Below are 1,029,332 nucleotides of genomic sequence, written 5' to 3'. Positions count from 1 at the left end.
CTTCAGGCCGAACGGCATTCGGAGGAACTCGAACAGACTGAACGGGGTGATGAGTGCTATTTTGGGGATGTCTTCAGGGTGCACCGGGATTTGATGGTATCCCCGGACGAGGTCTATTTTGGAAAAGGTTCTTGCCCCATGCAGGCTTGCTGCAAAGTCCTATATGTGTGGCACGAGGTAGCGGTCTGGAGCGGTAGCCTTGTTCAGTCTGCGGTAGTCGCCGCATGGTCTCCAACCCCTGGCTGCTTTGGGCACCATGTGCAGGGGGGAGGCCCATGGGCTGTTGGACCGCCGTACGATCCCCAATTCCTCCATCCTCTTGAACTCTTCCTTCGCCAGACGGAGCATTTCCGGGGGGAGCCTTCATGCGCGGGCATGGAGGGGTGGTCCCTGGGTCGGGATGTGGTGCTGTACCCCGTGTCTGGGCATGGCTGCTGTGAACTGCGGTGCCAGAATCGATGGAAAGTCCGCCACGATTCTGCTGAATTCGTTGTCCGACAGCATGATCGAGACCAGGTGTGGGGCCGGCAACTTGGCTTCACCCAGGGAGAATGTCTGGAAAGTCTCGGCATGTATCAGTCTTTTCCCTTGCAAGTCGACCAGCAGGCTGTGAGCTCGCAAGAGGTCCGCCCCCAGGAGTGGTTGGGCCACCGCGGCCAGTGTGAAGCCCCACGTGAACTGGCTGGTGCCGAACTGCAGCTGCACTGTGTGGGTGCCATAGGTCTGTATCATGCTGCCATTTGCGGCCTTCAGGGTGGGTCTTGGCTTCCTGTTGCAGGTGTTGTACCCCATTGGGGGCAAGACGCCGATCTCCGGTGTCGACCAAGAAGCGGCGTCCCGACTGTTTGTCCCAGACGTACAAGAGGCTGTCCTGGTGGCTAGCTGCCATAGTCATTAGCGGCAGCTGGCCCTGGCCCTTGCAGGGTGGGTGACAACGGCGGACTTCTGTGCCCACACACTTACCACACTCTGAGTAAAAAACTTACCCCTGACATCTCCTCTGTACCTATTTCCCAGCACCTTAAAACTATGCCCTCTCGTTCTAGCCATTTCAGCCCTGAGAAAAAGCCCCTGACTATCCACACAATCAATACCTCTATCAGGTCACCTCTCATCCTCTGTCACACCAAAAGGCCAAGTTCACTCAACCTATTCTCATAAGGCATGCTCCCCAATCCAGGCAGGATCCTTGTAAATCTCTTCTACACCCTTCCTTCCTGTCCACGTCCTTCCTGTAGTGAGGAGACCAGAATTAAGCACAGTACTCCAAGTGGGGTCTGACCAGGGTCCTATATAGCTGAATCATTACCTCTCAGCTCAAACTCAATCCCGCAATTGATGAAGGCCAATGCACCGTATGCCTTCGTAACCACAGAGTCAACCCGCACTGCAGCTTTGAGTGTCCTATTTACTTGGATCCCAAGATCCCTCTGATCCTCCTCACAGCCAAGAGTCTTACCAATAATGCTATATTCTGCCATCATATTTGACCTGATTACGTTGGGCAGACAAAAATTAATGGACTGCACAGGGAAGAGTAAAGCCTAAAAACCAGTTGCAGTTTCAAAAAGAGCACTACTCTGCAAGCTGCTGATGAAAGATCTGAAAATAATGAGAGTGACACAGGACTAGCTAGCCTTAAGATTTACAATGTGAAAACTAACAGGAGACAAGCAACATGGCTTACACCAGAAGTGAAGGAAAAATAAATTAAAATGGAACTGGACACTAGCTCAGTTGTTTCAGTCATTCCACAAGTAGAGTTCAAACAGCATTTCAAAGATACAAAACTGAATCCTGAAAATATCCAACTAAGAACTTATACTAGAGGAAAATAGATCCTGTAGGAATAGCATCTGTAAAAGTGAAATACAACAACCAACAAGGCACATTGGGCTTGTATGTGTTAAAAACAGTAAGGCCAGCATTGTGGGGACATGATTGGCTGAGACAACTACAACTTGATTGAAGATCCATCCACAGTTGCCTAACAGAGGACAAAGAGATGTTGGTGCCAACCTCTGCGCCTCTGGTTTGAAAGCATATTGACCCAAGGAAGGACCATTCTACTCAGAGGAATCATGAAAGTGACAAAGTGGTCTGACTACAACAGTTTTAATAGGCAATATATCTGAGAATGTCTTTGATATGTTAAGGGGCTTCAGGAAAGTTGCAAGCATTCAGCTTTTGGAAATATAAAGAACGCTCTGTGTACATTAAGGTTATTGCAGTAACTTCAAGTGGAAGACATAAAGCTGCTTGTAAAGGTTGATGCAAAGACCAAAGCCCAGCTGTTTGAAAGGAAGGCCAAAAAGAAAGGAATCAATGGAGATAGGAAAACAGAGGATTTGTCAGGTGATGTGGATGAGGAAACTAAGAAGAGGGATCAGATTGTAAAGGGAGCAATAAAAGAATGAATAAGAGAATACTCCAGTGAACTAAAAGCGCATTGCAAAGATCGAGATACATAAACTAGAAGAAAAAAATGGAAGAAGAAAAGTGTCCAGAGGAGGCCCCAGAACCTGAGATTGTTTTCACAGACAAGTATCACCTGCCAAGCAGAATGACCCGCCCCCCGCCCCCCCCAGTCAGGAAGGATGTAAGAAAGCCTCCACAGTGATGAAATCTTTGGTCCTGAAATAGGACAATATAAAGTTTACTATGCTGTGGATGTCTGTATAATAGTTGTATTGCAGAGTACACTGTGTAAATAGTTGAAATGCATTCTCTATTGAGTTGGAGTTTATAGTGAAGCAGAGAAGAGTGTTGTGAATTTAATACCTCAGTAATATTTGAGTCATCTTATATACTATATATTGCTTGATTAAGCATTCTTGTTCAATTAAATAATTAATTACGGGTTATATATATAAATGTATGAATTGCATATGTTATCAAGCTGACATGTGATACGAATGCGCCTCGTTTAAAGTAAACACAAAGTTAAACTCACATTTCAGACCCCCGTGTCCTCCTTTGAATTTGTTTAACGTTTCAAAGTTACAACACATAACAGTATTCATTGGCCTCCAGCCTCTAGTGGACCCAGATTCAGATGTGGACACAGACATTGGCCTTCAACTACCTCAGTGGATTTGCAGATCTGGGGCTCCAGATTACCAATTCAACCCTTGGGCCTTGATTCTCGGGTTCACAGTTTCACTGGTGAGTTCAGACACTATGGTGCTTTCACCAAATAATAGCTTCTTTGAACAATATGGCAGATAATGGAAGGCTCTATAGCTTGAATTTGCTGTGGGAGATGGATGATCTCAGTTGACCTCTGAAGATCTATGATCTTGGGGGATAGGACAGCCTGGGCAGAACTTTTCTTCCCCTCTTCCTATCTCTTTTGCTAACAGACCAGGTCGTCAGGCCTTCCTTCTCATTATCATACTGGAGGCCCATTTAATTTCAAATGGTGAAATCCTTGCACTACAATATCAGGCATAATATTAGCACAGTTCTCTCAAAAGGTTCTGTCAATGAAACAATAATCAATGAGAATCCCTTTCAAAAAACTCTTGACAGGATGAATCTCTGTCAGGTTTCCAATCTGTGGTTTACACAATGCATCAGTGGCTCAGTTTGATAGGCTGTGTGTCAATGTCAAATGTGTTACGTGAGCTATAACATCACCAAGTACTCAACCTACACACTTATAGAGGATTTACCAGTAAAGTTTCTTCCAGCTCAGAACAATGATGCCAACTGGTGAATGCACATCTCCAGGAGGTATATAGGTAAATGAGTGGGTGCTCTGCTATACTGGAGATGCAGAGGGTTCCATATAGCCCTCTGGGCAATTTGCCTTTTAAATGTCCACTCTCTTACAAATAAGATGGTTGAGTTAGTGATATGGATCAGGACTAACAAGGATTATAACTGCATTTCTGCCTTTTGCTTTGTTAAAGTGTGGCTTAACTCGGATATACCAGACAACCTTCTTCAAAGGGCAGGATACCAGCTACTTAGATTGGATTGTAATGGCGTGGAATGTGGCAAGTCACGTGGTGATGGCTTGTGCATGTTTATAAATAACAGATGGTGCAGGGACATGTCCATCATTCTATCTTTTTCCTCTGCTGACTGAGAGGCTCTTCTCATTCATTGTAACCCATTCCACCCACCCAGGGAATTTCACGATGTTATCCTAGCCAGACTTCCAAGAGGATCATAACCTTGTTGTGGTTTGGAGGCTTGCATGGATCAATGACTCAAAGACCTATGTTGGCTGGAGTCAGGGCCTTGTGGTTAGGCTCTTGGTAGGATCACCCATGCCTATGGGTAGAGACCAGGCTAAAAGTTGTCTGCTAATTCTCCAGGTTTGGGGGTTCAGCTGAGATCAAGAAATATATATGGAAACAGCAAGGAAGAATCCTTCTGTGTCTGTGTGCGGCTGAGAACCCTGAACCACTCCTGAAGCACAATAAAGAAGATGGCCAAAGACATCATTACTGCCCTAAATGCCAATGGTGTAATGGGCAGTACCTAACCCTGGCTGGTATTTACATTCCCCTCACGCGGACGTGCAATCTGCACAATGGCTATTGACTGATAACATTTATGACTTAGAAAATAAATTTCCCAATTCTGTCATTTTTATTATGGGCATTTTAACCATTAAAACATGAAAAATAACCTGCCCCAATACCACCAGATGATTATTTATTCATTTTTATTGAGATATAGTATGGCCCTTTGAGAACACCGCCCAGCAGTCTTAGCCTAAACATGAGACAATTTACCAATTAACCTACCAACCAGTACACCTTTGGACTGTGAGAGGAATGCGGAGCACCAGGAGGAAACACATACGATCACAAACGTACAAACTCTTTATAGGCAGCAGCAGGAATTGAACCCATGTCACCTGTACTCTAAAACATTGTGCTAACCACTACACTACCGTGCTGCCCCAATTAATTGCCCCATATGTGAGGACAGAACTTTGGATCACTTCTATACCAACATTAAAGAGACAGTCCACCATTTTCCCCGAGGACATCTTGGCAACTCTGACCGTGCCATGATCATGCTTGTTCCGAGCTATAAACAAAAATTGGAACAGACTAAACCAACCAGGACCAATGGATCTCTAAGGCTGCAGGAAGGCTGAGACTGCTTTGTCTCCACAGATTGGAAAGCCATGGAAGGTTGGTGTAGCAGTATAGATGAATATGCCGACACTAACATCTTACATATCCTTCTGTGAAGATGTGTGTCTTTCTAAAAAGATCATTGTGAGATATAACAACAGCAAGCCGTGGTTTACCAAGGTGTTGAGGACTCTATGAAGAGGACTCTACAAAGGATTATACCTTCAGGTCTGGAAACAGCCATTTAATAAAGCTCTGAAAGTGGCAAAAGCCGCTTACAAGGATTGGCTAGAGAGAGACTTGACCAAAAATAGCCAAGCGGACTGGAATTCCCTGCAAAGTCTTACCAACTTCAAACAGAAGTGCTCCCAAGTCTCCCCTTTCCTTACCCTGGCCAATCAGCTCAATCAGCTTTAATGCTGGTTTGAAAAGTATAATCAGTATCTATCTCTTCTCACTTCCTCTGATATGCTGAGCCCCTGTCCCTTTCATAAACACTCCAATGTCACCAACCCCTTCACTCCAGCCCCATATACCTTCTTGCCACCACCCTCCATCCCACCCTATACTTTCTGTGAACCAAGAAGATGTTTGTAAACTATTTGTAAGACAAAACATTAGGAAAACTGCAGGCCATGATGATGTCTCACCTGGTACACTAAGGCACTGTGCAGATCAGCCTTACTGAGATATTTAACACCTCCCTGCAATTATTGGGGGTCCAGACTACTTTAAAGTTGCTACAATTGTTCCATTTCTCAAGAAAGACAAGATCACTGGACTTAATGATTATAGGCCAATCGCTCTTAGATCAACAGTTACAAAAACCTTTGAACATCTGATATTGACGTAACTTAAGTCCATTACTGATCTTCTTCTTGACCTGGTACAGTCTGTTTATAGAGCAAATTTCTCAGCTGAAAAAGGAGTTAACCGATTTTACCGAAATTTTTATATTTATTTCAAGCCTTACCAACTTTTATTCCTAAATCTTTCTTCGATAACATTGATTCAAAAATGTCCTCATTTGTGTGGCAAAATAAAAATCCCAGGTTAAGTAAAAGACAGTTACAGAAATCTAAAAAAGATGGTGGTTTAGCTTTACCTAACTTTAGATTTTATTATTGGGCGAATAATATTCGAAACTTAATATATTGGAAACTAGAGTTGGATTCACCATTGTGCCTACAGTGGGTAAATTTAGAATGTAATGTTGCACAAGGATATTCTTTATTCTCCATTCTTGGTTCTTCTCTTCCGGTTGATTTAGTTAAACTCAATAAACAGATATCCAATCCTATTGTCAAACACACAATACGAATTTGGTTTCAGTTTCGTAAGTTTTTTACTCTGAAAAACTTTGTTCTTGATAGCCCTATCTTACTTAACTTCTTTTTTAAACCTTCTTTAACAGATCAAGCTTTTAGCATATGGAAAAGGAAAGGTATAATATGTTTTCGTGATCTCTTTTTTGAAGGTAGTTTGATGTCTTTTGACCAACTTTCCAACAAATTTAATTTACCTAAATCTAATTTTTTTTAGATATTTACAAATTAGAAATTTTTTATATAAAGTTTTACCATCCTTTCCCAATTCAACTTTGATAGATTTTTCAGACATGATTTTTACCCTGAATCCTTGTCAGAAAGGATTAGTGGCTTTTATTTATAATAGGATTATGAAGATACAACCAGAAATATCAGGTAGAATTAAACAAGGGTGGGAAAAAGAACTTCAATATAATATATCAACAGAAAAATGGGAAAAAATTTTACAAATGGTTAATTCTTCTTCTATATGTGCTAAACATGCTTTAATACAATTTAAGGTTGTACATAGAGCTCATATGTCTAAAGATAAGCTTGCTCGATTCTATTCTCATATTAACCCTCAATGTGACAGATGTCATTCAGATGTGGCCTCATTGACCCATATGTTTTGGTCATGTCCCACTTTACATAACTATTGGAAGGACATATTTGCTACCATTTCCTCAATTTGGAATATTGATTTACAACCTCATTTTATTACTGCAATTTCTGGTATACCAAATGAGGATGGTAGTCGACTTTCCCCTTCAATTAGACGAATGATCGCCTTTGTAACATTAATAGCCAGAAGGTCTATATTACAAAAATGGAAAGAAGTAAACCCTCCTACCACATTTCAGTGGTTTTCTCAAACTATCTCTTGTCTGAGTTTAGAAAAAATTAGTACTATTTTCAATTCATCAATTAAATTTGAAGAAACTTGGGGACCGTTCATTCGACACTTTCATATGAATTAATTTGGCCTCTTCCAGACCTTTTCTCTTTTTATTCTTGTTCTGGTATGGAGTTCCGGAGTTTTTGACACTATCATACTCATATAAACTGGTATTATTGCCCATGTTAGTTTAGGTTTATTTTTTTAAAATTTACATTTCTTCGTGCATTTTTACTTTTTTTTCTTTTGATGATTATTTTATTCTTTTTCATGTTCAATCAAAATAGGTTTGATTGTTTATTATAAGTTTTTTCTTTGGTTGATAATTAATAAGATATTATTATCCTATTATAAATTTAACTTTAAATCTAATGCATTTATAACCTATTTATATTATGTTATGTTTCTCTTTATATGTATGAAATTCAATAAAAAGATTGAAAAAGAAAGAAAGGAGTTAACTTATGGCTTCATTACATTCCTCAACACTTGGACACCCTCATCACCCATGTGAGGAACACACACAAAATGCTGGAGGAACTCAGCAGGCCAGGCAGCATCTATGGAAAAGAGTACAGTTAAAATTTTGGGCTATGACCCTTCTGCAAGCCCAAAATGTCAACTGTACTCTTTTCCATAGATCCTACCTGGGCTGCTGAGTTCCTCCAGCATTTCATGCGTGTTCCTTGGATTTCCAGCGTCTGCAGATTTTCTCTTGTTTGTGACCAATGTGAGGGTCTTGTTTGTGGACTCCAGCTCTGCATTCAACGCTATTGTTCCAGAGTTGCTCCACAAAAAATTAACCCAGCTAGTTGTACCCTACAGTATCTGTCAGTGGATTACCAACTTCCCAACAGGAAGGAAGCAGTATGCAAGACTGGGCTCCTACTTGTCCGATTCAATGCCTATAAGCACAGGCTCTCCCCAGGGCTGTGTTCATTCACCCCTCCTGTTCTCCTTTTATACAAATGATGGCACCTCCACAGACATATCCATGAAAATCCTGAAATTCACAAATGACATGACTGTATTTGATCTCATCTCTAATAACGATGTGACCTGCTATCAAAGAGAGGTAGGCCATCATGCAGCATGGCATGTTCATAAGAACTCAGAGCTTAATGCCGTTAAGACAGTGTCTTGATTTCCACTGACAACCCTCTACCTGCCCCTCCCTTGGAAATTAATGGTCAGGCTGTGTCTGTGGTTGAGTCATTCCAATTCCTGGAGACTAACATTACCAAAACATTGAAGTGGGACAAGCATGTTACACTTATCACTAGAAAAGCCCAGATTGTTCTTCCTACGCCAGCTTAGGAAACATACCATCTCAGGGTCTATGCTGATTAATTTTCACTCAGTCATCATTGAGAGTGTTGTGGCTACCTGTATTGTTGTTTGATTTCCCACTGTCTCCTCACTCTCCAAGTCCAGGTTGTAGTGAGTGGCCTGAGCAGTGAAAAGAGCTGAAAAAATTACTACTGACTCCACCCACCCTAGCGGTCACCTATTCAACAAATTGAGATGCCACAAGTCCAATACCACCAGGACTACGTGCCATCTCTGAAGTTTCTTTCCTGTAGCTATCCAGCTTCTCAACAAAGCTCACTCAGGCGTAAATATACCCTACTGTCCCAGAACAACATTTGTTAAATCATCTTTCTTGCTCTCCTTGTTCTGTTATTAATTATTTATTCTGTTCATGCATTCACATTTATGTTTGACTATTGATGTTTGCGCATGTGAACACTCTGCTAATCCTTGATGGCTCATGGCTGGTTGCACAATTGTCTTATAAATTGCTGGTTGCTGTTGTATTGGCTGTTATGGTATTGTGGTTTCTGTTTGGCACTGAACCACAATCAATTCTAGTAACACACAAAATACTGGAGGAACTCAGCAGGTCAGGCAGAATCTATGGAAAAAAGTAAACCTGAAACATTGACTGTTTACTGTTTTCCACAGATGTTGCCTGACCTGCAGCATTTTATATGTGTTGCTTGGATTTCCAGTCTGCAAATTTTCTTACCTTTGTGACACAACAATTCTAGTATGTTTCATATACTGGTAATAAAGTGATTCCGATTCTGATTCTGATTATTGCATGTTTGCTCCGTGTGGCTATGCAGTAGTCGGTTTGCCAGCTTGGGCAAGTAACTGCATAAGAGTCTGCAGAGGAAAGTAGAATTGCTAATTAAAAGAAGTTTTTAATTCATTCAAGGAATGTAAGCTTCATAGGCTGAAACAGTATTTGCTGCCCATCAATAGATGCCCTTGAGAAAGTGGTAGTGAACTGTCTTCTTGAACTGCTGCAGGTTTCATGATCAGAACGCTGTTAGACAGTTAGTTCCAGGAACTTACCCAGTGATGGTGAAGCAGTAGAGTTATACCTCTAAGTCAACATGGTGTGTGCCTTTGAGGGCAACTTCCAGGGCTTCTGTGTTCCCATGTTTTTGCTGCCTTGGTCTTTAAGCTGCTGCGGGTCTAAGGAGTCTTTATGAGTTGCTGTAGTGCATTCTGTAAATGATGCAAACTGCTGCTGCTGTACACTGATGGTGAAAGTGAAAGAATAGTTGCAAATGTTAAGTGGGCTATTGAGTCCGATGTGGCAAATTTCATGAGTGTTTTTAAGGCTGCACTCATCCAAGCAGGTGAATGAGTCCACTCAGTAGAATTACAAAAACAAATTGAAAAGCAGAATATTTGTTTTAGAAAACTAAAAATCATTATTTGTAATTAATGTTAATCAGAAGAATTTGGAAATTTTTGTGCAATCATAGAAAGAGAGTATGTAGTTACTCAAGCTATTAGGAAGGGGATTGTATGCTATCATCAATTATAAGCCTGAGTCTTTGAGAAATGGTAGGATACTGGAGCACCCACAGGAAACCCAGATGGTCAGAGGAAGAAAGTATTAATTCCACAGAAACAGCAGCAACAGATCCTCATGTGATGCAGTCAGGCCAGGTAAAGGACCTGATCAGACACTGCCTTCAAATGGCTGGAGAAACATCTAAGTATTCAAAAACAATTTTTAAGTTAAAAAATATCTTAAAACATTAAAAGGACATCAATAATAAAATATATTGCAGTTACTACAGTGAATGTTGGACAATTCAGGAACTGTTGGTAAAACCCAGCAAAATCTGGAATATTTTCAGAGTTCATGGAATTTTGCTGCCCTCTTGTGTAAGAAATGCAATGCATGTGACTCCAGGTGCCTTATTATAGAACAGCCATCTGCAGAGTGGGAAACTGCCTACATTTGCCATAGCCCAAATCAAGGAGGTAACTTGGTTTCGAAGCTGGTTGAGATGAGCACATTCATGTGATACACAGGGCCTCCACACTGAAACTGTGAGCCCTTGCCCAAAGAAAATGCCATGCCATTTGTTTAAGCTATGCCTCCAAGCTGTCAAAACTACTAAAAATTTAATTATCTGTGAAAATCTCCCATGTTGATAAAAATATGAAATCTTAAAAAATTAGTCCAGCTGTTAATATTTATTTCTTAAAGCATTAAGATTAAAATATGTTATACTGTACACCAAAATACAATTAAATCTATTTTAATTAATTCCAAAAGCAAACTAAATTTGCCTACCTCCTTTGGGGTCATTCACTTTACAGGAATGTGAGAGAGAGTGGGAAGGATTTAAAAGAGTAATTCTCATTGATTAGCTAACTGGACAATAAAAAGGTCCGCTCAGGTCGAGTGGCCACAGTATGAGTGTAAGAGTTGGACCTTGAGGCTTTGGCATAAAGAGTAGGAGTAAGTGAGCAGAGGTTAAGGTGATGTTCTAGTAAGATCTCCTTCTTTGTTGTTGCACAGTTAGAGAAGTGGGAATGGCAGTGAAGGCATTGGTGTCCTCCTCTTGCAGGATGTGGGAAATCCAGTCTCCCTGATAACTACATCTGCAAGAAGTGCATCCAGCTACTGCTCCTTACAGTCTTCATTAGGGTACTGGAAACTGGATGAACTCAAGATCATTCGGAAGGCTGAGCAATCTTTAGGAAGGCATTCACACCTGTGCAGTTTTCAAGGTGCAGGTAGCCAGGTAACCACCTGAAGAAGGAATAAACACTCAGTGTAAGGTACCCTTGTATCTATTCTCCTCAATAACAAGTATATTGCTGGGAGGATGACCTCTGGTCCCTAGCACTGAGTCTGGTTCTGTGGCTCAGGAGGGAAGGCAGGATTTGACAATGTTCTTCATGGTAGGCTCCTCTAGAAAGTCATGAAGCATGAGATCCTTACAGGCTCAGCTGCATGGATTCTGAATTGCCTTGCCCACAGAAGGCAGAATGTGGTAGTAGATACTTTCCATCTATTCTCCACCGATATCAGTATCTTGTTCTGTCCTTTGACTGTTGTGAAGGGCTGCAAGGACAAGCCAAGAAACCACAGGCCAGTGAGATTAGCATTACTGGGAAAGTTGTTGGAAAGAATTCTGAGAGGATTTATTTGCATTTGGAAAGAAGAGGACTGATTTGGGTTAGTCAGCATAGTTTTTAGTGTTGCACATCACGCCTCATGAATTTTACCAAGAGAATTAAGGACAGGTCAGTAGACTCTTTGACAATGTCCCCAATTGCTGGGTTGTTTTCTTGGGTGAATTAGTCAATTGGATACCAAATTGACTTGGTATTAAGAAGTAAGGGATTACTGGAGAGTTGCTTTCAGAATGGAGGCCTATGATTAGTATTGCATCAAAAAGGTGATACTGAGTTCCCCGTTACTTGTCATCAATAAATGATTTGGATAAGAATGGAGGTAGTGTAGCGATGTACTACATACAGAGCTAAAGAAGGTGTAGCTGCGTTCCCAACAGGCTGGCCACAGCCGACCACAGGCTGGAGGTGAACTGGGCGCCTCTCTCGGAGGTAATGTGGGCCGGTACCCCGAAACGTGCTACCCAGGTTGCAATCAGTGTTTGGGCACAGGAATCGGCAGATGTGTCGGTGAGCGGGACCGCCTCTGGCCACGTCGTGAACCTGTCTACCATAGTTAGGAGGTACCGCGCTCTCGGGGCACTGGTAGGGGGCCCACGATATCCACATGAACGTGTTCGAACCTCCAGTGGGTGGGTTAGAACTGCTGCGGCGGGGCTTTAGTGTGCCGCTGCACCTTGGCTGTTTGTTGTGGGTGTCATACCCCCTCGGGGGAAAGATGCTGATTTCCGCTCCGGTGTCGACCAAGAAGCAGCATTCCGACTGTTTGTCCCAGACGTACAAGAGGCTGTCCAGGTGGCCAGCCGCCATAGTCATTAGTGGCTGCTGGACCTGGCCCTTGCAGGGCGGGCGACAACGGCGGGCTTCTGTGCTCCACCGCTGGTGGTAGAAACACCACTGTTCACTGTCCTCCTCACTCCTGCCTCTGTGTTGTGTGCACCCCCCTGCTGGGCCTGGTCTGGTCTGCTGTTGGGCGCATGGCCTGGTAATCTGACCGACGGACGCTACGCTCTCCCTCTTGGCTCTCCACTGCATGTCTGCCCGGGCCGCCACCTTCCGGGGGGTCGCTGAAATCTGCGTCAGCCAGCAGCAGAAGTATGTCCTCGGGCAGCTGCTCTAGGAACGCTTGCTCAAACATGAGGCAGGGGTTGTGTCCATCAGCCAGGGCCAGCATCTCGTTCATCAATGCTGACGGCAGCCTGTCTCCCAAACCGTCCAGGTGAAGCAGGCAGGCACCCCGCTCTCGCCGCGAGAGTCCAAAGGTCCCAATGAGCAGCACTTTGAATGCTTCATATTTGCCTTCTTCCGGGGGCGACTGTATGAAATCAGCAACCTGGGCGGCCGTCACCTGGTCAAGGGCGCTCACCACGTGGTAGTAACGCGTGGAATCAGAGGATATCTGCCAAATCTGGAACTGTGCTTCTGCTTGGCTAAACCACACACGCGGTCGCAGCATCCAGAAAGTCAGCAGTTTTAGCGAAACTGCATGAACAGATGAAGAGTCAGTCATCTTTGGTCCAAATCCCGTTTGGACCGTCGGGGTCACCAATGTAGCGATGTGCTACACATAGCGCTGAAGTAACGACACACAGTCAGTAAGTCGTTTCGAGACTAGTTTATTCAAACCGCGGCGCTGGCATTTACTCCCTAGCGCCCGCCCTCTCCGGGTGGAAATGACATCAGAGGTGCATTACCAAAGTCTCTCCCCGCATGCTAGCTATCTGTGTGCCAGTTTGCCTGCGCAGTAAGTGGGTCACCACAGTAGTACTGTTAATAAGCTTGCAGTTGTCACAAAATTGGTGCATAATGGATAGAATGAATTATGCTCCAAGTAATAAAGGGGGCAGAATCAACCCCATACATTTTTACAGCACTGTAAACACAGAACAATTTACATAGAACATAGAGTCTAAAGCGCATTACAGGCCCTTTAGCCCACAATGTTGTGCCAACCATGTAACCTACTCTAGAAACTGTCTAGAATTACCCTACGGCATATCTGTCTATTTTTCTAAGCTCCATGTACCTATCTAAGAGTCTCTTAGAAGACCCAATTGTATCCACATCCATCACCGTCACCGGCAGTGCATTCCACACATTCACTACTCTCTGTGTGAAAATCTTACCCCTGACATCCAACCTGCTTCCAAGCACCTTAAAAGTATGCCCCTTTGTGTTAGCCACTTCAGTCTGGGAAAAAGCCTCTGGCTATTTACATGATCAATGCCTCTCATCATCTTATACACCTCTATCAGGTTACCTCTCATCCTCCGCCACTCCAAGGAGAAAAGGCCGAGTTCACTCAACCTATTCTCTAATCCAGGTAACATCCTTGTAAATTTCCTCTGCACTCTCTCCATAGCAAGGATGGCCAACTTATGGCACATGCGCCAGAAGTGGCACATTGCACCCCAGTGATAATAATAAAAAAGTAAGCCTACTCATGCAAAAAGTATTAACCAAAAACTGATCTGTAGCAAAAAAATCTATAACAGGAATTCAAGTAGCTTAGAACTCGAAATGGGTTTTACGGAGAATAAATCTAAAACTTAGCAATTATTTTTTGCGATTTTATTATTTCGTGCATATCTTTCTTCTTTCACATTAATCTATTTTCAATTAAAGAAAACAGTCAATGAGTCAAACTAGGAAAGAAGAACTTTTGTTCTGCAGTCATTCCATAACTGTTCAATACAAGTTTGATACTTGTTTGATCCTGAGGTGCCAGTGGTGCGTCACAGGTTTTTGCCAGTCAGTTTACAATTGACACTCCTGCGCTACGGAGTTGTGCTTTGTTCGTCTTTTGTGAACATTTGTAGTTTGCAAAACAAAAGCAGAAAGTGATAGTAAGCGTGAATTCAAGGAAGTGAGTTCTTATTTATAGCAGGACCATCAGGAAAACCATTGTGATTGTTTGTGAAAACACTTTCTCACATAATAGAAGGCATGATCTTAATAGACACTATAAAACACAATATCAGTCTGAAATAGAAGGAAAACTGAAGCTAGTGCTTGGGCCTGAGTTACGGAAGGAATATTTGATTAAGAAAATGGAAAAAATCAAAAGAAAACAAAATATATTTGTTAAAAGTCAAAAATGGTAAGTAATATTTATTTTGTATTATATTAAATCAATATATCATGTAAAATGCCAAATATGTCTATATTAACATATTTTTACAAGAATTGAATGGGGGTACAAGAGTTGTATGGCACATCTGAACTTGTGCGAGAAAAAATTAATGCATGGAATATGAAAGGTTGGCCACCCCGCTCTATAGTATCCACATCCTTCCTGTACTGAGATGACCAGAACTGAACACAGTACTCAAGTGGGGTCTTACTAAGGTCTTGTATAGCTGTAACAATTATCTCATGGCTCTTGAACTGAATCCCATGGTTGATGAAGGCCAACACACCATAAGACTTAACAATACTGCCAACTTGCGCAACAACTTTGAGTGTCCTATGGACATGGACCTGAAGATCTCACTGATCCTCCACACTACCAAGAGTCTTACCATTAATATTATATTCTGTCTTCATATTTGACCTAACAAAATGAACCACTTCACACTTATCTGTGTTGAAGTCCATCTGACTCTTCTCACCCGAGTTCTGCATTCTATTGATGTCCTGCTGTAACTTCTGACAACTCTCTAGACTATCCCCAACATCTCCAACTTCTGTGTCATCAGCAAACTACTAACCCACCTTCCACTTCCTCACCCAGGTCATTGATAAAAATCACAAAGAGGAGGCGTCCCAGAACAGATCCCTACAGAACACCATTGGTCACCATCCTCCATGCAGAATACAAACCATCTACAACCACCCTTTGCCTCTGTGAGCAAGCCAATTCTGGGTCCACAAAGCAAGGTCTTCTTGAATCCCATGCCTCATTACTTTCTGAATGAGCCTCGCATGGAGAACCTTACCAAATGCCTTACTGAAATCCATATAACTACATCCACTGCTCTACCTTCAACAATGTGTTTTGTTACATCCTCACAAAATTCAATCAGGTTCATAAAGTATGACCTGCCCTTGACAAAGGCATGCTGACTATCCCTAATCAGATTATCTTGTGTAAAACAGCACAATGGTGACCTTTGACCACAATCAAAATTTACCTCATAACTTGCAATGAGTTGGTGCACTTTTTGTACACCATCTGGCAGAATTACTCGCACCTTAGAAAATAGATTATAACACAGTACAGCCCCTTTGCATAATGACACACAGAAATTTTAACCTACTGCAAGATCAACCTAACCCGTCCCTCCTAAATAGCCCTCCACTCTTCTATAATCCATGTGCCTATCAAAGAATGTGAAAATATATCTGTAACCCTGAAGTCTTTATGATTTTGTAACTTTTGTAAAGTGTAATGTGACAAATGGAAACCAAGGTGCTATGCTAGTTAGAATGGAGGCATACAAGTCTGTGTGTGTTTTATGATTGGAAGCCGTGGGTTATTTTTTAATCACGGATTTGTTTTATGACTGGGGGATGTTTTGGTAACAGAGCTAAAAAGGACAGTGCTTCTAAAGAACAAATGTCAGCAGCAGATAAGGATGAAGATAACAGAGGAGTGATATGGAATGGAACAACCTAATTGTTGTTCTCTGTAAAAAACAAAGTGCTTTGCTTGAGACATAAGATTAAAGCTATTTTTCCAGACAATCTCTTGCAAGTAAAATTTTAAAAATACACTATAATTTGATCCACACTGAATTTGTTGTAGTTTGTTACTTTCTATTAGAAGGCCTAGCTGAATGGTACATTACAGAATTTGGAGGTTCCACCAAGATTTGCTGTCTAAGTGTGACAACATCTATTGGAGTATTGGAGTATAAAAATATTATGGAGTATAAAACTTGTATCGTTTGCTGTGTAACTAGTCAGTATGCTATGCATGTACCCAATTTAGTAGAATGAAGTCTTAGGAATGTAGAAGACAATAGTATGTTAATGAGAGGTAGCTAAGAGATGTAGTCAGCTTTGAAGTTTGCTATTTGCTATGCATGTATCCAATTGAATGTAGAAGACAATGGTGTGGTAATGAGAGGTGGCAAAGAGATGTTTTGCTTTGAACTCGTTTGCTGTGTAACCAAAACTATGTAGTCAGCCTTGATGTAGATTATGTAGTTTGAACTTGCTGTTTGCTATGCATGTACCCAATTTAGTAGGAGAATGAAATCTTAAGAATGTAGAAGATGGTGTGTTGGTGAGAGACAGCTGGGAGATGTAGATTAGAACATCATTAAGTCAATGGGACGTACCTGTGAAACCGGACCAGGAGATTGCTATAAAAAATGCCGTGTCCGAGGATCGGTGGGCAATCAGCGACTAGCTCAATGACTGTCTCAACTTTGATTTGCAAATTAAAGTTTAACCCTTCTTGAAGAATCTTCTGCGTCTCCTGGTCATTTGTGAGGCACAAAAAACCATGACACATCACAGTAAATTCCAAGGACAGAATTGCTGAGGGGAAACTTCTCGGAAGTAGCAGTTGCTGAATGAAAATAAGTTGTTTTCACTTCTGTGGATTTTTTTTCTCTTAGCAGTTAGTTTTGTCTTGCTTTCACCCTATACTTTGTAATCAGTCTTGAGTGGATCTGCTTCCTCATCTTAATTCTGACACATTCAGCATGATAACATAAATTTTCAGTAAGAGGTGAACACATACAGGTTGACCCAGCATTTGGGATGTGTGAAAGAGATATGCAGAAATGTATTGGATGGTTTTAGCACAATAGCGTCAGGAATGCATAAAATTTTTCTGAGGTAATGAGAAAGGAAATGAGTGGACTATCCAATAATGAAAGGGTGTCAGGGACACCAGGTGCTGGAACTAAATATTGAAATGTATTAAAACCCACAGGATGCTATAGTGAAAACAAATAAGTTGATATTAATATTGTAAACATAAATGGAAAACAATAAGGATAAAATAAAAGAATGGGTAGGGTGAGTCTTTCCTTGATCCAGAAAGAGAAATCAGCACCTAAAAAGTAACACATGGAAATCATTGAAAGTCCTGAAAGCTGCAGAGTCAGCTTGCTGCACAGAGAGGAATAATGCATGTTTTTGCACCTGAAACAAGTGAAGAGCACAGGCATGGATATGTGGATTGGAACGATATAGCAGATAGTGACCAGATATGATGGTGTTGAGGAGCTTTCTCCCAAGGATCCCCTCTGCAGATGTACAACCAAAAGGTGCTGGTGCTACGGGCTGCACAATTGGGCCCCCTAGTTACTATCAAACAGGGAGGAGCTGGGGCAAGAAATCTAAACCAAAATATAATCATGTTTGGGGTACACCAGCTGAGGAATATTGCCTACAATAATGGGATGTATCCTTACCTGGGGATGATTCTCAAGAGTAGTTAGTTACCAGAGAGTAATACACATTCTAGGTGATAGAGAAGGAAAGGAGAACGAATACAATGTGCTTGCATCTGAACACACACTCCACTTTGCCAGGAGCACAGCAACACGCTTAGGAATAAATGAGGAATTAAAGAATGTGATAGTGACTGTTATGGCAATACAACGGGGACTCAGTAGATGAGTTACATAAATGTTACCAGAGGAAAGGAGAATACCCCACTGCATTTGTGTCCTGTTTGTGGATGGTGTTCCAAGGGGTGTATGGATCAACATTAGATCAAGATCATTTAGAGCCAGAACCCCCAAATAGATGGTTAAGAACTTAAGTGTTTCATAGCACCGAATAATCTAGAAAGACTGAAACTTTTTTATCCCAATACCCTACTCATACTGAGGCATGGTACTTAAGAAAATGATTAGAGCAGAGGAGAATGAAGTGCAGGAGTTTGATTCTAACTTTAGAAACACCAGAGGCAGCTCAAGTGTTCTCCCTCCGAGAAAATACACAGGATATTGTGTGGAGCAATGGAGGTCAGAGATTTTAGAAGGGACACTAGACAGCACTGGAGTGTGTCTTCACCCAATCAGGGAAGCTGTTGTCAGGAACAGTACAGTGTCAAATATGCTATTTCAGCTGTGGTAATGTGGGTCATTATGCCTGGAACTGTACAGCAAACTCTTCATACAATATAAATTGTAACAAAAATCGCAGAATGGAGTTCCGAAGGGTCAGAATATGTTGAGATTTAATGTGAGAATTTCATGCTTTAAGCGTTGAATGTTGCTTACTTGTGCACAATGAATAACTTCAACATTTCTTCGTTTTAAAAGTCTTAAGAGTAACACATTTCCTCAAAATTGTTCATTGTAACTGAATATAGTGACAATGGTTTAACCATTAGGAACAAAAGATTTTCTGAAATGGTTTAAAGTATGAATGGTTTAAATGTTTCAATTATATGAAGTGCATTGAATCACACTGAGTTCATTTGAGGGAGTGTTTGAGAGAGGGAGGAAGTGTGCAAAGGCTCTTTTTAAGAGGTCATGCCCTTAAGATGTTGCATTATTGTGGGAGGAATTCTAAAAGTTGCTTTACAAATAAGACTACTTTCTTTTACAGAATGTAAAAGATGTTATCCAAGACCTTTGACATATTGATTTTGATATTGAAATTCCTTGGAAAATAATTTTGATGTAATCAGTATTTTGTGATGCAATTGCAAGCAGAAGGAAGGTCAGAAGTTTCCCCAGGAAGGGGGAGGGGGCTCTTCTCTAATATAGTACATGGACGACCTCCTGTTGACCTTCCCAAACAAGGGAACTTGTGAGCAAGGCTCCCTCTACCTTTTACAGAAACTAAGAAACGTCATAAAGTATCAAAGCAGAAGCTACAGTTTGTACATCCAGAAGTTTATTATTCTGGGACATACACTATTGCAGAATGCAAGGTCATTGATTAAGACCCAGATTAAAACAATTGTTAAAGCTATGCAGCCAATGATTCATGGGGATGACTGTGTATTGTATACAGTGTATTTAGATTATGTCGCTATTGTTAGGCTTCTCCAGATATCACTTCCCAGTGGACCAGACCCATTATACCCTAGAAACTAAGGAAGCGATTGAACATGCAAAAGACAGGCTGTGATTATTAAATGTGCAGAGGTCTCGCAGGGCAATAAAGTGGCAGATTGTAGTGCAAAAGAGGCAGCAATTGGCCTGCCCTTGTTGTTCCAGAAACAAGCACCCTGATGACACCCTCACTGTGGAGGCCATACGAGCATACCAGTCTGCTGCTCCATGGGACAAAAGGGCAAAGTGGGAAAAGCTGGACTGCAAGCAGCACAACATTATGTGGCTTCACCCCGATGCACTCATTGTGGCCCCAGGGAAATGGGTACTGTAGATTCCCCGATGTGTTCACAAGTTCACACTTGCAGGCAAAAGGAGAATGATTGATCTGTTACGAACCCCGTAACTGGGTGTCTTACCAGCAAAGATAGGAGTATCCATTGAAGTCTGGTGATACTATTTTTAACAGTATTTATTAGTAAAAATACACAAAAATAGTATCAATGCAAATATACCAATAATATACGACATCAATACTAAACCTAAAAGTGTGGGTATAATAATAATAATAATAATAATAATCAATAAGAAATCAGCCCTATCGTTGTCTAGGGGATAGTGAATTGTCCGATGGAAATATAAAGTTCAGTTCATACAGGCTGCGGTAGTTGGGGGGGGGGGGGGCGGAGGAGAGAGAGGAGAGAGGGAGAAACAGAAATGAACTTGCCGACTTTCCTTTTACGATCTTGATCTGTCGATGCGTTAATGTTGTGGCTATTCACGTATGACCCCTCCGTCCTTTAGCTAGACCGTTCCGTGTTCCGTCACCCAGGCAAGGGTGGACACACACACACGCCCCCACTTTTGCCCCACTCACAGGGTCTCAGGTGTCAATCAGGTTGGGATGATGCAACACATCAACCAGACCACTCTGGTTGCCCCGAGGGGTTTCAATGAATGGAACAGTACTCAATACACAATTCCTTCTCCAGGAGACAATAGCAGTAATCAGTGGTTCCGTTCTGCTTTTGTTAGGAGACATTCCACCTTTGTGTATCCCTGCGTTGTCTCTCTCTCATTACTGGGATGAGCTGTTTATCTCTCTCATTTCCTGGGTATCAGATCCGAAATAATAGCGATTTTGCGATTCTCAAAGGGTGGGTGGACACGACTTTGCACCCTTCTGCCCATCAGAGTTGCTCCTCATTCGTAACACATCAAATAAATCAAACGTGGCATGCCCCTGACATATCTCAAGTTGCAGAACAAATCTGCAGACAACGTATATGTGCCTTACAGAACCCGGGAAAATTGGTATAAGCAACAAGGGTTTATACCCCACCATCAGATGGCTCTTTTGTGCACTTACAGCTGGACCTCCATGTGAAGGGTATGTATTAGTCATTATTGATGTGTTCTCACATAAATGTGAACCATTTCCTTGTAGAAAAAATGATGCAGTTAGAGTAGAGGATTGTTTGTTAAATAATCCCACAATTTGGGATCCCCTGGAAGCTATCTGGTGACAAGGGTACCCACTTCTCAGGTTCTGAAAAGAAAATGTAGGGAGCTCGTGAGTACACTGAGAAGCAAGACCTCAAGGGTATTAATTTCTGGATTGCTGTCTGTGCCACGTGCCAACGATGGTAGAAAAAGGGCAATTTGGCAGATTATTGCCTGGCTGAGAAGCTGGTGCAGGGGGCAGGGCTTCAGGTTTTTGGATAATTGGGATCTCTTCTGGGGGAGGTATGACCTGTACAAAAGGGACAGGTTGCACCTGAACCAATATTCTCCTAGACAAGTCCGTTAGGAAGGTTTTAAACTAATTTGGCCGAAGGGTGGGAACCAGAGTGAAGGGACTCAGGATAGGGCAAATGGTAAAAAAGCAAAGCTAGCATGCAGTCAGATTGTCAAGAAGGGCAGGCAGATGATAGGACAGAATTGCAGCCAGCAAAGTGAGCACCAGCACATTAGGAATGCAGAATCAAAAAGGGTACCAAATACAGTACTCAATGCACAGAGTAGAAGAAATAAGGCAGATGATCTCGTTGCAGTATTACAAATTGTCAGGTCTGATGTTGTGACCATCATTGCTGAAGGATGGTTATAGTTGGGAGCTGAATGTCCAAGGTTACACATTGTTTTGGAGGGATAGGAAGGTAGGCAAAGCGAGTGCCATGACTCTGCTGGTAAAGAGTGACATCAAATCAGTAGAAAGAAGTGACATAGGACCAGAAGATGTTGAATCCTTGTGGGTTGAGTTACAAAACTGGAAGGGTAAAAGGACCCTGATGGCAGTTATATACAGGCCTCTCAACAGTAGTTGGGATGTGGACCACAGATTGCAATGGGAAACAGAAAAGGCATGTCAAAGGGGCAATATTGTGATAATTATGGGAGATTTCAACATGCAGGTCAATTGGGAAAATCAGGTTGGTAATGGATCTCAAGAGTAAGATAGTTGAATGCCTACAAGATAACTTTTTAAAGCAGTTTGTCTTTGAGCCTACTAGGGGATCAGCTACATTGTATTTGGGTGTTATGTAATGAATCAGAGATTAGGGAGTTTAAGGTAAAGAACCCTTGGTGGCACTGATCACAATGAGTTCAACTTGAAATCTGATAGGGAGAAAATAAAGTCTGATGTAGCAGTGTTTCAGTAGTGTAAAGGAAATTACAGTGATATGAGAGAGGAGTTGCCCGATGTAAATTGGAAGTCAGCTGCTGGCAGAGATGACAGCAGAGCAGCAATGGTATTAGTTTCTGGGGAAAATGAGGAAGGTGCAGGATAGGATAGGAAAGCAAAAATTAGCAGGAAGATAGAGGATTGGGAAGCTTTTAAAAACCTATAGAGAGCAACTAAAAGAATCATTAGGAGAGAAAAGATGGAATATGGAAGCAAGCTAACAAACAATATTAGTGGATAGTAAAAACTTTTTCAAGTATGTAAAAAAAAGGTAAGACTGGATATAGGACTTCTAGAAAATGAGGCCAGAGAAATATTAATGGGGACAAGGAGATGGCAGATAAACCAAATGAGTATTTTGCATCAGTCTTCACTGTGGAAGACATTAGCAGTGTGCCAGATGCTGAAGGGTGTGAAGGAAGAGAAGTGAGTGCCATTACTATAAGGAAGAAGGTGCTCAAAAATCTGGAAGTCTTAAGGGTACGTAAGTCACCTGGACCAGATAAACTGCATCCTAGGGTTCTGAAATTCTGGAGGCATTAGTAATAATCTTTCAAAAATCATTGGACTCTGGCATCATGCCAGAGGTCTGGAAAATTGCAAAGGCCACCCCACTCTTTAAGAAAGGAGGAAGGCAGGAAATTATAGGCCAGTTAGCTTGACTCAGTGGTTGGGAAGATGTGGAGTGAACTGTTCAGATGAGGTTATGGAGTACTTAGTGACACAGGGCAAGATAGGAAAAAGTCAGTATGGTTTCCTTCAGGGAAAATCTTGCCTGACAAACCTGTTGGAATTCATTAAGATTACAAGTAGGATTGATAAAGGGGGTGCAGCTGATGTTGTATATTTGTACTTTCAGAAGGCCTTTGACAAGGTGCCACACATGAGGCTGCTAACTAAGTTAACAGCCCATGGTATTACAGGAAAGTTACTAGCATGGTACTATTGGCTGATTAGTAGGAGACAGTGAATGGAAGTAAAAGGATCCTTTTCTGATTGACTGCCAGTGATTAGTGGTATTCCACAGGAGTTGGTGTTGGGACTGCTTTTTTTTTTTAAAATGCTGTATACAACATCAAGCCTTAAGATTACATTATGGTACAGATATTTGAAAGAAAGAATTGTTTGAAACCTTCACTTGAAGGGCCATTTCAGGTATTTCTGATTACTAAGACAGCCATTAAGGTAAGAAAACAATTATCTGTCATGGATTCAAGCTTCTCACTATTAGGTGACTAACAATGTGAGGAAAAAAATAGCAGCATGGAGAGTCCCAATGACAGCGGATCAATTAGCCCTCGTCTTTTCTCTGACATTAAACTGCCATGAACACTTTCTTACAAATGTGTAAACAGGACCAATATCCAAAGCCGCTGTGTTGGTATGGATGTCCAGGCACATGTGGAAATGGGTCTGCCTCTTTTACCCATGTCCTTTAATTGTACGGGGATGAACTGTTATTCTAATTGGTCCAAGCTCTCTACCCTGGACATGTTGGTACAATGGACTCAGAAACATAGACCCCTTCCTCCCCTTATCAGTAGTCAGAAAGTCACTGGGGGAAGATGGGGATATAAATTTGGAAATAAGTGTCTTAGAGGATGGTATAAATCTCCATAAGGCAATGCTAACCCCAGAGTAAAAGGACTCAGTGTTTTCCCTGGGGAAGGTAACACTTGCCTATGGAACTGGTACAGCAGCACAGGAAATGATTAACATAGCATCAGCACATGAAACTGCATATACTTTTGCTCAAACCCAATAAAGCAAAATCTAAGTTGTCGGTAGAATTTGTGGTGGTCTCCACAGTACCATTGCAAAACCAAATGGCTTTGGACTTTGATTTTACCAAGAAAGCATGATTGTGTGCTCTGATTGGACAAGAATGTTATATTTACATACTAGATGAATCCAAAAGCATAACTCATTTTCTGAATCATATCCAAGAGGTCAACAAAAAGATTAAGTGGGAGATCAGCTTCACAATTATTACACTCCAGGAAGATGGTTGGCAACGAACCTACATAATGGCATACACAAAGTACACTGCAGATGCTGTGGTCAAATCAACATGTACAAACAAGCTGGAGGAACTCAGCAGGTCGGGCAGCATCTGTTGAAACGAGCAGTCAACATTTCAGACTGACACCCTTCGTCAGGACTGGAGAGGAGGGGGCAGGGGCCCTATAAAGAAGGTGGGGCGGGGGGGGGAAGGTGCCAGGTGAAAAAAACAATCAGATGAAAGATCAAGGAGTGGGGGAGGGGAAGCAAGGAGGGGATAGGTAGGAAAGGTGAAGAAGGAATGTAAGGGGAAAGCACTAGGGGTAGTAATAGAAGGCAGAATCATGAGAGAGGTGATAGGCAGCTGGAAGAGGAGGCAGAGTGAAAGTGAGATGGGGGAAGAGTGAGGGAGAGAATTACCAGAAGTTGGAGAATTCTATGTTCATACCAAGGGGCTGGAGACTACCCAGACGGTATATAAGGTGTTGCTCCTCCAGCCTGAGTTTGGCCTCATCATGGCAGTAGGAGGCAGCCATGTATGGACATATCCAAATGGAAATGTGAAACAGAGTTGAAGTGGGTGGCAACCAGGAGATCTTGTCTGTTGTGGTGGACAACAGACTCCGGTTGGAGGCACAACACCCCATATATCGTCTGGGTAGTCTCCAGCCCCTTGGTATGAACATCAAATTCTCCAACTTCTGTTAGTTCCCTCCCTCTCCCTTCCCACTTTCACTCTGCCTCCTCTTCCAGCTGCCTATTACCTATCTCATGATTCTACCTTCTACTACCCCTAGTGCTTTCCCCTTACATTCCTTCTTCACCTTTCCTGCCTATCCCCTCCCTTCTACCCCTCCCCCACCCCTACATAATGGAATATTCACTGTTAGTACTGCAACAGTTATGCTTTTGTGATTTTCATGTATTATCATAGGACTAAGATACTGAAAATGGGTACTTGTTGATCTGGACTAGGAAGGGGAATTTTGTTTAATGTTCTGAGACTAACATTTGAACATTCTAAATCACTGATTACTGTACTTTTACTTTAACAATGTTTTAATGATTATCATTTTGTCATGAAAGGCAAACAGAGGAAGGGATGTTACCCCGAAGTCTTATGAATTCGTAACTTTTGTAAAATATGACAAAATCACTTGCAAGTAAAATAATAAATGCACTAATTTATTATTTGATCCACTCTAAACTTGTTACTTTACATTAAAAGAACTAGCTGAACAGCGCACAATATTGCTCATGACACAATGTAGCATTGTATCTAAAGTAGTATTAGAAATTTCTGCTCAATGCCCTGGATTAAAATTTACAGAATTACCATGCAGACAAAGCACAAAATAAATTGCATCAGAATTAAATTTACTATCTTAAGCACTATTTTACACTTCATTTTCTTTGAAATCAAACAGGCTGAGAGATTTCATTGAAATTTAAAGCAAATAGGGCAAGTAGGAAGGACATACCTCCGCAGCCTGAAGGTGGAGGGGTGTGGTGTGGGGGGGGGGGGGGGCGGAAATAGCTATTTAGTATCCAAATTCTCTCCATGAAAATCCTTTTGCTCACTTTGCCAAATTTACTTTTTATTCCAATGCACACAGGGGAAGACTTCCTTTCAATTCACTAACAATGATCACCTTCAGGTGGAAAATTTCTGATTCTTTTCCAAACAACTGATTTTAAACACACAGATCCATTTACAAAGTACCTAACAAAATTGAATGAAATGTTCAGCAAAACGTGATTTCAAAAAGGAATTAACACCAAAGATTGTCAAGATCTACTTAAAAAAGGCCAAACTTCCTAAAAATGCAGAACCACACACAACGCAAATCTGAAGTTATAACTTAAAACATTTTATTTATTTTCCTAAAAAAAACAAGTTTTACATGCTTTTGGTCATGATTCACCTCTTCTGAGACAACATACTCTTCACTCAATATACAAAATATTAGCGAACTTTTGGCAATTCTGGTGAAATTATATTGTAGAAAGTTAGAAAAAACAAAACCAGAGTTGAAAGTTGGAGGGTTTCGTTCATACTTCAGGGCCTTCACCACCAGGTATAAGCTGCAAAGGTTAAAGACGATTTATAAATACAAATAGTAAACAGTTAACAGCTGGCAAACTACAGGATTACATTATCTTATAAATTTAAGATACAAGAACCACAAAGATGTCATCTTTCATCCAGTTACATATCTATTTTACAGATTAGAAAAATATTTAAGTGGCTCAAATACAGAATAATATAGCACAGGAACACACCCTTCATCCCACAGCCAAGCCAGCTAAGTAAATCAAAAACCCCAAAATAACACAATCCCTTCTACCTACACAATGTCAAAATCCCTCAATCTTCCTCATATTCATGTGGCTATCTAAATGTCTCTTAAAAGCCTCTAATGTATTTGCCTCTACCACCATACAGAGCAGTGCATGGTGCATCCACCACCGAGTAAAAAAAAAATTACCCAACACATCCCCTCTCACCTTCAATGCACACCTTCTGGTATTAGACATTTCTACCCTGGGAAAAAGATACTCCCTGTCTACTCTATCTATGTCTCTCAATCTTATAAACCTCCACCACTCCCAACCCAAGTTTGTCCAGTCTCTCACAATAGGAGATGGTAGTTCTCACAAGAACATCCTGATTAGGGACATTTACTTTTAATCAGCATATGTCTGATGACAGAAATAACAGCTGTATGTCTGGAGAATAAAAATATATTAGACTAATTGGCCAACATGGATGAATAAAGGCAAAGGATTCAAGAAAAAAAATAGTGGATAATAGTAGTACATGCAATAGAGTCTAAATGATAAAACATGGTATAATAATATAATTGCTGAGAATGAGCTACCACTAGAGATGGAGGAGGCAGAAAAACAAAACATTTAAGAGGCATCTTGAATGACTAGGCCGGGGGTCGGCAACCTGCGGCTCCCGAGCCATTTGTGGCTCTTTCACCTCTGTGCTGCGGCTCCCTGTGGCTTTGGGAAATAATTGGTCAGTATTTAATTAAAATGTATTTTATGTTAGTTTGTTAGCTTTTGAAATGTAATTCTAAATTTGAAGATTATGGTGATCTTGTACAATCTAAGTGTGGCAACACATTTCCTGGCACATCCGAAACGGCTCACAATTAGCCAGCATTCCGGCTAAGGGAGATAGCCTACGGGGGTTTGTGAGTACGCGTCTTTTGCAGCATCTGCGTCCATGGGGGCTGGGTTGAGGGAGGCTTAAAAGCAAGGCTGTTTAGTTCGAATAAAGTTATTCGACTGCAGTTTACTGACTGCGTGAGCACACCGCTACAACGTGTTTTTATCGCTATTAATATACGTCACCACTGCCAATACCTGACACCCGCCAGTGCGCGATTTCTTTAATTTTTCGATCCAAGGTAAGCCAACTATGGAGAATTCTAAAAAAAGAAAAGTGACTGAAGAAAACAGAACGTTTAATGATACGTGGACAGATTCATTTGCTTTCACTGTTGACGAGACTGGTTTACCGGTATGCTTAACATGCAATGAGAAACTAGCAAACAACAAAAAGTCAAATGTCGCAAGGCATTTCCAGAGTAAACACGCAGCCTTTGCTCAAAAATATCCGGATGGAGATGAGAGAAAAAAAGCCGTTTCGGAACTGATGCGGAAGGTTGATCTGAGCAAAAATCATTTCCAGAAATGGATGAAGTCTGGAAAATCAACGACATACGCCAGTTATATTGCCGCTCAGGAAATAGTCAGGCACGGGAAGCAGTTTACAGATGGTGAATATATAAAAGAATCTTTCATTAAGATTTCAGAACATCTATTCACGGACTTGAAAAACAAGAGTGAAATTGTGCAGAAAATCAGGGATATGCCCCTCTCTGCAAAGACAGAACCATAAAAATGGCAGAAGACATCACAAGACAGAAAATTAAAGACATCAATTCAGCTGTGGCCTACTCGATTGCCTGTGACGAGTCTAAAGACAAAGGTGATATTGAACAAATAGCGTTGTTCTGCCGGTATGTAAACTCTGCCGGGCCACAGGAAGAACTGATTGAGTTGATACCTCTAAAAGACCAAACACGGGGGGAGGACATCTGTGAGGCTGTCTTGAATTGTTTAAGAGCCAAAGGAATAAAGACCACACATCTGGTGTCAGTAGCTACTGATGGAGCTCCGAATATGACGGGAACGCACAAGGGATTTGTGGCTTTACTGCAGAAGTCGCTGGACAGAAAGCTGCTGACTTTTCACTGCATCTTGCACCAAGAGGCACTGTGCGCTCAAACATTTCCTCCGGAATGCACAGAAGTAATGGATGTTGTCATTCAGATTGTCAATAAAATAATGGCAAAAAGTTTAAATCACCGTCAATTCCGTTTGTTACTGGACGAGATGGAAAGCGCATATTCTGATCTCCTGCTGCACAACAAAGTCCGGTGGCTGTCCAAAGGGGAGGTGCTGAAACGCTTTGTCGCGTGTCTGGAAGAAGTGAAAACTTTCCTGGGCAGCAAAGGGCTCACCTTTCCTGAGCTGGAACAGCCAGAGTGGCTGGAAAAGCTACACTTCATGGTAGACATGACAGCGCACCTGAACACGCTGAACACAGCTCTTCAGGGGAAAGGACGCACAGCCCTGCACATGTTGGAGGATGTTTTGGCATTCGAGCGCAAGTTGACAGTGCTTGCCAGAGATTTACAGAAAGGCACTTTGTCTCACTTCCCCAATTTGAGAGAGTTCAAACAAGGTCACGACATGATAATTTCGGAGTATTTACATTCTGCAATCATCGCAATGCAAACATCGTTTGGGAAACGCTTCTGTGAGTTCAGAGAGGAAAAAAAACACATTATCCTTCCCGGTCACTCCCTTAAGCATCGATCCTTCCCTACTGAATACGACTGCATTGGCAGGTGTGAGTCAACCTGATCTTGAGATGGAACTGGCTGACATAGCCGACAAAGACATATGGGTGTCCAAGTTTAGACGCTTGACAGCAGACCTTGAAGATGTTGCCCGTCAGAAGGCCGTTCTTGCTCAGAATCACAAATGGAGTGATATTGAAAACCTTCCAAAACCGGACAAACTTGTGTTCGAAACATGGAATGCTATGCCCGACATTTATGTAAACATGAAAAAGTATGCGCTTGGAGTCCTGTCGATCTTTGGATCCACATATGTATGTGAGCAGGTGTTCTCCAACATGAACTTTATTAAAAACAAACATCGCGCACGCCTCACAGATGACAGCTTGCGATCCTGTGTAAAGATGAAGGTGACGTCATACAGCCCTGATGTGCAGACGCTGTGCGCTGAGGTCCAGGAGCAGAAATCCCATTAACCAAGTATGATAAATATTTTAATTGCCTATTATTTTATGTATATTCATATTTTTTCATTGTTCAGTGAAATAGTCCATTTATTTTTCAGGCTGACAGCTGGCTGATGTTATTTTTGGTTTGCTGCTGGCGGCAAATTTAAGTTTGGCGTTTTTCATAAATACAAGGACTCAAATAGACGTTGAGTATTTTACTTAAAAGTAACCTTCAACCCAACGTCTTTTTTTCGGAGTTCAAAATGTTTTTGTTGCATGCAGAAATGTAATTTCGTTTTCTCTGCAGAAGTTCATCAATTTCATAAATGCAACACATTATAGTTTGTTTATACATAGCATAAAGGCAAAAAAAACGTTGTATGCAGTGTTATTTCATTTTAAATGTCAAACGGGTTTTGCAGCTCCCAGTGTTTTCTTTTCTGTGGGAAACGGGTCCAAGTGGCTCTTTCAGTGGTAAAGGTTGCTGACCCCTGGACTAGGCCATACAGAAATATCAAATCAACACAGGCAAATGGGATTATAGTAGATAGGCATAATGGTGAGCCAGAGCTGCTGTACAACTACGCTGTACAACTCTGAAGCAAGAACTGCTGTCAGCAGCAAGCTTCATCCAAATAAACCAAGGATTTGCTTCGCTGGCTTCAGGAATGTTGACTGCTGCACAAGGATCCCCAGTGCAAAACAGACAGACATGATACAGCTGAAACAATGGCATTCCATTGAGCCATCTTTCCATTGTTAAGCACATCTGAATGTATGTGCTTCTAAGTGTCCTTGATGTAGTATATGACATTGAAATTTGAGAATTTTGTACCCCTTTACAAATTTTAACGAAGGCACTGCATGAGGTAATATCTTGGCAAGAAAACCAAGGTGATCTGATAGTAAAATGGCAGAATAAAGAGACTCTGAGGAGTGTCGATGGACACAGAATTAAACAAGACTCAAGTGGAGTATAGATGCAGCCTTAAGCTTTAAAGGCTATATATAACTGTTTTAAATGAGGAACAATAATACTATTTTTTGATTTCTGTTTGGTCAAAGAACAAATGATCCCTGAAAAGTTAAATTACACATTTAATTATTATTTTTTTTAATATATATGAAAACTTAAGGAGGTTGCCCACCTGATGACCCCGATGACGTAGCTACCCTCCTCGTCACCACTCCAAGCCACTGCCAACATCAAGAGTGCCCACTATCATTGGTCAAGTCTTAGGAGCTCTACCAGAAAACTGCCCGGAGTTCTACTTTCTACACTCTACTTTCTATGTGCCTTTGACTAAAAATACCAGAAAGCTTTAGAAATACAAATTTTGAATTTTTTGTTACCATTACATACCATAGTTATGTTATTTCCATTCAATAAGATCTGATCCAGTTTTGTGATTCTTCTTCCTTCTGGTGTGATCTCACTATAGAAAATAAAAGAGTAAAAATTATAACATAGCACCAGACTTGACTACAGATCCAAAAGTGAATTGGGGTGCAAGGCTTCAATTAGAGCCGAAGATGTTGATGGTTTCTGTCAGGACTGATATTTAATTCTATTACACAGAATGAGCGATATTCTACAGGAAGTAAGATTGCACAACAGTTTGAATTCCAAAATTCATTTATAATGGGAACACAAGTCATTAAGACATTAAGTCACAAGACAAAACCTGGATGTAGTGGTTGTCCTTGAGAATGATTCAACAAATTACTCCAGTAAAAGAACTGAAATCAAAACTGGTTCAGTTACAGGTCTCTTGAAGAAGTGATTCCCTGAAGGCCTGACTACAAGTCATCCAGCAAAGAACATGCTCACAAGATTAAAAGCAAATTGATTTTTCAGTTATTCTACAGTCAATGGATAATTATATACAAACATTAGCCTTTTATGACTTCACAATAAAGAACGTGCTAAAAAGACAGGAACATATTTCCTCAGATTATCTGGACAGAATAGCAAATAAAGAAATTTAGCTGTACATTTTAATATTGCAAGTAGTCTTACATAGCAAAATAAAAAGGAATTAAAATACTTACAATTCTGTGACATCTTCAAGTACCATATCCAGAGATCAGAGTTAAGAAATCCACTTACAACAGAAATAAACTTAGTTTATTACAAAATGATACCAATAGTTTTCATTTCTGTAGTGCAGCTTCTGTAGAATGTATAGGCAAGGACAATGGGCAAAAAACTGGGAAAACCATGAATTGGGGTGGGGAAAGAAGAAAGAGTGCTGTTTGGGTTTAAGAACAAACTTTTCTAAACAGAAAATGTCGGGAAAAACTCAGCAGGTCAGGCAGCATCTGGAAAACAGAAACAATTCACAGTTTAGGTCTGGTTCTGGCCATCAGTTTGGATAGTAGTCCAAAACTTGAAGCTTTATCTGTTCCTTTGTCCACAGGTGCTGCCTAACCGGCTGAGCAATTCCAACATTTAAAAAAAAATTAATAAACTTTACTCAACTATGGGACAGGTCTGGATTAGACAAAAAAATGGCATGTGAGAAGATTTTGAGGAAAAATCTTAAGTATGGAAAAGCAAATTTAAATGGAGAGACCACAAATTGTTATGGTTTAAGTACATTCAACAAAAGGTTAGCATGCAGGTAGAGCAAGTATTTAGGAAGACTAATGAAATGTTGGCTTTAGTTGTAAGAGGTATGAAAGCAGGGAACTCCTGGTGCAAATTTAAAGGATGCTGCCAAAATTTGATGTGATTAGTGAGTGCAGTTATTGTCTCTATATTGAGGTATATTTTCAATCCAGGTAGCATGGAAAAGGTTCATTAAATTGATTCCTGCAATCAAGTAATTGACATGTGAAAAACTAGGTTGATACAATACTTACAGTTATTTGGAAAACTTAAAGGCTATCTTGTTGAAATCTGAATGCTCATCAAAATCTTGCAATGGGTTGATTCTGAGGACATTTCCTTAAAGGGGGTATCTAGAACTGGGGGATAGGAGGCACTATTTCAGAATGATCAGTTGCCCATTCACAGTGATGAGTAGTTTTGGCTCAGATGACCATGGATTTTTGCAATTGTTTTAATTGAATATCTGTGGAATCAGAATGATTGAACAGGTTCAATGCAGAGTTGACAGACATTTGAACTACAACAAAGCCAAAGGAAAGGTGGAGTCACACAAATGATAGTGAATTTAAAATAAGATCAGCCATGATCTCAATTAGCTTGCTTGAGAGCCTTTTGGTCTAATTCTACTTATGAATCTCAGAGAAGATGTTAAAAGCAGATGGTGGACAGATGGAAACTTATAATAGGAAAGGAATACTTCTAAAAGAATGTAGTCAATGTGTTATACAGTGGTAGGGGTGGTAGACCAGGAGAAAATATGGACAGTGTCATGCAGCCTCAGTACAGCAGAGGCCAGTTCACCAAACTAGAGCACCACACTTCTTAGAAAGACAAAATTGACTGTGCCTGCTCTCAGTGAGCAGTGTTACATTCCGAAATGTGGCTTAGATTAAGACATGGCACTGGAAAATTGGAAAAGGTCAAAGTCATGCAGGCAGTTATGTATAAACAGATCTTGAGTGTGGCTAACCAAGTAGATTAGGAATTCTGAAAACAGGAAGAACATACCAAATTTGGGGAGGAGCTCTTTGGTCAAGGTGAAAAACAAAGGTTCATGCCACCAAGATTCAATGTTATGTTGAGCTTCATATTGAGATGAGATGTTAGGAAATAAAAGTCAAGACCTATAGCTATAACTAATTGCTCAGAATTTGAGGAGATAAGATCAGAAAGAATAGTTAATACAAGGCAATAGATAAACTAGAGAGAAGAGATGGATTGAATCAAAGATCAGAGGAGTATTATAATTAAAGATTCATTTAACTTTGTGACCAACAACCAGATGCATTTGTGCGGAGGGATCCTAGTGGGATATAAAGTAGAACAAAGTTAACATTCATTTACAGCAAATAATTAAAAATGCAGGATGCTGGTCTTTTATTGCAAGAGGAATGGAGTATAAGCATGTTGATATCATTATACAAGGATTACACACACGTGCAAATTTGATCTCCTAATTTCCTTGCACTCAGAAGGTTCACTTGGACAGTTTCTGTGATGAAGATCCTGATGAAAGAACCTTGAACTGGTGACAAAGTTTCAGAAAAAGGGGTAGTACAGCACACAAATTTCTTCAAGGAGGGTCAATAAGGTCTCTGAAATTCTCTACTCTGAAAGTTGTGGAGGCAGAGTCAGGCATTGAGACTGATAGGATTTTTGTACCGTTGAGTAATGAAGAATGCAAAATAGGCAGAAAGATGGGAGTTTAAGGCCAGATGGACAATAACCTAATTATTAGCAGAGCAATCTTCTCAGGGATTCGAGCTGATTCTTTCTCCAGTTTATGAATGAAACCCATTCCTCATTTTCAGGTTGCAGCCTCCGCTCTGATTGGCTGATTAGCAACACTCCGCATGTATAAAACAAAGAGATTCTAATCAGACTGCGGACAGACTCAATCTCTGCATGCAGATTTTAAGGCTTTTTCCCCCATGCAAGTTGATGGTGCATGGGTGTTATCAGTATCACCAGTGTTTGCATGGTGGAATGATAACACCCATGACATATCTTTGCTCAGTGCGACCAAAATTCAGCGTTGAAAGTTTGCAAAGGAACATCTAAACAAGCCTGATGCATTTTGGAAACAAGTCCTGTGGAATGATGAAGTTAAAATAGAACTTTTTGGCCGCAAATGAGCAAAGGTATGTTTGGAGAAAAAAGGGTGCAGAATTTCATGAAAAGAACATCTCTCCAACTCTCCAAGCACGGGGGTGGATCGATTATGCTTTGGGTTTGTGTTGCAGCCATTTGCACAAGAAACATTTTACTGGTAGAGGGAAGAATGAATTCAATTAAATACCAGAAAATTCTGGAAGCAAACATCACACTGTCCGTAAAAAAGCCGAAGATGAAAAGGGGATGGCTTCTACAACAGGATAATGATGCTAAGCACACCTCAAAATCCACGATGGACTACCTCAAGAGGCACAAGCTGAAGGTTTTGCCATGGCCCTCAGTCCCCCGACCTAAACATCATTGAAAATCTGTGGATAGACCTCAAGAGCAGTGCATGCAAGACAGCCCAAGAATCTCATAGAACTAGAAGCCTTTTGCAAGGACGATTGGGCGAAAATCCCCCAAACAAGAATTGAAAGACTCTTAGCTGGCTACAGATAGCATTTACAAGCTGTAATTCTTGCCAAAGGGGGTGTTACTAAGTACTGCTGAACAGGGTGCCCAAACTTTTGCTTCAGGCCCTTTTCCTTTTTTGTTATCTTGTAACTGTAGAAGATGGAAATAAGAAAGTTTTCATGCTTAAAATATTAAAGAAATGTGTCATCTTTAACTTTATGCATTTTGGAAATCATTTCATCTTTTACTTGCTTAGCTATTCACAGTAATAGAAATTTCAACCAGGGTGCCCAAACTTTTGCATGCCAATGTATATTAATGACATAGACAAAGGTAAGTAAATGTGCTGTAGCTGCATTTACAAATAATTCAAGACCGACATGACATTGAGAATCTTTGGAAATCTGTCTGACATGGATGCAGAGTCCTTGTGTATATTGTGTGCTGGAGAGAGATTTGTTAGATTTCTAATTGTTGAGGGAATGAAAGATTATGGGGGGGGCGGGGGGGGGGGGGGAGCCAGGAAAGTGGACTTCAGCAATTGCAGTTTGGCCATGATTGTACTGAATGGTGCAGCAGACTTGAGGGGCTGAATGACCGGTTCCTGTCTCTGCATTGTGTGGACTTCGAATCATTGGTTCAGTGGCAAATGAAAGGAGGAGAAAGTTCAAGAGGACATCAGAAACTAGGTACATTATTTGTTGCAGATACAATCCCAGATTGGTATTTCACATCTTTTGGATGCTTCACATCATGGTTACCAAAACATGGCTGCAGAACATTCTGGAAGGTCATGGATCATTAGAAAATCAGTGGTGGTGGGGTGTTGCATTGCGAGGAGGTCCTGCAGCCATTTTGTTTAATGCGTTTGGAAACACACAGATATACACGATCTGGTGTAATTCCACTGTACAAACTCGTCAGTGCTGCCCTCCAGTGGACGTGGAATTAAAATGTGTGGCCACTGGGAGATCCTGCTTTCTCTGGCTGACTGAGCGTAGGTGTTCAGCGAAATGGTCTCCCGGTCTTCATCGGTTCTCACCAATATATAAGAGGCCACACCGGGAGCACCAGATGCAGTATACTACACCAATCGACTCACAGGTGAAGTGTCACTTCACCTGGAAGGACTGTCTGGGGCCCTGAATGGTGGTGAGGGAGAAAGTGTAAGGGCAGGTGTAGCACTTGTTCCGCTTACAAGGATATGTGCCAGGAGGGAGATCGGTGGGAAGGGAACAAGTGGACAAGGAGGTCGCGTAGGGAGCGATCCCTGCGGAAAGCGGGGGAGGGGGGGAAGGGAAGATGTGCTTGGTAGTGGGATCCCGTTGGAGGTAGCGGAAGTTACAGAGAATTATACATTGGACCTGGAGGCTGGTGGGGTGGTAGGTGAGGACAAGGGGAACGAGGGTAAGCCCCTTTGTTTAAAAAAGGAAGACATCTCCTTCGTCCTGGAATGAAAAGCCTCATCCTGAGAGCAGATGTGGCGGAGACAGAGGAATTGCGAAAAGGGGATAGCATTTTTGCAAGAGACAGCTTGGGAAGAGGAATAGTCCAGGTAGCTGTGAGAGTCTGTAGGCTTACAGTAGATATCAGTAGATAAGTCATCTCCAGAGATGGAGACAGAAAGATCAAGAAACGGGAGGGAGGTGTCAGAAATAGACCAGGTAAATTTGAGGGCAGGGTGAAAGTTGGAGGCAAAGTTAATGAAGTCAACGAGCTCAGCATGCGTGCAGGAGCCAGCGCCTATGCAGTCGTCGATGTAGCAAAGGAAAAGAGGGTGACTTGGACTGTTCCACAAAGCCAACAAAAAGGCAGGCATAACTGAGACCCATGCGGGTGCCCATGGCTACACCCTTGGTTTGGAGGAAGTGCAAGGAGCCAAAGGAGGGAGAAATTATTGAGAGTAAGAACTAAGAGAGTAAGGGACTGGGTACTGACAGTGAATGATCAGCCATGATCTCAGAATGGTGGTGCAGACTCGAGGGGCCGAATGGTCTACTTCTGCACCTATTGTCTATTGTCTAATTCCGCTAGACGGAGGAGAGTGGTGGTAGAGGGGAATTGGTTAGGTCTGGAATCCAAAAAGAAGCAAAGAGCTTTGAGGCCATCCTGGTGCTACTTCTTGCCTATTTGCCAATCCTCCGTCCACATCAAGCTGTTACTTTCATCAGCAAGGAACAACTTTTTGTGAAGCATCTTGAATACCTTTCAAATACAAGACCTTTTACTCACTGATCAACATCTCCACAAAAAACATTTAAATTTGGTGTATATAATTTTCCATTTCATGAAACCATGACTCTGCTTGATTAGATTTGAGATGTCCTGGAACAGAAAGCCTCATCCCGGGAGCAAATGCGGCGGAGATGGAGGAACTGGGAATAGGGACTTGCTGCTTCCTGCACCCATGCTGAGCTCATCAATTCCATCGACTTTGCCTCTTAACTTTCACCCAGCCCTCAAATTCAATGTCCATCTCGGACACTTCTCTCCTCTTTCTCGATCTCTCAGTCTCCATCTCTGGAGACAGACTATCCACTGACATCTTCTATAAACCCACTGACTCCCGTAACTACCTTGATTACACCTCTTCCCACCCTGCCAAATGTAAAAATGCTATTCCCTATTCCCAGTTCCTCAGTCTCTGCCGCATCTGCTCCCAGGATGAGGCTTTCCGTTCCAGGACATCTCAAATGTCCTCTTTCTTTAAGAATTGTGGTTTCCCTTATGCCATCATCAATGATGCCCTCACCCTCATCTCCTCCAAATCCCACACTTCGGCCCTCACCCCATCCTCCCGTCACCACAACAGGGACCATGTTCCTCTTGTCCTCACCTACCACCCCACCAGCCTCTGGATCCAGCATGCTATCCTTCGCAACTTCCGCCACCTTCAACAGGACCCCACCACTAAGCACATCTTTCTCTCTCTCTACCCTTCCCTGCTTTTCGCAGGGATCGTTCCCTCCATGACTGCCTGGTCCACTCATCCCTCCACACAGTTCTCCCACCTGGTACTTATCCCTGCAAGCGTAAGTGCTACACCTGTCCCTACACTTCCTCTCTTACCACCATTCAAGGCCCCAAACAGTCCTTCCAGGTGAGGCAACATTTCACTTGTGAGTCTGTTGGAGTCATTTATTGCATCCGGTGCTCCAGGTGCATCCTCCTCTACATCAGTGAGACCCGATGCAGATTGGGGGACCGCTTTGTTGAGCACCTCCGCTCTGTCCGCCACAACAGACAGGATCTACTGGTTGCCACCCACTTCAACTCTGCTTCACATTCCCATTCGGATATGTCCATACATGGCTGCCTCTACTGCCATGATGAGGCCAAACTCAGGTTGGAGGAGCAACACCTCATATACCATCTGGGTAGTCTCCAGCCCCTTGGTATGAACATTGAATTCTCCAACTTTCGGTAGTTCCCTCCCTCTCCCTTCCCCCATCCACTTTCACTCTGCCAGCTGCCTATCACCTCTCTCATGATTCTGCCTTCTTCTACTACCCATAGTGCTTTCCCCTTACATTCCTTCTTCTCCTCTCCTGCCTATCCCCTCCCTGCTTCCCCCCCCCCCCACCCCTTGATCTTTCCTCTGATTGGTTTTTCACCTGGCACCTTCCACCCTCCCCCTCCCCCACCTTCTTTATAGGGCCCCTGCCCCCTCCTCCTTCAGTCCTGACAAAGGGTCTCAGCCCGAAACGTTGACTGCTCATTTCAACAGATGCTGTCCGACCTGCTGAGTTCATCCAGCTTGTTTGTACATGTTCTTTAACAGTTAATGCATCTGCTTTCATAACTTTCCCAAGCAGCATGTTCCAGGCATCTGCCATTCTGTGCAGAAAAAAACACCCCCTCACCTTAAAGCAAGGGCTCCGAACCCAGGGTCCACAGACCCTTTGCTTAATGGTATTGGACTATAGCATAAAAAAAAGGTTGGGAACCCCTGCCTTAAAATTACACCTTTTAGTATTTTGCATTTTCACATGAGATAGCACTGATGATGTACCTTATCTATGCCTTTCAATTTAAATACTTCTATAAGGTCACTCACTAGCCTCCAATGCTACGGAGAATACAACCCAAGTTTGTCCAAATTCTCCTCAGAGTTAATACTCTAAACCGAATTTCTGAACCCTCTCCAAAGTTGTCACATCTGTCCTTTAATGCAGCCACCAGTATCAACCCCTCCCCCTACAAAAGGACTTCAGATTTCTTTGTATTGTAACATTAATCAACTGACTACATAGATAATGACCATTGTAGGGTTGAGTTGGTCTCCGATCTGGGCAATTTACTTACATTTCGTCATCATACGATGATATATCATCAGTGCACTGTCGATATCTCAAAGTGATGAAAACTTTGTAAGTAAATTACCAAGTTTACAGAACAACTCAACCCAACCATCAACCACTTGAGATAAATATTTTCTAAATTATTTCCAATAGTTACTATTTCTGCTCTTTCTTCCAGTGTGGATAACCTCATCTACCTAAATGATATTTCATCTGTCAATTGGAACCCACTCATTTTACCTATCTATAATCCTTTGCAGACTCTACCCTCCTTAAATCTTGCTTTTGTGTTTAGTTTTGTAATAGCAGCAAATGGAGCTACAATATTAATAAAGAGATTAATCTGAAAACCCATAGATCCTACACATTTTTTTTTAAAAAAACCATTCCATCTACCATCACTACCAGTATTACTCCAACCCTCAATTTTATCAAGTGTATTAACTTGTTATGTAGTATCTCACCGAATACCATCTGGAGTCCAATACACGATTAGCTCTCCATTATCCACGTTGCTTCTTCTATCCTGACAGAACCAACAAATTTTTCAAACAATTTCCCTTATATAAAACCATCTTCGCTCTGCTTAACTGTCTTAAGAAATTCTAAATCTCGCACTATTTTTGCCTTAGTTATGAATTCCAGTATTTTGCTCCCAATGACAATTGCTAAGCAAACTCCTATAAGGGTGCTTTTTTTTTGTCTTTAACCTTTTTTGAACATTATAATCTGGAGTTGTCCTATCCATTGGGACATCACCATGAAATTTTGGTAATTACATCTGACACCATCTACTATCTCTTCCTTAAAGACTCAAGGACAAAATCCAGGAGTCTTGCTGGCCTAACCCAAGTTATTTGTCTAGCACTTTTTAAATTTAGTCAAGGATCTTCGAAAATTCCTCCCTCCCCATAGCTCCATGACTTTATTATCAGAATGCTTTTAGTTTCTTACTGTAAAACCTTTTTTTTTATTCATTTATTTATTTCTTAAATTTTCAAAAATTACGAAGAATAAATGTGATGATAAATAGTCAGAAAAATAATATTAACCCTCCCCCTCCCCTTAACCCTCCCCCCGTTAACCCTTATCTAAAGAAAAAAAAGAGAAAGATTGCCTGGATATCGGAGGATCCCCACATGTTCTATGGAGTTCAAAATAATTTTAATATTTATTTTTACTTTCCCCAATTACTTTATAATTTTATCTTCAAAGGACTTATGTAATTATTCCTATCTTTTGTAGGTATGGGAGCCAAATTTTCAAAAATATATCATTCCTTTCAGTTCCTTAATAAATGTTAAAACTCTTTTTCTTTTCACAGGTCCATTAATTCCATTAACATTAAAACTTAAAAAATTAAGTAAATTAATCATTCATAATACCTTGGGAACTCTTTAAAATTCTCCATGTTGCTATGAGTTTCTCCCCAACCATCCAGGCAAAAAAGAAAAATAGAAGATAGATAACTAATAACTAATATATAAGAAAAAAAAACAAAGCCCCCCCCACTAACGTTGTGAATAAAAAGAACACATTACCCCCCCCTCCATTTTACGGGTCATGGCAATCGCCATGATTGTACACGTGAAACGCACAGCCATCGATCAGTTCTTCCAGCTCACCCGCAAAAAAAATATTAGTGAAGGAAAAAAAATAATTAATGTCTCTACTCCCAATTAATACTCCTCAACTTTTTTTTTCATATAAATGTCCATCAAGTCCAACCTTGTTTCAGACTTCATCATTAGTCCATTTCATTTCTATAATTCTTTACTTCTTCGTGGACATCAGGTAATTCTTGTACAAATTCCTCCGCTTTCCGGTAGTCAACGAAAAATCTTCTTTCTTCGTTATACAGGAAAATTATCAATTTTGCTGGATAGCTCAATAAAAATTTATAGCCCTTTCCCCCATAAACATTTTTTCACTGGATTAAATTCCTTCCGCCTCTTCAGAAGATCGTAACTTATGTCTGGATAAAAAACTCTTTTCCCTCCTATTATCAATGGCCCATTTCTCTTTTTGGCACCTTGAATAGCTGCCTTCAAGATAATTTCTTTATCTTGGTACCTTAAACATTTTATTAAAATTGATCTTGGATTTTGATCTTGTTGAGGTCTTGGTCTTAAAGCTCTGTGTGCTCTTCCAATTTCAATTACTTGGCTTCCTTTTTTCATTTCTAACATTTTCGGAATCCATTCTTGAAATAATTTTATTGGATTTTCTCCCTCTGTACCTTCCATAAGACCAACAATTTTGATATTATTTCGTCTACTAGAGTTTTCAAGTGCATCTATTTTTTCCAACATCCGTTTTATTTCTATTGTCCAGGCAAGATTATTGTCTTCTATCTTATCTATTCTTCCAGTGTTTTCTTCCACTTTTACTTCCATCCCTTTAACTTTATTATCCATCTTCTTTTGTTTTTCCACCACATTATTGAGTTTATTCTGCATCTTTCTTATAGCTTTTAATTCATTCATCATATATCTCAGGATATCTTTTATGTCTCCTTTAATCTCTTCCTTCTTTTCCTCTTCTTCTTCCCCTGAATTTACCAAAGAGTCTGATTCCACTTCCGATTCACTTCCAACCGTAGTTGGGATTTGTAGTTTTGTTAATATCTGTTCATGCATACTTTCGCGCATGCGTTGTTCTTGCCGTTTCTTCTTGGAGACCGCCAACATTGCTGCAACTTCCTGTCCCGCATCATCAGAAGTGCACTTCGCCGGGAGGAGATCCAACTTGAGTCCGAGGCTTCACCGAGACGGTTAGGCCTTTTTCTCCGCCGATTTGCGCAGTCTTCGAAGTAGTAGCTTTCTTCTATCTCAGTTTGGGAGCCGTATCAAAAGATAATCCTGAGTTACTTATAAATAGTTTCTAGTAGATATTTGTTAACTCTTCTTCATTTAAACCATATTTCATTACTTTTTACGAGGGAGCTGGATTCCCAACGTCTCGACTCTACGTCATCACATGATGCCCCCCTTACTGTAAAACCTGATACAAAAATAATTTATTTCTCTATATTCCATTAACTCCCTTTCTTATTCGCTCAAAAAAATGGACATTTTTGGTAATCTAGGGTATGTGACTGATGGGAAGAAGAAATTTAATTTGAACAATATGGGTAAAGAAAAAGGAAGGGAAAAAAAACACAATGAATGAGGGTGGGTGAATGCTTTTGATGCCTAAAAGGGAGGTAACAGTAGAAACCCTAAATTTCCAAGTGCTTGGGAGAGTATAAGAGATGCAACCAAGTACTACAGACCAAGAGCTGGGAATTGGCTTAATCACAAGTCCACTTTTGACTAATATGGATACCAAATGGCCTGTGCCAAAAACATCTATGACTGCATGAGTACTAGCCTAGATTTAGCACTTAATGTCTGCTTCGTGCCATTTTAACCAAGAATCTCTGGATAGAATCACTGGCTACAATCTGCCGATTTGCGTAGATATGAAATACTCCTGCTGCTCCTGCAGACAACCTCCTGTTAATTCTCATATCTGTCAGTCACCATGGAAACTTCATCAATACTTTCAACACATCAGGTGCAAGCACTACATTCCTAGACTAATTTCCCAGCATTTGATGTTAAAGATGCAAGTAGCTTATCTCCAATTCTTCAAGAAAGGAGAAATACTAGCTACAATATCCATTTAAACAAGTACATACAGTATTGTGCAAAAGTCTTAGGCACATATATAGCTAGAATGCACAAGATTTTTGTAAGGTAATTTTATTTATTGCACTGTACTGCTACCACAAAAAACAAATTTCATGACATGAATGGGAAGGAGGTAAGGAGAGAAGAATCATTGTTGAGAAAAGGGAAAGGGAGAGAGAAGGGACCAGGAACCACCAGAGAGACGTCCTGTAATGATCAATAAACTAATTGCTTGGAATCAAATTACAGGTTTCCCCTGCTATCCGAAGGTAGAGTGTTCCTATGAAACCATTTGTAAGCCGAAATGTCGCAAAGTGAAGAAGAATGGGAAAAATTTTTGAGCGTTCCCAGACCGAAAAAATAACCTATCAAATCATACCAAATAACACATAAAACCTAAAATAACATGAACATACAGTAAAAGCAGGAATATGATAAACATACAGCCTAAATAAAGTAGAAATATTGTATGTACAGTGTAGTTTCACTTATCAGAACAGGGAAGACAGCGAGCCAAAATTGATTTGGAGAGAGAGAAAAAAAAAATCGGCATGTACACGCATGCGCACACAACTGCCCGCACAAGGCCTCACAGTCATGGTAATCTTTCTCGGGGTAAACACACATATAAAGCAGGCGTCTTTTTTTCGTAAAAGCGAAAATCCTCTTTAGTTAGCAAAAACAGGTACTAACCTAGGTCTTTCGTAACAGCAAGCTGTCGTAAAGCGAACGTTTGAAAAAAATGGAGGCCACCTGTACCTTGCAAAGTGTCTCAGGGTTGGGTGTCTGCCCTACCCTTTGTCCGAGCAGTCCTTTTCTGCCATCTGTCCCACAGCCCTCCACTCTCACCACTCCCAACATCTTTTGCTCCTGCCATATATACAAACTTGCTCTCCACTCCACATCGATTAATTCAGTAATTCAGTACTGTGCAAGTCTTAAGCACCCTAGCTGTATTCATGTGCTTTTGTTGTAAATGCATGAGCAAGGGACACAAAATTCTCATATGGTTACACCAACACTGCTTGCTATCTGGGTTAGTCAGTTTAAAGAAGATCAGATTCGGAATCTTAAATCACACTATATCGATAGCAGGTAAAATATAAAAGGATACTGACAAAATCATCAAAACCTAGTAGCGTTCCTACAATTTCTTTATCATTTTTCATGACAATGTGAATGCGTGAACCAATACATTTGTCCACCAGTTCTGAAATAGAAGAGAAATATGAATACACAGAAATAAAACATCTAAATTTAACTCTGACTAGTTAACCTATCTATGTGAAGGAACTCAACAGGTCAGGGTGCATCTATAGAAAGGAGTAAACAGTCAATGTTTCAGGCCAAAACCCTTCATTAGGTCTCAGCCCAAAACATCAACAGTGCTCTTTTCCACAGATGTAGTCTAGCCTGCCAAGTACCTCCAGCATCTGAAAATGTTCTCTTGTTTGCAACTTATCTATGGCTACATGAAACTATGAAATCACATTTATGCAACAGAATCACAGCATACTGCCATTAAAAGTATCATTTATGATCTATATAGCACCAACAGCTCCTCCTGTCTCTCTCCCACCCAATGATACTGTAAGCAGAACAAATTCACTAGTACTAAAGAATAAAAATAACATACGTGTGAAACTTATTGAGAATCAGAGTTAATAATTTATGCTCTGCCTTATTAGAGTATCTTTCCCCCCCCCCCCAGCATTTTCTGATTTAAAAATCAGATTTTGATTCCTTTGCTATAGCGTCCAGGTGAACCAGGAACCCCTATGACATCTCCCCCCTCCCCGGGCTCGCCCACAACCACAGCCCCATGCTCCCCAACTAACCCGACTCCACACCGGTCCCTTTAGTTCCCCCCATAAGCCGACCACACCTACCCACCAGGCCTCTTCACTAAATAAATCCACAGTTCCACCTCCTCAATTAAACCCCCATCCCCAGGCTCCCCGCTCCGCCCCGTTGCTAACCTAGCGGTAACAGCTGCGAAGGATTAGTCGAGTTCAGCGCCATCTTCCCATAAGGCAAAGCGAAGCCTCCCGTCCACCAACCAAATCAAAACGGAACAACCTGCAACGCGCATGCGAAGAACAAGTCTCTCCGCGGCCCAATTAGAACCTCCTTAGTTAAGCGCGCGGAGTATTGCCAATCAGCCAATCAGAGCTGAGGCCGAGAAGAGGGCTGGGTCATACTGGACTGGGGTGAGCGTTCAGTTCCTAAAGTGGGGTTATCGCCGTCACTGTCGCTAAATGTTTCAATGCAAACCCCCCCCCCCCCCGCTCCTGCAACTCGGAAATCACCCGAGCCGTCTTCAGATTCGGCTGGGGATCCAAGGTGGAGCGGGTCGGATGGGCCACCATGCACAAATCCCTGAACAATGGGGTCAAAAACGTTCCCAATTTCGCCCTCACCCTGATGGCCAGCTTCGTGTGTGGCTGCATCAGGTTGTGTGTGGATCCCAGGTATGTGGGTACCAAGTACCACTATGTGCGCAGGTTCTACCTGTCGCTCTGGCAACGAAGGATGGGTCTGGCCCCACTCCTGCGCAATGCCCCTGTAGCTGGTGTTTGCCACCATACCTGTCCTCCATAGAAAAGTTCTTCCAGGCCAACGCCTTTGACCACAGGGCCATCGGAGTGGTCCGCACATAATGTCCTGCAAGCACTGCAGGAGAAGGACATGATGGACAGAGTGGGGTGGTTCCCTGAGCAGACCGTCCAGTTCATCTGGCAAAATGACTCATCGCCAGACCTCAACAACAGGCACCAAGACCTCGCCTGGCTGGTGGTGAGAGGGGCCCTCCCAGTCAGATCCCTCCTCTATGCCCAGGACATTGTGTCCACACCCCGCTGCCCACGGGATGACTGCAGTGAGGCAGAGTCAGTGACCCACCTCTTCGCACACTGTGAGTTCGCGGAGAAGGTACGGAGGAGGATGGAAGGGACAGTGTCAAGATTCATCCCCAGCAGCTGTGTAACCGAGGACTCTCTGATCTACAGGCTGTTCCTGGGGATGCACACAGAAAGCAGCAGCCGGTGCTGCTGGCAGATCATCAACTTGGTGAAAGACGCTCTTTGGTCTTCCTGAAACTTGATGGTCTGCCGGCGCATGGAGATGTCTGTGGGAGAATGCTGCCAACTGGCACATTCTCGGCTGCAGGAGTACGGGCTGAAGGATGTACTGAAACTTGGTGCAGCCACCACAAGGGCCCGGTGGGGAAGGACCACAGTTTAGAGTTCTCCTGCAGGAGTGGGAGGGGTAAGGTGGCGGGGAGTTTACCCCTCAACAATGGTATGTAAAGGTGAACCAACATAGTACCATCTGAGCGGCTGAATGTGTGGAAATGTACAGAATGTAGAGAAAACATCTGTAATGGATTGAATGGTTCATTGTAAATAATTTTATTTTTGAATAAATGTTTCAATGACTTACTTAAAGTTCACCAAGACTTACACTGGATGCGATGTTGAGCAGACCCTTTTATGAATGTAGTTGGTGAAAATTGTAATGTAGATTACAGTCAATGCATGCATGTGTACAAAATCTGTTGGAATTACAATTACCAAAATTTGTTGCTTTGGGCTGCAGTACAGTACATTACAATAAAATACTGAGTTACTGTAAGAAATTAAAAACCAGTAGATGCTGGAAATCCAAGCCGCACACACAAAACGCTGGAGGAACCCAAGTCGTCAACTGTTTACTCTTTTCCGTGAGTTCCTCCAGCGTTTTGTGTGTTTTGGTTAAAAAATTGATAGTACGAAAAGAGAGCACAATGCAGTCCTACTGAAGGGTCTCAGCCCAAAATGTTGACTGTACTCTTTTGTTCATAGATGCTGCCTGGCCTCCAGCATTTTGTGTGTGTTACAAAATACATAGAGAGGTAGTTTTCATGGGTTCATGGATTGTCCAGAAATCTGGTGGCAGAGGGGAAGAATCTGTTCATAAAATGTTCATTGTGGATCCCCATTTGTAATAATGAGAAAAGGGCATGTCAACGGGTCATAAAGAAACCTTGTGATCTGTGTTTATTAAAGAACAAATAAAAACGATTGGGTTTGGTTCAGACAGGGTTAATTTAAATGCACTAGGAGATTTTAGGAAGTTCCCTGGAAACTTCCACTGGGAGAACTTCTGACTGCTGAGCTATTACCTTTGTCGGAAGTATCTGTAACAAATACAATTATTCACACCGAGATTTGTTGTCCAGCAGATCTTACCCAGGTTGGAAAAGTAAAGATCTGTAGATATCAGGCCTTTGAGTCCAACCCATACAAGCCAACTGTAATCCTGTAAGGAAATATAATTCACAACCACCAACATTGAGTTGGGGTTTTACTTTAAGAGGCTGGTCTGATGTGATGATGTAATTATGTAAGGATTTATAGTGCGCTTTGTGTTTAGGTTTTGGAATTCAATTAAATGTGTTACGGGCTTTATTAAACATAAAATGCCTAACTTCATTTTATTTGTGAAACCTACATTGGTGACCCCAATGCTCTAGGATGATTCCAGAGTTATTGAACATGTCAGCCAATGCGGTTGCTTTGAAACTGCTGGAGTTTTGGGAGCAAAATGACATTGCTTGATTTGTACAAGCTGAGATAGGGTATCAGGGAACGGCTAGCATCTCTGCTGTGAAGATCTGTTGTATCTTCTGAGGTAGGTACTCCACCTTTGGTCCTCACCCAGCACTCAGCTCTTACCTGTGGTTCCAAGAAAGCTGTTTGCATGTGACAGTGGCCACACCCCAGGCAGTGGATTTGACAGCCTGGTCAAACCTGATGAGAGTAGCTGTTGGGGTTCTGTTGAACCCTCAGTGACTGGGCTTGTCTATCCCAAACATGTGAAGACTGGATTCGGTGTACTGTGCAGAAGAAACCACTGGCTGGTTTAATGGAAAGAAAGGTGTTTTCTAGCACGTGTTGTGGAGCATGTCGATAACCCTGGTCATCCACTGAATCCTGACCTATCTCCAATCCTCTTGACTTTCATCTTGCCACTGGATCCAGATAAACTATGACAAGAGAGTGAGGTTGACAACCTGTGCAACTCTCCCTCACTTTAGTCAAGCTCATGCACATGCTTCAAGATTGCCACCATCGTGCCAGTGCCAAAGCATTCCACTACCATGGGCCAGAATGACTTCCGCTCAGTTGCACTCACCCCCATCATTGCAAAGTGCTTTGAGAGACTGGTTCTATCACATCTGAAATCCTGTCTGCCCACTGCCCTGGACCCCTATCAATTTTCCTAACACACCAACAGGTCAACAGAGGACACCATCTCCATGGCACTTCACTCTGTCCTGACCCACCTGGACAGCCCCAACTCTTATGTCAGAATGCTGTTCATTGACTTTAGTTCGGCATTCAGTACTGTGATCCCCTCCAAGCTGTTCGCCAAACTTCGTCAGCTTGGTATCAGCTCATCTCTCGGCAATTGGACCTAGGGCTCTTTGACTAACAGACCCCAATCTGTTATTAGACAACCTCTCCTCCTCCACTCTCACCCTGAACACCAGCGTGCCTCAAGGCTGTGTGCTGAGCCCTCTTCTGTACTTTCTTTTCACCTATGACTACATTCCTGTACATGTTCCTAGCTCCATAATCAAGTTCGCAAACGACACCACGGTGGTTGGCCTGATCAGATGGGATGACGAGATGGCCAACAGGGATGAGGTCCAGCACCTGGCCACGTGGTGTGCCAACAACAATTTGGCCCTTAACACCCAGAAGACCAAGGAGATCATTGTGGACTTAAGGCATGCTAGGAGCCACACTCATGTCCCCATCTACATCAATGGAGCTGTAGTGGAGTGTGTATCAAGCTTCAAATTCCTTGGTGTCCACATTTCTGAGGATCTCACTGGTCTCTGAACTCCTCCATCCTGATCAAAAAGGCGCCTTTATTTCCTGAGGAGCATCAAGAAAGCTCACCTCTGTCCCAGGATATTGACGGACTTTTACCACTGTGCCATTGAGAGCATACTCACCAGCTGCATCTCAGTGTGGTATGGCAATTGTCCCATATCGGACCGCAAAGCACTCCAGCGTGTGGTGAAGACTGCCCAGCAGATTATCAGCACCCAATTGCCCACCATTGAGAACATTTACCATTATCGCTGTCTGAGCAAGGCGAAAAGCATTATCAAGGATGCATCTCACCCTAACCATAAACTTTTTACTCTCCTCCCATCCAGTAGGCGCAATAGGAGCCTCCACACCTGCACCAGCAAGCACAGGAAGAGCTTCTTCCCTGAGGCTGTGACCCTGCTGAACCTCACAACACAGTGCTAAGCAGTATTGCACCCATATTGTAGTGTCTGAGTACTTTTATATTTGTGTGCTGAAGCACTTACTTTTTATTCACAGTTATTTTGTAAATAACTCTGTTCTTTGCACTTCTGGTTAGATGCTAACTGCATTTCATTTGGCTTTGTATCTGTACTCGGCACAATGACAATGAAGTTGAATCTAATCTAATCTAATGTCACAACATCCAAAGCCAAGTCCTGTGGCAATGGGCGAGCGATGAAGCAGCAGGTGAGGATACACTGGATGCTGTAGCCGCGGACCTGCACACCGGTGGCCCATTTCTCGTTGGCCAATGTAGCATCAGAGCTCAGCAGCCGTGTGAGTGACCGAGCAGCCCTCTTCAGAACCACACCACTGACCTCCGTAGTAGGAGGAAGGGTGAGAAAGGGTGCCCTAAACATTATGTACTTCACTCGACCCCGATAAGCAAACCGCAGTTGGCAAGGATCCCACTTAAGAAATCGAACAAAAGTGACTCCGCTCAGAATCAGCACATGGAATGTGTGAACCTTAATAGACAACACCAAGCCTGACAGGCCTTGTGCAGCTGGATCCTGGACTTCCTGTCAGATCGCCAGCAGGTGGTCAGAGTGGGCTCCCTCACCCCTGCCCCTCTGACCCTCAACACAGGTGCCCTTCAAAGCTGTGTCCTAAGCCCCCTCCTTTACTCTCTGTACCTCTATGACTGTGTCGCCACCCACAGCTCCAATCTGCTAATTAAATTTGCAGATGATTGGCCTTAACTCAAATAATAACAAGGCTGCTTACAGAGAAGAAGCCATCACCCTGACACAATGGTGTCAAGAAAACAACCTCTCCCTTAATGTCACAATAACAAAGGAGATGGTTGTGGACTACAGGAAGACTGGAGACAGGCTCACCCCTATTGACGTCAATGGATCTACGGTTGAGAGGGTGACCAGCTTCAAGTTCCTCGGATACATATTACCGAGGACCTCACTTGGTCTGTACATACCTGCTGTGTGGTGAAAAAAAGCACAGCAGCATCTCTTTCACCTCAGATGGTTGAAGAAAACAGCCCAGCGAATTGTCAGGATGGAGCTCCCAGGACTGGACACCATCTATTCCAGCAGATTCAGGAGGAAAGCAATCAGCATACACCCCAGCCATTCCCTGTTTGACCCGCTTCCATCCAGCAAAAGGTTCAGGACACTAAAAACCAGAACAAATAATCTGAGGAAGAGCTTCAACCCCAGAACTGTGGCCTCCAACACACCATTCCCACAGAACAATGACTGAAACTGTGAGCACACACAAGGACTCAAATACTTGCATTAATGGCACTTCGTGCATTACTGTGACATTCTGGTGCTGCTGTAACTTATTTTCTGCTACTTATCTATTTAATACTGTTTTTCTATTACTGTCTTGTTTTTATCTACCACTTTGTTTGCTTGCCTATGTATAATGACAATAAAGATCATTTAATTTAATTCAAATCCTAAGGACTTTCTACAGGGGCATAATTGAGAGCATCCTGATTGGCTGTATCATTGCCTGGTATGGGAACTATACCAGGATCGCAGGATTCTGCAGAAAGTGGTGTGGACAGCCCAGCATGTTTGTGAATATGAACTACCCACTATTCAGGACATTTACAGTGGCAGGTGTGTAAAAGGGATCTGTAGAATCATTAGGGACCCAAGTCACCCTTCCCTCAATCTGTTCCAGCTGCTACCATCCAGGAAACAGTACTGCAGCATTAAAGCCAGGACCAACAAGCTCTGGGATAGCTTCTTCTACCAGGCCACTAGACTGATTAATTCACACTGACACAATTACATTTCTAAGCTATATTGACAGTTCTGATGCACATTTTACTGTACATATTATTTATTACAAATTGCTATAGTTTGCACATTGAACATTCGGATGGAGATACACATAAAGATTTTTACATCACAGCTCTCTCCAAGACTTGCTTGGCCAACGAAGACCAACTAACACAAGTGACTACACATTCTTCTGGAATGGATACAGCTGCACTGAACATCACGAAGCAGGAGTCGGATTTGCTGTCAAGAATTTTTTTTTGCTTTCATAGATCATGTTCACTCTGGCTCCTTTGAGGTCCTCAGCCATACAAGGAAGAACCGAGACTGGTTAGATGAGAATGATGAGGATATAAAAGCTCTCCTACTGGAAAAGCACAGGCTACACAGGGCCTATCAGAAGGACCAGTCCTGCATCACCAAGAAGACTGCAGTTGCCACTACACATAGAATAGTTAAAGCCAAACTCAGAAAGATGCAAGACTCTTGGCTTTGCAAAAAGGTTGCCAAGATTCAGCGCTTCCCCAATAGACATGTCTCAAAGAGATTCATTGATGCTATCAAAACACAGTACAGGCCTCGGTCTTCTGGGACCTTGCCTCTCCTCAGCACAGATGGCACCACACTCTTCACTGAGCAGCCCAAGATTCTGGACAGATGGGCAGAGCATTTTGAATCTGTGCTGAACAGAAGATCCACCATAAATGAGGAAGGAATTGATCGTCTTGATCAAGTAGCCATCAACCATGAGACTGACTCTCTTACCCAAGAAGAGGAAGTCAAGAAAGTAATAGGCCAGTGGCAAACAGCAAGGCTCCTGGAGCATCTGCAGAGGTCTACAGAGCAAATGGTCCAATAAACTGATGGAACTCCCAGTCCTTCTGGGAAAAGGATCAGATTCCACAAGAAATGAAAGATGCATCCATCGTATACTTGTACAAGAGGAAGGGAAACCGCCAAGCATGTGACAACCACAGAGACATCTCTTTGCCCTCAGTAGCTGGAAAATTCTTAGAGTCCTGCTAGACAGGCCAAGTGCTCTTCTGGAACAAGGTCATCTCCCGGAAGTTCAGTGCAGCTTCAGGAAAGGAAGAGGAACCATTGACATGATATTTGCTGGGAGGCAACTCCAGGAAAAATGCCAGGAGCAGAACAGACAGCTGTACACCACCTTTTAACACACACAAGATGCTGGAGGAACCCAGCAGCCCAGTTAGCGTCAATGGAAGAGAGCACAGTTGATGTTCTGGGCCGAGACCATTCAGCAGGACCACCTCTGTTGATCTTTCCAAGGCCTTTGATTCCATGACCCGAGAGGGATTATGGAAGATCATGGTGAAGCTTGGCTGCCCTGGCAGATTCATCACCGTGGTCAGACAGTTTCGTGATGGGATATCAGCTCATGTACTCAATGCTGGTGACTGTTCTGTTGCTTTCTCAGTCACACATGTGGTCAAGCAGGGATGTGTGCTGGCATCCACCCTCTTCAGCATAAAGTTCAGTGCAACGTTGACTGATGCATTCCAGGACAGCGATCCAGGAATCCACATCAAATACAGGATGGATGGCAAGCTGTTTAACCTGTGCAGGCTTCAAGCATCACTAAGGTCAAAGAGATGGTGCTGAGAGACTTCCTATTCGCTCACAGATTTTCCATAAGAACCAAATGTCAAGTCAGAATTCCTGTCAAGGAAGTGCTGTCTGCAGCAGACATGCCCACCATCCACACATTGCTGACGAAACATCGAGTCAGATGGATAGGCTCTGTCATCAGGATGTCAGACGAGTGCATCTCCAAGCAATTGTTCTTCAAGGAACTGCCCATAGGGAAGTGCTCCCGTGATGGTCAGCAAAAACGATTCAAGGAGACCCTCAGACTTCACTCAATTTTGAGATGGATCACACTGCTTAGGAACATGCAGCCTTGAATCACTCATCCTGGCACAGCCTTCTCAATAAAGGTGCCAGCAAAGCTAAAAAGAATTGCAACATTGAAACAAAAAGGTAAAAAGAATTATAGAAAGAATGAGCAGCAGGCACCACAACTACAGAACCTTCATACATTTGCCCTAATCCCACTCATGCAAGGCTTTTCGGCACGTTTACCTAAAAAGTTAATTTTGCCCAAAGTCGATCTAGTTAGGGGCCTATCAGGTGCCTGTGTGTTTGGAGGACATTTCCAAAACAGCTGTGATAACCCCATTTGGCCTTTTTGAGTTTCTGTGTGTGCTATTTTGACTGAAAAATACAGAAAAGACTTTCCAATGGCTGTATTAAACTCTATATTAAAATATTTAGATTTTCTTTTGATTTACCTGGATGACATACTTGTCAAAAGTGTGTCCAAATCTGAAAGCATATCTCATCACTTTTCGAGCACCTAAGCCAACCTGGTTTAATTATTAACCCTGCTAAATGCTAAATGGCTTTCTTGGCCATCGCATCTCTGCAGAAGGTGCAAAACCCTTCCCATCTAAAGTAGTTGCTATTATGGATTTCCCACCATCCAGCACTACCTAAAATAACTACAGGAGATTTTAGATATGGTGAATTTCTATCACCACTTGATTCTGCGAGCTGCTGATCTTATGGCCCCCATGTATGGTGCGCTTAAAGTCAATATCTCTAATCAAGTGCTTGACTGGTCAGCAGATTTGATGATATCAAATGAGCTCTATCTAATGCAACCCTTCTGACACACTGTTCCCTAATACACCCATAGCCATTATTACTGATGCTTCAGATGACACAGTCAGTGCTGTGTGTGAACAGTTGGTTGGAGGCTTGTGGCAGCCACTCGCCTTCTTCACCCTCTATCTCCCTCCCCCCCCCCCCCCCCAAGGAAGTATAGCACATTTGACTCTGAATTTCTCTGTCTCTATCTGGCTGTCTGCCATTTTTTGTTTTCTTCTAGAGGATCATATTCGTTAACACCAATCCCTTCATGCAGCGATAGCCAAAATATCAGACCCTTGGTCTGCATGGCAGCAACACCATCTGGCCTACATATCAGAGTCACAATTGATATACAACATATCAAGGGAAAAAATAATGCTGTGGCCAATTGCCTGTCATGCTGACTCTAAGGTCCATGCTTACCAAACAGCAGTAATGAGCCTGTTGTTGGCTGACATTAAGTTCAAGGAAGCTGGGGTTTCTCTCCTGTGTGATGTCTCAATCGGTTGCCCTCACCCAGAAACTGGAGATGGACTCCATATATGACCTCTGGCGTCCAGGCTGGAAGTTCTCACAGAAACTGCCTGCGCTATAGTTTGTTTGACATGGCCTCAGAAACAATATGTGTGACTGGATTGCAGCCTGTGTGGAGTGCTAGTGGGCAAAAATTAACTCTCGTGTTCAGGTATCATTGGCATCTTTTGAGGCCTCTGAGTGATTTGGCCATGTCAATATGGACCTTGGAGGTCGTCTTCCTGCGCCCCCCCCCCCCCCCACACAGTTTCACACATCTCTTTACTATGACGGACCGTACCACCAGGTGGCCAGAGGTCATACCACTAGCAATGATGAAGGCTGCAGACGTGGCTCAAGGGTTCATCAACACCTGGGTTGCTCGGTTTGGCACCCCATCTGATATTTCCCCTGACAACGGTCCCCAGTTCATTTCAGACCTCTGGGCTGCGATGGCCCCTGAACCTCAGCATAAGGCTACTCTTGGGTTCCTGTTGACCTATATTCCGCCTCATTTGTTTTCGTCCACTATGATGCATACCAGCATCCCCTTAGGCCCCCTCACAATGGCCATTCCACATTTTGGGGAAAAAAGACTTTTATCATTGATAAAAGGGGCAAACCCAAAGGTATTTTGATATATCGCCTTAACTTGGATCGTCAAGATTTGGAGTATTCTACTGCCATGCCCCTGGTGTCACAACATTCAACTGAATTGAATTGAATTTATTTCTAACATCCTTCACATACATGAGGAGTAAGAATCTTTAAGTCACATCTCCATCTAAATGTGCAATGTGCAATCATGGTAATATATAATAAATAGAACAGTCAATGTGACATAGAAATACACTCTAATCAGTGTGAGTTAATCAGTCTGATGGTCTGGTGGAAGAAGCTGTCCTGGAGCCTGTTGGTCCTGGCTTTTATGCTGTGGTACTGTTTCCCAGATGGTAGCAGCTGGAACAGTTTGTGGTTGTGGTGACTCGGGTCCCCAATGATCCTCCAGGCCTTTTTTTCACAACTGTCTTTGTAAATGTCCTGAATCATGGGAAGTTCACAACTACAGATGCACTGGGCTATCCGCACCATTCTCTGTGGAGTCCTGTGATCAAGGGAAGTACAGTTCCCATACCAGGCGGTGATGCAGCCAGTCAGATGCTCTCAATTGTGCTCCTATAGAAAGTTCTTAGGATGTGGGGGCCCGTACCAAACTTTCTCAACCGTCTGTGGTAAAAGAGGACCGTGAGAGTCCTTCTGGATGAGCCAAAGGCACCTGCACTTCTGGACATGCCAAAGGCACCTGCTGTTTCTCCACCCTTGGAGCACAGGACCAGAGCTGAATGGCTTGTCAAGCTCCAGACAGCCTCACAATTCCAGTTTTAGTGAATTCTGGGGGGTGGGGGCCCTGTGCAGGGTGATGAAATTGAGTTAAATGTACTCAACCACTGACATTGAGTTGGGGGGTTTCACTTTAAGAGACTGGTCTGAAGTGATGACGTTGTTAGGTAAAGAGTTTTAACATGTTTTTGTGTTTAGGTTTTGGAGTTCAATAAAATATGTTACGGGTTTCAGTAACACATTTTTTAAGGGGAGATTTGGTGTGGTGGTAATTACCACTGGATCTGTAATCCAGAGACCCAGTTATGTTCTGGGGCTATGAGTTCAAATCCCACCATGGCAGATGGTAAATTTGAATTAAAAAAAAATCTGATCACTATGAAACCATGTCGATTGTCGTAAAACCCCACCTGGTTCACTAAAGTCCTATAGGGGAGGAATCTGCTGTCCTTACTTGGCTGATATGTGACTCCAGACCCACAGCAATGTGGATGACTCTTAAATTCCCTCTGAAAAGGCCTCGCAAGCCTTTCTGTTGTATCCAACCGCTAAAAAGAAAATAATGAGGAATAAACCCGGGCGGAGAAGCCAGCATCGACAGGCACTGGAAACAACAACGGCAAAACCAGCCCTGTCAACCCTGCAAAGTCCTCCTTACTAACATCTGGGGATCTGTGCCAAAGTTGGGAGAGCTGTCTCACAGATTAGTCAAACAACAGCCTGACAAAGTTGTACTGACAGAATCATACCTTACAGTTAACATTCTGGACTCCACCATCACCATTCCTGGGTATATACTGTTACGAATTCCCATAACTGGATCACTTACCAGCAAAGATAGAGAGGTCTGTTGAAGTCTGATGGTACTATTTTTAAAAGTATTTATTGATAAAGGGCACAAAAATAAGATTAATGCAAACATACAGATAATATACGTCATCAATACTAAATCTAAGCGCGGGTATAATAATAACCAATAAGAAATAGCTGTATCGTTGTCTAGGGGTTAATGTATTGTTACATATCCCGTAACTGGATAACTTACCAGCAAAGATAGAGAGGTCCGTTGAAGTCTGATGTCACTATTTTCAAACGTTTTTATTTGAAAAGGGGCACAAAAGTAAGGTTAATACAAACATTCAGATAATGCACGTCGTCAATACTCAATCTAAAGCGCGGGTATAGTAATAAGCATCCTTAAGAAATAATCTCAACTGTTGTCTAGGGGATAATATATTGTCCGTTGGAGATATAAAAGTCACTCAGAAGTCTGCAGGCTTCAGCCTTTTGGGGAATTGCTGGGTTTCACATGTTTTAGAGAGATTGGTGAGAAAAGGAAAAAACTTGCCCGGGTCTTTATGAAGCAACTCCGTTGAATCAGGAGAGCGTTGGTTCCTCGTTGTTAGTTTGAAGTCCTTTTCGGTGTTATCAGCCACCCGCTCCCCAGGCAAAGGAGAGATGGAACGCACGTGGCTTTGTATGGCTTCCCGCTAGCATGGGAGCGCTGAGCGATGGTGTCCTTCTGGTGCGTCGCTGGGGTACCGCCTCCTGCAGTCCCCTTTTATTTTGACTTGCAGAGTTGTAGATGTCCATCAAAGTAGGGTGATGCAATCCCCACCCCCACATTGCCCGAGGGTGTCCATATCCATGGTAGCTGTCACGTAGCAGGGACAGGCAATTCACACAGGTGTCTCTAAGGACAATGGTCAAAACCGTTGCATTGTCTCTCATTTCCTGGGTCCGAGACCCGAATTAATAGTGATCTTGCGATTCTCCGGAAGGAGGGGGCTGCTCCCGCCCCTTCGGACCCTCAGAGCTGTGGTACATTCATAACAGTATTGTCCAATGGAAAGATAACAGTCACTATCAGTTCGTTCAAGCTGCAGCGTTGTTGGATTTAAAAGTGATGCTGTTTAAGCTTGCCCCAGGTCTCTTATGATGCCAATCCATTGAGTCAGGGGAGCGGGCTTCCCCGTTGTTAGCTAAAAGCTGTTTTCCGTGGTTCCAGCCACAGAATCGAACGCACGTGGCTTCCTTCAGATGACTTCCTGCTGTTACGTGGTCGCTTAACGTTTCCTCTGGTGCATCTGAAGGGGTTGTTCCCTCCTTTATACTTCCTCACGGGGTCTCCAATGTCAATCAGGTTGGGATGATGCAATCCCTCAACCGGCCCACTCTGGTCATCCCCTGAGGGGCTTCAATGAATAGTACAGTACTCAATACACAACTTGCTTCCGGAGACAATGGCCATGTCCCGTAGCTTTACATCGCCGGGGAAACGAGGCATTTTGCACATCCAACTCTCATTTCCTGGCCCCTTGACCCAACCCAACGGTGATCTTGCGATTCTCACAAAGGAAGGGGCTACGGACATAACACCCCCTTTCTTCAGGGTGTTTTTTAACCATCAGAAAAAAACGAATACAGAGTCTCACAGGGTGTTAGAATCTAACACAACACCAAAGCTTTTTTTTTCTACAGAGTAATACACTTCAGTATCTAAACAGTTAATGATTACAGCGTCACTTTCTTCAATATCTTAACATCGTGTACCATACTAAAGTCTTGTAGCATCAGACTTCAATTTAATAACCACCTATTTTTTTTATTTCTTTCCTTCAGCAACAACTCTAAGGAGGTGTGATCTCACCTTCCGTGCATCTACAAAATTTTATGGAACTACAAATCTTTCTGTTGTTTTCAAGCTGAACAGGCAGGATTCAAGGGGGTTGGCTTTATTATTCACAGGCTGTGTTGAAATCCCGTACAACAGGCTTTGCTATTTAAAAATGGTGTTCCCATTAACCCTCGCCTCATTTCCGGGTACTTCCCACGTGGGGAGCTTGGGTAATGTGGCGAGATATAGGAATTATTTTATCAACACCGTGTCCCAAACTTAGACCATCTTCTGAATTTCCACCCAACTCTTTAATTGTACACAGGTGGCTAACCGTCTCGTCAGGACCCTTCAGGCTACTCATTTTCAGTTTGGCAGCTTTGCTCAAGCAGCATTTCAAATTCTGCCTCTTCACAGCACATTCTGGAATAACAATAGCGTGGGGGGCCCTGTCACCTTCCGACTGAATCGATAAGCGATCGGCAAGGTTTAAAATTTCTTCATTCGATTTGGGAACTACAGATTTCCCGTTTCCTTCAATGATAATATTTATCTCCCCATTTGTGAACTCCACATTAACTTTCAGCACACCTTCGAGCACAAACACCTGGGAACTCTCACTTCCCACTATTACCAAGGTTAACCCTTTTTTCACTGAACCAAGTCTATCTGACCCACAAGGACGGCCGTCTCGTTCCACTGAATCAAATACCTCAGACTTTTTCTGAACTCCGTTACTAGGTTCAGTACCACGTGCATCCCCATCTTGGACACACTCAAACAGGCCTCTTCCAGGCTTTCAATACCCGTACCCTTTTCAAATTCTACATTTCCCCGATCCTCCCAGGTACTCTCTGGGCAACTCCCTTCCGGAGTAAACTCAACCCCGCAGGCTGAAACAACCTCATCTGCCAACCCAGCAGACTTCTTCAAGGCAAGGGCACCCTTTTCATCTAGGGCTGCCCTCATTTCATTATCGGGAACACCTTTAGAATTTTCAACTTCTTCAAACAGTTCTGCCAAACCAGACAGATCATCCCTGTCCAACTCTGGACCTCTTAACTGCTCTATCGGTTCTTCATTTTATTTTCTGCCTCTAGGACCTTTCTCCCTGCTAAAGGCAGATCTACCTCCGCTCCCTTACCCTCTTTCACTTTACTACTCTTCGTTTTACCCCCCCCCCAAACCCTCGTGGTACAGGGTTGGTAGAAACGTCTCGGCCAAATCAAAACTGGCCAGATTTAAACTGCTCTCGTTCCGCGCATTCAGGATAGGTCTGGGAATCTAGGGGTGGGGCCTCAACCCTCACAGGCTTGGTTGTCAGCTTCACAGCTGCACCCATCTTTCCACCCGCTAAGTCGTTACCCAGAAGGACGTCCACGCCTTCCCCCGGCAACTCCGGCAGTACCCCCAATTCCACTGGTCCAGACACCAGCTCACAATTCAGAATGACCCTATGCAAGGGCACCACTTCGGTCCATTTGCCTATGCCTCTCAGGGCTACCTCTCCCGTCTGGGGACCAAAATCTAGCACCTTACTGCTGATCAACGACAGCTCAGCCCCCGTGTCTCTCCAGATCCATACAGGAACTGGTGTGTCACCCTCCCTCACAGACACTGTTCCGTGTGACAGACAAGTCTCAGACCCTTCTCGTACTCTGTCTACCCAGGGCTCTTTTGTTGATTTTCTGATTACCACGGCACATCTGATAGGGACTGCTGCTTCCCCTTTTCCTGTCTCTTCCCTCGGAGCAAAACAGCAAGATGCAATATATCCCCCCTTTATGTCCCCCCTTTCCACAATTAAAACAAGTCAAGCCCGGAAATCTCTGGCCGTCTAGCCTTTCCCCCTCAACCTTACCACTAGCTTCCGGCGGGACCTCTACCTCAGCTGGCGGACTTTCTCGATCGTTCCCTCGGTCTCTCTGGGAACTTTTATTCAAGGAAAACTTTGTCTTGTGGGTTAGGGCATATTCATCTGTAAACCTAGCAAATTCCGAGATGGACTTATGCGGCTTCTCATTCAAATACATCCAGATATCCTCCGAAACACAACCTTTAAATTCCTCAATCAGAATTAACTCCCTGAGACGTCCATAATCCTCTCCCACTCTCTCTGCGGTGCACCACCGGTCCAAGAGCACACCCTTCTCATAGGCAAACTCAGTATACATCTGATTCCACACTTTCCTTAAATTCCTAAACTTTTGTTTATAGGCCTCAGGTACTAGCTCATAACTCCGGAGAATGGCCGCCTTTACTTTGTCATAACTCTCCTCCTCTCCCTCCTCCATGACCAACACCGTATATGCCCGCTGTGCCTTCCCCTTTCACACACTTTGTAACAGCACCACCCACTGACCTCTGGGCCACTTCTGATTCACCTTTTCAAAAAGCAAGAAATAACTATCCACATCAGTCTCCTCGAACAGAGGTACAAGCCTCAACTCTCGACTAACATTGAACCGCTCCTCTCAGTCTGACCCTGGAACTCGTGGCTCCTGCCGTAACTTCTCCATCTCCAAGTCATGTTTCCTCTGTTTCTCTTTTTCATCTGCTTCCAGCTGTTTTAACCTCATTTCATGCTCTCTCTCTCGGTTCTCTCTCTCTCTTTCTCTCTTTCAGCTGCCTCCAGCTGCTTTAACTTAATTGCATGTTCCAACTTTAATTCCTCCAACTCTAACTGAGCCGTCCCACTAGCGGGTGCCTCCTCAGGGATATTTTCCAATGCGTCATCTGTAAACACCTTCTTCCCAATATAATATTGAGTTATTGCCCTTCGCACCTCCCGCTTTTTCATTGACAACCTCACCCCTGCGAGGTTTAACTCCTTCGCCAATTTTATCAAGTCCGATTTGGAGGTCACCTCCAGCGTCGGGTTTTCTATAAGTTCACCCACGTCCATCTTTGCTGGTTTCCTGTCTGGCTACCCGCATAACCAGATCCAAGTTTTGGACTTACAATCCTGATTCACTGGCCTCCCAATTTGGTGTCAAATCCCGAGACGAGAACCCCAACTTTGTTATGAAATTCCCATAACTGGATCACTTACCAGCAAAGATAGAGAGGTCCGTTGAAGTCTGATGGTACTATTTTTAAAAGTATTTATTGATAAAGGGCATAAAAAGAAGATTAATGCAAACATACAGATAATATATGTCGTCAATACTAAATCTAAGCGCGGGTATAATAATAACCCGGGTATAATAATAATAATAACCCTATAATAGAAATAACTCTATCGTTGTCTAGGGGTTACTGTATTGTCCGATGGAAAGATAAGTCACTTTCAGTTCATTCAAGCTGCAGCGTTGTTGGGTTTAAAAATGATGCGGTTTAAACTTGCCCAAGTCTTTTATGATGTCAATCCGTTGAGTCAGGGGAGCGGGTTTCCCCGTTGTTAGCTAAAAAGCCGTTTTCCGTGGTTTCAGCCACCAATTCCAGCCACGGAATTGAACGCATGTGGCTTGGTTTCCGATGACCGTCTGCTGTTACGTGGTCGCTTAACGTTCCTTCTGGTGTGTCTGAGGGGTTGTTCCTACAGCCCCTCTTTTATTCTGACTCGCAGGGTCATAGATGTCAATCAGGTTGGGGGTGATGCAATCTCTCCCTCAACCAGCCCACTTTGCCCAGGGGCATTCACGTAGCAGAGCATCTCAATCCACAAATCTGTCTCCAAGAGACAATGGCCATGTCCCGTAGCTTTACATCGCTATGGGGGGGGGGGGGGGGGGGAAGAAACGTGACATCCTGCACATCTCCCCCTCATGTCTTGGGCCCCCCCCTTTTGACTCAACCCAACAGTGATCTGCGATTCTCACAAAGGAGAGGACTACGGACGTAACAGTAGTACCACCCCAGACTGAGCTGCTCGGGTCCTACTGGACACAGCTACTAGACTGGGACTGCAGCAGGTGGTGAGGGAACCAACAAAAGGGAAAAACACACTTGACCTCATTCTCACCAACCTGCCTGCCATGGAAGCATCTGTCCATGACAGCATTGGTAGAAGTGACACCACACAGTATTTGTGGAGACTAAATCCCGTCTCCATATTGAAGAAATCCTCCACCGCTAGCAGCGTGCTAAAGGAGATAGACTTTGAACAGATCTAGCAGCTCAAGACTGGACATCTATGAGGCGCTGTGGGCCATCAGCAGCAGCATAATTGTATTCAACTACAATCAGTAACCTCATGGCCCTGCATATCCACCACTCTAACATTACCACCAGGCCAGGAGGATCAACCCTGGTTCAATGAAGAGTACAGGAGGGCATGCCGAGAACAACACCAGGCATATCTCAATATGAGCAGTCACCCTGCTGAAGCCACAATATGGGATTACTTGCGTGCCAAGCACCATAAGCAGCAAGTAACAGACAGAGCTAAGTGGTCCCACAACCAATGGGTCAGATCTACATTCTGTAGTCCTGTCACAACCAGCCATGAATGGTGGTGGACAGTCAAACAACTCACTGGAGGAGGAGGCTCCACAAATATCCCATTCTCAATGATAGAGGAGCCCGGCACACCTGTGCAGAAGAAAAGGCTGAGGCATTTGCAGCAATCTTCAGTCAGAGGTGCTGAGTAGATGATCCAGCTCGGCCTCCTCCAGAGGTCCCCAGCATCCCAGATGTCAGTATGCAGCCAGTCCGATTCACTCCATGTGGTTTCAAGAAAAGGCTGAAAGCACTGAATATTGCACTGAATATGGGCCCTGACAAAATCCCAGCAATAATCCTGAAGACATGTGCTCCAGAACTTGCTATACCACTAGCCAAGCTGTTCCACTACAGCTACAACACCGGCATCTACTGGGCCCAGGTATGTCCTGTACACAAGAAGCAAGACAAGTCCAACCCAGCAACTTACTGCCCTATCAGCCTACTCTAAATCATTAGCAAAGTAACGGAAGGGGTCATCATCAGTGCCATCATGCAGCACCTACTTGGCAATAACCTGCTTATGGATATCCAGTTTGGGTTCCGTCAAGGCCACTCAGCTCCTGTCCTCATCACTTCCTTGGTCCAAACATGGACCAAAGTGCTAAATACCAGAGGTGAGGTGAGAGTGAAAGCCCTCAACATCAAGGCAGCATTTGACGGAGTATGGCATCAAAGTGCCCTTGCTAAAATGGAGTCAATGGGAATTAGAGGGAAAACCTTCACTTGGTTGCATTCATACCTGACACAAAAGAAAATGGTTGTGGTGGTTAGAGGTCAATCATCTCATCCTCAGGACATCATTGCAGGAGTTCCTCAGGGAAGTGTCCTAGGACCAACCATTTTCAGCAGCTTCTCCAATTTCCAGTAATTTTCCCCTTCCCCTTTCCTCTTCGATTTCCCACCTTAGTCCCTCTCTTATCTCTTCTCTTCTCTTCACCTGCCTATCTTCTCCCTCTGATGCTCCTTCTCCTTCCCTTTCTCACATGGTCCACTCTCCTTTCCTATTACATTCCTTCTTCTCCAGTCCTTTACCTTTACCACCTATTCCTCACAGCTTCTTACTTCAACCCCTCTCCCACCCACCAGGCTTCACCAATCATCTTCTAGCCTGTACTCCTTCCCCTCCCTTACACCTTCTTATTCTGGCTTTGTCCCCCTTCCTTTAAAGTCCTGATGAAGGGTCTCAGCCTGAAACGTCTGACTGACTTGAGTTCCTCCAGCAGTGGGTTGCTCTGGATTTCCAGCATCTGAAGAATCTCTTGTATTTACCTCTCATTTATCTAGATTAAATTTAATTTGCTAGAAAGTCTGCAATCTGACAATAGACAATAGACAGTAGGTGCAGGAGTAGGCCATTCAGCCCTTCTAGCCAGCACCGCCATTTACTGTGATCATGGCTGATCATACACAATCAGTACCCCGTTCCTGCCCTCTCCCCATGTCCCTTGACCCCGCTATCTATAAGAACTCTATCTAACTCTCTCTTGAATGCATCCAGAGACTTGGCCTCCACTGCCTTCTGGGGCAGAGCATTCCACATATCCACCACTCTCTGGGTGAAAAAGTTTTTCCGCATCTCTGTTCTAAATAGCCTACCCCTTATTCTTGAACTGTGGCCTCTAGTTCTGGACTCACTCATCAGTGGGAACATGCTTCCTGCCTCCAGTGTGTCCAATCTCTTAATAATCTTATATGTTTCAATCAGATCCCCTCTCATCCTTCTAAATTCCAGTGTATACAAGCCCAGTCGCTCCAATCTTTCAACATATGACAGTCCCACCATTCTGGGAATTAACCTTGTGAACCTATGCTGCACTCCCTCAATAGCAAGAATGTCCTTCCTCAAATTTGGAGACCAAAACTGCACACAATACTCCAAGTGGGGACTCACCAGGGCCCTGTACAGCTGCAGAACGACCTCTTTACTCCTATACTCAATTCCTCTTGTTATAAAAGCCAGCGTGCCATTAGCTTTCTTCACTGCCTGCTGTACCTGCATGCTTGCTTTTATTGACTGATGTACAAGAACACCTAGATCTCGTTGTACTTCCCCTTTTCCTAACTTGACTTCATTTAGATAGTAATCTGCCTTCCTGTTCTTGTCACCAAAGTGGATAACCTCACATTTATCCACATTAAACTGCATCTACCATACATTTGCCCACTCACCCAACCTGTCCAAGTCACCCTGCATTCTCATAACATCCTCCTGACATTTCACACTGCCACCCAGCTTTGTGTTATCAGCAAATTTGCTAATGTTACTTTTAAGCCCTTCATCTAAATCATTAATGTATATTGTAAACAGCTGCAGTCCCAGCACCGAACCTTGCGGTACCCCACTGGTCACAGCCTGCCATTCCGAAAGGGACCTGTTAATTGCTACTCTTTGTTTCCTGTCAGCCAGTCAATTTTCAAACCATGTCAGTACTCTGCCCCCAATACCATGTGCCCTAATTTTGCCCACTAATCTCCTATGTGGGACTTCATCAAAAGCTTTCTGGAAGTCCAGGTACACTATATACACTGGCCCTCCCTTATCCATTTTCATAGTTACATCCTCAAAAAACTCCAGAAGTTTAGTCAAGCATGATTTTCCCTTCATAAATCCATGCTGACTCGGACTGATCCTTCTACTGCTATCCAAATGTGTCGTAATTTCTTCTTTTATAATTGACTCCAGCATCTTTCCCATCACTGACATCAGGCTAACCGGTCTATAATTCCCTGTTTTCTCTCTCCCTCCTTTCTTGAAAAGTTGGACAACATTAGCCACCCTCCAATCAGCAGAAACTGTTCCTGAATCTATAGAACATTGGAAAATGATCTGGATCAGGAACAGTTGTGGAAAGAAAAACGGTTAATATTTCAGGTTGATGGCCTTTCATCAGGACAGGATGTAATTTGGTGTTCTCTATAATTTAGTCAATTAACTGAAGTTTTTCATGCATGGTAATTCTTTTCTGTATCCTCACTGGAGTCTTTCAAAATACAGTATGTAGCACTGGGCACAATATTCCAGTTGGCCAAGCCAGAGATTTATAAAAGTACAAGATTACATCTTGTGTACTTTCTTCAGACTGAATTCTGGAGTTGAGCCTGTGCTTTGAGTGCTCTATCTAAACAGGTCAATGCCAATCTCAAATTTCCAGCAACATCTCATCACTTCCAGGCAGTGGGTGGCAAAGAGTACCTGCTCTATCAGATTGCAATCTGTAATTGGATGATTCCTGATACTCTGGTCAAAATGTTTTACAATTCCCTCCTCCTTGAACATAGATAATCAATTGGACCAGTCATGTGACTTTGAGGCTTTCAGGCTTCATCAAGTTCCACAACTGCATTGCATTTCCACAACACGCACCAAGTGCTGGAGGAACTCAGCAGATCAGGCAGTATCTATAGAAATGAATATAGTTGACACTTTGGGCCAAGACCCTTCTTTGGGGCTGAGAAGGAAGGGGCTGGAAGGTGATAGGTGAAGCCAGGTGGGTTGAAGGGTCAAGGGCTGGAAAAGAAGGAATCTGGTTGGAGAGCAGAGGGCACCATTGGAGAAAGGGAAAGAGGAGGGGGATCCATAGGGGAAGTAATAGGATGGTGAGAAGATATAAGAGGTCAGCGAGGGGGAACTGAGGAAGGGAGGGAGAATTTGTTTACAAGGATGAGAAATTGATGTCCATGTCATCAGGTAGGAGGCTCCCCAGACAGAATATAAGGTGTTGCTCTTCCACCCTGAGGGTGGCCTCATCTTGGCACAAAGGCCATGAACCAACACATCAGAATGGGAACGTGAATCCGAATTAAAGTGTTTGGCCACTGGGAAGTCCCACTTGTGGCGGAGGTGCTCGACGAAGCACCCCAATTTCTGACAGATCTCACCAATGAAGAGGAGCCACATCGGGAGTACCAGACACAATAGGTGATCGAAACAGATTTGCAGGTAAAATGCCTCACCAATGTAGAGGACTCGTGGTATTGTGGTTTCACAAATGACATGGATTTCTGTATGAATCCTGATGCTTTCACTTCTTGTGTACCTAACATTTCTATAATCACAAGAATAAATGTATTATGAATGTTTAGAGCATAGAGTGTTACAGCGCATTACAGGCCCTTCAGCCCACAATGTTGTGTTGACATTCTGACCTATCCTAAGAGCAACCTAACCCTTCCCTCCAACATTTCCCTCCAGTTTTCTATCATTCATGTGCAGGAATCTTAGCAGGAAACTGCTGTGCCACATGGAGGACTAGCTCTAGGAACATCATTTTAATCATGAAACCATGATGAAATGGCGGAGCAGATTCAATTGGCTGAATGGCCTAATTTTGCTCCTATGTCTTATGGTCATATCCCCTTCTCCGAACTCCGAGTGGTGCAACTGAATAATGGTTACAAGACCAGTGTAGGCCAAGCTGAGTGTGCCAAACATTTCTGAATATAGGATCAATGTTTGTGTCGTTCTGGAGGCACCCTGCTGAACACTACAATGACGGCAGGTTACTCTGATATCTGTTACGTGCTACAAAACCTAGACATACAATGATGTTGTCAGGAGATGAGTACCCGAGTTATTGAGAAAGGTTGAATAGGTTAAGACATTTTTCTTGGAGCATCAGAGTGTGAAGGGAGATTTGATAGAAGAAAATAAAATTAAGAGTGGTATAGACGGTGTAAATTTGAGCAGCTTTTTCCACTGAGTTTGAGTAAAACTGGAACTAAAGGTCAGAGGTTAAAGGTGAAAGGTAAAATACTTAAGGGAAACATGACAGGGTGAAGTGATGTGGAATGAATTGCCAGTGAAAGTGGTGGATGTGGATTCAATTGCAACATTTAAGAGGAGCTTGGATAAGTACATGGATGGGAGCGGTATGGAGGGCTATGATCTGGGTGCAGGGCAATGGGACGAGGCAGTAACGTTTGGCATGGACTGAAGGGCCTGTTTCATCCTAAGATGATCAATGACTCTGTAGTGATAATAGGCTTTGACTGAAGCCTTCCAGCACCAGGAAGTAGAGCATGTTAGCAAAGATAGGGAAGCTATCTCAGTGGACATCATAGTCCTTAGATTTTTTATGAGAGGGTCCTAGAGGGTCCAAGTTAATGAACAAGTACAGCTTTGGGATTTTATGACCATAGTAAAAGGTCAAAGTGGACAGTCTCATTTAAGTAACCAGCTTAAATACAGTTGTACTTTGCCTCCCCTGTGCTTCTCAAAACTTAAACAATATCAGCATTGAATACTGAAATAGCACACAAACTGTTGGAGTTAAGCAATGGGTCAGGCAGCATTTCTAGAGGGAAATGGAAAGTTGACTCTTGGGTTGACATTTCAACAGCAAATGCCTAACTACAAAAGGTAAAATATCTAGAGCGTGATTGCAGTCAGAAATGACATCAGATCATGGGATAAATGTTGGGTCTGATAAACAAACCTGATATTCATTTTTCAGGATGTGAGCAATGTAGGCGAGAAGCAATTTATTCCCAACTACCTTTGAAAAGTTGATGATGACTCACCTTCTGATGAATGTGCTCCAGGGTGAAGTTGGGTAGGGAGATCCCGGATTTAGACCAATAATGATGAAGGAACAATGACTCATTATTACACATTTTTAGAATGGGACCTGTAGGGGGACTTGCAGGTGGATGCAAGTATCTCTGTCTTTCTTCTGCCTGATGGTGGTCTTCGTAGCTGTAGTAAGTGTGTCTGAGTAACTGCTGTGCTTTGCATCAAATGATAAACCCCAAACCCACACTGCACCAATGGTGAAGAAAATTAATGTTAGGGTAGCGTTAACCTTCTTGAATGTCATTGGAGATTCATTCATTCGGGCAACTGACTTGCACCTTGTAGATTGTGTAAAAGTTTTGGCTGTAAGAAGGTGAGTCTTATGCCACAGGACTCTAAGTTTCTGAGTAGCTCTTGTGAACATTGTAATTTAGTATCTCATCCATTTAAGATTCTGTTCACTGATGACCCTTAAATAATGATGATACTCAATGGTCAATGAATACTTAGATTGTGGCGACCCACTTTCTGCGCAGGCGAACCGGCTCACAAATAGCCAGCGCACGGGGGAGACTTTGGTAATGCACCTCTGATGTCATTTCTGCCGGAGAGGGCGGGCGCTAGGGATTAAATGCCAGCACCGAGAAGTTTGAATAACCTAGTCTCGAAACGACTTACTGACTGCGTGCCATTATTTCAGCGCTGTGTGTAGCACGTCGCTACATTGGTGACCCCAACGGGATTTGGACCAAAAATGACCGACTCTTCATCTGTTCATGCAGTTTCGCTAAAACTGCCGACTTTCTGGACACTGTGACTACGCATGTGGTTTAGCCAAGCAGAAGCCCAGTTCCAGATTCGGCAGATATCTTCTGATTCCATGCGTTACTACCACGTGGTGAGCGCCCTTGACCAGGAGACGGCCACCCAGGTTGCTGATTTCATACAGTCACCCCCAGAAGAAGGCAAATATGAAGCATTCAAAGCGCTGCTCATTGGGACCTTTGGCCTCTCACGGCGTGAGTGAGGTGCCCGCCTGCATCACCTGGACGGTTTGGGAGGCAGACTGCTGTCAGCATTGATGAACGAGATGCTGTCCCTGGCTGACGGACACAAGCCCTGCCTCATGTTCAAGCAAGCATTCCTAGAGCGACTGCTTGAGGACATACATCTGCTGCTGGCCGACACAGATTTCAGCGACCCCCGGAAGGTGGTGGCCTGGGCAGACGTGCTGTGTAAAGCCAAGAGGGAGAGCGTGGTGTCCGTCGGTCAGATTACCAGGCCACGTGCCCAACAGCAGACCAGACCAGGCCCGGCAACGGAGCGCACATTACACAAAGGCAGGAGTGAGGAGGACAGTGAACAGTGGTGTTTCTACCACCAGCGGTGGGGCACAAAAGCCTGCCATTGTTGCACGCCCTGCAAGGTCCAGGGCCAGGGCCTGCTGCCGCTAATGACTATGGTGGCTGGCCACCAGGATAGCCTCTTGTATGTCTGGGATAAACAGTCGGGACGCTACTTCTTGGTTGACACCAGAGCGGAAATCAGCATCTTGCCCCCGACAGGGTATGACACCCGCAACAGGAAGCCAGGACCCACCCTGAGGGCCGCAAACAGGAGCACGATACAGACCTACAGCACCCGCACAGTGCAGCTGCAGTTCGGCGCCAGATGGATCACCTGGGACTTCACACTGGCCGCGGTGGCGCAACCACTCCTGGGGGCGGACTTCTTGTGAGCTCACAGCCTGCTGGTCGACTTGCAAGGGAAAAGACTGGTACATGCCGAGACTTTCCAGACATTCTCCTTGAGTGAAGCCAAGTTGCCGGCCCCACACCTGGACTCCATCATGCTGTCGGACAACGAATTCACCAGAATCGTGGCGGACTTTCCATCGATTCTGGCACCGCAGTTCACGGCAGCCATGCCCAGACACGGGGTACAGCACCACATGTACAGCACCCAGGGACCACCCCTCCACGCCCGCGTGTGAAGGCTCTCCCCGGAAAAGCTCCGCCTCACGAAGGAGGAGTTCAAGAGGATGGAGGAATTGGGGATCGTACGGAGGTCCGACAGCCCATGGGCCTCCCCCCTGCAATGCTGCCCAAAGCAGCTGGGGGTTGGAGACCATGCGGCGACTACCGCAGACTGAACGAGGCTACAACTCCAGACCGCTACCCCGTGCTGCACATACAGGACTTTGCAGCAAACCTGCACGGGGCAGGAATATTTTCCAAAGTAGACCTCTTCCGGGGATACCATCAAATCCTGGTGCACCCTAAAGACATCCCCAAAACAGCACTCATCACCCCGTTCGGCCTGTTCGAGTTCCTCCGAATGCCATTCGGCCTGAAGAAGGCCGCACAGACATTCCAGCCGTTTAATGGGTGCGGTGGGATGCGACCTGGACTTTGCGTTCATCTATTTGGAGGACATCCTTATAGCCAGCAGTATTCGCCAGGAGCATCTGTCCCACCTCCGTCAGCTTTACTCCCGCCTGAGTGATTTCGGCCTCATGATCAACCCGGCCAAATGCCAGTTCGATCTCGATACCATCGACTTCCTGGGCCACTGGATTACCAAACACGGTAATTGGACGTCTTTGGACGATTACCAAAGATTACCAACACCTCTGCCCGCCAAGGTAGATGCGATCCGCCACTTTGCCCGACCCAACATGGTCAAAGGCCTGCAGGAGTTTGTTGGTATGGTGAACTTCTACCACCATTTCCTCCCCTCAGCAGCCCGTATCTTGCACCCTTTGTACACCCTGATGTCGGGTAAAGGCAAGGACATTACTTGGGACGAGGAGGCAGCAGCTGCTTTCGTTAAAGCCAAGGAAGCCTTGGCAGATGCCGTGATGCTGGTGCACCCCAGAATGGACGTTCCAACCGCACTCACGGTGGACGCATCCGACACAGCAGTCGGTGGGGTGCTGGAGCAGCTCATCGAGGGGCACTGGCAACCCCTGGCATTCTTCAGCAAGCACCTACGACCACCCGAACTCAAGTACAGTGCTTTTGACCGTGAGCTGTTGGCACTGTATCTGGCAATCCGGCATTTCAGGTACTTCTTAGAAGGCAGGCCGTTCACCGCGTTCACGGACCACAAACCGTTAGCCTTCACGTTCACGAAGGTGTCCGATCCCTGGTCAGCTCACAAGCAGTGACATCTGTTCTACATCTCCGAGTACACAATGGACATCCAGCATGTCTCGGGAAAGGACAACGTCATGGCGGACACACTCTCCAGGCCAGCTGTCCAGGCCCTGTCCCCGGGGGTGGACTATGCAGCACTGGTGGAGGCACAGCAGGCAGACGACGAGATGCCCAGCTACAGGACTGCAGTCTCGGGTTTGCAGCCGCAGGACTTTCTCGTAGGTACAGGTGAGAGGACCCTCTTGTGCGACATGGCTACCGGTCAACTTCTCCCCATTGTCCCTGCAGCCTGGAGGAGGTGAGTTTTTGACTCCATATGTGGTTTGGCGCACCCATCTATCAGGACAACTGTCCGGCTGGTCTCCAGCAAGTTCGCGTGGCATGGACTTCGGAAGCAGGTCAGTGAATGGGCCAGAACGTGCGCACAGTGCCAAACGGCCAAGGTGCAGCGGCACACTAAAGCCCCGCCACAGCAGTTTAAACCCACCCACAGGAGGTTCGACCACATTCGTGTGGACATCGTGGGCCCCCTACCAGTGTCCCGAGGAGCGCGGTACCTCCTAACTATGGTAGACTGGTTCACAAGGTGGCCAGAGGCGGTCCCGCTCACCGACACATCTGCCAATTCCTGCGCCCAAGCACTGATTGCAACCTGGGTAGCACGCTTCTGGGTACTGGCCCACATTACCTCCAATAGAGGCACCCAGTTCACCTCCAACCTGTGGTCGGCTGTGGCCAGCCTTTTGGGAATGCAGCTACACCACACAACTGCCTACCACCCACAGTCGAACGGAGTAGTGGAATGCTTCCACCGTCACTTGAAGTTGGCTCTCATGGCCCGCCTGAGAGGATCTAACTGGGTGGACGAGCTTCCCTGGGTCCTGCTTGGAATTCGCACAGCACCCAAAGAGGATCTGCACACCTCGTTGGCCGAGTTGGTGTACGGTACGCCCCTGGCTTTCCCGAGAGAGTTCATACCAGCCCCAAGAGGGCAAGAAGAAGAACCCGCAGCAGTCCTGGACAGGCTACGCGAAAGGCTCAGCGACCTGGCCTTCGTACCAACTTCACAGCACGGACGGACCCCGACCCATGTACCCAAAGACCTGCAGAACTGTAAATTTGTGTTTGTATGAAGGGGCGGACACTGGGCACCGCTACAGCGGCCATACGAGGGGCCGTTCAAGGTGATCAACAACAATGGGTCCATGTACATTCTGGACATTGGGGGGAGAGAAGAGGTTTTCATGGTGGACCGACTCAAACCAACCCATGTGGACTTGGCGCAGCCGGTCGAGGTTCAGGCACCGCGGCGCAGAGGCAGACCTCCCAATGGAGGCTGATCCAGACTGTGGACATTGGGGGTGTATCGTCGGTTCTGTGGGGGGGGGGGTTTATGTGGTGACCCACTTTCTGCGCAGGTGAACCAGCTCACAAATAGCCAGCGCACGGGGGGAGATTTTGGTAAGGCACCTCTGACGTCATTTCCGCCCAGAGAGGACGGGCGATAGGGATTAAATGCCAGCGCCGCAAAGTTTGAATAAATTATTCTCGAAACGACTTACCGACTGCGTGTCGTTATTTCAGCGCTTTGCGTAGCACATCACTACAAGCTCGTTTAATCTACAGTATGGGACTACTAAAATAGTTAACATCTTTCAAGATCGAAATCAAGATTGTTTATTGTTAATCTTCAGTATACAAGTGTAAAGGAGAGTGAGTTGATTGTTACTGTGGATTTGCAACATTAAAAAAACACAATAAGCATAAAAACACCTTAAAAATGCTTGTTAAATTCATTTCACAATAAAATCTGCAGATGCTTGAATCCCAAAGCAACATGCACAAAACGCTGAAAGGAAGAGGGAGGAACACCAGAAGGAGTTGATGGGCAGATAAGGAGATAAGGTGAGAGAGGAAACAGGAATGGGGAAATATATTCCATCTGGGTGGCCTGCAACCTGATGACATGAACATTGATTTCTCAAACTTCCAGTAATTGTCCATCCCCCCCCCCCACCCCACTTTCCTTCACCATTCCCTATTCTTGTTTCCCTCTCTCACCTGTCCCATCATCTCCCTTTGGCTCCTTCCTCTTCCCTTTATTCCATGGTCTTATATCTTCTACTAGCAGCCATTTTACTTCCCCCTCCCTCCCAGTTTCACCTATCATCTTTCATCTTGTAATTCTTTGTCCCCTCCCCCCATCTTTTTACTCTGATTTCTCCCCTTTCCAGTCCTCAAGAAGGGTCTTGGCCTGAAATATTGACTGTTGACTCTTTTCTATAGATGCTGCCTGGCCTGTTGAATTCTTCCAGCATTTTGAGTGTGTTACATTAAATCCATTTATTTCATTTAGCATTTTGCTCTGACTGGTCCTATTCCTGGCATGATCTTCTATACTCTTCATGGAACCATTTTTAATTGTCTTGTTCGGTTTGATTGGTTTGGAGCTGAGAGTGAGAGTGCGAACTTGTAAAAAGACAAATCTTGATTCTTGTTAGTTTCATTTTTCCTGGAGTTGAGAACTTGTACAAAGCCATATCTCATTGATTGGCTAAGTGGAGGAAATTTAATCAATAAAAGACAGGTGAAGTTCGGTGGGATGGCCATTTTGGAGTGGTTAGGAGAGTAAGCCACTCTAAGTGCAGAGATGAGGCTTTGGCAGAAAAGGCTTTGGCAAGGAGGCATGGGTGAGAAGCAATTAAGGTTTTTTAACTTTCTTATTTATCAATAATGCTTGACTCAGCACACGCAGGATGTCAGTCAGGGAAGTAGAATACTCCTTTAGAAGATGGGTTAGTAAGTACATCTGTGGGAAGTGCACCCAGCTGCAGCTCCTGACAGATCAGATCAAGAATTTGGAGCAAGAATTAGATGTAATCAAGATCACCCAGGATGGTGAGAGGAACTTGTACTGAGGTGAAGGAACTAGCTTCAGATAGTTTGTTGACAAACAGGAAAAGTAAGGGAAGTAGCCATTCCCCTGTGGCCATTCACCACATTAACATCTTTGGGGATGGATGATCAGGGGCTAGAGTAGTGGTCAGGTCTCTGGCACTGCGACCTGCTCAGAGGCTGTGATTGGAAAGGATATATTCATATAGAGTAAGAGTGATGGGTGACTCAATACTGAACGTGACAGACAGGAGATCCTGTTGCCACAGAAGAGGTGCCAGGATGGCGCGTTGCTTCTCAGGTACCAGATTCAATGATGGCTCTGAGTGGCTGCTGAAAATTCTGGAGCAGTAGAGGGCAACTTAAGAATATAAGGACATTCCTTTAGAACAGAGATGAGGAAGAATTCTTTACCCAGAGAATGGTGAATCTGAATGGTGAAGTCATTGGGTATATTTAAAGCAGAGGTTGACAGGTTCTTGATTAGTAAGGGTGTCAAAGGTTACAGGGAGACGGCAGGAGAATGGGGTTGAGATGGATAATAAGTCAGCCATGATGGAATGGCGGAGCGGACTCAACGGGCCAAATGGCAACTCTGCTCCTATGTCTTGTGTTCTGGCTATGACAGAAACATGATTGAGAGAAGAGCAAAATTGGCAGCTCAGTGTTCCAGAATACACACTCTACGGGTATGACAGAAGCATACCTAAGCACAAAAACACAGCTGTGCTTAGAGATGACATCCTTGGACGATCATACAGTGAGGTCTTATGGTTATAATTTAGGAACAAGAAGGTGAATGCCATTCTTGTGGGGTTAGAGCCCCCAATATTCAGCAGGAATGAAGAGCGGTTGTTGAAAAATTGCTCATAGTTGTAAGACTAACATTGTTTTTAATTTCCCTGATTTTAACTGGGCCACCCAGAGTGGAGAGGACCTGGACATGGTGCAATGTATTCAGGAAAGTTCCCTGAGTCAATAGAATTAGAATAATTTTTCTAGTGATTGCAAGAACCCCTGATGGACATCGGTAATACAAAACACAGCAAGTTGGGTTCATTGGATCATTGGCAAGACCTGTGGCAAGGCAGCAGTGTGGTCTTGGTTGTACACAGATCAGACCCCAATGCCATGGCATCACCTGTAACCACTACCCAGGTGAGAAGGCACTGGAGGCAGTATGAGATTGTATGAGACTGGCTCTCCCATTGTTCTCCAGTGTTCATTTACTGAAAGAAAAGCTGGATTGCATTTGTCTGCAGCTGCAGGAGATGAGGAATTGCTGGGTGCGCTTGTTTTTGCAGAAATATCACTCCAGGAAAACATCCTATGCACTCTGAATCTTCCTGCCTTGCCTCTCAGGGACTTAATGCTAATATTCTTAAGACTTTATGTGCTGTTGTAACTTATGTTTTGTAACTTCAAAACATTAAACTAACTCAAAGAAGACACAGGAGTCAAAATGTGAGTTTACATTGTGTTTACTTTAAGCAAGGCGCACACTTATCAGTTGGTAGTGTGATGACGTATGCAGTTTGCGTATTTATACGTATAACCCAGAACGAATTATTTAAGTGAACAAGAATGCTTAATCAACCAATATATTGTGTATGCAAGATTTCTCAAATATCACTATTTCAAATATATTAATATCTCAAATATATTAAATACAGAACACTCCTCCCTGCTTAGCTATAAACAACTCAATAGAGAATGCATCTCAACTGTATACACAGTATATTATATAATACAACTACTATATACAGACATCCATAGCAAAGTAAATTTTTAGATTGTCCAGTTAGTGCCTAAAATTGTTGTGGAGGCTTTCTTGCTCTTCTAGGATAACATCGTTCCTGACAAGGAGGATCACTCTGCTTAGTAGGTGAGACTTGTAGCTGTGAAAACAATCTCAAGCTCTGGTAGATTCCTCCATGGTGGTTGTAGGAGTTGACTCTGGGACTTCAGGAAGTGGTTCTGACAGTGGTAGCCAACTTTCTTCTGCTTACTTTTTCTTCTTCTAGTTTGTGCATCTTGACCTTGGGAAGGTGCATTTAGTTTACTGGAGTATTCTCTTATTAATCCTGCTATTTCTCTGTTTATAATTTGATCTCTCCTCTTGGTTTCCACATCCTCAATGTCATCTGATGAATCATCTGTTATTGTATCTCAAATGACTCATTTTTGGCCTTCCATTCATCTAGTTGGACTTTAGTCTTTGCATCTACTTTTACAAGTAGCTTTTTGTCTGCCACTTGATGTTCATGCAATAACCTTAATGCATGCAGAGTAGATTCTGGTTCTTTATACTCATAAAAGCCAAATGGTTTCAACTGTTTTAAAGCTCCTTGAACTCTCTTCCAACTTAAAACCAAGTCATACTTAGACCAAAAGATATGGGAGCAGAATTAGGCCATTTGGCTCATTGAGTCTGCTCTGCCATTTCATCTTGGCTGATCCATTTTTTCTTTCAGCCACAATCTCCTGTTTTACCCCCTAACCCTTCATGCTGTAACCAATCAATAATCTATCAACCTCTGCCTTAAATATACTTAAAGACTTGGTCTCCACAGCTGCCTGTGGATTCACCATCTCTGCGTAAAGAAATTACTCCTCATCTCCATTTTAACAGTTAAGAAGGAAAACAGAGTTTATGAGATGGATCTGGCAAATAAGGTTAATGAAATCCCAAGGTCCTCTAGCTATATTAAGAATAAAAGGGTGGCTAGAGAGAGAGAATGTCCCTTAGAGATCAGCAGAACCACCTATGTCTTGAGCTGCAGGAGACGTGTGGGATTCCACGAGGCCTTCGTCAGTCAGGTTGACCATAGTGCTTTCTAGCTGACCAAATATGCAAGCCTTGGTGATACAATATAGAGAACAAGCCATAAGACCATAAGACATAGGAGCAGAATTAGGCCATTCAGCCCATCGAGTCCACTCTGCCAGTTCATCACGGCTGAACCTGGATCTCATTCAGCTCCATACACCTGCCCTCTCACCAGTTCCCCTGATGCTCCAACCAATCAGGAATCTATCAACTTCTGCTTTAAATATACCCATGGACTTGGCCTCAACCACAGTCTGTGGCAGAACATTCCACTGATTTTCCACTCTTCGGTTAAAAAAAAGATCCTCCTTACCTCTGTTCTAAAAGATCACTCCTGAATTTGAGGCTGTGCCCTCTAGTTCTGGATATCCCCACCAGAGGAAACATCCTCTCCACATCCATCTTATCTAGACCTTTCAACAATTGGTAGGTTTCAATGAGATGGCCATGCATTCTTCTAAATTCCAGTGAGTACAAACCCAAAGCAGTCAAATGCTCCTCATATGTTAACCACTTCTTTCCCAGAATCATCCTTGTGTACCTTCTCTGGATTCTCTCCAATGACACCACATCCTTCCTGAGATAAGGGGCCCAAAATTGTTGACAGTACTCCAAGTGCGGCCTGACTTATGTTGTATAAAGCTTCAGTACTACCTCCTTGTTTTTTTTATATTCTATACCCCATGAAATAAATGCCAACATTTCCTTCTTCACCACCTACTCAGCCTGTGAACTAACCTTCTGAGAGTCTTGCCCATGTCATGAGCTCCCCCTCTCCACACATCTGATGAACCCAAAGGGATGGCAAAGACCAATACAGTCTGGCACAGGTAGCTTCACAGGAGTTGCCAGTCAGTGTTGAATTCAATGCTCCAGATTTTTTTCTTCAGAGTTTACTCCCGAATCTTTCCCCATGAGTGGGTATAGCCACAAGGCAGGGGAGTTTTGTGATCAGAGTTTTCCTTCTCCTAGATGAGCTGCCAACCATGGTTGACAGGCTCCATCTGCCAGAAACAACTGGTTTTAAGGCATCAGTAACTCACCTTTGCCCCTTCTCCTGTCAGTAGAAATGGTTCCACCGGGCTTAGTAGCTAAGCCACACATGAAGGCCGGCAGCTGGACTTATCAGAGGCTATCTGAGACGCTCGCCATTGGGAGTGTTTGAGAAGTAATGCAAGTGTATCCCCACTAGTACCCCGGCTATAACAATAGGTGGTGCCTTAAGGTTGTTATAGCTGGGTGTGATTATTTCTCCTCTGTTTACTGAAGTAAAAAAAAAGTTTTCTCAAGAGATAAAGGAAACAAATAGAGATGTTTTAGAGGAAGTTCATATTACTAGGAAGGAGGCATTTGCAGATAGGGCCTAACCTAGTGGATCCTCGAACTTTGTGGGAGGTTAGAAAGGAAATGTGGAGGCCCTTCCTGAGATATTTTCTTCATTGTTAGTCACTGAATTCCCCAAAGACTAGAATGTAGCTAATGTTATTCCATTATTTAAAAGGTGTGGCAAGGACAAGCAATGGAACTAACTACAGGTTGGTGAGTCTGACATCAGTGGTTGGGAAGATACTACCAGGAATTCTGAGGGATAGGATCTACCAACATTTGGATAGACAGAGTCTGATTAGAAGGAGTTCACATGACTTTATGAGTAGGAAGTCCTGTTTGACAAATATTTTAGAGTTATCCAAAAAGTAGAAGAGGGTAGGGTAGTGAATGTAGTCTATTCGGACTTCAGCAAGACATCCAACCAGGTCTGTATTCATGTTCAATTGCTCCAAGACAGGTTGTAGTCTTTAGCTTTTCAAAGTACAGCTAGGGCAATGATAGACAAGTGATATCTAACACTCAGACTGTTTTATTTAATTTGACAAGTTATTAATCAAATTAATAAGATTTAATGTTTGGATTTGAATTTTTCCTTCTATTTTATACTTCCACTTGCAGACATTTACGAGTGAAAGTATTAATGTAATGAACATTTGGAACATTGTTTTCCCAAAATGTGGGAAAGAGTAGGTTCACAGATATTGAACAAGCAAAACGCTGATTGCAAATAGGATCGGGGATCTTTATACTGGGTTAGGATGGGCATTCATCATTGATTAGTCTTCCATTAAAACAGGAGTTCTCAAACTTTTTTATGCCATGGATCAATATCATTGAGAATCTCGCTTTAAATCATTTGCAGCCGGATCTGCGAAATCTTTCTCAGCTAGTTTGTGACGTGCTACTTTGTGACGTTTGTTTACTAATGAACTAAAAGTAATGATAGACAGCGGAGTTCACGTCGACGGCCTTTCAATCTAAAGGCGTGTGATGGTCTTAAACATTTTAGTGAAGTGAAGTTACTGGTGTAGGATAGACCTAGGTGAAAATTCCCTCGCCTGGGTCAAGACAGCTTCTTGATCTTTCTTTGACCAAGTACAGCCTCGGCTGAAAACTCGGTAAGGTGCTCGTCCAAGTTAAAGGACAGGACTGCGGAATTGCTTGCGAAGTGCACTTCAATCAATACGACACAAAATTCCTTCCACCCCCTTTCCCACAGAATTGCTTCGCAAACCGGTTTTGGCCAACGGCATTAATTTGAATCCCCAAAACTTTGTATCTCGGATTTGTTGGGTATTTCTAAGAATAAAGTCCCGACAAATTATAGTCTTCGGTCGCTCAATGGCCCACAGACTTTTGTTGACATTGCTCTGAAACCAGTTTATGACAATGGAACAAGGAAACCTATCACCAGGCAAATTAACTACTGGTATGTGTAAATGAGAACGTTATATTTTGACCTTATATATTCATAGTTTTTTTTTACTGGGCATCCGTTACTGGGTATATCCGTTTGGACATGATCATAATTAGTTGTACTACAAGTTAGCCGAAGAATTTGATGAAACCATACTTAATACACAACGCCGAATTAAAGCTAACAGACAGGCCTATGTTTGTGTTTCTATCTCTGAAGCGGGCAATTGCTTCTCGGTATTTGAAACACCATGTGCTTAGGTTCTGGTCTGACAAAAGCGTCATCAGCTTCAGCTGATTGTTATAATTGAAGGCTGGCGTCTTACAAATGTGATAGTAATATGAATAATGCACTGGAAATTTTGCAAACGGGACGGCAGTGTAGTGCTTAGTACAAATGGGTTCAATTCCCGCCGCTGCCACTGACCGTGTACTCTTGCAGTCCAAAGACGAACCAGTTGGCAGGTTAATTGTTCATTGTAAATTATCACGTGATCAGGCAATCGGGACACTGAGAGGCGGTGTGGCTCGAAGGGCATATTCCACGCTGGATCTCAATGAAAATAAAATTTAAAAATATATACTAGCCATGTTATGTAGATAGTATTAATTACACAATTCACCTTGAAATTTGTTTTTCAGAGCCTCCGACCATAACAGCGGCCAACTTCGTAAGTGTGATTAATACGTGATATAAATACCAGTGATGCTTGGTGTGCAGCTGTATGTGGCGAATGCGAGTGTGTACGAGTATTGTGGTCTGAATTAGCAGAGTAACCGTAGTTGTTATACCCATTTTTCAAGTGGAAGATGGGTGCCTCGTCAGGTGCACGTTGGTCATTCATACTCTAATTTTTCAGTTTCAAATCTCACGCGTCGTTCACACCAATTGCTCCCCGTGTTTTTGAGCTCATAACTTTTGTAGCACTGGTGCCTGCGTACCTGCGATTTTGTCTCATACAGGAATGACGGGAGGTATATAGCTTATTGAGACTTGGGAAGAAACTTTAACAAAACGAAATAAAATATTATTTGTCTGCATTTGCCATTTTCTGAAACATTTTATGCAATGTCTGAGAGACCGGACTGCTAACAATCCGGCAGAGGTTATTTTGGGTAGTCAATTAAATGAAGATAGAAGCTGGTCTTAATATTTTTTTTCTTTTTAAAAATATCCCTTTCCTCCGAATTATTCAAGCTTCTCATCCTGCTGAGGTAATTTACTTTATGAAGTAATTGGCCACACTTTTATCCTGATGTTAGTAGAAATGACCTCTGGGAAGGAATTCTGTGTGTAGTTGGAGGTCTGGCTTAGCCCATACAGTCACAAACTTTACTGTCCTTTGTATTTAACTTTTGGAGCAGGTGGCCCTATCTTCTCTGGCCTGTCCTCCTGATCAAAGATTGTCTGGTTTTCCTTGGAAGGTCAGCTCCCAGCCAGGAGGGGCAGCATTGAGAGGTGAGGCTGTCTTGAGATTGTAGTGTGTGCTGCAGGGTTTGAGCTTGCACTTATGCAGTTTTAAGGCCCTTTGTGGATAGGCTGTCAGCAGACAGTCTTCCAATGAAAATAAGGATGACTTTTATGGGTTAGCACAGGCCGCCACTTCAGCTGCATTAATTTCTATGAACCAGAGATGATTCTGGTAACTTGGAGATAATTAACTACCATGTGGTTGGTTCCTAAGGCAGATGGATAAGCATTTCTCAGTTGTTCAGTAGTCTAAAGCAACTGATAACATGGTTTGTTAGTGCTGCTAACCTAGTCCTGAAGAAGGGTCTCAACCCGAGATGTTGACTGTTTACTCTTTTCCATAGATGCTGCCTGCTCTGCTGAGTTCCTCCAGTGTTTTGTTTGTGTTGCTTTGGATTTCCAGCTTCTGCAGACTTTCTGGTGTGGATGGTATCTGTCAGTTTCTACTTGAAGTTTGATCTTATCTTGGTGCTGAAGTTGCTGCTTATATTGACATGCTTAAAAGGGATTAAAATATTTGGCGTTGGATCATGGATGAGTGGCTGGTCACAGAACTGGGCATGGTGCAGCTCTCTGGCTTTCACAATGTTCGGATAGAAGGCTGATGAGGCAATCTTGGCAGTGCTTGGCAAAACCTTTATTTTCCTAGGTAGCTTCCTGGTAGTTTCTTTTATCAATGTCCTGAATTCTGGACATCCATGACCAAGTTGTTAGCACATATGAAGAACTATGGATTTGTGGGAAGATAGTCACTGGTATTTGATGAACAGAGCAATTGCCACAATTAATCACTGTGAATAGAAACATAGAAAACCTACAGCACAATACAGGCCCGTCGGCCCACAAAGCTGTGCCAAATATGTCCTTACCTTAGAACTACCTAGGCTTACCCCTAAGCCCTCTATTTTTCTAAGCTCCATGTAGCCATTCAGGAGCCTCTTAAAGGACTCTATCATTTCCATTTCCACCACCGTCGCCAGCAGCCCATTCCATATACTTGCCAATATCTGCATTAAAAAACTTACCCCTGATATTTCCTCTGTATCTACTTCCAAGCACCTTAAAACTATGCCCTCTCATGCTAGCCATTTCAGCCTTTGGGGGTGGGGATGGGGGGAGAGCCTCTGACGATCCGCACGATCAATGCCTCTCATTACCTTGTACACCTCTATCAGGCCACCTCTCATCCTTTGCCGCTCCAAGGAGAAAAGGCCGAGATCACAAAATGAACATAGGACTTGAGGCTTCCAACGGTCAGAGTCGATCATGGCTATCGCATCCTAGCTGTCTAGATAGGCAAACCTAGGCAGTACAAAATTGAGAGCAAGCTGCTCCTCACCACACATCTGATGAACTCAAAGGAGTGGCAGAGACCGATACAGTTTGGCACCAGCAGTGTTGCAGGAGTTGCCAGTCAGTATTGAACTCACTGTAGGACTGCCTTTGGAATTCTGGCTCTGGGGTTTTGCCCCTGGGTTTACTCCAGAAGCAATCCCTATGAGTGGGTTTATCTGCAAGGCATCAGGGATTTGAGATCAGTTTTCCTTCTGGATGAGCTGACAGCTATGGCTGCTGAGCCGGAAGTGACTAGTTTTAAGGCACCACTAACCCATCTTTGCCCTTTTCCCTGTCAGAAGAAACAGTTACGCTGGGCTTAGTAGCTACATGAAGGCCAGGAGCTGGACTATAGGCACTGACTATAGAATGAATTAATTGTAGGTTTCCACTTTGCATCTGTTAATGGAGAATCTAAGCAACAGACTTCTGCATCACATTTTAGCTTTTGGTTAGCTGAAAAACAATCTGAATAAATAGCTTTCCGGGAAAAAAAAAATCAGGGCAAAGGTTAAAATGCCTAGAATCACACAGCATTCAATAATGGTAAATCGCCAATAACAGAAGTGAGCCAGCATGTTGAAAGTGAAAAAAATAAGGTTAGACAGGAGAGAAATGGACAGTCAATGTTGTCCTTCATCTGGATTATAAGAGTAGAGGGGAGAGAACCAGCATAAATAAGTGAGGGGAAAGGGTGGTGCAAGAGATTTCAAGTCATAGGTGGATCTGAGTGGGGGGGGGGATTGTTTGGCAAATAGTGTCAGATGGGAAGCAGGAGATGACGACAGAATAGAGGTGATGTGGAGACAACAAAGGGCTGAAATAAAGGAATGTAAGGAGACAGATAGGAATATTGTGGGGAGTAGATATGGGACCCATATGGAGGAATGCGTCGGTGATGGGCAAATGGAATAGGTGCAGGATGGGGAAAGGAACAGGGTGATGGGACTGATTAAGGCATTTGGATAGAAGGATATGTGTGGGAGGATTTGGGTGAATTGGAAGGAGAGAGAAAAAGAAGTTGGGGAGCAGGTGACCTGAACTTGGAGAATTCAATGCTGTTGACTACACAGGAGGAATATGAGGTGCTCATCATTCAGTCTGTGTTAGACCTCACTTTGTCAGTGGCGGGAGCTGAGGGCAGACAGGTTGGTGTGGGTATGGGAATTAAAAATGATTGGCAACTTGGAGCTCCATTTGGCCACTGTGGCAGTACCTGGGAGCTCAATGACAAGGTTGCCTAGTCTGCAGTCACATAGAGGAGGCTGCACAGAGAGTACTGAATGCAATGAGTTTGAAGGAGGTGCATGGGCCTTGTCTCACCTGGAATGGGCTGTTTAGGTCCCTAGATAGGGTTGAGGTTGGAGGTGAAGAAACAGGTGTTATACCTCTTACAGTCGCAGGATTAAGTGCCTAAGAAAGGAGAGGGATGAGTAAACCAGGAAGGCAGATGACTGTACAGAAAGCAGAGAGGGTTTTTGGGGGCAGTAGGGGGATGACATGACTGGCAATGGGATATCAATTTGATTCTTGCATCGGCTGGTGGGTGAACAATGACCAAGGGAGCTCTATTCCGGGATGGGGTACAGCATAAGTGAAGGAAATGCAAGGCATTGTGGGGAGAACCAGCATTGATTCATGAAAGGAGAATTAGATTTGATTGATGTGGAGTCCCTGGAGGATGTGATAAATAGAATAGATAATGGAATTGTGGTGTGTGGATTTTTGGAAGGTTATCAATAAAGTTGCATACCAGGAGGATTGTATAGAAACTTAGACACACATGTTAGGAGTCATGAGAAAACACAGAGCAGGATGGCAGAGCACTTTCTTGAGTTGACAGGTTGTAACAAATAGAGACCAGTGCTTCAGGGACCAGCTATTCATAATCTATATCAGCAATTTAGTTGCGTGGGTGACAGTTTGATGACCACATGTTATAGTTTCATGTTCACTGGTGATACAAACTTGTTGGGATTGTGTGCCAAACGGAGGGTGTAAAGAGACGTCTAAAGAACATACAATACTGTAAACTGAATATGTGGGTGAAAATATGGCAGATAGCAATATAATGTGAAAAATATGGGGTCATCTCATTTCTGATTAGCTCATCTGTTTGGTGTATAAAGCAGATAATTAATTTTTTTTTTAAATAGTGAATGGTTGAGCAACTTTGATGTTCCTGGGGACCAGTGTCTTTGTACACAAGCCTCTCAATGCTAACATGCAGGTACAGCAAGCAATTCAGTAGAAAGCTGTGACTTACATTACAAACAGTTTTGAATGCATGAGTAATGATGTCTTGCTGCATTTGTATGGGTCTTTGATGAGATTGCACTTAGAGTATTGTGTGTACAAGTCTGATTTCCTCACCTTAGAGGAAATGTAGTGAAGGCTTACTGGAACAACAAATAATCTGCTGAAGGAACTCAACTGACCAAATGGCATTTGTTGGGGGTGGGGGGAAGGAATTGTCAATGTTGCGACCCTGGCTATGATTTACTGGACAGATTACAATGATAGCAGGTTTGATGATTGAAGAGAAGTTAAATAGTTCAGGCTTGTGTTTTATAGAGTTTAGAAGAAAATAATTTTGTTGAAATTTACAGAAGTCTTAGAGTTGAACAGGCTGGAATTGTTTCATTTGGCTGAGTGATAGAACATTTTAAGAAGTAGGCTGTTTAGAAAAAAGTTGAGAAATTTCTTCAAGTGGCTGTCCCTTTAAATAACAAAATTGCAGGACAAGTCACAATTAAAGCCTAATTGGTTCATTAGTGGCTAATAACACTTGAGCTACAATGACAGCAAATCTCAAACAAAGGCTCCAGTTTGGATTGCACAGCAATTAGCATCAATGGCTGGGCATTTCATGCCAAAATTAGACCATTCATATGAGCAAGTTTCTCCATGAAGTGTGTCATCAAACTTCTGGAATAATGGGAAACAGCACAATAATTACATTAAACTCTTGGTGAGGGGAAGTAGTTTTCATTTGCAAGAACTGTGTGTGTGTGTGTTGCTCAGTCACCTTCCTCTGGTGTCCCTCCTTCACTTTTTTCCATGGTCCACTGTCTATTCTATCAGATTCCTCCTACTTCAGCTCTTTACCTCAACCACCTTTCACCCTTAGCTCCCTATACTTCAGTACCCCTCCCCCCCCCAAATTCATCCACCTTCCTCCTCACCTGGTTTCTCCTATCACCTGCTGGGTTGTACTCCTTCCCCTCCAGCCATCCAATTCGGGCTTCTTCCCCTTTCCTTTCCATGCCCGATGGAGGGTGTCGGCTCAAATGTCAAATGTGTATTTCCCTTCATAGATGTTGCCTGACCTGCTGAGTTCCCTCAGCACTTTCTCTCATAGACTGACAATTGTTACCAGTATTAGTATTTTTTCAAGTATACCTGATTTATTTTGTAGCTTAATTTTAAATCCCCCCCCCCACATTCCAGGGTGGGATTCAAAGATGAATTATATAGAAGTTTTTTTGTTAATCAAGTAATTTGACAATGACACTCCTGTGCCTCATCAAAACTTTACAATATTTCAGTTTCCTCTTAATCTCACTTAAGAATTCTTCAACCTGACTGACTGCTCAGCTTGATTGATAACTTCATCATGAGTCCTCTATTGAAAAAATAAGTATTAATGGTGGAAAATAAATATTTGCATCATAGAATTTACTATTTTTTCTTTTCTGTAATACACTTCTTTTACTAATTTTTATTATTATTCTAGGAAAACTACTTGGTGGCAGATGATTTACTGGTAGATTATTTCAATGTATTTCTCAGTCTGCTGGTAAGTGCTTAGTATCTTGCTTTTGGGTTAAGCCTCCTCTACATGTCCTGACACAAAGTTCAAAGTAAGTTTATGAAAGCACATGAATGTCACCATATTCAACCCTGAGATTTGTTTTCTTGCAGACATACTCAGTAAAACCAAGAGCCATAATCGAATCAATGAAAGACCACACTCAACAGGACAGACAAACAACCACTGTGTAAAAGACACCAAATCATACAAATATGAAAGAAAAAAAAAGATTGTCCTGAGAGTGAATGCATAGGTTGTGGGAACATTTCAGTGTTTGAGCAAGTGGAGTTGTTCCCTTGGTTCAAGAGCCTAATGGTTGAGGGATAGTAACTGTTCCAGAACCTAGTAGTATGGGTCTTGAGACTCCTGCACCTTCTTCCTGATGGCAATTGTAAGAAGAGAACGTGGCCTGAGTGGTGGGGATCCTTGATGATGATGCTGTTTTCCTGCAACAACACATTGTGTAGATGTGCTCAGTGGTGGGGAGTGCTTTACCTGTAACAGACTGGACTGTATCCACTACTCTTTATAAGATTTTCTGTTTGAGTATTGTTGTTTCCATACCAGGCTTGATGCAGCCAGTCGATATACTCTCCACCACACTTCTATAGAAGTTTGGGAAAATTTTAGATGTCAAATCTTCGCAAACTTCTAAATATGGAAGGTGCAGCAGAAAAGTGAAGATGATTTAGCAGTGATCGATAACTTTAATAGTAAACTGCAAAATAATAAGAAATGAGGGGTTCACAAAACAAATGAGACTAGGTACTAAACATCATAGTCAACAAGGTAACAAGGTAAGGAGCAATTGGTAGAGGCTGGCTGATTCAACCAGTTCATAACAAGGATTGTGAGAGCTGGGTTTAAATGGACTGCAGATGATGAATTGGAAATGAGTAACAGGTGACCCCTGTTAGCTGCAGAAAGTGCACTGCAGATGCTGTGGTCATAGCAACACATACAAACAAGCTGGAGGAACTCAGCAGGTCAGGCAGCATCCGTGGAAACGTTGACTGCTTGTTTCCACGGATGCTGCCCGACCTGCTGAGTTCCTCCAGCTTGTTTGTATGTGTTGCTCTGACCCCTGTTAGCTGGTTGGAGACTGGGAAGAGTCTGCCTTTGCAGGCCTGACATTTTGTTCTGATTGTCAGAAATATATTTTGATTTACATATAAAAGGATTACTTAAATTTAACACTTCAACGCTAAATATATTGTAGTTCCACAGTATGTTTTTCTTGGTTTCAATATATGTCAAGGCAGCTTATGGATTCTACAAAATGACACTTTTTGTGAACAATCTTATTATACAAGTTTGCAGTTACTTCTGCATTGAAGCTTACGTTTATATTGTTAGGACTCACACTGATTTTTACATTTTATTCAGATTATTTTGGAAGGATGTGGATACTTATAGAGAGTGCAGAGGAGATTTACAAGGATGTTGCCTGGATTGGAGGGCATACCTTTTCAGAATAGGTTGGGTGTACTTGGCCTTTTCTCCTTGGAATGACAGGATAAGAGATGACCTGATAAGATGATGAGGGGCATTCATCATGTGGATAGCCAGAGGCTATTCTCCAGCGTTGAAGTAGCTAACAGGAGGGGGCATAGTTTTAAGGTGCCTGGAAATGGGTACCAAGGGGATGTCAGGTGTAGGTTTTTTTTAACACAGTGGTGGGTGCGTGGAATGCACTGCTGGCAATGTGGTGGAAGAGGATACAACAGGGTCTTTTAAGAACCTATTGGATAGGTGCACGGAGCTTAAAAAAAAGAGGGCCATGCACTGTTGAATTTCTACGCAATCTCTAGAGTAGGTTACATGGTCGGCACAACATTGTGGGCTGAAGGGCCTGTAACATGCTGTAAATTTCTATGTATTTACCTTTATGTAGCATTGGTTGCATACACATGGAGTGGATCTGGTACTCTGATATATTTGGAGAATTGAATCTGTCAGATTGCTGTGTTGCTGATTCTGCAATCCAATGGGGTTTTCAAACCTGCAAATGAGGAAAAGGCGGAAGTAAGTTTTAAAATAATTTTCTTTGCTTTAATGTAAGGTTTTTAATTATCTGTTGGGCATTCAACTTCACTTCAAATTTAATTATTTTTAAATGTTACTGAATGTCAGGGATATTTTAAAAACTTAACACCTGTGACAGTGTTGACAGATGACGATCCCACCATTCTGTTTTGGTTGTGGATCCTCTTTACAACCCAGTGTTGCTGAGTAGTCTTCAGTCCCCATCTATGGGCTTAAACGTGGTAAGTAAAGCCCAGACTATCTAAACCAAGTTAATGTGGGAATGAGAGAGGATCTGGCCAAGGTTGATTGGTAGGGGATACTGGTAGGGGATACTAGTAGGGATGACAGCAGATCAGGAATAGCTGGAATTTCTGGGAGCAATTTGGAAAATGCAGAAGAATTCTAATGGCAGGATGATGTAATTGTGGCTGACAAGAGAGGTCAAAGCCAACATAAAAACCAAAGAGAGGGCATATAATAGAGAAAAATTAGTGGGGAAATTAGAGGATTGTGAATCTGTTTTAAAAAAAAAAAAGGCAAGTAAAAAAGGTCATAAAGAGGAAAAAGATGGAATACAAAGGTAAGCTAGTCAATAATATTAAATAGGATACCAGTGGTCTCTTCAGATAAAGAGTAAAAGAGAGGTGAGAGTAGATATCGTATCACTGGAAAATGATGCAGAAGAGGTAGTAAAGGGGGGTGGGGGAAAGGACAAACTGAATAAGTATTTTGCATCAGTCTTAGTTTGAGAGTGCCGGGGGGGGGCAGAACTGAGTGAAGTTGCCAGTACTAAGGAGAAGATGCTTGGGAAACTGGAAGGTCTGAAGGTAGATAATTCAATTGGATCAGGTGGTCTATACCCCAGGTTTCTGAAGATGTTGGAGTTGATTGTTAAGGATGTGATTTTTTTTTTGGAAGGGAAAATCTTGCCTGACAAATCTGTTGGAATTCTTTGAAGATATAACAAGCAGGATAGATAAAGGATAATCGGTGGATGGTGCGTACTTCAGTTTTCAAAAAGCCTTTGACAAGATGTTGCACGTGAAATTGCTTTGCAAGTTTAAAAACACATGGTATACAGGAAGGATACCAGTATGGACAGAGCATTAGCTGATTGGCAGGAAGTAAAAAGTGGGAATAAAGGGAGCCTTTTCTGGTTGGCTACCGGACTAGTAGTGTTCCATAGGGGTCTGTATTGGGACTGCTTCTTTTTATGTTGTATGTATGTCAATGATTTGAATGATGGAATTAATGGCTTTGTGTCTAAATTTGTGGATGATACAAAGATAGGCAGAAGGTCAGGTAGTTTTGAGGAAGCAGGGGGGCTGCAGAAGGACTTGGAGATTAGGAAACTGGGCAAAAAAGAGGCAGATGGGGCTGAAAGGGACATGGATCCCCCATGATTAAATATTGGAGTAGACTCAATGGGCCAAATGGCCTAATTCTGCTGTTATATCTTATGGTCTTATGTCATGGAAGGATGATTCTTGGTAACATACCTACTCTAATATGACCTGGTCCATTGCACCATGCTGGGGTGGCATGCTTGTGTAGCAGTTAACACAGTCGCTTTATAGTGCCAACGATCACTGATTAAAGTTTGATTCCAGCCTCTGTTTGTATGGAGCTTGTACGTTTTCCCCATGACTGTATGGGTTTCCTCCAGGTGCTCTGGTTTCCTTCCACATTCCAAAGACATTCTGTTAGGGTTGGAGTTATTAGAGATGGAAGTGTGGCTGCTCTTACAGGTTGCCCCCAGCATAAATTGTGCTGATTTGATGAAATGTCATGTTTTACTGTACATGTGACAAATAAGCTCATTTTTCATAGCAGAGAAATGTGCTATCCATCACCTATGATGATGCTGATGTATACGTATTATTTCATGTTTGAAATAAACACTTAGAAAAGCTGGAGGTGGTACTATATCCAGTATTTTCAGCAACAATTGGGATCAGGGGTCACCAACCTTTTGCACTGCAGACCGGTTTAATATTGACAATATTCTTGTGGACTGGCCAACGGTGGGGAGGCTGTTAAACATGACCGGAATACAGCGACACTCGAGGGAGGTTCCTTATGTCCAGTTTATTCCACAATTTAGTTTACGTGGCTATCAGCACTTCTGTCCTGCTTGCTCATGTTTTTTCCGCTCAAAAAACTCAACAGATTTGTCTTTAAGTGCAGGGTGCTTGGACTCAAGGTACCAAAGCACTTTTGAGGGCTTCATTGCCTCATTAGACAGCCTCTGGGCCCAAACTCCAGCCTCCCACCCGCCTCCTTGGCCAGGTGCGGCTGGTTGTTGGTGGGGTGAGATGACAGAGTAAGGGCCGGAGGTTCCTATACCAGGGCCACAGCGGTCATAGTCCGGAGAGAACGACCAAGCGAGGAGGGCGACAGGGCACATGCCCGCCCCCCCCTCCCCCCCCCGCGTAGGTAGGTAGGATCTGTCAACCATCAAAAGTTTGTTTCGAGAGATAACTTTCAGTAGATCACAGCGAGGCAGCTGCTCTGCTACTTATGAAACCCTGAGCTCAAATTAGGTCGTCTGTGAATATTTTAGCACCGAGTTCCCCACGAACATTCAGTGTGCTAAACAGGTTTAGAGGTGACGCCCATCTGCCCACCCTCCAGGCCAGTAGCAACGGCACTTCCTGCTGGCCGCACAAGGCCACTGGTTACCCAAGGCCAACCAGTGATCCCTGCCGTGAGGGTATCACTGCGTTTAGGCGACTGATGACCTCGTGTGCGTTCAAGTTCAGCAGTGGACGTGACAAGGAATGAGGAAAGGTGCAGCTGACTCATATCATTTCATATCGACAAATCATATAGTTTCCTTTCGGCTCAGTAGCACATGCTTTGCGGCTTGGTACCGGACCACAGTCCAGTGGTTGGGGACCACTGTGGTAGATTATTGACCAAACTGACTGCAGGAAATAGCTGCTAGGCTGGGTATGTCGTGTACTACCGTGAGAAAACTAACATGAAGTGGAAAGCCTCTATGACAGCATCTTCACCAATGACCGATTAGGATGTAAGTATCTAGGCCAGTGTGGGAAGATTCTGTGCCATTCTTATGGAGGAATTCCTGAGTTCAGTGAGGAAACTGTCACCTATTTTGTAGAACAATCGCTGTGATAAGCAGGATGGATTTAGACCTGAAGCAGCATTCTATTAACAGAGATAACTAGTTCATAACCAACACCGCACGTCAAACTTCTGTAGTCCTAGCACATCTCATGGTGATTTTTGGTGGAACGTTAAATAACAGGAGCATTGGACTTCCTCATCATTCTATAGCGATTGAACACAAATCCTAGCATTGATTGTAAAAAAAAAACTAAACTTTGATTAATAAAAATCAGGAAAAATTAAAATTCTTCAATAGATGAAGTTAATATCAATTCTAAAGCAATATGTTTTTAAGTTCCTCACCTTAGGATCATAAAACATATATGAGTAGATTTAGGCCATTGGACCCTTTGAGTCTGCTCCCCATTCCATCATAGTTGATTTATTATCCCTTTCAACCCTGTTCTCTTGCCTTCTCCCTGTAAACTTTGACACCCTTACTAATCCAGAACCTATCAACTTCTACTTTAAATATATGTGTGTGCATGCACCCTTAACTCCTGGTGGAGTCGTCGGTGTGCTGTCGTGACAAGCTTTTGCACCGATCTTTTTGGTGATCGCTCATCATTTGGCATGTCTTGGGCATCTGAAACCTGGTGGAGCCATCCCTCTCCAGGTTATTTTTAATGAGGTCGAGTTGCAGGCACGGATGGAGAACATGCAAGGAAGCCAACCAGATTTGAACTCGGGACCTCTCACCCCGAAGTCCAGTGCTGATGCCACTACGCCACCAGCTGGTTTAAATATACCCAAAGACTGGACTTCTACAGATGTCTGTAGCAATGAAGTCCACAGATTCATCACCCTCTGGCTGAAACTTTTCCTCCTCATCTCTGACAGACGGTAGTGGTGGAAGGGTGCTATTTGGATCTGAGGAATATTTCCAGCAATGTTTCTTAAGGATCAGTGCTGGGATCTCAGCTGATTTGTCAAAATATGGGTGGGCCAATTAGTAACTGTAGAATAAAGTGAATGTAATAGGTGAAAGCATGTAACCATTAAGTTCTCAGTTAAACTGCTTTGCTTTTGTAATATATTGCTAATGTAAAGTCAGGGTGATGTACCAGAGTTTTCGAATAGGAACGGCTGGCCCTGATTTAAGCAGAAAGCAAAAGTCAGTTGTCAGATTTGGAGAATTCATTACAGTCTTGCAGGCTGCAACAATTTCAGACAAGAAAAGAGATGTTACTCTTGCACTCCCATATTGGACCTCATTGTAACAATGAAAGATGGGAGTGTGTGAGATGTTAAATTGAAAAGTCATGGTCACTCTGGCAAAATGATTACAGGAGCTTCAGAAAGCAATCACCCAGTCCATTGTAGAGGGGGCCACACTCTAAGAAGAATGTGTTTGTGCTGGACGGAGTACAGAGGATATTCATCATGACATAGCCTGACTTGGAGGATTTTAGTTATGGGGAGAGACTGAATGCACTGGGCTTGTTTTCCTTAGTGATCAAATATATTTTTCTATGGTAGGATTATCAAAAACAAGAAAGCACAATTTTGAACAGAGTGACAGGAGTTTTAAAAGGTATCTGAGGGCTAGGATTTTATGCCGTAAGGTGGTGGAATCAGTTACAGGTGTCCCCCATTTTTCGAATGTTCGCTTTACGACACCCCACTGTTTCAAAAGACCTAAATTAGTTACCTGTTTTGGTAGGTTATTTTTTTGGGTCTGCGAACGCTCACAAATTTTTCCCATATAAATAAATGGTAATTACTTTACGACATTCCGGCTTACGAACTATTTCATAGGAATGCTCTACCTTCGATAGCAGGGGAAAACTGAAATTCAGATATCTTCTTTGATGAACCTACCTCTGCTGCTAAGACTAACTTGCTCTCTTTCTCGGTTTTGATGAATGGTCGTCAACCTGAACATTTAACAGTTTCTCTTTCCACAGATGCTGCCCAACTCTTCCAGCATTTTCTGTTTTTATTTCAGACATCCAGCATCAAAATAGTTTTTGCTGTATTACTTTTATTCAACTGAGTTGATATGGAAAATTCTTTTCAAGTTCTCAAGTGCCACATCTGAAACATAAGAAGTCAAACCCCTTCCCTTGACTTCTAATGGCAAGGCATATAAAACTACAGGATGAATGTTGGAAAAAAGATTGGTATAGATGGTTAGTTGGTGATACGGATGTCAAATTAGACCAAGGGGCGTTTTCTATGACAAAACCCTGCCTCTGTCCTGAGAGTCATTGTTTATCCATATTCCAGGTCAGCTCAATCTGATGCCAGGATCTCAAGACCCAAAGCAGTTGTTGGCCACCTTTAAAGCCCTTCAGCAGCTTCCACTGTTAAAAATCACCTTGAAAGATATGGCAATGCACAGTCAGTAAGAAAATGCACAAAGCTTTATTTTGTTAAAAGATTAGCAGCAAGATTGTTTAAAAATATAGCAGGTCTCCTCCTGACAATCTAGGCTTTGAAAGTGCTATCCTGTAACATTCTATTTGCTACATTGTCTCTCATTCTAGATTCACTGTACCTGTTTTCCTACTACTTTTCCTGTTGTAAAAATTTCATAGTCCTGGAAATCAAGAATAGATCGTTCTTGCTACAATTCTCTTGTTTGCAGATAACTGGTACCTTGGAACCACAATTAAAATATATATAAATTGATGAGAATAATAATTGCTGCATTTTCTCTACTGTTTTGATTCTCCATTGTGTGAATATCAGTTACTCGGATATTCTTGGATCAGTCAATTCAGACTTACTCATTTTGTGCAAGGAATATAAGCAAATGCATAGTAGGTATGTTAAAGTGTGAAAACTTCTCGGTGACCAAACATTTTCATTCTGATTCCTGTTCCAATGTTTTGATCTATGGCCTCCTCTTGGGCCAAGATGAGGCCGCCCTCAGGGTGGAGGAGCAACATCTTGTATTGCATCTGGGTACCCTCCAACCCAATAGCATGAATTTCGATTTCTCCTCCCAATAAACAAATTCCTCCCCCGTCTCTTCTTTTCCCCACACTGACCTTGCACTTCTCAGCTGCTTATTACTGCCCCCGGGTCCCTCTTCCTTTTCTTTCTTCTATGGTCCACTTTCCTCTCCTATCAGATTCTTTCTTCTCCAGCTCTGACCTTTCTCACCCACCTGGCTTGACCTATCACCTTCCAGCTGGCTTCTTTCCCCTCCCCACACCTTTTATTCTGGCGTCTTCCCCCTTCCTTCTCAGCCCTGAAGAAGGGTCTCAGCCCAAAACATCGACTGTTTATTCATTTCCATAGATGCTGTCTGACTTGCTGAATTCCTCCAGCATTTTGTGTGTTGCTTTGGCTATCCAGTATCTTCAGATTTTCTTGTGTTTGTGAACACCAGATCATTTGCATCTTCACAGCCACCCCTTCCCCCATCCTCATCATTGCCTCTGACCTTGGACAACCATTCACCATGGTCTTACTAATCTTGCACTTGCTCCATATTCTCCTCCTGTTCTTCATTTCTTTAAACAAAAAATCATCATTCTGTGTCTTGTAAATGCAAAACCCAGTGGATGGTTTCCAAACATTTATCATCAACTCAGTTCTAAATGGTGACCCCTCCTGAGATTTCTATTCAAATTTTTTGCCATCTGATCATTACTGATGAAGGCAGCGAATATGGTGTATCCCGTTTGCCCTTGAGAAGGTAATAGTGAACTGGCACCTTGAAATGCTGCTTGACACACTTCCCAATTCTCATGACACTGTTGAAAGAATGAGTTCCAGAATTTAGGCCCAGCAGTGATGAAAGAATGGAGATGTATTCACAAGGCACCATGGTAGTGTAGCAGTTAATGTGATGTTATTACAGCTCGAAGCTTCGGAGCTCAAAGTTTAATTCCGGTATCTTCTGTAAGGGGTTTGTTCATCCTCACTGTAAATAAGTGTCCCATTTTCCACCCACAGGCTAAAGATGTACAAGTTGGTAGGTTAATTGGTCATTTTAAATTGTCCTGTGATTACATTGCAGGGTGGTGCAGCTCATTGGGCCAGAAGAGCCAATCTCACACTTTATCTCTGCATACATAACTAACTAGGGGTAGTGTTTGATCTAGAGCAGGGGTCGGCAACCCGCGGCTCTTTCATCTCTGTGCTGCGGCTCCCTGTGGCTTTGGAAAATAAATGATGAGTATTTAATTAAAATGTATTTAATGTTAGTTTGTTAGTTTTTGAAATGTAATTCTAAATTTGAAGATTATGGTGATCTTGTACAATCTAAATAAAATGTGTTTTTTGTCGCTATTAATATACGTCACCACTGCCAATGCCTGACTCCCGCCAGTGCACGATTTCTTTAATTTTTCGATCCAAGGTAGGCTAACTATGGAGAATTCTAAAAAAAGAAAAGTGACTAAAGAAAACATAACGTTTAATGATACGTGGGCAGATTCATTTGCTTTCACTGCTGACGAGACTGGTTTACCGGTACGCTTAATATGCAATGAGAAACTAGCAAACAACAAAAAGTCAAATGTCGCAAGGCATTTCCAGAATAAACACGCAGCCTTTGCTCAAAAATATCCGGTTGGAGATGAGAGAAAAAAAGCCGTTTCGGAACTGATGCGGAAGGTTGATCTGAGCAAAAATCATTTCAAGAAGTGGATGAAGTCTGGAAAATCAGCTACGTATGCTAGTTTTGTTGCTGCTCAGGAAATAGTCAGGCACGGGAAGCAGTTTACAGAATGTGAATATATAAAAGAATCTTTCATTAAGATTTCAGAACATCTATTCACGGACTTTAGAAACAAGAGTGAAATTGTGCAGAAAATCAGGGATATGCCCCTCTCTGCAAAGACTGTCAAAGACAGAACCATAAAAATGGCAGAAGACATCACAAGACAGCAAATTAAAGACATCAATTCAGCTGTGGCCTACTCGATTGCCTGTGACGAGTCGAAAGACAAAGGTGATATTGAACAAATAGCGCTGTTCTGCCGGGCCACAGGAAGAAATGATTGAGTTGATACTTCTAAAAGGCCAAACACGGGGGGAGTACATCTGTGAGGCTGTCTTGAATTGTTTAAGAGCCAAAGGAATAAAGACCATCCACCTGGTGTCAGTAGCTACTGATGGGGCACCAAGTATGACAGGAGCGCACAAGGGATTTGTGGCTTTACTGCAGAAGTCGCTGGACAGAAAGCTGCTGACTTTTCACTGCATCTTGCACCAAGAGGCACTGTGTGCTCAAACATTTCCTCCGGAATGCACAGAAGTAATGGATGTTGTCATTCAGATTGTCAATAAAATAATGGCAAAAAGTTTAAATCACCGTCAATTCCGTTTGTTACTGGACGAACTGGAAAGCGCATATTCTGATTTCCTGCTGCACAGCAAAGTCCCGTGGCTGTCCAGAGGGGAGGTGCTGAAACACTTTGTCGCGTGTCTGGAAGAAGTGAAAACTTACCTGGGCAGCTAAGGGCTCACCTTTCCTGAGCTGGAACAGCCAGAGTGGCTGGAAAAGCTACACTTCATGGTAGACATGACAGCGCACCTGAACATGCTGAACACAGCTCTTCAGGGGAAAGGACGCACAGCCATTAACCAAGTATGATAAATATTTTAATTGCCTATTATTTTACGTATATTCATATTTTTTTCATTGTTCAGTGAAATAGTCCTTTTATTTTTCAGGTTGACAGCTGGCTGACGTTATTTTTGGTTTGCTGCTGGTGGACAATTTATGTTCGGCGTTTTTCATAGATACAAGAAGGACTAAAATAGACATAGAGTATTTTACTTAAAAGTAACCTTCAATCCAACGTCTTATTTTCGGAGTTCAACAGGTTTCTGTTGCATGCAGAAATGTAATTTCATTTTCTCTGCAGGAGTTCATCAATTTCATAAATGCAACACATTATAGTTTGTTTATACATAGCATAAAGGCAAAAAAAAACTTTGTATGCAGTGTTATTTCATTTTTCATTTTAAATGTCAAATGGGGTTTGTGGCTCCCAGTGTTTTCTTTTCTGTGAGAAATGGGTCCAAATGGCTCTTACAGTGGTAAAGGTTGCTGACCCCTGATCTAGAGAAATCTGCAGGTGGTGATGACTCCATGCACACATGGTCCCTTCTTTTCTTAGGTTTTGGACACACTGTTAGTCTGTGATTAACTGTAGTACGTTTTATGGATAGTTAGAGACACCACCTCCTATGCTACAATGAATAAATAATGACCATTCAATATTTTTGTTTTCTAGATGATTTTATAAGTTTTTTAGCAGGAATTTCATTATTCTCCCTCCCAAAAGTACAAGCTTAACAGGATATGTTTTAATTAACTTTTAAAATCCTTTTGCCAGTATTTTGATTATTGGTTTCTTTGGTCAACACACTGAAGACCTGTTATCTGTTTCCTGGATTCTCTAAAATGTTCGGAAGCAATAACCTTTATGCATGCAGAGTAGATTCTGGTTCTTTATATTCACAAAAGATGAATGCTTGCAACTTTCCTGAAGCTCCTGGAAGACCTTTCCTGCTTAAATTCAATACAAATTTTTCAAGTGAAAGCCTGATTAACCTATCAGAAGCTTTTTCAAATATGTTGCATATAAAAATTGTTGTAGTCTGATTACTGCTTTCATCACTTTCACGATTCCTCTGAGCAGCATTGTCCATCCTTGGTCCAATATGCTTTCCTACCAGAGGCACTGAGCTTGACACAAATTCCTGTTTGCTGCCTTTTGTGCAACAGTTTATGGTGTTCAGCATCGAGACAGTTATGGCATCATCAGTACCTATTTAAATTCATTTTCAGTTGACTCTATTTGCAGGGAATGTGGCATGGAAATAGTGCATGGACTTCCAATCAAGTTGTAGTTGTCTCAGCCAATCATGCCCCCACAGTGCTGGCCCTCTTGTTTTTGCCACATACAAGCCCATTGTGGCATGTTTGTTGTATTTTATTGTAATGGATGCCATTCCCATAAGAGTTATCTTTTCTCTGGTATGAGTTCTTAGTTGGATATCTGCAGACTTCATTTCAGTATCTTTGAAATACAGTTCAAACTCATTTGTGGAATGACTGAATCAGCCAAGCAAATGTCCAATTCTATTTTAATTAATTTGTTCATTTCTGGTGTAAGCCTTATTGCTTATCTATTGATAGTTTTCTCATTGTAAATTTCAAAGCTACCAGTCCTGTGTCACTGTCATCATGATCAGATTTTTCAGCAACAGTATGCAGATTAGTGCTGGATTTGAAACTACAACTTGACTTTTTAGCTTTTTCTCTTCCCTGTGCAATCCATTAATTTCTGTCTGCCCTACATGCTCTTTATATGTATCCTACATTGGTGCATTTTCTGCATGCCTTGCTCTTAAACCTGCATTGGTCTGGTGTATGTGAGCCCCTGCCATAATGGTAACACAATTTGATCAGCTGGTTGGCCTCAATCTAGATGCTGTAATTTTGTTCATGCTCACTTTCATTCCTGATTGTAACTCAGTCGCATCTCTGTCTGCACTTGCCATTGATACAGCTTTTTCAACTGCTCTTTTAAATCTAAGTTGTACTTCAGTTAGAAGCCATTTTTTAATGCTTTCTTATAAGATTCCATACAAACTAAATGATTTCTCAGTGCATCATTAAGCCAATCATTTAACTGACAATGCCCAATCTCTTCAATTCAGCCAATTTCATCAATTTCAACATGATGAAATGAACTCCCCTTTTTGCTTTTGCTTACTAAACCTAAAGTTTTCTGGTTCTAAATTTTCCTGCATTACTTTCACGATATCAGCAAAGTTAATTTTGGCTGGTTTGATTGGAGCAGTTAATCTTTAAGCCTTTAACTCCTGGGGGGAGGATCATTGCTCGCTGACGTGCAGGAGGGGTGAGCTGCAGGGTACTTTGTCTCAAGTTTAACTCGTTCGTTCTGTGGGGCACTTCTCTGTTTTCGTGGATGTTTTGCGAAGAAAAAGCATTTCAGGATGTATATTGTATACATTTCTCTGACATTAAACTTGACCTTTGGACCTTTGAACCAATGCACTCAGCAAAATCGATACTTGTTTGTCATTGGCTTTCTCATATGTTTTAAAATACTGCTTAAATGGTTCAGTATACAAAATCCAGTTATCTTTTATGTAATCAAGCATGACAATTTTTTTGATGTAGCCACTGATTTCTGCTCTTTTTTTCAATGATTCTTTTCACCCAGTACTCATTGTTTATGAACCCATTAATTCTTAGGTTTTTGCCTTTAATTTTTAACTTGATTGTCTCTGCACATGCTGCATTGCATTTTCATTTAAACTCAACTGTTTCTTGTTTTTTTTTAAACTTGAACATCTTGCTGCATGGGTTCATTTAAAACTTTCTCATCACCACTGTTATGATTTGTAATTTGACAACGCAAAAGCTAATTGCAATACAAAAAGGGGAAATGATGAGCGTCTTGGTTTTGTGTTTAGTTTGAGTGAGGTGTGTACATACCACATGGTAACGTCATGACATGCAATTCATGTATTTTATATATAACATGTAATTAATTATGAACAAGAATGTTTTGTCAAACAATATATTTACAATATTACTCAAATACTACTGAAATATTAAATACACAGCATAAATATCTTCCAATATAAATTCAAACTGATCTGTAACCTGGTAATTATGCAGTCAATATAATTATATGTTTCAAGCATTTTTGCCAGTGCTGTCTCTGATCATGATATCAAGCTAGTGCTGTAATTATTTGCATTTCCTTTCTTTAGAGGCCAGCAGGTAGCCTGACTGCTGGCAGTTTTTGCTGCCTATCATGCCACCAGCCTCTTAGACTGCTTGCCTGTTCCACACCCTCTATCTTACCCTTGCTGGGCTGTTGGGAGAGTTGCCCAGCTTTTGTGTTGGTGGGGACCTCTGCTGACAATGATCTCAGCTATGCTTAAAAAAATTATAGTCTTTCCGGCTCATTCTAGAACACAATAACTGCATTTACTTTTTAGATACAGCACCAGCAATCAGAGTTCAACCCTGATTTCTAAAATGGTTTCCTCCCACATGCCAATTAATGTAGATTTGAGGATTGATTAGCCATCCCTACTGTGCATGTGATTGTCAGAATCTAGAGGGATTTGATGTGAATGTGGGAGAACAAAATGACGTTAGTGTAAAATAGCAAATAGGTATTTGTTGGTGACACGGACTCACTGGGCAAGAGTTCGTTTCTTTGTTTGACTCCAGTTCAGCAGAATGTAACATCTTTCAATTTGGGAAATGAAACACCAAGGTGTAACAAGAGCTATGGATGGTGGTGAACCCAAGGCATAGTAAGGTCTAGAATAGACTCAAATAAACAAGATGGCACAAACAAAATACAAGGGTGAAATCATTGGAAATGGAACTCTTACAATTGAGCACAGAGTACTCAGCATGAGACCTTTATGTACAGACTATCCATGAAGTTAATGTAGCAGGAAACAATTGGCAGTGGGAGTCTTAAAGGGAGAATGGCAACTAATTAAACCCTGGGGAGTTGGAGCGTTGGAACAAGGATACCAGCTGCTGTTCAGTTGGGACCGTGACACAAGAGACAAGTTCATTCAATGTTCCTAATCCAAACCCACCATCACTCAGGATATACCCCTGTTCTCATTGTTACTATCAGGAAGCAGGTAGAGGAGCCTGAAGGCGCACACTCAACATTTCAGGAACAACTTCTTCCCCTCTGCAATCCAATTTCTGAATGGATATTGAACCCATGAACACCATCACATCACTTATTTTTATTTTAGCACTACTTAATTTAACTATTTAATATATACTTTTAATTTAGTTATTTTTCTCTATTATAAATGTATTGCATCATACTGCTGCCATGAAGTCAACACATTTCACAACATACAGTATACCAGAACTATTGAACCTTGGTCTGATTTTGATTCTGACATAACTTTCCTGAATCTTTGCACTGCAGTTTATTTTCTACCATTGACTGACAATAATTGCTGCATTATGGCATTCTCATTCTTCCTTGTAATCTGCTATTCTCATCCATGTGTATTACACTTCATCTCGCTATGCAAAGCCAGTAATTGACAGGAGCATCAGAATGAGAATTGGCAATATGGCCCTTGGATAAGTGCAGTGTATAACTGGCCATTTGGTTAGCTTAATAACATTGAGCTTATCTGAACTAGTTGCCACCACTTCTAAATGTAAGTTGTTCACTTCCAGGACTGACATCACAATGATTATGAAATTACCAGTGTCTCACAACACGTGAAGATGAGACCTTTACACTCACACTTGCTAGCCTAGTGATCCCTCTGCCACCATTTTCACATTCCCCTGAATTGACTGGCAAGCAAGGTTATGATGAGGGTCAGCCTCACTATTTTAACTCTTTGACATACAAGGTTTGTGACATAGGCTCACCATCTCTGTTAAGAGGAGGGCTCTGTTTGGCTGCCTCAGTGACCAGAGAGTCTTTATCTTCAACCACTCAGAGGAAATACTTCCTCTTCCCTCAGATCAAGTATGCAATTTTCCTGGTATGCATTTCTTCAGATTCATTCAACAATAGGGAAAGGGCGGAGTTTAGACAAGGAGAACATGCAGCAATGTTGCCTTAGGAAATAATTTGCAGCCATAAAGAGGGATGGCATGTTTCAAAGTTTCATGTTTCAGGTCTAATTTATTGCAAAAAGAAAACAACTATCATTTTGTTAGGGGTGTAATATTTCCTCCAAACTGTTAGGAGTTAAAAGATGAAAAATGTAGCCAATTTTATGAGGAAACAAATTGGGGAAAAAAACAAGTAATAGTAGAGGATGCCAACTTCCTTCGAATTAACTATTACCATAGCATAGTAATGAATACAAAAGGTGCTGACTTGTCAGGATGCATTCCAAAGAATCTTTGCAATCTGTATATAACAAGGCAGATTGCTTGAAGACTTGTATTCATGGATTTTAGGCGTATTGAAAGAAAGGCGACAAGAGATCATTTTGGATGCAACAATCTGTGGGGCTGGAGTCTCTTCCATCTTCCACACTTACAGTGGCTCAGTTACTTGAGAAGTCCTCATTTGGAGTTCTTTAAATAAATGACACTAGAGTCACTTTTTCTGCACTGATTTGAGGTTGAGAAATGATAGCAATCTTATTGTCTATTCTAACTCACTATCAATCCTTGCTACAGGCAAAATATTATATTCAAAACTATTCTGGTGCTTAGACTGCCACTGATTCCATGAGGAATGGCTTTGTATAAATTACACATTCACTTTACTGACTGCAGTCCCCATGTTGGTGACCAACCCACATTCACTTTACTGACTGGAGTCTGTGACCAACCTGGCAATTTCTTTAAGTTTGCTTTGTGAGAATGTGGGGTTGATAGACAGGAACTACAGGGAGGCAGTCACTCCTAAATTGCAGAAGACAGGTAGGTGAGAGACTGTCAGGAGAGGGAAAGGGAATAGGCTGACACTGCAGAGTACCCTGTGGCTGTTCCCTTCAATAACAAGAACAGTTTGGATACTGTTGGGTGGAATGAGCTACCATGGGAAAGCTCAGGTCTCTGGCAATGAGTCTAGCTCAGTGACTTGGAAAGGAAGTGGAGTGGAGATCTAGCTGTTAAGGGATCAGCCAGGAGATTCTGTAGATGTGAAAGACTCCTGGATGTTATGTTGATTCCCAGGTGTCAGAATTAGGGACATTTCAGAGTTGTTCCACAGAGTTCTTAAGGGGAGCATGAACAGCCAGAAGTCGTGATATGTATTGGTACCAATGGCACAGGTAGGAAAAGGGATGAGGTCCTGAACAGTGAATACGGGTGCTAAAAAGTGTTACAAGGATAGAAACCTCTCGATTGTTGCCTGTGTACACAGTTTTGAGGATAAGATTAGGATGATGTGGCAGATAACTTTGTGGCTGAGGAATTGGTGCAAGGGGCAAGATTTCCAGATTTGTGGATCATTAGGATCTCTTGTGGGGAAGATGTGACTTGTACAAAAGGGACTGGTTGTATCTGAACTTGACAAGGAACCAATAACTTAGTGGGCAGGTTTGTTAGAGTTTGAGAAGGATTTGAATAAGATTGGCAAGGGGATGGGAACTGGAGAGATTCCGTCATCTAACATGTATAATGCAGGTTACTATGGGAAGTGAGGGCTACACCATTGGCGATGATCTTTGTGTCGTCACTAGCCATAGGACTAGTACCAGAAGATTGAAAGATTGCAAATGTTATTCCTTTGTATTTGGGATAATCATGAGAATTATAAACCAGTGAGTGGACAAACTATAGGACAGGTTTCTCAGAGAGGATTTGGAGAAACATAGTATGATTGGAATAGTCAGCATGGCTTTGTGAGGGACAGATCATGTACCATGAGCCCAACAGTCTTTTTCAGGGGAATGACAAAACAAATTAATGAAGGTAGAGCAGTAGATGTGGTGTTTGTGGACTTTAGTAAGGTGTTCGACATTCCTCATGGTAGGTTCACTCAAAGTCTGGAGGAATGGAACCCAGGGAAACCTGGCTGTGTGGATTCAGATTTGACTTGCCCACAGAAAGCAGAGGATGGTGGTAGATGGAGTGCATTCTGCCTGGAGGTGACTGACCAGTACTGTTCTGGAATCTTTGCTCTTTGTAAGTTTTATAATTGACCTGGATGAGAAATTAGAAGGGTGGGTAAGTAAGTTTGCAGATCACACAAAGGTAGATGATATTGTGAGTATGTTCCATTTTTCATTCATTTATCTGCTCATTTAGTCTTCAGACCCATTAATTTATCATCATATCCATTCTGTCACTGTGCATTGTATCGTCAGTTAACTTGATCCCCTCATCCTTACCGTTGGTGGGGTTTGAAAACAGCTGAAGCCTCAGGTCCCTTCTGTGTTCAGTAGATTCGATGCAGCAAGGTGCAGAGGTCTACTGAGAATCAGTGAATATGTATGACTTTAGGAAGAGTTGAGCTACAACTTGTGCATTTGTTTTTTTTTCTTTCTTTACTTTAACCTTTTAGTTAAGTTAACATTTATAAATATAATTTGTTTAATTGTATGCAGTGTGCTGTCTGTTGTTTCTTGGCATTGAGTTGTAACATGGTAGCAAATTACACAGAATTCACACAAACTGAGGTTTGGGATGGGAGAACCATCCCAATCTTATGGATTTGGTAGAATGGGAATGTATATTGCCTAGACTTTCATAACCCAATGGAAACCGGAAGGGGAGTGTTTCATAAAGAGTAGAGGTTCAGGGCACTCTTTGTCTGCACCGTTCATTTGCCTGGTTGTCTATTGGAATGGCCAGACTTATCGGATCATCCAGGCTGTCGTGTTCATCATGTACTGTGATCTCATGCCAAATTCCTGCACTCAGCTCATACTGGAAAGCAGTGTTGAAGGATCTCTCATTCCACCCTGTCTCAACCACGAGAGTGTGGAAGTTAACTGTGTACTACCTCACAGTCCAGGAGTCTCCTGATCCCAAATTGGAAGATTGAACTCAACCACATATTGCTGGAAAGACTGGTCTGCAGCGGAACATTGTTCTCTTAGAACGTAGAACAGGCCAAGTGGGTATCTATCTAAGAGATTGACCATATAGGCTAGTTTATGTACACCATCACTGAACTAACCTGGCTGAGCTTAGCAAGTCAGCTCACACTGGGTAATGAGGTTCTTGCAGTTGCTGAAGTCACTGAAGTATCTGATTAGAATCTTTTAAGACTCTATTGTATCCTGGAGATCATAAGAGGAACACTCAGTTCAGGTCTGAAAACTGCCAGAGGAACTGGGGCAAAGTGACTGAGGCTAATGAGACTGCTACTGAGGAGGATGTGGGAGATGCTGATGCCAGGAGTGGGACTGTCTTAGCAGAAAGCTGCTGATTAGCAGCAGCAACAAGAGCAGTAATGGCTGCCACCTGATTTCTGGCTGTCTCTGGTGATTTGCTGACTCTACTGCCAACCCAATCTCTACTGACTTCAACTTCACCTCCATCTTACCAATGAATTTTAGTCTGGACTGGGCTTGCCACTCTGAGAGTAGCATGAGCCACTTGTGCCCACCCAGTGACTTTGACTTCTCTCCTACTTGACAAGTGAATGTCAGGGCCATGGTTACTTGTTCTCTCTCCACTGCATCCATTTTGATGGTTGAATCTTGCTGCCTCAGTGCAGAGGGAGAGGCACTGAAGCAGATTGAACAGTTCACTGATTTTTTTTTGGTAGAACTGTGCAGAACAAAAGGAAAATAATAGATGTTAGGCCAACAGGGTGGTTAACCGAAACTCTCAAACTAAAGCTAGTGTCAGCATTGCAGCTCAGAAGCAGGAACTATACCCTAAATTAAATCCGCCCCTTTACAGTGTCAATCTCACGCTCAACTTGCACTTTCCCAGAATGAGGACTAAGGTAAGCAGGGAGCATTGCTGTTATTGCGCTTCAGTCAAGACTTGAAAAGACTGAAAGAAATGGAGGGAAGTTAATCACAATGAAACCCTAATTGGCTGGAACATGCATACTTACAAGTGTGATGGCCAAGCCCTTTCAGTTATTTGCCTGCGAGGCGCCCAGACTCCGCAGCAAAGTCCGTGCTTGTGACAACTGCATCTTCCACACGTAGTCATAACCTGATTTCACATCACTCAATTTCTCAGTCAGTGGATTTCTTAAATCCACATTCAAAAAAAGCACACACTGCTAAAAACGAACATATTTCCTAGTGCCCTAGAACTTCTTTAAGTGCTGCAGGACACTTGAATAATTGAATCCAAAAGCATAATATTACAGATGCTAGAAATACTCAGTAGGCAAACAGCAATGTTGGATGGAGAAATTGAAGTAATGCTTCAGGCTGATTCATAGAACTATGTTGGAAATTATGCTGCTTTAAATACTTTTTTTTGTCTATTATTTATGGTTAAGATTTCTGGATGTATTCCAAAATCAATTGAAGACAAATTATTCATTCAAACAGTTATGATTGTTATTTCTTTATGTAATTATTTTTAATGTATGAGATTATCTTGCTGAAGGATCCCTCCTACTTTTGCCACTTAAGTAATACTGAATTAACCCAAGGCTGACATGATTAGTGTAACTTATCTCTTGGCACATTATTTTTTGACATAAAATATGTTGTTTGTTCTTGCACATTTGATCAGCATTCAATTTGAACTAAGTCTATTGCTCCATGATACGAAGAAGCTAGACAGTTAATACTTTATTGATCTATAGATGTTATGTGTTGGACTCCATAATATGGCAGCACAAAGAGTCAGAAAGAAGGATGCATTATTGCATCATTCTAAGTATTTCTTCATCTTTATCTGGATACATTTCTCATGGGTTCATCACATGGCACTTTAATCTTATAGCACAGTCAAAAGATATTTTCCCCTTCTCCAATATTTTTCCAAATTAAAAATTGTTTTCAAAAAGATGAAACAATGCATACTTATTTCTTATGCTTAGATATTTTCCTTGCAAAGTGCCCAGTGCTAGCGAAATATTCTTTAACTTGTGGAGATTCCTAATCAATATAACTGTGTTGGCAAAGTGTATGGCTGAGATTAGAGTTCTGTATTTGCATATTTTAAATATACATTCTGTTTTTATTTCAGAGCTTTCCAAAGCAAATTTGGTATAACAAAGAAAGACAGTTATTTGAAATTATTGATAATGCCAAGAAAAATCTTTTGAAACAGTTGAAAGGTTTGGTGCAGGCTTACATGCCTATTGACCCAATCTACAACGTGACGGTCAAATCAAAAGAACAACGTCCTAAATTTGAACGAAATATCACTGCTCAGCACTGGAAATTTGATGACAAGTTCACTGTAGAGGTTAGTAGATGATTTGTGATAAAATTACAGGATAATATTAGCTTTAATTGATATGTGCATCAAAACATACAATGAAATGTGTCATTTGCATCAATGACGAGCAAAGTCCAAGGATTGTGCAGAGGGCAGCTCGAAAGTGTCAACACACTTCTGGTGCCACATGGCATGCCCACGTCTCATTAACCTTAACCCTAACCATATGACTTTGGAATATGGGAGGAAACCAGAACTCTCGGAGGAAACCCATGCAGTCACGGGGAGAATGTACAAACTCCTTGCAGACTGCAGTGGGAATCGAACCCTAATTAGTGATTACTGGCACTATAAAGCGATTGTGCTAATCACTACACTACCAAGCCACCCTTTTGAATACGTCCATCAGAGAATAAAAATAAGAAAAATGGTTCCTGCAGAAATTTTAATCAGAACAAAATCACTGCAGATGTCCTACATTCAAAAGAAAACACTTGAATATTTCATGTTTTTCATGTAAATAAATTTTCAGAAACAGGGATCTGAGTATATATGTGTATAAACTTCAACTTGTTTAGTTTTATATAATGTGTATTGTCATATTTTCTGATTAGTCTGTAGAAAAGAAATTACAGGATTACATTTTCATATAACTTTGAATAGACCATAAATAAGAGTATTGTGATTGCTTGTGAGTATTGCTGAGGATGAGGCTGAACCTAAACAGGAAGAGCAGCTGCAAGAAGTTCAAGAATGTATTACTCATTCATTACAGGATGGAGCTATATTTGGCTTTGCCGCCACAAAAAATTTAATTGCATGAAAATTCATCTGATTATGCTAGTTACCCTTGCTTTCATTTCTTTAATATTATCTCCTTCAGGGATATCATATTGCAGAATTATGTATCCCATCATTCAGTGATCAATCACCAGATCACAGAAAAACAACTGAACATGGGATTTATCCATATTTGCCTTCAAAAATCTGATTTATCACATTGGGATGGAAAAGAGTGGTTGCAGTTTTTACAGGAGGGTTTTAGGATTCTAACAACACAGTGTACATCATATGACATCAACCACCCATCAGATCCTCATGTCATGAACACTTGTGTGATAGATTTTGGGTTTTGCGATGCAAGAATAACAGATGATATAGCCATTCATCAGTGAGATTAATTGGATAGAGTTATCTAGCAGTATCTATAAAGGGCACAGAACTGTAGACCTAGGGCAATGGGAGTAATATGCACATTTGTTACAATATTAAAGCACATTATCTCAAGAGGTTGTCCTGCAAAGTTCCGACCTACACGTACATCCATCAATCAGGTGGTTGATCCACCAACCACCTCTCCCAACAATCAACCAGCTAAGAAATTTGGCTTTAGATGTGGAAAATAAAACATCACAGGTTTCTCATTTCTTGTCTTTTCTCCTGTTGTTGCCAAATAACAGCAAATGGCCACCTAATTGAAAGACATTCTCAGCAATGATCACCATCTTTTTATCAAATAAATGGACATCTAGGTTGAGCAAGGACTTCTCAGAAACTGAAAACTTCTGGGATATGGAATGTTGTTTTAATTATTTTTAGGATCTAAGTATCACTGGGAAAGCCAGCATTAGTTACTCATCCCTGTCTGCCTTTGAGAAGGTGGTAGTGAACCACTGCTGTCTTTCAAACTCCCAGATGCCTTTGGATGGGGAGTTCAAGATTTAGTCCCAATAACAAAGAAGAACCTGTGATACATGTCAAAGTTAGAGTGGTATGCAACTTGGAGGAAAACCTGCAGTGGTGAACTTCCCATTTAACAACTTCCTCTTGTCCTTCCTTGTTGGATCATGGATTTGGGTGCAGTGAACTTTGTAGATAGTACATATGATAGCTACTGTGCATTAATGGTGGAATGTTAATGATGGTTGATTAGGTGCTAATATGGCCTACTTTGTCCTGACTATCATTGAGCTTCTGGGGTGTTGCTAGAACTGTACTTATCAAGGCAAATAGAGAGTATTCCATCATGGCTTGAAGATGCTGCTTTGTGCCATGTGAATAGTGATAAAGCATTGGGGTGTCAGGAAGTGAGGCACTCATCACAGGATAAGTAGCGTTTGACTTGTTGGGTGGAGGCACAGATAGTGTTGAGGAAATGGGGAGTCTGCAAAAGGACTTGAACAGATTAGGAGTATGGGGAAATAGAGGGAATCAATGACCAAAAGGAAGCTGATGTACATAATGAGAGGCTGCATTATGGCCTGGTGTGGGAACACCAATGCCTTTGAGTGGAAAATCCTTTTCTTTCTTTTCTTTCTAAATCTTTTTATTAATATTAATAATATGGCCAGAATACAGATGATATATTGATAAAGAAATTACCAACATACACATTCCATTACATATGAAAAAAAACATACATAATAGTTACAATATAAATGAGTTTACCAAGACATAAGCCATAAGATATATGTATGGACATAGTAAATCTAAATATTTCATAATGTATAATATAAAAAAAACAGAAAAAAGAAAGAAAAAAAAACAAAAAAAAATTTATATAATGCAAAACTAACTAATCTAATCTAATAACTATAGCTAATAAGTAATATAAAAGAAAAAAAAACAAACAAAAGAGAAGGAAAAAAAAGTGGGCTGTTTATAATATCTCACAAAAATAAGTATTCATCAATGCCGTCACTTCCGGTCCTCTCAAAATACATAAGCTAAAAGCTGGGAAATCAAATGTACTTGGCACAGGGTCATATTACATCATATGAAAATGTTGAATAAATGGTCTCCATAACTTTTCAAATTTAATAGAAGTCTCAAAAGTACCACTTCTAATTTTTTCTAAATTTAAACATAACATAGTTTGAGAGAACCAATTAAATACAGTGGGAGGATCAATTTCTTTCCAATTCAACAATATAGATCTTCTAGCCATCAGAGTTAGAAATGCAATCATTCGACGGGCTGAAGAAGATAAATGCTGTGAATCTAACATTGGTAAACCAAAAATTGCGGTAATAGGATGAGGTTGTAAATCAATATTCAAAACCGCAGATATAATATCAAAAATATCTTTCCAATATTTCTCCAAAAATGAACACGACCAAAACATGTGAGTTAAAGACGCAATTTCAGAATGACATCTATCACAAATAGGACTTATATGAGAGTAAAAATGAGCTAATTTATCCTTGGACATATGGGCCCTATGTACAACCTTAAATTGTATTAGTGAATGTTTGGCACATAACGATGATGTATTAACTAATTGAAGAATTCTATCCCAATTCTCACTAGAAATACTAAAACTAAGCTCTCTTTCCCAATCCTGTTTAGTCTTATAAAGGGGCTCTGAACGTATCTTCATAATTATATTATAAAGTTTTGAAATAAGCCCTTTTTGAAAAGGGTGGAAAATCCTACAAAAGGTAGTGGATTTGGCCCCATAAGGGTAAAACCACTGAGTACATCTACATGAAATGTTGCCATAGAAAAGCAGCATCCATATCAAAGATTCTCACTACCCAGGCCATGCTCCTTTCTCTCTGCTGCCATCAGGTAGAAGGTACAAGTTCCTCAGGACTCGCGCCACCAGGTTCAAGAACAGTTACTACCCCTCAACTATCAGGCTCTTGTACAAAAGAGGATAGCTACACTCATTTAAGGACTCTTTTATCTTGTTATTTTATGCCTCTTATTTATTGCTATTTATTATCTGCATTTACAGTTTGTTTACAGTTCCTGATGTTTACAGATACTGTTTACAGTTACTCTTCTATAGATTTGCTAAGTATGCCAGCAGAAAAAGAATCTCAGGGTTGTAAATGTTGACATGTATGTAACTCTGATGATAAATTTTACTTTGACCTTTGTAGTATAAATAAGCTACCAAAGGGCATTTGATAAAATGCCACCTAGTAAGCATACTATATGTTCTTCACAAACGCATTTCATAAGTGGTACATAATAGACGGCATCCAACATGAAGGCACTGCTGAACTTGCAGTGTTGGCCGATTCAATGGTGGTGTTCAAAATGAGGCTAGATAAGTATCTGAAAAAGAATTTGCAGGCTATTGGCTGAGGACAGCGATGTACAGTAAACTAGATGAATTATCGCATTGTTTAGTATGGAATTTAGTCTAAATGGGCTCTTTGCATGGTGTATCATTCTGTGATACTATTTTTTTTAATCAATTCAGTTGTTCTGATGTGACCTTCCCTTAACAAATCCGCAGTTACTGGTCCTACTTGCGGAATTTTAACGTGTGCAGGAATGTTTCCAATGTTATCAAAGTTAGCTTGATTGCTTTTGGTTATGCTTATTTATTCCTTTCTCCCTTTCAGAAAATCTTTCTAATTTTCTTCCCCCTGCCTTCATCTGGGCAGAAATTTACAACAGCTATCTTAGTCAGGCCACAGCATAGCTAAATCTGGGTTCAGTCTCCCCATGACCATGTGGTTTTCCTCCTGGTGCTCCTGTTTTCCTTCCCATTCCAAAGACGTGCAGGTTCATAAGTTAATTTGTCCAATGGGTTTAATTGTGTAGAGTGGGCTCATTAGGCTGGAAGGGCTGTGGCCATGCTGTATTTTTAAACAAGGAAATAAATATAAAAGACTTGGGCATCATCAGGTCCCAAAGTGAAACGTTAATGAGAATCTTAATGGCTTTGTCTGAGTTGTCCTGCTTATTTATGCAATAACTGAATAATTTGTTAAAACTGGAAATTAGACAATGCTGGCAAATTCCTGGAAGATAAATAACCCTGGAGATTTACCTGGCAACCTTTCAGGAAAAGTTCAATTTAAATTGTGTAGTGTAAATTCCAGGATAGCAGGGAGTCTGTGTGTAACTCTGAGTTCCTGCTACATTTTTCAGGGTTAGCAGATAAATCCCAACATAGAAAATCATGCTGCTTGTGATATTCAGAAGAATGAACAATATTTTAGATTTTTCACAAAAAGCATGGGTAAAGGGTTAAATTCAAAAGTGGGAACTCCTTTGGAGGATCATGTTTTAATTTAGTTATTTTTAAAATTATTGTAGTTGTAATCAAATGGTGTACACTTACGGTTTGTCATTAGAAGTTACTGAAAGTGATACTTTCACTAGCCAGAGATTGTGGAATTATTTAAAGCCTATCACATCTATTGAACTTTGGGAAGGTGGCAGTGCAGCCTCTTCGGGTCCAACCAATGGTGTAGTTGTTCATCCTTTATGCCTTTGTACAATTGCAAGACACTGCTGGATATTAAGAACATTAAGTACCTCAGGACTACCCCACTGGTGAGTTGCTGGATAGCGATGGAGCTGGAGTTGTTGTGTACCATATTGTTGCCTGGACTTGTTGCATACCATTGTTGCACAGAAGCAGAGCACAGTCCAACAAATGGTGCAAATTCAAAAAAAAAAAAAAAAATTATTTAGAGATACAGCAGAAGTAGGCCCTTCCATTCTATGGGGAGGAAGTACAGAGATTCCTTACAGACGACGCCAAAATTGAACTCCGAACTCCAGTGACCCAAATCTAATAGCTTGGTGCTAACTGCTATGCAATCATGGCGCCTGAATGATTGTCTTGGATGGTTTTCTTGTGATTGCAAGATGCTGTTGAATATTGGTAATATAGAATGCTGCAGGTCCAGTTCATTGGTGAGACAAACAGTGAGGAAGCTGCATGGCTTTAGTTGTTGAGTGGACTAGGTTCATGCCATGGCATCGCCTGTTGTATCCACCTTTGAAAGAAGAAGCTGGAGGGGGTGAAGGAGAGAGCAGAGGTGTACTAGGTTGGTTGCTACCCTCTACCCTGCTACCCTCCAGTGTTTGCCCAGTGGAAGACCAGCTGGTTTGTTTTCGCTTTACGAGTTTGTGATGAGGAACTGCTGTTTGCTTGTTCTTGCAGAAAAGTGGCTCCCTAACAGCATCCCATGCACCATCAATCTATAGGCCATGCCAGGACTTAGGCTATACTATTTTTTGTGAGTGTATGTTTTTCTCCTATCATAACTATATGTGCTGTGTGTGACTGTTGGTATTAAATTTTGCATCTTGGCTCCAGAGGAATGCTGTTTCGTTTAATTGTTTTTATGTGTATGGTTGAATGACAATTAAACTTGAACTTGAAAAAATTCTATCAATGAAGATCTGTATAGAGTTTTGTCATGCCTTCCTCGGGTGTTAATTAAATCTATTCTTCCATTTATATTTAAATCTTTAATTAGAGGAACTATAACATGGTAAAGGAAACTAATTTGAAGTCACATTATTTCTGTCAATTTTAGTGCCTGGATCGGGAACAGGGTATTACATGGATTATAAATGAAAGACTTCCAGCATTTCTGAAGAGTGACTGTTATTTTGAGTACAGGTGAATGCTCAATGAACTTTTCTATGTTGTGCTAATGTTTAATGTTGCTTTCATGTTGGTAGCCATAACGTATGTAAACCCAGAGCAACAAACTCAAAATGCTGGAGGAACTCAGCAGGTCAGACAGCATCTATGGAGAGAAAAAGTTCTCTCTATAAACATGAAAAATTCTGCAGATGCTGGAAATCCAAAACATCACACACAGGAAAGGAAATGAACAAACAGTTGATGTTTTGGGCTGAAACCCTGCTTCAGGACACCACAGAGCTATTACAGCATAGAGGGAAGCCATTCAATTCATCCAGTCGGTGCTAGCACTATTAGTGCATCTTCATCTGTCTCATTCCTGCTCTCTTTCCTTAGAGCCCAGCAAATAACTGTTTCAAGTGTCTATCCATTTTACTTTCAGTGGCTTCAATAGAGAAAAGGATAAGACTTTTTGGGAAAAGGATAAGACTTGGTTGGCCAAATGACCTTCTATGTTGTAAGTTTTTTTTTAATTAAACTATGAAATCCACCTCATTGTTCTTTGTTATATTTTAATTTTTTGCAATTTTTTTATCCATTTGAGTTACAGTTCCAATTGCTTTACTCTGTTACTACCGTCCCGTTGACTATTTCCCCCACTTTTAAACATAGCAATAATATATGCTATCTTCCAGGGCCCTGACATTAATCTCTAATCGAATGTACTTTTATTTAGATATAGTTGTGTCTCTGCTGTTTCTTGAGAAAATGAAATCCATCAGAAGTACAATGTTTCTTTGAGAGTTTGACCCCATCTAGAGAGGTTGATGAAAGTAATTTTTCAGGCTTAAGCAGTAGCTTTGTCAGTTTTATTCCTGTCATGAATCCTACCTTCGATCCATTGACATAAAATACCAACAATTTAAATATATTTCTGTTTTCCTTCAAGTTGCACTCCTGAAGAGAGTCAGGCAGATATCCTTCTGACCCAGTAGAGAGAAGGTGGTCAGGAAGGGACTGATGATGCTAACTCCTGTAGATCTTTTCACACGTTACCCACATGCACCCACTTGAAATAGTTTTCAATATGCTATTTCTAGACTTCCCCTTCACAGGGACAAATGGGGCAACTGTGGCAAAGGCTCCAAAACCTGAGTGATCACTTGCAAGCATCTTAGAGAACTGTTTGTTAGTGGTGACCATCGTCTGGTACTGTGTGGTACAAGCATTAGTTAAACAGAACATGTTTGCATATTCACACAAAATGCTGGTGGAAAGCAGGCCAGGCAGCATTTTGTGTGTGTTGCTTGAATTTCCAGCATCCACAGATTTCCTCATGTTTATGTTTGCATATTGATTTTGTTGTGTTCAATTATCTGAATCTAAATAGTTCCAAATAGAAAACTATTCAATCACCAGTGAATCTGCTCAAAATGTGGAAGAATTACAATCTAAGTAACTTTGACTGGATTGGTTGTTGATGCCAGATGGGGTGGTTTGAGTATCTCAGAAACGGCAGATCTCCTGGAATTTTCATGAACAAGAATCACTAGAGTTTACAGAGAATGGTGCAAAAAAAAACAAAAATAAAAAAATCCAGTGAACAGTAGTTCTATGTTAATGAGAGAGGTCAGGTGAAAATGGCCAGACTACTTCAAGCTGACAGGAAGGTGACAGTAACTCAAATAGCCAAGTATTAGAACAGTGGCGTGAAGAAGAGCACCTCTGAATGCACATGTTGAACCTTGCAATTGATAGGCCACAACAGCAGAAGACCACAAGCTTACACTTCGTGGCCACTTTATTGGGTAAAGGATGTACCTAATAAAGTGACCACTGATTGTACATTTTCCCAGGTTTGAAAGCTCATAGTCTTGAAATATTACTGCTGCTTCTCTCTCAACAGACACTTCCAACTATCCCCAAGATTTTCTGCTTTTGCCTCTATTGTTTGATCATTATGTGCCTGTTGTATGGCATGGGTGATCATGATCTCTGCAGGATCATGATCTTGGCAATTTTTTTCTACAGCAGTGGTTTGCCATTGCCGCCTTCTGGGCAGTCTCTTTACAAAACGGGTAACCACAATCATTATATTCTTCAGGGATTATCTGCCTATTGTCATTGGTCACATAATCAGGACTTGTGATATGCACCAGTTGCTCATACGACCATTTACCATCTGCTCCTACAGCTTCACGTGTCCCCTAATCAGGGGGATAATCATGTGCTACACCTTGCCTAAAGGTGACCTGCAGGTGAACCGAGGGAACAGAGCTCATCCTTTGGTAGAGGCGTATCGCCACCACACCACGCAATAATGTAAAACTTTAAATTGCTTAATCACAAAGCTACCTTTCTTGGAAAATTTGGTGGAGATCGACAGGTAGAAGTTATGGATTTAAAATTAACAAGAAAAGATTCAGACAATGGATAAGTATTGTTTTTATTCATAAGGTTGTGATTATCTTAAATGCTGTACCTAAATTGGAGAGGAAAATCTGGGGGAAAAGCTAGAGGTTAGGAAGATTCTTTATGTTGCAGGATTTGCAGAATTCTGGACAGAAAACTTAGTCAAGCTCATCATAATTAAGTTTATCAAAGAGCCAGTACATGAATGACAGGTTGAAAGACAACTGTTTGCGTTCCAATTCAAAGTCCAAGAATATATTGAAAAGCAAGCATTCTTTTACAATATCATGCTCTTCTCCAATTTTTAAATATTCTTCTTAGTTCTTTCAGAATATGTTTATGTTGTTCTTAGAGATTTATCACAAATCTCAACGTTATTAAGATTGCCACCTATTATAGTATGATGTATATCATTGGATTAAACTTCATAGATTACAGTATTCATAGTATTGATGTAAAGAATGAATTTACAATGTGGTATTTTAATTGTTTTTTTAAAACAAAAAGAAAAGCAATGTGTTTAGTTATCTAAGCACCACCCACTGATCAAAGATTGTTCCTTTTATTAAATGCAGACTTGCAAAGCTGCTGTCTCAGTTGGAATGCAAAAATGGCCCTGTGATGGTCCCACAGCACCATGAAGTAAAAAAAACAGCTGCACTTAAAACTGTAGACAAGGCTGAAGATATCATGAAAAAGTTACATATTTGCTTTGGTGAGGTAAAGGCCAAACTGTTGTGACATCAGTGTGCAGAGAGGCATTTGTGTCTTCCTCTAGTGTTAAGTTTTATTAATATAACTGGAATGTGTTACCATTGATAAAGGAATAACTATAAGCAAAGCTAAGCTAGTGACTAAAAGCCAGCAAATCAACCAGACCTGAATGGCCTACTGTTTGGTTCCAAATGAAGTGACTGGAAAAAAATAGCAAATATTTGTCAAAGAAATGGGCAACAATTTAGCCTGACGTCAAGTGTGAAAATACTGATGTTTAGAAAGTGTAATGGAACTTAAAAAATCATGTTCAAATGGATTGGAGCATGGTTTTATGAGAAGGAAACCATGGTGGATGGACTTTAGAGTTTACTGAGGGTGTGACTGGTAAGATAGGTTTTAGGAAAGTATTTAATAAAATACCACATTAAGGGTTCAAATACAAAATCAAGGAATAAGGGGTTGTATACCATTATAGATAGAAGATTGGTTAATGAAAGGTATCCATGAGTGTAACATTCAGCATGAATGTCCGTATCTTGTGAAGCTGAAAGAGATGTGGGATGCATCTTGAACCTTGTGCAAGGCTTGTGCAGAAATTGCAGGGGCTTTTGCTGTGGTGTATAAAAGGTTCTCAGCCACAGTTGAGGTGCTAGAAAAATGAAGGATAGCTAATGTCATTCCACTGTTTAAGAAAGGTTTTAGAAATAAACAGGGAAATTATAGGGCAGTGAGCCTGTTGTCATTAGTGGGTAAATTATTGAAAGGTATTTTAGAGGACTGGATACATAAATATTTGGATTGTAGATGTTTTTGTTGCTGTTCGTTCATCACCCCTAATGCCAGCTGCAACTCATCAGAGTTCTCTTCCTGGTCCAGGCTTTCTACTTGTCTCCAGGTATAGCCTGTCTTTGAAGATCCATCCTCTCCCAGGGAAGACTCATTGGAGCTTTTGTTGCTATTTCTGTCATACTGGATTTTTATGGGATGGGATTGCTAGCCTCCCTCCACCTTTTGCAACTGGGCCTGGGACCATTCATTGTGGAGTTGTGTATTTGGATAGATGGGGCCTAATTATGGATAGGCAACATGGCTTTGTGCATGATAGGTGTGTTTAACCAATCTTGTAGAGTTTTTCAAGGGGGTTGTCAGGAAAGTTGCTGAAGGAAAGGTAGTGGATATTGTCTACATAAACTGCCGCAAGGCTTTGACAAGAGCCAGCGTGGGAGGTTGGTCAAGAACTTTTAAGCTTGTTGGCATAAATGATGAAGTAGTAAATTGCGCTGATGAAAAGGTTGCGACCCAAAGCATTCACTGTTTATTTCCTCCATAGATGCTGCCTGACCTATTGAGTTTCTCCAGCATTTCGTTAATCTGGATTTCCAGCATCTGCACAATCGCTTATATTTAAAATTGGGTTTGGCACTGGCTTCACGGGAGATCGATGCTGCAGGAATGGGTGCTAGATCCATTGTTGTTTGTCATCTATGTTAATGATTTGGATGATAATGTGGTTAACTGGGCCCCCAAATTTGCAGATGATACCATGATTGGGGGCGTAGTGTACAGTGAGGAAGGCTATCATGACTTGCTGTGGGATCTGGACCAGCTGGAAAAAATGGATTGAAAAATGGCAGATGGAATCTAATGTAGGAACGTGATATGTTGCACTTTGAGGAACAAACCACGGTAGAACTTGCACAGTAAATGGCAGGGTGCTAAGGAGTGCGGTAGAACAAAGGGATCTGGGAATACAGGTCCATAATTCATTGAAAGTGCACCACAGGTAGATAAGGTTGTAAAAAGACCTTTCAGCACATTGGCCTTCATAAATCAAGAATTGAGTACAGGAGATGGAATGTTATGTTGAAGTTGTATGTGCCATTGGTGAGGCTTAATTTGGAGAATTGTGTGCAGTTCTGGTCATTTACCTATAGAGGTCATAGGTTAAGGGTGAAAGGTGAAATAATTCAGGGGAAAATGATGGAGAACTTCTTCACACGGGGTGGTGAGAGTGTGGAATGTGCTGTCAGCAGATGTGTGGATGGGGTTCAATTTCAACATTAACCAGAAATTTAGTTATCTAAATGGATGGAGGAATGTGGAAGACTATCTTCTAGGTGCAGACAATGGGACAAGGCAGAATAATAGCCTGGCACAGACTAGATGGGCTGAAGGGCATTTTTCTCTGCTGTTGTGTACTATGACTCCAAAGTTTAATACTTGAACAACAACTCTTTATGTCATTGAAAATAACTGGAACTCATCCAGGTTTGATGATAAAACAAGGGGAAGTGAGCTGTAAGTGGTTGATGCTGCTGGTGGGTCTAACATACTTGCATACATAAATGGATATGAGCATGTTAAATAATGGATAAAAAACAGAATATATTTTGGGAAAATATGAGGTTATCCAGTAGAGAATGAAGAAACAAAACGTTCTTTAATGTGAGCGTCTTTGCACATGAATCACAGAAGTAAGCCTACGTGTACAGAAAAGCTCAGACTACAAAGTAAGATATTCCGATTGCTCTTTCTGCAGTAGTGTAGGGGCTTTGTTGAGATGATGTTTAAAGTACTGTGCGTAGTTTCCTTCTCATTGAGCAAGTATTACTTGCCATAAGAGCTGTGCAACACGATTGATTCCTGGAATGTGTGTGCTGTCTGTCTATGAAGAAAGACTGAGTAAAGTGAGCCTACTGTAAGTTCTCTGTATTGAAATATAAGATTAAATGGGTTTAATAAACTCATGGGTGGGAACAACTGGTCTGACTAATAATATTTCATTAATTATAGATGTTAATGACATATTCTGCAATGCAGAAGTGAAATCTAGATTGTGTGAGGCCACAAAATGTCCAAAATTGTTTGCCCACGTAGTCTGCCAGCTATCTCTTGATACTGCTGGTGAGGTTAATATGCTTGCATCCTAAACCGTTTAAAAGCAAGGCAGCCACCACATTTCCTGGTAGAAATAAACATGTGGTTGTGCTGGAACAGGTCTTTTACTATCCAAAAACTGATATTACCAGAGATCACTCCCTACACGACTCCTTTGTCCATTTGTCCTTCCCCAGTGATCTCCCTGGCACCTAACCTTGCAAGCAGAGCAAGTGCTACACCTGACCCTACACCACCTCCTTCACTATCATTCAGGACCCCAAACAGTCCTTTCAGGTGAGGTGACACTTCACCTATGAGCCTGTTGGGGTCATCCACAGTATCTGGTGCTCCTGGTGTGACCTCCTGTACTGCAGTGAGACCCGGCGTAGATTGAGAGACCACTTCACTGAACACCTATGCTGCGTTCGCTAGCAAAAGCAGGATTTCCCCATAGCCAGCTATTTTGATTCCACTTCCCATTCTCATTCTGACATGTCAATCCATGGCCTCCTCCACTGTTGCAATGAGGCCACACTCAGGTTAGGGAAACAACACCTTATCTTCCATCTGGGTAGCCTCCAACCTGATGGCATGAACATGGATTTTTTATTTCCGAATTTCCGGTAATGGCCAACCCCACCCCCTTCCTTCCACATTCCCCATCCCCGTTTCTCTCTCTCTTGTCTCCTTGCCTGCACTCACTGGTGCTCCTCCCCATTTTTTTCTTCCATGGCTGCCTATTAGAGTCCCACTTTCCAAGCTCTTTACTTCACCCCTCCCGGTTTCCCCTATCAGCTTGTGTTTCTTCCTCCCCTCTCCCCACCTTTCTTACTCTGACTCGTAATCTTTTCTCTGCAGTCCTGAGGAAGGGTGTTGGCCTGAAATGTTCACTGTATTTTTTTCCATAGATGCTGCCTTGTCTGCTGAGTTCCTTCACCATTTTGTGTGTGTGGTGGTTGGATTTCCAGCATCTGCAGATTTTTCTTTTTTTTTTTAACTGATATTATAATTAGAGGGTCTTTCAACCAGGATTGAGGCATCTTGCTGGGAGCATAGGAGAAAGATTGCATCTACATGCCACCTATCTTAACTTAGAGTTATCAAAAGAACTTCCTTAAAACAGTGCAATATTTCACATGGTTGCAATTAAAGAAAAGTGATTTGTTTTTCTAATCTTTTTTTTTTGCATAGCAACTCCTACTAGTGAGATAAATAACTCAAATTCTTTTGTAATGGTGTTGTTGAGAAATGAATGATGTCCAGCACATTCTTAGTTTTCATCAATGAGACTTGTGAAATGATGCAGCACAGAAGACCATTTGTCAACTCATGGGATACAGGCACTGCTGGGAAAACCAGCATTTATCCATGCCCACATGCCAACTGAACTGAAGGACTGCCTAAGTAATTACAGCAAGCACTCAACGTGAGTTATAATCCCCAATGACACTAAATGCCTGAGATAGCCTCAGGAAAAAAATAGTCACTGGTATCAGCTGCACCCAACATCTTTAGGTTGGGCTCCCTCAGCTCTCAGAGTTTGCTGCAAGTTGATCACATTAGGTTGAAAACTTGCATTGCTGAAGGACATACATGAAACAAATAGCATTTTGCAGCTTTCCAGCGGTCAGTATTGTTAGCCATTAATTTTGAATTCAAGATTTTTACAATTTCTTTAGATGGTCCAATTGGAAAAGTAATTTTCAATAGTATAGGCCTCCTTGTTCCAGAATTTATTATTAAGCTAGTGTGCCTGCAGTTCCACTTCCTTTCACCATTCCCATGTCACTACATTTGCTTACTGTATAAGAATTTGCACAGAGAAACTGAAAACTGTAGAATCAAGTAGAATGTTAACATGTAAAGGAAATGCTGTGATAACTCTGAACATTTTGGTGACGTGTGACTTTCAGGAAGTAAGTATTTAAATTTTTGGTATTTGGTGTTTGTTAATTTTTTTTTAGAGCAGGGTTACAGAGTACTATAACTGAATGTTAATAGAAACATAGAAAACTGACAGCGCAATACAGGCCCTTCGGCCCACAAAACTGTACCAAGCATGTCCTCAGAAATTACCTAGGGTGACCCATAGCATTCTATTTTTCTAAGCTCTATGTACCTATCCAGGTGTCTCTTAAAAGGCCCGATCATATCCGCCTCCACCACCGTTGCCAGCAGCCCTTTCCATGGACTCATCACTCTTGTGCTTTTTTTTGTATATAAAAAAATAACAACTTATCACTGACATCTCCTTTGTACCTACTTCCAGGCACCTTAAAACTGTGCCCTCTCCTGATAGCCATTTCTGCCCTGGGACTATCCAGGTCTATCTGGACCTCTGACTATCTACACGATCAATGCCTCTCATCATCTTGTACACCTCTATCAGGACTCACCTCATCCTGGACACTTCCTAGCCCAGTTTTGCATCCTATCAATATCCTGCTGTAACCTCTGACAGCCCTCCACACTATCCCCAACACCCTCAACCTTTGTGTCATCAACAAATTTACTAAGCTATCCCTTCACTTCCTCATCCAGGTCCTTTATAAAAATCATGAAGAGTAAGGGTCCCAGAACAGATCCCTGAGGCACACCACAAGTCACTGACCTCCTTGCAGAATTTGACCTGTCCACAACCACTCTGCATTCTGTGGGCAAGCCAGTTCTGGATTCACAAAGCAATGTCCCCTCAGATCCCATGCCTCCTTACTTTCTCAATAAACTTTTCACAGGGTACCTTATCAAATGCGTTGCTGAAATCCATATACACTACATCTACTGCTCTTCCTTCATCAATGTGTTTAGTCACATCCTTAAAAAATTCAATCAGACTCGTAAGGGACGACCTGCCTTTCACAAAACCATGCTGACTATTCCTAATCATATTATGCCTCTCCAAATATTCATAAATCCTGCCTCTCAGGATCTTCTCCATCAACTTACCAACCACTGAAGTAAGATTCACTGGTCTATAATTTCCTGGGCTATCTATACTCCCTTTCTTGAATAAAGGAACAACATCCACAACCCTCTAGCCCTCCAGAACCTCTTCCATTCCCATTGATGATGCAAAGATCATTGCCAGAGGCTTAACAATCTCATTCACCTCCCACAGTAGCCTGGGGTACATCTCATCTGGTCCCATTGACTTATCCAACTTTATGCTTTCCAAAAGCTCCAGCACATCCTCTTTCTTAATAACTACATGCTCAATCTTTTCAGTCTGCTGTAAGCCATCCCGACAATTGCTAAGATCCTTTTAGACAATAGACAGTAGCTGCAGGAATAGGCCAATAGGCCCTTGTAGCCAGCACCGCCTTTCACTGTGATCATGGCTGATCATACACAATCAATTCCCCATTCCTGCCTTCTCCCCATACCCCGCTATCTATAAGAGCTCTATCTAACTTTCTCTTGAAAGCATCCAGAGACTTGGCCTCCATTGCCTTCTGGGGCAGAGCATTCCACATATTCACCACTCTCTGGGTGAAAAAGTTTTTCCACATCTCTGTTCTAAATGGCCTACCCCTTATTCTCAAACTGTGGCCTCTAGTTCTGGACTCACCCATCAGTGGGAACATGCTTCCTGCCTCCAGCATGTCCAATTCCTTAATAATCTTATATGTTTCAATCAGATCCCCTCTCATCCTTCTAAATTCCAGTGTATACAAGTCCAGTTGCTCCAATCTGTCAACATATGACAGTCCTGCCATTCCGGGAATTAACCTTGTGAACCTACGTTGCACTCCCTCAATAGCAAGAATGTCCTTCCTCAAATTTGGAGACCAAAACTGTACACAATACTCCAGGTAGGGGTCTCACCAGGACCCTGTACAGCTGCAGAAGGACCTCTTTACTCCTATGGTCAATTCCTCTTGTTATAAAGGCCAGCATGCCATTAGCTTTCTTCACTGCCTGCTGTACCTGCCTGCTTGTTTTCATTGACTGATGTACAAGAACACCTTGATCTTGTTGTACTTCCCCTTTCCCTAACTTGACTTCATTTAGGTAGTAATCTGCCTTCTTGTTCTTGCCACCAAAGTGGATAACCTCACATTTATCCACATTAAACTGGAGCTGCCATACATTCGCCCACTCACCTAGCCTGTCCAAGTCACCCTGCGTTCTCATAACATCCTCCTGACATTTCACACTGCCACCCAGCTTTTGTGTCATCAGCAAATTTGCTAATGTTACTTTTAATCCCTTCACCTAAATCATTATATTGAAAACGGCTGCAGTCCCAGCACCGAACCTTGTGGTACCCCGCTGGTCACAGCCTGCCATTCCGAAAGGGACCTGTTAATCGCTACTCTTTGTTTCCTATCAGCCAACCAATTTTCAATCCATGTCAGTACTCTGCCCCCAATACCATGTGCCCTAATTTTGCCCACTAATCTCCTATGTGGGACTTTATCAAAAGCTTTCTGGAAGTCCAGGTACACTACATCCATTGGCTCTCCCTTGTCCTTTTCATAGTTACATCCTCAAAAAAACTTCAGAAGATTAGTCAAGCATGATTTTCCCTTCATAAATCCATGCTGACTCGGATTGATCCTTCTACTGCTATCCAAATGTGTTGTAATTTCCTCTTTTATAATTGACTCCAGCATCTTTCCCACTACTGACATCAGGCTAACCGGTCTATAATTCCCTGTTTTCGCTCTCCCTCCTTTCTTGAAAAGTGGGACAACATTAGCCACCCTGCAATCCGCAGGAACTGATCCTGAATCTATAGAACATTGGAAAATGATTACCAATGCGTCCACGATTTCTAGAGCCACCTCCTTAAGTACCTTGGGATGCAGACCATCAGGTCCTGGGGACTTATCAGCCTTCAGACCCAACAGTCTATCCAACACCGTTTCTTGCCTAATATAAGTTTCATTCAGTTCATCCATTACCCTAGTTCCTTTGGCCACTATTACATCTGGGAGATTGTTTGTGTCTTGGCTAGTGAAGACAGATCCAAAGTACCTGTTCAACTCATCTGCCATTTCCTTGTTTCCCATAATAAATTCACCCGTTTCTGTCTTCCGTAGAGAATACTGAAGCAAAGTATTCATTAAGTACCTCTACTATCTCTACCGGTTCCACACACACCTTTCCACCGTTACACTTGATTGGTCCTATTCTCTCATGTCTTACCCTCTTGCTCTTCGCATACTTGTAGAATTTCTCAGGGTTTTCCTTAATCCTGTCTGCCAAGGCCTTTTCATGGCCCCTTCTGGCTGTCCTAATTTCATTCTTAAGCTCCTTCCTACTAGCCTTATAATCTTCTAGATCTCTATCATTGCCTAGTTTTTTGAATCTTTCTTAATCCTTTTCTTTTCTTCTTGACTAGATTTACAACAGCCTTTGTTCACCATGGTCCCAGTACCCTACCATCCTTTCCCTGTCCTACTGGAAGATACCTATGCAGAACTCCACGCAAATATTCCCTGAACATTTGCCACATTACTTCTGTACATTTCCCTGAGAACATCTGTTTCAAATTTATGCTTCCAATTTCCTGCCTAATAGCTTCATTTCCCCTTACTCCAATTATACACTTTCCTAACTTGCCTGTTCCTATCCCTCTCCAGTGCTATGGTAAAGGAGATAGAATTGTGATCACTATCTCCAAAATGCTCTCCCACTGAGAGATCTGCCACATGCCCAGGTTGACTTCCCAATACCAGATCAAGTACAGCCTCTCTTCTTGTAGGCTTATCTACATATTGTGTCAAGAAGCCTTCCTGAACACACCTAATAAACTCCACCCCATCTAAATCCCTTGCTCCAGGGAGATGCCAGTCGATATTTAGGGAATTAAAATCTCCCACCTATTATTATTACACCTTTCCAGAATCTGTATCTCTATCTACTCCTCAATGTCCCTGTTACTATTTAAAAAAAAATTTGGTTTATATTTAAAAAAAAACAGTGCATTTAATTGACCCATTCCTGTTCTTAACTTCCACCCACAGAGACTCAATTGACAATGCCTCCATGTATTATGAACAGAGTGTGGATCAATACTTGGAGCTATGATGTTGTGGCCATTACAGACGTGGATGGCTCGGGCAGGAATGGTTACTTCGAGTGCTAGGCTTTAGCTGTTTCAGAAAAGATAGAGGGAGGCAAAATAGGTGGGGACATGGCACTGTTGATCAGAGGTAGTATCATGGCTGCAGAAAAGGACTCTGCCAAAGGTGCAGGTAGGCCATCCAGCAACTCCCCCCCCCCCCCCCCCCCAACAGTACTGAAGTAGGAGTACTTAGTGTTAAGGGGGACAGTCACAGAGGTACACTCTAATGTCTGACTCCTGCCCTTCTCTCTCATGACTGTTACCCACTTGTTTGTCTCCTGAGGCCCCAGTGTGACTACCTGCCTATAGCACCTTACCATCACCTCCTCACTCTCCCTGGAGCTGCATCTCCAGTTCCAAGACACTAAGGAGCTGCAGCTCAATGCACCTGGTGCAGATGTGGCTGTCCTGGGGTCTGGGAGACTCTAGGAATTCCCACACCTGACACCAAGCACAGAACACCTGCCTGTCACACATACTTTATGTCTGTATTCGACACAGGCAACCCACCTTGAACTGCTATTGCTTAAGCCATGTTGAACCAAAGCCCTCCTACTCTGTCTACCTATACTTCTTTGCCTGCTCTATAAAGCTTCCTCCTTTAAACTCTTCTCCTGTTCTAACTGGTTGACCTCCATCAGCTTGTGCAGTCGTGCCTTGATCAAAGTTAGATAAGCAAATTTATGACAGACAAAATATCAAGTGACTATAAATCCCAGTTACATGGATTGATCTCACAATGAAATGTCCAACATCTGTGCTCTTGAATCTTAAAACATGTAAGGAAATGATAGGAATGTGGAGTAAATATGTCATTTACTCTGGGGTGTCTTTGCTGTGACTTGGGAGGATGGCTGCATCAGAATTCCACATTTACTGAGGGATGGAAAGGTCCATGGCAGGGTGGATCAGAAGAAGGAAATTAGCACATAATGTTTGAATTGTGGTTGAGGTTTTAGCAGATCGAGTTGGGGTGAGAGGAGCCAAGATTGGACAAAGAGCAGGTGGGAAATCAGTAGAAGGGAGCCTGGTAGATTTGGCCAGAGATGATGGACAGAAATTGGTACCAGTTGGTGAGATTCAGAGGGAAGTCAAGGCTTGAAGTTGACAATCATGGGGATCATAAAGAGGCAAAGAAGTTCGTGTTGATATCAGAGTGAGGATCACTTGTTGTGGTGTGAGGGATGATGACAGGTGTGGGAATAACACTTTGTGTAAAGTGTAGAAAAGGGACAAATTTCAAATATGTTCTGCAATACTTTGATCAAAGTTTGCTTGCCCCAGTGAGGAACTTGGCCTGCTGGATTTTTGGGCAATGATATCGATCAGGTTAAGAAAATGTCATTAGGTTACACTGAACAACAAAGATTTTGCTTCCTGAATACTTTTGGGTGTACCTTATGGGTTTTAGGCTGCTGATCATGAAATTCACCATGGAATTTCCTTGTCATGCACCATTGTTTTGAAATTGCCTATATATGCTACTTCAATTCATCATCCAAGTCATTTAAAACGTTGCCCACAATGTAAGCTGAAAAGTTTTCTATTTTGTCCAGGCATGTTTAGCCATGGTGGATGCTGCAAGGCAGGACAGGTTTTAGTAAAACGGGGCCTGGAGTCCAGAGGTGGCAGACAAAGGTGCCATGATGCACAAGCCAGGAATAGAAAACGATGCTGATATTGATTCATATTTTGAAACCTTTATGTCTAGTTAGTCTCATCTGATAACTCTAATAGTTAAGTGATCTGGTCAGAGACTTGGGCTTGTCAAAGGCAAAAGCAGAACTACTGGGTTCAAAACTGAAAGGATGGGATCTGCTGTCACCAGGCACAAAAAAATTCCATGAAAGATTTTGATATTTGAGACAGATGTTTCCCAGAATAGCTGATACCAAGATTAAAGAAGGCAGATCAAACAGGTCATCAATGACAGGCAATTCAAAGAACTTCTCGTGGGACCGGAGAAAATTGCATGGAAGGAATTCAAGGATGTTGTTGAAAATGTTCGTGGCAACTACAGACCACCAAACTGTGTGCAGCTGGTTAACAATGTGCTTCAAGCATACAAAACCATGAAGTGCAACATGTCATTAAGATTCATTTTCTGCAGCCCCATTTAGACGACTTCACTGTCAGTGACGAGCATGGTGAAGGTTTCACCAGGACATTGTGGTCATGGAGAAATGGTATCTGGGCAATTGGAATCCATCAGTGCTCGCTGATTATTTCTGGACATTTAAGCCAGAAGCCTCAGAAACTGATTACAAATGAAAATCATCAACAAAACATTTTTAGTTTAGTTGAACTACTGCAAAGTGTCAGCACCGTTATGAAATTAAACACAATACAATATGTCACATACCCCATGACCAGGTTACCAAACCAGCAGAAATGGAATGATACGTTGGAGTCTGGTGGTACTGTAACTAAAGGTGTTTAATAGTAAACTAAGTAATATAGTACTATAAAATGCAAATATACATATAAAACAGGTTAGCAATGATATATACAGAAATGTGGAAATAGGAATCAAAACCAAGCTCTTTCAAAGTCTAGGGGTAAATGAATAGTTTTAAGATGATGCAGAGTTCAGTTCAGTGCAAGTCGAGGTAGTTGCTGTGATACTGTTGGCGGAGGGAAGAGAGAGAGCGAGAGGTGAGCAGTAGCAGCAGGCAAACCTTCCGTTGTCATCTTGTGCTGTTGTGGTCACCGACTGTGACCCCTCTGTTCCTGGTCAGACCGTTCTTCAGTGGTGAGCTTGTCACCCAGGCAACGGTGGACACAAACACAAGGCCCCCACCGGTCTGTCTTCACACACTGTGAGCCTCTGACCGATTCCCTCAAATCAATCCTCCAAACCCCCACCTTCCTGTGGGTGCACAACACTCGTTCAGTGTCTCATGGGGTGCCTGCCTGTGTCTCAGCAGACTCGCTTTTTATCTCCCCTGCCGGGGTATGAGCCATCCATCACATGTCCATCACCTGGCATTGCTTTGCTGTCTCAGCAGGAATGCTCACAAAGGAAGCAAGAAAGCAAGCAAAGGCCTTGGAAGTAAAGTAAACGATCATCCATGGAGCCATAACTTTAAATCTTTGTCTCTCTCTCTCTCACATCTGCACTGGGTGCCCCCCCCCCCATTCTTCTCTCTCTCTCTCTCTCTCTCTCTCTCTCTCTCTCTCTCTCTCTCTCTCATTAGCAGCGCAAACTGTGTCCAAAAGCCAGACTCATTCTCCTGACATTTTAAAGTGGTTGTCCACAGAAAATATGAACCCTAGGGGTACATAACAAATAAAAGTTAATTTGTTTCTCCAAATTCCTACATGATGCAAATAGTCTAAAATAATACTTGTGTTCTGCTTCAAGCAGTCTGTCATGAACAAAAAAAAAAATCCTGAGGAAGCAACACTTCTGAAGAAATCAATTGTCCAGTGTTAAGGGAAATGGAAATAGTTGAAATATTTGACTACAGGAGGGCCAGACTTGGGAGCTCAGAGTGGACATATTGTGAAAACGCTGAAATCAAAGATTGACAGCAAAAATGTAATTGAATAGTGGATAACCTTTAAAATGCATCTCTTCAGACTTGTCTGAGTTAAATTCCATTTTGCACTCCGTTATGAGAACAGGGTGAAGAAATTGGGTTTGTTCTTTGTGCAGAAAAGAATTGAGAGGAATTGTGACAAATAAGTTCCAAAGTGATGAAGAGAATCTGTTTCTGAAAATGCAAATGTTCAGGAATAGAAGACACAAGTTTAAAGTGATTAGTAAAATGAGCAAAGATGGGATGAGGAATAACTTGCTATGCACCAAGTTAGCACCTGTTAGGTGGGGGGTAAGCAGCATGGATCTGCTCTTCGAAGAAAACAGAGGTGGTAGATTTTCAGGACTGGTGAACTTTGGCTCTTTACTCACAGATATTCACTACAGATTAAAAGGGCAACTGTAATTGCTGTTCCATGTAGTTTTATTTTGAAAGTCATTATTAGATCTGCTTCCATTTCCCTTTTAGGCAGTTCATTCCAGATCATAATAACTCAGTGCCTAAAAGCAGTTTTCTCACTGTTTTGAATGACACTACCTTTCGAGGCAGTGAATACAGAGTCGTAGAATCATCCAACATAGTAACAAGCCATTCGGTCCACCATGTCAATCCCACCTTCTTGTAAACTCCAGTCAAAAGTCAACAGCAGAATGGAGCTAGGTTTCAGCTGACACATAAAATCAACATTGTTAGCAATTGAGGTTGGAGTGGCCTTCATTCTGGCAATGAATGTTAAACAGACTGTCTTTTATTGCCAGTCACCTGAAGTCTATGTAAGGATGCTGTTGAGAGGGGCAGTGAGATCCCAAAAACTGCAGCTGCATTTCAGAAGGTCTCTAGGACAGATCGTCAATGGGTTTGAATGGAAGAGCAGAGGGAAAGAAGCCAAACACACTTATGTATATGGGAATGATTGTTTTTATAAAGATTGGATGTGTATAGCATATGCAGGTACCTTGCAGTGTTGAATGTGCTCACGCTGTGTGCTGGGATAGGATGCTGGGCAATAGTATGTTTTAAGATTCTAATGTTCTTGGTGAGGGTCAAGTTAGTAGTTAGTAGCTCTAACTAAGGTTGCCTGCAGAGTGGTTTTGCCTGGCTGACTTAGTTTTTATACCTGGCCCTGAGGTCATTGATCCTTCTGTAGGAATGCAAATGGAAATCAAACACTTTATTTCAAGTATAGTCTCACAGAGATCCATACAATTGCAACAGAAGTTCCTTATTCTCGTTTTCCAATCATCCTGCAATAGAAATTGAGCTAATATTTGCCTTCATAATTACTTGCTGTGTCTGCATGTTAACTTTGTATTTGGTGTACCAAAACTCTCAGATCCTTCTGCATTTCAATTTCTGTGTTAGGTTATCCCATTTGTAAAATATGAATGCTATCTGGCACTGCTTTCTGAATTTCTGGCAACTGTACCTAGAAAACACTTCTACTTGGGGTCAGTTATTGTAACCTCAGTGTAACAGCTGACACTTCTCTTCCTCCCTCCCTCTTTGCACTACGAGTAAAGTCTGAATCTATCCATAACCCATAACTCAATAGCTACAAGCAATTGCTTCATTTTAATTGGATTCTCCCTTTCAGTGGAGTTTCACATTCACAATCGTAGCAAATAATTAAAAATGTCTCCTTAGGCTGCTGTTACCCAAACTAAGTTTCTGTACTCTGAGGCAAATGAAGAAACCAAAATGGCGATAGTTCGTTCTGACCATCAATCTACAAGTAATGAACAAAAATCTTCACATCTTTCTTCAGAATCTTCGAAATTAGTTGAACATAACCTGCCTGGTAAGTTACATAGATTATATGAGCAGACTTGATGGGCCAAATGGCCTAATTCTGCTCCTATGTCTTGTGATCCATATTGTAACTTGTTTACCATTTTAAGTTCCATGTAAAATGTTATGTGAATTCATTTTAGCAATGGCGTGATAGAAAAATACTTTAAATCATGTTGAGTATCCAAATAAGTTTCTGAAGATGAAGCTTCCAAAATATTGTGTAATTCAAAGCGTTGATGCTAACTTCGGTCAACTAACTCTGGCCAATAACTTTGATTCATGAATGCTGTTGTCCTTTTGTACCAGTACTCGCCCAAACCACTGCTCCAACTTAACCCGAGGAAAGGGGTTGCCAAATTGTGATTTTGTTTCTTGTTTCTATCGTTCTTGTCCATTTTACCTCTGGAATTCATTTTCTTGTGGGCATATTCAACAAATTGATTGAATAGTAACCACAATAGAATCTATGTAAGACCACTCAATGAGGGCATTCAACCAGAGTGCAGAAGACAACAAACTGCAAATGCAAAAATAAATTTAAAAAGTAATAAATATTGAGGACATGAGATGATGAGTCCTTGATATTTATTGATGCAAGCAAGTGTCTAAGTTGTTTGAGTTGCCTTCAAAATAAAATGCTTAGGAAAATACATTAAATAATTATTAGATTCAGAAGTAGTGCAGTAACAATGTGTGAAATAATTCAAATCCAAGGAAGTACATTAACATTCAGACCTGACTACCAAACCTCATTCCACATTGAATGAGTTGGCAAAATATTGTTATCTAGATCTTGTTTAATAACATCACAGTTTGATAATAGCTTCATTATGGCTAAGAACTGCATCTCATTCTGCAGTAAGATGAGAGGTGGGGGGTGGGAGGGCAGTAGGTATATATTCAGTAAGTCTTCGACAATATCCTTAATTAGTGTACTAAAGCAAATGAGCAACTCTACAACAGGTTTGGGTAATACTTGCCCAACCAAAACCAAGTCTCCTGAAACAACTGACAGCAACGTTAGTGCTATTCAGATTGAAATTTAATGAACCCTTATAATAGCATGTGCATGAAGTGATAATGTGAGAATATCATTCAGCAAGACAAATTTTCAGAATGCCCCATTACCGATGGGCAAAAATGATAGAGAAAAGTTATCATAAGAAACAAAATCACAATCTGCTAACCTTGTCTAATTCAATCCATCTGTAGGCCCAACATTCTCCTTTGATCACAGGAATCCAAATTTTTCTCCCTTCTGGCTCCCTGCTGCTTTCCATGGCGGGTGCATTATGAAGTAAAATCCATATTGATCCATTTCCCAATGTTATATTGTTTAATTGAAATCTGATCAAGAACTCCACGGTTCTCTAATTGCACCATATTAACCCCTATTACAGAAGATAACTATGAGATATAAGCAGCATCTTGGGTGGTTTCATTATTAACCTTGATGATGATTCAATTTGTCACATCTCCCGTGTTATAAAACATAGAGCATTACCAAAACTAATTTTGCCTGTTGCTTGCTTAAGGTATTGATCCCCCTCATGCCTTCATAATCTCAGTTCAGTTTCCTCTTTTGCTGTAGGTAACTCAGCTGGTTTACTCCTGTAATATCTAGCATATTTACCATGGAAATTGCAGTAGCATATCCCCATCATGTCCAATAAGCCCCCTTCTTCATCTCTACTGTGTTCTAATTAATTTGTTCCAGTTAGCTAATCAGCCAGCATTGATGGATTCCAGTTGCCCTGATGACATTTCTTCATGATTTCAATGTCCTGATGAAGCTTTTCACCATGCTCGTCACTGACAGCACCATTACTTGCAGGGAAGAAATCTAAAAGGGAATACAGTAAATGAATGCTTAGTGACATTCTTTACTTCATGGTTTTGTGTGCTTAAAGCTTGTTGTCAATCAACTGCACGTGGTTTGGCACTCTGTAGTTACCTCGAAAATTTTCAACAACATCCTTTAATATCTTCCATGTGATTTTCTCCAGACCCACTATAATTTCTTTGAATTGTCTGTCATTGATGATCTGTTAGATTTGTGGACCAAAAAAATACCTACCTTGATTTTGACATCAGTTATTCTGGGAAACATCTGTCTCAAACATTGTAATCCTTCCTGGAAATGTATGGCCTTTCTAAAACCTGTCCTGTGATGCAACATCCATCCTTTCCAGACATGCCCAGACAAGGTAGAAACTTTAAATCTTACATTGTGGCCAACATTTTCATTGACTTAAATTATAAATTGAAATAACACATTAGTCAAGTTTTTTTTTAAAAAAGGTGCATTACAATGAAATTAAATGGTGATTTTCATGATCAGCAGTCCAAAATCCATAAGATACAGCCAAAGGTATTCAATAATTCAGTGGTTCAATTTAATGTCAGAGAATGTATACAAACTGAATCCTTACCCTTTGCAGATATCAACAAAATGGAGGGGGGAAAAGAAATGAATGACAGAAAAGCAGAACCCCAAAGCCATCCTCCCCCTCCCCCCCATGCACAAGCAGCAGCAAAAGCATACCTTTCCCTCCTCACCCTCCCCTCACCATCTAGCAGAAATCATCAGCCCCCAACACCCCACCTAGCAATAGCAGACCCCCAGTAAGCAAAATCCTCGTCCATTGTTTTTTAATTCCTTCATGGCCAAAACAAGATTTTGGCAATCAAGGCCTCTTTAGAGTTTGGAAATCAGCTATAATGAGCCTTTGTTCAATGTGTGATTAATGAGTTGCCCCAGCAGAGAGCTTTAGTGGACATAATGGCTAAATGGCCTTTCTCTGCGCAATAATGAATTGTCTATTTCTAACAAAATCACCATAAGTCGATTTATTTCCAAACCCTCTGCTGAAGTCCTGAGACTAAAAAATGATAATTTATCTTCCCATTATGGAACTGCCAAAATTTGCAAACATGTAGGAAGGAAGTTGGATAGTGGTGCAAATGGTGCAAAGGAGTATGACTCAGTACTATCCTGTTGGGTGGCTAGCTCCTGCATGGCCCAGTCACAGAAAATCAAAAGGTGCATTACAGTGAAATTGTGATTTTCATGATCAGCGGTCCAAAATCCATAAGATACAGCCAAAGGTATTCAATAATTCAATGGTTCAATTTAATGTCAGAGAATGTATACAAACTGAAATCCTTACAATGGACGAGGATTTTGCTTCCTGGGGGTCTGCCATTGCTAGGTGGGGTGTTGGGGGCTGATGCATTCTGTTAGATGGTGAGGAGGGAAGGGTAGGACGGGCATAAGCTCGGATACTGTCATTTCACATTCTGCTGATGGTAATTTAGACATCTGCAGATTGAGGGTCATTGACCGTAAACGAATATATTTCTGTCTTTTCTCTTGACCAATTAATATGTTGAGTAACTAAATAAAAGTTGAGAGATACGCTGCTAAAGTGTTAATTTCCATGCCAGATGACATGAATTGCAGGATTGATTGATGTCCAACTAGCTTTAAGAAATTCTGTTTTATTGGACAGAATGTATTAACAAAAACATTGTGTGAAACATAAATGAATTGGGGAGGGGAGGAATTTAGAGAACACCATAAAGCGAGCCAGATATATAAAAAATAACAGGAGTGTACATAGATAATTTAAAAAGTGTTAATGAAGTGAGTATTTATTCAATAAACATTGGGTCTAGGGAATTAATAAAGGAAATGAGATTAACATATTAGGAGTGTTTGGCAGCTTTGGGCCTGTATTCACTGGAATTTAGAAGAATGTGGGGGGGGGGGATTGAAACCTACGGAATGTTGTAAGGACTAGATAGGGTAGATGTGGAGAGGATGTTTTCTATGGTTGGGGTATCCAGAACTAGAGGGCACAGCCTCAAAATTGAGGGGTGACCTTTTAGAACGGGTAAGGAGGAACTATTTTAGCCAGAGAGGGGTGAATTTGTGGAATGCTCTGACACAGATTGTGGTGGAGGCCAAGTCTGTGGGTATGCTTAAGGCGGAAGTTGATAGTTTACTGATCAGTCGGGGCATCAAAGGATATGGCGAGAAGACAGGTGTATGGGGTTAAATGGCATCTGGGATCAACCATGATGGAATGACAGAGCTGACTTGATCGGCTGAATGGCCTAATTCTGCTTCTATGTCTTATGATCTAAACCAAAGAAGTGGTAGAATAATAAAGCAAGAATTTTGCATCAGCCATTATTTTACAAGTACCATCCCAAAAGTAGCTGTAAACCAAGAACTGGAAGGGAGGTGGAATTTGGTGGGGGGGAGGGGTGGAATTGCTGTCTTCAGTGATGAATTATTGGTGCCATGGGCTGACAAGTTAGAAGATCCTGGACTGTTTTCATTCTAGAGTCTTAAAAGGGGTTGCTAGTGAGATGATTGATGTATCAGTTCAAAATTTTTCAAATTCAGTAAGGTTCAATTTGATCAGAAAATAGCAAAATATATTTTTGTACTCAAAAAGAGAGGGTGACAGATGCTTGAATATATACACCAGACAGCTTAGACCTGATACTTATTGGAGGAATCTTTCTTATAGGACCCATACTCTGGCTATTACAAAAGGCAGGATCTCCCGGTGGCTACCCATTTGAATTCAATTTCCCATTCCCATATTGAAGGGTCTTTCCATAGTGAGGCTAAACTCGGGTTGGAGGAGCAGCCCCTCATTTTATCTGGGTAGCCTCCAACCTGATGGCATGAACATCAATTTCTCTGTCTTCTGGTAATTACTTGTCCTTCCCAACTTCTTTCTTTCTCCATTCCCCATTCGAGTTACCCTCACAACCCTTCTCTTCCCATGGTCATCACCTCATTCTGGTTCTCTTCCCTCCCTTCCCTTAATTCTATAGTTCACTGCCCTCTCCTGTTAGATTCCTCCTTCAGCCCTTTAAATCTACCACTTTTCACCTGCCTGGGTTTTACTTCAGCTTTGTCTTGCACCCATTCAACTTGCCCCTCGACTGGTCTTACATCTTACCTTCCAGCTTGTATGCTATCCTTCCTGTCACCTTCTTGTTCTCCCTTCTATCTCCTTCCTTTCCAGTCCTGATGAAGCATCTCATCTCAAGATGTTGAATGTTTATTCCTCTCCATAGATACTGTCTGAATCACTGACTTGCTCCAGCATTTCTTGAATGTTGTTCAAGATTTCCAGTCCTTGTAGAATTTGTTGTGTTTATTATCTAGCTTAATAATCTATGATTGGGAAAAGGTTAAAAATTATTATCAAGGACATTCCAGTAGGTCCTTGGAAAAATTCAGTAATGCTGTTTAGTGTGAATGGTGAACCATGTTTGAACAATTTATTGAGTTCTGTAAGAAGTAACATGCACAGTAGATAAGGGGGAATGATGAGTGCCCAGGTTAATAATACACAAAAGGCCAGTATTAGATGCAGCAGGTAATTCAGGAGACTAATAGAATGTTATTGTTGACCGCTTGAGGAATTTGTCACAAAACTAGGAAGATTTTGTTTCAGCTATATAGGATATTGGTAAGGCCATATCTGTAGTACTACATGCAATACTGTTCTTCATATGTGAGAGGTGATGTTAATGTGTCGAAACAGCTTAGAGAGTGCAATATTAGAAATGGACAGGTAGCTATTTTGAGCAAATAATAGTCAGGCTAATTTTGTATTTGCTGAAGTTCCGAAGGAGTGTTGACTGAAACATTTATGATCCTAGGGGCTTGATAGGCTGGATCTAGAGATTGTTTTGTTTTATAGGAGAATCTAGTACAAAGCTCAATTTAATAATAATTTTTAAAAAATCATTCACTTAAGACAAGAAGTTAGTGATTTCTACTACAACCCCCCCCCCCCCCCCCCCCCGAGGTATGAGAAGTCTTTGGAACTCTTTTCTTTTCAGGTCTTGTTATTTTGGATAATAATAATAATAAAAAGAGTACATCAAAGTAAATAACACTTAAAATGTCTCAAAAGGGGGGAAAAACAATATTAAGGATTGTGAACTCTTCTTCAAAGACAATGGAAGCTGTGTTCTTGAATATTTTCAAACTACAGTGTGTGAAGGGTTAATGTGAGTCAATAAAACTGCAGATTTGGGACTATAATCATATCAGCCATCTTATTAAATGACTCGAGGGGCCAACTGAGCCTATTTCTGCTCCTTTTTATGTTTGTTCCTGTTATCCTTACTAGTTGAAAGAAAGGAAAGCAGTTCACTATCATAACTGCTGTAATTTGTATTCTTAAAAGTGATTTTATTTTGTATTTGAATTCCTCTAGGAATTTCTCTATTGGAGGAAGTTCTGGTCAGTTTTGAAGTTGAAAAGCCAAAAGTTAGATCTCTAGGAAGCAGACGTTACTCAAAAGCAATAAGGTTAATGAATGACCATGACAAATGCATCATAGGTCTTTCCAAACCAAAAGTTGTGGATAATGAAATATTTGCATTCGTGCCTGAATACCCTTTGCATATGTCTGGAACAACTTTTCTTGAAGTGAAGTCAGAGAATGGAACTGAGCACAAGGTAGAAGGAGATAAACAAGTCATTACAGAAAATGAAGCAAAGACACATGAATACAAGGTGGGAGCAGATGATTCCACAATCCTGCAGAATTCATGGGGTGACCAACCCTCCAGTACTGATGCAAAGAGTGTCACAGAGACTGAGCCTGTGGTTGCAAATTCTCCTGATGTAAATTTAGAGAGCCTGTTCACAGTGAAGGATAATGGAAAGGATCAACATTTTGCAAGCGACTTCATTGAGGAAATTACAGAATCTGATTCTTCAAGTGAAGGTGATAGAGACTTCTGCTACACAACACCAAGTCATCACTATAATTTCAAGAACAGAAGGGGTATTGAAAAATTCAGGAAGTTCATTCTGGGAACAGCTGGTGAGAAATACTGGTGGTTGTGGATAGATATTGAACGACTAAAGGTTATAGAAGATGGCAAAAAGAGACAGAGGTGAGACAGAATTTTATTTTAGAAACTTGGACTAAAGGAACCAAAATGAATGAGGGAGGAGATCAATAAAAGATTAACTTTTTTTTTAAAAAGGCCTGTGAATCCTGTCAGTTGATTCATTCATGAAGAATCAAGCTGAATATGGAAAGTGGAGAGGGGGAAAATGAAGAGGAGAATATTACAGCCAAAGGGATAAGGGAAGAGAATATCAGTTAAAATATATAGGGTGCTACAAGTCTTTTATGGAGGAAAGTAGTGGAGCTTATAACAAAAGGTGTAATATGTAAGGATGCTGAAGGGGATTTTGCTATCTGCTCTTAGGAAGCAGAATAATGGAATATTGGTGTGGGACAGTTGAGGAGCTGGAATTGTTGATGGAGGCTGTCAATGTTATACCTAAATTAATGGAAGAGATTGCTGAAAGACTGGTCATATTCTCCTAATCCTCCCCAGATACAGAGAATGCTAGAGGACTGGAGAATAGGAAATGTGGCACCCTTGTACAAACACACTATAAGACAACTCCGAGCTAGTCAGTTTAAGTTATGTGCTGGGAATCTTTTAGAAATATTTCAGAGGAAAATAAATTGGCGTCTTGAATAAATGGAGAGAGCCATTTCATTTATCAAAGACAAATCACGTTTGAGTAGCCTGTTTGCATTTCTTGATGAGGTAACTGAAAAGATTGATGGGACAAGTGTATAAGAAGGTTTGTGACAAATAACTATTAAATTCTGCTAGGCAGGATTGAAGCCTGTGTTCTAAGCGCATCACTAAAAGCTTGGATAAATAAAAATGGCTCAAGGGCCAAATAAAAATCACCAGAAGTTTTCCACAATGCATGTTGTACCCCAGGTACCAGTGTTGGGCTATTCCCTTTTCTAATATATATTAAAAGCTTGGTTATGGTACGCAAGGTGAAATTTGATTCCACATTAGAGATGTGGTAAACAGAGAGCATGACAATAATAAATTGTTGGAGTGCATTGGCAGGTGGAATACAGTGTTGTGAAATGTATGATAATTTTACTAGAGGCTTTTGGCGAGATGTCACAGATTTGGGGACAAGGAAGTGGGAGCATAGAAGTGTTCACATTTTAAAAACCTATATCAGGACCAATATCTTTGGAAGAAACTAAAATGCCTTGGGGGAACATTTAAACTTGATTGGCAAAGGGATGGAAAGCTGTGCAGTGATTCAGAAGGGAGGAAGACAGCACCATGAGTGGAAGACAGTGAGAAATGTCGAAAACAAGACAGAACTGAAGTCTCTTTGGGCTTATTTGTAAACAACTAAATACAAGGAGTACATCGAATGAGGTAAATCAGTTGAGAGTACAAGTTGAGACAGTAAAGTATTGTATAGGAGTTATTGATGCCAGAAGTCTGTCCTAAAATCAAAAATGCCTGAGACACTTCATAGTCTAGATAGCATAATATGGAGAGTGGAACATTTAATGTCCAGGTTAGATCTTTTGTTAAATGGGAGTATACGTATAAGTATTGTGTACATATAGATTAAGGATGGGCAGGACTGGGAGCTTAACATTCCTACAGAATCTACTGATGAAATTAAAAAAGTTGTATGAGTGTTATCAGTATTGGATAAAGAAACAGTCTGAGGGCTGATCTGTTCCAAGGATCAGCAAATGTATGGATTAAACTAAAGACCAAAAGGAGAGAAGATCACATGCCATGAAGTTACTGTAGATCTCTCAAGTTTGAGAAAGATGAAGTCGTAGAGTAATGGTGAAGGGAATTAGGCCCTTCAGCCCAACAAGTCCATGCCAAGCACCTTGCCCACCAAGCTAGTGCCAATTTCCTGCCCATATCTCTCTAAGCCTTGCCCCTCCTTGTACCTATCCAAGTACTTCTTAAATTGAATTATTTAATAGGAAAGCAAATTTATAAAAAAAAATGTTCTGAAATTGTTCGTCCTCTTTCTTAACTATGGCTTCCAGCACAGGGCTCTGAACTGTGCTAGTTTTACTTTCTGTATTTCTGCTTTTCAAGACACATGGAGACCTCACCATGGACACCTGATTTCCTCGAAGCACAATGTATACCAAACCAACACACACAAAGTGCCAGAGGAACTCAGCAGGTCAGGCAGCATACGTGGAAATGAATAAATAGTTGGCCAAGACCCTTCTTCAAGACTGAGAAGGGAGGGAGAAGATGACAGAATAAAAGGTGGGACAAGGGGAAGGAGGCCAGCTGGAAGGTGATAGGTGATGGTCAAGGGATAGAAAGGAAGAATTCTGATAGGAGAGGAGTGTGGTTCATAGGAAAAAGGGAAGGAGGAGGGGACCCAGAAGGAATTGAGAGGCAGGTGAGGAGGTGTTATACCATTGTGTTTTTACAGCAATCTGATAGTTTCAGAGTCACAAACAGTGCAGGTAATTTATTCTTAGAATTCTATGATATTTACTGCACTATGGAGCTGCCATGATGGGATTTTAATTTTTTACATTTGACTCATAAGGTTGCTAATGTACTTTTGTTCCCTGTCAGTTTTAGATTGATTTTTTCCAGTCTCCATTCTACTTGCAATAAAACTAAACCCACTGAAATATGCACAGATTTGCTTAATTACAATTCTATTTATCTGAATACATACTATTACACTGACTTTTATCCAACTTTAGTCTTTACTATTTGTTCAAATACTTTTACATGTTAAGGCTTTCTGTTTTTTCTGTATGAATAATTAATGTTTATTTGTTCCTCATTTTGAAGATATCTGAACCTAATACAGAATCGGTATTTGTTTAGCAATGGTGAATACTACATAAGTGCAGAGGCACGAGCAAGGCTGGGATTGTCATTCACATCACAATGGACAATGGAAAAATTGTGTCAGATTCAGAAAGAGATAGCAGAACCTCTACTTTTATACTGGTGAGCTCAGGAAGAACACTAGTAGTAAATTTATATTAGTGTTCAAAGCAAAATTTAAAAATTCTGTACGTTAGCTATGAGATAGAATGGTTTACCCATGGTTATTATTGAGGAAGAATGCCATAAGTCTGAGGTGAAACTCTAATTATTTTTATTTTTATCAGCACTGAAAATTATTACACACACACACACACACACACACACACACACACACACACACACACACACACACACACACACACACACACACACACGTTCAAATCCACCACTCTCTGTAAGAAGTTTGTACGTTCTTTCTGTAACTGCGAGGGTTTCCTCCGGAAGCTCCAGTTTCCTCCCACATTCCAAAGGCATACCGGTTTGTAGATTAATTGGTCACATGGGTGTAATTGAGTGGCATGGGCTCATTGGGCTGGAAGGAACTGTACCTATGTTGTATCTCTAAAATAAAATAAGAAAGAATTTCAGTGTCCGTAAAAAGCAGTCAAATATTGCAAAGTAGGTTTTTTCTTTTGCAATAGTGATTTAACAAATGTCTATTTGTGATGTTCAAAGGACTTTTCTGCACGTTAGTCTTTCGAGTTGACAAGAATCCCAATAAGACAGAAGTTTGAGTTCTTACTTTTTATTTTTATTTTAGGGGTCCAAGGTATTGCATGAACCAAGAATATCCCATAAGAGAAGCTGGTGTTGTGCTGAAAGATTGGGAAGATCGCCAGTTGAGATTGAAACATAATGTAGGCCCATTTCCTAAGAATGCTGACATACGCCTATTTGATACCAATCTGGACCGCAGTCAAAAATCAGTAAGTATCATATTAAATTCTTGCAGTTAGCGATTTCTGAAGGAAAATGTATGTGGAGGGCCATGTCGGGCTAGGATTGAGATAAGAATGGAACTTGTTAATATTGATTGTAAATTCCTGCTGAATTGTCTGCTGTCAAAATTTATCTCACATTGTGGAAATGTGCAAATAATTGTATAATGTAGACAAAAGCTGCTATCTTGTAAAATCATTTGAGTTTTGCACATCATTACAATACAAAGTACAGGAGTTCCAGCCACCATTTGAAAGCTGACAGTCTATCCAGACTTGTCTTAGCTGTTATAGCTACAGAGCCATCTCTGAAAGATCTTTTACTTCAGGGAAGTGTCTACAGTACCAATACCTCTGGTGCAAGTCTGGAAATATACATGTACTGTTCTATATAAAATGGAGGACATGGGGACTCATAAATGGAAAGGAGAGCCAGCCATAGATTTGAAACCTTACCAGGCTCAATGGAAGGAGCTCCCAGTCCAAGTGTGATGTTTACTATGTGGGTACTGTGCTGTCATTCCAACAGTATTACGAAAGCAAGTGTTTGATGTGGATCACAGAGGCACAGTGTGCATGAAAGTAATTGCATGTGATCACTTCTGGTGGCCAGGATGAGATGTAACTATTGAAGAGAAGGCCAAAGCATGCCCACATTGTCAGTGAGTGAGAAATGTTCCTCAACTTGCTCCTTTACATCCATGGAATGGCCTGAAGAACCATGGCAGGGGATTTGCATAGGTTTTGCAGGACCTGAGATTGCCATCACAAAGAGCACCACATCTGGAAAAAGCATTGAGGAGCTAAGTTGCATTTTCAGCTGCTTTGGGTTTTCTTAACAGATTGTAAGTGACAATGGCTCACAAGTTTGAAGTGTTCAGGGCATTCATAGATGAACAAAGTGTTCAGCACATCAAGTCAACACCATTATTATCAGCCACTAAAGGCCTTGCTGAATGATTTGTAGGAACATTGAAACAAGTCCTCAGTGGGAAGTGGATCCTTCAACTAGCGTCTTAGCATTTTCTTGTCGACATCCACAACACACCTCAACGCCTCTAGCAAAATGGCTCCAGTTGTTAACTTCTGTTAAGGTCAAATAACCCAGACACTGTTCCTCCATTACTGACAATGCAGTACCCAAGTCAAGATCTATACATATACCACCGAGAGATAAAATGTCTTTGGCATCATCCTCCAGGATGTCAGTTACCTCATAGGAACAGGCAACCTCCAGACAGATTGAATCTCTAGTTTAGTGACTAACCCTCAGCATGTGGGAAGAATAATCCCCAGGGTTATATCTGGGCATAGGGACAGTCTGCTGCTTAGAAAAAAAGATGTCTTTTCAAGTCAAGTCAAGTCAACTTTTATTGTCATTTTGACCATAACTGCTGGTACAGTGCATAGTAAAAATGAGACAACGTTTTTCAGGACCATGGTGTTACATGGCACAACACAAAAAATAGACTGAACTACGTAATAAAAAAAACATAACACAGAGAAAGCTACAGTAGACTACAGACCTACGCTGGACCGCATGTTGTAGAATTTGATGATTACTCCATTTAAAGTCAGCAGCTGGTCTGTGTATGGGAAGGGGGAGAAGCCTTTAAAAATAAGGGGGGGGAGGGATGTGTTATGTATTCATGTATATTCTGAACCTTACAGGTTGCTGTCAAGCTTCTGTGTGTTCAGTGAGAGGACATTCTGGGTAGATGATTTACATGTAAAATAAACAGACATACGTTTGTTCCTTACCTCCATCTCTCATATGTGTTATTCAGTGCCACTGGGCTTCCCAGTTATAACCAACATAACAAAACTCAAAGGAACCATTTAATGATAGAGAGAAAAAGTGTGATCTGGTCAAAACATTTTGCAAAGCATAAGTCATGCACGTTATTACTATATAATATTGGCTGCTTTGAAGGAAAATAAAAATTATTTCCATTTAATTATGTTTATGCAATATTTTCAACCATTTGTTGACTTTCAGGAGAAAGACTCAGTGAAGGAAAAGAAACCAAAAGAAGCTGGTTTTCTGACCCTACCCAAAGTTATGCAGCGTGGGAAATTATTGAACAGTTATGCCCAGAAAGAGAGTTTGGAGTGAGTTGCAATTCCCTTACAGTTTTGATAATTAGTTGCTAGCTTTAATATTGAGATGCTGATTGGAACTAAAATCAATCTTTTCCTGTTCTGGATTTTTTATTACAAAAAATTCAATTTAAGAGATTATTACTCAAGGTAACTCAAAACACCCTTCAGTTGAATTACCACAGTTTCGAGCAAACAGGACAGCTCAAGGGCATTGCAAAAGGTTTTTTTTTAATTGTTAATTGACCGTTCTGCCACAAGTATCACAGACAAAGAGAACAACACAGCTGGGAAAGTCACTGCCTCACTGCGCCAGAGATGTGGGTTCAATCTGGGTGCTCTCTGTCAAAAATGAGGATCTAAGGTAAAGATTGCAGTATCTGAGGGAAATGAGGAATTGCTGCGTTCTGTGTTTCAGAGACATGGCTCACTCTGTACACGCCAGATACTTGATGCACAGGATGGACTGGACTACTGACTCTGAGAAGGCAAATGATGGGCATCTGTGTTTCTTGAGAAACTCTTTGTGATGCTCTAATGTGGTGATTTTGTCATACACTTGATCCCACAACCTGGAACATCTAATACCTAAGTGCTGACTGTTCTACTTAGTACGAGATGTCTCATCTGCTAAATTTACCAGTTTCATCTGCCAACAATTATACCAGTGCCAAATAAGAGTAATGTGGGCTGCCTTAGTGACTATCACCCAGTAGCACTCCCATCAACAGTGATAAAATGCTGTGACAGTGACAGCATGAACACCTATGTCAGGATGCTGTTCATTGACTATAGCTTAGCATTTAATATGATCATTCCCACAATCCTGATTGAGAAGTTGCAGAACCTGGGCCTCTGTACCTCCCTCTGTAATTGGATCCTCAACTTACTAACGGGAAGACCACAGTCTATGTGGATTGGTGATGACATCTCCTCCTCGCTGACGATCAACACTGGTGCACCTTAGGGGTGTGTCCTTAGCCCACTCTGTATACATGTGACTGTGTGGCTAGGGATAGCTCAAATACCATCTACAGATTTGCTGATGATACAACTGTTGTTGGTGAAATCTTAGGTGGTGATGAGAGGGCGTACAGGAGTGAACTATATGATAACTAGTGGAATGGTGCCACAGCAATAACCTGGCACTCAATGTCAGTAAGACGGAAGAGCTGATTGTGGACTTCAGGAAGGGTAAGACAAAGGAACACAGACCAATCCTCATAGAGGGATCAGAAATGGAAAGGGTGAGCAGCTTCAATTTCCTGGGTGTCAAGATCTTTGAGGATCTAACCTGGTCCCAACACATTGATGTAGTCATAAAGAAGGAAAGATAGCGGTTATACTTTATTAGGAATTTGAAGCGATTTGGCATGTCAACAAATACAAAAACTTCTATAGTTGTACTATGGAGAGCATTCTGACAGGCTGCATCACTGTCTGGTCTGCACAAAATACTCTGCAGATGCTGGGGTCAAAGCAACACGCTGGAGGAACGGCATCTGGTCGGGCAGCTTCCGTGGAAACGAGCAGTCAATGTTTTGGGCCAAGGCCCTTCATCAGGACTGAAGAGGGAGGGGGCAGAGGCCCTATAAAGAAGGGGGGGGAGGGTGGGAAGGAGAAGGCTGGTCGGTGCCAGGTGAAAAACCAGTAAGAGGAAAGATCAAGGGGTGGGGGATGGGAAGCAGGGAGGGGAGAGGCAGGAAAGGTGAAGAAGGAATGTAAGGAATGTTATGCACTGTGGCTAGTAGAAGGAGGCGGAACCATGAGGGAGGTGATAGGAGGAGACAGAGTGAAACTGGGATGGGGGAAGTGAGGGAGAGAATTGCTGGAAGTTGGAGAATTCAATGTTCATGCTAAGGGGCTGGAGACTACGCGGACAGTATATGAGGTGTTGCTCCTCCAACCTGAGTTTGGCCTCATCAAAGTAGTAGAGGAGGCCATGTATGGACATATCCGAATGGGAATGTGAAGCAGAGTTGAAGTGGGTGGCAACGAGTAGATCCTGTCTGTTGTGGCGGACAGAGCAGAGGTGCTTGACGAAGTGGCCTCCAATCTGCGTCGGGTCTCACTGATGTAGAGGAGGCTGTACGGGGAGCACCGGATGCAATAGATGACCCCAACAGACTCACAAGTGAAGTGTTGCCTCATGTGAAAGGAATGTTTGGGGCTCTGAATGGTGGTAAGAAAGGAGGTGTAGGGACAGATGCAGCACTTACACTTGCAGGGATAAGTGCCAGGTGGGAGATCTGTGGGGAGGGACGTTTGGACCAGGAAGTCGTGGAGGGAACAATCCCTGCGGAAAGCGGAGAGGGGTAGAGAGGGAAGGATGTGCTTAGTGGTGGGGTCCTGTTGAAGGTGGCAGAAGTTGCGGAGGATAATGTGCTGGATCCGGAGGCTGGTGGGGTGGTAGGTGAGGACAAGGGGAGTTCTGTTCTTGTTGTGGTGACGGGAGGATGTGGTAAGGGCATCATTGATGACAGCAGAAGGGAAACCACGATCATTAAAGAAAGAGGGACATTTGAGATGTGGCAGGGTGGGAAGAGGTATAGTCAAGGTCGTTATGGGAGTCGGTGGATTTATAGAAGATGTCAGTGGTCAGACAGTCTGTCTCCAGACCTGTTGAGGTCTATCGTCCAGAAAGTAGCGGAGGGCTTTGAGGTCTTCTTGATGGGGAATTGAAGTATATAAGAATTGGACATCCATAGTGAAAATGAAGCGGTCGGGACCGGGGAGCTGGAAGTTAGTGAAGAGGTGGAGGCCATGTGATGTATCCCGGACGCAGGTGGGGAGGGACTGAATATTGGGTAAACAAAATGGAGTCTAGATAGGCAGATATAAGTTTGGTGGGGCAGTAGCAGGCTGAAACTATGAGTCTAATGGGATAGTCAGGCTTGTGGATCTTGGGGAGGAGGTAAAACCGAGCAGTGTGGTGTATGGGAATTGAGTTTTTTGGCTGAGGATGGAAGGTTTCTGGAGTTGATAAGGGCAGTGATGGTACAGGAGACAGTAGTTTGATGTTTTTTGGTGGGGTCTTGTTCCAGGAGTAGGTAAGAGGAGGTGTCAGAGAACTGTTGTTTGGTCAACACACACAAAATGCTGGTCGAACACAGCAGGCCAGGCAGCATCTATAGGGAGAAGCACTGTCGACATTTCTTACTCTTACTATCTTTCCTTTCAGTTAGCCCTGATGAAGGGTCTCGGCCCAAAACGTTGACAGTGCTTCTCCTTATAGATGCTGCCTGGCCTGCTGTGTTCCACCGGCATTTTGTGTGTTGTTTGAATTCCCAGCATCTGCAGATTTCCTTGTAGCTGCTGTTTGGTGTCAGTGAGGTAGAGGTGGCACCACTTTTGTCTGCAGGTTTGATGGTGAGGTTAGGTTAGTGCAGAGGGAGTGGAGGGCAGTGCGTTTAGAGGGAATGAGGTTGGAACAGGAGAGAGGAGTGGTGAAGTTGAGATGGTTGATGTCTCAGCGACAGTTGGTGATGAAAGATCGAGTGCAGGTAGAATGCCCGGGAGGGTGGGTGTTGTCCTGGAGGAGGAGGAGGGGTCATCAATAGGGGGAGGGGAATCCTTGTTAAAGTAGTAGGCTCGGAGATGTAGGTGACGGAAGAAGAGTTCAGCGTTATGGCGGGCACGCAGCTCACTGAGGTGTGGATGGAGGGGGTCAGAAGTGAGGCCCTGTCTGGTATGGACAGACTGCTACACAAGACCAAAAGAAGCTGCAGAAGGTTGTAAATCTAGTCAGCTCCATCTTAGGCACTAGCCTACAAAGTACCCAGGACATTTTTAGGGAGCGGAGTCTCAGAAAGGCAGCATCCATTATTAAGGACCTCCAGCACCCAGGGCATGCCCTTTTCTCACTGTTACCATCAGGTAGGAGATGCAAAAGCCTGAAGTCACACACTCAGTGATTCAAGAACAGCTTCTTCCTCCCTGCCATCCAATTCCTAAATGGACTTTGAAGCTTTGTACACTACCTCACTTTTTTAATATACAGTGTTTCTGATTTTGCACATTTTTAAATAATCTATTCAATATATGTAATTTACTTGTTTATTTATTATTATGTTTTATTTTACTATTTTTTTCTGTCTCTGCTAGATTATGTATTGCATTGAACTGCTGCTGCTAAGTTAACAAATTTCACGTCACATGCTGGTGATATTAAACCTGATTCTGATTCTGATCAAACAAGAAACAACCCAACCTGATGCATTTTAAATCATAGTTGGGGTCTTCAGTCAGGCTTGTATGAATAAATCACTACACAATTTTCATCAGCATATAACCTGTAGCACTGAAGGCCCAACACACATGACTAGTACTATACTATGATAAAGAATGCCTACCATTCTACACTAGACTGCATTTCAGAAAATTTGAACACTTGTCCGTCCTTCTCCTACCTGCATACAAGCAGAGGCTAAAGGGATCAGTAGCATTCTGGTCTGGCTGCCAAGTAAGATACAAGACATCAGGATCAGTTTTCTTATCACCAGCATGTGATGTGAAATTTGTTAACTTAGCAGCAGCAGTTCAATGTAATATATAATAGAGAAGAGTGGAAAATAAATAAATAGATAAATTACAATATACATATATGGAATAGATTAAAAATTTGTGAGAAACTGTATATTTAAATAAAATGAGGTAGTGTCCAAGGGTTCAATGTCCATTTAGAAATTGGATGGCAGAGGGGAAGAAGCTGTTACTGAATTACTGAGTGTATGCCTTCAGGCTTCTGTACCTCCTACCGATGGTAACAGAGAGAGATATGGGCATGCCCTGGCTGCTGGAGGTCCTTAATAATGGATGCTGCCTTTCTGAGACAACACTCCCTGAAGATGTCTTGGGTACTTTGTAGGCTAGTACCCAGGATGGAGCTGACTAGCTTTACAACCTTCTGCAACTCCTAATAAAGTATAGCCACTGTCCTACCTTCTTTATAACTACATCAATACGTTGGGACCAGGTTAGATCCTCAGAGATCTTGACATCCAGGAACTTGAAACTGCTCACTCTCTCCACTTCTGATCCCTCTCTGAGGATTGGTCTGTGTTCCTTCGTCTTACCCTTACCCTTGTTCTTTCAGCTTACTGACCTTCCCCACCCTATTGATGCAGTCATCTATTCTGGGAATAGGGTAAGCATCTGTTTTGGTTATTGCGTTGACCTTTCTATAATCTGTGCGAAATCTCATTATCCCATCGGGCTTGGGAACTATCACGCATGGGAAAGCCCACGCAGAGGTGGATGGCCTGATAATACCATTGGCCAACATATATTCGATTTTCTGTTCCACTACTTTACTACGTTCTGAATTCATCCTGTAGAGGTGCTGTTTTACTGGATCAGCCTGCCCCACAATGACATCATGTGTAGCTGCCTCGGTGTATTTGGGAATAGATCGGAATGGTTGCCAATTAGCTCCTTTATCTGTTGTTGTTGCTTCAGTTCCAGGGGGTTAATTTTACTGTCTATGTTCTTCAAAACACTATCATTCTTGAGCTGAGCTGAAACTAGACACTGCTCATTGTACTCCCCTGTTATTTCTGGGCTAGTCTTTGCAACTGGGTCTTGTTTGGTTGTGACCCAACTGATACGGATTTAGAGTCAAAATAAGGTTTGGTTAGGTTCACATGCACTAATTGAGTGGCCTTCCTTCTACCAGGTGTCCTGATGACATAATTCAGCTCATCAATTTTCCTCATTATTTCATAAGGTCCACTAAAATTGAGCCTGGAGAGGGTTATTCTTTAAGGGAAACAAAACCAAAACCTTATCTCCAACCTCATATCTTCGCTCCCTCTCCTGTCTGTCATACCAGCACTTCATATCAGCCTGGGAGTCGTGGAGATTTTGTTTCACAAGGTCATAAGCCTTGCTCAGCCTGTCTTGAAACTCTAAGACAAAATCTAATACCCCAATTCGCACTTCCATTGCTCTCTCAGTAAGGTCAAGGGTCCTCGAGGCCTATGACCAAACGTGAGCTCAAATGGTCTGAACCCCAACGATTCCTGGATCGAATCTCTTCTCGCAAATAGGAGTAAAGGTATACACTCATCCCATTGTTTGTCGTTTTCCATACAGCGCATTTTAATCATGGTTTTGAGGGTAGAGTGAAACCTCTCTATCACTCCCTGGGATTGGGGATGGTATGCCGTGGGCAAAATTTGTTTCACTCCCAGTTCCGTAACTATCTGTTGAAATACATCCAATGTAAAATTACTGCCCTGATCCGATTGTATCTCCTTGGGCGGACCCACTAACGCGAAGAACTTAATAAGTGCCTTCACCACTGTTTTAGCCTTTAGGTTCCTGAGGGGTATTGCTTCTGGGAACCAAGAGGCAGCGCACATAATGGTTAACAAGTATTGGTGGTCATCTGCAGTCTTTGGCAGTGGGCCAACACAATCCACAATGACCCTGGAGACAGCTTTGCCAAAAGCTGGTATGGGGCAAAATGGCGCCTTTGGGATAGTCTGATACGGTCTCCTTACCACTTGACATGTGTGACAGGTTTTACAAAAAAAACCGCCACATCCTTTCTTTTGCCCGGCCAATGAAATTCTTTCATAGTCTTGTGCCCTGTCTTTCTAACTCTAAGATGTCCCTCTAAAGGCATTGTATGAGCCATCTTTAAAATTTCTGTACGGTAACCCTTTGGAACCACCACTTGGTGTACCTCATCGGCAGGTACTATTGATGGTCTCCACTTCCTAATTAATACCCCGTCCTTCAGATAGTAACCCATTGACTCCCTCTGACTTTCATCCTCAGAAAGAGCTGTCTCTTTTAAAACTGCAATCTCAGGATCCCTATCCTGTTCTTCCATAAGCTTCCGCCTGGACAATGACAAACCCCTCTTATCTGCCTCACTACCTGAGTCCTGGTCAAACACGGACGGTAGAAAAGTTTCAGATAAGTCAGTAGGATCCGTACCCCTGTCTTTGCTATCACGGGCACCTGACCCCTCCCGTCCAAATCGCTTCACTTCTGCAGCCTTCATTGTTATGCTTCTTGTGACTGCACATGCAGGATAAAGTTCACTGTCTGCGCTTGTCGCACTAACAGTAGGCCAGCTTGTTAGCTGTAACCTTGGGTACACATCTTTTCCTGCCAGGTCATTTCCTAACAAGACGTCCACATTAGCTATCAGTAATTTAGGTCGTATCCCTATCTCAACTGGTCCAGACACTAAGTCACATTTCAAAATTATTCTGTGCAAAGGCACGACCTCTGTTCCCTTGCCAATATCTTCCAGAATATTCACTTAGACTGTTTTTGTCTCGTCACCGAATTTTAAGACATCACTTAATATCAGTGACTGAAAGGCTCCAGTATCACGCCAGATTCTCACTGGAACTAGGGGTGACCCCTCCTTCACAGACACAAAACCCTTGATAATAAACCACTCAATCCCTTCCTGAACTCAGCCAGACCCCACCTTCCTTCGTGTGGTCTCAGCTGCCGGCGCACACGTGTCGGGGGTTTTCCCCTTCTTTCCCATTTCTTTCTTCCAAATAAGATAGACACCACATGGCCAGGCTACTTGCAGTAGTACCAGGTAAAACTGGAAAACTTATCTTTGGTCGGTTTTCCCTCCTGCTTACCTCTATCACTAGCTCCTGCCTTGTTTCCTGTGTTACTCGGCGGATTATCCCTGTAATTCTTCTGATAACCCTTGCTTGGGAAAAACTTAATCTCATGAGTCAGGGCAAACTCATCCGCTAACCTAGCAGCCGCGGAAAGAGCCTCAACCTCTTTCTCTTCTAAGTATGTCTGTATCTCACTAGGGACACACTCTTTAAATTCCTCGATCAACATCAGATGTCTCACTTTGTGGTAGTCCTCATCTACCTCTTTCGAGGCACACCACCAATCAAAGTACCTCTCCTTTTCACGGGCCAACTCTTTCCTCAAACCCCGAAACTTCTGTCAGTACGCTTCTGGCACCATTTCATAGACCTTAAGCACAGCCTCCTTAACAGCATCTGAATTAGTCGACTCAGTCACAGACAAGGCAGAATATGCTTGCTGTGCCTTCCCTTTTAACACACTTTGCAATAATACTGCCCAGTTGTCCTTCAGCCACTTCCTGTTCTGAGCCACTTTCTCAAAATGTAGGAAGTACCTGTCAACGTCTCCTTTAGCAAACGGAGGTACCAACTTAAATTCCTAACTAATATTAATTGATACACCCCTCTCACCGCCACAGCCTGACACTTGACCATCTTGTCACTGCATCTCCCTCTCAAACTGTTTCTCTGCCTCTGCATCCTCGAACTTAAGTCTCTCCATTCTTAATTGTTCTAGTCATAACAGGGTCTCCTCATCACCTATCGGAAACTCCTGTAGTGACTCCTTCTCAAATAACTCTTTCCCAACACAATATTCAGCTATTTTCCTCCGAATTCCTGCCTTTGTCATACTCCTCTGTATTCCGGAATGTTTCCTTTTTTTTTTAGCAATGTCACATAGAACCTCCTTTCTGGCTCTCCTCAAAAACAGAGGAGTAGGGTTCTCTATAAATTCAGTAGCTTCCATTTCTGCTGTTTTCCACACACAGATTAATTACAAGGGATTTCCCCAATTAAGACAAGCCCCTACAATTTTGAAAATTGGCTGCAACCAGATTTGTTCAGATTCCGGACGAGCCCCCAATTTTTGTTACGAATCCCGTGACAAGTTGAAAAGGACCAGCAGAAATGGAATACACCTGGAGTCCGGTTTACTACAAATTAAGACTATATTTATTGTTACTATGAATTAATATCATTAAAACCGGATAATACAATACAGGTTATAAACTATTTTAAATATATATATAATCTCCGTAGATGTGTGTGTGTGAATACAAAGATAATAGTCCTGGAGGTAGATATCAGTCTTGCGGTGTCAGGTAAGTTTAAGCAGTTCAGTTCACTTTGTGTTGCGTCGAGTTGAATTGATGGAGAGAGAGAGAGAGAGAGTTAATTGAGTTGATGTTTACGTTGGCAGCTTTAGTTGTTCTTGCTTCCGAAGTCTTTAGAGTCACTTCGTGTGAACCCCACACAGACACAGATGGACAGAGCCCCTTCTAGGAAACGGTCTACTAACCCACGGCATGGGTTCACCACCAGCAGGCCCCCACAGGCAAGCTCTTACCTGCACTGGTAATCACACATCGAAATTAATCGGTCTGTGGCCTCCACCCTTGTGGTGGTCTTAAACTCCACCAGTGGTTTCTCAGGTAGCTTCCACACTTCTCCCGTGTTGTGTCTCCTCTGCCGTTATCAGACCAAAAGACTCAACTTTTATAATCCATTCGAAATTCCAGCCGTCCATTAGCTCAACTGCTCTGAGCTGTTACCATGGTGACTTCCCAGCTTGTGTCTCAGCTGGTGCCGTACTCTCTCTCTGTCAAAGTGACAATTAAAATTGTTATCAAAACCAAGTCAGAGTCCCCTCTCTCTTTTAATTGCATCCTTGTTCATTAGACTGCTGAATTTTCTAGCTGTTTCTCACCTGCGTGACACTAGCCACACAGTCATGTGTATATAGAGAGTAGAGAAATGGGCTAAGCATACGCCCAAGGTTGATCATCAACGAGGAGGATATGTTATCACCAATCCACATAGATTGTGGTCTTCCAATTAGGAAGTCGAGGATCCAGTTGCAGAGGGATGTACAGAGGAGCAGGTTCTGCAACTTCTCAATCAGGATTGTGGGAATGATGGTATTAAATGCTGAGCTATAGTCAATGAACAGCATCCTGACATAGGTGTTCATGTTGTCTACATGGTCTAAGGCCATGTGAAGAGCCATGGAGATTGTGTCTGCTGTTGACCTATTGTGGCAAAAGGCAAATTGCAATGGGTGCAGGTCCTTGCTGGGGCATACGATCTCCCGAAAGCCCTCTCACCTACAAAGTGGCAATTCCAGATCAAACTTGATTCACTGAGGGATGCTCAACAACTGTGTCAGGGCTTGAGTGCTTTCACCTCCACAAGATGAAACCAAATGACCTACATAGGTGACAAAATGGTTTCATTCTTAGATGAAGTCAATAACTTTTATGCTCACTTTGACCATCAATGACTATTGTCCAGTAGCACTTGTGTCAACTGTGATGAGGTGCTTTGAGAGGATGCCTGAGGAGCGACTTGGATCTGCTCCAATTTGCCTACCGTTATAACAGGTCAACAATCGATGTCAATTCATTGGCTCTTCACTCGACCCTAGAACATCTGGACAGTGAAGATTCATGCAGCAAGATGTTCTTCATTGACTACAGCTCAGCATTCCATATTATCATCTTCTCAAAAGTAATCAAAAAGCTCCAAATCCTAGGCCTCAATACCTCCTTATGTAAGTGAATCCTCGATTTCCTCATTTGCAGACCACAATGAGTTCAGATTGGCAATAACATCTCCATAATCACCATCAACATCGGTGCACCACAAGGCTGTGTGCCTAGCCCTCTGCTCTCATTGCTTTATACTTATGAGTGTGAGGCTAAGTACAGCTCCAATGCCATATTTAAGTTTGTTGATAACACCACTACTGTTGGTTGAATCAAAGGCAGTGATGTATCAGCATGTCGAAGGGAGACTGAAAACCTGGCTGAATGGTCCCTTAACAACAACCTCTAACTCAATGTTAGCAAGACCAAAGACCAGATGATTGACTTCAGAAAAAGGAAACTGGCAGTCCATGAACCAGTCCTCATTGGGGGATCAGAGTTGGAGAGGGTCAGCAACTTCAAACTCAGTGTTTTCATTTCAAAGGATTTGCCCTAGATCCAGTACACAAGTGCTATTACAAAGAAAGGAGGTTGGTGCCTCTACTTTCCTAGAAGTTTGTAAAGATTCAGCATGACATCTCAAACTTTGACAAACTATATAAATGTGTGGTGGAGACTATATTGACTAGTTGCATCATTGCTTAGTATGGAAATGCCAATGCCCTTGAATGGGAAAGCCTCCAAAAAGTATTGGATACAGCCCAGTTCATTGTGGGTAAAGCCCTCCCCACCATTGTTGAGCGCATCTACATGGAGCGCTGTTTCAGGAAAGCAGCATCCATCATCAAGGACCCCCACCATCCAGGCCATGCTCTTCTCTCACTCCTGCCATCAAGAAAGAGGTGCAAGAGCCTCAGGATCCACACCACCGGATTTAAGAATGGTTATTACCCCTGAAACATCAGACTCTTGAACAGATGGTATAAATTCATGCAACTTCACTCACGCCAACACTGAACTGTTCCCATAATCTATGGACCCACTTTCAAGGACTCTTCACCTCATGTTCTCGATATTTATTGTTTTGAAGAGTAATAGTTTGAGTATTATTGTGAGCCTGAGTATTATTGTGAGCCACACAAGTGGATGTCTGATCAAATTCTATGGAGCATATTAAAGAAGGATAGAGGATCATTTTTCATAGAGGATTCCTATCCTTTGGGCCTCAGTGGATGAAGATGCTGCCTCTAGTGGTGAAACAATTTAAAACAATCATGTATCAAGAGACACTAACTGGAGAAGCAGGGAAAACTCGGGTGTTCGCTGGACTAAAATGGTTATATGAAAGTGGAAAGGTGAGGTCACAACAGGATTTGGAAAGGAATATAAGACTATTTTACTGGAAATGTATGTCAACAAGCAGAGGAGACAAATAAACAACACGGTGCAAATTGGGATATAGATGACTACTCATCTGATGGGCATAACTTTTACAATGTATGGAAAATGGGGAAACAAATGTTCCACTACTTTCAGAATTTCCAACTGGTTTATATGTCTCTGGGAAAGAGTCCCATGCTACCTTTGAATATTAAATTTACTTATTTGTACGTGGCTGTCATATTTTTGGTCATCTTTAATTTCATCTGAAAAGGTGATAGTGATCCAGTGTGGTATGCAACTTGAATGAGAACCTATAGGTGGCAGTGCTCCCATCTACCTGCTATTCGTTTCCTTGGTGGTAGAAGTTGTTTACTGTTCAGTGTGCTGTGAGATACCAATGAGTGAGTAACTGTGGCACTTTCTGTAACAGATTCACACTGCAGCTATGTGCACCAGTGGCTAGCGTGCCAATCAAGTCAGCTGTTTTGTCCTGGAGTTGAGCTTCTTGAAAATTGTTGGATCTATACTCAAGAAAGTGAAGAGCAAGAATCAGAATCAGGTTTAATATCACTAGCATATGTTACAAAAGTTGTTGTTTCATGGCAGCAGTACATTGCAATACATAAAAACTACAAATTACAATTTTTATATAAGTAGTGCAAACAGAGGAAAAATAGAGGTAGTGCTCATGAAACAATTCAAAAATCTGATGGTGGAAAGGAAGAATCTGTTCCTGAAATGTTGAGTGTGTATCTTCAGGCTTCTGTACCTGCTCTTTGATGGTGGCAATGAGAAGAGGGCATATCCTGGGTAAGGAGGATCCTTAATGAAGGATGTCCCTTTTTTTGAGGCATTGCCATTTGATGTGTCCTTGATGCTATGGTGGCTAGACCCCTTGATGGAGCTGGCTATGTCTACAATTTTCTTCAGCTTTTTCCAGTCCTCTGCAATGGCCCCTCCATACCAAATGGTGATGCAGCCAGTTAGAATGCTCTCCACAGTACATGTGTAGAAATTTGCAAGTGTCCTTGGTGATATACCAAGTCTCCTAAAACTCCTAATAAAATATGGTCACTGTCGTACCTTCTTTGTAGTTGCATTAGTCTGTTGGGCCCAGGATAGATCTTCAGAGATGAGGACTCCCAGGAATTTGACACTGCTCACTGCATTGTTGATCCCTCAATGAGGACTGGTATGTGTTTCCTCAATGTCCCCTTCCTGAAGTGCACAGTCAAGTCCTTTTGTTCTACTGACATTGAGTGCAAGGTTGTTGTTGTGACACCACTCTACCAGTTGATCTATCTTGCTGAAAGCTTCCTCGTCACCAACTGAAATTCTGCCAACAATAGTTGAAATTCTGTATTCCATCATTCTACTGACTGTGGCTTGTAGATGGTGGAAAGGGTTTGGGGTGCTGTGAGGTGAGTCACCAGGATACCCATCTTCTGTCCAGATCATTTAACCATGGTAATTAATCCATAGACCTTCAGGAGGTCAGTGATGGGGATTTGGCATTGGTGAAGCCAATGAATAACCAGAGTAGGATGGAAGAATGAAGTTAGAAGTTGTTCAGGCAAGTAAAGAAGTGACTTTGGTCTTTTATGAAATGTAATTCGGCTGGGTAAGTTAGTCATTTATCATCTGAACTTGATAGATTTATATTATTTTGAAGTGAAACCTATCAAATATTGAAAGGCCTATCTAGAGTGGAGAGAATTTTTCCTATAATGGGGGAGTCAAGGACCAAAGAGCACAGGCTCAGAATAGAAGGACATTGCTTTGAAACAGAGATGAGGAGGAATTCCTTTGTCTAGCAGGTGTGTGGATTTCATTGCCAAAAAAGAGTGGGGATATATTTAAAGCAGAGATTGATAGGTTCTTGATTTGTAAGGCAAAGGTTACAGGGAAATAGCAGGAGAATGGGGTTGAGAGGGAGAATGATCAGCTATGATAGAATGGTGGAGTGGACTTGATGGGACAAATGGCCTAATTATGTTCCTATATCTTGTGAACTATATAAACTATTCTTGGGCCAAGGCAGTGAAGAGGAGTTAGGCCACAGAATAGGCACAATTACTCATTTAGCTAAATAGCCTTCAGTCCTTGTGTTCTAAAACGTTTAAGAACTCCTCATATAATCTCAATTGCCTGCAGGTCCTTCAAGTGTTAATGGTACCTGGATAGTTATCCTTTTGTAGCATATTATTTCATATCTCAACTATTGCTACTAAATAGTCATTAATATTTTCCCCACAGCAAGCTTCTCATCTCAATAAACAGTTTTAGGTCTGAAGTCTCAAACACTTTTGAGGATCCAGAACTACATAGAACAAAGACAGTTTGCAATTTGGAGAAGTTAGTAAGTACAAATCTCAATGTCCAAAATAGCTAAAAATGTACTAAGAAAATCCTAACAAGGCAATAACTACTTTACAGGTAATTGTTTAACAGAAGCATTAAAAACTTGTTTCGAACATTATGCATTAAAGTAATTTTTGACGTGATGATTAAGTTAGTCAAAAGTCCTGATGAAGTCAAGTGTGAGGTGCAAACTGTAATGGGGTGGTTAAAAGACTGGGTTTGAACCAGGGTTGTTCAGGTGAAGTTCCATATCTTCAACTACCAGGAGAGGCTTAGACCAGGTGGACCCAAGTGCAGAGGAGATCAGAGACAAGAATGGAGTTGAACAATCTTTACTTGTATTGGTTTGTAGAGAACCCTGGATAGGACTTGAGGTTCACTGCACACAGGATAGATAGGTAAACTTGAGACTGAGCAAAGACAAATAAAACAGATGTAATTTAAATGGAGAAATGAAACAAGGCACAGTTGCACTGATAACTAAAATGAGAGACAGGTGAATATAATCAAAGGAGGAGCATCGGAGCCTGGAGGACTCTAGTGCCCCCGGTGATCAGATCGAAGCATGACAGAACTCCTTCATCCCCTGTACAGCCAGCATCTGGTGGTCCGGGGTAATCTGGATGGCAACCTGATCAGGTCCAGGTCCAAAACACCACAGGAGGGAACCCACAACATTTCCTCTGGATTGTAATGCCCCCAATACACCAAGTACTGGAGACAGCCACAAACCAGATGAGAGTCCAGAAATCAATGGGTGGCGTATGGCATCTGACCATTAATGATACAGGAAGCTGGGGGCAGTTTTGGGACTGGTGCCAGCAAGTTGCATAGACAGAGCTTATAGGCAGGAGGCATGGAAGGTGGAGTTGATGCGCATTAGCGAATGGCAACTGGAGATGGTAAGTGGCTGGGTTGATCTGACGGAGAATCTTGAATTGACTGATAGCATGGCACCGGTTTCCCAGGCTCAACCTGCAGAAGAAAGCCTTTGGTGGAGAGGCAAACCCTTTGACTAGTTTAGAATGAAGGCCTCAGCTGCCTTTGACAGTTTGCATGCCACTGTTGTTACCCAGAGGCCTTCAGCAGGGCTGCCCAAGATTTCTTCCACCTCTGCCTACAGCAATTTACTACAGTTGAGCAGGCAAACTTCCCCCTCGGACTCCTGCTCGAGAAACGGGGAGGGGAATATCCAAACAGACACTCAAAGGCAGATATACCTGTAGAAAAGTGCAACAGAGTGTTATGAGCAAACTGCCCTGAACAGATGACCACTCCAGGTGGATGGGTTGCCCAACAGAAGGCATCTCATGGTCTCTTCCATCTGCCCATTGGACTGGGGGTGAAATCCTGATGCAGGGTTGACTACAGCTCCAATGAGCCAGCAGAAGGCCTTCCAGAACTAGAGGGCCTCAGTCAGAAACTCTAACCACCTGTTGCAGAATAAGGTTGACCAATTCCTGAGCTGAGGGAAGCTTGGGTAGGAGCACAAAGTGGCAGGCCTTGGAAAACCATTCCACCACCACCACAATCATGATGCTACTTCACAATGGGGGCAGATGAATAATGAAGGCCAAGAAGATATGGGACCAGGGACAAGAAGGAATGGGCAGTGAGAGTAGTTGCCCCTGTGGATGTGATCTGGGTTCCTTGTTCTAGCACAGATGTGACAGACAGGCACATATAATTAAACATCCCCCATCCATGCACAGCCACCAGAACCAACTCTTGATAGGCTCCACCATTCCTGGACGTTCAATGATACGTGATACATGCCCCAATGTAACATATCTGATGGGACAGAGTTAGGGATGAGAAGGTGACCCAGTGGACCATTCCTGGGTCATCCTCTTGCTGTTGAGCTTGCCTAATGATGGTCTGAACCTCCCATCAAACAGGTGCTACCAGCCTGGACCTTGGGAGGATGGGTTTGGAGAACATTGAAAAGGACCTAGAAGAACACTGAGATGTTGACTAAACCAAAGAGCATATCACAAAATATTTATAGTGGCCCATAGAGGTGTTAAAAGCGGTCTTCCATTCATCACCCTCCTGAATGCGGACCAGGTTTTATGCATTTTGGTGGTCTATTTTAGTAAAGATGGTTGCTTCTTGCAGTAACTTGAAAACCATAGTCATTCATGACAAGGAGTACCAGTTCATCACTGTAATCTTGTTGCGGGCTTGATAATGTGTATATGGTCTGTTCACTATCCTTTTTCACTGCAAAGAAGTTGCCTGCACCAGCAAGAGATGTGAGGGGAAAATGAAACAGGATGCGAGGGCTTTATGAATGTACTCATCAATGACCATCCTTTCTGGGGTTGATGGGGAGTAGAGTCCAAGTTCCAAGCAGCAGTTCAATTACGCATTCATGGGTTCATTGAGGTGGGGGTGTTGTGGCAGATCTGCATAGTCGGATGACAGAGTAGAGTGGGGTAGATGAACATCCCAGCAGTGAGAAGACCATATGTAGAGTGCACTGTTGGACCAGTCAGTTTATGGGATGTGGAGAACCAACCAGAGGTGTCTTAAGATAAATGAGAATTCAGGAAAATGAATAAAATGAAACGGAATAGTCCCGGTGTGCTGTTCTACATGTAGACAGATGGAAGCAGTGCGGTAGCAGATCCTTCCAGTGCTCAGAGGTGTTCCATCTAGAGCTGTGACCATGTTTGGTTGGTCAAGATGGACCAGGGGAGCTCGGGGATGTTGGGACTACTTGGGAGTTCTTCTTCCAGAGCACCCTAGCCCATGCAAGAGCTTTACCAGAGAGGACAGAGATGATATAGGCAACTTTGCAGTGGTCAGAGGGGAGCTTAGTGGGTTACAGCTCAAAAATCGGAAAACACTGAGTAAAGAACCCTCTACATGTCCCTGAGTTGCCATCAAATCACTTTGCTGCCAGCAGGTTGTTAGGTCAGTAGTTGGGTTACCAACAGGAGCTTGCTGGTTCATCCAGATTATCTTGCTGAGTGTCTGCAGAGTGGTCCAGCTCGTGTCCACTCACTGCGACTTCTTGGTTGGCCAGCAATGATTGGTAATGTTCATCCTCTGGCTCCATGTTGTGGCTCAGTCTTTCTGTAACAGGTGGTTACCAGGCTGGGTTTGATCTGGGATTGTCATTGTGAAGTTCCCTACCTTCAACCAGTGGACCCAAGTGCAGAGGAGACCAGAGATGAGAATGGAGTTGAACAAAGAATCTTTACTTGTGGATTGATTTGTGGGAGACCACAGGTTAAGATCCAAGGATCACAACACACAGGATAGGCAAACTCAAGACTGAGCAAAGACAAAAAAAACAAGGCATGGATGCACTGAAACCTAGAACAAAACACAGGTAAAGATAATCATCTAATATTCATGGTTGGAGAAAGGGTTTCTATGGTTATATTAATAGCAAAAGGATAGTGAGGGATAAAATTGGTCCCTTAGAGAATCAAAGTGGACAGCTATGTGTGGAGCTGAAAGAGATGGTGGAGATTTTGAACAATTTCTTTTCTTCGGTATTCACTAAGGAGAAGGATATTGAATTGTGTAAGGTAAGGGAAACAAGTAGGGAAGTTATGGAAACTATGACGATTAAAGAGGAGGAAGTTCTGGTGCTTTTAAGGAATATAGAAGTGGATAAATCTCTGGGTCCTGACAGGATATTTCCTAGGACCTTGAGGGAGGTTAGTGTAGAAATAGCAGGGGTTCTGACAGAAATATTTCAAATGTCATTAGAAATGGGGATAGTGCCGGAGGATTGGCATATTGCTCATGTTATTCCATTGTTTAAAAAGGGTTCTAAGAGTAAACCTGGCAATTACAGGCTTGTAAGTTTGACGTCAGTGGTGGGTAAATTAATGGAAAGTATTCTCTGAGATGGTATATATAATTATCTGGATAGACAGGGTCTGATTAGGAACAGTCAACATGGATTTGTGCATGGAAGGTCATGTTTGACAAATCTTATTGAATTTCTTGCAATGGTGGCTGAATGAGAGATGCCAGAGAGTAGTGGTGGATAACTGTCAGGTTGGAGGCCAGTGATTAATGGTGTGCCTCAGGGATCTGTACTGGGTCCAGTGTTGTTTGTCATATACATTAATGATCTGGATGATGGGGTGGTAAATTGGATTAGTAAGTATGCAGATGATACTAAGGTTGGTGGTGTTGTGGATAATAAAGTAGGTTTTCAAAGTTTGCAGAGAGATTTAGGCCAGTTAAAAGAGTGGGCTGAATGATGGCAGATGGAGTTTAATGCTGATAAGTGTGAGGTGCTACATATTGGTAGGAATAATCCAAATAGGACATACATGGTAAATGGTAGGGCATTGAGGAATGCAGTAGAGCAGAGTGATCTAGGAATAATGGTGCATATTTCCCTAAAGGTGGAATCTCATGTTGATAGGGTGGTGAAGAAAGCTTTTGGTATGTTGGCCTTTATAAATCAGAGCATTGAGTATAGGAGTTGGGATGTAATGTTAAAATTGTACAAGGCATTGGTAAGGCTGAATTTGGAGTATTGTGTACAGTTCTGGTCACTGAATTATAGGAAAGATGTCAACAAAATAGAGAGAGTACAGAGAAGATTTACTGGAATGTTACCTGGGTTTCAGCACCTAAGTTACAGGGATAGATTGAACAAGTTAGATCTTTATTCTTTGGAGTGTAGAAGGTTGAGGGGGGACTTGGTAGAGGTATTTAAAATTATGAGGGGGATAGATAGAGTTGACGTGGATAGGCTTTTTCCATTGAGAGTAGGGGAGATTCAAACAAGAGGACCTGTGTTGAAAGTTAGAGGGCAAAAGTTTAAGGGTAACAGGAGGGGGAATTTCTTTGAGAGTGGTAGCTGTGTGGAATGAGCTTCCAGTAGAAGTGGTAGAGGCAGATTCAGTATTGTCATTTAAAGTAAAATTGGATAGGTATATGGACAGGAAAGGAAAGGAGGGTTATGGGTTGAGTACGGTCAGTGGGACTAGGTGAGAGTAAGCATTCCGCACGGACTATAAGGGCCGAGATGGCCTATTTCCATGCTGTAATTGTTATATGGTGATATGGACCTAAGGCTCCTGTACCTCCTTCCTGATAGCAGCAGCAAGAAGAGAGCATAGCCTGGATGGTGGAGGTCTTTGATAATGGATGCTGCTTTCCCGCAACAGAACTTAGTGGTGAGGAGAGCTTTACTCAAGAAGGTCAGGGTTGTATCCACTACTTTTTCGGGGCTGTTCTGTTCAAGGGTATTGGTATTTCCATACAAGGTCATGATGCAACCAGTGTATTGCCCACCATGCATTTATAGATGCTTGTCAGAGTTTTTGATGCAATATGAAATCTTTGCAAACTTATAAGTAAGTAGATGCTCTGCCATGCTTTCTCTGCAATGGATCTTAATGGACCCAGGACTTATCGCCTGAAATGATAATGCCGAAGAATTAACCTTTGATACATGTCCACCTCTGATCCCCGATAAGTACTGGCTTATGGGCCTCCGTTTTCTTCAGTAGTCAGTATTCATTAATTTGGTTTTGTTGACATTGAGTGAAAGGTTGTTCTGCCACCATTAAGCCAGATTTTCAATCTCCCTCCTGTATTCTGATTTTACAGATTCACCACCCTCTGGCTGAAGAGATTCCTCCTCATCTCTGTTCCAAAAGGACGTCCTTATATTTTGAGGCTGTACCCCCGGGTCCTAAACTCCCCCATTATAGGAAACATCCTTTCCTTGTCCACTCTTTTTAGACCTTGCAATATTTGATAGATCTCAATACAATCTCCCCTTCATTTCTATAAACTCCAGTGAGTATAGGCCCAGAGCCAGCAAACAGTTCTCATACATTAAAAACGTTTCATTCACATGATCATTTTTGTGAACTTCCCCCAGACCCTTTCCAATGCCAGCACATTTCTTCTTACATAAAGGGCCAAAAACTGCTCACAATACTTCCAAGTGCAATATAACCAAATCCTTGCTGTTATATTCTTATCTTGAAATAAATGCTAAAATTATATTTGCCTTCCTTACCATTGACTGAATCTGTGAGTTAATCTTCAGAGAATCCGGCATGAAGACTCTCAAGTCCCTTTGTACTTCTGACTTCTGAATTTGCTTCTCATTTAGAAAATAGTCTACAGCTTCATTCCTTCTACTAAAGTGCATGATCATACACTTCCCTACATTGTATTCCATTCCATCTGCCATCTCTTTGCCGATTCTCCTAATCTGTCTAAGTCCTTCTGTAGATTCTCTACTTCTTCAACTCTCCCTGCCCTTCCAACTATCTTTGTATCATCTGCATTGGTGAGGCCACACGTGGAGTATTGTGCATAGTTACAGTATAGACACTGTCAAGTTGGAGAGAGTGTGGAAGAGATTTCCAAGGATACTGCCTGTAATAAAGGACCGAGTAGTAGGGAGTGATTAGTCCTATAGGATCTTTATTCCCTGAAGCACAGCAAAATTGGGGATTGAGGGTGGTCCTCATAGAATTTTATAAAATCATGAAGGTATGGATAAGGAGGATGGTCATATTATTTTCCTGAGGGTTTGGGAATCCAAAACTAGAGAGCACAGATAGAAAATGGGAGACATTTAAAAGAGACTTGTAAGGTACCTTCTTTACATAGAGGCTGTTGAGTACCAGAGGTGACCTATCTCTGAGTTGTAACTGATCTGGCTTTTAGAAGCTCAGATCCATCACGATAAGTTTCATCCCAATAATGGCACTCACCAGTGACAGCCCCTCCCTTACTGCTTTTAATCAATTATCTAGTCTTGCATTCTCCTCCAAAGTCCTCCCATTTCTATAATCAATGTCACATGATCCAAGAATTGTCAGGATATGATAGTTTTGGCATTCTTTCTGGTTCCATTTCTGGGCGATTGGCAATACTGAACTAAAATATCCTTATTTTGTATGTGTTTCAATAGATGCAGATCACAAAGTTCCAAGAGGCTCTGGGCAGTTATAAAATGGATGACTTACTGCAGGCCCTCCAATATGAAAGTAGAACTGGATACATCTTCACACATTTTTGTGAACAAACAGGAAATCCGGTAAGCAAGTTGTGGATTAACGAACTGATTGCATGATTAGTTTGAGATCAGTACTGGAATCACACTTCCATTTGGAAATTAAAACAGCCACCATGTTCATGCTAGTACTTTGTGAAAGTTTAATGTTTGTAAGGGACTTTCATATAAATTGTGAGCTCTTTGGTACTGTTTATTGTATACTTCCAATGTAATGTTTACCACTTTAGTCTTACCCGTTGACTTCACTACGTGGATACTCGTCCTGCAGTGTGCTCTTCAGACAGTATTATCTGAAACATTTGGTGTGGAATACTCCAACAGTGCAATGAAGAAACTCACCAATTTCCGAAGAGTCGGTTCAGTTCTGGTTACTGCACTTTGTCTGCAAGTGGAAGTCTGGAAAACCAAGTCTGAAAACCCATCCTGCTTCACTGAAGAAATTGTTCATCACGAAAAACAACCAGCTAGTACAACTCCCAGATTTGTTCTAGTGGCCAGCTAAAAGAATGAGGCAGTGGGTAGTAATAAAGTCACAAACAAAGAAAATGTGCAGATGCTGGAAATCCAAGCAACACTCGGGAAATGCTGGTGGAGCAACTTAGCAGGCCAGTCAGCATCTATGGAAAAAAGTACAGTCGGCGTTTCGGGTCGAGACCCTTTGGCAGGACTAGAGAAAAAAAGCTGAGAAGTAGAGATCAGCGGGTAGTCCTTCTTCTGTAAAGGTTTGCCTTTGGAGATACATCACATGTGAACAGGACCTGTTGCAAGCCATTGCTTGTGCTGAGTAAGTGCCAGATTTAAAACACTATCAGGACTTTCTGCTGAAATTGAGATTATTAGGGTTTTTAGGCACTTGGAAAGTGCCAATCAAAAGAAATTATTGTGTGAGTGGGCCAGTGTTAGAGTGGAGAGTTGAAGCTTTGGCTCAGAGGTTTTGATGAGAAGAAACTGAACTTCTGGTAAGTTTCTTTCTTATAGCACAATTAAATCAGTGGGATTGGTAGTCAGGACAATGAAGTGTTCCTCTTATAGGATGTGGGAAGAAAGGGAGACCTCTAGTGTCCCTGCTGACTACACCTGCTTCCAGCTGTAGCTTCTTACACACCATGTTAGAGAACTGGAACTGGTATTGGGGGTCCAGGTGTGATCATCCAGAATGTGCTCTTCCAAAAGCATGGTGCTTCTAACTGTCTCTATGGTGAAGCCAATTATGTGCAGTGAGTAGTAGTCAGCCTGCACCTTCCCGAAGTCCAAAATCGTCTTTCACAATTATGATTAATCAATCAATTCCATTCGTTTTTAACCAAGCAGAGTCCACTGCCAAGAAGGCTCACCAGTACTTCCTGAGAAAGCTGAGGAAATTTGGCCTGTCCCCTAAAATCCTCACTACTTTTTATAGATGCACTATAGAAAGCATTCTTCTAGGGTGCATCACAACCTAGTATGGAAGTTGTCTTGTCCAAGACAGGAAGAATCTGCAGAAGATTGTGAACATACCCCAGAACATCACACAAACCAATCTTCCATCCATGAACTCACTTTACACCGCACGCTGTCGGAGCAGTGCTGCCAGGATAATCAAGGACACGACCTACCCAACCAACACATTTTTTGTCCCTCTTCCCTCTGGGAGAAAGTTCAGGAACTTGAAGATTCATACGGCCAGATTTGGGAACAGCTTCTTTCCAACTGTGATAAGACTGCTGAATGGATCCTGACCCGGATCTGGGCCGTATCTTCCAAATATCCAGACCTGACTTGCACTACCTTCCTTTCCCTTTTCAATTTTCTAATTATGATTTATAATTTAAATTTTTTATTATATTTATTTTGATTTGTAATTCAGGGAGCGCGAAGCGCAGAATCAAATATCGCAGTGATGATTGTACGCTCTAGTATCAATTGTTTGGTGACAATAAAGTAAAGTATAATTATGCAGAAGGATAGGACTGGGATTGGTCCTGAGGTTAAGATTCTAAACCTTAACGGCTGTAGAAAAGGTGGACACCATGGAGGGAGTCCCTACAGAGTCTCTGTGGGTGGAGGTTAGGAACAGGAAGGGGTCAATAACTTTGGTGGGTGTTTTTTTATAGGCTGCCCAATAGTAATAGGCATATCAATGAGCAGATAGGGAAACAGATCCTTGAAAGGTGTAATAATAACAGAGTTCTCGTGATGGGAGATTTTAATTTCCCAATTATCAATTGGCATCTCCCTAGAGCAAGGTGTTTAGATGGGGTGGAGTTTGTTAGGTGTATTCAAGAAGGTTTCTTGACCAGCCTACAAGAGGAGAGGCTGTACTTGGTATTGAGAAATGAATGTGGTCAGATCTCTCGGTGGGAGAGCATTTTGGAGATAGTGATTATAATTCTATCTCCTTTACAATAGCACTGGAGACAGATAGGAACAGACAAATTAGAAAAGTGTTTATTTGGAGTAAGGGGAATTATGAGGTTATCAGGCAGGAAATTGGAGGCTTTAATTGGAAGCAGATGTTCTCAGAGAAAATACGGAACAAATGTGGCAAATATTCAGGGGATATTTGTGTAGAGTTCTGTATAAGTACGTTCCAGTGAGACAGGGAAGTTATGGTAGGGTACAGGAACCGTGGTGTACAAAGGCTGTAACAAATCTAGCCAAGAAGAAAAGAAAAGCTTACAAAAGGTTCAGAGAGCTAGGTAATGTTAGAGATCTAGAAGATTATAAGGCTACTAGGAAGGAGCGTAAGAAGGAAATTAGGAGAGCCAGAAGGGGTCATGAAAGGCCTTGGCGGACAGAATTAAGGAAAACCCCAAGGCATTCTACAAATATGTGAAGAACAAGAGGATAAGATGTGAAAGAATAGGACCTATCAAGTATGACAGTGGGAAAGTGTGTATGGAACTGGAGGAAATAGCAGAGGTACTTAATGCATACTTTACTTAAGTATTCACTATGGAAAAGGATCTTAGTGATTGTAGTGATGACTTGTAGCAGACTGAAGTGTTTGAGCATGTAGATATTAAGAAAGAAGATGTGCTATGGCTTTTCAAAAGCATCAAGTTAGATAAGTCGCTGGGACCAGATGAAATGTACCACAGGCGACTGTGGAGGCAAGGGAGGAGATTGCTGAGCCTCTTCTGGCGATGATCTTTGCATCATCAGTGGGGACGGGAGAGGTTCTGGAGGATTGGAGAGTTGCGGATATTGTTCCTTTACTCAAGATAGGGAGTAGAGATAGCCCAGGAAATTATAGACCAGTGAGTCTTACTTCAGTGGTTGGTAAGTTAATGGAGAAGATCCTGAGAGGCAGGATTTATGAACATTTGGAGAGGTATAATATGATTAGGAGTAGTCAGCATGGCTTTGTCAAAGGCAGGTCGTGCCTTATGAGCCTGATTAAATTTTTTGAGGACGTGACTAAACACATTGATGAAGGAAGAGTAGTAGATGTAGTGTATATGGATTTCATCAAGGAATTTGATAAGGTACCCCATGCAAGGCTTATTGAGAAAGTTGGGAGGTATGGGATCCAAGGGAACATTGTTTTTTGGATCCAGAACTGGCTTGCCCACAAAAGGCAAAGAGTGGTTGTAGATGGGTCATATTCTGCATGGAGGTCGGTCAGCAGTGGAGTGCCTCAGGGATCTGTTCTGGGACCCTTACTGTTTGTGATTTTTATAATGACCTGGATGGGGATGAGGAAGTGGAGTGTAAGTGGTTAGTAGTTTGCTGATGACAGTGGTTGGAGGTGTAGGATCCAAGGGGACATTGCTTTGTGGATCCAGAACTGGCTTTTCCACAGAAGGCAAAGAGTGGTTGTAGAAGGGTCATATTCTGCATGGAGGCCGATGACCAGTGGTGTGCCTCAGGGATCTGTTCTGGGACCCCTACTCTTTGTGATTTTTATAAATGACTTTGATGAGGAAGTGGAGAGGTGAGTTAATAAATTTGCTGATGACACAAAGGTTGGGTGTGTTGTGGATAGTGTGGAGGGCTGTCAGAGGTTACAGCGGGACATTGATAGGATGCAAAACTGGGCTGAGAAGTGGCAGATGGAGTTCAACCCAGAAAAGTGTGAAGTGGTATATTTTGGTGCGTCAAATATGGCAGAATATAGTATTAATGGCAAGACTCTTGGCAGTGTGGAGGATGAGAGGGATCTTGGGGTCTGAGTCCATAGGATGCTCAAAGCAGCTGCGCAGGTTGGCTCTGTGGTTAAGAAGGCGTACGGTGTATTGGCCTTCATCAATCGTGGAATTGAATTTAGGAGCCGAGAGGGAATGTTGCAGCTATATAGGACCCTGGGCAGACCCCAATTGGAGTACTGTGCTCAGTTCTGGTCGCCTCAATACAGGAAGGATGTGGAAGCCATAAAAAGGGTGCAGAGGAGATTTATGAGGATGTTGCCTGGATTGGGGAGCATGCCTTATGAGAATAGGTTAAGTGAACTCAGCCTTTTCTCCTTGGAGCGAAGGAGGATGAGAGGTGATCTGATAGAGGTGTATAAGATGATGAGAGGCATTGATCATGTGGATAGTCAGGCTTTTTCCCAGGACTGAAATGGTTGCCACAAGGGGACACATGTTTAAGGTGCTGGGGAGTAGGTACAGAGGAGTGGCGAGTGTGTGGAATGGGCTGCCAGCAATGGTGGTGGAGGTGGATACGATAGGGTCTTACAAGAGACTTTTAGATAGGTACATGGAGCTTAGTAAAATAGAGGGCTATGGGTAAGCCTAGTAATTTCTAAGGTAGGGACATGCTCAGCACAACTTTGTGGGCCGAAGGGCTTGTATTGTGCTGTAGGTTTTCTATGTTTCTATGTTAAATTAGAGAAGGCCAATTTTGATGGTATTACAAAGGATCTGGCTTGTGTGGATGGGGATATGTTGTTTACTGGGAAAAAGATGGATGCTAGGTGGAAGGCCTTCAGAAGCGAAATTTTAAGACTATAGAGTTTATAGGTTCCTGTTAGAATAATAGGCAAGGCTAACAGGTTTAGGGAATCTTAATTTTTGTAGGATATTGAAGCCCTGGTTAACAAGAAGGAGATGCACTGGTAGTATAGGCAGCAAGGTACAAATTAAGTGTTTGAGGAGTATAATAAACATAAGGAAGCACTTAGGAAGGAAATCAGAATGGTGAAAAGAAGGCATGATGTTGTCCTGGCTAACAAGCTGAAGGAGAATCCCAAGAGCATTTACAGATACAAAAGGATAGCAAGGGACAAAATTGCTCTGCTTGATGATCAGTGTGGTCATCTATGCATGGAGCTGAAAGAGCTGAGTAGATCTTAAATAGATTTTTTTGCATCCATATTTACTTGGGAGACCAACACCATGTGTCTGACAGAACAAAACAGTAGAGGTCATGGATTACAGAAGAGGAGGTACCTATTGTCTTGAGACAAATTGCCCACAATTTGGGTGGGAAGTCCCCCAGGAACTGACAAGGGGTCCCTCAGAAGATGTGAGAGACTTGTGCAGAAACTGCAGGGGCTCTGGTAGTGATATTTAAAACGTCCATGGCCAAAGGTGAGGTGCCAGAAGATTGGAGGATAGCTAACGTTCCATCATTCAAAGTAGGTTTCAAGTGTAAACCAGGAAATTATGGGCTAGTGAGCCTGACATTAGTAGTGGGTAAATTATTGGAAGATATTCTGAGGGAGCAGATATATAAGTATTTGGATAGACAGAGTCTGATTAGGAGTTGTTAACATTGCTTTGTGCATGGTAAGTTGTGACTAATCAATCTTACGGAGTTTTTCATTTAAGTTACAGGAAAGTTGATGGAGGAAAGGTAGTGGATGTTGGCTGTGTGGACTTTACACGGCCTTTGGCAAAGTCCCACATTGGAGGTTTGTCTATGAGGTTCAGTCATTCGGCATTCAGTATGAGATAGCTGGATTCATGGGAGAACCCAGAGAATGGTGGCTGATAGTTGGCTTTCTGAAAGGAAGCCTGTGACCAGTGGTATACTGCAGGAATACATGCTAGGTCCATTGTGTTTGTCATCAATATTTAAGTATTGTAGTAATCCAGGTAAATGACCTACCATGATGCAGACTGCCTATAGACTCCAATTAATATGATTTCCAGCGGGACAGGAAATGTGTAGGGGTAGCAATCATCGTGTGCCAGATCAGAGATAGGTTGGGGCCTTGGATTATGAGGTGGCAAATTTCGGTTAGGTTTGATTTCAAACTTTGAGATCAAAGGCTTGTTTAAAGGTAAGGGTAAACATGGTAATTACAGACCTACAATATTGGTAATAGATCAAAGTTCAAAAATTCAAAGTAAATTTATTCATCAAAGTACATATATGTCACCATATACTACCCTGAGATTTATATTCTTGTGGGCCTTCACAGTTTGTATAAAGACAGTTTAGAGACAGAATTGAATCAATGAACTAATATGCAAAGATTATAGTGCAAAACTCAAGAGACAAAGAGTGATGGTAGAAGATTGTTCTTGTGATTGAATGCCGATGATTAGTGGTGATCCTCAGATATTGCTGCTGGGATCTTAGCTGCTTGCAAATGACATGAAGGATTTGGATGTGGATCTAAGTGACATGAAGTTGAAATAAAAGTTGATGAAGATTGTTGATGAAGCATGAACCAAATGCAAGCCAGTGGGGTTATGTCACTTAGCACATCAAGCATTGTGATATGTAGCACACACAGCTGTTGATGTTTCGGGCTGAGACCCTTCGTCAGGATATCGACCGTGGTTCTTCCTATAGATGCTGCCTGGCATGCTGCGTTCCACCAGCATTTTTTGTGTGTGTTGCTTGAATTTCCAGCACCTGCAGATTTCTGCGCGTTTGTGACATGTAGAGATATTTGTGTACTCCAGAGATTCGTCCTTACAGCACTAATTGTGGATGCTTGAGATCTCTGTCACCAGAAGCTTTTAAGATCATATGTGTGAGTTACTTTGTCCCAGCAAATATATCTGGAAAACATTACATGCAGATGATGTCATCTAGTAGGGAATAGTATAAGTGCCACCACAGATTGGGAATTGCTAGGAGTTACAAGGAAAATGACAGAAAGATAGGAGGTGCAGAAAGAAGAACTGGAATACTTCAGTTTCTGTGACAGATGACTCGTATGTCTGCAATGTGTTGGTATGTTATTCTACTTCATAAGAATTGAGTCCATGTTTGGAAATCATTTGCAGTTTGTAAATTTTTTGTGATTCAGAAATTTTTTTATAAATTAGAAATCCTCTGAGAGTTAAACATGTTAATTATTTGTTCGATATAGTAATTTTTGTTGGACTGCAGATCATGGGCTCTTGGGGCCTTTGCTGTTGCTAGCTTGGTGGGTGGTGGATGCTGATGCTTCCTGCTGGAGTAAGTGGGGGAAGTTCGAGGGGGTGCTTTGGGGGTTCATTCATCGGGGTTTTCTTCTGTTTCATGGATGTCTGCGAAGAGTAATAAATTTATATCTATAACCATATAACAATTACAGCATGGAAACGGGCCATCCCGGCCCTTCTAGTCTGTGCCGAACGCTTACTCTCACCTAGTCCCACCTACCTGAACTCAGCCCATAACCCTCCATTCCTTTCCTGTCCATGTACCTATCCAATTTTTTTTTAATGACAAAATCGAACCTGCCTCCTTCATTTCTACTGGAAGCTCGTTTCACACAGCTGCCATCCTCTGAGTAAAGAAGTTCCCCCTCGTGTTACCCCTAAACTTTTGCCCCTTAACTCAACTCAAATTGTATACTTGTATACCTTTTCGGAATCAGAATCAGGTTTATTATCACCGGCAGGTGTCGTGAAATTTGTTGACTTGTCAGCAGCAATTCAATGCAATACATGATAATGTAGAAAGAAAAAATAAATGAGTAAATCAACTACAGTAAGTATATATGTATATTAAGCAGTTAGATTAAAAATACTGCAATACAGAAATAATATTTCTAAAAAAGTGAGGTTGCATTCATGGGTTCAATGTCCATTTAGGAATTGGATGGCAGAGGGGAAGAAGCTGTTCATGATTTGCTGAGTGTGTGCCTTCAGGCTTCTGTACCTCCTACCTGATGGTAACAATGGGAAGAGGGCATGCCCTGGGTGATGGGGGTCCTTTCTGAGGCACTGCTCCTTGAAGATGTCTTCAATACTACAGAGGCTAGTACCCAAGATGGATCTGAGTAATTTTACAACTTTCTGTAGTTTCTTTCAGTCTTGTGCAGTAGCCCCCCCCCCACCCCACATTCCAGATGTTGATGCAGCCTGTCAGAATGCTCTTCACAGTGCTTGTATAGAAACTTTCAAGTGTTTTAGGTGACAAATCAAATCTCTTCAAACAATGGAACCATTGAACCATTGAAAATGGATCTCAAAGAACTACAAAATTAGAGCTATAGAATTGTCTAGGGTAGAAATAGGTACTGTGCTGCAGTTGTACAAGGTAACAATAAGGCTGCAGTTTTGGTTACTCTGTTATCAGAAGGACTTGAGGGCCAGAGTTATACAGAGAGATCGAATAGGTTAGGACTTCAATCACTAGAGTGCAGGAGAATAAGGGGAGATCTTATAGAGGTGCAATATATTAAATTGCAGGGTACAGATTGGGTGAACGCTGTAGGCTTTTTACCCCTCAGGTTGGGTGAGACTAGGATGAAAAGTGAAATATTTAATGGGAATCTGACCAAGAAGTTCAATCAGAAGCTAGTGCTCATGTGGAATGAGGTGCCAGCTGAAGTGGTATATGTGAGTTAAATTTTTAACTCTTTTTAAATCTTTGAAAGGAATTTGGATAGGTACAGGGATGGGAGTAGTATAGAGGACGATGGTCCAGCTGCAGGTTACTAGGACTGGGCAGAGAACCAGGCTGGTATAGACTAGATGGGTTAAAGGACCTGTTTCCATGCTGTTGTACTCTATAGTCTGAAGGTCTGAAGATCCGTGAAGGTGACAGCACAGGTTAGTAATGTGGTTAAGGGGGCAAATAGGATGCTGGCCTTTATTAAATAATCTATGGATCAGACTCAGCTGGAATACTGCAAGCAGTTCTGGTCACCACACCGTAGAAAATATATGAGGGTGCAGAGGACATTCACCAAGATGAAGCCTGGAATGAAGAGAGATTGAAGAAGCTGGGTCTATTTCCTCTGGATCAGAGTAAGTAAAGAGGGTCATGATTAAGATATAAAATTATGAAGGACATAGACATATTTGTTAACTTAGCAGAAGCAGTACATTATAATATCTTTTTTAAAAAAATAAATCGATTATAGTATGATTATTGAATAGATTAAAAATAGTGCAAAAACAGAAATAATGTATACTTTTTTTAAAATGTGAGGTGGTGGTCATGGGTTCAATGTCCATTTAGGAATTATATGGCAGAGGACAAAGCTGTTCCTGAATCTTCAGTCTTCTGTACCTTCTTCCTGATGGTAACAATGAGAAAAGGCAAGCCCTGGTTGATGGGGGTCCTTAATAATGGACACCACCTTTCTGAGGCACTGCTCCTTGAAAATCTCTTGGATACTATGGAGGCTAGTACCCAAGATGGAGCTGTCTAATTTTACAACTCCCTGTAGCCTCTTACGGTCCTGTGAAGTAGCACCCCCATACCAGACAGTAATGCAGCTTGTGAGTATGCTTTCCATGGTACATCTATAGAAATGCTTGCATATTTTAGATGACAAACCAAATCTCTTTAAACTTTTAAAGAAATATAGCTACTGTCTTGCCTTCTTTATAACTGCATTGATAAGCTGGGACCAGGTTAGATCCTTAGAGATCTTGACACCCAGGAACTTGAAATTGCTCACTTTCCAGTTCTGATCCCTCTACCAGCAATGGTTGTAGCATCAGCAAATTTATAGATGGTATTTGAGCTGTGCCTAGCCACACCGTTATAATGTACTGTGTGAGTATTCGTAGGACAGACTGCATATGACGTCGGAACGGGGGTTAAAGAAAATGGAGGTCTGTTGAATAAACGTGGTTGTTCAATCTACAGCAGTGTCTGAGTCACATCAATACTACATGGTGTCAGAAGTAATTACAAGAAAAAAAAAGGAGTAAAAGATGTCACAGTTACAGCCACCATTGAGTTTAAGCCTACGAGGTAATCTTGCTGAGAACTGTAAAGTATGGATCCAGCAGTTTGAGCTGTTTTGCACCACTAGTGGCATAGCTGAAAAGACGGAGAAAGTGCAATGTGCTACATTTCCGCATGTGGCGGGGGCAGAGGCAATAAAGGTTTGCAACACATTTGTCTTCCAAGATGATGAGCAAGATAAAATTGAAGTGTTGAAGAAAAAGTTTCATGATTACTGCAAACTGAGAAAAAACCTACCGTACGTCCAACACTTATTTTTCACGAGGGCTCAAGGACTGACAGAGACCATAGACGCCTACATAACAGATTTAAAGAACAAGGCAAAAAACTGAGTTTGGACAACTGCATGATTCTTTAATACGCATCAGGATTGTTTGCAGCATACGTGGTGATCAAGTGAGAGGGGCGGAGCTTACATTAGAAAAGGCGATTGATGTTTGCCATACCACGTCAAGTCAGGTTGAAGTGTTTAATGAAGAGATTGAAGTGCACAAAATAAAAACTGTGAAAACTGATAAGAATAGGACAAAGCCAGCTCCACAGATGATCAAAAGGAAGTTAACTGCAACAGATGTGATTGTAAACATGGATACAGAAAATTTCCAGCCTTTGGTAAGACATGCAAATTATGCAGGAGCAAAAGATTTGAGATTCGCAGGAGCAAGCAAGGAAAATGAATGCTGTGGAACAGGGTGAGGGCAACAGTGACATGTTCATTGGCACAATTGAAGTGGAACAGGAGATATGCATCAAGAATATTGATAATGCAGAGATGGAGGATGAAGATGATTGGACTCAAGATCTGATGATAAACAGGAGGAATGTGACATTTATGCTTGACACTGGGGCAAAGTGCAATGTAATGTCAACAGAAACATTCAGCTCACTGGACATCAGAGGAAGACTGAGAAAATCCACCTGCAAGCTTGTTGCATATTTCGGCCACAAGACAGCACCATTGGGGAAAAAAAGCACTCACCTGTGTGTACAAAGAACAAAAACACAAGATAGGGTTTGAGATAGTACAGCAACATGTTCCAGCAATACTGGGCTACTGGGCAAAGCAACATGCACAAAGCTAGGCCTGGTGAAGGGAATCTATGGTGTTGAGAAAGAAAATGACATTCTCAAAGACTTTGCTGACTTGTTTTCTGGATTAGGGTGCTTACCAGGGAAACACCATATCCAGATTGATCCAACTATTGCACCAGTCATGCATGCTCCCAGAAAGATTCCAGTAGCTCTCAGGGATCGAGTAGTGGAGGAGCTACACAGAATAGAATAGATGGGAGTCATAACAAGACAAATAAAACCGACTGAATGGGTGAATAGTATGGTGACAGTGGTCACAGAAAAAAAAGATGAGGATTTGCATGGATCCACAAGATCTCAACCAAGCCATCAAAAGAGAGCACTATCCGCTGCTCACGGTTGAAGAGATTGTCTCCCGCATGCCTGATGCAAAACAGTTTTCAGTATTAGACGCAAATCAAGGTTTCTGGCAGATCAAGCTGGATGAGGAAAGTTCCAAATTATGCACTTTCAACACACCCATAGGGAGATATAGTTTCTTGCGTCTACCCTTTAGGATTTCTTCTGCATCAAAGGTATTCCAGAGGTCAGTGGCACAAAAGATTGAAGGCCTGGACGGAGTGGTCAATATCATTGATGATTTGCTGATATGGGGTGACACAATTGAGGAACCTGATCAGAGACTGAGGAAGCTCCTGGAGAGAGCATGTGAATACAACCTAAAACTGAACAAAAGTAAATGTAGGATCAGAACTACAGAGCTCAAATACATAGGTCACGTACTCAGCGCTGATGGGCTAAAACCAGATAATGAAAAGGTCAGGGCTCTGGTACAGCTACCACCACCTTGAAGATAAGCAAGAAATATTGAGGTTCATGGGCATGATACAGTATCTTGCCAAATTCATTCCCAACTTATCAGAGGTCAGCGCTCCACTTTGAAAGCTACTAGAGAGCACACTGAATGGCATTGGGAAGATGAACAAAAGGAAAGTTTTGACATGTTGAAGCAGTTGGTTACCAATGCACCAGCACTCAAGTCCTATGATGTCAATAAACCAGTGATGATGTCTGTGGATGCCAGTTCAGAAGGAATAGGAGCTGTTATACTGCAGGATGGGAGGCCTGTGGCATATAGATCATGAGCACTTACAGACTGTCAATGCCGATATGCTCAAATCGAGAAGGAATTACTTGCCATAGTTTATGGGTGTGAGAAGTTCCACCAGTATGTATATGGCATAGAAATCCAGGTTGAGAGTGATCTCAAACCACTTGAGAGTATCTTCAAAAAGCCACTTCATCAAGCTCCTATGAGGCTGCAAAGGATGCATCTCAGGCTACAGAGGTACACTCTCACAGTCACCTATAAGCCAGGAAAAGAACTGCACATCACTGATGCTTTGAGCCGTGCTTACCTCAAAGAGCAAAAGGAAGAGTTGCTAGGAATAGAGCTGGAGGTCAACTGGGTTACACCCCAGCTACCCATCTCTGAGGAGAAGTTGAACATGTTCAGGAAAGAGACTGCAGATGATCCTGAAATGCAAATGCTAAGAGACATTACAATGAATGGATGGCCAACAGAAAGAAAAGATGTTCCAGAAGAAATACAGAAATACTGGACATTTAAAGAGGAAATCAGCTATGCATCAGGACTAATGTTCAAAGTGGCAAAACTCATCGTACCAAAACAAATGAGTCAGGAAATGCTCAACAGAATTCATGAGTCACTCCTGGTGATAGTGAAATGTAAAGAAAGCCAAGGGACATTCTCTATTGGCCAGGTATGTCAACTCAGTTAGAGGCCATTGTGTCTCAGTGTGCCGTCTGTAATGAAAACAAAAACAGCAATCCAAGAGAGCCTTTGCTTCCCCATCCACTACCAGGAAGACCATGGGAGAAGATTGGCACCGATCTCTTTTACTACAATGGTGCAGAATATTTGCTTTGTGTGGACTACTATTCAAAATATCCGGAGATCACCAAGTTAAGTGACACGTCCAGTCAAGGTGTAATTGCTGCAATGAAGTCGACATTCGCAGTACATGGTATTCCAGATATTGTCGTCAGTGACAATGGTCCACAATATGCCAGTGGTGAGTTCAGAGGGTTCTCAGAAAGCTGGGAATTTCAACATGTTACTTCCAGTCCAGGTCATGCTCAGTCTAATGGACAAGCAGAGAGAACTGTACAAACTGTCAACATGCTCAAGAAGGCACAAAGCAGTAATGGTGACCCTTACATTGCTCTGTTTGAATACCACAACATACCGATTGAGGGTGTGGGGTTCTCTCCTGCACAGCTGTTGATGGGACGTCATCTGAAGTCCAAACTGCCAACATCCAAACTCTACTGACTCCTGAAGGTAATCTTCAAGTACATGACAAGCAAAAGTACAAGCAAATAAAGCAAAAGAGCTACTATGATAGACATACAAGACAGTTGCCAGATCTGCATACAGGTGAAAATGTCAGAATACAGAGAGGAGACACTTGGCAACCAGCTGTGGTTGTGAACAGGCATCAGCAGCCAAGATCCTTCATAGTTCACATGCCAGATGGAAGAGTCTACAGGAGGAACAGGAAGCATCTGCTGAAGACGGGCGAGAGGGAGTTTCCACGTACAGACACACAGGACATTTCCACGGATACAGACATGGAAACAAATGACACCAAGAGTGAGGGGCTCGACAAAACCCCAAGGCGCAATGAAGTTGGAGATTTGGCGCGGGCCGGCCGAGATGGGAATGCAGACCGCAAAGACACAGAGGTCACTCAAGAGACTGACACTGATGAAGGACAAGCACAGTCACAATTGTATCACACGCGGTCTGGGAGACAAGTCAAACTTCCAGCTAGATACAGAGACTAGATCTACCTACAGTCTCACATAGTTTGAGGCAAAGACACTCATGTTATAAGTTCCAAGGTGTGAAATAAAAGGTTTATTAATCTATGTTAGTAACAGAAAATATACTGCTGTTAGTATTGTAAGATACAATGTAGAATACAGTATAAGAAGTTAAGATTTTTTTTAGTTTGTCATGGCTGTTGCAATGTAAGAAAGGCATTGTTTTGGTAATTCACAGTGTTGTTAAAAAAATCTTGAGAAGGGGGATGTAATGTACTGTGTGAGCATTCATAGGACAGAGTGCGTATGACGTCAGAATGGGGATTAAAGAAAATGGAGGTCTGTTGAATAAACGTCGTTGTTCAATTTACAGCGATGTCTGAGTCACATAAATAGTACAACAGTCAGGGGTATAGAGGAAGTAGAACAGTGGGCTAAGTACATATCCCTGGGATGTGCCAGTGTTAATCATCAGCAAGGAGGAGATATTATCACTAATCCACATAGATTGTGGTCTTCCAGTTATGAAGTCAAGGATGCAATTGCAGAAGGAGGTACAGAGGTCCAGATTCTGTAGCTTATCAATCAGGACTGTGGGAATGGTTATGTTAAATGCTGAGCTTTGATCAACAAACAACATCCTGACATAGGTGTTTGTATTGTCCAGGTGATCCAAGGCTGTGTGAAGAGTCATTGAGATTGTGTGTATGTGTATGTCATAGACCTGTTGTGGTGATAGTGAAATTGCAATGGGTCCAGGTCGTTGCTGAGGCAGGAGTTCATTCTGGCCATGAACAAGCTCTCAAAGCATTTAATCACTGTGGATGTGAGTGATACCAGGCGATAGACATTAAGGGAGCTCACACCACTCTTCTTAGGCTCTGGTAAAATTGTTTCCTTGTTGAAGCTGGTGGGAGCTTCTGACTGTAGCAGTGAGAGATTGAAAATGTCCTTGAATATTCCCACCAGTTGGCTGGCACAAACTCTCAGTCCTACCAGGTACTCCATCAGGACCTTCTGCCTTGCAACAGTTCACCCTCTTTAAAGACAGCATGAGACAGAGATTACAGGGTCACCAGGGATCTTCACAGCTGTAGTTGTATTCTTCCTTTCAAAGCAGGCATAGAAGGTGTTGAGTTATCTGGTAGTGAAGCATCGCTGCCATTCATGCTACTGGGTTTCGCTTTGTAGGAAGTAACTGTCCTGCAAACCCTGCCAGAGTTGCTATGCACCCGATTTCACCTCCAACCTTGCTCAGAATTGTCTCTTTGCTCTTGAAATAGCCCTCTGCAAAAACCTGTTTTTTTTCGTACAGTCATGGATCACTAGACTTAAATGCCACAGATCTAGTCCTCAGCAGACAACATACCTCCTGGTTCTTCCACGGCTTTTGTTTTCGGAATGTACAGCAAGTTTTAGAAGTCACACTTTCATTCCCACACAGATTTTAATGAAGTCGATGACAAATGTGTCATACTCATCCAGATTGAAAGATGAATCCCTGCTTACCGATTCAAAGCAGTCCTGTAAGCTCTCCTGTGCTTCCCTTGTCCAACCTCTTACTCAATGGCACCAAGACCGATGAGCTGATTATTAACTTCAGGAAGAGGAAACTATGAGCCAGTCGACATCGGGGGTGGGGGGGCATCAGAGGGGAAGTGGGACAGCAACTTTAAATTCCTAGGTGTTACCATTTCAGCTGACCTGTCCTGGACCCAGGATGTAAGGGCAATTATGAAGAAAGCATATCAGCACCTCTGTTTCCTTATGTGTTTACAAATATTTGGCATGATATCTAAAATTCTGACAAACTTATATAGATCTGTGGCAGAGAGTATATTGACTGGCTGCATCACATCCTGATGTGGAAACACCAATGCCCTTGAAACAAAAAATACAAATACAAATACTTTATTGTCACCAAACAATTGATACTAGAGCATACAATCATCACAGTGATATTTGTTTCTGCACTTCATGCTTCCTGAAGTACAAATCGAAGTAAAAATAATAAAAATTTAAATTATAAATCATAATTAGAAAATAGAAAAGGGAAAGTATGGTAGTGCAAGTCAGGTCCAGATATTTGGAAGGTATGGCCCAGATCTGGATCAGGATCTGTCCAGCAGTCTTATCACAGTTGGAAAGAAGCTGTTCCCAAATCTGGCCGTACATATCTTCATGCTCCTGAACCTTCTCCAGGAGGGAATTGGGACAAAAAGTGTGTTGGCTGGGTGGGATTTATCCTTGATTATCCTAGCAGCACTGCTCTGTCAGCGTGCGGTGTAAAGTGAATCCAAGGATGGAAGATTGGTTTGTGTGATGTGCTGGGCTAGGTTCACGATCTTCTGCAGCTTTTTCCTACAAAAAGTAGAGGATATAGCCCATTTCACTACAGGTATAGCCCATCTCCACCATTGAGCACATCAACATAAAGTGTTGTCAAAGAAAAGCAGGATCCATCATCGGGCCCCCCCCCCCCCCCCGCCCCACCACCACCATGCAGGTTATGCTCCCTCCTCACTGCTGCAGATACAGAAACATCAGGGCTCACACCACCAAGTTCAGGAACAGTTATTACACCTCAAGCATCAGGCTCTCGAACCAAAGGGGATAACTTCACTTGCCCCATCATTGAAATGTCCCCACAACCAACGGACTCACTTTCAAGGACTCTTCATCTCATGTTCTTGATGTTCATTGCTTATTTATTTATTATTAATATTTATTTATTTTTGTATTTGCACAGCTTGTTTGTTTATTGCACACTTAGTGAACAGTCAACTGGTGTGCTCTTTCATTGATTCCATTATAATTAATATTCTATTATGGATTGATTGAGTATGCTTACAAAAATAAATCTCAGGGTTGTATATGGTAATATACATGTACTTTGATAATAAACTTAGTTTGAAGTTGAACTTTAGTTAGACCACAAAACTTTGCACTCACATCATTAAGACCATGGAATTGATTATGCAGTTCAGGAAGGGGAAGTCTGCAGAACACATGCCAGTCCTCATTGAGAGTTGTGGTGGAAAGAGTGAGTAGCTTTAAGCTCCTGGACTTTAATATCTCAGAGTATCTATCTTGAGCCAGACCAACACATTGATGCAATGGCAAAAATGGCACACCAGAAGCTCTACTTTGTTAGGAATTGGAGGAGATGTGGTATGTTACAAAAGACATACAGATTTCTACAGATGTACAGTAGAGAGGATTCTGACTGGTTGCATCATTATCTGGTGTGGTATCTCCAGCACAAGATTACAAGAGGTCCCAGGGGTTGTAGACTCGACATCTGTCATAGATGTCTCTCCAGCATAAAGAACATCTTTAAGAGGCCTAAAGAACCTAAAGAAGGTGCCGTCAATCATTAAGGATTCTCACCATCTGGGACTTGCCCTTTTCACATTACTGCCATTGGAGAACAGGAGCCTGAAGACTCACACTCAACATTTTATGAACAGCTTCTTCCCCTCCACTATCAGATTTCTGATAGTCCATAAACCCATGTACACTGCCTCATTGTGTCTTCTGCACTGCTTATTTGTGTAACTTATTGCAAATTCTACGGTAAATCTTGCGCTCTACTGCTACCACAAAACAACAAATTTCACAGCTGTTTGTGATAAACTTGATTCTAATCTTGTTTCCATGGCATATGACACTGTCTCTAAGGGGTGCATCATGGGTATTAGTATGAGGTAAACACAAGAGATCACTCAGATGCTGGTAATCTTGACCACCATGTGCAAAATGCTGAAGGAACTCATAGTTCGGCAGCATTAATGGAGGGGAATAAACAGTTGATGTATTGGGCCGAGACCCAAGTTCTTCAAGCTTTTTACGTGTGTTGCTCATAGTGTGAGATAATTGCTGAGGATAGCATCAGTTAGGTCAGCACTGAGCAGGGCTGTTTTCTGGATGAATTTCACTAAGTGTTAATGAATTCCCACAACATTAGTGAAAAGATCAGTGCAAACATGGATAATAAATTGACTTTTTGACAGAATAAAAATGTGACTCAGATCCCAAGATCCCTCTGATCCTCCGCACTGCCAAGAGTCTTACCATTAGTGCTATATTCTGTCATCATATTTGACCTGGGTTGTACTCCATCTGCCACTTCTCAGACCAGTTTTGCATCCTATCAATGCCCAGTTGCAAACTCTGACAACCCTCCACTCTATCCAAAACACCCCCAACCTTTGTGCCATCAGCAAATTTACTAACCCATCCCTCCACTTCTTCATCCAGGTCATTTATAAAAATCACGAAGAGCAGGGATCCCAGAACCCTGAGGCACACCACTGGTGACCGACGTCCATTCAGAATATGACTTGTCTACAACCACTCTTTGTCTTCTATGGGCAAGCCAGTACTGGACCCACAAAGCAATGTCCCCTTGGATCCCATGCCTGCTTACTTTCTCAATGAGTCTTGCATTGGGTACCTTATTAAATACCTTGCTGAAATCCATTTACACTACATCTACTGCTCTTCCTTCATCAATGTGTTTAGTCACATTCTCAAAAAATTCAATCAGGCTTGTAAGTCCTAATTATATTATGCTTCTCCAAATGTTCATAAATCCTGCCTTTCAGGATCTTTGCCATCAGTTTACCAACCATTGAAGTAATACTCACTGGTCTATAATTTCCTGGGCTATCTCTACTCCCTTTCTTGAATAAGCGAACAACATCTGCAACCCTCCAATCCTCCAGAACCTCACCTGTCCTCACTGATGATGCAAAGCTCATTGCCAGAGGCTCAGCAATCTCCTCCATCGCCTCCCACAGTAGCCTGAGGTAAATCTTGTCTGGTCCTGGTGACTTATCCAAATTGATGCTTTCCAAAAGCTCCAGCACATCCTCTTTCTTAATATCTACATGCTCAAGCTTTTCAGTCCACTTTCTGAAGCAAAGTACTCATTAAGTACCTCTGTCATCTCCTCCAGTTCCATTTACACTTTCCCACTGTCACATTTGATTGGTCCTATTCTCTCACGTCTTATCCTCTTGCTCTTCACATACTTGTGGAATGCCTTGGGGTTTTCCTTAATCCTGTTCGCCAAGGCCTCATGTCCCCTTCTGGCTCTCCTAATTTCATTCTTAACCTTATTATTACACCTTTTTAGAATCTGTTTCCCTACCTGTTCCTCGATATCCCTGTTACTATTCGGTGGTCTATAAAAAACACCCAGTAGAGTTATTGACCCCTTCCTGTTCCTAACTTCCACCCACAGAGACTCTGTAGACAATCCTGCCATGTCTTCCTCCTTTTCTGCAGACATGACACTACTCTGTTCAAAAGTGCCGCACCCCCACCTCTTTTGCCTCTCTCCCTGTCCTTTCTGAAACATCTAAAGCCTGTCACTCGAAGTAACCATTCCTGTCCCAGAGTCATTCAAGTCTCTGTAATAGTCACAGCATCATAGACCGTGGATCAGTAGTTGGAGCTAAGCTCATCCGCTTTGTTCATAATACTCCTCGCATTAAAATAGACACATCTCAAACCATGGGTCTGAGCACGTTCCTTCTTGATCACCTGCCTATCCTCCCTCTCGCACTGTCTCCAGGCTTTCTCTATTTGTGACCCAACCACCTCTTCCTCCGTCTCTTCAGTTTGGTTCCCACCCCTCAGTAATTCTAGTTTTAACTCTCCCCAATAGCCTTAGCAAACCTCCCCGCCAGGATATTGGTTCTTCTGGGATTCAAGTGCAACCCATCCTTTTTGCACAGCTCACTCCTGCCCCAAAAGAGGTCCCAATGATTTAGAAAACTGAATCCCTGCCCCCTGCTCCAATCCCTCAGCTACACCTTTATCCTCTAGCTCACTCAATTCCTATACGTACTGACATGTGGCACAGGCAGTAATCCCGAGATGACTACCTTTATGGTCCTGTTTCTCAACTTCCTTTTTAACTCCCTGTAGTCTTTTTCAGGACCTCCTCCCTTTTCTTGCCTATGTTGTTGGTACCAATATGTACCACAGCCTCCTTCCCACTTCAGGATATCGTGGATACGATCAGAAACATTCCGGACCCTGGCACCTGGGAGGCAAACTACAATCTGTATTTCTTTCCTGTGTCCACAGAATCGCCTGTCTGACCCCCTAACCATAGAGTCCCCTATCACTGCTGCCATCCTCTTCCTTTCCCTGCCCACCAGACTCTGTGCCAGAGGCATGGCCATTGGTGCTTCCCCCAGGTAGGCTGCCCCCCAAACAGGAGTACTTATTGTCAAGGGATACAGCCGCAGGGGTGCTCTCTAGCCTCTGACTCCTGCCCTTCCCTTTCCTGACTGTTACCCACTTATCTGTCTCCCCAGGACCCAGAGTGACTACCTGCCTATAGCTCCTCTCTATCACCTCCTCACTCTCGCTGACCAGACGAGCTGCATCTCCAGTTCCTAACACAGTCCCTAAGGAGCTACAGCTGTGGTGTAGATGTGGCCATCTGGGAAGCTGGGAATCTCCCAGACCTCCCACATCTGACACCGAGCACAGAACACAGGCCTCACTCACATTCTTCCGGTCTGTATTCTACACAGGTAACCTACCTGACCTTGACCTGTTATCGCCGAAACCCCATTAAGCCAAAGCCTTCCTATTCTGCCTCCCTCTACTCCATTTGCCCGCTCTATAAGGTGTCTCCTTTTAAACTCTTCTCACTGTTCTCATTGGCTGACGTCCACACACTTGCGCAGTCATGCCCCAATCAAACCACTGAAGAAATAACCTTTATTCCCTTTGCTTTTACCACACCCTCCCACTCGTGTCTCATTACCATAATAATTGTGCAACACGAATACAATACAGATAGAGAACAGATGCATGGCTCTTGTATCAACCTTTCGATATAGTTAATACTCTCTAATCTAAGATACTGCATATTAGTATTAGCTATAAGGAGAGGTTGGACAAACTTGGAGCATCAGGCTGAGGGATGACCTGATCGAAGTTTATAAAATCATCGAAGGGTAGACAGCCACCTTTTTTCCCCCCAGACTAGAAATGTTGAATACTAGAAGTCATAGCTTTAAGGTGAGAGAGGGCAAAATTAAAGAGGATGTGCTGAGCAAGTTTTTTTTATACAGAGAAGATTTTAGTGCAAAAAGTGTTACTGAAAGCATACAAGATTCAGAAGTGGTCACCCTGAAATGGGCTTCCAGGGGTGGTAGTGGAAGTAGAGATGAGATGTGGCATTCATGCGACTTTCAGATAGGTACATGAATATGGCATGATATAGATCATGTGCAGATTAATTTAATTTAACAAGACTGCACATATATTGTGGTCCGAAGGGCCTGTTCCGTGATCTATGTTCTGTTAAGCTTTGGTGGAAGGTGGAGATGACCAAGGACAGAAAAGTCGGAGTAGGAAGAGGATGGTAGGGGTAGGGGGAATTTGGTGAGTTAATGTTACAGATTCTCAAATGTGGACTGAACCAAGGTGACAAAAGTGGTTACCCGGTTTGCATTTAGATTCCCAGAATAGTGTTAACTACATTGATATTCTGCTCATGGTGAAGAGTGCACCACATAAAGGGAGGTATGTGTAGTTTCTCAGTGCCTCAAGCAGAACAGATGATGAGCGGTGGGTGGGATGGAAAAGGGCAGCTCGTTTTAAATATCCACTACCCTTTGTATGAAAAAGAATACCCTTCAGATCTTTTTCAAATCTTGCCCTTCTCACCTTAAATCTATGTACCTGATTTTTAAAATCCCCTACCCTGGGGGGAAAAGATATGGCCATTCACTTTATCTGTGTTCCCTATGTTTTTGTATACCTCCATAAGGCCATACCTCAGTCTTTTGTGCTGCCAGCCTACCCAGTCTCTCTTTATAACTTATACCCTCTAATCCTCAAAGCATTTACATGAATATCTTCATCAGCCTTTCCAGCTTAATGAAACCATTCCTTTAGTTGGGCAACCAAACTGAGCATAACAGTTAAAATACAACAATCAGGAAGAGGCCATTTGTATCCAGCAGATAAGTTGATCAGAAGAGAGTTTTGCTTGTAAGTATGAATTCAATTGCCTGGGTATCATCAGAGTAACTGCAATAGCAACCTGCTTGCAGCTCCTTTTCTCAGCAGTTGTTAGAAGTTGTCTTTCTAATATAAATGGACACAGAGCTCTGGACCTCTATAGCCAGTGGGCACGTGCCTCTGCTAACATGCACGTCACCCACATTGTATCTGAAAACAAATGATAGGTGATGGTCGATGTTTTTTGTTTCTTTTGCTACTTCAGTGCTGTTAGATCATGTTGTGATTCACAGCTTTGCCTGTTGGCTAATTTCGGAGTGTGGGTTTGTTAGTTTGTTTTTGTAAATGAAACTTAAGCTATCTTGGCAGGAAAGATTCCTCCCAGCATTTCCTGGAAAAAACATTTCCAAACTAGATTTTAATTTATTTCAGAGATCAGTGACAAACTGACAGTCCTCTCCACATACAAAATGCTGGTGGAACTCAGCAGGCCAGGCAGCATCTATGAAAAGATTTAAGTAGTCAACATTTCGGGCAGACCTGCCATCAGGATTGGGGAAAAAGGATGAGATGACGGAGTAAAGGTGCAGGGAGGGGAGATTTCCAGGATTGCAGATTTTCTCATGTTTGTGAGTCGTCTACACATGACTACAAAATTCAGACCATTTGGCTAGTCATGGGACACCAGCAGAATATCCTGGAATCTTGTGCAAAGAAAACAAGATGCTGAGGAGCTCAACAGTTCAACGAGCACCTGAGGAAGTTTCAGGTCAAGATCCTTTATCGAGACCATGTCCATTTGGACTAATTGGATTTAAGGTTGACTAACTGACCAATGAATCAGGCCAAAGGGAATGAGATATAAACTAAAATTTTAATTAAGTTCACAAAGTTCAACAATCTCATCAATTATTGTTTATATTACACCATCTTGTAATTGTTATATGCCCCATTCCCATCTATTTTCTTGTTATTTTAATCTCACTTGCCATTCAATTATCATTGGATTCTCTATTTTCTCACTTGTAGACCCGAGTCAATTCAGATTGACAACATCTCCTCCAGAATCTCCATTAGCACAGGTGCACCACAAGGGTTGGTGCTTAGCCCCCTGCTCTACTGGCTTTACACTTATGACTATGTAACAAAGCACAGCTCCAATGCCATATTTAAGTTTGCTGACGAAACCACTGTTGCTGGCTGAATCAAAGATGGTGTTGAATCGGTATATAGGAGGGAGATTGAAGTTTTGGCTGAATGGTGACTCAACAACAGTTTCTCTGACTCAATGTTATCAAAACCAAGGAACTGATTATTGACTTCAGTAGAAGGAAACCAGATGTCTATGAGCAGGTCCTCATTGGGGGAATCAGAGGTGGAGAGGGTCAGTAACTTAAAATTCCTCAGTGTTACTATTTTCCGGAGGACCTGTCCTGGGCCCAGTACGTAAGTGCAATTACAAAGAAAGCACTGCAGTGCCTCTTCTTCCTTAGAAGTTTGCAAACATTTGGCATGAAATCTAAAACTTTGTGTGTTGTAGAGTATATTGTTGGCTGCATCACATGAAAACACCAATGCCCTTGAATGGAAAATCCCACAAAAAGAAGTGGATAAGATGAGGCCCAATCCATCATGGGTAAAGCCCTCCTTACCATGGAGCACATCCACACGGTACATTGTAACAGGAAATCAGCATCCATCACCACCCAAGTCATGCTGTCTTCTTGCTGTTGCCATCAGGAAGAAGGTACAGGAGACTCAGGACTCACACCACCAGATTCAGGAACTGATCTTCCCCTCGATCATCAGACTCTTGAACCAGAGGGGATAACTTCATTCAACTTTACCTGCCTCATCATTAAAATGTTCCCACACCTATGGCCTCATTTGATTCTATTATGGTTATCAGATTTACTGAAAATGCCTGCAAGAAAATGAATCTCAAGGTTATATATGATGACATATATGCACATTGATAATAAATTTACTTTGAACGTTAATCTTTGATTATTGAATTTTGGTTTTTCACTTGAATTTTTCATTCCTTCTTTTGCTGTATCTTATTGCTTGTAATATCTCAAATGCTTATTAACTCTGATGAAGTTAACACTGAAGTAAAATCTTACTTCTAGTTACTTAAGCACCAGATACTGCTTAACTTTCTGAGTGCTTTTGTAAAGAGCAACTTTTCTGAATGAAAATGCAAATAGCAATTCAGAATCAGAATCAGGTTTCTTATCGCTGTCGCACATTGTGAAATTTGTTGTTGTGTGGCAGCAGTACAGTGCAATACAGCAAAAATACCGTAAGTTACATCAGGAAATATATAAAACAAATAGTGCAAAAAGTGAACGAAATCTTGAGGTTCACGGATGGTTCACGGATCGTTCAGAAATCTGGGAACAGGCTGTTCTCAAAATGTTGAGTGTGAGTCTTTGTTTCCTGTTCCTCCTCCTCTGATTATAATAATGAAAAGAGGGTAAGAGTCATTATTAATGGATGCTGCCTTCTAAAGGCACCGCCTATTGAAGATGTCTTTGATAGTGGGCAGGCCATTGCCCATGATGGAGCTCGCTGAGTCTACAAGCTATAGCTTTTTATGATTCTGTGCATCGGAGCCTTCATACATGCTGATGCAAACGGTCAAAATATCCTCCATGGTACATCTGTAGGAATATGCTAGAAGCTTTGGTGACTTGCCAAATCTCCTTAAACTCCTAATAAAGTAGAGTCATTGTGTGCTTTTTTCATGATTGCATCAATATATTGGATCCAGGATAGATTGTCTGAGATGCTGATGCCAAGGAACTTGAAAATGCTCACCCTCAAATGCTAATCCCTCAAAGAGGACTGGTATGTGTTCTGCTGACTTCCACTTCCTGAGGTCCACAATTAATTCCTTTGTCTTTCTGACATTGTGTGCAAGGTTGTTGCTGTGACACCACTTCACCTGCTGATCTAACTCACCCCTCATCACCATCTGAGATTCTGCCAACAACAGGGTGTCGTCGGCAAATTTATAGATGGCATTTGACTGAGTCTAATCATATCATGAGTGTAAGGAAGTTAGAACAATGAGCTAAGTGCACAACCTTGATGGATGCCTGTGTTGATTGACAGTGAGGAAGAGATTTCTGGTCTCCTGATCAGGAAGCCAAGGATTCATTTGTGGAAGGAGGTACAGAGGCTCGGTATTTGAAGCTTGTTGATTGTAAAGTATTAACTTTTTTCCTCACTATTTTGCAGTTATGGAGAAATGCTATAAACCTGTGGAATGACCTGAGGGAATATCAGCAACTTTTCTGTGCAGAAATTTTCCAACCTTTCAAGCTCAAGAGACAAGCTCAGGCAAGCTATAAAACTAATAATGGGGGAAGTTTTATTGTCAAAGTTTATGAGGTTTGGAAATATTTTGCAGAAGGACAAGCAGCTTGCACAACCAACAAAGAGAATGCTTTATTGGGGCTATAAAAGGAGTGAGCAGATAACTAGCCTCCGGGAGGATTTTTTTTCTAAGCATGAGATTCAGCTGATGCTGGAAATCCAGAGTAACACACATGAAGTGTGCAGGAACTTAGCAAGTCAGGCAGATCCTATGGAAAAGAATAAACAGCTGATGTTTTAGGCCAAAACCACCCATTAGTACTAGGATATTCATCAAGACATTTTTTCTAAAGTTCCAATTTAACCTGCTTTATAGGTTCTACTGTGGCCAGGAAACTGCAGTGAAGTAGTGCATACTATGTCCTTGAAATTGTAACTATCATACATTTCTCTGAGAACCAACAGGCGCAGAGTACTTCCATCCAAACATTTGGCTCCTCCCCCTGCACCTCCATTGTCAATAACTTAAAGTCTGTCAAACATTTACAAGTAAAGATTGCATTAATCTGAAAGCTCTTTTCCACGGTTAGAGATTAAGCCCATCACAGCCCCTGCACCCGCCCTCTCCTTCCCCTAGCCTTGAAGTTGGGAATCTAAACAAACTGGTCTTGTGGCTTCATTGAGACTTTCCCATTTAACTTTAAGCCAATCAAGCTGACTTCTCAGTGTCAGGCCCAAAAGATTCATGGTGTTAAAATTCCACACCACATGAAGAAACTCTGATCCATGACTTCTACGTCCAAATGCTGCCTTACCACCCTCAACACCACATCCCAGCCTCCAACCTAATCAGCTCCAATGAATAGCTAAGTTAGTTAGCAAACTATTGTATTAAAAAACACATTGATTCTTCTTCATATCTGATTGCTGACATCAGGACTATAAAAGTATGTCTGAGTTGGAGTGGAGGGACAGAAAAGTTCAGACCTTTTTAGTGATTTTATTTAGCTGGGATTTCTTTAAAGATATTCTCATTAATTAGCTAGCTTTTCAAAGTAAGGTACAGTATAAATGTCTGTAACATGACTATTCTCACTACAGTTTTGTAAGAGTTATGAGTTACAAACTGGAATATTTTCATATTTAAATAATTCCACAACTCAATGGAAGATTTATGGGAGGGTGGTAAAATAGTTGGGGAAATTATTGTTATTAGTTTTGTGTCAGGTTGATTCCGCTAATACTTTAAGAATTAAATAAAACAGCCCTACTGACTGGACGTGCTTGGAAATTTTAGGTAATTGAATCACTCATGTTTGCCTGATTTTGTAATCCAGTTTATTTTAGGCCAAAATAATATTTTATATTCTTAGGGAACTTTATGTTCTATGTTTTAAACCTTACTGACTTCTGACTGAGCTTTTTATATTATTTCCATATGCTTTAGTACATTTTTGCAACATATATTTCCGATGGGTCTTCATCAAATGTTGAATTAAACGCAGAGAGTAGGAAAAGCATCTATAAACAATTGGAGCCACCTTTTGAAGATTTGTTTGATCAAATAGAGGAACACTCTCTTATCTTGCTTCTGGTATCATGGATTCACATGATTGAAATAGCCATGTCAAGATTCAGAAAGGTATAGTCTACAGTGTTTATCCAACTGGATTAGAAAATGGTCATTTTGTATTCCTTTATTTCTCTCTTTTTTCTATATTGTTTATTCTTTCATTAATAAAATTAGCAGATAATTTGATCTCCAGTCAGTTAATAAAGACTATGTGTGAAATAGTTACCTCTATAGGGAGGACTGGTCTTCTAGATCTTCTTGATACGACAACTGAGCTTTAATAGCTGAATATGAGGATCTCAGTGATTGCTGACAGATCATTTATTGCTGAAAAAGAGAAAAATATCATTGAGCACAACTATCCTCACACTCTCCTAACTCCCTTAATCAAATGAAATGAAAAATAAACTTTTGCTATTATTTTGATAAATCTTTGTGTCAATGGGTTTTAAATTGGAGAAATGCAATGTAAGTGACTCAGTATTGCAATGATTAAGCAACACTTTACAAAAATAGCAATACTATTGGTGTTTGTTTCGCACTGCTGTTTGTAAGGAATTTTTGTGTTCTCTGGATGCACCGGTTTCCTCCCACATTCCAAATATGTAAAGTTAGGGTTGTTAAGTTGTGGGCATGCTATGTTGGCACTAGAAGCATCGCACCACTTACAGGCTGCCCAGTGTAATACTTGCTGATTAGATTTGATGCAAATAACATATTTTGCAATGTTTTGCTTTACATAGGATAAAAAATAAGCCAATCTATAGAAAACTTATTGTGCTTATGTAAATGTATCTATTGTATGTTTACTGTCCCATTTATATTATTTATTCATAATTATAAAAAAGACAAATTACTGAGTGACAAATTATATATTTAAATAGATAAAGAACAAATTAGAAGACTACCAATACTACCACAGAACTATGAAATTGTGTATTAGTTCCTAATAGTTACTGGTATTGACATAGAGGAATTCATTCAGCATACCTGAATAAATTCAGGTATTCAATTCAGCATTCACAGAATCAAAAGCATGTTCTTTTGATTGATTGTAGGCAAATAAAATCAGTGCAGATACTTTTTGCAGATAATTGATTGCCATCAAACAATGCTTTTGATGATAGCATCCTCCAAATGTTAATTTTCATTGCAACATTCAAGATGATTGTTATTACTTTCAAATTCTTCATAGTTCCTCACTTGCTGAAGTAGCGAAATAACTTCCTTTTCAATCCCAGCCATTTCTGGCATCTCTAAGCTTGAATGTTTAAAATTGCAGTGGTAAAAACAGTTCTAAATTGTCTTATTACTTATTTCTCACCAACACTCAGTGACAAAAGTCACGGCATTTTGAATATATACAACTGGCGCTGTTTAAAAACTGTTTGCTCTGAGCACAATGTCATGTCTAACAGACACACAAGCAAACATGATGAACACTAGTTAGAAACTGTTTGGCATCAGTCTCCTTTACTAGTTTAGCACCAGATAAAGGAAGACTAATCCAGGCTATTTTCCAAGTAAGTTTTTGTTCTTTAAGAGTTACTCAAATAAGCGGCTGCCCAGATTAACTGGACTCACTGTGTATGTATAAAGTAGCTGATCTGACAATTTATACTCATTCTAGAGTGAACCTTGCACACAGTTTTTATTTTGTCTCCCTCTGTGAAAATACCTTCTGAAATAAATGGAAATTATACTGAAAGTTGACTGAAATTATCATCATCATCCAGTACATACTGTTGGAATGATATGTGGGCAGTTCCAGCTGTAAGATCCGGATTCAATTCCTTTTGCTGTCCGTAAGGAGCTTGTACTTTCTTCCCATGAATGCATGGGTTTCTTTCTGGCATTCTACTTTCCACCCACATTCCAATGATGTACTGGGTAGGATTAGTGAGTTGTGGGCATGCAATGGTGGTGCCAGAAGCATGGCGTTATTGCAGGCTGCCCCAGCACATCTGTGCTGGCCATTGATGTTTCATTGTTTTGGTGTACAGTACATGGGTCAAATAAAACTAATCTACAATCTCTTTAATCCTTGTGTTAGTATTGTTCAGTGACATTCTGGTCATCTTTCATTTCCAGGTGAACCTTGTAAGAGAGACTCGACATTTGGATACAGCATACTACAAGAAACTTCAAAAACTGCAAAATAAGATTTGGCCAAATAAAGTAATTATCTCTGTGTATTTTAAAAGAAAAAGAATATTAGGTACATTTACAGAAACACCAAGCAAAAGAAGTAAGAATCTCTGGTCTCAGTTGCCACACTGATTATTTTTGTTAATATAGTTTTTTTTGAGGTGGCATGGTAATGTCTACAATGCCTATAGATGTAGCAATCCTGAATATGTACCTAATCTTAAACCATTTATAACTTTTGCCGTAAGTTTTATTTAGAGGTGTAGCCCTGTTGATTAAGCACTTAATGAACATAAGTAAGCATTCCATTAGTAATGATGCTAATGACACTGCAGCTCAGGCAGCATCTATGGAGGGAAATAAACAGTTGATGTTCCAGGCCAAAACCCCTCACCTGGATTGGAAAGAAAGCAAACAGAAACCAGAATAAGGTGGTGGAGGGAGGGGGAAGAGTGCAAGCTGGCCGTTGATAGGTGAGATCAGGTGAGGGGGAAGGTGGTAGGGTGGGGGAGAGGGTTATGTGATACACTGAAGATTAAAATAATCTGATAGGAGAGAATGGTGGACCATAGGATAAAGGAAGAAGTTGTGGAACCAGAGGAAAGGTAAGAGCAGATCATGACAGTGGGAAAGGGGAACAGAAAGCACAAGAGAGCCACCAGAATTAGGGAAACAAAGGGAGTAGGGGTAACAGACGGAAGTGGTTACCAGAAATTGCCATCAGGTTAGAGACTATCCCAAAGGAATATGAGATGTATTTAGCCTCCAAAATGCATTTAGCGTCACCGTGGCAGTAGAGCGGTCAGGGGCAGACATGTCGGTATGGGAATAGGAAGTGGAAGGTCACTGAGAGATCCTGGCTGTTGTAGTGGACAGTGTGAGGGTGTTCAATGAAGCAGTACTCCAATCTCTGTCGGATCTCACTAATGAAGAGGATTTTGCATGGGAGCACCGGATACCCTGACAGACCTGCAGGTGTAGTACCAGCTCACCTAATCCACAGGGGTTTCCCTACCAAAGTGGAAAACCTCACTTTTTTCCACACTGTACTCCATCTGCTTTGATGTTGTCTACTTATTGTGCTTGACTACATCCTCTTGAATCTCTGGACATCCTCAAAGTTACTTATATCCCTTTATTGTTTGGTGTTATCAGCAAATTTAGAAATGTTACATTTGATACTCACAGCCAGTTTGAAGAGGCATTTGAACTCAAGAAAGCCAGTACTGAGCTGGTGGTGTCAGAGACGTGACTGGAAGGCACAATGTCAGCCTATAGAGGTGGGGTTGCTCACTCTACAGGACCTGCTCTCCTTGATATTATGGGGACTGCAAAGAAAACATTCATCAGGACTAACACGGAGGCTGCAGAGCAAGCATCCAGACAGCTCTGGATCAAGACGTGTGACCTGTGGACCATTGCTGCTGGGATACAAGCCGGGGCCTAATCAACCCTGGCTGCATCACCTGGGCAAGAGTGCCTGATGTTGAAAGACCCAAAACATCCAATTACTTCACTGATGATGTGTCCCAGAGCATCCTAGGATGTATCTGTCTATAGATTGTAGACAGAAGAAGCAAAGTACTGACTCCTCCAATGCATAACCAATCACCATCTGTCAACTTGAGAAGAATTAATTTATTCCCACTTTGTTTTCTATTTGCTAAATCTCAATGCATGCAAATATAGCCTCTCCCCCCCCCCCCCACTTCCTCCACAATTTCAACACTGTACCTTGTTTGCCAATCTCCTTGAAACTTTTAGAAAGCCTTCTGAAAATCCTCTGGTTCCTTTGTCTGTTCTATTACATACAAACTCACAGCACTAGAATAGATTATTCAAAGATGGTTACCCTGCAAAAAATACATGTTGACACTGTCTAGCCACGTTATTTTCTAAGCATATTGATATCATCTTTAGTTACAGATCCCAGCATTTTCCCAACTATTAGTTTGATTAGTTCCCTGTTTTCTGTCTCCCTCCTTTCTTAAATAGTAAGCTCACATTTGCTGTGCTTCAATCTACGGGAACTATTGAATTCCAGAACCTATAAAATTTGTAAGATAATTAACTGAGCTTAAACATTCTCTAGAGTCACCCTTTCAAAGCTCAGGGATTAGATCATCAGGACCTTGGAATTTATCCATTTATAAATACATTAAATTATTGAGGTATATTGTTTTACTATTTTATTTTCTTGTCCTTATTTTCTATGGACTTTGTTTCACTGGTATTTTGGGAAATTATTTTTGATTATTCCTCTACAAAATATTAGTTTAATTGCTCTGCCATTTCTGTAGTAGCAGTTAGATATTCTCCCATCTCAATATACTACCCTCACTAGAGCTTTCATTTTACAAACCTTTTTATGTTCCTCTAATTTTAGATTTTCATTTTATCAATTTCCCTTGGTTATCCCTCAATAGATTCTAAAATGCTCCCAGTCTTTAGGCTTACTGCTTTTTATGGCAACTAATAATTTTCCTAAATATAATTCAGACAGGCCCATTTACACAAGGGTTTTGTTCCTAAGAATTGGTTTCTCCATGTCAGAAATGTCCATTTTCGATAGTAACTGCATTCTGTAAATCTTTGCTACACTTTTTTCCATTTTATTGAATAATCAGCCAACCACTACCCAACACCTAATGAAATATATACTTTATCCAGTAAACCATTTACTTCACCATAAACCACTTTTATTATTATTAGCTTGAAAATGTTTTTAAAAATGTATGGGGGTTTAGCATGAAATTGTATTTTCATAAGTCGGGTCATCCATAAGCAATATAAACTATTTTTAATTTCTCCCATTGGGTAAATTTTCCTTTTGACCTAAAGGACCTATGACGTCACTTTCAGGTACCTTCCTCCTTCCTCATCAGTCCTGAAAAAGGGTCTTGGCCTGAAATGTCAACCAAACGTTTGCACTAATGCTGCCTGACCTGCTGTGTTCCTCCAGCATTTTGTGTGCGTTGCTTTGGATTTCCAGAATCTGCAGATTTTCCCATGTGTATATTTATCACTAATTAATCAATGTTTTATCAGATGCAGTTAATCATCTGCCCATTTTAACAGAACTTGCCTTCCTACCACAGCCAAGTTGTCTCCCATACTTTCACAGTTGCCTTTGTACAGACTGAAAATCCAAATTTCAGATTCAGCTACATTAGTTTAAAACTAACTATAGAACTCTATCATACGGTATTATGGGCATTCTTTCCTGAGGCTGCCTTCACTACAAGATTAGTAACGTTGAAATTGGAATTGGTTTATTGTCATATGTAATGAGATACAGTGAAAAGCTTGTCTTGCATACTGTTCATACTGATCAGATCATTACACAGTGCACAGAGATTGTTCAATGTAAGACAATAAAAATGCAGAGAAAGTGCAGGTAGGCAATAAGGTACAAAATCATAACGAGGTAGATTGAGAGGTCAAGAACCATGTTTTATATCCCCTCTTGGTGCACAGTACTAAGTTGAAAATAATTTCTTCCCTGACTCAATTTAAAACATGATCTATACCTGAAACCTGAGGGCTAGAGCAGAGAATGGATTCCAGAAACACACTGTTAGCAGATTTGAATCGATCTATCGACCATAGATTGAAGCCTCCCATGATTACCATATTACTACTTGAAGCTCTGTAGATAGCTCCCCCTGGTGGCTTTACTTTTACTTGGCTATAATTCAACCAATTGTGATTCAATACCATTGAACCAAAATAGTTTCATGCTGCTGTACTAATGTCACCATACCACAACTTTCTCCTTTTTATTTAACCTTCCTAAATGTTAAATACCCTGGAATATGGAGTTCAGTTTCAGCCGCCTTGCAGCCACATTTCTGTATTAGTAACTGGTTCGTACTGATTTTATGACTATTGCTGTCTCAGCACCATCTTGTTGCAGATACTAAACAACAAATCTCTTTGTGGCATCTTGGAATGGTCTGTAATTCGTTAAATTCAAAAAAAAAATTTTAAAAGGAAAATGATCAAAAATCACTGCTTTTTGAATTGGCATCCCTTGACCCAAATGGGTAACATACACAAGCACAGACAACAGATGCTATTTAAAAACTGTTCACTCTAAGCATGGTGTAGTGTCTAACAGACACACATGTGCACATGACTGACTCTAGTTTGAAACTGTTCGGCAATGGTCTCCTGTCCCAATTAAGTGACATTGTGTCTCAAATAAATGAAGGGAATCCCAGTTGTTTTCTCAATTAGTTTTGTTCTTTAAGAGTTGGCTCAAATATGTAGCCACTCCAATAAATCAATGACCCAATTAACCGGAATTCACTGTATAAGTAATTCTTTTAAATTAATATACTGTAGTAATGGTAACAAATTTGAAGGTGGTCACTTGTTTCGTATGGAGACTCTGATTGACCCAAGAAATATCTCTGTAAAGAAATCTCTTATTGTCCACCCTGACTGTGCCCCTTTCCCATCACTGGAAGATGAAGTTGCTGATGTTGGGCAGGGGCATCCTCCCAGAGCTTTCAGTCTCCTCTTTCATTTTTTTTTCTTACAGGTCTTTGCATATGAATCTAGGTCCTCAGGTTCTGGTTCTCCTGGCTGTGGTTTTCCTTCGGTATTAGCTGTGAAATTCTTTTTGCCAGTCATAAAGTATGATTGCTATGATGTTTCCATGTTGTTTGGACATATCTTGCAATATCCCCCTTGAGTCAATGAGGCAACAGAACATGGTCTTCAGAAAACTGGTGGTATTCTGGACCATAAGCATGTGCTTGCCAGGCTGTCATGGATCTCCAGGTGGCTCATGGTTGAGCAGTCATCAGGTGTTGGAAGCTGCAACAGGAGATGATTAGCTGGTCACCAAAAATGTTGGATTGTGCAGATATCTTGTTAGAAGAAAAAAAAACTGAGCTACATTACAAAATGCTATAGCTAAAAGAGACTGCTAAAAAATACCTAACAGGTCAGGTACCATCTGTGAAGAGTGGCGATCTTAGTTAACATTGCAATTTGACAACCTTTCATGGGGGCTGCGTTTCTGAAATTGCATAATTCAAGTTTGAGTGCTAAAACATAACTTGAGTACTGTATATAGTATAAAGTATGTTGGAAGGGGAAGGACTAACATAGCAAAGTTCAGCATTCATTCTTTCTGTCATGTTTTCATCCATCTTTTATGTCCATCACAGACTGATCAGCTGCAATAATCCTTCACCATCCTCTGTTCATTGACTCCACTCGTGTCACCACAGCCTCTCATGGCCTACCCTTATCACAATTACTTCTATTTTCTTCTGCACTCTACCCCTTATCTACAGTTTAGTATATCCTTGTTTTCTAATTGTGCCTAGTGGTGACCCTAAACAAGAGATCCTCTTTCTCTCTCCATGGATGTGGCCTAACTTGCTGAGTGTTTCTAACATTTTCTGTGTTTATTTCAGATTTCTATGATCTGCAGGGGTTTACTTTTAGGCTTTTGATTGCTTTAATCATTATGGATTAGGTTTTCCTACAGATGAATAGTTGATCCTGCCTGGAACTTGAACGATCTGACAACTCTACATACTTGCAAGAAACAAGAACATCACAGTTCCTGAACACTGAAACACTAATCCCTCCTATTTACACCATGTCTATATCCTTCCTTACATCCATGTGCCAATCTAATCATCTCCTCAATACCTCTTACATATTTGCCTCTACCATACAAGGCAACACATTCCAGGCATCCATGACTCTCTTAGTAAAAATCTTACCCCTCACTTCCCCCATGAATCTACCCCCTCTCACCTTCAATGCATGTCCTCTGGTATTAGACATCTCAACCCTGGGAAACAGATGCTCTCTGTCCACTCTGTCTATGCTTTTCATAATCTTATAAGTCTCTATCAAATCTCTCCTCAGCCTCCGGCACTCCGGAGGAAACAACCCAAGTTTATCCAGCCTCTCGTGACGTCTCATGCCCTCTAAACCTCTTCGCCACCCTCTCCATAGCCTCAACATCCTTCCTATAGTGGGGCAATCAGAACTGTATGAAACTGAAACACCAAGCAGCCATATTTTGTGTCCAACATATTTTCATTTTGGGGCCATGAACATACAGTCACAAAGGGGATTTGGAAGGAATCTCAAAATGTGATGGAAATGGCAGTCGTGCTACCACAGTGGAGATGCAGCTTCTGATGCATAAATGAAAAGCTGATTGAATTGAATTAAATTGATGTGGATTTAATTGTGATTTTAAAATTTTAGGAAATTATACTTCCTGATAATTCACCCAGTTCTGTACAAATCCAAGATGAACCTAGAAGTAAAAACTACTGGCAGAAGGTTCCTGAAAAATTCCGCAATTACACATTGGATTCAATCATTGACAATCCGTTAGAAATTGAGAATTTCCAGGACTTCCTTGGAAAACATTTTGCAGGGTAAGTCCCAATAAGTATTTCTTTTAAATAAGTACAGTGAAATAGAGGCTGTACATGAAAAGGTGTACAATAGTAAAGATTCACATCCACACTTTCTAAACTTGGGTAGAAAATGGGGCCATTGTTTGCACAGAGAGTGTCTCCACAATTTACCCTTCTGCTAATTTTTAAGCATCTGTACCACTTCTGCAATCACCAGTTCTCTCTCCCGACAAATAGTGCAGTAAGTAAAAAGAAAAATTCTCATTTTTAAAGGGTTTTGTGAGAGGCGCTTGAGAGTTAGGAGTGAGCTGCAAATATGAAATATTCATAAATGTTAAAATACTCTCAAATAATGACCAGACCTGTTCTCAGACTATTCTTTAAAGATAAAACAAACTACAGATGCTGGAATCTGGAATAACAAACACAGTTAAGGAAGAACTCGATAGGTCAAACAGTATCTGTGGGGGCAAAAGGCATGAGTTGACATTTCAGGTCAAGACTCTGCATCAGGTATGCATGGCAACAAGAAAGATAACAGGCATATAGCAGTACGAAGGGAGGTGAGAGAGAGGTTGATGGTCGATAGTTGGAACTAAATAGGGAGGAGATGATGAGAAGATTGAACCAGATAGTGGAAAGAGGAAGGTGGTGGAGGCTGGTAATTATAGACTGAACTGTGTGGGGAGGAGCTGATGGGAAGGTGGAACCTGTTGGGGTGAGGGAATAAACAAAGGAAGAAAAAAAAACTAGGTGGAAAACGGAGTGTGTGTGTGTGTGTGTGTGTGGAAAGCATTGGGGGCGTAGATTATCTGATATGGAAAATTGGCCTATAGGTTACCCAAGTGGAAAGTGAGATGTTGTTCTTCCAGTTTGCACATTGCCTCTCCTTAGCAATGGAGACAGCTGAGGACTGATAGGCTGATGATAGAGTTAAAATGACTTGCAACATAAAGTTTGAGATAGCCATTGCAGACAGAGGGGCAGGTGCTCTCACTCAGAGTGCAGCTGCAGGTAGAGGCTGTCACTCCGTCTACACTATTTCATCAGTGAAGGGGTATTTCACATATCATTCACACTGAATGCAGTAGATCAGGTTGTAGGAATGCACATGGACTAGAAGGACTTTCTAGGGCCCTGAATGGAGGTAAGGTAATCTCCTTTTAGACGCCTGGCAGCCCCTCTGCTGTAGATGCTGTAACCCTCATGCACTTTCCGCTGTCCTCTGGCACCTTCCCCTGCAACAGAGGGAGATATAACACCTGTCTCTTCATTTCAGCCCTCACCACCAACCAGCAACCTAAACAGCCCTTCTGAGTGAAGAAGAGGTTCACCTGAACCTTTTTCAACCTAGTCTATTGAATTCAAAGCTCACAATGTGGCCTCCTGTATGCTGGTGAAGTCAAGGTTAGACTAGGTGAGATCTATCACGGCCATCTGGAACTTCTGATTGCATGTCACCTTAACTCTCTTTCACATTTCCACACTCAACCTTCTCCAGTGTTAGGGGACCTTATGCACGTTGGAAGGACAACATTTATATTCCATAGCTAGGTTACAGAGCAGTGGTATGAATATTGAATTTTCCACCAGCAGGGCTCCCTTCTCACACACATTCACTGATCCACCTAGTCTTCTTCTCCCTTTGCTCATCCCTCCCAACCTCTCTAACTATCTGTTTCCATATTCCCATCTGGTTCTGCCTACACCCTGCACCCTCATTTGTACTGCTATTTAGCTGGCAACCTTCCCTGTTGTCACTCAGTCCTGATGCAAGTTCTTGACTCAACTTGCATCTTTTGCCTCCTCAGATGTTGTTTGTCCCACTGAGTTTTTACAATTTTTTAAAATTCTAAATCTTACTGTCAGACCATTAGGTTTTATTGAAGTTCAGAATTGCTTCCCTAGCTAAGGTTTTATTTTTTATATGCAACAAAATGCCAGAATGCAGTTTTCAATTTTTGTCAGTTACTTAAAAGATTTGGTCATTCCCATATATTTATGTAAATTTATCCTTGTATATTTTGTTCTCCAAATAAGAAAAAAAATCCTTAATGTAGTTCCGATTCTGATTCAGATGAATGTTTGTGGAAACATACAATGAAATAGATCATCTGTGTTAACAACCATCACACCTAAGAATGCATTGGGAGCAGCTTGTGAGTCTTGCTACACATTCTGGCACCGGCATCCCACAATGTTTGATAGAACAAAGTCAAAATAAGGAAAACTTTCAAAGTAAATTTTATTATCAAAGTACATATATATCACCATATACAACCCTGAGATTCATTTTCCTATGGACATACTCAACAAACTTATAGAACAGTAAGTATAACAGGATGGATGAAAGATCAACCAGAGTGCAGAAGACAACAAACTGTGCAAATGCAAATATAAATAAATAGTAATAAATATCGAGAATATGAGAACATGAAATATCAAGAACAAGAGTCCTTGAAAGTGAATTCATTGGTTGGGGGAACATTTCAGATATGGAGCAAGTGAAGTTGAGTGTAGTTATCCCCTTTTGTTAAACGGATGAGGGTTGAGGGGTGGTAACTACTCTTGAACCTGGTGGTGCGAGTCCTGAGGCTCTTGTACCTTCTATCTGATGGCAGCAATGAGAAGAGAGCATAGCCTGGGTGGTGGGGATTTCTGAAGATGGTTGCTGCTTTCCTACAATACAGAACACAATAAAGTAGAACACACCAAGTAACCAAACAATATCAGCAAAACAAGACCTTTTCCTCCCTCTCACCTTTCCACCTACCCACAGGGAAAGTACTCCAACTCCAGGACATGTTCATATCAGGTTCATTCAGACCTCTCTCATGCAAATCCTTAAGCCTGACTTGTCATTTTGCTGCATCTGATGTTAGCAAAAGCTCTTGGATCTCTTCTTAGCAATTCAAACACCATAATCAACTATTTAAAAGTTATAAAAAGGATAATTCTCTATTGTGGCACTACTTAAGAGCCCAAAGCATTAATTTGTCACTTTTAGAAGAATACCCATTTGAAATCAAACAACATCAACAAAAGAGTTTTCACAGAAAAGGATCATTGACTGAGTTTTATCCATCTGGCAGCATTTCAACTTATAAAGCTTGGGTGTCACAACAATAAATACAGTTTTTTTTTTGACATTTTGCCTCAGACAAAGTTTATCTTAAGGCTACAACACCAAATAGAAAATCAGAACCTAATATTATGAATCTAAAGAAAGAAGATATCATTGAAGAAGGCAATCCCAAAATGTCAATTCATAATTTAAAATTGGAAATTTATATTCTTCATTATTCATAAGACTGAGATACCCATCTGCTTCAAGGAAGCTTCAATCAAGAGGAAAACTTCTTTAATGACAATCATCCAGTACCATGTATATCCACTGTGACAAAGTCCTTTGAGAGGTTGATCATGAAGCATATCAGCATCTGCCTGAGGAGTGACCTAGGTTCACTCCAATTTGCCTACCTTCACAACAGGTCAACAGCAGAAGCCCATTTTGTGGGCCCTTCATTATGCTTCATTGGTTGGTAAGTTGATGGAGAAGATTTTGAGACACAGGATTTATGAACATTTGGAGAGGCATAATATGATTAGGAATAGTCAGCATGGCTTTGTCAAAGGCAGGTCATGCCTTACGTGCCTGATTTAATTTTTTGAGGATGTGACTAAACACGTTGATGAAGGTAGAGCTGTAGATGTAGTGTGTATGGATTTTAGCAAGGCGTTTCATAAGGTACCCCATGCAAGGCTTATTGAGAAAGTAAGGAGGCATAGGATCCAAGGGGACATTGCTTTGTGGATCCAGAACTGGCTTGCCCACAGAAGGCAAAGAGTGGTTGTAGAAGGGTCATATTCTGCATGGAGGCTGATGACCAGTGGTGTGCCTCAGGGATCTGTTCTGGGACCCCTACTCTTTGTGATTTTTATAAATGACTTGGATGAGGAAGTGGAGAGGTGAGTTAGTAAATTTGCTGATGACACAAAGGTTGGGTGTGTTGTGGATAGTGTGGAGGGCTGTCAAAGGTTGCAACAGGACATTGATAGGATGCAAATCTGGGCTAAGAGGTGGCAGATGGAGTTCAACCCAGATAAGTGTGAGGTGGTTCGTTTTGGTAGGTCAAATATGATGGCAGAATATAGCAGTAATGGTAAGATTCTTGGCAGTATGGAAGATCAGAAGGATCTTGGGATCCGAGTCCACAGGGCACTCAAAGCTGCTACGCAGGTTGACTCTGTGGTTAAGCAGGCATACAGTGTATTGGCCTTCATCAATCATGGGACTGAGTTTAAGAACCACGAGGTAATGTTGTAGCTATATAGGACCCTGGTCAGACCCCACTTGGAGTACTGTGCTCAATTCTGGTCGCCTCACAGGAAGGACATGGAAACCATAGAAAGGGTGCAGAGGAGATTTACAAGGATGTTGCCTGGAGTGGGGAGCATGCCTCATGAGAATAGGTTGAGTGAACTCAGCCATTTCTCCTTGGAGCGATGGAAGATGAGAGGTGACCTGATAGAGATGTACAAGATAATGAGAGGCATTGATCATGTGGATAGTCAGAGGCTTTTTCCCAGGGTTGAAATGGCTAGCATGAGAGAGCATAGTTTTAAGGTGCTTGGAGATGTCGGGTAAGTTTTTACACAGAGAGTGGTGAGTGCATGGAATGGGCTGCCAGCGGCGGTGGTGGAAGTGGATACAATAGGGTCTTTTAAGAGACTCCTGGTACATGGGGCTTAGAAAAATAGAGGGTTATGGGTAAAGCCTACGTAGTTCTAAGGTAGGGACATGTTCGGCACAGCTTTCTAGGCCAAAGGGCCTGCATTGTGCTGTATGTTTTCTACGTTTCTATGCTCTGAATCAATGAAGATGCATACATCACAATGTGCTTCACTGACCACAGTTCTGTATTCAGCACTATCATCTCCTTGAAGCTAATCACTAAGTTTCAGCTCCTAGTTCTCGATACCCCTCTGCACAACTGGATCATTGATTTCTTCACTTGCCAACTCCAGTCGGTTCAGATTGGTAACAGTCTCCATATCTATAATCACCATCAGCATAGGTGCACGTGAAGACGGTGTGTTAAACCCCCTGTTCTGTCTGCTTTATGCCTATGATTTCAAGGCTCAGTACAGCTCTAAAGCCATATTTAAGTTTGTTGAGAATGTTAGCTGAGTGAAAGGTGGGTGACAAATCGGCATATAGGAGAGAGACTGAAAATCTGGTTGAATCGTGCCACAGCAACAATCTCAGCAAAACCAAAGAGCTGATTATTGAGGAAGAAGCCGGAGGGTCACGTGCCAGTCATCATTATGTCACTTTAAAATCCTTGGTGTTGTAATATCAGAGAATGTGTCCCAGCATGTAAGTATGGCCAAAAAAAAAATACAGCAATGCCTCTACTTTCTTAGTTTGTGCAGATTCAGTATGTAAGTTACAGAGGAAGGTTGAACAAGTTAGGTCTTTATTCTTTGGCGCATAGAAGGTTGAGGGGGGACTTGATAGAGGTATTTAAAATTATGAGGGGGACAGATAGTGTTGACGTGGATAGGTTTTTTCCATCAAGAGTAGGAGAGATTCAAACAAGAGGACATGAGTTGAGAGTTAGGGGGCAAAAGTTTAGGGGTAACTTCTTTACTTAGAGAGTGGTAGCTGTGTGGAATGAGCTTCCAGTGGAAGTGGTAGAGGCAGGTTTGATATTGTCATTTAAAAAAAAATTGGATAGGTATATGGACAGGAAAGGAATGGAGGGTTATGGGCTGAGTGCAGGTCGATGGGACTAGGTGAGAGTAATCGTTCGGCACGGACTAGAAGGGCTGAAATGGCCTGTTTCTGTGCTGTAATTGTTAAATGGTTATATATATGGTCATCTAAAACTTTGACACACTTTTATAAATGCATAGTGGAGAGTATCCTGACTGGCTGCATTACAGCCTGGTATGGAAACACCAAAGCCCAAGAATGGAACGTCATGCAAAACTGGTGGATATAGCCCAGTCCATCACAGAAAAAGCCTTTGCCACCGTTGAGCACATCTATAAGGAATGCTGGAACAAGAAAACAGCATTCAACGTCAAGACCCCCTACCATGTAGGGAATGCTCTCTTCACGCCTCTACCATCAGCAGGAGTTACAATAGCCTTAAGACCCACATCAGCAGGTTCAAGAACAGTTAGTGTATTACCCTACAAACATCAGGGTTCTGAACTAGTGTGGATAACTTCACTCACCTCAGCTTTACACATTCCACAACCAACAGACTCACTTTCGAGGAATCTGCAAATCAAGTTCTCAGTATTTTTTTTATTTGCACATTGGTTGTTTGTCGGTGTTTATTTTATGTATAGTTTTTCATAAATTCTATTGTATTTTTGTATTTTCCTGTGAATGCCAGCAAGGAAATGAATCTCGGGGTTGTATATGGTGACATATTAGGTGGTTTGATAATAAATTTACTTTAAGGCGCAGAGCAAATGTTTATGAACAAACCCAGAAAGTCACATCGTTTTGCTGACCTCTCGTCAGAGCTTCTCAAAGTTTCTTCAGGTAATTTAAAAATTATGTAACTGAAGAAAGATTAGAAGTGGTTGAACTCATGGATTCTTCAGAAAAAATTTTAACATTTTGTCCTTAAAATATGAGAGGAGCTGTTCAACTTGCATCTACAGAAAGGAAAGGGACAAAATAAGATTTCTCACAAAATGAATCTATAAGCCTTCATTGCCATCAACTTACTAAGTTTTAGAGAGGTATCTGATCTTGAGTTAAGGATGAAATCAGCTACATTCTTACTCTCTCTAGTTTGGATCATTTTAGTTGTTTTACCAGTGCCTGTTGTTGATAAGTATACTTCCCTGTATAAATAGCAATAGTAACCACAAGGTTAACATACAGATCCCAGTCTGATTAATTAGTCTTGAGCTTTAGCCAAATATTGCGATACAACATTGTTTTAATAGCAGTTTATAACAATGAAATATTGCTCATTTGTGGGCGTTTATCTTTTGTAGTGTGGATCTTCATTGCTGGTTGGATATTGAGCATTTTAGAAAAATACCACACAATGCAGAAGAAGAGAGAAATACCAAGTCCAGAGAGATAAAGAACAAATATTTGAATCGAAAGTATTTCTTCGGGCCCAGCAGCCCTGCTACAAAAGCACAACAGAATGAAGTAATGCCTGAATATTTGTTTTAAATTAATTCTTCATACAGTAATAGTTTTATTAATGTACAAGATGTGAACATCACCAGCAAGGCCAGCATGTAAGGGTTACAATTAATTGCCCCGAGAAGCCAATGGTGGGTTGTTGCCCTGAACTCCTGTCATTATCGTGATCCTTGTGTAGGTAGCTCTAGGATTAGTCCCTATGCTGATGGTCATTCATGGCAGTAGAGTGTCTCATAAACATCAAAAAACGTTGGAGTGGCTTTGGCTGTACATTTTATTGACACTATCCACTGCAGTCGTTGGTGCACCTGTGATGGAGGGAATTAATGTTTATGATGACAAGTAAATTGACAAGTAGTTTCTTTTGCCTTTTGAATTGTGTTCAAGCTGTACTCATCTAAGCAAATGGAGAGTATTTTTTCACATTCCTGACATGTCCATTATAAAGTCCTACTTAGGGTGGATGACAGAGGTAAGTTTTTTTACACATGGAACACCCTGCTGGGGGTACTGGTAGAGGCAGATACATTAGGGACATTTACTAAACTCTTGAATAGGCATAAGGATGATAGATAGGAGGGTTTATAGGAGCTAGATTGGTCTTAGAGTAGGTTATAAGGTTGGCATAGCATTGTGGGCCAAAAGGCCTGTTCTATGTAAACATCCATTTTAGATTTTGGAAGTCTTTGTACTGTCAAGAAGTGAGTCTTTCTGCAGGTTCACCAGCTTCTGAGTTGGTGACCCCGGGGATGTTGACAGTGGAAGAATTATCGATGATAATACCAGTTAGTGTCAAGGGTAGATTGTTGGACACCTTCTTTGACATTTGCCTGGCATTTTGTGGCATGCATATTACTTGCCACTCATCATTCCTCTCCCCCCCTCTTGCACCATGGCTGCCTAGCACTCACTGGTGCAAGCACTGAATGTACCATAGTCTGAAGAACTGTGAATGGAATTGAACTTTGTACAATCATCACAACAAAGTTCTTCCCCTCCACTACCTTGTAGGCCACCCTTGAGCAAGGTGTAGCACCTGCTTAGCCCCCTGAAGCCATGGGGGCAGGTGGTGGATGGTCGTCTGAGCAACTGGTGCATATCACAAATCCTGGTTATGTGACCACTGACACCAGACAGACAATCTCTGGAGTATTGATAATGGCTGGGGTCACCTGTCTTGTAAAGACACTGTCCAGATGAAAACAATGGAAAATCGATTCTGTAGAAAACTTTGCCAAGAATAATCATGGTCATGGAAAGACCATTATCACCTACATCATATGACACATTACAAATGAACAATCATCAAAAAATATATCTGCATTTGGTTTATGGTTGAGTCATGTGATTGATGGACTAACTGAAGATAGTTGAGTCAAGGTCATTACCCTGAAGAGCTCCTACAGTGACTTTCTGGAACTGGGATAATTCAATTCCATCAACTATGAGCACCTCCCATTGTGCAAGATATAACTACAGCCATAACAGTGTTTCACTTTGAAGTCAGTTTCACCAATGCTCCTTGATGTCACTCTGGTTGAATAATGCCTTGATGTCAAATCCACTACTCTCACCTTGTCTTTGGAATTCAACTCTGGTCCTTGATAGGACAAAATTTGTGTTGAGATCTGGAGCTTATTAGTCATGGAAAATCTCACATTTGGTGGCAATGTATAAATTCAGGAAGGGTAAGATGAGGAAATACAAACCAATACTCAAAAAGGGATCAGAAGTGGAGAGAGCAATTTCCAGTTTCCGGGTGTCAAGATCTCTGAGGATCTAACCTGGTCCCAACATGTTATGCAGCTATAAAGAAGGCAAGATAGCGGCTATACTTCATTAGGAGTTTGAAGAGATTTGGGTTGTCACCTAAAACTTGAATAGATGTACCATGAACAGCATTTTGAAGGGCTACATCACTATCTGGTATAAGGGGAGTGCAGGGGCTACTGTACAGAACCGAAAGAAGCTACAAAAAAATTGTAAAATTGTCACTCCATCTTGGGTACTAGCCTCCATAGTATCCAAGACAACTTCAAGGAGTGGTGCCTCAGAAAGGTGTCATCCATTATTAAGGACCCCCTTCACCCAGGACATGCCTTTTTTCTCATTGTTACCATCAGGAAGAAAGTACAGAAGCCTGAAGGCACACACTCAGCGATTTAGGAACAGCTTCTTCCCCTCTGCCATTCGATTCGGTGGGAAGGGATAGGGGGGACGAATGGACAAGGGAGTCACGTAGGGAGAGATCCCTGCAGAAAGCAGGGGGAGGGAAAAATGTGCTTGGTAGTGGAGGTGGCGGAAGTTCCGATCTCCCTCCTGGCACTTATCCTTGTAAGCGGAACAAGTGCTACAGATGCCCTTGCACTTCCTCCCTCACCACCATTCAGAGCACCAGTCAGTCCTTCCAGGTGAGGCGACACTTCACCTGTGAGTTGGTTGGTGTGATATACTACACCCAGTGCTCCCGTTATGGCCTTTTATATATTGGTGAGACCCGACGCAGACTGGGAGACTGTTTTACTGAACACCACCAGAGAAAGCAGGATCTCTCAGTGGCCACACATTTTAATTCCACATCCCATTCCCATTCTGATATGTCTATCCATGGTCTCCTCTACTCTCAAGATGAAGCCACACTCAGGTTGGAGGAACAACACCTTGTATACCGGCTGGGTAGCCTCCAATCTGATGACTTGAACACTGACTTCTCTAACTTCCGTTAATGCCCCTCCTCCCCTTCTTACCCCATCCCTGATATATTTAGCTTTTTTCCCCTCATCCTTTTTTTCCCTCTCTTTCTGCCTGTTCTCCATCTCCTTCTGGTGCTCCCTTCCCCCTTTCTTCCTAGGCCTCCTGTCCCATGATACTTTCCCTTCTCCGGCTCTGTATCCCCTTTGCCAATCACCTTTCCGGCTCTCAGCTTCACCTCACCCCCTCTATCTTCTATCATTTCGCATTTCCCCCTCCCCCTCCTACTTGCAAATCTCTTACTATCTTTCCTTTCAGTTAGTCCTGACGAAGGGTCTCGGCCCAAAACATCGATAATGCTTCTTCCTGTAGATGCTGCCTGGCTTGCTGTGTTCCACCAGCATTTTGTGTGTGTTGCTTGAATTTCCAGCATCTGCAGATTTCCCCGTGTTTGCTCTATAATCCCTAGATTTGGTCTCCCCGATCGTGGGGAATAGCCTGTTATGGCCACCTTATCTATGCCTCTCATTATTTTAAACATTTCTATAAGATCACCCTCAATGTCCTATGTTCCAGGGAGCAAAGGGCCAGCCTCTCTCTGCAACTCAGGCCCTCTGGTCCCGGCAATATCCTCATAAACCAATTAACCACATCTTTCCTATAATAGGGTTATAGCCCTTATTATAGACTCAAAGAGTCTAAAACATTACATGCAGTGCAAGTGCAGCCTCACCAATGACTTACACAACTGGAACATGATGTCCAGCTCCTCTACTCAGTGCCCTCAGTGATGAAGGCCTGAATGCTAAATACCTTTTCCACCACTCTGTCTACTTGTGAGACTGTATTCAATGAACTGGGAACTTGTACTTCCAAGTGCCCCTGTTCCATTACACTCCCTAGTACCCTACCATTCATAATACGACTCTGATGTAAATTTGACTTTACATAGTGCATCATATCACATTTATCTGTATTCAATTCTGTTTGCCCCTCCTCAGCCCACTTCCCCAACTGATCAAGGTCCCTTTGCAGTCTATGATAACCTTCAACAATATCTCCTAATTTTGGGTTATCTGCAAATTTATTGATCAAGCCATGTGTATTCACATCCAAATCATTTACATAAATAATTAATATAAATAGCAGTATAATTGAAATACACAAATGGAAGATGTAATAGTTCGATCTAACACTATCGTCTTCAACTAAAGTATATTACAGTAAAAAGCGAGGACAGTAAGGGTGGAGAGAAACAGCTTTGGAAAACTAAGGAAATAAAAGAAGGCATCAAACTAAAAGCAACACACACAAAACGCTGGAAAAAAAAAATCAGCAGACCAGGCAGCATCTATGGAAAGTGGATAAACAGTTGATGTTTCAGGCTGAGGCCCTTCTTCAGGGCCATCAAACTAAAAACTCATGCATACTAAGTCGGCAAGAGCTGTGGGAAACTGGAAGATTGGGAACACTTTAAAAAAACAGCAATAAATCACTAAGCAAGTAATAATGAAAGTACAGTCGATTATAAAATGTAAGAACAGATAATAAAAGATTGTATAATGCTTAAATTGAATGTTGAACCTTCAGAAGATGACAAGGGGGAATTAATATTGGCTAATGTGGAAATGGGCAAGACTTTGAGCATTTATTGTGTGTTGGTTTTCACTGTGGAGAACAGATCTAACATGCCAAAGGAATGCGGTGGGAGTTGAGGATCTTGATACAATTGCTGTCACTAAAGAGGTATTGATGAGAAAACTGCTGGGCAAGACTAGAAGACCAGTAAACAAGTTCCCTAGGCCTGCTGAGATGAAAGAAATAGCAGAAGTCATAGCTGTCAACTACAAGTAATTCCCCAATAATCACAATTAGTTTAAACAGCATAAAAATTCTCTTTGTAGTTGCAAACAAGATTCATTGAATCTTCAATTTCACAACTCTTTGTCACACATTTCTTTAATTTACTTTCTCAACCTTCAAAACTTACTACTTGTATTTAGACATTATCCACACTTGGTCAGCCTTCTTCTTTTGCCTGTTACATCATTACCGTTTAGGGCAGCAATGAAGGGCAGCTTTCATGGCTTCCTTCGTCATGTTGGTAGCTTCCTCTTGGTTTACTGTCTGTCATACAAGTCCCGGGGAGAGACCCAGGAACACTGCTGAACACAGATATAGAAGTATTCTTCATTGTTATTTCCATAACAGTTTTGTTTGACCAGTCAGTGTTGTTAGCCTTGAGCTGAACCCCTGAACCTGGAGGAAGAGTGGACCGCTCTTAGTCTGGCCTCTACCCTTTGACCTATTCTGCATAGATGACCCCTACAAAAGCCAAAGCATAAAGCCCTGACTCCAGCCAGCATAGCTTTCAGGTCATTGAGGCACGCAAGCCTCCAAACCTTGACATAGTTGTGGTCCTCTTGGAGGTTGTTCAACCTGGCTGGGGTTCAATCTTGACGAGTTCCCTGAATCCCTGACTCAGTCATGTCCTTCAGTGGTTTGTCTCTAGGGTCATAAGGCAACTTTTTGTACATTTCTTGGCATACTTTCCAAAGATTGCCTTTTCAATCCTAACCATATGAGTATGTGTAACACTATCTTGGCCAAGTTCTCAGGTTGATTCAGTCCAGCTATCAATCATGTGGCCTTCCTTCAGTTTGTATCTTTGTTCTTGATGGCCAGCATCTCTTTCTAGCCAGCAGTATCCTCCCAGAACTTAATGAGATACTTGACATTACTCTGGCTGCTACCTGCCCTACAGCACAACAGGAGTACCAGAAGAAGTTCACTGGTTGAAAAAGATGGCTCGACAGTACCTTCTGGTTGCATGCCTTGCCAAAGATGTCCAGGATCTGAAAATGAGTTTCTATAAGTGGTTCATTACTAGCTCTAAAATAATGTAAGTTGGGAATTTTGGGCTTGATGTGCTAATGTTATTCATTGAGCTAACAAGGTATTTCTGTAACTAACGAGGCTATGCACAGTACAGATAATAAACTTACAGAGTATGCATCCATGAAAACTCTAGAAGAGAATTAATAGAACATTTTAGAAATATGTCTCCATTATTTTGGAAATACAAGAAAGACTGCAGGTGCTGGAAATCTGGAGCAATACACGAAATGCTGAATGAACTCAGCAGGTCAGGCAGCATCTGTGGTGTGAAATGGATAATCAATGTTGATTGACCATTTCTCTCCGCAGATGTTGCCTGAACTGTAAAGTTCCTCCAGTGCTTTGTGTATCAGCTCCCATTATTTTTGTCCATTTTAAGAACAAATTCATGGATGAAGGGTTACAATTACAAATCCCTTCATGAGTTCCTAACATGGAATCTTTGCATGTAGGTCACACGTAGATGATGTAAGATATGTGCAGTTAAAGAATTAGAGACTCTTGTTGTATCCATCAAATAAAGTACAGAGGTGATTTAGTTATTTTCTTTCTTTAATTTCCATGGATACTGAATTTGTTACCTGAGCTATTGCCAACTCTTTCCTGGCTGATTTCCACCACTACCAAAATTTAAAATCAGCTCTTAAATCTTTTGGTTTCTCTTTGCATTAATTTCCCTGATGTATGATTGCACTGGGAATTTGAACATTTAATAGAAAACTTGAAATGTTAGATATTTAGACATAAACTGCAATTCTATGAACCTAGCTGAAAGACTGCCATGTGCACATATAGGGAATTTGATCCCTCCAATTAACCTTAATATATACATTTAGGAGATACATTTCTTGCACCAGCATTGCATAATTATAATGCTATTTTTAAGAAATCAGTGGGCCAAATTACATTGACAGTTTGCCAGTAGATTTGTGAAGATCTCACTGCTGGCTGAATTGTTGGCTTCATGGCCATGTTTGCAAATGATACAAAGACAAGTGGAGGGGCAGGTAGTGTTGAGGAAGCAGGGAGTTGCCGGAAGGACATTGATAAGGAGAATGGGCAAAGAAGGCAACTGTAACATTAGCATTTATTTCAGGTGGACCTGAGTATAAAAGCAGGTTATAATGCTGAGGCTTTATAAGGAATTCAGCAGACTGCATGGAGTATTGTGAACAGTTTGGACAATAGACAATAGGTGCAGAAGTAGACCATTCGGCCCCTTGAGTCTGCACCGCCATTCTGAGATCATGGCTGATCATTCACTATCAATACCCAGTCCCTGCCTTGTCCCCATATCCCTTGATTCCCCTATCCATCAGATATCTATCTAGCTCCTTCTTGAAAGAGTTTGGGGTCCCTTAGTGAGAAAGTTTGTGCTGGTATTGGTGAGGGTCCAGAGGAGGTTCATGAAAATGATTCTAGGAATGAATGAGTTATTTTATGAGGAGTGTTTGATGGCTCTGAGCCTGTACTTACTGGAGTTTAGAAGAATTAGGGGGGATTTCATTGAAAGGCCTAGATAGAGTGGATGTAGAGAGGATGTTTTGTATAGTGTTGGAGTCTAGGACCAGAAGGCACAGTGTCAGAATACAAGGATGTACCTTTAGAATGGAGATGTAGAGGAATTGTTTTAGCCAGAGTGTGGTGAATCTGTGAAATTCATTGCCACAGATGGCTTGTGAAGCCCAAGCCATTATTTAAAGTGGAGGTTGATATGTTCTTGGTAAGGGCATCAAAGGTGATGGAGAGAGATCAGGAGAATGGGCTTGAGGGGCATAATAAATCAGCTATGATGACTCAGTGATCCGAATGTCTTAATTTTGCCTACATGTTGTATGGTCTTATTAATATATTTTTATTTTTGTATTTTGCTCAGGTGTTTCTAGATGTCTCTGATGATCAAACACAGGAAATAATGCAAAGTTATCTTAGTTTGCATTACTCAAAGACTAGTCACTATTTATCACTATTTGCTTTCAAAATATTGTGTGGTTCTTCATGATAACGAAGCTTCGTTAGGCCCAACTTACCATACGACTGGGAGGCTTCAAGGTTATTAGTAACTGGGCCACTATTAAAGGCTAGAGTGGGTGGGGAAGTGGTTGCTGAGGTGATATTGATTACAAGGAGCATGCTCAAACTGGTGCATTCCAGCCAAGTAATTCCAAAATGTTGAAACCATTAAAAATTATTTTTCTAGATAATGACGTTAGCTGGAGGATGGGGCAAATTGCTCCATGAACAATTGTCTTCAGAGGTTCTAGTTGAAATACAAAGATGTATACGAAGACGTTTGGAAAATAAATGGTTGCCAATGTTCCTGGCCACACCAGAGTTTGCTGGGAGACACCGCATGCAGGTACTGCAATTCTGCAATTCACCAAATTACTTATCAAGCCTTAATGGTAATGTATTGTTTCCTGTAAACCTCACAATGAAATTTCCTGCATAACATTCACCTCTTATATCCAGACAACCGCAACATGTATATCACACTGTTGTTCATTGACTGCAGTCATCATTCAACACCAACCCTCTCTCAAAGTTTATTGTCAAGCTCCAAGAGCTGGGCATCTGTACCTACATCTGTAAATGGATCTGCAACTTCCTCACAGGAAGATCACAATTAGTACAGATCAGAAACCCCATCTGCTCCTCATGGACATCAACACAGGCATATCTCAAACTCTGTACTTGGACCCCTTCCCTACTCTCTCTGTGCATATGAATGCATGGCTAAGCATATTTCCAATGCCAACTTTATATACACCAATGTTGTGGGTAGAAACTCAGATGTCCAACAAGGAGGCTGTTTGAGTGGTGCTACACAATAACATTTCACTCAGTGTTAGCAAGACCAATGAGTTGATTGTGAACTTTAGGAAGGGGAAGACAGGTGACCATGCACCTGTGATGGAAAGTGGGAACAACTGCAAGTTCCTTGGTGTCAACATCCGGGGGTCAAAATGCAGATACAGCCATGAAGAATGTACACCAGCATCTCTACTTTGTTAAAAGCTTAAGGAGATTCATTATGTCATTGAGGACTGACAAGGTTCGACAGATGTACAGTCGAAAGCATTCTGACTGGTTGCATCACTGGCTGACATGGAGGTTCCAATGCACAGTGACTGCAAAAGGTTGTAGACTCAGCCAGCTCCGTCATGGGCAAAACCCTCCCCACTTTTGAGGACACCTTCAAGAGGCGGTAGCTCAAGAAGTTGGTATCCATAATTATAGACTCGCACTATCCAGAAGCAGCCCTCTTCTCATTACTACAACAGGGAAGAAGGTACAAGAGACAGAAAACACTCAACATTTTAAACCAGTTCCTTCCTCTCTACCTGTCATTTCTGAACAGTCCATAAACTTATGGACACTATTACTCATCTTTAGATCACAGAAACCAGCCTCCCCTTCATTGACTCTGCCTAGACTTCTCACTTCCAGGGTTAAACAGCCAACATAATTAAAGACCCCGCCCACCCCAGAAATATTATCTTCTCCCTCCTTCATTAGGTAGAGATAAAAAAAATCCCAAAGGATAAAACCACCAGGGTCAAGGACAGGATCTATTCCACTATTATAGGCCTATTGAATAGTTCCCCAGTAAAATAAGATGGACTCTTGACCTCACAGTTTACGTTATTGTGACCTTGCACCATACTTTCTCTGTAACTATAGCACTTATTTTGACATTTTGCTATTGTTTTACTCAAAACGCTTTTAATGAATTGAGTAGTGTGAACAGTTTGCAAGACAAGTTTTCACTGTACCTCAGTACATGTGACAACAATAAAACAAATTAATGTTGTTAGTGGGACTTGGTTGTAGGAGGGGCGGGATTGGCAACTCAGTATTCTGTAGTCCTGTTGTTTTAGACATGACAGAGTGGGAGGGATGAAAAGGAGGAGGGGAGGCAATACTAGTCTGGGAAAATGTTACAGCAGTGCTCTGTCAGGACAGATTGGAGAACTCGACTAGTGAGGTGTTAGGGGTTAGTGACTAGTTAGGGGTGGCAATAAAAAATAAGCAAGGTATGATCACTTTAATAGGACTATATTACAGTCCATTCAACAGTCCAAGGGACTTAGAGGAATAAATTTGTAAAGAGATCACAGACTGCTGCTAGAAATATAAGGTTGTTATAGTAGGTGATTTTAGCTTTCCACATATTGACTGGGATTCCCATATTATAAAAGGACTAGATGGGATAAAGTTTGTCAAATGTGGTCAGGAAAGTTTCCTTCATCAGTATGCAGGTCCCAACAAGAGAGCATGCAATATTGGATCTGCTATTAGGGAATGAGACAGGGCAGGTGACAGAAGTTTGTGTAGGGGAATATTTTGCATCCAGTGACCACAAAGCCATTAGTTTCATAGTAAATACATCTGGTCCATGGGTTAAGATTAAATTTTGATGGTAACAGAAATAATTTGGCAAGTGCAGATTGGGACAGGCTGTTTTCTGTCAAAGGTGTGCTTGGAAAGTGTGAGGCCTTCAAATATGAAATTTTGAGAGCACAGAGCTTGTATGTGCCTGTCAAAATAAAAGGTAAATTTAACAAGTGTGGGGAACTTTGGTTTTCAAGAGATATTGAGGCCCTGGTTAAGAGAGAAAAAAAAATCAGGAAGGCAAAAAGGCAGCATGAAGTTGCTCTAGCAGACAAGATGATGGAGAACCCTAAGGGTTTCTACAGGTACATGTAGCCTGGGGAAAAATACACACGCAGGACAACTTCTTTGTTGTCTTAAATTCCTTCATCTTTTTAGATGTTTTATTGCAGAAAGTGGGCATCAAAACAAAAACAACAAAATAAATAAGAAAAACAGTTCCCGCTATTACAATCTCAGTTTAACTTCAGACCACACCCTTGTTACGTATCCATTAGGAAAATAACTAAAACAAAATTTACAAAACCAATACAGTAGTGGCAATTCTAAAAAGCAATACAAACAATATTAGAATCCCACCAAACCTGTACATTATACACATCAAAAATATGAATAAATACATCTCATCTCACTAAGAGAGAGACTCACATAGAACATAGAACAGTACAGCACAGTACAGGCCCTTCAGCCTATGATGTGCTGACTTTAAAACCTACTCTAAGATAAATCCAATTCTTTCCTCCTGGATAGCCCTTCATTTTTCTATTGTAGGATAATGTAATAGGTGACAGATGACACAAATTGTTCATAATTGAAACTGTACTACATAATTCATAGACACAAAATGCTGGTGGAACGCATTCCGGGCCGAGACCCTTCATCAGGTTCATTAGTCCTGACGAAGAGTCTTGGCCTGAAACGCCAACAGTGCTTCTCCCTGCAGTTGCTGCCTGGCCTGCTGTGTTCCGCCAGCATTTTGTGTGTGTTGCTTGAATTTCCTTGTGTTTGCTGCATAATTCATAAATGCTTTCATTGAGTTGTGTTCACTTTAAGAGACGGTGTCTGCTGTAATGACATCAATGTAAGGTGACTGCTTTTGGTTGGTTTGTAATGGAAGTAAAGAGCTGTGGCTTTTGTTCAGCTCATAAGATGACTCAGGCAATCCCAGAGTTACTAAACAACATATTGTAACTTTGAAGCTGCGGAGTTTTGGAAGCAGCATGCTACCACATGGTTGGCACGGGCAGAACCCCATTTCATGCTGCAAAAAATCACCATGAACAATCCCAAATTTTATTATGCCGTAGCATCACTAAATAGTTCCACTGTAGCCAGAGGGCTGAGTCTACTCAAACCACCTGCACATGATAAATATGTCAATCATATTTGACACACATGCTTAACTTCCAAACACATATAGGTTGGACCTTGAAATGAGTTCTCCTTGCTCACCCTAGTAGGCCAATTAAGGAACTTTGCAATCATTCTATCCAGCATTGATCAATTTACTCGCAAAAATCTTTCCTCACCAAACCTGGGGAAAGCATTCGAACGTCGTCCTTTCAAAGCACGTGGTAGCACGCTGCTCCCAAAATTCTACTCCACCCATGCAAAATGACATCACCATTTTCTCTTAAAGGCACAGGCATCTGGTGTAGCATTAGTGCACTTTAACAATAAAAAATGATTACATACATTGAGCAAGAGGATTGCTAGTGATAAAATTGGTCCTCTGGAAGACCAGAATGGTAATCCATGTGTGGAGCCAAAACATATGGGAGAGATATTATGCATTCTTTGTATCCGTATTTACTTGGGAAACAGACACAGAGTCTTTAGAAGTGAGGTTTCATGGACCCTGTACAGCTTTATAGTGGAGGAGGTGTATATTACCCTGAGTCAAAAAAATGTGGATAAATCCCCAGGGCCTGACAAGGTGTTCCCTCAGACCCTATGGGAGGGAAGTGCAGAAATTGCTGGGGCCCTAACAGAGATATTTAAAACATCCTTAGTGACAGGAGAGGTACCAAAGGATTGGAAGATAGCCAATGTTGTTTTGCTGTTTGAAAAAGGCTCTAAATATAAACTAGGAAATTATAGGCTGGCAAGTCTGGTATCAGTTGTGGGAAAGTTATTGGAAGATATTCTAAGGGACCAGATGTATAAGTATTTGGATAGACGTGGACTGTTTAAGGTTAGTCAGCATAGCTTCCAGGTTATGTCTAACCAATCTTATAGAGTTTTTTGAGGAAGTTACCAGGAAAGTGGATGAAGGCAAGGTAGTGGATGTTGTCTACATGAAATTTTGTAAGGCATGACAAGGTCCCACATATGAGGCTGGTCAGGAAGGTCACTCAGTGTTCAGGATGAGGTAGGACCAACCAGGGTTGGTCTTACACAGAGACTGTAGGGCACTGAGGAATGTGGTAGAACAAAGGGATCTAAGAGCTCAGGTACATAAAGTGGTGTCACAGGTGGATAGGGTTGTAAAGAAAGTTTTTGGCACATTGGCCTTCATAAATCTATGTATTGAGTACAGGAGATGGCGTGTTATGTTGAAGTTGTATAAGATGTTGGTAGGACCTGATTTGGAGTATTGTGTGCCGTTTTGGTCACCTACTAACAGGAAAGATGTAAACAAGATTGAAAGAGTGCAGAGAATATTTACAAGGATGTTGCTGGGACTGGAGGACTTGAGTTAGAAGGAAAGATCGAATAGGTTAGAACTGTATTCTTTGGAAGGTAAAAAGTTTGAGAGAAGATTTAATAGAGGTATACAAAATTATTAGGGCTATAGCTAGGGTAAATGCAAGCTGGTTTTTTCCACTGAGGTTGGGTGGGATTACAATCTGAGGTCATGGCTTAAGGGTGAAAGGTGAGAAGTTTAAGGGGGACATGAGGGGAAACGTCTTCACTCTGATGGTCATGAGAAGTGGTCCATGCAAGCTTGATTTCAATTTTAAGAGAAGTTTGGATAGGTTCATGGTTAGTAGAAATACGGAGGGCTATGGTCTAGGTGCAGGTTGATGGGAGTAAACAGTTGAAATGGTTTCAACGTGGACTACATGGGCCAAAGGACCTATTTCTGTGCTGTACTTCTCTAAGACTCTATGTAATGATGAGGCACTGGTAGGGCCTCACTTGGAGTATTATGAGCAGTTTTGGACCTCTTATTTAAGAAAGGATGTGCTGACTTTGGAATGTGTTCAGAGGAAGTTCAAGAGAATGATTCTGGGAATGAATTGCTTATCGTAAGAGGACCAATTGATGGTTCTGGGTGATTACTCACTATAATTTAGAAGAATGATGGAGGATCTATTGAAACCTATCAAATCTTGAAAGGCCTAGATAGCATGGATATGGAGAGGATATTTCCTCTGGTGGGGGAGTGTAGGACCAGAGGACACAGCCTCAAAAAAGAGGGACATCCATTTAGAACAGAGATGAGGAGGAATTTCTTTAGCCAGAGGGTGGTGACTGTGGAATTCATTGCCACAGGCAGCTGTGAAGTCCAAGTCATTGGATATACTTAAGGCGGAGGTTGATAGGTTCTTGATTAGTCAGGGCATGAAAGGTAATGGGGAGAAGGTAGCAGAATGAGTTTGAGAAGGAAATGGATCAGCCATGATAAAATGGTGGAGCAGACTCAATGGATCAGATAGCCTAATTCTGCTCCTATGTCTTATGGAATGAAGCCGTAGCTTACCCTGCCACTCCTTTGGTCTTGGATTCAAGCAACAATGTCATTACATCTTTTACAGCTTGAAAATGTCTTTTCTATAACACAGAAAGAAAATCTACACAGAAGACTTCAGTTGTGGCTTCATCAATATCTTGTGCTTCCACGACATAATATCCCGACTCTTACAGTCAATGTGAAACACTTTCACCACCCTGTTTACCTGTGATGCCTCTTTCATCGAAGAATATTCTTGTATTCCTTGATCCCTCTGTTGTACAGCATTTTTCAGGGCCCTACTGTTCACTATGAAGAACTTCACAAAATGAAGCACCTCATACTTAACTGGTTGCCGTTTCTCAGCCCAGTTACCCAGCAGATTAAGATCCCTTTTTAATTTTTGATAACCACTGTCTACAACAGCACCTCTGCGTTATCTGCAAACTTACCAACTGTAACTTGCTCAAAGTTCAAAGTATTTATTATCAAAGTATACATACATTGTACAACCTTGAGATTCATCTCCTTACAGGCTCAACAAAATCATTTATATAAATTTCAGGGTCTAGATCTGAACCCTGTTGTACCCACTAGTCACAGGTGCCCACTCCAAGAAACGCCCTATTCCCAATACCCTCTGCTTCGTACCATCAAACCAATATTGTATCCACTTCACTACTGCTGATCTTCCTGGATGCCATGTGACCTAACCTTTCAGGCTAGCCTTCCATGTGGGACCTTATCAAAAGCCTTACTAAAGTCATAGCTTGCCCAACCATTCCCTTGTTATCATTATTAGGTCTTCAGGGAACACTATTAGATTTGTGAGACATGATTTCTCACGCTCTGAGCAGTGCTGACTATCCTAATCACTCCTTGTCTATCCAAATACTGATAGCCGCTGTCCCTCAGTATCTCTACCAATAACTTGCCCTCTATTCATATCAGGCTCACTGGCCTATAGTTCTCTGGCTTGCCTTTGTTGCCAACTTTAAATAACAGCACAATATTAGCCACCCTCTAATCTTCAGGAACTTCACCCATGATTAAAGATGATACAACTATCTCTGCAAGGATCTCAACAATTTTATCCTCAGCTTCCCACACAATCCAAGGATGCACTTAGTCAGGCTCAGGGAATTTATCAACTTTCACGTGCTTTAGGATCGCCAGTACCTCCTCTTTGGTAATTCAGAAATGATTCGAGACATTGTAGCTATTTGCTTCAGTGTCTTAACTTTCATGGTCTTCTCCACAGTAAAAAAAAAAGCTGATAAAAATGTTCTTTAAAAATGTCACCCGTCTACAATGGTTCCATTCATAGATGGGTCATTTTGATCTTTTAAGGGGACCTATTCTCTCTGTAATTCCCTTTTTATTCTTAATAACTCTCTTGAAATTTTCCTTAAACTTGGATGCCAGATCCTCTTATGTTCTGTTTCTGCCATCCTAATTTCCTGCTTAAGTGTTTTCCTACACTTCTTGTATTCATTGAGGGATTTGCTTGATCCTAATTGCCTAAACCTCAAGTACTGCACACCTTTTTCCTGACCATCTCATCCATCAGGACTTCCTAAACATGCAAGGCTTTCCTTCCACCCTGACAAGAACTGCTGTTGAACTCCTGATAGCACTATTTTAGAGCCTCCCACTTTCAATCATCCCTTTACCCTCAAAGAGTCTCACCCAATTGTCATCTACAAGTTCTTGCACAGCGCCTAAGAAATTGACCTTGCACCTACTTACAACCCTTATTTGTGGATCAATTCTACCTTTCTCCAAAATAAACTAATAGAATTATGGTCATTGGCACTAAGTGCCCTCTCACTAATACACCAGTCACTTGCTCTACCTTAATTTCTAAGAGGAGATTCAGTGTTACACCTTCTCTACTAGGGCCCTCCATATTTTAATTAAGGAAACTTTCTTAGACATATTTAATGAGTTCCACACTGTACAAGACCTTTGCTGTATTGGTGATCCAGTTAACATTAAGGAAGTTAAAATATTTATCACTTCTTGGTGTAAGATAAAGCTACTGAGATAATTCTGAAAGCCTAACCTCTGAAAACCACTCCTTTCCTCAGCTATATAATGTATCTGGTTTTGAAAGAAGCCGGTCTGGAAATTAGCAGTTTACCATTGATGGTTTATAGCAGTAGCATAGCAGTTAGCATAACACCTGTTATAGCCCCAGTGACCTGGGTTCAATTCCCACTGCTGAAATTTGTATGTTCTCTCTGTACCTATATTTCCCAAATATTGATTTGCATCTCCCTAGAGTGAGGGTTTAGATGGTGCGGAGTTTGTTAGGTGTGTTCATGAAGGTTTCTTGACACAATATGTAGATAAACCTACAAGAGGAGAGGCTGTACTTGATCTGGTATTGAGAAATTAACCTGGTCAGGTGTCAGGTCTCTCAGTGGGTGAACATTGTGGAGATAGTGATCACAATTCTGTCTCCATCGGAGAAGGAAAGGAAAGACAAGTTAGGGAAATGTTTAATTGGAGTCAAGGGAAATATGAGTCTATCAGGCAGGAACTTGGAAGCATAAATTGGAAACAGATGTTCTCAGGGAAACGTACTGAAGAAATGTGGCAAATGTTCAGGGGATGTTTGTGTAGGGTTCGGCATAGGTATGTTCCAATGAGATGGAAAAGATGGTAGAGTACAGGAACCGTGGTGTACAAAGGCTGTTGTAAATCTAGTCAAGAAAAGAACAGCTTACATAAAACTAGGTAATGATAGAGATCTAAAAGATTATAAGGCTAGCAGGAAGGAGCTTAAAAATGAAATTAGGAGAGTCAGAAAGGGCCATGAGAAGGCTTTGGCAGACAGGATTAAGGAAAACTGCAAGGCATTCTACAAGTATGTGAAGAGCAAGAGGATAAGGTGTGAGAAAATGGGACCAATCAGGTGTGACAGTGGAAAAGTGTGCATGGAACCAAAGGAAATAGCAGAGGTAATTAAAGAATACTTTGCTTCAGTATTCACTGTGGAAAAGGATCTTGGCCATTGTAGGGATGACTTGCAGCATATGGAAAAGCTTGAGCATGTAGATATTAAGGAAGAGGATGTGCTGGAGCTTTTGGAAAGCATCCAGTTGGATAAGTCGCTAGGACCAGATAGGATGTACCCCAAGTTACTGTGAGAAGTGAGGGAGGAGATTGCCAAGCCTCTGGCAATGACCCTTGCATCATCAATGAGGACGGGAGAAGTTCCAGAGGATTGGAGGGTTGTGGATATTGTTCCCTTATTCAAGAAAGTTAGTAGGGATAGCTCAGGACATTATGGGCCAGTGAGTCTTCCTTCAGTGGTTGGTAAGTTTATGGAGAAGATCTGAGAGGCAGCATTTATGAAAATTTGGAGAGGCATAATATGATTATGAATAGTCATCATGGCTTTGTCAAAGGCAGGTCATGCCTTACAAGCCTGATTGAATTTTTTGAGGATGTTATTAAACACATTGTTGAAGGTAGAGCCGTAGATTTAGTGTATATGGATTTTAGCATGGCATTTGATAAGGTACCCCATGAAAGGCTTATTGAGAAAGTAAGGAGGCATGGGATCCAAGGGGACATTACTTTGTGGATCCAGAACTGGGTTGCCCACAGAAGGCAAAGAGTGGTTGTAGACGGGTCATATTCTGCATGGAGGTCGGTCACCAGTGGTGTACCTCAGGGATCTGTTCTGGGACCCCTACTCTTTGTGACTTTTAGAACTGACCTGGACGAGGAAATGGAGGGATGAGTTAGTAAATTTGCTGATGACACAAAGGTTGGGGGTGTTGTGGATAGTGTGGAGGGCTGTCAGAGGTTACAACAGGACATCGTTAGGATGCAAAACTGGGCTGAGAAATGGCAGATGGAGTTCAACCCAGATAAGTGTGAGGTGGTTCATTTTGGTAGGTCAAATATGATGGCAGAATATAGCATTAATGGTAAGACTTTTGGCAGTTTGGAGAATCAGAGGGATTACGGGGTCCAAGTCCATAGGACACTCAAAGCTGCTATGCAGGTTAATTCTGTGGTTAAGAAGGCAGACCTGGCCTTCATCAATCATGGGACTGAGTTTAAGAGCTGAGAGGTAATGTTGCAGCTATATAGGACCCTGGTCAAACCCCACCTGGAGTACTGTGCTCAATTCTGGACGCCTCACTTTAGGAAGGACATGGAAACCATAGAAAGGGTGCAGAGGAGATTTACAAGGATGTTACCTGGATTGGGGAGCATGCCTTATGAGAATAGGTTGAGTGAACTTGGCCTTTTCTCTTTGGATTGATGGAGGATGAGAGGTGACCTGATAAAAGTGTACAAGATAATGAGAGGCATTGATTGTGTGTGTAGTCAGAGGCTTTTTTGCAGGGCTGAAATGGCTAGCATGAGAGGGCACGGTTTTAAGGTGCTTGGAAGTAAACATAGAGGAGATGTCGGGGTAAGTTTTTTACGCAGAGAGTGGTGAATGTGTGGAATGGGCTGCCGGCAGCAGTGGTGGAGGTGGAAACGATAAGGTCTTTTAAGAGACTCTTGGATGTGTACATGGAGATTAGTAAAATAGAGAGCCTAGGTAGTTCTAAGGTAAGATCATGTTTGGCACAGCTTTATGGGCCGAAGGGCCTGTATTGTGCTGTAGGTTTTCTATATTTCTGTGACCCTGTGGGTTTCCTCCCACATTCTAAAGATGTGCAGGTTATTAGGTTAATTGGTCACATGATGTAATTGGGTGGTGTGGGCTCATTGTTACCATGCTGCATCTTGAAATAAAACAAGTAACTCAGAACAAATATTTATAATAATTACTCTCCATAAAATGTAGAAAAATGCAATTCAGTGAAAACTGTAAAAGAATTACCAATTCAGCAATTGGTCATTACTATCCACCAGGTTCAAGAATAGTTACCACCCCTACCACCACAGTTATCAGGCTCTTGAATAGAAGGGGATAACTACACTCACTTGCCCATCATTGAAATGTTCCTACAACCAATGACCTCACTTTAAGGACTCTTTATCTTATTATCTATTGTTCTCATTATTTCTTGCTATTTATATTTGTATTTGCACAGTTTGTTGTCTTCTGCACTCTGATTGATCTTTCATTGATCCTGTTATAGTTACAATTCCATAGATTTGCTGAGTATATCCCACAAGAAAATGAATATGGGTTGTATATGGTGACATATATGTACTTCGATAATAACATTTACTTTGAACTTTAAACTTTTGAACTTTGAAACAATTGACATTCAAATGTGTGAAAATCATCCAGTCTTATAAGAGAATACTTCACATCCTTAGGTTCTTTATAGAATCATCAAGTTTAGGAAGGAGTACTTCACATCCCCACGTTCTCTATAGGATCTGATCCTAAAATCTAACCTATTTCTTTGTTCTCCAGGTACAAATGCAGGATGTGTTGGAGGACCATATGTTGCAACAGAGTAAGAAGAAGCAAAGTGCATTGAAGGTGAGGATTTGTAGGATCCAGCTGCAGAGGACTGCTGGAAAATAAGTGGAGAAATACAGCCAGCTTTTCTTGGATTGTTTACAGAAGTAATGTTAGTATGAATTTTTAGTCAATTATTGCAAAGGAAGTATTTTAGTTCTCAATGCAGTTTGTTTCTACTGTGCAACCGAGAACTCTTCACAAATTGTACAGAAACACCATCAGAACTCCTTTTGATATTAAGTAACAGAATTAGAATGTAAAAGATTATGTACATCATGACATCGTATACAGTATTACAAAACAACATAGGAGCTTGAAAAGAAGGTCTTCTGGTCTCTCACAACTTATTGAAAAACATGTTTGGTCAGCCAGATGTTAACCAAATATCTTACTGAATGTGTTGCCTACAATACCAACTGCTGTAGGTAATGTCAGGTAATGTCCAAGTTTCTGCCCAATCAGGATGAATTCAGTCTGTGATTGTTTACTGTACACAACATATTTGAATTACCTCGGCAACCAAAAGTGAGGCCTCAGGAAAACAGTCACTGTCCACTGGCAATATGACTAGTGATTTCACATCTGGAACACAGTTAACTGGCTGCATCTGGAGAGGAGTTTGTCAGAATTTGAATCATGTAGAAATATGATTGAGTAGTGGAGAGTGTCTACACAGTGTAATTTCTTGTTAAGTGTGGCAGCGCTTGTAAAAGCTGGATATAAGAATGGACTGATGAGGTAAAAATATCTATTATAAAGGAAAAACACACACAAGATGCTGGTGGAACGCAGCAGGCCAGGCAGCATCTATAGGGAGAAGCGCTGTCGATGTTTTGGGCCGAGACTCTTCGTCAGGACTAACTAAAAGGAAAGATAGTAAGAGATTTGAAAGTAGTGGGGCGAGGGGGAAAAGCAAAATGATAGAAGACCGGAGGGGGTGGGATGAAGCTGAGAGCTGGAAAGGTGATTGGCAAAAGTGATACAGAGCTGGAGAAGGGAAAGGATCATGGGACGGGAGGCCTCAGGAGAAAGAAAGTGGGGGGGGGGAACACCAGAGAGAGATGGAGAACAGGCAAACAACTAAATATGTCAGGGAAGGGGTAAGAAGGGGAGGAGGGGCATTAATGGAAGTTAGAGAAGTCGATGTTCATGCCATCAGGTTGGAGGCTACCCAGCTGGTATATAAGGTGTTGTTCCTCCAACCTGAGTATGGATTCATTTTGACAGTAGAGGAGGCCATGGATAAAATTCTCCATGGATAAAATTAAAATTCCACGTCCCATTCCCATTCTGATATGTCTATCCATGGCCTCCTCTACTGTCAAAATGAATCCAAACTCAGGTTGGAGGAACAACACCTTATATACCAGCTGGATATCCTCCAACCTGATGGCACGAACATTGACTTTACGGGTTGCCCCCAGCCACATGGTCAGGTGCTTTGGCTATGAATACAAATGGTGCATTTCACTATGTGTTTCAAAGTATTCGTGATAAACAGTCAAGTCAAGTCAGGTCACTTTTTATTGTCATTTCAACCATAACTGCTGGTACAGTACACAGTAAAAATGAGACAATGTTTTTCAGGACCATGGTGCTACATGATACAACACAAAACTACACTGAACTACATAAAACAACACAAAAAGCTACACTGGACTACAGACCTACCCAGGACTGCATAAAGTGCACAAAACAGTGCAGGCATTACAATAAATAATAAGCAAGACAATAGGCACAGGAGAGGGCAGTAAATTGGTTTCAGTCCAAACTCTGGGTATTGAGGAGTCTGATGGCTTGGGGGAAGAAACTTGCATAGTCTGGTCGTGACATGAATCTTATTTTTCCAGGTAACAGCATAACCAGTGAAGTACTGCAGCATTAAAGCTCTTCATAACAATGGATCAGTCATTTTGAAGATAAAGTTAAATGTAACATCTCCAAATTTGCAGATGAGATAAAACTAAGGGTAATCTAAGAATGAGGAGGATGCAAAGAAAGTGTGATTAGATAGTTTACATGAGTGACATGACAGATGTAAATGAGTATGAATATATACTTGCTCTTATAAACAAGAGGACAGATTATTGTCTGAATGATGACAGATTAAGAAAGGGAAAAGTTTAGGATTGATTGCTGGAGTGAAGGTGTGATGAGATCCATCTGGATTTTGTATGTAGTTTTGGTCTTCATATCTGAGGAAGTATTAAATCACAAAGACAAGAAAATCTGCAGATGCCAGAAATCCAAAGCAACACAAAATGCTGGAGGAGCTCAGCAGTTCAGACAGCATCTATGGAAAAGAGTGAACAGTTGATGTTTCGGGCCAAGACCCTTCATCAGGACTGAGAGAGAAGTGGGGGCGGGGGGGAGATGCCTGAATTAAATGGTGGGGGAAGGGAAGGAGGCTGGCAGGAAAGTGGTGAAGCCAGTTGGGCGGGAAAAGTCAAGGACTGGAGAAGAAAGTATTTGATAGGACAAACTAGGAGATAGGACACTAGGAGAAAGGGAAAGAGGATGGAACCCAATGGGATGTAATAAGCAGGTGAGAAGAAGTGAAAGGTCAGAGTGGGGAATGGAGGGCACAGGAGAAATTTTGCTCACCAGAAGAAGAAATCAATATTCAAACCATCAGGTTGGAGAGTACCTAGATAGAATATAAGGTATTGTTTCTCCATCCTGAGAGTGGCCTCATCTTGGCAGAACTAGTCATATAACCATATAACAATTACAGCATGGAAACAGGCCATCTCGGCCCTTCTAGTCCATGCCGAATGCTTACTCTCACCTAGTCCCACCTACCTGCACTCAGCCCATAACCCTCCATTTCTTTCCTGTCCATATACCTATCCAATTTTACTTTAAATGACAATATCGAACCTGCCTCTACCACTTCTACTGGAAATTGGTTCCACACAGCTACCACTCTCTGAGTAAAGAAGTTCCCCCTCTTGTTACCCCTAAACTTTTGCCCCCTAACTCTCAACTCATGTCCTCCTGTTTGAATCTCCCCTACTCTCAATGGAAAAAGCCTATCTGTGTCAACTCTATCTATCCCCTTCATAATTTTAAATACCTCTATCAAGTCCCCCCTCAACCTTCTATGCTCCAAAGAATAAAGACCTAACTTGTTCAACCATTCTCTGTAACTCAGGTGCTGAATCCCAGGTAACATGCTAGTAAATCTTCTCTGTACTCTCCCTATTTTGTTGACATCTTTCCTATAATTCGGTGACCAGAATTGTACACAATAGTCCAAATTTGGCCTTGTATAATGCCTAGTACAATTTTAACATTACATCCCAACTCTTATACTCAATGCTCTGACTTATAAAGGCCAGCATACCAAAAGCTTTCTTCACCACCTTATCCACATGAGATTCTGCCTTCAGGGAACTATGTACCATTATTCCTAGATCACTCTGTTCTACTGCATTCTTCAGTGTCCTACCATTTACCATGTATATCCTATTTTGATTATTCCTATCAAAATGTAGCACCTCACACTCATCAGCATTAAACTCCATCTGCCATCTTTCAGCCCACTCTTCTAACTGGCCTAAATCTCTCTGCAAGCTTTGAAAACCTACTTCATTATCCACAACGCCAACTATCTTTGTATCATCTGCATACTTACTAATCCAATTTACCACCCCATCATCCAGTTCATTAATGTATATGACAAACAACATTGGACCCAGTACAGATCCCTGGGGCACACCACTAGTCACCACCCTCTGTCACTTCTGGCATGTCCCATCCAGCCACTGTTGAATCCATTTTACTACTTCAATATTAATACCTAACGATTGAACCTTCCAAACTAACCTTCCATGCAGAACCTTGGCAAAGACCTTTCTGAAGTCCATGTAGACAACATTCACTGCTTTACTCTCATCAACTTTCCTAGTAACCTCTTCAAAAATTCAGTAAGATTTGTCAAACATGACAAATGTTACCTGGGTTTCAGCACTTAAGTTACAGAGAAAGGCTGAACAAGTTAGGTCTCTATTCATTGGAGCGTAGAAGTTTGAGGGGGGATTTGATCGAGGTATTTAAAATTTTGAGAGGGATAGATAGAGTTGACGTGAATAGGCTGTTTCCATTGAGAGTAGGGGAGATTCAAATGAGAGGACATGATTTGAGATTTAGGGGGCAGAAGTTTAAGGGAAACACGAGGGGGTATTTCTTTACTCAGAGAGTGATAGCTGTGTGGAATGAGCTTCCTGTAGAAGTAGTAGAGGCCAGTTCAGTTGTGTCACTTAAGGTAAAATTGGATAGGTATATGGACAGGAAAGGAGTGGAGGGTTATGGGCTGAGTGCGGGTAGGTGGGACTAGGTGAGATTAAGAGTTCGGCACGGACTAGGAGGGCCAAGATGGCCTGTTTCCGTGCTGTGATTGTTATATGGTTATATGACCATCCACGCACAAATCCATGTTGACTGTTCCTAATCAGACCCTGTCTATCCAGATAATTATATATACCATCTCTGAGAATATTTTCCATTAATTTACCCACCACTGACGTCAAACTTACAAGCCTGTAATTGCCAGGTTTACTCTTAGAACCCTTTTTAAACAATGGAATAACATGAGCAATATACCAATCCTCCAGGACTATCCCCATTTCTAATGACATTTGAAATATTTCTGTCAGAACCCCTGCTATTTCTACACTAACCTCCCTCAAGGTCCTAGGAAATATCCTGTCAGGACCCAGAGGTTTATCCACTTCTATATTCCTTAAAAGCACCAGTACTTCCTCCTCTTTAATTGTCATAGTTTCCATAACTTCCCTACTCGTTTCCCTTACCTTACACAATTCAATCAATTCAATATCCTTCTCCTTAGTGAATACCAAAGAAAAGAAATTGTTCAAAATCTCCCCGATCTCTTTTGGCTCCACACATAGCTGTCCACTCTGATTCTCTAAGGGACCAATTTTATCCCTCTCTATCCTTTTGCTATTAATATAACTATAGAAGCCCTTCTGATTTATTTTCACCTTACTTGCCAAAGCAACCTTGTAACTTCTTTTAGCTTTTCTGATTTCTTTCTTAAGATTCTTCTTACATTCTTTATATTCTTCAAGCACCTCATTTATTCCATGCTGCTTATATTTATTGTAGTTATCTCTCTCTTTCTGAACCAAGTTTCCCATATCCCTTGAAAACCATGGCTCTCTCAAACTTTTAACCTTTCCTTTCAAACTAACAGGAACAGGTAAGATTCTGTACCCTCAAAATTTTACCTTCAAATGACCTCCATTTCTCTATTACATTCTTCCCATAAAACAAATTGTCCCAATCCACTCCTTCTAAATCCTTTTGCATCTCCTCAAAGTTAGCCTTTCTCCAATCAAAAGTCTCAACCCTGGGTCCAGTCCTATCCTTCTCCATAGTTATATTGAAACTAATGGCATTGTGATCACTGGACCCGAAGTGGTCACCAAGTCCTCACCCAAAATAATTTTTTCTTCAGCTCCTCCCGCGTTCTCCAAACCCGAGGGGTAGCCATGGGCACTTGCATGGGCCCAACCTGTACCTGCCTTTTTTACGGCTATGTAGAACAGCCTATATCCAAAACTGTACCCAGTTATACGCCGTAACTCTTCCTGCGCTACATTGACGACTGTATTGACACTGCATCATGCACCCATGTTGAGTTTGCCTCTATTTCTAACATGCCCTTAAACTTACTTTGACCATCTTTGATGCCTCCCTCCCTTTTCTTGATCTCTCTGGAGATAAGCTACAATCAACATTTTTAATAGGCCTACTGATTCCCATAGTTACCTTGAATATACCCCTTCCCACCCTATCTCCTGTAAAAATGCTATTCCCTTTTCTTTGCCTCTGCCACATCTGTTCCCAGGACACAGATTTCCAGTCCAAGACATCAGAGATGTCCTCCTTCTTTAAAGAACAGGGTTTCCCACCCTCTACTATTGATGCTGCCCTCACCCATATCTCCTCCATTTCCCATTCATCTGAGCTCACCCTATCTTCCTGTCATAATACTGATCGAGTCCCTGTTTTCCTTACCACCACCCCTTGGGTCTCCACATTCAACACATTACCCTCCACAACTTCTGCCATCTCCAAAGGGGCCCTACCACCAAACATATCTTTACCTCCCCGCCCCTGCCGGCTTTCTGCAGGGATTTCTCCCTCTGGCATTCCCTTGTCCATTTGTCCCTCCACACTAATCCCCTCCAGGCACATATCCCTGCAAGCCATCTAGTGCCAAACCTATCAATACATCTCGTCCTTCACCTCTATTTAGGGCCCTGAACAGTCTTTCCAGTTGAGGCAACAATTCACCTGAAAATCTGCTGGGGGCATCTATTGTGTCTAGTGCTCCCAATGCAGTGTCCTCTACAATGGTGAGATCCGTCTTAAATTGGGTGACTGCTTATTCATGCACCAAAAGTTGAACCTCTCAGTGGCCAAACATTTTAATTCTGATTCCATTTCCCACTCCCATTCTGATGTGTCAATCCATGGCCTCCTCTGGTGCCAAAATGAGGCTACGCTCAGGGTGGAGGAGCAACACATACCTGTCTGCATACCTTCCAACCAGAGTATCAATTTCCCCTTCTGGTGAACAAAACTTCACCTTTCTTGCTCTATTCCCCACTTTGAACTTTTACTTCTTCTTATCTGCCTATTTCATCCCCCTGGGTCCCTTCCTCCTTCCCCTTCTCCTGTGGTCCACTCTCCCATCCTATCAGATCCTTTCTTCTCCAGCCCCTGAACTTCCCCACCCACCTGGCTTCACCTATCACATTCCAGCCAGCCTCTTTCCCCTCCCCCCCCCCCCCACAGGTGTCTCCCTCTTCCCACTCATTCCTGAAGAAGGGTCTCAGCCTGAAACATTGACTGTTTACTCTTTTCCATAGATGCTGCCTGCCCTGTTGAGTTCCTCCCGCATTTTATGTGTGTTTCTGAGGAAGTATGTTCTTGTCACAGGAGAAGTTCAAGGAGTTTACTATACTGATTCTTGAAGCAGCAGAATAGCTGTATAGGCAATGATAAGGCCAATTAGCCCTAAACCTACTGGATTTTAGAAGAATGAGATGAGATCTCATAGACACCTATATAACTCTAACAGTTCTTGACCAACTATATACAGGAAATATGTTCCCAATAGCCAGAGACACTAGGACCAGGGGTTACAGCTTTGGGATGTAGAATCTAGTATTTACAGTCATGAATTATAGAGAAACTGTCAAGATGCTGGAGCAGGGATCCAATCGCACACCCAGTACTGTGCACACAATGATATTAATTGAGTAACAAATCCCGAGGTGCAAACAAAGTCGGTGTCAAAGTTCAAGCAGGGATCAAAACATTCAGAGAGATCCAAAAACCAGAATTGGGAAACAGGCAGAATCAATATTCAGACGGACAGAGTACAAACACAAATGCTGGAAAGGCTCAGGAAAATTCTCTGGCAAAAAACAGCTGAAAACACGGGACTGAAATACACTGAGCAATAACCAGAGAAGCAGGTGATAGGTGGAGCACAATGAGACACAGGTGGCAGCAATACAGGGAATAATGGGAAACAGATAAGAGATGGAGTACTCAGTAATACAGGGGCCGGAGTAGAGCAGGAGCGGGGACAGGAGCACATGGCAATACAAAATCAGGGGAAACACACAAAAAGACAGAGTTCAGCTGGAGGTACCAACAGAAACAATGCACAAATACAGGTCTTTCAACCATGCTGACCGTCAACTCTCCAATTATGTAATCCTATTGTACTCTCTTCACTGTCTCAATAACTCCTCCTGGATTTTACCACTTACCTATACTCCAGGAGGAATTTAAATTGACAAATGAACCTACCACTGTGCACATCCTTGAGTTATAGCAGGAATCTGGAGCACCATAGGGTCACAGGGAGAATATGCCAACTTCACATGGACAGCACCCTGGCAACAATTAAAATTAAGCCAGGGCAACAAACACACGATGCTGAAAGAACTCAGCAGGTCAGGCACCATCTAAAGAAATGAATAAACAGTCGACGCTTCAGGCCGAAACTCTTCTTTTAGACTGAACAGGAAGTGGGAAGACGCCAGAATAAAGTCTATGGTGCTCTGAGCACCATAGACTTTAGAACACTTAGAACACTTTAGAACTCTATCCAACACTTTAGAAACAAGATGAGATATTTCTTTGCTGAAAGGGTGACGGACCTGTGAAGTTCTTTACAACAAAATGGAATGGAGGCTAAGTCATTTAAGTATATTCAATAAAAGGAGAATATTTCTTCATGCTAAAGGATTGAAGAGAACTGGGACAGATGAAGGGTCTCTACCCAAAACATTGACTGTCCACTTCCCTCTACAGATGCTGCCAAACCCAATGATTTACTCCAGTAATTTGTGTTCCAGCACCCTCAGTTTCTTATGTTTCCTGCGTAATATTGGTGTATATCAATAGATGGTGCAAGTGGCAAACCCAAGTCAGCAGTTCCAGACTTGCCGAAGTAACCAGCAGATAAACAGCATGACTGAGATGTACACTAAATGTGTTTATATCAATAATTATGTCCACTTTCCAGGACAACAAATTTCACAACTCCATCCCAGTACACCAAGCCCATCTTTCTTTACTGTGAAACATTAGAGTTAACATTGGTTTAAAAAAAATCATCCCCCCCCCCATTATGTCCCCCTTCACAGTCCTCGGCAGCCCTGTGTCCACCGTGGAGAACTTCAGGTTCCTGGGAACCACCATCTCTCAGGATCTGAAGTGGGAGCAGAACATCAGCTCCATCCTGAAGAAGGCCCAGCAGCGGATGTACTTCCTGCGGCGCTTGAGGAAATATGGTCTGCCTCAGGAATTGCTGCTGCAGTTCTATACTGCAGTCATTGAGTCTGTCCTGTGCACCTCCATCACTGTGTGGTTTGGAGCCGCCACCAAGCAGGATAGAACCAGACTACAGCGCACAGTGAGGACTGCCGAGCGCATCATTGGAGCTTCCCTGCCCTCTATTGTGGACCTGTACTCTTCCAGGTTGAAGAAGAGGGCGGGGAACATCATAAAGGACTCCTCCTATCCTGCGCACGGACTGTTTGAACTGCTTCCGTCTGGTAGGCGTTTCAGATCCCTCCAGACTAATAGGCACTGGAGAAGTTTTTTCCCTACTGCGGTCACTTTGCTGAACAGTTAACTGCCGGCTAACTATTACTTGGATTGCACTACTTGTATGTATAATCTATATTTTCATTTATATTTATTATCTGTTATGAGCAGAGAGACAACATCTGCCGGAAGTAAATTCCTTGTATGTGCACAGGTACTTGGTGATTAAAGTCTGATTCTGATTCTGATTGTAGTTTGAAGGAGTTTATGGGTATGAATTGCCATTAGCTTGTTTCCCTCCCTAAAACCCATTGGGTAGCTAAGGTAGCTAAGAATACGGTAGCTAAGGATTGGCAATGACAAAGCAACTGCAGAAACTTATAAACACAGGCAATTCAAAATTTTAGTACAATGTTCTATGTTCATTTCTCTTCCAATATGTTTGAAAATTAGCTGATGTAAGTGATGCTGGTAAGTTATGTTCCCAACAGCTCATGAATAACAGATGGACTTCCACATCGAAAGAAATCGTAACGTTCCGCAAAGCTTTGCTAAATCCAGTAACAGCCCTCCAATTTCAACAGTTCGCATCATTCAAAGGAGAATTAATGGAGAATAATGTTCTTTTCTGGCTTGAGGTTCAAAAATATAAGGTAAATAGGTAAATACAGTACAGTGATACAAAATCTAAACCAGTACTTTTTTTTGTAAATTATTTGTTTAACTTTATGTATGATTCCAGTTCATTGGGACACATCAGTTAATTGGCGCAGCCACATATTTGGGACAACTCTTAAAGCATAAAATCTAATTGAGAACATGGCCAGGATTCCACTTGTTTATTTGGGACATTATGTTGTTTAATTAGAAAAGGAGACTGTTGCCAAACAGTTCCTATCTAGTGTCAGTCACATGGAGTTGTGCAGCCATTAGACACCATGCCATGCTTATGGTGAACAATTTTTAAATAGTGCCAGTTGTGTGTGTTTGAGTTTTAAAAAAAAGCTGTGATTTTTGTCACTGATTGTTGGCGAGAACTAAGCAGTAAGACAATTCAGAACTGTTTTGCTCACTACAGTTTCAAGCAATCAGGCTTGGGGATGCCAGAATGGATGTGAGTGAAAATGAATTGATTTTGCTACTTTAACAAGTTAGGAACTATGAAGAATTTGAGGATGCAATCTTGAACGTTAAAATGAAAATGAAGATTTGGAGGATGCAATCGTCTATGGCATTGTATGAAGGCAATCAATTATCTACACTGGTGTCAGCACTAATTTTGTTCATTTACACTCAGAAGAACACAGCAGGTACACAGGATGAATTCCTCATTGATAACTATTGGGAACCAATATACAGTTTTATAGTATTTTGGTAATATTGGTAGTTTTCTACTTTGCTCTGTATTTCATTTAAATATATAAATTGTTACTAGGTTAAATGGTAGTTTATCTTTTTTATACCTTTTTAGCAATTTTCATGAATCTTTCACTAATTGGACCAGTTACTTAATTGGGCCAAAATGTTTTGATTCCAATGTATCCCAATTAATTGGAATCCACTGTACAGCAGAATTGCATGTATGCTTAAATACATAAGCATTGTGTGCATGTGTGTGAGAAAACTACTTTCTGTAGCTTCAGTGACACAGAGAAAGTGACGAATTTTCATCTTTCTTTTTCCTTCAGGACATGTGCCATACTAAAGCAAGTGATGAAAGCATTCAGAATAAGATTAAGTCCATCATTAATTGTTTCATCAATTCCAACGTCATACCACCTTTGCAGATTGATATTCCACAAGAGTGTGCAGATAAGATTGTAAATGACATGGAAAATCAGGGAATATATATCTTCAGAGAAGCACAGGTATATGAAAAGAAATGTAAAATACTTAATAAGATTTCCAAGTAGCAACATTCCAGTGAGAAGCCTCATGAAAATGGTTGGAATGGGTTTAGAAATTGTTGGGGGTTGAGGAGGAGTATACCGAAACAGAAACAAAGGAATAGGGTGAATGAGATTGTATTGTAAAGTATTAGATGGCAATACATTGAAAGGGACTAAGAAAATGAGCTTAGTCTACATATGTGTAAACACAGTTGCGCTAAAAGTTATTGTTGACATGTAAGTTGCAAACCAACCTCATTGGACTGGGATGTAACAATGACTCAATGTAACATGACTCAAGCTAGACACTCAATGTGCCAGGCCACAAAGAGACACAGCAAAAGGAGGTGAGATGCTAGTACTGATATGGAATATATTACCGAGCTGGTAGGGAAGTAGGTCATTGAGAGGTCAAAGACAGATCTATATGAGGCTTTCATTGGGCAGGGTCCACTATTTATGTTGTGTCCTAGCTGTCTAGATACACAAGCCTGAGCAGTACAATGTGGAGAGCAAGCTGTTGCCCAAGCAGCAAGCTTCCCCTCTGCATCTGGCAAACACAAAGGAAAGGCAGAGCCGATAGAGTTTGGCACCACAGCAGTTGCCCATCAGCTTTGAACTCAATGTAGGACTACCTTAGGGACTCCAGCTCTGGATTTTTCCCTCAGGGTTTATTCCTGAAGCCTTCCCCATGAATAGGTATAGCCGCAAGACAGCAGAGGTTTGGGTTTAGAATTTTCATTCTCCTGGATGAGCTGCCAAGTGACTGGTTTTAAGGTGCCAATCATCTGTCTTTGCCCCTTCTCCTGACAGTAGAAATTATTCTGCCGGGCTTGGTCGATAAGTCACGTATGAAGGCCAGAAGCTTGGCTTTGTTGTCAGAGTCTATTTGAGGTGTATGCCATTGGGAACATTTAATAGGTAGTGGGAGCTTGTTCCCCCCCCCCCCATCAACCGCAGCTATAATAGCGTAAATAGCAAAGATTGTGTGGACTTTCTGAAATGTGTTCAGGAGAATTTCTTCAATCAGTATGTCCTCAGGCCAACAAAGACGATACATGTTCATCAGAACATCTGCCATTTTAAAGCCAGTGATCAAACCATTCAGAAGAAGATCGCAGTTGCCATTCATTCTTTCTTCAGTTCCAAATTACCACTATCTTCGCCATTTTGACATTTCCTCAGAAAATAAGGGGAATTGCATTGAAGGGCTGGATAGAGTAGATGTGGAGAGGTTGTTTCTTATGGTGAGGGAGTTTAAAATTAGATGACACAGCCTCAGAATAGAGGGATGTCCATTTAGAATGCAGATGAGGAGGAATTTCTTTAGCCAGAGAGGGGTAAATCTGTGGAATTTGCTGTGGATGCCATGCTTAAGACAGAGGTTAATAGTTTCTTGATTAATCAAGGCATGAAGTCAGGAGATTGGGGCTGAGAGGGAGATGGATCAGCCGTGATGAAATGGCAGAGAAGACTCAATGGGCCAAGCGACCTAATTCTGTTCCTATATATTATGATTTTATGAAGTGGAATTCACTACCTGAAAGGAAGCAAAATCAATCAAGTCCGTCAAAGGTATATTGGGTAAGAACTTGAGAAAGATATGTTGAGCTATGGAGAAAGAACCCATTTGGTCCAGTAGACTTGGAGGTTCTTCTGTACCTTATTAACATTCTGAGTTACTTTGCAAGAACTGTGGATATTAGTCATAAAAGCTTTTCTAAGCAGAGAAGAGATCTGAATGAGGAAGTTTCTTATAGTGGGGAGTCTAGGACCATAGGATACAGCATCAGAATAGAAGGGTGCCCCATTAGATCAGAGATGAAGAGGAATTTCGGTTATCAAAGATTATTAGTGGAGAAGTCATTCTAGTTATTATATTTGTTGTATATATTTTCTACAAACTCTCTTCATGAGCACCCTGAGGGCAGATGAGAACAATTATGAAACAAATGTTGGATATTAAAAGCAGCATTTCTCAACAGGAAATATTTCAAGATCAAGTTGTAGTGAGAATGCTGATTACAGCATTCAAGATGTTTTATTAATATTCAATTTAATTTATATATTTTTTAATTAGGAGCAAAAGACTTAAAATACATTAAAATTCTGAAAATAAATTAAGTAATGAATGTATAATGAGTAAATTGTAATGCAAACCATTCCAAATTATTTCAAAATACGTGTAAGCACTTCTTCAAAATATCATAATGAGCAAAAAGAATGGAACAAGTCATCGTATCACAAGTCTTCTTATCAGTGTGTTCATATTAACAAGCTCTCACTTAAAGTTTCACATAGCTCTTCCCATTTTCACAAGCCTTTGGGAAAACCCATTCTGCATCACCTCTAACGTGGCGAAGCATCCTCTTGCTGGTCCAACGCAGAAGTGTAGGCCAACAATCCCTTCCCAAATTCTGGGTCTTATGCTAAACTCCATGATATGTTGCATTTATCCCGCCTGCAGTTGTCATCAGATACACCAGCACTCTGATAATCTAGCATGCTTGGGACTTTGTTAATGCCAGGCTGGTATATCTACCAGACTATTAGACATTACCTTAACACCTTCACACTTTTTTATTCACTTTTTTTTAGATGTTACTCAGTATGATAAATGCAAGAAAGTCTTCAAATGCTGGAAACCACATGCAAAATGCTGGAGGAACTTAGCAGGTTGCTGTTCCTCTGCAAAGTCTCTTCAAAAGATGCCTGCCCTGAAGAAGTTTAGATCTTCCCTTTTGTGGGAGCTAGTGAAACCCTCTCTCACTTCTCCCCCACTATGGTATCTTTCCTACACACCTGGCTTCACCTATCACCTTCTAGCTAGCCTCCTGCCCCTTCCCCCCACAGTTTTATTCTGTCATCTTTCCCCTTTCTTTTCAGGCCTGTTTATTAGTTTCCAAAGATGCTGCCTGACCTACCGAGTTCCTCCAGCATTTTGTGTGCGTTTTTTTACATAGTGATAAATTTTCAATGAACCAGGCAAGTTTACAGTGAACGTAGGAATAGGAAGTCCATAAAATAAAAGGAGGTTCATAAACTAGGGCTTGACTGAGTGGATAGGGAATGCAAACCCAAAGCCCTGGTGTGTTCAAAGGTGAAAGGATCCAGAGCCCTATGTGCTTGAGAGAATGCAGAAACTGAATCACTTGGGAGCGGACTATTAAAAACAGAGCCCCAATACAAGCAAGTTGAATGGTCAGTTCAGATAGGCAGCAACATCTCTTCTACAATTGCTATCATAACAGGTGTATGACAAGCCTCTGTTCTTAGCCCCCTGCTCTACTCTCTTGAGGCCAAATACTGCTCCAATGCCTTTGTTAAGTTTGCAGGCGACAGTGCAGTTGTTGGCCAAATCCAAGGTGGTGATGAATCAGGACGTAGGAAGGAGATTGAAAATCTGGCTGAACGGGGCCACAACACCACCAAAACCAAAGAGCTGATTATTGACTACAGGAGGAGGAAACTGGAGGTTCAGTACTCATCAGGGAATCAGAGGTGGAGAGGGTCAGTAACTTTAAATTTCTCAGTATTATCCCATTTTAAGGATCTGTCCCGGGTCCAGCATTAGAAATGAAGCATAGCAGTGCCTAGACTTTCTTAGAAGTTTGCGAAGTTTTGGTATGTCATCTAAAACTTTCACAAACTTCTAAAGATGCATGGTGGAGAGTATACTGATAGGTTGCATCATGGCCAGGTATGCCCTTGAACAGAGAAGTCTACAAGAAGTAATGGATAGAACCCAGTCCATCATAGGTAAAGCCCTTGCCACTACTGAGCACTTCTACAAGGAGCACTGTCAAAGGAAAACAACATCCAACATCAAGAACCCCCACCACCCAGGACATTTTTTCAGCTCACTGCTGTCATCAGGAAGGAGCTACAGGATCCTTAGGTCCCACACCGCCAGGCTCAGGAACAGTTATTACCCTTCAACCAACAAGGTAGTGAACCAGAGGGGATAACTTCACTCACCCTAACACTGAACTGATTTCACAACCTATGGATTCACTTTCAAGGACTCTACAACTCATGTTCTCAATATTATTTATTTATTACTAGTGTTTTGTTTTTCTGTTTGTATTTGCACAATTTGTTGCCTTTTACACATTAGATGATGGCTCATCTTTGTGTTTAGTTTTTCATTGATTCTGTTGTGTTTCTTTGTATCTACTGTGAATGCCCGCAAGAAAACAAATCTCAAGCTTATATATGGTGATATATATGTATTTTGATAATAAATTTGAACTCTGCACTTATATAATCATTTGCTTTTCTCCAGAATTTAAAAGAAGCATATGAAAGTATTGAAATGTGTATTATTTTTCTCCAGAAATTGACTAAGTCCCTTGACTGGAGAATCCATACCAGGAATTAAAGTCATTTTGGAATAAAATGATGAGGCATTTTTCCTACTAAGCCTTTCTAGTGATCTGTGGGTATTTAATAGATGTACCTGTACAAAATAAGTTAATTTTGACTGTAGTGCAGTGGTTGTAAGATGTCATACTGAATGGGCTCAGTGGCTTAATTATGAAATTCCCTCTGATACTTCCATTGGCTGATTGCAAGTAATAGCTGAACATATTTTTAAAGGTTGATTTGCTAATCTGGAATTTTGTAATATTTGTGCTTCAGTAATCTGAAGGCAGCACAGTGTCAGAGCGTTTAGTGAAATCCTATTGCAGCAGCAGTGATTACTGATCGGAGTTCAATTTCTGCCACCATCTGTCAGGAGTTTGACTGTTCTCTCCGTGACTATGTGGGTTTCCACCGGGTGCTCTGGTTTCCTCCCACATTCCGAAGATGTATGGGTTAGGGTTAGTGAGTTGTGAGCACGGTATGTTGCTGCTGGAAGGGTGACAACTCTTGCAGACTGCCCAGCATAATCCTCACTGATTTGATTTTACACAAATTTCACTATATGTTTCAATGTAAATGTGATAAATAAAAGTAATCTAGTTTGTCTTTTAATCCAGAAATATCTAATTTACAAAAGCATTGATATTTCCTCTACAGATGGCAGTTTTTGATGTACTCTTCAAACTCTGGCCAGACTTTACAAACTTCCAACAGAGTATTGTTGATGAAGGCAGCCTACAAAACATAGAAACAAACAAGTGAAGGAAAAGAAATTGGAATGAGCTCACCTGAGGTAAGACATCTGATTTGTGCAATTTAAGATCTTAACAAATCAGCGCAGAATTTGACACCTAGCCCACTGAGTCTTTACTGAAAATTCTGAAGAGCAATCTTAAATATTCCAGTTCTACTTCTTTCCTCATAATGCACACCAGTGATATCAATAGTATAGTGTTGGTTTCCACCATTGCAGCTCAGTTTTCAACCACATTGTTCTGAAAAACATGATTATCAACTAGCTTTTGCTAACTCTATTTTCCCTTGGTAATTCATTAACTGAAGTACTACTCAAGTTCCAGTTGCAATATTTACCAGCCTGTGTCACAACCTGTGAAGGCTGACATAAGCTGCTCACACTTAGCCGAGTCATCCTTCCAACTTCCATCAAGATTACTGCACTGAATTGTTTCTTTTAATGGGTTTTTACAGAATCTGCTACAAATGCTAATCTTTATAATTGCTGTACACTCAAGCAGACAAGATGTTATTTACCTTTCCTGCAGCCAAAGAATCAGGCAGAATAGCGATGGGTACCCTTGCAGACTTGCACAAAATATGGATACTCAGAAAGTACACTTGTGTGGCCTTTCAAGTGCCCCTTCGAGATACTGAACTATTTGTTAATCATATGTATCCTGATTCCTCAGGAGCATTTTGTGGCCAACCAACACAGGATGTTCCTCATTGTGTAACCACAGTCAATGTCTTAAATTTTGTAGTTATCTGTTCTTTAAAATCTTTTGATTTAGCTATCAGGCCTTTTCTTGAGGATAGGCAATAAGGGGTAAGCCATCAGGGAAGGCAGGGGGAGCTATAGCCCAATCCCCTGGATGAGGACAATCACAAAGGCCAGATGCACTTTTATTACATCTGATGGTTCCATTTAATAGGACAGTAAAGATTATCATTGTGTTTCTTAATACAGTGATAAGGGACTCTGTTTTGGGATTGGATTCATAAAAGTGCAGCTCCACAGCAGTATACAATTTTTCCTAAAACTAGTTCTCTTTAAACGATACGTGACAAGGATAAAAGACACATAATGATTCCATTGAAGGACAGTTCTTTCAATCTCCCCCACATCATCCGCCACAAGGGGGACCTCCCAGTGGCCAAATATTTTTATTCCCATTCCGACGTGTTGATCTATGGTCTCCTCTTGTGCCAAGATGAGGCCACCCTCAGGATGGAGGAGCTACACTTTATATTCCATCTGAGTAGCCTCCCACCTGATGGCATGAATATCTCCTTCTGGTGACCAAATTCTCCACCCTCACTCCTCTATTCCCCACTCTGACCTTTTACTTCCTCTGACCTAATACCTCCCCTGGATCCACTCCTCCTTCCCTTTCTCCTATTGTCCACTCTCTTCTCCTATCAGAATTTTTTTTCTCCTTGACCTATCCCTATCACCTGGCTTTACCAATCACTTTCCAGCTCACCTCCTTCCCCTCGCCCCATCTTTTTATTCAGGCATCTTCCTCCTCAGTCCTGAAAAAGGGGCTTGGCCTGAATCGTCAACTGTTTACTCTTTCCATAAATGATGCCTGTTGAAGTTCCTGTGTTGCTTTGGATTTCCAGCACCTGTGGTCTTTCTTATGTTTTGTCTCAAAAATAATATAAAAACGGTGCAAATCTGGCAATAGATGATACCCAGTGAACAAGGATTGCTTTCTCATGCATTATTTCAGCGCCTGTTATACATGTGGACTACTGGCATTACATTTACATGAATTTTGCTAATGAGTACTTAACACAAAGTTTGCCTGAGTTAAATTCCATCTGCCATTCTAGCCCACTTTCCCAGTTGATTGATATCCTTTTATAATCTTCACAGTTCAAAATAAATTTTGATGGCATCTGCATATAGTGTCCTTCAGTTGACATTTTCTGGATAGATCATGAAACCATATATTTCACTTCTTTTATGTCTGCTATATTTGTCGTCTTGAATGTGATTCTGGAACTGTTGGAGCCTATGATTTTCAGTTTGGAGATCATTTGGGTGTTTCAGCACTCTGCAATCTATATTTTGTGTTTTCATCCCAATCTTTCTTGATTTTTTTGTGTGAGGGAGGGGGATTTGGGAGTTGATGTGCCTGTTCCATTTTTGTGGAGGGAAGAGGGAACCATGATAACCATGCTGCCATTCTTGGTTTCATGGCTATCTGGACAAGAAGAATTTCTGAAGTATGCACGCTTTGATAATATACGGACCTTTAAACCTTTTTGAAGTGTGTTATCAAAGTACATATGTGTTACCATATACTACCATGAGATTCATTTTCTTGCAGGGATTTCCACAGAAAGAAATACAATAGAATTTACAAAAAAGAACAGGCAAAGATTGACAGAAAAACAATGTGCTAAAGAAGATGAATTGTACAAATAAAAAAAGTGATATTGAGAACATGAATTGTGAAGAGTCCTTGACAGTGAACCTGGGTGTCAGACAACATCATTAATATTCAGAAAATTACTCAGATATTACTGAAATACTGCATTAAATACACAACAGGACAGCTGAAAAAGAGCTTGGTTAAAGATCAAACACAGTGCCAATGCAGTAGAGCTGCTGCCTCTCAGTTCCTGCATGTCAGGTTCAATCTGCATGTTCTCCCAGTGACCACTGTGGTTTTCCACTAGCTGCTCCAGCATCCTCCTGCGTTGCAGTGACATACAGGTTGATATAGATTGTCTCTGTTGCATAGGTGAAAAGTAGAATTTGGGGGAATTAGATAGGAATGTAGGGAGAATAGAATGGAATTAGTAAAAATGTGCAATTGACTAATATATCTCTATCTGACTCCCGGGATCACGAGGCTGTGTGCTTAGTCCCCTGCTCTATTTGCTTTATATTTATGACTCTGAGGCTAAGCACAGCTCCAATGCCATATTCAAGTTTGCTGATGACACCACTGCTGTTGGGCAAATGTGGTTGATTGGTGCCCTCAACCTCTCACTCTCAATGTCTGCAAATCCATAGAGCTGATTATTAACTACAGGAGGAGGAACCTGGAGGTCCACGAGCTATTCCTCTTCAGGGATCCGAGGTGGAGAGGGTCTGTAACTTTAAATTCCGTGGTTTTATTATTTCAGAGGATCTGTCCTAGGACCAGCACATAAGTCCCACTACAAAAGAAGGCATTGGCAGTGCCTCTACTTTCTTAGCAGTTGGCACAATTTTGGCATGTCATCTAAAACTCTGGCAAACTTATAGGAGTGCAATGGAGAGCACCCTGGTATGGAAACACCAATGCCCTTGAACAGGAATGCCGGCAAAAAGTAGTGGATACAACTCAGTCTGTCATAGGTAAAGCCCACCCCTCTATTGACCACATGTACATGTTACGGGAAAGCAGCATCCATCATCAATGACCTGCATCATGCAGGCCGTGCTGTCTTCTCACTGGGAAGGAGACACAGGAGCTTTAGGATCCATATCCAAAATGCAGAAAACCTGGGTAATATCCTCTGGGCATAGTGACAGGCCTTTCCCTCTCCGGTAGCGTAGCAGAGTAATCCTTAGCAATCAAAAGGCAGTCAGCCAGTGCTCACCTTCCACATTTGCCTCAACGTTTCAATCTCCCTCGTTGCTTTAATGGGCAAAATTGAATCCCCAATTTCAACGTTTAAGAGAAGTTTGGTTGATACAGGAATGGGCGAGATGGACAGCTATGGTTTTTGGGACAAGGGAGTTTAAATGGTTCGGCATGGGCTGTAGGGCCTGTTTCTGTGCTGTAGCTTTCTATGACAAATATCAGCTTGTGCTCCATCCCGCAGCCTGCCTGCCTGCCACAAGTTTAGCGCATGCTGCCTCTGTCTCCTGGAGTCCTTTCAGAGACTGCAGAGTGAAGGAACACCCTAACAATCTCCAAACTTACGCATTCGCCTTGATGTTTCAAAGTTCAAAGTAAATTTATTATCAAAGTACCTATATGTCACTATATACAATTCTGAGAATCATTTTCCTGTGGGCATATTCAGCAGATCCATTGAATAGTAACTATAACAGGCATTGTTGATGGGATCCCTCTGCTGCCAGTGAAGGTGTTAGTGAGTGGCCTATCGTTGTGTGGCGGCTCATTGTGGTAGGTGGGTAGGCAAGTAGGACGCTGCGTTTGGGTGGTGTCTGCCTCTTATGGTGATGTCAGAGGATGTTACCGTGATTCTGCATTTATGCTTTGGACTATTGCATCTATGAACTGTGGACTTTTTCAGACTTATGGTTTCTATGTTCTGTGTTTTTGCCCATTCCTTTCCATTTTACTGTGTGAAGGGTATTGGGGGTTGATGTTCTTGTTGTGTTCTGTTACATTTTTGTGCTGGAGAGGGGGGTTTGAGGGGTGACAATGTTCTTGTTGCGTTTTGTGCGGGGGAGGGGGGATTTGGGGCCAATGTATTTGTCATGTTTTGTTTGATTATTTTGTGCAGGGGGAGGAGGGTTTGGGGAGTTGATGATTGGGTTGTTCTTTTCTGTGCAGAGGGGTTGGTTTGATGTTTCTCTCTGATCAACTTTAATGATTTTTCTTTGTTTCATGGCCCTCTGGAGACAACAATTCTTAGAGCTGTATGTGGATGCATACTTTAATAATAAATGGACCTTTGGATCTTTGGACCTTTCTGAATCAATGAAAGATCAACCAGAGTGCAGAAAACAACAAACTGTGCAAATGCAAATATAAATGAATAGCAACAAATAAGGAGAACATGAGATAACAAGATAAAGAGTCCATGAAGTGAGATCATTTGTAGGAAGCTCCATGTGTATACCTTCAGCTATATGGTGCAGTGTTGCCCCTAATTTACAAAGGGTCTGCAGACACAGCAGGGGAAGCGGGGCTGTTTTAGATATAATGAAGGTGTCTGTTAAAAGCTTATCCTCCATTCTGTTTTTCTCTATTCCTGCCTCTTTTTTCTGCCTTTTCAGGTGTTTTTTTTAATCATCTCTAGTACTGCTAACATTTCCTTCAGCTCCCTCAGCCTCAGTTCCTCTTTCCTGAGACCCTTCTCTCATTACAGTGTTATCTGCTCCCCTGGGGGTTTCAGATGCCTGAACTTCTAGCATGGGGAGGGGGGGTTGTAAGGAGTGGGTGTGGGTCGTCCCAAGGCAGTCATCATTATTAAATCATCTATTTCACTATTGGGTGCCAATGGGGCACTGGCGAGTATGGGGAGTTGTGGATAAAGTCCCATGGCAGGTTTTGTTTCACCCCAGCCTTCTCTGTTTCAAGCTGCTTAATCTCTGTTTTCTTTCGAGGTTAGCCGCCACCTTACATCGTTTAAAACATCTTTACATGTAATCAGCCTCCCAATTTGGGTCGCCATCCCCATTTCGGGCGGCATCCTTCCAGTACTGGATTAGTCTCAAATTAAAACTTCCCCATATGGCCAGTCCTCATGTGACCACTCATACAAATCACTGCTGAATGTTACCGCATAAGGATCATCTCCGGTCTCTCTGATTACCATATCCGCCGGGGATCCAGGTGGGACTCAGGGGTCTCCTATTTGCTGGCAGTACTGTTTTATCTTTCTAATCAACTTTTTGTGGTCTTTTTCCTATCTGCAGTTGAGTGTTCAAAGCCTTCATCTTACCTCCGTAACTCTTCGGTTTATTAGCAGGATCAGCACTAGTCAATCAACTGCTCGCATTTCCCATTTTTCCTGTTTAGGATTTCAATTTCAGTTAAGACAGCACAAAGTTTCTTTATTCACACTATGTACACAATGAGCACAAAGTTTCTTTATTCACACTATGTACCCAATGAGTACACTGATGTACTTCCTCTGTCTTTGAGTCTCTGAGATCGGTCACGGAATAAATCGGTAACTACTTTGGTACTCCCATGAGCACCCCCTGTAGTCTCCCTTTCAGCTAAGACGCAGGGCACCTGTCTCCCCCTTTCAGCTCAGAGACTGATTCTCCTTCCCAACTTGGAAAGCCCTTTTCTGTCTTGCTTCTCCTTTTCCGCCTAGGGTTCTTTTTGGATCCTGCTCTTTTAGCCTCCCCCTTTCAGCTAGGTGACTAGATTGAAGATCCCATCCTTGTCGCTACACTGTTGTGAGAAAAAAAATCTCAGGAGCAACAGACAGAATAGATCAGGCTGACTCAGAGAATTGTTTCAGACTAAAGGGTTTTATTACATGATATCACGGAGAGCCCAGACACCGAAAATGGAGTTCTGAGACTCTGCTCAACAATGGATTACACTCTTATTTATACCGCAGGCGTACGTGACAGGAAGCCTGAAAAAGGAGAAAACTTAAACTACAACTCGTTAGAATAGTGAAGTTACACTATATGTCCTCGAGTGGTTATACATTTTCCTAAGTGTTAGTTCTCAGGACAGTATATCAGGCTTTCCCAAGTGCAGACATGTGGAAATTCTTAGAACAAGGAAGCAAAGACATAGTTATTTTCCCATCCCATCTACAAAGCACTTTTCAGTCACACTGTACATTAGTCGCAGATATTATATGATTGTTATATGTTATATGGTTATAAGTGATTACAGACTTTGAATTCATATACTGGAGGAACGTCATTAACCCCTTAACGTTTGTCACTATGTCTTACTATTTTTCTTCCACAATAGAAAATAATTAAAAATATTAAACTAAAGTGAAAAGAAGTCTAAAAATATTTTTTGTTGCTTCTCCTGCCACAGAGACTGCCTGACTTGCAAAGTACTTATGACATTTACTGTGATTTTGTTACTTCACTAAAATAATGTGGAACATTTTTGCACAACTTATTTAATTTAACTATTCAGATCCACCCACCTGAAATGGAAGGATATGGCAGAAGAAGTTAGTTTAGTTGCCCATTTGACTGGTTTGGCACAACACATAGGGCTGAATGGCCTGTTCCTGTGCTGTACTGTTCTTTGATCCCTTGATAATAATAATTTTTACCATAATCTGACCAGCAACACTTGGTAATGCTTTGTTGAGTACCTCCGCTCCATCCACCAAAAGTGGAACCTCCCAGTGGCCAAACATTTTAATTCCCATTTCCATTCCATCATGTCAGCCCATGACCTCCTCTTGTGCCAAGATGAGGTCTCTTCAAGGTGGAGGAGCAGCACCTTGTACTCCACTTGGGTAACCTCTGATCTGATGGCAGGAATATTCTCCTTCCAGTAAGGAATTCCCCTCCCCCCGCTTCCTCTATTTCCCACACGGCCTTTCACCATCTCTCACCTGCCTATCGCCCCCCTGGGTCCCCTCCTCCTCCATTTCTTCAGGGCCCACTCTTTATCCCATGAGGTTCCTTCTTCTCCAGCCATCCACCTGGCTTCACCTATCATCTTCCAGCCAGCCTCCTTCCTCACCACCCAACTATTTATTCTGGCACCTTCCCTCCAACTTCCCATTCTTGGCCCAAAACATAGACTGTTTATTCTTTTCTGTCTGTCCTGCTTTCCTCCAGCATTTGGTGTGTGTTGCTTTTGATTTCCAGTGTCTGCAGAACTTCTCGTGTGTAATATCCTGGAAGTCACCACTGGCTAGGAATTTCAGAAGACTGGCCTTAAAAAATAATGCATCATAAGAACAGATCAAGGCTCAATAATCTTGGTAGACTTTTCCACAATTAATAAGACACAAGCTAGTAAAAGGCTCAAGGTGAAGAAACTTCAAGATGGGGTATAAGCCGATGTTTGACTCCATTTTGCCAATTAAAGTGTCGAGAAAGATTGAAACATGGAGGCAAATGCTGAAGGCGAGTGAGTGTTCAGTGCTGACTGCCTGCCTTTTGACCACTGCTAGAGAAGGAACCTATGAGCTGCTCACAGGTGGGTGGCTCGCTCTGGCAGGCGGGTAGCCCCTCCGCGTTCGTAAGGTGTCCATCTCTTTCGATGATAAAAGGGGATATTACTGTGGCTCTACTTTATGGATTGGACTATTGCAATTATAGACTATAGACATTTTTAGACTTGGGGTTTTTATATTCTGTATTTTATGCCTATTCCTTTCTGTTTTTTTTATGTGGGGCAGGTTGTTTGGGGTTTGATGTTCCTGCTGCACTTTGCTGGTTTTTGTGTGTGGGGAGGGGCATTTGGGAGTCAAAGTACTTGTTACATTTTGTGCAGGGGAGGGGCATTTGAGGGTTGATGTTCTTCAATTGGTGTGCGGGGGTGGGTGTTGATGATTGGGATGCCATTCTCTTTTGTGTGGGGCTGGAGGTGGGGTTGATGTTTCTCTCTGAATGGCTTTCATATTCTTTCTTTGTTTTGTGACTATTTGGAGAAGATGGATCTCAGAGATGTATATAGATATATACTTTAATAATACATGAACCTTTGAACCTTGAGCTCCAACAGCATGCATAGAAAGCAGCCAACTTGATCATCATTTCATCCATCAGCTTATAGTTTCACTGGATTCGTCACTTAGCACATGTAGGCTGCAGTGACTGCTATTTAGAAAATACACCACACCTACTCACCACGAGCTCTTTGTTAAGTGGCTGAACAGGGATAGTTCATTGCATTCTGCACTACTGCACAAAAAATATGGGATTTGTGACTTTTTGAATTGTCAATCCCCAAACAAGAAAAATAACACTACTTGTATTTATGTTTACGTTATATTTGTTCCTTGTCAATGTAGACTTCCCATTCCTAAGAATGTAAACTTAATATATATTTTTTTGTCCTCAGAGAACATTCAATCAACTGCAACATTACATCAGACAGGTTGGATAGGACATCTGGTGATTCATCGGAATTTATGGTCACTGTTTGATCTCAAACTATATAAATTGCTGAAATGGAGCAAAGTGTCGGCCATTTATTTTCAATATACATCTATAAGATTTAGATTAGAACAGACTATTGGTAAGCAAAACTTCCCTTGGAATAGTACTGCAGTTATGGTACAGAAGACCATTTTAGAATCAGAATAAGCTTTAATGTCACTGGTATATGCAATGAAATTTGTTGTTTTGTGTCACCAGTACATTGTAATTCATAGTGATAAAAATACAATTAATTCTAATAAAGAATAAATATATATATTTGTTTATTTAATAAGTAGTGCAAAATGAGGGGGGGGGAAGTGCTCTAGTGTACATGGGTTCTTTGCCCATTCAGAAATCTGTTTTGCCCATTCAGAATAAGCTGTTCCTAAAACATTGATTATGTGTCTTCAAAAGGCTCCTGTACCTCCTCAGAGGCCCAGGTTTTGGAGCTTGTTGTTACTGAGGGTCTGATGGTGTTGAATGCTGAGCTGTAATCAATAAACAGCAGCCTGATGTAGGTATTGCTATTGTCTAGGTGATCCAAGGCCAAGTGGACAGCCAGTGAGATTGCATCCACTATAGACCAACTGTGGAGATAGGCAAATTCCAGTGGGTCCAGGTCCAGGTATTACTTAGGCAGGAGTCGATTCTGGCTAGATTAACTGTGTGATAGCCATTGAGGCAACATACCCTGCCCTTCTTGGGCACTGGTATGACAGTCTCCCTTTTGAAGCTGGTGGAACCTCTGACTGCAGCAGTGAGAGATTGAAGATGTCCTTGAGCACTCCCGCTAGTAGATTGGCACAGGTGTTTAGTGCTCTCCCAGTTACACCATCAGGGCAAGTTGTCCCTCTTGAAAGGTGAATCTCATTGGATTCTATGCAGAAGTATTCCAGTCAGTCCCACTCCCAGCTCTTCTCATGTTTTCATTCTTTTTCTTTCTCAAGAATCTATTTAATTCCATTTCAGAAATTTCCAGATGTCCTTGAAGAAGGTTTATTGGATATAACACTGTTTATTAGGCCAAACATTTTCAATTGAAATATGTGGTTATTTACCATTCTACCAGTTGAAATACTTTGCCTAGACCCTTCATCAGCTAGATTAAATCTTCTCAACCTTCTCGTGTATAAGCAGAGCAATCCAAATTCTCCAGTTTGTTCTTGTAATTAAACTCCTGCATCAAGGAGAACATTTAAAATAGATATGTTCTGCACCCATAACTAAAGCCTCAACATACTAGCAATATGGAACACAGTACCATGTGCTTATTCATATTATATCTCCCTCTGACATAGCGGAAGGACATTTAAGCCCTTCAAGACTATGCTGACTGAACAACTCCATTCCCCCATTCATTTTCCGTTATTTAGTCTTCTCATATTCCGAACAATGTCCCTCAGGTTCTGCAACTCACTTACAAACTAGGGGACATTTGCAGTTGTCAAATAAGCTGCCAATTCACAATCTACTATCATCCTCCTCTCCCCCATCTGGCTCCACACCCCACTCGCTGTATCCTGACTTCCACTTCCTGTCCACTACCTGGCACTGTGATGTGTGCCCCTACCTGGTTTTCTAATACCATGCATCATCTGCCAGGAACTTTCTCACCCCTCCCTCTCAATACATTATACTGGCTATCTCCTCTCTGTTCTTAGTTCTGATTCAGGATCTCTACATAAAGAATCGGCCATCCATTCGCCTCCACAGATGCTGCCTGACCTGCTGAGTTTCTCCAGCAATTATTTGCTCCAGATTCCAGCATCTGTAGTTATTTGTGTCACCAACTCATGTGTCTCTGAGATTCAGGAGGAAGCAGGAGCACCAGTAGGATCACAGCCACAGAAGGCATGTAAACTCCATTATGGAGAACAAGACTGAACCTGTAGTTGTGTGGCAGCAACAGGGAAACATAGCAAACCTACAGCACAGTACCGGCCCTTCGGCCCACAAAGCTGTGCCCAACATGTCCCTACCTTAGAACTACCTAGGCTTACCCATATCCCTCTATTTTTCCATGTAGCCATCCAGGAGTCTCTTAAAAGACCCTATCGTTTCCACGTCCACCACTGTTGCTGGCAGCCCATTCCACGCACTCAACACTCTCTGCGTAAAAAAACTTACCCCTGACACCTCCTCTGTACCTACTTCCAAGCACCTTAAAACTATGCCCTCTTCTGCTAGCCATTTCAGCCCTGGGGAAAAGCCTTTGACTATCCACATGATCAATGCCTCTCATCATCTTGTACACCTCTATCAGGTAACCTCTCATCCTCTGTCGCCCCAAGGAGAAAAGGCGGAGTTCACTCTACCTATAAGGCGTGCTCCCCAATCCAGGCAACATACTTGTAAATCTCCTCTGCACCCTTTCTATGGTTTCCACATCCTTCCTGTAGTGAGGTGACCAGAAATGAGCACAGTACTCCAAGTGGGGTCTGACCAGGGTCCTATATAGCTTCAACATTACCTCTCAGCTCTTAAACTTAATCCCTTGATTGAAGAAGGCCAATGCACCATATGCCTTCTTAACCACACAGTCAACCTGCACAACAGCTTTGAGTGTCCCATGGACTGTATCTATGGAAAATATGCAACCTCCATTATGGAGAACAAGACTGAACCTGTAGCTGTGTGGCAGCAACTCTAGCAGATGCTCCTGATTAAACAGTCATAATATAAGACCATAAGACAAAGGAGCAGAAGATGGCCATTCGGCCCAATGAGTCTGCTCCGCCATTTCATCATGAGCTGATCCAATCTCCCCTTTAGTCCCATTCTCCCGCCCTCTCACCATAACCTTTGATGTCCTGACTACTCGGATACCTATCAATCTCTGCCTTAAATACACCCAATGACTTGGCCTCCACTACCGCCCATGGCAATAATTCCACAGATTCACTACCCTCTGGCTAAAACAATATTTTCACATCTCTGTTCTGAATGGGTGCCCTGCAATCCTCAAGTCATGTCCTCTCAAACTAGCCTCCCCCACCATGGGAAACAACTTTGCCACATCCACTCTGTCCATGCCTTTCGACATTCAAAATGTTTCTATGAGGTCCCCCCTCATTCTTCTAAACTCCAAGGAGTACAGTCCAAGAGCGGACAAATGTTCCTCATATGTTAACCCTCTCATTCCCAGAATCATTCTAGTGTTACGTATTCAGGCAACAATAAATATATGAGTTCGGCAAGGGTTTTTTATAACAAACAACACGTTTATTAAACACAGAAAACAAACCCCCCAAAAGTAAACAAACACTAACGTAACCGGAAACAGCTGTGGTGCGGCAGCTCAAACAGTTCTTAAAGCGATATTGCAAAAACAGTTCTTTAAAGTGGTATTGCCAAAAGTTCGATATGCTCACAGTCCATTTAAAAGGAGAGACTTTATAAGACGATTTAAATTCTCTTTCACGTCGCTTGGTTTCGATCCCCGACGTCGAACTTCCCACGAAAAATTTACGAAACGAAACGGCTTAAAGGCACTGACCTTTCCTTCCTCACTATCTTCAATCCTTTCTGGTTAAACCCAGGGACTAACATGAAGATAGTCAATGAAATCCTTCCAAATAAGGATCAAACAAAGGTTGAAACCCGTTTCACAGTAGAAAGCGATTCTCCTCGATCTTTCACACCCGAACTTCGATCTTCACTCTCCACTGTCTCGAACTAGCAGAATCGTAAAGAACCTGCTGGCAATGACCTTTTAAACTTTAGGCATTAGATAAAAACTTCATCCTTCAACTAAACTGCGTCATCACTTAAAACACGCAGTGGCATGAAGTCAACTTGGCAAATCCAGCCACGAACTGCCCTTCCTCACAAGGTGGGGTCTACCTTTTATAACCTGTAAAAAAAAACCTGTCACATGATCTCTACTGGCGGGAAAATGACGTCATTCCACCATCACAAGACCATCACCTCAAGTCCAGTATAGCTTCAACCCCAGTCACGTGACAAGGGCACCACTGTCATGTGTCATGAGTACGTAACATTAGTGAATCTTCTCTGAACCCTCTCTGATGTCAGTATATCCTTTCTTAAATAAGGAGCCCAAAACTGCACACAGTATTCCAACTGAGGTCTTATAGAGCCTCAACATTACATCCCTGCTCCTATATTCTATTCCTCTAGAAATGAATGCCAACATTGCATTCACCTTCTTCACAACCGACTTAACCTGGAGGTTAACTTTAAGGGTATCCTGCACGAGAACTCCCAAGTCCCAGTGCATCTCAGAACTTTGAATTCTCTTCCCATATAAATAAGAGTCTGCCCATTTATTTCTTCTACCAAAGTGCATGATCGTACACTTTCCGACATTGTAATTCATTTGCCACTTCTTTGCCCATTCCCTCAATCTATCCAGTCTCTCTGCAGACTCCTCTTCCTCAGGCCCCTCCACCTATCTTTGTTTCATCAGCAAACCTAGCCACAAAGCCATCTATTCCATAATCCAAATCGTTTATATACAATGTAAAAAGAAGCGGCCCCAACACGGACCCCTGCAGAACAGCACTGGTAACTGGCAGCCAACCAGAATAGGATCCCTTTATCCTCCGAATCCTGCCAATCAACCAACGCTTTATCCATGTATGTAACTTTCCTGTAATTCCATGGGCTCTTATCTTGTTTAGCAGCCTCATGTGTGGCACCTTGTCAAAGGCCTTCTGAAAATCCAAATACACAACATCCACTGCATCTCCCTTGTCTAGCCTACTTGTAATTTCCTCAAAAAATTGCACCTGGTTTATCAGGCAGGATTTTCCTTTAAGGAAACCATGCTGAGTTCTGCCTATCTTGTCATATGCCTCAAGGTACTCCGTTACCTCATCCTTGACAATCGACTCCAACAACTTCCCAACCACTGATGTCAAGCGAACAGGTCTATAATTTCCATCTCTTAGCTTCACCCCACCCCCTCCGGTCTTCTCCTATCATTTCGCATTTCCCCCTCCCCCCACTACTTTCAAATCTCTTAGTATCTTTCCTTTCAGTTAGTCCTGATGAAGGGTCTCGGCCCAAAACATCAACAGCGCTTCTCCCTATAGATTAGCTTCTCCCTGGCCTGCTGTGTTCCACCAGCATTTTGTGTGTGTTGTTCAAATTTCCAACGTCTGCAGATTTCCTCATGTTTGGTCTATAATTTCCTTTTTGCTTCCTTGCCCCCTTCTTAAATAGCGGAGTGACATTTGCAAACTTCCAGTCCTTCGGAACCAGGCCAGAATCTATTGAGTTTTGAAAGATCATTGCTAATGCCTGCGCAATCTCCACTGCTACTTCCTTCAGAACACGAGGGTGCATTCCATCTGGTCCAGGAGATTTATCTACCCTTAGACTATTCAGCTTCCTGAGTACTTTCTCTTCATAATTGTGGCTGTGCACACTTCTCTTCCCTGACACCCTTGAATGTCCAGTATATTGCTGATGTCTTCCTCAGTGAAGACTGATGCAAAATACTTGTTCAGTTCCTCCACCATCTCCTTATCTCCCATTACAATTTCTCCAGCATCATTTTCTATCGGTCCTATATCTACTCTCACCTGTCTTTTACTCTTTATATTTGAAAAAGCTTTTAGTATCCTCTTGGATATTATTTGCTAGCTTCCTTTCATAGTTCATCTTTTCCCTCTTAATTACTCTTTTCTCTTCATCTTTTCCCTCTTTTCCCTCTCAGTTTCCTTTTGTAAGCTTTTAAAAATTTCCCAATCCTCAGTCTACTCACTAATTTTTGCTTCCTTGTATGCCCTCTGCTTTGCATTTACTTTGGCTTTGACTTCTCTTGTCAGCCACAGTTGCATCCTTTTTCTTCTTCTTTGGAATATATCTGTCTTGCATCTTCCTCACTTCTTGCATAAACTCCAGCCACTGCTGCTCTGCTTCCTTCCCGCTAGTGTCCCTTTCCAGTCAACCTTGGCCAGTTCCTCTCTCATGCCACTGTAATTTCCTTTACTCCACTGAAATACTGACACATTGGATTTCAGCTTCTCTTTCTCAAATTTCACAGTGAACTCAATCATGTTGTGATCACTGCCTCCTAAGGGTTCCTTCACTTCCATCTCTTTAATCACCTCTGGTTCATTACACAATACCCAATCCAGTACAGCCGATCCCCTAGTGGGCTCAACAACAAGCTGTTCTAAAAAGCCATCTCGAAGATTCTACAAATTCTCTCTCTTGAGATCCAGTGCCGACCTGATTTTCCCGATCCACTTGCATGTTAAAATCCCCTTCTGGCAAGCCTTTTCTATTTCCTGTTGTAATTTGTAGTCCACTTCACTGCAGCTGTTTGGAGGCCTGTAGATAACTGCCATCAGGGTCCTTTTACCCCTGTGATTTCTTAGCTCAACCCTTAAAGATTCTGTACCTTCCGATCCTATGACATCTCTTTCTAATGATTTAATATCATTTCTTACCATTAAAGCCACGCCACACCCTCTACCTACCTGCCTATCCTTCCGATACACTTGGACGTTCAGCTCTCAGACACGTGCATCCTTTAGCCACATCTCAGTGATGACCATAATATCATACCTGCCAATCTGTAACTGTACAACAAGATCATCCACCTTATTCCTTATGTTGTGTGCATTTAAGTATAACGCCTTAAGTCCAGTATATGGTACTTTTTGCATTGATTGCACTGCAACTTTATTGCACTACAACTCATCCTAATGGCTGCAAATTTGCTCCATTACCTGTCTGTCCTACCTGACATCCTTACTGCTCACTACCTTAGATCTATTCCTGTTTTCCCTCTCCTCCACTCCATCATTCCAGTTCCCATCCATATCTTTGATTTTATGCTGTTTTTAGAAACCTCTTATGCTTTTGTGTTTTCAAAAATGTCTTCTCAGTCAGTCTTGCCACTAAATACCCAGGTTTCCCTATTCATGCACCCTATTAGAATCATACTTCTTTACCTGTCATTGTTCTTCAAGATTCAAGATTATTTAATGTCATTTCCAGCACACAAAGGTAAGGAAAACAAAGTTATTGTTACTCCGGATCTGATGCAGCACAAAAAAAGACACAGAAGATAAAGAACACAATAATAATAATAACACACAATAAATAAAAATACATAAAATAGCTTGCGTGCATAGATTGATTGTATGTCAATAAAGTGATGCTAAACTGTATACAAGATGACTGACAGGAAACAATAAGATAGTGGTGGAGTTAGTGAGTTGGTCAGACTTGCTGCTTGGGGAAAGTAACTGTTTTTAGTTTGGTGATCCTGATGTGGATACTCCGTAGCCTCCTCCCTGATGGGAGTGGGACAAACAGTCCATGGGCAGGGTGTGGGGGATCCTTTGTGATATTACTGACCCTTTTCTGGCACCCTCCTGTATGTACGTCCTTGATGGTGGGCAGTTGGTGCCAGTAATGTGTTAGGCAGTTTTGACTACCCATTGTCAAGCCTCTCTCTCTGCTGCAATGCAGTTTCCGTCCCAAGCAGTGAGGCAGCTTGTTAGGATGCTCTCTACTGCTCATCTGATGTGAGTATGGATGTGCAAAGTCCAACTCTTTTCCACCTCCTCAGAAAGTAGTGGTGTTGGTGAGGTTTTTTGGATGTGCTCTGGGACCATGAGAGGTTGTGAACTGCCAGGAGTTTGAAACTGCTCACAGTTCCCTATGCTGCCGATACAAGAGGGGTGTGAGTGCTACGAGTTCCCCTAAAGTCGATAACCATCTCCTTTGTCTTGTTGACATTAAGGAAAAGGTTATCTGGCTGGCTCCAGGCCTCGAGCTCTCTGTAGGCCATCTCATCCTTGTTGGTGATGAGGCTCATCACTATTGTATCATCAGTGAATATGACAATGTGATTACTGGAGTGTTTGGTTGTGCAGTCATGTGTGAGTAGAGTGTGTAGTGTTGGTGTAGGCCTCTGTTAGTCTTGATAGACCATGGATTTGCACCTTGGAAAGTTTCCAGGGCGTAAGCCTGGGCAAGGTTTTTTTTAATGGAAGACCAGCATTTGCCCAAGCTGCAAGTCTCCCCTCTCCACACCACCAATGTTGTCCAAGGACGCATACAGCTTGGTACCAGTGTCATCGCAGAGCAATGTGTGGTTAAATACCTTGCTCAAGGACACACGCACAAGCCTCAGCCAAAGCTCGAACTAGCAACCTTCAGATAACTAGACAAATGCCTTAACCACTTGGCCACACGTCAACACGGAATAAAGTGTACGGTAGTGGGCTCAGCATACAGCTCGGGGGAGGGGGCACCTGTGTTGAGGATGATGGGGAGGGAGGAATGGTTGTGCTTCCTGAAGGTCTATTGAGGTCTATTTGTTAGGAAGTCCAACACCCAGTTGCATGGTGGTGTATTTAGACTGAAGAGTAGGAGTTTGTTCACTAAGGTCTGTGGGACAATTGTGTTGAATGCCAAATTGAAATCCAGAAGCAGCATTCTGACATAAGTGTCCTTATTTTCTAGCTATATCAGGGCCAGGTCCATGACAGATGCTAAGGCATTGGTTGTAGAGTGGATCTGTCTTTAAGTTTATTGGTGAGTGTCCAGTGTGGCAGGAATTGAGTTTTTGATATGTGCCAATGCCAGCCATTCAAAGCACTTCATGATGATTGGCATCAGTTCCTCTGGATGGGAGTTGTTTACTTCTGAAGGTATAGAGTTCTTTGGTATAGGGATGATGGTGGCTGATTTGAAGTTTGGATGAAGAGGTCCATGAAGCTGCCAGTGAGATGGTGTGCGCACTCCTGAGTATTCAGCCTCGGAAGTTGTCTGGCCTGGCAGCCTTAAGGGGGTTGAGTTCTCACGTCTGCTGCTGTTACAGACAATGGCTGCTCACCTGGGACCTGGGAGAGGGGTAATTTTTGTGGTTGGTGTTGTATTGCATGCCTCAAAGTGTGTATAAAAGTTGCTTAGAGCATCAGCGCTGGAGCCATCATTGATAAAGTCCACACTGTTTTTCCTTGCATACTTGGTAATGCCCAGACACGTATGCCAGGGATCATTATTGGACAGGTGTTCCTGAATTTTTGTGCGTAGGTAGACTTTTCCCTTTTGATACTAAAGATTCAGTTTCTCCCAGCTGGTCTGAGGGCTTTTCTGTCTCCAGATGTGAAGGCAGCACCCCAGGCTTTTAGTAGGGAGTGAGCCTCTGTGTTTAGCCAGAGCTTCTGGTTGGACTGTGAGATCACTGTTCTTGAGGTACCAATGTCATCTATACACTCGCAGATCTAGCTGTTGACAGATGAGGAGTATTCTTGGAGATCTGTGTCTACTCTGTTTGTGGTGAGATCACAGGTGAGATGTGCTTCTTCCTACAATGGATGTAAGATTGAATGACAATTGCCTGTGTACATACCAGAAATGCTGAATTTCCAATAATACACAGGAATTTACCTCCCCAACCCTACGTCCTGCCAGTGTTATGATTGGAATCCCCATTCATCTAGAAAGGGATTTCTGATCTGGAGTTGTTGAGGGATATATTCAATTGTTATTTTTACAACATTTTACTCATTGTTTTATATATTTTGTGGTTTAATGCATTTTAACCTTTTTTTAAAATTTTAAAAATTCATTTGTAACAAATGTCTGAGTAACATATGAATTTAAAATTGTTACAAAGCCATGACAGCTTTGACCGGAAGCACGATTCCATGCCCAATCTTAGCAACCTCTCAAACATGAAACCTTAGTTGGCCAAGCTGTTTTTGTTCTGTGCTGTGGTACCATTCAGGTGTGTGTTCAGCTCAGTCAGCCACCTGCATCCAGATGCCTTCCATTCATAAATTTTGATGCATAAGACACTCCCATAAAATGCCATGCCTCCTGGCTTATCAAGCTGTCAAAATTGTTGAGCCCTACTAATGTTTCTACATTTGATGATGATCAATCAAAATATATAAAATGTTTCAGCACATGGATGCTGAATCACTTAAACACAGTCAAAATACTGAGACTTAGATTATCAATGGAAAAGTGTCCCAGCAGAAGTCTTTAAATGTATTTCCTCAGTGCAAGTGCTTAGAATTGACGCAGTTTTGTGACTTCCAGATGTAATCAATAGTTGGGAAATCATGGCCAGCAACTGTTGGTGAGCTTATGACTTTTATGTTTGTTCACACATGCAAGATTGCCAAAATTGACTGATAATTCTGTGAGAAGATCTTTTGTTCCAATACCTTTGTCTTTTTTCTTGCTATTAACTTAAAATGGCAGAATGGAGATACGTCTCTACCAAAAGGAGATGTAAGGCATTCCATCCTTCTGCCAGCCTGCAGATCACCCTTGGGCAAGGTGTAGCCAGGGGATTTACAAGGATGTTGCCTTGATTGGGGAGCATGCCTTATGAGAATAGGTTGAGTAAACTCAGCCTTTTCTCCTTGAAGTGACAAAGGATGAGAGGTGACCTGATAGAGATGTACAAAATGATGAGAGGCATTGTTCGTGTGGATAGTCAGAGGCTTTTTCCTAGGGCTGAGATGACTAGCACAAAAGGGCACAGTTTTAAGGTGCTTGGAATTAAATACAGAGGAGATGTCGGGGTAAGTTTTTTTTGCAGAGAGTGATGAGTGCATGGAATGGGCTGCCGGTGACGGTGGTGGAGGCTGATGCAATAGGGTCTTTTAAGAGACTTTTGGATAGGTACATGGAGCTTAATAAAGTAGAGGGCTGTGGGTAATCCTAGGCAATTTCTAAGGTAGGGACATGTTTGGCACAGCTTTGTGGGCCGAAGGGCCTGTATTGTGCTGTAGGTTTTCTATGTTTCCAAAGGGATCCTATTCTGGCTGGCTGCCGGTTACCAGTGAAGTTCCACAGGGGTTGGTGTTGGGACCACTGTTTTTTACGGTGTATGTCAATGATTTGGACTATGGGATTAATGGATTTGTGGCTAAATTTATTGATTACAAAGATAGGTGGAGGAGCAGGTAGTGTTGAGGAAACAGAGAGCCTGCAGGGAGACTTAGATAGTTTAGGGGAATGGGCAAGGAAGTAGCAAATGAAATACAATGTTGGAATGTGTATGGTCATGCACTTTGGTGGAAGAAATAAATGGGCAGACTATTATTTAGATGGGGAGAGAATTCAAAATGCAGAGTTGCAAAGGGACTTGGGAGTCCTTGTACAGGATACTCTAAAGGTTAACCCCAGGTTGAGTCGGTGATGAAGAAGGTGAATGCAATGTTGGAATTCTTTTCTAGAGGTATAGAGTATAAGCGCAGGGATATGATGTTGAGGCTCTATGAAGGCAGTCGTGAGACCACACTTGGTATTGTGTGCAGTTTTGGGCTCCTCATTTTAGAAAGAATACCTGACACTGGAGAGGGTCCAGAGAAGATTCTTGAGAATGATTCCAGGAATGAAAGGGTTTCTATATGAGGAACGACTGGCAGCTCTTGGGCTGTATTCTCTGGAGATCAGGAGAATGAGGGGGGAATCTCATAGAAACATTCTGAATGCTAAAAGGCCTGATCAGATTAGATATGGCAAAGTTATTTCCCATGGTAAGGAATCCTAGGACAAGAGGGCAAAACTTCAGGATTGAAGCACATCCTTTTAGAACTGAGATGCAGATAAATTACTTTAGTCAGAGGGTGGTAAATCTGTTGAACTTGTTGCCACAAGCAGCTCTGGATGCCAAGTCATAGGGTGTATTTAAGGCAGAGATAGATAGGTTCTTGATCAGCCAGTGCACCGAAGGATATGGGGTGAAAGCAGGGGAGTGGGGATGACTGGAAGAATTGGATCAGCCCATGACCGAAAGCCGAAGCAGACTCAATGGGCCAAAATCTTCTATATCTTATCTATATCTGACACCAGGCAGACAATCTCTGAAGAGTATTGATAATGGCTGGGGTCACCTATCTTGTAAAGACACTCTCCAGAAGAAGGCAGTGTCAACCACTTCTGTCAAAAGATCTGCCAAGAAGAATCATGAACATCCATGATTGCCTATACCAGGAGTCGGCAACCCGCGGCTCTTTCATCTCCGTTGTATGCAGTGTTATTTCAGTGGTAATGGTTGCCGACCCCTGGCCTATACCATACAAGACAGCACAGAATGCTGATGGTAATTATCTTAAAACATGCTATGCATTTTAATAAAGGTGAGTAAAGGTGCATTTTACATTGAAGTAAATTCTGAGGAATGTTACATCAGATCAAGTTCCTAACATTAGTTTATTGACAATCTGAACAGCGTATTATTTTTACGAGAAATGAAGAAACTAATGAAGTTGTTTCATTTTTAGATTTACTTAGTCAAAGCAGGAATTGACAGTGAAGAAATTCTTGCCATCTAATATTGACTCTTCCATCACACTTAATCCAATATATCTGTTTCCAGCCGAATAATAAAAGATGGATTTTATTATAACTGATATTCAGCATTCCCTTTTAAGAAATGTATGGAATTGACTTCAAATCAAAGAACAGTAGGCTTTTCATTATTGAAGGAACACAACATTTTATGACAGAATGTTAAGAAACCATGAAGAAATAGGCAGTTGATGGCAAAATATCTATTCATTACTTTGTACACAAGCGACTTGAACAAAGCAACTTCAAATTTTTAGATCACATTTTCACTTAGTTAACCTATTGACTCTGCTTGAAAAAGAAGTTATTTATGAAGCTTAATTTCCATTTATCATTAATCTATCAATCAAGCAGTATACTGTATTTGCCTATAGAGGGTCCTTCCATTTATTGGTGGTCCTTCAGGTCACTTACTGATATGAATGCTGTCCCCTGGCACAGCTGAGACAGCGGCTCCCTCTCAGCAGTAATGCATTTGTGCATTTTCTCTGATCATGTGGATTTCCTCTGGGTACTCATTTCCTTCCTCATCCAACTATAAAGTGTGGTGGGTTGCTCAATTGCCACAAATCGCCCCAGTGAGCAGGCGAGGGCTAGAATCTAGGGCCATGATGAGATCATGGAGAGAATAGGAGTAGTGTAAGTGGGTGCAGGAAGGATGGCGTGGGGCTGGTAGGCCAAAGGTTTGCCTGCTGCATTACTTTATGACAAGTGATGAAAGAAGCTTTTTACAATTAAGAATTGGTGAGTTCATTTTTGAAATAACGTTTTTCCCAAACATGAGGAAGTCTGCAGATGCTGGAAATCCAAAGCAACACACAGAAAATGCTGGAGGAACTCAGTAGGCCAGGCGGCATCTATAGAAATGAATAAGCAGTGGACATTTCCGGTTGAGGCCCTTCTTCAGGACTGGAAAAGAAAGGGGAAGATGCCAGAGCGCACAGGTGGTGGAGGGGAAGGAGGCTCACTAGAACGTAATAGTTGAAGCCCAGTGGGCGGGAAAGACAAGGGGTAGAGATGAAGGAACCTGATAGGAAAGGAGAGTAAACAATAGGAGAAAGGGAAGGAGGAGGGGGACCCAGGAGGAACTTACACGTAGGTGAGAAGAGGTAAAAGGCCAGAGTGGGGAATAGAGGAAGAGGACAGGGGGAGGGGAAAAATTACCAAAGGAGAAATCGATATTCATGCTATTAGATTGGTGGCTACCCAGATGGAATATAAGGTGTTGCTGCTCCAGGGTGGCCTCATCTTGGCACAAGAGGAAGCAGTGGACCAATGTGTTGGAACAGGAATGAGAATCAGAATTAAAATTCATTGGGAAGTCCCACTTGTGACAAATGGAGCGGAAGTGCTTGATAAAGCAGTCCCCCAATTTATGACAGGCTTTATCAATGTAGAGGAGGTCACATCAGGATCACCAGCTGCAATTGGATGGCCCCAGAGGATTTTCAGGTGAAGTGTTGCCTCACCTGGAAGGACTGCTTGGGGTCCTGAATGGAGGTGAAGGAGGAGGTGTAAGGGCAGGTGTAGCAGTCAGGCTGCTTGCAGGGATAAGTGCTGGGAGGAAGAATTGTGGGGAGGGGCGAATGGACAAGGGAATTGCAGAGAGAGCAATCCCTGCAGAGAAGGGAGGGTGGGGGAGGTAAAACATTTTTTCTACAAGCCATGTAAAAGAAGGTTCTGTCTTTGATTTACAGTCATTAAAACTTAATTTCAGGTGGCTCCAACAAAACAATTCCTTACAGTAACATCAAGCTTTTCATCAAGAAGCTTTATCCTTTCATAGAATTAAGTAGTTTCAAGGTTGGGAGAGTCTGCGCAGTTCTACAAGGTATTCAGAAATGCTTTCATTATTTGACTGGTTCCTTTTGTGAAATCTACACCTTTCAGCTAATACTAGCAGTTTAGGGTTCAAGAGATTTTGTAAAATTGTAACAATTTCATTGAACATCTTTTCAGGAGTTACTAAGCTGAGTAAAAGCATGTACATTTTGGTACCCATTAAGCTAAGAGGCATGGAGACTTACTTTTCCTCATCCACGTTGTTAACATTACAATACAGTTCAATCTTCTCGATATACAATTCCCAGTCTTCAATAGCAGTATCGAAATTGTCAACTTCCCCAACTAAGGCCATCATCACTTTAACCATATAACCATATAACAATCACAGCACTGAAACAGGCCATCTCGGCCCTCCTAGTCCGTGCCAAACTCTTAATCTCACCTAGTCCCACCTACCCGCACTCAGCCCATAACCCTCCACTCCTTTCCTGTCCATATACCTATCCAATTTTACCTTAAATGACACAACTGAACTGGCCTCTACTACTTCTACAGGAAGCTCATTCCACACAGCTATCACTCTCTGAGTAAAGAAATACCCCCTCGTGTTTCCCTTAAACTCCTGCCCCCTAACTCTCAAATCATGTCCTCTCGTTTGAATCTCCCCTACTCTCAATGGAAACAGCCTATTCACGTCAACTCTATCTATCCCTCTCAAAATTTTAAATACCTCGATCAAATCCTCCCTCAACCTTCTACGCTCCAATGAATGGAGACCTAACTTGTTCAGCCTTTCTCTGTAACTTAAGTGCTGAAACCCAGGTAACATCCTAGTAAATCGTTTCTGCACTCTCTCTAATTTATTGATACCTTTCCTATAATTCGGTGACCAGAACTGTACACAATATTCAAAATTTGGCCTTACCAATGCCTTGTACAATTTTAACATTACTAACTTTGCTAACTTTACTAACTAACATTTAACTTTGCTAACTGTGCTTCTCTCACTGTGCACCATGCACTGTTACTCAGGCATCCTTTTGTTAGTATCCGTGATGGCCTTCTCCATCCTGATTCACTCCTTCCTCTCACTGTCTCTCTCCCTTCTTCCAAATTCTGGTGTCCCGTAACTATTGGTGCCGTTGGTGATATTCGCTGACATTCAGGTTTGTACTTGTTGCCAGTTTGTTGTGTCTGTACAACTGCATATCAATTAAATAAAGGCATGCACATGGAGTTGAGGTTAACTGGTATATTCTCTTTGTAGTGAGAGAACAACAGATCAATACACATGGGTAAGTTATCAGTCAATAGTGCTAGGGGAGTCATGCACTAAAACAAATAGACCCATACATGACACTTAAAATAATAACAGCCAAGAGTTTTGATGGAGAACTACTCTGACCATAAATTAAATAACATAAAGCATTTTTTAACAAAATACTGCATTTTATGTTAAACTAATAACTTGCAGTGTTTCATACATGATTTTGCTTGATTTGAACAAAGCAAAATTTAATGCTGGAAGGATTTCTCTGGACAGGTAATTTTTATGACAAAGCTGAAGGTAGTTTATAGGTAGCTGAGACATTGAATGTATGGAGGAAATTATTAACAAGAGTAAGAATTTTAAAAAATAATTGCATTCTAAATGAGTGAGCACAGGGGTCATAGCATGGTGGGTACACAGCACGGGGCGAATATGGGCGCTGTATTTTAGATGAATTCACGTCTGGTGAAAGTAGAAGGTCTTCAGCCGAGATGGAATGCAAAATGCAACAAAAACTATCAGAAATTAATGAAAAGCAGAGATGGAATTCGTAGCAATATTTAAAATTGGTGAAAGATGCAAGTTCATCAATACTGGTACAATTAGCTTATCATTAGTTTGTTCCTGTGCTGTACTGTAAAAGAAAATGGCATTAATACAGGATTAGTGTAAATGGATTTGAAGGTTGAATCATCCATTTGGCCAAATGACCTGTTTCTGAACTACATGACTGTCAGAGAAACATTTGAGTTAACTTATTTAACAAGATTTTCTAAACATTTGAACACATCAAATCATCTTTTAAACTATTGTCAAATGGCTGCGGCATGACGTCAAGTCAATACAGTTCACTTTGTGAAATTAAGTCATTGAACTTACTTTGGATATAAATTAGGAATTGTGGGTCTAGATTCATATTTTGTATGGCTCAACCGCTATTGCCAGGGATTAAATATAACATAAAAACTAGAGTTCTCTCCTCAGAAAGGTTTATCTGACTCAACTAGGTTTTATGGATTTAGGTATACAGTGAAAGTTAAGAAAATAGATTTAGGCTGAGAAAGGAATGCTTATAGGAGACTTACAAGGTAAATTTTTACCTTGTGAATGCTGGAGGCCTGGAATATGCTGCTGGGGAAGTGGTGGAGGCAGATGCAATAGCAACAGCTGAGGGGCATTCAGACATTCAAACAATACAGTACAATGCAATGTAGCAGCAAAGCAATGAGTTTTCTGGGGAAGAGAGTACAATATATTCTCCAGTGGTTCTGGACAGCTCATCATTGATTGCACAATAGTACTGTTACGTACCCCGTAACTGGGTGTCTAACCAGCAGAGAAAGAAGAATCCGTTGGAGTCTGGTGGTACTATATTCAAAAGTGTTTATTAGTAAAATAAGCAAATCAATACCAATAATGCAAATATATAAATAACACAAGTTAGCAATAATAAACCTAAAAGTGTAGGAATAATAATAATAATCAATAATAAACAAGCTCTATTGATGTCTAGGGGTAAATGAATTGTCATAGAAAAGTATAAAGTTCAGTTCAGTTCATGCGTGCTGAGGTAGGTATGGTTGTGTTGTAATCATTGGAGAGAGAGAGAGAGAGAGAGAGAGCGAGCGAGATGTAACAGCTACAGTCAGGCAAACCTTCCTTTGTGTTCTTGATCCATCGTGTCATTGTGGCCGTTCAGTTATGACCCCTCTGTCTTTCAGCTAGACCGTTCTTCTGTGGTGGACTCATCACTCTGGCATGAGTGGACGCACACACAAGTCCCCATCAGTCCAGCTATAACACTGTGAGTTTAACTGAACGATCTCCGTGTTCGGTCTCCGATGCCCCACCGTTCCTGAGGGTTCCAACACTCAATCAGTGCTCAATGGTGTGTTCCCTGGTGCATCTGAAGGGTGTCTCTCCAGACCTGACTTTTATCCCTACTCATGGGGTCTCAGTTATCAATCAATTTTGAATGACTGTTTCCATCAAACCAGCCCACTCCAGCTGTCCACTGAGGAATGTTAATGAACAGAATGGTATAAGATAACTAACCCTCACAGAAGTCATAATACGGTGAATCAACAAGTCTCTCTCCCCTCTCTTAACCTGTAGCAGATGTTCTTGCATGTTTTCTTTTCCATCTCTCTCTCTCTCATGAGCGGCATAGCAACAGTAACGGTTTGTGATTCTCCCGGGGGGGGGGAATATGGGCAACTCTGCACCCCATTGTCCATCAGAACTGTTCATCCTTCATAACAGTACTACAAGTTAAGACTCTCTAATCTGACCTTCTATGGTCTGGCAATGCTTGTAATCTGTCATATTTTTGAATCTGTAGTAGACATCCACACAAAATCAGAATCAGGTTTACTATCATCATTGTGAAATTTAGCTCTGTGGTAGCAGTACAATGCAATATATGATAATAGAGAGAAAAAAACTGAATTACAGTAAACATATGTTGTGTTCATGGGTTAAATGTCTATTCTGAAATCAGATGGCACGTAAGATGAAACTGTTCTTCAATCACTGAGTGTGTGCCTTCAGGCTCCTGTACCTCTTTCCTGATGGTAACAATGAGAAGAGGACATGACCTGGGTGGTGGGGGTCCTTAATGTGGACGCTGCCTTTCTGAGATACCACTCCTTGAAGATGTCTTGGATACTACGGAAGCTTGTACCCATAATGGAGCTGACTAATTTTATAATTTTCCGCAGCTGACCTCAATCCTGTGCAGTAGCCTTTCCTCCCCCGATACCAGAAGATGATGCAGCCAGTTAGAATGCTCTCCATGAGCAGAAATCTACATATGTTTTTGTTGACATACCAAATTTCTTCAAACTCCTAATAAAACAAAGCTGCTGTCTTGCCTTCTTTGTAGCTGCATTGTTCAGGTGAGGTTCTCAGAGATATTGACACCCAGGAACTTGAAATTGCTCACTCTCTCCACTTCTGATCCCTCTACAAGGATTGATGTGTTTTCTCATCGAACCCTTTCTGAAATCCACAATTAGTTCTTTCATCTTACTGATGTTGAACGCAAGGTTGTTGCTGTGACACCACTCAACTAACAGGTATATCTCACTCCTGTACGCTCTCTTGTCACCATCTAAGATTCTGCCAACAATGGTTGTATCATCAGCAAACAGAGATGAATTTGAGCTGTGCCTGGCCACATAGTCATGGGCATAGAGCAGAGCAGTTAGTGCACATCCTTGAATCATGCCAGTGTCGTCACGAGGTGGAGATGTTATTTCCAATCCACACCATTTGTGGTCTTCCAGTTAGGAAATCGAGGATCCATTTGCAGAGGGAGGTACAGAGGCCAAGGTTCTGAAGCTTTTTGATCAGAACTTTAAGGATTAACGGTGTTAAACGCTGAGCTGTAGTTATTAAACAGCAGCCTGACATAGATATTTGTATTGTCCAGGAGATCAAAGGCCACATGGAGAACCAGTGGGATTGTGGTGATGGGCAAATTGCAATGGGTCAAGGTCCTTGCTGAGGCAGGAGTTGATTCTAGCCATGGCTAACCTCTTAGAGCATTTCATCACCATAAATGTGAGAGCTACTAGATGATAGTCGTTAAGGCAGATCACCCTGCACTTCTTGGGCACTGATATAATTGGTGTCCTTTAACAGCAGGTGGAAATTCCTGACTGTAGCAATAAGAGATCAAAAATGAATGATTGAAATTCAAGGAGCTAACTGAAATCTCATTCTCATTTAGTTTCATTTCATTTGTCATCAGGCATAATTTCTCTTTGTCCTTAATTGATCCTAACCTCTTCTTGGCAGCTCTCTTGTTTTTGATGCATGTATAGATTTTTTGAGAGTTTTGCTAATCTTTGTTCTGTATGGAGATTATATAGGATTAGTGTAGGAACAGTGAAAAAACTTGATGGGTCAATGCCCCACTTCCATGCTGAACAAATGTCATTGCTAGGGCTCGTTGGTGAGCACTAGTCAGAATAATGGCGTAGGTATGATGACACATTTTAAAGATAAAGGCAGAGGTAACAAGACAGCAGCTTCCAAACCACAGATCCAAATAACTGACGTTACAGTTGCCAATGGTAGAAAAATTAAAATCCAGAATGACTGAGGCCAGAACTGAGAATTTACAAATCACTTGGAGACTGCAAAGAAACATATCATGAAAGAGTTTAAAATCAGGGTCTTACACATCTGGCACTTGGAGACTGCAAAGAAACATATCATGAAAGAGTTTAAAATCAGGGTCTTACACATCTGGCACTTGTGCAGGTTAGTGAGGCAGAATTAGAATTGTATTTTGTAAATCCATCTCACAACATGGGGGAGTAAAAATCTTTAAGTTGCATCTCCGTTGCTATATACAAGCAATAATGAGGGGAAATGTGGGAGGATATTGCCTAAACACTGAGATTGTATACAGAATTGTTTTGTGTATATGTGTGTACAGTCAGATATGCAATCAGATTAATGTGTATGTATAAAACTAATGGCCTGGTGAAAGAAGTTGTCCCAGAGCCTGTTGGTCCTGGCCTTAATGCTGTCATACTGTTGCCAGGCGGAAGCAGCTGAAAGAGTTTGGGGTTGGAGTCCCTGATGATCACCAGGCCCTTTTATTGCACCTGCTGCTGTAAATGTCCTGAATAGATGACAGTTCACAATTACAGATGCACTGGGCTGATCGCACCACTCTCAGAAGTACCCTGAGATTGAGGATAGTACAGTTCCTATACCAGGTGATGACTCAGCCAGTCAGGATGCTCTGGATGGTGCCCCCGTAGAAAGTCCTGAGGATTTGGTGGGGGGTCATGCCAAACTTCTTCAGCATCTGAGGTGAAAGAGATGCTGTGGTACTTTTTTCACTACACAGTCCAGGTGAAATCCTCGGTGATGTGTATACCAAAGAACTTTAAATTTCTCACGCTATTAGCTACAGTCCGGATTGATGTCAATAGGGGCCTCTGTTCCTCCTGCAAGCCACAATCAAATCCTTCATCTTTTTGACATTTTTCTTAGCACCATTGTGTCAGGGAGTTGACTTCTCCTCTGTACACTATTTCATCTTTGTTGGAAATATCATGTCTGCAAATTTGATCCGCTGATTGGCGCTGCACGTGGCAACATGGTTGTGGGGGTATAGGGAGAAAAGGAGGGGGCTCAGGACACAGCCCTGGGGCGGGGGGGGGGGAAGGCTCCTGTGTTGAGGGGCAGAGATGAGGGAGCCCATCCTTACTACCTGCTGGCGATCCAACAGAAGTCCAGGATCCAGCTGCACAAGCCAGGATGCAGGCTAAGGTCTCTGAGCTTCTAGTCAATCCTGAGGGGGAACTGTAGTCCAGGATCAGCATTCATATGCATCCTTCTTCTCCAGGTGAGTGAGGACGGTGTGTAGAGCTGTGGCTACGGCATTATCTGTTGATCAGTTGCATCGGTAGGCAAACCGCAGGGGGTCCAGTGTGGGGTGGTAGCATGCTGCAGATGTAGTCATTAACCAGCCTCTCAAAGTATTTGCTTACGATTGAGGTGAGTGCGACAGGATGCCAATCATTCAGACATGCTACCTTAATTTTCTTTGGTACAGGGACAATGGTAGATGTTTTGAAGCAGACAGGCTCTACGTATTGGAAGAGGGTAAGATTAAAAAAGTCTGTGAGCACACCAGCCAGCTGTGCCGCACACTTTAGAGTACTCACCCTGGGATGCTGTCTGGCCCACCTCCTTGGGGCTGTTAACATGTTGGAATGACCTGAAGTACATCAGCCTTGGAGATAACAAAAAGGTGCAGGTCATGTCAGAGGCTCTCCTTGGGGTTCCCTGTGGAAATGCAAAAACATTTTCCAACATATCAAAAACATATGGATTAGGGTGAGGGTTATGGGCATGCTTTGTTTTGCATCAGACACATGACTTATAATTGTAGACTTCCCCAGCACAACCTCAGACTGTGCAGGTCATTGACACAAATTACATGGTTCATTTTATGTCTCAGTGTTTCGATGTACGTGACATTTTTTTAAAAGCATCTATTTCCATTCTACTGACTTTTCCACAAATACATTTGCATTTTTCAAGTTTTGACTGCTTCCTCTTGGGAAAGTATTGTAGGTATTTTTATGAGTAATTTTTAAGGAGGTACTCTTCTTGCCCTCAAAATTCTTTAAATAATAGTTCAAAGTAAATTTATTACCAAATTACATATACAGTATGTCATCATATACAACCGAGATTCATTTTCTTTAAGTACAAAGAAATAACAGAATCAATGAAAGACCAAACACAAGATGCACAAACAACCAATGTACAAAAAGACAGAAAAGAAGAAGAAAAAGACAAGAAGAAAAATAATAATAAATAAGCAATAAATGTCCAGAACATGAGAGAAGTGTCCTTGAAAGTAAGTCCATAGGTTGTGGGAATCTACTTCCTGATGGCGGTAGCAAGAGAGTATGGCCTGGATGGTGGGGGTCCCCGATGACAGATGCTTTCCTGCGACAATGCTCTCTCTGTGTATGTGGTGAGGAGGGTTTTACTGTGATGGACTGGGCCATATCCACAACTTTTAGTAGGCTTTTCTGAAGAGGCATGGAACTTCCTCTAGCCAACATCTTTTTAGCAAATGTAGTCATTAGAAAATAAAACTGAGGACTTGGGGCATGATTGCTGTGTTCTGTGTTTCATCGAGACATAGCTCATTCCAGACATGCCAAATACATCAGTAAGACTTGAGGGCTTCTTGATATACCAGATGGACCAGACTGCTGATATGGAGAAGGAGAAGGAAAAGGAAAAAGGTGGTGGTGGGGGGTTCTGAGTTTCATGATAAACTCTTTGTGGTACTTGGACTCTGCAGTCTTGTAACACCCCTTGTTCTCTCAGCTTGGAATATCTGATGATTAAGCCCCAATGGCACTACCCCTGATTTAAAGGGGAGATTGCAGGAGGTTGCTAAGACTGCCTTACAATACCTGAGACAAAATCCTTGATATGTACGAGATCTAAGTGGTCCAAGGTTGGCATACTATCCTCAGGGATAATATGGATACACAATTAATGTGACACCAAAGCAAGCCTCATACGGAGATGGAGTTGGTAGGAGTAGAAAGCAAAGGTGTCAGATAAACAATTTGCGAAGTCAAAGGGTTAAAAGAGGATACTGATAGAATAAACCTGGATGCCAGATTGTATCTAGGATATTTTGGAATAGATGTTGTGCTTTAAGCTTTTATAGGTAAAGAAAAAAAAGGGAGAAACTAAGAATGCGGGGTCATGAGCATTAATGGCATAGAAACAGAAAAATAACTCATTGCAGATGATTCTCTAGTTAATACTGGATTAAAAAATATGGAACAAGTACAACCTCATACACATGGAAGGTACTGTTGGAGCACTGCAACATTGTTGAAGGCTGAGAAAAGCTTAGTGATGGGAAGAGTTGGTCTTAGAAGTCTACATGGGGAGAATGCAGACTTCTAGAAAACAAGCTGTGAACACATCAAGGATTAAAGAGGAAAATGGAGTTGAGAGGAAACTGCTTAGAAACATACAGAACCCTTCAGCCCACAAAGCTGTGCCGAACATGTCCTTACCTTAGAAATTACCTAGGGTTACTTCTATTTTCTAAGCACCATGTACCTATCCAGGAATCTCTTAAAAGACCCTATTGCATCTGCCTCTGCCACTGTCGCTGGCAGCCCATTCCACGCACTCACCCGACATCTCCTACTTCCATGCACCTTAAGACTGTGCCGTCTTATGCTAGCCTTTTCAGCCCTGGGAAGAGCCTCTGACTATCCACACAAACAATGCCTCTCATTATCTCGTATACCTCTAACAGGTCACCTCTCCTCCTCCTTTGCTCCAAGGAGAAAAGGCTGCATTCAGTCAACTTATTCTCATAAGGCATGCTCCCCAATCCAGGCAACATCCTTGTAAATCTCCTCTGCACCCTTTCTACGGTTTCTGCATCCTTCCTGTAGTGAGGCGACCAGAACTGAGCACAGTACTCCACGTGGCATCTGACCAGGGTCTTATACAGCTGCAACATTATCTCTCAGCTCCCACAATCCCATGATTGATGAAGGCCAATGCACTGTATATCTTCTCAACCAGAGTCAACCTGCACACAGCTTTGAGTGTCCTATGGACTTGGACCCAAAGATCCCTCTGATCCTCCACACTGCCAGAAGTCTTACCATTAATGCTATATTCTGCCATGACGTTTGACCTACCAAAATGAACCACTTCACACTTAACTGGGCTGAACTCCATCTGCAACTACTCAGCCCGGTTTTGCATCCTATCAATGTCCCACTGGAACCTCTGACAGCCCTCCACACTATCCACAACACCCCCAATCTTTGTGTCATCAGCAAATTTACTAACCCATCCCTCCACTTCCTCATCCTGGTCATTTATAAAAAATCACAGAGTAGGGTTAGCTTATTTATTTGTTAGCTTTTTGCCAGATGCACGATTGATTTAAAGGAATGAGGAACCGCATCCAAGGGAAAAAACCAGCCAATGTCACATGGGAACTAGAAAGTAAACTGGGGTATTAGGGTACAGGCCACATTTGTGGTAAGAGAAATGGAGCTTACATTTCAGGTAGAAATCACATCATCACAATTGGAGCTGCTAGTCTTCCAGCATCTGCAGTCTCATTTTTAAAAATTTTTATGATCTATGTCAGGTAAAGAGTCGAGAATTTGGGGAGTGTTCTTACAGCAGAGAGATTAAGGGTAGAAATAATACGTATTCAAAATGAGTAATTGTTTTAATATCAGAACATCAATAATTAAAGGACAGATTTAAAATAAAAGTCAAAAGAACTAGAAAAGATTCTTTTATTTCATTTTTTTTTACAGTGATGTTATAATTTTGAATGTACCATCTAAAAAGGATTTAATAATCACTTTCAAAAGGAAATGTATCTGTAATTGGTGGGAAGCATTGAAAAACTGTGTGAGAAACCCATTAACTCTTGCAAACTCTGGCACACATTATGGTGGACTAGCCACTTGCATTGTATAATTTGACGAAACCAAATGAATTCAGACAAGGATAAATGGTTCCAATAATTTATTCTACTATACATCACCATTACATTGCAGTACTGTGATAATTCTAGGACTTTAAAATATTTTTTTTATATAGGTAGCGGCAACTCCACAAAGACAATAATACTGCTGTGGAAGACTGAAGGGGAAGAAAAGCTGCTATATTTATTTTGTAATTCAATTTGAAAAAAAATCTGTAAACAGTCAGGCTACATCCTATCAAAGTTACAGTACATTAGGCAAAAACAGAGCAAATTAATGTATTTTTCACATTCAGCATAAACATAGTTCAGAAAATATGCCTTTTTGAACTGTAGCAGCAAACTCTCTTCCAACAATCCAAAAACTTAAATTTGGAAATGTACTAAAGAATTGGCTGCAACTAAAGCCAATTAAATTAAATGGCCTGAGTTAATTTCTATTGTAATTCAAAACATTATAATCAATTCACCATTTCCAGTTTTCTAAACTGCAGTACAGTGTATATTTTACTTTAATTTACAGGTTAATATACAATGCATTTGGAACAGCTGGATTTTCAGCACTAGAAGTCACCGTCACGCCCAAAACAGAAATATTTTTATTTTTCAAAAAACAGGTTTCAAACTTGACTAAATACAGAGAAACCTTTGCTTTCTGAGACTGTTAATCTACTGCTGGCTCTATTCACTTGCTTTGACAGGGCCAGAAATTACTGTGAAACATTGCTGGCCAAGGTTGTTTGAGGTCACAACTAATCTGCAAATTTCACAAATCTAAAAAAATGATCCTATTCTCAACAGTGCCTACACTATCCTGTGGTAGGGTGGTATTAGTTGCAGTCACAATGTACACACCTTGACAGACAGCACAACTATGAGTACTCTGTATGTGCTTGGGAGTTTAGTGTGCTATGAAGCTCAATAGTAGGATAGATATATGTTTGCCCAATAAATATTAAATATACTCCATCTTCGCAGAATTAGACAAACCTGTAACGTTTTGCTGACATGAGGAATTTAAATTTCTTGACACATTTTTTCATTAGTTTTGCAACACGACTGCAATATTTTTTAAAAATAGTTGAACATGTGGAGCAATCCAAGCTTCTTTTGTCACCGAACCCAAAATGTTTATAGTGTCTATCCTAAACTTGAAGTAACAACACGAGGAACAGTTTTACCCTGTCAAAACTAAGTTCCATTTGATTTAAGTCCATGAGTTATTAATATTTATTTGCTTGGTTTTGACCCGATCATGTATCTTCTGATTGCAGCAAGTCAGGATTCAGTCTGATGTGCCATCAAACTGAAATCAAATTAACTGAAGAAAACTCAAAGGCTGGTGTTTAGAATTTAAGTATGTTATATATCAGACAACTGTGACATCAACACTTCAGTTATGTTCAATAAGCTTCAACACTTAAAGCAATTTCACTCTATTAACCTTTTAACAAAAGTGGTTGGGTTGCTCTACTGAAGACAGGAACAAGGGAGCAAGTGTCAGTCTTGATATGCCGAGATTCAGCTCTGCTGTACTGATACACGTGGGTTTTGGGGTCCGACATTCTTGAGAGACTTTAATCTCTTTCGTGCTTACGCAAAGTATTATCACTCAAATGCCCATATTTCAATGTCCTGTACATAGAAATCTTCTTTCTTTGAAAGGATGCAATTGTCAAATGTTTTACAAGCATGGCTACGCCCATGGTACAGATCTCCATCCAACCACAGTCCAATTTCTCCCCTGCAAAGAACATATTGAAATCATTGTAGGGGAAGATGAACAGAAACATACTGATGTTAGTTCAATATTAGAAACATATTAATTCAATCAAGTTTTTACTCCAGAAAAGTCCCAGATTATCTCAGAACACAGATTATGGTTAGTTGGAAAAGGACACAGCTACATAATGGCACAGCTGATTGAACTGTAGCCTTGTAGCAGTAACAACCCAGGTTCAATCCTGATCTCCAGTACAGGTTGGTGGGTGTTGAACTGTCAGGTCAGCAGAAAAAGTCATTGCCTGCGGTCTACCATCACTGCAGGACTTGTATATCTCCAGGACAAAGACACGGGCAGGAAAATCAATGCAGACACTACCCACCCTGCAAACTGCCTTTTCCAAAGGCTCTCTTCTGGAAAGTACTATAGGGAAAAAGCAAACATTTCATGTCTTTGTAAAAGTTTCTTCCCCCAGGCAGTTAATCTGATCAACCACTCTCGATAGCCCCAACCACACACACCCCCTCTCACCGTCACTGCACTGCAAACACTTTAAAGCATTTTTGCTTTTTTAAATGGTATCATTCATGTTTTTTGTGCATATTTTATTCCATATCTGTAGTTTAACCTCCAAGTTTATTTCTTATATAATTCTTCATAATTGAATGCTGTCTGTATTGTACGTCAGGCCAATACACAATAGTAAATTCCTAATACATGTAATAGTATATGATAAAGAAGTTGATCCTTGATACTTACAGGTCACTGTAAATTGCCCCTGGTATGTGGGAGGAGCAGAAAATGGACAGGGAATTGATGGCAACATGGTGGGGAGGAATAGATCACAGACCTAACTGTGGGGAAATTAAGAGTGTTCCATGAACCAGAATAGGCTTATTGAGCCAGAATGGCCTCCTTTCATATGGCAAGGAAATAATAGTTAATATTCTACTATAATGAATTAATCTGAATAATTGGGGGGGGGGGAAGATGCTAGATGTTTCCACTGGGTTGGTGGGGCAGGGGGAATGAATAAGGGGATGGTACAATTGGAGACAGGGATGAATATTTAAAAATACATAAGGAATACAGAAGAACATCTGTAGGAAATGTGGAACTGGCCAACACCTGGAAACATTAAAGCTAAGAACTTATTTAAAGGATAAGCTAGCTATAAACAGGAATTAAAATGAAGTAGAAAGATATGGTATTAAGGGAAGATAACAATGTCTACAGGGTGCATAACCCCTGGCAGTAACCCAACACTGCAAATGTCTGATTTGAAGCTGTAATTGGGTGAGGAATTGTGACTCAATGTCATATTAAAAAATTGCAGCAGCATGTGTAGTGCAGCAGAAGAATTAAAGGATAGCTTTGTGGTCAAGTTTACGGATGATACAAAGTTTGGTGGAGGGACAGGTAGTGCTGAAGCATAGAAGCTGCAGGACTTAGAACATACAAGGAAAATGGGTAAAGAAGAGGCAGATGGAATAGGTATCAGGAAGTGTATTGTCATCATGCACTTCAGTAGAAAGAATATAAGCATAGACTATTTTCTAAACAGGGAGAAAGTTCAAAAATCCAAGGTGCAAAGAGACATGGGAGTCCTCGTGCAGGATTCCCCTAAAGGTTAATTTGCAGCTTGAGTTGGTGGTGAGGAAGGCAAATGCAATGTTAGCATTCATTTCGAGAGGACTAGAATACAAAAGCAAGAATGTAACGCTGAGGCTTTACAAGGCACTGGTTATAAGGATGTATGATTTTGCCGAGCTTTTTTCATGAATGTGAGTAGATCAAAAGTGATCGATTAACTTTTTAATTTACAAAACTGAAATTTATTAGCAAATGTTGATAGACATCAGATATCATAAATGTAATTTGTAAGCAACAATTTGCCATTGACAAAATTTTTCTTCTGAAAGGAATATTAAGAAATCAGATAGGCTGCTGCTAAACATTTAACTTGCTGAAGCAAATTGCCAAAAGTTAGTGCCTTAAGAATGACAACTAAAAAGTTTGAATGTATTCATGATATAGGCTTCAGATAGTGATGAGGGTCAGCCTTCTACATTGAGAGATAACCCACACAAACAGGATTTCCCTTGTGCTTGAGGAACATTTCATCGATCCAGATTAACAGCCCACCCTCTCGCATTGATCTTCTTGAGGCCTGTATAATAACACCCACGTTCCAAAACAAATTCATTGCCACATGCTTTAAAATTTTGATGAACCAAATTAACTGTGCATATGGAACAGCTTAGTTATCTTTCTAATGGCATTGTAATTAGATAAATTACTTTTTGTAAAATGAAATTATTTGTGGAGATTATTAGGAAGATTTCTTAGTAATAGGGAACAGCCTCCTATCTGTACAGTCACCAAGGTGCTAAAACTATTAAAGGAGATTTACCCTCCGCCACCGAAAGCCAAGGAATCCATATCTCCTTTGATGAAGAACATATTATCGCCTGTCCATTTGAAGATCTGAAAAATATTTAGCTTTTGTTACTTATTGTTCAAAAACTGCTCAGCATTAATACATGGATCTAAAGATTAATGAACAATAACATAGAAAACCTACAGCACAATACAGGCAGTTTGGCCCACAAAGTTATGTTGAACATGTCCTTCCCTTAGAAAGTACCTAGTACCCACAGCCCTCTAATTTTCTGAGCTCTATGTACCTGTCCAGGAGTCTATTAAAAGACCCTATTGTATCTGCTTCCACCATAACCGATAGCCCATTCCATGTACTCACCATTCTCTGTGTAAAAAACTTAACCGACATCTCCTCTGTACCTACTTCCAAGCACCTTAAAACTGTGCCCTCCTGTGCTAGCCATTTAAGCCCTGAGAAAAAGCCTTTGACTATCCACACGATCAATACCTCTCATCATCTTATAAACCACTTATCAGGTCACTTCTCATCCTTCGTCGCTCCAAGGAAAAAAAGCCGAGTTCACTTAACCTATTCTCATAAGACACGCTCCCCAATCTAGGCAGCATCCTTGTAAATCTCCTCTGCACCCTTTCTATGGCTTCCACATCCTTCCTGTACTGAGGGCAACCAGAACCGAGTACAGTACTCCAAGTGGGGCCTGACCCAGGTCCTATATAGCTGCAACATTACTTCTCGGCTCCTAAATTCAATCCTACGACTGATGAAGGCCAACGCACCGCTTGCTTTCTTAACCAGAGTCAACCTGCGCAGTAGATTTGAGTCTGTTCCTATCTCTCTCCAATGCTATAGTAAAGGAGATAGATTTGTGATCACTATCTCCAAAAAGCTCTCCCACTGAGAGACCTGACACCTGACCAGGGTCATTTCCCAACACCAATCAAGTACAGCCTCTCCTCTTGTAGGCTTAACAGTGAAGACATTTTCCCCTAGGAACTTCACTTATTCAAAAACATTATTAGACATGTTTCATCACACATCTGTTTTAAATCTAACCAAAGCACAGCATAGAAAGGATCCATCTCAAGTCAGAATTTCCATCTTCCAATGTTCAGCAAATTCAAAAGATCAGTGGAATTGAGGTAGATTCCATGGTGTGATTTGTCTAGCACTATTTGCTGAATGGGAGCGACCTTGTATACAGGGCCTGAATGAAGCAAATAGGTTGTAGCAAAATCATTGAGTTTAAAAGCACAGAAACCCTGTCCATACCAACCATCAAGTACCCAAATATATTAATCCCAGTTGCCAGCACTTGATCCATTGACTGCTATTCCTATCTTCACAAAAATTATTTATTTATTGAGATATAGTGTGGAGTAGGCCCTTCCAGCCACACTGCCCAACAATTTCACAATTTAATCATAGCCTAGTCACTGGACAATTTAAAATGACCAAGAAACCTACCAACAGGTATGTCTTTGGATTGAGAGGGCAAACCAGAGCACTTGGGGGAAACCCACATGGTCAGAAGAATGTACTCCTTACAGGCAGCAGCAGGAATTGAACCTTGGTCATCTGTACTGGAAAGCATTCTGCTAACCACTATGCAACTGTGTTGCCCTATTTTGAACATACAGCCAGATCACTGGTGCTAGTAGTAGAGGATGCCAAGGGCTTTCCTTTCTGCATATATGCTGCCAGCATACATTCAGAAACTATATGCAGCAAAATAGCCACTAACTAGGCAAATGTTTTGTTGGCATAAAATACATAACCCACTCCTTCACCCCCAAATTGGCAGGGTAGCTAATATACTGCCACTTAAACAGCACGTCTACTCAATGAGCTACTCTTAAGTGGCCTCGACATCCAGGTAGTACTTGTTCAAATGTGATGTGGCATTAAGGCACAGTTTCTGATTAATACTCATGTATGTTAATTCCCCAGCGATCCTAACAGTCACATTGATCAACTGGATCAGCCACAAATATAAAAATAGAATCTGTTCATTTGAAGTTTAAAGACCATTGATATATATCAATACATATTTATAACATGCACATATGACAACTGCATTATTGTTGGAGTTGTAAAAAAAGTTTCAATAAGAAAAAAGTTGGAAAACAAAGCTTTTGTTCTTTCAAATCGCTGTCTGAAAATTTCAATGCAATCACATTTTATACCCTTGATCAATACTGAATGCTATATGTGATTGACATTAAAATAATTTGTAAAAGATTCAACTGAATTTATTTTTCTTAAATAAAATGTCAACACCATTACAAATGTTCGAATCACTTACTTCAGTCAACTTTTTTGTTCAAATTATGGAATTTCAACAGTTTGTTAAATTCAAATATTCCAATAGTCCAAAAACTTGGCTGCACTGTTTATATTGTTTATTAAGTAACAACATTTAACACTGGGCAGTGGATCCGATCAATTTGTTTTCTTACCTGAAATTCTGGATAAAATGTGAAAAGGAACGTCTCCCCTGTGCCATAAAAGCAATCGCTAATTTTAAATGGCTCTGACGCTAGTGCACCAAATAGCTGTGGGCATAGAACAGGATAATAGAAATTAATTTGAACATTTCTTAAACTACCAAAATTGTAAGCAAGTTATATTCATAGGCTGCTGATGCTATTAACTTCTAAGACTCTCAGTGCAGTACTTCACAGGCCCACAACTGAGTGGAAACACAACAAACTGAGTTCCTCCAGCAGTTTTATATTCCACAACTGAATGCAATTTGTTGAGGTGGAGTAGCTGGAAGGGTCTGTATAGCAATGGGGAACAAAACCAGCTATCATGGCTTGAAATATCATGCATCATATCAAGTGACAACACTCATAGTACCAAAACATCACCCAACTGAAATTAAAAAATAACATGTCAGAATTCTGAAAATCAGCAAGGCAGAGTGAAATACTATAAGTGTATATTTTACTATTTTGAAATACTACCTTTGTGCAAAATTAACAGTATATTTTTTCATATATGACATAAAAGTAACACCTCTAACTTTTAAATGTCTTTGCTGTACCTGGCCATCACTGTCTTTAATAACTAGCAGCATTGGTGTATCGACACCTGTCATACTACGGTACAGTGTCTTCAGACTCATGCCATGCTTTGAAGTGCTGTAAATTAGAGTCCATGGGTAACCAACAGTTCGAGGAGGCAGATTTTTAGCAAGCTGAAATTCAGACAAAAGAAGTCATCAATAATGAATTGACTGATACAGAATTAGTTTTAACATTTGTAATATTCCTAGTTAGCATGGGAGTCCATTTTAATTACCATCATTAAATGATGCAAAAAAAAAGCACTTGCTAAGCCAAAAGAACAGTAGAATTCTGTAATAAACAGAAACTAATTTCTGCAAAATAATCACTTATAACTTTACCACAAAGACCAACTCCAAAGATCTGTGAACATGTTTACTTCATGAATACACTACCTATGTATTACTAAAACTCTCATGCTCTGTCTGTCTGTGACCTCCAATTAGCCCAAACGGTGCATTACAGTGGCACTTTTTTTTGGCTAAATCGACTTAAAATGCGCTAGCTTACAGAATGCATGCAAAGTTCAGGGTTATATATTGCTCATTCGCCAACTGCCCCGTTTTCACCCGAGAGCTGATCTGCCTTCATGGAAATCGGGATGCGACACCACGACGCATGTGCACAGCCAACTTCAGCAGCGACACCAACCGGAGCAAAAGGACAGGGCAGCTCTATTTCGAGCAGTCACATATCACCATCAGCATGTGCAGGATTGGGACAGATCTAACTGCCACCCATCAATAAGAGATCATCAAATCTGATTGTAATGATGTACTTCTCTTTCAATAATTTTATTAGTTTCTGCATAAAGGAATACAGAGTACAAGATATAATTTATAAGTCCAAAAAAAGTACCAAATACATTGTATTAAAATCACAGTTACAATCACAAAACGCTGTATTCATAAAAATTAAATTGTAATATTGAAATATAATAATTTTGTTATACAGAAGAAAATCTAAACCCACTACCAAAGTCAGAGCTGTTAGGAAAAGCAAGAAAAAAGGGGGGAAAACCCCTTATCATAATAAAATATATTATTAGCCACCATCTGTACTTTTACAACAAATCAAAGGCTTTGAAAAATCGCTCAAAAATGGTCCCCACAATGTATAAAAGTCTTGACTAAATTCAAAAACTTAATATCGAATCGTCTCTAAATTTAAGCATAACATCCTGTAACCCATAATGACGTACTTCGAGACACCCATAAAACCCTTTGCTACAGTCAAAGGACAGCAGTGACTATATCACATCCATTTAGGAGAACGCCAACCACATCATCAAGAATAATCAGCTTCCTTTGCTATTACTGCTTTGTATCTTCTATTAGGGTAAAAAAAAATATGGTCAGCCTAATTATGCCACGTGATGCCAAACATTGTCAGGAAGCGACAAGGAGAGGGACAGAACAAGAATCAGATGACTCCAGGATCAGGACGAAAACGATGAGAGAAGAGACAGAGGAGGAGAGACATGCACTCTCCAAATGACAACAACTGGCACAGGAGGAGGATAGAGGAAGAGACAAAGGAGCTGAAAAATGCACGTCTCCAGGATCAGAGACAAAGAACAAGTAGCAAGAGAGATGAAGAGACGCCGCATGAAAGGACTGCACGTCTCCAGAATGACGAGAGGCACAAGGCTGGCAGACCAACCAGAAATGTTGCCATCAGAAGTGTCCTTCATTAAACGAGGGAGCTATATTTGCCTTGCTAAGCGTTTTTCTTTTTTAATAAACTGCTTTTTCTTCTTCAATTTCCAAAGCAAAGCAATACCAATAGCACTCTTGAAAATTTAATGTTCTTTCTGGTCACATCAGACTGCACTACCTTTCTCTCAAAGGGTGCCCCAACAGGTCACCCCGTTGTCTAGTGTTCAATAAAATTACACTAAGCTCAAGTTTAATGTCATCTGACTGTACACATATACAACCTAATGAAACAATGTTCCCCCGGACCACAATGCACCCAGACAACATATCAAACACAGCACATGAACCACAATATTTATACTTTAAGTTAATAAAATATAAATCCAGATGCGTGTAGTAAAACAGAACACAAATAAACAGCTCACTGTTACAACTTCAGTGGTGGCAGGGTATTCATTAGTCTCACAGCCAGAAGGAAGAAGCTGTTGCTGTTACCCAGTTTGCCAATCCTAGTCCTGACCGTAGTGGGTCAAAGAGATAGTGGGGTGGGTGGTAGGGATTAGCAACAATGCTTTGGGTACTTCAACTGCAATGCTTCTAGTAAATATCACAAATAGCGGGGGGGGGGGGGGGGAGAGAGGGAGACCCCAATGATCTTCTCAGCAGTTATTACTATTCCCTGTAGAGTCCTGAGATCCAATGCTTTACAGCTTCTGTACCACACAATGATGTAGCCAGACAGGACACTCTTGATGGTGTGCCTGTAGAAAGTTGTTAGAATATGGGCAGGGAACCTTGCATGCCTCAATCTCCTCAAAGTGTAGAAGCTGTTGTATCTTCTTGAGCAATGAGAAGTTGTTGTGCGGCCAGGTTAAATCATCTGTTGCGTACACACCAAGGAACTTTGTGCTTTTCATTCTCTCCACAGCAGACCAATTGATGTGCAATCAACAGTGGTTGACATGTGCCTTTCTCAAGTTCACTATTATCTTCTTTATCTTGTCCATGTTGAGAGTTGAGTTGTTATCATAAGAGCATAACACAGAGGAGCAGAATTAGGCTATTCCACCCATTGAGTCTTCCCTGACATTCCATCATGGCCGATTTATGAACCTTCTCAATTCCATTCTCCTGCTTTGTCCCTGCAACATTTGACACCCTGATGAATCAAGAATCTTACAACCATCACCTTAAATACAGCTATCTGTGGCAATGAATTCTACAGATTCACCATCCTCTGGCTAAACAAATTTTTCCTCATTTCTGTTCTAAATGGACATCACTCAATTCTGAGGCTGTAGCCTCTGGCCCTAGACTCTCACTATGGGAAACATCCTCTCCACATCCACTTTTAATATTCAATAGGCTACAGTGAGAACCCCTCTCATTCTTCTAAAGTCCAGTGAGTACAGGCCCAGAGCCATCAAATGCTCCTCATAGGTTAACTCTTTCATTCATGGGATCATTCTCATTAACCTGCTCTGGACCCTCTCCAAAACCACCAAAAGTGCTCCTAACACTCCCAAGAGCGGTCTGATGAATGCCTTGGAAAGCCTTAACATTACATCTTTGCTTTTATATTCTAGTCCTCGAGAAATGAATGCTAACATTGCATTAGCCTTCCTTACCACCAACTCAACCTGCAGATTAACCTTTAGGGAATCCTGCACGAGGACTTCCAAGTCCCTCTGCACCTTGATTACTGAATTTTCTCCCCATTTAAACAATAGTCTATACCCTTATTCTTTCTGCTGAAGTCTATCACCATGCACTTCCTAATATTATATCCCATCTGTCACTTCTTTGTCTATTCTTCCAATCTTAAGTCCTTCTGCAGGTGCCCTTCTTCCTGAACACTAACTGCACTTATCTTCATATTGTCTGCAAAGTTGGCCATAAAACGATCAATTCCTTCATTCAAATCATTGACATACAACGTAAAAAGCAGTCCCAACACCTAACCCTGTGGAACTCCACTAGTCACATGCAGCTAAGCAGAGCTTCCAGTAGAAGTGGCAGAGGCAGGTTCGATTTTGTCATTTAAAAAAAAATTGGAAAGGTATATGGACAGGAAAGGAATGGAGGGTTATGGGCTGAGTGCAGGTAGGTGGGACTAGGTGAGAGTAAGTGTTCAGCATTGACTAGAAGGGCCAAGATAGCCTGTTTCCATGTTGTAATTGTTATAGTTATAAAAGGCTCCCTTTATTCCCACTCTTTGCCTGTTGCCAGTCAACCAATCTTCTATCTATGCAACAACACACACAAAATGCTGGTGGAACACAGCAGGCCAGGCAGCATCTATAGGGAGAAGCGCTGTCGAAGCCTTGGCCTGAAACGTCGACAGCGCTTCTCCCTATACATGCTGCCTGGCCTGCTGTGTTCCACCAGCATTTTGTGTGTGTTGTTGTTTGAATTTCCAGCATCTGCATATTTCCTCATGTTTGTTCTATCCATGCAAGTATCTTTCCTGCAATACCATGGGTTCTAATTTTCTTAAGCAGGTTCATTTGTGGCACCTTGCCAAAGACCTTCTGAAAATAGCATCAACATTTATTTCTGCTCCCTGACAAGCTTGTATTTCTGGCTCTCTGCAAAATTCTACCACACAATGGCTGACCATTTCTACCTTTCCAGCATCATTTTCCAGTGGTATGGTATCCACTCTCATCTCTTTTTTACTCTTGCTATATCTGAAAAAACGTTTGGTATCCTTTTGTATTACTGGCTGGCTTAGCTTTTCTCTCTTTATGGCTTTTTAGTTACTTCTGTTGGTTTTTAAAAGGTTCCCAATCCTCCATCTTGTAATTTTTATTATATTATTTGCCCTCCCATTTGCTTTCATGCAGACTTTTGACTTGCATTTTTAGCCACAGTTGCTCAACCTTGCTTTAGAATACTTGTTCATCTTTGGGATGTACCTTTACTGCACCTTCCGAATTTCTCCCATAAACACCAGCCAATGCCGTTCTACCATCATCATTGCTAGTGTCCCTTTCCAATCAAATTTGGCCAGCTACTCTCTTATGCCCCTGTAATTCTCTTTACTTCACTGATACATTTTACTTTATCTTCTCCTTCTTAAACTGCAGGGCGAATTCTCTATCAAATTATGATCACTGCCTTCCTTTTTGTTCCTTTTCCTTAAACTCCCTAATCAAATCTGGGTCATTATACAACATCTAATCCAGAACTGCCATTCCCCTAGTGGGCTCAACCACAAGTTGCTCTTAAAAGCTATCTCATAGGCAGTCCACAAATTACCTCTCGGGTTCCAGCACCAACCAGATTTTTCTAATCTACATGCATATTGAAATCCCCCATGATTATTCAACATTGCCCTATTTTACACCTCCTGCTGTAAATTGTAGCCTACATCCTCACTACTGTTCAGTATACAACTCCCATCAGAGTCCTTTTACCTTGCAGTTTCTTAACTGTACCCACAAGGATTCTACATCTTCCAGTCCTATGCCTTTCCAAGAATTTGATTTCATTTTTTAATCAATGGAGCCACCCCACTCGTTCTGCCTATCCTTTAATACAATGGATGCTAGGCTCCCAATTATGACTTTTCTCAGCCATGACTCAGAAACTCACATAATCATACCTATCAATTTCTAACTATGCCACAAGATCATCTACCTTATTCCATATATTGCGTACAATTAAATATCATACCTTCAGTTCTGTATTCATCACTCTATTTGATTTTGGTTCCCTGTTACACTTCAACTCATCCCACTGACTGAAATTTCACCTGTGCTTCCTCACTAAACACTGCATCAAGTTGTTCACCTCCTGCCCAATCCTTAACCCTATCACTCCAGTTCTCAATCCCCTGCCAAATTAGTTTAAACCCTTCCTAACAGCTCCAGAAAACTTGTTCACAAGGACATTGATCCCCCCAGGATGCAATGTAATCCATCCTTTTTGTATAGGTATGACATCTTCCCCTGAAAAGATCCCAATGATCCAGAAATCGCCCTCTGTACCAATTCCTTAGCCACGCATTCATCTGCCAAACAATTCTATTCTTACCCTCACTGGTGTGTCGCACCAAGTAGCAATCCAGAGATTACTATCCTGGAGGTCCTGTTTTTGAATTTTCTGCCTATATTCTCTCCTCAGGACCTTCTCCTTTCCCTATGTGTTTTTGGCACCAATATGTATCCTAACTTCCGACTGTTCATCCTTTTCCCTTAAAAAGCCATGGACCTGTTCCAAGGCATCCCTGACTTTTCACGTGGGAAGCACCATACCACATGGACGTCTCTTTCACATCTGCAGAATCTTCTTTCTGCTCCTTGAATTATGGAGCCCCATCACTACTGCACAACTCTTCTCCCCGCTTACTTTTGAAGACACAAAGCCAGACTCAGTAGCAGAGACCCAGTACCTGTGGCCTTCCCCTGTAGGTCATTTTCTCTCTCCAACAGCACCCAAAGCAGTATACTTGCTAGTGAGAGGAACAGCCACAGGGATACACTGCACTGGCTACTTATTCCCTTTCCCTCTCGACCTGCCTCGTGTAACTTAGGGGTGAATGTAGCTCCAATCTGTCACCTCATTTTCCCATATGAGCTGAAGGTCATCCAGCTACAGCACCAGTTCCTTAACACTGTCTCCGAGGAGCTGCAGCTTAATGCACTTCATGCAGTTATAGTATTAGGGAGAGTGGAGGTTACCCAAATTTCCCACTTCGCACACAAGGAACTTCCTACATTCTCATCACACTAGCCATATTCTAATAGAAAAAAAACTTACTAGAAACTTCCTTATGCAAAACCTCCACCTGTGCTTGCCCAAGTCTGTTCTCGCCCAAGCCTACTGAGCCAAAGCCAAGTCACTCAAACACTAGCCCACTCCAACAACGGTTGCTCTGCTTAAAACTTTTTTGACCCCTGCTGATTTCAGCCTACCAAAGCTGAACGCTCTCGAACTCTTTTTAAACCTCATGCTGTGTCACCAATGAACGACCTCTTGTGCTGATTTCAGCCTGATGAAAGTGGTATAAGAATGGTTATTCAAGATGAATGCAGGGAATAGCACAGTGCTACAGGAAATCTGGTATAGACCAGGTCTAATATATCCTCTCCTCTGGTTGTGAAGTTGACCTGCTGGTAGAACACTGGCATTATTAAAGTCACCAGCAACAATGACACCATCGGAGTGAGTGGCTTCGAGGTTTTAGAATGCACTGAAGAGCTCCTACAGGACTTTCCCAGCACTAGCATGGGGGGGGGGGGGGGTGGATTCTAAACAGCAATAAGTCTTAATGACAGGGCCTGCAATTCATCATTGTTTGTGGTGAGCAGCTATTGATGTAAACACAGACCTCCTCCATGAGCCTTGCCGGATGTCGCAGCATTTCTGTTGGCCTGAAAGGAGATTAGGCATTCCAGCCAGATGGCTGAATCTAAGATGTAGCCTTTAAGATATGTCTGCTCCGTCAGAGTGAGCACGCAACAACTCTCCTGCTGGTTTAGACACAGACAATCCAGTTTATTTTCCAGCGATCAGAAGTTAATGAATAGAATCAATGGGAGCGCAAGCCTGCTGCCATCAGTTTCAAGTCTCGCTTTAATACCAGTGCCCTTACCACACCACTTCCTTGAGTCGTTGTAGAAGACCGCGGCATAGAACGAGAGCAATTAGTTTGTAATTGCGCAGCATCTTCGTATTCCTCTCACTAGCAAGGTAAATGTGGATTTCAGTGTTCTTAATATTCAGCAGTGTTTTAGGGTCATAGAAAAGATGAACAGGGCAAGAAATTTCACCACAGGTTGGAGCTGGTGTGGCCACTGCTTCCATCTAAGCTGCCATCTTGTAGACAAGTCCAAAGATGAGTCAACAGACTTATTACATAGAATACACTATGTTCAATAAAATTAACATATGACAGAGTGGAAATTATTGACATGTGGCTGAGCATTATAATTTTTGTTTTACTAACTTAAATTTGCTGTAGCTTTCAAATTAAATTTTTGATAAATAAACCATTTTTCCAAATCAGAAGATGACAAAGTGGAACATGATTTATGATTTTACTAAATTAATTTTCTAAAAGGTTGATGTTTCTTTGCAACAAAATCCAATGGACAGCTTGAATCAAAATAAAAACAACATAATTAACATTCCATGTAGGGGAAGGTAGTCAATACATTTTTGTCAGCCCTAGTCACAAATCTTATTGTTTCTAACAGGTCGTGGCTAAACTTTCAAAACTAAAGCAGAAAATATTGGGACAATGATCCTTGGACTTTATCAGCCATCAAGTTTAACAATAAGCTCTAGAATTATTTAATCCTTAGCTCCTCCCTCTACTAGGCCTTTGATGTTTTGGGCAATTTTTTTTTGCACACAACTGCACACCAACCTGGGTTCATATAACCCAGGTTTACGTTTCTCACCGATCTATCCAACACTGCACATTACCTTTCCTTAGTAGAGGTGAACCAAGAAACTGAAGAGATCTAAAGTGCTCCCTATCCTCAAGCCTATTGCTATTTCTGGTAATTTCATAAATCTCTTTAAATTTCATAAATTTAACACTATGTTTAACTTCTCTTGTCAGCTGTGGATGAATGTTTTTTTCCTATCAGGTCTCAAAGGAATACTGTTTTAAACATTGGATAATTGGATTTTCTACTTCCAAGACATACTATTTTCACATTGTAAATTTTTGGAATGTAAACTTTTAATGAGCTGGAATTTGCTCTTATAGACCTGATTTTGTGCTCATGGCACGAATGACCCAGCAAATTCAATAAGTGGAAGATGTAGGTTTAAGCACATACGTTTAAGCTTACTGATTAACTTATGTTGCTCTGTTATTAGCTTTAGAAAAATGGAGCATGTTGTCTGGCCTCACCACCAACTAGTATGAAATTACATTACTAGCAAGGCAGATACAAAGAAAATAAATCTGACCTATTACTTCCAAGTTTATATCCTGAATCATGGTCATTTATGTATGTGCTTATCAATCTGGATGATGCTTTAAACTCTTCTGGATGAGTACAGATTCTCATTCTTTCAGAAATTAATAAGGGATAATTTTCAAAACACATCTAAATTAATGAAATATTTTTATCTCTGTCTATTTCTTAATCCAAACTTTCATTTCATCTCCATTTCTATGTGCTTGCAACACAAGTAGATGACCATTCAGGCTATGCTCTCTTCTCGCTACTACCATTGAGAAAGAAGTACTGGAGCCCTAGGTCCCACACCCTACAGGTCTGGGAACATCCTACAAACATCAGACTCCAGAACCGGCATGGATAACTTCACTCACCTCAACACTGAACTGATTCCACATCTTACAGACTCACTATCAAGGGCTCTTTACAGTCATGTTCTCAGTATTATTTTTTTATTTGAACAGTTTGTCTTGTTACGCCTGTGGCCCCCTCCTTTTTGAGAATCTCAAGATCACTATTAAGTCAGGTCAGGAGACCCAGGAAATGAGAGAAAGACATGCAGAATCCACAAAGAGTTTGGAATGTGTCCTGGCCTCCAAAAGGCGGAACCACTGATAACCGCTATTGTCTCTTGGAGACGGAATTGTGTATTGAATACTGTTATGATTCATCGAAGCCCCCAGGCAATGAACCGAGGGCGGTTGGTGGAGGGATTGCATCATCCCAATCTAATTGACATCTGAGACCCTGTGAGTCAGGATAAAAGAAGGTCTGGGGAACAGCCCCTTCAGACGCACCAGAAGAAATGCTAGAACTCCTGTAACAGCGTAATAGCGAAAGCCAGTGGAAAAGCCCACATGCATCCTTTTCCTTTTGCCTCGGAATTGTTGGGCCTTTACCACGGAAGCACGGCTTTAGCTAACAACAAAGGGGAAATCAGCCCCCAACAACTCACGAAGGATTGACATCATAAAAGGAATGGGCAAGTTAAACATCCGTCTTTCTCTCCAACCAAAAAACTGCATCTTGAATGAACTTGAGTGACTTTTATATTTCCATCGGACAATACATTATCCCTCTAGACAACGATAAAGCTATTTCTTATTGATTATCATTATACCCGCGCTTTTAGATTTAGTATTGATGACGTATATTATCTGTATGTTTGCATCGATGTTATTTTTGTGTATTTTTATCAATAAATACTGTTAAAAATAGTACCATCAGACTTCAGCGGACCTCTCTATCTTTGCTGGTAAGTGACCCAGTTACGGGGTACGTAACAGTCTTCTTTTGCATAACGGCATAGGTATATGTAAAGTTTTTGGTAAAATGTTATTGTGTTTCTACTTTCCTGTAAAGGCTTGCAAGAAAATGAATCTTAAGATAGTATGTGGCAATATACATTAGCTTTAATAATAAATTTACATTGAACTTAATTTATTTAACAATCCCACAACAGTTTCAGAATTCTTCAGTCAGATTCACTCAGGAGATAACTTTGCTTGACTTGTTTTCTGAAGTATCTGATTTCACTTGTTCTGCCATATAAACTTGCATTCTCATCAACCTGCCATGCAAAAAATAATCTGAAAAATCTAAACATACATGGGCAAGTTTAACTAATTGTTAACTGTGCTTCAGTTGAATTGAAGAAATGCAGCATTAATGCTATAGTTTGAACCATGCTCAATGGTCTAATTCATTAGCTGGGAAAGAGAGAAACACAGTAAGTGAACATTTTAAAAAGTTTAAAGTACATTAACAAACTACATATACATCACCAAATGCTACTCTGAGATACTCTGATGAAAAGACATTGCTGATAGAGCTATTAAGCAACACTTCCTCATCAGTAACATTCTCTCTGATGCTAACTCTCACATCTCTGATTACTGGGGTTCGATTCTGACTGGTGCCATCCGTTTGGAGCTTGGGTGTTCACCCTATGATTCTGTGGGTTTCTCAAGGATGCTCCAGTTTCCTCAACATCTCAAAGACTTGCTGGTAATTAGGTTAATTGGCCATGATTTTCCCCAGGGCTAGTAAGGGATGGAAAAAATTGGAGCAGAGGATAGGTGGGAAGAGGGGAAAGTGTGACAGAATAGGTTATGATATGATTGCTGTGAGATCTAGCACAGATTTGATGGGCAGAATGGCTTCCTTCTATGCCTTATGGAAATAAAACAATACTCTAATTTGACAAGGGCAACATAGCTCCAGGCTCGGTACAACCTGGTTTCCCACAAATGGACAAAGCTGCCAACATTACCCAAGAGATATGGGTAATTGTTCCTAAAAAGACAACATTTGATTGACACCAAGTAGCCCTTAGACTACTTGGTGTAAGGACTTAAGATAAATTGGAAGAATTTTGGGAAATGTATGATAATGCATTTTGGTAAAAGGAACAATAGTGCAGGCTGTTATTTAAATAGGGAAAAAATTCAAACATCAGAGTTGCAGAGGGACTTAGGAGTCCTCATGCAAGACTTCCAAAAGGTTTACTGACAGGTCGAGTCTGTGATGATGAAGGCAAATGCAAATGTTGGCATTTATTTGAAGGGGAATAGAATATAAAAGCAAAGAGATAATGCTGAGACTTTATAAGACACCAGTCAGGCCCACATGGAGTATTGTCAACGGTTTTGAGCCTCATATTTCAGAAAGGATATGTTGTCATTGGAGAGAATCCAGAAGAGGTTCACAAGGATAATTCCAGGAATTAAGGGATTAACCTATGAGGAGTGTTTGGCAGCTTTGGGCCTGCACTTACTAGAAATGTGAAGAATGTGGGGTGGGAGATCTCACTGAAACTTACCGAATGTTGAAAGAACTAGATAAGGTGGTTGTAGAGAGGACGTTTCCTACGGTGGGGGTATCCAGAACTAGACAGCACAGCCTCAAAACTGAGGGGTGGCCTTTTAGAAGAGAGGTAAGGAGGAACTCTTTTAGCCAGAGTGTCGTGAATTTGTGGAATGCTCTGCCACAGACTGCAGTGGAGGCCAAGTCTGTGGGTATATTTAAAGTGGAAGTTGATAGTTTCCTGATTGGTCAGGGCATCAAAGGATGTGTTGAGAAGGCAAGTGTATGGGGTTGAGTGGGATTCAGGATCAGCCAAGATGAAATGGTGGTGCAGACTTGAATGGCTGAGTGGCCTGTGTCTTTTAGTCTTATGGTTCTGATTAAACTGAAATCAATGGGAATTATGGGAAAACTCTCTCCATCAGGAGGTTCATAAGCAATAGGAGCAGAACAAGGGCATTTGACCCTATCGTGACTGCTCCATCATTCGATCATGACTGATTCATTTTCCCTCTTACTTTATTCTCCTGCCTTCTCCCTGTATCCTTTTGATGTCCTTACGAATCAAGAACCTACCAACTTCCACTTTAAATATACTGTATGACTTGGTCCCCCACAACTGCCTGTCACAATGAATTCCACAAATTCACCAGCCCCAGCTAAAGAAATTCCTCCTCATCTATGTACTCAAGGGTCATCATTATATTCAGAAATTGTGGCATTTAGACATACACCTCTACTATCTACTATCACTGCAAAATCTTCTCGGGGCAGAGTCCTTCTGCAACATTTAGTGACTTCATCAGGAAGTAGCCCATGTCTGCATGCATCAAAACCTACGCAACATTCACAGAACACTTGAGTGGGTAGATGCTGGTGAACAGCTGAATTATGCTGAAGTTGTGCTTTTACAAATGGACATGGTGTTATGTAGTTGGAGTGTTTCAAAATCTTTTGCCAGGATGCCAATAACTTGTTACTAACTGCATCTCTGGAAAAGCTAACACTGATAAAATGGGTTGGATAACAACATTCTACATTTTATCTTCATAATCTTCTGAGAATTTCTATTGTTAAAATGTGATTACAAAATCTTTTTTCAATTTTCTGTTGTAATAAAACCAGGGACCCTTGAGTTGACCACCTCGCAGATTGGACTTAATGACCCTGATTTTAAGTTGAAAGTAAATGTTACCATATGGAACCATGAGATTCATTTTCTTGCAGACATAGTAGAACAAAGAAACACAATAGAGACAATAAAAGCTACACACAAAGACAACCAATGTGCAGAGCAAATGCAATAAATAAACAAATAAATAATGATTTCTGAGAACACGAGTGCAGTGTCATTGAAAGTGAGTCCATAGGTTGTGGAATCAGTTCAGTGTTGAGGTGAGTGAAGTTATGCACATTGGTGCAGGGGCCTGATGGTTGAACTATAACTGAACTGGTGGCGTGGAACTTAAAATTCCTGTACCTCCTTTGCGATGGCAGCGAGAAGAAAATGTGGCCTCGATGGTAGGGGTCCTTGATGACGGATGTTCCTTTCTTGTGGCAGCATTCCTTGTACATACATTGAATGATGGGGAGGGCTTTTCCGGTGATGGATTGGGCTACATCTCTCACTTTTTGTAAGCTTTTCAGTTCCTGGGCAATGGTGCTTTAATATCAAGCCATGAGGCAACCAGTTAGGGTTCTCTCCACTGTGCATATATAGAAGATGCACAGTCTTCTTCCAATGAGTTGAGTGGCACAAATTAGCCACAAATTGTACATGTAGGCTTCAATGGGTCATTTATTCCAGCCATTGCTGCTCTGCTGTTGTTCCTGTCAGTGTTCCTTTTCCAATTAATTTTGGGAAGATGTGCTGGGAAAGGTTGAACAACATTCAGTGCCACTTTTCTCATGTTTGTTTTTTCATGGATGCTTTCATGCTTTATTGTTTTACAACAATTAAATCCACTGTGATCCATTTGGCTGTTTTTTGACACTGATCAACAGAAAAAGACTGTTCGTGTCGTGAAAACAGATCTCTACAAAGTGATCCAAATTAATTAGAAATATAAAACACACAATAATTGATTGCAAAATTATTCACCCCTTTCAAGTCAGTATTTAATAGATGCATCTTTGGCAGTAATTACAGCTTTGAGTTTATGTGGATCAGTCTCTAACAGCTTTTCAAATCTGGATACTGCAATTTTTCCCCATTCCTCTTTGCAAAACTGGTCAAGCTCTGTCAGATTGCATGGGGATTGTGAGTGAACAGCCCTTTTCACATCCAGCCACAAATTCTCAATTGGATTGAGGTCTGGACTCTTGACTTGGCCATTCCAGGAAAATAACTTTGTTGTTTTTAAACCACTCCTGCGTTGCTTTGGGGTCATTGTCTTGCATATCTTCTTCCAAGTTGCAGTTCACTTGTAGACTGCATCAGGTTTTCCTCCAGGATATCCCTGTATTTTTCTGCATTCATTTTAACCTTCACAAGCCTTCCAGGGTCTACTGCAGTGAAGCATCCCCACAGCATGATGCAGCTACCACCGTACTTCACGGTAGGGCTGGTGCGTTTTCAATGATGTGCAGTATTTGGTTTACGCCAACACAATGTTTAGTCTGATGGCCAAAAAGCTCAATGTTGGTTTCATCGGACCACAGAACCTCCTTCCAGTTGACTTCAGAGTCTCCCATATGCCTTCTGGCAAACTCCAGCTGAGATTTCATGTGAGTTTTTTTTCCCAAAAGTGGCTTACTCTTTGCCACTCTCCCATAAAGCTGTGATTAGTGAAGCATTCAGGCAACAGCTGTTGTATGTGCAGTCTCTCTCATCTCAGCCACTGAAGCTTGTAACTCCTCCAGAGTTGACATAGGTCTCTTGGTGGCCTCCATCAATAGTCCCTTTCTTATATAGTCACTCAGTCTTTCAGGACAGCCTGCTCTAGGCAGATTTACAGCTGTGCCATATTCTCCCCATTTTGTGATGATTGACTTAACTGTACCCCAAGGGATATTCAATGACTTGGAAATTGTTTTGTATTCATCTCCTGACTTGCACTTTTCAATACCCATTACACTGCGAGTTTTCATGGAGTGTTCTTTTGTCTTCCTGGTGTAGTTTTTGCCAGGATACTGACTCACCAACAGCTGGATCTTCCAGAAACAGCTGTATTTTTACTGCAATCAATTGAAACACCTTGACTACACACAGGTCTCCAAAAGCAGAGCTCCATTTAACTAATTATGTGACTTCTAAAACCAATTGGCTGCACCAGTGATGATATAGTGTGTCATATTAAAGGGGGGGTGGAATACATATACAATCAAGTATTTTGTGATTTATATTTGTAATTCATTTAGATCGTTTTGTAGAGATCTGTTTTCACTTTGACATGAAAAAGTCTTTCTCTGCTGATCAGTGGCAAAAAAGCCAAATTAAATCCACTGTGATTCAATATTGTAAAACAATAAAACACAAAATCTTCCGGGGGGGGGGGGGGAATACTTTTTACAGGCACTGTAGATAACATCGCAAGAACTATACCAATCTCCATCACAGTGTCTACACTTGAAAAGTAATCCAAATTACCTTTAGATGGAACCAATTAGTCTTTCTTTATTAAAAGGATGCTAACATTATTTCACAGAATGTTATGTGAAACTAGCTCCAACTTTCACAGCTATTTCATCTTACACAGCTACATCATCTTAATAGTACACATTGTAAGAAGTTTGTGGGAATTCATGGAATGGTTCTGGCAAGCTTGCCTCTTTAGTACAAATCATCCAACAGTTTAGAACAACTTACAATGTTGCCTCAGTTTCTTTGCCAGAAATCAAATTATTTTGATATTACTAATACACATTTGTCCTATTTACTCACCAATAACTTCATAATAAGTCTGAAACTATAAAGTTCTGAAATTGAGTTTTTATTTAAAGCTGTCAAATTTGCAAATAATTTTTAAATATGAAAAGGGAATAAAAGGTGATTGCCACTCTTCAATGAAAGAATCTTTAATTTCCTGTTAAGATCTCACACACACACGCGACAATACCAACTTAATATAGTCATTGTAGCGTAAAACTTGAGTCCATCTCTTTTCCACCCTTTAATAATTGAATTAAGCAGAACCTTTTTTTGCATCAATAAAAAGTGCCTGTAAAGTAGCAAAACCATCAGGTATTCAGCAATATTTTTAGCATATATTCTGAACCACAATTACCTTACCTTTTCTATCTGATCTGTTTGGAGCAGTTCACTCTTTTCACTTAGGTTTGGCCGAAATGCTTCAGGCTCCAAGTCAGGCTTTGAAGTTGCATTTTGCCTTAGACTGGTTTCTTCCCGTGTCGTTATCTAAAAGCAGGGATAATATTAACCACAATGCTACTCAGTAGCTTGAAGCAAGTTTGATAAATTGATGCAAGGTCCCAAGCAAACTAAGGGCAACTTAAAATTAACTAGCAATCCCAGAATGTTTCAGGCTTACTTCTCAAATACTTCACTGCCTTTTGGAAATAAAAATAAGCTCAGAAGCAAAGCTCCCAAGAATATGCAAGAACAATGTTCACACGATTGAAAAAATTTGGCTTCTGATAATTTTAAAGACAAATTCCATACTGTTTGAGCAGTAGGCTATATGCAAGGAAGAAATGCATAAATTCGTAGGTGAAAGAAAAATTAGTTTCCAACAGTATTAATTTGAAAACTCAAGATTTAGCATCAAAGGTGACAAACAATAACCAACCAAGAACGGTCAATTCCCCTTAATTATCATTAGTGCATTAATCTGCATTCATAGCTGAAATATGCATTGAAACTTTGATTTTGAATTGGAGGTGTTCAGGAGCAAAGGCTGTGAAGGACAATGTTGTTACCAACATCAATACACATTGCAAAATTAATGTTGGCTCTAGGATCTAGTGTAGGTTTGGTGGTGCCACTGGCAAACTGGGATGCACGGTAACTGGATGATACAGAGTTACTTCTACAATCTATAATGAAATTTGAAAAGAATGGAAGCAATAAAATAATTTATTGACAATACACTACCTTAAGTTGAGGCACGCAAAATCTCTATTCAACTTTTCACATTCTCAACACTATAATTCTGCTCCACATCAAATTGCACACATTAAGTTCAGCAGTGCTTATTATCACAATGGTCATGTGATAATAAGAGAACAGTTTGAGAAACCCATGATACAGAGGACAGAATATTGCCTCTGTTCCATTATTAACTCCCCTTCATGCAATGTGCTTCTATTATCTAGTGGTGTGTTGGTTAAAACCAAAACAAAAAAAAATCTATGGCTTTGATAATCTGCTGCTCCTGAGGCAAATATGATGCAGGTATATTTGCCACTTGTAAAACTTAGGGATGCACACAGCACATCTGCTCTAGCTTTTGGGCAAATAAAAAATAGGTTTAACTACAGATGGGCACCTTGAGACGTCTGCAGAGCTTGCGCAGTTCTTCAGTATTAAGAGCATCGATCCTGCGATGGTACTCAGTCACTGATACTACCTAAATACAGAGACAGGAAGAAAACAATTCCACTAACATTTTAAAAAAGGAATAAATATATAGATGAAGATTATGGACAGAAAAACAGGAATATTAAGTCTGGAATGGAGCTTTAAAGAAATAAAGGCAGTTTTGTGGGACTTGTGGAGGAAGGAAACCAGCAAAAAGGTTAAGTTAGGCTGTTAAAAACCCATATGGTACCTGAAAATTGTTAGATAATTAAGTATGTTGAAATACTTTTAAATAGTGAAATACTGGAAGTCTATCACAATCTATCATAAAAAAGGTCATTAATTTTCATGCAACGCTGTCTGAAAATATTAAATTATTCACAGAGAGCTGCCCAGATAACTTACCTTACATACACAAATTGCTTTCTAATATTACAATACACTGATCATAAAGATTTTTTCTGCAATTAATATCTGGTAAGGGAAATCCTAGAACCTTTTTTTAAATTGCTGCACTTAAAATGAAATGATAATGCTAGAAATGTAAGACATTCTGAAATAACACGTGCCAGAATTTTGATACCAAGATCAACTCTCATAGCTTACATTCTTCACATTTTTTACCCCAAACTCATAACAACCAAGATTAAAACAGTCTATAAATTAGGTACAATTGTGGATTATGAATCCAGAACCATTGTTCATGTTTCCTTTTTAAAGCCAGCAGAGACAATTATATTCACCTGAAAACAATTGGAACTACATTCTATGCATATCCTTCTACACAAATCAAATGTCATTCTTCAGAACCCCAAATAATGTGATCACAATTTCTTAACATAAACCTGAATATTGTTGCAATTCATGCATCTGCCACCCAAGTATAGCAACAATGAGAAATGGCAGGCAGACTTATTTTCAACAGAAGTCATGCTTACATCAAAATTTATTTAATGAACAGGAAGGATGTGATTAAGCTAGGGAGGGGGTAGAGGAGTTACACAGGAATACACTGGGACTACTTTCCCTGGAGTGATGAAGCCTGAGGAGTAAACTCTAGAGATTTACAGAATTATGGGGGCATATTTTAAGGTGGATTGCTACTGTCTTTTCCACAGCACAGTGGAGTGTAAGACTAGAGGACAGAGATGCTGAGGGGCAAGTTTTTCCACAAGAGGTCACAGAGCAACACAGCATGGATATAAGCTGTCTGGTCCAACCAGTCAATGCTGTCCATGTTACCTAATTATTTCCAATTTCCTGCATTGCACCCATATCACTCCAAGTCCTTTCATGTACCTGTCCAAGTGCTTCTACTCTACCTCATATCTCTAGCACCAGATTTAAACAAACCAGACCCATTAGGACTTCTTGCAGAGGTTGAGATTACTTGGGCTATTAGGCAATTGACAAGGGCCAATAAAACAAGCAGTGAGGTTTAAGTAAAGCGGACTGAGTTAGATTAGGGAACTGAGACTTTGGCAAGATGGAAACTAGGTTGAAACTTCTGTCAAGTTCCTCCATTTCTTTTAAATTAGTGCCTAGCTGGAACAGTGTGAATGGATCCAGGTCAGTTGTGTGCTCCTCTTGCAAGATGTGGGAGATCTGAGACCTCCACTCTCCCTGATTGCTATATACAGGTGAGAACTGCATCTGGATGCAGCTTGTTACATACTGTGTTAGGGAACTGGAGAGCTGGAGCTGACCTACAGCTCATTCAGTAGAATGAGGAAGTGAAATGAGTTACAGGGAGGTAGTCACTCCCAAAATTGGAGGAGGCAGGTAGCTGGGTGCCTCTTGAGAGGGAAAAGGAACAGGCAGGCAGTGCAGAGTACCCTTTCCCCTCAACAAATATACCACTTTGGACCCTTGGGAATGATGACACACCAGGGACTGAGCCTAGCTCTGTCACTCAGATGGGAAGAGGGGAGAAGAGCAGTGCAGTGGTGATAGGGATACAATAGAGTTCCAGATTTCTGGATCATTGGGACCTGTGGTAGGGAATGCAAAATCAGCAAAGAAAGGACGGGTTACATGCAGACTTTAGGGGGACCAATATCCTTGTAGACAGGCTTGCTAGAGTTGCTGGGGAGGGTTTAAAACGAGTTTGGCAGGGGGAAGGGAACCAGAGTAATATACGTCAAAGGATGGAGCAGTTGATGTAAAGGTAGATGCAATACATAGGGAGACTGAGGAACGACAGGCATTGGACAGTGTATAACTACAGTCAGTTGAATGGGTTGAAAAGTATCTATTTTAATGCAAGTTATCAGGAACAAGGGTGATAAACCCAGAGCATGGAGCAGTACTTAGAACTACACCTTTCTGGCCATCTCAGAGACCTGGTTGTCAGAAGGGTATAAATAGCTACTGGAGGTTCCAGGGTTTAGATGTTTCAAAAGGGACAGAGAGAGAGGTAAAAGAGGTGGGGTAATCAGGGATGGTATCACACCTGCAGAAAGGGAGGTTGTCAGAAGGAGATCAGCTACTAAGCAGTGCAGATGCAAGTCAGAAACAGGAAAGGAGCTATCACTCTAACAGAAATATTCTTTAGACCCCCAATGGCAACAGTGACAATAAGGATCAAACCAGGAGACAGATTTTTGGAAAAAAGCAAACATAACAGCCATGATGTCATGGGTGACTTCAACTTCCTCAATATTGATTGGCACCTTTTTCGTGCAAAAGTTTAGATAGAAGAAACATAGAAAACCTACAGCACAATCCAGGCCCTTCGGCCCACAAAACTGTGCCAAACATGTCCCTACCTTAAAACTAGCTAGGCTTACCCATAGCCCTCTATTTTTCTAAGCTCATTGAGGGGTCTCTTAAAAGACCTTATTGTTTCTGCCTCCACAACCGCTGCTGGCAGTCTATTCCACACACTCACCACTCTCTGCATAAAAAAAAAAATTACCTGACATCTCCTCTGTACCTACTTCCAAGCACCTTAAAACTACGCCCTCTCGTGCTAGCCATTTCAGCCCTGGGAAAAAGCCTCTGACTATCCACATAACCAATGCCTCTCATTATCTTGTACACCTCTATCAGGTCACCTTTCATCCTCCGTCACTCCAAGGAGAAAAGGCCAAGTTCACTCAGCCTATTCTCACAAGTCATGCTCCCCAATCCAGGCAAAATCCTTGTAAATCTCCTCTGCACCCTTTCTACGGTTTCCACGTCCACCTTTACCAAAGCCCAGGGATAGGTATAGATGGTATGTGAAAGTATTTAAGTGGGGGGAGGGAAAGAGAGGCAAATTATGATTGCCATCAGGCAAGAACTTGGGATGGTAAATAGAGAATGGATATACTCGGGGGAAAGCAACAGAAATGTGGAGCTCTTGCATGGGCTTCTGCTAGGGTTTCCCCATTGAGGCAGGGAAAGGATGGCGGGATAACGAAAGCATGGTTAACATGAGATAGGAAACATTTAGTCAAGGGGAAGAAAGCAGCACATTTAAGGCTGAGGAAGCAAGGATCAGGCAGTGCGCTGTAGCCAGGAAGGAGCACAAGAATGGACTTTGGAGAGCTAGAAGGGGACATGAGAAGGTCTTGGAAAGTAAGGTTTAGGAAAACCCTAAGGCTTTCTACATGTATGTGAAGAACAAGAACATGATAGAGTGAGGGTAGGACCAATCAAGTATAAAAGACGTAACATGTAGCTGGAGTCAAAAGAGGTAGGAGAGGATACAAGTGAATCTGGTTAATTAGGTCATCTGTTAATTGGGGCAGCCACTTATTTAGGACAACTCTTAAAGAAAAAACTATTTGACAGAATAGCCAGAATTCCTTTAATTTATTTAGGACACAATGTCATTTAACTGGGGCCAAACACTATTGCCAAAGTTTCTAACTAGCATCAGATGTGTGTACTTCTATGGCTGTTAAGACACTACACCATGCTTTAAAAATAGTGCCAGCCATATACACCTGTGTTCAGAAAATGGTGATTTCAGGCTTGGAGATGCTAGAAATGGCTGGGAGTCAAAATGAAATGATTTCACTCCTTCAACAAGTTAGGACCTACAAAGAATTTGAAGGTATGAAATTGAACATTTGGATGAAGCTATCATTGAAATGAAAGCAGCCCATTACCTACAGTAGGCATCTGTGCTGATTTTGTTCATTTACAGTCAATCAAAAGAATATGAATCAGGTTTAATATCACTGGCATACAGTGTGAAATTTATCTCGCAGGATAATGCATAATAGAAAAATTATGTACTCTGGATGAATTCCTATTAGAAATTGATAGCTATTAGAAATTAATGCGGTTTTATAGTACTGTTGTAGTATTGTTAGTGTTCTAATTTGTTCTTTATTTTATAATAAACTGTAGCCTGTCTTTTTATCAAATACTTTTTTAACTATTTCCATGATACTTTGGCTAATTGGGGTAGCCATTTAATAGAGCTGAACTGTACTGGTCCCAATTAACCAGAATCCACTGTACTTTCCTTCAGTATTCACTAATGAGAGGCTTCTTGACATTTGTGAAAACAGCATAAAACAGGCTGATATGCTAGAACATGTTGACGTTAAGAAAGAAGATGTGCTGGAACTTTTGAAAAACTTTGGAACAGTTAAGACTTCAGGACTGGTCAGGATATACCCCAAGTTACTACGGGAAGCGAGGGAAGAGATTGCTCTGATCTTTGAGTCCTCACTGGCCACAGGAGCAGCACCAGAAGACTGGAGGGTGGTAAGTGTTATCCTTTATTTCAAGAAAGGTAAAGGGGATAGTCTTGGGAAAGTCTTACATCAGTGGTACCTCATGCACCCCCTGATATGAATTATTTGAGGAAGTGATTAAACATAGTTTTGAAGGCAGTCGTGTGCACGGATTTTATCAAGGCATTTGATAAAGTTCCCCTGGTGGACTCATTCAGAAAGTCAGGAGGCATGGGATCCAGGGATACTTGGCTGTGCAGATGTTGGTGACCACCAATGTTCTGCAGGAAACTGTTCTGGGACTGTTGCTCTGTGATTTTGATAAATAACTTGGAAATGCAATGGTGAGTTAGTAAGTCTGCAGATGACACGAAGTTTGGTGATGCTGTGGATCCTAGGTTACAATGGGACATTGATAGGTGCAGAGCTGGACTGAGAAGTGGCAGATAGAGTTCAATATGGAAAGTGTGAAATAATATACTCTGGAAAGTCGAACTTGAAAGCAAACTACAAGGTTGATAGCGAGATTCTTAGCAGTGTGGAAGAACAGAGGTCTAGGTCCATAGACCCCTTAAAGTTACCATGCAGGCTGATAGGGAGGTTAAGAAAGTGTAACCACCTGAATAAAGCTGGTCTTCATTAGTCAGGGGATTCAGTTCAAGAGTTGTGAGATAATGCTGCAGTTCTTAAAAACTCTAGTTAGACCACTTGTGTTCAGTTCTGGTCACCTCATTTTAGGGAGGATGTGGAAGCTTTAGAGAGGGTGGAGAAATTTACCAGATGGTGCCTGGATTAGAGCATGCCTTGTGAGGATAGGTTGAATGAACTCAGGCTTTTCTCTTTGGAGTGAAGGAAGTTGAGAGGTGACTTGATAGAGGTGTACAAGAGGCAAAGACAGAGTGGACAGCCAGAGACTATTTCTCAGGGCAGAAATGGTTAATATGAGGGGGCATAACTTTAAGGTGTTGGGAGGAAAGTATAGGGGAAAGATTAGGAGATAGAGTGATAGGTGTGTTTAACTGCCAAGGGTACTTATCGAGGCAGATATATATGAAACTCTTGCATAGGCACATCAATGCTACGTGGGAGGGAAGGGTTAGAATTAATCTTAGAGTAGTTTAAAAAGTTGGCACAAAATTGTAGGCCAGAGGGCCTGTACTGTTCTATGCATCTGCTTTACCCTTCCCCTACCCTGGGGATGTCTGTTACCATCTGCCTTATTTAGATCTTTCATCATTTCAAGCACTATACAGTTGCTCCTCATTCTCTTAAGTATATGGAATGGGCGGCCAGAGGAAATGGTAAAGGTGGGTACAACTACAATGTTTAAAAAACATTTGACAGGTACATGGAAAAGAAAGGTTAGGGGAATATGAAGAGCATGCCCAAATGGGATAGGCATTTGGTCAAACATGCTAAAGGACTCATTTCTGTGCTGAATTATATATCTATAATAAGTAATCTGTTGCCATATCACACATTATATACATTTAAGCATGATTATTTTAATTCTTAATTTCTTGGCATTCAGAATAACCTTAAGGCTACCACACTCCTATATTATCTCTGCCTCCTCCACTCTGGAATTCTTCATGGGTAGGTAGGGTAGGCCTCCGTTATTCTCGATAGACCATGGATTTGTGCCTTGTAAAGTTTCCAGGGCACAAGCCTGGGCAAGGCTATTTTTAATGGAAGACCAGCAGTTTCCCAAGCTTGCAACTCTCCCCTCTCCATGCCACCGATGTTGTCCAAGGGAAGGGCAAACATTACGGATGGTGCAGTTTGTTTTAAATTACCCAGCTCTAGTATCTATATTTAATCCAACTCAATTTTTCCTGTAAACACCAATGTGACAGTAAAGGACAACTTAACTGGATAATTTGGATTATTCACCCTCAACTGCAAGTGCAAAAAGACAAGCAGCTAATGAGAAATAAAGAGGCAAAAGAGAAATTCTCATCTTTACTGTACCTCTTTTTTTTAATAAACAAATCCTTTATTGTGAATGTGAACAGCCACATATCTTGATTGTACATGGATAAGTTCAAAATTGGCTGCTACTGCTCCCTCCAACTAACGCATAGTCAATATCGACAACAGTGCATTTTGTTGAATAAACTTCTAACATGGTGCAAGAAAAATACATTCCCTATACTGCTTTCTTTGTCCTCAGGGGACTTGCAGCACTTTATGCCCAATGAGATAATACTGGAAGAGCAGTCATTCTCAGAATGATGAAAAAACTAATCTGCAAGGTCTCTCAAATAGCACTGCGAAAAGGACCAGATAGATAATGGTCTGGGTTATGGATTCAGCTGCTATTCACTGTACGGCTAACTGCTCAAAATCTTTGCTGGCTTATATGTAGACACTTATTTTGATGTGTTTATGAAATTTGCAGCATCTGGGTCAAACATTCATGAGACATTATGGGATATCAGCAGTAGGGGAAATGTATGCCATTATAATGTCAAATCATGGGCCACCATATTCCTCACTTGAACAGATCCTTCAGATCAGGAGATGAGCCCTCTTTCAATGCAGAGTGTAGAAAACTGTGCCAAGATAGCACCAATGACAGTAAAACTGAAGTGCCACGTTATTGAATACTGGACAACTTTATAAAACAGTGGTGAGACGAGGAAGCTCAACAATTCCACAAACATTAGATCAGGTCGAAGCTCGGTGATGTCATCAGGATCCATTGTAAAAGGTGAACAATTTAAAGACTGACAGAAAACAGCATTATAAATGTCTCTGCCTCAAAGTTTTATGGTCCAGTGATTATGTATCATAATGACTCTTAAAAGTCCTCTGAAAAGACCCTGACTGTGCCAATGATGTTACATTCAAGCATGGAGAGAATTAAATGCATTCACCTCATTATTTTCTGTCCTGGACCCAGCACGTTAGTGCAATTGTGAAGAAATAACAGTAGCAACCCTATTTCGTTAGGAGTTTGTGGAGATTTGGCTTGACATCTAAAACTTTGACAAATTTCTACAGATGTGTACTGGAGAGTGTATTGACTGGCTGCATCATGGGCTGGCATGGAAACACCAATGTTCTTTATGGAAGGTCATCCAAAAAGTAGTGGATTTGGTCCAGCATATTATGTGTAAAGTCCTCCCAACCACTGAGGACATCTACATGAAACACTGCTAAAGGAAAAAGAGCCTCAGGACTCACACCAGCAGATTCAAGAATAGTTACTAATCCACAACAATCAGGTTCTTGAACAAAGGGGATAACTACAATGACAACCAATGATCTCAGTTTAAGAATTCTTTATCTTGTTATCTCATGCTTTTTATTTATTGCCATTTTTGTACTTGCATTTGCAGTGTTTTATCTCTGGTTGATTTTTTATTGATCCTGTTATAGTTACTACTCTATAGATATGCAGAGTATTCCCACAGGAAAATGAATCCCTGGATTCATATATAGTAACATATATGAACTTTGATAATAAAACTTACTTTGAACTTTTAGCATCCATGTAGGAACCAATTCTGATTGGCAAAGTCAATCTCAACTCAGTCAACTTTGTAAAGGTTTCTAACAAACAAGTCCAGGCTGGTGTTGAAATTGGAAAAGCTGTCCCTTGCACTGTAATGCTTGCAGACAACACATCTCCTCTTCCATAATCTGAGGATATCTCCCTCCCAGTAGGACAGGATAAATTCACAGAGGTTATAATACAGTGGCAAAGGTGGTATTAAGTAAACTAGGAATCCTCTAAACACTTTCAAAATTATCATTGCCAAATTTACTATCAACATCTGGAGGATGTGGATTCATTACTAGCCTAAAATTCAACTGGACCAGACACAGGCTATAACATTAGATCAGATTATGGTTATTCTGTGGTGAGAGAATCAATCCTAATGCCTTTTTCAAGAACGAGATTAGGAGCACTGGTACAAAGAAACTTCTAAGTCAGAGAATATATAAAAAAATAATTACAGCAAAAGATGGGAAATGCTGAAGCAAAATTTAATAAAGACACAAAAGGTGGTGAAATTTTAAAAAGCACTGCAGGTTACAGGGAATCTGAAAGAAGAACAGAAATGCTGGCTACATCAATGGAAAGATAAACAATGTTAATTCTTTTAGTTGAGGGCCCTTCATGGAAACTGGGTACAAGAGAACAAGTTAATTTCAAGTTGCAGAAAGGATAGGGGAGAAGAGGGTTGCCATGGTACAAAAGAAATCCTCTTTGGTAGGGCGTGTCTTAGTTGCCATGGTTATAAGCTGTTGATGGGTTAATGAAGGCAGTTAGAAAGAGAAAGCAAAACACAAAGAATATAAAAGTTATTACACGTAAAATTGTAGGAAGGGCCTGGCACGTTAAGCCGATACAAACAGAGAAAGCACAACTGTCTGAACTTGATAGTGAGAGTGGGACGACAAATTAAAGTGGCAAGGTCACCCTGGCCTATTGACAGCTTCCTGCACTATTTTACTGAAGTCCTAAACAAGCTTGAAGAACAGCTCCTCAGTTTTCAACTAAGCACTCTGCAGACTATCACCCAGTACTGAATCCAACAAAGTTTGGTAACTTCCTTTGTTTGTATTAGAATTGTGACACTCTCTAACAGGCTGAGCAGAACCACATCCCATTGGCAATCAATGGCAGTAGCATCAGTGAAAGCCCAACAGTTAATCAAAATCAAAGGACTGCCACTGACCAGAACTTCACCTGAAGCTGCCCCATAAATATGTGAATTAAAAGGGCAGATGAGAAAGTGGATGCACTGTGGCCAGCAAGTCCAGCTCCACAGCAGTATCAATTATCCAAGATGGAAAATTCCAACAATAAAGTAGTTGCTGAACATCAAGAGAAAGTGGTTGCATGCTATCTTGTTGAAGTTGGACATTGTCTGGCCTTTGCAACATGAATATGATTTCCTTCTTATCAGCCCAAGCATAAGCTTGGCTAGATCTCATGAGCATGGACCACTTCAGTATCTGTTGCAAACACTGATTATTAACAAACATATCTGAATTTATAATGAACAGAAACTTTTCCATCAATGGATCGAAGTTCCACAGACAAGGATGTTCTCTCACAACAAGAACTCTGGTTCAACCTATAACTTGAATTTTGCCTACTACTCCATAAATGCTGCTTAACTTAAGAGTATTGCCAGCATTTTCTGGTTTTATTTTACTGATGAGCAAACAGCACACCAGAGCACACTGCTCACAAGAGTGGACTGAGACTCAAAAGCTACAGAACTGGAAAGCTGAAATTAAAAACAGAAAAAGCTGGGAACACTCAGTAGTTCAGGCTGCATCTGTGGAAAGAGTGACAGAGTTGATGCTTCAGGCTGGACACTCAAGTAGGAAAGAGATAAAACAAGTTAGTCAGTCAACACTGTTTGGTAAGATTGGACTATATTTATGTTTCATGGACATCACAAACTTGGGCAGCTTTCAACATTGCTGGGTGATGATTGCTGCTGTAGATATCCTGGTACAATTTGGGTAGAAGCAAAGCTAAACCTGACGCATGTCCTTCAGGATGCCATTGGGTCTGCAACAAGTAGAGTGAATCACACTGGCGGAAGTCTGGCCTCCGTGACAGTAAAGATTGTGGAAAGAACTCAGTAAATCCTGCATCATCAATACAAAGGGTTACCATCAAACAGAAACTTGGAATGTTTTTGGCTCAGGTATGGGCCTCAGCCTGGGCTCTCTGAGGCTTTCTTTATTAGGAGAAAGCAAAGGTAAGTGATTGCTGGAGATATTTGGCCTTTTTATTTCACAGTTATATGTCCAAAATTGCCATTGTGGAGAACAGAATTTCTTGAAGACAGAGAATAAGGTCATCCACCCTAATGACCCCTTGCCAGTTCCCTGCAACCACTCAGTTACATTGCCTGCTCTTCCCCATAGCCCAAAACATTATCTTAAATACCTATTTTAAAAGCCCAATTGACTACTTTTGCCACTAACAAAGTTCCCCCCCCCACTCCCTTTTGAATGTATTTCCTGCCCCCTCAATCACCTGTAAATAGAACAGATTCTCTCCACATGCCAGAAAGGGACTAGTCACAATTAAATAAACTTCAATTAAATCGCTTTCAGGCCATCAACCCTCAATGTTAACTTTGATTCACTGCCCTGCTGAATAGTTAATCTTAAGACTACAGGAGGCAGCCATTCAGACAATAGGTGCAGTACGCCAATCGGCCCTTTGAGCCAGCACTGCCATTCACTGTGATCATGGCTGATCATCCACAATCAGTACCCCGTTCCTGCCTTCTCCCCATATCCCTTGATTCTGCTATCTTTAAGAGCTCTATCTCTTTCTTGAAAGCACCCAGAGAATTGGCCTTCACTGCCTTGTGAGGCAGAGAATTCCATTGATCCACAATTCTCTGGGTGAAAAAGTTTTTCCTCAACTCCGTTCTAAATGGCCTACTCCTTATTCTTTAATCTTTAGTCAGTGCTGCCCTCCACATCAATCTCAGCTCTACTGTCCCCTGTAAGAAACTCTCTCTCTCTGTACCCAAAAACTGCCCTTTCTTTCTTTCACCACCTACCTCCACAAAAAGAGATAAGGTACAAGTTCCAATTAACTTGCTTCTTACATTTCTGTTTATTATTCAATATTTCCAGCATCCACTGTTCTTTTGATTTCCAATTTCATGTTCCAAAAACTCAAGACAACTGGGAGACCAAGATCTGTCATTCCAAAAACCATTCTAGTATGTTTTTACCATCTTCTCTAGGAATATCATATCTTTTAAAAAACATAGTCACTAGATTTAAGCACAATTTCCTCCCTGTTCTTAGGTTCTAAGCCACTATTTAAGAAATCCGAGATCCGGTAAACTTCAGCAATCACTGTTTTAACATGCCCTGCCAATTCCAAGGACCTGTACACTAGGTCTCTGTTCGCAACTTACAGCTCTGCTGAGAGGACTGTATTCTTCTGCCTTGCTCTTTCTGGCTAAATGCATCAATCAAATTTTGCTATTAACTTTAAATTGTGACTCACCTGCCCATCTTGCCAGCCTTCATCTTCTTGTAAGCTATTTCTACCGATCCCAATATTTATCATATGCCTAGGTTGGTGTCATCCACAAATCTTGAGTTTTAGCCTGCACATCCATCCTGAAATCATGAAGTTTCTGTACTGTCCTCTGAGCAAACCCACAACTTACAGTTCTCCACTGTTTCAGCAGTTGAGACCTTTTATTCCATGAGCCTGCATTATGTTTAAACAATCCTTCAAATTGGGCCTCATCATGCAACAACTTCTGTCTGTTGTTTCATCCTTAAGCGTGCTGGTTTTAAACGCCATATTTTATTTAAATATTTATGATGCTTCGATTGATTCCAGTAGACAAGTATTAAGACATATCCAGTCGCAAACACACCCAAAAACAGAACATTTGAAAACTTGACAAACCACAACCAAGAACTTACTCTGGCATCTATTTTAACATTTTTAAAATAAAACATCCAAAATTTGCACAGGCTTGGCGCACAGGGAACATTTAGTCTGAAGGTCGGCAATAGGTTTGCCTTCAGAGGATAAGATGGATTGTGCATGCCTAAGTGAAACACATAATTTCAGTTCAAGTACAAAAAGTGAAGATAATCTGTGTTTTAAAAATACCGAGGTTAATTTTAAATTGAAGGTGCATTTGTGTTTCCCGGAAAGGTGGTTGGAGAAGTACTTTTGAGAGGGAGATTCGGGGAAAGATGTCCTTTAGGCTAAGGGCGTCGGTGACCAGCACGAGCTAAGCTAAGCAAGGCAGAACGGAAAAGGCGGCTAGCTCCAGCTCAGAGCCGGAGTGACACCTCACCGCGGGTGTAAACTGGGAAGAGGGTCGGCTGCATCCCCCATGCGAAACCGGGCCCAGCCCTGCGGCTGCCCCCTCCCTACTTGCCATTGAGTATTTGTATCCAACGCGCGGGTCCTTGCGGCCAGTTACTGGGGTCTTCATCTTGCCGACCACGAATCGGGACATAATTTCCAGCTGTTCTCTCAGCACAACACCATTACCCGCCACCCATCGTCACACACAACAGCCATAGCCCCCACACACACCGCAAACTGCTACAGACCGCCCCACTCAAGCCCGTCGGCAGTTTTAGTGGGCGGGTCCACTGTCGCCTGATGGACAGCGGCTCCGACCATTCACCTTCCAAGGATTAGCGGGCGAACCATCCAATCAGCATCCTCGCCCTCCTCCAGCTTTCATTGCCTAACCAAAGGGCAGGTAGGCTGAATGCCAACGCTGACGTCTTTGATTGATGGATTCGAGGGATTACGTTTGTCAAGGTAATAGAGGCCAACCGAGAAAAAGGATTAATCAGATTGAAGCCCATGGAATAAGATACAGGAAGCAGTAATAGTACATTTTTTCTATGGTCAACTCTCCTCTCCTATTTGATTCCTTTTTCTCCAAACCTTGACCTTTTCCACCCGTTTTGTCTTCACCTATAACCTTCCAACTGGACTCCTTCTCCTCCCTCTACCTTTTTTTTATTCTGGCAGCTTCCCCCTTCCTTCCCAGTCCTGAAGAAGGGTCTTGGCTTGAAACGTTGACTATCTAGTCATTTCCATAGATGCTTCCTGAACTGCCGAGTTCCTCCAGCATTTTGTGTGTTGCATTGTATTGAATGTGTGTTTGGACTAGAGGTAAATGAAGTTTGCCAGGAGTCATTATTCATTATAGTAACAGCAACAAGGAGGGGAATATAAACTACCATTTACAGTAAAGAGTTAGGGTTATATCTGCAGAGTACTTTATGAACAGCGGATAGTTATACAAAATTATGAGGGCTATAGATAAGAGCTATTTCCTCACAGGTTGGGTGAGACTATAAGTCATCCAATTTGTAGAGGTCATAGGTTTCTAGTGAAAGGCGAAATATTCAAGGGGAATCGGAAGGGAAATTTCTTCACCCAGAGGGTGATGCAAATGTAAGCTGCAGTAGAAATGGTAAATGGATGAGAGAGGTTGGGAGGGATATAGTCTGGGTTCATATAGAAGGAACAAGGCGGAGGATTGGGTTGGCATAGACTGGATGGTCTGAAGGGCCTGTTTCAGTACTATGGCAGTCTGTGACTCTAATGGACTGAGAAAGTGATTCAAATAAGCATGTGAGATTCTGTTATTTATTAATAGGCACACTGAATTTTTAAAAAAACAAGTAAGTCTTGATTTAAGCTTACAAAACAACTAGTTGGGCAATATTTGAGGTATTTAGACCAGTTCTGTGCACCATACCATAGGAAAGATGCAAAAGCTTTAGACAGGATACCTAAGAGGTTTAACTAAATTGGTTCCAGGTGCCTTGATATACAGATTAGAGATGCTGAAGTTGTTCTACTTTGAAGGGAATCTGATTGAGGTTTTAAAATTTTACAGGGCTTAGGCAGAATAAATTGCTGGAAATCTTAGTCATTGAGGATAGTGGAGACCAGATTCTGAGATAGATTTAAGGTGGAGATAGATAAATATTTAAAAAAAAGGAATTGAAGGTTACAGGGAACATGCACAGAAGAGGAGTTGAGGCCAGCACATATCAGCCATGATCATACTGTGGTGGGGCATGCTTGAAGGGACCTGGTGTCCCTCACCCTCTCCTGTTTCCATGTGTTAATGAGATAAATCCTTCCTACTAGCACAATATTCAACAAGTAGAGAGTGTCGAAGAAGATGCTTGATAAATGAACCAAAACATGAGGTATATAATTTGCAGGAATATTTGGGAAAGAGGAGCGGGACTATCTGGTTTGCTCTTGCACTGAGCTAGTCTGGGTCAAATAGCCTCCCTCCCTGCTGTAATCCCTCTGTGATCCTATGGATTGTATACAGCTGTTTTGTTTAAGCATTTGGTGATCAAAAATGATTTTACCTGAAACATATGTTATTGAAAATGGTAACACCCAATATAAATATTACTTGCCATCTATCACCTCTGTAAGAATGTTGTCCAGACATACAAATGCAGACAGCTTTGGTTTCGGAGTTGAAAATGGGACTGAGTATTGTCTGTGCATTGGGAAACATCTTTAATCCCTATTTTACAATGTAAAAGAGATAATTGAAGGAGCAGGTGAAGGCACCCTAACATTGCACCCTGCTGAAAACCTCTCTGTAGGTGGGATGATTGACTTCCAACAACCACAATCATTTACCTTAGTGCAAAGTAGTAGATGATTACTTTCTCAAATGTACCCTTTATGTCACTCTCACCTCATCTCTGGAATTCAGCACTTTGCTCTGTATTTAGGCCAAAACTCTGATTAGATCTGAATGCAAATGATCCTGATAAAACCAAAGAAGACACAAGAGACTGCAGATGCTGGAATCTGGAGCAACACTTGAAAAGTGAACACTTGGAGGAACTCAGCAGGCCAGGAAGCATCCACGGAGTGAAATGGACAGTTGATGCTTGAGGTTGAGACCCATCATCTAGGCAGATGCAGACGTAAATCCAGATGAAAGGTCTTGACCTGAAATAGCGACTCTCCATTTAAATTGAATTGAATTGACTGTATGTCTTACATCCTTCACATCCATGAGGAATAAAAAGTTTTTATGTTACATCTCCTTCTAAATGTGCAATGTGCAATCATAGTAATTTATAATAATTGATAATAAATAGAACAGTCAATGTAACATATACACTTAAATCAGCATGAGTTCATCAGTCTGATGGCCTGGTGGAAGAAGCTGTCCTGGAGCCTGTTGGTCCTGGCTTTTATGCCACAGTACCGTTTGCCGGATGGTAGCAGCTGGAATAGATTGTGGTTGGGGTGACTCAGGTCCCCAATGGTCCTATGAGCTCTTTTTACACACCTGTCCTTGTAAATGTCATGAATCATGGGAAGCTCATAACTACTGATGTGCTGGGCTGTCCACACCACTCTCAGAGTCCTGCGATTAAGGGAGGTACAGTTCCCATACCAGGCAGTGATGCAGCCAGTCAGGATGCTCTCAGTTGTGCCCCTGTAGAAAGTTCTTAGGATTTGGGGGCCCAAACCAACTTCCTCAACTGTCTGAGGTGAAAAAGGTGCTGTTGTTTTCACCACATAGCCAGTATGTACAGATGTGAGGTCCTTGGTGATGTGGATGCCAAGGAACTTAAAGCTGTTTACCTTCTCAACCCCAGATCCACTGATGTCAAAAGGGGTTAGTCCATCTCCATTCCTCCTGTAATCCACAACCAGCTCCTTTGTTTTTGCAACATTGAGGGAGAGGTTGTTTTCTTGACACCACTGTGTCAGAGAGATGACTGTTTCCTTGTAGGCCACCTCGTTATTGTTTGAGATAAGGCCAATCAATGTAGTGTCATCGGCAAATTTAATCAGCAGATTGGAGCTGTGGGTGGCAACACAGTCATGGGTATACAGGGAGTAAAGGAGGGGACCTAGTACACAGCCCTGAGGGGCTTCTGTATCCTCCATAGATGCTGCCTGACCTGTTGAGTTCCTCCAGATGTTTTCCTGATGAAATTCAAACTATGCATCTGTGCATAAGTGATTATGAGCAAGTTGCTTGCACTATTGATAATTCCTTTACTACTTGGCTAACATTTGATACAGAAGGCAGAAGACAACAGTCAAATGCAATGAACTGTAGAACTTTGAGTCATTTGCAGTGGAATTACTTAGCTCTGTGTATTATGTGTTTATTGTTTGGTGCTCGTATTACTTCATCCTATGTTGCTGCTCTGTCAGGTTTGGCGCCAATCTTTGGTACGCTCATTGAATCACGGCTAATCTGCTGGTGAATTTGTAATTGATGCAGGTTGTTGTGTACCGTCCAGCAAGGTCTTCTAAATATACAGGAACAGACTACAACAAACTACAAGTGCATCAAATTACAAGTGCATTTACAAGAGAAGACTATCTCCAATTACTCAAGTCATCAATAGGTAGCTTCAAATTTACAGTTCAAAACAGATCACTTTTATACGTTTGCAGAGTCCAATAATTTGTCAACTTTATCCCTTAATTGCACTGCTGTCTTATCTTGCATCTGTTTTGAAGGAACCGCATTTGTCTTTAAATGGGCCCATTTGTCTTTGAGGCTTCTCCCCCTTCATCCAGCAACACAGGATGAACATATCAAGCAGCAAATGAAAACTACCCTCAGCCATAAATCACAAAACCTTGCAAGCTTCTCATCTAACCACATTAGCAAAACACTCTGGAATCACACAGGTTCCATCTTGTCACATTACATTCCACAAAAGTTATAATTCATAAAGACTTCAGGGTTACATGTATATTTCCACAAGGGGAGCATACCCCTTGTGTTGCGGTGGAATACAATCCTGAATATTTGTAGATGTTCAAATCTTGAGGTGCCAAATCCATTCTGAGTACATCCTATTTAGTGTAATGGCCATGTCATATTATGCAATGAAGAATTCTGTGTATGCAAGCTGGCATGCAGTGAGTAGAGTGATGCACTGACATATTAGCCAATGAAGTCCAAACCCATGGGACAATTAGAAATTGTGTAGAGAACTCCAAGCAAGGTTAATTTGACCATTTCAAGTAGACAGTATGACAGAACTGAAAGTAACAACATTGAAGTATGACACTGCACCCATCTCAGACTACTGGAGATGATCAATGCTGTATATACTTTTGTGCATATTCTATTACTTTTGGCTAACCTCTCATCTATTTCTACAGCTTTGAATTTCCCTCCAAGAAAATGAGCACAATTTTTTATTTCACCATTCAACTTCTCACAAATTTCTCAGATCTTTCTTGGAGTTCCTCCCCCACCCCCAACACCAGCAGGTTACATTGAGAAGGATTCTATGAGCAGAGGAAGCATAGGAATATAGTTGCAAGATTTAAAAACAAATCAATTTCACAGTGCAGGTCATGAGCTATCATTTTCAGATAACATGGCAGCTACCAATACTTCATAATCCTGGACAGTCAAGGGTTCGTCACACACATTCACATCACTGCAACACATCAACAACCTTTGCAGAAATAGCATCACAGAATCTGCTACACAGTTGTGACTTATGACAGCATATTAAAATGCGAATGACTCAAATGCTAATAGATTACACTGAGAAACACTAAAGAAATAGTACACAAATTGAAGATTGTGATATTTATTTCTAAATGACATATTTAAATGCCTTTCACATTTTACAATCTTGCCTTATGTGGTTGCTGGAAGTCTATTCCCTCTCTCCTCAAGTACCCTCAAATGTCCTTCATGGCTCTAGATGCGCCGACTTCAAAGATAACTGAAGGAAAATCCGAGTATGATTGGCTCTGGAGGGAGGTGAGTTAGGGTGAATTTGTGGGGGTGGAGGCAACACCAATGTACGGGTGCACACCAGCACTCTTATCTGCTGTGATGAAATGCTTTAAGAGGTCTGTCATGGCTAGAACTCTAGAATTAGCTCTTGCCTGAGCAAAGACCAGGACAAGCTGCCATATGCCTTCTGCCACGACAGTCCTACAGCAAATGCAATCTCACTGGCCCTGCACTCAGCTTTGGAGCACCTAGCAACAGCAAAGAAAAATATCAGGCTGCAGTTGATCGATTTCATTTTGGTGTTCAGCACCATTAAGCCCTCTATACAAATCAGCAAGCTTCGAAGTCTGGGGCTCGCGACCTCCCTTTGCAACTGGATTCGCGACCTCCTTATTGGGCAACCAGTCAGTGCGGATTGATGTTAACATCTCCTTCTTGCTGACAATTAACACCAGTGTACCTTAAGGATGCATGCTAAGCCCACTGCTTTACTCTCTACACCTATGACTGTGCCCCGAGACAGTTAAAATACCATCTATAAAATAGGGATGACACCATTGTTGTCAGAATCTCAGATGGTGATGAAGTGGCCTACAGAGGTGCGTTAAATTGGCTGATGGAGTGGTGTTGCAATATCAACCTCACACTCAACATCAACAAGACCAAGGAATTGATTGTTATCGTCAGGAAGGGGAAGTTGGGTGCACACACACCAGTCTTCATTGAGGGGTGTGTGGTGGAAAGAGTGAGCAGCTTCAAGTTCCTGGGCAGCACATCGCAGCGGATCTACCTTGAGCCCAATACATTGACGCAATCACAAAAAAGGCACATTAGTGGATCTACTTCATTAGAAGTTTTAAGAGATTTGGTATGACTCCAAAGATTCTTGCAGATTTCAACAGATGTACAGTGGAGAGCATTCTGCAGGTTTGCTCATAGCCTGGTATGGAAGCTCTAGTGTGCAGGATCAAATAAGGCTGCAGAGGTTTGTAGACAACCAGCTCCATCACAGCACAACCATTGAGGACATCTTGAAGAAAAGCTGCCTTAAAAAGGAAGTATTCGACATTAAGGACCCTCACCATTCAGGACTTGCCCTCTTTACAATGGGAAGGAGGTTCAAGAGTCTGACACTCAATGTTTTAGGGACAACTTCTTCCCCGTCATCAGATTTCTGAATGTCCATGAACCTGTGAACATGACCTCAGTATTTGTCAATTTGTTGTTTATTTTTGTAACTTATAGTAATTTTTGTCTTGCATTGTATTGTTGTTGCAAAGCAAGTAATTTCACATCATATATGAGTGATATTGAACCTGATTCTGATAAAAGCAACTTTGATGGGAATTCCCTGCCCCATTTTCACAAAGGTTCTCCATTGCTCTGCCGCACAAAAAAGTCTACTTTCTGTAGGCAATCCTCACCCCATAGACTACTTGCAGCACCCTTCACCTCCAAAGCCTGACCACCAGCCCAATACCAATCATTGTAGCATCCATTTATTCCGTCATAATGTTGTTCCTTAATTGGAAAACCGCCGCTGTATTATGTCAGCAAAGGTATTGGGTACCACCTGCTGGACCGCATGCTGACAGTCTAAAGAATTTGCAACTAATCTATCGGAATTCTGACCCAAATCTAATAATGTCAGCTTCAGCACAGTATTATACAGGAATACACAACACAGATGGAGTTCAACTTGCAGAAGTGTGAAGTGATATATTTTCAAAGGTCAAACTGGAAGGCAGAGTACGAGATTAATGGCAAGATTCTTAGCATCCTGCTGGAAAAGAGGAGTCATGGGATCCACGTCCATAGATCCTGCAAAGTTGCCATGCAAGTTGACAAGGTGATTAAGAACGCTTAGTTGCGTGGGCCTTTATTAGTCGGGGGATTGAGTCCAGAGCCACAAGGTACTATTGCAGATCTATGAAACTGGTTAGACCACACTGGGATAGTGTGTTCAGCTTTGGGTGCCTTGATACCAAAAGCATGTTAAAGCTTGGATTAGAGAGCATGTCTTCTGAAGAAAAGTTGAATTTGCTAGAGCTTTTCTCTTTGGAAAGAAGGAAGATGGAAAGGCAGTAAGAGGCATAGAGTAGCTAGCCATAGACATTTTCCTGGGGTGTCAGTGGCTAATATGTGAGGGCATAATTTTAAGGTGATTGGAGGAAAGTGTAGGGGGGATGTCAGGGATAGATTTTCTTTTAAACAGAATGGTGAGGCATGGAACACACTGCCAGGAATGGTGGTAGAGGCAGATACATTAGCGACATTTAAGAGACTCCTAGGCACAGGGATGAAAGAAAAGTGGAGAACTGTGTGGGAGGGAAGGGTTATAATTTGACTTTGGAATAGGTTAAAAGGTCAGCACAGCATTGTGGGACAAAGGGCCTGTACTGTTCTGGGATATCCTGCAGCAGGAAGTTCTGGCAGTTTGTGCAGCACAAAGGGTAACCTTCAAAGTTATCCAAAGACCAAAGAAAAACACAATAAGCAATTTTGAGATCCAGATGTCTGTCCTTTTCACTGGTGTTGCAACTGATGACTTTCAATTTCACTGACTACATTTCCAAATTTCACTCCATCTTTAAAAGTTGAAATTATATCACATGTATCCTTCACTGGCATGGAAAAGCTCCTGCTCTCCATTACCAATCCCCAGAGCACTCAGCCATAAACAAATCCCAATAGACCTGACAGCCTTTGCTTTCTCTGATTTCTGCCACTTTCCCAATCCTGTACTTACGTATCCACTGAGCCTTCAGTTCCATGCCCTTCGACTACAACTCTTATCACCTTGTAGGCTAACAAATATTTTCTTTTCTAAGCTCATAGAGGGTTGGGGAAGATTAAAATTAGACATGTTCAATACAAGAAATGTATTTACTCTGAGTACATGGAACTACAGGGAGTGGTGAGGTAAACAATACAGATATATGAAAGGAGTGCAAAGATACACATATAAAGAAGAAAGGAATGGAGAGCAATGCTGATAAGGAGCTGCATGACCTTTGCAAGAAGTTGAGTCCAAATATACAGTTCTAGTTCTCCTGAAAAGGAACAGAATTTTATGCCATCTTCGATTCTTTGCAATGACATTACAGGAAAGCATGAGGTTCATCCAGCACAGCACTGAAATTCCAATAACCATAAAGAGCTGTGCGGGATTGACATTAAACTAAAGACCTTCTGAGTTGTAGGCTCAAGATCTTGGTTTCTTGTGAATGGTCATGCATGTTTGTCTTATCTTCTAGCTTTTGTTCAATAATACAGGAACTTGCACAAATGTACAAAACAGTGGTTAAACCTAACTTCAAGCATTCTGTGCAGTTGTGGTTATCGTACTATAGGAACGATGATAATTAAAGAGGTTAAAACTGATTAGTGGTTAAAAGAGAAACAAAACACGCTTCAATTACTCTGCTTAGTAATTCAAGCCCATCAGCTTTTATTTTGGATTTCCAACATCTGCAGCATTTTGGTTTTTAATTATTTTCTATCACTGAGTTATAATAATCAAAACGCAAATTTAAGAAACTGGCAAAAAGCAAAGGAATAGGAAAATGATTTTAAATATCAATTATGGAATTAAAGGCTGATGGAAACTGATAGAAACATAGAAAACCTACAGTGCAATACAGGCCCTTCGGCTCACAAAGTTGTGCCGAACGTGTCCCCACCCCAGAAATTAGTAGGCTTACCTATAGCCCTCTATTTTACTAAGCTCCATGTACCTACCTGAAAGCCTCTTAAAAGACCCTATCGTATCTGCCTCCACCACCGTTGCCGGCAGCCCATTCCATGCACTCACCGAGTAAAAAACTTACCCCTGACATCTCCTCTGTATCTACTCCCCAGCATCTTAAATCTGTGTCCTATTGTAGCAACCATTTCAGCCCTGGGAAAAAGCCTCTGGCTATCCAGTTGATCAATGCCTCTCAGTGTCCCACTGTAACCTCTGACAGCCCTCCACACTATCCACAATACCTCCAACCTTTGTGTCATCAGCGAACTTACCAACCCATCTCTCCACTTCCTCATCCAGGTCATTTATAAAAATCACGAAGAGTAAGGGCCCCAGAACAGATCCCTGAGGCACTCCACTGGTGACCAACCCCCATGCAGAATATGACCCATCTACAACCACTCTCTGCCTTCTGTGGGCAAGCCAGTTCTGGATCCACAAAGCAAAGTCCCCTTGGATCCCATGCCTCCTTACTTTCTCAATAAGCCTTGCATGGGGTACCTTATCAAATGCCTTGCAGAAATCCATATACACTACATCTACTGTTCTTCCTTCATCAATGTGTTTAGTCACATCCTCAAAAATTTTTATCAGGCTCGTAAGGCACGACCTGCCTTTGACAAAGCCATGCTGACTATTCCTAATCATATTATACCTCTCCATATGTTTATAAATACTGCCTCTCAGGATCTTCTCCATCAACTTACCAACCACTGAGATAAGACTCACTGGTCTATAGTTTCCTGGGCTATCTCTACTCCCTTTCTTGAATAAAGAAACAACATCTGCAACCCTCCAATCCTCCAGAGCCTCTCCTGCCCTCATTGATGATGCAAAATTCATCGCCAGAGGCTCAGCAATCTCCTCCCTCGCTCCCACAGTAGCCTGGGGTACATTTTGTCCTGACCCAGCGACTTAGCCAACTTTATGCTTTTGAGAAGCTCCAGCACATCCTCTTTTTTAATATCTACATGCTCAAGCTTTTCAGTCTGCTGCAAGTCATCAATACAATCGCCAAGATCCTTTTCCACAGTGAATACTGAAGTAAAGTATTCATTAGGTACCTCTGTAATTTTCTCCAGTTCCATACACACTTTCCTACTGTCACGCTTGATAGGTCCAATGCTTTCACGTCTTATCCTCTTGCTCTTCACATACCTGTAGAATGCCTTTGGGTTTTCCTTAATTCTGCCCGCCAAGGCCTTCTCATGGCCCCTTCTGGCTCTCCTAATTTCCTTCTTAAGCTCCTTCCTAGAAGCCTTATAATCTTCTAGATCTCTAACATTACCTAGGTCTCTGAAACTTTTCTAAGCTTTTCTTTTCTTCTTGACTAGATTTATTACAGCCTTTGTACACTACAGTTCCTGTACCCTACCATAACTTACCTGTCTCATTGGAATGTACCTATACAGAACTCTACACAAATATCCCCTGAATATTTGCCACATTTCTTCTGTACTTTTCCTTGAGAACATCTGTTTCCAATTTAAGCCTCCAATTTCCTGCCTGATAGTCTCATAATACCCCTTACTCCAATTAAACACATTTCTCCCTTGTCTGTTCCTATCTCTCTCCAATGCTATTTAAAGGAAATAGAATTACGATCACTATCTCCAAAATGCTCTCCCACTGAAAGATCTGACACCTGACCAGGTTCATTTCCCAATACCAGATCAAGTACAGCCTCTCTTCTTTTGTAGGCTAATCTATATATTGTGTCAAGAAGACTTCCTGAACACACCTAACAAACTCCACCCCATCTAAACCCCTTGCTCTAGGGATATATCAATCGATATTTGGGAAATTAAAATCTCCCATCATGACAACTCTGTTATTATTACACCTCTCCAGGATCTGTCTCCCTATCTGCTCCTCAATATCCCTGTTACTATTGGGCGGCCTATAAAAACACCCAGTAAAGTTATTGACCCCTTCCTGTTCCTAACCTCCACCCACAGAGAATCCGTAGACAATCCCTCCATGACGTCCACCTTTTCAGCAGCCGTAACACTACTTTTGATCAACAGTGCCACTCCCCACCTCCTTTGCCTCTCTCCCTGTCCTTTATGACCAGTTGACTAATCACCTCTGGATCCCACGTACTCTAACCTTCTGTATCTGTGAAGGATGAAATAATTTATTAAGTCTTTCAAAGAACTAGTACAATGGTGAAATACCCTCATCTGCTTCCACAATTCTACATGATGTGAGCATAAACTGTAATCTTAATACTCTGTATTTCCATTTCAGAGTCAATACCATCTGCAAATCATTGCAATTATGGGAGAGTAATATTTCATTAATCATTATCTTTTAAAAGTACAAAATACTCTGAAAAGAGAATCTGGATTCAAAAACATGAAATAAAACAGCAAGGGTGGATGTACCTGGTGTTCATTTGAGTTGTCGTTTGTTTTAGTACACAGTAAAAGGGAGCAGTTGTGGTGCTTTCTACTTGTTGAATGTTACTGCTGGTATGTTAATGTACGAACCATACCACTACATTCTTATCCAAATCATTAGCGGTCGCAATAAATAACAGAGGACCCAGCTCTGATTCCTATAGCACACCAGTCTGAAAAACAAAGCTCCACTATCCTCTGACTCCTACTAACAAACCAGTTGATTAGTTCACCTCTGGATCCCACGTGCTCTAACCTTCTGGATCAACCTACCATGTGTGACATGGTCACATAGACAATGTCTACTACCCCGCTTGTCAATCCAATCAGCCACCTCTTCAAAAAAAAACTCAAATACAAGACACGTAATTTCCCATACACAGAGCAATGTTAATATCCCTGATTGGACCTTGTCTTTCCAAATACCAATAGATCCTCTCTCAGAATCCCCTCTAGTAGTTGTTATGCCTGTAGTTTCTTAGCTAGTCCTTTCAAAATAAAAGCACATTGGCCACATTCCAGGCTTCTAGCAGCTCAGCACTGTTTAATGATGATATAAACATCTTTGCCATGGCTCCAGCAATTTCTTGTGTGGGTTCCCACAGGTACACTTGGTCAGGCAACAGAGATTTATACCTCCCTGAATTTTCACCCAGGAGGCTTTTCATGATACACACAAATGAGAAATATACATTAAGATCTCACCCATCTCCATTTTCTCCACAGAAAATACAACACTTTACAGGCCCTTCAGCCCACATTGTTGTACTGAACTTTTAACCTACTCTGAGATCACATTATGAACATCTATGAACATTTGGAGAGGTATAATATGATTAGGAATAGTCAGAATGGCTTTGTCAAAGGCAGGTCATGCCTTACGAGCCTGATTGAATTTTTTTGAAGATGTGGTGACTAAACACATTGATGAAGGAAGAGCAGTAGATGTAGTGTATATGGATTTCAGCAAGACATTTGATAAGGTACCCCATGCAAGGCTTATTGAGAAAATAAGGCATGGGATCCAAGGGGACATTGCTTTGTGAATCTAGAACTGGCTTGCCCACAGAAGGCAAAGAGTGGTTGTAGACGGGTCATATTCTGCATGGGGATCGGTCACCAGTGGAGTGCCTCAGGGATATGTTCTGGGGCCCTTACTCTTTGTGATTTTTAGATGACCTGGGTGAGGAAGTGGAGGGATGGATTGGTAAGTTTGCTGATGACACAAAGGTTGGGGGTGTTGTGGATAGTGTGGAGGGCTGTCAGAGATTACAGCAGGACATTGATCAGATACAAAACTGGGCTGAAAAGTGGTAGGTGGCGTTCAACCCAGATAAATGTGAAGTGGTTCATTTTGGTAGGTCAAATATGATGGCAGAATATAGTATTAATGATAAGACTCTTGGCAATGTGGAGGATCAGAGGGATTTTGGGATCCGAGTCCATAGGACACTCAAAGCAACTGCGCAGGTTGGCTCTGTTGTTAAGAAGTCGTACAGTGTATTGGCCTTCATCAATCGCGGAATGGAATTTAGGAGCTGAGAGGTAATGTTGCAGCTATTTGGGATCCTGGTCAGACCCCACTTGGGAGTACCGTACTCAGTTCTGGTCGCCTCACTACAGGAAGCATGTGGAAGCCATAGAAAGGGTGCAGAGGAGATTTACAATGATGTTGCCTGGATTGGGGAGCGTGCCTTATGAGAATAGGTTGAGTGAACTCAGCCTTTTCTCCTTGGAGCAACGGACTTTGAGAGGTGACCTAATAGAGGTGTATTAGTTGATGCGAGGCATTTTATCGTGTGGATTGTCAGAGGCTTTTTCCCAGGGCTGAAATGGTTGGCACAAGAGGACACAGGTTTAAGGTGCTGGGGAGTAGGTACAGAGGAGATGACAGGGGTAAGTATTTTACCCCAGAGTATTTTACTCTGAGAGTGGGGAGTGCGTGGGATGGGCTGCAGGCAATGGTGGTGGAGGCGAATACGATAGGGTCTTTTAAAAGGCTTTTGGATAGGTACATGGAGCTTAGAAAAACAGAGGGCTACAGGTGAGCCTAGTAATTTCTAAGGTAGGGACATGTTCGGTACAACTTTGAGGGCTGAAGGGCCTGTATTGTGCTGTAGGTTTTCTATGTTTTTATCATCTAACTCTTTCCTCTCGCATAGCCCTCTATTTTTCTTTCATCCATGTACAAATCAAAGAGTCTCTTAAATGTCTCAAATGTATCTGTCTTCACCACTAACCTTGGCAGCAAGTTCCACACACCACTCTGTGTAAAAAAAAATTACCTCTCACATTCTGTCCCCCCCATACTTTTCTTGAATCACCTTAAAATCACGCCCCTCATATTAGCTATATCCACCCTAGAGAAAAGGTACGATGTCCACTCTATCTATGCCTCTTATCATCTTGGACATCTCTATCGAGTCAACCCTCATCCTGCTTCTCTGAGGAAAGCCCCAGCATGCTCAACCTATCTAGAAGAGATGTTCTTCAATCCTGATAAATCTTCTGCATCCTCTAAAGTTTCCACACTCTTCTTATAATAATACAACCAGAAATGAACACAATATGCCAAGCAACACACACAAAATGCTGGTGGAACACAGCAGGCCAGGCAGCACCTATAGGGAGAAACACTGTCAACGTTTTGGGCCGAGACCCTTCGTCAGGACTAACTGAAAGGAAAGATAATAAGAGCTTTGAAAGTAGGAGGGGGAGGGGAAAATGCAAAATGATAGGAGAAGACCGGAGGGGTTGGGGTGAAGCACTGTATCCCTTTTGCCAATCACCTTTCCGGCTCTCAGCTTCACCCCAACCCCTCAGGTCTTCTCCTATCATTTCGCATTTTCCCCTCCCCCTCCTACTTTCAAATCTCTTACTAGCTTTCCTTTCAGTTAGTCCTGACGAAGGCTCTCGGCCCGAAACATCGACAGCACTTCTCCCTATAGGTCAGGGGTTCCCAACCTGGGGTGCCCACACCCCCAGGGGGTGTGAGATGGAATGTCAGGGGGTGCGACAAAGAGTGGCTTGTGCCCTTGAGTGACGAGTCACGAGTCATCACTCAGCCAGCTGCCAGTGTGCCTTGAGAAGTGGTAGTGATGTTTGTCCCAAGCACACTCCAGTCTCCTGCTGCCCGAGTCGAGAGAGACATAAACTCACTCCAGTCTCCCACTGCCCGAGTCAGCGTTGAGGATTCTCATCAGTGTTACCTGGGAAGTTACACCTCAGAGTTGAGGAGTCTCATCAATGTTAGCTAAAAGGTTACATCTCAGAGTTAAGAATCATCTCATAATGCCAAAATCTTTATACGTTCCGAATCAACCATCGAGTAACGACTTCGCGTTAAAACCAAACCCGCAGATGGTAAGTTATTCAATTATAAAATTTTAAGAACCAGCTGAAGTCATTCATTCGTATTTGTCTCAATGCATTAAAGAAGTTTTTGAATTTCAAAGGTTTTTTTTCTCTTGAAAGGTTTTTTTCTTGAATCGTTGATAATCTTGAATTGTGTTATTTGAGGAGGTATCATAATTAACACCGAGGACTTTGAATCGTGTGATGGGAGTTTGTATCTCCGGTAATCATCGGAAATAGGTGTGTAAATTCAGTAGAGTGTAACCTAGTAAGTCGCGTCGCGTCCCCGTAGCATTTCCACCTGACGATTTATCTTGGCGTAACCGCAAATAGTATTGTAATATAATATTCAAAAGCATATTTCTCGCGATACTTTGCTATAGGCGTGTCTGGTTGAGTAAAGCGGTCATCCCTGACTTGGTCAGATAGTTTTTCTCATATTAGCTCATATTTTTCTCTTTACCCTTAACCCTTCATTAAGTCAACAAGAAGGAAATGGAATGATGACTATGTGTGCTTTGGTTTCACTTGCACAACAGGAAATGATGGCTTGCAAAAACCCCAGTGCATTCTTTGTAGAGTTGTGTTATCCAACTCAAATCTGAAGCCATCCAAGCTTCAAGAACAAGCATGGCGGAGCTGATGCTGGGTCATTGAAAATCAAAAGAGCTCGTTTTGATCCACAAGGAACTCTTCCAAAATTAGGTTTAGTTTCTGTTGAAAAACCACTACTACTTGCTTCATACCAAGTGGCATATAAAGTGGCCAAATCCAAGAAGCCCCATACAATTGTGGAAGATCTCATCAAGCCATGTGCACTGGAAATGGCAACAATTATCCTGGGCAAAGCAGCATGAAAAAAATTTGAACAGGTTCCCCTATCAAATAATGTCATTCACAACTGAATCGATGATTTGAGTTAAGATATTTTGGACCAAGTCATCTCAGATGTCAGAGCTAGTCCTCTTAAAATCTCTATTCAGTTGGATGAGTCAACTGATGTCTCCAGTTGTAGTCAACACATCACATTAGTGAGGTATGTTAATGATGGTGCTGTGAAGGAAGATTTCCTGTTTTGTAAAGATCTGAAAACAAACACAACTGCAAAGGATGTGATGCAGCTGGTGAAAGACTTCTTTGCCAAACATGATTTAGATATCAAAGTCATTGGTTCTGTGTGCACTGACCGGGCACCTGCTATGTTTGGAAATAAATCTGGCTTTTCTGCATTGATGAAAAAGGAGATTCCAGACTTACAAGTTACCCATTGTTTTCTTCATCGGCATGCTTTGGCATCAAAAACATTGCCTCCAAATTTGAAGAAAGTCCTTGACACTTGTGTGAAAATCATCAACTGGATCACGGGGTGTGGTTTGAACCATCGCACCTTCAAATCATTTTGTGTGGATCTGGGAAGTGAGCATTCAGTTTTACTTTTCTGCACAGAAGTCCGTTGGTTGTCACAAGGACAAGCTTTAACCCGCTTCTTTCAGCTGCGGGAAGAAATCAAAGTTTTTCTGGAGGAGCGTGAATGTGATCTGGTTGAGGCAATGGAATCACAGGAACTCACCCTACTTAGCTGACATTTTCACTCGTATGAATGACCTGAGTGTTTCTCTTCAAGGAAAAGGGATAAACATATTGAAGACTTGTGAAAAGTTGAATGCCTTCAAAGAAAAGTTACGTCTTTGATGTCGAAGGATGGAAAGAGGCAGGCTCTCAAATTTTCCTTTACTAGAAGAGATGGTTGATGATGTTGGATCCATAACTCCTACTGTGCGTGAAGAAATTGTGGCTCATTTGGAAATGCTGTCAGAATCGTTTGATGGATATTTTGCTGCTGGAGACCTGAAGATTTCAGAAGAATGGATCATGAATCTATATTCCTACAATTTGGAGAAAATGTCAGATGATGAAGAGTTGAAGGAAGATCTTATTGATTTGCAGACAAATCAAGCTCTTGAAATGCAATTTGAAAGCAAGACTTTGGAGGAGTTTTGGTGTGCAGCACTGGATATGTTCCCAAGACTTGCTGGAAAAGCACTCCGTGTCCTCATTCCACTTGCAACAACATACTTGTGTGAATCTGGATTCAGTTCTCTTTTGTCAGTCAAGACAAAATCTAGGAATCACCTGAATCCCCAGGCAGACCTGCGGATCGCAGTCAGCAAGGAAGTTCCATGTTTTGACAAAATCATGAATGAGAAGCAGGAGCAAAGAAGTCACAATTGGAATTGATTTTACTGTTTACAATTTCTTCTGAATAAATTAGAACCTAATTGCTCAATTTATATTTGCATTTTATGCACTGAGTTAAAAGCTTATTTTTTTAAGTTCAACTTGTTCACCCGTAGTATTGTATGTGGTTCAAAAATTAGAAATTAGACTTCTTCATCTTCACATGTGATATTACTTTTGTAGGGGGTGTGAACATTAATCAAACATTTCCTAAGGGTGTGGGGCATAGAAAAAATTGGGAACCACTGCTATAGGTGCTGCCTAGCCTGCTGTGTTCCACCAGCATTTTGTGTGTGTTGCTTGAATTTCCAGCATCTGCAGATTTCCTCATGTTTACAATATGCCAAGTGTGGTCTAACCAGAGATTTATAGTGCTACAACATTACCTCACGGCGTTTCAACTCAGTCCCCTGACTAATGAAGGCCAATGCACCATAAGCCTTTTTAACTACCCTATCAACTTGTCCAGCAAATTTATGAATATGGACCCCAAGTCAAGACTGATCCTCCACACTGCCAAGAGTCTTACCATTAATACTATATTCTGCCATCATATTTGACCTACCAAAATGAACCACTTCACATTTATCTGGGTTGACCTACCACTTCTCAGCCCAGTTTTGTATCTGATCAATGTCCTGCTCTAACCTCTGACAGCCCTCCACACTAATAGAACATAGAACAATACAGCACAGTACAGACCCTTCGGCCCACAATGTTGTGCCAACCCTTAAATCCTGCCACCCATATAACTCCCACCTTAAATTCCTCCATATACCTGTCTAGTAGTCTCTTAAACTTCACTAATGTATCTGCCTCCACCACTGACTCAGGCAGTGCATTCCACGCACCAACCACTCTCTGAGTGAAAAACCTTCCTCTCATATCCCCCTTGAACTTTTCTCCCCTTAACTTAAAGCCATGTCCTGTTGCACTGAACAGTCGTGCCCTAGGGAAGAGGCGCTGGCTGTCCACTCCATCAATTCCTCTTAATATCTTGCATTCCTCTATCATGTCTCCCCTCACCCTCCTCCTCTGCAGAGAGTAAAGCCCTAGCTGCATTTAGAATGCAGCATACTAACCCTGCATTCTGCCTTCCAATTCCTCCTCACAAAGTGCATCGTCACCTGCTACTTCTCAGCCCAGCTCAGCAGCAGATCAATGTCCCATTGTAACCAACAACAACCTTCCACCCTATCCACAAGAACTAGTTCACCTGTACAGAAGCCTGAACCATTGCTAATGTGAAATGTCATCACACAATGAAATTGAAGCCCTTCCAATAAATAACAGCAAGGGCTTGGGTTCTGTACTCAGACACAGTGATATCACTTCTGAGTATTATAAATCAAGGTAACTATATTCTAAAAATTGGTTTATGTTGATGATGACTTGTGGGGCTATCTATCATCTTGGAAATCTTGAACTACTGAAAAAGACTAACTGCAGCAGGTATCTATTGTGAGGTGGAATCAAGCTCTCTGAATAAAGATAGGACAGAACAACCTGGTCAAAATACTGCACCGCCCATGGCAATTAATCCCACAGAGTGCAGAGAAAATGAAATTGGAGATGAGATAAAATCATCTCTGGGGCAGTATCGTCCATGCAAGTTAGCAGATGTTCAGCATGCTCCTGTTGGAGTGATAACATTTCAAATATATTGTCACAGTGCAGAATTCTGGCAAATGGGAGAAGCAGGAGACCCTTCTGTTCAGGGAACCGTGTGCAACTGCAGGCAAAGTGACAGTCTGAAGGAGCGGGAAGAGACAGTTCAGTACAGATGCATCAACAGTCAGTGAGAACAGTAGCATTGTTTCTTTCTACTTGTCTTCACTCACTAAAGGATTTGTTTAGAGTATTGAAATAATGATCCTTAAGAGACCTAGTTATCCTTCCTAGTTATCCTCTTCCTAGTTATCCTTTTGCTTAATATGTTTACAAAAACTCTTTGGAGCCTCCCTTATCTATGAGACCGTCTCACTGTTCTCTTTATGCCCTCCTGATTTCCATCGTAAGTCTACCTCTACATTCCTTGTATTCTTTCAAGGGATTAACTGATCCCAGCTGCCCAAACCTTTCATATACCTGCTTCTTTCTCCTGACCAGACCCTGAATATCCTTAACCAACTAGGGTTCTGTAGTTCTGCCTGCCCTGCCCTTCACTCCAACAGGAGCATGCTGACCCTGAACTCTCTTTTTCTCATTTTTAAAGGCCACCCCTTGCCAAGCATCCTGTTTCCTGCAAGCCACCTCTCTCAAATGAACCTTCGCAAATTCCTGTCTAACACTATCAAGATTAGCCTTTTGGCCACCTATCCAAAATGGAACTGCTGGAAGTGCCTCAATCTTTACCCCAGATTCTCATTCTTATCACCCCCACTTCTACCTTTCACACTTTCAGCTCCATCATCTCATTCAGAAAGTTTCCTTGTCCCAGTCTTTGGTAACACTAATACTAATGTGTCATTCTAGTGGTTTGCTGCAATTGTTATCACCAAAAAATTATGTTGCCTGAAGCAGTCAGTATCTGGCACAGTCCCATGTTAATTCTCCACACCAGACAAAATCCCATCCCACAAATTACTCTGGTGAACCTTTTTTGCACTCTCTCTAACTCATGTACAGTATATCCATTTTTAGTTAAGGAATATACACAGAATTGCAGATGGACCTTATATAACAGCAATAAGATGTCTCCACTTTTGCATTCAAATCTTTTTGCAATAAATGGTAACTGCTTGCTGTATTAAAGCTCAGTAACTTCATGACTTCCAGTGATTTGTATACAAAGAGACCCAGAACTTTTAAACACTGACACATTTCAAGCTTACCAAATATCCCACCTTTCCACTTCTACTAAAGTGCTAACATCACATTGTTCATTATTATTTTCTATCTGTCATGCTATTCCCCATTTTCTTACTTCAGTGGTTGGTAAGTTGATGGAGAAGATCCTGAGAGGCCGGATTTATGAACATTTGGACTAAACACATTGATGAAGGTAGAGCCATAGATGTAGTGTATATAGATTTCAGCAAACCATTTGACACGATACCCCATGCAAGGCTTATTGAGAAAGTAAGGAGGCATGGGATCCAAGGGAACATTGCTTTGTGGATCCAGAACTGGCTTGCCCACAGAAGGCAAAGAGTGGGTGTAGACAAGTCATATTCTGCATGTAGTTCAGTCACCAGTGGTGTACCTCAGGGATCTGTTCTGGGACTCCTAGTCCGTGATTTTTATAAATGACCTGGATGAGGAAGTGGAGGGTTGGGTTAGTAAATTTGCTGATGACACAAAGGTTGGGGGTGTTGTGGATAGTGTGGAGGGCTGTCAGAAGTTACAGCGGGACATTGATAGGATGCAAAACTTGGCTGAGAAGTGGCAGATGGAGTTCAACCCAGATAAATGTGAAGTGGTTCATTTTGGTAGGTCAAATATGATGGCAGAATATAGTATTAATGGTAAGACTCTTGGCAGTGTAGAGGATCAGAGGGATCTTGGGGTCCGAGTCCACAGGACACTTAAAGCTGTTGCGCAGGTTGACTTTGTGGTTAAGAAGGCATACGGTACATTGACCTTCATCAATCGTGGGATTGAGTTTAGTAGCTGAGAGGCAATGTAGCAGCTATATAGGACCCTGGTCAGACCCCTCTTGGAGTACTGTGCTCAGTTCTGGTTGCCTCACTACAGGAAGGATGTGGAAACCATAGAAAGGGTGCAGAGGAGATTCACAAGGATGTTGCCTGGATTGGGGAGCATGCCTTATGAGAATAGGTTGAGTGAACTCGGCCTTTTTTCCTTGGAGCGACGGAGGATGAGGGGTGACCTGATAGAGATGCATGAGATGATGAGAGGCATTGATTGTTTGGATAGTCAGAGGCTTTTTCCCAGGGCTGAAGTAACTAGCACAAGAGGGCACACTTTTAAGGTGCTTGGAAGCAGGTACAGAGGAGATGTCAAGAATAATTTTTTTTCGCAGAGAGTGATGAGTGTGAGGAATGGGTTGCCGGTGATGGTGGTGGAGGCAGAAACGATAGGGTCTTTTAAGAGACTCCTGGATAGGTACATGGAGCTTAGCAAAATAGAGGGCTATGAGTGACCCTAAGTAATTTCTAAGGTGGGGACATGTTCAGCACAGCTTCGTGGGCTGATGGGCCTGTATTGTGCTGTAGGTTTTCTATGTTTCTATGTTAGCCACTTTGCATCTCCAGAAGCCCCTCATCATCCTTGTAGCGCAGTGCCACCAACTTTTTACATCAAGCAAAGCTGAATATGTGACATTTGGTCCCCTCATCTAAATCACTAATATAATAGTGAACACTTGGGGTGCCAGTAATGATCTTTGTTGTACTGCTTATCGCAGCCACCCGTGATACAGATTTATTTATCATTGTTTGATCTTTTTCTATTCAGTTAGTCAAAGAACACCAACAGACTTATCAGACTTGGCTTTCGTTTCTTAATCAACACTGATTCAGCTAAACCCTTTACTGCCTACGAGTGAAATACCAGAGGATCAAAGTGTTACGGTGTATGAATTACAGGAAGCTAGCAGGCAAGACCAATAAAGATTCAAAATACATTTATTATCAAAATATGTATACAGAATACAACTCAGTTTTTCTGGCTGCCTGCGGGAGGGCGTATCTCAAAGAAACACCATGGAACCTTTTCAAGAAAACATCAAACCACCCAGCATGTGAGAAAAAGGACAAATTGTGCAAATGGCAAAACGCAAGCAAATAACACATAGAATGTCAGACATCAAACCAGCAACTCAGTAGTATTCAGTTTAATTCAGTTCAGTGTCACATCGCGGCCCTAGCCTACTGCAAGTAGTTAAGCCAGCAAATGGCATTTTGCCCTTCACTGCAAATGAGTCAAGATTTAAAAATAGTGAGGTATTGTTGCAATTGTACAGGTAGTTGCTGAGGTCTCACCTGGAATATCAAACACAGTTTTGGTACCCTTACCAAGGACAGCACAGCCAGGAAGAAGCAGATTAACTAGGTTAATTCCTGGGATGAGAATATTGTCATAATGCAAGAGACCAAAAGGTTTTGGCCTGTATTCCATGGACTTTAGAACAATAAGCATGCAATGTTATTCAAACATACTGTGTAAAATCCTAGGGGGCTTGACAAAGTAGATGTCACAGTGTTTTCACTTGTGAGAAACTATAAAATTAGCGGGCCAGATATTTAAAACTGAGGTACACAGAATTTTCTTTCTTCACAAGGGTGGTAAATCTCCGGAATCCTATGCCCAACTGGTGGTGGCAGCTAAATCGTTAAGAATATTTAAAGTAAGAGTGGATAAATATTTCATAGATACAGTGGAGGGATATGAAAACTTACACTGTGGGGGAATTGAGGCCAGCATAAATTTCAAATGCTGGGCAGGCTTGAAGGCCCACTCTTATTTTGTAGTTTTCTTGTCTACTTTCTTTTTAAATCCTTGTTACTACCTTCTCAATAATAGATTCTAGCATTTTCTTACAACTGATCTTCTGCTAATTGTTGCAACACAAAAAAAAATGCTGGATAAACTCAGCAGGTCAGGTAGCATCGTCGCAGGGTCTCAGCCCAGAATGTAAACTGTTCATCTTCCCTTCTTCCATGGGTGCTGCCTGACCTGCTGAACTTCTCCAGTGTTGTGCGCATGTGTCAATCCAGATTTCCAGCATCTGCTGTTTCTATTGAATCAGGCTCACTGATCTGTTGTTTTGCTCTGTCTGTTTTTATGAAACAGTTGGGTAAAAAGTAGGGCCAGGTCTATCATGAGTAAAGCCCTCCCAACTAATGAGTTATCTATGTGAAATGCCATCTCAGGAAAGCAATTTCCACCATCAGGGATCCCCCCCAGGTCATGCTCTCTTCTCACTGCTGCCATCAGGAAGGTGGTACAGAACCCTCAGGACCCACGTCATCAGGTTCAAGAACAATTACTACCTCTCAATCAGGTGCTTGAACAAAAGGGGATAACTTCACTCACCCCATCACTGAAATGTTCCAACAAACAAAGAATATATTTTCCAAGACTATTCATCTCATTTTCTCGATATTTATTGCTCATTTATTATTATTATTTTCATTTTTTCCTCAGCTCAAGATGGTAAAACCTAATGCACAGACATTGCCAAGCACACTTGTTTGTCAATTCACAGTAATTTCTGGACCATTCTACTAGTAATTAGTATTGTGGCTTTCTGAAGAATTACGTAGATATTACTGTGTAGCCCTAGTTGTTTAAAGCTATTGTGTAGTGCCTTTGGGGATGACACTTCCCAATCTTTCTCCAAAGCTTTCCAGTGCATATTACCATGAAGGCAGATATACAAAATATTAAGTTCTCTGCCATACCCCTTTAATTAATCCTCAAACTTACTTTGCCCTCAAGCTTCCTGCTTTCCTGACAACATTATAATCAATTTACATTTTGATCTAACACAACTCCTATTGATGCTTTGTGGATGTTTTAGTCAGTGAGTCAAGATATAAAATATATGAGCAGGTGGTGATTCCAGAACTGTCTATAACTTTACAGTGACTAATTTGCTCCATCATTACCATCAGCCTGGCTCCAAAACAACCACAGCTACAGAAAGAACATTCATGTCCAGGGTCTTGAGAATTTCACAAAATAAGTCAAAGTCATAGATCTGGTCAGCATGGAGCTTGGTTCAACATGAACTTGCCTTTGTCTACCTGTAGGCACTCCTTCATCTTAATCCCAGCTCCCAGCACAGACTTTTATACCTAGACACTTCTTGTGATCATCATTGACCCAGCTTCATCCACTCTCTTTGGCAGTGCATTCCAGGACCTTTTAGTAGAAAATGGATCCCTCATATTACCTCTAAATTTCTTCTCCATTAGTATATATGTTTTATCATTCTCTCAAATGGAAAAAAGATTCCTGCAGTCTGTTCTCTTCATATCCCTCATAATTTTATATAACACAAATATGTCTCCTGTTAACGTCCTCTACGCTAGGGAAAACAGACGTAGAGTCCCTCGTCTCACCTCCAACTGAACTGCTACAACCAGACCATATCCTCTGAATCTCCTCCACACTATTTCAATGCTATCACATCCTTCCTAGAGAATTGTACATAGTACTTCAGCTGATTTCTTACGAAGTTGAAGCACTGCCTCCCTACTTCTGTATTCAATACACAAAGGAACGCCTGCATCCCTTATGCCTCCCAAATCACATCATCTATCCATGTTGCCATCTTTAAGGATCCTTGGTCTCGTACTGTAAGGTCTTTCTGTCTCTCGGTACTCCCCAAGATCCTATCATTCTTGGTGTATGACCTAGCCTCATCTATATTTCCAGAATGAAACATTTGTCTGGATTAAACTCCATCTGCCATTTTTTCAGCCTCAGACTGCCTTCTACATCATCAACAACTCTGCCAATCTTTGTGCCATGTGCAAATTCCTTATCAATTTACTGCTCTGACAACCTTGTGACTCCTGACAAACAAGAATAACACAATGATGGTGCTCCTGGTTTCTCCACCAGCACAAAAGAGGGATGAACTGAATAAGAATCACTAGGAGAACTTGAAGCTAAAGTAAGTGCAAACCCAAGACATTTTTGGATTGGAATTGCCATCAAATTCCAAGGAAAAAATAAACACCGAAACTATGGTTTCACAAAAATATCTAAAGAACAGATAATAGGTGGAAAGAGCACATGAGATGCAGCAATCATTAATACCACCATATGTGCAAATTCTTCAGCTAAATCTCAAATGCCCAAAGGCCAAGCCTGCTGACTGTCAAGATTGGAGATCTTATGTAACCAGTCAAAGTCCAATGGAAGGGTTGTTGGAAAAATTTCAAATTCAAGACTCTGCCCTACATGCAAGTGCCCTTATCTCAGCTCCATTCCACAAAGCAGCATACTGCCACTAGCCCAGGAGGAAATATCATCCCCACCACAGTTGAAAAGCTTGACAGATAGGAACTTGTGATATTAATTAATTCATTACCTCATCTCCCTTATGTAGGAATGTTGAAGGTACTACCATCTTTAGAATTTTCAAAAGCAGACAATTCAATTGCAAAGATTCCAGAGAGATATCCCTACTGCCTAATATGCAAGAAGTCATTGTAATTGGCCAAGCAGCCTCTCCCCAGAAGACAGTGCAGATTGTTTCCATTAGAGATACAAAGGGCGAGAGTATTACCATGTGACAGGTCCCTAAAAATGCAGCAAAAATCAATTTATCTAAATGAAGGATTGTGGATCACTGTTCTTAAATTTGACTCTATTCTATGTCTGTTATGTGATGACATCCAACCTATAATTCCAACCAACAGCTACCTCCAAATCAATCTCAATACAAACCAGAATCAACCACAGCAATAATTATTCCAACATTCAATCTTTTTCACTTCAGTAATGCATTTCAAATCCAACAGTTTTTCTATTGGAGTGAGCCAATCTACAGGACAAATTGTAAACTGCTGAATCGTTGTTGCCTCCACTCGAGAACAAAGAGCACATAAATGGCCACAGTTCTGGGTAATCCTTGATTTGTTTGCTAAGGGGATGAGCCTTACACTCAATGTCAGCAGAACAACGGTCCACTAGCAGCCAACCTTGTTGCACAACACAGTCCATTGGAGAACCCTGGGAAACATAGCTCATTTCCCATATATTCACTTCTTTGAGAGGGTAGAAGTTTAGTATATCCTTTGGTTGGCTGAGAAATGAGAGATCAAAGAGGGAACTCAAATTACTAGAGTTGCTGCCAAAGCTGATCTCCAAAATCATCCAAGTCCATTTGAAAGATAGTGAACCAAGTCACTGTCCTCTCCCAGGCCATGATTCCAACAAGACTCAGTCACCTCTAATCCATTGTACCCTCCTACAAGTTCTATCATTACAAGAGATAACCAGAAAGACAGAGAAAACACTTCCCTGATGTTTTCAAGTCCTTCCTGAATTCATCAACATGGGTATCTCTGAACAGTGACCTCTCAAAATGGAGATGGCACTGAGAACTTGAGTTCTTTCATTCAGAGCATGTGGGTGCAAAGTGAAAATAGCAAAAGAAGTGCACCACCTTCCACACTATCCACCTACCCGCCTGTCAAGCACCTGTGGCAGAGTCTGCGGATCTCTAATAGGCCTCATCAGCCACCTCAGAACTCACAGAACTGGAATGGCAGCAAGTCATCCTGGGCCCCAAGGAACTGCCTGAGAAAGAGAAGGTAAAATTACCAGGGGCCAAGATATAGTAAGTAGGAAGAAGCTGTTTCCTTTAACAGAGTGATCAAAAACCATGGGAAAATCTTTAAATAACTGATATGAATGGGGAGGAGATAAGGAAAACTATTTTCACTCGTCAGGTGAAAGAGGGCTGGAACTCACTGCTTGAAAGGTTAGTATAGATTAAATACTTCATCACAGAGATCAACTGATTTTTGGGCAGCAGAGTAGTACTATTCGTGGTGCAACAGTCCCAGAGCTCTACCGGTCTGATGCTCCATTGGTGGAGTTTGTACGTCCTCCCCATGGTTGTGAGAGTATTACTTGGGCTCTCTGCTTTCCTCCCACATCCAAAAGGTGTGTATCGTTAAGTTAATAGTTCCTGATAAATTATCTATGGTACAGGTGTGCAATTGGAAAATAAATGGGGGGGGGGGGGTGGCTTTAATGGACGCAAGTGAGAGAAGAGATGATAGGAAAAGCTAGTAGGGTTTGCTGCGAGAACTGGCATAGACTTTAATGAAATGGCCTACTTGTATATCATGAGAAAATATGACATACTCACTGCACTGCACGATGGAGCAAACAACAGAGATGAGAGGGTTTCTCCTACTGTTTTTCTTATGTTAGATTCCCAATATCTCTCATAACTACTTGGACATGAACTTGCAAGTGCTGGCAGATGAGATTAGGTTGGCTGGCTCTTTCTTTTCTCACATGGACAGGATGAACAATATGGAGTTTGATTTTGACATGCGTATCATAGCATTAATTGCAGAAGAAGTGGCAATTCACCAGTTGCCTAGTGAAAGGTCAGAAAATAAAATGTCGGAGCCTTCATTCAATAGATTGTAGTTTGCAGAAAGGGCTCACTGAGTCACTACCAAGTGGCTCTAAAGAGCATCAATCTGTAGACCTCTCTCAGACCCTGTGGCTCCAACCAGTGTCATTGATGTTCAATATTAGCCAACTAGCCCACAGCACTGATATTCATACTGAGGTGAAAGAGTCCACAGCCACTTGAGCCAGAGCAATTTGAAATTCTCCTCTGAGGCTATCTCCAGGCTTTCCTGGATACCTCCAGCAACCATGCTCTAGTTATGAAGTTAATGCCATGTAACAGACAATGGTCAAAGATACACGGAAGTCAAGTTGTATAACCAGTGGACCTTGAATGCAAAATATCATGAATTTAGAAATTTAGTTTTGAATGTAAATTGTAACTTTTCCAATATTGCCAAAGCACACATCTGTTCAGGTGAGCAATGAACTTCTGCAACTGTTCATGAGCTTTTTTACAGATTGCCTGGGCAGAAATTGAATGCTAGTAGAGAAGAAAGAGACTGCAGATGCTGAAATCTAAACAACCTGCTGGAGGAGCTTAGCGAGGTGAGCAACATCTGATGGGTGGTCAGGAACTGTCAGTCCTGATGCAGAGTTTTAGTACTAAATGTTGATGATTCCTGTTCTCCACCACCCCCACCCCCCCAAACATGCTGCTCAACCCACTGAGCTCCTCCAGCAGGTTGTTTATAGGTGCAGAAATAGATTATCCCACCTTCAATCAGGCTGTGATATTCATTAAAGTCAGGCTTTATCTTCTACCAAGTACCATCTTTTAGCACTCACCAATACCCTCAATTTCCTATCTCTCCTTTCTTTAAAGTTACAGCAGGTGGCCACACTCACAATGTGTTTAATTAAGTCTGTTGATAAAATCTACATGGTAAGATGATCTGAAAGGTTATCTGTTATGAAATGGAATGCAAGATGAGCTAGCCAATTAGATACTAAATTGACTTGGTGGAAGGTGGCAGAGTGTGGGAGTACAAGGTTGTTTTTCCAGCAGCTCTATGTGTTCTTCATGACCAATGCTCTTTTTCTCAGTACAGAAATTGTGGGGAAGAATACAAAGTTCAATAATGCCTAATACTTCTTGGGAGATTTTTAACACTAGGGACATCTGTGGAATACACCAAACAACTGTAGAATCGGACCAAAGGTCATAAAAAGAAGTCACTCAATGTAGCAGGGTGAGGAGTCTTCTGCCTGCTAAATTATGTTCAACCACACAAGATTAAGAAAAGTCATTGACTGCTAAACTTCAAAATGGCATCAAATCAGAAATGCAAACTAAGTGACATCAAACTCTGTCTGCTCTTCATTCACTGCATGCTTCCCAGTTCAGTCAGCTCTACATACACATACGTACCCGTATGCTGTGGATATTTTGGAGATCCCCAAGTATGCACTGAACTAAAAAAAAGAGGTGTGAACTGTTGAGTCTTTAATATTTCAGTAATATTTGGGTAATATTGTAAAAGTATTATCTGATAAGCACCCTTTGTTGTTTACATGATTCATTATGGGTTGTATGTAAAACTACGTGAATGCAATATGTTATTATGCCACCATGTCATATATGCGTACCTCACTAAAGCGAAGCTAAGTAGACGTGCTATTCCCAGGCTCCCATGTTTTTCTTTTGATTAATTTCCAGAGTTACAAAACATATCAACAACAACTCTAAATATTTTGCTGCTATCTCCTTTAAGAAGACTCCAGAAGGAATTCCCCTCAAGAGTCCCCAAATGATACAAATGCTTCTGGAGTGGATCACTAACCATAACAGACACAAAGATAACATAGAGATTACAGGCTATGAAATATTATAAGGTCTTCCTCTGATGGCTTGTTTCAGCCTCATTATCAACAGGTGGGAGTAAATGCAAGACAAAATCTTTATTAGTTTCCACCATTTGAGATCAATCATATCGTTATGATTATTTATTTAGAGCAGGGGTTCCCAACCTGAGGACCACTGAGTCCCCAGTTAAAGCTGGGGTCCATGGCATAAGAAAAGGTTGGGAACCCCTAATTTGGAGATCCAGCAGGGAATAGGCCCTTCCAGCCCAATGAGCCACACCGTCCAGCAACCCACTATTTACCCCTAGCTTAATGACAGGACGATTTACAAAGATTCGCCTTTGGAATGTAGAAGGAAACTGGAGCACCCAGAGGAAACATATGTGCTCACAGGAAGGAAGTACAAACTTCTTACGGACAGCATGGGAATTGAACTCTGACGTCTCAAGCTGTAATAGTATGATGTTAATCTTACTCTACAGTGGCATCCTAAAATGATTATGAAATCGTTATGCTTACAAGTATGGAAACAGGCAGAGCTGGGGGCAGTAACAAGTTGGAAATCAGCATACATTGATTTGCAAGGAAAACAGTGGCCCAAAGTGGTCAGTTTATCAGTAGTAAGATTAACACACAAACTTTCACTGGTAATACAAGGAAATATGTTAATTCAGATTAATCAGCGGATTTTCTCCATGTTGGCAGTAGTGGATGAGTAGAGAGATTTAAAAACTAAAGTGAGGAACCCAGGAAAAGATCTAATTGTGATATTACTTAGGAGGCTAAGTGTCTTTACCTTAGGAGGCTAAAATAGAAAGGGATGATTCGATAATATTAGGAAAGAAGTTGTCCTTAGATTCATGAAGATGATATTGAACCTAAAACTGTTAAATTATAAGAGGTCAAATTATAAAATAATATTATACAAAGAGGGCTGGCTTATGTGGCTACTAACAGACTATCTCTCAAATTTAAACTGTACCAGAATAAGGAAATACTTGATGTTGGATAGTTCTTCTTCACCCAGCCATTGGAATAGAGAACCTTTATTTGCTCTTGATGGGAAAAGAGATTACATCATGTTGTTATCTGGGTAACATCCAGTCTATGAGATTCTGGTTTGATTGCCTAAACAGGCTAAAGCATGGTCCATTTGTTTTTGCCTAGGTATTACAACTTCCTTTGCTTGCCACCACCAAGAAATAGCTGGACACATAATGCTCCAGCGATTATGATGATTCAAAGTACTAATTCTTTACCTGATTGCCATTTCCATATATTTATATAACTTATTTATTATTTCTTCATACAGATTCGTAATTGAGCTCCCAAATATCCAATGACACATATAGAAATAAATTTTAAAAATAGTGTTCCAGCAAATAAAACTGAACTTTTGGGATGTCATACCAAAAATAGCTCTGCCACGTATTAGACCTATTTCAGTGATTTTCTAGAATAGATTCCAACACTGATTTTTGGGATCTACGGTTGGCAGTATCCAATTTAATACTGACGTAACTCAGAATTCAACTGGCATAACATCAAACCCATTGCTATCAACAACCCAAATGAAATGGTACCCATTATACATCTCCCGAAGAGCAAAGACAAACAGCAACTAACAATTAATCTCAGGCTCCAAACTGCAAACATTTCATCTTTCACCAATATTTTGTGCCATTTGCAAAGAAATTCAATGTTCACAGTAACAACACATCACAAACACCATAATATATAAAGCAGAGATGGGGAGGGATGGTGATGGTGAAACTTTTACTTTATTTAGAGAAACAAGTCCTTCTGGCCCACTGAGCTATGCCACTCAGCAACCCACCTATTTAATCCTAGGACAATTTACAATGACCAATTGACATATTGTTATGTCTTTGGACTGTGGGAGGAAACTGGAGCGCCCAGATGCACACATGGGAAAGACCTACAAACTTTCTCACAGAATCCTGCTGGAAATGAACTCTGAACTCCAACACCCTGTGGCGCAATGACACTACCATGGCACCCAAATAATTGCTGGAAAACTGAAATGTTGTTTTTTTTTGTCACTCAACATCTGCAGTAAGGGAGTGCATTAAGGAGCAGAGGAAAGGGTAGCGTCATAGGAAAGACTGTGAGGTGGGGGGGGGGGGGTGGTAACAAGAGACCAGGCCTCAGCCTGGAGAAGGTCGAAGGATATGGGAAGACAACAGATTCAAAGAATGATCTCTTTAATCAGAACAGGAGTAGATTATTTAGTCCCATGTAACCATCCCATCACTCCGTAAGAGAAATTTGGATGGATACATGGACAGTAGGGCTATGGAGAGCTATTTCCTCGGTGCAGGTTGTGGGAGTAGGCAGTTTAAATGGTTCAGCATGGACTAGATGGCCCAAAAGGCCTGTTTCCATGCTGTACTTTTCTATGGCTCATCCTTCACAAGAGAGGTATTTTCATAGAACATAGAAGAGTGAGGCACTGGACAGGCCATACAGACAATGCTGATGTTGATGCCAATTTATATTAAATGTCCTCCTCCTGTGTGTCATCCATATCCCTCCAATCTCTTTGTATTCATGTGTCTGTCTTTAAACCATTTAGACGCTACCAAACTGCCTGCTTCCACTATTATCCTTGGTAACCCATTCCAGGCTCTGACCACTCTCTGCATGAAAAAGTTGCCTCTCACATTGTCTTAAACAACTTCTCCCTCCATCATTAAAGGCATGTGCTCAGGTGCTTGACATTTCTACCCTGGGGAAAAGATCATCTACCCTCATATACCTCTCATAATTGTAAAAAAACTTCATCAGGTCTCCTTTCAGCACCCGACACACTAGGGAAAATAGCCCAAGTTCGTCCAAATGTTGCATATAGTTCATACTCTTTAATTCAGGAAGCATCCTGGCAAACCTCTTCTGCACCCTCTCCACAGTGTTCAGATACTCCTATAACGGGGTGTCCAGAACCGCACATAGTACATTTGCCAAGTGTAGTCTGACTGCCTTTATCTGCACATCTGGAAGTCAAGCTGTGGCATGACTTGATGACCTTTCTACTCAATACCCTCACCAATAAATATAAGCATGCCTACACCTTTATGCCTTATCAACTTATATAGCCACTTACAATCCCCAACATCCCTCTGTACCTCAATACAATGAAAAGGTCTATCAGTAATTGTATACTTCCTTCTTTCTTTTGACCTTTCAAAGTGCAATACCTCACACTTGCCCAGATGAAGGTTCACCTGCCTCTCTCTGCTTATATCTGTGACTGATCTATATTCCACTGTGTTCTTTGATAGTCTTTACACTGTCTACTATTCCACCAATCTTGATGTCATCTGCAAACTTGCTAATCCACCTATTTACACTTTTATAGAAATCATACAGATCATAAACAACAGAGGTCCCAGCACTGATTCTTGTTGAACACCTCTCATCAGAATTACAGCCTTCCAACTGCATTCTCCGTCTTCTATAGGCAAGCCAGTCCTGAATCTGAATTTGCAATCACCCCGGACCTCATGCATCTATTTGTTCTGAATCAACCTACCACAAGAAAGCATTTCAAATGCCTCAAGTGTCCACGACTGTAGATAATGTCCACTCCCTTTCCCTCTCTGAGCTCCTTTATCATCCTCTCCAAAAACTCCAGTGTGTAAGGCGTTACATGCCTTGGACAAAGCTATCCCAAAGCAGGTCATACCTTGCCTGATGTGAACAAATCCTAACCCTCAATATCCTCTCCAGAAGCTTCCCTGTCACTGACATGAAGTTCACTGGCCTATAATTACCTGGGTTATCCCCATTTCCTTTCTTGAACAAAGGCACATTTGCTAGTCTCCGGTCCTCTGGGGCCTTGCCTGCTGGAAATCAGGACACTTATTTTATCAGTATGACTAAGAAAGTAAGATCTTTGTCAAAGTTTTCTTCATTCGATTCTTACGATATTCTGGGATATATGTCACCAGGCCCTGGAGACGTAGCTAGCTTAATGTTTTTCAGGAGAGCCAGCATTACACCCAATCTGTAAAAGTACTAACATACCTTCACTATACTCCTAATCCTTCTCCTAGGTAAATACTAAAACAAAACACTCATTTATTACTTGCTCTGACTCTAAGCACAAATTTCCTCTTTTTTCCTCAAGTGGAACCATATCGTCTTCCGAATTATCCTCTTTTTCTTAATATATAATAATAAAAGGCATTGGTATTCTCCTTGATCCTGTTCGCCAAGGACATTTCAATGCCCCTTCTGGCCTTCTTAATTGCCTGCTTGAGCACTTCCCAACTATCCTTTTATTGCCCCGGGGTCCAGTCTGGTTTTAGCTTCCCCAATCTTACAGACAGAAAAGTAAGACTGAAAGGAAGGACAGAAATTGGCGGGCTGTAAAAATGTGGTGGGACTGATGGGCTCAAATGTATTTTTTTCACCTCTAGGAGCATTATGGATAAGGAGGATGAACTTAGAGCTTGGATCAGAACATGGAATTACTATGTTGTTACCATTACAGGGACCCTGTTGACTAATTTTAAGACCTTTCGGTTCACCCAAGATTCCCTGGCTTTATCACCCTTGTGCTTACTTTTTACTGAAATATACTGTTCCCAAATCTGATCAGCTGATCTTTAAATGACAGTCTCATGTCAGATGTGGACATATCTGTCAGCAGCTGCTCCTAATCAACAAGCCATAGCTCTTATCTTACCCTGTCATAATTCACCTTCCCACTATTCCCATCTTCCCAGCAGATTCAATTATACCCTTACTCATAACTATCTCAAAACACAACGAGTTGTGGTCACCCACTCTCAGGTCTGCCACCTGGTCTGACTTATTACCTAAAACCAAGTCCAGTATGTTGTCACCTCATGGGCTCTCTAAATGCTGTTTCAGGAAGCCCTCTTGGATCCCATTTCTTCTAAACTTCTAGAATTAAGGATATTCCAGTCCATTCTGGGGAAGTTAAAGTCCCTCATGGTGACAACCCTGTTGTTTCTGCACCTTTCCATAATCAGTCTCCCTATCCGTTGCTCCATCTCTCAGAGGCTATAGGGGAGCCCGCAGTATTATCCTAACAGCATAACTGCACCCTTTTTGGTTCTGAGCTCCACCCAAATTGCCTAGGTGGACAAGTCCTCCAGTGTGCCATCTGAGTGCAGCCCCTCCACCTTCCCCCTCTATCACGTCAAAAACAATGAAACTCAAGACCATTGAGCTACCAGTCCCACCCCTCACACAACCAGGTCTCCATAGTAATTCCATGCACTGACCCAGGCTGTAAGTTCACGCTCCTTATCCATAGCACTGAAATAAATACAGTTCAGCTCTTCAGTCACACCACCAGCAAAACTCCCACTGAGGATATTAGTTCTCTTCTAATTCGGATACAAACCACCTTCTATGTACAGGTCCCACCTGCCATGGAAGAGAGCACAATGGCAGCACAACGATACTGAAGCCCTTCCTCCTGCACCAGCTCCTTAGCCACATTTTGAACTACACTGCACATCTATTTCCTACCTCACTGGCCAATGGTATTCATAATAATCCAGAGACTTCAGAAGTCTTGGTATTTAACTTTCTGCTTACCTCCCTATGATCCCTTTGCAGGACTTCATCCTTGCTCCTGCCTATGTCATTGGTACCTAAATGGACCACGACCTCTGGCCAAATGCTCTCCCCTCTCAGAATGTCTTGTATCCACTGTGAGGCAACACACTATCCCTGGAGTCTTGACTACAGCCACAGAAACCCCTACCGGTACCCTTACTATTGGGTCTCATCACCATCTCTCTGCCTGACTTTATCCTTCCCTTTTTTGCCTGAGAGCTGGACAGTGTGGCATTAACCCAGCTGCTGGTGCTGGCCTCTGAAAGGTCATTCCTCCAACCACAGTATCCAAAAGTGTATTCCTGTTAATCAGGGGAAAGCCACTGGGGAATCCTGCTCTGTCTACCTACTCCCCTTTCTACTCCAGGCGGTCACCCGTCTGTCTGTGACCTACACCTGAGGTATGACCACCTCACTAAAACTCTCACCTATGTTGTCCAGAGAACGTCTGATGATCCGGGATACATCCAGCTCCAATTCCTTCACTTGATTTGTCAGTAGCTATAGCTGGGTGAACTTCCCACAGATATCGTCATCAGGGAGACTGTGAGGTTCCCTGACTTCCGACATCTTTCCCTTAAAACAATTAGGGAATTCCCTAACACAATTAGGGAATTTCCCTGATACAGCAGACAATTTCTCCTGGTGCAGAATCCTATTAAATTACTAACCTGCCCATTGGAAAGCAGGTTATTCAATCAGCCTCTATTCCAATTAAGCCAACCTACTGTTTTTAACCTTATAAACATATTTATACAATCACAGGCAGACTAGGTCAGGTCAGATATTTATAAGAATTTAAAATCTTAAAACTATCCATACATTTGGCATACATTATTGATCTACAGAGGTAACAGTTCAGAGAACAGAAGGAAACACAATAATATAAAAAGCCACTATGGAGAATACAAATTCACAGACAATGCAATACCACAATTGAAGCAACTTGGCTTTCTAGATGATCACTGGCATGAAACACTAAAAGTACACCCACAAGCAAGTTGTTATAAAAGCATGCAGAGATTTAAAAAACACAATATGATGATTTCAGTGTAGCTTTCTAAACAAAGGCAAGATAACACCTACCTCCCAATCTTTTAATGTTGATTCACTGATGGAATACTCGCTCATTTCAGACTCCTCGTTCCTTGATGCAACCATGAATCCTGGCTCCTTCGATGACTCTCCGGTTTCATTGCCATACATGTCACGAGACCACTGTACGAAGAAAACATACAGGTGGTCCGCCCTGCAAAACAAAGGGTCCCCTCTGAATAAACTGCTCTTCTGGTCCACTGTACCAGATGGTAGAGATTGACAGACACTTGCTGCATAGCTGCTAAAAAATCAGAATTCAGGTGAGAATCATTCAGCTGATGGTGTTAACAGTCCAAGAGAAGGAGACAGAAGCAGCCCCTTTGAGCCTGCTGTGTTTTCCAAACAGCGAATGATATATGCCCCCCATGCGTTTTCTCTATCTCCCTTAACAATACATGACTGATTATAAGAGAATGGGACTGACAGCTTGAAATATGTGATTACAGGATTTTCAGATAGAGGGTGAAAAAGAGTAAGGAGACAATATTAGTTGAGAAATAATGGTTTGTTGCAGGTAAAATAATATATGTTGGAATGATCAACAAATAAGTTTCCATTTAAACATTTTTAAAAAATCATACAAGCATATTTATAACATTCCAGGCAGAATAAAGTTGAATTACATTTTTATAAGGATTAAATATTCGTAAAAGTCCCTGTTCTGAGCAAAACTCACTGCTGCCTGTAAGGAGTTTGTGCGTTCTCCCCATGACTGGGTGGGTTTCCCTTGTGTGTTCCAGTTTCCTCCCACAGTCCAAAGACATACAGGTTGGTAGGTCATTGTAAATTGACCCAGGATTAGGCTAGGATTAAATCGGGGGATCGCTGGGTGGCATGGCTCGATGGGTCGGAAGGGCCTCGTTGTATCTCAATAAATTAAAATAAAAAAAAAACCAATTGTCAATATGGTCAGCAACAGTGAAATACAGGACTACAGATGTAAAAGATTAGAAACGAAAAGGAAGCTACATTGGGTTGAACAAGAACTTACACTGGTGCAAGTGTTGGAAGTGTACTAAAGGTGTCCAAGCAGCTCAAGAAAAGTAACAGCAAATTTTTAGGTAATATTAGGACAATAATAATATGGATTTCAATACACCAAGTGTTAACCGGGATGGAGTCAGTGTGAATGATATAATGGGTAACAGATTTCAAAAATTAATTCAGGAGAATTTCTTTAACCAATAATGCAGCAAGCCCAAAGGATGGAAAGGGTGATGGAGTGGCAATTCCAGACTTTGTTTTAAGTTGGGCAAGTAGAGAGAATTACTGGTGGCAGAGCAATTTGTGCTAGTAATCAAAATTCAGTTCCATTTATATGGAAAAGGACAAAGTTAAAACTGGAGTAAAGGTTCTAAATTGGGGCAAGGTAAATTTTACTGGGCCAAGTGGACTGCAGCTGCTGTTTTATCATAAAAACAGAAGATAACCTAAAAATACTTGAGATGTCAAGCAGCATCTGCAGGAAGAGAAGCAGGGTAAATAAATATTTTTGTCTGGAGATGCTATGTACTAACTTTTTTCTTACCTTTGAAATTAACCTCATCCCACAGATGCTGCCCAATCTGCTGAGCACTTTCAGCATTTTCAGTTTCATTTCAGAATCCTGGTATCTGATTTTATTGTTCATTCTCATTTACTAAATCAATCTCAAGAACAATGGGAGGTACAAGGGATCTAAGATAAGCACCATCCCACAAAAAAAGACTGGGAATATTACATCTAAAGTCCCTAAGATGGCTTGATGTGTCAATGGTAGAATAAAGCCAAAAAAAAAACTGGGAAGCTTTCATTTACACTGAGAACTCAGTATGCATAACACATAGAAGAATAAAGAACATATGTAAGTGAAGCCAAAAGGTAAGAAAGGAAAGCATAAAAGCAAATTAAACAAGGTTAAATCAGAAAATCAAGGATCCATGAACATCAACTGGCTGTAAAGCAACGTGACCCATCCTTAGTCTCTACCCATGAAGATTGAGAGGAGCACAAATTCGAATGGGCATCAGTGAAAGTGAACACACAGCATGCAAGAGAATTCCCAGAAGTGTGGTTCTCCATGAGCAATTCCATAAATGAACATGCTGACTGATGCGGGCAAATTTCCAGAGCAGAACGCACAAAGTTTGCCACACAGCCAATCAGCAACGGGATTTCCTCCCTACATCAATCACAATTGAGTTTCCAAAATGATGTCCCATCAGCTAATTGAAAAATATATAATCCCAAGCATTCGCTGGGTACACCTCAATCAACAGCACACTAACAATGTCCCCTTGCATGGTGACAAATCGTTTGCAAGTAAATTGCAACCCAACCATCAACCAACTGAACCACGCATCTTCTGAATTATTTCTGAAAAAACTAGGAAATGAGAGGTGAAATCATTAGGGGCCATTCACATAAAACCATATGTGAGGCAGAAATGTGGACTAATGTGGCTTACACTGCAGTTAAAGAACAGATTTAAAGTACTGGAGTATTGGAGTTTAAAAAAAAACAATGGGAAAGGGAGCTTCTCTGCAGTGGATAAATTGCCAAACCTCATTGAAGTACATGCCAAACTATTGAGAGGGCACAGAAAAAGCTCTAACTATTTTTCCTGATTTCATCCTGGCCACAGCAATGGTGCCAGAGGAACCGCATTGTTGTACAGGTCAGGAGGAAGACAGAAACGGAATAAATTGAAAAGTTAGTTAATTCCATTTCAGTGGTAGGAAACTTACTGGAATCAATTCCAAAGAAAAAGTATTAAACTGATTTAGAAAGACATAAATTAATCAGCTACAACCAGATTATATTTGTTTCTGTCTGGTTAATTTCACTGGAAATTTTGTGGTTGTAATGAGTGCTGATAAGGCTCTGTGCATTTGAAGTAATTGTTATGATATGAAAGCTCCTTAAAAATTCCATCTGGCAGGCTGGTCAAACAAAGTAAAAGCCCAAGGAATCCAAAAGTGGCAAACTGACTGGGAGACTGGATGAAGGCAGGAAGGGCAGTTTTGTTACTGGAAAACTGTTACCAGTGGAGTCCCAGTCTCAGTGGTTGGTGCTACTTCATGTGATATAACTTAAATTCAAGAGACATTGATCGTGTGGATAGTCAGAGGCTTTTTCCCAGGGTTGAAATGGCTGCCAAAAGAGGGCACAGGTTTAAGGTGCTTGGAAGTAGGTAGAAAGGAGATGTCAGGGGTAAGTTTCTTACGCAAAGAGCGGTGAGTGCGTGGAATGGGCTGCTGGCGGTGGTGGTGGAGGCTGAAACAATAGGGTCTTTTAAGAGACTCCTGGATGGCTACATGGAGCTTAGAAAAATAGAGGGCTATGGGTAAAGCCTAGGTAGTTCTTAGGTAGGGACATGTTCGGCACAGTTTTGTGGGCCGAAGGGCCTGTATTGTGCTATATGCTTTCTATGTTTCTATGACATGATAGTGAGGTTTGCCCATCAAATAGCCATGTGACTGACAGTAGGGAGGAAAGCTTTCAACTAGTGTGGTCAATTGGTCAGGAAAATATTTATTTATTTGTTGAGATGCAGTGCAGAATGGGCCCTTCTGGCCCTTTGAGCCATGCTGCCCAGCTAGGATTTAACCCTAGCCTAATCATGGGCCAATTTACAAAAACCAATTAACCTACCAAATGGTAGGTCTTTGGACAGTGGGAGGAACTGGAGCACCCGGAGGAAACACACGGTCACAGAGAGAACGTGCAAACTCCTTACAGACAGTGACAGGAATTGAACCCCCGTCATTGGTACTGCAAGGTGTTGTGCTGACCACGACAGTACTGTGCCACCTCAGGAAGTGTGAGGAAATGCACTTGGAGACTGATAAGGCAAAGCAATTCATAAATAACATGGCAGGACATGGAATGACATGTGTAAGTGGAGAGAACTTTGAGTGTACTTCCATAGATCTTTAAAGGTAGCTGGAAAGGTCAGTTAGATGAGTAAAAAAGCACATGGGAGTTTTTCCCTAAAAAGCAAAGATGCAGAATTCATCAGGGAATTTATGCCAGAACTATATAAAACAGTTTGGACCAGAACTTCTGTGCCATTTACAGATCTTGTCACACTGCAGAAAACAATCTTTGGGTAAGAATGAAGAAAACGTACATGAAGATTTTACCAAAAATAGAAAATTATAATTTTGAAGTTAATTAGTTGAAGGATTGAAGGGAAGGTATTAGAATCTAGTTGCAAACCAAGGGTAAGGGTTTGGAACTCGCAGCTTGAAATGATGGTAAAGGTAAAAACCCTCATCAGACGCAAAGGTACTTATTTTATTCAAAAGTTTTAAGTTCAGGAGACTTCCGGTAAGATGGCGATTGCTTAGCTGCTCCGAACTTCTGTTCCATTACTGTTGCTATCTTTGCACTAAATGTCTCCATTTTTTAAACCTTAGTCGGGAACTTTTTCGGCACCTCTTACTTGCCTGTGAACACATCTAACTTACAATGTCTAGCAAGAGCTCTAAATCCGGGAGAAAGGAAGCTCCGGCTCTCTCAGACGAGACCCTGGCTGCGCTCGGTCAGCTCCGAGACGAAATTTTAAAGGAATTCAAAACCGCTTTCAAACAGTTGGAGGTCAAGATTGATCAAATCAACGACAAGGTGGGCAAACATGCCCAACACTTATCTCACATCGATTCGACTTCTGAAGATTTAGAAGTTCAAACACAAACAAGAGAAAATCTGCAGATGCTGGAAATCTGAGCAACACACACACAATGCTGGATGAACTCAGGAGGCCAGGCAGCAGCTATGGAAGAGAGTGCAGTCGGCATATCAGGCCGAGATCCTTCATCAGGTCTCCTGATGAAAAACCTTCCTCTCTAATGGGGAGGGCACTGGCAAAGGCAAGTGTTACAATCACTGCTCTTTTTGATACACGGTACATTAAAGGCGCAATGTAAAAGTTTGCAGATGACACCAAACCTGGAAATTTGGCAGTGAAATGGGCAAGTGATATTTAGTGCACTGGAAGTGATTCACTCTGTAAATTGGAGGAGAGGCAGTATAAATAAAATGGAGTACATTTAAAGGGGTTGAGACAAATGAGTGTGGCATAATAGTGCCAAACCAACAAAATAAACTGAAATCTTAAACATCAAATATTTGCATCTCAATCTAGAATAAACTGTTGAAAACTCAAGGGCTGTTTACATGTTGCTCCGTGGAAAATAATGGCAGTAATTCCCAGCACAGTCAGTCCATGGTATTCAGGGATGGATGTTGTCCAGATTATGTCTCATCAGTATTCATTAAGAATCAGTAATGTCAGGAATGCTATGCGCATGCTATACACCAGCTAAACATTAAAGCTTCACTTTATTTGTTACATGTATATTGAGAAGTCCAATAAAATGTGCTGTTTGCAGCAATGATCAACCCGGATGTGCTAAGGGCGGCCTGTAAGTGTTGCCACACTTCCAGCAAAAACATAGCATATCCACAACTTACTAACTCTAACCTGCACAGACAGATCTTTTGGAATATAGGAGAAACTGGAGCACCTGGACGAAACCATGCAGTCAAGGGGAGAACATACAAACTCCATACAGACAGTGGCAAAAATTGAACCCTGATCTACAGACAGTGCTGTAAAGCATTACTCTAACTGTTCTGTTACTGTGCTGCCTCCAGTAGCCTCTTAAGTGATCACTGACCCCCTTATCGCTGTGCAGTTTCGGGAATGCTGAAAAAAGGAAATGGCAACATGAGCCTGGGAGCAGGAACACAGTTTCAGCTAGGATTTTAAAGAGATGGGACAATCAGAAATCCTGGTGGATGAAGTGAATACGTATGGGGAGGTCCTGATTTCTGGAGGCTCAAAAAGCCCACAAATGCAGTTGGCTAGGAAAAATATTGGCTTAGTAGCAACAGAGCTAATGGTAAGCAGTGAGCCAGAGATCATTGAGGTAACGTAAAGCCTACATCCAATTCTTCACACAATTCATTTCCCTCTCATCTCAAGTTTCTTTTGCCCAAGAACATTCAGATAATTTTGATCTCTATGCCTCTGTCTCTGGAGTCAGATGATTGACCAATAACTACTACAAATCCAGTGACTCCCTAGCCATCTCAACTACACTTCCTCCCAACCTTTCACTTGCAAGGATTTAATACACTTTTCTCAGTTCCTCCATCTCCATTGCATCTTGTGATGAGGCCTACCATTCCTGAACATCGAAAGCATCCTCCTTTTTAAGAAAACAGTGCTCCCCCATTGGTGTTGACAGTGCTCTCATCTGCACCTTCCCTATTTCCTATACTTCTGGTCTCACGCTATCCCTCACCTCAAGACATAACAGGGACAGAGTTCCTCTTATCCTCACCTATCACCCCACCAGCCTACAAATCAACTCATGCTCAATGTGTCTGAACTTCGAGCATCTTTTGTCTAATTCTGGACACTTCCCTTGATGAGAATATCAGACCTTGATGAGGATACAAAGAAATGCTGTTGACAAAGGACTTCAGATACATGAATAGAGAAGAAAAAGGGAACATTGTTGTCCATCCAAACAGAAAATAATAAATTCAGTGGAGATATTCCAATTTACAAAGAGCTTTGATCTAGAGAATGTATTTCCATTGACCTGACTGCCACTACCCCAAAACAGATCGAAGAAATCTGAGAAAGAAGCCAGGTATTAGATGAACAGAATTCCAACTGCAATTATGACACATACCAGCAAACTGATGTGATCTGGAATGGGTGCCTAGCTTTTTCGAAGTGCTAGCACAGGAATGATGCTACAGAAATACAAAGACATTTGTCTTAAATTCAGAATACAACATTCTGAATGGCCGAATTGAACATAACCTGAAATGAGGAAGTAATTGGGTGGGTTTCCATTTGTTGTTTGTAATCTACTTCTCTTCCCAAATGATAATATTTAAACCAAAACTACTGCAAACTAAACAACCAGCAAATGAGATCCAGAAATGAGAGGAAAGGAGAAAAATAGAACCACCCAGTATTCTAGCTACTGAAGAAAACAATGTAAATATTTCACAGGGCAGGCAGAATCAGTGACAAGAGAAGCAGTCTTTTTTTGGGATTGACAGCATTTTCCTTTTTCTTTTCTTTTTATAATATTTTTATTCAGAAGAAAAAACAAGATTTACAGAGTGCAACACATAGATACATCTCAACATAAATTGTGTACATTCATATATTGTAATAAAATTGATCAAAATGTTACAGCTTATCACATAAAGGTATACCATTCTGTAATCAAAAATTTAAAGGTAGGTCATACATCATAAAAGAAATTTTTTATATAAAAAAGTCAATCCCCTACCAACTACCAAAGAAAAAAGCTGATGGATGATAATGGATTAATTAGAAAAAAAACATATTCGCTTAAGAAGGGAAGATAGAAATATACATAAAAGTCTGTGCACTGTTAACCTTTATAAATTGGAAAAGTAATTTAGGAAAGGTCCCCAGGTATCATAAAAAGATTGTTTGGAATTTAAGACTGAGCGGCGGATCTTCTCTAAATTTAAATAAGACATAATATCACGTAGCCTTTGAAGATGTGTAGGAGGAGTAGACTCCTTCCATTTAAGCAAGATTTCTCTCCTTGCTAAAAAAAGAGGTAAAAACTAAAACCTGTAGATTAGGAGTATTTAAAGTTATATCTTCATTTGCAATAATACCAAACAAGACAGTAAGGGGATTTGGGTCAAACTGGACCCTACAAAGTTGTGAGAAGGTATGGAATACTTCCTGCCAAAACTTTTCAATTTTAGGATCTCTTGCTTCATTTGACCAATTGTCAACTAAATTTGCACTGCCAAAAACACATTTTTACAGTTACCTTCAAATTAGAGATTTCTTATGTTCCCAATTAACTACTTTTCCTGTAAGTCCTGATAAAAATATACTGGACGATCTTTTAAATTTAAAACCTTTTGTTAATGGTTCTATTACCGGTATCTATAACTTTTTGATTGATTCTAGACAAGACTTTTCAGATGAAATAAGCTTGGGAGGATGACCTAAATTGTCAGATTTCTGATGAAAGATGGAATAAAATTCTTAAACGGGTTAATAAATCATCTTTCTGTGCCCGTCACTCTCTTCTACAATTTAAAGTGGTTCATAGAGCTTACATTTCTAAACAGAAGCTGTCCAGTTTTTATCCAAACATTTCCCCACTTTGTAATAAATGCAACTCTGCTGATGCCTCTTTAATTCATATGTCTTGGTTTTGCCCTAAAATTGAAAAGATCTTTTCCTGAGCTCGTTCCCTCTCTAAAGATACCATTTAGGCTGTTTATTTTGAGTTTCCTGCTTTTATTTCAGATTTCTGTATCTTAAGTATTTTGTTTTAGCACTCCCTGGTTTCCATGGAATTATAAAATATTTTGTGTGGAAATCGATCTGTAGAATGTAAACCAGAGGAAACTTAAATACAATATTACTCATTTAAAGTGCAAAATTTATAATGTAATCACACTATAAAAATATAAAACTAATTACTACAGATATGCAAACTACATTTCAAATTCAAAGTAAGACTGCAGACCAAAGGTTGAGTCATAAATCAGAGTCTAAAAGAAAGTCACACACCTTCAAAACAATGAGACAGATAGTACAAAATAATTCAGACCCAGATTCCTGTAAACGTAATCTATTTTAGTGGAACAAATGGGTTATTGTAACTGTACTGTCGATATATCAGAATCAAAAAGGCACAGAACAGTAGAAGTGTGATAACACTAACAATCTGCAATGTAGAAAATAGCTATCCAAATAGTTGCATAAGTGGCTAAGTGTTCTTCATAACGTTCCAATCTCTGTACAATCTCATATTATTTCCAGACATTCGAAGCTAGGTCATTCAACAGCAAGATCTCTATGAGCATTCCAAGTTGTACACCATTCTGGTTGACAATATACTGCCACATTCTTTCATGCTGATTCACTCCACCACAACAATGTCTAAGAGCCCTCACCCCGCTACCCTGCATTACTTATAAAGTGATTGATGGTAACCTCACAGTGGTGCTCACCATCCAAAAGCGATAACAAATAAACAAATAATAGCAAGAAACCTGAGTACGCACAGTGACAATGGCTTGCATGTTGCCATTGTTCTGTAAGCAATCATCTCAGTATCTCGTTCTTCCCAAAACATGCCAATTATATTCATACATCCAATTAAGACCAAAATGGCACAACCACCATTGTCCATTCTGTAGCTCTTTGTGTCCTTCTGCAGCATTCAGTACATACCAGTTCTAGTTCAGTGGTTTCTGGTTTAAGATGGCACTGGTGAAGCCCAACAACTACTTATCGGCGACAAACAATGTTGCTGAATGAACAAAGTCGCTGGAGAGAAGTACTGGTAGATATGAAGCAGCTTTTTAATTTGACACAGTGAGTCACAGCAGGCTTCATACTGAGACCCCTTTCAGAGGAAGAAGCCTGCTTGACCAATGATACACGGCATTCCATTTTTACAATGCATCCACAATGCTTCCTTTGAATGGCACACAACCTTCACACCTCCCTCTTCGCACCCACGTGACAGACACCCAAATGAATTTTAATCAGCATTGTCCAATTAACTGTGATTCACCACTCTTAGGAACCCATTGTGCAGAGCCGCATTTAAAATTTAATCTGCAGTCTATATTTAGTTTTCAAAATTGTTGTCTAAAGTTAGTTGCTGAAGTTATTTGCTCTATGAGCTGACTCCAAAAAGACCTAACAAATAAAACAAACAACTAAATACTTTATTAACAATACTTTCTCTGGTAAACAATCATCATAAAAAAAATAGCCTGTAACTTCTCTTTGGACTCAGAGGTGATTCGATGTGGTAGAAGAAAGGTGAGGTGAGCGGAGGCGAGGCAGTGTCTGGGCCCATCCCTGAGAATGAGGAGTGGCCCAAGGATTGATCGATGTAAGTACTGGCCAAATTGGAAAGGTCGGGTATAGGCTGAATCACAACAGTGGGGTCAAAGAGTGTATCAAAGCAACAGAGTCCGATGTTTCAACGACTTAAGCACTGGGTCAGATTGAAAAGGTCATGGTGTCAAGGCTGGTGGAGAGGGGCATCTTGCTATTCCACAACAGTTACTTGGCTCTGGCCTGAACTGAGGCTGTGGCTTCCTGTCTGTGGACAGGCCTCTTTTGTGAATTTCAGTTCTGAATGATATGTGCTTGCTTTTATTGTTTGCACAAATTGTTCTTTTTCCTCGCTCTACACATTGAGTGTTTGACTGTCTTCTTTTTTAAATGGATTTTTTTGGGTTTCTTGTTTTGTGGCTGCCTGTTAGGAGACAAATCTCAAGGTTGTATAACGTATACATACTTCGATAATAAATGTATTTTGAACGCTGATACATCAAATCTAATAGATCATTGTTTACTTGGGAGTACAGGAAATCCTAAATACTCATAAAACAGACCAGAATATCTCTGGGCATAGGTGGCTCAGCTTTGGACCACCAACCTGCCATGAGCACAGTGCTCTGGGCAGTGGGCAACGAGGAATTCACAGACAGAGTTACAACAGTGGAGCATAAATGGTTGCATCACCATTTGTTATGGAGGCTCCATTGTGCAGGACTGAAGGAGGCCCGACTGTTGTAGACTCAGCCAACTCCATCATGGGTGAGGACATGCCCCCTTTTATTACTACTATAGGGGAAGAGATATAGGAGACTGAAGACTCACACTCAACTATAATAGGTTTCTTCCCCTCTGGCACAGTTTTTTCAACAGTCCATAACCCAGGAACACTGTCTCATTATTCCTCCTTTGCACTATTTACTTATTTGTGCAATTTAAAGTAATTTTTATGTCTTCTACCCCCACTATTCCCACTAAGCTGCATGGGTGTCTGGTGTTTTAAAGTGACAGTCCACTGAAATGCTCCCATGCACATAGCCTTTGTTGCTGCACAGATGGAATTCTTTTAAATACATTGTTAATATATATTTTGAAATCTATGTTAATATAATTGCAAAAATACCCTGTAATTAATGAATATAATCCATAATTTTTAATAAATGTATAACCTTTACTTTGAAACAATTTAGAGACTCAACATATTTACATAGTCAGTGTTTCAAATTGTTACATTCACTTTTACAAATTGTAACAATAAACACAGAATGGAAATTGGTAGCTCATTTTTAATAAACCACTGGCCTGTTGAACAAAAAAATACTCAACTACAATTATGAACTATGTTGAAAATGCTGCCTTAAAAGCATCTCAGAATTACTGTGATTTTAAATTTGTCATTTCTGAGAAATTTAAGACTGGTTCAATTAAGACATTCACTGATATGTTGAACTATGTGCTTAGAAACGAAGAATTTGAAGAACTGTCAATTCTCATCGACATCGCTGAAACATTTAAAGCTTTTATTTCTGACTACGAATGTGGATTCAGTCTTAGGAATGCAATCAAATGTAAATCCAGAAACAGACTAGTAGTGGAACATTGTGATGATCTAATGAGGATCAAAACATTTCATGTGCATGCAAAATTATTCTGGATAGTGTTTATAGACAACAAATTTGTAATAAAGACAGTCAAGAAAAAGTTTATGAAATGTGAAAGATTTTCTTTGTTGTACTCTATTTCTGATTTTATTTATTAATTTTATTTCTCAATTACTATTCTAAATATTCATAGCATGCATATTACAAAAAAAGTTGCAGCAAAGTTTTCAGGATGCGTGAAAATTTGCTTCTCAGATCAATGTTTGGTTCGCACAGCTGTAAACAAAAGTGAGAGGGAATGTTGCTTCCACTAAACAGGTATTGCAAAATAACAAATTTTATGACACACGTCAGTGATAATGAACCCGATTCAGATTCTAATAAAGAACTAAATGTGGATAACAGAATTCTGAACTTCTAAACCATTACTCTGATATCGTATGGCTTCTGTCTGCTTGTCACTTCAGCCGTAAGATACTACACCTCACTTTGGCTCCACAATCATTGACACTTAAGTGTTTACCACTTCCATTCTGGAAAGACTCTCTGCAGAAGCTAAGCAAACCCAGGCTTCCAGGCACATCACAAAGGAATCCCAGCTGGTTAGGCAATGCACTCGACAGCACTATGACTATCTACAACTTCTGTCTGTAGGCTACACAACTGAGACCCTTGTCTGTACTTTGAAGCAGAATAGGTGTGGTGCGCTGGCACACAAACTATCCCTTTGCTTTGCTGTCACACTAGTCCACGTTATCAGTGACTTGCAACAGGTCAATCCCACTTCTCCAAGTAAATTGTTGGGACCCAAGATGGTGAACACAATTGGCTGGTTGAGCAATGCTGCATCTTCTGAATGTACAGGCACTACAGCCAGCCTCTCTACAGGTGATTTCCTGAGGTTTGGAAATGTGAAAGATACAAGGACATTCTCATGGTGAGGATAAGAAGTCACTGGAATCTGCTGAGGCAAAACAGACCATAAGACATAGGAGCAGATTTAGGCCATTCAGTTCATTAAGCCACCTCTGCCATTCCATCATGGCAGATTTATTATCCCCCCCGGACCCCATTCTCCTACCTTATTCCCATAACCTTTGACAATCTCACTACTCAAGAACTTATCAACCTCCACTTTAAATATACCCGTTGATTTGTCCTCCACAGCCGTCCATGCAATGAATTGCACAGATACGCCACCCTCTGGTTAAAGAAATTCTTCCTCATCTCTGTCCTTGTAGTTTAAGGTTGTGCCTTCTGGTCCACTATAGGACCTCCTTTCCATGTCCACTCTATCTAGGCCTCTCAATATCCGATTGGTTTCAATGAGATTCCTCCCACCCCCTCACCATTCTTCTAAATTCCACTGATTTCATCCCTCTTACATTAACCTTTTCATTCCCATGAACCTAAGATCATGGAATGAGAGAGAAAAGGATGGTGAGAAGCTGAATTTCATATGCATTTTTTGTCTAATTCATTTATAAAACATGGATAATGTCCGCAAGGCTGCCATTTATGGTGCATGCCTAATTGCCTGGAGGATATAGGAATATTGCCTTTTTGATCCACTGCAGTGTTCAGTGAGGACTGCATGATCTGAGCATTAGTTCAAATGGGTCATGTATTTGTGTGCTGGACTAATATGCAACTCAGATTGATAAAAGGTAGAAGATCTATTTTCCTATCGGAGAAAATGTGGACAACAAGTTCATTAACATAACCACAATGCTATAGTCACCCTCAATGCTCGGCGATTCTCTGATGTCCACAGACGATTTAACTCATCGATACACTTTTACCTCGGCTGATCTACAGCACTGTTCTTCTCCTGTAAAAACAAGCCATCATTAAAGTATTGGAATGGAGTACCTGCTGCACTTGAATACCCGGAAATGTGAGAGCTGTGATGTGATTGGTCACAGTATACTGACAACTGCACCAGTTTGTTGAGTGCAAGTGCTGATTGAAAGAGATTATGTACTAGAGATGCAAAACTGCAAGCAGCACATTTCTTTGGCAGACGGAATTTGCTCTCCTTTATCGGTTTACTTTATCACAGTCTAGCATTCATTTCGTGTCCCCTTGCCTCTGCATTTTTTGGTCTAGAAGACTAAATGGACCTGCAGACATGCAACACCTTTCTCTAGTGGATTCTCCAAATGAGTATCTTTCTCATGGCTCAGTTCACCTCAATCTGCACAATGACTTCCAACAGTAGCAGACAAAACACTTGGTAGTATTGTGAATTGTAAAGTGCAGAGAGAGAAGTTGTAGGATGTAAACACACGGGTAGAAGGGGTAGACTTTCCCTCCAAAGTTTAATGGAGGGAAATGTATGGTGTTGCATCTTTGTAGAAAATTCAGGAGACACAATAAAGAACGAAGGACAAGATTCTAAACGAGGGTGCAGGAGCAGAGGGAAGTAGAGAATGCAATTAATAAGGCTGGGCTTTATCAAAGGAGGTGTACAGATAAGAAATGGAAAAGGCAAGCAAAAACCATATAGATCTGTTGTCTGATCAAAACGGGACTGTTTTATGGTCATCACAGAACAGGAAAGATCTGAAGGCATTTGTGAAAGTTCAGAGATGATGCTGTTCCTAGGATGGGGAGCCACACCCACAAAGATGTTAAGGTAATGTTTTCATTAAAGGTAAGGCTGAGAGAAGATCTGACATAAGTAAATAAAATTATGAGAAACATAGAAAATATACAGCACAATACAGGCCCTTCGGCCCACAAAGCTGTGCCAAACATGTCCCTACCTAAGAACTACCTAGGCTTTACCCATAGCCCTCTATTTTTCTAAGCTCCATGTAGCCATCCAGAGGTCTCTTATCAATTCCGTCTCCACTGCCGCCGCTGGCAGCCCATTCCACGCACTCAGCACTCTCTGCGTAAAAAACTTACACCAACATCTCCTCTGTACCTACTTCGAAGCACCTTAAAACAATGCCCTCTCGTGCTAGCCAGTTCAGCCCTGGGGAAAAGCCTCTGACTATCCACATGATCAATGCATCTCTTTATCTTGTACACCTCTATCAAGTCACCTCTCATCCTCTGTCGCTCCAAGCAGAAAAGACCGAGTTCACTCAGCCTACTCTCATAAGGCATGCTCCACGATCCCGGCAACATCCTTGTAAATCTCGTCTGCACCCTTTCTATGGTTTCCACAGCCTTCCTATAGTGAGGCCACCAGAATTGAGCACAGTACCTCATGTGGGGTCTGACCAGGATCCTATATAGAAACATAGAAAACCTACAGCACAATACAGGCCCTTCGGTCCACAAAGTTGTGCCGAACATGTTCCTCCCTTAGAAATTACTAGGCTTACCTATAGCCCTCTATTTTTCTAAGCTCCATATACCTATCCAAAAGTCTATTAAAAGACCCTATCGTATCCGCCTCCACCACCGTTGCCGGCAGCCCAATCCACACACTCACCACTCTCTGAGTGAAAAAACTTACCCCTTACATCTCCTCTGTACCTACTCCCCAGCACCTTAACCTGTGTCCTCTTGTGGGAACCATTTCAGCCCTGGGGAAAAGCCTCTGACTATCCACACATCAATGCCTCTCATCATCTTATGTACCTCTATCAGGTCACCTCGCATCCTCCGTCTCATAAGGCATGCTCCCCAATCCAGGCCACATCCTTGTAAATCTCCTCTGCACCCTTTCTATGGCTTCCACATCCTTCCTGTAGTGAGGCGACCAGAACTGAGTACGGTACTCCAAGTGGGGTCTGACCAGGGTCCTATATAGCTGCAACATTACCTCTCAGCTCCTAAATTCAATTCCACTATTGATGAAGGCCAATACACCGTACGCCTTCTTAACCATAGAGTCAATCTTTGCAGCTGCTTTGAGTGTCCTATGCACTCGGACCCCAAGATCCCTCTGATCTTCCATTCTGCCAAGAGTCTTACCTTTAATACTATATTCTGCCATCATATTTGGCCTGCTAAAATGAACCACTTCACACTTACTTGGGTTCAACTCCATCTGCCATTTCTCAGGCCGGTTTTGCATCCTATCAATGTCCCGTTGTAACCTCTGACAATCCTCTACGCTATCCACAACAAACCCCACCTTTGTGTCATCAGCAAATTTACTAACCCAACCCTCCATTTCCACATCCAGGTCATTTATAAAAATCACAAAGACTAGTGCTAACAGAACAGATCCCTGAGGCATTCCACTGGTGACCAACTTCCATGCAGAATATGACCCATCTACAACCACTCTTTGCCTTCTGTGGGCAAGACAGTTCTGGATCCATAAATCAATGTCCCTTTGGATCCCATGTCTCCTTACTTTCTCGATAAGCCTTGCATGGAGTACTTTATCAAATGCCTTGCTAAAATCCATATACACTACATCTACGGCTCTACCTTCATCAATGCGCTAAGTCATATCCTCCAAAAATTCAATCAGGCTCGTAAGGCACGACGGCCTTTCACAAAGCCATGCTGACTACTCCTAATCATATCACACCTCTCCAAATCTTCATAAATCCTGCCTCTCAGGATCTTCTCCATCAACTTAGCCACCACTGAAGTAAGGCTCACTGGCCTATAATTTCCTTGGATATCTCTACTCCCTTTCTTGAATAAAGGAACAACATCTAAAACCCTCCAATCCTCCGGAACCTCTCCTGTCCTCATTGATGATGCAAAGATCATCACCAGAGGCTCAGCAATCTCCTCCCTCACTTCCCACAGTAGCCTGGGGTACATTCCATCCAGTCCCGGTGACTGGACCCAAAAGCTCCAGCACATCCTCTTAATATCTACATTCTCAAGCTTTTCAGTCCACTGCAAGTGATCCCTTCAATCGCCAAGATCCTTTTCTGTAGTGAATACTGAAGCAAAATATTCATAAGATACCTCCACTATTTCCTCCGGTTCCATACACACATTTCTACTGTCGCACTTGATTGGTCCTAAAGTCTCACATATTATCCTTTTGCTCTTCACATACTCGTAGAATGCCTTGCAGTTTTCCTTAATCCTGCCCATCAAGGCCTTCTCATAGCCCCTTCTGACTCTCATTTCATTCTTAAGCTCCTTTCTGCAAGCCTTATAATCTTCTAGTTTCATATCATTACCTAGTTTTTTTGAACCTTTAGTAAGTTCTTAGTCTCTTCTTGACTAGATTTACAACAGCCTTTGTGCACCACGGATCTTGTACCATACCTTCCTTTCTATGTCTCATTGGAACATACCTACTCAGAACCCCACGCAAATATCCTCTGAACATTTACCATAATTCTTCGGCACGTTCCCCTGAGAACATCTGTTTCTAATTTATGTTTCCAATTTCCTCGCTGATAGCCTCATAGTTCCCCTTACTCCAATTAAATGTTTCCCTAACTTGTCTGTTCCTATCCGTCCAATGCTATGGTAAAGGAGATAGAATTGTGATCTCCAAAATGCCCTCCCACTGAGAGACATGACACCTGACCAGGTTCATTTTTCAATACCAGATCAAGTACAGCCTTTCCTCTTGTAGGTTTATCTACATATTGTGACAAGAAACCTTGCTGAACATACCTAACAAACTCCACCCCATCTAAACCCCTCGATCTAGGGAGATGACACTCAATATTTGGGAAATTATAATCTTCCACCACAACAACCCTGTCATTATTACTCCTTTCCAGAATCTGTCTCCCTATCTGCTCCTCGATGTCCCTGTTACTATTGGGTGTTCTATAAAAAACACCCAGTAGATTTATTGACCCCTTCCTATTCCTAACTTCCACCCACAGAGACTCCGTAGACAACCCCTCCATGACTTCCTCCTTCTCTGCAGCCGTGATACTATCTTTGATCAACAGTGCCACGCCCCCACCTCTTTTACCTCCCTCCCTGTCCTTTCTAAAACATCTAAAGCTTGGCACTTGAAGTAGCCATTCCTGCCCCTGCACCATCCAAGTCTTTGTAATGGCCACAACGTAATAGCTCCAAGTGCAGATCCAAGCTCTGAGCTTATCCGCTTTGTTCATAATACTCCTTGCATTAAAAAAGACACATCTCAAACCATCAGACTGAGCATGTCCCTTCTCTATCACCTGCCTAGCCTCCCTCTCACTCTGTCTCCAAACTTACTCTATTTGTGAGCCAACCTCCCATTTCTCCGTCACTTCAGTTTGGTTCCCACCTCCCCCCTAGTAATTCTAGTTTAAACTCTCCCCAACAGCCTTTGCAAACCTCCCTGCCAGGATATTGGTCCTGGTCAGATTCAAGTACAATCTGTCCTCTTTGTACAGGTCACATCTGCCCCAAAAGAAGTCCCAATGATCCAGAAATCTGACTCCCTGCCCCCTGCTCCAATCCCTCAGCCACACATTTATCCTCCACCTCATTCTATTCCTATACTCACTGTCACGTGCCACAGACAGGAATCCCGAGATTACTACCTTTGAGGTCCTGCTTCTCAACTTCTTGGACAGCGGTGACATGTGCCGTATGTGGAAAGGCATTCAGGATATCACCAACTACAGGACATCACCACCTGACTGTGCTGAAGATGCCTCCCTCCCAGATGTGTTGAACAACTTCTATGCTCGTTTCGAGGCGGAAAATGATGTGGTGGCGAGGAAGACCACTCTTCCTCCTAATGACCAGGTGCTGTGTCTCATCATGGCCGATGTGAGGAAAACTCTGTGCAGGGTTAACCCATGGAAGGCGGCTGGACCAGAGAATATTCCTGGCAGAGTGCAGACCAGATGGCAGATGTTCTCACTGACATCTTCAACAATTCCCTGAGCAGTACCGTCTTTCCAACATGCTTCATGGCTGCCACCATTGTCCACGTGCCGAAGAAGCCTTCAGTGTCCTGCCTCAACAACTGCTGTCCCATTGCACTCACATCCATCATCATGAAGTGTTTTGAGAGGCTCACGAGGCACATCAAGATGCTGTTGCCCCCCCCTTACTGACCCCCTGCAGTTCGCGTATCGTTCTAATCGCTCAACAGATGACACTTTTGCCATTACCCTCCACCTGGACAAAAAAGACACATATGTTCGAATGCTGTTCATAGACGACAGTTCAGCATTCTGTTACGTACTCCATAACTGGGTGTCTGACCAGCAGAGAAAGAAGAATCCGTTGGAGTCTGGTGGTACCAAACTAAAGGTATTTATTAGTAAACTACACAATACAATATCAAAAATGTAAATATACATATAAAACAAGTTAGCAGTAATAAACCTAAAAGTGTAGGAATAATAATAATAATCAATAATAAACAAGCTCTATCGATGTCTAGGGGTAAATGAATTGTCATAGGAAAGTATAGCGTTCAGTTCATAAACGCTGAGGTAGATATGGTTGTTGTATTGAAATCGTTGGAGAGAGAGAGAGAGAGAGAGAGAGAGAGAGAGAGCGAGTGAGAGGTAACTGCTACAGCAGGCAAACCTTCCGTTGCTTTCTTAATCCATCCTAACGTTGTGGTCATTCAGTTATGACCCCTCTGTTCTTCAGCTAGACCCTTCTTCTGTGGTGGACTCGTCACTCTGGCATGAGTGGACACACACACAAGTCCCCACCGGCCCTGCTTTAACACTGTGAACTTTACTGACCGATCTCCTGATTTGGTCTCCGAAGCCCCCACCTTTCTGTGGGTTCCCAACACTCAGCGTCCACTGGTGTGTTTCAAGGGTGTCTCTCCAGACCTGTCTTTTATCCCCACTCATGGGGTCTCAGCTATCCATCAACTCTGAATGACTGTGTCCATCAAATCAGGCCACTCCTGCTATCTCCTGAGGAATGTTAGCATTCCTGAGCAAAGTACAGTCCTTGTAGTGGAAGGTAAATAATCCAGGAAGAGTCAAAATGCAGTAAATCAACACTCCCTCCCCCTCTTATCTGTAGCAGATGTTCTTGCCTGGGCTTTATCTCTCTGTCTCTCATGAGCAGCATAGCAACAGCAATAGTTCATAGTTCTCAGGAGGGAGGTTGGGAATGCTTAACTCTGCACCCCATTGACCATCAGGTCAGTTCATCACTCATAACACCCCCATCCTTCTGGGAATTTTCAGCAGAGTGAAAATTAACTAATAAAGCATATTACTGAATTACAGAGTTTAATAAAATACAGAAGTGGTCTTAACTACAAGAATAATACAGATACACTTTCAAATTAACATCTAGATAAACAATCAGCAATTACATTGTCACTCCTCTTTACATGTTGTATTTAAATATCGAATTCCTGTAACAACAGACTCCAACTTAATAACCTATTTTTATTTTTCATGTTAGCCAAGAATACCAAAGGGCTGTGATCAGTGTAAACAATTAATGGGCTCTGTGCTGCACAGATGTAGACCTCAAAATGCTGAATTGCCAAGTTAAGTGCCAACAATTCTTTCTCCACGGTGGAGTAATTTCTCTGATGCACACTGAACTTTTGAGAGAAATACGCCGCTGGGTGTTCCACTCCATGCCCTGCTTTCTGCAATAGGACTGCCCCTGCTGCCTCATCACTTGCATCAGTCGCCAGGGAGAAAGGTTTCAAGAGATCAGGTGCTTTTAACACAGGGTGGTGGCATAATATGGTTTTCAATTTCTCAAAAGCTTCCTGACAAGGACTGCTCCACTCAAATTTTTCTTCCTTCTGTAGGAGCTTTGTAAGCGGGAGGGCAATGTCCGCAAAGTTCTTACAAAATTTTCGATAGTACCCCACCATGCCCAAAAACCTTCTCAATGCCCTCTTATTTGTTGGGACAGGAACCTTGGAAATAGCCTGTACTTTAGCCTGCATAGGAACCAATTGTCCCTGTCCTACCACATACCCCAGGTACGTGATCGTGGCATAGCCAAACTCACTCTTTGCGAGGTTCACTGTGAGGTGGGCTGCAGACATTCATTTAAACAGTTTCTCCCCAGCTTCAATGTGCTCATCCCAAGTGTCACTCCAAGCTACTACATCGTCAATGTAAGCCTTTGTGTTTGTTAACCCTTTAATCACAGTGTCAATCATTCTCTGAAATGTTCCTGGAACGTTTTTCATTCCAAATGACAACACATTGTATTCATAAAATCCTGATGGTGTGACAAAGGCTGAAATTTCTCGAGCCCTGTCAAGGGAACACACCAGTATCCCTTTAAGCAGGTCAATCTTAGTGATGTATCTCGCTTTACCCACTTTATCAATACAATCATCCACCCTGGGGATAGGGTAAGCATCTGATTGTGTGATGGCATTCACCTTTCTGTAATCTGTACAGAATCTTATACTACCATCCGGCTTCGGTACAACCACGCATGGAGATGCCCATGCAGAGGAAGATTCACGAATAATACCAGCAGCTAGCATATGCTCAAATTTCTTTTTCCACTAGCTTGCTCTTTTCCAAATTCATCCGATAAGAGGATTGTTTAATTGGTTGGGCTGAGGTAACAATAACATCATGCTCTGTTACTTGGCACCTCCTAGGAACATCTGGGCATAAATCTGCATGCCGGTTAACTAGCTGTGCCAGTTGCTCTCTTTGCTCAGGCTCTAAATGACTGACTTTATCAGCAAGGTTGGCCAAAATAACAGAGTTCTCTAGTCTGGTGGGTACTATGCTTATCTTTTCAAAACGCTCGGACCCCTCCTTATCAATCCTTTCTGCCTCAACGGTCTTCACGACAGCACCGACTACCGTGGGGGTTGTATCATGATACCCTTTAGCATGTTAACGTGAACCAGCTGGCTCGGCTTTCGTCTATCAGGAGTTTCCATCACATAATTCAGAGTCTATTTTCTTAATCACTTTGTACGGCCCTTGAAACCTCACCTGTAGGGGGTTGGTAACTACAGGGAACAGGACCAAAACCCTATCGCCCATTTGAAATTCTTGCTCTTGGGCTCGTTTATCATACCATTGTTTCATTTTAGTCTGGGAGTCTTTAAGATATTGCTTCGCAAACTTGCAAACTTTATGGAGCCTTTCACGGAACTTCAAAACATAGTTAATCACATTGACTTTCACATTCGGACTAGACCATTTTTCTTTGAGTAAAGTTAAAGGTCCTCTGGGCCTGTGACCAAAAATGAGTTCGAATGGACTGAACCCCAGAGATTCCTGAACCATGTCCCTCACTGCAAATAACAGAAGTGGTAATGCATCATCCCAGTCACGAGTGTTTTCCTGACAGTAAGTTGTAATCATAGTCTTTAAAGTTGCGTGGAATCTTTCCAACGCTCCTTGAGATTCCGGGTGGTGTGCAGAGGCTAGAATTTGTTTAACTCCCATCTGTGTCAACATTTGTTGAAATGCACGGGATGTGAAGGTACTCCCCTGATCTGACTGTATCTCTCTAGGTAACCCTACCGTGGTGAAAAATTTAATGAGTACCTTTACTAGCGCAGGAGTCCTAATGTTCCCCAGGGGCACAGCCTCTGGGAATCGAGTAGCAGCACACATCATGGTCATGACGTACTGCCGCCCACTTGCAGTTCTAGGCAAAGGACCCACAAAATCCACGATGATTCGGGAAAAAGGCTCCTCAAAAACGGGTATCGGTCTGAGGGGTGCCTTAGGGATAACCTGATTTGGCTTTCCTACCAGCTGACAAGTATGGCACCTTTTACAATAGTCAACAATATCCTTCCTCATAATTGGCCAATAAAAATCTTTCATAACCCTATCTACTGTCTTCCTTACTCCCAAGTGTCCACCTGGTGGTCTCTTGTGAGCCAAGTTCAAAATTTCATCCGGATAAACCTTCAGAGCCACCACCTGGTGTACCACCGCCCAGTCCTCATTGACTGGCCCCGTGGTTGGCCTCCACTTCCTCATTAACACTCCCTCCTTCAGATAGTATCCCCCTGGTTCCTTATCAATCTCTACTTCAGAAAGAGCTGATTCTTTCAACGCCACAAGCTCCTCATCAAGACTCTGTTCCTTTATAAAATCCCTCCTTGCTAATGGTAGATCTAACTCCTCTCCTTAGACCCACTTATCCTTTTCCTTCTCCTCCGGTAACCCCTTTTCATACAAGGCCGGCAAAAATATCTCCGCTAAATAAACCCTGGACTCATTTAAACTGTCTCCTTTCTCAGCCGCCTTTCTAGACATGCTGCGAATGATTGCGCATGTGGGATAAATCTTGGAATCTATGGGCGGGTCCTCAGCACTTACAGGCTTACTTGTTAATTTCACTGCTGAATACACGTCACCACCTGCCAGATAGTTTCCAAGTAGGATGTCCACGCCATCCATCGGTAGTTTTGACCGCACCCCTATTTCGACTGGTCCAGATACCAGGTCACATTTTAGAAACATCCTGTGCAAAGTCCTCAGTCCCTTTTCCAATACCTCTTACCACAACCTCCCCAGTCTCAGTCTCAGGACGGAAGTCTAACACCTTCCTTAGAATCAATGACTGATCAGCCCCAGTGTCTCTCCAGATCCGCACTGAAACTACGGTTTCTCTTTCCTTCACAGACACTGTCCCTTCCGCGATAAACTCCTCACGCCCCTCTTGGGCTCTATCTACCTTCGCCTTCCCCATCGATCTGTTGACCGACTCAATGCAACAGTCAGGACTGCTGTTTTCCCTTTTCCTGTCTCCTTCTTCAGAGCAAAGCTCTGAAGCTATAGATGCTTAGATGCTATATGACCAGCTTTCCCACAATTATAACACGTAAAGTTGGGAACCTTCCTGCCAGCCTGCTTTTCCTCCTCCTTACCTTTTCCACTAGCTCCCGGCTGATTCTCTGCCTTAGCCGGTGGGCTTTCTCTGCCATCTCTACTGCCTTTCTGGTAGCTCTTATTTAGGGAAAACTTTGTTTTGTGGGTTAAGGCATAATCGTCTGCTAATTTGGCAGTCGCAGACAGAGTCACTGTCTCCTTCTCTTCGAAGTACGTCTTCATACACTCAGCGATACAACCTTTGAACTGCTCCATCAGTATTAACTGTAATAGTTTATCATAATCTCCAACGACTCCTTTTGAGGCGCACCAACGCTCACAATACATTTGCATCTCATGGGCAAACTCTAAATACGTGTGGTTCCACGGCTTTCTCAAGTTCCAGAACTTCTGCCAGTATGCCTCTGGAACCAACTCATAACTCCTCAATACAGCCCTTTTTACTTCCTTGTAATCCTTAGACTCATCCATAGACAATGCCGAATACGCTTGTTGAGCCTTCCCACTAAGTACGCTCTGTAACAGAACAGCCCATTTCCGATTCACAGCCACTTTCTCAAAATGGAGGAAGAACTTATCAACATCCATCTCCTCGAATGGAGGTACCAACTGGATCTCCTGACCAATCTTGAACTCCTCATTTGGATTTCCAACCCGGTCTCTTCCCTGCGATGCCTTTAACCTCTCCATTTCCAGTGCAAACTGCCTCTCTTTCACTCTGTCCTCCCTCTGCCTATCAGATTCTTCTCTCTGCCTTGCAGCTTCTATCTCCTTTATCCAGAGTATCTGGAGCTCATGCTCTCTTTCCTCCTTCTCTGCAGCCAACCTTAATCTTTCTATCTGTATCTGAAGCTCACCCTCGACTGGTTTTTTCTCAGGGAACAGGTCCAATACATCTGACGTGAACACACCTTCGGATACGTAATGCACAGCTATTACTCTCTGTATATCCAACATGCTCATCGACGATTTCACCGCCGAGAGATTTAATCATTTTGCAACGCTCACCAATTCCGCCTTCTTGGCATCCTCTAATGCCCCCGAAGTCGGGTCTTTTCAAAATTTGTCAATTTCCACCTCTGCTGGTTTCCCGTCTGGTTATCCACACAACTAGATCAGATAAGGGACTTTTATCCCGATTCACTGGCCCCCCAATTTGGTAATCAAATCCCAGAGATGAGGCCCCAATTTGTTACGTACCCCATAACTGGGTGTCTGACCAGCAGAGAAAGAAGAATCCGTTGGAGTCTGGAGGTACCAAACTAAAGGTGCTTATTAGTAAACTACACAATACAATATCAAAAATGTAAATATACATATAAAACAAGTTAGCAGTAATAAACCTAAAAGTGTAGGAATAATAACAATAATCAATAATAAACAAGCTCTATCGATGTCTAGGGGTAAATGAATTGTCATAGGAAAGTATAGCGTTCAGTTCATAAATGCTGAGGTAGATATGGTTGTTGTATTGAAATCGTTGGAGGGAGAGAGAGAGAGAGAGAGAGAGAGAGAGAGAGCGAGTGAGAGGTAACTGCTACAGCAGGCAAACCTTCCGTTTCTTTCTTAATCCGTGCTAAAGCTGTGGTCATTCAGTTATGACCCCTCTGTTCTTCAGCTAGACCCTTCCTCTGTGGTGGACTCGTCACTCTGGCATGAGTGGACACACACACAAGTCCCCACCGGCCCTGCTTTAACACTGTGAACTTTACTGACCGATCTCCTGATTTGGTCTCCGAAGCCCCCACCTTTCTGTGGGTTCCCAACACTCAGCGTCCACTGGTGTGTTTCAAGGGTGTCTCTCCAGACCTGTCTTTTATCCCTACTCATGGGGTCTCAGCTATCCATCAACTCTGAATGACCGTGTCCATCAAATCAGGCCACTCCTGCTATCTCCTGAGGAATGTTAGCATTCCTGAGCAAAGTACAGTCCTTGTAGTGGAAGGTAAATAATCCAGGAAGAGTCAAAATGCAGTAAATCAACAGTCTCTCTCCCCCTCTTATCTGTAGCAGATGTTCTTGCCTGGGCTTTATCTCTCTCTCTCTCTCTCATGAGCAGCATAGCAACAGCAATAGTTCTTAGTTCTAAGGAGGGAGATTGGGAATGGTTAACTCTGCACCCCATTGACCATCAGGACTGTTCATCACTCATAACAATTCAACACAATCATCCCTCAGAAACTGACTAGAAAGCTGAGCCAACTGGGCCTGAACACCTCCCTCTGCAACTGGATCCTAGACTTCCTGACTGGGAGACCTCAGTCAGTTCGGATCGGGAGCAGCATTTCCAATACCATCACACTGAGCACGGGGGCCCCCCAGGGCTGTGTGCTCAGTCCACTGCTGTTCACTCTGCTGACCTATGACTGTGCAGCAACATACAGCTTGAATTACATCATCAAGTTCGCTGATAACATGACCGTGGTGTGTCACATCAGCAAGAATGATGAGTCAGCTTACAGAGAGGAGGCACAGTGGCTAACGGACTAGTGCAGAGCCAACAACCTGTCTCTGAATGTAAACGAAACAAAAGAGATGGTTGTTGGTCACTCTCCGCTGAACATTGACGGCTGCTCCGTTGAGATCGTTAAGAGCACCAAATTTCTTGGTGTTCACCTGGCGGAAAATCTCACCTGGTCCCTCAACACCAGCTCCATAGCCAAGAAAGCCCAGCATTTTCTTGAGCCAAAGCCTTCCTACTCTACCTCCCACTACTCTGACGCCCGCTCCTCAGATGCTTGAACAAAATAGGTAAAGGCAACTCCTGCCTTTAGGGTTATAAAATTTGTCCATACAGAACCCACAAATTACACTGGACAACAAAGACTTTACTTCCTGAATACTTCTGGGTGTATCTTAGCATTTTGGCTGCAGATCATTAAAAACACCAGGGAAGTTCCCTATCACACAGCATTTTTAAAAAATCTCTTATATTTGTTATTTAGAGATTAAGGAAGGCATTTTTGTTGGACCAAAAATCAAACAGGTCATCAATGACAGGCAATTCTAAGAACTTCAGGTGGGACTGGAGAAAATTGCATGGAAGGCATTCGAGAATGTTGTTGAAATCATTCTTGGCAACTACAAAGCACCAAACTACGTGCTGCTGGTTGACAATGTACTTCAAGCATACAAAACCATGAAGTGCAACATGTCACAAAGATTCATTATCTGCATTCCCATTTAGACTTCTTCCCTGCCAATCTTGGTGCTGTCAGTAAAGAACATGGTGAAAGGTTTCACCAGGACATTGCAGTCAAAGAGAAACAGTTATCAGGGCAACTGGAATCCATCAATGCTGGCTGATTATTGTTGGACATTTAAGTGAGAAGCGTCAGACACTGTGTACAAAAGTCAATCATCAACAAAACATTTTTAGCCCAGTTGAACTACTGAAAAGTGTCAGCAGCCGTAACAAAAAAAAGATAATTTCTTGTTTCTCCATAGTCCTACGTGATATAAGTTGTCTGAAACTATATTTGTGTTTAATTTCAAGTGGTCTATCATAAACAAAAAAAAAAAATTCAGAGGAAGAAACACTTCTGAAAAAAATTGTTGTCCAGTGTTATTGATACAAAGTATAAATTTCTATCTGGAATTTATGGGAAAAAATAAATCAACACAGAATTCTGAATGCAAGTGATACAGAAAATAGTGATACAACTGTTTTCTAGCAGCATAATCGTCCCCATAATAGGATCACCTGTAGTGGGAGGCTGTTACTGTGGTCGATGGTTGTAGAACTGGAAATCACATGTAAAGGGGAAGAGAATTATAAGGTCAGAGGAAGATATATTTTTACGCAACACATAGTTGGAAATGTGGACAGCATTACATGCAAATGAGATGGAGGCAGGTTTCACTGTGGCCTTTAGGACAGAACTAGATAAATATAACCTGACAAAAAAATTGCATGGCTACACACATCAGACAAGTGAGTGGAACTGTTAAGTTACTCTGGTAGAGACATGAAAAACTGAATGGCTTTCCTCTGTCTTGTAGCTATTCTTTAACATCAGTTTACCAGGTTTATAGCCTTCTGAAACGGCACAGTTTTTGAGCACAATTTGTTTAAAAAGAACATCTCTGTTCCTGCCTCCAAAGTGGACATGTCATTACATCAGGTACGCTCATGAAAAACATGCACAAATGGCATTCAAACAAACCATGCAGGCTCTCAGACACTATCACTTTAGTCCAGGTTTTATACACAGTTTAATTTCTAAGTACACTAAAAATTTAGTAACATTTAGATGAAATTAAGTGACCTACTTTCAACTCTACACAAATTATGCAAGGGTACACATAAACTGTTCATTTAGGTTCATTAATGTAGAAAGTGGATATCTCCTATTTTAACAAGTAGTACACTTCTAATATTTGTAAGAGTGGATAGAAGGCCTTTCAACTTGTACAAAAGTCAGTGATTTAACTAAGACTCAAAGGTAGTCAGATGGATAGTTAGATTATTTACCATGCACAAAACGTTCGCACAGGGGAAGTCTGCACTGTGCAGCTGTCAGAACCCGAACCTCAGCAGAATGCCAGTGCAAGCCCAACAGAGATTTACCTTTCATGTGGCACAGCAAACCAATATTCGTGTTTCCTGTCCCTCTGGGCATACTGTTGCATGGATGCGCTTGCTACAGACACAAACGTCTTCCTCATTGGTTTTCCAACTCTCAAGCACAGGAATTTATGAGAGTGATGCCGCCTTTTCTCCTTTGCTACAATATTACCTGAAATGTAACATTAAAAACACAGTAATTAATCCTTATTATTTGAAGTTCAAAGTTTTGCTTTGTGAGTTCACAAGGTGCAGCTTCTCCGCTTGACCTTGGAGCACCTAAACAAGAGCAAAACACAGTCCACACTGCTCTTTATTGATTACAACTGAGTTCAATACCATGGCACAGTTTCAACAGAATGCAGGCTTTTGGTACTTACTAATCTTGGGATTTCATGAAAGTGAAAAGAGGTGCTGCTTTTAGTCGCTGAGACCTGTGACACTTTGTAACGCGCACAAAATGCTGGAGGAACTCAGCAGGCCAGGAAGCATCTGTGGAAAAAAGTACGGTCGATGTTTTGGGCTGAGACTGCTCGACAGGACTGGAGAGAAAAAGATGAGGAATAGATTTAAAGTGGGGTAAGTGGGGAGAGCAAAACACCAGGAGATAGAACAGATGGGGGTGGAGCACCAGAGGGAGGTGATGAGATGAGAGAGGGACAAGGGGATAGGAACTGTTGAAGAGTGGGTAGGGGGCATTACCAGAAGTTTGAGAAATTGATGTTCATGCCATCAGGTTGGACACCAAACAAAATATAAGGTGTTGTTCCTCCAACCTAAGTGTGGCCATGGATGGACATATCGTAATAGGAAGTGGAATTAAAATGAGTGGCCACTGGGTAAAAACGGATGATAAACAGTTCGAGAGAATACCTACAAGAACAGAGCAGCCACTTGTCCTCTCAAAGTATATTTATTATCAAAGCACGGACATGCCCCCGTTTACTATCCTGAGATTCATTTCCTTCCAGGCATTTATGGGAAAATAAAAAAATAGAATAAAAAACATTCATAAACAAAGACTGACAAACAACCAATATGCAAATAAGATAAATCAATAATATTGAGAATATGAGTCGTAGAGTCCTTGAAAGTGAGCCTGTAGGTGAGGTGAGTGAAGTTATCCACGATGACTGTAAGATGATAACTGCTCCTGAACCTGTCTGAGTGCAACCCTAAGCTCCTGTACTTCCTGCCCAATGGTAGTGGGGAGCTTACCACTTAACGTACTTTTCTATTTCAGTCTCTAATCTTCCAGGAATTTATCTAATTCCTCTTTAAATACTTAAAATGATCTAGCCTCTACAGCCATTAAATAGCTGATTTGCCTTCCTCTGCTAAAATATATTCTTATGCATTCAGTTATTATTGTTTTCTCCTTAATCTTTCAGTCTCCCTCCTTATGAGACTCACCCATAAGCAGTAATATCTCAACATCGACCTTGCCGTTCTTCCTTTGTATCCGTGACAGGTGACAAGTCAATCAAGTCAAGTCTATTGTCATTGAACTATATACAGGCAGTCCCCGGGTTACGTATGAGTTCCGTTCCTGAGTCTGTCTTTAAGTCGGAACAAGTATATCTGGTATTTTTTAGCATCAGTTAGTCAAATGTTTGTCTTGGTATATAGTATATATTTTACCTTTCTATGCATATAAAACACTTAAGAAATGTATGTATTCTAATAATTAAACCACTGTGTTGCTTAGTAATAACTATTGCTTTCATCGGGGCAGGGCCTTTCACATTCCGATTCAGATTCAGTTTATTGTCATTTAGAAACCACAAATGCAATGCAGTTAAAAAATGAGACAACGTTCCCCCAGAATGATATCACAAAAGCATATGACAAAACAGACTACACCAGCAAATCCACATAATGTTTGGCAATCCCCAATCCAGAGTCCGGAGAGGCTGCTGCGTATTAATATCGTGCTACTGTCTTAGCCCGTTCCTGGAAAGGAGCTCCAAATCCACCAGACAAACAAGACCAAGAATTACAGCTACAAGACCTGAACAAAACCACATAGTTACAACAGTGCAAACAATAGCATAATTGATAAAAACAGACCATGGGCACAGTAAAAATAGTTCAAAGACATTAAAGGACTGTAAGTTCAAAAGAAGCCACCACAGTTTCCATAAGTCCCCAGGGTCCTGACAGACTCGCCATCCCACACTGGTGGCAGAAGGGAGTACCCCCGCTATGGACTTCCATGGCGCTGCCCGACTCAGCCTCGCAGACGCAGCACACAATGAAAGCTCCGTCAAACCCAGACTCGCAGACACAGCACACACTGAAAGCAACCTGACCGCAGCAGATGACCATCCCCTCCGGCACAGCTTCTCCGAGCACCATCCTCTGCCGAGCGTATTAAGACGGCCCCGCCAACGGCCATCAACAACGTGACCCCGAGGACTGGGGGCCTGTTCTTCCCAGCAGAGTCCCGGACTTCACAGCAGCAGCAACAACAACGAAGAGAGTCTTCCTGGAGATTTCCCGATGTTCCTCCGTGCTCCCACGTTCGTTTTCAATCGATTATGATTGCGCACGGCACCTCACTTCACAAATAACAGATAATCAGCTCCAGAGTGGCCACTGCAAGCTGCGTCACACCGTCATCTTGGAATTACATGCTACATTATTCTCACTTTATCCGTTATCCTTTAAAATTGTTCCGACTGTTGACCGACTGTAGCCTCACACTTTTCTAATGACCGATGGCATTTCACCTCTTTCCAAACGTTTTATTATTTCCACTTTATTTTCAATCGCGATCGCTTCCCATCAATGGAACAGAAACACTGCAGGCGGTGGGTCCCGACCTCCGCTGGGTCCTAAGGACCACAGCACTTAATTCCCCGGGTCCTAAACTGCACCGCACTGAGACAGGCTAAATGGGACAAGTGGGGGCTGAGCTGGGTTTGGGTATTTGATCATCCACAATATTCCGTGTGGGAATTTAAACTGGAGGTGGCAGTGTTTTTTTTTACGAGGTCGAGTTGCGAGCTCGACATCAACCCAGCATGTTGGCAGTCGTCACTGGATTGAACTCAGAAACCTCCGTTCTTGAGCCCGGCGTTGATCTCACTGTGCCACCAGCCGACCGGAACTGGGGGGGAGGGTGTGAGGGGCCAGGGTCAGGGTGAACCTCACTAAGAAAAATTTAAGCCAAATACAAAGTTAAACACTCAACACAGTGTCAACAGCAACGACTTAAAATGGCGGATGGTGTCGTGAGCCGACCTAAAATGGCGGACAGCGTCACGATCTGACTTAAAATGGCTGACGGCTTTCTCCTTCTTTATTTCGTAAGTACGTGTTGTCTCTAAGTCGGACGTTTGTAACACGGGGACTACCTGTACAACATTTCTCCAGACCAGACCAGGGAGTAAAGCACACTAGTACACGTAACACACAATAATGTAGGTAAGCAACAACTAAATCTACAAATGAATTACACAAAGTAAACAAAGTAAAGAGCACAGATTAAATTAAATATTGTAGGGAAATGGAACAAACAAATGGGAAAAGCCATCTTGATCTTGTTCTCAGCAAGACACCTGTCCAGCTGCATTTTCGTCAGGATCAACACTGGTTCAATGAAGAGCACAGGAGGAGATGCCAGGAGAACCACTGATCAATTTGGTGCAGCCTTGATGCAAATATGGATCCAAGAGCTGAACTCCAGGGGTGAAATACGATTAATTGCCTCGACATCAAGGCAGCATTTGATCGAATATGGCATCAAGGAGCACAGGCTGAACTGGAAATCAGTGGGGAAACCAAAGGGAGAATAATTCACTAGTCTATAGGGTCCTTAAAATTGAGTGCACTGAATTGGGTGCACGGATAGTGAGGAACATCATCAGAGTCTTTCTTCTCCCCACTCAGGACATGTATCAGGAGCATTGAATACACAGTGTCTCCTGCCTTTCCATCCTTCCTACAGTCTCTCTAACTTTCTGCCATCTGGCAGAAGGTACTGCAGCAGGCTGGGAAACAGCTTCTGACCCCAGGCTGTTAGACTTCTTAACACCCTGCTGCCACCCAGCACACACGCACACCGTCTGAATGTCCTGCCGCAAGCTTCTCCTACTCCGCAACTCGCAGACACACTCTCATCCTGCACTGGCCTTTTGTTTTACACATTTATACTACAGCTCTGAAGATGGGTCTCAGCCCGAAACATTGACTCTTTATTCATTTCCATAGATGCTATCATGGAAATATGGAGAAGGACTGGCCCAATCAATTTACCAAAGCTAGACTTAAGGACAGTTTCAAAGAATATATTCAAGACAGTTTTCTGGAGAAATATTTTGTGGACCTAAGTAGGAACAATCTACTTCAGATTAATTAGTGATCTCTTGATGTAAGATTGTTTGGGGAAGAGGGACTACGATAGAATTTCAAACTGAGAGCACTAAATAGGTTGGAAATTGGGTCCCATATTGTTTCTGTGGCAATTACATGTGAAGGGAGAGCTAGCCAAAATGATACAAAAAGCAGTGTCAGACATTTAAATATTTCATAATTTTCAACAAATATTTCAGTGAGCATTACTCAGTTGGAAAGGGAAGCTATCCACAGTTAAAGTAAAAGAAGTATCAGATCATGTTATTTCATGTTCTTGTTATTTATTGCTATGAATCTGAATTCGCACAGTTTATGGCCTTCTGCACTCTGGTTGATCTTCCATTGATCCTTTTGTAGTTACTGTTCTACAGATTTGCTGAGCATGCCCACAGAAAAATGAATCTCAGGACTGTATGTGGTGACATTTATCTGATTATAAAGCTTACTTTGAAATTTTAACTTCAATAATTTTTCATTAGTAGCTTGACTAAAACATAGAACACAGAACAAATTCTAGAGTTTTTGATTTTATTTGATTCTGATTTCCAGCATCTGCAATGTTATTGATTTTTGAACAATATTGCATAGCCATTCTTCCCTTCAACTTCAATAGATTGTCAGTACAGAAGCTGAAATGTATGGATCCATGTCTTTTAGAGCAATGACTCCCCCCCCCCCCACACCACCTTAGTGCTACGTATTGAACTGTTGTCTGCTGATGTGCATTGTTCTCTTCCTCTCTCTCTCTCAATGCAATATGAATACACCAGTTAAAATGCGTGCTTTATTTAATCAATATGTAGTTGTGCACTGGCACAATAAATTGGCAACAAGTGTGAACCTGAATGTCAGATGTCAGAGATTATCACCAATGGCACTTACAGTTACGGGACAAAACAGCAAGAGTTAAACAACATGAGAAGGCCATCACAGGGGCTAACAAAGGAACACGTGAGAACAGTGAAAGACACACTAAATTTCAAGTGAATATAACCTGGTGATGGCTTCAGTTGGGAAATGTGACAGATTTGATAGCGCTAATGAAGGCTGGGAGTCGTATATCGAGAGGGTTACACTTCTTAGTTAATGGGCCCATGAACGCACTGTGTCTTATGCAACCTAGTAACCCCTGAAAAGTCAGCAAGCAAGGTGTTCAATGAAATTGATACAACTTTACAAAATCACTTGAGCCCTAAACCGCTGGTAATAGCTGAAAGATTTAGATTTTACAACAGGAACCAGTCAAAAGATGAAAGCCTTTCTGAGAACGGTGCAAACTTTCCCACTTCAGTGACTTTAGAGATGGATTTTCTAATGCATTAAGGAACTTGCATAGTCAAAGCACTCAGAAGAGGGTATTGTCTGAAAGAGACCTAACAGAACGGGCTTTGACCATTGCAATATCGTTAGAGACTGCAGCAAATCTACAGGAAAAGAGGTTAGAATGTGAAATGAACAAAATGTCCCTGAATAGTGCAAAAAGCCAAAAGTGTTATCAATGTAGCAAATCCTCCCATGATGCAAATTGATCAAAGAGAAAGTCTGCAGAAAGTGGCACAGGAAAGGTCACACAGAGGTCACATTGTGTGCAAAGCAGACAAAAAGCACAACTGTGCAAAAAGTCTCGAGCACAAAATTAAACAAATGTATAAAGTTACCAAATGTAAAACAGAATCACACAGCATTGAGTCTGATGAAGGTGAACTCTCATGCCTAGAATAGTATTATTGAAGGAGATCACAATATAATACGGATCTCAAAGGATGTATCTGGTGTAAAAGTGAAAATGGAGCTAGATACAGGATCAGCTTTGTCTATAATTCCAGAGACTGTTTACTAAGATACCATTAGAGAAGAGCTCAGTGATGATAAAGAGCCACACAGATGAAAACGTTTCCCCCAAAGACAAACTGAAAGTGAAGGTGATGTATGAAGGCCAAACACAACAGTTAGAGCTTTATGTATTGAAGAAAAGTAGAGGACCAGCACTTTTCAGACGTGAATGGTTGAGAAAAATCCAGACTGGCACTCATTCAGAGCCTCTCAGTGTGGCATCAACAGGCAACTGCTGCCCAAATGGTAGCACTCTTAATGCTAATGAAAAGGTGTTTGAGATGGGAATAGATAAACAGATTGAAGAACAAAGAATAAAGAACAACAAAGAACAATACAGCACAGTACAGGCCCTTCGGCCCACAATGTTGTGCTGACCCTTAAACCCTGCCTCCCATATAACCCTCCACCTTAAATTCCTCCATATACCTGTCTAGTAGTCTCTTAAACTTCACTAGTGTATCTGCCTCCACCACTGACTCAGGCAGTGCATTCCACGCACCAACCACTCTCTGAGTAAAAAACCTTCCTCTAACATCCCCCTTGAACTTCCCACCCCTTACCTTAAAGACATGTCCTCTTGTATTGAGCAGTGGTGCCCTGAGGAAGAGGCACTGGCTGTCCACTCTATCTATTCCTCTTAATATCTTGTACGCCTCTATCATGTCTCCTCTAATCCTCCTTCTCTCCAGAGAGTAAAGTCCTAGCTCCCTTAATCTCTGATCATAATGCACACTCTCTAAACCAGGCAGCATTCTGGTAAATCTCCTCTGTACTCTTTCCAATGCTTCCACATTCTTCCTATAGTGAGGCGACCAGAACTGGACACAGTACTCCAAGTGTGGCCTAACCAGAGTTTTATAGACGACTCTTAAACTCTATCCCTTGACTTACGAAAGCTAACACTCCATAAGCTTTCTTAACTGCCCTATGTGGACATGTACCCCCAGATCCCTCTGCTCCTCCACACTACCAAGTATTTGCTGGGCCATTCATGGCCTCCACGTTTCAAATTGTTGTGGATGCTCATTTGAAGTGGCTGGAGGTTATACCAATGAAGTCAACCAGCACAGTAAAGACTGTCTCCGCTCTGAGGACTATCTTCAAGAGAAATGGCTTACTAGAACAATTTATGAGTGACAATGGACCACAATACATGTCAGAAGAATTCAGACTGTTCATAAACAAAAATGGCTTTACACATTTCCACATTACACATTACACAAGTCAGTTCCTCACCACCCAGCAATGAATGGGTTAGCTGGAAAGTTTATCCAAACCTTCAAGAAGTCCATTAAAGCTATGGACAAGGAGGACATTTCTCTCTAGCACAAAGAGGACAATTTCTTTTTTGTGTATTGGAACTCTGTTCATGTGACAACAAATCAAACACCTGCAATGCTGTTCATGAGCAAGGATCTGAGATCTCACATAGGCCTCCTGAAACCAGATCTACAATAGAAGTGCAGAACAAACAGTTCAAAGTGAAGCAGGAAAGAGCTTCGAGGTTGGACAGTAAGTCCTAGCGCGTGATTACAGAAAAGTCAAGTGGACACTCAATAGGATAGCTACAAGAACCAGACCGCTGATGTACACAGTAGATGTTGGAGCTCGGACATGGAGACATAATGTGGACCAGATACTGGATGCTCAACTGAAGAAAGCACCCAAGTTGATTGCATCCAACAAGATGGACACATTACAGTCACTGGACTTACTTCTCAATGATGATATCACAAACAACCACGTGACACCAGAAACCGAGAACGTTCTCTAAGACACCTCCCAAACCTGATGCCTCTCCACAGGTCCAGGGTGTTATCCCGAAAGAAACAGAGTGTCACCCAAAAGGCTGAACCTTCAGAACTGTGAAGTTAGTTATGGACTGTTATTGTGAGAACATGTTTATTTGGAATATGGGCTTATGAAAGAGAAAATGATTGCTTTGTGCATATACAGTTTATGTTGCATTAATCGAAAGGGGAGGAAGTGTAATGTATGGATCTATTTCTTTTAGATCAATGACACCCCCCCAGTACTAAGTATTGATCTGTTTTCTGTGGATGCACTGTTATCTATGCATGTGCATTGTTCTCTCTCTCTGTCTTGCTGCAATGTGAATACACCATTTAAAACCATCTCCCACGTGTGTACTTTTATTTAATCGATATGTAGTTGTGCACAATAATCTCGTCTGCAGACAATGGGGCTGGAACTACATGTAAAAACTCAAGTGGAGTGTTTGCTCATAACAAAATAACATTTTTCTAACCCGATGCAAAGAAAACTACAAAAAAGATCAATGCTGATGTTTTAATGCAGCCAAGATTAATCAATACAGCAGGGGCTCTTTGAAGGCTTCTCATATTGAAAATAAAGCCACATCAGTATTCACCCACTGAAGATGTGGTTAGAGCCACCTCTCAAGGAAACATGAAGCATTATTTAACACCAATTAGCTGGTTTCAATAAGAGACATTTAAGATTTTAAATCAGTTACATTTATTGAAGATCTTTTGATGTCTTTGTGTTTCTAATTTCATCAGTCTAATAACTGCCAGTAAGATAATTATTTCAAAGTAACTGCTTTAAATTATTGGCAACTCTTCCCTCAATGGGAGCTGCTTATCCAGTTAATGAGCCAAATCACCAGTGGCTGCCATTGTTACATAAAGCAGATGGACACCGGAAAACCTGATGGGCAATATTAAAAGAAAAGTAATTTACATCAAGAACAAAACGTTAATCGCATGCAGATATATTTCAAATAATATGTTGATCACATCAAGGCTCCATGAAAAGCTAAACCCTGTCTGCTTAACAGGAGAAAGTCTGCACATGCTGGATATCCAAGCAACATATACAAAATGCTGGAGGAACTCAGCAGGCCAGGCAACATCTATGGAAAAACATACAATCGGCGTTTCGTGCCTGGCAAAGGGTTTCTGCTCAAAACATCGACTGTACTTTCTTTTCCATAGCTTGGCCTGCTGAATTCCTCCAGCATTCTATGATCCAGGGAATAAAGTCTTAACCTATTCAACCTTTCTCTGTAACTCAGTTTCTCAAGCCCTGGTAACATCCTTGTAAGCCTTCTCTGCACTCTTTCAACCTTATTAATATCTTTCCTGTAATTTGGTGACCAAAACTGCACAGAATACTCCAAATTCAGCCTCACCAATGCCTTATACAACCTCAACATAACATTCCAACTCATACTCAATACTTTGATTTATAAAGGCCAATGTACCAAAAGCTCTCTTTACTACCCTATCTACCTGTGACACCACTTTTACAATAGACAATAGGTGCAGAAGTAGACCATTCGGCCCCTCGAGTCTGCACCGCCATTCTGAGATCATGGCTGATCATTCACTATCAATACCCAGTCCCTGCCTTATCCCCATATCCCTTGATTCCCCTATCCATCAGATATCTATCTAGCTCCTTCTTGAAAGCATCCAGAGAATTGGCCTCCACCATCTTCCGAGGCAGTGCATTCCACACCTCCACAACTCTCTGGGAGAAGAAGTTCTTCCTCAACTCTGTTTTAAATAACTGACCTCTTATTCTCAATCCATGCCCTCTGGTACTGGACTCTCCCAACATCTGGAACATATTTCCTGCCTCAATCCTATCAAATCCTTTAATTATCTTAAACGTTTCAATCAGATCCCCTCTCAATCTCCTCAATTCCAGTGTGTACAAGCCCAATCTCTCCAATCTCTCTACGTAAGACAGCCCTGCCATCCCAGGAATCAACCTAGTGAATCTACGCTGCACTTCCTCAATTGCCAGAATGTCCTTCCTCAAACCTGGAGACCAAAACTGTACACAATATTCCAGGTGTGGTCTCACCAGGGCCCTGTACAAATGCAAAAGGACATCCTTGCTCTTGTACTCAATTCCCCTCATAATAAAGGCCAACATTCCATTTGCCCTTGCTCATTCACCTTCATAGACTGATGAACTAGGAGTCCTAGGTCTCTTTGCATTTCTCCCTTACCTAACTCTACACCGTTCAGACAATACTCTGCCCTCTTGTTCCTGCTTCCAAAGTGGATAACTTCACATTTATTCACATTGAATGACATCTGCCAAGTATCTGCCCACTCACCCAGCCTATCCAAGTCTCCCTGTATTCTCCTAATGTCCTCTTCGCATGTCACACTGCCACCCAGTTTAGTATCGTCAGCAAACTTGCTGATATAGTTTTCAATGCCCTCATCTAAATCGTTGACATAAATCGTAAAGAGCTGTGGTCCCAATACAGAGCCCTGTGGTACCCCACTAGTCACCTCCAGCCAGTCTGAGAAACACCCATTCACTGCTACCCTTTGATTTCTATCTGCCAACCAGTTTTCTATCCATGTTGAAGCCCTGCCCCCAATGCCATGAGCTCTGATTTTACTCACCAATCTCCTATGTGGCACCTTATCGAATGCCTTCTGAAAATCTAGGTACACAACATCCACTGGCTTACTCTCGTCTAACATCCCTGTTACACCCTCAAAAAACTCCAACAGATAGTCAAGCATGATTTGCCCTTGGTAAATCCATGCTGGCTCGGCCTAATCCTATTACTGCCAACAAGATGTGTCACTATTTCGTTCTTAATAATGGACTCAAGCATCTTCCCCACGACTGACGTTAGGCTAACAGGGCGATAATTCTCTGTTTTCTCCTTCCCTCCCTTCTTGAAAAGTGGGATAACATTAGCCACTCTCCAATCTTCAGGAACTGATCCTGAATCTAAGGAACATTGGAAAATGATTACTTTTAGGGAATTTTGTATCTGTATTCCTAGATCCCTCTGTTCTACTGCACTTCTCAGTGCCCTACCATTTACCTTGTATGTTCTACCTTGGTTTGTCATTCCAAAGTGTAATACCTCACACTTGTCTGTTTTAATCCCCATCTCCCATTTTTCAGTCCATTTTCCCAGCTGGTCCTGATCCCTCTGCAAGCTTTGAAAACCTTCCTCACTGTCCACTACACCTCCAATCTTGGTATCATCAGCAAATTTGCTGATCCAATTTACCACATTATCATCCAGATCATTGATATAGATGACAAATAACAATGGACCCAGCAATGATCCCTGTGGCACACCACTAGTCACAGGCCTCCGCACAGAGAAGCAATCCTCCACAACCACTCTCTGACTTCTCCCATTGAGCCAATGTCTAATCCAATTTACTACCTCACCATGTATACCTAGCGACTGAATCTTCCTAACTAACCTCCCATGTGGGACCTTGTCAAAGGCCGTACTGAAGTCCATGTAGACAACATCCACTGCCTTGCCTTCATCCACTTTCCTTGTAACCTCATCGAAAAACTCTAATAGATTGGTCAAACATGACCAACCACACACAAAGCCCTGCTGACTCTCCTTAATAAGTCCCTGTCCATCCAAATACTTGTAGATCCTATCTCTTAGTACTCCTTCCAATAATTTACCTACTACAGAAGTCAAACTTACCAGCCTATAATATCCCAGATTACTTTCTGAGCCTTCTTTAAACAACAGAACAACATGGGCTATCCTCCAATCCTCCAGCACCTGACCCATGGGTATCAACATTTTAAATATTTCTGCCAGGGCCCCTGCAATTTCAACACTAGTCTCCTTCAAGGTCCGAGGGAATACCCTGTCAGCTCCTGGGGATTTATCTGCTCTGATTTGCTTCAAGGCAGCAAGCAATTCAATCTGTATAGGTTTCATGACCTCACTGCTTGTTTGCCTCATTTCCATTGACTCCATGCCAGTTTCCTTAGTAAATACAGATGCAAAAAACCCATTTAAGATCTCCCCCATTTCTTTTGGTTCTATACATAGCCAACCACTCTGATCTTTAAGAGGCCAATTTTATCCCTTACTATCCTTTTACTCTTAATATACTTGTAGAAGCTCTTTGGATTATCCTTCACCTTGACTGCCAAAGCTACCCCATGTCTTCTTTTAGCCCTCCTGATTTCTTTCTTAAGTATTTTTTTGCACTTTTATACTCAAGTCCCTGTTTCCTATACATGTCATACATCGCTCTCTTCTTCTTTACCAGAGTTCCAACATCCCTAGAGAACCAAGGTTCTTTATCCTTATTCACTTTGCCTTTAATCCTGACAGGAACATACAAACCCTGGACTCTCTAAATTTCTCCTTTGAAGGCCTCCCACTTACCAATCACATCCTTGCCAGAGAACAACCTGTCCCAGTCCATGCTTTTTAGATCCTTTCTCATTTCTTCAAATTTGGCCTTTTTCCAGTTTAGAACATCAACCCAAGGACCAGATCTATTTTTATCCATGATCAAGTTGAAACTAATGGTGTTATGATCGCTGGAACCAAAGTGTTCCCCTACACACACTTCCGTCACCTGTCCTAACTTGTTTCCTAATAGGAGTTCTAATATTGCATCCTCTCCAGACAGTACCTCTAAATATTGGTTTAGAAAACTTTCCTGAACACATTTTACAAACCCTAACCCATCTAGACCTTTAACAATATGGGAGTCCAAATCAATATGTGGAGAATTAAAATCCCTTTCTATCACAACTTCATGTTTCCTGCAGTTGTCTGCTATCTCTCTGCAGATTTGCTCCTCCAATTCTCACTGACTATTGGGTGGTCTATAATACAATGTGGTCATACCTTTCTTGCTTCTGAGCTCTACCCATATGGCCTCGGCAGACAAGCCCTCTAATCTGTCCTGCCTGAGCACTGCTCTAACATTTTCCCTGACTAGCAATGCCACCCCCACCCTTCATTCCTCTGCCTCTATCACGTCTGAAACATCGGAACCCTGGAGGAAAGGTTCTTACATTCTAGCCAATTATACTTCACATTATTATTTGTATCTTAATCATTTCTTCTCTTAACCTCCTTCACTTCACAGAAAACAAAGCGATTATAATGGAACATTTCACTCCAGGCAATATTCTCTCCAGTGACAGGGCTGGAAAAAGTGCACAGTACAGTACTGCACACAGTACCCAACCAAATGTCTCACCAATGTTTTATAAGATGGAACGTGACCTCCCTGCTCTTGTATTCAATGCCCTAACTAATGAATGTCAATGTAATATAAACACCTGAAAGTCTGCAGATGCTGGAGCTCTAAAGCGACATGCGAAATACTGGAGGAACTCAGCAGGTCAAGCAGCATCTATGGAAACAAACAGTCCAAGTTTCAGGCTAAGGCCATTCTTCAGGACTGAGAAGGGAGGTGGAAGATGTCAGAATAAAAAGGTGGGGGAAGGGGAATGAGGCTAGCTAGAAGGTGATAGGTGAAGCTGGGGGGGGGGGGGGGGGAGTGGGAAGAAGAAGGAGGAATCAGACAGGAGAGGAGAGTGGACCATAGGAGACAGGGGTAGGTGATAGGCAGTTGAGAAGTAATAAAAGGTCAGGGTGGGGAATGGAGGAAGAGGAGAGGGGGAGGTAAACATTATATAGTATATATAATAGTTTATATTATACTATTTAATGCTTAAATAAATATAGTCTATTATATATTATTAATTCTTTGATTTACCTGCACTGCCACCTTCAATGCTTATTGGACTTGTGTATCACAGTCCCTCCGCTCCTTAATACTCCCGAGGACTCTGCCAATCATTGTGGTTGTCCTAGCCTCATTAATACTCCAAATAATTCATCATCTCACAGTTGGGAACTGCACCTCTCAGACCATTTCACCAACACATTGGCATCACCCTTTGGCCTCAGGTAATCCTACACATTGTCAACAGCATCCATCAATCGTTCTGACATCGAAGTTCAAAGTGATTTTTATTCAAAGGTACATATATGTCACCATATTCATCCTGAGATTCATCTCATTGTGGGCACACTCAGCAAATCTATAGAATAGTAACTATAACAGGATCGATGAAAGATCAACCAGAGTGCAGAACGTAACAAACTGTGCAAATACAAATACAAATAGCAATAATTAATGAGATAAAAATTCTTTAAAGTGAGATCATCGGTTGTGGGAACATTTCAATATTGGGGCAAGTGAAGCTGAGTGTAGTTATCCCCTTTTATTCAACAGCTTGATGGTTGAGGGGTAGTAACTATTCTTGTGGTTGCAAAATGAACAAGATATACATTTGGCTAGGGCAGGGGTCGGCAACCCGCGGCTCCGAGCCACATGCGACTCTTTCATCTCTGTGCTGCGGCTCCCTGTGGCTTTGGAAAATAAATGATGAGTATTTAATTAAAATGTATTTTATGTTAGTTTGTTCGTTTTTGAAATATAATTCTAAATTTGAAGATTATGGTGATCTTGTACAATCTAAATAAAACGTGTTTTTTGTCGCTATTAATATACGTCACCACTGCCAATGCCTGACACCGGCCAGTGCGCGATTTCTTTAATTTTTTGATCCAAGGTAGGCTAACTATGGAGAATTCTAAAAAAAGAAAAGTGACTGAAGAAAACAGAACGTTTAATGATACGTGGGCAGATTCATTTGCTTTCACTGCTGACGAGACTGGTTTACCGGTACGCTTAATATGCAATGAGAAACTAGCAAACAACAAAAAGTCAAATGTTGCAAGACATTTCCAGAATAAACACGCAGCCTTTGCTCAAAAATATCCGGTTGGAGATGAGAGAAAAAAAGCCGTTTCGGAACTGATGTGGAAGGTTGATCTGAGCAAAAATCATTTCAAGAAGTGGATGAAGTCTGGAAAATCAGCTACGTATGCTAGTTTTGTTGCTGCTCAGGAAATAGTCAGGCACGGGAAGCAGTTTACAGAATGTGAATATATAAAAGAATCTTTCATTAAGATTTCAGAACATCTATTCACGGACTTTAGAAACAAGAGTGAAATTGTGCAGAAAATCAGGGATATGCCCCTCTCTGCAAAGACTGTCAAAGACAGAACCATAAAAATGGCAGAAGACATCACAAGACAGCAAATTAAAGACATCAATTCAGCTGTGGCCTACTCGATTGCCTGTGACGAGTCGAAAGACAAAGGTGATATTGAACAAATAGCGCTGTTCTGCCGGGCCACAGGAAGAAATGATTGAGTTGATACTTCTAAAAGGCCAAACACGGGGGGAGTACATCTGTGAGGCTGTCTTGAATTGTTTAAGAGCCAAAGGAATAAAGACCACCCACCTGGTGTCAGTAGCTACTGATGGGGTATCAAGTATGACTGGAGTGCACAAGGGATTTGTGGCTTTACTGCAGAAGTCGCTGGACAGAAAGCTGCTGACTTTTCACTGCATCTTGCACCAAGAGGCACTGTGTGCTCAAACATTTCCTCCGGAATGCACAGAAGTAATGGATGTTGTCATTCAGATTGTCAATAAAATAATGGCAAAAAGTTTAAATCACCGTCAATTCCGTTTGTTACTGGACCAGCTGGAAAGCGCATATTCTGATCTCCTGCTTCACAGCAAAGTCCCATGGCTGTCCAGAGGGGAGGTGCTGAAACGCTTTGTCGCGTGTCTAGAAGAAGTGAAAACGTTCCTGGGCAGCAAAGGGCTCAACTTTCCTGAGCTGGAACAGCCAGAGTGGCTGGAAAAGCTACACTTCATGGTAGACATGACAGCGCACCTGAACACGCTGAACACAGCTCAGGAGATAGGATGCACAGCCAATAACCAAGTATGATAAATATTTTAATTGCCTATTATTTTACGTATATTCATATTTTTTCATTGTTCAGTGAAATAGTCCTTTTATTTTTCAGGTTGACAGCTGGCTGACGTTATTTTTGGTTTGCTGCTGGTGGACAATTTATGTTTGGCATTTTTCATAAATACAAGAAGGACTCAAATAGACTTTGAGTATTTTACTTAAAAGTAACCTTCAACCCAACGTCTTTTTTTCGGAGTTCAACAGGTTTTTGTTGCATACAGAAATGTAATTTCGTTTTCTCTGCAGGAGTTCATCGATTTCATAAATGCAACACATTATAGTTTGTTTATACATAGCATAAAGGCAAAAAAAATGTTGTATGCAGTGTTGTTTCATTTTTCATTTTAAATGTCAAACGGGTTTTGTGGCTCCCAGTGTTTTCTTTTCTGTGGGAAACGGGTCTAAATGGCTCTTTCAGTGGTAAAGGTTGCCGACCTCTGGGCTCATGAAACTGTACAAGTGTGCCTCATTTTGTTTCAGAATAGTTCGGCTATAAGCCAACATCCAGAATGCACTGGCTGCTGAATTCATGAATGCAGAGGCCACAACTTGATCATTTACCAGGATTTCAGGAACAGCAGGAGTAGCATTCACTATGAGAAACTTTTCATATGATGTGATGCTAGACCACAGAAAAAGATTTGCATCTTCTCATCAATAATTGTGATAAAATCTACTGTTCTTGTTATTTTGTATTGCTGTCGTGGAATCTGTGGAATATTGACATAATTGCCTTCTCGCAACATTCGCCTTTGAATTAGAAACATCTCACATTAATTAACCTGTGCATCTGAACTGAACGTTTTTCACATACCATCGTAAGACTATATCACTCACCACCTGAGCTTGAACTAGTTTGGGGATTTATAAATTTACACCTATGTATGTATAACACTGTTAACTCTTAATTAGTTAATCCTGTTAGTCCTGATGAAGTGTCTCGACCCAAAACGACAACTGTACTTCTTCCTATAGATGCTGCCTGGCCTGCTGCGTTCCACCAGCATTTTGTGAGTGTTGCTTGAATTTCTAGCATCTGCAGATCTCCTTGTGTTTGCGTAACTCTTGATTTACCTGGTTTAAGTTACTATAGTACGTAGTTACTCATAAAATAGTGTTTTGTTAACAGCAAGACCAGACTCCAGGTGTGTTCACTTGCTGCTGATACTTGTACATGGTTGTGTGTACCTGGCACCTGGAACACCAGCTCAGTAGCTGATCCGCAAGTGGATCTTTAAACAGTGAAGTACCTCAGCAGCTGTGTCTCAGTGAACTCTAAGAGCGTATAACTGTTGTTTACATTTCCACTAAACAATAGTTTAAGTTTTCGCAATACAACCAAGGTCAACACTCTGCAAAGCATTAGTCTCGAAACACTGCATATTTGCTATAAAGGGCTACTGCTCTGGCAAACACCACTGCCCTATTGATGCTAGAATGTTTTACAAGAGATTATTAATTAACAGTTGAGAAGTCAGTAAGTTATGTTGCAACTTTATAAAACTCTAGTTAGGCTGCATATTTCTCTGGTTACCCCAGGGATTCCCAACCTTTTTTATATCATGGACCAATACTGTTAAGCAAGGGGTCTTGGAGCTCAGGTTGGGAACCCCTTGGTCGTCCAATTATAGGAAGGATGTTGAGGCATTGAAGAGGATGCAGAAGAGATTTACGAGGACGTTGCCTGAATTAAAGGGCATGTGCTATAACGAGAATTTGGACAAACTTTTGCCAAAGAGACTTTTGGATAGGTACATGGAGCTTAGTAAAATAGAAGGCTATGGGTAAGCCTAGTACTTTCTAAGGTAGGGACATGTTCGGCACAATTTTGTGGGCCAAAGGGCCTGTATTGTGCTGTAGGTTTTCTATGTTCCATGTTTTCTAAACTTGCAACACACACAAGATGGTGGAGGAACTCATCAGACCAGGCAGCATTTATGGAAAAGAGCACAGTCGATGTTTCGGATATTGATGAAGGGTCTCAGCCCAAAACATTGACTGTACACTTTCCTATAGATGCTGTCTGACCTGCTGAGTTCCTCCAGCATTTTGTGCGTGTTGCTTGGATTTCCAGCATCTGCAGATTTTCTCTTGTTTGTGTTTCGACAAATTTGGGTTGTTTTCTCTGGAGCAGCAGAGACTGAATGGAGATCTGATACAGTTTTCTAAGATTATGAGTGGCATAGATAGCGTAGACAGACAATATATTTTTTCCAGGGGTTGAAATGTGTAATACTGATGTGGATGTAGCGGTAGTGAGTGGGTTCACAAATGGACATGTTGAACAGTTCTGCAGAAGTAACTGCTTTTGAGTCGAATGTTCCTGGTGTGGATGCTGCGTAACTTCCTCACAGATGGGAATGGGGCAAACAGTCCATAAGGAGAGTGGGTATTGCTGGCCTTTTCCCAGCACCTTTCAGTATATATGGCAAGTAGGCAAGTGCCATCAAGGGCATACATACAGAACAAAAAACATATTAAGAACAGTCTTCAATAATAAAGCTCCAGAAAATGTACAGGGAGCCCTCACAAGAGCATTCAGCCTCTTAAATGAAGCAGATTATAGGGAAGTCTTATAGAATTTCCAATGATCGAACACTAATAGCAACTCATTTATGGAGAACTTTTCATGCAGACAATGCAGTTCAAAGTGCTTTACAATGGCATGAAGTACACATGAAAATGAAAGGCAAAGATGTTAGTTAAAACCAAGTTTAAATTGGTGCTCCATCCAAGATGGCGGCGCAACGCAGCTTGCAGCAGCCACTCCGGAACTGATTACCAGTTATTTGTGAAGTGGGGTGCCGTGCACAATCATAATCGATTGAAAACGGATGTGGGAGCATGGAGGAACATCAGGAAATTCAAGGAAGACCCTCTTCGTTGCTGCTGCTGCTGTGAGGTCCGGGACTCTGCTGGGAAGAACAGGCCCCCGTTCCTCGGGATCCCATTGCCGATGGCTGTTGGTGGGGCTGTCTTAATATGCTCGGCAGAAGCTGTGCCGGAAGGGATGGTTGTCGGCTCGGAGGTTCGACGGACTCAGGTCGCTTTTGGTGTGTGCTGCGACTGCGAGGCTGGTTTTGACGGAGCTTTCATTGTGTGCTGTGTCTGCGAGGCTGAGTTGGGCGGCGCCTTGGAAGTCCATAGCAGGGGTATTCCCTTCTGCTGCTGGAGTGGGATTTGCGAGTCTATTGGGACCCTGGGGACTTGTGGAAACTGTGGTGATTTCTTTTGAACTTACAGTCCTTTAACATTTTGGACTATTTTTACTGTGCCCGTAGTCTGTTTTTTTTAATCAGTTATGCTATTGTTTGCACTGTTGTAACTATATGTTGTAATTATGTGGTTTTGTGCAGATCTTGTAGCTTTAGTTTTTGGTCTTGTTTTTGTGTGGTGGGATTGGAGCTCGTTTCTGGAGATCACGCTAGATGGTAGCGCGATATTAATATGTAGCAGCCTCTCCGGACTCTGGATTGGGGATTGCCAAATGTTACATGGATTTTTTGGTAGTCTGTTTTGTCATATGCTTTTGTGATATCATTCTGGGGGAATGCTGTCTCATTTTTTAACTGCATTGCATTTGTGGTTTCTAAATGATAATAAACTGAACCTGAACCTAAAATAGATATTCTGGAACCAGTTCTTTGTGAGGTTAGACACTGGTATCAAGACCTCTCTGTCTCCAATGTGCTGGCAAAGCCTGCATCTGCCAGCAGAAGATAGTACTCAAAGGGCAACACATCAAATATGCTACCAAGAAGAATCAGCTCTACTGAGCAGCAATAATCCCCATCCTCTATATGCCACACAGGTGTAGACAACTTACAGATGGACATCTCAAAGCACTGAAGAGATATCACTAATCTTCCAAACCCACTGGCAAGATAAGTGAACCAATACCAGCATTCTCAACATCCACACTAAGGCTCCAAAAGGTTCAGTCAGTTTTAATGGGATGGCCCCAGTATCTATATCTGTCACCGGACACAAGAGCATTCTCTCTACTCTGAACTCCAACATAGCAAGCACTTTCCAGAATTAAGAAAATGTTTTAAGGATTTACTCAAAAGTCCCGTTTAAAAAAATGTATCTACAGTAATTCAGAGGATCACAGGAGCAGGACTGGAAGTCACCAAAATCCCCAAGTCTTTCCAAAGACACAAGGCAGCTAAGATCAATCACACAATGGTAGTAACTGCACCAAGGAGCTCTTTCTATATAACTTGCACCAGGCTCCCTTCTAGACACAAAAAGCAATGTATTGCAAATATTGAGTATCCACAAATACAGCAAGAAAGGACTCAGACAGCTTAGCAAAAAATAGTTCTGACACAGATATTTTAAATTGAAATGGTTTTCTAACATACAGAGACTAGTAGGTCCCAAGAATATGCTGCCAGGTGAAGTGGTGGAATCAGACATGATAGCTACGTTTAAGAGTTATTTCAACAGGCAGGAAATTGGGGGGGGTGGGGGGGAGAGAGAATATGAGCCGCCCCATATACAGGTAGTGTTCTGGATGTCTCTGCCTCTATCGCAGGAGACAAACTATTCACTAATACCTACTATCAATCCACCTCGTCTCACCCTGCTTTCTGCAAGGATTCCATTCTTTTCCCTCAGTTTCCCTGCCTCTGCCACAACTATTCTCCTGTGCTTCAGGATGTTTCCTCCTCTACACCAGTGAGACCAAGCATAGACCAGCCAGCCGTTTTTATGGACTATCTGAGCTCTCGCCACAACGGCCATCTTGAGCTTTTGGTTGCGTACCCTGCCTCCCAATGGTAGGAACATTAGGTAACACAAATTTTCCCCACTCCCACTGGTCCACTTAGACTCTCTTTCCCTTTGTTAACTTTTTAATCTAAACATGTGTGTTCCCCTCCCGCACACATGCCCGGTTAGCTAGATTCATTACACTAGCTGCCTGGCTCTCTCTGCCCATCACCCACTACGACCACCCCACCCTCCCCCTATAGTAACATACCTCAGACACTTATCCAGCACACCTGCTGTTCATCCAAACTTTCTTCTTCCTTTAACCATGACAGCCCCTCTCCGATTTCCCCCAATGAGTGGTTACTCAATCTCTCCGCCTCCTTCTCTGTGTCTCAGCCCTGCATTGTGTCCAATTTCCTTCAACAGAAAAGGCCTTCCTGCATGTGAGAAACTGGTCACTAGGCCAACCAATTTCTAGACCTGTTATCCTCACACCTTGCCTTGTATAATCAGCAAATGTAGAAATGAAATGCGATAATATAAAATATAAATGCAGGCAAAGTACAGATGTCTACTGCAGCCAAACAGCCTGCCAACCTTAAAGCAAGCTGTTTTGTAAGTAATTCTCTATCTAACCATGCCACGAGCCCTCACCAGGTACCTTATCAGATACTTCTTACTACACCTGATATAACTCACCCATCAGTTCTACCTGACCTATCCCCCGCAACAATCTGTGTCAATATGCTGACATGACTACAATGATTTTATTAGGATAATGTACCTTCTAGAGATCCTTCTGTAACTTTCCCAGTTTTCTGCCTGACTTCTTTGTTGGAAGCATGTTGTACCGTTTCCCTTTGCTCCTTGGTCTGTTGCATAGTGTGAGTCTTCCAGAGCTTTCGGAGCTCCTCCACCTCAGTCTCAGAATCCCGAGCACACCGTTCCCCCGATTTCCTTGTTTCATCTGTGCTCTCTTGCTCACACACCTCTGAGGAATCCAAAGCAAGTGCAGTCGGAATTGCTCTGTTTGCTGTGTTCAGCTCATTAGCTTCAGCGTCTTTGTGCTCGCTGCTGACATTATGACTATCAGGGGGATGCTGCTCGTTCTCCCTTTGATGTGCACCAGAATCAGCAGTACTGTCATCATTCAGAGACTTTTCCACAGTTTGGCTTCCATTTCCTTTTACTTCAACTGCTTTGCTAGCTGGAATGTCATCAGTATGAGCTAATAACTTTTCATCATTAGTTTCTGGCATCTCCACAGATGAAGGCAAGAGGCATCCTTCCACAGCAGCCTGGCTTATCGTTTGCACAGATTCCAAAGAGGCTCCTGATGATTTTGTTTGCCGAGGCTCATCAGAAGACATCAGCTCCTCTCGAATAGGGGAGAGTTCTGATTCAGTGAAGACATCTTCAGACAAGGACTCCTCTGTGCTTCGGGGTGCTGTACTGGTGCTGTCGTTCCCTGTATCTCGTAATTTGGAATCAATCTCTTCGGTATTGCTTCTTGTAATCTGGTTTAATTGATGTACATCTTTGATTGATGCAGAATATTTTAGTTCTCTAATGGAAAAGAAAAAATTGTCAAATACAAGTGAACCTTCAATTAGGCACATTTCTCTAGCTGTACTCTTTAGACTATTTATAGTTTCCAGACTGCTTACAATGTCCAACTGAACTGCAGATCTTGTGTCTTTGAATGGTACTTCCTTGACTCCTGGACTTTTTGCTTTTCTCAGCTCTGAATTACCCGTATTTAGTCCTATTAAAAAACCTATTTTTAATGAGTTTCGTTTTCTACAAAAACACCGTGAAACCAAAATACAAACCAAGTTGGTGAGATCAGAAATTATTCTGATATTGCCTATTGGTAACAAATTCTCAATTTTAAGCCGCATTAACATTTTAGAGAGATTACTCTATACTCTGCAACCCAGAACCTTAAATGCATAGCGGCTGACTTTTGCCCCCAAAATGTGTCATTACTTTCACTTTGAGAGGAAGATGATCCAAATCAACACACACAGAATGCTGGAGGAACTCTGCAGGTTGGGCAGCATCCAGGGAAATGAATAAACAGTCGACATTTTGGGCTGAGACTCTTCTTCAAAACCGGAAAGGAAGAGGGAAGATGCCTGAATAAAAAGGTGAGGGGAGGAGAAGGAGGTTAGTTCGAAGGTGATAGGTGAAGCCAGGTGGGTGGGAAAGTAAAGAGCTGGAGAGGAAAGAATCTGATAGAAGAGAGTGGACCATAGGAGGAAAGGAAGGAGGAGGGGACACAGGGGGAAGTGATAGGCAGATGACAAGAGGTACAGTGGTGCTAGAAAGTTTGTGAACCCTTTAGAACTTACTCTATTTTTGCATAAATAACCTAAAATGTGATCATGCAAGTCCTAAAACTAGATAAAAATAACCCAATTAAATAATTAACACAAAAACACATTTTTTCATTTATCCAAATGAGCCAATATTACATGTATTTGTTGGAAAAAGTATGTGAACCTTTGATTTCAGTAAGTGGTGTGACACCCTTGTACAGCAATAACTTCAACCAAACGTTTCCGGTAATTGTTGATCAGTCATACACATCAGCTTGGAGGAATCTTAGGCCATTCCTCCTTACAAAATTACTTCAACTCTGGGATGATGGTGGGCTTCCTTGCATGAAGTGTTGCTTCAGGTCCTTATACATCAGTTCTATGGGATGAAGGTCAGGACTTTGACTTGGCCTTTCGAAAACGTGGAATTTCTTCTGCTTTAACCATTCTTTGGTGGACTGACTTGTGTGTTTAGGGTCGTTGTCTTGCTGCATGACCCACTTTCTCTTGAGCTTCAGTTCACAGACGGGAACCCTGACATTTTCCCGTAGAATTTGTTGGTAAAATTCAGAATTCATAGTTCCATCAATGATGGCAAGCTGTCCTGGTCTCAAGGCCCACCATGACACTGCCACCACCATATTTCACAGATGGGCTGAGTTCTGAATGTTATGCTTCTCATTTAAGCCAAAAAGTTCTAATTTGGACTCATCGTTTCACAGAACATTTTTCCAATAGCCTTCTGGCTTATCCGTGTGGTCTTTAGCAAACTTTAGATGGGCAGTAATAACCTTCTTGGAGAGTAATGGCTTTCTTCTTACAATCCTGCCATTGTTATTCAGTGTCTTCCTGGTGGTAGACTCATGAACACTGACATTAGCAAATGCAAGAGAGGCCTGTAGCTTCTTAGATGTTACCCTGGGATTCTTTGTGACCTCCTGAAATATTACACGCCTTGCTCTTGGAGTGATTTTTGTTTTTTGACCACTCCTGGGGTGAATAACAATGGTGTTGAATTTCTCCATTTGTACACCATCTGCCTGACTGTGGACTGGTGGAGCCCAAATACTTTGGAAATGATTTTGTCCCCTTTTCCAGTCTAGGGAGCATTAACAACATTTTTTCCTGAGGCCGCTTCAATCGAGGCATGGCACACCTCCAGAAACCTGTGTGATGAAGATCAGACTTTGATAGTGAAGACCCAGGTTTATGTTCTTTAAATACGGAAAGGGCCTCCCACGCTCACACCTGATTGACATCCCATTGATTGAAACACCTGACTCTGATTTCCCCTTTAAATGAACTGATAATCCTAAAGGTTTACATACTTTTTCCAATAAATACAAGTAATATTGGATCATTTTTCTCAATAAATGAATGAACAAGTATAATTATATTTATTAATTTAATTGGGTTCATTTTTTTCTAGTTTTAGGATTTATTTGAAGATCTGATCACATTTTAGGTCGTATTTATGAAGAAACAGAAAAAATTCTAAAGGGTTTATAAACTCTCTGGCACCACTGTAAGAGGACAGAGTGAAGAGTAGAAGAGGGGAGGGGAGGGAATTTTTTTAATCAGAAGGAGGAATCAAAATTCATGCCATCAGGTTGGAGGATACTGAGACAAAATATAAGGTGTTGCTCCTCTACCCTGAGGGTGGCCTCATCTCTGGCACAAGAGGTGGCCATGGACTGACATGTCGGAATGGGAATGGGAATTGGAATTAAAAAGTTTGGCTACCGGGATGTTCCGTTTTTGGCCAATAGAGTGGAGGTGCTCAATGAAGCAATTTACGATACCTCTCACCAATGTTGAAGCACTAGACACAATAGATGACCCCAGGAGATCCACAGGTGAATTGTTGCCTCACCTGGAAGGACTGTTGGGGCCCTGAATGGAGGTGAGGGAGGAGCTGAGTGGACGGGTGTAGCACTTGGGCCACTTGCGGGGTTAAGTGCCAGGAGGGAGATACGAATGAACAAGGAAATCATGGCGGGAATGATCCTTGCAGACAGTGGAGGTGCGGGGGGAGGTAAATATATGTTTGGTGGTGGAGATGGTGAAGGTTGTGGAGAATGAAGTGTTAGATGCAGGGGCTTATGGGGTGGTAGGTATGGACAAGAGGAACTCAATCACCACGTTGGTGGTAGGAAGAGGCAGTGAGTGCGGAGGTTTGCGTAAATGGAGGAGATGTGGATGAGGGAAGCATTAATAGAGGAGGGAGCAAAACCCTGTTAGAAGGAGGACACCTCTGAGGTAAAGGAACTGAATAAAGTGAATATTATTTTTTACAGGAGATAGGGTGGGAAGAGGTATAGTCAAGATGACTGTGGGGATCAGTTTGTTTATAAATGATGTTGGTAGATAGTTTGTTTCCAGAGATGGAGCCACATAGATTCAAGAAAGAAGAGAGGTATTTGAAATGGACCAAGTAAATTGAAGGGCAGGGTGGAAGCTGGTTGCAAAGTTGATGAAATTTTCAAGCTCAGCATGTGTGCATGAAGCAGCACCAATGCAGTCATCAACACAGTGGAGTAAGAGTTGGGGAGCATTACCAGGGAAGGCTTGGCACGTGGACTGTTCTATGTGGCTGATGAAAAAGCAGGCTTAGCTGGGACCCATGCTGTGGGAGGGGCCGAAGAAGAAATAGTTGAGGGTGACGACCAGTTCTGCCAGATAGAGGACAGTGGTTGTGGAGGGGTACTGATTATTTTTTTTTTAAATTGAGAACAAAGCAGAGAACTTCTTGATGGGGCATAGAACTGTATAGGGACTGGACATACATGGTGTAAATGAGGTGGTCTAGGGCAGGAAACTGGGAATTACTGAGGACATCCAGATCATGAGAAGTGTCATGGGTGTAGGTGGGGAGGGAGTGAACCAAGGGGGGTAGAACAGAGTCAAGATATGAGGACGTGAGGTCAGCGGGGCAGGAGTAGGCAGAGACAATTGACCTACCTGGACAGTCAGGTTTGTGGACCTTGGGTAGGAGGTAGAAGTGAGAAGTGCAAAGTAAGAGAACTATGAGTCTAGTGGCAGTGGATGGGAGGACTCCAGAGTTGATGAGGTCAGTGATGGTGTCAGAGACAGTTATTTGATTTTTATAAAGGCATAGGTATTAGGGGGTGACCAAGTAATTTTTCAGTACTTTGACAATGTTGACCAGTCTCTGGATTAACATGACCTCTTCAGTGTTGTTCCAAGCTATCTCATAGGTGTGGGTATTTATTTAATTCAGGATTCAAGTAACCAAGACTATGAATGAAACGACTTGAATGAATCTACAATACCTGAAAATGGCGTAGAATGTTACCAGAAAGTTAAGAAATTGTGAGAACTTTCACTTATATTTATATTCAGAGAAAAAAAACTTTGAATATATGCCATTTTAAATCTGACGAATTCATTCCGTAAGACTCAACATCTGAAAGCACAGGTTCATGGACCATTCAGAAATCTTTTGGTGGAGGGGAAGAAGCTGTTCCTTCAGCCTCCTGTACCTCCTATCTTAAGAATTTTCCCTTATACTGTTCCCGGGCTTTCAGGTACCTATTGTAAATGATTCATCATTTAGCTTCACACAGTAATGTAGGAAGTATGGCTGCTCGGTAGACCAAAAGCTTTGTTTGGACCCACAGGTTGCGGTCTTCAAAGACTTTTTTCCTGAATCTTGCATAGGCTCCACTAGCATTACTCGGGCAGTGGATTATCTCTGAGTCAATGTCTGCTTTTGAGAAGAGAATGCTGCCAAGGGAGGGACGGTTGCCTTTGTGGAAGAAAGGCTTGTGAGTTCCTGAGCTCCGGAGAGTAATACCATTTGGAGGTTAGCTCCTGGTAGGGTCACCAATAGCAGTAAGGTCAGGGGTGAGTCTCCAGACAAACAGTGATCCAACCAAGACCTCAATGATGGAGCTAGTGCATCACAACGGCAGTGAATGCAGAGGAATGCTGCAGCAGTGAAGGGTCTCCATGCCACTGGATACTGACCCCGATCTGTCAAGGACCCTGTGGTGGCTGCCAGTGCTTCAGCCTCCCCTCATTAAATTAAATTTAGGTATTCTCCATTAAGGGAACCCACCCCAGATTAAGTACCCTGGTGATCAGCAAGTTGTGAAGTAGGAAAGATGGCGAGGTCTGGAATCCCCTGCACATTGGGCCATGGGTGTTTGATTCAGTTGCTGGCCTCTTGGTCTGAGGGAGAAAGGGCCCTTTCACCATGACTAAGCAGCCCTATTTAGGATCCACTCTGTTTTCCCACTAGGGGAAGGGAATGGAAAAAGTGTCCTCAAAATAGCCGGCCTTGAAACCTCCTAACCAAATTACTGAGTCTAGAGGGATCAAGAAGGGTCAGAAACAATGAAACGTGACCTAAGGAACCTGGAATGTATGAACACTGATTAATAGAATCAGAATCAGGTTTATTATCACCAGCATATGTCATGAAATTTGCTAACTTAGTAGTGCAACCAATGATGAACCAGAGGGGACAAATAGACAAATGCAACCATTGCAGAGAACTGCGGTGTCAGATTGATAGATTGACATAGCTGCTCTTTCTGAAACCCATCGGACAGAAGAAAGGCAATTAAAGAAGGAGAAGGGCGGTTACACCTTTTTCTAGGAAGGGAAGGCAGCTGCAGAGCCCAGGATCCAAGGTGTTGGGTTTACAATGAAGAACCAGCTTGTAAATCAACTCTGAAAATGTGGAGATTTGGAGGATGTAATCATCAACAGCATTGTGTGAAGGCAGTCCGGTATCTGCACTGAGCGTCTGCACTGATTTTGTTCAATTGCAACCAATCAAAAGAATGCAACAGTGTACACTGGATGAAATCCTCCACTGATAACTATTATGAATTAATACACTATTTTATAGTACTGTCATTGCATTGATACTGCTCTCATTTATTCTCTATGTCACTTAAATACATAATTTGTTATTCTGTTAAATGGTTTTATTTATATATATATGGCTGTTCTGATATCAACTTATTCCAGATCTAATTTAAATTTCACACCTGCTATGACGGGATTTGCATGTGCTTCTGGATCATTAGACTGGGCCTTTGGATCATTAGTTCAGCAATGTAACTGCTACAATACCAGCTGCACAGCACCGCAGATCAGGAAATTTCATCTGAAATCATTAACTATCTCTTCAGAGATGGCAATGGCTGGTATGCATAGGCTACGTCACATTCTGGAAGCAAACACCCTGTCTACCCAGAAAAGAATAGTCCTAACTTTAAAGGATGCAATCAGATCACCTTTCAGATCTTCATCTTGAGAAAAGGTTCCCTGAAAAGGTCGCAGCCTATTCTGCCAGTTGCAGCCTCTAATTTCCTAAGTTACCTTTTAAATACTCTGTGACCATTTTAATGAATTCAGGTTCAGTTATTTAAGTAAATAAGATGAAACTTTTATCTAGCAATCCAATTTCCCCATGGTCCAATGGAAATATTTTAACAGAGGGTGGCCATATAACATGAGTTGACTGAAGAAATGGTAGTGGCAGCTGCAATAACAATATTTAAAAGACAATTGGACAAGTTTGTGGATAGGAAAGGTTTTGACGGTCAAATGTAGGCAACTGGGATTTGTTCAGAAAAGCACCTTTGTCATCATAGATGTGATGGCTTGTTTAGTGTACAGAAAGGTTAGTGAACAAGTTCTGTTCAATATTAATAGGAAAGTTTTCCTTTACACTGAAATTCTACAAGCTTTTAAAAACATCTCATTTTTAGTAATTGAAGGACAAGTGTACTGAAGCTCTACAAACTCAAATAATTTTCCTGTAATCAATGTAATAACAATTTATTTAAAAAAAACAAAATGCACATTTGATATTCTACAATTTAAAGTTAAGCTAACATTTTTTTTTAAAAATCTGAATTAAAATGCTTACTGTTGGTATTTTCAGAAGCTTATAACAGTATTATTTAAGTTTAAGCATATTAATCACTTTCAGGATAAACTAAATGATTAATCCACAGTCATTTTAACAATATTAGGAAACACGTAAATCTAACTCTGGTGAACCTACAGGATCTTGATATGCTGCAGCTCATTTATAAAGGTCCTATCGCTAGTTTTTATCCAGGTGGCATCTATTTTATCTAAATCTGAAGCATATCACTGACTGATAATTCTGAATATCACAGTTAATATCCTATTAAAATGTATCTTTTAATAGTACACCACCAAATGAACATGAAGCTACCAAATTATAATAATGTATTTACATCAGTTAAATAGCTTATTAATAATTTCATTAGTAATTTTATTAGCGTGTTATGTAAGTAACACTAGTATCAGTAAGAATTAACATTAAGCTAATGAATTGTTGTGAAAACCTACCAGATTCTCGCAGGCTACGAAATCTGCCTGATCTGGCCAATGTGCAATTCCAGACTCCCTCTTCCATTATTGCATTTGGATTTCTACCGCGGAGTACTTGCTTGTCCTCAAATAGGTATTTATCTACTTACTGAGGTGCAGTGCAGAATAGGCCCTTCTGGCCCTTCAAGCTGCGCTGCCCAGCAACCTGATTTAACCCTAGCCTAATCACAGGACAACTTACGACCAATTAACCTACCAAATGGTGCATCTTTGGAGCACCCAGAGGAAGCCAACGCAGTCACGGGGAGAACATACAAACTCCTCACAGACAGCAGTGGAAAATGAGCCCAGGTCACTAGTACTGTAAAGCACTGTGCTAACCACTATGCTACCATGCCTCAAGTTTTAATTGTCTGAAATGGTAATAAGGAGAGAAAAAATACACTTAAGCATTTGGTGTGGTATGGCATGTCATGAGTTAGAATTAGCCTGTTCTAGAATGAAATGCACTTGTGCCATACATTTCTGAATAAATGGCTACTTTTTTTTATTAGTAAGAAAGGGAAAAATTCTTTATACTCTTGGCTCTAAGTAGGGAAATTTAACTGTGAACTCCAATACAGTATAAAAATGTTGTATTAAATTATTGTTAACAGAGATTAAATGTTGGATCTTACTGAGGCAAAGATTCTTTGATTTTACTGTCCAAAACATCCTTGTACATAGCAGCTGAAAGGATCTCCTCCATGGGACACATGATGCCATACTCCTCGCAGCCACGTTCTTTTATTAAAGGATCATGCTTGTGAGGATCGAACATAATGTTGTTGGGAGTCACAAGAAGGACACCAGTGACTGCTCCCTGTAATGGAAAAAGACACGTTTAAATCACCTGGCTGGTATTCTCTTCTATTCCCAACGCAATTAAGACATAATATGTACCATAATCTATCTCACAGAACCAATAAATCATATCCGTTTCTAGCACTCATGGATCTAATTAGCAAGCTGACAGCTTGAGGCCATGCAGTAAGGTAGCTGAATGCTATTCCAAGGACACAAAACTAATGCCATTGTTTCAAAGGACAGCTAATTTCTATTCAAATGGCAAATGATCCTGAGCTCCACAAATGGATTCTTGCCAACACACCTTTCAGATTGTAGATTTCATTGGGTTGGGTCATGTTTGGCCCGACCTATCACCAGGAGTTGCTGCCTACATCTCCACACACATCACTCAGGCGCACAGGGCGAATCTCCCTAGCCCTCCACATCCTTGAACTGGATGGCAAGGCCTCAGTGTCAATAAAGTTTAAGATACAGTGCTCCAGAACCCCACTCCTAGATGCTCCAAACATCTTCTGATTCAAGGTACTATTGAGGACAGGACTTTGCCTTTCATCAAATATTCCAAAGGTTTCTATCTCTGACAAGGAGAAATATTTAAAATCAACAATGTGTAATTACTAAATTATTAATATATACTTTAAAGATGTTAAAGTTAATTAAAATGCATAAATTAATTGACGAAACTTGCCTTTCATTTGTCTCCAAATCCTCAGGCCTTAAGTGACATTGAAATCAATGTGATCTCCAATCCCTCAGCAGCTACAGGACTCCTACAATCAGCATGTGCATTGAAGTCTGAGACTCGCTGTGGTTTCAATGGCCAGGAGTCAGTGATTCCAACTCGAGCCAACAAAATTCAGCCCACTGTTCTTTGTGGGATGCCAATGCAAAACATTTATTCCTAACACAGCTATAGCTTTGTGACATTTCACTGTTGGACATTATCATATAAGTAGAAGTGACATTAAGATTACCAGTTAGCATCCTATAATAATTGGGTAATTGGTGCTTAATTTGTTTAAAATGTGAAAGTAAGTTTCTTGGCCATTAATGGTAATCATGTAATTAGCATGTGAAGATTCTGTAAGAAAATGTTTGATTCTAAAATAACCACTAAATTATTGAGTTGTAGTACCTGCAGTATGAACTACCTATAAAACTGCACAGTAGTTATTTGTCCAGTTACTCTGACAGCTCCTCCTGGACTTGTAGCCCTATCACCAAGGAGGACACAAACATGGATCTATCACAAACTGCGAAAACCCTTAAGAAGAAAATATGGTTCTGTTTCTTCATAATTTCCTGGCTGCACAACATAGTAAGGAGATTGTGCTGAATCAGAATAAAGTACTAGTTGGACGGCAAAAGTAGTATTGTGACCAGTTCTGGGCATCAGACAAAGGAGGATAAATAGGTGGGATAAGATTGGAAAGGATGTGATTAAGGAGTAATTTCAAGGGAATTCCGTTGTCTATCACTAACCTTCCCTTTCTTTTCTCCATTTAGCTTTCTGTGCATCTTAAAACTTTTTAAAATCTCTAACATTTCCCAGAAAGGTAATCAATTCTTGGTTCTTTGCTAAGCTTGCTTTTTTTAAAACACAACAGCTGCAACTTGTAAGATCACAAACAGATGAAAGTAAACTTCCAACTTTCTGTTTTGTTTAGCTTCTGGTCATAAATGAAGTTAGCCTTCCTTTTAAAATGTATATGGGAAGCAGTAATCAGCTTGCAATTTAAAACAGATTTTGCAAACAAGCTCTGTATTTAGAAGAAACTCTGTCTGTGAGAAGTAAAATGCTATCTCACTACATCTGATATATTGCTGAAGAATGCAGTATTCAACAATGAGTTGTTTAATTTGGCTTGTTTCAAAACAGACAATGTTGACTAAGTTTGCAGACCAGATGGAAGCAAATGGCTTAGCATAGCAATAACTGATGTGTTTATATTTGGGAGTTTTATGTACTCAAGGAAGTTAGCTTTACAACATTAATTGTGGAACTATGTCTCCAAGATGCTTTTAGACTTTGTGTATAAAAAGAATATCTGTGAAAATATATGCGTGTGAAATCCAAGTAGTAGAAAAGGGTATAAGTATAGAGAGCAGATCAGGCTTATTTGGTATGGGCCACAGAACGTCAAGAAACACGGGTGAACTGGAATCCATTCCTCCAGTTACAGTTTCTGCAACTGATGACTTGTTTGTCTCCAATTATCTGGTGTGTCTTTCTAGTCTATAGAATTACGGTTTTTATATCGTCGGATACACAGGGAAGTTAATACACAGTGAATGGCATGGCTCTGCAGAACAAAGTCATCTTGCGGTGCAAGTACATAGTTCCCTGAAAGTGGCGATGCAGGTAGATAAGGTGATAAGGCGTATGATCTACCCGCCTTCATTGCTTGGAGCATTGAATACAAGCATTGGATTGTCATATTACAACAATGTTAAGACATTAGTGAGAGCACACTTTAAGTATTGCATGATATTGTGGTCACCAAACTGTAGGAAGGTTAAGGATGCTTTCGGCACCAGGGTTTGAGTTAGAAAGAAAAACTGAATAGACTGGAACTGTTTTCTCTCGAGTGAAGGAAGCTGGGGGGCGGGGGTGGGGTGCAACCTGATAGAGGTTTATAAAATCAAGAGGGGTATAGATCAGATGGAAGGCCACAGCCTTTTCCTCAAGGCTGGGGAGTCTAAAACTAGGGGTATAGGATTAATGTGACAGGAGTAAGAATTTAAAGGGGACTTATGGGGCAGATTTTTCACATAGAGAAAGGTGTTGTATGGAATCAGCTTCCAGACGAAGTGGCAGAGGCTGGCACAATTACAAACTTTAAAACACATTTGTTCTGGTATATCCTTAGGAAAGGTTTTGAGGGATATGGACCAAATATAGGCAAACAGGACTAGCTAAACGGAAACATGAATATGTCTGCAGATGCTGGAAATCCAAAGCAAAACATACAAAATGCTGGAGGAACTCAGCAGGTCAGGAAGCATCTATGGAAATGAATAGTCACTTTTTGGGCCCAGACCCTTCATCAGGACTGAGAAGGAAAGGGGTTGATGCTAGAATAAAAAAAAATGGGGGGAGGGGGAAGGAGACTAGCAGGAAGGTGTTTGGTGAAGCCTAGTGGTGAGAAAGGTCAAGGGATGGACAAGAAGGAATCTGATAGGAGAGGAAAATGGACCATAGGAGAGGAAAGTGGACCATAGGAGAAAGGGAAGGAGGAAGAGACCTGGGGGAAGTACTAGGCAGATGAGAACCGATAGATCAGAGTGGGGAATAGAGGAGGGGGGGGTAGAGTTTGTTTACTAGGAGAAATCAATGTTCATGATATCAGGTTGAAGGCTACCCAGACAGAATATAAAGTGCTGCTCCACCTCTCTGAGGGTGGCCTCATCTTAGTACAAGAGGAGGCCATAGATCAACACATCGGAACAGGAATTAAGATGTTTGATCTCCGGGAAGTCCCGCTTATGGCGGATGGTGTGGAGGTGTTCAACAAAGCGGTCCCCCAATTTACGATGGGTCTCACCGACCGCATCGGGAGCACTGGACACAGCAGACAACCGCAGCAGATTCACTGGCGAAGTGTTGCCTCTCCTGCAGGGACTGATTGGGGCCCTGGGCCCTGAATGGAGATGAGGGAGGAGGTGAATGAGCAGCTGTAGCAGTTAGGCCCCCTGCAGAGGTAAGTGCAGGGAGGGAGATTAGTGGGGAGGGACGAATGGACAAGGGAATCGCAGAGGGAATGATCACTGCAGGTGCGGGGGAGGAAAAGACAGGTAAAAACAGGAGTAGCTCAGAGAAGCACTTCAGTTAATATGGACAAGATGGACTAAAGAGGCTGTTTCCACACTGTATAACTCTATGCCCTCCATGACTCTGATATCATCAAGTTCTACTTTGGGAGAGGAACCAAGGGAATTGAGAAACCATTAGGACAATGGTCCTGAGGTAAAGGTGCAGCCATGGGATTGAATGACAGAATAATCAAGGGGGTCAATGACCTACTGGTCTCTTCTTTTGCTTGTGTTCACAATCATGCAAAAATTAGAGTAAATATGGAGAAGGTGTTTTCACTTCAAGGACTGTTGACAATCAATTGAAAAATCAGAGGAAAGACTAGAAGAATTTCTTTCCATGAAGCAGGTATTATGATTTAAAATATATCAGAAAAGTTTATATAGAATATACCAGAAAGGAGTTGATGAGTAAAAGTGAGCTGGAAACATTTACCTTGCTATGAAGAAATAATGTGCAATATCAATATGTATACAGCTTCCAAAAAAACTGTCACAGTTACATCTGTCACAGTTACATCAGTGTCTCTTGTCTGCTCGCTCTATAATCTGTCACTCAATATTCTGCTAATAATTTTTGCAATATAAAAGGGGAAAAGCATAACTATTATAGACAAATTAACTAATATGACCTTACTCTCTCCCATAATGGTCAGTTTAATGTGTATAGTTCAAATGTACAAATGCATCTTTCTAGAAATTCAGGACATTTAAAAAAACACCTGCTAAAGAGGCATAGAGGCTTCAAACTAAAGATCTGTGTACACACCTTCCAGTTACATTCAAGTTGGGATACCAAGGTAATTTGTAATCACATCAGTGTGCAATTCCAAGAGTCATGCTATTGCACGCTTCTGCATTCAAAGAATATGCTTCCTAGTTCAAAGTGACCATAGAGCAAATTAAGGGGAGGAGCAGAATAAGAGAATTGAATGCATTTGTGATGGAAGGGAAGGTATCTGGGAATACATCTCCCTTATCTGCAGAAAAGGAGCAAAGTCTTCAGAATAAGGTCATCTTGTGTGACAGTAACTGCATCAGAGTCACAAAAGTTGTTGTTGAGCTACATTTTCTTAGTGACACAACGTCCAAAATTCTGTCATGCATGGAGAAAAGAATATTTCTAATAGTGTAATGTAAAAAAAACCCTTTAAATAAAAGTATTTGTTTGTAATGGTGCTGTGGTGAGGTGGGACGGAGGCTCAAACAAACAAGATTTAGACACAAAACAAGGTGGTAATCTCTGATGGGTCCCCAAATAAGTCAGAAATGAGAAGACCTTTCTGTCTGCCACTTGATCACTTCACCAGCATTTATTTCCCAGGTCATGATTGATGAAAGGGAATGTAAGGCACACAATTAGATTAACAGTGGAGCCTGCAAAATCAGATCTCTGCTCAAAACAAGGTGTGCAGTTTTGGTCACCTACCAGCAGGAAAGATACAAATAAGGTTGAAAGAATACAGAGAAATTCTACAAGGATGTTGCCAGGTCTGGAGGACCCGAGTTATAGGGAAAGATTGAATAGGTTGGGACTTCATTCCTTGGAACATAGAAGATTTGATTGAGGTATATAAAATTATGAGGGGTATGGAGAGGGTAAACTGAGGTTGGATGGGACGACAACTAGAGGTCATTAGTTAAGGGCGAAAGATGAAAAATTTAAGGGGAACATGTGGAGAAACTTCTTCACTCAGAAGGTCATGACTGTGTGGAACAAGCTGCCAGCAGAAGTGGCGCACACAAGTTCAATTTCAATGTTTAAGAGAAGTTTGAATAGCAGAGGTATTAAGGCTATAGTTTGGGTGTAGGTCAAAGGGACTAGGCAGATTAAAAGGGCTAAATGGGTATGAGGGCTATGGTTTGGGTGTAGGTCGATGGGACTAGGCAGATCAAAAGGGCTAAATGGGTATGAGGGCTATGGTTTGGGTGTAGGTCAATGGGACTAGTCAGATTAAAAGGGCTAAATGGACAGAAGGGTCTGTTTCTTTGCTATACTTTGACTCTAAAGTATGGTATGCTTGGCCCGGACCTAGAAATTAAGAGAGAGGGATATTCTGGTTGAATCAGTCACCTTAAAAATACCATCTCCAAACTAAAAATTTCAGTTTAGGCTTCAGACGAGTCAATTTAAGACCGATACCCATAACCGCAAAGGTACCCCCCCCACCCCCCAACACTGCACATGCCATTGCTGATCAGTAACTTATGAACCTCCAAGTTAGGGGTTTCCAACCTGGGGTCCATAGACCCCTTGCTTAATGGTATTGGTCCATGGCATAAAAAAAATTGGGAACCCCTTCTCTTAGTGTTATCTCGTCACCTTCAGCCTGCTCAAAAATGAGACTCACAAATGCCAACAGCAATCTTGTCGCAACCACATATTTATAAAACTCCCTTGCCATACACTACAAGTGAAGTACAAAATTGTCCTGAGAAATAAATTTAAAACGAAAACAAATTTTATTTCCTCAACATCTCATTCATTTTGGCTGTTCTGCAGGGGATAATTAATAAGCTGAGGTTGCCTTTATATTTTTATTGTTCATAGACCTTGTAAAATTAACTCAGAGGAAAGCAGAAGTATTAACCCAATATGCTTGAGATTTTTTTTGTCACAACGGAACACTAACAGTCACAAAGTATGAAGCAAACACACAGAATTTATGTTTAATCAACACTCAGGAATTCTCTGTTAGCAAGATTTAGCCTGACAAAGCCTGGGCAGGGTGGAAGTCAGTACTGTATAATGGCAACAGAAATGTCACAGGCCACAGGTATGTAAATATCTTTTCTCCATAGAGGAAGTATCAAAGAGGTAATAAAACAAGGTAAATCTCAACATAAAGCTGGTAAAAGCTGCATATTCTGCTCTCTAATCAATTGTCTCACAGAGTGACCTTGTGGAAAGTCACATTTGATTTTTACTGTGTATTTTTAGAAACAGACAGGTGATCAGAGCCACCGGACTATTCCAACATCTAACATGTATTGTACCTTTATAAATTCAACTACTTGATCCTCAAAAAGACTAATGTTTTCATCAATGGTTGAACAGCAGAATTCTCCATTTCCATTATCTGCCCATCAAAAATCATTTCTAAAGGCCCTGCTCAAATTTCAACACAGCCTTGCTGTTCTGGATTCCTCATCAGGGAAATGGTTTCTGTTTATTCTGTCAAATTCCTTGATCATTTTAGAAAACAGTAATTCCTCATTCCAAAATCATTTTGTTTAGATCACATCAAACGACTCGCCCTTACAGTCAAACTCCCTTGAATGACCACCTCACATGTGAACAGACATACTGTGCAGTATTAATGTCAAACATTATGGTTACGGTCAGTCTTGGATATCTACACACACATACTCAGCGGCCACTTAATTAGGTACATCTGTACACCTGCTTACTAATGCAGATATCTAATCAGCCAATCACATGGCAGCAACTCAATACATAAAGGCATGCAAACATGGTCAGGAAGTTCAGTCATTGTTCAGACCAAACATCAGAATGAGGAAGAAATGTGATCTAAGTGGCTTTAAGAAACGCACAACACATCGAACCTTGAAGTAGATGGATTATAGCAGCAAAAGACCACAAACATATGCTTAGCGCCTACTTGATTAGGTACAGAAAATGTATCCTGAAAGTATAAATCAACAGTTTTCCTGTTCTTCTTCTGCACAAAATTAGAACAAACTGCAATCCCAGGTTAAGTATATGTGAGCATTTGTGAACAACATCTCGGTACATCCAACTGAGTTATTGGGAAAGCATAAGGAATTCAATTTTCTCCAGAATGACTGGGCTGGGAAAGAATAAAACATTATACTCAAAGGCCTCAAACACAGATTCTGCAAATACAACGACTAGAGAAGCAGATTTATGGCAATACATAAATAGGCTTTAGCAATGGTAGAAAAGCATTCAAAATCACCCTCTTGTTTCTATTTTAAGGAACTAAATGTCATAGATTAAAGGACTAGGGACACTTCTATTTTGAAAAATGAGTACTAAAACTGGGCTACAGAGAAGATAGTGAGGCGAACTGCATGGTAGAGTAATGGTTAGTCTTGGCAGCTCTTGGTAGTCTGGAGTTCAGAGTTCAATTCCAGTGAATCTGTAAGGAGTTAGTACGTTCTCCCTACAAGTTTCCTTCCAGTGCTCCAGTTTTCTCCCACAGTCCAAGGACGTACTGGTTAGCAGGTTAATTGGTCATTGTAAATTGTCCCAAGATTAGGCTCGGGTTAAATTGAGGGTTGTTGGGCAGTGTAGCTGATTGGGCTGGAAGAGACTGTTCCACATCGTACCTCTAAATAAGTTAAATAAATAAAATTCAACTGGCAAATGGGAATTGGGAGTAGAACTACCTACAATTTTCAGTGTACTCCAGTAAGAAGGAAGTTACCGTATTATTTATTCCTCCTCTATTACACATTTCCATTGCACCGAATTCTCAGCTGCACACTGCATATTTGTACCACATGGGGCTGGGACAGGTGTAGGCTAGAGATATAAAGAAAGGCCTATGAATGCAGGATGCAGTGTGGATCAATTTTAGTTGGGGTGGGAGTTGCCTGGAAGCATCAGTGTCTAATAAGTAGCTATATTGGGCAGGATGAAAAGATTGGTGGTAGATGGAAATACTGAACATCAAAACCTCAAAATAGCGAAGATCAAGACCTCCATTAGAATAATGAGGGCTGAGCCATGAGGTTAGAGATGAGATTTTTTTCAGCCAAAGAGAAGCTATCTTTGTATTCTCTATCCTGTAGTACACTTGTATGCCTACTCGTTAATGCAAATATCTAATCAGCCAATCATGTAGTAACAACTCAGTGCATAATTCTCCACAATCTCCATCAGCACTGCCGTTGGCTGAAGCAAAGGTGGTGACGAATCTGCATATTGGAGGGAGATTGAAAATCTGGCTGAGTACTGCCACAACAATGACCTCTCACTTAATGTCACTAAGACCAAGGAGCTGACCTCAGGAGGAGGAAAGCAGAGGACCATGAGTCATGTCCTCATTGGACGATCAGAGGTGGAAAGGATCAGCAACTTTAAATTCCTTGGCATTATCATTTCGGTGGACCTGTGCTGGGCCCAGCATGCAAGTACAATTACAAAGAAAGCACGGCAGTACCTCTATATCCACAGAAATTTGCAAAGATTTGGCATGACATCTAAAACTTTGACAAACTACTATAGATGCACAGTGGAGTTTACATTGACTGGTTGCACCAAAGCCTGGTATGGAAATGCCAATGCCCTTGAATGGAAAATCTCACAAAAAGTAGTGGATATGGCCCAGTCCATCATGTGCAAAGCCCTCCCCACCAATGAGCACATATGGAGTGCTGTCACAGGAAAGCAGCATGCTCTTTTTTCTCTGCTGCCATCAGGAAGGTGGTACAGGGGTTTCAGGACTCTCACCACTAAATTCAAGAACAGTTATTATCCTTCAACCACTAAGCTCTTGAACCAGTGGGGATAACATCACTCAAGTCCACTCGCTCCATCACTGAACTGTTCCCAAAATCTATGGAATCACCTTCAAGGACTCTTCATTTCATGGTCTCATTTCATTTCATTTCATTTATATATTATTATTTTATATTATATTATATTTATATTATTATATTATTTTATATTATTATTTAATTTCATTTATATATTATTATTTTTATTTCTTTTCAAGCTGACAGGAGGCGATAGAACTCAAAATCAGAAAGGCAAGAGAACATGTTACAACAGTAGTGTGCAGAAGCATATCTCTGACTGCACAACAGATCAAACCTTGAGGTGGAGGGACTACAGCAGCAGAAGACCACAGATGTTCACTCAGTGGCCACTTTAATCAGGTTCAGGAGGTACCTAATAAAGTGGCCACTCAGTGTACAGCTAAAATGGATTTACTAAACTTTTGGTTATCCAAGGAATCCATATAGGCATCCGTTAAGTCTCACGAGACCCTGGATTTGCACGTTGGAAAGTTTCCAGGGCACAGGCCTGGGCAGGGTTGTATGGGAGACCAGCAATTGCCCATGCTGCAAGTCTTCCCTCTCCACGCCACCGATGTTGTCCAAGGGAAGGGCAAGGGCCAATACTGCTTGGCACCGGTGTTGTCAGAGAGCAATATGTGGTTAAGTGCCCTGATCAAGGACACAACATGCTGCCTTAGCTGAGACTCAAACTAGCAACCTTCAGATCACTAGACCAATGCCTTAATGACTTGGCCATGTGCCAGGGTTATGGGATTAGTATAGCAAGGTGGAACTGGGATAATTTAAGAACCATGACCATAATGAAGGGTCTCTACTGTTTCTATTTCAGCAGGTCTGGGGAAGAGCCTCAGCCTGAAACATCGACTGTACTCTTTTCCACAGATGCTCCCTGGCCTGCTGAGTTCCTCCAGCATTTTGTGTGTGTGTGTGTTGCTTGGATTTCCAGCATCTGCAGATTTTCTCCTGTTTATGACTGGATTACTATAGTGCAAAGTCTCTTCCAGGGATACATACCCTAAAGAAGTTTAAATCTTCTCCAGTCCTGCTGAAGGATCCTGGCCCAAAATGTTGACTGTACTCTTTTCCACAGATGCTGCCTGGCCTGCTGAGTTCCTCCAGCATTTTGTGTGTACTGCTTGGACTTCCAGCATCTGACTTCTTTTGGACTTCTTTTGTGCAAAACTGAAGAATTACTGCAAGTTTTCAGAGCCCAGTTAGTGGACAACGACATTCTGTGTCATAATTTGTTTCCAGTAATATGTCCACACGTGCACTGTTCTAGAAATTGGTGCACAATTAAAAATTGACTTCATTGGAAGTCAGGTGAAATCAACAACCTATATTGTTTCATCTTGATCTGCAAATTCAACTCAGCACTTTATAGAATTATTCACTGCTGTCCCAATTTCAACATCAGTGGATTATGTTATTGCTTGTGAGGGAATACAAGAATGTCCATCGATAGGCACCACTGACGTTGAGGCAGGCCATTCCAGCCCTAATCCTCAACACCCTGTCAAGCCACTTAAGGATTTTATTTTATATTTTAAAGAAATCACCTTTTCCTCGAAGGGTACAGGGCCTGATTTTTATTCCCTCCTCACAGGAGAGGTTCTCTCTTTCCAGGAATAAATCTAATGAAATTTTATTTAAATGCAGTGGATTCCAGTTAATCAGAGTAGCTGTTTAAGACAACTCTTAAAGAACAAAAACAAATCAAGAAAATAGCAGGATTCCCTTAGTTTATTTGGGACATTATGCTGCTTAATTGGGACAAGAGACTGCTGCCGAACAGTTTCTAACCAGCGTCAGTCACTGACACGTCGTGTGGCCATTAGACACCACACTGTGCTTGGAGCGAACAGATTTTAAATAATGCCATTTGCATCTGTTTGTTTAAAAAAAAGCTGTTATTTTTCTCACTAATTGTTGGTGAGTAATAATCAGTAAGACAATCATAACTGTTTTGCTCACTGCAGTTTCAAGTATTTAGGCTTGGAGATGCCACAAATATCCGGGAATGAAAATGACACAATTTCACCTCTTCAACAAATTAGGAACTACAAAAAAATTGAAGGTATCGACAATCAGCTTGAATGTTACAATTAAAATGAAAATTTGGAGGATGCAATCGTTGAAAGCATAGTATGAAGACAGTCTGCATAGGTGTTTGCACTGATTTTGTTCATTTACAGTCAATCAAGTGAAGAGCAGATGAATTCTTCCATCGATAACTAATACACAGATTTATAGTAGTGTAGTAGCATTGGTGGTGTTCTAATTTGTTCTGTATTTCATTTAAATAAATAATTTGTTATTCAGTCAAATGGGAGTTTGTCTTTTTTTATACCTTTGTAACTATTTCCATGAAACTTCCAACTACTTGATTGAGCAGCTACTTAATTGGAGCAAAATGGTTCTGATGTGTCCCAATGAACCAGAATCCACTGTCTATGTGAAGATTGGAACACAAAGTTTCAGATTAGTTTTTCCCAGCCCCAAATAATTACAGTAAGATACCTTCACACTAGTACTGAAGCCCACTGTCAATTAAGGCCTACAGATCATTTGCCTTCATCATTTCTTGCTGCGTCTACATATTAAATTTCAGTGGATTCCTGTGAACACTGACACATTTCAGCCTCTCACTATTTATAAATTGATGCCTGATGTGCTGAGTCTTTCTAGCATTTTCTGTTTTTATTTAGAAAAGTACTATTTTTATCTACGAAACCAGATGGCCCCATTTTTCCACACAGGGAAACTTAAGTGTATGTACCGATTGGGCAAGCCAGACCAGCAGTAATATTGCCAATGACTAATTAATGTGGTATATAAGAAATGTTTTTTTAAGCTCATTATGTTGTGGAATCAATAAGGATACAGATTATAGAGTCATAGAAAAGTACAGCAGAGAAACAGGTCACCTAGTCCATGTCAAACCATTTAAATGCCAATGAGGAAAGGTTAGTTAATTATTTAATAATTAGAGGGTTTTGATAGGAAAAATGATCCAAAAATTTTCCAGATGAAGGGTCTCAGCCCAAAACATTGGCTACTCTATTCTCTTGTCTGACCTGCTGAGTTTTTCCAGCATTGTGTACGTATTAAATGATCCAAAACTGACTTTTCCTAGATTATGAACTAAGTTCAGATTCCACGCCTGACAAGCTGGTAGCTGATTTCGTGTCTCTGGATTGTTACCCAGTGTTTTGGGGTTTACTCTCTGCTCATGTAATCAGTGCACAAACATTGTACCCAATCAGCCTGACAGGATTTACCGGTGAGGGGAGTGGAAAGGCTGGTTACTGTTCGCTAATGCCAACAAATATACAAGGCCCCAAAAGTTGATCACTGATGTAAAACTCAGTATGGATGTTAAGTGTTGTGTATAACCCAACCTGTAATAGCTGCTACAAACAGAAACAGCTCTCTATATCTATCCCGAGTGTATATAAATGTACATAAGTGGAGTAAATGTTCTGTGGGAAGGAAGGTTACTGTGGTTTCAAGTCCTTATTCAATTGACAGTGTGCCATACCTGAGTAGATGAAGTTACAAAAGCATTTTGGCTCCACTGCTCTTAAGGCTCATGATGAATTTTCAGAGACTTTAATTTTCTTAGAGTCTACCTAAATGTTGATTGACTCAAGTTTCTGACGAATTGGAAAGGATCTGTGATGAGATAAATTCAGGTGACCGCCAGCACTTTTTGTTCCACACAACACCCTTTCAGTCAGAAGTTAGGTTACGGGTGAATCAAGTTCAAGATCAAGTTTACTGGTCATTCAACTATACCTGAATACTCATGAATACAGCCAAACCGAACAGCTTTACTACAGGACCAAGGCGCAAAACAAAGAACCAACAGTCACATACAGCACAAGGCACATATAGTGCATACAAGACAGCAGCAAAATACAGTCACACAAAAATACAGTCCAAACCCCTGAGTCCATGAATGTTGCAGCAGTCTGCAGTTGAACACAATACAGCTTGTCTTCTGCCAAGCAAACAATAGGGGCGGCACCGACTCCCACACGAACATCGCACACCGGTGGAGTATCTGGCTCCGATGCCTTCCCCTGGGTGGATGCGAACAGGCGACGCCACGGCTCGAGGCGTAGTCCTCGCTATGACCAAGACCACACAGTTCCTCCGTCCCCAATAAACCAAGGAATTAGACTCACACCAACAATATTCAACAGGGTCTTGCAATCACAAGTGAAGTAATTAAGATGATCACTCACCGTTAGATTGCAAACCACCTTCACCCACTCAATCCTCCGATGCCTCTCTGACGCAGGCAGTGATGGATTGCATTTAACTGCTGATACAATAATGAGCAGCTAAACCGAGCCAACCTCTGAATACACAGGCCAGACAAAAGATCCTGGGCCAACTGTTTGCTGCTTAACAGCAGGGATAGTCAACAGTGTTATTCCATTACAATTAGGCCTTGTCTAAATTGTACTCACACACATTTTACATATTAATCAGCACTAATGGAGTAGAGAGAGTCACACCAGTAATAACACTGAAGAAAATTATACATGGTATGCACAGTTTATCTGACTTACAGAATGTGAAAAGGCATAATATATTGAAGTTAAAAGTTCATAGTTACCTTGTCATGAGTTATGTATCTGCATGTAATTTTAAGAAACTTCTCTGTGAAAGCTTCCTCTTCCTCGGAGGTAGAGGACACCACCCTTGCAGGCCGGATACTGCTGTGAGTTGGTGAAGCAGTTGAATCTTTATGTTGAACATTTTCCACATCCTGAAAACAAGTAAATTCAACTGAGTAACAAATAATCCTGACAGATATAATATACAAATACAAACTTTCACTAATAAGAATGAAGACAGAGAGCCAAAAATGGAAAGTTAAATAGACAGTATCTAATTATAAAATTGCAACTTTTCAATTATATACCTATTTTACTTCTTCAACGTGACTAACGTTGACTTTATCTTGTTTCTCGAAAAAGTGCACACAGACAGAACAGAGAATGAGGGGTGACGACTGAGACAGGTGAAAGGCAGGCAAGATGAAGGCAGTACAGAGTACAGAGACAAGGGGGAGAGAAGGAGACTGGGGGGGGGGGGGGGAGTGGGAGAGTGGGAGGCAGAGGGCAAGGAACAGTATTTAAACCAAGGGGAATGGGAAAAATTTACAGAAATTTCAGATGACATGCAATTTTCACCCATTATATTCATGAAATGAAATTTCTGAAATATGTCAGGCAACATAATTATCCAGGAGGAAATGGACTGATAATCCTTTAGCTCTCTATCAAAGCAAATTGGATACAGAAATGAAACAAATAATTTTAAAAAATGCTTCATTTACAAAATTGCAACTTGAGTTGAGGGATCAGCTTGCTGCTCTGTGAGGTTTACTCGTCTCTGTGCTGAACTGAGGCTGTTGCCTGTAAGTAATGGACTCCTGGATTGGCTGCTTTGAATCTGGGCTTCGTGTTGGACTTTCAGCTCAGTTTCTCGCTGTGGACTCACTTTTGTAAATTTCAGATCCGAATGCTATTTGCTCACTGTTATTGTTTGCACGAGTTAATTTTTTTCTTTCCGCACAGTGGTGTTTTTTTTTAAATTAGTTCGATTGTGTTTCTTTGTTTTGTGGCTGCCTGTAAGGAGATTAATCTCAAGGTTGTATAAAGTATACATACTTTGATAATAAATGCATTTTGAACGTTGAAGGTAAGGGAGATGGGCCAGTGTTCTTAACTAAAGATGAGAATGGGGCGATCATGAAAAATGAGAAGATCTAGGGAGCAGAATGCTGAGTACATCTGGATAGAGATTAGGAATACTAAAGGGGGAAAAAAAGTACTAGCAGGACAGGTCTGTAACATTATAGTGGCACAGACAATATATCAAGAAATATCTGATGCACATAAGCACGGAACGGAAATTGTCCTGAGGGACTTTGGTTTACAGAGATTGAACAGACGAAGCCTGTCAAGCCAGTCTTGAGGACTTCATATAAGGTATCCATGGTAGCTCTCCTGAACAGTATGTTACTAAACCTGCACAGGAAAATGTTATCTTAAATCTTGCCCTGTACAAAGAAGCAGTTAAAATCAATGATCTTGTAGTTAGGGATCCTTTTGGAAAGAGCGATCACAGTATGATTGAATTTCTCATACAAATGGAGAGTGCAATAATTTGATCTAAAACTAGTGTATTATGCCTAAACAAGGGAGACTACAGTGGGATGAAGGAGTTACTAGCATAGACTGGGAACACAGGCTATTAGTGGTCGCCAACCCGTCGATCGCGATCAACTGGTCGATCTTTGGGACTTTCCCAGTAGATCCTGAAAATAAAATGAAAAATAAATACACAAATACTGTTGAGAGATTGTTTCCGGGTTGCGGGGTTTTAGTTCTGTTCTTTCTGCCCAGTGTGCATGCGCATAAGTCCCCCGCACTACACAGTGTAATTCAGTGGTCTCCAACCACCGGGCCATGATGAAATGAGTCAGCTACACCTTTCCTCATTCCCTGTCACGTCCACTGTTGAACTTGAACCCACACGAGGTCATCAGTCGCCTAAACTCAGTGATACCCTCGTGCCAGGGATCACTGACCGGCCTCGCGCAGCTGGCAGGAAGTGCCGTTGCTACCGGCCTGGAGCGTGGACAGATAGGCACCGCCTCTAAACCTGTTTAGCACACCAAATGTTCGTGGGGAACCCGGTGCTAAAATATTTGCAGACGACCTAATTCAGGCTCAGGGCCGCTGCGATCTACTGAAACAAACTTTTGTCAGCCGATAGAACCTACAAGGCATGCGTCCTGCCGCACTCCTCACTCGGTTGCTCTATCCAGACTGCGACCGCCATGGCCCCAGCACGAGGACCTCCGGCCCTTACCTTGTCTTCTCACCCCACCCACGACCAGCCGCACCTGGCCAAGGCGGCTGGCCAGCAGGAGGCTGGAGTTCGGACCCGGAGGCTGTCTAATGAGGCAACGAAGCCCTCAAAACTGCTCCGGTACCTTGAGTCCAAGTACCCTGCACTTAAAGACAAACCCGTTGAGTTTTGTGAGCAGAAAAAACATGAGCACGCGGGACAGAAGCTAAGTGCTGAGAGCCACGAAAACTAAATTGCGGAATAGACTGGACATAAAGAACCTGCTTTGGGTATCGCTGTATTCCAGTCGTGTTTAACACCCTCCCACCACCTCCCCACCACCCCCCCCCCGTCGGCTGGTCCACAAGAATATAGTCAATATTAAACTGGTCCACAGTGCAAAAAAGGGTGGGTACCTCTGGTGTTTATACATTATTTCTACTTCTGGGTTGCAGGTTTTACTTCTGGTCTTTTCTGCCCCGGTGCACATGTGTATAACTAATCCATCTGGGGTCGATCTTGCCTTTCACTATTGCCAAGGTAGGGGATCTTGGGCTTAAAAAGGTTGGTGACCACTAGGCTATATGGTGGGAGAGTTTATGAACAGTTTATCTTATGGATAGGGGAATCAAGGGATATGGGGACAAGGCAGGAACCGGGTATTGATAGTAGATGATCAGCCATGATCTCAAAATGGCGGTGCAGGCTCGAAGGGCCGAATGGTCTACTTCTGCACCTATTGTCTATAACAGTGGAAGACTTTCAAAGAGATTCTTCACAGTGTGAAAATAAAAAGATTTGGAAAACTTTAAAAAAACAAGAACCACTTTGCAAGCAATAAGATAGATTATGAATCGAAACAAGTACAAAGTACCTATGAAAACCAATAGTAACAACTTCTACAATTATATTAAAAGGAAAAAGGTGGCTAATGAGAATCTAGGTCCTTTGGTATATGGGAAGGTGGAATTAATTTTGGGTAATGTGAAAATGGCCAAGGCCTTGACAACTATTTTGTCTTGCTCTTCACAGTGGGGGACACATCTAACGTGCCAAAGAAAGATGTAATCAGATTACATGGAAGATGAGTTCCTCGATACAACTGCTATCACTAAAGGCCTTAGCCAACTAGTGGAACTACAGGTATGATGGTATACAAGCCAGGGTGGAAGTTGTAGAAGTGTTTGTGATAATTTACCATAATCCTTTGGACTCCGAACAGGTCTGATTGAAATAGAAGACAATGAAAGTCATGCTACAGGTTAAATTACACTCTAATTCCTGAGGAAAGTTAGATGAAACTGAACTCTTCTGCAATCACCAACACCATCTCACTCAACAACCTCGAATGCATCCTATCAAGATTAGGCTTGGTAACCCATTTATTTTAAATACAGCTAAACATTCTATCTCACCAGTTTCCTACTCAGTCACATTCTATACTACCTCTGCATATCCAAAAATATTGACAGCATCCATTTCCCTACCTTGGAACAATCCAAACTAGTTACTTATCCCAACCTTTTTACCTCAAAGTTTGGATATTCAACTTCTAGGCTACCCACAGATTTTACATATGCCCCAGTTAAGATTTTATGTTCAATTTTAGTCTCATCTTCTCCTTTCATTTTCCTCACTTTTCTTCTGGTTCTTCTTTAGATTCTTCCCATGCTCTCTGATTCTATTTCTTCATACTCTGAATATTTCTCCAATTTAGTTCCCTGCACCTGCCCCCTTACTAAAATGCAGCATACCTGTGCTCAAAACATCTCTTTTGCAAGGGTTTAACAGTTACTGCTTTAACAGATTGATAGTTTTACCTGTAGTCTGCAGACTTATTTAAGTGAATCTCCAGGAGCACATTGGGGAGATAATTAAAAAATCTTGTTACTCAAACCAATGTCTGGGGGTTTAGTTTTCAATTTCCAATCTGAATGAGTTGCCAATTCTATCCTAATGGAAGCCTGGATCTTATTATGTGAGCTAACTTGCAGAGGATATACAGCAAGCAACTGAGCACAGCAATTAAGTATCATCTCAATCCACAGCACAGAGAATCAAAGACAGATGTTAACATTTTGAATTCTTGCACATGGACTTTACATTTCTAAGCTGTGAGTAAACGCAGGTAGGATGGAATTTGTAACTTTGCCTAGAGGAAGTTTCTGTTGAATTCAACTACTCTGCCATTCTGCAGCACCCCTCTCATCCCTCCCCCTACCCAAGGTCATTGCCTACTTCAAGTTGGGCTCTGATTAGCCAGTCCAGTTTGTTACCTATATTGTGGAAATGCCACTTTTCTATTCCTGCAGCACTGAAGTGGGAGTTGTTTCTCATAAGTAGAGAATGGTATATCACAGTCCTGGACCCTCGACTCACAATGTTGTATCCCCCTTTTAAACTTCTCCAAGATCAATCTAACACTTCCTTTCCTTTATAGCCCTCCATTTTCCTTTCATACATATCAGTGTGAGGTGTTACATTTTGGTAGGACTAATCAAAATAGGACATACATGGTAAATGGTAGGGCATTGAGGAATGCAGTAGAACAGAGTGATCCAGTAATAATGGTGCATAGTTCCCTGAAGGTGGAATCTCATGTGGATAGGGTAGTGAAGAAAGCTTTTGATATGCTGGCCTTTATAAATCAGAGCATTAAGTATAGGAGTTGGGATGTAATTTTGAAATTGTACAAGGCATTGGTGAGGCCAAATTTGGAATATTGTGTACAGTTCTGGTCACCGAATTATAGGAAAGATGTCAACAAAATAGAGAGAGTACAGAGGAGATTTACTAGAATGTTACTTGGGTTTCAGCACCTACGTTACAGAGAAAGGTTGAATAAGTTAAGTCTTTATTCTTTGGAGCACAGAAGGTTAAGGGGGGACTTGATAAAGGTATTTAAAATTATGAGGGGGATAGATAGAGTTGACGTGGATAGGCTTTTTCCATTGAGAGTGGGGGAGATTCAAACAAGGGGACGAGCTGAGAGTTAAAGGGCAAAAGTTTAGGGGTAACACGAGGGGGAATTTCTTTACTCAGAGAGTGGTAGCTGTGTGGAATGAGCTTCCAGTGGAAGTGGTAGAGGCAGGTTTGATATTGTCATTAAAAAAAAATTGGACAGGTATATGGACAGGAAAGGAATGGAGGGTTATGGGCTAAGTGCAGGTCGGTGGGACTAGGTGAGAGTAAGCGTTCGGCATGGACTAGAAGATGGCCTGTTTCCGTGCTGTAATTGTTATATGATTATACATGTGTCTAAGAATCTTTTAAATGTCCCTGATGTACCTACCTCTACAACAGCACAGTCTACACTCTTTGTGTAAAAACTCTAGCTCTGACATCCCCTATACTTCCCTCCAATCACATTCAAATTATGTCCTAACGTATTAGCCACTTGCACCCTGAGAAATAGGAGCTGGCTGTCCACTCTATCAATGTCTCTTATCATCTTATACACTTCTACCAAGTCACCACTCTTCTTCTTTGCTCCAAAGACAATAAACTTAGCTTGCTCGACTTTTGTTATGAGACCTGCTCTCCAATCCAGGCAGCATGCTGGTAAATCTCCTCCCCACCATCTCTAAAGATTCGACATCCTTCTTATAATGAGGCAACCAGAACTGAACAAAATTCACCATGTGGTCAAATCAGTGTTTTATAAAGCTGCAACATTACCTCACGGCTCTGGAACTCATTCCCCGATTAATGAAGGCCAACACACCATGCAACTTCTTAAACAGCCTATCAACTTGTGTGGCAACTTTGAGGGAATCTATGGGCGTAGACCCCGATTTCTCAGCATCTCCACACTGCTAGAATTCTTCCATCAGCCCTGTATTCTGCCTCCAATTTCGAACTTCCAAAATAAATTGCTTCATATTTTTCCAGACTGAAGTCTATCAGCCATTTCTTAGCCAAACTGCATCCTATCAATGTAACAACCATCCACCCTATGCACAACTCCACCAAGCTTCATGTCATTTGCAAACTTACTAACTCACCTTTTCACTTTCTCATCCAAGTCATTTATAAAAATCATAAACAGCAGGGTCACAGAACGAATCCCTGTGGGACACCACTGACCTCCAGGCAGAATAGCTCCATCTTCCATGACCCTCTGCCTTCTACACACAAGCTGATTCAGAATCCTTGCAGCCAAGTTTCCCTAGATCCCATGCCTCTTGACTTTCTGTATGAACCTTATCAAATGCCTTACTAACCATATACACCACATCATTGCTCAACCTTCATCAATTTTTACAATGGATAATAAACTTTTACATAATTGGTTTCAAAAGGGGATTAAATACATAGGTGATTGTTTTGAAGGAGGTATATTGATGTTGTTTGATCAATTAAAAAAAATATAAAATATCAAATAACACCCTTTTCTGTTATTTTCAATTGAAGGCCTATTTACAAGATAAGCTGGGTCAAACAATGTTAATGCCAAAACCTAATGAAATAGAAATATTAATTCAAAAAGGAAAAATTAAAAAGTTTACATCTTGTATGTACAATTTGATTCAAAAACAGAAAATTAAATCAGGAATTATTAAATCAAGACAAAAATGGGAATCTGATTTGAATATTAAAATTGATGGAAAAAACTGGTCAAGATTATGTTTTGATAGTATGATAAATACAATAAATGTCCGACTTAGATTAGTACAATATAATTTTTTGCATCAATTATATATAACACCACCGAAAATAAATGGAATAAATTCAAACATGTCTGACCAATGTTTTCGATGTAATCAAGAAATTGGTACTTTTTTACATTCTACTTGGTCTTGTTTTAAAATTCAACCATTTTGGATAAATCTAAGACTTTTATTGGAACAAGTTATTGGAGTACAACTTCCACATAGCCGAATATTATTTTTATTAGGAGACATTGAAGGGACAATACCGAAACTTAAATTGAGTAAGTATCAGAAAAAAATTATAAAAATTGCATTGGCAGTAGCCAAAAAAGTTATCGCAGTTACATGGAAATCTGACTTATATTTAACTATGGATTGTTGGAATAATTAAATATATAGCTGTATTCCACTTGAAAAAATTACTTATAATCTAAGAAATGAATATGATACATTTTTGAAAAATTGGCACCCATATCTACAAAAGATAGGACTAAATATATAGGTCCTTTGAAGATAAAATTACAAAGTAATTGGGAAAAATAAAAATAAAAATTATTTTGAACTCCATGGAGCATGTGGGGATCCTCCGATATTCAGGCAATCTTTCTCTCTTCTTTTTTTTCTCTCTTTAGACAAGGGTTTAAGGGGGGGAGGGTTAAGAAGAGGGGAGGAGGGTCAATATTAATTTTTTTTCATTATTCTAATATTCTAATATTTCATTTTTATGTAATTCTCTAAAAATGTAATAAGTAAATAAATAAAAATTAAAAAAACTTTATCAATTTGCTTTGTCACATCCTCAAAGAATTCAAACAGACTTCATGAGTCACAACCTGCCCCTTACAAAGACATACTGATGTCCTTCTCCATATGCTCTGAAGTTCTGTCTCTAAGAATCCTCTCTTATAGTTTGCCCACCTCTGATGGAAGACTCACCCGTTTATAATCCCCAGGATTATCCTTATTACCTTTCTTCAACTAAGGTAAAACATTTGCCACTGTCCAATATTCTGGGACTACTCCTGAGATCAGTGAGAATGCAAAGATCTTCACCAAAGGCACAGAAATCCTATTTCTCACTTCTCGTAGTAACCTGAGTTATACCCTATCTGGCTCAGGAGACTTATCAATCCTAATGTTTTCAAAAGCTGTTGTTCTCAACAAGCACATCTTTTTTAACATGTTACAACAATGTTCCTTCTGCATTCACAGATAATCCTTGCCCCTAAATGTTACATCCCAAGCTATAAATGTATTTGTGTCTTGATTATATGTCATTGTACAAAATGTTTGAATAAAATGTTTTAAATTACACTGCACATACAAATGTCATGATTATCTAATGAATACAATGAAGCTTCTACACCTTGACCTCAATACTTCCATGTGCAATTGGATCCTTAATTTCCTCACTTGAAGACCACAGTCAGTTTGGATTGGCAACATCTCCTCTATGGTGTCTGTCAGTATATGTGCACCACAAGGCTGTGTGTTTAGACACCTGGTCTACTTAGTTTACACTAATGACTGTTTGGTTAAGCACAGCTCCAATGCCATATTTAATTTTGCTGATGACACCACTATCGTAAGCCGAATCAAAGATGGTGATGAATCAGTATATAAGAGGGAGACTGAGAATCTGGCTGAGTGGTGCCATAACAACAATGTCAGCAAGACCATGGAGCTGATTACTTATTTCAGGAAAACCAGAGGCCATGAGCCAATCTTCATCAGAGAATCAGAGGTGGAGAGGGTCAGCAACTTTAAATTCTTCAGTGTTATTATTTTGAAGGAATATATCTGCATAAATGCAATTATGAACAAAACATGGCAGCACCTTTAGTTCCTTAGGAGTTATTGAAGGTTCAGCATGACTTCTAAAACTTTGACAAACTTTAGTAGATGTGTGGTGGAGAGTGTATTGACTGGCTGCATCACAGCCTGGTATGGAAACACCAATACTCTTGAACAGAAAAGGTACAGAAAGTAGTGGACACGACACAGTCCATCACAGGTAAAGCCCTCTCCACCATTGAGCAAGGACATGCTCTCTTCTCACAGCTGCCATCAGGCAGAAGGTACAGCAGCTTCAGGACTCATACCACCAAGTTCAGGAACAGTTAATACCCCTCAGCCATCAGTCTCTTGAACCAAAGGTGGTAACTTCACTCAATTTCACTTCATAATTGAAATGTCCCCATGGGCCTATAGACTCACTTTCAAGTACATGTCATCTTATGTTTGTGACATTTATTAGCTTATTTATTATTTCTTTCTTTTTGCATTTGCAGAGTTTGTGTCTTTTGCCTTGGGTTAAATGCCCAAGTTGCTGAGGTCTTTCATGGATTCTATTATGGTTATTATTCTATTATTGGATTTGAGTATGCCCACAAGAAGATGAAACTCAGGGTTGTACATGTTGACACAATATATTTTGACAATAAATTTACTTTAAATTTTGATAATGAACTATGAAGTTTCCTTAAGGCTGTCATAGCTGGGGGCTTGGGGGGATGAGCTCCCACTATCTATAAAATGCTCCCAATGGTGTGCAATTCAACTGGCCAGCTCCAGGCCCACACATGGCACAGTTACTAAGTCCAGCTGCACCATCTCTACTGACAGCAAAAGGGGCAAAGGTGGGTTACTACTGCCTTAAAACCCATTACTCTGGACAGATGGGGATCATCAGCCATGGTTGACAGTTCATCTTGGAGAAAGGAAACTCTGATCTCAAACCTCCGCTGTCTTGGGGCTACACCTCCTCATGTGGAAGGCTTCAGGAGTAAACCCTGAGAAAAAAATCTGGAGCTGGAGTCCCTAAGACAGTCCTACATTAAGTTCAACACCAACTGGCAACTCCTGCATACCACTGGTGCCAAACTGTACCTGTATCTGCCTTTCTTACGATTCATCATCCGTGTAGAAAGGGGGAGCCTGCTACATGGGAAACAGCTTGCTCTCCATATTGTACTGCCCTGGCTTGTGTATCAAGATGTAGGCTAGGACACAACATCCATGGTCGGCCCTGACCAACAGTGGGCCTCTTTAGCAATATAATGTGTTGTTCTATAAATTCCTGTTCATTATCTTAGTCACAAGATTCAAATATAAATTGAGAAACTTATCAAATAAATCAATGCAGTTAGGACAGATCGACAGCAGAGGGCCCATTTGAAATACCATTAATTCACTCCTGAGGCACTTGATCTAATTACTCTTTACAACTTAATCCTTCTCTTTTATCACCTTTATTAGAATTTGTCTCTCAAATCATTAGGTAACATTTTACCATATGAGACATGTTACAAAGCACAATGCATTTTTTTTTATCTAGTAATCTGTTGAAAAGCAGAACAGTTTCTCTTTTGGACCAGGACTGGAGTCAGCTGATTTCAAAGCACAAGAACACATGTAGTTTGAACAAGGGAGATTATCTGGACCTTCAAACTGCCCAACCATTCAGTAAGATCATGAACAAGAACCTCTCGAATCTAATAACCTTGAATATTCCAATCTTTCAAACTTCTCCACTTTAACTGCCTCATTTCAGCTAGCCTCCATCTCTCAATGGGACATAGAATTCTAGAAGTACACTAGGACAAATATTTACTTACCCAAATTTTGATCCCTTTGTCTTGAAACTATACCCTCCCATTCAAGATGGTCCCTCTAGTGAAAACATCTTGACAGCTCCACTGTTTTGCCCACTTTGCATCCTAAATATTTCAATAAGATCACCCCTTCTTTTAAACTCCAAAAAATACAGATCCAAACAGTTTAACCTCTCTCAATAGGGCAATTCTCTCACCCAAATAATTGTCAGGTCATATTGGATTGGTATGATTTTAAGCATTATACCAAGAGCATAATTGTTCTCTGTAAGCATTGCAGGAAGGTTTATCGTAAAACTTATCAGGAATTTCCTATCTGCATCTGGAATGGAGCAGCAAACCCTACAAAAGGCAGTGAATTCTGCCAAGCACATCACAGTTAAAGCCCTCCCAACCTTTGAGCACACCTACTTGAAATGCTGTCATTATCCATCATCAGAGATCCCCACCACCCATGGCCATGCTCTTTTCTCACTGCGGGTATCAGGTAGAAGGTACAAGAGCCTCAGGACATACACCACCAGGTGCAGAAACACTTACTACCCCTCAACCATCAGGCTCTTCATCAAAGGGGAGAACTACACTCACTTGCCCATCCAATGAGATGTTCCCACAATTAATGATCTCACTTTAAGGAATTTTTATCTCATTATCTCATGTTCTTGTTACTTATTGCTACTTTTTGCACAGTAAGTTGTCTTCTGCATTCTGATTGATCTTTCATTGATCCTGTTATAATTACTATTCTATCGATTTGCTGAGTCTGCCCAGAGGAAAATGAATCTCAGGGTTGTATATGGTGACAAATATGTACTTTGTTAATAAAATGTACTTTGAACTTTGAAGCATGTGATAGGATATATGCTGAAGAGCTATGCTGCTTTCTACAATGCTTATCCCTTTATTAATACAGAACACCCGAATATGTAAATATTTGCTGTTAATGTCATAGACTCATTGGGATATGAACCTTTGATATACAACTCTATTTCCTGTCATAATTATTAGCCACTCCCACCTCAATGAATACACCCTGTACTAAAATTGCATAACACATTTAACCTGAGCTTTCAATTTACTTAAAATTTCCTTATAATCAAATAAATGCTGTACCCTTCATTGTTAGTTCAAATAACTTGTTTCAGCTCCAGTAGTTTTTGCGAGTGAATGAGGAAAGATACTGACACACAGTGTCAAAAGTTCTGCTTGACAAATATACAAAAGCTAAACTCCATAGCCCAATCCCAATGGCAAGTAGGATAACATGGATGTTCACAGAGATGTGCAATTTGATTAAGGAAGCACACGATGGACCAGTACACTGGATTTCCAGGCAAGTTACCTGTTTCAGTGAGGCAGCTAAGAATTTATACTCTATAATGATCTGTCTCTGATGCATAACCCAGAGAAGCTTCAGGCAAAGATTTTATACTCTAATCTTATTTTGTATACAGGTTTCCCCGCTATTTGAAAGTAGAGTGTATCCTATGAAATGGTATGCCGGAATATCATAAAGTGAAAAGCAATTACCATTTATTTAACAACACACACAAAATGCTGGTGGAACACAGCAGGCCAGGTAGCATCTATAGAAGCACTGTCGACGTTTCGGGCCGAGACCTGACAAAGGGTCTCGGCCCAAAACGTCGACAATGCTTCTCCTATAGATGCTGCCCGGCCTGCTGTGTTCCACCAACATTTTGTGTGTGTTGTTGTTTGAAATTCCAGCATCTGCAGATTTCCTCATGTTTACCGTTTATTTATATGGGAAAAATTTGTGAGCGTTCGCAGACCCAAAAAATAACCGACCAAATCATGCCAAATAACACATAAAACCTAAAACAACAGTAACATATAATAAAAGCAGGAATGATCTGATAAATACACAGCCTATATAAAGTAGGAATACTTTTCTGCAATTATTGCAGCACTGTCCACCGTAGCAAAAATCTCACTCAAGTGCAGTACTCACGGCAAAAATACTCAGTGCAAGTGCTCTTGGCAAAAGCACTCTTTCCAGTAACCATTAAGCTACGAAGCTGCCAAATCATACCAAATGACACATAAAAATACACAGCTTATATAAAGTAGAAATCATGTACTTCCAGTGTAGTTTCACTTACCGGAATCGGGAAGACGGTGAGCATACTGATGATGGTGTGTTAGGCTGAGTTGTCGGAGGTTGGGGTGGTGGGAGGTAGAGGAGACTGGGGTGTCATCTCATCATCATCTGTTTCCATCAGGGCAGCAGGTCACCTTCTTCTATGTTTGCCTGCCTCAATGTCAAAGGTCGAGTTTCATCATCTGCTGCGGCTGATGTGGAATGGTTGAAAAACGACAGTGTGCTTGACTGCCTAGCTTCGTGCATTTTTCTATCATACAGTTCTCTATAGGCATTCAAAACATTCTGCAAATATGCCCTAAACTTTCAAAATGAAAGTCGTATTTTTCTGCAAACATTGCAGTGTTGTCAATCGCAGCAAAAATCTCACGTAATTGCTTCACATTCAGTTCCTGGACGACTTCACTTTTGGGCTGTTCGCTACTGCGTTTGGCTTCAATTGTTATCCTTTCCGCTTCATCAGCTCTTCATCTCTCAGTTCTTGGTCAGGGGATGCCAAAACCTCTTCAACATTATCTTCGTCAACTTCCACAAACCCTTAGCCAAACTCACTATGTCCTTACTTCATTCACCACAATCGAAACGCTTTATTATGTCTAGTTTTACACTAAGTGTAACACCCATATGAGTTCTTTTTAGGCTTTTCCGATACCTTAGAACTCATCTTGCTAACGGATGCACAAAATAAATCGACGTAAAGCACAGATGCTGGCTGGAATGCAGTTCCAGGGGAGGAGCTTGGCTGCTTGGAGTGTATGCTGCCTTTTTTCATAACAGCGAAAACACCTTCTGTTAGCGAAAACAGGTAACTAATGTATGTCTTTCGTAACAGCAAGGTGTCGTAAAGTGAACGTTCAAAAACGGGGGACACCTGTATCGGCCAGACTGTGGAAACGCTCATCAAGGAGCATTGGAGGTATATCTGTTTGGGTCACCTGAGAGATCAACAGTAGCAGAACATTGCATACACAATGACCACAGGATTGACCTTGAAGGCACAAAACTGTGCTGAGATTTTTGAGACCGCCTGCTGGAGGTAGCCATTGAAATAAGACCAGAGAAAAAGAATTTCAACAAAGACAAAGGTCTCAGTCTAAGTAAGAACTGGAATATGATTTTGAACAAGGTGGGACAGCGGAAAACCTGACTGGTTGAAGACTCACCAATCTGGACTAGACAGGCCTAGGCATCAACCCCAATGAAGATGGCAAAGTTTGTTATCAAAACATTGGTTCAAATTGATACCTGGATTCAGCTGGAAGCCTGAGAAAAGTTCATGCATCATATACACTGGGAAAACACAATCCTTTTTCAAAGATCTTACATTTTACTGGTCAGAAGTAGAGAAAGAAGAATTGTTCTGCACTTCAAATGAAACTATGAATGTATTAAATTCTCTACAAGCTGGCCAGTGATGTAGTGGCATCAACACCGGACTTCGAGGTGAGTGGTCGAATCCAGCTGGCTCTTTGTACGCTTTCCATGTGTGCTGGGTTGAACGTTGAGCTAGCAATTCACCCTCATTAAAAACAGACAAATGCTAAAGAAATGGCAAAGGTTGCCTCCTGATGCACCACAAAACATGGAGAGAAACAACAAGATCTCAGTGAAATGCCTTGAAATGAAATAGGTGAATACCACCTGTTCTTTACTTTCAACCAGGGGCTTGGAGAATAATTATTGGAGATAAGATTGTTAGCAGACAATGGCAGTTTTATAAATTTGTAAAACCTGACCTGAAATCAGATTTTTTGTTGAATCTAGGAGTTCAGACTGAGGGAATAAATACTACGTATATCTGAGATACAACAGGAGACCTAATCCTATTTCTTACATTCCCAGTAGCTGAATTTAACCTCCACAACTGCCATGGTGGGGCCTATACTAATTTCTTAGGATTGGTTAGCTCGGGGGTCGGCAACCCGCGGCTCCGGAGCCACATGTGGCTCTTTTACGTCTGTGCTGCGGCTCCCTGTTGCTTTGGGAAATAATTGGTTGTGGCGACCCTTTTCCTGGCACATCCGAACCGACTCACAATTAGATAGCCTACGGGGGTTTGCGAGCACAGAGCTTTGGAGCCTCTGCGCCATGGGGGGCAGGTTGAGGGAGGCTTAAAAGTGAGGCTGAAGATTTAGAATAAAGTTTTTTCCTTCGACTGCAGTTACCGACTCCGTGTCGTAATTTTAGCGCTGCGTGTAGCACACCGCTACATGGTCAGTATTTAATTAAAATGTATTTTATGTTAGTTTGTTAGTTTTTGAAATGTAAATCTAAATTTGAAGATTATGGTGATCTTGTACAATCTAAATAAGACGTTGTGGCGACCCATTTCCTGACACATCCGAACCGGCTCACAATTAGCCAGCGTTCAGGCTAAGGCAGATAGCCTACGGGGGTTTGTGAGTACGTGTCTTTTGGAGCATCCGCGCCCACGGGGACGGGTTGAGGGAGGCTTAAAAGCAAGGCTGTTTAGTTCGAATAAAGCTATCTTTGACTGCAGTTTACTGACTGCGTGTAGCACACCGCTACAACGTGTTTTTATCGCTGGCTGTCCAGAGGGGAGGTGCTGAAACGCTTTGTCGCGTGTCTGGAAGAAGTGAAAACTTTCCTGGGCAGCAAAGGGCTCACCTTTCCTGAGCTGGAACAGCCAGAGTGGCTGGAAAAGCTACACTTCATGGTAGACATGACAGCGCACCTGAACACGCTGAACACAGCTCTTCAGGGGAAAGGACGCACAGCCCTGCACATGTTGGAGGATGTTTTGGCATTCGAGCGCAAGTTGACGTTGCTTGCCAGAGATTTACAGAAAGGCACTTTGTCTCACTTCCCCAATTTGAGAGAGTTCAAACAAGGTCACGACATGATAAATTCGGGGTATTTACATTCTGCAATCATCGCAATGCAAACATCGTTTGGGAAACGCTTCTGTGAGTTCAGAGAGGAAAAAAACACATTATCCTTCCCGGTCACTCCCCTAAGCATCGATCCATCCCTACTGAATACGACTGCATTGTCAGGTGTGAGTCAACCTGAACAAGTATGATAAATATTTTAATTGTCTATTATTTTACGTATATTCATATGTTTTCATTGTTCAGTGACGTTATTTTTGGTTTGCTGCTGGCGGCAAATTTAAGTTTGGCGTTTTTCATAAATACAAGAAGGACTCAAATAGACATTGAGTATTTTACTTAAAAGTAACCTTCAACCCAACGTCTTTTTTTCGGAGTTCAAAATGTTTTTGTTGCATGCAGAAATGTAATTTCGTTTTCTCTGCAGGAGTTCATCAATTTCATAAATGCAACACATTATAGTTTGTTTATACATAGCATAAAGGCAAAACAAAACGTTGTATGCAGTGTTATTTCATTTTAAATGTCAAACGGGTTTTGCGGCTCCCAGTGTTTTCTTTTCTGTGGGAAACGGGTCCAAGTGGCTCTTTCAGTGGTAAAGGTTGCTGACCCCTGGGTTAGCTCAAGCCGAAGTTACTGTTCTGGAAATTTAACTAGTGCGCCATCTGCAGTATTGTATAGTTAGTGGTACAAATATGACATATTTCAGGTAAGCAATGAAATATGTAACAGACCTCTCTATTATGTTTGGCGGACGCACCAGCGTGGATGGAGCCTGGTAGCTCCCTAGGATTAGCAAATTGTTGAAAAGTTCCAGAGTTGGAGTTCTGTGCGAGCCAGAGGAACAAGGTCCGATGGCCCTCAGGGTTTGCGAATCGGTGACACCAGAGTTTGAGACCTAATGTTCAGTGATCAGCAAGTCCTGTGGTTGATGCCAAGGATTGAGGCCCAAGGGTTGAATCGCAAGTCAGGGTTATGGGCTAGAGCCCCAGGTCTGCAAATCCTTGCAAGTCTGCTGGGGTAGTCGAAGGCTTGATGTCTGCATATCCGAGTCCAAACCTTTGTCTGGTGGAGGCTGGTGGCCAAAGAATGCATAATGTCTTGAGGTTAGAGAACAGTATATGTCAGTGGGTGAGAGGGAGGAATGGGGCTTGCTTTTGCTGTTTTTTTGTTGCTTCATGTGTTCTGTGTTGATCAGCCAAACACCGTGGGCATGTTACTCTGATGCTGAAACATAGTAACACTTGCAGGCTGCCCACAACACATCCTTGGGTGTGTTGGTTGTTAACACAAAGGCAGCATTTCACTGTATATTTTGATGTACACGTGATAAATAAACTTGAACCTTGAATGTTACCATGGCCTCGCTTTCAGAACATGCCTGTCGGGTGGTTTCAAGGCGGTCTTGTTGTATGCCTACAGCACCATTGTTGGTTTTATCCATTCTGCCTTTAGAAAGTCGGTTTGCCCAGGTAGCACAGCCATGATTTCGCTTTCATAAATCTGTGTTGGCTCTATTCAGTCTTTTATTTTCTAAGTGGCTTAATGTCATATCCTTTGTCCTAGGGTGCAGCGCTTTACAAACAATTGAACAGAGCAGCAGTTCTGTGTTTTTCTTCCTCCTGCTTTCAAGAACAATGGCGTCCTATTTGCTACCCACCAGTCTAAGACAAACATATCAGAATCTATAGATTTTTAGCAGCGATAATGCCCGTAGGTATGCGGATGCTGTTTCAAAACTCTAGAATGCAGATCAGCAGGTCCTGGGACTCATTAACATTACATTTTCTTTGCTACTACTTCTTTCTTATATTTCCTCATTTGTACTGGAATTGAGTATTTCTATTTCTATTGCTTTTGTGCCTTCCTCTGTGAAAATTCTTCATTTCCTATGGCCTTTCTGCATTTCCCTTTGTAAATTCTCCCTTCCATGTCTGGAGGGGATACCCAATGGCTCCTACAGAAGTTCTTGCAGCTTGTCCTTTTTAAATGGTTTTTGCTCGGATATTCACTTTCCTTTTCTTTACTGATTTATTATTTATCCTTTGTTGATTCTCAAATTCTCCCAATTATCAGCTTTACTTACATTTTATTTTACTGGCAAGTTTGGACATTGAATTCAGCAAAGTGTGAAGTGATGCACTTTGAGAGGCTACACCAGGAGGAAGATATAATGATGGCAGGACCCTCGGGTAAATGGTAGAACAGAGAGATTGGGGGGGGGGGGGGGTTCGTACATAGTACCCCAAAAGTGCTGGTACAGTTTGACAGCTGGTTTCACACTCCATCAGAAATGGCACTGAGTTTCACAGCTGGGACACCATATTACAGCCGTACAATACATTGGCAACATTATATTGTGTGCTGTTCTGTGTGCTAAGAATGATATTAAACTGGAAGGAATGCAGAAAACATTCACAAGAACGTTGTTGGATTATGGAGGGCTCGAGCTTTAAGGAGAGAGTCAATAAGTTGGTACTTCTTTCTCTGGAGCAAAGGTGGCTAAGGGGTGACTCGACAGGTTTACAGAATCACAAGGAGAATATATAAGGTGGAAAGTCACCTCATGAAAGGGGAAACCAATACAGAAGGCCACTGGTGTAAGATGAGAGGGGGAAGTCTCCTTTTAGACTAGAGGGCAAGATTTTCCACATGGTTGAGTATATGGAAAGTGCTGCCAGAGGAAGTGGTAGAGGCAGATACAATTGCAACATTAAAAAGATATTTGGACAGGTTCATGGACAGAAAAGAGTTGGAGTGATGCAGGCCAAACACAGGCAAGTGGGACAAGCTCAGGTATGCAAGCTGGTCAACATGAATGAGTTTCTGTGCTATTGTGGCATAAAGCAGCACTTAAGATAGTTTACTCACTATCAGCCTCAATGGCTGTCACTCTCACCTCATCTCTCAAATACAGCTCTTTGGTCCAGGCTTGCATCAATAAACTTTTGAGGCCTGCTGCCAAAACACAATGTGCTCCCTTAGATTCAGACTTCAGAGCCTTGCTTAAGATGGGTACCAAGGAGCTGAATTCTATGAATCTGGTGAGGAAGGCAGTCTTTGACAGTGAGGCTGCAACTGATTGAATGTGATATCCAGGAGGCCTGGTGAAATGGATAATGGAATCGGGGTGGGGGGAGGGGTGGAGAAAGCCCAGTGATTGGAGTCACACCTCACACAAAGTCAGATATTTCTGTCTGCTGGAGGTCAACCTTCTCAACCACACAGCATCACTGCAGGAGCTTCCAGAGCAATGTTCCCATCTTCAACTACTTATCAAAAACCTTTCTTCCATTATGTCAGAAAAGGGGATGTGCTGATATCTGAACAATGTCCAGTTCAATCTGCAATTTGCCAGAAAATTAGGCAATGCATTCCTGCATGCAGCATACCTGGACATGGAGCAGTCAGTTGTCACGGTGCTGTCTCACATCATTGGTAACCCAAGTTCAAACCTGACCTTCAGTGCCATGTGGAGTTTGCATGTGGCTATATGGGTTTCCTTCCACTTGCTGAAGAACTACACATTAGCTGGTTAAATGGCAATTGTAAATTAGTCCCAGGGTATAAGTAAGAGGTAAAGTCTGGGGGAAGTTGATGCGAACATGGGGAGGGTAGTAAAGGACTTACATATATAAATGGGTGCTTGATGGCCACCCTTGCTGGATCAAAGAGCCTCCCTATTTGCTGTCTGACTGCACGATTGACTATTGATAACCGGAAAACTGCACTTGCGCTACAGAAATGCCAAGCAACGACCAGCTCCAACAAACAACCAATCCTTGATATTGGATAACATTATCAAAGGCATCCGGCAGTCACCATTGACTGGAAACAACTGAACTAGCCTCATCAATCCTGTAGCTGCAACATCCAAGCCAAAGCTAACAGATTTAGGGAACTGTGGTTTTCAAGAGAGATTGAGGCACTGGTTAAGAAGGAGGCACATAGCAGGTATAGGCAGGAAGAAGCAAACAAGGTACTCGACAAGGGAGCACTTAAGAAGGAAATCAGGCATGAGGTTGTTCCAGTGGACGTTAAAAGAGAATCCAAAGGGCTTCTTCAGATATATTAAGAGCAAAAGACTAGCATTGGTCTTTAAAATTGGTCTTTTTAAAGATCAAAGTGGTCATCTATGTATGGAGTGGAAAGAGATGGGGGAATTTCTGAAATGGATTTTTTGCATCTGTACTTACTCCAGAGATGGACTCAGAGTCTATTGAAGTGAGGCAGAACAGTTGTGCAGTTATGGACCATATGCAGATTACACAGAAGGTGTATGCTGTCTTGTGGCAAATTAGGGTGGGTAACTCCCCAGGGCCTGACAACAAGATTTTCCCTCAGACCTTGTAGGAAGCTAGTATGGAAATTGCAGGGGCCCTAGCAGAGGTATTTAAAACATCCTTAACTATGGGAGAGGTGCGAGAGGACTAAACGATTGCAATGCTGTTCCGTTGTTTAAGAAAGGCCCTAAAATAACCTGGGCAATGATAGGCTGGTGAGCCAGACATCAATAGTGAGAAACTTACAGTAAGATAGTCAAAGGGACCAGATATACCAGCAGTGGTCCCCAACCACCGGACCGCAAAGCATGTGCTACCGGGCTGCAAGGAAACGATATGATTTGTCGATGTGAAACGATACGAGTCAGCTGCACCTTTCCTCATTCCCTGTCACACCCACTGTTGAACTTGAATGCACATGAGGTCATCAGTCGCCTAAACGCAGTGATACCCTCGTACCAGGGATCACTGGTTGGCCTCAGGTAACCAGCTGCCTCGCACAGCCAGCCAGAAGTGCCGTTGCTACTGGCCTGGAGCACAGACAGATGGGAGCCGCCTCTAAACCTGTTTACCACACTGATTGTTCATGGGGAACCTGGTGCTAAAATATTTGCAGATGACCTAATTCGGGGTCAGGGTTTTGTAAGTAGCAGAGCAGCTACCTCACTGCGATCTATTGAAAGTCATCCCTCGAGCCAAACTTTTGTCGGCCAATAGATCCTACAAGAGGACGGGCACATGCCCTGTAGCACTCTTTGCTCGGTTGGTCGCTCTGTCCAGATTGCGACGGGCCCCTCCAGCCCCTACCTTGTCCTGTCACCCCACCCACGACCAGCTGCATCTGGCCAAGGCATCTGGCGGTGGGCGGGCCCGGAGGCTGTCTAATGAGGCAATGAAGTCCTCAAAACTGCTTCGGTACCTTGATTCCAAGTTTTTTTGAGTGGAAAAAAATTTGAGCAAGCAGGACAGAAGCAAGTGCTGAGAGCCACAAAAACTAAATTGCGGAATAGACTGGACATAGGGAACCCCTTTTGAGTATCACTGCATTCCGGTCGTGATTAACACCACCCCCCACCTCCATTTGCCGGTCCGCAAGAATATTGTCAATATTAAACCAGTCCAAGGTATAAAAAGGTTGGTGACCCCTGAGATATACAGTACAAGTATTTGGACAGACAGAGAATGATTAGGGATAGTCAACATGAGTTTGTGCATAATAAATCGTGTCTAACTAATGTTACGGAGTTTCTAAATGAAGTTACCAGGAAAACCGATGAAGGCAAGGCAGTGGATGTTGTCTATACAGACTTTCACAAGGTATTTGATAAGGTCCTCCATGGGTGATTGGTCAAGAAAATTCAGCAGCTTGGCATTCAAAATGAGGTAGTAAATGGGATTAGATATTGGCTTGGCAGTAGAAGCCAGGTGGTTGCCTCTCTGACCGGAGGCCTGTGACAAGTAGAGTGCAGGGATCAGTGCTGGGTCCGTTTGTCATCTATACCAACAATCTGGATGATAATGTGGCAAACTGGATCTGCAAATTTGTGGATGACACCAAAATTGGTGGTGTAATGTACAGCAACGAAGTCTATCAACACTTGCAGTGGGATCTGGACTAGCTGAAAAAATGGCAGATGAAATTTAATGCATACAAGTGTGAGGGTTTGCTCTTTGGTAGGACAAAACCAGGGTAGGTCTTGCATGGTGAGCATTAAGGCACTGAGGAGCGTGGTAGAACAAAGGGATCAGGGAATAGAGACACATAATTCCTTGACAGTGGTATCATAGGTAGATAGGGTCATAAAGAGAGCTCTAGGCACATTGGTCCTCATATTGAATATGGGAGTTGTGATGTTATGTTGAAGTTGCACAAGATGCTGGTGAGGCCTAATTTGGAGTACAGTGGATCCTGGTTAATTGGGTCATTGGTTAATCGAGGCAGCCACTTTTTGTGACAACTCTTAGTGAACAGAAAATAATAAAGAAAATAGCTGAGATTCTTTTTGCTTAATTAGGACACTTTGCCGCTTAACTGGGATAGGAGACTGTTGCCAAACAGTTTTCTAACTAGTGGCAGTCATGCACATTTGTGTGGCCTTTAGAAGCAACAGAACAACAGTTTTGAAATAGTGTGCTTGTGTTATGTTATCCATTTGGCCCAACGGCTGCCAATTCAAAAAGCAGTGATTTTTGATCATTTTATTTAATATTTTGACTTTATGCAGGAAGGAAATGAAGGTAGTCCATTATCTGCACTAGATGTCTGCACTGATTTTGTTCATTTACAATCATTCAAAAGAACACGACAATGTAAAATGGATGTCCAACATTGTTAACTGTTAGGATTTAATACATAGTTTTATAGTACAGTGGTAATGTTGATAATGTTCTAATTTGTTCTGTATTGTATTTAAACACATAATTTGTTACTCAGTTAAACAGTAGTTTGTTAAACCTTTTAATTATTTCCATGAAACTTCGGCTAATTAGGGCAGCCACTTAATTGGGCCAAAAGATACTGATCCTGATGTGTCCCAGTTAACCAGAATCCACTGCATTGTGGGCAGTTCTGGTCACCTACCTACAGGAAAGCCATCAATAAGACTGAAAGAGTGCACAGAAAATTTACAAGGATGTTGCTAGGACTTGAGGGCTTGAGTTACAGGGAAAGGTTGAGTAGGTTAGGACTATATTCCCTACAGTGTAGAGAATGACAGGAGATTTGACAGAGTATATAAAATGATGAGGGGTAAAGGTAGGGTAAATGCAAGGAGGCTTTTTCCACTAAGGTTGGATGAGACTACAACCAGAAGTCAAGGGTTAAGGGTGAAAGGTGAAATGACAGAGGTGAAAATGTGGAACAAGCTGCCAGCAGTAGTGGATGAGGGTTCAATTTGAACATTTAAGAAAAATTTTGATAGGTACATGGTTGGGAGGGGTAGCACCTCTGATGGGGGGGGGGGGCCTGCCGTGCCCTTTCCAGTGCCGCTCATGCACCTTTGGTCACCGCCTGGGGCTCAGCTCTCACCTGTGGCTTCAAGTAGCTGTAACACATGCAGCAGCCACAACCCGGTAAACTGTCTTGGCAAACAGGCCAAACCAGGTGAGGGTAGTCAACGGATCTTCAACCCTCAGTGAGGTAGGGGATTTGCCTATACCAGCGTGTGAAGTCTGGCCATGGTGGATTGAGCGGAGAAGATTTTTATATATTTTCCAAAGTATACCTATCTTTTTAACTAAAAATTTTTTTTGATCAAATTGACTCTCTTATTTCTTCCTTTATTTGGAACAATAAGAAACCAAGAATTAATAAGTATCATTTACAAAAATCTAAAAAAAAATAGTGGACTTGCACTTCCTAATTTAAGACTGTATTATTGGGCTGTTAATATCAGACAATTACGTTTTTGGCTATATTGGCTCGACAAGAGCCAAAAACCAGTTTGGGTTGATTTGGAATTAAAAGCTGCCAAACAATTTCATTTAACCTCAATATTAGGAGCTCCATTACCTTTCCAACTCTCTAAAATTCCAAATTTAAATCTTTACCCTGTTATTAAACAGTCCTTACGGATTTTGTTTGTTTCGCAATTTTTAATATTTTAAAACAACTTAAATTGTCTAGTTCTTTATATCAAAATTTTTTATTTAAACCTTCAATAACCAATCCCATTTTTCTCCTGTGGAGAAATAAACGGATCTGTTCTTTTACAGATTTATTTTGTGATGGTCGATTGATGACTTTTGAATAGTAAATTAGCAAATATTCTCTCTCTCATACACTCTTTCTGCCATATCTTCAGGTTAGACATTTCTTACAACAATACTTATCTAAGTTTCCATATTTGCAAGAATCTGATACTGTTCTGAATTTGAATCCTTTAGTAAGAGGTTCCATTGGTAGAATTAATAATTTATTTTTACTACAAAAAGAGAATATCTCACTAAAGATTAAACAAGATTGGGAGAGAGAACTTAATATGACCTTTAATGAAGATTGGTCGCAAGTTTTGAGAGAGACTATCCAAAATATTTCTTAGTATAGACAATTACTGCGAAATGTGTAAAACTGAAGTAGCTACTTTGTCACATATGTTCTGGTCATGTTCATTAAAATCTTTTTGGAAATCTTTATTTTCTACAATTTCTAAAGCTCTGAAAATTAATTTACAACCTAACAGATTGACTGTTCTATTTAGAATAGATCCACATTATATTCAGGGTATTTCATCTCCAGAACAACTTTTAATTGCATTTGTTACATTATTGGCAAGAAGGGCTATTTTATTAAAATGGAAAGATACCTCTGTCCCTACATTAATTGGATGGTTTTCTCAAGTATTGTTATGTCTCAGTTTGGAAAAAAATAGAAGTAGAACTTTTGATCCTCGATTTGATTTTGAGAGAAGATGGGGCTCTTTTGCCAAATATTATCATTTAATTTGAATTATTTTATATGGTTTTCTTCCAATCGTATTCTATATAAACATGAAATGGCGGTTGATGATTCTTTTTCTTTATATATAAAGATGATGGCAAGATGTATTGCTCCAGGGGTCGATTCCTAATGGTTTTTTCTCTGTTTTTGTAGTTAGTGGAGTTTTTTTTTAGTTAGTTGGGGTTTTCTTTTTTTCTTTCTTTTCCTTATATATAAAACTATATTTTTTTCATTTTCATATATTACAAAAATGCTTTTTTTCTCTTCAGCATTATTAATTGTATATATATCAATTTGTTGAAGTTTTGTAACGTTTTATAGCTGTAGAAGATAATGTATCAATAAAAAGATTCTAAAAATGAAAAAAGAAGGCAGGCACTTGTGGAGCGCTAAGAGCACAACAAGGCACTTAGACGTCCTGGTCATCCTCTGCAAGAGGGGGTGATCTCTTTAAACTTACCTGGCAGAAGGCAAAGGTAAACCACTGCTGTAACCTGCCACGAACACAATTTTCCAATATGTCAGAGAGGTGTGGAGGGAAATCATCTGCCAACTGGAAACTCCAGATGCAACCTAACGACAACAACATGGATGGAAAAGGTATAGAAGCCTTTGGTCCAGGTGCAGGTTGATGGGACTAGGCAGTTTAATAGTTCAGCATGTAGTAGATGGGCTGAAGGGCCTACTTTTATACTGTACTGTTCTATGATTCTATCACTCTAATATCCTAGGACAAATGACTCTCATTCCTTCAACAACAACCACCAGACTCATGACCCAGCATGGATAACTTCAGTCACTTCAACACTGAACTGATTCCATAACCCATGAACTCATTTTCAAGGACTCTACAACTCATAATTTCAGCCTGTATGTATGTATTTATCTATCTTTTAAAAAATATTTGCAGTTTGTCTTCTTTTGCACGCCAGTTGTTTGTCAGTCTTTGTGTGTAGTTTGTCATTGATTCTATTATATTTCTTTGTTCTATTGTGAATGTCTGCAAGAAAATGAATCAGCATCAGAATCAAGCTTAAAATCACCAGCACGTGATATATATTTAAAATAGTTTATTTAAATAAATACTGCAAAAATGGAAAAAAAAGTGAGGTAGTGTTCATGGGCTCAATGTCCATTCAGAAACTGAACAGCAGAGGGGAAAAAGCTGTTCCTGAACCACTGAGTGTGTGCCTTCAGGCTCCTGTACCACCTCCTGATGGCAGCAATGAGAACATGAGCCCTTAATGTTGGACGCTAACTTTCTGAGGCATCTCAGAAATAATGGTGACATATATGCTACATTGATCAAACAGTCTACAGAGAGGAGCTGGAAGAGCTCGAGACCTGGTGCTTTTCCTCAATGTCAATAAGACAAAGGAGACAGCTATGGGCACCTTATCTATGAAGAGATGCTGGTATTGGAAAGGGGCCAGAGGAGATTCACGAGAATGATTCCAGGGAGTGAAAAGATTAGCATATGAGGGGTGTTTGATGGCTCTGGGCCTATATTTATTCGAATGTTGAAGACTGGGGGAGAATCACATTGGAACCTATGAAATATTAAAAGGCCTAGATAGAATGGATGTGGAGAGTTTCCTGTAGTGGGTGACTCTAGAACCAGAGAGGAGAAGGAATTTCTTTCGCCAGAGGGCGGTAAATCTGTGGAATTCATTGCCACAGATGGCTGAGGAGGATAAGTCATTGAGTATATTGTGGTGAACTATGTGCCTGTCGGGACACGCCCCTGCTGACTGCTCCTGTGGCTCCTCCCACAGGCCCCTGTATAAAGGAGACCTGCGGCCTGACGCTCGGCCTCAGTCTCCAGGACCTTGTATGATAGACACTCACTCCTGGTTCCTTCTTCCAGTCAATAAAAGCCGATATCTCGCCTACGTCTCAGTGTGAGTTATTGATGGTGCATCAATTTTATTGACTGGAAGTTTTAAAACATGGAACCCGTTTTGCGTCCGGACCGGTTGGATTTGGACCCTCAAGACCCTGACGCAGCTCTCGCTTTTGAACACTGGCTTGCATGCTTCCAATCGTACTTGGCGGAGCTTCGTGCGACTGAACCCGCCGTTATGCACAGAATCCTACTCTCGAGGGTCACCCCCAAAGTTTACTCCTTTATCCGGGACCTGCCGACCTACGAAGGGGCACTGGACGCCCTCAAACGACAGTACCTGCGGCCGGTGAACACCGTCTACGCAAGACATCGCTTAGCTACCCGGCAACAGCGGCCTGGCGAATCGTGCGCTGAGTTTCTCCGAGCACTACAGACACTCGTCCGAGCTTGTGACTGCAAGACGCTCACGGCAGAACAGCATGCGGAGCTGCTGGTGCGAGACGCCTTTGTGACGGGACTGAGGTCAGTGTACATGCGCCAGCGGCTGCTGGAGAACTCGGATCTTACCTTAAGCTCGGCGATAGAGAAGGCCAACGCTCTAGAAGCTGCGCGGCATAACGCCGACGCTGTCCAGTCGCGCGATTCCCCGCCGGTTTCGTGGACGCCTCAGACCCCGCCACCGCCGGCTCCCGGGAGCGAATTCGCCAACGCCGCCGCCAGTCGCCATTCCACGAGCTCCCCGACCCAGACCACGGCTGTGGCCCGTAAGAAACTCGGGCCTTGTTATTTCTGTGGCCAAAAGAAACATCCTCGACAACGCTGTCCAGCGCGAGAAGCGACCTGCTCCAGCTGCGGAAAGCGGGGCCACTTCGCCAAGGTCTGTAAGTCTCAACCTCGAGCGGAGTGCAGCGCTGCGGGTGAAACGTGGGGGCCGCCATCTTGCATGCCGGGATGTGGGCGGCCATCTTTGTCGACGTCAGCACGCCCCGCCCCCGATCCTCGGATGCTGACCGGGTACCCCGGATGTGAGCGGCCATCTTTGTCGGCGTCAGCATGCCCCGCCCCCGACCCTCCGATGCTGACCGGGTACCCCGACGGCGATCCAACTCTGGCCACTGTGACTCTCGACCAAAGCGCCCCACACCAGCTTGCAAGGTCCATGATGGACATCCAGGTGGAGGGGCATTGGACTGGATGTCTGTTTGACACGGGCAGCACTGGGAGTTTTATTCACCCGGACACAGTGCAACGCTGCGGACTTGCAACGCGGCCGGTCAGTCGGAGGTTCCATTTGGCCTCTGGGTCGCAGTCCGCAGACATCCGGGCGGGTTGTGTAGCGACTTTGGTGGTGCAAGGCACAGTATATCGGGACTTTGAACTGCTGGTCATGCCTAATCTGTGTGCACCTGTGCTATTGGGGCTGGACTTCCAGAGCCACCTCGAAAGTGTGACTATGGTATACGACGGGCCCCTCCCACCACTCACTGTCAAGAATCCTCAGTTTTGTGGGACTTCTTCACATACCCCGCTACTGACCACACACACACACGGACACACACATCCCATCCAGAACCAGGCCAACAGCTGCGCTACCGACACTTGCAGCCTCTCCACTCTCAAGATCCCTTCCCCACCGCTGTTCGCCAACCTGACCCCTGACTGTAAACCTGTGGCAACCAAAAGCAGGAGGTACAGCGCGGGGGACCGGGCCTTCATTCGGTCGGAGGTGCAGCGGCTGCTCAGGGAGGGGATCATTGAGCCGAGCACAAGCCCTTGGAGGGCCCAGGTGGTTGTTGTTCGGACTGGGCAGAAAAATAGGATGGTGGTGGACTATAGTCAAACCATCAATAGGTTTACGCAGCTTGACGCATACCCCCTACCCCGCATCGCGGATATGGTCAACCAGATTGCTCAGTATAAGGTGTACTCGACCATAGATCTGAAATCCGCTTATCACCAGCTCCCCATCTGCCCAGCGGACCGCCCCTACACCGCCTTCGAGGCGGGCGGCCGGCTCTATCACTTCCTGCGCGTCCCTTTCGGTGTCACGAATGGTGTCTCTGTCTTCCAGAGGGAAATGGACCGGATGGTGGACCAGTACCAACTGCAGGCCACATTTCCCTATCTGGATAACATCACCATCTGTGGTCATGACAGGCCAGATCACGACGCCAACCTCCAACGGTTTCTCCAAGTGGCCGCAGCTCTGAACCTTACTTATAACAGGGACAAGTGTGTTTTTGGTACCACCCGCCTTGCTATACTTGGGTATGTCGTGGAAAACGGGGTTATTGGGCCTGATCCCGAACGTATGCGCCCCCTGTTAGAGCTCCCTCTTCCCACCACTCTCAAGGCCCTCAGACGGTGCCTGGGGTTTTTTTCCTATTACGCCCAATGGGTCCCCCATTACGCAGACAAGGCTCGCCCCCTGGTCAAGTCTACCTCGTTTCCCCTCTCTGCTGAGGCCTGCGCGGCCTTCAACTGCATTAAAGCGGACATTGCCAAAGCTACGATGCATGCAGTGGACGAGACCGCTCCCTTCCAAGTGGAGTGTGATGCCTCCGATTTCGCTCTGGCTGCTACCCTTAATCAGGAAGGCAGACCAGTAGCATTCTTTTCTCGCACCCTCCAAGGCTCTGAAATTCGGCACTCCGCGGTGGAGAAAGAAGCCCAGGCCATAGTGGAGGCTGTTAGGCACTGGAGGCACTATCTTGCTGGCAAAAGATTCACTGTGCTGACCGACCAGCGCTCGGTTGCGTTCCTGTTCAGCAACCAACAGCGGGGCAAGATCAAAAATGATAAGATTTTGCGGTGGAGGATAGAACTCTCCACCTACACCTATGATATCCTGTACCGGCCTGGCAGACTCAATGAGCCCCCTGATGCCCTATCCCGGGGAACATGTGCTAGCACACAGCTCGACCAGCTGTACGCCCTTCATGCACAACTTTGCCATCCGGGGGTCACCCGATTTTACCATTTTGTGAAAGCTCGGAACCTGCCGTACTCCCTGGAGGACATCAGGACGATGACCAGGGACTGCCAAATTTGTGCCGAGTGCAAACCGCACTTCTACTGTCCTGACACGGCACAACTTGTCAAGGCCACCCGCCCTTTTGAACGCCTGAGTGTTGACTTTAAGGGCCCCCTTCCCTCCACTGACCGCAATGTCTATTTTCTCAGTGTTATTGACGAGTTCTCACGGTTCCCCTTTGCCATCCCCTGCCCCGACACCACTGCCACGTCCGTCATAAAAGCCCTGCGCCAGCTCTTCACTCTGTTCGGGTATCCCTGCTATATCCACAGTGATAGAGGGTCCTCCTTTATGAGTGAGGAGCTGCGCCAGTACTTGCTAGCTAGGGGCATTGCTACCAGTCGGACCACGAGTTATAATCCCCGGGGTAATGGCCAGGTAGAGCGGGAGAATGCCACAGTGTGGAAGGCCACACTTTTAGCCCTCAAGTCCAAAGGGTTGCCGGTCTCTCGATGGCAGGAGGTCCTCCCTGAGGCACTGCACTCTATCCGCTCTCTGTTATGTACGTCCACCAATGCCACCCCTCACGAACGCCTATTCTCTTTTCCCAGGAAGTCTGTCACTGGGACCACCCTACCAGTTTGGCTGACGTCCCCGGGGCCAGTTCAGGTAGATGCAGGTATGTAAGCATCACTGAATTATGGCAGCAGGGGCGTGTCCCGACAGGCACATAGTTCACCACATATATTTAAAGCAGAGGTTGACAGCTTCTTGATTAGTCAGGGTGTCAAAGGTTACAGAGAGAAGGCAAGAGAATGGGGTTGAGGGGGATAATAAATCAACCAAGATGGAATAGCGGAGTAGACTCATTGGGCCACATGGCCTAATTCTGCTCTTGTGTGTTACGGGGAAACTCACACCCCTCTTTGCGTTGGTAGCACAGCAGTGGGAACTGCAAGCAGTTTCAAATTCCTGGGAGTGCATATTGTGCACTATCTTCAAGCAACAGAAAGTCTGCAGATGCTGGAATTCACACACACAGACACAGACACACACAATGCTGGCGCAACTCAGCAGGCCAGGCAGCATCTGTGGAAAAAGTACAGTCAATGTTTCAGGCTGGCTGACTGTGCTTTGCACAATTTTTCTTGGTTCCAGAACACATTCTACACAATCGGGAAAGTTTACCAGTGCCTCTGCTTTCTGAGAAGTTGAGGACAGCTGGAACCTGCGCTTCAATATGACCTTCTGCAGATGCACAGCAAAGAGCATTCGAGCATGCTGCATCATTGCATGGTACAGAAACTGCACTGAGGCAGACAAGAAGGCAGACGGGTATTCAAAATTTCCGAACGCATTACCAGCACCAGCCTATCCACAATCAAGGGCGTACTGTACATACATAAAACTGCCCGAAAAAGGCCACCAATAACATGAAGGATCCCATTCTCCCTGCTAGAGGACTGTTTGTCCCAGTTATATAGCATCCATGTGAGGACCACCAGCCTCAAAAACAGGCTGATTAACACAAACTCACCCCACCATCATTACTTTATAAATTCCTATCAGAATCACCTTATGTGCATACAGACACTCGTATCCCTAGTGTTACTTTATTTACATATTATCAGTCTGTATATGTGTAAGTTCTCTTATGTATTTATATTTATAATTGTGTTCTTTAATTTAGTGTGCTTTTATATGCTTCATCAGATCCAGCATAACAATTATTTCACTCTACATTTGTGTACTGGAAATGACATTAAAAAAATCTTGAATCTTGAATTCAAAAGTACTTAGTTAAGAGGATGAGGCACCCTTTTGTTGATAACCAACCCATATGACAAACATTTGCTCACTATATTTCATTTGTGGAAGTGTCTCAGGTTACCACACTGGCCTCATTAGCCATCTGAAAACCTACAAAACTGAAGTGAAAGCAAGTTACCCCCAATCCAGAGGGACTGCTTTAGAAGAGAACTCAGACACCACCTCCTGAACCTTCAACATCTTCACAATGCATTGAACTGAATATAGTACCATCCTACCATGGAAAAATTGTGCACTTTCTTCATAATCAGTCGAATTATTGAACATTCTAATGAAGTCACCGTCACCACTGCACTGTGTGCTTTCTATAAAGCACAATAGTACCACCACGTCAAAAGGCAAGAGCAAGATTAGGATGAAAACCTGTGGACTTCATTGTCACTTCCCTGATGGAGGTATTTTGCTATTCCCTCACTGTAACTGTCACAAAAATGCCCTCTTAATTACTAAGATAAAAGATGCAAATTAAATGGTGCTTTTGGCAGAGAGACCCTATTCCTTGAGAGATTTAAAATGATAATTTGAAAACTCTTCTGAGGCAACCCAGATTCAATTCCTGCCACTGCCCATATGTAGCTTGTACGTTCTCCCTGTGACCCCAAGGGTTTCCTCAGGGTGCTCTGGCTTCTTCTCACAGTCCAAAGACGAACCAGTTATTAGATTAGTAGGTTAATTGGTCTCTGTGATTAGGCTAGGATTAAAATTGGGGGATTGTTGGCTCAAAGGGCCGATTCCGCAATGTATCTCAATAAAAATAAAGAACACAATTATCTTGAGAAGACACGGTTCAATGGATGTTCTTGCTGTGATCTTGTAGATTTAATTTTTTTTACATGATATGGCAGTAGGTATTCTGGAGAAGATACTGCATGTGTAGGTTATTTTAAATCTACAAAGACTGGCCCAAATCTAATTTAAAGCACTTTGGTCCGTTTCTATTCTGTGAAACATTTATGCTAAATTGATACTGACTCCAACAGAGTTAAATTAAGAAGGCAATTTGGTTGGGCTGGGTTTCATTCTACAAACTGATCTAACAGAATTGCTGAGATTCTTCAGAGAGATAAAGAGTGATTGGCAGACATGCTCTGATGCTCAATGCCTTCTTCCAGATCCCATGTTTTATGGAACAGTTGCAACTAAATAAATCATCTGAAAATCTTGGCAAGGGTTTCTGGGCAACATAGCGCCACAGCTATCTCAGGCCTCTAAGATTTTTGTGCTGACTAAGTGGAGTTTGCACATTCTCTCTATGACCACACAGGGTTCCTTCAGAGATCTACTTTCCTCCCATATTACAAAGAAAGGGGATGGTTGGTTAAATAATCTTGTAAATGATGTCTGGTGTGTAGATTCGTGACCAAATCTCGAGCAAAGCTGAAGAGAACAGGAGAATTAATTGGGATTAGTGTAAAGGAAACATGCTCAAAAACATATACACCTAAATCAGGTGTCAAATTTGAAGTCACATGGTGCTCCAAGTTTACCCAAAACAAAAATGTCTTTATACTTGAACTTTAAAAGAAAAACAACCAAACACAAGGTCACTATGTGAGCACATGCTCAGTAAGCAGTCCTGCTCCAAAAAAGAAATGCAGAAACACAAAACAAAAACACTATCAACATGGTTGCATTTTGAAATAAAATTTGGACAAAACACAAATCATACAATTTTCGATAATATAAAAGACTTGAATAATGATACATACAAATATAAAACTAAAGCCAAGCTGGTCAAAAGTGAAATTTTTTCCCCACAAAAAAAATTAATATCTAGAATACTTCTTTTTTCTACCAACAGACTGGATGTACAGGCTATGGATATTCTCAGGACCCAAAATTGAGAGATTTTTTTTAATGAAGCATTTATAGAAATGGAACAAAGAAGGTCAAACAGAACTGATGCACAGATCTAGCATGGTCCATGTTAACGTAATAGACACCTGAAGGATTTGGAAGAACATATTCAAGGAAAAGTGTAGATAAAAACTGGGATCATCACTGCATCAACTCATGTTGCCTATGCATATGCCATTAAGAATACCAACGCCTTATTAAATAAATGGTTCCACGGTATGTTAGTTTACCATGTAGTTCAAGGAAATCTTCACTTATGCTGAGATATCTGTTCATGAACAGGCCATTAAACTCCATAACATTTGGCACTAGCTACTGTTGCCTAATTTGGTCTGGAATTGTCCCTCAGCACCTCTGATTACTTTATGGAAGAGGTACCTCAATATTCTGTGAAGGTCAATGTCATCTGATTTGAAAGTTGCTGACCTGGACATCAGCAGGGAAGATGATCTTCTGGTTCATCCATGGTTTCCTGTTTGTGAATGCCCACATTTTCCTCATTGGTGTACACTTGTGTATGGTTGTGACATGCTCATTAGACTGGCTGCTGAGGCTATGCACATAGACCAATCTGATTCAAAGCAGTCACATTGAGAACATTCTCTCTCTTCTAAGGAGACATATGGAGTAATGCCTTTGAAGACTTTAATTTGTTTGCTTGCTGGAGCATGGTACTGACATGAGTCAGCTCAAGCTGCCTGAAAAACAAACAACATGTCACTTGCTTTCCTAGTTAAAATGGCATGCTGACCATCCACCCAATCACAACCAACGTGCACTAGAACATCTCCACTTAGAAACTGTTTTTGCATTGCACAGATTTTATTACTGCATTCAGCTCGCTGAGAAACCTGTCTTTACATCATAAGAAAACTGCCTTTATATCATAAGAAATCTACTTTTATATCACAAGGGTATGAACAACTGTGTTTACGACAGAAGACCATGAGCATCACCAGTAACTATTGCTGTGTCGTGTCCATGCTATCGAGGCAAAGAGATCTGGGTCATCAGATTATCAACAGAGGAACAGTGAGATCTCCACCCATCTGGATGGTAGAGGGGTGAAGATTGAGGATCTCGGAATGTTTGACTTCAAGAAATGTTGCAGGTAAGCTTATAAGTCTTGATATACTAAAATTACGAGGGGTATAGGTACAGTAAATGCAAGCAGGCCTTTTACAGTAAGGTTGGGTGATATTAGAATTAGAGGTCATGGGTTAAGGGTAAAAGTGGAACATAAGGGGGAACTTCTTCACTCAGAGGGTAATGGCAATGTGGAGTGAACTGTCTGTGGAGGTGCTGGATGAGGGTTCAATTTCAACATTTAAGAGAAGTTTGAGTAAATACGTGGATAGAGGGGCATGGAGGGCTATGGTCCAGGTGCAATTGAATGGAACTAGGCAGAATAATAAATAGTTTGCCACAGACAAGATGGCTGAAGATGTTTCTGTGCTAAGATTCTAAAAGAGGATGAAAGCAATTGTTCAAGATCCCAAAGAATATAATTTATAACAACTATTTCAATAACTGTCAATTCAAGTCACAAGCATCTGCTTATCTTACAGGCATCTATAAGAATCAATAACAGATCATTTTCTTACACATTTATCAATGTAAACACAAATGCTGGCCTTTAATCTGGGAATGTCTAAACATGAAACATCTGTGAAGGGAGAAGCAGTTGGAAGACTCAGGTTGGCCTCCTTTCATGAGAACCATGCAGAAAAGAAGAAAAATGCAAGGTCTGTGATGATGCAAAAGTAGGGAGAGAGATGAAGTCACAACTTAGATTGATGGTGCAAGGAAAAATCAGAGGTAGTCAAAGAGGTAGTGTGCCACCCCTTGAGCTTTGAGCTTCATTAGGCACAATAAATGTGATAGTAGTCTGCAAATGGAGCAGAGATTGAAGTGACCGTTGACTATATTTAGAAACTAATTGGAAGAAAATTTCCGTACAGTCACCAAATCTAACTTTGGATTTCACAGTGTAGGAGAGTGCATCATAGGTTGTGAGCACCATTGAATTAAGTACAAGAAAATAATACTATTATAATTAGTAGAGTGACATGGTGGCGTAGTAAGTGAGGGAAGACCTTACAGAAGTATTTCAAATTGTGAGAGGATTATAAAAGCTGGATGGTAACAGTACTTGTCGCAGGTCAGGGGAGCCCAAAACTAGGGGGATGCGGCCGGAGTCAGCAATAATCGTTCAATTGCCATCCCTGTCTGTAAGGAGTGTGTATGTTCTTCCTGTGATGGTGTACGCTTCCTCTAAGTGTTACAGTTTACTTGGTTAGAGTTAGGGCAGGGGAGTTCTGGGTATGGTATGTTGGTGCCAGAAGTATGGTGACACTTGTGTCAACACTCCAACTGTGTTGGTTGTTGATGCAACTGAAACATTTCACTGCATGTTTCAATACACATGTAACAAAATAAAGGTAATCCATCTGATCTATTGTATATTTAGATGCTATGAGGAGAGAAGGAAAGGCAGGTATTTCATGGGGATGGTTAACTCATGAGTTGTGGTCAAACAAGGCTATGATAAAAAGGGGCAAGCTAGGAACAAGATCAATATCATTCATTCAGAGGAAGCAAAGTGAAGATAAATTAATGAAAAAAATTCAGCTCATTGGAGAGCAGTGCTGGTGGATGGGGTCTGGCTTTACCTTTTGAGAACACTTCAACAAGGATTCATTGGTAAGTATGCTGGTAACATCAAATTAGGAGTTGTTATTGATAGTGAAGAAGATTATTGCAGATTATCAGGGGATCTTGAAGTGGATTTCAATACCAGTAAATGTGAGGTAATGCAATCTGGAAAGTCAAAGCAGCAGAGGACTTGCACTATGAATGGTTGGAACAAAGGAGTGCAATGGAGCAGAAGGACCTTGGATTACAAGTGCAATGTTTGTTGAAAGCAGCACAGATAAAAGGAGTGGTTTAGAACACTCAGAGCACTGGGTATAGGAGTTAGGACATTATAATGCAGTGTAAGTGGTTGGTGAGGTCACACTTGTACAGTTTTGGTCACCCTGTTATAGGAAAGCGTGATCAAACAAGAAAGTGTGTAGAAAAGATTCACAGGGATATTGCCAGGACTAGAGGGCCTGAGTTAAGTGCGAGATTTGCTGGGCTAAGCCTTTATTCTTTAGAACATAGAAGAGTGAAGGGGGACCTTATAGAAGTGTTGAAAATTGTGCAAATTGTACAATACCAGGTGGATGTTAACAAGACTTTTCCCCAGGTTAGGGGAGCCCAAAACTAGGAAGGTGAGAGGGGAAAGATTTAAAACTGACTTGAGGGGCAACTTCTTCCATACAGAGGATGGTGAGTTTATGGACAAGCTGCCAGAGGAAATGGTTGAGGGAGGTAACAATAGTATTATTAAAGAAGCTCTTGGATAGGAACATGGAAGGGAGGGGTTTGGAGGATAAGCACCGCACAAAAGCAACTGAGATCAGCTAGGTGGGCACCATGGTCAGTTGGCATGGAATCATTGGGCCGAAGGGCCCATATCTATGCTACATTGGTCTCTGACCTTATGGCACTGATGAGCCATGGGTTCATTGTATCCGGATTGCCAGGTCAGCAGGGTAAGGAAGCCATCTTCTCTGGGGACAGAAGTACTCCCACGCAATCCATTTCCAGTACTTTGGCAGATGGAATGCCTGAGGGCAGGGCTTTGTCTACTGTCAAATCCATGTAGGGCTTCAGTTGACCACATGGTCAGGGAGACTCCGACCAATCCACTGGTGGCAGGCCTCCCATCGAGAGAATGAGCCTGGAAAACACTTGCCAAAAAAAAAAAACACCAGGCAAAGAGTTCTCTAGTTCTCTCCTGCTTCCTCAAAGGCCATGTCCAATTTCAGCTTCCTCAACTTTACATATTGTTCCTTTCTCTTGTTGACTAAATCCTACAACCTAACTCTCACCTTTCACAAGAATATGTTGGGTGCTGAATTCTGACCTACATAGAGTCATAGTTTCTCATGGACTAGATGGGCTGAAAGGCTTGTTTCTGTGTGAAAACAGGCCTTTTGGCACATCTAGTCCATGCCAAACTATTACTCTTCCTAATCCCATTGACCTCCACTTGGATGACAGTTCTCCATACCCCTCCCATCCAGTGACTGCTAATTTTCATAATCCCATTGAACGACATAGCTCCCAGTTCATCCTGGCTGAGAGATTCTTAGTCTTCCAGCTCATGATACACACAGAGTACAAGGCCAAGTAAAACAAAACCTTGCATATTAGAAAGGGAAAGGTAAGTGGCAGGATGGTACTGATCTATAGTACTGCCTAACAATGATTAACAGAACTAGATAGAAACCTCTATAGTTTGCCTGACATTGAATGGTTCATTGGTCAGTTCCGTGGAAGTATCATCCTGGGAATCATCTTTGACCACATTTCAAGAAGCTATTCTACCATGGACAAGGCATGTCTTCAGTCTAAGGGGAGTCCTCAGCAGCTTCCAAGGCCCAGAAGAATGTTATACCTTATTCAGAATAATGCATTCCCTTCCACTGATTCTTCAGGAGTCAAACAGGCCGCATCACACACAGTCCATAAATTATAAAACATCTGCAGAATATAAGACCATAAGACATAGAAGCAGAATCAGGGCATTCATCCCATCGAGTCGGCTCCGCCATTACAACATTGCTGATTTATTATCCCTTTGAACCTCATTCTCCTGCTCTCACTCCATAACTCTTGACATCCAAACTAATCAAGAACCTATCAATCTGCTCCACATTAAATATACCCAATAACTTTGCCTCCACAGCTGTCTGAGCTAATAAATTCCACAGATACATCACCCTCTGGCTCTTGGCTCCCTCATTATAGGAAACATCCTCTCCACATCCACTCTATCAAGGCCTTTCAATATCCAATAGGTTTCAATGGGAACCACCCCCCCCCCCCCCCCCGATTCTTGTAAACTCCAGTGAGTACTGTCCCAGAGCTATCAAACAGTTCTCATAGGTTAACCCGTTCACTCCTGGGATCATTCTCGTGAACCTTCTCTAGACCCTCTCCAAAGCCAGCACATCCTTGTAACAAATAGATTGTAGCATACTTTGCAACAAATAGATGGCAGCAAAGCATCAAACCTTCTTCCCCATCACAAGCCATGTCTGCTAGAAATACTAAACGTCATCACTGAAAATGTATTTCTCTGTCCTGTGTGCTCACTCATTCATTATTCTGCAGCTGCCATGTAATACTGTCAGACAATGGTGACTACAAGCACTGCGGGCTGGTGACACAGCATCCACAACGATGATTAGGGATGAGCAACAGTTGCTGAGCTCCCAGAAATACCCAACAAAAAAGATAACAGAAAGAAAAACCCAAATCTCTGTGGTGACACATTTCTCTAAAACTATCAATCATTCTGCATGAATGATGAAAGGCAGAATCTAACAAATCAACATGCCAAACACTCTATACACCTGACCAAGACTTTGATAAACTTCTGTAGATGTGTAGTGGACAGTGTATTGACTGGCTGGCCCATGGCCTGGTATGGAAACTTTGAATGTAAAATCCTACAAAAGGTAGTGGATTCGGCCCAGTACATCATGGGTAAACCTTTCCTAATCACTGAGCACATCTACATGAAACGCTTTCGTAGGAAAGCAACATCCATCATCAGAGATTCCCACCACCCAGGCCTTGCTCTTTTCTCACTGCTGCCATCAGGTAAGAGGTACAAGAGCCTTAGGATTCACACTACCAGGTTCAAGAACAGTTGTTACCCCACAACCATCGGGTTCTTGAACAAAAGGGGTTAACTACATTCACTTGCTCATCTATTGAAACGCTCCCATAACCAATTATTTCACTATAAGGTTTCTTTATTCCTTCATCTCATGTTCTCATTACTTATTGCTATTTATTTATGTTTGAATTTCCACAGCTTGTTGTCTTCTGCACTCTGGCTGATCTTTCATTGAATCTGTTATAGTTACCATTCTATCGATTTGCTGAGTATGCCCACAGGAAAATGAATCTCGTGTATAGTGACATATGTGTACTTTGATAATAAAATTTACTTTGAACTTTGAACACAATTCGTTTGCTTTGCTTACTACCAAACTTCTGCACACCTTTGCCTACCATAATAAGTCTATGCAGAGCTTTTCCAGTATCTTTTCCAAACTGAAGGTTAAAAAGATTAAAGATTACCTTTAATTGTTACATGTGCATCACAACATCAAAACATAATGAAATGCATTACAGTCAGCGCTCCTTATCTGCGAGGGTTTGGTTCCGGGACCACTCACGGTTACCAAAAAATTGCGGATGCTCAAGTCCCTTATTCAACCCGGCTCAATATGGTGGACCTTAGGACCCAGCGGAACCCCAGACCTTATTTAACCTGTCTCAGTGCGCTGGACATTAAGACGGAGGCAGAGCTCTGAATCCGCAGTGTTTCTGTTCACAAAAATAATCACAATCACGATTGAAAATAAAGTGGAAATAATAAAGCAATCGGAAAGAGGTGAAAAGCCATCGGTCATTGGAAAAGCGTTAGGCTACCGTCGGTCAACGATTGGAACAATTTTAAAGGATAAAGTGAGAAAGGCCCTGCCCCGATGAAAGCTGCAATTAATACTAATCAACACAGTGGTTTAATTATTGGGTTTTGGGTTTTTGATCCTCCACATCAACCAGGTACAGATGAAGAGCGCGCTCGGAAGTGGTCTGTCACTGGGTTGAACTCGGGAACTTTCCGAGCCCGGCACTAAAACATACGTTCTTAAGTGTTTTATATGCACAGAAAGATAAAATATATACTATATACTAAGACAAACATTTGACTAACTGACACTAAATAATACCGGATGTACCTGTTCCGACTTACACGGTAAGAGAACTTTTGATTTTTTTTCAGATCCCGATCCACAGTAACTTATGCACATCCTCCTGTATACTTTAAATCATTTCTAGATTACTTACAATACCTAATACAATGTACATGCTATGTAAATTAGTTGTTATACTGCATTGTTTAGGGAATAATGACAAGAAAAAGAAGTCTGTACATGCTCGAACAACAAGTGCTGGAACAGCACTTCCGGGTTCTCTTGATTCGCGGATAGTTGAATTTGCATATGCAGAGCTCATGGATAAGGAGGGCAGACTGTATTTGCATTAAGTCAAATCAGCAAGGATTCTGCTGAGGACAGCCCGCTAAGTGTCGCCATGCTTCCAGCCAAGATAACGTGCCCACAAGTCACTAAACCCAACTCCAACCCGATGTCTTTGGAGTGTGTGTGGAAACTGGAGCATCCAGAGGAAACCTATGCAGTCATGGGGAGGACATACAAACTCCTTAGAGGCATCACCGGGAATCCGCAAGACCATAAAACATAGGAGCATAATTAGGCTATTCAGGCCATTGAGTCTGCTCCACCATTCCGTCATGGCTGATCCTGGATCCACCCAACCCCATACGCCCGCCTTCTCACCATATCCATTGATGCCCTGATCAATCAGGAAATGATCAGCTTCTGCCATAAATATACCCATAGACTTGGCATCCACCACAGTTTGAGGTAAAGCATTCCATAATGTTACTACTCTCTGGCTAAAAAAATTCCTCTTTACCTCTGTTCTAAAGGGCTGCCCCTCAATGTTGAGGCTGTATCCTCTAGTTCTTGATACCCCACCATACGGACATCCTCTCCACATCCACCTATCTAGTCCTTTCAACATTCAGTAGGTTTCAATGAGATCCCCACACATTCTTCTATACTCCAGTGAGGTCAAGCCCAAAGCTGCCAAACACTCCTCATATGTTAACCCCTTCATTCCTGGAATCATCCTCATGAACCTCCTCTGGACTCCCTCCAATGACAATACATCCTTTTTGAGATATGGAGCAAAAAATTGTTGACAATACTCCTAAGTGCGGCCTGACTACTGTCTTATAAAGGCTCAGCATTATCTCTTTGATTTTATATTCTATTCCCCTTCAAATAAATGCCAACATTGCACTTGTCTTCTTTACCACAGACTCAACCTGTAAATTAACCTTCTGGTGTCTTGCACAAGAACTCCCAAGTCCATCTGCACCTCTTGTTTGAACCTTCTCCCCAGTTAGATAATAGTCCACACTATTGTTCTTTTACCAACATGTATTATTCATACATTTCCCAACACGGTACTCCATCTGTCACTTTTTTGCCCATTATTCCAATTTGTCAAAGTCCTGCTGCAATTGCATTGCTTCCTCAGCACTACCTACCCCTCCATCTATCTTGGTACCATCTGCACTCTTTACCACAAAACAATCACTTCCATTATCTAAATCATTAATAAGCAATGTGAAAAGCAGCAGACCCAATACTGACCCCTGAGGAACTCCACTAGTCACCGGCAGCCAACCAGAAAAGGCCACTTTTATTCCCACTCGCTGCCTCCTGCCTGTTAGGTATTCTTCTATACATGCCAGTATCTTTCCAGTAATGCCACTGGATTTTGTCTTGTTAAGCAGCTTCATGTGTGGCACCTTATCAAACACCTTCTGAAAATCTAAGTAAGTGACATCCACTACCTCTCTTTTGTCCACCCTGCCCTCGAAGAACTCTTAACAGATTCGTCAGGCAAGTTTTTCCTTTACAGAAACCATGCTTATTTTATCATTGGTCTCCAACCTCAAAACCACTTTCCCAACCACTCAAAGTTAGGCTAACTGGCCTATAATTTCCTTTCTTTTGTCTTCCTCCCTTCTGAAAGAGTGGAGTGACATTTGCAATCTTCCAGACCTCTAGGACCATGCCAGAATCAATTGATTCCTGAAAGATCATGACCAATGCATCCATCATCTCTTCAGCATCCTCTCTCAGGACTTTGGGATGTAGTCCATCTGGCCCAGGTGACTTATCCACTTTAAGACCTTTGAGCTTGCCTAGCACTTTTTCCTTTGTAATAGCAATGGCACTCACTCCTGCTCCCCGATACTCATGGACTTGCACACTGCTAGTGTCTTCCACAGTGAAGACAGATGCAAAGTACCCATTAAATTTATCTGCTAGTTGTTTGTCTCCTATTACTACCTCACCAGCATTATTTTCCAGTGGTACAATATCAACTCTCACCTCCCTTTTACTCTTTATATAACCAAAAAATCTTTTGGTATCCTGCTTTATATATTGGCTAGTCTGCCCTCATATTCCATCCTTTCTCTTCTTATATTTTTTTGGTTGCCTTCTGTTGGATTTTCAAGGCTTCCCAATCATCCAACTTCCCACTCACTTTTGCAACTATATATACCCTTTCCTTGGCTTTTATGCAGTCCTTAACTTCCTTTGCCAGCCATGGTTGCCTACCTCTGCCATTTAAGAACTTCTTCCTCTGTGGAACATATCTGTCCTGTGCCTTGTGAGCTGTTCCCAGAACTTCAGCCATCATTCCTACCAGGATCCTCCTCCACCTGAGCAAGCTCCTCTCATGCCTCTGTAATTCAAACTGCAGTGTGAATTCCATCATATTATGATCGCTGTCTCTCCTATTGGTTCCTTTACTTTAAGCTCCCTAATAAGATCTAGGTTATTACACAACACCCAATCTAAAATAGCCCTTTCCCTGAGAAAGCCCAAGCACAAGCTACTCTAAAAAGCCATCTCATAGGCATACAACAAATTCCATCTCTTGCGATCCAACACCAACCTTGCATATTGAAGTCCCCCATTACAATAGTGTCAGCAGCCTTATTTACATGTCTTTCCCAGCTCCCTTTGCAATCTCAACCCCACATCTTGGCTACTATTTGGGGGCCTATATATGATTCCCATAATGGCTCTTTTATACTTACAATTTAAATCCCACAAAGATTCAACATTTCTGACTCTTTGTCATGTCCTTCTAAAGATGCAATTCTATCTCTCACCAACAGAGCCACACCACTGCCTATCCTTTCAATACACAGTATACCCTTTGATGTTAAACTCACAGCTATAACCTTTCAGCCACAACTCAGTGATGCCTATAACATCATACTGACCAATCTCCAATCATGTCACGAGTTCATCCACCTTATTCTGAATGCTACACACATTTAAATACACCACCTTCAGTCCTGTATTTTTCACCCTTTTGAATTTTGCCTCTGTGGTATAATTTAACACTTTGCTCAGTCTGCATTTGTACCCAAATCATTGGCTTGTCCTTCCTTACATTCATCTTACACCTATCATCTACTTGTAATCCTGCAGGCTCATCCTCAGCTCTATCATCTTCACTCCCATCCCTCTGCCATATTAGTTTGAATAGCTCCCAACCCACCCTTTTGTACAAGTCCCACCTGCTCCAGAAGAGGTCCTAATTATCCAGAAATCTGACTCTTTGTCCCCTGCTCCAATTCTTCAGCCACACATTTATCTACCACCTCACTGTATTCCTACCTTCACTGGCACATGGCACAGGCAGTAATCCCGAGAGTACTACCTTTGAGGTTCTACTTCTCAGCTTCCTTCCTAACTCACTGTATTCTTTTTTTCAGGACCTCCTTACTTATTCTTCCTTTGTCATTGGTACCAAAATGTACCACGACTTCTGGCTGCTCACCCTCCCTTTTCAGGATATCGTGGACGCTTCCAGAAACATCTCAGACCCTGGCACCTGGGAAGAAAGCTGCCATCTGTGTTTCCTTTTAGTGTCCACAGAATCTCCCATCTATCCTCCTGACTACAGTGTCCCCAATAACTGCTGCGGTTCTCTTCAGTTCTCTACCCTTCCAAGACACAGAGCCAGACTCAATGCAGAGGCACGGCTGCTGTTGCTTCACCCCAACAGTACTCAAAATGGAGTACTTATTGATGAGGGGGACGGCCACAGGGGTGCTCTCCACTGACATTCCCGCTTCCTGATCGGTGATCACCGGTGCTGTACAACGATTGCACTAACTGCAGTGCTACCATACCACTCACTGCTGGCATTTGTGCACTTGCTGTGAAACAGATGAAGGACGTCCTTGAAAGACATCTAAATGCAGCACTGGCCCAGATTGCCTCATGCCATGGTGAGTGAAGTGGTCTGGTCTAATGGGCTGAAGGGCAAAAGTATTGGTACATTGACGGAAAAGAACAAAAATGGCATCCTCTATGACCACAGGCTCAGTGGTGGCCAAGCACACAATCAAGAGCAACATCTCCTACACTGCAATCTTTGGATTTCTGCCCTGAAACTCACATGCCTCATTTCCTCTCTTTTCTCCTTTGACACTTCTTAAAAGCTGCTGCTTCGAACACAATTCTGAGTATCTGCCCTAATGCTTTCATGTGATACAGTGTCAAATTCTGTTGGATATACTCTTGCAAGGTACCCTGCAATCTTTTGCTAAGTTATGCATGAAAGTGTCATTGTGATTGAAGTAAAAGACCCAAAGGTACACCTTTTCTTTACACTTCAACCATCCAGCTCCTGAACCAGAGTGGAAAACTTCACTCACCTCAACTCTGAACTGACTCCAAACCTATCACCTTCACTTTCATGGACTCTGCAACTCATATTCTCAGGATTATTTATGTATGGATTTATTTATGATTGTTTATTTTGTCTCCTTTTGGATATTAATTGTTTGTCAGTTTGTGTGTAGTTTTTCCAATGATTCCATGTTATGCTTTTGTTCCACTGTGAATGCCTGCAAATAACAGTTTCCAGTTTATCACACTTTACCACTACTTTGTCGATTCCTGTCAGTTTCCAGTTTATCACACTTTACCACTACTTTGTCGATTCCTGGCAGGCACTCGTGTACCTACTTTGCGGCCAAACAATCTAAGTATATAAGCTATCTTATGTATTTATATTTAACGTAACACACACAAAATACAGAAGAAATTCAGCAGACCAGGCAGTATCAATGGATGTGATTAAACAATTGACTTTTTGAGCCAAGAGTTTCTTCAAATCAAATCAACTCAAAGTGCATTTATTATAAAGAATGTATAAATTATACACCTTGAGATTTGCTTACAGGGAGCCACAAAGAAAGAAACCTGAAGAATCCAATTTAAAAAAAGAAAGAACATATCACTGTGCAGAGAAAGGAAAACAAAAGACACATCATGTCAACAATGGGAGCAAACGGCAGCACTCTAAACCAGACTGAGTCCAGATCTGCTCTCTGGAGCAGCCGGGGTAGTAGGCCCAAGCCTTGATCTCAGTTCATCATATTAGCGGGCAAAAACGCCACAACACTCACAGAGATGACAGCCACCAGAGAGAAGAATGAACAGTGCGGGAGAATGAGCGAAGTCAGCCCAACTCACGCTTCAGGTTTTCCAATCTGTCTGGGACAGCTAAACTGTCCAAGCACTGAGTAGTGCCTTGCTCTAGAACCTGGGCCCCAGCACAGCGGCACACCCAGACCACACAGTCCCAGGCTGTTCTCAATCTCACCAGATAGGCTTGGCGCTTTGAGCAATCCAACCTCGCACCCGGGTCGGGTGGATGAGCACTGAAACTCTTCTTAAGGGTACACCTTTTTAATATGCTTTTTTTAATATCACTATGTACTTTATGTGTTTTTTTTCTGTACTGCATCAGATCTGGAGTTAACAATTATCCCTTTACACTTGTGTACTGAAAATGACATTAAATCTTGAACCTTGAAAATGAATCTCTGGATATATATAGTAACATATACGTACTTTGATAATAAATTTACTTTAAACTTTGAACACTGACACTATTTCCAAAAACAAGACAATCACACCGCTTTCCTGAATTTCTGCCTGAGATGCATTTGCCTGATGATTAGACCACAAAAATTAAAAGGTCTTCTATTTCTAAACTACAAATAAGATCTGAAGGGTGGCCTAAAGGTATTTATAACACATCACAATTTGCTCCATTGAATTTTATGTCACTACCTCTTTAACAAGAACCATCAATTTCTCTATGTTATAATTTAGAAACAAAAACACAAGCTGACAGCAACTGCAATCACAAAGTCATTGAAGGACTTCCGGAATGCATGTCATAGCAAATTAAGGCTCTTGTACTTCCTTTTTGCCAGCTTCCTGCTGCTAAGGCAAATATATTTAGAAATACACAACAGGAACTGCAGCTTCTTCTTAATAAGAGGTTGATGAACAAGCCGCACAGCTTCCTTTAACAGACACTCGCCAGTACCAACGGCAATCGTGAAATTAATGGTTTTTAAATCCCAACGCTATGAATAGAGAAGCAGCTGAAAGTCTGCAAGAGCCCAATTACAGGGTCAAAAATTTGAATCATTTGTGTTTCATCAGCAGTGTTGAGAAGAGCACAACATTTAATTTAAATCATTAGATTGCAATTTGAGCAAGTAAACTGAGCACATTAGCTTGAAAACAAAGCCCAGTAAACAAATTGAATATTCCATCTCAGCTTCTGTGATAAATCCTTAATACATCTGGCTGTAAAACACGCATCAGACTTTGTTCTGAAATATTCTAGTCAGGTGCCTTATCTTTTGTAGAATAAGATTTCCATTAACCTTTACGTGAAGAACCACTTCATCACATCACAGTAGAATGGAGAGCTCCACTGTAGATTTAAGCCAACGACTTCTACTTCAGAGCCACCCAACCCTCAGAAGGAAAAGTTGCTTCTTTTCTACTAATTCTTTCAGTCATTTTAACACCTCAATTAAATAGACACAATGTGTTGGAGGAGCCCGGTAGGTCAGGCAGCATCTATGGATGGGAATAAACAGTCGACACTTCAGGCCAGGACTTTTCATCAGGACTGGAAAGGAAGGGGGAAGTAGTCAGAAATCCCCCTTCCTTTCCAGTCCTGATGAAACATCCTGGCTCGAAGCATCAACAGTTTATCCCCATCCATAGATGCTGCCTGACCTGCTGGGCTCCTCCAGCACATTGTGTGTGTTACTCAAGATTTCCAGCATCTACAGTACCTCTTGTGTTTCTGAGTTAAACGGTCACTTAATCATCCATCTGCAAAAAAACCCATAAATCTAATATTCACAACTTACCCTCATTATTTAATCCCTTAGATCCACTGCAATCCCTCTCAGAACACACACACACACACCCTGCTTTCGGTGCATGCCAAAAGCCAGCTTTTGATGGCTTAAAATGCCTATTACATAACTTCCAGTTCCACATACAGTCCACAATTCAGTTTCTGAATCAATCCACAAAATTTATTTGTTTTGAACCTCCAAAATGTCTCTGTTCCTCCATATTTTGTAATGTCAAACCTTTCCTCCAATGAATGACAATTTTAAATGCCTTTTCTACCATCTAACAGTGCAGTGGCAGCGCATTGCAATTCATAATAGAGGGAAAAAAAACTATGAACTGCAATAAAATAGTATTATATTAAATTGTTAAATTAAATTAGTGCAAAAATAGGAATAAAACAGTAGTGAGGTCGTGTTCATAGGTTCAATATCCATTTCAGTAATCAGATGGCAGAGGGGAAGAAGCTGTTCCTGAATCATTGAGTGTGTGTCTTGAGGCTTCAATATCTCCTTCTTGAGGGTAGCAATGAGAATAAGTCATGACCTGGATGGTGAGGGATCCTTAATGATGGAACACTGCCTTTTTGAGGCATCGCTCCTTGAAGATGTCCTGCATACTATGGAGGCTAGTGTCCATGATGGAGCTGACTAATTTTATAACTCTCTGCAGCTTACGCTCCCAGCTTGGAAATGTTAATATATTTTGTTTCACCATTCTTACTTAGATTTGTAAATACAACAAAGGTGTTAGTACAAACCCCAAGGAGCACAGTCATTCATCTCTCCCAGGTCAATGGGATGATTTTAAATCTAAGTTTTCAGATTTTTATTAGCAACCTCTTCTTGTAAAATTACTAAATGGTTTGTGCTCGTCCACAAATATTACCCACAGTTTATTTATACAGAGAGTAGAAAAAAAACTTCTCACACTCGACAATGATAGAATCCCTTCTCTCCCTTTAAGAAAAGGGATGACTTTAGCAATTTGTCATTTCAAGATGACAACATGTGAATTATTTTTTCTTTCTTTTTGCATCCTCAACCTATGAAGTCTAACACTCAGCATGTATTCCAATAAGTCTACCATTTCCTTACCTTGAAATACCTCCCCATATCCAACGTCACAGATCTCACATTACTCCTACTCACCATTTTCCACTGATATAAAAATATACAAATTACACTAACATTATATTACAAGCTCATTCTTGTAGTTTTCTTTTTAAAGCAGCTCCCATTTCTGCTATGAGTCATACTTTCTCCCTTCTTTCAGGTTCTTACCAAAGGCTTCTCAAACTCTATTTCTGAGGATGTTGCAGACAAAGGGCTGACAGGACTCAGTGATGGTGAACTCTCCACACTGGAAATATAGTCTGGATCAGGAACATAGAGATTCTGCAGAAGAGAGGGCAAAAAAAAAATCACTCAACAACTAATTATAAACCACCATAGGATCTGTGCTATTCCTAATTTTTTCCGAAGTACTCTATTAAACGGCTGATTTAAAATCAATAAAGGAAGTATACAGAAGACAAAAGATAGACTTTATCTTCTACTTCATCATTTTAACACAATGCAGCAGTTTCATAACTGCAGCAATGGCATTTGGCAGGAATGTACAACTGAACTTGGAGGAAGAGAGAAAGGAAGATAAAAACAAGAATTGCTGTTCCACATCAGTGTTTGGAATGCTCTGGCGGATGTGTGATTTATGGACGTCAAGAGCAAGCACAAATCATAGACTTGACACTGCACAATCACTTTCAGTGTCAGAATCAGGTTTAATATTACCGCCATACATTGTGAAATCTGTTAACTTTACGCCAGCACTACAATGCAATACATGATATAGAAAAAATGAATAACAGTAAATATATATATAAGTTAAATTAAAAATAAATAATAAGAAAAAGTGAGGTAGTGTTTATGGGTTCAATGTCCGTTTAGAATGGCAGAAGCTGTTCCTGAATTGTTGAGTGTGTGCCTCCAGGCTTCGGTATCTCCTTCCTGATGGTAGCAATGAGAACAAGGTTTGCCCTGGGTGGTGGGGGTCCTTAATGATAGATGCAAACACGAGGAAATCTGCAGATGCTGGAAATTCAAACAACACACACACAATGCTGGTGGAACACAGCAGGCCAATCAGCGTCTATAGGGAGAAGAACTGTTGACGTTTTGGGCCAAGACCCTTTGTCAGGACTAACTGAAAGGAAAGATATTAAGAGATTTGAAAGTAGGAGGGGGAGGGGAAAATGCAAAATGAAAGGAGAAGACCGGAGGGGGTGAGGTGAAGCTGAGAACCAGAAAGGTGATTGGCAAAATGGATACAGAGCTGGAGAAGGGAAAGGATCATGGGACAGGAGGCCTAGGGAGAAAAAAAGAGGGAGGGGAGCACCAGAGGGAGACGGAGAACAGGCAGAGTGATGGGCAGAGAGAGAAAAAGAAAAAAAAGGAGGGGGGGGGAAAAACTAAATATATCAGGGATGGGATAAGAAGGGGAGGAGGGGTATTAACAGAAGTTAGAGAAGTCAATGTTCATGCCATCAGGTTGGAGGCTACCCAGCTGGTATATAAGGTGTTGTTCCTCCAACCTGAGTGTGGCTTCATCTTGACAGTAGAGGAGGCCATGGATAGACATATCAGAATGGGAATGGGACGTGGAATTAAAATGTGTGTCCACTGGGAGATCCCGCTTTCTCTGGCGGACAGAGCGTAGGTGTTCAGCGAAACAGTCTCCCAGTCTGCGTCGGGTCTCATCAATATATAAAAGGCCACACTGGGAGCACCGGACACAGTATACCACACCAGCTGATTCACAGGTTAAGTGTCGCCTCACCTGGAAGGACTGTCTGGGGTCCTGAATGGTGGTGAGGAAGGAAGTGTAAGGGCAGGTGTAGCACTTGTTCTGCTTAATGATAGATGTTGCCTTTCTGAGGCACCGTGCCTTGAAGATGTCTTGGATACTACGGAGGCTAGTACCCATAATGTTTATAACTCACTGCAGTTTATTTTGATCCTGTGCAGTCGCCTCCTCCCCCCATACTAGACAGTGATGCAGCCTGTCAGAATGCTCTCCACTGTACATTTGTAGAAGTTTTCAAGTGTCTTAGGTGACAAATCAAATCTGCTCAAACTCCTAACACTACTGAGTTTTGTGAATGAAGAAACAGAAAATGGTTGAAATACTCAGCAAGCCAAGCAGCAACTGTAAAAAAGGAAAATAGATTTGAAAATACAAACTGCTAGAGGAATTCATCAAGCAAATGGTGCAGCTCTGTAGCTTAGCTGTTGCACAACACTTTTACAGCATCATGAGTGACCTGGGTTCTATTCCCACTACTGTCTGTAAGGAGTGTATAGATTCTCCCTGTGACCACGTAGGTTTCCTCTGGATGCCCGGGTTTCTTCCCACAGTCTGAAAATGCATATTTAGTAGGTTAATTGGTAACATGGGTATAATTGAGCATCATAGGCTCATTGAGCTGGATGGGCCGGTTACCATGCTGTGTCTATAAATTATACAAAATAAATGGACAGTTGACGTTGTGGGTCAAACACTTCATCTGGACTGACAAATTCTGTCCAAGTGAAAGGTTTTGATCCAAAATGTCTACAGTTCATTTCTGTCTACAGATGCTACATGATCTAAGCTCTTCTGTAAATTCTTTTTAGATTCCAACATCTGTGTGGAACGAGCTTCCAGTAGAAGTGGTAGACGCAGGTTCGGTATTGTCATTTAAAGTAAAATTGGATAGGTATATGGACAGGAAAGGAATGGAGGGTTATGGGCTGAGTGCATGTCAGTGGGACTAGGTGAGAGTAAGCGTTCGGCATGGTCTAGAAGGGCCAAGAAGTCCTCTTCCTGATGCTGCCATCAGGTAGAGGGTACAAGATCCACGAGGTTCAAGAACAGTTACTACCCCTCAGCTATCAGGCTCTTGAATAAAAGGGGATAATGGCATTCACTTGCCCCTCCATTGTTCCTACAACCAATGACTTCACTTTATGTACTCTTTATCTCATGTTCTTGTTATTTACTGCTATTTATTTATATTTGCATTTGCACAGTTTGTTCTCTTTTACACGCCGGTTGATGTCATTGATCCTGTCCAGTATCCCTATAAGAAGGAGAGCCTCAGAGTTGCATATGGTGACAAATATGTACTTTGATCTAATTAAACAAATCTAAATTTTGTCTGCTGTTTGGATGCATTTGACTGAAGTACAAAGCAGAGTGTGAGGAACAATCATGTTAACCAGTTAACAGTTCCTTCTTCATCCTACTCATTGTCCTTGGGTTCTCGACATGGTAAGTGTGTGTGAGAAATTATGTAAATCTTAAGATAATCAAAGGTAACAGCAGGTAACTATTTATAGATATATTTATTAACATATAATGTATATAGTCTGTAAAATATAAACAGTTCTTTCATGATAGTACAAGAGAGCTCGTTACCTGGCCTGGAACCACAGCTCTGGAAAATAATTTATTCAGTTGCACAAGCTCATTAGGCGTAGTGTCAAACTTGAGAGCGATGCTATTCAACGAGTCCCTTGATTCAACCTGTCAAAGAAACCAATCTGCAAGGTCAGAAGATCAGTAGTTATTTAAAGAATCACAGAAAGCCAATGATACAGAGACAGGTCATTTGGCCTACTGCATTCATGCAAACTCCTATCCAGCCAAATCTCACCACTCAATATTCAGTATTTATTACACATTCTCAGGATGGAGATATCAATGAAGGAGGAAGCTGGTGACCTAACACAGACCTTGAAGATAATTAAGGAGATTGATGGTGTAGGTTTTCACTTGTTGGGAAATCAGAACCTGAAGTCATAGGAATAAACTTGCTTTATTAAAGGCGCCGTGAAGGAAGCTTTCCAGTTTTGATTTTTGGAAGGAGTAATGATTCAGCAGAACGAGTGAAGATCAGTAAAGCACTGAAGATTCTGAGAAGGCTTGAGGTGACGTCAGAAGTTGTTCCTTTTGATTGGCAACTATGGAACAAGGGGAAATAGTCGCAGGGTGAAGGATTGGACAGGTTGTGAATCTGAAATGGTCGGTCTCACAGAGCTGCGGTTCAGCAGTTGCTCACCTTTTGATGCTGAGAATGGTCATTTTATGAACACTAACAGACTTCAAGAGTGTGGGGGTAAGAAAGTGGAGTTCAGGCCAAGGATCTTGCTAAATGGAGGAACAGGCTTAGGAGTTCACGCAATCTCCTCCAGCACAAATACACATCACACTGGTTCATATCAGTGAACAGTACTACCAAAATAAAGGGGAGATTTACAAGTGAAATACAAGGTACATCCTGAAAGGTGAGAAATAGAAGGAGGTATGGCAGTGGAAGAAATGGGTTGCAGAGGAGTAAAATGAACAATGAAAGTTGTAAAACTTTGGTCCTATCGCTTGTTGTGGTTTATGAACCAACTTCACAGGAAAATTTGATGATTTGGTATAAATTTTAGTTGCTCTCAGTGTTCAACAGACCCAAGGACAAGGGTAAGAAGTCAAATCAAGGACATTAATATGGTTAAGCAAAAAGCAAAAAATGCAAACAACTGATAACACTGTTTACAACAGACAAGAATACCCTGGTCTTGGTCACGCTGTTTGCAAACTGGTCAATATGACCTGGTCAAATTGTGAGATCTTATAATGCCACAGCAAAAGTTTAGGCCAGTAAGTAAGTGAGGAAGATTTCCAAAAAAATACAAGCACGCAGATCACAAAGGCACTAAACTGATTCTTTGATGACTCTCTGGCAGCGATGCCTGATCAGCTAGGAAACAGACAGAAGGGCCACCTCCATGAACTGATGGCTTGTATGGGCGCTGAAGATACTACAGAAATTTGTTGAGAAATTGTTTAAATACAATATCTGCGTCTTTGTTGCTGAGCACATGAGCAAGTAAGTTTTTCATTGCACCAGTGTATTGTTATGAATGCACCACAGCTCTGAGGGGCCAAAGGGGTGGGGGGAGCCCCCTCCTTTGTGAGAATCACAAGAGCATTATTGGGTTGGCTCAGAGGACCCAGGAAATGAGAGAGACCTGGCCATTGTCTCCTGGAGATCACGTTTGTGGATTGGGGACTATGCTACGTGCAAGCCCTCGGGCAAAGTGGGCTGGTTGAGAGAGGGATTGCATTCATCCCAACCTGATTGACATCTGAGACCCCGTGAGGAAGTATAAAAGAGGGTCTGGGGGAACAACCCCTTTCAGACGCACCAGAAGAAAACGTTAGCGATCCCGTAATAGCAGGAAGCCATTTGAAGGAAGCCACGTGTGTTCGGTTCCCTTGCCTGGGGGCTGGTGGCTGGTACCACGGAAAACGACTTGGAACTAACAACAGGGAACCAACTCCCCCGACGCAACGGATTGGCCTCATAAAAGTCCCGGGCAAGTTTAAAACCATCTCTCTTAAACCCAAAAAGCTGCAGCTTGAAAGGACAGTGACTTTTATCTTTCCATCAGACAATACAATATCCCCTAGACAAATGATAGAGCTATTGCTTAATGGATGATTATTATTATTATACCCACGTTTTTTAGATTGAGTATTGACGACGTATTTTATCTGAATGTCTGTATTAATCTTATTTTTGTGCCCCTTTATAAATAAAGACTTTTAAAAATAGTACAATCAGACTTCAACGGGCCTCTCTATCTTTGCTGGTAAGTGACCCAGTTACGGGGTTCGTAACAGTATCTGTACTTGTGCCATAGGACAATAAACTTGACTTTGACAAGAACATTAGAACTTAAAAAATAGAAGCAGGAGTAGGCCAACTGACCTGTCGAACCTGCTCTGCCATTCAATAGGGTCATGGCTGATCTGGCCATGGACTCATCTCGACCTACCTGCCTTTTCCCCATAACTTAATTCCTTTACTATGCAAAAATCTATCCAACCTTGTATTAAATATATGTACCGAGGTAGCCTCCAGACTATAAATTAGGTGACATTACTTTTCATCAGACTGGTCATTATAAACTGTGCAAATCAAGAAGGGTCATTGACCTGAAACAGTAATGCCTCCTCTCTCTGCACAGACGCTTCTCAACGTTGTCTATCCTACAGATCCTACTATGTTACATCCTACAGATTGAGAACACGGCCAGCAGCCACGCAGACGTATAAATGTACATGCATGACCTGCTTATGTTAGGATGCAATTATCAAAGAAGAAAGAAGGCAGAAGAGCATCAGATGAATACTGAAAGGTACTATTTGGTTGAAAACAAGAATTGGACAAGTTGTGAAGTTCAAAACGTTTTTATATAAAATAGAAAAAGGAGTAAACTACTTGGCCTTTGGACTTGCTTCATCAATCAAAACAAATATCACTGATCCTCCATCTCAATACCATATTCACATTCCCACGCCAAACCCCTTGATGCCTCTAATTCCTTCTCCAAAAATAAATTCTAAGACAACACATTCTCAGTCTTCAGATTCACCCCCTTTGAGTGAAGAAATGTTCCCTCATCTCAGTACTAAACCTCCAGTATAAACAGAGTCCGCAACCTCTCAAACCTGGACACCCTTATCATAGGAAAGATCTTTCCAACCTCCACTCTGCTCATCTCTGCCAACATTTCTTAAACTTCAAATAGACTGCCTCCAGGTTATATGAATACAAACCTAGACAACCTAATCTCAGGAAACAATCTGAGGCATTGTTTCTCTACTCCCTCTTTAACTTCTTAAGTAGGAAGGTAAAATCTGCACATAGTACTCCAGTTGTGGTCTATCTGCATCAGGACTAAGAATGGAGAGAGAGGAAATGGTCATCAGGGGCCAACTGGTAGCCCAAAGAAGCATAATGGATGACGGGAAGATGGAGTCAGATAGTGGAGGGGGAGGAGGGAGGGAAGAGTCACTAGACAAAGATAGATAGAGGCAGATAAAAAAGGAGGCATGTTGAAACAGCTGGGAGGGCGGGAGGATGAAGTCGAATTCAACTGCATGGAAAAACTCAAAGGCTGCTAAGGCTGGAACCTGTTAAGTAAATAACGTGATAATGGGAACTATTAGAGTATAGGTGAAGGTCAGATCAAACCAGAACCAGATGGGGAAGGATTCGGGGCCAGGTGGTAAAATGTGTGGGAACTAGATGGATGCAACCAGGAGGGGGACAAAAATGAAAGGACCGGAGGTGAACTGAGAGCAAGAGGATGGGGTTGGAAGGAAAAAAATTCTGGAAGTGAGGATTACCCGAAATTGGAAAATCCAAAGTTCATACTACTGGGTTGTAGACTAGCTATTTTCCTTCTCTGTTCTTAGTCCTGATGCACGGTTACAAACTGAAATGTCGACAATTCCTTTCCTTCGCAGCTGTTGCCTGACCCACTGAGTTCCTTCAGCAGATTGCATGTTGCTCCAGATTATAGCATCTGCAGTCTCCTGTATCGTGCCTTCTTAACAGTTTACTAAAGCTGCATATTGGCTTTCAGTGACTGTTGTTCAAGGTTATCCAAGTCTCCTTTTACATAAACAATTCCAATTTAATACTTTTTTAAATAATTTGCTAACTTTCTGTTTTCCTACCACTGAACCTGCCATGTTTTTTGTACGCTCACGCCATCCATTTAAATGGTCTTGAAAACACTTTGCACCCACCTCACAGAGTAAATCTTGCCCAGTTTAGTATCTCTGGCAAACCTTGAAACATCATGTTATTTCAGATTGTTCATGCTTATCAAGAAAAACTGAAGCTCAACAATCAATTCCTGTGGTCTTCACCAGTTACTGCAGAGGTTTTATAAGGTATTGGTCAGACGACACTTGTGAAGAGTTTGGGGGCCCCTTATCTAAGAAAGGATGTGCTGGCACAGGAGAGCCCAGAGGAAGTTTATGAAAATAATTCTGAAAATTAAAGGGTTAACTTATGAAGGATGTTCGATGGCTCTGGGCCTGTACTCGCTCAGCTTTATAGACTATAGGCAATAGACAACAGACAATAGGTGCAGAAGTAGACCATTCTGCCCTTTGAGCCTGCACACCATTTTTAGATCATGGCTGATCATCTACTATCAATACCCGGTTCCTGCCCTGTCCCCAGATCCCTTGATTCCCCTATCCATAAGATACCTATCTAGCTCCCTCTTGAAAGCATCCAGAGAATTGGCCTCCACTGCCTTCCGAGGCAGTGCATTCCAGACCCCCACAACTCTCTGGGAGAAGAAGTTTTTCCTTTACTCTGTCCTAAATGACCTACCCCTTATTCTCAAACCATGCCCTCTGGTACTGGACTCCCCCAGCATCTGGAACATATTTCCTGCCTCTATCTTGTCCAATCCCTTAATAATCTTATATGTTTCAATCAGATCCCCTCTCAATCTCCTTAATTCCAGCGTGTACAAGCCCAGTCTCTCTAACCTCTCTGCATAAAACATCCCAGGAATTAACCTTGTGAATCTACACTGCACTTCCTCTACAGCCAGGATGTCCTTCCTTAACCCTGGAGACCAAAACTGTACACAATACTCCAGATGTGGTCTCACCAGGGCTCTGTACAAATGCAAGAGAATTTCCTTGCTCTTGTACTCAATTCCCTTTGTAATAAAGGCCAACATTCCATTAGCCTTCTTCACTGCCTGCTGCACTTGCTCATTCAGCTTCAGTGACTGATGAACAAGGACTCCTAGATCTCTTTGTATTTCTCCCTTGCCTAACTTTACACCCTTCAGATAATAATTTGCCTTCCTGTTCTTACTCCCAAAGTCGATAACCTCATACTTACTCACTTTAAACGTCATCTGCCAAGTATCTGCCAACTCACCCAGCCTTTCCAAGTCACCCTGAATTCCCCTAACATCCTCATCACATGTCACACTGCCACCCAGCTTAGTATCATCAGCAAATTTGCTGATGTTATTCTCAATACCTTCATCTAAATCGTTGACGTAAATTGTAAACAGCTGTGGTCCCAATACCGAGCCCTGTGGCACCCCACTAGTCACCACCTGTCATTCCAAGAAACACCCATTCACCGCTACCCTTTGCTTTCTATCTGTCAACCAGTTTTCTATCCATGTCAATGTCTTCCCCCCAATGCCAAGAGCTTTGATTTTACCCACCAATCTCCTATGTGGGACCTTATCAAATGCCTTCTGAAAATCAAGGTACACTACATCCACTGGATCTCCCCCGTCTAACTTCCTGGTTACATCCTCGAAAAACTCTAATAGATTAGTCAAGCATGATTTACCCTTGGTAAGTCCATGCTGGCTCCTATCACTGCTATCCAGATATGCCACTATTTCATCTTTAATAATGGACTCTAGCATCTTCCCCACTACCGATGTCAGGCTGACAGGTCGATAGTTCTCTGTTTTCTCCTTCCCTCCTTTCGTAAAAAATGGGATAACATTAGCTTTAGGTCAGATCTCAATGAAACCTATCAGATATTGAAAGGCCTAGATAGAGTCAATGTGGAAAGGATATGGGCAAGTCTAAGGCCAGAGGGCACTGCCTAAGAATAGATAGATGTCCTTTTGGAACAGAGATGAGGAGGAGTTTCTTTAGCCAGAGGGTGGTGAATCTGTGGAATTCACTGCCACAGTTGGTGTGGAGGTCAGGTCACTGGATATGTTTAAAGAGGTTGATAGGTTCTCGATTAGTAAGGGCATCAAAGGGTACAGGTAGAAGGCAGGAGAATGGGATTGAGAGGTATAATAAATCAGCCATGATAGAACGGCAGAGCAGGCTCGATGGGCCAAGTGGCCTAATTCTACTTCTATGTCTTATAGTCTTATGCCTTTAACCACCCCAAAATACATTTTTCCCTATTCCCTTTTTCTTGACATTTAACCATTTTAAAACTGTGGGGTAGTGACTTTAATTTCCCCATTACTAACTTCGACTCCCTAAGTATCAGAAACTTGCAGGGGACAGAATTTTCTCGGCCCTTTCAGGATCTTTGCACAGTATGTAGACAGTCCAAATAAGCAAGAAGCTACACAAGAGCTTGTACTGGAAAATGAGCCTGGCCAGTTGACCAGTGCTTCAGTTCCCAAAATGCTCTCTCACTGTCATCATTACTCCATAAAACATAGTTATGGAAAGGAGAGGAATGATCCTTCATGGAAAGTACTAAATTGGGGGAAAGGTTAATTACAGTAGTATTGGATTAGTGCAAAGCATTGTGTTTCATAAAGTCAGATCTATGTAAGACTTTCACAGTCAATGGCCGAACACTGGGGAGTCTTGTAGAACAAAGAAAGCTTGGAGTGCAATCACACAATACAGGTAAACATGGTCATTAAGGAGGCTTCCGGCACACAGACGTTCATAAGGACATTGAGTCTAAAAGTCAGGGGTTTATAGTGCAGTTGTACAGGACGCTGCTGAGACAGTAGTTGGGGGGAGGGTACTGTGTTCTGTTTTGGCCGCATTACTATAAGATTCAAAGTACATTTATTATCATAGTATGTATGCAGTATACAACCCTGAGATTAGTCTTCCCAATAGAAAGCCACGAGACAAAGAAAACCATGGAACCCATTCAAAGAAAAGCATCAAACCTCCCCCCACCTGCAATAAAAACAAATAGTGCATGGCAACAAAAATTGGGAGTGAAAATAAAACCCAATTATCGAAGGATTCCAGACATATTCAGTTCAGCTCAGTGTTCTTTATCTGCAGGCTGTAGGCTGTCCTGACTCAAAGTCACCCAAAATAGTGACAACAAAAGCAGCGACCAAAAAGCAACAGAACATGAACTACAGAGCCCAACCCACAAGCTGCGTCGATTAATCCTTGCCCAGGAGAAGTGTATTAAACTGGAAAGACTACCAAAAAAAATTTACAAGGCTGCAGCCATAAGGTAAGCCAGACTGAAGAATAGACAAGAAAAGAAGAGGAAGTGGGGAGTCTGCCAGATTTGCTAGATATTAACACCTTTGCTTTTATTTTTGATTTCCAGTAGTTACAGTATTTCATACTTCATAATTCTCTTCACCTTCTATACATCCATTCCAGGCAGCTAATCTGCAATTAACAAGCCATCAGTGCCTGTCCCAGCTGACACCTCCACTAACTGCATCATTCACTTGGACCAGTTTATCCCACCATCTTCAATGCAGCTTGATTCAGCTACCGATGATGGGTGATAGACCCAGAAGATGAATGCTACCTTCTCCAAGGACACAGTCTGATCTGCAGAGCATTTCTAACGGGTTCTGCTTTCACAATGTGGAAGTGTATCCAGAGAAATCAGATCATGAGTAAAGCATGAAAGGTGTTGCAGTCAGCGTGATAAAGCACCACTGACCAACAAATGAATTCTGTCAGAAGCACTCAGCTCCAGACCTCAACATAGACTTGGCTCAAAGAACTTGAATTAGAACGATGGAAATGGGAATGATTACCATTGACCAACAGGTTCAAATCAATGATCAAGTCCTGAAGAAGGGTCTTGGCCTGAAATGTTGACTGTTTACTTTCTTTCATAGAAGCTGCCTGATCTGCTGACTTCCTCCAGCATCCTGTGTGTGCTGCTTTGGATTTCCAGCATCTGCAGATTCTCTCGTGTTTGTGAAGTCAACCTACCCTGAAGAAGTTTAAATCATCCCCTCAACGTTACTCCTGATGAAGAGTCTTGACCCAAAATGTCAACTGTTAACTCTTTTCCATAGATGCTACCTGGCCTGCTGAGTTCCTCCAGTATTTTATGTGTGTTACTTTCAAAATTCTATTTGGTCATAACCATAGCTTCCGGTCTTGAGGCAATTGTACTGAGGATTGCAGCTATGGATGTGTGTTTTTCTGGAAGGCAAACCAAGAGGCAAGATGTCTTCCTGAAGTAAATTTTGCTGGCAAGTATAAAACTGCCTGGTATCTCAGCAGCTCTCTCGGTGGGATGAGTGAACATCTCATGTACTGTAGTTTTTTTTTAAAGAGCATGTCATGGTTATGTCCCAAACTTGCGGATACCCCTAACCTGAAAGCTACGACTGGAAAATGTCCTTTTTTTACAAGCTTGAAAAAGTCACTGGCCCGCATTCTCAAGAAAGACAAGAGGTACAAAAACAGCTTGAGAAAAGATGCAATCCTCCATTTCATCAAAGAGAGGAGTATGAGACCTCATTGCAATATTGCCGATCCAGACACCAGTACCTCTCTGATTACATTTACGGCTCAGCAACTGAGTCCGTGACAAGCATCAGTTATTGTTGGACTGACATTTAACCTGCTCATTTACTTCAATCAACCTTATCCCATGACAGTGTCAACGGAAACACTGCAAGAAGATCAATATTGAAGTTCCCAAGAACACTGCAAATTTTTTTAAAGAGCATCTCACAAGCTCCCAGCCCACTGAGTTGCCACTAATTATGTATGTCATTGTAAATAGGAACAGCTCCAGTTCTTCAAAATACTATAGGAATGGAATATCTGTGCAGCACGTCACTAGAGACATGCCTGTTAGGGATACGTCATTGTTCAGAGAAGATTCGGGGGAAAATAAAAGTCCTTGAAGCACCAATGTGCACAGCTACAATGTCCTGCCTTCTGCAGCAGCTATGATGCAGCACAATGTTGTGTACACGCGCCCCAAGTGTTAGAATGCAAATTGCAATGTCTAATATTTTCAAAATGCAAGTGGCACATCATGACAAATTTAACCAGGAAGTCCTGACACAACCTAATAACAACCTGCATATTCTTCAGAAACTGTCTGGGAATACTTCAGCCAGCTGGTTGGGTGTGAGGGGGAGGGACAGGATACAAGATTACATGCACATGTCTGTGCATACACATTAGCTTAAAGAATTCATGTACAGACATAAAAGTCAAGTAAGAGCAGGTTGAACCTGGGGCCAAGGGAGGGGCTGACAAAAAAACTATACAAGTGACATCTGCATTATAAGGAGGTTGTGAAACTAGACAGTACTATTAAAAGGAATTAATCTTGCATTTAATTATTTATTCCCTCCACCAAGCAAATTCTATGAGAACAAATTTTGTTCCATACATAAAATTTTGGACAGTGTTTTGTGAATTCTGTAAGAGCAACTTTCTGATTCCTAAACCAGCTCAAACATGATTCTATAGATAAGCACATGGAAGACAGAAACTGGAAAGCTAGTAGGAGGAAAGGATAAGATTGATTTTAGTGCATGTTAAAAGGTTGGCACAACATGGTAGGCTAGAGGGCCTGTACCGTGCTGTAATGTTCTATGTTCCGTGTTAATACAGGGATGTCCATAATATGCAAGCTATTTAGCTAAACAGAGACATAATCATGGCAAAGATGTTTACCAAGAGCAAGTCCAATTAGAGGCCCAAATCATCACAGAATGTTAACTGGCATTGACATTAAGGACAAAGAATATTAGGTATTGGCAAAAATAGGTGGGAGCACACAACAACAGGGCTTTCACTTTCAAAAACCGGTAAGATACGAGGCCCAGAAACAACACATCACAGGCTCTTTAAGAGAAAGGGAGGAAAAGCAGAAGCTCTTTATTATTATCAAATTACTGTACGTATGTGTCACCGTATGCTACCCTGAGATTCAATTTCTTACAGGTATTCACAATAGAACAAAGAAAACAATAAATTCGATGAAAAACTACACACAAACAGAGATGGACAAACAACCAATGTGCAAAAGACTTATCAGTGCAAACAAACAAGAAAATAATAATAATAAATATTAAGTATATAAATAACAGAGAACATGAGGAAGGAATTGTGATTCCTTCTTCTCCAGATCTTTACCTTTCCCAAACACTGGGCTTTACCTATCAACTTCTAGGTAGGCTCCTTTCCCTCCCCCTACCTTTTTATTCTAGCATCTTCTCCTTCCTTCTCAGTCCTGAAGAAAAGTCATGGCCCAAAATGTTGACTGTTTATTAATTTCCATTGATGGTACTTCACCTGCTGATTTCCTCCTGCATATTGTGTCTATTGCTTTGGATTTCCAGCATCTGCAGACTTTCTCATGTTTATGAGTTGTAGGGTCTTTGAAAGTGAGTCCATAGGTTGTGGCATCAGATCAGAGTTAAGGTGAGTGAAGGTATCTACGCTGGTTCAGAAGCCCAATGGTTGAAGGGTTATAACCATTCCTGAGCCTGGTGGTGAAGCTCTTTGCACACAGTCATGGTGTTGGGAGAATTGGAAGGTTGCCAATATGATGTTGTTATTTAAAGGGAGAGGGAGGGATTGAAGAATTCAGAGCAGGCAGTCAGACTAACATTCAGAGTAGTCAAATTTTTGAAATAATTTCCAACAGTCAGCCCAAGTCTGCTTCTAAGGTGACACAAATTCAGCAAGGATAATATGTAATGGTTGGGTATGTGAGATTCCGATCTGGCTTCCTTGAATTTATATTGAAAAGGTAGCAAATAGAGTTGATGAAAGTAGAACATTTGATGTACTTAACGTTAATTTTAGGAGTCCTTTGCTAAAATCCCACACAGACTAAAAAGAACATGCCAAGGATCTCAGATGAAGTAGAGGCTGGATTAAACACTGGTTAACAAGCAGAAAGCAAAGGATCAACAAATAACTTTACTGATTGGCTGTAGTCAGATTGGCCCTGCAGGGCTCAGAATAAGGCCACTTTTAGCTTGTGGTACATAAAAACAGTCATAGAACCATAGAGATATACGGCATTGAAAAATGCCCCATTGGCTCAACTCAACCATCTACCTGAACTAGTCCCATTTTCCTGCATCTCTTGAAACCTTTTCAATATACCCACCAGCCTCTATTAAAATTGCCCCTTGATTTTTCACCCTAACTTTAAACTTATGCTCTCACAAATTGGACCCTGGGGAAATACTGTGACCATTCTCCTTACCTCTGCCCCTCGTGATTTTATTTACAGGGTCACCCCTCAGCCTCCTGCACTCCAGGGAAAAGATCCCGGCCTATTCTATTAAATTCAAGGCCTCCAATCCCTGTAAAACATGTTCACGAACCCACTTTGATCTTTGCCAACTTAATGGCATCTTTCCCTTCCCTGGACAACCAGAACTACAAAGTGTGGTCTCACTAACAGCTTGTTGAGAAGCAACACAACATCTCAACTCCTGTACTCGGTGCCCTCAATGATGAAGCCAAGCTTGATAAACACATTCTTCATTACTCTGTCTACATCGTGACACCTTTTTCAGGGAACCACATGCCTTGGTCTCCTGTTCCACAATACTCTCCACGGCTCTACCATTTACTGTTGCAAGTCCTGCCCTGGTTTATCTTCCCGAAATGCAACACCTTGCAGTTGACCTGAATTTAAAGGTAGGGCCCATAGTTAAAAGGTCTAACAGTATCAAAGTTGGCAACATCATTGAGGGTGAGGAAATTGGTTCTAGGGCTTAGGAAGAGATCAATGGCCTCACTAGACACAAAGGTGGCCATACAGAGTTCACTGTAGAAGAAATGGGAGGCAATCCATTTGGGGAAGGGATTCAAAGCAAAAGAGTGGATCATACGTTGTCAGAAGTGCTTTGGAGGACAAAAAATTTTAAGTTTATGTCAACAAGTGTCAGGACACGTAGCTCAAGTGGTTAAGAATGTATATGGGATACCTGCCTTTATTGACAGAGACACAAATTTACAACAGTGAGGCTGGGGAAGGTCATGCAAGGAGCTATACAAGAGAGTAGTTAGAGCACAGCTAGAGTGCTGTTAACTGTGTGGTAATTGATTCAATAGCATTAGAGAGCCTGCAGGAGAGATTTACCAGGATGGTTCCAGAACTAGAGAACTGAAGTTAAAGAGGAGAGAATCTCTATTCTGGGGTTATTTTCTTTCAGACAAGAGATGGAGGAGAATTAATTAAAGTGTGAAACTTACATTGACAACAAATTATTTCAAGTGTTGCTTCCTCATAAATATTTGCTTGTTATGATAGGCCACTTGAAGCTCAACACAAATATCATTTCAGGCTACTTGTATCACATAGGAATTTAGAAAAAGAAATTAAATTTTATTGAATATAATGTGTTTAATTGCATAACAGTGCTAACGCTTTGCAATAGTTCAACTAAGCTAAAAAATGTTTTGTCATTTTTTTTCCATTTATACTCAGTGCCTGAGGCTTCTCACTTAAACGTCCAACAAAATCAGCCAGCACTGATGGATTCCACTTGCCCTGACACTGTTTCTCCATGACCGCAATGTCCTGGTGAAACCTCTCACCATGCTCATCACTGACAACAGCAAGATTTGTAGGCAAGAAGTCTGACTGGGAATGTAGAAAATGGATCTTCAGTGACATGTTGCACTTCATGGTTTTGTGTGCTTGAAACATGTTGTCAACTAGCTTGGTGCTCTGTAGTCACTAAGAACATTTTCAGCAACATTCTTGAAAGCCTTCCATGCGATTTTCCCTGCTCCTACAAATTCTTCAAATTGCCTGTCATTGATGACCTGTTTGATTAGTGTACCAACAAAAATACCTTCCTTAATCTAGGCATTAGTAATTCTGACTTGAATTTTGAATTGAAATAGGCATTTTTTTAAAATGGTGCATGATAGGGAAATTTCATGGTGATTTTCATGATCAGCGGCCCAAAACCCATTAAGATACACCAAAAGGATTCAGGAAGTGAAATCGTTGTTGTCCAGTGTTACCAGAGGCCTAGGCTAGCCAGACAGTTAGGAATTACTAACTCTAACAGGGTGGTAAATAACCAGGGAGCACAAAAGGCTAAAGACAATTGAGTGGAAGTCATTTTACAGTACTAGGAGAATGGAACTCACTGCCTTAAAAATCATCATTACATCTAAAAACACTTGGATGAGCAGAGGGAAAGTCTAACCTGCAGTTATGTAGCAGCAGGGAAGCCTAATTATCGTGATCGTTCTATGCCGTGAATTTCTATAATTTTATACAATGTGTCATTTGATAAGTGCCTGCAAGATGGGCGAATGGAAAGAACTGCTGCCATGATGGTATTCAACCTCAGAGGAGATTGAGGAGATTCGTTCAGGAGTCAGCAGTTGATATGCATGAAGACTAAAGCGACTGGACATCTAATCTCAAGCAGCATTCAGAGACATGGAAATGGATCACCGTGATGACAATAAAGACCATTAGGCAATCAGTCAAGTGTTGCCAGAGACTGTGAACTGTGTTCGAGCACATCAGACTCCCGTGTGTGGGAGAAAGATTTTTTTTCCTTCGAATCATTGATAATTTATGTGGTGCTGCAGTTGATATGCGCTTGTGAGTGACTTATGAGCAGTCATAAAATACAGTAATCCCTTAAACAAACCTGCAAGTGGGATGAGAATGAGTGTTGCAAATCCTCCTAATGCTTAAAATCTCGTTTGTGAGAGAGGTGCCCTGCCAGACACCAGGTTCCTTTGGCCAGCCTGACAAGCATCCTAAATGAATGGTTCATACAGGTTAGTACACAGTCCAAGACCCTGCTTGGCGAGGACTGTAGGCACTTTGCAGACAGCACCATCGCAATTTAAAGAGGCCTCGCCTGGTCTTCATAAAGTTTCTGTTGGTGTCAGGGCTCTTGCTATAACTGCAGTCTGCCTGGACCTCTCAGAGTCTAGGAAGCCACTTCCAAGATAGCTATCACTTTGCCCCTGGAGTACCCTGTGACCTAATGACAGGTAGTTATGGCACTCCAAGAATAAAGCAATCACGCAAATTATCTTCCCCCATATAGTCCTTGTAGCTGCCTGTAAGTGTTTCCAGGGTCTGTGGTCCATTTCCGCATCTTCCAACGAGACACAAGTGCAAAGAAGGCTCAGCATGTCTGCAGACAGGCAGCCTGTGCATCAGCAGTCCATTACACCAGCGGAGGCAGCTCCAAGTGAACCCATCAGTCCCATCACCTCTCGAATCTGCCAGTAAACCCGCAACTTGCTCACTAATTGCCCTTTGACTCTTTTGCTACTACCTGCCCTGTGCATACTAACCCACCATTGTGTCTTTGAGATGTGGGAGGATGCTGGAGTAACAGAGAAAACCCACGTGGTCACAGGAAGAACATACAAACTCCAAACATGGGACTTGAGTTGCAAATCAAACCCAGGTTGGTGAAGTTGAAAGGCAGCAATACTGATGGCAGTGGTGCAGCCAGCAAAGAATAGTGCTTAAGTGTGTGGATATGCTGACTAGTTTGAGAATATCAGGTATCAGATATTGTTTTTTTTTTAAAACAGATGTGGCTGAAGTTCACTTTGTAAGGTAACATATGGACTTTGATTTTTCCTTATGGGTAACAGTTCCAAAATGGAACGGTATTTCTACTACCCACAAAACCCATGTGTAAACTTGGAGGTCGAACTTCTTCTGTGACACATAACAGCCTGAAAAAAGGTTATAATTTTCTTCACCTCCATATTTAACATCATATCTTTACTCTCCTGCACAAGAATATTCTCAGCCAACACCTCCACAGGGTTGTGTAACCCAATTAGGGATATGTTATTCCAAAGCCCAATAAAGCTGTTGTAGTGTGTAAAATTTGATCTCTATATTTTAGAGATTAAGAGGATTTCTTATTTTATCAATACTCTGTGGAGACTGGAAGAATGAGAGATCTCGTTGAAATACAAAAGGCTTTTTTGCTTGGGGGAAGGGATGGGCGTTGAAAGGGCAGATGCTGAAAACACGCCTCTCCATGCATGACTCTAGTCTGGAACTAGCAAGCATAGTTTCAGAACAAGTAGTCACTCATTTAAGACAGAGAAGCATCAGGGACCCCCAACATCCAGGCCATGCTCTCTTCTCGCTGCTGCCATTAGGAAGGAAGTACAGGAACGACCATCAGACTCCTGAACCAGCATAGGTAACTTCACGCTCAACACTGACATAATTCTTGTTCTGGTTTCTGTCCCTTTTCCTTTCCACTCCCAATTAAGGGTCAACACTGAACAGGGTCTCACTTTCAAGGACTCTACAACTCATGTTGTCAGTGTTAATGAATGAATTAATAATTATTGCATTTGTCCAGTTTGTCTCCTTTTGCACATTTGTTAGTTTTTATTTATATGTAGTTTTGCATTGATTCTAATGTACTGTATTTCTTTAATCCGCAGTGAATGCCTGCTAGAAAATGAATGTCAGGGTAGTATATGGTAATTGGATAATATATTTAATTTGAACTCTTTGACAACTCTCTCAGGCTGGTCTTCTCCAGAATTCTCTTTCCCAGAGCGATAGAGATTGACCCTGTGAATGCACTGAAGATCAAACTTGTTTTTTGAATTGCAGAGAAATCAAGGGATGTGCCAAACAGTAAGAACAGAGGAAGCCAAATTCTGACCAACTATGACCTTATTGTATAGTATAGCTGGCTCCCGGAGGCTCTTGCTCCTATTTCCAATCTGAATATCCTCTTCTTTGAAACAATAGCAAATCACACAAAATGCTGGAAAAACTCAGTAACTCAGGCACCATCCATAGAAGCAAGTGAACAATCAATATTTCAGGCTGCAACCCTTCTTCAGGACCAGAAAGGAAGGGGGCAGAAGCCAGTATAAGGAGGCAGGGGTGGGAGGAAGGGAGAAGTGGACAAGCTGGCAGGTGATAAGTGAAACCAGGTGAGGAGGCTGGAGGAATGAAGTAAGAAGCTGGAAAGTGCTAGGAATCTGATAGGAGATGAGAGGATCATAGGAGAAAGGGGAGGAGGAGGAACACCAGAGGGAGGTGGGTAGGTGAGAAGGGGTGACAGGGGAACCAGAATGGGGAATGGAAAAAGAGAGGAGGGGGAGGTGTGAGAAATTACCAGAACTTAGCTTTTCTCCTCCCCACCTTCTTATTCCGGCTTCTGCCCCCTTCTTTTCTAGTCCTGAAATTCAGGACCAGTAATAAACAGAGCTTTCATTTGTATTGCATTCCACTGTCACAGGACATCTAAAACAATGTGAAACCAATGAACTACTTTTGAAATCCAGTCACTTTGTTGAGTCTGCAATCACTGGCAATTTACATATACAGTAAAATACTACACAAATGAAATAAATAATCAACATAATATTTTGATTTTGGTGGCAGTGGCTGAGGAATAAATTCAGTAACAAAGTAACTGATAAGATTACTTGCAGATAGGAGTAATTCCTTACCCAACTTTCATCGTTATCAATAAAACTGTTGTGATAGTTCTTGTGACAGGTAGATTTAAAATAGAAATATTTGAGAACAAACACCACAAAATATGAGGTGTTAGGGGGGACACAAACTAAGCGGCACACATTTGATACAGCATACACACATATTTAAAAAGACTTTTAAAAACCTGATGTAATTACAAGTTTAATAAACAGTGAACCAAGTAGAAGAGGCAGTCTGACGTTTTCAATTGCCATATGAAATTCACATAAATGAATATCTCAGAAGAAGTGATTTCTCCTCCAGACTACAATTTATCACAGGTCATTTCAAGAGCATATCATTGACAGAAAACAGGCTCCATTTTGCCTCTAATACTGGTAAATAGAGGGTCAGTTACACAGGAAGATCAATTCCAAATTCCAGAGAAGTGAGTGAGTGAGTGTGCGCACACCTGTGTCTCTGTCTCTGCATGCATACAAGAGGAGAAACTGAAATTTTCCTTCCTCTTAACTAAATGAGTGTCTTCCATTATAAAAAGAATCTAAAGAGACATTTGCTTCCTGCACAACCAGCTAGCCTGACTCACCGTGTATTCTATAGTCCCTTTGGGCTTCTGGGAAGACATCCACCGTGTATCTTTCTTCTCCTGCAGCTTCTTCTGTCCGGTATCTGAAAATAGGCGAGGCAAGGTGTGTATTAGTTCCATGCTTTTGTTCCCCCCGGCTAGTCACAGGGCTTTTGAACCCAGCGTGGCTGAGGGACAAGCTCATTTACCTAAAAAAAACTCACACTCAAAAGCAATGCCTCTAATTTCATAATATTAAATCAGCACTTTCTTCTCCCAGTCTCTAATTTACTGGACCAGTTTAGATTCACAAATGAATTATGAATCAGTATTCAAGGAGCTTGATCAATGCTGAAGATGGCTTTACGCATCTGAAGGAGTTTGCCTTCATTACCAATGCACAATTTATTTTAATCCGTTCTCCATCCGCAAGCTGTTTTTTCCCAATAGGAGGGATGCATTCCAGTGCTTAACCCTTGCACTACTAAAATTCAGTATGTCTATAATGAGTTTGCACACTGCTACATACAGCACTCTGGATGATTTCTGTCCCTCCAAAGAGCTGTAGTGGCTCATTTCTGGTTTGTAAATTGATACTGAGTGTTCTGCACTGAGTTGCAGGTTAGGTTTTAAGCAGGACAGACATTTCAAAGTCATGACACATACTGACAAGCAGGCTAAAGGGAATATTCCCACAGAGAATTTTATGAAAACCTAAACTAATAAAATATTTAGTCACTGCTTGTTCAGAAATCTTTGTCTAAATTTTTTTAATATATGCTGGAATGTCTGCCATTTTTGGCAACACCATTGTGATGACCTTGATGGTCAAGATCTATCAAACAGAGCCAAAGAACTTGTTAAAGGAGTTTAGTGAAGCATTGGCAGCATACCACAGATAACAGCAATGAAAAATATAGAAAATACAATGAATTTCATAAACACAGAACAGTACAGCAATGGAAAAAACCCTTCGGCCCACAATGTTGTGCCAAACCAATTAAATTAATAACCAACTGGCTAACTAATCACTTCTGTCTACACAATGTCTATACCCTTCCATTTTCCCCACATTCATGTGCTTATCTAAACAATTCTTAAACGTTGGTAATGTTTCTGCCTTTATTGTCACCCCAGTAAGTATATTCTAGGTACCCGCCATGCTCTATGTAAAAAAACTTACTCCTCAATCTCCTTTGGAATTACCCTTTCACCTGAAATGAATGTCTTCTGGTGTTAGACATTTCCACCCCTGGAACAAAACTGTATGCGATACTTCAAATGCGACCTAATTAGAAATTGATAAAGCTGCAGCATAAATTTTGAACTCAGTGCTGTGACTAATAAGGGCAAGGATGCCATATACTTTCTTAGCCAGCCTAATCAATCTGTGTAGCCACAATCTTACTGGCAAGAAAGTCTAAAATGGGGAAGAGGAGGTGGACAGAGAGACATTTAAATTGGGACATGATTGGTGACATCAGGTGGTTAATTCCAAAAGTTAGGTTGATCATTGTTATCTCCACAATGTACTGATGATTATAGAATAAAAAAGGATTTTAACTACAGATGGTCAGATGGAATGAATGGGCTGAGAGATGAAGAAAGGCCCATTCTCCTCCTGTGTTCCTTTCATGTACTGCACCTTTCTTACAATTCTTGGTTCAGAAAAACGGTTAGGAAGTAGCCTACCAGAAAACAAATGAGTCATATAGCCTGACAGAGTCCAAATGGATTCAGAGACAATGGCTAAACCAGTAGTGTAATGGATGTATTGGAAACAGGCATTTGTCATTTTAACTAAGCAAGCAGAACTGGAGAATTGTTGGGCGGCTGTTGGAGATTTAGGGAGAAGGATGCCCGAGCTGAGGTAATTGCTGAGCCTAGACAACTCAAAATCCCATTTCCTTCCAACATGGGAGACTGCCTTTCAAATCTATGCCAGCTCAAATCTCCCCTCCAATATTCCCTATTTTTCCATCATTCTATCACCCACCTACATGAGTGGCAATTTACTGCAGCCAATTAACTAAACAACCTGTATGTCTTTAGGGTGTGAAAGGTAACCAGATCGGGCAGGTGAGGGAGTAAGTTCAAGAAGCAGTGGTAGATTTGCAAGAAGTTAATAAAACTGACAGAATCAGCTGCTTGAGCTTGAGAAAACCGGTCAAACATGTCTAATCAACTCAAAGTGCAGAGTTCTGAGGCAGGTAACAGCACAACAGAGCCATAAAAGATGAAACCAATGGTATCATGGATGTAACACCTGAAGTCAGACGTAAAGCCCACGAAACACAAGCAAATAATCGACAATTACCTTTAACTGTAGCACAAGAAAGCAAGTCATGCTAACTAGGAGAAACATCTAAAGCTCACCTAAATAAAAATTCTAACTCAGAAACATCTTGGGGATCCAATCATTTTTTGAAAAGCATACTAAAAAGATCACTAATAGTTCAAAGTAAATTTATCAAAGTACATATAATAGGCATCTGTTAGTCTCGAGAGACCATGGATTTGTGCCTTGGAAAGTTTCCAGGGCGCAGGCCTGGGCAGGGTTGTATGGGAGACTGGCAGTTGACCATGCTGCAAGTCTCCCCTCTCCATGCCACCAGCATCGTCCAAGGGCCGATACAGCTTGGCACTGGTATCGTTGCACAGCAATGTACATTTATGTCACCATGTACTACACTGAGATTCATTTAATTGCAGCATTCATAGTAGAACAAAATACAATCTAATCAGTGAAAACCTACATACAAAGACAGCCACACATTTTAATTCCACGTCCCATTCCCATTCTGATATGTCTATCCGTGGCCTCCTGTACTGTCGAGATGAAGCCACACTCGGGTTGGAGGAACAACACCTCCAACCTGATGGCATGAACACTGACTTCTCTAACTTCCATTAATGGTCCCCTTTCCCTTCTTAACCCATCCCTGATATATTTAGTTTTTCTCCCCCCTCCTCCTCTTTTTTTCCTCTTTTTCTGCCCATCACTCTGCCTGGTCTCCATCTCCCTCTGGTACTCCCCTCCCTCTTTCTTTCTTCCTAGGCCTCCCGTCCCATGATCCTTTCCCTTCTCCAGCTCTATCACTTTCGCCAATCATCCTTCCGGCTCTCAGCTCCAACTCCACCCCCTCCGGTCTTCTCCTATCATTTTGCATTTTCCCCCTCCCCCCACTAATTTCAAATCTCTTACTATCTCTCCTTTCAGTTAGTCCTGACAAAGGGTCTCGGCCTGAAACGTCGACAGTACTTCTCCCTATAGATGCTGCCTGACCTGCAGCATTCCACCAGCATTTTGTGTGTGTTGTTTGAATTTCCAGCATCTGCAGATTTCCTCGTGTTTGCATCTCATACTGAATATTGCTTTTCTTTTCAGAATCAGAATGTTATAAAATTTGTTGTTCTGCAGCAGCAGTGCACAAAAGATTCATATACTTCATAATAAAGATTTACATTTATATTTCTTATCATAAATTACAGTAATTGTATGTATTGCACTGTACTGCTGCTACAAGACAAATTTCATGATGTGGGTCAGTGATAATAAATGTGATTCTGATTTTTTAAACCCACCTCTTTGTTCAACCATCTTCTTTATGCATCTCATCCAGACAAGTAGCATCAGCTTGTCTCTGCTGGCGCCAGCGCCATCTGTTATTCGGTTTCTCCGAGTCTCAAGTGATCATACACCTGCATTTTTGTTCTTTCAATGCTTTCCCTTGTCTGTAACATTGACTCCGTTTCTCTCTCCATACATGCAGTCTGATCTGTTAAGTACCTCAGGCATTTTCTGTTTATATTTCAGATTTCCAATAACTGCATTTCCACTTTTCATATCACATTGGTGAAATGTGAAAAAAATTATGCGCACAATTCATCATTTGTTGCTTTAGAAAGTATAATAAGAATTATACTAGATACAACTTGCTTTCCATGCTAATATAATTTCAACTCATGTACTTATAGCTGCTCAAAATTTCAAAATTTCAAACTTTCAAAATTTATTTACAATAATGCAAGGTTGGTATATTAGATTTCATCCTAATATCCCTCAGAGTTGATAGGATGTCTTTTGAACAGCTGGTAATAGAGAAGGCAGAAGAGCGGGGTTGAGGGGGAGAGCCATAGTGGAATTGGGGAGAAGACTCGATAGGCTGAATGGTTTAATTCTGCTCCCATGTCTTCAGGTGTAATGGTTGATCACATTAATATTTGATAGGGGATTCCAATATCTGTAAACAGCAACAAAGGTATGGCAATAGATTAAAGACTGAAAGCTGGACATGAATTTAGGACAACTTGAGTTGGTGGTCTGATGCATCTGTTTATTCCTGTCATTGGGGAAGTTTATTGTCAAAGTCATCCAGCAAAGCCTGTGCCACACAGAGGTAAGAACAGAACGATTTGACAGGTGAACTGGTACAAGTGCCAGAGTTATGGATTATTGGGATCTCTTCTGGGGTAGTTAAAAGGGATGGGCTACACCTAAATCAGATATCAGACCACTGGAAAATGATGCTGGTGAAATAGTAATTGGGGACAAGGAAATGGCAGACAAACTGAATAAATATTTTTCATCTGTCTTCACTGTGGTAGACACTAGCAGTGTGGTGTCAGGGGTCATGAAGTGTGTGAAGTTACCATTACTAGAGAGAAGGTTCTTGAAAAATTGAAAGGTCTGAAGGCAGATAAGTCACCTGGACTACATGTTGTACATCTCAGGGTTCTGAAAGAGTTGGCTGAAGAGATTGGGGAGGTATTAATGATCTTTCAAGAAGCACTAGATTCTGGAATGGTTCCATAAGACTGGAGAATTGCAAATGTCACTCCACTCTTCAAGAAGAGAAAGAGGCAGAAACTAAGAATTTACAAGCCAGTTGGTCTGACCTCAGTAGTTGGAAAGGTGTTGGAGCTGATTGGTGAGGATGCAGATTCAGAGTACTTGGAGGCACATGATAGCATGGTTTCCTCAAGGGAAAATATTGCCTGACAAAAATGAATCAGTTGAGGTTGTGTACTTCGATTTTTAAGGCAGACTTTGACAAGGTGCCACACTTGGGGCTGCTTAACAAACTACAAGCCCATTATGTTACAGGGAAGATTTTAGCATGAATAAAACAGTGGCTGACCAGCAGGAGACAAGGAGTGGGAATGAGGGAGCCTTTTCTGGTTGATTGCCGGTGACTAGTGGTGTTCCACAGGGGTCTGTGTTGGGACTGATTCTTTTTACATTATATGTCAATGATTTGGATGATGAAATTAATGGCTTTGTTGCAAAGTTTGCTGATGATACAAAGATAGATGGAGGGATAGGTAGCTTTGAGGAAGTAGAGAGGCTACAGAAGGATCTAGATAGATTAGGAGAATGGGCAAATAAGTGGCAGTTGGAATAGTGTCAGGAAGTGTATGGTCATGCACTTTGGTAGAAGAAATGAAAGGGTAGTATTACGTACCAGGGTGTCTTACCAGCAAAGTTAGAAGTGTCTGTTGGAGTCTGGTACTATTTTCAAAACAGTGTTTATTAGTAAAATATACGAATTAATATCAACAATGCAAATATACAGATAATATGTTAGCAATAACTAAATCTAAAAGTGTGGATATAATAGTAATCAATAATAAACAAGCTCTATCGTTGTCTAGGGGATAATGAATTGTCATATGTGAATATAAAGTTCAGTTCAGTTCATACAGGCTGAGGTAGTTGTTGGTCGATGTGTTGTAATTGTTGGGGAGAGAGAGAGCGGGCAAACAGTGACAGCTATTGTCTTGCAAACCTTCCTTTACGATCTTGATCCGTCAATGTGTTGTTGTGGCCATTCAGGTATGATCCCTTTGTCCTTTAGCTAGACCGTTCTTCTATGGTGGGCTCGTCACCCAGGCAAGGGTGGACACACACACAAGCCCCCACTGTGAGTTAAAATTGACCGATCCTTCATTCGGTCTCCAATGCCCCACACTTTTCTCGTGGGTTCCAACACTTAAGCAGTGCTCACTAGTGTGTCTCTTGGTGAGTCTGAGGGGTGTCTCCCCAGACCTCACTTTTATCCCTACTCACGGGGTCTCAGGTGTCAATCAGTTTTGAATGGCTTAGCCCATCAAACCAGCCCACTCCAGCTATCCACTGAGGAATTTTAATAAACAGAATAGTACCAAGTAAACAACCCTCTCCAAAAGACATAAAAGCAGATCAATGGCTCCGCTCCTCTCTCTTATCAGCAGCAGATGTTCCAACTTGTTTTCCTCTTGTCTGGGTCTCTCTCTCATGAGCAGCGTGGTAACAGTTTGTGATTCTCCCAGGGGAGGGGGACATGGGAAACTCTGTACCCTTCTGTCCATCAGAGCTGTTCATCCTTCCTAACAGTAGACTTTTCTCAAAATCGAAAGAAAATATTAAAAAATGGGGTGCAAAGGGAGTCCTTCTGCAGGATGCGCTAAAGGTTAATTTGCAGGGTGAGTCTGTGGTGAGGAAGGCAAATGTGATGTTAGCACTAATTTCGAGTGGACTAGAATAAAGAAAACAAGGATGTATGTAATGTTGAAACTTTATAAAGCATTGATGAGGCCACACTTGGAGTATTGTGAGCAGTTTTGGGCCCCTTATCTTTGAAAGGACATTCTGAATCTGCAGAGGTTCAGGAAAAAGATTCCAGATTTGAACAACCTGTCATATGAAGAGCATTTGATGGCTTTCTGCCTGTCTGTATTCTCTAAAATTCAGAAGAATGAGGGGTGACCTAATTGAAATCCATCAAAGAGCAAAAGGCCTTGATGGTGTTTGTGGAGAAGATGATTCCTTTGGTGGAAGATCTAAGACCAGAGGACACAGCCTCAGAATATCCTTTTAGAATGGAAAATAAGTGGAATTTCTTTAGCCAGCGAGTGGTGAATCGGTGGTATTTGTTGCCAAAGGCAGTTGTGGAGGCCAAATCTTTATGTACATTTAAGGCAGAAGTTGATAGATTTGTGTACTGTATTTGTGAACTTGGAAGCAGAGAACAAGTCTGCAAATCTGGCGGGAGCAAAGGATGTTGGGAACAGCAAGGGTGGCGCGCTGCAGGAGGAGTGTGAGACAAGTGGCAGTGAACTAGTGCCAGGGGAAAGGGTTAGCACATGTGCAGACACACCTGCCCTGAAACACCAAGCAAGGTAATTTGATTCCAAACAACTGGTTTATTGATCATTTCAGAATGTCTCTCGGGTGCTTCCCACTCTCTCCCCTCTTCCTTTCCCTTTTCCCAAACATGATTCCCCTCTCCCTGCCCCCTTCCCTCGCTCAGTCCACAATAGAGAATCAGAATTAGATGCATCATCACTCACATATGTCATAAAATATGTTTTTTTGTGGCAGCAGTACAGTGTAGTACATAAAATCACTACAGTACTGTGCAAAAGCCTTAGGCCCCCCAGATATATCTATGTGCCTGAAACGCCTGCACAGTGCAGTGTATGCCCTAAATTTGGTAATATGCAGTGCAGGGTGCTGTGACGTAAAAAGGTAACAAAAAGAAAAACAGTGAATTATAGTCCCAAAGCTTTGTCATGCACACCTTTCATATGAATCACCACAACTGCAGTGAGGTAGAGCATTAACAGAGTGCTGAATGAAGTGTACATTTACAGAGAAAGTGTAGTGTAGGTAGACATAGGGTGCAATGTCATAATGAGGTCAAGGGCTCAGCTTACCATCTTAGGGAACTATTCAATAGACTTACAACAATAGAAGCTCTCCTTCAGCCTGGTGGAATATGCTTTTAGTCTCTTACACCCGCACAATAGGAGGCGGGGAGAAGAACGTGTCCAGAAAGGCTGGGTTTGATGCTGCTGGCTGCATTACTAAGGCAGCAAGAAGCAGAGAGGAGTAGCTGATTTCCAGGTACTCTCTGGAGTTTCTTGCTTTCTTGAGCAATACCAAACCATGAAACGCTTCCAGACAGGATGCTTTCAACGGAGCAGCGATAAAAATTGATGACTGTCGAAACATCTTCAGCATCCTGAAGAAGTTGAGGCGTTGGTGAGCCTTCTTGGCTGTGTTTCAATCAATCAGCACCATTGATGTAAACGCCAATATGTCAACCTTTCCCGAAGTCATCTACCAGCTCTTTAGTTTCACTGACATTGGGGGAAAGGTCATTGTCCTGACACAATGTTACTAAGCTCTCTATATCCTTCCTGTAGTCTGACTCGTAGCTATTTGAGATACAGCTCACTACTGTGATGTCATCTGCAAACTTTCAATGGAATTAGAACAGAATCTGGCCACACTCAAGTGAGTGTACAAGGAGTAAAGTGGGGCCTGAGGACACAACTTTGTGGGGTACCAGTGTTCAGGATAATCGTGGTAGAGGTGTTGCTGCCAATCCTTGCTGCTTGCAATCTATTGGTCAGGAAGTCAAGGATCCAGTTAGGAATTTTAAGATGAGTTTCTTTGCAATTAATAGTATTGAAGGCAGTACTGTAGTCAATAAACAATGGTCTAACATAGGTGTCTTCACTGTCCAGATGAGCATAGTGCCAGGGAGATGGATTTTACTATAGACCAGTGTCAGCCGTAGGCAAATTGCAGTGGGTTGAGGTTGTCTGGGAGGCTGGAGTTAATGTCTGAGCACTTCATGATGGTGGATGTCAGAGCTACCGGCTAAAGCACATTACCCTGTTTTCCTTTGGCACCGGGATAACAGTGGTCTTCTTAAAGCAGAAATTTGTTCTTGCAGAAACGCAGCTCCAAGACAACATCCCATAAGCCCTCCAGCTACATGACACTCGGGGACTCCAGTTATAATTTTTTTGTGACTTATGTTTACTGCTATCATAACTATATGTGCTGTGTGCGCTGTTTTGTACCTTGGCCTCAGAAGAACACTGTTCCATTTGCCTGTGTTCATGTATTTGGTTGAAAGACAATGAACCAGAAATTGAATGGTGACTGTGCACTCAGGTACACTGGAGCCTGTCAGGTTGGGAGGTGACAGTCCAATCCCCTCTGTAAACCATGTTGGCGTCATGCCTGCTCTGCCATCCAACATCATGAGTAATATGCTGACTGACTTCAACACTTTCCATCCTGATTCCCAGTACCATCCATTCCACAGTTCAGTGTAGAGGTGAGTTGAGTGAAGTTATCCCCCCCCTCTGGTTCAGGGGCCTGATGGTTGAGGGCAATAACTGTTTCTGAACCTGGTGATGGTTAACTTAAGGCTCCTGCACCTCTTTCCTGATGGCAGCAGCAAGAAGTGAGCACGACTCAAGAAGATGGGGGTCCTCGATGATAGATGCTACCCCCCCAAAGGGTGCAGTGCTACCTTTAATCTATTAATATGTGGGATCACTGTGATTCAACATCAAGCACCTTGCAAACTCATGATGCAGGGCTTTAACTTTCAATGTGCACTGTCGACTGCGGAGTTGTTTGCTCTCTACTGGAAGGATTTTAACCGCCTGGGTGGAGGAAAATTGCACATGCTGAAATATCTCCAGGCACCCAAAGTGGACAGGCTAACATATCAAGTCCATTCACTGTGAACATGGTCACAATTCCAAAGGCTCTGAATATGTTCATGGCAAAGAGACTTGACCTGTTCCTCTGTCCACAGATGCCGCCTGACCTGCTGAGTATTTGCCATATGTTTTGTTTTTAATCTGGTAAATGAGGGGTCCCAAGCTTTTGCCAACCGCCCTAGACTGTCCAACAGGAAATACAGATGGTTGGCAGCAACCGCAGATATCACCTGCAGCAGCTAATGCAGCATCATGGGAACACCCAGCCAGAGATATACCCAGTTTAGTGCTCTGACATCTAACACTGTACTTTAGAATCAGAATCAGGTTCATATGTTGTGAAATCTGTCATTTCATTGCAGCAAACCAGACACGAAAATTACTATAAATTACAATAAATAAATACATAGGGGAAGGAGTGGCCATGGGCCTCCAGTAATCTGATAGTGAAGAAGAAGCTGTTTCTAAAATGCTCAGTGTGGGTGTTCAGGCTCCTGCACCTTATATCTGATGGTAACAATGAGGAATTCATGCAGTTAAAATGATGGTTTTACCAAAATTTTTATATGTATTTCAAAATATCCCTTTTTTTTTAAACAAAGTTTTTTGATTTGGTTGACTATTATTTCATCTTTTGTTTGGAATAATAAAAGACCAAGAATTGGTAAATTTCATTTAGAAAAATTAAAGAAAGATGGAGGTCTTGCTCTGCCTAAGCAGTCATTACAAATTTGGTTTCAGTTTCATAACTTCTTTAATCTCAAAAAATTTAAACTTTTTAGTTTAATTTATCGAAATTATTTATTTAAACCTTCATTAAGTGAGTCTACCTTTCTTCTTTGGAGAAATAAAGGAGTTTATTCCTTCATGGCTCTGTTCCAATATGGCCGATTGATGTCTTTTGAGAAATTAGTAACTAAATGGAGCAACGTATGGTTAAGTACCTTGCTTAAGGACACAACATGCTGCCTCGGTTGGGGCTCAAACTCACGACCTTCAGATTGCTAGTCCGACACCTTAACCACCTGGCCACGTGCCACACTTCCCACTAATGGGCTCAAAAAAATGAGCCACAAGTCCAATGAAGTTGAGCATGTGACAGAGATGGAATGTTAAGTGCCTACTGAACAGTGACTACACCTCTTTCCTTCACACTAATTTAAAATCAGTCCACTCAGTGCAAATGTATATATACACAGTGAACTCGGCTAATTGGGCAGCTGCTTATTTGGGACAACTGTTGTACAAAAGCAAATTAAGACAATAACCGGAATACCCTTTGTTTACTTGTGACAATATGCCGCTTTGACAGGAAATAGTTGGTAGGTCTCATACCCCGGTGAGATGGGGATACACTTGTCCTTGCATGTGAAGTCAGCTCCTGCGGACATGGCGGGTGAGATCTACAATGAGATCCAAAGCGGCTCTGCAGCACTTCATGGAGAGGGAAGGGCATATGAGGCACAACCCAGCCGTGGTCATCCTCTGCAACCAGAGAAGACTCCTGTTGTGACATCCACGTGTCCCACTGGCCATCTGAAGTCAAAGGAGTGGAAGTGCCCCAGAGCAACTTTAAAACATTCCTACTTTAAAACTCTCCCGCACAGGTTTCTTGTCATCGCCAGGTATGACAGACAACCACCAGTAGTACTGGTGGCATTCTAATTTGTTCTGTATTTCATTTATGTGCGTAATTAAAGTTAAACAGCAGTTTGTCTTTTTTAAACACCTTTAATTATTTCCATAAAACTTTGGCTAATTACAGCAGCCACTTATTGGGCCAAAATATACTGGTTTATTCCGGTTAGTAACCAGAAGCCAATAGATACACACACACATAGGTGTGTCAGCCACTTCATCAAATTGTACCAGGGATTCACCACTACCACAAAGACATAAGAGACTGCAGATGTTAGAACCCAATACAGAAACAGTACAATGAGACAAAAAAAAACAGGCAATCAAGCAGCAGCTGCAGAGACAAAAGGCTTAAGTCAACATTTTGTGTTGAGACCCTGCATCAGAACCTCACTCGACTTATCACTACACCGTCTCCAGAATTTCTACAAAAGAGTACACAAGATATAAAATGAGAGGTCACCACATACAACCCAGAGATTCCTATTCTGCGGGCATACATAGCAAATCTATAAAACAGTAACTGTAAACATCAGGAACTCTAAACTGTAAATAAACTGCTCAATGCAGATATAAACAAAAAGCAATTAATAACAAGCATGAAATGACAATATAACAGAGTCCTTAAATGAGTGTATCTATCCTATTTTGTTCTAAAAGCCTGATGGCTGAGGAATAGTAACTGTTCTTGAACCTTGGTGGTATGAGTCCTGGGGCAGCTGTACCTTCTACCTGATGGCAGCAGCGAGAAGAGACCTTTGCCTGGGTGGTGAGGATCTTTGATGATGGATGCTGCTTTTCTATGACAATGTTTCATGTAGATGTGCTCCACGGCTGGGAGAGGAAGCTCATTATGTGCTCTGACACAACAGAGTACCAACCTCAGATTATCAGCATCAGAGAGCTGCAATGGGCTGGACATGAAGCCCTCACATTGAAGTGGAGAGATTCCTAGTTGCTGCAAGTTAGTTAGATCACACAGAGGATGTAGCTAGTTCTAAGGTCATATAACAGCTCTGGTCCAGGCAACAGCATACACAGAATGTCTGGTACATACATCCTGTGGCGGGCCCGAAATTTGACTGTACTCTTTTCCTAGATGCTACCCGGCCTGCAGAGTTCCTCCAGTGTGTGTTGCTCAGATTTCCAGCATCTGCAGATTTTCTCTTGTCAATTCATTCAGACATATATTTGCTGCACATTGTCATCAGGGAGCAAATTGGTGATGGTGGGGGAACTGTCAGCGTTGCCGGAGAGAGGTCTGAGAATTTGACATTGATTTGGTCACACCAGATTAAGAAATCCACTAAACAAAATCTTGCACTGGTAGAATTACACACACAATATCAGCTGTAAAAGCACTACCTTCGTATAATTATCAGACAATGGCCCCATGCGTACTCACGAGTAGCCACACAGAACACAACACTGTTGCTGCCAGCTTTCCGTCCAGGGTCACAGCTACACTCAGATCGATGTCTACAATCTTGCCAACCAAAGGAGATCAATCTTTCACAACCAGACCAGGCCCACAGCAAGCAATACATCAGCCACATCACCAAACATAGGCTGAAGGCTACGCAAAGGAAAGAACAATTAGTCAGGACCACTGCATTATTAGTAAATTCTCCCCATCTTTAACTTTCTGAAATTAATTGAGTATTGAGTTAAAGAGTTGGAATGTTATGGTGAGGTTGTATAAGGCATTGCTGAGGCTAATTTAGAGTACTGTGTGCAGTTTTGGTCACCGAATTACAGGAAGTATGTTAATAAGGTTGAAAGAGTGCAGAGAAGGTTTACAAGGATGTGGCCAAGACTTGAGAAACTGAGTTACAGAGAAAGGTTGAATAGGTTAGGACTTTATTCCCTGGAGCGTAGAAGAATGAGGGGAGACTTGATAGAGGTGTATAAAATTATGATGGGTATAGATAGAGTGGATGCAAGCAGGCTTTTTCCACTGAGGCTAGAGGAGAAAAAAACCAGAGGACATGGGTTAAGGGTGAAGGGGAAAAGTTTAAAGGGAATATTAGTGGGGGCTTCTTCACACAGACAGTGGTGGGGGTGTAGAATGAGCTGCCAGATGAAGTGGTAAATGCGGGCTCACTTTTAACATTTAAGAAAATCTTGGTCAGGTACATGGATGAGAAATGTAGGGAGGGATATGGTCCAGGTGCAGGTCAGTGGGACTAGGCAGAAAAATGGTTCGGCACAGCCAAGAAGGGCCAAAAGGCCTGTTTCTGTGCTGTAATGTTCTATGGTTCTAATATTTAGCAAAATCTTCAGTTTAGAGCCATAGATTGCACAACATAGAAAACAGCCCTTTTGGCTGCCCATCGTACCCATGAATATTAATGGATACTAATGCCCACATTAATTCCATGTACTGTACCTTTAGGCGTCAATTGTTTAGGAATCTATATAGATATCCTGCTGTTATGAAGACACGCATAATGAATACCTTCACCACCCTGTCTATCCATGTTCCCATTTTCAAACTTGTATCCCAAAATCTCTCTGCTCAACAATACTCCTCAGTGGTCTGCCATTAACTATGGATGTCCTGCCCTGGATTAAATTATCAAAATATATCATTGCACACTTGCCAAGACTTCCAGTCAAGATGGCGTCTGCGTACAGCGCTCCTTTGGTTGACATCTTCCGGAAAGATCTTGAAACCATGAACTTCACTTCATTTACATTTTCTACATTTGTTTCCATCTTGAATATGATTCTGGAACTGGTGGATCCTGTGATTTGCAGTTTGGAGATCACTTAGGTGTTTCAGCGCTCTGCAGTCTCTGTGAGGATTCTGGGAGGCAGAGGCAGCGTGCAGAAACCTCCTACTGAGAATGCTGCGGGACAGGGCATGAGACAATGTTCAACTCCGCTTCACTGATTAAATCGTCTATTGTTTGCTGATAAACTGGTGGGATCGCTCTACTGCTGGAGAGGGGAGACTGCCTTTTGATCACTGGTGGGATCGCTCTGCTGCCGGAGAGGGGAGACTGCCTTTTGATCACTGGTGGGATCGCTCTGCTGCCGGAGAGGGGAGACTGCCTTTTGATCACTGGTGGGATCGCTCTGCTGCCGGAGAGGGGAGACTGCCTTTTGATCAGTGGTGGGATCGCTCTGCTGCCGGAGAGGGGAGACTGCCTTTTGATCACTGGTGGGATCGCTCTGCTGCCGGAGAGGGGAGACTGCCTTTTGATCGGTGGTGGGATCACTCTGCTGCCGGAGAGGGGAGACTGCCTTTTGATCACTGGTGGGATCGCTCTGCTGCCAGAGAGGGGAGACTGCCTTTTGATCACTGGTGGGATCGCTCTGCTGCCAGAGAGGGGAGACTGCCTTTTGATCGATGGTGGGATCGCTCTGCTGCCGGAGAGGGGAGACTGCCTTTTGATCACTGGTGGGATCGCTCTGCTGCCGGAGAGGGGAGACTGCCTTTTGATCACTGGTGGGATCGCTCTGCTGCCGGAGAGGGGAGACTGCCTTTTGATCAGTGGTGGGATCACTCTGATGCCGGAGAGGGGAGACTGCCTTTTGATCACTGGTGGGATCGCTCTGCTGCTGGAGAGGGGAGACTGCCTTTTGATCACTGGTGGGATCGCTCTGCTGCCAGAGAGGGGAGACTGCCTTTTGATCGGTGGTGGGATCACTCTGCTGCCGGAGAGGGGAGACTGCCTTTTGATCACTGGTGGGATCGCTCTGCTGCTGGAGAGGGGAGACTGCCTTTTGATCACTGGTGGGATCGCTCTGCTGCCAGAGAGGGGAGACTGCCTTTTGATCACTGGTGGGATCGCTCTGCTGCCGGAGAGGGGAGACTGCCTTTTGATCACTGGTGGGATCGCTCTGCTGCCAGAGAGGGGAGACTGCCTTTTGATCGGTGGTGGGATCGCTCTGCTGCCGGAGAGGGGAGACTGCCTTTTGATCAGTGGTGGGATCGCTCTGCTGCCGGAGAGGGGAGACTGCCTTTTGATCACTGGTGGGATCGCTCTGCTGCCAGAGAGGGGAGACTGACTTTTGATCACTGGTGGGATCGCTCTGCTGCCGGAGAGGGGAGACTGCCTTTTGATCACTGGTGGGATCGCTCTGCTGCTGGAGAGGGGAGACTGCCTTTTGATCACTGGTGGGATCGCTCTGCTGCCAGAGAGAGGAGACTGCCTTTTGATCGGTGGTGGGATCACTCTGCTGCCGGAGAGGGGAGACTGCCTTTTGATCACTGGTGGGATCGCTCTGCTGCCGGAGAGGGGAGACTGCCTTTTGATCACTGGTGGGATCGCTCTGCTGCCGGAGAGGGGAGACTGCCTTTTGATCACTGGTGGGATCGCTCTGCTGCCGGAGAGGGGAGACTGCCTTTTGATCAGTGGTGGGATCGCTCTGATGCCGGAGAGGGGAGACTGCCTTTTGATCAGTGGTGGGATCGCTCTGCTGCCGGAGAGGGGAGACTGCCTTTTGATCACTGGTGGGATCGCTCTGCTGCCGGAGAGGGGAGACTGCCTTTTGATCACTGGTGGGATCGCTCTGCTGCCGGAGAGGGGAGACTGCCTTTTGATCACTGGTGGGATCGCTCTGCTGCCGGAGAGGGGAGACTGCCTTTTGATCACTGGTGGGATCGCTCTGCTGCCAGAGAGGGGAGACTGCCTTTTGATCGGTGGTGGGATCACTCTGCTGCCGGAGAGGGGAGACTGCCTTTTGATCACTGGTGGGATCACTCTGCTGCCGGAGAGGGGAGAGGCTTGTCACTGTGCCCAGCTTTTTTGTGATTTGGATGTGGACTTGGGACTATATAGTTTTGTTCAGTCTTATAGTTTTTTTTATATTCTGTATTTTCGCCCAATCTTTCTCAGTATTGTGTGTACGGGGGAGGGTAGATTTGGGGGTCAAAGTGCCTGTTGCAGTTTTTCTTTGTTTTTTTGTGCATGGAGAAGTGATTTGGGAGTTGATGATCATGCAACTGTTCTTGGGTTCGTGGCTATCTGGAGAATAATTTTAGAATTGTATACTTTAGCAATAAATGAACCTTTGAACCTTTTATTTTGTCTGTGTTAAATTCCACCATCTGTTCCTTTGCCTATTGCCCAGGTGATCTATATAGAAACATAGAAAACCTACAGCACAATACAGGCCCTTCGGCCCACAATGCTGTGCCGAACATGTATTTACCTGTATAGCCTGTCATAACCTGAGACAACCTTATTCACCAGCAATTTTGGTCTCATCTGCAAGCTTACAATCATGCCACCGACATTCCCATTCAAATTAAACAACCAAGTCCCAGCACCTACCCTTCTGGCACACCACTGGTCACAGGCCTCCAATTTGCAAAGCCGCCCTTCAGTACCACCCTCTGCCACCTAGAAATTTTCTAGGGAGTGAATGGAGTGGTGAAAGCAGGCACTGGGCTACAGGCCAGTTCTGCTCCAGGTTATCCATTTGGTATATTAACTCAAAATTCTACCACCATAACACTGCACTGCAGTGCACTTCCCACACACCTCACCTGCATTTCAGTTTTTACAAGCTCCTTTGTTTTATTTCTCTAACTTTGTTCATCAATCAACCAAATAACTTCGTCTATAGGTTATCACCATGGCAACCTTGGCTCAAACTGTCAAGAGATATTTTCTTCGGCCCACTTCCACACCTTCAGAAATTCAAAAATTTATTTTCTCTCACAGGTTTGTGACCTGTGTTCAGACGGTTCAATTTAATATCAGAGAATATATGTAGCATACAACCTGAAATTCTTACACTTCACAGAGACAACAACAAAACAAGAAACCCTAAAGAATGAATGATCGTAACTTCAGCACCCCAAAGCCTCCCAACTTCCATCCCACGCACAAGCAGCAACAGAAGCATTGACCCTCCCTATAGAAGATATGGAAGAAGTCACCTGGGTCTACAAAAATGTCCGGTGCCATCATTTTGGCTCCTTTTAGTGAGGATGCCATTACCTAATCCGTGTATGCAGCATTTCCCGTGCTGTGTGCACCGGATGATTACATCTCTTAACATGCTCCCACTGCTCGTATTGCATTTTCAAAGATAACAACGTGACTTCTGGCACAGCATTAATACCCAAGGTACTAAACACTTAGAGCTCTGATAATCTAATTATCAGGTCTCACCTAGCACTCTATTCAAAATATTAAATGGAAGCTAATTATTGCAACTGAGCAAACAACTTCTGAACAATGCTGAAACAAGTCAAGCGAGGCAAACAAATTTAAATACAATAAAATCCTCCTTGCCTTTTGTAAATGTGTTTACACAGCCAGATAGAGTCTGTGAAAGAGTTGAGATAAAAAGTTGTAAAACTTTGCAGCATCAAAATGTTGAAGTCCAAGACACTCAATCTGAGTGTGCATCAAACCGGCTCCAAGAGCAAGGACTGACCCGAGGTTAGGACAATTTAAGTGCTGGGCCAAATTGAAAAGGTCAGGGTATCAAGGCCAGAGGCGAGGGAAGCGCCAGTGCTCAGCTCGCCGCTCAGAGAGTTTTACTCGTCTCTGCATTGAACTGAGGTTGTTGCCTACAACTAATGGGCTCCTGAATCAGCTGCAGTGATGACTGGCTTCATGTTGAGGACTCACTTTCGTGAATCTTCTGAATACTACTTGCTTACTTTTATTGTTTGCACAATTTGTTTTTTTTTCTGTCTGCACAGTGGCAGTTTGATCATCTTTGCTTAATGAGTTCTGTTGGGTTTCTTTGCTTTGTGGCTGCCAGTAAGGAGACGAATCTCAAGGTTGCATAAGGTATACATACTTTTTGATAATAAATGTACTTCGAACTTTGATATTGGAGAATCATAGCCTTGAAAAGCATTCTTATTTGCAAGGATGGTCTATTTAATTCTGTTTCATAATAAAAACAAAATGTTTTGCTTCTTTTTTGGTGGAATTACATTGATGTCATTTAGAAGTGAGAGCTTGTTTCTTGAACAAGGGAAGTGTATGGTGGAGCCTACAGGACTTGGTACTATGAACACTGCTTTACGAGATTGTATGTTAATAACGAGTGGCACATAGCCAAGTGGTTATGGCGTTGGACTAGAGATCTGAAGGTCATGAGTTCGAGTCCCAGCCGAGGTAGTGTGCTGTGTCCTTGAGCAAGGCACTTAACCACACATTGCTGCAGTCCACCCAGCTGAAAATGGGTACCAGCAAAATGCTGAGGGTTAACCTTGTGATACACTGGTACTCTCAGTCGCTTCACACCACGGAAGCACCGGCCTGATGAGCCTATAAGGCTCAGGACAGACTTTAACGTTAATAGTCTGGTGTGAACGGGATTATTTCCAGGTTTACAGATAACAAAAATTGGTGGGATAAAATGTGACAATGACCATAATGGTGGAATGGGCAACCAAGTGGCAGATGGAGTATAATGCTGAATATCTGGGTAGAATAGTATAATTTGATTTATTCATTTCTTTATTAATTATTACAGCTGGTGCCCCAGCACCAATCTCTGCAGCACCCCATCAGAAGACAACCCATTTATTTCCAATCACAAACATAAGAGAATCTGCAGATGATGGAAATGCAAAGTAACACACTGAAAATGCTGGAGGAACTTGGAGGCCATGCAGCCTCCATCAGGCCCTGACGAACAGTTTTTACCTGAACGCTGATTACTCTTTTCCACAGATGCCGCTGAGTTCCTCAGAATCAGGTCTATTATCACGGGCATGCATCATGAAATTTGTTAACTTAGCAGCAGCAGTTCAACGCAATACATAATATAGAAGAAAAAGATAAAATAATAATAAATAAATCAATCAATTACAGTATAGGTATATTGAATAGATTAAAAATCGTACAAAAACAGAAATGATAGACATTTAAAAAGTGAGGTAGTATTCACGGGTTCAATGTCTATTTAGGAACCAGATGGCAGAGGGGAAGAAGCTGTTCCTGAATCGCTAAGTGTGTGCCTTCAGGCTTCTGTACCTCCTTCCTGATGGTAACAGTGAGAGAAGGACATGTCCAGCATTTTGTGTGTTGCATTTATTTCTAATGCTCTCTGTTCATCAAGTGACCCTTAACCAATGCCAGAATACGACTTCAACCCCCCCCCCCCACTGCCTGCAATATGGTATGAGACCTCATCAATGATCCCTCTCATTTTTTTTTACAGCTATGCAGACCAACCATTGTTTTGAACAAGAAATTTTTACATGGCCTGAAAACTATGCAACACTTTAATAAAATAAAACAATATATAAAAGATCATTTCAACTGTGCAGGAACAAAGACTATGTGTGCGGGAGCATTTCAGTTACTGTGCAGCCATGCACCCACGCAGCTTAGAGGGAACAGTGGACCTTACTGAAGGGCTCTTTATTCAACTGGTTTAACCTTAGCTAAGCTAATAAATACAACCTCAAAATTTTCCGAACAGAGATGTCACACGCAATTGTCCATAAATTAGACCATGCCCAACATTATTACATTGTAATTGCCCATTCCCATTTTCTTACTGTAGTCTGCAGAATTTTACCCACTACTGCTATCAGGCTAAATGCTCTTTAAACCCATCTTTTTCTCCTTCCTTTCTTAAAAATTTATGTTTATTTTATTTATTGAGAATAGATCCTTCCAGCAACTTGAGCCACACTGCCCAGCAATCTGATTTAATCCCAGCCCAATCACAGGTCAATTTACAATGACCAATTAACCTACCAACCAGTACGTCTTTGGACTGCGGGAGGGAAGTAGAGCATCCGGAGGAAACCCACACGGCCCATGTAAAACATGCAAACCCCTTGCAGGCAGCAGTGGGAAATGAACCCGGGTCGCTGACACTGTAAAGCATTGTGCTAACTGCTACACAACTGTGTTGTTAGTGAGGCTGCAGTTTCTGTTTTCCAGGCTGTGGAACTACTGTAAAGTACAAGCTTGAAATATAACATGCACCTTTTCCCAACTCTTCAAAATATTGGCAAAATCACAGACACATGATTTTTGACGAGTCCTGATGAAGCATCTCACCCCAAAATATAGACGGCTTATTCATCTCCTCTGCCAGATCTGCTGAGTTCCTCCAGCATTTTGTGTGTGTTACTTCAAAATATTAGGATGCATGTCATCACCTCAGTATTTATTACTTTCAGACCCAGCAATTTACCTGCTAATTTTCTTTAGCTAATGCTAATTTCTGAGTTTCACTTTCAAATGTGCAGTTCACCATTTCGGTGGTTGGGTGGTTTTCAATGACTTCTTCCTTGTAACTACATCCCAGGTATTTCTTTAATTTCTTTACTACTTATTCTCTCACATATTTCTACTGCCCCAATATCTAAGGGACCCACAAGAAACATGTTTGTGAAACAACAATTATAATGCAGAAAGTATCGTGCTTCATGAAGGGATGTTCCCTTGTGGTTTTTTTTTTCTTTTAAATGGGCAACAATGCTTACAGGTGTCCCCAGTTTTTCAAATGTTCGCTTTACGACAGATCCCTGTTACAAAAGACCTACATTAGTACCTGTTTTCGCTAAGCAAAGAGGATTTTCACTTTTACAAAAAAAAGACGCCCACTTTATACGTGTGTTTACCCTGAGAAGGACTACAATGACTGTGAAGCCTTGTGCGGGCAGTTGTTTGTGCATGCGTGTCAGTGCATACGCATGTACATATGTATGTGTGTACATATGTTGGCGTGTACGTGCACGTGCGTGTAAGTTCCAAATTTTTTTCTCCAAATTGATTTTGGCTTGCTGTCTTCCCAAGTCTGATAAGTGAAACTATACCATACATACAATATTCCTACTTTATATAACGTGTATATTAATCATATCATTCTTGTTTTTACTATATGTTAGTGTTACTTTAGGTTTTGTGTGTGTTATTTGGTTTGATTTGGTAGGTTATTTTTTGGGTCTGGGAACGCTCAAAAATTTTCCAATATAAATTAATGGTAATTGCTTCCTCAATTTCAAGATTCAAGATTTTTTCAAGATTCAAAAACTTTATTGTCATTCTAACCGTACATCAGCTCTGCAGGGCAGAATGAGACAGCGTTTCCCAGGAGCGGTGCAATCATAACATAACAAACACAACACTAAATAATAAACATAACAATAAATAGTAAAACACAACAGCCACATGTCAGTTAAAAACAAGTTATAAGTGTCCAGTGCAAGTTAAAAGTGTCCAAAGCAGAGTCAGGTAGAGCAGCTATTTAGCAGTCTGACTGCCTGTGAGAGGAAGCTGTTTAGTAGCCTTGTGGTTTTAGTTTTGATGCTCCTGGAACGTTTACCTGATGGCAGAAGAACAAACAGTTCATGGAGAGGGTATGAAGGGTCTTTAATGATGTACCGTGTCTTCTAGAGGCATCGACTCTGAAAGAGGTCTTGGACAGAAGGTAGGGAGACCCCAACAACCTTCTCTGCTCCCCTAACCACCCTCTGCAAGTCTTTTTTGTCGGCAGCACTGCAGCTGGAGTACCAGGTTGTGATACAAAAGGTCAACACACTCTCAACCACGCCTCTGTAGAATGTAGTTAAGATGTTAGTGGGGAGTGATACTTGTTTAAGCTTCCTCAGAAAGTGCAATCTCTGCTGGGGCCCGTTTCACAATCCCAGTGGTGTTCCTGGACCAGGTGAGATTGTCCGAGATCTGCACCCCAAGGAACTTGATGTTTTCGATTCTCTCCACTGTGGAGCCGCTGATGCTGAGGGGTGTGTGCTCAGGCTGAGACCGTCTGAAATCAACAATCATCTCCTTGGTTTTAGTGACATTAAGCATCAAGTTTTTGTCACTGCACCAGCTCTCTAGGTGTTTGACCTCCTCCCTGTACATTGTTTCATCATTTTTGCTGATGAGCCCCACCACTGTGGTATCATCAGCAAATTTAATGATCAGGTTGTCCTTGAATCTGGCTGCACAGTCATGTGTTAGCAGTGTAAACAGAATGGGCTAAGCACACAACCTTGTGGGGATCCAGTGCTCAGTGTGGTGGAGTCAGAGATGTTCCTGCCAACACAGACTGACTGTGGTCCCTCTGTCAAGAAATCCAGAATCCAGCGACACATGGCAGTGTTAAGGCCAAGCAGCAACAGTTTCTCCACTAGTCTCTGCGAGATAATGGTATTGAACACTGAACTGAAATTAATGTACAGTATTCTGGCATAAGTGTCTTTGTTGTCCAAGTGAGAGAGAACTGTGTGCAACATGGTGGATATTGTGTCCTCCGTAGAGCGATTTGGATGATATGCAAACTGTAGAGGATCCAGCGATGAGGGGAGGCTGGCTGTGATATGAGGCTTGACAAGCCGTTCAAAACATTTCATCACTATGGGGGTCAGAGCAACGGGACGGTAATCATTCAGACAGGCTACAACTGATTTCTTTGCTACGGGGATGGTTGTGGAGGTTTTGAAGCATCTGGGGACAATGGCTTGACTAAGGGAGGTGTTGAAAATGTCTGTCAGGACATCTGCTAATACATCAGCACATTCCTTGAGCACACGTCCGGGGATGTTGTCGGGACCTCCCGCTTTTCATGGGTTAACCCTGGCAAGGGTCCTCCGTGTTTGCTCTGAATCAATGATTGGAGCCGGCTGGTCAGATGGTAAGAAGGGACTGGCTCTCCCCTTTGCTGTAGTGTTTGATGCTTCGAAGCGTGCAAAGAATTTATTAAGCCTGTTAGGAAGAGAGGCGTTGCTGTCATCAGTTTTCTGCCTGATCTTGTAGTCTGTCAGAGCTTTAATTCCCTGCCACATCCATCTGGTGTCACCTGTGTCACAGAAGTGTCCATGTATTTTGCCCATGTAGGCCCTTTTCGCTTTCCTGATCCCTAGTGAAAGCGCAGACCTAGCAAAGCGTACTCCTGTCCCCCGATCTGTAGGCTGTGTCACGGGCCTTCAGTAGTGAACACACCTCTGTTGCCATCCATGGCTTTTTATAACCACGTGCAGTGAAGGTTTTCATCACTCCTGTCCCCCGATCTGTAGGCTGTGTCACGGGCCTTCAGTAGTGAACACACCTCTGTTGTCATCCATGGCTTTTTATAACCACGTGCAGTGAAGGTTTTCATCACAGTGACATCCTCCGTGCATTTGGCTACGTAGCTGATTACTGCCTCCGCATACTCCTCAATGTCTGTATGGTCATCATAGGAGGCTACTGTTTTGAATATGTCCCAGTCTGTGTGCAAAAAACAGTCTTGTAGTGCTGAGGCTGCTCCTTTTGGCCAGACCCTTATCTGTCTTTGCTCTGCTCTCACATGCTTAAGCAGTGGTTTATACGCTGGTGTTAACATGACAAATATGTGGTCAGAGTGGCCAGGATGGGGGCGGGGGGCTGCTTTGTATGTCTGTGGTGTGTTTGTATAAACCAAGTCCAGTGTGTTGTCTCCCCGGTTTTGAAATCCACATATTGCAGGAATTTGGGGAACACAGTCTTTAAGCTGGTGTGGTTAAAGTCCCCAGCAATCACCACAAAGCTGTCAGGATGTGTAGTCAGTAGCTCACTGATGGCTTCATGTAGGCCTCCCAAGTGCTTCGTTAGCATTAGCCTCAGCATTGGCACTGGGAGCTACGTAAACAGCTGCCACAAGCATGATGGTGAATTCCCTCAGCAGATAGAACGGCCGGCATTTCACAATGAGAAATTCAGCCAGTGGTGTGCAGTGTTTAGCAGCTACTGTAGTGTTCACACACCAGTCTTTGTTTATATAAATACACAGATCTCCTCCTCAGCTCTTGCCGGAGCTAGCTGCCTCTCTGTCCGCACGAAACGATGTCATCCCCCCTAGCTGCATCGCCACGTCCGGGATGTTGTCATGGAGCCAGGATTCCGTTAAGACATACACACAGCAGTCTTTAAATTCCTTGCATGTTTCTCTCAGCAGTCGCAGCTCATCCAGCCTGTTGTCGTTGGTGTGGACATTTGAGAGCAGGAGGGACGGTACTGCTGGCTTGGTGGAGTTAGCTTTTAGTCTAGCATGGGTGCCGGCCCTCTTACCCCTTCTCTGTCTTCTCTCACAGAGCTTTCGCTTCCTCCTCCCTCGGGAAGCAATCGGCTTAGGGGCAGATAGTGGTCCATAGCGGTGTAAACTGTCCAAGTCACATCAGAACTCATCGGTCTTTCCGACATAGTATGCCCTGATGTTAATGAGCATATTCCACTGTATGTTATGCGTCTAGGACAAACAGAACAAACACTAGATACACTTATTGCTCCATGAGGGGCCGCTGCGACTAGGCGTGCCGCCATCTTTCTATCCATCTATGTTTACGACATTTCGGCTTACAAACGGTTTCATAGGAACGCTCTACCTTCAGATAGCGCAGGAAACCTGTATTTATTTATGGAGATACAGCATGAAATAGGCCCTTCCAGCCCTTTGAGCCGTGTGCCCAGCAATGCCCCAATTTAACCCTCACCTAACCACTAAACAACTTACAATGACCAATTAACCGGAGCACCTAACCCACACAGTCACAGGGAAGAACGGACAAACTTAAAAGCAGTGGCAGGAATTGAACCTGGCTCACGCAACCCAATTTTTGCTGGCAATGCTCAACAACAGCATTATGCTACAGACTACCTACAGCAATTAACATGCTTTTGTGACTACTGACAGTCGCAGTTGGGCAGAGTAACACACACAAAATGCTGGAGGGTCACAACTGGTCAGGCAGCATTCATGGAGAGTAATAAAGAGTCGACATTTCAAGCCGAAACCCTTCATCAGCTCTGAGTAGCTGCTGCCTGACCTGCTGGGACCCACCAGCATTTTGTGTGCCATACTCTGGATTGCCAGAATTAGAATATTTCGAGTTTTAATTCTGCAGTACGGACAAACAAATACTGTATTAAAATAGGCTGGATCAATAAATCTGTTCTAATCTTAAAGCAAAGTAATTATTTAGATGTTATAGAGTTTGTACAATGTCACAAGCAAGAAAAAAAATCAAATACTCAGTAAATCAGCAGGCATTTCGGGTATAATTCTTCATCAGAACTGAAGGTTACTGAAGATTCACAGCTGTTCTTTGATTTACAACATTCAACGTATAAATTGTCAACTTATCTCGGCCAGCGGCAATGTGCCCATATAACCATACAACAATTCCAGCACGGAAACAGGCCATCTCAGTTCTTCTAGTCCATGCCGAACGCTTACTCTCCCCTAGTCCCACCTACCTGCACTCAGCACATAACCCTCCATTCCTTTCCTGTCCATATACCTATCCAATTTTACTTTAAATGACAATATCAAACCTGCATCTACCACTTCTACTGGAAGCTTGTTCCACACAGCTACCACTCTCTGAGTAAAGAAATTCCCCCTCCTGCTACCCTTAAACTTTTGCCCTCTAACTCTCAACTCATGTCCTCGTTTGAAACTCCCCTACTCTCAATGGAAAAAGCCTATCCACGTCAACTCTATCTATCCCCCTCATAATTTTAAATACCTCTATCAAGTCCACCCTCAACCTTCAATGCTCCAAAGAATAAAGACCTAACTTGTTCAAACTTCCCCTGTAACTTAGATGCTGAAACCCAGGTAACATTCTAGTAAATCTTCTCTGTGCTCTCTCTATTTTGTTGACGTCTTTCCTATAATTGGGTGACCAGAACTGTACACAATAATCCATATTCGGCCTCACCAATGCCTTGTACAATTTTAACATTACATCCCAACTCCTATACTCACTGCTCTGATTTATAAAGGCCAGCATACCGAAAGCTTTCTTCACCACCCTATCCACATGAGATTCCACCTTCAGGGAAATATGCACCATTATTACTGGATCACTCTGTTCTACTGCATTCTTCAATGCCCTACCATTTACCATGTATATCCTACTTAGATTATTCCTACCAAAATGTAGCACCTAACACTTATCAGCATTTAAACTCCATCTGCCATCTTTCAGCCCACTCTTCTAACTGGCCTAAATCTCTCTGCAAGCTTTGAAAACCTACTTCATTATCCACAACACCACCTACATCTACATACTTACTAATCCAATTTACCACCCCATCATCCAGATCATTAATGTATATGACAAACAACATTGGACCCAGTACAGATCCCTGAGGCACACTACTAGTCACCGGCCTCCAACCTGACAAACAGTTATCCACCACTACTCTCTGGCATCTCTCATCCAACCACTGTTAAATCCATTTTACTACATCAATATTAATACCTAACGATTGAACCTTTCCTAACTAACCTTCTGAGCGGAACCTTCAAATTTATTTTCACCTTACTTGCCAAAGCAACCTCATATCTTCTTTTAGCTTTTCTAAATTTTTTTCTTAAGATTCTTTTTACATTCTTTATATTCCTCGAGCACCTATACTCCATGCTGCCTATATTTATTGTAGATATCTCTCTTTTTCCTAACCAAGTTTCCAATATCCCTTGAAAACCATGGCTCTCTCAAACTTTTAACCTTTCCTTTCAACCTAACAGGACCATAAAGATTCTGTACCCTCAAAATTGCACCTTTAAATGACCTCCATTTCTCTATTGCATCCTTCCCATAAAACAAATTGTCCCAATCCACTCCTTCTAAATCCTTTCGCATCTCCTCAAAGTTAGCCTTTCTCCAATCAAAAAACTCAACCCTGGGTCTAGTCCTATCCTTCTCCATAATTATATTGAAACTAATGGCATTGTGATCACTGGACCCGAAGTGCTCCCCAACACATACCTCCGCTACCTGACCTATCTCATTCCCTATCAGGAGATCCAACACTGCTCCTTCTCTAGTCGGTACCTCTACGTATTGCTGCAAAAAACTATCCTGCACACATTCTACAAACTCCAAACCATCCATCCCTTTTACTGGGCTTCCCAGTCTATGTGTGGAAAATTAAAATCTCCCATGATCATAACCCTGTGCTTACTACAAATATCGGCTATCTCCTTGCAAATTTGCTCCTCCAATTCTCGCTCCCCATTAGGCGGTCTATAATACACCCCTATAAGTGTTACCACACCTTTCCCATTCCTCAATTCCTCCCAAATAGTCTCCCTAGACGAGCCCTCTAATCTATCCTGCCAGAGCATCACTGTAATATTTTCTCTGACAAGCAATGCAACACCTCCCCCTCTTGTCCCTCCGATTCTATCACACCTGAAGCAACGAAATCCAGGAATATTTAGTTGCCAATCACACCCCTCCTGCAACCATGTTTCACTAATAACTACAACATCATATTTCCAGGTATCAATCCACGCTCTAAGCTCATCCACCTTTCTTTCAATACTCCTGGCATTAAAATAGATGCATTTAAAAAATTCTCCAGCTCTTCCTCCCTGTTTATTTCTAACAGTACAAAGAACTTCACTGTCTTCTTTTTCTTCCTTCTCCCATACATCTGTTCCTACACTCTGGTTCCCCCCCCCCCCCCGTATCTAGTTTAAATCCACTGGAGCCTTTCTAGCAAACCTACCTGCAAGAATATTTGTCCCCCCTCCAGTTCAGATGTAAACTGTCCTGCCAGAACAGGTCCCACCTTCCCTAGAAAACTGCCCAATCATCTCTAAGTCTGAAGCCCTCCCTCCTGCACCATGTCTTCAGCCACATGTTGATCTGCATTTTCTTACTATTTCTAAACCCACCTGCACATGGCACTGGTAACAATTTTGAGATTGCTATCCTGGAGGTCCTGTCCTTTAACTTGGCACCTAGCTCCCTAAACTCACCTTTCAGGAACTCCTCACTCTACCTACCCACATCATTAGTCCCTGCATGGACCACGACATCTGGCTGCTCACACTCCCTCTTGAGAATACTGAGAACTCGATCCGAGATATCGCGGACCCTGGCACCAGGGAGGCAACAGACCATACGGGATTCTCGATCTCTTCCACAGAACCTTCTATCTGTCCCCCTAACTTTCGGATCATCTATCACTATTGCTCCCCTTTTTTCCCTCCTTCCCTTCTGAGCTGAGGGTCCAGTCTCGGTGCCAGAGATGCAACCACTGCAACTTGTCCAGATCTGAGACTCAGCAGGGAAGGGGATACTCAGTAGCTAGGGGGATGGACAGGAGATTCTGTGACCAAGAGACACGCTAGGATGCTGGGTTGCTTCCCAGGTGTCAGGTCAAAAATGTCTCAGAGCAGCTGCAGAATATTTTCAAGGGGGAGGATGAGCAGCCAGAGCTAGTGGTGCACATTAGCACCAATGACATAGGTAGAAAGGGGGAAGAGGTCCTGTGCAGTGAGTACAGGGAGTTAGGGAAGTGGCTGACCTCCAAAATAGTAATCTATCGATTACTCCGACTGCCACGTGCAGGTCAGGGCAGAAACAGGTGACAGTACAGATGAATGCATGGCTGAGGAACTGGTGCAGGGGGCAGGGTTTCAAATCTTTTCTGGGACGGGGTGACCTGTAAAAGAGGGATAGGTTGCACCTGAAATGGAGGAGAGCTAATATCCTGGCCGGGAGGTTCACTAGTGCTATTCAGGAGGTTTTAAACTAGTTTGTCAGGAACCTGAGCACCAGGTCAAAAAACAGAAGGAGTCAGAGTCAGAAGATAGATGTCAGAGTTAGTAAAAATAGGCAAGAGCGAATTAATAGATACGATGGGACAGATGGTTGGTTAGTGTGTATATTTTAAAGCTATGAGTATTATGGTAAAGGTGGTTCACTTAGAGCATGGATCAGTACACAGAACTATGATGGTATGTATGGTCATTACAGAGACTTGGTCTAGTAAGGGACAGAAATGAGTGCTTAATGTCCCAGGGTTTTATTGTTTTAGAAAAGAAACAGGAAGTTAAATGAGGTAGGAGAGTTGCACTACTAATGAGGGACAATATCACAGCTGGACTCAGAGCCTAGTCCACTGAATCTATATGGGTAGAACACCAAAACCGCAATGTGCAATCACTCTAATTGCGTTGTACCCCAGACCATCCCCCCCCCCCGCCCCCATGAAAGCTACGCACACACTGACAAATACATACTGGATACAGGCAGATTAAAGAATAAAAACAATAGGGTTGTTGTCATGGGGAACTTCAATTCCTCTAATATAAACTAGAAACTTCTGAGTGCAAGAGGTTTAGATGGGGCAGAATTTGTTAGGTGCGTACAGGGAGGTTTATTAAATCAGTATGTAAATGGTCCAACAAGAGGAGGACCTGCTATTGGGTAATGAGCCTGGCCATGTGACCAACCCTCCAGTGAGTGACTGGTTGGGGAACAGTGACAACTCCTTACATTTTAAAATAGCTATAGACAAGGATAAGTAAGGATCTTGCAGGAGAGTATTAAATTGGAGCAGGGCAAATTATGAGAACATTATGCAGGAAGTAGGGAGATTTAATTGGGAACAGCTGTTTTTAGGCAAGTCCTCATCTGACTCATGGAGAGATTTAAAGACCAACTGCACAGAGTACAGGTCAGGTATGTGACAGACAGAAGGAAGGAGAAAGATGGCAAGGTAAGAGAATCCTGGATATTGAGGGAAGTGATGAATTTAGTCAGGAAGAAAAAGTGGAGGATGTGGGTGAGGACCTTAATGAGTATACTTTACATCAGTATTTACCAAGGAGAAGGACGTGGACGATAGGGAGATCAGTACAGAATGTACTGATATTCTCGGGCATTTCGAGGTAAAGGAAGAGGTGGTGGTGGGTCTCTTAAAGAACCTTTAGACATGGATAAGTACCCTGGATCTGACAGGATATACTCCAGGTTATTGAGGAAAAAAGTGATTGCTAGGACCTTGACCAATATCTTCATGTCCTTCCTAGCCACAGGTGAGGTCCCGGAGGTGTGGAGAGCAGTTAATGTTGTTCCAATATTCAAGAAGGCAACCAGGAATAATCCTGTGAGTCTCATGTCAATGGTAGGGTGGTTACTGGGGAGAATTCTTAGGGATAGGATTTGTGAGCATTTGGAAAACCATGGCCTAACTGAAGAGTGGCAGCATGGGTTTGTGTGGGATAAGTCACATCTGACTAACTTGATTGAGTTTTTTTAACAAAGTGACAAGGGTTGACTGATGAAGGTAGAACTGTGGATGTCAACTATATGGATTTTAGTAAAGCATTTGACAAGGTCCTTCATGGGAGGCTCATACAGAATATTAAGGTGCATGGGATCCATGGTGAAGTGGTCATTTGGATTCAGAACTGGCTTGCCCATAGAAGACTAGGGTAGTGGTCAAGGGGACTTATTCTAGCTGGAGGTCTGTGATTAGTGGTGTTCTGCAGGGATCTGTACTGGTCAACCGAGACATTCACGGCTCGATTTGTTGTGAAAAATTCTTGGCAAGAGCACAGTTACATTGAGTGTTGGTCCCTTCAAGATCCAAGACAACCAAGTCTCATTCCTCACCTCAAGTACTATCTGAATAGAGTCTGCTACTCCTCTGTGACCATGTGGGTTTTCTCCAGATCCTCTAGTTTCCTCCCACATCCGAAGCCCTCCATAAGTTCCGGTTTCCTCCTACAGTCCAAAGACGGACCAGGTAGGTTAATTGGTCATTGTAAATTGCCCTGTGATTAGGCTAGGGCTAAACTGGAGGTTACTTGGTCGCGTGGCTCAAAGGCCTGTTCTATGCTGGGTCTCAAAAAATGAACAAACATGCTTCTGCAACAAAATCAGGTAAATTATCACTGCTAAATTGATGCAAAATCTATTGTTTTGCAACAACGGTACAGTCCAAATTGTTCTAAATTACAAGATAAATAAAGACTGCAAAGGAATAATGAAGTGGTGTTCATGGACAATTCAGAAATCTGATGATGGAAAGGAAGAAGCTGTTCCTGAATCGTTATTTATTACCCTCACTACTCTGCAACAATGAAATAAAAATTAGCATTTAATGACTGCATTCCAGTCTGTGCTGTCTTCAAAACAATCTATCACAGGGGGACAGGATCGCAAGCAGTGCAGTAACAGTAGCTTTATATTTATTGAAGCAAGTTTACTTCAGCATAGCGTCACAGAATTAGTCTTACTGAACATGGGAGGTCCCTGTTTTTCAATTATACAATTTCATCAACAATAGCAAGGGCTGTATATCAAGGGAAACTGAAAATTAAACACAAAAACTTGCAGGAAACTATCTGAACGTAGGCATCATCGAGGACATCTTCAAAAGGCAATATCCATCATTAAGGACCTCCTTCTCATTGCTACCATCAAAGTAGTGGTTACAGGAGCCTGAAGATGTTTCAGAAACAGCTTCTTTGCCCCCACCATCAGATTTCTAAATGTACAATAAACACTAACTCAGTATTTTTTTTGCTCTCATTTTGGACTACTTATTTAATTTCATTTTTAGAAATATATTTCTTATTGTAACTTACAGCTTTTCTATTATCATGTATTGCAATGTACTGCTGCCACAAAACGACGAATTTCACAACTCAGGCCAATGATATCAAACCTGATTCTGATCCTGACAATGCGGCATGGGAAATAGCCAAGGTAAGAGTTAAATGACACACAATCTACAAGACTGTGCCACAATGGATAAGACTTGTATTCTCAATGCCCAAGCTGATAACTGCAACCAAATCTGCTGATTGTAAATCAGACGTACATCATGCACAGGAGTTTTCACAAATGAGACCCATCATTTCCACAACAGCACTCTTCACTTTTCAAGACTATCATGCCTTTTTAAGGAAGAGGATTTTTAATTGATTTTATTGAAGAATCAGAGGTCAAACATCTAACTTCTCCCAATACTAGTTATTAGGGATTAATATATGAATAATTCACAACTTTTTAAACTGGATACTCCAATACGGAAAGAAGAGGAAAAAACCCAAAGACAATTCTGCAACAGTTGTGTGTGACAAAAAGCACAACTTCTCGCCCAAGTTCTTCAACCTCCTTGAACTGCTCCAGATCACATAAACTTGAGACATATGACGCTCTCCAGCTTGAATCAAATTCATCCCCATCTCCACCCTTCCCACTCACCCAAATTCATCCTTCAAGTTTGCTTCCATTTCTCCAGGAGCACCTGACTGAAGCTGACTTTTTTTAAAGATATTTTTGAACATCTTTTACAGCAACTGAAGAAAGGTCAATTTTGATGGAATCAGAATGGATTTGACAGGTGTGGATTAGGACAGTTAGTTTTCTGGCAAAAGTAGCCTTAGTGCAAGGCCTTTGGAAAATTTTGAGAGTACAGAGTCTGTATGTTCCTGGTATTAGATTAGATTAGTTCTACTTGTTACACGAGCATCAAAACAAAGTGATATGCATCATTTGTGTCAAATCAAATCAACGAGGGTTGTGCTGGGAATATCTTGCAAGTATTGCCACGCTTCCAGCACCAACATAACCCACAATAACCCTAACCTTACACCTTTGCATTGTGGAAGGCAACCAAGGCAAGCAGGGGAAACCATGTGGTCACAGGGAGAACATACAAACTCCTAATGAAACAGCAACAGGATTTAAACCCCAATTGCTACACTACCATGCTGCCCAGAGTAAATGGTAAGGCTAACTGGTTTTCGAGAACCTTGGCTTTCGAGAGATATTGACCCTGGTTAAGAAGATATCACATAGCAGGTATAGGTAACAAGGTACTTGAGGAGTGTAAGAAATGCATGAGAACATTTAAGGGGGAAATCAGGAGGGTTAAAAGGCAGGAGATTGCTCTAGAAGACAAGGTGAAGGAGAATCCCAAGTACTTCTACAGATCTATTAAGAGCAAAAGGAACAGAATTGGTCCATTTGAAGATCAGCATAGTGAAATAGAGCACAGGGAGAGATTTTAAATGGATTTGTTACATCTGTATGTGCTCAGGAGAGGGACATAGAGTCTATAGCATAGAGGCAAAATGATAGAGAGGTCATGGACCATTTCAAGAATACAGCCTTGAGACAAATTAGGGTTGGTAAATCCCCTCAGGCCTTGAGGAAGGCTAGTGCAGAGATTGCAGGGTACCAGCAGAGGTACTTAAAACATCCCTGGCCATGGATGAGGTGCTGGAGAACTGGAGGACAGCTAATGTACCGTTGCTCTGGAAAGATTCTCAGAATAAGCCAGGAAATTCTAGGCCTGTGAGACTGAGTTTAGTTATGAGTAAATTATTAGAAGGTATTGTAGAGAACTGAATATGTACATAACACACAGGAAATGCTGCAAGAACTCAGCAGGCCAGGCAGCACCTGTGGAAGTGAACAACAGCAGAAGTTTTGGCTCGAAACTCTTCTTCAGGGCTCGAAAGGATGGGGGAAGATGCCAGAATAAAAAGGTGCGGGGGGGGGAGGAGGATTGCTGGAAGGTAAAAGGTGAAACCAGCTGGGTAGGAAAGGTAAAGGGATGGAGAGGAAGGAATCTGATGGGAGAGGAAAGTGAGAGAAGCCAGAGGGTGTTAGTAGATGGCTGCCTCTCCAACTGGAAGTCTGTGACTTAGTAGTGTGCCCCAGGGATCCGTGCTGGGTTTGTTGTTGTCATCTACGCTCAATGGACACTTTATTCTGTACACCCGCTGCTAATACAAAAGACTAATCAGCCAGTCATGCGGCAGCAACTCTGTGCATATAAGCATTCAGACATGGGCTTCCGGCCTAAGATGGTGCTGCTGAGGTCAAGCAACAACTTATTGACAGTTCCTTAAACAAGAAATACAACTAAATACTTCATTAATAACACTTTTTCCATTAAAAAATTATGATACATGATCACCACAAACAATGAAGAGGCAAGTGGAGGCGAGGCTGAGTTGAGGATCGAAACAACTGAGTGCAAGGCGAAGTCGGGACGAGGCCGAGGCACATTTGAAGCAAAGTCGGAGCAAGCAGAGCAGACAAGGAGGAAAGGCTGATTTTGGGTCCACCCACCTAAACCAAGAGTGAGGTTTGATCGATCTGGGCTGATTTGGAAAGCTTGGGTACGGGTCGAGATGTGGCAGCAGATTCCAGGGCCAGAGCCCAGGTCCTAGGGCAAGGAACGAGCTGATGGATTGAAAAGGCAGGGTGTCAGGATCAGAGGCGAGGGTCGAGATGGTTCTGCTCCCTGCTCCATGACATTTACTCTGCCCTTCGCTGCACAGGCGAGGGTCTGCTCCGGCTGCTCCAGGCTTTGTGTCTAAGGACTCACTTTTGTACAAAATGGTAGCTGCTGTTTGCACCATTTGTTTTTTTCTCTCTCTGCACAATGGGTGGCTGCAGTCTTTTCTGATGGATTCTTTTAGGTTTCTTGTTTCGTGGCTGCCTGTGAGGAGACGAATCTCAAGGTTGTATAATGTATACATACTTTGACAATAAATGTACATCGAACTTTGAAGAGATTTAATTGTCATTCAGACCAAACATCAACATGGAGAAGAAATGTAATCTGAGTGACCTTGAACATGAAATCTTGTTGGTGCCAGACAGAGAGGTTTGAGTATCTCAGAATCTACTGATATTCACACACAGCTGTCTCTGGAGTTTACAGAGAACAAACAAACATCATCCAATGTACAGTAGTTGTGTGGGTAGAAACTCAAATAATCACACATTACAACAGTGGTGTACAGAAGAGCATCTCTGGAATGTAGAGCATGTCGAACCTTGAAGTGGATGGCCTACAGCAGCAAAAAACCATGAACACGTTCCCTGTGGACATTTTATTAGGTACAGGGGGGTCCTAATGAAGTGGCCGCTGGTGCATATTAATAATCTAGATGATAATGTAGTAAACAGGATCAGCAAATGTGCAAATGATACCAAGACTGGAGGTACAGTGGACAGCAAGGAAGGCAATCAAACCTTGCAGCTGAAAAAAAGCAGATGGAATTTAATGCAGACTATTACGAGGTAGTGCAATTTGGGAGAACAAGCCAGGGTGGGACACTATCCTGATTATGGCACAGAGGAGTGCAGTAGAACAAAGCTAACTTGGAATACAGATCCATAATTACCTGAAAGTGGTGTCATAGGTAGACAGGGTCATAAAGAGAGCTTTTGACACATTGGACTTCATAATCCAGAGCATTAAGTCCAGGATTTGGGATGTTATGTTGAAGTTGTATAAGACATTGGTGAGGCCTATTTTGGAGTATTGTGTGGAGTTTCAGTCACCTACCTACAGGAAAGAGATAAGAATCAGTACAGAGAAAATTTACAAGGCTCTTAAGGTCCTGAGTTATTGGAAAAGGTCGGAAAGGTTTTTACAATGTATGTCAATGATTTGGACTATGGGATTAATGGATTTGTGGCTAAATTTGCCGATAATAGAAAGATAGGTGGAGGAGCGTATAGTGTTGAGGAAATAAAGAGCCTGCAGAGAGACTTAGGATAGTTTAGGGGAATGGGCAAAGAAGAAGCAAATGAAATACAATGTTGGAAATACAATGCACTTTGGTGGAAGAAATAAATGGGCAATTACTTAGATGGAGAGAGAATTCAAAATGCAGAGATGCAAAGGGACTTGGGAATCCTTGTGCAAAATACCCTGAAGGTTAACCTCCAAGTTGAGTCAGTGGTGAAGGAGGCGAATGCAATGTTGGCATTCATTTCTAGAGGTATAGAATGTAAGAGCAGGGATGTGATGTTGAGGCTCTATAAAGGCACTCGTGAGACCACTCTAGGAGTACTGTGTGCAGTTTAGGGCTCCTTATTTTAGAAAGGATATACTGACATTGGAAAGGGTTCAGAGGAGATTCACGAGAATGATTCCAGGAATGAAAGGGTTACTGTATGAGGAACGTTTGGCAGCTCTTGGGCTGTATTCCCTGGAGTTCAGGAGAATGAGGGGGGGGATCTCATAGAAACATTCAGAATGTTCAGATTAGATACAGCAAAGTTATTTCCCATGGTAGGAGAGTCTAGGACAAGAGGGCACGACTTCAGGATTGAAGGATGTCCATTTAGAACAGAGATGTGGAGAAATTACTTTACTTAGAGGGTGGTAAATCTGTGGAATTTGTTGCCACAAGCGGCTGTGGAGGCCAAGTCATTGGGTGTATTTAAGGCAGAGATAGATAGGTTCTTGATTAGCCAGGGCATCAAAAGGGTATGGGGAGAAGGCAGGGGAGTGGGGATGACTGGAAGAATTGGATCAGCCCATTATTGAAAGGAAGAGCAGACTCGATGGGCCAAATGGCCTACTTCTGCTCTTATATCTTATAGTCTTATAGGTTAGGACTTTATTCCAGAGCATAAGAAAATGAAGGGTGATTTGATAGAGGTATACAAAGTTATGAAGGGTACAAAACCATAAGACATAGGAGCAGCACTGGGCCATTCTATCATGGTGGATTTATTATCCCTCTCAGCCCCATTCTCCTGCCTTCTCCATGTAACCTGTGACATCCTGATTAATCAAGAACCTATCAACCTCCACTTTAAAAATACCCAATGACCTGGCCTCCACAGCCACCTGTGGCACTGAATTCCGCAAATTCACTACCCTCTGGCTAAAGAAATTCCTCCCCATCTCTGTTCTAAATGGATGTCCCTCTATTCTGAGGCTGTGGCTAATTATAGCCGAGGCTATTTCGGAGAAGGACTTCTGAGAATCGGAGCAAGAGTGAGGCCGAAGCCATTTTGAATTTTACCAGTTTTCATCGGAGTTGAGAGAGGCGGGACTGCGCAGGCATGTGACGTCGGGCAGTGAAGTGCGGAAGACTTAAAAGGAACACAGCCCGATATAGCGGGCAGCGTCGTTGCAGGCAGTGGAGTGAGCTGGGAGTAGAGTGGAGACCTAAGGGCTTTGGCTCAACGGGCTTCGGCAGAACCGGGTGAGGCGAGGAAGACCGGAGCTGCGGAGCTCTCACAGCTAGATGCTTGGTAAGTATTGGTAAGTAGACCTGCTTCCTTTTACACTTATAACTTTAAAAGTATTGTTAAATAGTGTGATAGTTAGCTGTATTGGGGCAAAGGGTTCTTGCATAACTAATACCAGTACATTAAATTAACTATATAGCATGGAGCAGGTGATGTGTTACTGCTGCGAGATGTGGGAACCGGCAGACCCCATTAAGGGACACAGCGACTACATTTGCAGCAAGTGTTTGTTGCTCAAGGAACTCCAGCTTCATATTGATGAGCTGCAGTCCGAGCTTCAGACACTGCGACACATCAGTGAGGGGGAGAGTTACCTGGACTCTGTGTACCTAATAGATTAACTAATGTAAATTGCAGTCAAGCACAGGATGGTGTGGCTATGAGTGAGGAAAGTAGGGGAATCCAGGAGGTAGGGCTGGAGGAGATGCAGGCCTTGCTCTTGTCCAACAGATTTGAGGCTTTAACTCCCTGTGAGGGCAGGAGCGGGGACTGTGGGGAGGATGAGCAACCTGCCCATAGCACCATGGAGTGGGCGGCCATTCCAGAGGGAGGAGTCAATAGAAATGTTGTAGTAATAGGGGACAGTATCGTCAGGGGGATAGATAGGGTTCTCTGCAACCGAGAGCGAGAGTCCCGAAGGCTATGTTGCCTGCCTGGTGCCAGGGTTAAGGACGTCTCTTCTGGGCTGGAGAGGATCCAGTTGTCTTAGTACACGTCGGTACTAATGATATAGGTAGGACAAGGAAGAAGGTTCTGTTACAGGAATATGAGCAGCTAGGGGTCAAATTAAAAAACAGAACCTCAAGGGTAATAATCTCTGGATTATTACCTGAGCCACGAGCAAATTTGGCTAGGTTAAATAAAATTAGGGAGTTAAACGCGTGGCTCAAAGACTGGTGTGGGAGAAGTAGGTTATGCTTCTTGGGACACCGGCACCAGTACTGGGACAGGAGAGAACTGTTCCGGAGGGACGGGCTTCACCTGAACCGGGCTGGGGTTAGTGTCCTGGCGAATCATATAACTAGGGCTGCAGAGAGGTCTTTAAACTAACTAGTAGGGGGGAGGATTCTAGAGAGCAAATAATTAAAAAGACAATGGAGAAGGTAATGGATGTAGGTAAAAATGGAGGAATAAAAAGAGTGTGTCAGGAGGGGAAAGAATGTACGGAGATAAGCGTAAAGTTCTACAAAAGGAAAAGGTAGGAAATAAGTGTCAAACATATTTGAAAGTCCTTTATTTGAATGCACGTAGTATTAGGAATAAAATTGATGAGTTGATGGTACAAATAATTACGTATGGTTATGATATTGTGGCAATTACGGAAACATGGCTGCAGGGTGACCAGGACTAGGAATTAAACATACAAGGGTATTCGACAATTAGGAGAGACAGGCAAGAAGGAAAAGGAGGTGGGGTGGCTATGTTAATAAAGCAAGAAATCTCTGCAATAAAGTGAAATGATATTGGCTCAAAGGATCAGGATAACGAAACAATTTGGGTAGAAATAAGAAATAGTAAAGGGAAAAAGCAGTGGTGGGAGTAGTCTATAGGCCTCCAAACAGCTGTAACTCAGTTGGTCAGAGCATAAATCAGGAAATAGTTGGGGCTTGTAATCAGGAAACAGCTATAATTATGGGGGATTTTAACTTTCATATTGACTGGACTAATCAAGTCGGACATGGCAGCCTTGAAGAAGAGTTTATTGAGTGTATTCGGGATGGGTTCCTTGAACAATACGTTACTGAGCCGACAAGGGGGCAAGCAGTCTTAGATCTGGTCCTGTGGAATGAGACAGGACTAATACAAAATGTCCTAGTAAAGGATCCCCTTGGAATGAATGACCATAACATGGTCGAATTCCATATTCAATTAGAGGATGAGAGGGTTGGATCTCAAACAAGCGTACTGAGCTTAAATAAAGGAGACTATGATGGTATGAGAGCGGAATTGCTTAAGATGGATTGGGAAAATAGATTAAAGGGTAGATCGGTACTTGATCAGTGGTGTATATTTAAGAAGTTATTTTACAACTGTCAAGAAAAATATATTCCACTGAAGAAAAAAGGGTATAAAAGAAAAATAGTTATCCGTGGCTAAGTAAAGAAATAAAGCAAAGTATACGACTAAAAAGAAAGTTTATATAAGGTAGCTAAATCTAGTGGGAAGATTGAAGATCGAGAAGCTTTTAAAGATCAGCAGCAAATAACAAAAAGATTGATTAAGAAGGGGAAGATAGATTATGAAAGTAAATTGGCGAAAAACATAAAAGCAGATAGTAAGAGTTTTTATAGTTACATAAAAAGAAAAAGGGTGGCCAAAGTAAATGTTGGACCCCTAGAAGATGAGACCGGGAAATTAATGGTAGGGGACATGGAGATGGTGGAAAGGCTGAATAAATATTTTGTATCAGTTTTTACAGTAGAGGACAATCAAAATATCCCAACACTGAATAAACAGGGGGCTCTAGGGGCAAAGAAGCTAACTACGATTCAAATCACCAAGGAAATGGTACTTGATAAATTAATGGGACTGAAGGTGGATAAATCCCCTGGACCGGATGGCTTGCATCCTAGGGTCTTAAGGGAAGTGGCAGTCAGGATTGTGGATGCATTAGTGATAATTTTTCAAAACTCGCTGGACTCAGCAATGATCCCAGCAGATTAGAAAAATGCTAATGTAACTCCTTTATTTAAAAAGGGCAATAGACAGAAGGCTGGGAATTATAGGCCAGTTAGCCTAACATCTGTGGTTGGCAAAATGTTGGAATCGATAATTAAGGAAACAGTAACAGGGCATTTGGATAAACGTAGCTTAACAGGACAAAGTCAGCATGGCTTTACAAAAGGGAAGTCATGTTTGACAAATTTGTTGGAGTTCTTTGAGGACATAACATAGAGGGTAGATAAAGGGGAACCAGTGGATGTGGTGTATTTGGACTTCCAAAAGGCATTTGACAAGGTGCCACACCAAAGATTATTACTTAAAGTAAAAAATCATGGGATTGGGGATAATATTCTGGCATGGGTGGAGGATTGGCTTTCTAACAGAAAACAGAGAGTTGGGATAAATGGTTTATTCTCAGACTGGCAGTTGGTGACTAGTGGTGTTCCGCAGGGGTCGGTGTTGGGACCCCAACTCTTTACAATCTATATTAATGATTTGGAGAAAGGGACTAAGTGCAACGTATCGAAGTTTGCTGATGACACAAAGATGGGAGGGAGTGTAATAAGTGCGGAGGACATTGAAACCCTGCAGGGGAACATACATAGGCTGAGTGATTGGGCAGACATTTGGCAGATGAAATATAATACTGACAAGTGTGAGGTCTTGCACTTTGGCAGGAAAAATAATAAAGCAAGTTATTATCTAAATGGAGAGAAACCGGAAAGTGCTTCTGTGCAAAGGGATCTGGGGGTCCTGGTGCAGGAAACACAAAAAGTTAGTATGCAAGTGCAGCAGATGGTCAAGAAGGCCAATGGAATGCTGGCTTTTATTGCTAGGGGGATGGAGTATAAGAACAGGGAGGTCTTACTGCAGTTGTACCGGGTATTGGTGAGACCACACCTGGAGTACTGCATGCAGTTCTGGTGTCCATATTTAAGAAAGGACATACTGGCTCTCGAGGCAGTGCAGAGAAGGTTCACTAGGTTAATTCCGGGGATGGGTGGGTTGATGTATGATGAGAGGTTGAGTAGATTGGGACTCTACTCATTGGAGTTCCGAAGAATGAGAGGCGATCTTATTGAAACATATAAGATTGTGAAGGGCCTTGATCGGGTGGATGCGGGGAGAATGTTCCCAATGATGGGTGAAACTAGGACTAGGGGGCATAATCTTAATCCAGGACTGAGATGAGGAGAAATTTCTTCACTCAGAGAGTAGTGGGGCTGTGCAATTCACTGCCCCAGAGAGCTGTGGAAGCTACTACACTCAATAAATTCAAAACTGAGATCGACATTTTCCTGGATAAAAATGGCATTAGGGGATACGGTGAGCGAGCAGTTAAGTGGACATGAGGCAAGGTTTAGATCAGCCATGTGATCTCCTGGACCAGTTTTCGATAGCCTGGATGGGTCGGATAGGAATTTTCCAGATTTTTTCTCCTCAATTGGCAAATCAGTTTCTTTTCCCCCGGGTGATCACATGGGTTTGGGCAGGATGAATAATAAAATAAAATGGACGGCATGGTGCCCTGTTGGTTGGCACTGTTGCCTTGTGGGATTCGGTGAAAACTAGAGTTAAGATTGGATCAGTCATTATCTTGTTGAATGGCAGAGCAGGCTTGAGGGACCGATTGGCCTACTCCTGCTCTTATCTCTTATGTTCTTATGTTCCACTGGTCCTAGATTCCCCCACCATTGGAAACATCAACTTCACATCCACTCAATCTAGTCCGTTCAATATTCAATAGCTTTCAATGATATTCTCCCATATTCTTCTGAACTCCAGCAAGTACAGGCCCAGAGCCATCAAACACTCCTTATATATTAACCCTTTCATTCCTGGAATCATTCTTGTGAACTTCTCCCAGACCTCTCCAATGCCAGCACATCTATTTTTAGAGACGGGGTGTTAAACTGCTAACAATACTCCAAGTTTTGTCTGACCAATGCCTTATGAAGCCTCAGCATTACATTCTTGCTTTTACATTCTATTCCTCTCAAAATGAATGCTAATATTGCATTTGCCTTCATTGCAACTATTTCAACCTGCAGGTTAACCCTTAGGGAATCCTGCACAGGGACTCCAGATTTTTGAATTTTTGCACCTCTGGTTTTTACATTTTCTCCTCATTTAGAAAATGGTCTATGCCAGGGATTCACAAACTGGGACCTCTTGCTTAAAGGTATTGGCTCACGTCATAAAAAAGGTTGGGTACCCCTGGTCTACGCTTTAATTCCTTCTACAAAAGTGCATGACCATACATTTCCCTACACTTAGGTACATCTCTATGCCCATTCACCCAATCTGTAGACTCCCTGCTTCCTCAAAACTAACTACCCCTCCATCTATCTTCGTATTGGCCACAAAGCCATCAATTCTGTCATCAAAATTATTAACATTCAACTCAAAAAGAATCAGTCCCAACCCTGTGGAACACCGCTAGTCACTGGAAGCCAACCAGAAAAACCCCGATTGCCAGTCAGCCGATCTTCTATTCATGCTAGTATCTTTCCTATAATACCATGGGTGCTTATTTTGTTAAGCAGCCTCATGTGCAGCACCTTGTCAAATGCGTTCTGCAAACCCACATAAACAACATCCACTGACTCTATCTATCCTGTTTGTTGTTTGTTATTTCCAACAGATTGTCAAGCAAGAGTTCCCCTTAAGGAAACCATGCTGACTTTGGCCTGTTTTATCATGTGATTCCAAGTATCCCTAACTACGCATCTCCACAATCACTGAAGTCAGGCTAACCGGCCCATATTTTTATTTTTTCTGCTTTCCTCCCTTTTAAAGGGGGAGTGACATTTGCAATTTTCCAGACATCTAGAACCACTCCAGAATCCAGTGATTCATGAAAGATCACTACTAATGCCTCCACAATCTTTCAGAACCCTGGGGTGTAGTCCATCTGGTCCAGGTGATCTATCTTCAGACTTTTCAGTTTCTCAACCACCTTCTTCTTAGTAAAAGGAACTATAATCACTTCTGCTCCCTGACACTCCTGAATTACTGACATACTGCTAGTGTTCTCCTTAGTGAAGACTGGCGCAAAATACTTTTTAAATTCCTCTGCCATTTCTTTGTCTCTCCTCCCCATTTAAACCTCTACAGTGTCATTTTTCAGCAGTCCAATATTTATTCTGCACTCTTTTACTTTTTTATGTAAAACAATCTGGTATCCTTTTTTATATTATTGGCTAGTTTACCTTTATATATCATCTTTTTTCTCATTGATTTTTTTAATTGCCTTCTGTTTAAAAGCTTCCCAATCCTCTAACTTCCCACTAATTTCTGCTATATTATATGCCCTCTCTTTTGTTTTCACGCTGCCTTTGATTTCCCTTGTCAGTTATGTTTACCTCATCCTCCCTTTAGAAAACTTCTTCCTCTTTGGGTTATATCTATCCTTCACCTTCCGATTTGTTCCCAGAAACTCCAGCCACTGGTATTCCGCTGTCATCCCTGTAGTGTCCCTTCCAAACAACTTTGGCCAGCTGCTCTCTCATAAATCTGTAATTCCCTTTATTCCACTGTAATAATGATCCATCTAACTTTTCCCTCTGAAACTGCAGTGTAAATTCTATCATATTATGATTATTTCCCTAACTTTAAACTCCCAACACTCAATCCAGAATTGCCTTCCCGCTAGTGCACTCAATCACAAGCTAATCTAAAAAGCTATCTTGTAAGCATTTTACAATTTCCCTCTCTTGGATTCCTGCACCAACCCAATTTTCCCGATCTAGCTGCATACTGATAACCCACATGACTATCATAACATGGCCCTTTTTATATGTCTTTTCTATCTCCCATCATAATTTGTATTTCACATCTTGGCTACTGCTCGGAGGCCTGTATATAACTCCCACCAGGGCCTTTTTACCCATGCAGCTTCACCCACAAGGATCCTACATTTTACATCCTACATCCTACAAGGATCCTATGTCACCACTTTCTAAGGTGTCACCCCACCCCCTCTGCCTAACTGCCTGACATTGTTATACAACATGCACACTTTGATGTTAAGCTCCCAAGTATGATCTTCTTTCAACCATGAAGGAATGTTGCCCAGAATGTCATACCTACCAATCCTTAAGGACGCAACAAGTTCAACTACCTTATTCAGTGTACTGCACGCATTCAAATATAACACCTTCAGTCCTGTAGATAGGGTAAATGCAAGCAGGCTTTTTCCTCTAAGGTTAAGTAAGACTGGAAGTAGAGATCATAGGTTAAGAGTTAAAGGTGAAATATTTAAGGAGAACCTGAGTGGGAACTTCTTTTACTCAGAAGGTTCTACTAGTGTTGAAGTGGTGGATGTGGGTTTGATTTAAGAGAAGCTTGGATGAGTAGATAGATGGGATCCTTATGGAGGGCTATGGTCCGGTTACTGGTCAATAAGACTACGCAAAGTAACAGTTTGGTATGGAGTAGATGGACTGAAGGACCTGTTGTTGATGAGCTGTAATGCTTTATGACTATGTATAGGTTAATAGGTTCATTGGTCACATGGATGTAACTGACTCTATCTATGATCTTAAAAACAAATTAACCACATGGATTCTCAAATCCTTGATTACAGTCTGCACTTGTTCACCAATGATAAATTATTTTACTTTATTTTCCTAGGTCCTTATTCAAAGGCCTCAGACTGGCCCATCTTCACACAGGATCTGTAACAGATTTTATTCAATTAAACAACGATCAGCTTATATTCCTGCCAACTTGATACACTATTAATAAGTAGTGAACAAATAATTCCCTGCAAAAGAGCCCCTCAGAACCACAATGTCACACTCCCTTTGCTCCCACCACAATCTCCTCATTCTCAAAAATTCTCAACCTTTGGCAACCAACCACTCTACTTTTATGCAATCCAAATATTGTTAATAATCTTACATAGAGCACATTAAATGGTTTCTGGGCACTCTTGCCAATTACAGCCATACTTTTTGCACCGAATAACCCTCTTTTATCCAGCTTTGTAGTCAACCCTTCTAAGTGCAAAAGCACTAGAGTGGTTAAAGTGTTGCACCTCAATCACATTAATGTATTAATGGATATTAATGGATCTCTGTCTTCTTGCTGCTGCCATCAGGAAAGTGGTACAGGGGTCTCAGGACTCACACCACCAGGTTCAGGAACAGTTGCTACCCCTCAACCATAAGGCTGTAGAACAAAAGGGAATAATTACACCCACTTGCCCATCATTGAGATATTTCCCCACCAATGATCTCACCTTTAAGGACTTTTTGATCTCATGTTGCTACTTATTTGAATTTGTACAGTTTGTTGTCTTCTGCACTCTGGTTGATCTTTCATAGTTACTATTCTATAGACTTGCTGAGCATGCCCACAGGAAAGTGAATCTCAGGATTGTATATGCTGACATGTATGTACTTTTATAATAAAGTTTACTTTGAACTTTGATATAGAACAGCGCAGGAACAGACTGTGCACAACACGAATGAAACAAGGCACTAAAGGTCTACTAAATTAACCTCTTTTGCCTGGACATGTCCCTATCCCTCCATTCTTTGCATAATCATGTTCCTAATTAACAGCATCTTAACATCTCCATCCTGTCAGCCTCCACTGCCACCCTGGCAGAGCATTCCAGACACCCACCACTCTCTGTAAAAATACTTGCCCCAAGCCATCTCTTTTAAAATTACCCCCTCTCACTTTAATGCATGCCATCTAGTGATACATTTCAACTCTGGTATAAAGATACTGGGTGTTTACTCTTAGTGCCTCTCATAAATTTCTAATCTTCAGTCAGATCTACCCTCAGGTTCTGCATCTCCACAGAAAACAACCTGTTTATCCAATTTCTCCTCATATACAGGGGTGTCAAACTCATTTTAGGTCACGGGCCGGATTGAGAAAAATGCGACTTCATGCGGGCCGGATCAGTTGTGCGCGCATGCTCCCACAGCTTTTGTTGCCTTCATTTTTTCAATCAGCTCTCATGTGTCTCAGTCTCTGCTACATCTAAAATTGTTTCACTTCATGAATTTCGTTTTTTATGAAGCAGATTGCCTAGCAAGCATTCTTTTTATGATTGGTATTAACTTACAAACGTAGATTACAAGAAAGTAGGCAACGAGAAAGAAATGATGCTATTTCGGCTAAGATTGTTTTGGGAGCCATACCTTTTCCATTAATAAACCGTTTGAAATCAAGCATTAGCAAACACAAATGTAGACCTAACCGTTACACAGAAACGCCATTTCACAAAGCAACTTTTTATCCCGGAGCTCTGTTGTATCTTTCCCTTTGCTTTCCATGAACTGACAGATCTCCTCACGCAACTCAAAACATCTTTTCAGCACTTTTCCTTGGCTTAACCATCGCACCTCTGTGTGATAGGGCAAATCATTATATTCTGAACCCAACTCCTCCAGAAACGACTTGAACTCGCGGTGATTTAAACCTTTGGCTCTTATGAAGTTAACTGCTCTTGTTATGGTGCTCATTATATGTTCCATTTTCAAGGCTTTGCCACACAACGATTCCTGGTGTATGATGCAGTGATAAGCTGTCAGCTCACCTGCGCCGTTTTCCTCCCGCATCTTCTCCCGGATCCTGCCCACCAATCCACTCATTTGACCGCACATCGCGGGCTTCTGTTTCTTGTCCAGATGCTTGTATTTGTCATGGTGTTTCGTTTCATAGTATCGTCTTACGTTATATTCTTTAATTACAGCCACTCCGTCTCCACACACACGACAAACAGGTTTGCCCTTTATATCTGCGAACATATACTCTGCCTCCCACCTGCCTTGAAAACCCCAGTTTTCAAAGTCCACCTTTCGTTCAGCCATTTTTGGGGTGAGGGATAGCTGAAAGTTGACCACACGTGACTAGCGCCATAAGGATGTTGATGAGAGAGTAAGGCAAGCGTGAGCAATGCACTGGCAGTGCATTGTGGGATTTGTAGTATTAGTGGTGCATGCAATATACCGGCAGGCCAGCTCTAATAGAGAAAAAAATTATTCATTAATGATATTCAGGAAATAAACCAGGGAAACCGAATAAACACTAAAAACCCTGAAAACCTGGTACCTGAATAAACTCAGCATTAGCCATATCATACGCCATAGGCGCTTCGATTACTGGGGTCAGCTTTAGTAGTAATTAGATATTATCTCACGGGCCAAAGATAATTCCACCGCGGGCCGGATTTGGCCCGCGGGCCTTGAGTTTGACATATATGTCATATAATATGCTCTGTTATCCAGACTATGGTGTTCTGTTTGGACTCTTCTGCATCCTCTCGAAAGTATCTATTCCTTCCAAAAAGGAGGCAACCTAAACTGAATGTAGTACTCCAGATGCGGCCAAACTAGCTGCATGTGGAATATTGCAATATACCTTCCTGACTCTTGAAATCAATCCCTTGACTAATGGGCAAGCATACCATACACCTTCTTTACTAACCTATCAACTGTGCAGGCACTTCAAGGAGCTCTGGACCTGGACTCCAGGATGCCTCTCTGTATGTCAACAAGGTCCTGCCATTAACTGTGTACTATTCCTTCGCATCTCATCTTCCAAAACACAACACCTGACACTTGGCTAGATTAAACTCTCCCATTTGGACCCTAATGGGTGTTGTCTACAGGCCACCAAACAGTAGCATGGATATTGGGTGCAAGTTGAATCGGGAGTTAACATTGGCATGTGGCAAAGGTAATGTCACAGTAATTATGGGGGATTTCAACATGAAGGTGAACTGGGAGAATCAGGTTGGTGCTGGACCCCAGGATAGGGAGTTTGTAAAGTGCCTACGGGATGCAATCTTGGAACAGCTTGTACGAGAGCCAACCAGGGACAAGGCTATTCTGGATTTAGTGTTATGTAATTAACAGGATTTGATAAGCGATCTTGAAGTAAAGGAGCCATTAGGAGGTAGTGATCATAATATGATAAGTTTTTATCTGCAATTTGAAAAGGATAAGGGCAGCTCGGAGGTGTCAGTGTTGCAGTTGAACAGGGGAAACTATGAAGCCATGAGGGAGGAGCTGGCCAAAGTTAACTGGACAGACATCCTAGCAGAAAAGACAGTGGAACAGCAATGGCAGGTATTCTTGGGAATAATGCACAAGGTGCAAAATCAGTTCATCCCCCAGAGAAGGAAGGATTCAAAGGGGGGAAAGGGGCCACAGTGGTTGACAAAGGAAGTCAGAGATTGCATAGCATTAAAAAAAAAGGAAGTATGACAGAGCTAAGGTGAGTGGGAGGACAGATGATTGGGAAATTTTTAAGGAACAACAGAATTCAACTAAAAAGGCAATACGGGGAGAAAAAATGAGGTACGAACACAAGCGAGCCAGGAATATAAAGGAGGATAGCAAAAACTTTTTTAGGTATGTGAAGAGAAAGAAGACAGTTAAGAACAATGTTGGGCCCTTGAAGAATGAATTGGGTGAAATTGTTATGGGAAACAGAGAAATGGCAGAAGAATTTAATGAGTACTTTAGATCTGTTTTCACTAAGGAAGACACAAGCAATCTCCCAGATGTATGGATGGGCCAAGGACATAGGGTAACAGAGGAAATGAAACAGATTGACATTAGGAAGGAAACGGTGATGAGAAGACTGATGGGACTGAAGGCTGACAAATCCCCAGGTCCAGATGGTCTGCATCCTAAGGTACTAAAGGAGGTGGCCCTGGAAATTGCGGATGCATTGGTAATCATTTTCCAATGTGTCTTAGATTCAGGATCAGTTCCTGAGGATTGGAGAATGGCTAATGTTATCCCACTTTTTAAGAAAGGAGGGAGGGAGAAAACAGAGTACTATCGACCTGTCAGCCTGACATTGGTGGTGGGGAAGATGCTAGAGTCCATTATTAAGGATGAAATAGTGGCATATCTAGATAGCAGTGATAGGAGCCAGCATGGACTTACCAAGGGTGAATCATGCTTGACTAACCTATTGGGAGTTTTTCGAGGATGTAACCAGGAAGTTAGACAAGGGAGATCCAGTGGATGTAGTGTACCCTGATTTTCAGAAGGCATTTGATAAGGTCCCACATATCCCACATAGGAGATTGGTGGGTAAAATCAAAGCTCATGGCATTGGGGGGGGGGGGTAAGTCATTGACATGGATAGAAAACTGGTTGGCAGATAGAAAGCAAAGGGTAGCAGTGAATGGGTGTTTCTCGGAATGGCAGGTGGTGACTAGTGGGGTGCCACAGGGCTCTGTATTGGGACTACAGCTGTTTACGATTTACGTCAACGATTTAGATGAAGGCATAGAGAATAACATCAGCAAGTTTCCTGATGATACTAAGCTGGGTGGCAGTGTGACATGTGATGAGGATGTTAGGAGAATTCAGGGTGACTTGGATAGGCTGGGTGAGTGGGCAGATACTTGGCAGATGACGTTTAATGTGAATAAGTGTGAGGTTATCCACTTTAGGAGTAAGAACAGGAAGGCAGATTATTATCTGAACGGTGTAGAGTTAGGTAAGGGAGAAATACAAAGAGATCTAGGAGTCCTTGTTCATCAGTCACTGAAGCTGAATGAGCAAGTACAGCAGGCAGTGAAGAAGGCTAATGAAATGTTGGCCTTTATTACAAAGGGAATTGAGTACAAGAGCAAGGAAATCCTCTTGCATTTGTACAGGGCCCTGGTGAGACCACACCTGGAGTATTGTGTAGTTTTGGTCTCCAGGGTTAAGGAAGGACATCCTGGCTGTAGAAGAAGTGCAGCATAGATTCACAAGGTTAATTCCTGGGATGTCAGGACTGTCTTACACAGCGAGGTTAGAGAGACTGGGCTTGTACACGCTGGAATTAAGGAGATTGAGAGGGGATCTGATTGCAACATATAAGATTATTAAGGGATTGGACAAGATAGAGGCAGGAAATATGTTCCAGATGCTGGGAGAGTCCAGTACCAGAGGGCATGGTTTGAGAATAAGAGGTAGGTCATTTAGGACAGAGTTAAGGAAAAATTTCTTCTCCCAGAGAGTTGTGGGTGTCTGAAATGCACTGCCGCGGAAGGCAGTGGAGGCCAGTTCCCTGGATGCTTTCAAGGAGCTAGATAGGTATCTTATGGATAGGGGAATCAAGGGATATGGGGACAAGGCAGGAACCAAGTATTGATAGTGGATGATCAGCCATGATCTCAAAATGGCAGTGCAGGCTCAAAGGGCCGAATGGTCTACTTCTACACCTATTGTCTATTGTCATATCTACAACTGGTCTGCATCCTGCTACACTCTTTAGCAATCTTCTGCACTACCCACAAGTAGAAATGGAACTGGTTTGTGGACACATGTATAAGATACAGAGAAAAGATTTTTTTTTTTGCATAGTGTTCATACAGATCACTTCATTACACAGTGCATTAAGAGAGAACAAGGTGAAAAAACTACGATGCAGAATAAAGTGTAACAGCCACAGAGAAAGTGTGGTGCAGGTTAACAATATGGTGCAAGGTCATTAAGGCTTTTTGATTGTGCTGGCTGCTTTACTGAGGCAGTGAGTAGACAGAGCCCCTAGAAGGGAGTCTGGTTTCTGTGACGTGCTCAGGTGTGTCCACAACTTACTGCAATTAATTTTGATTACCTGCAGAGCAGCTGCCATACCAAGCCATAACACATCCAGATAGGATGCTTTGTACAGCGCACTGAAAGGATCAACGCCAACAACTGCCTCAATGATTACCATCCAGTGGCACTTACATCCTTTGTAATAAGGTGCTTCGAGAGGATAGTAAACAAAGTGCACTGCAGATGCTGTGGTCAAATCAGGACGTACAAAAAAGCTGGATGAACTCAGCAGGTCGGGCATTCAACGGATGCTGCCTGACCTGCTGTGTTCATCCAGCTTTTTTGTACGTCTTGAGAGGATAGTTGTGGTTCAATTAACTTCTGCCTCAGCAAGGTCCTAGATCTACTTCATTTCTCCAATACCACAATTTCTCTGGCTCTCCAACCTGCTCTGGATCATCTGGACAATCAGAGCACAAACATCAGATGTTGTTCAATGACAGTTCGGGATTCAATAACATCATACTCCTCAAACCCTATTATTAAGCTCCTACATGTAAACCTCTCTACCTCCCTCTGAAATTGGATCCTCGACTTCTCACTGGGAGAACACAATATGGACAGGTCAGAAACCTTGTTTAATTCTCATCGACCACGAACACAGATGCATCTCAAGAGTTGCTCTACACCCTGTTCTATCTTCTCTAAGGGCCAAACATAACTCCATCATCAACAAATTCTCCAGCAATTCAGTGTTGTCGACTGAATCACGGATTGTGATGAAGAGGAGTGATTGAGTGGTATTGCTGATTGAGTGGCAATGTTCAGCATCAGCAAAACCAAGGAACTGATCATAGATTTTAGGAAGTTGTCAAATGAACTCACACTTGTCTTCTCTAAAGTGTCTGGGGTGGAAAGGGTGAGCAGCTTCAAGTTCCTGGCTGCCGATGTCTCTGAATACCTACCCTGATCCCAGCAGACAAATGCAGCCGTGAAGAAAGTGCACCAGCATCTCCCTTTGAGGTTTAAGGAAATTCGGTATGACGTCAAAGACTATAACAAGTTTCTACAGACATACAATTGGAATACACTCTGACTATAATGGGAACTCCAATTCACATGAATGTAAAAAGCTACAGAGAGAGGTGGATTGACTAGCTCCATCATGGGTTCAGCTCTCCCTATTAACAAAATCTACAAAAGGCAATGTCTCAGGAAGGTGACATCCATCATTAAGAACTTCCACAATGCAAATCATGCCCTTTTCTGATTGCTGCCATCAAGCAGGAGATACAGGAGCCTGAAGACTCACACTTCAAGGTGCATTAACAGTTTCATCCCCAGTGACATCATGTTTTAGAACTGACCAGAAAACCCCTAATTCAGAGAGTTGGTTGTTATGTCTCCTCTCTTCCTGTGAAATGGAGACACCTCTTTTTCCCTTATCAAGGGAGGGACAGAGAGCCTGTGGTATGTCGAATTACCAGGTGATTGAGTAGTCTGAGCGGTACTGCAAGTCTTTGTTGATGCTTGCTGCACGATTGAGTGCTCAGTGGAGGGATCAATGCTTTTTTTGTTGGTGGTGGAGGGGGATCGTTGCTTTGTTGCAGCTTACACGTGGGAGGGGGGAGCTGGGTGGGGTTCTTTGAGGTTCTAACATTTAACTGTCATTCATTCTTTGGGGCACTCCTCTGTTTTCATGAATGGTTGTGAAGAAGAAGAATTTCAGGATGTATATTGTATATATTTCTCTGACATTAAATGTACCTTTGACACCTTTGAAGTTATTTATAATTTATTTTAATTAAATTTGATGTTATTTATTTTTGTCATATTTGTAATGTACTGTGCTACTGCTATAAAAAAGGCTAATTTTTCATGGCATTTGCACCTTGGATATGTATGCCTATGATGGTTCCAGGCACGTAACCTGTAAACCTGAATCTCGAAGTAATGAAATGTAATTACAAAAAGTATTAAAGTATTTATCATCTTTGAAAAAGGGGGTAAATTACTACCTTGAGATGAAATAAATCCGAGGTTGCCAAAAGGAAATTCTGACACCCGTGTTCTTTTTCTTTCTTTCTGAATCAGTAATTGAGGAGTTAACAAGAGAGAATCAGGGTGGAGCACATGAAGTCCAGCACGATCCTTCATGGTAGACTGGTCAAAAAAATAAAAACACATGGGATTCAAGAGAGTGCAGCAAATTAGATCCCAAATCAGCTTGATTTTAGGAAACAAAAGGGTCACAGCGCATGGCATCTTTTGTGACGAGAGACTACAACCAGCATGATTGCATGGGGCTCAGTGTTCAATTGCAAATGCAATTTAATCCAGTGCAAGTTGAGGTATTGTGTTCAGGGAGGTGCAACAAGGCAAGGAATGTTCAGTAAGTGGGAGGATATTACATGATATGGAGAAATAATGAATCTTGGAGGGCACAGATCTTCAAAAGGTAGCAGGGCAAATCAGGAATCTGGTTAAAAAGATTTTCCCCTGTTAGATGAAGCACTGAATGAAAGAGCTGGGTAGCTAGGTTAGACAGTACAGTCAGCCCTCCTTATCTGGGAGGATTGATTCTGGGACCCCTCGCAGATACCAAAATTCACGGATGCTCAAGTCCCTTTTTCAACCTGTCTCAATGTGGTGATGCTTAGGACCCAGCGGAACCCCAGAGCTTATTTAACCTGTCTCAGTGCGGTAGACATTAGGACCCGGCGGTGGGCTCCGAATCCGCAGTGTTTCTGTTCGCGAAAATAATCACAATCACGATTGAAAATAAAGTGGAAATAATAAAGCGATTGGAAAGAGATGAAATGCTATCAGTCATTGGAAAATCATTAGGCTATGTCGGTCAATGATTGGAACGATTTTAAAGGATAAAGTGAGAAAGGCTCTGCCCCAGTGAAAGCTACAATTATTACTAAGCAACGCAGTAGTTTAATTATTGTGTTTTGGGTTTTTGATCCTCCACATCAACCCGGTACTGTGGAGAGTGCACTCCATAGCGATCTGTCACTAGATCGAACTCGGGAACTTCCCGAGCCTGGCGCTGAAACATAAGTTCTTAAGTGTTTTATATGCACAGAAAAGTAAATTATATACGATATACTAAGACAAACATTTGACTAACTGATGCTAAATAATACTGGATGTACCTGTTCCGACTTACTACGCAAGAGAACTTCTGATTTTTTTTTATCCCGATCCACGATAACCCACGCACACCCTCCCGTATACTTTAAATCTTCTCCAGATTACTTATAATACCTAATACAATGTAAATGCTATGCAAAATAGTTGTTATATTGCATTGTTTAGGGAATAATGACAAGGAAAAAAGTCTGTACATGCTCGAACAAGAAGAGCTGCAAGAGCACTTCCAGGTTTTTGTGACTCGCGGTTGGTTGAATTCGGACATGTGGAATTCACGGATAAGGAGGGGTGACTGTATACACTGGTGAGAGTACAGCTTGAGCACCATGCAGAGTTCTGATCATCACATTACAGGAAACTTGCAAATACACTGCAGAAGGGTGTACAGAAGATTTAACAGGAGGCTCAAGAGACTGCAGATTCTGGAATCTATAGCGATGATCTGCTAAATTTAGTGGGTCAAATAGCATCTGCAGGAGGAAAAAACTGTAAACATTTCGGGCCAAACTGGAACCATCAACAATTTCCTTCCTCCCACAGAGGCTGCTCGACCTGCTGAGTTTCATACTTTATTACCAGGAGGCGGTCAGGAATGGAAAAACTGAACTTGTGAGGAATGTTTCCATAAACAAAGGCTGTGTGTCTGGGATGGAGAAAGCTGAAGGATGCCTAAATTAAGGTATATGAGGTCATGCTCTCTTCTCACTGCTGACAGCAGAAAGGAGGTACAGAACCTTCAGGACCCTTCAACCATCAGGCTCCTGAAACCAGCATCGATAACTTCACTCAACTCAACGCTGAACCCATTCCACAGACTATGGACTCACTTTCAAGCACTCTACAATTTATGTTCTCAGTATTATTTATTTATATATTGTTATTTGGGGTTTTTTGTATGTGCACAGTTTGGTTCCTTTTGCATATTGTTTGTTTGTCAGTCTTTGAGAGCAGATTTCATTGACTCTGTTGTATACCTTTGTTCTATTGTGAATGCCTCCCAGAAAATCAATCTCAGGGTAGTATATGGTGACATTATATATACTTTGATAATGAACTTAATTTGAAATTTGAACACTGATTATGTGGAGCCATTTCCTCACTGAGACCAAAAAGAATCAGAGGACATAGCAATAGACTGGAAAGGGAATGGAAAGGAGATGAGGAGAACTTTTTTTCACCCAGGGTGTGAAAAGGTCTGGAATTCATTGCCCAAGTTGGCAGTAGAGGCAAAATCTCTCACGTTTAAACCACACTTAGATATTCACTGAGATAAACTCAACCTGCAGGGCCACAGATCCGTTTCTAGAAAGTGGTATGAGGTCAAGAGGTATGTTACCCACCAGCAATAAAATGGCAGGAAAAATGTCCACTTTTTGTATTGTAAATCCTTTATGATTATTTGTCAAAGCTGTCAATTAAGTTCTACTGTATTTCTCAGGTGTTCTGCCCATCTTAAATCTTTGGAGATATTGGTTTCTCCAATGCTGATTGAACTGCCTTGCCATTTGCCTTTTTTATTTCTGTATTTATGCATCCTCTTTCGAGATTATGATTGGTATTACTGAGATCTAGAGAGAACTCCCCATGAGAGTTCTGCATCTGGTGTTCTTTTACAATTCCACTGGGCATGCTTCCACTTGCCGCTTGCTTTCATAATACACTAATATCTACCGTCATGTCATTCAGCAAAATTGGTTCCCCACCCTTCTCCACAACCCCAGTTCTTGCAGCATGGCACACTGATGTCAAGTTTATGCAGTTTGTCACCAGCTTTCCAATGGCTTTTAAATAGTATAGACTGAACAGAATTTGTGGATTTATTTTGCTGGCCTCATTGAACATTGAAAAGTAGAACACAGTAACTAGCCCATAATCTCCATGCCAATCATGTTACATTGAGCAAGCTGCCATCCCACTCTGTGTAAAAAAAAAGTTGCCTCATAAATCCCCTTTAAACTTTCCCCCTCTCACTTTAAAACAATGCCATCCAGTATTTTCCCTTCCCACCCAGACCCCAGCCACCATGTATATGCCTCTCAAAACTTTATATATTTAATTGGATGTCCTCTCAGCCTCCAGCATTCCAGAAAAGAAAATATCTATGTTTGTCCAAAATCTCCTTATCGCTAATAGTCTCTAATCTAAGCAGGCCTCTTCTGCAGGCTTTCAAAAGCCTTCACATAGTTCCGCAACCAGAACTGTACATAATACTCCAAAATGTAGCCTAACCAAAGTTTTATACAAGTGCAATAAAACTTACTGATTTTTATTTGCAATGCTCCTATTGATGAAGACAGACACGCTTTTTGCCTTCTTTCCTATCCTATCTACTTGTCTTTTTACTCTCAGGAAGCGACGGATTTGCATCCAAAGATCCATCTACATATTTATGCTCTTAAGTGTCTTGCCATATGCTTTCGTCTTACACTTGATCTACCAAACACAACACCTCACACTTACCTGGATTAAGCTCAACCTGCTATTTCTCTGCTCATATCACAACTGATCTATCACCTTTGAGAGTAGTTTCTCCATTGATTCTATTGTGTTTCTTTGTATTTATTGAGTGTGCACGCAAGAAAACAAATCGTAGGATTGTATATGGTGATGTATATGTACTTTGGTAATAAACTTACTTTGAGTTTTGTCTGTATCGTATTCTCTTAGAGAGGAATTCTCTCATAGACTTGCCCACATCAGACATCCAGCATAAAATTGGTACTAATTTCATCCTTTCTTAAAGGAGAGAAGCAATAGATGAAGTAGCAGATGCAGCTTCTACATATTTTCAGAAGAATCATCAGGTCTTGCATTTTAGACTCATGCATTTGTAATTAAGAGACAGATTTTAAGCTGACAGGTACATTTTTAGTTAATTTTAGACTTCCACCATCAGCAGTTTTTTAAAAATTTTCCTTTAAGTTAAAAGCGCTGAGTTTAAAGGTTCCATTATTTTCCAACATATTCAATGTCTTTTAAGTCTTCCATTACGTTGATGCGTCAACTTCAGAATTCAATTCTGACTAGAAAGAAGTTAACTCCCTTCCAGAGAGAAGAGTTCATCAACCTGGTTATGTGTTGTATCTTGCTGACATTGAATGAGAGGTTATTGCTTTGACATTACTCAACCAATTGTAATTACATGCACAGTGATGAAGAAGTGTTTTGAGAGGCTAATGATATCAGCTCCCTGCCTCACAGGCAACTTGGATCCACTCTAATTTGTCTACCAGAGTAACAGGCACTGCAGATGCCATCTCATTGGCTGTTTACTTCACCCTGGAACACCTGGACAGCAAAGGTGCATACATCAGGATGCTCCTTATGGACTACAGCTCAGCATTAAATACCATCATCCCCTTAAAACTAATCAATCAGCTCCAAGACCTTGGCCTCAATATCTTCTTGTGCAACTAGATCCTAGATTTCTTCACTTGTAGACTCCCATCAGTTCAGATTGGCAAAAACATCTCCTCCACAATCTCCATCAGCACAGCAGAACCTCAGGGTTATGTGCTTAGCCCCTGTTCTACTCGCTTTACACCTATAATGGAACGGAAGGGCAGATCTTAGGATGATGGTGTCTAACGCCAACTCCTTTGCTTGCATCTTCGGAAACAGCTCTATTTCATACAATCTCTTCTCCTTCCTGCCGTCTGGGAAAAGGCTCCAAAGCATTCAGACTCTGACGACCAGACTATGTAACAGTTTCTTCCCAAAAGCTATCAGACTCCTCAATACCTGAACCCTGGACTGACACCTTGCTCTACTGTCCTGTTTATTATTTATTGTAATGCCTGCACTGTTTTTGTGCACTTTATGCAGTCCAGTGTAGGTCTGTAGTCTAGTGTAGCTTTCTCTGTGTTTTTTTTATTATTATTACGTAGTTCAGTCTAGTTTTTGTACTGTGTCATGTAACACCATGGTCCTGAAAAACATTGTCTCATTTTTACCCTGCACTGTACCAGCAGTTATGGTCGAAATGACAATAAAAGTTGACTTGACTTGATTTCTATCTTTGACATCTCATTTTTTCTTTCTCAGGGTTCTTTTGGAGACCCTGATCTTCTGGAGTTACACGCTGACTTTGTTTCTTTGCAGAAATGGGACCCGCTCTCAGGGCCTCACAACCAGCCACTTTTCAATATGCCAAGGACATGGCCTCGAAGCTGATGTTTTTTTTTGCTGGTGGAGAAAGGGAAACCGTTGCTTCGCTGCTGATTACGCATGGGTGGGGGGAGCTGGGGAGGATTTTGGGGTTCTAACATTTAACTAACATTCATTCTTTGGGGCACTCCTGTTTCATGGATGTTTGCATAGAAAAAGAATTTCAGGATGTATATTGTATCCATTTCTCTGACATTAAATGTACTTATTGAACTAATAAACTGTGTGGCTAAGCACAGCTCCAATACCATATTCACGTTTCCTGATGGCACTATTGTTGTAGGCCAAATCAAAGGTGGTGATGAATCAGCATGCAGGAGGGAGACTGAAAATTTGGCTGACTGGTGTCATAACAACAACTTCTTACTCAGTGTCAGCAAAACCAAGGAACTGATTGTAGACTTCCGGAGAGGGAAACACATGGGTCCATGAGCCAGACCTCATCAGAGGATCAGACGTGGAGAGGGTCAGCAACTTCAAATTCCTGGGTGTTACTATTTCAGAGGTCCTGCCCCAGACCCAGCATGTAATTACAATTGCAAAGAAAGCACATAGTGCTTCTACTTCCTTAGGAGTCTACAGAGATCCGTGTAACTTCAAAAATTCTGACAAACTTCTACAGGTGTGTAACAGAGAGTGTATTAATTGACTCCATCACGGCTTGGTACAGAAACAGTAAAGCTTTTGAGCGGGAAATCCTAGAAAAGGTAGTGAATTCAGCCCAGTACATCACAGGTAAAGCCCTCCCACCACTGAGCACATCTACATGAAACGCAGAATCCATCAGAGATTGCTTGCCACCATCCAGGCCATGTTCTTTTCTCATTGCTATCTTCAAGTAGAAGGTACAAGAGCCTCAGGACTCATAGCACCAGGTTCAAGAACAGTTACTACCCCTCAACCATCAGATCGGGCTCTTGAACAAAAGGGGATAACTACACTCACTTGCCCATCCATTGAGGTGTTCCCACAACTAATGATCTCACTTTAGGTCTCTTTATCTCATTAACTCATGCTCTTGTTATTTATATTTGCTCTTGCACAGCTTCTTGTCTTCTGTACTCTGGTTGATCTTTCGTTGATCCTGTTATAGTTACTATTCTATAGATTTGCTGAGTATGCCCGCAGGAAAATGAACCCAGGGTTGTATACAGTGACATATATGTACATTGGTAATAAAATTTACTTTGAACTTTGATCTATCTCATTCCTGTACGTCTCTTCATTGCCATCCGAGATTCAACCAACAGTGGTGTCATATGAAAATTTAGATGAGAGAGTTGTGCTTAGCCACACAGTCATGAGGGTAGAGAGAATAGCTGTGGGCTAAGCACACGTCGTTGAGGTGCTGTTCGACAACATTCAGATGCTATTATTGATCTGTACTGACTGGTCTCTCGACGAGGAAGCCAAGCATCCAGTTGCAGAATGGGGTATGGAGGCCCAGGTTTTAAAGCTTATTGATTAATACGGAGGAGATATTGGTCTTGAATGATAAGTAGTCATTGGTAAACAGCAGCCTGATATATGACTTGCTGTTGTCCGGGTGCTCAAGCAGAATGGAAAGCCAGTGAATTTGAATCCACCTTTTGTGGTGGTAGGCAAACTGCAGTGGGTCCAGGTCCTTGATCAGGCAGGAATTAATTCTAGCTAAGACCAAACCCTTAAGGCACGTTGTTGCAGATGTTAGTGCTATTAGGCATTGGTCAATGAGACAGCTGATCTCACTCTTCTTGGACACCAGTATGCTTGCTGGCCTTTTGAATCTGGTGTTAGTGTCACTAATGGTACTGTATTTTTAAGCTTTCTGTTCTCCTTGTACCACTTTTCTTTTCAAAAGATCTATTTTATTACACATGGAGAACTCATCCATTTTCAAGTTATTATCATGTCATTCTACTGAATGCAGGTTAATTCTTCCCATGCATACTTCAGCAATGATTCTGCCTTTTGTTGGAGTTTGTATTAATGCCAAGTTATTTTTGGACATATTGCAAACACAAACATGTTCATCCGGGGAAGGGTAGCGTTGAAATCTTTTCCTGAAGTGTCATTTCATTTACTATTCACTTAATTCTATATTTTTTTTCATTTTTGCTCTCTTTTTTCATTAATTATTTGATAAAGTGCTGAAGAATGTGTTCCCTCATCTTGGGAATTTCCATGTTTTATTGTTTTACAATATTGATTCACAGTGGATTTAACTTTTTTGACACTAATCAACACGAAAAAGTCTTGTTGTGTCAAACTGAAAACATGTCAAACTCTATAAAGTAACTACAAATATAAAACACTAAATAATTGATTGCATAAGTACCCCCCCCCCCATTTAATATGACACACCAAATCATCACTGGTGCAGCCAATTGGTTTTAGAAGTTGTATAATCAGTTAAATGTTTTTAAGAGACCTGTGTGCAGTCAAGGTGTTTCAATTGGCTGCAGTAAAAATACATCTGTATCTGGAAGGTCTAACTGTTGGTGAGTCAGTGTCCTGGCAAAAACTACACCATGAAGACAAAAGAACACTTCAAGCAACTCTGCAAAAAGGTTATTGAAAAGCACAAGTCAGGAGATAGATACAAGTAAACTAAGTCACTGAAAATCCCTTGGGAGTACAGTTAAGATAATCATCAAGAAATGGAAAGAATATGGCAGAGCTGTAAATCTGCCTAGAGTAGGCCATCATCAAAAACTGATGCAAGAAGTTGATTGTTGGGGGAGGCCACAAAGAGACCTATGACAATTCCAGAGGAGTTACAAGCTTCAGTGGCTGAGATGAGAGAGAATGTGCATACAACTGTTGCCTGGGTGCTTCACCAGTCACAATTTTTATGGTAGAGTGGCAAAGAGAAAGCCATTGTTGAAAAAAACCTCACATGAAATCTTGGCTAGACTTTGCCAGAAGGAACGTGGGAGACTCTGAAGTCAGCTGGAAGGTTCTATAGTCTGATAAAATCAAAATTGAGTTTTTTGGCCTTCAGACTAAACACTATGTTTGGTGTAAGCACACTCTCAAAATCACACCATTCCTATCATGAAGCATGGTGGTGGTTGTATCATGCTGTGGGGATGCTTCACTGGAAAGCATGTGAAGATAGAAGGTAAAATGCATGCAGCAAAATACAGGAAAATTCTGGAGGAAAACTTGACGCAGTCTGCAAAAGGACTGCAACTTGGGAGAAGATTTGTTTTCCAGCAGGACAATGACTCCAAGCATAAAGCCAAAGTTACACAGGAATGGCTTAAAAACAACAAAATTAATGTCCTGGAGTGGCCAAGTCAGAGTCCAGACCTAAATTCAATTGAGAATTTGTGGCTGGACTTGGAAAGGGACATTCACTCATGATACCCCTTGCAATCTGACAGAGCTTGAGCAGTCTTGTCAAGAAAAATGGGGGAAAAATTGAGTGTTCAGATGTGCAAAGCTGATAGAGATCCATCCACACAGACTCAAAATTGCAATTGCTGCCAAAGGTGTATCCACTTTTGGTTCCACCAGACATTCAGCTCTCACATGTGGTTCCAAGCAGCTGTTTACACATGACAGCGGCCACACCCTGGTCCACCTCTTTGACAGGCGGGCTAAACCAGGTGAGGGCAGCCAGTGACCTCATACCCCGATGAGATAGAGACATGTCCCAGAACATAAAGTCAGACCAGCGGACTGGGCGAATGAGATCTACGGTGAGATCAAACAGACAAGAAGGTGGTACTGCAACACTGCGTGGAAAGCGAAAGGCACGACGAGGCAGAAAATGCCATGGTTATCCATTGCAACCTAGGAAGACCCTAGATTCTAACACTTGTTCATACCACCGGACTTGGACTTCAGGGTAGAACTGCCCCAGTAGGTCTTTCCTCTTTAAAAACTCTCTTACACAGACTCAGACATGAAGGACAGTCACCATGTATTTCTTGGTGTAATTTATACATTTTTAAATTGTTTATTATGTGTTATTTCGGAATGGCAGGCTGTGACCAGTGGGGTACCGCAAGGTTCAGTGCTGGGACCGCAGCTATTTACAATATACATTAATGATTTAGATGAAGGGATTAAAAGTAACATTAGCACATTTGCCGATGACACAAAGCTGGATGGCAGTGCGAGATGTCAGAAGGATGTTATGAGAATGCAGGGTGACTTGGACAGGTTGGGTGAGTGGGCAAATGTATGGCAGATGCAGTTTAATGTGGATAAATAGACAATAGGTGCAGAAGTAGACCATTCGGCCTCTCGAGTCTGCACCGCCATTCTGAGATCATGGCTGATCATTCACTATCAATACCCAGTCCCTGCCTTGTCCCCATATCCCTTGATTCCCCTATCCATCAGATATCTATCTAGCTCCTTCTTGAAAGCATCCAGAGAATTGGCCTCCACCATCTTCCGAGGCAGTGCATTCCACACCTCCACAACTCTCTGGGAGAAGAAGTTCTTCCTCAACTCAGTTTTAAATAACTGACCTCTTATTCTCAATCCATGCCCTCTGGTACTGGACTCTCCCAACATCTGGAACATATTTCCTGCCTCAATCCTATCAAATCCTTTAATTATCTTAAACGTTTCAATCAGATCCCCTCTCAATCTCCTCAATTCCAGCGTGTACAAGCCCAATCTCTCCAATCTCTCTGCGTAAGACAGCCCTGCCATCCCAGGAATCAACCTAGTGAATCTACGCTGCACTTCCTCAATTGCCAGAATGTCCTTCCTTAAACCTGGAGACCAAAACTGTACACAATATTCCAGGTGTGGTCTCACCAGGGCCCTGTATAAATGCAAAAGGACATCCTTGCTCTTGTACTCAATTCCCCTTGTAATAAAGGCCAACATTCCATTTGCTCTCTTCACTGCCTGTTGCACTTGCTCATTCACCTTCATAGACTGATGAACTAGGACTCCTAGGTCTCTTTGCATTTCTCCCTTACCTAACTCTACACCGTTCAGACAATACTCTGCCCTCTTGTTCCTGCTTCCAAAGTGGATAACTTTACATTTATTCACATTGAATGACATCTGCCAAGTATCTGCCCACTCACCCAGCCTATCCAAGTCTCCCTGTATTCTCCTAACGTCCTCTTCGCATGTCACACTGCCACCCAGTTTAGTATCGTCAGCAAACTTGCTGATATAGTTTTCAATGCCCTCATCTAAATCGTTGACATAAATCGTAAAGAGCTGTGGTCCCAATACAGAGCCCTGTGGTACCCCACTAGTCACCTCCAGCCAGTCCGAGAAACACCCATTCACTGCTACCCTTTGCCTTCTATCTGCCAACCAGTTTTCTATCCATGTTGAAACCCTGCCCCCAATGCCAAGAGCTCTGATTTCACCAATCTCCTATGTGGCACCTTATCGAATGCCTTCTGAAAATCTAGGTACACAACATCCACTGGCTTACCCTCGTCTAACATCCCTGTTACACCCTCAAAAAACTCCAACAGATTAGTCAAGCATGATTTGCCCCTGGTAAATCCATGCTGGCTCGGCCTAATCCTATTACTGCCATCAAGATGTGCCACTATTTCGTCCTTAATAATGGACTCAAGCATCTTCCCCATGACTGACGTTAGGCTAACAGGGAGATAGTTCTCTGTTTTCTCCTTCCCTCCTTTCTTGAAAAGTGGGATAACATTAGCCACTCTCCAATCTTCAGGAACTGATCCTGAATCTAAGGACATTGGAAAATGATTACCAAATGCATCCGCATTGTATAATCTGAGGTTATCCTCTTTGGTGGCAAGAACAGGAAGGCAGATTACTATCTAAATGGAGTCAAGTTAGGAAAAGGGGAAGTACAACGAGATCTAGGTGTTCTTGTACATCAGTCAATGAAAGCAAGTATGCAGGTACAGCAGGCAGTGAAAAAAGCTAATGGCATGCTGGCTTTTATAACAAGAGGAACTGAGTATAGGAGTAAAGAGGTCCTTCTGCAGCTGTACAGGGCCCTGGTGAGACCCCACCTGGCGTATAGTGTGCAGTTTTGGTCTCCAAATTTGAGGAAGGACATTCTTGCTATTGAGGGAGTGCAGCGTAGGTTCACAAGGTTAATTCCCGGAATGGTGGGACTGTCATTTGATGAAAGATTGGAGCGACTGGGCTTGTATACTCTGGAATTTAGAAGGATGAGAGGGGATCTGATTGAAACATATAAGATTATTAATGGATTGGACACACTGGAAGAAGGAAGCATGTTCCTGCTGATGGGTGAGTCCAGAACTAGAGGCCATTTAGAAAAGAGATGCAGAAAAACTTTTTCACCCAGAGAGTGGTGGATATGTGGAATGCTCTACCCCAGAAGGCAGTGGAGGCCAAGTCTCTGGATGCATTCAAGAGAGAGTTAGATAGAGCTCTTATAGATAGCGGGGTCAAGGGATATGGGGAGAGGGCAGGAACGGGGTACTGATTGTGTATGATCAGTCATGATCACAGTGAATGGTGGTGCTGGCTAGAAGGGCCAAATGGCTACTCCTGCACCTACTGTCTATTGTCTATTTCATGATCTATGACAGTGATATTAAACCCGATTCTGATCACTCCTGCACTAATTTTTGGTACTAGCTGGTCTGTATTATATCCTAATTAACATGATTAGTCCACATAGATTCTATTTTGAACAGTTTCTGAAAGTTGAGAACTAGAGGACATTTACAGTTCACGTTGAAGCGCTGTTGACGTTTCAGGCCAAGACCTGATGAAGGGTCTCAGCCCAAAACGTTGACAGTGCTTCTCCCTATAGATGCTGCCTGGCCTGCTGCGTTCCACCAGTATTTTGTGTGTGTTGCTTGAATTTCCAGTATCTGCAGATTTCCTCGTGTTTGACATCTACAGTTCCCTTCTTTCCAACTTTCTTCTGATACAACTGGATCCAAACCTAGAATACATGGGTAGGATTAACAGCATATGCTTCATCAAATGTATTTCATAACCTTCAAAGTTTACAAAATCTTGCAGCACAAGAGGCAACAGTGCCCATAGCCAGTTTGTATAAACCACTTCTCAGATGATTCCCATGTAAGTCATCAAAACCCTTTGGAAAGGGCCTGTATAATTTCAATCCAACGCCCTTTCAAGTACTATGTTCCAGAACGTCATATTTGTTATGAAGAGGTGGTGACAGATCAGCATTTAGGAGGAAGACTGAAAATCTGGCTGAGTGGTGCCACAACAACTACTTCTCACTCAGTACCAGCAAAACCAAACAGCTTATCATGAACTACAGCAGGAAGTCATCAGCGGATCAGAGGTGGAGGGGTACAAAATTGTAAATTCCTTGGCATTATCATTTCAGAGGATCTGAACACAAACACAACTGACGTTAGTTAAAAACTGTTTGCTCTGAACATGATGTAGTGTCTAATGGCCACAGAAGTACACAAATGACGCCAGACGGAAACTGTTCAGTTGCAGTGTGCTGCTGCAATTAAGCAACATAGTGTCCCAAATAAACGAAGGGAATCCCGGCTACTTTTTCAATTACATTTTATTCTTTAAGAATTGTCCCAAATAAGCAGGTGCCCCAATTAACCCGAATTGTGTGTGCGAGTGTGTGCCTTTGTGTATAAGCAGCCAGGTAGCACGGGCTGCTACGAGGACAAGAATCAGCAGTACGCGACCAGGAGCAAAGGCTGATACCTAGCTCTGTCCTGACACCCACCATGGGGGTCTGGGGTTTGGGTCCTGGTGGTGGCGGTCCAGTGGGAGTCTTGGGCTGGACCCCTTGTGCTAACTCTACATTAGCCACAAAACTCCGGATGAGAGTGACAAGAACAAGAAGAGTCATGCCGGCTCAGACTTTGCCCAGATTAACAAGGTCCCCGCCAGTGGTTAGGGGAACCGGGACTATCTGGCGTTAAATTGGCTACAGGAACAAACCATAAATGGATGAGACTGGAATTATTGGAACGCTACTTCAACAGCAACCCACATTGGTCCACAACAAAATGATTGTTGTGACACATCTAGTGTGGTAATGTAGTAGGGTAGTGCTTGTTGCTCTCATTTTCAGCTTCCACTGCTGGCTAGCGGTCTTGCAAAAAAAAAAGCTGAATGTGTAAGTCTCTCCCTACCAGTACATAGCCTCTCCAACAGCAAGCCTCATGTAGTGCCTCCTCGCTGGTGACACATGGAAATGGAATTCCTTTTAGACACGGTGAACTACAGAGGACAGGGAGGAGGTCTGGCCCCTGCACGTGTAGCACGCAGGCCTACCGGTGTGTGGACATGCCCTGGTGCTCATGAACCAGATCCCCAGCTATGGGTAAATAACCTCACTGCCTTGTGGGCACCCTCGGGAAAGACAAAGGCTAAGGGTGTAAACCCGGACAGCAAATCCGGAGTGGAGCTCCTGCAGCCAAGCTGATGCCAAACATATTGTTTCATAAGCTTTCCTTTGGACTACACCGGTGAGGCTGAGAGGGGGATCTCAGGACCTCCATACTTTCCGCCCAGGCTTGTGATGGTGATCATCACCACCCACTGGCCTTCGAGATAGATGGATGCCAACCTACCAAATGCATTGCCAGCAGCCATTCTAGAAATCCTGGGCTGCAAAATTAAATACAGTGGAGAGTACTGTCATAACCTCTCTTGGAGATGACGACTGGAAGCCGAGATGAAAACCACAAGGGCGGAGGTCAGCAGACTAACTGAGCTTCATAAGGGTGGGAAGAACAAAGACTCATATTGGCTACTAAGGAAGGACAGAGGTATGTCCATAGCCAAAGCACTGGAAACTGCCAGCAAAGGTTAACAGCTCTGACCTCCAGGCTACAGAGGTACACAAAGGAGACAGAGGCCAAGTGGGCACCCTCGGGAAAGACGAAGGCTAAGGGTGTAAACCCAGACAGCAAATCCGGAGACAGAGGCCACCGGAATAAAGGAGAACAGAGACTTGGAAGTGTCAAGGCCACAGTCCTGGAAGAAATGCAATTGAGTATATGTCAGGAGGATGGCCCCTAAGGATGACCTGCTCGGAGAATACTCAGACAGCAGGCAGGGGACATGGAAATGGAAGTGGGTGAAACGAGACCACAGGCCATGGCAGGACAAGCCACTGCACAGGATGTACCATCATCAGAGGTGGCTGACTTAAGAAAGTTCCACGAATGGCTGGACGTGCTGAGGGGCAGCACAAAGGCTGTGCTCAAGGCGCTGAGCACAATAGAAGCAGGGGTCTATCACAGCAGACAAGACCCATGATGCAGACTGTGCAAGGATTCCACTGAAAACATCCAGCACATAGGAGCAGGGTGCAAGATTCAGGCAGGGACAGTATACACTGAATGGCACAACCAAAATGCAGGAACTGTGTGCAGAAACATCTATGCTGAATATGGACTGGACACTCCCAAGTTCAAATGGGAAACACCTGAGAAGGTAGTGGAGAATGACAGAGCTAAGATCCTGTGGGACTTTCAAATACAGACTGATAACTAGCCAACCATCCAGACATAGTAATACCGGACAAGGTACAGAAGAAAGCAATAGTAATAGATGTGGTAATCCTGAACATCAAGAAAAAAGATTATGAGAAACTGGAAACACCAGGGCTTCAAAGAATAGATAGAAAGGAGGTATAAGGATAAACCAGAGTAATCCCAGTGGTGATAGGAGAACTTGGAGCTGTGACACCTGGCCTGGGACAGTGGCTCCAACAAATCCCAGGAACATCTGAGATCTCAGTATTTTCTGAAGTATTGCATTATTAATAATGTAGTTAGTAATTAAACAGCATAGTTGGTCATGCACTCTTATACAAGGATTAAAAGCATTGAATTCTCTTCATCTCTGTTCTAAAGGGATGTTGCTCTACTCTGAGGCTCTGCCCCTAAATCCTCCTCTCCATGGAGCTCACTTGATGGGCCAAATAGCCAAATTCTGCTCCTATATTTTATGTTCTAAGATCTGCCTAAAAACAGTTTCGTTTTTGTCACACTTAGCAAAGATTTGAGTGGAACGCCAACACCAAGGATTGACAACACACAAAATGCTGGTGGAACACAGCAGGCCAGGCAGCATCTATAAGGAGAAGCACCGTCGACGTTTTGGGCCGAGACCCTTCGTCAGGATTGACATATTGGTTCCTAATAAAGTGTGCAAAACCACCACTGTGTTCCTGACACTGAATGCTTCTTATTCAGCAACTAGCATGAGTCACAATATCAACAATATGAATTCCATCCAGTTGCCAACAGTTTGCTATACAGTAATCAGGGCAGGCCAATGGGAACATGGAGATATACACACAGTGTTCACTTCATTAGGTACACCCACTCATTAATACAATTATCTAATCAGCCAATCATGTGGCAACAACTCAATACATAAAAGCATGCAGGCATGATCAAGAGGTTTAATTGTTATTCAGAACAAAAACAGAATGGGGAAGAAATGTGATCTAAATAACTTTGACTATGGAATGAGTGATGGTGTCAGATGGGGTAGTTTGAGTATCTCAAACCGCAGGTCTCTTAGAATTTTCGTGCATAATTTTCTCTAGAGTTTATAGAGTATGATGCAAAAAACAAAATTATGTCCAATGAGTGGGAGTTCAGTCAGCAAAGCTGCCTTGTTAATGAGATATGTTAGAGGAGAATGGTCACACTAGTTAGACTGGTTCAAGCAGACAGGAAGGTTATAGTAGCTCAAATAACCAGGTGTTACAACAGCGGTGTGCAGAAAAGCATCTCAATATGCTGAACCCTGAAGTGGATGGGCTTACTGCAGCAGAAGATCACAAACATGTGCTCAGTAGGTACATGAGCCACCTAATGAAGTGGCCACTGAGTGTGGATGGGGATAATTAATGCTAGTGGGAGGTTAATGCATTAGGATTGCCAAAGATACTTGCCATGGGTTGAGGGAGATGCCCAATGAGTAACATCTCCTGGATAATAAAGTGTAGGGAATAACCTCAAGATACATCAAGTTGAGCTCCCCATATCTCATATACTCTCACAGCCCATTCCCTCCCATCTGCCCTCCTACAAAAATAATACCTTATCTTCTCACTTTAGATATAGATCACCAGCAATCAGAGGGTTGGGAGACCTTGAGTTGACAGCATCTCAACACTGAGGGAAGTGTCCTACTCGTCATGGGCACAGCAGCCAGCAAAACCCTGATGAGGATGACAAGAAACTGTCAAAGATCAGCTCGGAATGCAAACCCATTTGTTCTTTTGAGAATGTGTGAAAAGTTATCAGAATATTTGTGTTCACGTACTCCCTCAAGGATGCCATTCCTAATCAATCAATTATCTTTCCTCTTTGCAAAGTATCAGGATCAACCTAGTTTCCCCTGACAATATCCCCATTCAGAGGAGTAGCAGCAGCAAGATCAATGGCAGCCTTCAATAGTGGCAAATCCAAGGACATGCAATTTCTTCATGATATAAAGTTATTCTCCTCAAGCTGTGGGCATCAGTCTCCTCAGTCATCCCATGGTAAGAAGAAAATAATATAACAAATAAACCAGCAGTCATTACCTGGAATATTCTTAAGACTATGAAATTAAGAGCAACCAATACCTTGACCTCTGCAACAAGATCAGTCCAGGCCCAGTGCAGAGTGTTACATTTCATGTTGATAATTGCCTTGAGAAAATCCACCTGAGAACAACTTGTTCCACAGAGAGCATAAAATTGGATCTTTGTGTGTCTGAAAACTCATTAACCAAAGAGTCTTCACATCTCTTGTGCTTCTTTCCAGTATCCCTGACTCGGCCTTAGTGACCTGTAATACAAGGCTAAAGCTCTCTTCCTAAAGGCATGGACAGAGATAGTACAATTCCCAGCTAAATTTATGACAAGATTTTAACTCATTTTCAGCAACTTGGTAGGTGCTTAATCTACAATGAGATATAAGGCTGTTTTCTGAAGACCCCTGTTATTAAACACAAGTTCTTTTAAATGTCAGTCAGAGATCTCAGTAGATAGAAGACTTTTTAACAAAATGACAGAAAACTATTGAGTTATACAGTATGAACCTGTACTCTATATGAGCAAGTTGAAGAACAATGTATGTCTGCTGTCTTTAGGTGTGCGCTGTCATCCACAGAGAATGCCAGATGCATTTGTCTAGATCAAAAAGCAATTGGCTGAATTTTATGATTAACTCAGAAATGGTCAAAAAAGGCAATTTGCTCAAGGTTAAGTTAATTCCCAGGATCAATAAATAATGCACTGCATTCCAACTCCTGGGCAATTGTTTTTCAGTTGTGACATTACATTAAGGACACTCAGGTGATTGTTAAGCAAGTTACTATTTACAAAAAAAATTGAGGGAGTCTCCTTCGCTCCCCCAATCCCTTTCGTGTCCTGGTCAGTGTTTACAGAAGTCGCGGTCATGTAGTTAATCACTGAGCAAGCTTGCACTACATAAATAAGCAGCTGCACTCTCCATTTGTTCAACAGGATTGAATAAGTATTTCAGCAGTTACAAAATACCTTGGAATGACCCATGTGCAGGACTTGCAAAGGTTCTGTTCTCCTCAGTATTAAACAATCTTGATGATACAGCTAAATTCTTAGACAACACATTACTTTCAAAGGAAGCAGATGAGAAAAAAACTGCATTAACAGCTTCTCTGATATCTCACAGTCCTAATTTGCTAATAAATAGGAATCAGTCAAGCCATCTCAAAGCAAATTAGAACAGCACGTTTATGGCTACACAGTCCTAATTTAATTTTCTTTTAAAATTTCTTTTTAATTAAATTTGCTCAAGGGATGAGATATTGCCAAAGCAGATTCTGAAGAAAAGACTCTCAAGTACGGCTGGTGTAAAACTGCTGCTTCTGCAGGGGTGAGATTACATCTTCAGCTGTACTCTTCCAGACCATAATCCTTTCCGGCTATTCCTCCCCGAAGACACGCAACGGCTTGGTTCAAGTTGTTCATATCTGCTCTGCAGAAGGGCTAGATTCAGCTCTATTTAACACTTGTACATCAAAACATGAAATGAGTCATTTGTGTTAACAACCAGTGTGCTGGGAGCAGCCCACAAATGTCACCATACATTCCAGTGCCAGCATACAGTTACAAAAAAATATATCATGACATGTAGGTTGACGGTGCACAGGTGTTGTGCTGGAGCCACACTTCTGCAAGAACAAGCCGCAGCAGTTGCTCATTTCACTCAAGTGCAGCTGCAGTCAAATGCAATCCAGCTCATCTTCCCAGGAGTGAACACTGGAGCGCAGCACCGATGGGAGGATCCAGCACCACCTCCCCCCCCCACTTCAAGTACGGAATCCAGGAGTACACAGCCAGCTCCAGCTTCTCCTTTGCCAGCAAATGAATGTCAAAATGAGATACATCATTGGAGGGGTTACTATGACCAACACAGAATGTAGAATATTTGTTCCGTAACAATTCCTCTCCTAACTTCAAAGCAATTTACAATAATTAACCTCTTCAATTGATACTGCCCTTTCTCAAAAAATTTCAAAACAGAACAGATTATGGCAATCAGCAAACAAAAGCACATCAGAAAAGGGATCTGAAAATTATGCAAGTTAGGATGATTTGTTCTTGGAGAACTGCAAAATAAATACGATGAGTTTCACATCTTCTGAGTCTTAAACAGAGGGTGTGTGACCAAATGCTCATTAACATGACGTGCAAAAAGCCCTTTTGTATTCTGAGGAAACAGCAGGAAAATAAAATTATTGTAGATAGCTTCAGTTAAAGAATTAGTGCTGGGACATTACAATGGATTATTTGTGATCTAATTTCCACAATTCTCTCTGTAGGCAAACATGCCACCACAGTAAATGGAAAGTCTAAAATTCAGTTAGTTCCATAAATAAGCCATCATCATTAACAGTAGCCACACCAATTGTTTGTCTAGTCATATCTATTCTTCTTACAGCTATGTCTTTTTGGTGTCTTCCAAGGATCTATCAGAATCAGGTTTAATATCACCAGCATATGTCATGAAATTTGTTAACTTTATGGCAGCAGTACTATCAAATACATGATAAATAAATGTAATGCCCTGGTTAAGATTTTTACTGCTATGCTGTAGGTAATTCATTTTAGCAGTTCTTTAAGAGCAGTCTATTCTGCTGTTAGCATGTTTAGGTTTTAGCTAAAGATAATGGGCTATGTTGTTCAACTTAGGAATGCTATGTGGTGGAATTGGGAGGAGATTCTACAGAACGCTGGGGGAAGAGATTTTTGTGATGGATCAAGGTCTTTTTGGCGGGATCTGGGAGAAGACAGGAGGGAAGGTGGCTGAGGATGCCATCCCTGTTGCACAAGCTGCTCTGTTCAGATGAATGGCTTCCAGGAGTAAGGACCAATACTCCTGTGGTGGAGCCCGTTTGATCGAGATGGATTTTGCGTGACATTCGGAAGGTGGTCCAGCTAGCGAGTTAAGGACAACTTCAAGATGAACTCCAATTTATGTGCACACTTGGACTGGGTTAACTGTAATGGGCCCTTTTATTTTTTTTCTTTTCTTTTATCTGCTGTTCCATAAAGATGAAATTTGTAAATATTCTTTATAGCTGTATGCAGTGTTCAATCTGTTACTTCTCGCCAATGGCTATTTTCATGGGGGCAGTAATTTTATACAGTGTTTGCACAGATCGGAGTTCAGGTGGTTGAAACATCCCAATCTCTCGGTGTTAGTGGGACGCAAGTCATACCGACCCTAGACATATGGAGTTTGAGAAAGGTGCTTTCTCAACGTGGAGTCCAGTGACTAATGAGCCGCATCTCTAGAGACAGTCAATAAAAAGGGGTTTCATAAATATAGGGAAAAAACTGAATTACATTAAGCATATATCAATCTATTAAAAAGATGAGTTAAAATATTTTTAAACAATAGTGAGGGAGTACTGATGGTTTCAATGTCCATTTAGAAATCGGATGGGAGAGGGGCAGAAGCTGTTCCTGGATCACTGATTGTGTGCCCTCAGGCGTCTGTACCTCCTTCCTGATGGTAACATTGTGAAGAGGGCATGTCCTGGGTAGTGGGGATCCTTAATGATGGATGCCACCTTTCTAAGGCACCGCTCCTTGAAGATATCTTGGATAGTACAGAGGCTAGTACCCATGATGGAGCTAACTAATTTTACAAGTCTCTGCAACTTACTTCAACCACCCCTTGACCTCCCTTACTTCATGTCTAGAATCCATCAAGTTTGATCCCATCATAAAATCCATTCCCTTATCACAAGCTTCACACCAGGTATATCTGCGTATAACTTAACCATACTGTTTACAGTCTTGGGTGTCAGATATGACATGCTCTGACCACTCATCTACACAAACAGAACATGAGAAAGAAGCTGAAGTAGCTGGTGTGGTCTCCGAAGTCTGATCTGCCGTTCAACAAGAACACGACTGATCTGACTCCGGCTTCAGCTTTACTTTCACGCCCATCTCCCACATTCTACAAATCAAAAATGCATTTTCACTGTGAACACACAGAGTGATCCAATTTATGGCTGAAGCACAGTATTCCAGATTCATGGGTCATGTCAGAAGTAATTCACCTCAAATGGGTATCTACTTATTAGATACTTAATTAGGAGCAGGAGGTTTATGGTCACTGCTGTTGCAGCCCATCCCCTTCAGGGTTCAACATGTTGTGCATTCAGTGATCCTCTTCTGCATACCACTGTTATAACACATGGTTATGTGAGTTCCTCTCACCTTGAACCAGTCTGGCCATTGTCCTCTGACCTCTCGTAATAACAGGGCATTTTCGCACACAGAACTGCCGCTCACTAGATGTGTTCTGAATTTTGTGCCATTCTCTGTAAACTCTAGAGACTGCAGTGCATGAAAACCCCAGGAGATCAGCAGTTTCTGAGATACTCAAACCATCCCATCTGGCATCAAGAATAATTCCCCAGTCAAAATCACTTAGATCACATTTCTTCCTCCATTCTGATGTTTGGTCTGAACAATTGAACCTCTTGACTATGTCTGCATGCTTTTATGCATTGAGTTGCTGCCACATGATTGGATGATTAGATGACTAGATGATTGCATTAATGAGCAGGTGTATCTAACACAATGGCCACTGTACATCTTCTCAGCATCTACCTTGTCAAGCCCTCTCAAAATCCTTTATGTTTCGAGAGCTATCTGTTTTCTAAAAAGAGTTTATGCCCAACTTAGTCAGACTTTCGTTACATCAACTTCTTCAATCTAAGAGTGAAACTAAATAAGCTCTGGTCTGGGTCTAGTCCAAAATTATTAAGATAGGAAAACAAATCTGTGCACACTTACAGCAAGCCTTTATTACTTCTATTGTCCATCCCTCTTCCAATAAAGGCCAAATTCCCATTGGCTTCCTCATTTACTGCTGCATCTGCATTATAATTTTCTGTGTTTCACATACTAAAATTGCTAAATCTCAACATAGCTGCATTCTTTAGTCACTCTCCATTTAAACAATTATCTGCCCCTTTCACACTGGGTGGTTTAAGGTTGTTGTAGCCGGGGTGGTAGTGGGGATACACTCCCACTAAAAATGATGTGCGTCTCAAATAGCCTCTGACAACCAAGTCCAGCTCCTGATCTTCACGTGTGGCTTAGCTACTCAGCCCAGTGGTACCAATTCGACTGACAGAAGGGGCAAATGAAGGTCACTGGAGCCTTAAAACCAGTCACTTCAGGCAGATGGGGCTTGTCAGCCGTGGTTGGCAGCTCACCTAGGAGAAGGAAAACTCTGATCTCAAACCTCTGCTGCCTTGCACCTATTCAGAAGTAAACTCCGAGGAAAAATCCGGAGCTGGAGTCCCTAAGGCAGCCCTGTGCTGAGTTCAATACTGGCTGGTAACTCCTGGAGCCAAACTGTATCAGTCTCTGGAATTCCTTTGGATTCATCAGCTGCATGGAGAAGTTGAGCCTGCTGCCTAAGCAACAGCTTGCTTTCCATATTGTGCTGCCTTGGCTTGCATTTCACGCAAACACCTACAAAGCAATGCCCATGATCGACCCTGGCCAATGAAGGTTCTCACACTGAGTAACCTCTAAATTTCGGTATTATATTCAACTTGCAATTTTTTACCCACTCACCTTCTATGGTGCCACTTTGTCCTGGAATCTCAAACTAGTTTTCATAGTCCACAAAGTTAAAATTGCAGACTTTGCATACTCCTCACAGATCTGCTTCCCACATATTTTCTTCTGTATCACCAGGAAAGCTGGCTAGAAAACACTCGCTCCAACATCTAATTCAATAATATTTATTGCAATAACTGAGGCCTCGGCAATTATCAGTTGCAGCTTGACCACCTGTAAACAATTCAATTATTTTGTCTCTGCATCTTGTATTTAGTCAGCCAATCCTCTATCCATATCTCAGCCTAAAGCCACAAGCTCTTAGGTAGGAAACTGTTAAGTAGCATCTTATCAATTCCCTTGGGCAATCCAAATACATTGAATCTGTGTACTAGCTTCCCTTCTATCCACAATGCTCTCCGCAACCTCAAAATAACTCAAATTAATGTATTAAATAATTTCCCTTTAATAAAACCACACTGGCTCTGTTTGATTATATTATGAGTTTCCTAACCCACCTGTGCCTTATAATCATATAACCATATAACAACTACAGCATGGAAACAGGCCATCTCGGCCCTTCTAGTCCGTGCCTTCTCAATGATAATTCCAGAACTTCCCCAATGACGGACAAGCTGACTCTACAGTTCTTTGCCTTCCTTCTCCCACCTTAACAGGGTGGAGCAGATGGAGTTTTCAAATGTGCTGGCATAGTTCCAGAATCATAGGAACATACAGCACTTCTCAACCCCCTGATCCATACCATCTGGGTGGGTAATAACTCGCGGGCAGTACGGTAATGTAGCAGTTAGAATAACACTTTACAGTATCAGCGATCCAGGTTCAATTCACGTGCCTGTCTGTGACGAGTTTGTACGTTCTCCCGGTGACCTCTGAGTGTTCCAGTTTCCTCCACATTCCAAAGGTGCCTGGTTCAAAGGCTCAATTTAATATCACAGAATGTATACAGTATACAACCTGAAATTCTTACTCTTCGCAGACATCCACAAAACAGAAGGAAAACCCCAAAGGATGAATGTCAGGAAAACATCTGAACACAAAAGTCCCCTCCCTCTTCCCGTCACAGGCAGCAGCTAAAGCATCAAACCTCCCTCCCCACCCACCATGCAAACCGTGCAAAGCCTCACAAAGAGATCATGATCTGCAGCCCATCAAAAAAAAAGGAAAGAAAAGACATAAAAGAGAAGAAATTAAACTGCTTTGTGGCTGAACTGGAAGAAGTCGCTTTCAGGCACCATTGTTAGCTCCTCCTCTCTCTATTCCATGGGTTAGGATAAGTTGTGGGAATGCTGTGTTGGTGCCAGAAGCACGTAAACGCAGCCCACCAGCACAATCCTCCAACTTTGTTGGTCGATGGCACAAACTACACATTACACTGTATGTTTTCATGTACATATGACAAATAAAGGTAACCTTTAATTCTTCAGCCACATTTTAAGACCCTGACTGTAGACATCAGGAGGGGGAAACCAGAGGTCCGTGGGCCAATCTTCTTTGGAGGGTCAGAGTACTTTAAGTTACTAGGTGTCACTATCACAGAGGACCTGTCCTGAACACATTGTATAAATGTAATTGCAAAGAAAGCACGACAGTACCTCTACTTTCTCAGGGGTCTGCAGAGATTCAGCATGTCATCAAAAACCTTGGCAAACTTCTACAGATGTGTGGTGGAAAGTGTGTTAACTGGCCGCATTACAGTGTAATATGGGAACACCAATGCCTATGAGCAGAAAATCCTACAGAAGGTAGTGAATTCAGCCCAGTCCATCACAGGTAGAGCCCTCCCAACTACTGAGCACATTGAATTGAAATACTGTCATAGGAAAGCAACATCCATCATCAGATTTCCTTACCACCCAGGCCACGCTCTCCTCTTTCTGCTGCCATCACGTAGAAGGTACAAGAGCCCCAGGACTCACGCCAACATGTTCAAGAACAGTCGCTACCACTCAACCATCAGGCTCTTAAACAAAAGGAGATTGCTACACTCATTCTATTTCTGGTGTTCCCACAACCAATGGTCTCACTTTAAAGAGCCTTTATCTTGTTATTTCATGCTCTCATTATTTATTGCTACTTATTTATATTTGCACAGTTTGTTGTTCATTGATCCTGTTTACAGTTACAGAACCAAAGGAACAAGTTCTTCACATAGAGGCTGGTGATGTATGGAACCAGCTTGCATAGGAAGTGGTTGAGGCAGAAACAACACTTAAAACAGTTAGACAGACCAAAGGCTGTGAGAAATAACGGGGCAGGTCACCCTGCATTGACCCTGCTGCCTATGTTCCCCAAGGACCAGACAGCCATCACCCAAACAGGTGACAATGGCCAGTCTTGCTGACCTGTCATCCCTTGAATCAGGTTTGGGTCAGTTAAGAAAATGAACCTTTTGCCTCCCAATACAAAGTCTTAGGACTTTACTTCGGAGTCAATTAATGCCTGTGAAAAACTCTGAAAAGTTCCTCCAACTGAAACGTTGTTGTCTTCTGGCCTGTAACATATCCTTGTTTAAATTGGGGCATTTTAACATTGTTACTTTGGAATTGTCTTCTAACCTGCAGACCAAGAGTATCACTGAAATTAAGAGCATAGAACAGTACAGCACAGGAACAGGCCCTTCGGCACACACTGCTGTGCCAAACAGCTCAAAATCAAAAAATCCCAAAAAAAACTATTCTTCCTACCCGCACAATGTCCATATCCCTCCATCTTCCTCATATTCACGTGCCTATCTAAACGCCCCTAAAAGCCTCTAATTTATTTGCCTCCTTGATGGGCTCTCATGTCGTGCCCCTGGGCAGGGGCGGATTGACTCCAAGACTGAGATGCTGGAAGCCCAAGGCAACACGCACAGTACAAAGTGCTGGAGCGACTCGGCAGGTCAGGCAGCATCTATGGAAAGACATAAACAGTTGATGTTTTGGGCAGGGACCCTTCATCAGGACCGGACGAGACTGAATCCTACCAGGGAGTGTTTAAACAGCCCGACACCCTGCTAATCTCGGACTTTCAGATTCAGTAGTTTGTGCACGAAATCCCAAAGAAACGCAGAAACAGTCGGCGGGCCAGGCTCCATTCAGCACCTGCTGAGTGTTCCCAGTGCGTTCGGACTTTATTTTAGATCTCCAGCATCTGCAAAGGCTTTAATTCATGCACCGCCCGGAGATGTACTGGATTTCATTCCATCACCCTCTCCGGCCACCGAGCCAGAGAACTCCAATCCCTCAACACAAATACTGTTTGAACCTGTGATTATTGCTTTATGGCAGAAGGGAGTTGGTCTTCGCCTAAAATCAAACTGATAATGTAAATACAGGCATGCAACTGACGTGTTCGTTTGCTCAGTTCGAGAGAGACGCACCAAGTCTTTCAACAACTTTAGTAAACTTCCTTTAAAAAAAACAATGACAGTCCCAGCCCAGTTTTTGTATTTTGTTTTCCGCTCGAATAGTATTAAAACGTTCCGCTCTCTTCTCTGCTACAGATACTTCAGTCAGAAGTCCAAGAAACAAAACAGAACGAGTCCAAACTTCGGCCCAAAGTTTGCAAACAAACTTACTCACCAAAGGAACTGGTTCCGCGCTGGGGATCCTGCCCGGCAGCGTCCGTTTCTTTAACCGAGTCCAGGAAATAAACCTCTCGCAAACTACCCCAGAGTCTGTTCGAAGTGCCCCGCAGCAAGCGGGCCCCCCTGCCGGAAAAACTGCTGAAATAATCCATGCTGCCTGACTGCTGGTATGTGAGGAGTGAAATGGTTCAGCTTCACGAGTTCACTGCCGCCATCTTCGCCCAGGGAACACCTCAGCGCGAGGGGGAGGGGGGAGAGATTCTCCAAAGCTGCGACGTGTGTACATTTAATTGTATGTTTACACCCAGATAAGTGCGTCCGAAAGTCTCCGCAGCTTTGCACAGGTCCCAGTACAATCAGGCCTGCCCCGTACAGATTCTCTGCCAGGTGACACGTTGTTTAATTGCAGCACATTCAATTTTACTTGGAGCCAGATACACATTCAGACTTTTTTTGGGGATTCCTTAGTAATATTTTAACTTTAGAAAAATGTTCTATTTATGCATAAAGAGCATGTGGATAATTTCACTGCACATCACAAAAGAAGGTGGAGCTAAACTGCCGTCTTCAATCGATGCCAACCACGTGGTGAAAGTACTTCACAACCCTAAATAATAGAGTTGCCAGTGCCAAGATTTTGTCCCAGTCAGGATGGTGTGTGATTTGATGGGAAGCAATGCTCCTTTGTGCTTGTATCGTAAGTGTTGGAGGCGGTAAACTAGGATTGCTGCAATGAACTATGTGCAGCCACGTCATTCAGTGCTGGAGGAGTAAATGTTTGAAGGAACGGATGAGGTAGAAATTAAAGAGCTGTGTTGTGTGAGGAACGGAATATCTTCATGAGTGTTGACGCTCTTACAGATCCTGACCTGTGCTTTGCAGATGCTTTGATTCTGTCAAAGAGTTTCTGGCCTCTAACCCCCTTGTAGCTACAATATTTATCTGACGGAGCCAGTTTAGATTCTGGCCAATGCTGCAGGATTTGGAAATGGTAATACTGCTGACTGGTGTTTGTATGATGGAGATGATAGTCTGCTCTGATGTGTCTGTCTAGTGATCAGCCCAAGCCTAAATGTTGTCCATTCTTCCTCCCTGTGGCTGTGTAGTTCTTCATCATTTGAGCAATATTGAATGATACTGAGCACCCAGTTATGAATTCTAGTTCAGAATTTGTGATGGAGACGTTTCAGTGAAGAAGCAATTAAAGATGGTTAGGCCTGGACCAACCCCTGTCACAATGGCTGAAGCTAAGAACATATCATTTGGGACAAATCTGTATCATTATTCAGTGATTTATTAAGTATTGTGTTTGGTGCAGAACTAATCCACACAGTCCAATCTGCAGCTCAGCTTTTTAAAGAAAACCACCATAAAATGGGTAGTTCCAGAGCCCTGATAGAGAAGCAATCCTACAAATTAAATGTTACACTCCATATCCAAAATACACTCAGTGGCTACTTTATATGTACCTCCTGTACCTAATAAAGTGGCCACTGAGTGCACATTCATGGTCCTTTTGCTGCCAGAGCCCATCCACTTAAAGGTTCAATGTGCTGTGCATTCAGAGATGCTCTTCTGCACACCACTATTGTAATGGATGGTTATTTGAGTTACTGTCACGTTCCTGTCAGCTTGAACCAGCCTGGCTATTCCCCTCTGACCTCTCTCATTAATACTTACCAGAAAATCAAAAGATGCTGGAAATCCAAGCAACACATGCAAAATACTGGAGGAACTCAGCAGATCAGGCAGCATCTATGGAAAAGAGTATACTGTCGATGTTTTGGGCCTTCCTCAAGACTGAGAGAAAAGATGCGAAATTAGAGCAGGAAGGTGGGGGGGGGGGCATTATCATAAATATTTACAAGCCATTTTTGTCCACAGAACTGCCACACTCTGGATTTTTTTTTTGTTTTTTGCACCATTCTCTGTAAACTCTAGACTGTTATGTGTGAAAATCCCAAGAGGTGAGCGGTTTCTGAGATTCTCAAACCACCCTATCTGCATGAATGATCATTCCACGGTCAAAGGCACTTAGATCACATTTCTTTCCTATTATGAAGTTTGGTTTGAACAACAACTAAACCTCTTGACTACGTCTGCATGCTTTTATGTATTGAGTTGCTGCCACACGATTGGCTGACTAGGTATTTGCATTAACGAACAGGTGTACCTAATAAAGTGACACTAACAGTCATCATGTGTGGTTCGTTCTGAAAGGGAGAGAAAGGTAAGAGAATAGAATAGCTGTCCCATAGGTTGCACCATCTCTTTCATGGAGCTGTGGTTGGATGGTCTTCTTGGCTAGATATAGCAATACCAGTCCCCGTGCTAATTTACATTAAGCAGGACAGAGGCATGCTACATAGTTAAAATTAGGCCCAAGGTTACAAGTAAATAATTGAGGAAAAAGGAATAGCAAATAAATGTAGGTTGAAATAAAATCTGTAACTCCTGCAGCAAACTTTGTACGCCAATAATAATGAATGAAAATACTTTCGAAGGGTGATTCCAAACTCACCAGACTCCTGCCCTTGGAACAGTCATTCTCACAACAGAATCCTAGATGCAGGGTAGCATTGGGAAGCTAGTTCCCAGTAGAACAGATAGTCTCAGCTTAGTACAAAGCAGAAGTGGCAGGCACTGGCCCCAAAATAGCATTGACAACTGGTGAGGCTCTGTCCCTAGATTTATCAGCTGTCAAAACTGTCATTTAAATTTAGTGTTTATGAATGCCAAGGGCATTCACAAATATCCTGAAATACTCAAGCATTTTTAAAAGTTTTAATCTTCTAACATGAAAGGAAAACATTACAAAGATATACACAGTTAAAGGCATTTAACTACATTAGTGAAGTAAATTAAATTAAATTAAATTAAAATAAATTTACAAACTTAACTATTCTTGAAGCCATCATTTCCTTTTGAAACCAATGGGCTTGTGAATGCTGGCACAACTTCAGCAGTCTGATTTCCTCATTGTGTACAGGGAGATGTGAAGATCAGCGCTTTTCCTGGATGGACTCCCAACATCACTAGACAGTTATTGCAGAACCATCACATACTTGTGCAGAAGGCCGATTCATTTCCACACGTGACTGGAGCTCTGCACAGTTATAAATTGAAGAGCTATTAGATCTGAGGGGTCTGCCAGATTATATGGTGACAATCAGATCTTTGTTTTGTGATTTTTCTTTAATTTGTTACTTCCTTTGCACACTGTAAATTAAACCGAATATGTGTATAAAAGATAAGATGGATTATAATTTTAATGTTCAAAGTATATTTGTTATCAAAGTTTGTATATGTCACCATATACTAACCCGAGGTTCATTTTCTTCCGGGCATTACAGCAGAACACAGCAATACAACAAAATCAATGAAAAACTACACACAAAGACTAACAAACAGTCAATTTGCGAAGAAAGACAAACTCTGCAAATTAAAAAAAAACTAATAATAAGTAAATAAATATTTTTTAAAAACGAATAATAGTAAGTAAATAAATAAATAATACTGAGGACATGAGTTGTAGAGTACTTGAAAGTGAGTCCATAGGTTGTGAAATGCATTCAGTGATGAAGTAAGTGAAGTGATCCACACTGGTTCAGGAGCCTGATGGTTGATGTTTGAATATCAGAATGGTAGAGTGACAAGGGTAAAGATCAGTGAAGTATCAAGGTTTTTTGACATCAGATTGTTTTCATAATTGTGGACACTTTTTAAGTGTTGAAGTCATCTTTAAGGCGGCTTATTCATGAGCAGTTTCATATCCTTATTGTTCCTTGTATTATATTTACCACATAGAAGGCTGGTTTTGCCTTTGCTAGTCTTGACATCAAATGAGCATCCTAAATTGCATCTCAACTTCTCAAAATATTCCTTTCTTCCAGTTAATGACCTTTCAACTGACAAAAGATGGAGATAAAATTATTACTATGGATGCAAAGAGGGGCAGAAGTGGAGAAAACAAAATGGGTGGAGATAGGAAAAGTTTGAATAAAAGCATAAGACATAGGAACAGAATTCGGTCATTCAGCCAATCAAGTCTGCTCTGCCATTCCATCATAGCTGATTTGTTAACCCTCTCAAACCCATTCACTTGCCTCCTCCACATAACCTTTGATACCCTAAATAATGAAGAACCCTTCAACCTGCACTGTAAACATAGGCAATGACTTAGCCTCTACAACTGTCTGGCAATAAATTCCACAGATTCACTGCCCTCTGCTCCCAGGATGACACTTTTCTTTCTAGGACATCAGAGATGTCCTCCTTCTTCAGAGAACGTGGTTTCCCTTCCTCCACATTGATGCTACCCTCACCCGCATCTCCTCCTTTTCCCAGACACCTGAACTCACCCCATCTTCCAGCCATCTTAACAGGGATAGATTTCCTCTTGTCCTCACCTACCAACCCATGAGCCTCCACATTCAATACATCATTCTCCACAACCTCCACCATCTTCAATTAAATTCTATCACCAAACTCATCTTTACTTCCCGCCCCATCCCCCACCTCCACTTTCCACTTGGATCTTGTCTATTTGTCCTTCCTCACTCTCCCTCTTGGCACATATCCCTACTAGTGCCAGAAATGTTTCATCTGCCTATTTACCTCCTCCCATAACTCCATTCTGGACCCAAACAGTCCTTCCAGGAGAAGCCACACTTTATGTGCGTATCTGTTGTGTTCAATTCTCCCCATGCAGCCTCCTCAAAATTGGTGAGACCTGTTGTAAACTGAGGGGCTACTTCATCAAAAAAATGGACGCCAATAACACCATCCGCCAAAAACAGAATTTCCTGGTGGCTGACAATTTTAATTACTATCCCCAGTCCCGTTCTGTCAAGTCGGTCCATGATCAGGCCACTTGCCAGGTGGAGAAGTTTCAACTCGTATTCCAACTGGGCACCCTCCAACCTGATGGCATGAACATCGATTTCAGTTATTTTTCCCTCCCCCTTCCCTCTTCTTTTATTGCCCGCTCTGGCTTCTTGCCTTTTCTCCTCACCTGCCCATCATATTGATCCTGGTTCCCCCCCCCCCCCCCCCACACACCATATAACCATATAACAATCACAGCACGGAAACAGGCCATCTCGGCCCTCCTAGTCCGTGCCGAACTCTTAATCTCACCTAGTCCCACCTACCCGCACTCAGCCCATAACCCTCCACTCCTTTCCTGTCCATATACCTATTCAATTTTACCTTAAATGACACAACTGAACTGGCCTCTACTATTTCTACAGGAAGCTCATTCCACACAGCTATCACTCTCTGAGTAAAGAAATACCCCCTCGTGTTTCCCTTAAAATTCTGCCCCCTAACTCTCAAATCATGTCCTCTCGTTTGAATCTCCCCTACTCTCAATAGAAACAGCCTATTCACGTCAACTCTATTTATCCCTCTCAAAATTTTAAATACCTCGATCAAATCCCCCCTCAACCTTCTACGCTCCAATGAATAGAGACCTAACTTGTTCAACCTTTCTCTGTAACTTAAGTGCTGAAACCCAGGTAACATCCTAGTAAATCGTCTCTGCACTCTCTCTAATTTATTGATATCTTTCCTATAATTCAGTGACCAGAACTGTACACAATATTCCAAATTTGGCCTTACCAATGCCTTGTACAATTTTAACATTACATCCCAACTTCTGTACTCAATGCTCTGATTTATAAAGGCCAGTGTTCCAAAAGCCTTCTTCACCACCCTATCTACATGAGACTCCACCTTCAGGGAACTATGCACTGTTATTGCTAGATCTCTCTGTTCCACTGCATTCCTCAATGCCCTATCATTTACCCTGTATGTTCTATTTGGATTATTCCTGCCAAAATGTAGAACCTCACACTTCTCAGCTCCTCAAACTCCATCTGCCAACGTACAGCCCATTCTTCTAACCGGCATAAATCTCCCTGCAAGCTTTGAAAACCCACCTCATTATCCACAACACCTCCTACCTTAGTATCATCGGCATACTTACTAATCCAATTTACCACCCCATCATCCAGATCATTTATGTATATTACAAACAACACTGGGCCCAAAACAGATCCCTGAGGCACCCTGCTAGTCACCGGCCTCCATCCCAATAAACAATTATCCACCACTACTCTCTGGCATCTCTCATCTAGCTACTGTTGAATCCACTTTATTACTCCAGCATTAATACCTAATGACTGAACCTTCTTAAATAACCTTCCATGTGGATCTTCGTCAAAGGCCTTGCTGAAGTCCATATAGACTACATCCACTGCCTTACCCTCATCAACATTCCTCGTAACTTCTTCAAAAAATTCAATAAGGTTTGTCAAACATGACCTTCCATGCACAAATCCATGCTGGCTACTCCTAATCAGATCCTGTCTATCCAGATAATTATAAATACTATCTCTAAGAATACTTTCCATTAATTTACCCACCACTGATGTCAAACTGACAGGTCTATAATTGTTAGGCTTACTTCTAGAACCCTTTTTAAACAATGGAACCACATGAGCAATACGCCAATCCTCCGGCACAATCCCCTTTTCTAATGACATCTAAAAGATCTCTGTCAGAGCTCCTGCTATCTCTACACAAACTTCCCTCAAGGTCCTGGGGAAAATCCTGTCAGGACCCGGAGATTTATCCACTTTTAAATTTCTTTAAAGCGCCAGTACTTCCACATCTTTAATTGTTATAGGTTCCATAACTTCCTTACTTGTTTCCCACACCTTACACAATTTAATATCCTTCTCCTTCGTGAATACCTAAGAGAAGAAATCATTCAAAATCTCTCCCATCTCCCTCGGCTCCACACATAGCTGACCACCCTGATTCTCTAAGGGACCAATTTTATCCCTCACTATCCTCGTGCTTTTAATATAACTGTAGAAACCTTTCGGATTTACTTTTACCTTATTTGCCAAACCAACCTCATAACTTCTTTTAGTTTTTCTAATCTCTTTCTTAAGATTCCTTTTACATTCTTTATACTCCTCGAGCAATTCCTTTACTCCATGCTGCCTATATCTATTGTAGACATCCCTCTTTTTCCGAACCAAGTTTCTAATATCCCTTGAAAACCATGGTGCTTTCAAACCTTTAACCTTTCCCTTCAACCTAACAGGAACATAAACAGGAACATAACCATGGTCCACTCTCCTCTCCTATCAGATTCCTTCTTCTCCAGTCCTGCAACTTTCCCACCACCCAGCTTCTCCTATCACCTTCTAGCTAATCCTTCTTCCCTTCCCTCCACATTTCTATTCTGGCATCTTCCCACTTTCTTTCCAGTCCTGAAGGATGGGTCTCAGCCTGAACATCGACTGTTTATCCATTTCCATAGTTACTGCCTGACCTGCTGAGTTCCTCCAGCAGATTGTGTTCATTGCTCTGGATTTCCAGCATCTGCAGAATCTCTTGTATGAATCTCTAACTGAGCTATAAGATCATCTACCTTATTCCATATACAGTATGCATTCAAATATAACACCTTTAGTCCTGTATTCATCATCCTTTTCAACTTTGCCCCTATATTACACTTCAATTCATCTCACTGACTGTAATTTTTCTTATCATCTGCCTGTCTTTCCTCAGTCTCACTACACACTACTTTGTATACCAACTGCCCCATCCTCAGCCATATCACTGAGGTTGCCATCCTCCTGCCAAATTAGCTTCAACCCTCCCCAACAGCTCTAGCAAACCTGCCACAAGGTTATTGGTTCCCTCTGGCTCAGGTGTAACCCACCATTTCTGTACAGGACATACCTTCCCAGAAGAAATACCAATGTCCAGAAATCTGAAACCCTTCTCTCTGCACCAATTCTCAGATACATATTCATCTGCCAATTCATCCTATTCTTACCCTAACTGGTGCATGGAACAGACGGTATCCACATATTACTACCCTGGAAGTCCTGCTTTTCTACCCAACTCCCTAGATTCCCTCTCCTGGCCTCTCCTTTTTCCTTCTTACAGTGTATCATTGGTACCAATATGTACCACAACTTCTGGCTGCTCACCCTCTCCATTTTGAATGCTGTGTACCTGATCTGAGACATCCCTGACCCTGGCACCTGGGAGGCAACATACCATCCAGGTGATACTTTCATGTTCACAGAATTTCCAGTCTGCCCTTCTAACTATGAAATCCCTTATCACTATTGCATTCCTCTTCTCCCCCTTCCATTTTGAGTCACAGAGCTAGACTCAGTGCCAGAAACCTGGTTGTTGCATCTTCTCCTGATAACAGTATCCAAAGCAGTATACTTATTATTGAGGAGAATACCCAAAGGGGTACCCTGCATTGGCTGTCATTTCCCTTTCCCTCTCCTTACAGTCACCCACGTACCTGCCTCTTCCAACTTAGGGGTGACAACATAGATCCTATCTATCACCTCCTCATTATCCCATATGAGTCAATAGATAGTCGGTGCAGGAGTAGGCCATTCAGCCCTTCTAGCCAGCATCGCCATTCACTGTGATCATGACTGATCATACACAATCAGTACCCCATTCCTGCCCTCTCCCCAAATCCCTTAACCCTGCTATCTATAAGAGCTCTATCTAACTCTTTCTTGAAAGCATCCAGAGACTTGGCCTCCACTGCCTTCTGGGGCAGAGCATTCCACATATCCACCACTCTCTGGGTGAAAAAGTTTTTCTGCATCTCTGTTCTAAATGGCCTGCCCCATATTCTTAAACTGTGACCTCTAGTTCTGGACTCACTCATCAGTGGGAACATGCTTCCTGCCTCCAGCGTGTCCAATCCATTAATAATCTAATATGTTTCAATCAGATCCCCTCTCATTCTTCTAATTCCAGTGTATACAAGCCCAGTTGCTCCAATCTTTCAACATATGACAGTCCCCCCATTCCGGGAATTAACCTTGTGAACCTACGCTGCACTCCCTTAATAGCAAGAATGTCCTTCCTCAAATTTGGAGACCAAAACTGCACACTATACGCCAGGTGGGGTCTCACCAGGGCCCTGTACAGCTGCAGAAGGACCTCTTTACTCCTATACTCAATTCCTCTATAAAAGCCAGCATGCCATTAGCTTTCTTCACTGCCTGCTGTACCTGCATACTTGCTTTCATTGACTGATGTACAAGAACACCTAGATCTCGTTGTACTTCCCCTTTTCCTAACTTGACTCCATTTAGATAGTAATCCGCCTTCCTGTTCTTGCCACTAATGTGGATAACCTCACATTTATCCACATTAAACTGCATCAGCTATACATTTGCCCACTCACCCAACCTGTCCAAGTCACCCTGCATTCTCATAACATCCTCCTGACATTTCACACTGCCATCCAGCTTTGTGTCATCAGCAAATTTGCTAATGTTACTTTTAATCCCTTCATATAAATCATTAATGTATTTTGTAAACAGCTGCGGTCCCAGCACCAAACCTTGCGGTACCCCACTGGTCACAGCCTGCCAATCCGAAAGGGACCCATTAATCGCTACTCTTTGTTTCCTGTCAGCCAGCCAATTTTCAATCCATGTCAGTACTCTGCCCCCAATACCATGTGCCCTAATTTTGCCCACTAATTTCCTACGTGGGACTTTATCAAAGGCTCTCTGAAAGTCCAGGTACACTACATCCACTGGCTCTCCCTTGTCCATTTTCATAGTTACATCCTCAAAAAACTCCTGAAGATTAGTCAAGCATGATTTTCCCTTCATAAATCCATGCTGACTCAGACTGATCCTTCTACTGCTATCCAAATGTTTTGTAATTTCCTCTTTTATAATTGACTCCAGCATCTTTCCCACCACTGACATCAGGCTAACTGGTCTATAATTCCCTGTTTTCTCTCTCCCTCCTTTCTTGAAAAGTGGGACAACATCAGCCACCCTCCAATCAGAAGGAACTGTTCCTGAATCTATAGAACATTGGAAAATGATGACCAATGCGTCCACGATTTCTAGAGCCACCTCCTTAAGTACCCTGGGATGCAGACCATCAGGTCCCGGGGACTTACCAGCCTTCAGACTCAACAGTCTATCCAACACCATTTCTTGCCCAATATAAATTTCCTTCAGTTCATCCATTACCCTAGTTCCTTTGGCCACTATTACATCTGGGAGATTGTGTCTTCCCTAGTGAAGACAGATCTAAAGTACCTGTTCAACTCATCTGCTATTTCCTTGTTCCCTATAATAAATTCACCTATTTCTGTCTTCAATGGCCCAATTTTTGTCGTAACTATTTTTTTGCTATTCACATACCTAAAGAAGCTTTTACTATCCTCCTTTATATTCAAGGTGATTAAGTCGAAGGTCATTAAGCTGCAGCTCCAGTTCCTTAACATGGTCTCTAAGGAGCTGCAGCTCAGTGCGCTTTGTGCAGATGTAATTGTCAGGGAGACCAGACATCTCCTGGAGTTCCCACATCTTACACAAAGAACTTTGACCAACCTTGGACCCATTCTCACTGCACTACCTATGTACTATTAGAAAAAGAAAAAAAAAACTTACTAGAAACTCACTCAGAGCCTCTGCCCGTTCTTGCATATTCCTGTTGCGCCAAAGCAGTCCCACTCCAACAATGGCTGCTCCTAAAATGGCTGGTCTGCTTACACCTGCTTTCTTTTATTGTCCCCTGCCGAGTGCCTAATGGATCATTATGATCGCGGTAGGCAAAAGACACAAGTATCAGAGGTGAGAGAAAAAAAAACAAATTTGAAATACAAGACAAATATGCAAGGTCCTTTTGTCATCACTACAGACACAAAATAAGTCAAAAAGTACCAGAGAACAAAGGATTTGAAAATGATGAACTAAACAAAACCAGCCATAAGTAGCAAGATGCTCATACTTACAAAATAGAAGGATGACTGCTGACATAACTGAAGTTGAATTAAAAGCTGCAATTAGTAGGCTTAAATTAAGCAAGTCACCAGGATCAGATGGGTATACGGCAGAGTGGTACAAAGAATTTAAAAATGAGTTAATTCCTGTTTTGCTCCCCACACTGAACTGGGCTCCAAAAAAGGCACAAAGGCCACCCAATTGGAAGGAAGCGATAATCTCAGCTATACCAAAAGAAGGCAAGGATAAAATGGAATGCAGGTCATTTAGACCATTATCCGTTCTTAATGTAGATTATAGGTTATTTACCTCCATCATAGCCAAACAATTAGAGGAGTTCCTACCCATACTGATACGTAATGATCAGGCAGGTTTTATACGACAACGCCAGACTCAAGACAATATACGAAGGACACTTCACATTACGGATCATATACAAAAAAATAAAATTGAAGCAATAGTGATAAGCGTAGATGCGGAAAAAGCATTTGATTCCGTTAATTGGAATTTTCTTTACAGAGTTTTACATAGATTTGGTTTCCAAGACATTATTAAAACTATACAGACACTATATGACAATCCTACTGCTAGGATTAAAATCAATGGATATTTATCAAATAGTCTTACCCTAGAAAGGGGCACGAGACAGGGTTGTGCGTGGTCACCACTACTCTTCACGCTATATCTGGAACCATTAGCTCAATACATCAGACAAAATGAAGATATCAGGGGAATTACTATTAAAGGGACAGAGCATAAATTGGCTTGTTATGCGGATGACATTTTGATCTATCTAGGGCAACCAACATACTCTTTACCTAATTTGATGCAATCCTTTGAACAATATGGTCAACTATCAGGATACAAGATCAACATAGATAAAACCCAATTACTTTCATATTACTATAGCCCACCAAGAGAAATTGAAAGTCGATACCCCTGGGCATGGCACACAGAGTCTTTCAAACATTTGAGCATCATTATGCCAAAAGATTTGGCAAAATTATCAGAATGTAATTATCAGCCTTTATATAAAAAAAAATTAAGGAAGATGTGGCAAGATGGAGCCTGATTCCTCTTCTCAGTCTCAGTTCAAGGATTGAGTCTATTAAAATGAATATACTGCCCAAACTGTTATATCTCTTTCAGACCCTACCAATAGAAATTAATCAAAATCTATTCAATGAATGGAACAAGATGCTATCAAGGTATATTTGGCAGGGTAAAAGGCCTAGAATTCGTCTCAAAACTTTGCAATTAGCAAAGGAAAAGGGGGGATGGGGCTTGCCTTCTCTTAGAGATTATTATTTTGCAGCACAGTTGAGAGCTGTGATATGTTGGTGCAACCCATCATATGACGCTCAATGGAAAAACATTGAGGAGCGGGTACTTCCTATCCCCATACAAGCAATTTTGGCTGATAACAACCTGCAAAGGTACATAAATACTATTGATAACCCATGGGTGAAATTGACTCTTAAGATATGGAAAACCACTATAAAAGAATATAATCTAGAGGGAAATATAGCAATTCTCAAATGGTGTGCATTTGACTCGGATTTTACACCAAATAAATTGGATGCTAGATTTAAGGACTGGACAGCTAAAGGAATAACAGTTCTTTGCAACATAATGAAAGAAGGAACACTGTTCAGTTTTGAAATGCTTAAAGAGAAACACTTATTAGAAAAACAAGATTTTTATCGGTATTTACAGATGCAACAATATGTTAATAAGATGCTTAAAAATGTAACCAAGGCAAATACATGCTTGATAGTGCTCTTTAGAAAAGCATATAATTCAGATAATGGTAGTAGAATCATTTCAAGCATATAAGAGGTTATCAAATCTTAAAACACATTCGACTTCATACATGAAAACAAAATGGGAGAAGGAAGGATAATTATATCTGAGGAAGAATGGACAACAATATGGAGATATCAATGGAAGTGTACCAGTTCACAGAAATGGACGGAGTTTGGATGAAAAAACTTGATAAGATATTTTATTACACCCTCTCAGAAATCCCATTATGATAGTAACCTCCCTGTTTGCTGGAAAAATTGTGGAAATCAAAATGCAAATCATTATCATATGTTTTGGGACTGCCCTGTTATCAAAAATTATTGGAGGGGGATACACAATGCCCTACAAGACATCTTTAAATGTGAAATACCCTTGGAGAGTAAGACCATATATTTTGGATATATACCTCAAGAATGGTTGAAAAGAGCTAAATATTTAATGAATATACTGTTGGTGGCTGGGAAAAAGACTCTTACTAGGAAATGGTTATCACAGGAGAGCCCAACTTTAATACATGGATGGAAATTACAATGGACATTTACAAAATGGAGAAGATAACAGCATCTGTTAATCATAAGCTGGAACAATTTGATTCATACTGGGAAAAATGGTTTAACTACATAATGCCTCATAGACCTGATTTTATTCTCACAAATCAATGAATCTGTTGTAAAAAAAGATCACTCCCTACTTGTACATAGTTCTTTCCTTTTACTTGCTTTTTCTTTCCACTCTTTTCTATAAGTGTATACCTCAGATAAATACTTTGTGGAGATTTGTGATATATATGATTATATGATATATATGTACAATGTCTGAAATACATCTTATGGAAATGTTTGTTTGATGAACTTCAATAAAAAGATAAATTACAAAAATGATATTCATACTTAACACAAATGGTCACCAGTCAAACCACTGGGTCCATGCTGGCTCCCAGATGAGTAATCTCACGAGTCCCATTTCTCCACTCTATTTTCTCTGTACCGCTGCAACTTATTCCTTCTCAGACATTCCTATGACTCTATCTCTTTTCAGTCACTAGCCTACACAAATGGAAACTATCCACTAACACCACCAACATATCTTTGGCACGTGGGTGGAAACCAATACACCCAAATAAACCCAGATGGTCACAGGAGAACATGCAAAAACCAGAAGGTAAGAATAGGATCCAAACTGGAGCAGTGAAGCAGTAGCAATAACTACGGCCCACTGAAAGTAAGTCAATAAATATTTACTTACATTAGTCTTGAAAAAGAAGTGGCTATTGAGAAAATGGATATGTTAGTTTTGACATCGACAGGATGGCGCCATCTTTGTTTTGTGGCTGCCTGCAATAAGTCAAACCTCAAGTATGTATACAGTATACACATTTTGATAATAAATGTACTTGACCTTTCAATATAAACCACTACAAACCTGTTAGTCAAAATCTGTAGTCTGGAGATTTCCAGAATCTATTATTAAATAAGTGTTAAGGTAGCACCTTGAGACAAATGATTGGTGCAGACACAGTCAAGATGGATGATTGAAAGAGGACTCATATTTGACAAATGTGTCAGAGTTCAAAGTAAGAGGCAAAGTGAAATGTATTTTCCATGTATGTATATGTCACAGTAAAGTAACCTGAGAATCATCTTCTTGCAGACATTTACAGGAAAGTAAAGAAATACAATAGAATTTATGAAATGTGAAAAGGAAGACATTATGCAAATAATGAAGAATAAATAATATTAAGAACATGTGTTGTTGAGCCCTTGAAAGTGAATCTGTAGGTTATGGGAGCAGTTCAGGTTTTGGGATGAAGAAGTTATCCACACTGATTCAGGAGGTTGGTGGTTGTAGGGTAATAACAGTTCCTGAACCTAGTGGTGAGGGACCTAAGACTCCTATACCTCCTACCCAATAGTAGTAGTAGTGAAAAGAGAGTATGTCCTGGGTAGTGGCTGTCCTTTATGATGTATGCTGCTTTCTTGTGCAGTGCTCCATATAGATATGCTCGATAGTGGAGAGGGTTTTGCTTGTAATGAACTGAGCTGTATCCACCCCTTTCTGTAGACGTTTCCATTCCTGGGCACATCCATACCAGGCTGAGATGCAATCAGTAAGAATACTCTATGGATCTACAGAAGTTTGCCAAAGTTTTGATGATATGCTGATTCTACACATACTTCTGAGAAAGTAGAGCCATTGTCATACCTTCTTTACGATGGTACTTACGTACTGGTCCCAGGATAAATCCTCAGATATGATAACAACAAGGAATTTAAAGTTACTAGCTCTCTGCATTTCTAATCCCCTAATGAAGACTAGCTAATGGACTTCCAATTTCCTCCTCCTGCAGTCAATAATCAGCCCTTTGGTTCTGCTGATATTGAGTAACAGATTATTGTTGTGGCGCCATTCAACCTCACTCCTATGTACATATTTGTTACCACCTTTGATACAGTCAACAACAGTGCTATTGTCAACAAACTTAATTCTGGCATTGGAGCTATATGTAACCACACAATTATAGGTATAAAGTGAGTAAAGCTCTGGACTTAGCACAGAATCTGATAGGAGAGGATAGAAGACCATGGAAGAATTTGATGCTCGGCAGGGTATCAATGCTTTTTTGCTGGTGGGGCAGGGTTGTTGCCTTGTTGCTGCTTGTGTGTCGGGGCTTTGGGGTTCTAACATTTAACTGTCATTCATTCTTTGGGGCATTTCTCTGTTTTTATGGATGTTTGTGAAGGAAAGGAATTTCAGGATGTATATTGTATACCTTTCTCTGACATTGAATGTACCTATTCAAAGGGCAAGAGGAGGAGCACTACGGCGAGGTGATGGGCAGGTAAGGAGATAAGGTGAGAGAGGAAAACAGGAATGGGGGTGGTGGTATTACCATAAGTTTGAGAAATAAATGGTCATGCCATCTTGGTGGAGGCTACGCAGGCAGAATATAAAATGTTATTCCTCCAACCTCAGTGTGGCCTCATCAAGGCAGTGAAGGAGACCATAGATTGACATGTTAGAATGGGAGTGGGAAATAGAATTGAAATGGGTGATTACTGGGAGATCCCATTTTTTTCTGGCAGACAGACATAAGGTGAAAGAGGGTAACAGGAATGGGGAATGGTGAGGAGTGGGGGTGGGGCGCTCCAGTCTACCTCAGATCTCACAGGAGGCCACACTACGAGCACTAGATACAGTGGATGATCTCAAATGACTCGCAGGTGAAATGTCACCTCGCCAGGAAGGACTGCTTGGGGCCCTGAATAGTAGTGAGGGAGGAGGTGTAGAGGCATTAGTACATAATTCTCCCTAATCTCCACCACCACCAAGCACATCTTTCCCACTCCCCAATTTTCCACTTGCCACAGAGAATGCACCCTACGCAACTCCCTTGTCCACTCGTCCCTCCATTCTTATCTCCCTCCTAGCACTTATCCTTGCAAGCGGAACAAGTTCTACACCCTACACCTCCTCTCTTCACCTTCACAGCTATTTACTTCACCCCTTCCCCCCTTCCTGGCTTCACCTATCACCTAACACCTTATGCTTCTTCCTCCTTTCCTCCTGCCTTCTTACTCTAACTTCTCAGCTTTCTTTCCAGGCCCAAAATATCAACTGTTTATTCTTTTCCATAGATGCTACCTGGCCTGCTGAGTTCCTCCAGCATTTTGTGTGTTGCCCTACAAATATATAAGTTACTTCCAGTTTGGGAAACTGAGACCAGTGAGTTAACACAGCAATCTGGACATCCAGCGATGCCAGGATAAACAGACGCTCACATTTGATCTCATTGATAAATTTTGTTAAATCATTTGACATCTGATGCAGAATTGATATTTTCCTGCTAGGGCATTTTACATTGGGGAGCACTGTCTCAAAATAATAGTCAACCATTCCAGACAGGATAAGGACAAATTTATTCACCCAGAGAAGGGAAAATTTTAGAATTCATTACTCAAGGGTTGTGGCGATTCAGTTGTGGAGTATTTCCAAGACAGAGTTCAGCAGGACTTTGGGAAATACAATTATCAGGCTTGGAGGGGCTTGTGCAAGAAAGTTGCTCTGAAGTAAAAGATTAACTGTAGTATTCCTGGCTAGTGAAATGTGCACAAAATCTGAATGAACTATTCCTGCTTCTGTTTCTTGTGTTGTCATGAAAGCTGAAGGGTAATTGTGAAAGTTAATTTCCAGTGCCAGTGTGCTTATTTGGCAGTAATTAAAACTCATCACACTGTTAAACAGAGTATATAAAAAAAGAGTATGCTGTCTTTAGTTCATCTCTATCATGCAATTAGAGAAACATAAAGCTATTCATAGGAACAGGAATTGGCCATTAAGCTTCTCAGGCCTATTTGCTGTCAATTAAATTATTACGGGCTGAGTTACCTTGAATATCTCAGGTATGAAATTGCTATTTGGGGAATGACTGGCCAGTAAGGATAGATCAAAAAGCTCTGGACAGCAAACAACGATGTGCCCCTCAGTGAACTGCCTACACCCAGCTCCAACCTAAGTCCCTCCAATGAACCATCTATTTGCAGGTTCTGGTTCGCCAAGGTTACTGAGATACATGACATTCTGCAGAAAGACATTCAGCCATGCTTTCCTGCCTAATCAGCTCTCTCCGTGGAGTTCAAGGCACTGTTGACCTGCATTTTTCTTCCACTTCTTTGCGAGCTGCAGAAACTTTGCCAAAGACAACAGCTGGTGCCAAAGGAAGGAAGAGACCTGGACCCTGAGAACTATGAGGAGGAGCATCAGCAAGAAGAAGATGGTTACCAGGCAGATGTCCTTACTTGCTTAACATCTACAACCTCATATCCCAGCTGAGCAGAAGATGCAGATATTGACTACACAAGGTATAAGGGGAATCCCAAAGATAGAGACAATTTCTATGAGGAGTCTACATATTGAAATTCCTTCTACAGGCTAATTCATCCACTCTTCCCAATAATACTGAATAGCACTCCAGTCCACCAAAGATCAACTGGGAGAGTTCTCATATGACATATGACACCCTGAAATGTTCCAATGAATATGACACTTTGTTGAATAATTCCCAGTTCTGAGGGAAATAGACAGGAGATCCAGCAGTTAACTATAAAAATTAAAGCAGTCTGGGTTTAGAAATTCTCTCATAGCTCAAGGGATTGTGGCATTGCTGTGAGCTGCACCTCACAGATTTGCAGATGCCAGGATGCAGGGGTCCAACACAAATCCAGCATCCTTAATACCGGGAGGACAAAGGATTCCTCTTTCCCCACTATTACCTGTTCCAGTAAGCTCCATGTGACAAGATATTCACTGGGGCCTTTCAAACAACGACACCTGCCATGTAAGACAGAAGTCATGATCATAAAACCATAAGGAGTAGGAGCAGAATTTTCCTCGCATATATTCTGCTCCACCATTTGATCATTATTATCATTACTAATCAAAAAGCTTTAAATATACCCAATGACTTAACTTCTACAGCCACCTATGGCAATGAATTCCACACATTCACCACCCTCTGGCTCAAGAAATTCCTCTTCATCTCTGTTTTAAAGGATGTCCTGCATCTGCACAACCAGAACACGAAGGTGGAGGGAAGGGAACTTCTCTAAGCTTTTTATCATCTCCTGCAATTGGCCTGGCATACCTGTCCAGCTGCCATCCATCTTGATACACATCTGCATCAGCCTGTCTTGAATGCATTCCAAACAAAGCCCCAATATGTCCTCTGGGACAATAAAGAGATGTCAATTCTCTACCCACTGCTCCCACCATGCCCCAATCACCTCACATCAGATTCTCTTCCCTGATGCCAGACTGCAAATTACTAGAGCCTGGTCTATGTCCCTACAACTTGCATTCCTCTAACCACAGTTGCTCTGTGTCTGCAATTCTAGTCTCTGAAAAGCATCAGTGATAGACTATGACCATTATACCACCAGGCACCCCTTTTGCTCCAGTATTTCCTTCAAAATAGACCATTTTGAACTGAGATGAAATAAAACACTTTCACTCACAGTGATGAAACTTCGAAATTTTGTACGAGTGAGGGCCGCCAAGGCTTCGTCACTGAATTGTTTTGTAACCGAGATTGATAGATTGCTGGATATTAAGGGAATCAAAGGATGTAAGATAGAGCTGGAAATGATACTATGATCTTGATACATGACAGAGCAATCGAAAAGGACAAAATAGCATGACCCTGCTTACAATTCTTGTAAATGCTTCTGTCACTTAAAGCCTAGCTGTTGTCTATGATGAGCAGAGATTAAAGATAAAGATTAGCTCTATTTGTCACATATACATTGCAACATTGCATGAAATGTGTCGTTTGTATTAAACCAAATCAGTGAGCATGTACTGGGGGCAGCCCGCAGGGGTTGACATGCTTCCCGTGCCAACGTAGCATATCCACAACTCACTAGGTCTAATGGTATGTCTGCAGAATATGGGAAGGAACCAGAGCACCCAGAGGAAACACACATGGTCACAGAGAGAATGTACAAGCTCCTTACAGGTAGCAGTGGGAATTGAACCCTGATCAGTGAAAGCTGGCTGGCGCTATAAAGCGATATGCTAACTACTATGCTACTGTGCTGGCTGAAGACTATGTAGCAAGACCATGTAGAACAAAGCAACCATGATGAACACATGGCATCCACTGGGCAAGTATTGCAGAAACAGTTGAACAGTGGAAATTCATTTTCCAAGTACCAACGGAATCCCAGTCACCATTCTGACACATGTTGCTCTTGCTGTAGCAATGTTTTACAGCCACTGTAGGTCTGAAGAGCTGTGGAGATGGACAGCAGCCTTTGGGGCTGCACTAAGCACTGAAAATATCAGGTAACTTAGCCTTCCTCATGTTGCCTATGCTGTTCACAATCCATATCCATATGATTGAGGGGATCACCTGTAATATGTCCAAGTATGCTGATGGTACAAAACTATGTGGCCATGTTGGTTCTGGAGGATGCAGTGATGCTTCTGGGAAATATAGACAGGATTACTGAATGTGCAGAGACATGACAAAAGGAACATCTGGTGGAAAAATGTGAAACCATGTTGTAGAACGGTAGGGCAGCACAGTAGCATAGTCGTAGCACAACGCTTTATATTACAGACCACATGGGTTCAATTCACAACGCTATCTAAAAGGAATTTCTATGTATTCCCCAAGACCTCATATGTTTCCTCTGGGTGGTCCAGTTTCCTCTCAAAGTCCAAAGACATACTGGTTGATAGGTTACTTGGTCATTGTAAGTTGTCCCATGATTATGTGAGGGCTAAATTGAGGGATTGGAGGGCAACATGGCTCATAGAGCCAGAGGGGCATACTCCATGCTGAAAAGCAATAAATAAATAAATAATAGAAAGCTAAGATGGGACCTGATGTTATTGTATCACTGAAAATCAACAGATAAAGCAAAAAATTAAGATGGCAAATGGCAGGTTGACCTTTACAAAAGAGTTCAAGTACAAAAGTAGGGACATCTTATCTCCAGTTATTCAAGGCCCTGGAGTACTGATCTGCTTTGCTCATTGTGAATGGTGGGGCAGACTTGAGGGGTAGGGTGGAATATTCCTGATCCTTTTTTTGTGTCTTTGTGATCTGGTAATCTGGTATCCCTATGTAAGGAAGAATATTCGTGCAATGGAGCAAGTCCAGTAAAGCTTTGTCAGCTTGTCTGATGGAACAGCAGCTTTGATGTTCAAGGGGTAATTAAGCAGGTCACTCCCTATTCACTCTTGACTTTAGAAAATAAGAGATGATTTCATTGAAATGTAAAATATTCATTGGGTTTGATAAGGTAGATAAAGGGATGTTGCATCTACCTTATCGAATCCAAAGAATTTTCCATAGTTCACCCCTTAGCTGAGGTCTAAAAATTATGAAGGTTGATAAAGTTTGTTTGCTTGAACTTGAACTATGCTAATAACAGTCATGCCATGACAATGCATTTGGTAATAAACTACTGCCAGCAGTGTGACTATTAAACACGTTTTTTTAAACAAAATATATTTTATTTAAAATACAATTATTTACAACAAAACATTCAATGACTCTCAATCCTTTACAGACGTTACTATTACATTCTATACATTTCCACTCTTTCAGCCACTCACTTGACATTCTGTTGGTTGATCTTTCCCTCACCATTGTTGAGGGGCATACTCCCTGCCACCCAACCCCTCCCACTCCCACGGGAGAAGAACCCTAAACTGTGGTCCTTCCCCACCGGGCAAGTATGTCAACATCAACATGCTACAGAAAATGCTTCCCATTATCTGTACCAGACTTACCAAACTCTAAAAGACATTCAATCAGCTTGCAGTGAGTTCTGAGGCTACACCATAGAGTCTACCAATATCAGTGGCACATCCTTTAAAGTAGGCACAAATGCGATCAAGTTGCACGCTGTATACCTAGTTGCATTGTGAGTGAACAAGCTGCCACGTGAGGTCATGCTGTCTCAACCTATCAGAGCAATTCACTTATGAGCCCTCCCCCATCTTCTCTGCCATCTGAGCCAACTTGTTTCTCTCTTTCCCAAATCTAGTGGTCCCAGACTAGGAACACCAACTGATTCTCTTGTTGAGTGGCTTAGCTTACTTTCTGAGAAGGCAGGGTGAAGTTAAGATGACACAAAATGGTGACTCCTTTGCTTGCAGCTTCGTTAACAGCTTTATTTCTATCTTAGATACCTCTATTTTTCCTTTTTGGGGTGTGTGGGAGGGTTTTCTTTTGAAGATCCTGACCTGGAGCTACACTCTGACTTCAGTTCTTTGCAGGAATGGGACCCACTCTCAGGGCTTCACGACCTGCTTCTTTTGGATTTGCTAAGGATGCAGCCTTCAAGAGCAGCACACTTTCCAGGATTTCGTGGCTCTGGGGACGTGATGATTCTAGGCCGGTGCCCCTGACTGAAGCATCGCGGGAAAGCACAGAACATCCGGAGCAGGGGTTGTGTGCTTGGATGACTGCGCCTTCTTGGTGCTGACTCTCTGAGCTCAGAGCTCAGAAAAAGCAACGCAACAGACTTTTAATATTATAAATCAGGGAGTTGTTTGTTATGTCTCCCCTCTCGCTGTGAAACGGGGACACCTCTTTTTCCCTTTTAGGGAGAGAGAGAGAGCCTGTGGTATGTCGAATTACCAGGTGAATGAGTAACTTTTGGGGTACTGCAAGTCTGTGTCTTTACTGATGCTTTGCTGCACACTTGAGTGCTCGGTGGAGGGTGCAGATGCTTCTTTGCTGGTGAGGGTGTCATTGCTTTGCTGCTGTTTGTGCGTGGGAGGGGGAGCTGGGGGGCTTTGGGGTTCTAACGTTTCTTTGGGGCACTTCTCTGTTTTTGTGGATGTCTGCAAAGAAAAAGAATTTCAGGATGTATATTGTATACATCTCTCTGACATTAAATGCACCTATTGAACTTTAGTGAGTGTTTCCAAAATATTCTCTTCTTATAGCAAACATCAGAAGTTGCACATAGAAGCTGTAATCCAAGGCAGCTGGGAAGAAATGGCACGATGAGACTTGTGTCATCCTGGGCTCATGTTTTGCCTTCATGAAAGTCAGGGAAATAGCACAGTTGGCTACAACTTCAGCTGGAAATGAAAAACAGGATGATCCATTCCCAGGTTAAATGACTTTTACGTGTGACTTATGTATAAAGGACAGACAATAACAGAGACAGTTTCTAGGCAGAATTCATCTTGCACTGACAAATGCTGAGTGCAGATCTAGAAGTCTTAATCATAGGACTTACTTCTAAGCACTTTTAATCAAATCACTGATTCCTCTGGAAATTATAATCACAGATGCTGACAATTCCACATGCAACATTCTCAGTTGCATTAATTCTTTGTATTGTTTGGTCAGATATGTCAGAGAATATCTTTTCATGTAATGAAGTGGTGTCTTCACCACTGCATTTCCACAGTCCAAAACAGTCTGAAGAATAGTTGGTGAAACCCATATGTCTGTTGTGGTCAGTTCAGTGTGAGCTTGCACCGTTTTCTCAGTAGAAAATGGCTAGTGATAATTGAGCAATAAGTCTACAATGGCTGAATTGCATGGTCCAAGTAGGCTCTTGGCATTGAACTCAATAAGGTAATACTAAAGCCAAGAATCTTCTCTGAGGATCACCACCTTGTCATGATAGAGGGGCTTGAGAGTTTTTGAGATCCTGAGAGTGATTTGGTGTCAGCTCCTGGTAGGGTCATCCATGGTGTAAAATCAAGGGGTAGGTTACAGACAAATGTAATGCCCTGGTTAAGAACATGTTTTTAATTTCTACTTCAACACTGTGAGGTATTTTATTTCAGCAGCTTTTCTGCAAAAAACAGTGTGTTCTGTTAATTCAGCTTTGTAGATGTGTGTTTCAGCTTATGCTAAATTAAGGAGCCGTTTGCTTAGCTTAGCCTATCGGGGTTGTCTTGGTAACCTTCTGTACCATTCTGACCAATGGGGTGCCATGGAACATTTGAGAGAGTTGGGCAGGATCAGATTTGTGAAGGACAGTGGCCTGGTTTTGGGTTTTTGGTTGGCAGAGATTGGAGGACAAAGGTGGTGTGGAGCAGATTACAAACGATGTTCACAGAATCCCACCCGAAAGTGAGACCAAGAAGTGCTTTGTGCAGACAAATAGTTCCAAGGAGGAACCCAGTTTATTTGAAATGGTCTTTGAGGGAAGTTTGAACTGTGGCCAGTGTCTTTCATGCAGAGTGTGGGTTCAGCGTGTGACTGATCAAAGCAAAGCACTTGACTACTCCAGAATTGAGCTCCAACGTTTATATGCACCTTTAGTCTGGTTTAACTGTACTGGGCCCTTTTCTTTTTTCCTAAGAACTGTTTGTTAAAGTTAAAACACCTGTAAAGTTACTTCGACTTTAATTATATGCTGGTGTAAGGTCTGTTATTTCTTAGTGAATGATAACTTTGCATGGGACAGCATTTACACAACATTCACCACAACTTCACCCTTATCAACCATTCCAACTTTCTTGTTTGCTTGAACCAATATCATACCAACCTTAGATGTGTGCTGTTTATTGAAGGTGGCCTTCTCATCGATACCCATGCAATGCTGAGTCATGCGGCTGTTAGCCAGAGTTAGCTAATGAGCCAAGTTTGTTACAAGCCATGATGAGCAGGTGACACAAAGAACATTCCAACCACGTCCTCAACGGTGGAGTTGGCAGAACATTGAAAGGTAGAGGAATGGTGCAGCAAAGGGTACCCAGTCATCTTGCGTTCCATTCTATGCCACTGGACCATGAACCCATGTTAAACAAAGTCACCCACAGCCAGTCTCTCGGTATCCACTTGACATCCCAGTGACAACCCCTTAGGAGAACATCATACTGGACTCGAGTAACCTAATACTAAAGCCAAGTGGTGTGAAGGGTGTACAAATGTCCCAATTATTACCTCCCAGCCTGTATTCAAAACCGGCAGAGTTGAGTCTTCAGTCAAAGGGATACAGAGGATAGTGAGTCTGTGGAATTCATTGCCACAGAGAGCTATGCAAGCCAGAATGTACTTAGGGCCGAGATGATAGATTTTTGAATGGTAAAGCAGTTAAGAGAGAAGATGGGAGAACATCAGCCATGATTGAATGATGGGGCAGAATCAATGGACCAAATGGCCTAATGTTGCTCCTGTATCTTATGATCATGTCAAGACAGGGTCTAGCTTTGTGACCATTTGCCAACATCCATCTTTTCACATGGGTAGCACAGAGCTGCTGCCTCACACTGATTTTCAATATTGTCCATTCTCCCTGCGAATGGGTTTTGTCCAGATGTTCCCACTTATACCCAAATCACAATGACATGTACGTTGTAATATTCATTAGTCACCCTAAGTTGTCCATAGTGTAAAGATGAGTGACAAAATCTGTAAAGCAGTTAAAGAAATGTAGGAGAAGATAAAAATAATGTAGGATAACTGTTAATGGGTGGTGCAAACTCAATGGGCCATTGGACCAGTTTCTGTGTTGTATGACTCTATAATCTAACCGCGCCCCCCCCCCCCCCACAACTAGGTCTGCACATTCTTATTCCACTTCTTCAATCTCCTTATCCTTGCTGAGGGAAACAGGAAAAGACTGATCTCTCCTGTTAGACAGCAGAGGAAATATCCAGAAGTTAATGGAAAAGTACCCAACACATCCTGCAGGGACTCTGACTGGTACTAACATCAGAATCTCAACAGGGGAGTGGCACTCCTCACTGGGCTGCTGCTGGTGCCTTCCATCTTAGCAATTCAGGGTAGTCCTTACTCCTGCTGTCTCTGCAGATATACAATGGTGCTGAGGCAGACAGGGTTCGAAGCTTCAAGTTCCCTACAAGTGAACATCGCCAATGATCTGTTCTGGTCCGGCTACACAGACTCTGTGGCTCACCAAAACCTCTATTTCCTCAAGAAGCTAAAGAATTCTGGCAAGCCCCCTTTGACACTCACCAATTATTATCGATGCACCACAGAAAGCATCCTCCTCAGATGCATCGCAGCTTCACATGGCAGACTGCAAGGAACTGCAGTGTTTTTGGACACAGCCTCTCCTCCAAGACTCCGTCTACACTTCTCACTGCTGAAGTAAAGCAGCCAACACAATCAAAGACCCCTCCCACCCAGACATGCTCTCTTCTCCCTTGGGCAGAAGATATAAAAGTCTCAAAGCACGTATCACCATGCTCATGGGCAGCTTCCTCCCATTGTTATAAGACTATTGAACGGTACCCTGGTATGATTCTTGACCTCACATGACGACGTTTCGGGCCGAAACCCGTCTCCTGATGAAGGGTTTCAGCCCGAAATGTCGTCACTACCTCCTCTCTTAGATGCTGTATGGCCTGCTGAGTTCTGCCAGCATTTTGTGTTTTTATTTACTTCCAGCATCTGCAGATTCACTTGTGTTGCCTGGTGAAATGATCTGTATGGTTAGCATTCAAAATAATGTATTTCACTGGACCTCAGTACATCTGACAATAATAAACCAGTTTACTAAAGTTACATGATGAGCATCATAGATTTCCCAACAATAAAAACCCTACATGGCATTTGGAAACAGAATCGTAGAAAAGTACAGCACATAAACAAGCCCTTTGGCCCATCTAATCCATGCCAACCATTTAATATGATATGAATCATGATAAACTGTTTTTAATCCACACACAAGCTGAATATTTGGGTCTTAACAAGGAGCCCAAAGAACCATGTGCAACCATTCTATCACTGCCTAAAGCTTTTAGAAGCCTGCTGTCCTCAAAAAGTCTGCAGAGCTTTGTTGAAAAAAATGCAAGTGCAGTCTCTCCTTCCTTGAGTGGAAATAAACTTCGGTAACTCTCAATTGAAATGAAGATGATTAAGCTCTATATTTACTATACATATGTAAATGAGACTACAGATGCTATGACATTATTGAATTAAATTTATGATAATAAGTTAAATGGAATGTAAAATTATCAATTAATACTCTTCTTGGTAAGAAGCTAGCTATAAAGCAATTAAGTGCATGCTTAATTTCTACAGACACTCTCACTGGTTCTTCACTCATTTCTAGACCACCTGGATAACTAGAACATGCATGCCAGGTTGTTGTGCATTATCTACAGTTTGGTGTTCAGCTGGTTCAGGTTCAAGTTCAAGTGTATTGTCATACAATCAAATGAAAGAAACCACATTCCTCCAGACCACAAAACATACCATATGCAGCAGATAAAAGAAAATATTGCCAAAAAATAACTTAATAAATATTATTCAAACTGCATGTAGTGTGCAGCACTGGTAAACAGTAAACAGCTCACTGGCCTAGTGATGAGACCTCGGTGATGGCAGGGTATTCATTAGTTTCACAGCCTGAAGGAAGAAGCTGTTATCTAGTCCGTCAGTCCTAGTCCTGATCCTCCTGTACCACTTTAAACACAGCAGTGGGTTAAAGAGATTATGGGATGGGTGGTAGGGATTGTCAGCAATGCTTTGGCCCTCCATCTATAATGCTTACGGTAAATGCCACAAATGGGCGGGGGGGGGGGGGGGGCAGGCAGTGGAAGACAACAATGATCTTCTCTGTGGCTTTTCCTTTCCTCTATAGGGTCTTGTGGTCCATTACATTGCAGCTTCTGTACCACACAGTGATGCAGCCAAACATGACACTCTCAATGGAGCTCCAGTAGAAAGTTGTTAGAATGATCATGTTAAATGCCAAGTTGAAGCCGATGAGCAACATCCTGTCATATGAGGTTTCGTTTTCTAGGTGGGACAGGATGGAGTGGAGGGCTGAGGCTATGGCATCATCAGTGGACCTGATTGAGTGGTAGGTGAAATGGAAAGATCCAGTGCAGCTGGAAGGTTACATTTTATACGATCCATTATCAGCTGTTCAAAGCACTTCATGAAGCACTTGTTGAAGTTAGCGCCACTGACAGTAATCGATTAGGCCAGTTACTCTTGTCCTTTTGGGTACCAGAATAATGGTGGCTGCCTTGAAGCCTGCAGGGAGAGGGAACTGTTTCAAAGAGATAATAAGAATGTCCGCAAAGACCTCTGTTAACTGGGCTGCACTCAGCACCTGACCAGGTACACTGTCTGACCTACAGCTTTGTGTAGGTTTACCTGGGCTAGGATCCTCCTTACCTTAGCAGCAGCAAGGCAAGTGCCTGTTCCGCAGGGGGAGTGGGGGTTTTCCTCGATGTCATATCATTCATTACATCAAGTCGTGCATCGACAACATTCAGCCTATCAGGAATTGAGGCATCACTGGTGTTGATGCACAGGGTGGATATAATCTGTTATGATGTGTATACCTTGCCACATGCAACCTAATCATCCAGCTCCAAGATCTGAACCTCCACACCTCTCTCTGCAATTGGATTCTCAACTTCCTCATTAAGAGATCACATTAATGTGGTTCAGAAATGCCATGTCCTCCTCACTAACTATTAATACAACCACACCTTAAAACTGTGTGCTTAGCTCTCTCCATATCTCTGATAGTGTGGCTTAGTATAGCTCCAATGGCATCTCCAAATTTGCCGAGGACACCACTGTTATTGGCAGAATCACAAATGGTGATGAGGTGGTGTACAAAAGAGAGATAGGCCAGCTGCTGAATGCTGATGTAACAATATTATGCTCAATACTAACAAGATTGTGGACTTTAGGAAGCAAAGGAAGGCAAAAATGCACTTATTCTCATGTGTGTCAACATCTCAAAGGACTTACCATGGGCCCAGCACATAGATGCAACCACAAAGAAGGTACACCAGCATCTCTACTTTCATAGAAATTTAGAGCTTCAGCATGTCATCGAAGACTCTGTCCAACAGCTGCAAGTATACGGAGGAAAGCACTTTGACTGGTTGCATCATGCCTCGGTATGGAAATGCCTCATAGCTACTCTGCTTCGAGGTTCAACCACAGCTTCTTTCCCACTGCTATCGGGTTATCATAACAATCAGAAAAAAAGATCATTCTCTCTCTCTATCTTGCACAAGTGTTGTTACATTTATTTCGTTGTATATTTCACCCACATATAAGCTATGTGTAACTTATGCTAATTGAAGTTTCTGTGAACTTATGTTTGTTCATGTCTTGTAATGTACTGTGCTGCTGCAAAAAGTGAGTTTTTGTGACATTTAAACCCTATGTATGCCTGAGCCAGCATTAAGCTTGAACTAGAACAGTCAATTCAGTTTTCTCTTTCCCTTATAGCCCTGTTTGTAGACTGTAAAATGTCTGTGTATGCGCATATCAGACACAATGCATGGCTGTAAAATTATTATTGCCATGTCTTTCAAACGCACCTTCTCAGTTAAGAAAACATGACTGAATGGGAAGACGTCAGTGTATAAGAAGATAAATATGTTGATTGTTTTTAATCACTGTATACGTGTAATAATGAACTTGCTTTTTTTCATATATGCAAATAATTTATCAAATGCAGAGAAGCCGTACCTCAGCCTGAGTATATTATTACTGCAGTAGCTTAAGGTAAAACCTCAGACACAACTAGCAGGTGATTTCAACATTACAGCGCACTACACTTGCATGGAGTGATTTGAACAAAAAAATTGCATGATATTTTTATTTAAATATTACAGCAAATGAACCAATATTAGTTAAATTACTTCTTTTTATCAAAGGAATTATATCTGCGACTTCCAGAAATGCTCATGCTGCAGATAAAATATTGTAAAGTAGCCTGAGATGGCCAGCATACCGATGCAATTACTAACAAGGCATGCCAGCAGCTACATTTCATTAAGAGTTTGAGGAGATTTGGTGTGTCACCAAAGGCTCAAGCAAATTTCGACAGATGTACTGTGGAGAGAATTTTAACTGCATCACTGTCCAGTATGGAGATGTTAATGCACAGGATTAGAAAAAGCTGCCTCAAGAAGGCGGTGTCCATCATTAAGGTCCCCAATCACCCAGGACGTGCTCTCTTTTCATTACTGCCATCAGCAAGGAGGTACAGGAGCCTGAAGACACACATTTAGGAACCTGCCATCAGATCTTTGAACATTACCTCACTATATTGCTCTTTTTTATATTTCTTATTGTAACATAGTAATTTTCTAATCTGTTGCATTGTACTGCTGCTGCAAAGCTACAAATTCCATGACATAGAAAATGTCAGTAGTAATAAACCTGATTCTGATTTTTTGCACAAATTAAACACCTTGTATGTGGTATAACAGCAAAAATTTAAAAGATACTGTGTCTGCCAGCAGGTACCGCACGTGTGACCTCACACTAAAACAGTGCATACACACTAAACATGAAACTCTGAAACTGGACAGGCTCCCGATATACTGAATCCCTGGCTGCACCTTTAGACAGTGTGCACATCAGCTCCCGGGGTTACTTGCAGATAGTTTTTAATTTCTCCCTGCTTCAATCTGTGATTCTCACCTGCTTTAAGAAGAGCAGAATCAACAGAGTACAGAAGAAAAAACAAGATAACCTGCCTAAATGACTACCACCCAGCAACTCTGGCATCCATTAATCCATTAAGTGCTTCGGGAAGCTGGTCATGGCACCCATTAATTCTGGCCTTCCTGAAAATCCCAACCCACTGTAATTCGCCATCCACAGAAACAGGCTTACAGCAGGTGTCATCTTTTTAGCCCTACACTTTTCTCTGGAGCATCTGGACAATAAAGTCACCTACTGTATGTCAGACTACAGTTTATTGATTACAGCTTCACCTTTATTACTGTAACTCTAAGCAAATTCATCACTGAACTCCAGAGCCTGGGAGTCAACACCTTCCTCAGCAACTGGATTCTTGACTTCCTGACTAACAGACTACAATCAGTATGGACAGAGAGCACCACAACTATAATTATACTCCAAAGTTGTGCCTTCAGCCCCCTACTTCACACCCTGTACACTCATGACTGTGTGACCATATTCTGCTCTGAGATGGTAACACAGCTGACATTTGTACATGGAGTCACAAGCTCCAATTAGCTTCAATGGCCAGGTCACATTGCTTGCAGGGCAGTAGACTGCTGATACAGATATTCCCCTTCACATTTTGGCAAAAGACTATCAGGTGCTTAGAAGAAATGAACCTTTGATGATATTAAAAGTTCCTTGAAAAAGTGTAACATCTCCACCTACTCATGGAAATCCTTGGACCATTCAAAGTGGAGGAACAACATTCGAGATGCCAATCAACATCTTGAATGGATTAATGGAGAGCAGACAGTAAGCCCCCCCCCCACCCCTCAAACCACCCACTCATTCATCTAACAAGACACGCAAAATGCTGGTGGAACACAGCAGGCCAGGCAGCATCTATAGGGATAAGCACTGTCGACATTTCTTGGTCCGAAATGTCGACAGCGCTTATCCCTATAGATGCTGCCTGGCCTGTTGTGTTCCACCAGCATTTTGTGTGTGTTGGTGTTTGAATTTCCAGCATCTGCAGATTTCCTCGTGTTCACTCATTCATCTTACCATACACCTTGTGCTGCACCAATTGTTGAGTTTATGGATCCTTCCTTGGTCTCTGAGGTCCCTGATGCACCCACAGCATTGGAGTGGTAGGCACATTACCCTCATCTTTGAGGGATTTCCAACTATTCTCTTACTCCTCCCCCTGTACCTCTCCAAGGATTGCCACCTTGTCATGGTGGAGAAGAACGAGAGTTCCTGAGCTCCCGAAAGTGATGCAGACTGAAGTTTAGCTCTCTGGTGCTTAACTCCTTGAAGGGTCACCCATGGTGGTATGGTCACAGATAAAGAGTGATCCAATCATGACCTCAGCAGTGGAGCTGATGGAAGATGATGAAACATCACAGTGGTGGTGAAGGTGGTGAAAGGGCGCAGCAGTGAAGGGTCCCCAGTCGTCTTGCAGTCCATGTCACAGAATCCCGACCCTGATCTGTCGAGGACTGTGGTGGTTACCCATGCATCAGCCTTCTCATGTTAAAACAAAGTTATGCACAGGCATTCCCTATTTATGTGAATCCTGGATCGGCCTCTGCAGCCAGCTGAAGACTCACCAATAGACAACCCCTTAGGAGAACATCATACTCAACTCCAGTGATTGCACTACTATTGCTGGAAAGCCTGGGGGCTCAATGGAACTGGTTTCTAAGCTTGGAAATGTTGCCCATTTAAAACAATGCAAGCCTTTTAAACACAACATGGCTAACATACTATCCACAATATATAAATATTCTACCAAACATATAATGGCTGCTCTTGCATTAAAACCTGACTGAGAATGATCCAGTAAGGTAACACCACCCCTAAGGTAACTCCATCAGTCTGAAAATTATTATTACTACATGTGTCAGGCATATTACAAAACCCTGAAAGCTAATTGTATAGCTAATCAGTCAAGCAGAAGTGAACATAATTTACTGTCTCATAAATATTGAAGAAATCTAGTGGTACAATCAAAGTGACAACATTACATCTACTGTACTGGTAACCTTATATCAGGGTTGAACTAAGGAACCAAGGCCACTGTAATGACTGATACGAACTGCAGCTCAGTTTTTTTGAGGCAAAGATAGTGTGGTCTGTCTCTTAAAGTTACTTAATAATGCATGTTGATTTCTACCATGAACATTTTATTAATTCTTCAGATTAAACTTAGCCCCTTTGAAGTCTGCTTTTTCAACAAGAAACCACAGCATTTCAGAAAGAGGATTTGAACATGTAGTGTGAAAGCACAAAATACCAAACAATGGTCAAGAAACACTCAGCTCTGCTGTGTCATTGCTTTGGTTAAATGCCATCATGGACTGAGGTTTATATAGGTATCTGCTTCTCAATAACACCACTTCTCAAGAAAATCCTTCAGTTTAAGAGACTGCGATTTCCCCCGTGATGGTTTGCTCCAGGTGTTCCTGTTTCTTCCTACCAGTTGGAAGGTTAATTGGTCCTTGCAAATTGTCCTGTGATTAGGCTTGAATTAAATCGGGGACTGCTGCTCAAAGGGCTGGAAGAGCCTGTTCTGTGCTCTTTGTAGATGGTAATGTATAGATCTATTTCTTTTAAACCAATAACCCTCCCCCCCACCCCTTAGCACTATGTATTGATCTGTTGTTTGCACATGCGCGTTGCTCTCTCTCTCTCTCTCTCTCTCGCTGTAATGTGAATACACCAGTTAAAGCCATCTCCCATGTGCGTGCTCTTTATTTAATCGATATGTAGTTGTGCACAGACACAACATCGATAGATTAGATAGATGGATAGGATAGATAGTTGGAGTGATAAATCAAGCCATGATGCCTCAAAGAATATTACATCCAAGACTTAGTTTTGAAAGGTAGTTATTTACTTTGTACATGATTGCAACATCCAAATTGTGCTAGGTCCCACAAACAGAAATTATAAAAATTACTTATTAATGTTTTTAGTGATGCTGGAAACTGCTTTGTAAACTTTAAGTAAGAAGAGGGGAAGCTGTACCCAAAGATAAAGCAGGTTCTTTGGTTGTATTGCTGGAGGAGGAGATGCCCAAAGTACAGTTTATTCAAACAAAATTGTACAAGGAAAAGCATAACTGAGGGAGGCTCACGATACAGGGAAGACTGGAAGAAATGTCTGGACCAGTGTATCCATGCTTTCTCACTGAATTCTTGTATACTCTGATTCCCCAGTGGTGGTCTGCTCTTTAGTCAACCCTCCACTGCTCATCAGAGAAACAGTGTTAGGTTAAATATTTATGGCCCTTAAATTGAAGGTTCTGTTCTAAGCAGTAATAGTTTGATCCATTTCAAGAATGAAGCTCACCACCCCCTTCTCAAATGGAAGTAGGGATGGGCAATTAAATGCTGGCTCATCCTGTGATGTCCACATCCCTCAAATAAATATTAAAAAAGCTTCCTTGTTTTTAAATGACGGAGCTACACACTATTCAATGACTTGAAATTCTTTGATAACAAACCATAATCAATTCTTGGAGAGACAAGAGACTGGAATCTGGGACAATACACAAGATGCTGGAGGAACCAAGATGCTGGAAAGGTCAGGCACTATGGAGGGAAATAGTCAGCATTCGAGATCAAGGCTTTTTACCTGGACTAAAAGATAGAAAGGAAATAACACTATAAAAGGTGAAGGGAAAAGATGGAGTAAGAGCTAGCTAGTGATAGGTGACGTGGGGGTGGAGGGTGATAGGCAAATGGAGGAAAGAAAAGTGAAGCTGGGAGGCGAGAGGAGAAGATGACAAAGCACTGAAGATCATGGAACCTAACAGTACAGGACAGTGGAATATGGAAACAAGACAGGAAATGAGGAGGGCAGATGAGAACACCGGGGGAGGGGAACCAGTAGGAGTGTGAGGGTGATGGAGTGGAGGAGTGAAAAGAAACAGGGTAATGGGAGCTGAGATAAGTGTAGGATGAACTGAGTAGAACAGGAAAAGGAAAAGAATGGATGTAGTTTACCAGAAGTTGGAGAATTCAATATCCCTGCCTTTGGGATATATAGATGATATCAGGTACAGTAAACTGGAGGAAAGACTTCATGCTCTGCCAGGGTGGTCTACAACCCAACAGCAAGAATTCTCCAACTTAGCACCTGCTGTCTTTACATATTGTCTCACAAAACTTTACAAAAAATAAAATTTCCAAAATATCTCAAGAATCTGACATTCTCCCTGGTTGCAGTTTTCAGATAACTAATGATTACTATAGTGGCGGGGTGGAGGTATGTTTCCACCAAAGGAGGTGTAAAGTGCTCCTTCCCTCCATTAGCCTGCAGGTCATCCTTGGGCAAGATGTAGTAACTGTTCAGCCCCTGATCAGACAGACAGACATACTTTATTGATCCCGAGGGAAATTGGGTTTCGTTACAGTCGCACCAAGAATAGTGTAGAAACATAGCAATATAAAACCACAAATAATTAAATAATAACAGGTAAATTATTCCAAGTGGAAATAAGTCCAGGACCAGCTTTTTGGCTCAGGGTGTCTGACACTCCGAGGAAGGAGTTGGAAAGTTTGATGGCCACAGGCAGGAATGACTTCCTATGATGCTCAGTGTTGCATCTCGGTGGAATGAGTCTCTGGCTGAATGTACTCCTGTGCCTAACCAGTACATTATGGAGTGGATGGGAGACATTGTCCAAGATGGCATGCAACTTGGCCAGCATCCTCTTTTCAGACACCACCGTCAGAGAGTCCAGTTCCACCCCCACAACATCACTGGCCTTACAAATGAGTTTGTTGATTCTGTTGGTGTTTGCTACCCTCAGCCTGCTGCCCCAGCACACAACAGCAAACATGATAGCACTGGCCACCGTAGACTCGTAGAACATCCTCAGCATCATCTGGCAGGGTTGGTGAAGCCATGGGAGCTGGTGTTGGACGGACATGAAAGCAGTCGGTGCATATCACAAGTCCTGGTTCAAGAATCAGGAAGTTATAGCTTTAAGTCACATCTAAGGGAACTGCATGCAGTTCTGGTCACCATGTTAAAGGAAGGATATGGAGGTTTCAGGAAGAGTGAAGAAGAGCTTTACCAGGATTGTCTGGATTGGAGGACGTGGTCTATAAGGAGACATCGAACAAAATGGAGTTGCTTTCTTTGTTTACAGTAGTCTGAGGATAGACCTGATAGAAATTCATAATATTATGAGAGGCATAGATAGGTAGCCAGTATCTTTTTCCCAGGGTTAGAGTTGACATGTCTAAAACTAGAAGGAATAAATTTAAGGTGAGAGGAAGGAAGTTTAAATGGGATGTGTCAGTCAAATTTTTTTTTTTTTTTTTTTACACACACACAGAGACTGACGAATGCCTGAAATGTGTTTCCGGGGGTGTGGGGGGTGGGGGAGGAGGGAGAGGGGGAGAGGCAGAGGGAGAGAGAGAGATTGATTGATTAGGAGATAAACCCCACCTCTCGCCCCAAACTCTCTCTTCCATCCCTAGAAAGTCTTGCAGCCAAACAGTCTGAGGAAAGAAGTCAATTTTTTCCAGTAAACTGTAGTGATGTTTGCAGTATCTCATATAATTAGATCCGGAATTGGAATCTCCTTTTCTGTAAAAGGTCACGCAAGCTAAGCCCCTGTCTATGGACCTCGGTAAGTAGATGGTGCCTTCTACAACTTCTCCCTCCATTGCTTCTTTCTGTTCTGGCCACCTGCAGTTTCCTGTGCAGGTTCCTCCCTTGCTATGGATTATCTTTGTCATCAAACATTAAGTCAAAAGGTACCACAGCTATTTGATGTTTACTGTTTATACACCACAAAACCATATAAATAACCACTCAACAAGTGCTCTGATCAAACCACTTTCCTTTAGGAAAGAAGAAAGAAATTGTAAGGTCTGAACCTTTATTCACACTAGACCTCTGACTCATAAATACCTTTACCAAATACCATTCAATCTCATTACGACAAAGTTCCTTAAACTGCAGGATAGCTGTGGAGTTGCCATTAATTCTGAATTGGGCTGTCAAAAATATTGTATTCTGATGGACATACAAGACCTGATTCTCCATGGCAGGACAATCACAAATCCAAATGTGCAAATGGGCAATCAGGACATGAATCGGAGCTAAATATGGTGGTGGCTGAAGGTGACCTCTCTCAGCCCGTCAGTCCATCCTTTTCTACTGTCCATGTTTTCCCTTTCAGTGTGGCTGGGGTCCTGTTGGGGTCATTGATCTACAACAGCACCCAAATTGCAGTTTTGCACGGCAGCAGGTTCTTCTTCTTGGAGCTCGCCGATCAGCTACATTTTCGATATGTCCAGGTTTGGCCTGAAGTCGGGTGTCTTCAGGGTGTAGCCTTGCGCAGCCCCTGTGGATGCGAATTCTTGCCGGTGTCACGAACTGAAGCGTAGCGAGAGCTGGAACATCGATGACAGCGAGAGCAGCTGTTCAAGGCTCTGCACTCGGTGAACAATCGCTCTCTGTCACTCAATGGTGAGTGAGAGTGTGCTGTCAATTATCAAGTTTGGGAACTTGAAATAAAAAGCAACACTTCAGACTGTGATTGTAACATCGAAACAACAGTTGTTTGTCTCTCCTCTCGCTGTGGAAGGTGCGATCTCTGTCTCTTCCTTGTTAGTGAGAGGGAGGGCCTGAGGAGTGTTGAAATATTGGAGTAAACAGTTTTTGATGGACTGTAGACCACGAACTCTCTTGGCCACTCATGAGGTACGATTTAAGGTAATTTCCACATACAATTACTATCTCTGCTAGGACAAAAGACAATTGAAATCAGAGTTCAGGTGTTAATTTACAACACCAGGCAAAAGAGGAATGCCTCTCAAAATCCAACCCTACATTCCTGTAGAAGCAGGTAAGGACAACCAACAGGGCTCTGGTAAAGCTGTATAGGCCAATCCCCCGTATAGTAGATTCAATGGATTGCATAAACATTGATGAACTCCAACCAGACCATCGATTTTGGACAATGGAGAGTGGAGGTCATCAATGGCCTGTGCTTCACTGTGAGTTAAGGGCACAAGGAGGTGATGGCAGCGAAAGAGGACTAATGTTATTGTTCTTATTTTAACCAGAATATAGAAAGTAATCTTAACATAGCGATTTGCAATAGGGTATGCTTCTGATTATTCTCCTCATGTAGTTTCTGTCTGCATACATTCTGTCTATGTGAATTAGTAGGTGATCTCGGTTCACAGCTGAAAACCCAATAGTAATTGACTTGTTTACTGGAGGAGAAATATATGGAAAAGCAGCCAATGTACAGAAAAAAAATCATTCATGGTGAATAGTTGTTCTTTTTTAAAAAAAAATGAGGGACAAATTCAGAGATATTCCTCAGAATCAATGATCTTTTTGATATATATTGATATATATTAATAGCTTGGTCTTTGGTAAAGAGGACATAACTCCTAAGTTAGTAGATGACAGGAAATTCAGAAATGCAATAAATAGTGACAAGTAACAGCAACAGAACGTAATAGTTTGTAGGAGGACATAGACTAGCAAATTAAGCAGATGAAATTTGATACAGTCAAGTAAAAGGTGATTCATTATGACAGGAAGAATGAGAAGCAGAAGACAAAGACCTAGGTTAGTACATACATAAATCTTTAATTGTGACATGATAATAGCAGAAGGATTTAAAGAAAGGAATTCAAGGCTTTATTAATAGAAAGATTACCAAAAAAAGGAAGTAAAAACATTGATTTGACAAAGTATACTGCAGATGCTGTGGTCAAATCAACACATACAACAAGCTGGAGGAACTCAGCTGGTCGGACAGTATCCGTGGAAATGAGCAGTCAACGTTTCGGGCCGAGACCTAGCTTGTTGTATTCTGGGAACCACACAGTAGTAAGTTTATCAATGTCTTTGAGGTTCCTAGAATGCAGAGGCAGATGATGTCCTGTAGGAACCGATTAAACCAATTGTATTTTCCACACATTAGAGAGATGATAGAATATCTGATTTACGATGGAGATCAGAAGTAATTTATTCACATAGCAGTGGCAAGTCTTTGAAGTTATCTCACCAAATGAAGGCTCTGTCCTCAAGTATGTTCAAAACAAACATCAATAGATTATTGAATACGACAGGAATCAAAGGACAGGAAACTGACACTGCAATGACATGTACGCCATGAACTTGTTAAATGGTGGGACAGGCAATAATGGCTGATGACCTACTCATACATCTATTTACTATATTCTTGGAGATTTATGTGGCGTTGACAAATTGAGAAAGTCTTTAGGAACTGAGCATACCATGTAATATAACTTTTTTAGTTTTGTACCAGACACTACTGTAAGATGAGTTTACTACCTCTGTTGCTAGCTCTGCCTCTAGTATTTGCCTTTGAAAGAAAGAATGGGAATAAAGGAGGCTTTTTCTGATTGGTTGCACTGACTAGTGTTATCCTGCAGAGGTCGGTGTTGAGTCGGCAAACTTTCACTTTACATGTTAATGATCCGGATGATAGAATTGACGGCTTTGTGGCCAAGTTTGCAGATCATTCTAAGAGAGGTGCAGGATCAATTGGTTTTGAGGAAGCATGGAGTCTGTAGAAGGAGTTGGAAAGATTAGGAGAAAGGACAAATAGTCAGCAGATTGAATACAGCGTAGGAAAATGTATGGTCATGCACTTTGCTAAGAGGAATACATGTGTAGACTATTTTCTAAACAAGAAGCAAATTCAGAAATTAGAGGTGCAAAGCCATTTGGGAGTCCTAGTGCAGGATCTCCCTAAATATTAACTTGCAGGTTGAGCTGATAGTAAAGAAGGCAAATGGAATGTTAAGATTCATTTCATAAGGAAATTGGATAATATTTGTAAGAATTCTTACAGCACTATGGCAAATGAGCAAGATCTTGATTGAAGAGGCAATAAAGGCAGGTTGGGCTGAATGAAGACTTTCCAAACAGCTTTACTCTATGAATTATTTCTGTAAGAGATTGATTAATCATTGTAGTTAATGCTGGCTTTAAACCTGCACATATTGAATGAACATCCAACGCAAATGATGCAGTCTGATTGCATGGGTTAGATTGTATCAGCTGGTATTTATATTGCCCAAGATTTTATCAAGCATTTGTGGCAAGAGTTTGTGCCCATGACAGCAACATCCATTTTTGAGCTTTTCTATTTACCTTTCCAGATTCTTTTGAGATCATGAAAATTTGTAAATTGTTATCAGTGATTCGCAGCGGAACATCTGATTTGCACAGCAACACTGGATTCTGTGCAGTAAACTTCATTATATTTACATTCCATGCTCAAAGAAGTAACAGGAATGAAAAGGTGTAACTAGCTGCTTTCCCTTGTTTGTATCAAGTTAAATAAACGTAAGGCATTATTGCAGTCTTTTAGGTAATTGTTAATATTTTAGAAATCTCTTATAAATTGCTAATGCATTAATTTAAGTCAGCTTTTTAATGCATTTGAAAGTCCATAGACCATAAGATATAGGAGTGGAATTAGGCCATTTGGCCCATCAAATCTGCTCCACCATTTCATCATGGCTGATCCATTTTCCCTCTCTGGCCCAATCTCCTGGCTTCTCCCCATATCCCTTCTTACCCTGACTAATCAAGAATATATCAACCTCTGCCTTAAATATACCCAATGATCTAGCCTCCACAGCCATCTGTGACAACAAGTTCCACAGATTCAGCACTCTCTGGCTAAAGAAATGCCTCCTCATCTTGGTCTTCAAGGACGCCCTTGTTCTTTGAGGCTGTGTCCACTGGTTTTAGACTCCCCCACCATAGAAAATATCCTCTCTACATCCACCCGATCAGGCCTTTCAACATTCAATAGGTTTTAAATTTCTTTTAAATATTGAAATCAACTTTGCATCCACCACTTCAGCTAGCAGCACAAACCACACTGCCATCACAATCTGAGTGAAAAAGTTCTTACTCAGATTAAAACACAAAAATACAACTGCTGATGCTGTGGATCACAGAATATGTACACAACGCTGGAATAACTCAGCAGGTCAGGCAGCATCCGTGAGAAAAGAGTAGCCAACGTCACCTGATGAAGGGTCTCAGCCTGAAACGTTGGCTACTCTTTTCTCACGGATACTGCCTGACCTGCTGAATTCTTCCAGCATTGTGTACGTATTCTTACTCAGATTACCCTTTTAAATATTTCACCTTTCACCCTTAATCTATGAAGTCTAGTTCCAGTCTCACCCAACCTCAGAGGAAAAGTCAGCCTGCATTTACCCTGTCTATCTTCCTCATCATCTTGAACACCTCTGTTAAATATCCCCTCATTGCCCTATGCTCTAGGTAATAACGTCCTAACCTATTCAACTTTTCCCTATAACTCAGGTCCTCAATAAAATTCAGAGTACATTTTACTATCAGAGTACATGCATGTCACCACATACAACCCTGAGATTATTTTTCTGTGGGCATACTTATCAAATCAATAGAACAGTAACTGTAAATAAGGAATTAAACTGTAAACGAACTGTGAAAATGCAAATATAAGTAAATAGCAATCAATAATAAATCAATAAACATGAAATAACAATACTGTATTACATCCATCAATATAACAGAGTCCTTAAATCAGTTTAGTTATCCTCTGCTGTTCAAGAGCCTGACAGTTGAGAGGTAGAAACTGTTCTTGAACCTGGTAGTGTGAGTCCTAAGGCCTTTGTATCTTCTACCTGATGGCAGCAGTGAGAAAAGAGCATGGCCTGAGTGGTGAGGGTCTTTGATAATGGATGCTGCTTTTCTACAGCAATGTTTCATGTAGATGTGCTCAATGATTGGGAGGGCCTAACTTGTGATGTACTGGGTCAAATCCACTACCTGTCATAGGATTTTCCACTCAAAGGCATTGGTGTTCCCAGACCAGGCCATAATGTAGCCAGTCAGCACACTTTCCACCACACATGTATCAATGTTTGCCAAGGTTCTTGGTGATATGCCGAACCTCCGCAGACTCCTGAGGAAGTAGAGGCGCTGCCATGCTTTCTTCGCAATTATATTTATATGATGGGTCCAGGACAAGTCCTCTGAGATAGTGACACTCAGGTTACTGACTGTCTCCATGTCTGATCCTCCAACGATTACTGGCTCATGGACCTCCAGTTTCCCTCTCCTGAAGTCTACAATCAGTTCTTTGATCTTATTGACATTGATTGAGAGGCTGTTGTTATTACACCACTCGGCCAAGTTTTCAATCTCCCTCCTGTATGCTGATTCATTACCTCCTTTTATACAGCCCACAACAGTGGTGTCATCAGCAAACTTGTATACAGTGTTGGAGCAGTACTTAGCAACACAGTCATAGGTGTAAAGCGAGTAGAGCAGGGGACTAAGTGCACATCCCTGAGGTGCTCCTGTGCTGATGGAGATTGTGGAGGAGATGTTGTTGCCAATCTGAACTGACTGGGGTCTGCAAGTGAGGAAATTCAGGATCCAATTGAACAAGGAGTTACTAAGGCCCAGGTGTTGGAGTTTACTGATTAGTTTTGAGGGGATGATGGTGTTGAATGCTGAGCTGTAATCAATAAAGAGCATCCTGATGTACGTATCTTTGCTGTACGAATATTCCAGAGTTGTGTGAAGAGCCAATTAAATAACATCTGCCCTAGAGCTGTTGCTTCGGTAGGAGAATTCTACAGGAGCCAATTTGCTTCAACACCAGGCTCTCAAAGCACTTCATCACTGTGGATGTAATGCCACTGGGCGACAGTCATTGAGACAGGTTACCTCACTCTTATTGGGCACTGGGACAATTGATGCCAGCTTGAAGCAGGTGGGGTACCAAACACTGCTGGAGCGAGAGGGTAAAGATCTCCGTGAACATGTCAGCCAGTGGTCAGCACTGGTCTTCAGTACTTGGCCAGGTACTCCGCCTGGACCAGATACTTTCCTTGGATTCACTCTCTTGAAGGCAACCCACACGTTATTTTCAGATACTGAGACCAAAGGGTCATCAGGAGGGGTGTGCAATGGTTCCTCTCTCTTCTAGTGGTCAAAGTGAGTATAGAAGGCATTGAACTCATCTGGAAGCAAAGCTCTGCTGTCCTCTATATTGCAAAATTTAACTTTGTAGGAGGTTATGGCATTCAAGCCCTGCCACAGCTGTCGAGCATCCCTCACTAATTCCAATCTAGTCCGCAATCTCCTCTTCGCCCAAGAGATGGCTTTCCAGAGATCACACCTGCACCTCCTGTAGCACTCATGATCTCCAGACTTGACTACCTCTGACCTGGCTCTCAGCAAGTTCCAAATTTCATTGTTCATCCAGAGCTTCTGATTGGGGCAAACCCTGAACAATTTTGTGGGGATACATTCATCCGCAGCTGTTTTAATAAAGTCTGTAATGATCCTGGTGTAGTCATTCAGGTCCTCAGATGAGTTCTTGGCCAAGTCTACTGACTCAAGGCAATTCCTCAGCCTCCTGCGACCACCTCTGGTTGTCTTGATCTCTGGAGCTTTGCTCTTTAGGCTCTGTCTGTATGCAGGAAGTAGGATTACAGTCAAATACTTAAGAGGAAAATGCCTAGCATCATCCTTATCAATCTGCTCTGTATTCTTACTATCTTACTGATCTTTCCTGTAGGTAGGTGACCAGACCTGCACACAATAGTCCAAATTAGACTTCACCAGCGTTTTTCCAACTTCAATATAAAATCCCAACTTCTGTACTCAATACTTTGACTTATGAAGGTCAAATATGCCAAAAGCTCTCTTTATGACCTATCTACCTGTGACTCCACTTTCAAGGAATTATGGATCTGTATTCCCAGATCCTTCTGTTCTACTGCACTCTTCAGAACCCATTGTGCTCCATGCGCAGTGCTCATTGCGCAAGTCCTAATCTGTTTTTCCCTCCCAAAGTACACCACCTGACACTCATCTGCATTAATTTGTATCTGCCGTTTTTCAGTCTATTTTTCCAAGTGGTTCAGATCCCTCTGCCAACTTTGATAGCTTTCCTTGCTGTCAGGTACACTAACGATCTTGGTTTCATCTGCAAATCTGCTGATCCGGTTTACCATATTATCATCCAGATCATTGACATAAATGACAAGGAAAGTGAACCCAGCACACCACGTCACAGGCAAAGACAATGTTCAATCCATTTTACTATCTCATCCTGAAGGTCCAGTGACTCAACCTTCTTGACCAGCCTCCCACGCAGGACTCCGTCAAAAGCTTTGCTAAAGCCCAGGTAGACAACATCCATGCCTTCCCTTCATCAACTTTCCTGATAACAGCCTTGAGAATCTCTATAAGATTGATCAGAGACAATCCACCATGCACAAAACCATGCTAACTATCCCTAACCAGGTGTTGTCAGTGGATTCCAATTAATTGGTACACATTGGGACTAGTACATTTTGGCCCAATTAAACTGCTGTCCCAATTAGCCAAAGTTTCATGTAAATAGTTAAAAAGCTTTCAAAAAGACAAACTACCATGTAACTGTAAAAAGATATCATTTATATAAAATACAGAACAAATTAGAACACTACCATATTGTAAAACTATGTATTGGTTCTGAATAGTTATCAACAGAGGAATTCATCCCGTGTACTCTACTATGTTCTTCTGATTGAATGTAAATAAACAAAATCAGCTTAGGCACCTAGTGCAGATATAGACTGTCTTCAACCAACATGATCAAAAATCATTGTTTTTTGAATCAGCGTCCATTGTCCCAAATGGATAACATAACTACGTACATGCAACTGACATTATTTAAAACCTGTTCACTCTAAGCATGGTGTAGTCTCTAACAGCCAGACAAGTGCATGTGACTGACACTAATTAAAAACTGTTTGGCAACAGTTTTGTTTTTTAAGACTAGTCCCAAATAAGCAGCTGCCCCAACTAATAATGGCCAAATTAACTGGAATCCACTGTACTTATAAATCCTGTCCTCTTAAAAACAAAACACCTTCTCATAACTAACCCATTACGAATGCCAAGTTTACTGGCCTATAATTTTCCAGTGAATTATTAGCCGACAGAATAACATTAGCATCCTCCATTTCTCTGGGATCTCATCCATAGCTAAGGACATTTTAAATATCTCTGCCAGGACTTCTACAATTTCTGTACTAACCTCCCACAAGGTCCAAGGGGATACCTTGTCATGTGCTAGAGACTTATCCACCCTAATTTTAAGCTAAAGGTATTTTAGATAGTTTATCTTAATTTTTACTTAGGTATTTAAGTATTTTATTTTATTAGTTTTAAATGTTTGACCTTTTTTTGCTTTTCAATGTTTCTGAATATTTCAACAATTAAAGTATTTTAAGTATTTCAAACACAAGAGATTCTGCAGGTCCTTGAAATCCAAAGTGATATGCACAAAATGCTGGAGGAACTCAGCAGGTCAGGCAGTATCAATGGAAAAGAGCAAACAGTTGATGTTTTGGGCTGAGACCCTTGAAGTCCTGATGAAGAACATGGTACAGAAACTTGGTGAAAGGTCTCAGCCCAAAATATCGACTGCTTGCTCTTTTCCATAGATGCTGCCATTTTAATTATTTGATAGGTTTTACAGATACAGCTAAGTTAAAGGTCTCTTCACTTTTCTTTGGATGGGGCATTTTTCTGGTAGTAACCTTGCATGATCCCAGAAAGAATACCCTTCTGCTGTGAACAACCTCACCACTTAAGATTCCTCTCTGCAATTTTGTCCATTCTCTCAAATCCTTGTTCCTTTAGTTTAAGTTAGTCACATCGCAATCTCCTTCCTTACAACATAAGATAGATTCATCCCTGGCCAGCCAGTTTAGTAGGGCTAAGTATGTGATATCAAATGGGATAGTGTTACATTCTGTTTCTGAAATTTATTGCAATTGAAATCAATAGAACAGACTATTAAAATAGAGCACAATTTTCTGGTTCCACATTATGCAAATTTCTACAGATGTAACGTGGAGGTAATCAAACTGGTTGCATCACCGTCTAGTATGGGGGAGGGGCACTACTGCACAAGATCAAAATAAGTTGCAGAGACTTGTAAACTTGGTCAGCTCCATCATGGGCACTAGTCTCCAGGACATCTTCAAGGAGTGATGCCTCAAAATAGATGGCATCCTAAGGACCCCCATCACCCATGTTCTCATTGTTACCATCAGAAAGGAATAGAGAAGTCTGAGGCACATTCAACAATTCAGGGACAACTTCATCCCGTCTACCTTCTGATTTCTGAATGGACATTCAACCTATGACCACTACCTTATTACTTTTTTGTTTCTGTAAATTTTGCACTACTTATTTAACTTAACTCTCTCTCTATATATATTCTTTATTTAGATACAATTTATACACACACACACACACTCACACACACTCTCTTATTATGTACCGCATTGAACTGCTGCTGCAAAGACAACAGATTTCACAACACATGCTGGTGATATTAAACCCGATTCTGATTCTGAAGAATATCCAAGCATCAGATTACTCTGAATCACATTAATCATCATTACTCTTAATTTATTTCATCAGGGGTGGGATTTGTTTTACATGTAAATAAGATTGTGAAAAACAGAAGCCATTCCAATTCTCAGTTATTCTTTCAATGCCACATTGTTTGGACAAAATAAAGCAGCAAGTAATATCAAATTGACTCTTCCTTAAAATTCATTCAATTTGATAAATATAAGGGGAGATGGCACCTTTTCCAGTGTCACATTCAATACTTCAGCTGGGAAACTGCAAAGGAACTAAAAGGCAAATACTGAGTTGAATTGCTTTGTGAAATTGCCAGTCTTGACCATACCCTGAATATATCACAAGTCTATTAATATATTTACTAAAGGAATTTAAAAGCATTGGTAGTAACAACACTAATAATCATTTAACAGAAGACAAAAATATTAGCTTGCTTCAGTTTTGGAACAACAGCATTCTCTGAAAAGATCACAACATTTTCTGCAAAATTGCCATTCTAGCTTCAAAGCCTAAAGGTGCAGGAAAAGCATTACCTGCTAGGTCCCAAAAGCAGTGCTGGGAATTCTGTCAGAAGTTTGCGGCATAGAAAGGAGAGCTGGATTTCAATCCAATGAAGCAGCCAGGCAGCAGCAACATTGTTGCTGGCTCACAACGCAATCCCATTTCCCACTGATTTCCCACTGTCTGCTGGGCTGCAGACAGGGAGGGGGCTACAGTGTGGAGCTGGACCTTCACAGCTAGTCACCTGTTGTCTCATATTCAACTTCCCTTCAAAGCTGAATGAACAAATCAAATTGCATTCATCCGACGTAATTCCTTCACCAGGAATGTATGAAGTGAACATGAGATTCTGTAGATGCTGGAAATCCCAAGCAACATCTCACAAATGCACAACACAGATTGGGGGATACAACGTGAGACCTGACGGAGATTGGGGGACCGCTTCATTGAGTGCCTTCACTCCATCCACAGAAAGCAGGATTTCCCAGAAGCCAACCAGTTTAATTCCAATCCCCATTCCCATTCTGACATGTCTGTCCATAGCCTCCTCTTCTGTCATGATGAGGCCACCCTCAGATTGGAGGACAACACCTCATATTCTGTCTAGATAGCTTCCAACCTGATGGCATGAACAGCGATTTCGCCAAATTCTCCCCCTCATCCTTCCCTCTTCTTCAATTGCCTCTCTGCCCCCCCCCCCCAACTTCTTCTCCTCACCAGCTTATCACCTCCCTGGTGTCCCCCTTCTTCCCTTTCTCTCATAGTCCACTCTCCTCTCCTATCAGATTCCTTCTTCTCCAGTCCTTTTATCGCCTCCCAGCTTCTTACTTCTTCTTCCCCCCCTCCCCATCATCCACCTGACTTTGTCTATCACTTTCTAATTGGTACTTCTTCCCCTGTTCTTATTCTGGCATCTCCCCCCTTCCTTCCTAGCCCTGAAGGAGGGTCTCAGCTTGAATGTCAACTGTTTATTCATTTTCACAGATGTTGTATGACCTGCTGAGTTCCTTCAGCAGTTTTTGTATAAGTGGAGGAAATCCTACACATCGTCAATGTCCTATGCTGTTCCAGCTCTGAGCTTGTTGAGGCACTTCACTAGGTACTCTTGTCTCCATTCAAGAAGACTGCTCCTCTCGCAGGAGGTACAGGAGCTTTAGGTGCCACATCACTAAGTTCAGAAGCAGTAATTATCCTACAACCATCAGGCTTTGGAACCGGACTGGATAACTTCTGTGATTGTAGGATTTTCTGTTCAAGGGAAAATTGGTGTTCCACACCAGCCTGTGATGCAACCAGTCAATCTACTATCCATCACACATCTATAGAAGATTGTCAAAGTTTTAGATGTCATTTGAAATCATTGCAAACTCCTAAGGATCTAGAGGCTCTGCAGTGCTTTCTTCCTAATGGCACATGTGCTAGACCCAGAACAGATCCTCTGAAAAGATAAGGCTGAGCTATTTAAAGTTACTGACCCTCTTCATCTCTGATCCCCCTATGAGGACTGGCTCATGGACTTCTAATTTCTTCTTCCTGAAGTCAATAATCAGCTCTTTAGTTTTGCTGACATTCAGTGAGAGGTAATTGTTGTGGCACCACTAAGCCAGATTTTCAATCTCCCTACTATATACTGATTCAGCCAGCAGCAATGATGTATTCAGTGAACTTAAATATGGCATTGGAGCTGTACTTATCCACGTAGTCATAAGTGAACAGCTTTGTGGTGTACCTATGCTCATAGAGATTGTGGAGAAGATTTTTTTTGCCAATCCAAACTGACTGGGGTCTGAAAGTGAGGAAATACAGTATCCAATTGCACAAGGAGGTATTGAGGCCAAGACCTTAAAACTTATTCATTAGTTTTGATGGGATGATAGTATTGAATGCCGAGCTGAGTCAATCAAGTATACATTTATGCCTGACGTAAACATCTTTGCTGTCCAGATGATCCAGGGTTGAGTGAAGAGCTAATGAACTGGCATCTACTTGTTGTCCTGCTGTGACAATCAACAAATTGGAGCAGATTGAAATCGCTCCTCGGGCAGGGGTTGATGTGCTTCCTCAACAATCCCTCATATCCGTCATCACAGTGGATGTGGACAATAATCATTGAAGCAGATTACCACGTTCTTCTTAGATACCTGCTTGAAGCAGGTGGGTACCTCAGTCTGCTGAAGTGAGAGGTTAAAGATATCAGTGAACAGTCCAGCCAGTTGATCAGCACAGGTCTTTATACTTAGCCAGGTACCCCATCTGGGCCAAATGTTTTCTGTGGGTTGAATCTTCTGAATGATGTTTTCACGTCAACCTCAGAGACTAAAATCACAGAGTCATTAGGGACTGTGGGAGTTTGTGAAGGTGCATCCATGCTTTGACTGTCAAAGTGAACACAAACAGCATTGAGCTCATTGGGAATGAAGCTTTGTTGTCATCTACTATATATTGCTTGGTTTTACTTTGTAAGAGACAGTAGCATTCAAGCCCTGCCTCAGCTATTGAGCATCCTTCAGTGATTCAAGTTTTGTCCGGACTTGCCACTTTGGACATGAGGTGGCTTTCCAGAGATCGTACCTCTTGTACCTTACTTAATGAAAAAAGAGAAGACAGTAAACAAAAGAAACTTAAAACAAAATAATTAATATGAACTGAACTTTTGATGCATGTATGATGTCACAGTAGAAACTAAGCATATTGAAGAATGTGAAACACAATCCAAAGAGATCTGAATTATTAATAAGTAATGTGACTTGCAGGACATTAAAGACAAATATTTAATCTTCTATCAAAGTCACGCCAATAAGATTAATAAAAGAAATAGTAATATTTGGATCAAGTAGCATTGACAATTTGCTGAGAGGTTAATTGTAATATCCAGCAAGAACCAAATCGTAAGAGGTTTCTGCCATATCTATTCTTTAACAAGCATCTTGATAATGATCATTCGTGCTTTTACATTCTGAAACACACAAGTCAGATTTGTAAGAGCCTAAACAAAAACAAAGCATTCTGACGAGCCATGAATAAAGGAATTGTGTCAGATAAGGTCATCAGTAAAACTTCTGCCATTCAGTCCAGAGGTTTTAAGTCAAGAAATGAGTTGTGGATTCTAGGATCTATAGATGATTGGTACATTCTTAGTTCTGGTTTCCAGACACAGGAATGAGGTGCCAGACATAGGTTCAGTGTTATTTATTTATTTGTTTGTTTATTTATTTATTTATCTATCTATCTATCTATTTATTTATCTATTATTTATTTATTTATTTATCTATCTATCTATCTATCTATCTATTTATTTATCTATCTATCTATCTATTTATCTATCTATCTATCTATTTGTTTGTTTGTTTATTTATTAATTAAGATACAACACAGATTAGGCCCTTCCCCAGCAACCCCCAATTTAACCCTAGTTTAATAATGGAACAATTTGCAATGACCAACTAACCTACCAATCAGTAGGTCTTTGGACTGTGGGGGGAACCTGATCACCGGAGGAAACTCACAGGGTCATGAGAAGAACCTCCTTACAGACAGCAGCTGGAATTGAACCCTGGTCACAGCTAATATAAAGCATTGTGCTGACCAGTCTGTTCAGGGCTCCAGATTCCAGAGGTGGGATTTGGGTTCCACATTTGAGAAGTTACAGCAGGGGAAACGGGCCTTTTGGAACAACTGATCCCTGTTGACCACCTAAGCTAGTCCCATTTGAGCCATACCCATCTAAACCTTTCCTGTCAGTGTACCTGTCCAAATATCCCCTATAATCTACACAGAGGCTGGTATTCTCTAAAATATAAACAGGGGTTGTTATTCTCTATAACGTTTTCAGTGGACTGATGTTCCCCATAGTTCACCCAGTGGCTGCTCGTGTCTATAATACGAATGGGGCTTCTATCCTTTATAATATACTGCACATATGATTGCTGCTCCCCATGTCACACATGAACCAACAGGCTCCGTGTTCTAGAAGGTACTCATTCACAGTAACACACATGTGAGCTGTTCCTTCCTTTTGTGCACACAGAATACAGAGTCATACAGTACAAAAACAGACTTACAACCCAGCTCGTCGATGCCAACCAAGTTGTTTGCTAGTCCTATTTGCCTATGCTTGACCTATATCCCTCAAAACCTTCTGGATCCTTGTGCTTATCCAAATGTCTTCTAAATGCTGTAACTTGACACAAGCAGGATCTGATTATCTCTGTAATAAACAGAGACTGATGGTTCTCTGTAATGCACTCACTGGCACCTTTTCCCTATGACACAGAAAGGGCCTATTATCTACTGTTATAAATACTGGTTGATGTGACGTTTTATAAAATACACAAGCACTGATATTCTTTTTTTAATATATTTAGGGGGAGCCATTCTTTATACAGTAAATAGGTACAGTTATTATCCATAATACAAAAGGTGCTGTTTTGTATAATACACAAAAATTCACACCACCATCTGAAACATTTCTATGGCCAGGCAGTTCATCTGATCAATCATTCTAGTTAGCCTCCTACACACTATCCCTTCTATTTATTACCTCAGTCACTACAGTGTCACATTGTAAGTTTATGCTGATATTTATGTATATATGCACTTTTTTATTCCATCTGTATTTCTAACTTCATTTTTATATAATTCTTTATTCTATATAATTGTTGAATGTTGACAGTTTTTGTTGAATGCAGTAGTAACACTACCAAAGCAATTTCCTAATACACATAAAAGTTTATGGTGAATAAAGTTGACCCTTGATACACAGGGGCTGCTCTTCTCGTTATTTTGTACAGGTGGTGCTATTCTAGAGAATATTTAAATAACCTACAATTCCCTATGTTACCTGCAGAGATTGCTATTTTCTGTTATATGTACAAGGGCTCCTCTCTCTATAACATGCAGTTATTCTTCATAATACACATCTTCATCACCTTGTGAGCCTGTGCTGCAGCCTCACAGCACAGTGAGTTCTGGGAGTTGTATACTAAGGTCCAAAAATCCCTGGATTGGCTCAGGATCCTGATTCTGCAGGTATATAACCTTGGTTCTAGATTCCAAGGTGAGGCTTGGGCTCCAAGTGACAAAGTTGGCCCTAGTTCCTGAATTGCAACAATAGGTTCTGAGTTCAAGTTTCCAGAAATGGCTCTGGGCTCCAGAGGTAGCTTCTGGGTTCTAGTTTCCAGAGGTACATTCTGTGTTTCAGGTTTCAGAGGTTCCGGGTCCTATTTTACTAAAGTGACTTCTAGATTTCAACTTTCTAGATTCTTGATTTGTATCTGAGATTTGAGGGAAAATACCTAATATGACACTGCAGCTGAATACAAGGAGTGCTGGACAATTGGAGACATCATCAATTGGGCGATCATTAAATGGTGACTTTAACTGCTTTCTTGGGTGGATGTATAAGAATAACATGGTGTTCTCTCCAGAGGAAGAACTTGTATCTCACACAGCGGCACAATAGCAGTTTTATTTCATTAGGAGTTTGAGGAATATTGAGATGACACTGAAGACTCTCATATATTTATACAGATACACCTTAGAGAGCATTCTAACTGGTTGCATCACCACCTGGTACAAGAATGGAAAAAAACTGCAGAATTATGCAAACTCAACCAGCTCCATCACTAGCCTCCCCAACATCAAGGACATCTTCAAAAGGTGATGCCTCAAAAAGCAGCATCCGTCACCCAGGACAAAACCTCTTCTCATTATTACCATCAGGAAGGAGGTACAGGAACCTAAAGACTCACACTCAACTTTTTAAGAACAGCTTCTGCCTGTCAGCCATCAGATTTCAGAATGGAAAATGTACCCATATACACTACCTCACTAAACTTTTCATGGTTTGCTCTCTTTTTATACTATTTATTTGATTTAATTGTTATGAATATTTCTTATTCTAATTTATAGTTATTTTTATTTTTATATTCCGATTCTTGAAATTTCACCCCATTCAGAAAATAGTCTACACCTTTATTCCTTCTACTAAGTACAAGACTATACATTTCCCTACACTATATTTCATCTGCCACTTTTTTGCCCATTCTTCTAATCTGTCCAAGCCCTTCTACAAACTCCCTGCTTCCTCAGCACTATCTATCCCACCACCTCACTTTGTATCGTCTGTAAACTTGGCTACAAAGCCGGCAAATTCATCATCCAAATCATTGACATATAAAGTGAAAAGAAGTGCCTTCAATATTGAACCCTGTGGAACACCACTAGTTACCAGCAGCCAAACAGAATAGTCTTCTTTTATTCCCACTCTTTGCCTCCTGCCAGTCAGCCAATCTTCTATGTATGCTAGTACCTTTTCTGTAATACCATAGGTTTTCACCTTGTTAAGCATCCTCACGTGTGGCACCTTGTCAAAGGCCTTCAGAAAATCCAAGTACACAACATCCACTGACTCTTCTTTATCTATCCCACCTGTATTTTTCTTCAAAAAAAATCCAACAGATTTGTGGTGCAAGATTTCCCCTTAAGGAAACCATGCTAACGTCAGCTTATTTTATCATGTGCCACCAAGTATCCCAAAACCTCGTCCTTAATAATGGACTCCAAAATCTTCCCAACCACTGAAGTTCAGCTAACTAGGTTATAATTTTCTTACTTCTGCTTCCCTTCCTTCTTAAAGAGTAGAATGACATTTGCAATTTTCTATTTCTCCAGATCATTCAGAATCTTGTGATTTTTGGAAGATCCTTACTAATGCCTCTACAATCTCTTCAGCTGCCTCTTTCAGAACACTGGGGTGCTGTCCATCTGGTCTAGTTGACTGACCTACCTTCAAATCTTTCAGCTTCCCAAGCACCTTCTCCTTAATAATAGCAATTGCATTCATTTTTGCCCCTTGACATTCTTGAATTTCTGGTTTACTGCAAGTGTCTTCCACAGTAAAGACTGACACAAAATACTTCTTAAGTTCATCTGGAATGTTTTTCCCCTCCCCCCCCCCCCACCCACTGCCCCGTACTACTTCTCCAGCATCATTTTTCAACAATTATATCCACTCTCGCCTTTCTTTTACCCTTTATATCTGAAAAAACTTTTAGTATCCTCTTTTGTCTTATTGGCTACTGTACCTTGATGGTTCATCTTTTCTCTTCTTGTCGCTTATTTTAATTGCCTTCTGTTGGATTCTAAAAGCCTCACAATCCTCCACCTTCCCACTAATTTTTTTGCTCTATTATATGCCCTTGGTTTGATTTTGTATGCCCTTGACTTCCCCTGTCAGCCATGGTTGCCTCATTCTTCCTTCAGAATACTTATTCTTTAGATATATTCCAAATATTTCCCACAAAACTACAGGCACTGCTGTTCTGCTATTATTTCTGATGGTGTCCCCTTCCAATCAACTTTGACATGCTCATCTCTCATGGCTCTGTAATTCCCTTTACTTCACTGTAATACTGATACATCTGACTTCATCTTCTCCTTCTCAAACTGCAGGGTGATTTCTATCATATTATGATCACAGTCTCCTAAGGTTTCCTTTATCTTAAGCTCCCTAATCAAATCTGGTTCATTACACAACACCCAATCTACAATTGCCTTTCCCCTAGTGGGCTCAAACAAATACCCTCTTCTCATTGCTACCATGAAGTAGAAGGTACGGGAGCCTAAAGACCATGTTTTAGAAACAGCTGCTTCCCCTCCACCATCAGATTTCTGAATGGACAGTGAACCCATGTACACTGCCTCAATATTTTTTCTATTTTTGCACTACTTATTTAACTGACCTTTTAAAAATATATTTTGTATTGTAATTTATAGTTTATTTATTATTAAGGACTGCAATGTACTGTTGCCTTAAAACAACATTTCATGACATATGCCAGTGACATTAAACCTGATTCTGACTGACATTTTCTTGAACATTGTAGACATCGATGGTGGCTGTGGAGACAATCAATAGTTTTCAACAGAAATATGGTAGTTATTTATAGCCAATCTTTCACTCAGTATTACAAATGTAGAGATTTTGGCCATTATTTGGTCATTCAGATGTACAAAATAATCTCTATCTTTCCAATAATACAACAGCAACTACAATTTTGAAGTACATGATAATCTATAAAGTGCTTTAGTACATCAAAAAGTGCCATATGAATTGTTTCTCCTTATCCCCTGTAACAAAACCATTGCAGTACATCTGCCTGGAACCTGTAGCATGTGTGTGGCATAGTAACACAGCAGTTAGTTCTGCTGTTCGATGGCTCCAGCAGCCCATCCTCAGTCCTAACATTGTGTGGTGTTTGCACATTTGAGTTTCCCCGTCTGTTTTGATTCCCTGCTACCAAAAAGCAGTCACTGCAAATTATCTGTTAGTGGCAAAAGGATCAAAAGAGAGATGATGAGTACATGAGAAAGATTAAACGTAGAGTTACATAGAAATGAAGTGGGAAAAGGAGCTGATGGGATATGCTTTGTCGGAAGCCAGCATGGACCTCATGACTATAAGAGAATCCTTACGCATCGTTATAGACAAGTACTTGCTTTTTTTCAGAAATTTCTGAGTAGATTTCAAGGTAAATAAATTGCATCAGCAATCATTTCCGGGTAAAGTTAAGCATGAGAAGAATGGAGTTATTGTATAAATGGCTCAAGATGATGGAACACCTCAACTGTGCTGTATGCAAGAGTAGCTGGGGTTTGGGTTATAAAGTCATCCACAACACAGCTTCTGTTACCAACCAGCTTCTGTAACTGGCCCATTGTAATGAAAGTCTTGACAAGGTTAAAACATACATTCAATAAAAGCCCAAGAGAATTGATATTACCAAATAACCATATAACAATTACAGCATGGAAACAGGCCATCTCGGCCCTTCTAGTCCGTGCTGAACACTTACTCTCACCTAGTCCCACCTACCTGCACTCATCCCATAACCCTCCATTCCTTTCCTGTCCATATACCTATCTAATTTTTTTTTTAATGACAAAATCGAACCTGCCTCTACCACTTCTACTGGAAGCTCATTTCACACAGCTACCACTCTCTGAGTAAAGAAGTTCTCCCTCGTGTTATCCCTAAACTTTTGCCCCTTAACTCTCAACTCCTCTTGTTTGAATCTCCCCTACTCTCAATAGAAAAAGCCTATCCATGTCAACTCTATCTATCCCCCTCATAATTTTAAATACCTCTATCAAGTCCCCCCTCAACCTTCTACACTCCAAAGAATAAAGACCTAACTTGTTCAACCTTTCTCTGTAACTTAGGTGCTGAAACCCAGGTAACATTCTAGTAAACCTCCTCTGTAATCTCTCTATTTTGTTGTCATCTTTCCTATAATTCGATGACCAGAACTGTACATAATACTCCAAATTTGGCCTTGTACAATTTTAACATTACATCCCAACTCCTATACTCAATGTTCTGATTTATAAAGACCAGCATACCAAAAGCTTTCTTCACCACCCTATCCTCATGAGATTCCACCTTCGGGAACTATGCACCATTATTCCTAGATCACTCTGTTCTACTGCATTCTTCAATGCCCTACCATTTACCATGTATGTCCTATTTTGATTATTCCTACCAAAATGTAGCACCTCACACTTATCAGCATTAAACTCCATCTGCCATCTTTCAGCCCACTCTTCTAACTGGCCTAAATCTCTCTGCAAGCTTTGAAAACCTACTTCATTACCTGCTCACATAAATGCAAAATTGTCTGTAATCTTACATATTAAAAATTTGAGTTATCATTAAACAACATTTTCTATTTGACATCTTGCTTGTTTGTTTATTACATCAGAGGAAGTGATTTGACTCATTAGGTCCAGGCCAACACCCAGCAGGGTGATCTCATCAATCCCATTACCCCCTCTGTTTCCATGCCAATCAAGATTCCCAGCTAAGCTAGTCTCAATTGCCCAGGTTTAGGAAGCAAGGATCAGATGGGTCTATTGAGGAATATAGGATAGCAAGAAAGAAGCTTAAGAAGGGGGCATGAGAAGGCCTTGCCGAGTAGGGTAAAGGAAAACCCCAAGGCATTCTTCAATTATGTGAAGAACAAAAGGATGACAGGAGTGAAGGTAGGACCGATTAGAGATAAAAGTGGGAAGATGTGCCTGGAGACTGTGGAAATGAGTGAGGTCCTCAATCGGTATTCACCACTTCTCTTCAGTATTCGCCACTGAGAGGGAACTTGATGACAGTGAGGACAATATGAGTGAGGTTGATGTTCAGGAGCATGTTAATATTAAGGGAGAGGAGGTGTTGGAGTTGTTAAGATACATTAGGATGGATAAGTTCCCGGGGCCTGACAGAATATTCCCCAGGCTACTCCATGAGGCGAGGGAAGAGATTGCTGAACCTCTGGCTAGGATCTTTCTGTCCTCGTTGTCCACGAGAATGATACCGGAGGATTGGAGGGAGGCGAATGTTGTCCCCTTGTTCAAAAAAGGTAGTAGGGATAGTCCAAGTAATTATAGACCAGTGAGCCTTACATCTGTGGTGGGAAAGCTGTTGGAAAAGATTCTTAGAGATAGGATCTTTGGGCATTTAGAGAATCGTGGTCTGATCAGGGACAGTCAGCATGGCTTTGTGAAGGGCAGATCATGTCTATCAAGCCTGTTAGAGTTCTTTGTGGAGGTGACCAGGCATATATATGAGGGTAGTGCAGTGGATGTGATCTACATGGATTTTTGTAAGGTATTTAACAAGGTACCACATGGTAGGCTTTTTCAGAAAGTCAGAAGGCATGGGATCCAGGGAAGTTTGGCCAGGTGGATTCAGAATTGGCTTGCCTGCAGAAGGCTAGGGTTGTGGTGAAGTACATTCAGATTGGAGGGTCGTGACTAGTGGTGTCCCACAAGGATCTGTTCTGGGACCTCTACTTTTCGTGACTTTTATTAATGACCTGGATGTGGGGGTAGAAGGGTGGGTTGGCAAGTTTGCAGATGACACAAAGGTTGGTGGTGTTGTAGATAGTGTAGAGGATTGTCGAAGATTGCAGAGAGACATTGATAGGATGCAGAAGTGGGCTGAGAAGTGGCAGATGGAGTTCAACCCAGAGAAGTGTGAGGTGGTACACTTTGGAAGGACAAACTCCAAGGCAGAGTACAAAGTAAATGGCAGGATACTTGGTAGTGTGGAGGAGCAGAGGGATCTGAGGGTACATGTCCACTGATCCCTGAAAGTTGCCTCACAGATAGATAGGGTGGTTAAGAAAGCTTATGGGGTGTTAGCTTTCATAAGTCGAGGGATAGAGTTTAAGAGACACGATGTAATGATGCAGCTCTATAAAACTCTAGTTAAGCCACACTTGGAGTACTGTGTCCAGTTCTGGTCACCTCACTACAGGAAGGATGTGGAAGCATTGGAAAGGGTACAGAGGAGACTTAACACGATGCTGCCTTGTTTAGAGAGTATGGATTATGATCAGAGATTAAGGGAGCTAGGGCTTTACTCTTTGGAAAGGAGGAGGATGAGAGGAGACATGATAGAGGTGTACAAGATATTGAGAGAAATAGACAGAGTGGACAGCCAGTGCCTCTTCCCCAGGGCACTACTGCTCAGTACAAGAGGACATGGCTTTAACGTAAGGGGAGGGAAGTTCAAGGGGAATATTAGAGGAAGGTTTTTCACTCAGAGAGTGGTTGGCGCGTGGAATGCAGTGCCTGAGTCAGTGGTGGAGGCAGATACACTAGTGAAGTTTAAGGGACTACTAGACAGGTATATGGAGGCATTTAAGGTGGGGGGCTATATGGGAGGCAGGGTTTGAGGGTCGGCACAACATTGTGGGCTGAAGGGACTGTAATGTGCTGTACTGTTCTATGTTCTATGTTCTATGTACCTACTTCCCTCTAACCTTTCCTGCCGCTGTACTTGTCCAAGTAACTTTCAAGTGATGTTAATGTACTTACCTTAACCATTTGCTCTGGCAGCTCATTTCACATAAGGGTGCAAAAGTTGCCCCTCAGTGTCCTATTAAATCTCTCCCCTCTCCAATTAAACCTACACTCTCTAGGTCTTGATTTCCCCAATCCCGGTAAAAAGAATGTTTGTATTGACCCAATCTACACTCCTCATGATGTTATACCAGTCTGTAAGATCACCTTTCATTCTCTTACAAGCTAATGAATAAAGACCCAAGCTGCTCAACAACCCTCTGTAACCCAGTCCCACAAGCTCTGGAACCATCCTCGTAAATCTCTGCACTCTCTCCAGCTAACAGAATCTTTCCTATCACATTGTGTTCAGCTTTAATTACCCTGCTATGAGGTCAAATGTGGTCTCGCCAACATCTTATACAACTACAACATAACAAATCCAATTTTTATATTCAATGCCCTGACTTATATAAAGATTGGAGGGCAAAATGATTGGCAACTGAGAACACTGTGCCTTGCAGACTGGTGCATTAAGTGCAAACACTAGGGAAGCAGGAAGCAGGAAGCACACTGAATGAATACTGACTGGTTGCTCGGCACGGCGATGTGTGCTGTTGTGGACATCACACTTTTAAGAATGCCACAGCAATGCTCCGCACACAGAGAAGTCACAGGTAATAATGTTGAAAGTGGTCTTCCGTTATTTGGGGAAGTTGGTGAAATTACCAAAAGAGATTTAATAATATTATTTATTTTGATCAAGCCAGTAAGGAGGTCTATTTGGTCATTATTCTTCTTTTAAAACATTTTTGGAACTTATAGTAATTTTTACTTCTTGCTGTCACAAAGCAACAAATTTTATGACATATGCCAATTATAATATATCTTGTTCTGATTTCTAACTGCTGTAACTTCAGTGCTTCTCTGCTGTAGCAAGTGAGCTGGCAATCAAAGGCCAGAGACTTTCAATAAATCACAAAAGAGCTGGAAGGAAAATTGAGAGAATCTGTTCCCACTGTACAGTAGCCATGGTTAGAGAGTTGTAGAAAACTACAGTACAGAAACAGGGACTTTAGCCCATCTAGTCCATAGCAAACTATTATTCTGCCTAGTCCCATCAACCATAATCCTTTATACCCCTCACATCCATATCCTTATCCAAACTTCCCTTAAATATTGAAATTGAACCCACATTCACCACTTCCGTTGGCAGCTCTTTCCACACTCTTACCAAAGAATTTCCCTCACATGTTCCAGTTTTCATCCTTCACACATGACCTCTAGTTCTAGTCTCACCTAACCTCAATGGAAAAAAGCCTGCTTGCATTTACCATATCTATACATTTCACAGATTTGTATACCTGCATCAAATCTTCCCTCATTCTCCTATGCTTCAGGGAATAAGGTCTTAACCAGTTCATCTCTTCCCTAAAACTCGGGCCCTCAACTCCCAGCAACATCCTTGTAAATTTTCTCTGCACTCTTTCAATCTTATTCAAATGTTTTCCGTAGGTAAGTAACCAGAATTGTACACAATACTCCAAACTAGGCCTCACCTATGTCTTATACAACTTTAAAATAATATCCCAGATCCTACACTCAATACTTTGAATTATGAAGGCCAATGTGCCAAAAGCGCTCTTCATGACCCTATCTACCCACGATGCCATTTGCAGGGAATTATGGATCTGTATCCCCAGATCCTTGTCCCAGCACACTCCACAGTGCCACACCATTCAGTACCCTGCCAATGGAGTCTTGACTGCATTCCCTAAATTGTGGATTAAATCAACATCTTAGCTACTTGTATAAAATGACTGGACACAAGCTGAAGAATTTGCAGGGTTCAAGTAAGAGCCGGGCTTTGAACTTCAAAGGCTTCCTTTCAAGCTGTAAGATTCTCTGATTCAATTGATAATAACCCCAAAACAGATGTGAGGATCTCTGTATCTGATTATGTCATTTCTGAAGTAGGCAGTGCACTAACTTGGTGTTCAGATTCAATCATTTACTTATCACATGTACTGTACATGGAAACATACAGTGAATGTGTTGTTTGTGTGAACAACCGACACAGCCTAATGATATGCTCAGAGCAGCCTACAAATGTCACTACATATTCCGGCACCAACATAGCATACCCATAATGCTCAGCAGAATGACCCAGAACACAACAAGCAAGAAAACAACAGCAGCAAAACAAGCCCCTTTCCTCCCATGCCCCCCCTCCACACACACAGCCAGTCCTCCAACCCCAAGACAGGCCACCGGGCCGATAGCCTCTGCTTGCTTTCTCAGTTGGAAAATCTGGCCTGCAGCACTCGCAGGACAGATGCACAGAAGCTACAGCAGGTCAGGAGATGATGAACACAACAGATGCTGGAAATCCAGAGCAACACACACAAAATGCTGGAGAAACTCAGGGAGCCTCCATGAAGAGGAATAAACAGCTGACTTTTCGGGCTGAGACGCTTCATCAGCTCCAAACACTGTCTGCTTATTCCTCTCCATAGCAGCTGAGTTCTTTTTGCTGAGCATTTTCCGTGTGTTATTCTGGGCCAGGAGATGTCCTTGCTCTGTAGAGATCCAGGAGGATTTCCGAAAACACACCACTAAAGCAGTGGGAGATAGTTGCTGACTGGGTGGGGGGTGTGTGCAGGGTTAGCAGTTCACTAACCTCTCTCCGGTAATTAAGGTCAGTTAAATGAAATGGCAAATACAATTTGGCATAGAAGCATAGCTGGAAAAATCAATGCCTCAGACTGCCAGACAGTCCCCCATCTCCCAGCTCATGGCTTGTTCTCATTGCTACCATCAGGAAGGAGGCACAGAAGCCTGAACGCACACACTCAACTATTCTGGAACAACTTCTTCCCCTCTGCCATTCAAATTCTGAATGGACCCATGAACACTACCTCACCACATTTTTTAAATTTTTATTTTTGCACTCCTTAATAATTTAACTATTTAATATGTACTTACTGTGATTTACATTTTTCTCTATTATTATGTATATCATTTTACTGCTACCACAAAGACAACATATCTCACAATATATGCCAGTGATATTAAACCTGATTCTGAGTCACATGGTACGAAAACAGGCCTTTCATCCTATCTCATCCATGCTGACAGTCGTTTATCTATGCTAATCTCACTTGGCTTATATCCAGCTACTTGTTTCATAATCACCTACCTGTCCTGATGCTTCTAAAACATTGTAATTGCACTTGTTTCTACTTGTTCTCTGGCAGCCCATTCCAAATGCTTACCCCCCACACACACACCCCAGACCCCCCCCCCCCCGGTGAGAAGAACCTGCCCCTCAAAACCCTTTAACTATTTCCCCTCTCATCTTCAATCTTTGTACTCCAGCTTCAGTCTCCCCTACCCTTGAATAATGATTGCAACTATCTACCTTATCTATGCCCCTCATAATTAGATAAATCTCTATGTAGTCACTTCACAACCAACTGTACAACAGCATCTCAGTCTAGCCAATCTCTCAAAGTCGAAGTAAATTCATTAACAAAGTACATATATACTCTGTGGCAAAAATTAGTGCAAATAATTAATCAGCTGGTCATGTGGTAGCAACTCAATGTATAAAAGCATGCAGACATGGTGAAGAGGTTCAGTTGACATTCAGAGCAAACAGGAATGGGGAAGAAATGTGATTTAAGTGACTTTGACTGTGGAATGATTCTTTGTGCCAGAGTGGGTGGTTATGAATTTCTCAGAACTTGCTGATCTCCAGGGGATTTTCACACACAACAATCTCTAGAATGGTGTATAAAAAACATCCAGTGAGCAGCAGCTCTGCGGGTGAAAATGCCTTATTAATGACAGAGGAGAATGACCATATAGTGCATGGAATGGGCTGCTTGTGATGATGGTAGAGGCGGATACGATAGGGTCTTTTAAGAGACTCCTGGATAGGTACATGAAGGTTAGAAAAATAGAGGGCTATGGGTAACCTTTGGTAATTTCTAAAGTAAGTACACGTTCAGCACAGCATTGTGGGCCGAAAGGCCTGTGTTGTGCTGTAGGTTTTCTATGATTCTATGCTACTACATACTACCTTGAGATTAATTTTCTTGCAGGCATTTACAGGAAAGTTAAAAAAAAATAGTATTTATGAAAAAACTATACATAAAGCAAGACTGACAAACAGCCAATGTGCAAAAGAAGATAAAATATGCAATTAAACGATAAATAATAATTAGAGCCTCTCCTGATACAAGGGAATCTCTACTTGTAACTAAAGCCCTCCATTCCAGATGCCATCCTGGTGAATTTCTTCAGTACTCTTACTAGCAGTATCATATCCTTTCGTAGAGTGGTGACCAGAACTGCACCAAGTGTGAGCTAAAGCTGAAACATGATGTCCCAAATGCTAGGCTACGTAAGGTTATTTAGAGGCAGGGTAGCTATGTGTTGAATTGGCGGAAATTATGGCCAGTAGCCAGAACTGGAGGCGATTGGATGGCATCAGAACTAGTTCACTGAAGCTGGATCACATGTTCCAGTGCAAAGGTCTGAGGGGACTTTGATTAGGCAGCCTGTACAGGACAGTTGATGGAGTTATACATTGAAGCTGTTTGGTGCATGAACATAACTGCCAGAAAGCCTGCATGGAGTGCAAAGAAGCATTGTGAGCATTGAGCTCCAACTTCACACAAGCCTTTGAGCAAAGCATTTGTCTTGATTCATACACGGAAAAATGAAGGAGATCAAGCAGCATTTGAGGATGCTCAAGGGTATCATTGACGTATTAGGTCAAAACCCTGATGCAGACAGTTGAGTTCTTCCAGCTGTTATATATTTTGCTGCAGATTCCAGCATCTGCAATCTCAGTAATTTCAATACTTGGCCTTCCAAATACAGTAAGGGTTCCCAACCTGGGTTTTACAGACCCCATGGTTAATGGTAGGAGTCCATGGCATGAAAAAATATTGGGAACCCCTGCTTTAGAGAAAGGGTGATGAACAGTTTTCTGAGCACGTGCCCAAATTAGCAAAAATCTAAAAAATTATCTTGCATGCAATGGTAATGTTGAGCAGAGATTATTGAATTAGTAACAGTAATTTTGAACGTTTGTAAAGAGAAAAAGATGAGTTCTGTAGCTTATTTAGATGCATTAATTATTTTATTATTAATAGTATAAGAGAGACAGATTGAAATAAATGAAGTATTTTAGAAATTCCATTCAAAAAATATTCATTAAAAAGATAATTGAAAGATAACTTCTAAATAGTATTGTTATTGTACCTCATATATAACATAAGACATTTAATGAGAAATTGTAAGTTCTGGTGCATATTCACAAAAATTCACACGTTCCTCTCAGTGAGATATTTGTTGCTGCACTAACGATGCCAAATATTTTATATCAAGCTAGAACACACACAAAATGCTGGTGGAACACAGCAGGCCAGGCAGCATCTATAGGGATAAGCACTATCGACATTTCTTGGCCCGAAACGTCGACAGCGCTTATCCCCATAGATGCCGCCTGGCCTGCTGTGTTCCACCAGCATTTTGTGCGTGTTGGCGTTTGAATTTCCAGCATCTGCAGATTTCCTCGTGTTTGCTTTTTATATCAGGCTTGTATTTTGTTGTTTTGAGGGCTATGCACATATGATGATAAAAATATTGCTAATATTACCATTGCAAGATTTTTTCAGACATTGAAAGTTTTGAATGGAAAGTTTTGGAGTGAAATTCCTGAGCTTTAGAACCTCATTGCCTAGATTTTTAAGCTTTGATCTAGTCACTTTGAAAAATATGGTGGAATTTAATGCAGACCAGTGCAAGGTGTTGCACTTTGGGAGAACAAACTAGGGTAGTACTTACACAGTGAGCAGTGGGGCACTGAGAGGTGCTGTTTAAACTTCTTCACTCAGAGGATGGTGAGAGTGTGGTCAAGCTACCAATGGAAGTAGTAGATGCAGGGCTGAGTTCAAAAGTTAAGAGAAATTTGGATAGGTACATGGATAGGAGGGGTGCATATAGCTATGGTCTATTTTTTTTGTTTCCAAATTGGGCTGTGTTGAAAATCAATTGCAACTCACAAATCAGTCCACTGCAATATTTCCAAAGTGAGTTTGTCCAATGTCACACTATCTGCATACTTTATGAATTTTGTAGTTTCTTCAAATGACCTGAACAGTGAATCTTAAAGAAAATTGTTCAGTAGTTGAACCAATAATGCTCAAAAAATGCGCTGGAAGACTCTGAATTGTCTGAGCTTTTAGGAATTCCATGATCTGTCATCTATTTCAGGTTTGTGAAATATTTAAATTGTCATTTTCAGCATCCTATTTAAATACTTACAGTTTAATTTCAAAGGCTTTTATGTTGTGATGGACATCCACTTTCTTGGGCTTGAGAGTGTTATGAAGAATGAACAGCTCTGACGGGCAGAAGGGTACAGAGTCACCCACGTGCCCCCCCCCCCCCACCCCCCGGGAGAATCGCAAACCATTACTGTTGCTATGCTGCTAATGAGAGAGAGAGAGAGATGTAACAGAAAACATGCTGGAATTGGAACATCTGCTACAGATAAGAGAGAGATAAAGCAGGGGAGGGAGACTTGTTGATTCACCATATTATGACTTCTGAAAGACTTATGGCTTCTGAGAGGGTTATTTATCTTAAACCATTCTGTTCATTAAAATTCCTCAGTGGACTGTCCGGAGTGGGCTGGTTTGATGGACAAAGCCATTCAAAATTAATGGACAACTGCGACCCTGTGAGTAGGGATAAAAGTGAAGTCTGGGGAGACACCCCTCCGACACACCAGGAGACACACTATTGAGCACTGCTTGAGTGTTGGAACCCACGTGAAGGTGTGGGGCATCGGAGACCGAACAAAGGATCGGTCAATTTAACTCACAGTGTTATAGCAGGGCCGGTGGGGGCTTGTGTGTGTGACCACTCATGCCAGAGTGACGAGTCCACCACAGAAGAACGGTCTAGCTGAAGGACAGAGGGGTCATACCTGAATGGCCACAACGAAACGATGGATCAAAAACGTAAAGGAAGGTTTGCCTGCCTGTAGCTGTTACTGCTCGTTCGCTCTCTCTCTCTCTGTCCAACGATTACAACACAACAACCAACATCTACCTCAGCACGTATGAACTGAACTGAACTTTATACTTGCATATGACAATTCATTATCCCCTAGACCGATAGAACTTGTTTATTATTGATTATTATTATTCCCACATTTTAGGTTTATTATTACTAATGTGTATTATCTATATATTTGCATTATTGATATTGATTTGTATATTTTACTAATAAACACTGTTTGAATATAGTACCACCAGACTCCAACGGATTCTTCTATCTTTGCTGGTTAGACACCCAGTTACGGGGTACGTAACAAGAGGCATATTGCTAATCCCAGCTTTCCTGCACATCAGCATGACTTTTCCAAAGGTTAAATTTCATTTAACAATGAAATAGTGAGGTCATATAGGCCCATATTTAATCAATGTAAAACAATGGGGTTATGTTAATTGGCCTATAAAAACCAGATGACAGTTAAGTTATTTGCAATATTGTGAAGGTTCCAGACCAGGCTTATTTTGTCACTCAGCAAATCAAGCATGTTCACAGGTATGATAAATTAGTGGTTCGGATTTTTGTGTACTTAGAGAATCAACCCTCGTGGTATTAATTTTGGGTGTCTGGGATCTTTATCCCCAGAAGCTTTTAGATAATCTGTGTGAGTTACTTTGTTCCAACAAAGACATCTGAAATAACATCACATGCAGATAATGTCAACAAGTAACAAAACAGTATAAAGGCGAGAGTTCCCCTCCGTGCTCCTTGGCTGCAGTTTACAGATAGCCAAGGGCAGATGATGTATTGAGGGCCACAGTCAGCAAACAAGAAACAGCTTACCTTGATGCTTTCACATCATTGCTAGAGACTTCAATCAGACTTACTTGGAAAACTCTCTGCCCAATTGTCATCAACATATCTCCTGTAGGACCGAGGCCCAATCTACTCAACCACTGTTACGACTACAGTCAGGAATGTTTCATCCCTGCTCACATTTCTGTAAATCTGATCATCTGGCTGTCCTCCACCTATCTGTATAAAGGCAGAGGCTAAAGAGCAAAACACTAGTGGTCAGGACAACAAAGAGGAAGCCGAGGGAGGCAGTGGAGTGGCTATGGAACTGCTTCGAGTAGGTGGACTTGGCTATGTTCAAAAACTCGTGATATGAATGAATGAGGCATGGTTGTCAAACAGACTTTATTAAGACACCTGTGGACCACTGTGTCCTCACAAAATCATCCAAAGTCTTCCCCAACCAGAAGGCCTGGATGAACCAAGAGAGGCTGGATCACTGGTGTTCAGGTCTTTCAACCAAGGAAAGTACAAGAGGTCTGGGTATGACTTCTAGAAAACCATCTCACATGTGGAAGTGGCAAATCCAGACTAAACGTGAATCACAGAAGGATGCTTAACAGCTGTTGTAGTGCTTGAATGCTATCACCTCCTACAAAGTTAAAACTAAGCGACATATGTTTAACCAGGTGACTGTTGAATATCATTTTTTTATTGTTAAAGTACACCCGTTCACCTTGGTAATGCTAAAATAGCTGCCTGTATCTCTAGGAGAAAACGGTGACATCATTTTGCAAGGGTGTAGAATGAAGAGTTGCCATAATCTAGAGAGAATGACGTCCGAGTGTTTTTCCTAGGTTTGGGAAGGAAAGATTTTCATGAGAAAATTGATCCGCACTGGAATAGTACTGTGTTAATTTCCTTATTGGCCTAATAGTGTGAGCGAGGAAAACTCATTTCATGGTTTAGCCTAAATGTTTTTGGAAGTTAAGCATGTATGTGCCAAAGATTGCCACTACCGTATCGGTTTGGTATATTTTGTTATGTTTATTTTCATACTGCATACATAACAAGGATATGGTCTGAAATTAAGCTGAGATTATAACAGCAGGAACTCTTTTTTTAAAAATTCATTTTGTTGTTTTTATTTTGATACCCTCTTTCTGCATTGAAACATCTCAAACAGATAAAGGAATTAAAGACCTGAAAAAGTATTTGTTGTCCTGTATTTGTAATTTTCCCCAGGCTACAAAATATGTGGTCAACAAGGTTTAGTTCAGTACCTTTCATGCTTGTTTTGACTGAGAGAACCTTGATGAACTCTCAGCCCCTGACAGTCCTATGATTTCAGTCTCTGACATAGACAAGGGAGCATCCTTTAGGACAGGAAAACCAAGGAAAGCATCTGCCCCTGAGAGTGCACCTGGCCAAATACTGAAGACCTGAGCTAATCAATTGGCTAGAATACCTCTAAACTGATACCTCTAAACTCTCACTTCGGCAGTCTGAGCTACCCACCTATTTCAAGCAGGTTTCAATCATACCAGTGCCCAAAAGAACGTGGCGACCTGCCTCAGTGACTATCGTCCAGTTGCACTTACACCCGCTGTGATGAAGTGTTTTAAGAGCTTCGCGATGAAGCATGTCAATACCTGCCTGAGGAATGACTTGGATCAATTTCTATTTACCTGTCATCACACCAGGTCAACAGCAGATGCCATTTCATTGGCACTTCACTCAGCCCTGGAACATCTGGACAGGAAGATACATTCATCAGGATGCTCTTCATTGACTACAGCTTTGCATTCAGCACTTTTATCCCCTTAAAACTAATCAATAAGCTCCAAGGCCTAGGCCTTAATACCTCCTTGTTCAACTGGATCCTCAATTTCTTCATTTACAGTCAGTTCATCATCTCCCCCACACTCATCACGAAGCACAGGCGCACCACAAGCTGTGTGCTCAGTCCCCTGCTCTACTCACTTCGTACTTATGACTGTGAGGCCAAGCACAGATGCAATGCCATATTTCAGTTTGCTGCCGAAACCACTGTTGACGACTCTCTCTAAGTAGTTCTATCTGGAATGAACTGCAAGTGAAGGTGGTGGAGGCAGTAACTGTGATAATGTTTAAGAGGCAACTGGACAGTGATTTGAATGAGCAGTGCACAGAGAGATATGGGACTTGTGCTGTCAAGATTACCACATTCACACACAAGGGGTTGATTTTGTTTCTATGCATAAAATGGCCACATTTCCTTTGTTCCACTTGGAATCTATTTAGATCACATCTGTGGTCAAATCAGCTGCTTCTTCTGCTTAATCTGCTTTCTGCTGATATTCCTGGTGCATGTTAGCAGAATATGCACCATCATCTTTATCAGTATAGTAACTAGTACAACTATAAGCTGCTATACTGGAGACCATCAGAGTCAAATTTTGCATCCTATAAATCCATTAACATATTCATTGTTTTCCACATATTAGCATGCCTCATATTATGCCCAGATAATTCGGAAGATTACTCTAAATAAGGTTATCTCAATGAAACTCTCTTAAGAAGTTAGTAAAGTTTCTTGCTAAAATTGTTTTCCTTACTAATCTCAAGATGTTTGAAACTCTGGTCTTTCACTGCCTATCATTGTGGCCTTCTGATTTTTTAATCTACATTCATAAAAATCTGTATCATTTTTCTTAATGCTCAGTCTTATTGGCTTTAGAATGTAGAACAGTACTGCTAAAGAACAGGCCCATTGGCTCACCATTTTGTGCTATACAAATTAATAGCACCGAATTAAACAAATTTCTTTTGCCTCCACATGGTCCACATGGTCATTACAAATTCATGTACCTATTTAAGAGTTTCTTATATGACTTTATCGTATCAGCCTCCATCACCCCATCTGGCAACATATTCCAGACACACAGCACTCACTGCACAAAAAAAAACTGTCCCACACATCTCCTTTGAACTTTATCCCTCTTGCCTTAAATGCCTGCCCTTTAGTAATAGACATTACAACCTTGGAAAAACAGATACCTGGCTGTCCTTCTATTCTATCAATGCCTATCACAATACTGTCCACCAGGCCTCTCCTCAGCCTCCATCATGAAGAAATAACAAACCAAGTTTGTCCAGACTCCCTTGACAGCTCATGCCCTCTAATCCAAACATATTATGCATCCTCTCCAAAGCCTCCATATCCTCCTTATAATGAAGCAACCAGAAATGAATCCAATACTTGAGATACAGCTGAACCAGAGTTTTATAAAGCTGCAACATAACATCCTGACTCTTGTGCTCAACTTCTCAACTAATAAAGGCAAACATACCACATTCCTTTACACACTATCAATTAATTTGACCACTTTCAGAGAGCAATGGCAATGGACCACAATATCTCTCTGCACATCAATGCTGTTTAATTGTGTAATTTTCCTTTATATCTAATAAAGTGCAACACCTCATACTTGGTCAGATTAAACTCCACCTGTCACTTCTCTGCCCATTTTTCCAACAGACCTATATCCTGCTGTATCCCTTGGCAATCTTTTATACTATCCACACCACCACCAATCTTTGTGTTTTCCGCAAATTTACAAATCCACCCATCCATGTTTCCATCTAAGTCATTTATGTATATCACAAACACCATAGCTTCCAATATGGATCACTGCAGAACACTAATAGTCATAGACCTCCAGCCAGAATAACACCCAGCGACCACTTTCCTCTGTCTTCTAAGAGCAAGCTAATTTTGAACCCAAGAAGTTAAAGTCACCATGGATCCTATGCATCTTAATCTCTGGACGAGCTTAACATGAGGTTCCAGACTATATTGGGGAAGCTGAAATCACCACTATGACTATGCTGTTTGTTTTGCACCTTCCCTTAACCTGCCTGTATATCTGTTCCTCAATGTTCCTGTAACTACTGGTGGTCAACGATTGCACCTTTCTCATTTTTTTTAGTTCTACCCACGTAGACTCAGTGGATGCATCCTCCATTTCTATACCCTCTCAGTGCAACTATGATATTATCCCTGATTATTAATGAAACTTACTGCTCTTCTTTTACCTTCCTCTCTTGTGATATTCAACAATCACCCCTGAACCCTGGCACCAGGGAGGCAACACAGCATTCTGGATTACCTTTTACAGCCACAGAATCTGAAACAGACTGGCGATTGAGCACAAGCCTTCAGATTGTTCTGATGTCGATTACACTAAACATAAAGATGTCAAAGAGAGGCAAACTCAGATCTATTTAAATAGAACCTCAAGCTGATTAAGCAACAACGCATATGTATTATTTTTGCAAATATACACTAACTGTTATACATAGTGACTTGCTAAGGACATGCTTTCAATTGTATTGTGATATAACTTGATGTAATTGAAAGGCACAGATATTGCTGCTGATGTTTGGTTGTTAATCCTGTCTTTAAAACTGTTTATTGCTTTGTATAAAATACTTTCCTATTTAAAATAGCTTTCAAAGTTGACAAATTCCATGATAAAAAGACTGAAAAGTATTGAACAAGACTGTTATGAAATCAGATTTCACAATTAACAAGGTAATTACACCATAAATAAGATTAGCATGGGCTGTGATTAAATTTAAAAAATGGTCTACTAGGACTGAGCATATTGGCTCCTGAAAGACGTGCTTTGTGACTCAAGGATCAATCTTATTCACCATATACATTTACTATATTAGGAATTTGCTGTGGTCTCTTGGTACAACATGCAACATCATTCAATGATTATAACAACAATAAAAAATTATATAAAAATTAAGTTCGAGGTTAACTTTCATGCATGTATCAACAATAAATCATTTAGGAACTACGGAGATCTGTGAAGAAGTGTCTAAAGAACAGATATAATTCAGTTAATTCTGATCAATTCAGGCAGATTCTTTGTATTAGATGTACACCCCCTTAAAAAGTAAATATTCTCTGATAAACTTTCTAAACTTTGGCATGTAAACACTTATAAATGAATCTCTTCTTTCAAACACTCAGAGAGGGCATTCTCCTATCATTGTTTCTTGATGGGTTCACAACATGGATTCAGCAGGGAATCAGAAACAAAGAATTTATGAATAAATGAATCAAAACTTGGAGACAACCAGAAATTATCATTGAGAAGTGACCAAACATTTATTAATACAACAGATCTACACATCTCTTGTTGAATATCTTCCAAGGAAAGAAGCAACTAATTGAAGATGAGTTTTGAAACTTTTTTTTTCTTCCATCAGTTTTCCTAAGGTAATGCAGCATTGTCCAAAATGTACTTTTAAACAAATATTGTCCTTATTTTACAACAGGAACATTTCGCCTGCAGAATTATTAACAGTGCACGTTCGTACCTTCAAACCTGTCACAAAGGTTTTGGCTCAGACACAAAAGCTACTAAATGAAGTGAACTATTCAGCTTCCTTCCTACATTGTAATCCATGGGCAACTGCGAAATCACAAAAAGGCAAAAATAGAAGCAAGTTTCAGGCTTCAGTAAAGATGATGATGTAACAAGCATTTTTCCATATCCCTCCCTATTTTAAATATTAAAAATTCTTCAGCTTTTCATCAAATTTCACTGATTAAGATAGGCAACAATCAACCAAAGGCAAATACATGTTCCAGGACACAAACCTGAAAGTAAAATTGTCATGCAAGCAGTTTTTTCAAGACTCTTCATCTCACGTTCTTGATATTTATTGTTTTTCTCCCCTTTTGTATTTGCACAGTTTGATGCCTTTTGCAAGTTGGTTGTTTGCCGTCCTGTTGGATCAGGTCTTTCATTGATTCTGATTTACTGAGTATGCCCACACAAAAACCAATCTCAGGGTTGTATATGGTGACATACATGTACTTTGATAATAAACCATCATATAAGTGTCCAGGAAGACGGTGAGCTCCCTTAATGACTATCACCCAGTCGCACACATCTACGGTGATGAAGCGCTTTGAGAGGATGGTTATGTTTAGAATTATCTCCATGGACCTGGACACACTGCAATTCTCCTATTGCCAAATAGGACTGCAATCTCATTGGCTCTTCAATTGGCTCATTGGTTTTGGATCACCTGGACAATACTAATACTTAACGTCAGGTGGCTGTTCATTGACTACAACTCAGCATTTAACATAATAATTTCTACAGTTATTGAGAAATATACCTGACATAACCACTCATGGTTATGTCCTGAAACATAACCACTTTATATATACACCTGAAATATAATCACTATGTATTAGCTATTTACTGTACTATGTAATCACTTCTAGGTACCAAATATTAATATGTATTATTTTCTAGACACATTTTGTTATGTGTTGTTTTCACTAGATACTTTGTACTCTCTTAGCTGCTTATTATGGCACTTACAGAACAGCTGTTTGTTTAGCAGCACTATTAGCTGAGATGTATCCCATGTATTACACTCAGCCTTTGTTCAGTATGAGATAACGGTGGCGGGCAAGATGCTGCGGGTGGGAATGTAATGTGAGGGGGTTGTCTGGAGAACATAATCTTGGCAAAGACTCAGGTCCCAATGCGAACGGGTGGCACACAATGGTGACGTACCGCGGGCCAGGCAAGAGCGATTAATTAATTCATATATATATGATATGCAACTAAAAATCGATTGGGTATGCTATTAAAACCGATATGTAACTAAGATAAGAAATTACTATAAAGAATGCTGTACACCGGAGCTCGGTGGGCTTTCGGTGACAAGTTCATTGATTGCCTCAGCCTTTGTTTGCAAATAAAGGTTTACTTTTCTTGAAGAATTGTCTGTGTCTCCAAGTCATTTCAAGTAACCACGACAAAATTGGCGACCGCGGCAAGACCGGAAAGAGACCCGCGGAAAGGAAACAGCAGATTGGGGACGCTTCCCAGTACTCCAGAGACCCCATAAGGCTAACAGAATTAAGGGTGCACCCAAACTAAAGGTAAGCGCCTTTTGCGACAATTTGGACAAGTTGGCTTTGGGGAGGTCTTGGAGTCTCAGCAGTGTGGAACCACTGCCGATGGGTCTCTCCGGTCCAAAGAATCTGGCAGAATTGGGGGTTAACAAGAGGCTCAGAGGATTGATCAAGAACACTGCAGTGAGGGTAAGTACAAATAAGTTAATAATAAGTTAAGTTAAGAAAAATTCCACGTGGTGTTGGGAAATCCCTGTGGATACCGCTTCGCAGAGAGCGAAGGGCTGCATGGTCAGGGTAAGGAAAAATAGAATAGAATTAGAGTAGAAAATCCTCGTGGATACCTTTAAGAGATAAGGGTTTGAACAGATGAGGTGCAAGAGCAAGTTCTGTGGGTACCACTCTGAATAGAGGTCTGCACAGGCAGAACAGAATAGACTAGGCATAGAATTAGAGTAAATATTATCATCCAATAAACAAACTGTGAATCTCTGAAATACCTTAAAAAGAGAGAATAACATGACAGGAAAAAGGAACAGCAGTAGACATACTGTGCAAGAAATTCCCAGTAAGTAGGAGTGAGATTACTGCAATTTCAGAGAAATGGGAAAAAAGAACCAAACACCTGCGCACGAAATGACCAAAAGAAGGGACATTCAATGTAAGATTGTGTGAAGAAATGGAGGGACTAATTAAAAATTACAAACCAAAAGATAAATCTAAGAAAAGAGGGCAAAAAAAGAGAACGAGAAATGGAAGTGCTAAAACTCCTCAGAACAGAGGGAGGAAGGCTGAGAAGGACAGGTAGAATATTGATTACAAATGAGGAAGACACTAAGGTGCTGGAGAAACAGCCTGTTAGAGAGAGGAAGGTACAGTGAGAAGCTGGCTTCAGCTCCGTACCCGGATGCCAAAGAAACAGAAAAGCCCCCTCCCTATAATGAGGAAGGAACCCCTAAGCAGTGCCCCCTGCTGATGGGAACAGTAAACATGCAGGGAGAAGTCCAAGTTTGGGATAATGAGGAGGAAATACGAGAGAGGACGGAGAGGCAGATATTGGAGATGGAAGAGGGGACTAGAGGAGAGAAGGAGCAAGGAAGAAGGTATACCCCAAGGATGTATGAGTGGCAGCCAGTAGAAATAGGGTCAGCAATAGATGAAGAATCAGGTGAGGCAGGAAGCTTGATTACATGGAACGGGGAGAAGGAAATGCTGCCACTGCTGGTAAGGGATCAGGACAAGTACAGTATATCCCTTGGGGATCCCAGGACCTGGAAGGGCTGAAAAATACTCTGCCTAGTCTGCACAAGGGGGCAGGAAAATGGATTAGAGCCTTTGAGGAGGAAACAACGGGACGATTGTTGGCTATGGGAGATTTGAAGGCACTGCTGATAAAGTTGATGGGAACTTCCAAGCAGAAAGAACTGATGGAAATGGCTGGCTTACAGAATGTGGACAGCCCACAGACTGATGGGGCCAATTTTGATCCAGTGAGGCAGAGGGCATGGCAGGCCCTCAGGAAGCTTTATCCACCCAGAGTAGACCCCAAAGCCTTAAAGGGGGAACTACTGGGAGACTCTGAAAACCCAGCAGCCTGTGTAGAAAACCAGTTGAAAAGGTGGAGACTGGAGACTGAGCAAGAGGTGGAAAATAGCTTGTTTCTGAACTCACTGTTCCATCAGAGCATTTTGGATGCAATGCCTCCACAGGTCAAGTCTAAATTGGAGGAAGTGGTTGGGCTGTCATCACTGACCCCACGAGCATTCAGTGATCACGTAGTCCACGCGGTGGAGAAATATCGGAGAGACAAACGCAAGCTGGCTGAGCAGCAAGAAGAGGTGCAGCGAAAGCTATTGCAAATGCAGCTTGAAGAACTGAAAAAGAGGGATTAAGAAAAAAGCAAAAAGATGCTGCCAGCCATCTCTAGTGTGAGTACAGCCATTACACCATTAGATGGGGGAACCAATCATTCTGTCAGTCAAGGGCCAGAAAACCCCATGCCAATAATGAATGTCTTCAGAGGAACATTTCCACAGATGCCCTATTTGGGACAGAGTAAATTTAAGCAACAGCCCAGACGGGACTGGAACTCCCAAGGAGGGGGGCAGAGGAGTTATGGGCAAAGAGGATTAGAGAGGAGACAGGGGGAAAGAGAGGTAGAAAAATTGTGCTGGGGATGCAACCAGCCTGGACACATGAAGAGAGACTGCCCAGTTAAACCATGGCCCATCTCGTATCAGCAGGAGCCAATGGCAAGGGAGCCACAGTTTGGCTACATGTCAGCTCCCGGGGGTCCGAGCGGACCTGTAAACCCCTAAGCAAGGTATTAGGGCTGCCCCGAGAACTCGAGTGGGAAGGGACATTACCCAATGATAACGAGGGAAGCGGAGGAAGGTGTAGCGCCGACAATACAGGGACTGTTGGCGGCAGGAGTGCTTAAGAGAGTAAACAGCCCCTGCAATACTCCGCTGTTGCCTGTCCCAAATGGAGACTGGTGCATGACTTACGAGCAGTGAATGAGGTAGTGGAGGATTTGGCAGCAGTGGTCCCGAATCCACACACGCTGCTGACTAATATCCCGCCGGAAGCGAGCTACTTTTCAGTGATTGATTTGTGTTCGGCTTTCTTCAGCATTCCCCTAGCCGAACAGTGTCAGTATTTGTTTGCATTTACATACAGAGGCAGCCAGTACACCTACACTAGAATGCCACAAGGATTTAAGCATTCACCACATGTTTTTAATAAAGTACTGAAGGAAGATTTGGATGGCATTTCGCTGGTAAGTACACTGATACAGTATGTGGATGATTTGTTGATTTGCTCTGAAAGTAAGGAGCAGTGTGACGGGATACTGTGATAATTTTGGAGAAACTGGCGTATAGAGGACATAAAATATCTAGGAAAAAACTGCAAATTTGTAAGCAGCAGGTGGAATATTTAGAAAGGGAATGGTATGATAACTAAAGGAAATCAAGCTGCAGACAAAGCAGCCAGGAAAGCGTCTGGGTGTACATCAGTTATTATTGCACCCCAGGTAAGCCTAGAGCCAGAACCCATGCTAGAGGACCTGGTTGAAATGCAAGGTAGGGCACCGTTGGCAGAACAGACAATGTGGAGGCGACGGGGGGCCAAACAAAACTCAGAAGGCCTGTGGAGCACGGAAGACGGTTTGTTGGTAGCGCCCACCCCTCTACTGACGATTCTGATTTCAGAAGCACATGGGATGGACCATTGTGCAAGGGGGGAAGTAATAAGGAAAATAAAAAGGATGGTTTCTGGTTGCCTTACTTACAGGCTTCGGTCGACTATATTTTAGCACAGTGTGAGGTTTGTGCACAGAATAATGTGCGAAGGGGGATTACAACCCCAATAGGTCACATACCCGTGCCTGAAGGACCCTTTCGACATCTGGTGGTCGACTACGTAGATATGAAAAAAACGGTAAGAGGGAAAAGATACATTCTGGTGGTAATTGACAGGTTCGGCAGATGGGTAGAGGCAGTACCCTCAAAGGATCAAGGGGCAGGAACAGTGGTAAAGTTCCTGACAAATGAAGTGGTCCCCAGATTTGGAATCCCTACGGAGATTAGCTCGGACAACGGTTCAGCCTTCATCCAAAGGGTGGTCAAATTGGTATTACAAGTACTGAGAGTACAACAAAGGTTTGGATGTGTGTACCACCCTCAGTCACAGGGCATGGTAGAAAGAATCAATGGCACTCTGCAGGCCAAACTAAACAAAATTTGTGCAGACACTAAACTTAATTGGGTCGATGTTTTACCGTTAGCATTGATAAGTTACCGCATGCAAACTAATCGAGTGACATGCCTGACACCGCATGAGATGCTCACTGGGAAGCTATCATACCTGTGACAGGGGTAAGCAAAAATGTTGAATGGATAAATTATATATACTACAATCAACAGAGGTTCATCAACTGCACCTATGATGCACTGGAGGCCTTAGGGCAACAGCTGGATGCAACTAACAGGATGGCATGGCAAAACAGACAGGTACTGGATTGGCTTTTGGCAGAAAAAGGGGGGGGGGTGTGATGTTTGGAGATCAATGCTGCACTTTCATACCGAACAATACTACACTAGAAAGGTCTTTCACCAGAGCAATGAATAAATTAAAGGATCTGCGGAAGGAGGTCAAACAGAATGCAGGATTTGGGCATCAGTGGTTTGACTGGTTAGAAAGCAAACTAGGGGGATGGGGTGCGTGGCTGACTAAATTGGCAATGACTGCAGGCATTGTGCTGATAAGTTGTGCATTTATTCTGTGCTGTTTTCTTCCATGTATCAAGACTTTGATAATGCGTGCAACAGCAAAACAATTTCCGATGCTCCTGGAAATTGTTGAATCTGACCCTAGACAAGGAGAAAAGCCGATGATGTAGTTACAGTCTGCGCGACGCACCAAGCGGACTGGAAGGCGTTAATAATGTGGACACTAGTCTGTAAGGGTGTCTGAGTCTTTTTTCCTGTCTCAGCTATGGAGGGACAGGTTTTTGGCTCAACAGCCTAGGATAACAGAAAGAGATCATTTTGAGCTCTGAGTATGGAAATTGTAGTTGACCCAGATTTGGGATTAAAATGCTGAACTTTATTTTGGCTTTGGTGCATGGCCTCTGAATGTTCTCTTTCTGTGTGAGACCCTGTGGGTCTCAAAGGGGAGATTATATTGAGAAATATACCTGACATAACCACTCATAAGCTCTATATACCTGAAACATAACCACTATATATATCCCTGAAATATAATCACAATGTATTAGCTATTTACTGTACTATGTAATCACTTCTAGGTACCAAATATTAATATGTATTATTTTCCATCACATTCTGTTATGTGTTGTTTTCACTAGATACTTTGTACTCTCTTAGCTGCTTATTATGGCACTTACAGAACAACTGTTTGTTTAGCAGCACTATTAGCTGAGATGTATCCCATGTATTACACTCAGCCTTTGTTCAGTATGAGATAATGGTGGCGGGCAAGATGCTGCAGGTGGGAATGTAATGTGAGGGGGTTGTCTGGAGAACATAATCTTGGCAAAGACTCAGGTCCCTATGCGAATGGGTGGCACACAATGGTGACATACCGTGGGCTAGGCAAGAGTGATTAATTAATTCATATATAGATGATAAGCAACTAAAAATCGATTGGGTATGCTAATAAAACTGATATGTAACTAAGATAAGAAATTACTATAAAGAATGCTGTACACCGGAGCTCGGTGGGCTTTCGGTGACTAGTTCATTGATTGCCTCAGCCTTTGTTTGCAAATAAAGGTTTACTTTTCTTGAAGAATTGTCTGTGTCTCCAAGTCATTTCAAGTAACCACGACACAGTCTGATCAAAAAGCTCCAAAACCTGGGCCTCTGCACCTCCATCTGCAACTGGATCCTTGACTTACACATCGGAAGACCAGTCTGTGCAGATCAGAAATAACATCTCCACCTCACTGACAATCAACACTGGCACACCTCAAGGATGTGTACTTAACCCACTGCTCTACTCTCTCTACACCCATGACTGTGTGGCTAGGCACAGCCCACATGCTGTCCATAAATTTGCTTACCAACACAACTACTGTTGGTAGAATTTCAGATGAAAGGAATATAGGATCAAGATAGATCAGCTGATTAAGTAGTGTCACAGCAACTGATTGTAGACTTCAGAAAGGGTGGGAAGAGGGAACACACACTAGTCTTCATTGAGAGATCAGAAATGGAAAGGGTGTGCAATTCAAGTTCCTGGGTGTCAACATCTCTGAGGATTTATCCTGGGCCCAACATATCGATGCAGTTACAAAGCAGGCATGGCAGTGGCTAACTCTTATGAGGAGTTTGAGAAGATTTGGTATGTCACCAAAAACATCATGGGCTGATGTGTTGGGGGGGCACTATACAGGATCGAAATAAACTGCAGAAAGTTGTGAACTCAGTCTGCTCCTCCACAGTATCCAGGACATCTTCAAGGAGTGATGCCTTTGTTACGAATGTGCCACAGCTCTGAGGGGCCGAAGGGTGCGGGGTAGCAACCTCCTTTGTGAGAATTGCAAGATCATTATTAAGTCAGTTCAGGAGACCCAGGAAATGAGAGAAAGACATGCAGAATCCACAAAGAGTTTGGAATGTGTCCTGGCCTCCGAAAGGCAGAACCATTGATATCGGCTATTGTCTCTTGGAGATGGAATTGTGTATTGAATACTGCACGATGCATCGAAGCCCCAGGCAATGAACTGAGGGGGGGGGGGGGGAATTGGTGGAGGGATTGCATCATCCCAACCTGATTGACACCTGAGACCCTGTGAGTCAGGATAAAAGAGGGTCTGTGGGAACAGCCCCTCAGACGCACCAGAAGAAACGCTAGAACTCCTGTAACAGCGTAATAGCGAAGCCAGTGGAAACAGCCCACATGCATCCCTTTCCATTTGCCTTGGAATTGGTGGGTCTTGCCACGGAAGAATGGTTTTAGCTAACAACAACGGGGAAATCAGTCCCCCAACGACTCTCGAAGGATTGACATCATAAAAGGGATGGGCAAGTTAAACCTCCATCTTTCTCTTGACTCCAACCAAAGGCTGCAGCCTACAGCTTTAATGAACTAAAGTGACTTTTATATTTCCATCGGACAATACATTACCCCGAGACAATGATAGAGCTATTTCTTATTGATTATTATTATACCCGTGCTTTTAGATTTAGTATTGACGACGTATATTATCTGTATGTTTGCACTGATATTATTTTTGTGTATTTTATGAATAAATACTGTTAAAAATAGTACCATCAGACTTCAACGGACCTCTATCTTTGCTGGTAAGTGACCCAGTTACGGGGTACGTAACACCTTAAAAAGGCAAAATCCATCATTAAGGACCCCAATCATCCAGGACATGTTCTCATCGCATTATACCATCAGGAAGGAGGTACACACTCATTGATTCAGGACCAACTTCTTCTCTGCCATCAAATTTCTGAATGGACATTGAAACCATGAACACTACCTCATTTCTTTTCTTTCTATTTTTACACTACTTATTTAATTCAACTTTTAAAATAAATATTTATTTATTTCCTACGGTAATTTACAGTTTTTATTTTGCATTGCATTGTACTGCTGCTGCATAACAACAAATATCAGAACATATGCCAATGATAGCACACCTGATTCTGATATTTACCTTGAACTTTGAAACAAATTCTAGTCTTGCTGTTTCTGATATAACACCGTGATGCCACCATGGTAAAGGATAATTGGAAGAGGGTTTGTTTCCACAGTCTCTCAAGTCTTTTCTGCCATTCTGTCAGGTCACGGCTGCTCTGTGGCCTAACACTGTACTTCTGTCCTCTTTGACTAGCAAGGACCTCAGCTTCACATTTTAAAATATGATCTAACATGTCTGCAGAAGACAGATCCACAGTCCTATCACCTCCTGTATGCAGAAGTGTTTTAACAGGTCAGATTAAAACTTTTACCTAGTGTTGCTGCCTCACTGGTCCAGTGGTATGAGTTTAATCCTGACCTTGGTCCTGTCTGGGTGCAGTTTGCAGGTTCTCATTGTGGCTGTGCGAGTCACTCTCATGTCCTCCTGTGGCCTCCCACATGCCCAGTGTGTGTGGATTAGTAGCTCACTTAGAAACTGCATACAAACACTTCATGTCACCTCAAAAGATTGTTCTGCCAGGCAGTTAATCTGATCAGCCATTCTAGCTAGCCCTCCCCACCCCTTTCTCTATTACCGCAGTTACTGCAGTACACTATAAACATTTTAAACCATTTTTATAATGCTACTTGCACTGTAAATACATGTAGATGTTAATGTACATTTTAATCCATATCTTCATAATTGTTGAATGTTGCTGCTTTTTGCTGCATGTTGCACACTGACCAACACAACAAAGCAAATCCCTAATATATGTAAATGTATATGGTGAATAAAGTGGATCCTTGGTGCTTGGATTCAAACTGTGTATTGCTTCTGGTGTGATGATGAGTAGTTGAGGCTGGTGGTGAGTTGATGGGAAGGGACGCAGAATTAAAAAGGTTTAGTGTCTCATGGTTGGTGCAGAGTGGGTGAAGGGCCTGTTTCTGTGCTGTGTAGTGCTATTGGCTCCATGACCAGACAATTTGTAGAAACTCTAGCAGGTCCCCTTAGTTCTAATGAAATCATACCATTACCTTCTACCTCCTTAAATAACTACCGTTTTAAGATGACGCTGGTGAAGCTCAGCGACTGCTTGCTGGCGGCAAATAAAACAATTAAATCATTAATTATATTTTTTTCTGCCAAACAATCACTGCAAACATAGACTGTAACTTTCCTGTCAGAGTTGAGCTTTTGAATTGCCTGTATGACCTGCAATTTTTACAGTGGGAACTGAAGTCTCCAAGGTGCGGGTCGGCTGCAGCGTGATCTGTACCGGATGAATCAAGGTGTTAGGGTCCGGGTCGAAGAGTGGGGATTGAGCCAATGTTTGGCCATTCCTGGAGCAACTTGGAGGTAATTCAATTCGGCAGAACTAAGGCAAAGCGAACAGATGCGATGGGGACTAGACCTGGGCCTCAAAACAAGGGACGTCCCAAGGCTGGATCAATTAAAGCACTGAGCCAAACTGGAAAAGTTGGGTACAGGCCGAATTGAGGAGGCACTGGCCCACAAGCATATCAAAACAGGATCCGGGTCCAAAGCAAGGACTGGACAATTTAAGCACCAGGCCAGATTGAAAAGGTCCGGATGTTGGGGCTGGCAGCAAGACATGGGCCGGTTCAAATCACTGCTCCACTGGTTTTACTCGTCTCCACACTAAACTGTGGCTGTGGCCTACAACTATCATAGTGTGAACTCACTCCTGTGAACTTCGGTTTTGAATGTCACTTTTACTTGAGCACAATTTCTTCCTTTCTTTTTTTTTCTGCACATTGGGTGTTTGGCAGTTTTTCTTTTGTTTTTGCAGCTACCTGTAAGAAGACAAATCTCGAGTCTGTATAAAATATATATACTTTTGTAGCAGTGTGCTACATGCAGCGCTAAAATTACGACATGGAGTCAGTAACTGCAGTCGAGGAAAAAACTTTATTTTAAATCCTCAGCCTCACTTTTAAGCCTCCCTCAACCTGCCCCCCTCCCCCCCGTGGCGCAGAGGCTCCAAAGCTCTGTGCTCGCAAACCCCCGTAGGCTATCTAATTGTGAGCCGGTTCGGATGTGCCAGGAAATGGGTCGCCACTTAACCACAGTCTGGGCCAGAACCTGCTTGGGAGGTCGGCCTCTGCGCCGAGGTGCCGGAAACTCGGCCGGTTGCGCCAGGTCCACATGGGCCGGTTTGAGTCGGTCCACCGTGAAAACCTCCTCTTTCCCCCCAACATCCAGCACGAACGTGGACCCGTTGTTCCGGAGCACCATAAACGGCCCCTCGTATGGCCGCTGTAGCGGTGGCCGATGCCCGCCCCTTCGTACAAACACAAACTTACAGTTCTGCAGGTCTTTGGGTACGCAGGTCGGGTTCCGCCCGTGCTGTGAAGTGGGTATGGGGGCCAGGTTACCGAGCTTCTCACGTAGTCTGCCCAGGACTGCTGCGGGATCTTCCTCTCGCCCCCGTGGGGCTGGTAGGAACTCCCCGGGGACGACCAGGGGCGCGCCGTATACCAACTCGGCCGACAAGGCGTGCAGGTCGTCCTTGGGCGCTGTGCGGATGCCGAGTAGGACCCAGGGAAGCTCGTCCGCCCAGTTGGCTCCTCGCAGGCGGGCCATGAGGGCCGACTTCAGGTGACGGTGGAAACGCTCCACTAGCCCATTCGACTGTGGGTGGTGCAGCTGAGTCCCCAAAAGGCTGGCCATAGCTGACCACAGGCTGGAGGTGAACTGGGCGCCTCTGTCGGAGGTAATGTGGGCCAGTACACCAAAGCGAGATATCCAGGTGGTGATCAGGGCTCGGGCGCAAGATTCGGAGGTGGTGTCGGTGAGCGGGACCGCGTCTGGCCATCTTGTGAACCGGTCCACGATAGTTAGGAGGTGCCGCGCTCCACGCGACACTGGCAGGGGGCCCACGATATCCACATGAATGTGGTCGAAACGCCAGTGGGCAGGATGGAACTGCTGCGGTGGGGCTTTGGTGTGCCGCTGCACCTTGGCCGTCTGGCAGTGCATGCACGTTTTGGCCCATTCACTGACCTGTTTGCGGAGTCCGTGCCAAACGAACCTGCTGGAAACCATCCGGACAGTCGTCCGGATGGAGGGTTGCACCAAGTTATGAATGGAGTCGAAAACACGGCGCCGCCAGGCTGTTGGGACGACGGGACGGGGCTGGCCGGTGGCGACGTCACAGAGTAGGGTCCTCTCACCCGGGCCTACGGGGAGGTCCTGGAGCTGCAAACCAGAGACTGCGGTTCTGTAACTCGGAATCTCCGCATCCGCCTGCTGCGCCTCTGCCAGTGCCTCAAAGTCTACCCCTTGGGAAAGGGCATGAACAGTAGGGCGAGAGAGCACATCCGCCACGACATTGTCCTTACCCGAGACATGCCGGACATCCGTCGTGTATTCAGAGATGTAGGACAGGTGGCATTGCTGGCGGGACGACCAGGGGTCGGACACTTTCATAAACGCAAAGTTAAGCGGTTTGTGGTCCGTGAACACGGTGAAGGGTCGACCTTCTAGGAAGTACCTGAAATGCCGGATTGCCAGGTAGAGTGCCAACAGTTCCCGGTCGAAAGCACTGTACTTGAGCTCGGGTGGCCGCAGGTGTTTGCTGAAAAACGCCAGGGGTTGCCAGCGACCTGCGATGAGTTGCTCCAACACCCCACTGACTGCCGTGTTAGATGCGTCCACTGTGAGGGCGGTAGGGGCGTCCATTCTGGGATGTACTAGCATTGCGGCGTTCGCCAAAGCTTCCTTCGTTTGAACGAAAGCAGCGGCAGACTCCTCGTCCCAGGTAATGTCCTTGCTTGGACCCGACATCAGGGCGAACAGGGGGCGCATGATCCGGGCAGCTGAAGCGAGGAAGCGGTGGTAGAAATTGACCATTGAATTCCTGAAGGCCTTTGATCGTGGTGGGTCGGGGGAAGTGGCGGAATGCATCTACCTTAGCGAGCAGAGGGGTTGCCCCGTCTTTAGTAATCCTGTGGCCCAGGAAGTCAAAGGTATCGAGTCCAAACTGGCATTTGGCGGGGTTGATTGTAAGACCGTACTCACTCAGTCGGGCGCAGAGTTGACGGAGGTGGGACAGATGCTCCTGACAACTGCTGCTGGCTATGAGGATGTCGTCCAAATAGATGAACGCGAAGTCCAGGTCCCGTCCCACTGCGTCCATTAACCGCTGGAACGTCTGTGCGGCATTCTTCAGGCCGAACGGCATGCGGAGGAACTCGAAAAGGCCAAATGGGGTGATGACAGCTGTGTTGGGGACGTCGTCAGGATGTATCGGGATTTGATAGTACCCTCGGACGAGGTCGACCTTGGAGAAGATCCATGCACCGTGCAGGTTTGCTGCAAAGTCCTGAATGTGCGGCACAGGGTAGCGGTTCGGTGTGGTAGCCTTGTTCAACCTGCGGTAGTCGCTGCACAGTCTCCAGCCTCCCGTCGCTTTGGGCACCATGTGCAGGGGGGAGGCCCATGGGCTGTCGGATCGCCGGATGATCCCCAATTCCTCCATCCTCTGGAACTCCTCCTTCGCCAGTTGGAGCTTGTCCGGGGGAAGCCGCCGAGCGCGGGCATGGAGGGGTGGTCCCTGGGTCGGGATGTGGTGCTGTACGCCGTGTCGGGGCATAGCTGCTGTGAACTGCGGTGCCAGAACCGATGGGAAATCCGCCAGGATCCTGGTGAAGTCATTGTCGGACAGTGTGATGGAGCCGAGGTGAGGGGCTGGCAACTGGGCTGCACCCAGGGAGAACGTCTGAAAGGTCTCAGCGTGTACCAGTCTCTTCCTGGGCTGGTCGACCAGTAGGCTGTGAGCCCACAAAAAATCCGCACCCAGAAGCGGTTGGGCTACGGCGGCCAGTGTAAAGTCCCATGTGAACTGGCTGGAGCCGAACTGTAGCTGCACCTGACGGGTGCCATAGATCCTTACTGTGCTGCTGTTCACGGCCCTCAGGGGGGGCCCCGGTGCCCTGCTGCGGGTGTCGTAACTCGTCAGAGGTAAAACGCTGATCTCGGCACCAGTGTCGACCAAAAACCGGCGTCCCGACCTTCTGTCCCACACATACAGGAGGCTATCCTGATGGCCAGCCGCCGTAGCCATCAGCGGCGGCTGGCCCTGGCGTTTCCTGGGAACTTGCAGGGCGGGCGACAACGGCGGGCTTCTGCGCCCCACTGCTGGTGGTAGAAGCACCAGTGTTCATTGGGCCGGGGGTTGGCGGGCTCTGCGGCCGGGCCTGGACTGGTTTGCTGCTGGGAGCGTGGCTGGGAGATCTGTGCGATGGACGCCCCGCTCACCTTTTTGGCGTTCCACAGCAAGTCCGCCCGGGCTGCCACCTTCCGGGGGTCACTGAAATCCGCGTCGGACAGCAGCAGGCGTATGTCCTCAGGCAGCTGCTCCAGGAATGCCTGCTCAAACATGAGGCAGGGTGTGTGTCCATCGGCTAGAGACAACATCTCATTCATTAAAGCCGAAGGAGGTCTGTCGCCCAAGCCATTCAGGTGCAGTAAACGGGCAGCCCGCTCGCGCCGTGAGAGTCCGAAAGTCCTGAGGAGCAGGGCTTTGAATTCCGTGTACTTGCCATCTGCCGGGGGTGACTGTACGAACTCCGCGACCTGGGCCGCTGTGTCCTGGTCGAGGGAGCTCACCACGTAGTAGTAGCGGGTGTCTTCTGAGGTGATCTGGTGAATGTGGAATTGGGCTTCGGCTTGCTGGAACCATAGGTTCGGTCGCTGTGTCCAGAAACCCGGCAGTTTCAACGAAACTGCATGAACAGAGGCAGCGTCGGTCATTTCTGGTCCAAAAATCGTTTGGACCGTTGGGGTCACCAATTGTAGCGGTGTGCTACATGCAGCGCTAAAATTACGACATGGAGTCGGTAACTGCAGTCGAAGGAAAAAACTTTATTTTAAATCCTCAGCCTCACTTTTAAGCCTCCCTCAACCTGCCCCCTGTGGTGCAGAGGCTCCAAAGCTCTGTGCTCGCAAACCCCCGTAGGCTATCTAATTGTGAGCTGGTTCGGATGTGCCAGGAAATGGGTCGCCACACTTTGATAATAAATGTACTTTGACTTCCCCAACCTTTTTCATTCTAGCATCTTCCCTCTTCCTTTATGGTCATGATGAAAGCTCTCAGCCTGAAATGTTAATTGTTTATTCAATTCTATTGATGCTGCCTGACCTGCTGATTTTCTCTAGCATTTTGTGTGTGTTGCTCTGGATTTCCGTCATCTGCAGGATCTCTTGTGCCTATCAACTTCTACATACCAGGATGTTTCTTTCTGTAACTTCAGATCATAATTTAATCCTTGGAATCCAGAGCATCGAAATTCCCTTGCATTTTCTCAGTGCCAGGCATGTGAAAATTCCTGTTTCTTGGAGTATTGCACCCTGAAAATGGGCAGAACTGCAGCACTCAAAAGTTCAAATATTGTGTTCCTATCATGAATCTTGTTTGTAAGCATGAGTGATTTTCTACATCTTTGGCCAGTTCATAATGTGATTTCTTGTGGAAAAAGCAGTTTTAGAGAGCTGTCAGTAGAAATTAGATCATGTTAGTCCAAAGCTTCAATTTCATTGGACATTTAAGTTAATCAGATTTTCAGCTGTACAATTTTAAACCCCTTTCATACACACAATGTTGGAGCTGTAGAAAACATTGGTCACCTGGAGCATTGCATACATTATAAATCTCCAGAGGAGATTCTGCCGATGCTGGAAATCCAGAGCAACAAACACAAAAAGCTGGAGGAATGCAGCAATTCAGACAGCATCGCTGAAGAGGATTGAAGAGTCAACATTTCAGGCGTCATCAGGAATTGTGTACATTTGTGATCATGGCGGGATTAAAAAGAGCAAAGAAGAGATTAATCAAAATGAATCAGGATTTGAGCCCTGCCAAAGGCTTTTGGCCCAAAACATCAGCTGTACTTTTTTCCATAAACGCTGCCTGGTCTGCTGAATTCCTCCAGCATTTTGTGTGTATTGCTCGGATTTCCAGCATCTGTAGAGTTTCTCTTGTTTGTAATCAAAATGTTGTTCAGAATGGAGGGCTGTACTTGTAAAGAGTGATTGGGTAGTCCCAAAGCCATCAAATGTCTCTCATACACTTAGTGACCACATTTTTAGGTACACCTGCTCATTAATGCAAAAATCTGATCAGCCAATTATGAGGCAGCAACTCAACGCATAAAACCATGCAGACATGGTCAAGAAGGTCAGCTACTGTTCAAACCAAACATCCGAATGGGGAAGAAGTGTGATCTAAGTGACTTTGACCGTGGAATGATTGTTGGTGTCAGATCGAGTGGTAACTGCTGACCTGCTGGGATTTTCAGGTCTCTAGAGTCTACAGAGAACGGTGTGAAAAAACAAAACATCCAGTAAGCAGCAGTTCTGTGGGAGAAAGCTCATAGCTAATGAGAAAGTTAAGAAAGGAATGGTCAGACTGGTTTAAGTTGGCAGAAAGGTGACAGTAACTCAAATAACCATGTGTTACAAAAGCATTGTGCAGAGGAGCACAACATAACAAACCTTGATATGGATTGGCTACAGCAGCAGAAGACCACACCCTGTTCTATTCCTATGGCCACTGTTTTAGGTACACTCCTGTACCTAATAAAGTGGCCACTGAGTGTACATTAACCCTTTCATTTCCAGGATTATTGTTGTAAACCAGTTTTCGACCCTCAACGATTCCAGCACAACTTTTCTTAGATGAGCCCCAAACTAGTCTAACCAGTGCCTTATGAAGCCTCAGCATCACATCCTTACTTTTAAATACTATGCCTCTTAACCCTAGTAACATAATTGATAGAGATGCTTCAGTCCCCAACAAGCTTAAAGACTTTCATGCACACTTTGAAAGGGAGTACAACATTATGCCTGTGCGAATCTCCACAGCATCTGGCAACCCTGTGACCTCTGTCTCTGAGGTGGATGGCAGAACTTTCTACAAGAGAGCGAAGCCTTGAATTGTGTCAGGACCTGACGGTATGCCTGGCAGGTACTGAAAACCTGTGCTGATCAACTGGTTGGAATGTTCTAGGACATCTTGAACCACTCACTGCTCCAATTGGAGGTTCCCACCTGCTTCAAAAAAACCATCTCTCATACCAGCATCCAAGGAGAACAGGGTGAGATGCTTCAATGAATGTTGCCTAGTAGCACTCACATCTACTGTGATGAAGTCCTTTGAGAGGTTGGTCAAGGCTAGAATTAATTCCTCCCTGAAGGAATGACCTGGACCTAGTGCCAGAGCAGGTCTACAGCAGATGCAGTCTCACTCTCCACTTGGCTTCAAAGCACCTAGACTACAGAAATATGTATGTCAGGCTGGTATTTATCCATTAGAACTTTGAGTTCAACACCATAATCCCCTCAGTACTAATCAACACGCTGTGAAACATGGGCCTCTGCAATTGGATTCTCAGCTTCCTTATTGGGGACCTCAGTCAGTGTGAATTGGCATTAATAACACCTCCTCTCTGATAATCAACACAAATGCACCTGAAAATACACGGTTAGCCCATTGCTCTACTCTCTCTACAATCAGAATGGAGTGGCTAGGCACAGCTGAAAACCATCCATAAATTCACCAATGACAACACCAATGTTGGCAGTTTCTCAGATGGCAACAAGGAAGTGCACAGAAGTGAGACAGATCAGCTGGTTGATGTCACAGTAACAACTTCAAACTCAACATCAGTGAAACCAAAGAATTGATTGTAGACTTCAGGAATATGAGTCAGGAGAACATGCTCCATATGTCATTGAGTAGAAAGGGTGAGCAGTTTCAAGTTCCTGAGCATCAACATCTCCGAGGATCGACTCTGGTGGCACGAAGGTGGCATCTGCTGCACTTCATTAGAAGTTTGAGGAGATTGGGTCCTGAGGAAGTCAAAAGTGACAGGTTTTCAGCAGGATTGGTGGAGAGGTGGGATGGGTGGGTGCGGAGAGTTTGTCAAAATTTATCAAGAACTCTAGGATTACATTGTGGATGCATTTAGAGACATTGCAGCAAATGATTTCAATGCATTTAAGAGCAACCAGGTAAACATGAGGGAATATAGAAAGTTGATGGAGTTAGATAAAGAAGAAAGGAAGTTTGATGAAACACAAACATAAATCAATTGGGCCAAAAGCCATGTTTCTGTTTCATTGATAATTTTGTATTATTTGGTAAATGAATGCATTTCTAATTCTTCAACTAGAAAAATAAGAATCCAAATAATGATGAATTGGTGCATCCATTGACTATTCATTCACTGGTCCAAATAAATTTGTTTAATTTCAAAATTTTGGAAAATAGAGGAAGAGTTGGATCAACATTGTTGATAGTTTCTCTCTTAATCATCGTTAAGTAGTCAGAGGCATTGAATTGCACAGTACTCACCAAAGACTTTTACAGTTTCTTATAGATGTACTGTGGAGAGCAATCTGACTGGTTGCATCAATGTCTGATGTGGACATGACAGTGCACAGAATTGTAAGAGGGTTGTAGGCACAGCCAGTACCATCAAAGGGCACAAGCCTTCCCACTATGGAGAACATCTTCTAAAGGCATCACCTTAACATTAACATCTTAACCTTAACCTTAACATCTTCAAGAAGGCATCACCTTAACATTACTAATCCTGACCATCTGAGTCATGCCCTTTTCCTGCTGCTACCATTGAGGAGGCGGCCCAGGAGCCAGAAGACCCACATTCATTGTTTTAGGAACAGCTGTTTCCCTTTTGCCATCAGATTTCTCAATAGTCAATGAACACACTATTCCTTTCTGAGGAGTGGAGTTCCCACTAACTGACTGAAAGGAACCATCATCATCATCCTATGGGATGGATAGCCAGAGAGAGTCAATGAACCCCTGAATACTACCTCATTATTCTTCTTTTTCACTATTTATTTAGTTTTGTAACATACATTAATTTTTACATCTTGCACTGTACTGCTGCCACAAAACAACAAATTTCACAACAAATGTCAGTAATAATAAATCTGATCTTTGCAACTCTGTTGTTGGCTGCTCCCCGCAGTATCAGAGAATTCACTGTTACTATATACTATCGATGTTTCACTCAGCAGATTCCACAAGGTTGAGCAAAGAATTGAGTAGAATTGCAGGCTTCCCTGAGACCCAGTTGTTGATGATTTGCACTCAGTTTTTTCCTTTGTGCTTCCCTCCTCTTCTTATCCCAGAGATCTTTACCAACTGCAAAGGCTACTACTCCCTTGGTGTACAAGTCATTAACTTTGAGAGACACTTTCTTGAAATCATTGTGAGGCACTTGGGAAACTTGCGGTAATTGTTCATTCATAGACAATGTACTTGCCTAAAGTATATTGCTTAGGCACACTTCCCTTGTCCTCAGGTGTGGATCTTGGGAACCTCCTTCCCTAGCTTTTGACTTCTGTCTATTTTCCATTAACTACAACTGTACACCACTACACTGAAAACCATATGAACAGACCTAAACATTAGCAGTGAGCACCAATCACTCAACTTCACTTGCCCCATCATTGAAATGTTCCCACAACCAATGGACTCACTTTCAAGGATTCATCTCATGTTTGTGTTGTTATTGCTATTTATTTATATCTGCATTTACACAGTTTGTCTTCTGCACCCTGGTTGGGTGGTCTTTCACTGATCCTGCTTGTAGTTACTATTCTATAGACTTGTTGAGTATGCCCACAAGAAAATGAATCTCAGGGTTGGATATGGTGTTATATATGTACTTTAATAATAAAATTTATTTTGAACTTTGAATTCTTAAGTCAGTGTTTAAATAAACATTGACTCACCTGATCCAGCTCATTGTATGCTAATAGATCCACCACTGTTTGTTTAAAATAACAATAACCTATCCGTTACCCTTCTCAATCGGTGGTGAAATATCATTATGGTCCTTGTAACATTTGTTCTCAATTTTATGTTGTTATAGTTTATTTCCCTCCTTCCAGTGTATTCATTATGGCGATGATCAGAAGTGTCGCTGCTCCACGTGTGCATTGCTGACCACACTGGTATCATCACTGCTTACTCAGGCCTGTCACCAACCACATCGATAATGTCTCTGCTTGTCCAGTTCGCTCTGTAACGCACTGTTATTATCACAGCCCACTGGGTCTCACAGGGACCCCTGGTTCAGTCCTGACCTTAGTTGCTGTCATGTTGAGTTTGCATATTCTCCCTGTGAGTTTCCCACCACATCCCAAGGATGCGGTAGTAGATTAATTGCCTACAGTAAATTACCCTACTCTGGTGGACATTAGGAGAGTTGGAGGGCAGCAGAGTGAATGGGTTTTGAGAGATTGGAACACTGGGAACTAACTGGTGAAAGGAGGCTAATAGGAATATTAAAGCCTGAAAGCCAGTGAAGACTTGATGAATCAAGTAACCTCCTTTCATGTCATATGGAAATATTAAAATACAAGTGGATGTTTGGTCTGGGAAGCATATACCCAAAGTTTAGTAGAACAGTGAGCACAAATCACTCACCACTTTTGAGTCAATGTTTAAATGGCTTCTTGAGAACTGTTGTCATTGGTACTGTCGCATCTAATGATGCAGCTGCTGCCAAGTCTTCCATGCTTGGCTGTAGCACAATAATGCACCACACATCCCCCAGGTAGTCCACTGGTTTGGAGTCTTCATGATCTGCATTCAGTGTCCTGCTGAATAAAGTACTGATGAAGGGTCTCGGCCTGAAACGTTGACAGCGATTTCCAGCATCTGTAGATTTCCTCGTGTTTGCTGCTGAACACTATTGCATTGCCCACTGGACTGCCGTCTAAAGTAGCAACATAATCGGAAGCATCACACAAAATGCTGGAGGAACTCAGAAGGTCAGGTGGCATCTACGGAAAGGAATGAAGAGACAGCGTTTCTTCAGGACCGAGATCCTTCATCAGGACCTCCAGCACTGTGCTTTGGATTGCCAGCATCTGCAGAATCTCATGGGTTTGTGAACAAAATCAGAATCAAGTTTATAATCATGATGAGAAATTTGTTGTTTTTCAGCAGCAGGACAATGCAAAGACATACAAATTACATAAAGTACAAAACTAAGCAATATTGCAAAAAAAGGAATAGTTCCATAATGACAGAACTCCATGCTTTACATATTGTCTCAGAAATTGTTGCTTATTCAAAGACAGTTCTCAAGACTCAATGCTGCATTCTAAATTAGCATTTCTGTGTTGCTGCTGGTATGTAGGATGGAGATCAGACTCATTGACCTAGTCTTCCTGCTGCTATCAGCACTAATTAAACCATGTCTGGACAGTCAGCTCTGCTGCAGGAACTGTAAACAGTAGATTCTGGTTAATTTGGACACATCAAGACCAGTACATTTTGGCCCAATTAGTCACATTTTCATAAAAATTGTTAAAAAGGAATAAAAAAGTCAAACTACTGTTTAACTTAATAACAAATTATGTATTCAAATGAAATACAGAACAAATTAGTGTTGTGTTCTTTCTATATACCATGGGTTACTAAGAACAAACCATATTTTGGAAGAATTAGAACTAGAACTTTTATTTAATAGCAAACAGCAACCACGTTTAACACTGCCACGCTTCTAGATCATTCTGCCATTTCTGCACATGCCCAAAACTCTGTCCAATCATGTTCTGACATGTGACATCACCACATCTTCCTTTCCTTAAAAAGAAAAACAATTAGCAACATCGACCAGAGCAAATGCATAATTTAACATATCTCTATCAGTCTCTCTGGGGGTTTACGAACACAAGTAGACCTTCTAAGTGGTTCACACAGTTCTTGTGTTTCATTGTTATTTTCATGTCTGAACTCTGTTAACTGTTACTCTGAAATTGGCTCTTTCTTGAGATCTTTGCAAAGAAATTGCAATTCATTCATTTACTGTGTAATCTCTTTTTATGCTGAGACTTTACTTTTCAATAAAATTTCTCAATTCCTTCACTTGTGCTTTCACTTCTTCAATTGGATCCTGATTCTTGTCACTCTTCGGCTTCAGATCAGTATTGTACTGTACCGGCAAGTTGGGTTTTGGTGGCAATGCTTTATTGCTAGCTACAGTAGTATAAAATTGTATATTCTTGCCCGACTATCAGAGACAAAAATCACTGCTTTTTGAAGAGAAACACAAGCAACTGATGTTACTTAAAAACTGTTGTCATGTACCCCATGACTGAGTTACTAAACCAGCAGAAATGGAATGATATGTTGGAGTCTGGTGGTACTGTAACTAAAGGTGTTTATTAGTAAGCTAAGTAATACAGTATCAAAAATGCAAATATACATATAAAACAGGTTAGCAATGATAAATACAGAAGTGTAGGAATAAAAATCAATACCAAGCTCTATCATAGTCTAGGGGTAAATGAATAGTCTTCGGATAATGCAGAGTTCAGTTCATTTTCGGTTGAGGTAGTTCCTGTTGTGATGGGGGGAGGGGGGAGAGAGGGGGGAGAGAGAGACTGAGAGCCTCTGACCGATTCCTCCAAATCGATCCTTCAAGCCCCCACCTTCCTGTGGGTGTACAACACTCTTTCAAGTGTCCAGTGGCGTGTCTGCCTGTGTCTCAGCAGACTCATCTTTTATCTCCCCTGCCGGGGTAACAGCCATCCATCAACTCCATGTCCATCAAACTGGCCACTCTCTGCTGTCTCAACAAGCACCTGGCATCACTCTGCTGTGTCAGCAAGGATTCACACAAGCAGGCAAAGTCCTTGGATGTAGTCAACAATCAGCGAAGAAACCATAATTTTAAATCCTTTTGTCTCTTTCATTATCAGCATGGTGTAGCATGATGCCTCTCCCCCTCTTTATCTCTCTCTCTCGTTAGCAGCATAGTTCGGGGGGGGCGGTCAACTCTGGACCCTATCTCCCCATGGTTTTCTCATCACATGACCCTGTTTATTCTAATCATGGTGTCAAGTTTAACGGCCACACAAGTGCATGCAACTGACGCTAGATGGAAACTGTTCGGTAACAGTCTCCTGTCCCAATTAAGAGGCATAGTATCCCAAATAAACAAAGGGACTCCTGGCTATTTCCTTGATTAGCTTTTGGTCTTTTGAGAGTTGTCCCCAGTAAACAGCTGTCCCAATTAACTGATGGCCCAATTAAGCAGAATCCACTGTATTGTACTTCTAAGTGTGGTAATATAACTTCTACACCCACATGTTAATGAAACATGTTGTTCACAGAAAATAATTCCTGAGGATCTTAAGGCTAAAGCTACTCCAAGATCTTACAGAAATTCATTAAATCAGACCCCCCAAGGATGATTTGGTTGCTTAGTGTAGATAATCGTTTTCAACAGATGGAAGTGAAACCATCGCCATAATTTTCACTTCTCCAATGCTGTCTGAGGAATGATTCATCCATAACTAAAAGGTGCATACACATCAGATTTAACTTCCTGCAAGATGCTGAAGCAACAGTAGATGAAGTCTCCTGCACTTAAAATATACAGTTGGATACAAACAGAAAACATTTAATATAGGACTTAGCCAATGAACACAAAAATTGATGATGTGAAGACATCCCATCATTGTCCATTACCTTTTCCCCACGAGTACAAATCTCTGAACTATAATGCTTCTCGAGATGACCCTCACCTTCTTGTCCTCTTTTGCAACCTCTGCTCTATGCTCCATTTCCTGCCCAAGTGCTTTAGGTAAGCACTGAGCCCTTTTGGTGGTGAGGCACTGGAGGATGCAGGAGGTGATGACAACACCAACTCGCACTTGATTAATAGTTCAGCAAGCTGGGAGGTGCGGTGCAGAGACTGGAGACGCCAGCTGCACTGTCCAGGCCATGGAAAAGAGTCGCACCCTACGGAAGAGAAGCATAGCCTTGATCTCTGTCAAGAGCTACCTTCTGTCTAATGTGGTGGGGAAATATGGCAATAAGTGCCAAAGGTAAAACAAAGCTCATTAGAAGCTGTCCAGACTTCAATGCCTTTTTCACAGAGCTGAGGAATAGCAAGATTAGTTCTCTGCACTCAATAAGAGCAATCATAGAAAGACTGAACACCAGAAACCAGTGGTGGGCCATTTCCAACATAATCCATCCTACCATGTGTATTAGTAAATATATATCAATACCACATTGTAAGCTAAACCTGATTCATCAACAACACTAAATCTAACATCGCTCATTTCATTTCCAAACTCGTTTTAGGGCATATTATTTATAGTTTTTCTGAACGCATTCCAGGAATTTACTGTCTTTCAAACATAAGTTGGTTAGTTGGTCCCAATCAAACATAAGTTAACTTTTCCAATAAAACCATCACTGCCTTTGAGACAAATGTCTAATTTCTGTATTTATGTATCCTATGACATCATTACCCCAAGCCCTACACAGCCACCACACACCACAACCTTCAATCACCTTTAAATGCTTAATTCTATCAAAATGTCTTACTATTATAGCATTAATAACTACTTATTCTTCCCCTCTACTATTTCTTAAACTTCCCTACAAACCTTAAAAGCTGATATAGTTAGATACCTATCCTGACATTCAACTCTGGCAAAGTTTACATTCTAACACCATTTTCCTGTCTCATTTATTATCTTCCAAGTGTGCACATTTATCAGCCTGGCTCAGGAGCAACATATCTCTGGATTTAAGTAAAATATTCTGACTGAGAAGTTGCATCACATTATTTCCTTTGGCACTAATACAGTTCTGTTGGTCTCTTTAACTTGATGTATTAAATTTGCATGAACAGCAAGAATTACAGAAGAGGGTAGTTACATTTTCATGTGTAACAAGAGCATGGTTATATTTTCACGTGTAACACTGCTCTGAAACTGACATTGTCGGTTTCAGAGTGATGCTCCCTACTGAGATGTTGGAAACTCATGTGGTTATCAATATGCAGTACAGCACGAGCTCCTTGCAGCCAACTTTTTAAAGGAACATATCACAATGCAAGGGATACTTCTAGCTTCTGGGGGTATTACTACTAAATGAATAGATGCTGCAATAGTGAAGGATGTGGGGTCAGAAAGGTGTGGGGTAGGAGCTTAGAAGAATGCTCCCAGTGGGTCAGATTAATCTAAATATAGCATGTTACTGAACTACAATGCTTAGAATAAGTGTATTTTTTTCTTCGGGGCGGTGGTGGGGTGGGGTATTGGTGGTGTGTGTTGAAGAGAAACACTATAGCCATCTAAAATAGCAACAGAAATTACTGAAAATACTCATCATGGATAACTCCACTCACCTCAATTCTGAACTGATACAACTTTCTAACTGGACTAACTTTCAAGGACTCAACAGCTCATGTTCTCTGACACTAGCCTCTGCAACAACTCAGTGTCTACTGAATCAATCTCCAGGCTCAGATCGAATAGACCTTTCACTATTTCGTAGAAAATGAATTTCAGGGCAGTATATACTTTGATAATCGATATATTTTGAACTCTCAGGTCAGACCTTTCAATCTGAATCATTAGTGTTCCCTTTCCACAGATACAGCTTTACCTGCTGAGTAATTCCAGCATTTTGTTTTTATCTTAGATAAAAGATCTAATTTCTGCAGGTTTTTTGAAAATGATTTATAGCAAGTTTACAACTGATATCTGAAGTAAAAAATAGAAAACACAGGAAATACTTTGCAGAACCACTCTTTAAAAGGGTCATGGACAGCAGCCATTAATTCTCTTCACAGATGCCGAGTTTCTCCAGTGCATTGTTTTTATTCATCCTGGAAGGAAGCTGACATAGGGCACTGTAAGTACAAACAGTGCACACCAGCTCTGTGATTCAGTGGACATGAGTTGTTGCAGAAGCTGGCGTCAGTGACCCTGAACCTGACCTCCACTGCACTAGTGGAATTGTGTCTGAGGTCAGAACTGATCACAGATCTGTGAGGAAAAGGAATTCATTTTGAGAATTTGAGTCTTGCTGTAAACAGAGTCAATAAACATTAATGTTTGGTGAGTACATAGGAATCATTATTTTCCTGTCCAATTAAGTTAAAAATCTAATCACAGATGAATTTTGCAAGTTGTACCACATGTTACATGCAGACAGAAAAAAAAGTTCTAGAAGAATGAAAATCCAGCTGTAAAATAAGATGAATTTCTCAACAGTTAAGGGAGTTAACTTGATTTTTATTTGCACTGACTTTGTTTGGATGTATTTCTAAAACAAAGGCTTCAACCATTCCTCCCAGCACAACGTGGGCTAGTTAACATTCCAGGGCACAACTTGGGGAGTATTAACTTGCTGGATTTGAATGAGCTGCCAAACTGCTTTGCTGTCTGACCAACAAGAAGTTGATGAAACTCCATCCGACCTGAAGCAACAAGGGCTCAGAAGCCAGCAACATCCCAGTGATGCTCTGAAACTGTAAACATCTTCAATTGTGAATTCACAATCTCACTGTCCACATTCAGGTAAAAGAGAATATTTCATGATATGTCTGAATGACCTAGTCATACCCATCTTCATGAAAGGAAATGAACCAGACTTGCAATTTCAGCTGCTATTGGGTTCAGGGAAAGTCATCCCCAGGTCCCTTTTCATTAATTCTTGTCACTGATCAAAGGTCTGCTCCCCAAATCAGAATGTGGATTCCATCTAGAGCAGCCTGGAGTCCATGGACCCCTTGGTTAATGGTAGAGGTCCAGGGTTTAAAAAGATTGGGAACCCCTGATCTGGAGACACAGCTAACATGATCACCACCATGTGACAACTCCAAGAAAAATGTAGAAATGCCTTTTCTTTTTTTTTTTTTTTTAAATAATTTTTTATTGCATTTTTAAATAATTACAAAGTATGAAAAAACAATGTATATAACCCATACCCCCTCCCCTTAACCCCTCCCCACTAACTGCCCCATAGAAAAAAAAAGAAAGAAAGAAAGAAAGAAAGAAAACCTGTTGACCTCAATAAATTCTTTTGCATCAATCTGGAAGAATGCTGTGGCAACCTCCATCTTATTTTTGCTTTGTGACGGCATGTAACACATGTACCTAACCAGCCAGTCTATAGCAAGTTATAATTCTGGTGCTCCCGATATGGTCTCCTCTATATTGGTGAGACCCATTGTAAATTGGACTGCTTTGTCGAGCACCTCTGCTCCATCTGCCATAAGTGGGACTTCCCAGTGGCCAAACATTTTAATTCCAATTCCCATTCCCTTTCTGATGTGTTGGTCCATGGCCACCTCTTGAGGCCAGATGAGGCCACCTTCAGGGTCTTATATTCCATCTGGTTATCCTCCACCCTGATGGCACGAACATCGATTTCTCCTCGTGGTAAACAAATTCCACCCCCTTTGCTCTATTCTCCATTTTCACTTCTTCTCACCTGCCTTTACTCCCCCGGACCCCCTTCTCCTTCCCTTTCTCTTATGCTCTACTCTCCTCTCCTATCAGATTCTTTCTTCTCCATCCTTTGAACTTTCCCACCCACTAGGTTTCACCTTTCATCTTCCAGCTAGCCTCTCTCCTCTTCTCCCACCCTTTTATTCTGGCATCTTCCCCCTTCCTTCCTTCTATCCTGGTCTCAACCTAAAATGCCAACTATCTATTCATTTCAATAGCTGCTGCCTGACCTGCTGAGTTCCTCCAGCATCTTCCCTGAGTCAGTTTCAGTGAATACTTTGTTACACAAAGTTGTATATTTTTCCCACTTTGAAATGCAATGGTGCTGCACCTTACATCCAACAAATTTCCTGCAGGAGCGAAGCTAATCCCCATAACTAAGCAAAAGCTCTTCAGTCTAATCTAATTACTCTTTGGAATAGGACATAGGTCATACAAACTTTAGCAGTCCAACTGCCAATTGCTTACTTTTATAGTCACTTGGAGGCTGAGAACCAAACCACCATCAACTTATACACCGAAGCACAGTGAGGATGGGTCTTACAAGCAACTTGCACAAGACATGCTTCCAATGCCTCACATTTCCCTGCAACATTAAAGTCTCATGGCAAGGTACTGAAAAACTTGAACCACTTCACATCCTTTGCTATTGAAGGCACTAGCAGAACACCAGAAATGCAAGTCAGGAGACAGAAGTCAGTGTCATTGCTGTTACTGAGGAGAAGGTGATTAGGAAGCTGAAAAACCTAAGGTAGATAAGTTAGACTACACCCCAGAGTTCTGAAAGAAGTGCTGAAGAGATTGTGGTGGCATTAGTAATGATCTTTCAAGAACTGGAATTTTGCAAATATCACTCCACTCTTCAAGAAGGGAGAGAGGTGGAAGAAAGGAAATTATAGGCCAGTTAGCCTGACTTCAGTGGTTGGAAAGATGTTGGCGTCTATCATTAAGGGTGAGGTTTCTGGACAATAAGCAGGATAGACAAAGGAGAGTCAGTGGATGGTGTTTTTTTGGATTTTCAGAAGGCCTTTGACAAGACGCTGCAGATGAGGCTGCTTAATAAAATAAGAGCCCATGGTATTATAGGAAAGGTACTAACACGGATAGAAGATTGGTTGACTGGCAGGAAATAAGAGTGGGAATAAATTGGGCCTTTTCTGGTTATCTGCCAGTGAGTAATGGTGTACTCCAGGGGTCGGTTTTGGGATAGCTTCTTTTCTCTTTGTATGTCGATGATTTGGATAAAGAAATTGGTGGCTTAGTGGCCAACCTTGTGGGCAATATGAAGACAGGTGGAGAGGCAGACGGTGTTGAGTAAACAGGGTGTCTGTTGAAGGACTTAGTCAGATACAGGGAATAGGTAAAGAAGTGACTGATGGAAGATAATGTAGGGAAGTGCATGAACAAAGGTGCTGACTATTTTCCAAGTGGTGAGAAAATTTCCAACATGAGAGGTGCAGAGGGTCTTGGGAGTCCTCTTGCAAATTAACCTTTAGGGAACCCTGCAAGTTGAGTCGGTGGTGGTGAAGGCAAATACAATGTTGGCATTAATTTTGAGAGGTCTAGAATAAAAAAAGCACGGGTGTAATGAGGAGGCTTTAAAAAGCATTAGTCAGACTGCATTTGGAACACTGTGAACAGTTATGGGCCCCTTATTTAAAAGATGACCTGACATTAGAGGGAGTTCATGAGGATGATCCCAAGAATGAAAGGATTAACATATGAGGAGCCTGTACTCCCTGGGGTTTAGAAGAATGAGGGGGGATTCTCATTGAAATCTATTGAATATTGAAAGGTCTGGATAGAGTGGATGGGGGAAGGATGTTTCCTATAGTGGGAGAATCTAAGACCAGAGGGTGCAGCCTCAGAATTGATAGACGTCCATTTAAAACAGAGATAAGGAAACATTTCTTTAACCCAAGGGAGATGAATCTGTAGAATTCAGTGCCACAGATGATTGTGCAGGCCAAGTCATTGGGTATATTTAAAGTGGTGGTTGATAGGTTCTTGATTAATTAGGCCATCTGAAGTTACGAGGAGAAGCAGGTCTTGCGCATCACCTCTCAGAAAAAGAATATGTTGATGCTGAAATTCAGCATCACCTCAATGTGCCAATACAGCCTTTAGTCATTTAGGGTAGAGCGTAGTTAAAGATCAAAAATTCAGACCTGGCACAAAACTCATGTTTATCAAGCAGACTTGATCTCTACCCTCCTAAGTTCTTCAGAGACCTGGACGACCTTGAGCAGTGCTGGTAAAATACCTCTTATGTTTCTCTACTAAACCCTCCAAAACGCACAAGAGGATAAACAAATAGGCCAACATCTCCAGCACTGAACTCTAGTCACTCTCAACTAGTAACATTAGACAGGCCACCTTGTTCACATGTCCACCACCAGGTTCCTGAAGTTAAAGGTTATGCTCAAAACCTCCTTAAAAGTGGATCAATTTTCAATTATGCCTGGAATTTCTATCCAATGACTGTTTAGCAGAGAAGCAACCTTCAGGATGCATCAGGAGCACAAAGAACTTTTGTGTAAATACAGTGGCTATAAAAAGTATTCACCCCCCCCCCCCCCCGGAAGTTTTCATGTTTTATTGTTTTACAGCATTGAATCACAGTAGATTTAATTTGGATTTTTTGACATTTAATCAACAAACAAACTCCTTTGTGTCAAAGTGAAAACAGATCTCTATAAAGTGATCGAAATTAATTACAAATAGAAAACACAAAATAATTGATTGCATATGTAAGTATTCATCCCCTTTAATACGCCACACCAAATCATCACTGATGTAGCCAATTGGTTTTAGAAGTTACATAATTAGTTAAATGGAGATCACCATGTGCGGTCAAGGTGTTTCAATTGACTGTAGTAAAAATACGTCTGTATCTGGAAGGTCCAACTGCTGGTGAGTCAGTATCCTAGCAAAAACTGTACCATGAAGACAAAAGAACACTCTAAGCAACTCTGCAAAAACGTCATTGAGAAGCACAGGTCAGGAGATAGATATAAGGAAATTTCCAAGTCACTGAATATCCAGTTAAGTTAATCATCATGAAATGGAAAGAATATGGCACAGCTGTAAATCTACTTAGAGCAGGCCATCCTCAAAAACTGAGTGATCATGCAAGAAAATTACCAGTGAGGGAAGCCACCAAGAGACCTATGACAACTCTGGAGGAGCTACAAGCTTCAGTGGCTGAGATGGGAAAGACAGTTGCATACAACTGTTGCCTGAGTACTTCACCAGTAACAATTTTATGGGAGGGTGGCAAAGTGAAAGCCACTATTGAAAAAAAAATTCTACATGAAATCTTGGCATAAAGCCAAACCTACATGGGAATGGCTTAAAATCAACAAAGTTAATGTCCTGGAGTGGCCAAGTCAGAGTCCAGATCTCAATCCAATTGAGAATTTGTGGCTGGGCATGAAAAGGGCTGTTCACTCATGATTCCCATACAAATTGACAGAGCTTGAGCAGTTTTGTAAAGAAGAATGGTGAAAAAGTAGCAGTGTTCAGATGTGCAAAGCTAATTGACACCTATCCACTAAGGTGCATCTACTAATTACTGACTTGAAGGGGGTGAGTACTCATGCAATCAATTATTTTGTGTTTTATATTTCTAATTAATTTCAATTACTTTGTAGAGATCTGTTTTCACTTTGATATGAAAGAGTCCTTTTCTGCTGATCAGTGTCAAAAAAGCCAAATTACATCCACTGTGATTCAATGTTGTAAAACAATAAAACATGGACACTTCCGGGGGGGGGGGGGAAGGGGTGAATACTTTGCATAGTACTGCAGTAAGATGAGTGCACCATTTCATAAACTATCAATCTGCCCACTTTGCCAAGTAACTCCTACGTGACCTGTGAAAAGAGTTTGCAGTTCCCAAATTGGCCTCATCAGAACACACAGAACCACAATGGAAGAAAAGTCACCGAAGAGGAGGAAAACAAAATGCTTTCTTCCATCTGAGGTCCCATTGCACTTTCCAAAGAGCAAGGACCAACACTGATCCCCCAACTAATTCAAAAAAGGAGACTCTTTTGTTCTTGTTTGTTCACTATCCTGTGCATGTAAAGGCTGACACGAGTTCAGTAAGAAAAGACATTCAACTATTGTTGTATTTCAAGAAAATAGAATTCAAGATGCTTTGAGATGCCAAGAGGGAATGAATAGTTTTGCACAAATTTAGGTTCTCTCTTTAAATCTGACATGTACTCCCTGCGAATAAGATTCTTCCTGTTTGGAAAATTAGCCTTTCATACTTTCACACTGATTTATAGGAATTATGCCAAGCTCCAGCAGCAGACAGCACCTTGAGGTTCTGGGGTGAGTTCTTGGATAGTAAAATTTAAAAAGCCCATGTGGGGAACTATACTTAAATGGAGATTTATTTAAGAATGGAAACATACAGTGCAAAGATAGGGAGAATAACTGAGCAAAAGTTCGGAGCAGCTAAACAATCACCATCTTACCAGAAGTTCAAATGGAGATTTATTGAAACACCTAATAAAATTATAACAGTTGCTAGGCAGGATATGCTATAATTGGTGCTGTTTTCCAGTGGGGAGCATATTGTATCTCACTGCAGTTCCTTTCTAGGCAGCACACTTTATCAAATATGCATTAACAGTGTAACTAAATACCTGGAGGAGCATTATATTAAAGCTTCCTTTCCTTCTGTCTGGAATGAAGCACAAAACAGAAACAATATCACTCCAGGACTGATAATAAGTAGATCAGGCTATTGTACTGAGATTTATCATGTTTGAAGCTGCTAAGTAATTGAAAAATGAATTTTTACTGCTATTTTTATTTTGTAATTGAGGTTCTCTGCATAAACATAAAGGGAATAACAGTTATGTCTTTTTAAAATTTTTGAAATGCACTATTTCCTACAATTTTCCCTGTATGTATTAATGTCCCTTTTACATATATGATATTAAGGTTTGAAATTCAAGGATATTTGCCACTGAAATTACTATCTTAAAACACATTATTTCATATTTTCTCAAACTATGTTTATTTGGCACAGTTCAAAAGTTCATTAATTATTTGTTATCTGTACAGCTTTAAATGTTCCTACGAATTTGTCCACGGAACAAATTTTGCATGAATTACTTTGGAGGTTTCTGAAGTTCTTTGAGATGCTACAAGAATATATGAAAGCTCTCTGTATGTAATAAATTAATTTGGATCTTATCTGCACCCTGTGCACACAACACGGCATTCAATTGCTGAATAACAAACAGCACTTCGTCAATCTTTCATCTCCCCTACAACAGACTTGATAACAATCAATTTGATTAGCACCAAACAAGGATCAGATCCAATACTTTGTTAAAAGGCCTAAGCATCTTCAATTGAGGCTGAAGTCAAAACTCCCTGCAGCCCGAATTAACCTACATTGAAGTAGCAGGGCTGGTGAAGATGATCTTCCATATCTGCCAGATAGACATGCTGCTTTGATAGGCTATAATGTGTCGGCTAAATCCTGTTTCTCTGCTGGGTCTGGGCTTCTATGAAAATGTTTTCTTCTTGCTTTGCATTACCTAATTACCTGCCTCAAGTCCTACAATTCTTTATAAACAGTGCAGAGAATTATCACCTAGAAACTGCGATACTCCTGAATATAGGTATTAATCTTACACCCCAAATTAAAAGGAACCCTAGGATGGTGTGTTGCATTCCCTTTTGCTTGGGTCAAGGCTGTCTCTGAGCGTTGCAGACATTCTGAAAAGGGAGTTAAAACGGCCAAAAGTAGGAGTGGATGTTGGCACAAAAGGCACAGGTAGAAATAGTGATGAAGTCCTGCAGAATTAATATAGGGAGTAAGAAAAGAGGTTAAAAACCAGGTCCAAGAGTAGTAATTTCTGGATTACTCCCTCTGCCACGAGCTACTGAGGGTAAAAATAAGAGGACATGGCAGATGAATGTGTGGCTGAAGAGTTAGCCCAGGGGGCAAGGATTCAGATTTGTAAACCACTCAGATCTCTTCTGGGACAAAGGTGACTTCATAAGATAGACAGGTTGCACCTGAACTGGAAGATGATCAACATCTTGGTAGCAGATTTGCTAGTGCTACAATTTAAGATGGTTAGATAAGGGAGTTTTCTCTGATAAGGACAGTCTGTGAAACATGACTTCTCAGGCTTACAGACAAGGAAACGACAGAAGTACAGTATCAACTATAGTACACATCACTCAAAAACCTACTGAAAATTTACAAGCAAACTGGTGCCTATTTTAACACATAAGCAAGCATAAAGAAGTGATACTAGAAAATAAATTTAAATAGCAATAGACCCTAATCCAACCGAGGGCTTAAACTTCATTGGCAGGGTGGCAGGGGAATCCAAAGCAGAACTGAGACAGATGAGAGGCAAGAAGTTGAGATCTAATTCAATGACAGTAACATTAGTAAACAAGACAGGCAGGGAGCTGGATTAAATTGCATTTATTTCATGCAGAGATCTGACAGGTAAAGCAGATGAACTCAGGTCAGGGATATTACAGAAACATGGCAAAGGGAGGGACAGCACAAGCAGCAGGGTACAGATGCTGTAGACAGAATAAAGTTGGAGAAAAGAGAGGAAGCAAAGATATACTTCCGACTAAGGAGAACATCACAGAGTACTCCTCGTTGAAATTTCTGAGGGAGCGTCCAAAGCCATCAAAGTCAAAGTCATTAAAGTCAGGTTTATTGTTGCAGTGTATGCACAAATATATTTATGCATAGGTGAAATGAACAACTAAATGCAAATCAGCATCTCAGCACAAAGCATCATACATGGAGCATTCACAAGAAAAACAAATTACACATAGATTATACTCAACTTTTACAAGAAAGAACACAAATAGAAAAAAAAACAAGAATGAAGTCCATTTCAGTGCGAAGTGATAAAGCTGGTTATAGTGCTGTAAAACTGTTGTGATAAAGGTTATGCTGATTGGTTTAAGAACATAATCATTGAAGGTAAGTAGCTGTTCTTGAGCCTGGACTTCACTGTGTACCTTCTATCGGACGGTAGCTGGGGCAGAGATTGTCCAAGAGGGCTAGTGGTGTTGAGGATTGGGTTAGGCGACACGGTGGAATGGAGCTCCAAGGAAGGATGGTGGTGGTGGATGAGAATTTTTGGTAATGGCAGTCGTGCTGATCAAGAAATGGGCTGGTGATGGAAGCAAGTCAGCAGAGTGAAAATCAAATACTGGTGGTGCTGTAGGGATATAAGCAAAGTCTCCTATAATAGTGGTACCAAATGGGATGAGAAGTAGATGATTGGTGGTGTTGAGAGATGGAAAAGACATTGAGGAGATGACCTACTGTACCTACAAAACAATAGATGCCACGGACTGCACAGTGGTTGACCAGGTCAGGACTTCTCCATTTTGCAAAGACCAGTAGCAGGACATTAAGAAAATCGAAATGTAGCTCAGCAGAGTAAATGTGTCAAATCTTTGACAAGGAAGAATTTTACGTATTCCTTGGGGATATAACAAGCAGGGTAGGGCATGTAAAGTGAATGTATTGAACACCAGAGATTTAGCTAACAAACATAAAGCAGAGATGGGACAAATGGATTTATTCAGGATGGCAGGCTGTAACTTACAGTGTGCCAAAGAAATCATACGTTGGTCCTCAACAAATTTCAAACCCTTTTAATGAATAAGATGAATATGACAAGTGTATTGTAACCAAATTTCCTGGCAATAAGCTTGCAATGTTTGTCTTGTCTTGTCTTGTCCATACTGCACCAACCGCTGTCACTGGGCTATAAACATGCAGGAGCAGTGTGTGGTTAAGTGCCTTGCTCAAGGACACAAATGCTGCCTCGGCTGAGGCTCGAACTAACGACCTGCAGATTGCCAGCCTAAATCCTTAACCACTTGGCCATGCGCCAACATTTACCTTTCATAAGGTGCATTTATAACTTGTCAGTTCTCCTTTGATATCCCCTCCTAAATCAGTAACCTCTACCAATGAACAGAACAAAAAAGGCAGACCTCAAAACATCACTGGCTAAAATCCCCCCTTCCTTTCTGGAAATAAATTGGCCGGGTGAAAATTCCTTGCCAACACAGCACAAGCAACAACTGCAACAAACTGCGTTTAAAATAACGCCGCTCCTGAATATCTTGTCCAGGATCATTAGTGATGGATGCTGTTGCCAGGGTTGCTCTTACCTTGTGTCCAGACATCCAGGAAACATTAAGAATTCATCTAATACTATGATATATGGAGAAAAGAAAATTACACTGCGAAGAATTATATATGTAATATCCTAGGAAAATGGCAAAGTTTTAAATCTCAATATACAGTGTATCATGTATAACAAGGAAGGTACCACTGAACAGCATATGCAGCTGCTTGACATAGTTTTACATTTAGGATCTGATAACAAAATGAAAGTAGGCTTTATGATGAATTAGCTAATGAGCTACAAAACTATTCATATCATTAAGGGTCATACATCCTCCGGGATGTCCTGGACACCATGGAGGCACTAGCCTCTGTAGTATCTAGGACATCTTCAAGGGGTGATGCCTCAAAAAGACAGCACCCAACATTAAGGGCCTGCATCACCCAGGTCGCATCTTGTTCTCACTGTTACCATCAGGAAGAGGGTACAGAAACCTGAAGGCACACACTCAATGATTCAGGAACAGCTTCTTTGCCTCTCCCATCTGATTTCTGAATGGACATTGAATCCATGAACACTATCTTACCACTTTCTGTAATTTCTATTTTTGCACTACTTACTTAGTTTAACTATTTAATATTCATTAGGTACTACCTATAATTCACATTTTTCTAATTATTATGTATTGCATTGCACTGTTGCTGTAAAGACAAAGAATTTCATAACATATGCCATTAATATTAAACCCGATTCTGATTCTAAGCATTAATTCTGTTTCTCTTTCCACAGATGTTTCATGACGTGCTCAGTGTTTCCAACATTTTGTGTACTTATTTTACAATCAGCATTGGCATTACTTTGCCTCAGTTTTACCATTTAAGCCAAAATGTTCTCACATTCAACATCAATTTGCATTGACCTTATAAACTTTGGAAACAGACTACATTTGGCTTTGGTGGTCTTGCACCTGACCTATGATTATCATTTTGGGTCACAACTAAACAACAGTATCTTTGTAATGATAAAAATGTCCAGCACCTATGGAAACACTTTTGAGTTTGGCTCTTGCAGATTAGGCAGCAAGCAAGTCTAGAGACTGCAAAGCCATCCTGTGTCATTAATGAAGCTCCTGAATTTCTGCAGTAATCTAGAAACCAAGCTGTGGAGATGAATCAGGAAAAAGCGCAATTGTTGAGGATTGGGCTGATCAACCTCACTGTTACTCCAGATCACATAAAGAACACAACAACAAAAACAACACTATACTATAAATCTATAAATACAAAAGATGGCTTATATAGCTGGATTGATTGTATATACATAACGCGACACAAGGTCCAGAGTGTCTGTATGTAAGGTGACTAACGGGAAATGATAAATTAGTGGTGGTGGGGGGTCTGATGGGGTGAGTCACTGGGTAGAGATGTTGATCGGCTTTACTGCTTGGAGAAAGTAACTGTTTTTGAGACTGGTGATCCTCGTATCGATGCTACCCAGCCTCCTCCCTGTTGGGGTGGGATAAACAGTCCATGAGCTGGTGTCCTTCATGATATTGCTTGTCTTTTTCTAGCACCTTTTCTATATATACTGCATCCTTGTTGTTGGGTAGGCTGGTGCTGGCAATGCATTGGACAGTTTTGACTACTCAATGTAGAACCATTACAGTGTGGTCTCCAAACCATGCAGCGATAGAGCTGGTCAACATGCACTCTACTGTGCATCTGTAGAAGGTTGTGAAAATTGATGTGCATAGTCCAGCTCTCAGAAAGCAGAGGCATTGGTGAGGTTTCTTGATTATGTAAGGATGTGTTCTGGGACCATGAGAGATTGTGTGTGATGTCCACTCCTAAGTGTTTGAAACTGCTTCTAGTTTCCACCACTGTGTCATCGATGTATAGAGGGTGTGAGTGGTGAGAGTTCCTCTGAAGTCGATAACCATCTCATTTGTCTTGCTGACATTGAGGAAGAGGTTATTTGTCTGGTATTAGGCTTCAAGCTCTTTCACCTTCTCTATGTAGGCTGTCCCATCGTTGTTAAAGATGAGCACCACCACTGCTATGTCATTAGTGAATTTGACAAGGTGATTACTCGGGAGTTTGGATTGGCAGTCATATGTAAGCAAAATATACAACAGTAAGTTCAGCACACAGCCCTGGAGGGAGCCCATGTTGAGGAGAAGCCATTGTACATACTGACGATCTGAGGACTGTTCATTAGATGCAGATTCAGATTCAGTTACTTACTTATCACATGTACAGTGAAATGTGTTGTTTGTGTCAACAGCTGGTACATCCAAGGATGCCTGGGGCAGCTTGCAAGTGTTGACACATTCCTAACTAAAGTAGCATGCCACACAGTGATCTGGACTTCAGACACACTGAGCAGGTTGAGGTCTTGCTTTTAAGAAAGAGTTAGACAGAGCTCTTAAAGATAGTGGAGTCGAGGGGTATGGAGAGAAGGCAGGAACAGGGTACTGATTGTGGATGATCAGACATGATTACATTGAATGGCATTGCCAGCTAGAAGGGCCAAATGGCCTACTTCTGCAGCTATTGTCTGTTGCGGGTTAGGAAGTCCAACGCCCAGTTGCAAAGTGCTTCACTTAGACTGAGGAGTAGGAGTTTATTCACCAGGTTCTGTGAAATAATAGTGTTGAATGCTGATCTGAAATCCAAAAACAACATTTTGACATATGTGTCCTTGCTTTCTAGGTTTGTCAGCGCCAAGTGCACGACAGATGCTAAGGTATCTGTCATAGAATGGTTCTGTTGGTGAGTATACTGGTGAGTGTCCAGTGCGACAGGAATGGAGTTTTTGATATGTGCCATTAGCAACCATTCAAAGCACTTCACAATGATGATTGACATCAGTGCCTCCGGGCTGGGGGGGGGGGGGGGCGTCGTTTAGTTCTGAAGGTGCAGAGTTCTTTGGAACAGGACGATGGTGGCTGATACGGATAGCCACTTGGATGAGAGTTGAAGATTCCTCTGAAGATGTGGTGGGCACATTCCCTGGTACTCAGCCTGGAATCTTGTCTGGACCGACAGCCTTAAAGGGGCTGACTTCCTGCGGTCTTTCTTGCATCTGCTGCGGTTACAGACAGTGGCTGCTCACCTGGATGGGGGTGGGATCACTTCCATGACTGGCTTTGTGTGCATGCCTCGAAGCAGGCATAAAAGTTGCTAAGAGTGTCGGGGAGGTAAATAATTTATATACTGTTGCCAAATTTTCAGTGTTTCTCTCCTTACTATATTCTGGTTTTTTGTTGTTTCACAGTCGAGTGAGCTTCTCCCAGTATTCACTGGGGCATCGAGCAGCAATGCACTTCAATGAAATTGTTAGAATTCCTATTAACACTATAAAACATGAACTGCTTCCAGATGGTGTCAAAGTCAGCGCTTGTTTGAAAACAGCTCTTGAATGGAATGGTTTAATCAATTTTTTAAAATGTTAGCATTCCTATGATATCTATGCTTGTGGCCTGCTCCAGGCTTCGTGTCCATGTACTGTGCAGCACCTTCTCCGCTGTGCACTGAACTAAAGCTCGGGCTGTGGCCGGCTCCCGCTGCTCCGGGCTTCATGTCTGACGAGTCACTTTCATTCTGAATGCTACTTGCTTACTTTTATTGCTTGCACATTTCTTTCCTTCTTTGCACATTGGGTACTTGTCAGTCTTTTTTTTTAATGGGTTCTTTTGGGTTTCTTTGTTTTGTGGCTGCCTGTAAGCTTTTATATTGGATGAATACTTTAATAATCAATATACTTTGGACTTTGAACATTCTAGTTTTAAGTTCTGTTCAAACTTAACAATGGCACTATAGGAAGATTCAATTTAACTTCAGCATCTTAAAAAAGGTGAGAAAGAAGAAGAGAGAATATGAAAATGACGCTATTATTGTTTGACTCTGCTCTGCTGAGTGCAGAAGTTAAAGCAGATGCTCCTTTCACCCACCTGAAGTTCAGGGATGATTCAGATTTATTTATTCGTCTCATGTACAGGAAATTGAAACAAATGTGTCACTTGCGTCAACAACCAACACATCCAAGGATGTGCTGGGGACAGCCCTCAAGTGTGGTCACACTTTCCAGCACCAACATAGCATGACCACAATAATAATGATAGCAAAACATGCCCTTTCCCACCCTCCCACACACACCTCCATCCCCAGGACAGGCCACCTCCAGCCTTCCAGCCAATAGCCACAGACTCCTAAACTCAAAGGCATCAGGCCTCTAACCTCTAATCTCTGGTCTGGATGCAAAGACTTAACCTTTGGCCCTTTGCCTCCAGACTTGCCAACGTAGGTCTTTGACCTTTCAGGCTTTCCACCTATGGAATTCCCGAGCTCTGGACTTTGACCTTTGACTTTACCCTCTGGATTTCACTGACCTCTGTGTATCGACCACAGGGTGCACCAATCACGAGTTTGGCGGGATGAGTTTTAGCTTTTCACCCTTTGCATTGTATCGCACACCAAAAGCACAGATTCATGAAATATTTAGGAGAGTTTTTGAATTTTCTTCTGTGAGATGTCACTGATGCTGGAGTTGAACAGTACAAATTATCACTGAACAAACAGCAAGCAACTCTGCTACAGTTTTTGTCTATATTCATCATGGTATAAATGTCTTACCAGGTGGAAGGATCCCATAAAATCATAGCACAATAGAACACAGAGAAAGATCCTTTGTGCCAACGAGTCCATGCCAACCATGCTTTGTAACCACAAACTTCTTAACTAGGTCTCCCCAGATTCCATGAGACCTAAACTTCCAGACAGCCTGCTATGTGGGACCATGTCAAAGACCTTGCTGAAGACCAAATAGACAACATTCAATGCCCTACCCTCATCTACCATGTTGGTTACATCTTCAAAAAACCCCATAATATTCATTAACCATGACCTCCCTTGCACAAAGCCACAGTGACGCCTTCTAATCGACCTTTGCCAATCCAAATGCAGATAGATCCTGTCCTTTAGAACTTCCTCCAGTAACTTATCCACCACAGGTATCAGGGTGACTGGTCTATGGTTCCCTGGCGGGTCTTTGGCGCCCTTCTTAAACAACCAAATGACATTTTTCCCCTTCCAGTCTTTGGAAGCTTCACCAGTGGCCAATAATTAAGCAAGTACCTACACAAAGGCTTCACAGCGCTTGTACACAATGTCCCCCAACCTCCCACAATGTCCAAGGACATACTCGGTCAGGGATTTACCTGCCTCAATGCACTGTAAGGATGCAAATACATCACCCCTGGCAATATGAATTTTCTCCAAAACATCATTAAGGACCCCCATTACCCAGGTCCATCTTTGTTCTCATTGCTACTATCAGAAAGGAACTACAGGAGCCTGAAGGCACACACTCAACGATTCAGGAATCTGCATCCAATTCCTGAATGGACACTACCTCATTACTTTTATGAATGGAAAGATTATATACATACACACACACAAACATTTTATATATAATATATATACTTATCATTGCTATACACACATATAATTATGTATTGAATTGTACTGCTGCCACAAACACAACAAATGTCACAACATAAGCCTGTGATAATAAACCTAATTCTAACTAATCATTAAGAATTTACTTTTTCCTGAGCTCTTAAACCCAATCAGTGCTTCCTTATTTCTTTTAGCAAGAGCCTCAATACCTCTCATTGGCCAAGGTTCCTTAAACTTGACAAGTCTACCCTTCACTCTTACAGTTACATGAGCCTTGCTAGAGCCTTGATGGGGTGTGGCAATGGAGCTTGTATTGGGTCTGATAGAAAGCATCATAGAATGAACAGTTGGGTGCTGAGATTGATACAGATGACATGGACAGTGAAGATCCAAAAAATTTGGAGGCAATTACACTTTAATAAAGTCAATGTCTTCCATAATGTTGAAAGGCTAGCTTATTGTAATATGTTCATCTTGTCTGGTTACATCCCACAACAATTCATTCACATAATCCTTCCATTCATAAAATTAACACTGATCTACTGTGAACAAATATAGATATCAGCTTCAGTCCAAGTAGCTGCTGTCAGGGATCCTGCTGAAAATGGCAGAGTTCAGCAGTTTAAATGGGAGTAACTTCAGGACTGCCAAGCAAAGATATGTCAGATTTAGAAAATCAAAATTTTTATTCCATTTCTTTGATGGACCTTAACAATTTCTTGGGCCTTGGGCCAGGTAAAACCAGGATTGTAGATTTTGAACCAGCAAGGGGAAAGCAACACTGGTCCTGTGCAAGGGATACAGGTAATATAGGTGCAATGGACTCAGGGTAATAATTCAGGGCATTTAATTCATTGTTACAGGCCACCTTGAATCAACAGATGACAAATTACTACATGCAGCCAAACTGTCCACAATATTTTTTGTTAAGACAAAATGTTATTTCACTGCCAGAGTGGTGTATTTTTATAATATTCTGGAGGCCCGAGCAGAGTACCCAACCTTACTTTACTTAAAAACCAATTGAGGAATTTGTACATGATACATGAATTGGAGTTTACAGAAACTAAGATATAATAACCCAATTTTGTTTTCAATTGAATCATTGAATAGACAATTTGCAAAAAAATAACACTGTTACTGATAAATGTAGATTTTGCAGTAAATATACCATATCCACCCAAGAATAACATCAATTGTAAATCCATCTCTGTAAGGATATGTAGGGCCCTTAGTATTATTAAGGATCCCACACACCTAGCAATCTCTTTGACCTTCTATCATCAGGCAGGAAACTCCAATGCATGAAAACGAGAACAGCTTCTTCCCTCAAGCCATTAGACTTCTGAACTCCCTGCCACATCACATTCAAAGTATCACCAGCTTTTGTAGCTTACAATATATTTTTGTAAGTGTTTTGTAGCTTACAATATATTTACTTTATGCAATTTAGCTGTTTATTTATGTGTAATCCATCTGTAGATTTTACCCTTACTTTCATAAGTTACTGTGGGTTATGTGTGTCATGGGTATGACAATGCTCAACACAATGGTTCAGTGAAAAGTTGTTTAATTTGACAGTGTACATGTATATAGTTAAATGACAATAAACTTGTCTTGACTCTCAACTAGAAACAGATTACAATATTATAAGACTTATCATAAAAAATGGCAACCAACAAGCAAACCAGTGAACAATCTCCTAATTAAGGCACAAACAAATCTTGATTATATGTACACCTCCAATATCATTCAATACTACATAGGCATTGCCAACAGGAATATTTGGTGATGGCTCTAATTATGTTTTGCTGCATCTGCACTTGAACAAGACATTACAATACCTACCTATTGTATAATATCTGTGGAGCTCGCTTCGTTTAGTATTACGTTTCTGTGTGTTGGCACCATTGTTCGGCATCTCTTCTGACCTGGTTGACTTGAGGACAGCTGGTACCACATCACTTTGTGGTGAAGGATCAGGAGCTGCCATTGGACTGCCATATCCAGCGGCAGTCATGTCCACTGACTGGGACTTTTTCTTCAATCTGTGAAAGGATAAAGAAAGATATTGCTGCAAAGATTCAAAATATTCAACGTACATCCATTATCAAAGTAAGTATGCAGTAAACAACCCTGAGATTCATCTTCCCACAAATAGCCACAAAACAAAGAAAACTATTGAATCCATTCAAAGAGAAACATTGAGTCCTCAATACACAAATAAATGAGCAAATCACACAAATGACAAAAAAATGAGTGAAAAAACACAGAATATAAAATATCAAGCCTCAAAATCAAAAAAACTGTCCAGGAATGTTCAGTTTCAGCTCAGTTCAGTGAGTAGTATAATTTCTAAATATGTACTAAATATATGTGAAATCATTAAGCTATAATTTACAAAAAATAATTTCATAATTGTCCAATTAAACAATTTTATGAGCATTTATTAGCTTTGTGATTATACTTATCTTCACACCATTTGTTTAATCACATCAGATTGTTACCACTTCATCCCTTTTAGCCCTGCTTGCAGGTTTACACACAACTGATCGTTCAGTGTTGAACACAATCATCCTTTCTTCAGCAATTGAACTCCAAAAGGTTTACTCACTGAATTTATTACTTTTTAATATGGCATTTGGAACTCATATTTATATGTGATTTATTGAGGGCAGTTTTTGCTTTGAGGCAACAATGCTCACCATCAGTGAAAGATGAATGCCTGGGAACATAAAGGTAAATTTCATATAACATTTTAAATGGAAGAACCAAAAGCAGGGGTATTCCAAATGGTAATTCAAGCATTAATTGCCATCCAGAAAGATCACTGCTAGTATAGTCATTGCTATACTTTTCTATGACTCTATTAGCAAAGTTGAGTTAACGCACAGAAATTGGGCATTCAGCTCATCTAGTCTGTGCCAAACCATTGACCTGCACAGACACATGGCTCTCCACACCCCTACCATCCATGTATCTATCCAATTTTCTCTTAAACATTGAAATCGAGCTTGCATGCACTGCTTGCACAGGCTTATCGTTCCATACTCTCACGACCCTCTGAGTGAAGTTTCCCCACATGTTCCCCATAAACTTCTCAATTTTCACCCTTAACACATGACCTCCAGTTATAGTCGCACACAACTTCAGTGGAAAAACCCTTCCACACCCCTCATAATTTTGCAGACCTCTAATAAATCTCCTGTCGGTCTGCTAGATTTCAAGGAATAAAGTCCTAAGCTATTCAATCTTTTCATATAACTTTGGTCCTCCAGACCTGGAAACATCCCTGTAAATTTTCTCAATATCTTTCAAACTTGTTTACATCTTTCCTGAAGGTCAGTGACCAAAACTGCACATAGTACTCCAAATTAGGCCTCACCAACAGCTTGTACAACTTCAATAAAACATCCCATCTCCTGCACTCAATACTTTGATTTATGAAAGCAAATGTGCCAAAGGCTTTCTTTATGACCCGATATACCTGTGCTGCCACTTTCAATGCAAAATAGACCTGCATTCCTAGATCTTTTTGTTCCACCACACTTCTCAGTGCTCTGCTGTTCACTGCGTAAAACATACCCAGGCTGGTACTACTAAGGTGCAAAACTTCGCACTTGTCTGCATTAAATTCCATCTGCCATCTTTCAGCCCATTTTTCCAGCTGATGCAGATCCCTCTGCAAACCATGATAGTCTTCCTCACTGTCCACTACACCCTCAAACTTGGTATCATCTGGAAATTTGCTGATCCAGTTAACCACATTATCAACCAGATCGCTGATACAGATGAATTACAGCAACAAACACAGCACTGATCCCTGTGCACTCCATTAGTCACAAGCCTCCAGGCAGAGAAGCAATCATCTCCTAACACTCTGACTTCTCTCACTAAGCCGATGTCTAATCCAATTTACTATCTCATCTTGAATGCTGAGTGACTGAATCTTCTTGACCAGCCTCCCATCAAGACCTTGTCAAAAACCTTGCTAAAGTCTATGCAGACAATATCCCCTGCCTTACCTTCATCAACTTTCCTGGTAACTTCCATGAAAAATTCTGTAAGACTGAATAGGCACGACTTTCCGCGCACAAAGCCATGCTGATTACCCTTAATCAGTCCATATGAATTCAAATACTTATATCCAGTCCTTTAGAATACCTTCCAATAATTTTCCTGCAACGGACATCAGGCTCATCAGCCTGTAATTTCCTGGTTTATTTCTAGAGCCTTTCTTAAACAGTGGAACAACATTGGATATCCTCCAATCTTCTGGTATCTCACCAATTGCTAAGGATGATTTAAATATCTCTGCTAGGGCCCCGGCAACTTCTACACTTGCCCCCTGCAGAGTCCAAGCGAACAACTTGTCAGGCCCCAGGGATTTATCCACCCTAATTTGGCTCTAGACAGCAAACATTTCCTCTCCTCTAATCTGTATAGGGTCCACAAAGTTGATTCTATAGACTCTGTGAGTAAACACAGATGCAAAAAACAGTCATTTTAAGATCTCCCCCATCTCTTTTAGTTCCACACATTACCATTCTGCTCTTAAAGAGGACCAATTTTGTTTTTTACAATCCTTTTGCTAAGAATCTCTTAGGATTCTTCTTCACCTTGTCTGCTAAGGCAACGACATGCCCTTTGTAGACCTCCTGATTTCTTTCTGAAGTGTTTTCTTGCATTTCTTAAACTCCATAAGCACCTCATTTGTTCCTACATGCCTCTACCATGCTTAACCAGGGCCCCTACAAGTATTATTTTCACCTTTTATTCTGACAGACACATACAAGCTTTGTACTCTCAACATTTCATTTTTATAAGTACATCTTGGCCAGAAAACAGCTGGATTTCTGATTTAAAAACACAAAATGCTGGCAGAACTCAGCAGGCCAGACAACATCTATGGGAGGAGGTAGTGACGACGTTTCAGGCCAAAACGTCGTCATTTTTGGCCCGAAACGTCATCACTACGGCTCCTGATCTGAAACATCGTCACTACCTCCTCCCATAGATGCTGTCTGGCCTGCTGAGTTCTGCCAGCATTTTGTGTTCTTATTTATTTCCAGCATCTGCAGATTCACTCGTGTTGGATTTCTGATTTCTTTATATTCCAAAAGATTTCCATTTTAGATGTGCTTAATGACTCATTATCCTCCACTCTCTTGATATCTATGCATAAAACGGGGTCGGTTTTCTGAGAGTGTCTTTGCTGTGGAGAATGTCAACTAGCTCATAACTGTGCCTTAAATCAAATTGTTTCCATAACGTTCTCATCTGTTGTAAGAACTTTGGAATCCATTATACAGGAGGAAATAGCAGGTCATTTTCAAATTCATAAGACAACTGGAATCAACATGGTTTTATGAAATGGAAATAAGATTTGACAAATCTGCCACACTGTGAGATAGGGCGTACTGATGAATCAATAGATTTAGTGTGTAACAGTAGATTTCCAGAAGGAAATAGGGAAGGCATTTCCACACAAAATATTACTGCACAAGATGGAAGTACGCAGGATTGTGAATAATATATTAGAACAGTACAACACAGGAATTGGTCTGTCTATTCCCTGTCTACTCTATCTATGCTTCTTACAATCCTCCATCCTCCTCAGTCACCACTTCAGAAAAAACAACCCAAGTGTGCCCAGCCTCTCCAAACCAGGCAGCATACTGCTGAACCTTTCTGTACCATCTTCAAAGCCTCAATATCCTTCCTATAATGGGGCGACTAGAATTGTATGCAATACTCCAGATATAGCCCATCCAGGGTTCTATAAAGTTTCAACACAACCTCTTGGTTTTTGAACTCAATGTCTTGACTAATAAAAGCAAGCATTGCATAAGCCTTCTTATGACCCTATTGATCCATATAATCACTTTCAAAGAGCTACATTGGCATGGTTAAAGGAGTAACTAACTAACAAAAAAGAGACTTTGCATAAATTGGGCATTTTTGGATTGTCTATCTGTAATAGACATTTACAATCCAGTATATGAATGACATGGATGGAGCGAGCAAGTGTACTGGAGCCAAATTCAGTGAATATGCCAATGTAGATGGATTTGCAAATTTTGTGGAGGATGCAAAGAACCATCAAAGGGAATACATATCAGTTTAGTGAGTGGGCAAGAAGTTGGCAGGAAGAGTATAATATGGAAAAAAAGTTAAGTTATCCACTTTGGATGGAAGTACAAAAAGCAGAGCCAAATTTCAAAATTTTTGTGCATAGAGCAGAAATGGCTAATACAAGGGGGCATAATTTTAAGGTGATTGAAGGAAAATATGGGAGGGGAGATGTCAAAGGCAAGTTTTTGTTTACCTGCAGAGTGGTGGATGTGTGGACTACCCTGCCAGTTGTAACAGTAGAGGCAGGTACATTCAGGACATTTAAGAGACATGTGGATGATGGAAAAATGGAGGGCTATGTGGGAAGGAAGAGTTAGATTGATCTTACAGTAGGGTAAAAGGTTGAAGCACAAAGGCCTGTACAGTCCTGTACCATTCTATGGAAATCCCAGTATCTATAAAACAAATAGCATGCAGATGCAGCATGTAATGAAGTTGGAGAAAGATATGGTGACTTTTACTGCAAAGGGTTAGGATTATTAAAGAAGAAAAGTTCGATGTAATTTTACAGGATATTGATAATACTGCACCTGAAGTACTGTGCAGTTTTGTTCTCCATATTTAAGGAAGGATATACATATACAAATACTAGAAGGCAGTGCAGAGAAGGTTAACTGAGTTGGTTCCTGCAGTGAAGGTGGTGACGCAGAAAGAAATGCTGATCAGGTTGGACATTAGCTTTTTGATGAGAAAAGGTGAATTTATTGAAAACATACGAGATCCTGAAGGAGATTTAAGAGGGTGTTGGGAGGATGATAGCCCTATTGGAGTCATCCATTCCAGATGGAGATTAAGAAGAATTTCTTCTCGCAGAGTGTCATGGATCTCTGAAATTCTCTATCCCAGACAGCATGGTGGTAGAGTTATAGAAGGTATTCAAGAAAGAGATTTTCACACACTTAAATAACAATTGAGTCAACCAGTGTGTAGAGAAAGCAGGAGAGTGTTGTCGAGTTTAGATTGGATCAGGTGTGACCTTATTGAACGGTAAAGCAGGTCTGAGGGGCTAATAGACCTACTTCTGCTCCTGTTCTTCCAACATTTCTTCACTTCACAGCATAAAAGTTATTTATTGGGGACAAGCCTGAAGATTATGGATCAATATACAAATCTAGAGGAACTTAAGCCAATTCTTCATCTATATCCAAGATAACGCTAGTTGATGTTGGAGAAGTTGATAGGTCCTGCCATTATTTACATTTTACATTATCATGACTGATATCTACATTTGGATGCTTCTCATCCTCCACCGTCATCCTATTCCATGTCCTATTACCTTATCAAGTTAGATTAAACTGATCTTGACAGCATTAGCAGATGCGCTTGCAAGAATTTTGGATATGTTCTAATTCAGCTGAAAACCATTTGACTTGCACAGGTTTCACCTTCCCCAGAAATAGCCCCAGTGTTCCAGAAACCAATCTCCCTTCTGTACCATCTTTTTTAACCACACATTCATCAGAGCTTCCTTCCCAGTCTTAACATTACTAGCATTAGGGAGGAGTGATCAAGGGGTAACAAACTGAAGGGACTCGCCTATTAATCTGATGTCTAACTTTTTAAATTCAAAGTTCAAAGGAAATTTTATTATCAAAGTACGTATATGTCACCATATACAACCTTGAGATTTGTTTTTTTTTGTAAGCATACTCAACAAATCTATAGAACAGTAACCATAACAGAAACAGTGAACATCTGCTGAACTAGGACTTTCAACCAGAGTGCAAGAGACAACACTGTGCAAATACAAAAAGAAGAAACAACAATAAAAAATAAGTAAGCACCAAATATTGAGAACATGAGATGAAGAGTCCTTGAAAAATGAGTCTATTGGTTGCTTGTGGGAACACTTCAATGATGGGGCAAATGAAGTTGAGTGTAGTTATCCCTTTTGTTCAGGAGCCAGGTGGGTGAGAAGTAACAACTGTTCCCAAACCTGTTGGTGCGAGTCCTAAGGCTCTTGTACCTTCTTTCTGATTGCAGCAGTGAGAAGAAAGCACATGCTGGGTGGTGGAGGTCAAGATACAGAACCTCATCTCTTTTTTGCCTCTCATTAGAACGAACTTGAACTTCTGGATTCTTATCCTCTCCCTAGATCACTCCACAACTCTTCCATAATATCCTTGATCCTGACACCAAGTAGATAAAGATAAAGTCCTGGTTTCATGTTTATGACTACAGAAGCACCTGCCCATTCCTGTCACTATCAAGTCATCAGCTACTGTTGTCCATTGATCTTTGCTCCTCCCTTCTTGGACAGCTATTTCTAACTTGACAAATAAATGAAGAAAGCTTTGCTTCATTCATATAGACCAAATCATAAGTGCTGTATATAGTATTGGTCAGTTTATTTAAGGAAAGTCAAGGTGCTGGCTGCCACTCAGAGGTTTACTAGACATATCTGGAATAGACCATTTGCCTGCCAAGGAAAAGCTTGGACAGACTCAGTATGTATCTGCTGGAATTTAAAACAGGGATAGGGCTGGGGACAGGAATGAAACATACAAGGTCTAGAGGAAGGCCTTGATAAAGTTTTTGTAGAAAGTGTTTCCTTGTCAGAGAATTGAGAATTGTTTAAAAATAGTGGCGATGTTACAAGTTTTTCATGATGTTTTCCTAAAAAGAGCAATGGAAACACAATCCAGGAAATGTTTAATGTAGAGGTAGATAGCTATTTGATGGAGTTGGGGGGGGGGGGGGTGGGAGTGAAAGACTATGGTATAGATGGATATGCAGGATTGAAATTGCATTCAGACCAAGCTGATCTTATTGAAAAGCAGACATGAAGAACCACATGGCCTAATCTTGTTTTGAATTCTTTTATTCAGGTCATCATATGTAAGAAGCAACCATTCATTTATTCAATGCCAGTCCATTTGTTCAGTGGCTGTATACAAAATTAATTCTATTTTAAATATGATGTGATACACTGAATAAATACAGAATGGGACATTTTTGCTGGGCTGCAACATTTCCACTGCAGTATGAAATTAGTGAACTCTTTGAGGAACACTCGAACATCATAAAGGACTCCTTCCATCCTGCGCATGGACTGTTTGAACTGCTTCCGTCTGGTAGGCACTTCAGATCCCTCCAGACTAAGGGACTAACAGACTCCAGGCACTCGAGAAGTTTTTTCCCTACTGCGGTCACTTTGCTGAACAGTTAACTGCCGGTTAACTGTTGGCTAACTATTACTTGGATTGCACTACTTGTATGTATAATCTATATTTTCATTTATATTTATCATTATTATTGTTATGAGCAGAGAGACAACATCTGCTGGAAGTAAATTCCTTGTATGTGCACAGGTACTTGGCGATTAAAGTCTGATTCTGATTCTGATTAGGAGTTCCCAGTCTGGGGTCCACGTTCCCCTTGGTGAATGGTAGGGGTCCATGCCATAAAAAAGGTTGGGAACCCCTGATTTAGATGGCTAATAAACATTCCTTGTAGCTTTCCATGTATTCCTTCCAACTTAAAAAAGATGTACAAAACTGGTAGAAAGTGAAAAGTTAAATTTTAAATGGCAAAGTGATTCTCCTGTTAAGTACAGCTGTTGATAATTAAAATGCCAGAAGGCTTAACTACAGGCATTGGATTTGAAAAAGCACATACCAGCAAGGTTTAATCACAATTCAAGTCTATGGAGATTGCACTATCAAAGTTTGGACGTGGTTGGAAAAAAAACAGCTTGATACTTTAATTAAACTAAACTACATCATAAATTAAGTTACAGCAGAAAAATTAAAAAGAAAATGCAAATTTTCTTTTAGGTGTTAAGCTCCATGTGATCAAATGACTCAACAGCCAACTGAAGTGGCTGATGCTTTGGAAGAGCTTTCTAAATTGCAGTGAAATCAAGCAACAGTTTAAAAAGATTTCTCTTTCTATGTCAGAATCAGAATCAAGTTTACTATCATTGACATAAACCATGAAAATTTGTTAATTTTGTGGCAGCAGTTCAGTACAGGCATAACAAATTACTACGTTACAATAAAAATTAAATAAGTAGTTCAAACAAGGAATAATAAGGTAGAATACACAAGTTCATGGATCATTTACAATCCTGATGGCAGGGGGAAGAAACTATCCCTAAATGTTGAGTGTGGGTCTTCTTGCTCCTGTACTGGAGAAGTATTGTTAATGAATTAAGAAATTTGGTGTTGGTAACCATGAAACCTCCAGATGGTTGTAAACACAATTTTTTATTGTGGTCCTTTATACAGGGAAATTAGTCAGTCCATTAGGCAGAGGATACAGAAGCATTCAAGCACATATCATTAGACTCAGGACAGCTTCTATCCCACTGTTATAAGACTATAGAATGCTTCCTTAGTACAATAAGATAGACTCCTGATCTCACAATCTACCTTGTTTGGACCTTGTACATAATTGTCTACCTACACTATTTCTGTACTCTGTTTTTGTTTTACTTTGAAATGAATTGATCTGTTTGGTGTTATGCAAGACACATTTTTCCACTGTACTTTGGTACTTGTGACAATAATAAACCGATTTACATCCTTGGGCATGCTGGACTGAGTGTAATTCTAAATCTACAGCTGTGTTAGTAATGCTGAACTGGTCTGAGAAGCCAGAAAGCAATAACAAGAATAAAGCAATGAGGATCATAAAAACCAATGGAAACTTCAAAAATTGAAATGATACTTCTAAGTAATTTGGTGACTCTTCAGGCATCCAACAACCTAAGTACCAGAAATTGACCTCCCAAAAGACATTACATGCCTGGATGAAATTACATTTGTCACTGCTCTGCTCTTCTCTGGTACTACCTTGCCACATCATCCTCACCCCTTCAGAAAGTCGTAGAGAAGCACAAGTATAGACTTAGGCTAAAATACTGAATTAGGAAAAGCAAATTACAATAACATTAGGTGGAGCAGGTATTTTGGGAGCAGCTGCTATTGGGTCGGTCCACATCTGAATGTGGAGATGTTCAAAAGCCACCTGATCAGAACTTAGAGTCAATAGAAATTCAAAGTAAATTTATTATCAAAGTACATATATGTCACCATATGTACATATATGTCACTGATGCTGGATGTGCTTTCCTAAGACAGTGTGTAGATGTGCTCAGTGATGGGAAGGGCTTTAGCCATGATTGACTGGGCTGTATCCACTACTTTTTGTAGGATTTTCTGTTCAAAGGTATTGGTGTTACAATGGCAGGCTGATACCAGCCAATGTTTTATCCATGCTAGAATCTTTCCCATAATATCATGGGCTCTCAACTTATTAAGCAGCCTCATGTGTGGTACTTTGTCAAAATCAAGTACACAACACCACCAATTATCCTTTGTCTATCCTGCTTCTTGTTTTTTTTAAAAGAATACCAACAAATTTGTCAGGCAAGATTTTCCCTTGAGGAAACAATGCTGACTGTGGCCTATCTTATCATGTGCCTCCAAATACCCCAAAATCAAATTCTTAACAATTGACTCCAACATCTTTCCAAACACTGAGGCTAGACTAACTGGCCTATAACTTCCTTTCTTCTGCCTCTGTTCCTTCTTGAAGAGTGGAACGATATTTGCAATTTTCCATTCCCCCAGAACCATGCCAGAATCAATTGATTCTTGAAAGATCATTACTAATACCTCCACAATCTCTTCAGCAACCTCTTTCAGACCCTGGGGTGTATACCATCAGGTCCAGGTGACTATCTACCTTCAGACCTTTCAGTTTCCCAAGAACCTTCTTCCTAGTAATGACAACTTCACATGCTTCTGCCCCCGATACACTCAAACATCCAACATCAATTGTCTTCCACAGTGAATACTGATGCAAGTTGCTTATCCAGTTCATCTGCCATTTCCTTGTCCCCCATTGTCATTTCCTTATCTCACCACTGTCATTTTCCAGCGGTCCAATATCTACTCTCACTTCTCTTTTACTCTTTATGTATCTGAGGAAACTTTTGGTATCCTCATTAATATTATTGGCTAGCTTACTTTTGTATTTCAACTTTTCTTTCTTTATGACTTTTTTAGTTGCCTTCTGTTAGATTTTGAAAGCTTTCCAATTCTTCAACTTCCCACTAATATTTGCTCTATTATATGCCTTCTCTTTGGCTTTTACTTCTCTTGTCAGCCATGGGTTGTGTCATCCTGCCTTCAGAATACTTCTTCCTCTTTGGGATATATGAACCCTGTGCCTTACGAATTGCTTCCAGAAATTCCAGCCATTGCTACTGTGCCATCATCCATGCCAAAGTTTTTTTTTTCCAATCAACTTTGTCCAACACCTCTCTCATGCCTCTGTAATTCCCTTTACTCCTCTGTAATACTGATACATCTGACTTTAGCTTCTCCTTCTCAGATTTCAGGGTGAATTCGGTCATATTGTGATCACACTCCCCTAATGGTTCTTTTACCTTATTAAACTCTCTAATCAATTCCAGTTCATTGCACAGCGTCCAATCCAGAATAGTTGAAGTGGGCTGAACCACAAGCTGCTCTAAAAAGCCATCTCATAGGCATTCTACAAATTCCCCTTCTTGGATTTAGAAGCTTTGATGAGGGTGCAGAAGAGGTTCATGAGACTGCTTGGATTAGGGAGCATTAGTTAAAGGGAGAGGTTGTGCAAACTTGGATTGTTTTCTTTGGAGCATGAGAGATTGAAGAGTGACCTGATTGCAGAATGTAAAATTATGACAGGTATAGACAAGGTAGGTAGCTAGTCTATACTACAGAGCATAGGTTTAAGATGAGAAGGGGAACGTTTAAATGAAATTCACAAGGCAAGTGGTAGGTAGCTGGAATGTGCAGGGAAATAACTGATATGGACCATGCATGGAAATGAATCATATAGACAATGTTCAGATAAGGGAGAATTAGATTCAATCAGCACCACAGTTATTATCAGCTATTAACAGTGTCCTCTCTTTTAAATTTTGATCTTCAATGTGCAATACTTCACATTTGCTGTGTTAAACTCCATCTGCCATTTCTTCGTCCATATCTGCAACTAATATATATCCAGTTGTATACCCTGTAAATCTTCAAAGTTCAATCATCTACGCTATTCACTATCTTCTGCAAACTTAGTAACCTACCCATCTAAGTCACAAACAGCAGACTCGCAGTATGGATCCCTGTGGAACATCACTGAGTCAGAAACCTCCAAACAGAACAAAGCCCTTTGGCCACAGCCCCGTTTTCTATGGGTAGGTCAATTCTGACTCCAAGTGGCCAATTCACTCTGGATCCAATTCATCCTAATCTTCTGGATGAGTCTGCCTTGAGAGACCTTGTCAAATGCCTTATTAAAAAGTAATGTAGAAAACATCTACAGTTCTACCTTCATCACTTCCTCGAAAAACTCAATCAAGTTAGGAAAATATAACTTCCCCAACACAAAGCCATGTTGACCATTTCTAATTAGGCTATGGTTTTCCAAATGCCTATAAATTCTATCCCTAAAAATCCCTATGACTGACTCAAGATTCACCGAACTACTGCTTCCAGGATGATCCTTATTCCCTTCTTAAATACTGGAGCAACCTTAGAGAACTCGCTAATCCTCCAGAGCTTTGCCTGTGGCTAGAGAGGACACGAAGATATTGGTTGAGGTCTCAGAAATCTCATCTCCTGCTTCCTGCAACAACCTGGAACATATTCCATCAGGCCATGGGGACTAATCCATCGTGATGTTCTTCCATAGACCTTCTTTACCTCAAAATACCTTGGAATATTAGCATGCTCCATACTCATTGCATTTTCCTTGATAAATACTGACACAAGGTACTCATTTTGGACCGTACCCACCTCCTCTGTCTCCAACTACATGCTCCCTCCTTAGTGTTTGGGTTCTCTTTAATCATACTTGCCAAAGACTTTTCGTGGCCTTCCTGGCTCTCCTAGTTCCATTCTTTACCATCCTCAAACACTCTGTTTGATTTTAGTTTCCTTAATATTGCATACACACCCTTTTCTTGACTACAGTGCCTTGCAAAAAATATCAGCCCCCAACCCTTGCTTCACATAAATGAGTATGGTGTATTGGCCTTCATCAATTGTGGAATTGAATTTAGGAGCGGAAAGGTAATGTTGCAGCTAAATAGGACACTTGGAGTACTGTGCTCAATTCTGGTCACCTCACGACAGGAAGGATGTGGAAGCCATAGAAAGGGTGTAGAGGACATTTACAAGGATGTTCCCTGGATTGTAGAGCATGCCTGATGAGTTCAGTGAACTCGGCCTTTTCTCCTTGGAGTGACGGAGGATGAGAGGTGACCTGATAGTGATGTATAAGATGATGAGAGGCATTGATCATGTGGCTGGTCAGAGGCTTTTTCCCAGGGCTGAAATGTTTGCCACAAGAGGACAGAGGTTTAAGATGCTGGGGAGTAGGTACAGAGGAGGTGTCAGGGGTAAATTTTTTACTCAGAGAGTGGTGAGTGTGTGGAATGGACTGCCAGCAACAGTGGTGAAGGTGGATACGATAGGATCTTTTAAGAGACATTTAGATAGGTACATGGAGCTTAGTAACATAGAGGGCTATAGGTAAGCCAAGTAATTTCTAAGGTAGGGACATGTTTGGCACAACTTTGTGGGATGAAGGGCCTGTATTGTGCTGTAGGTTTTCTATGTTTCTATGTAACCAGGAATTTTGATCAATTTAACTGAGAACTCTTATTTGTGAATTGCAAGCTCTTTTTTCACAGTACAATCCCCCAAAAATCAGGAAAATTGCAAAGCATGAAAAGCTAAAAATTCAAAAACTGAAACATCAGCAGTTCAAAAGGTATTAAATCTCCTTTGATCAGTACTGAGTTGAACCACCTCTTGTAGTTATTACAGTCAGTAGTTTTTTGGGATAAGTCTCTATTAGCTTTGCACAACCTGGTGGAGCAAGATTTGCCCATTCCTCTTTGCAAAATTGCTCAAGCTCTGCCAGGATGGTTGGGGAGTGGCAGCAGACGGCAACCTTAAGGTCTTGCTGGAGATGTTCAATCGGGTTAAGCTCAGGACTCTGATTGGGCCACTCAAGGACATCAATTTTCTTCATACGAAGCTCTGGTAGTGTGCTTCAGAATGTTGTCCTGCCAAAAGATGAACTTCCTCCCCAGTTTAAACTTTCTGGTGAAGGCTAGCAGGTTTTTATCCAGGATCTCTCTGTATTTAGCAGCATTCATCTTCCCATCAATCCTGACCAGATTTCTAGTCTCTGCTCCTGAAAAGCATCACAATAGCATGACACTACCTGCACCATATTTTATAGTAGGGATGGTGTTACCTGGCTGATGTGCCCAATTTGTTATTAGATTTGTTGAGCCCCAAGACTTCCACTTTAGTCTCATCCAACCACAAGACCTTCTTCCACAGCTTAACAGTATCTTCTAAGTGACACTTTGCCAAGTCTTTATGGGCAAGGATAAGCTTTTTATTTTAAGCCAGGGCTTCTTCCTTCCCACTCTTCCATAAATGTTTGTTTTGTTCAAGGCCTTAGAGATTGTGGAGCCGTGAACTTCATCTTCAGTTGCAGCCACTGACTTCTGCAGCTCACTCAGAGTGACTGCTGGTGTCACAGCAGCTTCTCTTAGAAGTGCCATGCTTCTCCAGCGACTATGTTTGGCCTGATTTGGGCAGTGTTGCTGTGATTTCATCTCTTTTCCACTTCTTTTTTATGATGGATTGCACTGAGTGCCAAGGTATGTTCAATACTTTGAGATGGTCTCACACACTTCCACAGATCTGTGCTCCTTTATAATCATTTCCCTGACTTGTCTTGAATGCTCTTTAGTCTTCATTTTGGTTTGGTCTGTTGAAAATCTACCATATTGTTGGACCTTACTGAGAAAGGGGTATTAACAATACTCTTATGATTTCATTGAAATGAGTTGATTTTTTATATTATTATTTTCTGTATCAGCAAATTGGGTGAGTGGGAGAGTTAATATAGGGTATTGCACCTATGGAAAGTTGGTGTAGTAATTACAAAGGGGATGAATACTCTTTTAGCCTCACAACTTTGGTTTTTAATTTTCAGTAAACTGCTGACTGGTTTTGGAATGTTTCTTTTGATTTGACATGATGCACAATGTTTTGTAAATTAGCTCAAAAATCCTACTTCAATATATTTTAAATTTAGAAAATGAGACAGTAAAATGTAAAAATAGTTGTGGTAGCTGAATATTCTTAAGGCATTGTATATTCACTACCTCTCTCACCGTTCAAGTTCCTTACCTTGCCATCTTTGTTCTTCCTTCTGATTGGAACATACCCGTCTTGTATTCTGTGCAGTTGGTCTTTAAACATGCTCTATATGTCAGATGTGGACTTGCTTAAAAACAAGCGTTCCCAATTAACTCTACCTAGTTCCTGCCTAATACTCTTGTAATTTGGCCTACTTCAAGTCAATACTCTCCTGCGAGGTCCATACTTATCCTTATTCATAGCTATCTTAACTTAAGGAATTGTGATCACTGTTAACCATATAACAATTACAGCACGGAAACAGGCCATCTCGACCCTTGTAGTCCATGCCGAATGCTTACTCTCACCTAGTCCCACTGACCCGCACAGCCCATAACCCTCCATTCCTATATAACCATATAACAATTACAGCACAGAAACAGTCCCTAACCATTCTCCCATTGAAAGGTCAGTCACCAGGCCAGGTTCATTACCTAACACCAGGTCCAGCACAGGCTTCTCTCTTGTTTGACTATCTACGTGTTGATTTAAGTAACCTTTCTGGAATCACCAAACAAATTCTGCCCCATCTCGTCCTCTTGCACTAGGGAGGTCCCCACATATACATGGGGATATTGAAGTCACCCACTACAGTAATCTTGAAGTTTTTATACATTTCTCTAATCTGTCTGCTTACCAGTTTCTCAATATTCCGGTGGCTAAAACATCAAAACCCTGGCACATTAAGCACCTATTCCTGTCCTTCTCTCAACTAAGTTTTTGTTAATGACCGCACCATCATAATTCCATGTACTGATCCATGCCCCAAGTTTATCACCATAACCCATAATACTCCTCAGTAATAAAATACGCATATTTCAGCTTCTGATTGCCACGCCATAGGAAGAATGTGGAAAGGCAAAAGAGATGTTAATCGGATTGGAAGACAAGTAACGAGGAGAGATTATATAGCAAGGCTGTTTTCTTTGGGGTGAAGCAGACAGAGTTGACCTGATACAGGGATATTAACCTATGAAAGGCAAAGATAATGATACCTAGAATCATGGTAGGGGTATCAAAACAGACGTCACTGGTTTAAACCTGGATGAAACAATTTCTTCCCCCAAGCCGTTAGACTCCTCAATACTCAGAGTCTGGACTGACATCTACATAATTTATTACTATATTGTAACTTGTCCTCTACTGTGTCTATTGTCTTGTTTATTAATTATTGTACTGCCCTGCACTGTTTTGTGCACTTACATAGTCCTGTGCAGGTCTGTAGTCTAATGCAGTTTTTGTGTTGTTTTACGTAGCACCAGGGTCCTGGAGGAACGTTGTTTTGTTTTTATTGTATACTGTACCAGCAGTCGAAATGACAATAAACTTGACGACTTGAAAGAGTTTTAAAGGCAATGTGAGAGTAAAGTTTTTAAAACACAGAATTAGGTTGATATATGGAACATGGAACCAGAGGAGGTGGAGGGATCAGATACAATCAATACATTTTAAAATGCATATAGACAGGTCCTTTAAAAGGCAAGGCATAGAATGGTAAGGACATGATGCAGGCAAATTGGATGAGTTTAGATGGCAAGAAAGGTTGGCATAGGGGCCTATTTCTGTACTGCACTTCCATCACAGCCAAGCTATCTAAGCTGTGCAGGCGTTACCTTATTATTGGAATGGTTGAAATAATTCAAATTTGAAATGGAAGACATGAAAGACAATATTTGCATTATTTCCAATTTATATCTGTAACAGAATAACTTCTGTGTTATTACTTTCACAAATACAACATTTAACCAACTAACCTTTTGGTGCTGAACATTTTGACAATGCTCTGGATCTCATGGATAGGGTAGGTGTGATGCCATCTTCAGTTATCCTGATTAAAAAAAGGAAACATTTTATATAATTACACTGCAATTTATAGTGTTTTTTGCTTTTCTTTCACCTACATCTAGAAAAAAAAACTTAAGTTTTGGCATAAAGACTTAAAGCATAGATTAAAAAAGGTGTCATGGTTCATCAGACTCAATTAGAATTTACTCCAGCATCCCATATCCAGTTCTTTCTGAAGCTGTAATATCCAGGAATATGGACCATTGAGACATAATGTAACATTCTGAATCCAGTAATTAACAATAAAGCCTTCCCAGATAACCACACCAGCTTCATTCAAGAATTTACATCTCTTTTAACTCCTTACTACTTGAATCAATATTTTATTGTAAACTTCCTACCTATGTCATTACATGCCTTTCTAAACTTCAGTTCCTTCAATAAATATTTTCTGACGCCTTCGCTAATATGGAAGTTGTAGTTGTTGTTGCACCAACATACATTTGACTTTTATACAGTGGATCAAATTCAAATACAAGAGCTGAGAAACAGGTTCAACCAGCAATGATAAAATTAAATAATCTTCTTACATAACTAATGTCACTCATCAGAATCTGCAGAGAGTTGTAAACTTAGTCAGTTCCATCATGGGTATTAGCCTCCATAATATCCAAGGCATCATCTAGGATCTAGGAGTCCTTGTTCATCAGTCACTGAAGGTGAATGAGCAAGTGCAGCAGGCAGTGAAGAAGGCTAATGGAATGTTGGCCTTTATTACAAAGGGACTTGAGTACAAGAGCAAAGAAATCCTTTTGCATTTGTACAGGGCCCTGGTGAGACCACACCTGGAGTACTGTGTACAGTTTTGGTCTCCAGGGTTAAGGAAGGACATCCTGGCTATAGAGGAAGTGCAGCGAACATTCACAAGGTTAATTCCTGGGATGTCCGAACTGTCTTACGCAGAGAGGTTAGAGAGACTGGGCTTGTACACTCTGGAATTAAGGAGTTTGAGAGGGGATCTGATTGCAACATATAAGATTATTAAGGGATTGGACAAGATAGAGGCAGGAAATATGTTCCAGATGCTGGGAGAGTCCAGTACCACAGGGCATGGTTTGAGAATAAGAGGTAGGTCATTTAGGACAGAGTTAAGGAAAAACTTCTTCTCCCAGAGAGTTGTGGGGGTCTGGAATGCACTGCCTCGGAAGGCAGTGGAGGCCAATTCTCTGGATGCTTTCAAGAAGGAACTAAATAGGTATCTTATGGATAGGGGAATCAAGGGATATGGGGACAAGGCAGGAACCGGGTATTGATAGTAGATGATCAGCCATAATCTCAGAATGGCAGTGCAGGCTCGAAGGGCCGAATGGTCTACTTCTGCACCTATTGTCTATCATCAGGAGGTGATGCCTCAAAAAGGTGGCGTCCATCATTAAGGACCCCCATCACCCAGATCATGCCCTCTTCTAATTGCTACCATCAGGGAGGAGGTACAGGGGCCTGAAAACACACACTCAGCGATTCAGGAACAACTTCTTTCCCTCTGCCATCTGATTTCTAAATGGACATTGAACCAATGAACACTACCTTGTTACTTTTTAAATTTTTATTTTTGCACTATTTATTTAACTATTATATATATATATATTTACTGCGATTTATGTTTTTCTCTATTATTATGTATTGCATTTTCCTGCTGCCCCAAAACAATTTCACAGCATAAGCAGGTGATATTAAACCTCATTGTGATGAAATTAAGTAATCATCTTACAGAACTAGTGTCTCCCATCATTGTATCATATTCACCCCCTGCTCAATACTTACTTCGCCAATGAATTCCAGTTCAGTTGATACAATGAGCTGGAATTTTTCCAAATGCTGCAGTGGTTGTGGGAAGAAAGCACCATGTCTATTTCTGAATAAAGCTCCAATTTCTGGGTAAAAACTCATTACATAAGCTGATTAAGCTGATCAGTGAGATTTTAGACTTCTGCTGTGAGCTTGCTGAGTTGGGGGAGGAGAGCAGAATGTGTATTATGGTACATTCAAATATTGGATGAAAGTCTGAACAGCTGCAAGTGACTAACTGAACTCACAGCAAGGAAGGTGTCAAGGTGCCTGTATAAGTTAAACACTTGTCAATGTCTAATGATTGCTGATAGTGGCTAGTCTTCCTTGGCCTCAAGACGCAAGTGGTATGAGGATGTCTGTTGATGGACTCAAGTTGCTTGAATGAAAGAAACCATGCTGAGGACAAAAAACCAAAGAGTTTATCTGTTTTTGTGCGTCCTTCAATGCCTGTGGACTCGGCCTGAAATGTCGACTATGCTTTTTTCCATATATGCTGCCTGATCTGCTGAGTTCCTCCAACATTTTGGGTGTGTTGTTCCTATTTATTTGATGTACCTTTTTCCTGGTGTTTAGGGTTCTAGCTGGACTGAAGAATCACAACCAGTAGGTGCCTCAGATGGACCCAGGGTGACTGCATGAGTCAGAATTCAGAGTTCGCCGGGCATCAAAGGGTATGGGGTAAAGGCAGGGGAGTGGGGAAGACTAGAAGAATTGGATCAGCCCATGATTGAATGGCAGATCAGACTCAATGGGCCAATAGCCTACTTCTGCTCCTTTATCTTATGGTCAATGATCTTAATCAAGTCAGCAACGATGGTGGCAATCAAGTGGCTGAGAATCGTGAGCCCTGAAATCTTTGTAATTTACCACGTTGTATTTAGTGTGGTTTATTTGTGCTTTCTGTTCTATGATTATTATTAGGTGTAAGTTACTTTGTTGTGCTTGTAGACTTATTCCCACATCTCCTGGTCACTCAAATTAGTTTGGGTCTAACCAACCCAGTCCATGACAGAATGGCAGAGAGTTCTTCTTAATATAGCCACAACAGTTTGAAAGGTGTAATGGGCTGTTTGCTGCTTTTGAAGTAAAGTGAGTCACATTTGTAATCTGACCTCAGAGCAAGGCTGCAGTAGAGATATCAAGGACTGCTGAGTCCTCTAGACACAAGAGATTCTGCAGATGCCAAAAATCTTGAGCAACACGCACAAAATGTAGGAGGAACTTAACAATTCAGGCAGCATCTATGGAGGGGAATAAACCAGTCAATGTTTCAGATAGGCCCTTCATCAGGACCATTCTGCTTATTCCAACTGCTTATGCCCCTCCATCGATGGTGCCTGAACTGCCAAGTTCATCCTTCAATGTGCGTGTGTCTGTTGTTGTGTCCTCTACTTCACAGACGCATCCATCCCCCAGCACTCTGGACACAACATAGGGATTCGCCAGATGATGGCATCAGGTAAGGAAGAGGTGGCAGCTTTTATTTCATGAATAACTCATCATGGGGCATAGATGTAGCAGTTCTGTCTCAGTCCTGTTCCCCGACTTGGACAATCTGGCAATCATGTGTTATCAGTAAACACAAAGTACACTGCAGATGCTGTGGTCAAATCAACACGTACAAACAAGCTGGATAAACTCAGCAGGAGAACATCGAATACTCCAACTTCCAGTAATTCCCTTCCTCTCCCTTCCCCATCCACTTTCTAGAAAAGTAATTGTTATGAACCTCTCTGCCTCCTCTTCCAGCTGCCTATCACCTCTCTCATGATTCTGCCTTCTTCTGCTACCCATAGTGCTTTCCTCTTACATTCCTTCTTCAACTCTCCGGCCTATCCCCTCCCCCACCCCTTGATCTTTCCTCTGATTGGTTTTTCACCTGCACCTTCCATCCTCCCCCCACCTTCTTCAGTCCTGACGAAGGGTACGGGCCCAAAACATTGAATGCTCCTTTCAACGGATGCTGCCCGACCTGCTGAGTTCATCCAGCTTGTTTGTATGTGTTATCAGTACTATCTGCTGTGGGCATTCTCCACCATCACCCTGGTAGCAATGTAAATGCCATCACTGGCAAACCTCAAGGTGACATTGGAGTTGCTGAGCACTGTGACTGCCAATAGCCCAACAGCACAGCCTGACGCCATCTTGATCATCATGGGGCTTTCAACAGGCAAATTTAAGTAAGTCTCTAATAACTTGCCACCAATGTCAAAGTAAATCAGTGGTTGGTAAGTTGATGGAGAAGATCTTGAGAGGCAGTATTTATGAACATTTGGAGAGGTATAATATGATTAGGAACAGTCAGCATGGCTTTGTCAAGGGCAGCTCATGCCTTATGAGCCTGATTGAATTTTTGAGAATGTGACTAAACACATTGATGAAGGAAGAGCAGTAGATGTAGTGTACATGGATTTCAGCAAGGCATTTGATAAGGTACCCCATGCAAGGCTTATTGAGAAAGTAAGGGAGCATGGAATCAAGTGGACATTGCTTTGTGGACCCAGAGCTGGCTTGCCCACAGAAGGCAAAGAGTGGTTGTAGATAGGTCATATTCTGCATGGAGGTTGGTGACCAGTGGTGTGCCTCAGGGATCTGTTCTGGGACCCTTACTCTTCCTGATCTTTATAAATGACCTGGATGAGGAAGTGAAGGGATGGGCTAGTAAATTTGCTGATGACACAAAGTTCGGGGGTGTTGTGGATAGTGTGGAGGGCTGTCAGAGGTTACAGCGGGACATCGATAAGGTGCAAAACTGGGTTGAGAAGTAGCAGATGGAGTTCAACCCAGATAAGTGTGAAGTGGTTCATTTTGGTTGGTCAAATATAATGGCAGAATATAGTATTAATGGTAAGACTCTTGGCAGTGTGGAGGATCAGAGGGATCTTGGGGTCCAATTCCATAGGACACTCAAAGCAGCTGTGCAGGTTGACTCTGTGGTTAAGAAGGTGTATGGTGTATTGGCCTTCATCAATTGAGTAATTGAATTTAGGAGCCGAGAGGTAATGTTGCGGCTATATTGGAACCTGGTCAGACCCCACTTGGAGTACCATGCTCAGTTCCAGTTGCCTCACAGGAAGGACATGGAAGCCATAGAAAGGGTGCAGAGGAGATTTACAAGGATGTTGCCTGGATTGGGGAGCATGTCTTATGAAAACAGATTGAGTGAACTCAGCCTTTTCTCCTCGGAGCGACAGAGGATGAGAGGTGACCTGATAGAAGTGTAAAAGATGATGAGAGGCATTGATCATGTGGATAGTCAGAGGCTTTTTCCCCAGGGTTGAAATGGCTGCCACAAGAGGACACAGGTTTAAGGTGCTGGGGAGTCGGTACAGAGGAGAAGTCAGGGGCAGGATTTTTTTTATTAAAACGCAGAGGGTGGCGAGTGCATGGAATGGGCTGCCGGCGACGGTGATGGAGGTGGTACAATCGGGTCTTTTAAGAGTCCTTTGGATCAGTACATCGAGCTTAGAAAAAGAGAGGGCTATGGGTAACCCAAGTAATTTCTGAGGTAGGGACATGTTCGGCACAACTTTGTGGGCCGAAGGGCCTGTGTTATGCTGCAGATTTTCTATGTTTTCTATATTCAGAGATTCATACTTGGATCTGAATATGTCAAGACCATTACTGACTTCATCAAGACCTGCATGGAGGAGTGTGTGCCATTGAGAACATACTGAGTCTTCCCAAGCTAGAAGCTCTGGATGAAATGGGAATTTTTCATTCTGCTGAGGGCTAGATCTGTGGTGTTCAATGGCAGGGATCCAGAACTCTGCATGAAGTCCTGTTATGATCTACTGAAGGTGATTGTGACAATGAAGAGAGAGCTCTAAGTGAAATTAGATCCATAATCGGATGCAAAACAGCTGTGGAAAGGTTTGCATGCCTTAACTTGCTGTAAGGCAAATTCCAGCAGGTTAAATGGCAGTGATGCTTCAAATCCCTGATGAGCTCTGTGCCTTTTATACACACTTTGAAAAGAAAAATAACACTACACTTATGTGAGTCCCCACAGCACCTGGTGGCCCTGTGATCTCTGTCTCAGATGCCACTTCAGAATACCTTTCTAGAAGTTGAACCCTTGCAAGGCATTCAGGCCCAACAGGGCACTGAAAGCTTGTGCCAACCAACGGGAGAGAGTGTTCAAAGGCATTTTCAACTGCAGCAGTTGGAGGTTCCAACTCATTTCAGAAGGACATTAATTATACTGGTGCCTGAGAAGAACAGGGTGGGATACCTCAACAACATCGCTTGTAATGTCACTCTCATATCGACCATAGTGAAGTGCTTCGAGAGGTTGGCCATGGTTAGACTTAGCTTCTACCTGAGCAAGGAATGGCTGGAATTAACTCCTACCTGAGCAATAACTGGACCTGCTGCAATTCGCCTACCACCAAAACAGGGCTACAGCAGGTGCAATCCATCTCTGCTTTAGAGCTCCGAAACAACAGCAAAGCACAAGTCAGGCAGCTGGTTATCAATTGCAGTTCTGTATTTCACAAAATTACCCATCAGTATTAATGATCAAGCTTTAAATCCTGGACCTCTGCACCTCTCTCTGCAACCAGATCCTCAACTTCTTCATTGGGAGATCACAGTCAGAGCAGATCAGTGATAACATCTCCTCCTCACTGACAATTAATACAGGTGTACATCAAAATGTGTGCTTAACCCACCACTTTATTCACTACACTTGTCTTTATGGCTACACACAGCTCAAATGTCATTTATAAATTGCGAAGGACATCACTCTTGTGGGTAAGTGCTTGGGTGACAAGGAGGAGGCATCCTGGAGTGAGATAGATCAGTTGGATAAGTGATGTCACAGCAACCATCTCACACTCAACAACAACGTCTAAGGAATTGATTGTGGTCTTTCCAAAAGGGGAAGTCAGGAGAGTCCTTTTTGAGGGGGTGACCGGTGGAAAAGGTGAGCAGCTTTAAATTTTTGAGTGTGAACATCTCCAAGATGTAATCATGGAGGCACGCCAGTGGCGCTACTTCATTAGGTGTTTGAGGAGATTTGGTATGTCGCTAAAAACACTTGAAAATTTCTATAGATGTAGCATGGACAGCATTCTGACTGGTTGCATCAGAGCCTTATATGGAGACTTTAATGCATAGGATTGCAAGAGGCCGCAAAAGATTGTGGATTCAGCCAGCTCCATCTCAGAACTCTCCCCACCACTGAGGGTGGCTTCAAGATGCTGTACCACAGGATGATGGCATCCATTGTCACAGACTCTCATCATCCAGGACATGTCCTCTTCACGTTAGCAAAGAGATACAGGAGCATAATAACCTACACTTAATGATTTTGGAACAGCTTCTTCCCCTCTGCAGTTTCTGAATTATCCATGAACACTACCTCATTATTAATTTTTTGCACTAATTTAAAATAATTTTACATCTTCGTACTGTACTACAGCTGCAAAGCAACAAATTCCACGTCATACAAGACAGTGATAATAAAACCCAATTCTGACTCAGAATTATATCTGCAAATTGCAAAGACATATTCGAAGCACAATTCATCCTACTTGCAAACAGAGTGGTGCAGAATAGGTAGCTGATTACGTCAATTCTTCTGTAACACTGATTTAACGCCTGCTGTGTCAGACTGAGCAGCACCAATGTAATTGTCACACTCTGTAGAGCATACATAGAAAATCAAGTCTTTGAACTCTTCATCACTACTATTCCGTATAAGGTATGCACATGTGCATGCACACATTTTTTGCTACTCACATACAAAGGAATTTAAACTGTGCACAAAAGGTCATCACCCTCTACCTCATTGGCATTTTAAGTACATTTCACGATCATACAGAATCACATTTCCTTTTCTGGTTTCTGATGTGCACAGTGTTGACAATGTGGAATTTATGATGATTTGTCTGCCGATTTTTGAACTAGCTTATTTATACCATATTTATTGAAGAAATTATTTACTGCACACAGGTCGTTGTCACTTGGCAAAAAATTGCACAAGATTTGTGTGCACACTGGTCATTACAAATTAGAGGAATCATTGATCACCTGTCCTAATTAGAAGGATCTCAGTTACATTCAGATATGCTGGATATCAAGCAAGAGGTGTGAAATTCATTGGATAAGTGCAGGCTTACATTTTTTTTGGAAAATCGAGATACCTACAATGAAGAATTGCAGTAATTAGTCAAGAATTCTGGACTAATTGCAGTAAACCCAACAAGACATGGCGATGGGAAACAATGGTGAATTTAAGATTAAAAAAAATTAAATGGACAGAGGGAAGAAGCACCAGTGCAAGAAGATCGCTGTAGTAGTGATCATAAATCCACTAGATTTGGTATAGTAGTAGTAGGCCTCCGTTAGTCTCGATAGACCATGGATTTGCACCTTGGAAAGTTCCCAGGGCACAAGCCTGGGCAAGACTTTTTTTTAAAAAAGGAAGACCGGCAGTTGCCCATGCTGCAAGTCTCCCCTCTCCACGCACCAATGTTGTCCAAGGGAAGGGAATTAAGATTTGGTATAAAGGGTAAAAGAATAAAGATTAAATGGGAATAAAGATACTAAATGGGCGAGGGGCCAATTTTGACAGACTGAAGTGATTTAGTGTAAGTAAACTGGACATTATCTGAAGGTAAATCAGTCTCAATATTTTCCCTCACTGAGATACTGGAAATATGGAAGCATAGAAGAGGGTACCATCATTATGACAATGAAAAGCAAATTACTTCTCTCCTAGAGTCATGAATCATGGTAATTCTCTTTGCAAGTGAACTGAGGAAGCTGGGCCATTTTATGTATTTAAGGCCATGGCAATAGATTTTTTTTGGACTGAATGGAATCAAATTCTATTGGAAATTAAAATCAAAAAGATATTGATGCTTAGCTGTGCAATTAGTACAAGGTAGACCAAGCTCAAGGTACTGTTTGAGTTGTGCTTGCTTTTCTTGTCTTTCAAGTATTTTGAAAGTAAGAATTTAGTCTAGGATGTGAGATTGTCCATCACTATCCTGGATATGTACACCCCTAATTCAAAAAGCCTGACATTATAGGGGACAAACCCAACCTGTGAGATCAGGGCATTTAGCCTTTAAGTTGAAAACTGTCCATCACACTGAGCCTGCATTCCATGCCATCTGCCAAATATACTGTATGTGAGCAAATCACAGAGCTTCTTCAACCCTAACAGGAAACTCTGCATTTTCCACCTGCAAGGACAAGTCTAGCACATGTATGGGTACAGTGCAATCTGGATTATCAACTACAGATCATGTATAATAACTTGGAAATATATCTATTCATCTCTGTGGAGCTCAAAATCCTTCAATTCCCTATCCAAATATATCACTAAATGAACTCATATTTGTAATGCAATAAAGTATTAATTTCAGTTGGAAATAGAATAGATTTCTTGCTTGCCTGTTGTAATTTCATACAATTTCCCAATGCAATACAAACTTCCACAACCAAACAAAAATTATTGTATCTGTCCTTGTCAGCAAAACACTGAATCCAATTAAACCATCCTCTCATTTGACAAATCTTTCTCCCTTATTTGCCAATCTCTCAGTTTGTGCAACTTCAGAGCTCTGTGTCAGACATGGCTATAAGCAGCACAGGGGCCCTACAGAGGACTGAATTGTCTCCCTTCCTGTCTACCCTGTATACCACAGACTTTCGACACTATACTGAGTCATGTCATCTGCAGAAATTCTCTGATGACTCAGCAATAAAGGGACAAGTGTATAAAGGGACAAGAGGATGAATACAGGCCCTGGCGGAGGACTTTGTTGAATGGTGCAAGCTGAATCATCTACAGCTCAACATCAGTAAGACAAAGGAGATGGTGATGGACTTCAGAAAGACTAAGCCTGCACTGCTCCCTGTTATGATTGACAGTGAGGATGTGAATGTGGCGAGGACCTACAAATACACCTGGATGACAGACTTGAGTGCAGCACCAATACAGAGGCCGTGTACAAGAAGGGCCAGAGTCGCCTTTACTTACCGAGGAGATGGAGGTCCACTGGAGTATGCAGGCCTACCCTTCACATGTTCAACCAGTCTGCTGTTGCCAGTACAATCTGTGTTGATGTGCTGGGGCAATGGCATCAATACAGGTGATGCCAACAGGCTCAATAAACTGATTAGAAAGGCTGGGTCTGTTAAAGGAGTCAAACTGGAGCCAAAAATAGGAGTCAAATAGAAAGTTGTTGTAGAACAAAGGACCCTCCAGAAAATCCTTGCAATTCTGGACAATGTTTCTCACCTTCCGCATGCCACCTTGGCTGAACAGGAGAACATTTAGTAATAGACTAAGCCAACTGCACTGCTCCAAAGAGCACTATATGAGGTCATTCCTACTCTTGGCCATTAGGCTCTACAATGAGTCAACCTAGAGCCGGAGAATGACCCCCTCCTGTTAGACTCTTTGAGGTAACTTTTTAAAAATTCTTTCTTACTTCTCTTCTAATCTTTGTATATTTGTCTATCTGTGCACTTGTTATGCTCTGTGACACTGTAATTTCCTTTGGGATCAATAAAGTATCTATCTTGTTTCTGCTCCATTCTATGTGTTCTTAGGTGACTGATGACTCCTACAAATGTACTTGTACATCCATGCAAAATGATTTCAAACAGATTTCAAAGGTAGCAAGCTTTACATTTATTTCCTCATGCAACAAGAAAGATAATAAGCCAGAATTAGTGCAAAAAATTCTGAGAATTGTGGTAACTTGATGGTACTTCTGGTACCTGTAAGCCAGGGGTGGCCAACCTTTTACATTCCATGCGTCAATTTTTTCACACATAAGTTCAGATGCGCCATAAAACTCTTGTACCCCCATTCAATTCTTGTAAAATGTTAATATAGACATATATAGCATTTTACATGATATATTGATTTAATATAAAAAGATAAACATTAGTTAACTTAATGAGACTTTTAACAAATATATTTTCTCCTTTTGATTTCTTCCCTTTTCTTAATCACATATTCTTTCCGTAACTCAGACCCAAGCACTAGCTTCAGTTTTCCTTCTATTTCAGTCTGATGTTCTGCTTTATAGTGTCTATTAAGATCATGTCTTCTATTATGTGAAAAAGTGTTTTCACAAACAATGCACAATGGTTTTCCTGACGGACCCGCTATAAATAAGAACTCATTTTCCCACTGTTCATTGCGCCACTTCTAATCATCCACTTCTAATCATCCAATTCTGGCGCATGCGCCATAGGTTGGCTATCCCTGCTGTAAGCAAATAAATCTCAAGGTTGCATAATTTATACATTCTTTGATAATAAATGTACCTGGAATCTTACATTTGCAACATAAGTAGGTGGGTTAAAGGAGGTAGCAGAATCAGACAAGTAGAAGAATGATCAATTTTAAGTTCTGAATTATGATTAAGAGAGGATCTATAAAATTGATGGAATGGAAATGGGGGTGCAGGGGGAGTCACCAGTTTTCCAAGCAATTGCTTTTCTTTTCATTCCCAGTTTATCTCATACCAGATGAGGCAAATGTCCCTTGCTTGCACTGTTAACAATTAAATCATGAATAGATGGCACTACTTGAAGTTACCCTGGAAATATTTAATGTTACCGAGTAGGTGGGAGTGGGTTTTGATCCATAGCCAAAATCTTAGTTGAAATAAGAAAAAAAAAGTGAGAAAGAAAGTTGAGCAGAGACTTGGCAGAGGTATTCACAATTTTGACATGTTTTGCCAGAAGATAAATAGAGATAAACATTTCTTATTTGCAAATGGCCCAAGAATCGGGGTGGGAACAGATTCAAAGAGATGATGTTAGGGATTCATGAGTTATGGAATTATATGAATATTAATCCAAACAAAAGCAATATTCAGTTCTTAATGCAAATTGCAAGCAGTAATCAATCTGAAGTGTAAATGACAGCTTTGCAGACAAATAGCACTGTCTATAGAGCAGAGGCTGCTGGACCACAGCAGAGGGTTCACTGCTCAAGAGAGATACATGGTCCATAAAGTGATCTGACCACGAGATGTAGGCATCAACCAAACAGTGAGGTTATGTTCACTGATCTACATTAAACCAGACAACTATGGCTAATTTATTCGCACCCTTATGGCTGAGTTCACGGAAGTTTACGTACCAGACTGATGTAGTCACTTAGCAGATCAAACATGACAAGAGGTAGAGTGGGGACATTTGTGTACTGAAGAGAGCCAGCTGACACAGCATTAATTTTGGGTGTCTGGGCTCTCTGTCCCCAAAAGCTTCAAATCATCCTTGTGAATTACTTAGTCCTAGCAAAGATATTTATACAGTCAGAGGTGCCCCCAATTGCAGAAACACAACTCAACGGCAGCAATGTTTACCTCAATACTTTTGAATCTGCCAATGTCGTTGTAATTATTGAAAATGTTTTGAATCACTTGCTGTTATATTTGATCTTTTGGATATAAAAATGTGATGTATCCTGGGTCTAGAAGACTCTGCCAAGTGGGTCTCCAGAGAATTCCTGATTGTTATGTGTCTCTTTACCTTGAAGTCCTCCAATATCATCTTCAGATTTGGGTCATATTTGTGAAGCAGGGTAAGAAATGCCCAAGTTTCTTCTGAAAGGTTCACAGTGGGAGCTATCTTTGTGGACCATTGCCAGCCTTCACATGAGTGTACTCTTACAATGCTGTTGCTAGGACATCTAATCTACATTGAAGGAACAAGGTGTAGTTCAAAATCAGGATGATGTGTGACTGAGAACAGAATTTGCAGTTGGTGATTTTGTCACATGCCACCATTGTTGATATCCCTGATGTTAGTTGCAGGTTTGCGAGATGTTAGTGGAGAAACTTAGGCAAGTACAGAGACTGCAGTTTATAAGTGCTACACACTACAGCTTGAATACTGATAGCAGAGGGAATGGATGTTCGGAGTGATTAAATAGGCAAGGGGTGGATGTCAACCGTATCAATTGTTTTGTCTTGAATGGCTCTGAGATCTTGGGCATTGCTGAAACTGTTCTCTTCCAGGCAAGTGGAGAGTGACTCATCATGCTCTTGATGTGCCTAACAGTGAGCAAAAAAAAAGGTTGCAGGCTTTTCACTCATGCCAGGATCCCCAATCCCTGATCCGATATGGTGTTTACACAACTGATCCAGTTACTCCATATAAGTATCAACTGGTTGATTTGCTGGAGTAACAAATAGAATTGAATATTGTGCAATCATCTGACCTTCTGATAGCTGAAGAATTGGAGATGACCAGAAGAATGCTCTCATCATCACAGACCTCCACCATCTAGGAATGCTCTCTTTCTTGTTGCTGCCATTGGGAAGGAGGAACTGGAGCCTTGGGTCCCAGACCAACAGGCTTATGAACAGTTACTACCCTTCAACTATCAAGCTCCTGAACCGGCATGAATAATCTCACTTAGAACTGCTTTCACAACCTTTCAGGCAGTTTACAACTCATGCTCATTATTTATTTATTTATTTGTTTATTTGCATGGTTGTCTTCTTTAGCACTTCAGTTGTTTGTCAGTGCTTGTTTGTATGTAATTTTTCAGTCATTATATTATATAATTTGTTCTGCTGTGAATGCTTGCAAGAAAATAAATCTCAATAAAGATGTATATGATGACATATACAGTACATACTTCAATAATAAACTTTTGAGGAAGTCCTGCATGTCACCCTCCTCTCTGAAATCTGCAGGTTGGACTGTATTTGAATAATGCTGTGATGAAGTCCACAACCCACTGGTCCAAATGCAGACTGGATATTGGCATCTCTCCATTCATACAACACTCTGTTTTTTTTATTGAGACTGAAGTGGATCACTTCACATTTCCACGTGTTCTATTCCTTCTATTAAATCTTTGCCCACTCATTTTATCTATCTGCATCCCTTGCCTTTCCATCTACTCTTGTATTATCAGCAAATCTGACTGCAGTATATTTAATGTTTACTTCAGAAAGGAAATAGTTAAGGCCCCAGCTGCGATCTAGTGACATCAATAATTGCAGATTCTCAAATGGAAAATAACACCATTTTCTATTTTAATCTGTGCCATATTAACATTATTGCCATAAATTTTGGTTTTGACCATATTTTTTTAACTTCAAGACACACTTTTCAAATATCTATATATAATGCAAATAAACATCTCCCAGTTCCCCTTTATCCACATTCTTAAAGAACTATAATGAATTTGTCAAACACAATTTCCCTTTCAAAAAACAAATCCAACTGACCTTGAATTTACTTTTTCCTCCTTAATGGATTCCAGCACTTCCCAAATCCATTTACTAGCACTGTCGTTTGCTGATTTCTACGTCCCTTCCTTCTTCCCCAAATGGGAACACTGCATGTTAGTCTGTGCGCGTGAGTGTAGGGGAAGGTAAGAGTTTCCAAATCAACTGGGATTTGGAAGAATTCAATATGCTTTACTACCTACTTCTGTGAAAACAGTTACAAAGTATTTGTTCAAAATCTCAATCATTTCCTTTATTTCCTGTCATTAATTCCCCAGTCTCTATGGAATCAATGTTTACCTTAGCTATATTTATCTTTCGGAAGTTCTTACTGTCTTCATTTGTTTTTCATGTTCACTTACTTTCAATCTATCTTCTCTTCCCTTATTAGTTTCTGAAATTTTCCCAAACTTTGGTCCATATTATGCCTTCTCTTTCAATGAATCAGTGATCATTGATCATTTGGGAAACTTTGAGCAGAAGCAATGAGAGCAGCAAGGAATGCCATGTCTGGCTGGAAGACTTTCCTTTCCTCCCAGCCAGGGCTAAGCAGCCATGGCCCTGAAGAACATAGTCATGAAATGGTTTCAGCAGTAGGAGGTTGTGGTGAACTACATGTACCAGTATGGACACCCCCCCCCCGCTGACTGCTCCTGTGGCTCCTCCCACAGACCCCGGTATAAAGGCGATTGGGGCCTGAGCCCAGCCCTCAGTCTCCCGGGTGTAGCATGGTGGTCAATTGCTGCTTGTTCTTTCTTCCAGTCAATAAAAGCCGATACCTCGCCTCACGTCTCAGAGAGTTATTTATGGTGCATCAGAGGTGATCAAACCAACAAAGATATTCTGCTTAACTTCATCTTAACCCATTTATCCATTTCAGTTACAGCTCTCCAGTGGAGCACTGATGGGATTGCACGCTGCACAATCACCATGAAAACAGCTTCTGATCCTCCTACAGAGGATTCTCTAACCAGGGTTGCCAAAGGGAACAGAACACACCTGGCAGCTCTCAGATGGGCAGGGCATTAAAACCATTGCAGTCTACTGCAATTAGTAATCTCACATCATTCTAATTAGACAGAGGATCCAAACTTGTTCAACAGCAGGGCCACAGAACACTTACAGTAAATTGGTAATTTGGTTTGTTAATGTCATAAGGTACAATGAAAAGCTTGTCTTGCATATTGTCCATATAGATCAATTCATTATAACAGTGCATTGAGAAAGTACAAGATAAAACTATCAGAATGCAGAATAAGGTGTTACAGTTAAATGCAACAGGATCATAATGAGGTAAATTGTGAAGTCAAGATCTTATCAAACTAGTAAAATATTCAATGCACTTGTAGCAGTGGGATAGGATTTGTCCTTGAACTTGGTGGTATGTGCCTTCCGTCTTTTTCTTCTCCACTCCAGAAGATACAAAAGGGAGAATGTCTGTGGTGGGTGGGGTCTTCAATTATGCTGGCTACTTTCTAAAGCAGTGAGAAATATAAACAAAAGCCTATGGGGGGGGGGGAGGGGACGCTGCTTTCCAATATGTATTGAGCTATGTCCACAATTCTCTGCAGTTTCTTGTGGTCATGGGCAGAGCAGTTGGCATACCAAGCTGTGATACATTTGGATAGCATGCTTTCTGTGGTACATTGATGAAAATTGGCAAGGGCAAAGGGGTCAAACCAAATTTCTTTAGTTTCCTGTGGAAGCAGAGGGCAGTGGTGAGTTTTCTTGACCTTGGCATAAATGTGGTTAGACCAGGACAGACTACCAGTGATGTTCATTCCTAAGAACATAAGACTCTCAATCTTTTCATCCTCAGCATCACTAACGTAGAACTCACAACACCATGCAGGACAAAATCACCTGCTGGACTGGCACCCCATCCACCACATGCAACATTCATTCCATTTGCCACCAGCACACCATACAGTTACCTGAATAATCTACACCACAGAGTCCCAAGCCTGAGACATCTGCAACCCAGAGGAAGAAGGGCATCTACTGCGATACATCATTCCAAATTTAATACTCATTACCACATCCTCACTGTCATTTGGATCTAAATCTTGAAACCCTGTACCCAACAGCAATGTGGAAGTACTTCCACCATTATGACGCAGTGACCTACCATTTTCTCGAGTTTGGAAATTAAATGATGGCCTTGCCCTTGTTTCCCACATACCAAAGATAAAACAAATTTAAAAATATGTGGAAGCATTCGTTGGGAACAACATTATACAGTTAAAATGGAACTGCATTCTTTAAGGTATCTGGTGGAGGGCTAGATATATTTTAACTATGGGAAAATGTAAAGGGCTTGTCGTTTATCAAGAGAAGGTGAGGTTAATGTCCAGCTTTACAAATGCCTGAGATTTGTGGACCATATATTCTGGATAAAAGAGTAAGAAAACACAAGCATTTATCTTTGCTTACAAGTCGTCAGCAATGAATGTCACTGTGAGTTCATTAGGAATTATTGTCCAGAGCATAGTTTATCCGGCAGATACAATGAAGTCATTTCACTAGAGACATTTCAAAAGAAAACAGTACAATTCTAAGACTCATTAGGGACAAGAGTAAGTTATAGAAAGAGTAGCATCGATCTTCCATCTGGTGAGCAAAGTGTTCCAATACGAACTTTGGACATTTCTTACATTTAAGGAATGCTACATTTAGTAAGTGAAAAATTATATTATAGACTGTTAAAGCCATGCTGAATGTTCTATCCTCATCTTTACAAAATAATTGCTGACGGGGTGACGTGAACTACGACTACCCTGTGTTGAGTATCAGTAGGAGAAGGAACCATCACCTCAGGATATGGGAAGGTGCAAAGAACATAGCAACATTGTGACCACCCAACAAAACACTAGTTCAGCAAGTGGCACTGCAAGGGGTTGGCAGAGTAAAGGTGGTACACTTCATGAGAGGAGACAGATCTGGCACTAATGGGCAAATGCCAGGCAGGTGTGCATGAAGAAACACTGTGTCAACTGTTTAGAAGGCTTTCCATGCTCTTGAACTGCCTTGGAAACAATGAGCACCGTCAGAGGGAGCCATTTAGATTAAAAATACAAGGGAATGCACACTGGGATGCTTGATGATGGTCGTGTACCACAGAAACTCAATTGGACATCATGTCCACTTGGACCATCAGTACCTATCCATATTAATCCCATTAACCAGCATTTAGTCTCTTTCCTTCTAAACCTTGGAGATACTGCTGAAATGTCTGCCATTACAACCTTCTCAGGCAGTGCATCCCAGAGTCTGGGCTGCAAAAGACAATCTGAATTGCAGAATATTTAGTCCAGTATCTTGTTGTGTAGCTTAGACCCAAATGAGCTCACATACACAGTCACATGACATGCACTATTTAAGTCAGGCACCAGCAAGGCTGAGGAAACACCACTGGAAATGGAGCTGTGTCTGCTTCTAGGGAGGCACCAGATGCACCTGCGTAACTGAGCCTTAGGAATCTGTCACCAGGACAGGCAGGGGCAAAGGAAAAAAGGGGCGCCACTGGCTGCATCCTTGCTTCCATCACACCCAGCACTCACTTGGAGATGAGCCCAGCAACTGTGTCAGTAACAGACAGTTTCAAGCGAGCAGACCGCTGGACTGCGTGGATGGAGAGTTGACTCACTGCAGCCATTGGGGAGCAGAGGAAACAGGATGTCAGGATGCGATTGCAGTCTGAGTAACAATGTTGTCTACTTACTTCCATGATAGTACAGAGAGTGTCCTGTTATTTGGCAGGACCTCAGGGTCTCCCCTGCAGCAGAACCTCTCAAGCACTTCCCCTGCCAATGACCCATATCCGTAGCCAGTCCTCCGAGGGCTAAAGCTCATGGTTGACAATTTCAAGGCATCTAATATCTTTATTAAAACTTATTTTATTTAGATACAGAATGCAACAGGCCCTTCCCACCCAATGAGCTGCACCACCCAGAAACCCACCTACTTAACCCTAGCCAAACTGTACAATAATTTACAATGACCAATTAATCCACTAACCCGTACATCCTTGGAATGTGGAAGGAAACAGGTGCACCCAGAGGAAACCCATGCATTTATGGGGAGGATGTACAAACTCTATACAGATGGTGGCAGAATTGAACTCCAAATTCCAGCTGTAGTAGTATCACAATAATCGCTGCCATGGCAACCCATTTTCTACCTGGAGGGGTTATCCCTCTAACCGGCAAATGACAGCTACACAATAGCACTACAACATCATGAAGGTGTTAGTGTATTAATAAATGGCACCAACTTAGAAGGACGAGTATTTGGACTGAAATAACTGCTGCAACACAAACAAAATGCTGGAAGAACTCAGCAGGTCAGTCAGCATCTACAGAAAAGAATAGATGATCAACATTTTGGGCTGAGATCCTTCTGCAGGACTAAGAAGGAAAGGGGAAGACTCTAGCATAAAAAGATGGGCAAAGGGCTAGCTGTAAGATAATAGGCGAGTCCAGGTGGGTGGGAAAGGTCAAGGGCTAAAGGAGGAGGAATATGATAGGAGAGGAGTGGACCATAGGAGAAAGGGAAGGAGAAGAGGACCCAGGAGGAAGTAATAGACAAATGATAAGAGGTAAAGGGTCAGAGTGGGGAATAGAGGAAGGCAGGGGGTGGAATTTTTTTTTAAACCAGAAGCAGAAATTGATATTCATACCATCAGATTGGAAGCTACCCAGACAGAATACCAGGTGTTGCTCCTCCACCCTGAAAATGGCCTCAACTTGGCAAAAGAGGAGGCCATGGACTGACATGTCCGAATGGGAATCAGAATTAAAATGTGTGACCACTGGGAAATCTCACTTGTGGATGTTGCAGAGATACACAATGAAGAGGTCCCCAATTTACAATGGGTCTCACTAGTGCAGGGGAGGCTGCATTGGGAGCACCGGACACTAGAGATGATGCCAGCAGATTTGCAGGTGAAGTGTTGCCTCACCTGAAAGGAAGTGAGGGAGGAGGTATATGGGCAGGTGCAGCACTTAGGCCACTTGCTGGGACAAGAGCCAGGAGGGAGATCAGTGGGGAGGGACGAATGGACAAGGAAATTGGTTTCATTTTAATTTAAAACTGTCTTGTCCTGTAACATGATTTGAAGGTCTTTTATGTTGATAAATAAATGCACATCTTTCAGAAGTACAAGACTAAAGCTGTTACATTTGATCTAGTGTGTTTCACAGGAAGGCTTATACTTCATGCAGGAAATGAGACTAATGCATCCTGGTGTTTTGACATCTGCTCCTGAGGTTGACGGTGAATGCCTTTGCTGGAAATAAAACCACAGCATAGAAGTACAGGATCAAAATAATTTATTCCTTCATAGCATGGTGCGTCCAAAAATAAGTTCATTGCCATTTTCATTGTCAGCTCAGAATCCATTTTACCTGACAGCACTTGTGTCTGTCACATCATCAAACTCCATTAGGTTATGAGGAATCTGTCGGGCATAAATCAGTACTCCTAGCAACTGTCTCCAATTGCCTTGAGCTCTCCCAGCATGAAGATCTTTCACATTTGCAAGTTTACAATTCTTTACCTTGGTGAAACCAGACATTGGCAAGGTGATAGGGTCAAGGCATTGTTTCATATCCCAATAGTAGTCCATTCATTCTGGTGAAAATAAATGGTTCCAGAAATACTGTATCATAAATTTCTTCATTGGTTCTCAGAGCTTATTGCAAAGGGGTGTACTATTCATAATGCCTTCTTTACTGTGAAATATCAAGCATTCAGATATCACTGATGGCCATCCACTGATAGAACTGTAGCCATTGATGGATTTCTGTTAAACATATCCTTCATGAATACCAACATCCTCTTGCTTTTGTTATGTCTTAGAGCACAAAAGTTTACATCAGGTTCAAGCTTTCATCAATAACTGTAGAGACTAAGGGCGATATTGATTGAAGTCTCAGAACCTAGTCTTTAGTTAGTTATTGCCTGTTATGCTGATGGCAATTAGGGGAGCAATGACGGTCCAAGGATCCTTCATTGCTGTTTCCATTAAAAAAAAATTTAACGAGTCAGGGTTATTAGCTGGAGCTGGAGGACCAGGTTTACCCTTTGACCTGGTTGGCATTGGTAACCCTACCAAGAGACACCAACAGAATTAACAAACTCATTCGCAAGGCCAGTGATGATGTGGGGTGGAACTCTGATGGTGGTGTCTGAAAAGAGGATGCTGTCCAAGTTGCATGCCATCTTGGACAATGCCTCCCATCTGCTCCATAACATACTAGTTAGGCACAGGAGTACATTCAGCCAGAGACTTATTCCACCGAGATGCAACACTGAGCGTCATAGAAAGTAATTCCTGCCTGTGGCCATCAAACTTTACAACTCCTCCCTCGGAGTGTCAGACACTCTGAGCCAATAGGCTGGTCCTGGACTTATTTCCACTTGGCATAATTTACTTATTTAATTATTTCTGGTTTTTATTTTGCTATATTTCTACTCTATTCTTGGTTGGTGCAACTGTAACGAAACCCAATTTCCCTCGGGATCAATAAAGTATGTCTGTCTGTCTGTCAGTAAAGCACAAAACCTTGACTCCAGGCAACAAAGCTCTCTGGGTCATTGAGATATGCAAGACTCCAAACTCTACGTCAAGGTTATGGTCGTCTTGCAGGAGAACCTAGTACATCCACATTTAAATGATGTTGTGCATTGCATGTTCTTTATGGTGATGAACACTTCAGTCATTAGTATTCCATTCAAATGAGCCTTTCGTGCATTTACATCATCCAAGTAGTAACCTTGTTCTTCTGACTTTTATAGAGGCAAAACATCTAGATATTTGACTCAAAGGCTCAACACCTATATAGCTGGATAATGGCGAAACACATTGGCCGAGAGGATGTTTACACTGGGCCAATATATGATTAGAAGGTGGTATAAAACCCAGTCTGATGTGATTGAATGTAGTAATGAATCAACCAGTTTTACTGTGGGCTGTGACCCAGTCCATCACAGGTAAAGTACATCTACATGAAACACTGTCATAGGAAAGCATCATCCACCATCAGGGATCCCCACCACTCAGGACATATTCTCTTCTTGTTGCTGTCATCGGGTAGAAGGTACAAGAGCCTCCGGACTCCACCACCAGGTTCAGGAACAATTACTACCCCTCAACCATCAGCCTCTTGAACAAAAGGGGATATCTACACTTAACTTCACTTGCCCTATCATTGAAGTGTTCCCACAACCAAAGGACTCACTTTCAACGACTCTTCATCTCATGCTCTTGTTATTTATTTATATTTGCATTTGCATAGATTGTTATTGTCTACACACTGGTTGATCTTTCATCAATTCTGTTATAGCTCCAATTTTATAAATTTGCTGAGCAAACTCACAAGAAAATGAATTGTAGGGCTGAATATAGTGATGTATATGTACTTTGATAATAAAATTTACATTGAACTTTGAATTTTAAGGGAATTCAGTGACTTCCTGTGACCATGTGCATTCCACTTGTATGCCTGAACACTTAAGAGAAGCTGGAGACACCACTGACTGGAAAATAAACGCCATTTCTTTTTCCTTTTCCATAACCTTGTGACTTTGGTAGTAAAATGCTGAAAAAACAATGAATAACACTGTGTGTATGAACAGAAGCAAGATCTGTCATCAATTGACTGATTAGCAGGATACAAACTACAAGTTTGCTGATGATGTAACTTCCGTTAAACAAGCAGTGTTGAGATTGATTAGCTGGCTGAGTGGTGTTGCAACAACAACTTTGCCCTGATGTCAGTAAGACCAAGTCAGTAATTGTGGAGTTCAGGAAGGGGTAGTCAGGTTTAAACACATTAAGGTGTCAACAGTGAAAAGGGCAAACAGCTTCAAATTCCTGAGTGTAAACATCTCTAAAGGTCTATCCTAGACGCACCATATTGGTGTACTTGTGAGACAGGAACATCAGCATCTATATTTCATTAGGAGCTTGAGGATATTTGATAAGTCACTCAAGTCCCCAGAAACTTTCTACAGTTGTACCATAGAGAACATTTTAACTGGTTGCATCACTGACTGGTATGGAGGCTCCAATGTGCAGGATTGGAAAAGTCACCCAGCTCCATCTAGTATTCTCCACACCACCAAGGACATATCCAATAGGTGATGCTTCAAGATGACGGCATCCATCATTAAGAACTTTCACCATCCAGGACATGCCCTCTCCTCATTACCTCCATTCAGGAAAAGATACAGGAAACTGAAAACACATGCACAATGTTTTAGAAGCAGGTTCTTCCCCTCTGCCATCAGATTTCTGAATGATCCATCAACCCAAAACATGCCATTTTGTTCTCTTTTTGCACTATTGCTTATTGTGAACATTTTAACTTAGATTTTGTTTTACTTATTACACTGTACTCTGCCAAACAACAAATATCATGACATGACAGTGATAATAAACCTGATTCTGTTTTGACTGAAAACCATAATCTCAGATTAAAATACATCACTTACAAACTTAATACACAATTCTATCATAGGCTAAAAACACTAGAAAGTCTGCAGATACTGGAAATCTCAAGCAACACACACAAAATGATAGAGGAACTGAGCAAATCAGGCAACATCTATGGAAATCAATAGACAGTTAACATTTTGGGATGAGACCCTTCTTCAGGGCTAGCTTCCTTCTCCTCCAGCCCCCCCAACCCAACCTTTTTATTTCAGCATCTTTCCCCCTTCCTTCTCAGTCCAGAAGAAGGGTCTCAGCTATCTATTAATTTCTACAGAAGCTCTATGGCCTGCTGAGTTCCTCCAGCATTTTGCGTGTGCTACTTTTAATAGAGTATCATTACTTTTTCCTGCGGACTCCTTTACAGCAGAGTTTTTAATTTTACCCTTTTTATTGTGTAGTTAAAAAATCTAAAATAGCCTGTTCCTTCCTCATTTCCTCATCATTCTGATATAGAAGTCCATTCTGTATATGTTCCAGGAATTAATTTGCTACGACATTCGTACTAAATTGCCTAGACTACGTTCCTATTATTACTGCTTACTCACAACTCCCAACTTCCTTATTTTTATTGTGCTCTTACATCAGAACTATTATTCAGAGGTCCATAACAACTCCCACCGATACTTTCTGCATCCTGCTGATTCTTCTCTGTTTCTAATTCATCATCACAGTCTGCCAAGACAAGATACTTTCTAAAGACAGTACTGGTGTCATCCCCACCTTCTCCTCACATTCTCCTGTGCATCCTAACTTTCAGTACCCTGGAATATTTAATTCCCAGTTTAGGTCACCCTGCAGCCACACATTTTTAAAGGCAATGAAATCAATCCTATTTTCAATTATTTATGCCATTAATTCATCCACCTTGCTGCAGATGCATTGTTGGTTTGGATAGTATGCTTTAATTTTGGCTCTTAATGTGCTTAGGATTAAGTGTAAAGTCAAATTTGACTAACTTAGGACAATAGCTACCTCCAGCAATTCTTTGAACAACTTGCAAGCAGGCTCCTGAGGCTGATGGTGCTGATTTAGGGCAAGTTCCCTTTTATTGCCCTCTTAGCTTTGAACGAGCTGCTCCTCCTGCTGGGTCCTTGAGCAGGAGTGGGGCCTAAAGCTCACTGTGTCGTTAGAACAGGAGCAGCTAACATTTATCCTGCAAAATACATCCTTATGAGACAGGGTGACCCTGAAAGACAACAAACTGGTATGAACACAGGAAGGAAGGAATTATTGAGCCAATGGGATATCTTCAAATGCTTGTGAGCTTTCCCTCCTGATCACTGAAAATTGGTGCTTAACTGAATAGAATCCCTCGGTGAAGTACTCTTGGTTTCAAACAGGTGCTTGAATGTCTACATGAATAGTCTGAGTCCTTCCATTGGGTATGCCTGCAAGATCGCCAAATTCTGCTCCAATAGCTAAACAGTTCCATATATAATGTGTTTAGCAGCACTGTGTGAAATACTGTATGGAATGGTTGTGACTGTCACGTTGACCTAGACTGTCAAAACAGTCCAGGCATGCGAGGGATTATATTCGAGGTTGAAGAAGATAGCATCTCCACAAAAGTTAAAACTACAAGTGTGACACAACCCAGAAGTTGTTGCATTTCACAGTGGCCCAAGTCCCTTCTCAACCATAGGAAGAATATTCCTCCAAAACCATCAGCTCCAATTCCTAAATCAAACAGCCAGCAAAAACACACAGGCAGGATAAGTGTAAAAATAAGCAGTTGGAATGTAACATGGGGAGATGTGAAGCTAACCTGCTAGTTGTGGGGGGGGGGGTGTAGAAAAACAAACTAATATTTAAATAGTGTGAAACTACCCGATGTTACTTAGCATTGATTAAGTTACTAAATAATCACAGCACCATAAAAGTGCAGACATTTTTCAGCAGTAAGTTTGACAATGAGGTAGCAACATTTTAATTAGCCAAGGTATTAATTAGTTTCAATTATCAACTAACCATTTAAAACCAGCTTGAAGCAGGAATTACACCCCAGAAATGATACAGGAGCCACATTAGACAATTTGCTCAGCAACACACACACAAAATGCTGGCAGGCCAGACAGCATCTATGGAAAAGAGTACAGTTGACATTTTGGACCAAGACCCTTCATCAGAAGACCTTTTCCATAGATGCTGCCTGGCCTGCTGAGTTCCTCCAGCATTTTGTGTGTGTTGCTTAGATCTCCAGCATCTGCAGATTTTCTCATTTGTAATTAACTCGGCTGAGTATTGTCTAGTATATTTGTACTTGTTTCAAAAGTTCCGAGTAGAATGTGTAAATAAACTGTAGAGAACAGGCATGTTTAAATACAATTTCAATGTATCTATGTTTTTGAATCAAGTTATAATTCTGAGCATAAGCTCATCAAGATATTTACATTTTATAAACAGTTGGCATCTGATGAGCATTCATAGAGACTTTCATCACTTGTGACTTAAGCATCATTAAATTCCTGGTAACAGATATCCTGTAATGCTACATTTCTAAAGACTCTTGATCTTGGGCAGAATCGAGGATGACTTCTTTCCACTCTGGTTCACTGGGTTATTTTATTGATTTCGAGGTATAGCAAAGTAACAGGTTCTTCTGGCCCAATGAGCCCGAGTTGCCCAATTACACCCATGTGACCATTAAACCCACTAACCTGTACATTGTCGGAAACTGGGAGGGAACTAGAGCACCTGCAGTGACAGGGAGAAGTGAATAAACTCCTTACTGACAGCAGCTGGAATTGACCCGATGTCATTGGTGATAGAATAATGTTACACTAACTGTTATGTGACTGTGCCACACCTATTTGAAAGTCTAATCAGCAAAAATGAAAAGCACAATCTCTATTGCAGATCAGGCAGGACACGGTGGACAGCTGGGAACTGTGAAGGGGTGAAGTTCTATTTCTACAGTTTACACAACAGCCTAATGAATTAGCTCAAGATTCTCAGTACATCCCATTGATCATGCTCATGAATCAGTGATTCACATAATTTGGCAATTTACTTTCCCAAGGAGGCTTTAAGATTCTTTTTCAAGAAGATTTAAGAATATTTTTAAAATGTTTGTTTTCCAGTGCACTTGGCAATCTTTTCCCATGACTCAAGCTGCCTGTGCAAGTGGTGCATGCGAACTCAATTTCAGTATTTAATAGAATTTGGATAGGTACATAGATAGTGGGGGTATGGAGGGCCATGGCGCTGGTACAGGACTATGGGAGCTGGCAGTTTAAAAGGCTCGGCGCAGACTGGATGGGCCGAACGGCCTGTTTCTGTGCTGTACTTCCCCATGACTCTATGATGGAGCTCAAAGCAGTTTTGGGAAAAGTAAAAATAAAGCACCAGATATTGGAAATCAAAAATGAAAACAGAAAATGGTGGGAACTTTCGGTAGCTCAACCACTTTCACTCGAGACAAGAGCAGAGTAAGCATTTCTGGTTGATGACCTTTCACTTCATGGCTATTTCAGGATTCTGTTGTTGGACATGCAGATGATACAGACTGCCTGTCACAACTGACTGAATGTAACTCAAATCCATTACTGGAACTGTTGGCCTAACAGACGTCACTAACATTGGTTCCCTTATTCTTCCATGGGCATCTCGCCAGTATCTTCTGTAGGTGGGCCATACACGTAAGCAAATTAATCCAGTATCCTAATGACACACATTTTCACAAGTTTGAAGGCAAAGTCTAAAGTCATTGTCAATTCGAAGTGAAGAAGAAGACCCACACTTGTTTTTTTCCTAAAGCGATACAACAGTAACAGACAGTTCTGGCCCATAAGCCCCGCACCACCCAAGTTAACTCGTGTGATTAATTAAACTATTAACTCACAAGTCTTTGGAATGTGAGAAGAAACCAGAGCAGCTGGGGAAACGCACGTAGCCATGGAGAGAACACAATCTCCAGACAGACAGTGGCAAAATTGAACCCAGGTCACTGGTGTTGTAATAGTGTTAGACTAGTTGCTAAGCAACTGTGCTGCCATAAATCCTAAAAATCATTTTCAAATATTCTGGCACCTGTCTGCTCCCATAAAGAGATGAAGATATCAAACAGCTAGCAAGAACCCACAAGAAGGACAACTATGTTAAAAATAAGCAGTTGGAATGTAACATGGGGAGATGTGAAACTAACCTGCGAGTTGAGGGTAAAAAAAACTAATATTTAGAAGTTACTAAATAATCACAGCACCATGAAAGTGCAGCCATTTTTCAGCAGTAAGTTTGACAATGAGGTAGCAACATTTTAAGAATGGGTTTCAGCCCAAAATATTGACTATACTTTTTTCCCCCATAGATGCTGCCTGGCCTGCTGAGTTCCTCCAGCATTTTGTGTGTGTTGTTCGAATTTCCAGGTTCTGCAGATTTTCTCTTCTTTTACGATTCATGGCAAGACTCTGGAAAAGAGGACCACTGCCCAAAAGCTTGGAGCCACCTCTCAGGAAAGTCAGACATCGATGATGGAATACCTATTCACCCCTTATGCATCAGCATAGCCCTTGGCCAACTAAAGTTGCTTGAAGGTAAGATTCACTACCAGACTTCTCCTAAGCAACCTGACAAAGGATCTCAGCCTGAAGTGTCAACTGTACTTCTTTCTATAGATGCTGCCTGGCCTGTTGCGTTCCACCAGCATTCTGTGTGTGTTGAGTGATCCCTGTTCGCTATTGTTTCCAAGATAGCAATCCACACATCATCATGGCACAAGATTGATGTGCAAGAAATGGAAATCCAAATGAACATCCCTGATTCAGGCCAATTTATTTTTTATTTTATTGAGATACAGTGCAGAGTAGATCCTTTGAGCCACACTACCTGCAAACCACCAATTTAACCCTAGCCGAATCATGGAGCAATTTATAATGACCAATTAACCTACCAACTGGTACATCTTTGGACTGTGGCCAGAAACTGGAGCACATGGAGGAAACCCACATGGTTACGGGGAGAAGCTACAAACTCCTTACAGACAGCGGTGGGAATTGACCCGGATTGCTGGTACTGTAAAGGTTTATGCTACCGTGCTGTTTCTTTGATCATCCCATAGTTGATCATCTAGTGCATCATCCAGATGATGTCTACATCATCATCTAGTTTCAAGTGATAAACTTTCCAAACTTTTAAGAATTAATTTCAAGGAGGAATCACAATTCTCATCTTTAATACCAATGTTGCAATGCTAAAGGTTTAACTTGCTGACAAATAAATTTAAGAATAACTTCAAAGCTTAACAAGCTCTGATAGCATTGTAAGTAATTCCATTTTTCCCAGTTTAGTTCTTTCATTGATGCTGTTTTTCATTACCTACTCTCATTACTTCATATCCCCCACCACATTCTCTTCTCCATGCAGAAGTCCTTGAGGTATGATTAGAATTGAGGTTTTGCCATATATTACAGCAGGCAATTAAAAAAAAGCCTCAGGTGCCTCTTAGAAGTTTTCCAGCAAAAACAAAAGGCATGTCAACACTAAAGGATCTGCACCTAACATTTAAAGAATATAAAACAGTAGGAACTGGTGTCAAATTAACCAACTTGCCTGAAAATTGACTGGAATTTAATAGTGGTGAAATAAAAAAGGTTCATTTATGGAATAAACACAAAGTACACTGCAGATGCTGTGGTCAAATCAACACGTACAACAAGCTGGAGGAACTCAGCAAGTTGGGCAATATCCGTGGAAATGAGCAGTCAACATTTTGGGCCAAGACCCTTCATCAGGACTGAAGAGGGAGGGGGTAGGGGCCCTATAAAGAAGGTGGGGGAGGCTGGTGGGTGCCAGGTTAAAAACCAATCAGAGGAAAGATCAAGGAGTGGGGAGGGGAAAGCAGGGAGGGGATAGGCAGGAAAGGTGAAGAAGGAATGTAAGGTGAAAGCACTCTGTAGTAGAAGGCAGCAGAATCATGAGGGAGGAGGAGGCAGAGTGAAACTGCGATGGGGGAAAGGAAGAGGAGGGAAGTACTGGAAGTTGGAAAATTCGATGTTCATGCCAAGGGGCTGGAGACTACCCCCAGACAGTATATGAGGTGCTGCTGCTCCAACCTAAGTTTGGCCTCATCATGGCAGTAGAAGAGGCCATGTATGGACATATTCAAATGGGAATGTAAAGCAAAGTTGAAGTGGGTGGCAACCGGGAGATCCTGTCTATTGTGGCGGACTGAGTGGAGGTGTTCGATGAAGTGGTCCCCCAGTCTGTGTCTCGCTGATGTAGAGAAGGCCGCACCAGGAGCACCAGATGTAATAGATGACCCCAACAGACTCACAAGTGAAGTGTTGCCTCAACTGGAAAGACAGTTTGGGGCCCTGAATGGTGGTAAGAGAGGGGTAGGGACAGGTGTAGCAATTACGCTTGCAGGGATAAGTGCCAGGTGGGAGATCCGTGGGGAGGGATATGTGGACCAGGGAGTTGCAGAGGGAACCTTCCCTGCGGAAAGCAGAGAGGGGTAGAGAGGGAAAGATGTGGTTTCCCTCATCTTTTCGGGCCGAGACCCTTTGTCAGGACTGAAGAGGGAGGGGGCAGGGGCCCTATAAATAAGGTGGGGGAGGGTGGGAAGGAGAAGGCCGTTGAAGGTGGCAGAAGTTGCAGAGGATAATATGCTGGATCCGGAGGCTGGTGGGGTGGTAGGTGAGGAAAAGGGGAACTCGGTCCCTGTTGTGAATATGTGAGGATGGGGTGAGGGCTGAAGTGCAGGAAATGGAGGAGATGTGGGTGAGGGCATCATTTAGGGACTGTTAGACTATTTGTCTTAAATCTGTCACAAGCTTTGTGACACAATGCTGGCATACAAATAAGCAGACCCCTCATCATAGAGTATTCTAAAAAATTAGTGATATTAATAGAGTGAGGTAGAAAAACTTAAATCCAAATTCAGCAAAGTGATGAGGTGAGAAACAACTCATGGAACTTAAATGGAAAGCACTAGTAGGCATTGATATGCAGAGGAGAGGGTTGCTGGAAAAAACAGGAGAGGTTTTATATCATTCATAGATACATTCTTGTCGTAACCTCAGAATCCTTTTCAGAGAATGAGGTGTGATGAGCAAACCAAGCTGAGATGGGGTCCAGAGTTGACCCCCCTGTGAACTATGCTACTAATGAGAGAGAGAGAAGAAGAGTGGGGAGGCACCCAGCGCAGATGTGAGTTAGAGACAAAGATTTGAAGTTATGGCTCCATGACTGATTATTTACTTTTGCTCCAAGGACACTTTTGCCTGCTTGTAAAATTCTGGTAGATCCGGTGACTGCAAGGTGGGACCAGGTGATGGACGGCCAGTGCCCTGAAAGGGGAGATAAAAAGCAGGTCTGCGAAGACACAAGCAGACACACCACGGGACACTGAAAGAGCATTGTGCACCCACATGAAGGTGGGGGTTTGGAGGATCGATTCGGGGGAATCGATCAAAGGGCACAGTGTGTGAAAGTGCGACCGGTGGGGGCTTGTTTGTGTGTCCACCCTTGCCTGGGTGACAGGCCTACCACGGAAGAACGGTCATGCCTGGTATGGTCACAGTCGGTGACTGCAACAGGAAGACAATGGAAGGTTCGACGGCAACTGCATCACTTCTTGCTCTCTCTCCCTCTCTCACTCTCCAATGTTACATCAGAGCTACCTCGACCTAAACTAAACTGAACTCTTCACCATCTTAAGACTATCCATTTACCCCTAGACTTTGAAAGATCTTGGTTTTGATTCCTATTTCCACACTTCTGTATATACCATTGCTAACCTGTTTTATATATATGCATTTTATAGTACTGTATTACTTAGTTTACTAATAAACACTATTAGTTACAGTAATACCAGACTCCAACGTGTACTCCGTTTCTGCTGGTTCAGTAACCCGGTCACAGGGTATGTGACAGAGGGTTGGTGGACGAGGATGAAATTTGGCAGGCTCATGTGTTCATGGGTTCAATGTCCGTTCAGAAATCGGTTAACAGAGGGGAAGAATCTATTCCTTAAACATTCAGGCCTTCAGGCTCCTGTGCCTCCTCCATGATAGTAGCAATGAGAACAAGGCATGACCTGGGTGACTTGGGTCCTTATTGATCGATGCCACCATTTTGAGGAACCACTCCTTGAAGATGTCCTGGATACTATGGAGACTAGTGCCCATGATGGAGCTTACTGAGTTTACAACCTTCTGCAGATTATTTTGATCCTGTCCAGTAGCCCCACCACCACCACACCAGATGTCAATGCAGCCATATGCATGTCATCATGAAGCAGACATGAGATAAAGATGAATTTTTGCAGGAAGTTAAATTTGGAAAAATGACAGTTCCATGGTCCCTGTTAATTGATGGAGTAAAAGGAATTTGTGAAGTTAAACAAAATATTGGTTCATATTGCTCCCTGCATTTCTGTTGGAGTTGTAGTCAAGATCAAGTCTACTGCACCTCTAGACCAGAGGGAGAGAATCCAGACTATGATTCAAGCAGCCGCCCTTTGGCATTGGAAGAAAATAGGGCAATAGCACGTTGTTGCTAGAGTAGTTATGGACCAAGCGAATCTATCTGGGAAACACTGAATTAAGAATCAGAGTCAGGTTTATAATCACTGACATACATCATGAAATGTTAAGCTTTGTGGCAGCAAGACATAGAACTTAAAAGTTGCAGAAATAAATAGTGCGAAAGAGGAAGAGCAAGGTAGTGGATTCAGCATGTCAGCCTGCATCTGGGGGAAAACAGTACACATCTGGATCCTACATCTAAACATTGACGAAAAGCACAACATGGAAGAACACATTTAACTGTGACATTAGACTTCGATGAAGTAGGACCAATGTTGTATTTATAGCAATTCTAAAAGTGGGACAAGAAAACCACAGTGGTCAATAACAGGTTTAAACCTTGGAGGAGCTTAGTGGAGGGTTATAAGAAAGTCAATGGTCTCACAAGTGATCAGAATTATTAAACTCATTTTTACCTGCTAGATCGTCAGACACTACGACACTAGCCTCATTACTCAACTATCAATAATCTCTGTCGGGACTCTGCACTACCTCACGGACAGAGCACTGCTAAAAGGCTCGTCTTTTATGTTTCACACACACCAACAGCTATCCAACAACATGCATTTCAGGTAAACAGACCATACATGTAGAATAATAAAGGTGTGTCACAGAATCCCTGCAACCCATGTGGAGTCCTTCCATCCATCAAATCCACATTAGCCGTCAAACATTCCAACCAGCCCCACTCCTACTTTGTCTCCACATTGTTCAACAGTTTTTGTCCATTTGCCCTTTCAAAGCCCTGACTGCCCATTCTTAAAGTGAGTAAATTCTCATAATTTTTCCCTCATTTTCTTTCTCCTCCAAAATGAAAGGAAGGGAAGTCATTCTGTTCATCCAATCTGTTCTGCCTGGCAGAGTACTTTCATCAATTTCATTCCCTCACTTATTTCTCAGCAACTCATCATCTCTCACATATCTATTAACTCCCCCCACCCCCACACCAATTCTTCTAACATTCACCTACATTCTGGCAATTCCAGCAGTCAATTGATCCCATGTCCAACACACCAGCACATTCTTGGCACCCAGCAAAGTTTCATATGCACAGAAAGAAAATGCTAACTCCACAGAGACAGCGCTCACATGAGAAGCTGTGTGGCAGCAGAGATGATTATTGTATCACTGTGTTGCACAAGTATTTTTGTTGTGGAAATACAGAATGGCAAGTTTTTTTTTTAAACTCAGTCCCCTCCAAATCATTTACTTGTCACTTTGCATCAATGACTCCCTGATTTTATTATGTGAATTTATTATGGGGAACAAGGAAATGGCAGATGAGTTGAACAGGTACTTTGGATCAGTCTTCACTAGGGAAGACACAAACAATCTCTCAGATGTAATAGTGGCCAAAGGAACTAAGGTAAAGGATGAACTGAAGGAAATTTATATTAGGCAAGAAACAGTGTTGGATAGATTGTTGAGTCTGAAGGCTGTTAAGACCCCGGGACCTGATGGTCTGCATCCCAGGGTTCTTAAAGAGGTGGCTCTAGAAATCGTGGATGCATTGATAATCTTTTTCAATGTTCTATAGATTCAGGACCAGTTCCTGCTGATTGGAGGGTGGCTAATGTTGTCCCACTTTTCAAGAAAGGAGGGAGAGAGAAAACAGGGAATTATAGACTGGTTAGCCTGACATCAGTGGTGGGAAAGATGCTGCAGTCAATTATAAAAGAGGAAATTACAACACATTTGGATAGCAGTAGAAGGATCAGTCTGAGTCAGCATGGATTTATGAAGGGAAAATCATGCTTGACTAATCTTCTGGAGTTTTTTTGAGGACGTAACTATGAACATGGACAAGGGAGAGCCAGTGGATGTAGTGTACCTGGACTTCCAGAAAGCTCTTGATAAAGTCCCACATAGGAGATTAGTGGGCAAAATTAGGGCACATGGTATTGGGGGCAGAGTACTGACATGGATTGAAAATTGGCTGGCTGACAGCAAACAAAGAGTAGTGATTAACGGGTCCTTTTCTGAATGGCAGGATGTGACCAGTGGGGTACCGCATGGTTCAGTGCTGGGACCGCAGCTGTTTACAATATACATTAATGATTTAGATTAAGGGATTAAAAGTAACATTAGCAAATTTGCTGATGACACAAAGCTGGTTGGCAGTGTGAAATGTCAGGAGGATGTTATGAGAATGCAGGGTGACTTGGACAGGTTGGGTGAGTCGGCAAATGTATGGCAGATGCAGTTTAATGTGGATAAATGTGAGGTTATCCACTTTGGTGGCAAGAACAGGAAGGCAGATTACAATCTAAATGGAGTCAAGTTAGGAAAAGGGGAAGTACAACGAGATCTAGGTGTCCTTGTACATCAGTCAATGAAAGCAAGCATGCAGATACAGCAGGCAGTGAAGAAAGCTAATGGCATGCTGACTTTTATAACAAGAGGAATTGGGTATAGGAGTAAAGAGGTCCTTCTGCAGCTGTACAGGGCCCTGGTGAGACCACACCTGGAGTATTGTGTGCAGTTTTGGTCTCCAAATTTGAGAAAGGACATTCTTGCTATTGAGAGAGTGCAGCGTAGGTTCACAAGGTTAATTCCCGGAATGGAAGGACTGTCATATGTTGAAAGATTGGAGCGACTGGGGTTGTATACCCTGGAATTTAGAAGGATGAGAGGGGATCTGATTGAAACATATAAGATTATTAAGGGATTGGACACACTGGAGGCAGGAAGCGTGTTTCCGCTGATGGGTGAGTCCAGAACTAGAGGCCACAGTTTAAGAATAAGGGGTAGGCAATTTCGAACAGAGATGTGGAAAAACTTTTTCACCCAGAGAGTGGTGGATAGAAGGCACCCAGAAGGCAATGGAGGCCAAGTCTCTGGATGCTTTCAAGAGAGAGTTAGATAGAGCTCTTATAGATAGCTGGGTCAAGGGATATGGGGAGAGGGCAGGAACGGGGTACTGATTGTGTATGATCAGCCATGATCACAGTGAATGGTGGTGCTGGCTAGAAGGGCCAAATGGCCTATTCCTGCACCTACTGTCTATTGTCTATTGATCCCTGAACCACAGATAACTGAAAGAGCTCCCAGCTATTTACTTTTCTACTTCATGATCTTGGTTGAATCCCATCTCACCCGATCTTTATCCAAGATTCTCCAGTCTAACGTTACAGATGAAACTCTGCATCCCTGGAAATACTTTGTCCAGGGACTAGCTTCCTAAACAGTGGTGACCATATCTGTAACCTAACCACTGTTTTAGAAAAATTATATCCAAATCTCATCAAAAAATAATAATGTTAGTTATCTGAAAACATGAAATTGATGGCAATTCTCATGTCAAGTTAAGGAGAAAGAAACAGTGATAATTTTTCAGATCAGTGACCATCTGTCAGATCTAGGAAGAGTTGGAAACTAAACATGTCAATGTTTCAAAGGAGGAGAACAGTCAAAGAGAGAGATCAAAGGCCAAAGTAAATTTTATTATCAAAGTACATATATTTCCTGTAGGACATACTCAACAAATCTATAGAACAGGATCAATGAAAGATCATCCAGAGTGCAGAACACAGCAGACCATGCAAATGTAAATATAAATAAATAGCATTAAATAACAAGAAGATGAGATAAAGAGTCCTTAAAGTAAGATTGTTGGTTGTAGGAACATTTCAATGTTGGGGCAAGTGAGGATAGTTATCCCCTTTTATTCAACAGCCTGATGGTTGAAGGGTAGAAACTGTTCTTGAACCTGGTGGTGTGAGTCCTGAGTCTATTGTACCTTCTACTCGATGGCAACAGCGAGAAGAGAACATGACTAAGGTGGTGGGGAAACTCCGATGATGGATGCTCAGTGGTTGGCAGAGTTTTACCCATGATGTACTGGGACAGATCCACTACCTTTTCGAGGATTTTCCATTCAAAGGCATTGGTGTTTCCATATCAGGCTATGACGCAGCCAGTCAATATACACTCCACTATGCATCTACAGAAGCTTATGTCAGATGTCATGCTGAGTTTCAGCAGGCTCCTAAGGTAGTAGAGGTGCTGCCATGACAAATTGGTGCAAACCTTGGTGAAGATCTCAATCTGCCTGGAGAAGGAGTTCAGAAGAGGGAGAAAACAATAATATGCATGCCATGAATATTCAAAGTTGAAGAGAATGATGTGTAAAGGGAATAGCATACTCGGCTTCATAAGTTATTTGTCAAACATTAAACCATTGAAAACTATATTGAATTGTAATGCTTCTGAGCCTTGACCAAGATGGTCTCAGGTCAACTCAGAAGTTATAGAATTAGAGGAAAATTCAGCTCCAGAGCATCCAAGGTCCATTGACCAATAGAAAAGACAGATAGTGAATGGAATAAGCACAGTGAGCCCAAAGTTCTGCAGATACCCACAGGTGTGTGGATTCTTCAGCACCAACGAGTTTATCTACACTCCTCACACTGAATGCCTCAGCCCACTGAAAATCAACCATTAACAGACAGACACCAACACTTCTTGGTAGGAACACCAATAAATGAACAAACTTGTCTCCAACCCACAGCAAACTATCAGCTTCAGGCTAGCTGCCACTCCTGACCAACAAGGGATTACAGAAGCACATACCTGTATGCTAAATGAGAAACTGCGTGACTACAGGAGCGGATGATATCCTATCTGAAGTTCCAAACCTTCACGTAGAGAAGTGTCACAACCTCTGCCCAATTCTTGGGAGAGGACGACATTTCAAGGGACCCTAGAAACACCATAATCACCACTGGTTTCAAGAAGAGAGACAAATCCAATTATAGTACAACATAGGGCTGCTCCTCTCAGCTGGCTGCCCCTCCTCAACATCTACTTACAATGCCAAAGAGCTGCTTCCTGAAATATAGTGTGGATTCCCTCCCTCTAGGAGGTACAACAGACACAATCTTGACTGCAGGTCAACTCCAACAGAAATGCAGGGAACAATATGAACCACAGTACATGACCTCAAGAAATCCTTTTATTCCATCAAGTATTAGGGTCTATCAAAGTCTTTTCAACTTTAACTTTCTACAGAAATTCACCTCCATCTCATGTCAGCTACATGATGATACGCACATTATGATCTTAACCAGTGGGCTCACAACAGAAATGGTATCCACAAAGGTTGTATCATTGCCCTGAGGCATTTTCCAATTTGTCATCTTGCAATGCCATGCCTCAAACATGCTGAAGTGTAGGTAATCTGCTGGTCAAGTGGTAAACTATTTAACCCATCCCAGAACCAAGGTCACACTAACTCCCGTCACCAACTTTCAGCACACGAACAACACCTGGGTATGTGCATGCCGCAGCTGAATTCCAAGTCATTATTAACTCAAATTCATTTATCATACAGTGAAATACATCATTTGTGTTAATAACCAAGGATCAATCAACATGTTCAGAGTGAAACATACAGAAAAATAGTCCTCACATTTAACACCCACAAAACAAAAAGATATTCTTCCAAATTTCCTTCATTGTAGAAAACAACTATCCAAAAATAAAAAGCCAATATGAGCCTGGAAAAAGCGACCCACTTCTCCAGACTCAGGACCCAATTTGCCCAGAATCAGTGGTGAGGATTTTGACCTTTACATTCAATACAACTATTGTTGCCTAATGAAGATTATTTGATAAAGACTTCAAACCCTCTATGAAGCTTTTGTAGTTAGGTAGCTTTGATCCACATCCTTACTTACTGTTCCAAGGCATGACTCATTAAAGGGAAAATGCATGGATAAGGATATTTTATCACTGCATTCCACCCCCCCCCCCCCCGCCACCGAGTCTTTATCCACTTCATTTTTTAAGGACTCTATTGAATCTGTGCCTACCACGCTCAGACATCCTAGATAATTGTGCAACAGAAGCAGAAAATGCAGGAAAGTCTCAGCAGGTCATTTACAGAAAGAGAACTAAAGATTCTTCATTAGAACTGGGAAAGAGATGTTGGTCAGTACATCAGGGAAACCAAATGCAGATTGAGTGACCACTTTGCACAACACCTTCACTCAGACTAGAGACTGCTCAGAGCTCCCTGATGCAGTGGAGGCCAAGCTACTGGGAATATTTAAGACAAAGGTTGATAGATTCTTGATTAGTTAGGACATAAAAGCAGAAGGCAGGAGATTGGGGTTGATAGAGAAATGGATCAGCCATGCTGACATTGGCAAAGCAGACTCGATGGACTCCTATATATCTTACGGTCTTAATCTACCACTTCAATTCTCCAATTTGTTCCCACACCAATTTATTTGTCTGCAGCCACCTACAATGTTTATAATCATTTCCAAAACAACCTTGAGGAAAATTAATCTCCTATCTAGCAGATAGCAACCTTCTGGACATCATAACAAATTCCCACAACTTTAGGAAGCACTTTCCTTGTACAAGAACTGGTCATTGTTGCTGAAACTGATCCATCTGTAATACTGGTCTGACTTTTCTCTCTCCACTTGCAAAGTGATAACTCACAGCCATGTCCCAGCATTTTACAGTTTTTATATTCCTCGCCGGTATTTGCACTTTCTAACTGCCCTCATCTCCCAGCTTCTGCTCTACTTCCCCTCACCCCCCGCTTTATAACCACCCCCATTAATCCAAAGTTCAAACAGCCTTTGCAACTGATCCCCACAGCAAATCAGGCCTCTCCCTGTCAGAGACATTTCCTTATATATTACACCTGGACTTTCTCCAACACTTCCCTCTTTTGCCAATTCTGATGAAAAGTTGTTAACCTGAAATATTAACCTGATTTCTCATTCCTCAGTCATTGCCTGACCTGATGGTTAACAGCATTGTCCTTTTTTATTAAAGGCTTTCCAACATCCACAATTACTTTGTTATTTATTTTCACTCGTGCAAAGTTGTTTCGCCTCATGTTGCAACTGGATGTTCAGCCAATCAGCTCCACTTGTATCCTCTATTAAGTGGTTCTTCTGCCACCATAAACATTTGTGTTATCAAAACCTCTGAAACATAAACACCAAACTTTCACTGTATCTGCCCTGCATGAATGAGAACAACCCAAGCTTCTGTGCAGCTATCATCCTCCAGTCAAACCGACCTCATCAGAATCCTCTCCGAACCCTTTTTAGCATAGCACTCTTGGTCACAACATGACAAGCTGGGACTAAATTACTACTTATCAATGGTTTAGTATAATCTCCTGGCATTCATAGTCTGTCTCTAAAATACAGGATCTCATTTGCTTCACTAATTGTTGTGTTTATCCTATAGACTAGGATTGAATGGAGATCAGCAGGCAATGTAAGTTAGAAGCACAAGACAATTAAATTATCTAATTGGGTTAGATAGAAAGAAATCCTGCTATCAATAGAAAAAAAGGTTTATTACAACCCTTCTATAAATTACCTTCATACATTTATAATCTTCAAATAAATTACTCCATGTTTCAGGAAATAAAAGCCTAGGTTTTTAATCTCTCTTCATAATTTAACTCTTAGACAATTGATTACATTTTGACCTATCTGAATTGTACTTCTGCAAAAGCTAGAACAAATCTTTTACTGTGCACACAATAAGGTCTCTCATGGTAGGCCGATCCTGAGGAATAAAGCAGTTGGGAACTACAGGTAGATTGAGTTGAAAATTGATTTGGTCACAGAACTGATGGAGGTCTGACAATGATTTAAACAAATTAAGGTGGAATGCTTAGTAAGGTTATAGGCAACATAAAAATTAGTGGAACATGGATACTTGAGGATGGTTGCTGAAGGATAGAGAGCAGCCAGAAATAGAGAAGGTCAAATGGCAGAACAAGTGTGAGACAGTGCACTGTGGCAGGTCCAAGTCAAAGTCACACAAAATGAAAACAGTCCCTTTGGCGCATCTGGCCCACGTAGGCCAGGATTACCATTCAAGCTGGTTCCATTTGCCAGCATTGGCCAATATCCTACTAAACCTTAGCTATCCATGTACTTCTGCAGCTGTCCTTTGAAAGTTATTACATATGCCTGACTTGCTCTGGGATCTCAGTCCATACACAACCCATCCTCTGTGTAAAAAGATTGTCATTCAAGAGTTTATTAGATCATTCCCCTCTCACCTTAAACCTTTGACCTCTTGTTCTTGATTCTACAACCATGGGAAAAAGACTTGAGTGCATTCACTCTTGTCTATCCCCCCATGATATTGTACACATCTACAAGATCATCTCCAAGTTTCCTATGCACCAAAGGAGGAGAAAAAATTCCTAGCCTGCCCAGCCTCTCTCTGTTACTCAATCTTGAGTCCTGAATTCTTTTGGCATTTTTTCTAGTTTAATAACATACACATGATAAAGAAAAATGTCAACTAATCTGTGGAATGAATAGATTTGAACTAATAGTCATAGATTTCATCTGTCCTCAAATAAATGGGCAAGGGGTATTAATTAACTAATGGAAATGGAGGTTTCTTATAAATGAAAAACATGGAATTTCTTACTTACCAGGCAAATTAGGAACACTTTAGGATGGTTTATGCTTAATCATAATTTTTCTGGCTTTTGAAATTTCAACAGAAACAGTATACATGGCTATTATAGTCAATTAAAAAATAGATCATCAACAGGCCTTTGATAAGGATAACAATTTTGAAGCAGTAAATTCACCTGTCTATCTCAGACACTGTCTACCATATTCAGGAAGAAACAAAGCACAAATTTAAAGATGTTTCAAGTCACTTTGAATACATGGAACAGCACAATAAACACACATGACATTTCAGCTTTATAGTAGCAACAAAAGTGCCTCTTCACACCGATTGTAGGTCCTGAGTTATGGGCGTTCTATGCATTCAGGTGAGGATTTGGTAGACTGGTGGGCACTCTGCAAACAGGTGAGCACTATGTATACAGGTGAGGATTTGGTAACTGGTGGGCATTCTATGCATACAAGTAAGCGCTCTGCATACAAGTGAGGATTTGGTAGACTGATGAGATGGATCTGGATGCTGCTGAAGAACTGCAGGCATGTAGGCATTTGAGCACACATTCTCTCCTTTCTCCCCACCCCACAAGGCACAATATTCAGGTGCTGGGTCGAGCCAAGAAGATCTGGAAACACTGAACACACTCACTTACTTACTGAGCAAATGAGGCCAGCTGGCAGCCGCTCTTCCGTGTCTGCTTGCTCTGCTGTTACAACCATTTCTGGCAGCTCAAATGTTCAAGTACCTCTACTTCCTTAGAAGTTTGTGCGATTTGGAATGCCAACTAAAACTTTGACAGACTTCTATAGATGCACGAAGGAGAGTACCCTGACTGGTTGCATCGCAGCCTGGTACGGAAAGACCAATGCTCAAGAATGGAAGAGCCTACAAAACATGGCAGACTCAGTCCAGTTCATCACAGGCAAAGCCCTCCCTGCCATTACGACATTTATAAGCAGCGATGCCGCAGAAAAGCAGCATCCATCATAAAGGACCCCCACCATCCAGGCCATCAGGAGCCTTGTGTTCCCACATCTCAAGGTTCAGAAACAGTTATTACCTACAATAATCAGGCCCCTGAACAGTATGGATAACTTCACTCACCTCACTGAACTGATTCGACAACCTATGGACTCACTTTCAAGGACTCCACAACTCATGTTCTCAGTATTATTCATTATTATTGGTTTCAATTTTGTATTTACAGTTTATTTTTTGCATATTGTTTGTCTGTCAGTCTTTGTAGTTTTTCATTGATCCTATTATATTTCTTTGTTCTACTGTGAATGCCTGCAAGAAAATCAATTTTAGGGTAGGTCATAGTGACATAAATGTCCTTTGATAATAAAGTTATGTTGAACTTTGATCTATTTCTGTGATCCCCCACAACAGAGTTTTGTTCACTTCTGACACAAACAATTCAGGTCTAAATCATGCTCAGGAACAGAACCCTATTTTAATCTGGGGACTGCCTGTAAAGCTCCCATTTTTGCTGCACAGTTCAGAGGCGAGATGAATGACAGTGGCCCTGTGTAGGAACTGTGTCTGATGGTTGCAGACAGATGCTGTGTATAGTCCAGCTCTCTTCGGCCTCCTTACAGAGCATTTTTGACTGTGTAGGATGTGCTCTGGGACCATGAGAGGTTGTGTGTGATGTACACTCCCAGGAGTTTGAAACTGCTTGTAGTTTCTACTGTTGTGTCACCGATGTATAGAGGGTGTGAGTGGTGAGAGTTCCCCTGAAGTCAATAACCACCTCATTTATCTTATTGACTTTAAGGAAGAGGTTGTCTGGCACCGAAGACCATAAGATATAGGAGCAGAAGTAGGCCATTTGGCCCATTGAGTCTACTCCACCATTCAATCATGGACTGACTCAATTCTTACAGTCATCCCCATTCCCCTGCCTTCTCCCCATACTCTTTGATACCCTGACTAATCAAGAACCTATCTCTGCCTTAAATACACCCAATGACTTGGCCTCCACAGCCACTCGTGGCAACAAATTCCACAGATTTACCACCCTCTGATTAAAGTAACTTCTCCACATCTCTGTTCCAAATGAACGTCCTTCAATCCTGAAGTCATGCACTCTTGTCCTAGACTCCCCTACCATGGGAAATAACTTTGCCATATCTAATCTGTTCAAACCTTTTAACATTTGGAATGTTTCTATGAGATCCCCCCTCATTCTCCTGACCTCCAGGGAATACAGTCCAAGAGCTGCCTGACGTTTCTCATATGGTAACCTCGAGCTCGCTGTAGGTTGTTACATCATCTTGGTGATGAGCACCGCCACTGCAGTGTCAACAGTGAAGCGTTACTTGGGAGTGTAAATGTGGTTACTTGGGAGTTTGGATGTGCAGTCATATGTGATCAGAATGGTGTTCCTGTAAAAGTCAGTTATGATGGGAAAGCCTCACTTCAGGAAGTGGAGGCACTGCTGTGTCTTCTTATTCAGGGAGGTGATATTGAGGGATGAGGTGATGTTATCCATGACATGAACATGCAGGAACTTGGTGCAGTTAACTCTCTCTATGAAGAAGCCATATATGCACAGAGGGGGATGGTTCATCTGTACCTTCCTGAAGTCCACAATCATTTCCTTGGTCTTCCTCACGTTCAGGCTCAGGTTGTTCTTCTCACACCAATCCACCAACTGCTCCACTTCCTCTCTGTACTCCATCTTGTCATCATTCTTGATAAGGCCAACCACTGTTGTATCATCTGCAAACTTGATGACATGGTTTGATCTGAATCCTGCAATGCAGTCGTGCAACAGCAGTGTGAACAGCAGCAAGCTGAGCACATAGACTTGGGGAGCATCAGTGTTCAGCATAATGGGACTAGAGACATTGCTGCCCACACGGACTGACTATGGTCTTTCAGTTAAGAAGTGCAAGATCCAGTTACAGAGGGAAGCATTGAGGTCCAGCAAGGACAGTTTTCCCACCAGTTTCTGAGTTGATGTTAAACTCTGAACTGAAGTTGAAAAACAGCAGCCTGGATTTTCCCCATTTTCCAGGTGGGACAGGGCAGAGTGGAGGGCAGAGGCAATGGTGTCATCAATGGACAGATTCGAGTGATAAGCAAATTGGAAAAGGTCTAACATAGTTGGGAGAAAGTCTTTGAGGTGCTCTATGACCAGTGCTCGCTCAATGCATTTCATAATGGTTGATGTTATTGCTACCAGGCAATAGTCATTTAGGCAGATTACTGTTGCCTTCTTTGACACTAGAATAATGGTTGCTGCCTTGAAAACCAAGGGGATAATGGATTGCTCCAAAGAGATGTTGAATATATCCATCAGCACCTCAGGTAGCTGGACTGCATAGTCTTTTAGAACTGTCCTGGTACATCATCAGGCCCTGCAGCTTTGGGTGGGTTGGCCTCACCTCCACTTCAGCCGGAAGCAATGTCTGCTCCTCTGGGAGGAAGAGTGTCTTCCTCACCAGCACTTTGTTCTGTGCATCAAACAGGATGAAAGACATTTAGTCTCTCAGAGAGTGAAGCATCCTGGTCACTGTCACACAAGGTAGACTTGTAGTCTGGAATCCTCTGAATTCCCTGCCACATGCACCTAGTGTCTCTGGTATCACAGAAGTGGCTGTATAGTCTCTGAGAATGTTCCTATTTTGCCTTCCTGTCCTTGCTTCCGAGAGCTGTCACATCCCCCAATCTAAAGACAGCATCACGATCCCTCAGCTGTGCATGGACTTCTGCAGTAAGCCATGGCTTCTGATTTGCCCTCACATGGAGGAGTTTCATGTGATGACATCCTCAGTACACTTCTCTCTGTAGCCGGCCACAGAATCCACATATTCCTGGCTGTTAATGTGGTTGTCATAGGTTGCAGCCTCTCGTGTTTTTAAAGCAGTCCTACAGTGCAGACTGCCCCCTCGGGCCAGGTTTTCATCACCTCCAGAGCTGCAAACATGAGAAAATCTGCAGATGCTGGAGATCTAAAGCACCATGCACAAAATGCTGGAGGAACTCAGCAGGTCAGGCAGCATCTATGGAAAAGAGTAAACAGTTGATGTTGTTTTGGGCAGACACCCTTCTTCAAGACACACTTTTAGAGCTGGTTTGGTCCGGTTGATCAGTGTATACTGGAATTTGCATAATAGTTAAGTGATCTGAGAGCCCAAAGAGGAGTCAAGGAACTGATTTATATGCACCTAGTATGTTTGCATAAACCAGATTAAGTGTATTTTCATTTCTGGAGGCAAATCTAACATGCTGATGGAATTTAGCCAGGACCATTTTCAGGTACATCAGGGCATTTGGTTTGAAAGTCACTGATGGTGCAGCAGAGCTCCCGCAGTGCCTCGCCAACATAAGCGGGGGGAGGAGTTGGGAGGAATATATACAACTACCAAAACAAGTATAGTGAACTCCCTCAGTATATAAGATGGTGTACAATTGGTGCTCAATCTAAGAGATGTTAAACCTATCATTAGATCGCATTTAGAAATACTCTAAGTAGGTACAAGATGTACTGATGAGTTTAAACAGTGATCAGGTACACAGAACTTGCAGAACCCTTAACTTTATAAGGAAGCCATAAGCCTCAAGGGAAGTCTCAAGGTGAAAGGCGTTGGCTTTCACATGTGCCACATGTTTATGTGGCACTGGTGACCACAGCTGAGTAAAAAGCTGAAGGGGAGAAGCAGTTCACACTCAGTTGACTATATTGAAAACACGGAGACATTAGAATTGAAAGCAACAAGAACTTTCATGATTTTAGCAACAGCCAGACAAAGAAAACTTCCACAAACAGTAAGGGCCAGCTGTACAAAACAATGTGACTTAAAAATTCTTCTAGCCCGATGTGTGATGACTGAAATAGCTTTGGCGTTTGCACTAGTATGCTCCAGAACGTGCAGGGGGATTGCAGTTTTCAAGAATCTTGTGGACCTGCACAACTGTGTTGTTCAAGTACCACTTCATTTGGCAATCAGCACACATGATTAAAGAAATCCACAGGAATGCTGATATTCTCTTGAACTGAAACCTTCAAAAGGGTCTCTCCATCATGTACTTTGGTCCAAAGGAACTCTGTTTTGTTTGGTATATACATTTCATTTGACGGTATAGATGTACATGGTTGAATGACAATACATTTGAACAACCAATGCCACATGCAATGTTAGGAGAGGGCAGGAGATGTACACCCAGCTTCACTTGTGGGGAACTGATGGTTTCAGTAGAGGAGATCTGCCATAGAATGGAGTGGTCTTGTGTGTAAGAGAACAAGAAAGGCCATGCAGGAGAACAGTTGGATGCACTTGGCATAAAGTGGCATAGGAGCTGTCAGGGAAGAGTAACGCTCTGAGGAATATGGAATGGATCTGGAAGAGGTATGATATTGCAAAGTGTGCCAAGGTGGAATTTTAGCAATAACTAATCGCATGCAGTCTTGTGATGAGAGAAATACTCAGCCAGTAGCAGCCTCATCTACATTCAAGTACACAATGAACTGCTGATTACCCAAAACTCTGACACATGTCACAGACAAAAATACACGCAGATTCAGCGATGAAGCTAAGAGTGAACAAAAACACTTTCACTTATCAAACATGGGGCATAGGAACATTGAAAACCTACAGCACGATAAAGGCCCTTCAGCCCACAATGCTGTGCCGAATATGTACTTACTTTATAAATTACCTAGGGTTACCTATAGCCCTCCATTTTTCTAAGCTCCACGTACCTATCCAGGAGTCTCTTAAAAGACCCCATTGAATCTGCCTCCACCACCATCACCGGCAGGCCATTCCATGCACTCACCACTCTCTGTGTAACAAAACTTACCCCTGACACCTCTTCTGTACCTACTTGCAAGCACCTTAAAACTGTGTCCTCTCATGTTAGCCTTTTCAGCCCTGTGAAAAAGCCTCTGGCTATCCATGTGATCAATGCCTCTCATCTTATACACGTCTATCAGGTCACCTCTCATCCTCCGTCGCTCCAAGGAGAAAAGGCTATGTTCACCCAACCTGTTCTCATAAGACATGCTTGCTAATCTAGGCAATGTCCTTGTAAATCTCCTCTGAACCCTTTCTATAGTTTCCTCATCCTTCTTGTAGTGAGGTGACCAGAACTGAGCACAGTACTCCAAGTAGGGTCTGACCAGGGTCCCATATAGCTGTACCATTAACTCTCAGCTCTTGAACTCAATCCCATTGTTGATGAAGGCCAATACACCATATGCCTTCTTAACCACACAGTCAACTCGTGCAGCAGCTTTGAGTGTCCTATGGACTCGGACCCCATGATCCCTCTGATCCTCCTGTTACGTACCCTGTAACTGGGTCACTTACCAGCAAAGATAGAGAGGTCTGTTGAAGTCTGATGGTACTATTTTTAACAGTATTTATTGATAAAAATACACAAAAATAATATCAATGCAAACATACGTCAATACTAAATCTAAAAGCGCGGGTATAATAATAATCAATAAGAAATAGCTCTATCGTTGTCTAGGGGATAATGTATTGTCCGATGGAAATGTAAAAGTCACTTTAGTTCATTCAGGCTGCAGCCTTTGGTTGGAGTCAAGAGAGACAGATTTTGGAACTTGCCAGAGTTTTTCCTTTTTATGATGTCGATCCTTCGAAATGTCGTTGGTGTCCTTTTCCTTTTAGCTAAGCCATCTTCCGTGGTCAGTCCCGCCAATCCCGGGCAACGGGAAAGGACGCACGCGGACTCCACCGGCTGTCGCTATTAAACGCTGTCACGGGATCTCTAGCGTTTCTCCTGGTGCGTCTAAAGGGGTTGCTCCCCAGACCTTCTTTTATCCTTACTCACGGGGTCTCAGATGTCAACCAGGTTGGAATGATGCCATCCCTCAACCAGCCCACTTTGTTCATTCCCTGAGGGCTTCAAATAAATAGTACAGTACTCAATACACAATTCCGTCTCCAAGAGACAATGGCTGTTTTTCATGGTTTTGTATCACCGAGGGGCCAGAGCATTCCAAACCCCTTGTGGATTCTGTGCGTCTCTCTCTCATTTCCTGAGCCCCAGACCCGCATTAATAGCCATCTTGCGATTCCCAAAAAGGAGGGGGCTACTTGTACCCTTCTGCCCCTCAGAGTTGGGGCACAGTCGTAACACTCCACACTTCCAAGAGTCTTACCATTAATGCTAAATTCTGCCATCATATTTGATTTACCAAAATGAACCACCTCACACTTATCTGGGTTGAACTCCATCTGCCAGTTCTCAGCACAGTTTTGCACCCCATTGATGAACTGCTGTAACCCTCTGACAGCCCTCCACACTATCCACAACACCCCCAACCTTTGTTTTATCAGCAAATTTACTAACCCATCCCTTTAATTCCTCATTCAGGTCATTTATAAAAAAATCACGAAGAGAAGGGGTCACAGAACAGATCCCAGAGGCACACCACTGGTCACCAACCTCCATTCTTTGCTTTCTGTGGGCAAGCCAGTTCTGGATCCACAAAGCAAGGTTTCCTTGGATCCCATGTCTCCTTACTTTATCAATTCTCCTTGCATGAGGTACCTTATCAAATGCCTTGCTGAAATCCATATACACTACATCTACTGCTCTACCCTCAATGTATTTAGTCACATCCTCAAAAAATTCAATCAGGCTCATAAGGTACGACCTACCTTTGACAAAGCCATGCTGACTATTCCTAATCATATTAAGCCTCTCCAAATGTTCATAAATCCTGCCTCTCAGGATCTTCTCCATCAACTTACCAACTACTGAAGTAAGACTCACTGGTCTATAGTTTCCTGAGCTATCTCTACTCCCTTTCTTGAATAAGAGAACAACATTGGCAACCCTCCAATCCTCTGGAACCTCTCCTGTTTCCATTGATGATGCAAAGATCATTGCCAGAGGCTCAGCAATCTCCTTCCTCACTTCCCAGAGTAGCCTGGGGTATATCTCGTCCAGTCCCAGTGACTTATCCAACTTGATGCTTTCCAAAAGCTCCAGCACATCCTCTTTCTAAATTATTATATGCTCAAGCTTTTCAATCGCTGTAAGTCATCCCTACAAATGCCAAGGTCCTTTTCTGTAGTGAATACTTTGTTTCGATATTCACCAAGTACCTTGGCCACCTCCTCCGGTTCCATAGTCACTTTTCCACTGTCACACTTGATTGGTCCTGTTCTCTCATGTCTTATCCTCTTGCTCTTCACATACCTATAGAAAGCCTTGGCGTTTTCCTTAATCCTTCTCGCCAAGGCTTTCTCATGGCTCCTCTGGCACTCCTAACTTTATTCTTAAGCTCCTTCCTACTAGCCTTATTAATTTTCTAGCTCTCTATCATAACCTAGTTTTTTGAACTTTTCGTAGGCTCTTCTTTTCTTCTTGACTAGATTCACAACAGCCTTTGTACACCACAGTTCCTGTTCTCTACCATACTTTCCTTGTCTCATTGGAACGTACCTGTGCAGAACTCCACACAAATATCCCTGAACGTTACCCACATTTCTGCCGTATATTTCCCGGAGAACATCTGATCCCAATTTATGCTTCCAAGTTCCTGCCTGATAGCTTCATAATTCCCCTTACTCTAATTAAACATTTCCCTAACTTATCTGTTCCTATCCCTCTCCAATGCTATGGTAAAGGAGATAGAATTGTGATCACTATCTCCAAAATGCTCTCCCACTGACAGGTCTGACACCTGACCAGGTTAATTTCCCAATACCAGATCAAGTACTTGAAAAGCAAGACTGCCAAACTCTGTTGAGATATGTGTGACCCTCTCAGGTACACTGTTGATGAGGGGGCCTGAACCAAATAGAACAAGGAGAGTTCGGACAACTGCAATATTCAAAGTTAACATTCAGTATTAGCTCAAGTAAATGGACATACACAAAAGGAGGGTGTGCTGCAGTCACTACGGGGATAGATGAGAGGCTCAAGAAATAAATAACAACCTTAAGTGTTGTGCTCAGGAAACAACACAGATGAGGGTGAAATACAAGTATCTGCTGTTACATGGAGAAGGAAGAGAAAATCTCATGTTTCTAGTATAGATATCCAAACATCATTGACCTGCAGTTCATTTAGTTGGGATGAAGAACAGTAAAATGGCAGAATTTTACGGAGTGTAGAGCACACAAGAGAGGGGCTCATACAGGAAATGAAGTCAGCAATTCTTCATGCTTAATGGAAGGGCAACTAGTAACAGTGCATCCTAGAGGCACCCAACTACATGCTATACATATGGCACAGTGATGCCATTGATGTAAAACAGAACAGGGACAGTAGAATCAGAATCAGATTTATTATCGCTGGCATATGTAGCGAAATTTGTTAACTTTGTGGCAGAAGTACAATACTAAATACTAAAAATATAGAGAAAAAACTGAATTACAGCATGTATATTAAATCATTAAATTAAATACAAAACCAGTGCAAAACCAGAAATAAAAAAAAGTAGTGAGGTAGTGTTCATGTATTCAATGTTCATTCAGAAATCAGATGGCAGGAAGAAGCTGTTACTGAATCACTGAGTGTGTGCCTTTAGGCTTCTGTACCTCCTTTCCGATGGTAGCAAGGAGAAGAAGTCATGTCCTGGATGGTAGGGGTACTTAATGATGGGTACTGCATTTCTGAGGTACCACTCCTTAAAGATGTCTTGGATATTACAGACACTAGTACCCATGGTGATAAGCGGATTTCAGATCTATTGTCGAGTACACCTTGTACTGAGCAATCTGGTTGACCATATCCGTGATGCGGGGTAGGGGGTACGCGTCAAGCTGCGTAAACCTATTGATGGTTTGATAGTCCACCACCATCCTATTTTTCTGCCCAGCCTAAACTCGCAACTCTCTGCAGCTTACTTTGATCCTGTGCAGTAGCCCCCCCACCCACTCTACCAGAAGGTTGGAATGGTGGACAGAAATATTGAAATTAGTGCAAGCCTTATATCAAATCAGAGAGAAAAGAGGCTCCACGGTGTCATCAGGGAACTGAAAGTACACAGCAGTACAAATCAACATGTAGGATTTTATGCATACTCTTGCAAAAAGCCTCAGGTTATAGAGAGTGCAGAGATACAAGTGGAGAAGTAGAAAAGGAATGAGGGTGTGTTACCGAGGGTGCAAATAGCCCAGTCTACAACCCCAAGAACCATCAGAAAAAGTGTCCCACCATTGTCTCTTGACATATGAATGCTGCCACTGCTGCCGCTGTCCGCATTCGAGAGACAATGGTGAGACACTTTTTCTGATGGTTCTTGGAGCTGTAGACTTGGGGTTACTTTCACATTCTCTAGTGGCTGTACAGCCCCACTCCAGAATGATGGTCTCTTTCACAGAGGCTGCAGATAAAGGAGGAAGGTAGTCTGAGTGATGGTCAGTGAGACATTCAAGCTTATAACAAACAAGTACATCAAAATTTCCAGGACAGTCACATTATCTCTGCTCAAGACCTTGGTAATGTCACAATTGGAGTATTACATACAGTTTTGATCACTGTGCTATAGGATGGATGCTATTAAATCGGAGAGGACATAAAATGGATTTACAGGGAATAGAGGATTCAAGTTACAAGGGAGAACCTGGACAGGCTGGGCCTCTGTTCCCCCTAGGAGACTGAGGAGTGACCTTATAGAGGTTTATAAAATCATTGGAGGCATAGGTAAGGTGAGTAGTCACAGTTTGTAGACGATACCACTGTAATGAGCCACACCTCAAATAAAGATGAATCAGAGTGCAGGATGGAGATAGCAAACCTGATAGCACAGTGTCCTGACAGCAATCATTCCCTCATTGTCAGCTAAACAAAAGAGCTGGTCATTGACTTCAGGAAGGTGTGGGCAAAGCTAGCTGCTGCCTCGTCCACCCCTCTTTACATCGACAATCTCCCCTCTCAATCCTGCTACACGTTCTTGATCTGAAATGTCAGCAATCCCTTTGCCTCCACAGATACTGAGTTCACCCAGCAGTTTCCTCTTTTGTAAAAACTTTAACAGATACAGAGTGGCTTCTTTTAACCCACTAACTCCTTGGGTATTGAGAAACAGTTTCAAAGGATGCTGGAGGTACTTGGCCACCATGTCTGAATCACTCTTACACCAAACCTGTGAGGCACTGTAAACCAAACCTGATCAGAAGCTGGTAAGTTCAAACTGAGGTAAGACTTACACTGGAGACCAATTAGGCTCCATAGCAGTGGAATTAATCAATGATAAATAATTCAAGAGTTGGAATCATGCCTCATTATTAAAACTGTGTTTGCACTTTACACAAAGGTCATATTCACTTCATCATGTGGTTTCTTTAAATATTTCTCACAGTAGGGTTGTTACAGAGACTGTTAGCTGCTTGCAAGGGTCACCCCTCTCAAGTGCCATCTTTGGGCACCTTAGAACTGCACACATCACCGTACCGGTCGAAGTTCAAAGTACTGCATATACAACCTTGAGATTCCTCTTCTTGCAGACAGCCAGTAAACAAAAACACCATTGGAACCATTGACTATCAGACATGAGAAAAAAAGAACAAATCATGCCGACAGCAAAAAGCGAACAAATAGCACACAAAACATTAAACATCAAACTGTAGTTCCCAAAAGTGAGTCCACAATTGGTTGAAGGTAGGAAATGGAAGAGGGCAGGAGCCTGAGCCGAAAGTGGCTTGCAGCTGAAGAAGTCATAAGAATCTCGTTTTCAGTCAGCTAATAGTGATCCCTCCTTTGAAACAGCGAGTGACTCACCCTGCATTCACACAACTCACAAATAAGTGATCCAGTCCCCTCTGAGCTTGTGCTGATGTGGCTTTCATTTTAGCGGTGCTTTGCTATGATGATAAATTATTATGAGGAAGGTGGGTGGAGGAACATCTGAGGAATTTGTCAGAAAGAGTCTTTGTTTAAAAAAACATGGAGAGTGGTAGGTGCTTGGAATGCACTGCCAGGCGGTGATAGATGGAGATACATTAGTGACATTTAAGAGATTCAGGAACATATAAGTAAGTAAAAAAGAGGGTCAAGTTGTGTAGGAGGTGACAGAAGAAGATTTTTTTTAAAAATAGGTCAAAATCTTTACTTCTATTCTGTGACCCCTGGATGTTAACAGGCAGCTGTGCTTTGAAGTGAATGAGTCATCCGTTCCCAGGATATCCACCATGACCAGGAGCAAACCCTCCTGATGCTCGGTGACTGAATGCAATCTCTCCCAATTCATTAAGAGTTTCAGGTTCTGAAGTGAAGCTTGAATTACAACTTCAACATAGCCATTATATTTTGGCTACACTGGTGTCTGCCTGCTCTGCCCCGTGCTCTAGCTTAAGTAGCAGAAGCTACCTCTTAGGGTTTAAACAAAGAACAATACAGCTCAGTACAGGCCATTTGGCCCACAATGTTGTGCCAACCCTTAAACCCTGCCTCCCATATAATCCTCCACTTTAAATTCCTACATATACCTGTCTAGTAGTCTCTTAAATTTCACTAGTGTATCTGCCTCCACCACTGACTCTGGCAGTGCATTCCTTGCACCAACCACTCTCTGAGTAAAAAACCTTCCTCTAATATCCCTCTTGAACTTTCCTCCCCTTACCTTAAAGCCATGTCCTCTTGTACTGAGCAGTGGTGCCCTGGGGAAGAGGCGCTGGCTGTCCACTTATCTATTCCTCTTAATATCGTGTATACCTCTGTCATATCTCCTCTCATCCTCCTTCTCTCCAAAGAGTAAAGTCCTAGCTCCCTTAATCTCTGATCATAATGCATACTCTCAAAACCAGGCAGCATCTTGGTGAATCTCCTCTGTACCCTTTCCAATGCTTCCACATCCTTTACAGAATTAGTAATCTCCCTAAAGCTGAGGTGGGTAAAAATCTGAAATATGACAGCAGCACCACTTGGAATGATCACAGAGTTGGGAATATGATAATGAAAGTCACTGTTAAAGCAGTTGAATTACAGCTGAGGGCTTAGAAGACTGAAGATCTTCATGATGACCATCTTGGCCTGCTGAGACATTACACCATAGAAAGATACATTTAGGAGAATGACTTCTTGTAAAACCTGATGGTTCAGGATGGATAATGTTCATCCATGATAATTTTTGTATTTTGTCTGCCTCTTACTACATAGTCTCCATCCAAAACTGCATCCCCTCCAACATCCCAGGTCCGATTCCTTATCCTCCAGCGAGAGCAGCACCAGGAAAACACATTCCAAACGCAACTGACAGCAGAGGTCAGAGGGCAGAGAAGGCAGTTATGTCGAGTGTGGAACATCAAATACTTAAAACGGGCAAAGTCTCACAAACTGTGGAACAATACAAATGGCTGGAAGAACTCAGTGGGTGATGAAGCATATGTAGAGGCAAGAATGGTCAAGGTTTCAGTGAGACAGAGGCTGTTGTTCTTATTGGAGAAGCAAATTCAAATAATTAATGTATCTGGAAAGACTGATTTATAACAAACCAGGAACATTCTGGCAAATAGGAGCATCAGTTAGAGAGAATAAAAATTATACTTCAGATACAGTGGCATATCTAGCAGAGCCACTACCTCGTGCACAGAGACTCAGCTTGATCCTGACCTTGGGTGTTTGAAATCTGCACATTCTCCCTGTGATCCTGACCTTGGGTGTTATCCATTTGAAGTTTGCACATTGCAGAAAGAGAGAGCCCAATAACCCAAAAATATTCCTCCTACACCAACTCCTTAGCCACATAGTAAACTGTATAATCTTCCTAGTTCTGGCCTCACTAGTACATAGCACAGGTAACAATCCTGAGATCACAGACCTGGACATCCTGCCCTTTAACTTAGCACCTAACTCCCTATGCAGAACTTCATCACTCATCCTACCCACACCATCGGTACCTACATGGATCACATAGTCTAGCTGCTAAACCTTCCACTTAAGGATGCTAGGACTCAATCTGAGGTGTTCTGGATCCTGGCACCCAGGAGGCAACATACCATCCAGGAATCTCGTTCTCACCCGGAGAACCTCCTGTCTGTTCCCCTAACTAATCTCCTATCACCAGTCCACATTAATCTTCTCTCCCCCCACCTTTCCTTCTGAATCACAGAGTCAGACTCAGTCCCAGCGATCCCACCACTGTGTCTTTACTCTGTTAGGTCAAACTCCAGTATCCAAAGTGATATACCTGTAGTTGGGGGTGGGGGGTGGCCACAGGGGTACTCTGCACTAGCTCCTTAACCTTTTTCCCCTTCCTGACTTTTACCCAGTGTCCTGTACCTACTGTGTAACTACCTCTCCAAATATCCTATCTATTACCCCCTTCAGCCTCCCAAATGATCTGGAGTTCAGCCAGTTTCAGCTCCAAATCCTTAAAGTGGTTTGTCAGAGCTGCAGCTGGATGCACTTCTCACAGTTGTAGTTGTCAGGGACACCGGAGGTCTCCTTCCCTTCCCTCATCCCACAAGAGGAGCATTCAACCATCCAGGAGAGGACATTAATCTTTTTTTTGTTAATACTACCTACTAATACAGATTTGTCAAGTTTATATGTCCAAGCTAGTTTCTGATGCCCCATCTCCTCCTGCTGAGTCAGCATTTATAAAAGATCGAGGGAAAGAAATTACAGGACCAAAAGAAGCCTCACTCTATAAAGTGGCAGTCAGGAGTACACAGGTTAAAGCTGCTCTGCTTGATACATCGGTGCTGATTTCAATAAAGGGTTTGGTGGTTCGCTCAGTGCCGTAGAACTGTTGAAAGGTTTTTGATTCAGATTCATTTATCTCATTTACTCCAAAACAAAATGAAATACATTGGGCATTGTTTGTCTTAACAAACAGCACACCCCAAGGGAGTGTTGGGGGCAGCATGCAAATATATTCCCACATCAATGCAGCATGTTCAGCAGAAACAACACTGACAACACCACAACTGCAAAATAAGCCCTTTTGTCATCCCCTCCCACACAGTCAAGCACATAGACAGAGCTCCAACCCCAAGATGAGCCTCCTACTGACTTCCAGCAGACCCACAGATATTGGGCCTCTGACTTCCATAATGGACTCACAGACCTAGGGCTTCAGCTAACAGGCCTCAGCTTCTGGACGCACCAACTTTGACCTTCAGCCTTCAATATCAACACCAAGACTAGCCAGTGACAGGACCTGGATGATACTGCCCTAAGTGTTGTTGAATAAAAGAATTTTCTTCTCATGAACTACTACAACGTCATTTTTGACCTTCAATTTTTTTTCCAAAATCATAGAGTCATAGAAAGAGGCCCTTCAGCCAATCCAGTCAGTGCTGAGCCATTTAAACTGCCTACCTTCATCAACCTGCCCCAGGACCATAAGCCCTCCATACCCCTTTCATCTACATACCTATCCAAACTTCTCTCAAACATTGAAATCAAACTCACATGCACCATTTGTGCCAGCAGCTCATTCCACTTTCTCATGACCCTTTGAGTGAAGAAATTTCCCCTCATGTTACCCTTAAACTTTTTACCTTTAACTATGACGTCTGGTTGTTGTCCCACCCAACCTCAATGGAAAAAAGCCACATGCATTTACCCTATCTATACCCCTCATAATTTTGTAGACTTCTATCAAATCTTCTGTGTACAAATGAATAAGTCCTAACATATGCAATCTTCCTTTATAACTCTCCTCCAGACCCAGCAACATCCTTGTAAATTTTCTCTGTATTGTTTCAATCTTGTTTACAGTTTATTTGAAATCACATTCAAACTGCAACTATTCTTCCACATCCTTTTGTTCTTCCTTATTAACTGATTCTCTTTCTACAAATGTTACTGTTAAGTACTTTCACTTTCAGATTTCATGCAAAGTGTATATGCTTTTTGTATCATAAAAATGATGCTGGTTCACTCACATTCCACAGAAATAGTTATCTGTTGTGTTGATCTTGCCCATGTTAGGTATGGTTCCAGTCCCACGACAATATGGTTAACTATTAACTGGCCCATGAAGTAGCTCAGCAAGGAACATGATATCCAACTTGTGTAATGAGGAAGACTCATTAATCCACCACACTACAACCCCAATCGCTATCAGATCAGCCGACGAATAATTGGATATTGCATAGTATGCAAGTAATGCGAGGCCCTCTTGGAGGAGATATCAGTGACAAAAGATAAACAAGAGTCAACCCCATAAAAAAAAAACAAGGTGATCTGTCAATTTACTTACCAAGTACACTGCAGGCTTCTCCTATTATAATGCCCCAGTGGAGTAGCAATCTTTTGTAGTCAGAACAGAATATATACAGTGGTGCTAGAAAGTTTGTGAACACTAGAATTTTCTCTATTTCTGTAAAAATATGACCTAAAATGTGATCAAATCTTCAAGCACTTCCTAAAATTAGATAAAGAGAACTCAATTAAATTAAACAAAAAAACATTATACTTGTTTATTTATTAAGAAAAATGATCCAATAATACACATATTTGTAGGAAAAAGTTATGTGAACCACTAGGATTATCAGTTCATTTAAAGGGGAAATCAGAGTCAGATGTTTCAATCAATGGGATGACAATCAGGTGTGAGTGTGGGAGGCCCTTCCCTATTTAAAGAACATAAACCTGGGTTTTCACTATCAAAATCTGATCTTCACCACACAGGTTTTTGGAAGTGCACCATGCCTCAAAGGAGATTTCAGATGGACCTCGGGGAAAAAAAAGAGTTGGAAAAGGATATAAAAACATTTCTAAAGAGTTCGGGCTCCACCAATCCACAGTCAGGCAGATGGAGTACAAATGGGAGGAAATTCAATACCATTGTTACTCTCCCCAGGAGTGGTCAACCAACAAAAATCACTCCCAGAGTAAAGTGTGTAATTTTTCAGGAGGTTACCAAGAGCCCCTGGGTAATATCTAAGGAGCTACAGGCAACACACACTAAATGCTGGAGGAACTAAACAGGCTAGGCAACATCTATAGGAAAGAGTACAGTTAACATTTCAGGCCAAGACCCTTCATCAGGACTGGTGAACGGTTTCCCCCGAAACATCAACTGTAATCTTTTCCATAGATACTGGTCTGCTGAGTTCCTCCAGCATTTTGTGTGTGTTGCTTGGTTTTCCAGCATTTGCAGATTTTCTCTTGCTTCTCTCAGGAGCTGTAGGCCTCTCTTGCACTGGCTAATGTCACTGTTCAGGATCAGAATCAGATTTATGATCACTGGCATGTGACATGAAATTTGTTAACTTAGCAACAGCAGTTCAATGCAATACACAATATAGAAGAAAAAATAATAAGTAAATCTTATTCAATATACTTTATACAGTATATGTATGTTGAATAGATTAAAAATCGTGCAAAAAACAGAAATGCTATGTATTAAAACAAGTGAGGTAGAGTCCAAGGTTTCAATATCCATTTAGGAATCGTATGGCAGAGAGGAAGAAGCTGTTCCTGAATCACTGAGTGTGTGCCTTCAGGCTTCTGTACCTTCTACCTGATGGTAACAGTGAGAAAAGGGCATGCCCTGGGTGCTGGAGGTCCTTAATGATGGATGCTGCCTTTCTGAGATACCACCCCTTGAAGATGTCCTGGGTACTTAGTAGGCTAGTACCTAAGATAGAGCTGACTAAATTTACAACCCCCTGCAGCTTCTTTCGGTCTTGTGCCCCCCCTCACCCCCCCATACCAGACAGTGATGCAGTCTGTTAGAATCTACCATCAGGCAAACACTGAGTAACGATGGTGTTCCTAACAGGATTGCAAGGAGAAAGCCACTACTCTCCGAGAAGAACATTGCTGCCCATCTAAAGTTTCTTAAAGACCTCATGCATAAGCCAGAAGGCTATTGGAAGAATGTTCTGTGGCCAGATGAGTTCAAAATAGAACCTGCTGGCTTTAATGAGAAGCATTATGTTTGGCCAAAAGCAAACACTACATTTCACCTCATCCCGTCTGTGAAGCATTGTGGTGGCAGTGTCATGGTCTGGAACTGCTTTGGGACCAGGACAGCTTGTCATCAGTGATAGAACTGCAAGTTCTGAATTGTAGTAGAAAATTTTTTACAGGATAATCTCAGGGTATCCGTCCGTAAACTGAAGCTCAAGGTTATGAAGCAAGACAATGATCCTAAACACACAAGTCAGTCTACCAAGGAATGGTTCAAACAGAAGAAATTTCACATTTTGGAATGGCCAAGTCAAAGTCCTGACCTTACTATAGAAATGTTGTGGAAGGACCTGAAGCAAGGAAGCTCACCATCATCCCAGAGTTGAAGCAGTTTAGTAAGGAGGAATGGCGAAAAATTCCTTCAAGCCAATGTGCAGGACCGATTAGAACCAGAAATGTTTGGTTCAAGTTATTGCTGTACCCAGGGGTCTCACTAGTTACTGAAAGCAAAGGTTCACATTTTTTTTTAAACAAATACATGTAATATTGGATCATTTTTCCCAATAAGTTACTGAAAAAGTATATTTTAGTGTTATTTATTTAATTGGGTTCTCTTTTATCACGTTTTAGAACTTAATGAAAGGAAGATATGATCACATTTTAAGTCATACTTATGCAGAAATAGAGAACATTCTCAAGAGTTCAGAAACTTTCTAGCACCACTGCAACCCTTCATTTAACCAATCTGAATGTTCTAGTTGACTACATCAGTAGTTTGTTTTGTCCATGAGATGCAATTACAGGATAGAGAGCTGTGTGTAACTACCAACATATGGACAGTCACCCCAGTCCATGAGTTTTACAGAGGGTTCCACAACTAATTTTTTTATTCATATCCCACAACCACCATAGATTTTTGCAAAACAATATTTTGCTAACCTATAATGTCCAATTAGATAATAAAGTTCTGAGATTTAATAACATTCAAAAGCAGTGCCTACCTGTTCACATCAAACTGCGTCAGTTGTAACAATAGCCAGATGTTCTGATTTGTGTTGTTGTTTAAAGCAAGAATATACATCATCCACAAAGGAAAACTCCATTTCCATTCAAACAAAGCCACAAGATCTCTTACAGCAGTTTGGTACAGGAGATAGGAATTCAGTTTAATAACTCAGCCAAAGGATGGAATCTCTGATAGTGAGTAACACATGACGGAACCAGCTTGAGGTTTTCTGCTCAACTCTTTGGCAAGTACACACCCTTCTGATCAAATGTGAGAACACTATCAAGTGACCAAAATTTGGAATATTTTACATATTCAGTCAATAGAAGTCAAATTGAACACACGGAACTCAAAAGATACATCTTGATCATGTCATTGTCTCACTGAAGAACAGAACCTGAAGTAAAGTGGCGAGGTACAATTACAAAATTGTTAATTACATGCAACCTAGAGAAATGATAAAGGAAAAATTACGTAATATCATTAATTGGAGCAGCAGTCGGCTATTAGATTAATTGAGTCTATTCCACCTTTCCACTGAAATGCCATTTTCGAGCAGTAACCCTGCATCCCACGATTTACTTTTCATCCAGAATTCTATTCATCTATTTTTTAATAAATAGAACTAACCCTTTACATACTGAATAAAACATTCTGAATGGTTACCTTCTTCTAAGTGAAGACATTTTTTCCCATTTCAGTCCAATGTGACCTATTATTTATTCTGAAACTATGCCTCTGGTTCTACGTTCTCAGACAAGGGAAATATCCTCCCTGCATTTAAAGCATGAATTCATTTAGGAAATGTGCATGTTTCAATGAAATCTCTTCCAATTCCTTCCAAATTCCAGAGAATATAGTACCAGTCTATTCATTCTGATCTTTGCTGCATTCCTTCAGTGGTTTCCTTTCTATGTAAGGAGACTAAAATGAAAACATATTGATCAAGTATCAAATGCATTGATGAAGGTATGCAGCCTGAAATGTCAGCTGTTCATTTCCCTCTATAGATGCTGCTTGATCATTTGGGTTTCTCCAGTGTTTAGTGTGCATTGCTCCTGATTTCCAGTATCTACAGTCTCCCATGCCTACATATCATCTACTGCCTTAATTGCTCACCTGTAATTTGGCCTTTAGTGATCTGGGTACAAGCACACCCAGGTTCCCATGAAGACCAAACTTATCCACCCTATCACCGTTAAACAAATTCTTCAATTTACACTGAAATAGATAACCGCAAAGATTTCCACATCATATTTTGCAAGCCAAGTTCTCACCCGCACACTCAACTTGTCCAAGTCCCTTAAAGCTCTTATTTTTACATCCTTCCCTGCATTCACCTAGCTTAGTATCAAACTTGTAAATATAACATTTGATAACCTCAACTCCATGTAGTGCTTTTATTATTCCAGTAAAATTTGAATAATATTGGAAATAAATTGTTTAAGCATTCTTTGTTTGCTTACACAATTCATTGTTGAATATATGTAAATGAATGGCATACGTAATTATGCCACCATGTCATATTTGAGTGCCTCAGTAAACAGGAAGAAAGTGAAAATTAAGTAGACTCATTTCCTGGTTTCCATGTTCTCTTCTCAATTCGTTTCTGGAGTTAAAATACATAACGCTCTCAAACTCATAATCTTCTCTAATGTTATAATTCTTAAACTAAAACTCATTTCCATCAGTTCCTCTTTCCTTTTGTTTAATTTATGGAGCAGGTTTTGTGTGTCTTCTTCCATGAAGCTAAATATCAAGTAATTGCTTAATTCCTTTTTAGTTTCCAAATTCTCTGTTTTAAAATCAGTCTTTGTAAAGGATCCACAATTACCAACACTAGCTTGCTCCTTTCTCCACACCGGTAAAAACTCTTACAGTCTGTTGCCATGTATTTTGCCAGGTTTCTAATCATTCTATCTTGCTGCCTTTTACCTGATTTATTGTTCCCCCTCTACCTAACTCTAAAGCACTTCCAAATCGCAGACCTACTGTTGTTTCTGGCATCTTTATTTTCCTCTCTCTTGGATTTAACATAATCTTTAACTTATTTTGTCAGTTGTGGGTGAATTATTTTGTCCATTTTTTTTCCTTAAAGGAATATACATTTTGAAAGCTAAAGCAATTCTGAACTCTGAAAATGTCTAGCAGTCATTGCAGTTATTGGACAAAAAGGACCCATAATTCTCCAAACTGTAATATTTTGCAACAGCTATTATAGAACAATACAGCACAGTACAGGCCCTTCGGCCCACAATGTTGTGCCGACCCTTAAACCCTGCATCCCATATAACCTCCCACCTTAAATTCCTCCATATACCTATGTCTAGTAGTCTCTTAAATTTCACTAGTTGTATCTGCCTCCACCACTGACTCAGGCAGTGCATTCCACACACCAATCACTCTGAGTAAAATACCTTCCTCTAATATCCCCCCTGAACTTCCCACTCCTTACCTTAAAGCCATGTGCTCTGGTATTGAGCAGTGGTGCCCTGGGGAACAGGCACTGGCTGTCCACTCTCTCTATTCCTCTTAATATCTTGTATACCTCTATCATATCTCCTCTCATCCTCCTTCTCTCCAAAGAGTAAAGCCCTAGCTCCCTTAATCTCTGATCATAATCCATACTGTCTAAACCAGGCAGCATCCTGGTAAATCTCCTCTGTACCCTTTCCAATGCTTCCACATCCTTCCAATAGTGAGGTGACCAGAACTGGACACAGTACTCCAAGGAGAAGGTGGTGGTGCGACGCAGCATGTGCAGCCTCTCTGGAGAATGGATATCCATTACTTGTTAAGTAGGGATCCATGCACATTCCTGATTTGACGGAGACAGACGTGAGAGTGCGGAGGAACATCTGGAGAAACTTCTGAAATGCCCGCTTCACTGCCGCTGCTACTGTGCGGTCCGGAATCTCCGGAGGAGAAGGCCTCTGAGACCTCGGCTTTGCTTGTTTCGGCAGCCGGGATAAGGTCGAATGTGCTCGGCAAAGGATGGCACTCGGGAGGCTGTATCGGAGGGGCTGGTCGGAGGCTCGAAGTTTTTGGATGGACTCAGTGTCTACTGTCGTCAGGTGCTTCCGAGGTATTATCAGTGCCTGGAAGTTTATGGCAGGGAGAGTTCTCCTGTTTGCTGCCTAATATCGGGACGATTGGAGTCGATCGGGACTTAAGACTTTTTAAACCGCGTCCATGGTCTGTGTTTATCAAATTACAGTATTGTTTTGCACTGCTGTAACTATATGCTATAATTATGTGGTTTTGTCAGTGTGAGTCTTGGTTTGTCCTTTTTTTTTATTTTGTGGTATCACTCCAGAGGAACATTGTATCATTTCTTAATGCATGCATGCATTTCTAAATGACAATAAACGAGGACTGAGTGTCCTCATAATCTAATCTAATCTCAGTGTGGCCTAACCAGAGTTTTATAGAGCATTACCCCGCAACTCTTAAACTCTATCCCTCGACTTATGAAAGCTAACACTCCATAAGCTTTCTTAACTACCCTATCTACCTGTGAGGCAACTTTCAGGGATCTGTGGACATGTACCCCCAGATCCTCTGCTCGTCCACACTACCAAGTATCCTGCCATTTACTTTGTATTCTGCCTTGGAGTTTGTCCTTCCAAAGTGTACCACCTCACACTTCTCCGGGTTGAACTCCATCTGCCACTTCTCAGCCCACTTCTGCATCCTATCAATGTCTCCCTGCAATCTTTGACAATCCTCAACACTATCCACAACACCACAAACTTTTGTGTTGTCTGCAAACTTGCCAACCCACCCTTCTACCCCCACATCCAGGTCGTTAACAAAAATCACAAAAGGTAGAGGGCCCAGAACAAATCCTTGTAGGACACCACTAGTCACAACCCTCCGATCCGAATGTACTCCCTCCACCATGACACTCTGCTTTCTGCACGCAAGCCAATTCAAGCCACCTGGGCAAACTTCCCTGGATCCCATGCCTTCTGACTTTCTGAAAAAGCCTACCATGTGGAACCTTGTCAAATGCCTTACTAAAATCCATGTAGATCACATCCACTGCACTACCCTCATCTATATACCTGGTCACCTCCTCAAAGAACTCTAACAGGCTTGTTAGACATGATCTGCCCTTCACAAAGCCATGCTGACTGTCCCAGATCAGACCATGATTCTCTAAATGCCCATAGATCCTTTCTCTAAGAATATTTTCCAACAGCTTTCCAACCATAGACATAAGGCTCACTGGTTTATAATTACCCAGACTATCCCTACTACCTTTTTTGCACAAGACGGCAACATTCGCCTCCATCCAATCCTTCGGTACCATTCCCGTGGACAACGAGGACAGAAAGATTCTAGCCAGAGGCTCAGCAATCTCTTCCTTTGTCTCGTGGAGAAGCCTGGGGAATATTCTGTCAGGCTCTGGGGACTTATCCGTCCTAATGTATTTTAACAACTCCAACACCTCCTCTCCCTTAATATCAACATGCTCCAGAACATCAACCTCACTCATCTTGTCCTCACCATCATCAAGTTCCCTCACATTGGTGAATACCGAAGAGAAGTATTCATTGAGACCTTGCTCACTTCTACAGCCTCCAGGCACATTTTCCCACCTTTATCTCTAATCGGTCCCATCTTCAGTCCTGTCAACCTTTTGTTCTTCACATAACTGAAGAATTCCTTTACCCTACTCGCCAAGGCCTTCTCTTGCCCCCTTCTTGCTCTCCTCAGCCCCTTCTTAAGCTCCTTTCTTGCTACTTTACGTTCCTCAATAGACCCATCTGATCCTTGTTTCCTAAACCTCATGTACGCTGCCTTCTTCCATCTGACTAGATGCTCCACCTCACTTGTCACCCATGGTTCCTTCACCCTACCATTCTTTATCTTTCTCACCAGGATAAATTTATCCCTAACATCCTGCAAGAGATCCCTAAACATCGATCACATGTCCAAAGTACATTTCCCTGCAAAAACATCATCCCAATTCACACCCGCAAGTTCTAGCCTTATAGCCTAATATTTTGCCCTTCCCCAATTAAAAATTTTCCTGTCCTCTCTGATTCTATCCTTTTCCATGATAATGTTAAAGGCCAGGGAGTGATGGTCACTGTCCTCCAGATGCTCACCCACTGAGAGGTCTGTGACCTGACCTGGTTCATTACCTAATACTAGATCTAGTATGGCAATCCCCCTAGTCAGCCTGTCTACATACTGTGGCAAGAAACAGTTGAACATGGCATGAGTGAGATTAAAACTGAACATGGAACTTCAAGTGTAATCTCCATATTTACTTCCCTTGGAGGTGATATCCCATTTTCTAAGATGTGAGACTGTGCCAGACCAAACAATATTCAATGGAGTTTAGATGACTGACAGGCAACCTCACTAAGAGAAAACAATTGGAAAGGGATGGACAGTGTAAACATTGTGATGAATCCTAATTTGTTGTAGAATCTAGACCCAGAATGTCAGAATAAGGGTAATTTATTTCATAATCAGAAACACTGGCATATGTTGTAACCATATAACATATAACCATATAACAATTACAGCACAAAAACAGGCCATCTTGGCCCTTCTAGTCTGTGCCAAATACTTACTCTCACTTAGTCCCACCGACCTGCACTCAGCCCATAACCCTCCAATCCTTTCCTGTCCATATACCTATCCAATTTTATTTTAAATGACAATACCAAACCTGCCTCTACCACTTCTACTGGAAGTTCATTCACACAGCTGCCACTCTCTGAGTAAAGAAGTTCCCCCTCGTATTACCCTTAAACTTTTGCCCCCTAACTCTCAACTCATGTCCTCTTGTTTGAATCTCCCCTATTCTCATGGAAAAAGCCTATCCACATCAACTCTACCTATCCCTCTCACAATTTTGTAAAGTTTAACTTTACAGCAGCAGTACAATGAAATACATGACAAACATAGAGAAAAAACTGAATTACATTAAGTATATCCATCTCTATTAAATAGTTCAGTTGAAATAAGTCGTGCAAAAGAACAGCAATAAAAAAAGTGAGGTGTTGTTACTGAGTTCAATATCCATTCCGAAATTGGATGGCAGAGGGGAAGAAGCTGTTCCTGAATCAATGAGTGTGAGCCTTCAGGCTTCTGTACCACATTCCTGATAGTAGCAATGAGAAGAGGGCATGTCCTGGGTGGTGGGGATCCTTAATGATGGACACCAACTTCTTAAGGCACCACTCCTTGAAGACTCCCTGGATGCTACAGAGGCCAGTGCCCATGATGGAGTTCACTAATTTTAAGTTTCTGCAACTTATTTCCATCCTGTGCAGTAGCACCCTCCCCCCACCCCTCATACCAGACACTGATGTAGCCAGTCAGAATGTTCTCCATGGTACATTCGTAGATGTTTAGTTGACAAACCAAATCTCCTCAAACTCTTATTGATATATAGCTGCTGTCTTGCCTTCTTTATAGGTTTATCAATATATTGTGTCCAGGTTAGGACCATAGAGGTACTGACACCCAGGAACATGAAATTTGCTCACACACTCTACTTCTGAACTCTCTGTGAGGATTGTGTTTGTGTTCCCTCATACTACCCTTCCTGAAGTTCACAATCAGCTCTTTGGTCTTGCTGACACCGAGTGCAAGGTTGTTGCTGTGACATCACTCAACTAACTGGAGTATCTCGCTCCTGTATGCCCTTTCGTCACCATCTGAAGTACTGCCAACAATGGTTGTTATCATCAGCAAATTTATAGATGCTGTTTGAGCTACAGAGTCATGGGTGTAGAAAGAAAGAGAGTAGAGCATTGGTCCTGTGGAGCCCCAGTGTTAGGTTGTCACTGAGGTGAAGGTGTTTTTCCCCATATATTGTGGTCTTCCAGTTTGGAACTCAAGGTGCCAGATGCAGACAGAGATACAGAGGCCAAGGTGCTGTCGCTTTTGATCAGGACTGCATTTAGAGCAGGGATCAGAATCAGATTTAATATCAGTGGCATGTCATGAAACTTGTTGCCTTTGCAGAAGCAGGACAATGCAATACATGATAATGGGAAAAATAAAACATGAATTACAGTTTATATACAATGCCTTTACAAAGTATTCACCCCTCCCTTTGGAGTTATCATGTTTTGTTGTTTTACAACATTGAATCACAGTGGATTTAATTTGGCTTTTTTGACACGGATCAGCACAAAAAGACTCTTTCATTTCAAAATGAAAACAGATCTCTACAGAGTGATCTAAATTAATTACTAATATATAATGATTGTATCAATATTCACCCCCCCCTTTAATATGACACACCAAATCATCACTAGAGCCAATTGGTTTTAGAAATCACATAATTAGTCAAATAAAGATCTGTTTTTAGAGACCTGTGTGCAGTCAAGGTGTTTCAATTGAATGTAGTAAAACTACACCTGTATCTGGAAGGTACTATTGCTGGTGAGTCAGTATCCTGGCAAAAGCAATAAATACTGGACTATAACAGTTATATTTGAATGCACACAGCGTAAGAAATAAAATGGACAATCTTGAAATTCAGATTGGCAAGTATAACATTGTGTCCATATCTGAAACTTGGCTAAAGGATGGCTGCCATTGGGAGCTGAATGTCCAAGGATATATGATATATCAGAAAGACAGGTTAGCAGATGGCGGGGGTGGCCCTGTGTATAGGAAATAATATTAAATCATTGGAAAGGGATGACATAGGATCAGAAGGTACCGAGTCTCTATGGATTGGGTTAAGAAATGCCAAGGGTGGTTTTTCAAGATGGCGGTGCAGTGAGAAGTCTGCTTTGCTGAGCTCAGCACCGCAACACTGATAATGTCACACATTAACCTATCCGTTTCAACTTTTTTTTTAAAATGCCCAAGTGTCGGATTTAATAACATGAACATTGATGAGTATTTTTTTGAGCTGCTTCAACACCATGCCATCGAAAAAGTACTAAAAATGCGGCCAAGATGGACTATACAGAGCATTTGCCTGGGGCTGAGGAGCTAGCTGCTGCTAGCTATGCTAACATGTTGGACCCTGCTTTTCGTCAAGTAATTCAGGAAGTTATGGAAAACATATCCAAAATGATGGACAAGAAGCTAGGTCCACTCTCTCTAACACTGCAGAACCATACACTGGAGCTTAAAAATAGAAACACAGAAACATAGAAAACCTACAGCACAATACAGGCCCTTCGACCCACAAAGTTGTGCCAAACATGTCCTTACCTTAGAAATTACTAGGCTCACCTATAGCCCCCTATTTTACTAAGCTCCATGTACCTAATCCAAAAGTCTCTTAAAAGACCCTATCATATCCGCCTCCACCACTGTTGCTGGCAGCCTATTCCACTCACTCACCACTCTCTTGAGTAAAAAAAACTTATCCCTGACATCTCCTCTGTACCTAATCCCCAGCACCTTAAACCTGTGCCCTCTTGTGGCAACCATTTCCACCCTGGGAAAATGCCTCTGACTATCCACACCATCAAGGCCTCTCATCATCTTATACATCTCTATCAGGTCACCTCTCATCCTCCATTGCACCAAGGAGAAAAGACCAAGTTCACTCAACCTATTCTCATAAACCATGCTCCCCAATCCAAGCAGCATCCTTGTAAATCTCCTCTGTACCCTTTCTATGGCTTCCACATGCTTCCTGTAGTCGGGCAACACAGTACTCCAAGTGGGACCTGACCAGGGTACTATACAGCTGCAACATAGAAACATAGAAAAAAGGTGCAGGAGTAGGCCATTCAGCCCTTTGAACCTGCACCGCCATTCAGTATGATCATGGTTGATCATCCAACTCAGAACCCTATACCTGCTTTCTCTCCATACCCTGATCCCTTTAGCCACAAGGGCCATATCTAACTCCCTCTTAAGTATAGCCAATGAACTGGCCTCAACTGTTTCCTGTGGCAGAGAATGCCACAGATTCACCACTCTCTGTGTGAAGAAGTTTTTCCTCATCTCGGTCCTAAAAGGCTTCCTTAAACTGTGATCCCTCGTTCTGGACTTCCCCAACATTGGGAACAATCTTCCTGCATCTAGCCTGTCCAATCCCTTTAGAATTTTATACATTTCAATAAGATCCCCCCCCCCCCCCCTCAACCTTCTAAATTCCAGTGAGTATAAGCCTAGTCGATCCAGTCTTTCTTCATATGAAAGTCCTGCCATCCCAGGAATCAATCTGGTGAACCTTCTTTGTACTCCCCTCAATGGCAAGAATGTCTTTCCTCAGATTAGGGGACCAAAACTGCATACAATACTCCAGGTGTGGTCTCACCAAGGCCTTGTACAACTGCAGTAGAACCTCCCTGCTCCTGTACTCAAATTCTCTTGCTATGAATGCCAACATACCATTCACCTTTTTCATTGCCTGCTGTACCTGCATGCCCACTTTCAATGACTGGTGTACAATGAAACCCAGGTCTCGTTGCATCTCCCCTTTTCCTAATCGGCCACCGTTCAGATAATAATCTGTTTTCCTGTTCTTGCAACCAAAGTGGATAACCTCATTTATCCATATTAAATTGCATCTGCCATGAATTTGTCCACTCACCTAACTTATCCAAGTCACCCTGCATCCTCTTAGCATCCTCCTCACAGCTAACACTGCTGCCCAGCTTCGTGTCATCTGCAAACTTGGAGATGCTGCATTTAATTCCCTCATCTAAATCATTAATATATATTGTAAGCAACTGGGCTCCCAGCACTGAGCCTTGCAGTACCTCACCAGTCACTGCCTGCCAATCTGAAAAGGTCCCGTTTATTCCCACTCTTTTCTTCCTGTCTGCCAACCAATTCTCTATCCACATCAATACCATACCCCCAATACCGTGTGCTTTAAGTTTGCACACTAATCTCCTGTGTGGGACCTTATCAAAGGCCTTTTGAAAATCCAAATATACCACATCCACTGGCTCTCCCCTATCCACTCTACTAGGTACATCTTCAAAAAACTCTATAAGATTTGTCAGAAATGACTTTCCTTTCACAAATCCATGCTGACTTTGTCCAATGATTTCACCGCTTTCCAAATGTGCTGTTATCACATCTTTGATAACCGACTCTAGCATTTTTCCCACCACCGATGTTAGGCAACATTACCTCTCGGCTCCTAAATTCAATTCTATGATTGATGAAGACCATTACACCACACACCTACTTGACCACAGAGTCAACCTTTGAGTGTCCTATGGACTCAGACCCCAAGATCCTTCTGATCCTCCACATTGCCAAGAGACTTACCATTAAGATCTTACCAAATCTTGATACAAGGATGACCGAGGCCGAGGGCCGAGTCTCCGATGCAGAAACTTTAACTGATCAAGCCCAAAGGTGTATCCGGGCACTAGAAAAGCAAGTTCAAAGGCTGTCTAACTATATCAGTGACCTTGAGAACAGAGGTAGGAGAAAGAATATACGAATCCTTGGTCTACCTGAAGGTGCAGAAGGCAGCTAACCAGTGAAGTTTTTTTGCGGGCTGGCTGCCTAATTTCCTTGATTTGGAAACCAAGGCTGGACGCATTAAAGTGGAAAGATTTCGTCGTATGCTGGCACTATAACTGGGCCCAGGCCAACACACTCGACTTGTCCTCATGCAGTTCCATAATTTCGATGATAAGCAAAGAGTGAGGGAGGCTTTGAGACGCCACAGGACTGATGCACAGGCTTTAATATATGAGGGATCCAGGCTTATGTTTCTTCAAGACTTTTCGGTAGCTGTTTGGAAGCACAAAGGATTCAACCAGGTAAAGAAGTGGCAGAGAGAATCTGGAATCCAGTACTTTATGCTATACCCAGCAGTGCTGAAAATTACCTACAATGGGACCGACAAGATTTTGGATTCTCCTGGCAAAGCTAAAGTTTTTGTGGACACGTTGGGCTAAAGAATATATACAGTATATTGTGTAGCCCAGGTTATGGGCGATAACATGCTCGTGGTTGTTTTATTTTACCTTTTCATTACTCGATGGCAAGATATCTTGTAGGATGGGTAACATGTTTGTTTTGATTAATACAGTTTCATTATTTGTTTAAATTAGCGGTGCTGCTCCAGCCTGAAGGAGTTTAAACATGACGGTAACAAATTGATGGATTGATAAATTATGCCCTGGTTTTATTTTTGACTAAATGCCATATTGGCAGTGGCTAGAAGGTTCAGATATCCCCTTTAAGTGTGGGGTAAGTCCTCTTCTTCAGCACTGTTGGTGCTTTGTTTTTTTTTGGTGTTTTTATTTAAATTTATTTATTGAGCTCAGCTGATCTTAAGTCAGGTTTCTTCTCCTCCAAAGTCAAATGATTGTTATAAACATAGAAACATAGAACACCTACAGCACAATACAGGCCCTTTGGTCCACAAAGTTGTGCCAAACATGTCCTTACCCTAGAACTATCTAGACTTACCCACAGCCCTCTATTTTACCAAGCTCCATGTACCCATCTAAAAGTCCCTTAAAAGACCCTATCGTATCCACCTCCACCACCATTGCCGGCAGCCCATTCCACACATTCACCACTTACTGAGTAAAAAAAAACTTACCCCAACATCTCCTCTGTACCTACTCCCCAGCACCTTAAACCGGTGTCCTCTTGTGGCAACTATTTCAGCCTTGGGAAAAAGCCTCTGACTATCCACATGATTAATGCCTCTCATCATCTTATACACCTCTATCAGGTCACCTCTCACCCTCTGTCACTCCAAAGAGAAAAGGCCGAGTTCACTCAATCTGTTTTCATGAGGCATGCTCTCCAATCCAGGCAACATCCTTGTAAATCTCCTCGGCACCCTTTCTATGGCTTCCACATCCTTCCTGTAGTGAGGCGACCAGAACTAAGCACAGTACTCCAAGTGAGGTCTGACCAGGGTCCTATATAGCTGCAACATTACCTCTCAGCTCCTAAATTCAATTCCATGATTGATGAAGGCCAATACACCATACAACTTCTTAACCACTAAGTCAACCTGCGCATTCTTATGGACTCGGACCCCAAGATCCCTCTGATCCTCCACACTGCCAAGAGTCTTAACATTAATATAGTCATAACATTAACCATATAAAAATTATAGCACGGAAGCAGGCCATTTTGGCCCTTCTAGTCTGTGCCGAATGCTTACTCTCACCTAGTCCCACCGACCTGCACTCAGCCCATAACCCTCCATTCCTTTCCTGTCCATATACCTATCCAATTTTAATATAATGCTATATTCTGTCATCATATTTGACCTACCAAAATGAACCACTTCACACTCATTTGGGTTGAACTCCATCTGTCACTTCTCAGTCCAGTTTTACATCCTATCAATGTCCCACTGTAACCTCTGACAGCCCTCCACACTATCCACAACACCTCCAACCTTTGTCATCAGCAAACTTACTAATTCATCCCTCCACTTCCTCATTCAAGTCATTTATAAAAATCACAAAGGGTCCCAGAACAGATCCCCGAGGCACTCCACTGGTGACCAATCTCCATGCAGAATATGACCAATCTACAACCTTCTATAGGCAAGCCAGCTCTGGATCCACAAGGCGATGTCCCCTTGAATCCCATGCCTCCTTACTTTCTCAATAAGCCTGGCATGGGGTACCTTATCAAATGCCTTGTTGAAATCCATATACACTACATCTACTGCTCTTCCTTCATCAATGTGTTTAGTCACATCCTCAAAAAATTCAATTAGGCTCATAAGGCACAACCTGCCCTTGACAAAGCCATGCTGACTATTCCTAATCATATTATATCTCTCCAAATGTACATAAATCCTGCCTCTCAGGATCTTCTCCATCAACTTCCCAACCACTGAGTTAAGACTCACTGGTCTATAATTTCCTGGGCTATCTCTACTCCTTTCTTGAATAAAGGGACAACAAACGCAACCCTTCAATCCTCCGGAACCTCTCCCGTCCCCATAGATGATGCAAAGAAAATCACCAGAGGCTCACCAACCTATGATTGCTAAGGGTTATAACCAGTAATATATTAAAATTTTGCACTTGGAACATTAAGGGGAGTGATTCACCCATGAAGAGAAAGAAATTCCTATTAAACCTGAAAGGGGAAAGGGTGAATATAGCCTTATTGCAGGAGACACATTTAAATTATAAAGATCATCTAAAACTGCAACAGAGTAGATTTGATCAAGTCTATTTTTTAATCTTTTAATACCAGGAGTAGAGGGGTGGCCATTTTAATTAGGAAGAACTTACCTTTTAAGTTACTAGACTGCATTAAGGATAAGTATGGGAGATATGTGATTGTTAAGGCTTCAATATGTGGAAAGGAATATGGTATTCTTAATGTTTACTACCCCCCAGCTCATCCTCTCAAATTCCTAACAGATGCTTTTTCCAAACTTACAAGTTTTTCAATACAAAACATTATTGTAGGTGGGGATTTTAATTGTCTCATGGATCCAGTGATGGACAGAGTGCCTAGTGGTTCCCCATTGCTCTCCTCACAGTCCAAACAAATCATGGGCTTGTGTGGAGAACTAGGACTTGTGGATATCTGGAGGTTGTTACATCCCTCAGACAAAGACCTCACATCTTTTTCTAATCCACATAAGTGTTACACCAGAGTAGATTTTCTAACCCCCAAAACACTCCTAGATTTAGTTGCATCCTGCACAATTGGAAATATTGCTGTTTTTGACCATGCAGCAGTATATTTAAATCTTAAGCCCAAAGATAATTCAGCATGATCTAGACATTGGAGGCTGAATCCTTTTACTCTACAAGATAATAAATTTATAGACTATTTCTGTATTCAAGACTTTCCTATCTATTAATTCCAAATCACCTAGTAGCCCAGTGATGCTCTGGGAAACCGCTAACGCCTTTGCAAGGGGATTAATTATCTCCTACTCTGCTAGTAAGAAGCGACAAACTGTGGAACAGCAGTGCCTAGTGGAAGCAAGACTTGCAGCAGCTGAAAAGAATTATATTAAATAAGCCTTCCGCAGCCAAGTTACAGAATATCACAGCCCCACACTGTATACTAAACTCTTTACTTACACAGTCAAAAGAAAATTGACATTTGCTAAACAACGATTGTTTGAACATGGTGATAAACCAAGCAGATATTTGGCTTACTTAGCTAGAAAGAAAAATGCCTCTCAGACTATTGCTTCAATTAGGGATGGGACAGGAGCCTGCACTAGTAATTCTAAAACGATTAATGTTGTGCTTAAGAATTTTTATTCTAATTTGTATCAATCTGAACAATGTAATGATGGACAATCTAGGATGAAGTCCTTTTTCAGGAATTTAGATCTGCTAGGCATTCCTTCTCAACAAGAGACCCTCCTCAATGCTCTATTATCTATACATGAGATACAGGAAGCTGTGAGACAGCTCCAAAGTGGGAAGGCCCCTGGTCCTGATGGACTCACTAGTGAATTCTTTAAAAATTTCACAGGCTTATTATCAGAGCCTATGCTAACCATGTTCAATCATGCATTTAATTGTGGTCTCCTCCCACCATCATTGAAAGAAGCTAATATCTCCCTAAATCTTAAGAAAGGAAACAGCCCTGAAGATTGTGCCTCCTACAGGCCTATTTCATTGTTAAATGTTGACTTTAAAATCTTAACTAAAACCTTAGCATTGCGATTAGAAACTGTGTTACCGTTTATCATAAAGGAGGATCAAACGGGTTTTATGAAAGGCCGTAGATCATTTAACAATATCAGAAGATTACTTAATGTGATTCAGGCATGTCAGCAACAGGCAGTGCACAGGTGGTTTCCTTAGATGCAGAAAAGGCCTTTGATCGTGTCGAATGGCCGTATCTTTTTTCACTTTAGAACAATTTGGTTTGGGCAATGGTCTTATTATGGATGAATGTTCTTTACAATGACCCTTTGGCTGCAATTCTCACTAATGGTATTAGGTAGGATAATTTTAGTATTCTGAGGGGCAACCGGCAGGGCTGCCCTTTATCACCACTACTTTTCACACTAGTGATCGAGCCATCGGCTGAGGCTACTTGGCGAGACCCCAAAGTATCTGCTCCAGACATAGGACTAGTCACATAAAATTACATTGTATGTGGATGATGTTCTAATTTTCTTATCAAACCCTGCTATATCAGTGCACCATCTTATACAATGCATCAATTCATTTAGTGCCTTTTCAGGTTATAAAGTCAACTTTACTAAATCAGAGGCTATGCTTCTGGGGAATCTGCAGCAGGTACTTGACATTCAGGGTGATTTCCCCTTTAAATGGTCGCAGACAGGTTTTGTTTACTTAGGCATATTTATCATACTTACATTTGATCAATTGTTCAAAACTAACTTTACACAGTTATTTGACAAAATCAAACAGGATCTTGAGCAATGGAGCACTCTTCCCATTTCTTGACTTGGCCGAATATCCTTGCTCAAAATGAACATTCTTCCTCGTCTGCTCTACCCAATACGAATGATTCCAGTCATTTTTACCCAGCAAATACAAAAAAAATAAATGGCTGGTTTGTTTCTTTCATCTGGAACAAAAAAAGACCGTGTATTAAAATGTCTAGGTTACAGCTTCTCAGTAGTCTAGGGGGTTTCGATTTTCCAGACATCAAAAAATATCAATTTTTTGATATTTTTTCAATTTTTTTTCCATTTCATCTTATATGATTGACTGGGTTTGCAGGGACCCCTCCTCAATTTGGCTAAACATTGAAGCTTCACAAGCAAAATGCCCCCTTATTAATTTGTTTTCCCTCAATAAGATGAAACTAGTTAAGGAATATTGTCACAATCCAATAACAATTAATACAGTCAGGGCTTGGAGGGCAGTGGGACAAATTGACGGCAACGCAGCAAAAATATCAGCCTTCATTCCAATAACTGGCAGTCCAGATTTTCATAATGGATTCTAGATTTAAACTTTAGATTCCATCTAGGAGATTTGTTTGATGAAGGAACAAATATGTCTTTTAGTCAAATAGTACAGAAATTTAACATATCCAACAAGGATCTTTATTATTTCTTTCAGATAAGAAATTATATACAGAAAAAAACATCATTGTTAACTGATTTCTATAATTCTGGCATAGAAAAAGATGGTGTTTTGTTCTAAGGATGAAGTCTCCGTTAGTACTTTCTACAGCATCCTTAGAAAATGTTCTTGTGGAGAGACTGAGCAGCTGGGAAGGGTCTGGGAGGAAGTGCTGGGAGTAGAAACTACAGCTGAAACATGGAAAGGCATCTATGATAATGTGAAGAAAATTTCAGCTTGTAATAGATCGTCTCTTGAAATTTAAGACAGGAGTTTCTCCAATGTGCTCTAAAAGTAAATACTGGAGCTTTTACCCACTGCTTTTGGATTTGTCCCAAACTTTAGTCATTATGGAGTGATATTTTGGGTGAAATGGAAAAGATTCTGAAGATGGAGCTTTAGCTGGAATCAGTGTCTTTTCTCTTAGGTTTACCCGGCAGTCATACTATTAATGCACATCAAAAAAAAACTTTTTAACATCCTGACTTTTTGTGCAAGGAAGAACATTTTACTATGTTGTATATCCGATAAGGTGCCTGGACTTTTTGGTTGGCGTAAATTAATCACGGAATACATTCCTTTGGACTTTTTGACATGTATGTTACACTCAAAAACAAATAATTTTCATAAAACATGGCAACCGTTTCTTCAGTATGTAGATGTCTGCTTTACTAATAAGGGCTTTTGTGTAGGATGTTGTGGTGATGTCTGTATTTTGATGGAAGTGTTCTGATATCTGTGAGGGGAAGAAATGTAAACGTATCTGGAAATTTAAAGTTTTGTTATGCTGAGCAAAAATAAAGTATAAAAAAAGAAATGGCAAAGGTAAAAGGACCCTAATGGCAGTTGTATACAGGCCTCCAAGCAGCAGTCGGGATGTGGATTACAAATTACAGCAGGAGATAGAAAAAGCATGTCAGAAGGGTAATGTCATAATAATCATTGAGGATTTTAACATGAAAGTGGATTTGAAAAACCAGATCAGTACTGGACCTCAAGAGAGAGAATTTGTAGAATGTCTAAGGGATGGCTTTTTAGAACAAAAAACACAAAATGCTGGCAGAACTCAGCAGGCCAGATAGCATCTATGGGAGGAGGTAATAACGACGTTTTGGACCGAAACCCTTCATCAGGAGTGAAGTAACATGGGATGGTCGAGGGGGGGATAAGAAGTGGGGAGAGGGATAAAGTAAAGAGCTAGGAAGTGATAGGCTGGAGGGAAATGGGCTTGGGGGAAGGTGGAGAATTATGGAAAATAAAAGAGAAAGACCTGAAAGGACTGTCTGGGTCCCCCACTCTCGGCTAACCACATCTTCCCCTCCCCCCACACTCAGCTTTCCGCAGGGATCGCTCCCTACGCGACTCCCTTGTCCATTCATCCGCCCCCATCCCTCCCCACCGACCTCCCTCCGGGCACTCATTCCTGCAAATGGAAGAAGTGCTACACCTGCCCCCATACTTCTTCCCTCACCACCATTCAGGGCCCCAGACAGTCCTTTCAGGTGAGGCACCACTTCACCTAAGAGTCATCTGGGGTGATATACTGTATCCAGTGCTCCCGATGTGGCCATTTATACATTGGGGAGACCTGCTGCAGACTGGGAGACCATTTCGCCGAACACCAGTGCTCAATACTCCAGCAGTGGCGGGATCTCCCTGTGGCCACACACTTCAATTCCACAGACCACTCCCACTCTGATATGTCTGTCCATGGCCTCCTCTACCGCCAAGATGAGGCCACACGCAGGTCAATGGAGCAATACCTTGTCACACGCCTAGGTAGCCTCCTGCCTGTCGGCATGAAAATTCAACTCACCGACCTCCGTTGATACCCCTGCCCCCACCCTTACCCCCATCCCTATCTATTATTTTAGTCTGGTTCTCTTTCTCTTTTCTCCCCCCTCACTATAATTTCCCCCCAGCCCTACCTTTCTTTCTCTTTTATTTCTCATAATTCTCCACCTTTCCCCCCCAGCCCATTTCCCTCCAGCCTATCACTTCCTAGCTCTTTACTTTATCCCTCTCCCCACTTCTTATCCCCCCCTCGACCATCCCATGTTACTTCACTCCTGATGAAGGGTTTCGGCCCAAAACGTCGTTATTACCTCCTCCCATAGATGCTATCTGGCCTGCTGAGTTCTGCCAGCATTTTGTGTTTTTTATTTATTTCCAGCATCTGCAGATTCACTCGTGTTGCCTTTTAGAACAGTTTGTTGTTGAGCCCACTAGGGGATCAGCTGTGGTGGATTGGGTGTGTGCAATGATCTGGAGGCGATAAAAGAGCTTAAGGTTAAGGAACCCTTCCTTAGGGAACAGTGATCACAATATGATCAAGTTCACATTGAAACTTGAGAAGGAGAAACTAAATTCCAATATGTCGGTATTTCAGTGGAAGAAAAGGAAATTACAATGGCATGAGAGGGGACCTGGCCAAAGTTGACTGGAAAGGGACACGAGCAGGAAGGACAACAGAGCAGCAATGGCTGTAGTTTCTGTGAAAAATGAGGGAAATGCAAGACAGATATACTCCAAATAAGAAGAAACTTTCGAATGGAAGGACATTACCACGGCTGACAAGTGAAGTCAGAGCCAAAGTAAAAGCAAAAGAGAGGGCATACAAGGAAACCAAAGTCAGTGGCAAGACAGAGGATTGGGAAGCATTTAAAAACTTGCAGAAGGAAATTAAGAAGGTCATTAGGAAGGAAAAGATGAATTATCAAAGGAAGCTGGCAATTACTATTAAAGAAGATACTAAAAGCTTTTCAGTATATAAAGGGTAATAGAGGGTAGATATAGGACCAATAGAAAATGATACTGGAGATACTGCAATGAGAGATGCAGAGATGGCAGAGGAACTGAATGCACGTTTTGCATCAGTCTTCACAGTGGAAGACATCTGCAGTATACTGGACATTCAAGAGTGTCAGGGAAGAGAAGTTTGTGCAGTGAAAATTAAAACTGAGAAGGTGCTCAGGAAGCTTAATGGTCTGAAGGTAGATAAATCTCCTGGACCTGATGGAATCCACCCTCAGGTTCTGAATGAAGTAGATGGAGAGATTGTAGAGGCATTAATAATAATCTTTCAAGGATCAATAGTCTGGCATTGTACCAGATGACTGGAAAATTGCAAATGTTACTCTGCTATTTAAGAAGGGTGTGAGGCAGCAGAAAGGAAACTATAGGCCTGTTAGCCTGACATCAATGGTTAGGAAGTTGTTGGAATCGATTGTTAGAAATGAGATAACGGAGTACCTGGAGGCACATAAGGTAGGTCAAAGCCAGCATGATTTTCTGAAAGGGAAATGCTGCAATTTTTTGAGGAAATTATAAGCAGGGTTAACAAAGGAGATGCAGTGAATGTGGTGTACTTAGAAGTTCAGAAGGCCTTTGACAAGGTATCGCACATGTGGCTGCTTAGCAAGATAAGAACCCATGGAATTACAGGGAAGTTACTAGCATGGTGGAGCATTAGCTGATCAACAGAAAAATAGAGAATGGGAATAAACAGATCCTATTCTGGCTGGCTGCAGGTTACCAGTGGAGTTCTAGAGGGGTTGATGTGGGGACTGCTGCTTTTTAAGATGTATGTCAATGAATTGGACTATGGGATTAATGGATTTGTGGCTAAATTTGCCGATGATACAAAGATAGGTGGAGGAGTGGGTAGTGTTGAGGAAACATAAAGCCTGCAGAGAGACTTAGATAGTTTAGGGGAAATGGGTAAAGAAGTGGCAAATGAAATACAATGTAGAAAAGTGTATGGTCATGCACTTCAGTGGAAAAAATAAATGGGCAGACCATTATTTAGATGGTGAGAGAATTCTAAATGCAAAGGGACTTGGGAGTCCTTGTGCAGGATACCCTAAAGGTTAACCTCCAGGTTGAGTCAGTGGTGAAGAAGGCGAATGCAATGTTGGCACTCATTTCTAGAGGTATAGAATGTAAGAGCAGGGTTGTGATGTTGAGACTCTATAAGACACTTGTGAGACCACATTTGCAGTATTGTGTGTAGTTTTGGGGCTCCCTATTTTAGAAAGAATACCTGACACTGGAGAGGGTCCAGAGAAGATTCATGAGAATGATTCCAGGAATGAAAGGGTTACCGTATGAGGAACGTCTCACAGCTCTTGGGCTGTATTCCCTGGAGTTCAGGAGAATGAGGAGGGATCTCATATAAACATTCCGGATGTTAAAAGGCCTGAACAGATTAGATCTGGCAAAGTTATTCCCATGGTACGGGAGTCTAGGACAAGAAGGCACAACTTCAGGATTGAAGGACGTCCATTTAGAATAGATGCGGAGAAATTACTTTAATCAGAGAGTGGTAAATCTGTGGAATTTGTTGCCACGAGTGGCTGTGGAGGCCAAATCATTGAGTGTATTTAAGGCAGATATAGATAAGTTCTTGATTAGCCAGGGCATCAAAGGGTATGGGGAGAAGGCAGGGGTGGGGATGACTGTAAGAATTGGAAAAGCCCATGATTGAATGGCGGAACTGATTTGATGGGCCAAATAGCCTACTTCTGCACCTATATCTTGTGGTCTAACCATTGACCAACAGTCTCTGTGAGCATTGTGATTGAGAGATTGCAGCAACAGGCCCTTCGGCCCAACTAATTCATGCTGCTCTAAAGGTCTTTGAGCTTGCCCCATTTCCCTGCAGCTTTCCCAAACTTCCCTCATAGACTACTCCTATCCTTTCTCCAGCACAAATCTTCTCAACTTTGTGTTTGCAGCCTCCTCTGACTGCATGAGATTTATAACCATCACCCTCCACGTGAAGAAACTTTCAGTCCCTTTTAAATGTTTGCCCTCGGCTCTCAGGCTCCCCTACCCAGGGAAAATGAATGTGACCATCGACCCCCGTCTACACCCCTGATTATTTTATGTACAGGGAAAACCATCCCAGTCTATCTATATAACACAAAACCCAAAAGCCTCGTACAGTAACATACTTGCCAATCTCCTCTACACTCTTTACAGCTTAATCACGTCCTTCCTAGAGATTAGCAATTACAACTGCACACAAAACTCTCTAAGTGAGACTTTGCCAACGACTTGAATAGTTGCTACATGTCATTCATCATCCATCCATCAGGGCAGCATAGATCACAAGGTCATGGTCAGTCTGTGACCCAGGGGATGGACAGCGTGCATCTCAAGATAATGGTCAGTCTGTGACCCAGGGGACTGGACAGTGTGTGTCTCAAGGCAATGATCAGTCTGTGACACTGGGGACAGGACAGTGTGCTTCTCAAGGTAGTGGTCAGTGACCCAGGAGACTAGACAGTTTATGTCTCTAGATAATGGCCCCTGAGTGACACGGGACTCAACAGTTTTCATCTCAAGACAATGGTCAGTCTGTGACCTAGGGAACTGGACAGTGTGCGTCTCAAGACAATGATCAGTCTGCATCTCAAGGGACAGAAGAGTCTACATCTCAAGGCAATGGTCAGTCTGTGATCCACAAAACTGGACAGTGTGTGCCTCAAGGCAGTGGTCAGTCTGTGATCCACAAGACTGGACGGTGTGTGCCTCAAGGCAGTGGTCAGATGGCGTCCCAGGGAACTGGAAAGCGTGTGTCTCAAGGCAATTGTCAGTCTGTGACCCAGGGGACCAGAAGGTATGAGTCTCCAGGTAATGGTCCTGATGACCTGCACCCTAGAGTTCTGAAAGAAATAGCGTGAGAGATTGTGGTGGCATTAGAAATGATCTTTCAAAAATCATTGGACTCTGGCATGGTGCCAGAGGACTAGAAAATTGAAAATCTTTAAGGAGAAAGGCAGCAGAAAGGAAAATATAGACCAGTTAGCCTGACCTCAGTGGTTGGGAAGATGTTCGAGTCAATTGTTAAGGATGAGGTGGTGGAGTACTTGGTGACACAGGACAAGATAGGACAAAGTCAGCATGGTTTCCTTCAGGGAAAATCCTGCCTGACTAACCTGTTGGAATTCTTTGAGGAGATTACAAGTAAGATAGATAAAGGGGATGCAGTGTATGTTGTATATTTGGACTTTCAGAAGGTGCAACACATGAGACTGCTTAGCAAGTTAAGAGCCCATGGTATTACAGGAAAGTTACTAACCTGGTTAGAGCATTGTCTGATTGATAGGAGACAGCGAATGGGAATAAAAGGATCCTTTTCTGGTTGGCTGCCAGTGACTAATCTGCAGGGGTTGGTGTCAGGACTACTTCTTTTAATGCTGTATATAAATGATTTAGATGATAGAATAGATGGCTTTGTTGCCAAGTTTGCAAATGATACGAAGATTGGTGGAGGGGCAAGTAGTGTTGAGGAAACAGGTAGAATGTAGAAGGACAGACAGATTAGGAGAATAAGCAAGGAAGTGGCAAATGAAATACAATTTCAGAAAATACATAGTCATGCACTTTGGTAGTAGAAATAAATGTGCGCACTATTTTCTAAGCAGGGAGGAATCTGAGATGCAGAGAGACTTAGGAGTTCTTGTGCAGAACACTATGAAGGTTAACTTGCAGGTTGAGTCGGTGGTGAGCAAGGCAAATCCATGTTAGCATTCCTTTCAAGTGGTCTAGAATACAAGAATTCTATTGTGATGCACTGAGGCCTCACCTTGAGTACTGTGAACTGCTTTGGGCCCCTCATCATAGAAGAGATGTGCTGGCATTGGAGAGGGTCCAGAGGAGGTTCACAAGGATGATTCCAGGAATGAAAGGAAGGTTTGATAGCTCTGGGAAGGTACTCACTGAAATTCAGAAGGATGGTGGGGGGTGGGGGGGGGGAATCTCACTGAAACCTTTTGAATGTTGAAAGGCCTAGACAGAGTAGATGTGGAAAGGATGTTTCCCATGGTGGGAGATTCTAGGATAAGAGGGCACAGACTCAGGATAGAGGGGCGCCCTTTCAAATCAGATGTGGAGCAATTTCTTTAGCCAAAGGGTGATGAATTTGTGTTATTTGTTGCTACATACAGCTGTGAAGGCCAGGTCATTGGGTGCATTTGAGGCAGATATTGATAGGTTCTTGATAGGACATGGCATCTAAGGGTACAGAGAGAAGGCCGGGAACTGGGGTTGAGGAGGAATAAAAAGGGACCAGCCATGATTGAATGGCAGAGCAAACCTGATGGGCCAAATGGTCTTAAAAGCTACACCAACAAACCAAAGAACATTCCCAAGCAACTACACAATAAGATTATTGAAGAGCACAAGTCAGGAGATGAATACAAGAAAATATTCAAGTCACTGAATATCCCTTGGAGTATAGTTAAGTCAATCATCAAAAAAACAAGAAAGAATATGGCACAGCTGTCAAAAACTGAGTGACCATGTGAGATAGGTACCAGTGAGGGAGGTCACCAAGAGACCTATGACAACTTTGGAGGAGTTACAAGCTTCATTGGGAGAGACTATGCATAAAACTGTTGCCCAGGTGCTTCACCAGTCACAGCTGTATATGAGATTGGCAAAGGAAAGGCCACTGTTGAAAAAAATTCACACAACATCTTGGCTTGAGTTTGTCAGAAGGCATGTGGGAGACTCTGAAACACAGGAATGGCTTAAAAGCAACAAAGTTCTTGTCCTGGAGTAGCCAAGTCAGAGTCCAGACCTCAATCCAATTGAGAATTTGCAGCTAGACTTGGAAAGGGCTGTTCACTCATGGTTCCCATGCAATCTGACAGAGCTTGAGCAGTTTTGTAAAGAAGAATGGTGAAAAATTGCAGTATCCAGATATGCAAAGCTGCTAGAGACTTATCAACACAGACTTGAGGCTGTAATTGCTGCAAAAGATGCATCTACTAAATACTGACTTGAAGGGGGTGAATACATATGCAATCAATTATTTATTTTGTGTTTTACACTTGACATGAAAAAGACATTTTCCGTTGATAGTGTCAAAAAAAAATTCATGTCCTTGTTATCTCAGCTCTATATTCTTCCCCTTGATTCAGTTCCTCCCCATCTACATCCATGACACTTCAAATGACCTCCATCACTTCAAAAAAAACCCAGTCTCTTGGCCCCAACCACCTTATTTTCACCATGGACATTCAGTCCCTATACACTTCCACCCCCATCAGGAAGGTCTCAAGTCTCTCCCCTTTCTTGATAATGGACCCCAAACAGTTCCCCACCACCACCATCCTCCTCCACTTGACAGAACTGCAACTTTTCTTTCAGTTGTTTCCATTTTCTCTAGAGAAAATATGGACACTCACATGGTCCCAATCTATGCCTGCCTTTTTAGCTGGCTACATAGAACAATCCATGTTCCAAAGCTACACTGGCAACAATCCCCAACTCTTTCTCCACTACATTGTTGACGATATTGGTGCTGCCTCCTACACCAGTATGGCTTTCATCAATTCACCAACTTCTGCTCTGTCCACAAATTCACTTGGTCCATCTCCGACATCTCTCTCCCTGTTCTTGACATCTGTGTCTCTATCTCTGGAAACAAATTATCTTTTAGATACCTACTGACTCCTAGTTACCTTAACTACACCTCTTCCCACCATGTCACTTGCAACGGCATTACTGTCTTCCCTCAGTTCCACAGTCTCCACTGCATCTATTCCCATGATGATTCACTCCATTCCAGGACTGAGATGTCCTCTTTTTTTCCCCAGAAAGTGGGGTTTCTCCCACCACGGCCATGGAGTTCTACTCTAATTGCTATCAATCATCTGGCAATCACAGTGCAGTAACTGACATTGAATGATTTTGTACAGAGTTTGTTATCAATCAATTTTCACCCATGCCACTTCCCTGGAGAAATTATTCTCCTTCTTATTAGTAAAATTTGTTTTAGCTTATGCTACAACCTCTACTTGCACTGCACTTTAAACTATTTGCTATACAGAGGACAATGACCCAAATCATTGTGTAATTACCTACCAGAGTGACCTTAAATTCTAGCTGCCTGTCAGTGTACTCCCACTCTGACCTCTTAGTCTTTCACCATTTGAACTGTTCAAAGTCCAACACAAGTTTGTTAAGCTGCACTTCATCTTTTGTTTTAGCACACTGGATTCAGAACAGAACTCAGCAAATTCGATCACCAGAGTCTCCAGTTTGTTTCAGAACTTGTGATTTTCTTCAGTCAATATGAATTTTAACAATAAAAGATACTGAGGACAGCTGCATTCCACATCTCAGTTACAACATTCTCCCCCTCTATGGCAGGGTTCTCAACCTTTTTCATGCCATGGATCGATACTCTTAAACAAGGAAGTCCATGGACCCCAGATTGGGAACTCCTGCTGTACAGCTACCCCCATTCATCCACCTCTTGTGACATTCCTTCATCCAGGTCAATCATAATTAATTATGTTCATGTCAATGTTCTTGCTTTTCTCTGCATGGGTGCTGCCCGATTTGCTAGGTACTATGTCCAGATCTTTTAACTTGTGATGCGTCATTAACAGTCAAGCTGCCAATACTCTGACATTGCCAGTTTTATGTTTGAATTGCCCAAACTCCCAAACTCCAAATTTTCCCCTCTCTTCCCCCTCTATATTTTCCTCTCATAACAGGCCTGACTATTTTGAGGCTTTGGTTTCATTTGTTTTAGTAAATTCTTCATTGACCTGAGAATTCAAATGATCATGTCAACTGGTTGTATAAATATATTCTGCTCAGGAGAAAGGAATATACATTTGTGACAAAGAAGGAACATTTCCATGGTGCTGCAAATTCAGCAGCCAACAGGTACCACATTTTAAAGGAAATTATTAATTAATTGATGGGTTGTATCATTGGATTTAGTTGAACAGAGGTACTGGCTTCCATTTCACAACACAGAATATTCTTGGTACAATTAGAGGATCAACCAGACTTCAGAATTAAATTTATTAATAAATCTACCTGAGGAGGTCAGCTGGTTGAGCTGCCACAGAGTTCCTCCAGCAGATTGTGGGACTTAAGAACTTCCTGCAGGGAAAAGGAATTGTCAACGTTTCAGGTGAAGACTGGTCAAAGTGCAGGAAAGCAGTAGAAATCAGAGGGGAGCAGTGAGAGTTCATCAAGGGTGAAGCAGGATCTCAACCCAAAAATGTCCCTTTGCCTCCCCGGTTGCTGCCAACCCTCCAGCAATTGGATTTATTTTCATTAAAATTGTGTGTATTTAGAGCAAAATGTTATTCTTTAAACCAGGGGTTCCCCACTTGGGCCCCATGCTTAATGGTATTGTCCATGGCATAAAGAAGTTTGAGAACCCCTGCTTTAAACCCATGTAGACTGATGGATTTGAACGAAGTTTAACACTGAAATAACAAGTCATCATCAGGAGACCCAAACAGAAAAATAATCACCAACATTTTATTCATGATATAGCTTCTAATGCGACTTCTGATTATTAAAATTTTTGGTTAATAAACTTTTAGGCTTTTGACTTACTCTGCAGGATAGCTGTGTAATATTAATAGAACACTACAGCACAGTATAGACCCTTCAGCCCTTGATGTTGTGTCAACCCATATATTCCTTTAAAAAAGTACTAAACCCACACTACCCAATAACCCTTTACTTGTCTTTCATCCATGTGCCTGTCCAAGAGGCTGTTAAATACCCCTAATGTTTTAGCCTCCACCACCATCCCTGGCAAGTCATTCCAGGCACTCACAGCCCTCTGTGTAAAAAACTTAGCCCTGATGTCTCCCCTAAACTTCCCTCCCTTAACATTGTACATATGCCCTCTGGTGTTTGCTATTCATGCCCTGGGAAACAGGTATTGGCTAGCCACCCTATCTATGCCTCTCATAATCTTGTAGACCATTATCAAGTCCCCCTCCTCCTTCTACGCTCCAAAGAGAAAAGTCCCAGCTCTGCTAACCTTGCCACACAAGACTTGTTTTCCAATCCAGGCAACATCCTGGTAAACCTCTTCTGCACCCTCTCCATAGCTTCCACATCTTTCCTATAATGAGGTGGCCAGAACTGAACACAATACTCTAAGTGTGGTCGCACCAGAGATTTGTAGAGTTGCAACATGACCTCTCTACCCTTGAACTCAATCTCCCTATTAATGAAGCCTAGCATCCCATAGGCCTTAACTATCCTATCAACCTGTGCAGTGACCTTGAGGGACGTATGGATTTGAACCCTAAGGTCCCTTTGTTCATCCACACTCTTAAGTAACCAACCATTAGCCCTGTACTCAGCCTTCTGGTTTGTCCTTCCAAAATGCATCACCTCACACTTATCTGGATTGAACTCCCATCTGCCACTTTTCTGCCCAACTCTACATCCTGTCTATATCCTCTCGTAACCTTCGACAATCTACAGCTCCATCCACAACTCCTCCAATCTTCCTGTCATCCACAAACTTACTCACCCATCCTTCTGCCTCTTCATCCAGGTCATTTATATTTTTAAAAAAAATTTAAATCGCAAAGAGCAGGGGTCCGGCTTAATATCAATCATCCGAGATAAACTAGCGGCCTTACGACGGGCCCCCGTGGATAAAATCAAAATGGCCTGGGAGCAGGATTTAAATATCTCCTTATCTGAGGAGAGCTGGGATTCAGTTCTCAAATCGGTTAACTCAACCTCTCTTTGTGCTCGCCACTGCCTTTTACAGTTTAAGATTGTTCATAGAGCCCATATGTCTAAATATAAACTATCTCGATTCTACCCTGGCGTTAGTCCGCTCTGTGATAAATGAAAGAGGGGGGTGGCCTCTCTCATCCATATGTACTGGTTCTGTCCTAGCTTGGAGAAATTCTGGAAAGATGTCTTCACTACGTTATTGTGTATTCTGAATCAGCACCTAGAACCAAACCCCTTAATTGCTCTGTTCGGTTTTTGGGGCGAGACAGATTTATGTCTGGGTCTGACCAAATGCCGAATATTATCCTTTGCCTCTCTCCTGGCTAGACGCTTGATCCTCCTCAGATGGAGAGATGTTGCCCCGCCCACTCATGCTCAATGGCTTAATGACATCATGGCCTGTTTGGACCTCGAAAAAATTCATTATTCAGTTCTCAATTCGGATCTAAAGTTCCATAAGGTCTGGGGACCTTTTATTGAGTACTTTCATAATCTTTCTCTTGACTAGGGTTTTTTTTTCTTTTCGGTCCCTTGCTTTCAGCTCCTTTTTTTTCTGGTAGAAGGCCTTATTATCCTCTGTTGCTAAGTGTATTCACAGTCTGGGAGCTTGGCTGTCCTGACTTATACTCTCTATATTGTGTTGTGGTTGGTCTGGAGTAGCTGTTGTTTTTTCTTGTGTTGTGGGGCTTGGGGAGGACACTAAGCTTATTTGTCTTTAATTCAGATGCTTTTTTTTTGCCAAATTCTCTTCCTTTGTAGCATATTGTTATTGTATGCTTAATTTTGCACTGTTTTAATGTTCCTCATTGGGATTTGGGGTTTTTAATTTGTAAAATGTTTTGAAAAACTAATAAAAAAAAATTTTTAAAAAAAGAGCAGGGATCCTAGGACAGATCCTTGCGACACTCCACTGGTCACCAACTATGGTTTTATTTGTATGGTATGTTAATGGAGACAAACTTCAGAGGCAGATTCTCTTTAGACAAACCCTTGAAAGGGAGAATAACGTATTTTCTCTCCATTTTTGAGAGCTCCAAAGTGGGAGCCAATAAGCCAATGTGGGAAATACAATCTAGTCCTGATGGAAAGTCTTAGGCTGAAACTTCAACTCAGATGCTATCAACCCTGCTGAGTTCCTCCAGAATTTTGTGTTACCCTTGAATCTTTTCCAGTCTTCCTGGCAATATGCTTCAAATTCTGACATAGGAAGTGTGTCAAGAATGTGGTAGCATCAGACAAGAATGACATGGCCTGCCCAATATCACTGACTGGGTCTAAATCAGGATTCAATGCTGGGAGAGGTCACTCATGACAATTCATGTATCCTTTCAGAGAATGTGGAGAACTTTGTGGAAACAACAGTGATGAGCTTTCTGCTGGTTTCAGAATCACACAAGGACAGCTGCACACTAGGCCATGGAGTTTTGTGACCAGTAAAAAGCTCCAGTCCTCAAATACTTTTTCCTCCAATGACCAAAGACTCTGCTAGCACCTTGAAGACAGAGGTAACTTTCATCACTGATATCTGCCCAAGCTAAGGGGTGGCTCCCAAGGCAGCATAAGCAGCTTTCCTGGGACTTGCTGTGTACCTTTACTGGTTGGAGAGTGGTGTGATGTAACAAGGCCAGGCTGTAGGAGGACCTTGGTCCCATGGATGTTGAGTATGCGATCTATTCTCGTGCTTCTGTGACCTAGCATGAGCAAACACAAGCATCACCTTCATAATGCAGCTTGGATTACTGAGGTTCAGACAACTTCAGTTTCTGAAGGGTGGTTGTCACAACTCAAACAGATTGCTGTCAGTTGTGAAAATTAGCACCATTTCTACGAGAATTTGTTAGAGGTGAAGGGCAACCCTAAGGCGAGAAAGACCGAGAAATACTTTGGAGTAATGACAACTTGTTTTGCACCAGTCTTCACTGAGATTAGTTCTGTTGTGAACCTATCAGGTAGATTAATGACACAGAGCAAAATGGAGATGAATTTCTATAGGGTGCAAAATGTGCTGAAAAAGTGCTCCATGGTCTATTCTAATGAATGAAGTCAAAGGCTTTTGTGAGGCTGAAAAACATGATGCTATTTCTTACGTTTCCATGGTGTTATTGTGCAGTGCAATCACTTTCTCTGTGCTTTTGGACTGATGAATCTGCTCTGTCATTCTGTGAGCAGTTCTTCCAACACGAGCAGGAGGCAGTTAAGAACAACCATGGTTATGGCTGTGGCAGACTACAGAAGTGCCCCTCCATGGTTACTACAGTCAACATAACTCCCTTCGTGTGATCACCCTTACTAGGCCATCCCCCTTACTAGATGTGAATAATGAAATTGTGGATTTGTGACTAAAGCTCCTCATAAACAAATGAGGATTTTTGGAGCAATACAAGTTGAAGCTTTGTTATGTTTTAGGTGGAATATTATCCATTTAATTTCTTATTGGCCAGAAGTAGTGCAGAGCTAACCTGATTAGCTACCTTGGGGTGGGCTTGTACACTCTCAACTCCAACCCCTACAACTATTTGGAAGTGAGTTGTATTGAGCAGTTCATTCAAAAAGAAAAGTCAGAGTCGTGACATCGTTAGGATTACTGTATTTCAGAGAACATCTTGTCTCTTGCTCCTTAGTCCCATTGCATTCATTTCAAAATAGAATCGTGAGTCACCATAATGTTGTTTGCATTTGAAGCAAAATCTTCATTGCACAGTCCATTCAGCAGTCATTTTGGGTTTCCAAGATTAATTCTAACACTTCTAACAGGGATCAGAGGATCCCAGAAAGGGTGGTGAAGAACCCACAAGAGGCAATTTCCTTATGCATGGGTGAGGCAAGGAAAACCTCAAATGCACTCCTGCCAGGAGGTTCCCAGTCACATCTTCATGAGGGCCTGGATGCACACTGCTCCGCTGAGGGAAGGAAGGAGGTAAAGGGAAGGAAGTCTCTGCTTTGTGACCACGGAATGTGCTTGTGGAGTACATGTGTGTACAGTGGTGAGAAGCAAACTGCAATGTGGCAGATTCAGCAGGAGATTGGAATGAACCCTAAACTAGGAACCCAAGAGTGATCCAGAGTTCAGCACATCGCTGAGGTTGCATTTTGAGGTCACATGAAGTCACAGATCTCAGTGAAGACAATTTGAGCACCGACTCGTTAAGTGAGAGCTTCATAGAAAACAGGGTTAGTGATGACAAATGACTGGTGACTGAGTGCACAAGTATTGCCACATACTGGGAAAATGCAGTAAGAATTGCACCCCAGTTGCAAACTGTGCATTGTGCACATTTGGGGGGAAATTTCCAGAATCACATCACAGAACTTCAAATCTAGAATCAGATTTCTAGATTTAACAACTGGAATTTCAGAAGTCACAGTTCCTGCTGGGTGCTTGAAGGTTCAGAATAGATGAACTTCGCTTGATTGAGATCAAGTCCAATCTCAATTCCAAAAAATTGATGACTTATTTTTTTTTAAGCATGTGTTCTTTTCCTGTGTACACACACCAATTAAAACTCATATCTCCATTCCTGCAAACAAAATAATTGCAGCAGAGACCATCTTCCCTTATCACTATAATTCTCAAGTCAGCCCTACTTCCTTTCCAATGCCTTCAGAGTCTTTTGTTACTTTGGTGAACTGTACACAGCTTTCAACCTGTGGCTTCCTTTGTGTCTTCATTAATGAAACACAGCTTAGTTGTTAACACAAGAAAATCTGCAAATGCTGGAAATCAAAAGCAACACACCGAAAATGCTGGAGGAACTCAGCAGCATCAATGGAAAATAAAAAGGTGAGGGGGCAGGAAAGGAGGCGAGCTAAAAGGTGAAGCCAAGTGGGTGAGAAAGGTCAAGGGCTGGAAAAGGAGGAATCTAACAGGAGAAGAGAGTGGACCATAGGAAAAAGGGTAGGAGGCAGCGGCCCAGGGTGAAGTAATAGGCAAGCAAGAAAAGGTAAATGATCAGAGTGGGGAATAGAGGAAGGAGGGATTTTCTTTTTTACTGAAAGAAAAAACTAATACTTGTTTGTTCCTCTGTGGTAGGTCACACCAATCAAGCCAACTTTCCCCATATGCCATTAACACCAATTCTGCTCCTCGCAGTAATTTGTGGACATCTAGTCCCGGATCCCCTTAATTCTCTACTTCTCTTCACATTCTTCCCAAACATATCCCCTCACAATTCTTGATTGAATTCCATTTGTCATGTGTGTTCTGTCCTTCAAAACCTTCCTGCAGCTGAAGACTCCCTTTCTCACCAAGAACTATGCAGACACTTTTGGCATAAATCTTCAAGTCTCATTACTAAAGACCCTACATTCACAGTATAGAGCTTCCAGCCACTATTTTTCCCCTAATCATTACTCTTTCCTTTCTCAAGCAATCAAATGAGGATTTTTTTAAAATTGCATTTATAGGAAGATGTAATATTTTTCACCCAAGGTTGTAATGTCTAATACCAGAGGACATGCATTGAAGGTGAAAGGGGGTAGATTCAAAGGGGGTGTGAGGAGTAAGTTTTTTTTAAAACTCATAATGGTGGATTCCTGGATTACAATGGCTGGGGTGGTGGTAGAGGCAAATACAATAGAGGCTTTTAAGAAACATTTAGATAGGCATATGAACACGAGGGAAATGGAGGGATATGGACCTTTTGTAGGTAGGAGGGATTAGTTTGTGGGCTGAAGGGCCTGTTCATGTGCTGTATTGTTCCATGTTCTATGATATCCGTGCATTAGATTTACACCACATAATATACATATGGTTCAGTAATGCACTTGTGTAAAATGTATATTATTGTGCATGGTTAAAAAAGTGTGAATAGGAATATTCTACAATACAATTACGCTTTTAATATAAACAACAGCCATTTCAAAAAGCAATGATGCACTAGATCAGAAATCCTTTTGCGTGATGCAAGACCTCCATGCATTCTGCAGGCCACGGCCAGCACCCTTCTATAGAATGAGACTGGTTCCTCCAGCACACACACACACACCAACGTGCAAACAGTATGATCAGATGGCTAACAACATACACACACAGTGTTTATTTGCATACAGTTTTTCATATCCAGTGTTTACAAACAGCACAGACCTCTCACATTGAAGCAGGTTTTTATTGAAGAACAATGTCTTGTTTCTTCCATGTTTTCTGCTGGGACATCTATTCATTTGCAGTTTAGTCCACGTTTTGTGCGCACGCACAATCTCTTTCCTGAAGTGGAAGCATGTCCAGCCTTTCTTCTTGAAGGAATCACTGCGGAAAATCTCACCAGATTTAACAAATACCTGATTGGCCTCTTGAAGAGCCCTAAGTTTACTAACTGATGGATGGGAAGTTGTGTTAATTTAAAGTCAGGTTTTGACCAGTATGAACACAAGAGCTTTCTTCTCAAGTAAAAATTTCACTGGATATTTTCAATCTTCTGTCATTCAACAGAAATGCACATCATTCCTATTCCAAATACAGTGCATGTTGGAGGCAGACTAAAGCTCCATTTACTCAATGTCACCACATACCTTAAACCTGAGCTTAGGCAACTGCTATGTCAATATCAACTTTGCCATGACTTAAAATTAATTAACTGGGTCAGGTCTAAAAAGGAAACCAAAATGTTCAGTAGTTTCTTGATAATATATTTAACTGGCTTCAAACTCGCTTTACTCAAAAACATCACATTAACTTGTTGCATTATAAATTCATGAGATGCAAAATTAATACTGCCAAATAATTTTGAAAAAGGTGAAAAGCCATGCCCATATATGAGAGAAATAATTTTAAATAAATAAATAAATCAGGCAGTCTCCTCAGCTCTTGTTAATTTAATCCCTAGTTTTAACGCTGAGTACTGACAAGACTGTTCATAGAAGTGTTAGTAAAAATTATCCAATACAAAATCATTTCAGCAAGAAATGTGAATCGGTTATAAGCACACTGGTAATTATTTGAACATAATTGGTCATAGCTATCCTCCAAAAAGTTCTTTGTACAAGTAAATAAAATTAGAAATTCAAAGAACCATTGGCCTGGATGTCATTTTGAGTAGATAAGGAACAGGGTTCTATCTAAAAGATGACCAGAAAAATGTAAATGAAGCTTGTTGCTAAGCCAACCACATTGAGAAGTTCCCAGATCCCAAAGCTGAAGTGGAAAGCAAAGACTAAAGTTCACATTTTAATTTTTATACTGAAAATGTACACTGCATACAGGGTTAAAGACAGCTGTTGAAATAGCATACAAAACTTAAAAATGAGTTGCAATTTTAAAACATCTACCTGTTGATTTTTTTTTTCCAAGCTAGACTGGGGAGATGTTCTCCAATAACTATGAAATAGATTGACACTAAAAACTCAGCTGTTTCTAGTCAAACTATAACAGTTTTTTTCCCCTTAAATCAAAACCAGTGTCTGTCTAATCACTGATTCTGTGTTGATTGTACTTCTAAATAATGAAGCAAAGTCTGGCAGTTCTGTCCATATTGTCATCATTATAATTATAAATCCTGCTTAACCAGGTGCTTTGCATATTTACATTTTTACACTTCACTATTTAGACAACAGAACCTACAAATACTTCAACAACAAGTTCACCCGATAAAAGAAGCACTCCATGTTCAAATTTAAGTACATTAAAATGTATAGAACACATTGAAAATTAAATGTGTGCCCTAAGCCCTACATTTTCAGTAGTTTCACAAAACTATGTAACATTGCTTGCAATTGAGAACTTGCTGACATGACGTTACTCCGTTACGACTCGCACAACTTAAATATTTGTTCACATTTTAATTTTTTTTTAAATTGTGATACTATTAAACATTCAGTCAGCAAGACAGAAGAATAACCATCTGCTGATTGTTATCCTATAATCCTTCATGCCAGAAGCACTCATGAAAAGTGTAGTTGAACAATGAAATGTTTCATCCGCGCCACTCAATGATTTGACGGCATTCATACCCTAGGTATCTATTATGGCCACTTTAGCAAGTCACAGGAGTTTTACCAGCAGCCAAAGAATGCTGCTGAGGCAGAGCTCCCACCTTTCAGGAACTAAATGGGAAGAAAATATCAGTCAGTAAGATCAGCTGAAACTTCATTGACAACCTTTCAGCATATCTAAGACTTTCAATTTTAAAATAGCACTTTCATTGGTTATCTTACTACTGGCAGTATTGAAAATTCTTTACAACACCACAATCCTTTAAAAATAGCCGTGTGATCAACCTGTTCTTTTTTGCAAATTTGAGGAGAAAACTACAAGTACTGATTTTAATTTAATAAACAGCTTCAATGCTTTTATAAAATTTTAATATTTGGATGCAGTCTGGAAGACTGATTTTTTTATATCTTAATGGTTAAGATTTAATATCATGTTGCAATGCTAAAATATTGGAAGTCATTTTGTTTCAATTATAACCTTCATCTAATAATTAAATAAATCCTGTAAAAAAATTCTGTTATGGGTGCTCAGAGTTAATTTCTGTACAATGTATACTTCATTGAACAGGTCCCCAAGAAATTACTGTCGGTGCATGGTGACAGAATTTGCACTTCATCCAGAAGCTTTGCGATGTGCTCTATCTGTGTATTTCAGTCAATGACAGTAATCTAATTAAAACCGTCAATTCCAATCACTTAGTATTAATTCTCATCTACAGCCGTTTACACACCTTCTGGAGCGGCACTGCAGCAGTGCCTCCGTTTACCTGAAACAGAACTAATTCACCATCCATTACATTCTACTGCACCGCTGAGTCCCAGATCTCCAATTTTTCCTGCCTGACCCATGTCACTGCTTTTACTTGAGCTCTTAATATCATTTGCCACAGAATTATTAACCATCACTCACATATCAATTATAGATTAACCCAGTGCATTATCTACAATGGGAGGCAGCAACCACGTCGCTGCTGCTTTCCAATCATATATCGATATTCGCAGCTACTTACTCGCAATACTGATGCACACATCTCTCATTTCACAACTTGCCCAAGGCCTTGACATTCACCACTTCTCCAACTGCATCACCTCTCAGCTCTGCATCAGACATGCTCAGTAATGTGGCTGTCTCATTCTGGAGCCTACCAAGCTGCAATCAGTGACGGGGGAATTGGATTAAACCACAACCAGGATTTTTTAAAAAGCACCTGCTTGCTGAAGGGCAAACCAAAAATCTAAACAATTAAATCTGACATCTCTTTCACCAGGCAGATGATAAAACTGTTGAATGGCTAGTCTTATACAACAGTTTGGAATGTAAAAATGCATTGTACTATAAAATGATAAATCAAATTTCGCAGATTGCTCGCGGCTGGATTAATGTCAGCCTCTCTTTACACAAGGTTACAAATATTCTAGTCACTCAATAAGTAAGAGCAATGGCAAGTTAACATTCATTTTTTCTACTTCTTTATTAAGCTTACCTTGAAACCTAAGAGGAAATTAAAGCACATTCTCTCCTTTTGAGGAGTGTTCAGCAAAATTAAATATACCTTCCATTGACTGGTATCCTCTTGACCTTGGAATTTAGACTATAAGTTATAAATTCCGTGTTAGCTATATTTTAAAAAAACAATGAAAATTAACACAGAGGTCATGATTGCCTTGTTTAGACTGCAGGGAGCACACCACCAACTTTGTGTTTGTCTGTTCAGTGCTATTGCAGCCTGCTGGATACTCCACTAGAGGGCGTATATTATAGCGAACCAGCCAGTTAAAGAAGAAAACTAAACTACAAATACTGGAAATCTTGGGGGGGGAGGGGAGAGGAGTTGCTGGAAGAACTCAGTTAGGCATCCAGCAACTACTGGAAGAGAATTGTTTATCATTTCAGGTCCTGGACCTGGGAAAGAGAGGGAATTGAGAAACAACTTAGTTTCAGAAGGATGGGGAGGAAACAAAATAAATATCCTTGATGTGCTGAGACCCCATTGTGACAGTTAAAGAAAAGTTAACTTAAGTTTCAGCTTCTTTATTTGTGTAATGTGTTGCTGTTGATAAGGCAGGAGGACATGTCTAGCAGGACAAACTGTACAAAAATAAAAGAAAAAAACTGAGCCATAATAATTTAAAAAAGCAGCAGAATTAGCCAACACTAATATGAAAAAAGGAAGACATGAGTTGTCTACGTTTTGCATCAGAACTGGCCATTTCTGACCATCAATATTATTTTGCCTAGTTTTTCTTAAAGGAACAAGCATCCCTCTGCAAGATAGTCGGCATTAGGACCGTAAGACCAATGGATATAGGAGGAAAATTAGGTTATTTGACCCATTGACTTTGCCATTTCATCATTTCATCCCTTTCGACCCTGTTCTCCTGCCTTCTCCCCCTGACCTCTGATGCTCTTACTAATCAAAAACCTACCAACCTCCACTTCAAATGACTTGGCCTCCACAGCCATCTGTGGCATTGAATTCCACAGGTTCAGCACCCTCTGACTAAAGAAATTCCTACGTCTGTTCTAAAGGGACATCCTTGTATTCTGAGGCTATGCCCTCCAGTGTTAAAGTCCCCCATTATATGAAACCCTCTCTCCATCTCCATGTCCACTCCATCGCAGCCTTTCAATAGTAGATAAGTTTTAATGAGACCCTCTCCACTTATTCTTTGAAATTCCAGTGAGTAGAGGCCCAGAGCCAACAAATGTTCCTCATACATTAACCCTTTCATTCCCAGAATAATTCTTATGAGCATCCCCTAGACACTCTCCATACCTTAGATAATGGGCCCAAAACAGCCCTCAGTAAGCTCCCTGCCAACATTTACAACCCAGAAAACAACCTATAAAAGAGATATCTGAAAATGCAGAGCTACTGTCCAATGAGAAATAGAATTACATGCATCGTCTGAAAAGCTAACAATTTACAAGTCCCCCGATTAAAAATGGCTCCATGCAGCCCAGCATCTTCTGACATTAAAAGTGATTATATGGAACGAGGTATAGGTACAAGAATAGTAAAGCCTTGTGAGAGTGGATGTAAGCAGAACACTTGCAGACTGCATCTGATATCAAACAACATAGTAGTTCTGCAAGGTGTGGACAGGACTGCAGCTGTTCACTCTTTATACATTGGTGAGTGCATATTGGGTTGTGACTCACACACATTAGCCATTAAATGTGATGGTTACATTAACCCAAGAGGGGCATCTACAAGCATTAAGATATATTAGCTTTCATAGGAAAAGGAATGAATTGCCAAAATAAGTTATTTTGGAAGAAGATGGCACCAGTCAACAAGGGCCATGAAACTACTTCTTTCACTCATTTTATGTCTTTTCCTTTCTTTTAAATGTGATTCTGCTGCTGTTGAAGCCTGTGATCTACATCTTGATGGAGTGTTTTTGGCCCGATTGCGTGATCTGACACTTTACTGTTTCTAAGTGGTTTTGAGCGAAGTGTGCGTCCTCATGGCCAAGTAGCCTAGAGGCTGTGCACAAGCCCATGACTGACTCCATTTCTCACTGATCTCACCATTTAAAGCATTGAGGAAGTTTTAATCATCCAGGTGAGAGTGGAAGGCGAAGGTGTGTCTGGAGGAGGGTGGCTGCACGTAACAGTCTCTCCCTCTCACTCGACACTCCCAGAGGAAGGTCCTTGTGTTCAAATGATCGCTCTTCCCCTGGATGATGTGAAGGATGGTGCTGGAGTCGTGGGTCTTGAGCAAGTTTTAATCGGCACAGTCTGTTTGGACTCTAGTTCACATCATGATGTGTTTCTGGTTTCTGGTCACTCCTTCCTTTTATGCTATTTTAAGCAATTTTGATCAGGGCAGCCTACTGATGATGAGTGACATGGTACTAGATTGAACTGAACTGAGCTGAACTGAAAATGCCTGGACTTTTTCCAGGCATATTCACTTTGTGCATTTTGTGGTTTATATTCTGTGTTTCTCTGCTCTTTTTTGCCATTTGCATGATTTGATTTTTTTTGTGCGTGGGGGAGAATTGATGTTTTTCTTTGAAAGGGTTCCAAGGTTTTCTTTATCTTGTGGCTGTCTGTGGGAAGACAGGACTCAGGGTTGTATACTGCATACATATGTTGATAATAAATGAACTTGGAATCTTGAATCTTTGTATCTTGCTGCAATGCCACAAGTGTAAAGGGATCACATAATGCTTACAATGTTGATCGCTTTATTCAAGGAAGGACAGACTTGCCTTAAAGGCAGTGAAAGTGAAGTTTCACTTGACTGATTCCTGAAATAAAAGCTTTGCCATATTAGAAACAGTCATGAAGAGAGGACTTAGAATAATGTGTTCAAAAGACTGAAGTAATTTTATTGCAATATAACATTTTGAGGTGGGTAGATTTATGAGGATGTTTTTCTAGTGGGGAAATCCAGAAAATAAATAGTCCAGCAACACACACAAAATGCTGGTGGAACACAGCAGGCCAGGCAGCACCTATAGGAAGAAGTACAGTCGACGTTTCAGGCTGAGACCCTTCATCAGGACTAAATGAAAGAAGAGATAGTAAGAGATTTGAAAATGGGAAGGGGAGGGGGAGATCCAAAATGATAGGACAAGACAGGAGGGGGAGGGATGAAGCTAAGAGCTTGAAAGTTGATTGGCAAAAGGGATACACAGCTGGAAAGGATTATTGGATTGGAGGCCTAGGGAGAAAGAAGGGGGGAGGGGAGCATCAGAGGGAGATGGAGAGCAGACAAGGAGTGATTGTGAGAGGGACAGAGACAGAAAAGGAGAAAAAAGGGGAAAAATAATAAATAAGTAAACAAACAAATAAATAAATAAGGGACGGGGTAAGAAGGGGAGGAGGCGCATTAACAGAATTTAGAGAAATCAATGTTCATGCCATCAGGTTGGAGGCTACCCAGATGGAATACAAGGTGTTGTTCCTCCAACCTGAGTGTGGCTTCATCTTGACAGTAGAGGAGGCCATGGATAGACATATCAGAATGGGAAAGGGATGTGGAATTAAAATGTGTGGCCACTGGGAGATCCTGCTTTCTCTGGCAGACCGAGTGTAGGTGTTCAGCGAAACAGTCTCCCAGTCTGCGTCGGGTCTCACCAATATAAAAGGCCACACTAGGATCACTGGATGCAGTATACCACACCAGCCAACTCACAGGTGAAGTGTCGCCTCACCTGGAAGGACTGTCTGGGGCCCTGAATGGTAGTGAGGGAGGAAGTGTAAGGGCAGGTGTAGCACTTGTTCTGCCTACAAGGATAAGTGCCAGGAGGGAGATCGGTGGGAAGGGATGGGGGGGATGAATGAACAAGGGGGTCACGTATGGAGTGATCCCTGCCGAAAGCAGAGAGAGGGAGAGGGGGAAAGATGTGCTTGGTGGTGGGATTCCGTTGGAGGTGGCGGAAGTTACAGAGAATTATACGTTGGACCCAGAGGCTGGTGGGGTGGTAGGTGAGGACAAGGGGAACCTTATCCCTAGTGGGATGGCGGGAGGATGAGGTGAGAGCAAAGGAGCGTGAAATAAATAGTCCAGTCTCATGATAAGGGAACAACTACTTAAGAAATTATCAGTCCTGACGAAGGGTCTCGGCCCGAAACAACGACAATGCTTCTCCCTATAGATGCTGACTGGCCTGTTGTGTTCCACCAGAATTTTGTGTGTGTTGTAAGAAATTGTTATGTCATGTTTCTGGCTTCTGGTCATGCCTTTTCGTGGTGCTATTTTGGGCAATTTTGAATCGAGGCACCCTGCAGATTAAGGACACTGAGATGAACTAAGTATGCCAGGACTCTGCAATTATTTGTTTTATATTCTGTGTTTTTTGCTTGCAATTTTTGTTGCAGCTTGCACAATTGTTTTTTTTTTGCGCATGGGGGGAGTTTTGATGTTTTCCTTTGTATGGGTGGCATGGTTTTCTGTTTCATGGCTGTGTGTTGGGAAGACACATCTTAGGGTTGTATACTGCATACATACTTTGTTAATAAATGTGTTTTGAATTTCTTCTCGCATAAAGTTGAGAGTCTTTGGCATTCTGTTTTCCAGAATGTAAAGATATCCATGACCTGACTAACTAAATATTGATGGAGTGGGGCTGCAAGAAAAAGTTTGTTGATTTACATTGTCCTAAATAATTCTGGGTGTGTTTCTGTGACAGCAGTAATAAAACAAAGTCAGTAAAATGCTTGACACCCCACCCCAAACCTTTCCAAGTTTAACATAATTTTAAATGAAAGTTGATTTCTCGTTGTCACAAATCTCACCATCTCACAAGTTCTCAAAAAAAACATGATGAATCAGCATCAGATTTAATATCAATTGTTGTGAAATGTGTTGTTTTGTGGCAGCAGTTCAGGGTAAGGCATAAAAGTTATGATAAGTTGCAAAATTAAAGAAATGTCCCAAAAGACAAATAATGAGGCAGTGCTTGTGGGTTCATGGATCATAAATCTGATGGCAGCAGGGAAAAAGCTGTTCCAAAGACATTGGTTGTGGATCTTCAGGATCCTGTGCTTCTACCCTGATGGTTGTAACATGAAGAAGGCATGTACAGGATGGTGAAGGCCCTTAATGATGGGTGTTACTTTCTTCAGGTATTCCCTCTTGAAAATGTCCTCAATGGCCTCTTGTAATCCTCCGCATTAGAGACTCCATCCCAGGCTGTGATGCAACTAATAAGGATGCTCTCCACCATACAACAGGTTGAAATTTGCAAGAGTCTTTGTGGCATACCAAATCTCCTCAAAGTCCTAATGAAGCAGAGCATAGACATCCCTTCTTCATGATTGCATGAATGTGCCAGATCCAAGATATCTCCTCTTAGATGTTGACACCCAGGAACTTGAAACTACTTATCCTTTCCACTGCTGACCCCTCAAAGGAGACTGGTGTAGGTTTTCTTGACTTTTCCTTGCTGAAGTCTACAATCAATTCCTTGGTTTTGCTGACATTGACTGCAAGGTTGTTGTTAACATAACTTGGAAACATTCCAGGAAATATCCAGGCTAGATGGGTAGAATTATTAAGCAGGAAAGCTGAAGTAGAAGACTGAACAAGACCAGTCAGAAACACTTTGAACAAGGAAACACAAGTGAGTGCCATTGTTGGAATTTGGAGCAATACTCAGAATGTAGAGGAACAAAGAAGGTCAGACAGTGACAGTGGAGGGTAGTGAACAGTTGACAACTCAAGTCAAGGCTCTTCATTTGTTTGGAAAGACAGATAAGATAGCCAGTATAAAAAGGTCAAGGAAGGAATGTAAGAAGAGCTACCCCCAGGTGATAGGATGCAGGCGAGAACCATGATGACTCAAACACTTGTTTATTCCACTTCAACAAGTTTCGTTGAAGAGGCAATAAATACAAGATTGGATCTATGTCAAACAAATTTCTCCTGTACTATCTAAAAATATTGGGAGCTATAAATGTAACAGGAAAAGGCTAGATGCTAGCAGATAAATATAAACAAGAGAGTTAAAGCTTAGTATAAGGAAATTGCAATGCAGAGTTAAGTTTACAATCTTATCAATCATGATCTTATTGAATTGCAGAGCAAGTTTAATGAGCCAAAATGACCTATCTTTCTTCCTAATTGATATATTTACAGTGCTGTGCACATATATATATAACCAGGGCACCGTGCTTCCAGCCAATGCTGAAGGAATTCTACAGTGGCTACTTCACAATGCTAGGAGGTTATAGTTATACTTGTTATGTTTGTAACTCTAAAACATAAAATTAATTGAAAGAAAAACACAGGAGACTGGGGATAAAACACGTACTTCTTAGTTACATTTTTACTTTAGTGAGGTGTGCACATGTGACATGGTGGCATAATGACGTATGCCACTCATATACTTTTACATTTAACCTGTAATAAATTATTTAAACATCAAAGAATGCTTAATCAAACTATATATTTACAATATTACTCAAATATTAGTGAAATATTAAATACACAGCACTCCTCTCTGCTCTGCTATAAAATCCAACTCAATATAGAATGCATCTAAACATATATACATATATATAATATTTTTCTCACCCCATATGGGTAGTGTGTATGTGTATTTTTCCCCCAATCTCAGGACCTCTACCAGAGTCCTGGGAGCTTAAGGGTTCGGTGCTGTATCCTTGCTGTTCTTAGTAGTGTGCTCTTCTGGACCAAGATCTCAGATGTTGTTCCTGCGATTTGTTGGAGCCATTCTACCAGTCCAGGTGTCACAGACTCAAGTGCTTCACATTTGGATTTGGGAGTGTCCAATCTATACCCAGTACAGATGTTCCTGTACACAATTCCTGCAGCTTGGTTGTGCATTTTAGTGTATTCTGTCCTTGCCTCCATCTTTCACCTGCTCCTATGTTCTGGATGCTTTCAGTGGATTCCTTGCAAAGTCTGTATCTTGGGTCTTATCTGGTGTAGTATACCCCTGCTCTCATGTTAAGGACCTATTCTGTGTAGCCATGAGCAGAGCCTCTGTGCTATCCCTCAGCCCTGCCAGTTCCAGTCGTTGTGGCACTTTCTTATGTCAGCTACCTTTGATATCTAGCGATGGTACATCCCGAGCAGTTGTTTGTCCTGCATGGCCTCTGGTCCTCTGGCTCTGTTTCACCCACTTCCATTTCCATGTCCCCTGCCTGCTGCCTGAGGTGTTCTCCTAGCAGGTCATCCTTAGGGACAATCTTCCTGGTATACTCATGATGTTTCGCATTTGCCTATCAACAACATGGAACATATGTGTAAATCCCCGAGCCCTGTTCAAAGGAAGATTGGGGATGGAACCAGAGGCTCCAAGCACCAACTACTGGTAGTCAAAGCTGTCATATAAAACTCCAAGATCAGGCAAACCAACCTAAGCATGCCCTGTACTACCAGAAAGCATACGACTCAATGCCTCTCACATGGGTCCTGCAATATCTGCCTCTGCATAAGGTCAACAAGACTCTAAGGACCAAGATCTCAATGGGCCATTGGAAGTCAATGCTAGAGTTAACCCAAAGCCAATAGCACAAGTGACCATCAGATGTGGAATACACCAGGCTGATCCACTCTCCCCACTGCTGTTCTGCATAGGTTTGAACCCCCTCAGCCAGATCATCTCAAAGAGTGGCTATGGGCATCTGCAGCTTTTCTCTTGTTTGTTATAGGCTGGAAGTTTGATGATGTTGCTCCTTTGTGAGGATCTTTCATTATGAGTAGCGTCCTTCCTTGAGTTAGCCAGTCAGGGTGGGAGTCTGCTTCAAGCAGCTGGGTCATTTGGGCTGCCAGCCATGTATGTAATGCTGCTAGTTTCTTCAGCCAATAAGCACAGATCATGTCAGGCCCTGGTGATGTCCAGTTCTTTATACTTGCTCCCTGTTGCTGATCATCTTCTGCTGTGATGGTGACAGTGATGGTCTCTGGAAGACTGCAGCGGCTTGCTTGTAGATCTTTCCACCATTGAGCACTGGTGTTACGTGATGCTTCTGTCTCCCATATAGTCTTCCAGTACTCCTCAGTTGCTGTTTTAGTTGGTTCAGATACTGGCATGCTGTTGCTCTGAACTGTGTGTATACTTTTCCTGGTTCTTTGGAGAAGAGTGCATTTATTCGCTTGGCCTCTGCATCCTTAGTGTACCTCTGCAGTCTGCTAGCCAGGACAGTTAACTACTGCTGGCTTCAGTTGTGGGCGTTTCTCTGTACTTACTTAGTAGCCAATATGGGTCTTTGGTCTTCTCACCTTCCTGTGGCTCAGTTAGTCTGCAGACTTCCAGCCTTGTGGTTTTTATCTTGGCTTCCAATCGTTGTCTCTGGGGAGGGGGGGGGGTGGTTATGGCAGTACTTTACACTGTATTTCATTTTGTGGCCCAGCATTTCTAGGACTGCTGTTGCACGATGCATATATCAGGTAACTGGTCTCAGTTATGTTGGAGGTTGCAATTGTGAGGAGAGCTTCATTGGCTGCTTCCAGCATGCTGTCTAATGGAATTTCATCACTGAGTCTGCAATCAGAGAGAATATCATGGCTGATCTGGCCAGTTTAGCCATGATATTCTCTCTGATTGTAGCAGCCAGTGTCGATATGCCCTGAGGTGAGGTTTGAACGTGCAGTTCCCGTGCACAAGGTTTATTACCTTTGAGCCATCTGTGACTTGTGGAGGTAGGTCTTGAAATTGTACTCCCCAATTGGCTCATTTCTGCGATGATGTTGCTGTGGTGTATTGTGATTGTACATCTTCCATTTCAAGATGTGGTAGCAATCCTCTGTTGATAATGTTTGATTGTTGGGTAGCCAGTTTTTTTCCCGTGAATGTGGACGATGGTCTTCGTTGTTGCCAGAGTCCCCACATGTGCTTGATGTATGCTCTTTCATGTGGGTTATCATTAAAGTAGCATTCCAATAGTTCCATGTTGTCTAGTCTTGTCCATCTATGACTTGTTCCGGTAGCCAATTTATCGCCAAATAGTCCCAGTTTCCCAACCATTGGTGGGGACCTTGTTAATCCAGGCAACGTCCGAACCGATATGACTCTTCTTTTACTTTTAGGTATATATACAGAACTGTGCAAAAGTTGGTGTATATATACCGCCAGGGTGCCTAAGACTTCTGCAGAGTACTGTCATAATTTTATGTACTGTACTGCTGCCCTTCCACACAAAAAAACAAATTTCATGACATATGTGAGTGATTCTGATATGGGTCTCTATTGTGGACTGAAATTGGGAAGGGGCCGGGAGAGTGGAGGGAGCAGGAGAAACACTTTGTAATGATCAATAAACCAATTTTTTTGTAATTAAATGACCTTGCCTAGTGTCCAGGGCTGGATGTAATAGATAGATACTTTATTGATCCCAAAGGAAATTACGGTTTTACAGTAGCATTACAAGTGCACAGATATAAATATTAGAAGAGAAGCAGAAATCCTTCGTCTTACTGATGTTGAGCTGCAGATGATTCAGCTTGCAGCATTTGACAAAGTTCTCCACCAGAGCCTTGTATTCATCTTCCCGTCCTCCCTTTTTACACCCAACTATTGCTGAGTCAGAGATTTTCTGCAGATGACATGACTCAGTGCTGTATCTAAAGTTCGAGGTACACAGCAAGCCAATACAGTCCCCTGCGGGGCCCCAGTGCTGCCTATAGCCATGTCTGACACACATCTCTGAAGTCGCACAAACTGTGGTCTGTCAGTCAGGTAGTCCATTATCCAGGACACAATGGAAGTGCCAACCTGCATTGAACAGAGCTTTTCCCCCAGCAATGAGGGCTGTAGGGTATTGAAGGCACTTGAGAAATCAAAAAACATGATCCTCACAGTGCTGCCCTGCTTATCCAAATGGGAGTAGGCTCTGTTCAGCAGGGAGATGACAGTATCATCAACTCCAATGTGCTCCTGGTAGGCAAACTGCAGGGGATCAAGGGCTGATCTGACTAGGATTTGGAGGTGAGCCAGGTGTGGTAAACTATGTATACCTGTCTGGACACGCCCCTCCGCTGACTGCTCCTGTGGCTCCTCCCACTGACCCCTGTATAAAAGCGATTGGAGGCACTGCTGCTCTCTCAGTCTCCGAGATGCCGTCCTCCATTTTGCTGCTAATAAAAGCCTATCGGTCACCTCCCGTCTCCGAGAGTTATTGATGGTGCATCAATTTTATTAGCAGCAATTTTAAAACATGGAGAGCATTTTATGACCTGACAGATTGGATCTCAACCCACAATCCCAAGAAGCTGGCAACGCTTTCAAACTCTGGCTAGCATGTTTCGAATCGTACCTGGAGGAGATTCATGTGACCGATCCTGCCACGATGCGTAGGGTTCTCCTCTCCAGAGTCAGTGCAAGGGTCTACTCCATGATCAGAGACCAAACGGACTACCGGGGTGCGATGGATGCCCTCAAAAGACAATACCGGCGGCTGGTGAACACCGTCTACGCAAGACATCGCTTAGCGACATGGCGGCAGCAGGCCGGAGAGTTGAGCACTGAGTTTGTCCAGGCCCTACAGATACTCGTGCGGGCCTGCGACTGCAGGGGACCGACAGCAGAACAGCATGCGGAGCTGCTGGTAAGAGACGCCTTCGTTACGGGGATCAGGTCAGTGTACGTGCGCCAGCGGCTGATGGAACATGCCGATCTTACTTTACATTCAGCGATCGAGCTGGCCGACACTCTGGAGGCCGCTCTGCACGATGCTGACGCTGTCCAGGCACACAATCTCCTGCCAGCCCTGTGGACGCTGCAGATCCCGCAACCCGCTGGCGAGTCGACCACAGCTGCTGCCAGTTGCAAGTCCATGCAGTGTTACTTCTGCGGACTTGGACCCGAAAAATCTGCCCAGCCCAAGAAGCTACCTGCTCCAGCTGCGGAAAGAAGGGCCATTTCACCAAGGTCTGTAACTCTAAACCACGAGCGGGGTCGAGCAGCGCTGCATGCAAGTGTAACACTTACCCAAAAGGCTGGTATATGTCTAGGGGAAACGGAGTTCCAGCAACTCACCAACCCATCTCCTGTTCGCACAGGTGCTATATATATATATGGAAAAAAACAAAAGGTGCCAACTTATCAAAGTTCAGTCTGTTTAGTGCTCTTGTTGGAGTTCAATCAACGAACCAATCGACCCATCCGACCGCCACGCCGTCGCACCTGGGACCACACCGGTGGTCTTACGAGCAGTCCAGCACACGTCCACCTTCCTCGGTGTCTTCCTCAGTGTCTCCCTCACACCAAAAACCCGCGAAAACCCCTCCCCCAAGTTCCCAGCATCACAAGACACAATAACATTCCCCATTGATTAACAAATGAATACAATTACCATATCAGCCATTCTAAAGCGAAACAACAGTGAGAGAAACACTTATCCGACAAAGAAGCATTCCTGCTCGTAACAAACCAAAGAAGCCATTTTGAGTAACATACACAGGACATTGTACACGAGGCATGGGGGTCACCATCTTGGTCGCCGCCATCTTGCCTGCCCGCCTTGTGCGAGGCATGGGGGCGGCCATCTTTGTCGGCGCCACCTCGCCCCGCCTCCAACCCACGGGTGCTTACCAGGCACCAAGACGGCGATTCAACTCTGGCCTCCGTGACCCTCGACCAAAGCGCTCCACACCAGCTTGCAAGGTCAATGATGGACATTCTGATGGAGGGGCACAGGACTAGTTGCCTGTTTGACACAGGCAGCACTGAGAGTTTTATTCACCCTGACACGGCGCAATGCTGCGGACTCGTGACACAGCCAGAAGGTCACCATGGCTTCTGGATTGCATTCCACAGACATCCGGGGGGGGGGGGGTTGTGTAGCGACATTGGTGGTGCAGAGCACAGAATATTGGGACTTTGCGTTACAGGTCATGCCTCAACTGTGTGCCCCTGCGCTATTGGGTCTCGACTTCCAGAGCCACCTGAAAAGTGTGACAATGGAGTATTACGGGTCCCTTCCACCAATCACTGTCAGAAATCCTCAGTTCTGTGGGAATTCATCACATACCCCACTACTGCCCCCACACACACACCGACCCGTACATCCCACCCAACACCATGCCGACAGCTGTGCTACTGACACCACTTACAGCCTCTCCACCCTCAAGATCCCTCCCCCACTGCTGTTCGCCAACCTGACCCCCAACTATAAACCTGTGGCAACTAAAAACAGGAGGTACAGCGCAGGGGACAGGGCCTTCATTCAGTCAGAGGTACAGTGGCTGCTCAGGGAGGGGATCATTGAGCCAAGCACAAGTCCTTGGAGGACCCAGGTGGTCGTTGTTCGAACTGGGCAAAAGAATGGGATAGTTGTGGACTATAGCCAGACCATCAATAGGTTCATGCAGCTTGACGCGTACCCCCTACCCCGCATCATGGATATGGTCAATCAGATAGCACAGTACATGGTGTACTCGACCTTAGACCTAAAATCAGCTTACCATCAGCTCCCCATCCACCTGGAGGACCGCCCCTACACTACCTTCGAGGTGGGCGGCAGGCTCTATCACTTCCTGTGCTTCCCCTTTGGTGTCACGAACAGTGTCTCTGTCTTCCAGAGGGAAATGGACCGGATGGTGGACCAGTGCCAACTGAAGGCCACGTTCCCATATCTGGATAACATCACCATCTGAGGTCACGACTGGCAGGATCATGACACCAACCTCCAACAATTGTTCCAAGCGGCCAAAGCTCTTAACCTTACCTATAACAAGGTCAAGTGTGTGTTCAGAGTCACCCAACTTGCTATCCTTGGGTATGTCGTGGAGAATGGGGTCATTGGCCCTGACCCCGACCGTATGTGCCCCCTGTTGGAACTCCCCCTTCCCACCACCCTCAGAGCCCTCAAACGGTGCCTGGGCTTCTTTTCCTATTACGCCCAATGGGTCCCCCATTTCACAGACAAGGCCCGCCCCCTGGTCAAGTCCACCGCATTTCCCCTCTCAGCCGAGGCCCGCGCAGCCTTCAGCCGCGTTAAAGGGGACATTGCCAAAGCAACGATGCATGCGGTGGACGAGACCGTTCCCTTCCAAATAGAGAGTGACACCTCCGACTTCGCGCTGGCTGCTACCCTCAATCAGGCAAGAAGGCCGGTAGCATTCTTCTCTTGTACCCTTCAGGGCCCTGAAATTCGGCACTCTGCGGTGGAGAAAGAAGCCCAGGTCATAGTGGAAGCTATTAGGCACTGGGGGCACTATCTCGCCGGCAAAAGGTTCACTTTGCTGACCGACCAGCGCTCAGTTGCGTTCATGTTCAGCAACCAACAGCGGGGCAAAATCAAAAATGATAAAATTTTGAGGTGGAGAATAGAACTCTCCACCTACAACTATGACATCCTGTACTGGCCTGGAAGGCTCAATGCCCTGATGCCCTATCCCGGGGAGCATGTGCCAGCACGCAGCTCAACCGGCTATACACCCTCCATGCAGATCTTTGCCATCCGGGGGTCACCCGTTTTTACCATTTCGTGAGAGCCTGGAACCTGCCTTACTGGCTTGAGGAAATCAGGACGATGACCAGGGACTGTCAAGTATGCATTGAGTGCAAACCGCACTTCTACCGTCCTGAAAAGGCACAACATATCATGGCCATCTGCCCCTTTGAGCGACTGAGTGTCAACTTTAAGGGCTCCCTTCCCTCCACCGACCGCAATATCTACTTGCTCAACATAATCGATGAGTACTCGCGGATCCCCTTTGCCATCCTCTGCCCTGACACCACTGCCACGTCCGTCGAAAAAGCCCTGCGCCAGCTCTTCACTCTGTTCAGATATCCCTACTATATCCACAGTGATAGAGGGTCCTCATTTATGAGTGACGAGCTGCGTCAGTACCTGCTGGCTAGGGGATTGCTACTAGTAGGACCATGAGCTATAATCCTCGGGGGAATGGACAGGTGAAGAGGGAGAATGGCATTGTGTGGAAGGCCACACTCTTAGCCCTTAGGTCAAAGGGGTTGCCGGTCTCTCGATGGCAGGAGGTCCTCCCCGAGGCACTCCACTCTATCCGCTCCCTGTTATGTACATCCACTAATGCCACCCCTCATGAGCGACTCTTTTCTTTTCCCAGGAAGTCTGCCACTGGGACCACCCTACCAGCTTGGCTGACGTCCCCAGGGCCAGTGCTGCTCCGGAAACATGCGAGGAGCAATAAATACTCCCCAATGGTCGAGAGGGTTCACCTACTTCATGCGAACCCCCAGTATGCCTACATGGTCTTACCTGATGGGCGGGAGGACATGGTCTCCGTCCGCGACCTGGCGCCCGCAGGAGCACCAGACCCCTACCCCGAACACTCCACGGTGACTATGAACCCCGTACCCACCGATGTATATACCCATGAGACACCGTGAACTCCAAACCGTAAACAGACTCCTCACGACACTCCCATACCAGGCGCCTAGCACACACATTAGGGATTACTGACGCCTAACGGGCTGGCACCTCAAGTCAGACCGGAGCCAGCACAACCACCATCACCAGTGCAATTACCACCGGCAATGGTGCAATCACCACCGGTGCTACATAGATCGCAACGACAGACTCGACCACCTGATAGATTTGACCTGTAAATATACTTGTAAGAAAATTCGCCCAGTGGGGACTCTCTTTTAAAATAAAGAGGGGGTGAATGTGGTAAACTATATATACCTGTCTGGACACGCCCCTCTGCTGACTGCTCCTGTGGCTCCACCCACAGTCCCCTGTATAAAGGCGATTGGAGGCACTGCTCCTCCCACAATCTCCGAGATGCCGTCCTCCGTCTTGCTGATAATAAAAGCCTATCGTTCACCTCCCGTCTCCGAGAGTTATTGATGGTGCATCACCAGGATCAGCCTTTCTTGGGTTTTCATGATGTGCGAGGTCAGGCCCACTGGACAGTAGTCATCCATGATTTTCAGTTGTCCCTCCTTGGGTACTGGGACCACACATGATGTTTTCCACACAGTCAGGCCAGGCTGAGATTCAGTTTGAATATATGCTGGAGAACTCCACACAGCTGCTCAGCACCTTGGGGTTCACACCATACGGTCCCAATGTTCGCTGTGTCTGAGTTTCCCCAGAACCCTTCTCACTGGCTCAAGGTGAGTCCATGATGACTGGGGAGCTGTGTCTGCACCTGCGCCACCCTCCCGTCCCTGGCACTCCTTTGCTGCCACATGACCCACAACTCTCCCGCAGTGCTCCACCCTTGCTATCCCCAACATCCTTTGCTCCCAAGGATTCTCTGCCATTCCATCATGACTCATTTGTTATGTCTTAACCCCATTCTCCTGCCTTCTGTCCGTACCCACTGATGCCATGACTAATCGAAAAACTATCAACCTCTGTTTTAAATATACCCAGTGACTTGGTCTCCACAACCATCTATGGCAATGAATTCCACTGATTTCATTGCCCTTTGGCTAAAGAAGTTCCTCCCCATCTCTGTTCTAATTGGATGTTCCTCTATTGCTGTGGTTCTTAACCTGGGCTCCACGGTCTACTCGGCTAATGATAGGGGTCTATGGCATAGAAAAGGTTGGAAATGCCTGTCCTATTACAAAGCTGTGCCCCCTGGTCCTAGACTCATCTGTGTTATTATGTGTGCATAATAGAGAACTTCAGTTCCCAGTGTGTAATGTGGGCAGTTCACCTGGAACTGAAAGCTTCGAAGGTCGGCAGGTCACATGCACTAAGTAATAAAATGTTCTAGCATTTACCCAGAATAAGTATGTCTTTTTTAACAACAAACATAGCCCGGTGTTGGAAGTTGGCATGAGGTCTAAACACAGACAGTAAATATATACTGTGTATGACCGAAAAAGAGATGCTAGCAATGGAGAGAAGCTGCTGGCCAGAATATCTGTGTCCGGAAGTTCAATGAATTCACCAAGAAATTCAGGTGAGAGGCCAAGAGTTCCCATCATGGATAACCTAAGTCCTCCCTTACCTGGCAACCTAATAGATAACTGGAAATGCTTCAAACAGCGATTTAATATATATTGACCTGCTACCAGAACGGAAGGGGGAGTGGGTTACCGATGAAAAGTTAAAAGTGTCCATCTTTCTGCATGTAATTGACGAAGATGCTTTGGATATCTACAACAGCTTTCAAACTGATGAGACAGCCTTTATATTGGACACTCTGGTGACCAACTTTGAGGTGTATTTTGTCCCAAGTTAAAACATCAAGTTTTAAAGATAGAAGTTATTTTCCTGTGACCAGAAACAAAGTGTTAGCTTTGACCAATATAACCATATAACAATTACAGCACAGAAACAGGCCATCTCAGCCCTTCTAGTCCGTGCTGAGTGCTTACTCTCACCTAGTCCCACCTACCTGCACTCAGTCCATAACCCTCCATTCTTTTCCTGTCCAATTTCCTATCCTATTCAATTTTTTTTAAGTGACAAAATCGAACCTGCCTCTACCACTTCTGCTGGAAGCTCGTTCCACACAGCTACCACTCTCTAAAGAAGTTCCTCCTTGTGTTACCCCTAAACTTTTGCCGCTTAATTCTCAACTCATGTCCTTTTGTTTGAATCTCCCCTAATGTCAATGGAAAAAGCCTATCCACGTCATACTTAGCTGAACTTCATACACTAAGTCCTGTGAGTTCGGAAATTTGAGAGAATCACTAGTTAGAGTCAGAATAGTTTGCGAAATTCCAGATGATGGGCTCAGAGAAAGGTTGCTGCATCAGAAAGATTTGATGCCTGGGAAAGGCTGTGCATATGAGTAGGGCATGGAGATCACACAATCTCAGGCACAAGGCAGTCACAACAGTGTGTGTTATGAAAACAGAGAAGCAGTGCACAAGGCATTTCCCAATGCAACAGCAAGGCAGAAAGAATGGCTCAAACAGCAGATCAGCAAATGTAGAGGTAATCATATTCCAAAGATGTGCGCTGCTGATGGAAAGTCCTACAATAAGGGAAAATCTTGCCTGATGAACCTGTTGGAATTCTTCGAGGAGATTACAAGCAGGATAGATAAAAGGGATGTTGTATATTTATATTTTCAGAAGGCCTTTGACAAGGTGCCATATATGTGGCTGCTTACCAGGTTAAGAGCCCATGGTATTACAGGAATGTTACCTGCATGGTTAGAGCATTGGCTGATTAGTAGGAAGCAGCAAATGGATCTTTTTCTGGTTGGTTGCCAGTGACTAGTGGTGTACCACAGGGGTTGTGCTGGGACCACTTCTTTTTATGATGTATATCAATGATTTAGCTTTGCTGCCAAATTTACAGGTGATACAAAGATTGGAGGAGGGGCAGGTAGTGTTGAGGAAACAGGAAGGCTGCAGAAAGATTTAGATTAGGAGCGTGGGCAAGAAAGTGGCAAATTAAATACAATGTTGGAAAAAGCATTGTCATGCACTTTGATAGTAGAAATAAATGTGCAGGCTATTTACTAAACAGGGAGAAAATTCAATAATATGAGATGCAAAGGGACCTTGTGCAGAACTCACTAAAGGTTAACTTGCAGGTTGAGTTGGTGGTGAGGAAGGCAAATGCAATGTTAACATTCATTTCGAGAGGTCTACAATACAAGAGCAGGGATGTGATGCTGAGGCTTCATAAGGTGCTTATAAAGGCATTGGAGAGGGTTCAGAGGAGGTTCACAAAGAGATTCCAGGAATGAAAGGGTTATCACACGAGGAACATTTGATGGCTCTGGTCCTGTACTCAATGGAATTTAGAAAGATGGGGGGGGGGGGGGGGGAATCATTGAAACCATTGGAATGTTGAAAGGCCTGGACAAAGTAGATGTGGAAAGGATGTTTCCCATGGTGGGGAGTCTAGGACAAGAGGGCAGAGCCTCAGGATAGAGGGGCATCCATTTAAAACAGAGATGCGGAAAAAATTCTTGAGCCAGAGGGTGGTGAAGTTGTGGAATCTGTTACCATAGAAAGGTGTGGAGACCAGATCATTGGGTGTATTTAAAGCAGAGCTTGATAGGTTCTTGATTGGACATGGCATCAAAGGTTATGAGGAGAAGACTGGTAGTGTGGCTGAGGAGGAAGAAAAAGGATCAGCTATGATTGAATGGTGGAGCAAACTCGATGGGCCAACTGGCCTAATTCTGCTCTAATGTCTTATGGCTTTATGGTCTTATAGTATGGATAAGAAGAATCATTTCCCAAAGTACTGCAAAGCTGGGCTACCAAGAGAAACGTGCATATGGTTAATGTGGAAATGGAGTAAGTCTTTGTAGATTCTCTACAGACTACTGGTTCTGGTAATGCAGAATGGATTGTCCAGAGACCGAGGCTGAGATAGTATTTCCATTCAAGCATGGCACCAGAGCCCAGACAGATCCATTGTCCATGGATGATTACAAGGCTCTCAAAGTAAAGAGCAAGATTTACCCAGTGAAGTTAAAGGTAACATTCCAGTAAAAGGAGCTGCATAGTGACCTTCAAGCACAAGATCACAGCTACAGATTGTAGAAAAGAGAGTACTGCCAATATTAGGTTTAATTGCATGTGAAAGGCTTCATCTGGTGAAAAGAATTTTCGTAGTGGCTTCACAGACCAAAGATGACCACCTGACACTCATGGAAGAAAATGCAGATGTATTTGAGGGGCCTGGATGCTTACCTGATGTTCACAAGATTCATGTAGATGAGACAATGCCACCTGCTGTCCATGCATGCAGGGAAGTTCCATTTGCACTTAGAGATAAATTCAAACAAGAACACGCATGGAACAGATAAATGTCATACAAAAGATTGAAGAACCAGCAGTTTGGTGAGCTCATTGGTCTGTGTGCCAGAAAAATGGAGCATAATGGATATGTCTAGACTCAAGATTTCTCAATAAAGCCATCAAGAGAAAGTATTTTAAATTGCCAATATGAAGGAGATCATGTCCAATTTGCAGGTGCCGAGTGGTTTAGCAAGCTCATAGCTGAGTTTTGGCAGATGAAGCTTGATGAGACAAGTTCGAGACTGTGTACTTTTAACACACCACAGGGAAGATCTTGCTTTCTTTAGCTTCTGACCACACCAAGATGTCTACATAAAACTATCCACATGATCTTTGAGATCATACCTGGTGTTGAGACCATGATGGATGACATCTTCGTCTGGGGATCCACCAAGGATGAACGTGATGCATGACTGAGACGTGCTTGAATTGACACGGAATGCCAATTTTAAATTAAATAAAGAGAAATGTGAGTTTGGCGTTAAGACTCTGACTTTCATAGGAGATATCATATCTGAAGAGAGGGTGAAGCCCGACCCAAGTAAGATGCTAGCCATTGAAAACATGGAGAGGCCCTAAAACAAAGAGATGATTCTTGGGGATGGTGACTTACCTGGCTACGTTCATCCCTTGGCTGTCTGCTGTGTCAGCATCTCTTAGGTCACCCCTTGAGAAGTGTAATGAGTGCATTTGGTCTCACCAGCAAGAAGAGTGTTTTCAGATGCTGAAAAGAATCCTAACTGAAGAGCACGTGCTGAAGTTTTTTGATCCAGAAAGCTGGTCTAAGATCTCAGCTGATGTGTCCCAGTATGGCCTTGGATCACTACTGCAGCAGTGTGATGACACATGGCAACCTGTGGCCTATGCATCAAGGACTTTAACAAGTGCGGAAGGCAACTATGCACAGATAGAGAAAGGGTTTCTCACCAACCCATATGCAGGTGAAAGGTTCCATCAGAATATCTATGGACAAGCTTTTGAAGTGGAGACAGACCATAAACTACTGATCTCAATTATGTCCAAACCACCAAATGACTGTCCCATGAGGATTCAGCGCATGATGATAAGGCTGCAGAAATATGATGTGAAGATGATCTACAAACTGGGAAATCTACAAACAGTATGTTTGCTGCTGATGTGCTGTCTTGAGCAGTCAAGAAGAAAGAAAAGAGTAACAAAGGGATTTATGCAGATATACAGGCCTATGTTGACATGATTGTCACATCCATTCCAGTATCTCCTGATAAAACTGAGCAGATTAGAAGAGTAGCGGGGATGGATGAAACAATGTAGGTAGTTAGAGGTACAATATGGAAAAAATGGCCAGCAACTAAGAATGACTGTCCAATGTGTATTCGGGATTACTGGGCATGCACAGCTGAACTGTCATTAGTGATAGATATGGTCTTCAAAGGGAACAGGTTTGTGATTCCAGTGTCACTACAAAAGGAAATGCTCCAGAAGATACAACAAAGGGTATCTTGATGAAGAAAAATGTAAACTTAGAGCTTGTGAAGTGATGTGCTGGTCAAGAATGAACCAAGATATCAACCAGACTACTGCTCCGTGTGAAATATACCTTACCTACAGACCAAAGCAGCAAGCAGAACTGCTTACACCACACCCTGTAACAGACAGGCCATACTTCACAGCTGGACTGATTTTGTTTGTGTCATGGTCCCGCCTGGCAACTCCCCATTACCTCTTTAATTGGGCCCTAACTCCCTTGCTTAATTTCCAATTGTTCCCAGTTCAGCAAATTACACACAGCTGCTTCCATCAGTAACAGTGGGTTAAAAACCCTGGAATCACAACAAGGAACTGTAGTTTGTTGGTCAACTCTTGTATGAGTAACCTTGTTTTGTGGTTATTTAGGACTGTCAGTTCTAAGTTCTGTATTGTCTCCTGGATTCTGCACATGAACCTTGTCTCTGTATAAAGACCCTCCGAGATACCAGCTCTCTGTTCGCAGTGGTGCTAACACCTAACGACTCTGCCTCAGTGCCTGTGTCCTGCACCTGGGTTTGTCCCCAGCCACCTCCTTGCGACAGTTTGATTGTAATGGGAAGAGTCATATCGTTGTAACAGACTACTTTTCTGATCACCCAGAAGTTGCAACACTGCAATCAACACCCAACAAAGCAGTCATTGCCTTCCTGAAAGCTGTGTCAGGCAATGGTGCACAATTGTTGAGCTGTGAAGTTGAGTCATTTGCCAAATTTTGGGGTTATAGATGTAACTTCCAGCCCACATCACCCAAAATCTAATGGCCTAGTAGACAGCTCAGTCAAGGTAGTGAAGAGCCTCATGAAGAAAGTGCAAGATAGATGACAGGATTTCCACAAAATTCTGATTATTTACAGAAGTGTGCCACTGCAGAATGGCCTTTCACCAACTCAAATGCTGATGGGTTGATGCATATTCACTAACCTCCCAATGCGCAAAAACCTGTTGACACCTAAAGGAGCTTGCAAAGTCAAATTGACTGAAGTGAAAGCAAAACAGAAATAGTATTACAACGAGACTGCAAAAAGCTTACCAATCCTGAAGTCTGAAGATCAAGTGCAAATCCAAGATCATGGTTCTGGCAAGGATATGTGAATAAGGAAGTAGCTCCACATTCCTACCAGATTCAGACGGAGTGAGTGACCCCTCTGAGAAGGGACCATGTGGATCTATGACCACATACTCCAACCTATAGCTGTGACACTTCATCTGTCAGTACACCAAAGGAGATGTAAAAAATTACCTTGTTGCTCAGTTTTCAGAAAGACACAAGCAATGCACCTATGGAAACATGTAGCAGACCAAAAATGATCATTAAACCATCTCAGAAACTCATTGAGAGTTGATGAGTGAATAAGGACTGTATTTGCTCATTACAATTGAAGTTGAAAATCAAAAAAAAGGATTTTGTATTATATTATATTTATTTAGTACATTGAAGTCCACCAACAAGGATGCCTTAATTTTAGCTTAACATTGTGGCCAGGCTGTGGGAAAAAGGCTGGTGCTGACCTTTGCAAATTGCATTGCCATGTTCTAATTATTATGTGTGATTACTACAGTAACTCTATTAAAGTTGCTAGACTTATTTCAATAATAACTAAAAGTTTTTTAGTTCATTTTGGATAATGTTTGATAGATTTTGAATACACAATTGAGTAAAGTTCATGAGCATCCAGCAGCTTCAGGAGCAAAGTCAACATCATATGCATTATCCATGTTACTCCCTTGAGATTCATTTTGTTGTAGACATTTACAGGAATATAAATACAATATAATATATGAAAAACTATTCATAACCAAAGAGCCAAAATGCAAAAGAGCACAAATTGTGCAAATAAAAAGGTAAAAAATACTGAGAACGTGAGTTGCAGAGTCCTTGAAACTGAATCCATAGGTTGTGGAGTTAAATCAGCATTGAGGTGAATGAAGTTATCACGCTGGTTCAGGAGCCTGATGGCTGTATGGTAATAACTGTTCCTGAACCTGGTGGTGTGGCACCGAAACTCCTGTTCTTCCTGCTAGTGAAAGTATTGATAAGAGAAAATGGCCCGGATGGTTAGGGTCATTGACGATGGATGCAGCTTTCTTGTCGCAGCACTTTATGTACTCCAATGTACTTGATGGTGGTGATCATACAATATGTTGGAAGAGCTCAGCGGTTCAGGCAGCACCTGTTGGAGAAAAGAAATTGTTCACATTTTAGGTCGAAATCCTTGATTAGAGTGGAGAGGCAACATAGCCAGCATAGAGAAGGAAAGGTTGAGTGACAAGAAAAGATTTCAGAATGATTGGTGAACTGAAGAGGATATATCATGACTTTGGCAGTGCCTGGTTTGCAGATTTTCTGGACTATTAGATGCTGGTCCTACTAATACTACAACCCAATTTTAATCCTTATTTTTGATAATACACGGTAGTATAATAGTTTTTTTTCAATGAAGCAGCTGAGTAGAAGAGAAGAGTGGAAAATGGAGCCCTGGTAAGTTGAAATGGATTCTGAGGAATAGAGCTCTAGCATGTTTAAAACAAGCAGGGGTATAGGGTCGTGGTGAGTTCATTAGGACTTTGCATGGACTCCATGAGTCAAAAGGAAGCATATGAAACCAGATGTCAAACCATCAGCAAACCAAACAAATAGGTAGTGGATTTCTGGAACTTTATTGTATCTTGGACCACATTTGTATAATTTGCAATATTTGATGAAACACAGTGCTTTCAGTATGTGATTCTGTTGCACTATGTCAAATAGTAAAGCTGAAAATTTTATAAAACTAGTAAGAGACTTCTCACAAATACATAATATCTGTATGTTTACCTCTGTTAGGTTATCATAATACACCAAATGAAAAGCAAGGAGTTTGTCCTGTATTGAGAGTGAGTTCTCATAAATATAAGGCAATACTTCTACCTCTGCTATTACTTTAATATTCTACTAAGTAAGATTCCTGCTCACTGATTGGAATGGATGAATCACATGAACAGTACAGCACAGGGCCTTCAGCCCATAATGTCTGTGCTGACCATGATGACAATTTGAATTGAACTCATCTGTCTGCATGTGGTCTATTCATATACCTATCTAAGGGCCTCTTAAACTTTGATATTATATTGGCCTTGGTGTTAATCTATAGATTTATCCTTGAATTATTAGAGTCAAGAATAATGCTTGGAATCTTCACCCAGGCTGCTCTTTCATTATCATTGGCAAGTCCTGGCGTCGATGCTGATAATCACAGCCTGAAGGTTGGTTGGAAGTCCAGAAGTTGAGTCCCAATGTCCAGACCACTGCATCTGCCGTGAACCCACTGGAGAACTTGAAGGCCCAATAACTGCCTTCGAGTCCATGAGTCAGCTGGGGGCTGGAGACAGCCTGTTCTGGTGTTGGAGGGTTGTGTATGTGTGTAGGTGGGAGGTACGAACAGGGCTTGCTTTGTTGTTTTTGTGTTCTGTGTTGTTCTGATGAGAACTGTGGGCATGCTACGTTGGTGCCAGAACGCGTGACAACACTGCCCCCTCACACATCCTTAGTGTGATGGTTATGTTATACAAATAGTGTACATGTGATAAATAAATGAATCCGAAGCTGAATCTGTCACAGTTAATTGAACAGAATTGTCAGTAAAACTTCAAATTGGTAGTAAATCTAGCAAGCTACAAGAATGTAACTATTTTTAACTTTTATTTTGGGTTCACCATTCCTGGCGACACAACATTTGTGCCCTTAAGAAGGTGACAGTGAACTGTGGCTGTTGCAGTCCTTCTGGTGAAGGTACTCCTAGAATGCTGTTCACAGCATAGCATCAGAACTTAGACAATGAAGATGAAGGATTGACATCCTTTTCCCAAAGAAGTCTGGTGCCATGGTTACGTAGCGGTTTGTATGATGCTATTACATCTTAGGGTGTTGGAGGTCAGAGTTCAATTCCAGGGTCCTCTGCAGGAAAGTTTGTATGTTCTTCCCATGTGCATATGGGTTTTCTCTGTGTGGTCCAGTTTCTGCCCACAGACCAAAGTCATACCAGCTAGTAGGTTAATTGGTCATTGTAAATTGTCCTATGATTAGGCTAGTGTTAAATCGGGGGTTGCTGGGTGGTGTGGCTTGTTGCGCTGGAAGGGCCAATTCCATGATGTATCTCAATAAACAAATAAATAGGGAACAGTGGTGAGAATACCTTTCATCGTACCTATTCATTGACTGGCATGTTTGTGGCATGACTGTTATCCCATACCTAAATGTGGTGTAGGTCTTGTTGGCTGTATATATGGGCTGCTTTATTTCCAAACAACTCTGAACATTCTGGAATCATTAGTGACTCCCACACTTATTGATGTAATCTGAAGGTAATTGAGCTTTAGACATTCATCAATAGGTCGCACCTGGAACTTCCAGTTGGCGGACAATTTCGCTCTACGCTGCTCTGACATATTGGGTAATCATGTATGTGGCAAGTTACAGCAGTAGCTTGCCTCTGCCTTCTGCCGGGTGAGCTTTTTTTAAAGAGATCACCAGCTTTTAACCCAGCACAAATGGAGAGCGTGCAAGGGAGCCAGCTGGATTCGAACTCGGGACCTCTCACCCCAAAGTCCAGCGCTACCCCTATGCCACCAGCCAGGACATTGCCCTGAAGAATTCATGATTCTGAGATACATCCTGTGGATGCACTGGGACACATCATCAATTATGTAACCTGGTGTCGTTGGGTGTTTCGGGTCTTTCAGTATCATACGTCCTTGCCCAGGTGACCCAGCCGGGGTTGATCAGACCCCAGCTTGTGGCCCACAGATCACCCCTCCAGGTAGGGGCATCACTAGGGCTGCAGAGTGTAGACTCTGCAGAGTGAGCAGCTGGCAAAACCCCTGCACCCTATTTCGATGGGCACGCTGTGAGCCTCCCAGCCTTGCCTCCAGCACTGCTCCACCAGCTCCTGGTACTTGGCCCGCTTCAACTTAGTTGCCTCCTCAATGCGGTCCTCCCAGGGAACTGTCAACTCGATAAGGACAACCTGCTTTGAGGACACTGAATAAAGGACCACATCCAGCCTCACTGAAGCTGTTACTATTTGGTTGGGAAACTTCAGCTACCTCCTCAAGTCAACTTGAAGCAGTCAATCTGATGCAGTGTTAGGCAGGCCTGATGATGATGCTGGTCTGGGCTGATGTGGGGGCTGTGCTCCGGCTCTGACAACAGAGATGTTCTTCCTCTGAGCACTCTGTTTGCTGGTGGTTATGGCCAACGTGACGCTCTCTGCCACTGCCTTCAGCACCTGGTCATGACGCCACTGGTAGCAACCTTCCCCCAAGGCTAAGGATATGCTCCAGTGATCCTCTTCCTGGACAGAGGACATGCTGGTGTATCGCTCTTGCCCCAGACATGGAGGTTTGCGGGGCTAGGCAAGACATCATAGACAGCCTGGATCATAAATTTAATTCGCTGGGGTTCTGCCTGCCAGATGTCAGACCAGGAGATTTTCCGCACCAGCGCACCTTCCCACCTTGTCGTGGAACTGTGATAAATGACCTCAACCAAGAAAAACATCACCTTTTGTGGTTGGTCATGGTCAATTACCCACCCATTAAAGTACACTGATTGACTTCGGCTTTACTAAGTCATCGTGCTACTATAGCGAATCAGTCAAATGCTGTCTTGATGCCAAGTGCAGTCAGTCGCCCACGTTCTTTAATGACTCACTGACACAATCAAGGACAGCTTATTCGGTTATTTTGTTAAGCCTTTGATAATGTTACAGCACCAGCACATGAATTTACTGGAAAAATAAAGCATTTGTCACATTAACAAAACCATAAGGAGTAAAGAATAAAAGCAAGCAGGTTAAAATTGCAAGGACCCATGGTTAGGTTTGATCAAACTTGGAAAACTCAGTAGTTGTATAATCCATATTACAAAACAAATTTCCAGAAATTCACTCTGCATACAACTTTATATATTATTGGCAATCATTATACAAAATTTGTGAAATGAACTGGACCTCTAACTAGATAAGAATCTTCATAATTGTGTAAGATATAATGAGGAAGATAATTAATTCCCTTGTCATGCAATTACTCAGATTTGTTGGGTTGAATTGTTCACTGATCTTGGCAATACATTTGCAGATTTTTTATCACCATACAAGGAGACATCATCTGTGCACTGTCCACTTGTGGTGTGCTCTCTCTCTCTCTCTCTCTCTCTCTCTCTCTCTCTCTCTCTCTCTCTCTCTCTCTCTCTCTCTCTCTCTCTCTCTCTCTTATATATACACACACACACACACACACACACACACACATATATCAATCATTTGATTGGTCATCATATTATGGAAACTCAATTGTGACATTGTGGTGAACTATGTGCCTGTCAGGACACGCCCCTGCTGACTGCTCCTGTGGCTCCTCCCACAGGCCCCTGTATAAAGGAGACCTGCGGCCTGAAGATCGGCCTCAGTCTCCAGGACCTTGTATGATAGACACTCACTCCTGGTTCCTTCTTCCAGTCAATAAAAGCCGATATCTCGCCTACGTCTCAGTGTGAGTTATTGATGGTGCATCAGACATAGGGAGGGGACCTTGTTGCTGGTTGGTTGCGTGATGAACTCTGCGCATTGTGTGGAATTTTGCCCACATTGACTTATAAATAGGATCGAGGTCGACATGTCTGTTTAAAGAATTGTTTGCAAAAAAACTTGCTTCAAGAAGTTCTCTTTCATGCCACATGTTTGCTTGTGCCATGACTTTCATTGATGCCCAGTTGAATTTGTGCCCCTCATGATCTTCATGGGTAGAGACTAGAAAGAGTTGGTCACACTAGTTGATGTTTATGGATCCTTGTGGATAGTTTTCTCGCAGTTTGGCCAAAGTAACATTCTGATCAAGGGTCCAAACTGTGGAGCAGGATGAGATGTGCTCACGATTCTTCTTCCAAAAGGTGCACGGGGGGAGCTCTGTGATCCACAACCTTAAGGAAGAGGATGACTCAGTTGCGTCCTTGCAGACAGACATACTGAGGATCTGCAGGTCCTTCTATGCCGGTCTGTACAGAGAAAAGGCCACAGACTCCACAGCCTCCCGCAACCTCCTGTCGTCTATCACGCAGGTCTTAGACGACGGCAAGCGGGAGAGTCTGGAGCAGCCACTGACCCTGGATGAGCTGACTGGTTCCATCTGTTCCTTTGAGTCGGGTAAGACTCACGGAAGCGACAGCTTACCGGTCGAGTTGTATTCAGCTCTGTGGAACCGGATGGGCCCCGACCTGCTGGAAGTGTAAAACGCTATGCTCCTGGCAGGCAGCATGTCAGAATCCATGAGGAAGGGCATCATCACCTTCATCTACAAGCAGAAAGGGGAGAGGGAAGACATTAGAAATTGGAGGCCCATCTCACTCCTGAATGTGGACTACAAGATCCTGTCCAAGGCTATCGCCAACAGGGTCAAGTCTGCACTGGAGCAGGTGATCCATCTGGACCAAACCTGTGCTGCTGAGAGACACCATTGCCTATGTGCAGGACAGGGGTGTGGACACCTGCCTGGTCAGCTTGGACCAGGAGAAAGCCTTCGACAGGATATTGCACACGTACATGGTGGATGTACTTTCCAAAATGGGATTTGGGGAGGGAATCCGGAATTGGATCAAACTGCTCTACACGGACATCTGTAGCACAGTCCAGGTCACGGGTGGGAAACAGACAGCTTCCCCATCAGATCTGGAGTCAGGCAGGGCTGCCCTCTCTCCCCTGTCTTGTTCGTGTGCTGCATAGAACCCTTTGCCGAAGCCATCAGGAGGGATGGGGCATAAGAGGGGTGACGCTGCCAGGCAGTGGAGGGACCCAAGTCAAAACCTCCCTGTACATGGACAACATCACCGTCTTCTGCTCCGATCCAAGGTCAGTTCGCAGGCTGATCAGTATCTGCGAACAGTTCGAGCAGGTGTCGGGGCCAGGGTCAACCGCACGAAGAGTGAAACCATGCTCTTCGGCAACTGGCCCGACAGATCCAACGTCCCCTTCACCATCAGGTCTGATCACGTGAAGGTGTTGGGGTCGAGGCGTGCAGCAAGAGCTGGCAGGAGTGGACTGCCAAGGTCAAACAGAAACTGGGACTGTGGGGAGGGCGCTCCATATCGATAGCGGGCAAGAACCTGGTCATCAGGTGTGAGGTGCTCTCAGGGCTGCTGTACTTGGTGCAGGTGTGGCCTGTCCCCCACTCCTTCAGCTCGGAAATCACCCGAGCCGTCTTCAGATTCGTCTGGGGATCCAAGATGGAGCGGGTCAGACGGACCACAAGTCCCTGGACGACGGGGGCAAAAACGTCCCCAATGTCACCCTCGCCCTGATGGCTAGCTTCGTGTGTGACATCAGATTGTGTGTGGATCCCAGGTATGTGGGCACCAAGTACCATTATGTGCCCAGGTTCTACAAAAGATGGGTCTGGCCCCTTTCCCGCGCAACACCCCTGTCAGCTGGTCGTTGCCGCCATACCGGTCCTTCGTAGAGAAGTTCTTTCAGGTCAATGCCTTTGACCACAGGGCCATCAGGCAGTGGTCAGCACGTAAGGTCCTGCAGGCACTGCAGGAGAAGGATGAGATGGACACAGTGGGGTAGTTCCCTGAGCAGACCGTCCAGTTCATCTGGCAAAATGGCTCATCGCCAAAACTCACCAACAGGCACCAAGACCTCGCCTGGCTGACAGTGAGAGGGGCCTTCCCAGTCCGATCCCTCCTGTACACCCGGAATGTCATCTCCACACCCCTCTGCCCACGGGAGGACTGCAGTGAGGAGGAGTCGGTGACCCACCTCTTTGCACACTGTGGGTTCGCGGAGAAGGTGTGGAGGAGGATGGAAGGGGCAGTGTCGAGGTTCATCCCCAGCAGCTGCGCAACAGAGGACTCTCTGATCTACGGGCTGTTCCCAGGGACGCACACCGAGACCAACATCCGGTGCTGCTGGCAGATCATCAACTCGGTCAAAGACGCTCTTTGGTCGGCCCGAAACTTGATGGTCTACCAGCACATGGAGATGTCTGTGGGAGAATGCTGCCAACTGGCACATTCTCAGCTGCAGGAGTACGTGCTGAGAGACGCACTCAAACTTGGTGCAGCCACCGCAAGGGCCCAGTGGGGAAAGACCACAGTCTAGGGTTCTTCTCCCGTGGGAATTGAGGGGTGGGGGAGTTGGGTGTATACCCCTGAATGTAAATATGAAAGAACAGAGTGCCACGTGGGTGGCAAAAATTTTGAAAATGTAAAGACAGTAATGGAAACAGTTGTAACGGATTGAAAGTCATTGAATGGTTTATTGTATATAATTTTATTTTTGAATAAAATTTGCTGCAGTCCCCACATAGAATTTTGTAGACCACGTTGGTCTAGTCCAATAGCTTGGCTTTTTCTTTAGGTCTGCAAAGTACTCTCTTCAATGTTGCTGTTGGTTTATGAGCGACTGAAGTTCTATGTTCTTGGAGCAATCAGGCTTTCATTTCCAAGATGTTTCAAATGTATGGAAGGACAGTCCATTTGGTCACTTCTTGGTTGTTGCCCACCAAGACTGAGTTGACGACTAACCAACTAATTGATAAGAATATAAAAGCCAAGCATTTGGAGGACATACCACAAGTAAACAGTGCACTGATAATGTCTTCTTATATGGTGACTAAACCTTTACAAATGGATTGCCAAGACTGGAGAACAAGTCAACCCAATTGTCAACCACAAGCTACATATTTTCAAGATATTTCCAATGTACAATGCCCTGTGTATGTTACTCAAAATGGCTTCTTTGGTTTGTTACGAGTAGGAATGCTTCTTTGTCGGATAAGTGTTTCTCTCGCCATTGTTTCGCTTTAGAATGGCTGATATGGTAATTGTATTCATTTGTTCATCAATGGGGAATGTTATTGTGTCTTGTGAGGCTGGGAACTTGGGGGAGGGGTTTTCACGGGTTTTTGGTGTGAGGGGAGTCGGGAGAAAGACGCCGAGGGAGGTGGACGTGCGCTCTGAAGACCACCGGGGAGTCCGGGGTGGAAGACGTGGAAGTTGGAGGCAGGCGACGAAGGGTCGAATGGTTCAATGGTTGAGCTCCAACGAGTGCACTAAACAGACTGAACTTTGATAAGTTAGCGCCTTTTGTTTTTTTCCTTATATATATATTGTAATACTCTTTTAATTTTAGTAAACTCTTTAAAGTGTATTTCATAACGGTATTTGTTGTGGGTTTGATATTGTTGGTGGGCGCGAGGCATAAACTTGATTCTCACAGCACCTGCGCGTACAGGGAGTGGGTTGGTGAGTGGCTGGATCTCCGTTTCCCCTAGACATATACCAGCCTTTTGGGTAAGTGTTACACCAATTACACAAATTTGGATTTCCAGAAAGCTTTTGATAAGATGCCACATAAATGGCTGGTTCACCACTTAAGAACTCATGGCATTGGGTTAAGTATATTAGTGAGGACTGAAGACTGGTTATATAATTGAAAACAACGATTTAGAATAAATAGAAGGACATGACTAGTGAAAAACCCCAATCTTCATTTCTTGGCACTCAACTATTTGCTACTAATGTTAATGAACTAGAGGAGAGGGTAAAGGGTAAGGTAATTAGGTTTGCCAATGACACTAAAATACTTCAAAGCTCAAAGTAAATTTATTATCAAAGTATATACAATGCTGAGATTTGTTTTCATGTGGGCATACACAATAAATCCATACAAGAATAATAACCATAGTAGAATCAATGAAAGACTGTACCAACTTGGGTGTCCAACCAATGTGCAAAAGCTGCAAGTACAAAAAGAAAGAAATAATAATAATTAAATAAGCAACAAATATCGAGAACAGAGGATGAACAATCTTTGGAAGTGATTCCATAGGTTGCAGGAACATTTCAGTGATGTGTCAAGTGAAGTTGAGTCAAGAGCCTTTAATTCAAGAGCCTGATGTTTGAGGGATTATAACTGTTCCTGAGGCTCCTGTACCTTCCTGATAGCAGCAGCAAGAAGAGAGCATGGATGGTGGGGTCTTTCCTCCGACAGTACTCCTTGTAGATGTGTTCAATGGTGGGGAGGGCTTTACCCATGTTGGACCGGGCTGTATCCATTACTTTGTGTAGGCTTTTCAGTTCTAGGGCATTGGTGTATCCATGCCAGACAATGATGCATCCAATCAGTATACTCTCCAATGCAAATTTATAGAAGTTTGTCAAAGTTTTAAGTGACATGCCAAATCTTTACAAACTTCTAAGAAAATGGAGGCGCTGCCATGCCTTCTTTGTAATGATAGTTACATGCTGGACCAGGACAAATCCTCTGAATTATGTAGGAGAAAATTTTGCATTGAGGATATTTAGACTCTGCAACATGATACAGATAGGTTGAGCAAGTGGACAGATTATAGGAATGTATAAGATCATGAATTTTGTAGGAGGAATCTAAAGGCAGGCCATTATCTGAATGAAGAGAGATTGTAAACGAATTGAGTACAAATAGCTCTAGGTGATCCTGTACATACAAAAGAAAAAGTAAGCAGGCTTGTGCAGTTAACAGTGAGGACAGTAAGTGGTTGTCTTCTTGCGCCCTTAGCCTGACCTCCCATTTCCATCATCCTCTGTTCTAGCCAGTTTCTTGAGAGTGATCCAGGAGTATGCCTATTGTCTAATTTTGACCTCAATGTCTCTCCTCCATATGTACTTTGGATACCCCTTTTTCCTCTTTCCTTGTGGATTCCATTTTAATGCCTGCCTGTTGATGTTGTTGGTTGGCTTCCTCAAGGTGAGGCCAATCCACCTTTATTCCATTTGCATATTTGTATCTCTATTGATTCCTAGTCAGTGTTTTCCCAAGGTGTCTGATTGGTTACTTTGTCAGTCTTTCTAATGTTGAGGATCATTCTCAGACACTGGTTGATGAAAGCCTGCAGTTTTTGTTGAGTCTTCTTTATTGTTCTCCAGGAAGGAGCACTGTTTTAACATTTGAGATGAAGATTCTGATTTTAGTTTTCCTTGATGTAACTCTGGATGTCTACACTTTCTTCAAGATGTTGAATAACTACTTTGGCCTTGTTGATCCTGCCTTGGGAATCCTCATTCATTGCACCATATACACTCACAACACTTCCAAGATAGACAAAGGAAGTTACTTCTTCCAGGGTTGTATCATTCATCACGATGGGTCTGTTGCTGGTGCAGTTTACCTTCATCACTTTCACTTTATCTATTTTTGAGCTTAGACCCCACATGGTGAAGTTAGTGATTGGAGTGTTGATTTCTCTTGCAGCTGTAGGTAACAGCTAGACAGTAGGGCAATGTCATCTGCAAACACTAGGTCATCAAGTTGCTGCCACATAACCCACTGGACTCCATTTTGTTCTTCAGTTGTTCTCTGTTAATCCAGTCTATTGCCAACAGGAACAGGAAAGGAGTAATCAAACATCCCTGCTTCACCCTAGTGTTGACATTGAAGCTTTCTTACAGTTTTCCCACATGTATAACTTTGCATGATGTTGTAGGAGTTCCTAAAAATATTGATAAATTTCTGTGGTATTCCATAATGTTTCATAAGTTTCCTTAGGGTGTTTCTGTCTAAGCTACCGAAGGCTTTCTTGTAGTCAATGAAGTTGATGTAGAGAGAAGTATTCCATTTGATTGACTGCTTATTCTTAAGGAGCAATTTTTCCTAAAGCCTGTTTGCTGGTCCCTCAATGTTGTGTCAACAGTTTGTTGAAGGCATTGCAGAATAATTCTGTTTAACATTTTTCCAAGCACAGGCATCTAGGATATACCTCTGAGGTTTTTACAGTCTTGTAGGGCACCTTTCTTTGAAAGCTTGATTATGTGACTTTCCTTCCACTCTTTTGGCATCTCTTCTTTGTCCCGATAATGCAGAACATAATGTACAGGGTATCTGTCAGAAGTTTAGTATCTGCCTTCAATATCTCTGGTGGTATGCTGTCTGGGCCAGCAGCTTTTCCTGACTTTAGCCTTTTGATTGCCTGTTGGCTTGGCACAGTTGACATCCAAGTCTGATGGTGCTTCTAGAATTAAAGGAGATTCCAGAGGAGGTGGTCTGTTCAGAAACTCATTGAAGGACTGTGCTGAATGTTGGAGCTGTTTGTCTTCTTTAGTTAGGACATTTGCATCTTGATCCTTCATTTGGGTATTGATCTCATTGAATTTGCTGGCTAGTTTCTTGATAGTATTATATAGTTCTTTCATATTCCCATTTGCTAAGGCTCCTTCTGTCTGGGACATATAGGTGCTGATGTATTCTCCCCTGTCCCTCTTGATATTTCTCCTTACTTCCTTGTGCACTCTTTCATGTTCCCTCTGTGCCTCCACTTTCTCATTCCTAGTTCTGCTCATGGTGTAATCCACTCCTTATGCTCAAATATGCTTTTACCCAGCACTTCTGCACAAGTTTCATTTATTGGCTCTTTGACAGAGGTCTGTTCATCTTTGATATAATAGTCCTCAAGTGCCTTGAACTTGTTGGAAAGTGTGAGGGCAAATCTCTGAGCTGTTTCTTTGTCTTTCAGGTAGCTCCCATTGTACTTTAGTCATTCATTGAGCGATGTGTAGCTTTTTTTACCTTCATCTGTACTTTGGTGATCAGAAGATGGTAGCCTAATCCTGCATCTGAATGCATTCTTACATCATGGAGTGATCTTTGAAACTTCTTTGAGATGCATACATTGTTGATTTGGTTCTCTGCTATCTTTTAGTGACATCCATATTGCCTTGAGTATGTGCTTATGTGGGAATAAGTTTTCCAATAACTAGCTCGAAGTTAGTGCAAGTTTCAGCAAATTGTTCCCCATTTTTGTTCATTTCTCCGAGGTCATGTTTCCCCATTACTTGTTTATATCCTACGTTATCTGTGCATTTTTGTCACTAAGATCCTTCATGACATTGGTCAGGACTTTTTCCTTCCCTCTGCTTATGACTCCATTGTAGAACTCGTCTTTGTCTTCTTCATTAAAGTCATTTGTTGGTGCTTAACATTGGATAACTCAAGCTGTTATCTTCTCGTGCTTGGATTTAAAGCTAGCAGTGATGATGCCGGAACTGATGGCTTCCCATGTGATTATGGTTCTATGAGCTTCTGGTGTCATCATGAAGGCTACACCCTATGAATGTGTTGTGCCATTGCTTCGATGGCCAGAGTAGCTGATACTTGTTCCGTTTGTAATTCAAGGCTCTCCAAAAAATGTCTATCTTGTCTATCTCAGTCCAAGAATTGGTAGTTTGTACCTTTTCAACTCATTTGCTGTAATGGTGGATTTCCCTGCCTTGTTCTCACAGTCCAGGTACCCAAGATAGATAAGGACATTGGTGACAAAAGAGTTGTCGGCTGAGCAGGATCCTGATGACTTTCCCTGCTTACTCAATGATGAGCTTCTACTCACTAAGTTGATGGTCTGGTTGGAGTTCATCAATGTTTCTGTAATCCATTGTATCCACTGTACGGGGGATGGGCCTATACAGCTTCAGCAGAGCCCTGTTGGACTTAGGGAGGTAACGTTAAACAGTATATTTACATTTATTGTAAGATGCTTGGAGATTTGTAATAGAGAAGTATTGCTATAATTGTTCAAGAGGTTTGTGAGGCCACACAAAGAATATCATGTATAGTATTAGCCTCCATATTTAAGAAAGGATTTACTAGCAATGGAGGTAGTTCAAATGAGTTTCACTAGAAAATTCCTAGAATGAGAGCTCTATCATCATTCTGTCCTTTCATGAGTGGTGAAAGAAGCTGGATCAGCATTTGGAGTTCAGAATGATGAGTGGCGATTTTATTGAAAGATATTAGATTCTAATGGCATGACAGATGCTTTCACAGGGTTGAGTGTCTTGAAAGTAGGGTGGTATTTAAAGAAGACATAGATAGTTTTTTGAAAGATTGGCAAGTTGAAGGCAATGGAGAGCTGTCTGCATTGATCAGCCATGATTACTGAAGAACAGAACAGGCTTGAGAGGCCAATTGGCCTTCTCCTATCCACTTCCTGAATGGACAGTCAAGGCGTAATCCCTCATCACATTAAAAAACACTTTTACATTGGTCTGAAAAGCCCTGTCCTGCAGGCTCTGGATGAAGAGCTGAAACATGGGATTATGCTGGCCCACTCTGTTTTTGACTAGCACAGCCACAATGGACTAAGTGGTCTTTATAATTCCAAAGGTCTGTGAAGAAATGTATATTGATCCACATGTTTCTGCTGATCTTTCATCAAAGTTATGAAATTAATTGACATCTTGTGCCTAGATGAGGCCACCTTCAGGATGGAGGAGCAACACCTTATCTTCCGTCTGGCTAGCCTCCTTCAGAATAAACAAATACCCCCCCCCCCCCATTCCCCAACTGATATTTTACCTCTTCTCACTTGCTATTACTCCTCCCAGGTCGCATCCTTCTTCTATTTCTCCTCTGGTCCACTCTCCTGAAACATCAACTGTTTATTCACTTCCATAGACGCTGCCTGACTGGCAGAGTTCCCCTAGCATATTGTGTGTGTTGCTTTGAACTTCCAACATCTGCCTGCTTTTTCATGTTTACAACAACACTATTATCAGTATTTTAAAAATTTCAACATGGATTTATTGAGACATCAATTTTCAATAGTAACATACCCACTCTTTGCTCTATTCAGCTTTGTGAGTCTCTTCACATATTGACAAAGTGGAGAAGATCTGATCAGACCTGGAACAGAATAAGTCAATCAAGGATTTGTGTAATGAAGACTTGTATTCCTGGCCTTGGGTGCTATCTATGTGGAATTTGCATGTTCTTACTGTGAGCATATTCCTTGTGTGCTCCTGTTTCATGTGGTGGGTCAATTGCTGCAGTAAGCTGCCACCTAGTGCTTATTTATCAAGATATTGTGCAGGATAGGTCCACCCAGCCCTTTGGGCTGCACCACCCAACAACCCCCAATTCAACCCCAGCCTAATCACAGGACAACTTACAATGACCAATTAGCCGACTAACCAGTACATCTTTGGATTGTGGGAGTAAATTGGAACACCCGGAGGAAACTCGCTTGGTCACAGAGAAAACATGCAAACTCCTTGCAGGTAGCAGTGGAAAATGAATCCAGGTGCCTGTACTGTAAAGCATTGTGCTAAACACTACACTACCATGCCACACTATGTTGATGATGATGTAAACCACACTGTGAGGGTGAATGGTAAAATCTGGGGGAGTTGGTGCGGATGTCAGGAGAATACAATGTGATTAGTGTAGGATTAACGTAAATGAATGATGGATGACCAGCAGGGACTCAGTGGGCTGAAGGGCCTGTTCCATGATTGCTTCTAAACTTAATTACATCCAGAGTGGGAAGGAGCAGTTAAATAAACTCTATGATTTCAGTTTGGAAAAAATCAAATTAAAGGAGTGATGTTCAAGAAAGTTAGTTGGTGAGTGGATGGAGAAAACTGCAGCACTGTTTTGCTCTGAAATTAGGGTAATGGGTTAGATTAAGAGATTGAAATTATAATGCCCATTACTTTATTAATTTACTAATCTCATGAAATACAAAATTCTGGATTTGAACTGCTGGAGTGGGGAATTGAGAGAGTTAGTGATTATGTTCTAGCTGCATGGAAGGGAGGGAGGGAGAAAAGAGAGGTCAGAATCACATGGCACAGAATAGGCAAATAAGAACCTTGTCAACCATGATGGAAGAAAAGAAAACATCAGACTATCTTGTCCACTCCTCCATGTTCACAAAAAACCTAGCCATTTGCCACGTTATCCCTGCTACTGGGAAGAAAAGTATTTACAATTTAGCCCAAGCTAACTGTTAAAAATCACAAAGCTGGATATAAAATTTGCTTCTAAAGCCTCAGTGTTAATGGAATAACTCACATCACCTGGGCTTCCCATTTGCTACCTTTTTTTGTTCATTACTATATTCAGCTTGTGTTTAGCCAACCACTTTCCAGCACGAGAGCTAACCACATCCCTTCCCTTTTCTCTCTTCTGAGCTGGGGATTTACTGGGTCTGGACTCTCATAGAGTCATACAGCACTGAAATTGTCTCTTAAGCTCAACTGGTCAATGCCTACCAAGATTCCTTTCTAAGTTAGTCCCATGTACCCACATTTGGCTCATATCCCTCTAAACCTTGTCTATCCCGTTCAAGTATAGAATCATAGAAATGTACCACACAGAAACAGGCCCATTGGCCCATTTAGTCCATGCCAAGCTATTTAAGTTGCCTACTCCCATTGACCTGTCCCTACCGCCTATGTACCTATCCAAACTTCTCTTAAACATTGAAATGGAGCTTGCATCCACCGCTTGTGTTAGCAACTCATTCCACACTCTCACAACCCTCTGAGTGAAGAAGTTTTCCCTCATGTTCCCCTCAAACTTTCCACCTTCCATCCTTAACCCATGACTTCTAGTTGTAGTCACACCCAAATTCATTGGAAAAAGCCTGCTTGCATTTAAGCCTATCTATACCCTTCATAATTTTGTATACCTCCATGAAATCTCCTCTCAATTTTTTACATTCCAAGGAATAAAGACCTAACCTATTCAATCTTTCCTTATAACTCAGTTTCTCTAAACCTGGCAACATCCTAGTAAATTTTCCCTGTACTCTTTCAACTTCCATCTTTCCTATAGGTAGGTGACCAAAACTGCACACAATACTCCAAATTAGGCTTCACAAATGTCTTATACAACTTCAACATAACGTCCAATCTCCTGTACTCAGTACTTTGATTTTTGAAGGCCCGTGTCCCAAAAGCTTTACTTATGAACCTATCTACCTGTGACACCACACTCAATGAATTATGGACCTGTGTTCCCAGATCCCTTTGTTCTACCGCACTCCCCAGTGTCCTACCATTCACAGTGTTGGCACGTGGTCAAATGGTTAAGGCATTTGTCTAGTGATCTGAATGTCACTAGTTCAAGCCTTGGCTGAAGCTGTGTGTGTGCCCTTGAGCAATGCACTTAACCACACATTGCTCTGCGACACCGGTGCCAAGCTGTATGGGTCCTAATGCCCTTCCCTTGGACAAGATGGAGAGGGGAGACTTGCAGCTTGGGCAACTGCCAGACTTCCATTAAAAAAACCTGGCCCAGGCTTGCGCCCTGGAAACTTTCCAAAGCGCAAACCCATGGTCAATCGAGACTAACAGAGGCCTACACAGCGTTAAGACCTACCCTTGTTGGTCCTACCGAAGTGTCTGGGTCCTGCCTAGTATACATTAGTAGTATAAGTATAAAAATAGCAGCAGGTCAAGATTATTATGAATGGTTAAATAACATGAAGAAGAATGCTAGAAGGACAGGGTGACCAGAATCCCACCCTTTGCCTTCAATTTCTGTGATGAACAATTCATTGTTGGTATGTCTGTTTAGTTTATAGGAATTGTCCTGTGTTTTGGAAATCCTTTGTGTTTTAGAAATTGTTTGTCATTAGCAAAGCTTTGTTAGATGAAAAATCTTCTGCATTTTAAATATGTTTCAAGAGTTTTGTCTGGATATAAACGTGTATCACGGTAAATAAATGAACTGCATTTAAACTATTTTGTTAGCTGGAAGTATTTTCTCCTTGGTAGGGAGGAGGGACCTGCCATTCAAATAGTGGGTATTGGTAACTAAACTCACTGTGGAAGATAAACAGGGCAGTCAACCAGTTCTTGAAGTGTAGGTAGTTACAGTGTAACTTCCCTTTAGTGAGTGTACCCGTTGCAATCTAAGAGTAAAAGAGAGGTGAGAGTGGATATTAGACCAGTAGAAAATGATGCTGGAGAAGTAGTAATGGAGGACAAAGAAAGGGCAGACAAACTTAATAAGTATTTTGCTTCAGTCTTCACTAAGGCAGACATGTGTATGCCAGAAATTCAAGAGTGTCAGGGGCAGAATTGAGTGCAGTTGCTATTACTGAGGAGAAAGTGCTTGGGAAGCTGAAAGATCTGAAGGTAGATAAGTTTGCTGCAGCAGATGGACCACACCCCAGGGACCTGAAGGAGATAGCTGAAGAGATTGTGGAGGTATTAGTAATGATCTTTCAAGAATCACTAGATTCTGGAGGACAAGAAAATTGCAAATGCCATTCCACTCTTTAAGAAGGGTGGGAGGCAGAAGAAAGGAAATTATAGGCCAGCTAGTAAGATTTCAGTGGTTGGGAAGACATTGGAGTCCATAATAGGGATACGATAGGGTCTCTTAAGAGACTCCGGGACAGGTACATGAAGCTCAGAAAAATAGAGGGCTATGGGTAACCCTAGGTAATTTCTAAGGTAATGACATGTTTGGCACAGCCTACATTGTACTGTAGGTTTTCTATGTTTCTATTCTATGCTGCTAACTATGGATATGGTTTTGGGGTATCTGGAAGCACATAACAAAATAAGCCAAAGTCAGCATGGTTTCTCTGAAGAGAAATCTTGAATGACAAATCTGTTGGAATTCTTTGAAGAGCAAACAGGATAGATGAAGGAGAGTCAGTTGACATTGTATACTTGTATTTTCATAAGGCTTTGACGTAGTGCCACACGATGCTACTTAACAACACAAGAGCCCATGGTATTATGGGAAAGATGCTGGCATGAAGAGAAGATTGGATGACTGACAGGAAGCAAAGAGTGTGAACAAAGGGGTCCTTTTTTGGTTGTGTGCCAGTGACCGGTTGTGTTCCACAGGGGTCAGAGTTGGGACTGCTTCTTTTTATGTTATACAGTATGTCAAAGATTTGAATGATAGAATTGATGGCTTTGTGGCAAGTTTGTGGTGGAGGGGCAGATAGTGTGATTAGGAGAATGGGCAAATAAGTGGCAGATGGAAAATGGTGTCGGGAAGTGTATAGTCACACACTCTGGTAGAAGGAATAAAGATGTAGATTATTTTCTATATGGGAAGAAATTTCAAAATTCAGAGATGCAAAGGGTCCTCATGCAGGAATCCCTAAAGGTTAATTTGTAGGTTGTGTCACTGGTAAGGATGGCAAATGCAATGTTAGCACAGTTAAACTTCACTTGCTGATTGCCTCTTTCTGATTGCGTGTTGGTCTGCAGATCATAGCTAAATGACAAACTCGTTGAGGAGCAGATGGCTCGCCAGAAGCGAGAAAAGAATTGTGGGCCATGGTTCAAAGCAATATCCTGAGGGAAACCATGGAGGTAAACTGCATGTTGGAGAATCAGATCCGCCATCTCAGTGGCTGAAATTTAGGAAGGGCAATGAAGTGAGCCAACTTGGAGAACTGATACAGCACTGCCATGATTACCATAGTCCTATCGGAAGGTATTAAACCTGAGATGAAGTCCATGGCAATGTGTAACTATGGACATTGAGGGCCTTGTAAGGATTGCAGGTGCCCAGAGGCCGCTAGTTGGAGGAATTGGATTGGGCACATTGAGGGAGGCAGAGATGAATTGATGTATATCTGTGGGCACCAGAACCGGCATTCCAGAGTCCATCATGCACCAGGATGGCCAGAGAGGGGCAAGGAGTGGACCCACTGTAGTTCCTCAGCGTGCATGGCCAACACAGGGGTGTTGGCTGGAGCAGGCTGCTGTCATAGGGCCTGGCAGATATGGTTCCCAAGTTCCCAGACAACCATGCTGAGGATCTGCAAGGATGGAATAATAGGTTGAGAGACCATCTCCATTTCATCTGGGTTGGACTGTTGTGTTGAACAGGGTGTCCACCTGAGTGTTCTTGAAGCCTGGTTGGTGAGGTTGTATTGGGGACCCAGCAAGCCTGAAGTGGGTTGAGATGTTTGTGAGGTTCCGATGATCAGTCCAGATCAGGAAGGGCTCAGTGTTTCCCATCAGCCAATATCTTGATTCTTTCAAGGCCCATTTAATGGTGATTAGCTCCCTGTGTACTACTCCATAACAACACTGTGTAGAGTTGAACTTGCATGAGAAGAAGGCACAAGGGTGTGTCTTTCCTTCAGTCCTCGCTGGTGCTCACGTCAGATGTGTCCACCTCCAACAAAAGGTCTGGAATGGACAATGGGATTGGTGATGATTGGTCTCTTGAGCTCTTCAAAAGCATGGCAGTAGACCAGTTTATTCGTGAGATAGGTGGTGGTGAAGGTAGAGAGAGAAGCTACAACTTGGCTGTAGTTTCAGGTAAAACATTGGTAGAAGTTGCAGAAGCCCAAGAAGCGCAGTAGCTGTTTGAGGGAGTGTGGTCGGGGCCATTCAAAATAGCACACACTTTCTGTGGCTCCACAGTTATGCCTTGGAGTGAAAGGTTGTGACCCAGAAAGGAAAAGTCATTGGAGGTTGATTATGCAGTTATATGGTCTGTGAGGTGGCAGGGTGTTGGCTTCCCTCTTACTGACAGGGACAGTAAAGTTTGGTGTTCCTGTGGGAGTTCAGTAAGATAGTGGGTTTCCTATGTCTCCACAGATTTATGGGGTGAAGACCGTGTACGTAGGATTTAAGCCTACCTGGTCATTACCTGTGGAGGAGGGGGAACTGCGCAGGCGCGAGTGAGTCAGCATCGAGCGCGCACTTTAAAAGGCAGGACTTCTTGTCAGAGCGGGCAGCATTGAGCGGGCAGCGGAGTCCGTGGAAGCAGAGTCCTGGGCTTTGGCTAAGTGGGCTTCGGCGTAAGGGGACTTCGGTAAGGCTGTGTGATTGCTCGCTGAGGGGAAGAAGGTAAGGTCGCTAGGTGCTTTTTAGACTTATTCTATTAATTCAGTTCAGGTATGGGGGAGAGCAGTGGTGTGCTCCGTATGCAGTATGTGGGAAGTCAGGGTCAACACAGTTGTCCCTGATGACCACACCTGCAAGAGGTGCGTCCAGCTGCAGCTCCTATCAGCCTGAGTTAGGGAGTTGGAGCTGGAGCTGGATGAACTACGGATCATTCGGGAGGCAGAGGCAGAGATAGATAGGAGTTATCAGGAGGTAGTCACACCAAAGAACCAAGATTTAGGCAGATGGGTGACGGTCCAGAGAGGCAGGGGGAGCAGGCAGAGAGAGCAGAGCACCCCTGCGGCCATTCCCATTAACAATAAGTATACCGTACTGGATACTGTTGATGGGGATGACCTACCAGGAATGAGTTGCAGTGGTCCTGCCTCTGGCACAGAGGTTGAACCCTCAACTAGAAAGGGGAGGAGGGAAGAGAAGAGAGCGATAGATTTAGGGCGGGGGTCGGCAACCCGTGGCTCCGGAGCCACATGTGGCTCTTTTACGTCTGTGCTGCGGCTCCCTGTTGCTTTGGGAAATAATTGGTTGTGGCGACCCTTTTCCTGGCACATCCGAACCGACTCACAATTAGATAGCCTACGGGGGTTTGCGAGCACAGAGCTTTGGAGCCTCTGCGCCATGGGGGGGGGGGGGCAGGTTGAGGGAGGCTTAAAAGTGAGGCTGAAGATTTTGAATAAAGTTTTTTCCTTCGACTGCAGTTACCGACTCCGTGTCGTAATTTTAGCGCTGCGTGTAGCACACCGCTACATGGTCAGTATTTAATTAAAATGTATTTTATGTTAGTTTGTTAGTTTTTGAAATGTAAATCTAAATTTGAAGATTATGGTGATCTTGTACAATCTAAATAAGACGTTGTGGCGACCCATTTCCTGACACATTCGAACCGGCTCACAATTAGCCAGCATTCAGGCTAAGGGAGATAGCCTACGGGGGTTTGTGAGTACGTGTCTTTTGCAGCATCCGCGCCCATGGGGGGGGCAGGTTGAGGGAAGCTTAAAAGCAAGGCTGTTTAGTTCGAATAAAGCTATCTTTGACTGCAGTTTACTGACTGCGTGTAGCACACCGCGACAACGTGTTTTTATCGCTGGCTGTCCAGAGGGAAGGAGCTGAAACGCTTTGTCGCGTGTCTGGAAGAAGTGAAAACTTTCCTGGGCAGCAAAGGGCCCACCTTTCCTGAGCTGGAACAGCCAGAGTGGCTGGAAAAGCTACACTTCATGGTAGACATGACAGCGCACCTGAACACGCTGAACACAGCTCTTCAGGGGTAAGGACGTACAGCCCTGCACATGTTGGAGGATGTTTTGGCATTCGAGCGCAAGTTGACGTTGCTTGCCAGAGATTTACAGAAAGGCACATTGTCTCACTTCCCCAATTTGAGAGAGTTCAAACAAGGTCACGACATGATAAATTCGGGGTATTTACATTCTGCAATCATCGCAATGCAAACATCGTTTGGGAAACGCTTCTGTGAGTTCAGAGAGGAAAAAAACACATTATCCTTCCCGGTCACTCCCCTAAGCATCGATCCATCCCTACTGAATACGACTGCATTGTCAGGTGTGAGTCAACCTGAACAAGTATGATAAATATTTTAATTGCCTATTATTTTACGTATATTCATATGTTTTCATTGTTCAGTGAAATAGTCCTTTTATTTTTCAGGTTGACAGCTGGCTGACGTTATTTTTGGTTTGCTGCTGGCGGCAAATTTAAGTTTGGCATTTTTCATAAATACAAGAAGGACTCAAATAGACGTTGAGTATTTTACTTAAAAGTAACCTTCAACCCAACGTCTTTTTTTCGGAGTTCAAAATGTATTTGTTGCATGCAGAAATGTAATTTCGTTTTCTCTGCAGGAGTTCATCAATTTCATAAATGCAACACATTATAGTTTGTTTATACATAGCATAAAGGCAAAACAAAACGTTGTATGCAGTGTTATTTCATTTTAAATGTCAAACGGGTTTTGCGGCTCCCAGTGTTTTCTTTTCTGTGGGAAACGGGTCCAAGTGGCTCTTTCAGTGGTAAAGGTTGCTGACCCCTGATTTAGGGGATTCTATAGTTAGGGGGGCAGATAGGAGATTTTGTGGGGCAGATCGGGAGTCTCGGATGGTATGTTGCCTCCCTGGTGCCAGGGTCCGGGACATCTCAGATCGGGTGCAGGCTATTCTTCAGAACGAGGGCATGAACCCAGATGTAGTGGTCCATGTAGGGACCAACGATGTAGGTAAGGTGAGTGAGGGGGTCCTGCTTAGAGAGTTCAGGGAGTTAGGAGTGAAGCTGAAAGGCAGGACCTCCAGGGTGACAATCTCGGGATTGCTACCTGTGCCACGTGCGAGTGAGGCGAAGAATAGAATGATTATGCACATTAATACGAGGCTGAGAGCATGGTGCAGGAAGGAAGGGTTCAGGTTTTTGGATAATTGGTCTTTGTTCCAGGGACATTGGGATCTGTTTCGAAGGGACGGTCTACATCTGAACCGGAGGGGTACTAGCATTCTTGCAGGAGTGTTTGCCAGTGTTGCTCGGGGGGGTTTAAACTAGATGTGCAGGGGGCAGGGATCCAGATCCAGAGGGTTGGTCAGAAGGAGCATGGGATTAAATGTGTAGAAGGTTTGGGTAATCTTGAGAAGGTCATCAAAATTCAGGGTGCAATTAGCCCGATGGAAGTTCAAGGAGCTGGGTTAGGTACAGTAGACAGTGTTTTAAGCAAAGAGAGGAGGAATGGGCTAAGGATTCTATACTTGAATGCACGTAGTGTCAGAAATAAGGCAGATGAGCTTGAAGCTCAGATGAAAATGGGGAACTACGATATTGTTGGGATAACGGAGACATGGCTGCAAGGGGATCAGGCCTGGGAATTGAGTGTACCAGGGTATACGTGCTATCGTAGAGACAGAAATATGGGAAGAGGGGGTGGGGTGGCCTTGTTGGTAAGGAATGAGATTCAGTCCTTAGCAAGAGGTGACTTGGGAACAGGGGAAGTAGAGTCTGTGTGGATTGAGCTGAGGAACAGCAAGACTAAAAAGACCCTAATGGGTGTTGTGTACAGGCCCCCAAACAGTAGCATGGATATTGGGTACAAGTTGATTAGGGAGTTAACATTGGCATGTGCTAAAGGTAATGTAGTCGTTATGGGAGATTTCAACATACAGGTGAACCGGGAGAATCAGGTAGGTGCTGGACCCCAGGATAGGGAGTTTGTGGAGTGTCTAAGGGATGTATTTTTGGAACAGCTTGTGCTTGAGCCAACCAGGAACGAGGCTATTTTGGACTTGGTGATGTGTAATGAACAGGAATTGATAAGTAATCTTGAAGTAAAGGAGCCATTAGGAAGTAGTGATCATAACATGATAAGTTTTTATCTACAATTTGAGAAGGATAAGGGCAGATCAGAGGTGTCAGTGTTGCAATTAAATAAAGGAGACTACAGAGCCATGAGGGAAGAGCTGGCCAAAGTTAAATGGGCGGATGCCCTGGCAGGAAAGACAGTGGATCAGCAGTGGCAGATATTCTTGGGTATAATACAAAAGATGCAAAAGCAGTTCATTCCAATGAGAAGGAAGGATTCAAAGAGGGGAAAGGGGCCACAGTGGTTGACAAAGGAAGTCAGAGATTGTATAGCATTAAAGAAAAAGAAGTATGACAGGGCTAAGATGAGTGGGAATACAGATGATTGGGAAAGTTTTAAGGAGCAGCAGATCTTAACTAAAAAAGCAATACGGAGAGAAAAAATCAGGTATGAGCTCAGTCTAGCCAGGAATATAAAAGGGGATAGCAAAAGCTTTTTTAGCTATGTGAAGAGAAAGAAGATAGTTAAGAACAATGTTGGCCCCTTGAAGAATGAATTGGGAGAAATTGTTATGGGAAACAGGGAAATGGCAACAGAATTTAATGCGTACTTTAGATCTGTCTTCACCAGGGAGGACACAAGCAATCTCCCAGATGTATGGATGGGCCAGGGTCATAAGATATCAGAGGAATCGAGACAGATTGACATTAGGAAAGAAACTGTGATGAGTAGACTGGTAGGACTGAAGGCTAATAAATCCCCGGGTCCAGATGGTCTGCATCCGAGGGTTCTAAAAGAGGTGGCTCAGGAAATTGCGGATGTATTGGTAATCATTTTCCAATGTTCCTTAGATTCAGGATCAGTTCCTGAAGGTTGGAGAGTGGCTAATGTTATCCCACTTTTCAAGAAGGGAGGGAAGGAGAAAACGGAGAACTATCGCCCTGTTAGCCTAACGTCAGTCTTGGGGAAGATGCTTGAGTCCATTATTAAGGACGAAATAGTGGCACATCTAGATGGCAGAAATAGGATTAGGCCGAGCCAGCATGGATTTACCAAGGGCAAATCATGCTTGACTAATCTGTTGGAGTTTTTTGAGGGTGTAACAAGGATGTTAGACGAGGGTAAGCCAGTGGATGTGTTATACCTAGATTTTCAGAAGGCATTTGATAAGGTGCCACATAGGAGATTGGTGAGTAAAATCAGAGCACATGGCATTGAGGGCAGGGTTTCAACATGGATAGAAAACTGGTTGGCAGATAGAAAGCAAAGGGTAGCAGTGAATGGGTGTTTCTCGGACTGGCTGGAGGTGACTAGTGGGGTACCACAGGGCTCTGTATTGGGACCACAGCTCTTTACGATTTATGTCAATGATTTAGATGAGGGCATTGAAAACTATATCAGCAAGTTTGCTGACGATACTAAACTGGGTGGCAGTGTGACATGCGAAGCGGACGTTAGGAGAATACAGGGAGACTTGGATAGGCTGGGTGAGTGGGCAGATACTTGGCAGATGTCATTCAATGTGAATAAATGTGAAGTTATCCACTTTGGAAGCAGGAACAAGAGGGCAGAGTATTGTCTGAACGGTGTAGAGTTAGGTAAGGGAGAAATGCAAAGAGACCTAGGAGTCCTAGTTCACCAGTCAATGAAGGTGAATGAGCAAGTGCAACAGGCAGTGAAGAGGGCAAATGGAATGTTGGCCTTTGTTACAAGGGGAATTGAATACAAGAGCAAGGATGTCCTTTTGCATTTGTACAGGGCCCTGGTGAGACCACACCTGGAATATTGTGTTCAGTTTTGGTCTCCAGGTTTAAGGAAGGACATTCTGGCAGTTGAGGAAGTGCAGCGTAGATTCATTAGGTTGATTCCTGGGATGGCAGGGCTGTCTTATGCAGAGAGATTGGAGAGATTGGGCTTGTACACGCTGGAATTGAGAAGATTGAGAGGGGATCTGATTGAAACGTTTAAGATAATTAAAGGATTTGATAGGATTGAGGCAGGAAATATGTTCCAGATGTTGGGAGAGTCCAGTACCAGAGGGCATGGATTGAGAATAAGAGGTCAGTTATTTAAAACAGAGTTGAGGAAGAGCTTCTTCTCCCAGAGAGTTGTGCAGGTGTGGAATGCACTACCTCGGAAGACAGTGGAGGCCAATTCTCTGGATGCTTTCAAGAAGGAGCTAGATAGATATCTGATGGATAGGGGAATCAAGGGATATGGGGACAAGGCAGGGACTGGGTATTGATAGTGAATGATCAGCCATGATCTCAGAATGGCGGTGCAGACTCGAGGGGCCGAATGGTCTACTTCTGCACCTATTGTCTATTGAAGTCATCTTAACAATTCACTCTGACCAGTTTGCAGACAAAAAGAACAGAATTAGTTGTGAAGGCAAAGAATCACTTGAGAAAATGATTACTGACACTCTATCAAAACAAAGATTCCATCTCAGATATTGAAGGAATCCCTTGACATGGATCCCTCTACACTTGAAGAAATTTATGGGCACTGTTATGTTATTGAATGGAGGAAGGGGGAGAGGGGAGAGAGAGAGGAGGGGAAGGGAGAGGAAGAGGGTATAGACAGAGGGGGAGGGAGAGGGTAGAGAGAGAGGGGGAGGGGGTCAGGAATGGAGAGGGATGGTGAGGGTGTGTGTGAGGTGGGAGAGGGAGGGGTGAGAGGGAAAGGGGAAGAGGGAGATGGGGAGAGGGGAGAGAGAGAAGGGGAGAGAGAGAAGGGAAGAGAGAGAAGGGGAGAGGGAGGGGGAGAGAGAGGAGGAGAGGGCGGGAGAAGTGATGGGGAGGGATGGTGAGGGTGTGTATGAGGTGGGAGGGGGAAGAGGGAGAGGGGGGAGGGGAGGGAGAGGGTGGGGGAGAGTGATGATGAGGGGAGGGGAGAGGGAAGAGGGAGAGGGAAGAGGGAGGGGGACAGAGAGCGCGGTTGGGGAGGGAGAGGGGGAGAAGGAGAGAGACAGGGAGGGGAGGGGGAAATCTGAGTACAGAACCCTCTCACAGCTAATCCGCTGTTCCTAATATTCCATTTCCCCCCATTACGCTTCAGTCAATGACACTGACTTGGAGTCGGCTCATCTCCAGGGCTGTGAAGTCATAGGGAGATTAAAAAAAAACGACTGGTCGGTGAGCCCCGAGAGCAGAACCATCAACGTAAAGAACCGAAGTTTGAGTGGGGTTGTAGGTCAGGGTCTTCGTCAGAAGCCCATTCAGCTTGAAAAGGAAAAAGAGAGACGTTAAAGGTAGAAATAAAGCTGCTTCTGCAGATGAGCTCAAAAAAGCCACAAACTAGCGGCATTGTGGCTCCGCCCACCTATGGACACACTTTTCAAGCACTCTTTAGCTCATGCTCTTGATATTATTATTATTTCTTGCTGTATTTGCACAGTTTGTTGTCTTTTGCACACTGGTTGAGCGCCCAAGTTGGTTCAGTCTTTCATGGATTCAATTATGGTTAATATTTTATTATGGATTTATTGAGTATGCCTGCAAGAAAATGAATCTCAGGGTTGTATATGGTGACACACTTTGATGTACTTTGATAATAAATTTACTTTCAACTTTTATTACATCCCATACTTATAGGGGCATCTTATCGTTTATAAATACCACATCAGCTCCACTCCCTCATCTATATTCTCTTCTTCTGTAACGAAATAAAACTCTAGCGTTGAGTACAAGGTTGTGATAATTGCAATGTTCCAGTTTGCTGTTTCCAAAGAACAGCAAGATTACCAAGCATAGGTTTTTTTTGGGGGAGGGGATGAAACTACCACCTCAGGTGCACATAATAGTATTTCACAGAGTTTGTGTTCTGAAGGTCTTGTTCATAAGGTAATGAATACAGGATAAATATTGACAATCGCTGTTTTTACTTCAACCATTTAGCATGGCTATGCTAATCTATGTTAGTTGAAGGTACGCCTTAACGTGCATTAATACACAAGGGCAGGCGCCAGTTATTTTTCTCAACCAGTAAAATGTTATCAGCAATATTATTTCATATAAATCCAAATTCTCAAAGGCTTTAGGGCAGGGGTTTTCAACCTGGGGTCTACGAATTCCTCTGTTAATGGTAGTTGGCCATGGCATAAAAAATGGGAACCATTGCTTTGGGGTAATGAGGATATTTATAATTTAATTTTCAAGGTTATGCGGGACTGTACTTTGAGTTTACATTTTTGATTATGATGCTCGAGAACAGGTTAAAACAACAATCTGTTTAAAACTAAACTGTAGGTCTGTAAATGCATGTTTTCCAGTCTGTTCCGGTGCTCAGCTCCCAGCAATTGCCCCGGGCACCTTTCAGCGCGGACGTGATTGGGACAGCCTCCCGTCGCTGACGTCGCCGAGCGAGGAGCGGAAGTGTCCGTGCAAAGTGGAGAAATGAGAGGAGCGTCGAGGAGGAGACAGAATTTGTCGTCACCAGGGCAAATCCCGAAAACCACAGAGCCGGTAAACGTAGTGAGTATCAGCAAGGCTCGGTCTGAAAGAAATGCTGCTGATAAACTGGGTGTACTCTTTCTTAAAGCAGCCAGGAACAGCTTGAAACGACGCCTACACACCACGCACAGCACCGGTGTATTGGCGGCTACGGCACATTGCTGTTAAAAACAATGTTCTTTTTTCTTCAAAACTCACTAGCTAGAGTTACTAATTAAAATGCCTAGGAAGTGCACCGAACATGCGCTTCTTCCGTCCCGTTTGTCCCTGGATTTTGACCACGTGAGATTACGACTGTCTGGAAACCCTGCTTTTATTGCAGAATTACCCAATTAAAAAAAAACAAGAAACCCTCATTGCTACAACAAAAGCTGAGGCACGGACGTTGTTCCAAGTAACGTTTCTATATGTTCTATCTGCACAACTGAAGTTTTGACAATGCACAGCAAATTTATCTTCATAATGTAAAATCTTAAATTCTTAAAAGTGCTTAATAGATTAATTGCAGGGAGAGTAAGTCTAAGACGAGAAGCCATTGTTAGGGAGTAAGATGCAGGTTGTTTGGGACTGAGATGGGCACAGCAGAGGCCTACCTGGCTGAAATGTGCAACAGGCAATTTGATGAATTTTACTGTATTATGTACAGCCACATGTTTCTGTTTCACACTTCCCCACACACCCTTCAGATCCTCTCCCACTCAGCCCCTGCTGTGCTGTTGGGGTGTCAGCTGTACATTCCTGCAGCATTGAAGATGTCCTTTTAGTCCAAGTTGTTCACACCGGGTGAGATGCCTGTCTTGTTATGTTTTGAAGCTCCAAAAACTAATTGGGGGAAAAAGCAGGGAGCCAGGAAAACATGTCTCCTTAGTTTCTTCTTTCAGAGAGCCGTCCACTCGTGACATGGTGCTGTAAAGAGGTATGCCATTCACTAACTTTTTACGTATATCCAGGCAGCATGCTGCTGAACCTCTCCTGCACCCTCTTCAGAGCCTCACCATCCATCCTATAGTGGGGTGACCGGAGCTGTGTACAGTACTCCAGATGTGACTTAACCAGAGTTTTATGAAGTTGCAACATAACCTCCTGACTTTCGAACTGAATGCCTCGACTAGAAAAAGGAAGCATTCCTTAAGTCTTGACCACCTTATCGACCTTGTAGCTATTTTCAAGGTGCTAAAAACTTTGAACTGAAAATCTCTCTGCTCAGCAACACTGTTAAGAATCTTGCCCCTTAAGAGTGTACTGTCGCCTTGCATTTGCCCTACCAAATTGCAATACCTCACATATATCTGGGTTAAACTCCATCTGCTATTTCTCTGCCCATATCTGCAGCTGATCTATATGTCTTTGCTCAGTCTGCGACTCTACCAACCCACCCATCTACATTTTCGTCCAGGTCGATTATATACATCACAAACAGCAGAGATCCAGCACAGATCCCACTAATTACAGGCCTGCAGCTCGAATAACTCCCTTCAACCACTGCCTTCTGTCTTCAATGCACAAGCCAGTTCTGGATCCAAACAGCCAATTCATTGCAGATCCCATGCATCTTAATCTTCCGAATTAGCCTCTCATGAGGGACTCTGTCAAGCACCTTACTAAAATCCATATAGACCACATCTGCTACCCTGTCCTCCTCAATCTCTCTTGTCACCTTCTCAAAAAACTCAATTAATTCAGTAAAGCACAAATTGCCATGCAGAAAGCCTTGTTGTCTCTCCCTAATGAGACATGGGTTTCCAAATGCCCATATATCCAATCCCAGAGAACTTTTTCCATCAATTTCCTTACAACTGATGATAGACTCACTGGTCTGTCATTCCCAGGAATTTCCCTTGTTCCAGTCTTAAAAATAGAGGTACAGCATTTGCCACTTGATAGTCCTCCAGGGCCTTGCCTGTAGCTAGAGAGGAATGAAGATACTGGTCATCTCTTGCCTCCTTCAATAACCTGGGGAAAGTCCCATCAGGCCCTGGGGACTTATCCACCTTAATACTCAGGAGGCCCAACACTTCCGTCTCCTTGACTTCTAAACACTGTAACATATTTATACGCTCAGTACTGATCTCCTGGTCCACCATATCTTCTTCCTTGGTAAACAATGAAGCAAACTACTCATTAAGTACATCTCTCACATTCTCTGCTTCCAAGCAAATGTTCCCCCATTTATCCTTGAGTGTTTCATCCCCTTCCCAGTTATCCTCCTGCTCTTGATGTATGTATAGAATGCCTTGGGATTCACCTTAATCATTGCTAAGGACTTTCCAGTTCCCACCCCCCCGCTTTCCTAATTCCCTTCTTTAGTTCTTTTTTGGCTTCTTTATACTCCTCATGTGCTTCATTTGATTCTAACTTCCTACTAACTTTCTTGACTAAATTCATCCCCTCTCTGGACATCCAAGATTCTCTTGTCTTTCCATCCTTGTCGTTCCTTCTAACAGGAACATACCTTTCCTGTACTCTGTGCAATTGATCTTTAAACACCCTCCACAATGTCTGATGTGGACTCACCAGAGAAAAGGTGATCCCAGTTAATGCTTCTTAGTTCCTGCTTAATGCCCTCGTAATTTCCCCCAAACCAGTATAAAACTCTCCCACAAGGACCATACCTATCCTTGTCCGCAGCTATCCTGAAAGATTTGTGGTCACTGTTCCCTAACTGTTCACCCACAGAAAGGTCAGGCTCATTACCTAACACCCTGTTCAGTATGGCCCCTCTTCTTGTTGGACCGTCCACATACTGATTTAAGAAACTTTCCTGGATGCATTTAACAAATTCAGCCCCATCTAAACCACTTACAAGAAGGTCCCAGTTTATATTAGGGAAGTTGGAATTCCCCATGGCAACAACCCTATTATTTTCACACATTTCCTTTATCTGTTTACATATCTGTTCCTCACTGTCTCAGTGGCTATTGTGGGGTCAGTAGTACGATCCTATCAGTGTGATTGCACCCTTCCTATTCATGAGTTCCACCCAAGTGGAGTAGCCCCCTCCATTTTGTCTCCTCTAAGTGTAGCTGTGATATTGTCTCTGATTAGAGGTGCATCTCCACTTCCTCTTTTACCTCCACCTCTGCATTTTCTGAAACTTTGAAAACCTGGTACATTAATTACCCATTCCTGTTGTTCTCTCAACCAAGTTTCAGTAATGGCTACAACATCATAGTTCTATGTACTGATCCACGCTCTAAGTTCATCACCCTTTCCCATAATACTCCTAGCGTTAAAATATACACACTTCAAAATATCTGACACATCATAGCTGTTATTTCGATTTTGCCTTTTAATACTTTTCCTGACATCTACCTTCTGGTCCAATTCTTCCCTTACTGACCTGGGGCTCCAGTTCCCAGCCCTCAGCAAGACGAGTTGAAACTTTCCCGAGTAGCATCAGCAAACCTGGCCAGGATATTGGTTCCCCTTCAGTTCAGGTGCAACTCACCCTTCTTGTACAGTTCACCCCTTCCCAAGAAAAGGTTCCACTGATCCAAGAACTTGAAACCCTGTCCCCTGCACCATCTCTGCAATCACTCATTCATATGTGCTATCACCCCATTCCTACCTGCAATAGCCCATGGCACGGAATAATCTGTAGATTACAACCTTGGAGGTCCTTCTCTTCAGCCTCTTTCCAACTCTGTATACTCACTGTGTAGGACCTCTTCCCTTTTCCTGTCTTTGTCATTGGTGTCAATGTGCACCACAACTTTTGGCTGTTCCCTTTCTCCTAGAGAATATCATGCAGCTTCTCTGATAGATCATGGACCCTGGCACCCAGGAGGCTATGCACCATTCTGATGTCTGTTTAGCAGCCACAGAATTCAGTCCCCCTAACTTTAGAGCCCTCTATAACTACCATACTGCCTGACTTTACCCTTCCCTGTCGAGGCTGAAAATCAGCCACAGTGTCAACAGCCTGATAGTTGCTGCAGTGATCTGATGGGTTATTCCCCCCCCCCCCCAACAACAATATCCAAAGGGGTATATTTATTGCTGCGGGGAGTGGTCACAGAGGGAACCCTGCACTGACTTCTTAATCCCCTTACCTTTGCTGGTAGTCACTCATCTGCTGTCTGAAGCCAGTACTCCGGGTGTGACAACCTCTTCAAAAGTCTTGCCTATAATAGCTTCAGCCTCCTAAATGATCCTAAGTACATCCAACTCCAGCTCTAACTCCTTGACTTGGTCAGTCAGGCATTGAAGTTGGGTGCACTTCCGCAGATGTATTCACCAAGGAGGCAGTCAGGTATCCCGAATTCCCACATCTGTGGGATGTGGGATTTCAGCTGGTTTGGTTGGAACATTCAGACTTCTAAACAAACTGTATGCTTTTTGACCTATTGCAGTCAGTAACTCTAGCATTCACTTTTCATTAGTTATATCATTTGCTTCAAAATACTGCTCGGTTCGTTCAGTATGCATCATCCTGTTATCTGTTGTGCAGTCGAATGTGTCTGTCTTTCCAAGGTAGTCAGTCATTTCTACTTTTTAAAAATTTATTATTGTTAGCTGAAGATTCAACAGCTAGGTAGTCACCTCAGGTTCATTTTAAAATTTCCTTGTTGCCCCTGTTATGTTTTGTAACTCCAGAAGCTGATTGAAAGAAAGACATGGGAGCCTGAAAAATAAGTCTACTTAGCTTTTTCTTTTAGTGTAGCACTTGCATATGGCGTAATTATGAATGCCATTCACATACTTCTTACATATAACCTGTAATGAATTATGTAAACAAAGAATGATTCATCAAGCAATATATTTACAATATTACTCAAAAATACTGAGCTATTAAATGCACTACATATTTGAGATGATCCCCTTTACCTGTGCTCGGCCCATATCCCTCTAAATCCTTCCTATCTATGTCCCTGACCAAATGTCTTTTCAGTGTTGTAGTTGTATCTGTCTTTGCCAATTTCACATATGTTCATACACTGTATGGAAGAAACTTGCTCTTCAATTCCCATTTAACCCTTCCTCTTCTGACCTTAACCTATGCCCTAAGTTTGAAACTTTACTACCTTAGCAAAGACAGTATACTTCGTTCACCATCCTGACTAAATGTTTTGCCACTTTCAGGGAACTATGTGTTTGTGCCCCTTGAACTATATATTAGTACCCCTCAGTCTCTGTTCTACAGCTCTCCCCAGGGGTAATGTTATTTTATAACTTTATAAGGTGACTATAAAATGTTTCAATAAAACACCGGAGAGTTTCCCCAGCATTTGTGCCAATATTTCCTTTTCATTCAATGCCATCAACTGCACATTAATGTGTGTTATATTGGTGTTCATCAGAATATAGAACAGTACAGCTCAGCCCATGATATTGTGCCAGCCTTTTACCTACTCTAACATCAACCTACCCCTTCCCTTCCTTCTGTCGCCCATGTGCCTATCTAAGAATGTCTTAAATATCCCTAATCTAGGTGCTTCTCCCACCACTCCTGGCAGTGCCTGGTACACACCCACCACTGTACCATCCTCCAGCAGCATCAAATCAGAGGGAGAGAGAGACGAGTTAAATGCAGGCACCTTCCTCTGACAGCAGCAAACGCGAGGGGGAGAGAGAGAGAGGGAGAGAGACCGGTCAAACACAGGCAAACAGCACTAAACACCTGCTCATGCCGTCTGCTCATTAACTTGAGGTTAATGAGTTTTGGCTTGTCATTGAACATGTGAGTGGATTTCTACAGAAACACTGTAGGAAGTACCCTAAAATACAACTGTAGATGCTGTGGATCAAAGAATACATACACAACGCTAGAAGAACTCAGCAGGTCAGGCAGCATCCGTGAGAAAAGAGTAGCCAATGTTTCGGACCGAGACCCTGATGACAATAAACTTGGATTTATACTACTTAAATAAAGAAAGTAGTGTAAACATGTACTATGAGTGAGAAACAATTCCAATGCTTTCAGCTCCTCAAGCTTATTCTGCTTTCTTTTAGTTCACGGCTGTTCATGATTTCATTATTCATTATTGTAATAAAAGCTACCAGAGCACGTCAAGGAGGAATATTGTAGCCAGGGATAATATGGCCAGTAAGTTTGGTTCAATATTTTAATAATGAACCCCTGCAGGAAGATTTCAGTTCCTATTCAGCTTGCTTTGTCCAAGTGTTTCACAGACAAGCAGTGGAAGACTGGATAGAGGGGAGATAAAGCAATGTGTTTTGAACTCCTAATGCATTTAATTTTATTTTATTACTGCTGGTATGTGCACAATTTGATATGGTAGTTTGTCCTGCATCAAATGTTGTTTTGCCACCATTTTGTTTACTTGTCTCTTTCTTCTCCAGAAAACCAATACACCACGAGATTTTTCTGCAGAAACCAATGCAGATTCATTTTCATTGTTGAGAATCTGTTCTCGCCTTATCTCAGTTTTAAAATACTTTCTTCTAATCGTCGTGATTCCACCATTCCTAAATTATGCATCTCTCCAGAGAGAAGGAACATTGCTTCAGCCTCAAGGTGAGATATTTTGGATCCATCCACATGTACAAGCTTAGACAGAATAAAATGTTTTATTTTGCATGATCAAAAGAGGATTTACAACAATGAGAGTGAATGTTGTCCGCTGGGCCACAACAGTCTCGTGGTTCAGCAGATCTTGGGAACAGCACAGGCCCAAAGTAATTATAGATGTTGAATGAGATATTAAATTAATAACACAGGGAAAAGAAAATAGAAAAGTTTGGGCACCCCGGTCAAAATATCTGTTGCTATGAATAGTTAAGTGAGTAGAAGATGAACTGATCTCCAAAAGATATAAAGTTAAAGATGAAACATACTTTTCAACATTTTAAGCAAGGTTAATGTATTATTTTTGTTTTGTACAATTTTAGAGTGAAAAAAATGAAAGGAGCACCATGCAAAAGTTTGGGCACCCCAAGAGATTTGAGCTCTCGATAACTTCTACCAAGGTCTCAGACCTTAATTACCTTGTTAGGGCTATGGCTTGTTCACAGTCATCGTTAGGAAAGGCCAGGTGATGCAAATTTCAAAGCTTTATAAATACCCTGACTTCTCAAACCTTGTCCCAACAATCAGCAGCCATGGGTTCCTCTAAGCAGCTGCCTAGCACTCTGAAAATTAAAATAAATGATGCCCACAAAGCAGGAGAAGACTATAAGAAGATAGCAAAGCGTTTTCAGGTAGTTGTTTCCTCAGTTCGTAACGTAATTAAGAAATGGCAGTTAACAGGAATGGTGGAGGTCAAGTTGAGGTCAGAAAGACCAAGAAAACTTTCTGAGAGAACTGTTCGTAGGATTGCTAGAAAGGCAAATCAAACTCCCGTTTGACTGCAAAATACCTTCAGGAAGATTTAGCAGTCTTGGCCTGTTTCTGTGCTGTAGTGTTCTATGACTACAGATATTCAATGTAACATTGATATCAGCACAGGTAAACCGTACTGCTCAGGTCCTAGTGCAAAAACCGTACTGCTCACGTCCTAGTGCAAAAACTGTACTGCTGACATCCTAGTGCAAAAATCTTAGGGCAAAATTCTTGGTGGTGTCATCAGTCTCACAGCTTGAGAGAAGAAGCTGTGTACCCAGTCAGATAGTCCTAGCCCTGGTGCTCCTGTTCCTCCTTCCTGCTGGTAGAGATTGTGGGATAGGTGGTAGGTATCCTCGACAAAGTTTTGATCCTTTGTATACAACTCTCCCAGTGAATGTCACAATAGTTTGGGGGGGGGGGGGGAGGAGACCATAATAATCCTCTGGGTGGTTTTTACTGTCCTCTGTAGGGACTTATGTTCCAACACCGTGCAGCTTCCGTAAAACAAAATGATGCAGCAAGACAGGTCAGTCTCGATGCTGCCCCTGTAGAAAGATGTTTACGTGGGGGAGGGGGGGGGGGAAGCATTGCACGCCTCAACCTCCTCAGATAGATTAAATGCTGCTGTGCCTTGTTGACTAATGAGGAGGTGTGGGTCCAGGTTAGAGTGCCGTTATATGCACACCGAGGAACTCTGTACTCTTCACTCTCTTCATGAAGAGCCATTGATGTACAATGGAGAGTGGTCAACCTTTGCCTTCCTGAAGTCCACAATCATCGCTTGTCTTGTCCATGTTGAAACTCAGGTTGTTGTTCTCAACATTTGGCAAGCCTCTTGACGTCCTCTCTATATATATTTCAGCCAGTTAAAATGGAAAATACATGTATAAATCTGTTACACAAGCAGCACAGCATGGTACACTCATAGAATGTTGCTGCACTAGAGCAGATGCCCAGCCAGTTTTTACAGTAAATGGAAATTTGAATTTATAAGTAGAACTGGTAATTAATTACAGTTTATGGACGCAGTTAACTGAGAGGATCCCTCTATATTTTTGTAAGCACTTAAGCCACTGTTTTAAAATAAATACATGTTTTTAAAAGAATTACCACATTCCTTGTTCAGCAAGTCTGGGCCTCATCAGATGCACATTGGGTCTGAAAGTGCATCAATTCAAGCACACCTTTATGTTACTCATCATAAAACTCACTAGAGAAAGAGAGAATTATGCATAGTTTGTTTTTTTTCATCCTTGTGCAATGAGAGGTGCTCACTTCATGAAGTAATTCCAGCTTTGTCCAGGTTAATGGTTTCACAATACCCTGTCCTGCAGCTCATCAGTAAGTCTACAGAGAGGGTATGTTGTCTTCGTAAGTGCGATGAATTATAACCATATATAACCATATAACAATTACAGCACAGAAACAGGCCATCTCGGTCCTTCTGGTCCGTGCCGACTCTTACGCACACCTAGTCCCACTGACCCGCACTCAGCCCATAACCCTCCATTCCTTTCCTATCCATATACCTATCCAATTTTACTTTGAATGAAAATACTGAACCTGCCTCTACCACTTCTACTGGAAGCTCATTCCACACAGCTACCACCCTCTGAGTAAAGAAATTCCCCCTCGTGTTACCCTTAAACTTTTGCCCCCAACTCTCAAATCATGTCCTCTTGTTTGAATCTCCCCTACTGTCAATGGAAAAAGCCTATCCACGTCAACTCGCTCTATCCCCCTCATTATTTTAAATACCTCGATCAAGTCCCCCCTCAACCTTCTACACTCCAAAGAATAAAGACCTAACTTATTTAGCCTTTCCTTGTAACTTAGGTGCTGAAACCCAGGTAACATTCTAATAAATCTTCTCTGTACTCTCTCTATTTTGTTGACATCTTTCCTATAATTTGGTGACCAGAACTGTACACAATACTCCAAATTCGGCCTTACCAATGCCTTGTACAATTTTAACATTACATCCCAACTCCTATACTCAATGCTTTGATTTATAAAGGCCAGCATACCAAAAGCTTTCTTCACCACCCTATCCACATGAGATTCCACCTTCAGGAAACTATGCACCATTATTCTTAGATCACTCTGTTCTACTGCATTCTTCAATGCCCTACCATTTTCCATGTATGTCCTATTTGGATTATTCCTACCAAAATGTAGCACCTCACTCTTATCAGCATTAAACTCCATCTGCCATTGTTCAGCCCACTCTTCTAACTGGCTTAAATCTCTCTGCAAACTTTGAAAACCTACTTCATTATCCACAACGCCACCTGCCTCAGTATCATCTGCATACTTACTAATCCAATTTACCACCCAATTTATCATCCAGATCATTAATGTATATGACAAACAACATTGGACCCAATACAGATCCCTGAGGCACACCACTAGTCACCAGCCTCCAACCCGACAAAGTTATCCACCACTACTCTCTGGCATCTCCCATCTAGCCACTGTTGAATTCATTTTACTACTTCAATATTAATACTTAATGATTGAACCTTCCTAACTAACCTTCCATGCGGAACCTTGTCAAAGGCCTTACTGAAGTCCATATAGACAACATCCACTACTTTACCCTTGTCAACTTTCCTCGTAACCTCTTCAAAAAATTCAATAAGATTTGTCAAACATGACTTTCCACGCACAAATCCATGCTGACTATTCCTAATCAGACCCTGTCTATCCAGATAATTATATATACCATCTCTAAGAATACTTTCCATTAATTTACCCACCACTGACGTCAAACTGACAGGCCTATAATTGCTAGGTTTACTCTTAGAACCCTTTTTAAACAATGGAACCACATGAGCAATACATCAGTCCTCCGTTTCTAATGACATTCGAAATATTTCTATTAGAGCCCCTGCTATTTCTACACCAACTTTCCTCAAGGTCCTAGGGAATATCCTGTCAGGACCCAGAGATTTGTCCACTTTTATATTCCTTAAAAGTGCCAGTACTTCCTCCTTTTTAATTGTCTTTTTTTCCATAACTTCCCTACTTGTTTCCCTTACCTTACACAATTCAATATCTTTCTCCTTAGTGAATACCGAAGAAAAGAAATTATTCAAAATCGCCCCCATCTCTTTCAGCTCCACACATAGCTGTCCACTTTGATTCTCTAAGGGACCAATTTTATTCCTCACTATTCTTTTGCTATTAATACAACTGTAGAAACTATTTGGATTTATTTTCACCTTACTTGCCAAAGCAACCTCGTATTTTCTTTTAGCTTTTCTAATTTCTTTCTTAAGATTATTTTTACATTCTTTATATTCCTTGAGCACCTCATTTACTCCATGCTGCCTATATTTATTATAGATCTCCCTCTTTTTCTGAAACAAGTTTACAATATTCCTTGAAAACCATGGCTCTCTCAAACTTTTAACCTTTCCTTTTAACCTAACAGGAACATAAAGATTCTGTACCTTCAAAATTTCACCTTTAAATGACCTCCATTTCTCTATTACATCCTTCCCATAAAACAAATTGTCCCAATCCACTCCTTCTAAGTCCTTTCGCATCTCCTCAAAGTTAGCCTTTCTCTAATCAAAAATCTCAACCCTGGGTCTAGTCCTAACCTTTTCCATAATTATATTGAAACTAATGGTAGTGTGATCACCGGACCTGAAGTGCTCCCCAACACATACGTCTGACTCCAGACCTATTTCATTCCCTAACAGGAGATCCAACACTGCCGCTTCTCTAGTTGGTACCTCTATGTATTGCTGTAAAAAAACTATCCTGCACTCATTTTACAAATTCCAAACCATCCAGCCCTTTTACAGAATGGGCTTCCCAGTCTATGTGTGGAAAATTAAAATCTCCCACAATCACAACCTTGTGCTTACTACAAATATCTGCTATCTCCTTACAAATTTGCTCCTCCAATTCTCGCTCCTCATTAGGTGGTCTATAATACACCCCTATAAGTGTTACTACACCTTTCCCATTCCTCAATTCCACCCAAATAGTCTCCGTAGATGAGCCCTATAATCTATCCTGCCAAATCACTGCTGTAGTATTTTCTCGGACAGGCAATGCAACACCTACTCCTCATGCCCCTCCGATTCTATCACACCTGAAGCAACGAAATCCAGGAATATTTAGTTGCCAATCACACCCCTTCTGCAACCATGTTTCACTAAAAGCTACAACATCATATTTCCAGGTATCAATCCATGCTCTAAGCTCATCCACCTTTCTTACAATGCTCCTAGCATTAAAATAGATGCATTTAAGAAACTTTACAGCTCTTCCTCTCTGTTTATCCCTAACGATGCAATCAACTTTATTATCTTTTTCTTCCTTCTCCCCTACATCTTCGCAGAGATGTAGGCAGAGGATTCAGGCAGAGGTAAGGAATAAAGACAGATGTTTTACAAATAAAGCAAATCATTAGATTATGACTTCACATTTCATCCTATTGGAAATGTGGCTGGTGATGGTATGTAAATTGTGAAGATGAGATGAATGTACTAATGGAAAGTGAAATGTGACAAAGGCCTTGCCTTCTCCCAGGTATACATACTTCTATAATAAACATAGAAACATAGAAAATAGATGCAGGAGTAGGCCATTCGGCCCTTCGAGTCTGCACCGCCATTCAGTATGATCATGGCTGATCATCCAACTCAGAACCCTGTACCTGCTTTCTCTCCGTACCCCCTGATCCCTTTAGCCCCAAGGGCCATATTTAACTTCCTCTTAAATATAGCCAACGAACTGGCCTCAACTGTTTCCTGTGGCAGAGAATTCCACAAATTCACCACTCTCTGTGTGAAGAAGTTTTTCCTCATCTCGGTCCTAAAAGGCTTCCCCTTTATCCTTAAACCGTGACCCTTCGTTCTGGACTTCCCCAACATCGGAAACAATCTTCCTGCATCTAGCCTGTCCACTCCCTTTAGAATTTTATACGTTTCAATAAGATCCCCCTCAATCTTCTAAATTCCAGTGAGTATAAGCCTAGTCGATCCAGTCTTTCCTCATATGAAAGTCCTGCCATCCCAGGAATCAATCTGGTGAACCTTCTTTGTACTCCCTCTATGGCAAGAATGTCTTTCCTCAGATTAGGGGACCAAAACTGCACATAATACTCCAGGTGTGGTCTCACCAAGGCCTTGTACAACTGCAGTAGAACCTCCCTGCTCCTGTACTCAAATCTTTTTGCTATGAATGCCAACATACCATTTGCCTTTTTCACCGCCTGCTGTACCTGCATGCCCACCTTCAATGACTGGTGTACAATGACACCCAGGTCTCGTTGCACCTCCCCTTTTCCAAATCGGCCACCGTTCAGATAATAATTTGTTTTCCTGTTCTTGCAACCAAAGTGGATAACCTCACATTTATCCACATTAAATTGCATCTGCCATGAATTTGCCCACTCACCTAACCTATCCAAGTCACCCTGCATCCTCCTAGCATCCTCCTCACAGCTAACACCGCCGCCCAGCTTCGTGTCATCCGCAAACTTGGAGATGCTGCATTTAATTCCCTCGTCTAAATCATTAATATATATTGTAAACAACTGGGGTCCCAGCACTGAGCCTTGCGGTACCCCACTAGTCACTGCCTGCCATTCCGTTTACTCCCACTCTTTGCTTCCTGTCTGCCAAACAATTCTCTATCCACATCAATACCATACCCACAATGCTGTGTGTTTTAAGTTTGCACTCTAATCTCCTGTGTGGGACCTTGTCAAAAGCCTTTTGAAAATCTACTGGCTCTCCCCTATCCACTCTACTAGTTACATCTTCAAAAAATTCTATAAGAGTCGTCAGACATGATTTTCCTTTCAGAAATCCATGCTGACTTTGTCCAATGATTTCACCTCTTTCCAAATGTGCTGTTATCACATCTTTGATAACCGACTCTAGCATTTTCCCCACCACCGATGTCAGACTAACCGGTTTATAATTCCCCGGTTTCTCTCTCCCTCCTTTTTTAAAAAGTGGGGTTACATTAGCCACCCTCCAATCCTCAGGAACTAATCCAGAATCTAAGGAGTTTTGAAAAATTATCATTAATGCATCCACTATTTCTCAGGCTACTTCCTTAAGCACTCTGGGATGCAGACCATCTGGCCCTGGGGATTTATCTGCCTTTAATCCCTTCAATTTACCTAATACCACTTTCCTACTAACATGCATTTCCCTCAGTTCCTCCATCTCACTAGACCTTCGGTCCCTTACTATTTCCGGAAGATTATTTATGTCCTCCTTAGTGAAGACAGAACCAAAGTAGTTATTCAGTTGGTCTGCTATGTCTTTGTTCCCTATGATCAATTCACCTGTTTCTGACTGTAAAGGACCTACATTTGTCTTGACCAATCTTTTTCTTTTCATGTATCTATAAAAGCTTTTACAGTCAGTTTTTATGTTCCCTGCCAGCTTTCTCTCTTAATCTTTTTTCCCTTTCCTAATTAAGCCCTTTGTCCTCCTCTGCTGGACTCTGAATTTCTCCCAGTCCTCAGGTGTGCCACTTTTTTTTGCTAATTTAAATGTTTCTTCTTTGGACTTGATACTATCCTTAATTTCCCTTGTCAGCTAGGGGTGCACTACTTTCCTTGGTTTATTCTTTTGCCAAACTGGGATGAACAATTCTTGTAGTTCATCCATGCGATCTTTAAATGCTTGCCATTGCATATCCAGCGTCAACCCTTTGTATTATTTGCCAGTCTATCTTAGCTAATTCACGTCTCATACCTTCAAAGTTACCCTTCTTTAAGTTCAGAACCTTTGTTTGTGAATTAACTATGTCACTCTCCATCTTAATGAAGAATTCCACCATATTATGGTCACTCTTACACAAGGGGCCTCGCACAACAAGATTGCTATCTAACCCTTCCTCATTGCTCAATACCCAATCTAGAATGGCCTGCTGTCTAGTTGGTTGCTTGACATGTTGGTTCAGAAAACCATCCCGCATACGTTCAAAGAAATCCTCTTCTTCAGCACCCTTACCAATTTGGTTCACCCAATCTATATGTAGATTGAAGTCACCCATTATAACTACTGTTCCTTTATTGCACGTATTTCTAATTTCCTGTTTAATGCCATCCCCAACCTCACTACTACTGTTAGTTGGCCTGTACACAACTCCCACCAGTGTTTTCTGCCCCTAAGTGTTATGCAGCTCTACCCATATCGATTCCACATCCTCCAGGCTAATGTCCTTCCTTTCTATTGCATTAATCTCCTCTCTAACCAGCAATGCTACCCCACCTCCTTTTCTTTCCTGTCTATCCCTCCTGAATATTGAATATCCCTGGATGTTGAGCTCCCATCCTTGGTCACCCTGGAGCCATGTTTGTGATCCCAACTATATCATATTCGTTAATAACTATCTGCACATTCAATTCATCCACCTTGTTACGAATGCTCCTCGCATTGACACACAAAGCCTTCAGGCTTGTTTTTACAACACTCTTAGCCCTTATACAATTATGTTGAAAAGTGGCTCTTTTTGCTTTTTGCCCTGGATTTGCCTGCCTGCCACTTATACTTTTCACCTTACTACTTTTTACTTCTCTCATTTTACACCCATCAGTCTCTCTTCGCTTGTTCCCATCCCCCTGCCACTTTAGTTTAAAGCCTCCTGAACAGCAGTAGCAAACGCTCCCCCTAAGACATTGGTTCCAGTCCAGCCCAGGTGCAGACTGTCCTGTTTATACCGGTCCCACCTCCCCCAGAACTGGTTCCAATGCCCCAGAAATTTGAATTCCTCCCCCTTGCACCATTTTTCAAGCCACGTATTCATCTGAAATATCCTCCTATTTCTACTCTGACTAGCATGTTCAAATGTACTTTGAACTCTGGATTGGTATATTAAATCTGCATTGATCTGTTTTCTCTATCTAATAATATATTTGACAGAGGGATTGCAACAAATGTTCACATTCTTGGTTCCTGGGATTGTTTGTGGTGAGACTGATGGTTAGTTTATCCTATAAGAAGAGAGTAAGCAGACTGCTTGGCAGGGTGAGTTCAGGGATGAAGTTCCCTTAGAACCAGGGGTCACAGTCTCACTGTAAGGTGTTTGACATTCAGGAAAGCAATTTCTTCACCCAGAGGACAATGAATCATTGGGCTTTGGTGGCTCAGTTACTAAGTATATTAGACCAGTATACCCTTGCCTGTAGTGAGTACCATAATTACTTGTGTGATAAGTCATTGACTGCTCATTAACCTCTTTCAAGTAAAGTGAATAAATGAGTGTGGAAAGTCATTCCTTCAAAGTTTTTAGATCTTAAAAATGTCATTCAAGTTTGCTTTTAAAAAATTAATCATGAAGTCATATAGAACAGAAATAAGAGTTCAGTCCAACATGTCTGCACTGATCATTGAGAGGTTAATCATATGCTCACCTCATCTTGTTTTCCCCCAAAAGACTTCCACTATACACACCTACACATAGGGGCCATTAACATTGCCAGTTCAACTCCCAACTGGGGTTGTGAGAGGAAACTGGAGGACCTGCGGGAAACCTGGGAGAACGTGCAAACTCAGTACAGTCCGGATTGAACCCAAATCACTGGAACTTCGAGGCAGTAGCTCTACTAGCTGCCCCAGTGTGGATATAACCTCACTCACCTCAACTCTGAAATAATTCCAACACCTATGGACTAACTTTCAAGGACTCCACAACTTGGGATGTCAGTATCATCTATCTGTCTGTCTATCTATCTCATTTTTATTTGCATAGTTTATTCTTTTGCACATTGGTTGGTTGTCAGTCCTTGTGTGTAGTTTTTCATTTTTTATTGTATTTCTTGGTTCTGCTGTGAGTGCCTGCAAGAAAATGAATCTCAGTATATGGTGGCATGTACCTAGTTTGTCAATAAATTTACTTTGAAATTTTCAAGCTTGCCTGTTTCCTTCCATTTTCTTCCAATTGTAAATCTTTGTTTCTCTTCCTATACCTGACTTTACACATAATTCACCAAAGGTCATTACTCCACCTTTGTAGTCCTTCTTGGTGATGAAGGGCAACAAGAGATAATGATACTTTATGTCAATTGTCTTACTGCTCATTAAAACCCCAGATGTTCTGCTGCCAGCAGCTTTCACCATTAGCAAACTTGTGCAATCTTTTGAAAAGCCAAGAGACACGTGAAAAAGTTGAACAAGCAGAACAAGAACAGAAACCCAGATGCAGCACAGTCTGGGTTGATGCATAAATGCATTTACAGGGATTGAAATGATGATTTAATCAGATGAGAGCAATTAATTAGTGTTTGAGTCACATGCAGTTAAGCTGCATGATTCATGATATGCTCTCATTTTAAATACTGCTGCTGTGCACTCCTATCGAATGTGATGTTGAGAAATGTAATCTTCTAATTTTCATCTGTGATATTATTTATTGACAGAAGGTCAGCTAATTGACATTGGACATGGTCAAAAATTGTATTTGTCCTGCACTGGGAAAGGACAACCTGTTGGTAAGTAAAAAATGTGATTTCCTTAAGTATTTTGCTGTAGTGTAATTGTATATTTATTTGCCCTATTGGAAGCTGAGATACCTTTATTTCACATCTGATGTTGCTGTGAGAGAGATTCAAGACTGGAAGGTTATCTCAAGTTTGTGGCTGCATTTGTCAAAAATGAAAATGAATCCCAGTGACTGACAATGGAGGGGCAAGATAGCCTGGGGCCATAGGCCAAGAGGTTATTGCTTGGGATTGAATGAGGGTTGAAGAGAGTCCAACAAAAAAACAAATGAACTCTGATTTTGGGTTGCAATTAGCAGCAGTGGTGGGTGGAGACTGAGGCCACCAGTTGGAGCTTATGGTTTGGATGTTTGGGCCACTTAGAAGATTGGAGGATGGGGATTGTTCGCGGGTTAGCTTCAGCTCGCTGTGGGCCTGGAGTATTTTTTTAAGAGTTGCTGTTGAACATTGAGTATTTGGGGGAGGTAGGAGGCAGAAATTGGGACCTAACCCATGTAGAATCATGGGAAAATATGTAATAGAGAATATAGAACATAGAAAAGTACAGCCCAGGGCAGGCCCTTTGGCCCACATATATTTCCAAACTAATTAAATTAGTAAATTACTCAATTAATCCCCTCTGCTTACACAATGTTCAGGAGCATTGCATACACAGGGGCCTTAAGCATTATCAATGATCCCTACCATCCATCCAACAATCTCTTTGCCTCCCTACCATCAAGCAGGAGGCACCCGTAGGATTAGGACATAGACTGTTTAGATGGGAAACAGCTTGTTCCCCCAGGCCGTAAGACTACTGAAGCCCTTGCCTCATCACACATGAAGTGCCAGTAGAGTTTACTTTATAACTTGTGTTGTAAATGCACTTTATTATTTGATAATTTATTTGTGATATTATTACCTTGTGTGTAATCTCTGTGAGTTATATGTACTGTTTTGTGCACCTTGGTCAGGAGAACCTTGTTACATTTGGTGGTATACATGTGTGTGGTTGAATGACAATAATCTGAATTTGAACTGAGCAACAAAGGAGTAAATGCATTGTTAAATGTGTACTGTGGGTCACTTAGAAGGAATCAAAATGATCAGTCAGAGAAGATGGAATAATTCATCTACCTTAACATAAACTGGAGCAGTGGCACTGTTCAGTGTACAGAGCAAACAATGAATTTATAGCAAGCCCAACAAGAGAGGAAGGGTTCTTTATAGCATGAATCTGATTAAGTTGAGTGGATTCTAGTGGGAAATTTTTCGTGGGCACTGTCACCATTCAGATAAATTTAACCTACTTGTAGAAAAGGACAAAGACCAGGTGTAAATGTTCTAAGTTGGGATAAGCCCATTGTAGTTGGTTGAAACAGTTGGAAAGAGCAATTTGGATGTAAGTCAGTGTTAGAGCAGTGAGAGGCATCCATTCAATCAGAAAATTTATGATGTGCTGGTCAAAGAGTACACAATCTTTCCAGCTTCCAACACCAAGCCATAGCTATTCAAACATGGCTCTTTAAGTATACATTCCAATAATGTTTATGTGTATTGAGGATTTCTGACTTGACCACCTTCTCAGGCAGAGTTCCAGACCTTTATCAGCTCCAGATAAAGAAAATATTTCCCCATCTGCTCTTTCATCTTCTACAGGTTATCCACAATTCCAAAATATGAAATATTTTTGAGCATTGACATGACGCCACAAATGGAGAACTCCACAAGGTTCTGAGAGGGTTCCAGGCGATGCACAAGTTTTTGCACATCACAGATAGCTCTGAGAAGTGACCTCACACATATAATGAACAGAAGTTAATGAAAAATAGAAAAACACTCCATAAAGCGTAAAATGAAGATCTTGACTGTATATTGAAGGAGTGAATTTGTCAGTGTCGAAGTGAACATATGCCACTTAATGTCGCACTGATCATGAAACAAGCAAGGACCTATGATGACAAACTGAAATTTGAAGATAATTGTGAATAGTCAGCATGCTGATTGTAGTAATTTTAAAAAAAGCATGTCATTAAGTTTTTAAAGATTTGTTGTGATAGAGTCTGCTGATTATGAAGCAGCAGAGAAATTCATTAATGAGTTTTCCAAGATAGTTGCTGCTGAAAATCTAATATGCTGAATGGCTGCATCGGTACATATATGTGATGAACAAGTGTAAAACAAAGGTTGCTTACTGGTAGCACATACATTCAGATTTGGAAATAATAGCAATCCCAAACTTTATATATTCCAAAATCCTAAAACAAAATCTGAAGCACTTCTGGCCCCGATTATCTTGGATAAGGGGTACTCAACCTGTTCTAGTTATTTTAGGACAACATCTTCTTGTGTGATGCCATAACAACAGCCTCTCACTCAATGTCAGCAAAACCTGAGTATTGACTACAGGAGGAAGAGGCGGAAGGTCCGTGAGATAGTCGTCATTTGGGGAATTGGAGAGGGTCAATGACTTGAGATTTCTTGGCGTTACCATATCAGAGGATCTGTCATGGGACCAGCAAATATAAGCATCTCAATGAAGACATGACAGCACTTCTACTTTCTTAGATATGGCATGGAAAACTTTGACAAACTTCTATAGATGCAAGGTGGAGAGTATCGTGACTGGTTGCATTACAGCCTGGTGTGGAAGCATCAATGCCAAGGAATGGAAAAGTCTAGAGAAAGTGGTGGATGCAGCTCACAGGCAAAGCCCTCCCTGTCATTGAACATGTTTTCATGGTGTGCAGCCACAAGAAGGCAGTATCTGTCATCAAGGACCCCATCATCCAGCCCATGCTGCCTTCTTACTACTACAATAGGGCAGGGAGTACAGGAGCCTGAGGTCCCATGCCACCAGGTTCAGTAACAGGTTATAGTCTACAACCATCAGGCTTCTGAACCAACATGGGTAACTTCACTCATCTTAACTCTGAACTGACCCCACAACCTGTGGACTCGCTTTCAAGGTCTTTACAATTCATGTCCTCAGACATGAATTGTTTATTTAAAATTTATTATTTGCAGTAGTAGCCAGGATCAAGGCACTGTGGGTGTCTTTGCTGCGCAAGAGGGCAAGAAAAAGAGTGGCGCAGCTGTTGTGGTAGGGGATTTCATGGTAAGGGGAATAGAGAGGAGCTTTTGTGGCTGCAAAAGGGACTCCCGTATGGTGTGTTGCCTCCTGGGTGCAAGGGTCAGAGATGTCTTGGAGAGGCTGCAGGGCATTCTGAAAGGGGAGGGTGAGCAGCCAGCTGTCGTGGTGTATGTAGGTACTAATGATGTAGGAAGAAAGCAGGATGAGGTCCTACAAGCTGAATTTAGGGAGCTAGGAGGTAAATTAAAGAAAAGGACCTCAAAGGTAATAATCACAGGATTATTACCGGTGCCACGTGCTAGCCAGAGTTGGAATAGCTGGATAGGTAGAATGAATACAGTCAGCCCTCCTTTTCCGTAAGTTCCGCATGCGTGAATTCAACCAACTGCGAGTCGAGAAAACCAGGAAGTTTTCTTTGTTCGAACACGTACAGACTTTTTTTTCTTGTCATTATTCCCTAAAAAATGCAGTATAACAACTATTTTACATAGCATTTACATTGTATTAGGTATTATAAGTAATCTAGAGATGATTTAAAGTATATGGGAGGATGTGCATGGGTTATCGGGATCGGAAAATATCGGAAGTTCTCTTACTAAGTAAGTCAGAACAGGTACATCACGTATCATTTAGCGTCAGTTAGTCAAACATTTGTCTTAGTATATATTATATATTTTACCTTTCTATGCATATAAAATACTTATAGGATCAAAAACCTAAAGCTCCAAAACCCAATAATTAAACCACTGCATTGCTTAGTAATAATTGTAGCTTTCATCTGGGCAGGGCCTTTGTCATTTTATCCTTTAAAATTGTTCCAATCATTGACTAACATAGCCTAACGTTTTTCCAATGACCGATGGTGTTTCATCTCTTTCCAATCGCTTTATTATTTCCACTTTATTTTCAATCGTGATTGTCATTATTTTCATGAACAGAAACACTGCGGATTCAGAGTTCCGCCGCCAGGTCCTAATGTCCACTGCACTGAGACATGTTAAATAAGGTCTGGGGTTCTGCTGGGTCCTAAGGTCCACCATATTGAGCCGGGTTGAATAAGGGACTTGAGCATCTGCGTTTTTTGGTATCCACAGGGGGGGTCCTGGAACCAATCCCTTGCGGATAAGGAGGGCTGACTGTATGTGGCTTGAGCAGTGGTTCAGGAGGGAGGGTTTCAGATTCTTGGGGCACTGGAACTGCTTCTGGGGGAGGTGGGGCCAGTACCATCCGGGTGGTCTACATCTGGGCCGGGCCGGGATCAATGTCCTAGGAGGCTGTTGGGGAGGATTTAAACCAATATGGCAGGAGGATAAGAACCCACATAGAAAAGAAGAGGGAAGTGATGCAGAGACCAAAGCTAGAGCTGTGAAGAAAGAAAGTAAGAATAGAGTGCATAAAAGTAAAAAGCAAAAATCACATAGGTCACTGGATTCTAAAAGAACAATGAGTAAAAGGACACTTTATTTAAATGCCCATAGTATTAGAAACAAGTTTAGTGAACTTGTGGCACAGATCAGTACCAAGGCATATGATTTAGTGGCCATAACAGAAACCTGATTGCAAGGTAGAGATGACTGGGAATTAAATATCCAAGGGTATCAGGTAATACGGAAAGATAGGTAGGAAGGCAAAGGAGGTGGGGTGGCGCTCTCAATTAAGGATGAGATCAGGGCAATTGTGGGAGATGATATAAGATCTATGGAGCAGAATGTTGAGTCCAACTGGGTAGAGATTAAGAATAGTAAAGGGATAAAATCACTGGTGGGAATTGTCTTATAGGCCACCTAATAAAAATATTGCAGTGGCAGAGGCGATTAACCAAGAAATAACTGAGGATTGTAAGAACGGAACAGCAGTTGTCATGGGGGTTTTAACCTCCACACAGATTGGGTGAATCAGGTTGGTCAAGGAAGTCTTGAGGAGGACTTCATAGAATGTATCCGTGATGGCTTCCTTGAGCAGCATGTTAGTGAACCTACAAGGGAAAATGCTATCTTAGATCTAGTCCTGTGCAATGAGACAGGTAAGATTAATGATCTTGTAGTCAGGGATCCTCTTGGAAAGAGTGGTCACAGTATGATTGAATTCACATTCAGATGGAGGATGAAATAGTTAGATCTAAAACTAGTGTATTATGCTTGAACAAGGGAGACTACAACGGGATGAGGGAGGAGTTGGCTAATGTGGATTGAGAGCACAAGCTATTTGGTAGGACAGTTGCGGAACAGTGGAATACTTTCAGAGATTTTTCACAGCGCTCAACAAAAGTATATTCCAGTCAAAAGTAAGGACAGTAGGTGTGGGGAGAGCCAGCCTTGGATAACTAAGGAAATAAAAGACAGTATCAAATTAAAAGTTCACGTACAAAGTGGCAATGAGTAGAGGGAGACTGGAGGATTGGGAAAACTTTAAACAGCAACAGAGAACAACTAAACAAGAAATAAGGAAAGGGAAGATAGAGTATGAAAGTACATTAGCACAAAATATAAAAACAGATAGCAAAGGTTTTTATAAATATATTTAAGAGGGTGGCTAAAGTCAACGTTGGTCCCTTGGAAGATGAGAAGGGGAAATTGATATTGGATGATAAGGAAATGGCTGAGGCATTGAGTGACTATTTTGCGTTGGTCATCACAGTGGAAGACATGTCAAATAGGCCAAAGAATGATGTTATGGACGAAATGGGAGGTGAGGACCTTGATAAAATCACTGTCACTAAAGAGATAGTGATGAGCAAACTCGAGGACCTGAAGGTAGGTAACTCCCCTGATCTTGATGGGATGCATTCCAGGGTGCTGAGGGAATTGGCGGAGGTTATTGTAGACGCAGTGGTAATCATTTACCAAAATTCTCGATACTCTGGGCAGGTCCCGGCGGATTGGAAGACAGCAAATGTCATGACACTTTTTAAAAGACGGGCAACTATAGGCCAGTTGGCTTAACATCTGTAGTTGGGAAAATGCTTGAAGCTGTCATTAAGGAAGAGACAGCGAAACATTTAGAAAGAAGTGGTTCTATTAGACAGACGCAGCATGGGTTCAAAGATGGCAGGTCCTGTTTGACAAACTTACTGGAGTTCTTTAAGGACATGAGTGCAGTGGATAGAGGGGAACAGGAGGATGTTGTATACTTGGATTTCCAGAAGGTGGTCGATAAAGTGCTGCACAAGAGACTATAAATAAGATAAGGATGCATGGAGTTGGAGGAAGCGTATTGGCATAGATAGTCGATTCATTCACCAACAGAAGGCAGAGAGTTGGTAATAAATAGGTCTTTCTCTGGTTGGCAGTCAGTGGTGAGTGGGGTGTCGCAGGGGTCATCAATTTACATTGATGATTTGGAAGAGGGGACTGAGTAAAATTTGCTGATGACACTAAACCGAGTGGAAAAGCAAATTGTACAGAGGATGTGGAGAGTCTGCAGAGGGATATAGATAGGTCTGGCAGATTGGTAAATGCGAGATCATCCATTTTAGAAGGAATAATAGAAGAGCAGATTATTATTTAAATTGTGAAAGATTGCAGCATGCTGTTGTGCAGAGGGACTTGGGAGTGCTTGTTCATGAATCGCAAAAAGTTGGCTTGCAGGTATAACAGATTATTAAGAGGACAAACGGAATGTCGGCCTTCATTGCTGGAGGGATTGAATTCAATAATAGGGAGGTCATGCTGCAACTGTACAGGGTACTGGTGAGGCCGCACCTGGAGTACTGCGTGCAGTTCTGGTCTCCATACTTGAGGAAGGATATACGGGCTTTGAAGGTAGTGCAGAGGAGGTTCACCAGGTTGATTCCAGAGGTGAGGAGCTTAGACTAAGAGGAGAGATTGAGTTGCCTGGGACTATACTCTCTGGAATTCAGAAGAATGAGAGGAGATCTTATAGAAACACACAAAATATTGAAAGGGGTAGTTAAGATAGAAGTAGGAAAGTTGTAAAGTTGTTTCCATTGGTAGGTGAGACTAGAACTAGGGGACATTGCCTCAAGATTCAGGAGAGAAGATTTGAATAATGTTCAAGTATTTAGTTTTCAGAGAAGTATTCACTGAGCAACGGTGGATGGCGTGGTCCCCACAACAAAGGGTCAAAGTGTTCTCTTTTATTAAAGAAGTTTTCAGGATGGGTTCAGATCTTTTTTGTATTCTGTGTTTCCCTGAACGTCTGTCTCTTCCGCAACTTCTGTAGTTCCTATATTATTACCCTCATGTTTAAGGGGTCCTGAGATGCCTTCAGAGTCACTTCATTAAATGGGAATGTCAGGATGAAGTAACCTATGCGAGTTACGGGCTTCTTGTCATAATCTGAAATGCTGTACTGTGGGAAAGATGACAAATCATACATCAACGTGTTACGTACCCCGTAACTAGGTCACTTACCAGCAAAGATAGAGAGGTCCGTTGAAGTCTGATGATACTATTTTTAAAAGTCTTTATTTATAAAGGGGCACAAAAAGAAGATTAATACAAACATTCAGAGGTAGGCAGTTGTGTGGTGCAGCTGAGTCCCCAAAAGGCTGGCCATAGCTGACCACAGGCTGGAGGTGAACTGGGCGCCTCTGTCGGAGGTAATGTGGGCTGGTACACCAAAGCGAGATATCCAGGTGGCGATCAGGGCTCGGGCGCAAGATTCGGAGGTGTTGTCGGTGAGCGGGACCGCCTCTGGCCATCTTGTGAACCGGTCCACGATAGTCAGGAGGTAACGCGCTCCGCGCGACACTGGCAGGGGGCCCACGATATCCACATGAATGTGGTCGAAACGCCGGTGGGCGGGATGGAACTGCTGCGGTGGAGCTTTGGTGTGCCGCTGCACCTTGTATGTGGCGACCCATTTCCTAGCGTATCCGAACCGACTCACAATTAGATAGCCTACGGGGGTTTGCGAGCACAGAGCTTTGGAGCCTCTGCGCCATGGGGGGCCGGTTGACAGAGGCTTAAAAGTGAGGCTGAAGTTTTCGAATAAAGTTTTTCCTTCAACTGCAGTTACCGACTCCGTGTCGTAATTTTAGCGCTGCGTGTAGCACACCGCTACAGTACTATTTTTAAAAGTCTTTATTTATAAAGGGGCACAAAAAGAAGATTAATACAAACATTCAGATAATATACGTCGTCACTACTCAATCTAAAAGCGCGGGTCTAATAATACCCATCAATAAGAAACAGCTGGATCGTTTGTCTAGGGGATAATATATTGCCCAATGGAAATATAAAAGTCACTCAGTTCCTGCAGGCTTCAGCCTTTGGGGACTGCTGGGTTTTCACTTGTTGGAGAGAGAGAGAGGGAGATTTGTGAGAAAAGAAACTTGCCCAGGTCTTTTATGAAGCAAATCCGTTGAATCAGGGGAGCGGGCTTCCCCGTTGTTAGCTAAAAGCTGTTTTCCGTGGTTCCAGCCACCGATTCCAGCCACGGAATCAAACGCATGTGGCTTCCTTCAAATGGCTTCCCGCTACTATGGGATCGTTAGCGTTTCTTCTGGTGCGTCTGAAGGGGTTGTTCCCCCAGACCCTCTTTTATACTTCCTCACGGGGTCTCAGATGTCAATCAGGTTGGGATGATGCAATCTCTCTCTCAACCAGCCCACTTTGCCCGAGGGCTTGCACGTAGCATAATCTCCAATCCACAAACATAGTCCCCAAACCATTGTCTCCAGGAGACAATGGTCAATGTCGCGTTATTTTGCATCGCTGGGGAACGAAGCATCCGGCACGTCTCTCTCCCATTTCCTAGGTCTACTGACCCCCCACCCCCACAACTAATGTTCTTGCGGTTCTCACAAAGGAGGGGGGGCTGCGGGCATAACAAACGTAAGAGTAGGGAGTCATGGGGTCATTTTAGGAAAATTCTGATCAGTCAGTGCATTATGTGCTTCCATCAACCTTGTCTTGTCAATAGTATTTCGTGTACGGAGTGGGAAATTCAAACTTTTATTCATATCTTCTCTCAACTGTGAGGTTAAGGTCTTCTTTGGCAGTTGTCTGGTGAGTTTCCTGTTTTCCTTGGTTTCTGAACAATGGGGAGATCCTCCACCCCTGTGACCACGCACCTTTCTAATGCATTCTTCAGTGGAGCAGTGCAGTTTGCTGCTCCAGGGGATTTGTTTTCCACTTCTGGTTTTGTAGAGTCCATTACTGAGTCTTCACTGGCAGAACTTCCGTTGCACACAACAGAATGGCTACAACTTTTGTGTCAGAGTAGCAGTGAATGGTTGTGCATGCTGGAAGATTTACGACAGAGATGATGAGGAGAAACTGCTCTCCCCAGAGAGTTGTGAATCTATGGAATTCTCTGCCCAGGGAAGCAGTTGAGGCTTCTTCACTGAGTATATCTAAGATACAGTTAGATAGATTTTTACATAGCAAGGGAATTAAGGGTTATGGGGAAAAGGCAGGTAGATGAAGCTGAGTTTACAGACAAATCAGCCCCGATCTTATTGAGGGGCGGGCCAGATGGCCTACACCTGCTCCTATTTCTTATTTCTTATGTTATTTGCACATTGAATGTTTGTCAGTCTTTGTTATATATAATTTTTCATAAATCCTATTGTATTTCTTTATTTTCCTGTAAATGCCTGCAGGAAAATGAATCTCAGGGTAGTATTTGGTAACATAGATGTACTTTGATCATCAATTTACTTTGGACTTTGTTATCACTTCTATGTGAAAAAATTATCTTTTCCCACAGATTGCACTATTCTCAAAACCTATCCAATCTCCTCATAGTTACTATTTTCCAGTACTGGCAAGATCCCTGTAAAATGAAGACAAAGTGTCAAGTCAAATGAATTCACATTAAAGCAAAGGTTGAATTTCCCAATCTGAGTGCCCAGGGCTTCATACCACTGAAAGTCTGGAGGAGGATTGAGGGTACAGGGTGTAAAAAGGAAATTAGGCAGGCAGTAAGGGGCATAGAAAAAAATTGGTAGATAAAACTGAGGGAAGTTTTAATATGTCTTAGGATATTTGTAAAGAAAATTAATACGAGTCAGTCACATTAGACACAGAAGTGTTAATCTGACTATTACAGGTACAGCTGTAAAGTTCTTATTGAAGGTTTGGTATTTAATTTCGAAGCTACGGGAACACTCTAAGTTTTAATATTAAAGAGAAAGAATGGGGTTATCTCTGGAAATAAACAGAGGAAGAGAGAGAGAGAGAAGGCACATTGAAGATTCTCACATGCACAATGTTGGAGAAGCTTAGCAGGTTAGTTAGCATCTATGGAGCGGAATAAACAGTCGATGTTTCAGGCCAAGACTCGTCAGTAGGACTGGAAAGGAAGGGGGAAGAAGTCCAAATAAGGTGGTGGTAGGAGGGGAAGGAGTACAAGGTGGTAAGTGATAGCTGAAACTAGGTGTGCTGGAAGGTGGGTGGGCGGAGGGGGGGCAGAACGAAGTGAGAAGCTGGGAGGTTATAGGTGGAAAAGGTAAAGGAAACTGATAGAGGAGAGTGGACCATGGAAGAAAGGGAAGGAAAAGGGGCACCAGAGGAGTGTGATGGGCAAGTGAGGAGTAAAAAAAAAAGGGAATCAGAACAGTGAATGAAAAAAGAGAGACGGAACAGGGGGATGTTATAGAAATTGGTTTTCATGCCATCAGGTTGGAGGCTAACCAGATGGTGTACAGTATGAGGTGTTGAGGATCTGTGAGATTGATCAAGAAAGTAGAAGCAGAGGATATCCTGGGGACAAAGACAGGTTGGATTTAATATTGGTTCAGTGTCAGAAAGCACAAGATGATGATTTAATGACTATAGGGTTGTGTGACTGGGAGGTCTCAGTACTAGCCCCTTGCTTTTTAAAATTGGTTCAGTTAAGTGAGGAATACAATTAAAATGTTTGTGGATGATAACCAAAATTCATAGTGCAGTTGTGAATGAGGAAGGAAGTTCACTGCTGCAGAATCGTGCCAATGGGCTGGATTTAATGTGGAGAGTTCTACTGCATTTTGTAGATGGTATGCTTCAGTAATGATGCAGCAATCTTGGTGGGTGTGAGCCAGTCAGTCTGGTTGCTGCAGGCTGCAGTCATCGCAAGTGGTTGTTTGGGGCCTTTTTGGAACTTTTCTGTGGGCTGCATCATCACGATGATTTGGACACTAGGCAGGGACCAAAGGCCAGTGTTTGAATGGCCAGGCTTAACAGGCTTGGGTGAGTACAGGTGCGGGCTAGAACTTAAGCTTGTGAAGTTAGAGGTGATAGGCATAGGCATGATAATTCATGCAGTAGAATGCTTTTCTTGTGATATGTGGGATTTCTGGGTTCCTAACAGTGAACCTGATGACTGCATCTGCAGGAAGTGCACCCACCTTCAGCTCCTGACTTACAAGGTTAAGGAGCTGGAGCTGGATGTACTTGGGATTGTCCTGGAGACTGAAAACCTCATCGTTGAGATGGTCACATCCAGAGTGCAGGCTTCAGATAGTAGATGGTTGACCACCAGGGGAAGTAAGGGGACTGAGCAGTCAGAGCAGGGTTCCCCTGTGACCTTTCCCCTCAGCAACAAATATACCCCTTTGATACAGTGGTGGGAGGGGGGAGAGTGACCTATCAGGGCACTGCAGCAGCAGCCAGGCCAGTTGCAGGGGCTCACTAGGGAAGGGTAAAGTCAGATAGAGTGATAGTGATGGGAAACTCAATAATTACAGGGATGGGCAGGAAATTCTGTAGCCACGAAAGAGATGCCAGGATGGTGTGTTGCCTCCCAGGTGTGAGGGTCTAGGATGTTTCAGAGTGTCTGCAGAAGATTCTCTAAAGGGAGAGTGAGCAGCCAGAGGTTGTGGGACACATGGGTGCCCAATGACATAGGTAGAGAAGGGGGAAGAGGTCCTATACAGTGAGTATAGGGAGTTGGGGAAGAAGCTGAAGACAGGATCTCCATGGTAGTAATTTCTGGATTACGTCCAGCACCACATGCTAGTCAGAGCAGGAATAGGATGATAGTATGGATGAATGAGTGGCTGAGGGAGTGATGCAGGGGGCAGTGATTCAGATTTCTGAATCATTGGGTTCTCTACTGGGGAAAGTATGATGTGTACAGAGAGGATAGTTTACACCTGAATCTGAGGGGGACCAATATCCCTGTGGGCAGATTTGTTGGAGGGGGTTTAACCGAATTTGGCAGGGGGGTGGGAAGCTAAGTGAAAGGGCTGAGGATGAGACAGAAGGTTTATAAGTCTTTGCATTGTCTAGTGAGACTGTGAGGAGGAACAGGCAGATGGTCAAAATCACAGTCAGTGGGATGAGTTGAGGTGTAACATGGGGACAAACTCAAAGTGTAATGAATACAGGACTGATGCTGCTATATTTGAATGTGGTATATGGAATAAGGTAGATGATCTAGTAGTTAGAGGTTGGTAGATATGGTGTTATGGGTATCACTGCGTTGCGGCTGAAAGAAAATCATAGTTGGGAGCTTAACAGCCAAGAATACATATTATATCGAAAGGACAGGCAGGTAGCAGAGGTGGTGGTGTGACTCTTGGTAAAACTTGAAATCAAATCCTTAGAAGAAGTGGAAGATTGTTGGTAGACTTGAGAAACTGTAAGGGTAAAAAGACCCTGATGGGAGTTATATACAGGCCTCTGAACAGTTGCCAGTATGTGGGATATAAACTACAATGGGAGATCGAAAAATTATGTAAAAAAGGAAATGTTGTGATAATCATGGGGGTATTTCAATATGCAGGTAGATTGGGAAAATTAGGTTGCTGCTGGATCCTCAGATATGGAATTTCTAGATTGCTTTTTAGAGCTACTGGTGGTTGAGCCCACCAGGGGAAAGACAATTCTGGATTGGGTGTTATGTAGTGAACCAGAATGGGGGAGAAAGTGGCAGATGGAATATAGTGTCAGGAAATGTATGGTCATGGAGTTTGTTAGAAGGAATAAAGAAGTAGACCATTTTCTAAATGGGGAGAAAATTCAATAATCAGAGGTGCAAAGGGACTTAGGAGTCCTCATGTAGGATTCACTAAAGGTTGCCTTGCATGTTGAGTTAGTGGTAAATTGAGTTAGGCAAATGGAACATTAGCAGTCATTTCAAGAGGACTAGAATATAAGAGCAAAGATGCAATTTTGAGGCTTTATAAGGCATTGCCCAGACAGCACTTGGAGTATTGTGAGCAGTTTGGGGTCCTTTATCTAAGAAAAGATGTGCTGACATTGGTGAGGGTCAGAGGAGGGAGGTTCAAAAGAAGAATTCTGGGAATGAAAGGGTTAATGCATGAGGAGCATTTGATGGCTCTGGGCCTGTACTCACTGGAGTTTAGACGAATAAGGGATCTCATTGAGATCTATCAAATACAAAAAGGCGTAGATAGAGTGGATGTTTCATATAGTGGGGGAGCTTAGGACCAGAGGGCACAGTCTCAGAATAGAGGGATGCCCAATTTAAAACAGAGATGAGGCGTTGTAAAAAAATCAGTCATGATGGAATAGCAATGCAGACTTGATGGGCCAAGTGGCCTAATTCTGCTCCTATGTCTTGTGATCTTTCTTGGCTGGAATATTGATGAGTGTTGTTGGAGCTGTACTCATCCTTGCAAATGTCAAGTGGAGAGCATTTGAACCCACTTCTGTCTTGTGCCTTTTAAGTTATGGAAAAGTTTTGGAAAAGCAAGAATTTAGCATTTTTTTATAGGGTTTTCACCTTCTGACCTGCTCCTGCAGGCATTGATGAAGTATTAGTCTAAATACTTAGTATTCATTGCCATAGAATTTATCTAGCTGTTTAGCTTCTATCCATGGTGACTTCCCTTACCGAATGTGAAATAGTGTGTATCTGATTGTGAAGACTGGTGGTGATTATTCATGTGACATTTCTGTCTGAAAGTGACAGCAAATTCTTCACCTTGCATTTGGCATATAATTTGCTAAGCTCCCTCCTTGTTGGGGGTGGGAATGGTCTTTGAATCAACTCATCCTGTTGGCTTCGGAAGCCAGTGTCAATCACAGTAAGAGCAAGGTCATGCTCTTTGGTTATTGGCCCAACTGTTCCAATCTCCCCTTCACTGTCAGGTCTGACCACCTGACGCTGTTGGCAATCTGGTTCGGAGGTGCTGAGGCATATAACAGGAATTGGCTGGAGTGGATTGGAAATGGCAAACAAAAATTGGGGCTGTGGAAATGCTGCTCTCTCCCAATAACTGGAGTACGATGTGCTTGCAGGGCTACTGTACTTATCACAAGTGTGGTCCATCCCCTGTTCCTCTGCTTTAGCAACCACCCAGTCCATCTCCCAGTTCATCTGGGTGTCCAGGATGGGGGTAAGTCTTAACAGTTCATGATGTACATGTCCCCAGAGAATGGAGGCAATGTTGCCCCATCCTGATGACCATCTTCGTACGTGGCTGCATCAGGTTGTGTGAGAATCCAAAGCACATTGACACCGAGTGTCACTACCTGCTGACGTTCTATCTGCCCTGGTGTTTTACAGGATAGGTCTGGTCCTGTTACCACAGAGCTTCCCAGTCAGCTGGACATTACCACACTACCTGTCATTTGAAGAGTTCATCTAAGCGTGAACTTTTGACCATAAGTTCAACAGGTCACGGTCAATGGCCCAGTCCATCATGGCTAAAACCCTCCCAACCATTGAATGCATCTATATAAAGTGCTGTTGCAGGAAAGCAACATCCATCATCTGGGACCCCCACCACTCAGGACATGCTCTGTTCTCGCTGCTGCCATCAGGAAGAAGTACTTGCACCACCAGGTTCAGGAATAGTTACTACTTCCCACCTATCAGGCTCTTGAAATAAAGGTGATAACTTCACCCAATTTCCCTTGTCTGATCATTGAAGTGTTCCCACAACTTATGGACTCATTTTCAAGGACTTTTCATCTCATGTTCTCCATATTTATTGCTTATTTATTTATTATTATTGTTTCTTCATTTTGTATTTGTGCAGTTTGTTGTCTTCTGCACTGGCTGAATATCCTAGTTGGGCGGTCTTTCATTGATTCTGTTATCCGTTATTATTCTTGAGATTTGTTGAGTATGCTCAGGGTTGTATATGATGACATAAGTGTACTTTGATAATAAAATTTACTTTGAACTTTTGTTCATGGAATAAGTAATGAGAAACTGTTTCGAATGGATGAAGGTGACTTGTTCGAGGTGACTGGTTGATGAACAAAAGGAACAACCAACACATGTTATGATTTGAAATTATAGGCTGGAAGGTAGAGCATTTTAAGGGGTATTGAATAAGTGTTTTAAAATGAAGGAAAAGAAATATTTGGAAAGAATGGGATCATCTGAATTGCTTTTGGAAAGCGCCAATGCAAACCAGGCTGAATCCCCTTATCTTGTGTTGCACCTTTTATAGGTGTCATTGAGTAGTCCTGATTCTTCAGGCTTTTGCTAGGTTTCTATCATCATGTGATTAGGAGGCATTTTTTTTCGAGAACAGAGCTTTCACAATGAGAAGTGCAGAATGTTAGGAAATGAGATCTAGTCTGGAATCAGGAGAAAGGTACAGAGAATGCACTTTCACACTACTTGAACTGATTTTATGTTGAATAGTTTGGTGTCAGCTTAGATTGCAAAACAATTTGTGAGATTTTCTAGTATTTTCCTGGATTGCAAACATAAGAGGTTCTGCAAATGCTTGAAATCTGTTTCTTTGTTACAAGTGTTGATTTAAAAGTTTGAAAATGAAACTTGCTGCTTTAAATTGAATTTTGTGGAGAAGTGCCATGCATAAAGTTTGGTGAGCTTGAATTAAAGTGCTCTTTTTTATTTAATACTTGAAGCTAATTCCATGCAACAAATGCTTAATTTAGTACAACTATATTTCTGACTACTCTCGTCCTTTCTCAAATGCACTTGAATGACTTTCCTTTAATGTCCTACCGTCCTTATCATCTAGAGAACTTTTCTTTATAAAATGCATTTGGAATCTTAAAAATAGAAATGTTTGTTATGAAAGCTTAGAACTAAATATGGGTTAGTTTGACATCCATCTAACTTAAAATATCTATCTACTCCCTAGTAATATTTGATGCTCCCACTGGTATGTCTTCTGATGTATGGCTCTCGATTCAAAAGGATGTGTCCCTCATAACCCAGGTATGTTTGGGAGTGATGCCTAGCTTGATGGAGAAAAATTGTGCACTGATTTCAGCTGGTTGGGATCTACCTGGATGCCAGTGATTGTATTGTGATGTGAGTGAAGGACAGAACTGGTTACAGGTGGCTGCTACAGGATCAGTATTGCAAGTAACACTCTGAGAAGTCAGAGTAAGAAGCTGAGGGGAGGACAGGAAGAAGTACAAGGTGGCAAATGATAGGTGAAACCAGGAGGAGGGGGGAAAGGGTGAAATAAAGAGCTGGGATGTTGGATGGTCAAAGGGATATAGGACTGGAGAAAGGGGGATCTGATAGAAGAGGATCGAAGACCATGGAAGAAAGGGAAGGAGGAGGAGCTCTAAGGGAGGTGATGAGCAGATAATGAGATACAGTGAGACAGGGAAACAGGAATGGAGAATGGTGAAGGGGGGCAATTACCAGAAGTTTCTCGAACTTGCCATCAGGTTGGAGGCAACCCAGATGGAATATAAGGTGTTGCTCTTCCAATCTCAGTGGACCTCATCACCGCAGGAGACAAGGCCAAGGACTGACATGTGGGAATGGGAAGTAGAATTGAAAAGAATATATGGAGTTAGATCTGATAAAAACAGAGTAACACTCACAAAATGCTGGAGGATCGACAGGCCAAGCAGCATCTATTAGAAAAGAGTAAACAGTCGACATTTCAGGATGAGACCCTTCATCTGGATCTGGACTGGAAAAAAAGAGATGAGAAGTGAGAGTAAGAAGGTGGGGTGAGAGGAGGAAGAAGAACAAGGTAGTAGGTGATAGGTGAAACCAGGGGTGGGGGATGAAGTAAGGAGCAGAAAGTTGTTGGGTGAAAGAGATAAGGAGCTGGAGAAGGGGAAATCTGATAGAGGATAGAAGAGCATGGAAGAAAGGGAAGGGGAAGGAGCACCAGAGCGAGGTGATGAGGTGAGAGAGGGGAACAGGAATGGGGAATGGTGGAAAAGGGGGTGGGGGCATTACCAGAAGTTTGAGAAATCAGTGTTCACGCTATTGACAGCATTGCACTTGAGAGATGGACATTTTCAAGGGCTGGGATTCATTGGGGAAAAAGGCAAATTGCTGGAGGAACTCAGCAACTTTCGAAGGAAATAAGCAGTTGATGTTTTTGGTTTGGATCATTAACCTAGACCAGGGGTTCCCAGCATTTTTTTATGCCATGGGCCCTTACTATTAACTGAGGAGTCTGTGGACCCCAGGTTGAGAACCCCTGATCTAGACTGGAAGGTCAATGATTGTCCTGTGTACAGATAGACAGTGGGAAAACTAGGTTTTACATGATCCCTCTACATTTAGGGCCATAAGACATAGAAGCAGAGTTCGGTCATTGATAATAGTTTTATTATTGTCCTGTGTACAGATGGACAGTGAAAAACTAGGTTTTGCATTCTCTCTCTGCAGATAGGGCCATAAGACTGGAGCATCATGGTCCCTTCTGGCAATCGCCCACCTGGCTATTTACCTCAGGGATTGGGCCTCAATCACCTCATTTAGTTCCAATCATTCCCAGGTTCCACTACCTACAAACACCTGCTTTCCATCAGCAAATGCAATACAAAAACCCTGTGAGCACAACAAGGAGCTGATAGTTCGTTGGTTGACTCTGCTGTGAGTAACCTTAGGACTGCCAGTTCTAAGTCTAGCATAGCTCCTAGATACCGACTCCATGCTCACTATGTTAATGATGCCTCCACGCCCGTGTTCTGCACTTGGGTTTGTCCACTGCCACGCTCATGTAACATACATCAGAGACAGGTCATTCAGCCTGTTGAGTCTACTCAGCCATTCAATCATGGCTGATTATCTGTCTCAACCCCAAGTTTTGATGTCCTTGCCAATCAAGAACCGATTGATGTCCACTTTAAATATACCTAATGACTTGGCTTCTGTCTGTGCCAATGAATTTCACAGATTCACCACCCTCTAATGAAATTCCACCTCTTCGCTGTTTTGAAGAGACATCCTTGTATTCTGAGGTTGTGCCCTCAGGTCCTAGACACCTACGCTATTGGAAACAGCCTTTCTACATTCATTCTGTCTAGACCTTTCAATATTTGATAGGTTTCAGTGAGATTCCCTCCCCATTCTTCTAAACTCCAGCGAGTACAGGCTCGATAACAAGCATTTACTGTGAAAAATTAGAGAAATACTGTGAAATATTAGAAGTGATAATACATACAGTAATGATAGTACAAGAAAGATATAAATAAGGTTGAAAGAGTACAGAGAAAATTTACAAAGATGTTGCTGGGTCTGGAAAGAAGATTGAACAGGTTTGGACTTTATTCCTTGGAATATAGAAGATTGAGAGGAGATTTGATAGAGATATACAAAATTATGAGGGGTATAGATAGGGCAAATTCAAGCAGGCTTTTTCCACTGAGGTTGGGTGGGACTACAACCAGAGGTCATGGGTTAAGGCGGAAACGTGAAAAGTTTAAGGGGAACATGAGGGGAAACTTCTTCGCTCAGAGGGTTGTGAGAGCATGGATCGAGCTGCCAGCAAAAGTGATTCCTGCAAGCTCCATTTCAACATTTAAGGGAAGTTTAGATGGGTGCATGAATAGTAGGGGTGTAGAAGGCTGTAGTCCCCCGTGTAGGGTGATGGGAGTAGGCGGTTAAATGGTTTGCCGCAGACTAGATGGGCCGAAGGCCTGTTTCTGTGCTGTACTTTCCTATTTTTCTATGACACTATAAGCAGAGAGAAGACATTGGGAAATTTAAAATAGTTTTAAAAAAGAGAAAAATTAGTAGAACAATAGTGCAGATCTGTCACTAGTAGAGGGAAAATTGTTGGGAACATTCTTACATAAATCAGCATTTAGGGAGGCAGATGTTAACTGAAGATGTTCAGTATGGATTTGCTAAATGTCTGACAAACTTGGTTGAATTTTATGTAGGGGTAACAAAGAGCATGTAATGATAGTGCATTTGATGTTATATATCAATGTAGTTACTCAGTGATTGACATATCAATCCTATTACAACCAAGGGTCGTTGACTTCAGCATTGCTTCATCATCAGATAGCAAAGTTTAAGGAATCTGAAAATGACTGAACAGTGGTGGTGAGCTCTATAGTGCTTAGCCTGAGGCTTTTGTATCAAAGAGTGTACTCTAGAAGCTGCTGTAAGTTTCATTGTGTGACTGTTGTACATGTCACCAGTTTCACTGTCCAGACTGCCACAAAATTTGGCCCATTACCTTTTGCAAGTATGTTATATTTTTTGATTTTACTGGATGGAGCAGTTGGGACAGCAAGTATAATGTTTGCTGTTAATACCAAAGTTAATAAAGTCCTTAATACTGAGGGGAAAAAAAATTCCCATGTACAAGAATATATCTGTGGAGTGTTAAGTGGGTACAAAGGCAGCAAATGGAATTTGGTCCAAAATGCATGAGGTAATTTATTTGGGGGTGGGAAACAGAATGAGAAAGAAAACACTGAAAATGGTTAGACACTTAGCCACAAAGTGCCCTCTTTTCATTGCTACTTCAGGGAAGAGGTACAGGAGCCTGAAGACCCACACTCAACATTTTAGGAACAGCTCCCCCTCCGCCCTCAGATTTCTAAATGGACATTGAACCCATGTGCACTATCTCTTTTATTTTGCTCTCATATTGCCTACTTATTTTATATATATATTTATTTCCTGTTGTAATTTAATATATTTTTATTATTATTTATTCAATGTACTGCTGCTGCAAAACAACAAATATCACAACATGTGCCAATGATATTAAACATGATTTCTGATTAGTTGTTTAAGAAGGCAGATGGAATTTTTGCTTTAATTGGCTAACTGATAGAATACAGGGGTTGATAGATGGCTTGAACTCCATAAAACAGACTACAGTGCCGTGTATAGTTCCGGTCAGTGCACTATAGGAGACATGAGATGGCTCCAGAAAGGGTGCTGAATAGATATACAAGGGTGTTGTCAAGGCTGGAGAAGTTTTTCTTTGGAACAAAGGAAACTGAGGGGAGATGAATCTGTTCAGTGAGTCTTTAATATGTCAGCAAAGACTCTAGAAAGTTTCTACAGATGTACCATGGAGAGCATTTTAACTAGTTACAACACCATCTGCACAGGATTGGAAAAAACTGCAGTGGGTTGTAAACAGCCATCTCCATCTTGGACAATAACCTCCCCACCATCAAGGAGCAATGCAATGCCTCAAAAATGCAGCATTCATCATTAAGGGCCCTCACCAGCCAGGACATGGCCTCTTCTCATTTCTGCCATCAGAGAGAAGGTACAGGAGCCTGAAGCCACACACTCAATGTTTTAGGAACAGTTTCTTCCCCTCCACCATTAGATTTCTGAATGGACAATGAACAAGCCCATGAACACTACCTCACAATTTTTGCTCTCTTTTTGCACTACCATATATACATATAGGTTAGTATATTTATAGTTATAAATGTATATATAGTATATTTTATGTATTGCACTGTACTGCTGCTGCAAAATGACATATTTCATATCATACGTTAGTGATAATACAAACCCCATTTCCAGAAAAGTTGGGATATTTTCCAAAATGCAATAAAAACAAAAATCTGTGATATGTTAATTCACGTGAACCTTTATTTAACTGACAAAAGTACAAAGAAAAGATTTTCAATAGTTTTACTGACCAACTCAGTTATATTTTGTAAATATACACAAATTTAGAATTTGATGGCTGCAGCACACTCAACAAAAGTTGGGACGGAGTTAAAATAAGATTGAAAAATACACAGAATATTCAAGTAACACCGGTCTGGAAGACTCCACATTAAGCAGGCTAATTGGAGCAGGTGAGGTATCATGACTGGGTATAAAAGTAGCGTCCATCAAAAGCTCAGTCTTTGCAAACAAGGATGGGTCGTGGCTCAGTCCTTTGTGCCAAAATTCGTGAGAGAATTGTTAGTCAGTTCAAAAGGAACATTTCCCAATGCAGGATTGCAGAGAATTTAGGTCTTTCAACATCTACAGTACATAATATTGTGGAAAGATTCAGAGAATTCAGAGACATCTCAGTGCGTAAAGGGCGAGGTCGGAAACCATGGTTGAATGCGCGTGGTCTCTCTGCCTAAGAAACCGTCATGTTACTGTGACAATTATAGCCACCTGGGCTCAGGAGTACTTTGGAAAACCATTGTCACTTAACACAGTCTGTCGCTGCATCCAGAAATGCAACTTAAAACTGTATTACGCAAGGAGGAAGCCATACATCAACTCTATGTAGAAACACTGTCAAGTTCTCTGGGCCCGAGCTCATCTCAGATGGACCGAAAGACTGTGGAACCGTGTGCTGTGGTAAGATGAGTCCACATTTCAGCTAGTTTTTGGAAAAAACAGGCGTTGAGTTCTCCGTGCCAAAGATGAAAACGACCATCCTGATTGTTAGCAGCGAAAGGTGCAAAAGCCAGCATCTGTGATGGTATGGGGGTACATCAGTACCCACGGCATGGGTGAGTTGCATGTACATGAAGGTACCATTGACTCTGAGGCGTATATTAGGATTTTAGAGAGACATATGTTGCCATCAAGGTGATGTCTCTTCCTGGGATGTCCATGCTTATTTCAGCAGGACAATGGGGTTTGTAAATCTGATTCTGAGGTGAAATTGTGCAAGGTTTCGTCATTGTGGCTATCCCTCGAGGTCGAGGATGATGGTCTTCATTCTGTTGATCTATTTATGGGCTCTCAAAGATGTGGCCCACAGAGCAAAGGCACCTGTGTGTGTATTTGTTTAATGTGTAGTTGATGTTGCACTCCAAGAAGCACACGATACTTCACAAATCAACCAACTGATTTCAATGGCATGGAAACCATGACGATTGGAGCTGATGGATTTGTTGCAGCCTTCATCCGCCTTCACAGCCGTTGAGTTCGAAGTAACTTTGTCCGCCTGTTCCACCGTTGAGGCCTTAGTTGGATTGTTCTTTGTCAGGAACCTCACCTTCAACCTTACTGCCATGGGTAACCCTACCAGGAGTATAGCTCCAGATGGCATTGCTCTCGGGATCTCAGGACCACACAAGCTTCTCCACCACGACAAGGTGACAATCCACAGAGGAGGTCTATTGGGGAGTTAGTTTATTTTTTAAACTTGCTGCCTGGTGGGGATTTAGAATGGAAAAGTTGAAAGGGATGGTCTAGCCTTCAATATATTTATAAAGTACCAAGTCCGGCACTGGTAGAGCTAAGAAGTGTGATTGAGTCTAGAACGTATTGATGTAATCGAGCAAGTGGCTGAGGCCTATGCCGTAAATTAGTATGATCTGGAGAGTGTCTTTTGTTAAGCATAGCATGCCAGGTGAAAGGAGCTGGAATTGTTTCCATATGTATGTGGGGAGGAAGAATCAGTGGTTATTTGAATAATCCAGCATTTTAATTGTATGTGGCCAATTGAAAACCGAGATGCAACAATGTACACTTTTAATTTCTATGTATTGATGCTATAGTAGACTGCTTTTGAGCGCTTGATTTCAACATTTATATTCACATTGCGCATGGAAGTATAATTCTGTCTTTTTTATCACTGCGTGTGTATTGTTGGGATTAGAGTAAGCAATACAGCAGCTTGCTCAGTATAGGAAGCCAGAATTAATCCCAGAAAGGCTTTGACAATTGGCATGTGACAAGCCACATATAAGCTGCCATGGCATCAAATATTTGTGAATGTAACTGTTCAAAATAGCTCTAGAAATAGTAAAAATATAAAAGTATATATTAACAATTATCATTAAACACAAAATACCTGAAGTTTTAATGATTAAGTTTATTCAAAGTTATCAAAGTAAATCTGAATTTTTTACAGAGTGATGGAACATACTTGGAAGGGTGGTGGTTAAGGCAAATTCATTAGGGACATTTAGATAGGCACATAGATAATAGAAGAATGGAGGGCTATGTGGGAGGGAAGGGTTAGATTAAGTTAAAAGGTCAGCATAACATCGTGGGTCATATGCCATAATGTTCTAAATCAAATTTAACAGTTGACATGCCATTCTCCAAAAACACTTTTTCCCAATGATTTCAACAGGGTTACTGAACGTGCTGAGTCAATCTGCTGCAGGCTCAAAGTGAGGAGCCATGGAGGTCTGCACCATCTTGATGGACATTGCTAAGATGTCTGCAGATGTGCATGTGCCTGGGTGTATGGGGTGTAATTTGTAGTGATGGCAGCGCTTTGTTTAATGCTTCTGCTCTGCTGGATGCTTGTGTGGAAAGCCTAAGCTGATGTTTTGGGGAATAATTAATTAGCTGATACTCGATCAAGCATTTTGTTTTTATTAACAATATTAAATTTATGCAAAGATATCAAGAGATGTACTTAAGGTCTCATTTTTACAGTTTCTGTACATCTGGGTTGTGAGTTCATCTACTTAATGTTACTATGGCCCAGTTACAATCTTAATACCACTGATGTTAAATGAAAGGATTTTTATTTACCAGGCATATCTCATACAGAAGAAATGGTACTCGGGAGATAAAATAAGATCATTAGATACATTACCTTTTTAGAAATGCCTATTACTTTCTCTTACCCTACAGGCTTGTATATATGATAGAGCTGGGCTTGGCTTCAGTAAGAAAACATTCCAGTCTGAAGAAATTAGACAGGATAAACCATGGACTCAGTCAACAACTGGAAGGTATTCATTGTGGAAATTATACTTTGATCTGGTAATCTTTAGATCAACATAAGAAGTATCTGAACCCATGTAATTTCTTTTTAGTATACTTTATAGTTTGTCTCAGTTGTCCCTCAAGACTCATTAGCACTGTTTCCTAGCCAATTATCTTTTTGTTTTACCTAACTTGCCTCTTATCATTGTTCGACTGTAAAATCTGATCTACAATGTTATTTTCTAGGAGTTTTCTGAAAAGTTCAGAAAGGAGCGTAATTTATTCAGAATTAGAATACTTTCTAAACTCCTGTTTGTAATACGTTCTGGAGTAACATTCAGCCCATTGTGTTTCCATAGCAGTCAGGTCATCAACCACATAGCCAGCCCGATGCTGACTGGCCTCTTCACTGATACCAGGTTCAGACACTGCGAGGGCAGGCAGCAGTCTCATTTTCTTTTGATTGATTGATTGAATCTTCATGTTTATCATCTAAGGCTGTCCTATGTTGAGTTCAAAGCTGACTGGCAACTAGCGATGCTGCTGGTGCCAAACTGCATCAGTCTCTGCTATTCCCTTGGGCTCATCAGATGTGTGGAGAGGGGGAGCTTGCTGCATGGGCAACAGCTTGTTCTACATATTTGTACTGCCCTGGCTTGCATACCTAGACAGCTAGGGGGCACTATCTGTGGTCGAACCTGACCAGTGGGGGCCTCTCTCATGTTTATCATAAGAGATTCTGAATAGGCTGCTAAATATGTAATGGGTCTGCTTCATTCAACGTAAATGTACTTCTAAAATTTGTGTGGAACTATATATGTAATTTTGACATCTGAAGTAACTATGAACTTTACAGTGTTTTGAATAATTGCTGTTCAACCACTTTCATATGTCATTATTACCCTAAACAATGGATTACTCATTTGTGTGTGACTCATGAAAGTACAAGATCGGTGCATTATTGAAACAGTACCTCACAATTTCCATATGATTATAACCATACTAAATTCATTCAAATTTAAGAATCATCATCTTTTCTCGGATGATTCCGTTCCAAGTATATGACCAGCAAAGTACAGAAAGCAAATTATACCATTTTAGATACAGTGAGTACAAGCAAACAATCAAAGTGACTGGCTGATACTCAATTCCATTCATCAGTAGTCCATAAATAGGAATGAAATGGTTGTAAGGAATAAATATATGAAAGTTTCGAATGTTCATTTATTATCGAAGTACACAACTCTGAAATTATTCTTCTTCAGACAGCCACGAAACCAAGAAAGAAAAAAAACAGCAGTACGACGATCAACCCCCAAATCCCTCCTCCCCACACAAAAAAATGAACAAAAGCAGAACAGGCACATCAACCCCCAAATCTCCCTCCCCTGCGTACAAAGAAAAGCAAGTAAGACTGGGCAAAAAACAATATAAAAAAAACTATAATTCAAGAAAAGAAATGTCTATAGTCCATTCCAAAATGCAGAAAAGCTGAATAACATTCTCTGGACAAAGCGGCAGGCCTTTCCCTCTCTGATAGCAGAGTGACCTCACCAGCGATCAAAACGCAGTCTCCCCTTTCCCCTAGCAGAGTGATATCACTAGCAATCAAAAGGCAGTCTTCCTTCTCCGATAGCAGAGTGATCTCACTAGAGATCAAAAGGTAATCTCCCCTCTCTGATAGCAGAGTGAACTCACCAGTGATGAAAAGGTAATCTCTCTTTTCTGATAGCAGAGTGAACTCACCAGTGATCAAAAGGCAGTCTCCCCTCTCCGGCAGCAGAGTGATCCCACCACCGATCAAAAGGCAGTCTCCCCTCTCCGGCAGCAGAGTGATCACACCAGTGATCAAAAGGCAGTCTCCCCTCTCCGGCAGCAGAGTGATCCCACCACCGATCAAAAGGCAGTCTCCCCTCTCCGATAGCAGAGCGATCTCACTAGAGATCAAAAGGTAATCTCCCCTTTCTGATAACAGAGTGAACTCACCAGTGATCAAAAGGCAGTCTTCCTTCTCCGATAGCAGAGCGATCTCACTAGAGATCAAAAGGTAATCTCCCCTTTCTGATAACAGAGTGAACTCACCAGTGATCAAAAGGCAGTCTTCCTTCTCCGATAGCAGAGCGATCTCACTAGAGATCAAAAGGCAGTCTCCCCTCTCTGATAGCAGAGTGAACTCACCAGTGATCAAAAGGTAATCTCTCCTTTCTGATAGCAGAGTGAACTCACCAGCAATCAAAAGGCAGTCTCCCCTCTCCGGCAGCAGAGTGATCACACCAGTGATCAAAAGGCAGTCTCCCCTTTCTGATAGCAGAGTGAACTCACCAGTGATCAAAAAGTAGTCTCCCCTTTCTGATAGCAGAGTGAACTCACCAGTGATCAAAAGGCAGTCTTCCTTCTCCGATAGCAGAGCGATCTCACTAGAGATCAAAAGGCAGTCTCCCCTTTCTGATAGCTGAGTGAACTCACCAGCAATCAAAAGGCAGTCTCCCCTCTCCGGCAGCAGAGTGATCACACCAGTGATCAAAAGGCAGTCTCCCCTCTCCGGCAGCAGAGCGATCCCACCAGTGATCAAAAGGCAGGTGGCCGGTGTTCACCTTCTGCATTTGCCTCGATGTTTCAATCTCCCTCATGGCTTTAATTGCTGAACAACAGAAGCTTTATTCTGTGAAATAGAATCAAACTTTGGCTCGCGCCCCACAGTCTTGCCACAAGATTCGCACAGACTGCCTCTGCCTCCTGGAATCCTCTTGGAGACTGCTGAGCGCTGAAACACCCAAATGATCTCCAAACTGTAAATCAGCAATTCCAGAATCACAATCAAGATAAAAAAACAAATGTAAAAGTCATAAAAGAAGTGAAACATTTGGTTTCATAATCAATCCAGAAGATGTCAACTGAAGGAGCATTATACAGAGGCGCCATTTTGATCAGAAATAGTTCTTTTGTTTTCCGATGGTATACTCGTAGACAAAGATTTCCACAGAGATTTCGGGGCTCATGATTCTTAGTCTCCACTTGATTGTTGCTATTGACAGGAAACCTGATCGTCGCTGTTGTTGGGGGAGCTCCGAATTCTGACTCATGAAATCACCCTGGGTCTCTCCTAGGCACCGATCAATTGTGATTCATTGGGATAGGTGTGATGCACCATCAATAACTCACACTGAGACGTAAGGCGAGATATCGGCTTTTATTGACTGGAAGAAGGAACCAGGAGTGAGTGTCTATCATACAGTGTCTTGGAGACTGAGGCCGAGCGTCAGGCCGCAGATCTCCTTTATACAGGGGCCTGTGGGAGGAGCCACAGGAGCAGTCAGCAGGGGCGTGTCCCGACAGGCACATAGTTCACCACAAGGTGAAGTCCTAAGAACCAAGCAAAAGGCTTTTCAACAAATAGGGATTCAATCCACAAGCATTTAGAGTCAGGCAGGGACAGATAAACTCTTTGGTCTTTTGTTCTCATGCCACTAGTCAGTGCCTGAAGCCAAAAAGGATCCAACCACAATTAGCAAGCATTTAACAATCCTTGTGTTTAACTGGTACATGCTGCGAGCTCACAAAAAGTTAAAGTGTCACTTGGAATTGTTAGGACTTTCATCTTTACAAAATCTAATGTACAACATAGAATCCTGATTGTGTTCTACCAACAACCAGAACTAATGGTATCTTCTTGTGCTGGTGAAGAATTTGTTGTGACAGTGGATTGCATATGTTTCTGATTGTCTTTCAGAACAAATAGTGTGTGTTCTGCATAACAGAGATGTCGATAACTGGAGACCATAGATTTAAGGTATGAAGTTTAGAGGGGACCAGTGGAATCTTTTTTCACTCAGAGGATGGTGGAGTCTGCAGTGGATTGCTAAGTGGAAGTTTATACTTTTGTAACATTTAAAAAGTGTCTGTTTAGACAAGCACTTGAATTGCTATGACATTGAATGGAACAGACCAAGTGCTTAGATATAGAATTAGATGATAAATTGATGGTCAGCAAGGACATAATAAACAGAGAGGAAGCTGCTGACATGATGAAGGAAGCCCTGAACACCACCAGAGACGGAGGACTTTCATTGCTGCCCTAAATGCTAGCCGTGTAATGGGCAGAAGAGTGGACATAGGAGGGTGAAAGGCATGTTTCTGGAGTGAATCACTGAGGAGCCAAGAATAATATTAAAGAATATGGGCTCAAAAGTAGAAGTGTCTTTATTGTAAGTGGAGCGGTGTACAAGATTGTGTGCAAAAAAAAAATCATGGTCAGGTTTAATATCACCAGTATTCGTTATGATATTTGTTGTCTTAGCAACGGCAGCATATTGTAATACATAATAATAGAAAGAAAAAATGAGAATTACAGTAAGTGTGCATATGTATGGATGTGTATAATGTAACGCTCAGCTATATCAACTCGTACATATCTAGGGGAGACCCTGTCCCCCACCCAACTTTGTCTGACGGTTGCGTCAGTTGCTGTGCAACGCCACCTGATACGGCCTCAAACATCAGCCAGCACACAATGTACATTTTACAAATTACACTTTATAAATCTTACTTGGACCATGAAATTAATAAAGATACAATACAAAAAGGAATGAATGGAATCAAAAAAAGGCACCAGACTTATCAAAGTTCAGTTTCTTCGTGCACACGCAGTTGGAGCTCAGGACCTTCCTTCTTCCCCTGCGATCCACTCCGACCCCACGACTCGTAGCTCAGGACCACCCAAAGTGATTGACCAGAGCACTCCCAGGACGTCTGTCTTCCTCTCAATCTCCCCTCCAACTCCCCAAAAGCCTGCCCAACACTAGCTTACAGACCCACTAGAAAGAATAACATCTATCCTAATTGGTTAAGAAACGAATACAATTCTAATTATCAGTAATTATAACCCAAACAAGCTGCGAGAGAAAGCACTCTCTCACCAGTTAAAATAACAAAGAAGCATCTTTACTTTTAACATAACAAGGAAGCCATTTTGATTAACATACACAGTAACATAAAAAAGAAACCCCTTAAAATTATATGAAATAGTTAAAAGAAAAGTAGTGAGTTAGTGTTGTCAGTCAGTCCTGATGAAGGGTCTTGGCCCGAAACGTTGACAGCGCTTCTCCCTATAGATGCTGCCTGGCCTGCTGTGTTCCACCAGCATTTTGAGTGTGTTGCATGAGTTAGTGTTCATGGGTTCAATGTCCATTCAGAAATTGGATAGGAGAGGGAAGAAGCTGTTCCTGAATTATTGATTCAGGCTTCTGTACAGGCTTCCTGATGGTAGCATGGAGAACAAAGCATGACCTGGGTGATGGGGGTCCTTGCTTCTTGAAGATGTTCTGGATACTACGGAGGCTAGAGTCCATGATGGAGCTGACTAAGTTTACAACTCTCTGCAGTTTACTTTGATCCTGTGCAGCAGCCCCCCTTCCCCTATATCATGCAGTGATGCAGCCAGTTAGAATGCTCTCCATGGTACATTTGTAGAAATTTGCGGGTGTCTTTGGTGACATACCAAATCTTCTCAAACTCCTAATGAAATATTGCTGTTGTCATGCCTTCTTCGTAGTAATGCTACTTTGAGTACATATAACAAAGAAACTAAAGAAAATCTGTGGCCTAAACTGGCATGTGTGACAAGGGCTTTAAATTGTGGGGCACTGGCACGATTATTAGAGTATAGGGAGCTGCTCTCTTGTGACACAATTCATTTGAACCAGACCAGAACAGTGTCCAGATGAATGCAATAATAGAAAGCCCTTTCTGTGTAAATAGAGATGGGAAGGAGAAGGAAATTTGGGAGATTTTAGTTAATGTAGATAAACTAGTAATCTAAGAAATTATTCATAGCAGAATTGCAGATTTTTAACTTTCAAAAATATAGTTTTTTAAATAATAATTAAAAACATGAAATGCATTTGGTGCATTTCAACATTTGATGGATTTCAGTGAGATCCCCCCACCTTGTTTTTATAAATTCCCATGAGTAAAGGCACAGAGCCGTTAATCACTCCTCATTTGGGTGATCTCATTGAAACCTATTGAATGTTGAAAGGCCTAGTGGATGTGGAGAGGATATTTCCTGTAGTAAGGGAGTCTAGGGCCAGAAGGCACAGCCTCAGAATAAAGGGACATCCATTTAGAACAGAGAGGAGGAAGTTCTTTAGCCAGAGAGTGGTCAATATGTGAAATTTGTTCCCACAGGCGGCTGTGGAGGCAAGGGCTTTGGGTGTATTTAAGATGGAGATTGATAGATCCTTGATTAGTCAGGCATGAGAAGTTGTAGGAAACAGGCAGGGGATTGGCATTGAGATGAAAATGGACCAGATATAATGAAATGGCAGAGCAGACTTAATGGGCCAAATGGCCTCATTCTGCTCCTATGTGTTATGGTTTTCTGTTCTTTCTCTCCTTTCATTGTAGCATAAAATCAAATCATTATCGTACAATGCCCCAGTGCCACTCACGTTTCCTCCTTAAACAATATACCAACTATGTGTTTGAATGACTGTAAAACTGGACCTACCCACTCAATGCCCAGAGGCGGCAAATCCTTGCACTGTAGTCCTTTCCCACAAAGACTCTGTAGTGGCTTCACCAAACCTGAATGTATCCCTCGGCATACAGCCTGCACCTTGTGCAGTGTGCCAGTTGGCAGCAAAGGCACAGAATAATGAGGGAAAATTAGAGGCAGATGGTGTCACAATATCCCTGGTAACAGGATTTTCAGATGAGAAGGAGGGGATAAAAATGAAGCGGTGATGGTCTTGTAAGGAAACTATTGCAACTATGAAGTATAATGTGCTAGAAAGATCTCTGGGTTAAATAAGGAAACAAAAAGTTAGGTTGAGTTTCCTCTCTGAACTGTAGTATTCCTGTACTTAAAATAAGTGGCCACTGAGTATATGTTTGTTGTCCTCAGCTGCTGTAGCCCATCTCCTTCAAGGTTGAATGTGCAGTCAGAGATGGTCTTCTATACATCCCTGTTGTAACGTGTCATTATTTAAGTTACTGTCACCTTCCTGTCAGCTTGAACCAGCCTGGACATTCTCCTTTGAGCTCTCTCATTAACGTGGCATTTTTGCTCACAGAACTACTGCTCACTAGATGTTTTCTTTTCACACCTTTCCCTGTAAATTCTAGAGACTGTTGTGCGTGAAAATCCCAGGATGTCAGTTTCTAAGATACTCGTGTCACCCTATCTGGCACCGTCCAAGTCACTTAGACCAATTTCTTCCCAATTCTGATGTTTGGTCTGAACAACAAATGAACCTCCTTACCATGTATGCATATTTTAATATATTGAGTAGTTGCCACATGATTGGCTAATTAGATAATTGCATTAACAGGCAAGTGTTTAGTTGGAGCTTATTGAGTGGACTCCAGGGGTATGTATGATCTTTTTGAACAATACAGTATGTTCCCAGAGGCTTTGTAGAAATGATAAACAACAAAACAACAGTACCAGAGTGAGAATCTGAGTTGTTATTTTAGTGGAAGATGGACCACAGCAAAAGGGCACTGAATTCTTGTAAATGAAGTTTGTTCAAAATATGACAAGAAACCACTGGCAAAATAACATAGTGCAACATGTATGCTGCAATTAATGTAAAAATAGCAAGTTGATAGACATTCCTTCTGCTCTGCCAGTGGTCTTGTGAATAAGGCAGCTCAGTATCAGTTCCTCATGTACTTGAAGAAGTGGGTAGGTATATTTACATACTACTTGCCAATTGAACTCGCTGCAGAAAGTTTGGGGTGGTACTCTTTTTGTGACAGAAGTTCATGTTAACCTCTTGTTAATGCTCACAAACGGAAGAAGTGTTTTTGTTTTGCTGAGCCTGTAAGGAAACAATCTTAAGGTTGTGTAAGGTGTACATACTTGGAACTTTGAAACTGCTGTAAGTACAGATTCTCCCTGGATTACAAATGCCCAATTTATAGGTGCCTGTACACTCGAATAAGTGCATAGGAGACTGCTGGAAGCAACTACAGCTAAGTGGAAAGAGATCATGTACAGGTGCCTTCTCTAATAGCTCACTCCCTCCCTCCCTCATCACTCTCTCACCTCCTTCCCCCACCCATCCTGAGCAGCAGCATTTAGGATCTGCATTGATCTTCACAGAGCTGCTATTGCTGAGCAGATTCAATCTTTCACTCTCTGAGTCAGTGAGACTGGCTCATAGCCTCTCTTCTCACCCTGCTCACTCACTTTTCACAGCTGTGATCCTCTCTCACACACTGTTTCTGATCTTGTCCTATTTTCGAACAGTTTGGGCTGTGAACAGTTCTCAGGAATAGAAGCCTGTCATAACCTGGGGCTGGTAATATGTGTGACCCTGATTTAGGGCCATTTGAATGGAAATTGTCCATTATCAAGCTTGTATATCATTGTACAAAAATTTAACATATTGGATAAAATTTGTTTTCTTGGAATATATGTGGGAAAACAAAAGTATCGAAAATAAGCACAAAATGCTTTTTTTTCAACTCTCATTTCTTGATGCATGTGCTGCTGATGCGATTTCGTGTGACAGAAAATTGTAATACAGAGTTTTCAAGGAATGCAAAGTCCATCCCCTCTGTGCCCAGTCACGGGGAGGTCAACTGTAATCAGTCTCCAGCTGGAGGTTTTATAATTACCTTTCCAGAATATAAAACATGGAGTAGTACAGAACAGGAACAGGCCCTTTGGTCCATAATGATGTGTCGATGTAAATAAACTAGGAATTAGCTGCCCAACTAAAATAATCCCTTCTCCCTACACAACTCATAGAGAAGTTCAGCACTGAAACAGGCCCTTGGCTGAGCCATTTAATCTGCCTTCCCCCATCAACCTGTCCCGGGACCATATCCTTACCATCCATGTACCTATCCAAACTTCTATTAAATGTTGAAATCAAGCTCGCATGCATTACTTGTGCTGGCAGCTTGTTCCACACTCTCACACCCCTCTGAATGAAGAAGTTTCCCCTCATGTTCTGCTTATACTTTGCACCTTTCCCCTTAACCTGTGACCCCTAGTTATAGTACCACCCAAGGAGAAAGCCTGCTTGCATTTACCCTACTATTACCCCAGATAATTTTGTATACTATGTAAACTTATTTATTTTCTGAAAATCCATGGAATATAGAACAGTACAACACTGAATAGGCCATTTGGACCATGATGTTGTGCTGATTTTGATATCAATTTATAGTATACTCCTGTGGACCAGCCATATCCCTCCATTCCTTTCATATTCATGTGTCTATCTAAAAGCCTCTTAAACTCCACCAATCTACCTCCTTCCACTGTTATCCCTGGTAACCCATTCCAGGCACCTAAAACCCTCTGCTTAAAAAATAACCCTAATGTCGCCTTTAAACTCCTCCTCTCTAACCTTAACGGCATGTCCTCTGGTGCTTGGCATTTCTACCCTGGGGAAATGATTCTGACTGTCTACCCTGTCAATACCACTCAAAATGAAAAAAAAACTACCAGGGCTCCCCTGAGCCTCTGATGCTTTTGGGAGAACAACCCAAACTAACCAGCCTCTTCCTATTGCACATACCCTCTCATCCAGGAAGCTGCCCCGCCAACATCGAATGCACCCTCTCCACAGTCTTCACATCTCTAATGCAGTATAATTGGCTGTGATGCTTCATTGAGCTCTTCACCTTTTATGCAGACGTCATAAGGGAGAATAAAATTACAATATCTGGTGACCCTGTGATCTCTGTCATAGTGGCCAACATCAGAGTTTCCTTCACGAGAGTGAATCCTTGCAAGGTGTCAGGCCCTGATGATGTACCTTTCAGGGTGGTACTCCCAACCAGCTGGCTGGAGTGTACAAGGGTAGAGTCAACTCTCACTGCTGCAGTCAGAGGTTCCCTCCTGCTTCAAAATGACATCATCCACCACTTCTTGTTGCTGAAGAAGAGCGGGGATGAGCTGCCTTAATGACTATTGCCTGGTAGCACTCATATCTACTGTCAATTGTGTGTGGCTAAAATTAACACTGACTGAGCAAGGACCTGGATTCGCTGTAATTTGCCTGCTGCCACAATAGGTTTACAGTGGTAACAATCTCACTGGCTCTCCTGGGCTTTTTACCACCTGAACAACAGCAATATCTATGGCAGGCTGCAGTTTATCAATTACAACTTGGCGTTCAACACCATTATCCCCTCAGGACTAATCAACAAGCTTCAAAACCTGAGCCTTTGTACCTGCCTCTGCAATTGGATTCTTGACTTCTCCATCAGGAACCACTGGCAGTACGGATCGGTATTAACGTCATCTTGTCACTGACAATCAATACAGCTGCACATCAGAGAAGCATGCTTAGCCCGCAGCTGTAGTCCTTCTACACTTGTGACTGGGTGGCTAGGCACAGCTGAAATATCATCTGTACATTTACTGATGACACCACTGTTGGCAGAATCTCAGATGGCAACAAGGAAATGTGCATGATTGGAGTAGATTGGCTCATCGAGTGGTGACACCACAGCAACGTTGCACTCACCATCAGCAAGACCATCAAACTGATTGTGGATTTCAGGAAGGAAAAATTGGGTGAACCCACACCAATTCTTATTCAGGGGTCAGGGGTGGAAAGGGTGAGCAGTTTCAAGTTACTGAGCATCAAAGGATTTATTTTGGGGCCACTGTATTGATGTAGTCATGAAGAAGACATGCCAGCAGTGGGAGTTTGAGGAGATGTAGTAAAAGATGCTAGCAAATTTCTACAACTGTACCTTGGAGAGCATTCTGAGTGGTTGCATCACCAACTGGTATAGAGGGGCTACTGCACAGGACAGCAAGGCTTCTGAGTGTTGTAGACTCAGTCAGCTCCATCATGGGCACAAATCTCGTCATCGGGAGGTCTTTTAAGGACCTTGACCATTCGGCATATGGCCTTTTCTCACTGCAACCAACAGAGAGGAGGTACAGGAGCCGCAAGTTCTTTGTGCTGTCCAATGGAGCATGATGTCCAGTGATACAGCTGTCTGTCTATGCCTCTCAGAAATCTTACAAACTTCTATTAGCTCTCTTCTCACCAGAGAAAGTAACCCAAGTTTCTCCAACTTCTGCTTATAGCAGATGCTCTATAATCCAGGCAACATCCGGGCAAATCTCTTCTGCACCCTCTCAAAAACTTTTACGTCCTTCCAATAATTGCCTGGGCAGAACTGAATGCAATACTCCAGGTGCAACCTAACTAGAGTTTCATAAAACTGCATCACTTCCTGACTCTGGAACTCAATGGCTCAACTAATACAGGCAAGCAAGCTGTATACACAGTTTACCACCCTTTCAACCTGTGCAAACACTTACAGGGAGTAATGGACTTGGATCCAAGTTCCTAAACACAAAGTACACTGCAGATGCTGTGGTTAAATCAACACGTACGAACAAGCTGGATGAACTCAGTAGGTCAGGCAGCATCCGTTGAAACGAACAGTCAACGTTTTGGGCTGACACCCTTCGTCAGGACTGAAGAAGGAGGGGGCAGGGGCCCTATTAAGAAGGTGGGGGGGAGGGTGGAAGGTGCCAGGTGAAAAACCAATCAGAGGAAAGATCAAGGGGTGGGGGGGGGGGAGCAGGGAGGGGATAGGCAGGAGAGGTGAATAAGGAATGTGAGAGGAAAGCACTATGGGTAGTAGAAGGCAGCAGAATCATGAGAGAGGTGATAGGCAGCTGGAAGAGGATGGGGAAGGGAGAGAGGGAATTACCATAAGTTGGAGAATTTGATATTCATATCAAGGGGCTGGAGACTACCCGGATGGTATATGAGGTGTTGCTCCTCCAACCTAAGTTTGGCCTCATCATGGCAGTAGAGGAGGCCATGTATGGACATATCCAAATGGGAATGTGAAGCAGAGTTGAAGTGGGTGGCAAGTCCTGATGAAGGGTCTCGGCTCGAAACAGTGACTGCTCGTTTCAACAGATGCTGCCCAACCTGCTGACCCAAGTTCCTGCTGTGCATCAGCACTGTTAATGGTAATTGTGTCCTATTCTTTTACATTTGATCTTCCAAAGTGCAGCACGCACACTTGGTCACATTAAATACCATCCACTGTTTCCTTACCCATGTCTACACCTGTTCTATCTTGTTCTATCCTTTGGCAGTCTTGTATACTATCCACAATGCCACCAATGTCTGTACTGTCTACAAATTTACCAACCCACTCATTCATATTTTCATCTTGTCACTCATATCTAACAGAAATAGGAGAGGCTGCAGTTCGGATCCTTGTGGAACACCACTAGTCATAGACCTCCAGCTGGAAAATGTCCCATTCCCATCCAAAATTATCCTCTGTCTTCTATGGCCAAAGCAGTTTTGAATCCAAACCGCCAAGTCACTGTTCATCCCGTGGAATTTAATCATCTGGGTGAGCCTACAATGGGGGACCTGTTCAAACACATTACTAAAAATCATATAGACAATATCCACAGCACTACCTTCAGTGAATACTGTGCTGTATTTAATATTTCAGTAATGTTTTAGCAATATTATAAATATGTTGTTTGATTATGCATTCTTTGTTGTTTACATAATTCATAATGGGTTATATGTACGAAGTATGTGAACAGCAAATGTCATTGCCATCTCGTCATAAGGGTATAGTGGATGCAGTTACAAAACGTAACAGTTGCAAAGAGTAAGTTTTAAAACAAATCTGAGACAACTTCCTACCTGTTGAAGCGCGGAAGTATCTTTGAGCATGTTTTTCTTCTTTGGGAGAAGGGGACGAAGATCGTCAAATTAAAAAAAAGGCACAAAATTGACGAAATTCATGGGTTCATGAATAGTGAGTACTGGGGTGTAATAATAGGAAATAACAAAATTAGTAGAAATTTCTGGCTGCATCGGAAAGATAGCCATTTCTGATTCCACAAAAGATAACTGGGTGAGGTTTACTGAGCGAATTGAGTAGAATTTTTAAGCAGATGGAATAGCTCATGAGAAACAAGTGCCAGTTTTGCTGAGTGGAATTGGTGGAAGAGCATACGGTTTGCTTAAGAAGTTTGACTGCTCTACCCAAACCAACTGAAAGGAGTTTTGCTGATATTGTTAAAGTAATGCAAGAACATTGAGAACCAAAACCACTGTTGATTGCAGAACACTTTAGGTTCCATAAGTGGATTCAAAAGGAAGGGAAGCTCATTTCAGCTTATCTGACTGAATTAAAGAGATTGTCCAAACATTGTCATTTAAGTGATGGGCTTAATAATGCACTGAGAGATCGTTTAGTTTGTGGAGTCTTACAAGAAAGCATTCAAAAATGGTTTCTTACTGAAGTGCAACTCACATTTAAAAGAACAGTTGAAATCACTTTATCAATGGAAACAGCAGCCAGAGACACAATTGAGTTGCAGTCAGGAGTGAAAGTGAGTGTGAACAAAATTCCAATGTCTAAACAGAAACCTACCTCACCAAACAAAATGTGTTACCATTGTGGCAGGGCCTCACATATACCAGAACAATGCAGGTTTAAAGGTGAAACTGGCAGAAAATGTAACGAGGTAGGACACATACCAAGAGCGTGTCAGGCAGACAAAAAGAAATGGACTGCAGAGGGAAGAGTCAAGTTGCAGTTTTAAAAAGAGCACTAATGTGCACGCTGTTGATGAAAAATCTGATAATGATGAGAATGACAGGGTTGGGTAGCGTTGAGAGTTACAGTGTGAAAATTAACAGGTAAGCAATAGGGCTTTTGGCAGAAGTGAACAGCAAATTAATTAAAATGGAATTGGACATAGGCTCAGCTGTTTCAGTCATTCCACAAAATGAGTTTAAATGGCCTTTCAGAGATATTGAACTGAAGCCTGCAGATATCCAACTATGAACTTATACTGTAGAGAAAATAACTCCTGCGGGAATGACATTGTAACACTGAAATACAATAATCAACCAGACACATTAGGCTTGTATGTTGTAAAAACAGGAGGACCAGCATTGTGGGACCGTTTGTTGCTGAGAGAACTACAACTTGATTGGAAATCCATCCACCTGCATGTTACATCCCCTGCAGTGGAGTCAACTTAAGAAAGGTTCTGGATGATGACGTTCAAAAATGGCATCGGAAGACTCAAAATATATCAAAAGTAAAATAGTGTTAGATGAAAATGCCACACCCAGGTCTTACAAAGTCCATCCAGTTCCTTATACCATGCGTGATAAAGTAGCCAGTGAGGTAGATCACATGGAGGCAGAAGGAATTCCTTCCAAGGTTTAGTGGAGTCTGTGGGCAACACCAGTGGTCTCAGTAATGAAGAAGAGTGCATCTGTCACAATCTGTGGTGATTTTAAGGTCACCATCAACCCAGTACTGAATGTAGACCAATACCCTCTTCCCAGAATGGAGGATATCTTTGCAAACCTTTCTGGAAGAGAACACTTTAACAAAGTGAACTTAACTGAGGCCTACCTACAGATGGAGATGGAAGAAGAGTCTGAAGTGTTTCTCACCATAAGCACTCACAAAGGGCTTTCTCACAATAATAGGCTTACTTTTGGAGTAGCATCTGCATCTGCACTCTGGCAAAAAGCAATGGCCCAGATGGTGCAAGGCTGTTCAGGCATTAAGCGTTACCTGGATGATATCATTGTTACCAGTAAGGATTGCAAGGAAAATCTCCAAAATCTCAAGACAGTGTTTAAAAAAAAATGAGAAGATTACATCCCCTGCAGTGCATGATTCAATAAGTGTGAATTCTTTAAATTAAGCATTACTTACTGTGGTCACACCATTGATGCTGAAGGATTACACAAGTGTGCTGAGAAAATTCAAGCAGGTGTGAATGCTTCAAGACCAAAGGAAGTGTTGCAGTTGTGGTCCTTGTTTAATTAATATAACAGGCTCCTGCCAAACCTGGCCGCTGTGCTCTATCCCTTGAACTCATTACTACAGATCCAGAAGAAATGACAACTGACAAAGCAGTACAAGGTAACTTTCAAAAAGGCAAAGGAAATGGTGACGTCAGACACTGTATTCACACATTATGATCTACATCGTCCAGTGAAATTTGCCTTAGACACCTCACCTTACAGTAAAGGTGCAGTAATGTCACATGCTATGAGTGATAAAAGCAAACATCCTTTGCATCACTTTCCTTTACCATTTCAGAGGAATTTTACAGCAGCAGCATGATTGCAGAAATGGGCTCTGTTTCTTGAAGAACACAATTACAAGGTTGAGTTCATGAGGACAACCAATCATGGAATTGCTGATAGATAACCCCATTTACTTTCTGAAAAAGAAATATCTGAAAAATTGACAAAAGATGACATTCCACGTGAAGGTATTCTCTCTCACGCAAATTGAAAGTCTCCCTATTATGGCAGAGATGATGCAAAGGGAAACCAAGAAGAGATCTCGCACTGTCTCAGGTCTGCGTGGCCACCCAAATTGGCTGGAATGTGCAGCAGGAATTTAGTTCCCAATTTTTACCAGCGCTGGGATGAACTTGCCCTTGACAGAGGTCTTATGTGGGGTTTGATAGTTGTTGTACTATCTAAGTGGTGTAGGAGCTTCATGCTGGTCATCTAGGTGTGGTCAAAATAAAAGCGTTTGTCTGGTGGCCAGGAATAGATCAGCAGATTGAGCAGTTTGCCATGCACTCTTCGTGATGCCAGTACTTTCAGAAGATGCCCAGAGCAGTGCCTCTCCATCCCTGGGAATGGCTTGCATTGCCCTGGCAGAGGATTCATGTGGATTTTGCTGGATCATTCATGGGCACAAATCAGCTACAAAGTGGCCAGAAGTATTCCCAATGGCCTTCACTACAGCCTAGCACACTGCCGATGTATTGGGAAGCCTCTTCTCAAGGACTGAAATTTCCAGTACACTTAGCCAGTGACAGTGAACACACTTGTTTCAAATCTGCAGATGCTGGAAATCCAAACAACACACACAAAATGCTGGAGGAGCTCAGCAGGCCAGGCAGCATTGATGGAAAAGAGTAAACAGTTGACTTTTTGGGCCAAGACCCTTCTTTGGGACTGGAAAGGAAGGGAAGAAGTTAGAGTAGGAGGTGGGAGGAAGAAGTTCAAGGTGGCAGCTGATATGTGAAACCAGGGGAGGGGGTGAAGTAAAGAGCTGGGAAGTTGATTGATGAAAGAGATAAAGGACTGGAGAAATGGGAATCTGATAGGAGAGGGTAGAAGACTATGGAAGAAAGGGAAGCATTAGAGGGAGCTGGAGTATCATAGGACGGAAGGCCTTGGAAGAAAGAAAGGGGGAGGAGTTCCGTCCTAAGATACTCCCCCTTCTCTAGCCTTGTATCCCTGTGGTGAACTACATATACCTGTCTGGACACACGCCCCGCCCCCCGGCTGACTGCTCCTGTGGCTCCTCCCACTGACCGTGGCTCCTCCCACAGGCCCCGGTATAAAGGCGATTGGGGACTCTGCCCCGGCCTCAGTCTCCAGGATGCAGTGTGATGGTCAATTGTTGCTTGTTCTTTCTTCCAGCCAATAAAAGCCAATATCTTGCCTCACGTCTCGGAGAGTTATTGATGGTGCATCAATCCCTTTTGCCAATCAACTTTCCAGCTCTTAGCTTCATCCCTCTCCCTCTTGTCTTCTCCTATCATTTTGGGTCTCCCCTCCCCCTCCCACATTCAAATCTCTTACTATCTTTTTTCCATTAGTTCTGACATAGGGTCTCGATCCAAAATGTCGACTGTACTTCTTCCTATAGATGCTGCCTATCTTGCTGCGTCCTACCTGCATTTTGTGTGTGTTGCTTGAATTTCTAGCATCTGCAGATTTCCTTGTGTTTAAGCTTTTGTGCACGCTTTTTTTGTATACAGCCATGTGAGTTTCTAATTTACAATAACACAAACTGGCAAACATAAGTAATGTGCTGTCCGGATAGTGAGATTTATTCACCCCTGTTGAACCTCGTAAATATTAATTTTCTTTTTTTCTCCTAAAGAATGGTAGATGATCTACACGGACTTATTAAGGAAGCTAAGCTGCAGAGCCCCTTTGTACTTGTGGGATCGGAACTTGGGGCACTCAATGCAAGATTTTATGCCCACATTCACAACTGGTAAGATAAAAATCTTGACACTTCAGATGGTGGAAATTAGAGTCTTGAAATGAAGCCAATTATATATTTATGAGTGTTGATTTAGCCAAAACAGAACTGAGAAATTATTTTAAAAGATTTGTGATAAACACTAGAACATGGTTAAAGAAATATTCCATCATTCTAATTAAATGCATTTTATAGTAAAACTGAAGCATCAAAGTTGAGCATTAAGAAGGCTGAAGATAGTATTAGATTGAAGAAGATTAGAGAGGTTTACAATGTTGTCAAGAAGGGTAATAAAACTGGCATGTGGGAGAACATTAAGAACCATCAATAGATGACTGTAAAGATGAAAAAATGAGAATATATTGGCATGAATTATAAAAAGATTTAAGAGCATCTGCAATATAGTAAAGAAAGTATTGAAATTAAATGTGTCTGTCACAGCGGATCTGAAGAAATAATTATGGGACGTAAAGAAAAGAAAACATTAAATAATCACTTTAGAAAACATAATTAAAATCAGTAACATTGGAAATGAACACTGCAAGTCACTTGATGTAATTATTATCATTAAAAAGGGAAGTAAATTAGAAATTAAGGGAACTAAAAGTTAATAGAATCCTCTGAAGTCAGTGTTCAAATATACTGCAGAAATGATTGATGCATTTGTAATAATCCTCTAAAATTTTGCGAACAGTCTAAGCAGATTAGAAGGTAATAAGGGCAAGACTGTTTTTCAAACGAAGAAGTGAAAGAAAATGGGGGAACAGCAGATGTGTTAATCTGGCTTGTCTGCAAAATGCTAAAATCCATCATGCAAGAGTATCTCAACAGAGTATTCAGAAACTGACAACATGATTAGGCAGAGGCAACATGTTTTTTTTTAAAGGGAAATAGATTCTTAATAAACTAATCGAGGCAGAAATTATACAAGGGAGCTAGTGAATTGAGTATACAGGTGAATCCTGCATTATGTCACTTTGTGAATGAAGCTTACCTTTTCAAAATTCACACATCACTGCCAAAACAATCTGGGATATGCTTTTAGGAAATTTAAGTGAAAATGAGTAGATTTTTTTTTATAGCTCATTTCTTGATGTACGCACGGTTGATGTGTCTTCCCATTGTGGAAGATCATGACAAGGATTATTCTGTGCAAATGGAAATGCATCCCAGTCCCCATAACACAGGGATTGCCTGTGAGGACTTTCAACAAGCATTTGACAAGAACCACAAGTTGATGGCTTTGGGATTAAATCTTGATGGAAGTGGAAGAATGGTTAGAAGATTGAAACAGAGCAGAAATGAATAAGTGAGACAAAAAAATCTTCATTTGCTGGAAATCCAAAATAACACACACAAAATGCTGGAGGAACCCAGCAGGCCAGGCAATATCTATGGAAAAGAGTAAGGAGTTGATGTTTTGGGCTGAGACCCTTCATCAGGACTGGGAAAAAAAGATGAGAAGTTAGAGCAAGAAGATGGGGGGAGGGGAGGACGCAAATCTGTGAATCTGTTGCAGTTATCTACTGAATCTGATGTTCCTGGTGTGGCGTCCTCTGTATCAATGCGACCACATTCAAGTTGGAGCAACACCTTTCTTCCATGGACTTCTATCCCCTTCGTCTAGCTCTTTATCTCTTTCAACTATCAGTTTCCCAGCTATTTTCTTTATCCCTCCCCTTCCCAGTTTCCCCTATCACCTACCACCTTGTACTTCTTCCTCCCCTACCCCCTACATTCTTGCTCTAACCTCATGTATCTTTCCACTCCTGATGAAATGACTCTGCCCAAAACATTGACTGTTTTCAGAGATGATTAAATGTTCATTAAAATTTAACCAAAATTCAAGATTGTGTAATGCCATTTCCAGTACACAAGTATATGTGAAGGTAATAATTGTTACTCCAGATCCGATGCAAAATAGAAAAAAGCAGTAAGATAAAGAACACAATAATAACAATAAAAAAACACAATAAATATAAATACTTTTGATAGCCTATATTGTATATTCATTAAATAACACTTGGCACAGACGCTAGGTCTGTACGTGAGGTGATTGACAGGAAATGATAAAGTAGTGGTGGAAGTATGGAGGGGTGGGTTAATGTTTGATTGAGGAACATAACTGTTTTTGGGTGTGGTGGTCCTGCCATGGATGTTATGTAGCCTGCTCCCTGAGATGGGAGTGGAACAAACAGTGCATGAGCAAGGTGTGTGGGATCCTTCATGATGTTACTAGCCCTTTCCTGGAACCTTTCTCAATACCTGTCCTTGATGGTAGGTAGCTGCTGGTGACGCATTACACAGTTGTGACCACCTGTTGTGGAGCCTTCCTGTCAGCCACAGTACAGTTTTCATACCATGCAGAAATGCAGCTTGTTAAGATGCACTCTACTGTAGAAGTTGTGTATATGCCGTAGATGTGCATAGTGCAGCTCTCTTCAGCTTCTTCAGAAAGTAGAGGTGTTGGTGAGCTTTATTGATTGCGCAGAATGTGTTCGGAGACCACGAGAGATTGAGTGTGATGTGCACACCCGGGTGCTTGCAGTTTCCACTATTGTGCTGCTGATGTAAAGACTTGCTTGCTTGCATTTCCATTAGGAGAACAAAGATTAAGTGATGATTGATAAGTGTGTTTCAAGTATTTCCAAGTTCATTTTTATTTGGTTTTATATACCCCTGCTTAATGTTCCGTGTGCAGTGGTATAAAGATTAATGTCAACACTAGAGTGCAATTCCAAAAAGAGCTAGTAAATGGATATCACAAATGCTATACTCACAAAAGTTGTCCAATATCTGCTAAATTGCTCCATATATTTTCAGTAATGTCTGTTTGGCAGGGTTATCTGAACTCTGTCTGCTGAAATACACCCTCAGTTGGTGAGCCTATCTCTGTCCCACAGGGAGGTGTCTGATCTTGTCCTCATCGATCCAATCCCTGAAGAGCTATTCATGGAAGACGTATGGTTGCAATACTGGTGAGTAAATGTACCCAGCTCTTCAGTTAATTTACATATGTGAAACTTGTATTTATTTCTGTAATGACTTTTTTTAAACATGGTTTAAAATTTAGATTACAGACATCGTAAAAAAGAGTGAACTTTTCCATTTCTCATTTACTCATTAGGACATGAACAAGCTATTATGAATTGACTTTCAACCATTGTCTACCCCATTTCTAGTATCAGATATTTATCACAAAATTAATCAAATTTGTTTAATGGTAGACTACATAATATAGAGAAGAATGAATTAAGGTAATGGAACCTTATGAAAAAATTTAAAACCAAACTAATTCCAGAGATGATAGGAGGTGGTTAAAGTAAATTGGAAAATCTTGTGCAAAAATTATAGTTCTTAATCAAGGAATAATTATTGAAAAATTAAAAGATATATTGGAAAAATTATCTATGCAGAACTAATTGAAATAGTAAATGAAGATTAAAATAATGTTATTATATTGTCAATGTCAGATCACTAGATGATTCCAAATAGATTAAGCCTACTCCAGCTTCACCGGGAGCAGATCTGGAACTCAGTCCGGTTCGGAAAGCTGTTGGCTTGCTTCTGTTGTTTTCATGATATGTCTTCTTTTTCCCTCTTTTTCTCTGTTTTTTGGTCTTTTAAAACATTTGGTTATTCAAGTTTCTTGCTTTGTACTTGCCTATAAGCAGACAAATTTCAAGGTGTTTAATTTATGCATTCTTAGATAATAAGTGTGCTTTGAAATCAAGAAAGGTGGATACTGAGAGACATTGGAAAAGATTAGTGTCATTGTTATGCTGAAAGCAGTAGGAAGAATGTCATTAGTGGCTGTTGACAATTTAGAGCTGCAATTGCAACCTATTTACTGAGAAAAAAAATCAGACAATAGATACTTTCAGATCTTTGGCTAATACCTCAGCCAATTAAATGTATTATCAGCCTTTGACATAACGTAATCTACATGAAAGCAAATGCCAAAGTGCTTTGGAGTTGGGGGCCTTGTAAAACTTAGAAAATAATTATTAATTACAAATATATTTATATTCTAATGGATAATTTAAAGTTATCGCAAACTGATTTTACAGAAGTAAATATTTTATTCTCCCCTTAGGAGAGAATATTCGTGAGGGATCATCTAATGAGGCCATTTGGGTTGAACACAGAAATAAGAAAGGGAATGGTCACCTTGAGAAGGCTGTATTGTAGACCCCCTAGTAGTTGATGGGAACTTGTGGAGGAGATGTGTTGAAAAATTGTACGTAGTTGTACTATTGGGAGATTTCAGTTTTCCCAGTATCGACTGGGCCACCAGGAGTGCTGAAGGCCTGGATGGGGCAGAATTTGTGCAGTGCGGCTAAGACAGTTTCCTCATGGAACATATATACAGGAACCAACTCGAGAAGGAGCAATATTGGACCCCTTCTTAGGGAATCACATGGGCCAAGTAGCTGAAGTGGCAGTTGGGGAGCATTTGAGGACCAGTAATCTCATTTTTATTATTCTTAAAATTGTTATTGAGAGAAACAGAATAGGTCCACGGGTTAAAGTCTTGAACTGGTGCCGGGCAAACTTTGAGGGCATTAGGCAGGATCTAGTTGGGGTGGACTGGGTGACTATTTTTAGGCAAAGGCATAGTTGGCTTTTAAAAGGGTTGTATCAAGAGTCTAGGGGCAAAATGTTGCTGTTACAGTGAAGGGTAAACACACTGAGTTCAGGAAATCCTGGCTAATGAAAAATATTGGGATTCTGGTGAGGAATAAGAAGGAAGAGTACATCACATTTAGGCAGCCAGGCATAAATTAATCCCTTGATGAATATAAAAAGTTTCAGATTAGGTTTAAGATGAAAATCAGGAGGACAAAATGACATGCGGTGGACTTGGCACTTGGAGTATTGCGTACATTTTTGTTTACCCTGTTATAGGATAGTTAAGATGAAGTGGATGCAGAAGAGATATACGAGGATGCCATGCAGGAGAATGAGAGGTGACCTTGCTGAAGTTTATGAAATCATGAGGGGAATTGATAAGGTGGGCGGTCATCATTTTTCACCCAGTATTGGGGAGTCCAAAACTAGAGGGCACAGATATAAGAAGGGAGAGATTTAAAACCAACGTCTTGTTTGGTTGAGATGTAACTTGTTTACACAGAAGGTGGTGAGTACCTGGAATAAGTTGCCAGAAGAAGTGATCGAGGTGGGTACAACTACAACAATAAAGAGGCATTTGGGTAGCCATTGCTTTTGTACTGTCTTCCTCTATGACTCCTAAATTCCATAGTGATCACCAGGATCTTGTGTCCTGTTCCAGATCAGATCTTGTGCAAGATTCAAGAATCAATGTCCTTGGGCTGATGCTGGCTCATTTCCTATGAGGAGTTCAACAACTCCACAATGTCAAGGCAGCATAGTGGTTAGGAATTCAATCCCAGTGTTATCTGTAAGGGGTCTGTACGTTCTCCCGCCGAATGCATGGGTTTTTCTTGGACACTCCGGTTTCCTTCCATAGTCCAAAGGTGTACTGGGTAAGTAAAGCGCTCATTGTAAATTGTCCAGTGAGCAGGTTAGGATTGAGCAGGTTTGTTGGGGGTTGCTGGGGCGACGTGGCTCAAAGGGTTGGAATGGTTGCCTCTGAGCTGCATTGATAAATCAATATAATAAATAAAAATAAAACTTAATTGCAATTTTGGAACTTAATTCAGTTCAAATGGTTGATTAACAGAGTTCTGAACTAGCCCCATTAATTGAACACCTGCATGAACCATAATTAGCGGCACATGTTTCAAGGGTAGAGAACTGACAAAACACATTCATTCCATTTGCTTTTTCCAGCCACTTGCTTCTCTGTCAAAGATAAATAGGAGTTGATTCAAACAGGTCAGTAGTGAATCTGGCTTGATTGAAATCCAAATGATAGTAATCAATAATAAATATAGTACGCATCTAAAGTGCGAGACAGCGTGCTATCCAAACAAATGTAGAAAGTAAGGATGTGCTGGAGGTCATCAGCTGATCGATGAGGGCTGACCGCATCATCTGCTAATCACAGATGAACTTGGAGCAGTGCAGAGCAATTGTACCATGAGATGACTAATATTTCAGTGCTGAAATGTTAATATGCTGACAGAAATAACATGGTGTGACATATTATTAGCAAGATCTTTTATTGTAATAATTGTGATATTTTAAAAGCTGTATCTTCGTTTCAGCCTCTTTGTGTTGTACTTGTTCAGTGAACCAAACAGATCCATCTATCCCATTTAAATAATTGGAGGAAATAATTATGTTTGCACAGTCTCATTGCAAAAATTGAGCATGATTTTATGTATGTGCCTTTGTCATTACTGTTACCCAGAAATGAATAGTACAAATCTCCATCATCATTTATTTAACTCAAGCATGAAGTATTCACACAGGAACATTTTGCTTGACAAATGAATTTCTGTTAAAAATGGCAAAGTCTGGGTGCAAAACTGGAACGATTTCCAGATTTTGGACAAATAAATCTTACAACAATACAGGCTGAATGGTTACTCTGTCTTGACCCAGTTTTTTTTTTAAATAACCTAGAGAGTCATAGAACATACAGCACAGAACCAGGCCTGTTGGCCTGTCTAGTCTGTGCTGAACCATTAATTTGCCTAAACCCATTGAACTGAACCCAGACCATAGCCTTCCATACTCCTATCTATTTACCTATCCAAATTTCTCTTAAAAGTTGAAATCAAACCACATCCACTACTTGAGCTAGCAGCTCGTTCCATACTCTTACTTCCCTCTGAATGCAGAATTTCCCCCGATGTTTCCTAAAACATTTCCCCTTTCAACCTTAATCCATGACCTCTTGTTGTTGTCTCACCCAACTTCAGTGGAAAAAGCTTGGTTGCACTTACCCTATCTACTTCAACACAACATCCCAATTCCTGTACTCAGTACTTTGATTTGTAAAGGGCAGTGTGTCATAACCATATAACGATTACAGCACGGAAACAGGCCATCTCGGCCCTTCTAGTCTGTGCCGAACGCTTACTCTCACTTAGTCCCACCTACCTGCACTCAGCCCATAACCTTCCATTCCTTTCTTGTCCATATACCTATCCAATTTTTTTTAAATGACAATACCAAACCTGCCTCTACCAACTTCTACTGGAAGCTTGTTCCACACAGCTACCACTCTCTGAGTAAAGGAGTTCCCCCTCGTGTTACCCCTAAACTTATGCCCCTTAACTCTCAACTCATGTCCTCTTGTTTGAATCTTCCCTACTCTCAATGGAAAAAGCCTATCCACGTCAGCTCTATCTATCCCCCTCATAATTTTAAATAACCTCTATCAATTCCCCCCTCAACCTTCTATAGGCCTATAATTGCTAGGTTTACTCTTAGAACACTTTTTAAACAATGGAACCACATAAGCAATACACCAATCCTCCAGCACCATCCCCGTCTCTAATGAGTTTTTCATTATGACCGTATCTACCAGTGACACCACTTTCAAAGAATTATCAATCTGTATTCCCTGCTCACTGTGTAAAACCTTACTCTGTTTGTCTTACTGAAGTGCAATGCCTCACACTTGTCTGCATTAAATTCCATCTTCCATTTTTCAGCCCATTTTCCCAGTTGCTCCAGATCCCACTGTAAGTTTTGATAGTCTTCCTCACTGTCCACTACACCCCTAATCTTAATGTCATTTGCAAATTTGCTGATCCACCGTATTATCATCCAGATCATTGATATAGATGACAGACTACAACAGACCCAGCACCTATCCCTATGGTACATCACCAGTCAGAGAGGTAACCAACCTTTCTGTGGCTTCTCCTGTGAAGCCAAAGTCTAATCCAATTTATTACCTCATATTGAACACTAAGTGACTGAACCTTCTTGACCAACCTTCCATGCGAGTCCTTGTCAAATGCCTTGCTAAAGTCCATGTAGACGTTACCTTCCTCAAAAATCTCTATAAGATTGATTAAGCACCACTTACCATGCAGAAAGTTATGTTGACAGTCCCTAATCAGTCCCTACCTATACAAATACATGTACAGTCCCTTTGAATACCTTTCAATAACTTTCCCATGACAATGACGGGATCACCAGCCTATAGTTTTCTGATTTATTCTTATAACCTTCCTTAAACAACTGAACTACACTAGTCCTTTAGCATCTCACCTGTGCTAAAGATGTTTAAAACATCTATGTTTGAGTCCCTACAGTTTCTGCTCTATCCTCCCACAGAGTCAGAGGAAACACTTTGTCAGGCCCTGGGGATTTATCCACCCTAATTTGCCTCAAGATGGCAAGCATCACCTCCTCTGTAATCTGTATAGGGTCAATGATGTCCCTGCTGCATTACCTCACATATATAGACTCTGTATCCATCTTCCAAGTAAATACAGATGCAAAAGAATGTATTTAAGATCTCCCGCATCTCTTCCGGCTCCATGCATAGATTAGCACTCTGATCTTCCAGACGACCAATTTTGCCCCTTGCTATCCTTTTGCTCTTAATATGCATATCTGTAGAACCTCTTGGGGTTCTTGTTTGCTCAAGCAACCTCATGTCTTTTAGCCCTCCTGATTTCCTTCTTAAAGGTTCTCTTAGAAACATAGCAAATAGCCCTTCGAGCCTGCACCACCATTCAGTATGATCATGGCTGATCATCCAACTCAGAACCCTGTACCTGCCTTCTCTCCGTACCCCCTGATCCCTTTAGCCACAAGGGCCATATCTAACTTCCTCTTAAATATAGCTAATGAACCGGCCTCAACTGTTTCCTGTGGCAGAGAATTCCACAGATTCACCACTCTCTGTGTGAAGAAGTTTTTCCTCATCTTGGTCCTAAAAGGCTTCCCCTTTATCCTTAAACTGTGACCCCTCATTCTGGACTTCCCCAATATCGGAAACAAGTTTCCTGCATCTAGCCTGTCCAATCCCTTTAGAATTTTATACGTTTCAATAAGATCCCCCCTCAATCTTCTAAATTCCAGTGAGTATAAGCCTAGTGGATCCAGTCGTTCTTCATATGAAAGTCCTGCCATCCCAGGAATCAATCTGGTGAACCTTCTTTGTACTCCCTCTATGGCAAGAATGTCTTTCCTCAGATTAGGGGACCAAAACTGCACACAATATTCTAGGTCTCTCCAAGGCCTTGTACAACTGCAGTAGAACCTCCCTGCTCCTGTACTCAAATCCTTTTGCTATGAATGCCAACATACCATTTGCCTTTTTCACCGCCTGCTGTACCTGCATGCCCACCTTCAATGACTGGTGTACAATGACACCCAGGTCTCGTTGCACCTCCCCTTTTCCTAATCGGCCACCGTTCAGATAATAATCTATTTTCCTGTTCTTGCAACCAAAGTGGATAATCTCACAGTTATCCACATTAAATTGCATCTACCATGAATTTGTCCACTCACCTAACCTATCCAAGTCACCTGCATCCTCTTAGCATCCTCCTCACAGCTAACACCGCCGCCCAGCTTCGTGTCATCCACAAACTTGGAGATGCTGCATTTAATTCCCTCGTCTAAATCATTAATATATATTGTAAACAACTGGGGTCCCAGCACTGAGCCTTGCAGTACCCCACCAGTCACTGCCTGCCATTCTGAAAAGGTCCCGTTTACTCCCACTCTTTGCTTCCTGTTTGCCAAACAATTCTCTATCCACATCAATACCATAACCCCAATACCGTGTGCTTCAAGTTTGCACACTAATCTACTGTATGGGACCTTGTCAAAAGCCTTTTGAAAATCTAAATATACCACATCCCCTGGCTCTCCCCTATCCACTCTACTAGTTACATCTTCAAAAAATTCTGTAAGATTCGTCAGACATGATTTTCCTTTCACAAATCCATGCTGACTTTGTCTGATGATTTCACCCCTTTCCAAATGTGCTGTTATCACATCTTTGATAACCGACTCTAGCATTTTCCCCACCACCGATATCAGACTAATGGGTCTATAATTCCCCGGTTTCTCTCTCCCTCCTTTTTAAAAAAAAGGATTTCTTATATTTCTTATTTTCTTATATTCTTCAATGCTTCATCTGCCATGACATTTTCCCTGAATAGTAATGTCAGTCTGCCCCCTTTAAACCCTCCTGCTCTATGCCATCAAAAACAACGGAACCCTGGAATACTGAGCTGCCAGTCCTGCCCCTCCTGTAACTGAGTCTCACTGATGACTGCAATGTCATAATTCTGCATGCTGATTAATTCCCTGAATTCATCTGCCTTTTCTATGATACTCCTTGCATTGAAATATATGCATCATAGAACTTTAGTCCCGCCATGATTGACCTGACATCTTATGTAGGCTTAACAATATCTTTCTCCACAATCACTGCACTATCTGTTCTGGCTGTCTGGTTCCCAACCTCCTGAAACTGTAGTTTAAACTACCCCCTCCCCCCCACTGTAGCAAACCTTTCTGCTAAGATACTAAACCCTCTCCAGTTCAGGTGCAAACATCGTTTCTGTACAGACCCCATCTTCCCTGGAAGAGAGCCCAATGATCCAAATAGCTGATTCTGCATTCCATTCTGCACCATCTCCTTAGCTACGTGATAAACAATCTTCCTATTTTTGGCATCACTAGAACTTGGCATCGGTAGCAATCTTGCGTTCACAACCCTAGAGGTCCTGTCTTTTAACTTAGCACCTAATTCCCTGAACTCATTTTACAGAACCTCATCACTCTTCCTACCAATGTCATTGGTACCTACATGGACCATAACCTCTGGCTGTTAACCCTCCTACTTAAGAATGCTGTGGACTAAATTCAAGATTTCCCTGACCCTGGCATCCAGGAAGCAATATACCATCCAGGAATCTTGTTCTTGTCCACAGAACCTCCTTTTTGTTCCCCTAACCAACAAACCCCTGTCATTACTGCTTGCCTCTTCACTCCCTTCCTTCCCTTTTGAGCCACAGAGCCAGAGACTGACTGCTGTGGCTTTCCTCAGCTACGTCATCCCCTGCAACAGTATCAAAAGTTACCCCTGACATCTCTGTACCTACTTCCAAGCACCTTAAAACTATGTCCTGTCGTGCTAGCCATTTCAGCCCCGGGGAAAAGCCTATGACTATCCACATGATCAATGTCTCTCATTATCTTATACACCTCTATCAGGTCACCTCTCATCCTCCATCGCTCCAAGGAAAAAAGGCTGAGTTCACTCAACTTATTCTCATAAGGCATGCCACCCAATCCAGGCAACATCCTTGTAAATCTTCTCTGCATCCTTTCTATGGTTTCCACATCTTATCTGTAGTGAGGCGACCAGAATTGAGTACAGTACTCCAAATAGGGTCTGACCAGTGTCCTATATGTACAATGTACTGTGTATGTTAACCAAAATGGCTTCTTTGTTTTTTTATGAGTAGGAATGCTTCTTTGTATAGTAAGTGCTTTCTCGCGCAGTTGTTTAGCTTTAGACTTGCTGATATCGGGGTTATATTCATTTGTTAACCAATGGGGAATGTTATTTTGTCTTGTGAGGCTGGGAGCTTGGGGGTTTTCACGGTCTTTTCGGGGGAGTCGGGAAGAAGACGCCAAGGAAGGCAAACATGCGCTGCACTCCCCTGAAAAGACTGCGAAACCCCCCAAGCAGGTTGAACTGCATCTGCCACTGCTCAGACCAGTTTTGCAATGTCCTGTTGTAACCTCTGACAGCCCTCCACAACACCCCCAAACTGAGTGTCATCAGCAAATTTACTAACCCATGCCTTCTCTTCCTCATCTAGGTCATTTATAAAAATCACAGGAGTAGGGGTCCCAGAACAGATCCCTGGGGCACACCACTGGTCATCAGCCTCCATGCAAAATATGACCCGTCTACAACCACTCTTTGCCTTCTGTGGGCGAGCCAGTTTCATGATGTTGGGTTTTGCTTTGTAGGAAATAATGGCCTGTAAGCCCTGCCAGAGTTGACGTACTTCCCATTCCGCCTCCAATCTCATTCAGTGTTGTTTCTTTGCTCTTGAAATAGTCCTCTATAGTTGTACCTGGTTTTCTTGCTTTGTACTGGGTCGCCAGACTTGAATGTCATAGATCTAGCCCTCTCAGCAAACTACGAACCTCCTGGTTCATCCACGGCTTTTGACTTGATTACAGTAAATTCTCTTTAGCACATACTCATGCACACAGGTTTAAATGAAGTCAGTGATTTCTGTGGTGTACTCATTCTGACTGCAAGATGAATCCCTGAATACAGTTCAGTCTACTGATTCAAAGCAGTCCTGTAAGTTTCCTGCACCTCCCTTGTCCATACCTTCTTGTTCCTCACGACTGGGGCTGCAGTCTTCAGTCTCTGCCTATAGTCAGGGAGTAGAAGCAGAGCCATGTGATCAGACTTCCTGAAGTGTCGGCGTGAGATGGGACAATAAGCGCTTTTGATGGTGATATAACAGTGGTCCAATATGTTGGTTCCTCTGGTTCTGCAATTGATTTGTTGCTAATAATTACTTAGAGACTTTTTCAAGCTGGTCTGGACAGACCAACAGAAATGTGCACCCCTCAGTGGTCATCCCCGTTATTTACTGAAAACATTCAAATAAATCGATCAAAACATAGTTTCCTTTAACGATCACTGATGGCACTCCTAGATTAACCTGTATTTTTCTAATTTTTGGTTATGCTGTCACTGTAGCAACTGTCTCTCTCTGTTGTCTGTTTTCAAGCAACGCCTACACTTTGTTACTTGAAACTGCTGCATCCTTCCGATCCTCCGGTACCACGGCTGTAGACAAAGAACATTGAAAAATGATAGGGTTTGCAGTGTTCATTTACAAGCCTTCTTTCTTTTGAAGCCTTTCAAATGTTTCATTAACCAAAAATATTAGAGGATATTTTAGAGCCTTACGAGCCTGATTGAATTTTTTGAGGATGTGACTAAACACACTGATGAAGGTAGAGCCGTAGATGTAGTGTATATGGATTTCAGCAAGGTATTTGGTAAGGTACCCCATGCAAGGCTTATTGAGAAAGTAAGGAGGCATGGGATCCAAGGGGACATTGCTTTGTGGATCCAAAACTGGCTTGCCTATAGAAGGTAAACATTGAAACATAGAAAATAGGTGCAGGAGTAGGCCATTCGGCCCTTCGAGCCTGCACAGCCATTGTATGATCATGGCTGATCATCCAACTCAGAACCCTGTACCTGCTTTCTCTCCATACCCCCGATCCCTTTAGCATCAAGGGCCATATCTAACTCCCTCTAAAATATAGCCAATGAACCAGCCTCAACTGTTTCCTGTGGCAGAGAATTCCACAGATTCACCACTCTCTGTGAAGAAGTTTTTCCTCATCTTGGTCCTAAAAGGCTTCCCTTTTATCCTTAAACTGTGACCCCCCCCCGTTCTGGACTCCCCAATATCGGAAACAATCTTCCTGCATCAATCCCTTTAGAATTTTATACGTTTCAATAAGATCCCCCCCTCAATCTTCTAAATTCCAGTGAGTATAAGCCTAGTCGATCCAGTCTTTCTTCATATGAAAGTCCTGCCATCCCAGGAATCAATCTGGTGAACCTTCTTTGTACTCCCTCTATGGCAAGAATGTCTTTCCTCAGATTAGGGGACCAAAACTGCACACAATATTCTAGGTGCGGTCTCACCAAGGCCTTGTACAACTGCAGTAGAACCTCCCTGCTCCTGTACTCAAATCCTTTTGCTATGAATGCCAACATACCATTTGCCTTTTTCACCACCTGCTGTACCTGCATGCCCACCTTCAATGACTGGTGTACAATGACACCCAGGTCTCGTTGCACCTCCCCTTTTCCTAATCGGCCAAATCGGCAAAGAGTGGTTGTAGACAGGTCATATTCTGCATGGAGGTCGGTCACCAGTGGAGTGCCTCAGGGATCTGTTCTGGGACCCTTACTCTTTGTGATTTTTATAAATGACTTGGATGAGGAAGTGGGGGGATGAATAAGTAAGTTTGTTGATGACACAAATGTTGGAGGTGTTGTGGATAGTGTGGAGGGCTGTCAGAGGTTACAGCGGGACATTGATAGGATGCAAAAGTGGGCTGAGAAGTGGCAGATGGAGTTCAACCCAGATAAGTGTGAAGTGGTTCATTTTGGTTGGTCAAATATGATGGCAGAATATAGTATTAATGGTAAGACTGTTGGCAGTGTGGAGGATCAGAGGGATCTTGGGGGTCTGAGTCCATAGGATGCTCAAAGCAGCTGCACAAGTTGACTCTGTGGTTAAGAAGGCGTATGGTATATTGGCCTTCATCAATCGTGGAATTGAATTTAGGGACCAAGAGGTAATGTTGCAGCTATATAGGACCCTGGTCAGACCCCACTTGGAGTACTGTGCTCAATTCTGGTTGCCTCACTACAGGAAAGATGTGGAAGCCATAGAAAGGGTGCAGAGGAGATCTACAAGGATGTGGCCTGGATTGGGGAGCATGCCTTATGAGAATAGGTTGAGTGAACTCAGCCTTTTTTCCTTGGAGCGGCGGAGGATGAGCAATGATCTGATTGAGGTGTATAAGATGATGAGAGGCATTGATCATGTGGGTAGTCAGAGGTTTTTCCCCGGGGCTGAAATGGTTGCCAGAAGAGGACACAGTTTTAAGGTGCAGGGGAGTAGGTACAGAGGAGCTGTCGGAGTAAGATTTTTACTCAGAGTGGTGAGTGCGTGGAAATGGCTGCTGACAACGGTGGTGGAGTCGGATACGATAGGGTCTTTTAAGAGGCTTTTGGATAGGTACATGAAGCTTAGAAAAATAGAGGGCTATGGGCAAGCCTAGTAATTTCTAAGGTAGGGACTTCTGCAGCTCAACTTTGTGGGCTGAACTTTGTGTTGTAGGTTTTCTATGTTTCTAAAAAAACTCTTCCACATGGTATTTGGACAAAATTAACAATAATCTCTTTAAATGGCAGAATAGACTTCAAGTATTAGGTGTCCTATTTTTGTTGCTATGCTCACTCACAAATCTAGGTGTGCAACCTCATTAACACAAGAGATTCCAGAGAATCTGGAAATCCAGAGCAACACACACAGAATGTTGGAAGAACTCAGCAGGTCAGGCAGCATCTATGGAGAGGAATAAAGTGACACTGTTTCATGATGAGACCATTCATCTGAACCTCCCATTTGTTGCCATTAGGGCTCTACTTTTCTCTGTTTAAGATGTTTTTTTCAGCATGTCACAGCAGTATACAGTACTACACCAAAGCCTAAGGTACATAAATATAGTACATTTAGGTACATTTGACAGTGTCCCTCATGAGAGACTCATCCAGAAAGCCATGAGGCATGGGATAAGTGGAACCTTGGCTGTTTGGGTAAAAAATTGGCTTAAAGGAAGAAAGCAGAAGGTCATTGTGGAAGGAAAGTATTCTGCCTGGAGGTCGGTGACTAGTGGAGTGCCACAGGGATCTGTCCTGGGACCCCTGCTATTTGTGATTTTTATAAATGACCTGGATGTAGAGGCGGAAGGATGGGTGAGTAAGTTTGCGGATGACACGAAGATTGGAGGTGTTGTGGATGGAGCTGTAGGTTGTCGAAGGTTACAAGAGGATATAGACAGGCTGCAGAGTTGGGCAGAAAAATGGTGGATGGAGTTCGATCTGGACAAGTGTGAGGTGGTGCATTTTGGAAGGACAAACCAGAAGACTGAGTACAGGATTAATGGTCAGTTACTTAAGACTGTGGATGAACAAAGGGACCTTGGGGTTCAAATCCATACATCCCTCAAGGTCACTGCACAGGTTGATAGGGTAGTTAAGAAGGCCTATGAGATGCTAGGCTTCATTAACAGGGGCATTGAGTTCAAGAGTAGAGAGGTCATGTTGCAACTCTACAAATCTCTGGTGAGACCGCACTTAGAGTATTGTGTTCAATTCTGGTCACCTGATTATAGGAAGGATGTGGAAGCTATGGAGAGGGTGCAGAGGAGATTTACCAGGATGTTGCCTGGTTTGGAGAACAAGTCATATGAAGCAAGGTTAGCAGAGCTGGGACTTTTCTCTTTGGAGCGTAGAAGAATGAGAGGGGACTTGATAGAGGTCTACAAGATTATGAGAGGCGTAGATAGGGTGGATAGTCAGTACCCTGTTTCCCAGGGCACCAGTAGCAAACACCAGAGGGCATATGTACAACATTAAAGGAGGGAAGTTTAGGGGAGACATCAGGGCTAAGTTTGTTTTACACAGAGGGTTGTGAGTGCCTGGAATGGCTTGCCAGGGATGGTGGTGGAGGCTAAAATATTAGGGGTATTTAAGAACCTCTTGGACAGGTACATGGATGAAAGAAAAATGGAGGGTTATGGGGTAGTGTGGGTTTAGTATTTTTTTAAGGATTATATGGGTCGGCACAACATGGAGGGCTGAAGGGCCTGTACTGTGCTGTAGTGTTCTATGGTTCTATAGCTCAGGTGCTTAAGACTTTTGCACAGTATAGCATCTACTAAATATTTACCATATTAACAAAACTCAAGACTCAAAGAAATTGGTTTTTCGGGGCAAGTAAAGAGGGGATGGAGATGGAATCTTGAATTGTGGTATCCAAGTTTGGAGTACAAATAAGTCATTATTGAACCTGTCAATTGTCAAACTCATACATAACAATATTTAATTTTTTTTTGTCTCTCTAATAAAATCAGAAAGCGATAGAAACACTCAGCAGGTCAGGAAACATATGGAAAGATGGAAAGGGAAATCTGTAGAGTTAATATTTCAATACGTGACCCTTAATCAGATGTGAAAATGCGAGAAAGCTGGTTGCTTTTAAGATGCGGAGTAAAGGAGGGAGGAGAGACCAAAGAAAGGGTCTGTGATAAGTTGGTGTCCAAGGTGACCTGCTGGTTTCAGTGCTACTTAGTGAGAGAGATGTAAGAAAAATAGAGCCATCTGCAGCTGTGAGGTCCAGAACACTTCCATTGCTGGTAATCGGAACACAAACAGGATGCTGGGAATACCAGAACACTTCCATTGCTGGTAATCGGAACACAAACAGGATGCTGGGAATACCAGAACACTTCCATTGCTGGTAATCGGAACACAAACAGAATGCTGGAAATATTGGGTAGTTTTGAAAATTCTGAGTTAATACTACAGGTTTATGATTTTGCAGCAACTCTGTCACAGACAGTCCCAAACCCAGCTGTGAAAGAAGGATTGGGCATGGGTCTAGCAACCCCATCCTGTTAAAAACCCAGAGCTGCAGAAATACCAACTGAAGCTGCAGATCTGGGAGAGGAAGGATCTTTGAAGATGTGCTACAATTAGAAAGACTGGCCCAGGACAGAGGACCTTAGTAGGAGAGATGGGCTCAAGAAAAGAAGTGACCTTGCATCAGAATTGGCAAATTCTAATGCAAACACATTGATTTATCTGAAACATTTATTTATTGATTGATTGAGATACAGTACTGAACAGGTCCTTCCAGCCCACTGAGCTGCACCACCCATCAGTCCCTCAATGTAATGCTGGCTTAATATCGGGACAGTTTTCAATGACCAGTTAAACTAACAACCGTATGTCTTTGGACTGTGGGAGGAAACCAGAGCATCCGGAGGAAATCCATGCGGTCAAGGGGAGAACGCACAGGCAGTGGTGGGAATTGAATCCAGGTCGCCTGTATTGTAAAATGTTTGCACTAACCACTACGCTGCTGTGCCACAAATCATTGCTGAGGGCTGCAAAATGTTCAGACAAAAAATGTGGTTCTGTTTCTTGAGCTAGGCTTTGTTGGAACTGTTAGAGGACAAAAAGATACTGATCGAAGCGGAGAGGTGTGAGGAATTGTATTAAGATGGAAATCAATAATTTAAAAGCCACTTATTTTCTCATTTTTCTGGCTCTGATAAAGAATCACATTAACTGTGTTTTCACCTCGACACAACTAGTTGACCTGCTAACTGTTTCCAGATTGTTTTTATTTCAGATTTCAACCTCCTGCTCCTTTATATAATTTTTCAGTTTCTTTTAATGTTCTGTTTCCCAGTAAAATGTGCCAGTTTTTATTTATCCATTGCTAATTCAGGTTTTAATATTTCAGTCTTTTTTACATTTTTAGCAATTTATATCAAATCAACTTTTATTCAAATCCCAGGCAGGTTTTGAATTTTGACGAATAATGGGTTGGAAACAACAGTTGAATAAAGAGATTTATTTTAATAATTTGTTTTACTTGTGATGGGCTGATATCTGATCATGTTTAATAATGAACCAGCAAGTATTAAAGGTTATAATTTTGCTGATTGCCAGTCCTTCTGGGTTATATAATTCATAAATGAAGCCTAATAATTAGAATTTTCATGGAATCATAGAATTGCTTAGCACAGAAATAGTTCTTTTGGCCCACCTCATCCATGCTGACTAAGATGCCTATTTACACTACTACTTTTTGCCTGTATCAGGCCCACATCACTCTCTGCCTTTCCCACCAAAGTACCTCCCCAAATGCCCTGCAAACAATGTAATTGCTTCTGTCTGCACTGCTTTTTCTGGTCGCTTAGCTTAGATATTCTCTACCCTCGATGTGGGACAACTTTCTCCTCAGATCTCCTTTCTCTCTTTTCACCTTAAGTCTGTGCCTTCCAATTCTAGACTCCTCTGCCCTTAAAAAAAATATTTTAACCTTCCACCCTACCTCTGCCACTCATGATTTTACAAAGCTCAAAAAGGTCGCCTTCTTCCCAGTGATAATAAACATAGCCTAACCTATCTCTCCTTATAACAGGTCTCCATTCCAGGTGAATCTTGTCTACAGTTTCAATTGCTATTGCCTGCTTCGCATAGTATGACGATCAGAACTCTTTGCAATACTCCAGATGAACTCTAACCAATATTTTGTATATACATGATGTCTCAAGTCTTGTATTGGATGTCTTAGCAAGGAAGATGACTGCAGAGTAAGATTTTGCTAGTATGTGGCAATTTGTTGCAAGTTGTCTTCTGCAGATCTACTCCTTATATCTATCAAGGGAAGCTTACCAAATGCTGCCTTCATTACCCTAGCTACCTGTATCATCATTTTCAAAGAGCCCTGCCACTTATGTCCTACTACCAGAATATGATTTACCGAAGTACATTACCTCTTACTGTCTGGATTAAATTCCACCTGCCACCACTCCATCCAACTTTTCAGCTTATCTGTATTTCCCTATATCTTTGCACAACTTTGTTCACTACCGATAACTGCACTGAGTTCCATGTCATCTGCAAGCTTACTAATCAGACACCTACAATCCCAGCCATTTCATGTGTAATAAACAGCAAAGTTCCTAGCACTGATCCATGAAATACACTATTTGTTGCAAACTTCCAGTCAAAAAATGCACCACTCCCTCAGCTTTTTATCACTGAGCTAATTCTGGATCCATTTTGCCAACATGCCTGGGATCTCTTGTGCCTTAAAATTCTGGACCAGCCTAACATGATTTTGTCAAAAGCCTTTCTGGAGCCTATGTAAGCCATGACTACCATTCCTACATTCACCAGCCTCTTAGTTCCCTCAAAACTCAAATCAGATTTCTGAAGCATAATCTGTCTGACCAAAACTGTGCAGCTTTCTCCTAATCAATTGATGTCTTTCCAAATGGATAATAACCCTGTCTCTTAAGAGTCTTCTCTAATAACTTCCACTGTTTATTTAAGGCTCATTGGCCTGCAGGTAAAAGATGTGCCTCTATTGCATTTTTCTGAATAAAGGAACAATATGAATTGTCCTACAGCTTTTTGCCATCTCAGTACAGCAATTTCCTCCCTTGTTTTTCTTAGCATGCTGAGATAGATCCCAAGTCTAGGAATTTATCCAGCCTAATTTGCTCCACTATCTCAAATGGGGTTCTTCCTTCCTGATACAGATATGCTGTTATTAGTGTAGTTCTCCCTTAACTCTCCAGCCTCCACATCCTTTCCCCAGTGAATACCAATTTAGAATCTTACTCACATCACCGGTTCCAGTAATCTAAACATAGATTACTGTTCCAGTCCTTGAGGAGATCTATTCTTTCCTTAGCTGCCCTTTGTTTCTAATATATTTACAAGAGGTGTTAGGATTCTCCTTAATCCTACTTCCCAAGGTCATTCCATGTTTCATTTTTGCCCCTAACTTCTTTCTCAAGTTCTCCTCTTTTCCACTATAAAACTAAAGGACTCATTCGATACAATTTCCTATACCTAACATGAATTTCCTTCTTTTACCTGATCAAATTTTCAATATCCCTTGTGAACTAAAACACTAACGTTACCATTTTTGCCTCTAACCTTTTATGGATGTGCTAACTTTGAACTCTTAAAATGTCATCTTCAAATGCCTCTCACTTATCAGATAGTGTTTTCCTGTCCAGCACCTGCTCCCAGTATTCTTCTTCATGTATTGACTAATGCTATTGAAATTCACCTTATCTCAGCTTACCTCAAGTTCTAAACTTTACTTTGTCCATGTTTACCTTGAACCTTACTGTGGTCACTGTCCACCGAGGTTTCTTGCACAGACATTTCTGTTACTTGTCTACACTGATCGCCTAAGGTAATGACTACTACAGGAGCTCTCCATGTACCGCTTGAAAATTCTCTCTTGGATGTATTTTACAAATTCCACTCTGCATGAGCCCCTTGACTAAGGCAATGCCAGTCAACATCAATAAAGTTAAATTTCCCTATTCTTTTTACGTCCTTCAGTGACCTGCTTAAATATCTGATATTTCAATTTCTGCTGATTATTGAGAGGCCTTCAGTATAACCCCATCAAAGTCATTCATAGATCGCATGGATAGCCAGAGAATTTATTTTTCCCAGAGTGGAAGTGGCTAATACAAGGGGGCAAAATGTTAAGGTTATTGGAGGAAAGTATAGGAGGGATGTCAAGGGTAAGTTCTTTCCACAGAGAGTGCTGTGTGTTTTGACTTAATGATATCACAACCATACCATGGTATGCATCAATGTGACAATGATAGCTAAAGCAGATGGAAAGAAATGTTTGTTTAATTTAACCCATGCCATTACTGTATTGGGGAAACAAATTGTTCTCTGATATTCAGTAATTTTGTTACCATTGTGATGTAGAGTAAAATTCCCTCATCTTATTTGCCTTTTCCTCAGGTACAAAGAACTGATCTCGTATCATCAGATTCTACAGTTCTCTGCTGCGATAGGTTTAAATCGAATGCTTTTAATCACAGGGCTGTTGCAACCAGCAATTACAGGGGAAAATATCTCTTCGGAGTTTGTGATGAGACAGGTAAGCTGTTGCATGCCTGCACAAAAGTGCATGCACATGCACACATGCACACACACACAGTTGAGGTACCATGGTAGCATAGCAGTTAGTACAAAGCTTTTACAGCTCGGGGCATCAGAGGTTAGAGTTCAATCCCAGCATCCTCTGTAAGGAGTCTGCACATCCTTTGATGACTATACAGTCCTATCCTGAACCCACAAGTTCTATTGCAGGTGGGACATATATATGTGGTAGTGGTGGTGGTAGTGATGGCAACCATGGTTGTATTTCTCCTGGCTCTCTTCTGCTGTCTTCTGGTTGTTCTTTCCATCTCCAGAATACGAACCCCGTCCCTACACGGCTGTCGCCAGGTGATACGGTCAGCAGCAACATCCTCCAGGTCCTCAGGTCTGATTTTGCACCTCCTTAAAGCATTCTTCATCTGATCCTTATAGCGCTTCTTTGGCCTTCCAGCTGAGCATCGAGCATGACGTAGCTGGCCGTATAACACTCTGCGGGGTAACCGACATGGGGGCATCCTTACCACGTGCCCCAGCCACTGCAGCTGACGCTGGGTGATCATGGCCTCAATACTTCTGCATTTGGTCTTTACAAGTATTTCAGTGTGAGGCACCCGCTCACGGCAGGTAATTCCCAGGATGCGCTGAAGGCAGCTGATGTGGAAGTGCTCCAAGGACTTGATGTGACGGCTGTAGGTTACCCAAGCTTCACAGCTGTAAAGGAGGGTGGTGACACAGACTGTTTGGTATACAGCGACCTTTATGGAGGGACGAAGGCTCCTGTTCTGAAAGACTGTACGACGAAGTCTCCCAAAGGCAGCTGATGACTGTTTAATGTGGCTCTGGATGTCATTGTCAATGCTGCTATCCTCAGAGAGAATGCTCCCCAGATATTTGAAAAACGGCACTACTGACAACTTTTTATCACCAACAGTGAAGGCAGGTAGAGTGGGTGGGACACTAATACTCCATTGGCAAACCACTTTTGTCTTGGTGGTATTGACAGTCAGCCCATCCTGCTGTACGCTCTCACTGCCACAGCAAGGACAGTCTGAAGATCCTCCGGAGTATGGGCCACAAGAGCACAGTCATCTGCATTCTGCAGCTCCAGGACCCGTTCTCTATGGAGTTTGCATGGTTGCATGGAGCCTCCTGATGTCAAAGAGGTCGCCATCTAATCTGACGTCCACTGCCACACCGCTGCTGTCCTCAATCTCGTTGTGGAGAAGCTTGGCAACACACGAGGAAGATGTTAAAGAGCACTGGCCCTAGCACACACTCCTGCCTCACCCCGTACAAGGAAGGGCTCGGACTGTTGTCCTCCTATGGTCACCCGAGCAGCCATCCCGTCATGGAACTGGCAGAGGACGTTAACAAATTGATTGGGACAGCCAAACCTGAGGAGGACATTCCATAAGAGCTCTCTTTGCACAGTGTTGAATACTTTCAATAAACACACACACACACACACACACACACACACACACACACACACACACACACACACACACACACACACACACACACACACACACACACACAGACACACACACAGACACACACACAGACACACACACACACAGACACACACACAGACACACACACACACAGACACACAGACACAGACACAGACACACACACACACACACACACACACACACACACACACACACACACACACACACACACACACACACACACACTCTCACTCTCTCTCTCTCCCCCCCCCCAACTCACACGCACGCACACATACAGACACTCACACAAGCACTTGCGTGTATACACACACACATTTTTATTCTCAATGTCATAGACCCTTGTAGATTCTAAATCTGTTGTGTAAATGCCTTATGGCAGAAGTGATGTTACATGATATTTCAAATTGCTGTTATACAATTAAATATTCACGCAGCTAAAATTGATTTCTGCATAAACATGATGCTGGATATCAACATAAGCATTTAGTTGCCAAATGCGAAATTGTGGTATAAAATGAAATGGAGTCTTGTAACATAAACCTGGCTGTATTCTGATGCATTTTGTGGGAACTAGGCGGAATAGTCATATACTGTGCATATAAACTGTGCTCGGAAGCTTTCTTTTTTAAATCTCAGTGTATAATTATTGACTAGGTGAAAAAAGGTCATTCAAGTATTGATTCAAGGCAACAAAATTGGCCAAAATTTCTCCTTTGCGTTACCTTCCGTTCTGAGAGAATTCACCGATGGGTTATGGTTTTTAAAGAGATTTTTCAGGACGATATAGTCTTAAAGATTAATTCACAGTCAATTGCATCCCACTTATGTGTATCAATAATGTTAATTTCCAAAAATTGATTTTTAGACCAATTATTACTTCATGGTTCAGGCTCCCCCAGCAGTGAATCTAATGTTATTTACAGTATAATAGCTTAATTTCAGTGATTATTTTTCAAGTGCCTCATAACTTGTAGTTTCATAACGGCTTGATGATGTGGAGGGAGAGATCTAAAGTAGGTATATTTTCTATGCATATCATTGCTAACGTGATTTCACAAGCCCATCTCCTTTAGTTACAGTTTTGCTGTTCTATTGGTGTGTATGATATTAAAGACAATTACATATGTTCTGAAATTTCAGAAAAATGCTGAACAAGTAATAACCAAACCAATGGAAGATAATTGCAGATCTGATAGATCAACTCCATAAATTGACACAGAGACTCATTGCCCCAGTTTCCTGTATTTCAATTATTCTTATTTATTTCTGAATATTCGGGGACGGAATATACAATTTTTAAAATAACTTCAACTTGTATACTTCTGTAAATGAGTTTATTGTCTGTCAAAAGTGAATAAAAATAGTATATTTATAAATGCTATAAAATATTTTAATGTATTTTATAGGAATATACAGTACATGGGCAGCACGGTGGTTTAGTGGTTAGCACAACACTTACACACCGGTTGTGAGGCCAGAGTTCAATTCCCACCACTAACTGTAAGGAGTTTCTGTGTTTCCCCCACAACTGTGTGGGGTTCTTCTGGGTGTTCTAGTTTGCTTTCACATTCCAATGAGATAATTGTGAGAGTTAGTAAGGCTTGGGCACGCAATGTTGACATCGGAAACATGCTAACACTTGGAGTTTGCCTCCAGAAACTTGGTGGAAGTGACTATTTCAAAGTACATTTAAGATCAGAATATGTATACAGTACACAACCTGAAATTCATCCTCTTCACAGATGTCCATGAAACAAAGAAACCTCATTGAACGATAGAAACATCAAAGCCCCCTCCCCCACTAGTGGCAGCAAAAGCATCGACATCCCCCTCCAACTCCACCCATTCCAACAGAAGCATTAACCGCCCCCCCCCCCACCCCCCGCAAGCAGCAGCAGAAGCACCAAAAGAGTCCACTGATCCAGAGCTCATCAGGCTACAGTCCACAAACTGGCACTTTGGTATCTCAGACAGGATCTCTCTCTCCAGTCGGGGCGAGAAAGGTCACTCCTGAGTCAAAGAGAGCGGAGACTAATTACTTGCTGTTCTGATATTACAATTCAGCGTCACTTCTCCGAGCTCCGAGGCCCCGTAGGCTCTCTCTCTCACTGAATGTTTTGATGCACACGTGACAAAGGTAATCTCTGTCATGGAATGGGAGGATGAATAAATTTAAAAAGAGATGATGTGGACAAAATAGATTGAGGAGAGGAAACCTGGTGACTTAATTTGGAAAGTTAATGAAAGTATTCATGAAGAATGTTATGCATGATTTAAACTGAACTCATCAGTTTTGGTGCGGAAACGTGCTCTGGCCTCATTATAGCAATCTGTGTGGCTTATTGCTTTAGTGTACATCCAGAGAGTTCAGATTTAATAACCTTGTATGTGTGTTCAGGGTAAGTGAGGACACAATTAACCAACATCTCATAATTTTAGTGCAAACTTCACACACGCCTGCATGGTGCACCTGTCTATCACTAAGGTAACAACAATCCCCACTCCTTTCAAACATACTCAGTTATCACCAACCACATACTCAGTTATCACCAACCCATGCCTCACACCTTAGATAATATACTCTACCATGGCAGGAAGGTTGCAAATTAATGATTAAAGCAGCCTCTCTTCTGCAGGAGGGGATGGTGCATCACAGGTGCCAGCTCCAGAAACTGAAGAGAGCACACATTATTGTATCTCTGTAATAGGAGAGATACATAATAGGCCATTATCAGAGGGGCTGTCATAGACCTATAGCCAGCAGAGGCACAAAGACTTTACTGTGATGATATATTCTCCACATACCCCAATCATCTCAATTTTTCCTCTTACTATAATCTGCAGACAGTATAAGCATGCCCCTCTAACACTCTTCCCCCATCCTATTACTGTGGTGTACAAAAGTCTTAGGCACACATATATAGCTAGGGTGCCTAAGACTTTTGCATAGTACTGTAATAATTTTATATATTGCACTGTACTGCTGCCACAGAAAAAATTTTCATGACATACGTGAGTGATGATTCTGATATGGCTCTCTATTGTGGACTGAGAGTGGGAAGAAGGCAGGGAGAAGGGAATCTTGGTTGGGAAAAGGGGAAGGGATTGGGAAGTACCAGAGAGACATTCTGTAATGATGAGTAAACCAATTATTTGGAATCAAATGACTTTGCCTGTCTCAGGACCAGGTGTGTTTATACTTAGCACCACCCTCCTCTCCAGCACTCCTTCTCTGCCAGCTGCCCCACACCCACCCACAGCACTCCACCCTCACCATTCCCAACTGTCTTTGCTTCCGCCAGACTCTCAAACTTGCTCTGTGCTCCATGTTGACAAATACAGTACTGTGCAAAGGTTTTAGGGAAGCTCTAGCTATATACGTGCCTAAGACCTTTGCACGTAATGGTACCTTATTACTTGACCAGGAAGTGATTAACAGAAGCAAGACTGAATACATCCTGTTATTTGAATTTACTCCAACAGCCACCACCTCTCCTTCTGACACTTTGCATTGTGTAGAGGACAACCTGGATACAGGATTTCCACTTGAAATCACCATGTGTGAATAGCCTTCCTTGCAGAGCAGGAGGAAGCGGGAAAAGGTAGCCCTTCCAGCCATCCTCTGGGCAGCATCACACATAGGTTCTCCAGAAGATGTAGATAGACATTCAAATGGCAAAAAGATGATTTCCATAAACAATATGATATCCATTACATTGGTGTGTATGCTAGAAAGCCCTCATGAAATGTCAAGTAGATGGCTCTTCTGTGGAGCCTAGAGCCCATCCTTTTTAGTACAGAATTGATAGCTAGTTCTTTTTCAACAATCCATCTCTCAAGCAGAATTTGTCCAAGGTTCACATGTTGTAATTAGAAGCTCAAAATACAAGGTTAGCAGTGTTACAAGGTTTCTGAGGTATTGTAGTCCAGAACTCTGACCTCCGATGGAATACTTTGGATGCTGAGGCACTGCACAATGTATAAATGATTCCCTCAGACCCCCACATTCACTGCCACTGCTCCAGCCAGCCCAGACCCACGGCAAGCTGGTGCAATCTGAAGCCTGGTGTTTCAGGCTCAGAGCTGTTCAAGGTCTTGATTGGATGCATGCTCAGGATTGTTGCTTTGATTTTGTTTTGTACTCATTAATTTAGGTTAAGCACTTAACAATCAGTGACATGAAAAATGCAAGATGGACACTCTGGTGAAATGAGTTTTTTAAAAATAATTTTTACATGAGATCTGATCATGCAGCCATGTCCATTGCCTTGAAAAATCCTTGATTTAAAGCCTCTACACATCAATAATAAGAGCACATATACAGTAATTGTTGGTAACAGGAGGGATTTTTTTCATGTTCACTACTGTATTTCCTATATTTCACCCCTTCATTGTTGGTAGATGTGCTTAACAGTCTATCTGCACTGCTCCAACCACATAAAGGAACTGATTCTCAGCCCATCACTTGGGATCTTACCCTATGATCTCTCTTTAGCTTTCTTTAGATCTACTTTGCCATGTCATCAGTGGGAAAATGCCTTAAAATTATCTACAGAACTAGTAGTAGTGTGATCACTTGAGAATGATGTTCTCCGAAGAGGTTATTCTCTTATGGAGAATGACTGTGAGGAGGCTGATGCACAGGCAGCTGCCACACGGTTTGTGACAGATTGGGATCAGGGTTGTGTCATGAAATGTAGGGTGACTGGGGACCCTTCACTGCTGCAGCCTTCCTCCACCTTTACTGCTGCTGTGATCCATCATCATCTTGTGCCAGCTCCATCATTGAGGTCTTGGTCCCCCTTGACCTTACCACCATGTGTGACCCTTCCAGGAGCTATGTTCCGGATGGCATTCTCTCGGGATCTCATGGACTCATAAGAAAAAGTGACGATCCTCGGAGAAGATCAACAGGACTATATCAGTAACACAACATACCTGAGAGAAATTAAGATCACAATGTTCTAGGCTGACATGATAACGTACCACAATGAAGGTTTAAAATTCCAAGATAATCATGGTCATGCTTACGTATCAGTGAGAGAACCCTCTTTGAGCCCACCTTGTCTAAGGACATCATTGTTGAGATTATTATTCCATTTGATGTTTTTTAGATGCACACTGTCTACTGACCAGCATAATCAATTCACAATCTGTTCAACCAAAGACTCATTCAGTTAGTACAGATCCCTGGAGAAAGAGTCAGCTTTCAACTCTCACGAGTCAATCTGTGTATTCAGCTTTGAAAACCACACTTTGCTGAAGCAGACTGTAACGTGCAGTGCACTGGAGAGATGATCCCAAAGCCTTTAGCTCCTCATAGACATCCCTTCTTTAGAAAGTTGTATATCAAGGCTGTATGGAGCATTCATACAGAGAAGAGGTTTTTGGAGCATTTTTTAATCTGGCATTACATGGTCATACTTGGGAATCAGCTAAATTTCAAAGTATAGGAACAGTGTTAGTTTTTTTTGTTTTTATCTTCAGTTGAACAGTGTGGTACTCTATATTTCAAAGCATCTCTCACAGGCTTTATATTTTTATACTTCTATTTATTTAGATATACGTCACGGTAATAGGCCCTTTCACCCAGTGAGCCCAGGGCACCTAATTACACCGAATTAAACCACTAAATCATATGCCTTTGGACTGTGGGAGGAAACTGGAGCACCCAGAGGAAACTCATGTACTCAGGAAGAACATACAAACTCCTCACCGACAGTGGCAGAACTGAACCCACGTTGCTGCGACTGAGAACCGTCAGTCTCTCAGCTGCCAATCCAGTAGGACCTTTCTGATCCCCCAATTTGCCACATATTTTCAATGAACAAAAGTCAAGTTGAGTTTATTGTAATGTGCATAAATACAGTGCGGTATGGGTACAATGGAAAATGTGTTTGCAGCAGCATTGCAGACATATAGATAACACACAATATATAAATTCTCCAAGACAGTGAAGATAAAAGGTTATGCAAAAATAAAGACACAATCAGAGACAGTCCATTGTGGTGTAAGTTCATCTACTCTTCAGCAGAACTGAATGAGGGTCACCTTCACAGGAGGATATTATGGTGACTGTAGCCTTGTTGTTTCCATCAACAGGCAAGTGTTGATCACCATAATCCTCATAATATAGACAGAATTTGCACAAGATGTTGTCTTGTTCTCAGATGAAAAATACAGGTATTTGCAGGTAATGAATGATTTTGTGCAGTCATCACTCATGTTTGTCCACAAGTTAGAAAATACGGTATATAAAAAGCACTTGATATGGAAGCAATATCTCCACATTCCCGAGAATGACAAGACTGATAGGAAAGAACTATCACTAAATGTAGGGAGAGAGAGAAGAAACCAGATGTGCTGTTTGTAGGAATGAGGTATTTATATTCTGAATGTAATAATGTTACTGGAGTTTGTAGGGACGCCCAGCTATTGGGTGTTCATAATCCAGGGACAGCCGATATGGCATAATTTAAAGTAGTAGCTTTATTTGAAATGTTTTATCAAATTGCTTCCAAACACTTGTGTATGGGTTAAGCATTTTCTGTTGCATTTGTTTGATTTGATTTTGCAAAACTTAAGATTTGTTTTGACTTGAGCTGTGACCTCTGAAGGATAGGATCAGCACTTGTGGTAATATTTACATTTGAGCAGTATTGGAGGGATGGATTAATGAGAGGGAAATATTTTTGCCATTCATATGAGATAAATTATTCAGCTTTTGCTCTGGGCCTTGTTTTCGATTAGTGTTCTCCTTCCAGGGAAGAGGAGGAGGATCTTCTCTAACCTGATGAGGCACTGAGCACGAGAAGGTCTTCCTTCTGTTCTGGTAACTTCCTTTCTATAACTGGGAGCGCGTGCATGCGTGCGTGTTGGGAGCTGGGAGAATGATTATCTCTATAACAGCCAGATTAAGTGATTATTATTTCATTGTGATGTAGAGCTTGATGTTATGTGTCTAGTTGAGGTCCTGATTTTCCATTATAAACTGGGCTGTCACTAAGGCACTCAAGTAGTAGATTCCAGAGGGCGTTTCCAGGACTTTCTTCTCCAGCCTTCATTTTTCTCCTTTCTGGCTTTCACAAAAGTGCTCTTCAGGACTGAAATCCTGCTTCGGTTGTTATGCAACAAATTCACTGCAGCTCAATGAGATTTGAAGTTGCCATTGGTTTTCCATGTTCAAAGCTGTGGGGGTGATTAGGAGCCAAAAACTGATTTTTGCAGTGGGGCCCGATTTAATATATCAGTGCAGTGTAGTGTTCAAAATAAATTTATTGTCAAATTACATATATGTCACCAAAACCTCGAGATTCATTTTCATGCAGGCACTTACAGGAAAATAAAGAAATAAAATGTAATTTATTAAAAACTGTACACGACAAAGACTGACAATGTGCAAAAGAAGGCAAGTTGTGCAAAAATAAAAAACGATACTGAGAACATGAGTTGTAGCATCCTTGAAAGTGAGTCTGTAGGCTGTGGAATTTGTTCACGTTAAGGCGAGTGAAGTTATCCACGCTGGTTCAGTATCCTGATGGTTGTAGGCACAACAAAAGTGGAACAAAAAACATTTACAGTCAATAATCTAAGCCAATAACAGATTCTTTTTGACACATTAATTGTCATTGAGAACTTATCTATAAAAGTTGAGGCTTCCTCTGTTTCTGCTACTTTATTTTGAATTTGGTAGTCAAGAGTAGAGAGACTACTGCCCTCTGGTGGTATTTCAAAGTATCTAATTCAGTGATGCTGCATACTCTCCACCTGGAAATTGTATTGTCAAGTTCCAATGTTTTCTTCTGGAGTTTTACTAAAATCAATTTCTTTTCTCCATTGAGAAGTGGAAAAGTATCAAGATCTCAAATGTTTGCTCCAGCTTAGGAAGGGATTGTAGCTCTGCATTAGGAAAAGATCATGTTTGGTCCAGTGTGCTCTCATGACAGCACGTTAGAGTAGTGGTTAGCACGAAGCTTTACAGTACCAGCAACCCAGGTTCAATTAGTACTGCTGCCTTAAGGAGTGTGTACATTCTGCCCGTGACTGTGTGGGTTTCTTCTGGGTGCTCTGGTTTCCTACCACAGTCCAAAGACATACCGGTTGGTAGTTTAATTGGCTATTGTAGGTTGTCCCGTGATTTGGCTAGGATTAAATCAGGGATTGTCGGGTGATGCTGCTCAAAGGGCCTGGTGGGCCTATTCCATGCTGAACCGCAATAAATGAATAAATCACTTACCTTTCTCGTCAGGTTAACTACTTTTTGCAAAGATGCTTTTGGCCATTCCACTACTTGTAAATTTAACTTCTCTTCATGATACTTTCTAAATGAGTAAGTATCATTGAAAATTGCAAACTAAGCACACATTTGAGGCACTAAACAAACATATTACTGGGAATGTCTCCCGCTTTTTGGATGATCACAGTAATGGGATCTTGCTGTTTCTTCCAGTGTGTCCCCCGACTCATTCCTTAATGGAAGGCTGACCCACAGCTAAAACTGCAGATGCTGGAATCTGGAGCAACACAGATGCTGTGAAAAGTTCAAAAATTCTAAGTAAACTTTATTATCAAAGTACATATATGTCACCATATACAACCCTGAGATTCATTTTCCTGCAGGCATACTCTGCAAATTGATAGAATTGTAACTGTAACAGGATCAATGAAAGATCAACCAGAGTGCAGAAGACACCAAACTGCAAATGCAAAATATAAATATATTGCAATAGAAAAGAAGAACATGAGATAAAGAGTCCTTAAAGAGAGATCAGTGGTTCTGGGAACATCCAATGATGGGCAAGTGAGGGGAGTTATCCCTTTTTGTTCAAGAGCCTGATGGTTGTGAAGTAGTAACTGTTCTTGAACCTGGTGGTGTGAGTCCGGAGGCAACAGCGAGAAGAGCCTGGTCTGGGTGGTGAGGATCCCTAATGATGGAGGAACTCATCAGCTCTTGTCCTGAAATGTCGACAGTCCATTTACCTCTGTAAATGTTGCCTGACTTGCTGATGTCCTCAAGCAGCTTGTTTGTTGACCCACAGCTAATTAGTCATGCACAGAGCCTTTGCAAGCCTACATTGATGAGGCTTTATAACTGAAAATTCTTAACCATCCATGTCTGGACATCCCAGATATAAATAAGCAGCACCAAAACATTTAACTTGATTTGACTGTTCTTGTTGACCAGCCAATCTCTTGTTTGCTTTGAATTCATTCAAAAATAATTGACTTCATGGTGTGAGCCTCAGGACTCACATCACCAGCTTCAAAGACAGTTACTACCTGTCAACTAACAAGCTCTTAAATAAAAGGGTGTAGCGGTGTGCTACAAGCAGCGCTAAAATTACGACACGGAGTCGGTAACTGCAGTCGAAGGAAAAACTTTATTCGAAAACTTCAGCCTCACTTTTAAGCCTCTGTCAACCGGCCCCCCATGGCGAAGAGGCTCCAAAGCTCTGTGCTCGCAAACCCCCGTAGGCTATCTAATTGTGAGTCGGTTCGGATATGCTAGGAAATGAGGCGCTACATAACCCCCCCCCAGAACCGGCGATACACCCCCCAATGTCCACAGCCTGGGCCAGAACCTGCTTGGGAGGTCGGCCTCTGCGCCGAGGCGCCGGAAACTTGGCCGGTTGCGCCAGGTCCACATGGGCCGGCTTGAGGCGGTCCACCGTGAAAACCTCCTCCTTCCCCCCAACGTCCAGCACGAACGTGGACCCGTTGTTCCGGAGCACCGTAAACGGCCCCTCGTATGGCCGCTGCAGCGGTGGCCGATGCCCGCCCCTGCGTACAAACACAAACTTACAGTTCCGTAGGTCTTTGGGTACGCAGGTCGGGTGCCGCCCATGCTGTGAAGTGGGTATGGGGGCCAGGTTACCGAGCTTCTCGCGAAGTCTGCCCAGGACTGCAGCGGGTTCTTCCTCTTGCCCCCTCGGGGCTGGTAGGAACTCCCCGGGGACGGCCAGGGGCGCGCCGTATACCAACTCGGCCGACGAGGCGTGCAGGTCGTCCTTGGGCGCTGTGCGGATGCCGAGTAGGACCCAGGGAAGCTCGTCCGCCCAGTTGGCTCCTCGCAGGCGGGCCATGAGGGCCGACTTCAGGTGACGGTGGAAACGCTCCACTAGCCCGTTCGACTGTGGGTGGTAGGCAGTGGTGTGGTGCAGCTGAGTCCCCAAAAGGCTGGCCATAGCTGACCACAGGCTGGAGGTGAACTGGGCGCCTCTGTCGGAGGTAATGTGGGCTGGTACACCAAAGCGGGATATCCAGGTGGCGAGCAGGGCTCGGGCGCAAGATTCGGAGGTGGTGTCGGTGAGCGGGACCGCCTCTGGCCATCTTGTGAACCGGTCCACGATAGTCAGGAGGTAACGCGCTCCGCGCGACACTGGCAGGGGGCCCACGATATCCACATGAATGTGGTCGAAACGCCGGTGGGCGGGATGGAACTGCTGCGGTGGGGCTTTGGTGTGCCGCTGAACCTTGGCCGTCTGGCAGTGCATGCACGTTCTGGCCCATTCACTGACCTGTTTGCGGAGACCGTGCCAAACGAACCTGCTGGAAACCAGCCGGACAGTTGTCCGGATGGAGGGATGCGCCAAGTTATGAATGGAGTCGAAAATACGTCGCCGCCAGGCTGCGGGGACAACCGGACGGGGCTGGCCGGTGGCGACGTCACAGAGTAGGGTCCTCTCACCTGGGCCCACGGGGAAGTCCTGGAGCTGCAAACCAGAGACTGCAGTCCTGTAACTCGGAATCTCCTCATCTACCTGCTGTACCTCTGCCAGTGCCTCAAAGTCTACCCCTTGGGAAAGGGCATGAACGGTAGGGCGAGAGAGCGCATCCGCCACGACATTGTCCTTACCCGAGACGTGCCGGACATCCGTTGTGTATTCAGAGATGTAGGACAGGTGGCGTTGCTGGCGGGATGACCAGGGGTCGGATGCTTTCGTAAATGCAAAGGTAAGCGGTTTGTGGTCCGTGAACGCGGTGAAGGGCCGACCTTCTAGGAAGTACCTGAAATGCCGGATTGCCAGGTAGAGCGCCAACAGTTCCCGGTCAAAAGCACTGTACTTGAGCTCGGGTGGCTGCAGGTGTTTGCTGAAAAACGCCAGGGGTTGCCAGCGACCTGCGATGAGCTGCTCCAGCACCCCACCGACTGCCGTGTTTGATGCGTCCACTGTGAGGGCGGTAGGGGTGTCCATTCTGGGATGTACTAGCATTGCGGCGTCAGCCAAAGCTTCCTTCGTTTGAACGAAAGCGGCGGCGGACTCCTCGTCCCAGGTAATGTTCTTGCTCGGACCCGACATCAGGGCGAACAGGGGGCGCATGATCCGGGCAGCTGAAGGGAGGAAGCGGCGGTAGAAATTGACCATACCTACGAATTCCTGAAGGCCTTTGATCGTGGTGGGTCGGGGGAAGTGGCGGACCGCATCTACCTTAGCGGGCAGAGGGGTTGCCCCGTCTTTAGTAATCCTGTGGCCCAGGAAGTCAATGGTATCAAGTCCGAACTGGCATTTGGCAGGGTTGATTGTAAGACCGTACTCACTCAGTCGGGCGCAGAGTTGACGGAGGTGGGACAGATGCTCCTGACGACTGCCGCTGGCTATGAGGATGTCATCCAAATAGATGAACGCGAAGTCCAGGTCCCGTCCCACCGCGTCCATTAACCGCTGGAACGTCTGTGCGGCATTCTTCAGGCCGAACGGCATGCGGAGGAACTCGAAGAGGCCAAACGGGGTGATGAGAGCCGTTTTGGGGACGTCGTCAGGATGCATCGGGATTTGATGGTACCCTCGGACAAGGTCGACCTTGGAGAAGATCCGGGCGCCGTGCAGGTTTGCCGCAAAGTCCTGAATGTGCGGCACAGGGTAGCGGTCCGGTGTGGTAGCCTCGTTCAGCCTGCGGTAGTCGCCGCACGGTCTCCAGCCCCCCGTCGCTTTGGGCACCATGTGCAGGGGGGAAGCCCAGGGGCTGTCGGACCGCCGGATGATCCCCAATTCCTCCATTCTCTGGAACTCCTCCTTCGCCAGTCGGAGCTTGTCCGGGGGAAGCCGCCGAGCACGGGCATGGAGGGGTGGTCCCTGCGTCGGGATGTGGTGCTGTACGCCGTGCCTGGGCATGGCTGCTGTGAACTGCGGTGCCAGAACCGATGGGAACTCCGCCAGGACCCTGGTGAAATCGTTGTCGGACAGCGTGATGGAGCCGAGGTGAGGGGCTGGCAACTGGGCCGCGCCCAGGGAGAACGTCTGAAAGGTCTCGGCGTGTACCAGTCTCTTCCTGGGCAGGTCAACCAGCAGGCTGTGAGCTCGCAAAAAAATCCGCACCCAGAAGCGGTTGGGCTACGGCGGCCAGTGTGAAGTCCCACGTGAACTGGCTGGGGCCGAACAGTAGCTGCACCTGACGGGTGCCATAGGTCCTTACTGTGCTGCCATTCACGGCCCTCAGGGGGGGACCCGGTGCCCTGCTGCGGGTGTCGTAACTCGTCGGAGGTAAAACGCTGATCTCAGCCCCAGTATCGACCAAAAACCGGCGTCCCGACCTTCTATCCCACACATACAGGAGGCTATCCCGATGGCCAGCCGCCGTAGCCATCAGCGGCGGCTGGCCCTGGCGTTTCCCGGGAACTTGCAGGGCGGGCGGCAACTGCTGGTGGTAGAAGCACCAGTGGTCATTGGGCTCTGCGGCCGGGCCTGGACTGGTTTGCTGCCGGGAGCGTGGCTGGGAGATCTGTGCGATGGACGCCCCGCTCACCTTTTTGGCGTTCCACAGCAAGTCCGCCCGGGCTGCCACCTTCCGGGGGTCACTGAAATCCGCGTCGGACAGCAGCAGGCGTATGTCCTCGGGCAGCTGCTCCAGGAATGCCTGCTCAAACATGAGGCCTGTGTGTCCCTCGGCCAGAGACAACATCTCATTCATTAAAGCCGATGGAGGTCTGTCGCCCAAGCCATCCAGGTGCAGTAAACGGGCAGCCCGCTCGCGCCGTGAGAGTCCGAAAGTCCTGAGGAGCAGGGCTTTGAATTCCGTGTACTTGCCGTCTGCCGGGGGCGACTGTACGAACTCCGCAACCTGGGCAGCTGTGTCCTGGTCGAGGGAGCCCACCACGTAGTAGTAGCGGGTGTCTTCTGAGGTGATCCGGCGAACGTGGAATTGGGCTTCGGCTTGCTGGAACCATAGGTCCAGGCGCTGTGTCCAGAAACCCGGCAGTTTCAACGAAACCGCATGAACAGAGGCGGCGTCGGTCATTTCTGGTCCAAAAATCGTTTGGACCGTCGGTGTCACCAATTGTAGCGGTGTGCTACAAGCAGCGCTAAAATTACGACACGGAGTCGGTAACTGCAGTCGAAGGAAAAACTTTATTCGAAAACTTCAGCCTCACTTTTAAGCCTCTGTCAACCGGCCCCCCATGGCGAAGAGGCTCCAAAGCTCTGTGCTCGCAAACCCCCGTAGGCTATCTAATTGTGAGTCGGTTCGGATACGCTAGGAAATGAGGCGCTACAAGGGAATAATTACACTCACTTGCCTCATCATTGAAATGGTCCCACAACCAATAAGGACTTTTTAATCTCATTATCTCCCATTCTTGTTATTTTTTGCTATTCATTTATACTTTGTATTTGCACAGTTTGTTGTCTTCTGTACTGCTGATCTTTCGATGACCTTGTAATGGTTACTATTCCATAGTATGCCCACAGGAAAATGAATCTCAGGGTCGTATATAGTGAGATATATGTACTTATGTAATAAATTTACTTTTAACTTTTGGCTTTGATGAATCAGGCTTCTATACCAGTATTTTTGTAGAATCATAAAAAATTTGTGATATTTGGCCTGTAAGTCTGTGCCAGTCAAAAACTACCTGACCAGTGTATCCCACCTTCCAGATCATGATCTCTAGTCCTGCAGCTTATCACTTTTCTACTTCTATCATCTGTCCAGGCAGTGAATTCCAGCTCCCCCAATGATTGTTCTATTTACTCTTATTTCCTTGCTAATCATTTTAGCATTTTCTTAAAATCTACGCCTCAGGCTCTGATCCCAGCTTCCAAGAGCAATGGGTAATTGAATCATATTGTATCACACCAATGCTCATTCTTCTGCCAATCAATGGGTCTACCCTATTTATTCATAAGCCTAGAACATAGAACAGTACACCACAGGAGCAGACTCTTTGGCCAGTTAAATTAGTAATCAAATTGCCAACTAAACTGATCTTTTCTGTTCACACAATGTCCATATCCTTTCATTTTCCCCACATTCATGTGCCTATCTAAATTTGGTAAGTATCTAATATATCGGCCTTTACCACCATCCAAGGGCACACGTTCCGGGCAACCATCACTCTCTTTATAAAAAAAAACTTGCCCCTCACATCTCCTTTGAAATTACCCCTTCTTACTTTAAGTGCATGCCCTCTGATATTAGACATTTCAACCCTGGGAAAAAGTTACTGTCTGTTTACTCTTATCTATGACTCTCATAATCTTATAAACCTCTATCAGTTTTGCCGCTAGAGAGACAACAACCCAAGTTTGTCTAACTTCCTGTTATAGCACATGCCCTCTAATCCAGGCAGCATCCTGGTAAACCTCTTCCGCACCTTCTCTAAAGCCTTGACATCCTTCCTTTAATGGAGTGGCCAGAACTGCATGCAATACTCCAGGTGAGGTCTAACCAGAGATTTATAAAGCTTCAATTTAGCTTTCTGACTTTAGAACACATACCTTACTCCTTGTTGGCCACCCTATTAACCTGTGTAACCACTTTCAGGATGTTGAATGTGGAACCCAAGATCTCTCTGCTCATCACCACTGTTAATGGTCTTGCTCTTAAACAGTGTACTGTTTTGCGGTTTTGATATCGTTTTTGTCTTTAAAGTCATTAAAAACAGTCTCTCCAGTAATGGCCATTGCTTCTTTGAATAAATCGCCATCTGTAAAAGGCTTCTTGTGTACAGCCAAAAGGTGACTCACACAGAATGATGCTTCAATAGCAGCCTTATTTTGAGCAGCATGTTTTATGAAAAATGATTGCTGGGCCTTCAACCCCGACTTCAGCTCCTCAACTTTCCTGGCATGGATTGAGCTCTTTGGGGGTTAGGTGTCTTTAAGTTTCTGGTGGTTGGTGTTGTGGTACCGCTCCAGATTCCCTCTTTTATTCAGTGCTAGAAATTCCGCCTCCCATTCTGGATGTAATTCGTACGTTTTTGCCTTCTTTCGTGGAGCCTCCGCCATGCTAGCTAGCTACCTTGCAGGATATCACCAGCGAGTGCCGTATATTGACGTTTGCGACAGTCTGTACTCTTATCTAATCTAATTGGTCACTTTGTAGCACAAGCTACACTGACAAAAATACAACAGTCATATGACGTCAGCACACATGTGACACACGATGCTGGGCAGTGGGAAAAGAGAAACACAATAACCAGGGAAAGCAACTAAGTGTGGGTTAAAAACAACTCACATATGCGCTGTAGGGGTAAAATTTGCTTTTGCATCAAAAGGTTTATCAGGCATAACGTACCTGCAGTAACTTCTACTTTGAAAAAGGACCACTCGACAACTTCATGCCCAAAGGAACAACTTTATCTGGGAAGTTCAACAAGGGAGATCCAGTGGATGTAGTGTACCCTGATTTTCAGAAGGCATTTGATAAGGTCCCACATAGGAGATTGGTGGGTAAAATCAGAGCTCATGGCATTGGGGGGGAAGATATTGACATGGATAGAAAACTGGTTGGCAGATAGAAAGCAAAGGGTATCGCTGAATGGGTGTTTCTCGGAATGGCAGGTGGTGACTAGTGGGGTGCCACAGGGCTCGGTATTGGGAACACAGCTGTTTACGATTTACATCAACGATTTAGATGAAGGCATTAAGAATAACATCAGCAAGTTTGCTGATGATACAAAGCTGGGTGGCAGTGTGACGTGATGAGGATGTTAGGAGAATTCAGGGTGACTTGGATAGGCTGAGTGAGTGGGCAGATACTTGGCAAATGACGTTTAATGTGAATAAGTGTGAGGTTATCCACTTTGGGAGTAAGAACAGGAAGGCAGATTATTATCTGAATGGTGTAGAGTTAGGTAAGGGAGAAATACAAAGAGATCTAGGAGTCCTTGTTCATCAGTCACTGAAGGTGAATGAGCAAGTGCAGCAGGCAGTGAAGAAGGCTAATGGAATGTTGGCCTTTATTACAAAGGGAATTGAGTACAAGAGCAAGGAAATCCTTTTGCATTTGTACGGAGCCCTGGTGAGACCACTCCTGGAGTATTGTGTACAGTTTTGGTCTCCAGGGTTAAGGAAGGACATCCTGGCTGTAGAAGAAGTGCAGCATAGATTCACAAGGTTAATTCCTGGGATGTCCGGATCCCCTCTCAATCTCCTTAATTCCAGCGTGTACAAGCCTAGTTAGAGAGACTAGGCTTGTACACGCTGGAATTAAGGAGATTGAGAGGGGATCTGATTGCAACATATAAGATTATTGAGGGATTGGACAAGATGAAGGCAGGAAATATGTTCCAGATGCTGGGAGAGTCCAGTATCAGAGGGCATGGTTTGAGAATAAGGGGTAGGTCATTTAGGGCAGAGTTAAGGAAAAACTTCTCCCAGAGAGTTGTGGGGGTCTGGAATGCACTGCCTCGGAAGGCAGTGGAGGCCAATTCTCTGGATGCTTTCAAGAAGGAGCTAGATAGGTATCTTATGGATAGGGGAATCAAGGGATATGGGGACAAGGCAGGAACCGGGTATTGATAGTAGATGATCAGCCATGTTCTCAGAATAGGGGTGCAGGCTCGAAAGGCCGAATGGTCTACTTCTGCACCTATTGTCTATTGATGTATGGATTTGAACCCCAATGTCCCTTTGTTCATCCACACTCTTAATTAACTGACCATTAATCCTGTACTCAGTCTTCTGGTTTGTCCTTCCAAAATGCATCACCTCATACTTGTCCGGATCGAACTCCATCTGCCATTTTTCTGCCCAACTCTGCAGCCTGTCTATATCCTCTTGTAACCTTCGACCACCTACAGCTCCATCCACAACACCTCCAATCTTCGTGTCATCCGCAAACTTGCTCACCCATCCTTCCGCCTCTATATCCAGGTCATTTATAAAAATCTCAAACAGCAAGGGTCCCAGGACAGATCCTTGCGGCACTCCGCTAGTCACCGACCTCCAGGCAGCATACATTCCTTCCACAACTACCCTCTGCTTTCTTCCTTTTTCCTCTTACTTTACAATGAGCTTAAAAAATATGTCCATGAAAATGATATCCCCATTCATAAACTGGTGGCAATTACTACTGATTACTACCCACAATGCATGGTGTGGGTGTTGGTTTTATAGCACTGTGCTGTAATGACCCTGATTTTCCCAACTTCCTGGATTATCACTGTGGCTGGCATCAGCAGGCCTTGGCTGGGAAGGTCGTGGATTTTTCTCACATAATGACACTGGTGGTCAAACTGATACACTTGATTTGAGCAAAAGTGCTTCAGCACCGCTTATTCAAGGCATTATTGGATGAGCTCGATGCCGCTTACGGAGACATAATCCTTCATGCTGATGTTCGGTAGTTGAGTTGCGGCAAAGTGCTGCAACAATTTGTTGAGTTGCTGCCTGAGATAAAGACTTTACTGTCGACAAGAAATGAGGAGCACGAGGAACTGTCAGATGATATGTGGCTACTGGATTTAGGGTTTCTGACAGACCTTACGGCTAAATTAAACGCACTTATCAATGAGCTTGTGGGAAGAGGCCTACATCTCCCCCACATGATAAGTGCAGTAAATGCGTTAAAGGCTCAGCTTGGTGTTTGGATTTCAAATTTAAAGAACGGGAGGCTGACACACTTTCCCAACTTGGAGAAAATGTTACAGGCCATCAAGGAAAAAAATGCTTTTCACCCTGAGCAGCACTGTGCTTACCTAGACAAACTGGCAATAGAGTTCAATTGGCGTTTTGGGGAGTTAAACGTCATGAAAGATATTGCTGCATTTACTTCAAACTCATTTCTGTTGATCGATATAGAACAGATAGCAGCCAAATTCCAGCAAGTATTTGGTGTGCCAAGTGATATTGAAATGGAAATAATTGATTTGCAAAATAACATCGAGTTTAAAGCAAGATCAAGGGGCGGTGACTTTTGGGGGCTTGTCAGCCGAGAGAAGTCTCCTCATCTCACCCATCTGTACTGAAAGTCAGTGCCTACTCCGGGTCAACTTATCTGTGTGAAATCGCATTCTCACAGATGAAAATTATTAAATCTAAGTACAGGAGCTGTCTTACTGACAGACACCTCACAGACTACCTCAGACTGGCTGCCTGTAGTTATGAGCCAAATTTCAGGGAACTAGCAGAAAGTATTCAGCCCCAGTCATCACACTGAGTGCAACAGTCAATTTTTACTCATTTATTTTCAGTATTGAAATAAAATTAAATAATGAAACTTAGAATTAAAGGTATGAAGTATTGTAATATTCTTAAAGAAAGACAGCTATGGCCTGTTTGATATGTTAGTTACTGTGTTTTCTTGGTTGAATTAATTTGAAAGTTTGACTAAAGCATTTTATGTACTTCAAATACAATTAGCCCAAATAAAAGCCCTCAAGTTGGAAGTACAACCTGAGCTGTTTTTTTCTCTTAAACGATTTAGTAGGCCAATCTTGCCTTTCACTAAGGCTGAGGTAGAGGATCTTGGGCTTAAAAAGGTTGGTGACCACTATTCTAGAGTAAACAATCCAAGGTTTTTTCTAACCTCTCCTCATAGCTAATACTCTAATTCAGTCTAATTCAGACAGCACCCTATTGAACTACTTTTACATCCTTGCCAAAGCGTTCACACCCTTCCCACTATGCAGCTACCATATCTGTACACAGTCCTCCAAATGTGGTCTAACCAAAGTTTTATAGAGCTGCAATATGACTTGCTAATTCCTATACTCGATCTCCCAATTGATAAAGGCAAGTGCACCACACTTTTTCATCTACTTGTGTTGCCACTTTCAGGGACCTATGAACTTGCACTCAGTGCAGTGAAAGGTCTTATCTTTTAACATTTAAACTTCCCAAAGTATAACAGCTCACATTTGTCCAGTTTTAAGCTCCTTGTGCCATTTCTCCACCCATATTTCCAACTGATCTATATCCAACTGTATTCTTTGACAATTGGACAACTGTCCTCACTATCTACAACTCCATCAATTTTTGTGTCATTTGCAGAGTTCAGCCCACTACATTTTTGTCCAAATATGTCATTTTGTATTGTTTTCAGTTTTGAATATTTAGTTTTGATGTTCTCTTTTCTTTTTCTACTCTCCATGAACTCTGTCAACCAGAGACTCCATATTTGGCCCTTCATCTCCGTTCCTTTATTTCCGAAGCTGTGAGCTTCTTGAAATAATAAATCAATTATTAAATACCCAGCTAAGATTGGACATATCCCAACTTGTAATTTAGGATCCTGTTTTGTTTCTGTCAGTTTCTATATCCGTGTTAAGCTAACATAATTATGAGCAACAGAATGAAGGAGCTCTCCACTGATACGCTTTCCGTCAAACAAAACACATAATTCCAGACAATGAGCACAGATTCAGGTTTTAATTGACCACATTGGGACCAGCACATCTTGGCACAATTAAATGGCTGTCGCAATTAGCCCGAGTTTCATGAAATAGTCAAAAAGTATAAAAATTACGAACTGAGTAATAAATTATGTATTTAAATGAAATATAGAACAAATTAGAATACTTCCAATACTACTGGAGTACTATAAAACTTGTGTATTAGTTCCTAATACTTGTGGACGGAGGAATTTGTCGGTACCATGTTCTTTTGACTGTAAATGAACAAAATCGGCACACTTAGTGTAGAGAGTGGACTTCCTTCATACAATGCTGTTGATGATTGCATTCTCCAAATCTTCATTTTCATTGTAAAAGGTGATTGTTGATATCTTCAAACTCTTCATAGTCTCTAACTGTTGAAGTAGTGAAATCATTTCATTAAATTCTCAGCTGTTTCTGTCATCTCCAAGCCTGAATGCTTGAAATTTTAGTGATCAAAACAGTTCTGAATTGTCTTACTGCTTATTTCTTGATAACTTTCAGTGACAAACATCGCTGCTTTTTGAACACAAACACATATAACTGAAGCTGTTTACAAACTACTCACTCTCAGCACAGTGTAGCATCTAACAGCCATGCAAGTGCATGTGACTTAACGCTAGTTAGAAACTGTTCGGCAACAATCTCCTGCCCCAGTTAAGCGGCATAGTGTCTGAAATAAACAAAAAGAATCCTGGCTATTTTCTCGATTAGTTTTTGTTCTTTAAGAGTTGTCCCAAATAAGCAGAAGCCCCATTTAACTGATGACTCAGTTAACCAGAATCCTCTCTGTATACTGGTTCCACATATTATTTTGAATTCACTTTATGAATTCTGGGCCCACTATACATTTCTATACCAACTGTATCTCAGATAATATTCTGGTAAGTAAAATCTCCCAGAATTACTCCCTTGATACTTATGCCCTGGTCCAAAGTTTGTCTGAAAGTTAGCTTTTTGCCTCTGCCTTACTTTTTTTTTTAATTAGTTTTTCAAAACATTTTACTAATTAAAAACCCCAAATCCCAATGAGAAACATTAAAACAGTGCAAAATTAAGCATACAATAACAATATACTACAAAGGAAGAGAATTTAGCCAAAAAAAAGCACCTGAATTAAAGACAAGTAAGCTTAGTGTCCTCCCCAAGCCCCACAACACAAGAAAAAACAACAGCAACTCCAGACCAACCACAACACAATATAGAGAGTATAAGTCAGGACAGCCAAACTCCCAGACTATGAATACACTTAGCAACAGAGGATAATAATGCCTTCTACCAGAAAAAAAAGGACCTGAAAGCAAGGGACCGAAAAGAAAGATAAACCCTAGTCAAGAGGAAGGTTATGAAAGTACTCGATAAAAGGTCCCCATACCTTATGGAACTTTAGATCCGAATTGAGAACTGAATAATGAATTTTTTCGAGGTCCAAACAGGCCATGATGTCGTTAAGCCATTGAGCATGAGTGGGCGGGGCAACATCTCTCCATCTAAGGAGGATCAAGCGTCTAGCCAGGAGAGAGGCAAAGGATAATATTCGGCATTTGGTCGGACCCAGACATAAATCTGTCTCGCCCCAAAAACCGAACAGAGCAATTAAGGGGTTTGGTTCTAGGTGCTGATTCAGAATAGTGAAGTATTCTTCACTATTCTTCACTAAGATGTAGTGAAGACATTTTTCCAGAATTTCTCCAAGCTAGGACAGAACCAGTACATATGGATGAGAGAGGCCACTCCCCTCTTGCATTTATCACAGAGTGGACTAACGCTAGGGTAGAATCGAGATAGTTTAGATTTGGACAAATGGGCTCTATGAACAATCTTAAACTGTAAAAGGCAGTGGCGAGCACAAAGAGAGGTTGAATTAACCGATTTGAGAACTGAATCCCAGCTCTCCTCAGATAAGGAGATATTTAAATCCTGCTCCCAGGCCATTTTGATTTTATCCATGGGGGCCCGTCGTAAGGCTGCTAGTTTATCTCGGATGATTGATATTAAGCCTTTACCTAGTGGATTCATGGAAAGAAATAGGTCCATAGCATTTTTCGCAGGCATTTCAGGAAAGTTAGGAATTAAAGGAGCAATAAAGTGTCGGATTTGGAGATATCTGAAAAAATGAGCATTGGGCAGATTGAACTTAACAGAGAGCTGCTGAAAAGAAGCGAAGCGATTATCAATGAAAAGATCTTCAAAATGTCCAATGCCCTTCCTTTACCAAACCTGGAATGCTGAATCGTATGTAGTAGGTAAAAAAAAGGTGATTATGAGCAATAGGGCTGGAAACGGAAAACCCCTGGAAACCATAGCATTTCCTGATCTGAGCCCTTATACGCAAAGTGTGTCTAACAAGAGGATTAGCTATTGATCTGGGCAGGCTACTAGGGAGTGCAGAGATAGATAATTCTTTAGTGGAGCTCATCTCCATCGCCACCCAGTTAGGGCACTCGGGTTGGCCATGGAAGAAAGACCAGAAGGTAGCAGAACGTATATTAGCTGCCCAATAATATAAATGAAAGTTAGGTAAAACCATGCCACCCTCTTTTTTAGATTTTTGGAGATGGATTTTATTAATTCTAGAGCACTTATTCTGCCACAGATATGACAAAATAATCTGCCTTACTTTTTGGAGGTCAATAGTACACTGTTAATTTAATCCTATTTTGCTCTTCAGTATAATCCATTCCGCTTCTTTTGATGATCTTTTCTCATAACTGTGGTTGTATCTGAAACAATCTGGCTATCCCTCCTGCAGTACACACTAATGAATTCTGCAACCAGAAATGTTGCTGCCATTTCTGTCCCTTCTTAAACTACATTTCCATAATATCTATCATATACTCTACATATCAGCCAATACTTTATACCGTCTTTCATATTCCTTGCGTTGAGGTAGACCACTTAGAGCACTTAGTCCATTGTTGTCTGCATTCTAATCTATGTTCGCACTGCATTCCACACTCTCTCATTAATTTTCTACTTTTTATTTCTAGTTCTGCTTTTACTTACTGAATCTTGCTCATCTTTTCAACCTCTGCCAAGTTATTTTCAACTCTCCCAAGCAGTACTAGCAGCTGCCTCTTCGTGGCCTTGTTGAATACAATCCATCTTGGCTGTACATGTTCTGTCTTCCTCAAAACAGGTTCAATGCCACAAAAATCTAATCCTGTATCCCTTCTCCAGCCATGCATCCTCCTCTATCTGGGGTCACTGGCACCTGACATTGGGAGTAATCTGGAGGTCCTGCTTCTTAGCTAACTCTCTATTAATCTGCAGACATCTTGTCTTCTGTGTTTGGTGTTCATATTGTTATTGACAATATCCTCTGTCTGCTCACCCCTTCAGAATTTTCTGAGTCCACTCAGTTTGATCCCCACTTTGTCTTGGCTGTGGCTGTACTTCTATCTGGAAATCCCTTCCCCATCAATATTCGGAAATAAGTACAGTACTGATTAGCGAGCAAGATGCTCTTTTCTGTTTGTGTCCCAGAAACCCCTCCCCTCAGCTGGCACACTCTTGGTCTGCCTGAAACAAAGCACTCCACTGAACTGCAATGGGAAAGATAAGCAGGTTGGAATAAAGAAAGTCTTTAAGGTAGTAGTAGTGAAGTAGTTCCTTCAACACAGGACAGGACAGTTTAGTTGAATGGCACAGATTCAAACGAACAGAGGCTGACCTCATGTATTTTTTGGAGCACAGACTAAGCCAAACCTTGAGTACTGAGTACAATTTTGGTCTCCATATTTTGTGAGGGGTGTGAGGGCACTGAGGAGAGTTCACAGAGGGATGACTAGACTCATTCCAGGTCTGCAGGGTATGAGCTATGAAGAAAGATTGAAAGAATTAAATCTTTTTAGCCTAAGTAGACGTAGAATGAGAGGGGATAGAAGTGTTCAACATCATTAAGAGGACAAGTAAGGTGGATGCCAGCTACTACTTTAAAGTTAATCCATCATTAAGGACACAGGGCCATAGGTGGAGAGTGGATAAGGAGAGATTTCAGACTATCATCAGGAAGCATTTCTTTACACAGTGAGTTGTGGACACATGGAACAAACTACCTTGATGTGTAGTTGAGAGTAGGACCTTAGACTCTTCTAATTCTAAACTCGATAGTTATTTCAACACACTGTGTGAATAGGAATTAGCAAGCTTTGTTGGGCCGAATGGCCTGTTCTTGTCAAAAACTTTCTAATGTTCTAACTTCAAAGAGCAGATCTGTTACTGAGATCTGGAAATGGAACAGAGAGGTGATAGAGAAATAGATTTGTGGTAGAGCAAAATCTATTTATATTGTTCTTCAAATACAGGTATGTATATCTGTCTGAAGCAGACATTCCTCCCTGTTCCGAAAGTAAGGCAGAACACCTGCCTGTTGGTAAATGATCTGGGAATTGAATGCTATGGAGTGGCTTTATGGGTTTATGTATGAAACCGATTCTATTCCTTTGTTAACAGGACCAAGTTAAAGCATGTAAGTGAGGAAGAGTAAATGGGCAAACATAGATCCTTATGCACTGCCTGGGATGATGGACAAGCTAATGAAGTCATTGCTTAGACACTTCCGTAATTCTTGGATAAGTATGAGGGAACTGTACAAGAGTGTCTCACTGACTGGAAAAGTCTGGAACATTCTTTTCTATAAAACAGGAGAGCACATAAAAGCAGAAAATGCTGGAAACAGTCAGCAGGCCATGATTGGTAAATAATGTTATCCATATCTGACATTAACATAGTTATCTCTCTACCCCATCTTCTTTTATGCCATGGACCCCTACCATTAACTGAGGGGTCCATGGATCTCACATTGGGAACCCCTGCTCTTCAGTGATTGTTTTTGGGTATTTTCCAGTCTTCTTCTGGTTTCAGTTTAGTACAATAAATGTGACTGGTGTTTCACAGCTTTAACAAGTCCTTTTTAAAAAAAAAAATTCTCTCTCATTGTCCTCATTAATCTATCAGCCTGATAGTTCTGTAAGCATTGGGATCACCTCCAGAACCTGGTCTCACCTTTTCAGAGATTTGTTCTATTCAACCTCGCCATCTTCTTTTCAGCATAAAGTTGATGTTTGACATTCCCAGCTCTATTGGCATTTATCGACTGAAGCACCATGTGTGTACACAAATATTAAAAGGGGTCTCAAAAATCTAAATTACCCTTCCAATAATAATACAAAAATCCGATTGTAGGCAAAAATTTCTCAAGTTTCAGCATTTTGCCTACAATAGATTAGGATATATGTGAACCAAAGTGTAACATAAATGTCAAATCTGTTGAGAACCAGTGCTGATGAAAGAGCAGCACATACAAAATGCTGGAGGGTCTCAGCCCAAAACGTTCCAGTAATTTGTGTGTGTTACTCTGGATTTCCAGTATCTGCCAAATCTCTTGTGTTTATGGTGTGCTGATGAAAGAGAGTTTATCAGATGTTGGACAGGTGACTTGAAGGAGAGCAAAACTGAACTGAACTGCTTTTTTAGATTAGTTTGCATCATTGTGTATGAGGGGAAATTCGCATCTTCCAGCAAGCCTGCACCAAGCAGTTGGGGGGGGGGGGGGGCGGTACCTGTGTTGTGAATTTTCATAAGATTATTTAAGCATTTTACCAATTACTTTCTGCCCTGCAGAAATACTTGCTGAGCAATCCAGCCCATCTGAGTACAGCTGTAGATGAACACTTCTTTATCAATGAGAGCATCTCCCAAGTCAGGTAAGTGAATCATCATTATTGATTCTGAATGCTGAAGTATTACAAAACCTAATTTTTGTAGTTATGAGTTCAACATAGTATCATTCAGCAAGAGTTGCTCAGCATTGAAGGGACATACAAGATCAAAAGACATAGGAACCCAATTAGGCCATTCAGCCCATCAAGTCTACTCTGCCATTCCAATATCATTGCATCATTATGTGTTGTGTCGAATAATGTGGAAGATTGTGGTCTTTCCATAGCCATGATTGCTCTTGGGAGTTTTTTCTACAGAAGTGGTTTGCCATTGCCTTTTTCTGGGAAGTGTCTTTACAAGATGGGTGACCCCAATCTTTACCAATACTCTTAAGAGATTGTCTGCCTGGTGTCAGTGGTCACATAACCAGGACTTGTGATGTGCACCAGCTGCTCATACGATCATCCTCCACCTGCTCCCATGGTTTCATGTGACCCTGATTGGGATGGGGGGTGCTGTATTAAGCAGGTGCTACACCTTGCCCAAAGTTGACCTGGAGGCTAACTGAGAGTTGGAGCACCTTACATCTCCTTTGGGAGAGACATATCTCCAGCATGCCTTCCATTATTATCCCTCTCAACCCCATTCTTCCTGTAACCTTTGACACCTGTACTAACCAAGAACCTGAACTTCCGCTTTAAACATACCTGATGATTTGGCCTCCACAGTCATCTGTGCTAATGAATTCTTTATGTTGATGAGAATGCAACGTCATAAGAAAAATATAAAATTAATGTAATCACAAACAAGAGAAAATCTGCAGATCAAACAACACACACCAAATGTTGGAGGAAATCAGCAGCCAGGCAGCATCTATGGAAAAGAGTACAGTTGACTTTTTGGGCCGAGATTCTTCAGTAGGACTGCAGAAAAAAAGCCGAGGAGTAGGTTTAAATGGTGGGGGGAAGGGAGAGAGAAGCACAAGATGATATGTGAAACTGAGATACTGGGCTGGAGAAGGGCAGGTCTGATAGAAGAGGACAGAAGGCCATGGAAGAAAGAAAAGGGGGGAAGGAGCACCAGAGGGAGGTATTGGGCAGGCAAGGGAATAAGGTGAGAGAGGGAAAAGGGGATTGGGAATGGTGAAGGAGGGGAATTAATAGAAGTTCGAGAAATCAATGTTAATTTCATCAGGATGGAGACGAAATATAAGGTGTTGTTTCTCCAACCTGAGTGTAGCCTCATCACGAAAGAGGAGTAGCCCATGGTTGGACATATCGGAATGGGAAGTGGAATTAAAATGGGTGGCCACTGGGAGATCCCGCTTTTTCTGGTGGATAGAGCATAGGTGCTCGGCAAAGCAGTCTCCCAATCTATGTTGGGTCTCACCGATATACAGGAGGCCCCACTGGGAGCACCAGACACAGTATACAACCCCAACTGACTCACAGCTGAATAGCCACCTCACCTGGTAGGACTCTTTGGGGCCCTAAATGGTTTTGAGGGAGGAGATGTAGCGGCAGGTATTGCACTTGTTCCACTTGCAAGGATAAGTACCAAGAGGGAGATCGGTGGGGAGGGAGGAATAGACAAGGGAGTCGTGTAAGGAGTGATCCCCGCTGAAAGCAGAAAGTGAGGAAGAGGGAAAGATGTGCTTGATAGTGAGGTCCCATTGGAGATGGCGGAAGTTGCAGAGAATTATGTGACTATGCCCACTAATGGGGAAGTCTTCCCAAAGAAAAAATCCAGAGCTGGAGTCCTGAAGGCAGTCCTCCATTGCGTTCCATGCTGACTGGCAACTCCTGGAACGCCGCTGGTGCCAAACTGTGTCAGTCTCTGTTGTTCCTTTGAATTCATCAGCTGTGTGGAGAGGGGAACCTACTGCATGGGCAACAACTTGCTGTCCATATCATACTGCCCTGGCTTGTGTATCATGTAGACAGCTAGGACGCAAAATCCATGGTGGGAATTGTAACATCCAAAGTGTGATAACCCACCTTTACATATGCCACCACTTGTAGACGGATAAACCACATACTGTCATGACTGTAGATGTGCAAGTAGATTCCCCTTTCTTTTGTACTTTTAGGACCTGGATGTTGGAAGTGTGAAGCAGGAAGATACAGTATATACCTCTAAAATAATGTTTCTATAGCACTGAACGGGTGATGTTTTACAGTGTTATTATTCTGTCAGGACTGATTTTTTTTTTTGCCTGCAAAACATGGAACAGTGGAAGTCTCCCCTGCTCTCTCTGCAGAGTCTGGGGGAGTAAACTGATGGACTGTATCTTGTTGGTTGTAAACTGCTGGCACCAAGCCATCTGAATGAAAGTCAGTTCCGGAATAGCACTTGCATGCTGTGAGTGACTTACTGAATGACAGATGGTGCTGCATCTGCCACAACACTCTATGTAATGTATCCACATGGCGTCCAATGGTGGAGCACAGTCCTGCTGAGATTCCCTAGCATTGCTTTGGTGAGTCGCCATTTGGATCGTACACTAGGCCTGACATGGCATAGAATGTGGGACCACAGTGACAGGGGAAGATTCTAGATTTGCAGAACAAGAGTAGGGAAAAAATGCTAATTATTAATTTAGTGAAATTGAAGTGTTTCTGCACTTTTAGTTAACTAGTCTAAAAATAATTATTTATTTAAATCTTAGTAATTTTAAACTGCGGAGACATTTGAAAACCATTGAAGACATTGTGAGCTTTAATAGAAGACAAAGTTCCATTCTCAGCATTGGGCTCTTGGCAATGATAACTGGAGATGTTCCAGACTTCACTGGAATGAGAGTAATTGTAAAGTTGGAGTTAGACTGCATAGGAATGAACTTGCAAAATACTTTTGCACAGCTGATAGAATAATGTTAGGTAAGGCTATAGGATATAAAATAAAACAGATAGAAAAATAAGATTGAAGTATAAATCAGTCTTGAGTTAGTTAAATTATTGGAAGTCAGGAATGCTCTTAAGATCCTCTATTGGTGAGAAAACTAATGTGTGGATTATATAATTTTGGGTTTGATGTATGATTCTAACCCGAAAGTGAACACTAGGAGCTTCTCACTGATCTGCCTAACCTGTAATCCCTTAATTTGTTCCCCACTCCACTCATTAAACTCTAATTCCCTTCACTCCATTGAATAACATTTCATTATCTTATTTATGTTATTTGATTATTTAACATTTTATAATCAGTACCTACCAGGCAAACTGATTAACTAAGCAAGATTGCAGGAGATCTGGGCAGCCAAAATCTGAAAATAAACATTTCAATGCAGATGCTCAGTTGAGAGGATGGGCAGTGGGAACCATTGGCCTCAGCTTTGAAATCTTTTTTTAAAAATTTCCTATCAAAATGGACAAGTTCAATTTTGTTCACAATATGCTCCATTTGCCAGATATTTTTCTGCTCACTTACCATATCTGTATCTTCCTCTTTTCTTCTTCAGGATTTATTTTTCCACCTATCCTTTTTTCACAAACAAACCAGTCTTCAAACAAGTTGTTTGTTTAAATTGTTCATTATGGAGCAGCATTTGTTCCACCTTGGGGTGGCACGGTAGTGTAGTGATTAGCACAACGCATTACAGCACCAGCAAAGTGGGTTCATTTCTCACTGCTGTTTGCAAGGAGTTTGTACATTCTCCCCTGACCGCATTGGTTTTCTCTGGTTGCTCTGGTTTCCTCCCACAGTCCAAAGATGTAGCGGTTGGTAGGTTAATTGGTCATTGTAAATTGCCCTGTGATTGGGCTAGGAATAAATCGGGGGATTGCTGGGCAGTTCAGCTTGAACTGCGTATCCCAAAAGTATTGAACTGCGTATTCTGCATATCCCAAAGGTATCACAATAAATAAAGATATGTAAATTGTAGAGGAGGAAAAAAATTCATTTCTGCCTACTCTCTGTTTTGCATTAGCCAATCTTCTGTCTCTGCCAGTATCTCTTAGACCATGTGTTTAGTCCTTTGATGCAGCACCTTATTGAATGCTTTCTGGAAATCCTTGTGCAGTCTCCATCACTTCTATCCAGAGTACATGTTATTTCTTCAGAGATTGCCAGTAAATTGGTCAAACAAGATTTCATTTTCCTAATTATCTGAGTGCCCTGATACAAAATGTTTAAGAGTAACTCCTATTTTCCCGTGATGGATGTTAAGCTGGTTGGCCTTTACTTTCCTGCTTTCTCTCTCCCCCTTTGAGCAAAGGAGTCACATTTCCTGCTTTCTGATCTATTGGAAGCTTCTTAAAACCTCAGAAATTTTGTGCAAATAAAGCCACACATCAAATATTTTACTAACACGAGAAAGCCTGCAGTTATTAGAAATCCAAAGCAACATGCTTAAATTGCTGGGGGAACTCAGCAGCTCAGGCAGTGAATTAAGTCTAAGTTTCGGGCCAAGATCCTTCTTCAAAACTGAAATGGAAGGGGAAAGATGCCAGAATAAAAAGGTGGGTGGAGGGAGAGGAGGCTAGCTAGAAGGAGATAGGTGAAGCCAAATGAGTGAGAAAAGTGAAGGGCTGGAGAAGAAGGTATCTGATTTGAGAGGAGGGTGGACAATAAGAGAAAGGGAAGGAGGATGGAATCTCTGGTGAAGTAACAGGCAGGTGAGTAAAGGTAAAAAGCTAGAGTGCCAAGTAAGAGAAGAGGGGAGGGGGAGGGGAATTTTTTTCTCTGGAAGGAGAAGTCAATATCCATGCATTCAGTTTAGAGGTTACCCAGATGGAATATAAGGCGTTGCTCCTCACACTGAGGGTGGCCTCTTCTTGGTATAAGAGGAGGCTACGGACTGATAGGTGGGAATCGGAATTAAAATACTTTATTTGCTACTCTTAAGACCCAAGTTGTGTGAACAACTGCAAGCTTTGGAAGGCCTAAGTGTCGAGCACATACAACATTTCTGATTCAGAACAATGGGAGAAATTGGCTAATACAAGAACATTAAAGAGATTTTTATAAATTATCTTAGTTTCAATATGTTTTTTTAGCTAGCAAGTTTAAATATTTAAAGAACTTTTTTGTATTTTTATAATACTTTTTCTAGTCAGATTCTAGGTGTTTCTGAAACTTGTGAATCTAAAAACATTTACAGACACTCAGTTTCACTTGATAACACTGGTAAATGTGAGCCTGGGCATAGAACCTCATCAGCTATTGCAGCTTTCGTGTCTGTACAGCTGGCCAGTATTCTGGGAACTAAATGCAGAAGTCTCTCTCCGTAGCAATACTAGAACAAGCTGCATGACCCAAGGACAGGTGGACAGCAACTTCAGGGTGATGGTACATGTGACCTAATATGAATGGGAGTGGAATTAGTGATTTGCTGGTTCCTTTAGCATCCATAGAAATCAAGTAATTTTAAATAATTAGTTGCACAGGAACTGAAGAATATTTGCATAAACTTAAAATTATTGTCAAGAATTGACATGTATCAAATTATTTTCATATTTCACAATGACATTGTGCATGAAGTCTGTGTCAGTTTTTAGAATTGTCATTGTGAGGGTCACTAAGAGCAAAAAAGCAAATCTGAGTTTCCAGTTGTCTTTTATTTTAATTCCAGCCCTCTGCCAGTCTAACTCTCTATGAAAATCAAAAAAAAAAGGGAAACTGCAGAAGAGTTTCTGCAGGCTATTGATATTTATCTTCTATTGAGTTCACTGTCAGGAAAGCCAAACATGAAAAGGTTGTCCTGTGCTCTTCAAATCTGTAGCTTGGTCCTAGGGCAACCTTGGCTTCACTATGTCCCTATCCATCCCTTCACCCTCTCTGCAGCTTAAAATTAACTTGGTTTATCACTTTCCTGATTTGGATAGAAAATCTTTTATCTAAAATGTTAATCAGTTTGGCTTTCTGCAGATACTGCCACCTTCTCTCAGCCAGTACCACCCTCACTTGTTCCATTCAATCACTTTTGGATTCCATCCTATCACAGGCATTCCCTTTGTTCTCTCCAGACCGTTCCCCTTTCTGCAACTGAAGACATTTGATGTCTAACTTTTCTTAGTTCTGATAATGTCATCAACTTAAAACATAAATTCCTATTTGATTTGAATGTGGTTCTGTTATGAAAAGATAAGATACAATGTTGCTTAAAATGAAAATGTTATGAAAATTTATGGCACCTAGAAACAAAATTTGTAACCTCTATTATATGATTTGCTCCTGGCCAGAATTTATGTTAGCTGCTGGAAATGAAATAAGAATATATTAAAAAAATGTAATTATAACATTGATAGAGAAGTTGCAAATTTTCCTAACAAGGAAGACTGAAGGAGAGAAAAAAAAATCATGTTTTACACCTAAAATTTCAAAATTAAATTTTTCATCCAAGTGAATCAGGCCATCCCCAGCTATTCAGCAAGAGACCTATTTTAGTTACAGATTATCAGTCAGTTCTGCAGGTATAATTGTAGCTATGGTATATGGAGCCCAATAAATGAATATGGTGAGTTATGTATTCACAAAAATCAATTTTCATTTGTAATTCTTTGGCCAGCGGAGGTCCTTTGATATGAGATTCAAGACTGGAAGAGCCCATTTTTCTCTGTGTCGTGCAGGTGATTGAGAAATGCTTCAGAGCTGGAATAATATTGAAGATATAAATATTTTTCAGATATAATTTAGTTTCAGGCATGCTATCTAGAGCAGCCCCACAAAATAGGAAGTTATGAAATGATGTTTGGTGCTTTAACACCAGAGCTGTATCATCAGTGGACGACATTTTCATTCTACAAGAAAGCTGCAGTTTTATGGTAAGTGCAACCGGAGTTCACAGTTTTAAATAAAGATAACATCACAAGTCAACTTTTGTGCAGAGTTGTTGCCACATGATTGGCTGATTAGATGTTTGCCTTAATGAGCAGGTGTACCTAATAAAGTGACCTCTGAATGCATGTCCTTGAGTAATGTGCCACATTTGTGCCTGATCTGATCCTTCACTGATTCATTTGCTTTATGTGTAGTGTAAGATATTTTGCCAGTGCTTTAGTGAATGATCAGATCAAGCAGCCTGAAGGATAGTGAAATCAAAACTGTGTTTAGTATGTGGACTTTCATTTTGGTCATGATATCTTGATCTTTCTCAATATATCTAGGTTATTCTAGAAATGGTTTCAAGATGGTTATTCTTGTTTATGTTTTTTTTCTGATATAGCATCTGCAGTAAAGTTGCTCCAAATTGTTTAAGCCTTACAGATTCTTGTTCCCAGTTTTTATTGATATTTCATTGCTGGCAGCTGATGTTTGCCTTATCCTCTTCCCATCCTAATTTCCTTTCCATTTTGTAGTGTTGTGCAGTCACTGTTCTTTCTTTCGTCTCCCTTTGCAGGGCTGACTAATAGATCAGGGTCATCCACAAAATAGTTTGGTAATGTTGCATCCTTCAGTTGTGGTAATTTTTTTTATGAGCAAATAAGATATTTTGTTCGGGGTAAAAATAGGAAAAGAATATAAGAACATAAAAAGAAACAGGAGTGGGCCATACGACCCTTTGAAAGTGGTGTCCTGTTCAATAAGGATGTTGCTTATCTGATCAAACTAAATAATCACTATCAGAAAAGATAGCCTTTACATTTTTGTGAAGATATTGCAAATAATCCAATAATGTGAAATAAGAATCCACTAGTTTCAATAAGATTTTAGAAAATGGAACTGATGTTATGTTTCTTCATTGTCAAACAGATTATTTTTTTCTACATCTTGTCAGAAGTGTTTTAAAACTAGATGATAACTAGTTGGTAAAAACCTATTTGGCAAAAAAAATGAAATCTACATCTTTGGGCCAATTACTGCAGTAGGGAGGTAGAGAAGAGGGAGGGAAACAGGGAGGAGTGAAGGTGAGGATGGAACAGGTAGAAAGGGATGCAGAGAAGGTGAGAGAGAGAGCAGGGAAATGCTGAGACTCAGAGAAAGCAGGAGGATAATTGATTTGTTGCTACATGGGCAGAGTGAACTAGGTGGAACTAGAGAGAACTGGAATGGCGGTGGTGACTGTGATGTATGTATTTTGGTAAATAACACCAAGTGAGGACATACACAGCTCCTATTGAGTGTCGTTGAACAGAGAAACCTAGATGTACAAGTACATAGTTCCCTGGAAATGCCAACACAAATAAGACAGGATGGTGAAGAGGGCTTATGGCCTATTAATCTTACGCGGCTGAGGCAATAATGAAAGGAGTTGGAAAACCGTGGTACAGTTGTATAAAATGTTATTTAGCCCATTCCTAGAGATTATGTCTGATTCTGTTTGCAGTTATGCAAGAGAAGAGTGTGATTATGCTGGAGAAGGTGTAGAAAAACTTCACAAAGAGTTTGCATGGATTATCAGGAGTGATTGGATGAGCTGGGTCTGCTTTTCCTGCAGCAGAGCAAGCTCAGAAATGTATATAAAAATACGAAAAACTTCGGGTAGATAGCCAGAGCCTGTTTCGCATGATACTAATGTCTGATACTGGGGGCACAGAAGGTGAAAAGGAGAAGGTTTAAAGTGGATCTGAGGGGTGAATTTTACTCGCAGGAAGAAGTTGCTATCTGGAATAAGCTGCAGGTGGAGTTGGAGGAGGTAGGTACAGTAACAACAGCAAGAAGTATCTTGACTAACCAAGATTAATTGACCAAGCAAGGCATAGAGGAATACGGAATTAATGTAGGAATTGGGATTAGTGTGGATAGGCACAATGGCCAAAGAGCTTTTGCTTTGCTGTATAAATCTGTGATTCTAAAGAGGCCCAGAGAAAATCAGAGATAGGGAGTAAGAGAGGGATTGGAGGATCACTACTGAAACCTCAGACTCAAGGTAAATTTATCATCAAAATGTGTATACGTTACCATCTACAACGCTGAGAATCATTTTCTTGCAGGTTTTTAAAAAAGAAATACAAACAGAATTGTATGCAAGAAGCATCATGAACAAGGCAGATGAACTTAGAATGTGGATCAGTACTTGGAACTATGATGTTGTGGCCATTACAGAGACTTGGATGGCTCAAGGGCAGGAATGGCTACTTAGAGTGTCAGGCTTTAGATGTTTCAGAAAGGACAGGGAGGGAGGCTAAAGAGTTGGGGGCATGGCACTGCTGATCAGAGATAGTATCATGGCTGCAGAAAAGAAGGAAGTCATGGAGGGATTCTCTACTGAGCCTCTGTGATAGAAGTTGGGAACAAGAAGGGGTCAATAATTCTACTGGGTGTTTTTCATAGACCACCCAGTAGTAACGTATAACCATATAATAATTACAGCATGGAAACAGGCCATCTCAGCCCTTCTAGTCCGTGCTGAACCGAACATGGACATTGAGGGGCAGATAGGGAGACAGAGGGGTCAGCTGGAGATGCTCATGGAGTGAGTACTGTTTTGGATTCGCTCCATAACCTTTACTTTTTTTTTAACCTTTGATCACCCTTATTCAGCTTATTTTTACCTATACCGAAAGGTTCTTTGTTAATTTTTTTTGAATTTACTGCCAAGAGTTTGTTGTGAACTTTTGAAGATATGCAAACAGAAATGTCTCTCAGGTCTAAGGGACGGGACCCCGGACGCAATCAGAACGGTAACGGAAAGAAGCAGGCTCCGCCACAACAAACTCAATTAACTTTTGAAGTGTTTATGGAGGTTTTGGATAAAAAATTTGCTGAACTACAACAATTTTTTAAAGATGATATAAAGGCTTTTCAAGAGTAGATGGTTAAGACGGATTTAGTAATTAACCAGCAACAAGCTCTTATTGCGTCTTTGCAAGAAGATGCTCGGAAGCGAGATTTGACTATTGAAAAACTGCAACAGGATTTAATTTTGACCATTAAGCTGATGGAAGCCCTTAAAGCTAAGAGTGACGATTTTGAGAATCGGTCCAGAAGACGGAACTTACGTATACTTGGTCTTCCAGACGGCATTGAAAAAGATGACCCTTCGAAATATTTTGCTCAACTTTTAAAAGAAGCGTTTCTGACGATTTTCCCGAATAACTCCTCTTTATTGGATCGGGCACATAGAATTCGGCGTCGATCACCGAGTGTTACAGACAAACCTTTGGTGGTAATTGTCCGGTTCCATTACATACATGACAAAGAACAACTTACACGAGCAGCTCGTCGGGCAGGAATGATTAAATTCAAAGAATTCTGCTTCCGTCTGGTCGAAGACTTTAGCCCTGACCTTTTAAAAAGAAGGCTTCTTTTTAACCCGTTGATGGCTGAATGTTATGAGAAAAATCTGAAACCTGCGCTTCTATACCCTGCGAAGCTTCGAATTTCCCCGTCGAATGCTCCACGACAAGTTTTCATTTCAACTTCAGAAGCGAGAAAATATCTGGAGGAGAACTTCCCTACTGCTACAGACACCGCTCTCTAATAAATGAACGATTCTGATCGTGTAAGATGGTTCTCGATCTCTTAAACCAGAATTAAAATCTGGTTATTGGTGTAGGTTCATCCTATACTTTATACTTAAGTTAAAGTGTGTTTTCCATATTAATTCTTCTGCCTTATACACTTTAACCATTATATGACATACTCGTCCATTAACTTTGTTCCTTCGAAGGTATATTTTTAATTCTTTGTAGGTGAATTTTTCTTTGATTAAGATGGTGGTTTTTTGAAAAAGATTTTTGGTTTTGCTTAAGATGGCGTTATTTTTTTCTTTCTTTCGTCTTCTTCCTACAATGCATCGCTTATCATAGCTTAAATATTTTTTTTGTTTTGTCTGGGCTAGAGTCCGATTTATAAGTTTTTTTTAGTGATTATGTTTTTATTTTTTTTACAACTAACTATACTTAGAAATATGGTTTTTATTACAGCAATTTTAATTTTTAAAGTTGGGGTGATTCTTTTATATATATCCTTTATATATGGAGTGTTCTTCAGCTGACATGGGGGTAGGATTAGTCTTACTTTTTCACTTTTTAAGTCATATTTTGGCTTTTTCTCTTTCTCTTGGGGGGTGGGGGGATGGTCTGTTTTCTAATTCTATTTTTTTTACACCAGTTTGTGTTAGTTTTTTTATTTGGGCTGTTATTGAACTTCAAATATGCCTGTGTTGTCGTCACTTCCGGGTCTTCTCATTACTTTTGTTCCTCTTCCGGGTGCATGAGTTTATAAGTTGGTTAACCCTTTCTATACCAAAGGGTTGATTTTAGAATTATGGCTCAGACCATTAATTTTGTGTCTTGGAGTACTAATGGTTTAAATCATCCAATTAAACGAAAGAAGATTTTCAAAGTATTCCAAAGACTCATATAATTTTTGTACAAGAAACTCATGTGAGGAAGGAGGACAAATTTCGTTTTTTTTAGATTTTGGCAGGGTCAACAGTATCACGCAAATTCGAATGCTAAAGTAAAAGGAGTTTCAATTTTTATTGACTCCTCTATTCCATTTGTTCAACATGATATTTTTTTGGATCCGAATAGTAGATTTTTATTAATTATGGGTTTACTTTGTAATAAAAAGGTTGCTTTGGTTAATGTTTATGCTCCAAATGTGGATTGTCCTGACTTTTTTAAGTCCTTATTTACCTCTTTACCCAATCCAAACGAATATAAGTTAATAATGGGTGGTGACTTTAATTGTTGTTTAAATCCTCTAATGGATAAATCCTTATCTATTCAGACTTTACATAATAAGTCGGCCACTTGTATTAACTCTTTTTTGACTGACAATGGAGTTTTTGATATTTGGAGATTCCGGCATCCTAAAGACAAAGAGTTTTCTTTTTTCTCACATGTTTATCACTCTTATTCGAGAATTGATTATTTTTTTGCAGACTCTTGTTTTATTCCATTGGTAATCGGTTGTAACTATGATATTATAGCTATCTCTGATCATGCTCCATTATTACTTTCTATGAAATTTACGGATACAGCTTCTAATGCCAGACAATGGCGATTTGACTCTACCTTGTTGCAAGACTCTGACTTTATAATATTTATGGAGGAGCAGATTGACTTCTTCTTTTCAACTAATTCTACAGATGATATCTCCTGCGGAACACTTTGGGACACTTTTAAAGCGTATATACGTGGACAGATTATTTCTTATTCTGTTGGTTTGAGGAAACGTACTAAGATGGAAACTCTTTTATTGGTTGATAAAATTAAAGAGATTGATAAGAAATATTCGATTGCTCCTAGTAAGGAGCTTTACAAACAAAGGGTTGAACTTCAAATGGAACATAGTTTATTACTTACATCCTCGATTGAAAATCAATTAATGAAAACTAAATCTGATTTTCATATACATAGTGACAAATCTGGTAAACTGTTAGCTAGTCAATTGAAGAATGCTTTGGTTAAACGTCAAATCACTAAGATTGGTCAGCAGAATGGGAATCTGACAGTTAATCATGATGAGATAAATAAGGCATTTCAAGACTTCTATACCTCCCTGTATCAATCTGAATTTCCTCAAGATCATAATACCATGTCTGATTTTCTTGGGAAATTAAATTTTCCAAGATTATCATCTGATGATCTTTTGATATTGGATACTCCTATTACGGATGTAGAAATTAAAGGGGCTGTTTCCTCAATGAATTCTGGGAAAGCACTGGGTCCAGATGGTTATACAGTTGAATTTTTAAAATTTTTTTCCACTACTCTTTCCCCTTGGTTAGGTAAGGTTTTTGAGGAAGCCATTAGATTGGGGAATTTGCCACAATCTTTTTATAGAGCTTCCATTTCTCTAATATTGAAGAAAGATAAAGACCCTACTAACTGTGCTTCCTATAGACCTATATCTTTATTGAATGTAGACTCCAAGATTTTTTCCAAGTTACTTGCATCTAGATTGGAGAAGGTATTACCCAAAATTATTTCAGATGATCAAACCGGTTTTATTAAAAATTGTTATTCTTTTTTTAACATTAGGAGATTGTTGAATATTGTTTATACTCCCTCACATGACACTTCAGAGTGCGTGATTTCATTAGATGCGGAGAAAGCATTTGATAGAGTTGAATGGCCTTACTTATTTAATGTGTTGGAGAAGTTTAATTTTAGTCCGATATTTATATCATGGATTAAATTGATTTATCATACTCCAGTAGCCGCAGTGTTTACCAATAATCAAAGATCTCCCATTTTTTGCCTATTTCGGGGCACTAGACAAGGATGTCCTCTTAGTCCATTACTATTTAACATTGCCTTAGAACCTTTGGCAATTGCCATCAGACAATCACAGGATATTTTGGGTATTAATCGTGGGACAGATATTCATAAGTTATCTTTGTATGCAGATGATTTATTACTATTCATTTCTAATCCGGAGAAATCCATCCCAGCAGTTTTATCATTATTGGCTCAATTTAGTGAGTTTTCTGGGTATAAGTTAAATCTTAATAAAAGTGAATTGTTTCCTTTGAATAAACGGGTCCCAATTTATGGAAATTTACCTTTTAAATTAGTTAATGATTCTTTTACTTATTTAGGGATCAAAATCACAAAAAACCATAAAGATTTATTTAGATTTAATTTTTTACCCTTAATTGATCAGATTAAAGGTTTGTTTACTAAGTGGTCACCTTTATCTTTATCCCTAATAGGTAGGATTAATGCTATTAAGATGGTTATTTTACCTAAGTTTTTATATATTTTTCAAGCGATACCAATTTTTATCCCGAAATCTTTTTTTACTAATGTTGACTCTAAAATTTCTTCATATATATGGCAGAATAAAAGTCCCAGGTTAGGTAAAATATATTTACAGAAGACAAAAAAGGAAGGCGGGTTAGCATTACCTAATTTCAGATTTTACTATTGAGCAGTTAATATTAGATATTTGTTATGTTGGTTGAAAGATGGGGGTGGATCTTTCGGCCCTTGTTGGGTGAGTTTAGAAACTAAATCTGTATCAGCTTATGCTCTGGGTTCTATTTTAGGGACTTCTCTCCCTTTTGCTCTTTCTAAATTGCCGAAACAAATTGACAACCCGATAGTTAAACATACTTTGCATATATGGTTTCAATTTCGGAGATTTTTTTGGGTTGACTCAATTCGTTTTAAATAGTCCTATTGTATCTAATTGTTTTTTCCACCCTTCCATTATAGATCAAGCTTATTCAGCTTGGAAAACTAAGGGATTACTAAGATTTTCTGATTTATTTTTAGACAATTGTTTCATGTCTTTTGAGCAATTATCCAACAAATATAACTTGCCTAGATTTCATTTTTTTTAGATATTTACAGATTATGCATTTTTTAAGTTCTAAACTCCCTACGTTTCCAAATTTTGTGCCTTCAGATATTTTGGAGAGTTTATTTGAATTAGACCCTTTTCAAAAAGGGCTTATTTCAAAACTTTATAATATAATTATGAAGATATGTTCAGAGCCTCTTTATAAGACTAAAAAGGATTGGGAAAGAGAGCTTAGTCTTATTATTTCTAGTGAGAATTGGGATAGAATTCTTCAATTAGTTAATACATCATCGTTATGTGCCAAACATTCATTAATACAATTTAAGGTCGTACATAGGGCCCATATGTCCAAGGATAAATTAGCTCATTTTTACTCTCATATTAGTCCTATTTGTGATAGATGTCAATCTGAAATTGCGTCTTTAACTCATATGTTTTGGTCTTGTTCATTTTTGGAGAAATATTGGAAAGATATTTTTGATATTATTTCTGTGGTTTTGAATATTGATTTACAACCTCATCCTATTACCACAATTTTTGGTTTACCAATGTTAAACTCACTGCATTTATCTTCTTCTGCCCGTCAAATGATTGCATTTCTAACTCTGATGGCTAGAAGATCTATATTGTTGATTTGGAAGGAAATTAATCCTCCCACTGTATTTAATTGGTTCTCTCAAACTATGTTATGTTTAAATTTAGAAAAAATTAGAAGTGGTACTTTTGAGACTTCTATTAAATTTGAAAAGTTATGGAGACCATTTATTCAACATTTTCATATGATGTAATATGACCCTGTGCCAAGTTCATTTGATTTCACAGCTTTTAGCTTATGTATGTTGAGAGGACCGGAAGTGACGGCACTGATGAATACTTATTTTTGTGAGATATTATAAACAACCCCCCTTTTTTTTCTCTCTTTTTTTTTGTTTTTTTTTCTTCTATATTAGTTATTAGATTAGTAGATTAGCTAGTTTCGCATTATATATATTTTTATTTTTTTATTTTTTCTGTTTTCTTTATATCATATATTATGAAACATTTAGATTTACCATGTTCATACATATATTTTATGGCTTATGTCTTGGTAAACTCATTTATATTGTAACTATTATGTATGTTTTTTATATTTAATGGAATTTGTATGTTGGTAATTTCTTTATCAATATATCATTTGTATTCTGTCCATATTACTAATAATAATAAAAAGATTTAGAAAGAAAAGAAAGGGAGACAGATTCTGGAACGGTGCAGTAATAACACAGTTGTTATGATGGGGGGCTTTAATTTCCCAAGATTGATTGCCATCTCCCTAGAGCAAGGGGTTTAGATGGGGTGGAGTTTGTTAGGTGTGTTCAGGAAGGTTTCTGACACAGTATGTAGATAAGCCTACAAGAGGCGAGGCTGTACTTGATCTGGTATTGGGAAATGAACCTGGTCAGGTGTCAGATCTCTCAGTGGGAGAGCATTTTGGAGATAGTGATCACAATTTTATCTCCTTTACCATAGTTAGGAAAGTGTTTAATTGGATTAAGGGGGAAATATGAAGCTATCAAGCAGAAACTTGGAAGCATAAATTGGGAACAGATGTTCTCAGGGAAATGTATGGCAGAAATGTGGCAAATGTTCAGGGGATATTTGTATGGCATTCTACACAGGTACAGTCCAATGAGACAGGGAAAGGATGGTAGGGTACAGGAACTGTGGTGTACAAAGGCAGTTGAAAATCTAGTCAAGAAGAAAAGAAAACCTTACGATAGGTTCTAAAAACTAGGCAATGATAGAGATCTAGAAGATTATAAGACTAACAGAAAGGAGCTTAAAAATGAAATTGAGAGGGCCAGGAGGGCCTTGAGAAGGCCTTGGTGAGCAGGATTAAGGAAAATACCGAGGTATTCTACAAGTATGTGAAGAACGAGAGGGTAAGACATGAGAGATTAGGACCAATCAAGTATAACAGTAGAAAAGTGTGTATGGAACCATAGGAGGTAACGGAGGTACATAATGAATACTTTGCTTCAGTATTCACTTCGCTGATTGTAGGGATGACTTACAATGGACTGAAAAGCTTGAGCAGATAGACATTAAGAAAGAGGATATGCTGGATCTTTCGGAAAGCATTAAGTTGGACAAGTCACCTGCACTGGACGAGATATACCCCAGGCCACTGTGGGAAGCGTGGGAGAAGATTGCTGAGCCTCTGGAGATCTTTGCATCATCAATGGGGACAGGAGAGGTTCCGGAGGAATGGAGGGTTGAAGTTATAGACCAGTGAGTCTTTCTTCAGTGGTTGGTAAGGTGATGGAGAAGATCCTGAGAGGCAGGATTTATGAACATTTGGAGAGCCATAATATGATTAGGAATAGTCAGCATGGCTTAGTCAAAGGCAGGTCATGCCTTACGAGCCTTGATTGAATTTTTTGAGGATGTGACTAAACACATTGATGAAGGAAGAGCAGTATTGTAGTGTACATGGATTTCAGCAAGGCATTTGATAAGGTATCCCATTCAAGGCTTATTGAGAAAGTAAGGAGGCATGGGATCCAAGGGGACATTGCTTTGTGGATCCTGAACTGGCTTGCCCACAGAAGGCAAAGAGTGGTTGTAGACGGGTCATATTCTGCATAGGAGGTCGGTCACTGGTGGTGTTCCTCATGGATCTGTCTGGGACCCCTTCTTTTTGTGGTTTTTATAAATGGCCTGGATGAGGAAGTGGAGGGATGGGTTAGTAAATTTCCTGATGACACAAAGGTTGAGGGTGTTGTGGATAGTGTGGAGGGCTGTCAGAGGTTACAGCGGGACATTGATAGGATGCAAAAGTAGGCTGAGAAGTAGCAGATGGAGTTCAACCCAGGTAAGTATGAAGGGGTTCATTTTGGTAGGTCAAATATGATGGCAGAATATAGTATTAATGGCAAGACTCTTGGCAGTGTGGAGGATCGGAGGGATCATGGAGTCCAAGTACATAGGACACTCAAAGCTGCTGCGCAGGTTGACTGTGTGGTTAAGAAAGCATTCATTAATCGTGGGATTGAGTTTAAGAGCCAAGAGGTAATATTACAGCTACTGTAATAGGACCCTGGTCAGACCCCACTTGGAGTACTGTGCTCTGTTCTGGTTACCTCACTACAGGAAGGATGTGGAAGTAATAGAAAGGGTGCAGAGGAGATTTACAAGGATGTTGCCTGGATTGGGGAGCATGTCTTATGAGAATAGGTTGAGTGAGTTCGGCCTTTTCTCCTTGGAGTGACGGAGGATGAGAGGTGACCTGATAGAGGTGTATATGATGATAAAAGGCATTGATCATGTGGATAGTCAGAGGCTTTTTCAGAGGCTGAAATGGCTAACATGAGAGGGCACAGTTTTAAGGTGCTTGGAAATAGGTACAGGGAGATGTCAAGGGTAAGTTTTTTTACACAGGGAGTGGTGAGTGCATAGAATGGGCTGCCGGCGACGGTGATGGAGGTTTCTATGTTTCTTTGTTCTAGAATTTTACAAAAATACTATCCATAAACCAAAACAAAAACTGACACACAGCAAATGTGCAGAAGATGACAAACGATTTAAGTGAAAACAATGCTGAGAACATGAGTTGTGAAGAGTCTTGGAAAGTGAGTCTAGGATCAGTTCAGAGTATTGATGACTGAAGGTATCCAGGCTGGTTCAAGAGCCTGATGGCTGTGGGGTAATAGCTGTTCCTGAACTTGTTGGTGTGCGACTTATCGCTTCAGTACTTCCTGCTTGGTGGTAGCAGGGAGAAGTGGGCATGGCCTGGATGGTAGGGGTTTTTGATGAAGCTGTTTTCTTGTGGTAGTGCTCCATACCAATGTATTTGATGGTGGGGAGGGCTTTGCCCGTGATGGACTAGCTGTATCCTGTACTTTCTGTACCCTTTTTCATAGAAGCATAGAAAGCTACAGCACAATATAGGCCCTTCGGCCCACAGTGCTGTGCAGAACATGTCCTTATCATTCCTGAGGTTTGGTGGTTTCATACTAGACCTTGATGCAACCTAAAATTTAGCTTGTTTTCCTGTTCTGATGAAAAATCCTAAGTATAAAATGTTAACTGTTTCTATTTGCACAGATGTTGCCTGACTAGGTGAGTATTTCCAGTATTTTCTGTAAATACAGAAAATGTCAGAAGCACTCAGAAGACCAGGCAGCATCTGTGCAGAGAGTTGATGTTTCAGGTTAGTGATTTAAAAAAAAATCTAAAATATGGATCTTGGAAAGGGAAGAATTCATTTACTTTTCCTTCAGCGCAAAAGAACACAGACCTGGTGATGGGCATTTGCTCTCATTTCAAGTTTCCCTGCAAGGCAGGTTTCACAGACAGCAAATGTAGCTATTAGAGATCTGTTTCACAACCTGAGCTACTCCTTAACTGGAAGGGAATGCATTCACTCAACATGTAACCTGTGGTGGTCAGCCATCACAAGGACTTCTTCATTGTCAATTCCGGCTATGCTGGTAGCTTACGTGATTTCGTGATTCTTTCACAGTGACATTTATCTGTTTTCTTTCTGGGTCTGCACTGCTTCTGGGGATGGATATTGAGGGAGACTAAAGATTCATTCCTCAGGTGACTTTCCAGTCCTTGCAGAAGTGCAGTGAGAATCACTGTGCACCCCCATGTTGAGAGTCATCCCACCACGAGGAGCATTACGCGGTAGAGCCACTCAGAGTGAGATCACTCTAGGTTGCATCGCATTGCTCATTAGCTGAGGTGTTATGCTTTGTAGCAGCCTGTAATCCTGGTTATCACACGAATGCAACTGCTGTTTGAAAACACCGATTAAGGGGAAGACCAGCAGTCAAGGCAGCACTTTGCCAGTGTGAATACAAGGTTCAGGCCAAACATGAAGACCAAGAAGAAGAGGAAAGCGAAGACAGCAGGACCCAATCAGTATAGTCACTCAATGACAGGAGCTCAGTGCCAGACTGCTTTGGATATCTCTTTCCCACGTGTACCGTGAGTTAGCGATTTCTGATTCATGGAAGTTTTCATGCTGCTCATAAAATTCAAACATTGCAGCATGCTCCTCCTCCTGTCACTCATACACCCATAAGGGTGTTGTGTTTATACACCATCACAGGATTTTTGCAATGTTCTTCCGAGAGTGCCATTCAGGAAGCTACTGCCACATCTGCACCGCAGCACCACAGGATTCATGCACGATTTCATTCAGGTAACTTAGTCTTTCCCATTAATGAAAAGCTAGACCTCCCTAGGCAGTTTCTGAGTTTTGGCACCTTAGAGGGATTGGCTAATAAAGTTGATGGCCCACAGCTCCAGCAAATCAAGATCAATTTTGTGTTGCCGTCGGTGTGGAGTTTGCACATCCTCCCTGTAACCATGTGCGTGTTTCTCCTGGTTGCATGTTTTCAGCACAATGCCCTTTACAGACATTTCAGTGTTTACACTTAACTATACTTCTCACAAGGGATTCCTTCTGTACCTTGAATTAATTTCATCAGATGATGAATATTTTTGGCCAGAAACAACTTACAGTCTATAAATCAGTGAATTCGATTGGATGAAGGACAGTGGAAGCAGACAGACCAATTGCCTTTGTTTTTGCCATGAAGTTGAAGGCTGCTGTTTTGTGAAGCTGCTCTGCATCCTCTATTTTTGAGCTGGAGTAGAGATAATTTACAAATAGGAAGTTGTTTATGAGGTATTCTTTGGTTAGATATAATATGCAGGTTTGTGAATACTGGGGTCTGTGTCTACCCTGAGTGATTCAAGCTGACTGCTGGTTTGGTAACTGATTTAGAATAAAGAGCCAAAGAATCACCATTTGTCACCTGCACCCTAGGTGGAACACGTGGAGAATAGATCTGGACTATGAAGAACACCTGGCCAGCGGAGACTCCTTTGCCTGGCTTTTTCCTTTTCTGTTCTTTGTCTATTCAGGGGTCATGGAAACCTAGTAGAGTGTGCACACAGGTACTTGATATATGAAGTCACGTGCTTGTTAGTTTAGACAATAAAGGTACTTGTCAGTAATCACAGATTCTCCTGTGCCTCTCTCATCATTATTACTAAGGAGTGATCCTTGTAACAAGTCATCTAAGTGCTCATCACGCCATTTACTTAAGAATACTTACAGTTAAGTGTGCTGATGCTTATTTAGGATGAGAGCAATGAAAGTATCAGGACAACTCATTGAGTTCTGAAGGACATTTATCAGTTTCATCCTGATTAAACAGAACATTGCTTACCAAACAGGTGCGAGTAGACTTCACACTTGATCAGGAAAAGACCCACATTAATCTCATGGCATAATTTGAAGCAGCTGCTAATTTTGTAACTTTGCAGCCTTTCTTTGCAATTAAATAATACAACTATAGACCTAGACAATACTTTGATTAGCAGGCCGGGATCCTGCTGTTTCTGGTGAAGCTTCTGGAAAAGAAAAGGGACCCTGGAGCTTTGTAACAACCTTCTTCAGGCAGATATATAGTATTTTACCCTATGGAGAGTTTTCTTCAGTAATAACTTTGGACAGATTGTCACTTCTGTAGCAGTAAAGCATGAAGGGTAGCCTGTCCTTCTGCTTGTGTGGCAGCTTGCAGTGATATGGCTCAGTGGAGGTGGTTCCTTGCTCCCCTTACAGGATTGGATCCATCTTGGTATCACTCTATACCACTGTTCGATTTTTTTATTAATGAATTCTGCCATTAAAGTAAGTCAGGATTATATAATTTTCAAGCATCTGCTTTATTTTACAATGATTGCTAGCATTAAATTGTAAAGCAGTAAGGGATCCTGATAATAACAAGCTGCTCTGATTGCTCTCTGATGCCAGTCCTTGGTTACCTGGACAACTTATGAAATGACAGCCTTGTCAGAAGCCACAGTCATTGTCTTCTCAGTTTTTAAAAACTGCATTGAATGTAGTGAAGGAATGGAAAAAGATCACAAAAAGAGGTAATTTTATGGCAAATGACAGTAGGTTACTTTTTCATCCTTATAAAATTCTTTCAGTTTACTTTTTTAAGATATGGGGATTTCTAGAAAAGCCAGTGTTTATTGCCCATTTTTAATTGCAAACACAGGAGGTTTTGCAGATGCTGGAAATCCTGAATAATACATAGAAAAAGCTGGAGGCAGCATCTATGGAGAGGAATAAGGAGTCGATGTCTTGGGCCAAGACCCTTCATCAGATCCTATCCTAAATGACCTAAGATGTCACAGGGCTACTGTTTGGAAAGCTGCAATCCTTCTGGTGAAGGTACTCCCACAGTGCTCTTCAATATGGAGTCCAGTATTTAGATTCAATGGTATTGAAAGAATGACCATTTATTTCCAAGCCTGGGCAATGTGTGATTTAGAGGGAAAGCTGCAGGTGTGGTGCCCTCATACACCTGTCACCGTCTTCTGTGAGGTGTTTTCAAATCAGTCCAGATCAGAAACTGGCATTCATTTAGTTATTGGTACAAAGCCTGTGAGCAGGTGATGTGAGGAATAAATATCTTGGGTGATGAATGTGAGCCAGTTAAGCAGGTTGCTTTGTCCTGCGTGGTGCCAGGCTTCCTGAGTGTTGAAAGTACATTCATCTTGTCCAGCAGCGAGGTTTCCATTATGTTGTTGACCAGTAGATGGTGAAAAAGACACAGAGGAGGTGAATCGCTCAGCTAGCCTTTGACCTGCTCTATTTCTAATAATGGAATTCGCAATCGCTCTCAATGCGCTATCAAAGCTCTTGATCATGTTGAGAAATCGAGAATTTTAATATTGTTTAGTGTAAAACTTGTGGTCTATTGGACAGCAGTGTGTTCCTTGCCCTTGTGTCGTCTTCTCTTTGTTTACATGTCCGACTATTTGTGAAGTCCCATACACTCTCCTTTAATCTTCTGCATATTTGCCAACATGAGATGAAAGTTCATAAGTTTGTTGAGTAGATTATTGCCTCCTTGGAAGCTTTTGTCGATGGTCATGTGTGCTTGAGGGTGGATGTTAGGGAACTAATGTGCTGAGGAACTAAAAGCGCTAGTGCAGTGACAGTTGTCAATGTGTGTATTGTGTGTTTGAAAAGAATTTGGCAGATGACAGAGGTGGGGCAGACAGTGTGTTGTGAGAGGCTGGGGTGTGGTACGAGAGGGAAAAGAGAGAGTTGCTCAGTGGTGGGGTGGGGAAGGAGAAGTGAAACTTTTGTGGAGGATGAATGTTTGAACCTTGACCCTCACCAATGTCAGAAGCTCCCCACAACTTCACAACACGCTGCAGCAGATCCCAACTGCAACATCAAGACTGCCCTGCAACTACTGTATGATTCTGACTCAGCACAGAGCCAACTTTGTTAGAAACAGTGATGCTATGCATAGGGAAACTTTCTCACACTGAACAACAGCGCGACAAAGCAAGAAATGAGTGATACAGAGTCCAACATAGATGGAAAGAAATGTGAGAGAGAGAGAGAGAGAGAGTGTGTGGATGAGTATAGGGGTGGGAAGAGTCAGGAAAAAAGATATGCAGAGAAGGTAAGAAGGATAGAGATAGACAAAAGCAAGGGACAGGGACATATGGAGAGTGAAAGAAGACAACTGAGATAAAAGCATTTTGTGTATGTGAGTAAGAATGTGTTCTAAGGAAAGGGAGTTGGCAAAGTGTGAATGGAGCAAATACTAAAGGTTGTACCAATAACAAGGAGATCCTTTTTCAATGCTAAAGAACTTTAGGGCTCACCTGAATATTTCTCAGGAGATCATGCTATTTCTGAGACACTAGACCACACTATGAGGAGAGCCCTCCTCCTGCCAATAATCCGTGACTGTAGCCTAGGTGAGTCTAAATGGCCTCCTTGATCATAACACTTCTGTGTTTCTTGGCTTCTGCCCTCTGCCACGTAAAATGAAGAAGTGCTCTCCAGTGGACGGGTGTTGTTTGTTGTTTCTGTGTCTGTAAGGGTTGATTGCTGAGGTGACAGCTACCTGGCATCTGCTTGACATTGCAGCAGAAATTTGAATAGTTCATAACTAAGGCAACAAGTCTTGATCCCAGTGAAATTGACATTTTTTTTACATTTCTCTGTGCAGTACTGCAAAGCCTTTCGGACTGTTGAAAATGTTAGGATGTCATATGACGTAGTTACAGCCCTGACAATAAAACATAAAGGAAATTATACGTTAGTGTTTCATATCAATGACCTTTCATCATAGTGAAAGTTGGCATTAAGGCACATTTTCAGTTGCAGAGGAAAAAATGGAGCAGGACCTAATGAGACGTTCCATAATAATGTCCAAGGTAAGTTTATAAGAAAAGAGTTCTGGTTGTTACATAAAAATGGGTGGTAATAGGTTAAGTATTTGTCCAGAGCTGGTGCAACTAGGAATGGCAGGATCATCATCTGATTTGGAATCCGGTGGAGGGCTATAATGTTCCTAACTGATAAATAAGATGTGCCTAGAACATGAGTCATACCAATGCAGTATACTCCAGGACAGGGTTTCCAACCTTTTTTATGCCATGGACCCCTACAATTAACCGAGGGGTCCGTGGACCAAGTTGCCAGTTCATCAGTGCAAATTTCCATTAATGCCACAACAGTGTAGATGGAAAAGAAACAGCAATCTGTTTGTGTGACTGAACAGTCTTTGCGAATTAAGCTTCATTTTGACTTTACAAGATAAGTATATGCTATGATTAATTAATTAACAAAAGTAAATGTTGATCATTTATTTCTATATTCATGAATTATCAATTTAAAATGCAGCCTTCTATTTCTGGATATGTAGTAAATCTGTATTTTAATTTCCATCAGTTGTGCAATCTAAACAGCGATATGTAACTATTGTTAACTTCTCATGCTCCCAGTGGATTCAATCCTGTCTCTCTATATTTCTGCTACTGCCCTCTTCCCATGATTAAAAACTTTTATCAGTGCACCTGAACCTTCAATTATAGTCAGCTCATGTCACTCTTGCATTGTCCCTTTGGTATTTCATCCTCCTTATTAAGTATCTAAGATCAAACTGGACTATAAGTGGGGGGAAAAGGAGGAATTTCAAGAAACAATTGTGAAACAACTCTATAATAGGAAAGAAACACAGATGGTGGCGTCCATGACATCCTGAAGTGGGAAGGTGAACAGCCTGAGGTCGTGGTACATATTGGTACCAACAACATAGGCAGGAAAAGGGAAGAGGTCCTGAACACAGACTACAGGGAGTTGGGAAGGAAGTTGAGAAGCAGGACCACAAAGGTAGTAATCTCAGGGTTACTGCCTGTGCTATGAGACAGTAAGTATAGGGGTAGAATGAGGTGGAGGATAAATGCATGGTTGAGAGATTGGAGCAGGGGTCAGGAATTCATATTTCTAGATCATTGGGACCTCTTCTGGGGTCCTGTGCAAAAAGGACGGGTTGCACTTGATTCGAGGAGTCCAATATCCTGGCGGGAGGTTTGCAAATGCTATTGGGGAGAGTTTAAACTAGAATTGCTGGGGGGTGGGAACTGACTGAAGTGACGGAGGAAAGGGAGGTTGGCTCACAAATAGAGAAAGCTTGGAGACAGTCCAAAAGGGAAGATAGGCAGGTGACAGAGAAGGGACGCTATCAGACCGATGGTTTGAGATGTGTCTATTTTAATGCAAGGAGTATTATGAATAAAGTGGATGGGCTTAGAGTGTGGATCAGTACTTGGAGCTATGATGTTGTGGCCATTACAGAGACTTGATGGCTCAGGGGCAGGAATGGCTACTTCGTGCCAGGCTTTTGATGTTTCAGAAAGGAGGCAAAAGAGGTGGGGGCATGGCACTGTTGATCAGAGATAGTGTCAAAGCATCAGAAAAGGAGGAAGTCATGGAGGGGTTGTCTACAGAGTCTCTGTGGGTGGAAGTTAAGAATCAGAAAGGGTCAATAACTTTATTGGGTGTTTTTTTTCATAGACTACCCAATAGTAACAGAGACATCGAGGAGCAGATAGGGAGACAGATTCTAGAAAGGAGTAATAATAACAGGGTTGTTGTGGTGGGAGATTATAATTTCCCAAATATTGATTGGCATCTCCCAAGGGTAAGGGATTTAGCTGGAGTGGAGTTTGTTAGGTGTGTACAGGAAGGTTTCTTGACACAATATGTAGGTAAGCCTACAAAAGGAGAGGCTATACTTGAACTGGTATTGGGAAATGAACCTGGTCAGGTGTCAGGTCTCTCAGTGGGAGAGCATTTTGGAGATAGTGATCACAATTCTATCTCCTTTACCATTGCATTGGAGAGGGATAAGAACAGACAAGTTAGGGAAACATTTAATTGGAGTAAGGGGAAATGTGAGGCTATCAGGCAGGAACTTGGAAGCATAAATCGGAAACAGATGTTCTCAGGGAAATGTACAGAAGAAATGTGGGAAATGTTCAGGAAATATTTGCATGGGGTTCTACATAGATACGTTCCAATGAAACAGGTAAAGGATGGTAGCATACAAGAGCTGTGGTGTACAAAGGCAGTTGAAAATCTAGTCAAGGAGAAAAGAAAGGCTTCGGAAAGGTTCAAAAACTAGGTAATGATAGAGATCTAGAAGATTGTAAGGCTAGCAGGAAGGAGCTTAAGAATGAAATTAGGAGAGCCAGAAGGGGCCATGAGAAGGCCTTGGTGAGCAGGATTAAGGAAAATCTCAAGGCATTCTACAAGTATGTGAAGAGCAAGAGGATAATATGTGAGAGATTAGGACCAATCAAATGCGACAGTAGAAATGTGTGTATGGAACCGGATGAGATGGCAGAGGTACTCTGCTTCAATATTCACTATGGAAAAGGATCTTGGCAATTGTAGGTATGATTTGCAATAGACTGAAAAGCTTGAGCATGTAGATATTAAGAAAGAGGATGTGCTAGAACTTTTGGAAAGCATCAAGTTGGATAAGTCGCCGGGACCAGACAAGATGTATCCCAGGCTACTGTGGGAAGCGAGGGAGGAGATTGCTGAGCCTCCGGTTATGATCTTTGCATAAATGATGGATGATCATTGATGGGAGAGGTTCTGGAGGATTGGAGGGTTTCGGATGTTGTTCCTTTATTCAAGAAAAGGATTAGAGATAGCCCAGGAAATTACAGACCAGTGAGTCTTACCTCAGTGGTTGGTAAATTTTTTTATTACTAATTTTGTTTTATTGAAACACCAACAAATTACATTCAATACAACCAATTGCCAATTACATTTTGACTGTTTAACCCAGCCACCCACAAACCTTCCTCACCATCCCCTCTCTACCCCTCTCCCCTCCACCAACCAACTGAATAGTAGTGCATACACAGACAAAGCATTCATATTTTAACAAAGATCTTTTAAGTTAGATATCAAATTTGTCCACATTAAGATTGTGTTTGGTCGTGCATCATTTACTCTTGCTGATGAAAGTTCCAAGTAAGAAATGTCCAAAAAGCTCTGAAGCTAGTGAGTATATGGAATATCATGGGGAGGTTTTCAACGCTGGACTACAATTTTCTTAGCTGCAGTCAGGTCTGCCAGTCAGATTTTGCGTGTTTTTTCTATAAGGGAAAGGTGGGAGTCACCATTTAGAAGATGTACAGCAGGGTCCATTGGTAATTGACCCCCATTAGTTCTGTAAGAGTACTGATAACCTTCCCCCACAAACCAAAAACCCCTGAACATTCCCATACAACATGTATAAAAGAGCCAACTGTTCTGTGGGGGCAAAATGAGCAATATGGGTCAGGAACCAGTCCCACTTGATGTCTAATTCTCGGTGTTAAATATGCTCTATGACAAAATTTCCAGCATATATACCGATGCTTTGGGTTTTTCGAAGCACCGGCAGCATTATCCCAAATCACATCCCAGTCTAAGTCTTGTCCCAATTCAGATAGGTCCCTGTCCCAGACTTTCATTCCTGATGTGGGCATATATTTCTGGGAGTTTAATTTATCATAGATATATGACACTACCTGTCCTGGAGCACTCTGTATCCAACTTAAAATGGGATGGTCCCTTAAATGTGACCCCCAGGGAATGCCATGGGATTCACAAGCTGATCTTACTCTAAAGTAGAAGAAAAGAGAGTGTCAATATTATATCAAGATATCAGTTCTTGAAAGCTAAGGATAGTACTTGTCCCATTAATATCTTGAGTAGCAATACCTTTATCCTCCCAAGTTCTGTTAGTGAATGGTTTCCCCCCCAGATAGAAAATGATTATTGTTCCATAATGGAGATGATTTGCACCATATGCTTTTAAATTTTAGGAATTTTTCTGCTGCTCTAAACACTTGTAGCATATGGATTAACATTGGACCGTAATACAAATCACATTTTTTGGTAGACATACCTATAAGGAGAAAGTCCTTCAACCTTATTGGTGCAATTAGCTTTTGTTCTATATTTTTCCATAATGAAACTTTATCCTCCTCAATCCAAAAGCTAGACTTTTTAATACAAATGCCCAGTGATACAGTTTAAAATTTGGACATGCCAATCCCCCATCCGACTTTTTGAATTGTAGAGCTGACCACTTTATATTGGGTCATTTACCGTTCCAATCATACCATCGTAGTAAGGAGTCCAATTTTTGCCGATATCCTGCTGGAAGTGCAAGTGGGATCATTGAGCTGATAAAATTAATGCGGGGTAAGATGTTCATTTTAATGACTGATATACGGGCTGGGACAGATGCTGGCAGGTGTCTTCATCTATTAATATCTTCTATTTTTTTTCAAAATTAAAGAGTAATTTGTTTTAGCCACAGATGAAAGGGAAGTATTAACTTTAATACCCAAGTAGCGGATCTCATTTGTAACAGTAATCTGGGGAGGGAGAGACACCTTACTTTAATCTGTATTAATCAGTATCAGTGCTGATTTTGACAAATAAACTTTGTATCCTGAAAGAAATCCAAATTGCTCCAATGTTTTTAAAACACAGGGGAGAGTTTATTGAACATTTGCCATATAAACTAGCGTGTTGTCCGCGTAAAGTTTATATCGAATGTGAAGTTGTACCTATTGTAATAGGGGAGATCTGAGGAGAGTTTCTAATTAACTGTGCAAGTGGTTCAATAGATATAGTAAAAATTAAAGGGGACAAAGGGTCCTCTTGTCGTGTGTCCTGTCCAATTTCAAATAACTCTGAGAAACCTCCTCCCATACATACCCGGGCTGAAGGATTAGCATATAATGTTTGAATCATGTTGTTAAATTTATTGCTGAACTTAAATTCTTTTAGAACTCTCCAAAGATATGGCCATTCAAGACGATCGAATGCTTTTTCAGCATCTAGAAACAGCAGGCCACAGGCAGGCGGGATTTTATGTGTTGCACTCAGGATGTGTAAGAGCCAGCGAATATTATCAGATGCGAGACGCCCCTTGGTAAAGCCCGTTTGATTAATTATTTTCCCAACTACTGTCTCAAGTCTACTGGCTAAGACTTTAGAAAATATCTTGAGGTCAGCATTTACAGTATCAAGGAGATTAGGCGATAATTGGCACACTCCAAGGATTCATTACCGGGCTTAGGTATAACCGTGATCAGGGATGTGTTTAGATCTCTATGGAAAGTGCCATTTCCAAAAGCATAATTTAATGTTTCTAACCATACTGGTCTAAGAATATCCCAAAGAGCTAGGTAAAGTTCCACAGGTATGCCATCTATACCTGGTGTACTTGTAGCTTTGACTGCTTTCAGTAGCTTATCTAGTGTAATAGCAGAGTGTAGAGTTTTGGTGTCCTCTTAATGACAACATAGGGAGGTCTAATCCACTGAAAAAAAATTGGTGAAGTCATTTTCAGAAGGAACTGAGCCACTAGCATACAATTCTTCAAGGTAATTCTTGAATGTCTCGTTTATTTTCCACTGTTGAAGATACTACTCCACGTTTAGCACATCTAATCACTGGTATAGACCTTTTAGCTTCCTGTTGTTTGAGCGTTAGTGCCAAAAGACGGCTCGGTCTGCTGCCTTCTGCATAATACATATGTTTGGTTATATGGATCATATATTCTGCCCTGCTTCTTAATAAGTCATTTAATTCTGCTTGTTTTGTTTTGAGCTCATTTTCTTTTGTTATGGTGTATCTCCTTTTGAGATCATTCTCCAAAACCTTACATTGTTCTTCTAGGGTGGAAATCTTTTGAAGCCGGCTTTTATGTAGCTGGGCACTGAACCATATGGCGTTATTTTGTAAGAAACCCTTGATGGAGGCCTAAATCACTGTCACATCTGAGACACTATTTATTTAAATTTATAAATTCTGTCAGTTTTATTCTCAGTTGTGATAGAAATTCATCGTTTTTTAGAAGGGTGGAGTTAAACCATCACCTAGTAGCCCTATTTTTAATTTTGCCATAATTAGAAGTGGATATGACTGGGTTGTGATCAGATAGATGTCTGGGCAAAAATTCTATTGAGTGTACTAAAGGCAGCAGACCGGAGGATACAAGAATGTAATCTATCCAAGAGAAAGTTTTATGTCTTGTGGAGAAGAAGTTATAGTCTTTAACAGATGGATTATGCACCCTCCACACATCAGTTAAATTTAAATCTGTTAGAAAAAGGTTAAGTGCTTTGGAAGCAGATTCTTGAGAGCTTGATATAGTTGAGGAAGATTTATTGAGGTTAATGTTTACCAAAGCATTCATGTCTAAACCAACATATAGTTGGTAGTCATGTAACTTTGGTAATTGTGAGGTTGTGGCGACCCATTTCCTAGCGTATCCGAACCGACTCACAATTAGATAGCCTACGGGGGTTTGCGAGCACAGAGCTTTGGAGCCTCCGCGCCATGGGGGGCCGGTTGACAGAGGCTTAAAAGTGAGGCTGAAGTTTTCGAATAAAGTTTTTTCCTTCGACTGCAGTTACCGACTCCGTGTCGTAATTTTAGCGCTGCGTGTAGCACACCGCTACAAGGTAATTGAGGGGAAAAATTCAACCTCGAATATAGTTGGGGCATATAGGCTAATGAATGCAACTTTTTTACCCTGAATAGATGTACAGCAAAAAGCTAGATGTACTTTATTGTCGGCACCAGACCTTTTAATTGCTACATTAATATTATGTCTTATTAATATCATAACTCCTTTGGTACGAGTACCATCAGCTGATGCCACAACGGGTTTATAAAAGCGGTTTTGGACCCTGGGAATGCCATTTGGTTTAAGATGTGTTTCCTGTAACAGTGCGATATCTATTTTCTTCCTGCGTAAGAAATCCAAAACCTTTGAACACTTGTAGGGAGAGTTTAGTCCTCTATCATTAAATGATACAATAGTAAGATTTTCTAATGTATCTGTGTTGCTCATCTTCCCCTGGATCTGTTGTTGTAAGTTGGTGTTGGAGCCCTGAGTTACCCTCTTCCCACCCCCCCTCCCATCACCCCTCACATTCAACACTTTACTTTGTAACATCTGTGAGTGTCACTTAGCAATCTCAGACACTGAGCACTGACATCAACCACCCACTTCTAGCAAGAACAAATTAGAAAGGTAAAGCAGTTCTCATAGACAATCATATCAAAGAGACAAGGAAAAAAAACCTGGACAGACCCTTTAACCTATATAATTAAAACCATTTCCATCTCAAAAATAGTATAACACATAATCAGAACGGCAACAAAGAATAGTGATTAACGGGTCCCTTTCGGAATGGCAGGCTGTGACCAGTAGGGTACCGCAAGGTTTGCTGCTGGGACCGCAGCTGTTTACAATATACATTAATGATTTAGATGAAGGGATTAAAAGTAACATTAGAAAATTTGCTGATGACACAAAGCTGGGTGGCAGTGTGAAATGTCAGGAAGATGTTATGAGAATGCAGGGTGACTTGGACAGGTTGGGTGAGTGGGCAGATGTATGGCAGATGCAGTTTAATGTGTATAAATGTGAGGTTATCCACTTTGGTGGCAAGAACAGGAAGGCAGATTACTATCTAAATGGAGTCAAGTTAGGAAAAGGGGAAGCACAACGAGATCTAGGTGTTCTTGTACATCAGTCAATGAAAGCAAGCATGCAGGTACAGCAGGCAGTGAAGAAAGCTAATGACATGCTGGCCTTTATAACAAGAGGAATTGAGTATAGGAGTAAAGAGGTCCTTCTGCAGCTGTACAGGGCCCTGGTGAGACCCCATCTGGAGTATTGTGTGCAGTTTTGGTCTCCAAATTTGAGGAAGGACATTCTTGCTATTGAGAGAGTGCAGCGTAGGTTCACAAGGTTAATTCCTGGAATGGCGGGACTGTCATATGTTGAAAGAATGGAGCGAATGGGCTTGTATACACTGGAATTTAGAAGGATGAGAGGGGATCTGATTGAGACATATAAGATTATTAAGGGATTGGACTCGCTGGAGGCAGGAAGCATGTTCCCGCTGATGGGTGAGTCCAGAACTAGAGGCCACAGTTTAAGAATAAGGGGTAGGCCATTTAGAACAGCGATGTGGAAAAACTTTTTCACGCAGAGAGTGGTGGAATGCTCTGCCCCAGAAGGCAGTGGAGGCCAAGTCTCTGGATGCATTCAAGAGAGAGTTAGATGGAGCTCTTATAGATAGCGGGGTCAAGGGATATGGGGAGAGGGCAGGAACGGGGTACTGATTGTGTATGATCAGCCATGATCACAGTGAATGGTGGTGCTGGCTAGAAAGGCCGAATGGCCTACTCCTGCACCTATTGTCTATAACCAAGACCCCAACAGCTCTCTTACAAGAAACTGTCGCTTTAACAGATCGTCGCTTGGCAATGGCGCCAGTGCCGCCTTATCTGGTGCCCAGGAACGTAAACAAGTCTACTGGAGACATAACGTTCTAAAGTTATTCAGAACAAACTGCTGTTTTTCAGCTTCATTCTTGATGAAGTATGACAATTGGGGACATTGAATATCACCTTAAAACTCTGACCTACAACACTCAGAAACAAATTGGCCCCTTAATTAACTAAATACAAAAGTGCAACGAATGACTTTTCAGTAAAATAACCAGAGAACTTCTATAGCGTTAACTTGCCTGTGCCTGTTAGATTGCGCATACAGGCTAGTCCAAGCTCTTAATGCAGTTCCATCTCCTCCCGAGGGGTGTGTGGACTTTGCCCAGGGTCTTCTTCCACATCTCCCAGCACCGGTGATTTCATAGCTTTTTTCGCTTCCTCTGCTGAGTTAAACAACATCTTCACGCCCTTGATATTCACTCTCAAAATCGCCGGGTATATGTGGAATGAGTTGATCCCTTTCTGAAGAAGCTTAGCGCGGATCTCCTTGTACCCCTGCCGTTCCTGCATCATGCTGGGGCTGTAGTCAGCAAAGAACTGCAGCTGGATGCCATCAGGGAGAATAGGTTTGGCTTTCCTCGTGCCCTCCAGGATAGCTTGCCAGCTGGTGTACCGTAGAAGCCTAAAAATCATGGTCTGCAGTTTTGCAGTGTTGTTGGAAAAGATCTTGTGTGCTCTATCGATCTCCAATGGAGTGTTGTTTTAAGGGGCTTGGAAGTAGGTACAGAGGAGCTGTCAGGGTTAAGTTTTTTACACAGAGAGTGGTGAGTGTGTTGAATGAGCTGCCAGTGACAGTGGTAGAGACGGATACAACGGACAATAGGTGCAGGAGTAGGCCATTCAGCCCTTCAAGCCAGCACCGCCATTCAATGTGATCATGGTTGATCATCCACAATCAGTACCCCGTTCCTGCCTTCTCCCCATATCCCTTGACTCTGCTATCTTTAAGAGCTCTATCTGACTCTTTCTTGAAAGCATCCAAAGAATTGGCCTCCACTGCTTTCTGAGGCAGAGCATTCCATAGATCCACAACTCGCTGGGTGAAAAAGTTTTTCCTCAACTCCATTCTAAATGGCCTACCCCTTATTCTTAAACTGTGGCCTCTGGTTCTGGACTCCCCCAACATCGGGAACATGTTTCCTGCCTCTAGTGTGTCCAATCCCTTAATAATCTTATATGTTTCAACCAGATCCCCTCCTATCCTTCTAAATTCCAGTGTATACAAGCCCAGTCGCTCCAATCTTTCAACCTATGACAGTCCCGCCATTCCGGGAATTAACCTTGTGAACCTACGCTGCACTCCCTCAATAGCAAGAACGTCCTTCCTCAAATTTGGAGACCAAAACTGCACACAATACTCTAGGTGGGGTCTCACCAGGGCCCTGTACAACTGCAGAAGGACCTCTTTGCTCCTATACTCAATTCCTCTTGTTATAAAGGCCAGCATGCCATTAGGTTTCTTCACTGCTTGCTGTACCTGCATGCTTGCTTACTTTCATTGACTGATGTACAAAAACACCTGGATCTCGTTGTACTTCCCCTTTTCCTAACTTGACTCCATTCAGATAGTAATCTGCCTTCCTGTTCTTGCCACCAAAGAGGATAACCTCACATTTATCCACATTAAATTGCATCTGTCATACATTTGCCCACTCACCCAACCTGTCCAAGTCACCCTGCATTCTCCTAACATTCTCCTCATATTTCACACTGCCACCCAGCTTTGTGTCGTCTGCAAATTTGCTAATGTTACTTTTAATCCCTTCATCTAAATCATTAATGTATATTGTAAATAGTTAAGGTCCCAGCACCGAGCCTTGTCACCCACTAGTCACTGCTTGCCATTCTGAAAGGGACCCGTTAATCCCTACTCTGTCTGCCAACTAATTTTCGATCCATGTTAGTACCCTACCCCCAATACCATGTGCTCTAATTTTGCCCACTAATCTCCTATGTGGGACCTTATCAAAGGCTTTCTGAAAATCCAGGTACACTACATCCACTGGCTCTCCCTTGTCCATTTTCATAGTTACATCCTCAAAAAATTCCAGAAGATTAGTCAAGCATGATTTCCCCTTCGTAAATCCATGCTGACTCAGACGGATCCTGTTACTCCTATCCAAATGTGTCGCTATTTCATCTTTTATAATTGACTCCAGCATCTTCCCCACCACTGATTTCAGGCTAGCTGGCCCATAATTCCCTGTTCTCTCTCTCCCTCCTTTCTAAATAAAGTGGGATAACGTTAGCTACCCTCCAATCCTCGGGAACTGATCCTGAATCTTTTAGAACTTTGAAAAATGATTACCAATGTGTCCACGATTTCTAGAGCCACCCCCTTAAGTACCCTGGGATGCAGACCATCAGGCCCTGGGGATTTATCAGCCTTCAGTCCCATCAGTCTACCCTACACCATTTTCTGCCTAATGTGACTTTCCTTTAGTTCCTCCGTTACCCTAGGTCCTCTGGCCACTATTATATCTGGGAGATTGTCTGTGTCTTCCCTAGTGAAGGCAGCTCCAAAGTATCTGTTCAACTCGTCTGCCATTTCCTTGTTCCCCATAATAAATTCACCAGTTTCTGCTTTCAAGGGCCCAGCTTTGGTCTTACCTCATTTTTTCCTCTTCACATAACTAAAGAAGCTTTTACTATCCTCCTTTACATTCTTGACTAGCTTACTTTCGCACCTCATCTTTTCTCCCCATATTGTCTTTTTAGTTATTTTCTGTTGCTCTTTAAAAGTTTCCCAATCCTCTGGCTTCCTGCTCATCTTTGCTATGTTATACTTATCTTTAATTTTTAAACTGTCCTTGACTTCCCTTGTTAGCCACTCCCCTTAGAATCTTTCTTCCTCTTTGGAATGAACTGATTCTGCACCTTCTGTATTATTCCCAGAAATACCTGCCGTTGTTGTTGCACTGTCATCCCTGCTAAGATATCCTTCCAGTCATCTTTGGCTAGTTCCTCCCTCATGGCTCCATAGTCCTCTTCCGATTTTCCCTTCTCCCTCTCAAATTGTAGATTAAAACGTATCATATTATGGTCACTACCTCCTAATGGCTCATTTACCCTGAGTTCCCTTATCAAATGGGGTTCATCACACAACACTAGACCCAGAATTGCCTTCTCCCTGGTAGGTTCCAGTACAAGCTGCTCTAAGAATCCATCTCAGAGGCACTCCACAAACTCCCTTTCTTGGGGTCCAGTACCAACCTGATTTTTCCAGTCTACCTGCATGTTGAAATCCTCCATTACGACATACAATAGGATCTTTTAAGAGACTCCTGGATAGGAGCATGGAGCTCAGAAAAATAGAGGGCTATGGGGAACCCTAGGTAATTTCTAAAGTAAGTACATGTTCAGCCCAGCATCGTGGGCTGAAGGGCCTGTATTGTGCTGTTGGTTTTCTATGTTTCTATGATCTACTTTGAAAACAAAAATGTTCAATTGAAGGTAATTGAAATGAAACTGAATAATGGGAGGCTAATAGAGGTGTTTGAGTTAATTAAGAAGAGCCAGCGTATACAGTGGATTCTGGTTAGTTAATCAGGGCAACCGCTTATTTGGGACAACTCGAAGAATAAAAATTAATCCAGAATATAGCCAGGATTCCCTTTGTTTATCTGGGACACTGTGCTGCCTAATTGGGGCCAGAGATTGTTGTCAAACAGTTTCCAACTCATGTGTAGTTATATATATATAACCATATAACAATCACAGCACGGAAACAGGCCATCTCAGCCCTCCTAGTCTGTGCCGAACTCTTAATCTCACCTAGTCCCACCTACCCGCACTCAGCCCATAACCCTCCACTCCTTTCCTGTCCATATACCTATCCAATTTTGCCTTAAATGACACAACTGAACTGGCCTCTACTACTTCTACAGGAAGCTCATTCCACACAGCTATCACTCTCTGAGTAAAGAAATGCCCCCTCGTGTTTCCCTTAAACTTTTGCCCCCAACGCTCAAATCATGTCCTCTCGTTTGAATCTCCCCTACTCTCAATGGAAACAGCCTATTCACGTCAACTCTATCTATCCCTCTCAAAATTTTAAATACCTCGATCAAATCCCCCCTCAACCTTCTATGCTCCAATGAATAGAGACCTAACTTGTTCAACCTTTCTCTGTAACTTAAGTGCTGAAACCCAGATAACATCCTAGTAAATCGTCTCTGCACTCTCTCTAATTTATTGATACCTTTCCTATAATTCGGTGACCAGAACTGTACACAATATTCCGAATTTGGCCTTACCAATGCCTTGTACAATTTTAACATTACAACTTCTGTACTCAATGCTCTGATTTATAAAGGCCAGCGTTCCAAAAGCCTTCTTCACCACCCTATCTACATGAGACTCCACCTTCAGGGAACTATGCACTGTTATTCCTAGATCTCTCTGTTCCACTGCATTCCTCAATGCCCTACCATTTACCCTCTATGTTCTATTTGGATTATTTCTGCCAAAATGTAGAACGTCACACTTCTCAGCATTAAACTCCATCTGCCAACGTTCAGCCCATTCTTCTAACCGGCATAAATCTCCCTGCAAGCTTTGAAAACCCACCTCATTATCCACAACACCTCCTACCTTAGTATCATCGGCATACTTACTAATCCAATTCACCACCCCATCATCCAGATCATTTATGTATATTACAAACAACATTGGGCCCAAAACAGATCCCTGAGGCACCCCGCTAGTCACCGGCCTCCATCCCGATAAACAGTTACTACTACTCTCTGGCATCTCCCATCTAGCCACTGTTGAATCCATTTTATTACTCCAGCATTAATACCTAACGACTGAACCTTCTTAACTAACCTTCCATGTTGTGTGGCTGTTCGTCACTACACCATACTTAGAGCTAACAGTTTTTAAATAGCATCAGTTCCGTGTGCTTGTGTTCAAAAAGCAGCAGGCCAGGCAGCATCTATAGGGAGAAGCACTGTCGATGTTTCGGGTTCCTGAAAGGAAAGATAGAGATTTGAAAGTAGGAGTGGGAGGGGAAAATGGGAAATGATAGGAGAAGACCGGAGGGGGTGGGGTGAAGCTGAGAGCCAGAAAGGTGATTGGCAAAAGGGAAACAGCTGGAGAAGGGAACGGATCATGGGACAGGAGGCCTAGGGAGAAAGAAAGAGGGAGGGGAGCAGCAGAGAGAGATGAAGAGCAGGCAGAGTCATGGGCAGAAAGAGAGAGAAAAAAAGAAAAGGGGGAAAAGAAATATATCAGGGATGGGGTAAGAAGGGGAGGGGGCGTTAACAGAAGTTAGAGAAGTCAATGTTCATGCCATCAGGTTAGAGGCTACCCAGCCGGAGTTGTTCCTCCAACCTGAATGTGGCTTCATCTTGACAGTAGAGGAGGCCATGGATAGACATATCAGAATGGGAATGGGACGTGGAATTAAAATGTGTGGCCACTGGGAGATCCTGTTTTCTCTGGCAGATAGAGAGTAGGTGTTTAGTGAAACGGTCTCCCAGTCTGCGTCAGATCTCACAAAAATACTGAGGTAGCATTCATGGGCTCATTGTCCGTTCAGGAATCTGATGGTGGAGGGCAGAAGCTCTTCCTAAATGTTAAGTGTGTGTTTCAGGCTCCTGTCTAATGGCAGTCTCTCGGTGGTGGGGGTCCTTAATGATCGATGATGCCATAATTAAGGTGTGTATGAGGTATTGGTCAGACCGCATTTGGAATATTGTGAGCAATTTTGGGCACCATTTTCACAGAAAGATATGCTGGTCTGACAGGGGGTCCAGAGGAGGTTTACAAGAAGCAGGGTAGACAAAAGAGATGCAGTAGACGTGGTGTACTTGGATTTTCAGAAGGCCTTTGACAAGGTGCCAGACATGAGGCTGTTTAGCAAGATAAGAGCCCATGGAATTACAGGGGAGTTACTAGTAGCATGGGTAGAACATTGGCTGAGGAACAAAAAACAGAGTGGAAATAAAGGAATCCTATTCTGGCTGGTTTACAGTTACCAGTGGAGTTCCACAGGGGTCAGTGTTGGGACCGCTGCTTTTTACGATGTATGTCAATGATTTGGACTACGATATTAATGGATTTATGGCTAAATTTGCTGATGATACAAAGATAAGTGGAGGAATGGATAGTGTTGGGAACCTGCCGAGCGAATTAGATAGTTTAGGGAAATGGGCAAATAAGTGGCAAATGAAAGACAGTGTTGGAATGTGTATGGTCATGCACTTTGGTGGAAGAAATAAATGGGCAGCCTATTATTTAGATGGGGAGAGAATTTAAAATGCAGAGATGCAAAGGGACTTGGGAGTCCTTGTGCAAGATACCCTAAACATTATCCTCCAGGTTGAGTCGGTTGTGAAGAAGGCGAATGCAATGTTGGCATTCAGTACTAGAGGTATAGAATATAAGAGCAGGGATGTGATTTTGAGGCTCTATAAGGCACTTGTGAGAGCACACTTGGAGTAGTGTGTGCAGTTTTGGGCTCCTCATTTTAGAAAAGATGTACTGACAATGGAGAGGATTCAGAGAAGATTCACGAGAATGATTCCAGGAATGAAAGGGTTACTGTATGAGGAACGTTTGGCAGCTCTTGGGCTGTATTCCCTGGAGTTCAGGAGAATGAGGAGAGATCTCATAGAAACATTCCGAATGTAAAAGGCTTGAATAGATTAAATATAGAAAAGTTATTTCCCATGGTAGGGGATTCTAGGACAAGAGGGCATGACTTCAGGATTAAAGGATGTCCTTTTAAAACAAATGCGGAGAAATTTCTTTGGTCAAAGGGTGGTAAATCTACGGAATTCGTTGCCATGAGTGGCTGTGGAGGCCAAGTCATTGGGTGTCTTAAGGCAGAGATAGATAGGCTCTTGATTAGCCAGGGCATCAAAAGGTATAGGGTGAACGCAGGGCAATGGGGATGACTGGAAGAATTGGATCAGTCCATCATTGAATGGTGGAGCAGACTTGATGGGCCAAAAAGCCTACTTCTGCTCCTATATCTTATGTTCTTATGGAATGAAAGGCTTAACATTTGATATCTATGGGCCTGTAGTCAATCAAGAAGAAAGAAGGAGGATGTCATTGAACCTTACTCAATACTGAAAGGCCCAGATAGAATAGACATTAAGGATGTTTCCATTAGCAGAAGTCAGGATCCAAGAAGTAAAGGGACATCCGTGTAAAGCTGAGATAAGGAGAAATTTCTTCAAGCAGAGTCATAGAATTGTACAACACTGAAACAGGCCCTTTGGCCCAACTTATCAAGACTAATGAACATGCCAAATCCAAGATGGTCCCATATTGTTCCCCTTCCAAGGTACCCCCATCCTTCAAGGAATGTAGTCCCTGTTGAATCTCTGTTTATTTTCTGATCTTTAGGGTTCTGCTGGGAGTCAGGAATGATGAGCAGTCTTAATTCCAAGATTTCAGTTTATTCTAGAGTACAAAGAAACATATGAATGCTAAGTAAACTAAGTAAAGAGCTGAGTGAGAATCGATACAAAGAGGTGTATGGATACAAAGGAATAGAGAAGCCAAGATGGTGCCTCTGAAAAATCTATCACTTTTATAATAAGTTAAGGAAAATTCCTTAAATAGGAGTGAATTAGTTAATAGGCTACTAACTTAAAACAATTACATCACATGCGTAACCGTATAACCATATAACAATTACAGCACGGAATCAGGCTCTCTCAGCCCTTCTAGTCCATGGGTAATGTGCTATTACTTAGCCAATAAAAAATGAGGAAGGTGATAAACTGTTAGTTTAACTGCTTTCTGGCACCGAGTGTGAAAAATACAATTGTTTATTAAAAAGTACAAATCTTATAAAAAGTATTATTTTAAAAAACTATAGTTTCCAACATCCCTATATATGTTTAAATCTTACTGCTGCAACATACAATAATTATTGTTCCATTGCCCCCCACCCCCATGTCTCCACCCTCCCATCAGAATCTTACTGCCTTGTCAGCTGGCATGGAGGCCAGCAGTAAAACAGATGAAAGATTAAGTACCTATTATGCACCTGCTTTTACTATGCAAAATGTGTTGGTTATTTTTGGAGGCTGATACACTGAGGCACAGTTTTGACTTTGTTCAGTTTAACAAAATGTGTCGAAATTAAAATTCAGGATGAGATTTGAAGTTGCTACATTTAAATGCTTCTCCAGAATGATGCGCAAGAAATTGCAGATATGCTAAACTACTGGGTATGCACCATCAGCCAAGTTCAGACAAGCCAAGTGTTGATAAGAAATGTAATTAACTGGATTAGATTTTTCTAAAAGGGTAAATTAACTTTTATGTTGTCCCAATGTTTTGAAAGGGGTTAATGTTTTGCTTAGGTCCATATCTGGACTTCTAGTACTGTTTTTATTCTTAGACTTTCAAACATTTTATTAAAGAGTGATGCAGATCAAAATTTATTTAGCATTCTGATAAAATGTTCTGTTTTGCTTGCATAATTATGTTCATATTATCATGGGTTTCTCCTCAAGCTGTGTTTCCGGTGCTTGCTGATATTGGACTCTATCACTCACCGGTTGTCTTGGGTTTGAAATGTAACTTCTAGCTTGACTTATCCTATTTCAACCAATCCTCGGGTGCTCTTGGAGCTTCTGTGTTTATCAAAGTGTGTTTAGCGAGATCATTTAGTTTTACAAGCCATTCTGGTCCCAGTGCAGACTAAAATATTTTGAACCGCTGGAGAACTTTATATGTGTAGATGATTGTCTCTCTTCATGTATTAAAAAAAGAGTTTACATTTTGCAACTTTTATTCTGACAGATATAATGCTATCCTTTTACCTCTAATATAATCCACTTTATGTCAATATGGCCATGAGCATAAAATCAAGTGACATTCATTGCATTTGCTTGCCAAGTTTCAGTCTCTACATTTTAAATAAAATTTAGACAATGTTGTTGAGTGCTTCAGCTTTTGGCTCTTGAGTGAGCTTAATGGAGAGGTTGGTTGTGCAAAAGAAGATTATGTATGAGGATAATGAGAATATGGTTTCATTTATTTCTTATTTAGAGATTCAGCATTGTAAGCCCTTCCAATGAGCCCATGCTGCCCAATTTCACCAAAGCGACCAATTAGCCTACAAACCCATATGTCTTTGGAAAGTTGGAAGAAACCACAGCATCCAGAGGAAACCCACACAATTATTATTGTGTTCGTTATTGAGGGATAGTGCAGAGCACATTAGGATACCAGCATGCAGGATACTCAACTCAACTTTATTGACAATCCTGCTTGTATGGTATTGTGGCGACCCATTTCCTGGCACATCCGAACCGGCTCACAATTAGATAGCCTACGGGGATTTGCGAGCACAGAGCTTTGGAGCCTCTGCGCCACGGGGGGCAGGTTGAGGGAGGCTTAAAAGTGAGGCTGAGGATTTTGAATAAAGTTTTTTCCTTCGACTGCAGTTACCGACTCCGTGACGTAATTTTAGCGCTGCGTGTAGCACACCCCTACAATTGGTGACCCCAACGGTCCAAACGATTTTTGGACCAGAAATGACCGACGCCGCCTCTGTTCATGCAGTTTCGTTGAAACTGCCGGGTTTCTGGACACAGCGACCGAACCTATGGTTCCAGCAAGCCGAAGCCCAATTCCACATTCACCAGATCACCTCAGAAGACACCCGCTACTACTACGTGGTGAGCTCCCTCGACCAGGACACAGCGGCCCAGGTCGCGGAGTTCGTACAGTCGCCCCCGGCAGGCGGCAAGTACACGGAATTCAAAGCCCTGCTCCTCAGGACTTTCGGACTCTCATGGCGCGAGCGGGCTGCCCGTTTACTGCACCTGGATGGCTTGGGCAACAGACCTCCATCGGCTTTAATGAATGAGATGTTGTCTCTAGCCGACGGACACACACCCTGCCTCATGTTTGAGCAGGCATTCCTGGAGCAGCTGCCCGAGGACATACGCCTGCTGCTGTCCGACGCAGATTTCAGTGACCCCCGGAAGGTGGCAGCCCGGGTGGACTTGCTGTGGAACGCCAAAAAGGTGAGCGGGGCGTCCATCACACAGATCTCCCAGCCACGCTCCCAGCAGCAAACCAGTCCAGGCCCGGGCGCGGAAGCCCGCCGTTGTCGCCCGCCCTGCAAGTTCCCGGGAAACGCCAGGGCGGCTGGCCATCGGGATAGCCTCCTGTATGTGTGGAATAGAAGGTCGGGACGCCGGTTTTTGGTCGATACTGGTGCCGAGATCAGCGTTTTACCTCCGACGAGTTACGACACCTGCAGCAGGGCACCGGGTCCCCCCCGAGGGCCGTGAACGGCAGCACAGTAAGGACCTACGGCACCTGTCAGGTGCAGCTACAGTTCGGCTCCAGGCAGTTCACATGGGACTTTACACTGGCCGCCGTAGCCCAACCGCTTCTGGGTGCGGATTTTTTGCGGGCTCACAGCCTACTGGTCGACCTGCCCAGGAAGAGACTGGTACACGCCGAGACCTTTCAGACGTTCTCCCTGGATGTAGCCCAGTTGCCAGCCCCTCACCTCGGCTCCATCACACTGTCCGACAACGACTTCACCAGGGTCCTGGCAGATTTCCCATCGGTTCTGGCACCGCAGCGGCCATGCCCCGACAAGGCGTACAGCACCACATCCCGACCCAGGGACCACCCCTCCACGCCCGCGCTCGGCGGCTTCCCCTGGACAAGCTCCGACTGGCGAAGGAGGAGTTCCAGAGGATGGAGGAATTGGGGATAATCCGGCGGTCCGACAGCCCATGGGCCTCCCCCCTGCACATGGTGCCCAAAGCGACGGGCGGCTGGAGACCGTGCGGCGACTACCACAGGCTGAACGAGGCTACCACACCGGACCGCTACCCTGTGCCGCACATTCAGGACTTTGCAGCAAACCTGCACGGCGCACGGATCTTCTCCAAGGTAGACCTCTTCCAAGGGTACCATCAAATCCCGATGCATCCTGACGACGTCCCCAAAACGGCTCTCATCACCCCGTTTGGCCTTTTCGAGTTCCTCCGCATGCCGTTCGGCTTGAAGAATGCCGCACAGACGTTCCAGCGGTTAATGGACGTGGTGGGACGGGACCTGGACTTCGCGTTCATCTATTTAGACGACATCCTCATAGCCAGCAGCAGTCGTCAGGAGCATCTGTCCCACCTCCGTCAACTCTGCGCCCGACTGAGTGAGTACGGTCTTACAATCAACCCCGCCAAATGCCAGTTCAGACTCGATACCATTGACTTCCTGGGCCACAGGATTACTAAAGACGGGGCAACCCCTCTGCTCGCTAAGGTAGATGCGGTCCGCCACTTCCCCCGACCCACCACGATTAAAGGCCTTCAGGAATTCATAGGTATGGTCAATTTCTACCACCGCTTCCTCGCTTCAGCTGCCCAGATCATGCGCCCCCTGTTCGCCCTGATGTCGGGTCCGAGCAAGGACATTACCTGGGACGAGGAGTCCACCGCCGCTTTCGTTCAAACGAAGGAAGCTTTGGCGGACGCCGCAATGCTAGTACATCCCAGAATGGACGCCCCTACCACCCTCACAGTGGACGCATCTAACACGGCAGTCGGTGGGGTGCTGGAGCAACTCATCGCAGGTTGCTGGCAACCCATGGCGTTTTTCAGCAAACACCTGCGGCCACCCGAGCTTAAGTACAGTGCTTTCGACCGGGAACTGTTGGTGCTCTACCTGGCAATCTGGCATTTCAGGTACTTCCTAGAAGGTCGGCCCTTCACCGCGTTCACGGACCTTGCACTTATGAAAGCGTCCGACCTCTGGTCATCCCGCCAGCAACGCCACCTGTCCTATATCTCTGAATACACGACGGATGTCCGGCACGTCTCGGGTAAAGACAATGTCGTGGCGGGTGCGCTCTCTCGCCCTACCGTTCATGCCCTTTCCCAAGGGGTAGACTTTGAGGCACTGGCAGAGGCGCAGCAGGCGGATGCGGAGATTCCGAGTTACAGAACCGCAGTCTCCGGTTTGCAGCTCCAGGACCTCCCCGTAGGCCCGGGTGAGAGGACCCTACTCTGTGACGTCGCCACCGGCCAGCCCCGTCCCGTCGTCCCGACAGCCTGGCAGCGCCGTGTTTTCGACTCCATTCACAACTTGGCGCATCCCTCCATCCGGACAACTGTCCAGATGGTTTCCAGCAGGTTCGTTTGGCACCGACTCCGCAAACAGGTCAGTGAATAGGCCAAAATGTGCATGCACTGCCAGACGGCCAAGGTGCAGCGGCACACCAAAGCCCCACCGCAACAGTTCCATCCGGCGTTTCGACCACATTCATGTGGATATCGTGGGCCCCCTGACTATCGTGGTCCGGTTCACAAGATGGCCAGAGGCGGTCCCGCTCACCAACACCACCTCCGAATCTTGCGCCCGAGCCCTGATCACCACCTGGATATCTCGCTTTGGTGTACCGGCCCACATTACCTCCGACAGAGGCGCCCAGTTCACCTCCAGCCTGTGGTCAGCTATGGCCAGCCTTTTGGGGACTCAGCTGCACCACACCACTGTCTACCACCCACAGTCGAACGGGCTAGTGGAGCGTTTCCACCGTCACCTGAAGTTGGCCCTCATGGCCCGCCTGCGAGGAGCCAACTGGGCGGACGAGCTTCCCTGGGTCCTACTCGGCATCCGCACGGCGCCCAAAGACGATCTGCATGCCTCGTCGGCCGAGTTGGTATACGGCGCGCCCCTGGTCGTCCCTGGGGAGTTCCTACCAGCCCCACGGGGGCAAGAGGAAGATCCCGCAGCAGTCCTGGGCAGACTACGTGAGAAGCTCGGTAACCTGGCCCCCATACCCACTTCACAGCATAGGCGGAACCCGACCTGCGTACCCAAAGACCTGCAGAACTGTAAGTTTGTGTTTGTATGAAGTGGCGGGCATCGGCCACCGCTGCAGCGGCCATACGAGGGGCCGTTTATGGTGCTCCAGAACAACGGGTCCACGTTCGTGCTGGACGTTGGGGGGAAAGAGGAGGTTTTCACGGTGGACCGCCTCAAACCGGCCCATGTGGACCTGGCACAACCGGCCGAGTTTCTGGCACCTCGGCGCAGAGGCCGACCTCCCAAGCAGGTTCTGGCCCAGACTGTGGACATTGAGGGGTGTATTGCCGGTTCTGGGGGGGGGGGGGGGGGTGGGTTATGTGGTGACCCATTTCCTGGCACATCCGAACCGGCTCACAATTAGATAGCCTACGGGGGTTTGCGAGCACAGAGCTTTGGAGCCTCTGCGCCACGGGGGGCAGGTTGAGGGAGGCTTAAAAGTGAGGCTGAGGATTTCGAATAAAGTTTTTTCCTTCGACTGCAGTTACCGACTCCGTGTCGTAATTTTAGCGCTGCGTGTAGCACACCGCTACAGTATGTGACTTCTCCTATGTGGGAGTCGCTAACTGACTGGCATAGGAAAACCACTATTAACTACCACTACATCTCCCCTTCCTGAAAAAAAAATAAAAGCTAGGTATGTACTACTTGTCTATAGAACTGGATTGAAATTAGTCGCTGATACAGTGCAATTCCATTCATTTTAACGATAGCACGTAACTTATGCTCCTTACATGAACATAAAAAAGAATTGCCAACATTATAGCTCTTCCTCTTTGTTTTTAACAGTCTCTCTCCCCCCCCTCTCTCTCCCTCTCTCTCTCCCTCCCTCTCTCTCTCCCTCCTTCTCTCTCTCCCTTCCTCCCCACCCCTCTCTGTCTCTCTCTCCCTCCCTCTCTCTCTTTCCCCCAATTCCTTTTTTTCAGGATACTCAACTGAACTTCATTGATAACTCTGCTTGTACAGTATGAGAACTCCTCCGATGTGGGAGTGGCTAATTGAGTGGCATAGAGAGAACAGACAAACTCCTTACAGATAGCATCGAATTGAACCCAGGGCACTGGCGCTGTAATAGCGTTATGCTAATTGCTACACTACCATGTCGCCCTGAATTATTTCTCACCAAGTAATGTTTAACTATCCCCTCTCTGGGCTTAGGATGTGGGGCTGATCCCCCCTTTTATGTGTCAACTTGTACATCAAAACAAAGAAAACTCTTGACAGTAAATGTAATGTAAAATCTGTGGGTGATACGGTCATTGTGATTGAACATTTGGCCACGTGCACAGATTGTGAGTTGAGCAATGAATTGGAAGATGAATTACTTTTTCCTCCTTGGCCACATGGCTAACATGAATCTTCATGCCTGCCTACTCTGTTTGCCTTCTGAGTATATATCTTGAAGTTATCTTGTCCTGAAGAGCCAACATATCTGTTACTGTCCACTGGGGACTTGAGTAGAGTGTTGAAAGTCTTAGGGCAAGGGCTTTCCCATCTGCACCATACTTTGCTCTCTCCCCATGCTGGCTTACCTGTAGAACATCTGACTACATATACTTCAGCTGGAAAGCACATCTCCATTTAAAATCTACTAACTAGCTGTCAACAGTACAGGAGAGCTTTAAGTAGAGCTGGCAGTACACAACAATTGTATTTTACAGATGAAGATGATAGTGATTATAGCAAGCAACCACGTCCTTCAGTAAACACAAAGTACACTGCAGATGCTGTGGTCAAATCAACATGTACAAACAAGCTAGATGAACTCAGCAGGTCGGGCAGCATCCATTGAATGAAGCAGTCAACATTTTGGGCCGAGACCCTTCGTCAGGACTGAAGAAGGAGGGGGCAGGGGCCTTATAAAGAAGGTGGGGGGAGGGTGGAAGGTGCCAGGTGAAAAACCAATCAGAGGAAAGATCAAGGGGTGGGGGAGGGGATAGGCCGGAGAGGTGAAGAAGGAATAAAAGGGGAAAACACTATGGGTAGTAGAAGAAGACAGAATCATGAGAGAGGTGATAGGCAGCTAGAAGAGGAGGCAGAGTGAAAGTGGGATGGGGGAAGGGAGAGAGAAGGAATTACCATAAGTTGGAGAATTCAATGTTCATACCAAGGGGCTGGAGACTACCCAGACAGTAGATGAGGTGTTGCTCCTCCAACCTGAGTTTGGCCTCATCATGGCAGTAGAGGAGGCCATGTATGGACATATCTGAATGGGAATGAGAGGGAGAGTTGAAGTGAGTGGCAATCGGGAGAACCTGTCTGTTGTAGGTGCTCGACGAAGCGGTCCCCCAATCTGCATCGGATCTTGTTGATGTAGAGGAGGCCGCACCGGGAGCACCGGATACTATAGATTACCCCGACACACTCACAAGTGAAGTGTTGCCTCTCTTGGAAGGAATGTTTTGGGCCCTGAATGGTGGTAAGAGAGGCGATGTAGGGACAGGTGTAGCACTTACGCTTGCAGGGATAAGTACCAGGTGGGAGATCTGTGAGGAGGGACTTGTAGACCAGGCAGTCACGGAGGGAACAATCCCTGCGAAAGGCAGAGAGGGGTAGAGAGGGAAAGATGTGGTTAGTGGTGGGGTCCTGTTGAAGGTGGTAGAAGTTGCGGAGGATAATATGCTGGATGCCTTCAGTAATATATTTCCACTTTGTAGGAGGAAATCGTCATTTCTGTTGATCCTAATATACTGAGTTTGGAGCTAATAGCTTATACAATATTAACTTCAAAAAACTTAAAATTCAGTAAGTGAGCTTAAAATTCCAATCATATCTTTTAACATCTTGTTTTGAACTATTGAATTGCAACTCGCTGGATTTGCTGTCAGACTGTGAAGAAACATTGTAGAACTCAACCGTCTTTGTAGATTTTATAATTCTTGCTTCATACTTTAATAAAATTAGATTAGCAGAAAGGGATACAGAATTTTGAATAAGAGCAAATCAGCAGATAAGGCTGGAGGTTACAAAAATAGTGAAGGGACAAAAGCTAAAACACTCTGCATTGAATGCATCTTAATTTCAAAACAAAACTCATGGACTTGAATACGAGTAGTATGATCAGAAAGCCACTACAGAAACATGGCTGTAGGCCGATCTAGACCATGAGTGGAATATTGAAGAGTACATGATATTTAAGGACAGGAAGTCGGAGAAGGTAGAAAATTGTCAGTGGGTTTGTTTGAGAAAAATGACCTAACTTCACAATAAAACTTGTAAATGAGATATAAAACTTGCAATGAGATAAAACACCACCTAGAACACCGGCGTACAAGCTCCCAAATAATAACCACATGGGACAAGAGAGAGAGAACATAAATGTCAGAAAGCTACATTTGTAATAATGAGGGATTTTAATCTATGTATGGTCTGGAAACAGCAAACTGGCAGAGGTAGCCTTTTGACAAGTTCATAACGTGTCTTCATGATAGTTTCTTGGAGCAGCATTTTTGGAGCCAATTGGAGAGCATGCTATGCCTGTTGTTAATGGAGGTGTTAAACAAGATAGAATATAGCAGTGGTCCTGATATAATCGAATATTGTAGCGATGTACTACATACAGAGCTAGAAACAACAACACACAGTCGGTAAGTCGTTCTGAGATTAGTTTATTCGAACTTTGCGGCGCTGGCTTTTAATCCCTAGCTCCCACCCTCTCCGGGCGGAAATGAAGTCAGAAGTGCATTACCAAAGTCTCTCCCCGCGCGCTGGCTATTTGTGAGCCGGTTCACCTACGCAGAAAATGGGTCGCCACATAACCCCTCCAGAACCGGTGATACACCCCCCAATGTCCACAGTCTGGATCAGCCTCTGTTTGGGAGGTCTGCCTCTGCGCCGTGGTGCCTGAACCTCGACTGACTGCGCCAAGTCCACATGGGCTGGTTTGAGTCGGTCCACCGTGAAAACCTCCTCTTCCCCCCAATGTCCAGAGTGTACGTGGACCCGTTGTTGTTGATCACCTTGAACGGCCCCTCGTGCGGCTGCTGTAGCGGTGCCCGGTGTTCGCCCCTTCATACAAACGTAAACTTACAGTCCTGCAGGTCTTTGGGTACATGGGTCGGGGTCCGTCCGTGCTGTGAAGTCGGTACGGGGGCCAGGTTGCCGAGCCTTTCGTGTAGTCTGTCCAGGACTGCTGCGGGTTCTTCCTCTTGCCCCCTTGGGGCTGGTATGAACTCTCCTGGGACGACCAGGGGTGCGCGATACACCAACTCGGCCAACAAGGCGTGTAGGTCCTCTCAGGCGGGCCATGAGAGCCAACTTCAAGTGACAGTGGAAGCGTTCCACTAGTCCGTTCGACTGTGGGTGGTAGGCAGTAGTGTGGTGTAGCTGCGTTCCCAACAGGCTGGCCACAGCTGACCATAGGCTGGAGGTGAACTGGGCACCTCTGTCAGAGGTAATGTGGGCCAGTACTCCGAAGCGTACCACCCAGGTTGCAATCAGCGCTCGGGCGCAGGAATCAGCAGATGTGTCGGTGAGCGGGACTGCCTCTGGCTATCTCGTGAACCGGTCTACCATAGTTAGGAGGTACCGCGCTCCTCGGGACACTGGTAGGGGGTCCACGATATCCACATGAATGTGGTCAAACCTCCGGCGGGTGGGTTCGAACTGCTGCAGTGGGGCTTTAGTGTGCCGCTGCACCTTGGCTGTTTGGCACTGCGCGCACATTCTGGCCCATTCGCTGACCTGCTTGCGAAGTCTGTGCCACGCGAACTTGTTGGAGACCAGCCGGACGGTTGTCCTGATAGATGGGTGCGACAAACCGTGTATGGAGTTGAAAACTCGCCACCGTCAGGCTGCTGGGACAATGGGGCAAGGTTGGCCAGTAGCCACGTCACACAGGAGGGTCCTTGCACCTGGGCCTAGGAGGAAGTCCTGCAGCTGCAAACCCGAGACTGCAGTCCTGTAGCTGGGCATCTCGTCGTCTGCCTGCTGTGCCTCCACCAGTGCTGCATAGTCCAGCCCCAGGGACAGGGCCTGGACAGCTGGTCTGGAGAGTGCGTCCACCACGATGTTGTCCTTTCCCGAGACATGCTGGATGTCCGTCGTGTACTCGGAGATGTAGGACAGATGTCGCTGCTGGCAAGCCAACCAGGGATTGGACACCTTCATGAACGCGAAGGCCAACGGTTTGTTGTCCGTGAATGTGGTGAATAGCCTGCCTTCTAAGAAGTACCTGAAATGCCGGATTGCCAGATACAGTGCCAACAGCTCCCGGTCGAAAGCATTGAACTTGAGTTCGGGTGGTCGTAGGTGCTTGCTGAAGAGTGCTAGCTGCTGCAGCACCCCACCAACTGCTGTGTCGGATGCGTCCACTGAGAGGGCGGTTGTAATGTCTGTTCTGGGGTGCACCAGCATCGTGGCATCTGCCAAGGCCTCCTTGGCTTTAACTAAAGCGGGCGTGGCCTGTTCGTCCCAAGTAATGTCCTTGCCTTTACCCGACATCAGGGTGTACAAAGGGCACATGATACGGGCTGCTGAGGGGAGGAAACGGTGGTAGAAGTTCTCCATACCAACGAACTCCTGCAGGCCTTTGACCGTGTTGAGCCGGGCAAAGTGGCAGATCACGTCTACCTTGGCGGGCAGAGGTGTTGCCCCATCTTTGGTAATCTTGTGGCCCAGGAAGTCGATGGTATCGAGACCAAACTGGCACTTGGCCGGGTTGATCGTGAGGCCAAAATCACTCAGGCGGGAGTAGAGCTGGTGGAAGTGGGACAGATGCTCCTGACGACTACTGCTGGCTATGAGGATGTCGTCCAAATAGATGAACGCAAAGTCCAGGTCGCGTCCCACCGCATCCATTAGCCTCTGGAAATCTATGCGGCATTCTTCAGGCCGAACGGGGTGATGAGTGCTGTTTTGGGGATGCCTTCAGAGTGTACCAGGATTTGATGGTATCCCCGGATGAGGTCTACTTTGGAAAAGATTCTTGCCCCGTGCAGGTTTGCTGCAAAGTCCTGAATGTGCGGCACGGGGTGGCAGTCTGGAGTTGTAGCCTCGTTCAGTCTGCGGTAGTCGCCGCATGGTCTCCAACCCCCGGCTGCTTTGGGCACCATGTGCAGGGGGGAGGCTCATGGGTTGTTGGACCTCCGTATGATCCCGAATTCCTCCATCCTCTTGAACTCCTCCTTCGCCAGGTGGAGCTTTTCCGGAGGGGAGCCTTCGTGCGCAGGCATGGAGGTGTTGTCCCTGGGTCGGGATGTGGTGCTGTACCCCGTGTCTGGGCATGGCTGCTGTGAACTGCGGTGCCAGAATCCGCCAGGATTCTGGTGAATTCGTTGTCCGACAGTGTGATGGAGTCCAGGTGTGGGGCCGGCAATTTGGCTTCACCCAGGGAGAACGTCTGGAAAGTCTCGGCATGTACCAGTCTTCCCTTGCAAGTCGACCAGCAGGCTGTGAGCTCGCAAGAAGTCCGCTCCCAGGAGTGGTTGGACCACGGCGTCCAGTGTGAAGTCCCACATGAACCAGCTGGCGCCGAACTGCAGCTGCACTGTGTGGGTGCCGTCGGTCTGTATCGTGCTGCCGTTTGCGGCCTTCAGAGTGGGTCCTGGCTTCCTGTTGTGGGTGTCGCACCCATCAGGGGTGAGAAGCTGATTTCTGCTCCGGTATCGACCAAGAAGCGGTGTCCCGACTGTTTGTCCCAGACATACAAGAGGCTGTCCTGGTGGCCAGCAGCCATAGCCATTAGCGGAAGGTGGCCCTGGCCCTTGAAGGGCGGGCGACAATGGCGGGCTTTCTGTGCCCCACTGCTGGTGGTAGAAACACCACTGTTCACTGGCCTGTTCACTCCTGCCTCTGTGTTGTGTGTGCCCCCCTGCCGGGCCTGGTCTGGTCCGCTGTTGGGCACGTGGGTTGGTAATCTGACTGACGGCTTTCCACAGCACGTCTGCCCAGGCCGCCACCTTCCGGCTGAAATCTGCGTCAGCCAGCAGCAGATGTATGTCCTCGGGCAGTTGCTCTAGGAATGCTTGCTCAAACATGAGGCAGGGCTCGTGTCCGTCAGCCAGGGCCAGCATCTCATTTATTAATGCTGACGGCGGCCTGTCTCCCAAACAGTCCAGGTGCAGCAGGCGGGCAGAGGCCAAAGGACCCAATGAGCAGCGCTTTGAATGCTTCATATTTGCCTTCTTCCGGGGGAGACTGTATGAAATCCGCAACCTGGGCGGCCGTCTCCTGGTCAAGGGCGCTCACCACGTGGTAGTAACGTGTGGAATCAGAAGAGATCTGCCGAATCTGGAACTGGGCTTCTGCTTGGCTAAAACACACATGGTCAGAGCGTCCAGAAAGTCGGCAGTTTTAATGAAACTGCGTGAACAGATGAAGAGTCGGTCGTCTTTGGTCCAAATCCCGTTTGGATTGTCGGGGTCACCAATGTAGCGATGTACTACATACAGAGCTAGAAACAACGACACGCAGTTGGTAAGTCGTTTCGAGATTAGTTTATTCAAACTTCACGGCGCTGGCTTTTAATCCCTAGCTCCCGCCCTCTCCGGGCAGAAATGACGTCAGAGCTGCATTACCAAAGTCTCTCCCCGCGCGCTGGTTATTTGTGAGCCGGTTGGCCTGCGCAGGAAGTGGGTTGCCACAATATTACAGTTTGATTGAAAAAAAAAGGTGCAATGCCAGCACGTTCAACCTAAATAAGAGCAATTATGAGGGCATTGAAGTGGACTGGCAAATAAGGTTAGGGCAGGGGTCACCAACCTTTTTTGCAGCATGGACCGGTTTAATATTGCGGCTGACGGGGGTGGTGGGGAGGTGTTAATCATGACCGGAATATAGGTGATAAGTCAACTATAAGTCACTTATTAATGGCTAATACACTCAATTTCGTTTCTAAAAGGGTTTATCTAACAAATTTAATATTAAACACAGCGCATATTTTCCTCGCATGAATATAGTGATAAGTCAATTGTAACTCACTTATAACATCATAACATCTTAAGTTACGTTTGGATATTAAGTACACAGTGCATATTTTCCTCATGTGACCATATAAAATCATTGCAACACACCAGTGAAAGGACGAAGGTCCCTGTAGCGGGACCGCGGCATTCACAGTCCAGAGAGAGTGACCAACCGACTGAGAAGTGCGACAGGGCACGTGCCCGCCCTCCTTGTAGGTAGGATCTATCGGCTGACAAAAGTTTGGCTCGAGAGATGACTTTCAGTAGATTGCAGTGAGGAAGCTGCTCTGCTACTTACGAAACCCTGAGCCCGAATTAGGTCGTCTGCCAATATTTTAGCACCGGGTTCCCCGCAAGCATTTATTTGGTGTGCTAAACAGGTTCAGAAGCGGCACCCATCTGTCTGCGCTCCAAGCCAGTATCAACGGTGCTTCTCACCAGCCGCACAAGGTGGCCGGTTACCCAAGGCCAACCAGTGATCCCTGGCGCTAGGGTACCACTGCAACTGATGACTTTGCGTGGGTAATGGCTTCGTGTGCATTCAAGTTCAACAGTGGGCGTGACAGGAAATGAGGAAAGGTGTAGCTGACTCGTATCGTTTCATATCAACAAATCATATCGTTTCCTTGCACATGCTTTGTGGTTGGGGACCACTGGGTTAGGGGATTGGCCAGTCAAAATGAAGGAACAGACATTGAAGGGGATATATCCTAAATTCCTGGTAGAGGATCCTCCATCTTTGGTTAATTACAGAAAATAAATGTAGTTCCAAACTTAAAGATGCTTATAGTACCATTAGTGGCAGATTAAAAGACCAGACAAAATATTTTAAAAAATGACTAAGTGATTAATAAAGAAGTTAAAGTACATGTTATGTCAATATTATGGGGGGGAAGATTAATGAAGTTAGTCCTATGAGAAGTGAATCTGGGGGACGAAGATTAGAAAATAAGCATATGAATTAACTATTTTTCATCAGTCTTTTCAATAGGAAATACATTTACCATTTCACAAATAGCTATGAATCAGAAATTGGAAGCGAGGGCAAAACCTGGAAAAATTAAAAACAGTTGAGGTGTAGTACTGTACCTAACAGTTCTCTGGGTTCTTCCTACAATTTGAAAAGAAATGGTTTTTGCGGTCTAGTCCTCAGCCTGAAACATCAACTATCTGTTTATTTCTATAGATGCTCTCTGACCTGCTAAGCTCCTCCAGCATTTTGTGTGTGTTGCTCTGGATTTCCAGCATCTGCAGAATTTCTCATGTTCATGTTTATAAGCGATGTTCTAATTTTCTAAAATTTGCCATAGATAGGAAGGATTTATTAGATTGGAAGATTGTGAATGTAATCCTACATTCAAAAGGGACCATGATAAGTTTAAAACTGTCTTTTGGAAAATTTGAGAAGTTACTATTGAAAGTGTTATAGCAGGGGTCACTGAAAAAAAGTTCCAAGTAATCAGCCAAAATTAACATGGTTTTTTGAAAGGGAAATTGTTTCCAATCAATTTATTGAAGTTCTTTGAAGAAGTAATTTGTGCTGTGGTTGAGAGAAACTAGTACATGTCTTATGAAAACCCAAGTGTTCAACATTTGATTCCAAGTTTCACTTTAAAGGTTATTAAAGAATATAGACCCTTATGGTTTAGGAGATCATATAGTGATGGAAATGGAGGATTAGTTGTCCAACATAAAGCAGAGATTTGTTGAAAATATTATGTGGTATTCCACAGCATTCTGTGCTGGAGCTGCCTTGTGCTTTTACACTTCATATGAATGAAGGGAGTTGAAGGTATGGTGCTAAAATTTCTGATGATGAAAAGTTTAGGTAGGAAAGCAAGTTATAAAGGCTGCAAAGACATATAAATAGAGTGTGCCAAAATAGCAAATGGAGCATTGTGTAGGAAGGAAACGCAAGAGACTGCAGATGCTGGAGTAGATAAACAGCTGAACAGAATCTGTTGAGGGAAAAATGTAGGATGATGTGGAAGTGTTAATTTTGGCAAGAAAAATAACAAAGATATTCCAGATGGTGAGTGATTGCAGGGATCTCAGATGCAAAGTAACCTCAGTGCCCAAGTATATGATTGACTAAATGGAAGTACGTAAGTAATTAGGAAAACTCACAAAATTTTACTGTTTTCCTTCTGAGGCTGTTTGGAATTGGAATTGAGGACGTTTCCAAAACGAAATTAGAATCAGAATCAGGTTTATTATCACTGGCATGTGACATGTAACTTAGCAGCAGCAGTTCAGTGCACTACATAATCTAGCAGAGAGAGAAAAAAAATAACTAAAACAATTATAAATAAACAAGTAAATCAATTACATATATTGAATAGATTTTTTAAAATGTGCAAACATAGAAATACTGTATATTAAAAACAGTGAAGTATTTAGCTTTATTTGTCACGTTATACATCAAAACATACAGTGAAACGTGTCGTTAGCATCACCAACCAATACAGTCCAATGATGTGTCAAGGGAAGCCCACAAGTGTTACCATGCTTCCAACACCAGCACAGCATACCTACAGCTTTCTAATCCTAACCCATACGTCTTTGGAATGTGGGAACAAAGTGAAGCACCTGGAGGAAACCCACGTGGTCATAGGGAGAACGTAAAAAATCTTCGTAGACAGCAGTGGAATTGAACCTCAATTGCTGATCATTGGTGCTATAAAGTGATGCGCTAACCACTATGCTACTTTTTGTGCATCCTGAGGTGATTGATGAAGCTGGTGAGGGAAGCACAGATACTTTTGCAGTTGGAGCAGGAAATGCCTGTTGGTGTGGGTAAATGGATAGATGGGTTCTTTGTGAGGAAGTACACTCATTCAACCATTCATACATACAGCAACTTCACGTTTTCAACTGAACATTCCTCCTCTGCCTTGTGGAGTTCTCACAGTCAATACTCGATTGTTCAATGAGTAGTTTTTCCTCCTTCTGTCCCTCCTTGTGACAGAATTTGAGGGAGAGTGTCTGATTTGGGAGTTGGTGTTGATTGTGCAAGAAGTGTGGAGGCAGCTGAGTTTAATTAGCTTGTCAGTGCTAGAGATGTTGGCCTAGGAAGACCCCGATGCTGTATGACTTATCCTTCCAGTGGAATGTAATTAGAATGGAAATTTATATATAAGTAGGGAAGTTACGCTTCATTTACATAGGGCATCAATGAAATCACATCTGGAGCACTGTATATGGGTTTGCTCCTTATTTAATGAAAGACATACTGTAAATATATTGAATGTGGTTTAGAGAAGATTCATTCGGCTAATATTTATTAGGCAGTATTTTTTAATAAGGAAAGGGTTTGAGAAACTAGGCTTCTATCTGCTATAGCTTCGAAGCAAGAGAGGAGACTTGATTGAAACAAATGATATCTTGTAGGATCTTGACAGGATGGATATGGGGAGGATAATCCTCTTGTGAGACAATCTAGAACCATGGGTCACTGTCTTGGACTGCATATTTAAAACAGATGTGATAAAACACTTTCTTTGAGAGGTGTGAATTTTTTGGATTTCCCCTCAATGTAGGGAAGGGGGTGTGGTAACAGACTTTCAGAATAGTTTTTGAGGCAAAGGTTGAGTTTTGATTAGCAAGGGGTTGCAGATTATGGGACTTGACAGGAATTTGGAGTTGAGATTACAGTCAGATTAGTCATGATCTTAATGAACGGCAGCAGTGCTTGAGGATGAAATTTCCTGCTTCTAATTCATATGAGCTCTCTTCTCTTCCATTTTTTATACCTTATTGCTCCTGCTTTTAATGTACTGGCAATTTTCTGTGCAGGCCAAAGAAAGTAAATTTGGCTACACTCAGCATGGCTGGAAATTTGAAACTTCCCAACAATTATGTTGGTTCAGTACAGGTGGAGATGACATCAGTAGTTTATATAACCATATAACAATTACAGCACGGAAACAGGCCATCTCGGCCCTTGTAGTCTGTGCCGAATGCTTACTCTCACCTAGTCCCACTGACCCGCACTCAGCCCATAACCCTCCTTTCCTGTCTATATACCTATCCAATTTTGCTTTAACTGACAATACCGAACCTGCCTCTACCACTTCTACTGGAAGCTCATTCCACACAGCTACCACCCTCTGAGTAAAGAAATTCCCCCTCATGTTACCCTTAAACTTTTGCCCCCTAACTCTCAACTCATGTCCTCTTGTTTGAATCTCCCCTACTCTCAATGGCAAAAGCCTATCCACCTCAACTCTATCTATCCCCCTCATAATTTTAAATACCTCTATCAAGTCCCCCCTCAACCTTCTGTGCTCCAAAGAATAAAGACCTAACTTGTTCAATCTTTCCCTGTAACTTAGGTGCTGAAACCCAGGTAACATTCTAGTAAATCTTCTCTCTACTCTATTTTGTTGACATCCTTCCTATAATTAGGTACCAGAAATGTACACAATACTCCAAATTCGGCCTTACCAATGCCTTGTGTGATTTTAACATTACATCCCAACTCCTGTACTCAATGCTCTGATTTATAAAGGCCAGCATACCAAAAGCTTTCTTCACCACCCTATTCACATGAGATTCCACCTTCAGGGAACTATGCACCATTATTCCTAGAGCACTCTGTTCTACTGCATTCTTCAATGCCCTACCATTTACCATGTATGTCCTATTTGGATTATTCCTATCAAAATGTAGCACCTCACACTTATCAGCATTAAACTCCATCTGCCATCTCTCAGCCCACTCTTCTAACTGGCCTAAATCCCTCTGCAAACTTTGAAAGCCTACTTCATTATCCACAATGCCACCTACCTTAATATCATCTGCATACTTATTAATCCAATTTACCACCCCATCATCCAGATCATTAATGTACATGACAAACAACATTGGACCCAGTACAGATCCCTGAGGCACATCACTAGTCACCGGCCTCCAACCTGACAAATGGTTATCTATCACTACTCTCTGGCATCTCCCATCCAGCCACTGTTGAATCCATTTTACTACTTCAATATTAATACCTAACGATTGAACTTTCCTAACTAACCTTCCATGTGGAACCTTGTCAAAGGCCTTACTGAAGTCCATATAGACAACATCCACTGCTTTACCCTCATCAACTTTCCTAGTAACCTCTTCAAAAAATTCAATAAGATTTGTCAAACATGACCTTCCACGCACAAATCCATGTTGACTATTCCTAATCAGACCCTGTCTATCCAGATAATTATATATACCATCTCTAAGAGTACTTTCCATTAATTTAGCCACCACTGATGTCAAACTTACAGACCTATAATTGCTAGGTTTACTCTTAGAACCCTTTGTAAACAATGGTACCACATGAGCAATACGCCAATCCTCCGGCACAATCCCCGATTCTAATGACATTTGAAATATTTCAGTCAGAGCCCCTGCTATTTCTACACTAACCTCCCTCAAGGTCCTGGGGAATATCCTGTCAGGATCTGGAGATTTATCCACTTTTATAATCCTTAAAAGCGCCAGTACTTCCTCCTCTTTAATCGTCATAGTTTCTATAACTTCCCTACTCATTTCCCTTACCTTATACAATTCAATATCCTTCTCCTTAGTGAATACCGAAGAAAAGAAATTGTTCAAAATCTCCCCCATCTCTTTTGGCTCCACACATAGCTGTCCATTCTGATTCTCCAAGGGACCAATTTTATCCCTCACTATCCTTGTGTTATTAATATAACTGTAGAAATTCTTTGTATTTATTTTCACCTTACTTGCCAAAGCAACCTCGTATCTTCTTTTAGCGTTTCTAATTTCTTTCTTAAGATTCTTCTTACATTCTTTATATTCATTAATTATGTGCTTCTGAACGGTGGAAGAAGATGACCCATTACAACGGCAGTGAAGGAGCCCCACTAGACCCTGACCACAATCTGTCAGGGTATCAGCCTCCCCACATTAAACAAAGTCAATGAATCATCTCTACAGCCACCTGGGGACCCACCAATAGACAAGAGCCTTGTACTCAACTTGAGTGATTGCACTGCTACCCCTCCTGATACTTCATGGGACCATCTGGATATGATCTGAGCAACCAATATGCATGGCATGCAGGAAGTTAGAAACTGCATTTATTATGCCACACGCATGCAGACAATAAACTGAAAATGCCACCTTCCAACTGCAAATGGACGAGTCACATACCAAGTTTTTGCCACTCAAAAGTAGTTCAGAGAATTAAGATATTTGACAAAGAGAAAAACAAAGGGGAAGTGAAGTGAAATCTGGTTATGAATTGAGGAGATAGGATTTGGATGCAGAACCTAAAAGGTAGTAGATGCAGATCCAATCCTATCAAAAGAGTATTGACGGCTAAACTCAAAGTGCAAGTTGTTGGACTAATTGTATTGCCTTTTGAAAGAGCCAGTATAGATCCAATGACCAAACCACTACCCACTATGATGTCTAACTCTGTTGCAAAGTGCGGTTATATAACCTTTCCCTGGTATAGCCCAGGCACCCTCTATACCATATCATCCTGCATTTTACATACTCTTCCTTGGTGATATGGAAATGGTTTTCACATGACTACCATTGATACTTTGAGTCACTGTTGCCATTCTTATAAATTGATGGTGTTGTATAGCACTGAAATGGGACCCTTTGCTCACTGCATCTGCACAGACCTTTCTGCCTTTCCATTTGAACATATTGGGACAGTGTCCATTTATGCCTTGCCTATTTAACAGTCTATCTAAATGATTTTGAAACATTGCAGTTGCATCTGATTCCACCACCACCTCTGGCAGAGTTTCAGAAAGCAACTACTCAAGGGATTCCAAGTACATTGATTATCTATGTGTGTATGCAGTTTACAACCCTGAGATTCATCTTCTTCACAGAGAGTCACAAAACAAAGAAAAGCATGAAAAGAAACCCCTCAACCCTTCCCCCCCCCACACACACACACAGAAGAATTAAATTGTGCAAACAGCAACAAGAAAGAATGGGTCAAAACACAGAAAATCAAACACAAAATCAAAAGACTTCATATTCGGTGCCGCTCAATGTTGGTTAGTTTAGTCCATAAACCGCTGATCCAGAACTTTGGTACCATCCTCCGACTGCATCGAGGGAGAGAGAGACCATTCGAATGCAGGGACGTTCCCTCGGGCGCATTCTCTGTATAAAATAAAAAAATGACTTAGATCCTCTAAGTCTCCTTCCTCTCAGTTTAGACCTATGCCCACTTGTTATTGATATTCCCACCTGGGGTCTATCAGGGCTTGGGAAAACAAACTCTTCTATGCAATCTCAACATAACTAAAGATCTCCAGTCTAGCCGAGATGTTGGTGGACTTCCTCTGTACTCACTCCAGAGGAATCATATTCTTCCTAAAGTGTGGTGACCAGACTTGTTCAGAGAATACTTCAAGCTTTGTAAAGTTGCAACACATGTCTCAACTCCTACAGTGTATTTCATAACCCTGCCTAAGAGGACAAGCATGCAAAAAGCATTGCTCACCTTATAGACTTGTGTTGCCACTTTCAGGAAACCATAGACTTGCACCCCTTGGCCTTTCTGTTCTTCATTTCTTTGTACCCTATCATTTTCTGTATGTGTCTTACCCCCTATTAGACATGCATCACCGTGTACTTGTCAGAATGAAATTCCACCTATTAATACTCTGTCCAATTCTTATTCTGATTCATACTCAGCTGCAATCTTAGACAACCTACTTTGGTGTCCACAGCACCACCAATCTCCATGCTGCCACAAACTTACTAATCATACCTAATGTGCGTCAAAGGTATTCTGTGAGTGCTGTTAGCTGCTTGTGCTGTGCTTGGTCCTACACTGTATTCCCTCACTGAAGCAGTGTGAGTTGTACTCCACATAAAAGGTAATCCATGAAAAAACACAGCCAAGGATCTCAGGTCAATGGAATGAAGCCCTCAGCTACTGATGCAGTTCAGTTGATTCAGAAAGCAAAATAGCAATAGCACTAAGTATATTCATATATTGAGCAAATGGAAAGGTTTAGCCAATAGCTCCTTGGTTCTTTTATTTCATTTTACTGGTATAAGCATACTTACTTGCATTTTTAACATGGATATCCTTTTTATGAAAGCTTTTATAATGGAGTATACAGTATGGTGAAACTGTAGATAAATTATCCTGGTCAGCTGTAATTCTTAACACAAACTAAATTACCTCAAGCAAAGAATTAATCTCTTTGGAGATATAGTAACCAGACTTTCGGTCTGCCCAGTGAATGTAATAATTATAAATAACTGTTGTGACTTACAATAAAACTTGTAACTTGAGAGAGGAGGCAAAAGGTTTTGAAGTTATTTCTGTTTGTGTTTGCTGTCATGGTGTTGAGGTAAATTATGCATGCGATCTCATGTAAGTTACTGGCATCTTAAATGTTTTTTCTTTTGTTGCAGAGACATTTCACAGTTTAAACCTCTGTCCAGTGCAACTTCTGTAACGATGATCACAGGAGAACTTTATGATGAACAGCTTCCTGATTCTCTGAACAAGGCAAGTACTGAATCTGGATCAATGGGGACTTACAGTATTGCCCTGTGGAGAATGTGAAAATCCATTTGAAACCACACCTACGTAATGTGCAATAGTCACAGGATTGTAAGGTCCTCTCCTAAGGCACCTAGATCTTAGGAATGAGATGGCCTTTTTTAAATTCTGTAGGGAATTTGTTCTGTACCTTACAATATATAGTTTATGCACTTTATTTATGCATAATTCATTTGTAGATATTATTCTTATCTTCCTAATTTATTGTGTGTTACATGTGTGTTGTGTGTACTACTGTGTTTTACACCCTGGTCCGGAGAAGTGTTGTCTCATTTAATGGTATACATGTATATAGTTAAATGACAATAAACTTGACTGGACCTGTGTTATGCAACAGTAAACTTTGAATTATTTGAATAATTATCTTTGAATTATGTAATTGGTTTTGAATATTAATGAACAATGAAAACTAACAAAATGGGTATTAATCATGGATTTGTGATAGCCATCACGCAGTTTAAATAACAAATGCTGAGGAAGCACCAGGTTTCTAACATATATTAACTTTATGGTGTCATCATCTACTTCTGGGAAGCAAGGTATTTGCAGTTGCAAATACATAGTTGTTTTAGTCAAGATTTTATCTTAAACTTGTAACATTGAGCCTATTGTTCTGTGGACACAAGCAGATGATTGTTAAATACTTGTGTGACATTATCTTAACCATATACCAAACAGCTGAGTTTCACGCTTGCAGTTGTCCTAGACATTGCTAAGCTGCAAATTGTTGTAATCAAGATCCATACATTGAATACAGCACACCTCATCAACTAATCTTAAAGATGAGAGGACTTGAAGATGACCAAAGTGAATAAAGGTTGTCCATTGGCATGGATGTTACACTCAGTGGCCACTTTATTAAGTACAGGAGTGGAACCCGTTGTGGTCTTCTACTGCCGTAGCACATCCACTTCAAGTTCTGAGGTGCTGCACATTCAGAGGTGCTCTTCTGCACACAACTGTTGTAATGTATGTTTATTTGAGTTACTGTTATCTTCCTGTCAGCTTGAACCAGTGTGGCAATTCTCCTCTGACCTCACATTAACAAGGCATTTTTGCCCATAGAACTGAGCTTACTGGATTTAAAAAAAAATTCACACTATTCTCTGTAAACTCTAAGAGACTGTTGTGCATGAAAATCCTAGGGGGGCAACAGTTTCTGAGATACTCAAATCATCCAGTCTGGCACCAACAATCATTCCAGATTGCATCATATTTCTTCCCTTTTCTGATGTTTGATTTTAACAACAACTGAACCATGATAATAATTCTTGACCATGATATCATGGTTTTATGCATTGAGTTGCTGCCACATGATTGGCTGATGAGATATTTGCATTAATGAGCAGGTGTACAGGTGGACCTGATAAAGTGCCCATTGGTGATTGCCTCGTACCCAATTTTATCCAATGCTCTTTGCTCAGTGTAAAGAGCCAAATCAGGTTAGAATAAGTCTTTTGTCAGGATTTTATGCTACCTACTCACATTATAACTAAACAATCTAATACCACTTCCCCATCCCCTTCATCCCCCAAAATTCAAACCATCCCTTTAATTAAATAGAACTACTAGAACGCCTGGGCACCACCTACACGGAGTAATTTGTACTTGTACTCGCCATTTTCCCTTGAAGGCCTAACTGTTCATTTCTTCATTCTGGACTACCGGTTAGCATCTTTCTTTTGAGGCTGCCATAAATCAGACACAGCAGGAAGAGGAAAGAAAATTAGAAAGTTACAGCTGCTCATATTCCTTGCTCAGTTCTTGCACAAGTTCTTTGAAAAAACACAGTTACTAAATCTCACAATTGTTTTCAGACACAGTTTTCAAATATTTTAAAATTAGGATGACAACTTTTGAATCTCTCCAGGAAAAATTTTAGAAACTGGCAACAGAACTGAAAAGAACTCATCATTTCCTGTGAAGATCTTTTAGCAATGGTTTTGAATTTATCATTTGTAGCTTTCAACATAATGAGTGGAGGACTTTGTTTTCCCTATTCTTTCTATCACTAGTATTAATTATCTTTGAAGCCTGTTTTAAGTCAGCTTTTAAATTTTCTCTCTTCCAAAGGATTCAGACATAACCCCTCAAAAATGAAGACTTAATAACATCATAGTAAAGGATATCTGTAGCTTTTCTAGCAATTTGATTGGTTTTCCATCCAGAAATGTACATAATAAATCAACTCAGGTGTAATTACTGACAAATCACAAGATGGCTTTTTAGATCATTTTGGTGTTCAGCCTACTAGGGGATCAGCTATACTGGATTGGGTGTTATGTAATGAACGGGAGGCAATTAGGGAGCTTAAGGTGAAGGAACCCTCAGGAAGTAGTGACCACAATATGATTGAGTTGAACTTGAAACTTGATACGAAGAAACCGATGTCTGACATAGCAGTGTTTCACTGGAGTAAAGGAAATTACAGTGGTATGAGAGAGGACTTGGCCAAAGTAAATTGGAAGGAGATGCTGGCAGAGGTGTCAGCAGAGCAGCAGCGACTTGGGTTTCTGGGAAAATAAGGATGGTGCAGGAGAGATGTATTCCAAAAAGAAAGAAATACTCAAATTTCAAAACAGTACAACCCTGGCTAACAAGAGAAGTCAAAGGTGGATGGGACCTGGAATGATAGAGCAGTGGAAGAAGTGCATGGAATAAAGCCAGATCTAACATATAGAGGGGCTTTGAGGAAAGAGAAGCAGAATAAAGGGTGTAAAGGTAGTAAGGTAGAAAGGCTAAAGTGTGTGTACTTCAATGCAAGAAGCATCAGGAGCAAAGGTGATGAACTGAGAGCTTGGATACATACATGGAATAATGATGTAGTGACCATTACAGAGACTCGGCTGCCACCAGGGCAGGAATGGATTCTCAATATTCTTGGATTTCAGCGTTTTAAAAGGAATAGAGAGGGGGGGAAAGGGGAGGAGGGGTGGCGTTACTGGTCAGGGATACTATTACAGCTACAGAAAGAGTGGGTAATTTAGCAGGATCCTCTTTTAAGTCAGTATGGGTGGAAGTCAGGAACAGGAAGGGAGCACTTACTCTATTGGGAGTATTCTATAGGCCCCAGGTAGCAGCAGAGATACCGAGGAGCAGATTGGGAAGCAGATTTTGGAAAGGTCCAAAAATAACAGGGTTGTTATCATGGGTGACTTTAACTTCCCTAATATTGATTGGCACCTGATCAGTTCCAATGGTTTAGATGGGGCAGAGTTTGTTAAGTGTGTCCAGGATGGATTCCTGTCACAGTATGTTGACAGGCTGACTATGGGGAATGCCGTATTAGATCTAACATTAGGTAACAGAGGTCAGGTCACAGACCTCTCAGTGGGTGAGCATCTGGGGGACAGTGATCACTGCTCCCTGGCCTTTAACATTATCATGGAAAAGGATAGAATCAGAGAGAACAGGAAAATTTTTAATTGGAGAAGTGCAAATTATGAGGCTTTAAGGCTAGAACTTGTGAGTGAATTGGGATGATGTTTTTGCAGGGAACTGTATTATGGACATGTGGTCGATGTATAGGGATCGCTTGCAGGATATTAGGGACAAATTTGTCCCGGTGAGGAAGATCAAGAATGGTAGGGTGAAGGAACCATGGGTGACAAGTGAGGTGGAAAATCTAGTCAGGTGGAAGAAGGCAGTATACATGAGGTTTAGGAAGCAAGGATCAGATGGGTCTATTAATGAATATAGGGTAGCAAGAAAGGAGCTTAAGAAGGGGCTGAGGAGAGCAAGAGGGGGTCATGAGAAGGCCTTGGCGAGTAGGGTAAAGGAAAACCACAAGGCATTCTTCAATTATGTGAAGAACAAAAGGATGACAGGAGTGAAGGTAGGACCGATTAGAGATAATGGTGGGAAGATGTGTCTGGAGGCTGTGGAAGAGAGTGAGGTCCTCAATGAATACTTCTCTTCAGTATTCACCAATGAGAGGGAACTTGATGACAGTGAGGACAATATGAGTGAGGTTGATGTACTGGAGCATGTTGATATTAAGGGAGAGGAGGTGCTGGAGTTGTTAAAATACATTATGTTGGATAAGTCCCCGGGGCCTGACAGAATATTCCCCAGGCTGCTCCACAAGGCGAGGGAAGAGATTGCTGAGCCTCTGGCTAGGATCTTTATGTCTTCGTTGTCCATGGGAATGGTACCGGAGGATTGGAGGGAGGCGAATGTTGTCCCCTTGTTCAAAAAAAGTAGTAGGGATAGTCTGGATAATTATAGACCAGTGAGCCTTACGTCTGTAGTTGGAAAGCTGTTGGAAAAGATTCTTAGAGATAGGATCTACGGGCATTTAGAGAATCATGGTCTGATCAGGAACAGTCAGCATGGCTTTGTGAAGGGCAGATCGTGCCTAACTAGCCTGATAGAGTTCTTTGAGGAAGTGACCAGGCATATAGATGAGGGTAGTGCAGTGGATGTGATCTACATGGATTTTAGTAAGGCGTTTGACAAGGCCAAAGTCAGAAGGCATGGGATCCAGGGAAGTTTGGCCAGGTGGATTCAGAATTGGCTTGCCTGAAGAAAGCAGAGGGTCATGGTAGAGGGAGTACATTCGGATTGGAGGGTTGTGACTAGTGGTATTCCACAAGGTTCAGTTCTGGGACCTCTACTTTTCGTGATTTTTATTAACGGTCTGAATGTGGGGGTGGAAGAGTGGGTTGGAAAGTTTGCAGACGACACAAAGGTTGGTGGTGTTGTGAACATGGTAGAGGATTGTTGAAGATTGCAGAGAGACATTGATAGGATGCAGAAGTGGGCTGAGAAGTGGCAGATGGAGTTCAACCCAGAGAAATGTGAGGTGGTACACTTTGGAAGGACAAACTCCAAGGCAGAATACAAAGTAAATGGCAGGATACTTGGTAGTGTGGAGGAGCAGAGGATCTGGGGGTACAAGTCCACAGGTCCCTGAAAGTTGCCTCATAGGTAGATAGGGTAGTTAAGAAAGCTTTTGGGGTGTTTCATAAGTCGAGGGATAGTTTAAGAGTCGCAAGGTGATGATGCAGCTCTATAAAACTCTGGTTAGGCTACACTGTGTCCAGTTCTGGTCGCCTCACTATAGGAAGGATGTGGAAGCATTGGAAAGGGTACAGGGGAGATTTACCAAGATGCTGCCTGGTTTAGAGAGTGTGGATTATGATCAGAGATTAAGGGAGTTAGGGCTTTACTCTTTGGAGAGGAGAATGAGAAGAGATATGATAGAGGTTTACAAGATATTAAGAGGAATAGATAGAGTGGACAGTCAGCGCCTCTTCCACAGGGCACCACTGCTCAATACAGGAGGACATGACCTTAAGCTTCCTGTAGAAGTAGTAGAGGCCAGTTCAGTTGTGTCATTTAAGGTAAAATTGGATAGGTATATGGACAGGAAAGGAGTGGAGGGTTATGGGCTGAGTGCGGGTAGTTGGGACTAGTTGAGATTAAGAGTTCGGCACGGACTAGGAGGGCCGAGATGGTCTGTTTCTGTGCTGTGATTGTTATATGGTAAGGGGTGGGAAGTTCAAGGGGGTTATTAGAGGAAGGTTTTTTACTCAGAGAGTGGTTGGTGCCTGGAACACACTGCCTGAGTCAGTGGTGGAGGCAGATACACTAGTGAAATTTAAAAGACTAGTAGACAGGTATGTGGAGGAATTTAAGGGTGGGGGTTATATGGGAGGCAGGGTTTAAGGGTCAGCACAAGATTGTGGGCTGAAGGGCTTTTATAGTGCTGTACTATTCTATGTTCTATAAAGCTAATGTAAAAGCAAAAGAGAGGACATCCAACAAAACAAAAATTCACGGGAAGATAAAAGATCAGGAAGTTTTTAAAAACCTATAAAAAGCAACTAAAAGAATCATCAGGAGGGAACTGAAGAAATACGAAAGTAAGGTAACAAACAATATCAAAGTGGATAGTAAAAGCTTTTGCAAGTATGTAAAAAGTAAAAGAGAGATGAGAGTGGATATAGGACTGCTAGAAAATGAGGGCAGAGAAATAATAACGGGGGACAAGGAGATGGCAGATGAACTAAATGAGAATTTTATATCAGTCTTCACTGTGGAAGACACTTAGCCCTGTGCCAGATCTTGAAGGGTGTGAGGGAAGAGAAGTGAGTGCAGTTACTAATACAAGGGAGAAGTTGCTCAAAAAGCTAAAAGACCAAAGGGTACATAAGTCGCAAAGACCAGATGAGCTGCACCTTAGGGTTCTGAAAGAGGTAGTGGTAGAGATTGTAAAGGCATTAACAATGATCTTTCAAAACTCATTGGACTCTGGCATGGTGCCAGAGGACTGGAAAATTGCAAATGTCATTCCACTCTTTAAGAAAGATGGAAGGCAGCAGGAAAGAAATTATGGACCCGTTAGCCTGATCTCAGTGGCTGGGAAGATGTTGGAGTCAGTTATTAAGGATGAGGTTATGGAGTACTTACTGACACAGGACAATATAGGATCATGTCAACATGATTTCCTTAAGGGAAAATCTTGCCTGATGAACCTGCTGGAATACTTCGAGGAGATTACAAGTAGGATAGATAAAGGGGATGCAGTGGATGTTGTATATTTGGACTTTCAGAAAGCCTTTCATAAGGTGCCACACATGAGGCTGCTTACCAAGTTAAGAGCCCATGGTGTTACATGAAAGTTACTACCATGGTTAGAACATTGGCTGATTGGTAGGAGGGAGCGAGTGGGAATAAAAGGATTTTTGTCTGGTTGTCTGCCAGTGACTAGTGGTGTTCTGCAGGGGTTGGTGTTGGGACTGCTTCTTTTTATGCTGTATATCAATGATTTAGATGATAGAGTGGATGGCTTTGTTGTCAGGTTTGTAGATGATACGAAGATTGGTGGAGGGGCATGTAGTGTTGAGCAAACAGATAGGCTACAGAAGGACTTAGACAGATTAGGAGAATGGGCAAGAAAGGGGCAAATGAAATACAATGTTGGAAAATGTATGGTCATGTACTTTGGTAGTTGAAATAAATGTGTGGACTATTTTCTTAAGAGATGCCAGGGGACTTGAGAGTCCTTGTGGAGAATATCCTAAAGAAGCAACTTGCAGGTTGAGCTGGTGTTGAGGAAGACAAATGCAATGTTAGGATTTATTTCAAGAGGTCTATAACACAAGAGCAGAGAAGTCACTGGTGAGGCCTCACCTTGAGTATTGTGAACAGTTTTGGGCTCCTGATCTAAGAAATGATATGCTGGAATTGGAGAGGGTTCAGAGGAGGTTCACAAGGTCGATTTCAGGAATGAAATGGTTATCATATGAGGCAAGTTTGATGGCTCTGGGTCAGAACTTATTGAAATTTAGAAGGATGAGGGGGGGATCTGATTGAAACCTTTCAAATATTGAAAGGCCTAGACAGAATTGATGTGGAAAGGCTGTTTCCCATGGTGGGGGCCTCAGGATAGAGGGGCATCCGTTTAAAGCAAAGAAATTTCATAGCCAGAGGGTAGTGAATTTGTAGAATTTATTACCACAGGCAGCTGTGGAGGCCAGGTCACTGGTTATATTTAAGGCAGAATATGATGGGTTCTTGAATGGACATGGCATGAAAGGTTACAGGAATAAGGCCAGGGAGTGGGGCTGAGGAGGGGATAAAAAAGGATCTGCCATGATTGAAGAGCGGAGCAGACTCAATGGGCCGCATGAACTTCCTTTTGGTGTTCCTGTTTCCTCCCATAGTCCAAAGATATACCAGTTAGTAGGTTAATAGGTCATAGGGAATTGTCCTGCAGTTAGGCTAGGGTTAAATCTAGGGTTTGCTGGGCGGTGTGGCTGGAAGGGACTATTCCGCCCTCTATCTCATTAAATAAATAAACCCATCTGATTTTATCATTATAATCAGCTTGTAAAGCACCTTCCAAGTACTTATGTACATAGTTTCTTAGCTTATCTACACTTTTCAAAACTATGCCATTTAAGTAAGATATCATGCCTGTGCTTCCATTGTGAGGTGTTTCACACTTTTCCACACTGAACTCCGCCACTTACAGATTGTCTCTTTTTAGCATTTGATCACTCATCTTGAGTTCATCACTGTTTGCGTTTCTGCCACATTTGGTGTTATTGGTAAACTATATGATACTGTAGGTTGTTCATGAAATGTAAGGAGGCCTGGAGCAAACCATCAACATTCTGAAAAAATAATAATGCACCTCCTGACCTTCAACTGCTTTGTAATCAATTTTTGAAGTGCGGTCAGGATTACTGCTTAATAATACATGCAGAGATTTAAAATTTTTGCAATGCCAGCTATGTTTTTGACTCCAAGGTTAGCAGGCAAGGTCTTTGTGTTGATTATTCACCTGCCTGCAGGAAATCCTTGCTTGAACTGTCATTTGAATTTTTAAATGTTTTCACAAAACAAATGCAGCTATTTTTCAGTGGCATGGCTAACTCCAACCCTGAAGAAGGTTTGCATTCTGGATCTGATCTGTCACAACAAATAGCTCATCACATAATGTTTTGGAAACATTTCAAAGCGTTCAGTTGTATAATGAAAGCAGGTGTTAAAGTCAAAACATGCAGTTTAATCTCATTCAGGTTAGAATTTAAAGTCTGTAATTTTATTTATAAAAAAGATTTAAGTTCTGAATAAATGGCTAATACTCCCCTCTAGGAAATAGAGGAATTTATAGTAGTTTATAGTAGAAAAGGGCCATTTGATCAATTCTGTCTGCTAGAGAGCAAAGAGCTACATGAATTAATTCCACCTTCCAGTATAGGCCCAAGCCCTGAAGGTTATAGTTCCCTGAATACAATGACTATTCATGTGTAATGCAGGTTTCTGCCTCTACTACTTGTCTATACAGACTTTCTGAATGAAAATGCGTTTCTTCATCTGCTCCCAAATATGTCTCCATATTACTTCAAATTTACTGTATGCCCACTGATTTGTGAACTTCAGTTAATGGGAATATTTCCTTTCTATACACTCTAGGCCTCTCATAACATTTGGCATGTTATGAGTGCTGAGATAGGGTAAATTGCAAGCAGGCTTTTCCCACTGAGGCTGGGTGAGGCTAGCACTAGAGGTCAAGGGTGAAAGGTTAAATATTTAAGGAAAACATGAGGGAGAGCTTCTTCACTCAGAGGTTAGTGAGAGTGTGGAGCGAGCTGCCAGCACAACTGGTGGATGAGGGTTTGATTTCAACGTTTAAGAGAGGTTTGGATAATCACATGAATGGGGGGGGGGGCGGTATGGAGAGTTATGGTCCAGATGCAGGTTAATTAAACTATGCGGAATAATGGTTTGGCACTGATTAGGCAGGCCAAAGGACCTGTTTCTGTGCTGTAGTACTACAGTGGCATGCAAAAGTTTGGGCACCCCAGTCAAAATTTCTGTTACTGTGAATAGCTAAGCGAGTAAAAGATTACCTGATTTCCAAAAGGCATAAAGTTAAAGATGACACATTTCTTTAATATTTTAAGCAAGATTACTTTTTTATTTCCATCTTTTACAGTTTCAAAATAACAAAAAAGGAAAAGGGCCTGAAACAAAAGTTTGGGCACCCTTCATGGTCAGTACTTAGTAACACCCTGTTTGTCAAGTATCACAGCTTCTAAACAGTTTCTGTAGCCAGCTAAAAGTCTTTCAATTCTTGTTTGGGGGAATTTCACCCATTCTTCCTTGCAAAAGGCTTCTAGTTCTGTGAGATTCTTGGGCCGTCTTGCATGCACTGCTCTTTTGAGATCTACTCACAGATTTTTGATGATGTTTAGGTCAGGGAACTGTGAGGCCATGGCAAAACCTTCAGCTTGCACCTCTTGAGGTAGTCCATTGTGAATTTTGAGGTGTGTTTAGGATCATTATCCTGTTGTAGAAGCCATCCTCTTTTCATCTTCAGCTTTTTTGCAGATGGTGTGATGTTTGCTTCCAGAATTTGTTGGTATTTAATTGAATTCATTCGTCCCTTTACCAGTGAAATGTTGCCTGTGCCACTAGATGCAATGCATGCCAAAGCATGATCGATCCACCCCCATGCATAACAGTTGGAGAGATGTTCTTTTCATGAGATTCTGCACTCTTTTCTCCAAACATACCTTTAATCATTTCAGCCAAAAAGTTCTAGTGTAACTTCAACAGTCCACAGGACTTATAAACATATAACAATTTCAGCACGGAAACGGGCCATCTCGGCCCTTCTAGTCTGTGCCGAACGCTTACTCTCACCTAGTCCCACTGACCCACACTCAGCCCATAACCCTCCATTCCTTTCCTGTCCATATACCTATCCAATTTTACTTTAACTGACAATATCGAACCTGCCTCTACCACTTCTATTGGAAGCTCATTCCACACAGCTACTACTCTCTGTATAAATTCCCCCACGTGTTACCCTTAAACTTTTGCCCCCTAACTCTCAACTCATGTCCTCTTGTTTGAATCTCCCCTACTCTCAGTGGAAAAAGCTTATCCACGTCAACTCTATCTATCACTCTCATAATTTTAAATACCTCTATCAAGTCCCCCCTCAAACCTCTACACTCCAAAGAATAACTTTGGACCTAACTTAGATTGAAAAGACCTAACTTGTTCAACCTTTCTCTGTAACTTAGGTGCTGAAACCCAGGTAACATTCTAGTAAATCTTCTCTGTACTCTCTCTATTTTGTTGACATCTTTCCTATAATTTGGTGACCAGAACTGTACACAATACTCCAAATTCGGCCTTACCCCAACTCCTATACTCAATGCTCTGATTTATGAAGGCCAACATACCAAAAGCTTTCTTCACCACCCTATCCACATGAGATTCCACCTTCAGGGAACCATTATTCCTAGATCTTATTTCCAAAATGCATCAGGCTTGTTTAGATGTTCCTTTGCAAACTTCTGATGCTGAATTTTGTGGTAAGGATGCAGGAAAGGTTTTCTGATGAGCCTTCCATTAAGGTCATATTTGTGCAGGTGTCGCTGCACAGTAGAACAGTGCACCACCACTCCAGAGTCTGCTAAATCTTCCTGAATGTCTTTTTCAGTCAAACAGGGGTTTTGATTTGCCTTTTTAGCAAACCTATGAGCAGTTCTCTCGGGAAGTTTCCTTGGTCTTCCAGACCTCAACTTGACCTACACCATTCCTGTTAACTGCCTTTTCTTAATTACATTACAAACTGAGGAACCGGCTACCTGAAAACGCTTTGGTACCTTCTTATAGCCTTCTCCTGCTTTGTGGGCATCATTTATTTTAATTTTCAGAGTGCTAGGCAGCTGCTTAGAGGAGCCCATGGCTGTCAGGGTATTTATAAAATTGTCAAGTCCCTTTTTATTGTCATTTTGACCATAAACTGCTTCTACAGTACACAGTAAAAATGAAACAACGTTCCCCCAGGACCATGGTGCTACATGAAATAACACAAAACTACACTAGACTATGTGAGACAACTCAAGGCTACAGCCAGAGAGAATCCAAATTGCAATATGGGGAGCACCAGTTTTGTCATGGGGAGGAGGCAGCTGAAGAGGTCTCTGACACTGACAGCAGGGAAAACCTTATGTACTTACCTCAGTCAGAATTGTTTCTTTACTTGAAGCTGCTTTTGGTTGTAGGATTCTCTGGTGTTCTGTTCTTCCCAGGCTGGTCTGGATGGTAAAGTTATCTTGGTTCCAGGGCCAGCTCGGTAATTGTGTACCAAGTTCGCTGAGTTAAAAAAGTCAGAGGGTGTCAGGGGAGAGTTCCTTTTCAGACTGGAAGCTTGTGGCTCCAATCTGGAAAGGGATCAATGGCTGGGACTCCTGTTATATGTTGTCTATGTTCACATTTTGGATGAGAATGCATAAGGCATATCTAGAATGTTTGTGGATAACATCAAAATCGGTGATACAATATTTGGTGAAGAAGGTTGTTTTAGATTACAGCAGGATTTAAATGAACTGAGTGTGGGCCAAGGAACAGCAGATATAATTTGGCACAGGTTGAAGGGCCTGCTTCTATGATGTAGTCTTCTATGATGCTTATACTCTGTGACTGTGGACACTCTGTACCTGCTGTTTGCCAGAAGTCAGTGCATCGTCTGTGAAGCATTGTCTCAGAAGAGCCAGCTTTTTGCAGGGCCTTGAAATATCAGACATTATTAATCTTGTGGCACTATTTCTGCTGTAGTTGATAATGCAACAAGGCAAAAGAATATCCACTAAATGGGAGAACATGGAGCGATGTTGCATGCAGTATTGTCTTCAAGTTTATATGCACAAATTCTTAAAAGGTGACAGGCGAGATCAATCAGGTGCTTGAAAAGATGTAATTCCAGTTGGCCCATGCTACAGAGACAATCTTGTTGCACTGGAGAGAGGCAGAAGAGATTTATAAAAGTGTTACCACAACTGGAAAACTGTCCCTGAGAGAAAAGAGTGGATAAGCTTGGGTTACTCTCTTTACAGCAGAAGCATGATGAGGGGTCAACATAGATAAATTGGAAGGAACAATATCACTTGGCAGAGGGATCAAAAACCAGGGTGTAAGTGGCAGACGGATTTGAGGTGAGGTATTTCAGCTTGACTTTGCAGAGCAGCAATAATATGGAAAATGTTGCAAATGGTCCTTCTCACCCTCCACCCCCTGAAACTCTGCAGTTTCATATCCATTTAAATTCTAAACTTCTCTCTGCTGTAATCCCATCAATCTCTTTGCAGTTCCGAGCCCTGATGTTAGAAACACCATGTTTAAATATTTTCTTTTAATGTTTACTACAGGTCGTGTTCCAGTTTCAGCAACGATTCAGTGCACAGAATTATCCCTCGGTCAAATGGATCAAAATTAAAGGGGCAGACAGACGGATGATCTACAGAAATCCCACTGATGTCATAAAACAGCTTAAAAAAATTATAAATAAAAAGAGGGTCAAGCAGGAGAGTCAGTAACTTCGCCTGAGTATTAGGCCATGTCCATTGATTCATTGACAGCATCTGAAGAAGAATATCATAATTGAGAATCAAGATAAAGATGGCATTTTCAAGCATGTAAGTGTGGAGAAACACTGGATAAAGTAACAAGAATGGGTAGCTCAGCTGGTTGATAGTTGGGTTAAGTTTGTTTCCAATCTTGGCAATTTGTTTGCAAACATTCCATCACCATATGAGGAGACCGTGAGTATGTTGCTTTGGATTTCCAGTATCTGCAGATTTTCTTGTGTTTGTGCTTCTAGGAGTTCTCTTGCATGCCGCGTGTTTGCTTGCGCCATGACTCATTGATGCCTAGTTGAATTTATGTCTCTCTTGATCTTCATGGGACACTAGGGAGACTTGGTCATGTCGCTTTGCAGCCAATTGATATTTATGGATCCTTGTGGATAGTTTTCTCCCAGTTGGACTGACGTAATATTTGCTGCAGTCCCTGCACTAGATTCTGTAGTCTACATTGGTCTTGTTCAATAGCTTTGCTCTTTAAAGATCCAGTCAGCAGATTGGTAAGTATATAAAGGCCAAGCATTCGGAGAACATATCACAATTAACAGTGCACTGATGTCTCCTTGTACACTGATGAAATATTTGCAAGTAAATTGCCAAGATCAGAGGACAACTCAACCCAACTAACAGAAGATTTCGCCTCCTGAAAAATTGTGTGAAAGTCTTTAAGAAATGCAATACAGGCAAATGAAGGAACTGCTGTAACAAATTGATTAGCAGTTTTCCTTAAGTTTAAAGTGGCACTCTGTTTTGTTTAATGTGTATAAGGTTTAGATGTGCAACTTTTCATATGCATTACACACATACTGTTACTACAAGGAGAAAGAAATATAATTAATGTGTTTTGCACTAATTTGGGCAGCTACCTGTCTGCAGGAATAACAGGTTGGCTTCTTTGTATCTGTCACCCAGGTCTAACGATCAGATTCGTCACTGTAGAAAGTTTCCTAGCTTTCTTGGCATTTTCTGATCTAATCAGACCATTATAATTTATACAAAAATTGTTGTCTATCTCAGTAGTTGTGACAGCTGAATTCCCTGGCCAAGAGCTATGTTTCTGAGAATACAGTGATTCTGATGTGACTAATACTGACATCGAGGTAATCATGTTTCTGAATGGACAACCGTCTTTTGGGTAGCATTGCCTTGGAGTATGGGTGGTCAATCATTTGCAATAAAGAAATATTGGAGAGAGTTCATTGTCTCAAGGCAATTATTTGCACAAATATATTTAAGTTCTGAGGGTGGAGAAAACTGCTGCTCTCCTTGTAGTGTCCAGGATCCACCTAAAAAGGATTTTGTTTATCTGAGTTTATTTTCAACAAGCATTTGGAAATTTGACTCTTTTCCAGTTTTTCTTTCAATTATCGACTTTGATTTCTCTTATTAATGTGCATTCTACAACTAAAGGTGATACTAAATTGTGTGTGTGAAAACATGAATGCGTATAACCCTGCGTGAGACATCTTCAGGTATTTGTTAGGCATAATTTCACAATTGTATCCAGTAGGAAATTCCAGTACTGAAATTGCCAGCTCTATTTAACGTTTGAACTTCTATCTCCCTGCTTTTAATATAACTGCAGCTGTGAGGATCCCTGCCTCATCTGGGAACCCTGTGATCTCTGTCTCAGACGCCGATGTCAGGCTATCTTTAAGGAGGGTAAACCCTCGCAGGGTGGCAGACCCCGATGGAGTACCTGGTAAGGCTCGGAAAACTTGTGCCAACCAACTGGCGGGAGTATTCAAGGACATCTTCAACCTCTCACTGCTATGGTTGGAACTTCCCACCTGCTTCAAAAGGGCTTTAACCAGTGCCCAAGAATCGTGTGAGCTGCCTTAATGACTATCATCCAGTAGCATTCACATGTATGGTGATGAAATGCTTTGAGAGGTTGATTAAGGCTAGAATCAACTCATACCTCAGCAAGGACCTAGACCCACTGCAATTTGCCTATTGCCACAATAGGTCTATCGCAGATGCAGTCTCAATGGCTCTGCACATGGCCTTAGATCACCTGGACAACACAGACACCTAAGTCATAATGCTGTTTGTTGACTATAGCTCAATGTTTATAGTTACAGTTCCCATGGTCCTGATCGATAAGCTACAGAACCTGAATCTCTATACCTCCCTCTGCAATTAGATCCTTGACTTCCTAACTGGAAGACCACAATCTGTGCAGGTTGGTAGTAATATCTGCTCTTTGCTGATGATCAACACTGGATCACTTAAGCACTCACCTTAAGTGTATGCTTAGCTCACTGCTCTCTCTATACCCATGACTGTGTGGCTAGGTATAGCTCAAATGCCACCTATAAATTTGCTGATGATGCAACCATTGTTGGTAGAATCTCAGATGGAGATGAGATATTCTAGCTATCTGAGTGGTGTCACAGCAACAACCTCGCACTCAACATCAGTAAGACCAGAAAGCTGATTGTGGACTTCAGGAAGGGTGAGACAAGGGAATGTGAACCAATCCTTATAGAGGGATCAGAAGTGGAGAGAGTGAGCAATTTTAGGTTCCTAAATGTCTTGAGCCTCTGGGCCTCCGAGGAAAGCCACCGCTACAACCTGTAACCTGCTCATCTCTGAGGCTGAGGTACGCAGATGTTTCCAACGAGTGGATGGTCGCAAGGCTGCAGGACCGGATGGCATCCCAGGGCGAGTACTTAGCACAACTGGCAGGTGTGTTTACAGATATTTTTAATCTCTCCCTCTCCCAGTGTAGAGTGCCCTCCTGCTTCAAATTATCCACCACTGTCCCTGTACCAAAAAAGACCAAGGTAACATGCCTGAACAACTGGCTTCCTTTTGTACTCACCTCAATAATAAGCAAATGCTTTGAGAGGCTGGTCAAGGATTACACTTTCAGCTTGCTACCACCCACACTGGACCCCCTATAATTCGCCTACTGACACAACCAATCGACAGATGACACAATAGCCATTGCTCTACATGCCTTCCTTACACACCTGGAGAAGAAGGTTGCCTGTGTGAGAATGCTGTTCTTGGACTACAGTTCAGCATTCAACACCATAATTCCCTCCAGGCTCGACAAGAAGCTCAGAGACTTCGGCCTTGACCCTGCCTAGTTAGCTCCATCTTGGTACTTGCTTCTTCAGAATGTAAGACATCTTCAAGGAGCAGTGCCTTAGAGAGGTGGCATCACTCAGAATGTGCCCGATTCTCCGGAAGGAGATACAAAAGCCTTAAGGCACACACTCAGCAATTCAGGAAGAGCCTCTTCCCCTCCGCTATCCGATTCTTAAATGGACATTGAATCTATGAACACAACCTCACTTTTGTTTTAATTATTTCCTGTTTTGCACTATTTTCAATTTAACTATTTAATATTCATATATATACTTACTGTAATTGGGTTACTAATTGTTTTTTCCTATATTATCATGTATTGCATTGTACTGCTGCTGCTAAGTTTACAAATTTCACAACACATGCCAGTGATATTAAACCTGATTCTGATTCTCCTTGCTGCAGCTCAAAACATACTTTTTTCTCACTTTCTAGGTCTGATGAAGGATCCTTTCCTGATACATCTGTTCTTGTTTTCCTACCATTGCTGCCACTTGCTCTGCGGAGTCTTCCGGGATCTTTTTTTGCTTCAGATTTCTAGAGTCTGCAGAATTTTGCTTTACAGATATCATTAGGTTGGTTAGTTTATAATATTTATGCATTTGTTAAATGAAACACGTAACTGAAGGATGAGGGAGATGGTATTAATTCTGGAAATAAGGGGTACATTTAATTTGATACTCAATCAGATAGGCCAGGTCATGCTGCTGCTGTTTCCTGTGCCCATATTGTCCTGTACTGGATGCCAGATGGCTTATCTTGTTATCTAGAAACATGCAGAATCTCTGGTGGTGCTGTGATGACACCCAGCCACTTAAGTAAAGACAGAAGAGATTATAGATGCTGCTACCTGGAGCACAAAACAAACTGCTGGAGGAACTCAGTTGGTTGGGCACTATCAAGGTCCTGATGCAGAGTATCAACCATCAGGTTCTGGGGTTTGATTACTGCCACTGTCTGTAAGGAGTTTGCATGTTCTCCCCGTGACCGTGTGATTTTCTTCCCAGTGCTCTGGTTTCCTCCCACAGTCCAAAGATGTACAGGTTAGAGTTGGTAAGTTGTGGGCATGCTGTGTTGGTGCCAGGAGTTACAGGGAGATAGTCACCCCTAAGAGTCAGGAGACAGGTCAGGACAGGGTGACTGTCAGGAGAGGGAAGGGGAATAGACAGAATGAGCAGAGTACCCTTGTGGCCATTCCCACCAATAATATCATTTTGGATGCTGTTGATGGGGACGACCTACCAGGGACAAGTTGCAGTGGTTGCATCTGGCACCGAGACTGGACCCTCAGGAGGGAAAAGAGGAGAGCAGTAGTGATAGATGATCCGATAGTTAGGGGGACAGATAGGAGGTTCTGTGGAAGAGATCGGGAATCCCGAATGGTCTGTTTCCTCCCTGGTGCCAGGGTCTGCGATATCTCGGATCGAGTTCTCAGTATTCTCAAGAGGGAGGGTGAGCAGCCGGATGTCGTGGTTCATGTAGGGACCAATGACATGGGTAGGAAGAGTGAGGAGGTCCTGAAAGGTTATTTTATGGAGTTAGGCGCCAAGTTAAAGGACAGGACCTCCAGGATAGCAATCTCAGGATTGCTACCAGTGTCACGTGCAGGTGGGATTAGAAATAGTAAGATAGCACAGATCAACACGTGGCTGAAGACATGGTGCAGGAGGGAGGGCTTCAGATTTATAGAGAATTGGGCAGTTTTTCAAGGAAGGTGGGGCCTGTTCCGACGGGATGGTTTACATCTGAACTGGAGGGGGACAAATATTCTTACAGGTAGGTTTGCTAGAGAGGTTGCAGTAGATATAAGCTAAATACAAAGGGGGAGGAGGAACAGAAGTATGGGAGAAGGAAGAAAAAGAGGATAGTAAAGTTGCTTGTACAGTTAGAGATAAACAGAGTAAGAGGTGGAGAATTTCTTAAATGCATTTATTTTAATGCTAGGAGCATTGTAAGAAAGGTGATGAGCTTAAAGCATGGATTGATACCTGGAAATATGATGTTGCAGCTACTAGTGAAACATGGTTGCAGGAGGGCTGTGATTGGCAACTAAATATTCCTGGATTTTGTTGCTTCAGGTGTGATAGAATCAGAGGGACAAGAGGGGAAGGTGTTGCATTGAATGTCAAAGAAAATACTACAGCAGTGCTTTGGTAGGATAGATTAGAGGGCTCGTCTAGGGAGGCTATTTGAGTGGAATTGAGCAGTGGGAAAGGTATAGGAAACACTTATAGGGGTGTATTATACACCACCTAATGCAGAGCGAGAATTGGAGGAGCAAATTTGTAAGGAGATAGCAGATATTTGTAGTAAGCACAGGGTTGTGATTGTGGGAGATATTAATTTTCCACACATAGACTGGGAAGCCCATACTGTAAAATGGCTGAATAGTTTGGAGTTTGTAAGATGTGTGCAGGATAGTTTTTTGCAGCAATACATAGAGGTACCAACTAGAGAAGGGGCAGTGTTGGATCTCCTGTTAGGAAATGAGATAGGTCAGGTGACGGATGTATGTGTTGGGGAGCACTTTGGGTCCAGTGATCACAATGCCATTAGTTTCAATATAATTATGGGGAAGGGTAGGACTGGACCCAAGGTTGAGATTTTTGATTGGAGAAAGACTAACTTTGAGGAGATGCAAAAGGATTTAGAAGGAGTGGATTGGGACAATTTGTTTTATGGGAAGGATAGAGTAGAGAAATGGAGATCATTTAAAGGTGAAATTTTGAGGGTACAGAATCTTTATGTTCCTGTTAGGCTGAAAAGAATGGTTAAAAGTTTGAGAGCCATGGTTTTCAAGGGATATTGGAAACTTTGGGAAAAGAGAGATATCTACAATAAATATAGGCAGCATGGAGTGAATGAGGTGCTCGAGGAATATAAAAAATGTAAAAAGAATCTTAAAGAAATTAGAAAAGCTAAAAGGAGATACAAGGCTTCATAAGTAAGGTGAAAATAAGTCCAAAGGGTTTCTATAGTTATATTAATAGCAAAAGGATTGTGAGGAATAAAATTGGCCCCTTAGAGAATCAGAGTGGACTGCTATGTGTGGAGCCAAAAGAGATGGGGGAGATTTTGAACAATTTCTTTTCTTCGGTATTCATTAAGGAGAAGGAGATTCAATTGTGTAAGGTAAGGGAACAAGTAGAGAAGTTATGGAAACTATAATGGTTAAAGAAGAGCAAGTATTGGTGCTTTTAAGGAATATAAAAGTAGTTAAGTCTCCAGGTCCTGACAGGATATTACGTAGGATCTTGAGGGAAGTTATTGTAGAAATAGCAGGGGCTCTGACAAAAATATTTCAAATGTCATTAGAAAATGGGATGTATATGACAAACAACATTGGACCCAGTACAGATCCCCGAGACACACCACTAGTCACCGGCCTCCAACCTGACTAACAGCTATCCACCACTACTCTCTGGCATCTCCTATCCAGCCACTTTTGAATCCACTTTACTACTAAATTTTTATATTTATTTCAATCTATTCCAATTTTTATTTCTAAAACCTTTTTGATTCCTTAGACTCTATTATTTTGTCCTATTTGTGGAAGAATAAGCGTTCTAGAATTAATAAAGTTTATCTTCAAAAATCTAAAAAACAGGGTGGCATGGCCTTACCTAATTTTCGTTTATACTACTGGGCAGCTAACATTCGTTGCACTATCTTTTGGTCTTTTTTTCATAGCCAATCTGAGTGCCCTAAAAAAAAGAAAAGAAAATGGGATGGTGCCAGAGGATTGGCGTATTGCTCATGTGGTTCCATTGTTTAAAAAGGGTTCTAAGAGTAACCCTAGCAAACCTAGTAAGTTTGACGTCAATGGTGGGTAAATTAATGGAAAGTATTCTTAGAGATGGTATATATAATTATCTGGATAGACAGGGTCTGATTAGGAACAGTCAACATGGATTTGTGTGTGGAAGATCATGTTTGACAAATCTTACTGAATTTTTTGAAGAGCCTACTAGTAATGTTGACGAGGGTAAAGTAGTGGATGTTGTCTATATGGACTTCAGTAAGGCCTTTGACAAGGTTCCACACGGAAGGTTAGGAAGGTTCAATCGTTAGGTATTAATTTTGAAGTAGTAAAATGGATTCAACAGTGGCTGGATGGGAGATGCCAGAGAGTAGTGGTGGATAGCTGTTAGTCAGGTTGGAGGCCGGTGACTAGTGGTGTGCCTCGGGGATCTGTACTGGGTCCAATGTTGTTTGTCATATACATTAATGATCTGGATGATGGGTTGGTAAATTGGATTAGTAAGTATGCAAATGATACTAAGATTGGTGGTGGTGTGGATAATGAAGTAGGTTTTCAAAGCTTGCAGAGAGATTTAGGCCAGTTAGAAGAGTGGGCTGAAAGATGGCAGATGGAGTTTAATGCTGATAAGTGTGAGGTGCTACATTTTAGTAGGACTAATCAAAATAGGACAAACATGGTAAATGGTAGGGCATTGAAGAATGCAGCAGAACAGGGTGATCTAGGAAAAATAGTGCATAGTTCCCTGAAGGTGGAAACTCATGTGGATAGGGTGATGAAGAAAGCTTTTGGTATGCTGGCCTTTATAAACCAGAGCATTGAGTATAGGAGTTGGGATGTAATGTCAAAATTGTACAAGGCATTTGTGAGGCCAAATTTGGAGTATTGTGTACAGTTGGTCACCAAACTTTAGGAAAGATGTCAACAAAATAGAGTACAGAGGAGAGTTACTATAATGTTACCTGAGTTTCAGCACCTAAGTTACAGGGAAAGGTTGGACAAGTTCGGTCTTCATTCTTTGGAGCATAGAAGGTTGAGGGGGGGACTTGATAGAGGTGTTTAAAATTATGAGGGGGTTAGATAGAGTTGACGTGGATAGGCTTTTTCCATTGAGATTAGGGGAGATTCAAACAAGAGGACATGAGTTGAGAGTTAGGGGGCAAAAGTTTATGGGTAACACAAGGGGGAACGTCGTTACTCAGGGAGTGGTAGCTGTGTGAAACGAGCTTCCAGTAGAAGTGTTAGAGGCAGGTTCAATATTGTCATTTAAATTAAAATTGGATAGATATATGGACAGGACAGGAATGGAGGGTTATGGGCTGAGTGCAGGTCGGTGGGACTAAGTGAGAATAAGCGTTCGGCACTGACTAGAAGAGCCTGTTTCCGTGCTGTAATTGTTATATGGTTATATACATAAGTGTGGCAACTGTTGCAGGCTTCCCTCAGCACAGAGTCCTCACTGATTTGATTTGACCTGATGGAAAATGATGTATGTTTCAATGTACATGTGACAAATAAAGATAATCTGTAATCTTTAAAGTTCCAAGATTCAGGAGTTTCCAACACAGTCGAGAGGGATGTAGAAGAGGTTGGGGAGTTGCATTACTAATCAACAAAAATGTTAACTGTTACACCCAGAGAGGATGTCCTGGAAGCCTCATCCAGTGAGGTCATATTGGTTGACCTCAAGAATAAGAAAGGTGCAATCACTATCATAGGCTTAATCTATAGTGCAGTGGGAGGTAGAGGAATGGATTTGATTGCAGATTATGGAAAAAATATAAAAACAAAATGTTCCTTGTAATGGATGATGTTAATTTTCCCCAATATTTATTAGGAATCCCATAGTGCCAGAGACTTAGATAGGAGCAAAATGTGCTAAGTGAATCTAGGATGTCTTTTGACATAGATTGTGGGTAATCAATCAAGGAAGGGACTGTACTAGGCCTTGGATTGGGAAATGAGCTTGGGCAAGTAACTGGAGTTTTGGTGGGAGAAGTCAGTTAGGAATATGGATAAGACTGGACCATGTGGTAATTTGCTAAATTGGGGAAAGGACAATTACAAAGAAAAGGGAAGCATATGTAAGATACCGGAAGGTGAAATTGGGCAGGGCCTTTGGGGAATATAAGGAGAAAATTTAAATGGAATCAGGAGCACCGTGGAAAGTTCTTGGTAAGTGGGATTTAAAAGATTCCCAAGTCATTTTATGCATAGATTAAAAGCAGTAGGGGAACTTCGGAGAGAATAGAACCACTCAAGAGCAAAGGAGAGAATTTATGCTTGGAGCCACAGGAAGTTACTAAGTGAGTACTTTGCATCACCAAGGAGAAGAACATGGAAAGTAGCCAGAAACAAGGGAAATTCTACAGATGCTGGAAATCCAAAGCAACACACACAGAATGCTGCAGCCAGGCAGCATCCATGGAAAATATACAGTCAATGTTTTAGGTCAAGACCCTTCGACAGGACAGGGCAATGTCCTGCCAAAGGGTCTCATCCCGAAGCATTGACAGTACTCTTTTCCAATGGGTGCTGCCTGACCTGCTGAGTTCCTCCAGCATTTTGTGTGTGTTGGAAAGTAGCCAGATTTTGGAGAAGGAAAGTTGATCACAAGGAGATTGGTGTTGAGGTTCTTGAAGAATAGTAAGGTTGGTCATTTCCCAGGGTTTGATGGGATCTATCCCAAATTATTGAGAAAGGCAAGACTGGTGATTGCTGAGGCCTTTTTCAGATCGTTGTGTCCTCTTTAACCACAAGCGAGGTCCCAGAGGAATGGGACATAACCAGGGATGTTCTTCTGTTTAAGAAAGGCAGTCAGGACATCCCGAGAAGCTATAGGCAGGTGAGCCTTACACCAATGGTACAGAAATCTGCAGAGAAGATTCTTAAAGATAGGATCTATTAACATCTTGGTAAAGCATAGACCTATTAGGGATAGTAAGCAAGGCTGTGGGAGGTCAGATATTGATTGAACTCAACTTCCTTAAGTATTTTTGAGGAGTTGACAAAGATCACTGATAAGACAGTAAGACATAGGAACAGAATTAAGCTATTATGCCCATGGAGTCACCATCTCCATTCCATCATGGCTGATTCGTTACCCCTTTCAACCTGATTCTCCTGCCTTCTCTCCGTAACCTTTAGTGCCCTAATTAATCAAGAACCTATCAAACTCTGCTTTAAATATGGCCAATGACTTGGCTTCTACAGCATTTGTGGCAATGAATTCTGCAGATTCACCAGCCTCTGGCTAAAGAAATTCTTCCTCATTTCTGTTTTAAAGGAACATCCCAATATTCTGAGATTGTACCCTTTGCTCCTAGACTCCTCTCCACATGCAGTCTATCTAAGCCTTTCAATATTTGAGAGGTTTCAATTAAATCCCCCCTTTATTCTTCTAAACTCCAGCAACTACAGGCCCAGAGCAATCAAATGCTCGTCATATCTTAACCCCTTCATTCCCGGAATCATTCTTGTGAACATCCTCTGGAGCCAGCATTTCTTTGCTTAGATAAGGAGCTCAGAACTGCTCACAATACACCAACTGCAGTCTGACCAATAA

General features: G+C 42.0%; 4 protein-coding genes across 7 annotated transcripts; 2 read left to right on the top strand and 2 right to left on the bottom strand.

The window, feature by feature from the left end:
- Nucleotides 1–26,263: 26,263 nt before the first annotated feature.
- lsm5 (LSM5 homolog, U6 small nuclear RNA and mRNA degradation associated) lies at nucleotides 26,264–44,985 on the bottom strand. Its single transcript, XM_059971027.1, has 5 exons — nucleotides 44,885–44,985; nucleotides 44,020–44,115; nucleotides 31,798–31,825; nucleotides 31,109–31,181; nucleotides 26,264–26,498 (listed from the first exon to the last, which is right to left on the bottom strand). The coding sequence occupies exons 1-5, from the start codon at nucleotides 44,925–44,927 to the stop codon at nucleotides 26,466–26,468; spliced, it is 273 nt and encodes a 90-aa protein (XP_059827010.1). The 5' UTR covers nucleotides 44,928–44,985; the 3' UTR covers nucleotides 26,264–26,465.
- Nucleotides 44,986–194,643: 149,658 nt separating this feature from the next.
- On the top strand, nucleotides 194,644–237,540 carry LOC132391884 (regulator of G-protein signaling 22-like). The gene is made up of 8 exons (XM_059965971.1): nucleotides 194,644–194,649; nucleotides 198,376–198,435; nucleotides 200,073–200,248; nucleotides 207,257–207,419; nucleotides 215,206–215,364; nucleotides 226,478–226,546; nucleotides 236,119–236,280; nucleotides 237,316–237,540. Exons 1-8 carry the CDS (start codon nucleotides 194,644–194,646, stop codon nucleotides 237,538–237,540), a joined length of 1,020 nt encoding a protein of 339 aa, XP_059821954.1.
- Nucleotides 237,541–275,825: 38,285 nt separating this feature from the next.
- On the bottom strand, nucleotides 275,826–789,440 carry LOC132394670 (oxidation resistance protein 1-like). 4 transcript variants are annotated; one of them, XM_059971040.1, is made up of 17 exons: nucleotides 789,331–789,440; nucleotides 695,540–695,613; nucleotides 679,279–679,478; nucleotides 488,216–488,298; nucleotides 471,039–471,146; nucleotides 467,864–467,977; nucleotides 419,873–420,025; nucleotides 405,750–405,934; nucleotides 397,194–397,975; nucleotides 375,842–376,010; nucleotides 348,128–348,290; nucleotides 299,828–299,908; nucleotides 298,612–298,737; nucleotides 282,973–283,125; nucleotides 282,383–282,478; nucleotides 279,936–280,009; nucleotides 275,826–277,543 (listed from the first exon to the last, which is right to left on the bottom strand). In XM_059971040.1, exons 2-17 carry the CDS (start codon nucleotides 695,554–695,556, stop codon nucleotides 277,408–277,410), a joined length of 2,640 nt encoding a protein of 879 aa, XP_059827023.1. In that variant the 5' UTR covers nucleotides 695,557–695,613; nucleotides 789,331–789,440; the 3' UTR covers nucleotides 275,826–277,407. The 4 variants fall into 4 exon arrangements, with proteins under 4 accessions (XP_059827023.1, XP_059827029.1, XP_059827041.1 ...); XM_059971046.1 differs by lacking the exon at nucleotides 299,828–299,908; XM_059971058.1 differs by lacking the exons at nucleotides 375,842–376,010; nucleotides 397,194–397,975; nucleotides 405,750–405,934; ... (5 more) ...; nucleotides 695,540–695,613; nucleotides 789,331–789,440 and adding an exon at nucleotides 338,654–338,767 and having other exon boundaries at nucleotides 348,128–348,255.
- Nucleotides 789,441–839,278: 49,838 nt separating this feature from the next.
- si:dkey-122a22.2 (uncharacterized) lies at nucleotides 839,279–1,020,133 on the top strand. The gene is made up of 11 exons (XM_059971016.1): nucleotides 839,279–839,414; nucleotides 845,697–845,871; nucleotides 856,079–856,150; nucleotides 872,218–872,294; nucleotides 879,870–879,970; nucleotides 896,859–896,975; nucleotides 899,867–899,941; nucleotides 918,025–918,163; nucleotides 944,860–944,942; nucleotides 1,005,865–1,005,961; nucleotides 1,018,696–1,020,133. Exons 1-11 carry the CDS (start codon nucleotides 839,337–839,339, stop codon nucleotides 1,018,861–1,018,863), a joined length of 1,182 nt encoding a protein of 393 aa, XP_059826999.1. The 5' UTR covers nucleotides 839,279–839,336; the 3' UTR covers nucleotides 1,018,864–1,020,133.
- Nucleotides 1,020,134–1,029,332: the final 9,199 nt, after the last annotated feature.

The sequence above is a fragment of the Hypanus sabinus genome, chromosome 1, assembly GCF_030144855.1.
Source record: "Hypanus sabinus isolate sHypSab1 chromosome 1, sHypSab1.hap1, whole genome shotgun sequence".
Taxonomy (NCBI): domain Eukaryota; kingdom Metazoa; phylum Chordata; class Chondrichthyes; order Myliobatiformes; family Dasyatidae; genus Hypanus; species Hypanus sabinus.
The sequence above is the reverse complement of the archived record's forward strand: the minus strand, read 5'-3'. Positions and strand labels throughout refer to the sequence as shown.

Excerpts from the sequence above, each read along its gene's own strand:
- lsm5 (XM_059971027.1), bottom strand. The coding sequence starts at position 44,927 with ATGGCGCTGAACTCGACTAATCCTTCGCAGCTGTTACCGCTAG. Across the intron at positions 31,826-44,019 it reads AGGTTTTGATGATTTTGTCA|ATATGGTACTTGAAGATGTC; the intron begins GTATCCTTTTAT and ends TCTGATCTCTGG. Across the intron at positions 31,182-31,797 it reads CTTGAAGATGTCACAGAATT|TGAGATCACACCAGAAGGAA; the intron begins GTAAGTATTTTA and ends TATTTTCTATAG.
- LOC132391884 (XM_059965971.1), top strand. Across the intron at positions 198,436-200,072 it reads CTGGCTGTGGTTTTCCTTCG|GAAATTATACTTCCTGATAA; the intron begins GTATTAGCTGTG and ends TTAAAATTTTAG. Across the intron at positions 215,365-226,477 it reads CTGGGAGACACCGCATGCAG|GTACAAATGCAGGATGTGTT; the intron begins GTACTGCAATTC and ends TTTGTTCTCCAG.
- LOC132394670 (XM_059971040.1), bottom strand. Across the intron at positions 471,147-488,215 it reads AAGGGACTATAGAATACACG|GTTGAATCAAGGGACTCGTT; the intron begins GTGAGTCAGGCT and ends TTTCTTTGACAG. Across the intron at positions 299,909-348,127 it reads CAACATTAAAAGATTGGGAG|GTAGTATCAGTGACTGAGTA; the intron begins GTAGGTGTTATC and ends CTCTGTATTTAG.
- si:dkey-122a22.2 (XM_059971016.1), top strand. The coding sequence starts at position 839,337 with ATGAGAGGAGCGTCGAGGAGGAGACAGAATTTGTCGTCACCAGGGCAA. Across the intron at positions 896,976-899,866 it reads TATGCCCACATTCACAACTG|GGAGGTGTCTGATCTTGTCC; the intron begins GTAAGATAAAAA and ends TCTGTCCCACAG. Across the intron at positions 918,164-944,859 it reads CGGAGTTTGTGATGAGACAG|AAATACTTGCTGAGCAATCC; the intron begins GTAAGCTGTTGC and ends TCTGCCCTGCAG.